General features: G+C 41.0%; 10 protein-coding genes and 4 long non-coding RNA genes across 39 annotated transcripts; 6 read left to right on the forward strand and 8 right to left on the reverse strand.

Annotated features, from left to right (window-relative positions):
• Positions 1 to 5,680: 5,680 nt before the first annotated feature.
• LOC122462157 lies at positions 5,681 to 7,913 on the reverse strand. The gene is made up of 2 exons (XR_006284542.1): positions 7,683 to 7,913; positions 5,681 to 7,455 (listed from the first exon to the last, which is right to left on the reverse strand). It is a non-coding gene; the product is annotated as an uncharacterized LOC122462157 (long non-coding RNA).
• Positions 7,914 to 13,635: 5,722 nt separating this feature from the next.
• BTBD1 (BTB domain containing 1) lies at positions 13,636 to 50,805 on the reverse strand. The gene is made up of 10 exons (XM_037911441.2): positions 50,349 to 50,805; positions 39,240 to 39,396; positions 38,497 to 38,602; positions 33,050 to 33,247; positions 32,590 to 32,782; positions 31,923 to 32,010; positions 29,763 to 29,909; positions 28,475 to 28,583; positions 19,366 to 19,493; positions 13,636 to 15,064 (listed from the first exon to the last, which is right to left on the reverse strand). The coding sequence occupies exons 1-10, from the start codon at positions 50,699 to 50,701 to the stop codon at positions 14,972 to 14,974; spliced, it is 1,572 nt and encodes a 523-aa protein (XP_037767369.2). The 5' UTR covers positions 50,702 to 50,805; the 3' UTR covers positions 13,636 to 14,971.
• On the forward strand, positions 22,105 to 38,175 carry LOC122462158. The gene is made up of 3 exons (XR_006284543.1): positions 22,105 to 23,120; positions 25,217 to 25,221; positions 35,348 to 38,175. It is a non-coding gene; the product is annotated as an uncharacterized LOC122462158 (long non-coding RNA).
• An 11,982-nt stretch (positions 50,806 to 62,787) lies between the features above and the next one.
• Positions 62,788 to 96,906, forward strand: TM6SF1 (transmembrane 6 superfamily member 1). Of its 6 annotated transcripts, XM_043523682.1 has the most exons (11): positions 62,959 to 63,664; positions 67,571 to 67,674; positions 69,262 to 69,359; positions 70,689 to 70,792; positions 71,898 to 71,980; positions 73,417 to 73,538; positions 79,007 to 79,111; positions 81,770 to 81,862; positions 83,144 to 83,263; positions 93,806 to 93,939; positions 94,391 to 94,616. In XM_043523682.1, exons 1-11 carry the CDS (start codon positions 63,573 to 63,575, stop codon positions 94,614 to 94,616), a joined length of 1,281 nt encoding a protein of 426 aa, XP_043379617.1. In that variant the 5' UTR covers positions 62,959 to 63,572. The 6 variants fall into 6 exon arrangements, with proteins under 6 accessions (XP_043379614.1, XP_043379617.1, XP_037766510.1 ...); XM_043523679.1 differs by lacking the exons at positions 93,806 to 93,939; positions 94,391 to 94,616 and adding an exon at positions 95,094 to 96,906 and having other exon boundaries at positions 62,788 to 63,664; XM_037910582.2 differs by lacking the exon at positions 93,806 to 93,939 and having other exon boundaries at positions 63,057 to 63,664; positions 94,391 to 94,557.
• Positions 75,510 to 90,788, reverse strand: LOC122461935. Its single transcript, XR_006284203.1, has 3 exons — positions 90,021 to 90,788; positions 81,145 to 81,200; positions 75,510 to 76,751 (listed from the first exon to the last, which is right to left on the reverse strand). It is a non-coding gene; the product is annotated as an uncharacterized LOC122461935 (long non-coding RNA).
• On the reverse strand, positions 96,457 to 153,387 carry HDGFL3 (HDGF like 3). 3 transcript variants are annotated; one of them, XM_037910579.2, is made up of 6 exons: positions 152,748 to 153,375; positions 114,700 to 114,776; positions 111,463 to 111,601; positions 106,737 to 106,895; positions 104,554 to 104,700; positions 96,457 to 97,604 (listed from the first exon to the last, which is right to left on the reverse strand). In XM_037910579.2, exons 1-6 carry the CDS (start codon positions 152,829 to 152,831, stop codon positions 97,599 to 97,601), a joined length of 612 nt encoding a protein of 203 aa, XP_037766507.1. In that variant the 5' UTR covers positions 152,832 to 153,375; the 3' UTR covers positions 96,457 to 97,598. The 3 variants fall into 3 exon arrangements, with proteins under 3 accessions (XP_037766507.1, XP_037766506.1, XP_043379618.1); XM_037910578.2 differs by lacking the exon at positions 96,457 to 97,604 and adding an exon at positions 99,186 to 99,218 and having other exon boundaries at positions 152,748 to 153,383; XM_043523683.1 differs by lacking the exon at positions 96,457 to 97,604 and adding an exon at positions 99,289 to 99,363 and having other exon boundaries at positions 152,748 to 153,387.
• Positions 153,388 to 200,878: 47,491 nt separating this feature from the next.
• BNC1 (basonuclin 1) lies at positions 200,879 to 301,465 on the reverse strand. Of its 2 annotated transcripts, none has more exons than XM_007066830.4 (5): positions 225,339 to 225,593; positions 209,911 to 210,013; positions 209,519 to 209,754; positions 206,365 to 208,292; positions 200,879 to 203,792 (listed from the first exon to the last, which is right to left on the reverse strand). In XM_007066830.4, exons 1-5 carry the CDS (start codon positions 225,345 to 225,347, stop codon positions 203,108 to 203,110), a joined length of 2,961 nt encoding a protein of 986 aa, XP_007066892.1. In that variant the 5' UTR covers positions 225,348 to 225,593; the 3' UTR covers positions 200,879 to 203,107. The 2 variants fall into 2 exon arrangements, with proteins under 2 accessions (XP_007066892.1, XP_037767160.1); XM_037911232.2 differs by lacking the exon at positions 225,339 to 225,593 and adding an exon at positions 301,347 to 301,465 and having other exon boundaries at positions 200,880 to 203,792.
• A 29,642-nt stretch (positions 301,466 to 331,107) lies between these two features.
• LOC122461915 lies at positions 331,108 to 342,894 on the reverse strand. Its single transcript, XR_006284169.1, has 4 exons — positions 342,737 to 342,894; positions 340,701 to 340,853; positions 333,006 to 333,055; positions 331,108 to 331,605 (listed from the first exon to the last, which is right to left on the reverse strand). It is a non-coding gene; the product is annotated as an uncharacterized LOC122461915 (long non-coding RNA).
• Positions 342,895 to 362,016: 19,122 nt separating this feature from the next.
• Positions 362,017 to 436,120, forward strand: SH3GL3 (SH3 domain containing GRB2 like 3, endophilin A3). Of its 2 annotated transcripts, none has more exons than XM_007066832.4 (9): positions 362,017 to 362,726; positions 418,600 to 418,668; positions 420,002 to 420,074; positions 421,931 to 422,074; positions 424,907 to 425,040; positions 426,424 to 426,582; positions 428,298 to 428,401; positions 429,398 to 429,525; positions 435,309 to 436,120. In XM_007066832.4, exons 1-9 carry the CDS (start codon positions 362,682 to 362,684, stop codon positions 435,512 to 435,514), a joined length of 1,062 nt encoding a protein of 353 aa, XP_007066894.2. In that variant the 5' UTR covers positions 362,017 to 362,681; the 3' UTR covers positions 435,515 to 436,120. The 2 variants fall into 2 exon arrangements, with proteins under 2 accessions (XP_007066894.2, XP_043379455.1); XM_043523520.1 differs by lacking the exon at positions 362,017 to 362,726 and adding an exon at positions 406,073 to 406,259.
• A 5,145-nt stretch (positions 436,121 to 441,265) lies between these two features.
• LOC102941203 (lamin-L(III)) lies at positions 441,266 to 460,825 on the reverse strand. Of its 5 annotated transcripts, XR_006284170.1 has the most exons (13): positions 460,124 to 460,825; positions 456,271 to 456,427; positions 454,817 to 454,942; positions 453,404 to 453,574; positions 451,735 to 451,860; positions 451,346 to 451,566; positions 450,437 to 450,665; positions 447,778 to 447,885; positions 446,863 to 446,979; positions 446,657 to 446,767; positions 446,446 to 446,513; positions 443,080 to 443,114; positions 441,266 to 442,948 (listed from the first exon to the last, which is right to left on the reverse strand). XR_006284170.1 is itself a non-coding variant. In XM_043523518.1 (12 exons), the coding sequence occupies exons 1-11, from the start codon at positions 460,594 to 460,596 to the stop codon at positions 443,103 to 443,105; spliced, it is 1,851 nt and encodes a 616-aa protein (XP_043379453.1). In that variant the 5' UTR covers positions 460,597 to 460,825; the 3' UTR covers positions 441,266 to 442,948; positions 443,080 to 443,102. The 5 variants fall into 5 exon arrangements, 4 of the variants coding, with proteins under 4 accessions (XP_043379453.1, XP_043379452.1, XP_043379451.1 ...); XM_043523518.1 differs by lacking the exon at positions 446,446 to 446,513; XM_043523517.1 differs by lacking the exon at positions 443,080 to 443,114.
• Positions 460,826 to 473,525: 12,700 nt separating this feature from the next.
• ADAMTSL3 (ADAMTS like 3) lies at positions 473,526 to 750,627 on the forward strand. Of its 6 annotated transcripts, none has more exons than XM_043524044.1 (31): positions 473,528 to 473,842; positions 476,084 to 476,173; positions 515,803 to 515,922; positions 600,343 to 600,470; positions 604,755 to 604,800; positions 612,024 to 612,260; positions 638,418 to 638,544; positions 656,560 to 656,634; positions 666,090 to 666,247; positions 670,022 to 670,133; positions 673,558 to 673,696; positions 675,634 to 675,684; positions 679,519 to 679,723; positions 681,035 to 681,182; positions 683,660 to 683,744; positions 690,675 to 690,961; positions 701,144 to 701,273; positions 703,349 to 703,541; positions 704,215 to 704,394; positions 706,150 to 706,303; positions 710,971 to 712,063; positions 716,755 to 716,882; positions 717,191 to 717,319; positions 733,013 to 733,195; positions 733,883 to 734,002; positions 735,352 to 735,564; positions 739,190 to 739,373; positions 742,963 to 743,167; positions 744,494 to 744,603; positions 746,762 to 746,976; positions 748,652 to 750,627. In XM_043524044.1, the coding sequence occupies exons 2-31, from the start codon at positions 476,099 to 476,101 to the stop codon at positions 748,759 to 748,761; spliced, it is 5,340 nt and encodes a 1,779-aa protein (XP_043379979.1). In that variant the 5' UTR covers positions 473,528 to 473,842; positions 476,084 to 476,098; the 3' UTR covers positions 748,762 to 750,627. The 6 variants fall into 6 exon arrangements, with proteins under 6 accessions (XP_043379980.1, XP_043379979.1, XP_037767269.1 ...); XM_037911340.2 differs by lacking the exon at positions 473,528 to 473,842 and adding an exon at positions 474,150 to 474,350; XM_043524043.1 differs by lacking the exon at positions 473,528 to 473,842 and adding an exon at positions 474,171 to 474,350 and having other exon boundaries at positions 476,081 to 476,173.
• Positions 750,628 to 754,854: 4,227 nt separating this feature from the next.
• Positions 754,855 to 775,462, reverse strand: SAXO2 (stabilizer of axonemal microtubules 2). 4 transcript variants are annotated; one of them, XM_043524611.1, is made up of 5 exons: positions 775,219 to 775,283; positions 769,878 to 770,058; positions 760,064 to 760,243; positions 758,898 to 759,100; positions 754,855 to 757,214 (listed from the first exon to the last, which is right to left on the reverse strand). In XM_043524611.1, the coding sequence occupies exons 3-5, from the start codon at positions 760,180 to 760,182 to the stop codon at positions 756,223 to 756,225; spliced, it is 1,314 nt and encodes a 437-aa protein (XP_043380546.1). In that variant the 5' UTR covers positions 760,183 to 760,243; positions 769,878 to 770,058; positions 775,219 to 775,283; the 3' UTR covers positions 754,855 to 756,222. The 4 variants fall into 4 exon arrangements, with proteins under 4 accessions (XP_043380546.1, XP_007066898.2, XP_043380547.1 ...); XM_007066836.4 differs by lacking the exon at positions 769,878 to 770,058 and having other exon boundaries at positions 775,219 to 775,461; XM_043524612.1 differs by lacking the exons at positions 760,064 to 760,243; positions 769,878 to 770,058 and having other exon boundaries at positions 775,219 to 775,462.
• On the forward strand, positions 775,390 to 927,701 carry EFL1 (elongation factor like GTPase 1). 5 transcript variants are annotated; one of them, XM_043524608.1, is made up of 22 exons: positions 775,442 to 775,489; positions 776,232 to 776,315; positions 776,858 to 776,960; positions 778,523 to 778,590; positions 778,742 to 778,826; positions 784,077 to 784,210; positions 784,899 to 785,036; positions 785,972 to 786,186; positions 790,421 to 790,544; positions 791,617 to 791,693; positions 791,835 to 791,971; positions 793,658 to 793,780; positions 797,668 to 797,767; positions 818,168 to 818,239; positions 820,985 to 821,136; positions 822,205 to 822,380; positions 826,538 to 826,673; positions 880,207 to 880,338; positions 886,046 to 886,193; positions 894,348 to 895,360; positions 905,965 to 906,149; positions 923,477 to 927,701. In XM_043524608.1, exons 3-22 carry the CDS (start codon positions 776,870 to 776,872, stop codon positions 923,663 to 923,665), a joined length of 3,495 nt encoding a protein of 1,164 aa, XP_043380543.1. In that variant the 5' UTR covers positions 775,442 to 775,489; positions 776,232 to 776,315; positions 776,858 to 776,869; the 3' UTR covers positions 923,666 to 927,701. The 5 variants fall into 5 exon arrangements, with proteins under 5 accessions (XP_043380545.1, XP_037767690.1, XP_037767691.1 ...); XM_043524610.1 differs by lacking the exon at positions 818,168 to 818,239 and having other exon boundaries at positions 775,390 to 775,489; positions 923,477 to 924,468; XM_037911762.2 differs by lacking the exon at positions 776,232 to 776,315 and having other exon boundaries at positions 775,395 to 775,489.
• Positions 927,702 to 988,831: 61,130 nt separating this feature from the next.
• Positions 988,832 to 993,876, forward strand: MEX3B (mex-3 RNA binding family member B). The gene is made up of 2 exons (XM_037910577.2): positions 988,832 to 990,402; positions 991,196 to 993,876. The coding sequence occupies exons 1-2, from the start codon at positions 990,150 to 990,152 to the stop codon at positions 992,593 to 992,595; spliced, it is 1,653 nt and encodes a 550-aa protein (XP_037766505.1). The 5' UTR covers positions 988,832 to 990,149; the 3' UTR covers positions 992,596 to 993,876.
• The last annotated feature ends 54,805 nt before the right edge of the window (positions 993,877 to 1,048,681 follow it).

The following is a 1,048,681-nucleotide window of genomic DNA, read 5'->3' on the forward strand; positions in this document are numbered from 1 at the left end:
GCTTAGACTAGAACTTAGCAGGATCACAGTCTCTTAGACACCTGACTTCTAGGAGTTTACCTTCCTTACTCTCAACACATGCAATGAGTCTCTAATTCACAACATAGCTTTTGCACAAGTCAGCACATTTTAAAAACCTTGTTCAAGGGTAGGGAGAAAAGGAACCACAATGTGTGATGGCTTTGGGCTGGCTTACACATGGCCCAGAGGTGGGCCAATGGTCTTCAGCATCAAATCACCCAAGTCAGTCAAATTTTGTAATGAAGACATGGCCCTAGCTGTGTAATGTCAATGGTTATTCAGAAGTCTTTCCATTTTCAAAATGATTTTTATCTGGGCACTTCCTAATGCAGAGACAACAGCTTCCAAAAATGCTGAGAACTGGGAAGATATTTTTGAGTCTTCTTTAATTCTTCCTTGTTAGAACAGCTTAGTATCTCCCAAGTGAATAACCAACTATGTTATGTGTGGTCCCCTTGGCTCCAGAACAACTGATCTGGGCCCCAACCTTTTGAAAATGATTCAAGGTTGTTTTCCATGCCATGCACCCAATGTTTGTGTAATAGAAGAATGCCGAGTAGGAATTTCAGCTTCTTAGCGTCCTATGATTTGCATTTACTTATTTTCAAATGACTTAATGACATTATAATTACTGTAAGTCTCTACTGTTCAGCATCAACACAAAACTAATTCAGCCTTGATTACAGTCCTATTATTAATAATTATTCGTATTACAGTTGTACTTAGAGACTTCAAGGCCATGCTGTACACAAAAAGAATAAGAGCATGTGTCTCAAAATGATTACAATCTAATTTAGGACGAGACACCATACGGGGTATAAAACTGTAGAGAGGAACAAGGGTGGGAGATCAAAGTGGGCAGTGAGTTGTCATCCATTTTATATGCTCTGATCCTCTCACTGCTGACTTTTTAAATCCTGCTGTGGGAACAATTCCATCCTTCATGAGGTTGGGGACAAAGCTGACCAGTCTCTGAAACCTGCTCGGAATGTATGGTTTCAAACAAGCTCTCTTTCAAGGTGCATAAACAAAAAGTAATCGCCCCTGCTGCCAATTCAACAGTTTATAGTAGACTCGTCGCTCACTATCTGCTGCCCGTTCTGCCCGCTATCGTCATTATAGCTCAGCTGGTCAGACCCTTTTCTTGTAGCCAAAAAGTCATGGCTTAATTTCCCATACACAGATGTGGACCCCTACTGAGAGCTGACACTGAATCATAGAATGGGGACAGGGCCTGCACTAGGGGATGAGCAGCATTTTGGACGAAGCACTAAACCGATGTCGGTTCTGCTTAATACTGTCCAGGTGGAAAACAGTGTGAAAGAAAACTGGTCTCTGATCTACTCTAGGGCAACTGGGATTATTTCAGGAGGCAAATTCATCCCAAGACCTGAGGTTACCATTCCTCAGGGACTTCACCTTAACTGTGGAGTATAGTCACCTTTTGCTATTTACTTTTGTGGTAAGAGGGGCAGGGGGAGGAATTGATATAGTAGAAGGGTGGGTCCAAAACTGATTGGTCGAAGAAGGCAGATTCGTAGTAAGAGTCCCAGTGCTCTGCTTTATGATGAGAACTGTGATGCTGTCTTTTCTGATGCAGACTCTGAACTGAGGGATGCTCCTGTTCTATAGCAATTTTTTTGGACCGTAGTCCAAGGCTACATGCCCCCTGCCGAAAGGGCTTTCACTGCGTCCACTGAACTGAATCAGCACTTCAGGAGGCAGCTCTTCCTTCTGCCAATGGCTGGAGGCACTTCTGCCAGAGCTGCCAATTTAGCACAATGGGAATCTGCAGAAGCTTTTGCAACACTTTGCAGGCAGCTCTGCTGACGAGACGAGACCCTAGAGATGCAGTGGGCTGGCTTGTGCAGCAGTGGGATGCGCCAGCCTCTCACAGCAATTACAGGGTGTTACACTTGCCTCGCTGTGCAAGATAATAATTCAGCTGGGGGGGGGGGTTGGGGGGGGAGGGAAAAACATTAGGCCATAGTAAACAGCAGCCACCTTGCATGAATCAAGCGATTTAGATTGGAGGTGGGGGGGAACTATACCTGAGGGGTTCACAAATGTTTCTCCCCCACCCCTGTAGTTTAAACCACATGCTCCTATACTAGGCCAGCCCAAGGAGATGGCCTTTCATTGCTATATGTTCATTGCCCCAGATTTTCCTCCTCCCCCCTGCCCAGGAGCTGCACCCAGATTTCCCCCTGTAAAAGGGTGGACCATAGGCAGTGGAAGGGCCAGAGGGGACTCTCACCCTTCTCCCCTCCAACCCTGTGGAGTTTAGACAGAAAAGAGGCAACACACCCTTGGGCTATATTATGTTTTCCACAGAACACTCCTTACCAGGTCTCAAGGGCAGCCACAGCTAAGGGGTCCCCGACAGTGCAGTTCTAATGGAACTCCACTGCCAGGGAGAGTGCAGGGGCATGGAGCCAGTGCCAACAGCCTTGGGGAGCTACTGGGTCTGCAAAGACACAGCTTAGGTTTCTGGGGGATCACAGGTGCTGTAATAGGCCACATGGAAACAGAACATAAAACTTCATACAAAACACCTCCATTGGTGTCCCTGCATTGTGCCCACTTACTCCTGCAGATAATTTGGCCCTTGAGACCTGACATTAACAACAGCTGTTCAAATTGGAAAGGTTTTTTTTCAAATTGCGCTTGTATGGTTCTCTCACTTTCTTTCCATATATGCCTATTCGATGGGCAAGGCTGGTAGCGCTGTCTCTTATTAAGGTGGCCCAATACTTCCCATTATAATACCCTGTTTTCAGTTGCTTATAACTTGGCCAAATTTTAAATGTTTGCATTGAAATTTCCCAAGCCAGGTGTCTGTCTCAGGCTGAATTCTTTTGGAAAATTTCGGCCCAAATGGTTAAACCATTTCTGAGAACAAGGCTAGGCTAAAATACATTGTTTTGTCCAGGTTAAACAATTATGGAGATCTTTCCTGCAAAGCTCTAGAATCATAGAATCACAGAATATCAGGGTTGGAAGGGACCTCAGGAGGTCATCTAGTCCAACCCCCTGCTCAAAGCAGGACCAATTCCCAACTAAATCATCCCAGTCAGGGCTTTGTCAAGCCTGACCTTGAAAACCTCTAAGGAAGGAGATTCCACCACCTCCCTAGGTACCCAGTCCAGTGCTTCACCACCCTCCTAGTGAAAAAGTTTTTCCTAACATCCAACCTAAACCTCCCCCACTGCAACTTGAGACCATTACTCCTTGTTCTGTCATCTGGTACCACTGAGAACAGTCTAGATCCATCCTCTTTGGAACCCCCCTTCAGGTAGTTGAAAGCAGCTATCAAATCCCCTCTCACTCTTCTCTTCTGCAGACTAAATAATCCCAGTTGCCTCAGCCTCTCTTCATAAATCATGTGCTCCAGCCCCTTAATCATTTTTGTTGCCCTCTGCTGGCAATACCCCTACTTATACAGTCCAAAATGCTGTTAGCCTTCTTGGCAACAAGGGCACACTGTTGACTCATATCCAGCTTCTCGTCCACTGTAACCCCTAGGTCCTTTTCTGCAGAACTGGAGCAGGGACTTGAGATTTGGCAGAACATGGCCTTTGTTTCAGGGATGTGCCTTTTGCTGTCCCTATGAAAATCCACCCAAATCCAGCAAATTTATCAGCCTTTGAAAAAAATCAGAGTCTCCACATACTCAATAGAGACCTGTTAGAACTTCACAGCAAAATTCTCCAAAATTTATGTCCACACTGGGGATGCTCCAGCCAGGGGCTGAGCAGGATTTTCTCTGCAATTGCAGGTCTTGGCTGCTGCAGGCCACACAACAAAACTGAGAGGATGGAGCCTGTCTGTCTTGCTCATGAAAAAAAAGACTGTATCAGAATGCCTATGTTGCCTAAAGGGGGCCAAATTAAGGTTGCAGAGGCAACCTTAATTCTGGCACTTCCTGAGGGTTTGACTTTGCAACCCTAATAATGTTCTTTTGTGTATGCACTAAACATATACACAGTAAGTCTGACAGAAAATATTTCCTAATAAGATTTTATACCCCAGAACATGCCTGCCCATATATCTGCCAATCAAAAAGTTAATCTAGTGTTTTTCCATATTTATAAGTTCAATGTCAATATCAACCAACCGTTTGAAAGTCAAAGGCATTTAGATATGACATTGTGTGAGCAGATTATTCTGCCCATTTGATTATATACATGGGATATTAGCATTCTAATCACATATCCATAAAGTCAGTTGATCAAGCACTATAATCAGCACAGAGTTGACTGACACAAATGGTCATTATCCTTTTTAAATAGAGAATATGTATAAAAGCAACCTACTTGATGCTGAAGTGAGTTATTAGATTTACAAGGCCACTGAAAACATGACTAGAAACATGTTATTCCTGTGACATATTCTCTTTCTCCCACTCTTGACTTTACTGTCAAACAGAAACCCAGATCCTATACACCAGTGGTTTCCAGACTTGTTCTGCCCCTTGTGCAGGGAAAGCCCCTGGCGGGTCGGGCCTGGCCGCCGCTTCCAGCAGTTCCCATTGGCCTGGAGCAGCGAACCGCGGCCACTGGGAGCTGCAATCGGCTGAACCTGTGGACGAGGCAGGTAAACAAACCGGCCCAGCCCGCCAGGGGCTTTCCCTGCACAAGCGGCGGAACGAGTTGGGAACCACTGCTGTAAAACATTTACATTCTATCATGTCACCTGTACTTGGCAGATTTCCCTCTGGCACAGCACAGACAGAGCAACATGCAGCCAATGCAGTAAAATGACCTCCAACAAGCCAACCAAAATGGCTAGTAGCTCAATCAGCTGGGAGCTAGGAAGAATTCTAGCCACTCTAGTAAGGTGTTACGTTTCTTTAAAGTTTAAACCATACACCTCTACACGAGGCTAGCACAAGTAGATATCCAAAATCAGATTCTCCTGGCTTGCTATAAAGCCTAATGAAGTTAACCCTTGCTGGGTACAATGTATTGCAACAGGAGCCTGGAAATCACAAAGATTGCATCTAAAGAATGAAGAAACATGAGCATCTTTAATTTAGCTTGGATCTGCAAGTTCTTCTCCCTGTGAGCAGTTATTACTCAAAAAAGGTGACATCAGTTGCCCTGCTTAATGCCTGGGGACTACTTAAATGAGTCAGTGAGTGAGGGTTTGCAGCTCTCGACCTAAATTATCAGTGTTAGCAACATGAACGTATGCAATGGACAGAGCAAATGTCTCCATGTTCAGATGAATATTCTACTGTATTAGTTATTGATAAAGTGGAACATCCAACTTAATATGGAAAAATTGTGATTGTATATATAAGCACTTCTTAGATGGCTTTGGTAAGATATAATTTGAATCATTTACTTTTAAAATCTTTAGGCTGCTAGTTTGTGAGAGTTAGTTAAACAGTAACTATAATAGCAAATCAAACCACCTGAAAACTTTTAGACTGGAGCAAAGATTCTTGGCCTGAAATCTGGAAATTCTCCAGAACAGTGTTTCCAAAAACCACCTTTCAAGGCTGTATAGGGTTTTGATGATACTTGATTGTTTTAAAGTGGATTTGACAGTGAAAGGGATTTGTGAAAGGGATTTGACAGTCTGGAGCTGTAAAATGGGGATAATAGTTACCTCCTATCTGAGGCTGCTAACATCTAAAATCCAGTGGGGTTGGTTGTTTTTTTTTGTTTTTTCAGATTTCACCTCTGGTAAATCTCATCATCCCCATTTTCCAGATAGAAAGACAGTGGCTCAGGGAGGTTAATTGCCTTGGCTAGGGAGCACTAATGGATTATACATAGGGATGGAGGCCAGAATTAACCCTTGTTCTGACAAGAACCTTGGACACACACAAATGCTCTGACCTTGTTTCCCTATCTTTAAAATGGGATAGTGATATTTATCTACCTTGCATGGGTGTCACGAAACCTAACATTTGTAGAGGCTATCTAAGTGGAAAGCACTCCAAAGGCCAATGAATGGCAGAGAAGAGCTCCCAGCCCGATGCTTTTCTGCTAGACCACATGGGCGCTAGGGAGCTCCTACCACCTTCTCAAGCCACAAGGGTGTGGTTTCTTAGCAACCGTGGCCTTTCAGTTCTTCTGGGCAAGCGAGCAGAAAATATTTCACATGAAATTTAATCACCCTTTTAAAAAAATTTGCTCCAATTTCCAGGAAGATTTGAGAACAGGCCAATTTAAAAAGGGGCCTTATCTTTTGCAGGAATTTTTTGCCCAGCCATAGTAGCATTCACATAGATTGTCTTTATCACAAGTGTAACTTTTTGCTAACTCACATTTGCTCTTTAAAGTAAAGATAGTTTATGGTATTTTCCCAGTCCCAGTTTGGTTTCCTAAAGAAAATATATAACAACATCGCTTAGTTGAAAGCTATAGACAGAAACAAAGATCTCCCAGACACAAAGGGAGCAGTTTCACAGCAGTAAAGGTAACTATTAATGACTAGTTCATTTCACAAGTTTCCTCCCTTTCCACTAACTGCTTTAAAAAGGCTGTAATAAACATAAGATTAAAACTCCCAGAGGAATATAATGTTATGGTCTGATGACATCTCAGCATAGCACCACCTAATGAACAGCTGCTTGAAAGCCAAGCTTCCTGGCTTTTATTTTAACTAATTCAAAGGACACCTTCCAACCTCAAAACCACATTGGCCTGAAGGCTTTTTTACCTGCTATTGTTACACATAATGTTTAAAGGAACTACAAGTGAAAGACAGTAGAAAAAAAGATGTCTTTCTTTCACTTTGTTCCTTTGCTGACACCTTGTAGGCTGTTTCACTCTTCTTGATGTATAATAGAGATGGTCAGAAAATTGTTTCTCCCTGCAAAAAATTTCTGCTTTACACTGAAGAACAAAAAATGTTTCTGTTTTCAATGTTTCTGTTTGACTAAAAGGCAAATTTTTCCATGGACAGGAGATACTTACGGGGGGAAAAACTGTTGTGTAGGAAAAACACACAATTTTCCATCCAAAATGGTTTCAATGGTGATATTTCAGCCAGTCCGGCTGTAAAGCCGGTGAGTTAGTCAGTGTCCCCTGTTGTCTGAGTGCATCTCTCTGACAGTAATGGGGAGAAAAACCAATTTAAAAAAAAAAAAAGAAAATGTGGTAGCAAATCCACAAGAACTGGCTGAAAGGCTTGCAGGGAGGTCTGGTACTTGGACAATACAATAAAATAAACAGTTTAAAAAGAGTTCCATGTCTCTTTAGCAGCGTACACCCCCACACACCGAGCAAGTGCTTTCACAGAGATCTTAGAAATATAGTAAAACCACTACTGAGCTGCATGTAAATTAGATATTAGAGCCCTTTCCTGCTTATTGCACCCACAGATATTTGGATACTGAGTGACTGGCCTTAACTGTACACAGCTTATTAAATTGACAGCTATAATCAAATTAGTGTTTTCAAATGCTCTAATTTCACACTGGAGACCCTTTAGCTCTGGAAAAAGAAAAGGAGTATTTGTGGCACCTTAGAGACTAACCAATTTATCTGAGCATAAGCTTTCGTGAGCTACAGCTCACTTCATCCGATGAAGTGAGCTGTAGCTCACGAAAGCTTATGCTCAAATAAATTGGTTAGTCTCTAATGTGCCACAAGTACTCCTTTTCTTTTTGCAAATACAGACTAACACGGCTGTTACTCTGAAACCTTTAGCTCTGGTTGTCAGTAATGTTGCATAGCATCACCATGCATGGAAAGTAACTCTGATTTGAACTGATATAGGAGTAACAATCACAGAGACATTACAGAATCAGGCAGGCTGAAGACATCATTATAATTTGCTCATTATCTTTTTTAAATGTTCTACTCAAAACTCCTGGGTTCCTTGGGTCTGCTTTAGCTTCAGTAGCTTAACCTGAACTTAGTGATGAGGGGACTGAGCAGAATGAGACATCCTTATTACACAGAAATTACCTAAGTAAAATTTGGCTAACTGGTCCCATATGAACATTAGTGCTGATGCTTTTTCAGTCAGTGATGGGCTCACTTATGGTCTTCAAGATAAGTGAAAATCCATCAAATTTATTAAGAACAGACTTGCATTTTCACTGTAAAAAGGCTGCCAAGAACCAGCTAAAATACTGAAGAAAATTCTCTGCTAAGAAGTAAGTGAATCATAGTAGCTAATAGCAATTTTTCTCACAGCAGGAAACTGACCTCACATGCGCTCAGGATTATGGCTGTGAGAATTGCTGAAGGAGGCATTTTATTAAAAGGGCAAATGCTAAGGGGCTGAAGATCCTCTACATGAGACCCTCCCAGAAGGAATGAGGCTGCTCTGTGTTTGCATGGAGACATCTTCCTTCCCTAGACAGAGCATTTCAAAATGCTGTTGGGCCCAGAAAACTGGAGAGCAAAAATAGGCTTTACAGATATGTAAACATCTAGAGGGCATGAGCACCACCTGTAACTCTGAAAAGATAGCAAAGGACGGGAAGGGCTACAGCAGCTTACAATGCAATAAGAAGGCAGGCCCTGCCAGAGGGTGTTTTTACCTGTAGCAGCAGGAGCAGGAACAACGCTGAATCTGAAAGGCAGCAGACAGGTATGTGCACAGAGGAAGTGGAGATGGCAGGAAGAGGGAGGGTGACCTGGGCATGTCCGGCGTTGTTGCTATCACGTTTATACTTCCGAGAGCAGCAGCTGACCCGCCAACCCTCAGCGATTTTAAGTCCTCCCACTTATAAGGGGGCCCAATTAGAAAATGGAGCTTTTTAGAATTTATTACTTTTTAAAAATTCAGGCTGATAGTGTTTCTTTAAAGTAGGCCACATTTGGGACCTAATTCACTGACACTGTTCCTCTAGGAAGGGAACAGTGTCAGTGAATTAAGTCCCTCTTCTGGTGCCCTGACCCCTGCTGACTTGCCTCTCCCTCCTCTATGGTAAGTAATGGGGAGTAGAAACAACTGTGCCAGATTTATACCAGGAGACTCTTGCTGCTCCTTTTGGGTAACTTTCCAGCTGTCTTACCTGAGCAGCACAAAACAAGGGTCTTGCCCTTTCTTTTTAACCTCCCTCTCACCCCACAAAGCTCTATCAATTGTCACAGTGCACCTATAGAGACTGAATGCTGAGAGGAAAACCAACACATTTGCGTTACACTTTATGGCTGTTTTATTTGGGTCTAGGATAGCAGTGAAAAGCCAATTTATCGTTTAAACAATGTTCCAAAAAGCAAGCCCCAAATTACAGCTGCCTGGCATTTTTAGAAGTAGCCCATATTGGGCTCCTTTAAGTATCTCCCTCTCAAACCACTTCACTCAAGCTCGCCCAGCTTTTACGCCGACATACCGATTAAAGGGAAACCTCGCTGTGGCTTTTTAAAGACTCCCTGAACAACTGAAAACCAAAGGAGGGAGAGGAAAGGACTTCACAACAGCAGTATCAGACTCCCACGTACAGCAAGTGTTTCATTTCTTAAATGTTGCTGGGAGTGCTTACAATGCCAGGGTGAAGGACTCTGATATTAGCAGCAATTTGCTGCACTTTGTAGTGGAGAGTAATGAGCAGCATATGCTTTACCAGCAAGTAAGGCGCTGTGTTCCCAGAGGGAGACTGAGTGGTGCATTTCCACACTGGCTAATATGGCAATGGATCATCCTACTGAGAGAAAGGTTAAAAACATTAAGAGGGGAAATACAGTAGGTAGGGATAAACAATTGGGTCTCAGCTGGTTCAGGTTTTACATACACATCAAAGCAGCATGAGAGGGGAAATAATGAGGGCAAGAGGAGTCCGAAGTAATGAGGAGAAAGATCAGGTGTATCTATCTTCCTGGAGGCTAGAAGAAAGAAGATATTAAACTGCACTTTCTGGTAAATTGCTACTGCCAGTTATTGACAAAGCTGTCAATTATACAAGACTATTTAGATTGATGAAGGTGGAGGCAATGTGGATTTAGAGACACATGGGACTATGGGAAGGGTAGAAATGAGTTGCAGATGATAAATGGACTGGACTTGAAAGGAAAAGAGCAAACAGGCCAGCTAGGGAATATATAATTAAATATCCTTAATTAGCAGGTTAGAGCAGGATAATATAACCAAACACACCCCTTCAAAGTCAGATTCCAGAAAGTAAATCTTATAGAATCAGAAAACTGAGAGCATATGGCATGGAAGACAGAGTCCTAGAAAAAGCAAGACCGCTGTATGTAGTAGGGCTGCTGGCATGGTACTCACTCAGGGAATACAGTCCTTACATTACATCCATGTTTAAATAACTTCTTTGAAAATACAGTTCTGCAGTAGCTGGTCAGCTCTATAACTGCTAAAATACTATTTGGCTCATGATTGTGTGACAAATATCAGATATTTGTCAAACAATGTTAGGGGGGAAAAATGACTATTTACTTAAGTGCATGCCTAACTTTAAGCAGGTATATATTCAGTCATACTGCTTACACCCTCAGCTGAATGGCATCCACGGATTGTTAACTCTGAATAGTAGCTGCTGTGCAAATTTTACAAGTTGCTTTAAAGACATGTTGAGACACAATATTTGAAGTCCTTGGATGAATAATTTTACAGAAATGTCAAGTGTTACCCTACTGAAGAATATGGAAGCTCAGGGAATGTTTGCTACTGGTTTTTTTCCCCAGTATGATGGAAGATGTTTAATTTTGGGAAAGTGAGCATGTTCTTCTATTTCATGCAAAAAGTCTGATACTGCAGGAGGCTTTCCTGTACTAGACAAGATGCCACACACTCAGTGTTATAAGTGTTCACCTGCACATCTACCAATGTGATCTATGCCATCATGTGCCAGCAATGCCCCTCTGCCATGTACATTGGTCAAACTGGACAGTCTCTACGTAAAAGAATAAATGGACATAAATCAGATGTCAAGAATTATAACATTCATAAACCAGTCGGAGAACACTTCAATCTCTCTGGTCACGCGATTACAGACATGAAAGTTGCGATATTACAACAGAAAAACTTCAAATCCAGACTCCAGTGAAAGACTGCTGAATTGGAATTCATTTGCAAATTGGATACAATTAACTTAGGCTTGAATAGAGACTGGGAGTGGCTGAGTCATTATGCAAGGTAACCTACTTCCCCTTGTTTTTTCCTACCCCCCCCCCCCCCCCCCCCCGTTCTTGTTAAACCCTGGATTTGTGCTGGAAATGGCCCACCTTGATTATCATACACATTGTAAGGAGAGTGATCACTTTAGATAAGCTATTACCAGCGGGAGAGTGGGGTGGGGGGAGAGAAAAGCTTTTGTAGTGATAATCACCCATTTTTTCATGGTTTGTGCATATAAAACATCGTCTGTATTTTCCACAGTATGCATCCGATGAAGTGAGCTGTAGCTCACGAAAGCTTATGCTCAAATAAATTGGTTAGTCTCTAAGGTGCCACAAGCACTCCTTTTCTTTTTGCAAATACAGACTAACACGGCTGTTACTTTGGAAAGTGTTATAAGGAGTACTTGTGGCACCAACAAATTTATTAGAGCATAAGCTTTCATGAGCTACAGCTCACTTCAGTGTTATGTATCCTATTGATTTCTAAAAACATGTAATTTCATTTACTGGTGCCAAATAAATCTTCTATTCACAGAACAAGTGCAGGGTAAGTAGCCACATTGCAAGCTCTCCCACACTCTCCTCATGGGCTTCTCAATCTTGGGCAGGAGAGAGCAGTGTTAAGGACAAGCAGAGAATTTAGTTTCATGCCTCTGCTGAGACGGTGCCATTTGTCATGGCTCTGAGACACCAGGACCTGCCCTGAGGCCATCAAAAAGCCTGGAGTTGAGCAGTAGGAGCTTGGGCCTAACATAAAGCCCGATCTTTTCTTCCTGGTAAGTGTGGTGTGAATTGTGGGATGAAACCTTGTCTCTGCTGCTGTGTCACTATAGGTATCATAGTGACCTGACTGAACTAAACTGATTCTCATACAGTGTGGTACAAATACACACAAACTAGAGCTTTTGAAAAAATGGTTTAGGAAATCCTGTTACTATGTCATACTTACAAACAGTAACAAACAGTATGTCACACCAGGCATGTCTACACTACGAACATAAGTCGACATATGTTAGGTCAACTTACAATCACTGCAGTGGTGCATGTCCTCACCAGGAGTGCTACCACCGACTGAAAAGGGACAGTGTCAGGGACTGAAAACCTGGTAGGTAAGAACAAGAGAACAAGGAGATGCATAAGGAAAGGGGAAAATGGAACAGAGAGCAGGGCAGAATGCTCATTTCCCAAGAACTAATAATCTTCCCTGCTGGATAGTGCAAGTCTGACTGACATCAGTGATCAACATGACAGTATATGTCAGGCCCACGTTACATAAACTGTAGCGTGTGGTACCTAAGGCACCTTTGCTGTATTCAAGTCACAAAAGACTGAGCCTGACTGATTGGAAAGAAGGAATCCAGAATGCCACCTTGAGTTCAGGAAACGTTAATTCTCTTCAGCAGAAGCTGCTGAAGCTCTTGGACAGAATATATCACTTTCAGAAAAAAGAGGGGTGGAGGTCGTGTTGATTAACACTGCAGTGGAGAACTGTTAAAAGATTGATTTCATTATACATTAATTGATTTGGTCTCCTTCCAAGACTAGACACAGCTTTGGGGTCAAAGTGGTGGAAAAATTTAACATGTTAAATGTGGAGTTTGATATAATGGTGTATAGCTGCTGCCTGGGAGATTTTGGTCACTCTTTATCCCATGAAGTGAGCTGTAGCTCACGAAAGCTTATGCTCCAATAAATTGGTTAGTCTCTAAGATGCCACAAGTACTCCTGTTCTCTTTGTGAATACAGACTAACACGGCTGCTACTCTGAAACCTGTCTTTATAAAACAGTATGTGTAGATGCCCATACCGGAGAAATTCATATATTCAAGCTGTAAGTCACTACTGCAGTGTTCCTTGTGTTTCTTTCCCTTGTCGGAAACTCAGACATCATATATTTAGCAAGATAAGTAGTTGAGAGTTATACAGAGGGAACCCCCTAATTTCTTTCTGGCTAGAGCATTTCCACTTTACCCTCGGCAAATGGTGAGCAGCTGACTGAACACTCCACCCAGAACACGAGTATGTAGCACTGAGGACTACAAATGAAAGCAAACATGCATCTGTTTTTAGTTTCCCCTTGATCAAGAGAGTGAAGCCCTCTGCTGAGCAGAGCAGTGAGAAGCATCAACATAAAGCTAAGGAGTAGAATGCCAACTGGGTTAGAAGAAAAGCAATTGATAGCCAAAATGTCAGTGTGTCAGGACTGTAAAGTGGGAAATGAGGAATGCATGTAAAGCAGTGTATGGCCATCAGCCTGAGGAAGCAAAACATGACCTAAGCTGCACATATTTATTGCTTTATTCCTCTAGCAATTAACCTTATCAGCACATAGGTAGTAGAGACACACATCCTGATAGAACCATTAGCAACATTTTTGCATTGCTGAAAATGGAAGGGATGGGAGAGACTGTTAAGGTGAAAAGCAGTTTTTGATCATGGAAAACTGAAACTTGAGATATGCAGCTTGTTGCATTATGCACAGCTGGTGAAAGCCTTTTTTGATACAGTTCTACTACTTATTTTAATATATGGATTTTTCCCAGTGGAAGATGCAGAAGCTTAGTGGGCTTTTAGACCGGTTTATTGACTTTTAGGCATTAAACTTATAAAATCACATTTACACATTACAGCTGTTGGATAGAAACAACGTAGAAAGTAACACAATCTAACCCGTAACAGCTGCAACCTAAGAGGATAGCTGAAGCAGCCGAATATAGTGACATCACATTTATTAGTGGGGAACACAAGCTTGCATTCCAGTACTTTGTCAAGAGCGATTAAGACAATTACATCTACTTCTCCCATTTCATCTCATGTATAATCTTTGCACTCTTTAACACCACTCCATGTATTACTTCACTTTGCTCAGTTTTCTATGGGCTGGAAACTGATTCTTGAACACAACTCATTTATTTAGATCAAGAGAAGGTCAGCAGCAATTTTGTTTGTTCTTGGTAAGACTGTCTAAAAACAAACTAATTTTGTTTTACTAGTCAAGTCACAGCTAGAAAAAATCCGTTCTCCTTGAAAATACAAGAACTGTTGATGAAACTTAGTGCTGTGTTTTTATTAAACAAAACAAATTGCTACATTTGGCACATAAGGTGAAGATACCACTTCTGACCACTCTATTAGAAGCTCTATCTTTATTAGGCAACTCTGATTATAGGCTTCCTACTGAATCAAAGCAAGCTTCTGTGTACTTGCTGCTTAAGTACTGTATCAATTTCTCATATTGCAGACTCAATTCTTCTGACTGCTTAAGGGAAAAGTTCTGCTCCTATGTAAATCCAGGGCAATGCCTCTGGCTTCAAAGGCATTACTCTGGATTTACAGAGGTGTAGACAAGAGTAGAATTGGACCCTACGCATGCCACTATATATTACACTGATTGCTCTTTTAGGCTCTCACTTCTAAATTGATTTTTTCTTCTGCACCATATTTCTCAACATCGTTCCAGTGCTTTATCATAAGCCTGTCACTCCAAGCTTTTTACTTTGTGAACCAAAAATAATTATGCCTGCATTCAAAAACATTGCCCAAATACTCATCAGGACTGGGTTTACGCTTAGGAGGCTATTTTGAATTCGTGATGTAGATTCAGCTAAATTTCAGGGTTAAGATGGCTTTCCTACCTAACGATAAATCCTGTTTCCACTTCTAGCTTGGGCCTTAGTTTTGTGGGATTATTTAAACCAAAGTTTAGAGTATGGAAGAATAGGGAAGAGATTTGTAATTTACAGTGTACTTAAATTTATCTACATATTTACACAAAAGAATCTCGTAAGTGACCCACAGCCTGCATTTGTGTGCTCTCATTGAAGAATGTCCCTCCTCCTCTTTACATTCAATGAAAGATTTTCAAGACACACTGTTCCATTTCCTGCTTTTGTTTTGTCTCAACTGGTAGCTTCTTTTTTCAGTTTCTCCAAAACCTCATCCGGAGTCATCGACACCAAAATCTTCACCACTTTTTCACGAGATTTACCACCCTGTTTCAACACAAAAATGAATTCAGAGAATTATTTCTTTACTTCTAAGTACACATTTTAAAAACTAATCATAGTGCCAATATAGTACTAAGATTACACACAACCAACTGTAGCGAAAAAAGGTTATTCACCAGTAATTCTAATCAGAGTTATTTCCTCTGCCTAGTCACATTTGTGAGACACATCCTCTAGTGCCAGGGTGCTTCAGGGACCTTATGGAAAATGGAGTGCATAGGGATTCTGAGAGCACCTTCTTGTGGCATCACACATTCTAAGTTGAGGTTATAAGAGGGCCATGGAGCTGGAGCAGCCACAATTCCTTCCACCATACCACAGAGGATGATGGGCAGCTAGTATAAAAACACAGACACCACACTCAAAGTACTAGATTTACTGCTAAGTAACATTTTTCTTCTTCAGGATGCCGCTGTCTGACTTGTGCAAGTCTAACAAGAGATAGAGCTCCTGAGAAGGCAGACTGGGGTGTGCAATTAGGCAAGAATTGCAGAACTACTCTTCTCTTCTGAAACAAACATTGAATCTAGATGAGAAGAGGACTCTGAGTAAATGTGTGAATGAGGTGCAGGTAGCTGCCCTGCAAAGTGTAAGATTTCTCTAATGTTCCAGAAGCAGGCCATGGATGCCAGCTTGGCCATAGCAGAGTGAGCCTTAAGACAGGCCTTAAAAACCCACCTACCCACTCATGTGCTTACCCAGGAAGAAAATAATCTCTCCCTGGATAAATGGGCTGCGTAGGGCCAGGGACCCAATATCATCACTAGTTATTCCTGGGGTGGGAGGGAGCAGAGTCACTGGATCTGCTACATATTTCAAAGTAGGCAAGCAGGTTTTAGAGCATGCCCTGAGCTGCTGCTCTTTCCATGAGCTGGGATGGGGAGTGAACAGCAGGATGCTCTCCAAGCTCAGCAATGTATCCTGCAAGTGGGACCATGCAGATGCCACCTACAGATGTTTATACTTTATTGACATACTTCAGTGTATTTTCACCTTGAGGCTGCACTTCAAATATGCCAGTTGTTGCTTTTCAGCCAAATTCTCATTTTGAGCATTATCAAAAAAGAAGAAAATGGAACTGCATTGTATGAAATGCAGAAACAAGCTGGGATGTCTGCGTGTAACTGCTGTCTTAAGTCAGAGCAGTTAAATTGTGTGCATTATTCACATCCTGTCTACACAGAAGCACTGAGTAGCTCATGCCAAGTGAAAACCTATTGCAGGTGTACACACTGAGCCATTTCTTTCCATTATCTTGTATACAACTAAAAAAAAGCAACCATGCAAAAAGAAAACATTCCTATGTCATCTTTAGTATAAAAGTTTATTTTACATTTCTAAGGTGCATGTCCATTTGAGTTTGACTTACTCAGAAAAGGAAAATCAAGGCAATCTTTAAACAACAGTCTGGCCAACTGGTGTTTACTTCTTATAAGGATGAGCTAACAAAATGCTTCCTCTCTCATGTAAGAATCCAGTAGCCACATTTCTAGATTGAATTAAGATCCCAAATCTAGAATTACATTTACAGTACATACATAAAAGTTCCACTGAAAGCACAAATTAGCAGCTTTCCATCTTAAGAGACTGCCCCACAGTATCCCAAAATCTATTGAGTACAATTTCTCCACCTTTATTTGAAGATAATCACTGTTAAGAAACTGCTTTCAGTTTCTCAAGTTGTGGCTTAGTCACGTTGCACTGTATTACAGGATTAAAATTCTGTAAGGCAAGATAAATAAGACCAACAAATATAGTTCTGCATTTTCAATTTTAGCTTGGATCTCCTTTTCCAGCTGAGAATTGATTATATAGCAGCTGGGAGGCAAGGGAGAATGATGCTAGGTAACAGTTACCATATGGTATTAGCCTAGGCTGAAAATCTGGCTGGAGTCACAAGACAGACCCACTTCACAATTTAGGCACAGTTCAGAATGACTGAAGGCCTATGGTTGACAAGTCCTAATATAAAATAGTCTGGGTGCTGTAGGTCAGACTAGAATTACCAGAGCTGACTAGAAAAGGTTGAACAGTGCTGCTCCTCATTATGCCTGATGCTGCTTAGCAATTATATAGTGCTTTTCAAGTGCAATCTAATTAATCCTCAACATGGCTGTGAGGTAGGTAAACAAGTGTTACCCTCGTTTTATAGGTGGGATAAACCGAAATAAAGGTTAAGTACCTTGTCCAGTCTGCAGCAAAGCCAAGATATAAAATCTTTGAGTTCCTGTCTACCAGCCAAGTAGTGCTCAGTCTATTGGACAATGTAGGCTCTAACAGCTATTTTTAAAAATGTATGCATTTAGATTTATGTACAACATAAAAAAGCATCCATCCACACACTCTTCTTATCTTCCTGGCCCTATAAACGAATACATTTAGTAGATGGCTCAGACTTCATCCACTTTTCATATATGTCATACAAACATGAGAGTAACATAAGCCAAAGACTAACTGGTAGTCTTCCCAAAACAGGACACAGAGTGTTCTATTTCCTCTCAATGTCCCTTCTGCTGTTGCTGCCCCCCTAAATGAACAATTCACTGTTGGGTAGTAGAACTCTGACTTCTCAGTGTGACTATGACAGAAGTTAGTAGAAGTGGGGTTATTTGCTATTTTCTTAATTTGTTTGTATACTGAAGTTCTATTGGCTACAATGAGTTAAGATTTAATACTTGTTTTTTTAAAAGGATAATGAATTTAATCTTTTCAATCACAAACATCTACATAAACATTAAAAAAAGGGAGTACTTGTGGCACCTTAGAGACTAACATTTATTTGAGCATAAGCTTTTGTGAGCTACAGCTCACTTCATCGGATGCATGCAGTGGAAAATACAGTAGGGGGATTTTATATACACAGAGAACATGAAATTAAATTAGGCTTGAAAAAAGACGGAGTGGATGTGTCATTACACAAAGTAAAACTATTTGCCCATGTTTATTCCCCCCCGCCCCCGCCCCTTTCCCCATCCCACTGTTCCTGTCGAAACACGTTCTTGTCAACTGCTGGAAATGGCCCACCTTGATTATCACTACAAAAGGTTTTTTTCCCCTCTTCTGCTCATAATAGCTCACCTTACCTGATCACTTTTGTTACAGTGTGTATGGTAACACCCATTTTTTCATGTTCTCTGTGTATATAAAATCCCCCTATGGATGCATGCAGTGGAAAATACAGTAGGGGGATTTTATATACACAGAGAACATGAAAAAATGGGTGTTACCATACACACTGTAACAAAAGTGATCAGGTAAGGTGAGCTATTATGAGCAGAAGAGGGGAAAAAAACCGTTTGTAGTGATAATCAAGGTGGGCCATTTCCAGCAGTTGACAAGAACGTGTTTCGACAGGAACAGTGGGATGGGGAAAGGGGCGGGGGGGGGGGGGGGGAAATAAACATGGGGAAATAGTTTTACTTTGTGTAATGACACATCCACTCCGTCTTTTTTCAAGCCTAATTTAATTTCATGTTCTCTGTGTATATAAAATCCCCCTACTGTATTTTCCACTGCATGCATCCGATGAAGTGAGCTGTAGCTCACAAAAGCTTATGCTCAAATAAATGTTAGTCTCTAAGGTGCCACAAGTACTCCTTTTCTTTTTGCGGATACAGACTAACACGGCTGCTACTCTGAAACCTACATAAACATGTAATTCACAGAAGTTGTCATTGTCCAAATCTGATCTTAATTGTAAAAGAGAGATATTGGAGAAAACTGACTTTAAACAAAAGCTACAGCAGAAGAAATTAATGCATTTTCCACCTGTTTAATCATGCAGAGTAGTCAGTGTAAGAGTTCTGATGTTACTACTGTTTTCACAACAGAAGCAAAGCTCTCTAGGAATTGATATGCTCATCACTGTGAAATCGAATGACCCAGCAGAGATCCTTTACTCAAATGTAAACATTTCTAAAATAAGGAGAACAAAGTAACTTGCAAAGGTGTTTTGTGCAAGATAGTCTCATTTTCTAAGAAGTTAGACTCAGTATGAAGAATACTTTAAAGGTCACAGAGTACATGAACCACACACTGACTTAGAAAATACCAAGAAAAAGTAGCAGCATGCTTGATTTAGGCCACTGAGAAACAGATTATTTTGAGTTAGTAATTCAAAGACTAAAATAGGTTCTTTTTCCATAATTGAGTTACACACCTTAATATATCTCCATACTAGTATTTTGAAAGCTAGAAACTTGGTCTGCTGTATGTGGAAAATTGTCTCTATTACAAGTTTCAGAAATCTAACTGTAGCAGAGCAGAAAAGAAAAAAAGTATTGTACCTTATCTAAAACAACTTCGCTCTTCTTCACTTCTAGAACCTTAGAAAGGTAACGACACAGCTCTGCATTTGCCTCCCCTTCTGATGGAGGTGCAGCAATAGCTACACCTACTGCCTCAGTTGTCACATCTATAACAAATATTTTAGGATTTTTATTTTCAAAGCATTAATGGTGCCTAGTTTTTTACTTTCATATATTTAAAAATATACTTTCATATATTTGAAACCAAGTAGACAACTCCTGGAACAGTCCACCTGATGATAGATCTTATGACTTTTACTGTATTAAGAACATGCACTTAATTCTACTATTTATTTTTTCCCCTGTACCAGCAAGGCTAGTCAATTCCTCAGATGCATGTATTAATAGACAGTCCTTATAAATAGGGAAGAGTGGGCCTGAGATTCTAGGATGTGATACTTTCAAGAATTAATAAGTTTCATTCTGTAGTTATCTAGATCCTGTTCCATGATTTTGCTGGATACAGTGACGCTTTGCCAGGCTGCAGACTCTGCATAATTTTTTCCTCAAGCGTGAAGGTCAGATACTGAGCCCTTCACATCTACTTTACTACCGTCCCTGCTTCCAGACAGGAGGTCAATCTACAATTTGATTTTGGAATGGTTGTTAATGTCTCAGTAGTTTTTATGATTGCAGTTTTGATTATCATCTCTTTTGTCACAATACCTACTAATGTCCCTCTAAGATGAAATATCTGCTGAATTATCCTACAGGTAACAGACCCATCTATTAGTGTAGTGTGCATACCTACATAATGAATACTTCTTGTTTGCATGTAAGCATAAAGATGATGGCACTATCCAGACTTGTATTAGTTGCTCCTTGGTTTAAAGCATTTGAAGAAGATTTTAAAAACATACTGTCAATGAGCATTTAAATTGTGTTTATCACCATAACAATTAAGCACAAACAAGGCATCAAAGGTGATCTGCAAAGGAAAAGAGTTTGTCTTGTTTTGTTTAAAGAAAGCTTGAAGGATTTTTTTTATTTTTTAATTCCCTGCTTGTTTCACTACAGAAGTTCAAGTTTTGACTACCTCGGGGGACCTTTGAATTCAGATTATCACAAGTCTGTCAGGCTGAGTTTTAGTACTTTATTTATATTTGATTCTTCCCGTATCTACAATGGAAAGAAGGAGGGAAAGAGAATGGGTGTGTATACCAATCATAACAAGGATCACAAAGCTTGTAGTTTTGTAACAAAGGATGGGTCACTATAAAGCAGGGGTCTCAAAGCCCCAGCCCGCGGACCATCTGCGGCCTGAGAACCTCTCCACTGCGGCCTGTGGAGGAGAGACGCATGCAGACACGCTGCCAGCAATGTCTGCTGCAGGCACCACACCCCACAGCTCCCACTGGCTGGGGGAGAGGGACAGAGATACCATCTCTAGTCACCAGGCAGAGGCAGCCATGGAGGCAGCATCATTAGTTGCTGGGCAAATTCAGCCATCGAGGCAGCATCACTTTCTTCCACAATGAATATAAACATGTCAAAATATTGAACTCAACTATCTGATGCACACCTTCCTGCAATCCTGAAGGTTTCAACTGCTTAGTCACTGAGGCCAAACATCAACAAACTAGCAGAACTGAATGCCAGGTGTCTGGCAAACACTAAAAACTCTCTGGCAGGCGAAGAACTGAATAAAGTTGTACGACAGTTTTATTATATCTAAGAAATTCGAAATAAAAAAATACAATATAAACATTTTCTTTTCTGACCGACCATCATCTTCAGTGACATTATTGGCCCACTAAGAGGATTTGAGGACTGGCACTGGCCCTAAGGTAAACTGAGTTTGAAACCCGTGCTATAAAAAGAGATCAGATTTGACTGAGCCTTTTCATCATAAATGGTAACTAGGCTCCCCCTGCTGAACAGAAGAGAAAAAGAACAAGAGAAATTTTCCTTTGTGTTTATGTATATGCCCGTAGTGTTCATAAGAGGATGGAACAAATTATATATATAGATTGTAAAACTGAATTGTGAGAAATAATCTATCAACATACTTGCTACATAGATCAGCTTTAAAACAACAACAACACTGGATCCTGTCCACGATAACAAGTCTTTTGCTTTGCACTCATCTGAAGATATACTCCCAGGCTGCAGTCTTTTACGTAAGCAGTTATATTGGAATATAACTAAAATCAAGTGATTACCAGGAATTACTCCCTGTGCTTGTAAAACGATGGATTTACTCTAACACATCTTTCTAGTTTTGCCAGTACAATCAACTACACCTAGTCAAACAGAGCACAAGGAATATCGGGTCATTTTGATATAATGAAGGTTGTGAACCCACATTACACTATCACCTGGATCTCTGCAGGACCATAAACTTGTGCAAAGAAATGGGTGCAGGGAGAAAACGGAAAAAATTGCCTTCCCAAATAGTTCATTTAATTAAACAAAGCTATTTCCCTCATAATTACACTTTTCATTAGGATATACCTGTTATAGCATTTTGTTTGGATCCAGGTTTGGCATGAATAGCAATAGTGACAGAACCATTTTTGTCAGTTACAACTGGACCTGAAGGAACAGGAGGTTTTACTGAGTCTTTACACTTTTCTTTTCCCTGAACAAAAAACAAAAACAAAAACCCAGCAGCTGTTAAAGTGACACTGCAAACTTGAAATCTAGCCAACCAAGGCAGAGATTATAACTAGTCTCAGCCACTCCTCCTGCTTCCGAGTCTCCCCTCCGCTCCCCAGCGATGACAGTGGTTTTCCCCTCCGGATGCTGTGTGACTGACCCAACCGCCGGGGGTCGGGGGCCCCAGCTCCGCACGGCGGCGGCCCAGACACACGAAGCCGCCCGGCAAAGGCCCGGAGTAGCAGACGGCGCGGACAGGAAAGGCCGTTTCGCTCGCGCCCCTCGGCGGCGCAGGAACCCAGAGCGCTGCGGTAGCTTAGGGGCGCCAGGCCAGGGCCTGCTGACCCAGCAATGGCCGGTACGAGCCTGGAGGGACCCAGAGCTACCGCCCGGCTTACATGGGCTTCACCCCAGCGCCCCACACCCAGACCCTGCAGAGCAGCCCGGCTCAGGCAAGGAGCTCTCTCCCCTCCCCCCACGAGCCCCCCAGAGCGAGCGGCCCTGGCCCAAGTGACTGACCCTGCGTGGCATGGCCCCGCTCCAGCTCCGCACGCTGGCACTGACAGGACCCTGCCCCCAGCCGCCGCGCCGACGGAAGCCGGCCAGGGCCACCAGCATCACACAGACCGACCCGTCGACGGCTCCGACCCGCACTTCCGGCAACACCGGTACACCCCTCCCCGCGGGGCCTGCAGGGAAACCCCGTTCGGCTTCCCAGTTCCGGGGCCGGCAGAGTGCTGCGCACGCGCAGATTGAACAGGCGCTAGGATTCCGTCCGAATCCAGGCGGCGAGCAGGGAAGCTGCGTGGCTGGTCCGACGCGCGCGGGGCAGAGCCGCCAGCCAGGCGTCCTGGTGCTTGGTCTGGCCTGGACCTCAGCCGTACGCTGCAAACCCCGCTCCCCGCAGTCACGTGTGCGCTCAGCCCCATCCCGGGTCCGGCACCCGCCAGCCACTGGCTTGGGGCGCGCTCCTGTCCTGCAGCGAGGGGGCCAGCTCCGCGCACGGCGGGGTGCCAGGGCCAGGATCAGCTATACAGCCCAGCCTGTGCTGTCCCGTGCAGGGCCCGGCTCCCACCGTCTCACCCCCCTGCACAACACGCCGCGTCTGAAGGGCCGATGCACCTGCCTCGTGCGGGGTTTATGCACTTTGAAGTAGGAATAAAATGTGTGGCCTTTTTTTGGACTGGATAGAAAGGGGAAATACGCTGCCCTGTCCCAAAATTGGTGAGAGGGAGTCAACGTTGATCTGTGCTCTTGAACTGTTCTAAAAAACGTACACAGAGACCTGTTACCCTGAACAGCAATAAGAACAAACAAGCAAGCAGGTAGCTCGGGCGGGAGATCCTTAGGTTTCTGCCCCAAACCTGGGGATCTGTCTGTGCTTCTTTTCAATATCACAGTACAACTGACTGCGCACACCTGTAGGTTGGAGCCAAGGCCTGGCCCCTGCATTCAGAATCTCCTATAAATGGGGTAGCTCTACCCCTGCATGCTCTGGTGGATCCTGGCTAGAAAAACCAATCCATTAGCCTTATACTACCCCTTTAACCAGCGCTGGTTACCTGCTTGTAACCACTCTTTACACAGAATTTTCCCTCTTAAGCCCCCTTACTGAAAGTTAAAAATAATTACAGGGGTAGCCCCTATGTTACTGTATCAGCATAATTTAGAAATAATTACATGAAGTAGCCAGTACCCAGGGGCACTTGCAAACCATTAAGTAAAATATCATGGGGCAGCAGCTGCTGCAACAATGCTTTGTCCTTTTAAAAAATTATGTTTACTAAAGCCCTGAGATTCCCTAGTCCAGTGTTATGTCCTTGCAAGCCATAGCTTGGTAGCTAGTGGAGTGGCCTGCTCCTTATTACAGTCTTACCTAGAGTCCCCACTGAAGGATCAGGGCCCCATTCCGCAACGGACAATAAAGACATGAAGTAAAAAGACAGTCCCTATTGCAAAAAGTTCTCCCTCATAAATTGCTATGGGGCAGAGAGAACACATTCAAATTTTGCACAGAAAACAAAAGTCACGCTTTGAAACCTAAATAATCTGAAAAAGGATGAAGTAGTAGGAAAAGGTGTGCAGAATGCACTGGAGGTCTGTGATAATGTTCATGACTATATGACCAAGCTTTTAAGATAGTTAATACATAACTTCATATAGCTATTGGACTGTGTTAATGTATTGGTGCAGTTTAATGTGAAGGCAAACCCATAACCTAGAAAAAGGAACAGCAAAACAAACACTCATCTTAGTTATTTTATCAGCTATGAAAAGACAACAGCCAGGTTCCAGAGCCAAGAGAAGAAAAGGACTTAATATAGTTAAAAGGACATATAAAGAACCAGGTTAAATAGAATTTACTAAAACTTGAACAAAAATTATGTTTACTTAAAATCAGATGGATTTTAGACTTAATCCTTTTCTGCTTGCTGTGTACCTTTGGCTGAATAAACAATGCATTTGAAGAAACTAATTGGTTTTGAGTCACTTTACTCAGCCACTGGTCACAGGGTCACAGAGGGAAAGTTTCCTGTAGGTGCTAAATACAGTCAGGCCTGTCAAATTATCACTGTTGGAAGACAGACTGGATTCCCTGAGTTATAGACTATGAGTGACTAAATCAGGGACAAGGGGAAGGGAGCGAAACTTATCACTAAAGGGTGCAATTGAAAGAGACTGCCAAGGGAAAAAGTGTAAACATTTTTCAGAGAAGCTGATTGTTAGGTGGTAAGATATTGGGAATGACAGTTGTGCACAGGTAGTAGTAACAATAAGTTAACAGAGGAAGGAGGTGGAGCACAGCCAACTCATGAAGGAACTCAAATGTAGACAAGCAGTTGGACAAAAGAAGACAGTGGAATAGGAGGAAGGTGACAGAGTAATAGCCAGAAAGGCAGCAGAAACATTCTAAATAGACCTGAGGGGGGGAAAGATTACAGTAACAAGGATAGAAAGGAAGAGGTGGCTACAGAAGTGAAGACATGAGATAAGCCAGGGTGTGCAGCATAATACATACAAAGTTCTTTGGCTGGCAGGAGTTTGCTATACTTAATACTGCCGAAGTGGCTGTGCACCAGTTCACCCATTTGTAAAACTGGTATATAGCATCTGACACAAAGGCAGAATGAGGCTGAATTAACATTTCTAAAGCACTTTATCAGATGAAAGACACTTTGGAAGTGCACCAAAGTCTGGTGCCCACCCCAAAAACTACCTCATACCAAATGAGCACAGGTGGAAAACAGATTTTAATTACCAGGTAGCAGTAATCATAGGCTTAAATGTGTTTTAATTTTCTGCTGTAATGCCTATATGATGCAGGTATTAAGTTATATTAGTCACAGAAGAACCATTGCAAAAAACTTACTAACAACCCTCAACAAATCATCCAGCAGATCACTAGCAACAGTTTTTATCCTACTCACCAGCTAAGCCTTGAGGATTTGGAAAGAATAAAAGGAAAGCTGACTCCCTCAACACCAAAGCCTTCCTCTAGAATACATAAGCATAACTTTGCTATTACATTCCACATGCATGGTCATTTAACTCACAAAATAGATGCAAGTGGATTTGTAAAAGTTGGCACAAAGATACTCAGGTGGGATAACTAAGAGGTATTTACTACTGCAGTAGCAGACCATGACAAGGATTAGAATAAAGGTATGAGAAACAGTGCTTGTGACTGGCATACATTGATTTATTTTTAATTCAATAGTTAACCCTCTATTTTGCATTACCTTTAAAGGGTTTATTTTCTTTGTTTTTGCTATCTTCAGTTAGGAACCACAAGAAGATACATACACTTAAGAGTTGGGGCAATAGAACAAAGAATACTGAAAACTTTAGTAACCCGCTTTACAAGATGTTTTGGTCAGGTTTTTTAAGCTAACTAGTGACTTTCATATGAGAAATGACACATTAGCTCTTATATTTAAATTTCAGTGCCAAATAATGTACTTAAGTAATTCATCATTACCAGACAGGAAAATAATTACCTGAACTATTTCTATCAGAGAAATAGGTATTGAAGAAAATACATTTTTAAGTGGTTACTGTCAGCATGACAGAACTAGAGGAGATTTCTTAGCACTTCTCAGTGATTCATCTTTCAGTAGCTTATTACATTTCAAGGTAGGCTAATGCTGAATATTCAACATTATCCTATGATTCTACTCCAGATGCATTTTCTCCAGTCCTGAAGTGTACGTATTAATGACTTATCTTTGTAAGTAATAAGAGTGGATAAGAGTAACACTAAGGAGGAAGGGGAATTTCCAACCTGATAATTAGGCTTCTGTGAGTTCTTCTATACCAGCCTAACATTTTTCCATTCAGCAGCTGGAGAAGGAAACCCCACTTTTGTTAAATGTCCGTGCCTCTACGTAGCAGGGTGGCTGCTTGCACATTAATTATATTCACCACTGCTAAAAATATTAAGATTTAAGGGACAATTAAAAGGAGATCTTCTGGACACAAACAGTTTTCCATACCCCAACATAGGAAGGCTGAAAGAAAATTGATGTGATCCATTCTTATTACTCACCACCAAACTAAAGAACTACCAGGCCAATACCAGCTCCTTGGCTCAGCAGAGCTTTGTAGTAATGATCAACGACTGAATATAGTAAGTCTCAGCTCAGGTGTATATCAGTACACCAATTATTTTTTAAAAAGACAGTATAGTTTGAAAGCAACTGTAGAATGCTCTCCCCAGCTCTAGCTGTCAGGCCTGTAAATACAGGTTAGACCAAAAAAAGAGAATTCAAGTGCACAAAAGGTAACAGAAGTCATCATGGTTTACACAGTTACTGTTGCATTTCTCTTTTCATCTAATATATATTGGCTAAGGCAGCAACAACTGTTTATTACTATACTGTATGTCACAGGACTTCAGTGACTTCCAATATCTATATCTAGACATATGGCACTAGGAACAGCAATCTAAAGGAAGTTTTCTTTTAAGTTCAACTGACATGCATTTCACTTAACCACAAAAAAGCTTATTTAAACTAAAGAATTGCAGATGTTTTTTGAAGAACTTTTTTTTTTTTTAACTACATAGTTTAATTGAAGTCCTCTTACATTGCTATTAATGCCATTTCAACTTTAAAGCTGCTCTAATTCTACCTCAGTGGTTACTGTATTTTAAAAAAAATTACAAGACTTATGTGCAAGCAAAAAATGGTATGGGATTTCACTCATTTTAAGCTTACTTTAAAATAAACATACTATATGATCTAATTACTCCTTATCTGTTAAGATAACATTAGTGACATTATAAATAAAGTCAAAAGTAAGTGTACACACTGTACCATACCTATGCTAGTAATTTAGAACATTAGGGAAACAGTCATTGCTTTCAACTACACACTAATTTCTTGTGGTATGGTTTGTAGGAGTGTACAGGATCCTGTGGCGTGAATGGGAATTTTCACACTTTTGCTGTTTAAACAACTGCAGAGAATGCTGCAGAGTATACTGACCATCTATGTACATTCATTGCACCTTTCAATTGGCTGCACTGCCTCATACTACTTGTAGATATTCTCTGGAACTAAATGCACAAACAGATAAAGTTAAATCAGATCAAGATTTTAGTGTTGGTTAATGCTTGAGCATCCAGGTCCTAGAATACTATTAATAGAAGTCTTGTATTCTCATATCTTCACATTATACATTTTTGCAGGCATATTTATATACAATAGTCATCATCATACCAACTTACACGCTCCAGTACATTACTATAAAATACACATTTCTGAATGAAACCAAGACCATTGAAGTATTGTACATTGCAGATCTCAGCTAAGTATGTGCTATATTTCTTTAATACAATTTCAGATACTGTTTACAGTGTTAACCCAGGTATTTCTTCATGGCTCATTTAAAATAATAATAATAATAAAAAAAATATATAAATCCAGTTTTGTTGCTGTAATTAAAAAAAAAAAGTTGTCATTTGAGTCCATAATGGTCATTGCAAGGGTATTTTAGAGGGAAATGCAAGTTTGGGACAAAGTAATATAGCTATTGCATTTTTAAAGAAGAAAAATAATATACCAAAATTCCATAATAAACAAGGAGATCAAAGGAGAATTTCACCTTTGAAGACAATGTAAGGAGTCAGGAAGTAAATAAACCAACAAAACACAAGATAATGTTTAAAATATAGAGTACTTCTTACTTTCAAGGTTTTGTGAAGGAAAAAGGAACTACATCTGTTAACTTACTGATGTCCTGCCAATAACCATGGAGAGAAAAATAGATTTTTCTGATACCTCCTATAAGAAATGTTCTAGTTTCATATTACACATGGAGATTATATATTTATGTAATTTCATAGAATTTAAAAATTGCCACCAATAGCAAGTACTTTATGCCATTGTCAGTCTATACATTGCTACTTGTATTATCTGAGATGAACTATCCTATGTAAATTATGTATAAAATATTATTTCTGGTATTTGTCCATCTTCTATCGATGTACCATTGTTGTTACCGGGTGAACTAGAGAAGGAAAAGCAGGTTTTGCTAGCAGTAGGAGATTCGTGGATTACTTTCTTCAATCCTTTCGTACCATAATGGGAATCGGGACCCTAATATAAACAACAAAAGAAGTTAGCTACATTTTCTCCAATTCAGTTATTTAGAGATTTAATTTATATAAAGCTATTACCTAGATAGATAGAATTACATGCTAGATTAATATAATTCAAGGTTCTCCAGAAGTATCACAGAGTAAAGGAACGCTGGAGCTTGTTAGAACCTTTGAAAGGAGAATTCAGACACCAGCTTGTCTGCTCTTCATCTGGCAACTAATATGCCAGAATGTATTTACTGTGTAAGCCTGTACTAGTATCTTTAAAGTGTTTGAAACTTCTGGTATACAGATTTGCGAAATTTCATATTTGATTTTTGGATAGAGAATTAGATTAGCTCCCCCAAAACACGAACTCTTAGTAATGGACAAAGCAGCCTATTATGTTTAATGGAGGACTGTTAGAAGAGATAATATGCATAACTGTTAAACCTAAGCTTAAGAAAATGTAAAACATTTTTTGAAGTATATCATTGATTAGCAAGAAAGAATATAGTTAACACAAAGGATAGAGTCGAGTTTTGATGCAAATTTCCACTAATATCTATTACAAATGCACATTTTCACCTCTGCAAGTAAACTAATAGCTTCAAAATTGCATCCGGAAGTAACATTTTTACACAGTAAGTCACAAACCAACCAACCAAGATAAAAAAAAAGCACCCCGTAGGAGATTCCCACCTTTATTCCAGCCCCAGTACGCCAAGTACAGAGTTGTGTAGAAATCCCAGGTCTGGCTTAGGGGAGAAATTCCCCAATGTAGGCACTGAGGAAGACAGACACAGGCTGTCTCGCAAACCATGATATAGGGGGCATGCCACAGATGGGCTGGGAGCAGGAGAGAGGGAGAGGGAGAGGAGCTGCAATGCTGAGAATGTAGGTAGTGCAGCTCCCCATAGGCAGTAGGTAATAGTTACATTGGGATCTGCTCTGGTTCCTGGATCAGCTAAGCATTGGGAAGGCATAAAGCCACATTAGCTCCACCACCCCCTTGAAAGCCAATACAAAAACCATATTCTAGTTTTGCTTTTGAACTGCTTAAGAAAAAAAGAGAGAGAGTGAGAGACTTAGAGGATGTTTCCCTACCAGGTAACAGTTTAAAAGTTGGGTAAAATACTGGTTCCAAACAACTTTCCACTATGTTCATTTCTACACTCTTACTCTTAAGCACGCTTACTTTGAGTGTTGCACAAGCTGTGTAGGAGATCGTTGGCAAAATTTCTATAGGCTCTTTGAACATAACTCTGAATGTATTAGCAGTTCCATCACAACTAAATCCAGTATCATTTTGTCCCAGCGTCTGATTTTTCTCATATTCAATTATCTGCATATAAAAAAAAAGTATATATATAGAAGTGTCTTTTTACCCGTTAATTAGTTTACAATTTTGAAGAAAATGCTAGTCACAAAAAACCCAACCAAGCATCAACATACGTAAGTGTCACATTCGGGGTACAATTCAGACCAGTGAAGAGTTCTGTCGCTGCCTGTAACCCGGGTACCTCACAAATGCTTTGCTACTGTAGTTCCCCACCTGGGCTGCTCACAATCAGCCTACCAGCATGCAGGTCACACCCTCAGTGTCTGTGTATAGCTGCAGCCCTGATCCAGCAGCTCTGACCCCCAGCAGCTTGCCAGCAAAATGCCAGTCACACACTGGCTTCCACCAGCCTGGGTTACTACCAGTAGGATGACCCCAACAAACTCCCAAGTCTCAGATTTTCCTCAAAATGTGCGTTCTGTAATGTCCAGCCCTTTCCTGGACAATTCAGATATTAAGGTTTGTTGCTCCTGTAAGGAGTTAACATTCAACAGTTTTGTTACTTTAACTGGAGTTATCAAACAGTTCAGTTTAAACACAGCCTTGGAATAAAACAAAAAACAAGATAGGATTTTAAGTGAATTCAAGTGTAAGTGATAAAGTTAGAAATGGTTATAAGCAAATAAAAATGAAAACGTGTCTAAAGGCCTAAAACTTAATCTAGCAAGTTTGGTTCAAGGCTTTTGTTCAAGATGGCCTTTCTCACTCACTAGTTTGCAGCATGATGGTAACTGACCCTTTCCTCGGTCATGTTCTCTCCTAGTGGCCCACAGGTGCTGGTGCCTTTGTCTTCTTAGGTGAAAGAGAACTTCGGGTTTTCTGCCCCTTTCTTTTATAGTCCAGTGAACGTTGGAAGTAGATTCTTCTGAAGGTTATCATTCAGAGTAAAGTTTATCCAAGCAGGAAGGAAGGCGACATGGAGTTCGATGGTGAAGGAGGCTCCATGTTTTCTTCCCCCATTTTTATTTTTTTGCTGAAATGCAAATTTTTCTGTTTCCTGCCACCTCTTCCCCCTGCTGTCAAGGACCCTGTTTGCTACTTGTATGTAAACACACATTCCTTCATTTACGATAGGCCTATTTAACAACTTTGGCCTAGGCAAGGCTGTCTGGTTTTGAACATGTGCTAACATAATCATACAGGGGGAATTCATAACTTTACATACACTGTTAACTACATACATTTCACCATGATATTATTGACCAGCAAGTTATTCGTTTTCCCATGGTACCTCACACAAAGCACATTTTGTACAAAGATTATTACAATGGTGTGTCAGGTGTGATTACAAAGGGTGCTTTCAGTTACAATAGGACTACTTACATTAGAATAAGTATTACGGATAACAGTTCCCTGTTCCATCCAATTTAACAAAGGGTAGTACATCCTCAGTAGGGGAAGGCGTGTACCATCTACTAGTGACAGAATTAACACCTGGAATTTTAGTGAATGGGAATTCACCCCGTCATGCGCTGGGAGCAAGAACCAGGAGTGTCGATCTATTACAAAAAAATACCTTCGGGAGAAATACTAAGATTTAAGTAAACCTATACTGCTGTCCAAGACACCTTTAAAGAATAAATAACTTCATAAACAAACAGGGGCTCACAGAAAGATCTACAAAACACTGCTTTCTTCCAAGAATGTAGCAACACCCCTATAGTACTTTATGACTACAAAATTCTGTTTGTTTTATGTTCATTTTAGAGATTATACTCTGACTACAGATTCTATTAATCTCCCAGTTCCTGTGTTAATTTTAAGGGGAGAATAGGAATAGCTTGCTAAGAATAGGAAAGCAGGACTTAGAAGTTTAACTTTCTATCTCAGTCACACCCAAGGGACAAACAATAGAATCATATTGTTGAAGTCAGTTCACATTTTTATATGTAAATTTGTCATGATCTATCTGGACTGAGTAATTGCTCCATCCTAAATCAAATTCATAGTAAGCCTTATTGTTTCTTGTAACAAATGTAGTTTCTACTAAGCGGTTTAGTTAAAAATATACTATACCTGTATATTGACTTGATAATCTGTGGGTCCATGAATAGATCCATACAATCCAAATCCCACTATGGAAATTCTTCTATTAACTGTGAACCTGACACAGGAGAAAGGCAAGTTATAAATATCACATTTCAACAATAGTCACAGGGGCCTGACCTTGCTCCCACTCAAGTCAGTGGGAAGACTCCCATTGATTTAAATGGTGCTGGATCAAGCTCAGGATATAGTACTATAAACATTTAGCAAAGCAAACCAGGCTTACTGTAAAGTGAAGTTTTATTAAAGAGATGGCATCCTAAGACCTCAATTTTACAACTAAAGGCCCCAATATTCCACAAGGATCATTCTGAAGGACTCAGTATACTAAATAACAAAAATACCTCTATTTTGACCAGCTCTGAAAGGAAACATTTTAGCGGTTCCGATTTTAAATGTAGCAATACATGTTATTAATAAGCAATACTCTAGAATCCACCTAAACGATTTTTCAAGAATTTCCCTTTATTCTCTTATTTTAAATGCTTTTATCTATGCGTGTGCGCACAGTCTACTTTTTAAAATAGACAGTGCAAATGTTATATCCATGCTGAAGCAGTAGGTTACTGCTTTTAATACTACAAAGCAGCATTTGAGTCACATGTTTTCTTCTCCTTGGACAACTCATGACCAATACCTGATTCGGTCACTTGTTCCGCTGTACCCCCAACGGCTCTCCACTTGCTGGAACCTGTTTATGCTGCATTCTTTTCCTCTGAGGCAGCATCTTGGTCGGTCAATATAATCAACTCTAGGTTTAGGATTGACCGTAAAATGCAAAAAGAGATTTACCACTTCCCGATCTGACAAAATTCCAGACTGAGCAGGACCTACGAATAGAAGAAGCATGTTTCTGAGAATATGATATGCTTTAAAATTTTAATTCTGAATTGTTGTATTTAAATAAACAGTGCAAAGTCCACCATGATTTGTCTCAGACCAGAACAACTTTTGCAAGATGGACTGTTTTGATAGGAAGGAGTGAAATGCATTTGTTACTAACAGGGTAGTTGTGAAGGTTTGTAAAGTTAGTCCCTTATTAGCACAGTGTGTTTCTCTTTACATTAACATATTAGTAAGAAAGTAACCCACATTACCTGCTGCAAACTCTTCAATAGTCATTAGTGGAAAACGGATTAGAGACAGAGCTTTTCCAAGCACTTTCTGTTTGTTTCCTGATGTCACAGGCAGTTGCTGTCTTTGACACTCTGCTTCTGCCCAGCGAACAACAGCTCCAAAGAGTCTACTTTCTCGAATACTAAGTGTGTCTCTTTCTAACACTGCACACAGTGTGTCTTTAAAAAAAAAAAAAAGTTACTAATAAATTTAGGTCAGTTTTCTCCTTTCATAGCAATTTATGTCTTTACATATGTTAAGTCATCTTAAAGTAGTTTTTAAATTATACAACTTCCGTTAAGAATAAAGTATTTGATTAAAAGCCCAAACTACTTTAATATAATAGAAAAATGATTGACTATACATGAAAGAGATCTGTTTAAGGACTAAATAAATCTATTGCAAAAAAACCCACCACAGATAAGACAGTTCTGTCTTACGTGTAAATCAGTCTTCTGGAACAGTGCACAGCATCCAATCCAACAGGTTTTGTCCTGCCCGCCTCCTTCTATAAAACAGCATATGAACTTTCTTCTTGATTCCTAAGACTAGGACTATATATATAGATATAGATATGTAGTGCCAAACTGCTGCTCTCATGTCCCAAAGAGTATTTCCAAAGCTAGAGCAAGATCAAGAAAGGAAGTGATCAAGCAGATTGGTGAATGTACAACTATGGGAAAGCCAAATTACTCATAATATAAAGTTGTCCTCATTTGAGTGTCCATCTGCCAATCTGGATCAATTATTGAAACGCAACAACCAGCAGAATGCACAAAAAGAAAAAAGTGACCTTTTAAACAGATAAACATATGGATCCAAAAAATTAAAAGCAGTACTAAGTGTTCCAATTCTTTTTATATACACATCTCAGATTTTAGTGAAGATCAGTGGGACATTTAACTCATGGCTTTGCAGACCTCTCCACATGAAAGTCTGTTGTTCTTCATACAAGACCTATTAAAATAGGCAGAAATCTATGTCAGGAATCTTGCTAATACTAGAAAAAGCTTCTCTGATTGCCATCTAACATGTGAACATAGATAACTTGTCCTTTTTTTGGTAACCTCTGTAAATGAGGCCACATCCAATTTCCAAAAGAAAACTGTTCGTGTGGAAAAGGAAAAAGAAAAAGGAAAACAGAAAAGTGTTCCTGTGTCACTTTTGACATCCAGAGAATGTAGTTGCATCTACTTAGACTGGAAGATGTCCTGATTTAGGTGGAAAGGCATGTTATTTATACTGCAGTGGCAACTTGTAATGGGCCAGGCCTCCATTGTGCTAGGTGCTGTACAAACACAGAACAGTTCCGTAGAGAATTTCAAGAAACATTTTCCTGTAGTCTTGGTATGATTTAAAGGTTTACATGAACCTAGCTCCACTAAGAATAGCAGCAGTAGTTGAGATTCCGGAACCTAAAGATGACTAGAGATGTTCCCAACTGAGATTCTTCTAGTCTCGTCTACTAGTCACCCAAAGTAAGGATTTCACGATCCAATCAGGAAGGGTTACCTGGAGAGGGACTCCTAGCTTTCACAGTTGAGCCCACAAAGGCTTGAAGAGGGTGCAGAACAGATAAGTCGACAATGTCTACACCTGAGAACATAAGACTGCATAGTTGAAGGCCCTGACAGTTATGTATATACTATGTAGGAGTTCCCAAACAAACTAGAATGATTCAAACAGTTCTGTCTAGAGAAGAGGATGAGAAAGATAATGATATGAAAACCAACTCCTGGGCGAGAAAGCCCTGCGGTAAAACAAGGGAGTTTTTTTTCCTAAAGTAAGTTAGGCAATGAATTTTACAATTTTTTTTAAAGAAGTTAAAAAAATGTTCTTGTTTACCCAGCTTTGCATTTTATGAATAGGACCTGTGAATTTTTTCTAATAAACAGTTTGAAAATGTACCCAGCTCTCCTCCCCGTTTATCAAAAAAGACACATCAGGTATGTAGAACTGACGTTTTGAACAAGATTTATTGGAGCTGTTTCTAATTGTTTGGACTTGAAAGAAACGTATTCAGATAGCGGAAAATCAGATTACCTTCCTCCTTAAGGGCTGTTACTACAATACCCTGAGTACGGAGAAAACACTGTAGGTGCCAGATGGAAAGGATTGGGTAGAATCAAAGAAACTTGTGAAAAGTTGGAATGAGCACAAGCAAGCAGTTGCACAAATCCAAACACAAGCAGTTTAAGGAGAGGGTCGTGCAATTTTCTTTTTTTAAGATAAGGCCAGACTATCCATCCTCAATCTGAACTTTCTTCTTTGCATTCTAGCTGATTTTGAAACAAGTCTTGGACATAAGTTCCATCATGACTGGATCTCAAACTGGATTGACAAAGCATCTGGATTCTGAGTGAATATAACTCATCTCTGGACAGATCATGCCTGCACATGGGAGACCGTAGGCCACAAAGGGTATGTCTAAACCACAATCTATGCCCTGGCTTAGCAGAACTCGAGTCAGTAGACTCTGGCTTTGTTAACCTAGGGCTTGAGCATCTACACACTCATTTGTAACCCCAGGTTAAGAATTGTTGAACCCTGGGTCCAACCTGGGGCTCCAGCGTCTACGCTGTATTATGTGGGTCCAGCCATCCATATCCCAGACTTCCTAGCAGGGCAGGAAGTATAAGGGCCAGGCTCTGCAGCTCAGTTGGGTTCAGACCAGGAAAGGAGCCAGATGTCCTTTCCAGGGAGCTGAACTACCCGTGGAGCCCATCGTTAGCTGCAGCAGATGATGACGACACTTCTAAGCCAGCCTGGAAAAAAGGCAAGCCATGGTCCCAGGAGATGGAGGAACCAGGAGAGGAAGCACAGAGTGAGCCGCTTGGCACAGAGAAGGGGAACCGGGAACCAGGCCCCAGTCACTGCAGAGAACAACTCAACCAGATGCCAGAAGGAAGCAGCCAAGGAAAATGAGACTTTGGGTCTGTTGTGTTGCCAGGAGACGAGGCAGTGACCTCATGTTTCCCTGCTGGCCTCACGATGCGATCACCAGTTGCTCCAAGGGTCCTGGGCTGGGACCCGGTGGAGCAGGGCGGGCCCAGATCTCCCTACCCCTGGCCCCGCACTCAGGGCTGGGCAAGTACTAACCCCTAGGCCAAGGGGCCTGAGCCACTGCCTGTTTGTTTCTCAGCCCTCCCTCGAGAGGCCCGAGCCATTGCCTGCTTGTTTGCTTAGCCTATGCCCAGAAGGCCTGAGTCCTTGTTTATTTAATAGTTTAGCCCTCAAGTAGGAGCCCCAAGCCACAGACTTCTTACTGGCCCAGCCCCCATCCCGGAGACTGGAGCTACCACGTGCCTAGGGGCTCAGCTGCAAACCAGGATGACTGGTTGCCCCACGTAAGTATGAACACCAATTCCCCACTGCCAAAGGGGGTGCCCTGGAAGAGATCCAAGGAACCTTACACCACCAAACATGACTGTCCAGGGAACAAAAAGTCAATGTTTGGGACTGTGGAATACTTTTGGCAGACTCCCAGAGCACTAGTCCAGAGGGGCTGCGTCTACACTGCAACGCAATAAGGCTTGAACCCGGGGTCCCAGCTTGATTTAGGCTCTAACGCTCCACCCCGTGGGGTCCAGGACCCTCAGTAAGAGCCCTCAATTAGGGCAATTTGCATGTAGATGGATGGATGTTATGTTTCAGCCTGAGTTCGAACCATGAGCTTATATTGCAATTAGATGTATTTAAAATGTAGGGCAGAGAAAGAGGCCTAAAAAGAAAAGAAACCCAGTAGTTGAAAGTTAGCAAATTTTCAGCAGTAGTAAGTCAGAGTCTGAGAAAGCATGCAGCTGCACTAGCTGCAAAGGCAGGACTGTATTTATACAGCACTCAAAGGCATGCTGTGTGCTTTACAGACAGAAAAGAGGAAAGATTCCTGTCCCAGAGAGTCTGCATACTAAACAGACAACATATAAACTACGGACAGCAGGATAAAAAGATGCAAACAAGAGTGTTATATTCTTAGCACTTATTTTCTTGCATATAAAACTAAGGGATAAATTATAAACAAGTGTAACCTGAATCAACTTGAACCTCATTTACTCACTGTTTAATCCTTTTCTGAATTCCTCATCATCTATTCTCCCACCCCAAGAAAAATACATGAGTTAACCTTAGTATAGAGTCCCATTTGTTTCTTCCTTCCCGGGCCTCAAGCAAAATAAGCTTTAGGCCCATCTTTTTCTTGTGTACCTCATACACCATGGTTATTTCCTCTCCCTTGCCTCTACACAGACACTCTTCTTAACACTTTGCTGAGGTTGGTTGTGATGAAGTCAATGGGGTCAGGTAACGTACTGCTTCTCCTGCCAATAGTCTGTTCCCTCCTGGGAGTCTAGGCTCAAGCCCACTCATAGGCTGGAAGCTGATGTCAGTCTGGGCTATTTACAGTACTAAGTTTAGTCAAGAAGAATATACATATGCTGCTTTCCTAGCTGAAAGTAGGCAGGACCAGCCCAGTAGTTGAGCGGGATTGGCAAATGGACACTCGAAGAAGAGTAATTTAACCATAATGCTTCAACTAAAACTGAACATGCAGCAAAGGTATTTAGAAAACCATATTGGCAGCAATTTTTTGGTAAATCCAATGATAGGCAGTAGTAACCTAAAGCAAAATTAGAGACAGCACTATAAATATGGCATATATAGTTAAAACAGGACCAAACCAGATAAAAATCTGGACTGTTTTCAAGTCAGACACTCAAGCTTTTTTAGTATTTTCCCACAGATTTAATCAGACATCACACACAAAGTATTATTGTAACAGAAATATATAGTCAAAATTCAGAAAAATTCTTCAAAGATACATGAAGATGCAAAAGTAGTAACATTCACAATAAGATAAAACTTATTTTTTATGCATTTTGCTCTTGTATTCAAACTTATGTTAGTCAATGTTTCTTCTGCAGTGATAGAAAAATGAGTGCACTACTGTGGCCAAAATAATACTGAATCACTAAAATTCCTACACTAATTAGACAACGTAGACTAGTATATAAAAATGTTTGCTTTGTCTTTTAAAATGGTATTGAGGTAAAATCCTTGTACTTTTAATAAAGTTCTAACTAATTCTAATCAATGTGAGCATCAGATTTTTGGTTTAAAAATCTGATCGTAAACCTGTCAAGTTAAAACATCAGTTTCAACATTATGTGATACCTGTAAACCACTATGTTACAAGAAGGTCAGTTATTAAAAGGGTCAAGTTAAACAAGTCAATCGGGACTAATTTATTTGTTTAAATGGCTAAGCCTTTTAGCAGAGTGATGGTTATTATATATGGGAATCTTTTAGAGCCTATATATTGTACATGTTTCAGGGCAAGCTTTGACCAAAAGGTACACCGTTTAACAATGCAAATCAATACAGTTCTTTTACAAAGTTTAAATTCATATTCTGGTAATAGAAGGCAACTTACCTATGTCAATATCAGTAAAACCTTCTGCACTTATTGCATCCATTGTACTTTTGTCTATAGTGTCAAGACAAAGACTAGCAAGCTGAGGTTCATCAAATAATCGAGCCTATGGAGATAATATATTGTTTACAGACAAATGGTATGAGTCTGGTGTTGCAACCAACAGATTTATGAAGTAACCCAAACAAACAAGTTTTTACTCCAGAATAATGGATACATTCTATTTAGACAGCCTCAATTTACCTTTCAAGTATTCCTTGAGTTTGTGTCAAACAGCCCTTGAATGATGTACTTCATTAAGAGTTTTTGTATCAGATTTCTCCAATTCTCCTTCCTGAATATTATTATTACACTGCCAAAGATAAATCTCTATATTTGAAATTGCAAGTCAAAACTACAATATTGGATCAAAAAAGACAATGTTCTCAAAGAGCCTCAGATTAACTCATTAGAATATTAATATTAATAGCACTGAAGAGAGAACAGACCTCATGTTTATGATGTTCCAATAACTATATAAAAATACATTTATTTACAAGGCCATTTTCCTTTATATTATTTCATACTCAAGAAGCTGAGTGACAAAGCTGCAATAAGATGCTTGCAAAAAGACTGCTATGCCGCACAGATAGTTCTACCACAGACTAAACTACCTAGATATCTAACATTGTGTAAATTATTAGCTCTTTGGGGGGTGATTTATTAAGCAATATTTTCATAAACCAACATTTTATTCAGGTTACCTGGGTAAGAAGCATAAAGGCATTATCTGCTCTAAGATGTTTAGTGAGAAATTCCACACAATGTGCTTCCAGGGCTGGGACTGCATACTTCTTGGCAGTGTAGAGAGTAGTCATAACTGTTTCAGGACCAATCTGAACTTCATCTGAATAAAGAAACCTGGAAATAACACACAAATACAGAAGGATAAAAGGGATATAACTGAGGGAGAGCTGAACATACCAACTAAATTTAAGAACATGATTAACAGCCTCTTTGTGTTGACAAAACAAATTAAAGAAGTGCACTAAAAAAGTTTGGTACTAGTTAAGATGTGGCAGCATGTTAGCTTATGAAAAGCTAATGCCATTAGATCTGCATAAGAAGTGTAACACTCCCTAAAAACTAAACTTTCTGTACTGGTTTATTAGATATGTACAACCAGTGAAGAGCAGCTGAGCTGGCAGAATTACTTTTAGTTCATTAAATCGATCTGGTTCAATAGCAAGAACATCTTCAATTTAAGTATCAATGCCTCTAGTTCAAGGGTAGGCAACCTCTGGCATGTGTGCCAAGGCGGCATGCGAGCTGATTTTCAGTGGCACTCACACTGCCCAGGTCCTGGCCACCAGTCTGGGGGGCTCTGCATTTTAATTTAAATTTTAAATGAAGCTTCTTAAAGATTTTAAAAACCTTATTTACTTTACATACAACAATAGTTTAATTATATACTATAGACTTATAGAAAGAGACCTTCTAAAAACGTTAAAATGTATTAATATTAATATGCACACAAAACCTTAAATTAGAGTGAATGAAGACTTGGCACACCACTTCTGAAAGGCTGCTGACCCCTGCTCTCGTCCTATACCACTGCTCTCAATTCAAAGAAATTGCATACTATCCATCCAGCCATGAGGGGACACAAATCAAGGACTTCCATTGTGATAACATCTTAATTTCAAGTCACCATTTTCCCTCTGCAGGAAACTAATATTTCAGATAATGACCTTGAGTCTCTGTTTTTCTGACAGAGACTGCCACAAGCTGAAACTCTGACCTGCCTCCATTGTTTTTGAGAATGCAGGATTAGTTGGAGTTTTAATAGTAACAGTGAATCAAGAGACAAAAGGTATGCACCAAAGGCAGCAAAACCAACTTTCCTGAAAGCTGTTGGTTGTTGAGACCAGACAGGAGTATTGATTCTAAGATACCAATCACTGGGGGTGGGAACTGTGTTTTTTGAAATCTGTTCTTGACCTGAAGAAAGTATTTCCAAGTCTTTCACTACAGCATCTCTAATTTCCAGGAAAGTTAATCAAAAATGCTCTATTGGTTACAGAAATACACAAAAAAGATTTCTGTCTATTACAAGTTATTAAAAAAACCACCAATATTGGTTTAAACATAATAAATAAGTGCATACTAACAGAGGCAGGAATTCCTAAGTCAAGACTAAAGGCTCGTATACGGTAGAAGAGCTACAGCAGCACAGCTGCACCAACGCAGCCATGCCACTGTAGTGTGTCTGGTGAAGATGCTCTATGCCAACAGAAGAGAGCACCATCATGATAATAAAACCACCTCCCTGAGAGGCGGTAGCAATGTCTCCCACCAACATAGCGCTGTCTACACCGGCACTTAGGTTGGTGTAATTTACATCACTCATGGGCTTGTCTTATTCACACCCTTGGGCAACATAAATTATACCAACATAACCTTTAGTGTAGACAAGCCCTAAGCCTCCTTTCTCCCTCTTGTTACTTTGGTTTCATTAAATATCCATTATTTTACCTCAGGCACTATTCTGAGACTCCTGCAACAATGAGGCACAAGGTGCTAAACCTGGAACGTAAGCAGGTAACAATCCCCAGGCTTTGTCACAACCATAACAATCTAATCTCCTTGCTTAAAAACCAACATTTTGTCCCTCAACATATTCTTCAATGTACTTAAAAATACACAATGCTTTTCTGGTGCTTACTTTAATATAAAAAGTGTGAGAAAGAAGCGGACAGGTTCCTATATTGCAGAGGTGGGCCCCATCTGGCCCGCGGGACCATTTTGCCCGGCCCTTGAGCTCCTAGCCGGGGAGGCTAGCCCCCTCTCCCGCAGCCACGCCACCGCGCGGGCAGCGGGTCTGCGAGCTCCTGCCACTCTGAGCAGCATGGTAAGGGGGCGGTGGCGGCGCGCACGTGTGGCGGTGGGGGGCATTGGGTAGGGGGCTCCGGGGGGCAGTCAGGGGACAGGGAGCGGTTGGATGGGGCAGAGGTTCTGAGGCGGTTGGGGATGGGGAACAGGGGGGTGGATGGGAGTCCCAGGGGGCCGCTCAGGGGGTGGGGTGGTAGAGAGGGGCCAGTCAGGGGACAGGGGGGTTGGATGGGTCAGGGGTTCTGAGGGGGGCAGTCAGGGGGTCGATAGGGGGCGGGGGCCAGGCTGTTTGGGGGGCACAGCCTTCCCTACCTGGCCCTCCATACAGTTTCATACCCTGATGTGGCCCTTGGGCCAAAAAAAGTTTGCCTACCCCTGCTATATTGTGTATACAAACCTGAAAGTCTATAGGGCTTATGAAAAAGTAGTTGAGAACTATTGGCACTCAAGAAACTAACATAGCTGCTACTATGCTCTAGATCTGCAATCTGATAATTTCTTCATGAGTAAAAAGTGTTAAAGGGATCAACAGGTTACCTCATTTCCTATTGGTTTTAGGTCAACATGTAACAACTGCTCAAAAATCCAGACTCTCCAACAGTAGGCAGCTATCTAGTAATATCATTTGACTAATAAACTTAAAAAAAAGACTGCAGAATTGATGGCCCCATATTATCGCCACAGAGTTAATGAAAAAATGGACAGCACGCATCACAGCTGGTCCTTTCATGTCAGCTTATATGCTTTTAATAGGTACTAACAAAAGCATGATTTGAATTAGTCTGTAACATAGGCTGTGTAATAAAACTTCGGAGTTATTTCACAAGCACTGTAGATAGATACTTTTGTACATATGATAAAGATTTAGCGAGCTAGTTGTCAGGAATGGTGGAGAGGAAGGGGACGACTGGAACAAACGGTTTGCTGTGCTGTGCAAAAGGGGAAGACAGCAGGGGCAAGGTAGCAACCTGGAATTTCCCCGTGTCATGGATATATTTTGTTACTGGGACTCAGGGCCCTCGGCTGGTACCCTTGTTGAGGGCTTATGTCAGAAGGAAAGGGAAACAGCTGGAAACAAAGAACAGTTGAAAACGATTTTGGGAAACAGTTTGACTGATTTTGTACAAGAGCATGATAATGGTCTCTGGAAGCCTGAGAGCTTTACTGGTCCTGGAGCATTCCTGCAGCTTTGTAAGGAAATGGTAGATAACGAGAAAGATCAGTTAAAGGCAGAAACAGAGGAGATAAAGGAAGATAAAACTGAGAAAAACAAAGACATCCAGCCTGAAGGCTGAGTCAGACACCCTCTGTGCTCAGATAGTGGCACTGCAGACACTGGGGTGTGACAGTGAGCAAGAGAGTAACAGGCTGGAGCAGGAACCGTCTGGATTGAAACAGCAGACAATGGAAAGTGATAGAGTATTTTAAACTACAAATTAAGCAGCTGATTTTTCATTTTAAAAATAAAATAGCTCATTTTGAAAACTCTCTCTCATAGCGTGTGGATTTTTTTAAATGACTGGAATATCAAGCTTACAAAAAAGTTTTTAAACTTTAGCAGATTTAAATATAGTGGCGTTAGTGAGCATTACTGCAACAGAAAAAACATTTTGGTTTACTCATTTAGTACAGCTTCTATAAGCACATTCATTAAGTCATGGCAGGCTTGGGTATATATTTTTTAACTTTATTGCTTAGCGCTTTATCCACAACAGTTGGTATGGCAACACCCATTTTTTCATGTTTTCTGTCTATATATATCTTCCTACTGTATTTTCCACTGCATGCATCCGATAAAGTGGGTTATAGCTCATGAAAGCTTATGCCCAAATAAATTTGTTAGTCTCTAAGGTGCCACAAGTACTCCTCGTTTGTTTTTGTTTTTTTAAAAAAAGAGTTCAGAGTAACAGCCGTGTTAGTCTGTATTCGCAAAAAGAAAAGGAGTACTTGTGGCACCTTAGAGACTAACCAATTTATTTGAGCATAAGCTTTCGTGAGCTACAGCTCACTTCAAGTGAGCTGTAGCTCACAAAAGCTTATGCTCAAATAAATTGGTTAGTCTCTAAGGTGCCACAAGTACTCCTTTTCTTTTTTTTAAAAAAGAGTAAGAGTTGCATATCAGCTTGGTAGGCTTGGGATGCTCTGAGAATATACTCCTAAGAATCAGCCACCAGAGGCCAAAAAAGAATGCAGCAACTTGTAGCAATGAAGCATCCAATATAACCAAATACTTTTAGAGTGAGGAAATTTAATCCACACTAGGGCAGAAATGTCAACATACCAATATATGATTTATGCTTCTTTGTCTCGTCTATATTAGGAAAAGTTGGGTGCATAATTTCTTATCTGAATGTTTCTAGTGTGCACATAGCCCTTTATACCAAGAAAGTCTCTTTTTTCCATCACAATGCCTTTTGTGGGATTTTCCTGAGACAAGCAATAAAGCATTTTGAATAAATTCTTAATGTTCAAAAATGCTGAGTTAGAAAAGAGAGAGACAGGCACAAGAACTATTAAAAAATTGCAAAACAATGAGTCTTCTCCAAACTGCTAGGGGATGGTCAGCATCTGACTTGAAGATCTGGGTCAATGATCCTGGAGCATTTCCACAGTACCCCTCCTTTTCCAGAATGGGGAACTCATTGCTTGAGTGGCTTGCTTCTGAAGAGAGTGAGTGAGTGAGTGAGAGAGAGAGTGTATGTGTGTGTGTCAGTAATTCTGAAACTTTGTATGTTGCAGCCTTCTGTTTGTTACAGGTCTGAACTTGCCCTCTGCATATCCTTTTCTGCATCTCACCTGTCTATACAATCTTTCTTTTTCTATCCATTTTCTAAGTACACAAAATTTTCAGAGAAAATTATATTTCCTCAACACCTCTACTTTTCTCTGCCTCCAGTTTTCATCCTCTCTCTTGCAAAGTTCTCTCCCCATTCTCCCTCTCTTCCCCAGGTCCTGCATTCTCATATTCCCTCTTTCCTGGTTTATACCTCATTGTCTCTTCCTGTAAGGCTTCAGTGTCAATTTTCTCTCCCTCAGTGTATCGGTAAGAATGTGAGAAAATGTTCAGAGGCAATTCTTTTATAAAAGAATTAATTAAGTTCACTAAGTTCCCCATACCAGACCATTTCCTTAAGGAGAACCTCCCCCAGAAAATTTTTCAAGGATGTTTATTAGGCCCCCTGCAATCAGTTCTGTGGACACTGGTGAATTTTATCTCCTTAGAACGCAAGAAAAAAAGCAGAGAACCCTACCTAAACTCATCAGGATGCACACAAAATCATCCCAATGGTCCCACAACCACTGCAGTTGCTTTGCCAGAACTCTTTTGGCCTTTGTTTAAAAAACCCTACAGGCAAGAGGAATATTGGATGGTAAGTCAACAAACAAAGGGCAAGTCTACACTACAGTGCTACATTGGCGCAGCTGCACCGTCGCTCTCCCCTTCGGCATAAGTACTCCACCTCTGCGAGAGGTGGAAGCTTTGTTGGCAGGAGAGCATCTCCAGCCGATACAGCATTGGTGTGGACAGTGCTCAGGTTGCTATAACTTTTTCACACCCCTGAGCGATGTAACTTACATTGACTTAAGCAGTAGTGTAGGCCAGCCCAAAAACACAGTCTTTTTATTTCTTAAACCTTTGATCTCAACCAATAATAGGTTCGTTTTTTTCCAGAATGGTTTTTCCCCCAGAGATAAGTCCTCAGTCTCCTCCTTTATCTATTTGGTTATAATCTTGATTGCAAAAAGTAAACCCACAATAAAATCATATTTTAAAAAAAGTTATTACTGAAGGAATAATTCTATTACTTTAAATTATATAAATACTTTAAATTTAAGCTTGAATGTCAATACCTTCCTTCCAACATCTCTAAGTCATTTTCTAAATACCTTAATACTTTTAGGGTTTGGCTTTTTGAACCATCTATCAGAGACCGACAACTCTAATAACCAAAATAAGCAGTTTTCCTTTAGACAAAAATAAATGTTCACAAAGGCACAGGAAAATACTTAATTACTGCATAAAAGAACTAATGAGCAACGGTTTATGCGGTTCAATTACTTATGGGTGAGGCTACGATTTAGTCACAGAGGTCGTGGAAGTCACGGAATCCATGACTTCCAGCAACCTCAGTGACTTCAGCCTGCTGTGGTCGGGAGCGACAGGGTCCCTGGCTGCCTGCAGGGGCGGGGAGCTGCGGGGTACCTCTGCCGCCTCTGGCGGCCCCCTGAGCTCCAAGCCACCGCAGGCAGTGGGGTACCCCACAAATTCCAACTGCGAGTTCCCGGCCACCATGGGGGGGGGGGTCCCAGAGCTCCCAGCAGCGAGGGAACCCCTGGAGCTCCCAGCGGCCATGAGCAGTGGTGGGGGAACCCCCAAGCTCCTGGTGGCTGCAGGCCCCGCGGAGGTGCAAGGGTACCCCGCAGCTCCCAGCCCACACGCTGCAGGGATACTTCGCAGCCCCCCGCTGCTGCAGGCAGCTCCTAGCCCCTGCTCTGCTGCCCCGCTGCAGATGGTGTGGGGACCCACAGATCCCCATTTTGTCAGGAATATTTTTAGTAAAAGTCACGGACAGGTCACAGGCAAAAAAGAAAAAGTCACAGAAGCCGTGACCTGGCTGTGACTTTTACTAAAAATATCCATGACAAAATTTTAGCCTTACTGATGGGCATTGTTCTTAGTAATCGCTATACTTTCCCCAGAAAACAGAGCTAAAAATAGACTGTTTCAAATGGAATGGACTAAACTTCATGCTTATTATTTCCTCTGCTTAAATTTGTTATATGCAAATATGTTTAAGTTTTGTATTTTAATAACTCCCTTCCCCCCTCCCCCATATTAAAAGCAAGCAGAGAAGATAGAGGCAGACTTTCTTAAATTCTGATGTAGATTCCAGTTGCACATGTAGACCTACAACAAATAGCATTTTAGGAAAAGGGAGAACTGACTTCTTGTTTTTAATCTGATTTCAGAGTTCAGTAATCTGTACTTCTTTAGTTTGTGATGGCTGTCAATTCCTGCAGCAGTAAAGAAGAGTGCCTTACAAAACACAGACAAACTCCTTTTGTCTCTGACTCTTTCTTAGCTACAAGGCAAGTCTCTGATTCTGCTGGTATGCGGCAGCACAGCACAAACTCTGCTTTCGTTATTTTTTTTTTCCAAGTTGCTCGCTGTTACAATTGTAAATACAACCTCCGAAACGTGCACTGATTGTAACCCATGCAGAGATATCTTCCTGAGTCAGCGCAGAGCCTTGAACAATAGTTCTGAGAAGTGTCAAGGTAGATAAGAGGAAATTAATTTCCAAATTCTTTGTTTGAAATATTACTTGTAATTTAAGTCCTGTACATTTCCCCAACAAAAACTAACTAACTTTAACCTTACAGTGGTAGGGGGAAGAAGCAGAGTTCAGATTGATTTGGGGATTTGACGTGAGAATTTTCTAAAGGCTTGGTATATACTTGGAAAGTTTTGCTGGCATAGCGTATGTCAGTTAGAGACGGTTTGGTTGGTTGGGGTTTTTTTTTTGGTCAACATAGCTATGGTAGCAAAACTTCAGATGCAGCAGATGCAGTTATACCATCAAAAAAATCCTTTTGCTGGTAATAGCTTATTTCACTTGGGGATCTGGTATAAACTGTTCCAGCAAAAGGCCTTTTTTTTGCTGGTATAACTGCATATACATTAAGGTTTTCCAGTATAGCTCTACTGGCATAGCTTACCAGGGAGACTTTCCAAGACACAGAAGTGTAGGTAGGTGCCCAACATCAAATATAGTTAGGAAATTCTCACTTAGGGTCTCAACAACAACCTCTTCTTCACCTGGCAACTCATTTGCTTTACATAGGCAGGAGATCACTACCTGCATCATCCCCTGCCACTCCAGCCTCATTTCTGTCCTCTTGGATATTTATTACAATACAGGCTTGTAAAAGAACACTAATTTTAGTAAATTTGCCAAGAAATGTGACATTACATACAATCCTTGCATTCTCTTCCAGTATGCATTGGGAAATGGGGTCATTTTAACTTTTGTATTCTCAGTTATAATACTGAAGTCAATTTTCAAAAAGTGTACAGTAGGAAGAAAGAAATGTCAAGCATTTTTTTCTATTAAAGTTTTCAGTGGGATGGTGTTTTTTTTTTTAAAACATACTGAATTTTTATTTTGTGCTTATGTTGGCATATCTAGAATTCAGACACATTCTAATGGCGTAGGTATATATTTCCAGACCAAATGGCTTCCAAGATATGGTAACCTTTAAAATATCACCAACCCCTTAGTCTGCCAGTGCTTATAAAAATATAGAGAGAGAGAGCTGAATATAATAAGGCCTTGGATCATTATAGTTTTTCTTACTATAGTACTGCAGGACCCCAATCAGCCCACTGTGCCAGTAGCTCTACAAATACACAATGGCTCCTGTCGCATTCTAAGGCCCCTATCCTTCATCCATTTTCATAATGTTCAAACTGTAGCCTCTTTAACACATTCTTAAATTTTTAAAGTTAAGAAATTAACTTAAGAATTGAAACTTAAGTCTTTAATCCTAAACTTTTTCTACTTAAATTTGACCTCTAACTATGGCTGTTACTTTTTTAAAAAAAACCTTGCATATACATCGTTTTTCATTCTTAACATGAGAAATAACATTTTGTCTGCAACATACACCTTTACCTATTCCCTGTACACCAGTGCCTATCCAGTTTTGCCATTCCCTCATGACTAAGGCTAAGATTTTGTCAGATATTTTTAGTAAAGGTCACAGACAAGTCACGGGCAAAAAAGGAAAATTCACAGAAGCCCATGACCTGTCCCTGACTTTTACTAAAAATATCCATCACAAAATGGGGAACTACTAGGCTGCAGGGCCTGGCTGGGAGCTCCAGGGGCCCCAACCACTAACTGGGGCTCAGAGCTCCAGGGTCCCCCTACCCTGCAGCCCTGAGCTGTGGGGTCCCCTGCCGCCAAAGGCTGGGGGCCCAGCCAGGAGCTTCAGGGTCCCCCCACGGCCACTTAAGAGTCCCCTAGAGCCCAGGAGCTGCAGGAGCCACCCCTGCTGCCCGCGGCGGCTGGGAGCTACAGGGTACTCCCGTCACCTTTGAGCTCAGGGGCCCTGCTACCTTGGGTGGCAGTAGTATCCTGCAGCTCCCAGCCGCCTGCAGGCTGAAGTCATGGCAGTCTTTGGAAGTCACAGATTCCGTGACTTCTGCAACCTCCATGATAAAATCGTAGCCTTACTCATGACTGAACTTTGGAGCTGTAAGTCCAGGTCACTTGTGGAGCAGGAAGGGGATGTTCTACTAATATCCTCAAGCCAATGAGGAGAGCAAAGGTCAGCGGTTGTTCCACTCTGCTGTTCCTCCCAGAAGATGGGGCTTTTAAAAGTCCACATCTGGCAAAAGGAAGCTCCTGGCTAAGAGTATGGGCAGGTGCCCCATTCTCTTCACCCTTCTTTGTTTGTCTCTGTTGGTTCCTAGTGTAAAAGGCAGGATGTACCCACTCTACTCTAGAAGTCTTGTACTACTCCACTGGAGAAATCTTTGGAGGGTCCTAAAGAAGTAATGGAATTAATCTGCAGCAAGGGAGACTTAGGTTAGATCAGAGAAAAAAATTTTCCAACATGAAGGATTGTTAAACTCTGGAATAGGCTTCCAAGGGAGGTGTGAAACTCCCATCACTGGAGGTTTTTTAAAAACAGGTTGGACAAACACCTGTCATGGATGGTCTAGTTGTACTAGGTCCTGCCACAGTGCAGGGGTCTGGACTTGGAACCTCAAGAAATTATCTTCCAGCCCTACATTTCTATGGAATTCGGGACTTTAATCAGTTTTTATATTTTATAAAAAGTTTAGCCTAACTGAAGAGTTTGAACAGAATTTTAAGCGTTATTTGCAATTTATTCAAATTACCAATTCTCAGTAATAACCCTGATGTACAATGTAACCTTTTTCCTCATATAAACTGCCATTGACAATTGCCACCTAGGCTTCAAATTGGCTAGTTTTGTGTAGGTTTGAAATAGGTTAGATGATCATTCCTCCCCACCCTGTAATCTCTGCAATTGCCAGATATCATAGACAACATGTGGGTCAACAATAACTTAATAAACAAGAATAGCAACAACAAAAACGATGATCTGACACCAAGAAGCATTTTTTTTACTTGACCCAAGAATAATAAAATCCGTGAAACAGATCAATAAAACAACAACACAGTAGAGCAGACTCAATTCTTCCTTTATGCATTATTTGGAAAAAAGCAACTGCAACACACACAGAAGAGATCTATTATTAAACTACATCTCCCACTGTCTGGCTTCAAAGGCAATCCCTTTGCAAGGACACTTAATTCTCCTGAAGTAAGCATTTTCTTCTCCAGGAAGGTATAAGAATAATTTGCACAACGGGCAACTCCAAATAAAGCCTAAGGACAGTCCAAAACTAAAGAAGAGTCCAAAATCACAAGAGTTCTTGTGCAGGGAACTGGCAGTTTGACCTTGTTTGCCAGACCACATGATGGCTGCGCCTGGTTTCTATCTGTTTTGTGCCAGGTACAAACAGGTCACGAATACATGAAGCATGCTGAATCAGTGACAAGAGAACGGGGAGGGGAGGACAATGCAGAAGCAAGCAGGCATAGGTGCAGGATGGAGAGAGGACAAGAGGGCCAGGCACCAGCAGCAGCCATGAGGGGATATAATTAGGGCTTCTGCAGCCGGCTGGTTTACAAGCAGTGGCACTCACTCCTCAGCCCCACACAGCGATCAGAAAGGGGCGGGGGCAAGTGCAAGGACACAGGCTGATCAACCCGCCAGCTGCTGTCTGCGCTCAGGGCAGCCCAACGCCAGCGGATAAGCCCCTCCAACCCGGCGCTAGGGCAGACCCCCGCCTTTCTCCTCAGCCCCCGGCCCCACCCCCGCCGGCTAGTAGGGGCGCCCTTACCCGCCGCCGGGTCTCCCCCACCCAGCCCCGGCCTGACCTGAGCAGCGCCAGGAAGGCGGCGGGCTCTACGTCGGGCAGCTCGATCTCGGCCGAGGTGGTGGCCATGCCACCGTTGAACATGGCGTCGAAGACGGCGCTGCCGGCGGCCAGCAAGAAGCGGTGGGCGGGGATGCGCTGCTGGCCGGGCCCGGGGGGCCCCCCGCCGCCGGGCTGCCGCGGGCCGCCCTTGCCCACCACGAAGCGCACGTCGCTGAGCAGCTCGTTGGTGAAGAGGAAGGCGAAGCGCTCCTGCAGCGAGCCCTTGGTGGCCTGCCAGTTATACACGGGCTCCCGCTGCAGCGCCGCGGGGGCCGCCTCCGGGAGGCCGCCCGACCCCCCCGCCGTCGCCATCGCCGCCCCGCGCGCCGCTCACTCCGCCCGAGGCACGCACATCCCCGCCGCCGGGGCCTCCAACACTCGTCAGTGTCACAAACGGCCTTCGGTCCGCGCAGCGGGCGCTACTGCGCATGCCGCGCCAGCGATCTGCGCATGCCCGGTGCGATCGGCTGAAGGCCTTGCCCTGGTGCTGCCCTTCCTTGCCTTCACGAGCTGCTGTGGGAGCTGCGAGGGGGCAGCGTGGGTGCGGGGGCTAAAGGGGCAATAGAGGTGGCTGGAGGGAAAGGAGGGGGCAGACAGGCCACGTCAGGGACAGGGTGCAGGAGGGTGTTGAGCAGGGGGAGAGGGCTGCCAGGGGGTGGCAGAGGCGAGAGACCCCCGGAGAGAGAAGGGCACAGTGTGTAAAAGTTACTGTGTATGGGGTGAGCGCTGGGCAGTGGTGGCCAGGGTAGAGCGCACCGGCGCAGGTGGCCGAGGGGCTGCGTTACTCACTGCATGGTGCATCCCAGCCAGGGCTTAAATGCAGTCGGAGCTGTTCCCAGCGGAGCTTTGGGGAATATTTTCAACCTTCCTGGAGGGTTTTTTTTTGATAGTATGCTGGGGGCGGGGGCGCTCTAGGAAATACTCTATAAGAATTTAAGCCCCGATGTCAGCATTCCCTCTTTACAGCTGTGTGTGAAAGGCACAGTGTAGTGTAAAGCCCAGATGAGGCTGCCCTTCTCTATCTGAAACGATGCATTGAGGTGCTGAAAGAAACTTGATTCAGTGAAATATTTGACACACATCTCTCCTAATGTTGGAGAGGCTGATGGTAAGAAAGGGAAAAAGGAGTATATACACACCCACCCACCATATAATAGAGCAGTTAAGGAAACAAAATGACTTCCTAGATTAAAAACAACTAGCATGATCAGTAACATATAGACACCATGGAAAAACCTGGATAAGGATCAGGCTTGGGTAATATCACCACACGAATAAATACCTCACACACATCTGGTAGAGCCATAATGTGATTACAGGTTATAGCCACCTAGAAAGTGAAATTCATAGAAATTAATTCTAGCCAATGTTCAGTAAAAAAAAAATATTTTATACTCATGTATGAATTAAGTTAAATGGTTTTTTGAATAACTAATAAATTAAAATGACTGTGATGTTGCACTCCATATGCTTTATGGAAATATGCTTATGAATATGACATAACTGGAATATGCTTTATGCTAAATACCCCTTGTATGGTGTCATTAGAAAGCTTGTAATCTACTAAAATTGTGCTCATCCTATTTGTTTGCATGTATTATTTCTATTATTTCTGGAGTTAGGAGACTAAGATATAAACTTGTATCACTGATATAAACATATTAAGTGGAGGCCATTAAGGGTGCTCCAGAAACTAACCTTAGTTAGTGTATGACTCCTGCAATTGGGCACATGTGTCCTGTCTTCTGGAGGGAAATACTCAAAATATCACCTTAAATAATAAGAGGGAAAAGCACAACTGCACAAAGTGTACAGAGTTGTGATAGCTATAGAAAGTATAACATAATACACATGGGACTGAAAAACTCAAATTTACAGTTTAATAATTTTAAGATAAATATTTTTGCAGTTTATTGAAATTCTGCAGTTGATATATAAATCAATGTTTACCAAATTAATATTTTAATGTACCTGTGACGAACAACATAAAACTTTAAGTTTAATAACTATTTTACTTAAAATATATTGCATATGTGCAGTTTTGAAATAATGAAATAGAAATGATTATGCACTTCTGAAATTAAAATTCAGTGAATACAGCTGAGGGTTGCAAATTTTGGCACTGAAGCTATCATCCAACAGGATCTGAAACGCCTGGATCAGCGATGTGGAAAGATGAGGTGCAGCAAATTCTGAAACAAAGACCACCTCCTTTTTAATTTACTACTCCTATGCCTATGAAAAAGGGAATGCACGTTTTGATTGGGAGACAAAAAATGGTACACTCTCAGTGTCAATATCTGATGTCATGTGCTCACGGTACTCTAGTGCAGCCGCACGCCACAATGCAGCTGTAATGGACAGGAAGGCGAGGGGTAATTATATTCTGCCTACCTACCATTCCCCACATAAATTCAGTTAGATAAAATGTCCTTTACAACATGCCCAACTAGAAAGATGTATATCAGTAAGACTATGGAAGAAATTGTTCGGAAGAATCTATATTAATTCAAGATCATTAGCACAATAGTCTGGCAGAGAAGTATCAGGTGAGAAATAACCTGGATCCTTTTGCCATCTGCTGGAGTTTTGCTGTAGTACAACAGCAATCTTAAATTACTTGTGGCACCTTAGAGACTAACCAATTTATTTGAGCATAAGCTTTCCTGAGCTACAGCATCGGATGCATACGAAAGCTTATGCTCAAATAAATTGGTTAGTCTCTAAGGTGCCACAAGTACTCCTTTTCTTTTTGCAAATACAGACTAACACGGCTGTTACTCTGAAACCTTAAATTACTTGTGGCATTTGATGCCATTTATCATCTCTCATGGCTTGGCAGGCTTTGTGGAAGCATGTGCCTATCAGAGGAAAATAATATGTCACTGTCCTGTGTGCAGGTTTATAATTAGGACAAAACTAAGACAGAGCAATAATGGACTATTTCAGTGAACAGAAGACCCTAGAAAAGGCAGAGGCAATTTCAATGTGATAGGCAAAAGCAGGAAAGGACACAACAAGGAGAAATAGCATAGCAGTCACTGGCCAGAAGTAGCACTGGACAGGGGATCTATTTTCAAAAGGCATTCACTCTACTCACTTAAGAGAATACAGCTAGAGAAATCATCACCTCTATGCTTCTCCTGATCTGTGGTGCAGCTGGATGGACATGGATGTACACAGGTCCCCAGCTACACTTAGAGTAGTGGTAGGGCTGTAATGCAACTTTTAACAGGAGTATGCCCCCAAAGATCAAGAGGGTGAGGATCCCCACTATCCCACTCCATCCCACCAGAATGATTCTAGTGGAACTGAAGGCACCAATGCTGTGCCCTTATTTGACAATTCATTTGTGGGAGTCAAGAGCCAGATTTAAAGGAGGAAAAGGAGTCAGTTGCCATGGAGAGATGGTACAAACCATGAAGAGAAAGAAAGAAGCTGCAAATGAGAGCAATGAGGCTATATAGGAGACCAAACTTTATTTTCCATGGATGCTTTTTCAAATCAACAGGCAATCTGGGCATCACTGGGGGGAGGGGTTATGGGCATTTTTATTTTCCCCTCTTCCCTTTTAGAAAGAAAATAACCTAAAATTCACCAGAGCCCCTGCAAAACTGTCTATCAGCTGGGGGCCCTAGCGGCCTCCAGACCTCCTGCTTATTAAAATAATTCTCCCTGGTAAAATGTATGCAAATTGCCAGTTATGCACCAGGAAGAGAGGAGAAAGGGGGGGGGGAGGAGAAGAGAAAGCAAAGATAAGGCAGTGAACTAGGGTAAAGAGACAGAGGGAAAGGAGAGAAAAATGGGGCTAGAAGATAGAGAAGCATAGACAAGGTGGGTAACTGCAGAGAGAGAGAGAGAAGGATGTGCCGGAGAGACAGAAGGGAAAATAACTTTGAGACAAACACAGAAGGAAAGAAAATTGATAGAGAAAAAGAGAGGGGAGAAAGGAATGAGAATGAAAATAAAATCACAAAAATACACAGGAGACAACAAAGGAAAAGAGACATAGAAAGGGAGAGAAAACATAGGTATATGCAGCAGCAATCCACAGGGCTAAGAAAGAAAACTGTTATCACAGCTGTCTTTGTCAAACTTGGCTTTCCTGTATGTGAACACAGAGGATCAGACATTTGTTTTACCATGTAATCTTTGTGCCAGCTCCCTGGTTCAAAAATGTTGGCCAGTTTTCTTTGGCAGTAGCAGCATGTGGATCACAGCCATTTTTAAAGGTGATGTCATGGGATTGTACTTATCCTGCACAAATCAGAAATAACACACAACACACTTCCCAAAAGGGGTACAAGTAAATGTTACTAAATCCTTTTCTGTTCTTTGCTTTCTTAGTACACTCAGTTTCTATCTAGGAAGTGCAACATAAATTAATAAAGAGGAAAGTGTTTATATGAAACATACAGTATTAATTGACCAAGAGCAACTTTTCATTTGATTTCATTATGTATATGGAATGGCTCAGCTACAGAAAAAAGACTACAAAGTTCATATGGATGAGAAGGTTTTGCTGATCAGTAGCAAGCAATACAGGAGGTCAAAGTGTGGCAGAGAGTTTGAGATACAAGCTTCTGAAGTTTGCACAATAGCTTAAGCCAGCACAGGCTGACCACGGTGCCTTTCTTGTTTAAGAAACCATTGGGAGTAGGCGTGACATTCCCCTGCTGTTATCTGGACCGGTGATGCACTAGGTCACTCCAGTCCTCGACTCTGGGAGCCAGCCTTACCCTGCTCTGCCGTGAGAACCCCCACTCCTGGGCTGTTCACTCACAGCCTCTAGCCTGTAAGCTGCTTCCAGCACATGAGTGAGCACTTTTGGCCAGCCGCTGCTTGGATTGTGCAACCAAATTACACTAGACAATATCTCTGGTCCCAGACACAATCCTAGGAACCTCCGTCTTGCATTGTCCAGTTATGCACGCTGGACGCTGCAAGCTTTTTTGAGTTCATGAATTTAACAAAGAAATTGATATGTACCAGGCTTGTTATCCCAAGGGGAGTCTCTGACATGCATCAAACCAAATGCACTGCTTCAGGTAGAATAAACAAACAAATTTATTAACTACAAAAGATAGATTTTAAGTGATTATAAGTCAAAGCACAACAAGTCAGATTTGGTCAAATGACATAAAAGAAAAACTCTGTTCCTGGAGAGTTTTGCCTGGGCATGTTTTAAGCCATGAGGACACATTTTCAGCCTCATAACCTATGAAATTACAACCTATAACATTATTATAACAACAATACTCAGTGCATCATGAGCTTTCCGAAGACACCCAACATGACAAACTTTGCATTGGATACCGCACAATCATATTATTAGGATGAACATGGGGGTGCAGGGTGCAGGGGGTTCCCCTGAGATACAGAGTGTCACAGTAGGACTTTCCCATGATGGGCTTTCCTTTGAATCCTGTCAGGGCTGGGGTGAAGGAGGAGGTCTATTTGCACATGATACAGAAGAAGCAGAGGATTCAGCTCTCATGCCTCACAGATTCCTGAGATAAGCACGATTCTTGGGGATCTACCAGAAGCACAAAGATGTCTGCCAAGTGGCCTTGTTCCACTTTACTGGCAGGTCAAGGCCAGCTCTTTAACTGAGATCTCAGAAGGTTTCTGCTGAAACAGGGTATTGTTTTCAGCCATTTGTTCCTGGAATTATTTTATTCTTCTCTCTTACGGATCTTGTCAACTGCTTGCTTTCCCCACAAGGGTTCAATTTTGTGGGCATGTACTCAGTCAATGTTTGCTGTTCTGATGCGAGTTTTGGAACTGGCACATATTTTTAAAATTATTACAGATTGTTCCGATAAGCAGTCAGCATCCTTCCCCCACTACCAAAACAGAGAGAATGCTTCATAGCAAATAATGTATTTGTAGCTTATTGTGCTCCCTGGTTAGGAATAATAATAATAAACCTAGCTTTAATACTGTGCTGTTCATCAGTAGAGCTGAAAGCACTTTACAAAAGAGGTCAGTATAATTGCAAAGGAGGTCAGTATCTGGAACCATTTGATGGAGTCCTTTCCTTTTCATATTCAGTTTGATGCTGATAAACATCCATGTATCTGATGGATGTGACTGTTGTAACTGGCAAAGGAAGACACTCATGTTGCCACTGTCACAACTCCTACGTTACACAATTTCCACAAATTGTGAGTTTACAATAACAATAATTTTAAAAAATGATAAAGTTATCCCTTCCTTTAGAACTCTTTGTGTGTCCTCTCTTCTCTTAGGCACTGCTCTTCCACAAGAGTCCATGCAGGCAACCCCCTGCAGCTGCATGGAGCCTAGATTAATTAGTGGAATTCTAAGACTTCTGCTTGTCAAGAGACAAACACAGAATCAGGGCCTGAGATTCAGAGCTCTTAGGGGCAGGGATTGATTTTATCTTTGTGTTTTGAAGAACGCTAAGCACAGTATCAGTACAAAAAGTTAATTGTGGTTAGATATGTAGGTCACGTGGTATGTATCTGTTCCCTTCCCATCTTGGATGAGTGTAGTTCTGAGACTCTGGTTTTCAGTGAGAATACTCATGTTTACAATTTTAAAGTTTACTTACCATAAATATGTTCTAATGTATGCTTCAAATCCATGGATCATTGATATTCAGTTTAACAATGAAATGGACTTTTATCATTGTTTGCTTCCTCTTTGCATGTTGCTCCTGTGTTACTGAGTACAACTGGAGGGCTAGGTGGCACAAACAGCATACACAACAAGCAACTGTGAATTATGGGGCTGTAGTTCCATTGAGAGGTTTTGGTGATACCACTAAACTGGAAAATGAAATTCAATTGGCTTGTGAGCCAACAGAATCCTGAAAGATTGAATTACAGCCCTGTAAAATTTGCCAAAATGTGTCTACAGGACCAAATCCTGGTCTCATTGAAATTAATGATACTTTTGTCACTGGCTTAAATGGGATCAAATGTTGGCCTCTAATGCATGGATCGAGCAAGTGACAGTCTTGCATAGGCTGTCTCTATGCAAACTATGAGCTTCTATCTATGTTTTCTGCTGCTAGTTACTCACTACTGTTGGAGTTTCAGGCATACCCCTGAATATGATGGTGGATTCTTGGAAGTCATCAATTTATGAGATGTCTTTTGGTTCACATTGTACACTACATGTTACAGTGAGCTAATGGTCTTTCACAACACCTCTGAAGTCTTTGGATCATATGCTTATGCAAATAAGTTTAGAGTCTGGATTTTTAGCCCCATTTGTCCAATCACAAAAACATCATGCTGTTGTTATTTGCATTATAGTATCACTTAGATGCCACTACCAAAATCAGGGCCTTGAGATTTATAATAGGTGTATGTATAGTACCTAGCACAGAGACAGTCCATGTCCCAAAGAGTTTACAATCTAAAAGGCAAGCAAAATAGATGCACAGACAAGTGAAGTGAGGTACCCAAAGGTCCACAGCAGGACATTGGAGGAGCTGGAAATAGAACACAGGTCTCCTGACTCTCGGTGCAATGTCACATTGCCTCTCCAAAAACTGGTGCTCCATTTGACAGGATTTACAACATCGCACGATTTTGTGCAATGTATGGTTCCCAGTCACTAGAGCTTCAGCAGTGGAATAGGTTGGATTCAGGACAGTTATAGGTCCGCAGTGAGGTGTGTAAGGAATCTTATGAATCACTTTGCTTATTCTTATTATCTGCATATTCTCACTTGCTTGCTTTCATGATCAACAAAGGGCCAAATACTAAGATAATTTCCTCCCCTCCCACCACACACACACGCTATTGTGCAGCATTGATGTGCAAAGTCAAACAGTTATTGTGTAGCATCCACAAGTGGTGGCATTCCAACTGCTGAATGATAAAGTTCCTATTTATTTATTAATCAAATATGATTTTGCAACATTAAAATGACAAATTTCAATGCATAAGTGACAAGAAATAGAAAGATTACAATTCTCATGGCAACAATAACTCACCAACATTGCACATATATAATATTCTGAGTACTAGTTAGACTGTTAAATGGACTGTGAACCTACCTTTATTTATATAGTAAATGTTGTTATTGCACGTGTCACCAGGTGGCACTATTACACATAGTCTTCAAAGTTTGTTTTCTTCATGTGCAAGCAAGTTCTTAAATCTTGGAAGAAATGCGGGTGCCCATGTTAATTTAGGGGTATACAAGGTTCTGGGCAGAGTTTGCTGAGTGAGTGGCAAGAAAGTAATTGCTTTCTGCCTTGGTCTCTGATTAGAGCCAAGTCTTGAGGCAAAGTTGCTCCCTTAGAGATGGTCAGGGGTGTAAAAGAAAGGATTGCCAGTATCTCTGTTCTAGGATTAGTGCATATAGTGTAAGTAAAGCTAATTACACTTGGACTATGCCCAAACTGTATGTCATTGATTTCTCCTGCACTGAGAAGTCAACCTGCAAGACCCTTGACATCTGCTACTGCTTGGCAGAGAGAAAACGTTGTCAGAATGAGACAAGTGGTTGGAAAAAGAGGCATTAGTATATAGAGTATATGCAATGTCACTGAGTTGTGGGAGCGTATATAACAGGGGATACAGTGAATGGTATTCTCTCTGTTTTGATTGAACAAGGAGGCAGGACATTTTGGGAAGGGATGATATATTGGAATCAGAAGGTTCTGTGGCTGGCGGGAATGACCCTTGAGAGCCTCTCTAAAGCAAAGGCTGGGATGTTGAAATCTTTGAATGGTCTCTGCCTGTTAGGCATGACATCTGGGGGCCCCTTTGAGAGGAGAATGGATGGAATGTTGGAGGCAGAAGGTTCTTTGACCATGGGAAATGACAAGTGGAGCTCTTTTAATAGTAGAAGGAATGCAGTATTGGAAAGGGGGAAAGCTCAATGGCAATAGGTCCTGTAACTGGAGACGGGTTGGATTGTTTGAAGCTGCTGGTTTGATGGTGGTTGAGAAGTCAGTTGGAGTTCCCAATAACAGGAGAAGGGATGGAATTTCCACTTCTCCACTCCTTTCATCACTTTCATTCTTATCTCCATGCATTCATCTCTGCCACCCCTCTATACCTAGAGTTTATTTCCAACTCCACTGTGCCAGGTACCCACCCTCTTTTTTGAAATCCAAAATGAAAACTCATGTCTTCTGTGAAGGCCACAAACACTAATCCAGATCAGTAAAATGCTGCCACCTTCCCATATACAAATGAATGTCAAATCCCTACTTTAAGACAGAACCTTCATGATCTCACGCAGGGTGTGGCTGAATTGGTTGTCTGACTATACAAACTGCAAGCATCTCAGGGCTTGTGTATAATACTGAGCACATTTTTGAGTATTGGCAAATAATAATTAATAGTAATGATCACAATCTTGTGGAGTGATAGGGCATATAGGGGAAAGGGAGAAGTATCAGTGAAATGTGCACAGTAGAGGATGGAATTGGGAGCCAATAAGCTGGCTGGAAGACATGCAAAGAGAAATAGAGATGGAGACTCTGTTAGCAACGAGGACAAGACTTGTCTGGGGTCACAAGAAGCTGTGTAAAACATTAGGTCATTGCTGTCCCTCACAGCCGCACACACAAATTGTTGAGCACATGCAAGAGAATGGAATGGGCCATGATGCAGAATAACTGAGCGGTAGTGGAGAAGAAGACAGCCTCACTGGAGCCTGCCTATACTCACCTCACATAAACTTAGTTATGGTTTGGTGTAATCTCAGTCCTGCTGTTCCCCAATACAGCTGTTCATAATAGGTAAGGAGGATTTTCCAGGGAAGACAAGCAGAGTTACTGCCACAGGAGATCTGCTAGAAGAGGTTACCTTGGAAGATGTATTGATTCAGAGCCTCTCCTGGGTTCCTGGATCCTGTTTCCCTGGGCAGCCCTGCTGTAACTGTATTGTGCAGCCCCAGCTGAGTGGAGCTGTGGCCAGTCTGGGTTACTGCAGCCACACTGTGGGAGGATTTTCTGCTACTAGACAGAGACAGGCAGTGAAACTGCTCCCTACTCTTTAGTGGATATTTGCTCACCACACTGTTTGCCATAATTGGGACTTTCTGCTCAAGGGCTGGAAGAGGGCTGGAACAGCAAGGGGTGTTCCATGACAGTATTAAGCTGCCTTGGCAGAGCAGTGATGGGAACTCTTGCCTGCACTGAATCTGGCTCGAGCCCATCCACCAAAATTCACACAATTTAAAATAAAAAAGTTATAGATTGATTTATTTGTACATGATGGTGAAAGCCAAAGAAATTCTTCTCACCCTCAAAAAGCTATCTGTTCTCTGGCCCTAAATGGTCAACAGCTTAAGAGCATAAGAACCTAAGAATAGGCATACTGGGTCAGACCAATGGTCCATCTAGCCCAGTATCCTGTCTTCTGACAGTGGCCAATGCCAGATGCTTCAGAGGAAATGAACAGGATAGAGCAATTATCGAGTGATCTGTCCCCTTGTTGTCTAGTCCCAGCTTCTGGCAATCATAGGTTTAAAGAAACCCAGAGCATGCAGTTGCGTCCGTGACCCTCTTGACTAATAGCCATTGATGGACCTATCCTCCATGAACATATCTAATTCTTTTTTTGAAACCAGTTATATCTTTGGAATTTACAATATCCCTTGGCAATGAGTTCCACAGGTTGACTGTGCATTGTGTGAAGTACTTCCTTATGTTTGTTTTAAACCTGCTGCCTATTAATTTCATTGGATGACACCTCATTCTTGTGTTTTGTGAAGGGGTAATTAACACTTTCTTATTCACTTTCTCCACATCATTCATGATTTTATAGACCTTTATCATATCCCCCTTTAGTTGTCTCTTTTCCAAATTGAACACTCCCAGTCTTTTTAATCACTCCTCATATGAAAGCTGTTTCATAACCCTAATCATTTTTGTTGCCCTTCTCTCTACTTTTTCCTGTTCTAATAGGTCTTTTTGAGATGTGGTTACCAGCACACAGTATTCAAGGTGTGGGCATACCATGGACTTATATAAAGTTATTATGATATTTACTGTCTTATTTTCTATCTTTTTCTTAATGGTTCCTAATATTCTGCTAACTTTCTTGACAGCCACTGCACATTGAGCAGATGTTTTCAGAGAATTATCCACGATGACTCCAAGATCTCTTTCTTGAGTGGTAACAGCTAATTTAGACCCCATCATATTGTACGCATAGTTGGGATTATGTTTTCCAATGTGCATTACTTTGCCTTTATCAACACTGAATTTCATGTGCCACTTTATTGCCCAGTTACCAACTTTTGTAAGATCCCGTTGTAACTCTTGACAGTCAGATTTGGACTTAACTATCTTTAGTAATTTTGTACCATCTGCAAACTTTGACACCTTACTGTCTATCCCTTTTTCTAGATAATTTATAACTATGTTGAACAACACTGGTCCCAGTACAGATCCTTGGTGGACCCCCCCTCCCTCCACTGTGAAAACTGACCATTTATTTCTACTCTTTGTTTCCTTTCTTTTAACCAGTTACTGATCCATGACAAGACCTTGCCTCTTATCCCATGACTGCTTACTTTGCGTAAGAACTTTTGGTGAAGGACCTTAGGCAATAATATTTTCCTTTGAACAGTTAATTTGCTATATATGTTATCACTCACCCTTTGCCTTGGTTTGCAGCTTTGAGAACTTTTATGTGGCTGAAGTTTCTCATGCATGTACAAGTATTTTCTGGCTTATGCATTACTTTATTTTGGGACAAACTAAATATATTTCATTTAAAACAAGTTTTCCACACTTAAAGGGAAAGTATCAGGTTATAAAACAATTCTAAATATAAATTTCCATATCTATTTTGCCTAATAAGATGGTTGATTGCTAAAGCATAAAGAATTTTAGAACTCTCATTTACTTTTCACCATTCTTGCCATTTGTTGAACATAAGAATTGCCAGACTGGATCAGACCAGTAGCCAATCTAGTCACTTATCCTCTTACCAACATGGCTGCTTCAGAGGAAAATGCAGAAAATCCTGCATGATACAGTTATGAAATAACCTACTCACAGGAAAAGTTTCCTCCTTATCCCATTACTAGCGATTGCTATATATCCTGAAATATGAGGATTTATAGATCTCTTCAAAACAAAACACCCCCTCCCCAAGAATTTTGGGTTTGGTTTTTTTTATCCTTGCTATTATAACTCTGGTGATAATCTATATAACCTTCCCATGATCCCTTCTTGAATCCTGCGAAGCTCTTGGCTTCAGTGACTTCTAGTGGCAATGAGTTCCACAGGCTAAATATCCCCTGGACAGAATATTCCTTACCAGTTTTAATTATGCCGCCTTTCAATATAATTGCCTAGTCCCTTTGACTTTGTGTGCTTCACTCAACTTGCTGGAAGAAGACAGCCAAGTCGGTTTCACTTTTGTTTCTAGTCCAGTGAGAGAGCTTGTTTGTGGGTTTCGTGTATTCAGCGCTACAACGAGAATACTGCTGAAGCCCAAGCCCAAGTCTGGTTTTACTCACATTTTGTTTTAAAAAAAAAAAAGTGAAAAGATTGCTATACCTATTGTTACAAACATGGGGAGAAGGGGAAGAGGGCTCTGTTCTAAGTGGCTCTCTCTCTCTTTAACCACTACAGCTGGAACAACTGCCTTGCACGCTCACTGCCCCGTTGGGGACGCCTTGCTCCGGTCCACTGAGCTAATAACGCCCCGCAGTAGTTTGCAAGGGCAGCTAGCCTGGGACGATAAAGAGAAGTGACTTTTCCAGGCTTCCCCGCCCCGATCCCCCAGAGCCCGGCCTCCCTGCCGCCTGGGACCATGTGCAGCAGCAGGGGGTGATGACTGGCTCTTGGCTCGCTCGGGCCAGCCAGGCCACAATAGCTCTCATGCCGCTGGCTGCGGGCGGAGGGAGGGGAGAGGTCCCGGGCGGGCGGCTGTGGAATGAAGCGAGGCAGCCGCAGTTGTCAGTCCCGTCACTGCTGCTGGAAAAACAACGGGGGGCTCCGGTTTCTGCCGCGGGGGGGCGGAGGGAGCTGCGGGGGGGGGGGGCGCGTTAACCTTTGCGGCGCGCAGCCTGCCAGCGACGCGGGGGATGAGCGGGGCAGCCGGGCTGAGCCGCGGAAGGCAGGTCTAAGGGGCAGAGAGCGGCGCTCGGGCGGGGAGAACCGCTGAGCCGGGCCAGTGTCTCCGACCATGCCAAGCGCCCTGTGAGCGGAGCAGCTGCGGCCGCTGCTGGGATGAGCGCCTCGGCTGCCACCGGGGTCTTCGTCCTGTCCCTCACCGCCATCCCCGTCACGTACCTCTTCAACTTCCTAGCCGCCAGCAGCAGGTGAGCCGGGGGACGGGGGTCCCCTGCGCCCGGGCTGGGCTGGGTGGGGGGAGCCGAGCGCCCGCGGGGGCCAGGGCAGGGCGCGCTCCCAGGCTGCTCACTGCGTAGCGTATTTTTAGAAGCTGGGCAGGGGAAGGACAAATGTGGACCCGAGAGAGGTACAACAATAGCCAGCGCCAAGGGAGTGGGCGGGCGAGGCCGCAGGGGCTGGGAGCTGAGGCCCCGCGGGGGAGGGGGGGAGAGGCCAGGAGGGTTGGAGGCCGAGAGCTTGGGGGTGAAGGGTGGGGTTAAGGGGGGACCTCGGCAAGTGATTTAGGCGGGAAATGGGTGCAAAAGGCTGAGAGCCGGGATCTGGGCTTGGGGAGCTGAACACTGGAGCCGGGCTCCAGGGTGTGGGGCTGGGGTGCTGGAGCAAGGCGTTGTCCTGGGCTGGGGCAAAATATCTCAGGTAAAGCGATGAGATTAAACAAGAGGCATGGAAGGACATAGAGATCCTATATCAAGTTCTCACCTGTCAGCACCGTGGCTGTGGAAGGGGGTGGAGGAGAGATCGTGGGTGGAAATCCCTTTGGAAACTGCAGATCCAAACCCAGCCCCAATAAGTTCTTAATGGGTTTTTGTGCCCAGCCATAAAAATCCTTCAGGGTTTTCCCTTTCAAAACTGTGGAAGTCCCCACATCAGTGGATCATTCATAGTCAGTTCCAGATTCATCAGAGTCTAAGGTCACCATCATGCCCCCAAAGAAGTCACTTAAGGTTTTGCTATTGACATCAGTGGGTGAAGAATCAGGTCCTAAGTCTTACTGCATGGGAGTAGTTTCAATTTTTCTGTACCTCACCCTCCAAACAGGGCCGGTGTAACCACTAGGTGAACTAGGCAGCCGCCTAGGGCGCCAAGATTTGGGGGCGCTAAAAAGCAGTGCTCCCAAATTTTTTTTTTACACTATTGCTTAGGGGCAGGTACCTGTCAGTCTCCAGCGTTCGGGCCGTGCCAGGGCCAGCAGCCTCTTCACCTCGGAGTCTCCCCCGCTTGCCCGGGGGCCACTCCTCCTCTCAGGCTTCCCGGCTGCTGCCACCGCGGCTGCCCGGGAGGACGTGAGCCGGGGGCGCCGCAGTGGAGGAGACGCAAGGGGCCGGGTTCAGCTGGGGCCCCGCACCTGCCGGCCGAGAGCAGCAGGAACTGGGCGCCGCTCGGGAGGAGCCAGGTGACCCGAGCCCAGTGTGGCGGCAGCCTCCGCAGCAGCAGGGGCAGGCGGGGAGCACAGGCGCCCTGGGCTCGGGCCACCCGGCTCCCCCTGAGCGGCGCCCGGTTCCTGCTGCTCTTGGCTGGCAGGTGCGGGGCCCAAGCCGAGCCCGGCCCCTTGCGTCTCCTCCATGGCGGCGCTCCTCACCCGCGTCCTCCCGGGCGGCCGCGACCAGGGAGCCTGAGAGGAGGAGTGGCCCCCGGGCAAGCGGGGGAGAGTCCGAGGTGAAGAGGCTGCTGGCCCTGGCGCTGCCCGAGTGCTGGAGACTGACAAGTACCTACCCCTGCCCCATCCTGGTACCGCCTGCCCCCCAGCCCAGTGAGTTTTATCTGCCCCACCAGCCTCAGTCCCCTGCCCCATACTGTCAGACACCCCAAGCTCACTGTTACACCAGCACCCCTGGGCAAAGGGCCCCCTGACCTTCACAAACAGCTGTCATCGCAGGCCTGACAAACTCACTGCACCCCACACGTGTCTTACAGGGCACCTACCTACAAAGAGGAATGTGGAAGGGATCCACACAAGGCTGGTAACTTGTCAAGAGTGAGAATCTTTGTGAGATGTGTGCATGGGTAATATTGAAAGAATAACGTATTTACCTTAAAAGTCTGCTTTACAGACTTGGAGTAGAAATTAGTCACCAGGGGATAATGGCCCTTTGGGGCAAGGGGGATTTGTCACCCTGCCTAACCTGGCTGGTGATGCAGTGCAAGGCTCAATTGTTTAGCTTTGCACAATAAGACTTTGAGTGGGACACCATCAGAGGCAATGGCAAACAATTGAAACGCCTTAAGGGTAAAAAAGAAACATTACAACAGCCGTTCTGACAGGCTGTTTATAATGCTAAGTTTACTAGTTTTCGGAGGTTGTTGGGGGGGGGCGGGGGCAAGGTGGAAGTTTCACCTAGGGCGCAAAATATCCTTGCACCGGCCCTGCATCCAAGGGAGAGTTTCCTCAGCTGTGCCCTACAAGAGGTCCCTGAAGATTTTCCAGTGTTCTACAAAGTTCTACAAAAACTTGAGAGAAACTTTGGATTTAAAATGTAGAAAAGGATCCCAAGAGTCTTTCTCCTAAGACACTTCAGGACTAATGGAGCATAGGGCCACAGTTAGCATCAGACATGTCGGTATGCTCCACTGCCTAAAAGTTTTTCAAAAAGTCAGTGCATGTAATAGACTGTGTTGCTGGTTTGGGTTGGAAGGGTCCAGGTACTTCAGATATTTTTGTAATATTCAGTGTGCAGATTTCTAAAAAGTTAGTGCATGTTTGATTCATTGGCAATATTTCTTTCTAGTAGGTACACACCACTGTGCAGAAAGTCTGCATTTTATTCTATTGAAGTACTCAATCCTTCAATCTTTACTCAATAAATAGATCCAGTGCAAGATCCACTAAGGCTGAATAGCAGGATTAAGATTGAAGGAGCAAGTCTGAAATGTAAAACCATTCTTAATTTCTTGTCAGTTTTCATATTGTTTAAATATAACTTTCTAATTTATTTTCTTGAGGAGAAAAATCAGACTTGTAACTAGTGTATCTTCTGAAACCATATCCTGATGTCTCCAATATTCAGAATATGTTTTTTGAACAACCTTATGGTTCACCTAATTCTCCCCATATTATTTTGTATATAAGCACAAAGGGGATGGATTGATCTCAAGAATCTGCCCTAAAGTGAATTTAGAACAATTTGCCAATCTAGAGATGTAAATAGATTTTAAATGAATTCTATTGAAAAATTTTTTTTCCTTGGGGAAGCTAATGTTTTCCTCTTTTCTCTCTGCGCATTGAGTATTTCCATCATTTGTCCACCAGCACTTTACACAGCCTCTGACATTTATCCTCCAGGCCTTGTATTATGGCCTCCATCCTTATGGAAAAGGAGGTCCTCCCTGCAGAACCCTATCAACTCTATTTGCAAAGCATTCACCATGAGTCACACATAGCACTTCTCTCCAGCACCTGAGAACACTTCTCTAGCATTTCCTGCCCCTGGCAATCTAGGGCCTGGCAGAGGGAGGCCAGAAATTGAACCCAGAGCTATCGTGAGGCACTGCACAATGCTACCCCCAGTTCACCAGGCTGATCAATTTGTTTTTTTTGTAATTTTACTCTGAAAACATTTCCTTTCACAGCTAGATACTTTACTGTGGCAGTTAAACTAGATGTTCATAATGGCCCTTTCTGACCTAAAAATCTATGCATATATGACTTTCACAGCCTATTTGTCCTAGTTTTTGCTAATGTCAGTATAGAAACTGAATTTAGTCTGACAATCTAACTTTCTGGACTAGTTGTTTATCAAGCTATTTTAACAATAAGGAGTCCGGTGGCACCTTAAAGACTAACAGATTTATTTGAGCATAAGCTTTCGTGGGTAAAACCCCCACTTTTTCAGATGCAACTTGTTATAGATGATGACATGTAACAAGCAGGCATGGAAGTTCTGAAAAACAGTAAAAATGTATAATATTATAAACTCTGCAAGGATTTTAAAAAGCAAAATTTTTCATTAGTAATTGCATTTAATTTAAGAGTAAGGGGGTACACTTTTGCTTTTGAAAAGTGATCCTTTTGAGGTTAGCTGATAAGAAAAACTGCAGAGTTGAAGGGGGCACGTGGGTGCTTGTTTTTAATTCCCTATTTTTAAAAATAATTTCAGTTCCTGGGCAATTGTAGCAGTTGGATCCCTGATTCTGATTTTCGTTGCTCTAGTAGCTCGTACTCTGGTCAAAAGAAAACCTCCAAAAGACCCACTGTTTTATGGTATGTATTAGTATAATTAAAGAATTTATTCATTGGTTTGAAAGTTACATCTCATGTGGACATACTTTATGGTTGTTACCATTTGTGTCTATAGAAGGGTAACATGCCTTTAACCTGATAGAAACCTTTTAATAACTTTGGGCCCCATGATGTAGGGTGCTAAGTGGATCTCAACTTCCACTGGAAGTTGAAGGAGCTGAGCAGGGGTTGAAATAGGGAGTGGAGGGAAAGGTAGTGCTAATCTTCAGCCTCTGCCAACAAACCAACTCCACCACTTGAAAGCCAAAATGAGATACTCACAATGGACGGTAGAAGAGTTAAAAATCTGCTCTGCTGGGCCCATCCAGTTTTGTTCCCCGTGGTGGAGCTCAGGTGACACAGTGGCGCTTATTGAACACGTCAGGCCTGGCTCCTCCTCATTAGGACCCATTCTCCTAATGGACTCAGTGGGCTTCTTTTGGGGTTTGTGCCCCTGCAGGAGGGTTTGGATTCCCAATTGGGCTCCATAGGGCTGGCTGCCCCTAGATGATACAGATTGTCATAATCTGATCATCTCTCTTCATTCTTACGCAATAAATATTCCACTAATAATATCTAATAACCATCACTAGGCTTCAGCGTTAACACCAAAGTGTGATGAACGGAGTCGTTCTCACCTCTCAGTGCTATCGTTTTAGGCTGTCCACAGACTCAGGCAAGCATCTCAGCATCAGCATACTCTTTTCATATTTCAAGGTTATTGTCACTACCTTAAGACCGGGGAGATGTAATTGTTTTTTAGTGAAAGCTTAGATTCTGGAGCACCATATGGCAACCTACAGGAAAAACTACTGGCTCATTTAGTTGCCTCAAGCTCCAGCCCTAGACCCTTCCACACCTTGCAGGCAGAGCCCATAGCCCAGACCTACTATGTATTTTTACCCTCTGCTACTCATCCCATAACCATACACCTTTATCCTCCAAGGTTGCATATGTTGCATGGTGCTGACAACTCTCAGTTCATAAAAGTCACTCCCTATGGAGTCACTGAACACCTTTCAGACTAGGTTTCCTATGTGGTCATGGCTCATGACAGCAAAGCAGGTTCTCCCTGCTCCACCCCAGAAAGGGCAAGTCACATTTTCCTTTCCTTTTCTGCCAGCCCCTCCCCTTCTTTCTTCTGAGTATAACTGGAATGTTCAGTTTTCCTCAAGCAAGACCAAATGTTTGCAATTGAGGCAGTCTACATTATATGGTAGTTTCTAAGGGCTACCCAGTCCTCTTCATGTGATGCTGATCACCCACTGAGGTCAGTAGGAGCTGTGCATGTGGATGTATGGAGTACATGTAATTAAGTGTAGCTGTCTTGAAGAGTACACTTTGTGGCAAAATATTGGTATCTTAAAGTATTTAAACTAGGTATTGCTAGGTAGCAAGTTATATTGTCCATTATATATCTGTCTGGATGTTTTCCTTACAACAGATAAATCTCCCCGCAATTAGATGTTAATCTCTTAACAGTTTAATATTTCAGACTATGTACTGACAGCCTGCGATTTGCAAGCCTTTTTATATACACTAATTTCTTTTCTTTTCATATTACTACAGTTTATGCTGTATTCGCTTTTACCAGTGTAGTGAACCTTATAATAGGACTTGAACAGGATGGAATTATTGATGGATTCATGACCTACTACTTGAAAGAGGTAAACAATCATTTAGCTTATGAATTTAAAATCTTTACTATTGATGATTGGATAAAATCTTTATTATAAAAATGCCCATGGCAGAAAAAAGCCATTAGAAAGTTAACAGGATATGAAGTTCAGTATTATAATTTATTTCATATGCCTTGGACACTGAAGAGGAAGATACTGTCATTTATTTGTTTTCATATAGGCTATGAAGTATATTTACCACTGCAATTTGGCTTTTCTCTTAATAATATAAATAAGAGTACTTATATGTCCAAAAGAATCTTCTTGGGTTTGATTTTACTCTCATTAAAGTCACTGACAAAACTTTCATTGGCTTCAAGCCCCAGCATATTATTTCATTTAGTTGCAATAATACTGTTCATAGGGGACTTCTATGGCATCAGTGTAGTTAATGCATACATTTCTACTGAACTAGTTAATGCATGCATTTCTGCAGAACTCCATAGAAATTCAGCAGTCATTAATGGAGAGCGAAAGTGAAATATTACAAAACCTGTAAGCTTAGCCTAGAAGAAAAATAATGAATCTTGTGTTTTTGGTTAATCCTTTTAATAAAAGGAACCAAAATGGAGTGAAAAACCTGATGGTGCCAGATATCAAGTTAGCAGAATCTGTTCCCTGCTGAATCTCAGTGTCCACCAAAAATAGCACAATGAGGGTCCGATCCAACATTCACTGGTGTAATTGAAAAGACTCTATAGACTTCAGAGAAATTAGTTCAGCCCTATGAGCTTAAATATTACCATCATTAATGTGCTCAACACTATTGTTGGGTCTCTAGATTGTTAAAAATATCTTTGCTGAATTAAATCAACCAGTCTTTACATTTCATCACTGATATATATATGTCATAACTTCAGATTTTTGAACATCAGTTTTTTTAGAAACAGGAATTTCCCATAACGTTGCAGACCAATGATAGCTGTTTCAGTACTGGATCCCCAAATACTGATTTAGTTGGTGTTGGTCCTGCTTTGAGCAGGGGATTGGACTAGATGACCTCCTGAGGTCTCTTCCAACCCTAATATTCTATGATTCTATAAGAGCAAGGCATAACCCCCTCACCACCAGAATGCACCTACTTTTGCAATACTATACTCTAAAAGGTATGTCTATATGGAAGTTATTTAATCCTAACCCCAGATAATGATATGGATGCCTTGAAACGAGAGTTGACAGCCAGAAAAAAATGGATCCCTAGACTGAATGAACACCAGTCACTTTATTCCAGCCTGTTTACCTGCTATTCTTAATACAGTTCTAAAGTTTATTGAATCTCCTTTGCCATTGCACTGTTTTAAAATCCATTTTCTTTAGGGCGAGCCTCATCTGAACACAGCATATGGCCATGTGATCTGCTATTGGGATGGCTCTGTGCATTATCTGATGTATCTCTTAATGGTGGCAGCTATTGCGTGGGAGTAAGTCAGTCTGATGTTTGTGTAACATTTGTTTAGCTTTCCACACCCCTGTATAAGCCACAAACAAAATTAATTTCCTGTGGCTGTGCAATGTTTAGATGGTTGAGTTTTTTAAATATTATTTTGTACTGTGTAAATTTGTTGGGCCAAATTAAGCCCTACTGAAATTCCATTACTCTCTGCAGAGTTAGATCACAACTGGATTTGGCCTCTTGTTTCAGATGCACAAGGGGGAGCAAATAAACAACCCGTGTTCTCTTGCCTTTGCACTATAATTCAAAATGGACACAGTTAATTAGTTTGGTTAATGAGTGTTTTGTTGATGGTGGTGGTTTTATTAATTATTATCATTATTGCTGAACTTGATGTAGGCAGCAGAATAAAAATTCTACCATGACTTTTATCTAGACGATTTACTGTACAGGACAAAACACAGTGCATTTGTACAATTTATATTAGCTAACCAGAAAGTGGAAATCCTAAAGAGAATGCATGTTCAAACTCCGTGGTATAATTATTTCAAGAGAGCAGAACAGTGTCTTGGTCAAGACTACATGGTCTTCTTTCTTTCATTTCTACCAGGAAGTACTGTTTAAATAAAGAGGTAGTAATAATTTCTGGAATATAAGAGTCTTATGTTGCTTACTCTTGTGGAAAAAGTTAAAGAAAATAATGATTTAAATGCACATTGCAGGGGAAATATTTCAAAATATACTGTTTTGAAACATCAACCTTCTGGTAACAATCATTAAAGCAAATTATTTTCAAAGCCTTGTACAACAGGTGCCCACTGAGCCCTTCTGTGAGTAAAACCTCCCACAAAACAGGTAATTAAACACAGAATCCCATATTGCTCATATAATTATCTTGTTTATACACAAAAATGCAGTGTCCCCGCATAGGTTTGTTTCTATCACACCTCTGTGTCCACCATTCACCACCACATTAGGCCCAGATCTTTAAAGGGTGCTAGGCATCTAAATACCTTTGAGGATCTCAGCCTTCTCCCTTAAATTGCTATCAGCAGAAATCAGTATAATCTGAGGACAGTTTTTGATAGTAGTGTTCTAGGGATTGTGCATTAAATCAATTATTTCTGTTTCAGAGAAAGTTACAGAACCATTGGCCTATACTGGTTAGGATCCATTGTCATGAGCATTATTGTCTTTATGCCTGGAACTATTGTGGGTAAGGAGATTATTCATATAACCAACTTTCCCATGTGAAGCATTAACATTGTTTTGTTTTCTACTTCCTATATTGGGTTAATAAAAAATAAGGCTAACTAATCTCATAACCAAAATATAGTATATTGCTTCTTACTTTAATATAACCTTCGAGGGACTTCAGGAATATAAACAGATCAGTTAACCAGATACCAAGGATTTTTTTACTTTGGGAAGTGTGTGGATTTACCATTCATTCCATGGCGACAAGAAAAAATTTATCACCTTATTTTGCTATCGGCAATAAGGCCCTGATCCAAAGCACATAAGTCAATAGAAAGATTCTCATTGACTTAATGTGCTTTAGTTTGGGATATGAAAAAATAACTATGTCTGTTTGTTATTAGTGTTTAAAAATTGTTCATCTATTGATTAGCATAAAGAGCACTTGTTGCTTTACAATACAGTTGTCAGGGGTCAGGCAAAAGGCATCCATAGGCACTTTTGGACAAATGAATTCACAGCTGCTGCGGCTTGAGAAATTGTTATTAAGTCATGTTTATGTCATACAATTGTTGACTTGAAATGCTTTAAATTTTTCTTACATAAATAAATGATTTCCTTCTTGCAAAAAGCCTAACATTATGATTTTTCAAAGATGATTCGGGCGAGAGGGAGGTTAGACACACTACTGCCATAAATGAATGTTAATGTGTTTACAACCACTAGTTGGCTTTGAAAATCTCAGCCCAGGTATTTATAGCTAGGATGGAGCATTCATGGTTCAGCCTGATCAGTCCATTGCCTCTCTCTCTCCACACACATGTTGCATATTTACTATGCCACAGAAGCTCTTCACCTCTCTCCTATACAAGCTCAAGATCTCTGATTTTCAGGGAGTCCTCTCTGCCACTGATTCTGACATACAGACCAGATCCTCAGCTGATGTAAAAGGCACAGTCTCCACTGATTTATAGCAGCTGAGGATCTGGCCCAGAATTTTTTGTGACCCTTTTTCCAAGCATTGTCACTGCCCTGCATTAGAAACCAAGATTTAGTAAGCAGAGCATATCAGACTTAAAAGTGTCAGTTTTTCCTTTGTGAAAGATGCCTTTATCTAGAGCAGGTTGTATTAACAGCTTTCTGAGCTCTTCCATCCCTGTGGGTATGTAGAAAAGAGGTCAGCTGAGGCAGCTGACTGTCACAAACAGAAAATCTCATCTTTGAAACACACTGTACTGTATCTAGTTGTTACCTGCTTGCATGTGGCTCTTCCATTTGCCAGCACAGGCTTTTCCATCACATTTATATGCTGGGTTGCAAGCATTTAAAAAAGCTTTTAACATCCAGCATTATTGTAACTGTTTGGTGTGGATGCTCCATGGGATATGCTGTAATTGTCTGCATATACAGTTAGTATACAAATTCTTCACGTTTTATGATTATTTCTTTTAATAGGTAAATATGGAGCAAGAATGTGTCCTGCTTCTTTCTTAAGTGTACCGTATATTTGTCTTCCTATATGGGCTGGGTTCAGAATCTATAATCATCCTTCAGTGACTTACAATACTCCCATCAAGGTAATGTTACTATATTAAATGTAAACTACTATACTAATAGCATTAAAAAGACTAAAAACTTGCTCATTATTCCTGCAGAGTTTTAGTGGAGTGCACTGTAATGATTTATTATGTTTGTAATGGAGATAATATTTTAATTAGTTATTTTGTTAGTTTCATTGTGGAGTGCAGAGGGAAGCAAGGTGATCAGGTGGTTAGAATGAAGGACTAGGGGTGAGGATGTGTGTATTCTGTTCCTGACTGCCATTTACTCAGGGCAGATCTACGCTTAAAACACTGCCGTGGTGTACAGTAGATGCTACTATGCTGGTGGGAGAGCATCTCCTGTTGGTATAGTTAATCCACCTCTGCAAGAGACAGTAGTTATGTCAATAGTAGAAGCCCACCTGCTGACATAGTGCTGTCCACACCAGGGTTTAGGTAGGTATAACTGCATCGCTCAAGGGTGTGGATTTTTTTTTTTAACATAGTTTTACTGACGTAAATTTGTAACATAGGCTTGGCCTCAATCTATGACCTTTATAGTCCCAGTGCCTCAGTTTCCCCATCTGTAAAACAGAGATAGTGATACTTCCCCAGCTTATGATACTAAGATAAAGGTGCTATATAACTAAAGATAGTAATATTATGTAGATTACTGTGAGATTTCATATAATTGAACACCTGCTTGCTTTTTAAAATGTTTGCATTGCTTGCTATTGGGTTTTATAGCGGAAATATATTATCATGCTAGGTAGTAAGGAAGTGATTTTGCGTTAAACACCTTATACCTATCCAAAGCTCATTTTTACAATCATCTTCATCTGCAGAGATGGTATCTACTCACAAACTAGCTAGGACTCTGTAATTGGGCAACAATAGGATTAGTTGGGCAGTCACAATATGCAACATTTGTTTATGCACACTTTCATGCATTGAGAAAAATGGTTACCTGAAAAGTAGAGCAAAGAATGACATGATGTTTAGCTATTTTGGGCTAGAGGCGGCCAGGCTTACTGCCAGAGCACATTCCAAACCCATTTTGAGTGTCAACATATAATGGATTAATGGTATTTGTATTACAAAAACACCTTGAGGCCTCAGACAGGTCCATTTTGTGGTAGGCACCATATATATGGATAATAGGAGACAGGTCCTACCCCTGAACATTAAGAAATCTAACAAAAAGAAAAGGAGTACTTGTGGCACCTTAGAGACTAACACATTTATTTGAGCATAAGCTTTTGATGCATTAGATGAAGTGAGCTGTAGCTCATGAAAGCTTATTCTCAAATAAATTTGTTAGTCTCTAAGGTGCCACAAGTACTCCTTTTCTTTTTGCGAATACAGACTAACACAGCTGCTACTCTGAAACCAGAAATCTAACAGGCTCTCTGCATACAGGTGATTTTGCAGGACACACTAGCTGAAGATGATGCACTGGAAGATTTTCAAGAAGCTTGTGAAAGACACATCAATAATGGTTATAATGCAGTAAAGGATTTTTGGGGCAATGAAGCAGGTACAACTCCTAAATCTGAGTCCCAAGAGGCACTTCTGAATATCATTATAAATTAGGATTCATTTCCATGGAAGCCAGATAGGGGAAAGCTCAGTGAACCTTCCAAACTGCAACTGTAGAGAGGATTTGAGTAATATGTAAACAGAACGCTCAGAAATCTAACGAAAGGCATAAAAATGGGATAGAGTCAAGCTATATGGACCAAAGCACTGTTTGGTCATGTTGATGGTTACTCCTTATGCAACAACATGCATTAGTGAGGTGAATATGGTGTTCGTGTAGAGGTGGATAAAGGTTTCGATTTGCCCTCTTCCTATCCCCAAGAACTGTACAGAAATTGCTGCCTATAATATGGTAAAATATGGTAGCTCATTTGCAGAAGCATGGCCAAGCTTCTTATGTTTATGAGATTGGTAATTACTACTACTTTGTTAACCAGATTTAATGTGTCACATTGATGCATGTTTCAATCAAGCTTAACTTTAAAAAAAAATTGTTTAAAAAAGGCAAATGCATGGAAAGCAGGTGTTCTAAACACTTCTTTTTTTTAATTTATGTTTTTATTGAACAGCTCTTTTGTATGTAAAAATTGAGCCTTTTAGTTTCTATTCTCTGAAGGTCATAGTAAGTCCTCAGTGTAATTCTAAATATAGAATCTTTTCATCCATGCTTTAGATTTTTTTCATGAAATTGCCTTTCCTGAGGGAAAATAGAACTACATCTTCACAGCTAATTTATGATCTGTAGAAGACAAGAATAGTTGAGAACCTAGCACACATACTTATGTTTAGTAACTGTATACTTCAAAATTCTGTGAAAATGAAATAAAACCAATTGTAATATTTTAGGCTATCCTAAATGAAATCTAGTTTTCAGAAAATAGTTGTGAGTTATTAATACTGATTTGTTTAATTAACAATTAACCACACTAAATCCTACAAGGATTTGGCCCCTTTTCAGCAGATATTTTAAATATTTACAATCAGCTTGAAAATCCAATTTTAATTTTTGAACTAGCATTATTCAGAGACAATAAGGGAGTTAGGAAACAAATGGCATGATAGTTCTTAAAAATGTACAAATATATACAAAGTACTTACATTAAAACATGATTGGAATCAATTTATATACTGTTGTGTAAGCCATTTATTGTTACAGACTTACTACAAACCAGTTAAATACATACACTTGGATAACAGACAAGCTTCAGTTGTTTTCAAAGCAGAGGTAGAAGCATAGGGGAGTTATGCCACAGTTTAGAATCAAACTGAGCTGTAATATGGTATTTACAGCTCATGGTGGATAGGTCTATAAATGTACTAGTAACTCAGGGAATGGTCTCAAGTAATTTAAGTTCAGGAAAAGTTAATGAGCTGGAGGGCAAAGCATAAATTCAGCTTTGCACACGAATTCTGGTGGGACTGGTTTTGTTGCATTCAGCCTGTTGATACTAGTAGATTGTTCTGAGCTCTTAGAGCCTGATCCTGGGAGGTGCTCCAAACAAGGCACTCAGCAAGGATTAGGGAATTAGGAGAAAATTCTAACTGCACCTGCAGACTTCCTTCCGACATACAAAACAGCAGCGTGAGCACGACTTGTGAGGAGTTGGTTTGTTGTTTTCAGCAGAAGGGAAGCCAGCAGTGGATCAACTTTGATCTGGCAGGAGCTGTTGTTGCATTTAATTCATGTCAGGGTACATTGGTATGACTTTGCTGTATTAAAAAGAGAGAGATGGGCACAATAACTCAGTAGACAAGGTATTTCAGTCCAGCACTAAGCCTTTGCACAATGTGTTGGCCTATCTTTCTACTTTCTTTAGAGCTTTACATTTGCATTGCCTTTATGTAAATATATACATACAGAAAAGAAAAGGCATGAGTTCTCTTCTCTGTATCCCTACAGCAACTTAACAGACAAGTTCTATGGGTAGGTTTGTCCTCATTGTCACCTTGGCTAATCATTCTAACTGCTCTGTACATAACACAGTGCTGTGGTTTCATGTCACTCATAAATATGTATGTCAGGTTACTGTTTCCTTTTAGAAAAGGGTGTAATATATGCAGTTAAAGTTCAGCCTTCACACAAACGTAAAATGGAAACAATCCATTGACTTTACAATTATTCTTTTATAGTTCCATCTTAAAAGTATTTGTAACACTACTTCCTTTTAAAGCCCTTGTTTTTCCTGTTAATACTATTGGGTTAAACACATTCTTTGTCTATGATGTTGTAAACACTCCTACAGCAGCAGGCTTTGATACCTTAAATATTCGTCGCATCTGACGAAGTGGGTATTCACCCATGAAAGCTTATGCTCCAATACATCTGTTAGTCTATAAGGTGCCACAGGACTCTTTGCTGCTTTTACAGATCCAGACTAACATGGCTACCCCTTGGATACTAAATATTATAGAGTAACACAGATCTAAATCATACTTGTCTTACTCACATGAGCCTACCTATTGATCTAGCATGAGGAAGCAAGAAGAAGACACAGCAGAACTGCCTCGGAGATCTGTTTCTGAAAATTTACCATTGGTTTTAACAATTTTATGAAGTAAACAGCCCTACATATAGGAAGTTTTTTATTTTTTGTTAAACTATGAGCCAAATTCTGTAGTCCTTGCTTTGGAGTTTTGCCTGAAAAATATTTTCTTCTGTTCTGTCATTTGAACATGAATGTTTATGATTATGTCATTGTACAACATATTTTGAGACAGTAATGCAATCATGTATAATAAGGAAATCCGTTTTGTAGGAGGTCTTTTTGTTGTGTGCATATCAATGCATGGATTATCGTTCAAAAGGGAAGTGGAAGTGAGTGAGTCATATAAATGCAGTGCTTTTAAATGAGGAAGATGGCTTGTTCTCTCAATTGCAAGGAGATTGCATCTGGTGTGTGCATGTTGGGCAAGAGTGCATAATGGTGAAGAAAAAAAAAAAGCATCCTGGAATGAAGGTTTGAATGAAAACTCTGCAGTGAGTGAGCTCTCGTGATTGCCCCAAACCATGTTTTATCTGAGGTACTTACATAGCTCCCATTACATCAGCATGCCTCACATATTTACCCCCACAACATTCCTCTGAGGGAGGGATCATCTCAGTTTTACAGCAAGGGACCAGAGGCTTATGACAACTAAGCAACTTGCCTAACATCTCGTAGGAAGTCTGTGTCAGAATAGGGAAGTGAAACTGGGTCTCTGGTGTCCCAGGCTACCACTTTAGCCACTGGGCCATCCTTTCTCTCCTGGTCAGCCCTTCGATAAGTAAATATTGGATATGGATTTATGATTACATAATACATTTTCTTATGACCCCGCGTAAGTGGGTATGCACTATGGTTTTTAGAAATAAAATGGCATACGTAAAATACTCAGTGGCACAATAAGAGTGGGTATGAGGAAGCCATTTTATTATCTTTAAGCCATTCAACATGAACTGGTTAGTCTCTAAGGTGCCACAAGTACTCCTTTTCTTTTTACGAATACAGACTAACACGGCTGTTACTCTGAAACATGAAGATTGACACTGATCCTCACTCAGGTGGACCATTAGAGAATCTTCTTAAAGTGTGGATTAGCTTTAACTTTGAATGGTAGGAGCCTGATTCTGCTTTCTGTTATATCATTGTAACATTGTTACAGTACTTCATTACATACAAAAAGAAAAGGAGTACTTGTGGCACCTTAGAGACTAACAAATACTCCTTTTCTTTTTGCGGATACAGACTAACACGGCTGCTACTCTGAAACCTGTCATTATATACAGAAATGCTGCTGCTCCCCCTTATACACTCAAATCAATAGAGTGACTCTGCATTTACACTAGAATAGCTGAGAGAAGATGTTGTCCCTTTGGCTCCTGTCAGGGTGTTTCACCACCTTAACTTTCTTTAGAGACAGATTTGAAATGAAATACATTTAATGTAGAATTTGTGATCTACTCTTAACCCTATATTGTATTGTAGGTGATTCAGAAAGTCCAGAAGAAAGGACTACTGAGAAGACCACTAGATCTAATGTTGGCTATATATCTCATCCTAGCAACTGGGTTTTGCATATTTAGGGGCATGGTAAGTGTAAGGGACAATAACAACCTGGGATCTCTAAGTTTTATTCACAAAGCTTTTACATCTGTTGCTCTTCAAAAGGAAGTGAGAAAACGTATGTACTATATGCAAACCAAGGGCCCAGTTAGCTCCCAACTAAATGGAAAACTTCTCAGTGGGAGCAGGACTGGGCCCTAAGAATATGAAGGAGAAATGAAGTGTCTGTGGCATTATTAGAGTGACAAGGTAGGTGAGGTAATACCTTTTATTGGACCAACTTCTGTTGGTGAAAGAGATAAGCTTTAGAGCTTACACAGAGCTCTTCTGTAAGCTGCTCTCTCTCACCAACAGAAATTGGTCCAATTAAAGATATTACCTCACCCACCTTGTCTCTCTAATATCCTGGGACCGACACGGCTACAACACTGCATGTAGCATTATTGTAATTACTGTAGCTTTGCCTCTCCATTTGCATTGTGTGAAACTGGTTTTCTGAAAGAGACTAGCTATATGACCCCCAAAGAGCAACAGAGTAACGATAACCCAAGTGTGGCTCACAATGACCTAAAAAGCATGTCATTCATTGTTTTTTTTGGTGGTCTACTGTTAATATATTAATGAGCAATACCATGGATGCACACAAGCTAAATTAAATCTGCATCCATGTCTTTCTAAAACATCGACACGTAACTAAACTCACATAGAAAAACATGCAGCTTGCATTATGAGTGAGAGAGTAGAATCTTTTTATCTGAGAACTATGTTGGGTTTATCCCAAGTCTCCTGAAATTGTAAATGTCTCATTCTTGCCTATCAAGTATAGATTGTTTTAAATTAACTTTGTCTATGGATTTATAGTACATCTGATAGCTTTGGAATTTCAGAGGGAATCACACAGAATTTAAAATACTTTCTTCTTGGAGCAGTGGTAAACCTACTCCTAGTGTCAGTTTTGAAGTATTTGCTGCCCTAGGCAAAATGGAAATTGCACACCACTGAGTAAACAATCACTAAACATTTTGGTGCCCTAGACAACTGCCTGGTCTGCATATTTGGTTGCGCTGATCCTGTTTAGATCTTAATTCATATATCAGGTGATCAGAAGTAACTTTATCAGCAATTTGTTCTACTTAGTGCATGTCACTCTTTTGTAGTTCTGCTGGCTTGTATTATTGCTTTACTTTTGCTCTCTGGTCATATTTCTGAGAAAATTTGCCTTCAGAAATCTTTTAATTTTTGTTTACTTCTGTCTTGTTACTGGCATCTTCATTTGTTGCCGCTCAGGGCACTCCCTAGTACTGTTGGTGCTGGCTAACTGAATAAAACACAAAGCAATGTGGAAAGAGATGACACATTTTTCACAGTGTAATCTCTTGCCCAAGCACCCAGCTACAGGCTACAATGCCACTTCCTCATTTTTTCTGAGCTTCTTTTCCTATCCCATTTCACTACCCAGTTCTTCTCCCATTGTAGGAACTGTTTCAGTGACATCATTTTCTCAGCCATGGATGGAATGAACAGCTTTCTATTAAGCTCCAGTAATTGTGGCAATATGTTATTGGCCAATAAACTGTGGTTCCTTAGTACAGACATACACCTCTTGTTCAGATGTGTCTCCCTCTCCAAGATGTGCCATTGGCATGTACAGTGGGAATCTTTGTATTTTTCCCAAACCCAGACTTACAAATGCCAGTGCAGTTGGCAGCTGCAATACACACAGCTGGGCCTTGTCAGTAATTTAGACACCAGCAATGCCTCCTGGGAAAGCTCTTATTAAGCTGCTGTTGAAACTGATGGATCATTTTAGAAAAGTATTGAGTACTTTGTAATCATTGCTTGTTATCATGAATTCAGTTCCTTGACATAGTGGTTGGGTCACCATGGAGTTTATTGGCAAATTTGTTCTTTACAGTTTGTTGGATTTTATCTCTCTCTTTTTTCCTCATTACAGTTTTTTATAGTAGCTGGTTTTGGAGTTCGCATCATTCTCCACTATTACCTTATTGCAGCACAACTCTTGTTTAAATCTCTACATAAACTCTACAGTATATGCTTACCTGATTTTTCTTCTATTGGGTGAATTTCCATTAGGCATTATGGATTGGGTCAAAGCCTAGTTGTCAGTACAAATAAAATAACGTTATGGACCACATATACCTGGTATACTAGCTTAAATACTTCCCAGTGAAAAACTAAGGCTACTAATGTTGTCCTAGTAGCTAGAGCACTAAACTAGGACTCAGAAGTCCTAGGTTCTATTCTAGCCTCTGTCATTGATCTGCTGGGTGACCTTGGGTAAGTCCTTACCCCTCTCTGTGTCCCAGTCTCCTCATTTGTAAATGGGGACAATGATGGTCACCTTCCTTTATAAAAGTGCCTTTGAGATCTACTGATGACTGTACTATCTAACTGTTATATAGCATTTTTTTTGCTCTATGAACCATTCAAGAGACCTGTGAGGCAGGCAAAGGGAAGACTAGATTTCAACAGTGACGTCAGCCCATTTCTGTGGCGGTGACCAAGTGGATCACCTTGGCAAAGGACCCAGTCCCTTCTGGCCTGTAAGCAGGCCTTCTGTGTGGCAACCGTGAGCACAGTTGTAGAGCCCACAATAGCAAGGGTCAGGTTAGTTTGTTTTAGAGTGACTTCTTTGATCACATGCAATTTTTAACATCTCTGTAGATTGCTTTGGATTGCCCTGCTGAACTCTGCCGGTCATATATTCAACTTCACGAGCCCTATATCAAGGATCCTGCTGCTTATCCTAAACTTCAGGTAAAGAACTAACTATTACGTATGGGATGTTCTAAAATTATGGGTGAACAGGCACAAATATGAAGCAATAGGTTTCACTGGGCTTACCAATGAGGGTGCTAACTGTGATGTGGCACCTGTCCACTGGGAGTGAGACTGAGACCATTGTGCATTTCACATCGGCCTCTGAACAGCCATGACAAGATAACATTTGTTTATCATTGAGCTGGGTTGGATTCAGACTGGGGATCTAGCAGTGATGGGTTACGTATTTTATCACTTGACCACCCAGTCCCTTTTAATATATTCCCAGGCCAGATCCTTAGCCCCTCTTTAGTCTCCTTTATGCTGCTCTGCATGTGCAAAGTGGACTTAAAGTTGCCTTTAAGGCACCAAATGAGGATTCCCCTAGTGCAGTGGTTCCCAAACTTGTTCTGCGGCTTGTGTGGGGAAAGCCCCTGGCGGGCCGGGCCGGTTTGTTTACCTGCCACATCCGCAGGATCGGCCAATCATGGCTCCCAGTGGCTGTGGTTCGCTGCTCTAGGCCAATGGGAGCTGCTGGAAGCGGCACGGGCCGAGAGATGTGCTGGTCACTGCTTCCAGCAGCTCCCATTGGCCTGGAGCAGCGAACCATGGCCACTGGGAGCCGCGATCGGCTGAACCTGCGGACGCGGCAGGTACATGAACCAGCCCGGCCCGCCAGGGGCTTTCCCTGCACAAGCGGTGGAACAAGTTTGGGAACCAGTGCCCTAATGTAATAGCATCCTCAACAGGTAAAAGGATGGTGTAGATAGGAAGTCTAGCCCTATATTTACCATTTCTCTTCTGTATCACCACTGACACATTCCTCTTTCCTGTAAAACCACACAGCATCCTTTGCCAAGCCTGTTTACTTGATCATCGCATGAGGGTTGACCTGAGGGTTCTTAATACCCACAATACTTCTATTTTTAAAAATGACAAACACTGAGATGCATAGTGTCATTTATAGGGAGGCAACCAAATGAGTAAACCTCAAATGAAGGATTTGCCTTTTCTGTGAGAAATCCATTCTGGCAACAAGCTGAATGAAGAAGCTTCACTGTGGAAAGTGGTGGGGTTCTGGAGTATTATGATTTCATTATTTGGAGAATCTTTGTGGAGTGTTCTGTTTATCTACAGGGATATCTTTCATCATCTGCAAACATCCTCTAGAGAACATAATCTTGGAATATTCCAATTTCTCAGTCAGCAATTGGCTGATTCTTAAATAGACCTCTCTCTGAAAACACAAAACAGCTCATGTTTCTGTTTAAAATGCAGATGCTGACATACATGTTCTACTCTGTGCCTTATTATATGATCGCACTGTATGGCCTACTGGTGCCTGGTTGTTCTTGGATGCCTGACTTAACCCTTATACATGCTGGAGGACTAGCCCAGGTATTATAGTTATTTCTTTGTAAAGATGTTAATTGGTGAATTTCTAGTTGATAATGCTGTAACTAGAGAAATTTCACATAGGTAAGGAGCCCCAATTCACAACCTTATGCTGGTTTTATGCCAAAGTAATTCAGATGACTTCAACAATTACACCAGCATAAAACCACCATCAGGGAATAGAGAATCAGGCTCAATAGGTGCATCTCAGGTGTGACATCATTGCCTTGGAAGACAGTTTTTTCTTTAGCTGCATATTTTTATCTGGCTTGTTTGTATTATTTAAGCCTTATTAAATGCTGTACATTTCCCTAAAGAAACCAAATATTTGGGGTAGGATGGGTTGGGGGGTGTTAAGCCATAACATCTACCCACTTTTTAAAAAGACAGTTAAATATTCTCATTGAGACACTCAATGTTTTGGTCAAGTGAATGGTTTAAAAAGAGTCTCATTGGTGAGAATAGCTGTTAGTCACACGGTGGACAATATCAGCTATTTTCTTAGCACTACAGCTACTTCTACAGCACAGGGGAGCTTCCAGTGTCATTTCTAACATATATTCACGTTCATCTCCAAAATTTCATGTTCTTCCCAAGACCCACACTTCCTCAACTCATTCCATCCTGATTTTGTTAAATAAATGTTTATGATTAAATGGTGACTTATATAATGTGCAATAATAATTAATGGACACTGGTGACACAAACTGTAAGACAAAATAATTTGTCAAAAAAAAAAAATTCCACACAGGTAAATTGACCTGGCCTAGAGTACACATATGGAGCTATTTACCATTTGAGACAGGACACTTATAAAAAGTCCGGTATGACACATCTAATTGATTTGCCTTTTATGTGGCAAAATGAAGGACCCCTAAATATTTAGAGGATGGAGAAAATTTGGGCCTGAAGCTGTCATAACAACTCGAGGATAGTGCTAGAACACAAGGATACAAAGGTAATTGTCATGCTGTTGGGCTAATTGAGATTCTTGAATGAACTGGTGCATCTGGGCCATAGATGAATATCTGTGATTACATGGTTAGATTATACATGCTTATATATTGTTATATGTGCAGATTACAACACAATTTAACTACCCAATACGGTGATAAGAATTGTCTTTAGCAACTGAGTAGTAAGACTTTGTCTCAACTACAAGCTGTTAGTATACAGTCCAAGATTACCAATTTTTCCCAGCATGGAGAGAGCATAGAATCATAGGACTGGAAGGAACCTTGAGAGGTCATCTAGTCCAGTCCCCTGCACTCATGGCAGGACTAAGTATTATCTAGATAATTCCTGACAGGTGTTTGTCTAACCTGCTCTTAAAAATCTCCAATGATGGAGATTCCACAACCTCCCTAGGCAATTTATTCCAGTGCTTGACCACCTTGACAGTTAGGAAGTTTTTTCTAATGTCCAACATAAACCTCCCTTGCTGCAATTTAAGCCCATTGCTTCCTGTCCTAGCCTCAGAGGTTAAGAAAAACAGTTTTTCTCCTTGCTCCTTGTAACAACTTTTTACCTACTTGAAAACTGTTATGTCCCCTCTCAGTCTTCTCTTTTCCAGACTAAACAAACCCAATTTTTTCAATCTTCCCCCATAGGCAGGTCCAGATTAACTCTCCTGTGGGCCCGGGGCTATTAGATTTTGTGGGGCCCCTGTATACAAGTCTTTTTCCTAATTTAAAACAAAATGATCACAATTATGGCATCGAGGCTATTAACGCTATACTAAACTTGCCTTTTAATTAACAAAAAGCCATTCTGTGGTTACATTTCAGTCTTAAAACATGTAGAATATAGTTAATTTAATTTTAAATAGCCTACTTCTTACCTTAGAACAGCTGTTATATTAGTTTCTTTCTGGGAGAGAGTTTGGTGCAGGAGGTGATGCAGGCTCTGGGGGGTAGTCTGGTGCAGGAGGGGATTCTGACCTGGGGCAGGGGGTTGCGGTGCAGGAGGGGGTGCAGGGTCTTGGAGGGAGTTTGGGTGCAGGAGGGGATTCTGACCAGTGGCGGGGGTTAGGGTACAGGAGTGGGTGCAAGGTGCAGGCTCTGGCCGGGAGGTGCTTACCACAGGCAGCTCCCGGCCAGCGGCACAGCAGGGCTCAGGCAGGCTGCCTGCCTCCATGCCGTGGCCCCTGCTGCTCCCAGAAGTGGACGGCTGCTGGTACGTCTCTGCCTGCCCCTGGAGGGAGGGGGACAGCATGTCTCCGTGCACCACCTGTGTCCGCAAATGCTGCCCCCGCAGCTCCCATTGGCCAGTTCCAGTGTGGCCACAGCATGCAGGCAGCCTGCCTGAGCCCTGCTGCACCGGGGCACCCTTAGCCCTGGGCTGCAGCCCCTAAAGCCCCTGCATTAATCCGGCCCTGCTCATAGGTCATGTTTTCTAGACCTTTAAAAATTTTTGTTGCTCTTCTCTGGAGTCTCTCAATTTGTCCACATCCTTCCTGAAAAGTGGTGCCCAGAACTGGACATAGTACTCCAGTTGAGGCCTAATCAGCTCAGAATAGAGTGGAAAAATTACTTCTCGTGTCTTGCTTACAACACTCCTGCTAATAAATCCCAGAATGTTGTTCGCTTTTTTTGCAATAGCGTTACACTGTTGACTCATATTTAGCTTGTGATCCACTATGACCCCCAGATTCCTTTCCTCAATATTCCTTCCTAGGCAGTCATTTCCCATCTTGTATGTGTGCAACTGATTGATCCTTTCTAAATGGAGTACTTTGCATTTGTCCTTATTGAATTTCATCCTATTTACTTCAGACCATTTCTTCAGTTTGTCCAGATCATTTTGAATTTTAATCCTATCCTCCAAAGCACTGGCAACCCCTCCCAGCTTGGTATCGTCCGCAAACTTTATGTGTACTGTCTATGCCATTATCTAAATCATTGATGAAGATATTGATCAGAACTGGACCCAGAACCGATCCCTGCAGGACCCCACTCGTATGTCATTCCAGCATGACTGAACTTCAGATAACTACTTTCTGGGAACAGTTTTCCAACCAGTTTTGCACCCACCTTCTAGTAGCTCCATCTAGGTTCCATTTCACTAGTTTGTTTATGAGAAGGTAATGCGAGACAGTATCAAAAGCTTTACTAAAATCAAGATATACCATGTCTAACGCTTCCTCCCTATCCACAAGGCTTGTTACCCTGTCAAAGAAAGCAATCAGGTTGGTTTGACATGATTTGTTCTTGACAAATCCATGCTGACTGTTACTTTTCACCTTATTATCTTCTAGATGTTTGCAAACTGATTGCTTAATTATTTGCTCCATTATTTTTCCAGGTATAGAAGTTAAACTGACTGCTCTGTAATTCCCCGGGTGGTCCTTATTTCCCGTTTTATAGATTGACACTACATTTGCCCTTTTCTAGTCTTCTGGAATCTCTCCCGTCTTCCATGCTTTTCAAATATAATCGCTGATGGTTCAGATATCTCCTCAGTCAGCTCCTTGAGTATTCTAGGATGCATTTCATCAGGCCCTGGTGGCTTGAAGACATCTAATTTGTCTAAGTAATTTTTAACTTGTTCTTTTCCTATTTTAGCCTCTTCTGATCCTACCTCATTTTCACTCATATTCACTATGTTAGACGTCCAATCACCACCAACCTTCTTGATGAAAACTGAAACAAAGAAGTCATTAAGCACCTCTGCCATTTCCACATTTTCTGTTATTGTCCCCTGTCCCCCCCATTGAGTAATGGGCCTACCCTGTGCTTGGTCTTCCTCTTGCTTCTAATGTATTTGTAGAATATTTTCTTATTATCCTTTATGTCTCAAAGGATGTCTCAAGCTAGTTTGATCTCATTTTGTGCCTTGGCCTTTCTAATTTTGTCCCTACATACTTGTGTTATTTGTTTATATTCATCCATTGTAATTGCACTTAGTTTCCACTTTTTGTAGGACTTTGCTTTAATTTTTAGATCATTGAAGATCTCCTGCTTAAGCCAGGGTGGTCTCTTGCCATACTTACTGTCTTTCCTACGCAGTGGGATAGTTTGCTCTTGTGTCCTTAATAATGTCTCTTAGAAAAACTGCCAACTGTCTTCAATTGTTTTTCCCCTTAGACTTGCTTCCCATGGGATTTTACCTACCAAGTCCTGTGCTTTGGACGATATGTTTGTTGTTGAAAAAAAGCCTCATCCACCTCTTTTTCCTGGTTCGGGGCAGTGAGTTGTATGGGCCCATAGTGCCCGGGCTCCAGCAAATTCAGGGCCCAGGGGGCCCAGCTCCACCAATGTTCGGGGCTGGATCTCTCCCTCTGCCCCGCCTGCCGCCCCTGCGCGCCTCCCTTGGAGTCTCCCCCGGCCCCACCTGCCACCCCCATGCGCCTCCCCCGAGCATCCCTGCCTGCCCTAGGCAGCGGGCGGCTGCCCCCTGCAGTTCCACACTGCGCTCCCTTGCCGGCCGCTGCCGGCTACAAGGGAGCAGCGCTGAGGGCAGGCTAACGCAGCTGCTGCACCTGCAGAGGGAGGAGGTGCGTGGCAGCCCTCCCACAGCAGGCGACTCTGAGCGGGGGGACGGGACTCATCCTGGCTGGACCTCCTGAGCAGCAGCCTGGGGGGGCTTGGATGAATGTCATGCTGGGGGGGGCCAGGAAGGGCCCTCCCTCCCACAGAGCTCCCTGTTGCTGACAGGGAAAGGGCTGGGGGGAGTCCTCCTCTTTGGCCCCACACCCCAGCCCCAGGGCAGCCTACCTGCTGTACCCCAAACTCCTCATCCCCAGCACCCAAACCCCCTCCCGCATCCCAGCCCTCTATCCCAGTCCAGAGCCTGCACCCAGCACCCAAGCCCCCTCCCGCACGCAAACTCCCTACCAGAGCTTTAGGTCGGAAGAGAGTGGAGAGGGGGGAGAGACTTGGACCTGTTCTGGGCACCACCAAAAATTATACAAATCTGCCACTCCTGTCCTGGTTAGGTGGTCTGTAGTAGACCCCTACCATGACATCACCCTTGTTTTTTACCCCTTTTATCCTTATCCAGAGTCTGTCTCTTATTTCCATCTCAACCTCAGTCCAAGTGTGTACATTTTTAATATATAAGGCAACACCTCCTCCTGTTTTTCCCTGCCGGTCCTTCCTGAGCAAGCTGTACCCTTCTGTACCAATATTCCAGTTGTATATTATCCCACCAAGTCTCTGTGATGCCAATTATGTCATAGTTGTGTTTATTTACTAGCATTTCGAGTTCTTCCTGCTTATTCCCAGAGATATATGATAGCCACGTATATCATAACTCACATATCAGAGTGGAATTTGGCAAGATTTGTAAATGGAAAGAACCAGAGCGTCAAAAGATATCAGAATTGATGTTATGTGCTTGAACTGGCACAGTGCAAGCAAGCTAATATAGGCAAGCCAGTGTCAACATGTCCAGCAAAAGCATATCAGTAAACCACATCTTTTAACAGATTACTCAGGTTTCACTCATTCTTGGGGAAGAAACTTCTTCAAACCTTATTTACCATGAGGAAAATGAAATCAAAAGTCAAAACACATGTTGTGTCTTTCTATCATAGCTCCATAAACTTCATGTGCAGACATCAGACTGAAAACTTTTCTCACCGTATGTTTCTCACAGCAAATATTCATAACTTCTGTATGCATCTGTGTTATTAAGTCATGTGCAACATTTTCTTGCTGAAGGCCGAAGAACATTGTTTGATCTCGCTTGTGGTCTGGCTAAAGGACACTGCTGATTTAAAAAAGGAGGAAGGAGAGGGAAAGCCACTTGCAATGCAGAAGTGAGGCTTACAGATTTCCTTTTTAGTCATTTAACCAAATCTGGGACCCGAGCAAAAATTCTGCTGATTGATAGCAGTAGCTAAACCATTTGTCAAAAGTGATACACATTGTAGCATAACTCCCAAACTCTTCCTTTGCCTACCCAAGAACGAGAACACATGTACTAGCTTGCTCAACATTTAAGCAGTAGTTTGCAGTTACCAATATGCAAAGGCATTTTCTCTAAATGGTTTAGTGCACTGCAGAGTGAACTGAAATAATTGTCCAACTAAAAGCGATTATACTGATTTGGTCTAGAGCCCATACCTGTTAATTACTTAAGAAGAAAATGAGGGAGACAGGTTGTGTTTTAAAGGAAGTTGGGGGGAGGGGGTAGAAAGTTGGGGGGAGGGGGTGTCATTTTTCATCTTTTTTTGGTCTTTTTAATACAAGTGACACTATTTCAAGAATTGTATTTGCTAAATTTTAAAACACCCGTAATTATTAATTAAAACTTATGGTTTGTGTTCTGTTATGGACAAAGAGCCACCCCCCTCCAAAAAAGTAGAAAACTAAAGATGGAAAGCCAAAGCATTTTATCCCATGGGAATCTCCCTGGCGAGAGCTCACACACTGCTGCTAAGTGGGAGTCTTTTTTGTTTCTGTCCTTTTGCAATTTATGTGTTTTTGCAAATGTAAATCTCAGAATAGTGGCTCCTACATTAAAAAAAACACCTGAAAGGGCCAAGCCATTAGCATGGGAGAGGAGACATCTTTCTCAGAACCCTGTCATTTTAAAAGTTACGTAATGGGCCGCAGTTTGAATTACACTGCAGTGTCAGTTCACTGAGACTCCAAATATGGGTTATGACCTTCTGGGGTCACTGATCTTGTGACGCTACTTAACAATCACAAGAGTAGCACTTTAGGAGCCTTGATTTTACAAAGACTTTAGTTATCCTCGAAGACCTCACTAAAACGAACAGTTATCTATATGAGAAACTGAAGACAGGACTTACATGTCAAGTGATGAAAGGTTCAGCTCCTGTGCTGCAGCAAAACAGTTCCCCTCCCCACCCCATACAGACATAGCCCAAGTAATTCTCCCTCCCCAGATCTGAGCAGCAGGAAGTTTCTCTACAGGTTGCTAATCAGGCCCAGCTGTGGAGTATAGAGGCCAGGCCACATCCTCCTTCCTCCCTCAGCCTGTCTAGGCCACTGAGACATAGAAAAACCTGGCCCACTCAACCCCCGTTGCTTCAGTGGCTAGTCTGCAGGCTCTTATCTAAATGAGAACACACAGTGCTCAGAAGGGTTCGCTTGGTTGCCACATATCCCCAGTCTTTCCCTGCTGACTTTCCTTGGCCTTACAGAGCTCAAAGAGCCTGATGCAACCCCCTTGGAAATCAGTGACAGTGTTTCACTGATTTCAGTTGGCTTTAGATCAGGTCCAGGATGGCGGGAGACCTGCCCCTTCCCCTTGTCCAGCCCAGCTCTCTTTTCCTGTCTCAGCCTGCTTTGCTGGTTGCAGAACAATACAAACACTGAGACACCCTCCAAACAGCATTCGTAATAGGTCTGCAGCCAAAATGTGGGTGAAAAAACATTTTCTGTAGGTGAGACGCTTTATTTGTGACTGCCACCTGCAAACTGCCACCTGCATCCCTAGCATTTAGCAGCTCAGAAGTTGCTGTGAGCTTCAATGACCAGCAGATTAGTAAAGGCTGAGATATGGCCCTCTTGCTGGCAGGATGACCAGATGTCCCAATTTTATAGGGAGAGTCCCAACATTTTACCCCCACTCCCACCCTGATTTTTCACACTTCCTGTCTGGACACCCTAATGTTCCAGCATGGGCTTCAACTCTAAAGAGGTCTCCATGTTAAACCCCTACATTCCCCATTCTAAAGGTCTGATATAAGAGGGTTCCTAGGAATGGCTTATTCCCTGATGACGTATGATTATAGAAATCCTACACAGCAAGGCAGATCTTGCTCTCAGTTATACGAGTGCCAGCCCATTGGCAAGACGTGCACATCTTCTGGATGTCCCTGCTAATACACTGCGTACAAGGGGAGAGCTAAATTTTCATCATCTATTGGAAATACATCCTACACACAAAAAGGACTTGTTATTACCCTCTACGGGAACATTACATGTTCATGAGGGAAAATCCTTTGTGTGCATGAGTGTATTGCATAAAAAATGGGACATGGCACACTGGCACTCTTAAATTTACACAATTGCCCCCCCCCCCCACTTGTCCAAATCCCTTCCCCATCTAAAGGATTTTTCCCCATCCAGACACTCACAATTCCTCTGTGACCCACCCCTCCACAGAACCTTCATCTTATGTGGCATAGATTTGCCAGCATTATATAAAAACCCTTAGCCATAAATGGAAATCTGGACCAAGCAGCCCTAGATTTTCTTGCCAGCTTGGTGCTAATGCAGTTGTCAATGTGTATTTTACGCCCCACCTCCTGCCCCTGTTTCTAGTTAGAGAGACTGGGTGAACTCTGGACCCCAGTGGAGTGAAATCTCCCTTCCTGCAAACTGGGCTTCTGCAAAAAGATGCGCTAATGTGGACTGACACATTCCTTGCCATTTGAGCCCTAATCTGGCTCCCAATTGAAATGAATGTGATTCTGCCCATTGCCTATAATTACAGCTAGGTCGGGCTCTTGGTGACTGACAGGCAGATAAAGCGATTTGATTTTTTTTTTAAAGGAGAATTCCATTATCTGAATTGATAGCAGAAATAGAAAAGGCCCAGAGCAGATCAATGCAAATGATTAGAGGCATGAGACAGCTTCCAGACGAGGAGAGAGTATAAAGGCTGGGAAGAAGATGAGTAAGTGACACAGTGGAGGCACACAGAGTAATAAGGAGAGCAGATCTGTCGGGTGTGCCTGTTGATCCTCGCTGCTAATACAAGAAACAAAGGAGCCACAATGAAACGGAAAGACCACAAACCTAAGACTGATAGAAATAATTCATTTTACATGATGCATAATTAGTCAGTGAAACTCAGTCCACGGAGATAGAAATAAGGCCAAAGATAGGATCCAAATTCTATTTTTGTGAATAATAAAAATAGCCAGTTTCATTAAGCTCAGATAAAAATGTAGAAGGGTTATAAACCCTTATGTGTCAAGCTCTCACTGCTTGAGATGAAGAGGAATGTTCTTCTCTGGTCCCCTAGATACTTCAGGGTGGCCATAAGTGGCTAGACAGACAGGCCCACATTAGACAGCAAAGAGCCTTCTGCTCCTTACCTCTGCTGCTGATGTTTTCAGCACCTTGCCCCTGGCCTTTGCTGGCTCTCTGAGCTGCCTGCCCCAGGGCAGTTCCCAGTGTGAAGTAGGGAGTGGGGGTGGGGGCCCCTGGAACAATGGGAGGTTGAGCCATGTTCCCAGCAGTGGTGAGCTGCCAGGGGTGGGAGCTAGGAGTGTGGAGGAGACAGACTGGGTTGCTAGCTTGTTAAAAAAATGTAATATATGGAGTGCCCCTGAGCGAGGCTTGCTTGGTAACAGATACTTAGGGAAATACCAAGAGCCACTCTGCTAACATGGGTTTGCATTTGATTTCTTTGATTACTCTGCTTCCTGACTAGGGCTTTCCAGAGCAGCTCTCCCCTGTCAGCTGGGGTGGTTAAATATACTGAAACCACTAGTTCCTTTTCTGTTTTAATGCACATTCTCTAGGTAACCTACTTGCAGAAGATGGTGTATTAGAACAAGCACATAGACTGTATGCATCTTGCACCTTTCTGCTTTGCTAGGCAAAGGCAAAATTCTCTGCTTTCGGACTCCTGGATAACTCCTGCTGACACCAGCAGAGAGCAGGGTTTGGCCCACAGTCTAATATTGCATTAAGTTCCAGTGTTCCTTTCCCTCACTGTCCCCTCAAAATCAAGCTGATGTTTATCTTCCCTAGTTCCTCCTGCTGCCAAACCATCAATTTGGGCAGATGATAGTTAATTTAAGTGAGATGTTGCTTGATATAGTAGATAACAGATGGAGACAAAAGACAGCAAATATCCTGAGTGCTTCTATCTATAAATGTTTATTTATGCTAAAAATGTTTCAGTGCCGTGAGCTCTCCTCTAGATATAACCTTAGCTGTACAATTAACCTATATTCCAACAACTCCCAGCTCAATAGCCTTCCGGGCCCGATTTTGCAGAACTCCTACAGAAGTCAACAGGAGTTTTACCAAAGTCAGGTGTACAGGATTGGGCCAAAACATATTTTAAGTGAGACTTAATTAGCTCCTTAGTTTTCCTATTTTCTAACATTTTAATACAAACTAAGGCTCAGATCCCGCACAAATTGGTGTCAACAGCAATATTACCATTGATTCCTGTGGGTGTTAGGCAAAATCTATAGACTTGATACTGCATTGGGATCTATTAGCGCAGACTCTGTGTCCATGAGGACTTCACTGGCACATTGCATGGGTCCACGTCAGCGGCCCCTCCTGTATGAACAGGGCCTAAGACATATGGGAGACCAGTAGAGCATACTGAATTTGTTCACAAAATACAGCTGCTACTATCACATGGAAGTTACCATTTATTTGTATTATATCAAGGCCAGAATGATGTCAGATCAGAGAGTATTTTTATACTGCAGTCCAAAAGAATGATGGAGAATTGGGATTCAGGCATAAAGTGGGTTGCACAAAAAATGTTATTGGTAATGTGTGCATGTGAATATAGTAATGCAGATTATGCTGTCATTCCAAAATGTACATCATGCTTACCCATTCTTTTATATATATATATATATATCTGCCACAGGCTCAGTTTTCCCATATTGGTGCTTCTCTTCATGCTCGAACACCTTACATCTACAGAGTCCCCGAAGAGGCAAAATTCTATTTTCTAGTACTGAACACAGTGTATGGAATCCTTCCCCAACTGCTGGCTTATAGGTGTGTCAACAAACCAGAGTTTTTTATGAAAGCAAAAGAAGAAGAAAAAGCTCAATAGAAAGATTGCTTCCACCTCTTCTTTTTTGCTATGTATATAATTGGTTTTTGAGGTAACTGGACTCTCTTATAGAATCCAAATGACATGTGGTTTATCAAAAATGTGTAAGATTGCCCAGTCCGTTTTGTGTATTGTTACTGTAAGGAGAGAAAATAAAGGGAACTGCCTTCAGTTAACACTTCTCAACATTTTGCTTTTACTCTGTCATGGAGATAATTTCTAAAGCTATCCTTGAGTAAGTAAGCAGTTTGAGTTTTATTATTAATACCACATGGAGCTAAGTAATAATTATTTCAATGTTCTGCCTGCACAGACTACTCCTGGGAGAATTCTACGCAATGCAGAATTTTGCAGAAATTAATGTGCACGCAGAATTTCCTTTCTTCCCCACAGAAATGGGCTGCAGAGCTGTTGGCCGTTACTAGGGTCCGCTAGACCTGGCAGAGCCCAGCTTGCAAACAGAAGACAAGGCTGGGGGAGAGGGAGGGAACTGGAGGGTTCCCAGCAGCTGCGATTCCCAGCATGCCCTGAAGAAAAGAGGCAGCAGCATGCAGGAAACTCTGTGCAAGACCGGGACCCAGCATCAAGCTGTTTCTCCCTCTGGATCCCTGGGCTCTAGGGGGTAGAGGGGGTGCGTGTCTGGGCCGGGGGGGGAGGGGGGCATGGCTAGGCTCTATGGGGGAGAGTGTCTGGACTGGGGAGGCATGGCTGGGCTCTGGGGTGGGGGGGCAGGGAGGGTGAGTGTTTGGCTCCCCCAGTTGGGCTCTGGGGGCAAAGTAACAGGAACTGAGTTGTCATAGGGGTTTCTTTAATTCTCTACTCCTATTACAGACATACTTGCTGACAGGTATTTTGAAATAAATTACCAAAATAATTGAAACTGGCATGATTATATAGTATTATTTTGACAAATTTGCAGAATTTTTAATTTGTTGGTGCAGAATTCCCCCAGCAGTAACAGACTGGATCGTTTCAGCATTACCAATTCTCATAAAACTATGGTGGATTGTTTTGGTTAATATTTGGAAGTATGAACAATTAACATACATAACATGGTTACGAACATGTTTTATTGATCAAAAAGTATTTCTTGCAGATCAGCCCTGTTAAAAATCCTGAGAAATCTCTTAAAGAAGACTCTACATGCGAAAGGCAAATCATATGGTTCTGGAAATGCTGTTTAAGCATTCAGTCTTGCTCAAGTGCTGAGCACTCCAGGTCTCATCCAGCTAAGCATCTATGCACATGCTTAATCATTGAAATTGACAGGACTATTCACATGCTTAACTTTAAGCACATGGTTAACTGCATTGGTGAAGGGGGCATCAGAGGGCTCAGCACTTCGGAGAATCCAGGTCTTAAACATTTCCAGGTGTTTTCAGAACAGAGTTTTTCCACTGAACTTCTCTACACAGCTGCTTTTGCTCCTGGTATTTTGCCATAAACAGGCAGCAGCTAATATAGAATTTAGTAAGGCCTTGGCTGGTGGAGCGTACGTTTCTATTTGCAGTTAGAAGTATTTCTATTACATCAGAATATCTTTATACTAAAAATAGTACATTTCTGTCTCATTTCTGGATGAAAATAGAGGATAAACTTAACGGGAAACATTTCATGCTTGGGTATTTTAGAATTTCTAAATTTAGAGAGTTCTTTTTTTCTTTTTTATAGTCTAAACACAGTGTCGGCTCATCCATGTGCATGTTTCAACCTATACGGGGGGACTTACATACTTTAACTGGAGAATGTCAAACCCTGAGGGGAAGTTCACAGCAGTGGTCAGAAGAGGGGTCTACGCTTTACAACTCTAGCCAAAAGGGCAGGATTCAATTCTCCCAGAGCATGTGTTGGTTGCAGTTTTGTTGTAGCCATGTTGGTCCCAGGGTATGAGAGAGACAAGATGGGTGAGAAGCTCTGTGGAGCTTCAAAGCTTGTCTCTTTCACCAATAGAAGTTGGTCCAATAAAAGATATTACCCCAGCCACTTTGTCTCTACCGTAGCACACGTCAGTCAATTTTTGACTGGCAGAAAGGAGCTCATAACATTTATTTCCTCCAGGATCCAAACCTTCCTGGGTGTAGAGTCCTCCCTTATATATTTGAATTCAGCTCCATCCCAGCACATTCTCCCCAAGGAAACAAAACAAGAGCTGTTCAGCCGTCGCAGGATTTACTGTCTCACAAATGGGTATCACGCCCCCAATGTTTCCCCTAGTGCTTTCAAAGAAACTTTGAATATGGTCAAGGTGAATTTAATAACCTCTTGTTATCCAGAAAAAAAAAGCAATGTACAGAAAAAAAAAGATCTCACCTGGACTTGTATCTATTATTGTCAACTCAGTGTTAACAGAATGTTTTGCTTTAATACTTGAGTTACATTAATACCTCACATTATTACACGTATGAAGCCAAATATGACGCTAACTTAGTTGCTTACAACCTCAAACCTTACTCCCAATACACATTCCAATAAATTTATTCTGTAAAAACAATACATTTTTTGTTTTTGTTTTTTTTTGTTTTTTGTTTTGTTTTTTACAGTAAACTTGTCAACTACAAACCTTGAATACGCAAAAGATGTTCCAAGGACAAGCATAACAAGGATTGATAAAACCAGACTAAATATGTTTTCACAATAAAAGCTGGCATAAAAATAAATAAAATTCTCTATTATCACAATAGCAACAATAATGTACACAGAATAATGGTTTTGGAATGCTTACTTCCTAGTCTAGATCTATTTCCAAAATTAAAAACAAAAACCAAAAACCAAAAACAGAAGAATGACAGGATCCTTTTTTAAGCCTTTCAATACTGAAAATTCGATGTTTTGGTTTGGTTTCATAAGGTTTCTGTATCACAATAAGCTTAGAAATGGAAAGCATCCAAATGAATGAGCTCAAATTGTGTTGGCATTGGAAAAAATCCTTGTATTAATCTAAAGAAACACAAAAAGACTTTCACTAACTCCACATATAGGTACTAAGCCAGATAGTGTACATTACATCGTGATTTTGAGAAATATTAACGAGTATAACTAGCTAGGTATTTCTAATAAGGAAAGATATTTTATTACAGTATTGACCGTTGCAATGATCTCAGCTGAAGAAGAATTTTTCTTTCATTTTGTAAACGGATCAAAAAACAAGAAAGGATGGATACAGTGTAATTTAAAGTTATGTTTGTAGGTGGAATAGATTCTTGTGGTCTTGTATGAAGGGGATTAATTCCTACGGTTTGCTTGTTTTACAAAAATGCAGATTTTGAACTATTTAATTTGGAGTTTCTGCCTCTACTCTTTAGAAAAGGCTTCTACAACATGTACAACTCTGCAACATCTCCATAAACCTCAGTCACTGGAAAAGGGCAACTCCATGCAACCAAATAATATGAAAATCAAAAGATATCCCTTAGAAAAAGGGTAAAATGTCATTTCTGCAAACACAACAGATAGGAATGTGAATAATGTGCATACAAACTGGGATGCTGTTGATGATACCAATGAATAGATGTGCTGACTCATATCAAATCCAAGAATATTAGACAACCAAACACGTAACCTTCTTGTGTTTTCCCTTCATGTGCAGCAGTCAATATGTTGGTTAAGTCTGAAAGAGAGGAAAAAATGTATTTAATGTAAGATTTAATGCATCAAGCTGCAGAGAACAAGATTCAAATGAATGCCTTATCTTTACATTTCAGAGCCACAGTTACACTCACTGCATGGTACATGGCAATAGCAAGATTTTTTTTTAAGGAAACAGTTCGTGTTGCGTCATAAACACACATTATGACAAAATATTAAAGAACCTGGGCTTGAGCATTTCGGACTTTATTCAAATAAAAATCTTTGTTCCATTTATGTTGGTGGATTTTGTCTCCCCGCCCCCAGAATTTCATTATGAAAGGTGCAGGATACACCAAACACAACCAAGTTCTGTAGTTTTCTGTTTCATCAAACCCTTGGTATGCATCACGCAAAAGGTTAGATCACTGCTCTGTCCACAGGAGCTCCTGGGCCTTGCAAGAAGTCACTAGAAATGGCTGTGTGTTCTGCTCAAGCAAATGAACACTTGCCCACAATGAAAGAAATACAAAAACTGAGGGGTGTGTATGTTATTCCTGAAGATATAGCCTGGCTTGGAGCGCTCTGTGGGATGAAAAACATAGGCGGGAGAAACTCCCATGTTACTATTGAGTCAAGGCCAGCTCTTGCGCCCATTATCATTAAGAGGAACAGAATCAGTCCCTTTCTGTGTGGTCATGGCAAGTCTCTTGTCTTCATGTCTCAGTTTCTCCATGTAAAATGGACCTAGTGATACCTACCTACCTACCTCACAGGGACCCATTGATTTTTGTCTCTCTCATGGGAGATGCTGTATGAGTACTGCACACTCAGGCAGGGCCTCCCTTTGGGGACTGTTCTAGAAATCACTTGTAAAGAAAGGATTCGGAGCGTTACCTGACCTATCTACCCACACACAAATTACTGAAGGAAAGAACCACACCACACACAGTCAACGTGAAGCAATCAACAATATATTTGTTTTTGTTCATTCAGAAAAAATCAACATCAAGAAAAAGGGGGCCAGAGGGTGAATCCACAGGGAATGGTGCGGTTTTCATTTTACACAGGATCTGGAAGAGAAGAGGAAAAAGAAAACATTTTAACACTGTAGCACGAGCAGCTCCCGCCCTGTACAACCCCTTGCGGCAGTGTTATTCATCAATCACACCATGGCTGTGGGTGAGCATGTCTCTCTGAACCAAGCGGTTCAGCTGACTACTGCTGCCAGCTAAGGGAGCTCACTAGCACAATGGGCCCCCAGTCTGGCTGTAGCCTGTAGCTGCTTATGGCTCTCTGGCACAGGGACCGTCTTTTTGTTCTGGTTTATACGACAGCTGGCACGGTGAGGTCCAGGTCTGTGACCAGGGCTCCTAGGCACTCTGCAATACCAATCTAATTAGTAGAGGTCTGTGCTTTTGTTCCTGCTTTCTGTCCCCTATCCATGGTAGGGGTTCTTACAAAATATGTCCCATACGGCATGCGCAATGTCCTTCACGGCCCTTCCCCCTCCATTTCCCAGGCCAGTGATGCTTTGCTCTCCAGAGCTCCCTCACTAACTCTCTTCTCTCTCCTGTTTATGTGTCGCTCGCTAAGGTTATACTTACAGGTGTGTCAGAGCCTTTGCCTGGAGATGCTTTCACTGCTGTTGTGCTTCCTTCCGGAGGGAGGTGCAGACACCCGTTAAAACAATTACAGACCGATTAGTCAACCAAATCCCGGTTGCCTTTTACTACAAATCCCTACTGACATGGTCGTTCTCCCGCATTAATGAGAGAGGCAGGGGCTGCACTAGTCAGTCCCTACAATGAAAACGTTACATGAAATATACAAAGCTATCCCACCATAGTGTTAAGGCTTTGCTCTTGCCAATGATAATGTGCCCATGGGGTTGAACAGAGGGGGCAGTGGTGGCCGCCACTACTTGCTCGGGCTCAGTCGCATGTTAACGCTGCAACTCCTCCTCACGGCTCAGAATTACGACTTAAGTGCTGGGCCATAGCTTAGCACATGAGACAGGATAAAGACGAAGGGGTCGGATCCTCCCCAACATGGCTGCTGCTGCACAGGTGACAGAAATCCAGTCTGATACCGCCCACACCCCCCGCCCATCACAGAGCATGTCTTGCCTACTCACAAATGTAGCAGGGGGTTTGGCCCCCAAGCCCGCAGCTCCCCTGATGGCCCACACTGCCCTCAGGAAATCTGCAAGACCCTGTGCCTCTGCTCAGGCTCCTTGATCTACCCACTGCTCCTGCTGAAGCCATGCTGCCAGGCTCCCCCACTGGCTGCTGCCCCAGAATCTGCCTTCCAGAGCCGCTCCACTGCATGGATGGGGCAGAGGTTTCGTTAATGCTGACCCTAGCAGCGTTTACATACTTGCTAACGTCCGAAATGTAGGGCCCTACCAAATTCACGGCCATGAAAAACACGTCATGGACCATGAAATCTGGTCTCCCCCTGTGAAATCTGGTTGTTTGTGCGCCTTTACCCAATACTATACAGATTTCACATGGGAGACCAGCGTTTCTCAAACTGGGGGTCCTGACCCAAAAGGGAGTTGCAGGGAGATTGCAATGTTATTTTAGGGGGGTCGTGGTATTGCCACCCTTACTTCTGCGCTGCCTTCGGAGCTGGGCGGCCGGAGAGCGGTGGTTGTTGGCCAGATGCCCAGCTCTGAAGACGGCACCCCGCCAGCCGCAGCGCAGAAGGAAGGGTGGCAGTACCAGACCACGCCACCCGTACTTCTGCACTGCGGCTGGCGGCGGCTCTGCCTTCAGAGCTGGGCTCCCGGACAGCAGCCGCCGCCGCTCTGCAGCTGCCCAGCTCCGAAGGCAGAGCCGCCGCCAGCCGCAGCGCAGAAGTAGGGGTAGCAGAACCGCAACCCCCCCTACATAAACTTGTCACCCCCCCCCCGCCACATACACACACAACTCCTTTTTTGGCTCAGGACCCCTACAATTACAAAACTGTGAAATATGAGACAAATTGAAATTATGGAATTTATGATTTTAAAAATCCTATGACTGTGAAATTGACCAAAATGGATCGTGAATTTGGCAGGGCCCTACCTATGGGGCTTGGGGGGTAGTGGTGGGCATGATGCTGCACGGAGCAGCCAGCACCACAGATCTGATCAGAGAGCCCCATCCCCATGGAACTGATGGACAGAGGATTATGATGCTGGGAGGATGGCTATCCCCCTGCTACCCTACCCTGGTGCCCACCCTGCCCCAGATCAGCGAGGGTTTCATTCCTTCAACAAGACGGTGTCCACGCAATGACAGCTACAACTTTGAGTGCCTTTATTTGCATTGCTTTGAGTCAATCACTCATCTTGCTAGTACAGTGCAAAACCACCCTGGCACTGAAGCAAACAAAACTGGCCTGAAAATCAGGGACCTGAAACCAGCTCCCTGCTGCCCCACTATCCCTGTTGCACCTGCATCTGGCCTCCTGTAGGTAAAAAATTTGCGTGGAGTCAGGAAAGCTGCACATGGAAGTACGGCAGAAGAACAGAGGATCCAGTCAGAGAGGCGCTAGTGGTCTGAGAGTAGGACTACTGCCAAGTTCAAATCCTAGTGCTGACACTTCCTCCCTGTGTGGTGTTAGGCAATTCACTTAATCTCTCTATGCCTTAGTTTCTCTACTTGTAAGATGGGAATAGTGATATTTGTTTACCTTCTTCATACACGTGACAATTAATCGGGCATTAATTCTGAAGTCACAATGATTGCAGAATCCAACCCTTACTAAACATGCTGCGACACAAAGTTGTTATTGTAGTTTTATACTGTAAAAGCTAAATGAAATTAGAAATGAGAAATGTTACACTGGAATATTCTGCTTAGAAGGTATTATGAGGAAGCCTAAGCATAGGTACGCAGCAAAGGACTCTATCCAATGGGCAAGCAGTCTCAGTGGCTGCTAGCTTATAGAAGCCCTGTCAAGATTCATATTAGCCAACAGACTTTTGAGGTTCAGGTACAAGATGCAGTAATTCTGGGCTATCATTTTGGAGAGGCAGCCATGCTAACAGCAGCAGCAAGGGAGGGGAGACAGAGGATCCTGGGAATAGCTGGGAGGCTAGTATGAATTTAGCAGCAAGCCTACAAGAGGAGCTGAACCTGTGGGCTGGTGTGATTGCCAGCAAGCCTGGCTTATGATCTAATATCAAGGTGGTGTTCTCTGGCTAAACAAAGATCAGCCAGATGGCGAAGGTTTTTAAGGGGCGCTATGACCCAAGGGCACATGTTGATCTCCTACCTCTCAGTCAAAGCAATGATGATTAAAAGACAAACCCTGTCCCCTTTGAAGATGGGAGAGGTGCCTTCAGCACACTGGAAAAGCATCCAGGCACGATATAAATTGAGTGACTATTGTGATATTATTAAGATGAAAAGCAGTCTGTGTCCTCTGGGTAACTCATGCACGGCCACAGGAGGATGCATGCTGGGAGCACCAGAGACATGGAATCTCATCTGCAAGAGCTCTCCTCCTCTGGGCAGCACTGCAGTTAAGTCAAGATGAATGTTTTTAGGCCTCTCATCATTCTAGCAGGTTTCCATGGCCTTCCACGGCTTGGGAGGCCACGCGGCTGGGCAGTGATCCTTGCATGGTTCAGCACCATACCAAAATGGTGGGGCTGACCAAGCACATTCCAGAGAGCAACTTAAAGAGGCCGTTTGTTATGTATAATTAGAGGTGCCAAAGTCAGCATCTTTTCCACACTGAAAACTGTAACAAAACAACTAATTTTCTAATTCCAGTCTTGCACAGGAACCTGATGAAACCTGAGCTTCCCTAACATGGAAAGAGCAGCCTAAGGTATATTTTTGTATTATGTTCCTGGCACCTTCTTATGACCAGATAAACCCACTGAGCTTGATTTTCCTCCCCACATAAACCAGGTCTAACTTCACTGAGGTAAAGAGAGTTGCATTGGGGTAAGTGAGAAGAGGAGCAGGCCCACTCTGTTCAAGTTGTGCATTACTGTTCAACTGCTCTTTCATAGATTGTAAGGCCAGATGGGACCATTAGATCAGCTAGTGTCACCTCTGGGTCAAATTCTTTGGCCTGTGATGTATCAGTTCCCGCGTCTTGAGCTCCATAATGTGTGTTTGACTAAAGTACATCTTCTAGAAAGGCATCCAGTCTTGATCTGAAGACATCAAGAGATGAAGACTCCACCCCTTCCTTGAAACAGAACTTTAAGAGCTACTGGAAAGCTCCAAAGAGAAATCCCGAGGAGGACTGAGGGTGAAATTTACCCAGTGTACAGGGGCGCAGAAGTCCTTTTGCACAGCAGAACCACAGTGGTTCCACTACATATGAGGTGGGCCGCCACTAAATAAGCATGACTCGGGACACCATGCCCCCAGTGCTCTTTATCAGCCTCAGAAACTGTGGAGTGGCAGTGTCTGTAGTGGCCTGGGGACATAGATCTGAGTGAGTGAGTACAGTGCTTATAAATCCCCAAGGAGGAATTGTGCAGGGATTGTGGACCCCATTCCAGCACAGGGCTTGGAAGTGCTGCAGGACAGTGCCTCTCCTTGTGTGTGGGTTAGGGTGGTGGATTCCATCCCACTCCAACCTCCATGTAGTTATAGCTCTCTCACACATTTGATGCCATAGTTACTCACTGAAACTGGTCATTAAGCATTTCAACCCTGACCAAGAGACTAGGTACCAAATCCTGAACTTTGAAAAGTCATCCGGTCTTATTACTACGAGCAGGCAAAACTCCATGCATGGTAGTACCTTCTGACCATACGCTGAACGTGGGATGTAGCTAGGGTGACCAGATGTCCCAATTTTATAGGGAGTGTCCTGATTTTTGGGTCTTTTTCTTACATAGGCTCCTATTATCCCCACCCCCGTCCCGATTTTTCACACTTGCTGTCTGGTCACCTGAGATGTGCCTACTGCCATGTTACTCCCACAAGTATGTGTCTGGGAGTCTGACCCAAGCATCTGGCATACACTTTGCACCAATCACCACCCCTAGGATCAGTGCTTACTTAGTGTTCTGTATGCCAGTGACAGAGCCAGCTCCCAGTATACTGGAGAGCATGCCCAGCAGTTAAAGGGGTATAATCATGACAAACCCTCCTCAATCATAAAGAGCTCTGAAGGGGAGGTCGGAAGATACATTTGAGTGTGCGGTGTCCCACTGCATCATTCCCCACAGCCCGGCCTGTTATCTGTGCAGTGTGAACAGAGTAGGACAACACGGAGCAGGAGTAATTGTTTTTTGAAAGGTGGCTGCCGTTTGCCCATTTGGACAGGCCAGGATACGATCTAAACACATCAAGACACATCAGTTCTCCTGACCAACACTCTCCTTGTCTGTTGCTGGGCTCATAGTAACAGTGCCAGGGAGTGCAGTGGGGACAAGTATATGTGGATCAAGCTTGTGAGGCATCTGCAGGTTACTTTTTTGTGCCAGCTGCCCTGCTGCTCTGGGGCACAATGCCATTACATGCCCCCTTCAGCACAGTGAAACCCAGAGCAGGATCAGCCCAGGAACCTGCACGCACAAGGCCTGATTCTCCTCTGACTTAAGCCTGTCTGAATCAGAAGCGGCTCCAAAGAAACTGGCAGAATTATGTAGGTGTAAATCATGTGAGCGAACAAGCAAGCCCACTGCATTTAGTACGTCACAGTACAGCATGCACAGGCCCTGATTCTGCTCTCACCTCTCACCTCAGTTTTGTAACAGTGCAACTTCACTGGAGCTACTCCTGATTTACACTGGTGTCAGCGAGAGGAGAACTCATACCCACAGTGTTTGCTAAGGCTTCCTCACTCATCTAGGTTGAAATTCATCCCTGTGCAGGTCTAATGCCACTTACACCCTCAAAGCCAGAGCTGAGCAGGACTTATGCAGTGTGTATAGGCCTCTGCACAGGGTGCACTTCACCACTGGGGGTCTGAGTCTGAGGATCTGTGGTAACAAACTGCACACAAAGGGAATGTGAACGGAAGATTACCCCTTCACTGGTTTTCTGCAAATCTGAAGAAGTGTTTCTTGTGTCATTGCCTGCGTCTCCCGCATCAGAGCCGCTCTTATTTTCTTCCTCTTTGCAGTCCTTATCATCTTCATCTCCGGGAGATTTCCGTGACTGCTTGGAGGATTTCTAAACAGATCAACAACACAGTTAACAAACAAAGATCAAACTTCAGAGCGAGAAAGACGTAGCCTGTGTTTTACAATGCGCGTGCAAGTCCATTCTTCTTGTCCTAGCTCATGGGCCCCTGTTTGAAGCTCTTCTAGATACAGTCAATGGGGGTGGAAAGCATAGATTGGTTTCAACATTCAGAGTTACAGCAACCGATGAAACGAGGAGAAATTAACAGCTGACATAAGTGGGTAGCATTGCTAATCAGAGGTAGAGATGATAACAGGAGAAGGGTCATCTGTAGGTTTGGTTAGTTAATGAAATGATGGTGCCAGACTGACAAAAGTTTTGATTAAACACAGAGGTGCAAAACGAGAGCAGAATTGACAGAGCTGCTTTCCATACTTTCTTGGTGCTGTCAGTTTTAATATATGAACATTAAAGCCATATGGAACCATACATCATTCTTCTTCCCTTTATGTTATGCAATTCTCCAGCACAAAGGGATAGACCGTGGCTTTACTAATTCTCCATTTGTCCAGAGTCTTCCAGAAAAAAAAGGGGTAGACAGGACCTGAATTTCTAATGTGAAACACACACAGGGGAAAAAAAATCTTTTTATGTATTTTTTTTTTTTAAACCTACAAGTTCCTGAGTGCTGAGATCTAAGGTTTTTGTTCAGGTCCTGGCCCATCTCTCATGCAAAGCTCAGCAAATCTGAAACTAGTCCCGAAATAATTAATGGAATATTTTTCAGTGACATTGTAAGAGGCCAGATTAATAAGACAAAATAAATCAAGCACTAATTCTTATAGGGGATTTTTTCCCTTGATTTCAATGGGCTTCAGATCAGGCTCATGATTAAACCAGGTTTAAAAAAGAAACGAAAAAGAAGAGCAAAGCCATCTTGAGCTGTTCTTGAGAGCACATTAATCAAAAAATGACCGTTCTGGCAGTTTCATCATACACTCGATTATAATCAGTGCCCATGTATTCCTGAATTCTACAGTCATAGATTTTTGCTCTGGAATCCACCCCTTGTTGCAGAGTCATACTACAGAACCCAATATTTCATTAAAAGAAAAATATGGGCCATATTGTGCTACCAATTTTTAACTCCCTGGGAGCTCTGCTTAAAACCAATGGCATGATACGGCCCTATGTTTCTAGTTCTTATGGTTGTGAAAATAACCTTGAAATGTGAACTGGGAGTAAATTAAAGCATAGTTTCCAGACAGCTTAAAATAAGAGCTCAGAGAGGGGTGAACTGCCTCATTCATCCCAGTGCAGAGTTAGTTCTGAAAACTGAAGATGAGAATTCAAATGTTGACCTTGTTAAATGTTTCCCTCTTCTTTATCTTTATTTATATTTACCTTATTTAAATGTGCTTGTCCCACAACCCCAGCTGCCTCGGTCCCCACTCAGCTACTAATGCCAGAAATGCCCATTACACAGCTGCCAACCATCCAGCTTCCCTTCACCACCACCAATTTCTCTGATCTAATAAAAATGATAATCCGGGAAGTGTGTAAAATATGTTGGGGCAGATCCACAGCTGGTGTAAACAGGCATTGCTCTGTTGGCTTCCATGGAGCTGTGCTGATTTAAACCAGCTGACAATCTGGCCCACTGAATAGAACACCAGTGCTACTGTGCTGACAGACAGACAGACAAATATGAAAATGAATAATGATCTCAAATACTTACGTGGCTCCCATTACCACAGTGCCTGAGCCCCTGGCAAGCTTTAATGTATTTATCCTCCCAATACCCCTGTGAGGTAGGGAAATGCTAATAACCCCATTTTACAGATGGGGAAGTGAGATGCAGAGAGATCAAGTGACTTGCCCAAAGTAATATATTAAGTCTGTGGCAGAGCAGGAAATTGAACCCAGGTCTCCCAAATACCAGGTTAGAGCCCAAACCACAAGACCAGCTTTTCTCTCTAGTTCAATAAACCCCACTATTTTGGAACAGAAATCTAGACCTGCAGAAGGCCAGGCTAAACTGCCATTACAATGCACAAGTGACAATGGAAAAGCTTCTGGATCACCTTTGAAGTGTAAGATTTTTTTCGTTTTGAGCCTGCTTTTTCATTCTTTCTTTTGCCTTTTCCATCCTCTTCTACCCGATCACCTTCCTCCTCACTGCTTGCATCAGCCGTATTTCCTCCTTCTCCCTCAGTTTCTGAAGAGCTCTGTTGCTGGATTGCCTTTGAAATAATAAATAATAATAATAATAATAATTAACTAAAACTTCTCCCAAATAATTAATTTTTGCCATGTCCCATATTGCACAGGGAGATCCTAAGAAGAGAGAGCTTGCACTTCAATCATTTTACTCAGGAACAAATTATCCTGATCTTACAACCATCAAAATATAGGGCTGGCAGAGGCAATTTCTTCAGTAGCCACTTGAAAACAGTTATCAGATGCATATTCTGAGATGACACGCTCAGAAAGGTTTACAGTACAGCTGTCAAGCGATTAAAAAAATTAATCATGATTAATCGCACTGTTAAATAATAATAGAATAAGATTTATTTAAATATTTTTGATGATGTTTTCTACATTTTCAAATATATTGATTTCAATTACGACACAGAATATAAAGTCTACAGTGCTCACTTTATATTTATTTTTGTTCACAAGTATTTTCACTATAAAAAAAACAAAAGAAATAATATTTTTCAATTCACCTAATACAAGTACTGCAGTGCAATCTCTTTATCATGCAAGTTGAACTTACAAATGTAGAATTTTGTAAAAAAACCCCAACCTTCATTCAAAAATAAAACAATGTAAAATTTTAGAGCCTGCAAGTCCACTCAGTCCTACTTCTTGTTCAGCCAATCGCTCAGACAAACAAGTTTGTTTACATTTGCAGGCGATAATGATGCCTGCTTCTTGTTTACAGTATCACGGGAAAGTGAGAACAGGCATTCTCATGGCACTGTTGCAGCCGGCATAGCAAGATATTTACATGCCAGATGCGCTAAAGATTCGTATGTCCCTTCATGCTTCAACCACCATTCCCGGGGATATGCGTCCATGCTGATGACTGGTTCTGCTCGATAACAATCCAAAGCAGTGTGGACCGACGCATGTTCATTTTCATTATCTGAGTCAGATGCCACAGCAGAAGGTTGATTTTCTTTTTTGGTGGTTCGGGTTCTGTAGTTTCTGCATTGGAGTGTTGCTCTTTTAAGACTTCTGAAAGCATGCTCCAAACCCCGTCCCTCTCAGATTTTGGAAGGCACTTCAGATTCCTAAACCTTGGGTCGAGTGCTGTAGCTATCTTTAGAAATCTCACACTGGTACCTTCTTTGTGTTTTGTTAAATCTACAGTGAAAGCGTTCTTAAAATGAACAACATGTCCTGGGGTCATCATCCAAGACTGCTATAACATGAAATATATGGCAGAATGCAGGTAAAACCGAGCAGGGGACATAGAATTCTCCCCCAAGGAGTTCAGTCACAAATTTAATTAATGTATTATTTTTTTAATGAGCGTTATCAGCATGGAAGCATGTCCTTTGGAATGGTGGCTGAAGCATGAAGGGGCATACGAATATTTAGCATATCTGGCACGTAAATACCTTGCAATGCCGGCTACAAAAGTGCCATACAAATGCCTGTTCTCACTTTCTGGTGACACTGTAAATAAGAAGAGGGTGGCATTATCTCCTGTAAATGTAAACAAACTTGTTTCTCTTAGTGATTGGCAGAACGAGAAGTAGGACTGAGTGGACATGTAGGCTCTGCAGTTTTATATTGTTTTGTTTTTGAGTGCAGTTATGTAACAAAAAAAAATCTACATTTAGAATCATAGACTTTAAGGTCAGAAGGGACCATTATGATTGTCTAGTCTGACCTCCTGCACAATGCAGGCCACAGAATCTCACCCACCCACTGCTGTAACAAACCCCTAACTTATGTCTGAGCTACTGAAGTCCTCAAATCGTGGTTTAAAGACTTCAAGGTGCAGAGAATCCTCCAGCAAGTGACCCGTGCCCCACGCTGCAGAGAAGGTGAAAAAACCCCCAGGGCCTCTACCTATCTGCCCTGGAGGAAAATTCCTTCCCGACCCCAAATATGGCAATCAGCTAAACCCTCAGCATGTGGGCAAGACTCACCAGCCAGACACCCAGGAAAGAATTCTCTGTAGTAACTCGGATCCCACCCCATCTAACATCCCATCACAGGCCATTGGGCATATTTACTGCTAATAATCAAAGATCAATTAATTGCCAAAATTAGGCCATCCCATCATATCATCCCCTCCATAAACTTATCAAGCTTAGTCTTGAAGCCAGATATGTCTTTTGCCCCCACTGCTCCCCTTGGAAGGCTGTTCCAGAACTTCACTCCTCTGATGGTTAGAAACCTTCATCTAATTTCAAGTCTAAACTTCCTGGTGGCCAGTTTATATCCATTTGTTCTTGTGTCCACATTTGTACTGAGCTTAAATAATTCTTCTCCCTCCGTGGTATTTATCCCTCTGATATATTTATAGATAGCAATCATACCTCCTCTCAGTCTTCTTTTGGTTAGGCTAAACAAGCCAAGCTCTTTGAGTCTCCTTTCATAAGGCAGGTTTTCCTCAGATCATCCTAGTAGCCCTTCTCTGTACCTGTTCCAGTTTGAATTCATCCTTCTTAAACATGGGCGACCAGAACTGCACACAATATTCCAGATGAGGTCTCACCAGTGCCTTGTATAATGGTACTAACACCTCCTTATCTCCACTGGAAATACCTTGCCTGATGCATCCCAAGACGGCATTAGCTTTTTCATGGGCATATCATATTGGCGGGTTATAGTCATCCTGGGATCAACCAATACTCTGAGCTCCTTCTCTCCTCTGTTACTTCCAAGTGATGTGTCCCCAGTTTATAACAGAAATTCTTGTTATTAATCCCTAAATGCATGATCTTGCACTTTTCACTACTAAATTTCATCCTATTACTATTACTCCAGTTTACAAGGTCATCCAGATTTTCCTGTATGATATCCCGGTCCTTCTCTGTATGGCAACACCTCCCAGCTTTGGGTCATCCACAAACTTTATTAGCACATTCCCGCTTTTTGTGCCAAGGTCAGTAATAAAAAGATTAAATAAGATTGGTCCCCAAACTAATCCCTGAGGAACTCCACTAGTAACCTCCTTTCAGCCTGACAGTCCACCTTTCAGTGTGACCTGCTGTAGTCTCTCTTTAACCAATTCCTTATCCACCTTTCAATTTTCATATTGATCCCCATCTTTTCTAATTTAGCTCTTAATTCTCCATGTGGAACCATTATCAAATGCCTTACTGAAATCGAGGTAAATTAGATCCACTGCGTTTCCTTTGTTTAAAAAATCTGTTACCTTCTCAAAGGAGATCAGGTTGGTTTGACACTATCTACCTTTTGTAAAGCCAATTGTATTTTGTCCCAATTACCATTGACCTCAATGTCCTGAACTACTTTAATTTGTAAGGTGCACTTTCACGACAAAGAGATTGCACTACAGTACTTGTATGAGGTGAACTGAAAAATACTATTTCTCTTGTTTATCATTTTTACAGGGCAAATATTTGTAATAAAAAATAATATACACGTTGATTTCAGTTACAAAACAGAATACAAGATATATGAAAATGTAGAAAAACATCCAAAATATCTAATAAAATTCAATTGGTATTCTATTATTTCACAGTGTGATTAAAACTGTGATTAATTGCAATTAATTTTTTGAGTTAATCAGGTGAGTTAACTACAATTAATCGACAGCCCTAGTTTACAGAGAAACTGAAGTGCTGGTGACGGCAGTCGGCAGAGTGGAAAACCAATGACTCAGTCCAATAGGATCTATCTGTCATTTTCTGGTTTGTGCTGGGCAATGCAAACTCAGAGATCTTGGCTGTATGGGAAAGTGACCCAATCAGTAGAAAGGGTGGCAGCCCAAAAAACCAACATCTCCCTAGAGGGAAATTTCAGATCTGACCAGGAGGTGGAGAACTCTCACCTTGTCCTTCTCCAGCAGTCCAGAGGCCCCCTGAATACCATCCCTATCAACATTCAGATCATCTTCTGCATGACTGAGAATGAGGGACAGGAATACAGGATAGTAGGCTCAGCTGCAGACGTTCCATACTTTGAAAAGTGCTCATTGGATAACATTTGTCCTCCATCTTTTGGAGGTGGTTTATGCTCTTGAAGGACCATAGAAGATAATCTGGGTTTCTATAGCCCCTTGACTGTTCCTCTCTGGCTGACTGACTCTGTCCCTAACATATGACAGGGACAACTGTTAAATGCAGTCACTGCTCCTATCAAAACCTCCTGCTCTGCCTTCTCCCCTCCCCAAATTTCTACAATGCTTTACGCATTGTCAATGCAAAAATCCTCAGCCCATTGACAATGTCAAGTTAGAGGGCAGCATAGTGCTATAAAAATAAACAACAAAAGGAACTGGTCACCAAATATTCCTGTTTACATAGAATTCAATAAACAGCCTCTATATTTTAATTCACCTATACCTGCTGCAGAATTTTCCAGACTACTGCACAGATCGAGGGGCTGTGCTGTACAATTAAGATCCCATTTGTCACAGAATACGGGACCATGCTTATCTTTATGTTATGCAATTACATTCCCATCACCAGCTCAGAAACCCCTCAATACTATCCAAACCATGGCCTTCTAGCACCAGCCACCCAGTCGTTACACAGATAAGACACCCTCAAAAGGAATATAAGTAAGATAAGGAGGAATGGAAGGGAAGCTGTCATTTACCTGGTATCCAGTAAACTTGACTCCAGGGTTGTTTTCTATTTCCCACAGTCCTTCGTTAAATCCTTTTCGTTTGTTCGACTTCCCAAACTTATCTTTATATTCTTTATATGGGAAGAGGTCTTTGGGCCCCAGAAACGCACTGCATTTTAACAAAATTGACATTCAAAAAATATTGTTAGGATTTTTTTCCCTGTAAGTTAAACCCATATTGCAGATGTGATGCCTATTCCTTTGTTCATCATTGTAAATCATTACACTCTGGCTGATTTTGTGTTAGTCCTGTGAATCGGAATTCAGGACCTCAGCTTTTGATGTTACGAAATCATGCTGTGCATCTCTAAAAACAATTATTACTTAGTCTCATGTATTATATTAATTACTGCTGAGAATTCTGCAAATCGGGAACAGACTAAAAATAATACTGTATAAAAAAATTAAAGTGCATGGAGAACTGCTAGAACCCAGGCGCCAAAACCTACCCCTTTGTTATGTGGCCATAACGGCTGTCGTATTTATTATTATTACCTTAGGGGTCCCAATGTGCTAGGCGCTGTACAAACACTGAATAAAAAGATGGATCGTGCTCACAAACGCTTACAACTAAGTATAACAAGAGACAACTGATAGGGGATACAAGAAAACAATGGGACGATATTGGTCGGCATTACTAGCAGTGCTATCAACACACCTGGTGCCTAATTATTGCCAAGTTATTTTGTAGGCATCACAGCTAAAAGACTTAGCACTATGCCCTTTCATAAAGCAGCTCTGCCGCAGGTCAATCCATCCCAAAAATGGACATCACGATGCAGGGAGGAAGAAATAAAATTAGCAAAAATTTACCTACAAAACCCATGGCTATCACTGGATTATAAAATCCTACTCACATTCTAGGCAATTCCTGGCATAAAGAAACTTTGGGAAATATACCAATAATTTCATACATAAAACCTAAAAAGCCCATCATTTCTTCTTCGCTTACTATTTCTCAAAGACTGGTATTTTTACACTTCCATGGCCAGTCATAATTTGTATCAAGCATGATGGAGGGAAAAAATCCACTTCATTCCCATTGGAGAATCTTCTGCCCATCAAAATAAGCTCATAGCTACCTAACCACTTTATCTTTTACTGCAACCCTTTTCCTACCCCCTACGCACTTTTATGGCCCCTACCACTGTAGAGTGTCAGAGCTTCACAGTCTTTCATGTGTTTATCCCCACAACACCCCTGTGAGGTAAGGTAGGGCTAATATCCCCATTTCACAGATGGGGAACTGAGGTAGAGAGAGACTAAAAGACTTGGCTAAGGTGACAGAGGAGGTCAGTGACACAGAAAGGAATTAAACAAAGATCTTCATCATCCCATGCTCGCACCTTGACCGTTCGGCCATCCTTCTTCCCACTTGTGCAGCTTCAGTTGAACTAGGCCTTGATCCTTTTTGCACTTATGCATGTGAGTAACTTTATTCACGAGTGGTCCCATTCCCTCAGGGGCCTGACAGCATGGAGAGAGCTGCTGTACTGAGGCCTTAAACTGTAGGATCTTTGGGGCAAGGATCTGCTCTTACTATGTGTCTGTAGAGCATCTAGCACAATGGCACCTGGATCTAATGTGGCCTTTGAGAAATCCACACTTGTACAATAATAATACTAATGTGGAGAATGTACATTTACTTAAAAAGCTAACGAGTAATCTCCCAACATACATGATAAAAGTGACATCAGAGGAAAGAACCCCAAGAAGTTAACTTTCCTTTATCTCTAAGAAAGTATTCCCTAATTTTGCTGCTACTGAGAGATCTCTCTTCATATGGCCAAGGGCTCACACCAAAGCTATGGGGAAAACAATTACAGCGGATCATGTGAAACTCACCCTGACACACCTGAATTTATCTCATCCATAACATATGGAAATTTTAGTTCAGTTTTTACACACAAGGTAAAAAATAAAAATCATCCCAAACTGGGTCTGAGACCTTTCCATTGTCCTTCGTGGAGGAGGATAGTTTTCACTGCTCTGCCATAACAGAGCTAACGAGACGTACTCTGCAGTTTATTATTAGCTATTCTTTCTAAAATATGGAGATAACTGCACAATACATTTCTATTCCTGAGGTAAAAACCAGATCACGGGCTAATAATAACTTTGAGGCAAACTAAGTCATTAGCCCAAAATTAAGCTTCTGCAGAGTTAACAGTAAGCAACATCTAATTAATATTATTCTTATTCTAAGATGTGGTAATTAATTATTTAGAGACTCTTTACCCTCCTCATTTCCCCCCCCATGGCCCCACCCAGCTCAGTTCTTCCACCCTCCCTTCTGTTCCACCTTCCTCCACCCCACAACACAGAAGAATATTTATTTTAAGCACTAAGTGGAAATAGCATGAGACTCCTGTTTCAGCTTTGCTCTTTTTCCATTTGCCCACCACCAATCTTCTCACCCTATCCTGTTCTATGTTTATGTAGAAATACAAGTGTACAGGGCCAGATTATAAAAAGTATTTAGGTATCTCACAGGATTTTCAAATGCACCCAGGTGCATAAGATCCCACTGATTTCAATGCGTTTTAGGTGCCAGCGGGCTTTTGAAAATCCCACCAGCTGCCTAAATACCTTTGAAAATCTGGCCCATAGTCAACAGAAAATTCTTGCTCTTTCACTGACTTTGAGTCAGTTACTTCCCCCAAATTAATATTAACTTGAGCTAAAAATTAGAGACACTCAAGTTTCAATTAAGAAAAAACACTTTCTAAACCACTCTTTATTGCTGAAGGGACAAATTCTGATCCCAGTGAAGTCAACAGGAGTTTTGGTACCAGCTTCAATGGGATCGGACTGAGCCCAAAAAGGTGTTTGAATACAATACATTCATCTTGGTTACCTCAAGTACAATGTACTTTTATCATAGATCTAGCTCCCGGTGATCCATTAACAGTCATGTCAAAATGTGTACATGAAAGAAACCTGGGCCCTGATTCCCATTGACATGCAGGCCCCGATGCACCACCCTGGCCCTGTAGGATGGCATTCACAATCACACCCACGTTAAGGCTCCTTTACACTACCAAAGCCAGATTCAGGCCCATAGTATCTACCTCTAGTCTCACACTGGTTTCAATCAGGATTTACTCCATTAATGTCAATGGAGAGACACAGGAATAAGAATAGTTTGAGTGAAAGGAGATTCAGGCCCACACATTTCAAAAGAAACCACCATGTTCATTCACTTACGTTTCATGAGTCCCAAAAAAGAAGATAGGGTACTTATTTGCTGGAGGCTTCACAGCTCCCTCAGGGAGTTCATCAATCTGTGGGATAGAAAGGGACACCAGACTGTTACCATGTTCCATCCAATCTCAGAAGCCAGACAAACCACAAAGGTGTGATTGGAGATTTCACGACTTCTTGGAGGTCCCATTCTATGCTTGGGGCTTGTTTATTTTAATTAGTTTATATTTTATAACAAGTGTATGTGTCTGCGAAGCACCTCAGTGGCAAACCTGAAGAGTCAATTCCTCAATTTAGCCACAGAACAGGGACGCTGGGGCAGCCATATGGCAACCTTCTACCACCCTGCACTACCAATGTATCTATCGATGGTACTTATATGGCCCCCATAACCACAGTATCTGAGGGCCTCACGATCTTTAATGTATTTTTCCCCACAACACCCCTGTGAGGCAGGGAAGCATCATTATCCCCATTTTACAGATGAGGACCAGACAGACTAACTGACTTGTCTGAGGTCACACAGGAAATTTATGGCAGTGGAGGGACTTGCACATAGGTCTCCTGAGTTCTAAGCTAGCACCCTAACCACCGGACCAACCTTCCTCTCAACCCTCTTCCAGAGAAGTCACATCTCCTGTTCTATTGGACTGGGAATGATAACTTCATCTCCATACCCATTTGGTCCCTGGTCTCTGCGGAGGCTACCAACAAGGCTACAAAGGAATGCTCCTTGTGCTGCGGGTTTTTGTGAGGTGTGCACTTATCTCCCAAGAACTGGACAGAGACCACCAAGCTCATGTCACACTCGTCACCAAGCAGACAGAGGGCAACAACTTTCAATACAGAACTAGGGCCAGATCGTCAGCGGATGTAAATCAGAGTAGCTCCAGTGACTTAAGCCTGGTGGTGCCACATTACATCAGCTGATGATCTGGCTTCTGAGCCAGCAAGGAACCTGACCTTCTAAGACATTTCAGGAAAACTTTTCAAAATTTTATCTACGCGAATGTAAGTGTTAGGGATCTTATTTAAACTCATATAAAGGAAGAGCAAAGAGTGACTGAGGGTTCAGACTAGTAGCAAGTCCTTAGCTGAACTCAGTATGGCCGCAGGCAAGAACTTCACGGCTATTCTGTGCATTCTTCAATACCAGAAACAGATGTCCAGGACGTTGTCTGAGCACCGGTTTTCACTGACATTCATAACCTGTTTAAATGAGGGCCCACCAATCAGATTATTTCCTGGTTAATTCCTATTTTAAATACAGGTACCAGACTGTAACTGCAGGAAAAAGAATGTGAAGGGAAACATTCAAACCCTGCCACTCACTTACAAATGCAGATTGGTAGCCAGTCAGGGTTTCCATGGCTTTCAGATTGCAACAAATATCATGCTACTTAAAGCTAGAAGTGTCTAAACTTCATACTAACAAGGTCTACGATGATAATTTACCAGGAGCCTGGGGTATGCACCCAATTTGCAGGAATGGGTCATACTACAGTCACCCCTCATCTTCAGTATGACCAGAAGAGAAACTAGGTCCAGAATGGGCCAAACAATGTGGCTAAAAGGAGCACTGCACATGGGATCTCTGCAGCTACATCTCCATGTTAAATCTGAAGTCAGCCATGGACTGCATTGTAGAAAGATGTGGCGTACAGTGCCAGTGGAGTTTTTCCTGGAATAAAACTAACAGCTGCAAATCATCTGAGGAGTGAAGACTGATACTGAAGAGTGAAGACATGCTTAGCGTTGAATGCTGATCAGGAGGAACTTTTCTTACACAGAGTCCCAAGGAAGGATATTCACATGACCCTGAGGCTGGGGGATGGGGTGTTATATCAGATGATGTTCTGGACTCTGCAGGAGTGAGGATCCTCTCCCGAGCACTGTCTGCAGTGCAGTCAGACTACTTGCCACATTCCCTGGCAGCTTCTGTTGCCAGCTATGAGCAGCACCGAGGAGGTATGGGGAAGGGAGGTGTTGAGTTCTCTCTCGGTCTTGCTGCTCACCTGTTCTCTATTCCTCAGTATGTTCATCCATTGACTGACCACCCCACTGCCTTTGTGTCATCTTAGGCAGTCATCAAAGAGATTTTCACTGCTTTAGAAAATTGTGCACACCACAATCTTTCCAAAAGTTATTAAACGTAAATCTGCACTGGACAGCTCCAGGATGAGCTTGTAAAGCTCCCACTGCCTTACATGTACACTCGAACCTCCCGTTGTGTTGCCGAGGACCAGACACTTCCTACCTTTACTGACAGGGCTGTGACCTACACCCTTCAGATTAATGTCTCTAGATACTGTATGGGGGTGGAGTCCATCTCTAAGGGTATGTCTACACTGTGATAAAAAACCTGCGGCACCGAGTTTCAGAGCCCGGCTCAGGTGACTTGGGCTCGCAGGGTTCAGATTGCAGGGCTACAAAATTGCAGGGTGGACATTTAGGCTTGGGTTGGAGCCCGAGCTCTGAGACCGCGCAAGGGGGGAAGATCTCAGAGCCCAGGCTCTGGCCCAAGCCTTAGGGTGACCAGACAGCAAGTGTGAAAAATCGGGACGGGGTGGGGGGTAATAGGAGCCTATATAAGAAAAAGCCCCAAATATTGGGACTGTCCCTGTAAAATCAGGACATCTGGTCACCCTACCAAGCCTGAACGTCTACAGTTCAATTTTATAGCCACACAGTCCGAGCCTGGCGACCTGAGTCAGCTGACTGGACTCAGTCGTGGCCATCCCACGGGTCTTTTATCGCAAAATAGGCATGTCCTTAGTGTCATGCAGGACCCCATCCAGTTACTGTTGAACTCAAAGGCAAAATCTTCATTGAGTTTAGGGGGAAACAGAACTCAGTAATACAGAAGGTTCTCTGTTCTTTTGCGGTTTGATAAGACTCTGTGCAGCCTGCCCACGTGATACTATTAGGGGAAAACCTGCATGACCTGCCATACAAAAGAGAAACATGTCAGGCCCCTTTTGATTGACTGCTGAAGTTACAAATGCCTCTTATTTAACTAACTGAATAACTTCAGCACTCCCTGAAAACGACTACTATTTTCCACAAAGGGATACTTAGGAGGACAGCACCCACGCTGCCAGCTCCCTGCTGCTGAGCTCAGCCCCAAATCACTGCCATCCTCCAGGATGTTCTGATTAAATCCACTAAGATTTGGATCTGCTATTTCCCTCAATGCCAGCAAGATCAATGCAAGGGGGGAAAAACCCTGAATTGCTCAAACCGGGAACAAAAGAGATAAGTGCACCCATGTTAAGACAGTGTGCTGTAGTCACAGAAACATAGCGAATGACTGGAGCATCTGTCTACTACACCGCCTAACTGCTGCTTTGTTTTGCTTCTGGAAGGAAACAGACAGATTTTAAAGTGCCTGGTATAACCTGCAATCAAATCGGAGGGGGTTGTTTTTTTCTGAAGCAAAACAGACGGTGCGCTGACTCTTGAGCCCCCTGTGCGTGAATCTGATCTGTGCATTGACCACATCATAAACATTTAGTTCAATTACCCCTAAAATAAAGCAGGTGGTTTCAGATTTCCAGTTTTCTCTCCTTTACTTCTGTTGCTTTCATCTGCTTAATGAATAACAACAGCTTTCCTTCTAAACAAGCTTAGCACAGTAGTGCCTCCCAGCATTTGGTTGCTAGCCAAATGGCCCAACTTTGGAGCCCTTTTACTGGGCTTGTGGTAATTAAATGCAACCTGCGAGGTGCAGGTCTGCAAGTGGAACATGCACTCCCCACATTGAGTGGTACATGCACCCCCCACATCACTAGTTGGTGCAGGGGTTTTAGAAAAGCATGTGCTAAGGTCAACAAACATGAGTAACAGATCAGACAATTTCTGCAATCTCCTTGAAAGACCTTATTGTGTTCAGTTTATACATGATTGTGGGCTGGGACTGTACGTAACTTCTGTGGGGGCAGATGGGACAGACTATACTGTCTAGATCAGAGGTGGGCAAACTATGGCCCACGGGCCACATCTGGCCCACGGGACCCTCCTGCCCGGCTCCTGAGCTCCTAGCCCAGGAGGCTCGCCCCCGGCCCCTCCCTGCTGTTCCCCATCCCCCGCAGCCTCAGCTGGCTCCGCCGCCTGCTGTTCCCCATCCCCCGCAGCCTCAGCTGGCTCCGCCGCCAGTGCAATGCTCTGGGCAGCAGGGCTGCGAGCTCCCGGGGCAGCCCAGCTGCAGAGCCCAGCCTGAGCCAGTGCTCAGTGCTGCGCGGTGCGTGGCTGGCGTCGGCTGGGCGGTGCGGCTGCCTGTCCTGGTGCGGCCGTGCCGCCAGCCACCGGTGCTCCAGGCAGTCTGGTAAGGGGGCAGGGAGCGGGGGAGGGGGGTTGGATAGAGGGCAGGGGAGTTTGGGGGTGTGGTCAGGGGGCGGGGGTGTGGATGGGGTCAGGGCAGTCAGAAAGCAGGGAGCAGGGGGGTTGAATGGGGGCAGTCAGGGGACAGGGAGAAGGGGTGGTTGGATGGGGCAGGGATCCCGGGGGGCAGGCAGGAATGAGAGGAGGGGTTGGATGGGGCGGCAGGGGGCAGTCAGGGGTGGGGTTCTGGGGACAGTCAGGGGACAGGGAGCGGGGGTGTGTGTGGATGGGGCAGGAGTTCCGGGAGGCCATCAGGGAACAGGGAGGGGGGGTTGGATGGGGCAGGAGTCCCGGGGGGGGGAGGCATCAGGGGGTGAGAAGCGGGGGATAGGGGATGGGGGCCAAGCCACGCCTGGCTGTTTGGGGAGGCACAGCCTCTCCTATCCAGCCCTCCATTCAATTTCCAAAACCTGATGCAGCCTTCAGGCCAAAAAGTTTGCCCACCCTGGTCTAGATAATACTAAGAATGTGACAGACCAGTATGGATTTTTGGGAAAATAAGTGTTAAGTGGATTTCCTGGGAAATCCATATGGAGAGGTTAATGCAAAAACCGAGTCATTTGACACTATGCCCTCAAGAAAGGGTCATTGTCTGGTGATTACCTGTTACAGAAGGCCAAGAGCAGAGGCCCAAGCTGTATGAAGAAATAGCTGATCTGCCCATCCTTGGTTCTGAAGCAAAGATGGATGAACTTGTAACCAAGGGAAAAACCTCGTTGTGGGGTTTGAAGCACTAAAACCTACCAGAGTCCTAGATTGGAGTTGGGGTGACCTCTGGGGTAAGCCTTTTAGCATGTGTATAGGTGCTTTTCTTGTTTTAATGTTTTCTCTAAAGTGCTTTCACCTTAAGAATCAGTGTGCTTGCTTAAAAGGAGCTGGGTGGTAACTTATCACTCTTGGCAATACACTGTTCATCGCCTTCAGAGTGAAAGCGAAGTGTAGGCACTGGCCTGTTTAGGCAGTCTGGCTTGCTGGGGATATCACAGTGTCGAGCAGGGAGCTGTGCAGCCTTAAAATCCCTGGTCAGGAGGGAATGAAACGTGAGTCTCCACCCACAGGAGAGGTGACTGCTGGGAGCAAAAAGGCTAAAGCGAGTGCCCTTGGTGGGCCATGGAGGAAGAACACAGGTGCAGTTGTCCTGAAACTGCAAAACCACATAAAGGACAATTTTGCCATAATTTTTCATGCACAAATCCTTTTAGTTTGTAAACAACCTCAGTAAGGGCCCAGTCTTGCAGCATACTAGCTGGCTCCTCATGTAGTATTCCCAACTCATTCCCGAAGGCTGGATTCTGCAGCACTTAACCCACAAGTAGCTCCACTGGAAGCAAGGAGACTGTTTGCAGAGTGAGGTACTAACTCTCTGGGCTACACTGTGGCGATTAAACCACAGTCCTGTCTGGGGGTGGTGCCGAGCTCTGCGTTCCTAGGAGAAGCACTGGTGAGACTGTGCTCCAGAGAAGCCCAAACCTTCACAGTGCTGCTTCTTGCACATGGGGGAGATGCAGCGTGCTCCATCCACTAAGATCGAAGAGATTGTTCCCTTTTGTGTGATGCCCAACTATGCAGGCTAGTGCAGAGTTGGGGGGGCGGGCAGTGGGGCCATGACCCTGCCTCTTCCTCCCTGCCCCCCTTTTCGGGTGTTCAGCTTCCCAGCAGGCCCTACGGTCCCTGGAGCACAGGGGCTGTTACTATCAGCAGCCCTTGCACAGCCACACAAGGGAGAAAACAGCAGATTTTGGCCCTACATTTGGAATAATGGAACATTTCCTAGAGCTCCACTAACTTACACCTGGCCACCAAGGGTCTATACAGGCAGTCGCAGCACACAGTCATCCCAGCCACATCCTCTTTCCCTTAGGAAGGCCTCCTGTGCTGGGAGGTAGCATGGTATGCAGCCACTGCTCTGGCTCTTGGCGGTGTGGCAATCACCCCATGTAGGGGGAAGCAATCAGTTGAGATGGTTTTCTGGCTGCTTGGTGCCATCAGAGCAGAAGCTGGCCCATTATGTTTGACAAGGTATTCTATATGGCAAATATATTTTGCTATCAGGAAAACATGAAGCAAACAGGAAAGATTAACTTGACTGTGCATAGATACATATGTGAATGTAGAACCACAAGAACAGGGAATTTAAATTGCAGAGCAGTAACCACTGACTTATGATATGCAGTAAGTGCCTTTGACTGGAAAAAGCACACAGAAGCACTGCAGAAATCCAAATCTCCCACTGAAATTTCTGGAGTCAGAGCACAGCAATCAAGTCAAACTGCAAACTGGTTAAAGTTGCTCATTATTACCAACAAAGACAAAGCATCTTGATATTCTGCAATTAGCTAATTAACAGAAAGAATGGCTAAAAGCAACCTTATTCAGAATCTATTGGTGGAACAGATTACTTGCTTTCCACCATGCTGGCATTTTTATCTCCATCAATTTACCCATTTCAGCTAAAGAAGGAAAATACATTTTTTTTAAATAGAGTAGTGTAAGCTACTGGGAGCCACCAGAATGAATAGATCCTTTTTTCAGCAATTATTTAAAATAATACATCTTTCAACAAATGTCTAATATCATGTCTTTCTTCCCAGAGGAACCCAAAGTACTTCACAAATTATGAACATATTGCTTTAGTGAAATGCAATCACCATCACAGCTTCACCAAATGTAGCCTTCCTTGCACCTTGTGCTATGGAGGGCAGGTCTAAGTAATCAGGCAAATACCAGTTGTGCATGGATATAATTTCCATGCAGCATACTTAGCATGCAGACCTCCACCTCCATTATTTGAAACTTTGATCCAACAAATGTTTTCCATCACTAGTTTCTATTATCCTAATTCTGTGGTACTTAAATCAAGCCAAACTTCCATAGAAATTGCCTAAGAACTGCAAAATTTGGCCCTTGATTTTCAAGACTGCATATCACTTTAACCACAGCATAATTCTTCTTCTGCTGTAGATCATACCCTAAAACTACAAGTGGGCAATGCTGACACATGCACATTTTTCACCAGCTTAAAAAAAAAAAAAAAACTTCACAAAAGGGTGGGACTAGAAACAGAATCTAACAATAAAAAATAATTACTCCGCTCTAAAAGTGAAAAAAAGAAAAGACTCTAGGCATGTGAAAGTAGAATCAGCAAAAAAAAAAAAAAAGAAAGAAAAAAGAGCAAAATGGTATCTCTGCTGCTGGAAGTGACTGAAGGTTACTGTACACACAGCAAGAAATGACAATATAAAGGCATCAATCCTTCCTTTGCTTCTGTGCATGCTCAGGACCACAACAAGATTTAAAGAAGACAATGAAGGGTTAACTGAAGCCCATATAATCCAGGCGGGCATGGCCTTGCTAAGCAGAAGCAGCAGTCTTGCAGTTGAATGCATCTCTAATTAGCACCATATTTACAAAAACCCGAAAGTTAAAATTTATTAATGGCTGTGTTGCCTTAATCTTCAATATGAAGCTGGGACCCAGGAGCTTATGACTCTGATCCAACAAACCACTTAAGCATCTACATAACTTCGAAGCCAACAAGACTATTTATGTGCTTAAAATTATGCATATGCTTAATTTTTTGGCTGGATCAGGACCTACCCTTCCCAGAATGCAATGTTCCACCTTGATCCAGATGGTAACATGAAGGCAGCTGCAAATTGCTCCATTTTCTGCTAATAAAGTGTATCCCCAGCAAGCTCTCAATGATGTTTTTGCAATATTACTGTTAGCCACCAGGTGGCGCAATTGCTAGGTCTGTTTCTTTGAAGGTATAGGAGTTGAGTTGAGAGAAATCTTATTGCCAACTTTGGAGGTTGGTTAAAACAACAAGTAAGCAGAGTAGAGTTTGTTGTGCCTGAATTTCTCTGTCCGACTGAATCGCTTCTGATGCAGAGACGTTGCCTGCAGGTTATATCCACCCAAGCAAACCAAGCTTCACATGTTGCCAAAACAGGACAGTCCTTGAGTGGGCAAAATTTGGCCACCCTGGTTTGTGGTCTTACCCCTAAGATATAAAGGTTTGTGAATCCTGAGTAAAGAATAAACGAGTTTGAAAATAAAAACCAAGGTAGCTAAGTTGTTGAAACAACAACAAATGACAAATTTTACAGGCTGCATGAGCACAAATACCTCCATTCTCTCCTGCCAGCTTCATTCTCGTGAGCCTGTGGGAGATTAAAACTGACAAAAGTTCTGCTCTCTGCTATGCTCCGAGATCAAAAATTCTGCCACGTTCTACATCCTGTCTGCCCATAGCTGTCGGGAAGGGTGGCCTGAAGGCATGATATGCTCATTCACAATACTGGGTTTGTTATTGTTGGGTTTTACAGTGTTGAAACTGCGAATTTATTACTTTACTGGGGGGCAGGGATAAAGTGGGAAATGTCAAATCAGGGCTGAATCAAATATTTGGGCTTGTCCACTGGATCATAATTCTTTCATCTACATGAAGAGTGCTTTGAGTGTGGACCTTTGGCCAAAAACATAAAACCAAATTCTTTAACCAGAGCCTCATGCATTCCACACCCCTGCGCTCCAGAATCCAACTTTCATTAAAAAAAACAAACAAACCCCAAAACAAAAAAAAAGTTGCTAGCCCTTACAGTGGTGAGGGTAACCTCAAAAATGTAAACAGGTCCTGTGCTGACTTCTGTGGTCTGCGGACTGACTTTTACTAATCATTTTCAGATTTAATTAATTTTTAAAAATCCCTCCATTTTTTAATATGGGCCTGCCACACCATTTCCAATCTGCCACAGCCGATGTCAGGAGTCTTGCCGCAGAGTTTCAGTCCAGCTTACTGCAGGATACACAAAGCCTTGTATATTATGTGGCCCAGGACCAGCCCTATTTGAAAAGGCAATGGGACCCAGGGAGACTGCAGGTACCAGAATGCCGAAGGGAGCTGGCAGATCCTAAAAGATGTAATACCAGAGGCTCAACATCAAGCTATTGTGACGCTGAGGGGAGATAAGAAGAGCCACAGGAGAACAATATGGCTGAACAGGGAGCTTTTTAAAGATCTAAAAACCAGAAGGGATACATACAGGAAATGGAAGGAGGGGAATGTCATCAAGGAAATTTATAAGGGAATAGTGCGAGAGTGCAGGGACAAAAATCAGGAAAGCCAAGTCAAAGAATAAGTTACAGCTATCAAGAAAGGTTAGCGACAACAGGAAGGGGTTCTACAAATATGTCAGACAAAAAAGAAAGATCAAGGATGGTGCGGGTCCGCTGCTCAATGGAGTTGGTGAGCTGGTAACAGAAGATGATAGGAAGGCAGAGATGCTCAATGCCTACCTTGCTTCAGTCTGCTCACAAAAAATAACATGTGACTGGATGACTGGCGCAGTTACCATAGACAATAAAGGGGAAGGGATGCCGATCAGGATAAGTAAAGAACAAGTCGGAGATCTCCTGACTAATTTGAATGAATTCAAGTCAGCAGGGCTTGATGCTACTCACCCCAGGCGCTGAAGGAATTAGCTGAAGATATTGCACCATTGGCAATAATATTTGCAAACTCCTGGATGACAAGAGAAGTCCCAGAATACTGGAGAAGGGCTAACATGGTGCCCATCTTTAAAAAAAAGGAGAAAAGGAGGAGCTGGGGACCTATAGACCAGTCGCCTGGCTTCGATATCTGGGAAGCTACTCGAGCAATGTATAAAACATTCAATTTGCAAATACCTGGAGGATGAAGGGGTGATCATGCATTTACTAAGAACCAACCACGCCCAGGGCCAGCCCACAACATTTTGGCACCTGAGGCGGGGAGCTCAAATGACGCCCCCATGCCCCCTCGCTTGGGCCAAAACTTTGAAAGGTCTCAATTCTGCCTTCTTCCTGTTCTACTCCTCTCGTGGTACTGCTCTGTTACCTACCCCAATAAAGAAGAACAACTTAAAATGCCTTGTTCCAAAATTTGAAGTAATACTTAACTTTCAAAGGCCTGAACAGCAAATGTAACTTTTCTTGTCTGCATAGTAAACACTGGCGTTTTTATCTGTTTGAATAATCAACATGGTGCTTCCCGTGCAAAGATGTGAACTGCTTCCTGAAAGTCCACAGTCTGGGCCAGCTCATGCTCTATTGAGATGGTTGCAAGGCCGACCAGCCTCTCCTGTGTCATTGTGGAGCGTGGATGTGTTTTTATTAACTTCAGCTTGGAGAAGCTGCGTTCTCCACTGGCAACTGTTAAAGGAAGTGTTAGAAGTATGCGCAGAGCAACAAAAGCATTTGGAAAGAGGGTGCTCATCTTATTTGTGCACATATATTCCAGAACCACCTTTGGAGTTGATCCTGCTGAAATGCATCTTGAAAGGGCTTTCAGTTCATCACCTAAATCACTCGCATCAATATCGCGCATGTCATCATGTGTCAACACTGTCTCTAGTGCCCTGCATTGCTGGTGTAGGTCTTCAGGTATAGTGAGGAGTTTTGGAATATCATACAACATCCCAAATATACTGCTGTGTTCCTTGAACAGCATGAAACGTTCAACAGGCTTGTATTGCACAATCTAGCACCTGGTTAAAGAATTCAACTTTGAATTGTTGTGTGGGGTCTTTTATGGGATTATCCCGTGCCTTGTAATCAAAATGTTTTCTTCTTCTTCGGTGACTCTTGTATTCTTGAATGGGTGGGAAAATAGCTTCAGTGTGAAGTTCCTCTGCCAACTTCTGTGCACTCTTCAGAACGTTCTGAAATCCCTCATCTGACTGGTAACACTGTCAGTATGACTTTGCTTTGTCCAGTTGTTCCATTGTTCCAGATATATCAAGGTCAACACCTTGGAGTCTCTTGCTTACTACATTTATTTCAAACAGTCTGTCATGCCACAACATTAAGCCACACAGAAATTTGAAGTTATGTATGTTTCTGGTGATTCCATTTCCCTCTGCCACTGTTCTCCCACGAACAGTTCCAGTCATAGCATTATCCTCCATAACAGCAACTATGGCATCATCTATCTTCCCAATTTGGTGTTTGATAGGCTTTATTGCCTCCACTTGACTTTCCCATCATGTGGCACTCAGTGGTTTCAGTGTCAGAGAGGATGTTCCCAGATGTTGCTTCAAAATTTGCCATCGATGAGTTGATGCAGAGAAAAATACATAGATGCTTTGAATTACATTGAAAAATTCAGCAGCCTCATTAGAAGCTGATGCTGCATCACTGACCACCAAGTTCAGTGAATGAGAACTGCATGGGACAAAAAAAGCTTGATGGTTTAACTCTTGGATCCGTTTCTGCACTCCTCTGTTCTTTCCTCTCATGGGCACCATTATCGTAGCCCTGACCTCTCATGTCAGCTATTGCAATTCCCGTATCTTCCAGCTTTTTAAGAAGCACATTTGTCATACCAGCTCCTGTAGTATCATCAATGTCAATATATTTTAGAAAATGCTCTCTGACAGTCACCATTGCAGGGACATTTTCACTAGGTTCTGTTGTTGTTACAAAATGCACCATTAAAGTCATTTGTTCCGTATGGCTGATGTCAGGTGTGCAGTCCAGAATAACAGAGTAATATCTTGCTGACTTCAGATCTGCAACAATCTTCTGTTTGACTTTTGTTGCCAGTAACTGTATGATCTGATTTTGAATTGTTTTTCCAAGGTAGTGGTGTGTGTACATTTCTTGGGTGGTGACTCTTCTTAGATGCTCCTGGAGTACAGCATCAAACTCAGCCATCAGCTCCACAATTTTAAGGAAGTTTCCATTGTTTGGCACATACAGCTGATCTGAAGTGTCACACTATGCTAGGTTTTGGGTAGCAAGCATTCTCACAAGGGCAATGAGCCTTTTCAGAACATTTTGCAAGTAAAGAGACTCTGACGCAATCTTCTCTTGATGCTCATCATCTATGGTGGCCTTTAACCTTTGTCTCATCTGAAGCTCTTTCCACCTATGGAATGCTCTCTGGTGATTTGCTGCCTTCTCATGGCATGCCAGATTTCTAGCCAGATTTTTCCAGTCCTTTGTTCCTGTAGAACCCAGTGTTGCTGGAACATTAGACTGGAAGAGTTTGCAACAAAAACAGTATGCAGCATTCTGGGTTTTTGAGTACATAAGCCATGGCCTCTCCACTTTGTCACCATTGGGGATTTCAGGCCAGTAATGTGTTGGACGGAAACTTCTATTTTCATTGTCTTTGGGGAACATGAAGTTTTTCACTTGCTGTGGCCCATGCAGTACAAGGAAGTCCCTCAGGCTACTGCTCGAGATCCACAGTCCTAGATCATCTAGACTTAAGGAACTAAACTCAGCAACAGCTGTTTCTTGCCCCTCCACAACACTCTTCTCTGATTTACACTTTTCTTCAGGAATGTGCATGGTTACATCCATTTGAGATGGAGATATGGATGCTGCAGTAGCTGCCAGGTTACCCGCACTCTGACTAACTAGAACATCAGGCACCTCCTCACATCCTCATCGGGGCCGGAAGGCTCACTGTGAACATTTGTGTCTGTGTATCTCAGGAGAGCTCCTTCCTGCTTAGATAGAAAAGCTTCCTTTGCTTTCTTTCTTTTTCTGAATGCTGCCCCAGAGGGGCGTTTTCTTCTTTCACTCATGACTGCTGTTCTGTGCCAGCTATACAGGCCCTCAACACTCAACTGAAGGGGATAAATAAGCAGGCTGGTAGCAGGGCCTGAGTGAGGGAAAATATCAGCATCTTAAGGGCCTAACTGGCTCCTGCTACTTCAGTTGACTGCCTGTTTCTCCTCAAGTGGGTTCAGGGAAGCAGCAGGAAACAGGAAGCTCCCTGAAGAGCTGGTGTTAATCAGTTCAGGCTCCTGGAGGTGCTAGAGAGGTACATAAGGGGTTCCTCCTCCTCTCTCTCCCTGCAGCTCCTGCTGTTTTCTGTTGTTCCCTCTCACCTTTTCTCTGCCTGCCTGTTATGTTTCTTGTGCCCTCCTTCCTCCAGCACAGCACTCCACCATCTCTGTGCATTTAGAGCAGAGAGAATACATATGCACCAGTAGTAGACACAATTTTCTACGCTCTGGGTCCTAGTGGTGCCCCCCTCCTCAGTTTGCCTCATGGTAAGGCGAGCCCTGACTACGCCAAACCAACCTGATTTCCCTCTCTGACAAGGTAACTGGTTTGGTGGATAGGGGAAATATGGTGGACATAATATACCTGGACTTTAGCAAGGATTTTGACAGTCCCACATGACATTCTCATAAGTAAGTTGGGGAAATGCAGGCTTGGTAGAACTATCATTAAATGGATACATAATTGGTTAAACAACTGCAAACAAAGAGTAACTATTAATGGAATGATGTCAGATTGAAAGGAGGTCTCAAGTGGGGTTCCACAGGGGTGTGTTCTGCGTCCGGTGTTATTTAACATCTTTATTAATGACCTGGATGTACAAATAGAGAGCATACTGATCAAATCTGCAGATGACACAAAGCTGGCGGCGGGGGGGGGAGGAGGGGGTTGCAAACACTTTGGAGAATAGAGCTAAAATTCAAAGGGATCTGAATAAATTGGAGAACTGGGCTATCCACAACAAAATGAAATTCAACAAAGACAAAGAAAAGGTGCTACATTTAGGGTAGAAAAACCAAATGCGCAAATACAGAATGGGAGATAACTGGCTTGCTGCTGGAAGCACGGCTGAAAAGGATCTGGGAGTTGTGGTGGATCACAACCTCAACATGAGTCAACAATGTGATGCTGCTGCAAAAAAAGCAAACGCAATTTTAGGTTGCATTAACAGAGGCGTAGCATGCAAGTCACGGGAGGCGATAGTACCGCACTATTCGGCGCTCGTTGGGCCTCAGTTGGAGTGCTCTGTCCAATTCTGATCACTGCTATATTAGAAAGGATGCAGAGAAACTGGAAAGGATCCAGAGGTGAGCGACAAAGATGACCAAAGGGATGAAATGCAAACCATATGAGCAAAGGCTGAAGGAACTGGGGATGTTTAGTTGGGGAAAAAGGCGAGTAAGAAGGGACATGGTAGCCCTCTTCAAATACTTGAAAGGCTGCTATAAAAAAGATGGAGAAAAATTGTTCTCTCTTGCCGGGCAGGACAAGAGAAAATAGGTTCAAACTACAACATAGCAGATTTAGATTAAATCTCAGGAAAAACTTCCTAACTGTAAGAACAGCTGGACAATGGAACAGACTGCCTAGGGAGGTTGTGGATGCTCCTTCACTGGAGGTTTTCAAAAAGAGGCTGGATAGCCATCAGTCTTGGATGGTTTAGACACAACAAATCCTGCATATTGGCAGGGAGTTGGACTAGATGACCCATCACGTCCCTTCTAACCCTATTGCTCTATGATTCTAATGTGATGCTCCACTTCGTTGTGAATGGACACAAACATACTAAAGATGAGGGAGGGTGCAATCTGCTCCATTTTCTGCAAATTAAATGCAACCCCAAGGCTCCATCTAGTGTGGCTCCCAGTTTGACACTCTTGTATCAGATGCTATTTGGGGCTTTGGTCACACACTTAATTTTATTCCTTAAGGAAGGTGTAACACAAAATATGCCTGCTTGCCCCTCACTTGCCTGGGTTGTTAGTGCATGCCTTATAGCTACAGAGTATGCTGCTGGGATTACTGAAACACTCTTTTTCTTGAATTGCAAGCAGTGAAAATGCTCCTACCTTGAAAAAGAACATACAATTTCTGTCCCTCAAAAGCACTGATTACAAGACCCACAATGTTGCAAGCTGTCGACCGATATCTCTTTTGTCTGTGCCTTTCACGGTGATGGAGCGTTTCATTCTTCAGTGCATCTCCCTAGAAGTGGATTCAATACTCAGCGTTGAGCAACCAGACTTTCTGAGAGGTTGGAGCACCTAAGATCAAGTGCTAGCTTTGACAACATTAATCGAAAATGGCTTTCAGAAAAACCTGAAGATGGGAGCCATATTTCTGGACCCGACAACAGCATATAAGAGTTTGGCACATGGGGCTCTTAGTCAAATTGTCAAGAGCACTCCTAGCATGGGTAGTCATTGACCTTCTCTGCAACAGACATTTCTGAGTGCACATAGGAGACAGATTTAGCGCATGGAAAAGACAAACCAATGGTCTACCTCAATGCTCTGTGCTGCCACTGACACCTTTCAGCCTGTACACAAACAACCTTCCACTTACTGAGTCCCACAAGTTCATGTACACAGATGGTATTTGCCTTAGGTGACCAAGCACCGTCACTCCCAGAACTTGAAGATGCCTTAAACGCTGACTTCATTAAGATGGCTGAATTCTGCAGTCAGTGGCATTTACAACCAAATATAACCAAGACAGTTTTGAGTGTGTTCCACCTTTACAACTCCAGAGCAGCCCAAGAACTGGACATCGTTCTCAATGGACATCACTTGAATCCCACCCAGTTTAACACAGACCAACCCCTAGATAGATCTCTTACATGTTTAACCACCTGAGGAAAACTGCGGCTAAGGTGAGGTTTCATAACAACCTTCTAAGCAAATTGGCCAGCACTTCATGGGAAGCAATTGCTCAAACTCTCCAAGTATCCAGTTTAGCCTTCTGTTACTCTGCAGCAGAATACTGTGCTCCATTCTGGTTCCATTCTTCTCACGTCAAGTTGGTTGACACACAACTATATTCAACTATGAGCATCAAAACTGGGACAATTCGACCCACACCAGTCCTGTGGCTCTCCATGTCAAGCAACATCACTCCCCCACACATCCGCCATGAAGATGCTACAGCCAGAATAGCTGAGATGTTCAGACCAAACTCAAGCCTACTACAATACACAGACCTCTTCTATCACCCAAAAGCTCACTTGTCATCGAGGCACCCATTGTGGGACTACTTGCCCTGCCCAGATTTCTCTGTGACATCAATGTAGCAAGAAGAATGGTCTGCAGCTGATGTCAGAAACCAGTCTCTTATAACTGACTCAACCATGCCTGTGCCAGGCTTTGATTTGCCATGATGCTCCTGGGCCCTTCTGAATGGATTTTGAACGGGCCAGGGTCAGTGTACAGGCAGTCTTCACACATGGGGCCAACAAGAAAATTCCACATGCCAAAGGCATGGCCAAAGGCAGTCATTGTCTCACATCACTGACCACTGCCCTCTGACCAGATCTGATAGTGGGCTGAGGCCTGTGCACTTCGCTAATGAGTCTACCACAAATTGCCTTGACAAGCTCTGATCCAATAAGATGACAATGGATTACAACATTGTTAGTGCCTTGCAACACAATACTGTTTTGATATCAATTCTACTTCAACACTACAGTGTATTCCAGGGGTGTATTTGTCATTCCAACAGGAATGGACAGACACCTAACAGACACATGATGGGTAGCAGTGTTTTGTAAGGGCCGGTGCAGAGCCTACTTATTTAAAAGCACAGGTGCAAACGTACACACCAATGTAGCTGTTTGCAAGATCTGGGCTATTGTTAGTTTCACAGTTCAGTCACTTGGGTCACATTCTTTATACTCCTATTTACTAATTTGTGTAATACCTTTCACGGAATAAAGTTGTTAGTAGCCAAGGGTGAAATTCACTCTGGAGACAAAGGCACTCTGCACCAGATGCACCAGTGCGGTGTCAGTTGAGTGGCCACGTAAAGGGGTGGCTTCTGCAGCCCCTGGATGTTATGGAGAAAGTCTTTGCACTGGCCCCATACAGACTTGTGTTGAAGATAGGCTGGAGGAGGGGCCACAGGATTCATGATGACATGGCTCTCATGGTCCTAGTGTCCAGTGTGGATGGCCTGCAGCTGTTATTCCAGCCCAAAGGTTGGAGTGGTGACTCCAGGGGAGGGAGGAGCTATGTACTGTAATCTTGCGTTCTAGCCTGGGGAGTTGCAGAATGGATTTTGCCTCCCAAATTAAAGTCTCCCCATAAAGCCCAGTTACTCTTGTTTATTTGCAAGTACAGTAACTCCTCACTTAACGTTGTAGTTATGTTCCTGAAAAATGCAACTTTAAGTGAAACGATGTTAAGCGAATCCAATTTCCCCATAAGAATTAATGTAAATAGGAGGGGTTAGGTTCCAAGGAAAATTTTTTTTGCCAGACAAAAGGCATTATGTACATTTTAAATAATTTTAAACAAGCAATTTAATACAGGTATAAGTTTTAAACAATTTTAAACAAGCAATTTAATACTACAATCATCATTGCTGAGTATGAAGCTTGGTTGAGGTGGCAGAGTCAGAGAGTGGAAGAGGGTGGATTGTCCAGCTGCTCCTCTTGCCGAACTTTCGGAACTCGAAAAAACACATCTAGAGATTGTTGTTTTGCTTTCCTTTTTTTTTCTTGGTAAATTTCTTTATAGCAAGTCATTAGATGACCAACTCCCCTAATCACTTTGGAGCTGCATTCCCTGTCAGGATCGTCATCACTTAACCCTCAGCCCGCCCACTTCACCCCCTCTCCCAAGCCCCCACCCTTGACCCGCCTCTTCTCCCTCCCCACCTCCTCCCCCTTTATTTTGCATGCTGTGTCCTCGCTCCTCCTCCCTCCCTCCCTCCCCTCCCTTCTGAACACAGAAAGCCAGCTGACTGCCACGGGCAGGAGGCAGGGGAGGGAAGGGGGAGGCGCGCTGAGTCCTCACTCTTCCCCCTCCCTCCTGCCCGCGGCACTCAGCTGGCTTGCGGCATTTAGGAGGCAGAAGGGAGGAGCGAGGACTTGGCGCACAGGCTCCCTCTCCCTCCCCCGCCTCCTGACCAGGGCAATCAGCTGGTTTGCGGTGCTGACGAGGCAGGGGAGAGAGGGGGAGCCAGCGCGCTGAGTCCTTGCTTCTCCCCACTCCCTCCTGACTCCGAAACGCCACAAGCCAGCTGATTGCTGCGGGCAGGAGGCAGGCAGAGGAGGAGGAAGGCGCTGATCCATGGGGTCTGCCAGCGGGTAGGAGGCGCTGTGGGGAGGGGGGTGGGGGAGTAGGGAGGCTGCCAGCTGTGGAGAAAGCAGGCAGCCAAACAACATAATAGTGGAGCATTGCACAACTTTAAATGAGCATGTTCCTTAATTGATCATCAATGTAACAATGAAACAACATTAACCAGGAGGACTTTAAGTGAGGAGTTACTATAAAGTGAACTGCACCAACATGAACCCAACATGGAGGAAAAATTATAAACGCTAACTGAATAACAATGAAATTGTAGAATGAAGTGTGACTGTGTTTAGCTTAGATCGAATGATTCCTTGTTAGCCTCCCAGTAAACTCGAGTGGTAAAATTAAGCACATGCTTAATGGTTTGCAGGATTGGGGCCTTAATTTGCAGTTCCCCTCCCCTCCAAAAATGTTAATATATTTATATTTTCCTATATAAAATACATGTTATGTTACATTTATGCAACCTGACTTTAGACTGCCTTAACTCAATCTAATTTGTTGTTTTTCCATGAATGTTAATATTAAATATTATAATTGTTTTTCCTCTAAAACAGAAATGACATACATAGTATGCAAGAGAACTTGGTTTTCACCACGCTGCTACCATAGTAGGTGATCAAAACCATGTTTTACATCAGTTTACTATTTCGTTTCATACAGCAGCTGTGAAGAAACAGCATATTACACTGACTCATCTTGTGCAAATGACTAGGCAAAGGCAATTACACAGGGAAGAAGGAATGGTTACTAAGATATATGTTTGGAGCTGATAAGAACATCAGGGAACACTAAACGTACATAATTCATGCTGGGATCCAAATACTGTGCTGAATTAGACCTCATGCATCTCTATGGAGTTCAGATGTGTGCCTGTACATCTGCTTTCACCATTTTAATCCCCAGGGTCTCTCATTTTGCTACTGTAACCCACTGGTGAGTGTGTGTTACAGGTCCTCCTCTGTGCCTTTACAGCGAGTATATAGAGCCAGGAGCACGTTAGCTCAAGCTGTAACAAACTATGCTTTTTAGCTCTGGACGTCTCCAGTTCAATTCTTCATGTGTTGGACAAGATGGCGACCACCTCATTATGTTGGTCTTCCAGACTGTAAACTTAGGGGCAGAGATTATATTGATAATTGTGTCATGTACAAGACCAACCCTATTGTTGGTGCATGACAGGTAACTAACAATAACAACAATCATCATCTAGCTGCAACTGCCGTAGAAGCTAACTTCCAATTGAACCAACTCTTTCAATACCTCTAAGGGTATTGCCACTCTGGAAGATGAGATATAAGTCGAGCAATGTCACAGTGGTTCATCTCTCTAAAGAGACTGACCTCTCATCATCACCATCGTTTTCTAGCCTTAGTCCCATCGATATGGGGTTGGCTCTTTGAGTCCTTCTCTGTTTTGAAGAAGTTCCTTGGAAAATCCACAGCAAATCAGATCCTATTGTATAACATCCATCCATCTAGTTTGGGGTCTTCCTATCCAGCATATTATTATTATTATTACTATTTATTTGCATTACTGTAGTTCCTAAGAGCCCCAATCATGGATCAGGAACTCCTCATAATATATTATCCCTAAAATATTTATTGTCTTGCCTTTCAAAATCTTTACAAGCACTGCTGAGCACAGGGCTTCACAGTATGCACCAAACTGGTAGTAAGTATTTGCAGGATCAGATCCCCTCCAGAATAATAATGTTGCAATCATAGCAAGAGAATGGATTCATTCATGAGGCATGATATTGTATAAGAGGCCTTGCAAAATATTGGTACAAAATGTTAACAGTGTTTTAATGAGGAGCCGATGTCTGATAAATACATCCTTTCTAATGTTTTCACCTCTTAATATAGGAATTTTTGTCATTTTGTCAGAAGCACCAATTTAAAAAAAGCTCCTTCAGAAACCTGACCCAAATCCTCCAGAAAAACAAAAGCTCCAGGACAGACTCATTCGAACAAATGCAGGCAAATCCAAATCTTTTAACCTACAAAAGAAGCTTGTTATCAGTGATACATAATTGCCATTTCTCAGTTTTCAACCACAAGGCTTAATAAGCTGTAAACATGTGGCAAAGAAATGTTTGCATTTGTCATCAACAGGGCAAATAGAGATAAGAAGTGTGAACAACTGGTAAAGAAGGAAGACCCTGAAAAAATAGCTATAGTTAAAGAGCTGGGAAGGGAATACTTGAACAATGCGAACATGCGTGAATCAGTTGGTCCAGATGATACACAAAGGGAACCACCATCTATTGAGTTTGCTGGACCACTGACAATTACTTTTGAAAAATAATGGGTAGTTGGAGAGGTACTGGAATAAGCAGATGTCATACTGATTTTCATGAAAGGAAAGAAGAGTGGGTCCATTTTAGACTCCAACTTTGCAATACACATGCAGAGCCTGGCACCTGCATGCAGCTCCATTGACTTCAATGGAGCTCTATACAGGCAGGACGGTCTGCTTCCACAGGCAGCATTGCAGGATCAGGTCCTTAGACTATAAATTCCCTGGGATAAGCACTGTGCTCCTTCCTCTGTATGGCTCACAGTGCCTAGCGCACCAGGGCACCTCTCCTGCAAACGGATCTGCACCGACTGACCACTATGCATGCATGAAGGGCTGAGTAAAATAATGGGAGAGGTAAAAAACAAAAAAAATCAACAAACATCTGGTAGGATAATGGAAAAATGAGTAATAGGAAGCACGGGATTATGAAAAGCAAGACAAACATGAGCCCCTGATATTGCAAACACTTCCACATATGAGTAATCCATGAATAGATGTAATCTAATTTGACTTTAGATAACAGCACCTCATAAAATCCTTAGTGAAAAATGAATACACATTGGCTCAGATAGAAACAGTGGCATCTGGACTGAAAACTGACTAATAACTGATTGATTTAAGCAAATGATAATGATAAAAAATAAAATCATAAATTACTCAGAGGAGGTGTCTGCTTTGAGTGGGTTCACTATTAGAACCAGCCTCCTTTAATAGCTTCACCCGGTTCTGGAAGAGGGAGGAAGTGATAGTACACTGGGAAAGTTTGCAAACACCAGTGAGGACAAAGATTTGATTCAGCTCTGACACCAGCATAAACATGGAGAAACTCCACTGAGGCCAATGGCATTAACAACAGTGTGAGAGTAGACTCAGGGCCCTTGACCAATCAGAACTGTGGGCTGAAAATAACAAAACAGAAATTTTGTTTGGAAAAGTGAAAGTGAAGGCAATCGGATACCATGCGAGGGAGATATCTGGGAAGCAGCAATGCTGAAAGGGGCCTAGCGAAGATAGCGGTGTGCAGGTTAGACATGAACTGGCAATGTGATATGGCTACAAAAGAGGTCAGCGCAATCTGGGCTTCTTGGGCAGACACACAACCTGTCACAGAGCAGGGAGTGTGACGGGGTGTATCAACCCCATACTGGTGAGGCGAGGGTTAAGGAGCTGCTCTGGACGAAGGAAGCCACGCCCCCTCACCTCTGCTGGGCATGCTCCAAGTAGCTGGAGCATTCAAAAGGGAGCAGCTCAGCTCAGTCTGGGCTGACCAAGGAGAGCAGTTGGGTTCAGCAGCCTCCTGCTGAGATGCCACCAAGACTCCAAGCTGCTGGGACTGAGCCTCCTACGAAACTGCCGGAAGCCTATCAACGACGGAGCCAAGGGCGACGACTCGCTATCACCTGGGAAAGGGGCTCCAGAGATGAACCAGGGAGAGAGCCAGGTGGGATCCCAAGACCGAGCCGTGACATCAATGGAGGTACAGAAAACAGGGGTAGGAAGTGACCCAGGGAGCGTGAGTAAGGGTACCAGACCCTATGCCATGCATATGGCCTACTGCTTTGTAGCACCCTGGGGTCGAAATCTGGTGGAATAGGGTGGGCCCGGATTCCACCCCCCTTGGGACAATAGCCCCTAGGCAGAGCAGCCCTGGACTCTCACTGTTGGGTGATGCTACCGTGAGCTGTAGCTGCTAGGCAAGCGGCCCTGGACACTTGCCACTAAGTGGTACTGCCAGCCTGGGGCACACAGGCTGCTCCCAGCAGGGAGGTGACAGTTATGCTCTCTGTTGCCTTGCTGTGACCACACCTAGTACACTGCTCCAGCTCTGTGCACCACAATAAAGTGAAGGGAATTTACAGAGAAGTAGCAAAAGCAATGCAGGGGCTGGAGAGACGGATAAACAAGTAATGATTAAGGGTGATCGTTATCCCAGTGCAGAGGGACCACATACAGCTGTCTGCATCACTTCCGCTCTTGGGGGCAAACTGCACCTCTGCTTTCATAGCCGTGGAGGCTTCCTTGGCAGCAGAACTCGGGTGGTCTCATGGTATAAACTGAAGGGAGGGGAGGGGATAAATCATATACCTCCCTTGAAAGCAGAGACCAAAACTTCCTGGGAGCATCGTCCCTATGTCTAGTTTTCCCCAAGCGTCCTAACAAACCAATGTATAGGTAACATTAGGTCTAACATATTCTCCATGCTCCTCAAGGTCCATTTGCAAACCACCACCCCTGCCAGATTTACTTCTTTTCTTAGCTTATAACTATCTCCAGCCTTGCACAGAACCCACCTGCGCAGGGTCCCATTTAATCAGACTAAGGCATGTCTGACTCAAAGTACTTTCACACTTGAACTTTCAGTTTGGGTTAGGATTCATACATATTTATGACTGGATTTTTCTCTCAAAACAATACCCATGCTATTTATACTTGGGGAGCTATACAGTGTCCTGGCTAGTAATAATAGAGACCTTGAAAACCCATCCCACAAACTGGAGCACTAGAGGTATTCATGAAAACAAAAGGTGTCAAAATGGTGTCAAAGGTGTCAAAATGCAATGGTGCCCACTGTTGTCCAGTTCATGAGCAGCCAGAGACCCAGGCACAATCCCAGGGTGACACAACACACCATATTCTTCATATAATATTATGATGATATGAGTATGGTATAATTATGATGTATTTTATGCAATGTAGGGCATGTGAGAGAACATTGAAAAGGTTATGATTTGCTGAATCTGATTATCCTATTCGTATGCATGTATCATTTTTGTATCTGGAGTTAGAATATTGACTGTGTATCTGTATCACAAATATGTTTACACCTGGGGAACGCTCACCAGCCAGAATGCACTCAATCTAGATGGCTGGCTGGGAAGGGCCATTAGAGAAAACAATAGGCCTTAGAAAAAGCTAATCTCCCACTGGGGATCCTTCCTGAGGATGCTACAAACAGCCTCCAAGTCATGGCTGCTATGACACTATAGGGGCATGTGACCAGATCACCTGGTACTGGACTCCATCTTGGAATACCAGTGTTTTTCCACTGACTGGGCATGGGAACCAAGCTTGGAGTCAAAGGGTTCCCACCATATGCAAAAGCTATTTAAGGCAGGGGAGTGAAATCATCATGGTTCTTCACTGACTCTCCACCCAAAGGAGACTCTTGGAAAGACCTGAGGAACAAGGACTGAACTGCAGGGGAAGTGCTGGACCCAGGCTAGAGGGATTTCTAGCCTGTGAAAGGAATACTTGGGGTTTTAAGCTGCAAGCAAGTGCAGCTTTCCCCTTAAGAGCCTGCAGCTAGCTTAAATTACCATTTAGGGTGCGAATTTATTACTCATATCCAATCTCTTTAGTATATTAAGCTTAGGTTGTGTATTTGTTTATTTGCTAGGTAATCTGCTTTGATCTGTTTGCTATCCCTTATCACTTAAAATCTATATTTTGTAGTTAATAGATTTATTTTTGCCTTGTCTAAAACCACTGAGTGTGGGAGTCATAACTTGAGGCAAAAAGCTGTTGTACATTTCCTCTCCCCATTGAGGGAGGGGGCAAATTTCATGAGCTTACGCTGTACAGATCTCTGTGCAGTGTAAGACGGTATAATTTTGAGTTTATCCTCCAGAGGTAAACTTGAGTAGCTGGGCACTTGAGTAGCTGGGCAGTTCCTTAGCTGAAGCCTTCCCATGCAGAGCTCTAAGCGTCTGTATGTAGCTGCAGCTGGGTGCGTCCCTGCCTGTATGTGTGCTGGAGGGGGCTTGAGGGCCTGCGGCAGTACAGTGTAAAGAGAGCCCAGACTGGTAGGTCAGGCGGGCTCAGTGGTACCTCAGTTCCAGGTGGCATCCCGAGAGGAACCTGTCACACCCAGGTTGTGACTTTTTAGAAAAACAAAGGTGTCCATTGTTCACTCTGCATACTTTTGTGCTGCTTCAGTGACACAGAACAGCTGCAAACCTGACTTACCTGGCCAGCTAAGCTAAGCGATGGCTGCTGTGTGTCACAGAACAATGCAAAACTCCCAGAGCTTCCCAATTAATCAGGGCCAGTGTGTGGATCTCCTCAATAACGCACTCTGATACTCAGCCTGTTTGCATCTCTTCTGTCTTTTCTGAATGGAGCCTCTCAGCCCACTTGTTCTCATGTAAGGCCCTCTGTCGGTGAGTGACTGAAAGCAGACTGACTGCACTGTCCTCCTGTGATTCAAAGGCACCACAAGCTGGTAGCCTTGCAAACATGGATCTGGTAGCCCAAATTTTCTCACTGCTTTGCCAGCTGGCCTCTTGAGTAAAGCAGGCGTGGGGACAGTAAAGAACCCAGGTGGAACTCATCACAGGAGAGCCTATGGGGCAAATGTGCAATTGCCCCAACACCATCCTCTGGGATCTCTCTGAAAGGAAAAAATGTAGAAACTGGTCTTGGTTATAGATAGATGGGAATTTGTAGAAGAGACAGTCTAAGAACACCAGTCTTCAGGCCAGAAGCTACCTGTGCTATCTCATTGACTTCACTGGCACTTCATGGAGGAGGCGGGGGAACTGAAGGAAGAGTTTTGCCTACTGAGATTGTTCCTTTTGTATCCCTTGCATGCTTTTCCGTTTAACTAGCTACACTGGTGCAAGCTGGAAATTAGCTGTGCCTTTTGGTAAGCTGAGTCTCCTCTGCCCCATAACATGGTATCTGAGTCTGTCAGTTGCTGATGTGTTCCCATGCAATCGCATTTGTAAGTAGGCGTGCATTACGGGGTCCTAAGAGCGAAGGCAAGTGTACTAGCTTCCTGGGCTCAAACATCCTTTTATGATTAGCATCACTGGCTTCCCAGCAGTCCCAACCAGTTCAGTGCAGTCTGGTACCTTTTCTCCATCTCATGGTTCATCTGTCTTTTTTCCCTTTCTTCCCTCACTGCTCACTCACTTTGGCTGGGTGTTATATATACACACATTGCTTTGTTAACTTATGGTCTTAAGGAAATTCCTTGGTGTATATAACATTCATGGCTTGGCTTTTTCTCTCTGATGTTATATGGTGCCTTCAGTTCAAGCTGCTAAACGAAGCTGGCAGTTAGCTTCTCTCTAGGCTTTTACACGCTGCTGCAAGGCAAAATAACCTGTTTCCAGTCTGTATTTTTAGGGCTGCAGCTGTACGCTAATTATCTCTCCACACTGGTGTAAGAGGCTATTTAAAGGGATTTAGGGATATAATGCATTTTCATAAACATATTCTCCAGACTTATACCCCTTCAACCTTGGGGGTTTGTATTGAACATAACACTGCAGCACGTTGTGTCCAATCTTTTATGCTGACTTCTGAAGGCATCTGTAGACTTTAGGGAGGTCTTACTAAAGGCTGGGAGATGAGTATTAAATCTTGCTGAAATCCAAGAACATTCCGTGTCTTTTGGGATCAGCAGTGATGCAAAAGATAATATATGGGTTGACCCAGGATCATCTGGAGTATGTGGGACTTTGGAATGGAGAAATGGGAATTACAACATAGCCATGGAAGTCTGCTATTTTATGTTGCTGTAGTATTTATTCTAATTAGTTATTTTCTTTTTGTTTGTTTTCAGCACAAGAAAAAAAACAACAGGTTTATGTGGGTCCTTCAGCTTCCATGTCAGACAGTAAGAAAAAAAACAAAGCAAGACTGGAAATGAATCTGCACTTTATTTCCAATTTCTGTATCAGGTTTAGAAATAACCGTTACACAAAATTATGTAAAACACTCTGAAAAATCCAAAGCCAGTAATGAAGAGCCTTTTCTGAGAGTAGGAAATGAGGGGAGACTGGATCGATTTCCTCCTTTAAGTTTTAGAAGGTTTGCCTCATGAAACTACCTCTTCTGCCAAGTATTTCTTGGACTCCTTTAAAATACTGTTTATTCTAGTTGCTCCTCTTGTGAATCATCCAAACTACTGGAGCCTTTTTTGTTGATGCTGCCTCCGTCAGAGTGCACAGTTAAATGGTGTGCTTTCATTGCAATGTGCACCACCTAGATTTTAGGCTTCTGTCTCTGGTATATGTCACTAAAATATTTTTCACAGACTCATAGAGGTTAGAGATGTAAAGGACTCATTAAGTCATCTAGGGCTAGATCTGTAAAGGTATTTTGGTGCCTAGAGATGCAAACAGGCTTCCAGGCACTTTTGAAAAATCTCACTAGGTGCCTATCTGCATCATTAGGCATGTAAATATCTTTAAAAATATGGTCCCTAGTCAACATTTTGCCAGTGAAGGATTGTTCCTTATGGTGTATTTTCTAGTTGTTGTTACCATTTATTATGCATATTCAAGTAGCACTTAGAGGCCACTACGCTAGCCCACATGTAGAAAAGGTCTCTGCCACAAAAGGGTTTACAGTTCAAATTAAGATTTAAATCTCCAGAGCGAGTTGCTTCTCTATCACTGATTAATCCATATCACTGTCAGGAAGCCCTCTTGATCTTTCCTCAAAGGACAGTCATATATCGTTTGAAAGTGTTTTTTATCCCCAGTCATATTGTTGCAAGCTATTATAAACATATGTTTCTATATGTTAACACTCTTCTTTCTACATTTAGTGTAACGCAACATTAAGGTTGGGAAATCAAGCACTCACTAGCAGGAAATGCAAAGTTAAAGTTGAAAGCACAAACCTTAGCGTTGTTGCCTACATTTACATTAGTTTGTACAGCACTTAGCACCACGGAGGCTAATCTCAGTTGGAGCCTCTAAAAGTTACTTTAATGCAAATAAGATATAATAAGAGGAATTTATACTCTGCCAGTATCATCATACATTATTTGTCAATTAATAGAGCATGTCAATTATAATATAAACTAGCGATTTTTATACTTCTCTGGAGTGAGTTACAATTAAGTACATACAGTTTTGAGAACCTGATTCACTACAAATTTCACTCAGGAGATAGATTAACCACTAGCATAAGCAAGATTTCCATGCGATTGTGTCCACTTACAACTATAATGGCTTTAACCTGAAATCCACAAAACAAGTAACGATTGATGAACACCAGCTCAGTAGTGTTAAAGTTATGAGGGGAAAAAAGGAGTCCAACAGAAAGCTTAGTGCTCATGTGCAAAAAACTTTCAATACTCATAGCTGCAAAATTATTGAACCAATATCCTTCTTTCTTGCCTATTCCTTAAGTTCACTCAGATTTACAAAAAAACATGCCATGGTTAAACAAAATAGATTCGGCTACTGTTATTTGCGTACAAAACTCACCTGAGCACCTGGAGATGGTTGTTTAAAACAACAACAAGCCATTGAATTTTTTTAAAAAAAGATGAATTTTGCCGAAATTTCCCTTGAACAGTTATGTCTGGACTGAGTCCAACCATGGAACATTTCAGTCCAAAAGGGAATTTGTTTGTCAAAAGTTAAGAGCAATTTGAAAAGGTGTTTTTTCATGAAAGTTACATTAAACCTTAATTATAGCAGTCATTACTCTTCCCTGTCATGACCCTCAAATGAATTCTGTTTTAAAGCATGCTTCAAAACAGAGCACAAGACAAAGAGCATGAAATTAGAGGAGATTCCACAACCCCCAAATACAGGGAAATTTACACTTACATTTCTCATTATATTCAGCTAACAATATTAACTATAAATACAATGAACCACTGACGTCAATAAAAGAGCATCCTCTTACATCTGCTCCAATATCTGAAAATAAGGCTTAAATTCAGATTATCTAAGCAAAATGTGCAAAAAGTCTTGAAGGTAAGAAAGGGTTCCATGAAGGGCTTATCTCACTACATTTGACACATAGAACATTGAGTGTAGCCACAGGAGTTTTGCATGCAGAACCCCTTATAATGCAGGAGCTTAGTAGCTGATCATGAAATCATGGCACAGATTGATCCAATATGACAAAATAATGAAGAATGCCTACCAGGGAATATCTTTGCACAATTCTGATAGTGACAAAGGTGTAAGATAGTGTGACAGGATACTATTAGCAGCACCCTGGTCACTGGGTTTGCTGCAGCACAGGGAAGAGTACAAGCTTAGTTGAAGCCATTAATACACTTTCTGTTGAGGGATTGTGAGCACCTAGGTGATCATCACTGAGCTAAAGAGGTATTTGGAAGGATCAGGATATAAGTGGGAGGAACAGGAAGCAAGGGGCAGCTCAGAAGGTGAGCCTAGGCTGAGGAGCGAAGGTGGCATGGACGCCTCTCCTTGCTGTATACCTGCATTACATGGTCTTACTTTGTAAGAAAAGAATACACACACATGTTGGTGAAAAGATGACAACCTGGTGTGTGTTTGTGACCGTGAGTCCATGCAAATTGGACAGGCAGTGGAGTACGCTGGGTAGTGGCAGAGGCGCCCTGTGACGCGTGGGGGATTCTCCAGGATTAGTAACTCCCTTAGCTGAGAAGGAGACTTGAAGGGGACCTGTGCGAAGGCAGAAGATCCAGGCACCATGGACGAGACACAGCGCTGGCTAGCGGAACAACAACAGGAGATGCAGAAGACCCAGCAGACAGGGATGCAAGCACTTCTGCGTTGGCAAGCACAGCCCCAGAAAACGTTGCTAGCATTCATCAAGGAGCAGGCCCGGGGACAGGAACAGCTCCTTTAGAGGCTGGTGAGCTCCAGTGAGGGGACTGGAAATTGAAATGTGGGCCTGGTTCTGTGTAAGATGGCCCCGGGGGATGACTCTGATGCCTTTTTACTACCCTTTGTGCAGGTGGCTACTAGCCCCAGATACAAGGGTGCATGGGCACTTAGGCCAATCCCTTATCTGGGCAGTGAGGATCAGGTAACCTATATGGCCCTGAGCAAATACACTAGACCAAAGACTATGATACGCTGAGGACTGCTATTTCAGACAGAGTCGGCCTGTCTGAATACCACCAAATATTGACAAATACCACCAAAAATTCAGGGCAGCCAGCTGGAACGGCGGGATATGTCCCAGGGCCTTTGCACAGAAATGATCAGACTAGGCCACCTGATGGTTGCATACAGCTGGATAGACAGCACAGAGGCCCCAATGGACTCCATTACTCTGGAGCAATTTAAACAGTGCCTCCCTGCAACTACATGGGTCTGAATTTGGAGGAACCAGCCAGAATCATTAGAGGTGGCAGAAAAATTAACAGAGGAGTCCGTGGAGGCAGACTTTCCATGGAAAGAGCTCCGTACCCTTATAATCAAGGGTGAGGGGAAGGTTGAAGAACCTCATACAGCAAAGCCTGGGAAGAGGATGCAAGGGGCAAACAATGATGCCCCAGCCGCCCACTACCAGTACAAGGGCCAAGGACACATAAAGATAGACTGCCCCTACATGAACTGTGAGTTTGTGGAGTTCTCTGGGTGGACAGGCCTAAAAAGGGGACCTGAGATAAGAACAATTCTGGTTGAAGTAGGTTGAAGAACGACAAGGGGTCCTATGAATTCAGCGGCAATGAGTTCCCTCATACGGAACACCTTGGTTAAGCTGCAGTAGCGACAAGAGGGGTCAGTGATAACTATTTATTATATACGTGGGGAAGAGAGCCCTTATCCCATGGCGGTTATCCCATTTGAAGTAGAAGAAAAGTGTAAATGGCAGTGAGTAGGGCTAATAAAGTCTTCGCCTTAGTTGGTAAAGTTAACAACAGACTGGACTCCATTTGCTTTATTTAAAAAGGGTTGATGATGGGGGGAGGGACCCCGACCGATGGGTCTGTGCAAAAAGCTCACGAGTGTCGATCCTTCCAGGTCCAGTATGTGATAACAGACAGATAGTAACAAGCTTAGAAAGATGAAACACACTGGAAGACTTGAGGGAAGGAGGAGGAAAAATTGAGAAGGGGAAAATGAAGCCAGGAATGCTAGATCAGGGACACCTAGAGAAGGAAGATGGAGGCTCAGCCAACTCCCAGGAGGAATAAGTCCTGGGCAAGGCTCAGGATGGAGAACAAGCTGAGGAGAGAGGTGGGTCCCGACAAGGAAGCCTTGGTGGGTGAACCTACCCCGATAGGCCCAAACCAGGACCAAGATAAGTCAGGGGAAGACAGGGATCCCGAAAGTGTGGCTCTAGAGGGACAATTCATGCAGGTAGATATAAACCATGAGCCAAGTAAACTGAAGGAGAGATCAGTGAGGTGTGACTGGTGGAATGACCTATGGGCCAAGGTGGAGATGTGGGGAAAACCTCCACCCTCAAAATATACTTTTTGTTGGTGGAAGGCAGGAGACCATCACCAGTAGTCCATGGAAGGTCAGCTGCAAAAGGAACAGGAACCTCTAGTAGAACCCCAGCCCCAGAAAGAGGGTGGGGCACGGGCAGCAAAGAAGACCTCTTCCAGAGGCAAGAGAAGGCCTCAGGAGAAATAAGTGGGAAGGTGTAAGACAGGGCACGACTAGTAGCACCCTGGTCACTAGGTTTGCTGCAGCACTGGGAAGAGTACAGGCTTAACTGAAGCTAAATATACACTGTGTTGGGGGACTGAGCAACTGGATGGTCATCACTGGGCTAATGAGGCAATTTGGGAGGATGTAAGTGGGATGAACAGGAAGCAAGGCTCAGCTCAGAAGGTGAGCCTGGGCTGCGGAAAGAGGGTGGCATGGAAGTCTCCCATTGCTGCATGCCTGCATTACACTTGTTACTTTGTAAGAAAAGAACAAACACCCACCTTGGTGAAAAGGTAATAACCTGCTGTGTGTTTGTGACCGTGACACCATGCAAGCTGGCCAGGCAGTGGAATACATTGGGTAGCGGCAGGGGTGCCCTGTGACAGACAGATAATGAGAGGGAGGAAAAGTAGGACTAGGCTGAGAGTGATGAAGGAGGAGGAGATATAAGAGACTCAGATTTAGCAGCAGGGCAAAAAGTGATAGCAGAAGACCAGAGCAACAACAAGGGGAGGCTGGAGAAAAAGCACAGAGTGATCTTTAAGCAAATAGGAAAGGACTGGACAGGTCCCAAATGGCCAAAGAGAAAAGCTCATAGATTGTAACTGGTTTTGGCATTAAAATATAGAGAAAGATCTGTTGTCTGTTTTTGATGGGCTCTTTGAAGTTTTCTGGATCTAACTGATTTTTGTCTGTCATTCTTTGCCAAAAAGGATAAACTCTGCCAGGGAAACCCTACCTTCTCTTGTCCTTTGTCCAATAAGAAAACAAATGGTCTCTTTAAAATATCAAACACTTTAAAATGTAGAACTGTACTTCCATGATTGTTTGAGGGATTGATGATATTTCCAAGATGCCATACATACAAACTGTAGTTAGTAAGTTGTTGTTAGGTATCTAGCATATTAACTTACTGCGTCAAAACCAGGGCCCTGGTCCTGCCCTAGAATCCATCAGTGAAGACACTGTGACCATGCACAGTCCTGTGGGATCCACTAATGTGGACTTCTACTTCAACATCAGGGCCATAGTTTGTTTCTAAAATTTCTGTGCATGTGTCTTAAATGCATTTTTCCACACTGTTCTTCACTATTTTATTGAAGAGTGAAAATTAAGACTGCTGGAATTATTTCACCCTCTGGTAGTTTATTTTTTTAGGTTCTTTAATACCATAGTATTAACAGTGTTACTCTTCTAGGCAACAATCCAACAAAGCACATGCTTAACTTTAACTTAAGTGCCACATTAGGATTACTCAGTGCTTAAAGTTAAACATGTTTTACGGGGGTTTTTGGATTGGGTCATAGTTAACAATAATTTTTAAATGTGTTGGGCTGGAAATTACCAGCCTACCCTTGTATTTTATTAAAATAATTTCTGCAGCTGAACATATCACAGACAGTGGTCCCCATTACAATGCCAGAGTTTACTAACAGTTACTGGCAAGAGGTATCGATCAAACACAGTTCCCTAAAATGTATAAATACCTCAGAAAACCTATCTTCTTTAAGCGTGACTCTTGTACATGTACCAGGCAGCATCACATGTGCTGTCAAACATAGCTAACAAATATGATATACAAGGCACTATCAATATAAAGCAACAGCAAGAAATTATAAGGAGAAGGAGAGAGATGTGGGTCTAGAAGAGAAGAAATTCAGATTCCCAAGAGACTGCAAACTTTAGATTAGTTAGTGTAACATCATCACTCTAAGGGACATACTTTCGCCTAATTGAGAAGTGAAAAGCATCTAAACCTTCTGTGTGTGGCAAATTAAAGTTTACTGCAATACCTCTTTAGATCTCTTTTGTACTGTTCCAAACCAACTTAACCATCCTTGCACAAGCTATCCGAGTCTACCCAAATCTCGTTCTCTTATCCCGAGCCACGTTATCTTACATTTTGTTCAATGAACTGCATAAGTCACTTACCTGGGCAAACTCCTACATTATTCAGGTCATTCAGAATTTTGTTCCTCTCTTTACATTTGCATTAATGGTCTCCTTATTTTTTAATCACACTCATATTGTGTCATCTAATTGCTTATTATTTCTTCAGGGCCACTGATGAAATGAACACAATTATTGATTTTTTGTATTCTTCCTTTCATTTAATCTTAAGTGGCTAACCAATGGCCAATATTCACCCTTTCAACAAACTAGAAGAACATATCTGGAAGGTGCAATGGATATTTTTCTATGTGTCTAGTAATGATTTGGCCCCCATCTTGGTAGTAGCTGAGCAAGTCACAAACGTTAATGACTTTATTGACACAACACCCTTGTTAGGTAGGGAAGTGGTGTTGTTCCTATTTTACAGACAGTGAACGGGGGCCCAGAGAGACTGCATAACCCAAGGTTGCACAGGTAGCCTATAGCAGAGCTGGGAACCAAACCTATATTTCCTAAATCTCGGCCTAGTACCTCAACCATCCGAGCACGCTTCCTCCATGCATACTAAATGCCTCTTCCGCCTATGCAATCAATGTACTGTCAGGGCTGGATCCTCAGCTGGAGTAAATCTGCATAGTTCCAGTCACATCAATGGAACTTCACTTGTTTACATCAGCAGGGGCTCTAGCCGCTTAGTATTTATCTCATGGCTGTAAGTGCTACACACATCTTATTACACCAAACTGCTACTCTTCCTTTTGATACAAGATCGGGCTTAATCCACTCACATAAGTCACCTTAGATACCAAACTTACAGACTTTGGCCCAATTCCTGCCATCCCTACTCACTGGCCCCAATGTAGGCTAATGAGAGTTTTGTCTTTGAGTAAAGACTGCAAGATCAAAACAAAGAGAAGTCAATATGACTTCAATGGCATCTTTCGTATTCCAAGTATCCAAAAGTGCCTTACAAAGACGGGTTTTGTAAAGCGAGACTTTACAACAGAGCATGGAAAGACCTGAGTGACTGTCAATTGGAGTTTTGACTAAGGACTGCAGGATTTGGCCCTTTGTAAGTTATTAATTTGTCAGATGATGCTCAATATCATAAGCTAGTGAAGCTCAAGAGTCACAAAAAGAAAAGGAGTACTTGTGGCACCTTAGAGACTAACCAATTTATTTGAGCATAAGCTTTCGTGAGCTACAGCTCATCGCATCCGATGAAGTGAGCTGTAGCTCACGAAAGCTTATGCTCAAATAAATTGGTTAGTCTCTAAGGTGCCACAAGTACTCCTTTTCTTTTTGCGAATACAGACTAACACGGCTGTTATTCTGAAACCTGTCAAGAGTCACAGCGTGCCATCCGTTTTTAAGCAGAGCTCCCTATTGGTTTCTCTACACATCAGCCACTTCCACCTCTTCTCTCACTGTGCAGAATGTTGCTCTTGCCCACACAGGGCTTGATCTTCTTCCTGCTGAAGCCAATAGAGTTAAACGGCAGATTCATATTGGTAAGAAGAGGCTGGCTTAGTGTCAAAGCTGGCTACTCACTTTCTGTCCTGCTTTAATACTGCTCCACTTCACTAAATACAGGTAACTATTTTGCCCTTCTATAGCACTTCCTGCCAAGGACCACCGAGTCTCAACACACCCTCTGAGGGGGGCCATTGCAACAAGAAATTATTTAAATACAGCAATAAATAACAAACCCTTTGGATTACTAAACCAGTATTTTTAAAATAAAATATGTAGCTTTTTTATATGTGAGTTTAAGGATCAAGCATACAAATGGTTTATAAATGTTATACTGCGGTATATACACATCTGAACTTTGATCATACAAAGATCTTCGGCTTAAGCAAAACCTCTTGATAACTGGGGTTCAGTTAATCAGGGGAGCTGACTTGCTGTCTCACCTGCAAAAATCTCTACTTCTCTCCTCACTTGCATGACACAACAGTCTCCTTGGAGCACAGTGAAGATTAGTGTAAACCCTGTGGCCTTATCTTCACATGGAAAAAAGGTGTTGTTAACTTGTGTTCGCTAACACATGGTACCTAACACAAGGTAAAATCCTACTGAAGACAAAGCAGTCTCATAGTCTTTACCTCAACCTGCAAAACCTCATGTTAAAACCACAGATGACTTTGTCTTCACTGGGGTCTTCACTTAACAACACAAGTTAACAACACACCTTTTTTCCTAGTGAAGACGTATCCTGAGGGACAAACCTTTGACTAGCCTGCTGGACACACAATCAAAGATGTGCCCATCTGTGCTCAGTGTATGATAAAAAAATAAAGAAAAGTTTGCTGAAACAAAGAGCCCTATCCTGTTTTCCATTTACTTTAATTAGTTACCATATGTTAGCTAACACGAGTTAAGAACACACCCTCTTTACTCATGAGGACAAGGCCACAGGGCTAGTCTTCACTGTACTCCAAGGAGAATGTTGTCGCATGCAAGTGAGGAGAAGAGTAGAGCTTTTCTTAGTAAAGTCAATGGGAGTTTTGCCATTGACTTCAATGGGAGCAGGATCAAACCCAAAGCTGGAATTATCTGAGTTGTTAAAGTCACTTGCTGCTCCATTTTCAGATTAAATTAAACCATTATTGAAGTAAGAAAGAAACTGATTTAAAACAGACTCCATCACCTTTAGCATGCTGTTGGCCATCACAAGCAGATATAAGAATATAAATGCTGATCAGAGACATTAATTACAAATACAATGTGAAGTTTAGACACAGATCACTTGATAATTACCTGTTCTGTCCATTCCCTCTGAAGCACCTGCACTGGCCACTATCTGAAGACAGGATAATGGGCTAGATGGACCTTTAGTCTGACCCAGTATGGCCATTCTTAAGTTCTATGTTCTTATGCCTATTCACAAATGAATTTCAGCCCGCTCTGCCAAAGCAATTGGGTGTGCGTCCTTATTTCTGTACCCTTTAACATTTAGCATCCTCTGATTTTTCTCTTCTCTATCAACCTTCATTTAAGCCTCCAATACTGGTTTTCCCTCCTTGTACTGTGTCTACACTCAACACTCACACTCATAAGGACCCTTGCTTCACTTTTCACCACTTACATATACCCTTTTCTCATTGCTTTCTCAAGGGCATTGGTAAAGTCCATGCTACCTTGACCCTGCTCTCCTGTACTTTCCTGCACGATGTGTACAACCCTTTATAATGCATCCGACGAAGTGGGTATTCACCCACGAAAGCTTATGCTCCAATACGTCTGTTAGTCTATAAGGTGCCACAGGACTCTTTGCCGCTTTTACAGATCCAGACTCACACGGCTACCCCTCTGATGCTTAACCCTTTATAATGTTCAAGCTCTCGCAGATCATAAACACCAACAACTTTCTTTTACTTGTGAATGAAAACAAAATGCAGCTCACACAACAAAGTACACCATGGTGACCAAAAAAGAGGGAAGAGAAGGCTGTAAGTATGCCATAGTATCAGATCGCCCCTGGGAATGCCCTGCTCTGTTTTGTGGCTCTCCTGAATATGGACATTAAATATACAGTGGGATGCTTATTTGGTTGCCAAATGCCCATGATGCTTTTCCAACTCAGTTATTTCAAACCATTTTATAATCAAAGATGGGAAAGGAATAATAAAATAAAAAATTCACAACCCCAAACCACCACAAAATAAAAGGTTTCAGAGTAGCAGCCGTGTTAGTCTGTATTCGCAAAAAGAAAAGGAGTACTTGTGGCACCTTAGAGACTAACCAATTTATTTGAGCACAAGCTTTTGTGAGCTACAGCCCACTTCATCGGATGCATTCAGTGGAAAATACAGTGAGGAGATTTATTTTCACACAGAACATGAAAAAATGGGTGTTTATCATGCACACTGTAAGGAGAGCGATCACTTAAGATGAGCTATTACCAGCAGGAGAGTGGGGCGGGGGGGGGGGGGGGGGGGGAGAAAACCCTTTGTAGTGATAATCAAGGTGGGCCATTTCCAGCAGTTAACAAGAACGTCGGGGGGGGGGGGGGGGGGGGGATAAACAACGGGAAATAGTTTTACTTTGTGTAATGACTCAACCACTCCCAGTCTCTATTCAAGCCTAAGTTAATTGTATCCAATTTGCAAATTAATTCCAATTCAGCAGTCTCTCCCCTTGGAGTCTGTTTCTGAAGTCTTTTTGTTGAAGAATAGCCACTTTTAGGTCAGAAATCGAGTGACCAGAGAGATTGATTATTTGAGCATAAGCTCCTCACTGTATTTTCCACTGAGTGCATCCGATGAAGTGAGCTGTAGCTCACGAAAGCTTATGCTCAAATAAATTGGTTAGTCTCTAAGGTGCCACAAGTCCTCCTTTTCTTTTCACAAAATAAAACCAGCCACTGCTTCACAATCCCAGAACTTCTCCACATGATCAGCTCCCCAATGAGCCTGCATTTGGAGGGGCGCGTGGAAAAAATGGAGGCCATGTAGACCAACTCCTCCTCTCAATTAATAAGTTGCATCCCTCCGGATTGTGTCCATGTTTACCACTAATCTCTTTGTAGTAGACCATGCCTCCTCCGCCCCCTGCAGCCCCAAATATGGTGTATTCCGTGCATCAAGCACCCTGCAAAGAGTTGTTGCCTAAATTCTAGGCCTTGCTCTCCTCCCATGTGTGTTTCCCATGCAGTGGACACTTCCTGGGCTGAGAGAGACACAGATCTGGCCTCCTGATGGCTATGCCTGTTTGTCTCTTTCTCTCCCTCTGTGGCTTCATATTGTGGGCAAAGGCAGCTTTTCTGCAACTGCCTGGAAATGTGCATGTGGGAAGGCTGGCGGGAGCCCTCACTAGTGGAGGGGGGACTGTGAGAGGGGAGGGCGTATAATAAATGGCATCATTATCATGCAGAGCTGCCAACTCCCCATAATAATAATTCAGGTACAATCCCCACACGCCCCCTCCCCTTCTCCCAGGACGGGGGGGGCGGGGGTGCGGAGAAATCTGCACATTCAAGCAAAGATGCACAATAATCCAGCGGGGAACAGACACCCGCTCCCCTGTCGCTCCCCGCCGCGGCAGGCATGGAGGGCTGGGGGGGTGGGTGGTCTGTGTCTGCGGCTGGGCTTGCAATGGACCCAGCCGCCGCCGCCGCCGCCACACGCCCCGGGAGAGGCAGAGGAGAAGCAGCGGGGAAATGGTGGGGCCGGGCCGGGCGCTGCGCTGGGAGGAGGGGGGGGGGTCGGGCTCCCTGCATTGCCCCCCACCCACCCCCCGGGCCGCGGCCCCGGCCCTCACTCACCCTGGCCGGCCAGTGCGGGTAACCTTTCATCTTGGCGAACACCAGGTCTCCCGCCTTGTACTCGCGGGGCCTCGGACGCGCCATCGGGAGCTTCCCTCCGCCGCCCGCCCCGCGCCCCCCTGCACCCGGCCGCCCCTCGCGGGGTGCGATCCGCCCAGGCAGCGGCAGCCGCAGCAGGGTCGGGCCCCCGGCACCAGCCTCCGTCCCCGGCGGCGGCAGAGGTGGGGGGGCGTGTGTGTGTGTAGCGGGGGAGGGGGAGGCCTTGGACTCAACCCCACCGGCCCCCAATGGCTGGGATCCCGCTGCCGCCGCGGCAGGGCCCGGGCCGAGGCTGGAATCGCCCTGCGGGCGGAGCGAGCCTGGCCGAAAGGCAGCCCCCGGGCGAGCCCGCTACACGGCCCGCGCCCCGCGCTCCATCCCCGGCGCCGCAGCCTCGGCAGCAGCAGAAATATGGATCCTTCTCCTCCAAATTATTCCTCGGGCAGCGACCGAAAACAACAGGATCTTCGGGTGGTGATTTTTTTTTTTCCCTGCTTTCCCTTCCTGTTATTTTCTAGGTGCACGGATCCGTTTCTAGGAAAAACAGCAGAGTTCAGAGCGGCTCAGTCTGCTCGCTGCTTGCCTCCCCGGTTGAGGCGCGGGGCTCTCTCTTTATGCACCGTTTCCACGGGGGGCTGAGGAAAAAGGGAAAAGCCGGATCTACGTGGATCCTGCCAGATCCTTGCAGCCAACCCTCCTCCTCCCCAAATTCCACCACTTAAATACAAAACACGTCCAAGCCTTTCCTACTGCACTAAAATAATCTGGACCCCCTCCCCCCCGTGTGCCCTCGTGCCACAAAGACCTGGATCTAGGAAATGGAGCCTGTTGGTGGTTGGGCCTGAACCCCCAAATTCCACCTCCCAAGCATAGAACACATGCAGCCACACTCCTACTGCACCAAAATGTCAGGACCGCAGTGCATCTGAGCGCTGCAAAAACCTGCATCCAGGACATGGAGTATGGCACTCCTGGTCCCCAAAACAACAGCTGACATTCACAAGAAATCCAACCCATTCTAGTGCACCAAAAAATTCCAGACCCCCATGTGTCCCAGCACAATAGCACTATCCAGGCCAAGATCTGGGACATGGAATCTGGGTGGATTCTTCCCCATTTGCACCAAAGCCCCATAACCTTACTACAAAACACATCCAACCCCTATTAGGGCACACACAAAAATTCTAGAATAGATTATTCTAACTTTCTAGCATCTTGATGCTACAGAGACCTGCTCTGGGATCCTGCTGGATCTTGCAGATTTTTGTGCTCAGACCCCCAAATTCTACTGTCTGAATACAGAACAAACCAACTGCTCCTACTTCACTATGAAGTTCTGGACACCAGCATGTCCTAGTGATGCAACGACCCAGATTGGGACATGGATCCTGCTAATTTTTAACTGCAGTATCCTACATTCTACTCTATAAATAGATGCACAATGCACCAGCTCCTAACACTAAAAAAATTCCAGACCCTATTGCAAACTGACATGGCAATATCCCAAGATCACCAATCCAGCACCTGGATCCTGCAAGTTTTTTTTTACCCCAAAAGTCTATGAGCTAAGTAGAAATTTGCAGAAATTCCACTTGATTACTTTTGATATTTATTATTTATATTGTGATGGTGCCTGCTTGAGAATCTACAGTAAGATGTTGCATTAAATGAGCTTAAAATGGGTATGAATTGCTGGCCTTCTAAAAATAGGTGGCCAGTCAGTGCAAAGTTTCACACAACATTTGTTTTTATCCCCTTTGAATTTTCTACATGTTTTTTGTGTCATTTCTCTTCAAAACTATTTAACAGGAAGTCTCTGAATTTGGCCTCGGGCTGGAATTTGTTCTTGGCAGTCCTACTTTTCTTTATAGACTCCTAAACTTTAAAATCAGAAGGGATCATCATGATAATCTAGTCTAACCTCCTACACATGGCAGGCCACAGAACCTCACTCACCCACTTCTATAATAGACCCCTAACCTCTGACTGAGTTACTGAAGTCCAATGTCTCCTAAAAATCATTGTCTAATGACTACACAACACTTGGTAGAGAGGTGAGCTTGAGTAGAGCTGGTGCAACAAGTAGTTTTGGGTTGTTTTTAAATATTAGAGGTAGGGTAATTGAAAGTCATTGTTCATCCTAAATGGAAAGTTCATGCGCTGTGCATCCCAGCTTGATTTATTGAGGCTGGGTGCATACATACTTGATGGAGGGGCAGGGCATATATTAAGCCTTCTGGATTTTTCTGTATTATTTTATTCTAGAGGAGGGAAGGATACATGGACAGCTGCTGATAGATGAGGGTGCATGTACAGCTGCTGATGGGTAAAATATTGTCCATCAGCACTTGAATTTCTATACCCCACTTGGCCAACCCCAGGACTAATTAAGCCTTAAAAACCCATGGAAACTAATATGCAGAAATCTTCACCGTGAAGCAGTGAAGGTTGCTACATAGATGCCTCAGTGCAGGGGGAAGGACCAGATGATCTCTTGAGATCCCTTCCAGCCTTACATTTCGATGATTTTATACAAAATATTCCCAACAGAAACCCAGAAAAGCATGGAAAGTGAAAAGTTAAGCCACCCAACAAAGCGTATCCTCTACTATTCCATCTATGAGCCCACCCCTTATCATTATTGCAACTACCATACACCACAAACCTCACCACAATATAAACTCTGCACCCTTTCACCCTTCTGCACAAACCCCTTTGCTAAATTACAACTACAAGTGTTGGGGGAAAATAATTTGTTAAAGGGGTACCTGCAGGACGGCAGTTAAAGAGGACAATGGGAGACTGGCATCTCTAGGGGGTAGTGTTATGGTTGTGGTATGGAGAATATTTTATCCATCAGAAGCTGTGCATGCTTACATCTTGGTCAGCCTTCTCCAAGCTATGGGTGAGGATGTGGTAGGGGAGGCAGTAATGCTGACTAGTGGTTATAGAACAGATTGTTTGATACATGTCAAGGTTCCTTCCCCACTCTGAACTCTAGGGTACCTGGGGACCTGCATGAAAACCCCCCTAAGCTTATTTTTACTAGCTTAGGTTAAAACTTCCCCAAGGTACAAACTATTTTACCTTTTGTCCCTGGACCTTATTGCTGCCACCACCAAGCATCTAACAAATATAACAGGGAAAGAACCCACTTGGAAACGTCTTTCCCGCCAAAATCCCCCCAAACCCTACACCCCCTTTCCTGGGGAAGGCTTGATAAAAATCCTCACCAATTTGCATAGGTGAACACAGACCCCAACCCTTGGATCTTAAGAACAATGAAAAAGCAATCAGGTTCTTAAAAGAAGAATTTTAATTAAAGAAAAAGTAAAAGAATCACCTCTGTAAAATCAGAATGGAAAATACCTTACAGGGTAATCAGATTCAAAACATAGAGAATCTCTCTAGGCAAAACCTTAAGTTACAAAAAGACACAAAAACAGAAATATACATTCCATTCAACACAACTTATATTATCAGCCACTTAAACAGAACAGAATCTAACGCATATCTAACTAGATTGCTTACTGACTTTTTACAGGAGTTCTGACCTGCATTCCTGCTCTGGTCCCAACAAAAGCAACACAGACAGAGAGAACCCTTTGTTTCCCCGCCCCCTCCAGCTTTGAAAGTATCTTGTCTCCTCATTGGTCATTTTGGTCAGGTGCCAGCGAGGTTATCTTAGCTTCTTAACTCTTTACAGGTGAAAGGGTTTTTCCTCTGGCCAGGAGGGATTTAAAAGGTGTTTACCCTTCCCTTTATATTTATGACACGTCCCCCCAAATCACAGATGGGGGGAACGTTGGCTGTGATTTCTTATTGGAACTCTAGGAGAAAACAGAGTTAATAAGACACATGCACCTCTAAATATACTACCATGTATATATAAAGACTAACAATATTTTTCACATCTCAAGGACGATTTTAACCAGTTGATTCTGGGAAACTTTCATGGGAGAGTGCATCAGCCACTTTGTTAGAAGCTCCTGAGATGTGTTGGATGTCGAAATCAAAATCTTGGAGAGCTAAACTCCACCGAATAAGTATTTTGTTATTTCCCATGGCGGTATGAAGCCACTGTAGCGCAGCATGGCCGGTTTGCAGGTGGAAACGCCGTCCCCGAATGTATGGGTGTAGCTTTTCCAGAGCGTAGACAATGGCGTAACATTCTTTTTCACTGACTGACCAGTTGCTTTCCCTCTCAGACAGCTTCTCGCTGAGAAACACTACAGGGTGGAATTCCTGATCCGGTCCTTCCTGCATTAAAACTGCTCCCACACCACACTCGGACGCATCTATGGTCACTAGGAACGGTTTGTCTAAGTCTGGGGCCCTTAGCACAGGGTCAGACATGAGTGTCGCTTTAAGCTGGTTAAAGGCCTTCTGAGAAGGTGTGGACGTGTTGTTCCTTGACTTTAGCAAAGCTTTTGACACTGTCGCCCACAGTATTCTTGCCAGCAAGTTAAAGAAGTATGGGCTGGATGAATGGACTGTAAGGTGGATAGAAAGCTGGCTAGATTGTCGGGCTCAACAGGTAGTGATCAATGGCTCCATGTCTAGTTGGCAGTCGGTATCAAGCAGAGTGCCCCAAGGGTCGGTCCTGGGGCCGGTTTTGTTCAATATCTTCATAAATGATCTGGAGGATGGTGTGGATTGCACCCTCAGCAAGTTTACAGATGACACTAAACTGGGAGGAGAGGTAGATACGCTGGAGGGTAGGGATAGGATACAGAGGGCCCTAGACAAATTAGAGGATTGGACCAAAAGAAATCTGATGAGGTTCAACAAGGACAAGTGCAGAGTCCTGCACTTAGGATGGAAGAATTCAATGCACCGCTACAGACTAGGGACCGAATGGCTCGGCAGCAGTTCTGCAGAAAAGGACCTAGGGGTTACAGTGGACAAGAAGCTGGATATGAGTCAACAGTGTGCTCTTGTTGCCAAGAAGGCCAATGGCATTTTGGGATGTATACGTAGGGGCATTGCCAGCAGATCAAGGGACGTGATCGTTCCCCTCTATTCGACATTGGTGAGGCCTCATCTGGAGTACTGTGTCCGGTTTTGGGCCCCACACTACAAGAAGGATGTGGAAAAATTGGAAAGAGTCCAGCGGAGGGCAACAAAAATGATTAGGAGACTGGAACACATGAGTTATGAGGAGAGGCTGAGGGAACTGGGGATGTTTAGTCTGCGGAAGAGAAGAATGAGGGGGGATTTGATAGCTGCTTTCAACTACCTGAAAGGGGGTTCCAGAGAGGATGGCTCTAGACTGTTCTCAGTGGTACCAGATGACAGAACAAGGAGTAATGGTCTCAAGTTGCAGTGGAGGAGATTTAGGTTGGATATTAGGAAAAAATTTTTCACTAAGAGGGTGGTGAAACACTGGAATGCGTTACCTAGGGAGGTGGTGGAATCTCCTTCCTTAGAAGTTTTTAAGATCAGGCTTGGCAAAGCCCTGACTGGGGTGATTTAATTGGGGATCGGTCCTGCTTTGAGCAGGGGGTTGGACTAGATGACCTCCTGAGGTCCCTTCCAACCCTGATATTCTATGATTCTATGACACTCTTCGGTCCACTGAACGGCATTTGGCAGTTTCTTTTTGGTTAGGTCTGTCAGTGGGGCGGCGATTTGTCTGTATTGTGGTACAAATCGCCTATAATATCCGGCCAAGCCTAAGAAGGATTGAGCCTGTTTCTTTGACCTTGGGACAGGCCACTTTTGGATAGCATCCACTTTACCCTGTAGGGGGTTGATAGTTCCTTGACCCACCTTGTCTCCAAGGTAAGTCACTCTGTTTAGGCCTATTTGACACTTCTTAACCTTAACAGTTAGTCCTGCCTCCCTTATGCGCTCGAAGACTTTTTGTAGATGTTCCAGGTGTTCTGCCCAGGAATCCGAAAATATGGTCACATTGTCAAGGTAGGTGACTGCATCTTCTCCTAATCCTGCTAGGAGACCATCTACAAGTCTTTGGAAGGTGGCGGCTGCATTCGGCAGCCCGAAAGGGAGTACATTAAGTTCATACAGCCCAACATGTGGTGAAGGCTGACCTTTCCTTGGCGGATTCATCTAGCGGTACCTGCCAGTACCCCTTGGTTAACTGCAAGGTAGAGATGAACTGGGCCCATCCCAGTTTCTCTAATAGTTCATCTGTGCGTGGCATTGGATAGTTGTCTGGGCGAGTTACAGCATTTAGCTTATGGTAGTCCACACAAAAACGTATCTCCCCATCTGGTTTGGGAACTAGAACCACTGGAGATGCCCATGCACTGCCAGAGGGGTGGATTACACCCATCTGTAGCATATCCTGGATCTTCCATTCTATAGCAGTTTTAGCTTGAGGAGACACCCGGTAAGGTTGGACTTTAATTGGGTGAGCATTACCTGTGTCAATGGAGTGGTATGCCCGTTCAGTCAGTCCTGGGGTGGCTGAGAACGTCGGCGTGTAGCTAGTGCACAGCTTCTTGATCTGCTGTTGCCGCATACGCCCAAGGGTCATGGAGAGGTTCACCTCTTCCACGCCACCAGCACTTTTCCCTTTGTAGTAGACACCTTCAGGCCACTCAGCGTCGTCTCCTCCCTGGGCTGTAAACTGACAAACCTTTAATTCTCTGGAATAAAAGGGCTTTAGAGAATTAATATGGTACACCTTAGGCTTTTGGTTGGAGGTGGGGAATGCTATGAGATAATTAACAGCTCCCAGGCGCTCCTGGACCGTGAATGGCCCTTCCCACGACGCTTCCATTTTATGGGCCTGGAGCGCCTTTAAGACCATGACCTGGTCCCCTACTTTGAAGAAACGCTCTCTGGCATGTTTATCGTACCAGGCTTTTTGCTCTTTTTGAGCATCTTTTAGGTTTTCTTTAGCAAGGGCTAAAGAGGTTCGAAGAGTGTTTTGTAGGTTGGTTACAAAGTCCAGAATGTTAGTTCCTGGAGAAGGTGTAAACCCCTCCCATTGCTGCTTCACCAGCTGTAATGGCAACTTAACCTCGCGGCCATATACAAATTCAAATGGTGAAAACCCTAAACTGGAGTGTGGTACAGCTCTGTAGGCAAAGAGCAACTGCTGCAACACTAGGTCCCAATCATTGGAGTGCTCATTTACGAATTTACGTATCATGGCCCCCAAAGTTCCATTAAATTTCTCCACCAGGCCATTTGTTTGATGATGGTAAGGGGTGGCAACCAAGTGATTCACCCCATGAGCTTCCCAAAGGCATTCCATAGTTCCTGCCAGGAAATTAGTTCCTGCATCTGTGAGGATGTCGGAGGGCCAACCTACCCTGGCAAAAATGTCTGTTAGTGCCTGGCACACACTTTTAGCCCTGGTGTTGCTTAGAGCTACTGCTTCCGGCCATCGGGTGGCAAAATCCATGAAAGTCAGTATGTACTGCTTTCCTCTGGATGTCTTTTTCAGAAAAGGACCCAGAATATCCACAGCTACTCGCTGAAATGGAACCTCAAAGATGGGGAGTGGCTGGAGAGGGGCTTTGACCTGGTCTTGGGGTTTTCCCACTCTTCGGCATACCTCACAAGACCGGACATAGGTAGAAACATCCTTGCCCATTCCCTCCCAGTAGAATGACCTCCCCAAACGGTCTTTGGTCCTGTTCACCCCAGCATGGTCACTAGGATGATCGTGGGCTAAGCTCAAGAGCTTTACCCAGTTCTTAGTTGGAACTACCAACTGTCTCTGAGGATGCCAGTCTTCCAGGTGTCCACCAGAAAGAGTTTCCTTGTATAAAAGTCCTCTTTCTACAACAAACCTGGATCGATTAGAAGAGCTGAGAGGTGGTGGGTTGCTCCGTGCCACTGTCCAAGCTCTCTGGAGGCTTTCATCTGCTTCCTGTTCGGTCTGGAACTGTTCCCTTGATGCTGGAGACATCAGTTCCTCATTGGATTGTGGACCTATGCTTGGTCCCTCTGGAAGCGATGTAGGGGATGGGGCTGTTTCCGTTGGCTGTGAACCGCTATCCGCTGGTGCACTATGTTGGGGTTCAGGCTCCAGCTGAACCTCTTGTGTAGGGTTATCGGCTGCTGCCAGTTCAGGTTTGGTGGGGCCTCTGGTGTTGGGGTTGCAAGTACTGGATTCAGTGCTGGCAATGGGTGTGGTGCTGGTTGTTCCACCGGTTCCGGTTCTGGGACTGGCTCTGTCTGGGTCTCTGGGACTGGATCCACTACTGCTGTTGCAGACGTTGGCATGGGGTCCGGGTCCATCACCTCTGACCGGGTCCTGGTAGAAGTTTCCGGAACAGAGCTGGGCATGACGGCTTGCTTAGCCTGGCTGCGGGTGACCATTCCCACCCTCTTGGATAGCTTCACATGATTGGCCAAGTCTTCCCCCAACAGCATGGGGATGAGATAATCATCATATACTGCAAAAGTCCACGTTCCTGACCAGCCCTTGTACTGGACAGGCAACTTGGCTGTAGGCAAATTGAAAGAGTTGGACTTGAAGGGTTGAATCATCACTTGGATCTCTGGATTGATTAAATTGGGGTCCACTAAGGAAGCATGGATAGCCAACACTTGTGCTCCGGTGTCCCTCCATGCGGTGACCTTCTTCCCGCCCACACTCACAGTTTCCCTCCTCTCCGAGAGTATCTGGGAGGTATCTGGGCCTGAGGACCTCTGCTGTGATTCCGGTGCAATGAACTGTAATCGGTTGGGGTCCTTGGGGCAGTTGGCCTTTACATGCCCCGGCTTGTTACAGTTAAAACATCATCCAGCTGACGGGTCACTGGGGCGAGGTGGGTTGCTGGAGAATGGTGTGGCAGGACGATAAGGTGTCTGGAGTATTCCTTGGTGTGTAGTTGGGGCCTTGGGCTGCCCCCGGTAGTAGGGTGTGGTCTGAGGGTGTCCCTTCTGGTATGCGCTCCAACTGCGACCAGGGTTGTTCCTTTCTCCTCCCTCCACCCGTTCTGTTCCAGCTTGCCCCGCCTCTCTGGGGGTCTGGGACTGCTTGTATCGATCAGCATAAGAAGCAAGACTTTCTGCTGAGTCCATTTCCTTATCCCATAAGCACTGTTTTATTTCCTCCTTGGACATATTCAGGAATTGCTCCTGAGCTATCAAATCACACATTCCATCAAAGCTAGTGACACCCCTTCTTTGGACCCATTTATCTAACAGATCCTTCATCTGGTTTAGATAAGCCACATTACTTAGTCCAGGCCCTCTCTTAAGGGTTAGAAATTTTACTCTGTACGTTTCAGATGTAATTTGAAATTGCTTTAAAACCAAATCCTTGAACTTATTATAGTCAGAAGCCTCATCAATAGGCATCTTATTGAATATGTCCAGAGATCTTCCAGTTAATTTTGCGACCAATGTGGTCATCTTGTGAGCTTCAGGAATTTTATGGAGAGTGCACAGTCTCTCAAAGGTGAGAAAATATTCAGCAATATCACTGGATTCATCATACTGTGGACATAGTCGCTCCCATTTGTGGATTGTTGGGGAAGGATGGTTAGGGTTATCCAGTAGATTCTGCTCAGCCTTTGCCTTTTCCCTCTCCGCCTCAGCATGCTTCCTCTCCGCCTCAGCATGCTTCCTCTCTTTTCCTTTTCCCTTGCCTCCATAGCTCTCCTGTGGTCAGCCTCCCTTTCCTCCTGAGCATGCTTCCATTCTTTTTCCTTTGCCTCAACAGCTCTTCTGTGGGCAGCCTCTTGGGCTTTTTCCTTGGTTTCTGTCATGTTTGCCTCTCTGTTTTTAACTAACTTTACACCCAAGAGTTAGAAATAAAAAACAAACAAACAACTTGGCTTGTCAAAAAAAAAAAACAAAAACAACAAAAAATAAAACAAACCAGATTGTGCTGTAACCGGATACCTATGTTCTCTGATAGTGATTGTCAGCCTACAGAAAAATCCTTTAAAAAAACCCCTAACACCTCTGTCTCCAGGCAAATAGACAGAAAAAGCCTCTAGTTGCTCTTAGCTAAAAAAAACAACCCACCTCTTCAGGTCTGTGAAGACTTGTAAATTTCCCTGCAGGAGGTTAACTACCCTGCCTTTAGGTAGAGAAAACTCCAGCTCACAAAAGACAATTCCCTTTTGTCTCTGCTCTGGCCCCCAAGCAGAGATAAAAAAAACCTCTAACTGCTTTCAGCTTAAAACTTGCTTTCCAGCAGCCCAAAGGAAAAAAAAAATTTCCTTTTAAAATCTGTGCTTCTGGTTCAAAAAAAATCTCAAAATGATTTCAAGTTAATCTCACCGCTCTGCCACCATGTCAAGGTTCCTTCCCCACTCTGAACTCTAGGGTACAGATGTGGGGACCTGCATGAAAACCCCCCTAAGCTTATTTTTACCAGCTTTAGGTTAAAACTTCCCCAAGGTACAAACTATTTTACCTTTTGTCCCTGGACCTTATTGCTGCCACCACCAAGCATCTAACAAATATAACAGGGAAAGAGCCCACTTGGAAAAGTCTTTACCCCCAAAATCCCCCCCAAACTCTGCACCCCCTTTCCTGGGGAAGACTTGATAAAAATCCTCATCAATTTGCATAGGTGAACACAGACCCCAACCCTTGGATCTTAAGAACAATGAAAAAGCAATCAGGTTCTTAAAAGAAGAATTTTAATTAAAGTAAAAGAATCACCTCTGTAAAATCAGGATGGTAAATACCTTACAGGGTAATCAGATTCAAAACAGAGAATCTCTCTAGGCAAAACCTTAAGTTACAAAAAGACACAAAAACAGGAATATACATTCCATTCAGCACAATTTATATTATCAGCCACTTAAACAGAACAGAATCTAACGCATATCTAACTAGATTGCTTACTGACTTTTTACAGGAGTTCTGACCTGCATTCCTGCTCTGGTCCTGGCAAAAGCAACACAGACAGAGAGAACCCTTTGTCCCCCCCCCCCCCCCCCCCCTCCAGCTTTGAAAGTATCTTGTCTCCTCATTGGTCATTTTGGTCAGGTGCCAGCGAGGTTATCCTAGCTTCTTAACCCTTTACAGGTGAAAGGGTTTTTCCTCTGGCCAGGAGGGATTTAAAGGTGTTTACCCTTCCCTTTAGATTTATGACAAGCACAGATTGTTTGATAGGATTCTGGGAAGTCCTCTGGGTACTGGAGGAATAAATGTCCCTTGCTGAGTGGAAAGAGGCAGCAGCTGGGCTCTGAGAAGCAGCAGCTTCATGTGTTACTTGCTGCCTGTTTCCACTCAGCAAGGGACACTTATTCCTCTGGTGCCCAGTGGACTTACAATTATAGCACCTCTTGGGCTCCTCTGCTTGTACAGGAGATTTGGGACGAGTAACAGGGGAATGGGGAGATGAACGCCCCGCCTCCTTTTTCCCAGGGGTAAAACAGTGATTTTGCTTTCCCCCAACCCCATACCCCTCTTCCAATGGTTTATGTTTATTTGCAGCTTGTGCTTGCTCATAAGAGTCTGCAAACCCGCTAATTCACCCACTGCATTCACCTTTTTGTCCCACAAATACGGTTTTACATCATCACTGCACATATTCAGGGATAATTCCTGAGTAACCAAATCACACATTTCTTCCAAGCTTGTAATGCCTTTCCCCCTCACCCCCTTATCTACCAAATCTCTCATTTCATTTACATAAGCCACATTACTCAATCCAGATCCCCTCTTAAAACTCCTGAATTTAACCCTGTAAGATTCAGGTGTAATCTGAAACTGTATCAAAACCAGTTCCTTAAATGTATCATAGTTTGAAGCATCAGTAGACATCTTATTGAATATGTCCAGAGCTCTGCCAGTCAATTTTGCTATCAATGTGGTCATCTTTTGATCTTCAGGAATTGCATCGAGGGTGCACAGTCTCTCAAAGGTGATGAAATATTCAGCAATATTGCTGGAGTCATCATACTGTGGACACAGTCTCTCCCATTTGTGGATTTTTGAGGAAGAGGAGCCAGCAGATGGCGGGTTTTGTCTCTTCCACTCCATAACAGCCAGTTCATGCTTCTGGGCTTCAATCTGGGCCTGTAGTTCTTTGTATCTTAACTCCAGGGCTCTTTTGTCCCTGGCTGCTTCTGCCTCCATAGCTCTCTGGTGGGCAGCCTCCTCCCTGGCTGTTTCTGCATTAATTTCCATTTGTTTTAATTGCATCAGTCTTTTATGTTCATTTTCTTTCTCTGCCATTTGCAAACTGTGCAGTTCTAGCTTTTTCTGAGCCTCGCTCTCACTCATGTTGCCTATTTCCTGCCTCTATTCCCTTCCCCGAAATAAACAAACAGAAAATAACAAACCAGTGATCACTTTGTCTGTTCACCAGCCACCACACCCAAAACTCACTTAAAATCACTACCGGTATCTCAAAGCAATCAGCTGTGCACAGATCCTGCCGACTATGCCACTGTGATGGATTGGATCACAGAAACCCCCTTGGGGTTGCCAACTGATGTGCCAAGCCTCCGTTTTCCCGTCAGCTTGGGACTCCAGAGCCGTGCCTGGTCGTGCCAGACACGCTTGCCGACCACAAACACAGACCCAGGTCTGAACCACGTCCCACAAACTGCAAGCTTAACTGAAAGCAGCTTAAGAAGTGTTCCTGTCTTTAACGCTCAGATGGCCAACTCCCAATGGGGTCCAAACCCCAAATAAATCCGTTTTGCCCTGTATAAAGCTTATGCAGGGTAAACTCATAAATTGTTCACCCTCTATAACACTGATAGAGAGATATGCACAGCTGTTCTCCCCCCCCCCCCCCAGTATTAATACATACTCTGGGTTAAATAATAAGTAAAAAGTGATTTTATTAAATACAGAAAGTAGGATTTAAGTGGTTTCAAGTAGTAGCAGAACAAAGTGAATTACCAAGCAAAATAAAATAAAACACGCAAGTCTATGCCTAATACAGTAAGAAAACTGAATACAGATAAAACCTCACCCTCAGGGGTGTTCCAGTAAGCTTCCTTTTACAGACTAGTCTCCTTCTAGTCTGGGTCCAGCAATCACTCACCCCCTGTGGCTACTATCCTTTGTTCCAGTTTCTTTCAGGTATCCTTTGGGGAGGAGAGGCTATCTCTTGAGCCAGCTGAAGACAAAATGGAGGGGTCTCCCCAGGGTTTAAATAGACTTTCTCTTGTGGGTGGACACCCCTCCCTCCCCCTGCGTAGAATCCCAGCTACAAGATGGAGTTTTGGAGTCACATGGGGAAGTCACATGTCCATGCCTGACTCAGAATTTACAAGTAGCAGCCATGGTTCACATGCTGCCTTGAACATCCTCAAGTAGACTTCTTATGTGGATTGGAGCCTTCCAAGATCCATTGTCCGTTAAGTATTTCTTGATTGGGCAATTAACTTGCACATTTCTTTCTCAAGAAGCTGACCAAATGCTTTACTAAAGCTATTTAGAAATCAAGCAAGTACACAGCCAATATTCATAACTTCGAACACAAAAATGATACATGCATACATGTAGGAGGAATAGATTCAGTGGATCATAACCTTTACAGAGATATGTTACATAGCATATGTAGCATAAAACATATTCCAGTTATGTCATATATACATTCATAAGCATATTTCCATAAAGCCTTAGGGGGTGCAACGTCACACCAGGTTCTTCTCCAGGCTCTGCTGTTGGCTTCCTGACTGACCCTGCTGACACACTGTAGGGCTCACAACTGTGAATGCCAACATAAGGGCAGACTGTCAGAAAAAAGGGCAGACACCCCACGCTGGTGGTATGTACTATCATTGGATTTCACCGAGCCAGTGACAAATGTGAACTCCTGGATCACTACCATGGTCTCACAGAGTCCCCGTAGACTCTCCACTCTATCTTGCCACCCGGACTTTGTGATAAAAGGTCACAAACCAAAAATCACACAACATCAGATTGCTCCCAGTCCCAAGAGACCAGTCACTTACCCCAGACCAACTGGTACTCTAGATCTTACACCAGAGACAATGCTGATAGCCAATATTATAGTAAACTAAGTAAATGTTTATTAGCTAAGAAAAGGAAGTGAGAGATATTGAGAAGTTAAAGCAGGTAAAATATATGTGCAGGTGAGTCACAGTTTGTAATTCTAAATGGTGGCAAGTGATGTAATAAACTGCTAGTTTCCCAAAAAAGTCTTTTCAGCTACCCAGATTGTCTCTGGGGATCTCCGCTTTGCATCTGGTACACTTCCCTGTGAGAGTCCAAACAGTCCAGAGAGCCAGGATCCTTCCTTCAATCCATACTTATAGCTTCTTCTCAAAGAAAACAAGCTGACAGTGTCACTACCCAGATGGGCTTTTCGTTTGAGGACAGAGTGAGGAATGCATTTTGAGTCTTTGACCTCTGATCATCACACACAATGACCACTTGCTTTGAAGTTTGCATGCTTTTGTTAAGTTCTTCATTTGCATTCCACAAGGCTTCTTTCTCCTTTGATGGGTTATTTAGTTACAAGGGGTATACACAATGTAAATGTTTGCTACTACATTGTAACAAGATACAGATAAGTGAAAACAATGCAGGTAACATCCCATTAGTTTTCATGAAGTTTAAACACCAACTACATTCTTATACATTTAACAATCATTTTGATCTATACTAATACACAAGTGAATTAGCCTGGGGCTTCGGCATGAGCTGGCACCTGGTCTGCCAGCGTCACACCCACAATACAAAACTGGTGTATGAAGGAGTGTTACTGACATTTTTCTCTACAAGGCATCAGCCACTACATTCTCCTTTCCCTTGATATGAATTATTTCTGTCAAATTCCTGTAGGGCTAGATTCCAACAAAGTAATTTAGAATTGGTTCCCTTAGCATCCAATAAGCTCCAATAAGTCCTCTATTCGGGGTGTGGAGTACAGGCCAGACTGGGTGATAGCGTTTAGTTTCCTGTAATCCACACAAAATCTCATGGTTTTGTACTTTCTGGCTATCGTTATAATAGGAGATGCCAAGGGGCTTTTTGACTTAGTGATTACCTCCATTTCAAGCATGCTCTCTACCTCCTCCTGGATTTGCTTCTGCATTTCCCCTTTAGCCCAGTATGCTCTGCTAGGAGCTGGGGGTGGGGGGAGGTTTGAATGGAATCTACAATCTTGTTAGTTAAACCTGGCCAGTTGTAAAATACCTGTTTGTGGTGCTTTAAAAGGGCCAGCATTTCTTGCTTTTGGGTAGGATTTAAACCCTCCCCAAACTCAATGATTCCCAGACGAGTTTCTTCCCTGCTCTCTTTGACCAAATCAATTAAAAGGGTGGAGAATGTTTCCTCATCAGGATAACAAATCATGTTTTCTGCCATCTCCCTTTCATGGTAAGCTTTTAATCTATTGATTTGCATGGTTTGCACAGCTCCTGTGCCATTGGGCTTCCTTACATCATGTAACTTTATTCACTCTTTCAATCACCTCAAAAGGTCCTTCCCAATAATCCTGCATTTTGTTTTTCCTTACACGGATCAGAACTAACACCAATATCAAATGATCTTTCTTCAGTATGCTGATCATACCAAACTTAATATGAATGACATACTGCCCTTCCAGCTGTCCTGCTTCCTCAGTACTGCCCACCCAAGAGTCTCAGATCAAATCTAGGGGTCCACTCACTTGTCTCCCATACAACAGATTAAAGGGGGGAAAGCCAGTAGACTATTAGGGAATACTTCTGTACACACACAGAAAATAAGGGAGTAACGTGTCCCAGTCATTCTCACGCCTAGAGACATATATTCTTACCATAGCCTTTAAAGTTCCATTAAATCTTTCCACAAGCCCATGGGTGACGGGGAGCAGCCTTTATATACTTCACTCCAGATAATTCCCATAACTTTTTAAAGACTACAGATGAAATTTGCACCACAGTCTGTCAAGATTTCTCTGGGAAAACCTACTCTGCTGAAAATGGTGAATAAAGCTGTAGCCATGGTCTCATCTTCAATATTAGACCAGGCTGTGGTTTCAGGGTACCTGGAGGCAAGTATATATCTCTTTCCAGTCCTGAAAGGTTTAGTGAAAGGTCGCACAATATGTACAGACACTCTGGCAAATGCCTCTTTAATAATGAGCAAAGGCTGCTATGGTGCTTTGCAAGGTCCCTTTAATCCCTTATGCTTCTGACAAAAGTCACAACTCTTCCAGTAATCTTTTACTGTCTCAAATGTGCAAGGCCAATAGAAATTCTGTTTCAGTCTGTCACAAGTTTTTTCCACTCTTAAATTCCCTGCAAATGGACAATCATGAGCTACTTGGAGCAATTCTCTCCTGTATTTCTCAGGCACAGCTACCTGCTTGCAAACCTCATGAGGACACCTCTAGGAGCCTCTCTATACAACAAACCTTCTACAAAAAAAAAAAATAAATCTACCCTTTCCTTCCCCAGCTGGGTCATTATTCTCAGCTGCAACCCTCTCTTGCTCCAGAGAAGACAGTCAGCTTCTGGCGCAGTCACAAACTCCTTTTGCATTTCACTTAAGCTCAGAGCAGACTCTGGCATGACAGAAGACTTTGCAAATTCCTCCTCAGAAGGCAAGCTGCTACTGAGGGGCATTTCCCCTCCCCTTCACAGCCTTCCCTGCTGACCACAGACGAAGCAGGTGAATCAGATCCATACTCTCCCTGGGACCTAGTTATAACAATATGCTTAGTCATGGCTAAAATGTTATTACCTAGTAAAATATCAGCGGGCAGCAAATTCCTGATGCCAACCATAACATCACCCTTAAAACCTTCCCACTTAAGGTGGACTTTAGCTAGAGGTACAGTGACAGAAAATTCAGCAAAAGCTAAAACATTTAGACTTTTGCCAGGAAGTCTGTCCTCTTCCCTTACCAAACTTTCTGTAACCAAAGTGATGCACTCTCTCTCCACCCTGTACATTCAATGCCATTCACTCTCACACTCTTGATAAATTCTTCACTACCTTCCCAAGACTCAATCCTAAAATTGTTTAGGAGGCCATTCTCCTCCTCCACAATTTCCTCTGGAATCAAGGCGGTAGCATTGACACTCATGGTGGGGGTTGTGGGTGTAGATTGTGGGGTGACCTTAAGTTTTGGGCAATTTGTTTTTTTATGACCAGGAGCCCCACAGTGATGGCAGACTGCCTGTCTTCCCTTCGGGTAAGAGGTTTTAAAATCTCAAGCTCCCTTGAGGTTTTTAAACAAAGTTGGGGTTAGGTTTATTCCTAGACCCCCTCATCTCTTGTAACCTGGAGAGCAGAGGGATTATCTTTCCACTGGGGTTTGTGTCCATCATGAGCTCTTGACACAATATATTCATCAGCAATTTCTGCTGCCTCCAAAGCTATGGAAGGTTTTTTGTCACAGGTGGCCGCTTTTACCTCATCAGTGACTGTTCACAATAACTGCTCCTGTGCCACCAAATCAAACAGCTTGTCATAGCTACTTTCAGCCCCTGCCCCTCTACTTATTTTTCATATAATTTTACATTTTATGCACCAATTCCACATGAGTGACATTGTCAAACATTTTAAGATTTCTGTACTTCAATAGGACCAGGGGTGATCTTAAACCTCTCCAATATATATTCTTTACATTTCTTATACACCATAGCATCATCCACCTCCAGATCATCAAAAACTTGTCTGGCTTTCCCAGTCAGCCTGGTTCAGAGGATAGGCATCCATTTATCCTCTGGAATCTTACGGATCCCACACAGTCTCTCAAAATTGGACAGGAACTCCTCAATGCAGTCAGTCTCTTGATAAATTGGGCAGGCTTTCTCCCACTCCTGGCTGTTGAGAGGAGATGTACTCACAGTCTGAGGCGGCTCCTTTTGCTGCTCCAAGACCTTAAGCTGCTATACACGAGTTCTCTCCTGAGCTGCTCCATGCATCTTTGGTGGACTTCCTCCTCAGTTTTAGCGTCGGCTTTGTGTCTTTGGTATGCTCTCACCTCAGCTTCTTTCTTCTTCTTGTTCCAGAATTCCACCATCCTTTTTTCATGCTCACTTTCTTTCTTGCCTTCCGGGAGCCTCAGCCGAACTAGTTTTGATGCAGTGGTCTTTGTGGAACCTTGGGTATGGGGATGCTCAGATCCTGCTCTTTGGTCAAAGTCTATGAGCAAAGCTCTCAGTTTCTGATCTTGGGCTTTCTTTTTATGGGATAGTCCTCTATTTTTACATAATTTTTCAAGGTCTTGTGTGTCAAGATCCTCATACGACTGTGAGACACTCATTGTGACTAATGGTTAACCTTTAAGACTCTCAATATCAAATTTAAACTTTTGACAGCGTTGGGTTATGATCTTTAATCTCAATTGACCTATGGCATTTGAATCCTGTCACAACTATGCCAACTGTCATGCTGTCTGAGTTAGGTACTCACAGTTGTGAGTTACTCCTGACAGCATGACACCTGCCAACTCATTTTAGTCTCTTGCTGCTTCCTTTTTCCATCTATAGAACAGGTATAATAACCACTGTTATAAAGCTTTTTTAGGAAAGGTGTGCAGTAGTACATAAGAACGGCAATACTGGGTCAGACCAAAGGTCCATTTAGCCCAATGGTTCCCAAACTAGGGGCGCCGCTTGTTCAGGGAAAGCCCCTGGTGGGCTGGGCTGGTTTGTTTACCTGTTGTGTCCGCAGGTTCAGCTGATTTCAGCTCCCACTGGCCGCCGTTCACCGCTCCAAGCCAATGGGGGCTGCGGGAAGGGCGGCCAGCACATCCCTCGGCCCGCGCCGCTTCCCACAGCCCCCATTGGCCGAGAACGGTGAACCGTGGCCAGTGGGAGCCGTGATCGGCTGAACCTGCGGATGCGGCAGGTAAACAAACCGGCCCGGTCCACCAGGGGCTTTCCCTGAACGAGCGGCGCTTCTAGTTTGGGAACCACTGATCTAGCCCAGTATCCGGTCTTCTGACAGTGGCCAATGCCAGGTGCCCCCAGAGGGAATGAACACAACAGGTAATCATCAAGTGATCCATCCCCATCACCCATTCCTAGCTTCTAGCAAACAGAGGCTAGGGACACCATCCCTGCCATCCTGGCTAATAGCCATTGATGGAGCTATCTTCCATGAGTCTATCTAGTTCTTTTTTGAAAGTAGTTGTGTTTATCATGTCTACACATATATTCTGCTACTGAATTGGGATTAAACTGCTGGATGACACCAGAAAATACTCCTCCCCACCCCAAATGCTTTGTATCACAGCAGGCCAAAGACTGTATACTTCCTATCCTGGACTCTTCATAGAGCCATGCTCACTGTGATCCCAGAGAAAGCAAAAAGGTCTGCAGCATTGTGTGTCATGTTGCATGCATGTGACTGAGTGAAGGCCACACACCTGCTCTTTGACTGTGACATGTTTCCTAGGCTGGGCTGTGTCACTGCTGTCTTGTGACATAGCACAGCCAAGAAGCAGATGTATGACATGCCTGTCAGTTCCCAGGCATGCATGAACCATGGCACAAAAGGCTGAAGCCTTCTCACACACTGTATTGATGATTTTTTCCCTCTTCTGCAGTTTCATGTAATACAAAGGGCCAGATTCACTCTTCTGAAGCAGTGGAATGGGAATTGCACCTCCTTGTGCCAGTCCGGCCCACTGTGCCTTATGGGACATTCACCCAAGGGAGGGCAGGCAGTGGTCTCACCACCTGCCTTTTTGTAGCATTTCTATTAGGGGAGAGTGGATTTCATCTCAGATAAGGTCTACGTAGGAGTCCTGCTTGTGGAGGCTACCAAGGGAAGCACTGAATTATCACATCCCTGGCTGCTCCAGTCACACCTCCTTCCTGACTAGCCAGCTTTACACATTCTTGGGTCTCCCAGAACCCAGACAGGGAGGTTTACAGAAACTACTGCAGATCCCCTTCCAGGTGGGCACCTGCTGCTGAGGGACCTGGGACAGGATGTTATCGCAGACCCGGAGTGACTCTCACCTCTGGCTATCAAAAATACAAAAGCTGTGCCCATTAGGCTTATCCTACAAGCCTGCAATTTCACCAGCTGATGCCAAATGGATTTTGTTCTAGATTTCTGAGTTTATGCTTGCTGGACAATTACAGTAGCTATTATCACTGATAGCTTAGTGAGTCAGTCTGAGGAGAATGAGTACAGTTTGTTTTGAGGTAATGTGAAACAAATACATGCTGGATCATAACTGCCCCAAGTGGCCCACATTGTATTTTATGTTCTTTGCCCTGGGACTAGCCTATTAGCAATGACAATTGTTTATACATCTGTGCAGTCCTGTCTAGTGATCCCATATCAGAGGCGGACGAGGATGCATGTCAGTTTACCACAAGGAGGAAAATCTAAATATACACGTGTATTTTGCCTGCAATGCCTTATTGTGCAGCCAGTGTCAGGACAGCAGAATCTGAAATATTTGACAAACATCTCTCACCAAAATACACCCCTTTTGGAGATCCATGCGTGCCAGTGCAGGTGTGTGCAGGAGGTATAGGAAGCATCAGGTGGATAAATGTTTCTGCAGTGGAGTGACGATAATCCTTTATTTGAGCTATTTGGACCTGATGAGAAGATGTAGCCCTGATCTGCTTTCATATTTACTGAAACAGGTGGAATTGCCACCAATTAAGAACTCTACTAACCTTAATTAACTCAGAACAATTCTAAAAACTTTGAAAACCTATCTTCGTAAGCAAGGCCTCTTTCAACACATTATTAAGAACGTGGGTTAGGATAGGAAGAAAAGGAAGGCAGGCTCTTCTGATAACAAAAAACCAGACAAACCATTCAGTAATATTCAGTAATAACCATGCATCAGCACAAATATTTCTGCTGATGCATGGAAAACCCAGCATAAACAGAAAAGAAGCTCTGTGTGTTTAGCAGCTCCTTAGTTTGTATAATAACATATGATGTATCGTAGGCCACTGACACCACCTTGAGAAATTTGCAAAACATTCTGCTTAGAGACAATTCTGCTGCTATATCATATATTGTATTTATTTCTCTTATGCTGTTACTAAGGGGACTTTATTTGCTCCTGCCAGTGCACAAACAAGAGTGGGAAGGAGAGTGAAGGGTGTAAGGAGCAGGGTAGGATCATAAGTGTGCTAGGAAGGTGCACTTGCTAATGCTCTAGCATGACCTCAAGTCCTTTGAAGTTAATGGAGCCTCACCCATTTGCACCTGCAGAGAATTTGGCCCTATAGCTGGTTCGAAATTTTCATCAAGAAAGACTCCAGTTGACTTCAGTAGGCTTTGGATCAACCTTAAGAGAAAAGCGTATGGACATAAAAGGCCTATCAAAAGCAGTGTCTGAAGTCATGACTGTAGCTTTAAGCACACAGATTTTTTGTGCATGAAACATTCGATGATCAAGTTTTATCACATACAACTTGGATACTGCATACAAACTAGGTGGCTACTATTGTGACATGGAACTACATAACCTGGGAGCCCAAGTTCCAATATAGCATAAGCATGTCAGTAAATATGATCATTTTGTGAAAGTTAGTGAGTAGTAACTCCTGGGGAAATTCTGCACCAAAAATTAAAAATTCTGAACATGATATTTTAAAATTCTGCAAAAGTCCGCATATTTTATTTGTCAAAGTAATGCAATATAATCATGCTGGTTTCAATTATTTTGGTAATTCATTTAAACTACAATACAATGGATGGAGAATGGGAGTGGAGAGCATTGGAGAAAATGCCAAAGCCCCCCTCTGTCTAATAGTAATGTAACTAGGTTTGACCCTTTATTTCTAGTTATTAGTCAACGAATATATACAGCCATATGCTCAGTGTTACTTCATAGGCAACTGAAGAGCAACGGAGGGCTCGGAAATCAAAATCACAATTTATACTGGCTACTGACCATCTCCAAAAAGGTCAGTAGCGAACAGTTCATGGAGCACATTTTGATAGGAAATGTTTTCAGTCCAAAAATTTAGACTAATTCTAATCACTAAAGCACCATAAGTATTTATAAGGCCATACTGTCCTTTACACCACTCTGGCAATATAAAGAAGCCCTAAAACGTTACACTTTTTTTATATTCCTGGGGGAATTCACAAAGACAATGGGAACAATTCACTACGCAGGCAGGCTGCTACATTCTCCTCAGCCTGAGGGGACAGGGCCTGCCCCATGTCTACCTCTTCAGAAACACCCCGAAGCCTTGCCCCTCCATGCCGAGCGTGCTGCAATAGTGAGTGAGAGGAACAGAGTGTCTCTCTCTCACGCACCACTGCCCAGTCTCCTCCTCCTGGTGGTGATTTATGTCTCTACTGGCTGCTCTGGGCACCTCAACCGACCTGCTTGCACTGCTGGGGAGGGGCACATGACCACTCTTGTGTCTTCCCTTTGCTTCCCCATCAGAAGTCATTTTTCTGCAGGGAAGCAAAGAAATCTGCAGGGGACATGAATTCTGCACACATGCAGTGATACAGTATTCCCCCAGGAGTAAAGTTATAAAAATTATTGTTATATTCTTCCCTGAAATTCTGTCTTTAGCCATCTCTAGTGGTTTGCTATCACTTTTCTGTTTCCCCCTTGAATCCTTTCTGAAATTATGCTGTAAACTGTAGGGCAGGGACCAGGTTTAATTAACCTCTGTACCTCCTTTTCCTGTAGGAAAAAATACGTCTGCAATGACATAGATTGCAATGTTTAGTATTTTGCTTATGTCCACAATAAGTTACTGATTGTCTGATAAATATTTTAATAGGAAATTGTTCTGGACCACAATTGTACCATTCCCTTGTGCAAGGCAAGTCTGAAAGCACTGTTTGCAATTACAGAACTACTTCCTGTCAGGCAGAAAGAGTTCATGATGTTATATGTCCATCCCAACATGCCCAGAAAGGCACTTACCATACCCATTAGGATACCCTTAATTACTGGGGAGAGGAAGTTCGCCACGGGATCTCAAATATTCTCTTTCATAAGCTTGGGAGTGAAGAGGGTGCATATCACAGCAGGTGCAAACTATATCGACTCAGGCACCTCCTTATGTTACTAGTGCAATCTACTAGGTACCCTACAGGTTGATGATAGTGGTTACATTGCATGTTACAAATTGTGTGTGTGTGGCTATGTCTGCACTAGGAGCTGGGGACAGGATTCCCATATTCATACTATTCAATGAGGGCTAGTGCACTAAAAATAGTAGTATAGCCCCAGTAACATCACAGTGGTGGCATGCGCTAGCTATGCCGTGTCTATACCCAGGGGGGTCTGGCAGGTTGTGCTCGGCTTGGCTAGCACGTGCCATAGCTCTCCATTGCCCGTGGTACCATCGGGGGGACAAGAGCAGAGCGGGATAGGAACAGGGGGAATCAGAACAGAGGAGGACAGGCAGAGAGGATCAGGCTAGGGGACAGGGGCAGGAAAGGGTAGACAGAAGCAGAAGGGGCTGTAACTACAGCAACACACTGTCTTTCAGAACCTAGAATACAATCCAGGATTCCTGGGTCTAAACATTTCTTTGCTGTCTAGCAAATATCTGTGAAGCCCACTGGCAAAGTGCACATCTCCTTCTTGTTTAGTGGCTGCTTCGCACAGAGGATAGCAGCCTACTATTCTGCTTACACTTATCCATTAGCTCAAGTGGCAGTGGATCTAAAGGTTCCAGTCCTCCCTATGACTCGTGTGGGAATCAGTATGGCTACACACAAGGGAATTTCTGGGTTTCCCAATTTGCTTTTTTTAAAACCTAGGAAAATACATTGAAAAAAAGCTATGTGAAGAGAATGTTAAGGTAGCAAAGTCAAGTACTCAGAAGTTAGGAAATCCCTGGATGAAGGTTGCCTACACAACATTACGTCATCCCCTTGTGAGCATGCATATGGTGCAGTCTTTAATTACATGATTATGCCTGATTTTGTCCACACACACCCCCTTCCTCATTCAGAGCACAAGATGGCTGAGTGCTCATTGAATGAGCAGGTATTCCATAGCTCTTTTTATCCTCATCAGTCAGCATGTGGCCCCCATGCATTATTTACTGCACACGCTCCAAACCCTGCACTGAATTCAGAATTTCCTCATGGGCTCTTCTATTATGCTTATCACGATCATAGCCAAGTGCTTCTTACTCTTCACAAATGTATCTTCACAATACCTCTGTGAGGTGAGGGGGTATTATCCCCATTTTACAGATGGCAAACGAGGCACACAGAGATTAAGGTCAAAAGTGTCCACTAATTTTGGATGCTCAATTTGCAATGCCAATGGCTTGATTTTTTTCAGAGTATTTAGCATTATGTTCACAGCACAGCTCCCACTGAATTCATTTTCAGCTGTGCGTGCTCAGCAAGTCTGCAAATCAGATCCCAGGGTCTCAAGTTAGGGCACTCAGAACATGAGGAACACACAATTAGTGACACCTGTGAAAAGTTTGATTTAAGTGACTTGGCCAGCACCACATAAGAACTCTGTGGCAGGGATAGAATCCAGTTCTCCAGGGCAGTATTCCACTACCTTAATCATGAGACCACGATCTTTCTCTCCCTGCAGTCCCATGCCTTATTCGTTACACACGTTCCAACATCTGCAACAAATGAACAGGGGTCCTAAACAACAGTCTCCGTACTGACTGAGGCAAGGGTTCTGTGGAAAAAGCAGTATGTGATCATGTAATTAAATTATGCATCATAATGCATATGCACAAACGGACTGAATTAAAGTTGCAGAGCCAACATTAATTCTAGCATTTCATAACTTCTGAGTACTTGACTTTGTGAAGTTAATGTTCTTTTAATGTAATTTTTTCTGAATGCAATAGATTTCAGTATGTCATTATCACTGTAAATATGTTGAGAAGCACATATCACAAACTGGTAGCTTTCACTAACATACCCTAAATGTAGTCACCTGTGCTACTGGGATTATCTTGTAGGATAGATTTTGTATAGCCATTTCCTTTAACATCCCTGCTCCCTTGCTTTTAACTTTCTGTTTGGTAAAAGCATTGTTCATTAAATTAAGGATTCTCATCTGTATTTGCTATGCCAATCTATAAAACGCCTTGTGACATTATCTGATAAAATATGACCATGTAGATCATTGTTGCTACCACTGTTATATAATTGCAACAAATCGTGTACAAATTATGTCACGTAAGGTGTCTATGAAAGGTTATGATTTGCTGAATATGATTATGCTGTCTGTATGCATGTATCAATTTTTGTATTTGAAGTAGTGAGCATTGGCTCTATACCTGTATTTCAAATGTTTGCTCCTGTGGTAACGCCCATAAAGTATTTAGCTTGCACATCTTGAAGGGACTCTGCAAGTTAAGTGGCCCATCAAAAGAACTCTTAACTCACAATGGAAGACACCCATCTACACTGAATGGACGTTCCTATGAATGTTCCATCTGAAGTATAGGTAATGACCTCTGCTGTGACTAAGCGAAATCATGCATGGACATGTGACTTGCCCATGTGACTCCAAACACCATCTTGCAACCTGTAATTTTCCACTAGCTGTGCTGAGGACTTAGTTTGAAACCATGGATTTCCCTCCACACGGCAGAAGCTATAAAAGGCTCTGGAAACATCTCCATTTTGCCTCTTTCCTGCTCAGACCTCTATGAATTACACTAATGGGAGCATTCTAACCAAGGGACTGAGGACCATCCAATAATTTGGAAACAACCAGAGACTTAACAAGTCAGCAGTTTATTCCATCACTGCTACAAGCCTGATCCAAGAACTTTGCAATTACTGTATGAATTTGATTCCTTTAACCAATTTTAACTCTCACCTTTCTTTTTACAAATAAACCTTTAGATTTTAGATACTAAAGGACTGGCAACAGCATGATTATTGGGTAAGATCTGAGTTATATATTGACCTGGGTGTGTGGCTGGTCCTTTGGAATCAGAAGAACCTTTTGTTTGATGAAATTGGTTTTAAATAACCACTCATCATTAAGTCTAGTGTCTGGGTGTTGAATCCAGACTGGAATGCCTAAGGAGACTGCTTTTCTGACTTCTTGTTAGCCAGCGTGGTGAAACAGAAGTTTACCTTTGTTGCTGTTTTGGTATATCTTATGGGAGAATAACCACCAGTTTTGCAGTGTGTCTGCCCTGTTTATCAGCAGTTTGTCCTGAATTTGGTCTTCTCAGTTGTGACCCACGGAGGCACGGTTATATGGCTCTTAAAGCAGTCCCACTTACAGCCATGTGACACTCCACCCCTAAAGTTACAAAGACATAGTGCCTAGGAAAGAAAAACTGCAATAGATGTTTCTCTTTAGAAGAAGAATTTTTTAAATGTGTCATCTAAAGCTATGGAAATTTACTGGGTGAGAAATGCATTAAGAGCTGACGGGAACAGTAATTTAGTACCAAATTCATGACTCTCACCCCATCATATGTTCCTCTCATAAATACTGGAGGAAAGCATTCCTCTACACACCCTATGGTAAATTCATCAAAGTGCTTTTTTAAATGTGACTTAATGAGTACAGTAATTATGTCCTGAAGTGGACAGCAGTACATATTTAAGAAGTGCTGTAACTTTACTTTTATGTCACCTGAATGACCATACCAGAAGATGGGGAATAGGAAGAAATTGTGTGATTTGCAGGTAGCCCCTTGGATTGTCTTTGTCTCACTTAGATCATAATACCATGTTCAGAAATAATGGTCTGGGATTTGAATCTAGTTTACCTACATCCATTCCTAGACCTGCAGCATCCTTCATCCAGTTCTGCATCTCATCATTTGTAGAGCACCTAATTCAAGCTAGTTATGGACTTCAGGAACTGCCACAATATAAATGCTAAATTATATTATTATTAATAATAATCCCATCTGATACCTGCTCCTTAATCTCTTGTCATAAGCAAAATTTTAACATGGCCAAAACTGAACTCCTGGAGTGAAATCCTGGCCCCCTTGACTTCAGTAGGGCCTGGATTTCATCCCAGTCTTTCCTTTCAAATCTTCTCCAAGCCCCCATTCTCTGTTGTTGCAGACAAGAACACCATCCCACCTTTCAGTAACTCAAGCCTGTCACCAGGATGTCATCCTCAATTCCTCCCTCCCCCTGGCCTCACACATCCAGGCCTTGCCCAAATCTTGCTTCTCTTTCTCTCAAAACATTTTAGAGATCCAACCTTTTTCTCCATCTGACCCTTATTCCCCATTGTGAGTACTATAACTTCCTCCTCTCTAATATTCACATGGCCTCTCTATAGTTCACACAAACCACGGTTGCTGAGATCATCACCCATTGTTCTGACCATGATAGTCTTCTTGGAATCCCTCCCTTAGCTCCCCCATAACCACTACATCAAAGTCAAGCTTCTTGTGATGCTTTGCAAGGCCCTACATATCTTCACCACTTCCTGCTTATCTAACCTTGTCTCTTATGTTGCAGCCGCATGGTGTTTTCCTCTTCACCAGCAATGCCAGACTCAACATCCTATTTATCCATTTCTCCCAGAACCATCTCAGTATTTTCTTCCACACCATCACCCCTCTACTCATGGAATGTCCTTCTTGAGCTGCTCCTCAAAATCATCACCTTATCCTCTCTTAAATCCCTCTCAAAGACATGGTTCTTTCATGACACCCATAAGAGATGGCTAAGTTGTCTATTTATCCAGGGTTTAAGTGTTGGTAGGTAAGGGGCGTAAGGAGACTGGAATGAGAGCTGGAGGATAATAGGGCAGGGAGACAAGGGTGATGAATGGGCAATGGTGGATGGAAGGAGGGGAAATTAGTGCATATTGCTAATAACAATTACTACAAACATACAACTAATATGATATGTATCTATCAGCTCCCTGATCACTTTTCTGTATGCTGAATCCCTTTCCCTCACCCAGAATCTGACGTTGTCTTTCTACACTTATACACTCTTCAGGGCAGGGATTGTTTTTTTGTTGATGTTTGGAAAGTTACACAATTATAAATAATAAATAACAGTAATAATAATAAATCAGGGCCACTGCACTTACGAACAAACGGCCAATATACACCAAGCCCTGGGAGGCTAATGAGCCCAATGCTCTTCTTGGTTACATCAGTTTAACTCCTTTGGATACAATGAAGTTACTCCTGATTTACATCAGTGTGAAGAGAGACAACCCCCTCAAACCACTTTTGTAACTTATTGAGCTGTTAGAATAAAAATGTTACTAAATAATACATACACATTTGAATAAATTTTTCAGACACACTATTACAAGCAGGAATTGTAGATGTTACCAGAGAAGTGATGGCATTACTTTTTAATTAGACTATAATGAGTTGATGAGGACACAGCTTGCTGTTAGCTGTGGGTCACTTGTTTGGCTTCTTTTTTCTTCCTTGGTGGTGGTTTTGTTTCTGATTACGTGGATCCTTGCTTATCAAAAATAAATATCAGCTCAAACCTTTACAAAAAAAGTTCACAGGGCTGTAATGTTTCAGAATAAGCAGCAATGCAATACCCATCTTCACAGTGAGTGGGAGCAAAGGGCTTAGCAAGAGGCTGCAAGGAATGTATATAAAATATTTAGTCTGGTTAGTTTTAAGAAAGTCAAAGAGAATATTATGAGATGAAACGTCAGATAGAATTGGCAATTGGCCTTGTACTAGGCTGGCATCTATAAACTGCACCTTCCTATTGGACCGAATCCTGTAGGCCTTACTTAGGCAAAACTCCCATTGAAGTCTTCAGTGACAATTTTGCCAAGCTAGACACTCAGTAAAGAGTTCAGGATTGGGTTCAATATTTGTATGTATCTTAAGCCTACTACATGCTATTCCAGTACACATCTTAATTTGTTATTTACTGTCCTGCACCTGCAAGTCCATGGGAGTTGAAACACCTTGCAGAATCTGATCCTATACAGGCTAAAATAGAAGCTGACAGTCTCTTTTCCATAGGAATGCAACTCCTATTGACATGTGCCACATGCTGCCCACACAGAACAGAATAGAGGTTTTGGTTATGCACAGTGCAAAAGGGTCCACTGCATATTTCTACTGGGGTGAGAAACAGGAACTGGAGGTGTAGCACAGAGATAACAAATGCTGCACCTATTAATGTGTCACCCATACAAATGAATTATCCCACCTCATCTGCTTCCAGTTTGAGCAGAGGGGTGAGTCTAGTACAGCCTAGGACTTCTCTGGCACCTTGGAGCAAAAACTGCTCTATGCACCTGTCAGCAGCAGAAAATATGCCCACTTTACATGCTTTTGAAAGACAAGTCTCACACATCTTGTAAGTTGTGTACGTGCAGGTAGTTGAGTTGGTTTATATTGCTTGCATACATGTGGCCTCTCTCCACATTAGCATTTCCTTCTGGGGTATTTTTACATAATGCACAATTAACCTATGGAACTCACTGTCCCAATACATCACTGAAAACAAGAATTTACAAGGATGCAAAAAAGGAGTAGCCATTGATCTGGATAATAGGAATATCCACAGCTTCAGGAAAGAGCAGTCACATTTTAAAAAAAGGAATATAAACCCTCATGCTTCAGGGTACAAGCCAGCCACTAACTGATGGGAGTGAGGAAGAAACTTCCTCTGAAGGCAGATTATTCCATAATTGAAAACTATGGTGTTTCTGGCAACTTCCCCTGACAAGCATGTCGTACTGACCATTGTTAGAGCCAGAATACTAGATTTGATGAACCACTGGCCTGATCCAGACTGGCAGTTCCTCTGTTTCTTGTTTAGAGGATGGCCCCTAAATGTGCAAACCACAGACAATTTCATTTAATTTTTATTTCCAAGAGTAATAAAGTGGCAGAGTCTCCAAGCACAGGGGGCTGGGCTAGATGACCTCTCTACATTTCTATGATTCTTGAAGTATTTACCAAAAAGTTCTAGTTAATCCCCAAACCAGAAGCCTTATTTTTAAGTCCTTGCTCAGTAGTATTTTGTGGCTATACTAATTCGCCTTTCAGTTAGTGCTCATATAGACACACATGGGAGTGGAAAAATTCCTATCCTGCATAGAATCCTCCTTCCCAATGTCCTGACTCTGATTTTTCTGGATGAAGACTAAGATCATGATTATTCTGGACGAACCGGAATTTATGGCCATAGGACAGGGGACTATTTTAAAAGTACAATACTGCTCACAGAGATCAGTTTCCGTCATGTGCCAAAACTGATCAGTCCAATACATTTAGCATTCCACAAATGTTATTTCCTGTTGCATATAAATAAAATGAGCATGTTTCTAACCACTGCTGTGATACTGGATCTTCACTGTCCATCAGTATACTGCTTTCCGCCTCTTTCATTATGCACATGTTTCAAACTATCATAGACAGATTAACCAACCAAACAAACTTTGCTTTAAGGCTAACATCCCCACTTCAAAAGAAGTCTGTCCCACTCTATCAATCTCATTGAAACTCTAATGATTATTCTTTATACACATAGCCACCAGCATGTTCTGCTTATGGTTCATTTAACACTGTGGAGAGCTGCTCTGGGGTAATGAGTAGATGTGATGCCCAGATTGGGAGAATGTGTTAAAATGTCATTTACTATATGGGCTGAAAATTATTTGGGAAGTCTTACTTTACTACAGCCACTGGTGATGCTGTTTGGGTCTGATCCAGACACCTCAATTATCATGAACATTTGGGGAAAATAATGAAATGCACCCATCATTCCTTCCAAGTGGAGCCACCTGAATCCTATCATCATGAGACAAATATAAGACTCTTTAAGACTATACCTACTGAACATTAAATAAACCCCAGGAGCTCCTGATGCTGCTGCCCAGGAGCAGAACGTGCTTCTCTCTTATGAGCAAGGACTACTTCAGAAAGAGGTTTTAAAACAATGCAGTAGTTCCCCTGTTTTGTAACCCAATGGGAAAACCCAACAGGCCAAATCCTGCTCTCACCTGACACAGCCTGCACTGATGAGAGGCTGGTGGCACGTTGCCAGTCATGCATCTGAAACAAAAGGCACTGAATGAACTAGCAAACAGAATCAGAAATAAGAATAAGGAGGCATCCTGCTTTGCAGTGCACAATGGCTCACAGAGGGTGATTGCAGCATATTAATCACTAGTTACTGCCGTTCATAGTTCTGAAACCACCTAGCACATTCTGCTGATAGCAACGTAATGTATAGCCAGCTGGAGGGCTGGACTCACCCTTCTCCCAGTTAACCACGTGCCCTGGGGGCCATGCTCTGTCCTCTAGAGCAGTGGCCAGCCTTACTTCCCCTGTACCATTATGTGCCTTGGGGGGATGTATGCCACACACACAGGGTGGCTCACTAGCACACCACTGGCTTGTGATGTGTGAGTTTTTGCCCAGAGGCAGGTATGTAGTTTCTATTGCCATTGGTTTATTCAAGTGTAGGGTTACAGTGAAATGGAAAAGATAAAGTCAATCCAGTCCAAACTGGAGCATTTACTCTCTGAAAAGTGCAGCTTGAACTCTGACAGCAGAGAGACAGAGAAAGCCACATGAAGACAGTCTCTATTGTCTTTAATGTAATCATCCCTAGGCTTGTGCCCTTGCTCCCCAGGTGGGGTTCCAAGCCCTTACAGCTCCACTCAATTACAGACCTAAAAGTGGCAATTCTTCAATAAAAAAACTTCAAAAACAGACTCCAACGAGAGACTGCTGAATTGGAATGAATTTGCAAACAGGACACAATTAACTTAGGCTTGAATAAAGACTGGGAGTGGATGTGTCATTACACAAAGTAAAACTATTTCCCCATGTTTATTTCCCCCCACACACGGTTCCTCACACGTTCTTGTCAACTGCTGGAAATGGCCCACCTTGATTATCACTACAAAAGGTTTTTTTTCTCTCCTGCTGGTAATAGCTCACCTTACCTGATCACTCTCGTTACAGTGTGTATGATAACACCCATTGTTTCATGTTCTCTGTGTATATAAAATCTCCCCACTGTATTTTCCACTGCATGCATCCGATGAAGTGAGCTGTAGCTCATGAAAGCTTATGCTCAAATAAATTCGTTAGTCTCTAAGGTGTCACAAGTACTCCTGTTCTTTTTACAGCTCCACTGTAATTGTTAACAGGTATCTAAAGTTTCTTGTAGTACCTCACTGTTTCCAGCAGAGGTCTCTGCCTACTAAGAATTAAAGACTAGTTGGAAACAGCACGCCCAAGATGGGCAAAAATCCTGTTAAATCACACTTAGTCCCCCTCACCAGGTTAAGCAGCTTCTGTGAGCTGAACATAATTTACTGGGAGAAGTAAAAACATGATTCCATGACTGTAGATGCTGGTAGTTTAAAGCCAGAAGCCATCCTGCTAGGAGATAATTAACAGTTCTATGTCACATCTACTGTGACATCCCTCATTCGGGATGGACACATTTCAGAATGACTGTGTGTCTAGGTTTGGGCAAGGAGATAGGGCACAGGTGCTATTGCATCTGCAGAAAACAATACACAACAAGCAGGCTGGGGTTTAAAAGCGCTCTTGTGGTAGCTATTTTTAGGTTCACAAAGAAAGCGTTAAATTGTAAAGAGCACACTCCTCCTGGGTGTAAAGCAAACAGGTTCTTTTCTTCAAAGGAAAATAAACTATTCCCTCCATCTCAGAGTAGAAGCAAAACCCCAGAACTGGGATTGGAGGCAGCTGCTGAGAAACAGTGACATGAAGGTATGTCTACACAGCAACTAGACACCTGCAGCTGGCCCGTGCCAGACAATTTGGGTTTGCAGGGCTTGGACTGTTTCATTGCTGTGTTGACCTTGGGGCTCTGTCTGGATCCTGGGCTCTGGGATCCTGCAAGGTGGGAGGGTAAACTCCTTAGTTCTAATCCTGGCTTGTTGTCTGGCTATGAGCAAATGATTTGATTTGTGCCTCAGTTTACCCATCTATAAAATTCTATTTACTAATCTACTTCACAGAGTGATTGGGAGGGACTCTGAAAACACAGATTATTACACAGTTACTCCTCTCTGTCTGATCCTGATCTGCTGAGAAACCTTAATAACTTTGAAATGGAGGCTTTTACCTTCATCACTGACAGCTCAGATAACATCTGTAGGGTGGGGTAGAGACCTTTCCCCTCACACAAGGAAAGAGATTTATTCTCTCACTGCCAAGCCCTTTGCTGGCTATGTATGCTTGGCTGCAGTCTGGTGTGGTGACTCCCACAGTATGGGGAACCAGCAACCCAAGGAGCCAGCTGCTGGTCCAGGAGTCTTCCAGGTGCAAGGAACCTGGAAACCCTGACATCCCTGGATCAAGTTGGGGCTCTCAGCTTTCAGGGCTGCCAGGTTCCCTGCCACACAGCTTTAAGGGCTGAGCCAGGAATCTGGGATCCAGTGCTCCCAGAGCTTCCAGGCCCCAGCTCCCTAACAGGGACCATGGAAAAACCCAGAAAGACCCAACTAAAGTCAGGGCTTCCGGCTCCATAGTAAGTAACTCTAGAAGCCTGGGGTCCCAACTTAGGGCAGTTCCCTGCCAGCATTTGGACCCAAATTGTTTTCATAAAACATTTCAGGTTCAATGAATCATCATTTTATGACCAGAAAAACCTTATTTTTTGTCCAAAAATTTATGACTAGCTCTATCTACAAATTCTTCCCTGGCTGTCCTTGGTTGTTTGCAGCCTTCTCTGTCTGTCTCTGGTGTTTTGCTCTCTCTCCTACACAGCTGGAAACCACTCAATCCCCCTGTGTTTATTAGACCCAGGGTGGGAACTCTTTGGGTCACATGCCCCAGCTCCTTCTCCAGCCTTGCATGGGGCCTGTGTTTTGAGTGGAGACTCCTACTGTTGCAGCTCTTTGGTCCATCAAGGAGCTTTTTACATTTATCTTGAATGAAGTGCAGCTGTGACACCCACCAGCTTCAAGGAGGTTTTGGCCAACCCCCAGCATAACAGTAGCAATTAACAGAACAGTTACAGCAGGACAATGGCTGTGTTTTCTCTGGCTAGCAGTATCATTGCACTGATATTTTATCTCACATGCTGCTTTTCTTTATCTAAACTACATCCAAGATTTTTTTTTTTTTGCAATTAAAATATTTAAAGACTATCAAACTGCAGCAACCCCACGTGAATTAACATTACACTAATCCTGGTAGAATGACAAACCGCTATTAATTGTCATTTACCTTAAATGTGTCAACATGAATGCTTTTTCCACAGTCCTTGTATCATTGTGTGCTATGCACACATCCGCCTTTTCAAAGGCACAGCACTGGATCTGAATTTGTGACAAGCCCAGAGACCATTCCAGCCTCCCACAGTCCTCTTCACCAAGCTCTGCCAAGATAGACCCCTGCAGAGCATACACAGGAACTGATCCTACAGACTGCAATGGGGCAGCCCGCAGCAGCTCACCCTCTACCTGGCAGGGAGTGCCTGCCAGATCACAACCCTATTTCGTGATACTTGTTACAAATGTAGCATTTAAAGCCTTGACATTGTGCGATCAAGTATTACTTACTCCTTACTTACGCTCAACTTCATCCATAAAGTGAGTTAATTTCCCAACACCCACATTATTACCATGGAGTACAAGGAGTAAGTTCACTCATGCTATCCTAGGAAACACACACATAGTATGTATAGAATGACACAGTAAACCAACCTCAGCTTTATAGCACAGCAAGCCAGCCGCGAAATAAATAAAGCAAGGCTCAGTACTCCGTAAAACACAGCGTAACATTTAATCGTCTCTCTTCCTAGAGTCCCCAGTGGTTCCAGCTCTGCTCTCAGTTACATCCACGTAACCCTTCTGAAGTTCAGGGGAGTTACATAGGTGTAACTGAGGGCCAAATTAGGGCCCGGCGTAGCAGAAGATTTCCCACTACACTCCCACAGCAGAATAATTCTCAGTTTCAAACCCTCCCACTAGTACACAAGCGCCCAGAAGACAAGTACCCGGCTCACAGATTTTGTTTCAGTGCTAGCTACGCAGCTAAAGTCAGTGTCCTCATCTTAACTATAGCAAGGCTTCTAGGATAGAAGGAAACAGAGGCACCCCTTGGAGCTCAGCACAAGGAGATTTAATAGGAAAGCAAACATCTCAAGAGTTCCACTAGGTCTCAAAACTTGCGTTTTAGCCAAATCCATGCTCAGCCCCCTGTCATCTCTATGTTGGTGAATTAAAACCAGAGGTCTCTTCTGGCTCTAGTAAATATTCTCTCATGCCTCAGAACTCACTTGCAGGTCGGTTGTTCTTTGGTTTGCAATCTCTTGGGTACTCTTGGGTACAGATAGTTTGATTCATGACCCATTTCCTCATCCTGGCAAATATCTGTGCAGCAACAGGCTCAATTCTTGCTCAGTTACGATTGCCTCCCATTCACTATGGTGTGTAGGGGGCACTTTGGTTATGACCACACCAGTCTCTCTCTTGTGCTCAAGTTCCCATGCATCTGGCTGGAAAATCTGTGTGGGGATTTGGTAGCAGTGCGACTGCAGGTGACAGTCAGACCAGCCTAATCTCTCACTTTTTGGCCTCAGTGCGATTTTGTGGGCTTCCCTGATGATGTCTCCAGTTTGTCTGGTTGCCAAAGTGGGTGGGACCAGTGGCTCTCTCTCCCTTCCCTTTCTTCTCCTGCTTTCTAATCCATGGAGCACTGAATAGCTACAAAGTAGTTTGACCACTGAAAGAGCCTTCTTGAGGACAAGAGCAATTGATGGGGGAAAGAGAATTGATTTCATTGGGAGATGTGGCTGCTCTGCACCTCTGAAAACTAATCTCAAGGGCCCAGATCCTCTACAGCATTGAGGCTCCTAACTCCCATTGGTTTCAATGGAACTTAGGAGCCTAAATACCTTTGAGGATTTGGATCAAGGTATTTCTGGTTAGACACCCAACATCACAGATTATTTCTAACAATGTGGTCCTTACTCTGTGCCTCACTTTCCCTGACTCTAAACGAGGACAATAATGCTTTCCTACGTGGCAGGGGTGTTGTGAGGGCTATTTCATCAACTCTTGTGAGCACCATAGAAACGTCTGTAGATACATTTGCTCATCTGATCCTTCCTGCTTGCTAGGCTGAGGTTCTTATCGTTTCAAAACAATCTTTCTGCACGACCCTGTGTCTTCCCAAAGGACAAGATGACTAAAGAGGCTGAGGTCACGCTTGCTCAATAGGCTCACACTTTGCAAAGGTTCAAGAAGGGGCAGGGAAAATGTCCTTGTGCTTCTAAGTCAAAGATACCATTGTCACGTTTGGCCTTTCTTTGCTTGCATTTCTACAGTTAAATTTGTCCTGCCTGATTTCAATCTCAACACAGTATTGTGGTTTGAAGGTTTGGCTTGAACAGAAACACTATTGGTTTGTGATCCACAGAACAGGTGAAGAAAAGAGGAGACAGGACACAGGAAGGGAAAGAAAGGGTGAAAACAGGAGTAGACAGCATGCAGGGTGCTACAGAAAGATGGGGGCAAGAGAAAAAAATTCTCATGAGAAGGCAGATATGGTAACACCCACTGTCCAGACCACTTGCCTATGCCAACCTACCTTTGGACCGGACCAGGAGAGGGATGGAAGTATAAAGACCCTTTCTCTTCTGTCCCTATGGAGGGCTTAATCACAGTTACTGTCTTTGTGCTCAAACTGGGAGAGGTACACCACACCAGCAGCACTAGATTCACCATGGGGAATGGGTGAGGCAGGGTCCTCTCTATAATAGCCTTAAGAAGGGGAAAGCATGAAACGCCCTGTAAAAGGGAGATGCAGGTCCTGTTCAGGCCTGGGCTCTCCCAGCTTCCCTGGAGCAGTTCTGGCATGCAATTAGAATGATCCCAAGCATTAGTGTGTAGCCCTTCTCTGAAAATGTGGACTGTTACTTACAGCCACTGTACAGTCATGTTGGGGCAAGAGGGCTCTTCTATCGATAATATGGCTCCCTATTGGCTGGAAAAAAATCTCTGAAAATTGGATTCTCCCTAGGAACTGATGTCAGCAGGGCTGCAGGAGTTATGTGAAAGGAGAAGCTGGCACTGAAAGGATTCAGAAGCATAAATTCCCAGTCATACAGGATCCTGACTTTTGAGTTTGGAATGTGATCCTGAATATTAAACTGTACATTACAAAAAGCCAAACTCTCAGAGGAACATTGCCGACCAATGTGGAGAAAGGGGTAAGTCATGAGTCAAGATAATCCCCTGGTCAGAATTTTTAGAGCTATAGACATTAAAGCTTTTCAGTACTTCAGAACTTGTAAGGAAAGAAGGCCTATATGTATTGCACCTGTCACAGATTTGTTGTAATCCTGCTATTACTTAGCTGTTTTACAAATCTGTGAGTGAGATTAATTCAGTTACACGCAGGTGTGTATTCATGGTTTGCAACAGATTAGATGGTATCATACCAGCAGTCACTGTCAATTTTGTGCATGGATAAAGTTGCACAGATAGTTTTATTTTTATATCTCTAAAGCTACTCAAAATTAATACTCTAAAAATAGGACAGTTAGATTTTCAGAGCAAGGGGCTTATGGAAAATTTATAGGGCTTGATCCTGCACTTGTGAGTATCTTTATCCATACCATAGTCTACCTGGCTTGACTAAGGATCCCATGCATCAGGAAGAGTTTGCCCCACCTGGCCAGGTTTCAGCACTATGAATGCTTGGTCAAAATCAATAGTTTCTAATCAACATTAATAGCAAATGTAATGATAATTATTTGAATTTTTCAGTATAATCAAATTTTGGGGTGGAGGAATATAATGCGGCATATTGTAGTCCTTGCAAGCCTCTTTGCTTAAATTATGTATGTGATAGTAGTAACACTCTGCACTGTAAATATTGCAAGGGTGCCAGTCACACTAACATTGCTTTGGGTGTGTCTGTTTCCGCACTTTGAATCCCCCTTTACAGCAGGCTCTGGAAAAGTTTTCATACCTTGCACTGGTGCGACCACTGCTGGAACACTGTGTCCACTTCTGGGGTCCACACTTCAAGAGGAATAAAGTGGAGAGATTTCAGAGAAGAGCCACGAGAATGAGTAAAGGGTTAGAAAACATGTCATATAGTGATAAACACAAGTAGTGCAATTTATTCAGCCTAACAAAGAGAAGGCTAAGGGGTAACTTGATTTCAGTCTCTAAGTACCTACTTGGGGAACAAATATTTAATAATGGGCTCTTCAGTCTACCAGACAAAGGTATACCATGGCTGGAAGTTGAAGATAGATAAATTGAGACCGGAACTAATGTGTACATTTTTAACATTGAGAGTAATTAACCTTTGGAACAATTTACCAAGGGTTGTGGTGGATTCTCAATACTAGCCAGTTTTAAATCAAGATTGGATGTTTTCTAAAAGCTCTGCTCACAAAATTATTTTGGGGAAGTTCACTGGTCTGTGCTATAGAGATCAGACTGGATGATCACAATGGTCCCTTCTGGCCTTGGAACCTACGAACCTTTGAAATGTGACATACAAAGAGCAGGATAATTTTCTCTTTCCTTTTAAGCAAATTATAGTTCAGAAAATACACATTGGGGTAGAGAGGTAGTAATAGAACATAGGACTAGGTTACAGGGATCAGATTTAGGTGCCTAAAGATGCAGATAAATGCCCAGTGGGGTTTTCAAGATGTCCAGGTGCCTAACTCCCATTGATTTAGGCTGCTTTTGAAAAGCCCATTAGGTGCTTATCTGCAACTTTAAACATCTAAATCTCTTTAAAAATCATGCCCAAGGACTCCTGGGTTCTATTCTGTGTACTCTCTTTGTGACCTTGGACAACTCATCCAGCCTCTCGCTTCTTTAGTTGACCTAGCTAGAAAATAAGTACGAAGATAGTTATATTGCCTCCTATTAATGTTTGAGAACTTTGTGATTCTTAAATAAAAGGTGCTAAGGTGCTATACACATGCTAAAGCAGATCTAAGATGATACCCAGCATAAGTGGCTGCAACTCCAATTTCGGGTCGAAATGCTTTATCTACTTCTAAAACCTCTAGCCAGCAATTTTTCTTTTAAACTGAAAATCTGCAACACAGAATGAGGAAAAAAAAAGAAACCGTTTTCCTGCTGAAGAATTTTTTGCTTGCTAATTTGGTGCATGTGCATGAGAGCAGGATTAATTTAAGAGACCATACCTGTTTGCAATGGTCATATACAGCAAATTGAGAAGATACACACTTTAAAAATTCCCAGATATATCTATAGATAGATAGATAATTTCTTTACACAATAGAACAATTCATAAAACATTTTCCTGAATGAATATATCTACCCTGATAGTTTCCATGATATGATCTAATAGGATTAGCCTATTTGTTGATAACTAGGTAAATAACTAGGATTTTTTATAAACCAATTACTTTCACCAAAATACACATTCAAATACCTTTAAAAGCTGAGATGCAAGCTGAAAAAAAGCCAGCTAATTCAAACCATATGGGTGTCACATGACTGCATCATCCCTCCATAAAGTGACACTCAGACAGCCCTATGAATACATAGTAGATGCTCTGGGGAATGTGGGCATTAGAGTCAGAAAGTTTATGGCCAGAAGGAACCACTGGATCATCTTGTTTTACGTCCTGTATATCACAGGCCACTAAACGCCACACAGCCTTGGAGAAACCAAAGTATCCTCTCATTTGCCCACTTTGTCTTATTGGGAATCAACACGATCCCTTAGCATTAGTAGTGGCTGCTTTATTTAGGACAGATCTTACCTTTAGGCACAACCGGGGTGTGTGTGTGTGTGTAATGCTGAGCCACCCCACAACAGCCTAGTGGGAGTGCTCTGAGAGACACAATGCTTCGAGGTACTCCCTAATCTGCAGGGAAGATGTGCTCAACTTCACTGGCTGGTGCAGGGAAGACAGAGCAGGATTTGCCTGTAAATGTTTATTCACGCGGGCTGCTCCCAGGGTCACCAGCACGCAGCCATTAGGTGGATTTCTGTTGCTCTTTACAGCAATAAGTAAATCAAAATAAAAAGGGATACTAAACAAATGGAGAAAAATGTGGGGATCCCCTGAAAAAAAGTGTCTGGAGTTTAAGATAAAATTTGTATTTACGATGGTTCAGGTAGGCCTCCGGAAGTCATAAGACCCGAGTTCCGTTTCTTACTTTGCCTTTGACTCTTACTTTGTGTGTTTGTTTATACTCATTGTGCAGACTCCACTTTCATATATGAATACCCAGAAATTTATTCCTCAGGCTCCCCACCTTTGTAAAGTACTCTGAGACCCTGCAATTAGACATGCTATTTTATTGAAAGTGTTTGGGGCAGATCCTCCTCTGGTGTAAATCATCAGAAGTCAATGGAACTGTGACTTGACACAAGCTGGAGAGCTGCCCCTAACTGGTAGTTATTTTTCCACAGACAATGGCAGCACCTTTATTCGGACTTAAAAGTATTTCTTTGTGTGCTTTTTAGAGAATTCAGTCCAAAATTAATCACCATCGCTGTGAGCTATTATTTTTTCAGCTTTGAGAGAAAAGCTGGAGCTTCCTCCTGAAGACCGTCGAATTTACTGAAGATTACAGAGGTCGTGGATAGGAAATGCAGAGATTTTCGGGGCAGTGTAAACCTTTATGATGAAGGTAAATGTCTGGGATTCTCTGCAAGAGGGATCAGATACCACGGTACTGGGACCATATAATCACAATGAATTATATTATTATCTATCTGATTTTCATACCACTCTCATCACTATGGTATCTGATTGCACAATACAGTAATAAAGGGAGTCTAAAATATGGCATTTGTAACAGATAAGAATGTACTTATGTATAGAAAAACAAAGATGAGGCAAAGGAAGATAACTGCCCAGGGCGCAATGCTCTGGGAAAACTCTCTTCCACCATTTGGAATTAGGGCCTGAAATTTATCCGTCTTGCTTTGTTCATGCGTGTTCATGTGAGGTCACTTATACTGACTGTAGCTAGAGAGGGCTGGTGAAGAGGAGAAAGAAGGAGCATAGGAGTCAGTCATTTTATTATTTAGAGGGAAACATACTGATCTGAACATTTCTTCTGATCTAATAATGAGTGTTGATTCATGTATTGAAGCATTCACGTGCCTTGTATATCTGACTATCTCTGGGTGTGTCTTCCATACAATAATGTTCCCACTTAACAGGGCAGCAGACAATCATTTTGGACCAGTAAAGTAAGATTCAAGAAGGTACTATCAATTCTATTTGTGACCCAGTGCTCAGCACTCTGGCCTTTGAGAGGCTGCTGGGCCAGAACATTGGGGAGTTTTCTCTTTAGTATGCTTGTTTCACTTGAGGATACTTTTTGTATATTGGATTAAACACTTTTATCTTTATTTGAAATGCCTTGAGACTCTCCTTTCATATTGCCATGCGTGCACTCTCGCTCACTCTCTTTATAAGTTTGTGGAGCTAATTTTTTTAAAGGAACGACAGCAGCTGCAAGACAAATAATTTTTGCACTTGAGAAATACCTATGGCTAATGACTGCAATTTATTGACTATTAGAATTTAGATTGTAAGTACAAAAGGGGAAGCTGATTGAAGATCAGAATAGGATTCTCTTGCTCTCCCCCTGTGCAATGGCCAGGTGCATTGTATGGTGTTTGATTTTCCTTTAAAGAATCTGTGATTATCAGCTGGATACCAGACTAGACAATCGTAATGGTCTGTTCTGCTCAGGCATGTGCTGTAAAGGTTCAGAGGGGCACTTGTACGCACACTGTTTCTACGTTAGAGAAGGCACAAGTTGTTAATGGTGTATGTGCTCGTGAGCTTTTACCCTTAGCAGCTATCTTCAATACGTATTTACAATGTTATTAAAACACAGCACTTCAAATTGACTTTGGCATGTTTTAGTAAAAGGCTATGCAGACTGCTTGAGGTTTGCAGTATGTATTTGAATGCAAACGCACATGCCTGATTGCCCCTGGGTGTTGTTAACAGTTGTTATTACTGACCTGGAAATGATTCCACTTTCCTTTATCTTGTATGAGTATTGTCTTTGTCTGGGTTGTACCAGATGTGCAATACTTGAACTCTCTCTGTAACACACTGCTAATCATTACATTGCACATTTATTTATTTATTTTCCTGATGCAGCTCCAAGCTACATTCATCTGTGCTGCATGTTTGGGTTGGTTTGTTTAAAAATGACCAACAAATCCAGTAACAGAAAACACACCGTACTGTAACAAATCCATAGCCGTGTAGGCACTACACAGGGGTCTTTCATATGAACTTCACCTCAACATGGTAATAGAATTTAGATCTTTCTTCTCCAAGAACACAGTCATGGAAAAGAGAATCTCTATTAGTTGTTAAGCAATGTACGGCCTGATGTGGCCAGCTCTGATACTACCCAATAGAGGGCAGCACGCGCACAAACACATACGTGCCCAGATCATTACACTATTGTAGACACAGAAGAAAAATTAACAAACTGTACCAATTCCTGGCTAGTAAAAATGTGACATGATAAAACTATTTAAATGTAAGTTTAACAATGATTGCCTTGCCCCCCAATCACTCTGTGGTGTATGGGATGGGGTGGGAAGCTAAGATCAAACATTCACTCTTGCTTTTAGTTTTCCCAGTAGAGTAATTTCCCCTGAAAGCACCACATTTAGGGATCTGGGGCAAAAATTGGGGATTAGTCCTGCTTTGAGCAGGGGGTTGGACTAGATGACCTCCTGAGGTCCCTTCCAACCCTGATATGCTATGACTGACCAATTAATACTATCCCTGCACACACAAATCCCCCCCACCCAGTTTTGCTGGTGCCACTCTCACACAGATTCCCACACAGATCCCACTCTCCTATTAATACCTGTGTGCCCCACACAAGCCTTCAACTGCTGCTGTTCCCCAGAATGCTGGGCCTCAACTTCATCTCCAGCTGCGGCTCCTCTTCCTCACTCCCCTGCTGGTACTGGACTAGGCTGAGGAGAAGTGGGGCCAGTCTGGAGTCTCTTCAAACACATGCTCCTGGGAGGAGTCAGGAGGCCCAGTGCTGGGAGCTGCAGGAGAGGAGGAGCTGCAGAGCCAACTGAGGAACAGGGCTGAACTACTCCTGTAGCTCTAGTAGCCTTTAGGAGAAGCAGCTCGGCCTGCTTCGTATGCTGAAAGAGGAAGAAATTCCTTCAGCATATGGAGCAGCTCTGACTGGCTGCCCCTTGCCAGGAGGCTGGGGAGTGGGGAGTGAAGTGGAGGGTGATTTCCACAGGTTCTTCCCTCAGACCTGTAGTAGGGTGTGAAAACCACAATATAGGAAACCGCCTAGAGTTGTCAGCCTGGTTTAAGCATCCACTGAGGAGAGAGAAGAAAGTTTGCGGACGCAGTTATGGAGTCCTGCGCTAGGCTATGTAGGGGCAAGGATACCTGTAACACTGGAGAGGGCTCATCCAAGCTGCTTGCTGTATGACAGGTCTATACACACCCGTTGTTTGCAGATGGCCCCTCTATGCTCAGGAATCCATGGTAAGGTTTAGATCATCCCTTGCCAAGATGCAGATGTCTGCTTCCCAGAGCAGCAATAACTTGTCTCTTCTCTAGTAAGTTATGTTGTTTTCCTACAGTCTCCTCTGAAGCCATTTTGGCAGCTGCCAATTTTCCTATATTTCCACAGGCCCTACACTCTCAGGCTTGTACTCTGTGAGGATTGTTTTGAAGATCTTTGGCTGGAGACCATTTTAATATAAGAAAAATGGAGCCAGATCCCTAGCTGGTGTAAACTGGCACAGCTTTGTTGAATTCACAGCCGCTATGCCCACTAACACCTAATCTACCCCATGACATCCTGTCAGAAGGGTGGTTTTGGCTTTTGTTCAGGATCTCAAGCCATTTCTTTTAGTAGTGGCAGTTGCTAGGTATTTTGGTTCATGGGCCATGGGAAGATCTAGCCCTAAACCAGCTTTTATATGTGGGAAAAAAAGATATCATGGTAGAACTTAATTGCACTTTCAAAATGTTATTTGTCACCTGCTTGACTGGGCTAGTGTTTTGGGCCAGTACGAACATTCTTCTATTTAGGGTGAGAAACTAAACAATACCCAGAGGCCTGCTTCTGATCACATTTGCCCTTTGTTTAAAAAACAAAAACAAACAAAAACACAAGTATGACTCTACTGACTTCAGAATAGTTACTCTTAATTTACACCAGTGTAACAGAGAGCAGAATGGAGCTCAATGTGTGTAACCAGCTATTCAGATCTGTAGTAAATCTATGTGCTAAAAATCCTTGTGAATATTTGTGTAATATATGCACATATACAGATACTGGGCATAAACATGAAACTAATTTCTAGTGTGGAACAATGCTATCATTTTTAAAAGCTGACAATTTCAATTAAAACCCTAACAAAATAACTTTGGTCCCAAAGGAGCAGAAAAAAGGAAAAAAAATTATAAAGCTTTAATTGTTTTGTTTGAATAGCTATCATTTAAAAATCATCATCATCATTTTGAGATATAGATGACAAGTCACAGCCAGAACGCTAAGCAGAGTTTTACTAACCCACAGGAAGTGAAGGTGCACAATGTGGGCTGTTTGGTAGTCACTAGCCATACCGTACTCCAGGTACAGCTTGTGAACCTCTGTCTCGTATGGAAAGTTAGGCTAATGCCTACTGCCCAGCAATTTTGTGGGTTAATTAATTAGTTTGGACTAGCTTGTACCCTGATCCAAAGTGGCTGCATAGAGAAGTGGGGGAAGGGGGCTAAGTCTCCCACCCCCCAACACGGTAGCATTACTGTTACCTGGATTGTGACTCTGAGCACAGGAGGGAGAGCAAAGGCCCGGAAGTGATTTGGAAGGGATATGGCTGACTAGATGTTGAGGTAAGGGGAGGAAGCATGGTCCACCCCAAAAAGGATGTAAGGCCTCCATAGCTCACTAAAGTCAAAGACTCCCATTGACTTAAATGTACTTTGGATTCGGCCTGAAGTAATTTACTCCCTCCCCCCAACTCCCCTGAGGAGTTCTCTCTAAAGCACAATGCCTCCTGGGTTTCCTGCTCAGGCAATGTACTAACATGCAATTACTTACTCAGAGTTGTGACTCAATGCTGTAACTCCGCCCTGACCCTTTGTACGGCCATTGGACTGTTGCTCTATGTTGCTCAGTTGGACATTTCAAAAATGTACCTACATTTGTGAAGTTAAAAATAAAGGATGATAATGAGGGCTGGGAGCAATAGTAACAGAAACTACACAGGAGACAAAAGTAGAAGCCATAAAATGAGGAGATAACTGACTTAACATTTAAGAGTTCTCATCTAAGGATCTTGCTCCCATTTGACATGATGTGAGTGGAAGCAGGATGGGGACTTAATTTATTACAAATGAGGAGCTAAATAAGAATTGCGGAAGGATATTAATGGCATAGTATGGACCAACCTGCTCCCACTGAAGCCAGTAAGAGAATTTTGTTATTAACGTATCAGTGGGGGGCAGGCAGGGCCAGCGATCTGGGTGGCAGCCATTGGTGCCAAATCAACATCTTGGGAGGAGCTATATTGTTCCCCCTTCCCCCTGTGCCCTTTGCAATAAAACACTTAGGGCCAGCCCTGGGGACAGGATCAAATACTATGCAAGTGATACGCACCTGTGTAGCTGCCTGCAGCAGCTGAAGAGCATACATGCTTCTTCAGAAAGCGGTATCATTCAGACCACAGTCTGTTTGTCTACTGAGGCACACTGTAACCAATTCTCACCTGTCTGTGTGCAACTCCAGGGCTGTAAATTGATGCAGAATTAGTTAGCTAAGATCCTTACTGAATCAGCATTGCCCGCCAGGAATACAGATTGTTTTAAACAAGCCATCGGCTTTAAAAGAACAAACATGAAACTTGTAAGGACTTTACTGGGCTGACACGCTTAGAGCTCAACAAAGATGGGTTTTTAAAGGCACTTCTGCAAGTTAGCAAATCTACTAGTCTAAGGAAAAGGAAATGGCAAAAGAAGAATTAAAAGCCAAAGTCTGCCATTAGGTTAGAGAAACCTGAGTGCAACAATGGACCATTTGAAAGAGTTTACAGTATCTTCAAAGACTAAAGCTGGGACTAACGGAACTGAAAGTCACCACACTTTATATCACTGCCCCATCCCCCAACCTCCATAATCATACCTGCGAACTCTCCCTCCCAAACGGACTCTTCCCCTAGTACGCCTCCAAACATAACCTTTGTCTTGCTTTTCTCCACAGACTCCTTGATCCAGCCTCCCTTCCGCTCTCAAACTGTTGGCTTCTCTCTGATTTTCAGACCCAAACCCACATTTGATTGTTGCAAACAGTGCTTCCCTCTTTAGTAGATCAAATTACAACCCTGAATGTGTACGCCTCAAATGGGGGTAGGCTGCATTGAAACTAATTTTGCAGTTCAGGCCATTCCTCCTGGTGGGACAGGAGTTAACTGTGAACCAACCCAGATTTTGAAGGTCTCTTAGTACATTCACATGGCCCTGCTGATGCAATTTTAACTGTTTTTTTAGGCTCTTATATCAATGCAAGGAGGCTAATAGGCAGGGGCATGATGGGGGGAGGCAGAGAACCTAGCTCTTCCACTGCACTTATTTTCCTTCCAGCTCCCCTACTACCCCCAGGTCACCACTTCAGCTGGGACTAATCTCCCCATATACCTCTGCTATTTGGCAGGTAATCTGGGCATAGGTGCTGGAACTGGGGGTGCTGGGGGTGATGCCAAATCCCCTGTCTTGAAGTGGTTTCCATCATATATAGGGCTTACAGTTTGGTTCAATGGCTCTCAGCACCCCTCCCCCATACACATTGTTCCAGCACCCCTGAATCTGGGCCTCCTCCTTAGGAAAGTTCTCGGTATGCCCCTGCTTCAGGGCCTGCTTCTCCACTCCACACTACGCAACCAGTTTTACATCACTGTAACTGCATTGAAGACTCAGGAAAGATAAATCCACCATAGTGGCCTGAGGTTTGCTGCAGTTCTTGTCATAGTACATAAAGTAGTACGGCTGGGCTGAATCCTTGGGGTAACTTCAGTTGAACTACACCAGCCTACACCAGCAGGGGATCAGGCCCACTTACTCCAGAAAGGCCTTTTGCAGTATACTCCTGTGTATATTAGAGTGCACACTTTGTCACAACTACACCTACTAGACATCAGACACTATTTACCCCCCCCCCCAAAAAAAACAAAAAAAAACCACACAACAACCAACAACCCTGTCCTCTGAGCAGATAAGCTGTTCAAACTTAAAGCTTGGCTATACTGTAGTTTTCCTGAATGCTATCTCCTTGGGAATCCCAAAGTAGTGACAGGATCCAGTTTAAATAAAAAAATTAAAGGCAGCGCACAGTGGAAACAGATACAGAGGAAGCAATATTTGTTTTATTAGGGCTAGCATGTACAGGCCCATTTCAACTCCCATGTAAGGCCTTGATCCTGCAAATGTTTACAACACGCTTATCTTTTCCCATGAGCAGTCTCATTAAAATCAAGGGGACTACTTGTGCATACATTTAAGCATGTTTGTAAATATTTGCAGGATTGATTGAGCCCTAGTTCAATGGAATGATTTTCATTGACTGCAGGGTTACTCTTGGGTCAGACCCCAAAACAGCAATAACAATATATAACTTTTATGCATCTGTGTAACATGCCCCAAAAGTACCAGGGCTATCGCTCTGCCATGATGTTATTTCCCTGACTTCCATGCTGGATAGGGGATGCAGGCAGTTCTAAGCACCATATATTTCCAAAACTAAAGGAAGGCAGTCTTCTCAGCACAGGTCCAATGTGCCGCAGGTGGCACGTGACCAGGATTCATCACCGAAGTTGGTCTACGGGTTGGATCATTCGCTTCCCCCACTGGGTACTGACAGGGAGTGCAACATGAACGCTGATCCATGCCCCCAAGGCTAGCAGTGTGGAGACTAAGTGAGTTTAAGAATCTTAGGGGATCTTGCATCTTGTCAAAACTGTGAGAGTAAACAACAAAGTCTCAAGAAAGATAAAACTTTCCCAAGTATAAATATTTAAGGTAAGGCCAAAATATTTAACTCAATCAATATTCAATGCTGAGTGATTTACCTCTGTGTACTGTGTGCAACAATATTTAAATGAACTGCACATTACAGGGTGAAGAATCAATACATGATCTGGTAACAATTACCTCCTTATTTATAATAGCTCGTTAAAGTAATTATGCTTCCTTTTTGTGGCAGCAGTTACTACAACTGTCAAACCAAGGTTCTTTTAGTAGAGAGAATGTGCTTAAAGGATTATTTAAAAATAAAATGGCAGAATGATAATTTTCCAGTTATAGAAACCTCTTTGCTTTGAATCAAAGACATCATCATATGTTTTTATTAACACATACAAAATTTGTAGGGTATACAAATTGTGTTACCTTTTTGGAAACAGTGAAAAATGAAATAACTGGGCATTACAGTATTTGTTTACATCACACTTGGTTTCAAACAGACCCTTAATGATTAAGCCAGCACATATATATGTAAAAAGCACACCAAATTGTTGGTAACAAGTCATTTGTTTGTGCCACCAGAAGACCTTGTAGCATCCAAGATTATACCATTGGTTTTTAAGCTAAAATCCCCATTGATATTAATTCCTGCTTAAAAAGTGAGGACACAATCTGGTCCTAGCCTAACAACATTTTTAACCGCTTCAAGCCCAAATTGTTTTAGTGAGTGTTTCAATACCACAGAGACCTACTGTAGAAATAAAATAAAATTACTGTACACAACATATGAAACCCATTTCTAGTAAGCACAAAAATTTACAACACTGCAAATGTCATAGTTTTTTCTTGTGCACACACACACACCCAGATTTTCAAAAGAATTAATGAAATATTTAGTCCACTTTAGCTTCCTTTATACAATATAAAATGGTTACAATACTGTAGTATATTTTAGAATAAGTTAAACATCAAGACATATGGCAATAGCTTTGTACTAGTGTTCCTAAAACCTAAATCAGAAATTCAGTCTAATCTTGTTCAGTCACAAAGATGCATAAAGATGAAGATCCAGTTACACTGGAAACCCAGACTAGTCCTAGGAACCACAAATACTCTAAGCACTTTGGTATAATATGTACAAATTGTGCTGTCAATATCATGCTTGCCCACTACAACTCATGAACACTTGATTCAAAATGTAAAAGTTTACTAAACTTTTTTAAAAAGTGGTTTTATAAAGCCTGCTTTTTAGCATTTCTTTCTGCTATTGAAAAATGATTCAGTCAAGCACACTGTTGCACCACATATACACACACAGCATTGGTATGACATAACTACAAATTAAATATTATCGAAGTGGTTTTTTTTAAATACAATGCAAACCAGTCTTTTTTAAGTGCATAGAACATAATGCAGAATACTGTTAATTACAGTGACAAGTACAGGGATATTAAACATTTTTAACAGATCTCAAGCAAGGTTCTAATATCAAGAAAAGTGTGTGAATCAGAATAAATGCACTCTTTTTCTTATTGTTACACAGATCAGTGTGTTCTTCCCATGGATGAGGAAAATCAACAAATCATGAAGGACACCTACTGCAGATTTTTTTTAAACTGTTTCTTTTTCCATAGCTCCCACAGGTTTGAAAGTATACCTTTAAAATTATGAATAATTTGGGGGATTCCCCCCCCCAATATTCCACTTTTCGTGAAAGTAGAGGTAAAAAAATGCAATAAAAATATAGGATTTACTTTTCTCTACTTCCAGGATGTTTGCTGTGGTTCTGGAACCAACATGCTTAGCTTTCTTCTGCTGATACATGTCATGATCTCTCAGATTTAACGAAGAGACCCTCTTGCATGGAAAGAAATATTTCCTGTTTTAAATCTAGTTCTGGTCTATTCTCAAAGGCCAGAATCCTGCAATCTTTATCCAAGTAAAATTCCCATTGAAATCAAGGAGTAAGGACTGCAGAAATTGTAGAGAATTTGCATCTCATCCTACATTCTCCTAAATTTGTATTTTGGCTTTTGAAATGCAGTGAAAACTAAACTGAAAACACCATAATATATTTAATACTGCAAGTGAGCCTCTGACAAAGGCCTCAGGAATAAAATGACAGTCCCCAAAGCCCCAACCCAACCAAAGTACCCCCCCCCATCTTTATTGACAGCCTAGAATACTACTCCCATTTAACATGTAAACATAACAGGATCCAATGGGATGGAGGTTTCTCCTTTGAACTTCGTACTATAAGTGAATAATACTTTGCAAACTGTCAAAAAAACTTCAGTTAATGGTGCCACATTCATCCCAATGCCAGTACTGCTTTCTTTTCCTTAAAGAAGTTTCTATTATTTAACGTCAAACAAAATAATGGTTTAAAAATGATGGCACCACATTTTGCTCAGTGAAGCTGCGAAAGAGCATCCATATAAGTGAGAGCAGAATTTGACCCTGTATGTTAAATGGGCCCAGCATCAAATGAGGTTGGTTTTTTTGTTTTGTTTAAAAATCATTCTAACTCTTTCTTATCTGAAATGATTTACGCTTAGCAAAAAGTCAGTTGGGATTAGTATGTTGTTACTGGAGGCTATTTGGTGATCTGGTCAGACTTCTGTGCAGGTTGGGATTCTGACTATGCCTGTTTCGACTGCGAACAGATGAAAACATTGTGTTGCAACCTGGGACTTTACATTTGTGGAGCTGGCGGAGATGCACAGTTTTGTAATGGGCCCTGAAGGTTCCTTTATTACTGTAATTTTTTTGGCATATATGACAAGTTATTGGCAAACTGGAAGGTAAATTTGTAAAGCTTTGATTAGCCTTCTCAATTACAGTACAGTCTGGGTAGAGCTCTTCATTGGGTATTAGGCTCGGTCCTTCACAGCTTTCATCACTGTCATCCAAAGGCATGATGCATTCTTCGCTTCCTCCATCAGAATCCCAAGAGGAACGTGCACTGCTCTCAGACTTAATGCTGGAAGTAGTGCTTAAATCCAGAACAGCACCATCATTCACTGGATCATATCCAAAATTCTCAGAACAGGGTTCTCTGATTTTGCTCAGTGGAAAAACCAAGCTGCCTGTTCTGTTCATTCCTTTGAAGATTACAGAAGTCTGTCCAACATGTTGTTTTAAAGACACATCTTGACAAACCTCCTTAGCCATGTCTTTCAAGAGGTATGTTGCATTGAAATAGTTGTCCTTGAATTCCAGTGTATCTTTGGTCAGAAGCTTATGATGAAGATTTAAATTTGAACTATGTCTAGAAGAACAAAGAGAAGCTTAGCAAAAATGATTTTTTCATCAATACCTAACGTCAGTTGTTTGAAAACTATTAATAAAGAAATAGTAACCAATATTTGGTAGTCTGCGTGAACTGTGTATGTTTAATCAAGTGCCACTATAAGATTAAAGGAGAAAATTCAAACATCTGTACAGGTATTTGGCTTGCCTCGGATCTCACTTGTACCTGTGTGAATCAAGAATAACTCCATGGAAGTCATCAGCCCAGAGACTCTCCTGTGGTGTGGCTACTTCATGCTTCACTCACATACTAGACCTACTGCTGGCCGAGAGGGGTTAGTGTACAGACTAGATAACAGGTTTCAGAGTAACAGCCGTGTTAGTCTGTATTCGCAAAAAGAAAAGAAGTACTTGTGGCACCTTAGAGACTAACCAATTTATTTGAGCATAAGCTTTCGTGAGCTACAGCTCACTTCATCGGATGTATTCATCACAGTATGCAATCGATGAAGTGAGCTGTAGCTCATGAAAGCTTATGCTCAAATAAATTGGTTAGACTAGATAACCTCTTCTAGCAGGACTCAGATATCAAGGAGTGGATTGGGTGAGGTTAGATGAGCCAGACAGTGGACTTTGAACCTATCTCCCCCCAGGAGAAAGAATTGAAAGAGACTGGCCCCTGGACCTGCTCCATAGCCAGAAAATAGAGGGCTCAAGTCACTGAAGACTGCTGCCTGATACCATGAAACATGTGTCCTGCTGCAGCTGCACCCATCTGACCGGTGTGTCTCCCTGAAGAGCTCACTTCTGCTCTCAACAGAACGTTTTGCTATATCCACAATGCAATTTTCAAACAGGCATCACTTTGCTCAAGCTAAACCAATTTTCTTCACACATGGGCAGTTGTTGCTCATCTCTGATAGCTAACTTCCAGACCTCAGCCATTTTTGATATATAAAGAAAAGGGTTTTTTTTGTTTTTTTTTACTTCTACCCTTATCTAACTCCAAAAATGGCTGCAAGGGTGTCATACAGACTTTAACAAGAAAAAAAATTTCTTTCAACAGACAGTTTCATCCAAAAGGATGGATTATTCAGAACATTATCAGCACATGAAAACAGGGGGTTATCGCTGAAAACTTTCTGCCCTGTAACTATACCATTCCTGGTCTAGGCTAGAACAGCACTGCAGTTAATTCTTGTCCTATGTAGAGTTCAGGAACTTTCTTGTGGGATCATTTTGTTTCTCTTTTTAAACTAGGTGCTTGAGGGTAGCAGAATTAAAGTTAAAACAACACAGTGGTGTGGAAAGGCATTTGCAGTACAGGTGTACTAACTGCAGCATGGGGCTTCATTCACCCATCTGTTGTCACAGCTACACTGGAAGGGAATTCACTGCAGGGAAAAGAGAAGAAGCAGCCCTGTCACTGCCCTCCCTTGGGACTCTACCACTGGGGAGTAGATTTCATTTCTAATCAGGACATCACAGAAGCCCTGCCAGCAGCAGATTAATTCAGCGCATCTCCTGGGTGTAATGGCCACACCGCTCCCTGACTGTCTCTGCCCACTTCCTGTACTGCATCGACTGGCTTCAGGTCTCCCAGCAGAATATGTAGTCCTGGCATCTTGTGTCACTATGAGCTCCATCCAGGCAGACTTTCTACAACCAGGGCATGCAGTCTGAGTTACAGTGGTGTTACACAGTGGAATCAATGCAATGAGTCAAGTTCATAATCTTTAACAATGTTACCACCATTTCCCAATAAAATATACAAAATTGAGGGTTTCAACATAAAGTTGCACATATGGAGCATTTTCAATTCTTGTTTCTCTATTAACTTACGCATATCAGACCTGAAATCAGTGAAATCAATGGATTTACAGTGGCATAAAACAGAAGTACCAGCAGTAACTTGGGCCCATGGTATTTCATTATCTATGAAGTATTGTATGATCTTGTTATTAAAAGACAGTATCATGACACATACACACACAAGGGGTAGTTAATGCTGCATGTTCACCTTTAATGTTTGCATATGCTGATCTTGTACTGTGCAATATTAACTTTGCAGTAACTCAAGGGAAAAATCCTGTTGTCCTTATCTATTTTTCCTCTCCACTTGGTTTAAAATCCTTCAGTGGGACTTTACTTGCATAAAGCAAGGAAAGAATGAAAACGGAGTGAAGCTATTATGAGCTTGCCCCATAGTTTTTGCATTTTAAAAAAAACATTAAGATACACACAAGTACATATTAAACTCACGAACCCACATGTGCATATGCTGGAAAAGTGTTGAAGTCACACCTTATGCCTTTTCATTGATATTCTAAAGTATTCTTTCAACTATTGCAATCTTTATCAGTTATGAAATTTTCAAGGCTTTATTTAAAACCTTGTAGTCTAATGGAAAGAAAATGTTTCTTTCAATGGATTTTCATTTTATGAACATTCTGATAAGTTATCATACCTGTTTTAGGTGGATACACAGAAAATCTTTGCAGCTCCATATTCCTCAAACACTTATTTACATTTCAAATTAGGCCCCCATTGTGAATGTAAAATAAATATAATTTTGTTTGTAATTTTCTTACCTGTCTCGACTTCTACGAGAAGGGAAAGCAGCATTACAGCCCTCAACTGTGCAAATATGCATTTCTTTCAGATGTACATTTTTATAATGCATTTTTACACTGTAAGGGTTTTTAAAGGTCTTCTTACAGATGTCACAATGAAAGCGGCTTTCTGCCTTCTGAATCCCTAGTGCATGTTGACTGATATGATCCATATCTTTAGAGTCTTCTAAACAAGGAATGGCAGCACCCCTGTTTGACAAAGCACTGAAAAGGCCCCCAGTTAGCAAGTGGTGGTGCAATTCAGTGCAATCATTATTAGGAATCCGGTGCTTTGACTGCTCTTTAATATAAAGAGAGGATGTAGTCACTGGTTTTATAACATCACTGTGGTGTTGTTCTGGATCTTCATACATGATTTCACGAGAAGCTATTTTTAATGCTTGGTTGTCTTCTGGCATAACCTCTCTCTTAGAGTAATCTAATTCATTCTCAGAGGTTTCCTTGATGTATGTGTTATTTGGCTCAATGACAGAATCAAAATATTTTGGACCCTCTACCCCAGAGAGAGATTTCCATGAATTACCTGAAATGGGGTGCTTTTCCACCCTGTCGCTCATCTGCTTTTCAATCCTATGCTCACAGGTCTCCAGCTCTCCATCGCTTACCACCTGCAGAGGTGTATCATCTTCCGAGCTGGCAAGGTTGCTGTTTTCATTAGCTGTCTCAACAGCTTCTTTCTCTATTTTGATTGGCATGCTCGATTTACGAGATTTTTTCTTGGGTAGTGCATCAAATTGCAATCCGTTAGCAACCAGCTGCTCAGGTATTGATGAAGAAATGAGAGGTAGAGAAGGGAGTATGCCTGGGGTATTAGCAAGCTCAGCTGGCGTGACTGGACTGCGATAAAAAGGAAGAACTGGCTGAACAGTCTTTAAGTTTGGAAAGAGAACACCGTTTTGTCCAATACTGGGAAAACTGGATTGCACCTTTGAATCTGTGCAAGAGCTGACATAGTTGGTAATAGGTCTACTATCTGGGGTTAAAATGGTAAAGTCCGTCCTTTTAGTTTCTTCAGGTCCAGAGATAGTCAAACTGTTCCTCAGGTCTTTATCTCTGTTGTTTCTGTTCATTGGCATATGGAGTCTTGGGTTGGGGTTTGCGCTATGACGATTTCGACTTCGCAAAGAACTAAACACCATATTGCAGCCTTCAATTGTGCATTTGTGTTTGATCTTCAGATGAACAGCATTATAGTGGATCTTCAGAGTTCCTTTGTCATAAAATGTCTTTTCACAGGCTGTGCAGAAAACGCGCCCTTTTCTTGGCCCAATGCCATTTTTTTCAACAGATTTCATTTTATTTTCTGGAGATAACTGTGTCCTTTCAAGCTTTGTTACTGTATGATGTGAGCTAGAATCACTTAAAGGGGCATCGTCCTCTGTTTTAGTAGTGATATCTGGGCTGTTTATGCTCCTCTCATTTTCAACTTGAAATGAAGTAGAACTGGAAGTCAAGAAGCTGCTTTCAGAAAATGGTATCGGAACATCTTGTTTAGTTTCATTGCTGTGGTCTTGACCTTGTTCAAGCAAATGTCTTTCTGGTGGTGAACCTATCAAAGGTGGAGGCACTGGACTGAAAAACTGAAAAGGCAGCATGAAAGCCATATTATTTACAATGTTCTCAAAGTGATGAATGTTGGCAGGGCTCATTTTGTCCATGGAAGAAGAAAGACTAGAACTTCTCTGATTGCAACTTTCTATAAATGCCCTAATATCCAAATTAGTCGTTGTTGTAGGTATTATAATTGACTGACCTTCTTTCTCTTGAATTGCCATTAGCTCTACAATAGATTTAGTCTCTCCAAAGCGAAGAAACTGCTGCAAAGTAGCCAGTTCTTCTTCATTAGTCATTATGCTCCAGTGATCCAGCACCTTTCCTGAAGCATCCTAAAACAGAACATATTTAAAAGAGTGATACGTTCATTTAAACATATTTCAGAATCCCCTTTCTCAGAAATCCTTCTCCAGCAAGTCTGTAAAATTACTCTACTTACAAACAGTTTGATGGCAATTTTGTGATATTGTCTTTTGAGTTTCAACACGGTGGTGATCTTATTTCTTTCTGAACTAATAGTAATATTGTCTAACAAGCTATTTTGTAAATTTTTTTCACAAAAATTAAGACACGTATAATCTGAACAGTTAGCAACATGTAAGTACAAAGAGCAGAGATGGAGCAATCAGACCAATATTTAGCTCCACATTTAAGTCAAGTATTCTTTCACTGCAAGTTTAATAATCTTCCAAGTAACTAAGATCAGAGAACAAATGAACCTGTATTGATCTATCGCCTGTGTTCACAGAGCATAGCTGTAATTACACTAGAGTGTTGGGAGTTCTTTCAAACTCTAGCTATGCCTAACTTTTCCCAATAACTACAATAAATATTTTATCACAGAACATGTATTTGATGGCCTACTGAGATTTTTCACAGTGCATGTAAGAGTTTCTAAGATGATGAACGTAACATCATAAATTTTTTATCTGATAGAGGTTCAAGGTAATTGATTCCATATTTTTAATCCTAACACTAAAAAGCAAGATTATCAAGACCATTAAATATTGATTTGTGTCATAATATAAGATCATAATGCTACTTTACATAAAAGGTAATTTCCAGCTAGTAGCATCTGTGTAAGCACAGAGGGCCAGATTCATCTTTAGTGTTGCTCCACTGAAGTCAGTGGAGTTACCCTGGAGATGAATATAGGCCATGATGTTTAAATGTTGACAGGTTAACTTGTAAATGTATTATCCCACCATACAAAAATAAAATAAAATTGTTAAACAAGACTTTGGGTCAATTCCTGAGGCCTTTACTTAGACAGACTGCTATTGACTTCTTTCCCCTTAGGCTGGTCAATGTCAGTAGATACTTATCTGAGTAAAAACTAAATAAAAACTGAGTCAGGCCCACATAATTTGTACAAGTGTATAGCTGACTTTAAGTCATCTCATGCGATCAACTTTTTAAGCAGAATTCTTCACTGAATTCAGTTAAAAATAGATGGCTCAATGTGATCCATGGATACCAAGATTCAGCTGAAAGACATTTTAAATTATTACTTTGGTCAACTATTTTTTCGGTATTGACTAGGCTTTCACTACAATACCTGTAGCACATATCCACGTATATAATCCTGCAGTGTCCAATCCAGTGCATGGAGAATCTGTATCACCTCTTCTTGCTTCAGGACACTGAAGAGACGATCTAGCAGGATTTTAAGGCGGACAGGAATGGCTTGGGTTCCATACAGCATGAGGCTACTGATATCGAAGACCACATTGGATTGTACTATCTCTACCTGGCTTGTTGGATACAGATTGGGGATCCTTAATTTGCTTAGGGCTGAAAATAAAATTAAAACAAAGTAGAAAAGACATGAATGGCAAGAGTTATACACAACTGAGTGTGATGTATATTAAAAAATCCAAGAGCTGAGATACTGTGTTGAGGAGGGCCATACAAGAACCTAGATAGATAGATTTACAAAAGCAATATTACCATGCACTACCCATCCATGTCGGCACTGGTCACATTGTCGCTGGCTTATTTTTCCAGGTTTGAAACACAGACAACTACAGTTCACCAGAGTGCATCGGATAGCCTGGAAATTAACAAAACAGGTTTATTGGTAACAAGCAACATCTGGAGCATGCACACTAAATTTATATATTCATACAGACTTTTTAATGAAGTATAAAAATACATATGGATAACGCATATAGATCACATATGAATACACATATAGATTTAGCCAGGTGGACAGCCCAGTTACCACCTGAGCTGTGAAAGTCAACAGGGCTGCTGCTATGAACTGCCATTACAAGTCACCCTCTAGAGCAGCAGAATATTATGGGCAGCAAAATATTCAACAACACTTTTGTGGGTGGTTTGGGGCTGGTTGGTGAGCAGCAGTAGAACTGCTAGTGCTGTCCCTAGATGTGTGTCAAATAAATAACTTAAATAACCATTAAAATAAATTGCTGTTATCTGTTAGAAAATTATGCTATGCTTACATGCAGCTTTAAATCCATTTTCCAGCAGAGTTTAAAAAGAGAAATGAGCACAGAGAGATAAAAGTTCCATTCCCTGATCATTTAGGGCAAATGAAACATTTAGTTTAGACCATTTAAAATATTTTTGATTGTTTTATATAATTAAAGGAAATTTTAAAATGAAAATTTATTTCAAACCAAATTGAAATATTTTATTTTTAAAATGTCAAAACAAAACATTGGGGTTTTTTGGATTTTTTTTTTTATTTTAACCACAACAATTCAGTGAAACTAAAGTGAATTCAAGAACAGTTTCAGTGTCACGGTAATTGCATCTTTTGAAAAAAAAAAAAAAAAGTTTCAGCTAAAACTTTTCACCCAGTTCTAGGTGAGAGGTAACGACATTTAGTGCAATCAGTGCATCGTATAAACAACATATTTGCTCAACAGAGCATCGTTAAGATCCAGGGCTAAAAGTTATCCCTGGCAGGGATTATTTAGCAGTGTCCACATGGTGGATGTACTCTCCCAGCGGCAAAAGAAGTCCGTCGCCCCATTCTCAGTAGCAACACTGTAGTTCAGAATAAGTACTACAAATCCTCATTAATGGAATGGCTGCATTTTGTTTATTCCATGTATTCAATACATCGGGTAGGCATGCTTAATATTAGGTAATATAAGAGAAATTCTTGAGGGGTTATAGATGAAACACAAGGTACTGATAGATTAGCAACCTGTTGCATGGTTTAATGGGTGTACCACTTTGCTTTCACTGGGGTCATCTATAATACAAATCCAAATTAGTATTCAGATGCTCATATGCAACAGGCCAATGTAGCTGTGTTTCCTGGAATACATACTTCCCTCCTTACAGACCCATCTTGTGCAGGAAGTGGACAGACAACTTTGAGGTCCTGGTTAAATCTCCACAGGGATTGCTACAGAGTACAGCATTTGTACAATCAAGTATTTCTTATCTTTGTTATTCTCAGTACAGCACTTAGTGTCCTGAATATACCTTTTACATAAATGAAATATTTATTAAGGAGGAGTTAATGTGAAGGAATTCATGCATCAGAAAGCGCATTGGCATATAACACACTTCATAGTGACTGGATCTAATCTAAAACAGGTCTGGATTACTCTATTTTTAAAGCACCTTGTACAGTAAACACAGGGTATACATATTAAAACAAAAAATGTTAATATGAAATAATGAAGAAGGAAAACAGTCATCCCAATGATGTGCACCAAAACAGGACATTAAGAGCTGCAGCAAGAGACACAGGAAACAGGACGAGATTTAAGAAATTTCTGCAGCTCTTTTAAAGTATGTTCTGATTTTGCGGGGGGTGGAGGGGTGGGGTGGCTTCTTTAACACCAAATCATAAAACAAACAGCCTTTTCCCTCCAAACCAGAAAAATGGAGATGTTACTTACAAAGAGTTATGGAAATCTCTTGTTCCCTGTCTCTCACTCCAATTCTAGCCCTCCTGTATGTATGTAATGCTATCAGGCTGCATTTCCTGTTGCAGTTCTCATAAAAGGTATCCCCAGGGATTCTACAGCTGTCCAATTCATATTAATGGAGATTTTGAAACATTTTCAGAGTTTCATAGTTGAAAATGCTTCTTTTAGAATGGATTTTTCTGTACCCCTCTAAAGCAGTGGTAAAAATTCAAAGCAGTTTTCCTTCAACATACTGAACTTTAAATAAGTTTGGCATGCAGTAGCTGAACTTTCTGAACATTTCTCCTTTCCTCTTCCGCTCTTCAGGAGACCCACACCTAAGAAAATATACGAACTGAAAAGCAACCACTTTCATGGGGCCTTCTGTTTCACACACGATCTCCACCTCAAGCCCCAATCCTGTAAAGACATGTAAGTAAAGCTACTCATGTACAAAACTCTTTGCAGGACTGGGGCCTTGGATGTACCTCATCACGGAGGAGCTATTCGGGGCCACTCTCCCAACCTGCATGGTTTCAACAGCCAGGAGCTACTCCCAACCAGCTTTGCTATTATCTGCCATTCAACAGGTCTCAGGGACTGTTCCAGTTTCTTCAAACTTTAGGCAAAGTTGGAATTTGCTGTATTTATTAATAAATGGTCATAAATGGCCATCAGACTGAGAAGATGGAGAGACCAAATACCTCAATATGTCACACATGAGGGGCTCTTTGCCATGAGCATTTCTTCAGCCATTGAGCCTCACTGAGGGCAGGGGAGAACCCTACCTTAGAAGTTCATGTCCATGGCACTCCAGCATACAGTGCCTTTTGTCGCTAGATTTAGAATTTTAAATCTCAGCTGCTTGAGTATTTACAGTATTTATCCTGAAATATGATGAATATTAGTGTGCACACAAATGACTAGGTTCTAGAGACTACAAGCTGAGATTCATTCTCATTTGAAGGAACAAGTGGCAACATGGCCATTCAGCCAACGGAATCATTTTTTGCTTAATCCCTTAAAAAAGCCATCGCAAAATGCTAAATTCTTGAGAAAAGTTTTGAGAGCCCTATAAAGTCATAAAATACACATGAGGCACCGTGAATTGCTTCACTTTAGTGCAGGATATATTGTAGCTTGGATGCTGAAATCTTTTAATAGAACAGTAAAAAGCCATAAATTTCTTTTATAAGGCTAAAAAAAGCATTTTGTGCTAGGCAGATGATTCAGTTACATCACAAGATGTCAAACTATAAAGCGTAGTTCAATTCTTCTACCTCCTTGTGCCATAATATACTATAACTTGCATAGATTGCACCTTCTTCCATAAGGCTATTCTGTTAGTCCCATAAACTAGATCAGAATTTCACAAATGTCTCTTTAACAGCCCCTCCAAGCAATGTTAAAAAGAGGAACTTTCTTTCGCTGTGAGGAATAATAGAAAGATGTACAATAAAAATTGCTGTCATTATAGTAAGTTAATTGAGGTTATTTCACAAGCTTTCACATTCTTTTTTCCTCCATTGCATTCTGTATGCTACTGACCTCTAAACCTGTTTTTAATTCTTTTTGTATGTAGTTAACTAAGATAGTTAAAGTGCATTTACTTTTGCACTTCAGAGGTTTGTATACACCTTTCCTGTATTATGCATGTATCTGTTTCGCTTGACCTCTTATCTTTATTGTGTATATATGATATGTAAAGTTTCTTCGATTAAAAAAAAACTGGAAAAAGAAAGAGGGACTTTTACATGCATGTAAGTAGCTATTAGAAGGGCAAATATAAGTCCCCCCTCAAAATAAAAACTGTATTTAAAAAAAAATCCAGATATTGATGCTTATTGGAAGCATGCTTAGATGTGGCTAGCTCATGAATTGGTCTCTCATCAAACAACAACTCTTAAATCAAATTTTTCTAAACTGACTAAATTTTTAACATTCCAGGTACTGACAGTGCACTCACTGAATAGCAAGGCCTGAAATTTTTTTTAAAACATTTCTTTAAACATGTTTATAAAGGTCTTTTATCCATTCTAGCTGAAGTTTACAAGGGGCTTTTCAGCAAGGAATCTGATTATGGTCTTGTGATGGCGTTCTCCCATCACCGGCTAGAGAAGGGAGAAAACTGCCAATTAGAATGCATGTTCAACATCTGTGGGGTGCTTTGGCTGATTGCCTTCTGGCCAGAGAGGGCACAGCTAGATGAGGATTCACTGGACATCTGGACATTATAAGTAGACTGAAGGACCTCAGTAAGGGGAGGAACTGCAGAAAAGGCAGCACTCTCCTGCAAGGAGAGAATCATGAGGGACAAGAAGGGCTCTTGTGAGGGAAGTCCAGATGGGAGGACTGAGAGGGAAGCTGGCAATCTTGTACCTGGGGAGGGCCAGAAGGACCTTTCTTTTTATGGTTGATTGGAACTTATTACACTGGTCTTTGGAGAAGTGAGCAGGCTAGGCTAAAGGACACAAAGATAAAAGGCAAGCCGGTGTAGGGGAGAGTAAGGGGCCAAAGGGGATACTAGAGGTGCAGATCAATGCAGTGTCATGCCCTGATACCAGGAGGGCTACGTCCATGAGAAGGAACAGTGTCAGGCCCCAATCTTCCATGTGCATAAATGCTCAGCGTGCTGGGAAATGCATCAATGTTAAAAAAAAATTACATACAAACAATCCCCATGAAAAAGAGAAAAATACCACATACTTTTTTTCAATTATAGTCATCTTTGGATTATTTGTAAATACACTAGGTACAGCATTTTCAGAGAGAGGTGATTTTTCAAGTTGCACAGAGAAGAGCAAAATGTAATGTGGTCAGCTAGATTTTAACGTGATTCAACTGAGATTCAAGATCTCAAAAGTTTTCATTCATTATTCAATCTAGTAAAGAAATTTGTGGAAGCTGTGTTTAGATTAGTTCGAAATTAACTAATGTTAACAAGGTTTAATGACTAAAAAACTTATCAAGCATCTAGAATAATATGCTATTCTTTTATAAAGAAACACATAATTACTGGGCTTTAGAATATTTTTGATATATAATTGCTTGATGTGCTTTGTTATCCCACCAACTAGAATGTACACAGAATTTCTTTCTGTAGAAGAAAAGAATAATTTTCCACATTTAATACATGTAAAAATTCAGAAGCCTAATTAAAGGATTGGAAGTACAGATGGAAATTAAAATGAAAAAAAAATTTAAGTGTAATCCTTTCACTCGGATCTTTAATACTTTGTTTCATTTTCTAGAAACATACAGCAGATGTTTAAAGTCTTCTGGTCTTATCAAGGATATTATCATTGCTTTCCAGTTACTCCCTCTTTCCTAAACGTGTCCTTTCCAGAACTATCACCACCCATACAGATACTTTTAAAACTAGTACTGAAGATTTGGGGCCAAATTTGTATCTTGGTTACATCAGCACAACTGAGACAAGAATCTGGCCCACAACTTTTTAGTAAGAATGCATCTTAGCCATTGTCACAAGAGGTATACGTTTATTATCAAAATGAATACTCAAAAGCTAACAACTAATCATTGGAAAGGCAGAGATCATTGCCAAAACATGTCACCTAAATGTAATGACCTCTGACTTTTCTCTCTTGCGATATTGACATGGCTTATGCTTTGTGAGGTTACACTGAAGATCCCTTTTCATATCTCAGTCTTCAGCCTCTGTAGCTAAAGTGAGGCACAAGATAACAAGTTCATCCTGATACTTGGCATACATCTAACATTTGTTTCCTGAAGTTAATACTAGGTGTTTGTGGGCTATGAGTTCACCTTGCAACAGTGGCGACTTTAAAATGAGAATGGCACAAAAATAATAGGAATACAAAACATACCAGTGTGTATGTGCGTGTAGCTAAGAGGAGACTTTTCATCTGTCTCAAGTCTGATTGCACATTCAGAATTAAAATCTAAAAGGAATCTAATTCAATGAGGTTCAGATTTGGAGTAAAAGGAATTTAATATGTGCAAAAACTCTAATGGTTGAGGGACAGATTCCCAGCTCAACCAGCCAGGATATCTGCACTGGGTCATAGTTGCTAGTGCAGGCATAGGGAGAAATAGCAGAATGAGGTCTCTCATTCTCCCATGCAGTTTAGCCTAGTTCATCTCTATGATGCACAGGACAACACTCTGGTTTACTCCCCTCTTAGGGAAGCTGTAGACATCCATCAAAGAGATCTTCTCTATGGTATAAAGCTTCACCTTGCAAAGCTACTTTGGGGCTTTTTGCCAATGCTTGGGGTGCTCTAGACTTTGGCTCTGTCTCATCACTATTCTGTCACCCAGATCACTAACAAAATGGTGTTGCAGATGAAGTGCCAAAGCTTGCATGCCATCAGTGTCTCTTCTGCCATAGATTAGTAGCTTCCCTCCTTGGTCTAAAGGGAGGTGTCCTTGTGGTTTCTGTATGAACTACACCTAATCTGAAAGAAACTTTCAATACTGCATGTGAAATGTGAATTTCAGATCCAGCCCCCTGTGCACCCTATGGAGGGTCTTCCAGCCACTGGACACAAACCCCGAGAAAAAATCCCACTGGATCCATGTAGCCCCCCTGTGGAGCTGGGCTCCACAGAGTACAGGAGATGCGCATCATATGTGGGAGCGAACTGAAACTTGCCCAACTTCTGTGCAATAGAATCTCACCAGTTCCTGTGTAAGAGAGACCTCTGCACCTGTGGAGGAGGGGTTGGTATTTACAACAAAGACAGGGGTTGATCATTTGGTAAATTACCATATTTTTGTTCTCCCCCGGCTAAAATGTGAAGGATTTTATACCTTCATATTAGAAACTGGATAATAAGGATCCATGGAGATTCGGTTCCCTTTTTTGGTTGGTAAAAATAACACAAAAAGTAGGATGTGTGCCTGGTTACCAGGAAATATTTTCCTGCTTATACCTGTTAAACAATTTGCAACATTTAAGGATGTACACATCCTAGTGTGCTTTTAAAGTAACACTGTAAAATGCAAAATCAAAGGTTGATTCAGATCTGATGTCTCTCACGGATTTAAATGAGAGCTACACATGGGGATCTGAGGCCAAAATTGGGCCTCCTATCTAATTTTCTTGTCCTGTATTGCTAATAACTCAGGTTATTACCACTGAAAAGTTTAAAAATCTGATTTTCTTCCCCTGTTTATGGCCGTTTACTTTTACATTTCACTCAGTTTGGACAATCATTGAAATTAGAGGCAAGCACAGCCCTATTAAGTTATTTAGACCATCTTCTTGTCAGTGCAGGACAGTGCCCTACAGCACATTTTAATTTTGCCAAGCAATGAGGCTTCCACCACTTCCCCTGGGTAATTATTTCACAGATTGATAGGTCTCACTGTCAGAAAGCTTTACAAATACTCAGCCTCCATTTTCCTTGTCTTACCTAATAATATTGCTTCTTCCCCGATAATTAATATCCTCATATTTGTAGAGTTCTATCTTATCTGCTTTTATTCAAGCTATATATATTCAACTTTTGCAATCTTTCCTCCAGCGCTTAATTTTTGTTGCTCTGCTAAGCTTCCTACATTTTATCATAACTGACCACAATAGTCCAGATGTTGTCACAAAAAAGCCAGGACTAGGATTTCCCTGCTTTCTTACACGATGATTTTTCTACAGAGCCCAAAACTGCACTGTCATTTTTGGCTGCCATATCACATTGTAAACTTATGCCTAGAATTGGACAAACTATTTGTAGGGAGTAATGTGAATAGATAAAATTCACCCATTTTCTATTTGTTAACCATCTAAGAACAGACTTTAGTAATTCAACTTATTGCATATTATTCACTCAACACTTTGTGTGAGACTGACCTCTGTGAAGAAGGCCAAAATGAGGACCATGTACTGTTCTCGGGTACACTGTAGTGGTATATAGGTCTTGTGCTGGTCCTCTCCACAGTGGTGAATTTTACCTTGTACTGCAGCCCAGGGGTTGTTTGTGAAATATTTGCTCAATATATGTCATTGACCATTTACTATTTATAGTGTGTGACTGGTCACCTAAGTCACATGGTATTCTTGTTTCTCCCAGACTGGATGGCTGAAACCTTTCTATACAGGGGAAAGAATCAAAAAGATTTTGAATCCCTCTTCTAGATCATTAAAGGATTTTGAGGTGGCTGCAGGAATTAAAGGAATGGGCCAGATCCTCAGCTGATGTAAACTAGCATATCTCCAGAAAGTCCATGGTGTTATGCTGATTTACATTAGCTGAGGATCTGGTCTATTAATTAAGACCAGACTTCATATATTGCTCTATGGTCCTCCTCTGGACACTCAGTGTTTATTATACTTCTTTTTTGGGGTTCTTGGTTGAGATTGTTCAGAACAATGCCTCAAATTTAGCCACACAGAATATCAGGGTTGGAAGGGACCTCAAGAGGACATCTAGTCCCACCCCCTACTCAAAGGGGGACCAATCCTCAATTTTTGCCCCAGATCCCTAAATGGCCTCCTCAAGGATTGAACTCACAACCGTGGGTTTAGCAAGCCAATGCTCAAACCACTGAGCTATCCCTTCCCCATATCTTCCCTTAATGATAATCTTCTAAACTGCTCTGAAAATCTCTGCACTTAAATCAGTTTTCAATTCATGGTGTGTTTATATCCAACACAAGTATACTTGTCCATTTCAGATTCTAACATTCATGCACTGGTATCACGTTGTTGTATTTAGGTTCATCACTATGCTGAAGAATATTTAGACTAAAATAAATGAAGCTATTTTCATTGGGGGGGGGGGAAAGAATCCTTAAGATTTCTATTTATATTGGTCCAAATGCTAAGGTTCTAAAGCCCTGCAGGATTTGACACATTATCTTTTTGTTTTATAAACAAAATCTCTCTCTTGGGAAGATATTATGATAAACTGAGAGTACATCTCAAGCATGGATCCTTTAAGAGCCCACAAAAAATGTATCATCAATGCAAAATGAGTACTTTTCTTTTAATGAAAAGAAGACAGCGTAATATAAATTCTCTCATGAATATCCAGTGAACAAGTTTTATAGTGTTTTGACTTGAGAATATACACATGGATATTTTGAACATATACAACTTTTGAGTAACACTCTTTATGATAGGCAAATGTTTTTACAAGGACAGTAGGATGGACTGCATGACCCAAGAGCTTTATTCCATTTTGAACTTCTATGAATATCAGTTCCAGCTGACACAGATAATTTCTGCACATTCTTCAGTAGCAAATCAGTAACAATGTTACAATGCACATTACATAACAGCCCACAATACTGAAATGTACAGACTGTAATACCCTGCAAAATTTAAGCGATTAGGTAATACCCCTTACATGAAGCAGAGAAGTTTCTTTTAAAGTAAATTTATAAGGCAACCTATTTCTTCAGTAGCAAAAGGGTTCAGTGAAATTCTGGTCCGCTGCACAAAGGGCTTTATGCAAGAGACCAGCATGTAGGACAGGGATGGGATAGACTCCTCTTCCCCAAACTGGAGGCAGGCCATGAGGCACATGCAACTTCAACCCCGACTTCAACGACAGCAGAGTGCCTTTGAAAATCCCACCTACACACAAATATTGTCATACCTGGGTGCTGACAGCTGGGGTCCTAAATCCATGATTAGGCTCCTAAATAAATGACCGTGATTTCAGAAGTGCTGAGCAGCCAAGCTCCCACGAAAGTCAAAAGGAGTGGCAGGTGTTCAGCACCTTTGAAAATCTGAGCAAAAAAGCTTTCACGTAGGAAGCTAACTATGGATTTGGGAGTCTAATTTAAGGCATTCAAGTTTGAAAATTTTGGCCAGTCTTGTGACATCACTAAACTCGGCATAAATGTGCATTTTTGGGAGATTACACCCCGTAGGCATACACCTTTCATTCACAATGTTTACTAGTTCTGAGTATATTTTATAAAAGAAGACTGCAGAAAACACAGTTAATTATCTGGATCCCGAGTGTATGCATTCAACTATGGACAATATTTTGTATTTTGAATCAGATAATCAACCGTGACTTCCCTTTATACACCCACAATTTGAGGATACAAGTACATGGAGGTACAATTTATATAATTTGAATGTCTACAAACTAAGTTCTGATTTACATCTGATGCTATCCCATTGCCTTTTGTTGACTTGAACAAGATATACGTCAGTGCTGAATTTAACCCCAAGTATCTCATTTGTGGGTAAAAATTGATGCTCAGATACTGAAATGCTTAAATTGTCTCTGTAATATTTTGTGCCCATAAAATTGAGGATGCAAAGGAAGTCCGGTGCAAGATGGAATTAGTACTGTCTATGTATGTTTTCTATATATGAGCCCAATATTGATGACTCTACTCAGTCAAACCACCCATATGAATTAACTTCAAGGGCTGGAATGGACCTCAGACTTATGGGCCTATAAATGCATACATATACACAGTCACTTTGTTAAAAACTTCTCCTGATAAAATATTGCATTGAAAGCAAATGTCTGCAATAGAGGATTATAAAAAGTAAAGACTTTTTCAAAATTTAATGCAAGCATTCAGTCTTGCTTAACAGCAACGTTAGTAGCTGACGGCTAGGTGTCTAGGACTGAGAGCCTCAGATAGTGCAACTGGGAGAGAAAGTGAATGGAGGAGTTTCTCAAAAAGGTAACATACCAGAAGGCCAGACCTTAATGATAACATAACTTGTGGGATGAAAAACACTCCTCATGCAAGCCATTTACCCTCCAGGGCCCCTCAAGGCAACCTCTGTTAATGGCCACTGTCAAAATAATTACTAAGACAAAAGAAAGCACACACACACGCACGTGGACATACACACAACTGGTACTTTTTAAGCAAAGCACATTGGACAGTAAAGCCCAAATTTGCTGTTAGACCACACGTTTATAGGTACATGATCTTTGCAATTAATCTTACATATTTATCAAGAACAGGTGTGCACTGAACGATTGTTTTCTCAAACCATGAAAAAGATTCATATACTTTTTTATTATCCAATTAGCATAGAACAAAGAGAAGTGGGAATTAGGGCTAGAAACTGTCTCAGTGTCATCATCTCATGGGTATTATTTAAGCTTGACCCTACAACCAAACTGAAATTATTTTCATACATACTGAATCAGTAACAATGTTACAATGCACATTATATAACTGTCCACAATACTGGAATGTATAGACTGTAATACCCTGCAAAATTTAAGGGATTATGTAATACCCCTTACATGAAGCAGAGAAGTTTCTTTTAAAGTAAATTTATAAGGCAACCTATTTCTGGTAGCATAGGAAAATTTCCCACTATATATTCAACAATGAATCACTGCATACTCATTTGACAAACCACAGCTGTTTAACAGTAAAGTTTTTAGTTAAGGATTCTGAGGTAGGGACAGGTCATTGAATTTGAACAATGTGAAAGTTATTAAAATAAACCTGATTGCTTCTCATTTAATGTTATACATAGGATGTTGCATACATACAGTTTGCACATATTTATGTGTACCCTGCATACCTACATATTCAACACCATGTTACACATTGAAGCTAGAGAACCACTAAAGTTTAATTAAAAACCCAAAATCCTAGGTTAACACAAATTTAATGTGTCAAATTTACACACAATAGTTAGGAAATGAAAAAAATATAAATATTAAGTTACCCACATTGCACATAAATGCCCACTTGAAAACGTACAGTAACAGTCTTACTAATATTAAAAAGTTCTACAGATGAGCACTGTAGGTGAGTTAATGTTGCAAAGATAATCTTAACTTTTTCCTTTCTTCACTTCGCTGTTTAAGTCTGCAGCCATAATGTTGTATGGACTTAATTTTTTGCATTTAATTTTTCTCTCATACTTTTAAATATTTATATTTTTAAAAAGGAACAAACACTAACCATGCAATAGACTTTTTTTGCTTTACACAATTTTGCTTTACACAATTCCATAAATTTTAAACTCAATCACACTGTGTGTACACACACACGATACTGTCTGTGATGCTACAAATTTACATAATATTTTGTGCAAATCCACAGCACGCAGGCAGATACGCAATTTAAAAATAAGTAATTTTTCCCTCAGCATGAATGAGACCAATTTTAAAATGACTTCTAACGCTGTAATTTAATACCTATTTTCAAATACACACAGTGACTATTTCTCATTGTGGGCTAGCCACATGTGAAATGTGAAGCCTTAAAGTGTGAGCATTTTTTCATTATCTATGTGTTTGTTAAAAAAAAATCTTAAAGTGATTTTAAGGCATGAAATGGATATTCACTGTTCATAACTCTAAAATGTCTATGGAGATTTCTTCTCCCCCCCTCCAAAAATATTCATCTATGGGCAGAGCTTGAGCATGGAAAGTTTTAGTCCCACGAGAAAGTTTTTTGGAGGCAGTTATGGGCAATTAAAAACAGAGGGGGCTGCAATGAAAGTTGTTTTACCATCTTACCTCTAGCACTTGCTAAGACAAAAATGGTGACTGCAGAGAGAAAACATAACAAAAATAGAGGGCCTGAATCTGCACCAAGAAGCCAATTACAACAGGATAAGGCCCAAAGGACCAAAAGTGCAGTCCTTACTCACTGGGTGTTTTGCCTGAGTAAGGACTTCAAGATTCAGTCCTGAATTTCAGCTTAACTGCATGGTAACATTTACTATATACTAGAATATATAAAAACTGCTTTTAAAAAAATAAAGCATGCTGCAGAAACCATGTTTTAAAATAAAAAGAACTGAGATCTGCTTGCATATGATGCACTCTTAATATTATTTAGATGAACTATTGCTACTTTATTGCTGAAAATATCACCTTAATTTGTGGATTATCTGATTGGAAATGAAATTATACACTCGTATGAACAGATTTTTTATAATATTGTTCAATGTTACTGAGGGTACAAGTCTGCTTTATTCAGGACATTTGGTACCAAAAGGCCCAAACCTGTTCTTGCTGCAGTCAGTAAGATTTCACCTCAATTTTCAGTGAGTGCAGAAAACTTGGAGAAAACTTTTCTGTTATTTTAAAGATGCACATTTCCGGTGGGTATGTATGTGTTTGCGTTTATCATTCTTGTTAAGATATGAAGGAAAAGTACAAGAAGGAAAGGTGCGAAAGATTAAAGAATATGGAAAACATTTAAACATTCTTGTTACAGTTAGTGTTTCTAGGAGTTTTATTTGGGGTCTTCAGAGGAAAAAATAAATTTCCTCATGTATAGGGTTAGAAATGTCTTTCACATTTGTTCACCTATTGCTAAAATATAACTCTGTTTATGAAATACTGTGTCTGTTCACTAATACCAAAGATTAATTCTCACCAAAATGCACAGTTAGGGAAAACTTAGTGGCATGATAAACCTAGTGGTATAAAGACAACGTAATAATATGGGGGTATGCTCTTTGAAAGTCAATTAAATATACTAATGATCCTTTTCAGCTGAAAAAAAAAAACAGGAGGAGGGGGAGCATTCTTCAGCATATACTGGTCTCTTTCTGTCACCATCACCAAAATAAAGAAAAACAACCCACATTATTCTCAGGAATTGAAAATATCCCTGGCATCCTTCATCAGCCTGGAACCAGAAAGAACACTGGGGCTCCCCGAGTCATGTTCCAAGTCATGTTCCCTAAATGTTTGGAACTGAACCCCAGTTTCAGTATTTTAAAAATCTGACTATAGAAATATTGAGACTCTTACCTGAATCAAGTGCCTATGTATTTTTCAGTATGCTGAACTATATTTTTGAAAAGACGTTAAAAATAGAAACGTATGATCTTTTTTCCACCTAGAATTTTATCCTTACAATTAAAGGCTATTAGCTGGCATCCCCTTTAACCGTCAAATTCAGACAGTGGCAGTTCCATAGCCACAAAGAGAAGCAGTAAATGAGAAGAACATGTTACTACACTGCATTTGAGAAAGTTTGGCTCCAAGCTATGCACTGATTAATATCAGATCTCCTTCTTTACTTGCCTCTTGACAATCTTGTCACATCTGGCTGACAAATCCTTACAAGCTTATCCAAACCAAGGCAACCCAGATCATGCTCAAGGACTAGCTTGAAGGAAGCGGCAACACCAGCCATGCACTGATGTGCCATCATGAAACTAATGAAGCTGACTTCACTTGCAGACTGCAGGAACACGAAGAAACACAACATGCCTGAAGGTTTTGCAACATAACACAGAGCTAGCTCACCAAAAGATAAGACAAACAATCAGCTCCTGAGGTTCAAGAAGCCAAGTAGTTACATGATTTTTTTTAAAAGGGATTTATAAAACACTTGAATAGCAAACTCAACCAAATGAACACAGCACAGTCTACCACTCCAGATCAGCCGTGCAATTTAAGTGCTAGTTGCCTTTCAAATAACGATGAGTTTTAAATTAAAACAATGAAAAACAGTTACTTTTATTTTCCCTTTCCCTCTTCCTTTCAAACCGCAAAATCACAGTCACCCATGAGTTCCTAAATTATCCAATCTAAAAGAAACATTTTTTAAAGCAGCTGTCATTTATTACCCATAGCATTTTAAAACACGATTAACCATAGCATGTATATATCAGAAACCCTCTCCATGGGTTTGCAATACGCCGACTCTTCATTTTTAAAACAAGCATTTCTTAAACTGGAGGCTATGGTACTTGACCAATTAATAGAGCAGAAAGTAAAATGCTTTTTCTTTAAACACATCTACCAAAATAGCACTGGGTTAAGTTGACAGTTAATGCCATATTTATTTTTCTTCGTGGCAAAAAATCGTAAGAAATAAAATGAATGTCTTAAATTCTGATTCACTACTTAAGCCTCCTAATTACTTCAAAGTAAAAACTGAAATACAGACATGCAGACTGGATCTCTAAGAAAAAGACTACTGCCTTATTTTTCTGGATGCTGAATAGTGAGCAGTGAATTGTATATAAAGGGCATACATTAGGCTCCAATTTGTGCTAATTCCACTAGAACTTCATAGTGAAATGATATTGTTGTCTGGTCTCCAGTGCATATATACATCACAATAATGATAATGTATTTGCTTAAAGCACTTGGCTCAGAATACATTTAAGTAGCAAATCACAGATTTTATTGCTATTAATGTATATTCAGGACTTGTACAATTAAACATTCTTAAGTATTTATGATTTACGGATGTCACTACTTCGATAGGAAAACAATTATCCAAGCAACGGTTGTTTTATTACAGCCTTCTTAAGATTTTGCATTATTTATTTTCATAGAGCCATAGAGCTGTTCACTATGTATTTCAGGTAGAATAACAGGCTTTTGTAAATAAACTAGCCTAACGCTTCCACAGTTTCTTTAAGTAATTAAGGCAGAAATGGAGAGCTGTGGTTCAAGAATCACTAAAGGTATTATCCAAATCAACACCACCTTAGATTTTCATGTTTCCACAGTACATAGCCACAAGTAGAAGTTGTACAGTGAAAATATACATTCATATACAACTGCAAAGAACTTTCCTTACCTCAGACATTCTTACTGTGCATATGTTTCCAGAGCTATAAAAAACAGGTTCCCATTCCCTCAGCGACTTGTACAAAGAAGTGCTGGAAACACTCCTGTCTGTACAAGTACTAAGGCAGAATCATCACACGCCTCTTTACTCTTGTCTGAATCTGAGCACCTCCAGGTCTGATGTATGCTCAGACTGTGCACAGGGGAGTGAAATAAGATCCTCCCTCTTGGTGTTCTCCAGACCTACAGTACTAAGTTGTGTCTGCATCTCACCTCTGCAGTGAGCTCTCACCTCAATGCCCCAGAGTGGTGTGTTCCAGCATGTCCCTCCAGTCACAGGGCAGCCCCCTCACAGCTGGCTTGAAGAGGCCATGACACTCATCTTTCACAGAGATTTGATCAAAAGGAGTCACAGAGGCTTGAGGCACTCCTAATGCAGTGTGAGGAGATTCTACTCTGCTCTGGCAGCCTAAGTAAATGCATTAAATCAATGAAGCTGACCTAAGGCCTATTACCATTTTCCTCTAAAAATGTACAACTATCTGCAAATAAGCTATGAGGTATTTATTCTTTAAATTACTTATTTTTAGCACTGACATTACATAGTAGGGTTTTTTTCCCCAGACTTGGAAGTGTGGATTATTTATTTATTTATTTAGCATTTGCAGGTCTTAAATGTTAATTCATTTTAACTGGAATCTGTTTTCTTTTAAAAAAAGCTATATTGATTAAAATTTCTCCATCAGCTTACTTTTCAGGAAGATTAATTGAGTTTTACTTCTTTTTATGAACACAACATAAAGGTCTGAAAGACTTTGATAAAAATATACCAATTGGAGATTTCCGGTGGGTAAAAATATGAGCAATAAAGAGGAGCAGAGAATTAATTACCATAATTGGGCCAAAATCTGTTCTCAGTTACCCACATGTGGGGTTGTACGCAGGTGACATAGAACAGAATTTTGGTCTCCTAGTCATCCCTCATCTGATAAATTTTATTCCTTGAGCTGTTAGGATTCCAACTGTCAAGAAACAGGAAGCAAAAATAAATGAAAATTAAATAAAAATAAATACATTGTCAATCCCATTCTCTGAGTGCCTGTTCTGCCTCCTTTATATTAGTTAGTATTTCCTATAGAGACAAATTGTGATATACATGGACAACTCACATTGAACTCAAGGGGAATTTTTTATGAGCATCTGAGGATAATATTTGCCGAGGAGGAGATTTGTACCCCCATACTAGAGACAGCAGGAAGTAGGATGGTTGGGGAGAGAAGTCAGCTAAGGTAACAATTACTGACAGGATTTTCTTCCTTTAATTGTATTTGTTATTTGCTATAGGTGTGTATGATGTTTTACAGACAGAACCTGATTCGGATCTCACTTACTACTGGTATAAACACAGCATAACCCCATTGGAGTCCATGGAGTATACCAGCATAAAAGCAGTGTGAGATCAGAATCAGCTCCAAGATCTCACAGTGAGGTGCACATGTTCCTCTAAGTCTCTGCTTTCCAACACCCCATGATGTTTCTCACACTGAACTTTAACAAGAACAGAAAACAGTGAGGGAGATTTAGCTTCAACCACTGCCTGCTGGTCATTTTTGACAAAGAGTATCTGTGTCTGAACAGTCAACTGCTTAGGGCTACATAGGTACATGAGGCTGCTTGTCTTCAATTTCAGGGCACTTAACAATCTATCCCCCTCTACCTATTTTCTCTCATTCACCAGTGAGATTTAGACTTCTGCCTCTGCTTGTCCCATGATGCCATTCTCCATCACCCACTTGTTATATTTTCAAACAAGAACCTTCATGTTTTCTCCCAAGCTGCCCCTCACCCTCAGGAGAAGCTCCTCATAAACATCTGCAAAACATACACATTATCTTCCTTCACAACCCTCCTCAAAGCTCTCCTTTACCTTGATGCCTATAAAAAACTTGACAATAGTTAGGCTTCTATTACCAATGCTGATACCATTGCCTGTCAAGCTGACCAGTATTGTTTCATTGGCTATGTCTACACTGCAATGAAATACCCGCGGCTGGTCTATGTAAGTTGATTTGGGCTACAAGGCTATAAAACTACAGTGTAAACATCTGACCCTACAGTGGGGGGCCATCCCAGAGACCAGGCTCCGCAGCCCAAGCCCAGCTGTCTATGTTGCAGTTTTATAGCCTGGCAGCCTGAGCCCCATGAGCTCGAGTCAGCTGATGCAGGCCAGCCATGGGTGTTTAACTGCAGTGTAGACATACCCATTGTTATTTTGTACTCCCCCATCTGTCTGAGGGCTCCTAGGTACTATGGTTATACAAACAATAAATAATAATAATTAGTCTTGAATTGCCATGGGTCTACATAGAGATTCCACTGGAACGTCAGCCCCTCAGAGAATGCCCTTTGATAGTTACTGTCAATGTCTGTCAGCTTGTAAGCTGTGTGGAAAAATAGTTTCTTAACCAACACAAAACAGCAACCACAAAGTTGTGATCAGCATACTGTTAGCTAACCTGACTCTTCAACAGCTGTCTTCTAACATGATACAATTCTGTTATGAAGACAAAGTCTAACCACATGTTCACTATTGTGTGTGTCTTTGTAAAGCCAATGGCCTTCCTTATTAGTAAGACCATATTTCATTCTTAATTTAATAAGCAGCAATGCAGAACGTCATACCAGGGATGTGTCTACCTCATTGACAATTCTTCAACAAAAGCAAGAAGAGTGGTTTAAGATTATATAAACTGCCAGGTGGCCTGAATTTATTTCAAAATGATAAGTGATTAAAATTTAGATCTGTGGCAAGCTGTTCTCCCCTCTAGTCAGCTCAGAGGAAGAAACTCTTTCTTAACTATTTGCCACTCACCTGGTAGAGATTCAATTCTCATTACAGAATTGGCAAACTAGCTATAGTGAACCATTTCTTTGACTAATTTAGCTTTCTCTGTTCATGTATTATCCACAATCAGATTTTGATTTTTTACACATTTTTTTCATTATACAGAATTGTTCAGTGAACACTTTGTGTGAACATATTCTGGCCATGTTCTTTGCAAACTATCCACTATGACTAGGTCAGTGGTTCTCCAACTTGTTACTGTCTGGCCCCATTGCAGTCTAAGCAAATGAGCTCTGGCTGCACCTTCACATGTGCTAGTGACAATATCCATCTTGATATCAATGTCTATTGAAATGATAGAATATTAACATATTTATGTTACACATAACACATTTATAATAGTTTTTCGTCATATGTTTCAGTGAGATGGACAAGCTTGTTTTTGTGCAGCGATTATCCAGCTATGTAAAAACTAAGACAAATGGAAACTGGGGAAAGTCTTGCAAAGCTCCGCTGAAGAACAGAGATTAAAGGGGATACAGCTGTGGAGGGAAAAAGTGGGGGAATAAGGAAGTGTGGTCTAGGGGGTAGACTACGGGACTCAGAGTCAGGAGGCCTTCATTCTAATCTTGGCTCTGCTACTGACCCGCTGTTTAGCCTTGGGGAAGTTATTTCACCTCTTTCCCCTTCTCCCATTTTGACTTGTCTATTTGAACTGTGAGCTCTTTGAGGCAGGGGCTGTTTATTTGTATGCACAAAGCTCAGTCCAGTGGGTTGAGGTCTTTAGGTGCTAACATAATACCAACAGTGATAATAGGTATGTGGAATCAAGGCATAATGGAGGTTCAAGGGGAGCTCCTTTCTTTCCAGCCTAGTCTCTTTGAGTCTCTGCCCCAGCCTATTTCCCCCTTTACCCTACCCTCTTCCCCATCCCGTGGCTCAGCCTGTACATTCAGTGCAGCACAGGAGGGTTTATGAGTATGTAGGTCACAAGGTGAAGTGCTTGAATTACTTATTTATAGCAAAGAGAAGAGCTCCTATTGGGGAGCTGGCTGGAAGGCTGTTGCTTTTGCTCTAGTTTGGTTGTTTTTTTAAGGATATCATCATTGCTTTTGGGACTGTGTAGGTGCAACACAAAGACAGACCCAGCACCGAACCCCAGACCCCAACACCGTGGAACTTGTAGGTGTTTGAGATCCAGATCCAGATCTGAAGTTTGTGGCTTCATCTTATTGATAGAAAACCCCCCCCCCCCAATGCTTTGATTACGCTGAGGGGACAGAACTGGTCTAACTGCTGCAGCTGCTTTTTGTATTCCAATGAGCACCTATTTTCTCATCTGAGCGCTGCCTGTCTCTCATTCCTACTGCTGGAGTTTGCTGCAGTGATGTTGACCTTTGCGTCATGCCTGCTTGACCTAAATTCCATCACATGCCCGGTGTCCCTCTTATTTAACTCAGTGCTGGCAAAGATCCTGGCACTTATCTTATCGTCTGCTGACTCGTTGCCTTGGGGAGTTGTGTGGGTTAGACATTTCACCTCACAACAGCCATGAGAAGAGAGTGGTCAGTCTGCAGAGCAATGGGTCACTTTTAGGTGAGGGAAGTATGACAGGGATAAGAGAGTTGTCACACTACAGTGTGGTTCAATACTGAAGGAACACAAGAAGTTGGTGAACAGGAGTTATAGTATTGTGCAGTGAAGGATACAGGAGCAAAGACAGCGGAGAGTTTCTTCTGTGACAGGGATCAGTAGCAACAATCTGCTGCATAATAAATTTGTCTGCCTCTCTAACCCTCCCTCCTCACCAACAGTACACAAAAGGAACATTTCACAGATGGCCGTTGTATCACTTTTGCTTGAGATTTTGTGAAATTTCAAGTGAAAATTATTTCCCTCTCATTCATGTGCATGCACGCACGCGCACACACAGATTTTAGCAAAGAGCAAAACTGAACTGCTTCTCTGAAATGTGAGGCAGACAGGTGAAATGTCAGGGGTACAAACCTCACCCAGAACAAAATGGTGACAATTTTCAAGCTACATTTTATGTAAAGTGTCTGAGCCCTTTTGCATAGTATTACTCAAACTGTGAACTCTGTGCCCTGGGGTCAGTCTGAATGAGGCTGGGGTGGGTTTGTTTTTCAGGTAGGGGGAAGTCAGTGAAGTAATCTGCAAGAGACAGAATAGGAGAGAAGGCGTGAGGGGGCTTTGAACCTTGAAACAAAGAAAACATATTCACCGTACTGGAATACTGAAGAAGAGAGAGTGAAAGGTGAGTGAAGGCCCAATAATGAAAGAACTCTTTTTTTCTGCACTGATGAGAATTTAGGCCCTTGACTTTAAACAAGAGTTGAGTAAAATTTTTGGCTGAAACTTTTTTTGGTAAAATTTTTTTTCTGCAGATTTGTTGACTCTGAAATAGTTCATTAGTTCATCTTGTTTCCAACGAACTGTTTGATTTTGGGGGTGTGTGGGTGGGCGGCACACAAAAACAAAACAAAAAATTCCAAAAATGTCAAAATGTTTCAATTTTTTGATCTGAAGAAATTTTTTGTTTCAAAATTTCCTTCAACTTTTTTTTTTTGGTTTAAGTTAAAAATACTCAAAATTGAAATGAAATGTTTAGTTTCAGGTCAAACAAAATATTTTGTTCTACCCATAAGGATTTCTTTTTTGGTGTGAACTGCTAGCAAATGAAAAAGTCATTTATTCAAACAGCTTGATTTTAAACGCAGTTAGGGACCCAAGTTTAAATAGGGTTCCAAACACAATGGTTTCTAGCAATCAGACTAGTCTGCATGCACTGGGACAAGGACTAACATGCTAGCCTCAGAGAACACACTTTTAAAACCACTGTTTTAACTAGAGATGGGCTCATTTGTGTCACAACGTATGCAGATAGCTCCTAACTTTCTCAAAAGTGAGGAGGGTTCTCCTCCTCAGCTCCATCTCCAGTTTTATGTTACAATTTTCTAAAGCACCAAATTGCTTTAGGAGCCCAAATCCTATTCTAAAAAGTGTCTTAGGCACTTAGAAGACTTGCAGTGAGATACAGGCTCCTAAGTCCCAACATCACTTTTGACAATGGGACTTGGTTTCCTAAGTCATTTTACATGTGTTTGAAAATTTTGCCTCTAATGTTGTTTGGCTCCATATTCACAGCGACCAGTCAAACTGAGTTCACAGCTGTTGTAGCTTGAACCACATATAAACTGATCCCTATCTTGCTTTAAAGCCGTGTGTACATGGGGCTCAAGAACATGATAAAGTAGGGAGCTTGTTTAATATTTAGTTACTCTGGCACCCCCTCCAAGGCTATGATTTTCAGGCAAGTGTTTGGTACATTAGTTATCTTCACTGCTAATTTGTATTTAAAGTAATAAAGTGTGAGTTAGCCGTTATGGTATTTAAAGAAGATTCAGATCTGGTGCCCAATGAAGGGCTAGTATAGGATTTGAACCCACAGTCTTTTGGCTAATATGAAAAAGTCCTATCAATTAGAGCTGGGTAATAAGTGATTTTTCAGTTCACTGGTAGTTTTGAAAGAAAAAAAAAGCAGGCTAGCGTGTGATTCTCACGCTCTCTGGCTCAGTGACTAGTCAAGTACTTTATACAAAGTGGAACAATTTCATCAGGAGAGCCTTGCCACAGGATAGCTCAATGGATAGGGTACTCTCCTGCAGTGCAGGAGGCCTAAGTTCAAATCCCTGCTCCACATCCGGCAGAGTAGGGAATTGAACACAGGTTTCCCACATCCCAGGTGAATGCCATGACCAATGTACTAAAGGATATAAGAAATATACCACCTACTCCTCCAGCTGGTTTGTGATGGCGCCTAACTCCCCAAAAATGTTTTTGGCGAAAACTGTTTAACCAATTTGTGTCAAATCTGTGACTCGTTTCAGGTCAACCAAACTGCATTTTTCAGCAGGTCAACTATTCGTCTGAAAAATCTACTCGGCTCCACTGTCAATTGAAACACATCATTTTCCATTCTTCTCCACTAGCCCCTCAACAATTAAAAGTACTTTCAAAAAAGGCAGGAGAGCAGAAGTTACATAATGGCATTTTTGGGGAGGATAGGAAGAGTAAACTAAACTTATCTTTATGCATTTCCCTTTAATGTGCACTTTTAAGACCTGCCTTCTCACAAATCTTGTAACTTAACAATTTACAAAATTTAATTGCTAACAGCATTACAGAAGAATCTACTTTGTTGAGTTGCAGCTTCCAACAACATATGTCTCCTACAACAAATCAGTTTTGATACTGACATTTCCCAGAGGTGCGGCATTTAATCCTCAAATTACAACACAAGTTTTAACAGGCAGGATTTGTCTGTCAGTAAGAGTTTAGTAATTAACAAAAAACCTCTTAACTCTAATGGCCTATCAAAAATACCAGTAAGTTAAGTTACACTAAACCAGGCATACAATTGGAACAGACACTAGCTTGGTGATTCTTTTTGCAGTATCTAATTAAAAGCATCCTAGACAGAATGCCAGAGACACTGCATTGTCATAAAAGGAAGAGTCACCAACCCTGTTTTTATCTCTGGGCTAGAAGGTGTGACACTGGGCTAATGGGTGTGCCAAAGTCTGGGCAGAAGATTTGTCACAAAACTGGGAACAATCAAGGTACAGATAATTAAAAAAAGAAGGGTGGGTAGTATGGTACCCTGAAACCTTAACACTGATATTGCACCAGTAAAGGTGATGCAAGCCCAAATCAATATATCTCATAATGGCAGACACCTTGCCTACAGAAACAAGCCTCATTCATTTTCACAGCTTCCAGTGTTTCACTGGGATTTTCACTCTGTTTAGTACCAGTTAGTGGTTTTATTACGTGTTTAAAGCATGGAGTATAATAGCCAGTGAGTAACATGCCAGCAATGCCAATGGTGGCAATTTTGCTTTGTTTCATGGGAGTGTTAGAATATTACACAGATGACTACAATGTGTCTCAGTGGCAGACTGATAAAATGAATGAGACAAGTATTTTGCCTGCCTAAAGCGTTGCCAAAATTTAGTCATAAAGTCATGTAGGTTTTCTTTTAGCGACAGGTTAAGCGTTTGTTATGTAGGTAGCAAAAAGGAAGCAAACCGTTAAACATTCCTTTTTAAAATGAAAAATTTTGGTGGAAAAGTGTTAATATGAGAAGAACTAGCAACAATTGCAGCAGATTTTTGCAAGCCTTTTCGCATTTTAATCTGAGTTGGTTGCAGTGATCACATAGTTCTGATTTCCTGACTGGACAAGCCTATCAGCCATTTAAATTTTTTTAAATCAACATTTATTATGGATGGGCATTACCAACTCCCACACACAATGAACACCAATCTGCTTTCAGATCAGGCTTTGTGCTTGCGCCAGGGCTACAGGTCTTGCTTTCCCTCTCCAGAGCAAGTCTCTATCCAGTTTCATAACCCTTCTCCCTGGTTGGGCAGCAGATGTTTTTGATGGAGTTTTACACGTACCCATAGCACAATGACATTCGGACTGATTTTCAAAGGAGTGTAAGGGAGTTAGGTGCCTGACTCCCACTGAACAGACTCCTTTGAAAACCCCCAAGTCACTAATTCCACATTAAACACCTCCTGCGAGTTGTCCATTTCTGTTTACCTCTAAAATACACGTGGATCTTTTAAGTTTATTCAGTGGTGAAGGAAGAAGGCACCGTGCTCTCTTGGTATACCATCATACTTTACCATTCAACTGGGAGTCAAATGTCAGTATTACGATTCTTTTCAGGGAGCTGTTTTTTTTTTTTTTTTTTTTAAATGGACAGTTCCCAGGTGCCAGTTGACATTGCTGCAGTAGCTGCAATATCATACATCCTTGACTGAACTTTGATTAATTTTCCAGATTGTCCAGAGCCTGTGGCAATAGGATCCACAGCTGCAGCTACAGCCATAACTCCACCTTTTGTGATTTCCCCTTTTTCATTATGTTTGAGATTTGATTGCACTTTGTTCCAAGCTAGGAGCTTTTGGCAATGGGCAATGGAGATAAGAGCACAGAAAGATACTATATGAGGAAATTTGCAGTGATAAAGTTGTATGGTAAGCTGGTGACATCCCTGAACATACCTAGACAATGCAAGTAGTGTTAGCATGCTGTATTGGGCTGGAATCCTGACGAATCCCAGTCAAAATGACTTAAGCCCACCCACTCACTTTATATGTCAAAATTCAGAATGTTTTTCAAAAATTCTAGTGCACATAACTGAGTTTATTTTATTACCATGTTGTACAAATTTGGAATTCCAGCAGCAAGTTATGAACAATGCACTGACCAAAAATGGTGATAGTCATCACAGACTCCATGTGGTCAAAACTGAATTCCAGATCTCACCTCCTAAACTCTCTCTACTCCTCATAGGTTTCAGAGTAGCAGCCATGTTAGTCTGTATCCACAAAAAGAACAGGAGTACTTGTGGCACCTTAGAGACTAACAAATTTTTTAGAGCATAAGCTTTCATGAGCTACAGCCCACTTCATCGGATACATAGAATGGAACATATAGTAAGAAGATATATATATACATACAAAGAAGGTGGAAGTTGCCATACAAACTGTGAGAGGCTAATTAGTGAAGATGAGCTATTATCAACAGGAGAAAAAAACTTTTGTAGTGATAATCAAGATGGCCCATCCTTGCAACAAAGCCCGCTGCCAACTCTGTCCACATATTTATTCAAGTGACACCATCATAGGACCTAATCACATTAGTCACACCATCAGGGGCTCATTCACCTGCACATCTACCAATGTGATATGTGCCATCATGTGCCAGCAATGCCCCTCTGCCATGTACATTGGCCAAACCGGACAGTTTCTACGCAAAAGTATAAATGGACACAAATCTGACGTCAGGAATCGTAACATTCAAAAACCAGTAGGAGAACACTTCAACCTCTCTGGTCATACATTCTAGATTTTTATACTGCACGTCTATTGGTTAGATATCTTAAACTTGCTGAGGCTGGCATTAAACTCATGTATTTGAGTATGATTTTGAGGAACTGGATTTTATGCATAATGGCTCATTGAATGTTGGAATTGACAGTTAGTTTGTTCTGGAGCAAAGGAGCCAGTGAGAGGGTTTGGAAATCGTGCTGTGTGGGTGGTAACACATGTACAATGAAGTGGTGAACTGTAATGTTGCCTTAACTATTGTGTCCCTTGATTTTTAGTGACTGTGTTGATCAAAAAAATCTACTTGAGCAAACTTAACTGGAGTTTGTGATGGAAGTGAAGCTGCACTATAAAAACTGATTAATACTGTATGTTGACCTAGCCATTGGGATGCTCACTGTATGCATATATTGGTTTAATTTAATGGGTGTCTGTAATGAAAAGCAAGCAAGAAAGGAAAGAATGGCCCAAAGAGAAGTCACTTCTCATCAAACACTTGCAAACTGTTAAGAGATAATGCCAGATCTGGAAAAGGCCTGGGAACTAAAAGATCAACAGAAATGTGGCTGGTGTAAAAATGAAGACTCTCTCAAGAGGCAGTGGATCGGGGAAATTGGGCAACTAGACTGAGCGACAGGCACTCGCTGGGATATCTGAAGAAGTTAAGTCTGCTTAGGTAACCATCAGGAATGGTAAACATTTAGGTAAGATAGACATGCATGTAGACCATCTGTTTTACAGTCCATTTTTCCTCTTATGCTTGTTCTTACCCTTAAAATAAACAATAGGTAGGTGTTTAAGACAGCTGTTTTGTGGCTGAATGCCATTGGTCACAGACTCCCAAAGAGAACAACAACTGGGATCTGAACTGTCAGACTTGGTGGGGAAGCATGGATGATACAGAGGGTTCTGTAGCCCAGGACACAGTCTAAGAGTGGGTTAATCGTGGAATACCACCCAGGACTGGTAAAGGCATGAGGTCATGACACTTGAGGAGGTCTACTCAGAGACAAAAGGGACAGAGGTGCAGTTAGCTCTGTAACCATGTCATAGTTTAACTATGTTTTTTATGTGGGTCTGTAAATGAGCGAAGTACATCCTCTACAAGTGGTATGCAGAAAGTGATTAAAAAGACATGCTGATTGCACTGCTTTAATCTACTTTCAAGGGTGATCTTTCTCTTGTACTCTTCCAGCGCTTGCTGGAAAACATAAATATTTCCAGTTCACGTTCTCAGATTTCAACTCATGTTGCCAATCTATTAACACAGTTACAATTCTTTGCTTACAACCACTACCTCAGTTTCCATCTTCCCTTCTCCAGTCTTACCTATTTGGAAGCAATAAAAATATTGTGTGTTGTCTGTAGCTCTGGCCCTCTTCTTCACAGCCTGGGCCAAATCTCCCCCCCTCCCCCCAAGTTACCCGTATGCAGCCCTGGTTATTGGGTTGAATTAGGTTTCACTTATGTAACACAGGGCAAAATTTGTTCCTCTGCCACTGTCAGCTTCTTCTCGTTATGGAACTGTGCAGCATATTATGATTTACATAAAGTCCATAAGTACGTTAGGCACCTTCGGGTATGTGTGCAGAGAAGTTTGTGCCCCCAGAAGGGTTACATAGTCTTTTATAGACACATGCAACCCTATGGCCCATGATACTTTGTTTCACTTTTCTGTTTTTTGTTGGTTGCTGTTGCTGGCCTATCTCCCCCATCCCTTTTCTGAGCCTTCTCCTTTTGTCTCTTTTTTGATCCATCATAAAATTGCATCTTAATCTTGTCTCTCAGCAACCTCTCTTCATCTTTCCCCTCACCTGTCCATTCCTGCTTTCCTCTCATGACCCATGTGCTGATACTTCACCGGGCACAAATCGGCAATATCGTTCTCCATGATTACTTAATACTTCATTGACATTCTAACTTATTCTAGGTTCTTACCATCTGCTTCTCCTCTTCATAACCAATAATCTCCACACCATGGAATACAAACAAGAATATAACTTGACAGACACAGTAGCTCCAAAGAGGTTAATGGGAACTCAAGGCTACTTTTATAGTGCCTTCTTCATTGACTCAGACAAAGCCCCCCTGTAGCAAAGAGTCTCCACAAACTAAAGAACCAGTTCTGCTTCCATATAGGCCAATGGGAATTTTGCCACTGACTTTAAGAAGAGTAGGATCAAACCCTAGAGCATAACCATGAGACATTTTTATTCGCCTTACTCTATGTCTTATTCCAAAGCCCTTGACTGGTAAAATTTTCCTACATTAACTACACACCAGGATATGCTTCTATCCTCATTTACCCAACAGATCACAAAAATCTGAATAGGGTTAAAACATTATACTGTACATAATCATTATTTTGTGCTTTCTTCCTTTTTGAATATCCATAATGAAGTTAAGCAACTTCAGATTTAGTCAGAACCATCTTTATTTAAGTGCATTTGAGGGTTTTAAAAATAGGTATTAAACTAATATTTAGGCTAGATTTTACTTTTTTCTATAGTTAAAAAGTTATAACTAGAGAAAAAAGTGCCTGTTGGAAAATACAGGGGGCCAGATCCTCAGCTGGCATAAATCACGATATCTCCATTTTACAGATTGATAAATGGAGTCCCAGAGAAGTCTGGTGATTTACACGGCAGGTCAGTGACAGAGCTAAGAATAGAACCCAAACAGTCAATCTATCAATACTGTACTCCAGCCACCTTGCTAAGTGTAGCACTTTCACACTGATTTGTCATTATTTCTGTAAATAGCAGAGTTGGAATACAATCTTTGCTCATATAGACTCTTTCTCTGTGCAGACTTACAACAGTATGTTCTTTAAACATAAAAATCACGTTTCTGCAGAACCACCCTATTATATTAACCAGTAAACAGAAATACTATTTCCTTTGAAATGTATTCACCTATCTTTTTAAAAAATTCTTTAGAAAAAGCTCTAAAAAACCCAGTATATACAATTTTCTAAGGAGAGAACTGAAGTTATCAAAGTGTTTCCTCTGTATTCCAAACTACCTTATTTGGGCACCATTCACTTGGGAGCATCATCACCACCAAGTGCTTAAGGGATGTTTGCAAGGGAGGAGGGATGCAAAATGTTTTTAATATAGAATTTTTGTGATGTAAATAAGCTGTTGCAAAGCCAGACTGTGAAAATGCCAATATTTGGCACTACTTTAGTCTAATTAGAAGCTGCTCTGCAGAGCCCCAGCTAGCAGCAGTCGAACATGCAGCTAGTTTTACTTACCAATTAAAATGTTACACCGTGACTAGCCAGTCACAACTGGAAAAACTGCCACAGTGAGCAGTTGTGAGCAAGAGTGTATATCAGAAGCCTGCCTGATTACATCACTAGTAAATAAGCACAGTGTGAATTCTGTGTTGTAATCCCCTAAGTGATTGATAATTGTATGCAGGGTTTTAAATTATCAATTGGCCTTATACCATCTATTACAAGCTCTGAATGCTCAGCTAACTTTGAAATGTGGTTGAAAAAAAATAAACAATCTGATAAAATAACAGTCATCTTGGGAAAAGACACACATGCATATTAAAAAAAATTGCTCACATGCTAAAATCACAAGGTTTCTTTACTAAGGACTTTGAGAATGACTAAAAGGGATCTCGGACAACAGGAATACTGAGTCGTTAACCTGCCTCTGATGCGGAAGAAGATAAACCCTTCTCCCACCCATAATGTACATAGCCAGTTGTGCAATGCCACATGGTGTATGCATGCACGTGAGAGTGACTCTTGCACTGATCCATTTATACCATGAAATATAAGAATTTGTTACCCTTTTAAAAAATTTATATCAGTGCATTTTTTAAAAATAACTTAATTTTCAAATGTTTCAAAAAATTATCAAGTTCTTTTAAAAAATTGGATTCTCTGAGCTCCTACAGCAGTGACATCCACAGGCTGACCGCAGAAAGGGTAAAGAAGTATTTCTTTAAGATTTTATTTTACTCTGAATTTAGTGTATGTGAAATGCACCAAATGGACAGCCCTGGAAACTGAGGTCCCCGGTTTATCACAGAACATGTACAGCGTGAGCAGTGACAGTCTACACTTTCCCATGTTGCCTTACTTATGCACTTAAATCCAGATCTGGAGGGACAATTCATGGAACACATGAAAGGGTAGTTCCCGCTCCATGATTCATCCAAATACGGGCTTTTCCTGAGACTGCCAAACATGGTGTCTTTATTAAAAATTGTGGTGGTGATTTCTGTGATGTGAACTCCTGTCCGGAGGGAATTAACCTGAGACCCCCACCATTATCACTTCTGTACATCAGAACAATTTCCTGTCACCAGTGATATGGACTGGATTTAGGAGAATATTATGAAGAGAAAGAAAGAAAGAAAGAAAACACACTGTATTCAAATTAAATGTATTAAGACTAGTGAAATTTAATTTTGTCATGTAAGGATCTCATGTAGAATAATAATGAGCCACAGGTGGTTAAGCACTAATGGCCATATTCTCTCTCTGTGGTGGTTCGTGTTTGTGAAAGATGCATTTTATCTCATCATCTACAGCAACACACATACAGATTTCTAATCTCACTGTCTTGTGTTTCTTAGCATGCAGATACAGCTCTGGCAGTGGTTTGTCTACACACACTTTTTTATCAAACATGGCCATAGTTCGATACCTGGAGGCCCCTTTCATGTCCAAATGCATGCTAGGTCTGTGCCATTACAGGTAGGCTGGGAAAGCATGAGAAGGGATTTGCATGAGTATAGGACAGGATTTGGCATATAACAGTACATCAGATGTTTACAGTACCTTACATCACCATCTGCAAGGGAAACCATAGGCATCAAACCACCTTAATCATTGTATCACATGTTACCACTGCAAGGGTGAATATCAGATTAGGGTCAACATTGGCCTCCAAAGGGCTCTCTTTGTAGCTTGTAGCCTCTGTGAGCATATAACACAACGGCTCAGATCTATTACTGGCTTTCTGTTTACTTCCTGGAGCCATCCAAGGGGCTGTAAAATTCTTTCAAGCCTTGAATGGCCCTGGACCAAATGATCAGAGACAGCCTCTGACCATAAACCCTCAGTCACAACAATTAAGATCAACTAGGAAGCTCTCGCTGTCAGGTTTTAAGGTAAAATCCCTTGGGGCTGGCAGTAAGATTCTCTCAACTGATGGCCCCAGCCTTTGGAATTTGCTCCCCTTGGCAGTTTGCCAGAGCACGAGTCTAGTGACCTGAGTGCATGGTGCACAACTTATTTATTTGGTTTTGTTTCTGTTTGATTGTCTTTTCTGGTGGTGTTGGTGATGGGTGTTTCACAGCTTTCAAAATGTAGCAACTTTAATGTTGTAAATAAGCATCTACCTGTTAAGGAAATAATTTCTCCGCCAAATACTAGATATCAAATACACACCATATTGTCCAACAATAAGCTAACTTTTCGGAACAATTCTTTATACAAGGTATAGCAACCCCGAGGACACCAGTTTGGCCCAAATACTTTTGGTTTGCACGGCTGTATCTTCTTGATCATAGTTTTCCAAGCAATGTGGTCTAATGGATACAGCACTAGACTGGGAGTTGGGAGAGCTGGAAGCCATTCCAGCTCTGCCATTGGCCTGCTGGGTGACCTTGGGCAAGATCACTTCCCTGTGCCTCAGTTTCTTCATCTGTAAAATGTGGATAACGATACCAACCTTTTATGTAAAGCACTTTGGGATCTACTGATGAAGACGCACTATATCAGAGCTAGGTATTCTTTTTCTTCTCCTACTTAATTTTCATGTTAACCAGTAAATGATTCTTTAAATGAAATAGCAGATGAGTTTAAAAGGCTTCTAAGCTGTTTCCTAACTTCTTGTCTTGATAGTTCAGTGAATTTCCATGTATTCTGTAATTCTTTCGCAATACCCTGACAAGTATTGAGTTGGCAGTGTTTTCTTCAGTCTGATTACCAATTTAAATTTTCTCCCAAATATAATTAAAACCAGGCCCCAGTAAGTTATCTGTGAGAGAAACAATTACAAATAAAGCAACTTAATGCTGCTGCACGAAAACACACCACATTTGCCACAAGGCAAAAACGTAAACAAGGATGAATTCATTTGCCATTATATTGTACTTCAATTTCAGGTCCAGATGAAGAGATATTTTTAAAAAAATGTCCATTTCTAGGAACTGGCACTTTACAACAAACTCACTGTTTCTTCCTGAAAACTTTTCAAGTGAAGATAGAGCCATATCAGATAATTATTCTGAGAACATCTATAAAAGACTTAGTCTCTAAGGTGCTACTAGTACTCCTTTCTTTTTGCGAATACAGACTAACACGGCTGCTCCTCTGAAACATGACTACAACTGGGTCTGCAACTGTCATGAGAGATGGGACTTGAACACAATGAAACCAAATGTGCCTCACTTAGGCATAGGAAAACAGGAGCGACAATAAACAGGTTTGCAATGTTGTTGTGGCCATGCTGCTCCCAGGATATGAGAGAGACAAGGTGGGTGAGGTAATATCTTTTATTGGATCAACTTCTGTGGGTGAAAGGGAGAAGTTTGTGAGCTACACAGAGCTCTTCTTCAGGTCACGTTACATAAGAGTTAACTCTTAAATGTCACAGTCACCGGGAAGAAGTAGTCAGGGATCACCTAAAGTACAGATTATGCAGTCACAGACCCTCCTATCCTCAGCTTCCAAAGTATCAAAAGAGCACCTCCTTCTCATTCTGTCCAAAATGAAAGGCACTAGCATTTATAATAGTTGCTGTTCTAGTACAGTACTGGCTGTTCTGTGGCTTATTTCTGAACTGCAGACATGCCGACACTTGCAGGGTTTATTTTTTCATCCTAACCTCAGCTCACCATGCAGGAATCTTTAATGCCAGGTTAAGAAAGGTGCCCTAGCACTGACCAGAAGGAAGCAGGAGGAATTCCTGCCACCCATAAAACAGGAAGAGAAGACAGTTTCAGTGTCATATGTAACAAAACACACTAGGGATTCTCACTTGTTGACAATGGCCATTTTGTTTGAAAGATCAGATGGTCCATTCAGTTAAGTACCCCTAATGGTATAAGGCCACACGGGCTAGTCCTGTCAGGTCATGCAGGTGAGGGCAAAGGAGTCTGAGTAGGGACCAGCCTCAACCCAGTGTTTGCATAACTGTCACCAGGAAATGAATACATTCTCCATAGCTAAGGACGTGAGCCTCCACAACTTGAACTGGAGGTCTAAATCCCTTGCTTGGCAGCTATAACAGACTTATAGCCTCTATGGATCAAGCACTGAAAGGGGGATGTGTAGCATACACTGAACAGTGGGGTTCCTGGGTCTAATCCTGCCATGTGCTAAGCACGGTTTACCATGCTGTAATTATCACCCAACTCTTTGCAGGAGTGGTTCTCAAAAACATGACTGAGTGCTGGTTCCTCTCCCCTTTCATGATGGCCAGGGGAGTTAATCTAGCAGTGGTGGGTATATACCCACTGCAGCCTATGTCCCTTCTCTGGCAACGTGTTTCCACAATCCAAAGCCATGGTATTTTCAGAGTGACTCTAATGATCTATTATTAATTGATAGGAATTACATTCTAAAATTTAGAAGGGAGTAAAACTGCACAATCCTCAGTTATCAAGGGCTGTAGCTCAGTAGCTAGATCATAAAAGTCAGAAGTCATAAGTGGACGGATTTATGCTAATTTGCACAGCTCTGTTCACCAAGGAGAAAAAGTTGTGAAAAATGAAAGAAAAAAACAGAGAAAAGACATATGAGCAATCCTTTATCATTAAATCAGCATACAGATGATGGAATCAACTCTAAGGTTGCATAATACCGTAAAGACCTGTGGCAGTGTCATTGGCTCCAGCTGCTTACTGAAGCATTGTAAACACATTGCAAATTGCAAAAAAAACCATACTAGAAAAAGGTAAAATAAGCGGAAAATTCAGAAATTGTGAGCCAGCTCCTCAGTGGGTGGAAAATGGTGTAGCTCCACTGATGTCCATGGAACTATGCCAATTTACACCAACGGAGGACTTGGCACTATGCTTTTGTGAAGGACAGTCATCACAAAGCGTTAGCTTGGAAAGTAAAGACGTGGCTGATCTGCTAAGAAGTTTGCTGCTTAACTTTTAGGTTAGCATTTGAATTCCATGGCTTTATTAAAAAAAAAAAAAAAAAGACTGGAAACCCCACCTGGATGCTATCAGTCTTGTCCAAGTAAACAGTACTGACATTAGTGCTAGCCTGCTGACTGGTACAGGTTAGGAAGGGTCACACAGGCAAAATGGTGACCAAACTTGCCTCAAGGTAGAGATGTTCTGGAATCTGTCACAGAAGGACAGAGCTGAAAGTTCATTTTCCTCTAGCTGTCATTTGGTTTTGGAGTTCAAAACAATTACAGACATTGAAGAAATGTGGATTAGAGCAAGTCTAAATATACAGAAACAAACTTATTTAAAGATGCATAAATATGCACTGAGCTAACACATCTACATGTGTGAAGAGTGATGAGCCTGAATCCTTGCACTTTGAGATGATTTACAAGGGGAAAATAGAAAACCAATATAGGAAGTACTTCATCTCCACAGCACCAAATAAAAAACGGGAGGGGGACTCAGCTGCATGCAAAATGACTCAGAATTATCTCTCTAAAAGAAATAAGCCAACATTTTCATAGAGGCAAATACAATTTAAAAACAAACAATTTAAACTTAAAAAACACCTACTCTTCAGGTTCCCAGCAGATTCAACAGGCAGAAAAGCACATGATATTGTAATTAAACTCTTCATTTAAATCTGCAGAGAAATTAAAACAGCACTGGGTATTGGTCATCACTCTCAAGTATCCCTGTTGTAGGGAAATATTCAAGCACAATGCCTTCATGGCAAGTACTTCTACATCCAATGGCTAAATGTAGTGAAGTTATTTCATGATCCCATTGAGAGAAACTTTCTCCTGACTTTCAACCAGTTGTTAAAGTTTCACTGAAATCTGTAAAACAAAGAAATAGCCATTTTACAAATTAATCGCTGGGCTTCAACAACTTTTAGAAAGGATTTTCTTCCCATATCTTTAAACCAATAAAATTTTTACTTAAAAGAAATAGCCTAGAGTAATCAATCACTCAGATTTACCTATCTTTCTTTCCCCACATCTGCAAAAACATCTATAAAAGTTCAGCTGGAAACTGCAATTCCTGAAAACATTCAAACACAATATTTTCTGTAAGAATAGTAATCTAGGTTTTTCCAAAATACCACATCTCCCATTTCCCCCCTTTGCTCACATGCTTTGCTATGTACCAGGAAACTGGCTAAATGGTGGATGATATTTGCTGATGGTGTCAAAAAGCTAAAAATTCAATTGTTTATATATTTTTGGAATTGTCCAAACCTGCAACCATGGTGTTCGGGAGTAACTAACTCAGAAGTAAAATGGTTAAAGAAAACCTAACTACTGGTCCTTTACCAGGCCTGTTCAAAGAATATAGTAAACAAAACTCAATTCTAAAGTTCTGAACTAATTTTACTTCTCTTACTGTGTGCCAGGAAGTGTATTACATGCCACTGGCAAGATACCAAAGTTGTGACTCTAGGGGGATGACTTAAGGAATCCTCACAATTCTACATCTTGGAAATAAATTCTATGCTAGAAGGAAAACTACCAGATGCCAGCTGGTCCCCTGGCCTTCTTACTGCTGAAAGACTGCTTCTACATATTTAGATCTAGACACAATGGGCCAAATACTGCTGTCAGTAGCAATGGTGTAAACTCAGAGTAATTCCAAAGAGGGTGCAGAACACCCTGAAATTGTGGGCTCCTTGTGTATGAGTATGCAGTGCTATGGAATGGTTAGTGTGTTGGGTGTGTTGCCAACAGCCATGGCATGATGTGACCCACGGGCAGGAAATGGTAAGTTGCAATAGCTCTGTCAAACCTGCATACGTTTTTAGCAGGCTTGCAAAAGGTACTTCCCTGACCTCAGGGCTGTCTTGCAGCGAGAGTTCAGAGTCCTGCTGCAAACCGTGGAGATACTAGAGCTCCTGGGGAAAAAACAAACTAAGAATTTTTACACCGCATGATCTTAGTGTCTTCACTGTAAAGGGCTCTGCCCCCCTCCCCCCAATATGTGCGATAGGTACATGGTACCCAGGGGTAACCTGGTCAGTTAAGAAGTGCCTTGACACAAAGGAATTTTCAGGAGGGACTGGAATGCTCGGTCCCAGCAGAGGGTGGCCTGGAAGATGTGTGTCTGAGACCCTGACAGATGGGTGCGTAAAGCTAGAATTGTGAGTGGGGTTGGAGGAACGGGGCCAATACAAAACAAAGGCTGCTAGCTAGCAAGGGACAGTCCTGCAGGGGCTAGAATATTGCTCAGGCATGCAGGAGTGAAATCAGGAAGGCCAAATCACACCTGGAGTTGCAGCTAGCAAGAGATGGTAAGAAGGGTTTCTTCAGGTATGTTAGCAACAAGAAGAAAGTCAAGGAAAGTGTGGGCCCCTTACTGAATGAGGGAGGCAACCTAGTGACAGAGGATGTGGAAAAAGCTAATGTACTCAATGCTTTTGTTGCCTCTGTCTTCACGAAAAGGTCAGCTCCCAGACTACAGCACGAGGCAGCACAGCATGGGGAGGAGGTGACCAGCCCTCTGTGAAGAAAGAAGTGGTTCGGGACTATTTAGAAAAGCTGGATGAGCACAAGTCCATGGGGCCGGATGCGCTGTATCCGAGAGTGCTAAAGGAGTTGGCGGATGTGATTGCAGAGCCATTGGCCATTATCTTTGAAAACTCATGGCGATCTGGGGAAGTCCTGGATGACTGGAAAAAGACTAATGTAGTGCCCATCTTTAAAAAAGGGAAGAAGGAGGATCCTGGGAACTACAGGCCAGGCAGCCTCACCTCAGTCCCTGGAAAAATCATGGAGCAGGTCCTCAATTCTGAAGCACTTAGAGGAGAGGAAAGTGATCAGGAACAGTCAGCATGGATTCGCCAAGGGCAAGTCATGCCTGACTAATCTAATTGCCTTCTATGACGAGATAACTGGCTCTGTGGGTGAGGGGAAAGCAGTGGAGTTGTTGTTCCTTGACTTTAGCAAAGCTTTTGACATGGTCTCCCACAGTATTCTTGCCAGCAAGTTAAAGAAGTATGGGCTGGATGAATGGACTACAAGGTGGATAGAAAGTTGGCTAGATTGTTGGGCTCAACAGGTAGTGATCAATGACTCCATGTCTAGTTGGCAGCTGGTATCAAGAGGAGTGCCCCAGGGTCGGTCCTCGGGCCGGTTTTGTTCAATATCTTCATAAATGATCTGGAGGATGGTGTGGATTGCACCCTCAGCAAGTTTGCAGATGACACTAAACTGGGAGGAGAGGTAGATACGCTGGAGGGTAGGGATAGGATACAGAGGGCCCTAGACAAATTAGAGGATTGGACCAAAAGAAATCTGATGAGGTTCAACAAGGACAAGTGCAGAGTCCTGCACTTAGGGCGGAAGAATCCCATGCACCGCTACAGACTAGGGACCGAGTGGCTAGGCAGCAGTTCTGCAGAAAAGGACCTAGGGGTTACAGTGGATGAGAAGCTGGATATGAGTCAACAGTGTGCCCTTGTTGCCAAGAAGGCCAATGGCATTTTGGGATGTATACGTAGGGGCATTGCCAGCAGATCGAGGGACGTGATTGTTCCTCTCTATTCGACATTGGTGAGGCCTCATCTGGAGTACTGTGTCCAGTTTTGGGCCCCACACTACAAGAAGGATGTGGAAAAATTGAAAAGAGTCCAGCGGAGGGCAACAAAAATGATTAGGGGACTGGAACACATGACTTATGAGGACAGGCTGAGGGAACTGGGATTATTCAGTCTGCAGAAGAGAAGAATGAGGGGGGATTTGATAGCTGCTTTCAACTACCTGAAAGGGGGTTCCAAAGAGGATGGATCTAGACGGTTCTCAATGGTGGCAGATGACAGAACAAGGAGTAATGGTCTCAAGTTGCAGTGGGGGAGGTTTAGGTTGGATATTAGGAAAAACTTTTTCACTAGGAGGGTGGTGAAGCACTGGAATGCATTACCTGGGGAGGTGGTGGAATCTCCTTCCTTAGAGCTTTTTAAGGTCAGGCTTGACAAAGCCCTGGCTGGGATGATTTAGTTGGGGATTGGTCCTACTTTGAGCAGGGGGTTGGACTAGATGACCTCCTGAGGTCCCTTCCAACCCTGATATTCTATGATTCCCTCTACTCATAGTTACAGCAGTGGTAAAAAACAAATACTGAAACTCAATTGAAGCTAACAGAGTTATGTGAGATTTATACAAGTGCAATACTTACAGTGGCATTTGGTCTGTTGACTGCAATAGAATAACATGTCTAATTGCATTCCAAACAAAAAGCATCGTATCAGTGCCATTATACTGCATTCCCTGTACTGTGTTCTCAACTATTTACTGCTTTACTTTTTCCTCTTAAGACATTAGTGTTTATCTTTTTCTAAAAAAAGGAAAAAAAATCTTAACTTGCTTTTAAAAATTGAAAAACAGCACCTTATACAATTATTTCCTACAGTTCCAGAACAAGTAAACAAATGCATATTTGAAGTGCTTTATGTCAGCATATACTGAAGAGAAAATCCAGATTATAAAATATTTCAGAAAGGGTATTTTAAGGGTCTTTTCAAGAAGAAAGATTTATTCCTCTATAGTAGGTTAAAAATAGTAAAATATTCAGCAAAATAGGTGAAGAGTTGCCGCACTAAATTCCCGTTGGTCCCAATTCATGTTTGTCTCATGGATTCTTTACGCTGTCAGAGCCAGCATAGAAAGGACTATAAAGCAGCTTGATACTGTCCCCAGAGAATTCCCACAGACGGCAACATTTTGGGGGTACAGCTTGAGCATTTTTATACCTAGCTCTTTCCAGCTGCTGTAATGTCCCAAAGGGGCCATCAGAAGCCAAACTTTGGTTTGGGAAACCCTCAGGCTATTCTAACCTGCAGCAGGGACCAAGCTGGCACCTGTCTGGCCCACGACACAAGAAGCACAAAGGTTACTGAAAGTCAGCTTCATCTGCCCTGGAGCCCTGCATAGAGCTCAGCTCTTGCCCAGGAATTAATTTGGGCTGCTGATTTCAGTTGTATGGGATAGGGCCTGTATTAGTTAATGGGAATTTTTGATGCTCAGCGCCTGTTAGGTCAAGAACAGGTCTTGTATTTATAACAATAGGAAATCGCCAGCATGACAAAGTCAACAATTTCTATTGAATAGGCGGTCCTCACAGTATTATGGGATCTATTTACTTCAGATTAGGGCAGCAGAGAGTATTAAGTGAGCAGTGTTCTTACATTATACATTTGTATAATTGCTGTATTTTAAAACCCTGTCACAATTCGCTCACTGCAAATATTTAACTCCTAATAACATTAACAAGGGGTTACCCAGCATGTGCTTTAGTAAGAAAGCAGAACCCAAAGTCTACCATTAATCTTGAGCAAGCTTTTCAATTTGAAGGAAACTTTAAAAGAGCCTTGTATTAAAATCTTAATTCTAAATCTGGATTTTGTATGCAGCATCTACATAGATAAAAACAATGCAGTTAAACTTTGGGTTATGCATTTTCTGATGATGGGAAATAATTGTGTGTTATCTTTCTGCAACAATGCATTCACAGAGCAAGTCATGCAGTCTACTGTAGACAACGATAAAATCTTTAAAGAATTCACTACATATTTCAAAGAAGTCAACAATTATTTCCTGTAATATGCTTCACTGAAGTAAATTAAACAAAACATTTCTCCCAATAAAGTGGCACAAAAGGATATTTTAAAAAACCCAACAACGGAATGCATCCGATGAAGTGAGCTGTAGCTCACGAAAGCTTATGCTCAAATAAATTTGTTAGTCTCTAAGGTGCCACAAGTCCTCCTGTTCTTTTTGCAAATACCGACTAACACGGCTGCTACACTGAAACAACTTTTTTGGCACTCTGTTTACAATTTTGGGCAATCTTGTACCAGCCCTGCTCACATGAGCAGTCTCAGTCAGGACAATGGGAATGCTTGTATAAGTAAGGCAAGCTGAACTGGGCCCTTTGTCATTTTGTGAAAATGCTTTGATCAGGACTCCCTCAAGACATTATTTTAAACTAAAATGTAATTGACCAGTATTGCACCATATGTTCCTTATGTGTGAGCTGTGTGTTGTTCATTAATTTTTATGCCACTATGGTTGGAATTCAGCCAGTATAATGTGGAGGCAATTAGCAATGTCAGTGTGCTGATGCCAGCATATAATAATGAGACAGAGATTATGCTTCCTGCTACAGGCAAGGGTCCTCTTCAGATTTTTGTTATGCTTCTTGCAAAGTGAAAGATATAATAAAAACAGACAGGTGACGTGAAATAAAAGTCTTGTTACAGAAGTCAGATTTACTCACTTTAAAAAACCTCTCTCTCCTAATGCCCTCTAAAATATTAATTTATTTTCAGAGGATGAAATTACAGGAATTCTGTGGCCCAATGACCTGATTCATCTAACACCCAAATCTGCTTCTTCTCCTTATCAAAATGCAAAGTTTTGGGATGCCAAACAAAATTTTAGAATATAAATGTTTATATGAAGTAACTTGTTAAACCAATGATTTTTTAAAGCTCCCTTCGTAGTTCCTGCCCGCATAGCTGTAAGACGTGCCATTTTTTGTTGCCATTTGTGCTCTTCAGTTCTCCAAGATAAAAGGAACAGAGAAGTGCCTGAAGTTGCAAGTTATACTTGAGAGCTCCCTAAAGTTTCCCCCTCCACCCAATCTCCTTTCAATGAGGTTAGTAATGTCAGAATGTAACCTCTGTTGTCTTATCTCAGGAAGTCTCATTTAGCATAAACGCAGCAAAAATCCTGCAGTATAAAAAACATCTGCCTATAGTTGAATTCTGCTTTTCAGTTTAGATTTAGAATTATGCCAGTCACTAGATTTTCCTATTGAGCTCCCCATTCCCAAATACTTCAAAGTATATCCAGAAAACCAAAAATAAAAAACCACAAACCATAAACAATCTATATATACACACACACACACACACACACACACACAGAGTAATATCCTCACAGTCCAAAACCCTTGATAGAATTTTAAAGTTTCCTTGTTAACAACCCACTTCAAGAAGCTACATGCATGTTTACAAACTGGATTTCTCAAAAGGACTTTGGTTTCTGACAAAGAAATATAACTTTATAGTCTAAAGCAGAGAAGGGACTAGAGTGCAAAATTCAGAGCCACGTTCCACCACTTTCCTTCCTATTCCCAAAGTCCTGAGCGAGTCAGATCTCGAGTTTTGGGTCAGTCAATTAAAAAGACAGGACCTGGCTTTAAATTCAGACCAGGGCTCCAATTCTCAATTGTGTAATTGTTTGACCATCTAACTCCCCTCTAATTTTCATGTGAATTCACTATGCGACTTTGTACTAGTTCTACAAAAATACCGCACAGCAACATCATATTGTAGATATTTAATACAGTAGCATACATATGCTTGTAGTGAGGGGCTGGTGGCCTAATGGATTAATACACCAGCCTTTCCCTCTTTGAAATCTTGGGTCAAATGTGAAGTGAGTTTGATTAACTCCCTTTAGTTCCTAGTGGGCATTTGTCTACATCACAAAATCACCAGTGTCTGAGGCAATTTCAAACTGAGCAGTCTTGTTTAAATAAGCCCAGTCATAGGACAGCACGACTGCTGCCAGGCTAGACTGAGACATTGAGAGCCTGAGCCAAAGCCCGCTTCAGTCATGAGAGTCTTTCTACTGAACTGAATGGTCTCTGGATGAAGACTTAACAGAACTGTGTGGAAATCTTTGCACAGTCTGGCAGCGTTTTGACTTGAACCTAACTACTATCATTTCTTCTCATTTTCATGAGCAATAAAATTCAGTCAAAGCATTTATGTATTTTAAAGTATCTGGCTAGAGCTGGCCAAAATCAATTTCCTACAGAATAGTTTTCCTTCAAAAAATGCAATTTAGTCAGAAATCAAATCATTTTGGAGGAACACGTCTATTTCAGCGTGAAAGAGTCAGACAGGCACAGCGTTTAAGGCCAGAATGGACCACTACGTCTTCTAGTCTGATTTCCTGTATATCACAGGCCATCAGCATCACCCAGCTCCCCCACACTGAACCCAACAACCAAAATTAGACATAAGTATTAAAGCCCACAGAACACTAGACTGTTATGTGCCATAGGCAGAGAATAGGAGGGACTAAGGTACACCCATGCCTGAGGTCCCCACAATGGGAAGGAAAGGATTAAGTGAGATATATCCAGATAATCGTGGCAAGGTGACCTGTACCCACAAGCTGCAGAGGAAGGCAAAGCTCCCCCAACATCACTGCCAATCTGACCTGGGGCAAAATTGCTTCCTGACCCCACATATGACGATCAGTAAGACCTTGAGCATGTGAGGAAGAACCAGTCAGCCAAGCACCCGAGAGAGAATACTCAGTAGCACCTCAGAGCCCTAGCCCATCCCATCCTATGCCCCATCTCCAGCTGTGGCCATTCTTAATGCTTCAAAGGAAGGAACATTTTTTAAAAAATCCCAGAATAGATTGGGAGGGAAAAAATCCTTTCATGACTCCTGCAGATGTCTGGCTGAAACCTTAAAGGATAAGCTTTTAGGAACAAACTCAGACACAAACCAAAGGTGAGCCCTAGGGCTGTTGAGCCCTAGGGCTGTTGAGCCCTGCCCCCTACAATTACAAGCAACTCCATCCTACAATCACATTAATAATTTATCCACCTCTCTCTTGAAACTAATTAAGTTGTTTGTTCCCACAACTCCTGTGGACGGCTGTTCCAGATCTCACCCCTCTGATGGTTAGGAACCTTCTTCTAATTTCCTGCCTGAATTTGTTCTCTGCCAGTTTATACCCATTTGTTCTTGTGCCAGGGTGGTCCTTTAGTTTAAACAGCTCTTAGCTTTCTCTGGTATTAAACCCCCAATATATTTATAGAGAGCAAGCATATCTCCTCTCAGCCTTCTTTTTGCTAGACAAAAAAAAGACCAGCTCTTCCAGTTTCCTCTCATAAGACAGGATCGCCATACTCCGATCATCCTAACAGCTCTTCTCTGCACCTGTTCCAAACACAGTTCATCCTTCTTGAACACGGGCTGCCAGAATTGTACACAGTATTCCAAATGAGGTCTTACCAGTGGTTTATACAATGTCATTAATACTTCTCCCTCTCTACCGGAAATACCTTCCCTGATACATCCTAGAATTACATTATCTAAATGAATCATTTCAATAATGTCAAAATGTTTCATTTTGATAACGTCGAATTATATATAATATTAACATTAAAATTTAGTTTAAAATAAGTCTAAAACTATATGAAATAATGAAGTCAAAACGAAATGTTATATATATATATATATACAAAATCTTAAATTAAATTTTATATTGTAATATAGAAGTCAAAATGAAACATATTGACATTATTGAAACAATTCAACACTATCAAAACGAAATGATTTGATGGTCCTGAATGACCATTATTTTCTTTTGCAGGAAGTTTCAAAATTTTGCTTTTTTCATTCCCATTCAGAACAAGTTCTGAAGTTCTGGAATTTCCCACAGAACAGACATTCCAGTTCCACTCTGCTCTATATCTGAATTTGTTGTGTATCCACTGGGAAGAGGCCCAATAGTGGACCTCAACCTGCTGCCAATGAAGTCAATACCAAACTCCCATTGACTTCAAACAGGAGGAGGATTAGGCCCAGGAAATCTTTACTGGTGTAACTCCCTCCTAACTTGAATAGAGGCTGCCTCATTCACTTTCATGTTGTCTGTAATAATAAAGGACAGTTCCACTGTGCCTGCATGGCAGAGAGGGGGCAGGGAGGAGAATTCTGAAAGGCCAGTCATGAGATGGTTAAATAAAAAAAATGACAATATGCAGTAGCTGGATAGCACTTCAGCCAAATATTATTAATGGAATTGATATAATCCCACTGCAAATTGCAACAGCCATTTCATTTCCCTATAGTCCTTTAAATAGGTTAGCCTATTATAACAAAATGTGTGTTAATAGCACCATCAGTATAATGATCTGTATTCTAGTTCTGCAGGAATCATCCATCAGCGGTTATATTTTGCTAATGTTCCCTCTGATCAAACGGTTTCTCTGCTAGGCAGCATTTACATTGCAGTTTCTACATGATGTAGCAAGTCTATCCCCCCCTCTTTTCTAATAAGCCTAGAACGGATTATAACTCAGTTTTCATTCAGCTTGTGCAGTTGTCTGCCCTGTGGCTCTCCTCCCTAGGACTGACTTCTGAGGCTCTCCTCATGCAAAGTATATAATGTGTTCAGACACCAGGGATGCAGGGAGAGACTGCAGTCAGCATGAGGCATGGCAGAAATGCCAGCTACAATCACAAACTTGCCCCAACCAATTGTGCTTCTGACATAAATTGTGTCAGGCGCAGAGTTGCAGGAAGCGGTTTCCCAGGCAGTTAGCAAGGATGCAGTAAGTGAGCGTGAGCCAGCCAGCCTTTTTTAAGAAAAAGAGTGCAATTGTTTTTTAAAAGCAAAATATTTACCTTGTTTCCTCTCTGTCCTTCTCAAAAGCTCTCTGCTAAGCCAATGCATTTCAATGGTGAGAAAAGGTGTGTCTCTATTTTTCTACTCAGATGTCCCTATTTCTAACTTCCAAACACTGGTGGATACACAGGGCCAGAGAGCACACAGCCTACTGCAGACGGGCAAGTGGATGGGAGCCTTCCCCTTCTTGTACCCCTGTGGAGGGGCTGGACTCCATCATGGCCAGATGTGCAGCTGATTCCAGGTGGCAACATGCATCCTTACCACCCCCAGGGCCAGATTAAGGATCCCAGGACATGTGGCCTTGCCTCCTACTTTGAATGGCAGTGATAGAGGATCCCTCTGCCCCTCCCAGAGAGGCAGGGTAGTGCTATAGTGCTTCCCGTCTTCTCCCAGAGTGGCAGCAGTGGTCCCTTTCTCCTCTGCCCTCTGCTGAGAGGCAGGGACAGCAGCAGTAGCTCCCAGTACATGCCCCAGTAGTCCAGATGCATCTGCTTAGGTGGGTTGGCTAAGCCTGTTACACAGTTCTACTCCTGTGACACGCACAGGCCTCTGCTGGGAGTGACAGGGCCCCACAGAGCAATGAGTCTTGGAGTCAACACCCCATTGAGTTGCATGGGTACTATCACTCCTCTCAGAACTATTGTCTCAGGGCTTGTCTTCACTTACTGGGGGATTGATGCACAGCAATCAATCCACCAGGGGTCGATTTAGCAGATCTAGACCTGCTAAATCGACTGCCGACTGCTCTCCCGTCGATTCTGGTATTCCACCAGAATGAGAAGCATAAGGTAAGTTAATGGGAGAGTGTCTCCCATCGACCCAGTGTGGACACCACAATAAGTTGACCTAAGGTACATCGACTCCAGCTACATTATTCACATAGCTGGAGTTGCGTAATGTAGGTTGACTTAGCCCTGTAGTGTAGACGTGCCCTGAGTCTCAGGCAGATATACCTGCATCAGTTTCACTCCAGTCATGTTTTCAAGCTTTTCTTCATAACCACCAAAGTTAAAAATTTTCTTAAAAAATAAGAGGGAGAAAGGGCTGCCATTCTGAGGTAATTGCATGATTCCAGGAGCTGGGCCTTAAGCATTGGGTCTATGCCCATTGGCTCTATGCCTTAATCCAATCCGGACAGCCCCAATGTTGTCCAGTGGCTGAAAAACAATAATTTTGGGACACAGTGGCAGGGTGGGCTCTTTTGCCAACAGTATTCTCTCATTGTCACAGTGGGAAACTAAAGTCCATGACAAAACCTGGAGTCACCATGTGACCTTGGGCAAGTCACCTAAGCCTTTCTGTGCTTTAGTGTCCCCACAGGCAAGATGAATACAACAATATTACCCATCTCATAGGGCTGTTGTAAGACCCTATTTTTTCTAAATTATCTTGAGATCCTCAGGTGAACGGTGCTGACAGTGTAAATTATTATTATTCCTCTTGAATTACAGCTCTAGCCCATGCTAGGGGACTCAGTACTCACCTTGAACATTGTTTCACAGAAAAATAAAATTTGAAATTTTAAACATTTGGGAGAGTTTAAAGTAATCGGAGAACCAGCTTGTAGTTTTCATGCAACTCGGAGTCAGCTCCCCACAGAGAGCCAATGGGCTAAATTCACCCTGGAGCTACTATGTTGGCTTCTGTCAATCCAACCAAGGCACAGGACTTCTGCCAGGGAGAGAAGAGGTCACACCAGTAGAAAGGACCCACTGCCTTCCCTTTGTGCCAAAATAAGACTAATATAGCACTTGGCCAGAGAAGGTTCATTCCCATGGCAGCCCAAGATGCCCTGATCAATGCATCGCTTTCTGCAGCCTCTACTGACAGGGTTGCTCTAGATTTTAAAGCTGTCCGTGGCAGAATCTTCCACAGGGGAGAATGATGGCAGATCCTCCCCAGCAATGCAAGGGGCTTTGTTCAAGCATGGACAGGTCTTTTGCAGGAGTAGCGATGACTCCAGCTAAATGGATGGAATCCATCCTAGATGTTGTCTTTCCCGTTTATGGCATTATCTGTGGTTTTTCTTTTGTTCTGTTATAGTGCTTAATGTATGATCAGATTAAGCAGGGTACCTGTTTTTCGAATAGAAAATAGCTGAATCACTGAAATGCTTTGGAGGTGGAGTAGAGCAATGTTTTACAACTAGCGTTCCTCATTTCTCAGTGGTCACAGAGCGACAAAAACAGCAATGCAGATCCACTATGCCAAATGTATTATCGCTGTGCAGAAGCTCCCATTTGGCAAGATATGAAAAGGAGCTTAGTAAATATGCTAATAGTAATTAGGCTTTAATGTGCTCTTAGCACAGTTGTAGATTACTACTAAAGATAGATTCAGAATTCTGATTTTGGGCTAACTCCCTTCAAATTTAAGGGGATTCTGGATTCAATTCTTCCTCCAAATCCAAACCTCTGGCTTCAGTACTTGACTGGATCCAAGATTCGAAGGCATCTATTTTTTGGTTCAGATGCAGGGACATCTTGGAACCTTATAAAATTTCTGCCATTTGCAGCTCAAATATAACAAGAAGACTTTGCGAAGTTTTAGTGATGTCAAATCTGAACCCAAAATCTGATTTGGCTTCATACCTCAGGCCCAAGACCTAAACTAAACCTAATTCAGATCTCATCGTTGCCTTGTAGGTCACTCTGTAGGTAGTACTGTGCCAGTGGGAAAAGTAGTCTATAAAACATCAAGCCAAAAGCATCCCTGGTGCAACTCCACTAATTTGATGAATATGGCCCCAAGTTTATTCTGTAGGAATACACAAGGATTTAGTTTTATGGATAGTTAAGATTGTGAGTATGGGTGTGATCATCTCACCTTGGTCCCCATTGGAACAGATCCCAAAACCACCACACACTTTGACACTGTTTATTACGTTTGGCAACCTCTGTTGAAGCTAGCTGGGTGCATTGGCAGAACTTGTGAGGAACCTCTCCTCTTTAATTGGTGGGAATATACCTGTAAGACTAAGCAGTGTTTGGTAAGGCTAAGCATTTCCGCAAGGGAAAACGAAGTGAGACAATTCAGTTGGTGTTTAGACTCTCAAGAGACAGAAGGACTGAGGCACTCTTTCATGTTACCCAAAAGGCTCTGTTAATACCTTCTGTTGGTTTACTCTGAAACTGTGTCCCTTGTCTCAATTAAAGCAGTACCTGATGAAACACAAATCCAGCCCAGAGGAGTTCTTCCCAAGCTCTGTAGGGAAAGTTTGGACAGGGATCAAGTGAGGCTACTGTTATTATACTCTTACTTGCATGAACTTCAAATTCATGCTCAAGCTTTTTAAAAAAATAGGTTTTGAGAAATGCTTTAAAGCAAAGAATTTCAAAGTTACAACTGGCATTAGCCAGATATGTATATTCCTTACATCATTCCATATCAGCAAGATAATTGTGCTCAAGAAGTGAAAAATTAAATAGAAATATTTTTGGGATGTTCATTCTGCCTAATGTCTGCCCTGTGCTTTTGTGTATTTGACTCAAATTTGTGATGGTTATAAATTTCCTAAAATTAAATATAAATTTCACGTGCTGATCTGAGAGCCCACTGGCACACAAGAAGAGTTAAGAATAGAAAATGGGGGAGAGGGAAATTCATTTAGGTTGTATCACAATTTTAACATTAGTAAACCTGTTTTTATCAAGAGCGAAAGGACTAGACACAATTCCCAGTTTCACTTTAACTATCCATAGCCACATAAATGCCATTGTGTGGTTGTGTGTAACAGAGTCACGTGAACTCGGATGCTTGAGCTGATGGAGACTCTCACATCTCACCACAGTCTACAGGCTAAGGTTGTTAACAAGCTGAAACACCTGAACAGGTGGTACATATACACACACTCCCCCAACGCGTTACACTAGGCAGTAAGTGCCAGGAATTCTGTGGGAGTAACATGCTCAACAGATGGAAATAAAGATGTATGTAGTTAGTGCTTAAGGTCATGTGATTCTGCACCCTTTCCTTTACCATATGATGGTCTGATCCTGTGAGGGACCACATGCCTTCTGCAAGGTGCTCCTAGTTAAGCCAATGGGAAATGAGGGATCAAGTTCTAATGGCTCCAAAAGGGAGCCAAGTAGGGTGACCAGACGTCCCGATTTTTAGGTCTTTGTCCCGTGTCCCGACCAGGCATCGCCATTTGTCCTGATATTGGCCGCTCCGGCGTTTTTTTGGTTATTTTTTGCTTTGGCAACTCCGGCCGCCTTTTTTTTTTGCGCTTCCCCCAGGTGTCCTGATATTTTCTCCGTTTAATCTGGTCACCATATACCCAAGCCCCCACCGCCTCATGCACACACAATCTTATCTATCTCCCAGGCCTCCTCACCCTGAAGCAAACCGGTCTCACACCCTGCAGAGTGTGTGTAGGGGTGGTTGTGGGAGGGAGAATAATTGAGGGAAGGGAAAGAAGTTGGCAAAACATTGTGAATTGTGAACAGGTGTTTGATGTTATTAGGGACTCTATAGTGCAGCTGTAACAGAAATAAAAATAATTTAAAGTGTGTAGCTGTGAGAGTTTAACCAGGATATAGGTAATGTAAAACATTGGGGCTTTGAGCCCGACCACAATAAAATACTTATTACTAAGTGTATTTCAATGCACAAATATCCTCACTCTTTTTAATAACAGCTCATACTGTCATTTTACATATTTTGCCAAGTAATTTTTTTGGCTTTGATTTGTTCAAAATATTGAGAGAGAGAGAGAGAGAGAGAGAGAGAGAGAGAGAGAGAGAGCGCATAATCTGGTAGTGACCGCTGCAGTTGAGGTTGCATAACAGTTTCAGTTAAAACCATCTGTTTTCACCCTGGCCAAAAAAACTAATCTTTTGTATTGAAATTTTTCATGCCTGGTCAGCGTCCAAAGGTGAGCAATGTTGTTTTTAAAAAGTTGGAGGATTTGTTCCGCAACGGTGAAAAAATTCACCTTTTAAAAAAGTCTGAACTTACTCAAAAAATAGTGGAACTTTGGGATGTGGCATGTAGAATAGTTGTCAAAGAGGAGGAGGTACATCTGGGAATTGGTTATAAAAATTAGTGTGATGGTTAAAGTTATCAAAGTGACTGAAAAAACACCCCTTGGTATGCTCGGGTAGGAGTTTTTAATTAATCTAACAAAGCCCTGCCCAGTGTGTAAGATCACACTATGCATTCTCCATTCCTGGCCCTCCCAGGGGGGTTCAGGCAGGTATTAAAACTGACTGCTGATGCCAGGCTGCTGAAGTGATATTTTGCAAGATACTGTGTGTCAGCAAAGTTCTCCATAAAACCACTGCCTTAACATCGAGGACAAGAAAAAAAATGACAGATCAAGAAGGTTAGGGTATCTCTACAATATTTGTTTTATTCTGCAAAATCCCATTAATTCCAGGCTCTCTAGTATTTAAAAAGCACACACCTTTTTAATGCTCAGATACAGCCAAAACAGTGGGCTCAGTCCTCCCCTCATTGACATCAATGGGATTTTTGACATTGACCTCAATGGCAGAAGGACTAAACTCAATTTGAAGAGGTAGAGCAATTTGAAGAGGTAGAGAATCTTGTAGAAAAAAATTCCAGAAAAAACTGAACTTGTAGCAAAGGCTGTAATTTACCCCTGATCCACACTACTCAGCCCCAACCCCATGAGGTGTGAATTGCCGCTATCCCCTCTATAATCAAGTGGCTCACCCATTAAGGCTGGGGCTAGCCAGGGGCGGCTCTACCAATTTTGCCGCCCCAAACAGTAGCCGCCGAATTGCCGCAGCTGCAACAAACGAGCAGCGGAGCTGCCGCACAAAAGCTGCCACGGCGGGAAGAGCAGTGGAGCTGCCACCGAATTACCGCCGCGGGACACAGACTGCCGCCCCATTCTCATTGCCGCCCCAAGCACCTGCTTGGAAAGCTGGTGCCTGGAGCCGGCCCTGGAGCTAGCCAACCGAGATTATAGAATGAGCCACATCGGGCCAAGAGCAGGATAATTCCCCATAAAGGGCAGCAGAGGGCTGCAGTGAAGGGGGAAGCAAGAAAGGTTTCTGTAGGGAAGACCCTGACAGCGGGGGGTTTGGAGGCAAAAGCCAGAAAGCGAACGCTCCAGCCAGGGGCTGGGAGTGGCCTGCCAAAGCAGGAAGGCCGGGGAGTAGAGTGAATTGGAGACTGCTTGGAACGAGCAGGCTTCAGCAAAAAGACCTGGAACATGTGCAGTGAGACTACAGGGAGTGGGAGTGACCTGACAAGAGGGTAAAACTGATGGACTGTGTTTTTGGACCTTGAGTTTCATTTTGGAGCTTTATTTAGGTGAATAAGCTCAGACCCCTGAAAAAAGGGGGCAAACAGACAAGAAAAGCCTCTGTGGCATTTAAGAAGTCCTTTGAAAAGACAGTTACCTTTTTCCATAAATGGCGTTCTTCGAGATGTGTTGCTCATGTGTATTCCACAGTAGGTGTGTGTGCTCACCACATGCACCGGTGCCAAAAGTTTTTCTCCTAGGAGAACCTGTAGGGAGAGCACCGCTGCACCCACTGGAGTAGCACCCCCATGGCGCAGTATAAGGGGAGCTGCACGCTCCCCCCACCCTCAGTTCCTTCTTGCCGGACAACTCCGACAGAGGGGAAGGAGGGCGGGATGTGGAATAGACATGAGCAACACATCTCGAAGAACACCAGTTATGGAAAAATGTAACTGTCTTTTCTTCTTCGAGTGATTGCTCATGTGTATTCCACAGTAGGTGATTCCAAGCTATATCTGTTGGAGGTGGGTAGGAGTTCACAGATTCCCGGGATGGAGTACAGCCCTACCGAACCCGGTGTTGTCCCTGGTTTGGGAGACAATCACATAGTGCAAGGTGAACGTGTGAACAGAGGACAAGGCAGCAGCCCTACAGATGTCCTGAATTGGGACATGGGCCACGAAGGCAGCTGACGAGGCCTGTGCCCGTGTCAAGTGTGCCTTCATGATCGGTGACGGGGAACTCCTGCCAGATCGTAACAGGTGCAGATGCACAAGGTGATCCAGCAAGAGAGGTGCTGTGTGGAAATCGACCGCCCCTTCATGCGCTCAGCCGAAGCAATAAACAGTTGCGAAGACTTCCTGAACGGCTGAGTCCGTTCCAGGTAGAAAGCCAGCGCCCTTCGCACATCGAACGTGTGGAGGAGGCGTTCCTTATTGGGCGCGTGAGGCTTGGGGCAGAGGACAGGCAGGAAGATGTCCTGGCCCATGTCAAAGGCGGAGACCACTTTAGGGAGGAACATGGGGTGTGGGCGGAGCTGGACCTTATCCTTGTGAAAAACCATGTACGGGGGTCCAGAGGTCAGAGCCCTGAGCTCCAATACCTTCCTGGCCGACGTGATGGCAACCAGGAAGGCCACCTTCCATGAAAGATGAGACCAGGAGCACGTGGCCAAAGGTTCAAAGGGGGTCCCGTGAGATGGGACACCACCGAGATCAGATCCCACTGTGGGACAGGGGGCCTAGCATATGGGAAAAGACAGTCCAATCCCTTGAGGAACCATCCGGTCAAAGTATGGGAGAACACTGTAGACCCTGCACCGGTGGATGGAAGGCAGATATGGCCGCCAGGTGCACCCTGACCGAGGTGGGGTCCAGGCCCTGGGTCCTAAGGAGGAAGAGGAAATCCAGGATAAGCTGAATCGGGGTGGCCGTCGGGGAAACCCCCTGCTCGATAGCCCACCTGGAGAACCTGGACCACTTTGCCAAGTAGGCTTGGAGTGTGGACGGCGACCGACTTTCCAGGAGGACGCGCTGGACTCCTTCGGAACTCATCTGCTCCTCCCCGCCTAGCCATTGAGCAGCCACACCATGAGGTGGAGAGCCTCTAAGTTGGGGTGGAGGAGACGGCCTCAGTTCTGGGAGAGCAAGTCTGGGCGGAGAGGCAACGGCTGTTGCGTGGCCACCACTAGGCTCATGAGGGCCCGTACCAATGCTGCCGGAGCCAAGCCGGGGCGATTAAAATGACCCATGCCTTGTCTAACTTCACCTTCTCTAGGACCTTGCTGATGAGGGGGAAAGGGGGAAGGCATAAAGAAGCTGGCCTGACCACGGCAGGAGGAAGGCATCTGAGATAGCACCCCGTCCCAAGCGCCCCCCCCGGAGCAGAACCGGGGGCAACGCCTATTCTGCCTCGTTGTGAACAGGTCCACCTGGGGAATTCCCCACACTCGGAAGGTCTGGTGAGCCACCTCTGAGTGGAGAGACCACTCATGCTGGGAGGAGAAATCCCTGCTCAAACCATCGTCCCGCGTGTTGCGGGCTCCCAACAGGTGGGAGGCCCTCAGGGAGATGTCATGGGCTATACAGAAGTCCCAAAGCTTGAAGGCTTCTTGGCAGAGGGCCGAGGACTGGGTCCCGCCTTGCCTGTTGATGTAAAACAATCGAGGCTGTGCTGTCCGTGAGGACCCTGATTATCTTGCCCTCTAAGTGTGAGCGGAAAGCCACACATGCCAGGCGTACCACCCTGAGCTCTCTGACGTTTATGTGGAGGGACAACTCCGTGGTCAACCACAGCGGACCTTAGGTCTGAACTGTCCCCATATGGGCCCCCCAACCCAGGTCCGACGCGTCAGACACTAGCTCCAGTGACAGGGCCAAGTCCTGGAAGGATACCCCTTGGAGCATGTTGCTCGGAGAGGGTTACCAACTCAGGGAGGCGATTACCGGGTCGGGCACAGTGAGGACTTTGTCCATACTGTCCCGGGCTTGGGAGAACTGTGAGGCCAACCAAAGTTGGAGGGGCCTCATCCGGAGTCTGGCGTGGCATACTACGTACGTGCACACCAACACGTGACCCAGAAGTGTAGGCACACCCTAGCCATTGTCACAGGGAATTTTGAGACCGAGGCGATTGGCCCTTTCAGGGTCTCAAACCTGCCCAGTGGGAGGGAGGCCATGGCCATCAAGGCATCCAGGAGTGCCCCGATGAACTCTATGTGCTGGACTGGAACTAATGTTGACTTGGCCTTGTTTACTAACAGACCCAGGTTGGAACAAGTGGACGAAAGGAGCACCACGTGGTCCAGCACCTGTGACCAGGAGCTGCCCTTGACCAGCCAGTCATCCAGGTAGGGGAAGATCTGGACCCCCCCTGGCGCCTGAGGTAGGCCACCACCACCAACATACACTTAGTGAACACCCTGGGGGCAGTGGATAGGCCAAACGGGAGGACCGTGAACTGATAGTGGTTCTGCTCCACTAGGAGCTGGAGGAAACACCTGTGCCCCTCGAATATATGAGCATGGAAATACGCGTCCTGCAGGTCCAGAGCCACATAACAATCCCTGGGGTCCAGGGAGGGTATGATAAAGGCCAGGGAGACCATGTGGAACTTGAGCTTGACCATGAACTGGTTCAGGTCCCGCAGATCCAGGACAGGCCTTAGACCCCCTTTCCCCTTGGGGATAAGGAAATAACAGGAGTAAAACCCCCTGCACTTGAACTTCCTGGGCACCATTTCCACAGCTCCCAGACTGAGGAGCCAGCACACCTCCTGCTCTAACAGGTCCACATGTGATGGGTCCCCCAGAAGAGCGAGGGATGGGGGGTGGTTGGGCAGGGGCGAGACAAACTGCGGCGTGTAGCCCCGAGAGAAGGTGTTGAGGACCCATTGGTCTGAGGTTAGTCACTACCATTCCTAGAGGAAAGCACACAAGCAACTGCGGAAGGGAAGCTTTATTGAAGGGGGAGTCCCCTTGGGAGTTGCCTGGGTACCCCCTGGCAGCCCACCAAAAGCGCCTTTTTCCCGCCTGCTTGCCCTTAGAGGGCCCAGGTTGCAGGGCAGGACGTGACCGCCATTGAGTCCTTAGACCTGTTATAGGCGGGCTCATATCTAGGCTGAGAAGCCTGGACAGGGGCCTGCTGCGGCTTGAAGTTGGCGTTGGCCGGCGGTATGTAACGGCCCAGGGTCTGCAAGGTCGTGCGGGAATCCTTCATGCCATGCAGCCTGGCATCCATTTGTTCTGTGAACAGGGCCTTACAATCAAACGGAAGATCCTGTATAATTGACTGGGACTCTGTGGATAGCCCAGACAGCAGGAGCCATGATGCCCTCCGCATGGATACTGCTGAGGCCATGGATCGAGCAGCCGTGTCCGCCGCATCCGATGCCGCCTGTAGGACGGCTTTGGCAGCAGTCGCACCCTCCTCCAGCAGCGCCTTGAACTCTTTCTTGTCTCGCTCTGGGAGGGAAACCTCGAATTTTGGCAGTATGCACCACAAGTTAAATTCGTATCTGTTCAGGAGAGCTTGGTGGTTAGCCACCCGCAGCTAGAAGCTTGAAGATGAATACAGCTTCCTACCAGAAGAGTCCAGTCTCCTTAAATCTTTATTTTTTGGGCGTGGGAGCTGGTTGGCCCTGCCTCTCTCTGTGATTGTCAGATTTGGCCACCAGGGAGTTGGGCTCCAGGTGGGTATAAAGGTATTCATGCCCTTTGGCAGGTACAAAATATTTGCGCTCTGCCTTCTTTGAAATGGGGGCCAGAGAAGTGGCATTCAAAATGTTTGCCACCGCCTTGTGGAGGGGCAAAGCCACCCTGCCCGGCACCGGGGAGGACAGGATATTAAAAAGGACGTCCGAGGACCCCTCCATCTCCTCTGCTTGGAGGTTAAGGCTTGATGCTACCCTTTTGAGGAGCTCCTGGTGTGCTCTGAAGTCCTCCTGCTGGGCGGAGGGGTCTCAACTGTGTCATCTGGAGCGGGGGAGAAGGCCGGCACGGAGCTCTGAATGTCTGCCGGCACCAGAGGGTCAAGCCCTTGGTCGGACTCCGGGCGTGGCGCTGAGGATGTATGTCCCACCGATTTAGCTCCTGAGGGCCTAGAAAGCAAGGCTGACAGCGCCTCTGAAGCTCCGGTTACCAAGTGAGCCCCTACCTGGGGCTACGTCGGAGGCCACGGTGCCCACTGGTATCACTGCCCTTGCCATGGGGCCCCGTGCCATTTCCTTTGCTGCGGCACCAGCTGGTTGGCTTGACTAGGCTGACCCAAGGAGGGGCGGCTGCGAGTGGAGGTCGGGCTGACAAGTGACCTTGCGCTATCGTGGGAGGAACAGTGGTGCCGGGAGCGATGGCGTCCACGGAACCGTGACCCCGACGGAGAGGAGCGGTACCACTCATAGCTTCTGCTCCGTGATCTACTCTGACACGCAGACCTTCGATGGCGCGGTGCCGGCGATCTATGCCTTGAACTGCGGGGGCGGTGTCTCGGCAGGGAGCGAGAGCAGGAGTCCGACTGGGAGCGGCAATGGTGCCCATGCCGTGACCGACTGTGGTAGCCCCAACAACTCGGTGACTGTCTGCGACGTCTTTCTTGGTCACGCTGATAATCACTCCGCTGTGTGGAGTGGTGCCGGGAGCCCCGTTCGGACGGCACCCAACCAGACAGTCTAGCGGGCGTTGACGGCAATGCACGAGGACTGCGTCCCGAACGATTGCTGGGTGGCGAGCAGGGTCGGGAGCAGTCTCCTGACCAAGACCTGCGCTGAGCTGGGGGCGATTGTGGGGAGCCCAGTGATGGTTTGCTGCTAGAGCAGGGGCCCGACACCAGCGGCGCCCCCATTACCGGCATGGTCATGACGTCTCGAGCCGCTTGCAAGGCCTCCGGCGTCGAAGGCATCCGGACATCCGGAGAGGCCTGACCTGACGCAGCCGAGCTACTCCGCTCAACGTGAGTCGGAGGTCTAGCGGCCAGAGGGGAACGAGGGCTTCCCGACATAGGTCTAGCCTCTGCCCCTACTTTCTCTCAATGCCGCTGTGAAGATGGGCCTTTCCTCGGCTTCTTGTGTCCCGTAGATGAGGAGCGGTGCCGGCTAGTGGAAGGCACCGAAGTGTTGTCACGCACCGAAGTTGCGGTGACCGGAGCCGAATCGGCGCAGCGTGCCGGAGCTGGGGTCAGCACTGACTCCATGAGAATGGCCGGGAGTCTAATGTCTCTTTCCCTTTTTGTTCAGGGTTTAAAAGATCTACAAATCTTACAGCGGTCGCTGATGTGAATCTCACCCAAAGAGCATAGGCAATCTGCATGCGGGTCACTTCTTGGCATAGAACGCCTGCAAGTGTCGCACGCCTTGAAGCCAGGGGCATGCCCTGGCCCGGGTATTCTAGCTAACTGAACCGACTGAAAGAACTGACTAACAACAGGTACTAGCACTAAGCGAACGGAAAAGTTCTGGGGACAAGCTACAGCTAAGCTGGAGCAGAGTAGTTCCAACGCACCTTCACTGGCAGCAAGAAGGAATGGAGGGTCTGGGGGAGCGCACAGCTCCCCTTATACCGCGCCATGGAGGTGCCACTCCAGGGGGTGCAGCGGTGCTCCCCCTATGGGTGCTACTAGGGGAAAAACTTCTGGCACCGGTGCACGTGGCAAGCACGCACACCTACTGTGGAATACACATGAGCAATTACTCGAAAAAGGAGCAATTGTTATCAGGGCAGTACAGAGGTACCCCTGGCCTTGAGTGAGCACACAGGCTGTAGAAGACCCCACTACACCCTCACACATCTCATAAATTAAATGTGTACTACAAAACTTCCTGCTGACTGTTTCAATGCTGACATTACTTTGCAGAAGCAATATTTTTCACTTCTTCCTTAAAAAAAAAAAATCCAAGAAATTAAGTACAACTCCCCTCCTACATTATGTAGGCTTACGGTTAGTTAAAATTACTTCTCAGGAAATGCAAAATTTAACTTTCCTACAGCAGCATTAACTTGCCCTAATTGCACAGCTTGTATTTTTTATGATATTCATTTTTTCTTCAAAATCAGTAACCTGTCAACCTATGAATTTAGCTAGGAACTACTACATATGTGCAGCATGTGTGGGATGATAGTGATGTACAGACTTAAACCTTAGCACTTCTTGACCTTAATACTTTTAACTGTGCAATCTTAAGGTTGCATTTGTATAGGGTTTCTCATCTTTCGTTCCTTCCCCCACCTATTGAACATTGCCGAACTAATATGTAAGCCAAGTTTCAGCCCAGAGTGAACTTTTATGGCTGGGTTAGAAATACTGAAAGTGGAAATGCTGACATAACCTTAGCTATAGCTGTGTTAGCAGAAGACTATTTAATGGAAAAAATGAAGAAGACAGATTCTTGTAGCTACACTTGCTTCATTGCTTTTAGGTGAAAATTCTTGTAAGTATATCCTCTGTTTATGTCCTTGACTACTTAGAGGATTCCTTCATATATAGGAAATATTGTGTATGTATAAGAAATACTATGATACACACTGAATGACAAGAAGTATTGTCAGTACATAGAAACCTCTGTTACCAACAGGCACTATTAAAAAATTAGATGTTAATCACCTTATGCATGAGTTCCAATGTATGTTAGTTACTGTAACATTTCTAAAGATCAGGAACAGTTGTATCGATCGGGGCATGGATTGGACATTTTCTACCAGCTCATCCTAATGTATTATTAATTTGCTTACTGCACTGTAAAGCCTTGACAAAATACTCCTCAGAGCTGCGTCTACAGTTTTTTCCTTCCCCACACCTGCCTTCCCTCCACAACTCAGTGGACTTCAGATTTAGCTTAGGCTGTAGTCTTTCCAGATGGCCTGTCTATGAGCTGTGGGCTTTATAGCTGTCGAATGACAGTTCCTATCAGCAACTCCCTAATGAAAGAGGGTTACCAAGAAGGTCAAATGGCACCAATATACGTTACACCCCTCCTCCCTCAAGGTCTGTGGAAAAATGGATACTTGTAAACAACATTCAACTAAGAGCAGACCCCAAATTTGTAATTTGTTAGAACACTCCATGCAATTTTAAATCTTAAAAGCAAAGTAAAACTTGAATTCAACTTTCATGTAACGTGTTCTAATACTTTGGGCCACACTGGGCCCAACTGAACTTTCTTTGGAATGACACAGTAACACAATGAACAATTAGCATAAAGGTTTTTGTTGTTGTTTTTGAATGCACATACAAGTAGAGTAGGTAGGTGTATTTCTTATAAACATTTTAAATTACAAACACATAATACACAAAATGAACAAACTGTAGAACTGTTGAACTTGGTCAAGTATATCTGAGATGCCAACAGTGCTCTAGAGAATACTAACCACCAAGCCTTTAGGAACAATATGCAAAGCAAATATTTATTTGTTGCCTTGACTCTCCTGGAACAGCAATGCAAGTGTCTCCCAGTGTGGATTTCCTCCTAGGTAGAAGGGAATCTACCACTTTGTTTAAAAAAAAAAAAAAAAAGCTATAACTTGTAATCTCTGCCTGTCACACGTCCAGCCATCAGGGTGAGATTTGGCACCGGTCAGGATACAGAATGCTCCCACGCACAGCTAGCCTTTGAGGGAAAGTTCACAGAGAGTCCATCCCCAAGTACACCCAACAGGCAAACTGCAGCTGTCTGGGCCAGTCTGGAGCTATGTGAATGGCTCAGGCTTGGTCATCTTGATCTTTTTAATAATCTTGTGCATCAGAAGAATATGTACATCATTTCAACCAAGGATCTCAAAAGAGCTTAGCAGTTACTGACAGCAGAAGGATCCCAAGTGCACTTTAAAATGTAGTGAGTCAGATTCTGCCCTCGCTCCAGTACTGTTAGTACAGAGTAATTCCAAGGAAGTCAATAGAGTTACTCTAGATTTACACTGGTGTAACCAAGAACAGAATTTAGTCCACTCGTTTTTCCACTATAGCCTGTTACCCCTACAGATGTGGCACTTGTACTTTTTTAGTCTTCCAAATGTTTCATTGTCTATTTTTTTTCCTTTGAGAAAAGGATGTCTCTGTTCTGAGCTGGATGAAAACTGTGGAAGATGCAAAAGAAAGGGAGATATTTCAAATATATTTTCATCAAAACTTTCATTTCTATCACTGGCATTGCTGCTGTTAGCCCAGCCCCCCTCCCCAAAGGCAAGCTGCAACCCATCGTACATCTGAAGATATGAAGGAGTTAATTTCCTTTCTTGTAGTTTTCTATACCAGACCAGATGTTTGGTTGGGAGGAAATGTAACCCAAGCACCTGGACTAGCACAGCATATTGAATAATGAAAATATTTTTATGCACTATGCTTATAAAATGTCCTGTTCACTGTGCAATACCTGGCATGTTTAGAGCCTTCTTTTAAGGATTTTCATTTCAGACTGAGAAATAGATCCACATGCTCCTTGTTAAAATGCAACTACCCTGTAAAATACCTAAACTTCTTTGTGAACACTGATCCTTAGCTGTTGGTCTGTGGATTTACTGTACCTTAAGCTTGCATATTAAAAATAATAAACCAAGGTGATGGAAATCAGTATCTAAAGTGCCACTTTAAACTTCAGTGTAAAGTTTATACATCAAGTGCAATGCATTCTTCTGTTTCTCTGATGACAAGTTAATGTGGGTGATAAAATGGAAACAAAAAGCAAGGGAATAATCTTGATTCAAAGAGGTTAAACACAAACAGCGGTAGAGAATATTATTCAAGGAATTCACAGGTTCTCTTTACATAACACTTATTTCAGACAGTTATTACAAGTGCTGTCTTAAACCATGACAGATTGTGAAGGGTCAAAGATAATTTTTATCAATCAGCCTCTTTTTGTCTTTGGCAGGTTTAATCATGTCACTTGGAATGTAGCATGAGGGGTCTGATGAAATTGGAAAAGCATGTGGAGATAAAAATCACTCTCAGATGAATTCAGATACTTCCTGCCACTCTGCAGATGCCACAATGCTGCAAGCCACCCTCCCAGGAGAGATGATTCACCTGGAAGGAGGGCCAGGCTCTGCCAGATGTGTAGGAAGCTGCCTGAGACCCACATGCTAACACAGTCTCAATTGTATGAAGCATATGCTTTCAGTCAAGGGTGGAAAATACAGGCACCAGCACATGCCAAAAGTCTTTCAAGCATGGCCCACCAGTCAGCCTGAAGCTTAATGCGCTGATCCATCGAGTCAGCAGATGTGTGTCACCACAGTACAAGCTGAGGCTGGTTACAGCTATACAAGAGCTAAGTGACCTAATCCAGATATTAAAATCCTACAAAGAAAACCATCTTGTTGTCACTTGGAAGGCTTAATGTGGGACTTCAAGGTTTTCAGTATTTGTGCTTAAAAAAAACCAACATACATAGCTTTGAAAGTACAAACCCCAACCCAGAGTTACACTTGTATGTATTCAGAGTCAATCTCATCAAGGCATAACCTGGCTTTCCTTTTAAGCATGGCACACACAAAATGAACATCTGCAGAATTTTATTGCTAGAGCCATAAATGCTCCTTATCCACTTGGTTTGAGGCAGAACTCCAAAAATACCTGAACAGAAAGTTTATTTGCAGTGTACCACCATGTACTTGGTAGAACCAGTGAATTATACAAGCTATTCTTTCACTCCCCGCGAGTACTGTTAGTGTCAGTAAGGAGTCCAGCAGCAGCCGCTGGCTCTGTGCTGCCTGGGAGCTCCTCCCTCTTTTCCATTTAATAATCTTTTAGTGGGGTACTGTGTTTCCTGGCACACGCACAACAATTTAGCACTGAACTATCTGCCTCGTCCACACAGAGGGACTGGTTTAAAGAAATCAAAACTTCATAGCATCCAAGGACCAACATAACAGAGTGCAGAGCACCACTTCAACAGTCAGCAGCAGTCATTTCAAACAGGTTGTCCGGACGTAAGTGATAAGATGTAGCTCTCACTGGGCAAACACAATTAGGCTGATGGAAAGCCTTTTTTTAAAAGAGAGTCTTCTCTATGGATCACCTGGAGTCCAGTCCAGAAAAAGCTTTCTTAAAATGTTTCTATCTGTAAATACCCAGACCTTTGGAAGAACACTGATGTTTCACAATGATTTCATTGTGCTTTGATATGGCTCCCCTGTGTCTGTGGCAGTCACACGCCTGTTCCATTTATGCCCAAAAGACCACAAAAGGCAGATTTACCTCAATCAGTGTTTAAACTCAAAATAATAAACAGGACTTTTCTGCCTTGGGAAGCATCAGTCTTGCAATAGGTTCTTTGGAAGGAATACCTGGATATTTAAAAGATAACTCCTGAGCAGATAAAACAATATCAGATTTAAGAAAATAAAGATCTGTTGGTTTACATAGGAAACTCACTGGACAAATATATATTCTTTCTATCACTAGCCCCACATCTACTCTGCATCCTCAGCCACACAACCATTCTGCACTCCCATAAACTGCCCAACCTCACATTTGCCTCTTGCCCAAGCAAACCTCTGTTTCTCCTGCAGCAGCGGAGTTGTTTCACCTCTCCCAGGCTGAAGGGAGCTCCTCTCCCCCTTCCCAGACCTGGTTTTGCAGCACAGGGACTGGGCGGGGGGGGGGGAGGGGGGCGGGGGTAGCAGGGAACAGACTGACCCATTTTTCACAGGAGGGGACTGGAAAAGGAGTGTGCAAAGTCACCCTGAGATCTCTCTGCCACTATTTTGAGAATAGTGTTGGCTGCTTCCTAAGACTCCACCCTAAACCTTGTCTCTACTTCTGAAAGTAGGGAGAGGAGCATGCTGTCTACCACCTGCAACAGCTGTAATTGGCTGTTCTTCCCCAGGAGGTGGGGAGCAGGGAAGGCAGCCAATTGAGAGGGCATTCCAATTTTGCTCCTAGGCTGGAGCTTCTTGCATCATGGCAAGACTGGCCCCAGCAGAGGTCAAAATAGCAATAAATTCATGAGAGAGTTGCCAACATTGCAGACAGAGGTGGGGACAAAATAACAGTGAAACAACCACAATCAAAAAGGAGGAGAAAATTAAATGATTTTCTGTTCTAGTTTAGGTTCTAATGTGGCATCAAGCATCATACTGTCTAGATGTCATAGTAACCGGACACTGTAACATTGAGGTTTACAGTTTTATGTACGTGTTCATTTGTTTTTAAAAGGCAGCATACATTCCAATTATTCCTCACTTAGAAGATCACAACCAGCTTCCTGTTGAATTACACACCCCACTGAAACCAAAATATATTCCTTTACTCTATAAAGTGAAGAAATTGTGACGAAATTCAGGGGAAGAGATGTGTCTTGCTGCATGTTTGGACAGTACTTAGCATGTTGTTGGTGCTATCAGGATACAATGGCATCAGCACACTCCCAGTGATTTTAAGGAAACACAGAAATTTTGTGAGGACAATAATATATTGTTAATTTAATTAAATATGTAATGTATTTAAGCAATTGGGAAACATTTGTTTTTATTCAAACAAGCTGTACTGAAAGAGTTAAGCTACTGTATATGTGTGGGCGAACTGCTTTCCATAATTGTTATCTACAACAGATCTGAAGGGCGATGTTGATCTTCTGAAATGAAGTGTGTAGATGCAGGTCTCTGTAAACCTTCTTAATAAAAATACCAACTTATTTTTTTTTTGTTGCTATAGATCTTTTGAGTGCAAATTGCTCAAACCCAGATGGAAAATTAAAGACCTCTCCTTAGAAAAGTACGTTCATTTGAACTTATGAAAATACATGGCTGCATGCAGAAATCACATCTAAACAAACAGGACAAAATGTCCCTTTTGCCCACAGAGGAACTGATCATATGATTCATAGCTGGAGTTTAAACCTATGCATATTCAAAAATAATTAGTCATAGATGCTCTTTTTCTGCTCCTTAGTACAGAATGGCCTCATACGCTCAGAAACACACTCTTGCTCAACTTTGTACCTTGGAGAACCGCCTCCCGCAAAATCTTTATTAGTTCCACTAATCCATATGTCTTATTTTCATGTTTAGAGAATTAAAAAAAAAAAAAAAAGGTCAGACACCCACCCAAAATATGCAATTCTATGAGTCGGCATGTATACAACTTCTTGTCTAGTATTGGTTGTGGGATACTGTCATTCCAGCAAGTTGGAATTCTAATGGCAAACACAAGGACATATATGGCAAGTTGTGTATATTACTGTATTTATCTTTCATACTGCTGGGATTTTATCTTTAAATTCATAGGAGCATTAAAATATTGTATTATTACTGATGCAACAGTTCCCAGAGCCTTAGATAGGAGTCCTTTAATTATTTTAAAGCTAAACAAATAAAAATAATTAAATACAATCTTTGACCATAAAAACAAGGAGTCTGCTGGCCCCTGAAAGACTAACAGATTTATTTGGGCATAAGCTTCCGTGGGTAAAACCCCACTTCTTCAGATGCATGGAGTGAAAATTACAGATGCAGGCATTATATAATGACACATGAAGGGAAGGGAGTTACCTCACAAGTGGAGAACCAGTGTTGACAGGGCCAATTCGATCAGGGTGGATGTAGTCCACTACCAATAATAGATGAGGAGGTGTTGATTCCAGGAGAGGCAAAGCTGCTTTTGTAATGAGTCAGCCACTCCCAGTCCCTATTTAAGCCCAAATTAATGGTGTTAAATTTGAAAATGAATGTTAGTTCCGCTGTTTTTCTTTGAAGTCTGTTTCTGAAGTTTTTTTGTTCACGTATAGCTACTTTTACATCTGTTATAGAATGTCCAGGAAGATTGAAGTGTTCTCCTACTGGCTTTTGTATGTTACCATTCCTGATGTCCAATTTGTGTCCACTTATTGTTTTACTTAGGGACTGTCCAGTTTGGCCAATGTACATGGCAGAGGGGCATTGCTGGCACATATCACATTGGTGGATGTGCAGGTGAACGAGCCTCTGATGCTGTGGCTGATGTGGTTGGGTCCTCTGATGGTGTTGCTAGAGTAGATATGGGACAGAATAGGCAACAAGGTTTGCTACGGGATTGGGTCCTGGGTTAGTGTTTCTGTGGTGTGGTGTGTAGTTGCTGGTGAGTATTTGCTTCAGGTTGTGGGGCTGTCTGTAAGCAAGGACTGGCCTGCCTCCCAAGGTCTGGGAGAGTGAGGGATCATTTTCCAGATAGGTTGTAGATCGTTGATAATGTGCTGGAGAGGTTTTAGCTGGGGGCTGTACGTGATGGCCAGTGGCGTTCTGTTATTTTCCTTGTTGGTGCTGTCCTGTAGTAGGTGATTTCTGAGTACCTGTCTCGCTCTGTCAATCTGTTTCCTCACTTCCCCAGGTGGGTACTGTAGTTGTAAGAATGCTTGATAAAGATCTTGTAGGTGTTTGTCTCTGTCTGAGGGATTGGAGCAAATTCGGTTGTATCTTAGGGCTTGGCTCTAGACAATGGATTGTGTGATGTGTCCTGGATGGAAGCTGGAGGCATGTAGGTAAGTATAGCAGTCAGTAGGTTTCTGGTATAGGGTGGTGTTTATGTGACCATCACTTATTTGCACTGTAGTGTCCAGGAAGTGGACCTCTTGTGTGAACTGGTCCAGGCTGAGGTTGATGGTGGGGTGGAAATTGTTGAAATCCAGGTGGAATTCCTAAAGGGCCTCCTTTCCGTGGGTCCATATGATGAAGATGTCATCAATGTAGCACAAGTAGAGGAGGGGCGCTAGGGGACGAGAGCTGAGGAAGCGTTGTTCTAAGGCAGCCATAAAAATGTTAGCATAATGTGGGGCCATGCGGGTACCCATACCAGTGCCACTGACTTGAAGGTATAAGTCGTCCCCAAATCTGAAATGGTTGTGGGTAAGGACAAAGTCACAAAGCTCAGCCACCAGGTATGCCGTGGCCTCATCAGGGATACTGTTCCTGACAGCTTGTAGTCCATCCTCGTGTGGAATATTGGTGTAAAGAGCTTCTACATCCATGGTGGCCAGGATGGTGTTTTCAGGAAGATCACCTATGCACTGTAGTTTCCTCAGGAAGTCGGTGGTGTCTCGAAGATAGCTAGGAGTGCTGGTAGCATAGGGTCTGAGGAGAGAGTCCAAATAGCCAGATAAACCTGCTGTAGGAGACCCAATGCCTGAGATGATGGGGCGTCCAGGTTTATGAATCTTGGGTAGCAGATAGAATACCCCTGGTCGGGGCTCCAGGGGTGTGTCCGTGTAGATTTGTTCCCGTGCTATAGCAGGGAGTTTCTTGAGCAGATGGTGTAGTTTCTTTTGGTACTCCTCAGTGGGATCAAAGAATAGTAGCCTCTAGAATGGGGTGTTAGAGAGTTGCCTGGCATCCTCCTGTTCATAATCCAACCTGTTCATTATGACTACAGCACCTCCTTTGTCAGCCCCTTTAATTACAACATCAGAGTTGTTTCTGAGGCTGTGGATGGCGTTGCATTCTGTACAGCTGAGGTTATGGGGCAAGAGCTGCTGTTTGTTCACAATTTCAGCTTGTGCACATCTGCGGAAGTACTCTATGTAGAAGTCCAGTCTGTCATTTCGACCATCAGGAGGAGTCCATGCAGAATTCTTCTTTTTGTAATGTTGGTTGGAGGGCTCCTGTGGGTCAGTGCACTGTTCAGTGGTGTGTTGAAAATATTCCTTGAGTCGGAGATGATGAAAGTAGGCTTCCAGATCACCGCAGAACTGTATCATGTTCGTTGGGGGGGGGGGGGGGGGGCAGAAAGTGAGTCCCCGAGATAAGACAGACTCTTCTGCCGGGCTAAATGTGTGGTTGGATAGTTTAACAATATTGTTAGGTGAGTTGAGGGTATCACTGTTGTAGCCCCCTGTGGCATATAGGAGTTTAGATAGTTTACTGTCCATTTTCCTCTGTAGAGAAGTGAAGTGTATGTTGTAAATGGTGTGTCTCATTTTTGTAAAGTCCAGCCACATGGAAGTTTTTGTGGAAGGTTGGTTTTGTATGAGAGTCTCCAGTTTTGAGAGCTCATTCTTGATCTTCTCCTGTCTGCTGTACAGGATGCTGATCAGGTGGTTCCTCAGTTTCTTTGAGAGTGTGTGGCACAGTCTCTCACCATAGTCAGTGTAGTATGTCAATTGCAATGGATTTTTTACCTTCAGTCCATTTGGTATGATGTCCATCTGTTTGCACTTGAAGAGGAAAATGATGTCTGTCGATATCTGTGTGAGTTTTTTGTTGAGGTTGATGGATTTCCACTCCATACAGCTAAATTTAGTGCCTTACATGGTGTCAAGTATCAGGGGGTACTGATACTTTGACGATAAAGCATTACCGAATTGCTCCTTTCAAGCAAAGATGTGCATTTGTATGTGTTTTATGTACGTTTGCTATTTTAAAGATTTTTCATCAAACACTTGCTTCTGCCCAACCCCCAAATACATTGAGTAATAAGTACCTTATTTTGTGACTTGTCCTATTGATTTCAATGAGGCTGCTCTCAAAGAGTTCAGAATAATTAATGTAAGTAAAGGTTTCAAGACCTGGCCCTAAATGAATTTTTACTACAAATCAATCCTGCAATACTCTTAGACAGCAATTGTTTGGCCTGTGCAAGGACTGAGTAATGACTCATGAGATACAAAGCTTTTGGCATTAGATCCTTACTCACATGGAGACATTTCAAGGCACTAGTGATTGTGAGTAAATGTAGTATTCTGTGTATGCGGGTGTGACTGTGTGTTGTAGGTATAGCTCTGTACCTGAGAAGGGGCATGCAGTGGTGCACTACCCCGGGGAAGGCCTGGAAAGCATTCTGCCTCTGGATCTCCTCAAACTGCAGTCAGCACACCTGCTATTAAACCCCTTTGTTTCACGATACAGGATTACCCCTCCCCACCCATGTGGCCAGCAGACTCAGTGAGCCAGGGTATTGGGGGTAGCAAAGACATGGCCCTGCCTCCTCCCTAACCCTTTGGGGCAATGTAAACCCTGGGATGAAGCAGTTCTTCTATGCCATGGCATGCAGCGCAATTCCACCTGGTCTTTATGCTGCTAACTCCCCCTCAGCACACACTGTACCTGTATAAAGTCCAAGCAGAATCTGATCCTGAGGTTTGGGAACTAATCACCACAGTGCTTTCCAGCTCAGCTCTTGTGAACAGGGCAATTATTTAGCAATGTGCAATTACCAAAGACAATATAGAACTCAGTGGCAGGCCAATCCATATTTCAGTGATGTTCTCTGCATTTTGTAGTATTCTCAAGAAGCAGGGCTTTCCCTGTAAAAGACTGATTTTTCATTCTAGACGTTATGATGATGGAAATAATCTTCACAATCCCATTCCCACAATCTAAGGTCCCACAGTCATGTCAATCGCGCAGCCAGACAAACTGCCATACTAGCAACAAACGTTTTCGATTTACATTAATGAGCTGTGAACTCTGAAGCCTAATTATGACTACCAAGATGCCACAATAGTTAACACTTGTAACAGGATGGCTTGCCCTTGCCTGGTTACTCAAGCGGCACATCTGGGTTGGATCAGGTATTTCCCTATAAAGGGCAACAGGTAGTTACAGTGAAGAGGGAAACAGCAGAAAGCAGGAAAGGCTGCTGGAAGGAAGACCCTGTTACCAGGGGGTCTGGAAACCACAGAGTCCAGACAAAAAAGAAAAGGAGTACTTGTGGCACCTTAGAGACTAACCAGTTTATTTGAGCATGAGCTTTCGTGAGCTGTAGCTCACGAAAGCTCATGCTCAAATAAACTGGTTAGTCTCTAAGGTGCCACAAGTACTCCTTTTCTTTTTACGAATACAGACTAACACGGCTGTTACTCTGAAAAGAGTCCAGACTGGTAGGGTCATGTGGGATTAGCCTGCCAAAGCAGGAAAAGCTCCAAGCAGGAACACCTTGGAATAGGTTGAACTGGAGACTGCTGAGAGTGCACAGGGACCAGCAGAAAGACCTAGAATTAAAGGTTTCCCTGCTGAGACTACAGGCGGGGAGTGACCTGAGAAGAGGGTAAAACTGATGGACTGTTTTGGTACTTAGTTTTATTTTGGAGCTTTATTTATGTGAATAAACTTGGACCCGTGAGAAGGGGTGGCCAATAGACAAGGAAAGGCTGTGTGGTGTTTAAGAAGGCCTTTTGCTAGAAGGGCACAGCTGACCACAAGGGGATGCTCAAGAAGTGGCAGACCCTCTTACAACACTGGTACACTGCTGAATGACCTATCAGATCCAGTCAGCAAATGCTGGTGTCAAATGTGGCTGGCCACACTTGGCATATCTTGATGTTAAATTTGCTTGAAATGAGATTGCATAGGTGACAGACGCCAGACCATGTGCAGGTTCCAGCCACAGCAAAGACTGTGAAACAACAAGCTGTGACAGTCTAGTTTAGTATAAAAAGTTACTATATTTTTATATATAAATCAAATAAAGCCACCAAAAAGGTGACTCTTGTTAGCTCAGCATCCAGGTACACACTGTAATAGTAACTCTCCCAATGCCGTTTCTAACCATCAGCTATATTTATCAGGTATATTATATTAATTAGCATGAAGTTCAGCTAGTCTGAACCCAATCATTCCCTTTTACAAAATGGAGGGAGTTATTTTTATGCAGGAAAAAGAAGCAAGATCATAGGCCTGTTTCTCCATTGCTCTACAGTAGGTCTATCATTACTACCTGTGCACAGTGAGCATAAGACTTTATGAAAACAGAATGGCATTGCTTCTTACTCAGTTTGCACATGTCCTGTAAATGACTACAGAAGGTGCCAGGCAGTAGAGATTCAGGCTCATAAGATTTGCAATATTCTCTCCTTCCCCATAAATATCTGCTTTCTGAAACTAGAAAGAAGATATAGGGCCAGACTGTAGTTTTAAAGTCACACTGTGTAAGCGATTGCATGAAGAGACACTGTAATTCCTGGAGATGTGCTGCCTCCAGAGAACAAAGAGTAGGCAGAATGCATGGAGGAGAGCATACAGGAATGGCCATGGCTACACTCAGTAATGTAACGACGCTTCCTCCAGTATGTACCACCCCAAATCCTCTAGTGGGTCAATAAGACCACAAAACTATGTCCCGGTGCAGTGGGTCTCAGATCTTTTACAACAATCAGGGAAGGGCAGGGTTGCCATAAACCCTGACACCTGGTTGTGATCCCAGGATTGAGAGAACAGTCCCAGGGACTACAGCTGTATTCAGGGAAAGCGAGCAAATTATACCTCTGAGGAATTCAGTTAGGCCCACAGTTTTGCAATGGCCTCTATTTACAACTCGGGGGCTTACTCCAGCTGTTTTCAGGAGAACCTATGCAAATTACTTCTGTTTGCAGTCTTTAATTACTGCACAGTTTTAGTTCAATACTAATTCTGAAATGGTGCTTTTTTTAAACACAAAAAAGTCATGCCAGAATTGCTTTTAAGATTAGTATTTTTTTCTCTTTGGGTCCTTCTTTCTACCTTATATAGCCACCTTATGCTGTCAACAAACCTAAAATAGATAAGAGATCCAATTAAAAAAATCCCTGCAACTTTACGTGCCCCCTACCCCCAAATAATTACAACAACAACCCACTTTATGGCTCCCAAAGATTCATGCTTTCAAAGGACAAACATACAAATCTATTAATTAAATATCTTTTGGATGATTATTTTTGTCTAAAGGTGGAGTTCTTCTAGGGAAGAGGAGAGAATCATGGAAACATAGGGCTGCAAGGGACCCTCGAGTGGTCATTGAGTCCAATCCCTTGCACTGAGACAGGACCAAGTAAACCTAGACCTCCCTGACAGGTGTTTGTCCAACCTGGATGATCATTCAGTGTGGACTCAAGAACAAAACAGCATCATGTAATTTCTTTTCTTGTCTTACAACACACCTTCTTACACATTTTTCATTCATGCAGTATCTATTTGATCATTTTTCATGGGGCATGTGAGGGTACTCTTTCTTGCCTTTTAGCACCAGGCACAATGAACATCCAGCACTATTCTAGACGCTCAGCACTTTAAACAAGAAATGTATGCATCATCGACACTATTCCAATGCACACAGAATTCATTACGTGGCACATTTGCTAAAGCTGACCTCGTAGACTGCGTAAATGTCTTCACTCAGGTGATCTTTGAACTTATCCCCTTCTTATATCTTTCTCACTCATATGACCACACTTCAAAGACTGGGAGTGTAGGATCTTCCTTAGAGGGAGAATCTATATATTGTGTGTGGAAATTATGGCACTTTTGTAGCCAAAGATGAATAGGTCAACTAGAGATGGAAACATTAATAGAAAAATGAAATAGCCATGGCAACTATGAGTCATAAAGCCATGGTTACAACCATTAGGCTCTGTAAGGGATTAGTTACATAAACTCTCAGCTTGAAGTGTCTATAGTTGTGTTTTTTTTAAATGAGTGGGGAGGGAAAAAAAGTCCCTGGGCAACAATTTATTGGGCATTTTAATCTGAAATTTCAAGATTGTTTCTATGGACATCACATTTTGCTGTTAAAGATTTCACATTTTATAACCTAGTGTTTTGTTGAATTGAAGTTAAAAGGGTAAACATCCAGCTATTGGACCAGGGTACTCTGGATGGGGGCCTAAATCCTGTTCCTGCTCTAGGCCTGACCATCACCTCCTGCTAGAAAAGTCACCGGCAGTGGATGAAGGGGAGGAAATCCATAGTTTTTTCCTCACAGATTTACCCTGTTTGGTTGGGAGCAAGTGTGGGGGTGAGGAAATGATGTTTGCCCCAACCACAGAACAGCTCACAGGAGATGGCCCACAAACTCTGCAGACCCACAAGCATTAGCAGCACATCATAGTCATCCACACGGAGCTCTGTGCATCTGGTAATCCCTACATCCACCTGGAATGCAACTCCATTGGAGCCTTGCTATCAGGGACTCTACCATTAGTGGCTGCCCCAGGAATTGCACTTAAAGGGAGGATCTCCATTGTGAAGGGGCCCACTGGATAATACAGGTTGGGGGCTAAATTATCTTTCCTTCTTGATCTCCAAAGACAAGGTGTGTGTGGAGGAGAAATGGTGTCTTTTACAGGTCTAGTTCCTTTCCCTATTGTGTGGGCCCACAGAACACCCTCTGTGAGGTCCATGGGAGGTGAGTGAGGTGATATTTGCCATGGAGGAGACAGAGTCTCCTTTACATATTGGGAGGATGTGATCCACTCACAGAGGGTCCTTGCTCGGATCAGAAAGATATGATCAGGCCATCGGTTATGCTAGATTTACACCGATACACTGCACAGATGCCACCAGAGTTACTCTGAATTAAAAATGGACCATCCTTCTACCCAACCTCTCTGCCAATATTAACTGAACATATACTATATTTAATTTTCTACGCTGTAAAGATAAACACTATATGCACTAAATAATGCCACCTCCAGTACAAAAATACAATGTAGATCCTTCAGAAGAATAATTTTCCTGGCTTAACTTTGAAATATTCTCAGTATTGCTTTAAAGTTGGGCATTAAAATAACTGCTAGGGAAGCACATCACTAGAGACTATTGTTGCTTTCAAACGCAGTTTACTTAAAAAAAAAAGTCTAACTGAGTATCAGAATGGTCCTTAGATTTTTTTTTTTTTTTTGCTTTGAACTGCTCTCAGGCAGAGCATGGTTTTGTCATTGTTACTAGTAGACGGCATCTGGTATTTCAGATCAAACACCGTACATAGTCCAGATGTGTTAACTGTCACTCTAAGAGTAAACATTTTTGATGGACAGTATGTTAACAACAGATTATTACTCATGATGTTACATGGTTACCAAAAGTTAGTCCAAGAATCAGAGAACACCACTGAGTACTGCTCCTAGAAATGATGCAGACTGAAATGTTTATGGATATATTTACTTTTTTTTTTAAACCTACTCTTAAAGGGAGATGAGACATTACAGTCTTCTGCAAAAACAAGTGATTTTAAACAGCTTGCACAGTGACCACATGGGCAGTATGATACTATTAATTCTGGGGGACAGAACTGACAGTAGACCAATAGCTACCAAGGAACATTAAGCAGCATAATAATAAATTAACAGTTATCTAGTAGAAGTTTTCCAAACAAGTAAGCGTGACTTTAGTGCCAGGCATGTTATTATTTCAGACTCATCTATTTACATTTTAAAGGGAATTTAATGCTTGTGAAGTGTGCCAGATTGACATCCCTTTAGAGGCAAGATAGCTATCAATCCACACACCAGGTACAGCACAGACAATAGTATACGCAATACAAGTTTCTCCCCACACTTGCGGATCTCGATCTTGATGAGAAGAAACCTTTGTGAGGGCAGCACTACTGTTCAGTTTCCATGCCCGTTCAATCCTTAGTTTTTCTTCTCAGACTGCCAACAGTATGTTGTGTTCTGTGTCACGAGCATGACCTCAGAGAACTGTACTGAGAAAGTCAGCCCATTTCACATAGCTCACCAAACAGCCATCAATGGTAACAATCTTTGATCACCAGGTTGCACCTGAGCCAATTCTAGGTATTTTGTGTTTTGCTTGTTAGGTTATGTGGCTGTTGTCAATCTCAGAAAGACGTTACATCATGAGAGAAAATTTCAGGTAGCTAAGGGCTTGTCTACACTGGGAGTTATTCTGGAATAGTTATTCCAGAATAACTTCCTGTGTGGACTTCTTATTTTCGAATAAAAATGCCTTATTCCAGATTATCTTAACCCACATTGAGAGGGCTTACCTAGACACAAAGTTAGTGTGCAGCAAGCTTGGGAGTAAATCTACAATGCACTACTGTCCCCCAACTAGCCACATTCTGCCCAGCTAGCCACATTCGGGCCTGAGACCTGTCTCAGAGAGGCATGGCAGTAATTGCTCTCAGCTGTTGGCAGTTTCCATGCTACTGGGTGCTCTCACACAGAGTATTATGAAACAGATAGAGCACAATATTTAGTGGATTCCAATGCAGGATCAGGGTCTCAAATTCTCAAGTCACCAATTTCAGTTTCCCAGGACTAGATACTTTACCTTAGAGAGAATGGACCTTTGCCTGACAATCAAATGTCGTTATGGGAGCTGTCTTGCTTTGCCCATTAGGATAGTTCATGTAAGCTGAACTGGGCCTCTGCACACCCATATGCTGAGGGACAGTACAAGGCCTAGGCAGTTCTTAAAGGCCCAGCTAAGCACTCAAAATAGGGATTAAGTGGGATTTGTGAATTTCAGCCACACTCAATATTGTTCACTTATGTGGCACTCAATCAAATAAGTTACAGAAATCAACATAAATTATCTTTTGGAGAACCCCAGTTTCCTGTGCACTGCAAACTGTAGCTGCTCCTTAAAGTCATCATGCTTTTATGCAAATCAACATAGCTGCACTGAAGTCCATATTATGGTGACCTACTCCAGCTGAGAAGATAGCTCATCCTACTCAAATAATATTTTTTAGGGCTAGGGTTATTCTTTACACATTTGAATAGGAAAACATTTTAAGTTGAGAAACCATCAGAAAGCATAAAAGTCACTGCTTAGCACAGGAGATATCAATTTTTAGATATCAACCTTTTTAGTCTTAAAAACTGCAGCAAACGTGCTTTTGATTACAGGGGTGGGCCAGTGGTGTTACAATTAAAGGTGTGCTGTCACTTCAATCATAAGTCCTATTGTTCAGTGTTTATAAAAAAAACTTGCCGCAGGCTGAAATGTCTTATAGAAGTTCTCAGCTAGGGAACAAACATATACCCAAGATTTTAAAAGAAAACGAATGGGCCATTTCTTATGTTAGACTCTGATTGAGTTTTGTGCTTCTAGAAATGAAACATTTAAAAATGTTTTATAGTTTTAAATCTTCAGTGCAGAGAAGGCTGCTTGTTGATTTCTTGCCACAGAACTATGGAGAAATTCAGCTGTAGAAAATGTGTGATTTTTGTTGGTTGTTTTTTGTGTTAAAGCATAAAACTTTTGAATTTACTCCTTTTTACAAGTGCAAGTCTGTCTGATCATTAGAATTGGTGGACAGAGCCCACCAAAGCAATAAAAGGCAAGGTTGGCAGTCTAGGAGGGCAAGATTGGTAGTATAGGAGAACCAAATCCACAAGTTACCCAGAGAAAATCTCTACTGAAATTACCAAGCATGCTTGTGCTTTGGTGATGTGGATGTCTGTTCACTCTGAAGTGGACCCATCAATGCAGTACACGCAGTTCCTCATTCCTGTGGCATTGGCACACACTGAAGTTCACGTTCCAGCACACATGTTTATGCCACTCTGGAAGTTGCTAGGAAGCAAGAAGAAAATGCTGGCACTGGTTCTGAGACACATATAGGCAACTTTCCTGTAGTACAGGAAGCAGGCAGAAATTCTCAAACAGATTTCCAGGCAGGATATGCGAATTAAAATGAAAAGAATATAACTGCAAGATTGGGAACGATGGAGTGAGGTAAAGAGGGAGGGTACTGATTGTTCATGCCTCAGAGATGTTGCTTCTGGAATGAATTTCAAATGGACACCTTGATGTACTTACTGAGCAGCTGACATTCCAACAAAGGCAGCAGAGATGGTTAAGCACTGGGTTATTGAGTGTACCAGCTATACAGAGGAAGTGAGGTTTGGAAGTGGGAAGCATGCATCTCAGCTCAGGATGATGAGTGACAAATGGTGATAGATAAGTACAATAAAAATCTATTGAGGGCAGTACTGGTCGTACACTTCAAAAAGATACTCCATATCCAGCACATCTTATTGTGTAAACTGCTGACAGAACCCAAAGGCAGAATTTTCCTGGTAGAGGAGACTGAAACCAAACTGTAGGATAATTAGAAATATGTAGCGCTAAAGGTGCTCCAATAAATGGGAGAGTTGGGACTGTGGTTGCTATAGGGTTGGGGAAGTCAAAAAACCTGTCCTTACTTGCTAAATTAGTTAGAAATCTACCTGGCTGTGGGCCTAGCTGTTTCTGAGTGTCATGAGTTTCACACAACACAAAAGGAACAAAGATTGGTAGAAAACTCAGAAAATTATAGTCAGCATTATTTTGTAAACAATTTGTTTATATGGCAATGCAGGAACTTGATAGTAATGAGCCTTAATTAAACTGTAGGGCCTGATCCTGCCCATTGAAGTTAATCATAATATGCCCCAATCGGACATGTATAAAACCTTGTTACTGCAAATAAGAGACTAACAGCTTACATCTTGATTTGCAGATACAAATCAGATTTGCAGCCATAGACCACTTGGGAAGTAAAAACAGAATACAGACATCAGTAAAAAGACTGTACTAGAGGAAAGGCTTTATATGTGCCCATCATACTATATAGGAATATGTTACATATGGCCCCTTATCTACAGCAGTTTTTGGCTCCTACTACTTCCTATTTTCTCACAGCGAGGCCTGATTGATCAGTAACTTCCCTCCGGTGCTTTCAGGGGTGGCCAGAAGGTTCACACCCACCCCCTTAGTCCTTGTTCAGTGTGTTTGATAATGAGGCAGCCTCAGGGATCTGCAGGATTTTTGTCTCCCCCGCCCACCCTCTCCATGGTGCTCACTCTTAACAGAATTAGGGATAATGCTGCTGGTGACAGCAAGCAGGAGAACACAGCAGTCATTTCCTTCTCTTGCCACGTATTACTGCTGTATGTTGTGCACCTAGAAGCGCAGATCAAGTACCAAATTTGATTTTGAATACAGAATTGATGATAATGTTAAGCTACAAGCCTGAGGAGTATTAATGTGTATCTGCGATTAGTACTGTGTTTTGACACATTCTATATGCACTCATTGTAAACATGTTTTCAAAGGCAATACAATCAAATAAATGATTACACTTAGAAATGACTTACTTTACATTTTAAAAATGCAATAAATTGTTAAATATAAATATTATCATGAAACAAATTGACAAAAATAGTCCAAAACCCTTTTTATAGGGATCATAAACAGATTTTCAGCCCTACTCTGCAACTTTCCGCATCAGAGAGGGAAGCGGGGATGGCATATAGCCAGCTCTGCGCTACCTGCTCTTTTCCACATCCAGCTGTGTAGAAAGCATTCCGGGGTGGAGTTCCTGGCATTTTGCCTGATATCTGGTTGGCACAGTGGTTTCTGTGAGATCACAGCAGATGGCATAATTTAAAGCAGCCCCCACATCTATAAGTAAATTTTTTCTTACTGATTTTCTAAAGCAAAGATGCCTGATCCACCTTTTCACGTTTTAAGATGCACCCAAACTAGATAATGAGTTGAGACATACAAAGATACTTGGTCAGAATCTTCATTCATTTATACTGGTGTAAATCGGAGTGCAGAATCTGACCCATTGTAACCACACACACACACAAACAAAGAGTGGGTCCAGTGTATGGTGCCGTTCAAAAAGAAAAGAATGTGGTTGTGTATTGTCCAGCTTTTACTGGCATTTGAGACCAGGCTGCACTTGGCCATTTTAGGAATAACAATCAAAGCCCAAGTCCTTCCCTGAAAACAAATGACTAGTTAGGAGGACCGTTTGAGGTCCGTTTACCCTAGCTGGTTCTTAAACTCCGCAAAGGCTTTTCCTGAGAATTATTATTGCTGTAAATTGAAAATGGAGGGAAAGGCTAGGTGATTTCATCTGTACAGTGCATTTGTTATACGATAATATACAAGCCCTGTATATTAGCCAGACTGTTTGAATAATTTAAGCATCTATTCATTTATAAGTAAATAACTCTTTGTACCTCTAATACCTCTCCTCTGACCCGAAATCCTTTGCAGCCAATTAATTAAGCTGCAGCACCCCTGCAAGGTAAGTGAGGAAAGAGATCTATAGAAATCACTTCACTCTTCAGTGAAATGCAACTGAAGTTTGGATGGAGAGTGATATCTATTTAACAGCTGACAGCACCCCTACACAACATCTGAGGGCAGAGAGCAAAGAAGGTAATAATCAACTTAAACTACAGCGAGATGTAGGTAGACAGAATGTAATTGCTTGAGCAGAATTTGGCCAGAGAACTGAAGCCAATATCCCTTACTCTTGCAAAAGGTAGCAGTGGTTCTTTAGGGACAGACTGCTGAGCAATTACTCACAGAAATAGTTCCCTTGAACTTTAATGGGACTACTGCAGGGAGTAAATGTTCACCAATGTGAGTAAGGGGTTCACAATCTAACCCTTATCACAACAGTCAAGAATGTATTGGATCACTGGGGTTCCCCAAAGCCTGTATTTTGTGATTAAAAAGTACTAATTCACCCAAGTATGTTGGACTATAACAGGAACTGTGTCACTCTTATTAAGAAAAGTATAGCTAATTAAGTTAAAGTATCAAATTCTATATCTTACCCCAAACTTAATTTCACATCAAACTACAGAGCATTAGTAGTAATTAGCTTGAGGAGGGGACAGAGATTTTTTTAAAATTAGCACAATGTGGCAACCAACTGACAGGTCAAATTTAAATCTCAGTGGTGTTACCTTTAATTGTACAGAGGTTGACAATCGTGTCAAGACTTGAAGTCGGCTATGTATCGCATTTCCCTGTGTATTTTCCCCAGAGATTTAATCTAATCAACAACAACAACAAAAACAACTTGTCTTTAGCATTATTATAAAAGCAAAGACTTCAGGCATTGAAAATTAATCATGTGACTCAGGCAGTTCATCTCTTTTTAAAGGCTCAACACAGCAAATAAAGTTAAATAGACTTAATTTGTGATGAAAACTTTTATGAGAAGGTTTGATCCAAAGACTTCAAGAATCACAGAAAGAATCCCATTGACCGGAATGGTTTTGGATCAGACCCAGAGTGATATTCTACCAGGGTTTGATCATTTTCTCATATACAAATAAACCAGATACTCCATATGCATTACTGCATGTGGACAAGATTTAGGACAAGGGCAATTTTTGCCATTTAAACCACGTCTCTTCTTACCCCCAGGTGCATTCTCCATCCCCATCACCAGGCCCTAGATCCTTAAAAGATATAGATTTTCTGCACGGGCCTCCATTCTACTTGGTACAAATAATAGTGTAATTATTTGAACCTTCAATTTAGACCTCTTAAATGTTTCAGCCCCTCATTTCCAGGCACAGAGATTTAGTAGCCTAAGTGAACCAAAGTCTGGGAACAAATAACTGTATATATTAAATTTGACCCACGGTTATTTGCACCCACAATAATTGAGATCCAGTGAAGGCAGTGGGAAAATTTGCTCCCAAACATCACTCTTTTTGACATAACTTTTTAACAAACTATTTTAGTGCTGAAAAAATGCAATTTACACTGAAATCTTGAAGTGGTGCACTTTCCTCCAAATATTTTTAAAATTCAGGTTTTAAGTCTACATATAAAGAACTTTGGACTGAAACCATCTTCAAAAGCTGAATAAATTTTACATTCAAAAAAGCTATTTTCTGAATGTACAAACAAATATCAACGTTTATTAGAAATTAATGAAGAATCTCAATGGAGATATAACTCAGAAACCATAAGTTTACAGATCTCTTTGCTAGTTGATTTTCTATTCATGAACATACATTTCTTTTTATGAAATTTTATTCTGATATAATTGAGTTTATGAAATTTTACACTTTGGGCCAGATGATGATCTTATTTATGATATAAATACATAATAGGTCTAATGGCATCCAGTTTACACTTGTGTCCCTCATGTCCCAGAATCTGTCCCTTTTTTTCTTTAGTCAACCTAGGCCGTAACTCTCTGAAAAATCAGATTCAATGAAAATAAAAGACTGACTATGAAGGAAATCATTCATGCTCCTGTACTAAGAATAGCAAACAAGAGTCTTGAGCTCTGAATAATTCTAACATTACCATTCCCAGATAGTAAAATAGTGCTTCTGATCTACTTATTTGTCTCCATTAACAAATTAAAACTTTGTCCCTGAAAGCAGGGCAAGTAGCAGTCTGCACAACTGTGTGTATTACTATTACCTGACCCTTGCTCCTTTCCTTTGTTTGTTTCACTCAGCTGCTGTGTCTCCTCTTAAAGTAATGACTTGATCCTGCATTCATTAATTTCAATGGAGCAGACTAATGCCCTCACATAGTAAGATATCTGAGGTAGGGGCACTTTCTGTGGTTCTACCTCTACCAAATGGGGGATGAAAGAAATGATTTGTAAAATGTCGACCTCAAACACCTCTGATTCTAGATGAGTGCCTAGACCCCTTACTATAGATATCTGGCCTTAAAAATCAAGACCATCCCTCCATCCCCAGGCTTTCTAGAACAAAGAGGAGAATGAACCTTCTGCTTGATAACTTTTAGAGCTTGGTTCAGCATATCTCCCAAATAAAGACATCTACTTTCTTTAAATGCAAGAGAAGCTGATCTCATTTTTGCAGGCAGGTGTGATGCAGAAGGGCACAATCGGATTGTTAGGTGCCCATACAATACTTACAGGGGAAACACTCTTTGGATATTAAAAAGGGACATAGCCTGATCAACACAATTCATAAGAACAGTAATGTGTGGCATTTCCAGTCACATACAGAACTGAGAAGGCACCAGAATAAGCAAAAGAGAACCCTGCTTGTACATGCCTTCCAAACCCATTTTCCTGTATGTACATGGGGAGGCAACAGAATAACAGAGGTGGGGAAGTTAGTGTGTCTGGCTTGGCTTTGTGTTTATGAAAGATAAGCCATGCCAAGACAGAGAGGCTATGCTGACGTTATCTATTGGAACATCACTGTGAGAGCTTATACACTTTACACTTCATTAACTTCCTAAATTTATGTAGCTCCACTTTTGGGCTCATACAGCCAAGCCATATCCCTTGGCTTTAGGCTACTTCCAAATGTCCTGACTTGTCCTGGCTTACGTGGCTTTGAGAGAGAATGTCCACAACACCGTACATTCTCTTCTTACTATTTGCGTGTTGCTTAAATGACATTCTGTGGGATCTAAACATCGTTGCTAGAAACAATTTTACTGTATCTACTCAGATACCACTACAATGGGCACAGTACAAGAACCTGGAGAGACAAAGATTAGATTGGGTAGATACTATGATCCCAGGTAATATAACAACCAGATTCAAATGAATAGCTGGTAATCTGGATGTTGTGATTCAGACTTGAAAGCAGTAAGCATCAGAAAGACAACACACTGAATAAACATGTGGTGCCTGATTCTTCACTGCCTTGCAGCTTGTGTTGTCACCAACATCCGTAGAGCGGATGTAAAATGCTTCCAAATCAAACAGTAGCATTTTACTTTCTCCTTCCTCATGAGTAAGCGTAAGTGATGATTGAAGGTGGAAGGCAGAGAAGAATCAGGACCTCCGGGTGAGAAATTCTTTGTTTCCATACTTAACATTCCATTGTTGATCTTCAGAATGAAACTTGTAACAAAGATTGGGTTCACAAGAAAAAAAGTATTAGGAAAGTTGCTGATTCTTAACTATTTGACCTTGCCTAAAGTAGAATTAAAATGTGGTCCTCAATTCAGAGGGGAGGAAGATGGCAATATCCACATGGTTCTAGCTGTTACATTCTTTGGCATGACCGATGCCACAACGTGGCGGCTGAATACCGATAGATGGCTCCACAGTCTAAAAAGCAAGGATTTCAAGCAAAATAGCCTTTTGAGGGCAAACATCAAAAGAGAAACAAACTCATACCTATGTCAACTTGTCAACAGGCAGTTAAACACTACTATGAGAACCGTCTCAGGAGTACTGAGGTCAACACCAAAAATCTGGCTCCCTATCCTTGTACATATCTTAACACCATCCCTCCAAAGAGAAGCAGCAATAATATGTGAATACGACTGCATGATAATGAACCTAGACTTGTCAGTCTATGAAGATCTCCAACCCCTTAGTCCGCCCCAGATGCCGCCGTAAGTCCAGGAAACCCATCTGGCTAGTGGCCAAAGCTCTGACAATTTTAAGACAGTAATCAAAAGATAAGAAGTGGAGACTATGGAAAAACAGAGGGATCAAGATCACGGATCCCACAGACCAACCACCCATCTTCACCATGCCACTTAAGATCTGGATCACGCAAATTGCAACAGAACTTCACAAGGGTGTTGCAATGACCTATTACACAAATAGAAAATGAAGGACAGCCAGATATGTGAGTGTAAAGAAGATAGCCAAACCATGGAATATCTAGTAAACCTCTGCCCTCTAAGATCCTTCTCCAGAGGGTTAGCTGGAGTGATTCATTCTATGTCACTGGAAGCCATAGAGTGGATGGCTAAGTGGAACATTAACCTTTTGTGTTGCTTTTTAAGTTGCCATATGAAAGAAGAATGCACAGTATCTCATGAAACAAGACAGTCAGCCATGTTTTAAAGGGCAGTTCTACCTTAAAATGTAGCCACAGCTATGCCTGTGCAATTCTGTTGTCTTCAGATTATATTCTCAGTAATAGCTATGCAATCCCATTCACTCTAAATGTAGAAAAGGGTTATCACTAAGGACAACAGGTTGCACAGGTGTAGCTAAGGGTATAAACTGGCCAGCAGAATCTTTGATTCATACAGATGCATGAAATGGAAAGAACCCAGTTTGGCTGTCAGAGCTCATGTTGAGTTTGTGGGTCTACTAAGTATGGGGATACAAATTTTATTTGTGAACTGAGCAAATTCGATATGGGAATAAGTGAACACACAGCATTTGGAACCTCAAAGAGTCATATTTAGAAAAATCATTTTACATACTTTCCTAAATAAGGATTTAGAGCCCGTTGTTGCTCTTGTTGACATCAATAGCAGTTTTACTATAGAGTTAAATGAAGTAGGATTGGTTGCTTAGGTCCAATTTCTGCTTCCAGTTACACTGGTCCAAACATAGAATAACCCTTAACTTAAATGCAAGTACCTTTGATTTGTACTGATGTAGAGTTTGACCTTTAATTTATATTTGAATACATTCAAGCAGACTGCTTATTTGGAACTTGCTCATTCCAGGTCAGACTCTGATCTCAGTTATACCGGTGTAAATTTGGATTTATTCTGGCAGAAGTGAAAAACACTATTTACTTCTTAATTTGGAAAATATTCATAAAACAAGCAACGTTTTAGACATTGGATTCCAAATGTTACAGTTAAGTGCATATGTTCATCTGGTTAACATGCAAGGCATCTATTAAGACTTATGGAAGTAATGCATGCAGGAGAGAACACAGCCCAATGTGTAAAACTTATGTATGATGACATAGAAGAAAGATGCAGCTGTTACACATAATATTGACCTCTGTGAGCATTATAAGTTTCTATCACTGTACATTCATTCTACCACTGTGAGTGCACAATCACCATCATGCTTTAAGAAAGCAGCAGAAGAAAACTAATTATGCTGCAACTGTGTATTAGGTAGGAATAGAACATAAATATTATCTTTTGCATTAAACTTTTGATAGTCCAGGGCTATGCCTTCTTTACTATTTTAGTCCTGAGAAGTAGCTAAAGCTATTGGGAAACCAAAAAATAAAACAATTCATTGAATATAAGAAAAAAATGTCATTTAATCTACTCTGTCAGAAGAACATGAATTGTTAAGTTTACCTTGCTGGATAGTTTCTTATTATATGGATCTATTGATAAAAAATCATGACACTCATTTTCTGCTCAGTAGCATAACCAGCCATTTATGGTATGCCTCACAGTGACAGAAAATGGGGCAAAAATTAAGGCTTATAGGCAAAGTTTAATGCAAGCTAGCATAGCATATTTTCTGCTATCTACAATGCAGAAACTTAGGTTCACATAAATTTTACATGCAAACCTGTTATGCTTTCAAGAAGATGTTAAGCAACAAACATAATATGCTTATAGCTAAGCTTAATTAATTAGCCAAACTGTGTTGAAGGAGGAAAATTAATTTACTGTGTAGAAATTGTGAGAGTTATATGTGGTTTCCACTGCAACACCACAGAATACAGTTCATTTAATATGGCATTTACAACTACTTTCCATGTATTTCCATATTGTCTATTGTAATATCTCATCAGTGTATGCCTTGATTTAAATTGTTGCCATCATTCTCTGTTGTGCACTAATATATGCAGTTTTGAAAGCCAAAATACCGTAGCCTTTTTGTGCTATATACCAGATTTTGTAAATATGTGGAATTGCCTCCAATTCTTACAAGTTGTGAGCAGAGGCCAAAAATGAGCCTCCCCAGACACACACAAAAAATGACGATTATGATTTAGTATTTCACATTCTAGCCACAGTTTCAACATCCCATACTCCGTGACATTAGGGAAGGATAAATCAACAAGCATGACAGCTCCCTTGTAGAGACTGGTACGGACCTGGATCTGCCACAGCCAACACCCACAGCTTCTGCCAGATGTCTTTGTTTTATGGTATTAACCCCTTCAGGAAGAAGTAGCATTCTTATGCTGAATTCTTACTAAGCAGAGTAGTTTTAAAAAAAAATAAGAATAACTGTTTTGACACAAGTTAATTCAGCACAACTAAGCTAACCGAAATAATAGGTATGGGCTAATAATGATAATGAACAATTAAATCTAAGTCATTTAAACTTTATGTAAATATATGAAATACCTGAATAAGTTTTCCTTAGACAAATGCAAAGGCTTGGGTGTTTGTTACATCTTTTACATTTCATGGTCTGACTTGATTACCAAAACATAGTTTATGTAGTTTACTCAACTATAAGACAATAAAAAAAACCAGAGTAATACGTTAGGATTATTACATTTGGGATCCAATTCTGCATTCATTGTGCACACAGAACTTCCATTAATTGGCCTTAAGCCAAACAGTGAGCTCTTTAGGGCCCCACTTCAATAAGGTTTTTGATCCAGTGCCCTTTGAAGTCAATGAAAGCACTCACATTGACTTCTCTGGGCTTTGGATCAGGCCCCAAGGTTCTTAAGCATATGCATAACTTTAATCATGTGAATAGCTTCATTAGCTTAAAGTTATGCACATGCTTAAGTTCTTTGTTGAATGAGGGCCTGCGACTGCTACTTAACTCTGGAATGAAATGGAGGTTGTGTAAAGAATGAGCTTTTTAAAAAAAGCATTTTCCTTCTGAAATAGCATCTTAATGCAAAATATCCAACAAAATATAAATTCTGCATCTTAAATTGTACAGCAGCTATTCACAAGGTAAACAGTAACCAAGAAACCATAAACATTAATGTGTGTTGTTTGACTTAAAAGGGCAGAGTCAACTTTAAAAAAAAATCAAATGTCCTCTGAAATTCCTTCACTTAGTATTATAGATAAATGTGACTACAGATACAGGTAACACCTACGATGACTTAAGTATCAGAGAAAAAAGTGGTCCCTCTGTTTCATTTAGTTTACTTTGTGCATTTGACAGCACTTTGTCTAGTTCATTTCACTGTCTCTCCTGCATTTCATTTGTTAGTCTCCCCAGTTTGTGTGGTTCTTTTTTACAGCAACAGGGAGAAAAATATAATTCAAAGGAAAATGTGGTACAAACAGCAATACTGGAAAGGGAACTCATGAGCAACGTACTTCATGGAACTGCTTCTAATTCACTTCTTAGATTGACTAGATTTCAAGTTGACAGTATCCCTTTAAATGATTATAAATTATCCCATATCAATTTTCTGCCATTTGTGACTGAAGTTATACTGAGAGAGAGAGAACTCTTTCAAAACTTTTAGTGTAAACAGTTTTGCTTTCAGCAACATGGCAGTCATTAGTGTTGGACTCAAAAATTAATGTTGGTCACAAAAATTAAGTTTAATATTTACTGTAACTATTTTTAATCTCAGTAACATGCCGTTGACTGTGCTAAAACACTCAATATAATTTCATCTACAAAAAGAAGAAAACTTCAGCTGAGATTCATTACAATTGTTTAAATCACCCCCACCCCTACCACTCCAACACACACTAACACTAGTGGATTCAGAACTAACTTTTAACATTTGACTGGCTATTGTACATTTTAAGTTGCAGAAGCTGTATTTCATTGCATGTTCTGCATCAAGTTGATATTTTGAGAGGCAAACGTATTTTAAAAAGTTGTCTCTTTACACATCTTCCATTTCATGCTAAAGGGTTAAGTAGCTATAATATTCTAAAGAGCACACTGTTTGCGCCTTAGGGCCATCTCCTCCTTGTTCCTGATGAATTGCCTGACACTTCATGCATCATGCATTACTTTTCATTAGGAAGTAACATTTGGTTCCAGTCATGGTATAAGACCTGGCCTTGGTGATGTGAAGCAATAAGGAATGTGCCAGAAAATTAAACTCTTTTAGTGTCTGCTAAACAAGCTGTTCCTAAAGTGTAAACTTTTTTATAAATGTATGTATTCATTAGTTTGTATTTTGAAAAGAATATTGACATAACAGTATTTGAAGGTTAAATTCTACATAAGACAAGGCACACAGGAAAACATGAGTTATGCTAATGCACTTCATAGATATTTATGTAATCGCATTACTTTCTTTTGCAGCTACATGCTCCAGGATGTAAATATCCACCTATAACGTTATTCAAAATACAAAGGGTAGATTCAGCTAGGCAGGTATGAAATTTCATGAGTTTTCTCCTGTGCAGGACAGTCACATATGCTCCTGGGACTTGAGACCCAGAGAGAGAAAAATAGGATAACAGATGTAATTTTAAAAATCGCAGACACTAGCTATCAGGGAAGATCATGTGGCTAAGGCATAGGAGTTGCATGTAGGAGCTGTAGGTTCTGCTCCAGGCTCTAACACAGCCTGTGTGTGGTGTTACGCAAGTCACTCATAAGGGCATGGTGTTCAGAAGCACAGAACACTTATAGCTCCCATTGGAGTTGCCAGTGCTTAGTAACTGAAAAAAAAAATCAGACCCTCAACCTCGTATGACTTATCTCCTATTTTATGGATAAGACAACTAATACTTCCCTACATCACAGGGGTGTTGCAAAGGTCAATTCACCACTGTTTATAGAGCACTCTTAGGCAGAAGGTGCTACAGATGTGCAAAATCCCTGGATTACAGGTAGGCTTGGAAGGATTAAATGTTAATCAGTAAATGTTGATTTCGTTGTCCACACACACAAACTGGAGACAAAAATATTTCCTCCCATAATAACTGAAATTTACAAATAAGCAAAGTAAGAAAAATGCTGCCTGAGAATTTAGAGACAAAATCCAGTGATTTAGACTTTGAATTTGGCTGGTTACAAATGGACTACCAAATAATAGTAAAAACCGATATGATTAGTTGATTTAAGGATATTTGCTTTGTATATTTTGACATGTGATGTTGACAATTTGTGTTTTAATGGTTATAAAGCTTTAATTTTCCAAATCTCAGTGTCTACTGTTGTAAAATAATTGTCTGACTCCCTGCCCCTCCCAATTTCATGCAACTGTGAAAGTTTAGCACCATGTACTGAACTGAGAGCAGGGAGACTCTCTCTCCTATGCTCTCAATACTCCCCCTGTTGGTATCCAAGCAGTGTGAAGGAAAAGGAGGAAGCATCTTGCTTGAATGCAGAGAGGTGAGGATAGCAGCAGACTGAAGGGGGTGCAGGTCAAGGGAGAAAGGAGCAGAGGAGGACAGGGATAGGCTGTGTATATATATATATATATATATGTATATGTAGGTGGGGGAAATAGAAGTGGGGTGGGCAGAGAAAACCATAGGTAGAATCCAGTCTTCCTGACTACCAACACTTCTCTGCTGCTACCAAATAGCTGTGAAACTGAATAGGAAAATGCATATCTAATCCCCCTCAAATAGCTGATCTATACATAGAATTATAGTCAGCTACTGCCACCACTAACCCCAAGTTACAGGTCTGTACTGTATAAGGTTCTAAACTAAGTTTCCAACCTCGCTGATGACCCAGCCGTGGGTGGTCAAGATGGTTTTTCATTTTGGTTAAAACACACTTTAGGAAAGAACATTAAAATTATGTTAAACAAAATTAAAGTTGCAATACTGAGCACTCCAAAGTTAAGAAATGCCAGAATGAAGGTTGTCTGTGCAACCTTAATTAGGCCTCCTTTTATACCTGTATTATGATAGTCTTTGATTACATGGTCACACTTTTTGTTTTTTTTCTCCATAGGACCCCTGCTTCATTCAGTGCACGGGATGGACAGTGCTGGGTGAAGTTATGGCCTGTATGACCTTGCCTCATTTGTTGCAGAAACTAGGAGATGTACAGTGAATGAGGCAAGGGAAGAGAAAAGATGGCCTTGTGCTTAAGGTAACTGAATGTCACTCTGGAGATTTGGATTCTATCCTTGCCTCTCCCAAAAAGCGTCTGTGTAATGCTGGGTAAATCACTAAATAAATCTTTTCACAGGTGGCCCCTGTGGCTTCCTTGTTTTCTCAGTGCCTAACTTGAGACACCTGGGAACTGATTTGCAGAACTGCTGAGCACTCACAGTCAACTGGTCACAGTCACAGTAAGAGCTGTGTGAACGTACAAAGAGCCATAAATATGCTAAGTACTGTGAAAAAGTCAGGCCCATCTCAATTTTTCAGCCATAATCCTATCAGACTCTTAGATGTAAAACAGAGACAATACCATTATACCTCATACGGGGGTTGCAAGTAGGGTGACCAGGTGTCTGGTTTTCAACTGGAACATCCGGTCGAAAAAGGATCCCGGTGGGCCATTGACTGTCTGGTTGGCAGCGCAGGGGGGCTGGCAGGTTCCCTCCTAGCCTCCGCACTGTGCGGCTTCCAGGAAGTAGCCGGCATATTTGTCCCCCCTCCGTCTCCTATGCCTAGGGCAGGGGTGGGGAACCTACAGCCCATTGACCGGATCTGGCCCCGTAGTTCATTTCATTTGGCCCACGGGGCCCTCTCACCTCCGTGGGGCAGGAGTCACAAGTGCCGGCTCACCCTGTTGCAGGGGGCAGAAGCCCTGAGTCTTGATGCCCGCCCCAGAGGGCTGGAGCCACAAGCGCTGGCTCACCCCACTGCACCCCAAAACCCTCACCCCCAGCCCCACCCCAGAGTCTGCAGCCCCAGCCAGAGCCCTCACACATCCTCGCACCCCAACCCCCTGCGCCAACCCAGAGCCCCCTCCCACACTCCAAACCCCTTGGTCCCAGACTGGAGCACCCTCCTGCACCCCAAATCCCTCATCCCCACATCAGAGCCCATACCCCAGCTGGAGCCCACACCCTACCCTGCATCCCAAACCCCTGCCCCAGTCTGAAGCCCCCTCCCACATCCTGAACCCCTCATCCCCAGCCTCACCCCAGAGCCTGCACCCTCATCCAGAGCCCTCATACCCCCTGCCCTAGCCCAGAGCCCCCTCCTGCACCCTGAACCCCTCATTTCTGGCCCCACCCTGGAACCCGCACCCCCAGCCCAGAACCAGTACCTCCTCCAACCCCCTGCCTCAGCCCGTAGCCCCCTCCCATACTCCAAACCCCTTGGCTCCACCCCACAGCCCAGATCCCCCCCTGCTGTATCCCAAACCCCTCACCCCCTCTCGCATCCCAACCCACTGCCTCAGCCTGGAGCCCCCTCCCGCACTCTGAACTCCTCATTTCTGGCCCCACCCCAGAGCCCACAGCCAGAGCCAGGTGAAAATGAGCAAGTTGAGTGAGGGTTGGGAGAGCAAGTGATGGGGGTGGGAAATGGCGTGAAGGGGCGGGTCATGGGCTGGGCATCGGACGAGGGGCGGGACAAGGGTGTTCAGTTTTGTGAGAGTAGAAAGTTGGCAACCCTAGTTGCAAGGCTAAATTCGTTCATGTTTGCAAAGCATTCAGATACTACGATGAGTGTTTTAGAAAAGCCAATGAGAAAATGAATAATACTGTATTCAGTGAGAGTTTAAATAGTGTGCAGTAAATAAGGCATGAGGCCACACACTGAATGAGGATAAAAATAAATATTAAATGGTTTCCCCATTCAGTGAATGCTATCCATTATGTGCACTGAATGAAGCTGGGCCCTCTGGAAAAAACTAATATATGATTAGGTAATTAAAGACTGTATCATAATCTACATGCACAATGGGGCTGGATGAAGGCAGCACAGGCATTCTGGCATTTCCTAACTTTTGAGTGCTTAGCTTCATAGTCTTAATGTTCTTTTAACACAGGATTTTTTGTATGCTTTATAGAAACATGGTAGCAAATTTCCAAGCACCCATCAGCCATGACGAGAGCGTGGATGTTTGGCCTTCACAGGAAACTGCAAGTGACTTACATTGTACATAGTTAAACCCTGGCCTTCTTCCCCAGTTTCAGGTACTTGTCTAAGAGTCTGATTCTCTGCACACCGCCAAAGAAGCAATCTTTTGGGGTTTTGACTCTGAACAATGATGTTTTGTGGCCATCCTTCTGTGGTTTGCTATGTTTGCTCTGTAGAGCCAGATCCTGATCTTGGCTACACAGGCCTAAATCCAGACTAACTTCATTGATTTAAAATTATTTTCTCTGAATTTAGACCCAATGATTCAAGATCAGAATGTGGCCCTAATCCTGCAACCCTCTACTACACCTTGGTCCTGTCTCAATCTGATTGGAGAACTAAAGTAGCATTCCTAAAACTCAAGCACATGTGGATTTTTTGGTTTTGACATCTCCAATTAGAGTTATTAAAAAAAAATGGTTTTATGACAGCAATTTTAAAAAAGAGAGGGAAAAACACAAAAATAGTGATAACAAATATAAACCCAGAGTGTTATGAAAATACCTTGAAAATACAATAAAAGATCCAGAGGATGGAAGTTAATAAATAAATGAAATAAAAAACTTTGCATAATTCAAAACTGCCCTTCAAAGCTGTTACACAGCAATCGGAAAAGTGATCAACAGATGCCAACATCAAATGAAATTCTGAAATTAGGACATCCCATTCCACAGATAAGTTTCTCAGTCTTTTTGAAGCCTAACACGTGCTGCTTTGGCTGTAAGAAGAGTTACAGCAAGGTTTCAAGGAGAAAATACATTAGGACATAAAGCAAAAAGGATAAAAGCACATTTCCATGTCTACATCCACTTGCTTTAGAGAGGCCTTTCATGTTTTTGGTTTGTAGACTTTTGTACATGAAAAGGTCATATTCATCTCTGAGTAATAAATATAATCAGAAAGTCTGTTAGCAAGTGAGAGCTCATCTTGGTGCCAGACTCCCTGTAATTGCAGGGGACACTCCCAGCAAGGCGAGGTGGAATGTTTTAATACAGTAATTAAACTCATAACACGTAGACCTTTGCTGTGACAATGACTTCTTAGAATTTGAGTGTCCAAGGCTAACCTGAGGATATAGCTGACTAGCAGCCAGTCACTAAAATGATGTGGAGGATCACTGTGGATTATTACTTTTGGCAAATCTATAGCAATTACTGTTGAAATTTTAAGGCATTGTAAGGATTTTTAAACTCTTCTCAATTTGTGCACTAGAAAAGTTCCATTTGTCTGTTTCTGAGTGTTCTGCATCTGTTAACAATTAGCCATTATCTAACCACATCATGTGTGTCTAAACATCAGAGGCCAAATCATGCCCTCTTGCAATAAAAACCAAAGAGGGTAAGAGTAGAAAATTCAATGATCCTGAGGTCAAAAAAATTCCAACAAACTACTCTGTGAGGGCCCTGGCGTTGGAATCTGCCCCTCTAATATTTGCATTGTCCAAGGGTAATATTCCCCCAGTCTGCCTGTGAATTCTTTAAGGAGCTACATCCATATGTGCCCCTCTTCCTCACAACCCTAGCGGGAGATGATTCTGGGACAGAGAACACAGTTCCACAGTCTAAATAAAGCGTATTGCCTTTGCCAGACAACACAAATGTGGCCTCTCAGAGCAGTATGGGACCATGGTCCCTGAGGTGGTCAGCACACCAGAGATCTCACTGACAGATTCCTCCCCATCCCCTTTGTTTGTACCAGAGGGGGAGGGGACACAGCCCACCCCACACACAGTGGTTTGGAGAAGCTCCAAGAGGAGACCTTTGTAGTCGGCATCCCCCCAGTACGTTTGCAGCTTGTTTAGATATTTTCCCCTTAGTTTTCATTCTTTCCTACCGTCGATAAATGCAAGCTATTCAAGCACCATGGAAGTGCCATTTGCTCAGAGAGCGATCTGCTGCACAACACTTGCCTATTGGACAAAAGTTTAAAACACCGAGTCGCCAAGAGGGAGTCCTCCGGAGGCCGGTCGCAGCAACAGCAGCAGAAGCCAAAGGCTTTAACTGCAGCCTCAACTGTTGTGTTTCTGCGCCCTGGGGAGCAGCTGAGCGCTGTGACTGCCCCCCCCCCCCCCGTGTTGTTCACCTCCTGCTCCCTGAAACTTCCTCATTGGACTCTGCCGCCTCCCTCACTGGAGAGCAGCTGAGCCTGGGACACCCACCCGTCCAGGCTTCCCCGCGGGGCTCTGCAGAAAGTTCCTGGCAGGGTCCTAGCCTCGCCGGACCACACTGCAGTGTCCCGGGGCGGCCCCCCGGAGTCCTCTCCCCAGGACTCCCTGGCGGGGCAGCATGTCCCAGGAGGGGGCAGCTGGGACCGGGTCAGGCAGCAGGCTCGGCTCCCCACCGGGCTCTGCCTCGCCAGCACGTTGCAATCAGACACCCGCTGGGGCGGGGCCGGGAGGCGCTTCCGCGGGCTCGCTGAAGCCCCCTGCGCCTCTGCGCTGAAGGGGGCTGGATAGTGGTGGCGCTGGTGCAGAAGCGGCTGGCAAACCCCTCCAGTCCCCATGACACCCCCGTCGCCCCCAGCTAGGGTGACCAGATGCCCCGATTTTTTAGGGACTGTCCTGATATTTGGGGCTTTGTCTTATATAGGTGCCTATTACCCCCCACTCCCTGTCCTGGTTTTTCACACTGGCTGTCTGGTCACCCTACCCCCTGCCCCACAGCCAGGGGCCGCCCTCAGCCTGCCTCGGGCTGCAGGCCGGGGGAGGGAGGCACTTTACACTTCCCCCTGCCTAGCTCTGTAAGCAATGGGGCTCGACCCCAGCCCTCCCCGGCTCCGCTGCACACATCTCTGCACCACCTGCGGAGTCACCCAGCTGGTCCCGCAGCCGGAGCGCTGGGGCTGCGGCTGAGAGAGCCGCCTGCCTGACCGGGTCTGGAAAGTACTTACCGCCTCCATCTCCAGCGCCCTGGCTCGGAGTCCAGCAGCCACCCCCCGTCGTTGCGGGAGGGGAGGGCGGCTGAGCGGCCCCGCCGTTTAATGGCCCTGCCTGTTCAGCGGGAAGGAGGGGGGTGGGGGACACACATGCTGATTGTCACCTGCCCCGCATGTCCCCCGGCGCGGGGGCGAACCTGCCCAGCCACACCTGGGAGCGCTGCGTGGGGGCTGCCGCCTCCAACCTTCCGGGGGGGGGGACAACTAAGCGCCAGGCTCACACGCGGTTGGAGCGCGGGCTTCAGCCCTACCTGGCCAAGTGCCCCTCCCGGGCAGGGAGGGTCCCGAACTGGGGGTGAGTGTGAGACATCCTCCCGCTGGGGGAGGAAGGGTTAGCTGGGTGGGCTCCAGGAGACCGACGACTGTTTAGCAGCCCCGCTCTCTTAGGGAGCAGGCCGGGGCTCTCCCTGCACTAAACTGCTCTGGCCCCAACTGCTAGCTTCATCCTCAGCTGTCCTCACACAGGGAGTGCCAAGGACCCGCTGGTGCTGTGCCACGTGAGCCAAAAGGCGAAGACAAGTGGCCGCTGGGGCACCCAACTGTAGTGTCCACGTTTGGAAAGTTGGGCGCTGCTCCTGGCTGGAAGGATTTTTACAATTTAATCTCCAGGCAGCCCACAAAGTTCTTCAGCATGGCCCTCAACTCTGCTAAGGAGCTGGGCTATCTGCTGGGCTCTTAGACCGTGGCATAGTCTCCTTATCCCCAGTTATGGAGACTGCACCTCTCAGGATCAGACCCCCAATGCCCATTTTATAAGATACGGTTTAGAGACCCATTTATTCACCTATGCAGTTACTGTGTCCTCTGTATCTGGTTAGAAGTTTCCAGCTGAAGCACAGAGCCTAATTCTGTTCTGGGGGCCATCTGTCAATGCTAGTAGCAAGTATCCCCAGCAGCTGGAGTTGGGACACTAGATGGGGAGAACTCTGAGTTACTACAGTGAATTCTTTCCAAAGAGTGTGGCTGGTTGGCCTTGCTGACACACTCAGGGTCTAAGTGATTGCCATGTTTGAGTTCAGGAAGGAATTTTCACCCAGGTCAGATTGATAGAGGTCATGCAGGTTTTTTGGTTTATTATTTTTGGTTTGGTTTGGTTTTGCTTCCTCTGCAGCATGGGTCACTTGCTGATTTAAACTAGAGTAAATGGTGGATTTTCTGGCACTTGAAGTCTCTATATTATGCTTTGAGAACTTCAATAACTCAGCAAGAGATTGTGGGTCTATTACGGTAATGGGTGGGTGAGGTTCTGTGGCCTACAATCTGCAAGAGGTCAAATTAGATTATCATGATGGTCCCTTCAGGCCTTCAAGTTTATGAATCTTACCAATATAAATCAGGAGGAATTCCATTCAAATCAATGGAATTACACCAGTATAAAACTAGTGTAAGTGAGAGGAGAATCTGGCCCACAGAGTTTTCCCTTCGTCTTTGGGTCTTCTACACTTACGCAAGGGGCCCAGGATTTAGTCCTGTGTGCTCACAGATTGAAATGTAAACTGCTGAATGATTTATATTTGTATTCCCAAACAGACATACATATGTGGAAATACAGGAGTCTAAGAGTGGAACTTTCAACAAACATCCATGACAAAATTAATATAAATACAGCATGGATATTACATATTCTTTGAGGATACCCTACATACTGTGTGTGCGGGAACATGGAAAAAAATCTATTAACTCTTTCTGGAAGTAATGACTAGTAAAGAGAGTGTCGAGATTCTAATGTACTATTTTGGGAGGTAATCTTGTACAGGTGCAGCACTACCATTTCAGTAATACACAGTTATAACATAAATGTTTTGTAATTTATATGGAACAGGTATATTGTACATCACAGAGATGATATTTTACACAGCAGCTGACAAATATGATTAAGTACTCTTGCTAGGTCCAAAACTGAAAACGTTTACACATGAATAACTTTATTCATATTGTAGTCCCATTGACTTCCTGATGGGAATATTCAAGTATGTAAAGTTAATCACGAGGGAGTATCTGCAACATCAGAGTATTAATCACACACAAACAAATATTCAGCTAATTAATTAACTAAAAATTAAGCAATAAACTAAAAGCAGGTAATCTCAGAGTAATATATGACTGTTGCTTTAAAAATGTCACTGCAGTTTCTTTAGCTATTAGACTTTTTCAGTTTGTGCCTTTTGTATTTGCCGCATATTTCTACCAGAGCTACTGCAATGAATATATTTTAGAAAAAAAATGATATGTTAAGAGTATTTAATACTCAAAGTTTTAAAAAATACAGTATATTGTAATAATGATTGAACAAGAGGTGCAACTTTTTTGGTAAAAAATATCACCGCAATTTAGTACCGTAATTTGAATTATTAATAATTATATCTTTCTTTAATAAGAATTTTGAAATTAAACACCACCACAAAGACATTTGATAGGACAAATTTTTAATTGACATTTGTGGTAGTATCAGCAGGACACTGGGATGAGCGAAGCCATGAAATTTCTTCTGCTTTGAAAGTCTAGAAAATTAAGTCTTGTACAAATATAGTGCATTTAAGGATTTACAAGGGTAGTGGAAAATTTGTAATCAGTTTAATTTTATTCTGTATAAAAGAACAAAGTTCTTGTAGTACCTATGTATTTTTAAAAGTCACTAAACACTAATGATTTGAAAAAATCTAAATACACAGACAAATAATGATTCTGAACTGGATAAATATATGAATGACAGTTTTAAGAATTTGAGTATTGCTACAATTTTGTAAACAGGAATTTAAAACCCTTTTATTTTCTTTTGTAAGGTGAATTGATGCTTATGAAAGTGAAGGGCTGAAAGCACTGGTAGACTAGTAGATCAATGAGTACTAGAGAGGAGCCGTTGAATTCAGCTCCTTCATAGAAGTGTGCAGTTCCCATTGAATTTGGTTAAAGCACTTGAAACTGAATCAGGATCTCCTTCTTGGCAGCTTGCAGGACTAACCCCAGTCTGCCAGGCCAGCCTCTTGAACACTTTTCAGTGCAGTGAGTTTAAGTTCGTGACCGTGACCATGACCAGCTGTGTGAGATCTTCCACAAAAGGGAAGTCCAAAACAAAATGAAAGGGTTTAATATGCTCATTTTGCCCATCATTCTTTCCCCCTTTCCATTTGTTTCCTAGAGTGCTGGTTTCTGAGTTCTGGAACAAAGTGGAAAGATTTGGGAGCATGTGTGCATCCTGAACACCATTTGCAAATGGAGGCTGGGATTCTGCTTTCTGCAGGCATGTGTGAGTGGAGGGGCTGAGCCTTCCCACACTTGTGCAGCCTGTGTATGAGCTAGGCACAGTTGCAATCCCTGCACTCAGGGAAGCTTGAAGGATGCCTCTTGCTACTCATCCAGAGGAGAATGACACCCTAAAACGGTTAGAGAGAAGGCGGCCAGGGTTCTGTTCCTCCCCACCCAGTGCACTAGCCAACAGAGCTAACCAATCACCTGGAGAAATACTGAGCTCCATTTGCCCCCCCCGGCCAGGGAATATGCAAACCCAAGAGCCCAGGGAGGCATTCTGGGATCTCTGAAGGATACCTCCTGGTTCCCCCATCCCACCATGCTAAATTCAGACTTGCTGTAAGCAGGCAGAATTTCATTGAATAATAGGTGGGCATAGCATCACACAGGGTCTGTAGTGGGTAGCAACATCTGGCCCATAATTTGTTTGAGATGCCATGTTATTTTGTTAGAAAAACACATTGCTATAAAGGTATTACAAACACTGCATATTCAGTAGCAGCTGTGTAAGGAATCCAGAGCCAACCTTGTCCTGTATTAATAACTTTTAATACTTCATAATAAATATTACCTGGAGTACTTCTTAAACAAATTTACTACATCACTTATATTCAAAACTATTTGGAGTAAAGCAGCTTGGAACAAAAGTGATCGCTTCTAATCTAAGCACTGTGAAATGATCAGATGATCATACCAGATGAATATAATTATTGAGCCCCTGTGATCATCATAAAAGAGTCCACTGCATGAGTCTTCAGTAAAAGAATTTGTGTGTAAAGTTTTAACATAAAGCAGTATGTAAATTCCTTAGAATCAAAAATGGCTTGAAGGATAATGGCATTTGGGCATAAAAAGCAATTTATCCAGTGCCATGGTGACTTAACTCACACATGACCACGTATTCTGCTTTTGGTATTTTAGCTTACCCTGCCGCCAGCAAATGAGTAAGATACATGTCCATTCACAGAAGGACAAACAGTCTAATCATACTTCTGAAAATGATATGGTGCAGCTTCACTTCTGACTCTTGTTTCTTCTTGTACCTTTATTATGGGTCTAAACTTGCAAGGTTGTGATGACCCTCAACTCAATTTATGGTTACTCACGCCAGTCTAGCTAAAGGCTTGACTCTGCCATCCTTACTCAGGCTGAGTGGTTCTTCATTCTGAGAGACCTGGAATGTGAGTGGTGGTGGCAGAATCAGGTCCTATGTGTTCAAACTCTTGGTTTGTTACAAAAAGCTTGTCAGGTAGCTATGGGTGTTCAAATAGATAGGTTGTCAGGTCAAATCATATAGCAAAGGGGTAGAAAACAGGGAAAACACTATTGTTGTTTTTAGCCAAAACTTACTGAAGGTTTGATTGTGTCTTGTAGATATAGCCCTGTGTTGTGGGCAGAGCCCAGCTGCACTGTCCCAGAGGGAGCACCAGGAGGCATTCTGTGCACCCTCTACTCTTCTATTTATGGAGTAGAGCATGCTACCCCACACATGGGTGGCCTGGATGGTGTGGAGGGGATCTGTATGTCTCCCTCCCTTCCCCCCTAGAGATCTATGTGCCTGTGGGAGTAGGGAGAGAAAAATTTGGAATTGTGCCTTCAGCAGGCTATGCAAAAGGTGTAGTAAGACTTCTTAAGGTCACCTCTCTGCCCACCTACATAAGGGCCCAGCAGAATCTGGCCTCAGTTTGGGAGGCATTTCTGAAGGTTGGCCAATGGTCAATATAATTCTAATGTTTAAAAACAGACAAGAAAGTCTGAGTCACTGTGAAATATTGACTCATCTAATCTTTTCTTATGCAAACCAGGACTTTTCTGCCCCTGCTACAGCCACAATGGCAGCATAACTGTGAAACTCTCACAAATTACATGTTCTTCTGTGTCATTATTTTCTTTCACTGTGAGCCTTGTTTAATAAAGCGCTTAGCATTTGGAATTACAGACCAGTTAGCTTAATTTCAGATGTAGGGAAGATATTAGAAAGTACTTTAACAGATTAAGAGGAGGAGTACCTAGTAAAGGCATCCTTCAGCCTGATTAAGGATAGACAACATACTTTAGGAGGAGAAAGTCACGCTTCACTACCCTTTTGGAATTCTTTGAAGATAACACTGCCAAGAGAGGGTATACAGTGGACATTATATTGTTAGATTTTCAGAAGCTATTTGACAATGTTTTACACAGGAGATTAATGTTTAAGGAGAGGAGGGTCAAGGAGCAGGAGAACATTTAGCTCATTAAATTGAAAAGTAGCTATAAGGCAAGAACAATTAATAGCTGAAAATGAAAATTTTTATATGCTAGAAAAAATATATATGTGAGGCCCCCACACATATCTATGCTGAGTTAACTTATTTAATTAAATTATCTGGATGAAGGTACAGTATTGAAACTGAAATGGTACGATTATTTCTTTGTAGTGCCTAGAAGCCCCAAATGAGATTGTGGCCCCAGAGTGCTAGGCATTGTACATTCGCATACTTAGGCTACATCTACAGTATTCACTAGGGGTGTGATTACCAGCTTGCATAGATATACTTGCACTAGCTCTTATCAAGTTTGCATGCTAAAAATTGTAGTGTACCCGGGGTAGCACAGGCCGTGGCAAGCAGCAGCATGGGCTAACCATGCCAGCTACATACCCATAGGGTTTAGGTGGGCTTGTAATCAGCACGGCTAGCTTATGCCACCGTTCTCCACTGCCCGTGCTACCCTTGCTACACTACTATTTTTAGTGGTCTAGCTTGATGAGAGCAAGCATGAGCGTGTCCGTGTGAGCTGGGAGTTACCCCCCAGCTCCAAGTGCAGGAATACCCTAAGAGACTGTCCACACTGCAAAGAGATTAGCATCTAAATAGACAATACAGACCACGAGTAGGCGAAAGGGAGTATTATTTCTCTCATTTACAAAGGAGTTTCTGAGGCGCAGAGAGTAAGTGTCTTGTCCAAAGTTGCACAGAAAAATTGTCAGAGCCAGAAATTGAACCAGCTTTCCTGAGTCTCAGTCCAGTGCCTCAGTCACAAAACCATCCCTTCTCTGAATCACAGATGTTATAGTTTGCGGATGACATTTCATAGGGAACAACAGAAAATTCTGAGGAACAACAAAGCAGCTCAGTGGTGCTGGAACTAGAGGGGTTGGAGGTGCTGCTGAACCCCCTAGCTTGAAATAGTAATAACAAACACCAAATGCATGGTTTCCATCATCAGCACCCCCCCAATAAAAATTGTTCCAGCACCCTGGCAGAGCCATGCATTGAAAGGGAAATATCCCCAATTCAACAGATGTCAAATATATTTCCACACTGATATTTTGAAACATTTTAACCAGGAAAGAGACCTGGGGTTTATTGTAAAAGGATATCTTGCAGCGTCACCCCAATATGCAGCTGCAGCAAAGTCTTTTGAATACATTGAGTGACCTGTGAGAGCATTAAAATATGTACAGTAGTTAGCTCTCTGTGGGGTTAACAATGTTACAAAAAATGATACAACATTCCTAATTAAATCTAGCTTGAATCATATATGACTAAGTTATAACCTGAAGCCTTGTCTTAAATTTCATGCCTGTTTATGTAACCATTGTATAATAAAAGAACCCAACTGTGCACATTACTTATTTTGTCCCATGATATGCAAATGATAGAACAGCACTGACAAAGTGAGCAAGTGTGGGAACTGATATGTTTACAACTTGGGTCTGAAATATAAAACTATGCAAGATATGAACATGACAGCACACATATTCCAAGAATTTTGTTCTCCCTACTTGTGTCTAATTCCTAGCATACTATGCTTACAATCTAAACTAGGGATCCACTTTTCAAAGTGGCTGCTTAAATAAAGCGTATAAATCATGCATTTGTATGCACAAATGGATGGTTTAGGCTCAGATTTTGCATGCCTAAGTGTCTTTTACTGGAGACAGTGTAAGTGACTTCTTTTGAAAATTGAGGCCAATGCCTTTGATCTAATCCTGCTCTTGTCCTGTCCTTAAGTATCCCATCCATGAACCCTGCCTGATTATACTACTGATGTTGGACCTGACTCTTCTGACACTCATGTCATTCAGGTGACTTCAGTGGGGGTATTCCTGATTTGCAATGTTATTAAATCTGATTCAGGTCTATTGTGTTCAGAAGTGTTGCCACCCTCTCTGCTATTACGCTTGTCTTCCCCCCTATTACTGCCAGCTCTGCCAGCTATCTGACACTGCTTTATTCAACATCATTGATAGTTGCTGCTTAGCTACTTGCCCATCTGTAAATTACTGGCTTTGCGTGTGCACACATATGTGAATGAAGTGAGCTGTAGCTCACGAAAGCTTATGCTCTAATAAATTGGTTAGTCTCTAAGGTGCCACAAGTCCTCCTTTTCGTTTTACGGATACAGACTAACACGGCTGCTACTCTGAAATATGTGAATGAGTACGTGATGGTGTTCTCTAGGGCTGCATCACAGAAAGGCTAGTGAGCTGATACAAGCAGCAGCCAAAGGAGTTTTTCTTTAACTCAAGTAGTAGAGCCCAGTGTTTTGGAGCTGAAGTACAAAGGTTCTAATCTCAGTTATGTGTGTGACTGCGATTTGTGTATTTATTGTGTCTGTTTTCTGCAAACCGGGGATTTGTTACATATCAGATGAAGCACCCAAAGAAGCACTGTTGTAGTTGACATTGGGGCAACTATAAAGCAGATGAAAACACAGTGGATTACTGTAGTTGGTGCTCCAGAGCAGAGAGGGCCTGATTCATCATTCATTTACACTCGTGTAAATCAGGAATAAGTCAATGGAGTTACACTGGAGTGAGGGAAGAATCAGACCCAGAGATTTAATCCAAACAGTGAAACTTATTCTCTGTGCAAGCTGATTGCGTTAGGGTCTTCTAGGAAGACTTTAATATAGAGTGCAGCTGTCCTTAGGTTAGGAGTGCCACACCTTTTACGTGGGCATAAGTATCTAAGCTAGCAAAGCTGTTCAGTGTGCTGTTAATGCTTGTGCTATGTCCTAAAGGAACATGAGTCAATCAATAATTAAGCCATACAGTACTACTTGTTGACATGGCAACATGTTCACAGAAGGGAAGTGAACTTAATGTCCTTTTTTCATGTCTCCTATGCAAGTAAGACTCATATATGGAGTAACGTGTACAAGTGGAACTGGGTCTTCTGGGGAAAAGGACAAAATGTAAAAATCAGCCACTTTCTTTTACTTCCTTTTCTACTTCCTATTTCTTTTACTTCCACACTGATCATTCAGAAATGTGAGGTGTTCTTAACAAGTTTTAGAGAGTTATTTTTGTAAAAACAATCTGTCATTGCTAATTCCATTTTAGAAATTTGAAAGGAGCTTCCCTTTGGATTTTTTAAATGCTTTTTTTAACTAATTTTTTAAATAGCTCTTTTAGTTTACATCTCATTTTAGGCACCGGATGATATCAGGAAGAATCTGCACAGCTCAGAGAATTTTAGCAGACAGTGGTTAATGCTAAGTGTTGGCAGTTAGTCTCAGAGGTGGAATTGTCAACATCAGCAGTTGTCTTTCATGCTGAAGACAACAGATTAAGCAGAAGCATTTCTGGAATCGCAGATTGCTAAAAGACTCCTCAGTTTCCACAAGTAGGGCAGGAATAAGAGTTCATTTTTGTTGCTTGCATCTGCAACTCCTGTGCACTCTCCCTGCTTGCCATTTACCCTCGTTTTTTGTTGACTTGTCTTGCTTCCAAGTGTTCTACACCAGATTTTATTTTGGCTCACAAAATGATTTGTTTGCCACTGCAACTTCACACATGTTGCTATCTGTGTCATAGTGGGTGAGGTTCTTTTTTCCAGGGTATCTTTGTATTCCTGCTTCTATCAGTCCCTTGATCTTTTACACATTACGAGTTTCCAGAATATTTTTCTTTGGGAGCCTTTTGTCATCTATGCAAAGGACATGTCCAGTCCAGTAAAGTTGTGCTTTTATAAGATTGCTTCAATGCTGTTTGTGCAACCTCTTTCCAGAACTTTTTTATTAATGATTTTATCTTGCCACTTGATATGCATAATAGCTCAAAGGTGCCGTTGATTAAATTTTTTTGGCTTTGATGTGCCAGTGCTGCCATTTCCATGCTTTCCAGCTGTAGAGCAAATTGGAAATCAGTGGAGCATGGTAATGTTTGTCTTTCGTCCTTTGGGTGATACCATGCTGGTTCCAGACTCAGTGGACCTTCTCAGTTAAAACTATATTAATCAGGAATAAATCCACAGAAGTCAGTGAAGTTACATTAGTTTAAAACTAGTATAAAGGAGATGTAGACCCGGCATTCCAATGTGCCATATTCAAACCCTGCCTTTTTAAAATTCAAGTAACAATTTTTAATCAGTTAAGTCAGTTTTTGACAAAAGTCCTCCCAGGTAGGTGAAATTCGTTGCCTCGTAGAGTTCATCACTACTGATTGCTATACTCAGTGTGATGCATTTTCCAAGAGGTGGGTTGCTACACTGCCTCAGTTGTCTTCAGATTAATGGTAAAAGTCTATAGATTTTAGCTACCTCAGCAGATTTTTCAATGATAACTAGAGTTCTAATGGAATGTGTGCAACAAGAGCACTGTCATTGGCAAAAGTAATCTTATAAGGTCTTTTTGTGGAGGATTCTGTGGCTTTCAGTCTGCCCAGGTTTAAAACCTTGCCAGAAGTGCAGAATGTAAGAACTCCTGGCACCTCTAATCACATCCTGTGTCATTGATCATCACTGCAAAGAAAAGGCAATAGAGAGGGATTCCGTGCAAAAACACACCCGTTCCCAATTCTATTTCATGTTACAAATAGAACCGATAATGTGTCACCCATAGTTTATATCCAGTATTCTGTTATGCAGGTGATGGATGATTTGTTCAAATACCTCTGTAAATTCAAGCTTTTAGGGGAATTTCTAAAATCTTAGGCCCTGATCCAGCAAAGCGCTTAAGCACATGCATACATTTAAGCATGGGAATAGTCTCATTGACTACACAGGTGCTTAAGAGCCGTAGTCAGCTGACAGTATTAAAAGTTTTGTTAGTTACTGGGCCCGATTCTGATAATATTAAGTAAATGTTCATATATAGATATGTTCCCTTCCCGGAAGAGTTTAAAATTGAAATAAGAAAAGAGAAGATTTACAAGAGCTCAGACTGTAAAAAACTCAGGGCAAGGGACCATGTCTTCTCATGTGTACAGCACCTCGCTCAGCAGGGCACCCATCCCAACTGGAGACTCTTGGCACTACTGCAGTATAGGAGAAAAAGATCTAAAGGGAGACTCTGCGCTGCTGTGAACAGCAAGATGCTGTATAAAGTGCATGCCGTATACTGTATTAAGATTAATGCCATTCCCTATCTTGGTTATAGTTGAATCTGCATTCAAACTATCAACCGAACCTCAGCCACAGGCTGAGGTTCAGTTTGAATGTTTTGGGGTCTATATTACCTTGCAGTCAGTACTCGTCTTCCCCTTCCAAACATAAGGTATATGCAGAAATAAGATACATTCACAATGTTATAAGGAAACAGAAGAGATTGCTAAGGCAGGACGATTAGTATAAATCCTCAGCAAGACCACCTAAGTGAAGAAATTTCACATACCTTTACGCCACTACTTCATTTTCACCTCCTCTTTCATAAGGAAAAGCGTGTCCCTCTCTTGTTGTTCTCTTTCGTTTGTTCTCTGCAGCATCCTCAGCAATTCAGATCCTCGCACACTCGAACGCTTTTTAGGAAAATGTCTTGCTCCTTCTCCTGTCTCTCTGTGCATCAGTTTTGGCCACAAAGTTGCAGTACACCAAATACAACTCAGAACTAGGGCCAGAGTGATATTGAGAACTTCAGGGCCTTAGCTATATTCTTGGTTTTAGGTCTGGGCAAGATGTGCAGTTGCATAGTGTATCTCTTGTACCCTTAATAAATAAATTGCCCACTGACAGCTTTGCGGGCAAACTGCCCCCTCTTAGGCAATGCTCCTTGGTAATATTTGAAAGACAGATTCTATTGAGCTGGAAAAAGTGAAAACCCTAAATGTTCAATTTCAAAGACTGAAATGGCAATTACAGTATTGTGATTCATTTTAAAATGTTCTAAGATGTTCTAAGATGACATAGTTCTTGATATGGAATTTTGCTGTGACTTTTGAACACATAAATCACTATATAACCCATACAAACCAAATAATTTACAAACAAAAACTAAAGATATTTAATGGGATTTCTGCAGGCATCTTATAATTACACCCAAACAACAGTCAGAGAAGGGAGTGACCATAGTCACATTAGGAAAAAAGGAGCATTACTATCTATGCAAGACTTAACTTGATGGAAATCTAAGATATTCCCATGGCATTTCCAAACACTGGAATTATTTGGTTTAGTACTTAGTGCCCAATCATGAAACCTTTACTCTTATGAGTAATCCTTATTTGGACGAATAGTACATTGAAGTAAATGGACTGTTTGTGATGGATGAGAATGAGTCAAGTGAATAAAAGTAGCCCTTACATATTCTAACACATGCAGCTCATCTCAGATCACACTCCAATACACACACACTTTTAAAAAGTGTTTTTGCTAATGATAGTATTTTTCTACTTCATTCATGTAATTTTAATAGCTAACCTAGCAGGAATGACTTAGCACATGCTTCTGAGTGGCTCTGTTTTAACAAGGGGTTTCTGTTAAACTTGTTACTGAAGGAGTTTTGGTTTCCCACTGAGTGAGACATAAAATAGATATGGCAAGTGAAAACAGGGGACTGTAACCTATGGACAGATATACCTATCTCACAAAGTTGTGGAGCTTAATTATTTTGGGTTTGTAAAGAGTTTTGAGATTGTCAGAAGGAAGGTGCCTTTTTAGTGATAAGTATAAAATGGGTTTTTGTGGGATGCCGTCTTCCCAAAACATTCCACAAATTTCTACTCAAGGAGAAAAGACAATTTCAAGTAATGAAAACGCAGAAATCAGAAATTCAGACTAAATGTAGCTGGCAATGACCTCTGGAAAATAAATTGGAAATGCGTAGGACAAAGTTTTACTTTCAGGTCAAATCTGTTATCTGCATTGAGACTCTGTATTGCAGATTCTTTCCTTCTTTCATGCCTAGACCTCCAAAAACAGCCAGAAACCACAGGTTTAAATTGTTATGGGGTTGACTTGCCCCATCATCCTTTCAAGGAAATAAATTGAACTCTCCTCTGTATGTTCGGGGGGGGGGTTAGATTTTTCAGATGACACCAGTACAACAGTAGTCTGGAGGTGGACATGAAGGGGCTGGTTTTCATAAAGTGATATATATGGTTCACTTGCATTTTTACATCTATTATATATTTGTGTACCTACCTGTGCATGTGTAATCAATGTAATTATGGATGCAAACTGGCCATTTGCACCTGCAAATGTTTGTGAACAAGCATATGTAAGACAAATATCTAATTTGCGTCCATGAGCTCAGCAACTGTGCATGCAAAGATATCCAAACAACAAATGCACGTAGACTCTGAGTGTGCCCATAGGATAAATGTACGTGGCCTTCTTTGTAACTGTAGGGGTTTGTCTCAGTGTCCGTGGCCAAATCTTCGCCATCCCTCCTTCCCATTGTTGTGTAGCTTGCAGGGCAGGCAGCTGCATTTCATTCACGTAGCATCCACATTTTCATGTATTCATCTTTTGACTTAAATGGTTGTTTAGGATGCCCAATGAAGGAAAGATAGGGCCAATTTACCAAGTGCTTTGGGAGCCTTCCGGAAGGCATGTGCTACACAAATAATTATTGTTGACATCAAGGTCAGTTGCATGCATGCAATTTGCAGCAGAGATCCCCCTGGCTAAGCATGTAGCAATGCAGTTCTGAGAGATGTGCTGGTTTAGTGAGTGTGGCTGCTAAATTCATATTTAGAGGAAAAAGCAGATAGGTGGAAGTCTTTACAGAGCGTTCCCTTTAGAGGTTGCTCTGAATGATGTAAATGAGTGATAGTAATATGCATTTTTTAATTTGTTTCACTACACATTTCACCATCATCATCATCATGTTCCTATTATGCTTCTGGTGTTTAGGGCAGTGACAAAGTGCCTCCACTCCTGTCTGTTTCTGGCAAGTCTTTCCGTGGTTCTCCAGCTGTGCCCCAGGTTTTTCAGCTCAGCTTCCACAGCTCTTCGCCATATTGTTTTCGGGTGGCCTTGTTTTCCTTTGGCTTCAGGTGTCCATCTTATTGCTACTCTGGGGATGGAATCAGTTTACATCCGAAGCACATGGCCAATCCATCTCCAATGCCTCCTGGCAATGATGGTGCTCAGATCCTCTTGGCTGCACTGTGTCAATAGATCTAGGTTTGAGATTTTTCTGGGCTGAAAGATAGGAGGATTTTTCTGAGGCAGGTTGTATGGAATGAAGACAGTTTGGACATGTCAGACTTTCTCATTCCCCAGCATTCTGCACTATAACGTAATGTTGAAAGTACTCAACTCTGATAAATCTTGAGTTTGGTTCTGGTGTTGTATTTTGATGATTTCCAGACTGTATTTAAGCACCTGAAGGTGTTCCTGGCTTTATTGATTTTGTTATGGATGTCCTGGCTTATTCCACCTTCCTGGCTGATGGTGCTGCCCAAGTATGTGAATGTTTCTACATTGGTGAGAACATAATCCTCTGTCTGTACTGGTGATGGTAAGGCAATATTAAAGGCCATGATATCTGTCTTATTGCGGTTGATTTTCAGTCCAGTTTGCTGGTTGAATGCATTGAGTCGAGTTGTTTTTTTCTTGTATATGGTGTTGGGATGCGATAGGAGAGCGAGATCATCTGCGAAGTCCAGGTCTTTAAGGGATGAGAAGAGTGTCCATTTAATGCCTCTGGACATGTCTTGTTGTACGCCACATTACTTAGTCGATGGCAACATTGAAGAGGATTGCAGACATGACACCCCTGATGTACTCCTGTTTTGACTTCAAAACTGAGCTCACTGTGATCAATACTGCACGTAAAGTTGAAATAGAAGCTTTTGATGACATTGATTATATGGAAAGGAATTCCATATGCCTGCAGAATGTGCCATAGGCTGGTCCTGTGAATGCTATCAAAAGCCTTCTCAAAGTCTATGAAGTTTATGGAGAGTTGCCGTTGCCATTCTAAGCACTATTCTATTATGCTTCATAGAGTGAAGACCTGGTCTGTGCATCCACGCCCTTTCTGAAAACCAGCTTTTATTTACACATTTTACCCATTGATTATAGTTAAATAAGTTTCACTACCTAGGATACTAATAAACCTGTAAACATTTATCTTACAGCATGGACAAGTGGGGGGAAAGAGGGAGCCAATTAAGTGGAGGCTTGAAAACAGCCTATCAGGACCAGGCTGGGCCCTATAAGAAAGCTGCAGGGCAGGGAGGAGCTGGGCCCTATAAGAAAGCGGCAGGGCAGAGAGGAGCCAGTGATGAGAGTGGCTAAGCCAGACTGCAGTTTGCCCTTGGAGGAAGGGGCTAGACTGAGGACTGCAGTGGACCACTGAGGCGAGTCATAGAACCAGAAGCTGCTGGTCCCTCGGAACGGGGGAGAGCCAGCGGAGTGGGCCCAGCCAGAGGGCTGTGTCCAGAAGGGGACGCTGCAGTCTGGGAGTGACGTGGGTCCAACTGAGAGAATGGTGGAGACCAAGAAAGTAATGGAGGACGAGACACCACTAGCAAAGGTACTCCGCTGAAAGAGCTAATTTCCTAACCAACCAACAGGAGGCGCATTTCAATTTGAAGGAAGAAAGCCTCTTAAGATATGTCTACACTGCAGTAAAAAACCCGCAACTGGGCCATGCTAGCTGACTTGGGTTCATGGGGCTCGGGCTGTGGGGCTCTTTAATTACGATGTAAATGTTTGGGCTCAGGCTGAAGCCTGGGCTATGGGACTGTCCCACCTTGCAGGACTTTTGAAATGTGCTAAACAAGTTAGAATCTAACAGTTAGAAAGAGAAAAGCATCCCTACAAAGAGAACCAAAAAGAGAATGAATACATGTAGTGATTCAGTTTCTTAAAGTCCATAGTGTAAGATAAATGTTTCCAACTATTACAGAGCAAGGATAACAAGTGGTATTTTCAACAGTGATTACGTTAGTTCCATGACTAATGAGGAGGTAATTGGCTGAATTCACAGCATAATCAGAGTGATATGTGAAATCATCAAGATGATTTGATGAAGAAAACCTGAGTTTGTTTAAAAGTTGCTAGGTGAAATTTTCAAAAGCACCTAAGTGACTTAGAAGCACGAGTTTCATTGAAAGTCAATGAGGACTTGTGCTTCTAAGTAACATAATCACTTTCGAAAATACCACTTGTTATCCTTGCTCCATAATAGTTGGCACTGGACTTACAGGGCCAGATGATACCTTTCTGCTGAAAATCATGCATAAATACTAAAATACCATGGAAATTTCTGTGCAAATACCAGTGCCGAAGATACAACACAGGATATCCTCAAACTATAATAAAACACAAATTATTTTAAAAGAAAACCTGGGAAATACATCAGGCAAATGTACAAGATTATAATTTCCCATTAAATAGCAATGCTAATGTAATATCTTTGTAAGTGTATAAGAAACTTTTCTTTATCCTTCCAAATGAGTTTAACATAGTGGTGCAGGTAACTGTCCTGGCGCAATCATAATTTACCCTGCAGTTCTACTGTTTTCTTTCTTCAGAGATGTTCTGTAATGAACATGTTTTTTGATCATAGGTAGTCCACCGTTTTTTGCTTCCCTGCAACTCTTTACAGATCTCCCTAAGTTTTAAGAGAGACGTGGCCATTTATATACCGTGGAAGAATAGGATCCTGCAACAGGACTACTTAGATGATTAAGGATTACTCACATAGCTAAGAGTTTGCAGGATCAGCCTGAAAACAGTACTATTCAAAGGAGTAAGGGACCATTTGAGCACTGGTTGCAATTTTAGAAGCGGTGCAGGGAATTTAGTCACACACTAATTTTTAAATTAACGAAAAATGTGTAGCTAAATTTCCTAATCAGCCCTGAAAATCTCAAACATCGACCAGAGTGTTTCCTCAGAAGATACATGAAGATCCTATACAAATGGTTATTACCTCCTAAATAATCATGCCACAAAGACAGGTTGAGATGTAACCATCTGAATAGCAACAGTGAAAAATGGACACTGCAGTTTATTTTGATTTGATCTGCAGCAGACCTATAACCCAGATCATTTTTACTTCTACACAGAGTTCTGGCTATCTCCTTTCCCCGGGCTAATACCTGTTCTCTTCCTCAGGAATAGTACTCCATCTCTGTGTGTTCACTTGAGGAACAGGTGGCTCAGATCAGCCAAATGTTAATCCTGGCAGACCTTGAATTTACTGGAACGGTATTGCTGTTTCAACAGGCTTAGAAGTTCTCTTTCATTTTCCTGCCATTGCTGTGATTAATGCTCCTTCCATACACACACATGCACACAAATTAGAACTAATATACACAAAATAGAAAACCTAATGGGTTAAGATGCTGAAAAGAGAAATGAATCAGAAGAGTAGAAGCCAACAAGGAATTTGCTGTTGTTTTTTTCAGTGTATGTGTTTGAGGGGTGGGGATACATATTTTTACTAAAGGAAGGGAGAGTTAGTACTTCAGATAATCTTACAAGTCAGAAACAAATGCTCCTCATTATCCATTGATTAAAGGAAAACGAGTTTCCTAATCTAGATCCATGAACAGCTGGACAAATCACAATACTTTTTAGATAAATTATTGCCAAATGTTTTGAAATATACTATGTCCTGCCTGTCCTGAGCATTCAGACTGGATGTTTATACTATTTGATTATCTGAGATGACCAATTTGTACTTAAACTGGGGCAGAGCCTAAGACAACACATCTCTTATATCTCTATACGCTATAATTATTTCCAAAATCTAAACTGCCCACCGTGCAGTTGGAGTGCTGAGACCACTTACGGACACTTTTTCCAAATGATGACTCATTACATTAAGCCTTCTCTTCATGAAACTATGCTTAACTGTGCATGTGCTGATTGTTTTCTTTGTCATCTGACTTTCAGACTGGTTACTGATCTCCTTTGATATACTGTGTATGACATCCTAACAAAACCAAGTCTTTAATCAAAATGATGAGGATTCAAATGAGTGCCACTGTCAGATGGCAGGCTAAGGCTAACATGCAGCAGATGTGTACTTGCAGGTCAGATGGAATGAGTGGATTTAAGACATACAATTGGTAAAATCTTGAGATTAACCCTAGATCTGATTTTAAAAGCCAACTGGGACATTTTTGCAATGCTGCATGTTGGTTTTAAGTGTCATTTGGAGAAAGATCTAACAACCATTTTATAAATTTTGTCTGATTTCAGAAGTCTTAAACAAGTGATAAATCTGTTAGGGAACAGGAATTTGTCCCTGGGAATGCAAATGCTTTAATGGCTCTGTGACAAAGTGTCTTGCTGCTGGGAATGTATAGATTGACATAAATCATCTATTTTCGTGCTATTGCAAAAATTATTGTAGTTTTCATAAAACTAATCTACATATATGGAAAAGAAGCAACCCAAGGACGGTTGTTTCTAACAGACTCTTTATGAAAACAAGTACAAAATACGAGATAGTTGTAGGCTTTATTTAAGCAATAAACCCCAGCATAGCAGTCCCTTATTACACAAATAAGGACTGGTCAGGGTTAGGAAGTACCCAAGGTTGTATACATGCAACCACCCAGTTTTTAATGGGATGGACAAGGGTGCAGCTAAGACAGAATTTGTCACGGTAACTGGCATCATAGCATATTGTCTTTCTATATTATACTGTAAACAGGCTGCAGCAAAGAAACTCTTCTTAGCGATCTCCATCCTCACCATTCTTGACTAGTAAATCAGTATAGCTCGACTTTGAAAGACAGATACATTTCTTTCCCTAGAAATCAAAGAGGATGAGTATACTTTGTGATCTGGTTCTCTTCTTTTAAAAAACGAAACAATAAACAATATGCCACTACACTCCTCATTATGATGTCATATTCGCTGCCAATCAGGGTAATGTAGGGCATGTAGATTTAATCTTTTTTTTTTTTGTTCCTTGGTTGAACATTACATAATGTATCTTCTGCGCCAAGTAAACAATATGTTAGGAAGGGGTCAATCCTGCCAATGTGCTAAGCACATCCTCCAACCCTAGTGGGAGTCATTCTACACATTGCAGAATCCGTTCCTAAGTGACAGGTTCCAGTGTTTAAGCTTCGGTGTGATGTCTCTTTCTTGAATTCAATACAGAGGCAAAGTCTCTGCGTAGAGACTATTTAGAGCACAGTTTTTCATTAAAGAAAATGTTACAAGGTATTTCTTTTACCAGTTTTGATCTGTTCCAGGGAGATACACTAGACATAATTTAATATACTGCGGAAGAAAAAGAAGCAGAATATGCTGTATGGGCGGCTACAGCAAGATACCAGCTGGGGTAGTGATCTTCGTTTCACACTGATGAGTAGGAACTGAAGAGCGCCCCCTCATTACTACTGGCATATGCCTACAATATGTGAATTCAAGCTTTAATGTGCACTGGTTAATTGTAAATTCACTGAATGTTCCCCAAGAAATGCTGATGTCATAATAAAATAAATAAGCATGAAACACATCAGAACAAGATATCATGGTGATGAGCACAGTATAAATACACAGGTACATGGGTAGATAGATTGCTCTTGGACTCAATCCTGAGACCTGCTCTGGCTCATGTGCCACTCTGGTGGCTTAAAGAGGCCATAAACCTGGCAGATCTTCCCTCCTGGGGATTCCTCTTGAATAAAAACTATGGCACCCTCCTACACAATCCTTTCTCTGCCCCAGTAGAGGAGTATGCCCGTACAATGAGTGGGTATGGATAGATCACACTGTGTTCTGGGAATCCCCAGCTGGTGCACCAGCAACTTGGGGCCCATAGCCAGATAGACATAATTTAGAGCAGTCCTGAGGGTGCTTTGATTTATGCCAAGGGATGAAATGGCCCGTGGGAGTCCTCAGGTTTGGTTCCCCACTCAGCTGACCCCAGCACTTACTGGGCACAGCTGAGAACTGAGGCTCTTCTCTTGTTCCTGGTTAACGGCTCAATGCTGTAACCTTTATGCAAATACTCCTTACTCATGTAAGTAGTCTCACTGAGGTCAATGAGAATATGCACATGAATAAGGATTGCGGGATCAGGATCAAGGCTTGTATTCTGTCTTATCACATACTATACTATTTGTATGGTCACAAATTTCCCTGGCTTCAGAGAGAACACAACAATAACATTTTAAAAAAGGTTTCGTAAGACAAGCGCCCCTGGTGTCTACTCAAATGTTCTGTTGGGTCTGCTACATTGTGAAGCATACATTACAAAAACTATTTTTCAAGTCGATTACTTTCCTAGATTATTCTTACTGCTATAAACACAAAGAAAGGCTTTTGCATCACATGCCTGTGTTGGAAAGATATGGGTCTCAATTCTGATCTCACCCACCCCACTGTAAATCAGGAGTAACTCTGCTGAAGTCAGTGGAGTTACACCAGAGTAAAACCTGTGTGAGAGCAGTATCAGCTGCTTTGTAGCTCCCAACATGCCCCACCCTGTGTGCCCCCAGTGAGCAATGGGCACATCAGACAATCTACTCTACATTTTTTCTATCATAAGGGAAAATATGATATAAAAGTTTTGTATAATTATGGAAATAAAGGATGAGAACTGAAAATGTACGTTCACACTTGTGATCTTAAGTAGCACATTTTTCTTCGGCATTGTTCAGCAGGCTGTGAAAACGAGCCACTTGAGGTCAAGATGAGAATACACACTGTTGCCAAAGCAAAGCATAACATGCCAAGTACAGAATATTGTAACAGTTGAGGATATTAAATGGAATTCTCTCTGCATGACCATGACCACTGCAGGTTGGTTAGTTTTGTTTATTAAAATAAACTAAATGCTGTATAACTCATGTTGCACATTGCTAGACAGGACTTGACTTGCATGGTTTCTATAGGATATCACAAAATATCATGCCGTGTCACCAGTGTTAATCAATTAACTTACTCTGGTAGGTTATGAACAGTGACCTCAGGTACCTATATAATTTAGCAGTTAACTTGTATCACCACTGTACATGGTATTCACTGACAGTGAAGACTAGTGGGAAGTTTCCCACTGCTGTTGCAAAACACTTTGGGGGCAAATTCTGCCCTTGGATACATGCAACCACCCTGTTTTTAATGGGGTGGACAAGGGTGCAGCTAAGACAGAATTTGTCACGGTAACCGGCATCATAGCATATTGTCTTTCTATATTATACTGTAAACAGGCTTCAGTAAAGAAACTCTTCTTAGCGATCTCCACTCTCACCATCCTTGACTAGTAAATCAGTATAGCTCGACTTTGAAAGACAGATATATTTCTTTCCCTAGAAATCAAAGAGGATGAGTATACTTTGTGGTCTGGTTGTCTTCTTTTAAAAAACAAAACAATAACAGAGGCTTTAGGCATCACAACAATCACAGCATGGTCTCCTCTTCACCATCCCTTCCCAACATACACAATAGAACAGGAGACTGTATTTTATCATGGAAATGGTCACAAGAAGCTTACTTTAATGTTATTAGCAAAGCTTCTTTGTGTCCAAACCTGAGGGCTCCAAGTCAGTATGTAAATTTCCACTTTGACTAGGTGAACAAGTGAAAAATGCAGCAATGTTTTCATAGTGCACTGATACCCAATAAACAGACTCTGAGGGATCGGATAGTTTCCTAAATGCTGCACATAATGCTGCCTCAGGATTGGGCACAAGGAAACCCACTCATGACCACACTCCCACACCACACCTCTTTCACTGTTTTGCGTCATGGCACAAACTCTGGGTGCAGAAGCAGATTACTGGCCTTATGCACCCTTTGTTTTTCTAGGCTGATGTCGGCATCTGGGGTGAAATCCTGGATTTATATGAGAATTTTCTTCAGTAGGGCCAAGATTTCACCCCTGGTGTCTAAACGAAGCAGAATTATTCCAAACTTGCCATAACTGGAGTTAGTTGTTCCACTTAACTCATTGTTGAACCAGGACCAGTTGTGTGAAGCATTGTCCGTTTATGATCAAATTAATAGATGTATTCCCTTCAAGTAGAAAAAGCAAATAGCTCAATTTATTATAAATCCAGAAGTCTTATGTGAACAGGAAAGTAGTAAATCTATGTGGACAAAACGGGTTAAATAAATCTCTGCTGTAAATCTGTCGCAATCAGTGGAGTTAAACCAAGGATGAATTTGGTTCATCTTCAGCCATTATTTTGGCATCCTATACATTCTTTGAACCACAGTTTGAAAGTACCCATTAAACTTCTCTTCAGTATCAATACACTAATGTAACATTCCAAGCTTGAATTAATTCAGCTATGTAAATCAATTCAAAGAAAGAGTCCAGCTGTGAATTCCCTTATGTAACTCGTATTTGATGCACTATTTCACCAATATAGGAGTTACCAGTCAATATGTGAGTTACATCACTTTGTCCTTATTACTTTAGTTTATTTTTTGGGTCTGAAAGTCAATATACAGTACAGCATTTCCCACTGAACTACAATGCCCTTGTGGATTTTTTCTACCGAGAGGGCTAAGTAAACAATGTTTTTATCTCCTTCAATACAAATTCAGTTTGGAGCTAATTGTACATCATTTTTACTAGCTGTAGTGAAGTCATACTGTAAAGTTACCTGATTTCTGGTGAGAATTCTACTGTGCCTATAATCTTAATGGCTCTTTACAGCCTTTAATTAAAAATTTTTTTTAAACCTTTATTACTTAAATATCTCTTGGATCAAAAGAACAGCCATAACTGAAGAAAAGCCTTATCCCAAAAAGCTTGAGAAGATGCAGATTACTTAAGTCTAGATTGTGAACCACTTACATGGATGAGCCGCTAAAAATGCAAGCAGCTTCCTTTACTTCAATGGGGCTGAGGTCAATACTGAGGTATTCCTCTTCCTGATCCTAGTTCCTTTATCGGGTTTTTATTCCAAACAGGCTGGTTCTATGGTCATGTCCATGGGATCTGGCTGGTATCAGAGTTGTTTGCTTGACACCTCCAACACAATCACTCTCAGAATCTATAACGATAGCCTGTTTACTTAGAGTCCAGTGGCTTTGATGCACGACTATTTTGAATATAGCTCAGATTTTCTCTAGTCAAATTTTGTTTCAGTGTTTACTAGAGATAGTAAAATTAATGAAGTGACTATTCATATCACCTAAAAAACTGAGTGAAGGGAAGAATTCATCAATAAATCCCAAATTGCTACATTTGTCTTTTAAATTCATTAATATATAATATTTGATATTTTTTGGCTGTTGCATGGTTGTACCGTGTCTGTCATAGTATCACAAAAGAGCTTCAGTGTATAGCAGAAATGGTAGAATGCTATTAGCTTAAAAGATTCAGACTAGTAATTAATTAGATTGGTTATGAACAGAGTTATTAAAGTCTCATGCTATCATACTGAAATTTATAAAAATCAGTGTAATCTGTATTACAGTATCAGCCACATTCCAGTTAGGTGTCCATACTGGCTTGTTTGTTTAATTTGTACAATGACTGTACACATATTCATTCCTTTGCCTGTGGGTCTTTAGCCTTTTGCAGTTCATTGTTCAATGAGTGTGTCTGCTTTTTTCTCTTGCTGAAAAAGAATTTCAGGCCTTGATGTTATCTTAGGATACTTTGACTATCAGTCATCGATTGAAAAAACTGGAGATAATCTCTAGGAAAATATAAGAAATGAGGGTGCACACACTGGAATTGCAAAATGCCTCTGGGGCAAGCAAGGGGCATCCATTTCTTCTGCTTAGATTATACAGTTGCGAAGAACTCTCTAACAAGGTAGATATAGATCCAGACTTCACAGCATGGTCCTCTCTATTGAATAAACCAGATCAAAACTCTCAAGATGATCCAAAACTCCCATGCTTTGGTAGGAATAATGTGCTGGATTTAAATGCAAAATGGTTACCAGTGTGTGTCAGGATCTGGTTTGCTTTACCGAATAGGAGGCCACCAACCTAGAAATCTCTTTCTGCATCAACAGCAGGGTTTGTTTAGGTAACCTGTATTACACTTCAAACCCTTAGAGTAACCAAATCCTGGGATCAGTGCTACAAGAGCTGCATCTGGAGTTCTATGTTGCAGAAAGAGACATTTAGAGCTGGCATGCCAGTCCTGCTGACGACTTAGAAAAGAAAAGCTTTGTCGGAGCTGAGGGGCAACGGGAGCGACACTGCACTTACATTAGTTTTTGTGGGGCTTTGAGTGACATTTGGAGCGCGTGCTTTTATTTTTAAGATTTAAGAAGTTTTGCTCATTATTGCTACTGAGAATGTGGAGATGAATTTGGTCCTGTATTGAAAGCTCATTAAGTCTGCTTCCACAGCAAAGAGCAGACTGAAAGCCAGTTTAATAGGCTACCTAGGGATTCATTGGATGTAGGAGCATCTCCAAGTGGTGCAGGGCTGATGAAATGACTTCTGTATCCCCTACCTTCTAGCTGCAGTGTAAGAGGTGTGGCTGGGCAAAAGAGTGTGTGGCCAAGGAACTCCGTGGCCTACCTGATTCCCAGCTGCCAGGAAGAAGGGCCCCTTGGGGCCATAGTCCGGTGGTACAAGACTGAACAGCCCTGAGGCTGCTCCATCACGTTATTTCCAACTCTCATGGTTTCATAGGAAGTCTCATTATATTTGGTGTTTTTCCAAAGCCCCAGCTTCTGAAATCCTGTGAGTAGGTGAGAATTTCAGCTTTCATTTCCAAATAAAAAGTTTCTAACCTTCATGATTGCAGAGAAAAACTTGGAAATGTGACCCAAGTGTACCATCAAGGCCCAGAAACCAGACGGCAAATAAAAAGAACCAAAATTATAATTAAAAGAAAAATCCATGATTTTTAAAACAACCTTGGGACTTTGGGGAGCCTGACTCGTGTATTTTGAGCACTTGGGGGTGCCTGTGCTGCTATCTTGTGCTGGGACGGTGGAGCTGCAACGCGACCTCTGGGTATATCTCCACTGCAATTAAAAACCTGCAGCTGGCTTGTACCAGCTGATTTGAGCTCACAGAGCTCAGCTAAGAGGTTGCTTAATTGTGGTGTAGGCCTTCAGACTCAGGCTGGCACCCAGGCTCTAAGACGGGGTGGACAAACTATGGCCCGCGGGCCGAATTTGGCCCATCAGGCCTTTGGATCTGGCCTGCAGGATTGCCAGCCCCGTGGCGCAGCGGGGCTAAGGCAGGCTGTGTGCCTACCCTGGCCCTGTACCACTCCCAGAAGTGGCCAGCATCACGTCCCTGCGGCCCCTGGGGGAGAGGGGAGATGCAGAGGGGTCCACACGCTGCCCTTGCCTGCAGGTACCACCCCCCGCAGCTCCCATTGGCCAGGAATGGGAAACTGCAGCCAATGGGAGCTTCAGGGGAGGTACCTACAGGTGAGGGCTGCACCACTGAGCCCTCTGCTCCCTCTCCCCCCACCCCCAGGGGCCGCAGGGACGTAATGCTGGCTGCTTCCGGGAGTGGCGCAGGGCCAGGACAGGTAGGGAGCCTGCCTTAGCCCTGCTGCGTGCTGCTGCCACCCTGGAGCCGCTCAAGGTAAGCAGCGCCAGGCCGGAGCCCACATCCCGAACCGCTCCTGCACCCTGCACCCCAATTCCCTGCCCTGAGCTCCCTGCTGCCCCCTGCACGCCACCTGCCCCCCAACCCCTTGCCGTGAGCCCCTTCTTGTACACTGCACCCCCTCCCACACCCCGCACTCCCTCCCACACCCCAACTCCCTGCCTCAGCCCTACATTCATGGCCCTGCATGCAATTTCCCCACCCAGATGTGACCCTCGGGCCAAAAAGTTTGCCCACCCCTGCTCTAGGGCCCTGAGAGGTGGGAGGGTGGCAGAGCTTGGGCTGCAGATGAGCGTGAACGTCTACACTGCAATTAAATAGCTCCTTAGCCCGAGTCCACAAGCCTGGGTCAGCTGGCACAGGCCAGCTGCAGATATCTAATTGCAGTGACCCTTAGTGCCATTAGGCCATCCCCACTTGCCCCAGGAAGTACAATGAATCTAGGCCACAGTATTTAGGGGAATGTTTTCATGTGAAAGGTGGACTGAAAAGTTCCTATAAATAAAAAAAACACCCATAAGGGCCCAAATCAGTCCCAGAATATGTGCTATCTGCAAACTCAACATTACAAACATGTTTCTAGTCTAAAACAAAATACTGAAAATTAGTTTTCCCTTCACCTACCTGCCTAGGTCTGAGTTTATGGTTCCATGTTTCAGCAGTGGTTGAGGACACATAGCGATTTACAGGATTATAAATTCCCCTGACTTGGATGGGTTTCTTGTTTGTATTAAGACTGCATTATGGTGCTATATAGCAGTGACAGGAACACAGGAAAATGATCTGGTTTAGGACTTTGTTGCCATCAGTTGTGCCAGGAAAAACAATGAGAGACAGATTTGCTAAACCTGCCCTCCCTTTTTGCACTTGCAGTTGGTGGGCACACATGATTGTGAATGCATTGTCTATTTTGCACCCACAGTTATCTGCTGGAAAAATTTAGACCTCAGAGGACCTAAATGCACCCACAAATCAGACTCTTGGGGCCTTCATCCTGCAAGATGCTGAACGCTGTGGCTCAGATCCATGGAAGAGCTTAAACACATGGTTATCTTTAATGAGCAGTCCCTCGGAAGTCAAGCATGTGCTTAAGTGCTTTGCTGGATTGGGGCCAGAGTGCTCAGCACTTGCAGGATTGAGCCTTCCATGTCTAAATGGCCTAAAGTGTGCAATAGTTATTTGCACCCCAATGTTTCAGACACAGAACGGAAGGTACAGTTAAGACTCAGGTACCAGAAAGGAAGAAATTATTTGGTTTTAAAACATAATTATTTTCCATTTTTATGTTTACAAATAAATGTTATTAACGATTTGGGATTTTAAGTAATTTAATTTTTTGAAAGCTTTTCAGCTCATAGCATGTGAATTTAGGAACTCCTTCAAATGCCTATTCATGTGTTAAAAGGTACTTCGGAGACTTTTACGAGGCTTAGTATGAATTCAACAGACCATAATGACTCCAGAAAAGTTAAGGTCTATCAGATAAATAAGTATTTAGGGACTTCTTAAAATTCCTATTATTTACGCAACGGACTGTAACTGCTTCTTTAGCATACCAATACTTAGAGACTTATATCCATAGATTATTCAGTTGCCCTGTGTGAGAACAAAGTCTATGTGCTAAAAACTCGTTATGAAATTTTGATTGAAAAAATTGTGTATGCACTAACCAGCTTTCAACATGAGATTGCTAAGTCATATATTTTTCTAAAATGCCAACAGGTTTAGTTCCCCATTATTTACTAATGACTTGCAACATTTTATTTAGACCACATGAATATTTGTTTTGTTATGAGAGCACAAAACTGTAGGACTCGATGGCTCAGAGTATTAGTAGTGAGATATGGAGCCCTTTACTTCTGTCACCAGTACGAATTTGACCCAGGTCAGTAGTGACTGAGAGCCATTACCAGTTAATGGCTGTTTGGTGGCCTATGTCAAATAAGCTGGTGGTCTCTCTCTTGGTGTAATGGTCCAGGGCTTCAGACACAGACACCGCAGTCCTGAGCTAAAACATATGTGTACTGCCTGGAAAAGACGATGTAACTCATGACTGACATCTTCAAAACACAGGCTGCTACCACTCAAGTCAAAAAAGGCACTTGTGTCAGCAATTAATAGTGGCAAGTCTTATATTGTACCAGCCGCAGGGGACAAGACAGTTACAAACAGGCAAGTCTGTTTCCTTCTGGGCAGACAGTGGAATGCATATGTACTAGCTGGAATGTTACATTATACAAAAAAACCCTACTCGACATACTCTACTAAGTAGAGTTGTAGCTACCAAGTAAATCCCTCATGCCGCCTGGAGCCTGAGCAAAAACTCAGTGAAAGGGAAGGTAAAGAGGTGGAGAACCAAAGTGGGGACAAGGCAAGATGGAGTTGTAAGGTGATGGAATGTTGCTGGAGAAGAAGAGAGAGGAAGAGAACAGAAAGTGAGATGGCAAAACTAAGCAAATACGTTGAGGAGGGAGCTACACTTTCAAACAGCTCTGGCCTCCTTTTGTTTTAATCCGTCCCCTGTAATGCAGGTTCCTAGTGCATAGAAGCCTGGGCCCAAGTTCAGGAAGGTACTAAAGCATGTGCCTAACTTTAAGCCTATGAGTTATCCCATTGACTTTTGTGGGATGACTCACATGCCTCATGTAAGATATATACTTAAATACCTCAGTGGATTAGAGCCCTAGTAGGGGTTAGTGATCGCACGATAGGGACTGCCCAAACTAATGGGCTTGGCTAGGATTTTGAATGGTTTAACTATACCACCAGGAGGTGGGATGACAACCAGGAAGTAGCCAAGGGGCAACAAAGGGAAATGAAAAGCCCTTCCTGAACTGAAGCTTTTAAAAAAGGTTCGGAAGGTTTTTAGAATAGACACGTGCTGGGTCAGGAATTTTTCCAAATTGGTTCACCCAACCCTACATTTGCTATTACATATCTGGGACAGACATGGGTTGGTTCAGTCGTGAAAGGCTTAAGGATCAGGCCTGGTTGATATTTTTCTTGTAAGGCTCAATATCATGAAAGCATTTGAAGGGTAAAGTGCTGTAGAACTGGCTAGTTTCACATGTCATACTGATGCTGTGTGGCTTTGTAGAAGAACTGATACACTTTGACGCTGTAGGCCTGAAGCAAATACAATGCAAAGGACTTCAGAGCATGTTAAGAGACCGTGAAGCAGCAGCACAAAGCACCAGGTAAGATCAGATTCCTGGCTGTCTTCCATTTCCTTGTCACTCTGCGTATGCCTAATAAACCGTTTTACAATAGCGATAGGATATGACTGCCACCTGCATGATAGGTAATATATATACTCTATGTTGTAAGCACATTTAGCAGCTGCAAGATATTACTAGTTAAACTTAGACTATCTAGGTGTTCTTTGGTGAGCTTGCCGCTCTCTGAGCTGTGAAAATGCTTAATCTGTGTGTCACTTTATATTAATCTGCAATCTAAATGTTATCAGTGGGTTGGCGCAGGGGCATAACCCAGGGCAGAATCAGGCCTATCATTTTTAGTAAGCTATGGTTCCTCAACCAAAAACAGTGCAGGCCAACGTGTGCGTATATTCTGCTTTGTTTTCCACATTTGAAAAGCAGTGAAGAGTGGCTCTTGCTCTTTTCAGAGCGGCAACTGCTAGCCCCTTTAAAAACATATGAGCTCATTGCTGATATGTGATAATCTCTAGAGGATAAGAATATAGACTGGTTTCTAAAGAACTATAGGAAAAATTACCAACTATAATTGGTTGCGAGCTGCTTTTTTTGTCTGACTGATATTTAGAGTGCAAGCTCTTTGGAGCAGGAACCACGTCTTTATTCTGTGTTTAGATAGTGCCTGGCACAATGGGGCTCTAATTCTGATCGGGACGTCAAGCTTCTACCACAATAATTAATAACAATTAAATGTACTATAAGGTCTTAGTCTAGAGTGGCCCCAAGCATTTGGTATAGGGTAGGGTCCAAGAGACTTATCAATGGCTTTGGTATTAAAGCTCCTTTTCTGTCCTTAATTCTTTCCTTTTTCCTATTTTGTTTCTTATAGGTAATTGTTTGTCTGTTTCAGTTGAAACACTTCATTCTTTTTACGACTTGCCCTGTAATACCAGTAGGTTCTGCTCTGCTCAAAGGCAAAATTGTATGCTAGAGTTATGGCAGAGGATTTTCTTCATGTGTTTAGCCCTTCACTACAAACTTGGTGCTTCCCACTCTCAGGTTGGCATAGCAGCCCTAAGACTTACTATATTACAACTACATTTTTATCGTCTGCACCCCACCATTGCTGAGAACATAAGAAATCCCAGAATCTTTCAAGAGTGGGGGAAGCATCTCTCTATTTTCCAATAGGTAACTACTGATACTTCATACGTAACCATTGATTTTCTATCCAGGGATACGCAGGAAATTGTACAAAGAGCATGAGTAAGGATGCATCTAATAACATGTCAGACTTTTCCTGTTTCCACACTTGGATGCTCAGTCCAGAATACTGATCCATGCACCAGAGAACAACCACAGTTTACAAAGTCAATATATACGGTATGAAGTAGCTGTATAGTGATGATAGCTACCACAGGGAATGAAACCTAGACTTTTTAGATGCAAGCACAGAGCCTGGGCAGGATCTGACTTTTCTCTGAAGTAGGCTCAGCTAGAGGAAAAGTATTGATTTTCACCACAGCCATCCCTCTTTCAAAAGTTATTTCATGTTTGAAAGGAATGTATGAGGTTATGGAGGAAGAGAAAAAGCGTGGAATATTATTTAAATTTTTATAATTATTTTATTTACAGGCCCCCAGTCATTTTATTTTTTGTTCCTGCATAACAGGAAACAAATAATGTGGAAGGTTTTCTTTCACTGCAATGCATAAGGCAGCGCTGTCGTGTAAGTGAGTAATGAGCATTAGCAGTCAGTCCGAGTAGTCTTAGCAGTTAGTGTGTGGGCAGACTTTAGTAGTTATTCTTTCTTCCAACTAGATATCATGGACAATCATACAAAATGAGAAGTATCCATAAGCAAATCATGAATGGTTTGGGTCCATTTGGCTAAGGACCCAAACAATGAGGTACTTCTCTAAACCATCCCACGCTCTTGAGTCTCCAAAAGAGAATAAGCATTTCTCTAAGGCTCTGTGAAATCTGCCAGTTTCAGTTCATGAGGATTTCACAAACGAAAATCAGTAGGTTTGATTCATAGACCTTCAGCTGATACTGGCCACTGTGAGAGGCAAGATACTGGACTAAAGGGTCAGATCCAGAATGACTGTTCCTTCATTCCTATGCTAATACTTCCTGTGTGATTGAGGAATAATAATTACTTATAAAAGAAACAAAGAGCAATCCACGCAACGCTCACATTTTGACATCTTAAGTGGGATAACTGTAATTAACTGGTTTGGAAATATAACAGAAGGGTTATTGTGTAACTGCCTGTCGCAATATAAAAACAAATTTAGATGTGCATGTGTACAATGTACAAATTAAAATACAGCTGCAGTACATATATTCTGGTCATTTTAATTCTAATATCATTCCTGTCCCCTTTTTAAAAACTGTGACCCTGATGTTTAAAAAAAATTAAGCAGTTTCACTTTGTGTTCTCCTGGTGCATTTTTCTGAACTTCTACCTGAAGCACTACTGCCGGATACTCACCCATCAAGACATCAGCCTTCTCCTGTATTCCAAACACTCCTAACACTACAGTGCAAACAGCCGAGACTGCATTTTTTTTAAAAGTGAGAGTTGCATATTCTTAAAGAGTTGAAGTATTTTTTTAGTTAAAGGGCTCAGCCCTGAACACCCTTCTTGGGCAGAACTCCAGCCAATAGCTCAATGGGAATGCTACACATAGAAGGCTTACACGTTCAGGCCCAGAATCTCTCTGACATATGTTATGAGAACAATGACAACAAACCCACAACTCAACAACAGCAACACCACACACCCAGCAGCCTCGCCTGTATTAAATGCAGCTCTTCATTTCTGAAAGAGTAGATTTTTTAGTATATGGGAAATATCTATGCAATTAAAGTACTGCATTCTAAATCAAAAGCCCGATCCTTATTCTTTGCTCACTCAAAGCTTCCACTGACTTCACACAGCAACAATGAAGTATATAGGTTTGGTCTAGACTACCAACTTATGTCAGTATAAATACTTTGCTCAGGAGTGTGGAAAATTCAATGTAGCAATGTAGTTATACCGGCCTAACTCCCAGTGTAGACAGCGGTATGTCGACAGGAGAAGCCCTCCCGTCAATATAGCTACCGTCTCTTGGGGAGGTGGAGTGCCTACACCAACAGGAGAGCTTCTCCCACCAGCATAGGTAGCATCTTCACAAGCACACTACAGTGGGGCAGCTGTACTGGGGTAGCTGTGCAGTGCTGTAACTGTAAACAAGCCCAAATTCTATGTAACTGTTATGACTTTGTTTTTGTCTCCTACAGAAACTAGCAGACATTTTGTGTTCACTTCAGTGCAGACTGTTGTTACAGAAGAGAACTAGGCACTATATTCTCATGAAAACATCACTTTTGGTCTTTTCTGCTGTCATTCTCTCAATCTAATATAAAAGTTAGAATTATAGTATGTGTTTGCACTGTGCATTTGTAAAAACATAACACCAAGAAGGTGGTGATATTTTGGGGATTTACATTGGTAACTCCCAATAGAATTAATAAAGAGGACATACCCTAAATGTTCTTAAAATTTCCTCCTTTATGATGAAGGGTGGAAGTTCAGCTGTAAAAGAACATACAGGAAACATGAACCATAATAATATAATACAGCAGTTATAAGGAGTTACTAATAATGAGGTAATTACATAAGAACATAAGAATGGCCCTACTGGGTCAGCCCAGTATCCTGTCTTCCGACAGTGGCCAGTGCCAGGTGCCCTGGGGGGAATGAACAGAACAGGTAATCATCAAGTGATCCATCCCCTGTCGTTCATTCCCAGCTTCTGGAATTATATGGAATTATAAATCACATCAAATGTATAACAAAAGGTCATGGACCTCAACTGAAATCTACATGAAAATTGAGTGATGGACTTTGGCAGATCCTGCTAAGGAACAGCAAGTTGCAAATTCACTGAGCCCAGCAGAGGGAATTAGACGAACTAAATACAAGATCATTTATTAGTCAGTTGACTCTGAAGTAAAACACTTCCGCATGAAATATACACTAAAGCTTTCAGCACTGATACTTACAGTGACTTATTTAAAAACACCAGACATTGGAACATTATGGAAAAACTGGTGAATAGATTCCTACCAGTTTGACAAGCCTTAATACTATTACTTATGCTCAGAAACAAGGCCCAAAATTCTTGTATGCTGATATATGACAATACGGGAATGTCTGTCATCAAACTGTATTGTATAGTAAAAGCTGCAGAAATATGTCTTCAATTCTTTTATGAACAAGGTAAATTTCTTCTGTCAAGCCAGAGCAGTGTGTAAATTCCAAGACAAATTACAGATGAATGAAGTAATAAAATGAGAAGGGCTTAATTACCTCATAATTTAAAATGTGAAGATGTCTGGTATTTTTTACTTGTTTAACATGGTTAAAAGAGGCTATTTTAATGGAAGCTATTTTATCTGTGTACTTTAAATATATTTTAAGTGAGGTTATCAACTTTGGGGGAGATTTTCAAAGAACAATGGGGGCCCCCCACTCCCACTGGTTCTCACCTCTTTCAAAATCTCTCCTTTTATGCTATTTCCTTCCACTGAAGTCTCATTGAAATCAGTGGAACATCCAGACATACAAAATGTGGTACTGTAGGTTAATCTACACCATCCAGCAGTCAGCTACTGCATTTAATCAACTTAGAAATTTTTCTAACTGTTCACTCTTTCCACAGAACACAGAGTGCAAACCTGGTCCAGAAGTTTTAGAGCGTGTTTTAGTGTCTTAAGGCATCAACTGAATCCTGCCATCTGAAAAAATGAGAGGGAAAAATATGGCAACCCAAACTGTTACATCTTCAGAAGGATTCACCGCTGGAAAAACACTGCTTATATTCAGTGAAATGGCCTCCCTGGACACTAGTCACCCCATCTTCTCAGTCTCTCATTCCCCCCTACCCCCCACAAATCCACTCCCTCTCTCATATCCGTGTGACCCTTGTCTCTTCCCAACACTGTGCACAGCTATTAGAGTGCTTGGTCACAGGTCTACAGTCCTATGTTAAATTTGGTTCAAAACCGAGCCCTGATTATTTTCAATCCATTAGAAAGTGGAAGAGCAAATTTAACAAGATATTTATATTTAATTGGAAGAAAAAGTGGGTTTGTGGAACTGCCCCAGGGGCATACAGAACTGAAGCACAGTGGGAAGAACAACATTCTCCTCTGTCAAAACAGAGTAATTTCTAGTCCTGAGGTATTGTTTCACAAAGTGAAGGAAACCCTCACTTTTCTTAAGGCCAATGGTAACAGGTTTCACAGTCTGATGACAAAAGATTTTTATCTATAACTTGTACAGAAGGCTTTCTAGTGCATGGTAGTTTCAATCCCATAATGGAACATAAGTTATTAACTGTTCTTTTCTTTTATGCAATAGAACCTTACTAATTAAACACCAGTGACTGGGAACACCAATATCAATTACTATGTTTGCAAATTAGTGAGTTAGCAAGCAGTGTTGCCAACTCTTGTGATTTTATTAATCTAATGATAGTTGGTGCTTTTTCTGAAAGTCCCAACTCTGGGAGATGTGATTACATGAGAATCTCTGCTTCCATTAAAAACAAAAACAACCTAGGTTTCCAGCACTCATGGTTGCAGAGAGTGAGTTTGAAAAAACATGACCCAGGTGACCTCTAAAGACTCAAAACCAGAAGACAACTAAAAAGAACTCCAAATGTATTGTTTTTAAAAGATATCATGATTATTAAGCTAATCCCTTTTTATTTTATGGCCTGATTCATGGTTTTTGAACACTTGTGGTTCGGGCAATACTGAAAACAGCACAATATTCAAACAAAAACAAACAAACAACACTCCAAGGAACCTATAAGACAAAATTAATTTATTCATTTGCATCCTGAGTCTGCAAGTTGCCAAGCAGCTCCCAGTGGGAGCTGAGGGCACTCAGCACCTCTACAATTTGCTCATTACTGTACAGGATTGGGTCCATATTTAGCAAGTGTAGTTAAATAGTTTATGAAAATACTCTGTAAATCTCCATGTTATAGTATAGTATAGACTATAAAATCAACAAAGTCTTGGTAATACGAAACTTCAGTACAGCACTCTGGCCCTAATTCAGCAAAGCACTTAAACACGTTTATAAAGTTAAGTACCTGCTTCAGTGTGGCGACTATTCCGTACCTCTCTTTTTAAATCTTTGCTGAGAAATACAGAGAGGCTGGTGGCTTCTGGATGCACTTTAGAGGGTGCCCAAATTATTTAAATCACATTTTATTTTATTTTATTCTTCATTCAGGGAAATGGGTCTAGCGCTTTCAAGCAGTCAGAGGTATGGGCCACTCTTATAAACTGGTTTCAGAGTAGCAGCCGTGTTAGTCTGTGTCTGCAAAAAGAAAAGGAGTACTTGTGGCACCTTAGAGACTAACAAATTTATCTGAGCATGAGCTTTAGCTGTAGCTCACGAAAGCTTATGCTCAAATAAATTTGTTAGTCTCTAAGGTGCCACAAGTCCTCCTTTTCTCATAAACTGTTGGACCTTGTTTTATTCCATGTTGGAGGCACCCAGTTTTCTCAGAATACATCTGCAAGTACACTTGTTTGGGGGCTGAGGAACACCTTTATCTGGATTCCAAATTGTACAGGTAATGAAGTGATGTTTCTAATACGCATATTTGGGGGTTTGAATTTTTTGACCTAGAAGAATATGGCACGTATTCCTTTAGGATTATTGCAGTCATCTCAGCTAAATCCTTACATCTGACAGAATACAGGATTAGACAAATAGGCAAGTGGTGATACTGGCCAGAAGTTATGAGATTTAGCTGGCCATTACAGTGGAAATGGTCAGATTACATAGGGTAGAAAAAGGCATGGAAGGACGTCATTTAACACATACATTTGCTTCCTGCACAGCACTGTCTCCCTGCTCCAGATGTGCTTCTGGGAAAAAAAGTCAGTGGGGAGCAATGAAATTTTGGAAATTATATTACAAATTAAAAGTGGGGAATTTGCTTAAGAAGACAGATTTTTGTCTGTCATACCCCAGCACACCGTTGGGCAAGCAGGAGAAGAATCAGGCAAAAATCAGTCATTTTATGAAGCTCAACGAGGATTCATAGTGGGTCTTATGGCAGAGAGATGGGGTTATTCTGCTGTCCAGTGAAGTGTTCATTTGCGGGTTGATTAAGGGGTCAATTTGATATGTGGGGTGTAGGGATGTGAGGTATATGACAAAATGTATACACTGGTGGGAACTGGGGCAGAGACAAAAGACCAGGTATGAAATCCTGGCCATGCTGAAGTCAATGGCAAAATTCCCAGTAACTTACATGGGGCTAGGATTTTACCTCAGATTCTTCGCAGGTGTAAATCAGTCTAGCTCCACTGAAGTCAACTGAGCTACATCAGTTTACACCAGCTGGCCCCAAAAGAGGGATTGGCCTTTATTTTTGACTCCTCTGAATGAAGCTCACGGTGGGCCTAATCCAATACCTGTTGAAGTCTAGGGGAGTCTTTTCACTAACATCAGTAGGCATTGGGTCACACCCTGTATTGGGAAGCCTTGGCCTGATGCTTGCAAAGAACATATTGTTATCTGTACTTATTGTCATGCTGTCTGACGTGGTTCACAACTGTGACTGTCAACTTCAGGACAGATTGTCAAAAAGCAGGGCACACATCCCAAACTGATGGTATGTTCTACAATGCGATTTCACCAACCCAGTAACAAATGTGAATTCCTGAAGCACTATAACAATCTCTCCATGGTTTCAGAGTAGCAGTCGTGTTAGTCTGTATTCGCAAAAAGAAAAGGAGTACTAGTGGCACCTTAGAGACTAGCAAATTTATTTGAGCATAAGCTTTCGTGAGCTACAGCTCACTTCATCGGATGCATTCAGTGGCAAATACAGTGGGGAGATTTATATACACAGAGAACATGAAACAATGGGTGTTACCATACACACTGTAACGAGAGTGATCAGGTAAGGTGAGCTATTACCAGCAGGAGAGCGGGGGAGAGGGGCGGGAATAAACATGGGGAAATAGTTTTACTTTGTGTAATGACCCATCCACTCCCAGTCTTTAAGCCTAAGTTAATTGTATCCAGTTTGCAAATTAATTCCAATTCAGCAGTCTCTCGCTGGAGTCTGTTTTTGAAGTTTTTTTGTTGAAGAATTGCCACTTTTAGGTCTGTAATCGAGTGACCAAAGAGATTGAAGTGTTCTCCGACTGGTTTTTGAATGTTATAATTCTTGACATCTGATTTGTGTCCATTTATTCTTTTACATAGAGACTGTCCAGTTTGGCCAATGTACATGGCAGAGGGGCATTGCTGGCACATGATGGCATATATCACATTGGTGGATGTGCAGGTGAACGAGCCTCTGATAGTGTGGCTGATGTGATTAGGCCCTATGATGGTGTCCCCTGAATAGATATGTGGACACAGTTGGCAACGGGCTTTGTTGCAAGGATAGGTTCCTGGGTTAGTGGTTCTGTTGTGTGGTGTGTGGTTGCTGGTGAGTATTTGCTTCAGGTTGGGGGGCTGTCTGTAAGCAAGGACTAGCCTGTCTCCCAAGATCTGTGAGAGTGATGGGTCGGATAGGTTGTAGATCCCTGATGATGCATTGGAGAGGTTTTAGTTGGAGGCTGAAGGTGATGGCTAGTGGCGTTCTGTTATTTTCTTTGTTAGGCCTGTCCTGTAGTAGGTAACTTCTGGGTACTTTTCTGGCTCTGTCAATGTGTAGCTCTCTCGTTCCTAGAGGGAGTTAGGAATGCAATCAACAGGGTCTTTGTCCTTTGATACTACACAATACCTCATCTGCCACCAATGGGCCATCTTGTATGCAGGATGGAGCACTTTACCTTAATTAATGCTTCTTTTTCTGTTTGGTGAGTTACACAATTACAGAGGTTTACAATGGAAACACTCAGTATAACGTTATACCTGGGCTATAGAGGCTACAAGTGAGATCAATACATGCTGCACTCTACAAGCATTTCATAAAGCCTAAACACTAAACAGATTCTTAACAACTTAACATCTAATATCTCTTTGGTTAATGCTAACACACAGGTAACCAAGACTGGTTTCCAGCTATGCATTTGTAAGTGTTCACTGAGGCTGGGGGCCTTAGCATGAGCTGGCACGTGGGCTGCCAACATCACACTTACGACTTTCACTTTTTGTATAATTAATTTTCAAATTATGAATTTGTCTTGCTTGGACCATGACATTAGCTATACTTTGTACCTGTCACTCACAGGCCTGTACATTTAATTGTTGTATCCAAATGGTCAGGTTGAAGTGACTGCTCCCACGGAGCAGAGGAATCATTGATTCTGACTGTTCTGTTAGGGAAGTACTGACTGTTCTTTTCCTAAAGCGAATGTTACACACATGTCTGGGGAAAAGGAACAAACTGTTGAGGTGATGGTCACCACCTCAGAGAGCATGTTGGGTCAAAGATACTTTTCAGAATTCTCCTTTCACAGTCAAGAGGTGATAATAGCAAAAACAGTTTTACCTTTAGCTTCCAATGCAGTGGGGTGAGGCTCTGGTCATCAAATAGCAATGAGATCCATCATTTCAGTCACACATTGGTGTGAGCATTAGCCAGCCTTTGGGATAATTGAATGGCTAAAGCAGAAGCCTGGGAATCAGGGAACGTGTTCTACCTCCAACTTTGTTGTTGATATCCATTGTGACCTCGTCTCACCAATTAATGTCTTTGGACCTCAGTTTCTTGATCTGCAAAATGAGGATAGTATTTGCCTATCACAGAAGGTAGTTGTAAGGTTTAATTCATTAACATTTGTAAAATGTTTGAGATCCTTGGGTGTAAGGTGCTATAGAAGTGCAAAGTGTCATTACATTATATTTGGAATATGGAAGGTCAGAGCTTGTTTTATGTAATGCCAGGAATTCCAGGTATGCCTCATTTGGAGAGGTGAGCACTTCCATCACATAGTACTGTACATGGGCTTATGGGCAGGAAGATTTGTTTTTCTTTCATTTGAAGTGCATAGTGACCCTGGACTGAAAGTTCTGCTCTCTGGTGAGGCCAGGGCCGTCCCTAGGGGGCTGTGGGGCCCGGGACAACCTCACCCCTGCTCTGGCCCAGGCCCCACCACCACTCCACCCCTTTCCCCAAGCCTCCGCCCTGCCTCTTTCCGGCTTCCGCCCCCTCCCCTGAGCGACACTGGGAGCCAGCAGGGTGTGGTGGAGCAGGGCGGTCTGAGTTGCTAGCTGCTGCCGGCGCCAGACCCCCGGTCACCGTCCAGAGCATTCTAGACCCCGCATCCTGAAGCACGGGGTCCCGCACAGCGCGGGGCCTGGGGCAGTTGCCCTGGTCCGTCCTATGGATGTGGCTCTGAGTAAGGCGAATAATATGGATTTTGTGTATGTTAAGCTGATGTAGCGTTCATGACTAATGCTTGTTTTTTATGGATAGATATGGCTATTAAAGCTGCAGTATTTATATGCCACAGCTGTGTGGTGTTCTGTTCTTGCAGAATAGACTGGGGGAGAGGTGGTGAACAGGGCAACATTAACAATACTCCAGGACTTGTGAACTTCTGCATATTTTAAAATGTTTTAGTGAGAACCTTCTATGGAAAATTGCCTTTCCCCCAGATTTGGGGGTTTGTTATTTTTTCTTTAAAAAAACCCACTTTTTTGTAAGCAGAATAAAAAAGAGAAAATATTAAAGGATCAAATTCAGCCCTATACTTTGTAGTTTGTTGTGTGCTGGCATGTGGTGCTGTTGTAATGGCGCAAAGCTAGTTTTATACAGTTTGGTGGAGTGTTCCCTCAGAACTCACTCAATGGTCCAGGAGCCAGTTTACTCACGTTGTTTAATATGATCATTTGAACAGCTAATCCTTTCTTCAGAACATGGCTTTTTTTAGATACTTTAATACCTTTACAATTGATTTGGGTTTATCTGTGTTGTATCTATTCATAGCTTGTGTTCCAATGTCTCCAAAATATATTTTAATATAATTTTTATATCCAAGTTTCACCATTGGTCTAGCATACCATATCAGGTGGGGTCATCTTTCTTCCCAGACCCGTTCTTTCTAATGCTTCAAGCTAGGTCATCTCCTCTCCAAATGACCCTTTTGCTGGGCCTTAAGTGTTGCATTTCACAGCCTGGTGTGTAAATTTCTGCCTGACCCACCAAGCTATTGTTTTTGATGGGTGTACTCATTGCGGAGCATACCTTCATCTGGCTGGGTGGAATGTTTCCCCCCATAAATCTTAACCTCCTCACCTTCCTTGGTTATCAGATATTTATTAACGACCGTAGTTGGTCTGTCACATCCATTTTACCACATTTTTAAAGGAACTTGAAGTTAAAGTTTATTAAGGAGATCTGTCAAAATAAATAAATAAGGAACAAAAATCTGTCTGGGCATCACTCTAAAAGTACAGGATCTATCATTAAGAAGGAATTTACACAGACAGAAATGTAGAACTCAGTACAATTCAACAAGTCATGTTGTTTTAATAGCCACATCAGTAGAAGGCAGAAGATCTGTAGCTCTGTAAATCAGGAGTAAGTCTATGGAAGTCAATTGATTTGCACTAGTATAAAACTGGTGTAAAGGAGTTCAGAAGCAGGGCCAATTGTGTAACTGATGTATTCTGTGCAGTTCTTCCTGGTTAATCTAAGGGATGGCTGTGTCAGTCAACCAAAGCAGAGGACACTCTCATGTTAGGTTTATAGGAGGGATCATCTGATATTCTTGGCACTCATCCCATTTATGGAAAGGGATTTCAGCAGAGACATAGACTACACATGGGACAGGGACTGAATGCCAGACATGGTACTCCAAAGATGCCAAAGAGGGAGGGCATTTTTAAATTATCCTGTGGGAACTGTGAGTAGCCTCCCTGACTCTGGAGGTCAGGAGACCTGAAAAACTCCCTTAGGTGCTACAAAGGCAATTTGGTATTAAACAAGCCTTTAAAGAAAAAGTAGAACTTGGAACAATAGCAGGTACAAATGGGCTTCTGACAACATACTTTAAATCACGTTTCATTAGTTTGCTCAGCAAACTTTCACCAAAGGTTGCCTGGAATTCTGTATATTGATTCAAGTCATGCTTCAATAAATGTTCAACATGACTTCAATGGATGAGTGAGTTTACATTTGTGGCTGCTCAGTTTACTAGCAGACAATGCTTCTAATCCCTGTGGAGATGCTATTAGCCATTGGTTGACCTGAAATTCACATGAGCTGGCTCAAATTCCAGGGTTGGTCTGCTCTGCATAGTTTGCCTTACATTTTTTTGACCAGTGGCTTAAGTAAGTGTTGTTTGAGTTCAGAAAAAAAAAAAAAAAAGTCGAGGGAACCGATCATGCTTTAAAAAAGTTTCAGCAGACTCTTCACTAATGAATGGAAGCTTGATGGAGCAGTAAGTCTTAAAGGACACTTTCCAAAAGTAAATATTATGGACTTTTTAATCAGACCCATGTTATGCAGATCCATCCCACTGACTGGAATTGAGTTTCCTAACTCTTCCAGTCATTTTTGTAGGCTTTACATTCTCTAAAGTTATTAGATATCAATATAAAACACTCTTTCTTTGCAAAGGAACTGAGAAAAGCGAGCAAGGCAAATGTCTATTTTTAAATACTAGGGACATGCTCCAATACAACACTGATGGACCATTGTCACCAACCCCATCAACATCTCTTGTCTCCTCATTGGTCTTTTGGCTTCTCCCCATGTGTTCACTTGCCACAGACTCATGGCAACACAACTCATTGGGAGAAGGCACCTCTATCCACGTCCTTAGAGTGAGACTGATTGAGGCGTTTATGTTCCTTCAGCATCTCTCCTGAGAGTTCTCTTTTCTTTCAGGAGAGCTGCATGTTATTACCAATACAACAGTTGTTGTAAGAAAGTTTCCCCCCCTCTCCCCAAGTCCAAGATTTTTCCAAAGTGGCTAGTGATTCTGGATGCCTCTGCTTTTTGGTGCCCAACCTAAGATAACTTCAAGAGGTTTGATTTGCAGAAAGTGCGGAACATCTGCCCTTGAAAATCAGGCCCCTTTCAGCTGTCTCAGACTGGGTACACAAAAACAGAGACACTCAAAATCACTTTTGAAAACCTTGTCCAGAGAGAAAATGGAATTAAAACAAAGGAATGGTTTGCTTAACCTATCTAAATGTACTGTTCTCAAAAGCTAAACTACATAGGCCTTTTCAGCATACTTACAGAACAAAAAAGAAAAACAGCAGATAGCTTACATCTTCTGAAACAATTTCCTTTCTCTGACCCATATGGTCAGCCTCTCACCATCATGCTGCTGTCCAGATAGCAACACCTTTGCATCCACAGATCTTTCTTATCAAGCCCTTGTAGCTGGGTCAGCTTTTATGTTCTGTCCCAGCTCCCTGGATCTAGGGCAGCTATCCCTCACTTTCCAAAGTGATTTTCTCCTGTTACTTATACACACAGTAGGGTTTGGACTCACCATTTTCTCTTGGAGATGAACCACTGAGAATGAAAAGGCCAATTAACAGTGACTAATATATGACTTTCAAAGGCTCAGTGATCTACCTCAGATACCACCTGTAGCAGAGTGGTTACCTGCTCCTGCCCTAAAGGGCTTGAAATCAGCCCTGGGAGAGGGCTGTGGCTGGGAGCAAGCAGTTCCCAGGCTGATTGGGGGAAGCAGGCTCAGCTGTGGACATGCCCCAATCAGGGCTCTGCTGGCCCTTATAAGAGGGCAGTGGGCCAGTAACAGATAGAGTCTTCTCTGTCTGTGGAGGGAGATGAGCTTGGCTGCTGGGGAGCTTGAGATGGTACCTGGCATAGAGCAGGTCTAGGGAAGGCTAGAGGAGCTGGGAAGCTCCAGATTGGAAAAGCCCTGGCCTGCAGGCCTGGCAGATGGCCTAAGATAGGTACTGGAGCTGTAGAGGCAGCAGGTCCAAACTCCCCTTGCCTCTGATAATTGGCTTATACACTACAGTCTGCCCCAGTGTGTGGGGCCTCAATGGTGACTGGCAGTAGCTAAATACTAAGGTGAGGTGGCGATAGTGGGTGGGAGTTCCCTGGGGGAGGGGAGACCCAGAAACTGTGGAGGTACTGCCAGGTGGCAGCACCCTGAGTAAAAGGGGCACTGGGGTCTGGGAGGGACATGGGGGCCTGTGACAAGTGGGACACTACCTGCAGAGGGCACTCTGGAGGCTGGAAGAGCTAATTCCTTGAGAGACCAGCAGGAGGTGCTGCAGGGGTGAGTCTCGCACCATGACACTGCCTTTTACAGACCATCTTGGTTGACTGTCTGCAGTTTCTGTCAGGCCTCTTGTTAAAATCCCCTAAACAATTTTTCTTTTTCAAAAGAAATTTGAATTAAGGGTTCAGTTCCCAAACCCTCTGCCATGACTATATAAGTACTTAAATAGATACAGATAGATGTGCTATTAGTTTGGCCTTGCAGAAGACAGTCTACAGGCAAATAGCAACAACAGCAAAAGTTGTAGCTTACCACTTCCCCAGTCCTGGTTATTTCAATGAGGTGTGACCTTCAAAGTCCAGGCAGGGGATTGCCTACACAGGAAAGCTATTTCAAAATAAGCTTGGGTATAAATTTAGAGCACAATAGCTATCCTGCACTGGTTCCAATGTGGGCTCTCTTGTATGGCACAAAATGTGTCATTTTGAACTTTAGTTCGGTCCACTTCCAAAGTGGATTAATCCCTCACTAGCTATTGTGGGCTATTTCCCTGTGTAGACAAGACCTCAGTGAGATCATTTCAATGCTACATTCACTTAGCAAAAACAATTTCTTTTTTTCCTCCCCTTTTTTCCTTTAAAAAAGGCAATAATGCAGTTTAATATCTTGGAGGGGGGGCTTTTTTTTTAGTTGGGTTTTTATATTTAATTATTCAAAAATCTAATCTGCAGCAAAATTTCAAATGTAAAAATTATTAACATTTGTTATTAGGTGTCTGGACTAATATATGGTAAGCTATTCAAAATGGATGATAGCACAACATACAAAGTGTGACTTACAAGTGTTTTTAACTTTAAATGCCCTGATTTTTGCACTCCTTGTACATCAAAAACTCCCTGGTTGGTAATATAAGGGCAGAATTCCAACTCACTTCCTTGGTATTTCTTCTATAGAATTTTTTAGTCTTGCCATAGATTCAAGAACACGGATGGTATAAACTCCTTTATCCAGAAATTACTTTCTTAAATATATAAACCAAAAAGATGGTAAAATAAGTTCTCAGCACCTCACTGCTACATCAGTTTTTGACGGGGGGGGGGGGGAAAGTATTGCCAATTAAAGAGAAAATGAGGAGAATTTCAGTTTTGGTTTAACATGGCCTCGCCATTTTCACTCCCTAATCAAGATCTATCAGGACTGTAGACAAGTGTGTAGTGATTCCACTTATCTTGTACAGGTCCATCCTAAAAAGATGCATGGTTACTTACCCCTGAGAATGACAGGAAATAACAGTGAATAGTAAAAGTCCTTATCTCATTAATAACATTACATTTTTCTATAGTGCATTTTAGTCACTTGTGAAAGTTAATGAGACCGTGCTAGCTTAGAGTCCTGGAGGAGGAATGTGATCCTTATAAATAGCATATCTAGAAGAAGCAAGAATGCTTTTGCTAACATATACAAAAGCACATTTCAAATATGTCCTGTGTATTTTTGGGTTAGACATTCTTTGTCCCTTCCTTGTTGTCACGGAGTGTGGGGGAGTCTGGGGCCTGCACCCCTCTTCCTGGGATTCACTGTGACTCTCAGCCAGCCGGTAAAACGGAAGGTTTATTGGACAATAGGAACACAGTCTAAAACAGAGTTTGTGGGTACAACCAGGACCCCTCAGTTAAGCCCTTCTGGGGGAGCAGGGAGCTTAGACCCCAGCCTTGGGGTTCCCTGCATTCCAGCACCAGCCTGAAACTAAACCCCCCTCTAGCAGGCTCTCTCCTGCAGCCTTTGTCCACATTCCCAGGCAGAGGTGTTACGTCCCCCTCCCCCTCCTGGCTCAGGTTACAGGCTCTTAGGTATCCCATCCCCAGTGAAACTCCCCTGCCATGTTCCCAGGTCAACACCCCCCCCGGCTGCGTCACACTTGTTCTAAGTCTCAAGGGCTGCATCTACACTGTGGAAAATTAATGTTACATTATTTATTACAGTGAGCTCAGTTAAGTCAAAACAGGAGTATGTCAGGGGCATGTCATGTCTGCAGGCCTCTTCAACATTGCTATTGACTGAGTAATGCAGTGTAGAACAGAAGACATGCCATGAGGCATTAAATGAACACCCTTCTCATCCCTTGAAGACCTAGACTTTGCAGATGATCTCGAGCTCCTATCATATACTCAACACCATATAAAAGAAAAAACTCAACACATCCCGCCAGCAAATTGGACAGAAAATAAACCGCAATAAAACAGGTATCATGGCCTTTAATATTGCCTCACCATCACCAGTACAGATAGAGGATTATGTTCTCATCAAGGTAGAAACATTCACATACTTGGGCAGCACCATCCACCAGGAAGGTGGAACAAGCCAGAACATCCAGAACAAAATCAAGAAAGCCAGGAACACCTTCAGGTGCTTAAATACAGTCTGGAAATCATCAAGATACAACACCAAAACCAAACTCAAGATTTATCAGAGCCGCATACTTTCAACATTACTTTATAGTGCAGAATGCCGGGGAATGAGAGAGTCTGACATGTCCAAACTGTCTTCATTCCACACAACCTGCCTCAGAAAAATCCTCCATATCGTTTGGCCCAGAAAAATGTCAAATCTAGATCTATTGACACAGTGGAGCCATGAGGATATGAGCACCATCCTTGCCAGGATTGGCCATGTGCTTCAGATGTAATCTGATTCCATCCCCAGAGTAGCAATAAGATGGACACCTGAAGGCAAGCAAAAACAAGGCAGCCCGAAAACAATATGGCAAAGAGCTGTGGAAGCTGAGCTGAAAAACCTGGGGCACAGTTGGGAAGCATTGAAAGTCCTGCCAGAAACCGATATGTTTGGAGGAGCTTTGTCACTGCCCTAAATGCCAGAGGCATAATGGGAACATGATAAAGGCCCCAGTTAAAGTTGGGAGACATTGTACTAGTACCGTACAAATACACGGGAAGACAGTCTACACTGACAAGACTGACCAAAGGAATTGTTTCCATTTTACAGACAGAGCTGAGGCACAAAGATTGTCTCACAGGACTTGTGTGACTGAGATCTAACACCGTTGAGTCTTTTGGGGGAGCCTCTGTTTATCAGTCCTATAGGTTCTGTATAGGTGTAGCAATGGGTATACTCTCAGTCACAACTAGGTTTACCATACACGTAAAAAGGTACTTTATTGGCACCTTTTACCTATCATAACAATTACTGTGGATTAGCTGCCATGTCTTCAAGATGCTTCTTCCCATATGTCAATGAAGGGCTGGTTCTAAGAATAGATAAGAACCCATCATACCTTTGGCCCTATGTAAAAAATACTTGTTCTCTTATAAGTAACCTCTTTGCACTCTTTCCTTAAGTTCACATACAACTGGTTTGTGGTTCTGGTTAACGTGTGTGGGTTTTTTCCCTATTTGTTTTGTACAGGTCAGAACTTTTAAATTAACTTTGAATACACCCTAAGAACCATATAATTGATCCGTTCAGTGTCAGGATTTTTTTAAAACTCTTTTAAAAATCTTCAATTTATATAACCTTATTGATCTAATCTGATTTAAGCACAGAGATTTGGTAATAAGAAACACAAATGCTTTGACTGCAAGTAATAGTGATGAATCATTGAGAAGTAAAAATGTGAAGTGATATTAATTGAAAATAATCATTAATATAGTGGTGATCAAATACAAGCATTGTCTTTCCCCTGTGGTACATGCTCAAACTTTAAGGAAAAAAAAATCTGAACATTCAGAAGTGGTCTAAACTTTGTATCTGCCCAGGAGTAAAATTTTTTTGAAGGTTTAGCACAAAATCCCTTAAAATGTTGTGCCCCCTGTATGTATTCATGTCTTCTGGCACTTTTACTGCCATTGTCTATGCAGAACCAACACACTTAAGAGCGACTGAGTTGGACTCTCCTTACTGTACATCAAACTGCCTTGTAAGCTGTTTTTTAATTATTGTGAAGATGCAGAATATGACCATGTCTCCAGCCCTATCCCCACTGCATAATATGGTGGTTATAATTTTTAATTTATTTGTTACTGTAGTTCCTAGAAGTCCTAGTCATGGACCAGGACCCATTGTGCTAGCTGCTGTACAAACAGAACAAAAACATGGCCTCTCCCACTAAGAGTTGACAATCTAGAGTCTTGATCCTGCTTCTATTTACTTCACTGGTTTAGGGTTAGGCTCTGTTTGCTCTAAATTATTGTTTTGTAAAAGGAACAAACTGTTGCATGAAGCCTCAGCAGAAAGACTAAGTGTTGCGTGAGCAAAGAAAATGAAGTTCCCTCTTACCGTAAGCTGTCCCTATGGGCCTTAGTTGAAGCATACTGGCAGGGTAGCGTGGAGAAGTCTGCACTGACGCTGCCCGGGATTGTTTTGTGGACAAACTGGAAACTTCTAGTTAGGTTACAATGCTCTTAATGCCGAACCATTCATTAGTGCTAAAGTCCTCTATAAGACAAAACACTTTCTTGTGCTATGGCCCTAGGAGCGCTTCTAGAACTTTGACACTGCTTTCCCTAAAAATTGTATCGCTCCTATCCTGACATTGTTCTACACACTTCAGTGGGAATTATGCATGCAGAAGGAATGCAGGCTCAGTAAGTATCAATTCCAAAACATGCCTGGTTTTCACTAGGCCAGGCAGTCTGCGTCTTGAGATTGATGGTGAACTGGGGTCTCCTACAGTCCTCACACACTAGCACAAAGGAAAAATTACACTCTGCTTCACTCCTTCTGTTCTTTTTGCAACCATGTATGAAATGTAGTAGCGCTACTTGAGATACTTGTTTGCATTAACTTTGGGTGACAAAATTCACCATGAGCCAATTAAACAAATTAATTTTTGTTCCAAGAAAGTTGATTTACTCTGCTTTACATATTTTCTCTTCACATTTTATACAGTAGCAGCCTACCCCAAGCTGCACAGCTCTTTTAATGGAACAGAACTACTTTTTTTATCTATTCTTCTTCTCTCTTCTCGCCCTCCCCCAACTAATAAAATAAACCAGCTATCCAAGTGCACTAAGTTCTCATGTGGCTGTGTTTTCTAGTCAATGCAGGGATGCGCACATGCAGAGTAGATATCTAGTCACTGGGAATTATCCACTTCATAAAAGACAGTGTAGGTGGTGTAATAATGAATTTGAATAAGATTTTCTTATTGCATTGAAAAAATTCCTCAGAATCAAAAGCAAATCAAGGGGAAGTGGCACCCTGGTGGACCAGATAGGATTGCAGGTGGTCTATCTAGGATCAGCAGAAATGTCTGTGGAGGTTTGTCAGGGTTCCTTCCCCATTCTGAACTCTAGGGCACAGATGTGGGGACCCTCATGAAAGACCCCCTAAGCTTATTCTTACCAGCTTAGGTTAAAAACTTCCCCAAGGTACAAACTTTGCCTTGTCCTTGAACAATATGCTGCCACCACCAAGCATTTTAAACAAAGAACAGGGAAAGAGACCACTTGGAGATGTCTTTTCCCTCAAGCCCTACACTCCCTTTCCTTGGGAAGGCTTGATAATAATCCTCACCAATTGGTACAAGTGAACACAGACCAAACCCTTGGATCTTAAGAACAATAAAAAATCAATCAGGTTCTTAAAAGAAGAATTTTAATTAAAGAAAAGGTAAAAGAATCACCTCTGTAAAATCAGGATGGAAAATACTTTACAAGGTATTCAGATTCCAAAACACAGAGGATCCGCCTCTGGGCAAAACCTTAAAGTTACAGAAAATAGGAATAAACCTCGCTCTTAACACAGGGAAAATTCACATAAAACAAAAGAGAAACTAATCCGCCTTGCTTGGCTTACCTATACTGGTTTCAATATTGGAGACTTGGATTAGGATGGGTTGGAGAAGATGGATTTCTGTCTGACCTCTTTCAGTCCCAAGAGAGAACCAACATGTAAACAAAGAGCACAAACAAAAGCCTTTCCACCACCAAGATTTGAAAGTATCTTGTTCCCTTATTGGTCCTTTGGTTCAGGTGCCAGCCAGGTTAGCTGAACTTCTTAACCCTTTACAGGTAACAGGATGTTGCCTCTGGCCAGGAGGGATTTTATAACACTGTATACAGAAAGGTGGTTACCCTTCCCTTTATATTTATGACAAGGTTCCTATGGAGCTTCACAACACTGCTGAATCATATTTAATTGTTTGGCACCCAGATGTTCTATGTTGCCACCCACAGTTCTTCAGTGATCCTGAGAATTAGCCTCTGTTGCTTTAGAAGTCCCCACCTTGAATCTTAAAATATTGAATGCAAACTCACGTTTAAAATTTTTTTTAAATTTAGAATTGATATTAAAATGCTGTTCTAAGGATGCTGCTGTATTCCTAAGTCTGCAGCCCTTCCACTGGACACTTATACTGAGGGGGACACTCTGCATTACCAACAAAGCACTCCTCCCTAATTGTCAGCCCTTTCTTATATGCTGTAATATGTGTAGAGCTAGTCTAAAACATTTTGTGGAAACTGGTTTTCAGTGTAAAACTTGGATTTTCAGCTAAATGATTTTTTTTCACTAAAAGGATCTGCTTTCCACAGAACACTTTAAATTTTTTGTTGAAATACTGAAGACCTGAAAACTGAAATATTTTGAAATGCCATTGCGCAGCCTCATAGGAAGTGTAGTTTGAGTACTTCATGTTCCCATTCTCCTTTATGGGCTGGGCTCCCCAGCCAGACTACATTTCCCATTGTGCACTGCAACCATGTGACTGCCATTATGCAGGATCTTCTGTTACCAAGAGACGAGAATGTGGTGATATCATGGGAGATGTAGTCAAACCAGGGAGCCCAGCCCATAGAGAATAATGGGAGCATAAGACATCCAAATGACAATTTGCATAACATACTGTCAGCATTTCAGAATCAAAATATATATTTCAGTTTTCAATATTTCACTGAAAACTCAAAATTTGACATGAGGGGAAAAAATCTGCTTTCTGATTGGCTCTGAATATAGGGTATAAAGGGTAATTGGAAGAAATAATAGCCTACGCTACAGAAGTATCAAAGTCCCATTAACTCTCTTGGGTTGTCAATTGTCTAGAAGGACACATTTCATGGAGGCAAGAGGTCATATGCTGATGGAGAAATGCCAGAAATGTTGGAAACTATAAACTGTAATCTTGAAGTAGGATGGCTAGTCTAGTGGATATGGCACTAGATTGGCATTCAGGAAATCAGAGTTCAGTTCCTGGCTGACCTCTAGACTTCCTGTGTGACCTGGGGCAAGTTACTTAATCTGCTCTCTGCCTTAGTTCCCTGTCTGTGAAGTGGATTTATTACTTACTTTGCAGGGATGTTATAAGGATAAAATCCATGAATGATTGTTAGGTGCTATGGATCTCCTCCTCATAGTATCTGAGGAGTATCCAGACATACAAATCATGGAAGTAGAAAAGTAACTGTAGATGGTGTGCATACATTTACACACACACTCACTTGAATTGTTGTGGAATTAATAAGAGGAAGTGGGAGAATGGAAATGAAAATAAGTAAAATAGGAGAAAGGATAAACAAAAAACACAAGTGTGACAACAGAGCATGACAGGGCGCTGCATACCTTTGGTCTAATAAAGTTAAGTGTGTGTGCGCACACACTTTAAGGTCTCTGGTATATTTAAAAAACAAATTGTTTGAATTAAATGATCTTAATCTTAATGTAAGCTTACAACTTTTACCGGATTATCCCTCTGAAATGTTCACTGTGTGGCAAAGAGCATCTCCCAGAGACAGGAGGAGCTGTTGCTTCAATGCTAGCTAATGTATGTGTTTTAGGAATGTATGATGACAGGTTTCAGAGTAACAGCCGTGTTAGTCTGTATTCGCAAAAAGAAAAGGAGGACTTGTGGCACCTTAGAGACTAACCAATTTATTTGAGCATAAGCTTTCGTGAGCTACAGCTCACTTCATCGGATGCATACTGCGGAAGTGAAGAGCCTGTCCTGTGGTGGGTGACTTCTGGGAGGTCTTCTGGCTCTGTCAATCTGTTTCTTCACTTCCGCAGTATGCATCCGATGAAGTGAGCTGTAGCTCACGAAAGCTTATGCTCAAATAAATTGGTTAGTCTCTCAGGTGCCACAAGTCCTCCTTTTCTTTTTTAGGAAGTTAGTTCATTGAACCTGAAGTAAGTTCTGTCTACTACATTAATTTTTATTTTAGAGACATAAACAATTTGAGTACTTGGGTTAGATTCACTGTGCTTTATTTTCTTGACCTACTGCATGAGAGAGAGACTGTGTATGTAATTAAAGGAGTGAAGTCTATAAAGAGGGCATTCAAGGAGAGAGTCATTATGGCCACTTACATTTTGGGATTTTTTTTTTAGGGGGGAAAGAGGTGACTAGGTGCAGTACATCTAGGGAAGATTGAGGGATTACTCGTCTGACAACAAAATATTCACTGTCTCATTAAAAAGCAACTTCTTTTAAGGAGTGTACAAGGTATGTACAAATGAGGTGGTAAGTTAGGAGAAGAAGTGCTGTTGCTTTGCTTGATTTTTTTTTTTTAACACTTCATATCTATGTTCTTTTGTTTGTAAATATATGTCAAGGGCATCGGGCCCTTGGATGGGCACCCTTTGATGAGGAGTTTGTGTAAAAAGTGAGGAAGGAGATGTTTAGCACAGCAAGAGGGGAGGATACCTAAACTGGATGAAATTAAGAAAAGGCAAATTTAGGCAGAGTATCAGGAAAAACCTCAAGATATTGAGATCTCTTATGCTATGGTAATTGCCAGTGGGAGTGGTAGAAGACACTATTACTTCAATAGTATGAGAAATGTGAGCCCCCCTCTACTCTGCCTTATATTGGCTAAAATTTAGCCCTGTGCAGAAAAGTCCTACGCATCATTTAACTCCTACTTAAGCCCTCCAAAAACATGTTAAGTGATGCCCAGATCTTATGCAGGCTTTCTGCACGGGTAATAGTTGGACCTGCATCTGTCAAAACTCCAGTTGACTGCAATGAGAGAAAGACGGGCCCTGTGTCTACAGCCTAGTTCTACTAACATTGCAGAGATCTTACTGTGTGGACAGACAGAACAGTATAATCTCCAATGACCCTGCAAGAATCTGACACAACGCATGCATGTTTCATGCATTTGTTAAAGTGACAGAAATGTCTCAGAAATGACTCATCCTGTGATATCTAACACTTGTCCCATTTAAAACCATCTTGGCCTTTAACTACTGTCTTAAAAGTAGAAGGGCACTTTTTGTATTTTTGCTCTTTTCAGCAATAGGGTAAAACTTCCAAAAGCACTTAAGTGACTTAAGAGCCCAAATCCCATTTTCAAACGTGATTTAGACTGTTAGGGGGCAGATTTTCAAAGGTCTTTAGGAGCTTGAAAATACAGATAGGCACCTATTAGTATTTACAAAAATGACTACACAGGCTACCAAACTACCTTAGAAATAAATGGGAGTTAGGAATCTAACCTGCTTAAGCATTTCTGTAAACCCTACTAGGCACCTACCCATATCTTTAGCTCCAAATACCTTTTAAAATTTGGCCCTAAGTGAGACTTGAAAAAGGCTCCTATGTCACGTAGGCACTCTTCAAATTTTTACTCAGTCTAATTTTCATCATAAGGGACTGTATTTTAAAATCCTGCAGCCAGATGGATTTTATCACTGTCAACTAGTTGAGAAGACTTTCAAAATATATCAGGGAAAGAGATTGTGGAGCAAACACTGGGATTTGGGAAGAGAAAATACTTCCAAGCAAGACCCAACCCCACTAAAAGAGTTCCTATCACATTAGGCCTGATCCAAAGTCCATGGAAATCAATGAAAAGACTGTCTTTGATTTCAATGGGCTTTGGATCAGGTCCTTAATTGCACCAGCTAAGTACATTGAGAGCATTATAAACTGTCAATTTATCTCTTTATTTGACTGGAAACTGAAAACATATCTATTGCCATGAGCCTAACTACTGACTGAAATGGCTGAAAATTAATGCAGATGATTTGCTCCTATTTTAAAACCATTGTCTAGGAAGAAGCAAAGCATCAGAGAAAGACCTGAGGGAAATATTTCAGTTAACATATTTAATAAATAAAACAATGTCTCAGGTATACATACGAGAAGGAGACCTCCATCTCAGGTTTCTGATGACAACATTAATCTACTTGTATTTCATTCTATGGATTATGTCACCATCTTTTGATCTAACTTGAAACTGTTTAATTTATATTTATTAATGGGATCATATCTGTGGATTAAAGGCAATACATAATTTCCATTTTGTAAAAGATAGGCGATATTAATTCTGATATGCATTCTTTAAACATAAAATCCAGGTTTACAGTATTAATATTGGATACAGCATCCCTCCCCTACAGTTAATGTTATGTTTTTAACTTGTTTTTACAGATCCATTTGACATTATATTTTCAAGTGTAATTTTTTTCTAATGTAATAGTGGAAGGTCACTGCCACCTATGGATTAGAATTAGTATCTCTGTATTAGCATGTACTGTAATGAAAAACACATAGCAGTACAAAGGGTCTTTGGCCCAGAGATTCTATCCCATTTCTCTCCCTGTCTCCACCCTCCCCTTCCTCTACTCAGCTCCTCCTCACCCAAAAAAAAGCCACTTTCCCTATTTCCTGAAGTAATACTTTCATCTTGTAGGAAAAGTGCACTGTGTCTATTGTGCCATAAAGTATTTAAGAGTCTAGAGAACCTTGAAGTTTCATGCTGACTTTAAAACGTCACCCATGGCTTTTATTCACATACTACAATAAAATTCATTATGAATGAAATTTTCTGAAGGGCCTCTCAAACAGTGACTGAAAACTTTGTGGATATTTGTGGTTTTGGGTTGGGTAAATGGACACCTAATTACATGCACAAGTGCCAGGTTGTATTTGCAATTGGATACACTCACAAATGCAGAGGCACTTTTAGAAGCCCTTATAAAAATCTGGAGCTATAGTTTAGATTGTCATAGTCTCCCTATCTTTCATTCTCCCCACTATGATAATGCTAAGGAATTTCTGGAGAAGCCTGCTGCACTTTTAAAATATTGCAGAAGAACCATACATATGTACATAATATAAAAGCCCATTACATTTAATATAGAATTTAAAAGCAATTGTACAGAAAAACAAGAGTAAAAAAAACAAGGGTTCTTCCATATCTAAATACAGAAAAATGCAGGTGGAAGGTTAGCTTGTCTGCAAAATGTTTTCACTTTTGTATCAATCATTTTTTGTTATCTGCATACACAGTGGTTGCTAGTACACTAATAGTGACTACTTTAATCTCTTCCATTTTTATTTGGTTTCACTGAATCTTTAAATTTAGAGGACATCTGTTTGTCAGCTCAGGCATATGAAAAGCTGTTAAAGTTTTGTTGTATTAAGGTGACATGAATTGCTAGTTTAGGCCAACAGTATTATACATATGACACACAAGAAGTGGGGGGAGAGTAAGAGGAAAGAAAGATAGCTAAACTCCCATTGATTTATATGGGTGCAGGATTAGGCCCATTTAAGTTTTTTTTCCTTTCCTCTCAGGTTGACAATGACCATCCAATAAGGATAAGAAAAAGTAAAAAAAAGTATGATCGAACAATCTGCAGGTGATCACCTAGTTAGGATAGCAGGATAAAGAATGTGAAATTAAAAGAGGTTCACATAGGCTGCATGTGCAGGGAGGTTAGCTGGTCATCTACCCTGACGCTCTCCTGAGTCCTCCTCTGCGGCTTGCCCAAGTTAGAGAAGCTCCCTGACTCTTTTCCCCTCTCCTTGTGCATCCATATAATATAGCAGGGTAGGATTCTGTTTTAACTCGGCAACTCATTTCACCTTAATACAAATACTTAATAGGTCATATTCAATAGTACATTCTGTCAGCATAGAGCTGCTCCAGTGGAACAAATCATCCATAAACCTTTTACAGCGCAGAGTAGCCACAGTGCAATAGTGAATCTGTCCCAATATCTTTTAGGTGAGAATACTGAAAACAACTGCAGTTTCTTGCAGGAACTGCTCAGCACTTTCCAGAATTGGACCTTCAAGATGAGATTTTTTTTTTTTTTTTTTAAATAATCCTAAAGGAATTAGGCACTAAAATCCTATTGAATTGTAATAGGATTTGGGTACTTAACTCCTTTAAGGCCCTTTGAAAATCCCAATCTCAATGCACAAGTGCAACTCTCTAAATTTAGAGGGTGAATGTTGGCCCCATTGAAGTCAATGACAAAACTCCTATTGATGTCAGTTGAGCCAGGATTTCACCCATAGTGTTGATTCAGCTGTAACTGTAAAGGACACGCTGCAATAGTTTCCAGGTTGTTTCTATAAAAACTCAATGTCAGGTGTGTTTATTTTTTAAAACTATTCAATTTCCTTAGGAAAGTAAATATATTAGGACCTTCAAATTTCAACTAGCGAGCTAGAAAATGCATAGAAATTTGTACATTAAACTTTTGTGAAATTTTACCAATTTTATAATTTTAATTAAATTTAAAGGGATATCTCGTAACTATTGAGTGAAGGCCCTATGTTTTCTTCTAGAATTTTTTAAAAATTTCTTTGTAAAGCCAGAAGGTGGCATTAATAGTTTACTAAATGCCATTTCTTCTTTGCACATCTGTGTATATAACTAGTCAGAAAAGCATCTGGAAGAACAATACAGTCTCTCTAATATAATGTAATTTACACAGTTAACTACAGTGGTTAATGTCATGTGCCCAGCAACCTCATGTATTTCTTTTCATGTTGTAAGGAATGGCAGAATTACCCATTAGCAGACAGACCATCACCATTTCTATTAAGCAGGGATCTCTAAAATTGTTCTTATCTCACTGTAAAGATTTGATAGTAAAAGCGCTTCAGTAAGGTCATTTTGCTCCCCCAAATCCACACATTTTTGAATAAATCATAAACCCCAGTAATCTTCACCATTGTCACAAAGAGGTCTGTCTTCTGCTTGTGTTGCTTATTTGAACTTTATCCAGTCAATGAAGCCTAATGAGATATTGAAAATCTGGTTGTTCCCTTTCGTGATCCAGTGGGTCTATGGACTGTTGCCATATTTAACATCTGCGACCTATCAGGTCTTTCCTGTTGCCTCAATGATCAACAGATAACATGTGTGATTCCCAGATGTTCAAACACGGCAGCTCCCAAAAGGTCTATTAAATTACACTGAAAGGAAAACAATGTCCATGCTGTAAAACTTGTTAAAATTAGGCACGTGTAAATATTCACAAACTCCTACCAAGATGCAAGAATGTTTAAAACATCCAGGGCATGCAGATATCCAATTTACTTTCATCTGCATTACAGGTAAAAGACATTTTCCATGTCACATTAAGTTGAATTTATATTATATAAGGTGCTGTCTGTCACAAGAATGATTTTTACCCTGCATTCCATAGTATGAATTGGAGCCAATTGAAAGAAAATTGATCACGTATTTTTGTGAGTGCGGTTAAGCCAAAATGTTTAATATTTCACCCTTTGTAATTAACAACAACAACAAAAAATGTCTAAACACATTACCCCAAAAGATCTTTATTCAAACCCCTGCTGGTTGCAAACCTGTTCCTGATAAAGCTGAACAGAACATTATTACTAAAAAAAATACTGTATATGCATTACCTTTCCTGAATAATTAGTCTGCTCTTACCTTCTAATATAAGATTAGAGCAGACTAAGCTTTATTGCATCCCTGCACTTATTTGTTTCTGATTGATTCTTATCGGTTTAAGATATGTAATGTATACCAATGTACAAATTAATTTTGCATTTAAATGAATGAAGATGGTTTCTGTTAAAACACTTGCCTTAGTCCAGTCACCATTTTCAATTATTTTTTTTTTTTTTAGAAGGCACTTTTGACACTAGGCTAATGTTGAGCAAAGATCAGAATTTTCATCCTGTGGAAGTACTAAATTTTTCATGGAATGAAAAATGTAAAAAAAAATTCAGTTTGGAAAAGATGAAATGTTTCATTTTGGAATTTTCAATCAGAAAATTAAACTTTTGGGTGTTGCTGAATCAAAATGGTTGTGTTCAGTGTTTTGAATGACCTTTTGAGTAGTTCAACATTAAGCTGCCTCTTCCTAAGCTGCTGCAGTACCTCATGGGAGTTGTAGTTTGGATACATGCTGCTCCATTCTCCTCTATGTACTGTCCTTCCTGGCTGGACTACATCTTCCATGATGCAAAATAGTCTTCCCTCTGACTGAGCCACATGGTACATTATAGGACTCATGTGACTGCAGGTGCATCTTGGGAGATGTAGTTTAGCTAGGGAGCCTAGCCTATAGGGAAGAATTGGGCATTAGGCACCCAAACTACAACTGGAGAGAGTTGTAGGGGCGAAGAGAAGGCAATCCAAGGAGAAGGGTGTCATGTCATATTTTGTCAGTTTTCTCTTGAATGAAATTTGTGTGATATTGTGTAGAGAGAGAAATTGAGGGAAGAGGAGGGAAGGTTTGAGGAGTGGGTCAAAGGTGGTAAAAAGGCAGCTGGGATTGCAGGGATTCAATTAAGCTGGAGAAGTAGAGTTGTTTAGCTTGGATGATGTCAAGAACTGAAGGAGAACAACACAAATTTATAGTGGAGGAAGTCAGTCTGGTCATGGGAATTTCACCAGAAACACTGTAGCATGAGAGCAGGACTAGAGGAAGCAGATTTTGGGAGTGAAACAGAATTGGGTATTGACCGGGTAGACCTTGCAATAGGAGAGAGGGGCAAAAGTGTCAAGGATGGAAGACACTGAAGCATGGAGAGAATTCAACAGCTGTATCAGTGGAAGAAAGGGAAGAAAAAGTTTAGAGGAGAGGCCGAGGGCAGACAAGGAGGCACAGAAAGGCTGAGTGACAGGACAAAGGGGGCTAATGGGCAATGCTGAAAGAGACCTGGTGATGGGGGAACTCAACCGCGATATCAGAAAGGGAGCAGAGCTCTGCAAAAGCAAAGTCAAGTGAACAGCCCTATTGGTGAGTGGGACATTTGAAACAGGCCTGCAAGTCAAATGAAGGTCTGAGGGTAAGCAAATGTGCAGCTAGAGGGACAGATAGGTCATCAACATGGAAGCTGAAGTCACAGTCTCCCACGCTCATCCTTGGTGAAGAGGGAGAACCAGGTATTGAAATCAGAGAGGAAGGCTGATGAGAAGATGTTGGGTGGATGGTAGGTGACAGGAACATGGAGGGGGAGAGGAGAGAAGTGTTGGATGCAGTGCTGCTCAAAAGAGGAGATGGTAGGAAGCAGGAGGACTGGGGTGGCAAACAGCAGGGATGTGAGAGAAGCAGCCCAACTACCCCACCATGGTCTGATCTGGGAGGGGCGTGTGAAAGGAGAGGCTTCCATAAGAGAGGGGACAGCTGCAGAGGCAGTGTCAAATGGTGCAATCTAGTTCTCTGAGAGCCAGGAGCTGGAGAGAGAATGACATATGAAGAGATTGTGAATGGACCAGGACAACAAGAGAAGGGAATATAGTAAGAATGGGGGATGGATTTCAGGTTAGGAAAGTTGGCACAAGGAGTGTTACTCCCTGTGCATGCACAGAATTCATATCCCCTGCAGATTTCTTTGCTTCCCCACAGAAAAATTACTTCTGACAAGGAAGCAAAGGGAAGCCGCAAGAGTGGTCACACACCCCTCCCTAGCAGAGCAGGCACATCGTTTTAGGCACCCAGAGCAGCAGGTGGAGAGGTAAATCACAGCGGGGAGCAGGGCTTAGGATGCCCCGGCTAGTGGGTCCTATACTGTGCTGGGCCCAGCTGCTAGTTCTGGCTGGGCTGAGGGTGGGGGAAGACAGGACTTCCTCTCTCCCTTCAAGGAGCAGCTGGGGTCAGGTCAGACCTCCCCCGGCCAACTGGAGGAAGCTCTGCACCCTCTCCCCCTTCCTGTCCCATTGCTCCTCAGCTGTGGAGGGAAGGATCACTGTGAGGGGAACTACTCCCCCTGCCTGCCACCTGTGTATCTGGATCCCCCCATAGCCAGAGCCCCCCACTGAGCACAAGCCCCACTCCCCCCTAGCAACCAGACCCCCCTGCCGAGCCCCAGCCACCTTCACTTGGACCCCTCTGGAGAGTCCCATTGCCCTTGCAATTCCCTAACAAGCCTCTGTGCATACAGATCCCCCTGCACCCGCACCCCCTACTGAGCTGTCCGCGCACAGATTGCCCGACACAGAACCCTCTCACTCCACACCGGGATCCCTCCACAGTAAGCCCCTCCACACTTTGATTCTGCTGGGCTGAACCTGCTTGCCCCACACCTGGTGTAGAGGGGAAGGTCCTGGAGTGTTTCTGGGGCAGGCCTGGTCCTTGCGCTGTGTCAGGGTCAGGTGCAGCCTCAATGCCAAGTCCATGTGGAGAGGGCTGCAGGGTGATCTCCCACCTCCGTGCGGCCAGTGGCCTGTGCTCCCTACTGCCATTCTGGAGTCTCCACATTTATTTGACAAATAATATTTGCAGAATTTTAAAACACTGTGCGTAGAATTTTTATTTTTTTGGCACAGAATTCCCTCAGGAGGACAGGGTGGAGAGGGTGAGGATGAAGAATGTTGGGGCAAACGTCACCAGAGGTGAAGATCAAAGCAGAGGAGTCTAGAACCTCACTAGCACCCACTCAGCTAGCCCCTGGGCTCCTACTTCCAAATACTTAGTCCTCAACAGACCACACTGTAAACTTTAAACAAACTTAAAAAAAAAATGCCCAGAGAAACAAACAAGCTCCCCACTCATGCCAAGAATTAGTGTTCATGACTTCTTCAGCAGGGGATCTCCTGCTCAAAATATCAAGAGCCTTGCTATACAATCATAAGAGTTGGCAACACTGATTACAGGGGCAAGGGAGGAGAATGTGGGATTTGAGAGAGTCTGAATAGGAGCAGAGAGACGGAGTGGAATGAAGGGGAACATGGGGTGCAAGAGGGAGACTGAAGATCAGGAGAAAAAGAGGACAGGTATTTACAGTTTTAGCATACTCAGAGGAGGAGGGCTCCCCAGGCAACAAGCCAATATCTTTAGCCAGGTTCTTTAAATATTAACCTGGTCCCTAATATGTAACAGATAGTGTAGTATATTAACATTTTATTGTAACTTTGTCTTAATAAAAAGTTAAAATTAGGAGAAGAGGGGGACGGAATAAAGGTTGGCAGAACAAAAATGTGAGGGCAGTAATTATAAGGGCTGAGCTGGGGACAGGGGCCTGACTAGAGGAGAGAAGAGAAAGTGAATGGGTGAGCTAAGGAGGAAAACTGAGGTGAAGGAGACAGGATCAAGATAAGGGAGGAGCCTGGAGAGGGTAGAATGGCAACTGCCCCATTCTAATGGCTAAGAGAAGAGTCCCATTCAGCAGACAACTAGATCCCTTCATTTGACATCTTTTTATGCATGTTTCAGATTGAACTGTGACCCTGAAATACACACACTTTGGGGGTGAGTGGCTTCCCGCAAAGGTTCAAACATGTCAAGGCAAATTACCTCCTCCCTCTGAAAAAATATTTAAATCTTATGTCTTTTAAGACAGTCTCATGACTTGGGGGGGACCTGACTCATTATTTTTTGAAGGCTTTAGAGGGACAGTACTATAGTCAGCACTGCCCATCCCAAGCATTCAAGAATCATGAGTCAAACCCCACCACATTATTCCTTTGCCACAGCCACTGCTCAATTAAAGAATAGTATTATTACTATTAGTGTTACTAATCATTTCTCTTACTATTAAAGGAGGTGAATTTTGACTACACCAAATTTGGATCAGAAATTTTGTTTTTGCCTTAATACAGATAGCCCTATTTGCAAAATTTGGATCCATGACTTCGGAGTTTGAAATTTGGCTGAGTTCAGGTGTGTGGTCTCGCTGCTGTCTCATCCCTTGATCATTATTATTAACCAAATCAGTTCCAAATCACTCTGGCAATGCCTTGCCGCCTCTTTACTGTATTCACATCTTCCAAGTTTCTTGTAGCAATCAAAATCCTGTGCCAAACACAACAGTGAAATGCACTATATGAATGACATAGGTGTAGCATAGATAGATAGGTAAGCAGGTCTTGGGGGGGTATCTGGGATGGGTAAATGAAGAAGATAGAGAGAGGAAAAATTAGATAAAGATGAGAAGAAATATAGGCTGCTGGTGTATTAAGTCCACATCCTATCATGGTCACCATTAGTGTTTCATTGTTTCCTTGCAATCCCCCAACTGTTTTTTTCCTCTCCCCAGCTGCAGTCTCTTGTCTTACACTTAGATTTTAAATGCTTTGGGCAAGGAACAGTCTTTTTGTTCTGTTTGTACAGCGCCTAGCACCCTGGGGTCCTGGTCCATGATGAGGACTCCCGGGTGCTACAATAAATAACAATAGAGATGTGGGAAAGGTGCATGGGATTGACTGGACAGAGTTATTGGTTAGAGATGAGGCGAGAGAAAGAAAGAGAAAGATGAGACAGAGTGGCTGAGAGATTGACAAGGAAACTGATTAGGGAGCTAGGCAGCCAGCCAGATGGATAAAGGGATAGGCGGCCGGCCTCCGGGTGCTTGGAGAAGTGTGCAGCGTGGGAATGATGCCCCAGCCTGCATTCAGACGTTCCTGTGTGTGTTCTCGGGCTGGTAGCAGCCTGGCAGGGACCTCTCCGGCCTACTCAACGCTCCCTCCCTCCCCGAGGTGCTGGAACCTCTTGGCTCCCTCCTTCTACCGTCTCCATGCAACACTGGAGCGTGGGCGTCATCGGATGCCCCAATCGGCAGACAGCGGCGGCTCTCTCATTTGCATAGACTGCGCCGGGGGCCAATGGCCTGGCAGCTGTGGAGCCCGTCTGGAAGGCGATGTTTCCACCCGCGCGCGGGGTTCCAGCGCGGTGGGTGCCCGTGACAGAGCCAGCGGCCGGGCTGGCACGAACAGCCGCGAAGGGACGGGCCGGGCCGGGCGCTCGGCCTGGGCAGCGCTAGGAGCCGCCTATTGTTCGCTGCGGTGCAGGCTCCTGGGAGCGGCTGCTGAGCCCAGAGCAGCGGGCGCCGCGGGGAGAGGATGTCGGTGGCGGGACTGAAGAAGCAGTTCCACAAAGCCAGCCAGGTCAGAGCAGCGGTCCCCGGGGCGAGCCCCAGCTGACTGGCATGCAAGGGTAACCCCTGCGCGCCCTCTGCGGGGAATTACCCCCTCTCACGCAGGGGTTTCCCTTCACCTTCTCTGTCCAGGTGGCAGGATTACCCCCTCCCATACAGGGTTACACTTTAACCCTCCCCTGCTGCGGGTGGTTACCCACTCACCCAGGGGGTTACCTCCAATCCCTCCCCTTCCAGGGAGAGAGTTGTCAAACTACTCTTATCGCCCCCTTGTACCCTGGAATTTATTCCTTTATTCACCCAGAAGGATGACCCCCCCTTGAATCTGCCCTTCCTGAGGTTGGATTACCCCCCTCACCCAGGACATTACTCCCCCCCCCCCATGCTATTATTAATGTTAATTAATTGTTTTGTGGCACTGCCCCAATCAAGGACGTACTAGGTGCTGTATACAGGTCTCTCTCATCCAAACTATTAGTTACATCATGTCCCTCCACAAATGGCCCCTTTACTAGTCCATCTGGGGGACTATCCTGTTGTTCTCCTGGATTTACTCTTCCATTCTGGGATGTCACCCTCTTGTCTTACAGGGGTTATCCCCTTCCAAGGAGTTTCTCCCATTTCTAAGTGTCATATTCTATCATCCATTTCTAGGGGACTTTACCACTCTCAGCTTCCAAGGAATTGCCACTTCTCCTCTTCCTCTCCCCATGGTTCATCTTTTACCGTGATCGTTTCCTCTCCTATTGTCTACCACCTTTATGTCATGTGACTCTCTTACATACTTTTGCTGATTTTCTCCAGGATACGAAACCCCCTTTGGTAGCAGGTGAATTGATTGCAGTGTATCATGAGCTGACATGAAAAGAATGTATTTTTGCTGATAGTTTCAGGAGCCATTCTCTATAGCTGAAGTGTATAGAAATCTGTCCAGTGAAGATGCTGAGCACCAGACACCTGTGTAGGTTAGATTGTTTGTTTGTTTGTTTGTTCTAAGCCCCAAGAGCTATGTAATTCGGTTTGCTGTTATTAATGATAATGGCAGCACTGAAATCAGCTGTAACCTGTTGAGTCTAGTTAGGCTCAGCTTGTTCTTGCTGTGAATGCGGAAAATGAAGGTTCACTGCCTGATTGCCTGGCTGTCATTTTGTTGTGTTTTGTTGTCTTTATTTCTAGTATCTGATGGTTTGTGAACAATGCACACACATCAAAAATGTTTGGAAGGGAGTCATGTTCTTGTCTTTCCTTGCAATAATGTCTTTTCAAGGCATCTGACTAATGTTTGGATGAAACAGTGTTCTGAATCTACATGCTGTGCTCAACTCTCATCATGCCCATGACAAAATGTGGAGATCCCTAGATAAAGATATTTAAGGGGTAACTTGCAGATAGTTCAGGCTTGTTGTGCACCTTGAGTGTAAGATCTCTTATGATGATAAATGATACAACCTTAAGTGTGGTGCCTTCATAATACAGACAACAAAAGCCCCATAGCTGAGGACGTTAGAGACGTAACCCACAACAAAAGCAACATATAGTGTAGAAATTGCTAGTGACAGTGTGTTGCAATCTACCCAGTCCTCTTGGAGATAATGAGCTAACAGAAACCAAAGTGGTGTATGTCTGGAACAAGATAATAGAAATGTAGTGAGATGTGATACTGCACTGCTTCCTATATTTAGTACGGCATATAACTAGGACATTTTAAAAAGCACATCATGACCCAGAGCCTGATGTTTCTCCTATTGTGGTCAAGACAAAGCTCCCATTTCTTTCTGTGGTGCAGGATTGAATCCATAGTATGAAGTAAAGTGACTCAAGACACCTATGATTCTTAAGTAAAAGCAATAGTATAGCTGAAATTCCAAGGTGGGCTGGGAGTGAGGAAGGCATATTGCATCGTGTTCTCGAAAATGCTGAACAAAATCCAAGGCAGTTGTTTTAGAACAAATTCTGGAAGAATTCAGCAGCTAGTATTGGGTGACATGGAACAGGGTAAAGTAATAGATGGAAAACACACAAGAGAAATTAGGAGTTTATGTATGGTCAAAATTGATATGCTATCTAACTAATATGACTAACCCTCACCAATCCATCCTCCCCATGCACATACTCATATACTTTAAACTAATTTATAGCAGACAAACAAGGAGAGCAAAAAATAAGCCAGGGCAATAAAGAGGTTATGCCAAATGAAAATATTATGATAGAATTAAATTTAGAGAGTGTACTTATAATAATTACAAGACAAGCAAATGTGGAGCATGAACGGAATATTGCTCATAAGGGCTTTTTATTTGTAAGTGCATAAAGAATAAGAAATCATTGAAGGAGGCATAAGTATCTTTCTGTATATGGAATGAATAAGAGATGTCAAGGATAACTGTTGACAGAAGAGGTAGGAAGGCTTTGCTTGGGGGGAAAAATGAAATTAATTCTTTGCCTTAGTGTTTCCAAAGAAGGATGGGGGCAGATGACAGAAACAGGCAAATTTCCCAGAGGAGGGCGAGGAAATACTAAAGGGAATGAGGATCATGCCAGGCATGTGATAAAGAAATGAGAGCATTTAAAGACTGACAGAACTTGAAGACAAGAAATCTAAAGAAAGAAGCAAGTGAGATCAGAGTCTACACTTACCAAATGCATTAATAATGTTGAAAATACAGAGATCTTGGCATTTCATGTTACAAGAGATTCTTATCCTGTTACAACAGGCAGGATATTCTGTTCGGCTGGCATAACCCAAAGCTCTCTGTTCCAGTCTCTTGAACCTGGAATTTCATTAGTATGTCTCCATTTATTGTAAATATAACTTACAAAATTTGTCATTGAACTGCTTGCTGCTCTTGGGACCAGAGAAGACTTCAGAACATTCTATAAAAAGAGAGTGCTTTTTCATTTTCTTTCTGTGTTGCAGTTTTTACATCACCTTTCTACAAGCTTCTTGTCCGTTAATTTTACTTACAAGTTCTGAATTTCAGGAAAAAACATAATTACAAAATGTCTTATAAACCACAAACATTTGAATTGACTATTTAAATAACATGGATATGACTTTAAAATGTTAATGTAGTTTGTCAAAACTTGTGAGCAAATAAATTTTGTTTTTGTTTTGTTTTAAAGGTCCTAAATAAAAGTGTCCAGTTTTTACTGCTTTAAAGGAGTTCATAGAAAGTTGATGACATGGTCTTACTTCTTTGGTCAGGGTACTAAAAGATCCTCTTGCCTGTGGATTTGTAACTGTATTTTTTAGTTCATGATAAATGTTTGTTTCCTGAAGTTTTGCCCTATTTGAATCCCCCCACCCCTTTAGAAGTACAAGTCCACAATGACCCTCATTTCATCAGCCCACTGTTTGGTAGTAATTTTTGATGGTTAGTGATAGAAAGCCATGAGAATGTCTGTCTTTTATTTACTACATGAACTCAGCTCTTCATTGCTATATTAATTGTACTTTTGCCTATTTCAGCTTCTAGGGGCAAATTCTGCCCCACCTTATATCCTGTGCAAGTCCATTGACTTCATTCTGGTTTCAGATGTTGTAAGTAAAGTTAGAATTTGGCCTTAAATACATAATAGCTTTTTGGGGGTGGTAGTGAAAGAGTTAAGAATCTTGAATAAAACTAGAAAGGCAACAACCACTTTATTATGTATCTTATTTAGGCTGAATTTAAATACAGACAATGCAAGCAAACTGGAGCCAGGAGCATTCTCATTCCCATGTACCTCCTCTGACTGATAAGACACTTAACCAGTGATGCACAAGATAGAAGCACTGGAACATCAAAATAACTCTCGTTGGTCTATCATTGGCTCTGAGGGCAAGACATTTCTGAGAGCTGATTAATTCTATTATGGGCCTCATTTACAACACAGGTTTTCTCCTGTTTATTGATATATTTCCAAATTGAAATTAAAAAAAAAGCAACCTACCGAGAACTTTCCTTTTGATCAATAGCTTGTCTACCACAGTTGTAGCTTCTGTTTCCTGTTTTTTAACTCAAAAACATTTTGCCACAGTAAGTTTGTCTTACTTTTTTGTACTGCTTTTGTAATCCTTTCATATCACAGTTACATGTGTGTGGTAACCTAAATTGTGGTTGTATTTCATTTTCAGGTTAAGCTAGGAATGTTTTTTAGAGAGAGGTTTCTGTTTTTAATAAAGCTATAAACAGAGATGGTGCATCATGTACCTTAACACTTAGGAGCTATTATTATTTATTGAGCTCCAAAACTGTGTAAGGCCCAGCAGCTGAATATAAGGAGACATGAGCTGGTATTTTCAAAGGGGCTGGGCACCACTCAGTGGGAGTTGAGTGCCTCATGCCCTTATTCTCCTTGGAGAATTAATGCCTTGGTGTCTGAGTCAGGGAGCTTTCAATTGCACTCTCAATACATTTTTGACTTTTTAAAAAATATACTATAATTATAAAACCTGTGGTTGGTGCAGGAGTCCTTATGCAACAACATCTTCTGTATTTACAGCCTACTCAAACAACTCTGCTTAAATAGTTATCAAGTATATTCCTTGCATTGGCTTCTGAAAGATAGCAGTAGTAGATGTCAATGATTGATGCCCAAAGGCTAATGATGATTCATCTAACAACGTCAAAGGAAATTTTATCCTGTGATCTTGTCTCTTTATATGCCCTTAATGACACAAACGTCTCTCTAGGTAATGGATCTGTAGCAAATATTTTTGAAGGCCTCCTTGTATTGATTGTACTGTTCGCTGTCACCAATGCCTACTTTCAGGCCAGAGGCTGATCTCTTTGACATTGTTCTAATTACACTGATTTAAGTGGACTAAATCAGGAGTAACTCTAATGTAAGTATGATCAGAATCAAGAGCTTAGTTACTTCCTTACGGAAGAATGTGTCTCTGTATGTCTTTCTTTTCCTCTTTCTTCAATATAAATATCTCAAAGGTGGATGACATTAGCCTGCATGTAACACCCCCACCTGTTATACCTTTATTTAAATCAGGGCTGACATAGGTTGTCAATGTCCTGATATTAATCAATTTGTTTTATTTTTACTATAAACTAACTCAGTGCTGTGTTGAAATGGAAGGGTGTATTTACCCCAGTTAAGTTAATAACCTGTGATGTGCTTGTGTGTCTTCAGAGCAGGGTGGGCAAACTTTTTGGCCTGCTGGGTATGGAAATTGTATGGCGGGCCATTAATGCTCACGAAATTGGGGGTTGGGGTGCAGGCTCCAGCTGGGGGTGAGGGCTCTGGGGCGGGGCCAGAAATGAGGAGTTCAGGGTTCAGGAGGGGGCTCTGGGCTGGGGCAGGGGGTTGGAGTGTGTGAGAGCTCCAACTGAGGGTGTGGGCTCTGGGGTGGGGCTGGGGATGAGGGGTAGGGGGTGCAGGAGGGTGCTCTGGGCTGGGACTGAGGGGTTCAGAGGGTGGGAGGGGGATCAGAGCTGGGTCAGGGGTGCAGGCTCTGGGTGGCACTTACTGTAAGCAGCTCCCTGAAGCAGTGGCATGTCCCTCTCCGGCTCCTATGCGGAGGTGTGGCCAGGCGGCTCTGCACCCTGCCCTCTCTGCAGGTGCCGCCCCTTCAGCTCCCATTGGCCATGGTTCCCTGGACAGTGGGAGCTGCGGGGGCAGCGCTTGGGGTGGGAACAGCGTGCAGAGCCCCTGGCTGCCCCTACACAAAGGAGCTGGAGGTGGGACATGCTGCTGCTTCCGGGAGCTGTACGGACAGGGGCAAACCTTTGACCCTGCTCCCTGGCTGGAGTGGGTCAAGCCCCAGACCCACTCCCCAGAAGGAGCTCGAGGGTCAGATTAAAACGTCTGGAGGGCTGGATGCGGCCGCTGAGCTGTAGTTTGCCCACCCCTGCTTTAGAGGAACCAACAAATCTTCTTATTTCTCTGTAGTGTCTAGGAGAGGGCTGGACACTACAGAGCACACCATTTTGGGGAAAATTTGGGACTGGGAGTGTGTTGGGGTCAGCCTGCAAGAAGTAACTAAGACTGTTAGAGACCAGGGAGTGTGACTTATGTGCTGCTGGCAGGCTTCTGGGGTCAGAGTTGCTGCAGTTATACACAGACACTTAGGGTGTGACTTGCATGCTTGATGCTACCCGTGAATGTCCCAGGTAGAGAGTTACAGTAGCAAAGCATTTGGAACACTCAGGGTTACAGGGTAGGTGGGGATTCAACTCCTTACTGGTCTGGATTATACCCGGAACTGCATAACATAGGTTAAGTGATGCTAAGCAAAAGGACTAAAATAACAGATATCGCACCCACCTTGTATCTAATATCCTGGGACCAACACGGCTACAACACTGCATACATAATGTCTTAAGTAAATAAAACTTTCCTGTGAATTACCCAATGTCCACCTTATATGTAGCTGTGACACTCTGAATATGTTTCCGAGACCCAAAGAAGATCTCTGTGTAAGCTAAAAAGCTTGTCTCGTTCTCCAGCAGAAGTTGGTTCAGTAAAAGATATTACCTCCCACATCTTGTATCTCCTAATAAGAGTTTATAAATATTAACAGAAGCAGAGAATCTAGTACCTGGATAAACCAAAAAGAGGCAAATAATATATGTGAAAGAAACCCTAAGTCTCTCTCACTATTGAGAGAGAAACTCACTTTGACTGAACGACACTTATAATTGTGCCAAGGGACCACCAACTCTTATCACATAAAGAAAAGGAGTACTTGTGGCACCTTAGAGACTAACCAATTTATTTGAGCATAAGCTTTCGTGAGCTACTCACTTCATCGGATGCATACCGTGGAAAGTACAGAAGATCTTTTTATACACACAAACCATGAAAAAATGGGTGTTTACCACTACAAAAGGTTTTCTTTCCACCCACACCCCACTCTCCTGGTGGTAATAGCTTATCTAAAGTGATCACTCTCCTTACAATGTGTATGATAATCAAGATGGGTCATTTCCAGCACAAATCCAGGGTTTAACGAGAACGTTTGGGGGGGGGTAGGAAAAAACAAGGGGAAATAGGTTACCTTACATAATGACTTAGCCACTCCCAGTCTCTATTCAAGCCTAAGTTAATTGTATCCAATTTGCAAATGAATTCCAATTCAACAGTCTCTCGCTGGAGTCTGGTTTTGAAGTTTTTCTGCTGTAATATCGCAACGTTCATGTCTGTAATCGCGTGACCAGAGAGATTGAAGTGTTCTCCGACTGGTTTATGAATGTTATAATGTTATAATTCTTGACATCTGATTTGTGTCCATTTTATGGTCACATAAACACCACCCTATACCGGAAACCTACTGACCGCTATTCCTACCTACATGCCTCCAGCTTTCACCCTGACCACACCACACGATCCATTGTCTACAGCCAAGCTCTGCGATAGAACCGCATTTGCTCCAACCCCTCAGACAGAGACAAACACCTACAAGATCTCTATCAAGCATTCTTACAACTACAATACCCACCTGCGGAAGTGAAGAAACAGATTGATAGAGCCAGAGGAGTTCCCAGAAGTCACTTACTACAGGACAGGCCTAACAAAGAAAATAACAGAACGCCACTAGCCGTCACCTTCAGCCCCCAACTAAAACCCCTCCAACGCATTATTAAGGATCTACAACCTATCCTGAAGGATGACCCAACACTCTCACAAATCTTGGGAGACAGCCAGTCCTTGCCTACAGACAGCCCCCCAACCTGAAGCAAATACTCACCAGCAACCACATACCACACAACAGAACCACTAACCCAGGAACCTATCCTTGCAACAAAGCCTGTTGCTAACTGTGCCCACATATCTATTCAGGGGACACCATCACAGGGCCTAATAACATCAGCCACACTATCAGAGGCTCATTCATCTGCACATCCACCAATGTGATATATGCCATCATGTGCCAGCAATGCCCCTCTGCCATGTACATTGGTCAAACTGGACAGTCTCTACGTAAAAGAATAAATGGACACAAATCAGATGTCAAGAATTATAACATTCATAAACCAGTTGGAGAACACTTCAATCTCTGGTCACGCGATTACAGACCTGAAAGTTGCAATATTACAACAGAAAAACTTCAAAACCAGACTCCAGCGAGAGACTGTTGAATTGGAATTCATTTGCAAATTGGATACAATTAACTTAGGCTTGAATAGAGACTGGGAGTGGCTAAGTCATTATGCAAGGTAAGCTGTTTCCCCTTGTTTTTTCCTACCCCCCTACCCTCAGACGTTCTTGTTAAACCCTGGATTTGTGCTGGAAATGGCCCACCTTGATTATCATACACATTGTAAGGAGAGTGATCACTTTAGATAAGCTATTACCAGCAGGAGAATGGGGTGGGGGGAGAGAAAACCTTTTGTAGTGGTAAACACCCATTTTTTCATGGTTTGTGTGTATAAAAAGATCTTCTGTACTTTCCACAGTATGCATCCGATGAAGTGAGCTGTAGCTCACGAAAGCTTATGCTCAGAAATATTGGTTAGTCTCTAAGGTGCCACAAGTACTCCTTTTCTTTTTGCGAATACAGACTAACATGGCTGTTACTCTGAAACCTGTCTTATCACATAGTCCATCAAATGGTGGAGTATTTCAGCCACTACCAATCTGAATTAGGTATGATGAATCAGGAACTTACAGAGAAAGCCCTTGTATCCTGTAGCTAGATGTCAGAGCGCAGTCTGCTGTTCTCGTTTGGGTAGCAATGAGCAGAAGTTTGGGTAGGAAAGGAGAGTGGGGAAAGGAATTTGATTGTTCCATCTGTTGTCTTGTGTTTTTGGTTTGGAATTATTTAATTATGCATGGTGGAATATTACATCTTTTGAATATTTAAAAAATACTGCTGCCAAGGTCAAAAAATCAGTGTCTCTTTCTTCCATGTACATAGAGATAAATATTCAACCAGGCAATATCTGCAGTATCCTCTTCCTCTTCCACACATATTAGATGATGTTATGTGGTTGGTGGTTTATTTTCATGTAATCTGTAGACTGATAGTTATAATGCAATAAGTGTAGATTTTCAGTGGCAAAAGGCTCTAGGGAGACACTGTAGGCTTCTGTATATTTTAAAAAATATATTTTTTTCTCTCTAGAGAAAATGGTCCTTGGAAAATGAGAAGTTCTTTCTTCAAATATTTTGTTTTAGTACAAGAGTGTAAAGAACTGGGAGGAAGTAGGGTACTGTGGCTAAGGCCCTGGTCTGGGACTTTAGAGATTATAGAAAAGTAGGACAGGAAGGGACCTCAATAGGTCATCTAGTCCAGTCCCCTTCACGGAGGCAGGACTAAGTATTAGCTAGACCTTCCCTGACAGGTCTTTGTCGAACCTGTTCTTTAAAATCTCCAGGGATAGAGATTCCACAACCTCCCTAGGTAACTTGTTTCTCTTTAACTACCCTTACAGTTAGGAAGATTTTCCTGATGTCTGATGTAAATCTCCCTTACTACAATATGAGCCCATTACTTCTTGTCCTGTTCTCAATGGTTAAGGAGAACAATTTATCACCCTCTCCTTTATAACAACCTTTTAAATACTTGAAGACTGTTATAATTTCTCCTCCTGTTCCCCGGACTTCTCTTCTCTACAAACCCAATTTTTTCAAACACTCCTTGAAAGTCATGAACTTCTAGACCTTGATTCATTTTTGTTGCTCTCCAATTTGTCCACATTGTTCCTGAAGCATGGTGCCCAGAAATGGGCACAATACTCCAGTTGAAGCCTTATCAGTGGTGAGTAGTGTGGAAGAATTATTTCTCATGTCCTGCTCACAACACTTCTGTTAATACATCCCAGAATAATATTTCCTTGTTTTGCAACAGTATTACATTGCTGACTTTCATTTAGTTTGTGATCCACTATAACCCCCAGATCCTTGTCTGTAGTACTCATTCCTAGGCAGTCATTTTCCATTTAGTATTTGTGCAATTAATTATTCCTTCCTAAGTGTAGTACTTTGCATTTGTTCTTATTGAATTTCATCCTATGTATTTAGACCATTTCTCCAGTTTGTCAAGATAATTTTGAATTCTAATCCTGTTGTCCAAAATGCTTGCAATCTCTCTCAGCTTGGTATGATCCACAAACTTTATAAGTGTACGCTCTATGTCACTATCCAAATTATTTATGAAGATATTGAGTAGAACCAGACTCAAGACAGATCCATGTGGGACACCATTTGAATATGCCCTTCCAGCTTGACTGTGAACTGATTGATAACTACTCTCTGTGTGCAGTTTTCAAACCATTTGTGCACCCACCTTATATAGTAGGTTTGTCCAAGACTATATTTCCATTGTTTGTTTATGAGAAGGCCATGTGAGACAGTATCAAGGCTTTACTAAAGTCGAGATATCACATCTACTGCTTCATATCTGAGCTATTCACAAGCCTTAGTACCCTGTTAAAGAAGGATATGGGTTTAGTTCCCAGCTGTGTGACAGATTTCCTATGTAACATTGAGCAAATTATGTAATCATCCTGTGTCTCAGTTCCACATCTGTAAAACAGGGATGGTACTTCCCTACTATATAGGTGTGTTGTGAGGATAAATCTGTTAACCACTGAGACACTGAAATACTATGGGATGATCCTGAGGAAGGCAGAATTAGTTACATCTGTCATAAAAGTGTTTAGTTAGTCTGCGCAGTCAGCATGTTAGCAAAATGTTTGCCAAATTTGCATGTCTATGGTGGCAGGACAGTGAGGGATGAGGGGAAGCCTCCCTAATCTTTAAGGCATTCATTTGCACAGCAGGAAATGGATGTAAAACTTTAAACATCAATAACACTCACAACGAGGGCACAATAAAAGGGCTGCAGTCAAGATGGACAAGAAAAAAAGGAAAGAAGGATGAACTTGTAGTTCATCACCAAACGGAAAGCCAGTCTGGAATCTATTCCCAGCATTACCACTTACTACCTCTGTAATAGTGGGCATGTTGCTTAAGTTCTCTGTCTCTCAATTTCTACACTTGTAAACTGGTGACAGTAATATCTATTGCCCTGGAATATTTTCAGCCTGGGGCTTTCTTACCCAAACATGTAAAATGCATTTTGATCCCCAGATGAAAGGGGCTTTAGAAATACAAATGATTACATTATTTGATGTCTGTGCAAGCCTATTCCCAGTTTTCAAATGTCTTTTTAGACTAGACATCTTCTAAAAACTGTCTGCTCTCTACAATTAGGGGTGCTAGGATGTTTAAATCCCCATGCCAGGAAACCCACGCATAAGGGCATGTCTCCAAGAGAAGCAGTTGTGACCATTTCAGTCTCCTTCCAGGTCATGAACTAGCAGCAGACAGTAGTAATGTAAACATGCATTTATGATTTCTAGAAATGGAACTCTTAAGGCTTGCAGTAGGTGGGTCACCAAGTCTGGGAGCTGAGAATCTAATATTGACGCAGCCTGTAATTTGGAGAGTGTATTTAAAAGTGTATTTAAAAACTATTCTCAGAAAATCATTACAGTAGAGAAAATTTGTTTATAAAGTCAGATCTGGAACTGTCTTCCTTAAGTCGTGTATCCTTTTAAAATTTTCTTGCTTTATTGGAGCGTGTCACACAAGCATAATGAAACTCCAGGCTGAAGCTGACACTCCATTGTTACTCATATTATTGTCTGAGTCACTGCAGAACATACTGTGTGATATATTACACTATGTTCTCTGGAGAACCTGCAATACTAAGGACAAGTAGACGAGTTACACACAGTAACAGTGTCACTTTTAAATGTCCTTGTATTTATTAGTTTGCATCACTACCTAAATGCTACTTGAATCTGTCTTAAATATTACTTATTTGTTAAACATAGCCAAATCCTCTTATCAGTTACACCAATGCAGCATTTAGCCCAGAAGCCATATTTTAAATACAAAAGGACAGATTCTGCTTTCAGTTTCACTTGGGTAAATCTGCAGTGACTCGGAGTATGCATATGTACCAATAAAAGAAACAGTGTAAGAATCTGCCCCTCACAGCCTCATTCTATATGCACCATTCCTGTTGACATAAATGGGAGATCCCTGTGTGTTCAAGGGCATGACACAGTTGCAATTTTAAAACAAAACTAAAGTGAAGAATGAGTTGAAATATATATTCCATCTGCTTATTGTGCGTTCCATGAATCAGGCCCCTCTGTAACTTGCATATAAACATGTAAGAAACCTGACAGTTAGAAAATGTCCCCTTCATCACCCCCTTTGTAACAGAATTGCTGCCTTGATTTGTAATTGTGTTGTTAAAATAATTTTATATTAATACCACTTTCATGTTTGTATATTAGAACAGGAGAACTTTGTATTCTGTACCATTCTTATTATAAATGGATCTCATGCACTCACACCACAGAAATTAAGCCACTTCTGGAGTTCTCTTATGGTTTGACATTTAGAAAATTGGGAGATGAAGGGCACAAGATACAATTTTTAATAACACTTCTAACAGGCCCTATTAGAAAGTGGACTGTTGAGTGCTGTCACATTGTATGTTGAATTCTATACTATACAGCCCTGTTCTCTCATCGTCATACATGTTTTTACCATTAAAGTTAATATCGGTTACTCATATGCGTTACTCATACGTATGAGCATATATACTTTAATTTCTTAAAGCATCTCAATTATCAACAGCTGTGTAAGTGAAACACAAAAATAACTTGGCCTTGTATGCTTCCTTTCCAGAGAACAGGGCTTTGAGTCTCCGATGAGAATAAGTTCTGTTTCTGTACTACACTAATTAAACTATATTTTTTTATATTGTACCTAGGTTAACGAATCCTACAAAAGAGCCATCACTGTAGTGACATCAGTCTAGTTAGGAAGAGAGTATGACTGTGACTAAGTACAGAGGCTACGACCTTATATGAAATCTAGGGTTTTTTTCTATGAATGGCAATTCCAATGATCTTTGTGTGCATGCTTGTATTAGAGATTTATAGCCAAAAGGAAGGGGAAATTTTCCTCTTCTCTTTGTTGAAACTTAATGAAATAGAATATTATGACTCTAATATAAGCAATGCTTAATGATGATAATATTTAGTTCTTATCTAGCCTTTTCCTTCCCTAGATTTCAAAGTACTTTACAAAGGAAGGTAGTATCATTGTTCCCATTTTACAGCTGGAAAAATTAAGGTACATGGCAGTGAAGTGACTTGTTCAAGGTCATAAGGCATGTCAGTGGCAAAGTCAGTATTAGATTTCTTTTTGTCTTTACTCCAAATCCAGTGCCCTTCAGTTAGAAATACTGCCTTCCGATTTTAATGGGATTTGGATCAGTGTAGAAAGGTACAATCCACCGCTCAGTATATTTCCCCACCCCCCACCCCCCATTAAATTTTGCATGCAATTGCTGGTTGGCATAAAACTGTTGGTATGACCTTCATATAAATATTTTGGGCCAAATTTGTTGCTGGTGTCATTCCATTGATTTCATCAGAATTACAGCAGGGATGAATTTGGCCCTTTCCTTTAACATTTCTGATTTTAAAATGCTTCTATTACTGTCAAGTGACAATTTAAGCGCTAGGATTTTCAGGTAGTGATTAATCAGAATCTATCTAATATAGGATATCTGTCTCAGGTTGTTGCTCCCATTCAAAATTCTATACTTGTCCTTAAATTTTCCTGTTGGTAGAAGTAGAAACAGAACTTTGGAAGGTGGCCTCACTGTCTCCTAAGTCACAGAATGCTGCCAGTACGCATTGTTTTCCATCTCCAGAAGAGGATATAACACTTCTCAGTCTGGCCTCTGTCACAGCAAAGAGGGAGGAAGGGGGAAAGAAACCACATGAAAGTAAATTATTAATCAAAGCCTATAACTTTTCATCCTCTTCAGCACTAGTGGTTTCATTTTGCTATCTAGAAATCCCTTCCTAAGAAAGTCATGATAAGATTTTAAAAGAAAACAGGTCAAATTTTGCTGTCATTTACAGTGGTGTAAATCCAAAGTAAATCCCACAGAAGTCAATAGAAGCGGGTTGTAAATGCGGAGAGAATCTGACTCTCAACCTTTACTCAGCACAGAGTTTGCTAGCTTCTCATTTTGTGATCTTTCAAAAGCTAAATATTTCCCACTTAGTATAATTTTCTAAGCAAAATACTAAGACCATTAACTGATTCAAACTAGATAGCTGTGCAAAAAGTATGAAATATAGTAAAACCAAACAAAATAATAGCAAAAAATTGGCATTTTCCTCACCCTTCCCTGCAGCCCCAACTCACACATGCAATGGCCAAGATCTACCTTCAGTTACAATGCTGCAACTCAGTGGAACTTGGCCCCTCTTATTATGTAATTTACATTCATGCTTGCTGGAATCTTGATTCCTCTCTCCTCAGTGTTTCATTTCCCCTCTTATTAAATTAATGGCATGTAGTTGGAAAGACAGGCATAGAAACACAAGTGACATTGATTTGCAGCTTTACAGTTAAAAAAAATATCAATACAAAGTTGACTGAAAGGAATCTGAAGGCTATTTTCTCTCTGTTTTTGGTTGAGCGGGGGGAAGGGGAATATTGTTATTTAAGCCTTAATTTTAATGCACCATCAAAATAAATTAGTTTCATATTCACTGTACTGTCATTAATCCTAATGCACTCGTATTAAATGGTATTGTAGCCTCTTTTATAAGAGTATCTTGTAATCCAGCATGAATTTGTCATTCAAATGAAATAGTGCCACAAGTTCAGAGGAATATTGGAGACTAAGAACTCAATTGGTAGTGCTCCATTTTATCATCAAATTAAAGACGTTCCAGGATTACTTAGAATCTAACTCCACTCCTTGCAGTTGCTTGGGAACATAACCTTGGCAATATTCCAGAGTATCATCACTGGGAAACTCAGGCTATTGAATTAGGCAAGGGAAAAATAAACTGGCAGAAATCTCAATTTTTGAGGAAAATGCAACAGAAGACACACAGAGTGAAATGTGAATTTCTCTAGTGGATGCTTTCTCTAGTCAGAATTGTGGAGTACAACTGCCTTCTTATTCCAAATATTTGTTCTGCTCTTCTAAAGCTTGTTTATAGTGCAGCCCTTCTGCCAGGTGCAGGAGTCAGCAACAAGGGCCGGGTTCAATAGCGAGGACTTCCTCTTAACACTACAAAACAGAACTGGCTTGAGCCCCACGCAGTAATCTGAGAAAATTTAACACCAGCCCGATGGTGCCTCTGAGACAATATTTCTCCACTTACTGGTCGCTGTTCTCTTCTTTCACTAGCCACTGGAGCTTCCTGCTCCCATGACATCATATGCTGAGGTTCTGCCATTTAACCCAGCTCTTAGCAATTTCAGCTCTCAGTGATTTCAGCAGATAGTGGGGAACCTCACAGCCAGTGCAGTCTCCATGGGCACTGTACCTACATAAGGTTTAAAGCTTAACTCCTAGACCAGCTCAGCAGTGATGCCCACTCTAGGAAACATCAGCTGGGAACAAGGACCCTCAAGTGATTCTAATCAGCACTGATATTAAATGCTGGAGAGGGGCAGTTCAAATGGTGTCTAAGGCTCTTTGGGCAGAGTCCACAGCACTAGGTAGGAACCCCTGTCCCCACCCACTCTCTTTTTCACTGGGATTTGGCATCCCTACGTCCTTAGCAAGTGGGGTTCAGTTTAGGGTGACCCCTTCAACCAGGGCATACTATACGCATTTCTGCTACCCTTTACTCACACAATAAGGATAACAACATTTCATTACCCCCGCATTCAAAATACTAGAGTGATTTGTAGCCCCAAACCAGGCAAAACTGAACATTTTGGCAAAACAGCTCCATCTGCTGTGCTAGGCAGAGCAGGCATGTCTATGCAAACACGGTCTGCTCCTGAAGTCTTTTCCCCATCTCATCACGTAGATGTTAGCGGAGAGCTCATTCAGACCCTGCTTACGATAGCAGTTGTCCAGATGGTTGCTCTTAGTAATTTATTTCCATTAATAGCTACTTCCTGTACTGAAAATTACACATATTCTTGTGGAATCAGAAATGGGATTACAGTAAATAAGGCCTGGGCCTATCAAAACTTCAGGGGCATTGACCCAACATGAGCACCTCATGGAAGAAATTAAAATTGTTACCCATAATTCTCATTTAAGAGTGCTTGAAAAATCAAAATCCAGTAAAAATGACTGTTTCTCTTTTGTGAGAGACAAGGTGGATGAAGTAATATCTTCTAATGGACCAACTCCTATTGGTGGAAGGGACAAGCTTTCAAGTTTCACAAATCTCTTCCTCAGGTCTGGAGAAAGAAACTAGTGTCCAAGCTAAATACAAGATGGGACAGAATGTTAAGCATCAAGGGTTCATACATGTCACAGGAGGCTGGTTAAAATTAAGTGGGCAATTTAACACCACTGTAGTCACAGGACAATGGAGGGTTAATAGGCAGCAGGGTGTGTTACAAGTTGTAATGGGCCATAAAATCAGTGACTCTGCTGGACACTGAAAACTATGAACTTAACAAAGTGATGAATGTAAATTCCCAGGCTTATCTTTTGAAGCGGTTTTATTTGAGGATCATGACAGATATGGAGTGATGCTTTGTGAAAAAGTGGTCATCTATGGGTGATACGGTGCTTTTTGTCTTTTATCATTTTTCTGTGCGAGCTCATTCAAGAGTGTAGTGATTGTCCAGTCTCACTCCATAGTTGTTTGGGCATTTGATGCCCTGGATAAGATACTCATGTGTTATGATAGGCGCGTGTAGGAGCCATGGATCTTGAGAGGTGTGTTTGGCGGTGGGGGGACAGACGGACGGACAGTATTGATTGTTATAGCAGTGGAGATATGTCTGTAGGTTTTGCATCTGTTGTTTTTGCAGGATCAGGTGCTGCTTTGAGTTAGTGTGTCCTGGTCTGTGGAGAGCTTACTTCTGATGATAAGGTTTGGGAGTTGTTTTGAAGGCCAGAGGAAGAGGTTCAGGAAAGATTTCTTTCAGGATGGTGGTCCCCATCAAATATGGGTAGTAATTATTTAATGATACCCTGTATGGGTTCCAGTGTGGGTTGGTAGATGATAAGTAGGGATATGTGGTTGGTGGGCTTTTTTTTTTCTCCTGAATTGAAGCAGTTTCTCCCAAGGTATTTGGGTGGCCCATTCCATGATGTGATCTACTTCTTTGGTGGAGGTGTGTATCCTGGATTTTTTCTTCTGAGCATATTCTGTAGTATCTGAGTGCCTGGTGTGACAGGGTCGGGCCAGATGGCTACAGGAGCGTAATAGAAGGCAGATATATTAGCCCCAGACTAAGTAGGTCCCTTTTCCCTGGGTAAGGTAACAGGGAAGGTTCCAGAACAATCAGGAACCTTCTGGAGACAATTAAGACAAGCTGATTAGAACACCTGCAGCCAATCAAGAAGCTGCTAGAATCAATTAAGGCAGGCTAATCAGGGCACCTGGGTTTTAAAAAAAGGAGCTCACTTCAGTTTGTGGTGTGCGTGTCAGGAGCTGGGAGCAAGAGGCACTAGGAGCTGAGAGTGAGAACGCGGACTGTTGGAGGACTGAGGTGTACAAGCATTATCAGACACCAGGAGGAAGGTCCTATAGTGAGGATAAAGAAGGTGTTGGGAGGAGGCCATGGGGAAGTAGCCCAGGGAGTTGTAGCTGTCGCACAGCTGTTCCAGGAGGCACTCTAGACAGCTGTATTCCACAGGGCCCTGGTCTGGAACCCGGAGTATAGGGCGGGCCTGGGTTCCCCCCAAATCCTCCCAACTCCTGGTCAGACACAGGAGGAGTCAACCTGGACTGTGGGTTCAGAAAAACGGCCAAGCTGAGGGCTGCCGTGAAGCTCCAAGGCAAGCAAATCTGCCAGTAAGCGCAAGACCCACCAAGATAGAGGAGGAACTTTGTCACACTGACTATAAATAACATTTCTTGGTGTATCTGGCATGATTACTGGATCTGTGGCGGTAAGTGTGATGATCTTTGGGTTTCTTGTATATAGTTGTCTGTAGCATTCCATTGGTGAAGCATTCCATTGTGTCCAGGAAGTTCATGCTGGTGTGGGAGTGCTCCAGAGAGAATTTGAGGGATGGGTGGTGGTGGTTGAAGTTGTGATGGAAATCTATGAGGGAGTCTAGGTCACCTGTCCAGAAAATGAAAATATCATTGAGGTATTTCAGGTATATCACTAATTTTGTGGCACATTTGTTCAGAAATTCTCTCTGAAGGTGGTCCATGAAGAGGCTGGCTTATTGAGGAGCCATCCTAGAACCCATGGCTGTTCCCATGATGGATAAAGTGTTTGTTGTTAAATGTAAAATTATTATGGGTGAGGATGAAATGGATGAGTTTGGAGATGTTTGGGGTGGATTTCTGAGCAGCGTCCTTTATCTTGTAGATATTTGAGGCAGGCAGCGATGCCATCATGGTGAAGGATGTTGGCATATAGGGAGGTGTGATGTCCATGGTGGCAAGGAGGTGTTCTGAGGGAGGCTGTTAGTGTTGCACAGTTTTTGGAGGAAATTGGCTGTCTTCTGGAGGAAACTGGCCCTTTGTGTGGTCAGTGGTTTGAGGATGGCTTCTATGAGTCCTGACATTCCTGCAGTAAGAATGCCATGGCCAGATATGATGGGACTGCCTGGGTTCCCTTGTTTGTGTATCTTGGGAAACACGTAGAAGGTCCCTGAGCTGGATTCATGGTGGATGAGATTGTAGAGTTTCTCTTGGAGTTGTTTGGGGAATGATTTGATGATATCCTTAAATTCTTGTGTGAATTGTAGTGTGGGGTCTTCTTTCAGTTCTTTATAGTAGGTGGTTTTGAGGAGCTGTTGGTTGGCCTTGTTGACATAGTCATCACAATTGAGATGATGGCACCCTCTTTGTCTGTCTGTTGGTTTGATCGCTACGTTGTGATTAGATGTTAGGGACTGTCCTCTGGGTGGTGGAAAGATTGTGGTGGATATAATGTTTGTTAAGGATTTCAGTGTCCATTCTACCCCACACCCCAAACTCCCAAGCAATTGATAGAATTTAAGGTTTCAGAGTAACAGCCGTGTTAGTCTGTATTCGCAAAAAGAAAAGGAGTACTTGTGGCACCTTAGAGACTAACCAATTTATTTGAACATAAGCTTTCGATGAAGTGAGCTGTAGCTCACGAGAGCTTATGCTCAAATAAATTGGTTAGTCTCTAAGGTGCCACAAGTACTCCTTTTCTTGATAGAATTTAAGTTTCAGATTTTCTTATGTATTCAGTGGTTTCAAATGAATGAATTTGCCAAAGTTCCAGATTGTAGACCAACAAAAGCATGCAGTTTTGTCAGTTAGTTACAAGTGTCTGTATATATACATTAGAAAATGCAGTTTTCTTTTTGCCTTCCTCTGAGGGGCAAAATTGAAGAGGACTGAATGAGTCTCCTTGGTTTTGTTTTAGTGACTCTTTAAGATAAAATTCACTCACATACCCAATGCTACAACAGGTTGCAATGCTTAATTATAAGGCCTGTTTTGTCACAGAGTTCTCTGGGATAAGACAATATACATTAATTGGAGGAAGGTAAAAAATGGTGCAAAATTGGCAGCCTTAATGATCCTTGTGTGTTAGAAGCTGGCTTATTGTCATTAGTTACTTTGCTTGTTTTTGTAGCTGTGAGCCCTTTATACCTCCTTAACATGCTGTCTACTCTATTTGCTCTTCCAGTCATCTTTCCATTTTATAAGGTAATTGCCCCCAGTTTTCTCTGCCCTCAGATACTTTATTTTTGTAGAGATTCCTTCAAAGTCTTTCCACCAATTATCTCTATTTTGATTTCTCTAGGAGTCAAGCTATATTTCCAGATAAATTAATTTTGTCTATTTTTGATTAAGTGTATTTTCCTACAGCACATTCAGTGTGAATGTAACCTTATATCCCTTCAAGGGGACAGTCCTTACCAATTTTTTTAAAGTGAAGTATCTTGACTTTTTAAATCCAGTTATAGCTTCTGATATTTTGTATGGTTCATAAGCCATTAATAAATTCAATGGTAGTTATCCTTTGAGGTTTGATGATCCATTTTTATAGAGTCAAACAATACATTTTGGATATTATAGTTTGTATTCCTCTTTGAGGACTTTCAATTTGTAAAAATAATTGGTGGAAACTGCTGCTTATTGACGATGATAAAAAATTGCGATAATCCATAAAAAGAGATTATGGTTCATATTTGGAAATGTTAAAAGCTATTCAAAGGCCTGACCCAATACCCAGCTGAAATTAGTTCAAGAACTCCTATTGATTTCAGTGATCATTGGATGAAGCCCTGAAGGGTGTGATTTACACTCTTTGTAGTTGAGGACAAACTCAGGCTTGTGGGGCTCAGGTCCTCGCAGGCTTTGCTAGAGCCTGGGCTCCAGCCCAATCCCAGACATCTACACAGCAATGAAACAGCCCCTTGGCCCTAGCCCTGTGATCCTGAGTTGATCCATAGCCATGAATATCTAGTTGCTGTGTAGACATACCACAGAGCTCTTCTTCAGGTGTGAAGTCTGAACAGAAGTTGTTCCAATAAAAGATAGCCTGAGAGACAAGATGGGTGAGGTACTAACTTGTTACATTTTGGCTTTGAAGTGTAGATCCTGAGACAAATAAGTGCTATATATATTAGAGATGGGCCTGAACCAAAATGCTGCATTCAGGTGCTCCCAAACTGCAGGGAAGTTTGACTCCAGAGTTAAGCTTTGTGGATCTCTCTTATATAACACTTTGTATCTAAAGATCCCAATGTGCTCCACAAACTATACATATGATATAACTACAGCAATATCTGCAGGCACCACTGGAGAGAGGGGGGGAAGAGATGGTGGCCTTTAAGCAGTCCTTAGCAATACTCCACAGAGATTCAGCATAAAATACAAGAAGATTAGTTGGAATATTTTGAGTTATAAGCATTTGTCCTGTGTGTGCTAACATATATAACCAGAAAGCCTAACCCCTTTCCTTGAGTTATTTGAGGTTTAGTACCAGAGTAAATACTAATATTAATAGCATGAATAAAAAGAAGATGTTTGTAAATCGGATTAAGAATTGGCTGATTGACAAAAAGACTACAAAAAGTTGTCAGTAGGGGATTATCATTGAATGGTGGTGTTTCTAGTGGGGTTCTGCATGGATTGGTACTAAGCCTGACACTATTCAACATTTTCATCAATAATCTGGAATTAAATATAAAATGACTACTGATAAAATGTGCAGATGACATGAAGATTGGCAAAAAGGTAAATAATGATGAGGACAGAGCAGCCATACAGTGCAATCTGGTTCACTTGTTTATACTGGGTTCATTCAAACAAAATGTGTTTAAATACAGCCAAATGCAAAGTTATACATCTGAGAACAAGAAATGTAGGCCATACATACAGAACAGGGGACTGTAGCTTGGGAAGCAGTGAATCTGAAAAGGATCTAGGGGTCCTAGCAGACAAGCACTTCAAAAAGAGAAATGGGCTAATTTAATTGCTTCACATGGCATATCTTTTAATTCATTCATACAGCAACCCTAAAGATGTTGCCATTGCATTGCTTGATGGAGTATTTTTTATATGTTCAGTTTCTCAGATGTAACATGCTAAATGTTTCAAATGAACGTTTTTAAAATAAGCATTCTGACATGCACAGAGCAATAAGACTATAACTCCACTAACAGTTTCTGTTATTCTAACAGATGAAACTGGAGTAATTCTTATGTTTAGCACACCCATACAATCCAACTATTCTAAGTTGCGTGAAAGTAAGTTCAATTTCTATTGTCTTGGAGTTTTTTAATGTAAAGTGAATTAATTTTAAGTCTGACAATTACAACTCTCCAACATAGCTTATCATTAGTGTTGATTCAGTAGTGCTGTGCAGGAAGCCTGCCTGTGCCTGCCTTTTATTTGCCTTTCTAGTATTCAATACACATAAAAATTGCAATATGTGCTTAGATTTCATTCATTCAGAAAAATTCATTCAAGCTGTTTGCAAGGATTACTCATTTTTAAAGTCTTAATTAATGAAGAACAATGACAAATATTGAATGATTTTTGTCATCCCCCACAAAAATATCTAATACCAAGCGAATATAGCAGACATTGAAAATATATTTGAATAGATGTCTGGGTCAGGAATCAAATTTATATTAAAACAAATACAATGAGCTGATTTAGCAAAGGGACTCGGGTGTTGACTGATCCCAGCTTTTTTTTTTTTATTCTTTCATTTATTTTTCCACAAAGACTCTTTTGAAATCTCAAAAACACTCTTAAAGTTGTAAATATTATTAATAAATGATGAGCTCAGTTCCATAGATGTTTTCTGGTCACCTTATCACTTGGTCAGAATGTACAAGACCGCATCCATGGCTTCACTATGTGTCTACAATGCATCTATCATAAAATTCCCATTGGAAGCAGTTTTGCAAGCTCCAGGGATTTAGATTTAAGTGATCTCTCAACTTGTGGTTAAATGATCTTATTTTACATGCCTTCAGCTGTGCTCTGTAGCAAAGCACATTTATCCCTTTCTCTCACTGGTCTTCAGTAGGAATCTTTGACTACAAGGCATTGTGCCCACACAGGGGTTGAAATACTTCTTGATCTCTTGCACTAGCATTTCAGGGCTGCCTTTCAAAGGAGCTTCAGTTATAATTTCTTCTTTGTCCGTGCATTGAGCTTTATCTGGCTACATGTGCAGTTGGTCGACACTCAGGTGTTAAAATCATTTGTCCACCTGCTGAGGAATTAGTGTTGCCAAGTTGTACATAGGTGCTCTCACACACAACTTTTCACAAACACAGAAGGAGGTCACTGTTTGAAAATCAGTTTCTGCATGTCTTATATGCTATGGGCCCGACTGGCTGCACAGATGTGGAGGAGTAAACAAGAATCTTTCCTACCCCCACCGCTTGCCCCACAGCACAAGAGTGGCACACCACTGTGACGGGTTGGGTCACAGAAACTCCCTGGGGACTGCCACCTGTTATGCTGGGACTACCTCTGAGCCCATTTTCCCTAGCATCTTGGGACTTCAGTACCTTGCCTTGTTGAGCCAGACGCACTAGCCTGCTACAAACACAGGCCCAGGTCCGAACCACGTCCCACAAAAGCTGCAGGCTTAACTGAAAACAGCTTAAGAAGTTCTCCTGTCTCCAACACCCAGATACCCAGTTCCCAATAAGATCCAAACCCCAAATAAATCCATTTTACTCTGTATAAAGCTTATACAGGGAAAGCTCATAAATTGTTCACCCTCTATAACACTGATAGAGATGCACAGCTGTTTGCTCCCCCAGGAATTAATTACTTGCTCTGGGTTAATTAATAAGTAAAAAGTGATTTTATTAAATATAAAAAGTAGGATGTAAGTGGTTCCAAGTAATAATAGACAGAACGAAGTAAGTTATCAAGCAAAATAAAATAAAACATGCAAGTCTAAACCTAATACAATAGGAAACTAAATGCAGGTAAATCTCACCCTTAGAAATGTTCCAATAAGCTTCTTTTACAGACTAGACTTCCTCCTACTCTGGGTCCAGCAATCACTCATACCCCTGTAGTTATTGTCCTTTGTTCCAGTTTCTCTCAGGCATCTCTTTGGGGTGGAGAGGTTATCTTTTGAGCCATCTGAAGACAAAATGGAGGGGCTTCCAGTCTTTCTTTTGTGCAACATCACAGCCACAAGATAGGGTCTCTAGCCACCTGAGAAATTCACATGTCTATGAATGATTCAAGTTTTTTGCAGGCCGACGCTATCATTTACATGTTAGTTTGAATGTTCCCAGGAAAGCTCAGATGTGGATTGGTGTCTCTCAATGTCCATTGTTAGTTAAGTACTCCCAATTACTTGAATAACCCCTTCACACTATGTTGACCAAATCTGGGTGGGAACGGGTCCTACAGCAAACACTTCAAATACAAGCATACAACGCTCATAACTTCAGATATAAAAATGATACATGCATACAAATAGTGTGAATATATTCAGTAAAGCATAACCTTTGCAAATCTATGTTACATGGCATATCTAGCATAAAACATATTTCAGTCATGTCATATTTACACTCATAAGCATATTTCTGGAAAGCATTATGGGGTGCAACGTCACAACCACATCAGGGACTGCTTGCTCCTGGACCCGTTCCCACGCATCCTGAAAGCAGGTTACGAAAAGAGAGGCAAAGAGGGATGGAGAAGCAGAACCCTAGCTGGGCAATGCAGGTCTGAACCACCCATGCTAAGGCTTAAGAACCACAAGCCAGACATACATATGTTTCTGCGTGCAGGATTGCATGTAACAAAGTTGTGACAGCTGAACACTGGCTTGCTCTGAGGTGTAGCAATAAAGTAAAGCAAGAAGAAGCAGGGTCTTCCTCATCTCAATAGCAGTCACAACAGTAGCAGCTGAGGTGGGATCAGGGACAATGATGCAAACAGCAAACTTATTTGTGTTTTGTTTTTTCTTTTGTTATTGAATTGTGCTGTGGAATGCATAGAATCCTCAACAGTCTCAGTAATGTTTGAGGCTGGGGGGGGGTTGTTTTTGTTTTTTTTAAATAATACATGAGAACTGTAATTAGCCTCTGGGCGGCATCAGTACAGAGAGCAGACATCCTAGGTTCCTTCCCAATTCACCGAGGGCCTCATCCAACTCCCATTAAAGCCAGAGGTGCTGTAAGACTGCCATTGACTTCACTGGGAGTTGCACTGGGCAAACTCTTTGATTTGAAATCCAGCTTATGTTACTTTTAGCAGAAAAATGTTGCAGGTTAATCACAACTCTCTGAAATGTCCACGTGAGACTTAATGCTACACATAGTATTTGTGGTAGATACCCAGCAATACACTGGCACCTCACTATGGCCTTGATTCAGCAAGCTACTAAAAAATGATGTGTCGAGCTTAAAGCATGTGCATAGCCCGACTGAAGTCAATGGGCTTAAAGTGAGGCTATGTCTGCACCCTGAGCTAGGAGTGTGATTTCCCCGCTTGTGTAGGTGTATTCACTCTAGATCTCACTGAGCTAGCACAAGTATAAATAGCAGTGTAATGGCATTAGCATGGGCATCAACAGCGGTGGCATGGCTAAGTCGTGCTGTGCACAAACCCGCCTGAAACCAGTGGGTAGGTACTCGGCATGGCAAAGCCATGCCTCCACTAGCACTGCCCATGATACTGCAGCTATACTACGTATACTCACGCTAGCTCAACGAGAGCTAGCCCAGGTGTGTGTGCACGAACTGGGAATCACACCCCTAGCTTGTACGGTTGTTGTAGCCTTTGTCCTGCACCGCGCTGAAATGGGGGCTGTACTTTTAGCATTCTGTAGTGTACTCATTAAAATGTGAGGCAGCCACTGGTAGCCACCCTGTCCTACTAAAATATGCTGCATGCAGTCTCGTTATGGCCATGTTGGCTCCAGGATACTAGAGAGACAAGGTGGGTGAGGTAATATCTTTTATTGCACCAACTGCTACTGGTGAGAGAGAGAGAGCGAAACTCTCAGGCTTACATAAAGCTCTTCTACAGATCTACCACAATTGTGACTGACATCTGCTAGTTTTTTCTAGGACAAAACAGAGCATGAATACTTGCTAGATGGAGGAGGAATTGATAACTGCCCTGTGACAATGACAGAAATGTAGATGTGAATGTAATGTAGTGTAAATGACAGACAATGACACTGTGCAGGTAAGGTAATATTAATTTATTTTGGACAATGAGGCACCAACATACAGGAGATAAGTGTCTCAAAAGCAGGGTTTTAGCTTACTGTTGTGCTCAATTATTTTTACTTGGCAGAAAAGCATTAGGTTTTTTGAATCAGTAAAAATATTTGATCTTAATTTATTATTGACAAGAAGAATGAAAGCTTTAACACAGACTAGAAGAGGCTACAGTAAGAGTATAAAACACTGCCTACTAGAAGGAAACTCTGTTAATGCTTTAACAGTAGAGTTGTCAGCTACTATGACTTTAATCTTGATTCTTGTGGTTATATAACCATATGCAAGTACACAGTGCTTTACAATGCGTGCAGAAAGTAAGATCCCTTCTGCAAAGAGCTTACAGTTTAAATGGTATTAATGAATATAATAACTGGAGCAACAACACCCCAGACACAGGTAAATAGGGAAACATTGGTGAGATCAACACATGAAAGCTTTGCAGATAGAGTACGTTTTAAGGTGGCATTAATTTGGGGTCTGATCCATTGTGCACTAAAGTCAACAAGAGTCTTCCAGTTGACTTCAATGGTCAATTGATCAGGCCTTTGAAGAAGGAGGGAAGAGAGAGAACCAAGAAGATGCTTGGTTCATGGGAAGTGGAGCCTGTTTCAGGTGTAAGGGGCAGCATGGAAGGAGATCCTGAGCAGTAGAATAGAGGATCTGAAGGTGGTGTGGGATGAAATGAGTGCAGAGACTAAGGGTATGTCTACACTGGAAACTTCAAAGCACTGCTGCGGGAACGCTCAGAGGCTGTCCACACTAGCTCTTTAAAGCGCTCAGATTTCCTGCGCTCGGGGGGTGATTTTTCACACCCCCGAGCCAGAAAATTAGAGCGCTATAAAATATAAGTGTAGACAAGCCCCTAGGTAGGGACAGACTTCCAAAGAGACTAGAAGGTAACAAGACGGAACTGAAACTGATAAATTACTAAGAAATGCCTCCAGAATGACCAGAGACAAATGTATGTTCATGCAGTATAATCTGCTCTACCCAGTTGTTGAACTTGCTACAACTTTCTGGGCCCGGTGTCCCCAAGATCTGAACCCTCAGTTCAGATGAACTTGCTGACCAACACACCCCAGGCCCCCCACCACACTCTCTCTGAGAAGCAACTAAACCTGACTTCCCTTCTACCTAATGAATGCATTTGCAACACCATGCATGACCCCCCTAACCGAAACCTGGAGAAGCAACCTGGTCACCCTCCTAGTAACATGTGTAATGTAGACATGTGCTCATTAAATATTCATTGCACTGAAGGATAAAAACTTCTTCTAGATACTCCTTGGGGTAAAATTAAATCTCTTCAGGGACCTCTTAATGATGGCTTGCTCCTGTCCGTAGAAACAAGCTTCAAGCTGGCTGTTGAGAGCCTTCTCTAAGGGAGATTGAGGTCGAGCAGGAGTTGGAGGAGTTACAAAGACAATATGAAGAGTCCTTGTGTGTACAGGGAGGGGAGCAGAGCACTATGCATGCTAAGTGAGATACTCACCTTAAATGAATGTTGAGGATTGTGTTTATATCACCAAACCAGTCCTTCTCAGTTTTGTTAAAGGACACATAAGAAGATGCCATCAGAAAGGCATAATCTACTTATAAGTACAAAGTACGTCTCAAAAAGCAAAGATTGTTCTAAGGCCGAGTTGAGAGTTAGAACCTGTAATTCTGTCCTTGCCAACTGAATTTTTGCTTCAGTAGTTGCTCTGGTATCCCGTAAAAGGAAATGTCATAAATATAAAGGGAAGGGTAAACCCCTTTGAAATCCCTCCTGGCCAGGGGAAAGCTCCTCTCACCTGCAAAGGGTTAAGAAGCTAAAGGTAACCTCGCTGGCACCTGACCAAAATGACCAATGAGGAGACAAGATACTTTCAAAAGCTGGGAGGAGGGAGAGAAACAAAGGGTCTGTGTGTCTGTCTATATTCTGTCTTTGCCAGGGATAGACCAGGAATGGAGTCTTAGAACTTTTAGTAAGTAATCTAGCTAGGTACGTGTTAGATTATGATTTCTTTAAATGGCTGAGAAAAGAATTGTGCTGAATAGAATAACTATTTCTGTCTGTGTATCTTTTTTGTAACTTAAGGTTTTGCCTAGAGGGGTTCTCTATGTTTTGAATCTAATTACCCTGTAAGGTATCTACCATCCTGATTTTACAGGGGGGATTTCTTTATTTCTATTTACTTCTATTTTTATTAAAAGTCTTCTTGTAAGAAAACTGAATGCTTTTTCATTGTTCTCAGATCCAAGGGTTTGGGTCTGTGGTCACCTATGCAAATTGGTGAGGCTTTTTATCCAACATTTCTCAGGAAAGGGGGGGTGCAAGTGTTGGGAGGATTGTTCATTGTTCTTAAGATCCAAGGGTCTGGGTCTGTAGTCACCTAGGTAAATTGGTGAGGCTTTTTACCAAACCTTGTCCAGGAAGTGGGGTGCAAGGTTTTGGGAAGTATTTTGGGGGGAAAGACGTGTCTAAACAGCTCTTCCCCAGTAACCAGTATTAGTTTGGTGGTGGTAGCGGCCAATCCAAGGACAAAGGGTGGAATATTTTGTACCTCGGGGAAGTTTTGACCTAAGCTGGTAAAGATAAGCTTAGGAGATTTTTCATGCAGGTCCCCACATCTGTACCCTAGAGTTCAGAGTGGGGGAGGAACCTTGACAGGAAATATTTAGTATGATAAATCCCAGTGTAATCCCTTGCCCTGTTTTCGTAAACCCAACTCTTCTCTATGGAGAGGAAGAGTATTGGCCATTTGTTCTATCTTTTAAACAAGATATTTGAAAGAAATGCAGAAAATGTCATGCCATGTTACATGCTTAGCCTTGACTCTCCCTCTCAGTTCTCATTCATCATAATGAATGCTGTGACATGCTGCCTGCATGCTCACATTCTTCATTTCAGACATGATGCATCTTCTTTCTGTTCATAATCATGCTTAGCTTATCAAGGTGGATGAAGTAATATCTTTTATTGGACCAGCTTCTACTGGTGAGAGAGACAAGCTTTTGAGCCACACAGAGCTCTTCTTCAGGTCTGACAGGTGAACCTCAAAAGGCTCACAGTTCAGAATAAGAACTCAAAAGTACAACTGTCTATCTGAATTACCTGCTCCTCTAAAGTCTGCAGAACTGAGTGGGAAGTCACTGGAATTCATAAGGAGAAATAAAAGTTAGCTGCACCCGTTGAACATCAAAAAAGGTTAGGTTCAAGATTCAGGTGACCACCTTAAACTTATTTATTTTACCCAAACCAGTTTACCCAATCCTCATATTAATATTCATTAGCAGTCTCTGATACTGCCTAGAAGGCCTTTGCTTTTTTAGGTAGCAGGTTTCTTATTCATGTAGCTCATTCTAAAGCTCTACATAAAACATTAGAAATACAAATCCATTCCCTTAATGTTTTGTCAAAGCAAGTGGAGCAGGTGATTCCCTTGTTTAATTCGAGGTTCAGCCTCTAGTGAGGAGACCTCAAAATAATTATAAAACAAATGAACACTTTCTAGTCATTGTTCCTATGTATCTCCTATTAGAATGACTAAATTTCCAGGGGCAGAAAGTGGGCTGCAGATGAGGGGTGTTCAGCACAACTTGGGAGGGGGCAATGTGACTTTAAACCACCTTCTTGATACCCGGTTCCTGGAGCCATCCCAGTGCTGAGTGCCAGGGATCAGCTGGGTGTAAAGGAGCCCCAGGCCCACCACTTTTCCTTGACTACGACCAGTAGCTATGAAGGGGGAAACCATATAACTCTATACCAACTAAGGGCTTCCCATGCCAAGAGTATCCACCATTGCCTTGCTATGCCAACTTTGCATCAGCAGAATGGAATGTATATGTATGCAATGTCCAGTTCCTCAGTTACAGCATGGCTATAATTCTTAGCAGGTGGCCATGAAATGGGAGCTGATAGGTGCCTTTTAAAAACGTCCTGTGTGATATGTTCACATGCATCAAGATTTTAAAGAGATTCCTGGAACAATCCTGTGATGATTTGCAACCAGTGGCCATGAAATGAAAAAGTACTTCTGGCTCTTGGGAGCCTGTAATTTACAGTGTGCCACTGCTCCTGGGCAGGTGGAATATCAGACTGTCTATTATAAGCCCTAAGGGCGGAATCCTGCTCCACCAATGTCAATGGGAATTTTGCCATTGATTTTCAGCAAGGTCAGGATTTCACCCTAAAACTACTGCTGATTCCACGTTCGAGCAGGAAGCAAATGCTTTTTCTTTAGGAGCAGAAGGACTTCAGTTCTGTCCCTTATTACGACCATGAAGTCCACAGTGGCTGTTGATATCCATTTTTCCTTTTTAATGTATATGTCTGAGTATATATTTCGTGTCTCAGATATGTCAGATTTGTTTGCTAGATTTGAGGTTTTAGCCCAGGGGTAGGCAACCTATGGCATGCGTGCCAAAGGCGGCACGCGAGCTGATTTTCAGTGGCCCTCACACTGCCCGGGTCCTGGCCACCAGTCTGGGGGGCTCTGCATTTTAATTTAATTTTAAAGGAAGCTTCTTAAAGATTTTCAAAACCTTATTTACTTTACATACAACAATGGTTTAGTTATATATTATAGACTTATAGAAAGAGACCTTCTAAAAACGTTAAAATGTATTACTGGCACACAAAACCTTAAATTAGACTGAATAAATGAAACTCGGCACACCACTTCTGAAAGGTTGCCGACCCCTGTTTTAGCCAGACACTTTCCTTTTGGGACATCTGCCATGAATGATGATTTTAATTTATAAATTCATGTTTAGGCCTCAGTGCATGTTCTTTAGGGAAGATTTGTGCAAGTCTTGAAGGTTTTGGAATAACTAAGTACTTTTTGTTGTACAGTGCATGTGCTAAAGAATAGCTTTAGCAGACAGATTTGACTAGAAGGCACAGTAATGCTGTGATGTGTCACTGCCTGGTGTGAAATGACTCACTCTATGCAGAAATGCAAAATCACATTGTGTAATCCAAAATCTTTTATTTTATTCACATATGGACAAAAAGTTCCTTTGTCCCTGGTATTAAGTTTTGCTTCAGTAACTGCATGCATTTAAAGTAAACCCATGTAGAGTACTGAACTTGCTCAGGGACAGCCTGGTATGCTGCAGTCCAGACATCTGACATGTCATTTAAGCACCAATTTAGGACCAACATCCAGGCTGCAATCTGGGTGTCTCAACTCTGAAACCTGTCAAATTTGACTGAATCTCAGCTGCTGGCCCACACATGGAAAAATTGCCATTCTCTTGGAGGCCAATGTGTAGGAAGACAAGGGTGACTGGAAGATATGGCACTCCACATTTTGAGCATGTGGCACAGAAATGGAGGCCCTATTTAAGAGTGGGCTTTACTCTGTGTATAGGGCTGTCCATTGCCCAACATAAGAAGGTCTTGCAAGAGGGACTCTGTCAAGCCTGAAATGCTGACAAACCGAGGACTCTCAGAAGGAATCAGCTCAGATTAGGGGAGGGTGCATCTCAGAACTTTGTTTTTTTCCAGAGATTTTGGTTAAGAAATTCCTCTGCTAAGCCTGTGTTCCTTGCTTTTCTGCCATGTTTTCTCCAAAGGGTCAAATGAATAAGCACAGAGTGCCTGTGAGCCTAGGTGGAGCTCTGAGGGAGCATGCGCATGTGACTGGGGCCTTTGGAAGTCCGATGTTGGTTTCAGGGTCTAGGACAACTGGACTGAGGTGTCCCATGTCTGAAGGAAGGGCATCAGACAAGGTCTGAGACTCGGGTGTTTGCCCTAGAGTCGAGAGCTAGAATTAGTGACCAGACTGTACCCAGACCTGTGGGCTTGAAAGAATTTGGAACCCAGTGATTAGGTCCACTGACTACAGAATGGTGACTTTACTGGTTACCAGACCGGTTTGTAACAAGTAGACCATTACTCATGAGTAATCCAATTGATTTCAATGCGATTATTTGATACGTATGATATGACTCCATGTGAGTACAGGTAATAAAATCTAGTCTAAAGGAATTGGGTTTGACTCAAGGCTGGTCTGATGTCTGTGTGCTCAGATGTTAGAGAGACAAGGTGGGTGAGATAATATCTTTTATTGGATCTCATCCACTTTGTCTGTCTAATATCCTCAGACCAACATGGCTACAACTATACTGCATACTCAAATGGTCTCCTAATTTAATTGAAAGCAGGTTGGTTCTTTTGCTTAGTGATGATATTTTGCCTGCTATGTAAGGGAATTGATTTTTTTTTAATAATTTTTTTAGGATAGAGGAAAAGCCTATCATTCTGTTCAAATAGCAATTACTCTTCTCTTTTAGCAGAGTGTAATTCATGTGGCCAAAATAGGTTGGATTAGCTAAAGCTGATCATCTGAGTTGAGACATTCTCTTAGTTCTCTTTATTGGGAATCTAGCTTCTGCTCGATGACAGCTGATCTTTTTCTTCTAGTGTATAACCCATATTTTTTCACATTATTCAACAACTAGTGTTTAAATTCTGTGGTGCTGTTTAAAAAGAATAAGGGATGTATGTAATTAGGAAGCTGGAGAAGCTGTTATATATTAATCGGGAAGAAATAAAAGACAACACTTTTACAGCTATAGCATGCTGTCTTGCCAGAGACAGCTATGTACAGTTACTGACTGCTTAATAGTTTGCAACAAATACAGATTATTAAATGGAAATATTGTGCCCCATGTACAGTGTGCAGGATAAGAAAAACATTTAATCTCTTTAAGCTACAGATGGCCAAATAGACTCCTTTAAACATATTTAATAGTTTCATGTTAGAATAACATTAAGCATTTCACATGCTCTTCAGACTATACGTTTGTCTTGTAATCTTATCTGACAGAATTTCAGGGCCTGACCTGCTGCAGCTGAAGTCAAAGGAAGTTTTGCCATTGACTTCAGAGGAAGCAGGATAAGACCCTAAGGAACAAGTTTTTCATGCTCGGAGTTAAATGTTTTGTCCATTTAATACCTAGTGTTGGTATTTTTGTCCAAGTGACTGAACTCTATAAGAATCCTCTACTCCTGTTAGATGATGGAGGCATGAGAATACAATCTTTTCCGGAACCCAGCATTACAGAATAGGCATCCTAATAGCTAGCTGTTTCCAGTGAGCAACAAGAGGGTGGCGTTAATCTGTTGTAGTCTCAAGTTTAAGTGTCAGAGTGTTTGTGAGAAAGTGCTTTGGCAATTTAAAGTCAGTAAGGCCAGAGTAATCAAACAAAGAATCATAAACAGAGCATATCATTGTGATAGAGGTTAAAGCTGAGAGCAAGTAGCTTTTCCATACAAAGTTTTTTATTCTTCTCCTTGGAAGCAGAAGAGCAACATTATATTTCTTTCTACCTCTTCTTTCCCCCTCTCCCCTCCTTATCTGTTTCTCAAAATAATAGCAAGTACATTTTCTTCTCTGGTCTGTTTGCTACAGTATTTGTCTCCTAGGACGTTTTATTCTTTCAGCCTTGAGTTTGAGGCAGCATAAATCAATAATATAAACTAGGCTCCTAGTTTGAGAGAAAAGCACAAGGGCGAGCCAATAAACATCTGCTGAGCAGAGCCTGAAAAAAAAGCCATGCTATATGTAGCCTATTTTTATAGTCTCGGTACAGAGGAAGGAGAGAGAGGGCGTATTGGTGGTTGAGAAAGAAGGCTGCACAAACTATCATCATCATAAATAGAATCACTAATTAACTCACAGACTCTAAAAACATCACATTTCTTGTGTGAATATAACAAAGCTGCCTCCTGTAGATGCGTCAACCAAATGCTCTTGGCAGTGGAGTTTTTTTCTTGACACTAAGGGTATGTCTAGACAGCAAAGAAAAACCTGCAAGCCAACTTGCCCCATGCGAGCCAACTTGAGCTGTGGGGCTGTTTCATTGCTGTGTAGACTTCGGGGCTCAGGCTGGAGCCCAAGCTCTGGGACACTTCCACCCTACAGGCTCCTAGAACCCAGGCTTCAGCCTGAGCCCGGAAGTCTACACAGCAATGAAACAGCCCCACAGCCTGAGCACCGCAAGCCCAAGTTGGCTAGGATGTGTCTCTCATTGCTGTGTAGACATACCCTAAGTGTGAAATTCATCATTGTGCAGAAAGCCAGAACAAAAAGCGTTGGCACAACTTAGGCCCTCAAGATACCATATAAGTGAGATTTAAATGGCACATAGACCTTGTGCTGGTGCTCTGCAGAGGGGCAAATTTCATTCTAAGTGAAGATTAATTTTGAATTGGCACTTAGCACAGTGAATTCTGACACATAGTGCCAAAGGCTAAAGGACTTGCCCATGAGGATCTGGAACAATTTTTTGAACCTCAGTAAAAAGGAGGTGGATTGGAAACTTGGGGACAGTCTTGCAGTTACTTGCATGAATAAAAACTCTTGGTTTTTAATTGGTCTACTCTGGTGAGTAAGGACTACTTTTGTAAGTAAAGGCCAGAAAGCTGTGGCCCTTGGATTGCAAACCTCAAAACTATTTTGGAAGCAAGTGATTTAGATGGTTTATACCAAGCAGTAAATGAATGATGGACATTTGTTGATGAGTGTGGGAGAAGCCAGGGCATTTGAAAATGCCAATAGATTGAATTAATCCCCACAGTGTTGTATAAATCATATTTAATAGGCTACTCTTGACTTTCATAGTGTATTTCTATCTCTGCCCCTGTAATTGCACTTGTTTTCATTTTTATATTAAATCTTTTCCTTGTGATTCCAATAAAAATGTATTATGGCTTGCATGCAGTCAAAGAAATCTCATGGGGCAGAGAACAGCAATAGCCACCTGCCCAAGTTTGACAGTCTGTTGGGAAGAAAAAGGAGAATTAATTTTATTTTGGGTAGTCATGAAAAGTCTGTGGTATTATATAGTGTTGGTTTATCAGAGGAGTATTTAATTGTTATTGGTGTTACTGTTATCCCAAGGACGAGGGAATATGCAAGTAAGTGGTGTTTGAACTAAGTCCAATGTAAATCTCTGTACCAGATTTGCCTGTTGGACAAATTGCCAAGGGCCCTAATGCCGCATAGAACAGATCCCCAATCAATACTTTTGTTATGCAGCTCCTGCTGATAGATATAATGGATTACAGATCACACAAAACCTCTGTAAACCCTATAATTTGTAGCTTCAGAAATAGCCTATTCTCATGCCATAACCTATCAAATACATAAGTTTCCAACAGATTTTCTGAGAGCTTTTGTTATTCTTATACACTATTTTGTCCGTGCAGCTGAAGCAAGCTAACTGTAGGTGGTGGCACCACTCTCAGCTCGAAGGTTTGTTGGCTTGTAATACTTATCTCATATTTCCAGCTCTTCATAATCACAGTGTTGGCACATCTAGATAACAGCTGTATTAGTTTCAGCTTCTATCACTCAACAATAATTGAAACTTTAGGCCCCAAAGTAATATTCCACTGTACATCTATTCTATCATACTTTGGGAAAAATACATTCTACACAATGACTTAAGAATAGCTTGGGCATAGATAGAACTGGCTTCATCCCTATCGCTTTAGCAATCCCCAGAACTAACCTCTGACCTGAGTATTATAACACTGTCTTGTATGTGTTAGCATTTGTTGAGTTTACTGTACCACAGTGTTTCTTGTCTCACAACCAGGAAGTGTACGTCAGCACTCAGAACTTGCTGATAGACTGACTATATGGCAAAATAAAAAAGGGCACTACAACACCAGGAGGTCCTTCACATAAACGGACACCATCAGTTTGAAATGTGGATATTTTTTAAATAGTTGAATTAGTTTCAGATACTGCCACTGCCCTGGATTTGAAGGGAAAACAGTGGAAATAACTGGACAGAAGGAGCTGTCAATTGCACAAAATCAGCTGAAAAAAGAGAGATTCCGTTCCTGCTCACCACCCAATTCTTTCCAGATGTAGCTCCCTTAGTGGCTAGTTTTGTAACAATAATAAGAAACATTTTTCAGGCAAACATGTTGTTTTGAAGTTGATAGCATCTCTGTAAACTGAATCCCTCCAGGACCAGTTGAAGTAGTGGTTAAAATTACTGACTTTATCATAAGATAGTAAATGAGGTGTGGATAGCATAGCAATAATTATCTTATACACACACACAAACACAGATATCAGTGTGTTCTGAGAAACAAGCTACTCAAGAATGGTTTAGCCCATCTCTGGTTATACCAGATAGGAACATATATAAGTACATAAGTGCCAGACTCCTCACAGAGTATCTTGCAAAATGTACAGACTATTAAAAACTCATCAGACTAACCTTGAAGTCCTACTGAAAAAACTAACAGAAGGCAATCTTCTTTCCCATAAGATACAAATTGAAAATATAAGAAACCATATTTAAGGCTGGCTAGGATTAATAGTGACAATGTAATAGCATCAAAACAAAGGGGCTTATTCTTCTTTATTTATTTATGCATCACCCCATTACGATCACTGAGTGCTACCTGCATGTGTGGGGAAAAGAATATATCCCTAAGTTTGCAATATCAGTACTGTGTATAATGAGGAAGTGACCCTCACAAATCCACAATAAATATGTAAAACAGTTGAGATTTAAATACTAATTTTGCTCATAGTTCCATGCATCTGAGAAATATTTAATTTTAATTTTTTTTTCAGTTTATGTACATTTTAAATCACATATTCAGTTGTTCCACGGCTTATGTGCTTCTGGAAACTTCTTGAAAACGTAACCATTCAAAAACAAGTCATCTACAGAAACAGTGGATATAGCCACCCACACTTTTCTATGTGGGGAAAAAAACATGGTTTCTAGAATCAATTTTGAAGCTCACTCTGGAGTGGGAATAAAGATGCCTATTTCCCATTCTAATTCATTCTGGAAAATTCCCTTTTACCCAACCTCTGAAGCCTCTGGTAAATCGGCAAGGTGTGTTGCTAGAGTAATATGGCACTATGGCAGAGAATTTGGCCCATAAACATGATGATGAAATTTCTGTATGAGATATAGATAGATAAATAATGATATGATCAAGTAGCCTACTCTGATGACAGCCCACACTGTTTTATCTTACACTGGTGTCCATGACACCTATCACTATGTCACTGACCTGAAGTGCAACAGAAATCTTTGCAATCTATTCCTTTTGTGGTCTTAAGCTTTTGCAGTGCAGCAGCGCCAATACTTTTTATGGTTAGCATGAATGGAAAATCACCTTAGGTAGGTTTACATTTAAAACCACAACAGACTGAAGACTATTCCATGGATAGTTCTGCTCATGGTTTTATGATAGCAAATTGCAGGGGCTAGGGGAAATGATCCATGCATCCTGGGCATGTCCTTTCTGACTGTGGGCCATCTCTTGTTTGCTAGTGTGGGATTCCACACCACCCCCTGTACTAGATTTATACCAGATCAGAAATAGTGCCTTTTTGTCCAGGAAAAGGATGTTATACTCTTTAGGTGAGGAGAGGAAAGTGAGACAAAAGGAAAAGAGAGAGAGAGGAAATGAAGAGGAGAGTAAACAACGAGAGAGAGAGAGAGAGAGAGAGAGAGAGAGAGAGAGAGAGAGAGGAAAAAAATCACAAGGTGTGAGGCAACTGAGAGCAGACTACAGGGAGGTAAAATGCAAGGGAGAGAAGAGAATAAACTGCAAGGCAAGGAGGTGAGATTAAGAGGTAAATAGTTTTCTTATCATGAGGCAAAAAATGTGTACACATTATCAAAAATACTGAAAGCAGATGGATATGCCTGTTTAGGTGGTGGTGGTGGTCGGGGAATGCAGAGTAGGTGAAATCTAAAGCTTACAATGGGTTAAACCATATACCAGTAATTTAGGGTACTTGGCAGCCATCTCACATTCCTGAAACTAAAAAAAGAGAAGTATCAGAAAGCTACAGAGCTTGGTAGAAATACTCGAGAGATCTGAGAAAGTGACAGCTCTGTGATTATATACTACAGTGTAGTTAAGCATGCAAATAGGACTGCAAAGAAAAACTGTCATAGCTCAATCAGTTAACTCAACTGAATGCCATTGAAATGTAGCTGCATCTAATACAATAGTTGTCAAGGATGAAGTGATCCCTCCTCCCCCCCCCCCTTTTTTTTTTTAATTAGCTTTGTGAGCATTAGGCCAAATTGTGATCTCAGTTACATCAGCTCCACTGAAGGGAAAATAGCAGAGAGCAGGGTTTGGCCCAAGGCATTTAAACTTGTTTGGCATCAGTTCACCTTTGATGATACATAGGAATTTAAACTGTATTCTTCTCTTCCCCAGGGAAGGTGGGCAGCGTTTGTACTGCTGCCTTCCCTAGGTAGTCCACTAAGGTAAGAAAGCTTTAACTTGTAGCTAGGGCTTTTTAAGAACCCTGCTGTCAGAAGCTGCCTTGGGAATATTCTGAGTGCATCCCTGGCTGCCTGACTCATGCTCCATCCTTTGTCACTTCTGCTCACTTTTTGAGCTGTGTTGACTAGTTAATGGTCACTTGTACAGCAACAGCCCTCCTAGGGATGGACTTTCTGCAAGCTGATGCCCTGACCCCTGGGTTATGCTGGCAGAAAATGGTATAATCCTGGGGTGAATTGAGCCAATTACCTTTCATTTAAAAGTATTAGGTACAAATTCTGCCTATGGGAGTTGCATAAGTGAAATGGAAGGTAGAAGTTGAGCCACATAGTTTTAGGATAGTAAATAAATATAATGTTCAGCCATTTATTTCTGTGTACCAAGTATACTGCTCTTTCATAGAAACATTTTCCACCTCTGCAGTTTCCTTTAACATTTTTCTGATTTTGCTAGTGCAGTCACTAATGATACAGGTTGGAAAGTTGGCTTGGAAATCTTTCCAACTCTGAAAATATATAGTTGGTTAAGCTGTACTAACATAACAGAGAATGCTAATGATTGGGAAGTAGTAGGTAAGGCAGAATGGAAAATTCCTAAAAGAAATAAATGAGTCCATTACAGAAAGAAAAGGATTGCTATAGGACTTCTGCAGTAATAATTAATTAATTAATTTAACGTTATTATCTGTGCAATTTTTGTCCAAGGAGAAATTTACATTAGTTTGGATGTAAATGTGCAGTGTCTTATTCTGTTCTATATAGGCTTTTATACTGCGCTCATCACCGTAGTATCTGATTCGCTTTACAAAACTTTATCCATTTATAATTATTATTGCTGTAGACTGTAGAAGCCTTAGTCATAGACCAGGACCTCATTGTGATAGGTGCAGTACAAATTCCTTCCTTTTTAAAAATATTTATCAACTTCCATACTGTATTGTAGTTTTAAACGTGAGATTTATCCTGCTGGGAAAAAAGGTTAGGTGTTGTTCTCAGGTCCTGTGCTCAAAATTCTGAGGATATTTCAAGTATGTTAGATGCTCTTTTGTAGATCTCTACACATAACATAGTTTACAAATGAAATAATGGGTACAAATTTGCATGTTTGTCCACATATCTTTGTGGTCAAGCATTGGTGTGACTATGGATCATCTCTGGAATGGTTTTCTTCATGATTGTTTGGAACCAGGCAGGGAGATGGTTGTTCAAACTGCTGACACTGGACCTATCCACTCCTTTTTTGTAAACACAGTCTGTTCTGCTTTGAGGTCTGAAGGACTTTTCTGTGCAGAAACAACAGTGTCTGGAAGAAAATACGTCTTGAAAAAAATAAGGTGCTATAGTAGAAGCTAATCAAGCTTATGCTAGGTGTTTATGGCCGGAATCTGAAATAAAACAGACATCTGTTACCCTGGGACTGTTACTTGTGTACACTTTTCTAATATGTCTCTCTGGACCAGATTTTCAAAGGTATTTAGGTGCTTAAAGATGCAGATAGGTGCCTAGTGGGACTTTCAAAAGCACCTAGGAGCCTAACTCACATTGATTTCATACATGTTTAAAACAAAGCAAATGGAGATCATGTTTGCCAACTGCATATATGTTCAAATTACTAAGTGAAATTAGTGTTTGTGAAAGATACCAGATTCACAGCCTGGCGCAGAAATCTTCTCCTTATCCACAGAATAGATGTAACAAAGGTAACAGCAAAGCAGTGTGCCCACACTGCCCTGCCAATGTGTCTCAATCTCATTTTTCAGAGAGACCAACTTTTGGTGCAAGAAGGTAGTTCAGTCTCACTGCTCGTGAAATACTTAGCTTCTTTCCTGAGGCCTCCAGCTCATTTCCCATAGTGAACAAAACAGCCAACAGATAATGTGTTCAATTACTACCTTTCCTAGCTCACATTTGAACTAATGAGCTACGGAGAGGTGAAAAGCTCAATAGTCCAACACCAATTTACTGAGTCACTTCATAAATATACATATTGAGCTTGAGTAACTTCCAGTCTTCCTTTTTCTTACCATTTTTGTTGTTGTTGTTTTTCTTCTCCTTCCCGTTTGTTTGATTATTTCATTTTCAAACTGGAGCAGAATCTCACTAATCCTTACCCCTGGTGGCTCACATGAAAAGTGGCAGTCTTTCCCCACACATTTAATCACACAGTGCCGCAATATGGTCTCTTATTTATTACTGAGATGTCAGTTTTTTTACAGGGCATTTTTATTAGTGCATTATGAGGGATTTATATGTAAAGAGCTAAAACGAAAATACATTTGTAAGAATTAATGAACAACGAATATTTTGTAGTGTATTGTCCTTCTGTTTCTGCTAATTTTTCATGGTTCTCCTGATCAGAAAAAGTGAGAGACTGTTGTATTTACTTGGCTAATCAGTACTGAATAGGAAGAAAAATGTAATTGCAACTTTTATAAGCACAGATATTACAAGCTTTCATGCTTTATTTTTTGTTACTATTTATTATTATTTTATTTTAAAAGATAGCATTGTAAGTTTGTATGATTCTTTACAAAATGTATAACAATGGGCTTGAGCTGTAACTTTACTCCGGTGAGTGTTCCATTGATGTCAGTAGGACTACTTAGGTGGATAAAGTTACTCGTGATCCACCCCTGCCTATCCTGGCTAATAGCCATTGATAGACCTATCCTCGATGAATTTATCTAGTTCTTTGAAGACTGTTATCAGGTCACCCCTAGTCTGTCTTCTTGTCCCAAGGCGAAACTAGTCCAACTTTTTAAACCTTTTTAAACCTTTCCTCAAAGGTCAGGTTTTCTAAACCTTTGATCATTTTTGTTGCTCTCCTTTGGATTCTCTCCAATTTGTCCACATCTTTCCTAAAGCTGAAAATTGGACACAGTACTCCAGCTGAGGCCTCATCAGTGCCAAATAGAGCAGGACAGTGACCTCCCGTGTCTTACACATGACACTTCTGTTAATACACCCCAGAATATTAGCCTTTTTCACAACTGCATCTCATTGTTGACTCTCCTTCAATTTGTGATCCACTATAACCTCCAGACCCTTTTTAGCAATACTACCACCTAGCCAGTTATTCCCTATTTGTAGTTGTGCATTTGATTTTTTTCCTTCCGAAGTACTTTCCACTTGTCTTTATTATGTTTCATCTTATTGATTTCAGACCAATTCTTCAATTCTTGTTGAAGTCATTTTGAATTCTAATTGTACCTTCACAGTGCTTGCAACCACTCCCAGCTTGGTGTCACCCACAGATTTTATAAGCAAAATCTCCTATCCATTTTCCAAGTCATTAATGAAGATATTGAATAGTACCAGACCCAGGACTGACCCCTGTAAGTCACCACTAGATAGACCTTCCTTGTTTGACAGTGAACCATTGATAACTGCTCTTTGAGTATGGTCTTGCAACCAGTTATTCACTTACCTTTTATAGTAATTTAATCTAGAGCACATTTCCGTAGTTTGTGTGATAATGTCATGAGGGACGGTGTCAAAAGTCTTACTAAAATCAAGTTCTATCATGTCCCCTGCTTCCCTCCCCATCCACTAAGCCAGTAACCCTATCAAAGATGGAAATTAGGTTGGTTGGCATGATTTGTTTTTGGCAAATCGATGCTGGCTATTCCTTATAACCCTATTATCCTCCAGGTACTTACAAATTGATTGTTTAATAATTTCTTGCTGTATCTTTCCAGATATCGAAGTTAGGATGACTGGTCTATAATTCCCCTTTTTAAAGATAGGTCCTATGTTTTCCCTTCTCCAGTCCTCTGGGACCTCATCCTCCATGAGTTCTCAAAGATAATTGCTAACAGTTCCAAGATTGGTTGAGCTAGTATCTTAAGAACCTTAAGATGGATTTCATCAGGCCCTGCCAAGTTGAATACATCTAACTTATCTAAATATTCTTTAACTTGTTCTTTCCCAGTTTTGGCATGCGTTCCTTTCCCCTTCTCGTTAATATTAATAGTGTTGAGTATCACCATTAACATTTTTAGTGAAGACTGGACCAAATAGGCTCTAAACCCTTCAGGTTTCTTGATGTTATCAGTTATTAGCTCTCCTACATCGCTAAGTAGAGAACCTGCACTTTCCTTCATCATCTTCTTGCTCCTAATGTATTTATAATGCCTTATTCCCTTTTATGTTCCTTGCTAGGCATAGCATCCATTTTGATTTTTAGGTCTGTGATGTTATCTGATTAAAATATGACCACATAGACCAGGGGTGGGCAAACATTTTGGCCCGAGGGTCACATCTGGGAGTGGAAATTGTATGCAGAGCCATGAATGTAGGGCTGGAGCAGGGGGTCGGGGTGTGGAAGGGAGTGCAGGGTGTGGGAGGGAGTGCAGTGTGCAGGAAGGGGCTCAGGGCAAGGGTGCAGGGTGCAGGAGGGGGCTCAGGGCAGGGGGTTGGGGTGCAGGAGCTGGTGTGGAGTGCGGGAGGGGGCTCAGGCCAGGGGGTTGGGATGCAGGACGGGTGCAGCAGGCAGCTGAAGGCAGGGGGTTAGGAGACTCAGGGCAGGGGGTTGGGGTGCGGGGTGTAGTGGCTCCAGGGTGGCAGTGGGGCTAAGGCAGGCTCCCTGCCTGCTCTGGCCCTGCACCATTCCTGGAAGTGGCCAGCATGTCTGGGAGTGGCTCCTGGGGGTAGGATGGGGCATGCAGCTCCGCCACACACTGCCCTCGCCTGTGGGTACAACCCCCAAAGCTCCCATTGGCCGCGGTTCCCCGTTCCCGGCCAATGGGAGCTGTGGGGGGCAGTTCCTGCAGGCGAGGGCAGCGCATGGAGCCCTCTGCTCCCCCCACCCCAGGGGCCGCAGGGACATGATGCCGGCCGCTTCCGGGAGTGGCGTGGGGTCAGGACAGGCAGGGAGCCTGCCTTAGCCCCGCTGCGCCACAGGGCTGGGAATCCCGTGGGCCGGATTGAAAGCCCTGATGGGCCAGATCCGGCCCATGGGCCGTAGTTTGCCCTCCCCCGATATAGATCATAGTTGCAACCACTGTTATATATTTGCAACAAGTCTTGTACAAAATGTGGCATGTAAGATGTCAATAAAAAGGTTATGATTTTCCAATTATGATTATGCTATCTTTATGCATGTATCATTTTTGTATTTGAAGTTATGAGTATTGGCTCTATATCTGGATTTCAAATGTTTGGTTCTGGGGTAACTAACAAGGTAGTTAGCCCTCACATCTTGGAGGGACTATTCAAGTTGAGCGGCGCATCAAAAGGACACTTAACTCACAGTGGACCATGGGAAATCCCCATCTACACTGAGTGGACTGTCCTGTAAATGTGCTGTCTGGAATATAGGTAATGGCTTCCTGCAATGACTGAGCGTAATTGAGCATGGACATGTGACTTGCCCATGTGACTACAAACTCCCATCTTTTACCTGTTATTTTCCACTAATTGTGCTGAGGTGTTTGTTTAAAACAATGGGGTTCCCTCCACATGGCAGAAGATATAAGTCTCTGGACTATGGACAATGCTGATGGGAGCATTCTAACCAATGGACTGAGGACCTTCCAATGATTTGGAAGCAGACAGAGACTTGACTTAAGCCAGCAGTTTATTCCATCACTGCTACAAGCCTGAACCAACAACTTTGCAATTACTGTATGTATTTGATTTCTTTAACCAATTTCAACTCTTTCTTTCTTGATTAAACCTTTAGATTTTAGATACTAAAGCGCTGGCATCAGCATGATGTTTGGGTAAGATCTAAGTTCTGTATTGACCTGGGTGTATGGCTGGTCCATTGGGATCAGAAGAATCTTTTATTTGATGAGACTGGTTGTAAAGAACCACTCACCTTTAAATCCAGTGTTTTTGGTGGTAATACAAGGACTGGAATACTGGAGGAAACTGCTTTTATGACTTCTTGTTAGCCAGTGTGGTGAAACAGAAGTTTTTACTTTTGTTGCTGGTTCGGTATATCCTATGGGGGATTAGCCACAAGTCTTGCCCTATTTCTCAGCAGTTCGTCCTGAGTTTGGCATTCTCAGTTGTGGCCCACTGAGGCACGGTTACAGGGTCATTAAAGATCTCCTGGTGGAGTATAGTTGTAATTATATTGGCAAAGCTGTGCTTTTACCAGGATAGTTTATTTTGTTCAGGGCTAGTGCAGTGAGCTACACCAGTGAAAGCACAACATTACTGGTGTAAAATGATCCTTCATAAACTGAGTGGTCTTAGCATGCAACTCATGCACAGTGTGTATTCCACTGTGGTGTCCTTACAGCTCTTCTTCCCATTACTTGTCATTAGTTAGATTCCACAGCTGCAGATGAACATTAAGTTCAAAGGTTATTCTCTGAATTATTTCGGGATCTCAGTCTTGTATTGGTTTAAAAGTGACCTTTTCATAATTACAGTTGATGTTTTGCCATTTTTCTTCTCCCTCAGATTTAAAAAAAAAACAATTTTCTGTGTTGGTGTCTGCACTAATGATGGGAACACATCTATAGTTATTCTTTGGATTCCATTCAAGAACATCTTGCTTTTGCACTGGGTGCAGAAAGCTCATGTTCATTTTATGGTTTCATTAATTGTTTAACAGTGGCTATCAGATGACAGGGGTTGATGTTTCAATTAGTCACTTTTAAAATGATTGGATCTTATAGTATCTTTTAAACGGCCAAAAATTAACAATGTGATTTAGGTTGTCTGCAAAGCTAGACAAGGACCTAAACAAGGAGCACAGATGTTCTGATATTTCTCCCTTTCACTCCTGCACCTAGCAATAAGGCTCTGAGGAATTACAGAGTTTGTTGTTTCAACTCTCAAAGATACAGAAGTGGGAAATTATATATATATATTTTAAAAAGGCTAACAAAAATTCTATGGCTCCTAAGTAGTTGCATACTTTTCAATGCAAAGTGTCCTATTATAGCTGCTTACTTTCTCTTTTCCTCCTTCTCGCTAGGTTATATTTGCAGTTCTCATTTTTATGTCATAGTCATGACTTCTTTGAATATTGTGTACTTGCAATTTCTGGTTTCACCTCAGTGCTATTTATGCACAGGGTAAATTTTTTCAGTACAGCTCCCAGTATTTTTGATGGGAGTTGCATGCCTAGTTTACCCTATTGTTGGAATTGTGCTTCTAGGACAAAAAATGAATTTCTGCTCCATTTTGTAAGTTTCACTTGTAGATGTCATGTTTGACAGTTTCTTTCTAATTAGTCACAGATAAGGCATGCATTTCTAAGAACTGCAGCCATGAGAACCAGACTAAAGAAAGTTTCTCGAAATGTGTACATATCTGCCATTATTTAGAAAATAGAACTATTTGGAATTCGGGAATTATTTAGAATCTGTGATTACATAGGTCAGCACTGTAAACCATCATCATTTTGCAGATTTCAGATCTTAATAAAAGTGTTATCATTCCAAATCTGAAAATCCAGATGACCGAGGAAACATCTGGCCAGATTAGTTTAATTAACATCATTCTCAACTTCAGTTTTTCAACAGACTGTACCATGCATGCACTGTGTGCGTTTGAATCTTGTTTCCTGATAAAATCTGGAAATCTTGTAATTAATTTTGTGACTATCAGTTATTGCACTGTCATTACTTTTTCCCTAATAAATATAACTTAGACTTTATTTACACTACATAAAAGCACATAAACAGAATAGCATATAAGAGGAAGCATGGAACTCCCAGGGAATTAGGAGTCAGGATTCTTGGGTTCTAATCCCAGATCTGCTCTTTACTGGCAGACGAGCTCTTTCTGCCTAGGTTTCCCCTTCTGTAAACAAGTGGCATCAATACATACATTACTGGGAAACTTCAGTTAATGTTTGTAAAGTACTTCGAGATCTGCCTTCATAAACTGGAAGCATAGTTATTCATATTCAGCATACCTTCTCTTCTATTAATACTTTCCATTCAGAATGCAGAGCTCAGAATGGAAGTCAGAAGCTGAGCAGGGAATATGAGAAGTAGAATTTACTGATCAGGGCATGGTATTTCTTTTATGATATACCCCGGGCGCTGAGAATTCCATATGAATTGCCAAACCAACTGTACCTTCATGCACGGTGAAGATAAAATATTCTGAAATATGTTAAGAATTCAAGAGAATGGCGTCTGAAAGGGAATATTTTAGAAGAGGAGGAGTTAGCATAATTCCCAAAGGTCTAAATTGCGCAACCTTTACTTACATTGCCTTCAGTGGGACTGTTCTTGTGAGTAAGTGATTGCCAACATAAGAAAGGATTCTATAGTCTAGATCAAAGAGAGCTTTGTAACGCAATGTATATACTGTAAAATGGATGTAGTTCAGGCAGATTAGTAAAGTCTACATCATAATAAGGTAGATTGTTGAAGATGATTCATTTAAAAGACTGCATCTGGATTCATTTGAGGCTTGATCCTGCATCCACTGGACCAGGGATGAAAGGGAATCACAGCCACAGTATAACTTATCTTGATAATGTTCCCATGACCAAAAAAGCAGCTTCTTTAAAAAGTTACATATGTGGAATATACTGGAAAGAATATAGGTATAATACAGGGGCAAAGCTTAAAGCATTGTTGCCAGAGGAAACAGAACTCAGCGTTAATTTATTTCACAGCTATGGGGCATAACACATTGAGTCATAAATAATACTTCAGTAAAAGTCATCATTGACCTTCATAAATGATAGGGCCATGACTGGCACAATGTGGTGTTTTTACAGCTGATTAAACTGTTAATGTTGGACATTTCAAGTTGCCTGTGTAATTATTGATCTTCTTTAGAGCAACCAGAACTCAAGAGCATTGTTTCCCAGTTAGTTCAAACCTTTGGAACTTCAAAAGCACCTACACAGAGTCTCCAAAGATTTTCCAGGCCTTCTGTGCACTTTTGTCCTGTTCTTATTTTAAAAAGCAGAAATCAATAATGTTTCAGGCACATGATGGTTACATCAGTAGAAATAGTTGCAAGGCTGCTAGGGACATTCAAAAGTGGTCAAAAACCCACATCTCATGTATCACATACCAGCTGATGTTACCATAAAAAAATCCTTATCTTTGTCAAAACAGTCTGCAGTTATATCTCCTAATACTTTCTTGACAAATAATACTCATATGCAGAAATCTTTGGTTTTAACTGTGCAAAATGTATCCTTCTTTTAATTATTTTTTAAAAATCATATTGAAAGAATGAAAGGAACTTCTATCGCTAACCTAATGTAACTAACCTAATGCATTTCTATTCCTAACCAAAGTCTCTCACTTTTTGAATTCCCTTCCCCCTCCCCCCCTTTTTTATTTGATGTGGCTTCTAAAGCCCAGGCCACTAGATAAAATAAATGTCAAAGCTATTATTTTAGCACTTGAATCTGCAACCCATAGTCACCAAAGCTTACTGTAGCTTACTCCTGGAGGAATCCTGCACCTCTGCACGTGCACAAAATTCATGCCCCCATCAGAATTCTTTTTCTCCACAGAAAATCCGTTCTGCTGGAGAGGCGCTGCAGTTATGCCTTTCACCCACCAGAGGCTGCTGTGGCACCAGAACAGAGGGCAGCCGCTCCTGGGCGGGAGCAGCCCTCTGTGGATAGGGAGGAAAAGAGGCTGCATTCCTCACAGCACCCTGACCTTGGAGCCAATGAGGAGGCATGGGATATGAGAGGGATAGACAGCATGGGCACAGGGGACTACTGGGAGGTCACAGGTTAGGGTTCAGAAGGGCTAATCGCGGGACAGACTGGGGAGAGGGCTGAATGGTAGTGGGGATGCAGGGCCACATGGAGATGTGGGGAGGGGGTGGCTGATGTATTCTTCAAAAAACATTTCCTGAATCTTTTTTCTTGTCTGTATTGTTACAGATATACTTGCTGACAGGTATTTTGAAATAAATTACCAAAATAATTGAAACTGGCATGATTATATTGTGTTGTTATGACAAATAAAATATGCAGACTTTTAAAATATTGTGCGCAGAATTTTTAATTTTTTGGTGCAGAATTCCCCCAGGAGTAGTCGTTACAAGGAGTCACACTGAAGTGAGTGGGAAGATCTACTGAAAATGTAATAGCAAAATAGGACTCTACTTAGGGAATTGAAATCAGTGGGCTCCTTGTGTGAGTAGGATTGGGACTTTAATAGAGGTCTTATCATGCCATTGGTTTGGAAGCAGTATTCCCCATTGACTTCATTAGGGAGTTTTGCTGAATAACAAATGTCATGGTAATGGCCCGTGATTATATTGTGAGAGTTTACATAGACACGTCTGGTTTGCAAAAAATAATTTGGCCCTGAGCTCCATGTATTTAAAGGCACATGTAGAGACTTTCAGTCCAGCATGGACTGGTCACACAATTTGGGCTTCCTTTCTAAATAAAACCTAACTGCCAGTTCTGACTCTCTGCCAGGACTGTGCTCCTGCAGCTCAACAGCTGTAAGCTGTTCATTGATTGAACTTGGTAGCTACAGACTAGCATTCCAAGGTCTGAAATTTTTCCCCCCTCCTGTACTAGCATATGGGGTTTTTGGTGGACTGAGTCCATCCTTGTTAATGCTGGCAGCTGTAGAATTGACTCTAGTTGGTCTCAGCAGATTGCTTGGCTGGACTGCCTTAGGTTTTGGATCATGCTTAGCTGTGAAAGATTTGCTCCTTGTTATAATGTAGGTTTAATAATAATGATTTATGTAGATCCATATGCAACCCATTACCAGTAAAAATGTTTTAGGCTAACAGTGGTGTAGTAGTAGCTCACACAATATCACTATGCGGGAAACATGCACATGGGGACAGCCTTAGATCCCTGCTCCCAAGGCAAGTGGAGACCAGTCACATTGCAAATGGATTTTTCCACTGTTCCTCATCATAAGGCTCATTACTGTACACCCATCTTCTGGGCCTAAATTTACCTTTGACCTTTTGTGGTCTCACTTGTATTACTGTAGACTGTTCACATTAGAAATACTGAATTAAGAAATGAAGTATTTATAAAGAGTAGGTAGACAGACTGGAGCACAGATAGGAAATAAATCCAAGACTCCCTGCTCTGTTTCCTGTTTGTGTTTGGTGTGTGTGTGTGTGTTTGTGTCCCTCAGATTCAGAGCTACCTGGGCAGAGAAGACATGTTTGGTATCTTGGGACGTGAGGCCCTCAGTATTCTTTAAATAGGATCTTAACTTCACTGGGCTGTGGATCAGGGTTTGCAGGTGGATCCACCAAAAAGCAGCAATAAATACTTTGGGCCACAAACAGATCTTTCTACGTTCTCAAACAGAAATACAGTATTGCTATGGCAGCTGCCTCAGTCTTTGTAGGGTCCCTGTGCATGTATATATGCCTAAAATTTTCATTTCAGTGGTAATAGGATCAGGTCCCTTGTGGGAATCTAAGGGCCCTTGGATGTGTAGGGTATATTTTTAGAGCTTAGTCTTACTGACTCTCCATTTGTGGTGTGTAGAATTGAGTCTTAGTAAATTACAAGAAGAACCATGCATTATATAACCATCCCATTGTATTTAATAATTGTTTGCCTATATCCTCAAGCATCCCAATGAAAATTTACCTCTGAACATATTGTCCACGAAGTCGACATCATTCTTTATACACTTTAGTTTAAAAAAAAACTTTTGATATAAAATGACAACGCTAGTCCCTTAAATATTCACATGTAAGGCATTGTTTGTATCAGAAATATTACACCCCTCATGAAAAAAGAGAGCCATATTTGTTTTCTGCACCTCATTGTTCTGCCGCCACAAAAGTACAGACAGCCATAAATCAGAGATTTCTGAAAAAAAAAACATATATAACACAAAGCTTGACACAGAAAGCAAATATTTGGAGAAACTTGATGGCAGCACAGGATATTTTAAAAAATAGTTTTCCACGTGAAGAGGCTTAAGGCACCTGCATTTCAAAAACAAGTTTCCACTGCTCTGAGGCACATGTTTTAAAGATGTGTGGAGAAACTAGCAAATTTAGAAATAAGAACAAATTTGGTTTGGTGTGTTTGTTAATTTTTGCAATGGTAAGAAGCATAAAACACAACATAGGAACAGGGGAACAGAAAATAGATCTGTACATATGAATGGACCCAGTTCAATTACTTGTTCAATTTTTTTTTTTAAACAAAAGGTTTTACTTCCTTGTGGAGAAATAATGTGGGCTACTCCCATAAATGTTAGTGAGAGTTAGTACTACAGTTGGCCAACTGTTTAGTGGGAGAGGATGACCCAAAGTATTCAATATAGAGGTGATGCCCATTGGGGGCTTGGTCCTGCAAGGAGCTGAGCATGCTGATCTTGATCCATTAAAGCAGTGGTTCCCAAACTTGTTCTGCCACTTGTGCAGGGAAAGTCCCTGGCGGGCCGGGCCGGTTTGTTTACCTGCTGCATCCGCAGGTTCGGCCGATTGTGGCTCCCAGTGGTCACGGTTCACTGCTCCAGGCCAGTGGGAGCTGCTGGAAGCTGCGGCCAGTACGTCCCTCAGCCTGCGCCGCTTCCAGCAGCTCCTATTGGCCTGGAGCAGTGAACCGCAGCCACTGGGAGCCGCAATCGGCCGAACCTGCGGGCGCGGCAGGTAAACAAATCAGCCCGGCCCACCAGGGGCTTTCCCTGCACAAGCGGCGGAACAAGTTTGGGAACCATTGATATAGATTCTTCAGAGTTGGTGATTTAGGTTAATTAAAAGAACACCCTCAAATGCTGGTACATTTTTGGTTTGACTGTTTTGATCTCCACTGTTTATAACTGACTCTCACAGTCTTGAAAATCTTTCTGTATATTTTGCCCATTTTCATTTGCAGATAATTATTCCCCTGTTTTTGTTTTCCTCCATAAAGCAGGGGTGATGTGTGTGTGCGTGCGAGCAGGAGCGCACCCTGGCTTTGAAGTAGTAATAACCAAATACATAGTTTCTGCTTTCAGCACCCCCACTATAAAAATTGTTCCACCACCCCTGCCATAGAGATTGCTATAAAACTTCCTGGTTCTGTTTATTCCTTTACATCAGCTAGTGTAAACTGGGGGCCTAACCCTGTATTCGTTGGGAATTTTAGACGCACAAAGAGTGCATAGCCATAGTTAATGGAGCTCTGAAGTTTGGCTTTGTTTCTTTGTTTGTTTCCGTGCCCTCAGCTGGAACTTCTGCAGCAAAGTACCATGCAACTGGCTTAAATAAATAGGAGCCTTTTATTTAGGTTAATATTTTCAGATATATTAATTTTGGACACTCAGTTTAAGACACCTACAGCCAGATTTTTGTAGAGGTGCTGAGCACCCAAAAATTCCATGGAGCGCTGGAAATCAGGCTTTAGTTGTCTTAAGTTGGGCATCGAAAATTAGTGGATGCTTCTGACAACGATCTCAATAATGCATGGGCCGACTTTCCACCAGACTAGATATTCTTGGGCAGGCAGACCCTTAACCTGTGTAAATTATCACAGCTCCATTGAGGATCTGCCCCTTTGGCTCCTAAGTACATTCTAAGTTACAGCTCTTTAAGGCAAATTGTATTGAAGATTCAATTGGTTGATAGGGGATAGTCTGCTCGGTTACACCATTATAAATCTAGAGTGTCTCCAGTAAATGTTACCCTATTTTTCCAGTATATCAACTAACCTATGTGCAATACAAGAGCTAGGAAGAAGGAAGAGCTAACAGTGGTACATCAGAGCACAGTAGTTAGCACTGAAGGGACAAAGCAGCATTACCGGAAGATGTAAATAAGATTTTTTTTGTTTTGGAAATTTCTAATGCTCATTAACCCCCATTAGCAGAGTTTGAAGAAGGAGCATGTTTTGAAATGATGATTACTTGGTATATCTGATATTATAAATCATTTTTGCAAGACAAGGTTTTCTAAAATTCGTATTACAATATATATGATGGTGGAAATGTAACTGCACTTGCTTGTGCAACATAGATTATAATTCCTTAGATCGCTCTCGTAAAATGTTGAAAGGAAACAAGTATATTTAAAAAGCTAGATGGAAGATAGGTCCTGTTGACTGCAAATAGCTAGTTAGCTATAGGTTTTATTTCAAACTATCGATGATCATTATACTCTGGGCCTGATTCTGATTTCGTTTAGACCACGTGTATCAGAATTCTAATGAAACTGGTAAAATTGCACTTACGTAAAACTGGTACGAGAGCAGAATTGAGCCCTGTGTATCTTTTAGTTCATGGAAGAGAATTTTTCCACACAGCAAAATCCAGAGGATGTTGGAGGTGTTAATTCTTTAGAAGATGGATGTTTACAGTGCTGCATGAAGCTGTACTACAGAAATGTCTTTTATATTTTCAACATTAATTGCGCATATGGAGTTAGCTAAAGCATCACAATGTTTTGTTTCTTTTCAAATCCCAATTGAATATTTTCTCCAAATCTGTCAGTCAGGCACATTCCAGAGAAAGGCTTTTAGCTTGTGTGTCTGCTACATTTTATTTAATGTTTCAATATGAAAAAGAACAGCATGATCTGGAAAGTGATTGGAGCCAAGACGTGTTTATGCATATGGAAGTATAGTGTTTCTCATGCAGAAACTATCCCCTTGTATGCTAGACAGAATACTGGCTCTATTATAAACTGTGACTTGGTAGCTTGCAGTAGTATGTAATTATGAATAAGAACTAATCAGAACAGTAATAGAGATGGTAAAAAGGGTTTTATTGCAGTAGTGTAATTGGGCTCAACTCTGTGCTTTAATGCAGCCACTGATGCCACTCAGGCCCTAGTGTACAAGCATGTACAGTGTATTACCCAAGGAGGCTCTTGCTAGCTTGTGGAATTTGTATACTATAATATTACAGTTTTTCACTCATTATTTTCAGCCTACTGTATAAAAGAAAAAAACAAGTTCTAAGTCGTGAACCCTTTTCTGCTCCCCTCATCTAGGACAGGAGAATTATTGTGGGAAGTGAATAAAGGCTCTATTCATTCTACTCCCTGACCAAGCATGAGTGGCTAGATTTGGTGCAGGGGGTTCCACAGAGGTTTGAGATGAAGGAATTTTCCCCCATTCGCACACTGTGGAGCTCCTCTCTAGTCATCAGTGTAATATATGACAGCCAGATTACAGCCCTATTTAGGTGTGAAACTGCATTAGCTCCACCAGCAGAATGGCCAGTGAATCCATAGCTCTCACTCTGCCACTGAGGATGGATGTGCAGGGAGGCCCTGCAATGGTCTCATACAGTTAGTTAGATGCCCAAATGCTGGCCCCTGCACTGTGCAGTGGAATTGCACTGATTCCACTGCATCTGAGGGAGGGGTCAGGATTTGCCCCATACAAATAATTCTAAATGGTTGCAGTGCACAGGCCCATATAAATTGTAGTAGTGGGTACTTTACTTGACTGGCCGACTTATCAAAACCAATATATATAGCCTTATAATTACACAGGTCCATGGTCAACCATGTTCCTGTTTAAATCCAAACCATTATGTTGCATACATGTAAATGATGCTTGTCAGATAATCATATAACTAAAACTCAGCAGTCATTTCCATGGTGCATCCATTCTCAATAATTCGTTGGGTATCCTGTGACTTTTCATTGTCAAATTAGCAGTGCCACTGTTACAACTGTTAACTTCAGTATGATCAGAGCAGAAACAGCAGAAGAATTTACGTTTCTTAATGTGAGAGTAGTAAAACTGATCTTGCACCAATGTGAAATTAATTGTAATTGTAAAATTTAATAATAACAATAACACATCTATAGTACCTTCCGTCTGAGGGGGTTGAAGGAATTCACAGGCCATGAACTTATCTAGATCTTTAATTCACATTAAAGGAATAAATCTTGCAGCATCTCTGTGAGGTAATGAGGTATCTAACCCCATTTTACAGCTAAGAAAACTAAGGCTGAAATCAGCTGGACAACTTTTCCAGGGTTATACAGGAAGTATGCAGCAGAGCCAGGAATTGCCTGACTGGTTGATGTTTGTACAGCACTTTGAAGCTGTACAGCTGGATTTTTTTTTTTAATCTGGCCAATTCTTTTGTGCCTGGAATGAGTTGTGAGCATGACGTAGGTCATTTAGATGTTTAAGTATGTAATGTGACACTGCCTGCAAATCTAGTATTTATATGTGGATTCAATTTATATAATTTGGACAACTAATTTTGAATGCAAAATTGCTCATTTATTATCTGCAAATAGTAGATGTTGGATAAATATCTCTCCAGCTCCCTCTTGGATGAAGATTGATGCAAAGAAATCACTTAACTCTTCTGCAGCATCTTGTTCTTCCTTAATTGCTCTCTTTACTCCCTGGCAGTCCAGCAGGCCTACTGATTCTCTCATATTCGGTGACTCGTTGTCACTGTAAATTTTCCATCTTTGTATCAGTGGGATCAAACTGCACCAGTACAAAAGAACACTGAAAAGTGTTTTGCTGTGCTTTAGAAATGAAAGCAAAATTGAACCTGAAAAGGTAATATGTAACTAGGTTATTTTATGCGTGTGTAAGATACATCACTTGGAGTTACTACACTGTGTATATCTGATGGCACTGAAGATATAACACATAAGAACGGCCATACGGGGTAAGACCAAAGGTCCATCTAGCCCAGTAACCTGTCTTCCAAAGTGGCCAATGGCTTGTGCTCCAGAGGGAATGAACAGAATAGGTAATCATCAAGTGATCCATCCCCTATTCCCAGCTTCTGGCAAACAGAGGCTAGAGCTACCATCCCTGTCCATCCTGGCTAATAGCCATTGATGGACCTATCCTCCATGAACTTATCTAGATCTTTTTTGAACCCTGTTATAGTTTGGCCTTCACAACATCCTCTGGCAAAGAGTTCACAGATTGACTGTGCACTGTGTGAAGAAATACTTCCTTTTGTTTGTTTTAAACCTGCTGCCTATTAATTTCATTTGATGACCCCTAGTTCTTGTGTTATGAGAAGGAGTAAATAACATTTCCTTATTTATTTCCTCCACACCAGTCATGATTTTATAGACTTCTTATTGTGCTCTGTTTTTAACATTTTATTGTTGCTGTTTTCAAATGATTGCAAAGAGCTCACTTTAAACTGGTAAAAACCTTTGAGCAAATTTCATGTGAAAAAACTTACTGTTTTTTGGAAGATGTATTAAAACACTGTTCAAAGTACAGTGACACTCAGCTATGCCAGTTTACACCAGCAAAGGATCTTGCCCTTTGTGATTTTCCATCCTATTAGTAACATAGTGCTGAGATTTTAAATTACAAGAAGCAATGACTTGTGTGTGATGTCAGATGGGATTTTTTTAAAGCACCTAAGTGAATTAGGAGCACGTCTTTTGACTTTTTTTTTTTTTTTGGTGAAGACCAGAAATAATTCTGATGGGCTGATGTATCCAGCATACAAAAGATGAGGTGACATTTCCGATATCTTAAAATGGTTCTGGAATCTTGCAATTAAAGTTGCTTTTATGAGATGCATAGTTTTGAAGGCAGTGTGCTCCCCCCGTCCCTTTAAATAGCATAAAAGGTAGTGGATTGTACAAATATGTTACACTGCACCATTGTTGATAAATCTGCTATCTGATTGGAGAGTGCATGCATAGCTCCCATTAGTGTTAAAGGGAGTTTTATGAATGCACTTACAGGAATCCAGGTCCAGAATCTAATCTCATTCTAAATTGTAGTAACACCATTGACTTGAAAGAATTACTCTGGATTTGCACCAATTTAAATGTGATCTGGCCGGTAGACTTCTATATCTGAAACCTACAGTGTAGCTTCTTAGAGTACAACTGATTCAAGAATGAGAAATCCTTTCTTGTTCTTCTAGATCACTTTGGTGATTTCCTAAAAATCCCTGATGGGCATTTGCCCTTCCTTATAGATTGTATTTCCCTTGAAGAGAAAGGAATGTTTCTTTTCTCCTGTACTTACTACACACGCTTGACTAATGTTTTCCAATCTCTAATAACTTTCTTCTGTCTCTCAGGTATATGTGTTCTTTCATAAAGTAACAATACTTCATTTTGTTTTCTGCAGTTGTTCAGTGAAAAAATTAGTGGAGCAGAAGGAACAAAACTAGATGAAGAATTTCAAGAGATGGAAAGGGTAAGGAAGCCAACATAAGCTTTTCAAGGTTACACCATTGATGAAATAATTTTTTTCATTCATTCGTTAGCATAAACAAAATATGTAATCCAAAAAATAAGTATGTAAAAAAATCCATAGATATTATATGATCCAATCCTGTCCTCCTTGAAGTCCATAAGGGGCAAATTCTTCTTACAGTAACACAAGAATATTGAACTCAATGAAATCACACTCTTGTAACTGAGAGAAGAATTTGACCCTGAAAGTTTTGTCTATGACTTTATCAGGAACGACATTGGGCTCTAAGAATTTAATTTGTTAGCATGAACAGTAAAGTATTTGTGTTGCAGATATAATCTTGGTAGAAGTGTAAAAAATTGCAAGAATTTAAAAACGTGTAAGAATTGTCCACTGTGTAAGCACTGCAGCATGGCAGTTGGAACAATGTCACTCTCAGCTTTTTTTGTTCCTGCTCTCTGGCTCTCCGTCCTTCGCTCTGGCTCTTTGTCAGATACATTTGTTACATATATTACAGACTCCTCTCAATGGGCATAGTTTAACTTCTATATTTGGGGAGCAGCTCGAGTCAGGCCAATGGAGCGGGGTGTGTGTGTGTGTGTGGGTGGGTGGTGGTGGTGGTGGGGGGGGGAGCAAATGCTGCACCTGCCTGAAGCTTGAAATTTTGGGGGGGAAAACAGCCCTCAACCCTCCTCCCCCATAACTCTCTCTGATATTTTGTTATTGGTGGATTAAGAAAAATGTCCTGCATAAATAGTTTCTTTTTTCAGCACGCTTATTTTGTATCTATAAACATGTTTCAGCTTCAGTTTTCTTTGGTTCCAAAATAATCATCTGTTTGATAAGAAGAAAACACTATGTGAGCTGTAGACTGGAAAAGAGAAGAGATATTAGTATATTTTAGATAGTAGTGACTGGAGATGCAATATGGGCTCATGCACTGAAATACACAGGACATAGGACTGGGAGGTAGGAATTGCTGAATCTGCTTCCCAGGTAGATGGTTGATATAGTAGTGATGAGGGCTGGGGAGGAAATTGTGATTCCAAAATGTGGGAAGTGTTATTCATGAAGAATAACTCTGAGCCTTGAAGGGTTAATGATCTTTCTACACTTCGATGCTGGCAACTGGGCTTACTCAACAAAACACTCAACTTCATTTCTTTTCAGCATCAATAATGAAAGCTTTGGCACCACAAAAATTAAAATGATGATGTTTTGGACTGATTTTAATTAAAATGTCTTGGTTTGCCAGAATAATACATTGTATCTAGTGGGAGGATACTCAATAAGGGATTGTGGTATTTAATGTCCTGTTACATTTCTCTTCCAGAAAATTGATGTCACCAGCAAAGCTGTAGCAGAGCTTCTGTCAAAATCCACAGAGTATCTTCAGCCAAATCCAGGTAAACTGAAATCCTACAGTTCCTCTATCCTACTTAGCCTATGAGTTGAACTTGAACAAGGGATATACTGAACCCCTGTGGGTTGCTAATATTTTTAGGGAATATGAAACATATCAGTGAAACATAAGGATGTCTCTCTCTCCCTTTTTGAATGACTTCATCTCCTTTTCTAAGCACTCCTAAGTCTCCATAACAGACATTGGGAAGTTCATTTACAGGATTTTTCAAATTTCAGTTTGAGAACAAAGAAAGGAGGGACATTGATGCTGGTCATTGGTTTGATTTAATGTGATCAAGACACAGGGCATTAAGAGACTGATCCACTGTCCAGTCAGTTCAATGGAAAGACCTCCATTGTCTTCACTAGAACACTAGAACAGAGGCTGATCCCAGATTTCTTATGCAATGACTTCAGTGAGATATCTACCCAGCGTGGGTGCATTATGAAACCCATGGCCAGAGGGAGATTTCAATGGATTTCCCTGAGTAAGGAGTGTAGAATTAGGCCTGTCCTTAATGATTGTCTGGGAGGCTCCAGATGAAGCCAGAGACAGGTAGCGTCATAGACTTTAAGGTCAGAAGGGACCATTATGATCGTCTAGTCTGACCTCCTGTACAACGCAGGCCACAGAATCTAACACACCCACTCCTGTAATAAATCCCTAACCTATGTCTGAGCTACTGAAGTTCTCAAATCATGGTTTAAAGACTTCAAGGTGCAGAGAATCCTCCAGCAAGTGACCCGTGCCCCATGCTGCAGAGGAAGGTGAAAACCCCCCAGGGCCTCTGCCAATCTGCCCTGGAGGAAAATTCCTTCCCGACCCCAAATATGGCGATCAGCTAAACCCTGAGCATGTGGGCAAGACTCACCAGCCAGACGCCCAGGAAAGAATTCTCTGTAGTAACTCAGATCCCACCCCATCGAACATCCTATCACAGGCCATTGGGCATATTTACCACTAATAGTCAAAGATCAATCAATTGCCAAAAATTAGGATATATCATCATACCATCCCCTCCATAAACTTATCAAGCTTAGTCTTGAAGCCAGATTTGTCTTTTGCCCCCACTGCTCCCCTTGGAAGGCTGTTCCAGAACTTAACTCCTCTGATGGTTAGAAACCTTTGTCTAATTTCAAGTCTAAACTTCCTGATGGCCAGTTTATATCCATTTGTTCTTGTGTCCACATTGGTACTGAGCTTAAATAATTCCCATGAATGTCCAGCACAAGTCCATTATTGTATTATGAGGCTATTGTGTGACGAAAATTAAGAGTGGAGTGAGAAAAACTCTAAAAATAATTGTCTGCTTTTGACGCTGCATGCATAGAACATCAATGAAATCAGCATTATTCAGCATTAGAGCTGTTCTAAAAAATTAATTCCCGGTGTCTTGGCCAGTGGAGCCAAGCAGATACTCCAAGGGAAAGTAGGTCTGCAAATGTTAACTCAAATAAGATCATGAAGTTGACTTTGGTGGCATTCATGTCCCTTTTGTGTTTGCTTTCTGTAAAAATTCTAGTAAAGGAGTTTACTAGTCAGAAATTTCCTGGGAATAGTGAATATTAGTATATATCGACTGAAGGTGATTATTGAACTCTTCAGTGCAAGTATTGACACCATAAACCTATAAGAGCTAAGCTTATCCAATCAGGGAACGGAACAGTTTCATATGACCGATATGAAAACATCTCTCACATTTTGATTATCAAATTCCTGCAACAAAATGTTCATTAATCTACAGACCAACAGTCACTCACTGAAATTATTTGTCAAATAATTTAAAGTAACATACCAATTACAGAAAATCATGCTATAAATGGATGCTTTTTTCATATGATTTATAATACTTCTAAGCATACAGAGCCAAGCTGGGAATGCTGAACACTATGTCGAAGATCAGAGGACAAGTTAAAACCACAGGATATCCCCAGACAGAAGGGCTATTAGGGGATTGTATGCTACGGTATGGCAGAGAACTTGGGGAGGATTCTACATTTGGTGAGTTTGTATAGCTCTCCTGTGCATGTCTCAGCATATGTTGTACGTGGAGTAACACTACTTATATATATATATATATATATATATAGTGATTAGATATTGATAGATACAGTAAATATATGACGCCTTTAAGCATTTTTTTGTTCCATTATATTATAGGTGGTGCCAGTATTATGGCCTATCTCAAGGTTGCCTGATAATTCCCATTATAAGACTCTGTGTTCAGTTGCTTGTAACTTTGTCAAACTTCAACTGTTTGGGCTGAAATTTTTCAGACTGTCTGCCTCCAGCTGATTTCGGTAAATTTCAGACAAAACAGTTCAGTCATTTCTGAGAATGAAGCTGGGGGAAAATATGTTCTGCCCATGTTAAAAAATCATAGCAACCTTTTCTGTGAAATGCTGTAGGGCCCCCATGCTTTGGAGCAGGGACCTAGAATTTGGTAGGGTGGTGGCCTTTGTTTCAGGGTTGTGATTCTCGCCGTTCCCAGGAAAATCCAACTGACGTTTGGCCAAGTTATCAGGCTTTGAAAAATTGCAGTGTGCACATGCTCAGTAGAGAACTGTTGAGCATGCTAAAGCCTCTGGCAGCACCTAGGGCTGACAAGTCGGCACATGTACCATCCCCACAGAGCAACTGAGCATGCTCCATCCCCTCACAGCTTCTCCATGTGGACAGACTGCACATGTAGTACAGAGTGACTGAGCATATTCCAATCTAAGGCTACGGGGGCTCAGAAAGACTTTCCTTGTAATAAGAACAGGAGGACTTGCGGCACCTTAGAGACTAACAAATTTATTTGAGCATAAGCTTTCGTGAGCTACAGCTCACTTCATCCGATGTAGCTCACGAAAGCTTATGCTCAAATAAATTTGTTAGTCTCTAAGGTGTCACAAGTACTCCTGTTCTTTTTGCGAATACAGACTAACACGGCTGCTACTCTGAAACCTTTCCTTGTAATGGCTGCTCCAGGCTGGGGTGGGGTTGGGCACTGGAACTGAGAGCAGGTAGCAAGTCTCTGCTGTGCTCTGTGACCACTTCCCTGCTGATGCCCAAGCCGTGTGGAGGGGGAAGCTGGTATTACATTATGTAAGTTTGTATCTGTAGTACTGCATAAGAAGGCCTTGCTGAAAGAGCAACAGCAAGATAGGCACTGGAGGCCTAGGACTCAAGATAAGGCTTAGCTTTCCAGGCTGTGAGACGTGTTGTGGAGGACGCCGTTATATTCTTGGGGTTTGTTTATTCTCTTAGGAATGAGTGAGTGGTGCAATCCCAGTCACGAGCTGTGAATATTTGTGCATTTGCAGGTGCCATGGGGATGCAAATTGGAACCAAGGCCAGGGGAAAAGAAATATCAAACAAAATGTTTTGCATGAGCACACTTGAGCATGTTCTGCTTAACAAATAATCAGCTACACTACTAACATGCTTAGTTTTTTTTGTTCCATTCTTCCAAAAAAATTTTTAACAATAGCAGCTTTGGCCAAAACCTGGGATAAATGAAAAGTAATTGTAATGAATCTGAGATACTGTAAAATTACATTTTTGAGCTAAAAGATATTCATATTTTGGGGCACTTTGAACACAAATTAGCATTTTGGTTTCCAACTTGTAAAATGTAAAAGATCACTTACTGTCTTCATGTTGTTCTGTTTGCACATCTGTTGCCCTGAGAACAAGAGTTCTCAGACTTGTAGGTACACTTACTGCGACCTCATGCAGTATCTTTGGGGGAACATACTGCATTAAGATGATGAATGGTTTACGTATCCCTGTGGGCTAAGGATTCTATGCAATTCTGGGGGGAGGGTGGCACTTAGCTTCTGCAGGAACTAAAAACAGTGGGAGGTGATTTGAGTGACTCACCTTAGTTGTAAACACATCCAGAGAGGCACCACTTGCTGGGGATGTTTGCATATACTGGGTTTTCCAGGGACCAACAAACAGAAAAGGCTTTTGGCATAAAAAGACTACAACTGACTTGGGGCCTTCTTTCTGATCCAACAAATAAGACAGCACCTTCTCTGTGCAGGGAGGCTCCAACCCTTGTGGGAGGGTTGGAAAGGGGCCCATAAGAGTGCTGGGTGACCTCTGGTAAGTTTTTAGCATGTGTTAAAGGAACTTTTCTTGTTTTTAATGTTTTCTGTATAATGCTTTTACCTTAAGAATAAAGATGCTTGCTTAGAAAGAGCTGTGTGGTAACTTGTAACACCTAGCAATATACTTCTCATAGCCCTCAGAGAGAAAGCAAAGTGCGGGCACTGGCCTTCAGGCAGACTGGCTTGCTGGGGGTATCACAGTGTACAACAGGGAGCTGTGCAGCTTCCAATCCCCCAAAGAGGAGGGAGAGGGAAACGGTCTCCACCCAAGAGAGGTGACAGGTGGGAACTTGAAACCCTAAGTGGGACCCTTGAGGGACCATGGAGGGGGAATACCAAGTGCAGTTGCCCTAAAACTGTGACAGTAGTCATGTTAAAGTGACATACTGTATCTTTTGGCCTTGTGATATTTCTGCGGTCCTACCATCTGGAGAAGCAGCTACAGAAGAAACTGTGTATCCCATATTGAATAATCCAAGAATGGAGACAATAATGCAAACCAAAAATAGTTTTCTTGGAGGGATAGTGAAGAAGGATGGAAAACATTAGGACAAAATTCTTTCTAGTTCTGGAAACTCTAGGAGAAGAGGGCAAGAGTGTAGTCTTATATTCTGCATTCTACATCTTAAAGGGCCTGCAGCCAACATTTTTAAGAGTTATCTACCAAAAAATGTCTTCTGTTTTTACATTAAGTGCTATCTACTGTGTATAAATATCATGTTCTTCCCTGTAGGCAATGCACTGCTGGATGTTGGTGAAAGCATGAAGCAGATGGCAGAGGTGAAGGACTCTCTCGATATTAACGTCAAGCAAAACTTCATTGATCCTCTACAGTTATTACAGGACAAAGACTTAAAAGAGATTGTGGTGAGTTTCTGAGGTTAAAAATGGTCCTATGACATTGAAAATATATGAATAAACAAGGTCATTAGAAACCAAATCCACAAGAACTTTTTATGCAGTATATTACGGCATCAAATTTTAAGCAGAACTCTCCTGTGAAATCAGTGATGAAATCTACTTAAAAACTAGTATCAGGATATATAGCTCATGGGCACCTATTTTATTCTATTTACAATATAATAAAGTTGAATACAGTAAAGGACAGTAAAGAAAATGAATATTAATATTTTCTGTTGCTTATTTTAATATAACATTTCATTAATTGTTATTAGCATGGTGGGTGCCAATTATTTCAGTTTAGTTCTGGTTGATTTTGAGTTGCCTGGTTTATTCTGTTATTGAGTTGCCTGCCTCTGGCTCTCTCATGCTGGAGTTAGCTCTAAAAAGCAGTCAAATAAGACTACTAATATAGACAACAACAGTGAGGCATATATGAGACCAAAGAGCAGCACGACAAATAACATGAACCATTGTGGCAAAAAAATAGGAAACTGGGGAATGAATTTTTAGCCTTCAGAAGAACGTTTTTCATTGCTTTAGCTTATGATAGAACAACTGTACAGAACGCCAGGCACAGTATAAATCTGCGCCTCTGGATTCCTATAGACTTGAGTAATAAGAAAGTTAAAACCCTGATGAAACACAGAAATTGAAGTCATATTTACTTAGACAGAAATGGATTTAGAAACCTGTGCCCAAATTAAAGAGCAGAGAGACAGTAATCTCTCAATGACTGCAGATTTCTCGTGTGCTGGATGACTCTATTCTCAGTTATTGTTGTTCTGAATTGACTAAAAGAGAAAAAAAACATGTAACATGCCTTAAGCACCTTGTGCAGTTGCTTTCACTCAAATTTGAGAGTTTGTCAAGTGCAGGATTTTTGGGGGTAAGAAAGCTTTGTGCAATTTGCTCATCTAGGAATGTAAGATTAATAACTGACAAAGAATTCAGGAATGAAGGGGTTAGTTGGAGTTCCGCTCCTGTAGTGGGAGGAGAAAATAGCCCCTTAAATTTTAGCTGTCACTACAAATAATACAACCACTAGAACTGAATTACCTCCAGACTGTAAACGAAAAGCACATTTAGTCTGGATCCTGCTTCTAATTTAGACAATCTGCAGCTTTTGCATGTTTAGCAAAGTTCATGAGGTGGATGTCTTGTATAGCAAATTTAGGTAGCCAATTCTCAAAATGTTCATAAGTGGTACTTCTTGATTTCTGTACAATTTTAAATTTCATATATGAATAAGTCTAATTGTATTCATAACGAAAACCTACTTACAATCACAACATGCTTGTTTGGGTTTGTCTCCATTTGATCTAATGGGAAACTTTTTCTCTAATTTAGCATCACCTGAAGAAGCTAGAAGGCCGTCGTTTGGATTATGACTATAAAAAGAAGCGTTTAGGGAAGATTCCAGATGAAGAAGTTAAACAGGCAGTGGAAAAATTTGAAGAGTCAAAGGAGCTGGCAGAAAGAAGCATGTTCAACTTTTTAGAAAATGATGTAAGTCTGTCGTGCTGCTGCAAGTCCTGAGGCGCACATGGAAGGGAGAGTTTGTACGTGTGATAGGATAAATCATCTCCTCTCCTTCCTAGATGTGCAAGGACTAAAAGGCAGAGAAGCAGCTATGGTTCTGTGGCTCAGAAAGGGATGCGCTGCAGAGCCACGTAAGGGGACTCCACAACCCTGCACTGTGGAGCAGCACACTCTGGGGCTGTGAATGTGGAAAGTTGTCGGAGGGAGGAAGCTGGCAGGGTCATGGCCCCCGTGCTCAGAACTAGGCAAAGCCAATGTGCAGGGTACATTCACTGCTACAGACAGCTGGCAGTAACAGCAGTCATTGAGTAGCTGAGCTCATAGTGAGTATCTTGCTGCTGATTTGGAGGGGAGGATTCTGTCCCCACCAGCCCATGCAGGTCCCCTGCACAAAATTTGTTCATCTGGGCCTTACTCAGGGTCACAGTTTGCTTAGCATGCAGGTACATCATCAAATTATGTCTAAATTAATGCAGCAGCTGTGGCTGTTTAGGTTAGTGTTTGAACCGTAATGGGAGGGACTGGCAGGCATGTCTATATATGTATTGAAATGCATATGTGAAGTCTTGTAAAATGAAAAAAATTTGTGCCAGATCCTCAGCTGGTGTTGGTCTCTTGACTTCAGTGGAGCCACATCAGTTTACACCAGCTGAGGATCTGGCCCCATGTATTTAAATTATGTACATTGTGTGGCAATGTTTTGCTTCATTAGGGTTCTAGCAGAGTTTACTGAAAACACTTTGAGTAGGAAAAAGCAGATAAAATATTCAACACAAACCAATAGTTTAATCTTAACAAATCTACCCAGACACCTTCTCCTAATCAGACCCAGGCCTGAAAGCGTGATATGTTGCATTTCACTTTGTTGGGGCTCATCGTCTAAATGTCATGTATAAAAAAAAAAAAAGAGAGAGAGAGAGAGAGAGAAGAAATAAAGACTACTTTATCAGAGTGCTATTCTTGGATTGGCCAGTTTGTGCTGTGGGGCGGAGAGTACTTTTACCATTTTTAAAAATCTTTTTGCGAATGCATGAGAGAACGGTGTTTCCCTCCTCCCTTCCCCATGTCAATATACAGATTCTGGAACAATTAGCTGCAATTTTTAAATCTGAGCCAATAAATCACATTTTATTTATCAGTTTATAAATGCTGCCACCTAGTGAGATAAGTCTGGACCTTTTTAGGACTGCAGTTTGTGGGCTAAAGCAATTAGAAAACAACATTAATGGGTTGTGTAATAAGATATGGTATAACCTCACTTAGCCAGACCTCATTGATCTGAAAACCACTGCTAACTGAAATGGGATCTTGTCCTTGTCTGTTTCAGAATATTTCCCAGTTAAGTTAGGGGACAATATACTTGTATTTGATCAAGTTACTTCATTTGAATAAGCCCCATTATGGACACGAGAACATGCCCTGTATTATGGTCCTGATCCTGCAGTGAGCCCCACTGAGGGTCAGCATAGTCACAGGGCTCTGCCCACATAGAGCTCATTGCAGGCTATGTCAAATCCTTACTATATAGAAATATGCCCTGTAAGATCCCAAGATCTTATGAGATACCTGGTCTATTTTGCGTGTTTTTAACTGGGTTTATTATTGTCTGTTTATAATCCTCATAGTTGATTCCATAGCTGGCACACAGACTCCTTAAAGTCATTTTCTACTTTATACTTTAGGTAGAGCAAGTTAGCCAGTTGGCAGTATTTATAGAAGCAGCATTAGACTACCATAAACAGTCCACAGAAATTCTGGAGGAACTGCAGAGCACACTGCAAAACCGGTAAGAATAAACCTGATCAGAGAATTCTCAACATCTTTTGGAGCTAACGTTCAGGAGTATGAGAAGACATTGAGTTGCAGTTCAGAAGCAGCAGCATCTCACAGATACCTCACAGATGCATCTTTTTATATCCGTACTCATTTGTTACATCTCTGTATCTCAGTGGACTTAATCACCTTAAACTCTTGCTAACTGTCACTTCTTGATGCACCGTAGGCCTTTAAAAGTTCACACCCCTCTGTACAATGAAATACGACCACAAAGCTTATGGATACATTCTTTTGTGCTCATGCCAAACCCCACACCCACATATACAGGAATTAATCAGGAGCTTCCCATTTACCAGTGGGTTTTGTACGTACAAACAGACATGGCCGTACATTTTCTGAGACACATTTTTGGCAGGCTTGTTAAAAAACTGACATATTTATCATACTGAGGGTTGTAAACATAAAATCCTACAATGCATCAAGAAATTGCCAGTTAGGATCACAGTTCTGGTGTGATATGTTGATGATTGGCCACAGAGACTTTGTGTGATACTAATGAAGCGAAAAGAAAAAAAAAATACCACTAGTAGTTATGCTTTATGCTCTCATAGTTAGAACCAACAAAGATCTGGGTTCTAAATGGTCTGACTCATCATTGGTTTACTGGCTGTGTTTCTGCACATGTCATTTTGTAGCCTGAGTTTCAGGAGTGCTCAATCACCCAGAGCATCCACTGAACTCAGTCGTAGCTGTGGGTGCTCAGCACTTCTGAAAGCCAGGCTATTAATCTTTGTGCTTCAGTCAACACAGCTATAAAACTGGGTAAAAGTAGACACTTTCTGAAATGTTACATTGGAGTCAAGCAGTTCTGGGTAAATAAATTACAAACTGTATTTTTTAAACCATCTGTCCTTCAGGTGTTAAAGCACTGAATCCAAGTAGAAGCTCCATAGCTCCTGTTGCCTTCCAGAATTAAATCACATGCCAATCTTCCTCTGTGTTTCAGAATAAATGGAGCATCTAGTCGTCCTAAGCATGAATTCAAGCCAAAACCTGTAATAACTTCAACTCTGGAAATCAGTGATAATCAGCAGCACAATGGGATTTCATACAGTTCTTCAGTGAAATCATCAGGTGAGCCCATGATTGTGGAATCAGCGTGTTGATGTATGCATTTTATGGAGGAATTATAATTACTGGAGTTGAAGTATTGCTCATATAATGCTAGTTGAAAACCCATAGAGTCCCACTGTTGTCCATGCAACTAGGCTGCCTATGCCTACAGCTAGCCACCACACTTGAAAATGGTCTCCTTTATGTTTTTATTAAAACAGTTAAAGGTAAAACTTTAGGTGTAACATAGAAAATAAAATATGAACACAACTTATTTTGTTAGCATGTAACCACTTTTGGTTCCGAAAAGCCGATCAATAAAATGCAAACTTAGTCTGTGTAGAAGAGACTGCTGTACCTATTAATATGTATCTGTCACCACTTCACATGCATAGACCCTGATCTCATGAAAAAAACTATGGTCACCTTTTTTGAAATTCTCTTCAAGGTATTTAATATTATTAATCTTGTCACTGGTCAGTGGAGAAGCTAAATGTAATAACTGATTTAAATGTTGGATCAGACCCTTTATTTCTCATCTCACTGATCAGAGGCACTTTTCCTCTGTCTCTCATACCCTTCGTGAGCTATATGCAAATAATGAAACACAAAAGACGAACAATAATAAGGCAAAAGGAAAAGAGTGAGAAGCCACCAGCACTTTTCCCATAACCGGGATAGGCAAGGATCTGAAAGGAAAGCACCGAGGAAGCAGTGATCCAAAGGGTCCCATCCTTCACTTGGCTTGAGCATTAGGAGCTGGCTGCTGACTCTGAGACACAGTTACTCTCTGGGCTACTTTTCTACCCTCTGGCTTTATTCACTCTTTCCACTTTCTGCTTTCTTCCTGTCTTGTTTCTTTTTACAGAGAGCTGGAATGGAAACAAAGAAAGAGAGAGAATTAGAAATGGAGGAGGATGGAAATATGGGGCTATACTTCATGCTCTTGGCTTGAAGAGAGAAAAAAGGCTAACAGTATATCTACACCAGGCTGGGAATGTGCCTTGTGGCCTGGGTAGATAGACTCACTAGCTCTGCTTGAGCTAGTGCCCTACAAATAGCAGTGTGGATGTTGCAAAGAGAAGGATTGAGGGAAATATTTTGTAACTGTTCTATAGACTTTCTAATGATACCAGAAAGGTACATATTGTAGTTACCTATTCTAGCACTCTGAATTTTTTTTTCAGAGTTGAGGACTTGGGTGCTGTCCTTACCTCTTACTTATTCTTACCTCTTCCAGCAGGTGTGATCATCAGTAAAGCCATGGGTAATTCTCCTCTGTCTCTTCCTTCCCTGCATTAGAAAGTGAGCACTAACACTATTGAGTTCTATGCCAGGGATAAACGTGGCTCTGGCAGTACAACCTGGGAAGCTTGCTGTGCTTATTTTATGTTTGAACAAGAATACTGAAACAGATTTGACTTATACTATATGATTTAGAAAATACTGTTCAGACAGTTTATGCAAAATGGTGCCAAGTGGTTTAGATGTTAGGAGCTGGGGAAGCTTGACAGTATGTTCAGCAGTCTCACCTCATTCAGATCACTCCTCTAAACTCTCTTCTACTTTCTACAAAAACGAGCATTTTCACACTTAACTTCTCTGCCCACCCCTCCATCCTGGCTGACACTATCAAAATGTGTGTCTGGCATCCCTCTGGTCACTTTGAACTAGATCCTGACACTCTTTCTCATACTAAATAGAACCTTATTCAAATATATCCATTGAATTCAATGGGACTTCTTGCAAAGTAAAGTACTACTCATTAAGTGTAACAGCTATCATAGTCCAGCCCTTTGCTTGTATGTTGGAATGCTTTATTCCATATTTTATCACATTGTGCCTTGTACATTGTAAGTTCTTTGGAATAGGGGTGGTGTTTTCCTTTGTATGGTTCCTAGTACAGTGGGACTACTTACAGGAATGACATGCAAACACAGTGAAGTATCAGGTCCTTAGAAACATTATTTTATGGAAAAAAGTCCTGGATGATTTAACTGCTTTACTGATTAAGTGCAGATGACAAACCTATGTTTTGTTCTAATTCGCTGTTGTCCTAATTAATCAGCAGAAGCTGAGAGTATCATCTGGCTCATTATGAAACAGTTTAAATGCAGAGTCACATCTTGCCTTTCATGCATTTTGCTCATCAAAGGACAATAGTTGTGGTTAGCTGTCCTATGTTTGAATGTAATAGGACTAACTCATGGGAGTAAAGTTACTTATTTGCCTAAGTGTTTACAGAATCAGGCTGGAAGAGAGGGCTAGAATAATCCTATCCTCAGGCACATCTAGCATGTGATTCTTTCTTTACTATATATTTCTGCTACTCTATGTGTACTTCAATGTGCAGCAAACAGAGGAGCGACACCTACTGGAAGTTTCTTTTGAGGAAAAGTGGCATTTTTAGACGGTCATCTGGCATCAGCTAGTACAGTCCCAAAAGTACATTCAGCTTCATGCTTTACAATACTTCCTCCATGTTCTTTCATTATAAATTCAATCTGCATTTGGGAAGTCCAATAGGTCAGCACAAATAGTCTTTAGATATGTTTATTTATGATTCATTATGTGCATTAGCATTGCGCCAGGGAGCCTTGTCATGGACCAGGACCCCACTGTGCAAAGCACTAGATAAGTGTAGAGCAAAAAAGACAGTTGTTGCCCCAAGAGCTCTCAGTCTAAATCCACGAACTCAGCAACTGCAGTAGGCGGCATGTTGCTTCAGCTACAATTAGAGAGGCAGGTGCAGTACTATAAATTAATAGAAACGCTGCTGCAGTTTCCTTAGCTTCTTAAATCTCTCCAACATATCCAGCTTCAGATACTGTAGTTTGCACAGTGGAGAAGGACGGAGCCATGTGTCCTCTTTGTGTTTGTTAAATTGTGTTTTAAAACTAGCAACCAGCGCTGCCTCTGTTCTGTTCAGGAGGGGAGCTTTGTTTTGCCGGACTGTATAGCAGTAACACCAGATGCAGTAGATTATCAGCAGTTGCATTACTCTAATGAAGACCTTGACTGATGTTAGGCTCTGGAGTAGCTGTGGCCATTAGTTTAAGATCTTTCTGTGTTGTCTGAGATTTCCCCCCTCCCCGCAATGTTTGGAGAAAGGCAAAAAGTTCCTTCCCCACTCCCAATCCTTTTATCCCTCCTCTCTTTAAGAAAAACAAAACCAATGCAATATATTGTGTAGTTATGAACCTAAAAGACCCAAGCTTTAAAAAAAATAAATTCTGCACCCAGTGTTATCAATGTAACATTACCCATCTTGCTGAGTCAGAAATAAACTGATTGCTGGAGTAAATGTTGTATATCAAGACCCTGCCAGAACAGCTGGTGAAAACAAGAAATGTTTTCAGTTATTGAGAAAGGCTTCTTCTGCTGTTGAAATTTCATATGAGTAGATACAGCTTCCACATTCTATTACTGAGGAAGCTGTTTAAAGAATAACTGAGTGTTTTCAAACTATTCACCCTATTTCTGTGGAAGACTATGGCCCAGATCCTGGCTTGCGTCTGAGCTGGGCTTAGCACAGGTCAGGAAGAGAGTACAAAAGTAGCTTTAAACAACCACCTGACATGGAATTGCCTGATTTGCCATTGTGGCTGTGAATGGAAATAGCCAGAGCACAGCTCATTCGGGCCACACCCCATTCCCACCCCATTATGTCCCCTAGTGCAGGGCTGTGAAGGAAATGGCATAAAAGCACTCCATCTTTTCTTCAGCATCTAAGGGAAACCCCCTTTTGCTGAGGGAATTCCCTGGGGGCAATTTCTACTGTGTTTATTGCCCTTTTACATTGCTAGAGTGGTGTAAACAGGCTGGGAAGGAATAGAGAATCCATCCATGAAGCATAACGTTAAAATTTTGAGGCAAAAAAAATCTAACATTGCATCCCTACTTTTGTCATCATCGCTTTAAATGTCCCTTGCTAATGTTCGTCCACAGATACAAGGGAAGTATTTACTGGGTTGAGTAGTTTTGCTTGCTCAAGGTGCTCTTTCTGCCTCTCGTTGCTAAAAAATTTGTCTGAGCAGCTACTTTTTAATGGTTTCCTTTGCTCACATTTTATAACAATAGCACTGATTTAAAAACAAATTTTAATGAGTGACATGCAATTTTTAACAGCTTCATTGGTTTTGAAAATCTGCATGCGTATTGCAATATTTAACAGAATGTATAGACTATTCCAGACAGAAATTAGTCCTCAATCGGTTGCTTGATTAGCATGCTAGATAATTTGGAGAGACAGCCAAGATTAGAATATTTGAGAATAGTGAAGATTTTGAGCAAAAAGGGAAGCTAGAATAATTTAATATTAAAGAGTCTCATTAGCTGTTTTGCTGTAAGTATTGAAGAGAGCATTAAAAACTTCTTTGTCTTGATATAATGCACTTTCCTACTGTAAATTAGCAAGAGGCAGCATGAAACCTTTTCCCCGCATTTCCCCTTTGTGAATAGACTTTATTCCAAATCACTGGATTTTTCTTTTAGTAAAATAGGTAAAAGTTTTTTTAAAAAACCAATATCATAGGAAAAAAATGAACCTCCGCTGAACCTATGGGTAGCCCTCTGCCCATGGAACCGCTCTCTAGCATATGACTAGCGGAGGATGAGCTGTTAGAATAATTTGCTATTCAGAGATTGAGTGAATGACTATAATAATGTATTATTCACATATCCCTCGCTGGCTTGGATTTATGCTAACCATTCATACATGAGAATGTCTATAACACTGAAAAGATTACATTTGTAAAGTTAGCCACTTTGGCGAGCAGTGAAAATTCCTTGTACTTTATTAATCATGCATGTACAATAATTATCCATGTTGACTTTTCCCCATAAATTTAAGTACTGGTTTTAATATTATGTATAGAATGCCACTAATATTTAAACACAAGAGAAGGTTTGGAGCGAACATCTTACAGTGTAACTAAGCCGAACACAATATACTAAAATCACAAAGAAAGTCAGATACTGTGTGAGTGGGGCTGCAATTAATCATCATCCAAAAAATAGTTTTAAAAACTTTAAGAGGCACTGTTGTTCCTATTATAACTATTGATCTAATTGAGCTAAAGGGCAGATGCAGTGAGTGGTTTGAATACATGAGCTGCCTTATCAGAGCAAACATCTGTAAATACAACTTAGAGATAATTGTCTCTCTTCATGTGGTGAAGAGGATAGAACCTCATGTCCCCATTTGGTAATGAAGGTCCTGGTCCTGAAAACATTTTCATAGGAGAGTGGTGCTGCTGAAATCAGTAGGGCCCCTCTCATGCATACATGTTTGTAGGATTGGATCTTTAAACTATTGTTTATAATTCTGGTGTATAGTGTTCTTTTTGAGTTCTTCTCCTCTAGTAGATTCCATGCAGCCCAGTTCTTAGTTTTACAGATTGAATAGATGTTTGTTCAGCTGTTTGCCATCATGCCTGTCCACTCACCTATTTAAAAAAAAATCCATGCTAATAGAATTCATGACCACCCCAAATGTTAAAGTGATTCAGGTTTCCCAAGGGAATTCAAATGGCAGTAAAAATATATTTGCTTTTAAGGGGAGGAAAAGAGAACTACCCTGCCCGCAGTTCATCACCCTCTATGCTGTACAGGACATTACAGGGCAGGAGCAGACTTTCTGTAGGTGGAAGTGGTGGAAAACTAACAGCACCCACAATATGGACCCATTCAGCCCATTGCTGCTCATAGCAGGGCTAAGTTTGTCTCTTTGTTTTCATGCTCAATAGGTAAGTGGAGTACTTTAAAGCTATTATTAAATATTTTATTTTCTGTCATTGGGGCAGGTTCTTCAGTGCACATGGATCAGCCTTGCTGCCAAGCTCTGTATGACTTTGACCCAGAAAATGAAGGCGAGCTTGGGTTTAAGGAAGGCGACATCATTACTTTGACCAATCAAATTGATGAGAATTGGTACGAAGGGATGTTAAATGGAGAGTCTGGCTTCTTTCCCATTAATTATGTCGAAGTGATGGTACCTTTGCCTCAGTGAACACCTAATTCAAACTGTGAACATAATTTCATGATTGAAATGGATTCACAATTGTTTCATCAGTGTGGCATTCTGTGAAAGCCTTGCTATTTGACTTACAGATTTTTGTATGCATCTTTTTTAAATGTATTTATTTTGTATTCCTTTAGTTTGTATACAAAAAAACAACCACCACCAACCACCCTTCCTTGGCTACATGAAAATGCAAAAAACTCAACCTCCACTTTTTTTTGCTTTATGCCTGGAAGATTACTGTCTGAGGTGTTTACTGGTAGCTCACTGTTGCTCCAAAAATGCATTCCTGTGCTCTTACTGTATGTGGAGCCTTTTTTAATAATCCTCTGGCTGCAATGATTTTACTGTTGGAAACTATTTTTAAAAACACTGAGTAAAGCTAACTGTAACCAGTTCTTAACAATTACTGATGTCTCTCAGCCTTTCTCATCCATCGCAATGTAACTTACTGTGAACGACCTAATCTGTATTTCACATTGTATGTTGACAAAAGGCTAAGATGTTGGTATACTAAGTACAAAGTCTTAGAATTGAATATTCCTCTAATTTACTGACTATACTTAATAAATATTACTGTGGGGAAAGTGTAAAGACTGCTGCTTATACAGTTGGATTTCTGGCACTTGTTTTCAAGAAGTGTTTTTAATGCTGTGAAAGAGCACTTTCCTCTATAGAAAAAGAGTACTTGTGCCACAAGTACTCCTTTTCTTTTTGCGAATACAGACTAACATCGCTGCTACTCTGTTTCCTCTATAGATGCACCTCCGTTTTCAGAACACTTTAATGACATTGTGCAAAATGAACTGTCAGGACCAATTCCCTGAATCTTCGACGGCTGCATTTGTAACATAAGGGTCTCACTTAAAATAGAATCATAGAAATGTAGCTCAGTCACATTCATTCATAATGTCTGTTTATATTATCTTTTATTGACAGGATAGGAGAAAAGCAGCCTCTCTCTTCATATTAATTTGAGCCAAGTACAAAGTGGTGCTAGATCATGTCTGCTATGGCCAGAGCTGTAGAAGATAACTTGATTGAGATGAATGGGGAAGTGTATTTCTAGAGATGGGCTTGTAGCCAATTGAAATGACAATGCTAATTAACTTTTTTTTTTTTTAAAGGGGGGAGGGAGGAAGAGGAGCACCAGAGACTGTGCGGAGAAAGATGCAAACCATTTTATAGCCCAGGAGGCACAAATCGAGGCAGGGACAGAGACTTAGTCTATTTCTGCAATGGAGGTATAGCCTGTTTGAGCTGCCTTGGCCTTAATTATGGACCTTCTGAATAGCAATAGCCAAAGAAATCAGCTAGCAGGGAAGAACAGATGAACTTTAGCCAAGTTGCCCACTGGCTAAGACACCAGAGCCAGTGATTTGAAAGTAGAGGTGGTACAATTCAGGAATGAATTTGTACCTTTGCTCTCTCAGCCAGCCTCCCTCTAGGGCACTCTTTCCAGCCAGAGGCCTGCACCTTTGTTTCTTCCACTATGGAATCCTGTAATTCACTTCCACTCTTTGACTGATCACTAGCTGACAGTACTGCTTTACCAACTATATTACCTCTGCAGCCCTAACTAGGTTTGGACCTTACTACAAAATTAACTCCAGGAGCTTGTAACTAGTATAAAACTAGCAGAGACTTAAGGCAGCTTCTTTTTCAAAGAGTATGATTTATTTGTTCATAAAAATTTTAACATGCAGAGAGAAACTAGTTAAAGTAATGAGTCTAAACACATTGTCTTATCTAAACTTAACATTTGCCTCATAAAAACAGGCATGAAGATTAAGCGGGGGTCTGCCTCAGTATCTAGGCACTGGGCCCTATCTGTTTCTCTGCAGACCTTTTTTTCTCTTCCCCTGCCTCAGACTCAGCTTTTAAACTACTTTCAAGCTCTTCATCTGGAAGTTACAACACTGAAATTCTGGGAGTTTCAAACTATGCTCCCCCCAGCCAGTTCCTAGTCTGCAACAGTAGAGGTGAATATCAGAATTATCTCTTCCATGCCTGCTTGAGTATTCCCAGTTGCGCTAATCATTGCCATGTGTGTGTGAGCAAAAAGCTCCCATGGGAATTAACTCTGTTCCACAGCGTAATGTACTAACCCCACAGATAGTATGCTTTGATTATTATATGTAACTCCCCCATTCTTCATCAGAGCTAAGTGATACTATTTCAACAGGAAAATGCATCTTTTAAATGCTTAAAGCCTTCATCGATACCTTTGGGTAGGCTAACCTAGTTCTAGACCAGAGAATGAATGGTTTCCTCCCACTGACTGCAGTCAGCAAGGGACAGAAACTTGTACAGGAACAGAAAAATACCAAGGGCACAATCCAGAGGCTGAGGGCAGTGTAGGGGGAAAAAATCAGGATGTTCTACACCTGATTTGTTCTAGCAAAAAGAAGTTTCCAGAATAGACAGCACAACAAAGTCAGAGTGAGACTTCCTTGACCTTAATGCCCACTTCAGCCACTTAAGCGCAGCACAACATACAGCAACCCAGTGAACATCCTTATCTCTACTGTTGGGTGCTTTCCAGGGGCATTTAATTGGGAAATGGGGAGCTTTCACTTAAATGGCTTCCAGTCTGGTTATTTGCAGTGCCTAAGTCTACAAATTTTACATACACGGCTCTTATTTATCATATGCCCCTCATGGCACAGCTTGTCTTAAGTACAAGACATCAAGGAGATCTAGCAAAGGCGGGTTGGTATAGCTTCCAAAGATGGGCCCTAGAGAAGCCAGTATTAAACACAGGGTTAGGATTTATTACTTTGCCTATAGCCAGTACATGTTCTTTTTGCCCCATTGTTTACCTGTAGAACTATCTGTGCAAGACCTAGTACTTTCAGAATGGGCTAGCTTTAGTGTCTATTAACCAACAGTTAGCCCCAGGCCAGCACTGAGTGTCCTAGGACCCACTATGGGAGGATGTGAGCTGATATTATGCCACCTGGGAGTTACCCCTAGGGAAAAGCATTTTAAGCTAGCTTTTGATTGTCTTGGTGCCAACGGGACAGCAGAGATGAGAATATGGAATACATCTTTGCCTAAACCAGAGCTGTTATTTTGTGTTAAGGTAGCCTGGTTTACCAACAACTAGTACAAGCTATACAGCAAGTGGTGAGTAACACACTTGCCTTTTTAGGATTTTGAGAAACACCTCCCAAAGACTGGCTGCAACTGCTGGGCTGAGCCTGCATGTGGAACCCCAAATCAGCAGTAGACGCTGGGATAGAAGCTAGGAGGCTAGGTTGACATGCTAGGACAGCCCAGTCCTGTGTATGCCATCCAGATAGCCAGTATTCAGGGGAAGGGAATTGGCTACTGGGCATCAGCAGAATGAAACTGAGCTGTTCCCTGCAGGGGTAGGCAGAGAACTCCATTTTGCTGCTCACCTGCATGGCCCAGTTGACCAGGAGCACTCTGCTTCACAAGGTTCATCTCCCCTTAGCTACCTACCCCTGAAATAGCCAAGCTGTTACAAGCATTGGTCAGGGAGCCTGTCAGCCTAAACAGCCTGACTGAGCTAGAAAGGATTTTCCTCAGACCTCACCTGTTAAGCCACCTTTGCTCCAGAAGTCCAGAGCTTGAGCCACTTGGGACCTGTTCCGTCCACCGAAAGATCTGCCTTGCAGCTTTAACTGTAAGTATTGGGGATACTTCACCTAACTAGAAAGGAAAGGGCTCCAGGTAGGGAGCCACAGGCACATTAGAGGGAGGAGGGTACCTCCATTGCACATCAGCAACAGGCCTGTAGCCTCCAGTTTTTGTATAGTTCCTTTCTGTTCAGGCAGCCCTCTAGACCTCCACCACAAGATCTGTGTACACATACATCAGCTATGGCTAGGGACAGATTGGGGTTGTATCTGATTTTATTCTGAAGATATTTCCTTTAAGGTGGATCTGAGCATTAGGTGCAGGGTTTAACCTGTTCATCGGCCTTTTCCCCCTTACCTTTCACATTAAACTTGTGCTTTGTGTGTCCTAGAGGTTGCATTTTAATTTATTCACTCAGTCCCCCAGTGGGGATACTATGCACTGAGAATAGAGTTTAACTCCAGCAACTAATAAAGTAAGGATAAGATCTGCAGTCCACTAGTCCTCAGGAAGGACAGAGCTACACAGAGGGAAGTGGATAGTCTCAAAGGGCCCAGGAAGGGTCTACATTTTGAAAGAGGGCATGGAGGTGAAGTCCTCACTCTAGTGGGAAAGAGAGATGGAGAGATATTTAAGTAGTTTTGGCTCTATTTTTTATCTGTACAAGGGGCAGTTTGTCTTCCTGGAACTATTTTGAAACAGGAATGCAGAGTCAGCAGGAGGACTCACCTTGTTCAGAATTTCCTCCATACATGGAGGGCAAAGTCCTCATTGGTTGATGTTAAAACTTGAGCCCTTGTCCTAGGGACTATGGTCTTTTCCAAAGATGTAACCAAAACTGGTGCTCACTTAAAATATTATCTAGACAAACAAGAAATAGAACCAATTTTTTCCTCTTCATGCCTTTTCTCTGCTTATGGCTAGAATTATGGGGAAGTGTCTGCTCTAAGTTACTTAAATTAGGGTTGACTACAGTAGGACTGGAACATTGACTGTGGAATGCATTTAAGACAGAAATTAGATTGCCTCTACATAAATCCATGTTATACCCACATCTTGAATACTATCTAAAAAATACACCAAACAGAAAAGACTTAGAAAAAGGCAACAAATGATTTGGGGTATGGAACAGCTTCCATATGAGGAGAGATTTATAAGACTGGGACTTTTCAGCTTGGAAAAGAGATGATTAAGGGTTGGGGGTTGAAAATATGATTGAGGTCTATAAACTCATGACTGGTATGGAGAAATCACAAGAACTAGGGGTTACTAAATGAAATAGGCAGCAGGTTTAAAACAAAAGGAAGTATGTCTTCACAGTTCATGTGACTCTTTGCCAAAGGATGTTGTGAAGGTCAAGACTAACAGGGTTCAACCCCCCCCCCCGCCCCAAACTAGATAAGTTCACTGAAGATAGGTCCATTAATTGCCAGGATGGGCAGGGATGGTAGCCCTAGCCTGTTTGCCAGGAGCTGGGAATGGGTGACAGGGGATCGATCACTTGATTACTGTTCTGTTCATTCCCTCTAGGGCACCTGGCACTGGCCACTGTTGGAAGATAGGATACTGGGCTAGATGGACCTTTGGTCTGACCTAGTATGGCTGTTCTTATGCAACTGATATTTAAGCCATGCTGACTGGGCTTTTTTAGCCTAATAGTGAAAAACATTGGGGTGGTTTAATGTTTATGGTGCTGTTTACATCTTTCTAGAAGATTCATTTTCAAGTACCCAAATTACCAGCTGTTTTAACACAGCTGAATTAGAGAAGCTGCAACAGTTTGATGCAAACATTTCCAGCATTTCATTCTCAAATACCTATAGCATAATATACTAGTAATTCCTGTTACTAGTTGGCATGTAAAAAGCCACTTTTCTTTGTACAATAGGGTCATTGCAATTTCAGCTTTATTCAGAAAATGTACTAATGTGAATAGTGTGCAATAGTTTCTAAAGCAGATTAGTCTATTGTTGAAAGCTTCTATCTGCTTATTAAGGGAAAGAAGACTCTTAGCTCTTTAGGTGTACGTTTCTTAGCTACAATTAGAATTCAGACAATACAGATGTTAAAATACTCACTTTGCTAGAAAGATTTAGTTTAAGTTTAAACAATAAACCCCCAAGAGTGATAATGTACATGGAAAATATCTTTAATAGTAAAAAAAATATCAATTGAACAGCCCAAGATTATAAACACAGCAAGATCATAAAGAGAGCTTATTTTAAATTCTTCTAAAGTGACAAGGTGCAACAAAATGAAGGATTTGGGTCTGCTAAAATATGAAAGGCCAAATTCAGCCACCATTTAGGTGTCCAGTGTCTTAAAATACTATATTTTAATTAGTCTAATTGAAGGGAACTCTAAAGCACTCTAAAAAGCATGGTCCTAACATGGGCCAGATCTTAAAATTCAGACATACTATGCAGTAGATACTTTTAGCAAGGCAACAAAATGCTGAAAGCTGTTCCAGTGCTCAGATGGGGCTGCATTATCAGCTAACTTGTTAAGCAAGGAAACGGACTTGCTTTGCTTAACTAGGGACTCTTGCTGGGCCATTTCCTACCTTTTTAGTATAGCCACTAGGTAAACAAAAAAAAATAAAGCTACAGTGGCTAACTGTAGTGGCTACCCATGATCAACCCCTCTATGTGCTAGACATTTTACCTGTACCTTGTTACAATGCAATATTAATCCACTTGAACTCAGTGCTCTAATAGGGAACATATCTAGTTATTTGACAAAACAGAAGTTGTCCTCACCTCAGTTATGAATACAGAAGTGACAGTGTAAACTGCACATCCTTATTTCACATGTTTAATAAGCACAGGAACTTTCTTAAAAGGGTAAGAAGACTTAGCAATCATTGGAGTGTGAGATCTCTAGCTATACCAAACTGTTCAATTAAATTCTATCCCCATTAATATTTTGCCAAGTAAGCAGTTAACTTAGGTATGGATATATTTAACCACAGTATTGCTATGTTGGCATCAGACTCAGTTCACATTTACAGTACAAAGCTACTCACCTCAAAGTTTAACACTTCACTATACATAGCTTCTATCCAAAGTGCTGTTGTACATAGTTTAATAAATACAGATTTTGAGGTTAACAGGTACTAGGCTATAGAAACAGTATAATGGTTGTTTTATTTAACCACAAGTTAAAAAACACATGTTTTACAAACAGATTGCTCATTTTAAAACTTTACACGAGTAGATCATCATATCATTTGGCTTAGATCTTGGGTGTTTGAAACAAGGATAACAATTTGTTCTGACTTTCAATTCAGTGGAGTTGCACAAGGTGTAAGTCAAGGCAGTATTTGGTCCACCTAAATTTCAGTCAGGCTTGAAACAGTTTTCCTTCTAAGTCTGCTTTTGAGAAAAATATTTTGAATAAATCAGGAGTTTAGAAAGCTGAAGCTATTACATTTGTGAGCAGTTACCATCCTTGGCTAGGAGGAGACATGCCTAGCAGGAGGTTATTGTAAACTTTCGGGCAAGTAGTTGTGGGTGAATAAATCAAATACTTCTGTTTGTCATGGAAAGAGACTTAGAAAAAGGAAATGTGCACTTTGATCTAGTTTCATTGAAGGCAGGGCCCAATATCAACAAATAGCATCCTCCAAAATTTGAAACTTCCTTTCTCCAAACACATCTGATAGGGAAAAAAATTCCTAGATTCACGTGTTCCAGAAGCTGCTGAAATTCATGCAGTCTGAAGGGTCACTTTGGTTTAAGGAGTGGTTTTAGGTAGTCACTACCTTGGGTTTAGTTACATGACAGAACAGCTAGGATCTTCATTTTGCTGGAGACACTATAAAGAGAAATTAAATAGGTTAAGCCGGATGAATTACTGGGTATACACAATTTAGCATCCCTATTGTAATCAAGATTCATAAGAGAAAGAATGGAGAAAAGTGCATGATTAGGAGTTTAGTTATTTACCTTCTAACTAATTCCCACGTGGTTTATTCTTTGTCCTAGAGAAAAATTTTGAAGGTTAAATTTATTTCTGCATGAAAGGAAAGGAAAAGCTGTAACATAGGAGATGACTTCTGAACTGCAAACTGCTCAAAGCAAGCAAGACAGTCTAAAGAACTCAAAGCTGGTCTTACATACATGCAAAACTCATGCTTTAAGATAGCTAAAATGGCATAGGGCAAAGCAATAAGAAAAAGTTGTAAGATAGCCTTGTTAAAAACTACAGCACATGTTCTTTTCACCTATACAATGCACCAATGCATGATGAATTTTTACAAGTCTCTTCACTACTCTTCTGGCTTTTCCCTCTTGTAATACTATAGGACCTTATGGCTCTCACAGTATGGAGTCTTGCTAGTTAAACCATGTTTTGTTAACAGATGGTAGCAAAACAGAGGTTTTAGCTGGACATTCTTATTACACTCAGTCAATAGTGCCTTCAAAGTTTGTTTTAGGCTGCTAGCAAAGATGTGTTGGTATTTTTACACAGGATTATAAAAAAACCTTTAGTATGTACTATATTTGAATTTCAACCTGGTTTAAGATCTTAAGTAGAGCCATCTTAGAAAGATGCTGGCTCTATCAATAAGAGTTGTTTAATGATATATTAAGATGAGCCACAAGAAACGTACTAGATTCAAAGCTTTGATGGCAGCAGAGAGAGGGGTTAGTTTTCCTTCCTCAGCTTGAAGTGAGGCTAATGAAAGCAAAGCTGTCAGCCTCAGGGTTGAGTATTGGTGCTCAATTAAAAAATGGGAGCTAGAGTTTAACAAATAGAGCTGGACTGAAAAAATGGAAACATTATCATGGAAACATTATCACAGAAACTTTATTTTGTTAAAGAATTTGAAAATTTTCCAACCCAGCATGAGTTAAGTGAATCATGGGATTGTGGATGGGCAAGAAGTTGCTAGTTTGCATAGCAAAAACAGCTGAAAGATGTCAAGTCCCTGCATATCCTTTGATTTCTATCCCATTTTGCTGATCCTGCTAGGACAGTGTCATTTGGGAAAAGGAGTCATTTTAATTTAATTTTAGACTAATTAAGCAACCTGTCTCAAGCTAGTTTCAGGCAGCGTTCATAATGTTTAATATGAAGTCCAAGTGTCATCTTCCAAAATAGCTTAGGAGTGTAGAATTGCACTCCTTTAAGGAACGGCAAAATGTGTTTGTCTCCAGTTTTTATTCAGGAGCTCACCTACATGACACCATAAGCCACTCATGAAGGTTAACAGATGTTTTGGACTCAAGCTGATTAACAATTTTACCAAGTTAAGACCATTTTATTAGAGAACAATGATTCAGTATCAATTTGTTCTTAAAAACCACAGCTTCCAAACACTTGAGGGGAACCTTCTCTTCAAAGTAGCCAGTGTCCAGTTTGTGTGTAGACAGGTCATTATCTACACCAGCAGGTCTCAACTGGAGGGTATGGGACACAATGAGCCTTCCTACTCACTCAGAGCTTGCAATGCCACTCATTCATTGAGGTTTGGCCCAGCCACCTCTCCATGATAGAGGGCCAAATTTCAGTGAGTAATGTGACCTGGTGCATTGGGGTCACAAAGCCCACTAGCACTCCGATACCTACAAAGATTTCAGGGTATTAATGCACTTAAAGGTTGCCTAGCCTATGCAGTTAGACAGTAGAATCAAAAGGTCTGATTTATTTAAGTTAGATTCTACATTAGTGTGTTTGGGGAGTTCCAAGTTGAGATTAGGGGTACATGGTTTTAAAAAAAAATTTAAAATCCCTCATCTACAGCAACATTTCAGAAAGTTCTGTACCTTAGTTCTGCACTGTAAGGTTGTCACCAACATCAGGAAGAAGTTATTCTTCCAAGACCCTAGTACTGTAGTTAGTTAAGTGCCTGCTATTTTCCCTTCTAAAGCACCTGGATGTATATTGAACAAGAGGGATAAGTGGTTCATTCTGTGTGGAATTTCCTGTATCCCTTGTATGTGTGACTTGGAGCAAGAACTGGTTTAGTACAGCCAGTCATTTTCTAGGATGAGAGAGACTGTAGACACTCTTAAGACCCAGGGCTGCAAAAGTCAGTGCTCAATACTAGATTCCTGTACTAGAAGGTGCAACTCCAAAGACCAATTTTATTCTAATGTTTGACTGTTTTTTGGGGGTGGTAAGAGCTCTGAAGTTGGGAGGGATACCTAGATATCCCTCCCAACACAGCTAGTATAAATCAGCACTTAGTATAGTCTGCTGGTTTGCATGACTGTTCCAGCCAAACTTGGAAGTCCTACAGGAGTCAGCACTTCCAGTCAGAATGCTGAAAGTTGTTAGAGGAATTCACAGCTGTGAATAAGTGATGCAATAAGTCTTTGTACCAAACTTTAATTAGAATTCACTTTTAAGTGATTTAGGTGACCAGCACAAAGATTAATTGGTGTACTAGATTTATCACTAGCTGTTTTGCAATCCACAACTCAAGGCTCATTTGGAGCATGTGGGGTAGTTCTTTCACTTGAGACTGATCCAGAAAGTGGCCACAAAAAAGACACTAGTTAACTTGAAGCCAGAACATGCTTACTCTAACAGTAGGATTATGAGTATGCTTATTCTAACAGGGGGCTTACTTAACAGTAAGACCTGCATCTGTTCTCTGATCCTATCTGAAAAGTAGACTCAAGGGAAAAGATGCTAGTGGGAGGTGGGGATTAAGCAAATACCTATATGCAGTGGATAAGTTTCAAAAGCACCTATTAATAATGGCCATAGAAGCCCAAGGCACTTAAGAGTATCCAAGGGCTTTTAGTCCATTTCAGTGGAAATATTTTCCTTCTATAGTCCAGATTTGAAGTTGCTATTCTGAAACAATAGCAAGGACACTGAAATTGGATATTCCGAATGAAGGCAGTCACTCCCCATTCCCTCTTCTGTTTTGTTTCCACAGTTGTGCAAGCAACAAAAGATTTAACTAGGTTACAGTACACAAGATTTCTAGTTGCAATATGCTATATGCACAATACTGGCATAAGTATTTTGCCATCATTCCTGTCTTATACTACAGTTAGCTGGTGAATTTGTTCCTGGGCATGGACAAACATGAAAGGCTCTGCTAGTTGCCGTTTCAGTTAATAACCAATCTTTTTTACTGGTCAGAAAGTTAAATAAAATGTGAACCTCTAACTACAGCAACATTGTGCTTCCAGGTCAGATATGTGAAGCATTGCTTTCAACTCACGTGCAAAGCCATGCAGAGACTAAATAGAGGCAAGAGATTTCAGCACTACTGATGAAGCAAACATTTCTGCAAGAAAACAAGCACAATGTGCACTCTGAAACATGCATGATGCATGCACTGGTCTCACCTATTTTGTGATGCTCACAGGAAACACAATCATGACACCAAACAACATTTCTTTTTTCTTCTTTTGGTCTGACATCAGGGAGAAAAATGGCAAGAGTTGTAGGCCATGGGCAATACTTTGGGGGCATGTTTTAAATACTGTTAACTATTACAAGAGAAAGCCATTGATTACTTCTGTTGCTACTATGTTCTGAATGCAGAAAGATTCTTACCCGACGATGAAACTCCATTTCGCTCCCCGTTATTTCTTCTTCATCAAACTCATCTTCCAGTTCACCACCTTCTCCTCTGGATACATGTATGATCTTCCGTTCTGCAGTCTCCTGCAATAAGTTGTGTCCCCCCAACAAAATAAGCTTGTTTGTTCTTAAGCAAGTTGAAGACTAGAAAAAGTGCAACTGGTTATTGCTTCACTTACCTCTCCATCGGCATTGATGAGTGTCACACCAATGTTATCCCCAGTTCCCCAAGACCGCTGTGATTTCCAGACCAGATCACTAGGACTCTGGTTTACACCAGCATCAGCACCCCAGATCTTGAGACACAGAGGAGACATTTAACGGATGAGCTTTAAAAAAAAATCTTCATTTTAAGTCAGTAGACTGGTATTGGAACATTAAAGGCCAAATTCAGTTTGGAGTAAGTGTCTATAGCTCCCATGTAATCTACACCAAGTGTGTCGAGGTTAAAATCTGCTGTGAGGTGCTCAGAAACAGTTCTAAGTGGTAAATTAGGGCAGATTCCATTAATTGCCTTTGGAGTTGGTGGAACACTTAGTCTACCCACTAGGGCAGTGGTGTGGAAGAAGTGCAGCAGGAAGAGCTGCTAATGGGAAGCTCTACCTCCTATACCCTCTGAATGTAGAGAGTTCTTGTTCCTGGCCACCCATTTTGTTCTACTAAGCCAGACTTTTGAGGTCATTTATCTAGAGCCCTAATCAGTTGTGTGGGAAAGTGACAGGAAGAATTGCACAGGTTAGAAAGTGAGCATTTATGTTCCCCCAGCCCATTCCCCACTGGCCCATTCTTAGCTTGTAATGGAAGAAAACTAAACGTCTTAGGCTCAGACTATGCCCCACTTCAACAACTGCAAGTGCAGTCACTTCTAAAGTTGGGATCAGGCCTCAACTATTAAAATGGTGCTAAGTCACTCCATTCCTAAAGTTTACCAGTCATGCCATCTCAGTCTTGCCAAATTGTTAGGGGAAAAAAGTTTCCCAGCACAGGCACTAAGTATGCTTGCCTTCTTTAAATGATGGTAAAAAGACTTTTAAAGTCAAACAGAATTACTTGCTTGGCAAGTCAGATTGGCAAGGCAGTGTTAAGTTACTTACCGTAACTACTTGGCCTGCCTGAAGGACAAACCGAGCAGGAAATTTGTATATTATTTCAGACAAGCTTCCAAGTCGTCGTCTTAGTACCCAGCCATTTAGTGATTGATCCTGCAGTTAGGAAGGCAAGATACCATTACAAGAGGATATGAAGTTTGTAACTAGATGGACAACCTAAAGAGATCACACCTATGTGCTGTTGCCATTTGTTAGTCTAGGCCAGGGATCGGCAACCTTTGGCATGCGGCCCATCAGGGTAAGCCCCTGGCAGGCCGGGCGGTTTGTTCACCTGCCGAGTCCACAGGTTCAACTGATTGCAGCTTCTACTGGGTCAGTTCCAGACCAATGGGGGCTACAGGAAGCAGCGCAGGCCAAGGGATGTGCTGGCCACCCTTCCCACAGCCACCATTTGCCTGGGACAGCAAACCACAGCCAGTGGGAGCTGCGATCGGTCAAACCTGTGGACACAGCAGGTAAACAAACCGGCCCTGCCCACCAGGGGCTTTCCCTGGCAGGTTGCCAATCCCTGGTCTAGGCCATTTTACATTTCTACATTCTGGTTTTCAAGGTACTGTTCCTTTCAAGACAGGGGCCATTCTTAAAGTATAAATTTAGTTTAACACTATGTTCCCTGTTAACACTGAAGATTCTTGCAGCAGTGGTTGATCCCATAAGAGTTTCTGAAACAGCGATCAGCTGCCATGTAGTAAATATTAGACTTTATAACTATATACACGTTTGTCTCAGCCTCACCGTGCACTAGATTTTATGAGGCATTCAGGATAGCCAATAAGCAGCTTTTAATTCAGGGTAACAGGTGTCAACAGCACTTCTTCCTTTTGGTTTAAGAGTGTTTGGAGACATTACTCCAGGATAGTGGTTATGAAAGTCAGACTGGATCATCTTCTCCAATGAAGAATGCCACCTCTATCAGGCTTCACCATTTCAGTCTACATGTGTTCTCAGCTAGGATTATGCTGACTATTTGGGACATTTCAGAACATCCCTTTTTAATTCTCAACTTTTTCCACATTAAGACTCCCCTTCTCAGTTTCAAGTTATTCATTAGTTCAGAAGACAGGTCTTTAACAGTCCCAGTCAATAAGGCAGAGGGGATTCCAGACACTTAGAATGGTTCTAAAGTTCTCTACCCAAGGTAAGAACTCTGAGACCAAGATGTATGGTCTGAGAATCTAACCTCTATCCTACCCTGCAGCTGTAGTTTATTGTTCACATAGGCTTGTTTGGTTGCATTGTTACAAGTCAAGGCGTATTTGAATTGCAGAGCTTTTCTATAGTCCAGTTGCCATTAAGAACTAATCAAGTCATACCCTCTGCTTAAAGCAAAAGCTACCCTTGTAATGCAGAATTTCCCTCCTGTCCCTGTTAGTGTCTAGGGCTCTGCAATTTTTGGGAGTAGGACCAAACCACTTATTTGCAGAATCATCCCTTCAAATCTGTGATTTCCCTGTTTAAGACATTCTTGTACACAATAATCCTGTCCATCCCATCCCAAAGGGAGTAGAAAGCCTGCCCTGGGAAGGTAATCCAATGGCATTGTACCTTCAGGAGCCAAGATCTCATGGGGCAAGGGTGTTGTGCCAAGATCCATAGCCTCTGTGCAAACAGATATCATGGAGTTTGTTAGGAATCTTATGCCCCTGAATTTTCCTCAGTCAGAACAGCAGTACAAGTACTGCCCATTCCACTTGTTACTCCTCTAGGGAGTCTGTAGCAGTCAGAAGTTTCCTGGTCTGTCTGACCTTCACCTGGGCATTCTGCTCTGAACCCCTCCACAAAACTATTAATTCCCAGCACGAGTGAAGCAGGGATTGTGGGCAGCTTGGGCTACTAAAAGCTGCCTCTGGGTAGACTCTGCTGCTCTGGTTCAGCAAGTCAAGTTTAGAATGTACAAGAGTGACTTTGAGAGCTGTGGATGTTGTCCAGCCTTTGACAGGTAGTCAGCCTAAAGCTAACCACTAACTGGCCAGGGTTGGGAGAACCTACTTTGGACCACTACCTAATTTGGTAGGTTACTCCGCACATTCTTAACATGCCAGTTGAAGAATACTGGGATATCAATCTTGACTGTGGCTTGTGCCAGACGTCCCAGCACAGAAACAGTTAACTGAGTGAGCAGAACCCTCCAACACCAAGCAGTTAGATATTTGTAGACTGTTGGATAGACTGGGTCAAAGCTATATGATTAATTGGGCACAGGAGCCCTGCCACAGCTAAAACAATAAGCTACAAGGGATCTAAACAGCTATTGGTATTATCTGACACTAAGCACCTTATGTAGCTTATCAGAAGTGCTTTTATCCTTGATTAAGCTGGACTGATGGTGTCTGTGGATGCAAAAAGACCTATAGCTTTCAGTAAAGTTGCGTCTGTTTCCCACAAATGGTCTTGTGGCTGCTCTAACTAGCAACAGTTGCTATTGACCATTTCTTGAACAATATGGAGATGGGTATATTATTTAAACTGGTTCTTGAGGATCAAGAGAGGAGTAATAAAAAGCAACATGCTGAACAAACTGGGCCTTATGTTACTAGGCTAGATGGCACCCCTTAGTTTAATGTGCTGACATTGGTTTTATGTATGGGAAAAGGTGGTCGAAGTTTGATGGGCTATTGGCCATTAGAGAGCAGGGAAGAAGTACCTCATCCGAGTTGTTTTTAAGTTTGACAAAATTCCCTTCTGTGTCAATTTCTTCTATGGACACATTTCCTGAACATGATGCATGCTGAACAATCTTAAAGCTGACACTGTGCTCTCCCTTTTTGGATTCTTTCAGTTTTCTCTTTTTTCCATGCAGGAAGCGATGCCCATGGCTGGTTGTTGCCTGGGTTGCAACACTTTGGGAAGATGGACTAGATGACAATTTTAGCCTAAAAAGAGCCAAGTGACCATGTTAGGTATGCAAGTTGTGCCAACCCCATTGTGCCCAGACCTAGTGTAGCTTCCCCTCTGCCCACACCAGCTTAGTTGAAGTCTTGAGGGTGGTATTTTATCTTATGGCAAAGAATCTCAAGTGAACAATGTGCAAAAGCTTATGGCCTGCTTTCCAATTTTTGCAAGCAGAGTTCAGAGCAAGCTATTGCATTTCTACCTCCTCTTCTCCCTGTCCCTCAGCTGTTGCATTAGTTTCTTTCCCTCATGGGCACTGCAGGAATTAAGATCTCCAGGAACAAACCCTCTATGGTAAGTGGTTAGGCAGCCAAGGGACTTGAAAGAGCATTGAGAGTTAACATTACTATATAGTCTATAGTAAAGTTTGAATCCCTTGCTGCCATTTTGTCCCTTCATGAAGTTTCTAACAGCAATTAGTAACATTATGTACCTTCAATCCATGCATTTATCATTTAGAAGAGATTGCATATATTACAGCATAGAGCCCATCTTCAGTATTTTACATACTGAAGCCAGTAGTTGGAGTTCTCCCAGTAGCCAACTGGGAACAAGATTAACTTCAGATTTCTCCCCTCCCACTCAGTACATAGACTTATAGAATGAAGGTATGTTGGAGGAAGAAAAAAAGTCTTCTTGTATTGTTCATGTTGTATCATACCTCTGTTCTTCTCCTTCTAGCATCTTTCTGTAGGCATTTATTTCCAGATCTAGAGCCAGTTTCACATCTAGTAGATGCTCATATTCTTCTAACTGTGCTTGCATCTGCCGCCGCGTTTGTACCATTTCTTTATCTTTTTCAGCCATACGCCTTCGATGCATCTCACGGTCATAATCCAGGGTCTCCTGTAACTCTCTTATTCTGTTCTCCAATACACAGTTCTTAGATTTAATGAATAGGTTTAGTTATCAGTGATTATTTTGAGTAAGAGATGCTAAAAATAGAGCACAGTCAGAAGAGCCACTTTTTTGGTGGGGGGAGCAGATAATGTGCAGAAAATACAAATGTCACTAAGGAAAAAATCTAATGACCTCATTGAAGAACGGTACCTGGGTTTGATAATGATTAAGCTGGGATGTCAAAGTGTCAACTCTCATCTTTGTTTCCATCAGCTCTTCCCGAGCAGCATTGGCAAAGTCGCTATTTTTTGCGGCAGAAAGTTGGGCATTCTCCATCTGTGAAGAAATAGTTGTTAACGACAACTGATTAAGACTCTGGTGACCCTTCCCTTTGTTCTAGTAGAAAGGGTTACCAAGTGATTTACAGATACAGATTTAGTTGCATGTGTATGAAGATTAGAGTGTCTCAGTTGGTATAAAATCAGAAGATATTTTATCATCAATTTCCACTGAAATCAATTTACAAAGACACAATTCAACATCACGTAACCCTAATCCAGCTCTCCACCACTGCCTAAACTATGGAATATTTCCTGTTACACAGACTTGTCGAAAAGGCACAGAAATGAAGCCACTAGAGAAGAAACTCAAGTTCACTAGCCATACCATGGCTAATGGGGTAGGAAGTTGCCTTGAGACAGTGCAGGACACTAGATAGGTTTCTTTGAGTGCCAGTAATCAAATGCTTCTTTCACCCCAGTGCTGGTACCAGAGCTTTGGGAACAAACAGGCCTATATAGCCATGTTTAACAGGGTATTCAGGAATCAAACTAGTCCTAGAGAAAGCAGAGAGTTTGAGGAGATGTTCCTTTAAGAAAAGGGGAAAAAGCTGGAAACAAATACGGTAACAGCAGCAGGACCCCTACTGAGAAAAAGAGAACAAGCAGGGTAAAGGTAAAGTTAGTAAGTTGAAAACTAAACAGGAAGAGTGAGAAAAAACACTTCAAGGAATCCACTCAGAGGAGTAAGAGCATGTCTCTGCAGATAGTACAGAGGGCTTGTAATACTAGAAGTGTCTCCGTTAATAAAATTCTTGGATGAGATTCCAATCTCACTCCAGATTTTTCACTTGTGACTGTCTGGTATTTTGGTGACATTATCTATTGTAACTGGACCCTGTTCTGGGCTGGGGGCGACACCATTAATATCAAGGTACTTGTGTAATCCTGTCCTGGTAGGAAGGTTGAAATTCTATCAGCTACCAAAACTGGTAGATTAAGTTAATTTACCTTCATTACATGTCTGCACACATTTCTGTTAGAGGAATAATTAACCCTGCTATAACTAGTATACAGTTTCAAACTTTTAGTACCATATTTCCTAGGAATTAAGATCATGATATTGGCAATAGACTAAATTCTGCTCAATTATACCACATTAGCTTTGTTATGATTGACCTGGCCCTGTGCCTATAACATCTATGCAGAAAGTTTAGATATTTGTAATAAGCACGTCAGAACCAAGACTGAAGTTCGCCGATAGGAATGTATAAAGTTTTATAGTTCATACTAACTATTCCTGTTATGGAGGATAGTATATATTTATGCATCTCAACCAATTTTATTGGACAGGGAAGTGACAGCAGACAGCAAGTTCAATTGGCAGATCTTAGACTGTAGACATTAAGGAATTAAGGATACTGGCTCCTATGCAGAAAGAGTCTTCAATTAATGGGCCTCTCCTCCTTGAAGCAGATGGACCATACTCCATGTCAAATACATTAGTCAACTAGTTTAAAGAAGTGTTAAATGCTTCCTTGTCATACGGTGCAGAAAGCATGACAGCTTGTTCATTTGATTTGCAACTTTTGAAGACTCACTTTGGCACTGAATGTGCGCTCCAAGTCATCTTTGTATTCTTGAATTTGTTCTTCATGCTCCTTTCTAAGTCCTTGCAGAGCATCTGAAAGTTTGCTCTCAAATTCCCTTTGACGGCCAGATTCTATTTCCGCTATCCTGCTCTCATGGAATCTTTTTGTTTCCTTGAGCTCCTAGAGGAGGAGAAAAAATATATATATGGCTTAAAGGTCAAATGAAATACCACCATTTAGCTTGACAGGTTTCAGAGTAGCAGCCGTGTTAGTCTGTATTCGCAAAAAGAAAAGGAGTACTTGTGGCACCTTAGAGACTAACCAATTTATTTGAGCATAAGCTTTCATGAGCTACAGCTAGCTTGAGTAACTGATCTTATGCAACTGCTTTAACAATAAACCAATGTAGCAAGTCACATACTCAATACTAAAGCAGATGTCTACTGTCAAGTACTTGGTCATTTGTTTTTCAATCACAGGGGATTTAGAGATGGAAAGGCTCATTAAGTCAAGTTCATCCTACCCTGCTGGGTTATTTTCCCCATAGTAAATCTATTACTTTCCATTCTTGTTTTAAAGATCTCCAGATGGGTTCTCACAAGCTGAAAGTGTATTCCCCTGCCTGTTGGATTATGCTGTCACTTTCCTAGTTACCAGTCTAGCTAGAAAAGACATGTCTTTTCCCCTACTTGTCTTTATTTGAAATTCAGTGGGATTTTGGCTCTTAAGTCACTTAGACATTTTTGAAAATTTCATCCTAAAAGTTCCATTCTACACCTGAATGGAGACTAAATGTAATTAATCCTATAGTATATAGAACCTGATTATGCAGAGTCACATGAAAGATACAAAAGGAAATAGGGGAACACAAGTTCTTGTTTCTAAGTTCTCTGAAGTTAGTGGTTGGTTGTTTTTAAATTAAACACCCAAGTAGTATTAGACTGTAGTTATCTTAGCAGGTGTAATCTGAGAGAAAGCTAAAAATATAACAGTCAAAATTGTAAAGGTTTCCAGGTGTTTGCAGAAAGCCTAAAGTAAACCAAATCTCATACTCCAGCAGGTAATTGTTTAAACAAAAAACCACACCCCCCCCCACATGTATTAGAAAATAAACTTAGACTTTACGGTGATTTACACTAGCATAATACAATAGTAACTACTGGATTTCAATGAAGCTGTGACGTGGAAGGAGAGACATGCTCAAATATTGTATGAGATACTGATGTTGTTACCTAAATTTGTGCACATCCCTGGAGTTTACCCACCTAGGTGGCTTTTGCTGGCTGGCAGAGGGTCATAAGGTTGATTCAGCTAGTTACCTTTTTAGGAATAAGTGCATTTTAACATTGACTTTGTAAGGGTATCCAGGGGCAATAGCAATTGGCATCTAGGAAATCCTTGCTAAAATTAACTTAGACATACATCTTCATGAAGGCGTTTCTGGAATGTCATTTGTTCTTGCAGAGTTTTCATCTGGTTTTCCAGGTCCACTCTCCTCAACATTTCTCCATGGAGATGCTTCTTGGTATCTTCCAATGCCAACTTAAGCTAGGAAAGTAAAGATTTTTGTGGTATGTCAGAATGCAAGAAGTGACATTTTTACACTAACAGTCAAAGATTAGATTTAAGAGTTACTCCTACAGTCAATAACTTTGAGTAAAGGAAGGAACCTTTCTGATTTAGTTCACTATTAATCTCTATCAATAAGGTCCAGAATATGTTTGGTGTTCTTCACACAGAAGACACTTGCAGTCTTGCCCCATACAGGTTACTGGAAGAGGGCTGCTTTCTGTTCGATAAGTGATCAGATCTCCAGAGTGAACTAAGCCTCTTAAACCAAGTATAGAGAAGCCTCATTAATCACTGACCAGCTAAGTTGTAGAACTACTGTTTTCTAACCCTACCCAGCCAAGGAACCCAGTTATGCTAGGATTATCAGTTGTACAAGACCATTGTCATTTCCCTCCATAACACTAAATGATCCAAGCCTCTTAATTTGAGAGGAGAATTATGAAAATCCAAAGGCCTGAAGCCAATAGATGGTTTGCATTTATTATAACTAAGTCTTCCTTCTAAAACTCAATTATATCCTGCAAGTGTAATTCTTACACTAAGCCAACATGTCTACATTTTATGGCAGCATTTTAAACCATTCTAGTGAAACAGACACTTACCTCATATCTAACAGACCCCAATCTGCAGTATTATATTAATCTCCTCCAACCCCTAAAGAACTCTAAACTGAGCTAATAAAATCCTAAACCCAAAACTTAATACATTTCAGGCAATTTTTACAGTAAGAAAGAGCCTTTAACAAAAAACATCACATGGATAGAGGGTTTCCTCTTAAAGTTAGGGTAAAGTACTTAGATACAGTAAGAAGGTCCTTCAATCCAGGTGACTAGGTAGACATGAATTTTTCCCTCCCTAGTATGTCATTTCAGGGGAGGCTACACAGGCTGTAACTGCATGTTAAGAGCAAAGTTCAGTCTCATCTACATGGACAGGACCAAAGAGGGTCATTCAGTTATAGAAATGAAAACTAGACGACGACAATGGCCCTTCTGTCTTTATAATTTAAAAATTCATGTTATGAAGCAGGGTTACAAGCCTTGCAACAGGATTCCATGGCACAATATTTTGGTCAGCGCAGATGGGTGACCAGGATATGTGCTTTCATCAAAATTCTGTAAGTCCGTCTCTCCCAATCCTTACCTATTAAGTACAAACTTCATGAGTTTTTAAAAACTGAACTTTTGGGGGACAATAAGATTGAACAGCAACAAAAGCAAAATAGAGTCCAGTATGGGAACTCATAACTGAACTTCTGGTATCACCAACCATGAAATAGTGTAGATTCTATGCAACAATCTTACAGTGACTATTTGATCCTTTAACTCTTGAAGGTTGCCCTCCAAACTTCTTTTTCCACTCAAAGCGGTTGCTAAGTCAGCTTCCTTGGAGTTCAGCTGAGCATCAAGGTCTCTTATACGAGCCTGTGCCAGGTTTAAGTCAGCTTCTTTTTTAGAATTCCTGCAAGTGAAAGTTTTACATTCATAAGAATTTACTGCTGGTGTGAAGGGAACTTATTTAATCTTGCTTTCTTGTCTATTTATAAAAGGTTAAGAGTAGCACTGGAGTATAATTCACTATCCACCACCACCCAAAAGAGTAAACTAGAAAAAAACCTGCATGCAAACATTGACATCTGTATTTCATTGTACCCTAGAGTCACTAGATCATTTTGTACATGCTCCTACAGTGCTCACTGCAGTGGCATTGACCCCCACCCACCCATCTAAAGTAGTCACAAATTGCACTATCTCCCATTGAGCGTTTTCTGAACAGACAGCAGCTAGAAGCTCTTGTAGCAGTGGCTGTGACAATGGTGAGAGCAATTCTCCTTTCAAGTAGCTAGAGGACAGATCTTTAAAATATGACATCTGCTAGCCAGAGAGAAGGAAAAAAGTGAGTCCTATGAAAGGGCAGCAGTGGTAGAAATGCCAACAATCTTCTTTTCTCACCAGCTGGGAGTGAGAATGGGCACTGCCCCTTTGACCTTCAAATAGGACCCTTAAAATCTTTTCTTTCACATTTACTTCTCTGACTAGCACATTTGGTAAGTTTTTCAAGCCCAAGTTTAACATGTAATGCCAGGACAGAAGGGGAATTTCAGTCAGCTGAACTGTTAGTTCAGTTACACCAGGGTGACCAGACAGCAAATGTGAAATTGGGACAGGGGGTGAGGGTAATAGGAGCCTATATAAGAAAGACCCCAAAATCAGAATGTCTGGTCACCCTAGTTACACCCCCGTGTCACACCAGGCACGTGCTTAGCATCTTACTTGGCTCAGGCGGACACTAACATTAGGGATGTTTAACTGTTGCCTCAAACTTTAGCCAAATCTCTGGTAAAGCAGCTCCGGCTGACAGGAAACATTTCTGGAGCCATCCACTAATCCAAGTGCCAGCAGCCTGTAATGGCACCACCCATGAGAGAGGGAGGAATTTTGGCCCCAAGAGACCACCATCCTGGCTATGGTCAGAGTAGGGCACAAAGCTGAGCATGCTCATTGGGAAAGATGCTCAGTCACTGGCCTCTGGAGCCTAGGGCTTAACAGAGTGTGGTTATGTGGTAATGTGGAAGGGGAGAGGAGAGAAGAGATGAGCCAGGAGAATGGTATCGGACAGCCAGTAGGCCTCTGCCTCAGGACTAGACGGGCTGCCAGGCTCACCCACTTCCACTTTATTCTCAGAGGGAGATCTGACCCCGGCATCCAGGAGAGGATTCTGGTAAAGTGATTTTTATGTGGAAAAAACAAAATATAGTGTAGAAAGTTTGGTGGGGCCATGAAGGTATGCACTGGAAAGCATGGCATGCCCACCCCTTTCCCCCAGCAATAACTAGTGCTAGGGCAGGAAGTGGCTATGTGGTTTTGGCCAAGCACAAAAGAGGACTCATGCAGAGCATGGGACTCATTCAAAGGCACCATAAGGTTTCTGGCCTCAAACAGCTATGACAGACGGATGTGTTAGGACAGACACTGGAAAGTGACATTTCTGATTGTCAGACAGTCCTTTGCTCAAGTTTAGGATTGTAAGGAACAATCCCTTATTTTCTCATGGTGAAAACAATCTGGGAAGTGGATGAGTTGTGACAGTTTATAAGCCAGGGTTTCCAATTGGTCACTGAGTTTGTCCTCTCTCCCCTATCTCACAGTACAATTGTGTATTATTGCTGTTAATACAAAAAATTAAGACAATTGATTCCCCTGCCAACAGCTACTATAAAATTCAAATAAATCTTTATTCTGTGTAGTTATGAGCAAGAGGACAGACATTGTAGGTCATCTGTTCCCATTCATGTGGAATTCTTATTCTACAGGTTTGAGTTTTATTAGACACATTTTCCCTTTGTGGAAATGTGCTGCCATATTCCTGCCATCTAAAAGGCTACTTTACTCCTTTAAAAGGAAATTAAACATTACTCCTTAACATAGCTGTTGAATGACTGTCTATGCTGGCTTTTAGAATTTTATAAGCCATTTCATAATTAGCCAACCCCTAAGACAGTCCTGCTACTAGGAATAGTGGATGCCACCCCACAGTACAGAGTTATTTTTATTCTTCCTTCAGTCCTCAAACTGAGATGTGGATCTCAGATTGACTAGAAGAGCTTAAACAAGTATTTTCAAAGCCTGTTTCTTACTAAAGAAAGAAAACATTGGGGTTCACCTATGTGTCTAAGATCTGAGGACATCCAAACATTCATAAGATTCACTTAAGAGGCCCCATTTTGCATCATTGCATTACACATTGAGGTGGAACCATTATATTTGTATATTCAGAGTTATTTGTATCTCTAAAACCAATTACACCAAGTATCTTCCTGTTTAATACACATGTTCTCTTCCTGTGCCCTCACTCCTGTTCTGATCCTTCTCCTGCAAATCTGATGAGACTGAGTGAGCTGGTGTGACTATGCCAGTCATTCCTTTCAAGCATACTGCAACTGACTTGTCAGTTACCACTATTCATCTAAGTATGCACTTGCATCTCACTTCTTAATATACGTTAAACGAGTTGTACTAAGCACTAGGTAGTGAACCAAGATAAACAACTAATGGTTATTGCTTGCAGTAAGAGTGTTGGATACTGTTCACACCATAAGAGTTCTAAGCTATTTAAAGGGTATATCATGTTCATGACAGCCAGGAAGATAAGGTTGTTCCAAGACATCGGAGATGCTTGCAGTTAGACTGCACAGAAACAAGCACCTCTAAATATTAGGACTTCGATCTAGTACATCTTTTGCTGAACGCACTGCATATGTAAGCACTTCACCATTTTCAGGAGGCTGTAAAGTCATTTCTAAAGCCTAGCTGCTTCAGAAAGTAAAAAGCACCAATTCACAGGATTACAATCAGCCAAGTCTAAGGTTCCATAAACAAAGCCTGCGGAGTTATCTAAACACTAAAAGTAGTTGAAAAATTTCAGAACTGGCACCAGCCCTTTCCTTGCTCTCCAATCACAAAATGAGAGATTAAGTTTTTATGAAGCTTAAACTTCTGAACCAAAACCAAGCATGCAAGACAAGCCCAAGAGTTGTAAGCTGCTGAAAGTAGCTAAGGAGAGAAAAGATTTGCTTCAGTCTAGGAACACCCACAGGCTTTATGCCAAGAGAGGGCAAGGGTCTTATACAGGTTTGGAATGGGAATACTTTAGCGACCTAGTCAACAGCTAAACCGTAGGAATACATATCGGCATGTAAGGGACACATTAGGGTAGGATTCTTAACCTAATACGCACTTCTCGACAGGAGTCAGTTAAATCAGGTATCTATAAACCATACCCCACACGGTTAATCCATTAAAACCTGGCTCCCTCAGAACACAGTTGAGGCCTGTCATTTGTTTACAGGTGAGCGATCCCCTATACTTTTATCAGTTCTGGGAGATGCAGCAGATTTGGTTGTCTCTGGGCGCTAAGCGCCGGTTCCCGGGAAATCCCAGTCAGTACCACGCACCAGTCTGCGAGCTGCCTGCAGGAGCAGAGACCAGCAGGGAATTTCGAGAGGCATTTAGCTATTGGAAGAGAGGAGGGGGGAGGCTGCGCTCCCAGTAGCCGCTGGAGCCACAGGATACTCCCCCTGCCATGTGACGGGGCCAGGCCTTGAAGAGCAACCTCTCGCAGCCCGGCTAGCGCAGAGTGAAGGGAGGGGACACCGACCTGGCGTGCAGCTGCCGGTGCTCCTCGCTGAGCTTGCCCAGCTCCACCTGCAGCTTGGCCCGCTCGATAGCGATGCAGTCCAGCGCCTTGCGGGCATCGGCCAGCTCGGTCTCGTAGCGGAGCCGCACGTTGCCCAGCTCCCGGCTGCTCCCTTCCTCCTGCTCCGCCAGCCGCTGCTGCAGCGCGGACTTATCGGCCTCCAGGGCCCGCACCCGGTCGATGTAGGCGGCCAGGCGGTCATTGAGCTGCTGCAGCTCCTCCTTCTCCTGCAGCCGGCTGAGCCGGGTCGGGCTAACAGGGGAGAACGCGGCCGAGCGACCGGCAGCTCGCCCGCTGCCTCCCGGGGTGGAGGACACCGCCGTGGCCATGGCAGCGTCTCTACGGGCACGATCCTCGGAGCTAGCGCGGCCGCCGCCACCGCCGCCACCCGGGGCGCCTCGGGCTGGGCGGGCACCTTCAGGCCCCTGCTGCATCCATGGCAGGAAGGAAACGCCCCTTTGCAGGTCACCCCCAAACCCAGCCCCTGCACAGCCAAGCCGACGCCTCAAGGAGACATGGAATCCCGCCGCCTGCGCGCCGCGGCCTCTCTCTGCCCACGCTCGCACTGAGAGGCCCAATCCGGCTCCCCCTGCTCCGGCCCCGGTATAAATAGCCACCACCAGCTGCAGTCCCAGGGTCCTTCCGGCACGGGCTGCGGCGGCGGCGGCAATTTAAAGGGATAGAGCTGCTGGATAGAGGAGTTTCAGAGTAGCAGCCGTGTTAGGCGGTATTCGCAAAAAGAAAAGGAGTACTTGTGGCACCTTAGAGACTAACTAATTTATTTGAGCATAAGCTTTCGTGTGCTGCAGCTCACTTCGTCCCATGCATAAAGTGGAAAATGCAGTGAGAATGTTTTATACACACAGACCATGAAAAAAATGGGTGTTTATCACTTCAAAAGGTTTTCTCTCCCCCCACTCCACTCTCCTGCTGTGAAAAGTGGATACTCTCCTTACAATAAGAAAAGGAGGACTTGTGGCACCTTAGAGACTAACCAATTTATTTGAGCATGAGCTTTCGTGAGCTACAGCTCACTTCATCGGATGCATACTGTGGAAATCGCAGAAGACATTATATACACAGACATAGACTTTATATACACTCTAAGGTGCCACAAGTCCTCCTTTTCTTTTTGCGAATACAGACTAACACGGCTGTTACTCTGAAACCTCTCCTTACAATGTGTATGATAATCAAGGTGGGCCATTTCCAGCACAAGGCGGCTGCACCAGCCCAGGAAGCAGAGGCAGAGAAGGGATCCCAGCCCCGCGTGGGGTTTTCTGCCTTTAGAAAACAGGGAGGGAGGATTGTGTTGGTTGCTTCTCAGTAGGGCAGTGAGTGAACGCCACACGCTGCTTCCCTTTTCAGGCTCCCTGTAAAGATGAGTTGGACATAGTCCTGGTCAAGAGGTGCGAGCAAAGACATGCCACTGATGGGAGTGGGGAGAGCCCATTAATTCAGTACCATAAAGGGACAGATTGAAAATTTCATGTTTAGAAAAGCGTCCTTCCTTGTGCTACCCACAGCTGCGTTCCAGGGCTTAATTTGTGCCAGGGCTACACCCCTTCCCCTTCTAGGTTTGGCAGTTTATATCCCCGGCACCTAATTGCTTGAGCCCCCGGACCCCACGCACATCTTTTAATTCAAATGTCAAATTAAGCACTGCTGTGTTCAGATTATTACACACTAAATAATCTTTCATATCTCACTTACCTTTTCCGGTTGGTCCTTTGCTCTTTGTTTACCTTTATTTTATTTTAACATTTTATTCAGACTGGTCAGTGAAAAATAAATTAATCTTTTTTCATTGTTTGTTTCTAGCCATTTTTAGCTTTAAGGTCAGGTCTGGTTCTGGTTCTCATCCATGTACCACAATGTGCAATGTTTTGGATGCAAATTGCTGGGGGGATTTTTACATCCAAACAAAAATGTTGTCATTTAAATTTGAAGCCATCCTGAAAACAATTCTGTTAATTATAGGTTTGATAAAATTGATGTTTTTAACAACACTTTATTTTTGTAATGTCCCTTTCATAAGGAAATTCACTGGCGGTTGTCAATTTCCTTTATTCTTATTTGAGATTGTAATTTCCATTGATGACTCTTACTGTTTGGAGGGCAGAGCCTGTGTTCTTTGCATACTCAAACCTTAGGCAGACTCCCACAGGTTTTATTGGGAGTTTGCCTGAGTAAAATTGCAGGGAGGATTTCAGAATGTTGTTATTAACATTATTTATCATTTGTATTGCAGTAGTTCCAAGATGCCTCAATCAAGATCAGGGACCCCATGTGCTAACTGCTGTCTCTACACAAAGTAAGAGAGAGTTCCTTGCACTCAAAGAGCTTGCAGTCTAAATATGCAAGACAGACAAAGGGTGGGAGTGGAAACCGAAGTATAGAAAGGTGAAGTGGCTTGCCCAAAATTCACAGAGCAAAATTCACAGGCAAAGCTGAGAATAGAACCCAGGCCTCCTAGGCCAGTGCCCTATGTATACCATGGTGCTTCCCACTAGATTGGGCCCCAAGTGCATAAAAAACAGGTAATATTTTAACACAAATAAGTGCCATCTATCCATTTTAATGTGGTTCCATCACTCAGACTGCATCATAGTCTCTGAAGAAAAGTATTCCAACATCTGTTTTCTTTACTAATAATACGACATAGGTGACTCGGAGATTCTTTAGGTGTAGTTTGTGACTGTGGTACTTTCAGCTGTGCAGGCCCATGAAGAAGCTACACTACTTTGAATGGGGTATAGCAAGCTGCCTATTCTGCCCCTAACCAGCTCTGCCGGCCAGGTACTGTGCTGGGGAGAAGCAGTCACAACTGTGCTCTCACGCTGCCTCCTTTTAGGCAGCGAGGCTGAAATACTGACTCACCTGAAGTCAATGGCAAAACTTTGATGGACTTCAGTGGGGCCAGGATTTTACTCCGAGGCTCAGATCCACAAAGGTATTTATGGTCTTAACTTTTATTTTAGGAGCCTAAATGCTTTTGTGGATTTGGGCCTTAGCTTTCACAGAGTTGGTAGGAAGGAGGAGAGATTGCACTCTCAGTAGTGTTGTAGGTGGCCACTGTGGAGTGCATCTTGCACCCTCCCCATTTTATTTACCCTTATTTATTTACTGCTACATGACCATGACATTCTGGCCCTTTATGTACAAATGAATTAAGCCCTACCCTACAGTTTACAATATATGAGTGGTCTGCATGCATTGTAAATTGCAGGAGTGGAGCCCCAAAGTCTTAAAATGTCTTAAAGGAAAAATCAGGGTTTTAGTAAATTTATGGAAGCACATTATAACTTGCATTCTTCATTGTTATTATTTATTCATGGCAGCCACTTCATAGGCTGCTAGGCACTTAACAAAACATACCAGAAGACCCAATCCCTGGAGTGAAGAGCTTGCTATCTAATTATATCCACTATACATGAGAAAACTACTAAGAGTTACATACAATAGATGCAAAAAGAAAAGGAGTACTTGTGGCACCTTAGAGACTAACCAATTTATTTGAGCATAAGCTTTCGTGAGCTACAGCTCACTTCATCGGATGCATACTGTGGAAAGTGTAGAAGATCTTTTTATACACACAACACATGAAAAAATACCTCCCCCCACCCCACTCTCCTGCTGGTAATAGCTTATCTAAAGTGATCACTCTCCTTACAATGTGTATGATAATCAAGTTGGGCCATTTCCAGCACAAATCCAGGTTTTCTCACTCCCCCCCCCCACCCCCACCCCCACCCCCCCCACAAACCCACTCTCCTGCTGGTAAGAGCTTATCTAAAGTGACCACTCTCCTTACAATGTGTATGATAATCAAGGTGGGCCATTTCCAGCACAAATCCAGGGTTTAACAAGAACATCTGAGGAGGGGGTGCCATAATGTGCCAGCAATGCCCCTCTGCCATGTACATTGGTCAAACTGGACAGTCTCTACGTAAAAGAATAAATGGACACAAATCAGATGTCAAGAATTATAACATTCATAAACCAGTCGGAGAACACTTCAGTCTCTCTGGTCACGCGATTACAGACATGAAAGTTGCGATATTACAACAAAAAAACTTCAAATCCAGACTCCAGCAAGAAACTGTTGAATTGGAATTCATTTGCAAATTGGATACAATTAACTTAGGCTTGAATAGAGACTGGGAGTGGCTAAGTCATTATGCAAGGTAACCTATTTCCCCTTGTTTTTTCCTACTCCCCTCCCCCCCCCAAGTGTTCTTGTTAAACTCTGGATTTGTGCTGGAAATGGCCCACCTTGATTATCATACACATTGTAAGGAGAGTGATCACTTTAGATAAGCTCTTACCAGCAGGAGAGTGGGTTTGTGTGTGGGGGTGGGGGGTGAGAAAACCTGGATTTGTGCTGGAAATGGCCCAACTTGATTATCATACACATTGTAAGGAGAGTGATCACTTTAGATAAGCTATTACCAGCAGGAGAGTGGGGTGGGGGGAGGTATTTTTTCATGCTTTGTGTGTATAAAAAGATCTTCTACACTTTCCACAGTATGCATCTGATGAAGTGAGCTGTAGCTCACGAAAGCTTATGCTCAAATAAATTGGTTAGTCTCTAAGGTGCCACAAGTACTCCTTTTTGCGAATACAGACTAACACGGCTGTTACTCTGAAACCATACAATAGATGGGGTAATTGAAGAATGGGTGACTCAGGGTTTATTCTACTCTTCTTAATTTGGTCACATAACAGCTGTAAAAGACCAAAAGCATAAGATTGTATTTGAAGTGGCACACAGTTCATGCAACCATATGCAACATGACAGTGACATATGACCATCTAGTTCTTATCCCTGTAAAAATAACAGGAACTTCTTCCTCTTCTTTTCTGCAAATCAGCTTCATTTCTTACTTTAATGTTGTTATTTGCCAATATGAAGATTGATTCAAGAAAACTATTGAGGATGACTTAAATCGGAACATGTGACTTCAGGAGCTACATGACATGTGAGGGCAGACTTTGGCTCTGAATCCTCAGTGTCCTACAAAGGCTCAGTATGATCATATGTCATGATCATGTGTGAGGGTGGCGTGTACCATCCAGCTGTTCAAATGCAATCTTATGCATTTGGAACTAATATAGAAGAAAGCAAGTAATCTGCTATTCTAAGAATCTTCACTTTGCTTCCCAAAATGTATGTAATAGATCAAACAAAAAGTGCTATAGGAGAGGGTTCAAAAATAGACACAATCAGTTTTATCTGTTGTATTCTTCATCTAACACCCCCATGCAAGAATAGGAGAAGACAGTGGAAGGTACATTATGAGTGGGCAATGGAAATGAAGAGCTGATTCTGATTTTCTGCCCTAACCTCACTTATTCAGGATTGCAGTCTGGGCTCTTTACACCACTTGGGTGGAGTAAAAGGGCTGGAATCCAGATGGAGCTCCTCATTGGGGAATCCCCACAATGTAGGCTAGATTAACTCTATGCCACATTTCCATATAGCTCCTAGCATAGAGGTATGTCAGGAATGTCTCAGGAGCAGGAAAAGGTGCCACCAGAGTACACTGGACTATGACTATTCTGGGCTCCAGTGTGTTCCACAGGCAGCAATGCCAATCTGTTTAATACCCATGTAGGCAGACATCCATAATTTAGAGCAGACCTTGGAACTACTCAAAGTTATGCCCTGGGCTCCACAGGATCAGGCCAGAATTCAGAAGGTGCAAAGATGGCATAAAACCCCCTCTGCTCTTCTCCCTCTTGGGCAACAATACAGATTCTGGCCCATGGTTGTTTTCTGGATTCATGTTCTCTCAGCCATTGAACCCCAGTGTTTTTTTTTTAAGGGTTGTATATTGCATTGCACCATCCCAGTTCCACTTGTGCATTTGCACTGTCAGCTCTCTGGGACAGGGATTGGTTATATGTTGGCACAGTTCATCTGTTGTACAGAGCTGGTTAACTTGCAGTGCTACAAAAATGTGGCCAGATTCTGACACTTTTATTGGGGTGGAGTAGCACTTTCCTCCATGTGTGATATCATTGGCTGCAGTGGGGCTACTCATGGAATAAGGTAGTATTCAACATGAGTGAATGAATTTGACCCATAATAAATAATTAGAGCTGCACAGAAAAGTTCACAATCACAATGAAATACAGCAAAATCAAAAACCCTCTGAAATGTTTGTGGGTTTTTTTCCCTATTTCTTTTACCAGATCTAGAGCTGGTGAAAGAAAATGAAAAATGTGAATGAAAATCAGGGGGAAAAAATCCAACTAAACTATTTGCAGGTTCCCCCCCCCCACATTTTCTGACTAACTCTATCAATAATAATCATGAATTGACAAGGTTCTAGAAGTCCCTGCTCTCTAGATGGACATATCCCCCTGATATATGACTGATCTGAACAGGTTTTCAGACTTATATAGTTTACAAATACTGTTTAAACAAAAATGTTTGAGGCTACAGACAGTAGGCAGGCTGGATTCATTAATATAAAAATAATGAGATCTGCACTGGCAAATTCTAGGAGTGAATGCAGAGTTTACATAGTTAGCAGAGGTTTTCACAACCTATCAGCAGTTTCCCTTCTCTTACATCCTCTCTCCTTTTTCATTCAAGAGGACCCTTTCCTCAACCAGCTTTTGGAGACAAAACAGAACAATGGACAGCCTCCAGAATTGTATTGTAACAATAAAACAAAACAAAAAAACCCAGTTTACATACCACTACTATCTTCCTGTTTTAAGTGAAGAGGATTAAACTGGATGCATTTGAATGTATGAATAAACATTTCTCATAACGATCAGTTTATGGACAGGACACTCTCAAATCAGCCTGTAAACATTCTAATGCTTCTAGCTCATGCATTAGTCCTCAGTGCTTCTGTCTCTGTACCGAGCCTCACTGAAGTGGGATTGTGAGACCTGACAGCTTGATAATGGTTGTGCTAATGTATTACTAATAATAACTGGGTGGGAGATGGAAACTCCTTGAGAAAGTCAAGAGTCACCCACCAGGAAATTAGAGCAATAGAAGTTAGAAAAGGAGTATATATCACAGTTAAATACCAGACTAGAGTTGTGTGGCATATAAAATGGATCGGAACACACCTCACTTCAAGGGGTGAAAAGGCAAGTACTGTCTTCATGTCACTGATTGTAATATACACAAATATATTCTTGGCCTTTGAATCATACAAAATATCCACACATGAAATTTCTATGTGGTATCATACACATAATACTTGACTTGTCTGTCTAAATAAATCAGGGCGAGTTTCATAGTGCTTGTGTTTTTTGTCTTCTGTCAACACTACAGGCTTCTTTTTAAAGATTGCCTTATTTCACAATGGTCAGCACTAAACAAAGAAACAGCCATAGCACCTGAGCTATTTATAAAATCTTTATTTGCCTCATGATCGGTTCTCTTCCATTATACTGCAGAATTGATGGCTCAGTGTCAGCTAGACATCACATATTTTTACTAATAGATGTAATGAAATGAGGTTTTGGAACTGAAAAATGACAGACATTTAAGAGTGGTTATTTTAAAATAAAATGACTTTCAAAAGTTACTTTTGGACCCAGAGTTGTGGCACTTTATACTTCTTTATACACAAAGTATTCTTGTGTACATTTTCCCCATCCCTATATATGTTTTATATTTTGAAGATTCTTTTAGTTTTTTTAAGTATAGAATTTTTAGCACTGATTTTTATCAATTTATGAGCCAAGTGTAAAAATAAAACAATTGATTTTTTTCCTGACAAAATCTGAAGTAAGATGTGTGTACCTGATAGCAGTGTTTGGTCATTGGTGTCTTTTTTTGTCTGATATAGTGTCATATTCTTTCTTTACTTATCAGTGTATTAAACTATTTTGCTCTCAGTTACAAATACAGAATAACTCTATCCACATGATCACAGTCTGTAAGGATATCTACCTCCTCATGCTCTCATCCCTTGACAGTTGCCAAGAACACACATCGATATCCATACAAGATCCCTGTGTGGAATAAGAAAGTGGGCCGAAATTTTGCTCTCAGTTACTCCAGATTTATAACGGTACTGACTTAAACAGAGATACTGTGGATTCATTCCAGGATAACAGCAGGCTTCAATATCAGGTCATATTTGAATCTGTGTTTTCACTTTGAGGAAAAATGGCCCAGGTTATAAGGCAGAGGAAGTCCCAGTGCTGGTAGAAAAATTGCTATCAAATAAAAATTTTGACAAAAATATTGGAAAACAGAAACATTCACACTTCTTTTCCTACCAGCTGTATTTGAGATCCTCAAAGTCTGAATCTCCAGAATTTCCAAGTAGTCTGCTTTTAATTTTTTAACCTTACTAAACCTTCTCTACTCACACTGCTTTTCTTTCCTCACAGGTCCCAATGACCCCTCAATTATTCCTTCCCTCTCCTTCATTATTTATCCCTCTTTCCCTCCCTCAGCCACTCCATGCTTCTGGTATCCTCCCCTCTAGTTCACTCTTCATTTCCTTCTCCCCATTTCATCTGCGTTTCAGTAATTTGCATGGTGACAGGACAAGTAAAACTACCTCATACTTGGGATACCCACTCCCCTCATGCCCTTCCCATCACCATCACTGCAGAGTTTCAGTGAGCAAAAGTAAGTAATACTCTTTACCTACTGTTGAGTTTTGTTTATTTGCTGTTGTTCATGGCTTGCAACAACACTGATCTCCCCAGAGCTCCTGGGCCAATTTATTTACCGTTACCTGATGTGGCGCTGATGTACCCCAGAACACTTTACTCCTGACAACTGCAGAAGTCACCGCAATCAAAGACTTTGGGGAAGTAGATCAGTGACACATTTGCAGGAGGACAGAAAACACAGGCTCAGGAATTCAAATTTGGCATGTTCATAGTCCTCAGTAGGGATGCATTTTTTGCAAAGTTTGAAAAAAATTGGTAAGGAATACAGACATTATGAATAAGTAAACATAACATACTTTGCCTCTGCAGTATACTTTCCCTTTGACTTCTCTGCATACAGATCTTCATCTGTGCGTGTTTACACATTTTCAAATTATGCACACAATAATCACCTCAATCCCTCTGTAAAAAGATATGCCACAAAACCACATAACAATCATGTAAATATGTTAAAAATTGAACTCCAAATGTCAGTACTAACATTTTATTGAGGGCTTTGACCATTAAAGTACAATAAAAATGAAAATGTATGCCATCTGAATCAAGTCGTGCTTATTTTGGAGAGGAAAGTGGTGACATTTAAGACATCTACTACTGTACAGGATCATAAATATGCAAATGCGTCACAAGTTGTTTCAGTTGAGGCTGAAAAGGAATTTGATCAGAAAAGATGGACATTTTTTATTAAAATACTTGAAACAATGACCATTTGCATTCATTGCGGGAGTTAATATTATACTAATTTAACCATAAACTAAAACATTCAAACTAAAGGCACTGTTTCCTACCTGCTATTCTGGCCATATACTAATATCACTGGATAAAGGGTGATGTGGAGTACAATGCCTTCCACAGATCCTGGGGATCAAGGCTACACAACCATACTTGAGCTGCACCAACTTACACCTGCAAAGAATTTGGTCCTTATATAGCAGTGTACACTTGTGAGGTCTGTCAGTGTATGATCCCTGCCTCAAAGAGATTGTCATTTAAAGGCAAACACCAGTACAATACAAAACCACAAAACAAGTTATACAATATAGGGGTGCACGTGATATTGGTTACATGAAACTAAATATTTTATTTTTACTAGTCTATCAGGTGTTGCTGTTATTGATTATTTAGGGATCTGAAGCCAAAATTAGTTTCTGCAGTTGCAGCCACGAGGCCTCTGCAGGACACTTGCACCTTGGTACTCATTAAATTGAATCCTGATTTAGGTGACAAAAGCTGTTCTGCATTGTTTAAGTGGAACTCAGACTCCAGCTTTGCCAAACACTCCCTGACTATCGTAGACTTTCCCTATGTAGTGAAAATGGCCCTCATGAACATCTGATTGATTCAGTTGAGCATGCTTTCAGAGAACTGTGTCATAAATGGGTTGAAGTATCTCAAAGACAGCGATAGTTTGCTCCTGCTCTTGAATATGATGATGACATATTAAAAAATGTGCCATTTTCCTTTTTAGGCTTGCACATCCTCTGCTGGCATACACCTAGGGGCTGAATTTTGATGGTCACAATTCACTTAAACTGAGCTATTGTAAATAATAGTAGACTGGCTAAAATCAGATTTTTTTTCCGCTTTGATTTTGCCTTTGGTTATGCCCCACAAAAAAACCTCTTTTCTCATGTCTTTCCTGTTTGCACTGTTCAGTCTCATTTGGAAATTTCAGTAGTTAAAATCAAGCCTAAGTGTGAGTGTGAGAAAGTGTTTCAATGTTGGGATCAGTTGCAAAGGCCCATGGTTTTAAGCTAACTCAAAATAAATAAAGGATAATGCTATCATAGTTCCAACCAGCTTCCTTGTGGGAACATGCCAGCTGCACAGATGGACAGGATCATAGTTGCAATAGTTCAATGAAATAAGCATAAATCTTCATATTTCACAGTTTTATGAACAGTGGGGGCCTCACAATTGCCATGTTTAATATTAATCTAAATTATACATATTTTACAGTCCAGCAAAAAGAAAGAATATGTATTATGAAAAACATAACTACTGACAACAGATTAATAAAGAAATTATGCATGTGAATTTTGGAGTCTACAAGCATATCAGAATTGTTTCCCACTAAAAAGAGTACATCTAAGTCCCACATATCCAGTGTGGGGTAACTCTGAATTAAGATTTGGGGTATACAAGATAATTATCTGTGCAATATATGTTCCAACTACATTATTGTTTCATGAGTTTTTATGTTACTTTACAAGAAGCAACAGTCTAATCCAAGAGAGTCAAAAACAGACAGAGGGTGGCGTGGAATGGAAGAAACAAAACAAAAAAAATCATGACACCTGGATGGTTTAGGTCAGGAGCACTTCCTTTCAAATATTAACTATAATAGATGTATTGTTTACAGAATACCTGTAGGAGACTGCACCAATCCATCAAGCACTAGTAGTGTTTACTATGTATACAATGTGTAGTGCTCAGAGCTCGCAATCAAGATCATGCTTCCATTGTGCTAGGTCCTATAAAAACACTAAGGTAGACATGGTCTCTTTCCCAAATAATTTACAGTTGAAGGCCCTGCAAAGATTTAAGCATCTGTGTAACTTTACGCACATGAGTAGCTTAGCTGAAGCCAGTGGATCTAGTCACGTGCATAAAGCTAGGATTTGGGTCTTAGAATCCATATTTATTTTTCTGTATTAAACACTCTGCTGGTGGTTGACGTCTATAATTTATTTTACTGGCCATAACAATACTTTTCTCCCATTTCACAACTGTGTTGAAGATGAATCAAAATTTCCAAGAGTCGTATTTCGGGTTGATAGTTTCCTCTGATATGCAGGCACATGGTGCCACTGTATTTTGTAGAAAATGGGTATAAATGTGCAATAACTGATTGTGCCTACCAGTCTGGAAATGGGTGTCAGAAGCAATTGATATCCTTAGAGAAAGAATTTGGTTGGGTTGGGAGGACAGAAGAAGAAAATTGAAAAGCATAGAGTTGAAGAGGGAAAAGAAACAATTAAAAAAACACTTGGACAAGCACTCAAATGGAAAATATTTATTAGAACCACATCTCCAAACCTTGTCAATTTCACTAATTTCAGTACTTCTGGAAACTGAGAGCAAATAGGCACTACTATATCTTCATGCAGTTCATGTTGCTATACTCTCTAAATATGCCCATTTTGGAAAACAAACTGTGTATTCTGTCAATTATTTACTGTAGGATAGCACAGCAAAGTGTTTTTTCCCCTACTCTGCAGCCTTTATTCTGGGAACAGAGAGATTTTAGGATCTCAAGAGTGCTACACATTTTCACCATGTAGTTCTGCTCTAAAAAGTGATTATGTAACTAGGGCACCTCCTTATACAGCAGATGCTGAGCTGTCTGCATTCAGAGTCAGATTTGCTTACTTTAGTGAAAACACTTTTTATTGTTGTTAGCCCTTCAGAACCAACACAGCTCTGGGACAGTGAACTATATCTTTTTCTGGCTCCTGACTCAACAGAACTGCTAACTGTTTTCCAATTTTGGGCCACCTGTGTAACCTGATTGGCATCAATGCATAGCCTAGTTAAATCTGTTCAACCTCAGGAATGGTAATAGTGTTGTACAAGTTTCAGAGTAGCAACCATGTTAGTCTATATCCGCAAAAAGAAAAGGAGGACTTGTGGCACCTTAGAGACTAACAAATTTATTTGAGCATAAGCTTTCGTGAGCTACTGCTCACAAGGTATAACTGAAAACATAATTTAAGGACAATGTGGTTGTATAGGTTTAAGAGTAGCAGCCCTGTTAGTCTGTATCCACAAAAAGAAAAGGAGGACTTGTGGCACCTTAGAGACTAACAAATTTATTTGAGCATAAGCTTTCCTGAGCTACAGCTCACTTCAGCTGGATACTGAACTCTGTCATGAAGCAGATGTACTAACCTTCTAGTCCTGTGCCAGGTGACTAGGACAGGCCAATCTCTTAGTTTTAGTTATAATTCCTGTTATAGCTCAAGCCTATTACTCATGGTAATGCTGAACAGGAAAGGAGACAGCATTTCTCAGCTTTCCCGATGGCTTTCCGGGGCTGACATTTAGATAGACATCTTTACTTGAAAACTGAGCACGTTTGATAGAGACACAAATAAGCTGGACCCCATAAAGCTATTTTACAAAGTCAGTAAAGTTCATTAGAACCTTCACTGTGAAAGATGTTACAGTTGGGTTTGAGGACCTCCCTCAACATGACCCTTCAACTCACCTTCCTAACTTCCATCTTCTCTTTGCTTCTCTTCACAAACTAGTTGTTTCACTGGAGGGCGCTCCGGTCCTAACTATGGAAGAGACTTTTTTTAGCTTGCTTTCGAGAAGTCTGAACAAATTGGAAAAGTTTCCCTTGCAACGTATTTGAACAAACCCTTCATCGGTTGTTTAGTTCACTGGTGTATATTTTAAACTTCAGTGGCACAGATAAAATAATAGACCTTTTTACTGTCTGTTGAGTATTGATGCTGTGTAACTGGAAATGTCCTTTGGCCCATGAGTGGGAAGCAACAGTGCAAAGGCAAAAGGTTTTTACAATGTTATATATAGTTCATCCGTCTCAAGTAAGGGGATAAAATGTTACCAAGTGCTGTTTGGGGCGTACACAGTCGGAGACCTAAAATGTCTTAAAAGACAGAGTGATTAAAGTCGTCTTTGGTGTCTAAAGAGATTTGCAGCTGTATTGAGAGTTATCAGGATTGTTGAGGTCTGGGAATTGATTAGCCTCAATTTGCTGGCTAAGTTACATCGGGGAAGAAGAACTGTCTGCTAGTGCAGGTTCCTTTGTCCCGGCAGGGCACATGGGCTAGGCAGTGGGTGAGAGTCGGCTTTTGCTGACTGGCTGAGAGGTTTCCAGGACCGGCTGAGCGTCTAACTACCTGCACAAGCTGGGACTCCTGTAGCTCAGGGATCGGTCTGCATTGGCCTGGGGCTGCAGGTGGGGGCGCTGAGGCGGGATCTTGTGCGTTGCTGCAGGAAGCTGTACGGCGGCAGCCCCGTGAGTTGGGGCGGAGGAGCTGGAAGGTGAGGGTACCTGATGCACGGATGCGGTGGCTCTCTCTCAGGGTAGTGGCTTGGGACGCTGGATGCCGGGCTCCCGACATAGGGGTGCTGGGGCCGGGGAGCTAGAAGCCGGACTCCCGCTGCAGGGCAGTTGGAAGCGGGGCTTGTAGGCCGGTGGCACCGAGGAGGGGGTGGTGGCAGCCGCGCTCCCGGGGCAGGGGCGGGGAGCCCCAGCGCACTGGCCCTAGCGCTGCAGGTGGAGGCGCGCGCGCTCTCCCGGCTCGCGCCGGCGGGGTGCGGGGGGAGGGGGGGGCGGCTCGGCTGTCACAGGACGGGGGCGGCCCGTTTCCAGCAGCCGGCGGTGGGCTGGGGCTTGGCGCGAGGGAGGGGCAGGCGCTTTTAATTCGGGATGCTGTAGCCCGCGGGCACTGACAGGAGAGGCGTCCCCCGGCCCGGGCGGTGGGAAGCAGCGTCCCGCCGAGCCCTGCACACGCTGCCCGAGGAGCCGGGGCGCTCGGCCCTGCACAAGGTGGGTGAGGTCGCGGCCACTGCTGAGCGAAGGAAGCGCCCTGGACCAGAGCGGCCGCGGCTGCCAGTTACGCAGGGCTGTTGCCTGCCCCGGGAGGGAGGCGCCCCTGGTTGTTGCGGGGCTCCCGCTGCAGCCGTCCGGGGGCTACTGAAATGGGGGGGGGGGGCGCGGAAAGGGGCCGGCGGCTCCCACTCGGGGACCGTGCATAGGCTCCCCGGCCAGGAGAGAGCGCTTCAGCGAGAGGCGAGGCAGTGTGGCTGGCAGGATGCAAGGAGGGGAGGACGCGGGGGGCAGCCCCGCTCAGCGCCGGGGGTAGCGCTCGCTTCAGGGGAGGGCAAGAGGGTGCTGAGAACGGGGCTGTGTCCAGGGACACCCCCCACCCCAAGGCGCTTTGACCCAGCCCTCAGCTGGCCCGAGGCTCGGACGTTTGCGGATTCCATTAGCCCCCCTCCCGCCCCCCGCCCGGTAACTCATTCTCCAGATTGGACAAAGCGATCCACCACAATAGGCAGGTCATGTTCATTGTAAACAGAGGCGCCCTGCCCTTCGCTTGTTGTGCATCGCAGGGCTTCATTTGCTACACCGGCAGATCACTTAAAAACAAACAAACAAACAAACAAAACCTCCTGGGAATCTATATACACCAAAGCCTGTCAAATAGACAGCTTGGCTCAGTTGTGTCAATCGCAGACCGGAGCAATAATGTCGGGGGAGGGAATCTTCATGCTTGAAATGTTGTGGTTGATTACAACTTTTGAATGACAAAAGCATACGGCAGCCCTGCCGAATTGTAAGGAGGTAAACAGCCTGATTTCCGCAAGGAATCTTAATGAGAGTTAGTTGACAGGTGCAAGAACTGGGCTGTTTGGATAGGTAGTTTTCCTTCGGGACATCTGACCTATTTAAAAAAGGAGAAGGGTCTATGGGGGGGGGGGGGAGGGGGGAGGTGTTTTTTTTTTTAAGATCAGATTTGCATTTAGACCACTTTAAGGCTTTGCACAATGTCCCTGGCAGGAGGAGGGTGGCGGTGGGGAAGCGTGCGGTCACCTTTTTAAAGTGATCACTTTGGTAATGACTGTATAGCCCACTCCAGCTTTAAGTACGAGGCGAAAAGATTTATTTGCATTAAAGGTCAGTTACAATTAGTGGGCTTATTACATGATTCCTTTGGAGGGTTTAAATGGAAGTTTGCAGTAAAAACGGCAGACAGATGGATGTAGCCTTCTAATTCAGGGTGATCGCTGCTAAATTGATGGGCTTATTTTTCCTTTCTTGATCACTTGCCTATGAGCTGCGTGGAGCTAGCACGTTTGGAAGCGGTGTAAATGAATGTCGAAGTCCCTGGGCTGGGCCCTCAGCTCTGAGTGGGTGAGGATGCTGAAGAAAGAGCTCATGAGAAATCCTCTTCTCTGAGGACTGGGATGGGAGGGGTTGCTGATTTGATAAATTAACTCACACGTAGGAGAGAATCTAACTCGCCCCGTGTTGCCAGCTTCTCCAAACATATTTGTTTCCCGTTCTGGTCCCTAACTGGAACTACCTCACCCTGCAGGCTGTGCTTATGGAGTAAGCTGCGAGTCTGCTTTGCTGGCCAGCACAAACCTTGGGTGTTTGGGTTGCATTCCTTCCAAAGCCCAGTTCCCAGTCCTTGCCCGGTTTGTTTTAGTCACTGAGACTCTGGCAGGAGGCACTTGACTTTGTTTAATTATAACTGAAACCACCTCTCTCAGCAGAGCCCGGGAAGGAAGATGGCCAGCCCCAAAACCACAGGGCTTTCCTGGGAGATCACTTGGCTTGCAGTTGTCATCTGTACCCATCTACAGGTAGGTGATGATCATGTTGCCGTGTTAACAGCCAGACATTGGTCTGCTGAGCATTTTAGACACTACCATTTATGATTTTAAATGGAAAATTGTTGAGGCAACTGTGTGCCCCAGTATCCAGTGGTGCCATGAACAAGACTTTCCTGACATTGAAGCTAGAGTCAAAGGAATCGAGGCAGGAAATCGGTATTTTCCTTTTTGCTAGTAACATTCTACCTGCCTTTACAACTTGGGGACTCTCTTGGGAGGTGTCAAGTGGCTGGGCTGCTTCAAGGTGATGCAGCTGCCTCTTGCCTCCAGGAGACTTAGGAACAGAGAGTGCTCAGTTATTATAGTGAAGAGGGCTATATAAGTGTGTGGGTAGCTAGAGCCAAAACCCTTGGAAGCCAGTGGAAGTCTTTCTGCTGACTTCAGAATGGGCTTTGGATCAGGTCCTTCCTGCATTCAGGATCCATGGAGGAAAGCCTTGGCTGTCAACTGATCTATTGCCTGACACATAAGTCTAATCACTTCCAAGAAATGAGTAGTTTTAAAAATTGAGTGCTTCCATACAGCATAATGTCATCACAGTATGTCATTCTCTGCACTAATATTTCCCATAGTGCAGTAAATGTGAAGTGCTCTTTGAAGTTTTAAATCCCCACAAATCAAGAAATCTTTAGAAGAAGAAAGCAAAGTGAGTTTGACAACATTGCTGAAACAATATTTTACCAGTCTCCAAAAATCATACTATGGTGAAACTTTTAAAATAAATACCTGATAAAACAATAGTTTTGAATTAAGCAACCACAGATAATGTTGTTGCTATTCATATTCATATTATTATTTATTATTTGTATTGTGGTAGTAACTGAGGTCCCACAGTCACTGACCACAGCCCCATTGTGCTGTTTACAAACACAGGTCTTGAGGAGTTTACAATCTAATTCAATAGGAATGTGGGGCAGACAGCCTAGCTAATTATAAGATTAATAAGGCCTAGTCCACACACAGAATTTAGCTAAGCTTGCTCTAGCTATGTTGCTCAGGGATGTGAAAAAGTCACTTCCTGGGAGACGTAGTTAAGTCAACCTAAGCCTCAGTATAGACACCGCCAGGTTGATAGAGGAATTCCTCCATCAGCCAAGCTATCGCCTCTCAAGGGGTGGATTAACTACAGTGATGGAAAAACCCTTCTGTTGCTGAAGCAAATATCTACACTATGGTGCTACAGAGGCATATTTGCAGCACCGTAGCTGTGCTGTTGTAGTGCCTGTAGTGTAGCGAAGCCCAGAGCTTGATAAATTTATGAATGGGATAATAAAATGAGGTTCTTCTTCAAGGAGTGTCCCTGTGGGGGCTCTACTTCAGACTTTCCATTTCAAGTGCACATGGGCTGCTGTGCCTTTGATCAGAAATTTTTGATAGCAGTGCCTGTTTGACCTGCACATGCACCCTACACATCCTTGCCTTGTGGTAATAAGGATATATAGGACTATGTGGGCAAACTGCCCTCAGTTCCTCATCAACTGCCTTCTGCCTGAGATGAAGCATACAGCGTGCCTGTTGTCTTCACAACTAAGTTTTTGTATTGTTAGTCTTAGTTGGGACTGTTTCCCCTTTTTTGTTTTTTACCCCCTTAAAGGGGTTGTTCTGGAGTTTGTTCTGGGGTGTGTAGGATCCTTGGGCTTTAAGAGGTGTCTTTCCTGATGGGATGCTATCCTGGTCAGTGACGGGCATCCTTGGTACCTCGCCTGTTTGGGAGAAACTGATATCCCTAGCAAGTGTAAAATATGAAAGTCCTTTAAAAGTAGATCTTGAAAAAATAGGGACATCAAGTTTAAATGATTATTCTTAATGGAGCAAGCCTTAAGTCTGGCTTCTGACCCAAGTGCTGAAAAATCCCCTGAATGCAAGCTGATGAGTACTGCTAGTGCCCATCTACCTCAAGATCCTGGTCACTGAGAGTCTCAAGGGACATATGTGTTGCTGCGCCATCCATGGCTGGGTCTTGGTCACCGAAAGCGTCAGGGCAGACAGCTTCTGCATCAATGTCCATGGTAAAGAGCGATCTGTTATCTAAGTTTCTGTATATTAATCTTGTGATCATGGACAAAACCTAAATCTTACACTTTTTTCTTCTTCACTGTAGATTTGAAGCCAGTATTGGCACAGGTCCCTCATCCCCACAAATGGTTTTGGCATTGCTTCACTTGTCTCTGTCTCTCTCTTTTTTTAAAGAACACATTGAAGTAATCAACAGTCCATTGTGAGTAGCTTCATGAACATTTTAAGCCCGGTCAAATTTTGGTCTTGATCGTCCTTTTTAATATTCTATTTGCCATGATTTTGGGCAGTATAAGGCATGGATGCTAAACCCAACCTTGCAGGAAGCCCCTTATGCTCCTCAGTTTTAGCTGTTTTTTCGCACTTTTAGTGACATTATAGCTATTTTACATTATTTAACATACCATTTCTGGTTTCTAGTAACCATTAATTATTCAATTGGTTGCTTAGGGCCATACTCTGTGGGCCACACAGAGCCATTCTACCCACATATTGTACCATAACTTACAGTTGTATTGTTTTTGGCTATTAAAATGCTTATGTGTGGAACTCATCAATTTGAAACAATTGGATGCTGGGCAAGGTCAGAAGTCTGTGCCATGCCACTTATGTGAAATTGATTAATTTTATCCTGCTTAAAGGAGGTACTGAATCAAATAATGACCAGGTTAAAAGAATCTGCTGGAAATGTGGCATGAATATAATGCAAAGAAAACTGCAGCATAACTTGTCAAAAGAGGGTACTATTATTGAGAAGAAATATAGTGAACTTGGGTTATAGCAGCTCATTCTGATTCTTGGATGCCATGGTGATGAGCACTGCATAAATGTCTAGATAGATTCTGACTCTGGAATTACATTCCATAGGTTTTCAGTTTCTGTCTCAAGTTGCGGCAAGACTAGTTTGTCATGTGCAGATTAATCATTATAATGGGAGATGATATTACTGGCAATCTCTCCACCTACATAGGATAATCCAGTAAATATTTTACCAATGAATGCTTAAGTGTGGGCTTCCTCTTGAAGAAATCCGTGTTGTTATCAAGGATTGCAGCACAAATTTGACTCTTTGGGACCATAGAATTGATCAACTGATCATTCATAGGCTAGACCTTAGATTTTTGGGTTTTTTTGTATACATAGGTGCGACTTCTTAAATCATGGGTGACTCTAATGAAGTTAGTGGACCTACACCAGTATGAAACTGGTGTAAATCAGAGCAGAAACAGGTCTGTACAGTTTTCTTCGCCATTTTAAGTGAAAAGGATAGCAGAAGTGTCATTAAAGCATTAATTATTTTCAAAGATCCAGGATGATGACTCTGTATCTGCAGAGACTTCTGTACTCCCACTGTCACAGAATCAGTACTTGAATTTGTGGCCATTCACTAAATATTTCTGTGAGCTCACACTTGCCCTTGACTTGGTTTTAAACACTCACTTGTATATGTTTCTGAGTCTGCAAACAATGTTCTAGCACAAAAATGAGCTGCTCTCTTGTGTTGCTAGATGGCAATGGTACAAAGGATGTGTTGTAGATATGATGGATGCTGAAAAGACAAATAGTTTGAAAATTAATACGCATAATAGAAGTACTTAAATGCAGTTTTGTTGTTTTTACATTTATTTCTTAAGGAGACCTGATTCTGCATGGTGATAATGGAGACAGCCTCTCCCTCTCATCATGGGATTGGTCTCCTGATTAACATCATGGGATACCATTTAGTTAAGGTAGTTTTGTTAGGTACACACAGTTACACTTTTCATGGAATATGCTAATTTATATCCTTAATAATGGACTATCTGTGGTTATTAGTGATCACTAGCAAATTTAAATAGACAAAATATTTATTTCCATCAATAATTTTCACACCCAGATTTCATACTGTGCACTCAGTTACTCTTTGCTATGTGGTTTTCAAAGCACAGACACAATGACAGTTTAAGATGCTACTGTTTGAGAGTTGTACTAGATAAGCCCTCTCTGGATCTGTTCATTTTATTTTCTGAGAAATGGAATTGCTAATATCTGAGGATAGAATAACAACAAATGCACCTTGTCTGGACATTAAAAGGGTATTAAACCAGGCTTTCTTTGGAAAAGTGAGTTTCATAGTCCATATATAATTGGAACTAGTGTTGGTTGCTGCCTTAATTTGTGTTTCTGCAATCCCTACATGTATTCTGTTCCTTTTTCTAATCTGTAATATTCTGGATTCAAAAGATATACATGCTGAAAACATTATCTGCTCAAATTGATTCTGCCAAAAACTACCAACATAGTAAATGTCTTTAAAGTTAGGTTGATGTTGCAAGTCCAAAAATCTGATGTCCATTATATGACATAGTGAACTTGGAGACCATATTCATGGAAAACTTTTGGAATACTGTTTTACAGTAACTGAGTGTATTGTATACTAATGTTCAGAAAGTAGATTATGATCCACATACCATACGAGAGTCAGGATGCTTAACCCACTCAATAATCTTCATGAAAAAATGTCATGATGAGATTTGCAAATCCTGAGCCAAAGCTACAACAGTTAAACTGTTTCGGTGCAGTTTTAAGACACTGTGGGTAAAATCCTGGCCCCACTGAAGTCTATAGGAGTGATGCCATTGACCACAGTGGGTACAGGATTTCATTCTGTATGTTTTGAAGATAGAACCCTGCTCTTCTCCCTCCCTCAGACAAACAACACTTAAGAGACTCTGCAGAATGTACTTTATCTTGAAGTATCTGTTATCACTGACAGATTAGTTATTCAGTGAGAGCTTTACCAAGAAGCATATATAAATTCCTGTCATGAATTTATGACGAATAGTGGTTGCTCAACTAATATTCATAGGATTTGAACTGCTTCTGCCCCCAATTTACAATTCAAAATAATTGGATTGCCAGAATATTTCTCTATGAATTTGAGTCTGTGAGTCAAGTCACAAACTGTGAGGATGAATGCTTATTTTTTTCAAGTTTACTCTGATCAAAAATAGACTAAAATCAACACTGGAAGATGACCAAGGGACTGGTTTGTCACCAGTATCAATGAAGTGATTTGCTTTAATATTTTACGAAGAGTTATCAATGGTGTGCTGTCAAACTGGGAGGGCATGTCTAATGGAGTCCCACAGGGATCAGTTCTGGGACTGGTATTAGTCAATATTTTCATTAATGACTTGGATAATAGAGTGGAGTGCAATGCTTATAAAATTTGCAGATGTTGCCAAATTGGAAGGAGTTGCAAGCACTTTGGAGGATTGGATTAGAATTCAAAATGACCTTGATAAATTGGAGAATTGGTTTGAGATCAACCAGATGCAATTCAATAAAGATATGTGCAAAGTATTTTAATTAGGAAGGAAAAATCAAATGCACAACTGCAAAATGGGGAATAACTGGCTATTTGGTAGTACTGCTGAAGAGGATCTGGGAGTTACAGTGGACCACAAATTGACTATGAGTCAACAATGTGATACAGTTGTGAAAAAGTACAATTCTGGGGTGAATTAACAGGAGTGTTATATGTAAGAAATGGGAGGTAATTGTCCCCATTCTACTTGGCACTGGTGAGGCTGGAATACTGTGTCCAATTTTGGGTTCCACTCTCTAGGAAATATGTGGACAAATTGGAGAGAGTCCAGAGAAGAGCAACAACAATGATAAAAGGTTTAGAAAACCTGACCTGTAAGGAAAGATTTAAAAAATTGGGTATGTTTAGTCTTCAGAAAAGGAGACTGAGGCGGGCCTGATAACAGTCTTAGAACATAAGAACATAAGAATGGCCATACTGGGTCAGACCAAAGGTCCATTCAGCCCAGTATTATATCTACCGACAGTGGCCAATGCCAGGTGCCCCAGAGGGAGTGAACCTAACAGGTAATGATCAAGTGATCTCTCTCCTGCCATCCATCTCCACCCTCTAACAAACAGAGGCTAGGGACACCATTCCTTACCCATCCTGGCTAATAGTCATTAATGGACTTAACCTCCATAAATTTATCCAGTTCTCTTTTAAACCCTGTTATAGTCCTAGCCTTCACAACTTCCTCAAGCAAGGAATTCCACAGGTTGACTGTGTGCTGAGTGAAGAACTTCCTTTTATTTGTTTTAAACCTGCTGCCCATTAATTTCATTTGGTGGCCCCTTTTCCTTATTCACTTTCTTCACACCATTCATAATTTTATATACCTCTATCATATCCCCCCTTAGTCTCCTCTTTTCCAAGCTGAAAAGTCCTAGCCTCTTTAATCTCTCCTCATATGGAACCCGTTCCAAACCCCTAATAATTTTAGTTGCCCTTTTCTGAACCTTGTCTAATGCCAGTATATCTTTTTTGAGATGAGAGAATCACATCTGTACGCAGTATTCAAGATGTGGGCGTACCATGGATTTATATAAGGGCAATAAGATATTCTCCATCTTATTCTCTATCCCTTTTTTAACGATTCCTAACATCCTGTTTGCTTTTTTGACTGCTGCTGCACACTGCGTGGATGTCTTCAGAGGTCTACCCACGATGACGCCAAGATTTTTCTCCTGATTAGTTGTAGCTAAATTAGTCGCCATCATATTGTATGTATAGTTGGGGTTATTTTTCCCAATGTGCATTACTTTACATTTATCCACATTGAAGTTCATTTGCCATTTTGTTGCCCAATCACTTAGTTTTGTGAGATCTTTTTGAAGTTCTTCACAGTCTGCTTTGGTCTTAACTACCCTGAGCAGTTTAGTGTCATCTGCAAACTTTGCCACCTCACTGTTTACCCCTTTTTCCAGATCGTTTATGAATAAGTTGAATAGGATTGGTCCCAGGACTGACCCTTGGGGAACACCACTAGTTACCCCTCTACATTTTGAAAATTTACCATTTATTCCTACCCTTTGTTCCCTGTCTTTTAACCAGTTCTCAATCCATGAAAGGCTCTTCCCTCTTATCCCATGACAACTTAATTCATGCAAGAGCCTTTGGTGAGGGACCTTGTCAAAGGCTTTCTGGAAATCTAAGTACACTATGTCCACTGGATCCCCCTTGTCCACATGTTTGTTGACCCCCTCAGAGAACTCTTCAAATGTGTTAAGGGTTATTAGAAAGAAGAAGGTGATCAATTGTTCACCATGTTCACTGAAGGTAGGACAAGAAGTAATGGGTTTAATCTGCAGCAAGGGAGATTTATGTCAGTTATTAGGAAAAACTTTCTAACTATAAAGGCAGTTAAGCTCTGGAATCAGCTTCTAAGGGAGGTTGTGGAGTCCCCATCATTGGAGGTTTTCAGAAGCAGATTGGTCTACTTGATGGTTGGGAATGGGGGAGATTTACTTGATCCTGCCTCAGTGCAGAGGGCTGGACTTGATGACTGACTTCTCAAGGTCCCTTCCAGCCCTATGTTTCTATGATTTTATTTGTCCATTTTCCATTTTTTTGAGTGAATATTTCTATTGTAGTGATTGTGCGTGGTGTCACATACATAGATGTCTTGTAATGGCACAGTCCAAGCAAGTAAAGCTTACTTATACTGTCTCACAAATGTGTCTTAAAACTGTCTTAGAGAGACCACCCTAATGGGGAAAAGGTGATTCAGTCCCCATCACCGTTCTGACCTTGAGTTTCCTGAGACTTCCAAAAATGGTGCCAGTTAGTACTAATTTTGTTGGTAGTTTTATGATGTGGTCACACAAAGAATTGCACTGAGATCACCCAGCTAGTTACGCATTGACCTCCTGCCAACCAGTATAGTAGCTGGGCTACCAAGATATCAAAAACTTGCCTAGGAGTCTCTGTGTAGGAATAATCTTTTGTAAATGAATAACATAACTTTGACAAGATAAATTAGGTAAACAAACCTAAGAATAGCTCTGGTTTGATATCCCCCCACCCCCTGCTTTAGTAGATATGTGAAGGCTTAATCACAGATAATTACTCATTCAGCCTATATTATGTTCAAATGGATATTTCATGCTCCTTACCAAATCAGTCCAGTATTGAGGCTGCAGTTTTGCGTAGCACACCAAATTCCATTCCTGCCCTTGTCCCACAGAAAACCTGAGGGCATGATTCTGCTCCTTTTAAAGCAGTATTGCCAACCTCAACTGATCAAAAATCATGAGTTAGGCCCCCCCAAAATTATGAGATTAGCTTAAATGTCATAATTAAAAAAACTATTTGTTTTATTTTAATTTTTAAAATTTACCTTCTGGTTTCTGAGCCACTTTCAAGTCTTCCTCTGCAACTGTGTGGCTTAGAATCTTGCTTTTTTCTTTTTTCTTTTTTTTTTTTTTAAACAATGAAAACTGAAATTCTTATGTAGTCACTTGACTGTAGGTGCTGGGGCATTAAAAAACACCAGCTATCATGAAGGTTGCAATAAAATCACAGGAGTTGGCAATATTTTACAGTTAATTGCAAAACTCCTATTAACTTCCTTGGGAGCAGGTATTTAATTGGGCTCTCTATTTGTGTTTGTTTCATAAGAATACTGTAAAAAACCTCTGGAGATGGAATAGTGTTGCATTAATGCAATGCAAATTTTGGACATTACAACAGCTCAAATGTGCCATTAAATCAATGGCTGCCAAAATTTTGTATAGCTGATAAATTGTGCATGGCCACCGTACATTATCTTCAGTCCAATACAGTCTTAATGGAACAGTTGCAGGGTAATTCTTAAGATGCAAAATCCTCCTGAAATAGTTTGTGTACAGTGAAAGAGTTAGTTTGTTTTCGGAGTGCAGTTCATTAGTGTTCTTAGTGAGCTCAGCATTCCAGACTAGACATTGGGTATAGCCATGGCAACTCCAGAAACCACTGAGTGAGTGTAGCCTGGTTGTGAAGGCAGGCCTTAGAAACGAAAAGCAGAGAGCTGGTGGAACTGGAGTTGGCATTCAAAGGAGTGAGGCTGGAGTGGGTCTTAGGTCAACTTCTGCATGCAGCTTGACATTAGAGGGGTCTTATTTTGAAGGCAGGTCTGTTCAATAATCTGGTCACTCAATTATTACTTAAGCCTGTTCTACACCTAAAACTTAGGCTATGTTTACACAACAGACCTTACAGCAGCACAGCTGCGCTGACGTATGGTCTCCTGTGTAGCCGCTGTATGCCAGCGGGAGAGAGCTCTCCCACCGGCATAACCAAACCACCTCCAACGAGCGGCGGTAGCTATGTTGGCAGGAGAGTGTCTCCTGCTGACATAGTGCTGTCCACACCGGCGCTTTTGTCGGTGAAACTTATGTTGGTCGGGGTGTGTTTTTTCACATCCCTGACTGACAAAAGTTTGACTGACAAAAGTGCTAGTATACACTAAGCCTTAGGTTGACCGAGCTATGTTGCTCAGGGGTGTGAAAAATTCACTGCCCTGGCAGACGTTGCTAAGCTGACCTAAGCCCTTGTATAGACACCACTAAGTCTATGGAAGAATTCTTCCACCAACCTTGCTACTGCCTCTCGGAAAGTTGGATTTACTGCAGTAATAGAAGAACCCCTTCAATCTCTGTAGTAAGTGACTCTCTATATCAGTGCAGCTGCAGCATAGCCGTTGTGTGCCACTGTACCGTTTCTAGTGTAGACATACCCTTACTGGGTGCATGGGTCCTGAAAGAGGTTTTAAATCTTTGTCAGTTTAGGGATAAGAACATTGTTTCTCTTTCTCTTTTTGCAACATTTCCTTTGTACATATATTAGGACTGGATATCAAAAGCTTATAAAATTGAAAATACACAGACACAAATAAAGCCTGTATTTGTTTTTAATGTGGTCTCACTCCTTAGCTGTGCAGTAATGCACTGGAATCCTGTGAATCTTGTGTGCGTTGTTCAGATCAACCTATCACACTTGTACAAATATCCATATACAAATGAAATTCTCCTTTGTGCAGAGGATCCACAAAAGTAATGTGCACTACTTAAGATCTACCCATCCTTCTTCACAGGGCTGCATGTGAATTATGCAGTTTAGGATCTAGAACAGGGGTGGGCAAACTTTTTGGCCTGAGGGCCACATCTGAGTGGGGAAATTGTATGCAGGGCCATGAATGTAGGGGTGGGGCAGGGGTGCGGGAGCAGGTGCTGTGTGTAGGAAGGGGCTTAAAACAAGGGGTTGGGGTGCAGGGTGCAGGAGGGGAGCTCAGGGCAGGAGGTTGGGGTGCAGGAGGGGTGTGGGGTGTGGCAGGGGGCTCAGGGCAGGGGGTTGGGGTGCAGGAGGGGATGCGGAGTGTGGGAGGGGCCCAGGGCAAGGGTGCAGGAGGGGTGCGGGGTGTGGAAGGGGGCTCAGGGCAGGGGTGCAGGAGGGGTGGGTGTGGCAGGGGGCTCAGGGAAGGGGGTTGGCGGCTCAGGGAAGGGGGTTGGGGTGCAGGAGGGTGCTCAGGGCAGGGTGTTGGGGTGCAGGAGGGGTGCGGTAGGGGGCTCAAGATGGGGTTAGGTGGCTCAGGGCAGGGGGTTGGGGTGCGGGATGCAGGAGGGGTTCGGTGTGTGGGCTCCAGCCCAGCACCGCTTACTTCGAGCGGCTCCGGGGTGGCCGTGGTGCGCAGCGGGCTAAGGCAGGCTCCCTGCCTGCCCTGGCCTGGCCCTGCGCTGCTCCCGGAAGTGGCCAGCATGTCCAGCGGAGGCTCCGGTGGGGTGGGGTGGGGTGAATTTCAGGGCCACATTTTCAAAACGTCCTCAGTCTATTTTTATATGCAATTTTGCATGCTCGCTTTTTGACCACTGTCACCAGCACACAGGTGATACAATTAATGCACTTAACCTGCTTCGGCACTTCTGTAAATTTTCCTTTGTGTCTAATTCCTAGGAATTCATTAGGAGTCAGGCACTTAATCTGCTTAGGTGCCTACTGGGATTTTCAAAAACATATATCTGCATCTCTAGGCACCTCAATACATTTGAAAATCTGGGTTTAAGAGCCTAAATCACTTTTGAATTGAGACTTCAGCTCCTAAGTCATTTAGGCACTTTTGATAATTTTACTCTTAAATCTGAAAAATAGGTTTGTGACGTGTGCAGATATCGGCCAGTGCTTGAAAATTGCGTGTGCAAACGTTACATGTGCACAAAAGGAAAATTTGGGTTGAAATATCACTTCCAGACATCATGTTATATAAATTATTGTTTTGGAATGGTGTTATTTCTGTTTCTAATTTATATTTATTAGATTTAACATCATTATGGAAAGAAAATGAAAACAGTACTCCCAGTCTGTTTTGAGTAATGTGGTTTCCAGGAATTGTCAGTTTGTCATACTTCTGGATCCACTAGAAAAACGGTGAACACAAGTCAACTTGATTGAAATGTAAAACAATGTTAAAAATGCACTTAAGGGTGTAATTACTAGATTGCTGCTGTATGCTAACTGTTGTCATTACTGTCACGGTGGGAGATCTCCATTATTTATCAATGCTATTTTATAGAACTAAGTAAGTGGAGCATTTATTTATTTGGGGAAACAATGTCTTGTTTCTCTCTTTGTACAAGGTTCTTTCTGTCTTCAGTTGGTTTGTCAAAAACCAAGATTGCTGTCAAAAACCTAGATTGCTTAAGATTTATGGGATACATTCTTCTGTCGGTACATGCAAGCTGCTTGGAGTATGTACTGTGTATGTCAGGTGACCTACAGTGGTTGGCTGTCTGGGCCATGGCAAACTGCAGAAGAGTTTTAAATACATGGTCTGTACATTTATTACTTAATGCAAAGTAGAATTGGGCTGATAGTGACATACCTGCACTTCTATGTAATGGAGGAGTAAGGCAGGGTATCCCTCTGTTCAGTTATAAATGTTTCCTGACCTGCACCTTGCAGGAGAAGCCCTTGCAAGTTTGCAGAAATTGGCTTCACTCCGAGCTTGCTGAGTCAGCGAGAAATTAGCTAGCTCCTAAAATAACTTGTTTTTTTCTTTTGGTTATAGTTATTTTACTTGTGTATTTGTTTGTGGATACTGCAGGCCATATATTGGCATGCAGAGGAGATGTGAAAAACTAATGCAAATAATGGTCTGTTTTAAAACATGATTTGGCTTCCTTGGGGAGAGTCCCTTTTTCTAAAAGGTCTTGAACTACTCATTCATTTGAAGACTCAGAAAACACCCCAATTAATCTTAAACTGTTCCCTGGTTGACTGACATGGCTGCTGGCTGAGATCAGCCAGTTGTGTAGTATTGTCTTTAGTATAGACTGCTTATAGGGCAGTGATCTAGTTGGAGCACTTAGGGTACACTCAGCATATTGCTGCTTTTTCAGCTGACCCCATCAACACTTGTTCAAAAGGCAAGGGAGAGAGTCTACCTACTACCAGAGATATGTTCTGTATGTGCTTTATAGATTCTGGACACTTCCTATAGTAGTATTACCATGTAATTTCTGTTCTGTAGAACTATGGAGTCAAATAATACCAGAACCTGATGCACCATTTGGGTGGTGGTCTATGATTGTACTTTACTCAAAAGTGGTCTGATTCTGTAACCCTTGCTCACAAGAATTGTTTCAGTGAAGCCAGTGAGATTCCTTATGTGGTTAATGGCTGCACTTTCTGTCTAGAGTGTACAGTCTGTGAAGCTTTCACTCTCAAATCACTGTTTAAAAGTTTACATTTTTGTTTTTTAAATTGGTCTCCAGACTTTCAATGCCAGTTGGTACCAGATTTTTTGATTAATAAGTAACTCTTTATTTGTTTCATATTCTTTTCTCTTTGTGTTCTACTCAAAAACTCTATAGACCATTCTTTTAGGTTTGCAGAGAGAGTGGCTATGCTGACTGATTGCTGTGGTGTTTTGTTTGTTAGTCCCATGCTAATATTTTCTTGCTACTGAGGGAGCACGGCAAAGTAATGGCTACTGATATTTTACTAAATAAGTCTTGGCATAATGTGCACTTTCACCATGTGATTAATCCAGTGAGTAAGATGCACATATTCCAGACTTCTTCCCTGCATGACTGCGTGTTTTGCTTAACCTCAGTGTGATATCGGGCACTCAAACTTTACATTTTCCTTTTCAACCCCTTTGAATTAGATTTTAGAATACAATAGGTTAGTTTAATACTATAACAAAGGCTCCAGAATGCCATCTTAATGTATGGTTTTGTACTGTGTAGCTGTTTGTCTTATGCTAAGAGGAAGCTATAAATGTATTTTTAATGCCAAAAGTTAGACTTAAAATGCATTACTCACCCTGTGGGAATAGCTTGAAAATTAGTAAGCAATTAGATTAGTAGGAAAACACATTTTACTTAGTTTTGTGAGTCTCCTGGGCCTTTCGAATATCCTGTTAATATTACCTTTTTAAATCACAACCTTTTAAATCTTTACATAGTTTTAAATAACGGTTGTTCTTTGAAAGTGAAAATTATCCATATTTTTACTTAATGGGTCTAAGTTGCCTCATGGAAACATGATTAATATGCAATAGGAAATATGATTGGTTGTATCCTGAACCAGTGTAGGCTAAATGTAACACTTTTTTAAAGTCACACAGTTTCTCTAGGGATAACGGAAATGTATTCAGAAAAACTAAACTTTCAGTGGTGACACACCCCTTTGCAGAGGGTCAGCACAGGACCTGTATATCACTATGGCCTCAATTAAGCCCTTAAGTATAGTGGGGACATATGTAATACATGCGCTTGTTCTGATCCTCTGCACAGGAGAAAATTTCACCCTCAATGGCCACCTGTGAAATGTTAAAACAAAAATGCTTATTTTCGTGGCAGACTTTAGAATTTTGTGAGCCAGCCATCATTTAGAAACCATTATTTTTTAAAAAAATGGTTGCAAAAAAGTAGAAGAATTTATAAGCCAACATTGCTTATTATTTCAACCTGAAATGCCAATACTCCATCAGTGTAGTGTGCAAAGGAAGTCACTGCTCTCTTTGACTGTAATGTAGGAATGGCGAATAAGGGCCTGATCATTCATTATCTGGACAAAATTCCCATTAACTGACTTCTGCAGTAGTTTTGCCTGTGTGGGGACTACAGCCCTGGCGACATAAGCCCAGATCCTGGAATCAGATCCATGTTTGCAGAGCCCCATACACTTTGGTGGGACTTTATGCGGGCATAACCTCCAGATGAGTGGGCCAGTTCCAAGACTGGGATTTAAATTTATAAAGTTCAGGATTTCTACTTCAGTAGGATTGTCCTGTGAATGCTGTGCACAGGCAAAACTCCCAGTGAAGTCAATGGGAGCTTTGCCTGAGACATAAGTGGGAGTTTTTCCTGAGTAAGGCCTACCCATAAGAAGCAAATCTAGGCTGAATTTTATTAGTGTTAACTAGTTGGTTATGATAGCCAATCCTCTTGGATGGTGTGAATCATTTTATCTTTTCTTCGTTTTACTACAAAGGTTAGATGACATTTAAAGCTGTTTCTACAGCTGTTAGTTTTCTTAGAAATTGGCTCTGTTTATTCTTTTTGGGGAAGAACAACAGAGATCTTCAGAAAGATAATTTGCTTACTGCTTATAACCCTTGCAAAATTTGAAGCGATTCCCGTTTTCTACAGCCACTTTTTATTGTGTGTCATTGAGGAGCGTTTTATCAGGTGTTCCAGACCATCTCTGTTGGCAGGGATTTCCCTGAATTACTGCAGAGGGAAACATCAGAAACAGTCCTTAGTGCATGTATGCTATTTTTCAAAAGAATTGAAGCAGAACATGGAAATTCACTTTTAAAAATCTATGTGGCTTTTTGCCATCTAAGCTGTATTTAAAAGATTCTTTTGAACCCTTTAACTGGTTGTACTCTCCACTGCACAGTGCATTTGTTCTGATGTAAGTAAAGGGGAAAACATGAGCCCATCATAAATAAAGAAGATCTGATATAGAGTTGAATTCCACATATAGCATTTTGTCCATGCATATGAAAATTGACATCATTGTGCTGGAATGTTGACCGTGTTTTGCATTTTGCAAGCTGCTTTTATTGGAAAGCATGTGTTTCAAAGGGAGTTTTTGATTTTTATTAGTCTTTGTCTCCATAATAGCTCAGTATTATTTTGAATCTGGAATTCAACTATGAATCAAATTTAACTCATGAAATAAGAGATTGCTCCAGCATAAAATAATTTTTGCATAATTCATTCATAACTGGTAACATGCATGCCTTCATCAGAAAAATCAAAGATAATTATTAACTAGATTCTAGCACCCTTACTCAAGATGAATCGTACCTTACTCTGAGTACTGCCTTTGATTTCTATGGGGCTACTCATGAAAGAGATATATCTCAACATGATTCAGCTGTAGGGGCATAATCTGGCCCCTATAATTTAATAGTAATTGTATAGAAAAATCAATCCTTTTAGAGAGCTTTCAATATTATGGAAACTGTGCATTATTATGATCTAGATTAAAGCTGTAAATCAACACTGGGAAAACATTTAGGGCCTAATGCAAATCTGAACTATATATGTTTTACACTAGTCTAAATTCGTTGGTTGCAACGGAGCTTATCTTGATTTACCCTGGTGTAAGTGACATCACAATCAGGCCCTGATATATTTTAATGGAGTGTGATGTGCTGAAGATATTTCAGTGCAGGGGCAATAAACTATTCCCTCTTGCAACCCATAGCACTGTGTGCATCCATAGACTACTACCTCTTTACTTCCCCTAGCTTGCTTCCACCCACATGGCCCCTGTGCATCCCTACTAACCTCACCATCTCCTCATGTGTTTCTCAACCCCTCATGACCCCCAAAGCTCTGGTCACTTCTCTATTTACCATGCTGAGTGCTGTGTCTCCCCTAGAGCTCACCCCCATTTCTCCCATAGCCTATCTTGCCCCCTTAGATCCACATGCTCTCCATGAGGAAGGCAGCTGGGGAGTCAAGAAGGCAGGTTTCTAGCATTAGAAAATGGAAGTAGCCAATGAACTTAACAGTTCAATTAGATGATACTGTCAAAACTTAATTAGACTCTCCCTAAGTAGAGGACTATAAACTGCTGGCCTGTCTCTCCAGCCCAGGAAGGATATACACCATGCACGGAGTCTGGTTCCGGCCTGGTTCAGGCCCTTTTCCTCAAGTCTTTAGCTCTATTTCTTCCATGTAAAACTGGTAACACAAATTCCACATCTCAAACCTGTTCCTTCCCATGACTCAGGGGCTTCCTGTCACAGCTTCTCTGCTTTTAGAAGCTCTTCCTTAGTCCTTCTAAAGGCTGTCTGATTGGGAGTCAGACTGCCACAGGCACCGATCTGTTCCTGCAGCTCTCCCATCCAACTGTGAGTACGTCTACGCTTCGAGCTGTGGGTATAATTCCCATCTTGAGGAGACAGACCTGAGGTAGCTCTCATCAAGCTTGCGTGCTAAAAACAGAATGTAGTTGCAGCAGTGCAAGATACAGGAGAGGCAAGCCAGCCTGAATATCATGGTGTCTCTGACAGGCATGCACTCAGGGCTGTGAGCCCCTCCTGCCATTTGTGCTCCCATTACTGTGTTCTGATATTAATGCGCTAGCTCAGTGAGAGCTGCTGTGAGTATGTGTCTTTGAACGGGGATTGTGATTCCCAGCTCAAAGAGTGACATACCCAGAGTTACTCGCTAGCTTTTAAAATCACCTGATTCTCAGCTAGGAGGTAGCTGATAAGTCACAGGTGAATGTGGGTCCAGCTTCCCATAAGGGACTTGCAATCCTGTGAAAGGGTTTAAGAATCAGATCCTCAAAGGTATTTAGGTACCTAACTACCAGGCATTATGTACCTAAATATCTCTGAGGATCTGGCTTCAGTCCCAGTCACAGGGTTGTAAACCTGAAGGCCCAGATCCTCAAAGGTATTTAGGTGCCTAATTCTTTATATGTTTAATTTTAACATTTCAGAAGTGACTTATGTCCAATAAATCCTTGGGGATGAGGGGGAAGAGAAAGAGTGTTTCTGTGTAGTCCAAAAAAAAAAAGGGGGGGGGGGGGAAGGGGTAAATTTAAAAAAGGGAGCATTAAAAATTCGTTCTCCCTTCGAAGTATTATTATGTAAATTTGGAGACCAAGTTCATCATTAAAGTGTGAAACAAAGGGATTATAGTAGTCCTGTTTGTGCAAAATCTCAGTGCAACCTTAGCTATGGAGTCAGTACCAAAGCCTCTGTTATATTCTTCTCAAAGTATACAAAACAACATAGAATCAGATACAGCATTCACCTGAACTTAGTTAGAGACACTATATCAGATGTGGGCATCTTGATGATAGATTCTTATCTGCAGTTAAGCTTCAAGACTGCCATGCAAGAACAACATGTATGTGGTTTTGTGGTCACACTCTGGAATTATTTTAAATAGAGAAAGTGGACACACTCAGATGTCCTGGCATGTTTAAACAACTGCTGCTAAAAAATGGGGATCGAAAAAGAGTTTCATGCTCCAGGCAGCTTGAATATTTGTTCTGATTTGTGGCTTCATACTGAGGAATGACAGGTTTTGTAAGAAGATAGGCCTGCTTCCTAAACTTGAATGTTGAATTAGAATGAGCTCTTATGGTGCACTTGTATAAGTAGGGGAAAAAATCTCTTCACTCCGGATAACGTTTTATAGCAATTTCATTAGATTTCAGTAAAATATATTAGGAACTGGTTAGAGGAGGCATATTCTAAGACAAATATTATATACTTAGTCCTTAGGAGGTACAAAGGTAATGTCACTTTAAATATGAAATTTAGAATGCACTAAAACGCATGACAGATTATCATGGATCCTGCTTTCACAGACCTCTAATAGTCTCTGTAGAGGCATCTGCTATATCAATATTTGTCAGCTCTGTTCAGCAAATTAATTTTTTTTATTTATAACACAGCAAGTAAATGAAGTGCTTCTGTGATACTCTAGTGCCCTTTGGCCCTCTTTTAAAAGTACATTGGAAGGCCCTGATCCTGCAATCGCTTACATGCGTGAGTAACTTTATGCAGATGTGTAGCTCTAATGAATTCAAGCACATGTGTAAAGTTAATCATGGACATAAGCATTTGTGGAATTGAGGCCCAACCCTGCAGTTTTGTATACATAGTTTACTGTAAAAAGAAAAGGAGTACTTGTGGCACCTTAGAGACTAACCAATTTATTTGAGCATAAGCTTTCGTGAGCTACAGCTCACTTCATCGGATGCATACTGTCACAGTATGCATCCGATGAAGTGAGCTGTAGCTCACGAAAGCTTATGCTCAAATAAATTGGTTAGTCTCTAAGGTGCCACAAGTACTCCTTTTCTTTTTGCGAATACAGACTAACACGGCTGTTACTGTGAAACCTGTCATAGTTTACTGTCTCTTTTTTGTCTCATTTGAATATTTTTTTCCAGAATTTTATTCAGTTAGGATGACATTTAGTTTGTCTGCCTAAAGCCAGCACCACAAGTTCTATGTGATGAAATGGCTGGGGGCTAGAGGGTTGAAATCTATTCCCTCAACCCAAAATGAGATTGTGGCACAGCCCATCTGTGATCACTATACCATTCTTGGGCTCCCATGGCAGCTGTGGCCTCTTCCTACCTTTTACATGAAGAGTTAAGACCACTGGATCTCTGTAATTGCAATAGCCATTTTACAGCCCTCCACTGCTCTGTAAGGGACTAGCACAGTGCTCAGGTACCCCAGGATGTACAGGAATTGTGGAGCCCCCTCTGTTGGACAGTTCTGCTTGCGCTGCCCTATGGAAGGTAAACCTGGAGCTCTAGTGGTTCTTAGGGCAACATGTGAACCCAGTACACCCATGGGAATTTCAACCTTTGTTGTTGTTGTTTTTTCCTTTGGATTCTACAGCAGAGATCTTTGAATTAAAAGATGGGGAAATGACACGCTTTTAAAAAATAATATGCAATTTAAAAAATAACTTTTATGCATGATTATTGTTGATTTTCAATCATAGCAGGTAAAATTCTGCCAGCTAATTTTACATCCCCAGCGTCCAATTAATATTGCCATTTTAGCTACCTAAGACTTCTTTTATAGGTTAGTTCTAGACTCCTATTTCAAGCATAGCAAGCTTTGTACAAGCTTTATTGTTAAGAATGAAATTTAAGCTTTATTAGGATTAAGTGTTTAATAGCATAATTTGCTGCATATGTTGCAAATACAAACTGCTATGAATAGATCCTCTGTAACAAAAAAGTATTTAATATGTTATATATGAACTTAAATCCAATATGTTATCTTTAACTAAAGGAAATTTATAAAAAGAGCTTTACAGAGGGGGTTTTATTCTATCAACTTCAATTTCTTTAAAACTTTTCAAAACTGAAATTGAATTCGGTTTGGTTTTTTAGATTTTTTTTTTAAAGAAGTGGTGCTACCATCACTTCTATTATTTCCTGAATAATAATAATCCAAGTAATAGTACAGGATTGCCTGTGTTTTACATGTTTGACAGGAGAAAAATATTAGTAGGGTGATAGGTAAGTATTTATTATAATAGAATACCACAGAGTTCTGTCAACTTGTTGCTTCATTGAGGATTTAGATGTGCAGCTTAACTTAATGCTAGTGGGAGTTTTGCATGTAAATTTCATATGTATTAATGGGGAGAAAATAAAGACCCCTGTATGCTGCTTACCCAGGAAACAGAGGAATTTAAGCCTGTTAATGAAGAATGAGTGTCATTTTGGCTTGGGGCTGAGGCTCTAGGAACCTAGTATTCCCCAGTCTACAGAAAAAGTTCATTAATCTGCATAATATAAGTGACTGGTTTGGGGATCTCAGTGACTCTTAAGCAAGCTGGGATGTTTCCTTGTTTGTAAATAGTAGTGATGAATGACTTTGTCTTATTTTGGGATTTAGAAACCTTATTAGGTTATCTCAACAGAGGGCTTTGACTTCTTGTAGACATTTGGAGATTTTATTAGTGCTTCACACTTCCTTCTAAAGTATTCAGCTCCTTTTTATTCCAGGAAGTAATTTTATATGGGTGGGTAAATTTCCATTTTTAACCTTCTGTTTTTTGAATTTGCTATGTTACATTATTTAGTTTTCTATAAAATATGTTCCTGCTGCCATTATTAAAGCTGGAATAAAATAGAAGATAAGGAAAATAGATGCATGTAGGAACCTTGAGAGAAGAGAGAAATCAGGAGTAAGGGACAAATCCTGCTCAACTTATTCTCAAAAGTACTCTGAAACAGGGTGGCAGATTTCAGTACCCTATATGTAGGTGCAGGACTCTTCTGAGTCCTTTGGATGTCAGGTGCTTGAACCTGAATGAAGGTGCAGTGTAGTTATAGTGCAGTGTAGAGCCAGAATAGCTGGTCGGTTTTGTATTCTCTAGCCAGGATAAAATGGATTGGAGTATCTTTCTGGATAGAAGGAACTAAGATCTGGGACAGAGAGGTCCAGCATTGATAATCCTAGGCACAGCCAAGCTTTGGAAGAAAATGTGGGTTGAGATTTACGTTTGGCTGCTGTTTGAGTCACTAAATCCCAGGGAGTGTGTATGTTTGGATTATATGTAATGTATTTACTTTATTCAGAGTAGGGTGGGAGCTACACTGTTTACATAGCCCCAGTGAAGTCAACAGGATTACTTACTTGATGAAGGCCAGCAGGATTCGGCTATGAAAGTAAGAGTATTTTGTAGCATTTTTACCTGTAAGGCAACAAAAGATGTGGAGCACCATATAGTTAGGCAGAGTAAGATCAGCACGGGCATTTGGTGGCATAACATTCTGCAGTCTTGTTTGCAAGGATAATTGATTACACTGAACAAATCGAAGCTTCAACAGCTTCTGGTGATGTGAGCTCCTCCTACATGAGGTTCGAGATAGGATTAAATTAATCGGTGGTGTAACTTCATTGGAGTTAAAATGGATGAATTTGGCTCCTTAATGTTTTCATGATCCATCACTTTTGGGTACATTCTCGATTTTGAAAAGTCTGAGAAGGCTAAGTGGTAAACATAAGAATCTGGAACCATGCTAGAACTGTAGACTTGAGCTCCTGTGTATCTGGTCTCATAGTTAAATTTAGCTTGTGTTAGTAAACCAAGCACTGGCTATGGATAAGAAAATCCTGGATAAGTTATTGCCACTGATTGATCCAAACATACTAAGGAAGAACTATTAAGAAGTATCCTGTGGGAAGTGTGGGGGTAAAGCTACTTTTTGGTTAACTTTTTAAATTAAATTCTACTGTCAACAATTCTATTTAACTTTATGTGCAAATACAAGCAAGAGAGGCTGTAGGAGACACAAGAATAGTCCCTTATTTGCTATTGGTTAGATGTCCTGTACATATTCACAGAATTGCACAATTCCCAATGCCCCTGCTGTTTTAGGGTACGAGGCATTGTAAAGGCAGTTGGAAGAGTGTACCATATCATATAGGATATGTCTATGCTGCAGTTCAACACCCATGTCTGGCCCATGCCAGCTGACTTGTGCTAGCGGGGCTCAAGCTACAGGGCTGTTCAGTTACAGTGTAGACATTCAGGCTCAGGCAAGGTCTCTAGGCTCCAGCCTGAGCTCGAATGTCTACACTGTAGTTGAACAGCCCCGTGATCCTGAGTCAGCTGCCATGGGCCAGCTGTGGGTATCTAATTGCAGTGTAGATATACGCACAAGGACACATGTAAAATCTTTCCAAAATACAAAAATAAGGTGGGCAAATCAAAACAATATGTACTACTTTAGTGGGATGAAAGAAGTGATTTGGCAGTTAGCCTCGGTGTATATAAAGCTGCTTCTGAACAGCTGTCCACCTGTTAGCTGCTACCTCTGAGAGGCACAATTACGATCTCAATGTGGTTGAAGCAACTGAGAATGTGAAAGAAGGGGTGGTGTATAAAAGATGCATTTCTCAACCTTGCTGAAGGACAAATGAGACAAAGAGACCAATTTGATTTCTTCCAGCAGGAAAAGGGACATAGAGAAAGTCAGCCCAGCAACACCTTAACTGTAGTGATCAAAGTAAAGGTGGTTTTAAGCTTCCTGACTAGTCTCAATTCAGCAAGATACTCAAGGATGTGTATAACTTTCAACATGTCAGTAATCCCACTGATGTTAATGGGACTGATTGTTAATGGGACTACTTGCAAACCTAAAATTAGGCACGCACTTAAGTACCTTGCTGTATTGAGACTGGGCAGCCTGACAACCTGCTATAAAAGGAGACAAAAGACAATTTAGCTTACTAGCCATCTGCCATGCCATCATAAACTTCACTGTGCTACACTGAAGAAGTAAAATCATATTAACATTCCCAAAGAAAGACACCACTAATGGAAAACAATGCATGACTTATGACATGTCGTCTCAATTCAGTTGTCCTGGGAGCTATCTGTTGTACATACACATCTGCTTCTAAACACCCAATGCAGAATGAGGAGCTTTTCAGCAACAGGAAATCTTCAGTTCCCTCAACATGCAGGTTGTATGTGTTGCCAAATCACAGATCTTGGACATAGTAACCAAGTTCCCAGGATTGTATCATGTTGCATAGGTATTGAGGCAATTTGTCCTACATCAGCTCTTTGAATTAAACTAAAAAATGGTTGGCTAATTAGTAAGTAACACAATCCGATAGCTATTCTTTCAGTGTTCTTTCTAAGCTTTTAATTGAGGGCACCTAACTCTGTTTTTTGCCACCTACAGTTATTTGGCAGAGCCGTAGCTTGGGTAGGGAGAATTGGAGCGATTGCTTGGGGCCCCACGCTTCGGGGGTCCTGCAGGCTTGTGTGATTGGCCGGTCCTAGAAGAGACGAATCCGTCATTTCCACCCCATGGAATGGCCCTGACTCTTGGTCACCCTCTGAAGATGTGGCTTATGATATAATTTCTAAATCCCCAAACACCTACAGAGTTAAAGTATAAAGATACAATGAGGCTTATAAGATCACCATATCAGTTTTAGTACAGACAGTGGTACTAAAAGCAGCTTAGGTGCCTGGATAGATCAGGGGCCACATTGCTCTGAACTGCCCAAAGTTCCTTGAGTGATGTTCTGCATGCTAATGAATAACCTATAGCATATTCTGAGATGAAGGGGGGAATTCAGCTTAAGATGAGACAGAGGTGAAAAGACTTCCTCTTTCACTCTATGGAAAATGATTTGAGATGTGAAAAGTCAGGCAATGGTTATTCGGATATAATTTTTGCAGCTAAATTCTCATCAGTGTTCAGTGGACATCATAAACGTGGACATTGATCAGTTACAAGAAGATAGCGCCTGCTGTCTAGATCCTTAGGTACCAAAACAAATACCATAAAATTAAGTATGAGCTGGCACATCAATTTCATATGTAGACAGGAGTTTCAATCAGTTTCATGCTCCATTCCATACACACTACAAAACAGCAAACAGGGCAACACAATGGGTTCTCTGCCATGTTCTGTTGCAGCTTCTACTGCTCTCCTTGGTACTGAGACACTGGACAATTCCTCATCCATGGATTATATACTATAAGAAGCTACAGCCGCATTAATAGGTTCTCCATCCTTCTTCTGCCTCATTCATTGCCTTATGTCTGTCTGTCTAGTCAGCTGAATCAATTAGTTATTAAACTTTCATTGCTGGCTACAGAAGATGAGTGGTGTGATAGTTACGTTCGGATCACTCTAATTATTATTCTGGCAGTCATCTTGTTTTGAATCAATAGACTGGTTCCATTTTACATATAACTGCTCAGCTCTCTCTCTAACTCTTTAACACTTCCTATTCACTCCCACAGTCTATTTACTTACCTTTCCAGTAGGCGATCCCATGGCTATCTTTAGCCTCTTCCTGTAAGAGCCCCCTCCTTTCCATTCTGACTGTGATTTCCTCCTGTGTTTCTTTTCTGGGTTTGTCAGGCCCATTTCATTCTTCGAAGTGTCTATCCCTTCTGGACCTCTGAGTTCATCTTCCTCAGACTTCTGGTTCTTAGCAGCAGAAGTGTTAGCCCCTGATATGTTAAAGTACCTTCCACCAAATCCCTGAGATGAAGAGCTAGAATGGAGAGTACACGCTCATTCTGAATTTGCTAAGTGACCAGCAGCTGGGTTAATTGCTCTTCCTTGAGTTCCTGCATACATCCGGGAGAGAAGAAAAATCAACAGTCCATTAAGCTAATGACCTTTACTACTAATGGCTGCCAGTGACCAGATGATTGCAATACCTTCCAGTGAAGTCTTCTGCACAGATACTACATACTCACCTACATATTGGCTTGTTATTAAGCATATACATTAATTATTGTAACCTAATTCCAGCTGATCAGCTGTGACCAGAAACAGCCATAGGATTGATGATAACTCCCCTTTCATATTGGGAAACATGAATCTTTTTTAGGGTGTTGGGTTTGGGATATTATTTGTTTTGGGGCGTCTGCACATTTTGCTCACAAATGTGTGTTCATCTATATTCTCTCTAGCCCTTTTGTGCAAATCCCAGCATCCCTTTAGTTTGATGTGTGGTCCATATTTTTCTGCCATAGGGAATGTATTTTGGTTACTATTTGTGTTTTCTATATTGTCCATTAACATAAACAAAAAGCAGGCATTTTCCCAAGCTACTGTTTATGTTAAATCTTACCTCTGTGCTTGGTGCAATAAAAGGCACACAAATTAAAAACAGCATCCACCTGAGGCATGTACCCAGTGAAAGACACGGAGAAGAAAAGTTGCAGTGGGAGATCCAGAGGAGAGTGTTAACTTAGCTTATTTTAAAGCTCACTTAATCTCTTTGTGAAGTTGGAGAGGAGAAGGTGTTTGTGGCTTAGTGTTACTTGACTATGCAGAAGTGAGACTTCAGGAGGGATTTGTTTCAGGAGAGGGTTGGGGCCTGGCATTGAGATCATATCATATATATGGGGCAGTATGGTAGAGGAATGGAAAGAAACTGGAGAGGGGAATGGAATGGGCTACTGAGACTGGCATCATTGGTGCAGGAAAGGGACTGAGGGGAGATCAGAGATATTGGGCAAGAGTATTATGCAAAACCTTGAAGTTGAGGATGAGAACTTTAAATGTGGAACAATTGGAAAGGTGTTTGCAGAGGGGTGTGACAATGTCTGATCAATGGGCCAAAAAGATAATTTTAGCAGTAACAGATTAGATGCGGGATTATCTGGTTGTCAGGACCACGGGGAGGGTAGGCATTAATAGAAGTAGGAAATGATGAGGGAATGGACAAACTTATGACATTAACATCATATGATCATCTCCACCTAGGGGGAAAAATAGTTTACTAGGAACTAGCATGCTTCTTAAGTCTCCTGGTGTGTTAGCGTTTCTTTGGGTCAGCACAGTCCAAAAAAGACTAGATGAGTGGAATATTTGTAAATATACTTATGAGACCTATAGTGGGGCTGGATGGGTAATGCGTTGCATGTTGTGCACAGAGTTTCTTTGGGAAATGTCTCTTAAAAATCATGCTGAAACAGGTGTGCCTGAGTGAAGGGTGCATGGCTGGGAGGCATTCACCTCACATGCCTCATTACTAGTCTTAAACCAACATTCCTACAGCAGAGCCATGACCAGTTAACTGCTTCTTTTATTGTGAAAATGTGGCTGGTTGAGTCTGTGTGCTAGGCTGCTCAGACCATAATCCGTATAAGATACTTATTGACAATAGAACAATAGAGAGACCGAGGAATGGACAAAGAACAAGGGGACTCTTATTAATACGAAAATAATTATTAGAGGTGATGGATCATTAGCGGTGGGGAAAATTGAGACTGTCCCCTTTGTGTTAGAGGTAGTCATGCTTTGAGCTGGCCATGAGTTAGGATGGAGTGAACATTGGGCTGGGACATTCTCCACTCCACACTTTCTATCTGGTAAGAAGACATCTGCTAGAATTAACAGGGGGGAGAGCTATATTTAAGCTATTTATCTTAACAGGGAGGAGATTAAGAGGTGACTTGATCGTGGTCTAGAAGTACTTACAAAGGGAAAAGATTTCTGATAGCAGAACACTCTTTAATATAACAAAGGCATAATAAGGTTCAAAGGCTGAAACAGAAGCTAGACAAAATCAATAGAAATGAGGTGAAAATTTTCAACAGGGAAGGTAATTAACCATTGGAACAACATATCTAGGGATGTGATAGAACCTCTATTACATGGAAATCTTTCAATCAAGATGGGATGTCTTTCTAAATGGAACACTTGAGCTCAACCTGAAATTAAGGGATTGATGCAGGGATCACTTGGTGAAATTTCATGGCCTGTGTTGTGCACAAGTCATAGTGGACCCTTTTGGAATCTATAGGTGAAATCCTGCCCCCTTTGAAGTCAGTGGAAAATTCCCATTGACTTTGCTAGGGCCAGGATTTCATTCTGTGAATCTGTGCTTATTAGCCTGTACTTAGTCCTATCTGCATATGTTCGCTCCTGGTGAAAGTCCCTGAAGTAGGCCAACAAGCAATTAGAGTGTCTTCACTTTCTACACTGTTTAGCCTCAATGACTTGGTCATCTTTGCACGTATGCTGGAAGCATATTCTTTGGGTCCAGTTGTGAGCTGATATGACCAAAACTGCAAGTCCCAGTGACCTAGCTGTGGTCATAGATGATTATTTGCTTCTTGTGCTATATTAGCTGCCATTTCCTGAAAATAGCATGGTTGGTTGTTACGTGAACTACAGCTGATCATCTGATATTTACAGGAGTTACTGAAGGTGTCGTTTATGGAGCAGTTTTAGTGTATCTGTGACCTTAGGTGTTGACTGCCAAACACCTCTTCCTTTCTTCTTGAGATCTCTGTTAGCCGGCTGCATCTGTGCGGGATTTAGGCCCCATATTTGATATATATTTTAATAGAAGGTATGTGTTGTCTTTCTTGCCCCAAAGGATCTTTTTTCTTTTGAAGGAGTGTCTGTCTCTCAGGCCTGAAAGTTTGCCTTGCACTTGGGTTGATACCTTTTATTAGAACTTGAATTCTTCCATTGTAGCTGTGCCACTTCATGCACTTCTTCACCTACACATTGAGTTAGTGACAAATAATACCTTATTGCTAGTGACAACACTGCATATGTAGTTTGATGAAAACCAGTAGTGCTCTGGCTGGTCTTCTGTTGCGGTTGGAATATTTGCCATTTCTCCCCCTGCCATCTGTATTTGTACCCATGAAAGTTTGCGTTTACTTAGCTCTGTAGTGTCTCATGGTGACAGGACTTTTCTTTCCATAACTGCTGTGGTTGCAATACCATTCTCTAGCCTCACACATTTCCCTCCATTCTTTCGTTATGCAGCAGGAATCCTCTTAAAAATCTGGATCGTCCGGTAGACATAGCAGGTGTTTGGCAGCTAATGCTGTGGCGTTTTTGCTTGCACGGCTTATGGATGAGAATTTCAGTGCCCTAGGGCACAATTTCAACCCAAGTATATGAAAAGCATGTTACTATGTCAATTCAAATTATATCACTATTAAAGAAAAAAACTCCAAAGGAAATTAAATACAAATAATTACACTAACATAACATTAATAACATTAAGGTTATAATTTAATTTAAAAAGTATAAGGAAATTGAGTCAGGTTTCCCATGTTCCCTTTAGCCGGACTTTCTTGAAACTACCTACTGTAAAAGGAGGATAATGACACCTTTGTTAAGTGATTTGAGCTCTACTGATGAATAGCATGGTATAAGAGCTAAGTACTCATTTTTGCATGTGTGTTCTGTTATCTCTCATCAGGGAATAGTATATCTGTTGGTAATTGGTTACTTCTACAGTGCCCAGAACTGTGCTACGGCCTTTACAGTACACATAGAAACCATTACTTGCTTGCTTTTTGTGTAACTTTTAGTATTCTGTTTATACCTGCATGTGGACATATGGCTGGTATGAACTTCAAGATGTAGCTGGTTAAAGCCTTGATCCTGCAATCACATCTCTGTGGGTGATTCCCTGTGCCCGCTCCACACCACCATTGAAATCAAAGGGATACCTTGTGAGTGTAAGAGTCCACCTATGCACATCTGATTCCAAGATTGTGGTGTCAAGTCTCTCATGCTCGACACCTGACATTTATTTATTTTTATCTGGTTTCCCACTTCCAGCAAAGTTTTTGGTTATTTGGCATATACGTATTTTTTCATTTTCCCCTCCCTTCAGCTTCACTGGAGCAGTTACCCACAGCTGATTTGCTGGTGGCGCAGAATCATTGCTCTTCAAGACTATTTTTCCCACTAGAGATTCTCACCAGATTCTTTTGTTCTCCTCTTTTTTGTACCACTTAAACTACTGGGCTGTATTCATTCCAGAGCGTGTATTCATTCATAGGATTTTGTTATTCAGCTACCTCTGATAGTAATCCAACATTACTTTAGCTGCTTTCCTTTCTTGCCTTTCAAAAATAAATCTGCTCTTCCCCAAGTATACTTCCAGCCTCCTTCAGAATATCACAGAGCGAACTGCAGTCATGTGCCCATAAATAAACAAGCAAGATGGTCTGTTTGTTTTCTACAAATTAGTCCATTCAATCTGTGGCAGTTTGCCAATGTGGCAAGAAGAAATTCTTTCACCGTATAATGTTAGACATTAAAGGGCCATTTAACAAATCTTTAAAAAATCCTGATTCTGCTAAAGACTCTGACAAAACATCCCTTTATAATATATTTTTTCTACAGAGACTATAAAGACCCTTAGAAAATATCATTGAGTAAGAGATAAATAGATTTCTATGAGAACATGCTGCTAATAATGCTGAAGGGGCTTGATTTATGAGAAGAATTTTGGCAATTATTAGGTTACTAAATAAATAATAAAAAGGTGGTTTCTGTTTGGAAAGGGGCTGAACATATGGCGTGGGGAGGAAAAAAAACCTCTTCAGAAGACTTTAGTTAACTCTGTCTGTGTCTCACTCACAAGATTTCTTTTCTTTTTTTATATAGAAAATACATGAGTTTTAATGAAATAGTATTTTCTGTCTCATTTCCAGACTTTTTACAAGAGATTTCTTCTCTTTTACTATTTTAAGAGTTGAGGTGCTTTCCACTGAGAATTTTCATCCAAGACTTTGAGAGAACCTAAACTTGATCTTTTAAATGAAATTTATCAAGGAAATATGCTGGTAGGTGGACTTGCTCTTCCTCCCTGCACTCTTTCTCATTCAAAAGAATGTGCTTTATTACACTTTCACAATACAGAAGGTAAATACTTTATTTAAAATACGTTCTTTGAAAAAGAGTCACACAAACCAATATATTTTTTCTTCTGTGCGGAGGCAACACAATAAAATTATATGTCAGAGTAGTCAAGTGACTTGTATGGAAGATAAAAATCTGTGCTCTAGTTCTTGAAGAATATACTTTTTGGATGCCTTTTGGTTAGACAGAGAAAATTTTGTCCTCAGATGAGTAGAAATAATACTTGGTTCCTATATTGCACTTTTCATCCATAGAGCTGAAAGCACTTTCAAATGGAGGTAAATCTCACTATTCCCATTTTACACTTGAAACTGAGGCACTAAGAATATGCACGGGAGTGGTGTGCATGTTTTTAAGGGCAGAATCTGATCCACAGCCATTTACTTTCTGACACTGATATGAAGAGATCTAGTCCAGGGCCAGCTTTTCTCTTGGAGATTACTCCAGGGGTGCTGGAACAATTTGTATAGTGGGGGTGCTAAGAGCATTGAACCAAACTATAAACCCTGGATATGATGGAAACCACTTCAAGCCAGGGGGTGCGATATCATCCCCAGCACCCCTAGTTCCAGCACCTATGGATTACTCCATATTTTTCACCTTCATTTTTAGCTATCTAGAACTGAAATGCGTTGGGTAACCAGTTCCAGTCATAGTAGTAATGAACGAGCAGTTAATTTTATGTAGTATTGTACTGTTGAAAATGTAATGCCTACATTTAGGCCTGGATTCTGCACCACTGAAGTCAATGGGAACTTTGCCATTGACTTCAGTGAGAGTAGGGTCAACTCAAGCCCCTCATGTGGGTGATTTAAATATAAGCATGTCACTAAGGTAACTGTACATTCTGATTTGGCCGGGACAGTTCCCCTTTTAAGACCTATCCCTGGTGTCCTGACTTTTTTTGGCAAAACTCGGCATTTGTCCCTTTTGCTCTTGCCAGTCAGTTGCCAAAAGCAAATGGGAAAACTGCCCAGTTTTGCCAAAAAAGTGGGGTGCACCCCGCTAGTGGGGTGTGGAGGAACATGGGGGAGGGGAGCAACAGTGTTTGGGGGAGGGGGACAAGAGTTTGGCCGATTGTGTCTGTTATGCCCTGCTCCTCCAGTTGGGGAGTGATGGGGTGTCACGTTTTACTCTGCAGCCCAATCAGAGGGCAGCATGGTTAGGGGCCTAATTCAAACTCTTCTCTGGCAGGGCCATGGAGTTATGACTAATGGGCCCCGGGCCCTATCCCGCAACCCGACTGGTAAGTGCCCAACGGGGTCCTTCAGCGTCCGCTTGTGCCAGGGCACAGAGTCCCCATCCCAGTCTCATGTCCTTCCCACCCACCATCCTTCAGAGCCGGTCTCCAGAGTCCTCTCCAGCCTACCCCACCCCAACCTGTTTCTTTCCCTCCCCAGTCTGCCTCCAGTCATCTGTTTCTGCCACATCCTGGCAAGGGTGCCATTTAGGGAGGGAAATGGGGGGCACCTGCTCTGCCTTCTGAGTTTCATACCACCAGCTGTGAGCAACCCCCCACTGGTCCCCTGTTGCTTGCTCCTCTCCCCCATCCCCTCACCAGCTGGGGGTTGGCCCCTCCCCATACCAACATCTGAAATGGTAGCCCTGCATTCTGGCATCCCCTCACCTCCCCAGGGCTGCCCTCTGGAGTGTCCTTGGTCCCTCCCACTACCCGGAGCCTCCTTCCTGCCCCTCTGCTATCCCAGCCCCCAAAGGGGCATGACACTGCTATCTGGATCATAGTCCAATAGCTTCAACTCCTGGCTCCAAGCCCAAAAGTTCCCACACTTGCACACTCACACCCTACTTTGCTGCCCAGATCCCAGCTTATACCGATTCCTCTTCTCTTTGCCCCCATCTCTGCTACTTGGCTCAATTAGGGGCGCAGAAGAATGGGGGGATGAGCGGGGGCATGGGAGATAAGTGGCGACTTCAGGCAGGTCGGGCCAGCCCCATGTGTGCAGTTTTCAGTTTAGGGAAATATGATCACCCTACATATCCAGGCATGTGGAGAAGAAGTACACTCTGCCTAACTCAATGTTCAGAAGATGCTCATCTGGGGAAAAGAAATGTAAAATTCTAGAATTCATTTCTTTTGGAAACATGAAGCAGAGTTGAGAGTTAAGCTGGATTTTTTAAACTCAATAATATTTTGGCTAAGCACTACTGAAGCATTTCAGTGAAAAGTTAAATCTCTTAGCCAAACTATGTCAAGAGAAAATACAATTAGTTGTTGATAAATATCCAAAAGTTTAATCACCAGGATAAATTTTAAAAAGTACAGGAAAAATGTTCAAATTTATTTTATCTACAGCCTGCAGCAAAAGTTTTGCCAAAGGAAATGTATTTATATTTAATCAAGATGAATTTTGGAGAAAATAGGCTTTTTTAAAAAGAGCCTGAAAGAATGACAACACCATATTTTTAAAAACAAAATCATCTGGATTGTCCTTCTCTCTTTCAGTTTTGGCTTCAATTGAGCAAACCTAGGGCAATGGAAAAATTCACTCTAAACCCTATTTTCTGTGTGCTCTGGATCTAATCTAGGGCACATTGAAGACCATGGAAAGGCTCCCATTGGCTTGAATAGGCTTTGGGTCAGGCCGTATTTGAGCAGCAGAACTTGTATCAGATGTTGCCTTCTCACAAACATGGATCTGGCTGTAGGACTGGTTTGTAAATATGTTCTTTAGAAATAGTCAGTGTCCATCTATGACTAGAGTTGTTCACTAATGGTGCCTCACTCTCCTTTCAAAACCAAATGGGCTCTGTGAAATACCTTTCAGATACCTACACATGACTCTCTAGAGCCACTGGGACATTTCCCCGAGGCACATTCCATTTACATTTGGACTAAGGGAGTCTAGAATAGGAGTTAGTTGACAATGGAAAAACATTAGGGCTTCTAGTTGAACCAGAGAGGTTTGAAGTCTGATTTCAGCAAGTCAGAGTGAACACTAGGGAGAAGGATTGGAGAGTCACACACTCGAAGTACTGTTGATCGTGTCACTGTGTGTCTGTCATGACCATGGTTTTTATGACCAAAAAATGAAACATTTTAGGGAGGGGTTTTAAAATAAAAATGCTTGGTCTCTGTTACTACAGTCAGCTGCTGAGCAAAATTCCTCCATGAATATTTTACAGATACGGACCTATAAATGTTAATTGTAGTGGATATTTATAAAGTGAACTTTCAAGGATTTAACTATGAATTGAATATTATTCAATATTCTAAATAAGTGGCCTTGTTTTCATAAGTGCAGTGCACCTGGCAGCTCTCATGGAAAAATCAGCTCACTTATTTAGGTGCCTAAATGTAGATTTAAAGGCCTAAGTTTAGGAACCCTGTAGAGCGGAGGCCACTCCAGCATGCTTCCTTTCGGTCAGGTGTGGTGCCGCTGGTGAACTCTTCCTCACTTCTATTCACCTAGGTTATAAACCAGTCCAGACAGACCTTTTAAATCAAGGAGCACCCCTTTTGCAAGGGTCTTGTTTATTATCAAGAGCCATAAACCTAAGTAGGAGTTCACTTGGATACACCTGGGGACATTTGTCATCTCTGGCTTAGTCCAACTAGTGGTCTCTGGCTCCTTCTGTCAGGAAATTGTTCTTTCTTGCTCTTGTAAATAATCTCTATTTCTGGAACCACTCCTAGTACCACCCTGGGTTACTCCTTTTCAGACCCTCTAAGCAGGAGTCCGCAGCTCTCCTTTTTGGAGCTGGGCTGTATTGATTTAGTCTCTTGTTCTCACCTTAAACAGGATCCCCCTTTCCCTCCGTTCTCCTCTCTGGAGCTAGGTTCTATTAATCCAATCCTCTTTTCCTTCTTAAGCAGGAGCCCTTAGCTCTCTTCCCTGGAGCTGAGTTGTTGGTTAGCCCAGTTTTTCCACCCACTGACCCCTTTCCTTAATTAGGCTTCAGGGTGCTCACAAGCCCAGCCTTTCTCTGCTGATGTTTCCTGGTGTCTATCCTGCTATGAGAGAGGAGGCAGCCTTTGTGTTGGTCCCCTTCTCCCAGCTTATCCTCCAGCTGGCTGTGTGAGAGGAGAGCCTTGCCCTGCCCTCTCTGGAAGGCTCCTGGCCCCAGGTCATCAAAGAAACAGTAACAGGATTTCCTCCCGAATGCTTCTCACTCCTGGGACTGCTTCCTCTTTCCCAATGAGTCTTGGGAGACAGGTTCCTATATATACAATCAGACCTTTCAGCCTCTTAAAGGGCCATGCTACACGATGGGGTGAGCTGACCATTGGGCCCCACTATCCTTAAGAGACATCACCCCGTCACAAACCCATTTTTGAAAATATTGGCCATGACAAATAGCTAGTCTTAGTCATAGTTACTTTGATATCTGCTCATCGTAATTATTAACAATAGAAATACTGTGAAACTATGGACCTTTTCAGTGTGATTTTCTTTATTTAAATACTTCACAACTGGATGATTTGTGATAAAGTCTGGTGACATAGCCCACCCAAATCTTCTGTGCTAGATTCCTTGAAAGTGCATTAAAATTAGCTTCTCATTAGCTGGTATATTTCTTCCCTAGGGCACAAATCATATGCTACTACAGTTTAACCGACTGGAAGATATTTAACTGTAAGAATCAAATCAAAGGTTCACACTTTTTTGGTATATGATTGGACTTGCAGTGCATAGTAATCTGACAAACATGTATTTGCAAGTGAATAAGAATGTGATTCCAATTCTTTTCTGTTTGCCATCTGTTCGTTTGTTCTTTCTTTAAAAAAAAAAATCTTTGACTGATTTTGGAGACTAACCATTTCTTCCTCCTCATCTCCAATTTTCTTCAAGTTACCCTTTCCAGCCGCTGCCAGTTCAAGACTCATCAAGTCACAGGGAACTTGCTGCATTCTCTTAGGCTGTTGTTTCATCACAAGGTTGGAGATGGAAGAGACTTCATAGTTCATCCAGTCCTTGATAAAAATGAAGGATTATTTCTTACTGTACATTTTCTAGTGTATGAGGCCATGATTCAGCAAAGCACTTATTTATATACATAAGTATTTTGCTGGTTTGGGGCCTTACTGCTACTTTAGTAGTAAACTGAATAGGCTGAGTGCCTTTTACCCTCGGATGTAGAGGATTAAACTTTATTGCCAAGAGAGGGCTGGGAAGGAATTTTACTTTGTGGCATAGACCTTGGGGCTTTTTAACCTTCACTTGGAAGACTGAAAACCAGTTACCTATTCGGCTTAGGTGGGTGTTATTGTGCATTAACAGTGTGGCATGAAGGTGAGAGAAAGGTAAATATTGGTGAACCTCAGTCTATCCTGTTGTCTTCTTCTTTGTTCTTAAGTATGCTCTCCCCCTGTAGTGGATCTCTGACTGAATGTTACATAATCAACATATACAATTTTTTTTATGGTAGTGCTTTGAATTTGTGGTCTTTTGGTTATAGCAAGGTATTGGGAACCAGGAATATCTTGGAGCTAATGCTGCTCAAACCACTGAGTGACTCTTTGATTTTTGGCAAGTCACTTGGCTTCCTTGTGCTTCAGTCAATCCAAATATAAATTAGGTAAAATACAGGACTTCTTTGAAAACCTGAAGCTACTTTTGAACTGAGCTTTTCTTGGAAAATAATGTAATCTTGTGTAATTGTTTATACTATATCTTGGTTTCTCAAACTTTTGGAGCTACTAACACCCTTCTGGACTAAAAAGTATTTTGCAACACCCTATCTTAAAATCTCTAACCTCAAACATGAGCAGGTTATTTGTTGTAACCATACCAGAAATAATTAACTATAGATGTCAGACAGCAAATTTGAATTACAAAGGTGGTACAAAATTTTAGCTGAGGCAGGGAGGTAAAATTATACTGTGCAATATGAGTGAATTGAGTGAATCTGGCCTCTTTTCTCCAAATCAGCCATTGTTTTTAAGCATTTAAGAAGCTCCAGGAAAATGTATAGTATTTTATAATCTTTGCCATTTTTAAAATCTGTTTGATTTTTCTCATTATCTTTTCATTATGTAGTACAGTTTGTTTTGCGCAGAGTATACCTTGCTTATGCTTCCCCCTGTTAGCTAACACACCACATAGGCTTAGAGGGGGACTAGCTGATTTATCTCAGGTAATGTAGGTTTGTGTGAAGGGAAAATGTACTTATTGGTACATTCATTTTCTTTTAATGAGTGTTTGGTTCTCAGAAACCTGTGCTGAAGGTCTAGAACTTGTCACTATACGCATGTCATAGGCATGAAAGAATTCAGTGAGTTGTGCTCAAGTCATTTCTTTGAGATGTTCCACCTCCATTCTTGACCTTTCATCAGTAAGAATTAACAGAAGTTAAATCCTAGTGCTGCTGTTTTGATTCTAAACCTCAAATTAATACCAGAAGACATGTTCATATATAAATATGAAACAATTACTATAGATGTCCGGTGGTTATAGTAAAATAGAATGGAGGCATGTTACGTAACGTTCAGTTGAACTTTGTAATAACCTTCATATCAAACTGACTACAACAGCTTTAAACTAAACTGTATCTTTCAATTTAATTAGGAATCGGAAACCATACTAATGTTATGGATTATAATACTTGGATGAATTCTTCAACATATAGTGTCTAATATGCTGCTGAAGACTAATCTTCATATAAGAGTTCTGTAATGTTTAGGGTTAGGGAAAATCCACACTTCTGGATTCATTAGATATGACTAATATGTATCAGTTGAATATTGATACTAAATATGAATCCTGAATAGCAGGAAAAGTGAATAGAGAAGAGTCAAACAGCTATGGGGAGGGAGTCACTCTCATAAGGAATGAATGGGACTGGGACTAGGCTTGGTGAACACAGTTGGAGGAAGCCATTTTACATATCCAATATCCAGAGTGAATTTTAGAATCAGACTTGTATGAATATGAATCCAGCAAAATGGGCAGATTTGCGTGCAGAATGATTGTGGCTTAGGGAATTTTCACATCCCTAACATAATTGCACAATGAGGAAGGACCATTACTTGAAAGATTTCCTGTGTGAACTTGAGGACTAGTCTGATGGAACTCTTTAAAACTGATTCGTTAATTCAAGAGTTTTAAAATCTACCGGCAATGGTTAATAGGAAACTTTCCCTGGCAAGTTAAGGAGGAAAAGTCTCCTGACATCAGTTTTTGCATAATTTAAGCCTTCATTTTAAAAAAAAGTCAGGTTTCCAGCTTTTGTGGTTGCAAAGAAGACCTTTTGAATAGAACTGCTGTGGTGTTGTCTGACTGAGTCTGCAGACAGACAGCTCCATTACTTCTGCTGCAGCCCATAGCTTTTCCAGGCAGCTGCAGAGTGAAATTAACCAGACTCTGGAAGATTCCATACAGTCTGCTAGGGGCTATGTAGATCTAATTTATCTGCAGAGCCCTTAGCATTCATTGCTGTAGTAGCTATAGAAAACCCTAAAACAGGTAGATGGCTTTACTGCTGCTGCTCAGAACTCTGTGGGTAGCAATGAAATTTACAAAAAACATGTCTCTTTTGCTCTACAGTAGAAGCAGAGGCAGTCTCTGGGAGAACTGCAAGAATGGGGATTTGGGTATTGGTTGATTTCCTCCTCTCCCATAATCAGAAGTTTGGAGAAGTGAGAATAGTTTAATTCCTCACCAGTCCAGTAGCTTCTGAGGTCCCTTCCAATCCTGATATTCTATGAAGTGGTTCAGGGATAAGGGGAGAAGGGGATTAAAAATAGGGAGAGATTTCCCTTCCAGCAGTCAGGGGGCTGGGGAAATTTGGTTTGAGCAAGTATCTACCAACCTCAGGCTGATACCAAGCTTGGTTCAGGAAGATGAGCACCTTAATAGAAATCCTACTATCTTCCCATTCTCAGCAGTCAGAGGTGTGAACTGGTCATCTCATCATGTCTCCTGGACCTCACTGGTGGGATGGAATGGAGTTGAAGGGCAAGGGAGACCTCCATTGTTTGTTTGGTCTCTGGCTAGCAGGTATCTGGGAAATTTTTCAAACTCATGTTTGTCTGTTTCTTCCCTGCCTTTAAATCTTCTTGCCTGGTATGGTAATGTCTATGCCATATTTCCTCCTTTAATGGCAATCTGACATTTATTTTTAAAATATTTTACGCAATTACTATTTTTATTATGGTTGCCCACCTCTATTATCACCTACCACCTTTCCACTTCATCACAATAATATATAAGAACAGCATAAAATCTGGTTTAAAATGACTGTTCTAAATCTTACGTACATTTATAATCCACCTGACATGTTTAACTTGAAGCGAATAGCATTAAACTGTCTGTTAAGTGTTCTTAAAACAACAGGATGATGTATAATTGTTTTCTGAAAGTAGAGGCACTTTAAATCTTCAGCTCTCATTTAAGTAATGAGTTTACTGCAGACTAGCCAGGCCATTAAAATTGATGCCATCAACTAAAAAATGTGGTAAACTCTCACAAAGTTCTAAAATTTGAATTACTATCTAAGCAAAATACTCATAATAATAAAAGCTTTATAAAGAATCCTGAAAGATCCCACATAGAAAAAAATGGACCATGGAACAAACTAGGACATACTGTATTCAAATAAATACAGTGTAGGAATGAATGCTCATTAAAGCTGTTCAAATGTTATTAGTAGAACTGGTAGAAAAAATGTCTAAATTTAGATGATTTTTGGTGAACTTTTTTCTATTTTTTGACTAGCTGGTAGCTTTGTTGAGACTTTTTTGAAATTCCTTAGAAAGCTATTCATGATTTTGTGTGTGTTTTTTAACAGAGCTCAATCAATTAGATCTCAGCATTGGCTTGCCATGACAGTTGACTGATATTAGATTCTAGTAGATTATTATTTTTGACCCCAATCTTTGCTATATATCTCTGTGTTCTTCAGTTCTATTCGGTACTTAGTAGCACCCACAATAGTTAAGCAAACTAGTTTCTCTTATAATCCCCACATATCACTTTCTAAAACACTCACCTCTTGGGTTGAAATTTTCCATGATTGAGGCCAAAGTTTGCCTGCCTTAATCTAGCAAGTAGTCTTGTATTTCACCCAGTGGCTAACTGCTCATTAGCTTTTGACACTTAAATAAATGTGTGTGTGAAACATATTTCAATTTTTCTTGTAACACTTATTAAATTGTTATTTCAGCTTCAAATGTTGGCATCTTATATATTCAAAGCTTAATGATATATGTCTGAATGCTTTGTAGTTTAAATATTTACCTTATAAAGATGGGAAACACAAGTTAGTTAATCACTGCATATCCTTCTGGCAAACTTGTTTATGGGAAATTAAGCAGCAGTATGTTATAGACCCTTTTCTGGAAAGTGTGGTGGAATAATTTGAATTCTCTTCTATCCCTGAGCTCAGCAACTCTTTCCAAAATGTTAGCAATTTATAACAACAACACTTAGCACTGCTCACTTTCAAAGCATTGTACAAACATAATTAACCTTCACAACACTGTTGTAAAGTAGGTCAGTGAATGTTGTTATCCACTGTTTAATCCTGAAGAAATTGAGGTAGAAATGTTAAGTAATTTATCCAAGAGCACTGTTCTTAGCCACCAATACTTTGCTTACATCACTAGATTACACTCTTCTCATTTATTCCTATATTCTCATATAAGGCCTGATCCATAGCCCATTGAAATCAATGGAAAATTTCTCAGCGAGTTCTTCAAAAGATTTAGGATCAGTGTCATACGAAATATGTCAAAGGTTGTGACTGCTGTGGGCATTTTGGAGCCACCACGAGCAGACCTCCAAAAGTAGCTGGGTTGACTGAAGCATTACTGAAAACTATGCTTATTTGTATGATGGACTTTAGTGGGAACCCTGAGTTGATCATGACCAGCTAACACATACATAATCATGTCTTGCCCTATCTACGTGAGGTGTGAAGCCCTGTTTAAAATCCTGTTTGCTAACACACTTTTAAAACACTACCATTGTCCCTATTCTAGACATGCTTTTTACAAACAATTTCTAGTTATATGATTCATTAATTTAAAACAAATTAACTTAGCTCTCTTGATATGTGATGGGGTTTATAGCCTAAACATCTGTCATCCCATCTTCACTGCAGAAAGGATTCATGGAAAGCAGTAGCAATGTAAGGTTCTCCAGACTACTTTGCCAGTGATATTGTCACTCTACTGATATGAGACAGGTTGCAGGCTTCAGCCTCTTTGCAAAGGATCATGGCTCTCTTCCATTCAGGCCAGAGAATTAGTGTTCGAACTCTATGGAACGTTTTTGAAATTTTGTAGACCATTACCATATGTTGGGTGTCTATTTCTGATTGATCATTAAGGTTACTGACCTTATAATTGATACTTCCATTTCAAGTCAACAGTCCAAATCAAGCTGGTAGCATCTATCAGCCTGTTTGTAACATTCTCATCACATATACTCAGGACCAAATGCTCAAAATCCTGTGCACAAAATTGTGCGTAAAATACATCACGTAATTTGCTCATATGTGAGCATGCGGTCACTATAATTGTGTTGCAATTGTGCGCATGTAGTGTTTGAAAGTTTTGGTGCTTGTCACCAGAAGCCATAAAGTGACCTCTTTGTATCTCTTACAGATAAGAGCAGAGCAGGTGCAAGGTGCATACTTCTTGCCTGAGTTTGCACTTTCTCCACAGGGGAGTTTTCTTGAAGATACAACAGGAGAACAATTCCTCATTTACCGCTATGATGATCAGGTCAGTATGCTGTATGTAAAAACAATAGAGCTTTGTCATATTCACCCCATAGTGACACACTAAGAATTGTTTGAATGTTCCTGTGAAACAAATTAGTCATTCCTTGTGTATTGCTTTTGGATGGTGCATCAGGTTGGAATACAGTGAATCAAATGATAACATATTAAACAAGAAGCAAAATTAGAGAAGTTAATTGTAGAAATTAAACAACACTTTGTAGAAATAAAACAAACTTATGGAAAAGTCTGATCGAGTTTAATTGAGAGGAACTCTATAATGTTGTGAGGATATTTAATAGATTTCTACAGAAGTACTCTAAAATACATGCAACTAATAACAATTGGCATTCTTTCTGTGGGTCATTTGGACTATCTAAAAGAATTCTGTAGCTGGGATATAAATTTCTATTAAGGAAGATGTCTATTGAGATATTTAAAAAACCTACAGAAATCATATTTCATTAAATTCTATGACTTTTTCACAGGGGAAACTTGTTTGTATGTTAATACTTTACATTTGTATAACAGCATATAGACAATAAGTGATTTTCATAACATCTCTGTGACAAGTCTCTCAATTTTTCTAAGTTTACACAGTCAATTGTAGAGCCAAGATTAGAACTCAGAAGTTCCTGGTCCTGTGCTTAGTTGCCCCAAACTTGCTGCTAGTTTTCATATGTCACTTTAAAAAGAAATCGGAAATATTTATTATTTAGAAAGCCTCTTTTTATAAAGAAAGATTAGTGAATGCAGTTTTCCAAATGACCAAAAGAACTGAATTAACATTATGGGCTGAATTATACTGGAAAATGAAGTATTGTATCTTATAAGTTATTTGAATGTTACTTGGTATTTTGTATTTCTAGCTTTTTTAAGAGGTCAGTGACCTAGCATGTTCTTAAAGTGAATTGCAAAGAAACAAACAAAGGGAGCATCATAATGGATGAAGCAGGGTATCTGGAAAGTAACAAACTTTGTATCTTAATTAAAAAACAGTAATGCTTTCTCCAGACCCTATAGATAAATTATACTAAACATGGAGTACAGATATAAATGTACAGAAAGTACATGAAAGAAATCCTGTTAATCTTGGCAAAAGATCTAAAGTAAACCTAGGAAGTGTATGGCATGCTGTGGAAATTTACTCATACCACAGTGTGTTCCAGAAACCCACTGAACTCCACATCAAAACTGTCTGAGTTGCATTTGTAGACACACAGAGTGCATTTTTTAATGTAAGTGAAGTAGGAAGATTCTTAGAAAACAAGGCACGAAAGTGAAAGCAGAGCAGTTCTTGCCCTCGGGTCTGGGTATGCTGTCTGCAATTGATTGCCAATTTTATTGTGAAGGGCGATCTCATCACGGTATCTTTTTTTTAGGAAAAATATTGTCGTTAATATTTTAACCACTGACTCTAAGGGCAAAGATTGAGATGGGCTTTGTAGCCTCTTCTTGCCTAAAACTGTGTATCTGTTTAGGAAGAGTTAAAGGAGTAGTTAGAATCTGAAAACATGCTCAACTACTGTAAATTATTTGTCTGAATACTGTTGAAATGTATGTACAGTAATTCGTACTTCTGTTACCCTAGAGGCTTTTGATTGATTTATAGAGAAGGTACCTAGATGAGCTGTCCCCTGGACTCAACACCTGGGAAAGCAATAAGTTACAGAATAGTAAACCACAGCTGCAGCCTAGGCTGCATTTAATGACAAACTTGTAAAAAACCCAATAAAGATTATACACGTTTTGATGAAAATAGCTTCCATTGAATGGAGCAACATTTAGAGAAGAAGACAATAAATCCAAACATAATTGAGTGCATTTCAGAGACTTTTAATCAATCACAGTACGCTGTATGGTGAACACTATAGCTCATTTCTGAAAACGCCTGTTCCAAATCCCATTGCAGTCAGTGGAAAGATTCCTATTCACTTCAATGCAGTCTGGATCAAATCCTGCCTGTGAACAACCTGAGTAGTTCTTCCACAGACGACATGTAACTCTGGAGCTTGCTGGCAGGAAAAGGGCTTTTTTTTTAGAATTAGCCTGATGCTATACTACTTACAGCTCCTCCCAAGAAATTAAAATTAGTCATCTTGAAAATAACTTTGGATTCCTGGAACTCTTAACATAGTAGACCTACAAATGAAGAGCTCAAAAGTAAATACAAATAACAGTACTAGTGCTTTAGAATGGGAAGTCCGTCCTATAGGATTTTTTAATATAATATCAAACTGTTGAATGCAAACAGTAATTGCTATAGCTCTATGGCTGAGCTTCCTGTGAGTAAATTAAGAACTCTTAAATGATTGGGAAAACTCTTTGGCAGAATTGGTTAATGATATAAATAAAAGAATTTATAATAATTAAAGCTACTGTTACTATCACTTATGAAAGTGACACATGTTTGAGATAAAAGATAGATTATTCCTATGAATTTATATATGTGTGTGTATGTGTGTGTATAATACAGAATTTACCATATGCCTGTTAGTAAGCTGAAACCTTGAATGTATTAATTCTCTATATTTCATTCTGGAATGGAAGAAACTCTAAAGGCAGAATATGAAATTCTTTACCAGGTAATTCTCTCTGAAGTCTCTGGGCTAGATCCTCAGCTGGTATATGTTGACATCAATCAATAGAAAAACACCAGCGTAAGATCTGAACCATGATTATCTTGGTCAGATTCTTGATATGGTTTAATTGTTGGCAGACCTCGGGAGCACCATTTCCCACCTTTCCCAACTATCTATGAAATAGTCTGTATCTTGAGTTGCATTTATTTTGTATTCAGTTTTAATGCTTAGAAAATATGGACAAGTTCAGCAATCAGTTGTTTTAGCATCATCATCATTGTCATGATCCAAGATTAGTTTCCTTATGTTCTCCAAACACAGGAATGTTTCAAAGAAGTTTTCTTTGGCTGTTGTGTGTGATATTTTTCAAGCAGTGAGCCAGTTTAATCTGGACCGTTCATTCCTTTGTTAGTAAGTAATCTTGGTAAAATAGAGCTGTTACTTAAATATTCAATAGTATTTGCTATCTTAAAAGACAAGCTTAAAGCAAGTAAGTATTAATGGGAACACATTGTACTCTGTTCTAGCCCGACAGAATTACATATGGATATACAACATAGTACGTTTTGTTCTGGTTTGTTCTGGCAAGAGTGTGCTTAAATTTTTCTACAAGATTACACTAAACCTTTCACATGTTGGGTTGCTGTGAGTATACTAAGGAATTACAAGCAGATGAAGTACTTTTCTTAGATGGCTTCTGAGACCACTGTTAAATATGTTTGATCAAATGGTTTTTCTAAGGAAATCTATGATTGCAGAAGAAACTGTGTAGGGCCTGCCTGTCCACAGTTAGATATTTTTGTGAATGTCTGTATAAAAATAATATGTAACATGGTTTCTTGCACATTTTCTCTTTTATCTTCAGGGAAAAATGAAGACAGTAAATTAAAACTGGTACATTCAAGGGTTCCCCAAGAGCAGAAACTTGCTCAAACATAGAAGGATGCATTTTCTAATAGCTCCTGGAATGTTAAATAAGCTACATCTTGCACTGGTACGTTGTGTACCACAGTTCTAAAATTCTATTGAGTCAATGTCATTTAAATTGAACTTAGTTTGAAATAAATGTTGGTATGTGGCCAAAGATCTTGCTTGCCCTGAGACATGCCAGACCAGAAAGAAAACTTTACTTCTTTCCCCTCAGTCTGAATTTGCTTTTAAGAAAACAAACAAACAAAAAAACACATCCCATTTTGAGATGCTAGTTGTACTTTGCCATAAGGAATAGTTTACTGTGCTGGGGTTTTTTTTGGCTTCTCACCTTTTAATCTACTACAAGGAAATATTTTTTTTCCAAAATACTAGTAGTACTGGAAATTTTTCTTTCAGAAATAAAATGTTCTTATTTTCTGATACTCGAGGTACTGCTTCCAAGTATTAAAACCATTCCACATGACAGACCACCAACAAAGACAGCAGTGAGAATTTGGTTGGTCAAAAACTATTTGAAGCACCTTCCCACTTTGGTTGGCTGGGGAAGACAGATTTTGAATAAAGAGGGTATCTTCCCTTGTTAAGTGAGAAAAGGCTTTCTTGACTTCTTTGCCTCTAGTGGATCTTGCATCATCTAAGTTTTGTGATGTGTGTGTCATCTTAAACTCCTAACAAGAGAGTCATGATTTTGGCATCAGATGTGGAGCTAAACTGTCAAATCTTGGCAAGGAAACAGTGTTTCTAAACAAATCTTTAAAAACTTTGAGCAGAAAAGATGGTAAATATTAGATTCATGAGAAATCACCCAGCAAGAAATTAGTATAATGGAAATCTGCACTTGGAGAGTTCAGAGAGTGTGTTTGGATGCTCCAGGTGAGATGGAGGCCAGTGTGTCTGATTCCAGTATATGTTGCAATATACAAGCTGGTGTAGCTATGATAATATCTAGCCTTCCTCTGGATTTGCCAGCAAAAGAAATCTACCGTGGGGTACAGGTCAAACTAGGGAGACTGAAATATGTCTATGTATGCCTGGTCCTCCAAGAGGACACACATCCTGGCTGTCTTGTAAAATAAAACTATCGGAATGATATTATAAAGACCTGGAGGACCTCAAGGATGTCAAGAGAAGAATATCTGAGCTCCTTTTACTCTTCCAAGTACCTATAAAGCTAAGGTTCATGTAATAACACAATGCTTTTAAGATGCTGTAATCCGTAGTAAAACACAGAAAACAATGTGATAGGTCTCGCTTGCAATGGGGCAAAATTGGAGTAACTTCATAAATTATTCTGGATTTTCACTGGTGTAACTGAGATCAGAATCTGAGATCAGTGACCACAGTTTGTTCAATAAGCATAGGTGAAACTGGATTATCTCTCAGTTGGACTCATGTTCTCTCCAGTGAAACCATGGGCTCCACTTCTGTGTTTATAGTGCATGTTTTCAAACACGTTTCGAAGCTAGCTATATGTCTTTGGCCTTAACATGAAATTTAATGAACTGATGTAAATCCTCATTTGCCAGCTCTTACTTCTCATGTGTCCATGCGCAGTTGGCAACAGATTTGTATTTACTGTGTAACATACAAGGAACACTGTATGCAGTGTTTTTGTAGCTGTGTCCATTCCAAGATATCAGAGAGGCAAGGTGGGTGTGGTGTCTTTTACTGCACCGACTTCTGGTGGTGAGAGAGACGAGCTTTTGAGCTTACGCAGAGCCTTTCTTCAGGTCTAGGAAACTTACTCAGCGTGTCACAGCTAAACAGATTGTTTAGCATATGTAATTAACACATTTTAACGGACTTTTCAAGGTGAAGTGGCTCATTAACACCCCTTCAGTCATGGGGGGGAAAGGGACGGAGGTTGTTACTGGGTTATATATTGTTGTAATAAACCATAAATCCAGTCTGTCTATTCAGTCCGTGATTTTTAGCATCTAGCAAAGTTATGAATTTAGGCTCCCAGGCTCATCTTTTAAAGGTGGTGTGCAGGTTTACTTTGAGGATGAAGACTGATCGGTCAGATAGAGTGTTCACCCACAGGTGATATAGTGTGTTTTGTCTTTTATCGTTTTCCTGTGTGAGTTCATTCAAGAGCATAGTGATTGTCTGGTTTCACCCATGGAGTTGCTATTGGGGCATTTAGACTGCTGGATGAAGTTATTCCACATGTTGTGATAGGCATGTATAGGATCCATGGATCGTATAAGGTGTGTTGTGGGGGTGCTGATCATTGCAGCAGTGGAGATATGTCTGCAGGTTTTTCATTTGTTGTTATGGCAGGGTCTGGTGCCGCTTTGTGTTGGTGTGTCCTGGTCTGTAGGGAGCTTGCAACTGATGATGAGCTTGGAGAGGTTGGGGGGTTGTTTGAAAGTCAGAAGAGGAGGTTCAGGAAAGATTTCTTTCAGGATGGAGTCCCCATTGAGTATGGATTGTAGTTGTTTGATATCTGGTATGGGTTCCAGTTTGGGGTGGCAGGTGACAACTAAGGGTGTCTGGTTGGAGGGGGTTTTATTTCCATATTGAATCAGGTTCTCTCAGGGTATTTGTGTGGACCATTCCATGAGGCGATGTACTTCTTGGGTGGAGTGTTCTTGTTTGGTGTAGGCGGTTCTGAGTGTGTAGAGGTATATATCCTGGACTTTCTCCTCTGAGCATATTCTGTGGTATCTGAGTGCCTGGCTGTAGATAACAGATCTCTTGGTTTGTTTGGGGTGGCTACTGGATCTATGAAGGTAGGTGTGATGATCCGTGGGTTTCTTGTATATGGTTTCTGGAGGGTTCCATTGTTGAAGCTGATTGTGGTGTCCAGGAAGTTGATGCTGGTGTGGCAGTGTTCCACAGAGAGTTTAATGGATGGGTGGTGGTTGTTGAAGTTGTGATGGAAATCTATGAGTGAGTTTAAGTTGTCTGTCCAGATGATGAAAATATCTTTGATGTATCTCAGATACAGCATTGGTTTCCTGGTGCATTTGACTCGAAATTCTTCTTCAAGGTGGCTTATGAAGAGGTTGGCATTTTGATGGCTCCTCAGACTTCAAAGGAAGTTGAATAAGGTCATAAGGTTGATAAAGCTGTGTAAAGATATAATCATGAATAGGTGTTTCGTTGTTTGTGAAATTTAACTAAGGATGATTTTAGATGCTCATTTATATTGACTTCTCTTTTCCCTTTCCTTTACTCTCTGTCTTTTTTGTTTTCTGTTTGTTTGTCACTAGTGTTTTTGTGAATTTAAAGAAAATAATTTAAATATTTGAATAAAGAATTTTAGTTCCTTAATCAGCTGAAATGTGTTTTTGATTTGGGGAGTCAGAAGTTGGGGCTGGGAGGCATCAATGAAAGACTAATGAAAATCACTTACAGTTCAAGGCAGATCTTGTCTCATGAGTTGATATGCTATAAATCAAACATTATAGCCTTGTTTGAAATTTTAGATGTGTTTACGTTTGTTTAGGCTAACTGGTTGGCTGCATTTCAGTTAACCACTTGTGGGTAGTTTGTAGCCAGCTTATTCCTGAGTAATTAAAGCAGTAGTAGTATATTCTTTGCATGATAGATTGATGAGCTAAATAGTCTTTTTAAACAAATGTTAGTTCTTTTGGCAAAGTGGATTGTGGATTGGTAACTCCTTAAGCTCTGACTAACATTTTTAGGTTCAAGGGTTTTGTTGTTTGCACTTTATACTATAAATGCCACATATAGTAGGTAGAGACTTTTCTTGGTTTGGTTTTTTTCATGTTACTTAGGTTTGGCAGAATTCAACTGTAATTAAAAAAAATTGACAGATAATATTGGTGTTTATTTTTAAGCATAGTTTTCAATTTTTATTAATTTTAAATTTTCACAGCTGTGGGAAGTTATAGGGGGTCAGACAATGGGACTGGGGAGGGAAGGGCTTCCAAACCTAGTATTACTGTATAAGTTCTGACTCTGGAAAAAGATCAGTGCAGGTGGACCCTTATGTGCTGCAGCAAGTGGGTCTCTGCACAGGCCCTTTTGCAAGATCAGTGCCTTAACATAGAGTTTGAAAACCCTATGCCTGCTTGAAAATTTAGTTAGCCAGTTATAAACTATATTATTTAAGGTTTGGTTAATTAAATACCTGCCACAAACAGCAAGTAAGAGTTTGGTCCTGTCCCCATGAAGTCTGTTTTGCGCCAGAAACTTGGCCTTATTGTGGTTGAGATAATTCTGTCTTTACCTAACTAGTGGTGGAGGTTCCCCATAGCATGAAGCTGCCAGAGCAGCTCCTGCATTAACCTTCTCCAGGTGCTTCCCAGAGAGGGCTTGTCTGGGAAGAAAGGAGCATGGCCAAGACTTCCCTACTCTGTAACAGTTCTTGGATGCTGGAAGGGCTCACTGGGTCTCTGAGGCTGCTCTAATTTACACAAGGGACCAACTGACTCCAGCTGGTTCCAGGATCAGGGGAGAGCGGGGAAGAAGAAGAATGAGGGTGGCATAAAGTTAGCTTTTTTTCTCCCATATGCCAGACCCTGCACTGTGCTGAGAACATCTTGGGCACAGCCCAGGATTGGGTCATTGACTTGAGCGGGAATAGGATCAGGCCCTAAGATGAGAAGAAGCATTTTAGTTATGACAGCTGATTTAGATTTATTTTTAATAGGGTGAACACAATTGGATTATTAAAACATTATTTTCTGATCTTTTTGTCCATTTTAGTATTTTCCTTGTTTGGTTAATTATATTTTCAACAATAAATTGTATCTCTCAGTTGTATTTGAGGTCTAATTTTTTTTTGAAAATATATCTTTGTGTGTGATGTGAGTTTGTGTGTGTGCCTCTCTCTCTCTCTTTTGCCCTGTCTCTCTCCCGAATGGGGTGATCCTGCAGACCTCTACTCATGCAAGTAATCTCACTGAAACACATGAGTTACATGAGAAGGGAATCTGCAGGATCCACCCTGATGAGTACATGAATGTGGATGTGTCAGGACTATTCTCATAAGTAAGGTTTGCCGCAGGACAGAACCCTTCATCTCTTGTCTTTCTGTTTTATCTCTCCATCCTCTTCTGTGCTTACTGTGAATGTTTCAGACTCTTTTTTAAAATCCACTTTACTAATTTTTTCCAGTTTCAAGGCTTTCTATTTATAACTCACAAATTGTTTTTAAATTCCTAGTGGTATTTTTAGATTAGCGCTTTAATTCTCTAAGAGCTACTAGAAAGTGGTGCACATGAAAACAAATCCATCTTGAAGTTTTTTATTTGTTTCTGTTATAATCCGTTAGTAACAAAGAACACATCTGATTTAAATTAACAATGTATATACCAGATCTTTTACATGACATCCTTTGACTGAAAGATGAATAAATAGAGTGAAATGTAAAAATTGTTAAACCCTCTTTAGCATTGCACAGTAGCATTATTTTCAGATTTGTACAAGATAATTAGCACATTTCCCTCGCCATCAGTTGGCTCATGTACTTATCCAAGAATTGTGACATTGATAAAGGTTTAGCTTTTGCCTTCTAAATTAAGATGCTAAAAAGGCTGGAGCTAGCTGAAGAGATCCCTTGCTTAAACAGCTCTGACACATCACTGCACTCACCTGTCACTGAGAGTTCATTGAAATACAGTAGAGCAGTGGATGCTTCTAATTCAGAAAAGATATACTTCAAGTACTGCAGGAAGCATGTCATTTGGAGCTGTATTTGTATGTCAAGGAAAGCCATTCTTTGGCCTCTGCATGGAGAGAAGACATTAATATGTCAATGGACTTTTTCTGCCTATAATCACCTTATTAACACAGTTCTGTTACTAAAGTGGTATAGATACATTTTGTAGCAATAGTTTTTCACAGGTTTATTTTAGGATATTTTTTCTCAATCATGGAAAACATAGATTGCATTTTATTTTTAAATAATAAGGGTAAACTGTTTAAAAGCTGTCTGAAAAATTACACAAATTATCAAGTAAAATAATTATTTAATTGCTGAGTGTTTTAACAAAAATATGTATGTTTAATTTGATATCTTTTCTGGGCTGCTTTCATCACAGACAACATTTAGAGTTGCTGTGAGAATCTGTAGTAGCTACTGTATGTTAGCGACATGCTAAACATATAAATACTTAGTGTAAAAACAACCCTGAAGATGCTTCAGTTAATTTGGCTCAAGAAGGATTCTGAGTGCAACTGTGGCCTTGCAGAATTCACCATGCTGAAGAAGTTTCAACTAATATAGTCTCATCACTTTGCAAGATAGTCTGGATAATTTAAATAAAATATTGTGTCAGAACCAATATAGTGCGTATGGTTATGTGGAAAAATCTCCTTACATTCACATTGAATCAGCAATTATCCTTTCAATGTCTCTCCATCATGGCATGTAAATTTATGGTACATATTGCATGTCATGTCGATCTCCAAATACTTGAAGCTAAACAAAGTCCTGTTTAATTTATATCTGCTACTAATTATGCAGATACATTCTTTTATTAATCTGCATTCATTAACTATTTCTAGAAATAGTTAAAGTGGCAGATATTGTTAACACTTGTATAATGAACCAACCATGGGACAGACCCATTAATTCCAGCTAACGTATGGTAGTTTTGCCACTTAAAACATTTATTTCACTCCACACTATCTTAAAAATAATTGTCAACATTGACAATGATTTTGATTTATTTACACTGGCTCAGGGTCTTCAAAAGCTGTTTGGCCACAAGGAGGATTGCATACACTCATTAAAGATTTTGGCGGAAATAGCCAAAACACTAAACGTAGATATCTGAGTGGATCTTCCCCTTTTTGGATTAATTTTAGTAGTTGTTGACATCTGTGTTTCTTATTATTATTTTTAACATTTACCAAGGATTACACATTGTGATACATGTCAACATAGACTAAGAGGCATTCTGAGCCTTTTAATGCTCTTAATGTCAACCATAAACCGTACGAGGCTTTGTAACATGAAATACTAAAGTGCTGCTAATTAACAGTAAAAAGGGGATTACATTCTTTATTTCCCAGCTCTCAGTAGCTGCCATGTTACCTATAAATACTGTAATAATATGTCTTTGTGAATGTAACCAGTGATCCAGTCACAATGTGATTTAAGGTAGCCACTCTCTCCCTTTCCTCATGATTCCATACATGCTAAAATGTTTGGTTGCTTTATAAACAAATTTCTCAGTTTGGAACAACACTCCTGTTATATGGTGTCTAAAGCCTCTACCTTTGTTTGACAGATGCTCAGAGAGAAGGTCAAAAAGTCCCTTCCTGATCAAAGGAAAAGATGACAGTTGACTGTTCCCACTGCAGAAACTGTAATGGGACCCATCCACGGCGTGGGCTGGAGGATGGGCAACTGCTTTCCCAGTTTATGAAGAATGGGCAAGATAATTTGTGACTGATTAGGCTCAACAGCAAAAATTTGCTGAAGTGTAGCTTTTAAATTAACCTGTAGGAGCTAGTTGTGAGTGTAGTAAGAAATCTATAGGTTTCACTTTGCTTGCTGATTTAGGACTCGATCCAAAAACTCCCATTGATTTTAATGGGCTTTGGTTCAGGCCCTACACCATTAACGTCAATGGAAGTTTTGCCACTGACTTCAGTGGGGTCAGGATCAGGCACTGAGGTGTTATAGATACACCAACAGAAATATTGTCTAATGCCAGGTTAAGCAGGTAATGGAAAATTGGATAAATACTAGAGAACATGAACACCCCTGTTGCTTCATTACTCTTCAGGGAAAGACCCTTAGCTATAATATTTTCAAATCTGATGTAATAAATGCAAAAAGCTGTAGGAAAAAACACATCACATAGAAAAACCTCACTAAGTTGCACCAGTGATGGACAGATTCCTTGACAATAATAGAATTTTCTGAATTAGCAAGTAAGTGAGCAAATGCACACAAAGCACAAATCATGAAATGTACTGTGTTTTAATAATGTTAGTTCTAATGATTTTCTACTTCATTATTTGTATGGTATGCCACAGCACATCATGAAGTCTTAGCAAAATGGACCTCTCTTTAGTACGCTCCTATTGCATCTTTAGTGACAATGTGAATAACGTTTTGTATTATTTATGTATCCTGTGGATCAGTGAAGTTCTTCTGGGTGCTTTTAATTTTGATAATCTTGTATGTAGTTAAGCTGTTGTAACAAACCCCACTCCCTAAGCCAACTCTTCAAACTTCAGTACGAGGCACTGTAACAAAATACTTCTTGTTGTTACACCACCTACAAAAATAAACTTACTTCGCATATTGCTTACACTGCAAAAATTAAGTACTTAAAATATATGTCAATATTTGTAATAGAATGCACTGGCTTAAAGGCATTTTTTTTCTCATTTGGCCTTTTGGATAGTAATAGTAGACGGTACAAAATGTATTCTCTTACGAGTAAATATTATGTTCTGAAACCCCAGTTCTGCCACCTTAAATGCTGATTTGTGTGTGTGTGTGTGGGGGTGGGGAGGTCTACTTGCAATAGCAAGGTAATATTCTAGGTGAATATACATAACAGAATTGGCTCCTAAAGAGAAAATTTTATTACTTGGGCTAAATCAAAGCCTGCCCTTCCCTTTTTATCATTCCAATTCAAAGAGAAGTTTTGTTCCTTCTGCAAATTTTTTTTAATACTTTTTGCCATGAACCTGCCAGTTAATGTTCATTCTTCTCTGCGGCATTAATGTTAAGGCTAGAAAATGTTTTGTTTTTCTCATATTTTCAGCTCTGTGTTCTAATGAACATGAAGGGAGTGAGTGAAAGTCTTGTGTATCCAATGTCCCTGTCAAGTTGACTTGCTGTCTTTTAGTAGACTACACCCCAGAATTGGTTTAAAAGTAAGGTTGCCACCCATCCCATTTTTACCTAGACAGTCTGGGTTTCGGCTTGTGTGTCCGGATGCCATTTGACAAGCCCTGATGTCCTGTTCTTTTTGATCTGTGGAAAAGATGGCAACCCTAAGCAGAAGGAAGGAGGCATCACAACAGCAGCAGCCACTCCACCTCTGGGGCCAGGCTACTTGTCCAGCTTGCGGTGGTGCATGGCTCTGTGTAGCCTGCAGGTAGTGGGCAAGGCAGCCTCGGCTGTGCTGATGAAGACCCTGTGAGTGATGGCGGTGGTACCTTGTGGGGGGAAGAAGCGGAGCGGGATGGGGCCCTGGGGATGCAGTTACCAGCATTAGAAAGGTGGCAACCCTATTTAAAAGATTGGGCCCAATCTTCAGATACAAAGAGACAGTGTAAAAATTGTCCCAAAGCAGGGTATAAAGCTCTGCAGTTTCTAATCACATCCCAAATCATCCTCTGAAATATGCTGGAAGGCAGACTTAAAGTACTACATAGGGCACAAAGGTTTTGCTGAAGTCTGTCAGAAGATTCATTCTGCATGGTTTTGTTAAGTACTTCTGTGAGTTTGGACAGAATGTTTTTAGGATTGTACACAGAACATACAGAACAGATGGTCCCTGCCCCCAAAACCTTACAGTCTACAACCTGACCCTGAAAACACTTTTATGCACATGTATAACTTAATTCATGTGACATCAGTGGGACTGTTCACATAAGTTACACACATGGAGAAGTGATTCAAGGATCAGGGTGTAGTTCTCAATTCAGTCCTTTTGAAGTACATGGCAAAACTCCCATCAGACCCATTTCTGACCATAGCAAACAGCTCCTGAGAGGAACCAAGCACCTTCCGCTCACATTGTAGTGAATGAAAGTTGAAATAACTCATCTTGCGTGATTATGTCCATCATGCTTTCTTTTACACACAATACAGCAATACACAAGACTAGTTTAATAATGTATGGTTATTTAAGCATTCTCATAAAGCTTATAGTGAATCAGTCATTCTAGCCTACAGTTTACATTTTATGCTACTTTTTTTTTTTTAAGAATGAGGGATATAAATTCCTTTTTGTGCATTGACAACATCAGAGGTTTTCTCCAACTTATGAAAAAATCCAAATGACTGTAATATTTTCAAAGAACAAACTGATGGAGACTGGCCCGTTGTCAAAAAAGCACTGTAAGAATTAAGTTGACTGTGTTATGATTTAATTTTAAATTAACTTATGGTTGTTGACAACATTCATATTTCATAAAATAGGTGTGGGGTGCAAGTTTTCTGTATTTCCTACCACTAAGAAAAAAACATTAATTCTGACATCTGTTTTTAACACTTTCCCTCATATTTTTGGAAGAATGCCTGGCAAAAGCTGGAAAGTGACTAAGAGATCAACTAAGATGGCCTAAGGGCCTGTTCCCAGCTGGTACAACATCTGGAATGTTACATATAGTGGATAAATTCAGAGCTGTAGTTTAATAAGATTGGTATTCAAGATTTCGGCCTACAGCATAGGAAAGGACAGTGAAACTGACCATACATAATGTGTCAAGGTACCTGAAATACAATTTGCTAGGTTTTTGCTTTCATTTTGGCAGATGCCTCATACTTTATATATAAACTTTCATCTAGTATTGTTTTGGAGCTTTACGAGATACTCAATGAAGTCATATTGGTATTATATCCAGAATCTTATCTTAAGGTATGTCGGGGTTTCTTTTCTTTTAGCTTTTTTTTTCTTGTAGGAAAAAAGTGCTACAGACAGATTTTATGAGTTGACTAGAAACAACTTAAGTTGCTACATTTGGAACTTGCTGACAGGAGATCTTGTGAAGGCCAAAAGCATGACTGGGTTCAAAAAAGAATCAGATAAGTTCATGGAGGATAGGTCCATCAATGGCTATTAGTAGAGCCCTGTGCAGAATCAAATTTATATCCGTGGATGCAGATAGCCGTGGATACAAATTGGTATCTGCGGAACCACAGAGGCAAACGGAGAAGAATGTGGGGTTGCCACTCCCAGGAGCCAGTGCCTGGCGCTGGCAGCTACTCTGACGTGGCCGTACTGCCACAACCCCATCCCCGATCCCTTCCACACAGGTGTATGCATCTCCTGTCTTGGGGCATGCGTGCTGCTTGAACACAAGAGCGTGACCAGGGACAGCTACCTGTTGCCCACCCCAGTGAGAGGGGCTGAGGGCGGTACAGCTGTGCCAGAGGAGCTGCCAGCATGGGGGGCTGGCTCCTGGGAGCAGTGGCCCCACATTCTGCTCCTTTTGCTGCTGCGGTTCCCAGGAGAGCCCTGCAGTTTCACACATACCGATTTATATCCGCATCCACAGATATAAATTTGTATCCATGCAGGTCTCTAGCCATTAGCCGAAATGGTTTGGGACACCACCCCGTGCTCTGAGTGTCTCTAAACTTCTTGCTGCCTGAAGCTGGGAGTGGATGCTAGAGAATGGATTGCTCAGTAGTTGCCCTGTTGTGTTTGTTCTCTTTAAGCATCTGGCACTGGCCAGGCCACTACACGGCTGTTACTCTGCAACCTGTTGTAAAACAGAATACTGAACTAGATGGGCCATTGGTCTGACCCCCTGTGGTTATTCTTATGTTCTCATAAGAGTTGGGAGACCGTAAGACCAGATCTCAAAAGGTTACATCAGACAAGGAGGGAGCTGCTTTCTTCAAAAAAGGATCATGTGCTCCATGCCCTGGTTTTTATGCTACATTCTTAAGTAAGGATTCTTTTTGTTTGTTTCGTGTTGAGATGCTGTTGGCCATTGACTGAGGCACTTCCTCTGTGAGAGGTGAGCCCTAAAAATTATGGGGCTTTGGGTAAAATTTTCAGAAGTGTCTAAGTGACTTAGGAATGTAACTACAGCTAGCCAAGTAGTCTGATTTCAACTTCATGAAAATTTTTGAGGTTTTGGGAATATTTGTTCTCCCAAACTGGGACAAAAAGCCAAAAACATGAACATTTTCAAGTCAAGTTAACAAGTCTGGTCAGTTTCATCACTGCTATTCAGTGGTGAGTGGCTATGAAATTAGCAAGATTCATGTAAGTTTTGCAAAAAGAAAAGGAGTACTTGTGGCACCTTAGAGACTAACAAATTTATTTAAGCTCACGAAAGCTTATGCTCAAATGAATTTGTTAGTCTCTAAGGTGCCACAAGTACTCCTTTTCTTTTTGCGAATATAGACTAACAGGGCTGCTACTCTGAAACATGTAAGTTTCAGTCATCTGTTTCTAGGGCTTCCAGTCAGCTCAGGTAAAACATTTTTCCATCTCTGCAAGCTAGTTGTTCTTCTATTCAGAATAATTTTCACTTCTTTAGAGACTATAAATGAGGTGCATTTAGAAAAACAACATTTCTGCCTGAATCAAAACATTATTTTAAGCAAGAATATGATGTCAACTAACTACAAGGCACTTCCACATGGGTTTGGGCTTAAGTAATATATACTTGAGCAAGTATCTGTTAAGTACAAACCAAAATGAATTGGCTGGAGGAAAAGAGAGGCAGCAGTGGAATGGGGTGCAAAGGGGACTAAGGAACTGGGATATTTTTAAAAGCAAGACAGACTCATTTGTGTTTCTGTCAGGTTTCTCACTGTAGGGATCTGATCCTGTGTTCATGATACAGACAGAACTCCCAGTCGGGCCCTATGTTATCTGAACAGCATTCGATTATATGGATTAAATTAAACCATACAGAACAACTTTATTTTGTTTTGTTACTAATACTGAGGACTTGCTTAGAAGAGTAGTTTCAGATTAAAAATAAAGGATGTGTGCTTGATTCTCAGTTGGAATTTAATAATCATGTTGTACCAGCTGTAGAACCACTGGAGGAAATCTACAGTTAGTGTCAACACCTTATCTATTAAAGACCATTTTGTATAAAAATTGGTAACAAATTCTGTGATGTCCAGCTAAACCAGTTGTGAGCCTGAATTTATAAATTGTGAAGTTAATGAGTTGCTATTTCAGGGCAGAATAATCCCTTGCAATTTGAGAGTCTGGGATAGTCCACCCACAACTTTTAGTTAGGTTATATAGTGTTTTATGTTAGCTATGTGAATAATAATGTTTATGTATTTGGAAAGATTTTAAAATAGGGTAGAGGACTGTAATGTCCTGTCCCTTTAAACGTTTGAGCACAGACACTTCTCCAGTGCAAAACCTCACTTTCATGTTGGTTTCAGTTTTGCTGCCTGAACAAAAAAGCAGCAGCCACAGTAGACAGCTGTGTTTCTATCTTATCTGTTGTGTCCAGATATAACAAATTCTACTGTAGGCATAAAATACTAGTGCCAGGAGCAAAATGATTTACTCTCTTTCATATTGTACTCTCTATATTGATGATTCAGTGGAAAGGTAATACAATACAACATGAGATATAACGTTTCTGAATCTGCATTACCTGTGAACAGCAAACTATTAGAGTATTGTGTAGCCCATTTTTCTGCTTGTTTCTTTGAGCTGTGTAGTTATATTTTAAAGTGGAAATATTTTCTGGCTTACTGCATTTTAAAAAAAACACATAATTGCTACTTATCACTTATCCTGAGCCATAAATAGGATACGTTTCATGTCTTGAACAGAATTAATTGTTGTAATTGTTAGAACAGAATGAAAATAATAATGTTAAATAAAATGCACACTGTAAAGAATAATCTAGATCTTTTTTTTTTTTGCCTTCAGCTTGCAGCAGCATTTCACATCTTATAATGTATGAATTAATTAGCTACCACTTCATGAAGGAATGCTGATTTAAATAGTTATCAGTGATGGTTATACAGGGACCATCAAGTTTTATTATACATAGGTCCACAATATAAATTGCCTCTTTAAAAAAAATTGTAACTATTTTTTGCAATACATATCAAATTAAAAGTGAAAAGATACACATAAAAAACTAGATTTAGGAGCATTCCTGGGCTGCTGTTAGGTGATAAGTACTCCATGTACTACTTATAAAGATTTATGTTCCCTTGTTACTACAGTTTATCTTACTACCCTTATAATTATTAACCTTTTTGTTAAAAGTAAAATTCTTTCCACTAAATTAACATACCATAGGTGATATGTAGTGAAGAATACATTTCCAGCAGATTTTTTGCCAATGAATAGTAACAGAAATGCACACAGATACTATTTAAGTTTGTTTGGCAATAGTACTGAAATTTTCTATGTATATTTGCCTTCGAGTAGGATGGCTCCTGCTGATTTTAAGTATTATCTAGAGGGTAGATTTTTGTCATATGAAAACCTGCCTGAAACCATTTGTTTTAGTGTATAATAAGTAAAGGTATTACTTACCTGGTTTCTGTTATTGCTCATATGGAATGCACTTCCAAACCCGCATGATTTGGTTAAACTCTGATCACCCATGCAAGTTTGCATGTCAAGCCAGGGTTTTGCTTTCCTGTTTAGTGGCATTACCTTTGGTTCATGCAAGAGACACAAAAGCTAGTTAAATCATGATAAGATTAGGGTGCTTCAGGTCAGTATGAGAACCATGTATTGGGCTAAGTTGTTCAGCACATTATATATTTCTTACCAAGTCAACAGGTAGCATTGTTAAAATGTTGATGCTGAAAGGTGTACTTGGTTCCTTCCTTCCTTTTGTCTTGGCTTTGCGTCTCACGTGTACCCTGCTCTGCTGCTTAAGGACCTGATCCAAAGCCATTGAAGTCCTGGCTCTACTGAAGTTAGTCACCAAACTCCCATTGACTTTATTGGGACCAAGATTTCACCGTGGGAGTCTTTTCATTGACTTAATTGGGTATTGGATCTGGCCCCAAGCCATGATGCATTATTTTATTGTTACACTTTTGCAGAAGGATGTGATATCGTAGTGTTAATATGTTGTGTGTTCTTTCATTGACATTTTGGTGTAGTTACGACTGGATTGTACCGTTAGAGAAAATTTGGGGATCTATATGTTTTAAGTTTAGGACTCAGTTATGGCTCTGAAGCCTGAACTACTCTGGGGAAGGAGGAAAGATCATTAAATGGTAGTGCTTGGAAATACTGTGTCTTTTGAGAGGCCTCATGGGGAGCATAGGGAGATGTGCTTTTCTTAACAGATGTAGCAAGAGGTGTGTCCAGAGCTCCCTCAGTACAGTCCAGGGGGCAATCATCTGCCCTCACCCAGAAATGTGAACAGCACTAGCTGTCATCCATTGTGCTCTTGGAGACAGATTTGCATGGGCTTGCATTCCCTGCTGCTTAGTGCTCCGATGAAGAGAGATGTGTAGTTCAGCCATTAATGTGAAACTAATGCACAGGTGGTTCTTAGTGCAGGCCATTGCATCTATGCTTCTGTTCAGGTTTCTGAGCTAAAATCATAAATATGATTTAAAAACTAAAGCAAAAGCATGGAAGGAAAATATTCTGTGAGGTGGAAAGTGTAATTTTAAATTGCTGCAGCCATGTAATTTTATTTTAAAAATTACTAAAACACTTAGTCCAGAGAAACAGGAAATGGCTGGTCAGCTCTTACTAATGGTTTGTCTTACTGCCAATTTAGGGAAAACCAGAATTAAAAGATGAAATTATTGATACAGGTTATTCATAAGACTATCTCAGGGCATATGACTCCTGCTATTTTAGTCCTGGGTTCTTTTACATACCTTAGGGGACACTATGATTAAAAACAAGCAAAATAGCACCGGTTAATAATGATGGTTATTTTATTTTTAAAGAAAGGAGAAGAAAACATTAAATAAAACAACACAAATGACAGTCAATAAATAATAAACTGGTTATTTCCATTACAACCTTTTCTGGTAGAGAGCTTTAAGCAGAGATTACATCTTTTGAGAGTGGACACGTGTGGGATGTTGTTCATTTGGTAAGTTAAGACCAAAGTGTATTGTTTCCCAAAATTATTGTGAATTCAGTCTTAGTATCTTATTATAGATACTTGGAAACTTTTTATATATCAAAATATTTGTTTAAGGACAAGTGGAGCCCATCAAATTATTATCAATAATTATTAATCAGTCAGAATAATAACTGGACAGTTGTTTGTTTATTTTTAAAATCGAATCTCTTGGCAGCATTTTAGTAACATTCTCTCACCTATGTTGGGGTGTTTTTTCTTGGGCTGGTCTCTTCTTGAGTCTTTTCTGTTCTTCTTAGCTGTCATGGCAGCTTGATTGTAGAGATGGCAGGATAAGTTGTAGAGTGCTTGCTTTTAAGAGGGGGTGTGAGTGTGTGTGTGTGAGAGAGGTTTTTTTATACTCTTCTCCTTCCTATTTTTATGAAACTAGGAAAATGCACCTCTTTCAGGGTAATTTAGATTCAGAGTTGGTTGCCTTCACTCTTCTATTAGCTCCATGCTTTCAGGGTTGGTCTAGGTGACACCTTCAGCTCCTGAATATGCCGTCTGCTTAATGAATATGCCACACTCTTCTACTTGCCTTTGTTCTTCTCATGGCGGGAAAACATAAGATAACTTTTTACGTTAATTTTAACTTTTTTTATTCAGTCCATTTTCTGAGATAAATTTTTCAATTTTATTATTTTGACAGAAAATGCAATTCTGTTGTCAAAAAGTCCAAAAGCTCCTGTTCTTTATATAAAAGACTGCCTGAGTTGGGTGAGAGAATTGCTTGAGCTCTACCAATAATTAATTAATTTCCGATTAATATAAATATTCTACTTAAATGGCTTCTTCATAATTTAACAAGGTTATAGATTCCATGTTGGTACATAAAGCACTGTACTCTTAGTGGTTTGTTATCTCTTGATGCAAGCTCCTTAGAATTGCAATGTGTTACAGCAATTAGACGTCATACAAAATATTTAATAAAAGCACAAATTTCAATAACAAATACATCTTTTAAACATAGCACAAAAGAAATTAGTACAAAGTTAAAGCAATGTGAAGTTTAAAATGCAGCTTTTCTGAGTTTGTATAACACTTTTAGGGGTAATAAACATGGTTTTATTGCTAAGGGCTGTTTATCTTCCGGACATTTTGTTTGTCGGGAGACAAAGTAGAAGTCTCCTGGAATGACTTTGTTTAACATGAATATTTCATATAATTACATAAACAAAATTATATGTATGTGAGGTACTTTTTCTCCAAGCACCCTATATATGAAAGTAATAATAAATATATTGTAAGCTTCAGTAAAGGCACACACAAGCTTAATGACAAAAAAAGTTATAACCATTTTATTAATATCAGTTTTGCATTAGTATTGAGGTGTGTCTCCATCTCTGATCAGTCATCCTAGCATTTTATGTGTTTGCCTTAGAAACACTAATAGCTGCTTAAATACTGCCATCAATTTCCTTGTGGTAGTTCTGACCAGTTATGGAGAGTGATTATGTTATCCCACATTTCTGCCAAGCAGAGAATCCTATGAAAACCAACAGGTTTTACCACTCTTGGTGTTGTAATATATCCATTGGGCTTTAGAAGTTGCACTTGTAAACTTGGCTGAAAATAATTTAATTTGGTACCTGATTGCAAGGCACGTGTAACATTTGGCCTTCCAGATAAAAAAGGACCCACTTGACATCAGCAGCATAGCTCCTCTGCACAGCCTTAAAAACCTCTGCTCTATAGATAAGGTCATTTGAGGATATTCTGTGTATGCTCAGATTGAGCAGTAATCACTATGAAGCCTGATAGGTGTTTGTCAGTCATAAAGTGGATGCCTGAAAGAATGGCCACCTTTCTTTGGCTGTGATCTGAGAGAGGAATATGTTTGTTCAAAAGCATGCCCAGAATGCCTCAGTGCTGGATACTGTCACAGTCATCAGCTTTGAGCCTGCACAGGTAGGAACTGAATGCTCCTCTTCTAACTTGAGTTTGGGTTGCTATTGTGACTTTAAATATAAAAACAAAGAGCGAGTCACTAGCTTCTTTTTTGTATAGGAGATGGTGCGTTTATTACAGTAGCATGAATTAAATGCAAAGGCTGCCGTAATGCCCCCTGGGAATACAACCTGATGAGGCTTGTGAATTAAGCTGGCTTCCTTATACTTATTTTTTTCAGCATTCAAATATATATTAGACACAAAACTAAACTTGTTGGCTCTTGTATTTATTTCTTCACATGTGTGAGAGAACTGCCACTGTCATTAGAGATCTAGAATGCTGAATGAGGCCATCAAAGCAAGGAGAAAAATCTCCATGCCCATCTCTCTCACCCTATTTAAGTCACAAGATCAAAAACCTGTTGCTGTTGTTTCATTTTTTAAAAATTAACAATATTGTGGTGGTTTTAAAAGACCAGAAGAAGGTAAAGTATGTTCTTGTGGTTAAGGCACAGAAGCGGGGATCAGATTTTGGGATATAGTCTAGATTTTGCCACAGGCTTCCTGTGAGATCATACAAGGTGCTGAGCACCTTGCAGGATGCGGCTGATTATCAAAGCCTTATTCATGTGAGTTGGCCTTATAGTGGGACTTCTGGCATAGAAAAGGGTTTGATGGGTCAGACACACATCCGCTGTGTGATATGGGACTATATTTGTTTGTAAAACACTTTGAGATCCGTGGATTGAAGGTGCTACATAGTTAGTGACAATACTGTGTGACGGGGCAAGGCCAGATGGCTATAGTAAAGTAATGGGAGACGGATATATTAGCCACAGGCTAAACAAATCCCTGTTACCAGAATAAGCAAGTGGCAGCTGCTCCAGGTTAATTAAGACACCTGGGGCAAATTAAGATCTTTCCAGAAGGCAGGGAGGACAGCTAGGTTGATTGGGACACCTGAAGCCAATCAGGGGCTGGCTGAAACTAGTTAAAAGCCTCCCAGATAGTCAGGTGGGTGCGCGTGTCAGGAGCTGTAGGAGGAAGTTGTGCTGTTGGAGAGACTGAGCAGTACACACCATATTAGGCACAAGGAAGGAGGCCCTGAGGTAAGGGTGAAGTGGAGCTTGAGGAAGTGGGGGCTGCTGTGGAGAAGTAGCCCAGGGAATTGTACACGTCCTGTTTCTAAAAAGTCAGCTACCATAACTGATACTATTAGGGTCCCTGGGCTGGAGTAGAGGCTCCCCTTTCGCCCCCTGATTAATCACTGAGACTGGGAGACAACAGAGACTATGCAAGGGAGGATAGCTTCTCCTCACCTCCCTCCCTGGCTTATGATGAAAATGGCTCAGTAGGCTTGACCCTTGCCTCTAGAGAGAGAAGAGCTACGTGGAGGGTCACAGTGAGCTTCTGAGGCTAGTGAAATCCACCAGGAAATGTGGGACCCATGGAGACAAGGACAGAGCTTTGTCACAACTGTTACACTTATTATGAAACTAAAAACTGCATCACTTTAAACACTAGCATGTGAAGAGGACTCATTATACAAAAATAAAAATGTCAAGAAATGGGTTTGTATTTCTTTTTATTTGAACTATTTTAAAGCTTTATATGGGATAAATTGCAGGAGAGTGCAAACTTCAAAATGTATTGAAAATAGAAAGACACAAGTTTTCTCAAGCTGCCGCTGTGGCTTTTAAATGATTATTTAGAATTGAAACCAGGATGTGTTTAACTCTTCTGGTGTTGATATTTTAATAAAATTAAAAGCCTCATTAATGTTTTATTGTGGGCAGCATTAATGAAACCACAGCCAGGTTGGTACTGGAAGTCAGAATGAAAATGAAAATGTCAATTACAAAGAAAAAACAAATGTAAAATCTTTATAATAAAATAACTGATGAATTAAGGGCACACTTGAAAGTACTTGAACTGACTTTCATTTTCCCTTAAAATGGGACAGATGTGGAGGGAACTTTTCTGTTGGCATGTTCTTTCCCGATTTGTGATAGGAGGCTGGATGGGGGTTGGGGGCAAAATAATAAGCAGGATACAGTGCTAGGTACTAAAATAGTGCTCTGCATCTCCAGAGTGCTCTGCAAATCTTAATTACTTCTTTCTGTTGAGGAAGCAACATTTGAAAGAGGAGATGAAGTCAGAGACAGAAAGTTACTTACCTCACAAGAGGTAAATAATAATTCTGCATTACTGTAACTTAAAATTAATTTGATTTTTCTTGGCATGTGTCAATTGTGAATAGGGCACTTACTTTATAAAGTATATAGTTTGCCATTAATTAGACCCTTTTTATAGAAGTAGATATCCTCCAATTGAGCATCCAAAGAACATGCAACGGCAGAAAAAGAACTTAAAAGGAGTGTGTTGCCTGTTCTCTCTGACACTAATAATGGAGCACATGATATACAGTCTATCTGGGTGAGTGTCTGGGTACACTGCAAGAAGGACAGGAGACTTGTTATGGGTTTTAATCAGGCCGCAACTTTATTATATAGATGTCTGGGACTGTACCCAGCAGATTAAGTGTACAGTGCAGGCAAATCTATGCTTATTCAAATCAGTTCTCCGGGGCTTGCACCAGCCCCTCTTTGTTTCCATCCAGGTCCCCCAGCCAACCCATGGCTTGGACCTTACCATCCACCACCCTCGTAAGAGGGTTAAGGAGGGCTATGTGAACCGGGGGATTGGCTCCCCATCATACCAATCATAGGAGTCCCCAACTCCTTCCCCCGTTCTGTTCCATTATCCAGTACCTCCTTTTAAGTCCTTTACCAGGCCACTTATCAGGTCACTGGCTGCCCTCCCTATGGAGTACCTGCACTGAACATCCACCCAACCTTACAAAATAAGTTGCGACATATAGCCTACCACCTTTTCTTCTCACCAGAAAAGGTCTTCCCTCACACCCGCTGTAGGGAAGGCGAAAAAACCACACTCCACCGAAGCCAATTGTGGTGTGGGAAAAATTCCTTCCCAGCCCCCCTTTAAAAGGGGCAACTCGTGTAAAGCCCACAGCAGGTCCATCCCAGCCTGCCATTCACATCCACTAGAGGAGGGAGGGTGGGTGCTGGCTTCCTCGCTGCATGGAGCAAAGAGACTAGTCCCACTCAGGTTTCGTACATTTATGCACATTTCTGGGGGCTGGGGATGAGTCACTGCTGCAAAGCTGACCACTGAGCACCTTTTTTACAGCAGTTTCTGACCTCCTCCCCTTCCCCCCCTTGAATTTCCAGTAGCAATTAATTACTTCCTCCTGTGCATATTATTCACACATATTATTCACCCCCCCCCCAAATGGAGCTGCCCTTCTTTGGGTTAGTCCCAGACAAACTTTGCCCCACTTTAGTTGTGGTGAAGTCATTCGTTGTAGCAGAGATGGCCTCTAGGAGATGCTCATCAGTGTATCAGATCTGTAGCAATGCAAGAGTCTTCAGAATAGTCTGAAGGTTCAGCTTTTAGAGAAACCCCTAAAAATTCAGTTTATTTAATCTATAAGAAACACTTTTAAATGGTTTCTTTCCTTCTTGCAGGCAAATAAATCCTCTGAATGGGACATACCTACCCTACCTGTGGTCACCCCTGTCTTTTTGGTAGGAACATATCTTTAGTGTGTGTGCATGGTTACTGTATAACAGTTTTTTTCTCTCTCTCTCGTTCTCTCACTGCTGAGAGTAACAAAGTCTAATTATGGGGCTTTGCTAGTGGAGAATATCTTCAGCAGAGGCGGGAAGCTGGATGTTTCCCAAAAGCACCTCCTGTCTCCCCGAAGTCACCTAGCATGGTGTTGGGACCTGACAGCCTCTTAGCCAGGCCCTGCTGTTGCTTTCTTAATTTTAGTGGCTCTCCAGGACTTTCAGGTTGAGCTCTAGAACTTGCAGGGCACTTTCAGAAAGCTCAGAGCAAGCAAAAACCTCATACCACTGCTTGCCAGAGCCAGCATTCATGGGGAGGTTGATCTTGAGCCGTTGGTATCAAAATGACTGTCTTTGTAGAGCTTTTCTGTTTGTATTTTTGCAACAGCTGGTTAATGAATTGGGACCTGTGCAGTTAGGTCAGATTCCTACACAACGAATCATCAGCCAGTTGGATTAATAACTTCACAAAGGCAATTTTGTAAACAATGTTTACATTCCAAGTATCTATGTCACCCCTTAATACCAATGCCAATAAGACAAAACTGAGAAAAAAATCCTGTTATGTAGCTTTGCTTGTATGTTTATACAGATCAGATCAGAACATATTAACAACTGATCATACAGTTCATGCTTTGCTTTCATTCTCAAACTTCCATAGGCCTAAACAAAGTTTTTGTTGTTGTTGTTGTTTTGTTTCTTTGTTTTACTATCTATCTATCTATATATACACCGTACATTCTTGTGTAACAAGGGTCTAAAATCAGTAGTCACTTTATTTATTTCACATGGCATATAATTTTTGGTGTAAAATAATATTAGGTGAAAAGTCCTATTTATTTTATTCAAAATTCCCTTACATTATCTACTTATAATGCCTTAAATTACAAAAAGAAGAAATACTTTAAAAATCAAAGTCAGTTTTCACTGTTCATGCTGTTTGTTTAGTCTTTGAGTTTCACTTTCTTGGAACAGGGGAAGTAAACTAGTTAGTCTCTCTTATTGATTCTCTTGCATTCACACAGTGCTGCAATGCTTGGGTTGCAAATGTTGTGGGGGGAGCAAATTTAATTTCTCATTTTTGGGGTTTTTTTTTTATTAAACATTTCTTTAGTAGGTTCTGCATTTAAAAAAAAAAACTGAACTCAATTTTTGTGCCTCTTCTACCTTGATGTATCCCTTAGAGATATTCTGGCTACATTTTAAGTTAGAAATCTTTGTATTGTTTTGAAAAATGAACTTTATTTTGACTTCCCTAACAACAAAGGCAGTTTATAGTACGCGTGGTTTAAAAAAATCCCAAAAAAGTGATGCCCTTTTGAAGGCTTAAGTTATCAGTAAATTGTTTTCTAATGCAGACTTTAAAAGCAAGCTTAGTTATTCACCAAGGACTGTGAGAGAGTTAGGTCAGTTTTCGCTGGGACAAAATTACTGAAATAACAGAGCAAACAGGCCATGACTGTGAACAGTGCTTTAAACATAAATGTTGTGATTGTGCCAGGGCTAATGTTTGAATTTATGAAAGAATTTAGATAAGCAATATGATGCAATGCTTTCAGTATTTCGGAAAAAATAACTGGTTCCTTTGAAGCAGGGGAAACTTTCCAGATTCTAAACCATTGGTTTCAATATGTCAACAGGAGCATATATGCAGAGTTTGCTTTACCATGACCTAGTGTTGCAAGTTTACATATAGAGGAAATGGTGCTCATTTAGTACGGTTAATGAAGTTTGCAATCTTGAATTTCCATTCGTTCCTTATTTCTTCCTGGATGTCCTGATGATGGGCCATTGAGAAGACTCTTTATTGAGAAGAGTTGCGACGTCTCCTTTTCATGTGCAGACTTCATCATTCTTACCCATGCCTTTGCACCATCCAAATTGGCTTTTGCAATATGCTTTAATAGGGTGAGCCTTCAAGATTACATGGAAACGTCAGTTAGTGCACAGTGCAGCCGCCCACTTATTTTACCTGTGTTCCTCACAATGGAGCATATTACGCTTGTAACACCATCGACAGCACTGACTGACAGCTTGTTTCCAGGTGATTGATTTTGGTCTAATGTATAAAGCCATTTGAGGTTCATTTCCAGTGTACTTTAGAGTGCCATCTCCTTGTTTCTGTCTGGCAGTTGAGAATAACTGGAAAAGTGTTGGTGACTATCCTTCAGTTCGTACACATAGGGGCCTGGAGTTCTCAATGGAAGGCTTTGGACTGCTTCTCCCCTGTTTTTCTGAAGGTGTGGCATGAAGCTGGTCTAAGTAGTTTTTTTGTTTGAGTAGTTCTTATTGGAAGACCATACATCAATTTATATTGACATATGTACTTCATTGATTTTTGGACATGTTCCCATAGGATATGATAGTCACATCTTAGATGGGAGGGGGGAGGGGGAGAAAGCAGTAAAAGAATATCATAACCCAATGCCTATAGGTAGCACAGTTCTGTCTTCTACTTAGAAGGGTCAATTAAATACTTAACACAACACTGCTAACCTTTGTAAACACTGTGAAATTACCTGAATTCAACTCATTTATTATTCCGGCATTAATTATCATTATTTCTAATTGGTCAGAGAATTGGTGCCCTTCTTCCAAAGATAGCACTAGACTACCTGTGAGTTCTGAAGAAACATGTTTTCTGTCTGGATGCTACGGTCAGGGTTCCAGTGGGCAATCTAGGATGAAGTAGGAGAGAGTGGGGGACAGCACAGACAGAGAAACTCTTGCTTTCTGTGCACTTCAGACTGTATCCAGTTACATCCACTTGCACTGAAAGGAGGTTAAGTTCTTGCTGCATGCAGATGGAATGCCTTTATCTAAGTTTCTATTTAAGTAGGTACTGAAAAGAGGATTAACACAGGCAGGATTTAAATGTGCAGTGTATGGCACGTCTTCCTCTAAGATTAGGGAGGCTGCCTCTTCTAGACAACTGGGTATGCTAGTGCCATGTTTCTCAAACTGGGGGCCAAACTTCTACCATCCTTAATTGACCAAAACTTCCTTTGAAGTTAGAGTTGCTGATTAAGAACTGCAGAGTACATTCCTTAGTTTTGTAACACATCAGAATGGACAAGGCATGCCCAGAGGCCAGTTGGAAGAAAGATGATCCCTGAAGACTGTTTCTGTTCTAAAACAGTCCACAGAATGAGAATTTGGAGAACCTCTGTGTTAGTGCATAAGTAATAAAACGTTGAACAAAAACACATCGGGACGTGTTCTCCCAAAATCAATGAGTTACGTGCATACATCATAATTAAGTCAAAATATATATTGAATTTTATGCTTTATTTGTTTTTTTTTAAAAGGGGAGGTATTATTTTTTCCCTGCAGAGGTGCTGAAGTTCTTTTTTAAAAAAATTTCTTACAGAATATGGAATGGTCCAAGCAGTCAGTGATAGGTATGGAGTCTTGTACCTCAAACTAACTGGTTCAAAGTCAGTCTAGGTTAGTAGTGAATGGAAGCTGCTACAATCCCCAAAGCTTCAACTGAAATGAGCCAGTGTTGTGAAAAATCAACATCCTGAACTTTAAAATGACTTATTAAATAAATGCTTTTAGAAATGCTAATTAAAAATGACATTAAAAAATATTTCACTTTGGAATTGCCAGAATTCTGTAAGACTGTATGTGTGGTGCTGGTATTTGAGGAAAATGAGGCAGGATAATTGAGTTCATTTTGTGGCATAAAAGTTTTCTCTTTATGTCTCTTCCTTTTGAGAAAAATTTATGGTTGGTCTGTGTCTGAGACACATAGCCATATAAAAATAGTAATGATATTTGTTTCATTATACAGAGCACATATGCTAATAGACACATACTTGCTAAAGGTATTGTATGCCAGCTTCCCACTCAGGATACCAATTCCCATTTAGACAAAGATACACACCAGTGCACTGGTAATACATATCTCTAACAAGATAGACAAAAAAGACAAACTGAGTTCTACCTGCGTAAGTGTGGAAAGTTTGTGTGTATCTTTATGGCACAACAGTGCAAATTACTTGTTGTTCTGTTCTTGCTTCTCAGATAATCCTTGTTGGCAGGCCTGGCAGTAGGCAAGGCTGAGTAGTTTATATCATATCACCAGAACTCGCTGATGAAATTTTTTCACTATTTCATTACTGCTTTACTTTTATATATGATAGTGGATTCAAGGGAGAAACCACACCATGAAACATTATTGAAAACCTTCATCATACAGAATCCTACAGTCAGATTTTTTACAATAATTTTGTTGTGATCATTTCTAAAAACAGATTTAAAAACTATTAAGAAAAATCTTTTTCTGACATCTGATCAGTGAAATTATGACTGTGACTTTTTAAAGGATAGTTTATGAGCTAGTAATTACCATTAACCCTATATTACGTTTTGCTATATCAAATTCTGAAGCAAAGGCATTCCTTATGCTTAATGGAACAAACAAGTGCAGTACTGATTTGGCACTGATTTGCTCCTTTGGCTAATCTTAACTGCTGGCTCCTAAATTGGCTGCAAAACAGCCTATGGGTCTGATGCATAATCAGTCGTCTGTTGGCACGTGGTTCTGGACATTTTTCCTTTGACTCATCTGTGATTGCAGGGAATTTGCTATTGGCTAAAATGCATTTGAGAATAAGGCTATATACAAATTCCTTATATGAGCTGAAGGCAAAGCCCCTTTTATGGTAAAAGCAAATTGTTTCACTACTGTATAATGTGAAAGTATCCATCATCCCTGTTCGTTGTATTATTCCTGTTGTGTTCTTCTTGAATGGAGAAGTGTTATGCCCTTTTTCCATATAAATGAACACTTTCTAGTGCTTGAGATCCAAAAGTCTTTGTGACTGAGCTGTGCCAACCAGTACCTCTGCTGTGCTTCAATACCATGCTGCAATAATTAAGAATGAGCTGCATTCAAGGGCAAAACATTTCCTTATAGTTACAGTTCTATGATGAAAATAGTATCAGCTTCTCTGAACATGTGCTGTGGAGTTGGTGGGCCATGTTGGGTGGGAATGGGAGTGGACAGGACAGTGTCATAGGTACAGCTAACCCCTTTCCATGAGGGAGGTGTAAAAGGACATTTGCATGCGGAAGGTTCTGTTTATGCACAGACACTGGAGCCCTAATCTGTTGCCATTTTGGTTATTAAATGTTGGCTCAATGCTTCGTATCAACACTGATAAAGTTATGTAACACTTAGCAACGTTGCTGTTCTACAATTTAGGGAGACAAGGTGGGTGAGATAATATCTTTTATTGGATCAACTTCTGTTGGTGAGAGAGACAAGCTTTCAAGCTTACACAGAGCTCTTCTTCAGGTCAAAAGCTTGACTCACCAACAGAAGTTGGTTCAATAAAAGATATTACCTCTCCTACCTTGTCTCTTTAATATCCTGGGACTGACACGGCTACAACACTGTACAATTTGACTATCTGAATATCATTTGAAGATAACTTTCTAAAAATAAGCTACTGCCTGCTTAGACCAATTTATCTTTGAGCTAGTTTTGTAAATATTAATATGTAACATTGTTCCTTCTCACAGTTCTAGCCCAAACTTTGTAGATTCCTGATAATTCAGTAGTGTACAAAATACATAAAATATTAATTTCTTGGGTGGTTTGTGACATCCAGGGCTGACTTCTGGTCAGGTTGTTATGCCTAAATGAGACTAGACTAGAGTGCCCTACACTGAGTCAGAGGTGGCAGAGTTTAATAGCAGAGGTTTTCTCTTAATTAGTAGTGAAAGGTACAATATTTTCCTTCATTTTAAAGGAAAGATGCCAAATAGAAGCACAGTCTGTGTTTATGCTGAGGGAGGTTGTAATACCATTGGTGCGCATATGTAAAAAGTCTGGAACTCTGCTTCTGTATTGTTAACATCAGTGGTTTATGAACTTTAAGGAGCTAGCCAAGGAAATGGGACACTATTGTGGGAGACAGAGGGATAATTCTGTCAATCCTTATTCAAACAAAATTCCCAGTGACTTCAGTGAAAGGTTTGCCTGAGCAAGGCCTACTAGAGTTGCCCATTTTGTGCATTTGAACTTGACCGTTCTGCCTGGAGTGCTGATCATGTTTAAAAGACTGTCTGGGTGCTATCAGCGGAGAAGCAGCTCAAAAATTCTCATTGACCTACCAAGGGATGAGCCCTTCTTGTTGTATTTCCATCTCTGTTAATATTTGTGAATGCTAATGATTTTTTAAATGTTTTAATACTGTTTCCTGTACTGTTAACATGGTTAAAAGGAGTGAAATATTCTTCACCTTTTAGTTGCCACCTTTTTCCATTATAAACCCTATTTTTTTTCCCCTTGAAGTTTTCAGTTGGCTGTAAAAACATGCTCAGAACTGAAACTAGGCCTACCTTGGGCCTGGCACTATGGCTCTTTTCCTTTCTACCCTTTTAAGTTTCAGAGGCTTTAAAAATCTTTTTGGTCACAATTTTAAATTATAGGAATTTTAAATTTTCTTGACTTTTTATTTTATTTTAATGATTGTTGTAAAATTTGATCCCCAAACACTCTTGTTTTCCAAAAAATATACGGTTAGTTTTTATTGATGCTCATCACAGAAAGGCATCACTAAAATCAGTCAGTTACACTAAAATCGTGCGAATCTGAAATCTATAATTATATTCCTAGCTCTGCCACTATCTTGCTGTGTGATACGGAGCATGTCATTTATTCCAAAGGGAAGATGCCATTAGAAGTCTTGTAATTAATTAATGAAGCCTCACAATACCCCTGTGACTAGTATGTATCTCATTGTCCCTTACTTTTAACAGACGAGGTAAATGACACATACCTACCTCCCAGGGGGTTGTGAGAGTTAGTAAGTGCTTTGAGATCCATGGATGGAAGGCACTATAAAAGGTCAAAGTGGTATCAGTCATTATTTTATTTGGAGTTGGCATTAAAAATGAAAATGGTTGAGTTAATGAGACAGTGCAGCTTGTTTAGACAGCCACATAATGTCTGAAGCGGAGCTGTGAGGTCTGCCAGTTCCAAAAGCATCTTTTTTATGAACTGCTTACCTAAACAGTTACGATAAACCAGAATGGCTCCAAAGGAAAGGTGGTGCTGCCTCCAAACACAGAGATAGGCATTGAAAATTGGTTGGGTTGATATTTCAATGAGCATGACAGACTGTGATTTGTGAAGGCGCCTGTTACCTTTGAGTACATGCTGTAAGAGGCACTGTTGGTAAACCCCATAGTATAGTATCAAACAGCCCACTGTATTCACTTTCTTTTGAGTAGGAAACAATCCAAGCACCTAATCCTGCCTATGTTTACTTACCAAAATAATCCCATTGATTTCAGATGTGGGGAACTACACTGGAGTAATTTGGATTCGTCCTCCACTTAGGGTAGTATCATCTGGATCAGGCTACTGTTGGGTTGTGCAGGAGTAAGGACCACAGACACCTATTAAATACTTCATTGGCAATTACCCAGAAGTAACAGAGGAATCCGCATTTCTGTTGGTTGTCTACATCATTAACTCTTTAAAGTACTTTCCAGACTATGCGCTGCTTCCAGTATTAAATCAAGCCACATATTGGATCAATGGCTACTTTACGTGCTGCAGAGGGTTCTGTTGGCCTGTCTATCTTGCTTGAGAATGGAGAGGCAGTGCAGTATTTTCAACCTGAAAAATCACAGGCCAAGTCCCCAAAAAATCATGAGATTCTAAAAAACAATAATTTAGTTTTTTTTCCTGGGTATATTTTCAAGCTTTTCTCTACAACCATGAGGGCTAGAAACATATTTGTATTTTTTTTTCTTTTAAATGAAAGCTGAGACTGATGTATTAACATGACTCCAGAAGGTGGGGTTTTCAGAAACCTCCAAATATAGAGATACTGATGATAAAATCACAAGATTTGGCGACACTACACTGTATTGGCTTCTTCCCCACTTACTCTGTATGCCAGGCTCCCAGAATAGCTGCCCTCTCATGTTGAGTCACAGCTCTGAGGCTGACGCTAGGGGAAAACTACATTATTTGCAGAATAATTGTGTATCCCCTGCCACCTGAAGATCCTTCCAATAACACACAAGGAGTTTTTAAAATTGCTAGCATGAGGGCTAGGGCCTGGGTTTATTACCATGGTTAAGATTTTTTGTGTTCATGGCAGTATTGTTCTATGTGCAGAATCAGGCCTGTTTCTGGGTGCTCCTTTCATCTGTGCTTTTTCCATCTTCCCTGATGAAGCAGTCTATAGTTGGAACAGTATTTCTGTCTGGAATGCTGTTTAATTAGAATGAATGATCATGTGTGTATATATAACGTTTATTTTTCTTTAATAAATCTTTTCTCCACATGTATACTCTATGACCAAATTAATTAGAAATGACAAACTTAACATGTAATTCAATAGGCTAGAGGAAAAACTATTTTAGTACCTTCTGTACTACTGCTTCATAACTAAATCATAGACACTGTGGGCTCTTTGTTTGCTTTGTCACCTTGAAGTTTGTCTCACCAAATTTAGTTCAGCTTCACAAACTCTTGTGTTCTTTTAGCTTATATTGCATAATGACAGGTTTCAGAGAAGCAGCCGTGTTAGTCTGTATTCGCAAAAAGAAAAGGAGTACTTGTGGCACCTTAGAGACTAACCAATTTATTTGAGCATACAGCTACAGCTCACTTCATCGGATGCATCACGAAATGTATCACGGATGTAGCTCACGAAAGCTTATGCTCAAATAAATTGGTTAGTCTCTAAGGTGCCACAAGTACTCCTTTTCTTTTAGCTTATATTGTTAGCCATCTCTGGGTTATTATTTCAATTATATTTCTATTGCACTGATACTTTTTATTAAGTTGCCCTGCTTATAAAAATTCACTTTATTTAACTCTAGCAACAAAATAGTCATTAAATTTAAATTACCTTTTCTCAGTTACAAATTTTTCTCCAAAACAGGCATTTAAATGAATGGAAAGTTTGTAACTTTTGCTGTTTAATTAAGCATTCAGAATCTGCTAGGTTAAATGTAGTTATGGGGGCAAGTTACTGAAAGAATTTTTGAAAAGAAATGTATTTAAGAGGGTTAATTTTAAGTGCTTTCCACCCTGTTCTTCCATTTGTTTGCACAATGACCTTTTTATGTGGGGTTTAACTCTGGATTTTTGTTGATGTCTGAAATGATGCTTCATATCTGCTCCTAAAGCCTGTAGACTATTGCTTCCATCTGCTCATTTTTAGGGCACAGATCCTGCTCTCATTGAAGTCAATGGCAAAACTCACATTGACTTAAATATTGCAGGATCAGACTTCGTCTGCTTCACTCATTCACTCTTCCCCCCAGTGAGAGCTTCAGATTTCTAGGTGCTCCCTAACCCCCACTAGACAGTAGGCCCTACCAGGCACTCTCCTTCTGTGATACACTCAGACTCCAGCCACTCCAGCTTCTCTTATGTAGACACCAGACAACTTTCCTTTATTCCTTATTCAGCAAGACTTACCTTTTTCCCCATTGGGAGAATGCTCAGCTTTTTAAAATAATGGTATTTGATGTTAATATCAATGATAATATCAATATGTTTTTGTTTTCCATATTTGGCATATGAATGTTGTATGAGAATATGGCTGTCCATTGTTGTAGGTGGAACCAGTTGTCCCAGTGGGAAGGCATTGTGTTACAGGGTGGGCAGGAAGAGCATGGCCACTGACGAGGGTGTGACACCTGCTCTTGTCTGCCCCAGCAACAGTGCTAGCTTTGAGCAGTTCTTGTGTTTCCTCCACACAAAGCTGCTTGTTATCCCGCATCCCTGTGCTCCTTGGACCTTTCCTCCCCTTTACAGAAGGACTGAGTACAGTCCTTCCCTGTGAATTTACTGTAAGTACCACAAAACTGTTTTTCAGAAATAGTTCTAATCTAAAATCTTAAATCCATATGAAGACACTAAATCAACTGAGAAACCCAAGTGAATTTTTCTTCTTATGGCCAAGGGAATAAACATGCTTTATAATGTTTCAAAATATATAGAGAGAGCTTTTTTTCTTTAACTTGGTGATTTACTTCTATTCATCGTTGGCTACTTAATATAGAGAAACATTGTTTTTTGTGCCAAAAATCATTGGGAACATAACCCAGATCAATTTTTTTAGGGCACTGTTTTTAAACAAGCTTCTGGAAGAAACATTATTTGACAGCCCAGAAATGAAATAACCCAGTTTGTTATTTTTATCTCATATCTCCACTTCTGGTGTTTTGTCTTGTGGAAGGTTTGCACTCAACAGGAGCTTTGGTTGATGGGTACCATAAATGGCTTAAAAAAAGATTGCATCCATTTATGTACACTAAGGCTATGTTTACACTACAGCGAAGTAGCTGCGCCTCTGTAAGATCTCGAGTGTAGCCGCTCTATGTCGATGGGAGAGAGCTCTCCCGTCGACATAACTAATCCACCCACAATGAGCGACGGTAGCTATGTTGGTGGGAGAGCAACATAGTGCTGTCCACACCGGTGCTTATGTCAATGTAACTTACATTGCTCGGGGGGAGGGGTATTCAGACCCCTGAATGACTAATAAGTTATACTGACACAAGTGGTAGTGTAGACATAGTATAAATATTGTGTATCTTTGGCACAAAGCCTGGGTAGTATTTTGAAAATCTCCCTTCACATGATGAGACTTGGGGGTGATTTTCCCCTGCAATATAATTGTCTTCTTTTGTTCCCTAACTGTAAAATAACAGTTGTAGTTGTTACTGCCAGAGCCACTTTCCAAACAAGGATGTGTTGCCTGGTGCTCAGGCAGACTCTGATAGGTGAAGACTTGAAGTCAGCTACTGGGTTTGAGGTTTTAAGATTCAATTTCAAAAACTTGTTGTTAGCTGCACCAGCATTCTTTAACTTCTTTCTCTGGACAGCAAGGAAAGAAATGTGTCAATTGCCACAGGGCTAGATTATTATTTCCTAAGGCTTTGTTGATAGTAGGAAGGTAGTTGCCTCTTCCTAGCAAGGTTGCAACTGATTTTCTGTGAAAAGCCACATTTTCATGTCCCATCCAAAATCTATTTCCCGCCCCCCACCCTGAACAAACATACAAACAAACAAAACTCGGATCAGCCTGAAAGTTGGAAAGTTTCATCTGAGGCTGAGGTCGATTTCCGAGGCGGGAGGACGCGTGCGGGAGTTGAAGTTATTTGAACAAGGGGTTCCTGAGTTATTTTCAAAAGTCATGGGGCTGTGTGTGAATCCACACCTTACATGTACATTTGCTGGTCTTCAGAAGGTTTGGGGTTTTTTGGGTTTTCTTCTAGTCACTCTCCAGGTTTTCAGTAATATGTCTGGAGACATTGTGCAGTAGTCCAGACTACAACATCTAATTGAGTTTTAACTAGTGGTGTTAGCTAACCGGATTGTATATTGTAGTGCAGACAAAATGAACAGATATTTGATCCTAGTCATGTTTAACCCTCAGGTGGATGCCAAATGCTGCATGAACTTGAGGGTTAATCATGACCAGAAACAAACATTTGTTCTTTTCTAGGCTACCTGTAAATCCTTGTCAGATCCTGTTGTTATCATATTTTCATCTTTCTTTGGATAGCAAATTCACATATAGAAAAATTACATGAAGGTGGAATGAAGGTTGCAGTCACACAACAGGACCTTATCGTAGTACCTTCTGGATTGTGGGACATCAAAATTTCAAATCCAAACAGTAGAAAATCAAGAAGTATTCAGTTACAGCTCTTCTACACTAGTTAACTAACATGGTTGTAAATTGTAGTGTAGATGAGGAAAAAACATGCAGACCCTGTGGTACCTCTGAGATCTCTACAGGGAGAGTAGATCCTTCGCATGAGTCTGCAAAGATAGCTAGGTCCCTGGGCAAATGAAATCACACTGGGTACACTGCATCTGGGGACCTCCATGTTTAATGTGCACACACACGTTGGCTTTGCCTGTAATGACCTGATCCTTTTCCAATTGAAGCTAATGAGAGTGTTGCCATTGTCTTCAATGGGACCAGGAGAAGATCCTAAAACAGTGTTTTGGAACAAATCCACCTTCTATAGGGAGAGGGGATGGTCTATGTACTAAAGAATAGAAAGGTTCTTTTTGTATTTGTACATGACACTTTTTAATAATCTGGCCTCTAGCAGTTTTTATTCTTTGTCCCTTAAATCTACCCAGGGAGCAATAACTCTTCTGCAAAGCTCTGACTTTTGCCTTTGCCTTTTGGTTATAGTCCCCCAGGAACATTCCTCAGCTCTTGGGTTCTGCTGATATGCATGTGCTGAAACAAATATAATATGTCCTTAAGCAAGAGAACTTGCTACACCTGGATTCAACTTTCCAGGTCATCAAAGGCACCGTGGCAACGTCCCATTTACACAAAGTATTCTAGAATGCATTGGGTGGAAGGTACTGTGAACCATGAAAGGAAACAAACACAAGATCTGGGCAGCAGGTAAAGATCTGGGGAGCGAGTAAGGAGTGAGGAAATCATTTGGGAACCTGGGAGCTCAACTCTATAGTGCTGCTTTTGGCTACTCTGACCCCATTATATGCCTGTGGCCTTTTGAGTCACTTCATTACCTATATCTATCATAACAACATACTTCAGGATATCTTGAGTATGAAATACGGTGTGTGTGGGTGTGTGTATTTCACCCTTTCTGATGTATTTTTACTTCCCTAACCTCCTCAAATGAGCAGAATAGTTGGCAGCGATCAGAAACTGACTCTGTGCTTCAGCAGCAATAATGAAGTGATTGATTTGTAGCTCCTGGTACAGTCACTGATACTATTGGTGGAGGCTTTCTCAGCTGAGCATTTCATATGCAAAATATGAATGGAGCAGAAGAACCTCTACCGCACATAGAGATAAAATAATGACTGATTTCCCTTCCTACTATGCAGTTCTGATGCATTATATATGCACTCATATATATGCATTCAGAAATATACTATTTGCATAAGCCTCCAGATGTGTCAAATATGGCTTCAGGGACTACAAATCTATCATTCACCTCATTACTGATGCTGAAGTCAGACACGAATATCACAGAGCAGACCTAGCTCTCTTTCTAGCGAGTCATTTGAAAGGTCTCCTGTTTTGGGGCTGGGGGATGGTCCCTTTTTTGAATGACACTGGCTAGTGAGAATGCATCAGTATAACAGGAAGGACTCTCCTGCATAATATACTTTCCACTGACTTTGGTTTCTTCTATGCTGGTTAGACCTTGTAACAAAGTTTAATAGCAACTATTTATCTAGAGTCATCAGCATTTAGGGGCAAACATAAATCAGATTTGTGCACCTCTGTAAAATCTGGGACCATGCAGTGTTTCCAAATAGAAGGCTCTCCTTTTGGAGACCTTGTGGTATGACTTGCTATTTGAAGTGGCAAAGGTCAAAACTTCTCATTTTAAGGTAGTCTAAGCATTGCCTTGATTAATATACAATAATAATAATCTAACTGTAGCCCTTAGGAGTATATTGTAGTAACATTACTTAGCATTTAAATAGCATCTTCCTCTCTGAGGCTCACAAAGTGCTTCTTAAACATTCTCCAATATTAGCCAGAATGGGCAACAGGGGATGGATCATTTGATGATTACCTGCTCTGTTAATTCCTTCTGAAGCACCTGACATTGGCCACTATCAGAAGGCAGGATACTGGGCTAGATGGACCTTTAGTCTGACCCAGTATGGCCGTTCTTATGTATTAATCTGATAGTCAGAAGTGTTGTGAATCCTCAGCATCCGTTGACTAAAGTGGAGGCTGCAGGCACTTGGCATCTCTGCAAATCAGGCCTTAGTTTACTAAGACTGACAATGCCTGTGTGAGCTAGTTAGGGTAAATCTTATTTAATCCCATTTACTGATGGGGAAACTGAGTCAGAGGGAGGCTTAGTGATTTATTCAAGGTCACACAGCATGTCGCTGTCAGAGGAGAATTAGAATCCAGGTCTCCTGATTTGGAATCCTGTGTTCTAACCATTAGACCATGCTTTGAGTGTGATATTGGCAGCTCCTTTTCTCCAGAACGACATTTGGGCTTTAGTGCCCTCTACTGCTCTATTAAATAGTGCTATTTTCTTGCTTTTTAAAAAAGCCATAGTCTCTTTAATTTTGTTTTACTTTCTCTTTTGGGCTAATGGCCACTACACTGTGAAATTCCTCGTGATAATCATGGGTTGTCTCTGTATATGTATTGTGCTGAAAAACTATATGTGTTGTGCTAAAAATTCACCTCTCTGAAGAGATGTTTTTTCTTTCTATGACTACAACATGATTCAGATTGAGAGCATTGGTGTGTTTTATTTGTGTCAACTTGCTTACAGCAAGAGAGTAGAGAAAGGATTAGACATTTTCACAAATGTTTTCTACCGGTGGGGGCCTCAGTTTTTGGATCTCAAAATGGAAATGTTTAGGGCCTGATTTTCAGAGGTGCTAAGCACCCACAGCTTCCACTGAAGTGGGTGTCCATAACCTTACATTGAAAATCAGGGTTAAAGAGCTTTAATTTGGGTGCTTATCTGATCCAGACTACCTGAATACATGGAGACCCATATCATGCCCTTGACCCTCCATCCTTCCAATAGGTGCTATGATAGACCCTCCCTCAGATTAATATTGTCACACTGGGTTATGGTTTGGTGGCTTGCAACATCCTTTCCAGAATCTTTGATGGATGGTAGGCCAGGAGCTGCCATGCAGACTGAGCTGAGATAGTCTTTGTAGGAAGGTGGGAAGTATCCTTATAGTCATTCTTTTAGGGAACAGTGCGGAGACTTAACTCTCTGTAATCTTCTGTATTTTGTTTTCCATACAAAAGGGTCCAAGTCTTTGGGAATCTCTTCTGTTATGGAAACCACTGCCTCAATAATTTCTGTTCACTTGCTTTGTACCTTTTCTGGCTTTCCATATGGAATTCCTGAGATGAAGTGACCAACAGTGAATGCTGTAAACTGAGATGATCAAATAATATTTTTTAGGTTATTCTGGAATTCGTAAATTCCCCCGTCCCCACCTATTCCTTCCAGATTAACCTAAGTTGTTTTGTGTCATCAGCAAAATGTGTGGCTTGGAAATGTAAAATATCCCTAGGCAACATTGTGAAACCAGTTTGCCACCCTGATGATCCAAGAGTTGTGGCACAGAATTCAGGCTTCTTGTGGCTGCTCCCTCTCTTCTGCCTGTATGGTTTATTCTGCAGCCACACTGCAGTCGGCTCTGTCTCAGCCCCTGTGCTGCGCCCAACCCATCCAACACCCCAGAGGAGATAGAAGTCTCAGACAGTAAGTTAATGCTTCTTTGGCCCAGAATTACCTTCTGGGTTCATTACCACTGAGAAATCCAACTAGCTCAATAGAGAGCATTCCACATACTCTAGCTGTTCCTCCTACTCTGCCCCTCCACTTCTACTGACCTTCAACTTTGAAAGGATTTCCATGGACTCCACGCAATGGAGTCAAGCAGAAGAGTGGGTGCTGCTGCCTTGGATGACACCCTGACTTCCCTACCCCCGGTTCCTCCAGCTATAACTCTCTCTCTCCAGGGCAAGCAAAGTTAGGGGAGCTTAGCACCTCTTGTGTGTAATTATATATACACCAGACCACACATTCCATTTCATTCAGCATTTTAAATGTACAATTTGCTGGTAGGCTCCCTGACAGCCAGCCATGCAGGTTGCCAGTTAATTTTGAATTCCTCAGGTGATTGAATTAGTGTGGTGGCAGCTTGGAATTTTAGCCCGCTATGTTTCATTTTGGTACTTGTGTGAATGATGAAGAGCACACTTCAGAAGTACCTGAGTACTGCTTCACACCCCAAATGATAATATGGAATATATTTTCTCTCTTTCAGGATATGTACAGATAGGGAGTGGGCAAATTTCATTCTTGCATTTCCTAACTTTTGAGTGCTTGACTTCTCAACCTTAGTAGCATTCTTTTAATGAGCAGTCTTTGTATCTATTTACACACCGCTATACAGAGACAAAACAAACACTTGTATTCTCTTTAAATATTCCTAAGCTATTTGCCTCTCTCTCTCTCTCTCTCTCTCTCTCTCATACCCTTAATAAATATTCACATTAGCCTTAATTTTTCCCAATTTTCATAGAGATTAAAGCCAGAAGGGAACATTAGATCATCTGACCTCCTTTATATCACACACCGTTAAATTTCACCGAGTTACCCCTGTATAAAGCCAAGTAACTTGGGTTTGGCTAAAGCATATCTTTCAGAAAGGCTTCCAGTCTTGAGCTGAAAACAAAAAGTGATGGGGAATCTGCCACTTCCCTTGGTAGTTTGTTCCAGTGATTAATCACCCTCCCTGTTTAAAAATAAAAATTAAAAATAAAAAAAAATATTCTGCATTATTTCTAATTTGTAGTTGTCTGGCTTCAGCTTTCAGCCATTGCTACTTCTTATGCCTTTCTGTGCTAGATTAAAGAGCCCTTTAGTACTTGGTATATTCTCCCATTGTAGATACTTATACACAGTAATCAAGTCACCACTCAAAAAAGAAATTTTTTTTATAAACTAAATAGATCAAGTTCTCTAAGTCTTTCACTGTAAGGCATTTTCTCTAGCCCTTGAATTATTTTTGTGGATCTCTTCTGCACAGTCTCCAGTTTTTCAATGTTCTTTTAAAAATCTGGACTCCAGAACCATACACAGTATTCCAGTATGTCTCACCAATGTTGTACACAGAGGTAAAATCAGGTCCCTACGCCTAGTCAGTACTGGACTGTTTATTTTCATTTTATTCATCCAAGGATCTCATTAGCCATTTTGGCCACAGTTTAGTGGCTTGTTTGCTTTGACACTCCTCCCCCCCCCCCCCATGCATTTGTTTTCCAGTATATAGTGCCTCCTTGCCCCACCTGCCCTGTAGGTATGGCCTGCATTCCTGTTTCCTAGATATATAACTTTTCATTTGGCTGTGTTCAAAGAAAATGTGTTTTAATGGGCCCAGCTTATTGAGTGATCCATATTGCTCTGTTTGACTTCCTTGTCCTCCTCATTATTTACCACTTGTCCAATCTTTGTGTTATCTGTAAATTTTATTCACAGCAATTTTATATTTACTTCCAAATCATCAATGAAAATATTTAAATAGCACTGGGCCTAGTACCGATCCCTGCAGAAGCCGACTAGCAACACCCCAATTCAATGACTCCCTACTGCCAGCTGCTTTTTGAGATCTGTCTGTTAGCCAGTTCTTAATCCATTTAATGTGTGCTTTATTTATATTGTATGGGGCTAATTTTTAACTGGAATATTGTGCAGTACTGAAGCCTAAACCTTTTGTAAAGCTTTACTAAGTACACTACATGTATGCAGTTACCTTTGTCCACCACACTTCTAATCTCATCAAAGAATAAAATTGTTTGTCAAGACCTATTTTCCATCAGCATACATAACAAAATGTTCTTTGATTCTGTGTTCACTCTTGGCTGTTTGCAGAAAGTACATGATTTCTCTTATCTGTATGAAACTATTAAATTGGCCCAGAAAGCAAATGCAATGTATTATTTAGTTTTTAAAATGTGTTGTCAGCAAATCTTGTCCTGATCACTCTTGTGAGTATCATATACAAGAAAATAATTGTTCCTATATTTGTGATTAATGTAGCACAACTGATAAAAGTTACATTGTTTAAACAAGTTTATAAATCACCCTGTCCATATGCTCATTTCCTGTAATCTGTCATTATGTTTCAAATATAATTGAGAGACACAAAACTGGCTGAGATCACAACACTTTGGAAGAAGTCGTGCTTCCATTTCCTTATTCATTGAAAGGCGGCACAGGGAAAAATTAAATTAATGGAAGATAATACATGGTGTGAAAGTATACCTTTGCTTTGTGGTTTTGAACAACTAAGGAGTGTGGTCTTTTTCCCCGGTACATGAACTATTCTCTTGGCATCACTGAGATTTATGCAAGTGTATCGAGCAGTGTGTTACAGTCCCTGCATGACTGTGGGGAGCACATGGCTATTCAAAGGCAATTCTTGTTCTCAAGTGGAGGCTACTACTAGGTAAGAGTGGGCCTGGAGTCAGTGTTGAACAGGGGCTGTGGCTCTGCCTGACAATTACTGGACGGCTGGATCTGTGGTATGTGACAGCTTCCGAGCTCTTCTGCCTCAGTGCCCACCAATTCTGAGAAGGGTAGTAGAAGATGAAGTCCCCACTCGCTAGCTACTGTGCCAAAACAAGGAGTGTGGCCTAAAGCCTCTCCTTCCCTCACTGCCTTCTGCAATACAAAGGATGTGGAAGATTTTTGCCGAGCAGCAGCAGGAACTACATCCCCATTCAGCTCTTTAATTAATTGGGGCAGAAACATGGTGGCGGCAGCTCTATTCCAGAGAAGCCGCTCTAGCAGTTCACTGTAGTAGCGGGCAGGGAACTGTGAAAAGGAGAACTGAACTACATTTAATACAGTTGCCAATCCCCCAGGATTGTCCTGGAGTCTCTAGGAATGAAAGATTACGTCAAGTGATGAAACCTCCAGGAATACCTCCAACAAAATTGGCAACCCTAACCCTTAAGGAAGCAGGAATGGCCCGAGAAAGTGCAGGAAATAAAAGCAAACCTTCACAGTGTCTGATGATATCAGAGTTCCTTTCGGCTATCAGTCCCAACTAGCTATCATTGCTACCTCGGTTGGTGGGAGAGAGTTAGAATAAAACCTTCCCTCTAATCTTTTGGTTCTTCCTCTCCACACACACAATCTGAGGCACTCCCCATTCGAAAGGGCTCAGTGGGAAGATCCCTTGACAGACAACAATAAAGTTAAAATCTTAACAAGGGAGCCCTAGAGTTAAATCCTGCCCTCATATCCATGAATGTAATTTGCACTGAAGTCTTGCAGACCTTCACCCATTTGAGGGCAGGATTTGACCCCTTTTGTTCTGCATGATTGGAAAGCATCCTTATGTATTGGTTTTAGTTTTAGCTCTGAGATACCCTAGTTTCTCCACACCCCTACTAATCTGATATTCATAGTAACCTTCTATTGCTGCTAGTGAGGTGATTGATCATCTCACTGTAGAATTTTGCTGTCCCATTTTTTAAAGTCTCTACCTTTAATGAAGAATCATAAACTATAGAATATCATCCTGTGAAGCCTGCACTGCTTTGCCTGAAAGAAACAGTGCCCACCACCTCGGTGACCCATTTTGTCTTCATAGGACATATATGTACTTGGAATGGAGTCTGTTCTCTTGCTCAGCTCCATCGGATAGGATGCCTTGTGTTACCGCCATTCTCCACAGCCAGACTGCCTGAGACTTGCATGTAGTAATGGAAGAATGGGACCCACTGAATATTTTGTGTTGTCCATCTTCACCTTGTGCTCACCACTTTGCTGTTTCTCCAGAAGCAGTCTTTCACCTTTATCATTTTATTAAAAAGGACTTGTATTAACATTATGATATCTCATTCACTGGCTTCCATGGACAGCCAAATGTGCCAGTTAAGTGAGAATCCCCTTTATTGGAAGTTATTTAGAAGAACGGAACTAGTGTGTAGGTTTGTTCACCTTAACTCTTATTTGTTGAGGAAGGTAATAGATCAGTAATAGATCAGTCACTCAGGTGTGGCAGCCGACTGGTTAACAGTTTTCTTCACTTTTATTACTGTTGTTATAAGTAGTAATAGTACTGTGGAGCATAGGAGCCCTAGTCATGGATCAGGACCCCACTGTGCTAAGTGTTGTACAAACAGAAAACAAAGAGGCAAGCCCTGCCCCCAAAGAGTGTACAATCTAAGTATAAGGCAAGAGCCACCAGCTGTAAACAGACAAACAGATTTGGGAAGTACAAGTCAGTGTATTAAGCTTAGCTACAAGCAGCCTAATCATTGTCCTGTAGCTAGTTAATGGCTTTTGCGTCAACGTTGGTCCAGAAATCCTAGTTTCTTCGGCTAGACATCTTGGTCACTTCAACACATTGTCCCCTCTTCCTGTCATTTATACTGCAAACTAACATTTTTATGACCCTGAAATGATAAGATTCCTGCATGAGGTGTAATTCTCCAAGACAGGCACTTTGAAATATTAAAATCCCTTACTAATGATGAGGGCAACTTGAGGGGAGGTTCAGGTGTGTCAAACACTGTAGTCTTATCAGGTTGCTTTGATTAGCAATGCAGCAGGAAGAAAGCAAGTTATTAACTGGTCCAAATTGGGTGGAAATTACCAATACACCCTCACTGATAATGCAGAAAAAAATTATCTTGAATGCATATGGATCAATGTCCTAACAGATAAAGCACAAGATAGGGATATTAGTTAGTGTCTGCTACAGACCAATAAATCACACTAGGGAACAGGATGACTGCCTCCTTATGCACATTATAGGGGGGAAAAAACTGTGTAATCATGGGGGGACTTCAGTTTGAGTAGCATATGGTGGAGGTCTCGTGCTGCCAGTAATAAAGCAGGCCTGGAATTTCTAAACATTATATATGAGAATTTCCTAACTCAAAAGGTGCTGCAGCCAAAACGGGGCATTCTTTTATTAGACCTTGTTTTAACAGATAAAGAGGAACTGATCACAGAACTAAAAATTAATGGTAGCTTAGGGACAAGTGATCATGACTTATCATATTTATAAAGTGCAAGCAGAATAAAGTCCAGACAAGTAATATATAAGTACTTGGAGCTTTAATAGGGCCAGTTTCACAGAGCTGAAAACAATTATGAGCCAAATCAGCTGGGAGGAAAAATTTGATCAGAAAAATGCGAATGATGATTGGGAAAATTTAAGAACATCTTACTCGATGCCCAAAAAAAAGCTACAGTCAAGGAAGAAGGCTTGTATGGGTTAAAAAACCAACCTGGTTTAGAGGGGAAGTGAAGACTGCTATAAAAAATATAAGAAATGGAAGAAAGGGGAAGCTGACAGTAAAGAATACAAATCTGAAGTTAGGAATTGTAGAAATTGATAAGGGAAGCAAAGGGATAGAAGCTGAAATCTATGCCAGCAGAGTTGAGGACAATAAGGAGTTTTTTAAATACATTAGAAACAAAAAAGAATCCTGACAATGGTATTGGTCATAACTAGATGGAAATGGCAAAATTATCAATAATAATGCAGACTATGCGGACACGTTCAATTAAGACCCTTGTTCTGCATTTTGTGAAAAAACAAATGATATAGTCTCATCATATGGTGATAACACTTCTTGTATTCCAGTAGTATCTCTGGAGGATGTTAGAAGCTACTAAAGTTAGACATTTTTAAAGCAGCAGGTCCAGATAACTTGCATCCAAGAGTTTTTGAAAAATTGGCTGAGGAGCTCATTGGACCATTAATATTGATATTCAATAAGTCTTGGAGTACTGAGAAACTTCCAGAAGACTGGAAGAAAACTATTGTGCCAATTTAGAAAGGTTAAATGGGATGACCTGGGTAATTATAGGCCAGTCAGCCTGACATCGATCCCGGACAAGATAATGGAGAGGCTGATATGGAACTTAATTAATAAAGAATTAAAGGGGGGTAATGTAATTAATGCAAATCAGCATGGGTTTATGGAAAATAGATACCATCAAACTAACTTGATATCTTTTTTTGATGAGATTACAAGTTGGGTTGATAAAGGTAATAGTATTAACATAAGGAACTTAGACTTCTGAAAGGGGTTTGACTAGGTATTGCAGGAGATTTTGATGTAAAAAACTAGAGCAACATAAAATGAACATGGCACAAGTTAAATGGATTAAAAGCTGGATAACTGATAGGCCTCAAAATGTATTTGTAAACGGGGAATAGTCATTGAGTGGGTATGTTTCCAGTGGGATGCCACAGAGATTGGTTCTTGGCCCTATGCTGACATTTTATTCAATGACCTGGAAAAATGCACAAAATCATCTCTGATAACGTTTGTAGATGACACACAATTGTGGGAGTGGTAAATAAAAAGCACAGGTCAGTGATTCAGAGCACGCTGGGTCACTTGGTAAACTGGGTGCAAGCAAAAAATGTGTTTTAATATGGCTAAATGTATACATCTAGGAACTAAGAATATAGGCCATACTTACAAGATGAGGGACTATCCTAGGAAGCAGTGACTCTGAAAAAGATTTGGGGGCTATGGTGGATAACCAGCTGAACATGAGCTCCCAGTGTGACACAGTGGCCAAAAGAGCTAATATCATCCTGAGATACATGAACAAGAATTTCAGATAGGAGTACAGAGGTTATTTTACCTCTCTACTTAGCACTAGTGTGACCACTGCCGGAATACCGTGCCCAGTTCTGGTGCCCACAATTCAAGAAGGATGTTGATAAATTGGAGGGGTTCAGAGAAGAGCCACAAGAATGAATAAAGGATTAGGAAAACATGCCTAATAGTGATAGAGTCAAAGAGCTCAATCTATTTATCTTAACAAAGGGAAAGTTAAGGGGTGACTTGATTACAATCTATACATATCTACAAAGGGAACTAATATTTAATAATGGGCTCTTCAGTCTAGCAGAGAAAAGTATAACAGGATGCAATGGCTGGAAGTTGAAGCTAGACAAATTCAGGTGGATGTAAGGTGTACATTTTTAACAGCGATACTAATTTACCATTGGAACAATTTACCAAGAGTTGTGGATTCTCCATCACTAACAATTTTTAAATCAAGTTTGATTGTTTTTCTAAAAGATCTGCTCTAGAAATTTATTTGGGGAAGTTCTATGACCTGTGTTATTCTGGAATCAGACTAGATGATCACAGTGATCCCTTCTGGCCTTTGAATCTATGAATACACTATAAAAAGGTGCAATTGTGCCAACTGAGAGCCAATTTCTTCAGTCTTTATTCAAAACTTCTATTGAAGGACAGAGAAAGGATTGCAGGATTTGGCTATAAGTGGGTAATTAGGCAAACCTATACCAATTAACCATAGAATTGTCTTCTAAGATAACATCAAGAGCTATTAGGATTCCCTAGTAAGCATCCCAATTAACCAGTCCTCGCATTTAATGGCTTTCTGATTAAGTGGATTTTACTACCATGTTGTAGTCATGAAGTGATTGGATTGATTATAATCCTTTGTATTAATTAGTGTAATGTCTGAACTAGTTTTCAATAGAATAAGTGTTTCATTAGCTGGTATTTGTGCTGCTCTCTCATTGAGCTGTGCTTTGATACAAACTGACTTGCTCGTATCCTTGAGCTGTTATCCAGACTGCCAGGTTCTCCATATTGGAGAGCAAATGAAAGTAATATGTTGAGTCTGTTTTAAAAAAAAAAAGTTGTGTAACTTTTAGGAAGCAGATACACAGTATCATCCTATGCAGGCAGCATAAACTTCATTCTAACAAATTAGCATGGGCTAAACTATAATTCCCTTGTTCTACAAAAGAACATGTTAATTAGAAAAGGCTAGCTAACACCATCTAAAATAGTGCCTTTTAGCCTAGTCAAGAAAAACTCTGTACCTCATCTCTTCCCATATGAAAAATTGGAAAATGTTGTTATACTTATTCCTGTATTGGGCTTAGTGCAGGAGAAACTAGATTAAATGGGCTGTGCTATACAGGAATCCGATGTAGGGTGACCAGACAGCAATTGTGAAAAATTGGGACAGGGAGGTAATAGGAGCCTATATAAGAAAAAGACCCCAAAATCGGGACTGTCCCTATAAAATTGGGACATCTAGTCACCCTAATCCAGACTAGATGATCACAAAGGTCCCTTCTGGCCTTGAAATCTATGAATCCATTATAACAAGTGCAGCTGTGCCAGCTGAGTGCCAGATTCTTCAGTATGTTACAGGAGGTCAGACTGGAAGACATAATGGTCTCTTCTGGCCTTAAAAAATCTGTGAATCCACAAAATTATTCCTATTTCACAGAAGTGCTTGAGGTTTAATTTATTAATGATTTAAGCACATTAGTATCCTGAGCTTCTTAAGGTGCTATATAAATACAAATTATATCTTATTTTATTATTATACTTTGTATCAGAACCAAGGTTAATTTGACTGGACCTTGCTATGTCCTATTGCTTGTCATTCTGTTTAGAAAAATCTTTTCAGTAGCTGTAATTTTAGGGAAGCTTTTTTGAGACCATAAGGAGTTTTACTGTTAACGGAGGAAATGTATTTTATTTGGTGATATTCATTGCATGTCCGAGGGGCCTTATGCCAGCAGAACCTTACTTTCCTTTGGAGCATCTTTGACTCTGGGATATTTATGTATTTTTTTTTCCTGTATGCACAGACACACTTGAAATCTGTCTTTAATTACAGGATAGGACCTACATGTAAATGTGGCTCAAGCGTACAGTACTGTTTATCATACTGTAGGTCACATTTAGAAAACTGTCCAGGAAACATATTTTTAGATGTCTTACTTGTATGGATAAGTAATGCAATAATTGTGTCAGTTTTTATGAGATTATGAACACTCTTAAACTGAAAATATTCTTGGATTTAGCCAAGACTATAAAAAGGCATTGTTTCCTTATATAATATTTTTTCTTATTCTCTAGTGAGAACTAGACTTTAAAAACCCTTGTGATTGCCCATGAATAAATCGTCTTGCAACTTGATAACTTTAGCCAAATTACACAAAGTAGGTTTAACTTCCCTGTCATGTTTTCATAGTTTTATTTTTAAGACCCTGTATTGATATCTTATGGATTTTGTTCCTGTATTTGTAAACTCCTGGCTAGGATATAGATGTGAAAAATTGTATTTGCCACCTTGTTAGTGTAACCCACACCTTGGGTTACACTAGCAGTATATGTAATAGCTGAGAGAGACCGTACTTAACAGTAGGGAGAGCAACAATCTTAATTGAATGAGATGACTAAAATAGGGATCAAAAACAGTGAGACTGATTCTGCCTTGCATTCATGCCCTTATACACCTCTGTGCATAGGGGCTCTGCAGGAGATACCCGGAGCTTGGGAGAATTCACTAGGCATGAGAAGTATAGGATTGTTGTGGGCTGCACCGTGCTGCCCTCTTTTAACAGCATAAGGGGAGTTCCATAGGCAAGAAAGGGTGTGCCTGTAGAGTTGAGTGCTACAGAGATTCTGGGCTTCAGTAAAGCCCATAGACACACAGCTGTGGGGAAGCTGCTGTAAGCTAGAGCAGTCACTGGGGATGCTTTAACTTATACCAGGGGGCATTTTGACCTCTGCAGCAGCCCAGAATCCAGATGGGACAAAGGTGTTATAAAACTCACTCTGCACCCATTCCTTCCCCTCTCCCATGCCTTCTGTATTTCCCTTCTTAGGAGGTGCAGCACAGAATCCAGCTCGGTGCATTAAATGGGGGCTGGGGGTGGGGGGATGATCCAAATGGTAGTAACTTGATTCATTCTAAGCTCTGGGTTCCTGAATCCCAGCTGCCCCACCAGAATCACTACATTATATCCACCCCTCTCCCCCGAAGTATAACTCAAATATAAACCTGGGGGAAACATTCTACAAGTCGGGGGCAGGGAGTGGGAGTGAGAAAACAGTAGAATTCTGGATAGACTTTATGGCGTAATCTGAAGAGAAGTCAGCATCTTGCTCCCTGCTCAAGCTGGAAGAGATGAGGGGGAGGATACAAAAGAGTCGGATGCTGAACTGTGGATGGGAAATGTAGTAGCTTGGCAAGTTCTCTGCCTCTACCTACCTAAGTAACTGAACTTAAGACTGTCTGATAATATGGAAGATTCTGCAGATCAGTTACAGACTGGTTGGATAAACAGAAGGGAGATGGGATAGTCACATCCTTCCATTTAACTCTTTGCTAAAGGGGATTTTCCCACAAAAAATACTGCTCCTGGAGTGGACTCATAGAAACGTACAGCCAAATCTATCCCTGAGATATAGAACTTGTGCAGATGTAATTAAAATATTAGGATAAGGGAAACGTTCCTATGGCTAGCATGAGGTGGATTCTGTACAATATAATGGAAATCATTAAGTGTTTTTTCCTGATTTCAGTGCAGAAACCCGAGAAAGAATTTATTCCCATGCTTCTACAGAAAAAAGAAGGGGAAAAAAGCATAAGGACTTGGGCATGCAATTTGCACTCTAGTATCTGGCACAACCGTACTATTATAGTCACAGTAGAATGTCCAAATTCTTGACAATGTCAGAGGAAGCCAAAACATTTCTTGACATCCTAGAATATGTTCATAGGCAGGGTAGCCTCACTTCTCGTAGAGAAACTAAACTACCCTCCAGGTCATGCAACAAATTTCCAATATGGCATCATATACACTGGCTGATCAAGTCTGAATTTTCTGTAATTACTACTGGAAGTTTTCCCTGGATGGGGGAGAAAAAAGTGTTTGATTTATCTACATTTGCTAACTACATTAAATTGGAAGAAGGAAAAAAGTCTCAAGTTGTTAACACTATAAGCACATGGGAGACAAAACGGGGGGAAAGAAAAGGTTTTATTTATTTATCCTTTATTCTTATATGGATCCTGCTCTGGATACACACAAAAAAAAGGAGATCAAGAACACAAACCAAGTATTATTTTTTTCACTTTCACAATTATCTCTCTCTTTAAAGATACAGACAAGTCTCTTTTTTTATGTGTAACTGAGTGAGATGTTGTGTTGTTACTATTACACGGATATTTTCTTGTAGATATGTATGGTGTGTGGGTTTGTATATGAGAGAAGAAATTGTTTGTTAGAAGCACCATGACACTCTAAAGAGAAAAACGGTGGATGCTGGTCTCCATAGTAGGTTAAGAAGTGTGAATGTAATTGAAGTGATCACTATATTGATATGGAATGAAATGCTGATCTTTATTTGTGGGGAAAAGATATGCACCTGGAAGCTTAGAAGGAGGAGAATTGTCTTAGGATATAAAAGATTCAGAAAGATTAAACAATACTGTGGTGAACTTTGGTAAATCCCTTACCTGGTGGGTTTAATAGAATGGATAGTCTAATTAAAACTTATTATCGTTCTGGAAAATCTTTCTGAAGAAAAGGATTATAGGGAAGAATAAGAAAAAAATTGAAATGATTACAGAGATCCAAAGATCATTAGGCAAGTTTTTAAGATTTGAAAACAAAATTGCACATATCCCATTATAATGATAAAATAAAAACAGGTCCACCTGATTTTGATCATTTTTAAAAAAGAAGCACTACATGAGCTTTTCTGTCTGTTTAAAGTAGTGGAGAAGTCCTTTGTTAGCTTAAAATTGGAGCAAAACCTGTGGCTACATTTCTTTTAGGTTGCTTAGAAGCATATCAGACTTTGGTTGTGAAAAGTCTCCAATTACACGTTAACAATCAGAAATCTTCCTCTTGAGTATGTTCCAATCACACTTTTCAACATGGATGTGAAGATCTCTGCAGATATTCTAGAAATGAGGCTTGAGATTAACCATAAATTGGTTAATAACTATCAACTGGACTTTATTATTGGAGGGGAATCCTTGATAATCTGAGGCATACCTTGAACTGCATCCATTTGGGCTGATTAAATAACAAGTAACTGATCCTTTCTCTTGATACAAATAAAGCATTTGACTGGGTTAAATGTTCCTTTCTTTTGGGATGTTTGGAGAGGTATAGTTTTGGACTCAGATTTAGATACTGGATGTCTTACTTTATAGCAGGATCCTTATAAATGTGGAACTGGCAAAAAAACTACATTTTAGGGGAGCAATTAAACAGGGGCTTTCCTTCTCCCCTTTGATCTTTATCTAGCAATACAAGTATGAAATGAAATATGAATCTCTGGTTTTATGTCAAATAGAGCACAAATTTCAACTCTTCTTTTAGGACCTAAAGGGAATGAGAGGCTTTCCATTGGCTTCAGTAGGCTTTGGATCAGGCTTTATTTGCCAACTCAGAAATGTCTTGCCAACTCTTATTTCTGTTTTAAATTAATTGAGTTTATCAAGGTATAAAGTTTAGCAACAGAATTTGGGAGCTTTGCTGGTAGGTTTGTCCCAAATACATCAAACCTGTAATACTAATGTCCCTTTTAATGAAGAGGGAAAGGAAGGAGGGAAAAATCCCAAAAACCTTCACATACTGGCAACCTATCAGAATTATATAAATAGAAACTCTTACCATTGCTATAGAAAATTCGTACGGAAGTCCTATCTTGGAGTAAGCTATTCATTAGTTGGCTTGGCAGTAGGAACTCAATCCAAATGAATAGCCTGCCAAGAGCACTTTTAGTATTTTTATATGTTGCCCATTCAAATCTTGGAAAAATTCTTTAGAAATTGGACAAGCTGACCACTCATTTTTATGGCCTTTTGCAAGACCTAGAAGTAAAAAACTAACTTTTGTATTTAGCATCTGCTAATGGAGGTTTCAGACAATATTGCTGGGCAGCTGATATAGTTACCATAACATATTGGACTGATAATAGGAAACAGTACCACTGGATAGTTATTGAGATAGCCTATGCTAATATTGGTTATTTCTAGTTACCCTGGGCCAGTACTAAAGATGCTGTAATTAGGTATACACAGTCTTAGAGATCTGGAATAAAGTCAAGATGAAGACTCAAGATAAAATAATCTCTCTTCCCTGATCATCCATAATTAGGACTTGAAATTTTTATGCTCTGGGAATAAGAACAGGGAAGCCAGACACAAAATAATATAAACTGTCTTACTTTCTAACTTGTTTCAGAACAGAGAATGTATTGCATTACACAAAATATGTAGTATGGCCTTTGTCCTGTTTCAATTGAAGTCAGTGGGAGTTTTGTTAATAGCTTAATTGGGAATTGAACCAAACCCTACGATTCATGTGCAACTTTTCCCAGGATGCCTATTTTTTAAGTTAGGAGCTAGGAAATCAATAAAGGAAAATATTATTCTCCAGATAGCAAGTAAGTTACACTAGACTGCATTTTATTTGTAGCAATAAAATAGAAAGAAATAACAGGAGAAATATATAGATGTCACAGCTCACCAGAAACAAGGAGTCTCATGCTGTATGCCCCTTGCTACTCCCGTAACAGTTGAAATTTAGCTACAAAATGGCTGCCTGGCCTTTTAATGCCACAACGAAAAGAAACAGTTTGTTGTGCAGTTTAACAAAGTGCAGTCAGGTTGTGAGGCACTGTCCCAGGGCTTGTAGCTTGGTTCTCCTCTCCTGTCTGAGCTCCACCCAGCAGTTCTCCATATGGGTATCAAGCAAGCCTTCTTATTTCATTTGGTAGATCCTCAGGGCTGACCTTACCATGAGGCGAACTGAGGTGGCTGCCTCGGGTGCCGGGCTGTGTGTGTGTGTGTCGGGGGGGGGGCGGGGGGCACCACTAGGACCCAGGATATAGAAAATTGTGTCTGCTGCTGGTGCATATGTATTCTCTCTGCTGCAGGGAGAGAGAGGAGGAGGAGCCTCTTATGTACCTCTCTAGCACCCCCAGGAGCCTGAACTGATTAACACCAGCTTCTCAGGGAGCTTCCTGTTTCCTGCTACTTCCCTGAACCCACTTGAGGAGAACAGGCAGTCAACTGAAGTAGTAGGAGCCAGTTAGGCCCTTAAGACGCTGATATCTTCCCTCACTCAGGCCCTGCTACCAGCCTGCTACTCAATCGTTCAATTGAGTGTTGAGAGCCACTATAGCTGGCACAGAACAGCAGTCATGAGTGAAAGAAAAAAATGCCCCCCTGGGGCAGCATTCAGAAAAAGAAAGAAAGCAAAGGAAGCTTTTATATCTAAGCAGGAAGGAGCTCTCCTGAGATACACAGACACAAATGTTCATGGGGAGCCTTCTGGCCCCAGTGAGGATGTGAGGAGGTGCCTGATCTTCTAGTTAGTCAGAGTGCGGGTAACCTGGCAGCTACTGCAGCGTCCATATCTCCATCTCAAATGGATGTAACCATGCACTTTCCTGAAGAAAAGTGTAGATCAGAGAAGAGTATGGTGGAGGCGCAAGAAACAGCTGCTGCTAAGTTTAGTTCCTTAAGTCTAGATCATTGGTTCTCAAAGCCGGTCCGCCACTTGTTCAGGGAAAGCCCCTGGCGGGCCAGACTGGTTTGTTTACCTGCAGCGTCCGCAGGTTTGGCCGATCACGGCTCCCCACTGGCCGGGGTTCGCCGGTCCAGGCCAATTGGGGCTGAGAGAAGGGCGGTCAGCACGTCCCTTGGCCCGCGCCGCTTCCCTCAGCCCTCATTGGCCTGGAGCGGCGAACTGAGGCCAGTGGGAGCCACGATCGGCCGAACCTGCAGACGCGGCAGATAAACAAATCGGTCCGGCCCGCCAGGGGCTTTCCCTGAACAAGAGGCGGACCAGCTTTGAAAACCTCTGGTCTAGATGATCCAGGGACGTGGACCCACTTTAGCAGTAGCCTGAGGGACTTCCTTGTACTGCATGGGCCACAGCAAGTGAAAAACGTCATGTTCCCCAAAGACAATGAAAATAGAAGTTTCCATCCAACATATTACTGGTGTGAAATCCCCAATGGTGACAAAGTGGAGAGGCCATGGCTTATGTGCTCAAAAACCCAGAATGCTGCATATGTTTTTGTTGCAAACTCTTCCAGTCTAATGTTCCAGTCACATTGGGTTCTGCAGGAACAAAGGACTGGAAAAATCTGGCTAGAAATCTGGCATGCCATGAGAAGGCAGCAAATCACCAGAGAGCATTCCATAGGTGGAAAGAGCTTCAGATGAGACAAAGGTTAAAGGCCACCATAGATGATGAGCATCAAGAGAAGATTGCATCAGAGTCTCTTTACTTGCAAAATGTTCTGAAAAGGCTCATTGCCCTTGTGAGAATGCTTGCTACCCAAAACCTAGCATAGTGTGACACTTCAGATCAGCTGTATGTGCCAAACAATGGAAACTTCCTTAAAATTGTGGAGCTGATGGCTGAGTTTGATGCTGTACTCCAGGAGCATCGAAGAAGAGTCACCACCCAAGGAACGTACACACACAACTACCTTGGAAAAACAATTCAAAATGAGATCATACAGTTACTGGCAACAAAAGTCAAACAGAAGATTGTTGCAGATCTGAAGTCAGCAAGATATTACTCTGTTATTCTGGACTGCCCACCTGACATCAGCCATACGGAACAAATTAATGGTGCATTTTGTAACAACAGCAGAACCTAGTGAAAATGTCCTTGCAATGGTGACTGTCAGAGAGCATTTTCTATAATTTATTGACATTGATGATACTACAGGAGCTGGTATGACAAATATGCTTCTTTAAAAGTTGGAAGATACGCGAATTGCAATAGTTGACAAGAGAGGTCAGGGCTACGATAATGGTGCCCATGAGAGGAAAGAACAGAGGAGTGCAGACACGGATCCGAGAGTTAAAGCCTCAAGCTTTTTTTTGTCCCATGCAGTTCTCATTCACTGAACTTGGTGGTCAGTGATGCAGCATCAGTTTCTAGTGAGGCTGCTGAATTTTTTAATGTAATTCAAAGCATCTATGTATTTTTCTCTGCATCAACTCATCGATGGCAAATTTTGAAGCAACATCTGGGAACATCCTCTCTGACACTGAAACCACTGAGTGCCACATGATGGGAAAGTCAAGTGGAGGCAGTAAAGCCTATCAAACACCAAACTGGGAAGATAGATGGTGCCATAATTGCCATTATGGAGGATAATGCTATGACAGGAACTGTTCGTGGGAGAACAGTGGCAGAGGGAAATGGAATCACCAGAAACATACATAACTTCAAATTTCTGTGTGGCTTAGTGTTGTGGCATGACATACTGTTTGAAATAAATGTTGTAAGCAAGAGACTCCAAGGTATTGACCTTGATATATCTGGAACAATGGAACAACTGGACAAATCAAAGTCATACCGACAGTCTTATCGGTCAGATGGGGGATTTCAAAACGTTCTGAAGAGTGCACAGAAGTTGGCAGAGGAACTTCACACTGAAGCTATTTTCCCATTCAAGAATACAAGAGCCACGGAAGAAGATGACATTTTGATTACGAGACACAGGATAATCCCATAAGAGACCCCAAACAACAATTCAAAGTTGAATTCTTTAACCAAGTGCTAGATTATGCAATACAGTCAGTTGAAGAACGTTTCATGCTGTTCAAGGAACACAGCAGTATATTTGGGATGTTGTATGATATTCCAAAACTCCTCACTATACCTGAAGAAGACCTACACCAGCAATGCACGGCACTAGAGACAGTGTTGACACATGATGACACACGCGATATTGATGTGAGTGATTTAGGTGATGAACCGAAAGTCCTTTCAAGATACATTTCAGCAGGATCAACTCCAAAGGCTGTTCTGGAATATATGTGCACAAATAAGATGACCACCCTCTTTCCAAATGCTTTTATTGCTCTGCACATACTTCTAACATTTCCTGTAACAGTTGCCAGTGGAAAACACAGCTTCTCCAAGCTGAAGTTAATAAAAACACATCTATGCTCCACAATGACACAGGAGAGGCTGGTCGGCCTTGCAACCATCTCAACAGAGCATGAGCTGGCCCAGACTGTGGATCTTCAGGAAGTAGTTCAAATCTTTGCAACCAAGAAGGCACGGAAAGCACCACTTTGATTATTCAAACAGATAAAAATGCCAGTGTTTACTACGCAGACAAGAAATGTTACCTTTGCTGTTCAGGCGTTTAAAAGTTAAGTGTTACTTCAAATTTTTGAACAAGGCATTTTAAGTTCTCCTTTATTGGGGTAGGTAGCAGAGCAGTACCATTAGAGGAGTAGAACAGGAAGAAGGCAGAACTGAGACCTTTCAAAGTTTTGGCCCAAGCGAGGAGGCATGGGGACGTCATTTGAGCTCCCCGCCTCAGGTGCCAAAATGTTGTGGGCCAGCCCTGTAGATCCTGATTGGTTATTGCCTCCTTCAGCCCTTCAAGCCACTGGAGGACCAAGTCTTGGTGGTTCTTTTGGTACAAGAGTCTGAGTGGCTTCTCTAGGTGCTGCTTGGAGGTCAAAACTCAATGCCTGTCTTTCTTAGATGACAGTTTTCCTTCTAGTGGGTGTGTCATGGTAGTACTGCCTACAGCAGGGGACAGAGAGAGCCTGGTACACCTCCTCACAAAAGAATATTATATTTTTAAAAATCCCAAATAACAAGACTATTCTATAAAACTGAGTATAGGCCTTAATTCTGCAATTTTTGCTTAACAAATCTCTCCACTGCAACCTACACAGAGTTGCCATCACAAATCTGCACACCAAGAACATTGTTTTGCCTTGACACCTTCATATCTTAGACTTCTCCATCGGAAAAATATCTAGAGACAGGTAGTTTTTGCACTTAAATTACATGAAAGGTGTATGCTTCCTCCAAAACTTTGGTGTGTGTCTTGCTGTATGCTCTGAGGTAGATAAGTGTGGAAATCTAAAGGAGGATGGAGACAGTAGAATGGATGCAAGCCTTTGAGTATGGATTGGCACTTGCAGAGTATGGAAAGATACATCTTTCAAGTATTCTATATGCAATGTTGTAGCCGTGTCAGTCCCAGGATATTAGACAGACAAGGTGGGTGGGTAATATCTTTTATTGGACCAACTTCTGTTGGTGAGAGAGATGCTTGTCTCTCTCACTAACAGAAGTTGGTCCAATAAAAGATATTATCTCACCCACCTTGTCTCTCTCAGCATTAGATATGGCAGTATCAGGGCCATCAGCATAGATAGAAGCAATTCATACATTAATTTTCCTTGGCTGAAAGTCATTTGTCATTCTGGCACATTTAACCACTGATTAAGGCTCACAACCCCTTCGAGTCAGAGTACCGTTGTGTAAGGGTACTTTTCACAGTAAGGCCCAAATCCATACCTGGGTAAAGTAGCAGCAAATCCAGTGATGGCAGTGGAGCTAAGCATGCATCTTCTAGAGGTGAATTTGGCCCTAAGACAGAGACTGCTGCCAAATGGGGTTAATAAAGAGAATCCCTAAAACTATGTTTAGATTCTGAATCAATCATACCACGTTGGCCGATAGAATAGCCTGCAGTTAGTGTCAATTTCTGCCCTTTCTTACATAAATGTAAACTGAGTTACTCCACAAAAGTTGGTAGAGTTACTCTGGATTTATACTAGTATAAATGGCAGCATAATGAGGCTCATAGATCTTAGATTTACTTTGGACAACATAAAGTACACTCAAACCACTTCTCAGATGAGGGAAAAGACAGAATTATGCTGTAGTTTATTAATTAACAAAAGCCCCATACAATTCAGTAGTTGCCACCACAAATTAGGACAAAGCTGCTATGAAATAAATGTAATGGATTTTCTGTAATCTGAATTTTGTTATCTTTTTTAACCTTTCTGGAAAGGAGAATTAGATTCTTAAAATTGCTGTCAGCTAACAATATGGCTTTAATTTTTTTCCCGATTGACAGATTTGTTCAATTGCCAGGAGTATCTGCTACATATTCTATGATCTGTTTTGCATTAGTTTTATAGAAATATTACTATTTAAAATTCTATATATAGTATTAAATAGCAGGGTGAGTCAGGAGATGTGGGTCAAATCTCTGTTTAGGTCACAAATGAAGAAGATGTTGAAAGTCTCATCTGAGTGATGTGGTATAAAAACATGTAATGAAACTATCAGAACAATTTGGCACGACAATCTCTGCATTAGACAGAGTCAAGATTGGAATACCAGGGTTTTACAGGTTCTGAACAGGCAAAAATGTATGGAGAAGTCTTTTCTATAGCAGCTAGTTCTGCAACAGTTTATTCTCATGTTCATGTTTCCCCTATAAATTCCCATATTCATGGGTTTTGAATTTAGCCATAAATTTTTGCTTCTAGCTAAATTTGGTAGACATCATCTCAAGCCAGGAAAATTATTTTTAACAAATTTTAAATATATATGTTGTAATATAGAAGTGAGCATTTTAAAATTTTAAATAAATAAATTGTAAATGTATTGTTTTCAATCCTTTTTTATTTTAATTCCTGTTACTCAAATGTTTAATCTATAAAAATCTAATTAATAATATTAATTATTATTTATATTATTGTAGAGCCTGGGAACCTCAGTCCTAGACCAAGCCCCCATTGAGCTAGGTGCTGTAGAAGCCCAGAACAAAAAGATAGTCCCTGCCTGTCATGTCTGGGGTGCAATCCAGACCAGTGAGAGGTTGTTACTTCCTGCCCCGCAACCTCATTTTTATAATCTAGTCACCTTTTGAAATGCATTTTCCTCAGGATTACCCCTAGATAAAGTTCATTCCATCTCTGAGGAAGGAGACGTGGGGTCTAGTGGTGATAGAGGTTCCATGTTGTTTGCCAAAATGCACATCAATCTATTCCTGCCCCCGCTTCATTGCCAAAGGATAGCTACTTGACAGGTGATTGACAATCACCTTTATGACACCTGGCTAAGGCATCAGCTTGTCCTTTGTCTTTGGGAAACCGGTTTACTCCATCCCCAGACTTGTCTGGTAAACACATTGTAGTCATAATTTCAGTTTATGTTAAAAACTCTTAATATGCATTTTGTACATACATTACACAAGAATATTGATGAGCTGTGTGTTTTTAGTTTTTAAATGATACTTCACAAGGCATATTTTGCACAAAGATTATTAGTGTGCAGGGTATGAATACAGGGGTGCTTTTGGTCATGCTGCCCTCAAAGAATTGACAAGTTCCTTAGTTAATATGGACTAGGCACTTTCTTAACTATTGTATATTTGAATAAGCATAGTAGCAAAATTTCAATCATTAATAGCTCACCTACTGCAAAGTGATTTGCTTTTAGAATAACATTATAAATTAAACTTTACACCTACCTGCTGTCATTGTAACATGAGTCATCGTAGACCGATAACACCTTTTTATGTGTCCAAACAAGCTGTTGTAGACTGTCAGGTAAATAATTATGTAGCTTAAAAGTTATCTAAATACCTACACTCTCAGTTTTCATATTATTTACAAACCTATAATTGAAATGCAAATTCTGTACGCAAGAGCAGAGGATAAACCAATGCTTAAACAAACTGAGCACACCACAGACTCTTTGCCAGATAGTATGGGTGGAGTGTCAATTATATAATATTGTTTTAAATCTACTAATAGATTCTGGGCCCAAACCTGCTCAGATTGCACCTGAATTCCGTGGAAGAAGGATCAGCCTTTAATCCACATTGTTCTTTATTAGGTTGCATTTAGCACTTTACAATGTTACTCATTTTCAGCAAGCATGTCTGAATAAGCCACAGCTTAATAGGTCCCTACTTTGAGGCAAGTGTCCCTGTTCTCATAATCAGTAGTAGTTGTTTTCCCTCCACTGTGTTCAAGACTGTGATGCAGTTTGTAACTTTTGGGCCCAGGTTATGAAACTGAGAGATAAACTGAAAGTAACTTGACCCAGGTATTAGCAAATATATCTGTGAAATGAGTTAGAAGAAATAATGCCAGACGTGTTTCTGAAATGGGAATCCCTTTTTCTGTGATGCTTCTGAGGACTGCTGCATATTGCACTCCCCCTTACACACATTTGTGCTGGATGAGGACCATGCAGTGCACAGTGTGAAAGTGTGTGTGCTTGGTGCTGAGGGGAAAGTGTATCCAACTGCAGCTCTAAAAGAAGCATTCAATAAGACATGGATGAATTTTATTCCTTTTATGGACTCCAGATTAGACATGGCATGTTGCTAACGCAGATTTTATTGATGGACTGAGAAATAATCATATCCAAAAGGTCATAAAGAATATGTTATTTTTCCCCTTCACATTTTGTATTCATTATCATAGACTCAGTATTATGGGGGAGAATGATTGTATTCACAGTGTGGGAGGCAGTGTGGTCCGATGGATAGGACACTGGAACGGAATGCAGGAGACATGGGTGCTATTCCTACCTCTGCTACTAGCATGCTTGGTAGCCTTTGGCAAGATCATTCACCTTTCTGAGCCTCAGGTTCCCTATCTGTAAAATGGACACAATGATACTTCCTTTTGAAAAGCACTATGTAATACTAGATGTTATTACATGAAAATGGGTTTTTTTTCTTCATGAAGAAGAATGAGTGGCAAGAATTCTTCCACAGAACCAAATGGAAGGACTGCTTCTTTGATAATAATAATAATTAATAAATATTATTTATGGTTTAAGAAATGGTCCTTGCATTCATATATAATACCGTAACAAGTTCCTGTGTAATTCATTGCCATGAAAAAAGTAGAAATAATTTTATTTGAATAATGCATCATGCATTTTAAATTCTGCATTGAGAATATTAACATAAAATAGATGGTATTTTTAAAACGAATATCCTGTTTCATATAAAGGCTTTAAAGAATCCCATTCCTTCCCTTTTGCTTTTTCCTTTTTTGTCATCTTCTTTTCCAGGCCCAGGCAAGTATCTGCTACTGGCTGGTTATTGAAGAGAAGTGCAAAGGTTGCTGCAGTTCATTTTATTCTCTTGCTTTCTGTTCCTCTTCAGAAATTGTGCATGTTTCCCAGGTCTTGTGGCTTTTAGATTGTTTGCCAATTGCATGTACAAATCTTTATTTCACAGTTCTCTAAGCAGCTTAGCTCTGCGGATGGAGAGAAACAGAGTGACGCTTAGAACTTTCTCAGTGTAATTTCTACTTTGGGTGTGGAGTGAACATATTATTGGACTTCAGATATATATTCCCAGTCATGTAGCCATGTTGTGCTAGTGCTTTTAAATCTTGAACAAGATAAAGTACTGGCAGCCAGTAGAGAAGTTCCTGAGATCTCTTGTTTCTGTCTTGGATGATAGTACCTAAAAGCATTAGTGGAGCGTTGGCTTCTCTGAAATGGATACCACCAAGGCTGTAGATGAGGCTGGCTACTCGTCTTTCTCACACACCCCGGAAGATGAAACCTCTTCTCAAATATTGCACTGATGAATGTGGAATAAATCCTTAGATGGATAGGATGGATGCAGGGTCTGTTGGAAATCGTGAGGGAATGAGCGTGTGAAATCCTGGCCCCGTTGAAGTCAATGACAAAACTCCCATTGACTTCAGTGGGACCAGGATATCACTCTGCGTGTGCATGGGGACAGAGTTAGCAGAGTTACAGCTTGTAGGGGGATTGGGTTTCCACCTTAGAGAGCTTGGACAAGCATCGGATGGACTCCCCTAACATTTAGGTAATTATCCAAACATGAACTCTGAAAAGTTCCAAATTCGCTCATCACTCTGCTCAACCGACATAAAATTACATTTTTCTTTCAACTGTTTTTTTTTTCTGTATTCTTTTCCTAAAGCTGAATCAGCCAGAGGGCATGAAGATGACAGCTCTTAGAGTTGGTTACCAGTTTAATTGAACAGTGCATTCAAATAGTAAGCATTGTAGGCAAAGGGTATAGCATCAGAACGAGCATTACTGGCCAGAAATAAAATCTAGTCAGATAGTTAAATCCTGAGGTCCTTGCTCCATTTGTTCTCAGTCCATTGAAATCAATGGCAGTTTGCCTGAGTAAGGGGCCTCGAGATTGGTCCAATGTTATCATGAACCTTGTAGTGTTTTACATTTGGTGTACAGCCACATCCATTGTCTTACTGTGGTTTTAGCTAACATTTTCCTCTGTTGCACAAATGCTTAAATACAGTAACTCATCTGCAAAACAAGACTACACTTTAATGGATTTTTCATCACCCCTTATTATCACATGAGAATTGCATCATATTTCCGTGGAATTTTCTTTGCAGTCAGAAAATTTGACATGGCTGTCACGGTTGTCATGTAGAGGTCTATCTATATTTGTAGACTGCCTGTGTTGTATGACTAGTGGGAAACACCTGTTTTTGTCACAAAATTTGCATGGTTTTTAAAAAATGGAAACTTCTTTGTTAAACATATGTTGTATGAAATGTCATGATTTATAGAATATCATTCAGGAAAATAAGATTGACTGTCTTGATTCAGAGAAGCAAGATCTCAGTAGAATGAGGAGCAGAGGCAAACACTGTATCTGTAAAAATCTATCCTGTAATTAAAATGTACCGGGAAGAATTAGTAGGGGAAGCTAAAGTGGATGGGAACCTGGGAGGCAGTGACCATGAGATGGTCGAGTTCAGGATCCTGACACAGGGAAGAAAGGAGAGCAGCAGAATATGGACCCTGGACTTCAGAAAAGCAGACTTTGACTTGCTCAGGGAACTGATGGACAAGATCCCCTGGGAGAATAACATGAGGGGGAAAGGAGTCCAGGAGAGCTGGCTGTATTTTAAACCATCCCGATGTGTAGAAAGAATAGTAAATATGGCAGGCAACCAGCCTGGCTTAACAGTGAAATCCTTGCTGATCTTAAACACAAAAAAGAAGCTTACAAGAAGTGGAAGAATGGACAAATGACCAGGGAAGAATATAAAAATATTGCTCGGGCATGCAGGAGTGAAATCAGGAAGGCCAAATCACACCTGGAGTTGCAGCTAGCAAGAGATGTTAAGAGTAACAAGAAGGGTTTCTTCAGGTATGGTAGCAACAAGAAGAAAGACAAGGAAAGTGTGGGCCCCTTACTGAATGAGGGAGGCAACCTAGTGACAGAGGATGTGGAAAAAGCTAATGTACTCAATGCTTTTTTTGCCTCTGTCTTCACGAACAAGGTCAGCTCCCAGACTACTGCACTGGGCAGCACAGCATGGGGAGGAGGTGAGCAGCCCTCTGTGGAGAAAGAAGTGGTTCGGGACTATTTAGAAAAGCTGGACGAGCACAAGTCCATGGGGCCGGATGCACTGCATCCGAGAGTGCTAAAGGAGTTGGCAGATGTGATTGCAGAGCCATTGGCCATTATCTTTGAAAACTCATGGCGATCGGGGGAAGTCCTGGACGACTGGAAAAAGGCTAATGTAGTGCCCATCTTTAAAAAAGGGAAGAAGGGGGATCCTGGGAACTACAGGCCAGTCAGCCTCACCTCCGTCCCTGGAAAAATCATGGAGCAGGTCCTCGAGGAATCAATTCTGAAGCACTTACATGAGAGGAAAGTGATCGGGAACAGTCAGCATGGTTTCACCAAGGGCAAGTCATGCCTGACTAATCTAATTGCCTTCTATGATGAGATAACTGGCTCTGTGGATGAGGGGAAAGCGATGGACGTGTTGTTCCTTGACTTTAGCAAAGCTTTTGACATGGTCTCCCACAGTATTCTTGCCAGCAAGTTAAAGAAGTATGGGCTGGATGAATGGATTATAAGGTGGAAAGAAAGTTGGCTAGATTGCCGGGGTCAACAGGTAGTGATCAATGGCTGCATGTCTAGTTGGCAGCTGGTATCAAGTGGAGTGCCCCAAGGTTCGGTCCTCGGGCCGGTTTTGTTCAATATCTTCATAAATGATCTGGAGGATGGTGTGGATTGCACCCTCAGCAAGTTTGCAGATGACACTAAACTGGGAGGAGAGGTAGATACGCTGGAGGGTAGGGATAGGATACAGAGGGCCCTAGACAAATTAGAGGATTGGGCCAAAAGAAATCTGATGAGGTTCAACAAGGACAAGTGCAGAATCCTGCACTTAGGACGGAAGAATCCTATGCACCGCTACAGACTAGGGACTGAATGGCTCGGCAGCAGTTCTGCAGAAAAGGACCTAGGGGTTACAGTGGACAAGAAGCTGGATATGAGTCAACAGTGTGCCCTTGTTGCCAAGAAGGCCAATGGCATTTTGGGATGTATATGTCAGGGCATTGCCAGCAGATCGAGGGACGTGATTGTTCCCCTCTATTCGACATCGGTGAGGCCTCATCTGGAGTACTGTGTCCAGTTTTGGGCCCCACACTACAAGAAGGATGTGGAGAAATTGGAAAGAGTCCAGCGGAGAGCAACAAAAATGATTAGGGGACTGGAACACATGACTTATGAGGAGAGACTGAGGGAACTGGGATTGTTTAGTCTGCAGAACAGAAGAATGAGGGGGGATTTGATAGCTGCTTTCAACTACCTGAAAGGGGATTCCAAAGAGGATGGATCTAGACTGTTCTCAGTAGTACCAGATGACAGAACAAGGAGTAATGGTCTCAAGTTGCAGTGGGGGAGGTTTAGGTTGGATATTAGGAAAAACTTTTTCATTAGGAGGGTGGTGAAACACTGGAATGAGTTACCTAGGGAGGTGGTGGAATCTCCTTCCTTAGATATTTTTAAGGTCAGGCTTGACAAAGCCCTGGCTGGGATGATTTAGTTGGGGATTGGTCCTGCTTTGAGCAGGGGGTTGGACTAGATGACCTCCTGAGGTCCCTTCCAACCCTGATATTCTATGATTCTATGATTCTACCTTGTGTTTTGGCTTAAATCAGTGGTGGCCTACCTGACCCTGAGAAGGAGCCAGATTTACCAATTACATTGCCAAAGAACCACAATAATACATCAGCAGCCCCCCATAAGCTCCCCCCTCCCGCCCACTGGCAGCCTCGTGGATCAGCGCCTCCTCCTCCCTCCCTGCACCTCCCGATCAGCTGTTTCGTGGCATGCAGGAAGCTCTGTGTGGGGGAGGAGGAGGAGCGAGGGCACGGCAGGCTCAGGGGAGGGGGTGGGAAGAGGGGGAGTGGGGGCAGGGCCTGTGGCAGAGCCAGGGGTTGAGCAGTGAGCACCCCCCAGCACACTGGAAAGTTGCGCCAGTAGCTCCAGCCCCGGAGTCGGTGCCTATACAACCTCTGAAGAGCCGCATGTGGCTCTGGAACCACAGGCTGGCCGCTCCTGTCTTAAATAATCAGAATTGTGTGCTTAACAGTGATGGGCAACCTCAAAGTGTGGAGCTTTCGTCACCTAAGTATCTGCAAGATTTTTACTGCTGGTTCAGTGAATTTATTAGGGTTTGTCTAGAGTGAAGATATATTAGAGTATTGAGTTGTTTGTGAATTATTTGTGAATCTGTGGGTGAAATTGGCAGAACCCACCTCTTATTATAGAAACTAACACGTTTTTCTTTAAAGATTGAAATGTTCAGTTCTGTATGCCTCATGTTAGTTGCTTAGATCCATATTTAGACATTTAAATAAGTGGCCTGATGTTCAGGTTTGAAAATTTTGGCCTAAGTTTCTTTGCCTAATGATTGTGAACTGAATGTAACCAGTGCAGTGTTGGCAGCCTAGAATGAGTGAACTATTTAAGACTGGAAGGAACCATTGTGATCATCTAGTCCAGAGGTCCCCAAACTGTATGGAGTGCCCCCATAGGGGAGCGGAGAGGAACATCTGGGAGTGCGTGGCAAGCCAGCCCCCATGTGGGCGAGGAGGAAGCACCACCCAGCACTGCTCTGATCCCAGCTCTGCTCTGGTCTTGCCCCCAGCTGCGTCCCTGACTCCCGTCCCTGCGCCTGGCCTTGTCTCCACAGCTCCTCCCCCACCTCTGGCCATGGCTCTGTTCCTGCTGGCCCCCACCACAGCCTGGCTGTGGCTCTGCTCCTTCCCCCAGCCTTGGCCCCTGGCTGTGGCCCCACTCCCGGCCCCAGACCCACCCTCAGCTGGAACCCCAGCTCAGTCCCCTTGCCCATGCCCCCTCCCCAAGCCCCAGCTCTGTGAGGGGGAGGGGCTGGGGGCACAGACAGGGGTAAGGGGTGGACATGACCCTCAAAAGTTTGAGGACAGCTGATCTAGTCTGACCACCTGCATAATATGGGCCTGAAAATCTCACCCAGAAACTCTTTATCAAGCCCATAATTCTGTTTGAGCTATACCATATCTTCTTTCATCCATCTCAATAGGCTTGCTGTCTCATGAACCCTACTGACACTAATTTAAATGTCAATATTTTATTAACTACATCACTGCTTATCATTTGAGCAGAAACATGTGGGTAACGTGTTACCCATTGTTGTTGGACACAGTGATATATTTTGGGTGGGATAAAGTTGTATTTCTTTGCTGTCACAGGTTGTTGGAATGGGAACCAGGCATTCAACTCCTGCATGCCCACAGATTCCAATTCCCCTCTGTTGCTGCTCACAGGAAGGGAAGGAGGAGACACAGACTCTCATCAGTGCCAAAAGCCTTGGCTGGTTCCTAGATGCCAAGCAGCCAAACTACTTTTCATCCCTTTCTGGATACCAAAAGCCTCAAGTATCCTAGGTCTAGCTGCCAAAACATCCATCTTTGTCCTGATAACTCTTATGGTGCAGTTCTGTGTTGTCAATATGAAATTCTGCAGCACATTGACAAATGAAAATTAGGGTACAGTATAACATTAAAAAGCATTCCAATATAGAGATTTGCTTTCAATTTAATATCAAAATACAATTATCCAGTGAATGCTATCCAGGTGCATGATTTATTTGCATATTTAATTCCACAAAAGCCTAGTTTTCAATGCACTGTACTCAAAGGTGCTGTAGAAATGTCAGTGTGCTCCAGGATTGAGCACTAAAGGACCCACACTATGTGGGGCTCTGCATGTATTCTCCTGTGCTGCTTGGTGGAGCTATCCTTTGTTTCCACAGCTCATTTAGTGTTGGTACTTCCACTTGGCTGATAACTTCACCAGGTTGGTTTTTAAAAATGTTCTTTTCTACACCCAATTAAGGACTCTATCCTGCACCTGGATTCATGTTAAGGGATCCCTGAGTACAATTGCAGGGCAAAGCCTGAAACAAGGAATTATTAATAAGTGTAAACAAAGTTAGTGTTAGTAATACTAAAATGATTTACTTATAACTGGTAGCTAAAAATGTTAAATCGGTTTAAAGTGGGTAAAATTATTTCCAAGTATATACATCATAATTTACCTTTATCAAAAGTGGGCATATCTCTATTTCCCCCTCCCCACCACCTGGTTTCCTGTTCAGTAACTTATAACTCCAGGTGCAACCCTGTTAAGGTAAAAAAAACAACCCCTAACCCTTTGTTATCAAGAGGTAAAATAAGGTCAACAATATTAATTAAATGGCATTTACATTAGCAACAGCTCAGTATAATGCATGAACAATGGCACAAAAATATAAGCATATGGGATGAAAACCTAACCCCGCTGAAGTCAAGTGGGAGTTTTGTCATTAATTTCAATGCACTCAGGATTTCACTCATTATTCCTACTTGTCAGGAAATATGTTTTGACTGTTCGCCTATTTAGTTGCTGCAATAAATCAAATCATTCCTTTCAAGTATGTAATCTACATCTTATACCTTATTTAAATTGTATTAAACCTATAGGAATAAATCATTTTCATGTGATCATAACATGTAGACAAAGTTCTAGTATAGACTATTGTGAAGCCATAGACATAACAGCCCAAAAAAGATATGATTGTACAGCCGAATGGCATTTCCACCAATTATCCACAGGTAAATACTGGTTCTTTCAGATACCAGCTCTGCTCATGGATACACTCAACAGTGCAATTTGATATCTTTCCCATTAAGTCGAGTGTCTGGAAAGAAGAATCTGGGAATCACATCACAGAGGCACTCAGGAAGCATATTTTTCCTGCAATGCCATAATTCCTTGAGCTACCTCTGTTTGGAGGCATCATAAGTGTGACCAAAAGAAATTGCAGCGTGTTGTGCTATGCATAAAGGTCAGTGAATACCAAAATACCCTTCTGGTTTGGAAGACCCTGAATGTTGGGATGGAGTTAATATTTATGGGTTGCCAGAATGAAAAGAATTAATAAAAATGAAATGGTTTAATCTCTGTTCAAAATACCATCAAGGGATGAAATTCATCTCAGTGCAAAGGGCCAGCACCAGGCCCTATGTACCACTTATCTCCGTAGTTTAGAACTTCAACAGGGTTTAAATGGTTTTCATACCCTTGAGTGGGACCTCTGAAGTGGGGTGAATTTCACCTTATGTGTTGAAGGCCCTCATCCTATAAACTCTTAGAGCTTGTCAATGTGGGGGAATTACTGGTATAGCCATATCAGTATAATTGTCCAGCATAGGTAGAGTGGTATAATATCCTTTGTAATTTAGAGTGCCTTTTTTCAGTTTAGAATAAACCACTTCCAAAGAGACATAAGGTGAAACCAAAGAAAGCCATCTAAATCCTGAGAGGGGCCACATTAAGAGTTATACCGGCATAATTATAGCTATTCCAGTAAATTTCCCCATGTAGAAAAGCCCTTACACCCATGACTATTCTTTACTCATGAGCCTTGTCCCTTTGAGTACCAGTTCCGCTGGACAAAGGCATCTTTAAAATCCATTCAGGGCTCCACAGCACCTCACATGCAGAGGCTGCCAGGAAGTTGCAGTGAATCTGCTCTTACAAATTTGTAGATTCCAAGGCCAGAAGGGACAATTGTGTTCATCTTGTCTGACTTCTTGCATGACACAGGCCATAGAACTTTGCCAGAATAATTCCAAGAGCATATGTCTTAGAAAACATCCAATCTTGATTAGAAAATAATCAATGATGGAGAATCCACCACAACTCTTGGTAAATTGTTCCAAAGGTTAATTATTCTCACAGTTAAAAGTTTTATGCTTTATTTCCTGTCTGAATTTGTCTAGCTTCAACTTCCAAATATTGAATCCTGTTTTATCTTTCTCTGCTAGATTGAAGAAGAACCCATTATTAAATATTCATTCCCCATATAGGTAGTTGTAGACTGTAATCAACTAACTTCTTAACTTTCTCTTTGTATAGCTAAACAGATTGAGCTCTTGGAGTCTGTCATTCTAAGGCACGTTTTTTAATCCTTTAAACATTCTCATGGCTCTTCTCTGAACCTTCTCCAATTTATCAACATCTCTTTCAAATTGTGGGCACCAGGACTAAACACAGTATTCTAGCAATGGTCACACCAGTGCCCGAGTACAGAGGTAAAATAACCTCTTTACTCCTACCCTTTATGCATCCAAGGATTGCATTAGCTCTTTTGGTCACAATGTTGCACAGGGAGCTCATTTGCAGCTGATTAGCTACCACAATCCCCAAATCTTTTTCGGTCACTGGTTCCCAGGATAGAACCGCCCTTCCCCCCACACCCAGTCCCTGCTCCCTGCCCATCCTATAATTATGGTCTACACTCTTTGTTCCTAGATGGATGCATATTACATTTAGCTGTATTAAAACACAAGGTTTGCTTGCGACCACTTTACCAAGCAATCCAGATTGTTCTACATCAATGACCATTCCTCTTCATAATTTACCACTCCCCCAATTTATGTCATGTTTGAGGTGGGATGTTGAAAAGGGGACCAGATTTTCCAGAGGAAAAAAATCAGGAACATGTGGCAAAGTGACAGAGTTGCAGCCCAAAACCCCAGCTCCAAACATCCTCTAGCCCCACCAACGTACCCTAAACAAGCAGCTTCAGACATTTCCCCTCACAACTTCCCCAGGTCTAACTCCCAGCATACCGATAATGCTGGATCTGAACACGGTCTCCCCAAAACACCACCTCTGAAGCCACCCATGCACCAACATACCCCAAAGTTTCAGTGTCAAAGGGTCACCCACAATTCCCAGCTCCAGCCATTTCTTCTCCACCAGTGCTGCAGCTCTGAACCCCTTCCCCTGCCCTGACATACCCACCATACAGCTATGACCATCTTCTCACTCTCTGAGGGATCAGCTTGGGCTCCAAGTTCTGCAGCAGGAGCTGGGCTCTAGTTCCATCCTGCAGCTCTTAGTCCAGCTGCTCCCTGGTTCATTCACACCGACCCTGCAGCAGGATTTGTTAAATGCAGGAGGGTGGTAATTCTGGCTGATCTGGCCCTTCCTTTTCCCAGGCCAGTCCTGTCCACTTTGGGTCTATCCCCACTGGCTCTTGGGCTCCTGGTGGATTAGGAGTTTAGGGCAGCTTGCATTGTTGCACATGGATTTACCAGTGTCCGGGCCCAGGATGTGAATCTGGCCTCTTCTCTCTCATTTATTTTAGTTTCAGTTGCAACACTTTCTGTGAGTTGCACCAATTCAAACATATAAAAAGTATTCAGAACCCAAACTTGAGGCACAGAATAAAATGTTTGTACTTGTCTTGTGTGTATGTGTATGGTTAAAGTTAAATTATGTATAACAATTGTGAAAAGACAAACATTTAATGTACCAGTGCATTTGTGTTAAGAAGCAGAATCTTTGTTCCACTGAATGCTAAACATTCACATATCCAAGCCTTATGTAATGGATGTCTGAATAATACTAAAACTACATAAACTGACCTTCATTCTTTGGCACCATATCTCCTTTGAAGTCTGCATGACCAAATTCAATACAATTATGTCATTCCTCATAATAGCCAAACAAAAGTTTGGCCAAATAACCATTTTTCTGCCACATTACAGCTTTGTATTTGGACACTGTAATATATGTCAGTGCAGCTCTTATGATTGACTGATTACTGGGCGTGACACTGTACAATACAATATCACTTTGTTTTATGTTGATCGGCAGCCCTGGGCTTTTTCAAGGGCCTGCTTCTACAATGCTTACTCGCTTAGTCCCATTAAAATGAATGAGGTTGCTTTCAGAATAAGGTGCTGCTAAACATGAGCTAAGGTAACAAAGGCAGAATGGGGCCCCAAAAGAGAGAGAGAGTGAGGTGGTGAGAATGAGGCTTTCTTTCCTTCATACAAATTCATATTTGATAGTAAAAAGAAAAGGAGTACTTGTGGCACCTTAGAGACTAACCAATTTATTTGAGCATAAGCTTTCGTGAGCTACAGCTCACTTCATCGGATGCATACTGTGGAAAATACAGAAGATGTTTTTATACACACAGACCATGGAAAAAATGGGTGTTTATCACTACAAAAGGTTTTCTCTCCCCCCACCCCACTTTCCTGCTGGTAATAGCTTATCTAAAGTATAAAAACATCTTCTGTATTTTCCACAGTATGCATGCGATGAAGTGAGCTGTAGCTCACGAAAGCTTATGCTCAAATAAATTGGTTAGTCTCTAAGGTGCCACAAGTACTCCTTTTCTTTTTGCGAATACAGACTAACACGGCTGTTACTCTGAAACCTGTCATATTTGATAGTGTGACACTTCCAGTAAAATTTGCCAAGGGCAAGGCCCTCTTCACTACCTAAGGACCATATTAGGGGCTCACGTTATACCTAAGTGGGCCTCAGACCTGCAAGATATTTGGCACCCTCAACTCCTGTTACAGGAGATGTCTATGCTGCAGTCATTGCGTCCGACTGAAGGGTGGGTAGACATACCTGAGCTAGCTTTAGTCTATCTATCACGAGTATGGGAGCGGAGAAGCCACGGCAGTGCAGGCATTAATGCAGGCAGTACAAACCCTGCTGGAACCTTGGGTACTTACTTGCCTGGCTAGACAATGCTGAAGCTTGTGCGGCTGCCGCAACTTTACTCCTCCCAGTACCTGAGCTTGCGAGATTAAAGTTTGCTTGGGTATGTCTACATGAGCTGCAGTCACATCTCATGATTGCCATGCAGACATAGCCATAGATTTGGGGAGTTGAGAGCACTTAGCACCTCTCAGTAGCTGCTCAGATACTTTCAGGATTGTGAAAAGAACAGGAGTACTTGTGGCACCTTAGAGACTAACATTGGTCAAACCGGACAGTCTCTACGTAAAAGAATAAATGGACACAAATCAGACGTCAAGAATTATAACATTCAGAAACCAGTCGGAGAACACTTCAACCTCTCTGGTCACTCGATTACAGACCTAAAAGTCACAATATTACAACAACAAAAATTCAAAAACAGACTCCAATGAGAGACTGCTGAATTGGAATTAATTTGCAAACTGGACACCATTAAATTAGGCTTGAATAAAGACTAGGAGTGGATGTGTCATTACACAAAGTAAAACTATTTCCCCATGTTTATTTTTCCCCCCTACTGTTCCTCACACATTCTTGTCAACTACTGGAAATGGCCCATCTTGATTATCACTACAAAAGGTTTTTTTTCTCTCCTGCTGGTAATAGCTCACCTTAACTGATCACTCTCGTTATAGTGTGTATGGTAACTCCCATTGTTTCATGTTCTCTGTGTATATAAAATCTTCCTACTGTATTTTCCACTGCATGCAGCTGATGATGTGGATGTGGATGTGGGTTTAGCCCACAAAAGTTTATGCTCAAATAAATTTGTTAGTCTCTAAGGTGCCACAAGTACTCCTGTTCTTTTTGCGGATACAGAAAGACAACACGGCTGCTACTCTGAAACCTTTCCGAATTGTGGAAAGCCTTGCACAGACCCTCTGCATTGGGATGGATTGTTGTCTTGTTTTTTAAAGAAATGGTTATAGATGAAGTGAAAATTGTGATGAAATATTAAAAAAAAAACAACTGTTGCCTATAAGTCGGAGTGACTTTTTTGTGACACATTGCACTGTTTTTTGAAGTAAAATTCTGTTAAATGCAATGAATGTATTCTAATCCTGATTTCAGATAAAGTACATTGGGAATGGATACAATCCCATCTAGACTAGCTGGACTAAATAGAAGTATGATGGTATGGGACCCAACTGCCATCAAACTCTATATAAAGAACCACCAAATCACCCAAGTTTTCCACCGAATTACATTTGTAGCTGTTGTCAGTTATTGTGTCTGGATTCGCTATAGCTGCAGTGATGTTATTCAATCTCTCTCTCTCTCTCTGTCTCTCTTTCTCACTCTCACACACACTCACACTTATATACATAACACTTCTTCATTTAAAAAAAATTTGAAAGGAAAATCACACAAAACCTTCATTATCAAAGAGCATTAGAATCCTGTCTTAAAATTTCAGAAGCATGAAAACTCAGAGTTCAGAAGCAAAGTATGAATATGGTCCCTATGCACAATTCAGCTCTTCTGTGTCCTATTGTAATTAGCTCTTGATTTAATTCCTAACTGTGAACTTTCAAGCTCTTTTGAATTTAAATCATAGCTTTGGTAATCTTTTCTTTCTTATACTTGAATTTGGTACCACAGTGTAGAGAAATGTAATATATAGAGTTTATGAAAGCTGACAGCTAGTAAATCAATATTATTTTGCTAGTAAATTACCAGGCCAGCTCAAGCTGCTTTTAACTCTTTCCCATGGGATAAATTATTTGAACTGGCTGAAGTTTAAGTCAACACTCTGGGCACTGATTAGGTTGGTGATTATGAAGAAGGCTTTGTTGGCACAAACCTGTGCTTTGATCAGCCTAGTAGTTGGAGTTTTTGAATTAGTTACAGTTCAGAACAATAGTTTTATCTAAGCCATTTAGTAAGTGAACAACGGCACATTGTTTAGGGGTCTAAATGATATTCTGCCTGCTAGCATCATGTGACTGGTTTTAATACAAATAATGAAGTTATGATGACTAGGTTAGATGTTATCACTGCACTGTCCAAAGAAGCCAGTTATTCTGAAAGCGAGAGACTGGTTTGACTTGTCATCTTTGGTATCATGAGTTTCTTCACTTTTCTGGTTTCTTTGTAATAGGATAAAATATCATTTATCTTTGGATTGGATGAGGTAATTATACATTCTGATTTAGCGCATAGATTTTAAATGATATAATTCTTGTGTTCCTTTTGTCTTTCATTTGCTTTAGGGCCTGATCTTGTTATGTGACTTCCTGAGAGGTGCTGAGCACCTTCTACTCTCATTGAGTCATAGAGTTGAAGGACAGAAGGGACCAGAGATCATCTAGTCCAACCTCCTCTATATCACAGGCCACCAATACTACCCAGCATCCACACACTAAACAACTGAAATTAGACTGAAGTATTGCAGCCGACAGGAGCCTAAACTATTATATGCTACTGGCAGAGAATATGAGAGTCCGATGTTCATCAGTGCTTAAGGCCCCTGCAGTGGCAAGGAATTGATTAATTGAGATATTCCCAGATAAGACAGCAAGTGACCTGTACCCCATGCTGCAGAGACAGGTAACCCCCCACCCCCCAGGTCACTGCCAATCTGATCTGAGAGAAAGTTATTTCCCAACCCCACATATAGTGAACAGTTAAAGCCTGAGCATGTGAGCAAGAACCGGTCTGCCAAGCACACGAGAGAAAGAATGCTCGGTACCACCTCAGAGCACTGGCCCACCCTGTTCAGTTTGCTATCTCCAGCCACAGCCATCTCTGATGCTTTAGTGGAAAAAACAAAAAAACAACCCAAAATATCTACCTTGCAAGTAGTAGGTAGGTACCCAGGGCTGCTGAATCCTGCCCCCTACCATCAGAAGCAACTCTGGCATACAACACCACTCACCAATTTGTCCAGCTTCCTCTTCAAACTAATTAAGTTGTTTGTCCTCACAACTCCTACTGAGAGGCTGTTCCAGAACTTCACTCCTCTGATAGTTAGAAACCTTTTAATTTTCAGCCTGAATTTGGTCAGGGCTAGTTTATACTCATTTGTTGTGGTGCCAACATTGTCTTTTAGCTTATATAGCTCTTCCCTCTCCCTGGTTTTACCCCTCCACTCGTAATGTGTTTACAAAGCACAATCATATTCCCCTCAGCCTTCTTTTTGCTAGGCTTAATAAGTCAAGCTCTTCCAGTCTCCTCTCGTAAGATAGGCCCTCCATTCCCCTGATCATCCTAGTAGCTTTTCTCTGCACCTGTTTGTTTGAATTCATCTTTCTTGAACATGCTTGATCAGAATTGTACACGGTATTCTAAATGAGGTCTTACCCGTGCCTTGTGCAATGGCATTAATACTGCTCTATGTCTACTGGAGATGCCTTACCTGGTACATCCTGGGATTGCATTTGCCTTTTTTGCAGCCTCATCACATTGGTGGCTGAATGTCATACTTTGATGGACCAACACACACAGCTGTCTCCTCCTCTGTTGCTTCTAGCTGAGGAACCCCCAGCTTGTAGCAGAGATTCTTATTATTAGACCATAAGTGCATGACCCTGCACTCTGTGCTACTGAATTTCATTCCATATCTGTTACCTCTGTTTTCAGTGTCATCTAGCTCTTCCTGTATAATATGCCAATTCTACCATGCAGTGATGATGCCCCCCAACTTTGCATCATCAGCAAATTTCATTAGCACACTCCTGCTTTTTGTGCCCAGGTCATTCATAACAATATTGGATCAGATTGATACTAAGACTGATCCTTGAGGAACTCCACTGGAAACCTCCCTCCACCCCAGTAATTCACCTGTCAATACAACCCATTGCCCTCTCCCCTTTAGCCAGTTCCTTATCGACCTTACAGGTTTTGTACATCTTCTACATTTAATAATTTCCCATGTGGTACCAAGTCAGATGCTTTACTGAAGTCCAAGTATATTAGATGTACTGCATTCCTGTCATCTAAAAAATCTAGTTATTTTCTCAAAGAAGGAAATCAGATTAGTCTTGCACGATGTACCTTTTGGGAAACCCATATTGCTTTACATCCCCTTTTCAGTTTATCTTCATTATTTTTTCTTTGCATACTACTGAGGTCAGACTAACAGGTCTGTTATTGCCTCAGTCACATTTTTTCCCCTTTCTTAAATATAAGTACAATGTTAGCTATTCTCCAGTTGGTACTACCACCAAATAGGTAGATTTATTAGAAATCCTTGCTACTGGACTAGCAATCTCATGTGTCGTTTCTCCAGTATTCTGGGATCAGGGCTGGCTCTAGGATTTTTGCCGCCCCAAGCAAAAAAATTTTTGGCCACCCCCGCTTTTTTTCTGTGCCCCCCCCCGCCCCAACTCTGCCCCTTCCCAAACCCTTTCCCAAATCCCCGGCTCTGCCTCCTCCCCCAGGTGTGCTGCATTTCCCTCTCCCCCCATTGCTTCCTGTGGCTCCCACCCTGCAACCCCCGCCCTAGCTCACCTCCGGTCCGCCTGCTCCTCTGAACACGCCACCGCTCCGCTTCTCCCCCTCCCTCTCAGGCGAAGGAGAGGCAGCGCATTCAGGGGAGCAGGCGGAGTGGAGGTGAGCAAGGGTGGGGGGAGCGCAGGAAGTAACAGGCGGGGGGTAGAGGAACCGCTCCCTGTCCCAGCTCGCCTCCGCTCCACCACCGCCGCCTCCCCCGAAACAGCTGTTTCATGCGCGGCAAGCCTGGGAGGGAGTGGGGAGAAGCGGAGCAGTGGTGGTGCGCTCAGGGGAGCAAGCAGAGGCGAGCTGGGGTGGCGGGGGCACATTTCTAGGGGCAGCATGGCCGGCACCAGAATGCCGCCCCTAGAAATGTGCCTCCCCAAGCACCCGCTTGTTTTGCTGGTGCCTACAGCCAGCCCTGTCTGGGATGCAAATTATCCAGTCCCCTGATTTGAATGCATTAAGCTCTGAAAGTTTTGCTTCCACATCCCATGTAGTAATTTCCATATTTGTATACTCATTTCCATCATCCATTCTGGCTTCATACCCGTGTTCCATATTATCATCCTTATTGAAATCCAAGGCAAAGTATTCATTGAGTTTTGGGGCCATATCTAGATTAACTTTAATCTCCTCCCCAGCATAGCAGCCCAACCTCATCCTTCCTTATTCTCCTTTTATTTATATAACTAAAACCCCTCTGTTATTTATTTTTAATTTCCTTGGTAAGAGCTATTTCAGCTGGACTCTTAGCAATTTTCACTTTATTCTTGTATTTTCTAACCTCCAAAATGTAGCTTTCTTTGCTGATCAGTCCCCTTTTCCATTTTCTGTAGAATCTCTGCTTACTCCTAATAATCTTTTTGATATGCTTATTCATCCAGTTGGGTCTTTCCCAACAAGTTGTTTCCTCTTGCTCAAGATGCAGATAGTTTGGGGGTTTTTTTAATAGTTGATTTAAAGAAACTCCAAGCCTCCTCCACATTTAAATCCTTGAGCCTTTCAGTCCAGTTGATTTCTTTAAGTAATTCCCGTAATTTCCCAAAGTCTTTTTCCCAGTCACAAACCATAGTTGTCAGTCTGGTTTTGGTTATCGTTCCATTTAATTTAAAGTGAATCAACTCATGATCACTTGATCCAAGTTTATTTTTTATGACTAGCCCTTCTATGATATCATAGCATCATAGAAGTGTAGGACTGGAAGGTGGTCTAGTCCAGTCCCTTGCACTCTAGACTGGACTGAGTATTATGTCTTCACTACTCACCAAAACCAAGTCTAAAATTGCATCGTGTCAGTGATGATTTGATTAAGAAAACTATTATCTGTCACATTCAGGGATAACTGGTCCTTACCAGTATTAGTAGCATTTATTCTCCAATCTATATTTGAGAAGTTAGTCTCCCATTATGACATGATTCCCAGTAGTATTAAAGAGCTCTCTATCCATATCTGAAGTCAGTTGGTTCAGTTGTCTGTGTCAGGCATTTCAACACTGGCCTTGCTTCTGATGTGAAAGTAAACCCAATGCAGATTCTAAAATTCCTAGGGGATCTTGGCAGAGCAAGGCTCTATCATTTCTGGAACAGTAAGATGGCCTCAGTGTATTTTTAAAGTTTACAGTAAGTGTTTCTTAAATTTTAACCTTTGGGAGCAAGAAGGTAAGGAAGCTGCTAATTTCAATGTTTAGACCAAATTCTGCAGTTTATTATTGCTCAAATGGAGATTGCTTAGTTCATATTTTATATAATAAATTTGGTAACAAGAGATTTGTTCTTTTATTTTTCTGAAACCTACTTACCCATCTATGGCTAGGAATATACTTTAAAATTGGGAATGCTTCTATTACAGTAGATCTGACTGCCTTTATTGAAGTTTCTAAATAATTGTCTGAATTGTCCTTAACTTTATTTGTGTAAGGCAAGGTTATTAAATTTTTGCTCTTTGGCTATCTAGAATGCTGCTTGGTTCAACAGTCACTCCTTACAATAGCAGTGAGAGAAAAAGATCAGTGAGGCAGAGGTAAAGTAACAGTGTTGGCTAAATGTAACAGACTAGACATTTACTTATATTCTGCATTACAGGATTACTTTAAATTTTGTCAGTAGCAGGATGATAATCCATTTTGACATAAGTGATATCTAACCAATGGAATATTACTGGCATGGTGCTGTTTTAAACAATACTTTGATGATTTTGTCTCTTTTGGCTCAGACGTCCCTGGGTTTTCTGTCTTGGTTCAGCTTTCACAAGGCTTGCAATGGAGCTAAGTATACCAGCACTGCTCTGATTTAAGAGGAGTTTACAGTGACCTTTGTATATGTTACCATTTTTCATTTTTTTACACCATAACAATTGAATTACAATACCCAAGATTCCTTTTAAATGATTGATTTGGGGCATACCCTTGGAAGAAAATAAGATCAGATCTTGATCTCTTCTGAGCTCAGTTAACTTGTTTCTTAAGAATCATCTGGATTGGTAAATGAGGCGAAGAAAGGAGATGGCCATAGAAATAATTAATGCAAACTTTTAAGGCTACTGCTCAGTGAGGTTTATCCCCAGCGGGTTGAATCAGGTGATCCAACAATGATATTGCTTATTTTTTAAATAAGTTTAATGCTAGCGCAAAGTGCCATGTTGACAGGAGTGAAAAAAGAAGTCCTTTGTGTATCCCTAGAACAAGTATAAAATTGACTGCAGCAGTGTAAGCATCCCAGCCCGGGTCTGTCTGTCTATTTGCCTATTTAAAAGTATCCTTAAGGAACAGGACAGTGACAACCAACACATTTCCCATATAGTAAGCCACCGATCATCAATTGGTAACAGCTTTTGGTCACTAGTGACTTGGTTTAAACGTAAACTATTTACGTAGAGGTAAATGGTCCATTCTCAGAACCATCTAGTTTCAGACAAACTTAAAAATAGTTGAATAAACTTAAGAAGTACTCTTGTGGCTCTGCAGAGAACTTTCGCTAGTATCCCGTTGATCTCAGCAGTGCTGTGTAAATGGACTAGGTAAGGATCCAGGAAATTTTGTTTGATATGTGGAGCAAACAGATGGTTACATGTTCATTAGTTTGGGTGTTAAGACATGGCCTAATTTCTTGAAATTGCCTGGGTTTATTCATACAGCTGAGATCAAGGTAAATATTTTTGTCTATTTTAAAGACTCTTCTAAACTGGAGCGGAGGTTCGTGTAGTTTCTAATTTGTCTCATGGTGTTTACTGGCAATATATTCATCCTCTTACTGGAGACTGTGTGTGTGAGAGAGAGAGAGAGAGAGGATGAGTGATTGGTTAGGGTTCTGCAGCACCTTTTGATAGGATGCACCATTCTTACATGAGGTTGTATGTTCCTGTTTAGCTATATGAGGCCTAATTCTATGCCCACTGATATCAATGGGAGTATCTCCACTGACTTCGTAGAGCACTGAATCAGGTTCTTAATTTCTAGTACAGAGATTTAAGGTTCTTAATTACATAAGTGGGTTTGCTATGGGTTGATTGGTTGAAATGATCTGCTGTTGAGATAACTGACTGTATATATAATCATTTCAATAAAGCTTTGACGAATATTTTTTGTGTTCAGTCAATCTATGATTGTACTGAGGTAGATGTTGATTCATGTTCTGTATCATCTTAGGGAAGCTATTTCTTTTACTTCATTTTATCCACAATATATCTTTCATTCTTTAGTGATATTAGTAGCATATTTACATTATGAGTTTACAGTAGGTAATAACTAAGCATTAGCTTTGTGGAACACAGAAATCACCTGATTGTGATGTTCTCATTCCATGTGTAATTGATGGCTGCTGTTCCTCATAGAGTGTAGTTTGTTTATAAAAATTCTGATTTTCTTAGGATAGCAGTTCCATCATGTAAATGCACTAGCAATCATGGATTTGTCATCGTTTGTCTCTTGGTTACAGAAGATCTGCACAGTGTGTCTTTTTTTTTTTCCCCCCAGGGAAAAGTTTTTTAGAAATTTCAAACATTGAAGGGTAAAAGTAGGATGTAAATAGAACAGCCATTAAAGAATTGTACTGAAAACAGAGGGGAATGCTTGAGAAAATTGCTACTTGATTTTCCCATTCTTTCATCATGAAGCACAGGCTGGATATAGATTCAGAATAATGAACAGAACCACAATTCTTTTAAACAGGATATGGTTAGCCCTTAATTCTGATTATATTACATTTTAACTGTGGCCTGTTTGGATTAAGGAATTGCCACATTCCAAAATATTGCTTGTTGGGGATTTTGGATAATTCTGCGAAATGGAAAGGCAGTGTGTTTTATAAAGCAGGGAATAGGGAGGAACATAATTTTATTCATTTTTCAAAGAAATCAAAGTTTGTTGGGGGAAGTCTACTCTGCTTCTGTTGAAGTCTGTTGGAGGAGCCTCAGGCTCCCTAATTAAGTGGTTCAATTTTCAAATAGCTTTAAAATTACTTCTTAGGTCTTTAGTCTTGGTCCTCTTTTAAAAGTTACTAGAATAATTCCAAGTGACTTCACTGCAGCCAGAATTTGGTTGTAAAACTCAAGACTTGATTCACCTCCAAGATTGCAGTGCTTGGGGGGGTGTAATTTTCAAATGCTCATGAGACGTCCTGATGGTATGGTAATGGTGACCACATAAGTACCTCAAAAAGAGGTCTAGAGAGAAACACAGTGGTGTCTAAGCTCATACAACAATTTGATAGAACGCAGTGTGATCAAAAAGGCAATTCTTTCACAGGCTGCCCTAGGTCTAGATATGCATTTTATTTTGCTTTTGGTATTGTTTCTTCTTACCTTCTACTTCTCTCTGTCCCGTTTTCTCATTTGGGGGTTGGTCATAGCACTTATGAAAGAGATGGGTCTTGCATATAGACCTGAAAATGATCAGAATCTCACTCTGCCTGATTTCCTTTGGAAAAGTATCCCACAGCAGAGTCTGCCCTTGTCCTGCCACAGCACAGTAACAGAAATGCATCCATATATTTCAACACTCTTCTGAATGATAAAAAGCTACTCGGTCTCTGATGTGTCATGCTCATTTTCAATAAAACCATGGAACTATTCACAGTGGCCCTGATCCTGATAGGTGCTGAGCCTCTGCAGATCCCTGTGACCTCAGTGAGAACTGTGAATAATCACCAGTTCTTGAGGTGTCTTTGTTTGTATAGGAAATGAGTATTGATAATATGATGTGTTTTTAATTGTATCTAAGAGAAATTGTTAAAAGTAACCAAATTGGAATGCATACAATAACTTATGCAAAAGTCAAAATACTGTTGTTTTGCCAATGAAAACAGTTTAAGATCCTTCTCATACCAAATGGTCTAATGTGCAGACTGATAGATTTCTTGACAGTCTGTAGTACTGGGAAGTACATTTCCTGTGCAGGGATTATCATTTGTGTACCCTGCTAGGACAAAATATAATGTGCTCATCTGCAAAATTTCAGACTATGAACAACTGTGAATTATGTTTTAAATTCACTTCGCAGCAACTCCATCTTGGGGGCATTTAATATTAATATTATGGGGGAAGAAAAAAGACTGCTTAAAATTTTGAATGATAAACTAGGATTACTGGCTTTTTTTTTGTACTTTATATCATCTTCCATAATTCCTTCAGAATCTTCTTAGCACCTTGTCTCTAGTTAAAGAAACTATTCAGGCTGCTGTGTTAATGGATATGGCAGCTTTTTTACATTGGACTACTTCAGTGATGCTTTTACTGATGCTTATTATTGTTGTTAGTTGCATTTATTGTTATTATACATTATTTATAATAATTTATTACTATTCTAGTTGTATTACAGTAGCTCCCAGAGGCCTCAGCTGAGTAAAGGGCTAATTTTTATGCTTATAACTTAGTCAGGGACAGTCTCTGCCCCCAAAGATTTTACGGGACAGGTAATGGATGGGACAAAGGAAGTATTATCTCTAGTTTACAGAGCGGGAACTGAGGCACAGAACATAAGCGAACGCAAGTATATATCAAAGCCAGGACTTAGACCCAGCTTTCCTAGTCCCAGTTCAGTGCCTTAATCACAGGACCCAACCTGCCTCTCAAGTCTTCCCTTTCTTTCCTGGAAACAGTTTGCTGGACATCCAGACTTCTCCAGTAGATAAGTGGGCTGCCAGACATCCAGTCCAAGTGTGGCTGAATTGTGGGGTCCCACTCTTTGGGAGATATGCAATGAGCCAGGCTTGTCATCTGAAGGGTGCACGTTAGAGGGACTGAAAGGTGTCTAAAGCACAGCCTGCCCTGTAACCATGACACCACCACATCCCCATTCTGGCATTTGAGTATTGGAATATAACTGCCTGATACCTAGGGTTGGCAGAATACAATTTTTTAAAATTTTGACGGAAAATATATATTTTTGTTTTAAGCAAATTTTTAGATTTAAATAAATAATGTTCATAGTTGTGGGATATTATGGGAGGAGCTCAGATAACGGGGAGGTTGTCAGACCAATAATTATTTAATGACAGATGTTGAGATTCAATAAGTTAAAGCTTTATAACCATTAAAATACAAATTGTTCACATCATCTGTCAAAATATACAAAGTAAGTATCTTTAAATTAAACTCAAGCAGCATTTTTCTTTGCTATCTGTACATTTTTATTATTATGGATGGAAATTTTGTCATTGGTTTGTGTGTGTACAGTGACATTGATGTTTACCAACATTTACTGATAAAAATCTAATCCTTCCATCCCTATTAGTACTACAGGAAATGTAGGAAATAGTAAGATGGCACAGAAAAACCATGCACACTTTCTTTGTGCTCTCTTGAGAGCTACATTTTGAAGCATGTAATAAAGGGGGAAGTAGATAACAGACTTCAGTGTGGGGTTGGACAGCACAAACCAATAACTGTAAAACAATGGGCCTGGTATTGAGGAAACCTCATGTTCAAGTAGCCTGTTTCTTTTCTCATTGTAACTATCACATCTTTTTCATTAAAATATTAACTTAATCTGAAACATAAATCTTTGAATATGAATCTTGTTGCCATGTACCAGAGCAGTAATCTTCCAAAGGTAAATAATCAGCAAAAGAATGTAAAATACTCCAAGCAAATTCAGTTACTTTTTTTTTCCCCCCCGCATTTACAGACCTCCAGAATTGCACGTTCTGATGAAGATAAAGAAGGGGCCTGGGATGCGTGGGGAGCATGGAGCGATTGCTCGCGGACTTGTGGAGGGGGAGCATCATATTCTCTAAGGAGATGTTTAAATGGCAGGTTAGCCCCATACCTACAGCTATGGTTTTACTCCTCATCAACTATGGTGTGATTTCCTCTCCTCCCATACTATGTTGGGAAGTATTGTTGTATTCTCTTTGTGAACCAATGACTGTGCGTGTGTGTGAAATCTAGTGTTTTTTATAAATCTCTAGGAGTAGTCAGATAAATAATTTAGGCCCCAATTCAGGAAAAAATGTAAGTACATGGTTAACTGCTGTGCTGAACAGGGAGGCTTTCTTGAGTTGGGGCTTTAAATGATAAGAATGATTCAATGTTTTTTTATAACATTAAGTGAGTCATTCTTGCTATTTAAGGCCCTGATTCAGGAAAGCATCCCTATTCAGCACAGCAGAAAAGCCCCCTCCAGTATAAAAAGGGATATGCAAGTCTATGTCAAACTAGCTGTATACTTTAGCCCAGTGTGTAAGGGGAAGATTGCCTGCGACCACCTTCTTATCAAAAACAACTCATTCCACATGCAGGAGATGTATCATATTGCTTCTCTCCCTTGTGGCTCCTGTCCTCTTTGCCCTGCTGGGGCCATGAAGATCTCAGAAGTTACAATAGTCCTGTAGGCTGGAGTAACTCCCATGGGCAGCTGTCTTCTGTGGCTTTCCCATCCCCAGTCGCTGGAGATGGGTAATGGCCCGTGGGGGCTTTGTCCCATTTAGTAGTGGTGATGGGCTTCAAATTCTCCCTGCCCTCCCATGCAGTTCTAGGGGGTTTCAGTCCATCCATCCCATACTAACAACTGTAGTTTCTCCTGTGCCTATCCCTGGATGAGCAATGGTGGACTGAACAGGAACTCTTAATCACTGTGGCCTCAGATCTCTCTCTCTCTAGCTATACTTTATAAAGGAAGTATAGAGAACAAAGACTTCAGATACACAGTGCATTTAAATTTTTCCTAGATCAGACTGCTAGTGAACAGCCTGTCCCCAGTAGTACCTGGATATCTTCCCCTGAGTTTAACATTGTGTGATCAGACTGCATGACGAAGGGGGTATCTGTAGAATGTGTAGTAAGCAGGGTGGATTGATTTAAATCAAAGCAATTTAAATTGCTGATTTTAAGCATGATTTAAATCTGAAAGCAGGAAACCTTCATTAAAGTTGATTATTTTAATTGTATTTTGTATTTGTATCTTTTAGTAATTTTCCTAAAGAAAGGTTGATTGTCATCAGTTGGCAACCATTAGAACATATCCATTTGGAACTAAATGTAGCCTTTACACTAAATTTTGGGGCTTCATTTTGATAGCCAGAAGAATACACTATATTTATATGTATTTATTTAAGCAGTTATTTAACTTAACTTATATTTATTTAGATTCTTAATTTTTATATTTTTATTATATTAGAAAATGGTGAATGATGCATTTCTTATTTACTAGAGGATGATTATTTTTTCCTTGTGATTTGTGTTAAGCTGCATTTGGATGGGAATTCAAATACAATTATAAATGCACAAAACCAGCATTTTAACGTGTTTTTAAAGCTATCTTAAAAGTGCTGGATACATAAGAAAAAATGGACTTTGAAATGTTTTAAATTTTAAAACAAACTGATACATTAAACAAAGGAAGTATCTCTAGATAATGAATTGAACTGATTGTTTCTGGTCACCATGTCCTCAAAGATTTTAAAACCAGTAGATCTTGCCTTCTCACACCTTGCCTTTATCCACAGATCGGAAGAAGAAAACAAACTTTCCTACCTTGACATCTCCCAGTTGCTTTTTAAACTTTGAATTAGTCAGCCATTGAACTGGATTAGTTGAATTAACTGAAGACAATATTCTCTCTGCACTTGCAGAAGAGTCAACTGCTGTCAAAAGCTGGTTTAATTCTTCAACAAATTCTGTTGCCAGGTGCTTAAGTCAGTGACTTCCACCATTCAGGGATTTGACTTTCTTTAAAACTTGGCAGCAAACATGTACTGCTTAATAATATTTTAGTATTCAATTTAAATTATTTTAATAGATTAGTCCTTGACATAGGTTGTCAATTTCAACACTAATTTTAAATAGGTTTATTGTTTTAAATAAACCTGCACTAAATTAAATTTTTATTTAAATTAAGGTAAATAAATCCATTTATTTTTAAAAAAATAATTGATTTTATCCGCCCTGCTAATATAGCATTCCACATCTGTGAGAGAAGGGCTACTTACCCATAACCTCGCAGGCCAGAAAGCTCACACAAATCTCACAAACAAACCTTGATTGGGCCTGGGAGGAAACTGCCCTCAGTGAAGAGTCTGTAAAAACAAAACAAACAGAAAACCAAACAAACCACCAAACAGTACAAAAGTATTTGACTATAACCCTTTAAATTCAATATTCCTAGAAGTGTAAAGATGGATTAATATAGGTCCTGACCCTGTGGTCCTTTCACCCAAGAGTAATCCAGTGGGTCTGTTACTATAAGAAAGAATTACGGACATGGTTAAGGGTTTCACCATTCGGTCCATAATTGTTTTTGTTATTGAATTCCTGCTGATTTACATTGTTCAAAACCTTTATTAATTGTATTTAAATTCCCATTTTGTTATGATTGCACAATATATGGTATGATAGCCAGAAAGTCAACTTCTCTTAATGAAGGCTTGTAATGTGATATGCCAGTCAAGTCCCAGCAATATGAAATACATGGCTAAAGCTGACCATTATTAAAACAGTTCCTGTTTCCCAGTGTGCATTTTGCACAGGGATCTTTGAATGTACTAACATTTGCAGAAAACAGCCGCAATACTCTATCAATGTGTTAGTAACTGTGAAATGAATGCAATAAATTGTTGCAATATAAATTCCAGTGTGGTTTCATTAATATTTTTAATATATTCCCCTGTGGGAAAAACACATGTTTTCTATACCTTGACAAATTTATAGTTTCCAAGCTTTTTTTGTGTATTTTTTTTTATTATTGTTCTGTCCAGGAAATACACATTGTGAAACAACATTTTCACATTTTTATATGCTGAAAACATAATTAACACACACCATCTCTGTGCAAGGTAGGGAATTGGAGGCAACAAAGCAGTGCTATCCTGGGCTAGGGGAGCTGCCTCTTCAGCACAGCTGGCTTTGCTCTTGCTCCAGCCTCCACTGACCATTCTTTTTCTAGTAATATTTTTTTCAGTTTCATATAAATTTTATTGGATATTTTTCTAATTTTTTTGAAATGGAAATAATACAAAAAGAAGGAAATTCAGTACACTAGATGCAAATTACTGGGTATCACTCATTTTCTCTCCATGGAAAGCAGTTCTTTATCAACACTAAAACTATTCTAAGTTTTAGAAACAATGTTAATTTTAACTAATTGCTTATCAAGTCATTTAAAATCAGAATTTAGGATTTAGGGCTAGATTCAATCACCTGTACTCATGATGGGTAGTGCCTTATTCCATGAAAAGTTCCAGCCAGTGGGGCTGCTTATGAATTAAGTGCTCTGTGTAAGGGTGGCAAACCTAGCCCTTAATCAGTGGTGTGTAAGCCTCCACTGATACATATATAAATACAAAGAGGTTACAGTGCTTAAATGAAATGACAGTTATACGACAATTCCCTTTTTAAATCAGTGCCATTTCAGCTTCCAACAGAAGACTGTAAAAGACTTGAATTGTCTAGGCTACATGCATTTCATTTTATGGTCATTGGAGAAATACGTACATTACCTTTATAGTGTTTCAGTTCAAATAAGACTGGTATGAGTCTAGAGGAAGTTTTTCTAATGCATTCTGCTCATTTGGCTGTGGGTCAGGAGAATTGCGCACACCACTGGAGAAAAATGGGAGAGAAAAGGAAGAAGTTTGGGTTGAAATGCAGGCGGCTGTTTCTTTGCAAAAACAAAAATGATCAAAATGAAATCAATACACATTAGTTATGTGCAGAATGTAGATTCTTCTCTGACTTGCCCCACGTACATCAGAAGAAATTCTATTGAAGTCCATTGAGTTAGGCTCAGAATCAGGTGTAGGGTACACTGTGAAACCTTCTCAGAAAGTAAATTTGTCTTTCATAAACTTTGCAAAGGGTTAGGATCACAATATAAATGAAACCTAACAGGAAAAGCCAAACTGTGTTTCATAAGGTGGACAGCAATGTAACCTATTCAGTTCCCAAAACCTATGGTGGAGGTTTGTGTTTAAACCTTGCATTTTGGGGACAGATTATGTAACGGCTGTAGTAATAAAATTCCAGTTTTCAAGAGAATAACTAGTTGTAAAACATGCTATTTTTTTAACTATTACTTCTAGTCAAAGCCCTTGTGTTTTTCAGGAATTGTGAAGGTCGGAATATTCGATACAAAACCTGCAGCAATAACGTGAGTCTGGCCTGTAATTTAGTTTTACTACTTTTCTTATTTCTTCAAATCAAATAATACGTAAAGTTTCATAAATTCTAATTCTTGTTTGAAATCTAATGGTGGATCATTTTCTTCCCATTCTGTATTATTGCCCACTGTTAAAGATTTGACTCTTTGCCTAATTGACACTATCAGGTTTCGAATTTACGTTTCCTGAACGGACATTATATTGTGGAATTTTATGCCATTTATGATTGAGAATATTTTATGTGAATTATTAGGCTAATTAATCTGTTTTCATCCTAAACTAGCTAGTACCTTTGCCTTTCAGATGAGGCATAAAACTGAGTTCTTGAGCACTTGTGGTCATGAAAGATCCCATGGCACTTTTCACAAGAGCAAGGACACTAACCCCTGTGCCCTTTTCAAATTTCAAATTGGGTAATTACTACCAGTATTTCCTCTGCACTGTCAGGCCCAGATTTTCTTGCTTACACACACAATTTTGTATATTATATTTCATGCGCAATTCCCACAATTGTGTAAGCAGTTTCAGTAAATTCATATATGAGTTGACATGTGGGTATGCTGTTGTCATAACTGCGATAATTGCATGTGGAAATTTTGCATGCATTTTTGCACATGTGTTTATGAAAATCAATTGTATATGGCACACTTCATAGAATTATAGAAGATTAGGGTTGGAAGAGACCTCAGGAGCTCATCTAGTCCAATCCCTTGCTCAAAGCAGGACCAATCCCCAACTAAATTATCCCTGTGTTGTGCTAAATTGTCTTGTTATGTTGTTTTGTGCTGTTAAATAGCTGTCACATTTCTCCCAGAAGTTGCTGCATTTCTTTGGTTTGTAGTTAGTAAAGTACTTTGTGATCCCTCTGAATAAAAGCCTATGCGTAAATGTACTGTAAATTGTTATAGGTTGGTTTCATGACAAGCAGTCAATTCCTATCATGGTTTACCTCCCAAAGTAATTTAATCCCATTCAAGACAGGAGGGAAGGTTGTTAAAAAATTAAGACAGAAGCATATAGTTTTATTATTTAAAAAGATCCCCATTTATGTTTTGTTGTTGTGAACTTGATTCAGCCCCACTGATTCTGGGGAAGGGGCAACTGTTTTCACACAAGCACCCCTTAACCAGTGAGGCTTGCAGTGCAATTTTACCCAGTGAAGTGCAGATGGTGCCAGCCTCAGTAGTGGGCAGCGGTAAAGTGTGACTATCAGAGGCCTGATATTGGTGGCTACACAGGAGATATGGTGAATCACTACATCTCCAGGGAGCCCTGGCTACACCCAATACTCAACACACCACACCTACTTTCTCTGATGTGCCATCTGGCTATCAGGGTCTGTGGATGACCGGTACTAGTGACTGGGACTTCTGACCTGTTGTGGTGTTTAGGAATCAGAAATGAATGGATAGGTCAGGAGTCAGCTGCTGGAGGCGGGGTCAGACAGGAAATAGGAGCTAAAGCCAAGGATCAGCGCTGAGTTGGAAGCCAAAGAGCCTTAGCCTAGGGTTGGCACCAGAGCAGTCAGTCACCAAGGTGACAGTGTTCAGGGGCAGAACAAGGCTGAGGGCAGGAACTGGGATGGGTCAAAGTCAGGAAACAGGATGAGGCAGGGAGTCAGGTTGCATATGGCAGACTCTGTATCAGCAGCAAGCTAGGTTCCACTTGTTGCACAGATAATTTCCTATGTCTCTCTCCAGCTTAAATACTGGACCCAGCTCAATCAGGGACTCCAGAGATCCTCCAGTCAGGTCCCTGTGGGTGGTACCTTTAGTGGAGTGTGAGGCCCTAGGGCTCCCAATTCTCCAGTCACTAGTAGACCCCTGCAGAATGGGGCACACAAGCACCTTGAATTGCTTTGATACCATGCACCCCAGCTTGCGCTTAACTTTCCACCACTGGGGCCAGAAGCCCAGGTTTCTGCTGGCAGAAGCTAGTGGAAACCATTTGAGTCAAGCCCAATGCATGCAAACATTGGATTCTGGAAATAAATCCAGTCACTCACCCTTTCAAGAGTAAAAGGGTAATATCAGCTAATATCAGCTACAACAGCTATGATCCCAAAATGAAAATACCATGTACAAGAAAATAACATAAGTAGTTTGAGCTGTCATAAACAAAAATGCAGCCAGCAAGTACTCAGGCACTAAAATAAACAAGCCACTGTATAAATTATACATTTGGTGCATTCCTGATCTGGATAAACTCTGTGCCGTGTATAAAGAAATAATGCCTAGGCTCATTTGAACATATGTACTGTAACTCTACCTATACACTAATACAAAAAATTAAACATAAAATCTGTGACTCATCGTGCAAAAGCAACAACAGAAAAAAAATACACATGCAGCATATAGAAAAAGGGAAGAAACATTTGAGACCCATCTGTGAGCATCTTTATGTAATAAACGGAGGGCTGCATTTTCGAAAGCTTGAGCAATCACAAAGTTAGAGCTATTGCGGGCACTCAGGATTTAAAGGATGATGCATTTAAAGGATTGATTTTGAGAATTAACAGTCTGGTTTATAAAATTGAAGTAGTTAGATATTCAGGGTGAATTCCTAGTCCCACTGAAATCAATGAGTGTTTGAATTTTATATTTTAAAGTGACAGGTGGCCCCAAACTGGAACCTTGAATCTGAATCCCTTTGAATGTTGTGGTAGTTCAGAATCTGATTGAGGTCTGAACCTGCCTTTACAGTTCTGGTTCTGTGCCATGTCTGGAAGGAGCCTAGTTTCCAATTTCAGTTCAGATGTGGCCAGAATCTCTCAAGGACCACTGTTCTCCTGAGCTTTCAGCATAGATGATGGGAAAACTCCTGAGAAGAGTTGCTGTGGTGAGATTACCACTTATTTGGGCTGAAATCTCAAGAAAAGAGCTCATAACATTTTGGCCCCACTGAATTAAAACCTGAACTCTAGTCCCGATTTTAGCTTGAATGCAACCCTCCAGCCTACATCTAATCCAGATCTGACCAATCCAGCCCGACTTTATTTAAAATGAATTGTTATATCTATAGTATTATTTTAAAAGAATACTTCTTCTATGAGCACAATTTTAGTTTGAAAATTAGGATTTTATACCATCTTCTTTCTGTGTTAGTAGGTGTTATTGTTAACCACATGAGAAATTCAGTATATATACTGCATAAAACTGATTGTCTGCAAATGTAATTTTGCTACATGATACATTGCACCACTAAAATCTATATTGAGGAGTACAAATGAAGCACAACTTAATATATATGTGATTTTAATGAAAAGAACAAGAATCATTTTACCAGAAAATTGGTTTCATCTGGATTTCTAATAAAATAGTAGTAAGTTCACAAAACTCAAGCACCGTATGGAGGTCCCAGAGTAATATTCATGATATTTCAATCAGAAAATGAGTTTGAACAAAAGAAATCTACATTATAAACCTACATTAATCTACATTATAAACCTGCTTACCTTTTTTGATCATAACTCTGATTCCAGTTACTTGATTCTTTAAAAATGTATGCATGTGTCAAACCTTTTTATGGGTACTTCAGAGAAATAAACTATATAGGCTATTCATTATACGCTACCCAGTGAGATTTTCAATCTTTCTTAAGCCCTCTGTTTTATATTTCCATTTTCATATACACTGTTAAATTCTAATGCTATGATGTGCAGTATGTGGAAGTGTTAAAGATAATCCCTTAGGGTCCTATTCATAGAACAAGTTATTTGGGACATTTCTGCATACATTTTGTGTTCTTATGTGCCAGAAAGTCACGTTTATTTGCCAGAGTGACTTTCCCCGAGTCAGAAATAACACTATGTAGTAACAGAGATTTGCCCACACAAACTCCATTATCAACTTCCATTATGCACAGATAATTCTTACACCTGTTCAAAATACAGTGCATTCAAATCTTGCCCATCGTGCAGGAGGTCAGACTAGATGATCATAATGGTCCCTTCTGACCTAAATATCTATGAATCTATGAAATCCTCTCCTTCGCTTTCACATATTAATCACTAAGTAATGTTAACCTCATTGTACCCCACTCTGAGCATCTTGGCTGACCTATAAATATTTTTAGTCCAATAATATTTCTATCTGTATATCTCTCATCTATGTTCCTGTATCACTCACTTTTAATTTTAGCTGTAGCAATCATGCCGCTGATGCACTCATCACCGTAGAACCTATGGCTCTCAGGCCACACGTAGCTGATTAGTGCAATCACTTCCCTCAGGCCGCCTTTCATGCCTGTTTTCTGAACTTTTGAACCTCTTTCCATTCACATCTTCTCTCCTTTCCTTTCTGTTTATCTAATCGCCCTCTTCCCACAAAATTGGAACTAACGTTTGCAAACCGTCATATTTTTCACAAATCATTATATTGTTCACTCTGCTTGTATCCTCTACGTCCCTTTCTTCCCACCTCTTGTCTATCTTCTCTGTTTAGATTGTAAGCTCTGCTGTCTCTATATATGTGTACTGTACATAGCACAACAGGGCCCCGATCTTGGTTGGTCTCTAGGTGCTGCTATAATACAAATAGTAAATAATAAAAATGTAGTTCTTTGGGGTCACTCCTGGGGCACTTGTTGAGTCTCTATGTTTGAGTAAAGCTGAAATGTGAGGCAGGTGGAGTGAGCAAAGAAACAAGAGCTGCCATGGTTCCTTCATGTCCCTCCAAGTAGCCAAGAGAGAATAGGGAAAAAAGAGAAATATCTCTTCTTTCAAGCAGCAAGAAGTGAGTGGGAGGAAAAAGTAGCTGTTGTGTAGTGTTGAGCTGGTGGGAGCTGCAAAATAACCGGTGAGTGATGTCTTGACATTATGATGTTTATGTCCTGACATTGCATCAGCACCTGGTGATCATGAGTTGTAACAACATCATGTCACAACCCTGTCTAATGACATCACTCCCTACTTATTTTGTGGGTGGCTGTCTATGCTTCTGTCTGTGTGATGGAAAGGTGGCTCTGCAGCTGCTTAGAGCTGAGTGGCACTGCTCTGTAGTCTGACATGCAACTTCTAACTTGACTCAGAACTGACTTCCATAAGTTATTCTTCTCCTCTAGCTGCAACTGAATTTGCTGTGACAGAAGAGAACCGTGCTGTGCCCATAAAAACTTTAGGGTCTCTTGACTCCTCTCTGCTCTTTAGGTTCTCTTCTGTGGAAGATATGAGACAGTCAAATTCTGTTGTCAATTATAACAGTGAAAGTCCTGTGAATTTCTCTGAAGTGGGAGTGCTGCACATGAGAGAAGAATTTGGTGCAGCATATGTATGATGTTATTTGAGGTAGCCTCTGCATATTCCCATTTGTAGGAATGTGCAGAGGCAACACACTCAAAGAGCTACAGTAATTGTTAAGTTTCAGAGTAGCAGCAGTGTTAGTCTGTATTCGCAAAAAGAAAAGGAGGACTTGTGGCACCTTAGAGACTAACCAATTTATCTCAGTATAAGCTTTCGTGAGCTACAGCTAAGTAACTTCTCTTTTTCACTCACTGTGGATTTTCTAAACAAATCTGACTCATAACTGCCAAATGAAATTGCCCTATGTTAAATACAATAATAATGCAATGTAGTAACATCTTTTTGAGCTACTTTCACTGTTAAGGGTTAGTGCTGGATGAAGTTTCAAAGCACTGGCAGGGGTTTTACTGCATGGGACCCATTGACTTACAGAAGATGTTTGGCTAAAACTGCACACCAGTCTGAAACATTAAGGATTATTGTTTTAATAAAATATTTTACACGTTGTACAAAGAAGCCAGTAACATAATTTGATTACTACTTCATACTAAAACTAAAATAAACAAGGTAGAGCATTGCAAAGTGGTGTAGGCTAATGAAATGGCTTCTCTGCAGTTCATCCTGCTGTATGCATGTGGTTGAGGCGGCGGCAAGAGGATGCCTTTAAAAGGGACTCATAATCGGAGAGGAAATCTTACCCTTCTCATATAAATCTCTCTTCCAGCTACTGCAAGCTGTAGCCAGTGCTGTGAAATGTAGTTGTAAATGCATTAGCATTTTCCAGGGAGGATTTAAATCCATCAATCTGAATGGCATTGATGCATTGTTCAGGTGCAGCACGGCTAGCTGACACTTAGCAACTAGTTCCTTGAATTTAGTTTACATGTCAGAGTCTTTCATTTTTATGTCAAATGAAAATAAAACTTTGTTTGTTGGAATCAGTCTCCCATACGGTATGTACGTGTGGTTGGAATTCTTGGAAGAATATGCATTCAGTCTAACATATAGACTTTTTGACACTGGCCATACTTTTAAATGGAGTCTTTCGTGAGAGATTGTTTGACACACCAAATTCTTTTGTCAGATCCTTCCCAAAGTTCTTTTCATATTAATCTATGTATGCCTTCACTGCTGCCGCTAGAATTTTATATTATGTTTGGGTTAAATGCTTACATGTACTAAACCTTTAAAAATCGTTTATTTAAATGTTTGTAAATGAGAAATTCCATATATTTAATAATTCAGCAGTATGTGCTTGGGGAACGAAGAAATTGAGTTCTCTAAATAAAACTTAAATTACATGATCCATCATGACAAACTTGAGGTATGTTTTATTTTTAAAACTGTTTTCCCATGAAAAGGAGCATGTTTTTGTGTAAGATTATAGGACTGGGAATCAGAAGTTCTGGGCTCTACTCCTGATTCTGCCACTTGCTCCCTGTGTGAAAGTGGGCAAGCCACTTCACTTCTCTGTGTTTCTGTTTCTCTATCAGTAAAATGGGGCTAGCAAGCCATACTTTGTATGAAACTTCTTGAATGATTGTAAAACACTTTGAGATCCTGAGGTGAAAAGGAACTATGAAAGTATGAAGTATTAAATATATTGGAGACCTCATCTTAGTGATTAAAAAATATGTATTCTTTTAGAGCCAATTTTTACTACAGAATCCAATTTGAAAAACAATTTATTTGCTGTATGGACCATTGTAAAAAAGCTAGGGATATGAACTTGTGCCAGTGGGGTCACTATTATGGTAACATGCTTTACACTGTAACCTTCACAGCAAATAGCGGATTAAGCAAAATAGATTGTTTTAATCCTTAAAGTAGGACCTCTTATATGGGCTGTCTGTTAGGCTGGGCCAATCCTTCTCCAAGCCAGCGTGGGTAGTTTCTATATAATTCATCAGACACAATGATTGCAAATGAGAGGTGGTTTCTTTTTTTAAATGATTTCCTATTGTTTGTTTTTAGGACTGCCCTTCAGATGTTGGTGACTTCAGAGCAGAACAGTGTTCAGCCTACAATGATGTCAAGTACCAAGGACATTTTTATGAGTGGCTTCCTGTATATAATGATCCCAGTGCACCATGTGCCTTAAAGTGTCAAGCTTTGGGGAAACAATTGGTTGTGGAGCTTGCCCCAAAAGTACTAGATGGTACTCGCTGTAATATTGAATCCCTGGATATGTGTATCAGTGGAATATGTCAGGTATGTCAGTATTGTCTGTCTAAAGTGTCCTTTCATGAGACATTTTTCTTTTATTACAGAATATTAAGGCATGATGGAAGGCACATTTGTTTGGGTTTTGCATGTAAAATTGTTTTGTTCTGTTCTTGTTCATCTTTATACCCTGGAACATGACTACTAACATTTCTGTAGGCACTAGCAGTTCTTAAATACAACCCATTGTAGAAAGTTTTGTCTTCTACGTTTATTCATAAGCACCTAACTGTCATGGCCATAGATATTGTATAGGTTAATAATATTAAATAGCATCCATATTCAGAGCTTGGTTCTCAGACATCTAGCCAACTATAATCTGTGTACTCTATCAAAACGAGCTAGTTTGCTGTTCTCTAGTATGCCCATCACTCTGGCATCTGAGCAAATTGGATAAAATAACACTTGTTCTGAAGGAGTTTATTCTTCACCCTAGCCTTGTATTTCATTAAGGCCTCGCTCCTGTCCCCACTGAAGCAATAACAGGCTTGCTATTAACTTCCGTGGCTGCAGGATTGGGGTAATGTGTGTGTTACTCCTATTATTTATTTCTAGGGAAGCATTCCTAGCCTGTGCACCAAGTCTTCTTATTGTGAGAAGGCTTTCACAAAGACATGCTTCTGTATAGTAAGATCCAGGGAACTTCTAATTTATGGACAGAAATTCTGTAATAGAAGACCTGGCACTGAGAGAGCTTTACCCACAGCACCCAGAACCATATGCGAAGCTCTGTCAGACACCAAATTCCTGCTTAACATGGCTGCTGTGGTGTGCCTTGAAGAGAGAGCCAATGCCTGGCTGTCAGGGCCCAGCCCAGGGAGTGTTCTGTAGATTAGGAGCAAGACTAACACTGGAGTGAATCTAGTATTGGCTTGGAAATGAGTGTAGCACCCACTGCATCAGACTGAAATTTTGCTGTTGGTCTGTATTAGCTGGCAGGTGGTCCCCTGCTTGTAGAACCGAATGAAACTTTCTTGTGGCTTTTACTTTCATATCCAGGTTTAGCCCATTGCAGTACCGGAGCCTGGTGGTGATGAATGCATGGATCTCCATGGCTAGGCCTGGAACCCAAAGATGTACACAGCATTTCTGGCTACTGTTATTATGTGGGTGTCCTGGAATAGCAAGACATCCAGCAGGGCCTCAGTACTGTGTGCCACCTTGACAATCCAGGGACAAATATGCATGATGGGGGGATGCCATAGCTTTGCACAGTTCTTTAAAAAACTTCCCTCTTACCTTAATCATCTCTTCTCCTCTCTGCTTTTGCTTTAGCCATCTGATACTCATTCAGGTGTGCAACCCTCCTGGCTCCACTCATGTTCCTTCCCCGCTCCCTCTAGCCTACCCAGTATACAGCTCTTCTCTTTACTTGGAAACTACCCAGGCTGAGAGGCTTCTGGAGGTGGGTGGGGGATGGTGGTGCACAGGCAAGGGAGCTCCACTTGTGCATGGAAGGGGTGAAATAAACGTACACAGGGTGTTCTGCATGCATGGTTATATGAGGCATTATTTGGGCCACTGTGGGCAATATTTCTTAGTGGCTCAACCGGAACCTACTCACCTGTTTTACTTAGGACAATGTTGAGAATAACTTTTCTTGTTGTGTACTGTAGAACTAGCTGTTCCAGGAAGCAATCGTTCCAGGTGTTGAGAATCATTGTAGAAGGGCTAGTCAGTATGTGCTGTGCCTAAGCTAATAGATTTTTAGGATAATTTTACTAGGCGCAATAATATATATAATTGGAATTATATCATCCATGCAAGCAAGTACAGAAGAAGAAAAGAATGGTCATATTTGAGGCTTGCCAGCCTTGCCAGTTTCCCATTAGCAAAGGAATATTGTGCCCCTGGTTTAATGTATAGTACACATTTATATAGCATGGATATGGTATTGCAATTAGACTCCTTCTCTCTGCAAGTGGCTATTGCTCTATTAAATGCCTAAAACTTGTGTGACTTAGAAATGCATGACATGGCCTGATGAGTGAAGTAGTTCTGTTATAGGGGAAAATTTGACACATTTGGCAAAAGACTGGTGCATGGATTACAGCAACCCTAGTATGTGATCTGGACCTTACTGTTGGTTTTATGTGACTTTTATGTATTCTGTACTCCCAATACCAGTCACGCCAACACATAATTCATCTGCTGCCTCTGAAATAGAAAAACAATTTTATACAGTGATCCCATTAAAGAGTCAGCATTTGCCAACAGAACCACACAGTGGTCTCTGATACTGCCTCATTTCCCCTTATCTTTGAAATAGAAGTTAACTGTAGTAACTGTGGGAGCAGTTGGCATATATTGATTTTTATTATTTTTTTAGTGGTATCTCCAGTATTTAGAGCAGTTTTCACCTTGGAGGATGACAAAGTGCTTCACAGAGTATCACTGAGGTGCATAGAGTATCATTTAAACACAACCACTGCTGTTGGGGTGCAGAGTGGCAGGCATGTGGGATATAACACACTGCAAGCAGCACAGAAGTGTGTGTTTTGCCAGGATTTTGGGGCTCTCACAAAGAACGCCATGGGACTTCCAGTGTCTACTGTAAATTCCTACCCTCTCCCCAAGTATGCTGCATGGAGTTTATATATCTGAGAAGTTTGAATCCAGCCTACCAGTATTTGAACTTGTGGAGAACAATTTAAATGTATATTTATAAAGGCTTCCCTGAGTGTCTCTTTCTAGTATCACGAGGTGCTCCTATGCTCTGTGTGGCTGATACCAAGTACTTTGAGCTATATATGTTCAGTTATTAGAATAACCCAGATGGTAGTGTTAGCGTAATTCCTGAGACAGGCAGAGGGAGCCCTGTTACGTAGTTAAAGGTAATGGAATGACCCAAGAACTCTTCTTCATCGTGCCTCTTTTCATTGTTGTTTCTACTAATTTAAGTGCGAAGATTCTTCAGCATCTGTTGGGGGAAAAAATAAATGCTTAGAACACTAGTGTGCTCTGTGCTATGACTTGTGGGTTTGGGTCCAGTGCTTCCTAATTTCATCCAACCTCAATAAACTGTTAGACACTTTTTCTCTGATCCCTCTAAGTTACTGCTTATTGCCACAGTATTTGTGCACAAACATAAGATTCCTTCTTTAGCCTGCTCTTGCTGCTGAAATCCTTTTGTGATGGCACAACCCAGTATGGGCTTTTGCTCCATAGAGAGAATAAAAATCAAAACGTATTATACTTTGGTGAATGAATACTTTAAAGCAGTGGTTCTCAACCAGGGGCCCGTGGCCCCAGGGGGGCCCGTATGCAGGTTTCAGAGGGTCTGCCAAGCAGGGCCGGCATTAGACTTGCTGGGGCCCAGTACAGAAATCTGAAGCCCCATCCCATGGGGCTGAAGCCCAGGGCCCCATGCCCTGCCATCCAGGGCTGAAGTCAAAGCCTGAGCCACTTAGCTTTGTGGGTTCCCCTGTGGCATGGGGCCCTAGGCAATTGCCATGCTTGCTACCCACTAACGTGTGCCCTAGCTTTTATATGAAGAAAAGCAGTTGTTGTGGCACAGAAAGAAAAAAGGCTGAGAACCCGTGGTTTAAAGGATTTATTAACTTGCAGTTCTTGTTTCATTAGTACTTGAACTCTCTTATTAAAGAAGTGTGACTAATTGATATCATTACTTCTTACATCTTGAATCATATTGAATGACAGTACATTGCATTTATTGTGTAATAATACCAATTGCTGTAAAAGTTGGGCGTGGAATTTTTTTTGGTATGGGGCAAAAGGCAGGTTGCTCTAGTAAAAAGTAATATTTGGAGACTTCCTCAGAAGCTGACACAAATGTTTCTCGATACCTCTACTTAAGCAGGGAAAATAAACAAATTGCTATATAATCTTTCCTGAAAAATGTGGTTGCGTAGTCAACAGCTGTTAAGGAGAGAGACAGCACAAGTTGTGATTCTCCACAGTTGTTGCTATAAGATCAGTCTGTTGAGTCCTGACATATACTTGGCATAGACTGCAAATACCTTGGCAAGTGTTTTTATAGTTAACTCATCTAAATAAACATGTCACACTGCTGATGTGGAGATCTTTGCTTTTGTGCCTGGGAGCACTAAAAACTAGTATGAGGCGATGGGCCTGCCTGATTCTCTTCTCCAACTATTCCTGTTTTTGCTCATTTAGTGTCTTAAAATGTTGGCAAGTTTTATAAGATCTCAGCCTTGTTAACATAAGCATGATTTCACTTCCATTTGTTTTCATATTCTTAGTGGGGTTGATCTGGTTCACTAATTCTCTCATTCAACCCAGATCCTAGTATACTCTCCTTAGTACAGTACATATTTACTGTAGCATTAAATCAGTGTTGTCCAGCTTGATTTCTCATTCACTAGATGTACTTCACGTAACAGATGGATTCAAACTAAATAAAACCCCTTATCAAACAAAAACATGAGACCACAAAACTGCTCTCTGGATAAGAGAGGTTTGGTGCTTCTGGGGGAGTAAAATCTGAGGAGAATGCAGCAAGGAAAAGCTTCTGGGGAAAACCATTAAGTTATTTTGGGGGCTGCTTGAGGCTCACCTCAGCCAAACCATTCAATCATGTCTTCGTTTGCCACTGCCTAGCTCCTGCTACCAAAGAAAATATCTGGAGCTCTTATGTTAAACAGGAATGAGTCAAAGGTCTGCTGTCAAGAAGATTTTCACGCTTAACTTCTGATATTTAGCTGGTCTCTGTACATGAGCACAGCAGCACAACTCCTACCTTACTTCTCCCTATAATGTGTTCCTGCTGTGTCCGTCTGGGTGCGGGAGGTCTGTGGGCAGGGAGGTTTAAAAAAAATCTGCATGTCAGAAACATGTGGGCAGCATTTAACCAGTGACAATCCCTGTATCAGGGCCAACCCTTCATTTTGGTTTTTGTGTGTGTGGTTTGTTTTTTTGTTTTTTTTTAACTCATGAAGCCGTATTTTGTCTGCCAAACACAGAAACCTTTCTCATTTCACCACCTGGAACTGATAATCTTCCCAACCTGAAACAATGCTTTTGGAAGCATGTATGTGCATCTGCTGAAAGACTGGAGTCCTAATGAATAACCAGGGCAGTTTTCTCACAAACTGGTCAAAACTGATATAAATTCTCAGCTGAACTTTCCATCAAGTGTCAGCCAGTCTGTGGTCTAAAAGAAAGACAGTTACTGTGCTATATTTTGTAGCATATGGTATAAATTTAGCTGTCATGTGGAGTGCCATCAACTTCTGCCATATTAGTTCTGTGCTGGGTATGTCATGTACCTTTCACACTTGCCACATAATAATAATAATAATAATTAATAATAAAACACACTCTGACCCAGGTGTAAATATTTCTTGGTTTGATCTCTTAAATATGGTTATCATAAGCTGTTAGAAGTCTGTCCTGCCTGTTTTCTATGCTTAATTCTTAAAATCAGATTGAATTAGTCATCTGATCTGAACCTGACTTCCTTCATTCTGAATGTTATTTCTTCAGAGTGCTAGTCTGAGGTATTTTGTGTACTTTCCCTTTGGGTTTGTTTGTTAATGCGCAACTATTTTCACTAAGGGATTGTTCAATCTCAGATGTAACTTTCAAGGAATATTTTGAAAAAGGGCTTGTTTCCTATTTTGCTTTCTTACAATGTCTAAAGAAGCACAGAAAATATTTTTGATTTAATTTGTTTTTAATAGGTTTTTTGTTTTTGTTTTTTTAACCTTAAAATATCAAGTATCTTCAGTCCGTTCTTTACTGGGTTTGCTGGAGCACTTGACTGGAATCTGAGTTTGTATATATTATTATTCTCACACTGTAATTGAAGGGGAAGTAGTGTTGAGCTTTCACCAAAAATGTCCCTTTTCCAAAATATTAATTGGTCTTAGTACTTAATTGCTAACAAAAATAAATAAAGTTGCTCTTGGCTTTTGTGATGCCACTGGTTCTCTAGTCCTCCTAGACGTGTGGGCTATAGAGAAGCTGAATTTAGAAATTAAGAAAAACAGCAGGAAATAAAACCTTTCAGGTCTTCTTTATGCTGCAGAAAGAAGCAAAAAAAGTCACAAGTCCTCTTCCCCATCCTCTTAGTAGTTCAACTTAAAGCAAGTTACTGATGGGAAGAATTGATTTCATGGTGCTTTGTGGTAAGATAGCCTTTATGCCAAAATCATATTCTCTTTGTGATCTGCATTAGCTGCATTATGCAGCAAATGTGGGTCAGGAGCTAACCACATGTTGGAGTATAAAGAATCCCAAAAAGTATCAGTTAAATGGATTGGTCCATAACAGACCTCAGTTAAAATATGTTTCACATATAAGTTTATGTAAATCTGGTAGGAAAATTTTGCCACTAATATGCATGGAAATGACGTCTGTGTATTCCTTGTCTTTGTTATTATTTATATTACAGTCACAAATAGAAGTGTCAACTGTGATCAGGGCCCCCGTTGTTCTAAGTACTATACATCCACGTAGTAAGACAAAGTCTCTGCCCTGAAGAATTTACAATCTAAATAGACAAGAAAGGCCAAGGCTGGCTGAAGATTTATTAACTTCATTTTAATGATTGGGATCTGAGGCACTTGCATATCGCCACACAGGAAGTCTATGGCAGAGTTAAGAACTCAGCCCAAATCCGTTGAATCCCAACCCAGTGCTTTAATCATGAGACCATCCTTCCTCTCATTTTTTTTTTCATAGTGTGTAAAGGTTTGGGGCATATACAATTAAAAATGCTCTCCTTGGTGCTGCTTCGCGTTGTCTCAAAATATAACCACTTCCCAAGGTGGGTCTGTCTACATTGGAGCTGGAGGTGTTATTCCCTGCTCGGGTACATGTACGCATGCCAGCTTTGATCAAGCTAGCATGCTGAAAGTAGCAGTGTAGCTGCAGTAGGGCAGGTGGAGGGATGGATTAGCCATCCAAGTGACAAACTAGGGTCTTGGATGGGATTGTACTCGGTGCAGCGAGCCTTTCCCACCACCTATCCTGCAGGGGCTGCACAGCTATTTTTAGTGTGCTGAAGCAATCAAAGTCAGTGCATGTAGGCTTACCTGAACTGGAAGCCAGATCTCCAGCTCCAGCGTAGACGTAACTGGGTCTGTGAGGAAATATCTTTTGATTGAAGTATATTATCTTTTGAATGGACCTCTAAATTCAGGCAGTTTCTTTGTATTCTCAGCCTGAATTTTTATACACACAACAATAAAATAATACATTACCGTGTGTGTGTGTGTGTGTGTGTGTGTATGTAAATACTTTACTAACATCCAAAAGTGCCTGCAGTGTGAACTCCCCAGGGTGTGTATATACAGTGATTCACATCAGACACCGTTCACCAAGCATCAGAAAGCGCTTATGGTGAAGGCATTTAAGGTGTTAATAAGGCATTTTTAAGGTCTTTCAGAAGCCCTTATTTATATCTAGTGCCTATTTTCTACTTTTGCTTGACATTGTAACTTTTTGCCAGTTACCTTGTTTTCCAAACTACTGTTGCTAATGCTGGAGTATTGCCTGCAGGCACTTTTACTTCCTACCACTTTATCCCTTCTTTCTATAAAGCTGTCAAATATGTAGTGGATTCCCTCTGATCTCTAATTTGTCTTATCCACACTTTTCTTATCTAAGAGACTGCTAGTACTCAGTTTGCTATGTTTTCTTTTGTTTGGGGGGGTTGTGTTAGCTTTGCACAGATGTGGTTGTAGGTCCCAATTCAGCGAGGTACTTAAGCATGTGGATAGTGACATTTCTTTCAGTGGCACAACTCAGATGGTTAAAGTTAGGTACGTGCTTAAGTATATTGCCGAATTGGGATCTTAATCACCTTCAAATCTCTCTAAGCCAAATTTGCCTTAATATAAAGTAAAAGTGTATGCACCCAATCAGAAAAGCAGGAGACAGAGTAATCTGATTCTGTATATTTATTTAGTTAGTTAGTTGACAGCATTCTTATAGATTAACCACATTGGGCCAAAACCCACTCCCACTGAGTTCAATGGAATCCTAATGTACTATCCTGTATATTTATGAACTGGAAACAGTGGTGTGTGGGAAGGGGCACTTGCTCCAATAGTGGGTGGTCCTGTAATCTCAGAGCTGCCCCTAGTGCTTTAATATGTTCTTTCATAAAAATTGAATAGTTTTGAAATACTCGGTTTTATTTGATGGAAGTGGATTTAATGTTCTGGAACACATTCTTTAGCTTCTTGCCTTCATATATAAAATGTTGCAAAATATGTGGGAAGTCTTTTGAGAACGCTCTTAGTACGCAGTGAATATTTGGTATTGCGTTTCTTTTTCTTCTGTTTTCTTCATTGCTTAACATTCCTTTCCCCGGTATTGAGGACAGAGGGATTTGGGCATCTGATTATGTCTCTTGATGGTAAACCCCATTAATCTGGTTTATGTTATGCTCCTATTCCCCAAGCCTCAAACCTCATTTTTTCTTTCCCTGCCTTCTTTATCTCTCAACCCCCAACTTCCTTGCCCCATACATACATGAGAGGACACATTCACTCAAGGGAAATTTTCTTAACATTTCCCACGGCCGCTAATATCAGTCCAGTTCCACGAGGTGGGGGGGAGGAGGGTGTTGGAAGCCCTAGAATAGAGAGCCCATTGGTAGCTGCAGCCATTTTAACGCTGTGTCATGTATTCATGCCCAAAGCAGTATGGCATGACTGAAAGGTACTGATATCTGAAAACAGAGCATATTAATCTTGTGTCTCTCACTGAGTTACATCTCCAGTGAAGCCAAAACCAAAACTTTTAAATGTCTGTGGCAGCTAATGAGCCATCCAAGCTAGGGATAACACTGGTGGAGGTGATGTGCTATTAATGATGGCAGGAAATTATTAGATATTTTCCTTAATGTATGCAGGTCCTGTTATCTGTCCATCTTTTTGCGTGGACTGAGTTGCTGATCTTCAATGTAGAGAAGGAGCTTTGTGAGCCTTTTCTCCATGCTCTACTTGACTTTTATTTCACCCGTTTTAGAAATAAGCATCAAAGTCAGATTCAGGACTCACATAAGTAACTGAAAACATATAAAAATTATTAGGATTCCAAACAGGAGAGTTAGGGCTCCCTGAAACAACCAAGAAAAGGGGTACTTGTGGCACCTTAGAGACTAAACAATTTATTTGAGCATAAGCTTTTGTGAGCTACAGCTCACTTCATCAGATGCATACTGTGGAAAGTGTAGAAGATCTTTTTATATACACACAAAGCATGAAAAAATACCTCCTCCCACCCCACTCTCCTGCTGGTAATAGCTTATCTAAAGTGATCACTCTCTGTACGACAGGTGTCAGAGTAACAGCCGTGTTAGTCTGTATTTGCAAAAAGAAAAGGAGTACTTGTGGCACCTTAGAGACTAACCAATTTATTTGAGCATAAGCTTTCGTGAGCTACAGCTCACTTCATCGGATGCATACGGATGCATCTCCTTACAATGTGTATGATAATCAAGTTGGGCCATTTCCAGCACAAATCCAGGTTTTCTAACCCCCCCCCCCCACCTCCCCCCCCCACACAAACCCACTCTCCTGCTGGTAATAGCTTATCTAAAGTGACCACTCTCCTTACAATGTGTATGATAATCAAGGTGGGCCATTTCTAGCACAAATCCAGGGTTTAACAAGAACGTCTGGGGGGGGGGGGGGTAGGAAAAAACAAGGGGAAACAGGTTACCTTGCATAATGACTTAGCCACTCCCAGTCTCTATTCAAGCCTAAGATAATTATATCCAATTTGCAAATGAATTCCAATTCAACAGTTTCTCGCTGGAGTCTGGATTTGAAGTTTTTTAGTTGTAATATCGCAACTTTCATGTCTGTAATCGCGTGACCAGAGAAATTGAAGTGTTCTCTGACTGGTTTATGAATGTTATAATTCTTGACATCTGATTTGTGTCCATTTGTTCTTTTACGTAGAGACTGTCCAGTTTGACCAATATACATAGCAGAGGGGCATTGCTGGCACATGATGGCATATATCACATTGGTGGATGTGCAGGTGAAGGAGCCTCTGATAGTGTGGCTGATGTTATTAGGCCCTGTGATGGTGTCCCCTGAACAGATATGTGGGCACAGTTGGCAACGGGCTTTGTTGCAAGGATAGGTTCCTGGGTCAGTGGTTCTGTTGTGTGGTATGTGGTTGCTGGTGAGTATTTGCTTCAGGTTGGGGGGCTGTCTGTAGGCAAGGACTGGCCTGTCTCTCAAGATTTGTGAGAGTGTTGGGTCATCCTTCAGGATAGGTTGTAGATCCTTCATAATGCGTTGGAGGGGTTTTAGTTGGGGGCTGAAAGTGACGGCTAGTGGCTTTCTGTTATTTTCTTTGTTAGGCCTGTCCTGTAGTAGGTGACTTCTGGGAACTCTTCTGGCTCTATCAATCTGTTTCTTCACTTCCGCAGGTGGGTATTGTAGTTGTAAGAATGCTTGATAGAGATCTTGTAGGTGTTTGTCTCTGTCTGAGGGGTTGGAGCAAATGCGGTTGTATCGCAGAGCTTGGCTGTAGACGATGGATCGTGTGGTGTGGTCAGGGTGAAAGCTGGAGGCATGTAGGTAGGAATAGCGGTCAGTAGGTTTCCGGCATAGGGTGGTGTTTATGTGACCATTGTTTATTAGCACTGTAGTGTCCAGGAAGTGGATCTCTTGTGTGGACTGGACCAGGCTGAGGTTGATGGTGGGATGGAAATTGTTGAAATCATGGTGGAATTCCTCAAGGGCTTCTTTTCCATGGGTCCAGATGATGAAGATGTCATCACACTATAGCGCAAGTAGAGTAGGGGCATTAGGGGACGAGAGCTGAGGAAGTGTTGTTCTAAGTCAGCCATAAAAATGTTGGCATACTGTGGGGCCATGCGGGTACCCATAGCAGTGCCGCTGATCTGAAGGTATGCATTGTCCCCAAATGTGAAATAGTTATGGGTAAGGACAAAGTCACAAAGTTCAGCCACCAGGTTAGCCGTGACATTATTGGGGATAGTGTTCTTGACGGCTTGTAGTCCATCTTTGTGTGGAATGTTGCTATAGAGGGCTTCTAGATCTATAGTGGCCAGGATGGTGTTATCAGGAAGATCACTGATGGATTGTAGTTTCCTCAGGAAGTCAGTGGTGTCTCGAAGGTAGCTGGGAGTGCTGATAGCATAGGGCCTGAGGAGGGAGTCTACATAGCCAGACAATCCTGCTGTCAGGGTGCCAATGCCTGAGATGATGGGGCGCCCAGGATTTCCAGGTTTATGGATCTTGGGTAGTAGATAGAATATCCCAGATCGGGGTTCCAGGGGTGTGTCTGTGCGGATTTAGGAGAGTGGTCACTTTAGATAAGCTATTACCAGCAGGTGAGTGGGTTTGTGTGTATGGGGGGGGGGGGGTGTGCGTGAGAAAACCTGGATTTGTGCTGGAAATGGCCCACCTTGATTATCATACACATTGTAAAGGAGAGTGATCACTTTAGATAAGCTATTACCAGCAGGAGAGTTGGGTGGGAGGAGGTATTTTTTCATGTTTTGTGTGTATATAAAAAGATCTCCTACACTTTCCACAGTATGCATCCGATGAAGTGAGCTGTAGCTCACGAAAGCTTATGCTCAAATAAATTGGTTAGTCTCTAAGGTGCCACAAGTACTCCTTTTCTTTTTGCGAATACAGACTAACACGGCTGTTACTCTGAAACCTGAAACAACCAGTTTCCTATGCCAGAGAAATTGAAAAGGTTACTTAGCCACTTCCATAAAGAACTTGGCTCTGTGGGGAAGATATGCGATTTGTTCTAAGTGGCTAGCACGATCTATTACCTCATTGGTGTTGTCTGGTATATACACACAGCAGTCTTTTCCAATGAGAGCACAAGTCCCTCCTTTTGCCGCCAGCACTATGTCCAATGCCTGACGGTTTTGGAGGGCCATCTGTCGGATTGCCCCTGTTTCTTTGGCCAGGGCTCTTAAACGTTCTCCGGTTTCATTTGCCATTATTTCAACTACTGCTTGTAACCTTAGGAGCCTTTTTGCATGGTGTATTATTCCCCCTAATGGTATGAAGGAACCACCAATGGCCTCTTCCCAGGTTAAGGGGCTTATGTTATTTACATACCATTGGGCATCTGTTAAGTCCCTTCTTTTTCGCCTGAAATTGCGGAGGCGTTCTCGAGAGAAGGTTCCTAGCACTCGGAATTGTGGGAAGAGTCGGGTGGGATAACAGATTCCTGACCAATTAGCTGGTAGTGCAGTATAAGCTCTGGTCCCACACACCCAGTGATGGCCTATTAAGGCCGGGAAGGGTCGGTTGCACCCATTTGTAATATAGGTGTTTGCAAAGGAGGCGGAGTATCCCCCAAAGGATTCAAGGTAATTCTCCTTACAAGGAGTGGTGTTATTTGCATGACTGTAGGGGGAACATGAGATTGATTTCTCTGTTTCAATTCATATCTCCATACCCAGCCCGCCACTTTTTAGTTTTGTTTGAATAATCCCATACACCATTGGCCACAATATGCTGAAGGCAATGGCTTTTCCCCAGATCCAGCCCTGTCCCATTACACACCCAATACCAATGACCTTTTCCCTCCACCACACTTATCCATTTAGATGCATTTATTCCCACCACTTCCCAAGTGTCATTGCTGTTCCATATTTTGTTAAACGGACGAGGCCCTCCAGTGAGGTCTAGGGACTTGAGTGGGATAGCCAGCACAGGAACACCAGTTTGAGAGTGGGCTGGGATGTGGCTGCAGACCCAGCAATTAGAAATATTAAGGGTCTGAGCTATCCACACCTGCTGCTGAATAAAAGAATTGTCATTGTGTCATTGTATCGTATAGTCTCCCCAGACTATAAGATACCAGCAGCCGAGGAACAGCGTCTGCTTCTGGCAACCCTTACGAGAGCGTAGATTGTAAGGTATTGCAGTCTGTTCCTCTACGTCTTCTTCTGGAGTCAAAATTGACTCTGCGTTGTCCTGAGGTGATGATTGGTTCTCTGGGGATGGTGCCTTCTTACACTGTGAAGCATGTATCCACGCTGCGATGCCAGATAGTTTAACAGCCGTCTATGTAGTAAGCAGTACCTGATGAGGACCTTTCCACCAGGGCTCCAAGGCGTGCTTTCGATGATGGCGCCGTACGTAGACCCAATCACCTGGCTCGAGGTTGTGGCAAGCGTCGGAGGTGGGTTCCGTGGGCCAGGCAGCTCGAACCTGTGAATGGAAGTGACTTACAGCTTGCATTAGTCCCTTGCAATACTGAAGGAGCGCACTGTGAGTCAAGTTCAAATCTGGAACGGGAGTAATGGTAGTCATAGCTCGCATAGGGCATCCCATAACAATTTCAAAGGGACTTAATTTATGCCTTTGGGATGGAGTGGATCTCATGTCCATAAGGGCTTATGGTAAGGCTACTGGCCAGCTTAATCCTTAGAGTCACAAATTTTAGCAAGCTTATTCTTAAGTACACCATTTCGTCTTTCAACTACACCTGCACTCTGTGGGTGGTAGGGACAGTGCAACAGGTGTTTGATATGCAATATACGGTCCAGGTGTTGAACAAGTTGTCCAGTAAAATGTGTCACTGGACAGAGTAGTACGAATTCCCTTGGCAGGCATAATATGATTTGACAAACATTTGGCAACAGTGAGTCAGCCTTGCGACAAGGAAAGGCTTCAATCCAACCAGAGAATAAACATACCATAACCAATATAAATTCATATTGTTGACACTTAGGCATTTGTGCAAGAACGGTGCTTGAGGCAGGCTCCGGAACCCCTGGGCCACTTTTACAGGTTTACCAATATTATGGCTTTGGCAAATGGCACAGGCTGCACAGTGGCGGGCTGCAAAAGAGCTAAAATGGGGGTGGGGGGCCACCATCCTGTCTTTGTTACAGCAGAGACCATCCCCTCCTTTCCGACATGCGAAACACCATGTAGCAGGATGGCCAGAGATGGGTAGAGTGAAAAGGGGGCTACAAAGGCGCCAGTAGGCGAGCGCCAAAAGGAATCGGGATGTAGAGAGCAACCTTGGGCAACCCAGGATTCTTTCTCGGTTTCTGGGGCAGAGTCTTGGAGCAGGGTGAGGTCAGTGAGGGACCAGGAGGGTAAGAGGAGAGCGGAGAACAAGGGAATCAGACATTTCGACTAGGCACGCTGCAGCAGCCACAGCACGCAGGCAGGGGGGTAAGCCTTGGGCAACAGGGTCTAAAGTGGCAGAGAAATAAGCCACTGGGCGGTTCTTTTCTCCATGCATCTGAGTGAGAACTCCAAGTGCAGACCCAGATTGTTCATGGCAGAAAAGGGTAAAAGGCTTAGAACAGTCAGGCAGCCCTAAGGCAGGGGCAGAAGCCAAACCCTGTTTGAGGGAAACAAAGGCAGAATTGGCCTCAGGGGGCCACGGCATGGGGTCAGGCATAGAGAATCGAGTGAGTTCCTGGAGAGGTTTTGCAAGGGAGGCATATTGGGGAATCCATTGTCTGCAAAATCCAGCCATGCCTAAAAACTTCCGAACCTGGCGTGGGGAGCGGGTTCGGGTAAAGCTAAGGATAGCTTGGACGCGGGTGAGAGAAAGTGCACAGGAACCCTGGGAGAGAAAGCCAAGGTATGTGACAGAAGCTTGACAGAGTTGTAGTTTAGAGCGAGAAGCTTTGTGACCCTTATTTGCTAGGGCAGTAAGGAGCACTAAAGAGTCAGTTTCAGAGGCAGACAATGAAGAAGAACAGAGGAGTAGATCATCTACATATTGGACTAGTGTGGACCTGGATGGGAAAACAAGGTCAGCAAGGTCTCGGGCTAATGCCTGGGAAAAATATGACGGGCTTTCAGTATACCCCTGGGGCAGTGTGGTCCATGTGTACTGTTGCCCCTTGTAAGAAAAGGCAAACAGGAACTGGGAGTCAGGGTGAACCAGGACAGAAAAGAAAGCAGAGCACAAATCAACAACAGTAAAATGAGTTGCATCTGGTGGGATAGAAGCCAGAATCTTTGAGAAAGGCAAGTTTTGATTCTGTCCACCTATGATTTGCCTCTTCCCATCACTGCATGAAACAATCAACCTCTCCTTTTGCCAATTTAGTTTTAGGTTAGCCGAGTTTGTCTTTTAAGACGTCTACTCGGTCTTTGTCCCAAGATCCTAACAGTGGCCACTGAATTTTGGGATTCTCCTGAGTTAGCCTTTTGAATTCCCATACACATCTTTCCCCCTCCCCCCCTCAAGGTCAGCCTTTTGAAGCCATCCCCCACCCACGTCATGAGGTTTTCTGTTCATTAAAACACAACAATGGTAGCGACAAGACAAACATCACAGACAAACAACACAAAACATAGATCCATGGTATTCTGAGTTATTCTTCCGCTGTCACCAGCTTGCTTGTAGAGTCTAAAAACAAAAGAAACAATTTCCACCCCCCTGGTGGGGACAGATTATTGCTTAATAATAATACCACTTTCTTTTACAAATTTCCTTGCTAATTGCAGGAAAAACAGAAGAATTACCTCCAGGCTGTACTTATTTTGTTCTATAATCAGGCTGTTCTATAGTCAGGCTAGTGAATTACCCCACTCACTGGTCATTTATGAAATTCATGAGGTGGTGTACCTCAGTTTCTCCTCTTGTGCAACAGACCATGTTTGCAATAGTTTCTCTGCTGTACCAAGCTATAAGTTTATTCTCAGGTAATAGCTGAGACACAGCTTCAGATTTTAGCACTATTCACAGACACAAAATTCTCTTTTGCCTAACATCCCTTGCACTGTGATTACTCTTTTACACAACTGTACCCCGATTACACTTCCATCTTGTACAACTAGACACACCCAGGAGCAGCCAAGTTAAGTTCCAATAGAAACCCCTTACATCCTTTAGTGATTTTGATTACATTACCCAATAGTCAAACAATTTTGATCAGATTCTCTCTCTGCCTGCTGCCTGCAGCAGTCCCTTACAGACCATTTCTGTGGGAAAAGGGCCCATTTTCCCTCAGAATAGCTGTAAAGGCTTCTGGGGACAGAAGCGTAGTGGTGGTAGTAGCAACTCTACCTGACCCCCTTAGCCTAGACAATTTTTCCAGAAATTTACGGGAGTCCGGACTCTTCCTAAAATACATAAACTGAGCCGGCGTTCCTTTAGGGAACTGTCCCGACTTAGACGTCTGGTTACCCATACAGGAGGACTTTACACACCAATCACACAAGAAGGAAAGTCGGGTTCGTCAGAGCGATGCCCGGTGCAACGCACAAAAGGAGCCCACAGGCTACTGCCTCAATTGCCCTTGCTTTCACACCAACGGTTTTACCCAAGGCACGGTGCGGCTGCGATTGTGCAGATTTCACTCACTCAGACCGTGGGGACAGGAACCCTTTGGTCAGCTGATCCCCGGACGGAGATGGCGCCCAGACTCAAACACACCACAGGGAGGACGGATAGACACAGAGACAAGACAGTCCTCAGTCTGGACAAAACACAGAAATAATTACCTGACCAGATTCCTGATGTCAGATCCCGGGATCCCTACCAGAACAGAGTGGGAACCAACAGGTTCGATGGCGTAGACTTCACTGTGGTCATGCACCCTTCCGTTCTGGCGGAGGACTGCTCGGGCCAAATGCCCAGGTGCCGGCTTGCCACGGCCATCCTAAGAACAGTCAGGAGTCACACGGCCCCAGTGAAGACGGTTGCCATCTCGGTGGAACCTCCAAATTGTCAAAGTCAGATTCAGGACTCACGTAATTTGTCAGACCACTCTGTTTATTAGCAAAGCGCTTTGCTAATGCACCCAGATGTGAGCCCCTCTCTGAGGCTCAAGATAACTTATTTATACAGCTAAGCCAAAGCCAATTTAACATAAGAGACAAAAGAAAGCAGAAACTGACAAATATACATACATATCTTATTTGCATACTAACATTTACCAATCTCCTAGCTCAGTAGGAGCTCTAAATTAATTAGTTTGAGGACCCATTGTCTCACACTCCTTAATGTTTCTCTTCCTGACAACTATATTTCAACAAGCCCTTCAAGTAGCATTTCTTTAATGAATTATAATTTCAATATAATTCATTCTACTTTCACATAAGCTATCTGCTGATTCTATCATGATTCAGAAGGTTGAGTATGGGTTACATTGTGAGTAAAGAGAGAGATGCTTTACATGATAGAACTCTGTAATTTACAACAGGGCAAAGATACATGGGAAATGGTAGAGTAAGATGCAGTATAAATTTCCCATGATGGATTTTATAATCATGCTTGTGTGGTCATAAAAAGGAATTCCCATGACCATATTTAAAATTCACTATCTGTTGTATAGATGCCAAAAGCCTTACCATCTGCCTGTCATGTGGTTTTGTTGTCAGACAAATAAGGCAGGAGAAAGTACAGTAGGTAACTGTCATTCATGGAATAAGAGCTGTGCAGTGTGTGAGCTTATGTGAGCATAAATTCCACTACAGCTTTTGTTTTTCAATTTTGTGGTTTACAACAACAACAACAAATTAAATCCTTTTTCTCTGGCAAAGTCCTGAGGATTATAATCAGCCATAAGCAGGCAAACTCCAATCGATTTAAAAGGAAATTTGCTTGAGTAAGCACTCAGGGATTTGCCATACTCTTTTTTTTTTTTTTTAACTACAAGCATTGAAAGAAACGTTATGGCCCTTTCAGCCCATTCAATGCTTGAAGGAGAGATTTCTGCCAGAGACTGCTGAGGAAATGTTTATCTCGCACAGTGCTTGTTGCCTTTTGCAATATGTAGCTTATGTAGCTGTTTCTGAGCTCAGTTTTAATTCCTAGTATTGTAAGGCTGAAGATACAAAATTAAATGTCATATCTTGGTTTCCCCCATGCAAAGCCCAGTTAAAAATACTTTGGGTGTGGAAACTGTGGTGGGACAACCTGGAGATACCTGCAGGATTAAAGCAGCAGCTACTGCTCTTTGTGATCACCACCTCCTGTGGGGTTTTGTGGCTTGATGGATCCATAGTGTGGGCAAGTCCTTTGACTGCCTCCCTTCTACACTCTGTCCACCCAGAATATAGGAACATGGAACCTGCCATCCTGGATCAGACCAGTGGTCCAGCTAATACAGCATTCTTTCACCAAGAGTGGCCAGTACTAGATATAGTACTTCAGAGGAAGGTTTAAAAAAAAAAAGCAATAGACAGTTGTGGGATACCTGCCATCAGAGAAAATTTACTCCTACCCCCTGATAGCTAGAGGTTGGCTTATGCCCTGAAACAAAATGCCTTCTGCCATGTTCCCATGTACAGCACTTCTACAGAGCTCATTTGACGGAGAATCATATATTACCCCAAGGGTGTGCAAACTTCCAATCATGGTCTCCCTTACCGTTCACGGAATTTGTCACGTGCCCCCTCCATTACTTGTAATCGGAAGTAATCCCTGACTTCTGCTCTGTTGCTGGCAGCAGCACTGCCTTCAGAGCTGGGTGGCCGGAGAGCAGCGGCTGCTGGCTGGGTCTTCATGTTGTTTGCAGAGCAGGAGGACTATTTTTCAATCCTGCCCCACAATACCCACTCCGTTTTTATCCCTCTCCCGCTATTATGACAGCGAACCCTATGGGACCCGCGAGATCCCAGGTTCTTCATGCTTCCTGAGGAGAATCTCTTGCCCCCTGTTTGCGCATCACTGGACTACCCCTTACCCTGCCTGGCTGTGGTCTATCTTCTTGCTCAGCAGAAATGTGGTGTTCCTTTTGTATTTCAACCCTTATGTGCCAGTGGAGAGGAAGCCAAGACTTTTCCCGAAATTAATTATTTTTTGTTTTTGTTTTCCTTTGGGAGATTTTCACTTACATTTTCATGTTTCTATTTCTCATTTCCTTACCAGCATTTTGCATGGGTGCAAACATTTATGCAGCTTTCAAAATTAGCATTGCAAGTAGAAACTCAAAGGTACTAATGTACAGGGAGCAGATTGAATTTCAGAATGCATTGTTTGGCTTGCCATACATCACTAGTGAGTAAAGCGATAATTGTGTCATTGTGAGATAAGACTGAACTGGTTTTCTATTTCTTTTCTATTAAAAAATCATCATGCTAAGAAAGAGCAGTGATGCATTCACTGCCTCTTGCCCAGTGGAATATAGATTATTGAAAAGCACAATGAATTAGTGTCAATTTTTTAATGAAACAGGAGATGAATAAGTGACAGGCAGATCCATTAAATTAGGGCACTATGTAACATCAAAGAAAGTTCAGGGAAGTAATTATTATTTATTGTATATAATGACTTCAGTCCTGAAGTGTTCTGAAAAGTCAAGTTGTCCCTGTGCCGAGGAGCTTAGTCTAAGACAACACAGGCATAAAACAAACTCAGAATGGAGTTAGTGCATTTTAACTCCAATGCTTCATGAAATGTATGTGTCCATGACGCTCGAGTGCCCAAGAAGCATTAGTATTCCACACCAAAAAAAGAGCATACTTCATATTTTCAAGTAAACTGGATGTGTCTGTGGGTGGGTGAGTGGGAAGCTGCAGGGGAAAAGTAAGATTAAGCAGTTCTAAGAAATGCAACTCTGACAACCTTTCAAATGCCCAAAGATTTGAAGCTTGGGACCTGATGCTGGACTGAGCTCTGCATGGGCAAACCCAAGTGCCTGCATGGAGCCCTGTTGACTAAAAGGGGGTTTGGCATGGCGATAGGGGTCCACCAGGATGGTTCTCTTTGCAGGATTGGGGCCTTAATAATGCTAATGCTTTCCAGTCCTATCCATTTTCTCATTATAATTAAATCTAAGCATCTGTTTAAAAAATGGAGATTCTTGAATTTGACAGATTGTACGTTAACCTTCACAAATCAAAATTAAATATCCTATGTTTGTGTTTTTCATTTAAATCTACTTCCTCAGTTGAAACAATATTCAGCTTATATTAAATTTTGGAAAAGCTGTTGAACATTTGGGCTCTATTCACTGTTAGCATAAGCGTGTGCTACTCTGCCTATTTATACCAGCAGAGAATCGGGATAGTTTTTGAGTACCTTTTTATTTAAGAGAGCACAGTAACAAAATAATTTATTTAGATACAGCCCTAAAATGTTATCTGGTTGAAACATTTTCTGAAAATAATTGCAGTCTATCCAAATTTGCAGGTGCCCAATCAATGCAGTTCTTGTAAAAACTTTATTAGATACACTGTGCACTGATTTCTCAAAACTCTCTTTATTTTAAATTTCCAGTTATGTTACATTATATTCTATTGGCCGCTGATTCTCTCTGAAAATGTACCAGTTCAATTTATCTGTTTGGGGATATTTACTTACAACCCACTCATTATAGTATTTTTATCACTTTTTATAATTATGTCATGTTGGTTCTTTTATAACTTAATATGGTCCCTATTCTTACATTACACAGCTTATATTGTCACTTGTTTCATTTATGCAATCTATGTTAAAATCACCTAATATAATTATTTCTGAATATGCCCCGAAAGCCTGCAGATGTTCTCCCAGTCTGCCTATAACATTTACAGTTGATCCCTTTGCTCTGTAAATAGCCAACAATATGGGGTAGATTAACCCTAACAAATGCCTTAATCATTAAAATCTTCAGACCTTTCTGGCTGGCTGACATGGAGTATCAAGCTGAGGAAGGTAATTCATTATTGCATATTGCTGGATTCCACACTGAATTTCTCTCCTGAAACAAAATATAACACTACCCGTTTTAAATGTTTATCCCAAATTAGTGATTTCTGACTATTTTTCAATAAAACCCTTGGCCAAAATTTTCAAACCTGAGTGTCTACAGTTAGGCTCCAAAATGCATATTTTGTCACTCAAGTAGAAGTGGCCTGACTTTCAAAGATGCCAAGCAACCTGCAGCTTCTACAAGTTTTCGTGGGATTAGTTCGTGCTCAGCAACTCTGAAATTCAGGCCAGCTCTATATAGGTATCAAAATACAGATCTAAGAGGCTAACTTCAGGCATCCACATTGGAAAACATTGACCTATTATGTATGCCATGTTCATTAAGGCCTCAATCCAGCAAAATATGTACACATATACTTAACTGTAATCTTGTGAGTAGCACTGCTGACTGGACACTAAAAGTCTGGTTACAGGAGTAACTGCAACCAGCCTCCCCGCTCTCAAAGACCCAGCTCCAATGGAGAGAGGTAGGTACCGGCTCCGTGCCACCCTGATGGGGGATCCTCTCTGCCACCCCCCCCCCATTTTGCTTTCCTCTGGCCCCTGCCTTGCTCCAGGAACTGACCGCCACCCTGGTCCCACTGTGCGTTTCCCCCTGGCCCCTGCCTTGTTCTGGGGACCTCTCCCTCTCTTTGTCCTGCTGTGCTCTTGCCCCTGGCCCCTGCCTCGCCATGGGGGCTGTCAAGGTTCCTTCTCCACTCTGAACTCTAGGGTACAGATGTGGGGACCTGCCTGAAAACCTCCTAAGCTTACTTTTACCAGCTTAGGTTAAAACTTCCCCAAGGTATAAACTATTTACCCTTTGCCCTTGGACTTCCACTACCACCACCAAACATTTATCTGGGTTTATTTATTAGAAAAGCGTTGTTTGGAAACGTCTTTCCCCCCAAAATCCTCCCAACCCTTGCACCCCACTTCCTGGGGAAGGTTTGATAAAAATCCTCACCAATTTGCATAGGTGACCACAGACCCAAACCCTTGGATCTTAAGAACAATAAAAAAAAGCATTCAGTTCTTGAAAAGAAGAATTTTAATAGAAGTAACAGTAAAAAAGAAGTAACAATAAAAAGAATCACCTCTGTAAAATCAGGATGGTAAATACCTTACAGGGTAATTAGATTCAAAACATAGAGAATCCCTCTAGGCAAAACCTTAAGTTACAAAAAGACACACAGACAGGAATATCCATTCTATTCAGCACAGCTTAATTTCTCAGCCATTTAAAGAAATCATAATCTAACACATATCTAGCTAGATTACTTACTAAGTTCTAAGACTCCATTCCTGTTCTGTCCCCGGCAAAAGCATCACACAGACAGACCCTTTATTTTTCCCTCCCCCCAGCTTTTGAAAATATCTTGTCTCCTCACTGGTCATTTTGGTCAGGTGCCAGCGAGGTTATCCTAGCTTCTTAACCCTTTACAGGTGAGAGGATTTTTCCTCTGGCCAGGAGGGATTTTAAAGGGGTTTACCCTTCCCTTTATATTTATGTCAGGGGCCCACAAATATATTTGGCACTGGGCCCACAAATGGTTAATCAAGCCCTGATGGCCCCCATCACTGTAGTACCTGACAGCCTTACAACCTTTAGTGTATTTATCCTTACAACATGCTGGTGAGGTAGGGAAGTGTTGTTATCCATTTTACAGCTGAGGAACTGAGGCCCAAAGGGTATGTCTACACTGTGATAAAAGACCCAGGGCTGGCCTGGGTCAGTTGACTCAGGCTCACAGGGCTCGGGCTACAGGGCTATAAAATTACAGTGTAGAAATTCAGGCTCATGGTGGAGCCCGGACGCTGATATCCCATGAGGAGGGAGGGTCTCAGAGGCTGGGTTCCAGCACAAGCCCGAACACTGCAATTTTTAGCCCCGCAGCCTATGCCCCATAAGCCCAAGTCCACTGGCCCAGGCTCTGAGACTCGGTGCTGCGGACTTTTTATAGCAGTGTAGATATACCCCAAAAGACTAAATGACTTGCCCAAGGTCACACAGGAAGACTGTGGTGGAGAAGGAAATTGAACCCAAGTTGCAGCCCTGTGCCCTGACCACTGGATCATCCTCCTTCTCAAGAACATACCCCTTCTCTGCCTTATAAAGCATATGCAAATGTAACACATTAACACACTGTAACTCTTTGTCCCCCTCTAGTGGCTGGACCAAGTATTGAGGGTTATGAGTCTCATTCTACCTCTGAAGTAATGGACCTGAGGTCCAAATTTTCAAACATATTTAGGCACTTAGAGATGCAGATGGGCATTTAGTGGAAATTATAAAAGCATCCTAGGCTCTGTAAAATTTTACATCCAGTCTTTTATCTAAGGTGGTAGAATCATAGTATAAGATCCGAGGTCCTGGCTTTTAAATCCTTAACTCAGTCCTGACGTATGATGTTGGCAGCATTTGTCATCTTCTACAACTCTTCATGGGTTAAGCTGTTTATGGGCAACATTGTCTAAATTGTTTTGCACCCTCTTATAGACCTGTGCATAATTGCTCAAGACTGGCACGTATTTCTTTTTTAAATTAATACTGGGTTTAAACCTCTCAGGTTAGCACACATCAAAGTCCTTTATACTTGCAGAAAAAGAAAAGTTTCCTCTTGGAAATGTATTATTCTGCAGCAGTACCTACCATGATACTAAAGCCACTTCCTTTTAAGTAAGCACTTTCCTGGTACACCTAAACTAAGTTTTTCTTTCTATCTTGACATCACAGTATACAAAATAATGTCTAGATTAGAGAAAACCAATTCAGAAATCATCTGACCTTGGGTTAAGAATTGACAAGTTTTGTTTCTTAAAACAGTTAACGAGGAAATCAAAGATCAGAGCCTACGGGGCACGCATTTGGAAGTCTGCTTTCTTTGCTTTGCATATTCATAACCCTTTTTCTGCTAGTCAACTTCATATGTACCTAGAGAAGCATATGTTCCATAGAATGGTAAGGAAAATGCCTTGATCAGTTGAAGAGTTGCCCCCCAAAAATGTGCCCAAAATTGCAATGTGTCATGCTCCATACTGTTTAGTAGTCATAAACAATCTGTAGTTGCAGATCAGTTGAGGGTTTGCTTTGTTTTTGTTTTTCTGCCACCAGTTCAGCTCTCTCTGAGACTAATAGTAAATCTCCCACTGACCTGAGTAGGAACAGTGTTGAGCCTTTCATACTGAACCCTCGTTTTGCCATTCACCTTAATTCAGAACTCAGCAAATTGTATGCACCTTCCATTGAAGTCAATGGGGCAAATCCTGATCCCTTGGAATTGGTGGAATTCTGCCACTGACTTCAGGGAGACTGTCCTTTGTCTCAAGAGGACTGCAAGCCACTCTGAGGACAGAATCTAGTCCAGTAACTCTGAGAAGCCTCCTGGCCTTCCCATCATTTTGTTGCAGTTCTGGATCTGCTTCCTTTCAGCTGTGGATTTGAGATTCAGAGAAGGCTGGTAAGCCTCCTGGAGACAGGAATAACAAAGCTGAAACACTGCTTGTTTCTTTGTTAACAGTAAAATGCTAAATTAATGGGTACTGTCCTGAGACGCTTGCGTCTCCCTACACTCTCCTCCTTTCTCTTTTTTCACAATGCTTCCTTCCCCTTTTCCTTATCGCTCCTTCTCCCTTATTTCTTGTATCTTATCTTTCACTTGTTTTTTGATCTTCAAAAGCAAGTTAATGTTGATTCTGCTACTCATTAATTATATAGCAATGCCAAACAGTCCTGCTTGGTTTAAGCAATAAACCACAGCTGAGTAATCAGAATCTCAAATATCTGTTACCCAGCTATCTAATAAAATATTTGGGGTCTCCTTCAAAGCAAAAGTCTAAGGGGTCCAAATTTGTGGTGAGGCAACCACTGTGTGTCCCCAACACTCAGGATCCAGCCATGAGGCTCCAGTTCCCCCAGATGGCCCTTTTGGTGGGAGGGAGGAGGTAGAAGCTGGCTAGCCCAAGAGGGTTCCTTGGTTACATCCTTTAGATTCCTGCCACTCAGCACGTTGTAACACATTACCCAGTTCTGAACTACCAAGCAAAATGTGCTATTTGTGCCTCTCTACCATGTAGCACAGAGGGGAACAAAATCATAGACATGGTGCAGCTCCACCTCTTCATGTCTGGCTATGGATCTGCCTGCAGTGGGAGTGCTGGGAACCGTTGAACCAAAGTGTAAATCATGTATATGATGGAAACCGCATCAAGTCAGGAGGTGTGGCAACACCCCTAGTTCCAGCACCTGTCTGCATGATTTGGGCCTTCTATGTTCATGGATCTCTGGCTTACACAGAAATTGTAGGACTCTGCCTTTTATGTGCTGACTCCATCCCTAATTCTCCAAGGAAAGCAGGTGTCATTTCTTGGCAGCTAACCTTGCCCCTTCCATGCATTTTTATATGGCAAAGGGAACGTATGGGCCAATTTCACAGTTTTAACTCGGCTGTAAGTTGTGAGTTTCCACGGCATTTTTCACATTGTCACTTCTGGGTTTGCAAAGAATTTCTCTCCATAATGGATTAGCTGCACCTTTGGGGGGTACTTGCTTAGAGCAGCTTGTCATACAAGGCAGGCTTAAGGCTGCAAGATAGTACTTAACATGTTACTTAATATTTGATGCCACCTGCACATGTCTTGGTACAAAATCTCAGATGAAAAAAATGTGGGACAAAATATTGATCTCCCTTTCAACAAATAGACCTTTTTAATAAATTCTGTGTACTGCTCTTCAACTGTTTTCCCTCCTGAGCCCCATATTTCTTATGAAGAAACTGATTCAAATAAAAATGGACAGATATAACATCTGTGTGCTTTATAGTTTGGAGGGTTTTCATTTAGCATTTTTTCAAAGAGCCTGCTTTAACACTTTGCTTTTCTGAAGATTTTTTTCCCATAGGTAGAATTTGCATCAGCATTAAGAAGTTTAGTTTGGAGACAGGGGCACAAAATAAACTCAGATAAAACAGAATTGAAATCTTTAGGGTTTTCTAAATCCAAAATAGCTGATGTGAACTAACTAACTGGAAAAAAAAATGTATCTAGTGATCTGGGCCCATATCAGTTAAATTTTAAAAAACCAAGATATTAGATCATGAAAACTGCCAAGAGTTTCTTAACTACGGATCTAAAACCAATGTGCTTCTTTAATATTTAGCTTTGGATGTTTAAATGATTTTCTTCTCTCAGGCTGAATTTAGCAGGTGGCGAAAGACAAATTCTAAATAACCAAGTAACAGCTGACCCTTGTATGTTATAGCGAATAACACCCAGCTTTATACATTTGGAAAAACAGTGGGAAAGTGACTCCTGTATTTCTGTGCTTGGATATCTTAATGTATTTGATTGTTGTAGCTCATCATTAAAATCATAGAAATTGCTTTTAAGACCCTATGTGGCTTAAATTTGAAAAGCAAGGTATGCTTTGAAAGAATGAGGCCAGCTCATAAAATCAAAAGGATAACATAATAAATGAAATTCCAGAAACCTGAGCATGTCTACTATAACTTTGCCCTCTTCTGACTGTGGTGTTGCTGTTGGCAGGCAGTAGGCTGTGATCGACAACTTGGGAGTAATGCCAAGGAAGACAACTGTGGAATCTGCGCAGGAGATGGTTCCGCATGCAGGCTTGTGAGGGGGCAAGCGAAGGCTCATGTTTCACCAGAAAAAAGTAGGTTGCAAATTGATCCTATGTTGATTTATCCTTGCCTATGTTTTCTGCTTATATATTAACCCAACCTATTGCAGAGTCTGACCTTTTCACTGTATACTTGTTTGCAGTTATCCAAAGCTACTTAATATAAAGTCTGTGCTAGATTAGTCTATTGAAATTCCGTGAGGGATACCACACATTGGAGTATAGCTAGGAAAGAATTTGAGATATGCTTTTTTTCTCCTTTTTTTTTTTTTAAGAGCCATTCAATTTATTCTCTCAGGAATAACCATCAAGATATGCATCTCATTTTATAGGGTATCCTCATGTTGCAATGTATGTGACACTGTGGCAACATTTTCAAATCAGGGAAACATCTTATGGACGGTCTTATGGAAATTGTTGCATGTGACTGAAAATGCCTGGTTTTTAAGTTAACTCTACTCCTTTTTTAAGCTTCTGAGACAATTGTGGTTCAGAGGCAAGTTAACTACTTCCATGGTGCGGGACATACAAGGTTTAAAGAATTAGGAGTAAGATTGTGTCTGCTCATTATTGTGTGTTTGAGTTAATCTGTACATTTTGCGGCAGATTCTGCCATCTTCACTCATGGTGAGTAGCACCTTACCCTGTCAGTGGTTCTGTCGACCTCAGGAACACTATTAATGGGTTAAGGTACTTACCAGAGTGAGAAGGAGGCAGCATTGGGCCCTTTGGGTTAGAACTGAGTAGAGGGCGGCCTGTAGTTGTGCTGCCCCAGGAGGAGCCACAGGAAGGATTTGCGGCTCAGAGGTACCCCTCTGACTGTTTCTCCACAGCTCAGGTTTTGCTTCTCCTGTTCAACCAGCTCTGGTAGTAGGTGTTTGCGTGGACAGAGCTGTGGCTTTGCCCGCTCTCCAGTCCTCACAACTCCCTCTCTGCCTCCATCCTCACCTCCTCCCTTCCCACTTGCTCACAGTGGGTGAGTAGCAGCTGCATGGAGCCTGTTCCCCCCACAACTGTTCCTGGACTCACAGTGTGGATAAATCCAGTACCATGCAGTGGAATGGGGCCCTGTTGGCTCCTTACTCCCCTGCAGAGCCGCATAGGGCGGAGTGACAGTCTAGCCCCTCTGAAATCAGAGAGATCAGTGCAAGTATGAACAGACATTTTAGCAATGATCAAGAGTGGAGTAACTGCCCATCTTGGAGGACTGCACCAATTGTACCACTGCAGGGTTAATCATTGTAATTCAGCCTCTGAACAGTTCACTATCAATAAGATTTGGAAAGAGTTGTTGTACGTAAAGTCATATGTAACACCTGTTGCAGGAGCTCTAAATATTTTTATGCTGTTTGTGTCATAGCTCGTATATTACACTTTGCTTAAATGTGAACGTAATTTGAAATACATTACAGTTTGTCTTGGTGATGCACATTACATTACATTGTGATGACGTAGACTGGGCTGTAAAATTTCATGCCAGAGCTTCCCCAACACTGTGATTTATATTTCATGTTATTTGACAATTACGTATAGCGAATGTAACAAAATTTTGAAAAGGGACATGTTTGTTGCAATACTTTTTAGGGTCAAGGAATTCTTTTCTAGAAGACAAAAGCACATAATTTATTTGTCTGCACTGGTGTTGCCAGTGCTACCTTCTGACTCAGGAGAGACACAGGCATATTTCTCGGAGTGGAGGATTTTATCGAGTAATTTAGTGTTCTGAATGTGTTCATCATAAAACATTGAACAGGTGTGATTAACGTTCATGTAGAGCAAAACAGCAGCTCATTTGACGGTTCTCTTCGCTCTGCGCACTGCTCATTCACTAGACTGGTTGCCCCCAGTAAACAGAGCAAATTCTATTTAATTTAGCAGGAAGAAAAATGGTAATTATTACAAAACCAAATGTTTTTTATGTAATCAAAACAGGACATTTCAGGTGTCCCCAAGCAAGTTCTTGGGACATTTGGACTTCATATGAAAAATCAAGACATATGGCCTCTTTATGCATGGCCAAACTTTGTTCTCAGTTGTACCTCTCCAACTCCCTTCACTTCCATGGGGTTTGCAATGGATGTAACTGAGAATAGAATTTGGCCCAACATTTCTAAGTAAAGTCTATTTTTGATTCTCTGATGCATCCCAGCACAACTCTGACATAGTGAACAGTGGCAGCCAGAAGGCGTAGGCTGTGGCTTCCTGACCCCCAGCCTCTTAGCCCCAGTGGAAGTCAAAGTGGAGGAGGCCTATTCTATGCTGCTGGCATAAGCTCTGTACGGATCTCTGTTCCACCATGCCCCCTCCCACACCATGCCCCCTCCCACTCCAGCCTTGTGCACAACATGCCCGCCTCTGTCTTATCTCCTCCCGTTATGCCAGGGATGGAGGACAGCTGCCATAGGAGGTGGCTACACCACATTTAAACCAGCAGGGATTCCCCTGCACAGTGTGAATTGTCTAGGGCAGGGGCGGGCAAACTTTTTGGCCTGAGGGCCACATCGGGTTTCCAAAATTGTATGGAGGGCCGGTCTCCCCAAACAGCCAGGCGTGGCCCGGTCCCCGCCTCCTATCTGACCACCCCTGCTTCTCGCCCCATCCAATCCCCCCCCAGCCCCTGATCTCCCCCTCCCCGGGACTCCTACCCCATCCACCACCCCCTGTTCCCTGTCCCCTGAGCACCCCCAGATCCCCCATCCCTGACTTCCCCCTGCCCCATCCAACCCCACTCTCATTCCTGACTTTCCCCCTGGGACCCCTGCCCTATCCAACCACCCCTTCTCCCTGTTCCCTGACTGCCTCCGGAACCCCTGCCCCTGATTGCCCCCCGCTGCCCCATCCAACCTCCCCTCTCCTTCCTGACTGCCCCCCCGGGACCCCTGCCCCATTGAACCCCCCTGTTCCCCACTCTCTGACTGTCCTGACCTCTATCCACACCCACACACCCTGACCACCACCCCCAACTTCCCTGCCCTCTATCCAACCCCCCCCCTGCTCCCTGCCCCCTTACCGCACTGCCTGGAGCACCAGCGGCTGGTGGTGCTACAGCCGCACCACCCAGAGCACCGGGTCAGGCTGTGGCTCTGCAACTGCGCTGCCCGGCCGCCCAGAGCATTGCGCCGAGGCTGCAGGGGAGGGGGGACAGTGAGGGACGGGCTGGGGGCTAGCCTCCCGGGACAGGAGCTCAGGGGCCGGGTCCTGTGGGCCGTAGTTTGCCCACCTCTGGTGTAGGAGTGAAACCCAGGTGGTTTAAATGCACTTTGTGCCACTTGAGTAGCACACAGTAAGTTTGTGAGACTGAGGAATGTGGCCAGTGTGTGACAACTGAAGTAGAGTTTCAGGGTATATTTAGTAATAATAATAGAAAGAGCTTGTAAATAGGAGCGGAGCTCCAGGTTTTTGGAACCGTAGTGGTAAGATAGTTGGCAAATGGTCCAAGTATATACTAGTTCAGTTCTTGTGATCTTGCAGCATGGCTAAGGATTGGGGGGGCCTGATCTAAAGTCCTTATGAAGTCAATGGAAAGAGTCCTCCATTGTCTTTGACAGCTTTGGATTAGACTCATAGCTCATTGTTTTCTTCATTCTGCTGCCACAATTTCTTAAGAAGGATTTGATTTGAGAGCAGCAGACAAACAAAAGCTTTTTCCTTTGGCTCAGTTTTCTCTCTCCTAAATGTTATCTTTCATTGTGGTAGGTTTGGTTATCAAAAAGAATATATCAGACACATAAGCAATACAATACAATACACACACACACACACACACACGTCACTCTTGCCTTGGCGTTATTGCTGTGATACTAGCAGACTTAAAACATTTTTTGGCTTTGATTGTTCACATACCATATGGAAGTAGTTCCATATAATCATCCTTTGTGTGAATTAAATGTGGAAATAAAGCCATGTTTCTTTTGTGATAGTGTATCAGTAAAGGTGTACATAATAAGTGCAGCCCTTAAGAAAACTTTGCCAAGAGAGTGTTTGTATCTAGGAATGTTATTGAGTTAGTGTTCAGATGCACAACATTGGCAAGCTGATGTATCTCTGTTAAAGAGAGAGCATGCAAGGTTGTGAATGAGACGTAAAATCCATTATACAGTGAAGCAAATTAAAGATTTTGGGAGAGAGCGAGAGCCAAAGGCTTTATTATGGAAAAAGGAGACATTTATCCAGAGACAATATTTAAATGACATTTTGAAAAAAAGGATTGGTATTAAAATGTAAGAGTAAAATAAGTGTCTAGATATGTTGGACATAATTTTTATTAAAAATGGAGACATTGATAGCAAATGGTTACCCATAAATGGACTCAATATTTTGTTTTATCATCTCCTTTTATATCTTTGACATGGAATGTTTTCTTGGGTCATAAGGTTGAACAACATTGAAAGGAAACATACTGTTTTGCAAATATGAAATGGTCATTTTAAAAGTTCTTGAACATTTTTTTCCCCAATAACACTTAATTGTCTTTTCAAGACAAACTAAGTTAGACTTCTGTGAACAAGTCTGATTCTAACTTTCTGGTAAAAGGATTAAAGGTTTGACTAATGATATTCAAACAGAAAGTGTAATAGATTGTAAAATGTACCATCCCATTGGGAAACAGAATATCCTGGGCCTGATGTGTTTGGTACTCTATACATAGGACTCCCATTAACTTGCAAGTGAGTTGTGCACATGGAAAGCTTGCAGGATTGGGCCTTTTGTTTATTTTCTGCCCAGTGACTGGTAAGAGATGATAGGAAAGCGTTCTGGTTCTGTAGCAACAGAGAAGGAAAGATTCTGGATCTGACACTAACAGGAAGTAGAATTTGAAATGGGGAGTTAATGAAATCTGGCCTTACTCAATTCATAAAAATTCTTTGCTAGCTGTAGATTTTTAAATTTTATCATTTTTTTCACTAAACACTTTACACAAAAGATTTTAGATGCAAACTATTATAATTTAATTTTCTCATTATTTATTATTTCTTACTGTCAATGTGCAGTTTACAGTTGGTCACTGATTGTCACTTTACAATTTCATCCCAAAACATAATTTATTTAATCACAAAACTAATTTAAATTTGACCATAATATAGGTAGGACTGGTAGGTACCGCCTATTATTAAGATAGCCTGATACTTCCCATTACAAGACCTTGTTTTTGGTTGCTTATAACTTTGCCAAACTATGACCATTAGGGCTGAAATTTTCCCTCCAGATATCTTTGAAATGTTCTAGTTCCTCCATGCTTTGAAGCAGGGAGTTCACATAAGTCAGAGAGGGGGCCTTTGCATCAGGGATCCCTTTTGCCACCCCTATCAAAACCTGCCCAAATTTGGCAAATTTATAAGCCATTGAAAAATTACAGTTCGCACATACCCAGAAGAGAATTATTTGATTTTTAGCAGCATGGTCCACCCATCACAGCTTCTAGTTGTAACCCTTCTGCCCGTCAGAGTTGGCAGCAACAAGAGCCGGGTTCAATATCTAGGGGATCCATTCCAATAACACAATGCAAACCGGCTCGAGCCCCCACCCAGTGACCTGGGACAAATATATACCACCCCTGCTGGGTGCCTCCAAGAGGCAATACTTCCCCTCTCGCAAGCACAGAGTCTGAGTGTAGCAAAAAGCCTTTTAATAACAGAGAGAAACGATGTGGCATTATGTTGGGGAAACACCACCAACCACAGGATTCATAACACAACTCATTAGCAAAAAAACCCACCCCAAGCAAATTGGGGCATGCCCTTTCCCTTTGGTTCTTGAGTCCAGCAACCCCAAATCACCCAAAGTCCCAAAAGTCCAATGACGCAAAAGTCTCTGTCCCTGGTCAGGGCAGCCCCAGAGTTCGAAAGTTTATCTGCAGAGCTTTACCTCCCAACCTGGGTGGAGATGGGGGCGGGGGTAAGAGGTACCTTACATGATCTGAAGCTGACCGCCCCACAGCTCCACAGGGCTCCGCTCCGCCAGCCGCCCCACGAACTGCTTCGCTCAGCTCCGCTCTGCGGCCCACAAGCAGCTCCCGCCATCCCACAAACTGCTCCACCAGCTGGTCCACAAACTGCTCCGCGTCCCACCAGCAGCTCCCGCCGTCCTATGAACTGCTCCACAATATATCTTCAGGCTCCCCCCCTACTTAACACAACGCTCAGTGATTTCAGCTTAGTCAGTTCAGCTCTTTGGTGAATTCAGCTTGTAGAAGGGGAGCCTCAGTGCTGGTGCACTATTAGCCCAAAGTGAGCTCAGTGGCCTGTAACTAGACTTCTAATGAAATCAAAATTAGCTCTGATATTCTACAGTGGAGAGAGAAGGAAGTGCAATTAGCATGTAAGGCCCTCACCAAGGGGCCCATGCCACCAAGTATTAATACTTATCCCCAGCCTCTCTCTATTCACATAGTTTTGGAACCCATGACCCTTGCCTAGCGAGTGCTACTTAGTTGATGGTGAGTCCCTCCATCATAACAAAAGGCCAAGTACAGTTCCAAGCACAGTTCCCATAATCAGGGTAATACCAATTTATTCTTCCTGCCCCAATAACAGAGACACTGGGGATCCCACAGCAGCCAAAGTGACCATTTGGGCAGCTATGGCCTCATTCTAGGCGGGGTGGGTGTGCCTATGCAAATGGGATCGGCCCCTGAAGTTCTTTTCCACAACTTGCCACACCTCACCACCAGATGTCAGGGTGGAGCTCATCCTGACATTGCTTACATAGTGCTGACCCCTCTGTGTATGCACCAGCCCCACAGAGCACCTTAGCATGCTCCAGCCTAAGGCTGCAGTGGATCAGAAGGATTTTCCCTGTAATTGCGCTTCTAGGTGCTCCAGGACAGGGTGGGGCTGGGCATTGGAATTGAGAGCAGAAGGCCTGTCTCTGCTGTACTCTTAATGACCCCCTGGGGACAGAAACCAGGCTGGAGGGAGGAAAAGGAGTAGAGTGGGACAAGGAGTCTAGTAAAACTGGGACGGGAGAAGGAAGAGAGAAACTCGTCCTGGGTGCTGGAGGAAGGGGAAAGACTGGGAGCCTATGAGGGAAATATGGGGGGACTGGGACCCAGTTGGCTTGTTGTGGGGAGAACAATGAGACTGGATGTGGAGCTGGGGTGAGAGGGGGAGATTGGGGCTGGGTGGACAAGGAAACTGGGACTATGAACTAATGCAAAGAACAGGGCCAGGAGTGCAGCGGGAGAGATAGATCTGACAAGGAGCTGGGGAGACCTGTGAGTGGCTGGCCAAAGAGACTTGGAAAAGAAACCACAAAGGGTTTGGTGGGGAGACTGAGATTGGATAAGGAGTCTGGGGAGGGAGACCAGGACTGTGAGCCAGTGGGTGGGGAGGGGAGAGACAGATTGGACAAAGAGTTGGGAGGAAAAAACTGGGAACGGCTGGACAAGGAGACTTGAGCTGGGTGTGGGAAGGAGGAGAAACTAGGAATCAGACAGTGAGCCTGGAGGGGAAGAATAGAACTAGCTGGGTAAAGAGACTAGTACTGGGATGAGAAGCTAGAGGAGTGGAGACTGGGGCTCGATCAGTGAGAGGACTTGGGACAAAGAGACAGGTGTGAGGAAGAGACTGGACTGGGTCAGGGACAGGTTGAAGAGGACGAGGCAGAAGGAGTCAAGCTTAGAGGAAATGGCCAGAAGAGGCTATGCCCACTAGAGCGCACTTCCCTCCAGAGCTTGGAATGGAAGATTCCTAAGTCTCACTATTCCTCTCCTGTCAGCAGATATCTGTGAAACCCTTTGGCAAAGTATCTCATCCCCCATGCTGTTCCACATGGAGCATGGTGGCCTATTACAGTTCTGCTATTAGTTACTCCTTTAAAGGCTGAAGTCTGTGCAATGCATCTAAAGATTCCACCCCTCTGATGACCCACATGGGTATCAATATGATGCCACATAATTAGGGCCCTGCCAAATTCATGGTCCACTTTGGTCAATTTCACGGTCATAGGATTTTTAAAATTGTAAATTTCATGATTTCAACTATTTAAAACTGAAATTTCATGATGTTGTAATTGTAGGGGTCCTGACCCATAAAGGAATTGGGGGGGGGGTCACAAGGTTATCGTAGGGAGGGATGTGGTACTGCTACCCTTACTTTTGTGTTGCTGCTGGTGGTGGAGCTGCCTTCAGAGCTGGGCAGCTGGAGAGCAGTGGCTGCTGGCTGGGAGCCCAGCTCTGAAGGCAGAGCTGCCATCAGGACTTGCGCAGAAGTAAGGCTGGCATGGTATGGTATTTCCACCCTTCTGCATTGCTGCCTGCAGAGCTGGGCCCTCAGTCAGCAGCCGCTGCTCTCTGGACACCCAACTCTGAAGGCAGCAGCGCAGAAGTAACAGTGGCATGGTATTGCCACCCTACTTCTGTGCTGCTGCTGGCAGGGAGCTGCCTTCAGAGCTGGGCGCCCAGCCAACAGCCGCCACTCTCTGACTGCCCAGCTCTGAAAGCAGTGCAGAAGTAAGGGTGGCAATACAACAACCCCCCTAAAAGAACCTTGTTACCCCCCCCCGCAACTCCCTTTTGGGTCAGGATCCCCAATTTGAGAGACACTGGTCTCCCCCAGTGAAATCTGTATAGTATAGGGTAAAAGCATACAAAAGACCAGATTTCACAGGGGGACACCAGATTTCACGGTCCATGACGTGTTTTTCATGGGGGGTTTTCGTGGGCGTTTTTCATGGGTGTGGAATTTTTTTCAGTTTGCTTTTTTAAAAACCTAGGAAAACTGTGTTATAGGAGAATAATTACGTTGCAATTCAAAAGTTAGGAAATGCCAGAATTATCAATTTCCTCCTAGGGAGTTCCTTCAGAGCAGGTTCGATTAGTGTGCAGCAAATAAGACCTGGAACAATGAGGAGTAAACAAAAGTGAGTGAGCACTGTCCATTGTGTGCACTGAATGAAGAAGGGATCTTGTGGAAAAAATAGCATATGATAATGTAATTAAACACAATATCATAATGCATAATCTCAAGGGGGACAAATTAAGGAAACATTAATTCTGGCATTTCCTAACTTTTGAGTTCTTGACTCATACAAAACAAATAATTGGTTTGGAAACATTGTGCCCCAGAATTCATTATGTATTTCACTTAGTAGCTCACAAAAAATGTTCAGTGCTATTTGACCAGCTCTCATTACGTAGTCTGTTATGCAGAGGAACTTTGTTTTTCTGTAAGTGGTTGCCTGAAGAAGAGTGTTTGGGTGTGTGTGTAACGCATTTTAGAATGTAAGGCTTGTTCACTGTGTGTAATGCATGAGCTTTTTTCTTCTCTTCTTTATTCCCACCCCAAATGGAGAATGAACCAGTAACTCTACAGAGTGAAATCCATCCAGTCTTTTCTAAACAGCCATACTTCTGTGAAGGAAGAACAGTCTATTACTTTCTCTTCATCGGAGTTTGTTTTGTTGGTTGGTTTGGAATTACTCTGGGACTTACGAGACTTGCTTGCTTTCCTGATCTGTCTTGGCTTGTGTAGAAAAACTCTGGTTTATGGACATTGGCTATCCCATTGTGTATTGTACATTTCATTACCCTGAGATCCATTTGCCTGATGGGCTGCTAATTGTATGTCTTTATTCATAAAAATCAGTGAGAGAGTTTTGTTGATTTAAGTTATAGCCTGAGTCGTTCTGTTCCAAATTTTAACTGGAAAAAATTCTTACTCCTACGCTAAAATTCCCTATAAAAGAGGCTGATGATACTTCTGATAGATCTAAAACAAAGCTTGGTCTCAAACTCAACAGTGTCTGTCCTGTTTTTTAAATGTGTCTCTGTGTTGTATAGTACAGAAGCTTAGTATATAATAAGTATTTTCATTTGTAGTCTTAGGCAATGAGGTCAGTGCAAGCAGACCCCTGTGTCAATTAAATTCACCATGGGTGTGAGGATCTACCTATGCAGAGTTCATTGCAGGCTCAGAGCCTGAGCTCACTTGCCAAGCTAGTTACTTGCCACAGAATACCAGAAAGCAAGGATGCTATATAGACGCCCTGTTTTATGTTATTTTAGTATGATTTATGCTGTATATTCTGTTTGTAGATCAGCTTTTAATAATAATAATCAATAATCTCAATATAAAGGCTATATCACAGGATAATAATAATACAATTCATTTTCATTCAGATCAGTGGTCTTTATTCCTGTATCGTTCAGAATACTGCACTGCTGGGTGTTTATCAAACAATTAAAAATAGCAATAAAAAAGAACACTGAATAATAACCTGTCTTTGAATTAAGAGCTACACCAAAAGTTGTCTGCCTATGCCGGATAGCTGATATATTGCTTGAACTGAAAATAAAGGGCCAAATCATGGCTGGTTCTTGTGAGTAGTCCCACATAAGTCAGTGGCACTACTCACGTAAGTAATCTGAGCAGGGTATGGTCTAGAAAGTAAGTCAAATGAAGGAAAGCAAACACTTCTATATTTGTCCAGCTTTCCTCTGTAAAGACATGTCATGTACTCGAGTGTAATCAGACACAATCAGAGCCGTGTAGAAGGCATCATGTAACTTGGTCTGCTAATGTAATGGCCTCATTGCATCTGCAAAGTAAAGTGTGATCCAAGCTAGGGCATCACTTAGAATACAGGGGTGAGAGCCAGGACTGATAACAAGTTGGATAGCGCCCAGCAACAGCTTGTATCAAGAGAAAGTTGTTAGGACAGTATTGGGGGCTGGTGTATTTTATTGCAATGGGAGCTGATTGGAAGCTCTTACACAACTATTAATTTAGGTTAGGGCAACTGGATTAAACCCTGCCACAAAGAGACCATTTTTCTACTCATCTTGGGTTTTGATTTTGGTTAAGATAATGGTGCTCCAACATGCCAAGGTCCCAAGTGGTGTTGGCCATGAATGCACAGCGATGTCATATTTCTGTTGGACTTCTTCTTCTGTTAATTATTATTATTATAGTAGCACCCAAAGGCCTCAGTCAGGCTCAGGCACCCTTAATGTGTTAGGCTCTGTACAAGCACACAGGATGATGTGGCCCCTGCCTCAGTGACCTTTCTATCTAATTTATGACAAGATGCAACATGAAAGTGAAATGATGACAATAACAGTAAAACGCGCACAGGAACGTGGGCTAGTGATGTGCACACTGGTCACTGGCTAGAACCTGACTATAAATTGCTTGTTGGTTGACATAACTGGCAGTGATACTGTGAAGTGGGTTATCTTTGCCTTCATACTGTAGTTACAGGGAATAATTGTGGGTGTAATTTTATAATAATAATTTTATAGCACAGGCGGATAATGTGATCTATAAAAAGCTATAAGCAAACAGAAAGCCCAAGATTTCCAGACAGCTACTAGAGGGGAAAAGCAGACTTGTGGTCTGTGCTGTTCAAATCATTTGACTCCAGAGATTGCACCTTCATAGCACCATAGATGTGGTGAAGTATTGGCATTCATAGGCAATATGCGGTTTGGATGTGCATTGCAATAGGATACTTAATATTCATATTGCCGAGCTATTTAAATAAGATACACCGTAAACAATCAAGTTAGGATTTAGTAAAACAAACACTCGCAATGCTTTCATTTGTTAAATTTATCAGGTTCTGATAAGACAAAGATAGAAAAAATAAAACCTTCAGTATTTATTTCTCTCAGACTTGGATGCAGGAACTGGGATTCAAGACACCTGGGGTTTGTTCCCATCTCTGCCAGTGACTTGCAGCAAGTATCTTAACCTCTCTCTGCCTCAGTTTCCCCATCGGTGAAAAATGGGATTAATAGTTACCTAATTATTGCAAAATGCTATATAAATGTTAAAGATTATATATATGTGAAAGAGGAGAGATTGCAGAAGTAGTCTGTATTCTCCAATGCACAGTCGACAGCCAGTTCCAGTCTTGCGCACGATTCATGCCTTACTTGATGTGGAGTCATTGCCAGTGACATTAGAGCTTCCATTCATGAGCTCATAGGAGTTATGGAGTCTCATTTATCTAGTGTCCTTTATAGGAACAATATTTTTAATAATTTCAGCAACTATTCAACAGTCTAGTCACTGTCCAAAGGCAGCATGAGAATCATCTTCGTTTTTGCCTTAAACCAGTCATATGTGTTTGACTCAAAGGCTGTATCCTAACAAATACCCTAAAGCTACAATAACTTAAGCTTCTGCCGCAGGCTACGCAAATAGAACAGCATTCCCAAATGTTGGTGCTATCCTGTGATTTATGTAATTTCACCCCATCCCCTACTCTAGGACATCTCTGGGGATTCTGCTTGGAGATCCGACATTAGCTTAGAAGAAGTGTCAGCAACTGGTATTTCATCGTCTTGAGTGGCACCAGTCTCAGCTGATTTTTTTCCTCTCTCTAATGATTCATTATCCTTTTTATTTTATAAAACTTGCCATAAATGTTTCAATGTTAAGGCCTGTCTGCACAGAAAGTTAGCGTGAAAAAGCTAGGTTGTGATTTTGAAGTCCAATAGCTACTCATGAACTCCGCGTGTGGGCACTTCCTTATTCTACACTGAGAGAACCTTTTTGCAGTTTAGCTTTAGTACACGTTGAAATGAACTAGGCTAAATGGCACAAAGGCATTTTTAGTGTGGGAATATGAGTGTCCACATAGGGAGTTAGTGCCAAATAGCTGCTGTGCTTTAAATTTACAACACTAGCTTCCCCTGTAGACAAGCCTGTAGTGAGTTCACTTTTCCACTCACCATGTATTTAACTTTTAACTATGCTGGGCTGGACCAACTTAAATTGAGCAGCTTTACTGCATTGTGTCATGCCACCCTTTCTCTGCCCCAGTGTTCAAGTTTGTAATAAGAGTGTTTCATGCAACTCCCTTTGGAAAGCATTCCAGGAAAGCATGAATATTCTAGGAGCCTTTTGTAAGTCTGCTTTATAATTAGACAGGAGAGAGACTACATTGTTCCATCACATATATTGGGAAGCTGATGAAGATAAGGATGTATTTTAGGTTCTCACTTGTATTTGCATAACAGTCTCAGAGGGGACTCAGGAATGTGGCTCCCCCATTTTCAGTCCCAGGGGAATCTGGGTGTGATCTTACTGTCGCTGGGGCTCTCTCTGAAATCCAATGTCCAAATTCCCACAGGATCATCTTAAATTATCATCTAAAATTGAAGTGATCCAATATGCTGAAAAGTGAGTGCCAAATTTATTACGTGCATCTGAATGTTGTGTGTGTTTGAGATATTTGACAGAGGATCATGACCAGTCCTTGAGCTACGACAGAAGGTGGAATATTACTCCAACACAGCAAGATGCAGGATAATGATGACTTTAAAAAAACAGGAGTCCATAAAATAAGCAGTCTCAGGCAGGAGATACAAGATGCTAGTCATGTGTGCCTTGGTTTTTAATGGGAACGGTGGTGACCTAATGCCAGGCATTTCTTTCCAGCTTTCGTGCATGGTAGTGTTATGATTTTTGGCTCATTTGATTTTCAGCTGTAGAGAAAAGCTACTAATTAACCTTCAAAGATACAGAAATAGTATAAAAATGGTTTTGGAATCTCTAAGTACAGAACCTGGAGTAGCCACTTCCTCTTAAATTTTTATAGGCGGTTGTATGCTTTTAACAGTAGGAGTCCCATTGATTTAACGGGAACTGTGCCACTGAAAAACCACTGCACACCACTTTGGAAATACAAGGGCTTGTGTTCCAGTAAGCATGTGGAGTATGTACTTTACAGTGAGAACCAGAGACTTTTTAAATTGTTAGATTTGGGGCCAGATCCTGGCTCATGCTAAGTCCCCTTTGCACTGATATAAAGCTCCCCTAAAGGCAGGGGTAGCTAAGGATTCCCATGGCATGGGGAATTCTCGATTGATGTGGAGCTACCTAGGCTAGCTCTTTCCATATCCGCTCATCCCCTCCATTATTAATGTTACTGTAGTGCCTAGGAGCCCTAGTCATAGACCCCGGACTCCATTGTGCTAAGTGCTGTATAAACCCAGAACACAAAAGATGGTCCTGTCCCCAGAGAGCTTACAATCCAAAAGCTCACACTGCTATGCCTTGCCAGCACTATTGTCCATGATCATAATATGAATTGGGAAGCCACTTATAATGTGCCCATTTCCTGAGGGCCTTCTCTAACTAATTCATTTGTTGGCTGGATACAGGGCAACCTCTGGTGTAGGAAGGCTTCCAACACCAGGAAAAGGAGCTCTGTTTGTGCATACAAGCATTACGCTTGGCCCAGTGATATCCAGGAGTAGCTCAGGCCCAGCAGAGAAGCAGCATCATGTTCTTTCCCTGCATTCGCCACAGAAACACTGATGGTCCTTGCTCATCCTGAAATTTGCCTCTGTTGCTGGTAAGAGTGAACATTTTCCTGAGTTTCTGAATGCAGTCTCAGCTCATCATTGCCTCTGGGAGTGTCCCATTTTCAAACTCCTCAGTTGTTCTTTGGCAGCTGGAAATATTGTTTTGAGCAGCAGTAGTGGCTGGGCTGGTCCAATACATTGTTGTGTATGCCCACTTTGTCTCCCACGAGGCAAGCAAAGTCCTGTTGTGGTGCCAGCCTTCCCAAGTAGCATGGTAGCAAACTGAGCACCCCCACCAGAACTTTGCGCCATACCAGGGAACATTGCAGCAAGTGTGGAATATGCCGGAGGTTCTGCTGAAGGAATATGAAACGGGAGCTTTCAGGATTACTTGATTGAACTAGACTAGTGAAGTGGGGGAAGAATGGCAGAAGTCATAGGGTGGCTTCACCTGGAGCACCCTCCTTCAGCAGGCCGCAGCATGACAAGCATGCCTGTCTTAGTTTCCCCTTTCCACGGCCAGTGCAAAGGAACATTATTTCTTTGTGTCTGATACAAAGCCTGCCTCTGGGCATAATTTATTCACATGCACCAGTGCAATACTTCCCCCAAACCTTGTAGAAAAACCAACTTCCAGTAGCCACAGTAAAGAAACCTTTTTTCTGTTCCTCTCTCCACAGACATCACCAGCAAGAGTCAATAGCAGCATTTGTTCTCAGTTCCTTTGGCCCCTGATCCAGGGCACCACTCTCTAGGACTCCCTGACTGAGATTGACCAGTCTTCCCACTGCCCTTCACTCAAGGCTTCAGGCCTGCTCATCCTGCATGGTTCCACTCCTGCAAACCTCCCTGCCTGGGAGTCATACCCCTGTTCAGGGGATCCACCCTCCTGCAACAACCCTCTTGCTTCCAGAGTTGGCTTCTTGTGACCAAGCTGGATCTTCCCCTTTACCTTGGGGCCACTGCCCAAGCCGCCTCCTAATCAGGGGTCCCTAGCTTTGGTCAGTTTTTACCAACAGCTTCCTCCAAGCTCCTCCAACTCAGTTACAGCTCTGCTTCCAAACTCAGCCTCTGCCAAGTAACTCCTGGCAGCTCTTCCTTGCTGCTTCTCTCTCCTTTGGGTTGCAAGCACCTCTCACCTGCCCCTTCCTGGTTCCCTCACGCTGTGATTTGCTAGGTCTCTGACTAACCAGGTATCCTCCTTTCTAGGGCCCCCAGACCCTCTTCTGAGCCCCAGTTGGGGTCAGCTGACCAGTCACAGGTGCACTGGCCTCTTCCCTCTTAGGGCCAGTGTCACCCTGTGATCGGCCCTTGACCCTCTTAAAAGACCAGAGTTATAGTCACCCCTAGCACACAACCCTACAAATTTGCCACTTTGAGGCACTTCATAGATTACGCCCAAAGTCTCACTGAAACCAGTGGCTCAGGGTGCTCAGTGCTTTCCAGGATCAAACCCTTCTTAGAGGCTGTGTGCCCTGACCAGGGTCTGTTTGGCTTACAAGGAGAGGTAGAGTCATCGATTAAGTGGGGTCAGACAGGCCCCTGGAAACCTGTCTTGTTTCTAATGCTGGAGGGCTCTTATTATTGTTTGTTTATTATTTGTATCACCGTAATGCCTAGTCCCGAATTCAGCAGTTATTTCATTGTATTTAAAGGTATAGTCATTCATTACCTTTTGGCTATTGATTGCAATTCAGTTGATGAAAAACCAAGAAGCAAAGAGATATTAAGTGGCTGAGTAGTTAATGTGTTTTCCAGGGCTCCTTAGCTGTATTATGGTTCTGACTGTAGTATTTTGCACGCTGATGGAATACTTATATATGAAATTAATAAGGATCACATTTCATTATGTCCAAAATAAATGGTTATATTTAAATAACCTTCCTAGAGATTGGAAATATAAAAACTGTAATGTAAGAAGGTGATTATTTCAGAAGAAAATAATTGCAGTGTTTGCTTGAAGTATCCTGAACATTTGGAAGCATTTTATACTTTATGCTAAGGAGAGGTAAACCCGAAACTGATAATTTAGCATCTACTGTAAAAAGGCCTCGTTTCACATGGAAAGAAAAAATTCTTCAATTATTTTAGGTAAAAATTATAACCCAAATATTCTCAAAATACTGTGTGAGTGTTTCTGAAGCAATGTACCACTGAACTTCAGTGAATAGATTACCATTATTTTCTTGAACCCACTACAGTGAAATCCATCTCATCAAACACATAGTATAAGGGTAGACTTATCTACAGAATCGATTGAATATGAGACTTTACTGTTCCTCTGGGTATTTGGCAATACCAGGGCAGTTTGCTAGGAGAAATGTAAAATGTGTTTATCCTACATTATGTTCATGGTTTTGTGATAACTTTGCAGGATTTGTTCTTCTTTTGTGAAAGAAAAGTTATGTTTTTTTGGTCTCTCAAGGCACTGGGCTAGCAAGCCTTATCAGATTTTTACCATTCCTTTAGCCTCAGCTACATTATTTTTAACTTTCTGAGGGCCTGATACGGTTTATATTGAATCAAATGGCAAACTTCCTATTGAATTAAATGAAAGTAGGATTAATCTGTCTTCCATCTCTCTCTACATTTTTTCATGGACTTCTGATGTAGAAACCTACTTCAATGCAACCTAATAGCACCTGGGTGTTATTGTAGGTAATTTAAAGGACAGATTAACCTGTATGGGATGTGCCTGCAGAGAGTGTCTCTGGGTAGATATTGGCCAATGTGGTTGATCTGTGCAGAAATGGGTTTGCGGCTTTATGATGTTTGGGTTGGAACATGATGGATGTGGAAAGGGGCAAGGTCTAGGGGCTGTCAGGTCTCTGTGGCATCATCCCCCTCCCTTCCAGAACCTATGGGGGTTTAAAACTCAGGACAGTGTTGATCCCTTTTGCACACTGACTCTTCCTCCTTCTTTGGTGTGGCACATGATGGAGTGGAGAGGCACAGTATCCAGAATCATTAGATCCCAGGGTCTGTTGGCTTCTCCATTGGTTTGCCATTGGACCTTGGGTAAATCATAGGTTTCCCATCTATAAAATGGAGGTAGTAATACCCACCCACCTTTGTAAAGCCCCCCCGAGATCTACAGATAAAAATAGTTATATATGTGTTAAGTGTGATTATTGTTAAGGGGTATTTCAGGCAAACAAAAGCTTTTTTCTGTTGGATTGTCCTGTTTGATGCTGGTTTGGTTTATAGTTTTAACTTGGGACTGTTCCTGGAAGGAATGATCTTATATTGTAAGTTACAAGCAGACCTTGTTATAATTTTCTCTTAACTGGTCTGTAATTGGTTAAGGGTTAGTGTTATGTAGATGATTTATTTCCTGTAAATCCTGCCACTTATTAAAGTTGTGACCTGCTCTAGGAAATGAGGTGTGGGCAAAATGAAACTGAACAGCTGGGGGTATGTAAGGTTTGCCAGGGGAAACACAACTTAGCAAATCCCTTAAGTCTGTCCAGTGATTAGGAAATAAAACTAGGACAACAAAGTATAAATATGTACTTAATGTACTACTGACATTTTAGTTGTTTTTGTTAATAGAAAATAATTTACCAATAGCAGGAAAGATTTACAAGTCCATATGTAGGTCTTAATAGCTGCATAGCTCAGCAAACAGACTTGGTGTATTATACTTAATAAAATAACACATTATTTTTAATAGAAAAATTGTGGAACCTGTTAAATATTTTCTGAGACACATTTGACAGTTTTCAGTCTAGTTATGTGATGTGATAATTCCCTGGTGCAAGATGATTTCTAAAACAGTTTCTTAATTTTCCTAGGGGAAGAAATTGTGATTGCTATACCTCATGGGAGCCGCAGTGTGAGACTTACACTGAAAGGACCAGCACACCTTGGTATGAACAGTTTTATATATTATTACTAGACAGAGAATAAAACCAGAAACTTTTATCTGAGTGCATCCAAACTTGAAGTGTTTTGGCAAGGTCAAAGCCTTGATTCCTCTTCCCCTTTTTAATTTTCAACCCAAATTGTTCATACAGAACATTAACATTACATTGATTTTGGCTTGTTTTCAAAGAACTTGGTTTAAAAATCACAATGGTATGAATATATGTGTAGTTTTGGTTTCTTTATAATGCTGAACTATACAAGAATTCTTGTATAGAGTATCTAAAATAAAGTACACTGTTCACGAGACTTGGAAAAACTTCCATCAAAACTATGTTCAGTGGAGGACTGAATGGGATTTAGATCAACAACACTTATATACACCAGTAGTAGGCACTATTTACAGATCTTTGAGAGAGAGAGAGAGAGATGACTGGTAATCAGATTTAGAGCCCAAGTCACCAGTTCAAATCCAGAAAAGACTGATAATGACCCAAAATGGGTTCCATGGCCTCTATGAAATGAGTAACGTGATCTCAGACTAGTTCCCCATGGATATGTGTTACAAAACCTACCAGTATTACAACTGGGATTAATAGGTAATACTCTTGGCAGTCTTAGCATAGAGGCCAAAGAATGACTGACCATGGAGTTTTGAGGGCTTGATCCTGCAAAAGGTGTTGAGCATTCTGCCCTTGATTCATCAAAGCACTTATGCACAAGCTTAACTCTAAGTGTATGAGCAGTGTCACATCCCTAAATCTGCTGCTCAGTAAAATAAATAAATGAAAAAACAAAGCCTGAGCAAAGTTAAAGAATGCAAAGAAAACTAGTAAAGTAACTTACAAAAAGCCTATCCTGGAACAAAGCCAAAGGAGGCTCCATGTGGCTCCCGCACCGGGTTTAATCCTGGGAAATGGGGAACACTGGCCAAATAAGCACCCTCTCCCACAGCTGGACAGTGGGTGCCAGAGACTCCCAGGAGGAGAAGCTACCTAGTGTCTCCCTCACTTGCTACTGTGACTGTCCGTCTTTCACCACCGACCTCAACAGGTTTCCCAAACAGTTGATGCAGGTGTGTGGTACTTCCTCTCTAACTGATGTATAAAATCTTTGTGTGTTTCCCACCTTTCATCAAGAGTTTGGTGCCTTTGTGAAGCATTTATTTTCAAATGTTTTCCGGGTGGCTTTTGGTTACATTTGTGGTTATTACTTAGAATTCATTTCTTTACAAATGAGCAGTTTTTCCATATCGAACTTATCATTTAAATGGAAAGTGTGAACATCCTCGCAGACAATGAAATAAACTTTTTAATCTGATATTTCAAACAATATTTTATTAGTGAAATTAAAATATTTTAGGGCTATTAGTCTGAATCATGATCATTAAAAGGACTTCTATTTCTGTGAGAAGTGTAAACAGTGAGAATTAAACATATTTTGCCTCCGTGTATCATGCGTTTCTTCTAAGACAGTGGTTCCGCCGTTTGTGCAGGGAAAGCCCTGGCAGGCCGGGCCAGTTTGTTTACCTGCCACGTCCGCAGGTTCGGCCGATCGCGGCTCCCACTGGCCGCGGTTTGCTGCTCTAGGTCAATGGGAGCTGCTGGAAGTGGCATGGGCTGAGGGACGTACTGGCCGCCGCTTCCAGCAGCTCCCATTGGCCTGGAGCAGCGAACCACGGCCAGTGGGAGCCGCGATCGGCCGAACCTGCGGACGTGGCAGGTAAACAAACCGGCCCGGCCCACCAGGGGCTTTCCCTGCACAAGCAGCAGAACAAGTTTGGGAACCACTGGTCTAAGACAATGTCATCATGGTTTTATTTAAAAGAACTTCAAATGATATTAGGTTTAAATTTTGCAGCTGAGAACATTAATGTAACCCCTGAGTGTAACTTCGAAAGGTTTCATGAATGTATAAAATAAGCTATTCTTCCTCCCATACTGTCTACAAAACAGAAACTTCTGTCAACATAAATGATATTGCTTTTTTAAAATGTTGCAAGAGCTATTTAATGCAGTGGTCATGATTAGTTCATAGCAGAACTATTGTTCTCTGATTTTGTTTTAGCCTGTTTTAAATGTTAGTACTTGTAGAAGGGAGCTGATTGTTGCCTCAGCTTCAATGAATCCAGTGTAGCCAATGTTCCCCAGCTACATTGCTATTTTTAGCACACTAGCTCCAGTTGAGCTAGCCAGTGTCTGTCTACTCATGCTGAGAAGCACACTCCCACCTGCAGTCTAGACATACCCTTGGGGTAGAAAGCTTAAGGGAGGCTCCTTTTTTTCCTCTTACCCTCTCACCAACCAATCCCTCTGCAAATCTGGGAGGAGTCAGACACATTTAAACCATTAGCTCACACTCCACATTCATTTCACTTATAATCTTAAATATGACAAAAGTGAAAAAAGTGAGTGTTGGGCAGAAACAACAATTTTTCTCACTCTGTGGTCAAATCTTTACAGTAGAGACACTTGGAAATATGCTACTGAACAATCTGCCTGACCCCCTCCTGTGACAGAAGTGTGTTGATGTTGTAAAGGTCACTTAATGACAGAGCCAAATGCTACTCTGTTATTCTCATGCAACTCTATTGACTTCCATGGGAGTGTGTTCGCATACTTATGGGCAGAATTTTAGGAAGACTTCTTTAAAATACCAGACACTGTTCTGGTTATTTGAGGCTCTTCTGTCGGTTTGTTTTGGGGTAGATTCTCTCTCTCTCTCTGTTTTATTGCCACCCATGTCAGAGTGTCTGAGCGCCTTCTATGTAAAATCAATAGCAGTAGCCATGTTTCTAGTGGACTTCATAGAGTCTGGCATTTCTCCCTTTTAGGGAGTCAGAGCTCTGTTTGGGGTACATTTTTGTGCAGAGAGGGGAGAGGAAAAGAATTGTGAGAGGTCTGGGAATAAAATGGGGTTTTGAATTGTGATTGCCACTTATGGTGGAAAGACTTTCTCAAAGAAGAAGGCGTTACAGCATTTCATAAAGATGATCAGACTTTGGATTTGCCTGATCTCCTCTAGAAGATAGTTCCACAGCTGGGTCTCCTTGACAGAGAATGCTGTGCCCCAGCTTTCACATGTTTCATCCTGGTCTCTGTGATCTGCATTGTCCCAGAATAGCACAGCTGTCATGGTGATTCATAGACTAAAATTTGGTCTTTCATGTAGCAGGTAGCAAATTCCAAACAAAAAAGTGCTCCACAAAATTAGTTTTCTGTCGGTATCCAAGCATGCTGGAAAGAGTCCACTTTTTTTGTTTATTTTGTGAATAGTTTAAGATGTATGACATATTATGAAGCAATCAGGAGGGGACTCCATTTCACTAGTCTCTTTACTAACACATAAAGAAAAGGAGTACCTGTGGCACCTTAGAGACTAACCAATTTATTTGAGCATAAGCTTTCGTGAGCTACAGCTCACTTCATTGGATGCATCACATAAGAAACCCTAGTCCCTGTTCCCGGTAGCTTACAGTTCTCATAGCATCACTTTTTAATGCCCGCGTTTTGTGAATAATGCAACGGGCAACAGCATTGTCACTTTGCACCTAATTGGTTTATGAAATAACATTTTTTGTTTTGTTTTGGAATAAATTATGGGTTTTCTAATAGTTGTTTAAAGAGCTTTAGAATCAAAAGAAAGACAGAGTCCTCTGAAAATAATCCTCCTGCAGAAGAAACAGGAAAACCAGAAGCTAATATTTTTACAAGTGGCTAATGCTAGATAACTGAGTTCATGAACTTTGGGAGAGTGAGCTTAACTAGAAGAAACTGAAAGATGCTGTATCTTTTCCCCCTTATGTGGATTTCTACTTTAGATTATGCTACTTGCATTAGTTGAGCTATTAAGTATTTAGCCATACATACAAATACTTGTTTTTGTTCTTGGCTAGTATTAAAAGAAGTAGTATGCAGTTTATAATTGGAAAAGAACAGCTGCTTTTATTCCAGGGTCCCATTTCCCCCTATGTGAGAATAATCTATGCAGAGGAGAGGAAACTCCATTAATTTAACATGTAGAATTTCCTGCGCATCCTTACGTTGGGCATGGAATAGCCATCACTTATGGATTTCCCCCTATTTAACCAACATATTCTCCTAATATCTACGCAGAAGATGGGAGATCCACACAGGGCTTCCTTGTGAACGTCCCAAGCCACTGCAGAGCTGCTGAGCAGTATTGGCTCCTGTGCTGCTGAGCCCTAAGGGCTGTAGCCTGCCTCTGAAAGCACAGGGAGCCATTTTTCCAGGGGATCCCACAACCACAGCTAGCCCCACAAATTCCCCTCTGGAAAGAGAGGTTCTACAGTGTGAAGGGGGAAACAGTACAAGATAGTACAGCCCTGGGTCCTCAGCATACTTGATAAAACCCTTAAGGCACCAAAACAGGTTAACTCAGCCTTAGCCTGTATAAACTTGGTCTGCTTTCCTCAGGGGTTTGTCAAGGAGAGAATCTGTAGGAGCCCAGCTGGGTTTCCTACCCCATCTGACTCTCTGAAGTTGGAACTCTCCGCTCCCCACCCTGAAAGGCTTCCATGGGTCAGGGTTGGGGAGCATGCTTTGGAGGTATAGCTTCCCATTTCTGCAGGAGCACAGGGCTCAGAGTTCTTCTGAGTTTTGGGTGAGTGTTTGGTGAACTCTTTTCCTACCATTCCCTGTGGACTCCTTTCTCAGCTAGCAGTTACTTACTGCATTGAAATCGGTGGGAGCACTTGGGCAGGTAATTGTTCCCCAATAGGAATAGGGGGTTCACAATCGAAGTCTATGTGGGTAGTAACTTTATATACATACACACAGCTCTCTAGATGTGAGTGGTAAATGTAGGGCTATTCTAAATATTTGTTTTTCAGAGAGCCATTTGCTGAAGGCCCTGGAAGGTTATTTGTAGGTATTTCCAGATACCTAGATGGTAGCCTGAAAAAAAAAATCCTCAGTGTTTTACCTAAGTGTTTTCAGAAGTAATGTTATAATGTTACATGTCAGTTGTTTGATTTTATTCTGTATGGGACGCTTAAGATGACAGGCAGTGGCTTAGGCTGAGTGAGAATATATTGCAGCAAAGGTTATCTATTGTGCTGTGGAACACTTCTTCATCTCACTGGGTGACACATTTCCTTGGAAAATCTGAGTAGCTAGTTCTAAGTTCAGCAGAGACCTGCCCCTGAAATACAGACTGTCTCTGCACAGCTGTATCTTACAAATTGTTAAACACATTGAATTCCTCTCTGGTGTAATTCTGTAGACTTTAATTACATTTGCTGGCATTGCACCAAGGATGAATTTGACCCACTGTATTTTCAGATTGTCAGTTCCTAGCCAGTATTCTCCGTTCGACCTTTTTTGTAAATTGTGTTTAATTACTTTATTAAGAAAAGCTTAAAGACTGGAAACGTTAACATACTGATTTGGCTCAGCTCCCTGGATGGATTAACCTTCAGGTGTCTCATACCTTTCTCTGATACTCGGGTGTCTTTTTTCATGCTCTTCTAAGGCCTGATTCTGAGAGGTGCTAAACACCTGCAATTCCCATTGACTAGATCAAGAGTTGCAAGTGCTCAGCAATTTCCCTTAATGAATTTCTCTAGTGTAGCCATGTACTCAGTTCCTGAAAAATAAAAAAGTCACTGCTACCCATAAATAGGTTTTTGTCTTTTTCTTAGCAGAAGTGAACCTCAAAATGTACTAGTATCTCTGAAGCCTGTGGCACACAGTCTTTTCCCGAAATTATAGGAAAAATACTCAAATAAAAATAATAGCAGGGAAAAGACATGAGAGAGAAACTAAAATAAGAGTTAAAGTATTATAAAATATTTGTTGATCTCTCTGTGGTTATTTCTTATCTGTTCCTGATTGCAATTGCTTAGAAAATGGGGCATTTTAATTTCTGATCACTTTTTTGATGGTTCTCAAAATAATTATATTCAACTTCATGCTACATTTCTAACCCATGACCATGCTGGAATTGTTTATTGGAGGAGTTTCTTTTACTGAAATTTCTGTCAAAGCATGTACAGGATCCCCTCACTGTTCTATCCATTAGAAGAGTAGAAGACAATCTTTAGAAAGCGTTTGGTGGGCACTGGTTAGATTAATACAGATTTTATACAGTTTTTACAGTTTTACACCTGTAGTTGTTCAAGGATATGACTGCTTCTTCTAAAGTGACAACTGTATGTCTCCTTTTTTGGTTAGGGATACAAGAAGCTACTTTTGAGTCTAAAAAGAGATTAGAAAATGAGAGAGGCTGCTTCAGGAATTCATCTCTTATGTGAAAAGGAGTGTCCAATAGCCATTTTCCTTACTTTTATTTATGATCTAGGTAATTCTCTAGTGTTAACAGTCCAAGAGCATCACTGCCACAGAAATTAAGTTGAAATTTACAGCTAGCCTATTAGTCAACTCCTAGCTTGGTTTTAGAAGTTTGGCTTCTGCAGGAAATTCCCCTGAGACAATGCTGGTCACATGATCAGGGTAAGTATGAGCAAAATAGTAACTCTTTAAATAATTTGAGTATAATAAGTACAGTAACGAAAAGTTTTATTGTATGATACAGTACAGAATTTATTGCACCAAATGACAACACTTTCCTGCCTTGTGCCTAGATAGCCATCAAAATTCCACAACCTGTAAAATGCCAGTATTTTAGACAAACCTTTTAAAATTTAATTTAATATAACCCTGTATTTTAAGGCAATTTTAGCATAATTTCAGCTTTTCTTGCTCCTGTACAGTCTCTGAGAGTAATTTAACACCCTTGGATCTTATTTCAGTAATGGGATTAGGAATTAAGGGTCTGTTCCTGCTCTTTTTGAAGTAAATGGCAAAACTCAAACCACTTCAATGGGAGCAGGATCAGACCCTGTCTATATCCATATTGAAGAAAACTTTAACCAAAATGCTTGGATCTGGTAATATTTTAAAGCGCCTTAACAAGCTACCTTTAATCCCTCTTGAAAATAGGTATGTATTTTGTAAAGTATCCTTTTTATTATTCATCCCTTTTTTTTTTTTTGCCATTTCTGTGTGACTTATGGGAATTTGTGTGAATCAGTCATGCTATAGGCTCTGATTTAAAAAAAATCTCCTTACACGGTTCTGTCTATGTACTTCATTCCTAACCTAGACACCACTGCATTCCCAGGTCATTCTAAAACAGAATCTGAAAATGGCTATGAATCAAAGGGATTTTTTTAACTAGTAAATTAAGAAATAGGTTAATTTCTCTACACTTATTTCATTTTGGGATTTATTCAGGATTTTAATCCAAGGCTCCAGATTGGGAAGAGTTAGTGTATTTACTGTGGCATATAAACTACATTTCTTCGTGAAGGGTATAGGCTCTTGTCACCAAGAAGCCTTTTAAAAATATTATTTTAAAGAGTTAATTTTTATCATATAAAACATATCTGCTAACCCCCAAAGTAAATATAGATTTTAACATCTATTTCAAAGTAAGTCTTGAAGCTTTGTTTGCATGTCCACCAAGTCTCCAAAAGGGCAGATTCTATTATCTCATTAAGGCTTAGAATGGCTCAAAAAGCTATTTAAATGATGTCAATTCTTTTTAAAGAAATCTAACTAATTAATTATATCCCTTAAAGCAAATATTTTTATCTTTACTGTCTAGATGTAGTGAGCCAAATTATTCCCTGTTCTAACTCCACTGCTTTCAGTGGACCAGTGATGGATTTGGTCCACTGTACCTTATCCAGATTTCTCAGTTGACTCTTGCAAATGCTCTTCCTCCTGGATATTTTGTAAGACTCTATCTTGGGCTTGTAGTAGCACCTTCACCAGGCATTATGGGAGACACTTTACAGAATCCATACAGTGTCAGAGATTATGAAGACAGGTCCTCAACTACACTGACCCATAGTCCCTTTGCTGCTGATACTCTTAATTGTTCAGTGGGCTGATAAATCAACTCATGAGTGCTGAGGAGTGAATTATATAAATTCAGTTACTAATCGTTAAACAATTGCCTTTTCTTTTCCCTTAAACATTCATTGTCCACCAATTTGCCCTTTCCTATGACTACTTCTTTTCCTCTGTCATAACTGGACTGAAAGGACGCTTTTGACAGGACCCTTCTAGCCTGGTTAAGGGCCTACTTTCACTAGTAAACTTAGGTCACTAAAGAAAGGAAATAGGCACTCCATCAAATGTACAAATATGTGACAAAAATGTGGTTTACGAACATCAATTGTCCTTTGCATATTTCTTGAAAAAAACACAAATTTCTATGTTGCAAAATAATTGCTTTATCCTTTAAGATGTTCGGAGTAGAGGAGAGAAGTTGGCACTTTGGACAGAAAAAATTGAGAGGTGATTAATCCAAAGTCATTTTAATGAAGATTGTAGGGAGAAATGACTGAGATCCCTTAATTCCTCCAGTCTGATCTCTTGGGGCTTGTCTACACACACAATTTGTATTGCTTTAACTGTAATGCTATATATAAGGTAGTACAACTTCCCCTCATATGAACATAAAGGTAACCTCATAAAAGTTCTTATACTGGTATACTGATATAGCTATTCCAGTATGGGAAGAGGAATAAACTTTACTGGTATAAGGCACCTTAAACTAGTATAACTGCATCGATGATAGGGGTTGTTCTGGTATAACTATTTCATTATAAATCACTCCCATAACTGACATAGTTATGCAATACAAAATCTGTGCGTAGACCATGCCTTACTCTGAAACACCCCTTCAGTAAGAGCGTAGCCAACCCCTGATTCCAACGCATGCATTCAATATTACCTTTCAGCACTGGCACGTACCATGTGATGGGGTGCCCAGAAGTTTTCCTTCCTTAATATCTTCTTCATCTAGTTTCGGACAACATAGGACAGTCTATATGTGGGAGTTTTTTCTGTATTTTGGAAATTGTAGCTTACTGGCTTACTCTGTTTCTAAAGAATGCAAAATAGCAGTGGAAAGGTTTTCATCATCACCTGTTCCAAGAATATGACATCCCTACTCGCCTAACTCTTTGTTAACATAGTAAATATTCAGAATTATGTTATGGCTTTCAGATGCTTAGAAGGGTAAAGATATTGAGGTGGTTGTCCATTGATAGTGGAAACTTCAAGATGTAAATGTTTGTATCAACACCTGCAGTTTGTCATACTGAATCTATTGCTTAATACATAATTTTGAGGCAATTGATTTGTGTTCAATGGTATTAACAGTACTTCTCTTTATATCCTGTGTAAAACAATGGCATGATCAGGCAGATAATTATTGTGTCCAAAGAATGCTGAGCGAACTACTTCATGAATGTATATATCATCCTACAACACAAAAGCTGAAGTGTTCTCTGCTCATGCAGTTTTCCTATGCACATACCTGCTACTTCTTGCAAGTCATGATTTGTTCAAATTGCTTTCTGACTTACTTGAAAATAAAAAATATACTCTGTTTGACCTAATCAATTATATGTTTTATTTGTTAGTTATTGAGTCAAAGACACTGCAGGGAGACCAGGGAGAACACAGCTTTACTGTCCCTGGAATATTTATCGTAGAAAACACAACTGTTGAATTTCAGAAGAGTTTGGACAGAGAAACTATAAAGATTCAAGGACCTCTGGGAGCAGATTTCATTATCAAGGTAGGATATGTGTTTAGGCATGCTGTAAGCTGTGTCTGCCAATATATTTGAAGTATATTGGGATGTAAAGCAAAGGCGAGTGAAGATGTTATACTTAAGTGTATGCAACTGTGCTATAGTTCCAAGGCAATTTGTATATTCCCTTGTTCTTTATATGTTTGTTCTAATGGACCACTGCATATAGCACTGAACTATGGCCTTGATACGTCAGTCAGATCCGCATTGGCACACTCCTGTATGTATTTCCATTGACTTCAGTGGAGGTCTGCATCAGTGCAGCAGTCTGTGTGTACAAAGCTGATTGATTGCAGAGTCAGAACCTTATCAGCTTTGAATAAGCCACTGAGAATGGTGAAGGATTTTACACACAGTTTTCACACAAGGAAAGATGCAACTAATTTCTTCCAGTCATTATGGGAACCTTGTCCATTCCTAAGGATCTCACCATTATTTACAATGGCACAAGATGCTGTAAACACTTTTTCTGGCATTCACTCTGGTGGTGAATTTAGTGCTCTATCTTAAAAGTAGATATATGTATATTAAAAGGGGGGATTGAATGGTGCATACAGATATCAGAAAGGCAAGACTGAGATGAACTGGAAGAGGCAGGTTAGTTGGGTCTAATCTTTTCAGCTTTCTAGGGCCTACTTATCTCACAAGGGAAGGGAAGAGAAGGGAGGTATCAGGGAGCACACATATTAGTTTTTGTTTGAGAATTTAAGTTTATTCAAACTTTTAAATTTAAAAGTGAAATTCACTTGAAACTAGTGAATTTCACATGATTTCATTTCAAAGCCATGTTATAGCCCTGATATGAGATAATTCAAGTTAATAAAGAAACCGCAGGATTGGTCGGTTTCCCCTCCCCCAAAATAATATGAAACAATCCTAGCTTCATTCTCTTAAGAGACTGAATTTTGTGTCTGAAGATTCCCAGAATCATCAGATTTACAAATTCAGGTCAGTGCAAATCAGGAGATTAAAGACTACATTTTTAGGAGTGTGGGCGAGGTTTTTCTTACAGGAATTAAATGTAAAGAACATTCTATGTGCCTTTGTGCACTGGGTGAAAGCATGCCTTCTAATAAATATTGGGTCAAGCAGGGGACTATGAAGATGGTGATAAATGTATGTGCATATTTGCACATGCATTATTTGTACATTCCTATTTGGTATGCTCAAACATACGGGCTTGTATTTTTATGGACTCTGATTTTAATTGCCCGTTTTGAAAATGGAAGTTATTAGCATTTTCTAAACATTTCCTCTCTGTAGTGGTTTGAGCTCTGTGCTTGTCTAGGTTCAGTTAATTGCAAGGTAAATAATCCTAATTATTAATAGGATGCAGTGGTGTTGTAGCCATGTTTATCCCAGGATATTAGAGAGACAAGGTGGGTGAAGTAAATAAAAGATATTGCCTCACTCACCTTGTCTCCCTAATTATTAAAACATTCCAAATTTAAGATACACTGAAAAATGTTTGTTCTTTTTTCTGAATTGTTTTCTTTCACTGCACCCTCAAATAATTTCTGTATAAGTTGCCATTGGGCTGATTGGTTCCTGGAAATTTTCTCTCCCATTTTGGGTAATATATATAAGGAATGAAATGCCTTTCTGAGCTTAAAATAATGTTTTCTTTGAAGACGATGCCAAAAGTTCTAGGTGCATAACACGTAACTCCCAGGAGGGAAGGAAAATTACTAAGGTTTAATACAGTTCATTTATGGCTTCCAATTATTTTTATTGTTATTACTATGATTTTTTTTATGCACTAATCACAATGGCATATGCACCTCTGAAAAAAACCAAACTGTGTTTACATTAAACTATCCACCAACATAAAAATTAAGATTTTCCCCAGGAACCATCATCCATAATCAAACAAATGTCTAATATGAAAGATGTGCCTTCTCCCATGCTCTGAAGATTTTTAAACTCTGTCTTTGTTGGATCATGCAAGGGAAGCCCGTTCTACAGTCAGGGTCCCTGCACTGAAATTTCCCAGCCTCCGTCCTTGACAGCAGAAAGAAATTATGATTTATTTTTTTTAAAGCTGCTTTTCAAATAAGCGTGTTGCTCAAATGGGGATAGATAATTTAGCTGTCACTGTTGGTGACAAAGCCTGACTCCTGTTAGCTTGACACTTTCATTTCTTTGTGAAGATCCTGTAGGTATTATTCCTGTGTGGATATGGGCCCAGATAGGACTCAGCATTCTGATCTTTCTAATGCAGCCCTAGAAAAGCATTTAGTAGCTAAGGCGAATGACTGGAGCCTGTCATGTTTTAATTTATAAATAATGTCTTACATTTATAGGGCACACTTCATCCCCAAGATACCAAAGTACAGTACAAATTATACATAGATGTTCTTTTACCTACTTTAGGGTAGAAAGTAGAAGCTGTTTTACAGCATGCAGCAAACACAACAATAGAGTTTAGGAAGCAAAGGGAAGGAGAAATTCTGTCTAATTAAAGCTGCGGAAGTAATTTAGATGGGCAGAATATAACGAGCCAAACTGAAATTTGGCCAGACTCTGGGGCTAACAGCCTTACTGTAGCGTAAAGCATCATGGGATCATTAATGACCCAAGCAACCAGGATCTCTGTTCTGAATGTAATCCAACAGATGGTGTTGCAATGCTCCCTGGCAAAACGATGTAGCATTGGTTCAGTATTAAATCAAAGGGACGATTGCCACTTCCTGAAGCAACAGCCTCACTTTCGGCAGCACCCCAGGTTTCCCTTCGGGTATCTTTACATTGCAATAAAAACCCCAGCATCAATTCTCAGAGCGTGGGTCAGCTGATTTGAGCTTGCAGAGCGTGGGCTAAAAATTGCAGTGTAGATGTGTGGGCTCCCACCTTGTGCAGTTTTATAGCCCCACAGCCTGAGCCCCGCAAGCCCGTCAGCTGACGCAGGACAGCCACAGCCGTGCCGTGGGTCTTTTATCAAGCATAGATGTAACCTTTGGAGTTGCCCATCCAAGTACTGATTATACCAGGTTATTAGTTATTGATCTGCCCAGGTCACAGGCTGACTCTGTGCAGCTATTAAAAGTGCGCAAAAATATCAGTAATTTGCCTGTACCCAAAGGAAGGTACTCATAGTTTTTTTCCATTGAAAATGACAAATGATCTTACAAGGTAGTATCTTTTATGGGACCAACTTCTGTTCATGAAAGAGACAGGGTTTCAAGCGCCACAGAACTCTTCTTCAGGTCTCTCTCTCCTATCCTGGGACCAATACAGCTACAGCAACACTGGAGCCAAATGATCCTATGTCATAACTCCACTTCGATGCAGGCCACTGGTTTTGCATGTTGTAGAAATACACTAATGCACAATATTTTACACCTCAGATATTGTGTGCACAATCCAATTTGATCAATGTCTTATCTGAACCTGATTCTGTATGCCCCGTACTCAGTTCAAGTTCTAGACCCATATATTCGCCACAGAATTTTGAAAATGTAGCCTATAGTGCTATAAAGCAGCAGGGCACATCCCAGGAGTTTGGCCAGCAAGGGAAGAAAAATCACCAGAGGGGCTTCTCAGCACTGTTACGTAATTACAGGAGAATAATTTGAAAAAGGCAACATGCAAATGTTTGATTATTAGAAACTTCTGTTTGCATTGCTCCAGATTTTTGTGTGGTTTTCTGCCTTATTGCCAAATAGCTCTCTGCATTATTATTACATATGAGTTATGTTGTGAAATGTCATGAATATTGGCATACAGTATACAAATGTGTTGTAATGGAAATCTCTTTAGACCAGGTATACTGCCCCAAAAGACAGTGTGGTTCAGTTCTTTTTCTATCAACCCATAAGTCATCAGTGGAGACAGACAGAGTTCTTCCCGTGTACTGTAACATGTGGAGGAGGTAAGTAATGGCTGTGGCTCAAGAGTGTTTACAACTGTGGATTATACATGGCTGATTTATAACTTTCATACAGTGTCATTTTTTAAATCAGTTAAATAAGGTTATGCCGCTTTGCACTTTGGTGGTTGTTCAGATAAATAAGTGACTGAGTACAAGGTAATATCTGCAGTTAATATAAACGTATTAGTCATATTTTATTGTTTTACATACTATCAAATGTCAGTGTACAGATAATGAATTACCTTATGAGAAAGAGATTCAGAAAAATAAAGAGAGGAGAGTCGGAGTGATGTGGGGCTAGAAGTGAGAAAGAATGGATAGCAGTATGAAGATCACAGGAAGATGAACAAAGAGATCAAATGGGAAGATAGAGATTAAGAGCTAGAAGGGAGGAAGGAAGCATTTCTGGCTATAAATTTAAATGTTAGAGTGAGAATATTAGAGCGGTGCTAATAGATAGGAAAGTCGGTGGAGTGAATAAAAGAGAGATGAGGTAGGTGAACAATGAGGCAAAACACTGTAGACTTGGTGCATGGTATTGGACCAAGTGAAGTGGCCAAAGAGAGGTTTTTTGACAAACTAGCATACTCATCTTTGCAGAAATAGAGGCACATGGGCAGTATTTTTGCTGTATCAAAAGTATGAAACTTGTGGATATGTGAAGTGTTTAGAAGGTGAAATTTCTAATATTTAGCAACATGAGAAATGTGTATGGAGAGAGGACATTGAGGGTCAAAGGTAACATCAGAGTTTCTAGTGGAACCACCTGGAAAGACAGGAACATTATAGACAATAAAAAGCTGGGAAAGAAGAAAGAGTGAGGGATAGAAATCGAGTGATGCAAAAGAAATAGCACAGTGTTTGAGATCCACTTTTAAAGCTTATTCACTTGACTACAATTTTATTTGCTTTGCCCCTGATTCTCCACTACAAGTGGATGATGTAGACAGTGGTAGCTGCAGTGACCCCTGTATGGCACTCTGAACCCCAGCAGGTTGGTCCTGGTGAAAGTCAGACCAGCAGGGGGCCTACTCCAACTTCCACTGCTAGTTTAAACTCCAGAATTTATACAACCAGGGGATTAAGATAGTTCAGTTCCACCATCCTCCCCCTCCTCCTGCCTCAGGACATCACAAGTGCAAGGCTATCTTCTCCTTATGCAGCGGTGGTGGTTGGAGAAGCAGTTGGCATAGGAAATGATTATACCACCTATACCTGCTTTACACTGGTGCAGATTCATCTGATACAGGGAAGTTCTCTAGGGGAGTCTGATAATAATGCTCCTATACTCATTCTCTTAGAGAATACACTAGTATTATTCATATAGACTAAAAAAAAATCAAAATAGTCTAAATAATTACCCCACTATTGCAGGACCCATTAAAATGCTGTTTTTCAAAGAATGGCTCGTGTGTTTGTTTGTTAAAAAAATAAGAGAGCCTTGTCAAGTGCTTAAAGTACAAGTGAAGAGTCTGGTTCTCTTTGCAGCTGTCTCAGACCAGTTACAACATCTCTTTGTGCCTCAGTTTCCCCACCATAAAAAATGGAAATAACATACACTCACAATTACTATTCCTAGGTCCCATGCCTCTAGCCAGAGTCATGGTGGGAAACTCCTCTATCTCAGAAGATTTTTTGGCCCTCTGAGACATGACTCTCATTTGAAATGTGAATGCTAATCCTGTGGGATGGTATCGTCAAAGAAGTAGAATTGCAAGCCTAAGTGTTTTTCCCTGATGTTCCTCACAGGGGAAGAAGTGTACAGTATAATATTTTTTATTGTGAGCATTGCAAACACTGGATAGCTCAATGGACACCTTCCCTTCTAGGTTGATGGCTCAAATCCAATCTAAGAGAGTGTTGTCTTGAAAAATTATTACTATCTAATGGCTGCTTATTCTCTTTGAAATTAGCTGGTAGCTTCAGTGCAATTCCTTGTGGATGGATGTCCGTATTAGGAAATCACACCATCTTTATCAACAAAGCTTGGTGTTCTTGTTGGCAGTCCTGAGAGAAAGGCCAGTAAATAAATGAGCCTGGAGACTAAGCTACACACTGACCCCAGACAGAAGCAGTGTTGAGGGCTGTATGTTACTGTGGAAACTTGCACTGCTGCTGCCCAGCCTGAACCTATTATCTTCTCGAAGATTTGGTCTCCAGATGCTGTCTGAGCTCTTTCACCAGCACTAAAATGACTCAGACATTTCAGATAGAAAAAGTTCCATGCAACAAAAAATTAGAATCAGCTGTTCACCAGGATATCATGTCTCAGTTGGATCACTCCACATTCAGTTCTGTAATCTCTGTGTGGGTGAGGGAGAGTCTCGGGAGTGCAGAGAGAAGAGGTGTGGTTGTATTTGTAAAAACAAATACAGATAAACAGGAAAGTTTTAAAAACCTGAATTTTCTTTGCAGCTGGTAATTCTTCTTGGTCTGCTGGGTGCTTACAAGAACTGGCACATGCATGCTTAAGATGCTGGAACTGCTTTGTTTTTCTTTATGATTATCACTCTCATGCATGATGACACTTTGGATCGGCCAAGAGACACATAAGTGAAGCTATTGCTATATGATACTTCAGCATTTTCAGTAGATACAGTTATGTTATTAGTTTATTGACTCTATTTGGATTTTCATTCTTGTGGTTTCATCCTTTTTCTTTTTTAGCACATACCAGAACATCCTTCTTGTCTTCTCTGTTTCAGTGAAAGACAATTCCTGTGAAGAAGCTTTTTTTTTCTTAGCCAAGAAAGCAACCTAGTGGTTTATTAAACTCAGATCTTTTCTGTTAACCAGTCCTTTTATGCAGATATTTGCACCAAGTAGTTACTTCAGGTTTTCTTTTCTTGGCTCTTTAACTAGGAAAGTTCTTGAAAATATTTCTTTGTTTTCTAAAGTTTAACTTAACAATGTCTTTGGACCTCATCTCCAATTCCTCTGGCTTTCTGTTTTAAGTATTTTTCATACCACACATGACCACCTAATACACCTCTCAGTAGTGCACTCAGTAAACCCTTCTGTGTGGATTTTATAAATGTGGACGTACAACACGGCCATCTAATTGTGCACCTCAAGAAAGTGACCAGTGAGGTGTCCTAGTAGGTGTATAACTGCATCTGTTAAAAATTTGTTATTTTGAGTGTTTTCCTAAAACACTCCCAGAACAAAGGGCCAGACTTTCAGTTGATGTTAATTGATATAGCTTCCTTGACTTCAGTTGCTGACTGAAGATCTGGCCCTATATGTCCGAGAACAGCATTTCCTTATTAAAAAAAACCCCAGAGTTTCCTTATTTAAAAAAAACCCTACAAAAATCACTGCATTTAACTGGATGTATAGTTTAGTATTTGAGAAAAGAAAACCGTTTGAATTTATCTTCCTTCATCACAAGCATTAGCATGTTCATCTTTTGCTCCCATGTTAGGTTATCAACTTAACTCTGCTGAATGTGTGGATATTCGTTTGAAGCGGGTTGTTCCTGATCACTACTGTCACTACTACCCAGAAAATAAGAAACCAAAGCCTAAACTTAAGGAATGCAACATGGATCCCTGTCCTTCTAGGTTTGTATGACAAATATGTAAGTGGGATGGTATTTTTAGTTACTAAGGAGCAAGTAACCATATTTATTTGACTTTTGACACACTTTGATCTTCAGGACTGCTTAATCTTAATTGTTCAGGACATTAAAGAAATGGCATTTGCACCAACACGAACAGACTTGTAGCACTTCCTCAATCTTACACAGAGGTGGTTTCAATAGTCCATTTGTTTTTGTTCGTGGCCTACCTTTGCTGCAGATTTCTTGCCGAGCTCTATGGATATGTCTACCCTGCCATCAGAACAGCACATGTAGAAATATTCAAGCTAGCTTTGGTTGACCTAGCTCACTAAACATAGCAGTATGGCTGCTGTGGCACAAACAACAGTATGGACTAGCCCCCCCAAATATGTGCGTATGGTCCCAGGTGAAGTTGTACTCAGATAGCTAGCCTGGGCCGCTGTGGCAACATCACGATTTTTAGCAAGCTACCTTAATCAAAGCTAGCTTGGATGTGTCTACACAGGCTGTACTCGTGCCTCCCGATTGTGGTGTAGACATACCCTATGGCACCAGTGCACACATTTTGTAGGATTATGTGAACATGAGGGACTGTATGTCTGCTTTTGGATTTATCGATGCTGTCATATGTTATTCAGGATTTCTCATTAAAGGCAGGTAGTAGCTCCATTCCTCATTCAGCATGAAGTTTTTGCACGTGGTTTATTCTGGTTTGTCCATCTGTCTGGTATAAAAATTTCATTCGCCATTTTCACTCTACAATTGGTCACATAATATTTAAAGTTTTGGGGGGATATTTTTTAAAGTTACAAGATAGTCAGAAAAAAATCAATTCAAATAAAGGTACTTCTGTTGCAAATACCACTGAATATTATTGCCAAATTATAAAGGCTACAGTATACATAAACTGTATTGAATTGCACAGTGGTATTTAAAACTAACTTACTTTTGGATTGTCTGGTGAGGTTTCCTGGCTCTGCTGAAGTATCTTAAAATACTTCACAGTGTCAGGTCCCAGAACCTCACATTAATATGCCATCTGGCTGGACTAGAGTTATATATAAGAAGAGGAGGAAACACTCTGAATGAATTTCATTTCCTATAGCTAAACTGTCCATTTCCTTTAATCCGTGTTAAATATAATCATTGATGGTGACCTCTACTAAGTATAGATGCACAGACTTTAAAAGTTCTTTTCTAAAATGCTAGTTGATAGAATGGCAAGATTTTAATACAGGATATCTGAAAAAGCTGTGGGAGCACGACAGGTAAAAAAGTAGAAATTATGAGCTCTTGCTATACAGATTTACCCTACAAAGACAGACCAGGGGATGAGGGGAAATAATGTCCTATTTCACTTCTCCTTGCAGACCTGAGGAATAGACCTTCCCTTAACCTCGGAGCCTACTCCTGCTAGGTGCTGAGCAACTTCTGTAATTCAAGTAAGCAGCAGTTGAGGGTGCTGAGCACCTTCCAGGAAGTGCTCAGCACCTCCATAGATTGAACCCTTATCATGCATTTTTTCAGCTGCATGCACCTTCCACGGATCCCTTCATTACAGATTTCTCTGTGGTGTCCATTTCTTTGTTAAGAAATGACTATGCATCCCGGGGAAGTGGCACAACCTGGGAGGAGTCACGCACAGGAGGATTACGTAGGACTGTGTAATGGTCATTCATTGCCTTTTGAGGAGAAATTGCTTTTTCCATTTTTGTGGAATGAATTAAGGAGTTAATAGACTGAGCGTTTCCAGCATCTTCAGAAATGATGGGTACATAATGGGTCAGCTTGTTCCACAGGAAGATCCTGTAGTTGGTCTCACATTTCCTGATCTCATGGTGGGATTTGTTCACTTTTAAATATGATTGTGCATAACATGTAGAGCAAATACCATCTCGGATATGAGAAATAATGATGCCATATTTCTTTTATTGACAGTGATGGATTTAAAGAAATCATGCCCTATGATCACTTCCAGCCTCTTCCTCGGTATGTATGGGGACTAAAACATGTGGGTCAGCATTAGGATGAGATTTCCGTGGGAATTCAAGATTCAAATACAAAGACTCAAATCACTGTATAGTTTAGAACATTATCTACTGTCTTTGCATACTATCGTAGTAGTTGATCTTCCAAGTTATACAGAAGAGAGTAGATCTTGGGCTCAATCCTGCAAACACTGTGCATGTGAGTGACTTGAATGGGACTATTCCTAAGTAAAGCGTTGCAGGATTGGGCCCTCTGTTACTGCAGCAAAAACCTGCTAAGTGCATAACTGTTTAGTGCAGAAGTAATAGTCTGTTAAAATTTCCTCTAAAATTCATGTATTTATTCATTTTTTTTCTGTGAAGGTATATTTTGGTTTGATTAATAAAAAATGCGTGCATTCAGTGTAACTATTCATGTAATGTGGCACTCTGGGAATGAATTCTTTGCTTGTTAAAATATATTGCTCTTCTGTTCTTTTTGTTGTTTATTCCTACATGCTGTTTGTTCATATACACACTGCTTTAGTACTTTGCAGATATGGAATTTTCTGTGCTTCTTCATTACCTAAGTGGTTTGAGAGCATTGTTTCACCTGAGATGGTCAGAAAATTAATTTAATGCTCCTCTGAAACGTGCTAGATGTTTTTTTTTATAAAGAAGTTAGGGACTTCAATTTAAAAACACTGGGTCAGATCTGCAGCTGGTTTAAATCAGTGTAGTCAGTGGAGGTAAGCAGATTTACACCATCTGAGGATTTGGTCAATTGTTTAATGAAAAACTAAAATTAAAAATATATTTTTCTGAATATGGTGGGAGAAGAGTGAACTTGCAGACTCACTTGACTGAGTGGAACTCTTTGGATTCCATCAACTGGTGTAAATTATCATAGCTCCATTGACTTGACAATTTACACGGCGGAGGATATGCTGCTCTCTGATGTTTTTTGGCTTTGTCAGATAGGTGGAGATGTTTTCTCCTGTGGCTTAGTACTGGAGTTTTGCAATTATCCTGCTCCTATCTTTTCCCCTTTCCTCTTTTCCTTCTGCTGCCAGACTGCAGATTTCTCTGTGTTGACCTCAACACAATTCCTTTATATCAATGCTTTGTGTTCTGAGTGGCTCAGGAAACCAGTTGAAATTAAGGTTTCGTTTCCCTTCTGTGCTGCACTATGCCTGTAGAGTCTGTACAGCACTATCCATGGTGAAGGAGATCATAAGGAGGGTGAAGTCATGGGCAGCTGCTCTCATTTCAAGCATCAAGAACTGCAGATAAGGGCTCACATCACTCCAGGTCTGTGCCAGCAGACACTGGCCTAGTCCCCATGTGTGAAATCTCACTGGGGGCTGTGTTAGTTTGGTTGGTTTAAAGCAGTCATGATCACCCCATCTACTCAGAGACCAGCGAGCAGCAAGCATACACCCAAAAGTTGGTGGCATTGATTAAGGAAGGGGCGAGAACAAGGCAGGCTGATTCAATGTATCGCTGCTCTAGCCTTCACTGGGAGCGCTCTTAAAGAGCTTCAGTGGGAGAAGAAAGCTGCCCTTCTCTAACAGAATTAGAAGAGGGTGATGGTGGAAACACCTGGCCACTTTGCACATTCTTGCACCAGCTGGTGAATCTGGCCCAGTCAGGAGCTAAATACTGCAGCAATTCTCACATATATACACTCTGTGCTTGTTGCCTGTAAAGTTGTTGCAGATACTCCACATTAATTCTGCTTTTTACCTGTTCAAGTGCTGAGCCCGGCTGTTCACACATAACAGGCATAAAACAAAGTGCTGTAGATGCTCTTCACCAAAGCTTTACTGGCTCGCTTTTCTTGAGCAGCAGTCACCTCCCATGTAATACAAAGGCCACGTGGAGGGCTGCTTTGCAATCCTGTGGCATTCACCACCATTTTCTCATTCAAATGAGGAAGTTGTGAGAAAGTCACAATGCACGCTGCAGGCTCTTGAAAGAGTTCTCTTGCGGCTGGAGCTGTAAACGTCCTACTGAAATATTTCTACAGATGGAGATCTTTGAAATAAACAGAAAAATTTCCCAGGATAAAAATTTTCTTTTAAGGCTTTTGGAATGCCTCCATATATCTCAGACTTGCTGGACTGTTGAGGATCCCTTGACAGTTGTGGGTTCTGGAAAGTGTCTCCTTGACTGCCTGCCCACGACACTTCCCCTCCTCCCCCCAGTAGCCCTGGACCTCACTCCATCTTGAAAATGCTCAAGGGAATATGGGAACTGGAGTGTGTTCGAAACTGATGAGATAAAGAAAAACAACTATAAAACTTTATGCTATAAACACTTCTAAGAGTAGTATTACATCTAGTACAGTCAGCCTTACACATATGAATCCATGAGCTGCTAACTCATTGAACAGCTAATTGCTCTTTAGTTCCTGATATTTTCAAAGAAAATGAGTTGATTTTAACACTGGCCATTTGTTTAGGTAAAATAGTGAAAAGTATAACTGTGACATTTTAAAAGCCTTTTTCTCTGGTAATGTGAAATGAATATTTAGTCAGTCAGCTATATGTTGTCTGCTTTTGAGCATATATCCTATGTTTAAAGTTCAAAGGAGGTTTTTGTATGTTTAAAATTGACTCTGTGCTATAGTGTTTGAACATGATTGATATGTTTCTTGTAGACAGTTTAATGAATTATTTAAAATAGGAAGTATTCTTGAGTTACCTTCTGTATCGTAGGGAGTAGGTAGTACTTATTGATGTCTGCCTTTGATTTATAGGCTTCTGCTCCATCTACTCTGATATTATGACTTCCTTTACAAAACCTATGTTACTCTTGATGAATTGATTTAGGTGGGATATTTCTGTACTGGCTGAGTCTATCATTCATAAATGATGTAATTTTTTTCACAGTTCTTTTCTGTGCCACTTCAATTGTAATATTTAAAGGTTTTAGACTGGCTATAGTAAAGTCTTCTTACTCACTTCCTGCCTTGATTTGCCAAAGCTAAGATATGACGAGCTTTAAAGACCAGGTGCAGGACCCAACTATTTCCCCAGGTTTCTTTGTGGGGGCAGGTGGATGGGGCAATGAGGGATTGAGTAGGGCTGTGTGAGAACCAAAGTAGGAGCCCAGGATTGAGGCCTTGTAGTTTGTAATTGTCAATGATACACTTACGTCAGGAAGATCCTTGAGTATGTCTTCAATATTTATTTACTGTCTTCTGTGAAAGAGTAGATGCCTAAATGTGTGATTTGTGCTTAAGAGTATGAGATAAAGCCACTGAAAATGTATAACTTTACCGTTCTTCCCACTTCTGATGTCACAGCAAGTTTGATCTTCAGTATGTTTATCTCTGGGGCTGTAAGCTTTTCAGAGCAGGGGCTTTTATTTTTATACAGCCTCAAGCACATTGTTGGTGCTAACCAAATAATAATGATGAAAAATTACATGTAGCCATGTAAAGTAGTAGCCTAAGTGTGGAACACACTTCATTATGTTGATTCATTCTAGACATTATTCAAATAATCTAATACATTGTATTCCTGCTTTAAATCCTTAAAATGTATACAAGAGAATCAGGTTATTCCAAACACTTCAGGAAATTTACCTGGGCACTTTAGTCCATTTATTTGTGTGTTCATTTTGGCACATAGCAGAAAGAAAGCCTGAAACAAAGGTACAATATGTTTCTGATTCTATACACATTTTTGTACAAATGTCAGAAAATAGACCTAATTCTGCTCCCTTTTGAAGTCAGTGACAAAATTTCCATTCACATCAGTGGAAATAAGATTGGGTTCAATATTTTGCTATGCTTTATAGATGGCATTATTTTTAATGTATTTGGGGTTTGGTTGTTTTTTCCCCCTAGATGGGAACATAATCCTTGGACTGCATGTTCTGTTTCCTGTGGAGGTGGAATTCAGAGGAGGAGCTTTGTTTGTGTAGAGGAGACCATACATGGAGAGATACTGCAAGTGGAGGAATGGAAATGCATGTATGCCCCCAAGCCCAAGGTCATGCAAACCTGTAATCTGTTTGACTGTCCTAAGTGGGTAGCTATGGAATGGTCTCAGGTAAACTGAAAAATTATTTGTACCTAATTTTGAAAGGCAGCCTCTAATTGTGTACAGTGATCTAATTGTGGGCAAAAATAATTGCAGGCACATTTTGTGGCACTGAGCAGTAGATATTTGTCTACCTGATTTAGCCTACAATTCATGATGTAAGATATCTCTGTGGAATAAAATGCATGCACAGGTTTTTGTGCCTGCAGAACTGTGCTTCAGGACTTTTGTCTCCCACTTCTTGATAGATGTAATCAGGGGTGAAAGTAACTTAAGGGACTTACTGGTATGCAGGGCAGCCGGGGTCCTGAGCAAGGTGGGTGGGCGGCTCAACCAGAAGGGGCGGGGCTGGGGCCAGGGGCTCCTGGCCACCGCCACCACGCTGGGGCTCTGATGGTGATTTAAAGGGCTGGGGGCTCCAGTTGCATTAGCGGCGGCTGGGAGCCCTCAGGCCTTTAAATCACCGCCGGAGCCCCATGATAGTGGCGGCAGCGGCTGGGAGCCCCGGGGCTCTGGCCGCTGCTGGGAGCCCTAAGCCCTTTTAAATTGCCAGGCCCTGGGGAAGCTGCCCCCTGCCGGTAGGGTCAACTGTGTACCGGCTCTTACTGGTACACCATACCGGACTGTACCGGCTTACTTTCACCTCTGGATGTAATCCTCCACTGCAGATAATTTGCCAAGAACATGGCTGTTTGGGAATTGAGAGATATCTGTATGGGTGGTTTTCCTAGCATTCTCCTTACCTTTCATTATAGTAACAGGAATACAGAGCCAACATATCTTGGTTCTGCTTATCTGACATGGACAGATAACACTTCTATGTTTCCTGAGTTCATCCAAATAAGATCACTGAAATACAGTTGGAGAAGCATTCTGATGTTTTTTCTGACCCAACTTAAACCAAAAACCACTAAAAATGTTGTGAGAGAGCTTATTCTCAGTAGATTCACAGTTCCATTATAGACTGTAGCTGTTCAGATAAGCTTTGCAGAACCCAGGAAGACATCCCCCCCGTCCCCCCCCCACACACATCTTTAGAGGTTTGTCCATTACTAGCCATCACTAATATACTTTAGTCACTTGGCAATGCAAGATTATATTTAAATAATGTTCATCTGAAATCTGATGGAACAGCTATTATAGTTTTCACTTAAGGCCTGATGCCACACCCACTGAAGTCAATGGAAAGACTCCACTTTACTTCAGTGGGCTTTGGGTAAGGACTTAAAGCTTCCAAATTCATATTTATGAATGACATTATTTTAAAAAAATATTTTAAAAAGAATCTGTGGAGTAAGATTATTGTATTGTCTCCCTTAGTGCACGGTGACCTGTGGCCGAGGCTTACGTTACCGAGTGGTATTGTGTATTGACCACCGTGGCCAGCATGTCGGGGGCTGTAATCCACAACTTAAGCTACATATAAAAGAAGAGTGCATTGTGCCAGTACCATGTTGCAAACCAAGAGGTAACTGGAACTTTGTCTGCGTGTGTTATTGTTTTGCATTTTTGTTAACAGAAGTAAAGGGTCCGTGGTCACCTCTCCCAGAAGTACCAGAAGCTCAAATTTGCCAGGACTTGTTCCAGTGTTGGTAAAAGGAAGTGCTGTTGCCATTGGTGGTAAGAAAGGTATATGTGTGATATTTTTTGCTGATAACATGATATCATGTAATGAAAACGACAAGCTCTCTAAATTAAAATACATAAGTTAAATAGGGGAAAAGTGGGAGCAATACATTAGGTGCCAGGGGATTGCTCAATAACATTTTCAATGGGAAGAGTAATATGTTCGTAGAGCTTATGGTACATATAACCATGGCCCTTGTTCCTCTATATCGACAGCTAGAACTACAGAATTCTGCAGGCAACATGGAAAAACCTTAAAGAATGTCCATGCTGATTTCCCTCTCCTCTTCTTTTCCACTTTTTAATTTTTTTAAAATAATCTTCAATGCTTAATGACATGGATTAACAAATGTCCTTTAAAAATTAATTGAGGAATAAAAGGTAGATGAGATGATGTAGGGAAATAAGAGGAAACAAAGAGCAAGAGGTATGAAACGATATAAAAGTGACATTTCCTATTCCATTCTTATTTCATAAGTACAGTAGATCGGTAGGTAGATAGCTAGGTAGGCTTCTCTGTCTCCTGTCTCAGTCCTGGTCCCTGAACCTTAGGCTTGGAAGGTCTTTTCAGTCTTTTCATATTTATTGGAAAAACTTGTTGGGAATATTCACAACTCAACAGTAAGATTTACATAGTAAAATTAATAGCAAATGTAGTTAAATGCTATTGAAACCCAATGACTTACCACAGATAATTTGGTAGAGCAGGATATTTTGAGGTTTTAGGGAGTTCTCCAGGCAAAAAAGCATCAAGGGACAAATACAACAGAATTCTCTAAGTCTTGCAGTAAAAATGGTAACGAAAGTATTATGGAACTTCAGGGGACCTGCAAGGAGAAGAACTTGGTATGAATGTGGTGTGTACCTGCACAGTCCAAAAGGAGTTTAGATAAAGTTCTTTGAAGTTTCATTCTTTTCAGTACATGGAGAATATATTGGAAGACTTCAGAGCTTAGACCAGTGTTTCTTAACCTTTTCGTGCTGGCGACTCCCTTTGGACTTTAAAAAAAAAAAAGGTTGTGACCCCCCGCTACCAGAAAAAATTGTGACCCCTTACCTTCAGCCCTATGGGATGCGGGACTCCAGCCTCCATCCCTTGGGCCACAGGGCTTCAGCCCTGCGCAGGGCTGAAACAAGTAAATTAGCTTTGTGCAGCCCCAGGAAATTGCTCTGCTTCCTATCCCGTTATGCCGGCCCTGCTTGAAACACCCCTTCCTCCCCCCGCACCCCCCCCCAAAAAAAACTTAAGCCCGGTTGAGATACACTGGTTTAGGCGTATCTATTCTAAACTATTCTATTACTTCAAGATTTGGGTGTCCACATCACAAAATAACATCATTGCAATTGGCACTAACCAGCTGCACTTTTGGGAAACTCAGAAAAGAAGCCAAAGATTGAATGGACATGGAGATTGAATTACTGGTACCTTCCCACCCACAGAGGTATTCCTGCAGGTCAGGGTTTAGGAACAATGTCATAACAATGTGGCGGAAGTTGTATTACTGAATAAAAGATTTGCAGTGCTGCCTATCTGGTACATTTCTCAAATAGTAAATGAATATTACAAGGCAAACAAAATGTAGAAAGAAAACAGTTTACTTATCTGAATGATACATTTTACCCTATAAAGAATTCTAAGATGTTTTATGCTCAAAATTGCAGATTTAGAAATATTGTGGCATTTTGTTTAGTATTGTTGGAATAGGGAAAAGGCTAGGAATAGAAATTGTGGCAAGTCGTATTCAATTTGCCATAAATACTCATTCACTTCCTGTTTAAGTTCTACCTTTCCATAGATAGAGTGACACTGAAGTGAGTAAATAATACAAAATTTGCATTTAAAATGCCAACAATTATTAATAAAACAAAGCAATGCCAAATTTGTTCTTGCTGCAGCTTTCTCCCCTCTTGATGTGAGACCTGCCAAGCAAAATGCTTGTACTTTTGCCCAGGTGCAGACAAATCACATGGAATGTTATATAAAAACTTAATGAATAGAGATTAAGGCAGTTGTCAGTCTCAAAAAGTAACAGCTAATACTTCAACTGTAATATGTGTCACTAGTATTAATTTTCAAAATCACAGTGTGGGATAACAGTAGAAGAAAAAGTGGTTTCAATAGCAGAGATGGGCCTGTGGGCAGATTCAGTTCCAAACTTTTCTATAGTTCAGAAGAGGATTTTTGGATCTGGGTATTTTGTTTTGGACCCATCTTTAATCAATGCACTACGTAGACACTAATGTGCTGAAGTGAATAATGCAATATGTATTAAATGCTTCTGAATTTGATGGAATGAATTATGCTTTTTTCCCTACCAGAAAAAATTCCTGTAGAAGCTAAAGTACCCTGGTTCAAACAAGCACAAGAAATAGAAGAGACCAGAACAGCATCAGAAGAACCAATGTAAGTTCCCCTTTCTGGGTGGAAAAATGTTGCAGATATATTGTACAAGTCAAGCCTGTTGTCATGCAGATGGATTTGGCATTTGACGCTCTGTGGGACTGGGCTACCTTGTGGGCTTTTATTCCTGGTTTTATATCTTGACTGCCTAGCTTTTGGAACAGCTGTCCTGAGTGGCATAGAATATATGGGCCAGATTGATGGCTCCCTATGCATCAGTGGAGCAGTGCAAGGGGACCTTAATTTAGCCATGAAAGCTGTTGAGGATTTCCCCAGTGTGGGAGAATCCTCAACTGATGTAAAGCAAGTGTATGCTGCTTTAAGCTAACCATTCCCTCCCTCTCAATAATGTAATCATTGTGTTGGAGATGGAGAGGGGCACATTGCTGGAGAGAGAAATACCCCCATGCCTCCACCCCCAAATATTACACACCATGCTCGTGAATTGAGGGGAGTTAATTATAATAATCTGAGCCATTCAGAAGATGTTGCTTCGGCCACCCACCACTTTGGCCCTGGGGCTGAGAAATAGTTGTGTTCACAGCATGTGCATAACTGACATTCCCTTGAGTCCAGCTCTATTCACACCCCTTTAGTTTAGTTCATATCTGTGATGCAATGAGCATTCATAGAATCACGTGTGTGTAGAATAACTGCGAGTGGTGCTTATCTCCTTCATATATTTTAATTACAGCAGGTGTTTACATGGGTTTCCAAGGCATTCACTGTAATGTGTTGTGTCTGGGCCAAATTCTGCTCTTATTTATAATTATGTAAATCTGAAGTTACTCAGAGGAGCTCAAGATTTACACCACTGTACCTGAGAGCAAGAATATGGGCCCCTGATATTTTATTTTTCTTCTGCTGCTTAGCTATTCTTTATTTTGGCTCATACATATTAACAGATGACAGTAAGAGTAATAAAGCATTTGACACCTGCACTGCCTCACAAAGGAAACCTCCTGCCAAACAGGTGTTACTTGCACTATTATGCTAGCTGCCATTGGAAATTTTTCATTGACTGGCACCTATGGCCAAGAGTTGACTATTCGTGAGTGGTTACCCTCCTCTCTAAATTGGTGGCCATGAATGCAGAGGCCATGTCTGAATGTGAACTGTGATTGTTGAGGACAGTAATGCTAGCTGAATGAGCCTCTTCATGTTGAGTGTCTGCATCTGGGAATGGACAGATGTGAAACCTCCTCTAAAGAGGATTCAGCCTGAAAAAATAAAGAAATGCTTCTTTGGCCATCCAAAATCAGGTGTGCTGGTGTATGCTGGTGGGAAGCAAGAACGAATGTACTCTCCAGGCCCTTAGGGTTCTCAGTGATATCCCTACAGAACAAGCAAAGCACAAACTAGTGGAACAGGTCATCCCAGCTTAGCAGTCTGAATGTCTTAAAATGGCAGTGGAACCAGAAACTTTCTAATGGGTTTACTTTTATATAACTACACCAGATACACACTTTAATATGGCTGAATTACTGTCCTGATGCCTTTTCTCTCAGGTGTCCCACATTCTGAAAGTCACCATGCACGTAATTAGGTTTTCAGTGCATGCCCTGTCACATCTCTTCATTCTCCTGCCTTTGGTCCTCCCTTCTGAACAATCTTTATTCCCACCTTGGAGACCTAACTCCTGCTCACCTTTCAACCATCCTACCCTGCCCCACCTTCAAGGATCTGACTTTACCATTGTCATAGCAAAAATGTCTGGACCTGGGTCCAAAAGGCCCCTTCAGCCACTCATCACTAGTGAGTCCATGACACACCTTTTCTCTACTAATTTTCGTGGTGTCCTCAGGTCTTCATACTCTGAGTACTCTGTGCTCCCCTGGGACCCAACTCTACTACCCCAGCCAGATCCCCCATTCACCTACATAAGTTGCTGCTGTCTTCTCCTATCACCACTAGGATGCTAGACCTGTTCTTTCCCCATTCTTCTGAGGAGGCTGGTAGGTAAGGGGAACTCAGACACCATTAAATAGATCTACAAGTGAAGCTGACCTTGAACGAAAGTAGATGAACTAGAGTAGGCCACTTCCCAGCTAACCTCCTTATTTGAATGAAAATACTGTATGTAGTACTAAGTTGTAACAGTAGAATATGGATTAAAATTCATTACAGTCCTTGAGACTGGCTACTGAGGCCACCATTTTCCAGCAAAATGGAAGGATTCTGCCTTCATTCTCTCTCTCCGCTTGCCCTTCAGTTTCATGAACAGTGCTTTGCAATCACAACGATTTGTCACACCACCTTTCTGAATCTTGTATTCTATCTGATCTGGCCTTTTCCAGCTGGAATAAGCTTTTTTGGGGTCAGAGCATAGGGTCTAAAGAAAACTGTAACACACGGTTGTTACTTCCCCCAGAGAGAACAGTAACAATAATTCCCTCCTGCTTGGAGTATGTTTAACTTTGCTTTTGTAGTTTATACGTGACACAGTATGACAACTTCTAGCCCAACTCTGGCCAGCATAGGGTTTACAATTTCCTTGGTACGTTGCCACTTTTAACTTTATTTATTCTTTTGTCATCCGAACTAAAACCGCAACATGAAATCTCAGCTCCTAGTTCATCCTTTTATTACAGCTGTCTTTTGTGCCTTCAGGCGATATTTTAGTTGATAATGAATAAGGGAATAAATGCAGCTGTGTTTTCAAACCCCACAAACAGGGGATTTGCCAAACCAGGAAGACAAATACCTCTGCCGCTGTGGTCTACCATGGCTGGTGTCCTGAATTTACATAGAGGGTGAATGTTCAAAAGCCTTTTTTTATTATTATTAGGAAAATTTAAAAATGACTGCTTGTAAAGCAAGGCCAAGAAAAATGTAGGTTTGACCTTTTTAGTTTTTAGTTGTGGAATGTGATGACAGTTGATACCCATCATTATTTTAAATGTTCGTCCCTTGAGCCTTCTTAGTTACAGTAGGATTCGCAATGAGGCTTCAGCAAGATTTTACAACCTTTTCTTTTAATAATAAGTTAAAGAAATAGACACCTCTGCAGCCTTTTCTTTTAATAACTTAGAGAAATAGAGGATAAATTTAGAATGCTTTCAAAAGCTGGTATGTTTTCTCAGCAACATGAGAACATCAAAAATAATTGTTCACTGGGTTTGTATAGAATTGCATTTACTAAAACTGAAATGTGGTGGGGTCCTTGAAGGTTCCTGTTCATTGCATTTAGAAAAATTCCCCCATTTGTGCCCTTTTTATTTTAAGTACAAGTATTTCAGACTTTCTTGCAGCCTCTCCACAGAAAGGTGGTCATATATTTTGCCGAATAAGTAACCACTCAACATGATAAAATCTGTGGCTCTGGATTTTAAAGAGGTAGTTCAGTGATGGTCAGGATTCCAATGTTTCAGAGGTTCTATTCAGATAAGCACCCAAACATTTAGATGCTTCTGCAAACCTTATCCAGTCTCCTTGGATCTGCAAAGTTGGACTGGAAATATCAAAAGAACAGCCTTTCTTGAGGGATTTTGGCATTTCTGGTCCCATCCCAAAAGTGCAGGCATGGGAAAACTTAATAATAATGAGAGAAGTTAAGTTTTCCAGATCTTCTGAAACACAGAGAGGGTTGAGTTTGAGCAAAGGTTTGGGTTGACTGTTGCCTTATCTTTATCATTTTGCTCATCAATAGTTTAGATCACTGCTTCTTTTTCCCAGCCATCCCAACATGGCCCTACTGAACACCCACTTTCCTCCCCATTAGGTCATGATTGGTGGGCCTGATCTCCACTGCGTTGCACCTTGTGTTTGGTCATTTACACATGTGCAAAGTGTGCCAAATCATAATGATAGCATTTTACCCCCACTTTGCACAGACGTAAGTGATTGCACAAGGTGGCAAGACAGTGGAGAATCAGGCCTCCTGTGACTTGCATAAATAGATTTTTCAATTTGATTTGGTTGATTTTTTTTAAGCATTCATGCAAATCACTATGAACACATCTTAAAAACTGGAGCATTGTCTATGAAATTCATTAAAGGCCTCAAAAAACCTTCAGAATCCTAAACATTCCATTATAACCTACCTGATGATTTGCAAGGGACAATAATTTGAGAGCTGCTTTGATGCTACGTAATCCTGATCTAAACTCAGTCTGGGCCTGTTCCCATTGAAGTCAAAGGCAAAGTTACCAATGACTTCAATGGAGAAGTATCATGCTCAATATGTTGCCAATTGTATGCTGAATATGCCACACAATGAAAAATATACAGCCTTTGATGTTGGTGGATTATTCCTTTTTACTACCTCCGTCAAACACTTAAGGCAAAGTTCCATAATTTCTGCTTCAGGCTGTGGATTTAGCTAATTAATACAAAACTGGCACCTGATCCAGATTCATGATTTTGACAGAGTACTGTCCTGTCTCCAGAGTTCTACTGCTCTGTAATGCTGCCCGATCAGCTATATGAACTCATTTTGTACTAGTAGTCGCCATAGGTTTTTGCTTAATTTTAGCTATTTCAACTACAGCATGCCTTTGAGGTCATCAACTTGAAAAGAATTGCTGTAATATGGGGTCGTTCTAATTAACTCTACAGTCATGTGATTTGGTTTAGCAAATGACAAAGTAGAATTTCAAAACCCATGTTTTAATTTTTTTAATCTTGAACTTTGCTATGAAATCCCATGCACAAATATTCAACAGGAAACCCACTAGTAAAATTTAGGTCAGGTGTAAGTCAAGGAATAATTGCTTAGAATTTTCTGAGTTTCTTTATAAATTCTATGTATGTATAATATTACCCAGATATGGTTCTTTTTATGGAGAGAAGATCAGAATTTTGTCAAAGCATTATGCACAATTGCCCTGATTCAACAAAACACATAAACACGTGTTTAACTCTAAGCATGTTACTATCACGTTGATTTCAAGGGACTACTAAAGTGCTTGAAGTTAACCACATGCTTATTGTTTTGGAGGATCAGGGCCATTTTTGACATAACTATCTAGAAATTTTATATGGCTCCCTTTGGACCTTAATCTAGTCTCTATTCAGGTTCTGAGGTAACTTTCTTTGTTAGCAGGTTTTCCCATTGCTGTGTACTTCAGGGTTTCTCACTCATAAGCAGCTGTCAGAGACAAGTTGCTGGACTAGATGGACAACTATTTTGTCCCAGTATGGGATTTCCTATGTTTTCTGTCACTGCAGTAAATGAGCACCTGTAATTTGTTTCTGGCAATACTCTTCCAATGTAGAAGATTCTTTTAGTGCACTTCAAATGTTGTCAAACCTGTGACATGCTGAACACTCTCAGTTCCTGTTGACTTCAGTAGGAGGTGAATGTGTAATGTGTGAATGTGCTCAGCACCTTTCTGGATGCACTCAGCATCCTGCAGGATCAGGCCAAAGTTTGGAATGGTTCCATTCAGGTAAACTTCAAAAAAGGCCAAATCTTGACAAATTTGGAAATCATTATTGGGCAGAACTTGTCAGGGAAGTTCAGCAGCTGCTCCTCAGGGGTGATCAGCTTCTTCCTAACCCGTATTAGCCAGTGCTCTGTAGAGGAGGGGAAAGATTTACTCTTCCCTCTTCTCCACAGCAGGTGCTCTTTGGAAAGTAGCCCAGAGGCCTCGTGGGAATATATCTATAGCATCTGTGTCATCAGATGCTCTTGTCTCCTCATGCCTCTCTGCAGTGGCAAAAGGCAGTTGGCTTGACATAGTAGTCTGTCCACAAACTCTATTCTTCAAATTTAGCAACACTCTGAGCTTGAGCTCAGAGTATCAACCATGCTGTGTAGACGTGTCTCAGTCTTACATAACTGGCTGCTTTTAAATTTAAAAAAAAATTCTCTGCACAAAGCAATGGATTTTTTAATTGAAGAAAGGGGAGGAAAAGCTGTTGGAACAAATAGATGTCTAATTTGGATCCTAAAGCGGTGTCCTTTGCTGATATTTTAGGAGATAATAAAGAAATGTTTTCATTTCCTCTGTTTAAAAAAAAACTAGTTCTTTCACCAAAGTGTTTGAAACCTTAAGAAAATGACCTATGCAATTATGTATTTAACTTATTGTCAGATTATCCACAAATCCACCCAAGATGATTTGTGGAATTCAGCCCTATTGCAATGGTCTAGTTTGAACATTAATATGTGACATAATAAAGGCCCTTGAAGTAATAGAAGATTACACATTTTTTAAAATATTACCTCTGGTCCATATATTAATGAGATGTATACAAAAAGAATTAATTATAGTTAATCAGGAGCATAAAGACACACAGATGAAAGTGATAGTCCACTGAGCAAGTTAATCACTTCATCAAAGTTGGGCCTCCTACAAGATGAAATCTAAATAGCATCCTTTAATGTTCTGCATTGGAGGTGGCTACATGTCAAAAAGTACCTTTCACTAGGTCTATTAAATGTCATTACAATGATGTCCTGTGGTAGCCCTTCTGGGAAATGTGAATAGAGTGCAGATGTGCTTTTGGCATATGTATGACATTGTGTGCTTTGAGAGCTACTGTAACTCAATGTGTAGACCTATATATACAGTTTGGCCCCCTGAGTGCTCCAGGAGTTTTGAGCTATCTTTTGGTATTGTCTTTTTTCCCCAGAAAGGTGAGTTGCTTTTCATTGCTCCATATGACCTTTCTTCCTCTCCCCCACAATCTTGTCTGTTGTCTTCGTTTAGTTATGTGGAATTGTGGGTAGGGGGAAAGTGAAGAGGATGTATTCCTGGGGTTTAATGATAGGATTTGGGTACGTGCTGAAACTGTATCTCAGTATAACCCATATTATTCATCATGTGCTTTGTTAGCATGTTGGCCACATTTGCAGTGTTATATTACATTAACTTTTTGTAGGAATATTTTAACTCTCCACGTACATTTGCACGTGCACACACATATCAAGTGCAAATTTCTCCTCCTTCAGTTTTCTTTAAGTTGCTGCACTATGATTATTTGCAGGTTTATTCCAGAACCCTGGTCTCCATGCAGTACTACTTGTGGTCGTGGCATTCAGGTGCGAGATGTGAAGTGCCGTGTTCTTCTCACATTTACTCAGACTGAAATGGATCTGCCTGATGAGGAATGTGAAGACCCCAAACCAGCAACAGAACGAATATGCCACCAGCCGTCCTGCGACAGTGATCCTGTCCCATACACCCCAGAATTTTCACGTGCGGAAGATAGCAGTTTGATTTATGATTGGGAATACATTGGTTTTACTCCATGTTCAGCCACATGTGTTGGAGGTAATTTAAACATGTTTTCATCTATGGTGTTTAAATTTGACATTGTCAAATAACTGTCTGATATTATTCCAAATTAGTTACCATTGACATTTAAAAAAAATTCTGAACTTCTAACTTGTGTTAATTCTTTTTACCTTTGACGATAGCATCTAAATGTCCCTTGCTTCCACATGCCTCACAAGGTAGTAATAGAGATAAAATTGGTTTTCTATAAATCTTTGAATGAGAAACTGGGCTGTATTCAGTCAGTCAAGTTACGAAAAGTTTCTGTCAGTGTTGATGCAGCAGTTAGTCTTGTATTATCGAAAGATAAGTTACAAGGAATCACTTCAGACTATCAGCTGGTTTATGGGTTTAGATAAATGAAAATATATGTGACAAATCAATGACAAATATGCCTAAATGTTCATTTTTCTCCAAGGAATTTATATGTGCAGTTTCTGAACTAAAATGTGCATATTAACTATTCACTGTCTTCAAAATGCTGCCATTTTTTATGGTACTGTAGATCTGTGGTATGGTAGCACAGGGAGACATCTCTCCAGAAATGGCTGAGATGGAACTCAAATAGGATGTTGTTTAGGATTTGGTCCAGCGTATCCTTCTGTAGGAAGTCTGTGCCATGCATCTGTCTGCAAGTAGTTAGGCACATTCCTCCTTTAGATGTAATCTAATCTCTCTGAGGTACATATTGCTAGACAATGTTGCTAGTGTTGCTACTATATACTGTACTTTGGAACTGGCCGTAGAAGTGAGTTATGAAGTGCGAAGTGGAAGCAGTGGAATTGTGAACACACCTGTATGTGACAGGAATGATGACATCAATGGGAAGTGAAGACAGTTGTACCCACAGAAGAAATATAATAAGTAGAAAAGGGCTGAGCAGCAACAGTTTGGAAGTCAAGAGCCAATCTGGAGCTCATAGAAAGTGGCCTCCTTTGTAGTGGTCACCATCGGGAAGTTTGAAGACAGGAGAAGTTGGGAAAGATGCCCAGATAACTATCAGCATGATGGTAAGTGACCAATATAAAAGCCTCCCTTAACATTTAACATTCTTGTTTTATTGATGGCATTGATCCCTAATAATGACAATGTACATGATCATGAAAAGTGTTGCTTTCTGCCATTCCTCACTTGTTTCATTGGGCATTACAGGAACTTAGCCCCAAGAGGATATGACTTATATGTATGTATGATTTGTTTGCAGTTTTGACAATGACTATTGTGATCGATTGTTATATCTATCTGCTTTAAAAAAATTGACAAAATATTTAAAAACAATAAAGGAAATGGTATTTTAAATTAGGAACAAGGCTTTCACTAGCTATAAGTTTTTTCAGTTCTCTTGATTTTACTAATTACATTTAATTTTGTAACATTTAGTCATTTTATCTCCATATTTAATCCATTTTACCAATGCTACTGGAGGACTTCTCAACCCACCTGTTTTCAAAAGGTGTTGAATTCTCTCTGGTAGTTTTGAATTTTGAGCATAGAACGGAGGACACATAAGCCAGATTTTCAAAAACAGCCTCTCAAATTTTAACTGATATCATATATATGCCTTGTGAGTGTAAAAACTTACATGTGAAAAATTGTACCTGCAAGTTGACGATTAAATTTCGGAGGCTGTGTTGAGGCCCATAATTTCATATACGAGAAGCAAAAAGTGTTTTTTTTTTAAATGGCTAATAATCAGAATCAGAATCAAGGCCTGATTCTGCTCCTGTTATAGCCAAATGGGAGTTTGGACATTGACTTCATTGAGAACAGTATTGGTCCTTTGTGATTTAAAGAGGCAGTTCAACCAAACATTTGCCTCTGGATATACATGAATTGAAACTACTTCTTCATCATGTAATGCAGAACGTTTGAAATGAAGAGACTTTTCATATGTGTTCTTGAGACTTCTGTAGAATCTGTAGCACCAGATGTCTAGATGTTCTTCATAAGTGCTACTCCTAGGAAATGTGGGAAGTTTTGAGACTATTTGATCAAAGTTGAACAGCAATACCTTTGCTGTTATGCTAGTTAGATAATCATGACTTTGTTCTCCTATCAATGCTGTTCATCTAGCTGCCCTAGCAAACACTTTCAAACAGACTAAAAATTACCTGTGGATAAATTGTTTTAAGAAACCAGACTTCTCTTCTGTTTCCAACTGATTGCAGTGTACTAACTAATGATCTCACAATGTCTGGTTTTTTCCATTGTGTAGTTCAAAGGGCCTGATCAATTTCAGCTCAGTTTTAAGTCCCTATCTCATTTCAGTAAGATTAACTTTTTAGTTATAAGGAAAGAAATATAACATTTTAAGTTAGGAATATCAAAATTTAATGTAAAGTATTAGAGCTTCTGTGTCTCTAACATGCATATATCTATCAAGGGCTTTTAAAGTACATTCCTTAAGATTTCTATATTTGGAACTTTTCCCTCAGTTTCTTAATGCCCACTTTTCCCTGACCGAGAGGAGGCCTGCTCAGTCTAACCAAGCTGCAGACTTTATTGTCACTATGTCATATATTGCTTGAGCAAGGAATGAATCTGTGTTGCAAGGCTTGTCATTTTTATTATACCTTACCCCCAAATCCTCATGTGGACTATGCATAAGACTCCGTGTTAGTCACAGAGGTCACAGAAGTCATGGATTCTGTGACTTTCTGTGATTTCTGCAGCGGCTGGTGTGCCTGGCCCAGGGGCCACCTGAGCAGCTCAGGCAGCCCCTGGGCCAGGCACACCAGCTATTGCTGGTGCAATCTCGCTCCCCCCTTACCCTCCAGCAGCAGGAGTTTGGGTGTCAGGGGGCTCAGGGCTGGGGGTTGGGGTGTGGGGTGGCACTTACCTAGGCCAGGCTTCCTGGAAAGGCGACAGGAACTCCCCTCCCTCAGCTCCTAGCTCCTAGCCTCTGCCAGCAGGCACCGCCCCCGTAGCTCCCATTGGCTGCAGTTCCCAGCCAATGGGAACTGCAGAACCAGGGCTTGGGGTAGAACAGAGGCAGCACATGGAGGTCAGGAGCTGGGTAGGGAGCCTGCCCCGGCCTTGCCAACCCTCCCCCACGAGCACCCATGGCACCCCGCCAGGCTGGCCCCGTCCCCGAGCACCTGCAGAACCCCTCCCTCCCCGAGCACCCGTGGCGCCCCCGGGCCTTCCCCCTGAGCCACCACCCACCCCCAAGTTTTAGTTAGGGGTGTATAGTAAAAGCCATAGACACGTCATGGGCAGTGAATTTTTGTTTACTGACCGTGACTTTTACTCAGAATAACTGTGACTAAAACATAGCCTTATCTATGCATTCAGTGTAAACTCCCTCAGCCTCTCCTAAAAAGAGGTAAAAATGCACGTAATAACATTCTTTTTTATTAGAAATATGGAGAAAGACCTGTCTTCCATTCATTATCCAACAGCTTCTTTCTCTTCAAATTAATTATTTTAGCCAGGCTTTTTATTGTGTTAGACTGTATGCTCTGAGGAACAGACCTTTTTTTCGTCTCTCTTTGTACAGCACCTAACACAATGGGTCCTGATCTATTGACTAGAGCTCCTACACGCTATAGTAATACAAGTAATAATAATTATAATAGTGCTGTTGACAAGAACTCTTTGGTTATTCTTTATGATTATTCTGCACTGCATCTATATAAACTGTTACGGCCCATGATGCAGCAGCATTTTGGGTGTCATAAAAGTTACTGCCTTATGACCATTAGCCTATGTTATGTCTCTTATCCTAATTATTACTTCTGTCGTCAGTCTTTCTATGAAGGCAAGTAAGAGTTCTTCCATGTTAATTAATTATGAAGTAGGCATCATTTTAAAGATTCCTAGTGAGACAGAAATTTCCAGAAATGTGAAGAACTGTCTATATTTCGTTTAGTACCTGAAGAAAGTCCACACACCACAAAAATGATGGGTCAAATCTCAAGGACTTTGCTCATATGAGCCATTAATCAGACCAACTCCCATTGATTTATTTAGGGTTTGGCTTGAGTAAAAATTGTGTGGGGAACTCCAGGTTTTGCCTCATTTGTCCAAAGAAAGGGTGAGTGTTTTTTTTCACTGTTTGAAGAACTATGGCCCTGATGCAAGCACATGGGACGTATGCATAAGATTGATATTCATGATACTGTCTGCAAGAAATAATGCCAGTACTTGTAACATGCCTGGTTATGAGATTTTTTGGTTTTTGTTTTAAATCTGCAGTATTTCTTCAGTCTTTATGTCAATTCGTTAATGAATATGCAGTATTCTAAATAGATTCTCTCTATTTCAAAATTATACAGTCTAATTTTAAAAACAGATTTCTTTACCTACTTTCCTAATAATGCTTTTGATTATAAAAGAAAAATTGCCAGTCCAATGTACTTGTCATTATTAATGCTCCGAATACTTCTTTGCATTTCTTTCTACTTGGACAATAGGAATGAGTTAACTCTATTTCACTTTCAGTAATTACCAGTTTCATTTTAAGATTCCTAGAGCTGCAATATTTGGGTTTCAAACATGGAAGGGGAATGTGTGTTTATCAACTGTTTTCACTGGATTTTATTTTAAATTGTGGGAAAGTTTCTTTTAGTTGAAGGTTCTACAAAAGCTTGCTTGCACAAAAAAATTGGACCATATTTAACTCAATAATCCCTTTAAAAGATGCCATCAGCTTAAGAACCCTGCTTGTCTCTGAAATTGTTGTACCTAACATCCAAGAAAGGTGAAAGAGACTGGAGAAATACCTCTACTTGTACTTTTGGAATTTGTTAGCACTTTTCATATAGCTGATTTCACTGTTTGTGCTTTAGCTGTGTGGACCTTTCACACAGTAACAGAGGAGAGAAAAACACAGAGGGACAGACTTTGAACCTCTATACAACTGAACATCCATTCTGGAGCCAAGCCCCCAAAATCATGAGATTGTTGGTTTTTTTAAATCTTATGATTTTTAAACCAAACAAACAAAAACAAACGATAAACGTGCAACTCTTTTTCTTTGCTTTCTGGATTTTGTGACGTTAGGGTACACTTAGGTTACATTTTCAAGCTTTTCTCTCTAATCCTGAGGGCTAGAAATGTATTATTTTATGAAACATGAGATTCTTACAAAATCACAGGACTCCAGGCACTGGGGCTTTAAGTAAAGCACCAAGTATTACAGGACTCACAATAAAATGATGTGTCTTAGCAATACTGTGGTGTTCTTGCTGGTGAGCAGTTACTCCCATGGCTAGTCCTGTTGGCTTTTTGAGAAAAACTGCTCACCGTTGAGTGGTCGATTTACAATCTGTTCCTTAACAGAGGGAAATATGACTGTACATCTACAAAAATTGGCAGAGAGACTCAGGCATGTGTAATATATGAAATTTCTTCTAACTCGCTTTTTAATAGACAATTGACGACAATTTCCTTTAAGTTGACAGCAAGGCAAAAGAAATCTGAAATAAGTAAACTTTTTTTTTCCTTTTCCAGGTGTAAGGTTGAGTGAAGAGACCATCCTTCTACCATTTACATTTAGCATCTTCTGTCCTAACTCTTTACTGTTTTCCCTTTCTAGAGTAAAAGTAAAGTACACATTTTGCAAACACTCTGATCTTTAAACACAACTTTGTGCTCTGTATATTTCTTCCCACAGCTGTCAAAAACTGTGAGTTTGTGAGGGTCGTGTGCTCAGTTAAAATAGAAAATATTCTGTTGCACTGATTAGTAGAATAATTACTGTAATAGTACATCAAAATACTGTAAAAATACTTAGTGCTTTATCGAGACCTACCTGAGTAACTTATCTAATACTTTTTTTTGGGAGGGGGGGTGTAAATGTTCTACTATGTTAGCATCACAAGGCAAGAACTTCACACATATGACGCTGTGTTTGTTTGCCTGAAGATTTTATCACTTTTATGGTTTGCAAGATGCTTCCCAAACCCTGCAATATAAGAAGTTTTGTCACTGATTCACATTACAAGTCAATATTAAATTGTGGTTGCAAACAAATTTATAATTAAGATCAATCTCTTACACATTTTATAAGTAAATTATAAGGAAATGCTGCATCAATGGAGTGTAACTGTTTATTGGAAAGCACCATAGATCTGAAAAACAAGTCTGTTTTTGTACAAACTTTTTACAATATCTGTTCTGTTATACCTTAAAACACCAAAACACTATAGCTTTTATTTTCTTATTTTCTTAAAGCATTTGGAGTAGAGAATTGCAGCAGTTTGTGGCACTCTGATGAGTGAAATGAAAGACATCTCATACACCGACCAAACCAAGGTGGCATGTCACAGCCAAAAGAAAAGAAAAGGTGTGACATGCCTTTTTTTCCCCATGGATATATTCACCACAACATTGTAATATAAACTGCTGATGAGAGAAATGCTGACTTGCAGAGGGCTCAATATAAGAATCTCTTATCATATCACCCTCTGTGTAAGAAGTTTAGAAAATATTATACAGCATAACCCATTGCAAAATAGCTCTTTTGGTTATCAGCTTTGACTGTTTTTTGTTTTTGCACAAACATGAATGTTTCCATTCCAATCCCTGTAAAAGAGATGTAATTTAAATCTGTTCTAAGGGCAAAATTTGGCCTAAAATTTAAAAAAAAAAAAGGGGGTGGGGGGAACAGAACGGTGGGAATTAAGAAAGTGTAGATAATAGGACAGAAAATATCATGTTGCCTCTATATAAATCCATGGTATGCCCACATCTTGAATACTGTGTGCGGATGTGGTCGCCCCATCTGAAAAAAGATATATTGGAATTGGAAAAGGTTCAGAAAAGGGCAACAAAAATGATTAGAGGTATAGAACAGCTTCCGTCTGAGGAGAGATTAATAAAACTGGGACTTTTCAGCTTGGAAAAGAGACGGCTAAGGGGAGATATGATTGAGGTCTATAAAATCATGGCTGGTGTAGAGAAAGTAGATAAGGAAGTGTTGTTTACTACTTCTCATAACACAAGAATTAGGGGTCACCAAATGAAATGAATAGGCAGCAGGTTTAAAACAAATAAAAGGAAATATTTCTTCACACAACACACAGTCAACCCGTGGAACTCCTTGCCAGAGGATGTTGTGAAGGTCAAGACCATAACAAGGTTCAAAAAAGAACTAGATAAATTCATGGAGGATAGGTCCATCAATGGCTATTAGCCAGGTTGGGCAGGAATGGTGTCCCTAACCTCTGTTTGCCAGAATCTGGGAATGAGCAACAGGGGATGGATCACTTGATGATCACCTGTTCTGTTCATTCCCTCTCGGGCACCTGGCACTGGCCACTGTCGGAAGACAGGATACTGGGCTAGATGGACCTTTGGTCTGACCCAGTAGGGCCATTCTTATGTTCTTATGTTGTGTTCTAAAATAACAACTAAGAAGCCAATTTTGTCTTGCTAGCCAGAACAAGGCACTTGAAGCAGAAACAAACCCTTAACACTATCCTCAGTGAAGGCCTGGGCCTTGCAACTGGATGAATGATAAATATATGTTTCAGTGCTCATCTGATAACCTCTTCCACCGCTCTACCTCAGCAAAACTGTACACCTGGATCTTTATTTCTGAATTGTACATTACAAGCAACATATTTCTTATTCAAGGAAACTGAAGGAAACCAAAATGTTTGACTAAATTCTTCTGAAAGCGCATCCATCATTTAGGAGGTGCTGCAGTATCCATGATGGTTCCCTGGTCTTTAGTCTCTGGGATAGAACCTTGGAGTTCTGTAAAACTTGTGTGTAGTGATTTGCTTTGATTCTGCATTTTCACCCTTGGATCATGTTGTGCGGACATTTGATGTAAAGGATATAATCTAGTCCCTAGTGTGAAAGAACATTTTATTAAATGTATGTGTTGCTGGTAACGCAATTTTCAACACTTAATGACTTTTATTTAATAGAAGTGACTAGGCGGTCAGTTATGCACAAGGTCAGTGCTCCTGTTACATAAAAACTCAGCACTGTGCAGACATAGTCAAAACAATTACACAGCAAAGGCTTCCTGGAATGAACATGAGCCCCAAAAGGGATTAAGATGGATCCCAGTGAAAGCCTAAAAGAAAGCTAGAATCCATAGTGTTGTATACATCCACTCCTGCTACACGTATGGTTTGTATTATGCTTGAAATTGTTACATTGGTACCTGTATCATCACAATGAAGACTTGCAGCCTTGGTCTTGAAAGAATAAATATGCTGGATTGTATCAAGATAATTCATAGATGTGGGCAATATTGGTTTGTGATAGGAATTGCCAGTGTTCAAGAATGGATTGTACTAGCTCTTGACAGAGAGACAATTGCAATAATGATTAACAGAGTAACTTCAAATGCTGGGCACCTGCTACTAAATTATAATAATGAAGAAAAATATGTCTTCTGGCTAAAGTGCATGAGGCAGCTCAGTTTGTTCTTCTACATACCATTATGATGGCCACTGGCTATACAAGTGTAAAGTCTGAGATGACAGTGGCAGATGGAAGCATTTCAGAGCACATTAAAATCATTTGTAACTCTCACTAGGAAAGAAAAAGACCAGTTATTACCTGAAAGTCATAAAACATGCACCACTAACCTTAGGCAGAAAATTTTCCAACACAGAAAATTTCATGGAGTCAGTTGAAATCAAACGGATTATTAAATAACCAACAAGTGTTAAGAAACAATTAATGGTGTACGAATTTATCTAGAAGCAAGGGTATTTATAACCATCATTATCTAGCGGTAGTTAGATAAAACAGAAAAACCTGTGATGTTTTAATGTACCATACATAAATAACAAGAGGAATTCCAGTTAGAAAATACAAACATATTAGAAACCTTTCACGCTTTTAGACATAAGACAAAGAATATAACCTACTATGGAAAACACATTTGTAGCCCTAGGAGATCTCTTGGGGGGAAAGAAAATTAGAAGGAAGGAAGCAGATTCTCTGAACTGTGACCATGTTACCTGTTGTGTATTACATTAGCCATTTTCACATGGTACCAACAAAAGTGCATGTTAGAGTGCATTTCAGTGCTGTGCTGTTCAATAGGTCAATGATAATGACTGTTGTTTTTATTGCATAGATACAGAAGATTTCCAAAGCACTTCACTAAGTTTTGTGTCCTTTATTTCTACGTGCATTTCTCCATTAAGTGAATAGGGTTTGCACACTGAAGACATAATACTGCCTTGCAGAATAACGATATATGTGAAATGGAATACACCATGCAATTTTGAAATAAACTTTGAAGCTCACTAATTGACAAGTGTTCACCGAGTTGTGTTGATCTAAACCAGACTTATTGGACTTCATTTTTTCTGACTGATAAAAGTTTAATTATTAATATTCTTTCATGTCTCAGCATAACTATAATTATAGCTACACTTTGGAGAGAAGCTGAGGGAAAACCTGTGTCAGGGAATGCTGTATACACTGGGTCTAGACCCTTAGCTGGAGCTGAGGATCCATTGGCTTTAAGGGAGCTACATCAGTGTCCGTCGGCTGAGGATCTGGCCCAGCGGGTATCTCTACATGCTGAGTCAGCCATTGTCTTGGCTGTAGTTTAGAAAGATTTATGTCATTTTTGTCTCTTCAAATACTTAGCTCTTTGAAATCCCATTTAAATCAGTAGGAATAAAACAGCATTCTGCTCCTATGGGGTGACTCCAGCTCTATGAAAAGGCATTTATTATACACTGACTGCCAACCAAATCACTCTAATTGCCTTGGGGTAGCACGATTAAATAGAGAGAGCTTTCCAAAAATCAGTGTCATCGGGGTGCCAGTCATGGTTTCTTGTTTTCTGGGTGTTACAGCGAGAAAGACAAAATCTGTCACCAATTTTCTGTTTTTCTGAGGGGCACAATGACAAACTGGCACCTATAAATATTGCTTATTTGTATCCACTCAAAGAGCTGATTTGAATCTAGAAAAGAAATCCTAAATTGGGGCATTGCTGGCTGTGAATAAGAAATCCCAGAAATGTTGCACTGTAACTCGGTTTTTAATTTAAAAAACGTCTTCTGACTTTCAAACATATTCTAAAATATTTCCAGTGCTTTTATGAGTCAAATTATTAATTTTAAACCTGCCATCTAATTTGGCATCCAGAATGAGTTCAAGTTGAGACTGGGGGTAAGAAAGAAGAGGTTATTAAAATTGTTCATCTGTCCATAGAGCATCTCATGTGTGTGTTTTTATTTTTAAATCCAGGGATACAAGAAGCCATTGCAGCGTGCCTGCATGTGCTGACAAAACAAGCTGTCAACGACACCCTGTGTGACAATGCCACGCGACCACCAGCAATGACTCGCACTTGCAACATGAAACTGTGCCCACCAAGGTACGCTGTAATAATGAAATCACATTGTGGAAAAGAAATGGTTAATACGACTTAAATAACCATACATTGTCTACTGACTTTCTCAGACAAGGATCAGGCTTAGGGTTGCCAAGTGTCTGTTTTTTGACCGGAATGCCCTGTTGAAAAGGGATCCTGGTGGCTCCAGTCAGCACTGCCAACCAGGATGTTAAAAGTCTGGAAGCAGCAGCATGTCCTCCCTGCAGCTCCTAGATCTAGGGGCAGCCAGGGAGCTCCACACACTGCCCTCACCCCAAGCGCTGCCCCCGCCCCAAGCGCCTCTGTCACTGCCCCTGGGAAACATGGCCAAGGGAGCTGCGGAGGCAGTGCCTGCGGACGGGGCAGTGTGCAGAGCTGCCTGGCTATGCCTCCACATAGGAGCCGGAGGCGGGACATGCCACTGCTTCCGGGAGTAAGCACCTCCTGGAGCCTGCACTCTTGACCTCCTCCCACGCCCCATTCCTGAACCCCCTGCCTCAGCCCTGCTCCCTCCTCCCACCCTCCGAACCCGTTGGTCCCAGCCCAGAGCACCCTCCTGTGTCCCAAACCTCTCATCACCATCACCATCCCAGAGCTCGCACCCCCAGCCGCTCCGGCCCTCACCCCCCAACACACCCTAACCCCAACCCCCTGCCCCAGCCCTGATCCCCCTCTCGCCCACTATCTTCAGACAAAGCGACAAGTGAAAAAGCCACATTTTCTCAGTGAAAACAGCACAATACCCAAGAATAATAGTATATTACCAAATAAATTGCTCTTCATTTTTGTGTGTGTGGGGGGGGGGAATAAAAATTTGATGCAAAGACACAGTGTTTCACTTTTCTTGAAACTAGCTACATCCTCACTTACATGGACTGACTGTTTACTCTTTCACTTGCAGAAATTAATAACCCAAATGAAATCCTCTTGTAGATTGAATGTTATACTCCTGTTATGGAATGCTGTTTTCAGGAGCCATATAATACTTTCAGTTTAATTTCTTTAACTAATCTGAGTTAGTCTTCTGAGGGAATACTGTGGGAAGAACAAAAGACAGTCTTATTCCTTGAAAATAAGTGTGTGTGCAAAATCTATAAATGTGGTTCCTTATCTATTTACTATTTATTGCTAAAGTAGATCTGTGTGTTGGATTATTTTTCTTATCTTCAAACAGTACAATTTACTGTTTGGAAAATATAGCCATCTCAGAAAGGCAGGGCAGGATTTAACAAATACATCAGCTGCAGAGCCTTTTTTTATTCACCTAAGAAAACAGAGTGAAGATATTATTATATACTGTGATGTAATTTTTTAGCTTCACAATGCAGACGTCTTTGTGGAAACCACTTTTATAAAAAGCTCTTCAACAGACCTTGCATTAACCCTTCTGAGAGATTCCTTTTCCCAAGAGCCCAGTGTTAAATAGTAATTACATAGAGTTAAAGGGCGTAGCCTTAGTTCAGAAAGTGATATATGTTTTGTGAAGGAAACTCTGATCTCCCCTTTTAATTGTAAAATATAATTAAACTATCAAAAACTTAGAATATTGCATTCAGTGAGAAAATTATGGTTCAGAGGAAAAGGTCAAAGCCAAAACAATATGTTGTTTACAGAGACTTTCTCCTGCAAAACATGTGGATTGAAAGTTAACAGGAGCAGGATGTTTGATAGAAAATGTATACAAATGTAATAAAAATTTAATAGATATAAGAAAAGTCCCCTTAAACCATATAAATGTCAGCATGAAGCTAACAGGAAGCTGATTATCGTATGAGGAATGTTCTAAATGTGAATTCTGGAACCACAAAACATTTATTTGGATTAGCTCTTTACTACTTTAGTATTTATAGTAAATAAAATACATATCTTCCTTACATTTAAGCTTATAAATGTAATTCATATTTTTTATGGCAAATGTAGATGATAGTCTGACCCTCGCAATATAAATATGCCTTTGCTTCTGCTTTGTTTTGCTCTGTATGGGTATCATTTGTGTCCGGATAATCCCTCCCCAATACACCATTCTTCTGCATTGTTTAATTAGAGTGAATTTTTTTGCCGATGTGTTTTTGGCACAGGTGGGAAACTGGCCCTTGGAGACAGTGTTCTGCTACTTGTGGAGTTGGGATTCAGACAAGAGATGTGTACTGCCAGCAACCTGAGGGACCCATTGTTACTAATGAAGACTGCGATGATGAAAAGCCTCATGTTTTACAAGCCTGTAACCAGATTGACTGTCCCCCTGCTTGGCATGTTGAAGAATGGCAGCAGGTACAACAGATTATGGAAATGGTTTAGTTGTAAGCATTTTTCTTCTGGTTAGTTTCCTAATGTGCTCTAATTAGAGTAACCTGGAAGGTCACTCAGAAGTTTGTGATTGTTCATGGTTTCAGCTGACATCAAACTTATTACACTTGTAGTCTCCATTCTTCACTTCACTTCTGGGTGAAATTCAAGGTGCTAGTTAACATCTTGGAAGTCCAAAAAGGCCTAGATCCCAGTTAGTCCAGAGCTCACCTCTCTCCCCATACCCCCACAAGTGAGATCACCTGCATTTGGAAGCAATACTTAACTTACCTGTCCCAAAGGTGCAGCTTCCCAAGCTCATGCCAGATATGCACCTGAGCCTTAACTTGGCCAGTTCAAATGTAAAGTGTACATCTTTTTCTAGGCTTTCCACTAAGTACTTGCACTGCAGTTGTCTGGCACTGAGCTCATTCGTTAGGTTTTCCTGGCTCATGGCCCATTCACTAAATCAGTGCTACCAGGAGCATATGCTGCTTGGTTTTTGGAAAATGCTGCTCACTTTTTAATCTAAACCAGTAGTGTTCAAAGAAAACATGGTGATAGCTGCCTTAAAAATGCCTGTATAAAATAACAGTATAAATGAGTGAAGACAGGTGTGCATGCGGCTAGGCTTTCCACATTCTTATCTTCGTTGTAGTGTTCCCGTACCTGTGGCGGAGGGACTCAGAGTCGCAAAGTTCACTGTAAGCAGTTGTTGACAGATGGAAGCTTCCTGAAACTTTCTGATGAGATCTGCCAGGAGCCTAGATTGGCTGCTCGTAAATTGTGTGCCAAAGTTGATTGTCCCCCTCAGCTAGTTGTAGGGGAATGGTCCAAGGTGAGTGGTCCAGAGTAAGAGTTCACCAAACCTCCCAATACAAAGGGAACTCAAGGGATTTCTAGCTGGGGGACTACCAGATAATCATTAAAGTGCATAGAGTAGCGTAGACTCCAGAGGGAATGCAATTAGGCAAAAGGCCCTACCCACCCAACGCAGTTCTTGCAGTTGTGGGGAGGAAGGAGGTAGAGCACTTCAAGAGGCCTGCTACAACAGATCCAGGTACATCCAGTCCCAAAACATAGCTCCCTACCTGAGACCCAACTAACCGTAGCCCCTTTCTGCACTCATGTTTAAACTGAAAAACAAGAGGCCATAATGCTTCTTGTTTGTTTCCAGTATGGTTGCCTCGGGTTGGAGCATGTTTAGCTTCCAACCACTCAGATTTATTCCCTAGTTGAATTTCTGAAAGGCACAATAGTGCATTGAATGCTATTTTTCTCCCTCTCCTTTAATCCAAGCCTCCAGTCTCCTCCTAAAAAAGATCCACTAAAAGGCATAAAAATAGTGCAACAAAGTTCCTGCTCAACCTTGGTGGGTCTTGCGCTTACTGGCAGATTTGCTCACAGCAGCCCTCAGCTTGGCTGTTTTTCTGAATTCACAGTCCAGGTCGACGACTCCTGTGTCTGACCAGGAGTTGGGAGGATTTGGGGGGGAACCCGGGCCCGCCCTCTACTCCGGGTTCCAGCCCAGGGCCCTGTGGAATGCAGCTGTCTAGAGTGCCTCCTGGAACAGCTGGGCGACAGCTACAACTCCCTGGGCTACTTCCCCATGGCCTCCTCCCAACACCTTCTTTATCCTCACAATAGGACCTTTCTCCTGGTGTCTGATAATGCTTGTACACCTCAGTCCTCCAACAGTCCGCGTTCTCACTCTCAGCTCCTAGTGCCTCTTGCTCCCAGCTCCTCACACGCACACCACAAACTGAAGTGAGCTCCTTTTTAAAACCCAGGTGCCCTGATTAGCCTGCCTTAATTGATTCTAGCAGCTTCTTAATTGGCTGCAGGTGTTCTAATCAGCCTGTCTTAATTGTCTCCAGAAGGTTCCTGATTGTTCTGGAACCTTCCCTGTTACCTTACCCAGGGAAAAGGGACCTACTTAGTCTGGGGCTTATATATCTGCCTTCTGTTACTCTCCTATAGCCAACTGGCCCGACCCTGTCACAAAAGTCAGTCACATTTTGGATATACTCTGCTTAACAACTTCTCTCTTTTTAAAGTCAAATGTGAAATTATTAAGAAACAACAAAATTAAGTAAATAAATGCACTAATCATGAAAAAAAAAAAAACCTTCCCTGTTACCTTACCAGGGAAAAGGGACCTACTTAGCCTGGGGCTAATATATCTACCTTCTGTTACGCTCCTGTAGCCATCCGGCCCGACCCTGTCACAATAGTTAAAGATTACAATTAAAAATCCTGTTCAAATGTAATATGAACATGCAGAGTGACTTGAGAGACTTGGCCCAGCCAATTTAGAACTCGCTGAATTCTACATCTGAGAATAACAAGTCTCATTCTGCATTACATCCACAGTGGGACCATAAGAAATACTGTCCTATCATTGTTTCTGAGCTGTTTGGTGGAAAGGGTTAGTCACTTTATATTCATATTGACTTAAAGCCTGGAGAGCACTTAGAGCTTTGGAGAGCATGGGGATCCATCTGAAACAGCGTCCTTTAAAGAATTCACTTTAAAAGTAGCATGTATGAGACACGACACAAAATTCACTCTGACTACATCCTTCCTTTCGCAGTGCTCTCTAAGCTGTGGTGTTGGAATCCAGAGAAGGAAACTTGCCTGCCAGAAGCTAACAGCAAAGGGCCAAAATGTCACATTAAATGTATCAATGTGTAGCAGTCTCCCTACTTCCTCACTTGTAAGGTCCTGTCACGTGAATGACTGTAACAGTAAGTATGTTACTTTACCTAGTGCCCTGCTGATTTGACATGATCAAGAAAAACCTGTGTATGTGCTGCTAAATTAATTCATTTCTCTATCCTTGCTACATTTCATAACGTTACTGATCTGAGAGCAACTTAGGCATTGTGATCACAAGACCAACAATAATAGGATTATTTTAATTTTATGAAATTTATACCTTCTCAGCCCAAAGCAATGGTTCCAGTTTAAATTTTTTTTAAATGTAATATACGAATACATGTTAAGGGGTTGGTTTTTTGGTCTCTCTATGTACTTAAATATATTTGGCCTGATTCTTATTTACCCTTTGCACCATTCTGATGGTATAAAGGTGCCTTTGAGTGGGTATAAATTATTTTTATACCTGCTATAGAGCCCATTTACACTGCCAGAGCAGTAAAAGGGGGCCTTGGTGTAAATGAGAATTGGGCCCAATGTGTATCTGTTCAGTGTGTGTTCTTAGAACACTGGGCGTTACACTCCCATCAGTGTTGTTAAAAGTTACAAAACTCCCATTCCAGTGGCAGGTGCAGAAATAATTTCTATCAGTGCCTAAGGGAGTGTGAAACCTATTCCCTTTGGCTTCACAAGGTGTTTTGCAGGCACAGTCGTAGCAGGAGTAGACACCTTTTAAAAAAAAATACAACATTTGGCTCATTACTTCTAGAAATGTTCCCAGAAAAATGCATGTTTTGTAATTTGAGCATGATCTTGTCATGATAATGATTGTAATTGTGCTAACAGCTCATGCAAAATAGCAAGGTAGACTACTGTGTTAACTGCACATGTAAAATAGCCAGGTAGACCTCTCTTTTAGGTACAGGTTTCAGAGTAGCAGCCGTGTTAGTCTGTATCTACAAAAAGAAACGGAGGACTTGTGGCACCTTAGAGACTAACAAATTTATTTGAGCATAAGCTTTCGTGAGCTACAGCTCAAATAAATGTGTTCATCTCTAAGGTGCCACAAGTCCTCCTTTTCTTCTTTTAGGTACAGTTACAGTGAAGAATGTGCAACCATTCCTCAATGTGGGCCTCTGTTTTTCTTTCTTTAGAAAGGAGGATATAAATTTGTGCCTTTAAAAAAGAAGGCTCTTATGAATGGCCTAAATGTCAGATACAATTTGATAGAACTCTACTGAACACAATATATTTAATGACAACTATTCAATTGAAAACATTCACTCTAGGTTTGGAAGAATTGAAAGTTTTGCATCATACAGATCTGTAAATATCCGGTAATATGTGCAGTCTTTTTGGTTTTGATCCAGTTAATGGTCTTGTCCAGAAATAGCTACTTGGTTATGTGTTTTCTAGCTTTGTATAAATGGTTATTCACAACACAAAATAATAGTGCAATTCTGATTCATACATAATATGAAACTTCTTTTCCTGGACTTCATTTCAGATTAACATGCCAGAATCCTGAGGTTCAAAACACCACTTAAATAGAGCCCCATGGACTTTCAGGAATGTCCTTGGCATAAGGTTTAATAAAATATTTTGAGCTGCATATCTATCTGAATTTAATTAATTGTGGATAGTTGAATGGCAATGTGGCCTGCAAATTGCTTAGTGGAGAGTGATGTTAAAGTAACATTTCAGCTTCCATTGTAGTAAGAAGGGAGCAACATGTGAAGACATACAGTAGTTATTAGGGCAGGTAATGGGGTGCAGACTGAAGTGATGAAAGAAGGCCAGTGACCAGCCTCTCCCTTCAAGTTCTCAAACTGTTCAGGACAAGGTTTTAGATGTATTAGCCTCTAAGGCTGGATTCTGCCTGGCATTTATATGAGTACACAAAAGGTGAGAGTGGAGAGCACGCTCCAGATCCTCACTTTGCTTCTTGCACCAGGGCCCAGGGACAGTAGCAATCCTGGGATTCATAGGAACATTCAGGGACTGTTTCCTCCTACTACATCCAGGGGCTCAGCTCAAATCACCTGAAGGGAGTGGGTGGGAGACAGGAACTTGGCATCACCCCAAAAAGTAGAGCTCGAGGCTACAAAGAGGAGAGCAGGCTGCACTGTTCTTAGGGATGGTGCACCATGCACACTTTGTCACCAAGCAGGGCTGCTTTGGGAGAGGTGGTGCCTCCCAGAGCTTGCACTAAAGTGGCATTCTTCAATGCCCCCTCTTCAGGGCTCAGTCTTCAGGGCACAACTGAGCGCTTAATTTTTACTATCTGCTTATGGTGATGGGGCTTGTTAGTCTAAGCCTGACTCCCTAGACACAGTATCTGGGCATGCTCTTTACTTTATGAAGGCCCAATCCAGGCAGAAATATCTCTGGCTTCCTAGGTCCTGGGAAATAGCTTAGGAGCTTACAGTTTATGAGCCAGATCTCCAGTTGGTAAAAATGTGTGTAGCTCCATTGGAGGCAACAGAGCTACACCAGTTTACATCAGCTGAGGATCAGGCCCTGTGGCACTAGTGCAAGCTAATGTATTAAGCAGCTTTACCTTTCATGGAATCCCTCCCAAAAAGATCACCCCTTCCAAAGCTGCAAATTATGATGCTTCCAGGGATCCAGAAAGTTCGTTGTGGACTATTCTCCTGCAGTACACAAAACTGAATGCTCTCTCACTTTTAACTCTTCCGCCAGTACATACTTACACCCCCCCCACACACACACACGTGCCCTCTATTGTTGCACTGTTAAGAAGAATTGATGACGTCTTTCTTTAAAAAAAGAAAAATTGATCAGTCAGACTTGAACGTATTTATAAACACGCGCTGGGTTTAATTCTGTATTGGAATAACTAATGTAAACATAGCATAGCATTGTGTGTATAAAGTTACACTTACTGTGTATGTATGCTGGGTTTTGGAAATTGAAGCTTTAATACTGGAACATTTTCATTAAAACAAATATTTTGAGCCCAATAGTTATTAAAAACAGGACACTCTTTTAATAATCTTACTCCTGTCAGTGCCTGAAACAGTTTATTTGTTGAACAATATAAAATGGTTGGTTGAGGGAACCATGCATCTAGATAACAAATACTGACTTAAGAGCTATGTAATTATGAAACCAGGATATCCACATTGGTCAGAACTCATTAGCCAAAATATCGAAAATAACTATTCTGTTTTATAAGCATAAGAATATACTCTGGGCTGTAGTTCAGACAGTGTGCACACTTTTTGAATGCTTGAAGCATTTAGCTTTTTACCTCTTCCTTTACAACCTATCCAAAATGTAAGTATATGATATCTGAAGCACTCAAATTTTTGCAATAACTTGCTGTCAAGCTTTGTCATTTTATTTATGTTCTCACCAAATGGTAGAGTAGTAATGATTTTAGATTCAACCACATGCAGGAGTGTTTGATCAATTTGTCTGTTTCTCTGACTCATTCAAGTCATTCTGCAGCTTGCTGGGTTTTGTTCTCTGTCACATACCAACAGAATGGGTCACTAGTAAAAACTGAGTGTTGTCTAATGCTCGTCTAGGGAGTTTCCTGACTCCCCTGGCTGGCCAGTTTCACCTTGCCTTGCACAAAGTGAATAGCTGAGGTGTATGCTTCTATTACGTTCCTTCTGCATTGTTCTGTTTCTCAGCTACCTAATGCTTTCTTAGTAAGATTAGTTCTGCTGATCAGAAAGGGGCATAGCAGTGGCCAGTAATGAGTCAACAAAATGGTATCTGAAATACTGTAATCATTTTCACACTGTGTTCCCGTGTCTATCCGGCCACTGCTGGGAAGGCCTGTCTTTGGCTATCGTCATGGAGGCAGCTCTCCAGAAACCATGTAGAGTTCAAATTCCTGCTGCGTAAATCAGGAGGCGCTTCACCATACTCAGCATTCTGCCTCCGCATCTTCCTGCATGAAACTCTCCTCAGTTTTCTCTTCAGCTTGCCCACAGGCATCTTCTGACTTACCAGCCCTCTCCGGGATCTGACTTTTTTCTCTCTTTCTTTCCCCCTTCCTTCCTGTATTCCTGACCCCTGCCAACAGCAGGACTCTGTGACCAAAGCCTCTTCTAGCCAAAGAAAGTGATCACCAGTCCAATGATAGTAGCATGGCCTTCTCTGTTCCCTTACTGCCCATTCATTGACTGCTGTTCTCATCTCCTGGGCTGCTGTCTACGTGATTTCAATCTGCCTGCCAGCCAGTAAGGCCAGCCAGCCAGCAGGTCTAACAGCCAGAGAAAAGAGAGTCCTGCTTTTTCTAATGGACTTTGTGTTATTTAGGTTCCCTGCACTTGCTGCAGTGCCCAAATGCGGGAAGAGTGATGTTGTGCTCTACCTTTTATTTGCTTTTTCCTCTTCCTTTACCCCCTTTCTTTCCCTTTCAACTGGCAGCAATAAGAATAGCAGAATAAGAATAAGAGTGCTACCTTATTGCACTCTTCCCCCTCTTCCAAGTATTGTCCTCTGTACAGATATGTGTTATATGTGCTTTCTCATTGATATGATAAGAGCTGCAGGAGATTTAGAGAGAAGCAGGAGAATGCCTAAATTGGGGCCAGAAAATTTGACTATATCATTGTTCCTGTTTGTGTGTATGTGACACAGATAAAAAGTCAGCAAGCTGGGAGCTGACCTGAACCAAATCAGAGAAAATGCTATAACCAGCATTCTCAGAAAAGCAGAATTTGTTAGGGAGAGTGCCAGTGATTCAATCGTTTTCAACACTTGATTGCTGTTTCAGAGATTAAACAAGAAATTAAACCCAAGCGTCCAGAGAAGCATGCTGCCCATGGACCTCAGATTGTCAGTATACACAGAGTCTACATACAGACACGACAAGAGAAACGCATTAATTTTACCATTGGAAGCCGAGCCTATCTGCTTCCAAAAACATCCGTTGTAATTAAGTGCCCAGTACGAAGGTTTCAAAAGTCACTTATCCAATGGGAGAAAGATGGACAACATCTACAAAACTCTAAAAGACTTGGCATCACTAAATCGGGATCACTGAAAATACATAGCCTTGGGGCTACAGATATTGGAGTGTACAGGTGTATTGCAGGCTCTGTGCATAAAACATTTGTTCTCAAACTTATTGGCACTGACAACCGGCTGATAGAACCTCCAACTTTTAGAAAACACGCAAGTGAGACCAGAGGTACAGATCACAACGAAGCGAACAGTTTTGGAGCCAAATGGCATAAAATGAGCAAAATGTGGCAAATATGGAGTAAAAAGAATGAGCTGTATCTCGGGGATGGACAAGTTAATGATCAGCCATTTCTGAGACATGGTGAAACCCATGTGAGTAATTCAGCAGAAGAATACAGCCCTCATGAATTCGAGAACAAACATCTGGAGGCAGCAATTCTTCAAGGAGCTTACAGCATGGACACTGTACAGTTCGACAGACTGATAAGAAACATGAGTCAACTCATTGAAGCTGGAGAGGTCAGTGATGATCTGGCATCCCAAGTCATATATCAGTTAGTTGCTGAATTATCTAGACCACTACAACTTACTACTGAAAAATGGAAAGGCTTGAATGAAGAAAAGTTAGCCTCAAAGCTCACCAGTAAATCACCAAACGTATCTGAACGTTTCAACACAAAAACCCTAGTCAAGCCGATGTTCAATCAAAAAGGACCTGGTATTATAAGGCAAAAACAAGTGCCCAGAATTTCCTTTAATAAAACAATAACTGCACGAATTGGAAATACAGTTTTTCTGACCCAGAGTACTAGCGCTGTCAATTTACTGTGTGAAACTGCAGACATTAATGAGCCTAAATATACTTGGACAAAAGATGGAGAAGCATTAAAATCCTCTGAGAAGTAAGTAAATATGGATTCTTTTGGTTTTATATGGATCTTCTTTATGTTGTTATTGGCAAAAACTAAAATCTACTGTGTTGTGTAATGTTAAAAATGTATTGTGAAAATGAAGTAAATGTGAGCACTGTGCTTTTCATCTCTTTATTACAAAATTTATACTTTTATTTGAAATTTGTGTTAGATTGTGTCACAAATCATTTATTAAAGAAACAGTGCACATATAAGTCTATGATATTATATGGCAGGATTGAATTTTATACCACAAATGAGGCTATACTGTATGTGTTTTATACATTCTGCCTAAAGTAACTTATCTGCATTAGAGAATAAATAGACGTGTACTAAAGTAAATATAAAGGGAAAAATGTGTGAGAGCATTTTTGATATACCATGGGGTAGAGAGAGTAGTTCCCAGAGAGTAGTTATCGGTGGTTCACAGTCAAGCTGGAAGGGCATATCAGTGGGGTCTGTTCAATAATCTTCATCAATGATTTAGATAATGGCATGGAGCAGCGGTTCTCAAACTTCATTGCACCGTGACCCCCTTCTGACAATAAAAATTACTACACAACCCCAGGAGTGGGGTCTGAAGTCTGAGCCCAACCGAGCCCCACCCTCTCAGCCGGGAGACCAAAGCCAAAGCCCAACCTGGGCCTCATTGCCCAGGGTTGAAGTCCTCAGGGTTTGGCTTCGGCCCCAGGCCCCAGCAAATCTAAGCCAACCCTGGCGACCCCATTAAAACAGGGTCATGACCCACTTTGGGGTCCCGACCCACAGTTTGAGAACCGCAGGCATAGAGAGTACACTTATAAAGTTTGTGGATGATACCAAGCTGGGAGAGGTTGCAAGTGCTTTGGAGGATAGGATTAAAATTCAAAATGATCTAGACCAGTGGTTCTCAAACTTTTGTACTGGTGACGCCTTTCACATAGCAAGCCTCTGAGTGCGACCCCCCTTATACATTAAAAACACTTTTAAAATATATTTAACACCATTATAAATGCGGGAGACAAAGTGGGGTTTGTGGTGGAGGCTGACAGCTCATGACCCCCCCCATGTAATAACCTCAAGACCCCCTGAGGGGTCCCGACCCCCAGTTTGAGAACCCCTGATCTAGACAAACTGGAGAAATGGTCTGAAGTAAATAGGATGAAATTCAATAAGGACAAATGTGAAGCACTCCACTCAGGCAGCAATGATCAGTTGCACACATACAAAATGGGAAATGCCTGCCTAGGAAGGAGTACTGCAGAAAGGGATCTGGGGGTCATTGTGTATCACAAGCTAAATATGAGTCAACAGTGTAACACTGTTGCAAAAAAAAAAGCAAACATCATTTTGGGATGTATTAGCAGGAGTGCTGTGAGCAAGACCTGAGCAGTAATTCTTCCGCCTCAGCTGGAGTATTGTGTCCAGTTCTGGGTGCCACATTTCAGGAAAGATGTGGACAAATTGGAGAAAGTCCAGAGAACAGCAACAAAAATGATTAAAGGTCTAAAAAAACATGACCTCTGAGGGAAGATTGGGAAAATTGGGTTGGTTTAGTCTGGAGAAGAGAAGACAACATAACAGTTTTCAAGTTCATATAAAGTTGTTACAAAGGAGAAGGGAGAAAAATTGTTCTTCTTAATCTCTGAGGATAGGACAAGAAGCAGTGGGCTTAAATTGCAGCAAGAGGTAAACCAACTGAACATTAGGAAAAACATCCTGTCAGGGTAGTTAAACGCTGGAATAAATTGCCTAGGGAGGCTGTGGAATCGCCGTCATTAGAGATTTTTAGGAGCAAGTTACACAAACACCTGTCAGGAATGGTCTAGATCAGTGGTTCTCAAAGTAGGGCTGCCGCTTGTTCAGAGAAAGCCCCTGGCAGGCTGGGCCGGTTTGTTTACCTGCTGCGTCCGCAGGTTCGGCCGATCGCGGCTCCCACTGGCCACGGTTCGCAGCTCCAGGCCAATGGGGGCTGCGGGAAGGGTGGCCAGCACATCCCTTGGCCTGCACCGCTTCCCGCAGCCCCCATTGGCCTGGAGCAGCGAACCGTGGCCAGCGGGAGCCGCGATCGGCCGAACCTGCGGACGCAGCAGGTAAACAAACTGGCCCAGCCCGCCAAGGGCTTTCCCTGAACAAGCAGCGGCCCTAGTTTGAGAACCACTGGTCTGGATAATATTTATTCCTGCCATGAGTGCAGGGGACTGAACTAGATGATCTCTTGTGGTCCCTTCCAGTCCTATGATTCTATACCAGATAGGGGGATCACTTTAAAAGTTCCTTCCAGTTCTAGAGATATTACCAATTCTCATATTATTCACCATTTTATGTACAGGAAACATCTCTGAAAATTTTACTTTCTCTAAAACTAGAATGAACTTTTAGATGTGCCCACTGTGCATAATTTGTACAACACAATATTGTTTTAGAAAGAAACCACAAATTCTTGTGAATTTTTTTAATCCTTCGTTACCTACAGATCTTTCTATTAAAGATAATGGAATGTCAAAATTTAAAAGGACCCTATATTACAACCACAGTTTGGAAATATACTTGGAGAAAAGTTATCATATTATCAGATATTTGTTCAGTTTTGAGCAAATACTTTTACTCCACTGCTGGGAATTGAGAAACTCACCGGATAACATTAACATTAGCTTCATGGTTTAGCCTGTTGGAATTTTAACTAGCCTTTCAGTAATGAAGGAATTATTCTGAAATGATAAAAGGCATTTTTGGACATTTCTCAACATACTTAACTGATTAACCCAATTGCCAAGAAAAATATAGTTCTGCAGGGCTATCAGTTAAAGCAAGGATGCCAAAAATAAGATTTTTTTAAGAATGAAAATGTTTTTGGAGCATGATGCTCCTGCCAATTATTCTTTAGTTTGTGGGGCATTTGTAATTTCCCATTTATTTGTTGCAACTGATGTTTTCATTTTTAGTACGTTTTGTTGATATGTAAGTATTTTTTTATTTCTAACGTCTACAATTATAAACTGCACTTTCTAATATAGAGATCCTTACCATTTGAGGGTTTCACTAGCAACTGGGTCTCCATTCCCTTCTTTTTTGTTTAAAGATAAATTATATCTATATCTATATATTTAGAAATGTATGAGACAAATACTAATGTCTCTGCAAAATATGTTGTAGGTATGGGTGCTGTGCTATACAAGTATTAATTTGCCCCAGGGGTGGGGGAAAGCCAGGTTTTGTCCCATACATGAAGCAGGACTTCATTTTTAACGTGCTTTTGCGTTTCCCCATATAATATAGCTTTATTTTTGTATGTTTAGCCAATCAAGTAGGATGTCAGATCGACAATGTATGTATGTATGCATTGGTGCACACTGTAGCTGAAGTTACTAAGTGCTGGGAAATCTAACAAGGGGAAAAAAGTATAAATACACCAGGTTGGCATTCTCAGAATCTTCCCACATGGTTTTGGGTCACATACCTTGCCACTGAGATACTAGGAAAGGGGTTCAGATGGAAAACAGTATTTTGTGGAAAGACTGCAGCTTTATTGCTAATGGGAAAAAATAATTAAACTATATCAATACACAAAGTCAGGTAACCCTTAAAATTGTAAATCCTTGATCCTTATTTCCTCCCCCTGCTGAGAACCCAAGGTCCCACCACGTGCCAGGCCTCAGACTTTCCATAAGTCATACCCCAGCCACCTTGCCCGTGTTGTTCCCAAAACTGCTGGTCTGAGGTGACAAACCCACTATGCTCCAGGGCAGAGGTGGCCAACCTGAGGCTCAGGAGCCACACGCGGCTCTTCAGAGGTTAATATGCGGCTCCTTGTATAGGCACCAACTCCAGGGCTGGAGCTACAGGCGCCAACTTTCCAATGTGCCAGGGGGTGCTCAATGCTCAACCCCTGGCTCTGGCACAAGCCCTACCCCCACTCCACCCCTTCCTGCCCCCTCCCCTGAGCCTGCTGTGCCCTCGCTCCTCTCCCCCCAGAGCCTCCTGCATGCCACAAAACAGCTGATTGGGAGGTGGGGGAGGGAGGGGGAGGCACTGATCAGCGGCGCTGCCGGTGGGTGGGAGGCACTGGGAGGGGAACTGAAGGGGGGCTGCTGACCTATTATTGTAGCTCTCTGGCAACGTACATTGGTAAATTCTGGCTCCTTCTCAGGCTCAGGTTGGCCACCCCTGCTCTAGAGGGCTGTTCATGGGGCATACAGTAATTTTTTTCTAAAAATTGCTCATAATTTTTTATTATTGTCCCACAGAAACGTGTTCATTTCAGGTCCAATCCTGCTCCTTCCTCTGTCGGTATGGGGGGGGGTCTCTTGGCAGCAGAAGCAGGGTTGTTGTGCTGCACAGTGAAAAGGAAGGGTTTGGTGAGGACATGCAGATGCTGTCCATCTCCTGCATGGCACAGATTGCAGCTCCCCATTGCTGTTTGAGAGGAGAGGATGAGTTGGAGGAGCCATCTCTGCACATATCCTTCAGTGCTTCTCCTTGCTACCAGAAAGAGGGCACACTGCAGGCATGGAGGCTGCTCTCCTCATTGCATTAGGGTAGCTTCTACAGGGCAGTTCTGCTTCTGTTCTGTATCCTTGATGGGAAGATTCTCTCTCCTATATTCTTGAAGGGAGACTTGGTTTACAGCTGAGATATGTGAGCTGGGCATGGGATTTGTTCCTACATGAATAAACTTTTTTTTCCCCTTAAACATTCTTCAGAGTGGTTTTGGATGTCACTGGAAAAGTACAGATTCTCAGTCCTACCCGAAAGGAACTTGGTGTGTATGGATGCATGGTGGTCAATGACTTTGGTTCTGACATGGAAACTTCTTTGCTGTTGTATGCAGGTAATGTTGATCATGGCATCTGTAGTATCATGAGTGTCATTTCTTTGTTTAGCACTAACACCCATTCTCCAGTCCCAAATCTGGATTGAGTTTGACTGAATTAGTAACTAGAAATAAGGATTTCTGATTGCTGTTAAATTGTATTTCAACTAAAGCCACAACAGCCATGAGCTAAGTTAGCTGATCCACCCTACTATCTGTAGGTTTCTTTTCAAACTTAATTCTGCTTAAATGATCATTTTGAATACAAGATCTATAAAGCACATAAAACTTAAAATAAATATAATTCCTTTCCTTTTCTTTTGAAGAGGCTCCTGTCATTTTGTCCCCTGGAATAAATGTCACAAAGCTGGAAGTTAGTAATCTCTCTGTAACTGTTGGAGGTGTGATAGTGGGAAGAATTGGAGCAAACATTACAATTGACTGTCCCGTGACAGGTAAGCAAGAACAGCATTGGAGTTCCTTGTAGTGTTGGAATAAGAAGCTCACCTGGAGTCTCGAAAAAAGTTACCAGTAGCAGCAGAATGTTATTCCTTTTTACTAGGCATGTCAACCTTGGTCACTCTATTTCATCTCTCTATTTCTTTTCTTCAGACAGACAGACACTCTCTCACTCTGAAAATTCTTTTCTATGAAATGGTCTGATCCACCGCAGTACTTAAGGACCACAAAACTGATGCCCATCTTAGGTACTAGCTCCATAGCTAGCTGAGTTGCTCATCAGAAAATTTGCTGCACCCTTTTGGTCTCTTGCCCTCGTAGGAAATGCTCATGTGTCTTGGCCATATAGAACTGCAAATAAAATCTCCAGTCTCACCTTCACAGAACTTTAAACTTGATGGTAAAATAAGTTTCTCTATTACAACTAGCATTTTGCAGCTGCAGGAAAGAGACAAAGAGGATGAGGCTCATTAGATGCCACGTCACAAAAGTCTATAGAGCTTCTTTAGGTCAACACCTCTGAACAGCACTTATAGTGAGTAGAAGCTACATATATTAAGTAATTCTGTGTCTCATCTTATTTTCTTGATCTCAGTTTGTGCAGGAAAGGTAGATATTCTACCGGTTAATCTCTTTGTCACTGTGCTTTAAACTGATCATCTTAAAAGTTAATTCACCGTAACAATAGTACCCTGCCAATTATTTTCATAAAATATGCGTCAACATTTCATGTCTTGTTTAATCAAGAACATGAATTTGGAAACAATGAGAGTTACAACTAATTGAAAATAAATTGTTAGACAAGTCAGTGTGCCATTTCCATTTTTATTGTTTTTGGGAAACTGTATTTGCAGTTGTCCAGAAGAAAGATGTTGATATTAGACCAAAATAGTGATAGAAATATATGAACATGAATAGTTCTACAAATAGCTTTAAATAATGGTGGTGCCAGACAGACGGATATTGGGCCATGTGGCCCCGCTATTCGCATCAAAGCTATTGCTTTGGGGAAGTAATATTTTCCAGCTATACTTTGGCAACTTTTTGTACAACTGACCTACATCTCAGATTCAGCAGAATTTAAGCCACACTGTTAGTATTAATTTTCTTAGGATGGGTGAGCATTTAGTAATCTAAATATCAATTAATATTCACACATGGGACTTTTGATTTCCACACACTTTGGAGTTGTGTAGGTTAGTGGGGCAGGCTTTAGTTATGCTAAAACTGACACCACTGTTGACTTAAAAATGATTCATCTTATTGCTTTATTTCCTGTAATTGTTGAGGAAGTAAAAGTTATTTGTGAATTACAAATGTAGCTTGCACTTTTTAAAACTTCCATCAAATTAATAGCAGAAAAATTAACTTAGAAAATGAGGTAAGGACACATTAATCAAAAATAGTGCACCACTGAATTGCGCCAGGAGTAGAGAGCTAAATAGCCTTATTAATCTGTTTTATTAAAAGAGGGGGGAAGAAACCTGCCAGAGTTTGCTTTGTAGCAAAAATGAGAACTTTTGTTAAGACTATTAGTAACACAATGTTTACAGATTTCTTCAAACCCTGGTGAAAATGCAGGACACTTTAGGGATTGATCTCTGAAAAAGTGCACTGGAAATGAATTGACTGTCTCTGTACTCTATAAGGCAGTGGTTCTCAAACTGTGATCCGTGGACCACCAGTGGTCCACGAGGTCCATTCAGGTGGTCCGTGGATACTTCCCTCTGAGGTGCGCGCCTGGGCGGCCGCACACAAGAGAATGAACGGCCACCCACCTAATGAGTAGAGCCGCGCAGGTGTAGCTCCACTAATTAGGTGCCTGGACCCTGGAGAAGACACACATGTAAGATAGGGTGGTCGCCTTGGGGAGAATAGGGGGTAGGTGGGAGGGGGCAGTGGGGTGAGAAGAGGTGGTGGGGGGAATTTGGGACCTGCAGGGCTGCGGCGGCCAGAGAAATAGATGACTTTCCACAGCTCCAGGGCTGCTGGAGAGAGATGGCCCTCCTTCCCAGCCTCAGATCTGTGGCAGGGGAGACACGCCCCCACCTCCTTCCCAGCTCCAGCTCGGGGGCTGCCGCAGCCGGGGGGAGAGGGCACATCCATCACATTAGAAAGGCTACTGATTTTAAAATATGAGTTGTGTGCTTTTATTTGTAGAACAAACAAACGTTTATTATTAAGGTTTTTTTTATTTATATAGCGCTTTTATCCAAAGCACTTTACAATAGTTAGCTAACGGTACAGACAACATTTGGAAAGATCATTAAGCGGTCCACCGAGACCCTCAGCAATTTTCAACTGGTCCCCAAAAGAAATATGTGACACATATTACATAATATGAACCACTGCTATAAGGACAGCATATTTAAAACTGGATCCTCCAGACACTTATGCATACGCATAACTTTGCTAATGTAAGTAGTCCTGTAAAGGGGCTAGGCCGGGGCTCGACCCTCTCCAGGGCAGCGGGGAGCCACACCAGCTTGCTACACACCATTGACTTTGGCGGGGACTTTGTCCGGCCACCGGAGTCTCCCTCAGCAGCCCTTGTAGTAACTGGAAGGAGCACTGTAGGCCCGGGCCTGGGTTAGGGCGGGGCCCCAAACAGTCAGTAGCTCAGGCCCTTGGGCAGGGGCTGAGCAAATAGCCCAATGTTAGCAGGCCTGGGCCCTGGGTCAGGGCGGGGCCCCAAACAGTCAGTAGCTCAGGCCCTCGGGCAGGGGCTGAGCAAATAGCCCAATGGTAACAGGCCAGGCCCTGGGTCAGGGCAGGGCAACAAACAGTCAATAGCTCAGGCCCTCAGGCAGGGGCTGAGCAGCACAGCATGTGTGAGTTGGCCCAGGCCTCCAAGGACCTGGAAGAGGGGGAGACTGCCACTCACGAGTTGCGTGGCAGGGGGGACACAGGCCCACCCACTGCACTGCATCCGAGCACGGCAAACGACCCACTGCTGGGTCAGTGGGGATCCTGACCACAACACACTGACATGGGTTCTGGCAGAGTTACAGCCAGACTAGGGTCAGCTGTCCCCGGGCTACTTCCTAGCGCCCCTCCTTCTGGTACCTGGATCACGGCGGCGTTCTCCGGGGGGTCCAGCACCAGGGGTTCCTCAGGGTAGTGGACAAGCGGCAGGCCCGGCAACTCCCCTGGAGAGCGGGCGCAGGGCAGGTCCGGCCAGTCTCGGCGTGGACCTGGGGCCGTGGGGTTTTCCCAGTCACGGGCTAGGCTGGCTACGTCTGGCCTCCCCAGCGGCTGGTCCTCTAGTGAGCTCTGAGGGGCCCCCTTTCTACTTCCAGGCCGCGCCTTTCTACTTCCAGGTCGCCACCTGTCCCTCTGAGGGTTGGGCTCAGAGCTTCCTGGCTCTGCCCACTTTGGTGTCTGGAGGGGCTCGACGCTTTCCGTGGCAGCGGGGAGCCACACCGCCTCGTTACAAGTCCCCATGTGGATTACATCATGTGCTTAAAGCTGAGCATGCTCTAAGTGCTATGTTGAATAGGGGCCTAGCTGAGGAATAAGCAATTTTTGGCTAAAATTGCAGTTTCCAAACTGCTTAGTCCATATATGTAGGAAAAGGAAATAGTGTACTATGTTATGTTATTGGCCTTATCTTTCATATCCTATTTGTGAACGGTTCAGCTGAAGCTCAAGTAGTAAATAAAACATATCCAATTCTTTTGATAAAATCATGGCTTTGCTTTTCATGTAGAATCTTCATAGTTTCATGATTGCAAGTGGACTGCCATCCAGGAGACGTGGGTTCCATTCCTGATTCTGCCATTGACTTGCTGTGTAACTAACTTGTGTCTGAGTTACTTCACCTGCAAACTGGAAATGTCGATATATTCCCATATTTGCAAAGTGATTTTGAGACTTTAGGATGAAAAGTGATAAGCACATGTTGTTGTTGTTACTTTTGTATTTATTTATTCATTCATCCCTTAGGAAATTCATTTGAATGAGTATCCAACATATGTGATATCAAATGTAGGTCTGTAGGATTTATGGGTTTACGCATTCTTTCTCCTCATCATCAGTACCTACAGATAATGCTGATTAGAAGGTAGGCTTCTTCTTTTAGTGTCCAGGAGACCCTGATTAGACCTGGAGGAGTTTTTCCCCCACTATCCTTTCTCGTAAGTAGGCAAAAAGAAGGATACAGCTGCAATGTCTAACTTCTTTTCTTTGAATGACAGCCTGCCTGTTTTTGCACATTAAGTATTACCAGACAAGGCTCAGCAAGGCATGCTGAGGTGGGCTCAGCAAGGCCCTATCCTGCAGACCTTATTCATGCAGCTGTCCCATTGATGTTGAGCTACTATGGTTGCCTGTGGGCCATTTAGATGCTTGCCATGCCACAAAAAAGGATGTATTTAGAGAGGACCACAAGGTGTCTGTGTGTGTGTGCACTATGGCATATTTTATGTAGTGCCATGTTCTTGGCAGAATTTTTAAATGCCTACGCAATTTCTTGGCTTTGGTGTTTTTAAAGTTGAACCAAATTCTACTTTCAGTTACAGCTGTGCAATCCAGGGGTTTCTCTCTGGGAAATTCTTTACATACTATACTTTTGCACTCTGTCTCACTGTACACACACTTCCCTCTCTCTTGCCACGTGGATATGCATGTAGCAATTTTCTTACGGCAACACAGAGAAAATATTAGTGATGGATCCGTACAAAAATGACACCTTAGTGGTTCATGCAACAGAACACTGTTCCACAGTGCAGAATTTCTGGGACTAGGAGCAGCCTGCCACGCAAACTGGCAAAGAGTATGCTGAGAGCTGCAGATGTGAGGACTGGGGGGAGGATGAACTTTCTAGCATCCCCTAGTGGCCAGCTAGTGGCTGTACAGTATACTCTGTAATTGAATTACTCTTGACCAACAAGCCTACAAAAATAATGCCTCTGAACAGAATGCTTTGGGATGCTAGGTTTATTAGCCTGTGTTACATGGAGCAATTTAAGTATCCGTTAACATCATCAAACAAAAAGGTTTAATATTATGTAATATGTGCCATATATTTTTTCCTGTCTCACTGTTTCATTAATTTGATTTTCTCTCTCTCCAAAAGACTCTCTCATGCTCTAATCATCAGTTTCAAATTACAAAAATGGAGATATGTCGTGTAAAGCATATACTCTAATAAGTAACAGACCATGATGGCAAGGGCTAAGAAAGTTATTTCTACTGATTTGCTGAAGCTAAGAGTATAGATTTCTATTTTCCTTTCAATGTATAATAAAAATATTTTCCCACTAATTGTAATAAACTCACTTTTATAGGTCCCACACCACGTATGTTAGGAGATATTCATAGCATTCTGGAGAGATTTATATTGCACTGTTATAGCCAGCTACTTTTCAATCAACATATATGGTGTAAATATCAATAGCACTTGCTCCAAATTGCGCCTGGATAACATTTATTGTATTTGCAGAAAGGATCTTTTGTGATTATTACACAAAATAAATTAAACCTGTCAGACTCTATTTATTCTAAAAGGCTGAAAGTTCTAAGCTGAAGTAAAATGGGGGAGTGGGAAATGGACAAATATGTATAAACTGTGCATCGTGTGCCACCTTCTGGTGAGAAAATAGAAAGGAAAACTGCTGAGTATTAAGTAGTATAGATTACACACATTTTATTGCACCTCTGAACTTATTTCGTATTGGAAGCTTCTCAGAGTAGGGGACCGCATTTTAATCCATATTTTGTATAGCGCTGAACGTACTTTTGCTGCTCTACATATAGTAATATACTGTTAAAATCCATTAATGATACAAACATTATTGAAACATATTGAACCTCTGTGTTAGCTTGTTAGAAGTTCTTGTTTACACACATTAAACAAATATGAACCAGTTATATATCATGAGTATCAGATAAGCAATTTTACACAATTGAAATCGTTGCAGATGAAACCAACAATTTGATCTTCCATCTGTCGTTTTCATTTAGCTACACTATTCCAAATGTGCCTTTGATGTTGTCATTCTATCCTTTATATTTTATTTTTCACTTCAGAAAAATCGGGGCAGGGGATGAGAAGGCTATAACAGTAAAATCTCTGGGTTTATGAATCATTCATGTTGTTTAGCTTCCTTTTTGTGCTTCTAAATGCAAATTAATAGTGGGTTTCAAAAGTCTGTGGAGGGAAGCACTATAGTATTTTGTAAAAGTATCAAATATAGTAGTAGGAATACAGAACAAAATGTTCCTATTCCTAACTAGCTTAATGAAGGGAAAGTGTCTTAATCTTATCTCTCTGTCCTTTATATGGACTGATTGTAAAAAGTTACCTGTTCACATTGTTGGGTTTTTTCTTTTTTGTGCCCCCTCCACCACCTCATTTGCCTCAACTCCCTTCAGCAGACAACACATGCCAGTCAAGGAAACTTTCTGGCACATTTCTCTTTCCCAAATCTTTATATTTACTTCCCTTTGTGACCATAGATATATTGGTCATTAGTGATTAAGAACCCTACTAGCCTCTCCTGCTGAAAAATCCACTGGAGGGCACAAGGGAATGAAAAGTCAGTGAGATTTTTACATGGAGATTGCAGTAATTATTCTGCAGTAGGAGTGGGAGGGGGCTGGGAAGGGGAATTCCCCTCCACCACGAGCACTACCTCCACAAAGAATGGCTAAGAGTTACAAACCCAGAACACACAGATCCCCAGAAATCTGCCTGGATCTTGCTGGATGCCCAGGTAGTCCATTTGGCTTTATGCTGACTCCTGGACACCTGTGGCTCACCAGTCCCCTCCACTTCCTGTGGACAGGATGCCTCCTGCGACCATTGCCATTGGAGCCTCCCTAAAAAAGGGCTTGGGGAAATTATTCCATGACATTGAGGGGTTCTCCATCCTGAGGCTGCATTACCTTTTTAAGACAAAAGAAACATGAATTGAGGCGATGTTAATCTTGGTCAGAGAGGAGGCCTGGTGAGGAACAATTACACTTTAGAAACTAAAGGCCATTGATGTGGACGCAAAGGCAAAATGAGGCCAGACAAATGCATGAAATGAAGCGGCAGCCTGCAACTTTCATTAAACTTTAACTCGGGAGGGGCGCTACTTGCCCGTCACCAATATTTTCCGATACCAGGCATTTAACTGGTTCCAGTGTGTGGGTTACAGGGCTCCTTACCATATAACCTGTAACTGGTGCCAGGTTTACAGGGCTCCTAAACATATAACCTATAATGTGGGGTGGCTCTCCTCCGCCTACCCACAGGACCCAGCTCTCCCTTAATCCTAGCATCCTTCCCCGTGCAAGGGGGACAGAGAGTGCAGCACAGTGGGGACCTTGGCCTGTGAAGGCCGCAAGGTCTCACTCTTTCACATGAGCCCAAGGTCCATCACTGAAATTTCAGGTATTTTATCTCTGGGATCCATTCATTTTATACGCTTAACCGCACTGCAAACCGGCCGCAAGTTGTGACGAATAAACAACACTACTTTAGTACCTCAGTTAGGCACTAAGCACATTCCTACTTAACCCATAGTGGCTTGTAGGTGCTACGAGGAAGGCAAAAAACCTCCCTGGTCCTTTGCCATTTGCCCCAGAGGAGAGAAAATTCCTACTGATTCCCTAATCACACAATTGGCTCAACCTATAGCATCTGTCAGGCCCATTCCCAGTTCAGGTGGGTAGGGTGAGCTGCTGGAATGGAGCTGAAAGAAGCTCCACATGACTGCTTCACTGGGCTGAATCCTGAGGCCAGGAGAATGCTGGCCCATCAGCACCCCTGTCTTCCAGCTGGCCAATTGTTGCCAGAGACTCCCGGAGGAAGGAGCTATTTATTGACCCTTGGCAAGTGTCTTCCTCCCTTGCTACCGAGATTCTCACCCTTTCACCACATGCACCAACAACTTTCCCTCCACATTGATGCATGTGGGTGGCATTTTTCCCTTTAGTTTTTGCTCAGGCAAAACTCTCTGAACTCAAGGGTATGTTGCAGGATTGCAGTGTTCGGTTCCACCAAAATGTTTGTCAGTGGGATTACTTGCACTAGCAGCTCACAGGTGTAGAAGCAAGATAATCCAACAATTGTCTGAATTACTGTTGCTGTGATTACTTTGGTTTGTAGGGACACAGTCAGACGTTATGAATTCTTATATTGTCCCTTAGAAATAGGTCATGATTTTCAAAAATAATTCTAGGCTCCTAAATCAATATTTAGGTGTCTGAATAAGTGACCTGACTTAAAAGCTGAGCACTAAGCAGCCTCCATTGACTTCAGAGGGAGCTAATGAGAACTTAGCACTTTTGAAAGTGAGTCCACTTATTTGGATGCCTAAATAGGGATTTAGAGCCTTATTTTAGGCTCCTATTTTTAAAAATCTTGGCCTTAAATTTCAGTAGGTGGAGCAGAGATTGAGTTCTCCTTGAGTGGCAACTAGAGAACCAAAGGGCGGACCAGATTCTGCTCCTTCTGAAGTCAGTGTTAGCTTGCAGTGAACTTCAATAGAATCAATTAATGGGTCCATAGAAGGTTTGTGACCCAGCATTGCTCACTGTGAGATAATTCAGGTGAGTAAAGAAGGATTTAAGTCACTTCTGCTAGAGAAAAGAATTTTTGAAATGAGCTCAAAAAGTTTATCAGAAATAAAAGTTTGACTGCTGTAGATATGTTTGTAGGATAAGCAATATTCAGGTGAGTTTCATGGAGTAAGTTACTGAGCCATGGTATTTTCCTCTTAAAGAAGGCATGCTAGCTTAGCTTCTTAAGTTAAGTAAACTTTTGGAAAAAGAAAGTGTTCAGCAATAAGTGATTTGTGCCAGCACAATTCTGCCTTGCTCTTGAATGGGAAATACAGGATACTTTATGAGACTCTACATGGCTGGGGGAAAAAGTTCTTAAGAAATATCTAATGTTTTAGAGTAACCATTTAGTAGGCCAAGATTTTTATAGTGTGTAATAATTCATAGGGCTTTCAAGGTTGGAGGAAATTTGTTTTTGAACACTGAATATTTTAAGGATACCCTATAGTGCAGATTTTTTTTAAAAGGCTTGTTTCACAGTCCCTCCAGAGCTGAAATATTTTTCCATAATATTTGCTGTTCCAAGGCCACTCATTGTAGGAAATAACTTTCTTTTTCCCCCATGGAACATTGAGTGTTTTAGAGCTGCTCTGATGCTGGTGGAAAGTAACCTCTGTTTGATGTCAGAGAAATAGATTAAACTTTAAAATTGGTTTTATAGCTCCTTAGGTCTATAGCACACAGTTTTGACATCAGAGGGTTTAGATCCATTGCAGGATTAAAATTTTGATTTTTAGAGTTGTAAAGATTATTTTAAAACCTAATCAGGCCTCAGTTCAGGAAAGCATCTCTGTTCAGGAAGGGCAGTAATGCACACGCTGAACTTTTAGCATGTGCTTAATTGCTTCCCTAATAGGGATGGATTTAATCGTGTGTTTACGTGGTTTCTTCAATTGAAGACATAGGGTATGATGACAAAACTCCCATTGACATCAGTGGGAACTGGATTGTGCCCAGAGTTTCAGAACCTTATGATTGTTTGGGGAAGGTTAGACATCCATGGGTTTGTTCCTCAGTTGCACTGATCCCAGGGAGGGTGACTGCTACCTTTCTGCCTCCCTTAATTCTTGGTTTATCTGGCAGTCAAACCTGCCCTCAGCATAAGTTAAAGCAGTCACAGGGCCATGGATTCAAAAAGATAGCAGAATAGCCTGGAGTAGCATCGTTGGTGACTCAGGTTAGCTGCACAAATATGTACCCAACGGATCCAGGCAAGTTTGCACTCAGGTGGCTAGCCTGAGCTGCAACCCATGCTACTCCCAGCTGCACGGCTATTTTTAGCATGCTAGCTTGAGCAGAACTAGCACGTCTGTCTGCTCGAGCTGCAAAGCAAGCTTCCATCTGCAGTGCAAACATACCGTACACTAAGGACACTTTACACCAGAGGTGAGCAAACTACGGCCCGCAGGCCACATCCGGCCCGCGGGACCATCCTGCCCGGCCCCTGAGCTCCTGGCCGGGGAGGCTAGCCCCCGGCCCCTCCTCTGCTGGCACCCATCTGTCGCCACTGCATGGGCAACGCTCTGGCCCGCCGCTCCTACTGGGCAGCGCAGGGAGTGCAGCTGGCTGCAGCGGGGCTGCGAGCTCCTGCTGCTCTGAACAGCACAGTAAGGGGGCGGGGAGCAGGGGGGTTGGGTAAGGGGGTGGAGGATCCCGGGGGGCAGTCAGGGAGTAGGGGGCGGTTGGACGGGGTGGAGGTTCTGGGGGGGCAGTCAGGGGATGGGGAACAGGGAGGGTTGGGAGTGGAGTCCCGGGGGGCCTGTCAGGGGGTGGGGGTGTGAATAGAGGTCGGGGGGTGGTCAGGGGACAGGGAGCAGGGGGGGTGGGATCCCGGGGGGCAGTTAGGGGCAGGGGGTCCCAGGAGAGGGCAGTCAGGGGACGAGAAGCAGAGGGCGGTTCGATAGGGGGTGGGAGTCCTGGGTGGGCTGTCAGGAGGCGGGGGTGTGGATAGGGGTCGGGGCAATCAGGGGACAGGGAGCAGGGGGGGTTGGATGGGTTAGGGGTTCTGAGGGGGGCAGTCAGGGGATGGAAAGTGGGAGGGGGCGTATAGGAGGCGGGGGCCAGGCTGTTTGGGGAGGCACAGCCTTCCCTACCTGGCCCTCCATACAGTTTTGCAACCCCGGTGTGGCCCTCGGGCCAAAAAGTTTGCCCACCCCTGCTTCACACCATTCTGGGAATGTAAAGGGACCCTAAACGGGAGTAAATATAATTTATGCTTTTTTAAAGGCCCAGTTAATGGCCCTTTGTGGAAATGAGAATCAGATCCACAGGGTGAAATTCACTCCTGTGCAGAGGGCTAGGTACCGCTTAAGTCCTACTTAAGCAAATAGGATTACATAACATTTTGGCTTCTGTTCAATTTGTCACTGCTAAGAGGGAAAACCTCCATATAGTCCTATTACTAGTTTGGCAAAGAAACCTTCTTAATATTTATAATAACTTTTAAAGCTTATTTACATGAGCTTTAAAAGGGTAAAACACAAGCCTTAACTATTTTTTCTAGGAAAGGCAGCTCTTGATTTGTATGCCATGCTGTGTACCACATCCTGAGTATGTGAACAATCCTCTGGGCAGCTGATTCAGTGCTTCTTAAAGTAGTACTGTAAGAGCCCTGTCACAGGAGGAATGGGAGAAATCAGTATGCCTTGCCCCGCTGTTCACAAGACCTGATGATAGTTCGTTCGTTATGCAGCACAAAAGCAAAAATAAAAGTAATATCTCAGCGCATTCGTATTAAATATGGGGTAGTTTTTGAAGTCAAATTAGAGGGAAGCTACATAATGAAAGGCTAATCAACAAAAGTGTAAAAATGAGGTTTGAATTGACTCTGGCACTGTGTGTAATCTTGAGAGAAAGGGTTGTATTTAAGGCACTGTTGAATGTAGGCTACGTGCAAAAGGTAAATGCACTTCTAAAAATAGTTTTTTGAGAGTATTTTCCAAAAGTCAGAGTTTCTACTGATAGGAATTTGAGAAATCACAGTGTGTGCAAGAACTCAGTGTCTTGAGCGAGAGGCAGGGCAGAAATAGATCTGTCACTGGAAGCATGAACATACAGATAAACTGAAGGGGTGCAAAACAGCTTACAATGTGCATGCTTCCATATGCAAGAGCAAAGAGTGGCCAGGGGACACTATGAGAAAGTAAAGGAGCAGTTCAAAGGGTTGCTTTATATTTTTCTTTTGTTTCTTTAATCCATTTGTAGGATGCATATCTCCAGACCTGAAAGCATCATACAATAAAAACCAATTTCTGGACAGACTGCTTCATGTCTCTGGACACACATCTCATAAGGCACAGCCTGGAAAGCTTTGTGCCATCTTTATGCTTCCCAGATTCTGGGCTGCACCAAGGAATGGAGTATGGGGCTGCTCTAAGTTACAGCAATCTGACTTTGCAGCCTATGGGCTGCTCTGAATGGTGGAGCACAGCAGCATACACTGACCCTGCACTGCCCTGCCCTGCTCCATGTCCTCTATGGCCTCTGGTCACCGCCAGAATAGTATGACAGAGACATAGCAGGATTTGGAAACTAGAGCCTGGGCTCCAGCCTGAGCCCAGAAGCCTACATAGCAATGAAACAGTCCCACAGCCTGAGCCCTGTGAGCCCGAGTTGGCTGGCACAGGCCAGCCGTGGGTTTTTCTTTGCTGTGTAGATATACCCTAAGGCAGTGATTCTCAACCTATTTACCACTGTAGGCTGCGTATGCAACTCTCTATGTGTTATTGTGGGCCACATCCACACACTATATCGAAAACCTGTATGGCCCCGAGGATGTCTTATGGGCCATCGCTGTGTGTTGATTGAGCCACAAGTAGCCCATAGGCTGAGAACCACTGCCCTACGGGAATGTCTTTGCTGCAGTTAGCTTGGCTGTAATGCAGGTGCTGCCACTCAATGTTTAAAAGAACGAGAAAGACAGCCCAAGGGCAAATCCAACCACCCTTAACCAAATAGCCCAGTAGCCCTCAGCCCCACTCACAGAAGGATCATTTTTCAGTTAATAAGAAGATTGGGGGAAACAAAAAAAGAATATTAAATGCAAAAACTAGGGGAAGAGCCCCAGAATGGCCTCAAGGAGGCCAACTGAACTAAATGTAATATAAACACACTCTGTATCAGAGGTAAGCTTAATTATTATCAATTTCCAGATAAAAACACAACATGAATGCAAGTATCATTCAGTAATTTAAGGTAAAATACATTGCAGTTATCTGCAAAACAAATATTATCATCCCAGGAAATTCAGAGCTAAGGTTAACCTTAAAAGAAATCCAAACATACTGAGGCATGGAAATGAACAGTAAAGGAATTCAACCAACCTCAGCTCTGCACTATAGTGATACCATGTAATAACCATACAATCATGATTAGTTCATAATAGTGTTCGTTGTCCCAGATTAGATTACATTTTTAAAGACGTTAGATTTTCTTCATATTTTTCCCCTCATGGTGACATTACGGAGCAGATTTAAGGATAATTGTGCATTTCTTTTGGGGGTAAACTGCAAAACAGCCATGTGAAACTTTGTTTACTCCTTAGCCCCATCCTCCTTGTCAGGGGCAGGGTCTGAAAAATCAGTGCTTCAATCTTTATTCGCTTGAGGAACTCGGCCCATCTCCCAGCATGGGCAGTACTGCTTGCTAGTCTTCACCGGGCAGAAATTCACAGAGGCCGTTGAAGCAGAAAGAAGGATTATTTACTAATAATTCCAGTTGATTTACAAAGGGGGTGTGACGAGTGGTGGGGTTTGGGACCCGCTGGAAGAGGCAGGACTGTTCTTCAGACTCCTTGTTTATTTTGGAGCCCAGGTCGGGGGAGTTCACTTGCTCCAGTACAGGCCCAAAAAGGCTTAGATGTTGTGGCCTGGGCTCTGAAATCTACTCCCCTCCCTAGGCTTCAAAGCCCACGTCACAACAAATCCACAGCTATTTTTAGCACGGTGGCCCAAGCCCTGGCAGCCCAAGTCTGTTAACCTGGCTCTGAGACTTGCTGTCACAGGCTACCACTCTCTATGTAGATGTACCCAACGAGAGTTGGCAAGAACGAGGAGCAGGGTCAGAGCGACCTCACAGGGAGAAACCGTAGAAACAAGACTACCTTGTAAGAAAGCTTAGACTGCACTTTGTGGTTTATATTTTATTTAAATTAAGAATACAGATAAACCTAGGAATTGGGTACAGTTTGGATGGGGTGTGTGTGTGTGTGTGTGTGCGCGCGTGCATGCTGTGTTGAGAGCAATGTCCCATAGGGCTTAGTGAATCAAACAAATAACACTATCCCTGATTTAAACTGGCCCATTACAGGCCCATTATTATCTGAGAAGGATATATGTTAGCCAGAAATTTTGAGTTAATTACAAAAAGGACACTTAAAACAGGAGCTCTTCCTAATCCCAGCAGGATTTCTCAAAATGGTATAAAACTTCTTCTGAAAAAGTAGAAGGATAACTTCTGATTTTGGACACTTGTGCACTCTACAGACCATAGCTTCTTTTGTGCTGTTTTGTTCAGTGGTACACAATCTTTTGAACCTAAAAACACTTTTACTAGTTGCTAAATTGTCTAGCTTTAATATCTGATAATGTGGTAGAGTGTTTCTGTCTGGTGGCTTTCTAGACAAATTGGTGTGAGGAACATTTTCCTTCAGTGAAATAGCTGAATCCAAAAAATATATCTGGTTTCTATTAAACTGGAGGAAAAATGTGAGGTGTGCATTGAAAGTACTAAGCCAGTGATTGAATTGTTAAAGTTCTTCTTAAGGGCCATTCCACATCATGAAGACATAATCTGTAAAGCAACACCACACAATGATCTGTGAAGAAAGGGGGCTGAATTAGCATTCAATATGGTTAATATTTCCAAATGTCCCACATAATCAGGTAGGTCCACCCATTATAATATCCTTAAATGGCCAATGATAAGTGTTTTTAGGCAAGAAAACACTGTGCAGAAGACAATTTAGCTTCTTCATGTGCATCATGCTTAGTGCCCCTCTGGGGTTGGCCATTGTGCCAGATATGACAGAGTGATTCAGTGTGATTTCACTGGACCTTTGGGACTTCAGAAGAATGCCCCTGATCCAGCAGCAGGCATGAAGAGCCAGCAACAAAGTGCTTTTAATGTGCTGGAATTAATGGCTTGCAAAATTTCCATTTAAAGGCAGATGTTTGGGGATAGGAGAAACTTTAGAAAGCATCCAGTATTGATAATGCTATTTGATTGACAAACATCACTCCTTTAAAAGAAAAAAATTCATAGTTTGATAGTTGGGATGTCAAGCATCAGACGAGTGAATTCTTGGAAGTTAATGGTTATAATAGGAAAGATGACAGAATTTTAATTAAAAAGCAACTAGAATACAGTTAGCCTTCTGCAGCACAACAAATAAGAATGTTAATGATTGAGGTTCTCTGTCAGACTGTTCCCCTCTCTATCCCTTCACGTGCTGCTGATATAAGTAATCTCTGCAGCTCCTGTCATATGGAACAGCCTTCTTGTATTCTTGGTACACATTGACCCCATCTATTCTCAAATCTCAGGTGCAAATATGTGTATATTTCGCCCCAGGTGTATACTATGCCTCCTAATTACTCTCTCTTTCTCTGCTTTTGTTTTTAAAATGTTGTAACTTTATTTTATCCTGTGGTTTGTTCTGGGATGTAGTTTGTATAAAGAATGCTATTTGAAATAAGGACCTGATCCTGCAAACCTTTATATGAGTTGTCCTTATTCATGTGAGCAGTCTCATGTCATGCAGTGGGAATAATCACTTGAACATTGGTATAGAGCTTAGGCCCTTAAATTGTAATATATTACTTTCTAAGGATTGACAATCATTTGTAAAGCCACTCTGTTAGCATCCCCCAGAGTGCTTAACCTTTCATCGCTGCTCTGTGCTGAAATACTACTAGAACTGAGTATTATAAATGAGAACTAGCCATTTGAGGATATTTTGTTGTGAATGCAAAAATGTGCTTATTTTGTTAAAACTGTTGTTGTTTTAGATTGCGCTGTCTGAAAAATGACATTAGAACTCAAGGCACTTAGATACTACAGTGAAGGGCAGCAGTGCAAAAGATAAAACCCAAGATTTATATAAGGTAATCAGCATTTTTATTATTTGCCTTTTTAAGGTGTTCCCCAACCGAAAGTAACGTGGCTTAAGAAGAAAGAATCCCTACGAAACAATTTTTTCTTGCTTTTGAATGGGTCCTTATTTCTGCAGAATGTTTCATTTGAAAATGCAGGAACATATACTTGCACAGCAACCAGTGCTCTTGGAAAAGCAGTAGCCACATCTGTCCTTTACTTATTTGGTAAGTGTTAAATCATAGTTCATCATTCATAAGCAATGACAAACCATTGTGGTTATAAAGTGTTGTTCTTAGAATGGATAGGGATGTGTTTGGAGAAATATTTAATCCTGACATGGGTTATTGACAGATTGCCCATGTTTTTAGCAGTTATTCTGGCATTAATGTGAAAAAAGAAGGTACTATACTGACAGGCATATAATTCCATCCATATTATGCAACCTCTACCAGGCAGAGCAGATTTTTAAGAGATTTCTTTTTATTATTTTAACAATTTGTCATATTTCCATCAGAAGGAACCAAGGAGTTGACCTGACTCCAATGAGAGGGTTTTTAAAAATTGCTTTATATGAATGTCTGATAATGAAATGATAAATGGCATTGTCATGAGAAACAATAAACAAGGCCAAAGTTTTGGTAAATCTTTTATTACAGTGGAAGGATAACAAGGTTGTTCTGTTAAAAGATGAAATTTTGAAAGAGAGTCAGTTACAGATGTTACTCTGAAAAGCCTCCAAAAGAAAGAGAGATGGTTTTTGTGTTCCGGTGCATTAATGTACAAGATGATGGTCCTAAAGAGTTCCAAAATACTGTAATTCTTCCTTTTCATAAATAGAACATTGGACAATTTGATCAAAATCATCCTTGTAAATATTTTTTTATCAAATATTATAATGCATTGTTTTCCAGAACAAAAGTTTCCAGAGACTAACACTGTATCAACAAAAGGTAGCAGGAGGAAGCGTGTCATGATGGCATCTGGAATTGGTACAAATATTAGTGTGATACGTGGTGATCTGCTAAGGATAGGTATGTTGCCTTGGCTTCATTCTTGTTAGAATTAAAAGTTTTTGTTAGTAATAATTTTATTAAAATGGAAAGGACATGATTAGGATGGCCCCATCACAAAGACTAAACCCCTAGAAGTATCTATTTTTATCTCTTGAGAAACATCTGCAATCAGGAACTGGAGGATGTCCCGAAACTCTGCCTCATCACCACATTCTACGCTGCCCCAACTGTGGTGCATTGTGATGGAAGAAGCAATGGTGCTGTGTTATGGTCCGCAGTGAATTCTCCAACATTATCGTAACTGCTGTTAAAAATTGTACCACCTGACAAACAAAGGCACTAGTAGTTCAGGACTGATTTTTAAAACTTAAAAATATAGAAACAAAACTGGAGGAGGAACAATAAAGATATAACAGACATATAAGTGATTTTATTTTGTTGGTTCTTAGTTGCTCACAACCATCTTGCTATTTAGTGTAGATCCTGCATGTAAATATAGCTGTGCCAATATATCGTGATTGCATGCTAAACCAATTTATTGTTTTCAGCCAAATTTTGTCATTCTGAGGGGTTCACCACATTCCTGTTGAAATATTGAGGGTTCTTCCAATTTTCCTATGGGTCATGGTCTTTACTTCTGCCTTGGTTTGTCAGAGCCCTGATTTGTTAGCCATCAGGACATGCTATTTGCTCTCCCAGATTTTTACTGAGGCGGGAGAAAGTAAGAAATGATGGAGTCTAATTTTTATATAAGGAATTTTTCAAAAACTGTTTTTAAAATGGTAACTCTGCGTATCATAGGGTCTATCTAAATGAATCATCACTGGACTGAATAGTAAAGTTTCTCTTTGAGCTGCCCTTGAAAACTGTGAGAGATCCATCTGGACTGTAGACTTGATTTTGAGTTCTCCATCTAAACTAATATGTCTGTTTCCATTCTTTTCTGTTTCTATAAAGTGGTATGCAGCAACATTTAAGCCACGTTTAAACATGGTTCACAGTCTTGGAGTGAAATCCTGACTCCGTCAAAGTCAATGGGAGTTTTACCATTGACTTAAATGGGGTCAGGGTTTCACCTATGGTTCATAAAGAACATAATAAACTCTCACTTAAAGTGGAGGGAGAATGTAAATTATTGTGGCAAATATACAAAAGAGCCTCCACTTTAGCTTATGTGGAAGATAGCTCACCTGGGAGCACTTGAGACTAGTTTTGCCTTACCTCAGACTTTTGTAAATTAATACATACCCCTCTTTTTTACTTATACTGCGGGAAGCTTCCACACACCCGTGCACAAATAGAAAACACAGATATCACAATATAGACATTAAACTTAGAAAAAATACTAAAATTCCATTTATTTCTAGGTTGTCCAGTGCATCCTAGTCACAGGAACATGATTCGTTGGTTCTTCAGAAATCGTCCGGTTGAGGAAGTTAAAGACTTGGTATATAGAGCCTTGGTTGGGGGACGTATCCTAGAGGTGAACACTGTGTCTGGTCAATTTGCTGGACAATACAGATGTCACACTTCAACTAGTGTAAAGCCATTGTCTGTTTGGGTAAATGTCAAGAAGGAAGGTTTGTTGAAAGTTCTATGACAAATTCTTACTTTTTAATAATATTTCTCCCTAATGTTTTGAGAATTTTATTGCTCTATTGCTTATTTTTATATATAAAGTATTAAGCCCCCAGTTCTGTAAACACTAATGTTTATATTCAACTTTATCTATGTGAGTAGTCCCATTTCAATCAGTTAAAGTTAAGCAGGTGCATACATGTTTGCAGGATCAAGGCCTTGAATTTGATGTGAATGCTTATTTTATTAATTTATTTTATAGTATGTCATCAAAAAGCTAAGATAATACTGCTCAATTCAGTGACTTGATATGTTACACAGATATTAAATCAGGCCAATCATACACAAACTTCTGCTTCAACAGGCCATATATATTATCATCTTGATAGTACTATCTGACTAGCAAAATTGTTTTTGGGATAAAGATTGTAAATATTAGATGATTTAGAATGTGTATGAAAATATATTAATTAGAATATTAACATTTCATTGGTAATATGATGTTAAATCTATTCCAGTGGTTTCCCTTATATTTACCAGTTTGCCTTTAATACATAGATAGGGTAACCTCAGTACTGGCTGTATTATTATACTACTCTGTATTTACTGTAGGTCATACCTGGAAAATACTGAAGATACCAAGGCAATGTTAAATTTTAAGCTATTTTAAATTTTTAAGAGTAACCAGTAAGGCCCTGATCCTGCATTGTGATATGTGCACATACAGAGCCCCATTAGCTTCCTTCAGCTACAGAGTGTAGGAATGGGGCCTGAGAGAGAGAGGGTGTTAGAGAGATACCTTACATACGTGCTTACAGGAGAGTAGACCCCATCTGCAAACACTTTATTGTGAAGTTCATAAGTCTTCAATGTGCCCTATAATTCATTCATATTGAATAATAAATAATAAGAGTAGGGAGTGTGATTTTGAAAAGCACCTAAGAAAGCTATGTACCCAAGTCCCATTGAAAGTCTGGGAGTTAGGCACCTGCCTCCCTTAGACATTTTTGAAATTCTCACCCAATAACTCAATAACAGGAGAATTCTAAAGGGATTTTAAAAGCAAATGTTTTGGAAAATTGGAATCAGTTATTTATCATATATCTCATGTACAAGGCCTTTCATTTTCAGTTTTTACTGATTTTTTTTTAACCAAACCCCCCCAGGGTTTACAAAAGATTATGGATTTTTTTACCAATTTTCACCTGAATTTTGGACCACTCAGGAACATGAGAATACTGATTATGTTAAAAAAAAATCCAGTACATTACATTAGGTAGAGGTATGTGTATATGTAGGCATACGTTGTATATGTCAGTGCTCAGTTCCTCAAAAAAAGAAGGGCAGGAACTCGCCAGAGCAGGCTCCCTCCTCCAGAAGGGAAGATGGTGACTTGGTAACCTAAGCAGTTCAAGTAATTCTGGGCTGCCATCTCTCCTTCTGGAGCGAGCCTGAAAGCAGAAGAGGTGGAGAAGGCAGTGTGAGATGGCACCCTGGCCTCCTCCACCTCTTCCGCTTCTAGGTCTGCTCTGGAAAGAGAGATGGCAGGTCAGTTATCTGGGCTGCACAGGTTACCAGTCGCCATCTCTCCCTCTGGGAATCCCTGGGGTCCATACAGGTTACCAAGCAGCCATCTCTCATTCTGGAGTGGGGAGCTGGGTTGGAAGTACTCTTACTTTTCTCCATTTGTTGCTGTTTTGTTGTCCTCCTGTCCCCTAATAATTCTGATATTTATGTAGAAAACTGTGACGTTAATTTTTTGCACTGATTTTCACCTGTTTTTAAATTTTTATTATAAACACTGATAAATTACTGAGGAATTTTAAACAACATAAAAATCAGAAATAAAGGGCCTTGCTCATATTTTATGGATAGCAATATGATTTGGCTTACTGTTTATGGACAAAAGATCAACAGAAGATATAATGTGTGATCCTGCAATCCTTTACTTCGATAAGCATGAGTAGTCCAATGACTGCCACTAGACTGTGTATGTGAATGAGGACTATTTTAGTATGTAAGTGCTTGCAGGATCAGAGCCAGAGTTATCTGATTACTACGGTGTAGTGATTTTACTAGAAATGTATCCATGGTCAAAATATGGCCTATTGATGACAAATCTGAAATTAAAAGTAAAGCTAAGTATTAATTTATTAAAACTATTAGAAAACATTACATGTGAGGGTCATATCCTGCCCTCAGTCCATGAGTGTGTATGTTATTGAAGCTAGTGGAGTTCTGCGTATAGATCTAGTTAAGTATATGGCATCTGGTGTCTTTTGTCTGCCTGCATTTTGTCTGTTTACCAATACATTTCATATTGATATTGGTCAGTATTTTTACTGGGGATTTTTTTTCAATCATGAGCTTTGATTTTGAGAATTGCACATGTGGATGGTTCATCATTTATGTATCCAAACCTTTTTGAAAATGTGAGGACTTCATTGGTGGTTTTTGTACAGTAGGCATACTGAGGGCACTGCTGCACAGTGGCATCATAGTTAAACAAACAATACAAAAAGAAAAGGAGGACTTGTGGCACCTTAGAGACTAACCAATTTATTTGAGCATAAGCTTTCGTGAGCTACAGCACTTCATCAGATGTAGCTGTAGCTCACGAAAGCTTATGCTCAAATAAATTGGTTAGTCTCTAAGGTGCCACAAGTACTCCTTTTCTTTTTGGGAATACAGACTAACACAGCTGTTACTCTGAAACAAACAATACAGTTTCTCCATCACTGTTCAGCCAGTAAATTTAACCATTTCTGCTTTGAAAAAAGCCCTTTGGTATTATTTTAAGAAACCCAGAAGTAATTAGGAAACACTGAAAAACAATGAGTTAAAGAATTCAGTATGTGCTGTTGGACTGAGGCTGTGGATACAGCTGGTAGCTATCAATTATTCTTGGTTATTACAGAAAAATCTGACTCCTTCTGTAATCACATAAAAATCTGTCAGCATTGCATAGTACTTCATCTTTTACCAAGTGTCAAAAAACGGGGGGGAAGGGAGGGGAAGAGTGTGTGGAAAGGAACTCATTTGGAATTGTGATCAAATATAAGGGCTATAATTGTTGGAGATGACCAGTCTTTAATATAGTGGGTTCTTTTTTCCAAAAAAAAAAAAATCCTTTTTCATCTTGCCATATGCTTTAGTGGCTAATTATTTATGCATTAGGTGCATTTTCTGTATTTATACCAGGCAAGATTCTCTTAAATCTTGAAATTATGCAAGGGGTCTGGAGTATTGATAAGCTCTATACAGAATAGGTTCTTTACAGAACAGCAAGAAACATAGAGAGCATTATTTACAGTTTCCTTTTTTAATGCTCACTATATAAAGAATGCTATGAAAGCCTTTAAAGAGGTTCATCAGTTCCTACTGTGAGCAAATTCTGTCCTTCTGCACACACGCTGATCCTATTGACTTCCTTGGGAGGTTCATGTGCATACCTGATGGCAGAATTTGACTTTACATGTTAGACAGGAACTAAGATTTTTTCCACAACGAGCATGGCGGCTTCTGTCTCACGGAAACTGCTGTAGCACAAATACAATTGCTACACAGTTACTATCTATAATGGTTTCTCTCACTAATTTTCATTTGCATTTCTTCTCCTATTGACAGACTATAAATGGGAGTATGCTGAGTGGAGGCCTTGCTCTGCTACCTGTGGGAATTCAGGAACCCACTTCAGAAGGCTGCAGTGTGTGAATTCTGAAGAACAAAAAGTGAATGAATCATTATGTGAAGACCGTCAGAAGCCAGTGGTTAGTTATCAGTCCTGCAACATACATGACTGCCCTGCCAGGTAAACCCCTTCCTGTTGTGTTTCAATCTGTATTAATACTTCCTTTTAAAATATGTACATGAACCCCTGAAATTGTTTCCATGTGTTCTACTGTGACTCTGAAATATTCTAGCTTTTGTGCAATGATGAGTCCTAAGGCAAGGGAGATGTGAAGACCTGCCATCAGCAATTACAGGAATACTAATTCTTTTAGAGACAGGGCAGCATTCAGTCAGAATTTTAAGCAACTTGATATCAGAACAGCATGGTTCAGAGCTCTAAATTTCAAAGTATCTACCAGAGGGGTCATCCTGAAGTCATTTTTAACACCAAAGTGGACTCTCAAGATGGAACAGTTCATATTTGTGGATTAGATGGTAAATGTCTTGTAAAACATACTTGCTAAGGAAGTGTTAATGGTAATCAATCAAACAGCTGAAATATTGATATACTTGCATATTACTTTTAGATAGAGATCTAGTTTGGCCATGCATCCTGTCCTAGATAGACTTGAGGCCTTCCCAAAATTCCTGACAGTTTCCGAGTGGAGTGGGGACATCCCCAGGGCTGGCTAATCTGTCTGTGAAGTAGATTGTGTCTAGCTCTGCTTGGGTTCACAAGGTGTTTGGAAGAGAGTGGTGCAAGGTGTTCTTTCTCTTCCTTGTGCACTTGCACAGGAGCCAAAGGCTTGGTGTTTGCACTTGCAGAGGACAAAGTTAGAGTGTGTTTATCATGAACAAAAAGAAAAGGAGTACTTGTGGCACCTTAGATGCATCCGATGAAGTGAGCTGTAGCTCACGAAAACTTATGCTCTAATAAATGTGTGAGTCTCTAAGGTGCCACAAGTACTCCTTTTCTTTTTGCGAATACAGACTAACACGGCTGCTACTCTGAAATTTATCATGAACAGTGGTGCTAGACAGCGGAGCTTGCCATGGACCATTGTTACCCACTGGCTAGCAGAACAGGGTTGATGCAGAGGGGGAATATGTACTGTAACTGCTTATCTGTCTGATCTACCTATCATATACCTACAGGACCTATCACCATAGTATCTCAGTCTTTCAGACTGTGTTGCAGCTCGCTTTCTGGCATGCAGTTCCTCACCAATCTTGTTGGCCTTCTGGCTAAGTCAACTAGAATGCCTCTGGGAACTGCTCTTGGGACAACACGTCTGTGCACGTGATGCAGACACACCAAAAGCTTTAGCTGTTACAGCCAAGAACTCAACTCCAGTTTTACCACTCACTTCCCACGGCTTGCAAGGAACTTTCCTCCCTGTCAAAGTTCTGTTCCCAGCCTGCAGCAGCAACACTTGCTGCCACATGAATACAAGCACTTTGCATCTCCTGTCAGGAAAGGGCGTCTCCTAACTGCCAGCAATGTAAAATTCACGAGGGAGGGAAAACTCATGCACATGTGTTGGAGTTGCTGGTCATTGGAAAATTGTTGGCAGCAAGTGTTAAGTCCTTAACTGACATTGTGGAAGTACAATTGCCAGTATGTTCTAAACTTTGTATTCTAAATATATAAAAAAACAAAACATAGCAACAGATAAATATAAGAAGAAATGTGTTTATATTTCAATATTGGCAGCCAAAAAACAGATCACTCGAAATTGTGAGTCTGAACTCAAGCCATCCCATAACAAGTGAATTTCCTGCCAATGGAAAAATACTAAAACAGAAATAATAATCTGAAGGAGTTTGAGAAGCATGGACTGCACTGCAGGCTTTCTTCTAAAATCGGGCCAGTCGACTCAGGTGAAAGAAAGAAGGAGAGAGTAATGTAAATACTTGAGGCACTAATGCACCTCTGAGGAGAATTCGGAACATGTAGTGAACTCTGGCACACAACATGGCAAACTGTATTAAACTGGTCCGAGAGCAATTACATCAAAACTCTCACAGTTAATTCATATGACAAAACATACTAATACCTAAGTTCTCTCTGACCTGAAATATTCACTAAAGTGCTTTAACGTACTGTTTTACTTGTATTGTGTATTTTGCATTTATTATTAAATTTTAGAATATATCTATTAATATGCATATAGTTAATTAGAATTAGAATTTTGCATTTGTTTGCATGAATTGAAATGTTTGTTTCCATATCTACAGTACTTAAATTTTTCTATATTTATATTGGGATTTTGTATTAGAGCAGTATGAAAATATTTGAGTATATTTCCTTAATAAAAACATTTCCTTTAATAAAAGAATCTCATATCTCTTACATAAAGAGAGCCTCCTGATCCCTAAGAAATGGGTGTAGCAGGAGCTGCTAGTGACTGGCCCAAACTGTCCCTTTTCCTGTTGCCTCCAGTATGGTCACTGACCAGGGAAGGGAAGTAGAAAGCATTTGAACTTCCAACTCCATTCCCCACATAAGTGGCCTGTGCACTGCTATTAACCCACTGGGCCACTCCCAAGATGACTCATAGAAGTATATGGAATTTCAGTGTAAAGTCAAAGTCATAGGCACCAATTCAGCAAAGCATTTCAGCATATGCTTATCTTTAAGCTCATGCTGGGACTTCAGCACATGCTTAAAATGCACTAAGTACTTGCTGAACTGGGGCCTTACTGACCTATTGTACAGATACTGTAAATTTGTACAGTACTTGCAAGAAAAGTAAAATGAAGAAAAGATGGGGTGTCCTATTTTTAAAGGCAGTAATCCATCCTGAGTGGACAAACTACTTGGCCACAAGGGAACTAGATAATTGCTGATTAGAATAGCATATCCCTCCTATTTTCACAGTTATACAAGTAATTTCCCAATCCCTATTTTTAGGTTGGATTTAGAAAAATATTAAATAGAATAAATTGAACCACCTCTTGCTTCTTCTGTTGTGCCTCTTGTTCCAAGCTGTTCAGATAAACACTAAATTATTCAACTTATCATCGATAGAAAAATGTTCAGGTCAGTCCTTTATATAACAAGCACTTTATCTAGCAAATTTTGGTGACCTGTGACACCTGTTATATTAATTACATTGGGGTCACTACATGTCATTTTATAAGCTATGAAAGAGAGGTCTGTTATCAGTTCTGAAAGAATCTCTTAGATTCATAGATTTTTAAAGCCAGAAGGGACCATTATGATCAATGGTGGATTCTCTGTAACTTGAAGTCTTTAAACCATGATTTGAGGACTTCAGTAACTCAGCCAGAGGTTAGGGGTCTATCACAGGAGTGGGTGGATGAGGTTCTGTGGCCTGCAATGTGCAGGAGGTCAGACGAGGTGATCATGATGGTCCCTTCTAACCTTAAAGTCTATGAGTCTATGAGTAATCATGTAGCCTGACCTCCAGCATAATACAGGCCAAAGAAATTCATCCAGTAGTTTCTACATAAAGTCCATAACTTCTGTATGGCATATTTTCTTAAAAGGATGTCTTCTGAAAATCATCCCTATCAGTCCTGGCTCAGAAGAAACATTGCTTAGGAGGTCATAATACTGGCTCATATTTTTCTCATGTTAAGGAGCTGACTTTAGGCAAACGATAGTAAGTTCCTGTAGTTTTTATTTTTAGAGAATTTGCTGTGATATACTATTGTGTTTGCATTACTTTCCTATTTACTGTCAGTTTATCTTACATCCTCAGATGGGTAACTAGTCCATGGTCTGAGTGCTCTGCTTCTTGTGGTAATGGATTTCGCCAACGACAAGTATCTTGTCAACAAACAAAAGCAAATGGCACTACATTGATGTTGTCACCAGATGCCTGTGTCAACAAGGATAGTCCACTGGGAAAGAAAAGGTGCACGGTTCGTTCATGTACAGAGTGGATAATTCAGTCATGGGGACAGGTAATCTACCCTTTGAAAATCTTGACTTGAAACTCAGTGTAAATACAGCTATGCCATCATACCGCAATCTTCAAATTTATGTTCTGACCTCCATGCTTGGTAGTTCTCTTACTGTTGGAAATCTTTGTAGATATTTCTTCATATTACAGTAGTTAATATTATTTGTTTTGTGGTGGTACCTAGAAGGCCTTAATCAGCATTAGGGTCTGTTGTGCAAGGTGCTGTACACTGGCATATAGGAAGAGCCCCAAAGGTGTGGTTAATAGCTTTCAAACAATGTTTTACAAGTCTTGGCTCCTTTATTTTGCTATGTCTAGTAAGTTTACTTTATCGGTCAAAGAAAAGATATTCTGTGGAGATGTAGGCAGGGTATATGCAAGTTTTATCTGACAAGTGAGTCCTGCACAGAAAACAAAACGTATGCTTTGAAACCCTAATGTTAGCCTCACTTTATTTTATAACCTAGTCTGTTTCTCTCTCTCTCTCTCCCGCCCCAATACTGGTACATAGCGGTTTTATTGCACTTGTACTGGAACCGTAGCTGTATCTGTGAAAAGGCAGGCATGTGGATGTGCTTTAACAGTAGATGACACAATATTTAAACAAGAGGAATTGTGCTCTTTACTTTCATGTTACAAATTGCAAGAGCTTTTGAATTTACTATGTTTTTTCAAGAGGACTGGTCTGGTGTTTACTATTTGACCTTAATAAACATTTCAGAAACATTTCCCTGAATATTCACTCAAATAAAATTGATTTGTGTTCAGTTATGATTATTTCCCTTTTATGTCCATCTTCAGCAGCTCTTTTAACAAAGGCATTTACCAGAAGATTTAGCTTGAAGAAATGGTTAATTTTAAGTGAATTTTAGAAACTATTTGTAAAATGAAATTTTGAACTTGTACTTGCAAACATTCATACTGAAAGCCTGATTCAAAGTGATACATATAACCAGTCATGGAACAGATTCCGTTCCATGTGCCCAGTCAAAATTAATAAATACAGCTTGAATTTTAAATATCAAATACTCACAAGAAACTGCTTGTGAGCAATCTACAGACCAAGAATTATTTGCAAATAATTTCAAGTAGTAATTTCAAAAGCTTCTGATGGACAATTCACACACACAAAAAAAGATACTTTGGCAAGTTAAGTTTTCACTCTGAATTATTTTCTTAGCTCTGTTTACTACGGTATAACAAAGAAACAATGTTTTAATGGACCATGCACTATCATATCCAAACAAGCAGGTAAAACTTACACTTTATGTGGACGTACATAAAGATTATCTTTTCTAATAGAAGATTTTTTAAATTTTATTTTTAGTGTTCTGGTCGCTGTGTTGGCCATGCTGTGGGTTTACAGCACCGTCACATTATATGTAAACATCACAATGGATCTCTCGTTCCAGATTCTTATTGTGACGAAAAAAAAAGGTACGCAGTTTGATATAGTATAGAAATTGTCCTGCTTTAGATAATACTTTTTACTTTATAGTATCTTTCATCCAATATTTCAGTGCACTTTTATAAACAATGAATTAAGCCAATCCCCCAGGAAATAGGTAATTATTAATATTCCAGTGCTACAGATTGAGTGAACTCCAGGTCTAGACTAGTTAACTGACTTCCCAAGTGTCACTTAGTATGTTAATGGTAAAGCCAGGACTAGAACCATGGAGTCTTGAGTCCCAGTCCCATGTTTAAAGCACACGAGACAACATTAACCACGCAAAGGATGTTAGTCCAGGATAGGGAGCAGGTCCAGAAAAATCTAAGGATGATGGACAAGAAAGAGAGATGGAGAGAAAATATAGAATCAAGCTGCTTAATTTTAGGTTAGAGATTGTATATGAGTTTTTTTCAGGCATCACTCGAATTAATTATCACTGTTGATTGTAATGGAAGCTGAAAAAAATTAGAAATAAAACACCACCCTTTACTATTTTTGAATCCCCCTCATCCTTGCATTGAAACCCTCCCCTGCTGAAAGAGAGGGTAAGGGAACTACTTGTCAGATACCACAATACAGTCCACGCCCTACATTCCTCCAGAACAGAAAAGTCACTTGCCTTTTCACTGTTTGAATCCTAAATGGGCCACAGTGTGTGTCTTTGACTTAGAATAACTTTAATGACTAAACAGGCCAAGAGAAATGGGATATTTTTTGCTCTGTGACACACATATATTGTATATGATAGATTTTTACTTTTTTAATACCTACTGTATGTTTGGGTCCAGTAAAAAATTAAAATTAAATAAGTCTAATTAAATATGTAGAGGCCTGCCATAGTTTTCTTGTCATTGTTGAATTGGGCCTCTACTGATAATACTGATCTCAGAGTACTGTGCTGAAGATTAAGTTTTGTAAAATTACAAAGTTCTTCTGGGCATCATAATATGCAGCATATGGATCAATTTGATGTTTTGTGAGCACTGAAATAAGGCAGATGTTTCTTTGAAAGCACACACTATGCTTCCCTAAGTGTATGATACCAAAGCCGTACACCCTTTTACATTTAGGCCAAGAAATATAAAATTGAATAAATATGAGCATATGACTCTGATAATCTGTTCTCCAGAGCCGTGTTCTTTCTAGGCATCCTTTTCTTTTGTTTTTAGCTTCTAAGTAGCTCCCTGTTAAAGGAAAATTACAGCTTTGACATCACAAGATCTTAATTCCAGCAGATTGTGTTGGCGTATGTGAGATTTTTTTGGCATGTGCTTAAATGTTTTACTGAATCAGAGCCTACATAGGGTGGGCATAACCTCAAAAATTAATAGGACAATTTGCCCAATAATAAGGACTGACTTAAACTGACCTGTGGGAGGAAAAGTTTGTCCCATATGGGATCAAATGTCTAGGTGGGTAGGTGAACAGATAATGAAAAGTATGGGAAGAACATGTAATTTGCACACATACATTTGACTTTTTATCATGTTTTTAGATTAATTAGACCTGAATCTGTGTATATTTCTCTAATAAAAGTGTTTCTAAATTGTGGAATTGTAGCCATGTTGGTCCCAGTATATTAGAGAGACAAGGTGGGTGACGTAATATCCAGTATCTTTTATTGGACCAGCTTCTGTTGGTGAGAGAGATAAGCTTCATTCAATAAAAGAAATTACCTCACCCACCTTGTCCTTCTAAATTGTGAGCATTTTAAAGGCATTTTCACTAAACATTAGGGCTGAAATCTTTGCCCCAGAAAGTAAATGTCAAAACTCCCCCTTACTTCAACAGGCCAAGATTTCACCCCAGAAGGTAAAAATGTTTGAGAAGTTTTAGTATCAGTGGGATGGTAGGGTGCTATTCTGTATTCTGGAGTGCTTACGTATAAAGAATCTATAGCATTCAATACGTTAAATGGTGAATTGACTTTAAAATGGGGTTTTGTTTTCTAACTAAAAACTTTCTTGTCGATATTTTGCATAAACACCAGTAGTTTCTTCTGTCCCAAGGTAAAGGAGCAGTAGTTAAAATAAACTGGGACATATTTCTTCTCATTTTGTGATGACTGACGTATAACAAATAACTATGTGCTAAGAAGCATCTAGCACAGAACTGTTTAACTATCATGTTTTTTCTCCACAGATCAGCTGTCAGAAGAAACTGTTCTTCAGAGATGTGTGATGTGTATTGGCGGACAGGTCCCTGGAGGCCCTGCAGTGTAGACTGTGGAAGTGGATTCCAGTCACGACGAGTAAACTGTGTACACAGGAAGAAGAATAAACCTGTGGCTGATCAGTACTGTGGGTGGAGGAAGAGACCAATGACCTGGCAACATTGCAATGTCACTTCCTGTGGCAGTACGTAAACATTTATTTATATCTGAGCATAGTCATAGTTTGTAGTAGTTATATTTAGAGAGCAACTCCAAACTGTACCCTAATGATTTTGCAAGCGTCTGTTTGCACATCAAAGGTAAAGCTATTTTCTCCAACAAACACTTCATTATCCCTGCTATACTTTTCTCCCGTTCTGCGTCACTTTGATATTTAAGAATTAAAAGCACCAGTTAGCATCAGGCATATTATGGGTTAATCATATACAGGTTTCCCCAACACAGCCGTGCCAGTACAACTCATTTATGAATCTCTGAGCACATTGCTGATTTTACTAAATTGTGGGGTAGTTTTGTGAAATGGACAATAGATAAGTGGATATGATGAGATCACCAGTCATTTTATTTGTGACAGCGTTTGAACCCCTGTTGCTAGAGATGAAATGCTAGCATAATAATTGTTACCATCAGTGATGAGCTGTCAAAATCTTAACAACTGGCTCCCACCTCACCCCACGAGAGGGTCGTGGCCCACCCCTGCCCCCCGGGACTCCTGCCCCATCCAACCCCCCGCATTCCTTGACGCGCGCCCCCCTGGGATCCCTGCTGTCCCCTCCCCTGTCCCCTGAGTGCCCCCAGAAACGGGCAGGAGGGTCTCGTGGGCCACTGTAGTGGGTACCCACCCTGCCCCTAAGAGCCAGAGGGACCTGCTGGGGCGAGGTGGGAAGTCCCGGAGGTGCTTCCCTGGGGCAGCTCCCAGGAAGCATCCAGCAGGTCCCTCTGGCTCCTAGGGGCGAGGGAGCATAGCTGGGGGGGGAGCAGGGAGAGCGGCCGCTCCCACACTGATCCCATCAAAAGTGGCACCTTAGGCGCCAACTCCCTGGGTGCTCCAGGGCTGGAGCCCCCACGAGGAAAATTTGGTGGGTGCAGAGCACCCACCGGCAGCTCCCTGCCCCGCGCCCAGCCCCAGCTCACCTCCGCTCTGCCTCCACCTCCTCCCCTGAACGCGCCGCCCTGCCCCACTTCTCCGCCCACCCTCCCCCGCCGCCAGCTGTTCGCGTGGGAAGCCTGGGAGGGCTGAGACGCAGGTGGCGGCTTTGCGCTCAGGCCCAGGAAGGCGGAGGGGAGCTGGGGCGGGGAGCGGTTCCCCTGCGCGCCCCCGGGTTACCTGCTGCGGCGCGGGCGGCCCTCCTCGCGCCCCCCCGCCCCAGCTCACCTCTGCCTCCCTGGGCCTGAGCACAAAGCCACCGCCTGCTTCTCAGCCCTCCCAGGCTTCCCGCCGAACAGCTGATTCGCGGGAAGCCGGGGGGGGGGGGGGCGGAGAAGCGGGGTGGGGTGGTGTGTTCAGGGGAGGAGGTGGAGGCAGAGCGGAGGTGAGGTGAGCTGGGGCCAGGTGTGGGGCGGGGAGCTGCTGGTGGATGCTCTGCACCCACCAAATTTTCCCTGTGGGCGCTCCAGCCCTGGAGCACCCACGGAGTCAGCGCCTAAGGCGCCACTTTTGGCCAGTGGTTAAATTTAGAAGCCCTTTTAGAACCGGTTGTCCCTCGCAGGACAATTTAACAAACTGTTCTAGTGAACCGGTGCGAACCGGCTCCAGCTCACCACTGGTTACCATCAAACTATTGTTTGTGTGAAACTATGATTTACTATTTATCCCTTATTCATTATAAAGCCTTTTAATGTTTAAATATATTTTTCAGAAGGCGAATGCAAGGATACAACTCACTACTGTACATTTGTAAAACATCTAAAGTTATGCTTAATAGACCTCTACAAGCAAAGGTGTTGTCAGTCATGTCAAGAAGTGTAATTCTTCTGTGGAAAGTTCATGATGCTGCAGTGAAGAGATGAGAAAACAGGTTCATTAAATCTAGACTGTTCAAAGAATATACTTGTAAATAAGACAGTAGGCCTAATAGTTAAATGGATACATGGGATTGATGAAAAACAGCATTGTAGATTGATATGCTTGAGCGGAAATTTTGCTGGAAGCTTACATTGGCCACTCTACTGCAGTGGAACATTTAATGTTTTAAACATTTTCATGTCTGGATTAAGAGGAGAATATCATGGCACATCATCTGTGGAACGTCACAGGTCATCATAGTATAATTTTATTGGGAAAAAACAACCTTATCTAGAAAGCACCAGGTAATGCTTACTTCCCTTTACTTATAAGAAAGTCTAAATCACAAAATCCTTTGAAGAATTTTGGAATGCAGCAACTGATGTCCCTTTTTATTTTCATTGTGTTATCAAATTTAACAAGATATTTAAATCTATAGAAGCAGTGGCTTGTAGCTATAACGTTTTTTGGCAGTGATTACATTTTCATAAACAGCCTGAGCTTAAACTATGAATAAGGGTCAATCTCACAGGACAATTTTATTGAGATTAGCTGTCGGCTGGATACACAGCAGTACATTTCATTTTTCATTCCTGTATTTATGTGTATGCATTGTAGATGCTGTTATGATTTTCAAAACAGCAATGGTTCTGTTTTTGAATAAATGAGGTGTCATTTTCCTTTGCTCCTATTTTTGTACTCCAGTCTCACTGAAATATGATCAAAATAGTGGCATGATTAATCTTCTCTATTGATCTTAAATTAGACTCAAGACTTTCTTATAAGAGCTGTGAATGAAATGTTCATGAGCACTATTCTCCTGCTCATAGTCAATTGGGGACGTAAAGCCAGTAACTGGTCAAATGTGCCTGTCCAACTCTATCCCTTCAATAAATATTTTCTATTTTCCAGTCATGGAAAAAAGTAAGAGGAAAGAGTTGTTATATATGAAGATAAATGTGTAAGAAATCAATTTCAATCAAGCTGATTTTTCATCATGATCATTATCCATTCAAGCCTTTTGTGTGTTAGTAAATTCTGACCATGACATTCTTAAGTAAATCTTTTTCTGGACTACAAATTATATGCCTGATAGGGCTAAACATTTTGCTTTACCCCAGAGAAGCCTGCACAAGGCTGAAGATGGCATTTTTTTCTTTTGCAGCTTCCAACTGTTGCACAAATTGGAAGCCTGAATGCATATCTTGAATTGGAGCCTGCGTTAGTAGATTATTAGACTGCATTGAATTGTGATTAGTAGGCATGCTGTAAGAACAATTTTAGAAACAGTATTCCTATACCATGGGTTTGCATCACTGAAAATTAGACTAGCACTACTGTATAGAAAGTGTTTAAAGTGGGCAGTTGTGTTCTAGCTGACTGCAAAGGGAGGATATTCCTGATCATTACCTTTTTAATCAATAATGGGTCTTGATTGCTTAAGCAGTTTTTTAAATTAAAAGAAAACACTTGTAAAATACTTTTGTATATATTTATTGTCTGATTTTAAAGTGCAATATTTTGTTTTGTACAGTGTGTAATAAAGATTTTGGGACATATATTTTTCTTATTACCAAAATTTCTTATTCATGTTTTTTCTTTGTATTTAAAGTTTTTAAATGTTAACACATAGCACTCCTTTGCTTCTTTTATTTTATCTTTGGTTAAGTATGCATGCTATTTGGAGGCAGTGCTGTAAATGATTGTTATTGCAATTGGCATGACATTCCTCTAGGTTATTTTTACTGCTACTCCAGTAACCAAAGATGGCTAACATTTATTTTTCATTGATATTTCTGAAATAAACTCTACTTTAGTTATTCATCTGCACTATTATACAGAGATTGTTTATTAAGTCATTTTCATAGAAGGTACGGTATGTTGCTGTTACCAGTGTTATGTTACCATTCTGTTCCTTCCCTATTTTTAACTTCTCAAAAACAGCAGTATTTCTCTAATTTTGCTGTTTTCTGGACCAGATCTTCAGCCCCACTACAGTTTGCGTGACACTGCTCTAGAGATGTGATGCAGACTTAAAACTGCCTTACATAGGTAGAAGATTCTTCCAGTACCAACAAATTCTTGTGAGCAGCTCTGCAATACACTCTCACTCTTTCTCTCATTCACCCCTTGTAACCCCCGGCATATGGAATATGTGTGGGTGGTAGAGGGGAGGAGATAGCCAAAATGCTGCTGTGCACTAGCAACCCCAGCTGCTGAAACAGCTCCTTGGACGCCATTGCGGATGGGTGTGAATTAGAACACGCCTGGGGCTGTCATAGGTTGCACGGAGCACTGAACCAGGATTGCATGGAAATGTGGAGTACAGCCCTTCCGCTCTTCCCTGCTGAAGAAATAATTGTGTTTGAAGAGTAATCCTAGATGTTAATAATGAAATACTATACATGGAATCCTATTTTCAGTATCGTTTATGTGCCACCAACCAGCTCTTTTTCTGACTAACCTTTAGAGATAAGGAATTCTGCATAACCATTTTGGTGGTATGGTGTATAAAATGTCTTTTAGAATTGTGATTGAGCCTGTTTCAGTAATTTTTCTTCTTTGAATAATGGGGCACCCTAAAATCTTGATTTTAACGGTCAAGAAGGATATTTCACTGGGAATATTAGTATTCCAGCCTATTTATTCTGACATTTTTAATACCACTTTGTATGGAGAAGAATTGACATAAAAACTTGAAAATGTCTGTTGCTGTAGGAATCTTGATAATACCGAAACTACCTGCAGCACTGTTGGGCTGCTGTGCTTTTGATGTTGTTATTCTTAGAAGCATCACCTCCAGTATTTTCAACAGTAACATCAGAAAGGCAAAGGGTTGCCAATTTTCTAATTGCTGAAAACCAAACAGCCTTGCCCCACCCCCTGCCCCATCCCTTCCCTGGGGCCCTGCCTCTTCCCCTGAGGTCCCGCCCCTGCTCACTCCTGTGCCCCCTCCCTCTGTCACTCGCTCTCCACTTCCCACCTCGCTCACTCCCCTCTCTCCCGGGACTCACCTGCTGCCTGCAGAGCCTGGCTGGGAGGAGCTGATGCGGAGCCTGCCCACCTGCCCCGTTGGGGCACAGCGGTTGGGCTCTGGCTCAGAAAAGGAGCATAGTTAGCGCCAGGGTAGTCAATTGTTTTTTGTCAAGGGCCGCATTTCTTGGTCAAGGTATAGTGGAGATCCAGACACCAGAGAAAATAATAAAAAACAATAATGATGATGATAAGTAAATAAAAAGATTTTGGGGTCTGTTCAAAAGCGTCTGGCAGTCTGGATTTGGCTCGCGGTCTGCCTATTGACTACCCCTGGTTAGCACACTCACAGCCTTTTAATATTCCCCTTTCCTATTCTTTCTATTTCAATGTATAACTGTACTGAGCTTTTCCTGAGTTCACTTAATCTCCCCATTGACTTATAATTAAATTAGAGCCTGCTAGCATAGTGAAAATGATGGTGAGATTTTATTGTTTGATTTGATCTGATCTGTGCCATAGTATTTGCATAAACCCAAGGTGGATGCTTAATTACAATTTTTCTGTTTTCAGGGGAGCTAAAGTTAACGTAGGTATTTTGCCCAGTTTGTGTAACATCCAATTCTGCAAGGCCATCTCTTTAAATTTGCATTGGTTCAATTAGCACCCTTTTGGGAACAGCACAAACTGCTGCAGCGAGCACATCAAACATAAACCTGCATGCTTACAGTTTCACCATTTGCCATGTTTAGCAGAGTATTAGTAAGCCATGACAAAATTGATGTAAAAACTATAAGATAATATAATTTACATTTGATACCAGCTATCTCAAGATTAACAAAACAAGGCACTAACATGTTGATATCAGACGTGCCAAACCTGCAAAAAACCACAGGAATTGGGCTTGTTTTTGGCTTAATTGGCTTGCGAGTTGCTTGCTGGCTAGTTTTTTGGCTTGTAGCTTGTTGCTTGGTGTAGCTTGTTGCTTCTTTTTTTTATCAGCTCGTGTCAAGCCGGGGCAAGGGGCAAGCAGAGGCAAGGGGTGGAGAGAGTCAGGAATGCACAGCAGGCCCACCACAGTCCCAGACTGCATGTCGTGGGGGGAGGGGGGGATCTAGTCACATAGAGTGTTGGGGTTCTTAGGGATTGGCTTGTTTTGGCCTTGTTTTGAAATGGGATTAACTTGATTTTTGGCTTATTGTGCAAGTCGGGGTGCTTATTTACTGTGTGAAAGCTGGCAACTGTGGTTGATATATTAAGTCAACTATGTTAAGATAATATATTTTGAATTTTGTTTTTACCTTTAAGAAAATAAAAAACCCCACCCAGAAGAGAGCAGGCAGAGAATTTAGTTCATAATCCAACATCACATCCCCACCACAGAAAATGTTTATATTTACATATCAGTTACCAGTTTGTGTCAGGGCACTGGTGTGCAGAGGGACGGTCCAGTCTCTCCTCTGCCCTGCCTGTGGCACAGTCATTCTTCTCTGGGCTCAGACTACACTCAGTGGGGTGAGCTGAGGCCCGGGGGAGGAGGCGGTCTGCAGTAGGCAGGAACAAGGTCTGGAGGGTGCAAATCATACTGGGAGTTCCTACTGGTAGGGGGTCCCTGCACTAGTGTTATGGTTTCTATGGGTATGAGTCCCCACCCTAGGGTTAGGGTTCCTATTTCAGGGGATTTGGGGCTAGGTTTAAGGTTCCTATGGATAGGGGTCCCAGCCCTAGGGTTAGGGTTCCTATGGGTAGGAGTCCCTGCCCTAGCGTTAAAGTTCCTATGAGTAGGGGTTCCCGTCTTAGGCTTTCTATGGGTAGGGGAATGGGGCTAGGGTTAGGGTTTCTATAGGTGGGGGACTTGGGGCTAGAGTGAGGGTTCCTATGGGTAAGGGTCCCAGCACTAGGCTTAGAGTTCTTATGGGTTGGGGTCCCTGCCCTACGGTTAGGGTTCCTATGGGTAGGGGTCCCTGCTCCAGGGTTAGTATCCCTGTGGGTCGGGAACTTGGGCCTAAGGTTAAGATTGCTATGGGTAGGGGTCCCTGCCCTAGGATTATGGTTCCTATGGGTCGGGGACTTGGGGCTAGAGTTAGTGTTCCTATGGGTAGGGGTCCCCACCCTAGGGTTAGGGTTGCTATGAGTAGAGGTCCCACCATAGGGTTAGGGTTCCTATGGGTGTGGCATTTGGGGCTAGGCTTAAGGTTCCTATGGACAGGGGACTTGGGCCTTGGGTTAGGGTTCCTAAGGGTAGGTACCCCACCTTAGGGTTAGGGTTCCTATGGGTATGGGATTTGGGGCTAGACTTAAGGTTCATATGGGTAGGGGAATTGGGGCTAGGGTTAGGGTGACTGTGGATAGGGGTCCCCTCCCTAGGATTAGGGTTCCTTTGAGTACGGATCCCTGCCTTAGAGTTAGAGTTCCTATGGGTAGGGGTCCCCACTCTAGGGTTAGGGTTGCTATGGGTAGGAGACTTGGGGCTATGGTTAGGGTTCTCAAGGGAAAGGGTCCTTGCCCTAGGGTTAGTGTTCCTATGGGTAGGGGATTTGGGTCTAAGGTTAGGGTTCCTATGGGTAGGGTCCCTACCCTTGGGTTTGGGTTCCCATGGGTAAGGGTCCCCACCCTAGGCACTCCATCCTTCAAATAATGAGTTTAGAGGCAGTATTCAGGGCCATAAGAGAGAGAGAAAAAAATCCCCCCAAATACCTGATCTCCAAATACACCTGCTTCAAACTCTATTACACCTATTTGAGTTTGCACTTCTGTTTCCCCTCGGTATTTATCATTACATTTTTGTATCTGTGAGTAGGTGGTAGAGTCAGCATATGAGTTTCCTTAAATTATTTAGGCAAGAAAAGAAAATGCATATCAGGACAATATATCTATAGTGAGGATAAGAAATTTGAGATCTGCTAAATAAAAATGAAAAGGACTCAGTGGTCAGACTCTGATTCAGGGAAGTGTCCAGTCAGGGAAGCAAAGCACTTAAAAACCTCCCAGGGACATAACTGCAACTAAATCAGAATTCAGTCCCTGCCCGCTGTATGGTGCTACTTGCTCAAGCCAGTCCAGCCCTAAACATTTAATGAAAAATCCAATCCAAAATATCCCTTTACAAACTGGAAAACATGTATGAACTTAAAAAAAAAATTTAATTGACTTGATTTTTCAATTAGACTAAAGCAAATTGACATAGCACAAAGAGAAACAAGAACATTTAAAAACAACCACTCTTGTAAGAACAGCGGGAGCATGGTGTAACAGTTATACAAAACAAGCATTTCCAGCAGTCCTGGTCTCTTTTTCTGCCTTTCTGAGTGGAGCGCATGTGATTCAGTTCCTGCTTTCAACATCATACTGTACTTGATTTCAGTCCTTTTATTGGGGATTTGGTATACATACAAATACATGACACTTCAAAGCTAAAATGGCTTTCCTATAGTAATGAGTAAAAGATAATATATTTATAAGTTACTGATACTCATACTGAAAGTGATAAGACAACATAATATTGTTAAATAAGTATTGTAAGAAGGGATCACTGTAAATCCTGGACATGATGACTGAAACTGAGATAATACTTTGAAATAATGCTTAACATCTCCTATATGCACACACACATTATCTTAATAAACCATTTATTTTGTCTACTTATTTGAAACATGTTAAAATTCTTTAGCTGGGAAACTAAGGACCAAAGTCAAATCAGCTCTGTTTTGTGTCTCAGAAAAAAATCTGCTATTGCATTTGTATGCAAAAGTTAGCAGATTATCTTTTTTATTATATGGTCAATATGTACCATGCATCAGAAGTTAGAATCTCACCGTTAGGCTCTGGCCATAGTAGCTGAAATTGTATTAATAATAGCTAAGTTAAAGACTAGTGTTAGCAGTGTCCTAGCATAGTTTCCTGGACCAGCATAAAAAGGGTATTTGTTGTCTGAAGTCTATTTTATGATTATGTTATAGGCTACGTGCGAGGCTAGTTTGTAATGCAATTTGGCTATCAAGATTTCCGGGGGGAGGAGGGGGGGGGAAGTATTTTCCATACTGGTCACAGAAGCCATGTTAAAACATTTCAAAAGTAGGGTGGGCAGATTCAATGATTCCAAAATGATTTCCAGCAAGTCATAATCTCATTTAAATGCACACAGTATGTGCTTGGGCTGGAAGACAGTAAAAACTGAAAAGCACAATAATTGTAAAATGCATAATTAGAGAGAACAGATTCCATACAAAATGTTCAGATGCATCTTAAGGCTGCCTAATCTTCATCAATCTTGTAATAAAGTCATTCCCAGTTTTTTTAAAAAAGCTATAATGAGTTTAAGTGATTTAACAATTTTAAAATTACAATAACAACTTGTACTTGCCAACTGTCATTGAGGTTTAGCCTGGAAAAAAATTAAGCTATAGGATTCTAAACATTTTTTAAAATATGTAAACTACTAAAATTAAAAAATTATGAAGTAACAGCTACTTCTTTTGGAATATGATTACCATTTGACTGGGAAAATGTATTGATTTCTGGAGTAACTCTGCAGAAGAACTTGTGACCACGAGAATCTGTGTCTACAAAGACGTATCCTGGAGGAGATGGATAGTTTGCTGGGCAGATCTCTTGTTTCTTTGGAGTATACTCTGTACGATACATGGTTTCATCTTCAAAATGAGCAGAACTAGGGACTACAACACGTAGAGGTTTGAAACTCTGAACTGGAATTATCTCATGTGGTATATAGTGAGACCTGAATGTGGTCAAGCCATCAAATTTTCCAGTAGGTTTTGGAATTTCCTGATGTCTTCTAATAATTTCTTGCCGACAGCTGGCCCAAGCTTGAAAGTCTTCCTTCATTGTGGTGTTCCCCTGGAAAGGGACATTACTTCTTCTTCCATAAGAAACTGGTCTTATGGGGGCAACAGGACAGATCACGTGTGGAACATAATCAAGATGGCTTGTGGAGTGTAAATCCATATTACCTGGAGGTGGAACATAATCTCTTATCTTGCGAGCCTCAGGCAAGGAGACTGACCATGGCTGAAAACGATCCCGGAATTCAGTGCATCCATCAAAGTGACCATTAGACCCAACTTTAGTGTATTCAGGCTTGCAGCTTTTTGTAAACTCTCCAAGTAGCCCTTTAAAATCATTCCGGTGGGTTGTCAGATCTTCAAAGGGTTGGCTGCTTGGCTTGTATTCTTCCTTTGGTCTTACAAATTTTGGTTCCAGTTGATGAGCGATGTAAGAACTGCGATGATTAGTAACACCATCAAAAGGTACATCTGAAAGTTTGGCCACACCTGGAGGCTTAAAGCTTTGTCTGGGGTTCAGCTCCCTAGGAACAAAGTCATCTTGAAATGTAGTAGAATTCCCAAACTTTTCTGTAGGGGGATGATAGGTGTGTCCCAATTTATTTGGCTCCCTTCTTTGAACTTCCCATGATCTATAGTCATCTTTAAGACAAAAACAATACTTGATAGAAAGAAAGATTACAGATTTTATTATTGATTTGTGGCTGTCCCATATTAAAAAATCTAATTTCTTCTCCCACCAACCCTTTTGATCAAAAGAGTTGAGTTTCAGTAACAAAGATAATTCTGTTTTACTACTAGATACAGGAGTTCTGTTTACCTGCTACTATGGGAATAGACCAAACAGTCAGTAAAATGCCACCTGGTACCACAAGATGATTATTTCTTTTAGAAAAAAGAAATAGTTTCTATGTACATACTTGATTTCTGTTTTCTATTGCACACAAATATCTGTATAGAGGATATGTCTGCAAAAGTCTACATTTTATCTCAGGACTGTGGATGAAATACATATAAACAAAAGGTGACTGAATTATGAACTATAATTTTAGTGACAGATGCTGGTGACATCTTAAACTACAAGTGTACAGAAGCTGGTGAATAATAATATTGTTATCAAAGATATTCTTTCCCCTCAGGCCCAGTGCTGCCCAATTCTTTCTACTACCTCTACTTTTGCCACTACGCGCTCTTCGCTTTCTAACAACTCTACCCCGATTCTTCTAACTTCCTACTCTGAATGGCCTCACCTGATCTTCAGCATCTTAAGTATCTTTCTCTTCTAGTCCTTGGTCTTTACCATCAGAGCATCTCTTGCCTTTCATGCAGGCAGCTCTAATAGGTCATAGCTCATAATCCACATTCAGATATTTTTAATCTGGATTGTAGAGCAGATGTGCTACAATCAAATTTTAAGTACAACATCTCATATGTAAAAGATTATTTGTATACCAAGGTAACCTGTCAGGATAATCTACAGGGAGGCTGTTTAGGAACTGTTGCATCAATAAGTAACAGAAGATCATCTTGTTGAAAAAGGTCATCAGCAGAATGCTATACCAAGTATATAGTAAAGACGAATCTGAAATCAAGTTTGTTTCATCAGTCTATGTAGAAAAACAGTAATTGTGAACTCAACCACAATAGAAACTAAGGTATGCTTGGACCTCATAATGGAGACAGTGATGGTCTTAAAACAAGGTATATTGTCCTTCCAGCAAGCTCCAGTCCCATTCTAAAAACTGGATTCAGAAGGTGCCCATCACGATGCCGAGTCTGAAAACACCTGAGTTGTACCAAATGTTAGCTCTTCCAAAAGCATTGCTAAATATTATTGATATCCAAAGCTTCAGTTAAGTCCAGCAGCAAAGCAGGAAAGCGAGACTCTTGGCACATTGCGTCCATAATAATATTAACATGTTTCTATTTGACATTGTTTAATAATCTTTCTTACCAAAGGAGTTACAATTTTCTCCAAATGTATCTTGAAGATGTGCTTAGATTATAACTAGCATTAGAACCCAAAGTTTCTCTCTCCTTCCCTTAGCTGGTTTCCTATATTTCTGCCACAATCTAACAGCTGCCCTCCTTCCAGTTGGGAAAACCTGGAGAGGGCTTCTCTTTCAGAGCCTATTAACGTTAATTCTTAAATTAATAGAATCCATTGCTGAGAAACATAGGGTATTCCCTCTTCACTACTGTCACCTATTGGGCCAGAGAGTAAGAGACCAAAGTCAGAAATCAAACCTCAACTCCAATATGGCAGTTCAGAATACTACCATCATTGTGGCTGTTTCTCTCTTTAAAAATGGCATATGTAATTACCTTGATAGGTTGGTATGGTGTCTAATTTTCCTCCCTTAATCTGTTTTCTTTCTAATGGTCTTACTAATGTCACTGGTTGTATTTTATGAAGATTATAATCTCTCCTGTATGTAGTTCCAAAATCAATCTCTCCGGGTTTTGGTTTATACTCTTCTTGTACCCGAAGAGGTCGATTTACAACATCGTATGGAAGATAATCAGACCTGAAAAGGAGAAACATGCAGTACTGCTTCACAATGTTACCTTTTTCTGATCCAGACATTTGTGACATTTTTTCCATATATAGAAACTTAACAAAAACTACATTGTATCTACTGTGGAAGGACTAAAATGTTAACTCTTTGAAAGCAATTGCTGATTTAGGATCAACATCATCAACATCATAGGATCAATGATGAGAAAATAATCATTCAACAGATATTTGGAGTCTGACATATGGTGTATTCTTTGTATGTAGTAAGGTGGTGGAATCCCTTTTTCAAACCTGACAGCAATTTACCTTTATTCATAATTTAACAAATATTCATATTTCTAAACTCTGATAAATAAAAATAAATGTGTTTTCAGTATTGTTTCATACCTTATCTGACTTGAAAAACTTCTATGCAGTTATATAGAAAGTGATCAACCAGTAAGTAGAGAGAACCCAGGGGAAAAAATTAAACTTCATTCAGGGCCAAGTATTTAAACAGTGCAGGTGGAGAACTGAAAGCAAAAGGATCCAGCATTTTCCTGGGTAACTGCTTTTGTATGTGGACATTGGATAATTGGGCACCCAAACAGGTACAATATCTACATGCAAAAGACTGTTTCAGCACACAGGTACTGACTTTTGGTGAGTCCTGGATTTCTAATGTATAAACCAAGCAGAAAAACCATCCCCAGCACAAAAAAACCTTTCAGATCTTTTTTGGAGATAAAAATGAATCCCCAAAGGACAAAAAAAAAAATCCTTTGCATGCCATCTGCCAACTCTAAAACATGATTGACTTGTGCCATCTTATACTCAAACTTTATGCATATATATCCTTGAAGAGAACGAATAATCAAATTATTTCACAATGGAAAATGATTCCAATAAACAGAGCTGTCTTCCCTAAATGAAAAAATACGAGGACACTGTAGAATAACATCAGCTCCAAAATACATTGCTTCAAAATATTTACTTAAATGTAGTGATTCCTTCCATTCTTCCATGATGTGTTTGGTACTCCTCCTTTGGCTTAAGACTCTGGGGTGGAGGGAGATTGCCATACTGGGGATATTTGTCCACGTATTCTGTCATGAGGCAAGCTTGTCCTCCAGTATCATAAATCCTTGTGGATTTATGAGGGCAATGATGGCGCCTATATAAGAAATTGAAACAAGATAATTTCAAATAGTTTTTATCTATGGGAAACACACACCAGATATTCTGAGTGTATAACAAGAAATAGGATTGTCATCACAGGTATCTTGCATCTAGAACACTTCTTGAGCGTGAAAGGGAAACAAATTATTTTGTTCTGTAGTTATGAAGGATGTTACCATTTATGTAGCACGGCATAGGCCACAACAGCACAGGAACAAAGAATATTTATTGCATCCTTAGTACAGAATAGGGAGGATGAATATAGCTGTCAGTCTTCTAAATGGTAATCAGTCACCTACCCAACTCACTCTTTCCTTGCATTCTTTTCTCTGCCAAGCACTGGCTTCCTTCTTTCATGCTATTATTTCCCTAATCTGTAACAATAACTCAATACCTCTCCCTACTTCTCTGATATCTTGCCCTTTCTCTTTTCCTCATTCCTTTTCTCCCTGTGTATTTCAATACGTCTTTCACCATTTCTCATAACAGTGCCAGTCACCTCCCTACTTTACACAATCTCATCACAGTTGGTGCTATGGCATTCTGAACTGCAGCTCCAGATCTCTAGAATAAATCTCCTGAATCTATCCCTCCTCAATTCTCATCTCAATTTATTTTTTTCACACCCATATCTCTGAAATTCTTTATCCCCCAAAAGTACTGGCTTTATTTTTGTTATTGGGTGTATATACTGTATTATGTCTTGTACTATTTAACTCTAGTAATTTTGGGATATGATTTGCAAGAAATTATAATATACAGGTTAATGTTTAGACACATTGGGCCTAATTGTCATTTACACAGAGCTTCTTTACACCTTGCAAGCAGGATAAAGGAGCTAAGTTTAAATGTGATTCAGAATCATCTTCCATTAATCTCAATCACAGTTTATATACAAAATGCAGCCGGATTGTATAGAACAGTATTACAGGAACTAGTGGGTGCTTTCTGTCTCTTGACGTATTTATTAAAAAATACTTCTTCAGATTTGATTGAATGAACCATTGGCAAAGAGAAGACTCATTAAACAAGAATGAATGGTCAGAATTTCTTAATTTGCTTTGTGTAGTGTGCACTGGAATTATGCTAGCCTCTCTCTCCCTTAGAGGATAGACGAAATGAAAGTAGGTCCTCCTATATCTGCTAGCTCAATTCCAGCAGTGGTTCAGGTACAAGCTAATGAGAGGTTACCAAATATAAAATGTTACTTGGTGAATAAGTGAACTTAATGAAAGGCTGTACAGGAATCACAGACACTGTGACAAGATCTGGAAGGGCAAAAGTGTATGTCAATTACTAGATAAAAATACCCTTCAACCGCAGGAAACTAGACATTCAAAGAACAGAGTGAAGACCTGTTCAGAAAAATTGGGCTAGCAGTGAATACTGAGAAGAAGAAAAAATTGAATCAAAGTGAAATAAAAAATTAAATAGACTAAAGAAACAGGCATATAGGATTCCTGCTGAGAAAAGTAAAAAAGGAAACAGAGAAAGGAATTACCTGTGATTGGAAATCCCTAAAGCTAGTTTTAGTTGCACTTTGGCCATGTGATTTTGGAGCTCACTAGTTAGATTAAATGGTTAAGTGAATAACCTTACATAACAAGTCAGTCTCAGCAGATGCATCATGTGGAGTGTATGGTCTGTTTGAGCCTCAAGCTGCCAATTTATTTTCAATCAAACTGGTCTACCAAAGGGATAACAATAACAACTGACAATTGCACAATAAAGTAGAAGGTTCTGTAAAAGATAATACTCCCATGTCACTTATTTATCACTAATGCTCCAATCCCACCATTAACTGCGACCTGACGGCAGGGCAGCAGCAAAGAAAAATGGGAGGGAGAGAAGAGAAGGTTGAGTTACCTCTGATGTCACAATCCCACCACTTTTAACAATGAACTGAGCAGTTCGAAAAGCACTAGGGGAGGGAAGGAAAAACAGGAAGAGAAGAGATTAAAAGGGAAGTGAGAAGGTGTTTCTTCTGATCACATAGCTCCACCCACCCTGAATTTTTCCAGGGATTCATCTATGCTGTATAATATTCATTCACAAAGTACAGCATGTACTCCAGATTTCACAACTAAAAACATCATCTTAAGTAGCAAATAGAAAATACTATATATAACTATCAAAAGCTAGTTAACAAAACAGACTATCAGATTCATACATGCCATCAGAAATAGTTTATTCCAACAGGCACTTATCACATGGATTTTAAGCATACAGCCCACGAGAGGTTGAAACAAACAGCATAATATTCACACAGACAGCAGCTTCATTTTTGCATCCTCATACCTTTTTCATCACCTTATTTCAGAAAACCATTCACCAACCACAATACCTATTTCTAGGACCCTACCAAATTCACAGCCAGGAAAAACATGTCACAGACTGTGAAATCTGGTCTACCACCATGAAATCTAGTCTTTTGTGTGCTTTTACCCTATATTATACAGATTTCACAGGGGAGACTAATGTTTCTCAAATTGGGGGTCCTGACCCAAAAGGGAGTTGCAGGGGAGTCACGGTATTGCCACGCTTACTTCTGTGCTGCCTTCAGAGTTGGTCGGCTGGAGAGCGACGGCTGTTGGCCGAGCACCCAGCCAGCAGCAGTGCAGAAGTAAGGATGGCATGGTATGGTATTGCCACCCTTACTTCTGCACTGCTGCCTTCAGAGCTGGGTGACCAGAGAGTGGCGGCTGCTGACTAAAGGCCCAGCTCTGCAGGCAGCAGCGCAGATGTAAGGGTGGCAATACCATACTGTGACGTTGCACTCTATATATGATTTTATGAAAGTATGCTGATGAGTGTGAATATAATGTAACTAAAATATGCTTCATGCAAAAGGTCTCTTGTAAGGTATCATTACAAAGTTTATAATCTACTGAGTGTGGTCATCCTATTTGTATAAATGTATCACTCTTGAATCTAAAACTAAAAATATGAAATATAACTCTGAGGGCCTATTATAATTATGCAAAGTGTGGTCCATTAATGGTGGTTTGGAATTTTGATGGCTCCCATCAACCAGGACAATTAACTGTGGATGGCTCTGTTTGCAGGCAGGCCTTCCTGTGAGTCAGGCTGGGAGGAATGAAGGCTTGGGGTCTTACAGTGATATGTGATCATGTCACCTGAACTGGAATCCATCTTTAACCTGGTGTTTTTCCATTGAAAAGGAGGGGTGGGAACCCAGAGGAACAAAGGATTCCCGCCTTATGCAAAAGATATATAAGTGGGTGGAACAGAAAAAGGAGTAGAGTCATCATGAGAAATCCCCTAGCTACCACCTGAGCTGGAACAAGGGCTGTACTAGGGTAAAGGATTGTGCCCAGACTGGAAGGCATCCAGTCTGCGATAGAAGCTTACTGAAACATCTCTGAGGGTGAGATTTTATCTGTATTCAGTTTTCTTGCTGTATTAGGTTTAGACTTGCATGTTTTATTTTATTTTGCTTGGTAATTCACTTTGTTCTGTCTATTACTACTTGGAACCACTTAAATCCTACTTTCTGTATTTAATAAAATCACTTTTTACTTATTAATTAACCCAGAGTATGTATTAATACCTGGGAGGGCGGGGGAACAGCTGTGCAAATCTCTCTATCAGTGTTATAGAGGGCGAACAATTTATGAGTTAATCCTGTATAAGCTTTATACAGGGTAAAAAGGATTTATTTAGGGATTGGACCCCATTGGGAGTTGGGCATCTGAGTGTTAAATTCAGGAACACTTCTGTAAGTTGCTTTCAGTTAAGCCTACAGCTGTTAGGGGACGTGGTTCAGACCTGAGTCTGGGTTTGCAGCAGGCTAGCAGGTCTGGCTCAAAACACGCAGGGCTCTGAAGTCCTAAGCTGCCAGGCAGGAAAGCAGGGGCAGAAGTAGTCTTGAGACATCAGTTTGTTAGTTTTTGTTGTTTATTTCAGGATCCTACTTTCAGAAAACTGCGGGGAGCCAACAGAAGTCTCCCAAGATTCCCTCAATGTAGCTTATCTATCAGAGATTATATAAAATCATTACAGAAACCACAAGTGAAACAACCAAACTTTTATTCATTAGGGGGAAAAGGAATGGGATGAACAAAGGAATGAGAGGAAGGATTAATAATACTGAACAGATTAACAACCATGCACTCTTTCACACAGGAATTACAACGGGACGAGTGATAACTGCTCTCTCTACCCTGTCCAGGAGCTGCTGCTGAGACCGGGACTCGACAGATGATGACAACTCTCCGGACCATGATCACCACTGGAACAGCTACCGCAGCGGATAATGGCGATGAATGACGATGATTCAGGTGAGAAGCCCAACTAACTTCCCACCCTAACCCCTTTGTGACGTCCTGTCTGCAGGTGAGAGCCCTAACCACTCGAGGTAAAACCCCATGGATGGATGGATGCTTCCCTTCAAATAATAAACCTCAACAATAATCTAAATTTTTTCCCTTCCGAGGTGAGCTGTTAAATAGGCAGATAACTGGTGTCTGACCACTTCCCTTCCTTCCAAGGTGAGAGCAAAAGGAGAAGCAACGCCTTCCTGCTCTTTCCCAGGCTATATAATCCTTCTGTTGCCTAGCAACTAGCTACTAGATTTCCCGCCTATTCTTTCCTTTCCAACATGGCGGCCTACTTCTTCTTTACAAACCAAAAGGGCGAACAATAAACAAAACCATCTAAACACTGTTACCAAGTATCAGGTCATAATTTGAATAGGATGCAATTTACAAGTTGGCAGTTCCCAAGGGGCTTTCTGTGATCCAACCTGTCACACATACCATGCCATCCTTACTTCTGTGCTGCTTCTGGTAGAGGTTCTACCTTCAGAGCTGGGATCCTGGCCAGCAGCCGCTGCTCTCAGGCTGCCCAGATCTGAAGGCAGTGCTGCCACCAGCAACTGCACAGAAGTAAAGGTAGCAGTACTGCAACCCCCCCCCCTACAATAACTTTGTGAACCCCCCCCCCCAACTCCTTTTTGGGTCAGGACCCCTACAATTACAATGCTATGAAATTTCTGATTGAAATAGCGGAAATCTTGAAATTTATGATTATTAAAATCCTATGACCATGAAATGGACTGTGAATTTGATAGGACCCTATCTATTCCAAATGGCTGTTCTGATATCATCAGATTCATACACTCAGCTGTCTCTACATTCTGTACTCTGTTCTGCAACATCCCCCACACTACCCTCATCATTGTCATATCTCCTGCACTTATCATACTTGCTACAAGCAGAAACAACATCCATTAGAAAAATACTTTCCTCCTGAAGGACCCTGAAGATTATAATGAATTAAAAATTTAAATGGAGTCCATCAGTGTTTGAATGATCAAAATGTGCCATGACATTTTATTTTTGTCAAAGAGAACCAAAGCATCTCTAGCAAAAAGTAATTATGCATGACTGCGTAAGACTCTATTATTTCTGATGAGTTAAAATTGTTAACTCAGATTGAATAATCCCATAACATACAAACAGTTACTTGATTTTAATGGGACTATTCAGGAGTAAGGTACTATCAATGTGAGTAATGGTAGCAGACTAAGGCTTACAAATTGTGAAATATAAAAGATATGCACCAAAAAACATACACGGCCTGATTCTCATTGACACTGAGGCTTTTTTACGTTGTCCTGGCAATGTAAAGAGGACTGAAAGTGGGAGTAAGTGGCAGTGTCAAGGAGGCCTTAATGTAAATGGGAATCAGCCTCAGAGAGTATACTTCATGGCTTTGGATAACTGACAAATCCAGTTTGGGGTTTAATCCAAATGATAATAAAAAAATTATCATTAAGAGACTATCTTTCTAGAAATGATTACAACCAAATCACAACTTTTAGAGACAGAGAGTGGAGAATGAGATCTGAATTCTAAATATCTGTTGAGAACCCATCAATCAAAAGATGGGACATGACTAATGAAATAGGTTACTTATAATTCGGCTAATTGAGAACTATTTGAGTCTCTGATTTATGTGTCTTGCCTACAAACATGTTACCTACACTTCATTATTATCTTTTATGCTAGAATTATTGATCTTTTAATGTACTTTGAAGTGCATGTGTTCCTGACTCATGAATGATTGATGTCAGCTCTGGTGGGTTATGTTTTCTTCCTTCCATGAGCAAGACTGCTAATTTATTGCTTAGATAACATGTTAACAGATAAATTTCAAAAAATTTAAATAGACACCATTTGGGCGAGCACCTCAGCTTGTATAAACTGGTGTAGCTCCGTTGACTTAACAGAGCTATGCTGACTTACATCAGCCAAAGATCTGGCACATAATTTGTTTTCTCATGCCAACAAGATTCATCCCTGAGAGCTTTCTAGAGCATTCCCTCCCATAGAATAAGATTTATTATGAGAAAAGTCTCCTTTAGGAGACTTTAAATCATTAAGAGTTTATAAACAAAATAAATATCTCAATAAGGTTTTTAATTGCCAAGGTAAACATCACCATCTGAGTGAAAGAAATTATATTTGGACACTAGATTACTGAAACTATTCTGCTGCTTAAATGACCTGAGTTCCCTAGTGTTGGCAGGAAAAATAATTCTGGGGGGAACATACATGATTTATAGACAAAGAAACGTCTCATTGAAACTCTTTAAGTAGAACTAGTAAACTGAGGAATGTGGAAATCCAGTTTTCATGACAAAAGCAAAATTAATCTTTAGCAAGTAGTTATTCTCTTATGTGAATGTGCAAAGAGAAGGTTGTTGTTTGTTTTTGCTGATTCCTCAGGGTCCTTTATAATTGTGTCATGGATTGACTACCATTGAGAGAGGCATACTGTATATCTGCCTGCCAAAGGAAAACACCTTGAAACATTAACATCAATGAGCATTATACACATAGACTGAGGGGACAACAGATTCTATAAAGAGAATTTTTGTGACTGTCATACCTCATCTATGATATTTACATAGTTAGATTCTTGCAACTATCTCAAAGTGCTCCAAACAGCTAGATGAATACCTGCACAGTCAGAAGAAATGTAACCTCCTTTCCTGCCTGTATTTGCCTCTGGTGCTGCTAGATGATCAGTTTGATGTTGGGTTGGATTGTAACATTAAAGATAAGTCAGCATGTCATCCTCCTCCTTGTCTTCCTCTTTCCTCTTTTCCCTTCATCCTTTCACACACTGCAAGCCTCTATCTGAAAGTGTTTAAAGTCCTAAACCTTATTTTTTGAATAGAAGGCTGAGAGTGAAATTTTCCTACCTAGCTAATTAATTTCCATTATGGGAGCACACCACTATGGACATTCACCCAGGATGCTCTGGGCAAAATGGCTAGATAACCTAAGTAGTGTAGGCTTCCCATTATTTTTCTTCAGTTCTGGAATGTCACTGGGGAAGCCTGCCAGCACACCAGAAGGAGGAGAAACTGGGGTATGAAAATCCCCAGGGCAATCCCTTGACTGACTGACTGACAGAAGGGGACTCCTCATTCATCCAATGCGACTGGAGGTAGGGTGGGTTTGTTTTTTCTACTGAGTCAGCTGCAGACTATCCTCCAACGGAGAATTAGTAGTTGTGTACTGGGCTCTCTGTTATCTTTGTCTCAGGCCTACTCTTTGCTTGGTGCTAGCACGCTAGCAGATAGATACAAAAAGTTAAATAAAAAGACTCAATAAAGACAGCTAAAATGTAATATATAGTATCTTTGAGATGTCAAGGAGGATAAATGTCTCTAAAAGTTTCTAATGTTTCTATAAGTGAGGAACCATGGGCTTTGCTGCCTGCCTTGCTAATGAGCATAAAAATCCTCAAACCACACCCTAATTTAACTGCCTGTTCCCTTCACCTAGAGATGAACCTACTGCTTTGTAGCCTACATGCCTGTCTCTTCTGACATCACTGATCTGACCTCCCCTTGTATCATTCCCTTCCACCATTTTATTGTGCTTTCTCTTGGTTTTCTATTGCTTTTCTTGTTTTTTTTCTGTATAAATAATATCAGACAAATCCAATTCACCAATATCAACCAGGCATTCACTTCTCTTGAACATCAAGATTTCTTTACCTGAGGGGTAAGGAGGACTGAAAAAAAATGCTTGTTATCTTGAGGAACAATAAATGTTTATATTTACTTAAATATGTAGTCATGATCAGTATATTGTTACATACATTCTGAAATTCCTCATCAGAAATATCTGGACCGTTTTTTGGTATGTATATACAGCTCCACATGTAACAATTTTTTTAAAAAGTTGCATTCTAAGTGGGAGATTGAATTACAAGTCCGGAAAGAAATCTATTATCTGTAGTGCCAATCAAGATGCATATATTGTCTGACTGATGCCAAGGTTATGAAGAGTTTTCACCAAAGTCAGTTGTAGCCAATCAGGAGGCACCTTGAGTATGTATTATGATTGGTTAACATTGCTCTGGGCTGCTGTATTAGTCATTTCAGAGGGCCTGCTCCTGAAGCCCCTGGGAGACAAAACTTCCATTGACTTCAGCAGAGACTATGGGGCATATTTTTAAAGGTATTTAGGAGCCTAAAGAGGCAGATAGGCACTTAGTGGGTTTTGCAAAAGCACCTCAGTGCCTAACTGCCACAGCCTCAGTCCTCCCCAGGTCCATGTCCATGTCCCAGTTCCCCACTCTCCCTTGACTCCTTGGCTCAGCCCCCATAATCCCTCCTCAGCTCCTCTTCCCATTCCTGTCTGGACACTGTCTCACTTTCCCTGACTCACCACCTTCATAGGCTCAGCTTCTCACCCTCTTTGCATTCCAATCAACCTATTTCTCCTTCTCCTTGCTGCCTGAGCACCAGCAGTAGGAAGTTTGAGAATACTGGGGAGACAGTCTCCGTGCCCTCAGTTCTTGTGCCTGTCACCACAGCAGTCTGTGTCTGCCAGTAGAGCTATTGTAGGGAAAGTCCTGCTCAGCCATTGTAACCCTGGAATGGAGCATGCTCAGTAGAAATGGAATATTCGGAGAATTTTGCTGCCAAATGCTAACAAGCCTTTACCAAGCACATGTAAACTCATAATTTGGCAAAATTTTCAATTATTTTTCCAGGGACAGCAAAAGGTATATCCCTGACACCAGAGTGACTCTCCTGCCAAATTTCAAGACCCTGCTCTAAAGCATGGAGGTGCTAGAATGTCTCAACAAAATGGTTGTAAGAATTTTTTAACACGGGAAAATAACTTATTTTTTCCTAACCTCGTTCTGAGAAATAGCTAAACTGATCTTGATTACATTAAACAAACAAACAAATAATAATCTTCCCAAGGCAGACACCCAGCATGGAAACTTTCAGACCAAACGGTTAAAATTTGGCAAAGTTATATCCAACTGAAAACAGTTTTATAAAGGAAAGTGTCAAGAAACCTATAATAAAAACTAAAAGATTGCATAATTTACAGTGTCTGTGAAGGTTATTTAGGCCTCCAGTCCTGCAAGGAATTCTGCACTAGCAGATATTTGTGCCTGAGTGGAGCCCCACTGAAGTCAATGAGGCTGTGTGTGGCTGCAGGGATCCTCCCATAGGGCACTCCTCACCGCAATGAGGCCAGTTTGTTTTCTTTTTAACTATTTGGAATGTCTATTTTTTAATTGTTCTGATTATTTTAACTGAAAAATATATATTTAAATTCTCCATTTACCTGCTGAATGAAGAGCTCCTGGGACTTTCTTGCTTATTCCATTTTCCTGTGAACTGTTCTGTAGTATTCCATTTGATTAATCTTTCCTGTTTCCTTTTCCGACAGTGGATGGACTTCCTAACAAAGACTAAACATTCTCTTCCACAGTGCTCTAGTACTCCCTAATTCCATCCTTAATTTTCTGTTGGGTTTACAAGCATTTAGATGTATTGAGTATTAAGTATCTAACATTTCATTCAAACTTCCCCTTTCCTTTTATCTATCATTTATTGAGAAATTATTATCTTCTTCAGGAAATTATAAAAAGCATGAGGGGAGTGTGAAAGGACTGGGAGATTGACTAAAAAAATAAGTTTTAGTAAATAGTTCTATATCTTTATATACCAAAATGAAGATAAGTATAGGGAGAAACTCTTGTATATGGGCAACTTTCTTGTCTATAAACAAATATTACTCTTAGATATAGTCTGGGAGGTCATCTAACTACTGCACAGCTATTCTCTGCTCCTGAAGGCCAGAATTCACATCCTATGTTTGCCAACTGTTAACGACTTTTATATCAAGCAAGCAATCTGAATCCTGACTCTGTTCACAGGCAGGGGTTCATTTTCTTTAATATTAACGTAGCACATTTGCAACCCATGGGAAATAAGGAAATAAAAATGTTTGCTTCTTATTATGGAAATATCCCAAGAACAGTTGGTAGTTGATACCTGGTCCATTCTCAAAAAATATTACTTGGAAACTGGGAAGGGGGTTTGGGGATATATACTCCAGGGATACCAATAAAGAATTTAACCATTATTCTGAACAAATGCAGTTACAAGAACATTTTTCTGGTTTAAAAAATAACAACCAAAACTTGCCTTTTAAGCAAACCAACTGGGAGATGATCATTTGTACACTTTGGCGCAATCCTATATTACTGCTAGACACATCCTAGACTTGAGAAGCTAGGAACTTTAGTGGTGACTGGTATACAGAAAAGTCTCCAGCACTGACTCTGACCCTGAGAAGTGTTAAGCATTTACAAGCTGATGGGAGCTGCCTGTGCTCAGCCCCTGCAGACACCCAGTCTTTTTGGCAGCACAATTATTTGTAGGAAAAAGTTGTTGAAAGCATACATTTTTAATTGGCACTGAAAAGGGGATTCAGCCTAGGGAGAAGGGTGTCTACTCTCCATATTCTTAAAATACTCTTAGTAATGTTAATATTCAACAAATAAGGGCCAGATCCTACAACCCTTAGCTATCGTGATTAGCACTTATTCGCATGAGAAATCCCACTAAGCACTACAGTGAGGTGGTTACACACTTCCCCTAGGGAAGCTCTTCCTGAACTTCAGAGATTCACCACCCAAGCTCAATTCACTATCTGGGCCAGGGCCACCATTTGTAACACCATACCCTAGACTGTATTGCTGGCAGTGGGGATTGAACCTAGAACCTCTGGATACAAATGCCGAAGACTTTACTACCCGAATTAAAAGGGACTATTCATGAGTAAATGCTGTTCAGTATGGGTAATGGCTGCAGAATCTAACCTTTAATGCACTGTCTATTCTGAGACACAGAAACACCTTCTGGCTGACATTTTTGTTCCCAGGACCTAACTACAGGTAGCAGAATTATTCCCTCTGTTTTAATATTCAGAATGAAATATAAATGTATCTAAAATAATTCAGAATTACAGTATGTAAGACTCTAGCAGATTGCTAAATAGAACTTGTGCAATATATCACAGTTTTCTTGTGTGTACATCATAATGCCCAGGTAACACTGCCAAGCAACTAGTCTTCCCATAAAAACAGAAACATTGTAGTGCTACAGCAAAGCAAACTTAATGAGCTGCCTAAAACAATAACCTCTTGAGATTTTATTGACCGCAAAACCTTCAGCAATGTGTATTTTAACCCAGTGGTTCTCAACCAGGCATCCAGGGCCCCCTAGGGAGCCCCGAGCAGGTTTCAGGGGGTCCGCCAAGGAGGACCAGCATTAGACTCACTTGCGGCTAAGGGCAGAAAGCCGATGCCCCTCCACAGGGCTGGGGAGTTCAAATGCCCTGATGATTCTGTGTCCTTGCAAGTGATCACTGTATTATGGTTACCACCACCCCTCCACTTCCCTCTCCAATTAATCTGGCCTGTCCTATGTGTCCTGGAACTTGCAATGCCCCCTGCATGTGAGAGAGGTGGTAGAGAGTTGGGAAAGCTGGTTCTGTGTCTCCTATACAAAGTGATGCCAACTCTCATGGTTTTATTTCACAAGTCTCATGATACTTGATGTTTTTCTTAAAGGCACAGATCCAGGATTTATTTGAGAATCTCAGCTTGCTTGCTTGCTTTGTAAATGTTTAGCTCTCATGATTGAATGAGGGCTAAAATGTGAACCCTAACAGTTCCAGTACTGAATGCAAATAAAAACACCCCAACTTGTATTATTTTTTAAATCTCATAAGTTTTAAGCCAATCATATGATTTTTTTCAAGTCTGAGTCATGATTTTGAAATTTTCTCAGGTAGGTAATACTGCATTCCAGTGTACTACCCATAGTGGGAGGAGGTAGTATTCCCTGTAAGACACCTTCTTCCTGACCTACCCTTTTGCATGAGCCTCACTGGCTTGAACAGGCTGTAGGACAATGACGAATTGGGCCTCTTCCAAAGGACATGGTTGAAAGTAAGACAATGGCCAAGCTCCGCTCCGTAATAGTGAGCAGAGCTGGCTGTGAGCAGGGAAAGGATTAGCATGTTGCACTTATTTAAAAAGGATGAAGAGCTGGTGTGCCAGTGTTTTCTACCCAGGATGAATTCTAGATGAGTTAGCCAGAATTGCTCCCACTGCTGTGCAGCCCGTCTGCAAACACATTAAAGTAGGGCCATGCTTTAAGGCACAATCTAAATTTAAGACCCAGTCTAGACTACATAAAAAGGTGTTTAAAAAAATGAATTAACATTTTAAAACCACCTTTTCTTAGTCTAGACAAAGTCTAAGTGTATTTCACTTCTACTAAGAAGAACCCACATTCTTTTCCTTTTTCAGAACAGTACTCCAAAGAGAGTTGAAACCTGTCTCTGAATTTCCTTTTCTAAAGAAACCAGATACTTTCTTAAAAAGCTGTTTTTACTTCTCCAGACTTAATCAGGCCATAGTGGCAGATGTATATTAGGGCTGTAAAATGTGGCTACAGTTCACAGAGCTTAAAACAAAAGTCAAGGGCAGGAATTCACAGTTGTATTGTGTCCCCTTTATGTCAACTCTGCTAGTGTAAGAGACCACGAAACAGCTGTAAAGCCTTCTCCACTGGGTTTCAGAAGTCCTCCTGGGCAGTCGGAACTCGCATAACTGGTTCTGAAACGCCTCCTTTTCCCTGGAGCCCTTGGAACAAGGGTGTGCTAGGCCAGTAGTTTTCAAACTTTTTTTCTGGTGACCCAGTTGAAGAAAATTGTTAATGCCCATGACCCAACGGAGCTAGGGATGACAGGTTTGGGTATAGGAGGGGCTCAGGGCTGGGGTAGAGGGTTGCGGTGCGGGGGTGAGGGCTGCAGGGTGGGGCTGGGAATGAGTGGTTGATGGTGTGGGAGGGGGCTCTGGGCTGGGGTAGTGGGTTGGGGTGCAGGAGGGGTTTAGGGTTCTGGGCTGGGGACGCAGGCTCTGGGCTGGGGCCATGGAAGAGAGGTTTGGGGTGCAGTAAGGGGCTCTTGGTTGTGGGGGGCTCAGGGCTGGGGCAGGAGATTGAGGCACAGGGTTGAGGCGCGGGCTTACCTTGGGCAGCTCCCGGTCAGCGGTGCAGTGGGGGTGCTAAGGCAGGCTTCCTGCCTGTCCTGGCACTGCAGACCCATGCTGTGCCCTGGAAGTAGCCAGCAGCAGGTCCGACTCCTAGGTGGAGGCGAGCAAGTGTCTCCTTGCGGCTCTCATCTGCAGGCACCGACCCCCTTCCTCAGCTCCCACTGGCTGGTTCCTGGCCAGTGGCAGTGCGGAGCCGGTGCTCGGGGCGGTGGCACCATGAGGAGCCCCATCGGCCCCCCACCTAGGAGCCAGACCTGCTGTTGGCTGCTTCCGGGGCGCAGCGCAGTGTCAGAATAGGCAGGAACTAGGCTGCCTTAGCCAGGCAGCACCACTGATGGGACTTTTAATAGCCTGGTCGGCGGTGCTGACCAGAGCCACCGCAACCCAGTGCCTTCTAGTCCATGATCCAGTACTGGGTTGTGACCTGCACTTTGAAAACCACTATGCTAGGCTACGTTGAGATAAAGCATATACGGGTGTGTGAGTAGCAGTATACAAGCTGGCTAATCCACAGTAAAACAATGTTCTGTAGATTTTTTTTTTTCATTTTTGGCTGTATCCTCATTCAAAAATTTAGGGAAATCTTCCACCTTGGGTCTAGAAGAGATGATGGTAAAATGCACATGCCCTTAGACAGGGTCGCAATGAAACTGCCCTTGAACAAAAAGGAAAGGAGTACTTGTGGCACCTTAGAGACTAACAAATTTGTTTGAGCATAAGCTTTCATGAGCTACATGCATGCATCCAATGAAGCGAGCTGTAGCTCACGAAAGCTTATGCTCAAATACATTTGTTAGTCTCTAAGGTGCCACAAGCACTCCTTTTCTTTTTGCGGCTACAGACTAACACGGCTGCTACTCTGAAACCTGCTCTTGAACAGTATCAGAGTGTTTGAAGGGAAGGAGGGACAGTTTGGGCTGCTTGGAAAAAGCAGATTTTGGGCCCCAAAGGTTCAGTCTCCAGACGCAGGGGATCTGGTGTGTGGAGGGAAAGTTCATGTTTAGGATAGGGGAGGTACATGCTCAGCGAGGTTTGACCCAGGGTCCAGGGGGTTTGGGCTTTGGCCCTAGGGCAGTTTGGTCCCAAAAAGTTTGGTTCTCGGGCCAGGGGGTTTTTGGATCCAGATGGGATTTGCTGATTCGGGTCCTGGGGCACAATGGTGCTGGAACAATTTGTAAGAGCCATTGACCCAAACTGTAAACCCTGTATATAACGTTAACCACTTCCAGGCAAGGGGCACGGCAGCGCCTGGGCTGGGGCAGGAGGTTTTGGATCCCGGGACGTTCGTGTCCAGGGAGGCTGGGCGCGGTCCCGGGGCAGAGGAAGTTCGGGTCCTGTTACGGGGCTGGCGTTCGGGTTCTGGTCCGGAGGCAAGGGGCGCTGGTTCCCGGGCTGCTCGGGGACGGGGGAGGAGGGCGCGGTTTGAGGCTCCCTGGGAAGGCGGTTCGGCCCTGGGAGGGCGGGTCCCTGTGGGGGGATTTAGGTCTCCCAGTGGATCAGGCTTAGGGGACTCGGGGAAGGGGCCGCTCTTCGGAGGTCCCCTTTGCTTCTTACCCGCAGGTACAAATCTCGCACAGGCACCGCTTCTCCTTCATCCTCCTGCTACCGCTGCCTGCCCGGCTCTCCTGACCCGCCCCCCAGAGCCACGGTAACCAGGCAAGCGCCCCGTCGCCTGGCAACCGCCTCGGCGTGCTTCCGACAGCCCTCTCCCGGCTTCCGTAAGTCGTCACAAAGGGGGTGGAGACAAAAGGTGCGCGCAGTCGCAGCTACTTCCGGTCGTAGGCCGTTGGCTGTGCTGTCACGAGGAGAGGGGGGAATTCTCGGGGTGAGTGACCAGCCGGGCCCTGTCCTTCCCCCGGGGGCCCGGCCTGTGCCCCTGCCCCCAGTGGAAGAGAGCTGCGGGGTCTCTCAATTGCCTCACACCAAGCTGAGGTCATCTCCGGATCAGCCAGGGTGGGCGGCAGCCGGTGTGTTTAATCCACTCCACCGGCCCTGCCTTCCGGGGTTCCCCCCGGCTCTTCATCCTCCACACCCACGGTACAGCGGGCGGGGCCCACGGTCACTCCTGCGGTGGGTGCGCCCGGCCACTCGTAATAAGAGTTGGGGTGTCCCCACGCACACCCACGCTCCGCTGTGCAGTGTCTTGTCTACCTGGCGGTTGCGTTGCCCTCCTTGCCAGAGGGGTTTGCACGAAAGGGGCACCATTAGTGTGACCTGCAATCAGTTAAACATAAATAAAGATCAAATACGTGTTGGTACTGCACATGTGCTCCCCAAGCCCCGCGACAGCCAGTGTGGTTTTACACTGTGCTTTTCCTTCTTTAAAAATGATTTTCTCTACTTGACAGGTTTCAGAGTAACAGCCGTGTTAGTCTGTATTCACAAAAAGAAAAGGAGGACTTGTGGCTCCTTAGAGACTAACCAATTTATTTGAGCATAAGCTTTCGTGAGCTACATCTGATGAAGTGAGCTGTAGCTCATGAAAGCTTATGCTCAAATAAATTGGTTAGTCTCTAAGGTGCCACAAGTACTCCTTTTCTTTTTTCTCTACTTTGTTGCTCTGCAAGACGCACATGATGAAGCTTACAAGCATCTAAGCACGTGTTACTTTACTCATGAGTGTTCCCACTGATGCCAATGGGACTACTTGCGTGAGTAAAGTTGCACGCTTGTTTAATTGTTTGCAGGATCAGGGCTTGCATAACTATCTGGGGAAACAGTCAAACATATTATTTATACAGAGTGCTGTCAAACACACAAAGTAAGCACACTGGAAAAAGAGAGATCCGTGATTCAATTATAGTCACCACAGGAATTGTTTTACCTATTTTTTTAAAGAGTGGTGGCTGCCAAATTTACACTGTCCCTTTAAATTCTGTGTGTGGTTCTGCTCAGTTTAAATGGACAGATTTCCACTGTGTATTTCTTGTATTTATAAACAAATACATGAAAAATGTATATGATTAAAAACTGAAAATTTGTCTTTCTGTTTGTAAATCTTTTTGGTATCTGATTTGGAGTGATTGGTGCTATAGAAACATAATTTATTAGCTACCTAAGTACTGCCCATGGATGGGTTTAGGTTAGTTGATATTTATATATAAACTAAACTATAAACACTTGTGTGTGCATTTAAAAAATTCAGATATTTCTTAAGTTATGCTAGTATAAAATGCTTTTTCCTTATTCACAGAAATAGGTAATCATGGTTCTCTCTAGTTTGGAGAAGATGATTGGACTCCAGAAAAAGCCTGCCAGTATCAGGAATATCTGTATACTGGCTCATGTGGACCATGGTAAGAGGGACTTTTTGCTATAAGCAGTCATTTAGAGATATGTTCTTATGTGTTCGGATTAAATTGTAAAAGAATATTTCTGTCATTTTGCTGAAGATAAGTGTTTCAAACCATTGATTTTTCATGTGTTTAAATTCATGGGTTCAGTTCAGGGCTGATTTGACCCTAGGCACAGGGCCACTGATAGTGAGAAGTCCTCCTAGAAGGCACCCCTGCAATCCTGCACCCTGTCCTATGGTGTTGGTGGTAAGCAACATAGCCCCTAAAGTGGACAGTAATGGCCAATAACGGGGCATCTCAACAACTGCTGGGTGATATGCTATTCATACTCCCCCTCCCCCTTACATAGCTGGCTGTGGAACTCTGGCTGTAACTTAAACCTTTAGTGGAGTGTGAATCTGCTGTAGGGTGCAGCACTGATCCCTGGTGAAAGGTGGTATAAATTGCCCCCCAACCTCACAACGCACTAGTGGCCAGTGGTATTACTTGTGAAAACTGCGCTCATCCATACTATTTGGGGGGAAAAAAATGAAAGGGAAAGTATAATGCAGTCAAGTGATGTCTCTTCACTCGCTGGATCAGCGTACATTGAAATCTGAAAAGTCCCTTTCTTCCCTTGGTATAGACTAACTGCCTTGCATTTTTGTGCCGAGGCAGGGTGGCATTAATGGCCGTGGGAGGGCTGCTACAATATGTGGCTTTTAAATGTGGGGAGTAGGCTATAATAAAAAAAACCAAAAAAACAAAAACCCTCCCAAGCCACATTGTAATAAAAGTAATCAAAACACATGTGTACATGGGACTAGGTTGTGTATGTGCATGCACACATTAAATGATATATGTGTTCCAGAAAATGAAGAACTTTGTTTAAAATTGGTTAACGTTACTCAAGTGCACATATGACCAACACAACCATATAAAAGCCAGGAAATCCCTAGTTAAGCCGAAAACTGTGAATTTACCTATCTTGCTTTCACTGCCCACCTAAGTTGTCTTTTCTTATGGCTTCTACGTAAAACATGGAACTTTGATCCTGTGGAGTGGTTAGAAATTAATATTTTTTTATTGTTTAGAATGTTTAATTGGTAGTGTGTTGTAGTAAATGGTAGGTGTCTATATAGTGTTTTTTTAGTTGATTTTTTTTTTTAATTGTGTTGTGCTGGATGATTAATGGAAGAAATATTTTGCTGTTTAAGTGGAAATAATTTGAAATAGTGTTTATTGTTTTGGGAGGTTATTGTTTAATAGTAGTGGTTGATCTTTATTTCCATGTTGTAATGAGGAGTTATGGTTGGGTTTTTGTTGTTGTTTCTTCAACATATTCTTTTGGTCACAGTTAAGGTTGCATGTTTTTTGTGGAGATGGAGATGAGAGGCATATCTTGTCAGAGGCAGATGTAGGTGATATTGAGTAACCATAACTGGTTTTTAATAAAGCATTTTTATTAATTTTTTTAAAGAAACCTGTGTGCCTGTTGATAGTTACTAGGTTGTAACAATATCAAGTTTGATAACCCATTGGTGTGTGTGTATTTAAACAAAGTCACTTATTTTTCTTTAAAGGCAAAACCACTCTAGCTGACTGTCTGATATCTAGCAATGGAATAATCTCCAATCGATTGGCAGGAAAGGTACAGTTATAATCTAATATAATTAATTAATGTCATTTTTGAGAGTTCCTACAAATTTTCTTCCAGACATACCCTTTCACATTTAAAAGAATAGCTTAGGAAAATATCTGTGTACAAATTTATCACCTCTTTTTGTGGTCTTTTATTTTAGCTGAGATATCTAGACAGTAGAGAAGATGAGCAGATCCGAGGAATTACTATGAAATCTAGTGCTATATCACTGCACTTTGAAAAAGGTAAGGTAGAGATGCTGCACAAAAATGTACAGACTACTGAGATTTTTTTTGCTTTGCTTTTCCTTCTATTAATTATCACTTCCAAGTTTTTTCCTGCAGTTAACTCCTGGATCTCTCCCTTAGGCCTTGGTTCTGCAGAGATTTACATTTTGCAACCTTGTGTTTTTAACAATTCTAATTAAAAAACATAACCACAGTTTTACTTCTCTGTGGTGCACATGCATTCATGAATTCAGTGGGACCCACTTGTGCTTAAAGTTCAGGATGTGAGAAAGTCTTTGGAGGATCAAGGCCTAAATGAGCCAGATGTAGACATTTATGAGTGATAACATGTATGAACATTGTGCAGCATATCTTTCTTCATCTTGGAGTCTGCTTTACAAGTGAATTTTGGAGGAAAGGATCTTTTTTTCTATAGCTCTTCATGCAAAAATGGCCACTGTATGCAAATATGTAACACGTAGCATAAATTTGTTGAAAACTGGTTAAGTGTTCATCACTTAAATCCCCTTTAAAGTTGAAATCTTTCTCTGCTGAAAGAAAAGGAATACTTGTGGCACCTTAGAGACTTCATCCGATGAAGTGAGCTGTAGCTCACGAAAGCTTATGCTCAAATAAATTTGTTAGTCTCTAAGGTGCCACAAGTACTCCTTTTCTTTTTGCGAATACCGACTAACACGGCTGCTACTCTGAAACCTTTCTCTGCTGAGTATTCCAAGAAGAATCATGTGGAAATGAAGTGTTCTTTCACTCCTACATGGTGGAAGCATGTTGATTGGAACAGTATTTGGGAAGTTTCTACCTCTAGTGTAAATGTTCTGTGGATGCCTGGAACTTCAGTTTTCATGCTATCTTTTATTTTAGAGGTGGAAGTGATGGGGAGGATGGTTCAGTCTCTGCTCCCAAAGTTGTGGAAACTTTCCATCATATGCACAGAAATAGTTTTTAATTAGCATTTTTATTTATCTAAGATTGCCGAACTCAGAAATAGCATCAGTTTTTTAAATAACTTGGCCACAATTTAGAACAATTAATTTCTTGATAGAATGATCGTAGGCAAATGCAACATTAGTACTATTTGATGGATATAGAGAATTTTCCCAGATTGGATAATTAGATTTTATTTCACTAAATTTAGTAAATGTTCACCTATGCTGAGTAAGTGATGCTGATATCTTAGCATCAGAGAGAGAAATGCTTGTTTTTTGTAGTAAAAACATGCCTACGTCTATTGATATAGAAGAAGTTACTCAAAAAAGTTTTGCCCACATTGATAATACATGAAACTAACCACACATTTCCCAACTGCTGACTCTTGAGAGCAATAGGAACGTCATTGGATGAGACCCAAATAGCTGCTGTTGCTCTGAGTTTGCTAATATTTGAACTTTCTCTTACCCTCTCCATGTTGTTTTTAGATATTATTCATTACAGTTACATTATTTTCCTTTGTCTCCTGGAATGGAAATGATGATGGGAAAATGTAAGAAGTGGGATTTGTTAAAGTTGGCCTTTGTAAGTGTGTGGGGTGAATTTTTGTACAAACCTGTATTTTGTATTTTCTTTTAAAAAGTACTACATTGTAGGATGATCGACTGTTCATTATCTTCCATATTTGTTCCCTGTATATTTTGGTTTTGATGTCTTGTTACTTTAAGTCCAAATGTTCCTATTTTTATTTTTCTAGTCCTCGGCCCTGAAACAATGGCATCAATGAACACCATCTTCTTTTGACCACTTCTCTAAGTACATCTGACTAATTCTGTAATAATTGCACACAGTCCTATTTAGAGTCTGCTATACTCTTATTTCAGGATGTCTGTTTGCCACAATGTTAGTTGTAGGTTTGGATAAGCTAAATTTGCCTGAGTGCCCTTTCTTCTTTCTCTCCCCCCATCTTCAAGTATGGGAGCGATTGGGCAGAGTAGATTTCTACCAGGCTGATATAGTAGAGCTAACTTTGAGAGATAAAATAAACACATGGGCACTAATAACCTATGTAAGCCTTTCCGTTTTAGTTACATTGTGATTATAAAGTAGTTGAGGGCAATGTGGGGTATGCAAGCATTGGAAGACATGGCTAGCTTTATGCTTGAATAGCATTGCCTTGCTTTTAATTTTTTTCCACTATCTTTATGCTCTTTAGCTTTTGTGCTGACATTTAGATTAATTCTTTTATTGCTTCTTTAACACAGAATTGGTTAGATTTTTATAAAACTGCATGCATCTTTTTCATTAGTATTTGTGACATTTTGAAAATAGAAATGTTGAACTCTCCACTTTAATTTCCTGTTCAGTTAGGGAGCAGTTTTAAACTAAGCTTTCAATGTCTCCATGAGGCATTTACTGGTGTCTCTGTAAAACAAGACAACTTTTCTGGGGAAAGTGGGAGACTGTTGTATTTACTTATTTTTGAATGACAACCAGAGAACTTCCAGACTGTGATTATTCTTTCTTCATCTTCCTGGTTTCAGTTTAACCATTTGGTTAAGGTGTTGGGGAATTGGCTCACTTGTGCTTAGATTGTCCATTTTGAAAAGAATAGCCATGAAAGAATTAAAAGACATTTCCGTGTATGTTGGTGTGAGGCTCCTGGCGTGTTTCCCCCAGCCCAGGAAGGACTAATGCCATGCCCACAATCTGTTCAGGCTCTTCCTTCTGGACATAGCTTTATTCTTTCCACCTAAAACTCATGAAGCTATTTCCCTGCCCAAAGCAGGCTTCAGGGGTCCAGAGGCCTTTCTTCTTGTCTGTCATCCCAGCTCTAGGGTTAGCCATAAGGGACCCATTTACTTCCAGCAGCTCCCCTACTCACGTAATCCACTAGTTGGCTTTTATAATCATTGGATTATAGTGATATCAATATTAATTGGGAGGTAGCCGATCAGTCTCAGGTGGGGAGGGCTCAACTCCCCTTAGAGGGCCAACTGTCCTTTGACAGTTGGTTTGAGCATTGTGAGATTTTGTGGATCTGTTACACAAAACCAGCTTTAAGATTAGAGTTTCATATGAAATTTAAAGAATCTCGATGTGTCTAACTCCACAAAACTAATGAAGAAGAATATATGAATTTGGTGCTAGCCTGCTGCAGAATTTGGAAATCTTGTTGGTAATTTTGTGATGTTTTATAGTATTTGAACATTTAGGGTTCTGGCTCAGACTTGTCTTTTTTAAAGTTACTTTAAAAACAACAATTTTCAATAAGAAAAATTCACTTCTGAATTTGGGATATCATGAGTTAAGCTTATCCCCATAAGTGATAGCTTCCTGTGTTTTATCTTTACATGCTGCAGTACCTACTGTCTTGACTCAGTTACAGAGAATAATTTTTGTTCCATTTAATTATAATTTAATGCAATAATAGTTAATATACATCACTTTTTATCAAAACATGTTCTTAAATATGCAGTCTGTTCTGTCCTAAACACATTTCTACAATTTTGGCCAAGCTAAAGAACTGGTTAGGAAATTCCTATAATTAAGTCATAGTATATAAAGAATAAACAGCTAAAAGCCAATGAAACTAATTATGTTTATTCTTTCGAAGTGCAATAACCATTGTTCAGGAGTAAAAGTGATACATAAACCAAATTTTTTTGACTTATCAAGGCATGATGAAGATTCCTGGCTAGCACATCTTGTTTAAGTGGTGTTGGGGCTGTTGTTAGTCTCTCTTGGCTTATCGAGGAGTATTGCATAACTAATTTTGTTGCATATTTGGATGTTGTCTTCAGAGACACATCTTATGCTGGAGCCACTGTTTTAGAGTGTGAATTTTTCTTGGTTGTTTAGGCATTAGCTGTTTGCTGATGAGTGTGGTTTGGATTTCTTATTTACAAATGTAGATTTGTTTTTTTTGTTTTAAATATTTATTTTTTGGTGGTCCTGATTCGTCTTGTGTATATTTTTGCTTTTGAGTGTATTTTCTCTTTCAACACAACTGCAGCTCTTCAACAAACTCATCTTTCTCCTCCACTTGTCCCATCCAACAGCAGTAGAATGGAGTGGGGAAAGGGTTCACGAGTCCTCAATTAAAAAACATTCTTTCTAGCTCAAGTTAAGTGCACCATTCGTATCAGGGTAAATGTCCTGACTGGGAGATCTGTTAGGCTGTGTGATAATCTCCTAGGAGTTGTAGTAGAGAAGACTTATCCTCCCAAGGTTAGTGTTAGAAGCTTTTCACTTGTGATGTGTAAAATGAAGTTGGACAAAACACTAGTGGTGAACAAACCTATGCTAATGGGGGGATTGGATTAGATGTCATAAGTCTTTTTCTTTTTTCTACCTAGTAGGTATATTAGAAATGAAAACTGCTGTAACTGGTTAGAATATTCTGCTATATTCTATATTTGTTTTCTTTCAGACTTTATTAAAGGAAGGTATTACAATATTAAATATATTACTATATCTGAAATAAAAATTTGGGTGGCTAGGTATGGAAGTTGTTCAATGTTCAGGTATATATTTTAAAGGGCAACTTTCAATAGTGAATGACTAAAATCTAAATTTTGTAAAAATAAAGTCTAACAGCATCATGCAAATGTTTTCTTTAAGCTTGAGGAAAACTTCTTTCAGTTATTATTATAGAAACATTCCCCTCCAGTGTTTGCAGACGTATTTTAATTTTGTGACTATACATGAAAATTAGAAATTGAAATGTAGTCGACCATATTGTCATTTCTAAGATGAGTAGAGTGCAAAAATGAACAAATGATGACAGTAGATTTAAAAAATTCTTCCATTTTTTAATAATCTAAAGATATACGCTAGTAATGCAGATAATGAAAATTGTTTTAAAAAAATGTAGCTTCTACCTTAAGTGATACTTCAGCAATTTATCTTTTAAGAGTAAAGGGTTGACTTTCATGGTGAGCTACTGTTAGTGTCTTTTAAACACAGATTTTAATATGGTTGTTCGGCGATTTGGCTATTGGCATTCCAAAATTGGTATGCTTTCTCCTGAGCTAGGTAAGACCAGATTTTCAAAGGTACTTAGTGCCTAAAGATGTAACTAGGCACCGATTGTGATTTGCAAAAGTACCTAAGCAGGAGTCATTGGGAGTTAAGTTCCTAACCTGCTTAGGCACTTTTGAAAATTCCACCATCTACATTTTTAGTTGTCTAAATATGTTTGACAATCAGGCTCCTGGTGTCCTTGCTAATATTAATGTCTATAGGTAAGTAATGAACATAGAAACTTTTATAGCAGTCACTTTGTGTATTTAAAAGTAAATTATTGTTTGATTCTAGGTGATCAGGAGTATCTCATTAATCTAATAGACTCCCCAGGGCATGTGGATTTCTCTTCAGAAGTATCAACTGCTGTCCGACTCTGTGATGGTTGTATCATAGTGCTGGATGCTGTGGAAGGAGTCTGTCCACAGGTGATATTTTAAAAAATGATTGAGAAAGGATGGAGATGAGACTAGACAAAAATGTTACTGTTTAGCTGTCTTAAATACATTAAACAGAAGAGACATACAAACCAATGGTCAGAATTTCTGTAAAATGCTACTCTCTCTTAATAAATTGTGTATTGCATATGAAGTCTGATTTACTGCTGAGTGATTGGGAGATTAACCATAGAATGTGTTCATGAATATGTGGTTGAGATACTGTTGCCTTGGTGTTGGAGATACAAGTACATGTTCTCACTGGCAATGGAATATTATTACACAGAAGAGATAAAAATAAAGGGGAGTATAGAGTGTTTTTTTAAAGGTTACATATTTTTCTTATTTTAGTGTATTTAAAGAGCAAAATTATCCAAAATAAAAGAATATCTCTAGTATATTTATCCTCCTATGATTATAAGGTTTTTTTGTAAGAAATGTTTTTAAAATTTACATTGCTATGAAAATGCTTACTATGGCATAATTCTGTAATAACTAACTCCATGTATTTTGGGATACAATCCACAGATGTTTAGAATCAGAAGTCGATAATGTATTTATTTAAATTTTGCTTCTAAACTTAGTGACTTTTTCTTTAACATTGTAAGTATTAATTTTGTGAAGTTAGGGTTTCCTTAACTCTTTCCTGCCTTTTTTAACACTTTCTTTCCCCTGCTAGACTCAAGCAGTTCTGCGACAAGCATGGCTAGAAAATATCCGTCCAGTCTTGGTGATTAATAAAATTGATCGTTTGATAGTGGAGCTCAAGTTAACTCCTCAGGAAGCATATTCTCACCTTAAGAATATCTTAGAACAGGTATGAGGCTTTACAGTGCAACATTAAGAGAACACCTTTTGTAGTTTTTTCCCCTTTTTCTCAATGCTCTAATTGCCACTTTCTGCCCTTTTTATTTGGACTAGAAGCAGTGCAAACTGTAGTGTGAGAGAACCAGTTTTCCCTACCTTCTGATAGTCATGCATTGTCTATTTTAATTAAACCTTTTTAAGAAAACATATGATTATTTAATACCTATTCCTCTTTATCTTTCTGGGCATTTATAATGTACAGAGCTCTGAAAAGAATATTGAGTTCTTCTCTACAAGTCAGCAGGAGGCATACTCACAGTGTTAATGGCATATCTCAGAGATTTGATCGATATAATACTATTTTTAAAACCCCTATTTACTGTGTATTTTGAGTTTTTTGGAGGCTGAAATAAGACTGTATTTATAATCTCAAAAATACTGACTGCCTGATTTGGGGTTGGAATTGTTAAATAGTCATCTTTAAATATTTAATTATAAATTGATTTCTCATTAATGGTTTGAGATAACTATTTACAGCTATTTCCTTATATGTCATATCTTCCTTTCCTTTTTTATTTATTTTACATATTGGAAATAACAATTCACCATTTCTCATTGTGAAAAAGGATACTTTTTTTTTAAAGCCGAGAACTAAATCACATTAAGACTAGATATGATTTGTGAAGTATTACAGACATGGGGTGAAATCCTGGTCCCACTGAATTCAGTGGGACAACTCCCATTGACTTCAGTGGGACCAGGATTTCATCCACAATGTCTATATGTAAACTTTTTTGCTAAGCTTAAGCAAACTGCCTTTGGATGTTTAAGCAACAGTCATATGATTAGATAATTGAAATCTTCTTTGTGAAAAGATTTCACAGGTTGGTTGCAGTGTTTTAGACACTAACTATAATTTTCTGTGGTTTTACATATGCTTCCTAGGTTAATGCAATCACTGGAGCTCTTTTCACCTCTAAAGTCTTAGAAGAAAGAGCTGAGAAAGAAACAGAAACTCAAGGGAATTCAGATTCTATACATGGAGATCAAGTTTATGACTGGAGTGCTGGCTTGGAAGATACTGATGATTCACATCTTTATTTCTCGCCAGACCTGGGGAATGTGGTATTTGCCAGTGCAATTGATGGTTGGGGCTTTGGGTAAGTAAATAAGTGTAGGATTTCATTAAAGTGTCATTTACCATATTTAATACTAAGGCAGCTGGAAAATCTTTTGAACTGGTCTAAATACTTTTTAGAGGTAACCATTTTGCATTTTCCTGTACATCCAATGGCATGTGAAAGCTGAATAGCTTTTTTTTCCAAAGTTTCAATTCATGACCTTGAAATAAATCACTATTTTGGTTCTTGACAGTTACAGTTTCGAGGATTTTATGTTCTTCCAAAAATATTTTCTTATACTATGATGGTTAGTTGCTGTCTTTCTTTTAGGTTTCTACATGCACACAAATTTCATATTTGTTTTCTTGTGACCTTCTATAAAGTTTTTTTTTTGTATTTCAGCAGATATTTGTAGATCAGTTACACAGTGATGGCAGAGATATTACATTAAATCATAAGAAATCAAGCATTAAACAGCTACAGAAAACATTATAGAATTCCATATTTCATAGTGTGTTGTTAAGGGCATATGTTTTTTGAATTTCTTTGCTTACGTTCTTATTAAGTGTCTGTTTTTAGCTTTTTGTTTCAGAAAGGGTAGGTGGGTCGTAATAAAGATTTGTAAACATTCTGATTGTTTACCACAAGGTGGAGTGCTTGTCTTTGTCTTTAACATGTACTTAAAGGGATACAACCCATTAATTTAGGTTCAAATTTTATATTTTTGGTGATGATTTGACAAAATTAAAATCTGTTTATTTTAAAAAAAAGTTAAATATATCTTGTTCATAAATGTTGGGTGAATGTAATACTTTTTGGTAAAAGCGATGCTATATATGATCTGATTGGCTAACTTCTTTTTTTTGTCACTTCTGTTCCCCTAATAGTTCCTTTGCAGATGGTTTGTATGCAAACATGTCAGAAAATCTATTTATTTTTCTAACACAAAGAGCTAGATGAAAAGAATATGGGAGGACCTCAGTCTTGAGAGTTTGACACTGGTGAAAACTCCCTGATATACTTTCAGGGAGCACTTGTCCTATATCATTCTTGATGTAAGTTTGATTCACACACAGAGAATGGTGTAGAACAAAGTTTATTTGACTTTGAGGGAAAAGTGTTCATAACAATCATTTATGTGGGAATTTTTAAGGCTAAATTGGATGGAAGTAGTTGAAAGGGGCACTGATTGAGATTGGAGCTGCAATTTATAATGAGCTCAAATATTTTTTCTCGGACACCGGTTTTGTGTATCGAGGTTTTTTGTGTGTGTGCTTTATTTCAAATCAGTTAACTTTTGATATGTAACTGTAACAAAATAGTATTTCTGTCTAGTAGAAAGTTTGATGGGTTTTTAAGCTTTATTGGTCACGTGACTGGTGATTAAATTAAGTGGATGTAAGGTAGGGAGTTGTGTTGGTCTGTTTTTACTTTAATGTTTACTTTGTATCTGCTGTGAGCTGGTTCTTGTGTGTTTAAAATTTAAGCTGGGGTGCCCAGAGCTTCGGATGTCAAGCTTTTGAAAGACTGAAATCTAAATAAATAATCACAAACTGATTTATTGTTGTTTAAGCTTCCCATGGTAGAAGGATTTAAGAATATGACCTGAGCTCATTTGTGCATTTGATACCTTGGTGTGCTAGAGAGGATAGAGAAGCTTTTTGATTATAATATGGCAGTACAATACAGACATAAGAAAAAGTTTGAAAATAGGCCCAAGTTTGTTTGCAAAAAGATAATACAACTCAATGTTAAGATTCCCCACAGGTTAATTTGATGGATTACTAAAATGTAGAAGCTTTTTCCTTTGGTTTTAAGACTTGAAATTCTTAGTGAATTATTTTGGGTTCTCCGTGTACAGGACAGTATTTCAGCCAAGGGAGCACTCCTGGAGCTCATGAGTCTTCTGTTGGAATCCTATTTGACTTAAGTCAACTTTTTTCATTCTTGAATCTATATATAAGTAATAGAATAGCTTCTGTTACTCTGTTCTCCGAAGTATACAGCATCCTACAACTTAAACAGAACAGTGATGGTGTTGTTTATAGTAGTTTCCTCATGCTGCTTATTCTGTAATTTTTCCGTCATCAGAAAAATGCTTTACTGTTTTTGCTAAAGTTGGATGAAAACTGTTTGATCCAAGGGACCATTCCTTTTTCTTTCTTTCTTTCTTTCTAAGTAGCTGGCATGGTCTGGTCTAGTGATGACAGTGGTAGAGTTTCCTTTAAATGAAAAAAGGAGCATTTTCTTCTTAATTAATCTCAGGAGGATCTGTCCAGGCTGCCAGCATGACCATCTGGTGAAATGTGGATCAATGAAGCATTTGCCTTAATCAAGGCAGGTTCTGGCTGTTATAATGTTTTGTGATACGATTCCTAAGGAGATTCCATGTTTTCATGGTAGAGTAAATGAAGTCATTATATAGTGTTAGCCAGATCCAGTGCAGTGAACGGTGCATCTGCTTTTCTCATCAAGTCCAGGTGTTGAAAGGATGCAGTAAATCTATATACAGCAGTCACTGACATACAACAAATCATGAGGGTTTTTTCCCTTCCAAAGCCTTAGGGTAAGCTGCTGAAAAAGGTACATTTTTGAAATTTTTTTATAGGCATAATTGTTGCTGGCTTGGACAGATTATTAATGTCTTTTGTTAGGAGTGTGAAGTCCTAATTAGAAGCTTTTACAGGTTCCGAAGATAGATTATCAGGTACCAATGTGGTATAAATATCATTGCCCTAATTTTATACACATGTATACATTTTTCTGTGTCTCCTCTCTGTATAAAATCTCACTTTTATTTCCTCTCTTTACAAGGGATAATGTACAAACTACAATGTGTAGAAATGAAATGTTTTACAATGATTATTTCTCTCTCCCTTCTTACTGTTTAAAGAGAGCTTTTTTTTGTGCACAGTGAACCAAATTAGAAGTCCAATTAGCAAGACTTGTTTGACTCAAAATAGATATATCCTTCTTGTTTGAATGTACTGGATAATTAAGTCATATAAATACCAAGAAAAACTGCTAAAAGTGTCACGTAAAAAGATTTATTTTATAAAATATAACATACTTTGCTTTTGGCCTTTTTCCATGAATGTATTTTTTGTATGGTCAGACAGTACAATAGTAGCGTGTATTCTAAAAATTTGGAAGCATATTCCATAAGTGCCAAAAGCAATATTGAAGAATATATGATCATGAAATCTATACTTAAAGAGAGATGTTTTCGTTTTATGGCTGACACAGCTTAACAAGATTTACATAGATCTTCCTGTGAGTATATTACTCAGGTGATCTATGATCTGTAGTAGCTATTGATTGATTTCTGGGTGGGAGTTAGGCCATTTAGGGCTAACATCTTAAGATCTACCTGTCTGAAAGAGTGGCTCTATTCCCTTTTGATATTACTGTACTGCAGAGATATTACTCCTCTGCAGTCCCGATGAGCAGAGGAGCCCAAGCTGGAGACTTCACAATATAAAAGAAAGGGAATTGCTGGTAGTGTTCTCAGCAAGGGGGTTTTAGAACTCACTCTCTTCCCTTGGTCTGAAATAGCCTGCATTTGTTGTCTTTCAGTGTCCACTGTAAAGCCCATTTATTCTCCCTTGCTGTTGAAACCATGTGAGGAACCATTATGCAGGTGTTAGGGTTTTTATTTAATTCTTTCTTTTTCCCTTGATATTGATGTGTATGGGAGTTAGGAGGAATTTTTGGAGTAGTTACAGCAGCTAATAGATTTGTTAAATTGTATCTATAAATATTGGCAAAGTCACGGGGAGCTGTGGATACGCGTTCTTTCTTTTTTTGTGTATATATAAAAATAATCAGTAGCATATCATAATCCTCACGTGGCTTTAGGTTTTAAGTTTGCAATTCTGGCCACGGACCCTAATTAAAAAACAACATGGTCCTCTCCGCAGAATAAATTTGAAATTCCTGACTTAATATGAATAATAATTTATGTTGTGTCATGTCACGTTGCAATGACCTTATACAAACATCAGTTACTTTAGTTAGGATACAGATTCAGACTTCAAGTTGGCCTTTATGTAAAAAAAAAAAAAAAAATGTTCAAACTAATACAGATGTATGTTAAATATTGTTATTTTTAAAATTAAGTGTCCTGAACTAAAGAGAAAACAAACTGTGGGGGTAAAATAGGGATGCAAGACTACTTAGATATGAATATCACATAAGTTGACACAGGCTTACATTGATAAGTGTAATGTTGTGCACACCAATTTGTATCAAGATAGATTTTTCTTTCTTTTAGCATTGAGCATTTTGCAAAACTGTATAGCCAAAAGATTGGAATCAAACATGCAGTACTTTTGAAGACCTTGTGGGGAGATTATTATCTAAATGCAAAGGCAAAGAAGATAATGAAGGGTGACCAGGTAATATAGCTGGGATACATGTAACTTTGAAGCTCCTTGTTGATCTTTTTTATTTGTTGGAAAGAAATTATAAGGTTTTCTGTCAAATATCCATGGGTAATAGATTATTTGAGCTGTAGCCTGATAGTCTCTAATTCCATTCCTCACAGTATGGCATGAAAATTCTGCCCTCAATATTTTTTAAAATTCATATTGCATAAATAGAAGTAATAGCCTCTCATTCATTGGGGCGGCTTTGCCTCAGGAGATTGGTGGTGAATCTGGCTATTGGAGGGATTCCTCTTGCACAAAGGAACCCTCAGATATCTTAGAGCCAGCATAACCCCTCCTACATGCCTCATTTCCATGCCCAACATACAGGGCATACCAGCAGCCAGGCATCAGGGTACAGAGATGCTAGCCATGCTTCTATAATGAAAGATGAGAGCTGGTAGGAGAGGAAGGGTGTGTAGGAGCCACTAAGGCAGTTCTATGCTATTTGTGGAGTCTTCCAGCTTTAGACCAGTTTTGCTCCAGGAAAGCATCATAAACGTACCCTCCCAGACTAGAGATTATTGCCTCATTAGTCACTCCATTGCTTCATGGAGTGAATATGGTATTTTTAGCCTATGAAGACCATGGCTGGGAATCTTCAGTTCTCTTGTATGAAGTATTTCCACTATTAAACCTGGGAGAGCAGAGCAGTTTCTCTCCCTCTTCATTTAATATAGTTTTTCTTCTGTCTGTAGAAGTGAGAATTAATACTTATTAAGTATAACCAGACTCAGGACAGGCATGATCAGTATTGATAAGTCTCTCTTATTAAAAATTAAACCTTTCGTCCTTTGACTTTTTTGATGGCATGTGGTCCAGTAATTTACTCCATCCAAATTTGATTAAGCTGTTGATTTACCTCACTTTATATACAGACAGATTAACAACAGATTTCATCTAATATGACTAGTTTTAAACACTACTTATGGAGGTTGGTAGTTTAATCATACAGACCTATTCATTGTGAAACTGATCAATGCTAAGCTATCGGCTATGTAATGTTTATTGAAGCTCCTAAATACTGTGTGTGCTCTTCTAGTCAAAAGGAAAGAAACCTCTGTTCGTGCAACTGGTGTTGGACAACATCTGGAGTCTATATGAAGCTGTCCTGAAAAGGTAGGAGAAGTCCCAATGTTCTCTTTGAATCCTTTTCACATGCTTTTTGCAGAGATGAAGATTCTTGAAATATTCTGATTATCACAATCAAATACTGTAGATGCTTGTGACACATCATTCTGCTGCTGTTTTTTTCCATAGAGACAAAGAGAAAATAGATAAAATTGTCACCTCTTTGGGATTGAAAATTGGTGCACGTGAGTCACATCATGCGGATCCTAAAGTTCATCTCAATGCCATTTGCAGTCAATGGTTACCCATATCCCAGGCAGTGCTCTGTATCCTTAAGAAAAAAGCTATTTGGTTGTTTACCAGCAGTTCTTAGACTTCAAAGGGTTACCTATGTATTTTTGTATAATTTGTGTAAAATGTTTTTTTAAAAAAAGGTATCACCTAGAAATCTAGTTTTATACATCTTTGTCTTTTTAACTAGTATAGTGGTTCTCAAACTTTTGTACTGGTGACCCCTTTCAAATAGCAAGCCTCTGAGTGCGATCCCCCTTATAAATTAAAAACACTGTTTTTATATATTTAACACCATTATAAATGCTGGATGCAAAGCAGGGTTTGGGGTGGAGGCTGATAGCTCGTGACCCCCCATGTAATAACCTCACGACCCACTGAGGGGTCCTGACCACCAGTTTGAGAACCCCTGAACTAATATATGTGATTATAAAAATGTAGTTGAAGGCATTCTCCCTCCCATCCCCTTCTTCCAAGATAGCTGTTCTTTATAGTTTTTCCCTCTCCCCTTGTGCAGGTGCTCAAGAGAAACTGCACTGTAGTTAACTCTTTGTTTAATGGGCCCAGATAGTTTTCCTGCAGCTATCACAACATGGAATATGATGTGTACCAGAATCACGGCACACTGGGAAATAATTTGTAATGGTGCCCACTGTATATCGAACAGTTGACTATAATTATTTGAAAAGAAGCTAATAAGTTAATCAAGCTGGTGTTTATGTTAAAAAAAAAAAAAGTCATTTTTTTCCAAAAAGAGATCATGTTTAGCCATATTTTGCAAGTTAAACACTTTTGCTTTCTGATGCTGGGAGGACTTACTGATGTCAAAAGTTGCTCCAGTCTTCCAAGAACTTGTTTCAGTGGTTATTCTGTTGGCAAGGGAGGATGTCTTGGAACTGCAATAAATTCCCGTTAGTTTCATCTAATAATTTAGTCTACTTTATCAGTTCAATACCCTCTTAGTTCTTTCTTTTCCTGTTACTTTTTTCTAGTAAGCTGCATTTTTGTCAAGTCACTTTGTAGATCTTGTCCATTAATTATCCATATAAAATTTTTCTAAATTCTGTATCTGTTGTGGACTAGTTAGTGAGACATGTGAACATGGCATCTCTCTCCATGGAGTCATCTTTCCCTACATGTCTTCCATTTCTGATTCAGCTTCTCACCAGGGTTACACTCCGTATCGGTTCTAGTTTCAATTCTATTTTGTCACCACTGGAAGTGGTTTTGTTCCTTTGTAATCTGATGTTTGCTGATATAGTCCTAATGAATTTAAAAAAATCTTACCTGTTGTGTTTTCAGTCTGTTTCCCTTATTGATAAAATGATTGAGATTTAAATTTAAAGCAGTTTATACTATCCAAATAAATATACTGATTGACCTATTTTCTCTGTTCTAATATTCAGTGACATTAAAGTACTTAATCTCTGATTTCCACCATCTTGGTGTTCCTGCATGTATGCGTACATTTAAAAAAAAATAATTTTATGAAGTTTTTTGAGGTCAGATGGGCTTACAATATGCTTCTGTTTTGTGGTTTATTTGATCATAAATATATATATTTTAAAAAGTCTTTTTTTTTGAAGGATTACTACATTGGCAGTTGGTGCACACAAATGGTAACATTTTTGATAAATACAATATCTGACGCATATACCTAATTTCTAGTTAATAAAGAATCGTATATGAAGTTTCTGTACATCCTTAACAAAGTGCTTTAGCTATGGTGTGTAGTAAACTTCCCAGTCCTCTTGATATTACTGTTGAGAGGGTAGAGAAGTTGATGTGTGTTGGAGCTAGAACTTTTGATTCTCTACCCCCAGAAACTCAAGAACTGAAAAAGGGTAAGTAAATGTTCTCTCAACAGCTTGAAAATGTCAAGTTTTTTTTAAATGCGCTCATCATATCTGTCTTTAAGTATCTGTATAACCTCTGCTTTGCCACTGTCATTTAGTGTACATGCTGTTGTTCACCAGATCTTTGATTATGCTGTGCTAGAGTATTAGGCATCTTATTTTATTGTTCAGTATGTTTTTGAGACCGTGTGTATTGCATGGCTTTTCGACCCCCTCAGGTTGCAAATAGAGTATATTGATGGCTTGAAATTATGTGTACAGGGTTTTGAGAGAAGGGTAGGAGGTAAGCATTGTCTCCTGTTGTCTAGAACTAAATGCAAATGTAATGGAGAGGGAATTGACTGCTATACCAAGTTAAATATATAGTCACTAGGTGTTGTGATGGGGTCAGGTCACAAGAAAGTGATAGAAAGCAGATGTATTAGCCCCAGGTTAAGTAGGTCCCTTTTCCCTGGATAAGGTAACAGGGAAGGTTCCAGAACAATCAGGAACTTTCCAGAAACAATTAAGGCAGACAGTCTGATTAGAACACCTGCAGCCAATCAAGAAGCTACTAGAATCAATTAAGACAGGCTAATCAGGGCTGCCGTGAACCTCTGAGGTGAGCAAATCCGCCAATAAGCACAGAACCCACCAAGGCAGAGGAGGAACTTTGTCACAATGTTTAAACTTGGATCTGATGTTTATAGGTATATTGATCAGCTATGCCCATCTGATGTTATCATAGTGTAAAAATCATGTTCAGTTGAATTGGCTGTGTCTTTAAATAACCTTTAAATCTGTGTTAGAACAAATTAGTCTAGCGTACCCTAGTAACGTGTGGAAAGGTAGTCTAGCAGGCTCATCTTCACCTGTTTCCGTGGGAAACTGTTGTTCATAACAAAGAAAGCTGTTCCGTTGAGTCTGTACAGGCAGTAACTTCATCGTAGAAAGCTTGAAGATAGCATTAAGAATTTAAACCATGATTACATATGGATTTATTATTGAGAAAATGCTTCATTATTTATTTTAAAAATAGTGTGGAAATTAATTCTGGCATTTGAATGGGGAAACCTTTTTTGTACTGAGTGTTGCAGATGTCCATTAAGAATAGTTATGACTTATCTGTATAGGAGGACATTTGATCAGTTAATAGTTGTCAGTTCTAGGTGTGTGTTTGTCTTTTAAACTTTTTAGTTTTGTGACAATCTGCTGTGGTATATCATCTAAAAAATACAGCAACACTCACAAGGTCATCTTCAGCCAAACAAAATACTTATAAAACATTCTACTTGAGTGTAATCTGGTCACACACAATTGGAAAATTAGGCAAAAAACAAAACAAAAAACAGAAAAAATGAGGACTTATGCATCATTTGCTTTCCTACATTTTAAACATTGTACATAATATTGGTGAAATACTTACATAACTTCATTTCTTAAAATGTAATCTAGATTTCGTAATTTTACTATTTTGGCAGAATGATCAGAGAGATTACTAAATGAAAGATTAACTGGGCAACAACTTAGTTTCCCGTCCTCGTGAGAGAGTCCAGAGCAGTTGTGAAATCTTGATCCCATTGAAGCCAATGGAAATTTTGCCATAAACTTCAGTGGGGCGAGGATTTCACCTCAGGTTCTCGCAGCACTACCAACCTCAACCAAACTATTTCTTCTTTGAAGAACCATATCACCAATAACCACAGATCTTACTAATGGATGGAACAGATGTTGGGTTTCTGAAGCTCTGTAAGCAAAGTATGTCAAGACTGATATCAGCACTGAGTTCAGAACTATTAAAAATAACAGGAACTAGAATGACCCAAGTTCAATAATTACGCTCAGATAAAGGCAGTAATAGAAGAGCTATTAGGAGCTATACATGATTTTAAGCTTACAGACTAATCATGAGCTCACATATGAACAAGCACATAGTGGTCCTAATCCTGCAAGTGCCTCTACATGTACAGATCCCCGTGTCTGTGCATAGCTACATTGGAGTCAGTGGGGCTCTGCATTTGTACGGGATCACGTACATGGAAGCTCTTGCAGGATTGGGGCTTGATAGTGAGGCAGTCCTAAAATTCTTTTGTACAGATAACATATTGACTGCGTGCTGCTTTTCTTTGAGAATTGGAAGCCATGCTGATTCTGTTAAATATGAGAGATCTTTCCATGTGATTATTTTTCTTCCCTCCTTCTATCCCCTACCCTCACAAATGGTGGGCATCTGTGAATGTCAGTGCTTTACCCCAAAATAGACAGTGCTAATGATCCACCAGATTTCAAATTAACAATCAAAAATAGTTTAATGGGAAGAAAATACGTTTGTCCAGGTTAATGTTTGCTAATCTGTGATCAAAATAATTTATCCTGGAGAAAACTGATTCCCACATATATTTCCACTTCACAACTAAACTACATTACTAAATTTTGAAACGAAATTGAAGGGGTATAACTCACTCTTAATACATGTTTGAATTAAAGATACGGACAGAAATTATGGATGTCTTGAAAGGGTAATTAACAAATCTTTGTTTTTTCTGATAGAGCTGGAGATGGTGAAGTTGTATTAAATATTGAACAGAGTTGAAAATCAAAGTTGAAAAATATTAAAAATGACACTGGTTAGATATAATGCCAAGTACATATGTGACCATGCCCTCTCCAGGAAGGAAATTTCAATAGAAAACATCTTATTTTCCCCCTACATTCTAGTAATCCTAAAGAAAATGTAATCAGATTTTTCAGCTTTCTGTAGGAAAGGATGTAATCAAATAGGAAACCACACATTTTTGGGTTGTGTGAAAAGTTTGATTTGCATTGGACCCATGTTTATTACAGAATACGATTGTAACACAATTTAATAAAAAAGATCCCCTCTGTTCTGCTTTAGGAAGTATTCCAGATATATTCAAATATATTGACCACCATAAGCCACATTGAACATTATGGCAATAAAAGTTAATCAGAGGAAATCTCCTCATTGTTATGTCTCTTGATTGTTTTCAGTTATGAAAATACAATTGTATTCCTAGTTATTTTAGTGAGTGTTTTATTGCTTCATAGTAATAGTCCTGTAGGTTGTTTGGCCAAATAATTTACAGGGTGTTTTCTGACTATATCAGGTCAAGAGAAGAGTTAGTTTTCCATGTTTATAAGTTGGTCAGAGGAATTTGTTATTTTGTTTACCATTTGACACTGGTTTTTACCAGTTAAAGAAAAATTACTGTAGATATACAAAATGTGCTCAGAGATGTACAAAAATAAATGTAAAGGTAGTTGTAGTGTCATGGAACTCATTTACAATGGTCTCAAAAGTACAGAATTTGAAAAGAGGGAAATAACATACAAACACCTCGTATTGAGGTTTTAGGTCAGTCATCCTGCAAGGAGCTCCATGTTTGCTGGACTCCCATTAAAATCAGTGGAGATTCATGCAGACACTGACATCCAGTTCATTTATAGCTACTTGGAGGACCATGGCCTTACTTTTGAAAGAAATAAAAGAACTTGAGACAGTACGCTAGATGGTTCAGCATTCTACTGTTAAATTGTGCCTTCTTTTTCAATCTAATCTAAACCAACGTCCTAAATGTTATTTTGGTATTTTAAGATTATTTCATTTTATTTGAGTGTTTGTAACTTGTCATCCATTACTCAGAATTTTCATTTTCACAAATTTTGTCCCCTTCTGATTTCATGTTGTGGAACAGACTTGAAGGTATAAGCAAACTTATTGAATATTAATGCTAAATCAGTGTCCCCCTGCTCCTGTTAATTTACCCTTTGACATGTTCAGAAAGAAAAAGTATGTATAATGCATAAAAAAAATAGACATCTTGTATCCACAGTTTTGGAAAATTGCCTCATCATTTCCTTTCACATTTGTTTAGTGTTCATGAAATGCAGCAGTGAAGACACAGCCCCAGTCATTGTCTTTGTTTCCAAAATGTTTGCAATTGACGCTAAAACATTACCACACAACAAACCAAGGTAAGAAAAATGTGCCACTCGGCCATCATCCACATTGATAACACTAGATACCTCCAACTAAGGTTCCATCACTCCAATGTAAAGTTATAATGAAAGTTTTGATAGATTGCTTTTGGTGTAAGGAAGTTATTCATTATTCTTTGAAATAATATCAAGTGGTTTAAACAAGGAGAAGGAGCACTAAATAAATTTAAGAATGACTCTTTTGCTTCATGTTTCATTTTGAAAATTTAGTGTACATGTTGATTGATTTAAATCTTTTGTCAAAATCTAAAAAGTACTCTTATTATTTGGAAAACAACATTATTACTCAAAAGCCCATCACGATACCTATATTGCTCATTATTATTCAAAGATCACTGTCTGGTAACATGTTTCTCTGACACCCTTTTGTTGTGACAGTGGAGTGCTTTAGATGAAACTGACTCAAATAATTTATCAGATTCTATTAAGAGGAACTACATTTCCTTGAGACATTCATAATAATGGGATTAGTTGTAACCTTTAATCTCTGTAAATCTCTAGGGCATTTTAAATAGTTTACAACTCTATTAAGTAGCCTCTTCATATCTGTATGATTGTGAATACTAGGACTGCTTTTTTCAGAATGAATGAATATAGATGTGGAAAAGCATTTAAGAAAATACTTGTCCTCTTACTATATTAGATCTTTGCCTATTACTGTTTCACTTAGTCTTCATATGCTGAAACTCGCTTACTTAATGGAATTTGGTGTGGCTTATTGCCATGTTTAATGTTTGAAAATTAGGACTACTATCTCTATGGTTTTTACACACAGACAATTCATTGATGCTAAAATCTCACATGAACTTTCTTTCCTTTATATTGTGATCTAACAAAATCTTCTAGACAACATTTTAAGTCTTTTTATATTTTCTGAATGTTTTATGGTATATTTTCCTAGTTGGAGATTATTTTAAATCTGCATTTGAGTCTGAATTGGCAATGAAATTGTTTGTGTAACCACAGTTTTGTAATTCTGTAATTAAATATTTTTATTTTCTCCACATGTTCATTTGTAAACACTGATAAAGAATTCAGTACACAGTTTTGTAATTTACAGTCTCTACATTTTCATTTTTTGCCCTATCCAGCCTAAAAAAGAGGTATAATAGCAGTGAATTAAGCAAACCATTTTTCTCTTGTCATATTTATTTTTCAAGGAGGCCCTAAAAACTTCAGTTTGATCATAAGGTTAACTATTTCTAAATGTGTTTTGCATTTCTAACATTGTGAGATGCAGAAACATCACAGTTGTAATATATAGTATTTGAGTGATCATTTTAATATATTCCATTCAGCATTAGACTTAATATAGCTATAGATTTAATATAGTTACCTGGATATTATGCAAAAAAGATTTGTTTATGATCGACTGCTGAGAGTTTCGGAACTTTATAAGAAAAAAATACTTGGTTTTAAGCTGTAATTTTGGTTGTGAGAATACCAATTAGCACAATTACATTTAAGCTGATTACACAGTTGATTTTTCAAGAACTCAAATGCTTAATTGCCAAAATAACCTCCAGATGAAGGCAATATAAAATCTTCCCTTTCCAGCACACAGATACATTTCCTTTCCTGAAAATAGATACATTTTCTGAAACAAGTTTGAGATGAGATGTTTGACTACATTTTTAAAATGAATTATTGGCTGGTGATGTGCAAAGAGAGCTATGCTATTAGCGTCTTCTGTTTTTTCAGGTATTATGCTTATAAAGTATTTTCCTTTAGATTATGTCGATTTGAATAGTCATTCACAAATGGGAATGATGCATTGGATTTATGGAGAATGAATTTGAACACTAGATGGTGCTGTTCTGTTTATTATTTCATTGGATACAAATCATATCTAGTGCATGTTTTTTTCATATCTGTGATGTAATTTACCAACTTTGTCGTCTTCTTAGTCTTAACTTTTAATTAACATTCATTGTGGCTATTTTTTCTTCCATTCCATGAGAAGGCACCTTTCTCAGCCTGCTTTACAAATATAGCCCACACACTATGTAGAGTCCAAACCTTAGATATTTTCTACCTAGTGAGCCAATTGTGCCACTCCAATATCTGAGTGGAATAATTAGAAAGAAGAGCCCACTTTCACAGCAGGATCAAAACCTGTTTACGAAATGGGGGTGTTTCAGACAAATGCTGTCAGTTTTTACACAAGCGGATCACAAAAGGCCAAAACATTAATAAGCTAGTTTTAATTTCAAATTTCTGGCCAAAATTACATGGTAATAATTGTCAGTCCTATGCTCTAAGTGGAATCTGGGCTCCTAAAAAACAGATTGCGTTTGATATTGACTTTGCAAAGCTAATGGTTTCCTCAGACGCCAGCATTCATCTATGTTCTTCTTCCCCTTACTTCTTCCACTGCTCATTAGAATTCACTCTTAACCTCCTACCCCCATTCTCCCTGGGTATTCGGCCTGCATTTTCTTTTGTCTGTTTTACCCTCCTTAGCCATTCATCTCCCTCTTTGATGCTTTACATGTTTCAGATATTTGTAGACACTTGTATCCCACTTTTTATTCTTTAGGATATGTATTTTTTTTTAAAAAGTCATGCTTCCAGAACAAACCCATCTGCCGTTTAATGAATGATTTGTAACATGAAGACATGCATGACTGACTGTAGTTTGTGAAAATGGCACTTACGTGCAAAATATATTTGCAAAATTTTAATGTTTGTTGCATTTTCTCTTCAGTTGAATAAATTCTGCTAGTATTAGTTGAATACAGGTAGTCACAAATAGGATTACGCTTTTGCACTCTGGTAGGTATTTTGAAACATAAATCCATAGTTCTGAGTATCACTGACCTGCTTTGAAAAACCTCTAACAATGCATCTGTGCTGAGTAAGCTACTTCCATAAATCTGGAGAAACCTGCATCTATCTGGCAGTTTTTAAGTAATGTATTATTGGTGCAGAAACCCTCTGATCTAATCTTTTTTTGGTATCTGGATTATTTCATCAAAAGTTAAGGTTTCAGAACTTTCATCAAAAGCAGGTGTTAGTTGTAATTGACTTCTTCCTGGAAGACTTTAGACATATTCATGATTGTGAAGATTTAAAAAAAAGTGTTCCCCCCATTTTCAATACATTTAAAAGACTTAGTGCCTCATGTTTTCGTATTCACATCAAAAGTATTTTAATAGATGATTAGCTTTAACGAGCCAATTAAAGTGTTTAACTTGGTTGATAATTGAATAGTATCGTTAAATTACACTTTTGTTTTTGCCAGGACTTCTTCTCATTATCAAAACCATAGAGGTTTAGTGATTAGACAGTTCTATTAATTTCACATTGAAATAATGATCTGATTAAACACTGAATGCCATTATGAAAGTCAGTGACTTAGCCAATTATAAATTCTTTTGTATTTAGTCTTCGAGTTTAAAGCTAAACAATTCCTAAACAATCTACAAATGTATGTGATTCATGTTTTTAAGAGAAAAAAATACCTTAGTGAAGCAAAGTATGGTCCTTATTAAAAAAAAATTAATTCTGCAGAGAGAGATTTGAAAGTGTGTTTGTAATTACAGCAGTCATTGTGTTCTATATACATAGTTAACAGCAAAAATAGCTGTAAGGCAGGTACTAACTGCAAGATCAAGAATTCCCGAAAGTTGCTCCAGCTATCTTAACTTGGCCACAGTGCACACAGTTTCTTCTGTGGCCATGACAGTTCCCCAGAGTGGGGGAAGGGTTATGTGCATAAGTTCTGTAGGAGGTGGAGGGGAGACAATTTGCAATCTCTTGCCATCCGCTTTTCCTCCTGGCCTGCCCCAGTCTCTATTCCCTGCTCCCTGTACTAACTCCAATACCAGGTGGAGAAGGCTCTTCTGGGTTTGGGGTACAACAGTGCTTCGGGGTGGTTAACCTTCCCATCCTGTGCAGACGGGGAGTGATTAACATGGAGAGGACAGGGTCTTGCTCAACTATAGGAAGAAACGGGGATGGGGAAATACTTTTAGATCTTTTAAATAAAAATTAATATCTAGAAATAAGCATTAAAATTAATCTGTTAGGGCATTAGTTATAATAACAAAAACAAACTGAAATAATAAACTGAAGAAACTAAATAAATTAGAACAGGATTTATACAGGCTGGAAATAGATTAGACTAATTTGGGTGTCCATCTCCCTTCCAAGGAAGGTTTGTTCCCTGCTCAACACTTTGTGATGGCTTTGTCCTGTGTGGGTAAACTTCAAAGCAAAAAATTGTATTTTTTTTCATGACTGTTGGGTTCTCATATAATAGAATATTCCTACTCCTATAAATTCTGTATAATTTCAGAATAGGAGATAATTAAATTTTGAATCTGGGAATTAGCAATGGACGTGGCAGGTTAGTCTGTGGAGAGGCTCAGCCTGTTAAGGAATCTATTGATAGTGTATTGTAAGTCAGCAACCAGTTGTCCACAGCTAGTGACAAGTAATTGCCCTGAATTGCTTTCTGGGATGACACTTCCTATTTTTTTCTCTGCTGTAAAATCAGCAACTGGAAAAAAAGGTGTCAGGTCTGGGAGATGAGCATCTACTGTATTTTGCCTGCATATCTATCATAAACAACTGCATTTAGTAGTTTAGAACTTCAAGGTAAATGTGCTTTGTTCTACAGCTTGGCATGACTTGGGCATAAAAGTGATTATTATTCTTGGCTCAGCTTTTGTCATAAGTCTGCCCTATAACATTCAGTCCTAAATTCTTAAAACGGCAAGAAGGAGAAGAGAGAGGAGGCAGACCCTTCTTTATGAGAGGAATATGGCTATTTGAACATACATGAATGGTTGGAAATTTTTTCTTGTTTGGGCCACAAAAATTTTTTACTATAGTAAAGGGTAGGTGGATGACCGATAAGAAGCCATGAAACTGAAGAAAAGCATGTTTGTGCCTAGTAGAGAAGAAGAAGAAGAAAACAGTAGTTCATCAGAGTGAAAATATTATTGCATTGTGGAAGGTCACTATCAATGTAGGTTACCTACTAGGCATCTGTCTCACAAAGTAGACTTGTCTAATTTTGTAACCTCATGGGTTTTTTTAAAGTCACATTACATTCATTCATGAAACTGTTTTCTGGGCCAACCACTGCTTTTTTTTTTTTTTTAATTACCTGCTTCATTTTTTAGCTTGTGAACTCCCCATCATAAACCAGATTACAGTCTCAGTGCCAAGAAAGTAGTACTGAATACTAATTTCATAAATCTGAAGTATAAGGAGAGCATTACATAATTTTTCATGTTATATACATAAAATTGAAATTCACTAACCAACCCTTCAGTTTCATGTGAGAAGTAGCTCAGACATAGTATTCTGTCGACTTGAAATCTTCTAATTTGATAAACCTCAAGTACCACAAATATGAGTAAATAAAATCCATTTCATATTTAGATTTAAAATGCATTTTCATGAGATATTCAGTAGCGAGAGGATGAGTTCACAAAACCGAAGAACTTCATCCTTGTGATGTGTCCTGCCTTCTAGGTAGAAAAAACATTGAAAGAGGACCTTGCCCGTTTTACTCTAGTAGAGTATTTTAGAAACTGAGTAATTAAAAAGTAGGTATTACTAAGTATTACTAAGTCCTGTATAAACATGTTTTGTAATGGAGGTCAGGGGTGGGGGGGATTTTGGTTAAAATTCCCTCTTCTGAGTCTGCTACTAGAAGCCTTTATCTTGCTGAAAGGTTGTGAAATTAACAAGTAATGTCTTCTACCTTCAGACTGTTCAATGATAAGATTAAATATGTTTGTAATCAGAAATATATGTTAATCTCTTACTATTGAAACAAATAGTTCTTCTGCTGTTAAGCCATTAGTGCAAGATGGAAAATGCTTGGGATCTACCCAGGCTATACCTGGTTAGCAGGTATTATCCACCTAATTTGGGATTAAAATATACAAAAGTTCCAAAGCTCCATTTATCTTGAACTGATTAGTGTTACCTGCAGAACACATACACTGGTCACATAAAAGCTATATGGGGTTCTGCCTTTTTTATGACTATTGCAGGTGGTATGGATCCCATAATATCCCTACCACTTTCCTCTGAATGATATCAAAGATACTTTCTGCTCCATCTGCATGAAATCGGCATTTTTCCTTAGATATCACCATTAAATTGGCACTTCCCCAACAATTCTCCATGAAATTACTATGATGATTGCCTCTTTTTCTGCTAGCTGCTTGTTTGCATGTCTTAAACCAACAGGTTGGTGTATACTTCAACTGTTAATGCACTCACTTTCCTGTCTGATATTCCCTAAAGATTATATTTAAAGAAATATAAACAGTTACAATTTGCTACACTTTAATGAGCAACATTGCGAATGTATTTAATCAAAAGAAGTGAACATTTATAAAGCTCTAAACTGTGTGAAAACTCACCATCTTCTTGCAGGTAAATTGACACTTGCATTTAAAGTGCTCTGTGCCTTGTAGTGCAGCTACATTTATTGCTCTGAGCTGATCTGTTCCTGGATTGCATTTGTGGTTTGCACTGAACCTTATTTAAGTAATCTGTAACAGTGAACACTGACACTATTCAATTGAACATCCTGTCAGAATTACAGGCCAACATTTGGGAATGACACCTACTTATGTAATTAACAAAGTAAAATATGGTCTCAGAAAAGGAAAAAACCTATTTAATGTGTTTGATTTGAAATACATTCTTCATTTGTATGGAAACATGCTACATTTGAGTTCAACTAAAACATATGGAACTGATTGAAGGTACAGTTTGCATTAATGGGTGAAATTTGGATCTCTTTGAGTATTTGTGAGATTATAAAGGAGTAGCTTAAAGCATCGTACAAAAGTATCACGGCAAACACTGATTTTATTTTATTTATCATTATGACATTCTGTTCAGGACACCCAGAACAGTAACCACTGTGTTATCCCTTTCCCTCAGCTGGAGATTAGAATGTTTGAGAACCAATGTTTGAGAACCTGTGTCAGCTTCCTGCCACACAGGTCTACCAGCAAACTCCTCAAGGTTCTGCCAGTTTAAACCTGGCCTTGCAGGGAATAGTCAGTGAACCTGACTCCTCCAGAGACATCTTTCTCCGTTGTCCAGTCCCTCTGTGTGACGCTCACAGAAATTGTTAAATTTGTGCTGCCTCCAAAGAGACAGTGTACACTCTAGCCTGTTAAGTTAGCTGAAGATTCACACTTCACAATATTCCACAGCACTTAAGAGGGTTTTATAATAAAACAAGAATAAATTCATCAATAAAGAACAGACATTAAGTGATATTAAGCAAGAGACACACAGACAGGTATGGTTACAAACAAAACAAATAAAGCATGCTGTCTAGTGTCTAAAATTTAATAGATTACAATCTTGGCCTCAGGCAATTCCTCACCTGTATTCATTTCTCAGAGTCTTCAGCCCACATGGTTGGAGGATCTACCGTTCACAGATTCCAAGGGCTCTGGTCTCTTTTGTACATTAAGTGATGGGTAACTCAGATGTCTTTTTTCTCCCTTTTGTTGTCCAAAGTCCATTGTCTCTGCTTCAAGAGCCAGGAAGTTGTCCTAGAGTGCAGACTCTGTCATCCAGCATGCTTACTAAGCTGTCTCCTCTGCCACTTGATAGCTTTGTTTACCTTATATGTAAACGTAAATGTCTTGTGTTCTGCCTGTAATCAAATTGGTTAGACAGGTAAATCCACATTCCTTTGTCTAGGCTTTGTCAGCTTGGTGTATGCACTGCCTCCCAAACCAATTTTAAGAACATATTTCCAGTGCAAATATACAACTCATTGTACCCAATCTGTACATACATCACGCAGTGATTTTCAGGGCCAGCGTGTCACCGGTTTACATATGATACCTTACATCATTGGTTCTCAAACTAGGGTCGCCGCTTGTGCAGGGAAAGCCCCTGGCAGGCCAGGCTAGTTTGTTTACCTACCACGTCCGCAGGTTCGGCTGATCGCGGCTCCCACTGGCCACGGTTCACCACTCCAGGCCAATGGGGGCTGCGGGAAGTGGTGCGGGCCGAGGGATGTGCTGGCTGCCCTTCCTGCAGCCCCCATTGGCCTGAAGCGGCGAACTGCAGCCAGTGGGAGCCGCGATCGGCCGAATCTGCGGACGCAGCAGGTAAACCGGCCCGGCCCACTAGGGGCTTTCCTTGAACAAGTAGCGGCCCTAGTTTGAGAACCACTGCCTTACATGACAACTTCTAGATACATATTATGACAACAGTATGTTGGAGGTAATGAGGGTGTCAGGCTTGATATGAGCTACAGTATGGTGGACCCTTTACCAGCTGGCATTGAGGGGCTCTTAGGTTCACAATCACACATTTATAGTTGCTCTTGCATACTAATCGTAGTTCAGATATAGAATATAGAATCCTAGAATATCAGGGTTGGAAGGGACCTCAGGAGGTCATCTAGTCCAACCCCCTGCTCAAAGCAGGACCAATCCCCAATTTTTGCCCCAGATCCCTAAATGGCCCCCTACAAGGATTGAACTCACAACCCTGGGTTTAGCAGGCTAATGCTTAAACCACTGAGCGGCATACTAGAACTTTTCTAGATGATACTTTGTAGCTTCTTATTGAATTTTGAAGTATACATAGTGAAATTAAATTTAATGACTGCTGCTATTACAAGAGAGCATGGAAAAAATGTTCAATTCACCTTTCTCTTTGCATCATCTTTATAAGACCTCTGTGGTTTTATGTTTTCTTATATATTGATTGTAGTTATTATCAGTTGGTTGGTTTATTGCTATACCACATTTATCTCTACTATGAGCTGTCTAGAATTTCTAGTTATCTCTAGCAGAGGCAAAAAATATTTTTCTCATTACTATGTTCTAAATTATTCTGAATGGAAATTGCTCTTACAAGTTCAGCTTTTTAAGGTGTTGCTGTACACAAAGTCAGCTTTCTGGGTATTAATTCATGGTTGGGATTTGAGCACTGTGTCATCTTGGACTCAGACTGACAAACATGTTTTGAAATTAAGAAGGGGCAGGAAGACCATTTGGTCATATCTGTGCACTAAATTTCAATGAACAGAATCTGCCCTTGTGAGTTTTGTGTTAAGGATGTAATTCAACAAATATTTATCTTGCCTCTTACCAGGCAGAAAAGCCTGTATGGGTTGGATTTAATCACAAAGCGCATAATCATGAAGCACTCTATATGGCATTAGCTCATAGCACTCATGGAATTTGCTCAGTTTTAAGGCTTTTTATAGATGGCAGGTTCCTACTTAGTTTGACAGCTAGGATTTTGCTTGTGTCCATGACTTCATGGCAGTTAAACAACTAGAAAAGATAAATTGGAGACATATTGCCCTCAGACTTTGTTGTTAAAGTACAGTTTTGATCACAAGGCTTCTTTAGCTATTCATGAGTACATAGGAAAGGTATCTCTAGACATTTGCTGAAAGAACTATCAGTGTCTGAAATTATGGAGGTGCCTGGTAACTTCACCATTAGAATTGCTATTTTAAAAGGACAAAAATTCCTGTTTACCTCTAAAAGTAGATGGCCAATTGGTATGAAATTTCACACCATGTTAATTTTTATGCCATTCAAATTTTCTTTGTATTTTTGTTTGGTTTTTCTTCATAAGTTATTAATGCCAAGTCTGATATTGGGTAGTGTCTGAAATTTGTCCATATTAATCCTACTTTTCATTGACAGTCCTTTTTTTAAAAAGATTTCAATCTTGAGTAAATCTGTTACAACTAACTACTCTTTTATTTTTGTTTTAATATTTGGATTTAGGGTAATTTTTTAGCCATTGTTCATTCAGTAACTATAACTGAATGTTGTGTTGGGAGAGGGAACTTTAGTAAAGGAGTTTGTGCAGAAGAGGAAGCACTGATCCAGTGGTTAGGGCACTCGCCGAGATCTCAGTTCCAACACAGACTTCCTAGGTGACCTTTGACAAGTCAGTCTCTATACGTCTCATTTTCCCCATTTGTAAAATGGGCATAATAGCACTTCCCTACCTCACATGGGTGTTGAAAGGATATGATTTTGAAGTGTTCAGATTCTGTGATGATGTGGGCCATATAAGTACCTCAGTTAGAGACATGGTTAGCTGGCAACCCTTGGGAAACAGAGTTAAGTTTGCAGTGCATGGTCTGTAGTGTACAGTAGTTGTGGTAAAGGTTTTGTGTGTGTTTGTGGGTGAGGGAGAAGAAGGTATGTAGTGTTAAGTTATCTAACCTTCGATTTCCTTGGTTTGTGAGTTTGTGTCAGAAATGCTATTTCTGCTGTCAGAGAAGATTTTAGCCATCAGCAACTATTTATGGACCCTTGTGCACCTTCTCTGTTGTACAGTAATATCTGACATGAAGGAGTAGCTTTTGATGGAGAAAGTTTCATCTGACAGTTTGTGTGCCCGCGAGCCTTTAATCAGGTATATGTAAACCCAGTCCCAGTCAATCACATTTATAAGCACTGTGCAGAACCAACTGCTACTCCAAACATCCACAGCTACTGCTGGAGGGGAAAAATAATTTGGTGAAGAGGTGTATACAGAAGGACCAAAGGACGGCAGAGTTAAGATTACATTTATCTCTTGAGGGGAGTGTAGCTTCAAATGACCATATCTAATAGTAGCTAATACTAAAGATTCAGTCCCACACACCCTCCCCTTTCCCAGAAGCTGGACTAGATTTTCTCACCAAGACATTGCCCAGGCCTACTAGTGGATCAGCCAGTCCTTGGTGCAATTGAATGGAAAGAGTCAGAGGACCATTATAAGCTGTCAAAAGTAAGAATTGCCCTAACTTTAGCTAGAAATGGCCCCATACGAGCTATTTTGTTGTCAAGGAACAGCCAGAAAACAGAGCATGAAATTACATTTCAGGAAAAACTTTAAATTTTTGAGACTTTTTGCTCTTATGTTTTAAATCCCCATCAGATCTTTCAAAAAAAGAGGTGTGAAAACACCTAAGAAAGAGGGAGACCCAGACCTGGTCAGAATAGCCGTAGCTTGATGGTAAGGGCATTCAGCTGGGATGCTGATTCAAGTCCCTGCACTTCCTGATTCAGAGCAACAGTTTGACTCTGGGTGTCACATGTTCCAGGTGAGAGCCCTAACCCCCAGGTTGTTGGCTTTTGAGGGGTTGGAGTCATAGTGGAGGTTGGGTGTGTGTGTGTGTGTGTGTCTGTCTCTCGTTCTCTCTCTGTCTCTCTTTCTCCACCAGAAATTCCATTCTGGATCTGAGAGACCTTTCATGGAAATGTTTTGGCATTGTCAAAATTATTTTGACTGGTTCTGCAAAGCGGCCATAAGTTGGACTGAGGATGTAGCTCTTCGTCGCCGTTTTATAGTTCCCCAATGACCAGGTGTCTGGTAGGGTGTTTCAAGCCCCAAGAAAGAAACATGAGTAATATTTTATTATCTAAAAGTTTATGCTGTACAATTAAGTTTCAAAATATAAGAAGAAAATATAGCGCCCCACTCTTCCTCTACTAATTTCCCACATTATAGAAAAAGGAAGACTTTTAGGGAGTCAACTGGCCACCCTCATAGTAGAGATGTGAGAGCTTACATCTTCAGAGACATTCTAGCGACTCCTTCAGGAAAACCACAGGAAACCAGTGTTGATGCTCCTGGTATTTCTAAGGTAAAAAAACAAATAAGGAAAAATTTTAAAAATCAAAACTTTCTTTGTATACCATAAATGAACAAACAGCGAACATGCTCAACTTTATTTAATCCTTTTCAGATAACTTTTAAGTAATTATAACATCTTAATATATTAAACATCAACTTTGAGATATGTAGAAACTAGGGCTGTCAAGTGATTAAAAAAATTCATCATGTTGTTAACAGAATACCGTTTATTTAAATATTTTTGGATGTTTTCTACATTTTCAAATATATTGATTTAAATTACAACTCCGAATACAAAGTGTACAGTGCTCATTTTATATTTATTTTTGATTGCGAATATTCGCTGTAAAAAAACAAGAAATAGTATTTTTCAGTTCACCTAATACAAGTACTGTAGTGCAATCTCTTTATCATGAAAGTTGAATTTACAAATGTAGAATTATGTACAAAAAAACCTGAATTCAAAAATAAAGCAGTATAAAACTTTTAGACCTAAAAGTCCACTCAGTTCTACTTCTTGTTCAGTCAGTCGCTCAGACAAACAAGTTTGGTTAGAATTTGCAGGAGATCATGCTACCCGCTTCTTGTTTACGTCACCTGAAAGTGAGAAAAGGCACTGTTGTAGCTGGTGTTGCAAGTTATTTACATGCCAGATGTGCTAAAGATTCATATGTCCCTTCATGCTTCAACCACCATTCCAGAGGACATGCATCCATACTGATGATGGGTTCTGCTTGATAATGATGCAAAGCAGAGTGGACCAACACATGTTCATTTTCATCATCTGAGTCAGATGCCACCAGCAGAAGGTTGATTTTCTTTTTTTGGTGGTTTGGGTTCTGTAGTTTCTGCATCGGAGTGTTGCTCTTCTAAGACTTCTGAAAGCATGCTCCACACCTTATCCCTCTCAGATTTTGGAAGGCACTTCAGATTCTTAAATCTTGGGTCGAGTGCTGTAGCTATTTTTAGAAATCTCACATTGGTACCTTCTTTGCGTTTTGTCAGATCTGCTGTGAAAGTGATCTTAAAACGAATGTGTGCTGGGTCATCATGCGAGACTGCAATAACATGAAATATATTGCAGAATGCGGGTAAAACAGAACAGGAGACCTACAATTCTCCCCCAAGGCGTTCAGTCACAAATGTAATTAACGCATAATTTTTTTAACGAGCATCAGCAGCATGGAAGCCAGTCCTCCGTAATGGTAGCCGAAGCATGACTGGGCATACGAATGTTTAGCATATATGACATGTAAATACCTTGCAATGCCTGCTACAAAAGTGCCATGCGAACGCCTTTTCTCACTTTCAGGTGACATTATATATAAGAAACAGGCAGCAGTATCTCCCGAAAATGCAAACAAACTTGTTTGTCTTAGCGATTGGCTGAACAAGAAGTAGGACTGAACTTGTAGACTTTAAAGTTTTAAATTGTTTTGTTTTTGAGTGCAGCTATGTAACAAAAAAAATCTACATTTGTAAGTTACACTTTCATGATAAAGAGATTGCACTACAGTACTTATATGAGGTGAATTGAAAATACTACTTTTATCATTTTTATAGTGCAAATATTTGTAATAAATATAAAGTGTGCACTGTACACTTTGTATTCTGTGCTGCAATAGAAATCAATATATTTTAAAATGTAGAAAAACATCCAAAAATATTTAATAAATTTCAATTGGTATTCTCTTGTTTAACAATGCAATTAATTTTTTTGAGTTAATGGCGTGAGTTAACTGCGATAAATCAACAGCCCTAGTGGAAAATCAAAAATTTTGAAAAATATTTTCAATTAGTGTTTGAGTTTTGAGAGTGGGGAATAGTTCATGAACAAATGTTGCTCCCCCTTTTTATTTATTTATTTATCTATTTATTTTAAACCATTTTGAGGCTGAGATCAAGCATGGAAAATTTTAGTCAATGAGGGAAAAGTTAAGGAACTCATAAATGATTTTGCAACCTAAAGAATACTACCGACTACCTATTATTTCTACATAGGTAATCTAATTAATCCTTTAAAATCTAATATTTACTTATTTCTTGATTAATATGTCAGACAAAGTCAATAGTTCCTTACTAGAATGTAAGTTTAAACTTAAAAGTTTAATAAACCTCAAGTTTATTTTGAAAATAATAACTATATTAACCTGTAGTTTGTGAGTTTTTGTTTTATTCAATTTGAAATACCTGTCCTTAATACCGTAGTGCAATGGTTTAATCCTAGCATAGAATGCTTTTTTCCATAGCACTGAGGTCCAGAGAGGAGGAACGGAGAATCTGAAGAGGCTGAAAGGTCATCAAAAAAGCAGAAGTTGCGGGGGGAGAGGTTGATTTTTCTCTCAGCCCCTCTTCACAAACACTCTGCAGCTGGAAGTCCATGGATTGCTTCTGAGCTGCCTGCAAGAGAACAAGCAAAGCAGTGGGTAGCTTGCTTTGCCCAAAAAATCGATGGATTTCCAAGCTAAAACCTACTTGACAGTAATTCAGTGAATGCTTGATGTTGGTTGTACACATTGCAGAATCACAGAATATCAGAGTTGGAAGGGACCTCAGGAGGTCATCTAGTCCAACCCCTTGCTCAAAGCAGGACCAATCCCCAATTTTTGCCCCAGATCCCTCAATGGCCCCCTCAAGGATTGAACTCACAACCCTGGGTTTAGCAGGCCAATGCTCAAACCACTGAGCTATCGCTGCCCCCCATTACGTTTTCATGGCTTCTATTTACCTTGCAGCAGAACTAGTATGCAGCTACAGAGGAGTCAGTGACAGCATGAAAGCCCTATTAAGTGAGCAGTGCTACTTGTGCTAGCTGAGCAGTGTTTAGTCTTTGTGTCATGAGGATTCTCTGTGATGTGTGGAATTGGGACCTAAGGCCTCTCATCCTGCTCTAGTTCCCTCTTTCAGTCTTTCCTGTGCAATTTCAGTTCTCTTTTTCCTGACCACTCCATTTAGCTGCAGATCCCTCTTCCTTGAGAGTTGAAAGTCCGAAGTTGTCTGTGTGGGTGAGCCAGTAGTTCAAGTTTGCTTTTACCTCTCCTTGATTTTACCAGCTGGGCAGAACGTAGGCCTTAAAATCAAAATATGAACCGTCATTAGTATGTTTATAGATCCAGTGCCTGATGTGCATTAATCTTGTGTTCTGCTCCCTTATGCTGTAACATATATAAACTTCATTTGAAAGCGTTATTTTTTAAATATAATTTCTAATAATGGTACTTGGAATGACTAGTCATGTGGGAATTGACATTGAGAGGAGCCAGGATAAAATCCCGATTGAACCTACTGGCTAAACAGCAACCCTAATTTAATGGATTACGTGTCAGACCAAGAATATAATTAACTTAAATCAGCTCACGCATGATATTTTCTAGTTCTTCCTTTAGCAATTGGAATCAGAGCTGTCCTACATCAAACTATACGCTATTTAAAGTATACATTCTGCTTTTTTTCCTATGAATCTCAGGGTTGATTTATCCAAACGAAAATTGTTGGATATGTTTTTTAAGGTGTGGTGAGGTGTGTGGGTGCATGCGCGTGTGCGCGCGCACACACACACACACATATACTGTATATATATATACATGGCACCACATGTGGTAAATTGTATTAATTGCTCCTTCGGCTTAGGTCCTTAATTAGTCCTGTAGTCTATCAATGGTCTCAGCCCTGGTATCGAGCTGTACTCCAGGGCTTCCCCCTGGAGGTAGTGTCCTCACCCTCTCTGAGTGTTTCAGGCCCCAGCTCTCCTGCTGGCCCACTAAAGGCTTCAGTTCCCCTTTTGGGGTGCCTCAAAGTCCAGGCCACTTCCCCCAATAGCTAACTGAGGGTGGGGGGAACCCGGGCCCACCCACCAGTCCGGGTCCCAGCCCAGAGACCCTGTAGATAGGAGCTGTCGCTGTGTCTCTTTATCTAAGCCATGCTGCTGCTCTAATTCCCTAGGCCCTCACCTCCGGGCCTTGTCCTGATGGAGTCCCAGCAACCAGCCAAGAGCGCCTTCTCACTCTGCCCGACTTCTGCCAGCACTGCCTTTTCTGAGGTCCTGCAGCTCTCTCAGCCAGCCACACACCATCCACAGTCCTCCAGCTCCAACAAGGAACTGAACTCACTCTGGCCCTGCAGCTCTTCTTATACTAGCTTGCTCGGCCCTGATTGACTGTATCCTAGGCAGCTTGGAGGACCCTCTCCATGGCCCTTGTCAAGGGTGTGGTGTGGCAGGACGATGAGGCCTCTGGCAGGGGGCCTCAGAGGATCTGGTACATCCCGGCACACAGCCTTTCAAGTATCTGAAGACTGCTATCATATCTCCTCTTTCCAAACTAAATGTACCTAGTTACTTCAGCTTTTGCTCTATTGGCTTGCATTCCATCCCTTTGATCATCTTTGTCACTTGCCTCCGGATCCTTTCCAGTTTCTCTCCATCCTTTCTATACATTGGTGACCAAAATTGGACACAGTACTCCAGCTGAGACCTAACCAGCACCGAGTAGAGTGATACTATCACCTCCCATGACTTGCATGCTATGCCTCTGTTAATGCACCCTAAAATGGAATTTGCCCCCCAGGTGTCCCCCCCCCCCTTTTTTTTTTTTTTTTTTTTTTTGCAACGGCATCACATTGCTGGCTCATGTTGAGGTGGTGATATGCCACAACTCCCAGATCCTTCTCAGCAGTGCTGCTGCCAAGCCAATTTTCCCCCATTCTGTAGCTGTGTATTTCTTTTTTCTTCTCTAAGTGTAGCACTTTACATTTGTTTTTCATTTCATTTTGTTGTCTATCGCCCAGCTCTCCAATTTATCACGGTCCCTCTTAATTTTAGCTCTATCCTCCAAAGTATTGGCAACCCCGCATAGCTTTGTGTCATCTGCAAACTTGATCAGTATGCTCTCTGTACCTATATCCAGGTCAAGATGTTAAACACTGGACCCAGAACAGATCCCTGTGGAATCCCACTTGGGACCTCCCTCCAATCAGACATCATTCCATTAAAAGTTACTCTTTGTGGTTGTTTAACCAATTATATATGCACTTAATGGTAGTTCTGTTGAGCCCACATTTCTCCAGCTTACTTATCAGAATGTCATGTGGGACTTTGTCAAAAGCCTTTCTTTTTCTGACTTTTTGGTCAGCGTGCTTTAAAAAGGAAGATGTGATACTGGCTGATAACAAGCAAGAAGACCAGCATCAAGTGATTATTTCTTGAGTTGTGGTTGGACCATTGCTTTATTTTAAACTAACTAGAAAAACAGGAGAAGAAAATAAGACTAAGGGAAAGGAAGGAAACCGCAAACTGATCTGCATTGTTTACTCCTGCTTTATCATCTCTGTTTTTGGTTTCATCTTTTCAGACAAACTGACTTTTCTTTGCATATTGTTAACCACTCTGTCTTTTGACTTTGAACATTTGACTGTTTAAATCCTCTTCCCATGACATTCTACATAAACTTAAAAACAGAACTATGCTGATAAATATCTGCATATTGTAATTTTCACTTTATGCAAAGGTTACTAAGAAGTTCTGTATAGAATTTGCTATATGTTTTCAAATGGACTCAAATCTCTGTCCATTTTTAATACTTTATAATTTTAATACTTTATAATAACCCTATAATGGGAATTTTAGTTCGGAAGAAATGTTCTTTGATCAGTCATGCTTATGTTTCTTTGCTTAGCTAAAGCTGTGCCTATTTAGGGTATTACTTGAGGATGATAGAGAAAGCATGGCAAATAAAACTTTATACAGGAAAATTCAGGAGTGGAAAATGACAAATTTATTTTTAGGAACCCCTCATCATTTTGTCTAAAAAGCTGCACTAGAATAAATATGCAATTCAGATGTGTTTGCACTCCATACCGCCCAACCTCAAAATGGTTTGCTAACTAAAAATGGTTAAATATACCAAAGAAGTTATGTAACTTATGAGTCTGGCGGCAAAAAATGTGAACTTCTTAAAAATAGAAAAAGTACCGCTTCAGTTAGAAAACAATATGCCTTCCATAAATTTACCAGTGTTCTGTCTTTTAGAGCATAGCAGTAGAGTCTTTTTTAAAAAAATTATGCACTTGACAATAAATAATTTCACTTTCCATCACTGCTTATATGATGTAATCAATTGAGATGACTACTTAATTCTTGAGATAGAATAATGAATAATAACGCCACATAATCTTTGGAATCTGACCTCTAATAAACTAAATATTGTTGGGCGTAGGCAGTACTTTTGGAAGCTCTCCAAAGATAACCAGATGTTTCAGGGAGTGTTGCTAGTGACCCATTAGATTTCATTCTTCTCTTGGAATCTGTAAATAAAGCTCTGCTCCCGCACTGTGCTGATGAAGGTGACATCTTGTTCTTGGATCAAATCAGTTTTTTGTGTATGTATTCAGTGGAGATTAGATATAAGTAAAAATCTTTAAAATGTTGTTGAAGTTTTAAATATCTATTAAAGTGTAAAAATCCTAATGTTTCCTGTTTGGTTGAAACACAACAGTCGTCAGCTTGGAAATTCAAATATTCAGGGGGGACACAACAAAGTGGGTTTATTTGAAGAGTAATCTCTCCATGGACAGATTGGAGGGAGAAAGAAAACTTTTTTCCTCTAAACTGCCTCCCATATGGGAGCACTCCTTTCCCAACTGCCCTGTGAAGTGCTCTCGTCTCACTTTCTCAGAATAGGCTTTCTACTTCTCTCCAGATCCGTAAAGCATGCAGAAATGCTTTGTGCTTTCTGAATTGGAGCCTAAAGCATGTACTTAAGTCCATATCTGTTCAGGACAGCACTTAATTGAAGTCATGATTGAAACACGTGGTATCCTGAATAGGGATGGACTTACGCACATGCTTAAGTGCTTTTCTGAACTGGTTTCAGAGCGGTAGCTGTGTTAGTCTGTATCAGCAAAAACAATGAGGAGTCCTTGTGGCTCCTTGTGTCTGGACAGTCTCTACACAAAAGAATAAATGGACACAAGTCTGACATCAGGAATTATAACATTAAAAAACCCATAGGAGAACACTTCAATCTCCCTGGTCACTCAATAACAGACCTAAAAGTGGCAACTCTTCAACAGAAAAACTTAAAAAACAGACTCCAAAGTGAAACTGTAGAACTGGAATTAATTTGCAAACTGGACACCATCACATTAGGCCTGAATAAAGACTGGGAGTGGTTGGGTCATTACAAAACCTAAACCCAATTTCCCCCATACTAATTTCCCCCTACTGTTACTCACACCCTCTTGTCAATGGTTTGAAATGGGCCGCTTTCACTACAAAAGTTATTCTTCCTCCCTTGGTATCCTACTGTTAATTCAATTGTCTCGTTAGACTGACCTCACACTTGGTAAGGCAGCTCCCATCTTTTCATGTATTTATACCTACCTGCTCCTGTATTTTCCACTCCATGCATCTGATGAAGTGGGTTCTAGCCCACGAAAGCTTATACCCAAATAAATTTGTTTGTCTCTAAAGTGCCACAAGGACTCCTTGTTGTTTTTTCTGAACTGGGAGTCTCACTAGCTAAATTCTACCAGTAAATCCTAAAATGTTACCCAAACAAAACAAAATTAGTTACGGGCATGTGTGATATCAAGATTTGTTATGACATACTTTGGTTAAGTACCATTATGGCTTTGAAGTGATTCTTCATGATGCACAGCTTGGCACCAAAACATTAATAGAATTAGGGTTGCGTGTGTGTTGCCCCTTTAATCTTAACTAGATATTATTATTTGCTTCCAGAGTTGAAATATAAGCCAGTATTTCACTGGAGGTATTCCACCTCTTTGTTTTGTCCGTTCTTTCCTTTTTTCCCTTTACCACCACCATTGACCATAGTTTCTCTCCAGTTTTGCAGCATTATGATGGGATATATTTCTAATAAATAATTGGTAATTATCATCATAGCATAACATTAAAGATTTGCCTACAGTGAGAGAGTAAATGAACCTTAAAATATATAAACAATATCACAAATAGTATATTACTTCACTAATCTGAATTTTAGGGGAAAATCTTTAAGATGTAGTTAAAATTGTAAATATCTATTAAAGTGTAAAAATCCGTAAGGTTCCTGTTTGATTGAGAAGATGTCAGCAGTTGTCAGCTTGAAAATTCAAAATTAAGGAGGGGGACAACAAAGTGGATTTATTTGGGCCGTGATAGTTGTTGAGCTATGCGTTCTCTCAGAAAGAACTGTTAACGTTTAGTACAGTATTTATCTTAAAAAAAAAAAAAAAAAAAGTTGTGTGTGAGGATTTAATAGTGGAAACACATCAGCAAAAAGTAAGCTTCTCTTGAGGCTTGAATATCAGTTTGGGTGGACCCTTCATCCATTTTTCATGGAAAATGCAATTCCTTAAAGTAATGATCCCGAACTTAGGATCTCCTGTTCTCCGGGCATGATATTAGGGTCTACAAAGTTTTAAACCACCTCTTTGTGCCTGTTGAAACATCTGTGTTACAGATTTGTAGTGTGTCATGACCTTCATTTGTCATTTTCCTCCTCTTTTTAGCAGTTTAAAGAGGGGATTATTAGTTTCCCAGCTTTCACCATACTGGTCCGGTAAAATTTTCGCTTATTGTCTAGTTATTCTTAACACTTTGTGTGACCTATCTTTCAGTGAAGAGAAGTTGGTGGAGAGAGAACTGGGGGTGGGAGAAAAATCTGAACCGGTTTTAAGGTGACTAGGACAGTCTTATATTTTTGTTCAAGTTTCCGTGTGGCTTTTGCTTTATTTTTTTCAACATCAGATATAACAGAAACCTTCTCTTAACAGCAGTGTATTTTGCAGCATTAAATTTCAAAGCCATTCACCATCACGCATGGAGGACCTGGTATACACATCATGGTAATATTAAAAGCCATTTATATAATTCCATAAATGTACATGTTTACAAAATGCCTTAAACATGTTTACATTACTATTTGTATGTTTACAAAATGCCCTAAAGAGATTTTTCTTTGGAAAAACCAAGACGAGACATGCCTCAATAGTTGAGGAAAGGGAACGATTTATGAGGACAATATTGGAAGTACTATCAGAAGCTGTGAAGAAGAGGAAAGGTGATTAGTGGACAAGAAAAGAGAGAATCTTCCCGGCTTATGGGGTAGCAGGATAAAGACTGTGAACCACAAAGGAAGAGGAAAAAAGGAAAGAAAGACAATAGGATTTGAAGATGTACAGTCTAAGAGGAAATGAGAGCAGAGATCTAGGTGGGGGCAAATTATGCGAGGCCTTGAATGTGAGGAGGACTTTGAATTGAATGTTGTCATATAATAGGAAGGATGAGGGAGTTCTGTAGTGTTTTGTATGAATATTATGTGTACTTCATTTTACCTGTTTGATATTTTTTTTGTCTGACTTCATGGAGTTAAATCAAAGAAGGCTGTTAGCTGAAAACAAGGAGGAAATGAACCAATAACAGAGATAAGGTGTATCACCTGGGGAAAATACCAGCAGTCCATAATAGGACAGTGGGTTAGCTGTTTATTGGAAAATGCCTACTTATCTATCTACCTTCCTGTTTCCACCTGGCTGATTTTTTCCAGGGTCCTAAAATCAGATGAACACTAATCCCTTAAAAAACTCTGCCAAGAGAATGAAGGAGGTGGAGCTCAACCAGCAGCTGCTCAGGGGGAGAGAGAGAGTGCAGGAGGGCAGCCTGTCTCTCCCTGCCCAGAAATAGTTCTATACCTTGCTGAGTACTCTAGGGAGGTGGAAGTAAGGCATAAACTCCGTGTGATGTGTGTGAGGTAACTGGGCTCACCTGAGCTTTGAGGGAGTTTGAGTTTTGGGTGGGACCCAGACATGTAGATCTTTTGTGTCTTCACCCTTTTCTCTGTTTGCCATGGACCTCTGAGAATAGGGACAGTACATCTGTTTGGAAGGAGCTGTTTTGAGTCACTTTAATCAGCCACTAGTCACATGCTCCTGGATAGAAGCATCTGGCAGTTAACAACTAAAATTGGGCCAGCCCTGTTAACACAGTTGGAAATGGGGACTGCTATCCCATGATCCAGTTGGAGACTGATAGAACTGTGGGTTCTACCCTGAAAGAGGTGAAGGTAGCAAAACCTGTCATCTGAGGATGCCCTCATGAGAGATTACAGGGAGGTATAAAGTACCACTTACCCTGTAACTCTGGTGGTACAGTGGGAATAGGGATGGTTACAACCTAATGAACTGCAGAGTTCCGCTCTGGAAGGAGTTCAGGCAGAGACCTGTCACTTGGAAACAGTGCTCATGGAGCAGATCACAGGTACACTCACAGATGAGCCATCACAGAGGGGAAGCTAATGGAAGGTGTTCTGGGAGCAACTGTGGTTGGACTGAAATTAAGTGTTTATATGGCCTCCACATATTTGAGTGCCTCATATCACAAGTTTTATTTATGGCCAGATTTTGAAAAATGCACAGATAATTTAAAAGTAAATTTAAAATAAGCCATTGACATGCAATAAAAATGTCTGAGAAAAATTTTATTATTGTATTTAGAAGGAATTCTACCTATATTACCTTTTGGAAGGAATTATGCTGCTAAGGAAAATAAAAAATGATAAAGATCAGGTTCCCTCAGGGCTAGCTAATCTTGTTGTTAAGTTCTTTAAATCTGGTTTTTTTTCCCTGGTCATTCTGCTTGTGACTTAGTACATTTGTTTTTGTTTGAAATATAGGTTGTTTTTGTTTTTGTTTTTGTTTTTGTTTTAAAGAAAGGGAATATTACAGTTCTCTTTGGCTGTTTAAACACAATTCCTTTGCTCCACAAGACACATAAGATGCAGTTATTTTGGATAGGAATTAATTTTGATTAGTGTAAGGTAGAAGTAACCAGTGAATTGGTGTATGAAATACAGGAAGTAAAATCCTGGTTCCACTGATGTCGTTGGTAAAACTGCCGTTGACTTCAGTGAAGCCAGGATTTCACTCTGAGTATTTGTTAGGAATTTTTTTTTAAGCTGTTCCTTCACTGTTTCCTGTTCAGCTCATTGAAGTAAATGGTTTCACATGCTATTTAGGGTAGATACTAACCAGCTTAGAGGGCAGGTAAACCAAACAAAATCTTTTCTCTGCTCTGAGTAGCTTCCAATATTGGCTTAGAGAAATAAATTTAAATGCCAAAAATAGTACAAGTAATCTAAAATGAATGTATTCACTGATAGATGGTAATTTTTCTTGCAATTTGTTCGAAGTTAGTGTGGTATAAATATTTCTAAACTGCACACTTACTCCATTTTATTCTCCGCTACTAGTGTAGCATACTAGCTTGTGATTCTAGTTATCATGACGGTTATCAAGTCACTATTCACCAAAAGAGTGATAATTCTCAGAACAGTTACACATGTGATGGGTTTGTTTTAACACCACAAGTATCAGCAGAAATGTAGCATAATAGATTCTTCCTGGATGTAGCAGAAGAATGGGATATTTTATTACTGCCCTAAAAACTGCCGGAAATACTTCACTAACAAACCTTGAAATTTTTTGGGAAATTTAAGTTGTTTTGTCTCTCTAAGACATAATATTTCAGTTACTTTGTATTTATTGGAAAATGAATGGTATTTCCAAATGTTAATGATTTCAAATGGAATATAGGCGTTTAACACAAGAAGAAATTGCTCAAAGACGTGAGCTTGCAAGACGAAGACATGCAGAAAAATTGATAGCCAGTCAAGGACAAGAGCTACCAGAACAGGCCCTTTCTGGAAATGAATCTGAATTGACTGTGAAGACTGGTGAGACAAAAGGTACAGTATTTCTCAGGACTATCTTTTGTCATCCATTTTTCTCATGGGGAGATACTCTGCTTTTATTACAGTAGTGCTTGGGGATCAGCTGAGAACAGGACCTGATTGTGCTGGGTATGCACTGTACAAACATAGAATTGGAGAGACTACCTCCCCGAAGAATTTACCATCTAAATAGACAAGACAAAGGTATATATACACAAACAGAGTGATGGTTTGCAGATACCATATTAGGTATTTGTTTCATTTTTTAAATGTTCTAGATGTGGGATTAACTAGATGGAAAGACAAGGGAGGTGGATAAGAGGGTAGGGCAGGGATGAAAAGGGAGGGAAGGAAAGAGAAGAGCCTCGAGGCCAGGTGGAGTGAGGATGAGGTGAAGAAGAGTATAAGGGAAGGAGTGGGAGGGGTTGGAGCAAATAACCAATCAAATTAGTCAAGCGCTATTATCTTTAACCTGAGTGTGGTTATATGTATATAGCCTGTTAAGTATGCATGATGGACTTTTAAATAAATGAAAAGGTTAATCCCTAATGGTAGTGGTGTTACTTACAGACTGTCTCCACCAATCTCCTTCACCTCCCAAAAGCATTTAATTTGTCTATTTAAAAGAACATCTGGTAGGGACATTTGGCTCCGTGGTTCTTAGTAATGTTTTGTCTGAGGGCTTGTCTACACACACTGTGTATGCCTTCACCCCCAGTACAACCCCCCGGTGTGGGCACAGTTATTTCAGTATAAAGGTGCTTCATACCTGGATAGAGATTCCTATGTGGGAGGGGAATAAGCTATGTTAGTGTTAGGCACCTTTATCCTAATATAACTCTGCCCACCATAGGGGTTATACTGCTAAAACTATTCTGATACAAAAATCTTGCCCCTAACCTAAATGGTTATACCAGAACAAAAAACGTGTGGATAAGACCTGACTCTTGAGTCATAACAGCAGTTCCTTGCTTTCGCCTAATATTTCTTCATAAGTGACTGGACACTTTGATTCATTATTATTTTTTCTCAAGATGGTACAGAAACTGTTTTTACATTTCATTATTCTTCAACTTTGATTAGGTGATGAGCAGGAGCTCACTAGTCAAACAGAGAGCATGGCCCCAAAAACTGTGAAACAAGAAGCAGACAAAGAGTCTTTCATTGCTTTTGCTAGAGTGTTCAGTGGTGTGGTGCGAAGAGGGCAAAAGATCTTCGTTCTGGGACCAAAATATGATCCTGCTGAATCTTTGAACAAGGTAAGAGGTGATAGTAAAATGTTAACATAGTTTGGGATTGTTTCACAACATTGATAACTTAAACAGCTTTTTAAATGCTGTTCACCAATTAATAATTTCAGGTAATTTTTTTACAGAAAAGTCAAAGTGAGTTAGGAAACTTAATTACCAAAATTTTACTTATTATTTTTTATTATAACAAAATTAAGCATTATGTGCCTAGTCATAGATTGTAAAATGAGGGGCTATCAGTCTCACTTGCATTGTAGTTCTGAGTGGAAATTTGATAAAGTAAGTATTGGTGGTTTTGTATGTCTTGTGTCCTGTTTTAAGAGTGTATATAAAATCTATGCATAGTGTGTGTGTTACATTAGCTATTTTTTCATGTGACTTGTAATAATGTGACTATTTTAATCAATTGGCTTGTTGTCTAATGTTGAATGTTGTTGTATGTTGTCTAAATGCCAACTCATTGCTATCACTTAAGTTTTGGAGGTTTTAAATCAGGATTTCTGAACGTTAATCTATGAAAGATGGGATTTTGCCTAGTATGTAAGAGATGCCTTTTTATGGATATGTGATTGGGTCCTTGTTCTTATGGGAGACACAGACTATGCTCTAGGGTAGGGTTTATGTAGTTATTCCACAAAGATCTACAGCTGTGATTTTATTTTATTTTTTTTAATTTGTGCTCATCAATTCATAATGGATCACCCTTTGATTTTACTGGAAAAAATCAGATAATAAACCTTAGCTTGATGACTATAACAGTTAGCCTTTTCCAGATGTTAGAACTAAGCCAGTAGGGTAGCTTAAAGGACCTGCAAAGGATTTCAAAGAATTTGAGCCTGTGCCTTTTTTAGCTGCTTCATAATGATAAAGAGCCTGAAAATTTTTGTGTAAAGTTTTTTCATTTTTGGTGTTTTTTACCTTTAGGAATATCAGACAATTCAGTTCTCATCATGTCTAGTTTTGCTCTGGCTAAAAATTCTTTTCTCAGTTACTCAACTTCCACTTTTTTGACTTTGGTAAGGTCATTTAGTTCACTAGTTCTGCAGTCATCTCAGAGTCTTTCAAGCTAGACAGAACCTGAATTTTTAATGTAAAATATAAGCAGGAAGAAAAAAGTTGTGTGTGGGAGGTGAATATTCTGAACTTTCTCTGCTTCTTTATCAAGATAGAACATAAGTCCAGGTTCTTTTTTCTTTGCGGGTCACCTTTATGAGGAGGAAGGGACAGCTGACTAATTAAAACTTAATGTGCACAAAGTATCTTGGTTTAATTTCAGGCTAGTGAAGAGTGCTCAGTTTTGTGCAGTGCTGTGCTTTCAGATGAATGCATAAAGATTTGTGATAAATGCATACACTTCAATAAATTTTGGTTGAATTTAATATGAAATTCGGAAAGGTAAAAATAGAATTTGATGTAGATGTTGTCATACAGAACACACACAGGCACTGTCTGAACACACACTTGCACATACACAGAATTTACTTAAAACATATTTATTTACTGTTAGCTTCAGTGAATTGCTAGAATCAATATTTCGGTATGCAAATTCATATTTTATAATTGGATTGTGACACACAGGCACAGACAGAAGAACTGACCTAAGTTTTGAATGCAGAATAAATAAAAAAAACTACTTTGTAATGGGTAGCATCTGTTGGGGGATTTTTTTTGGATGCTGTAGCAGGAGGTTTTAAGTTAGTGTGTATACTAAGTAAGTATTATGATGTTTCTAAATTCCTTTTTCTGTTAAATTATGCCAAATTGATTTTATTGTTGCTTTTTCAAAAACATCTAAGATCTTTTTTAAGAGGATCACCTTTTGGCTTTGGATATCCAATAATGTGCATCTGACTAAGCTGCCTTTGAGGGAGGTATGAATGGCTTTCAGGTCATCAGTGCTGTGATCCTCCTTCAGTGGCATAGATGCTCATTGAGAGGAAACTAGAGGAGTCTCCCACACTTGCATTCTTTCTTGTATTCCTTCCAGCTCTTCACCTTTCAAAGCCAAACTGTGCTCCATTTCCTCTCACCCTCCACCCTGTTTGCTCATTAGCATTTCCCCATCTCCTAGCAGGGAGCATGATGACATGTTCCTTAGAAGGCATTCCGAGAGGCTTTGAAACTCTGGAAGAGAGCCCAGTTGATTTGTCAGAGTTTTGTTTCTGATAGATGTCTGCTCAGCTAGACAAGTTAGTGAACTTTAATTCCTGTGCTGCAATCGTATTTTTTACTTTGGATAAGGTAGTGCCGGGATTCTTCCACACTGTCACCAAAAGTCAATTCCTTGTATTTCAGGCATGACAAAGCCTTTTACCCTATTTTGTCCTGTCCAAGTAAGACTTAAGAAGCCAGGAATGTTTGTACATTACTAGAGCATGATTTATCTTAGGAAGGTTCAAGACCGTAAATGTCAGAAAGTATATTCATTCTGCACAAGGGCTCTGCCAAGTCTATTTTACCTAATTGGATAAAATAATTCCTCCGAGAGGCTTACTGCATTAGTGGAAAGGAAATACTAAAATCTTTGAGATCAGTCTACTAGATCAATGGTCTCTTCTAGAACAGAGAAGGTGGACACATGTTTTTTGGTATTTAATGTAACTACTTGAGCTTCATTTCATGCTTTAATGCATTATAGAATTAGGCCTGAATTTTCAAAAGTGACAGCTAATTTTGGTTGTTCAGTGCCAGACAGCTATAGCCTAATTTTCAGAAGTGCTGAGCTTTTGAAACTCATACTGACTTTAACTAAAGTTGGAATTGTTAGTGCTCTGGACTTACAAAACACAGGCTTTACATGACTGAAGTTAGACACCCAAAATTAGAGGTCACTTGAAAATTTGGCTTCTGTGGACATCTTGCAGTGCATTGTTAACACTAATCCTTCCCTTCTATTTCATAAATAGTGTCTGGACTGACACAAAAGATTGAAGAGAAAATGTGAAACTTTTCCTATTTGGTAACTTTCTTCTTCAGGATCTTCTAATTCAGTCCAGACTACGAGGAGTCCGGTGGTACCTTAAAGACTAACAGATTTATTTGAGCATAAGCTTTCATGGGTAAAAACCCCACTTCTTCAGTCCCTATTCAAGCCCAAATTAATGGTGTTAAATTTGCAAAACAGCAGAACTAAAATTCATTTGCAAATTGAATGAATTTGGGCTTGAATAGGGACTGGGAGTGGCTGGCTCATTACAAAAGCAGCTTTGCCTCTCCTGGAATTGACACCTCCTCATCTATTATTGGAAGTGGACTACATCCACCCTGATCGAATTGGCCCTGTCAACACTGGTTCTCCGCTTGTGAGGTAACTCTCTTCGTGTGCCAGTATATTTATGTCTGCATCCATAATTTTCACTCCATGCATCTGAAGAAGTGGGGTTTTTACCCACAAAAGCTTGTGCTCAAATAAATCTGTTAGTTTTTAAGGTGCCACCGGACTCCTTGTTGTTTTTGTGGATACAGACTAACATGGCTACCCCCTGATACTTGAGTCCAGACTCCATTACTCTGACACCCTCTATATCCTTATAGTCTAATATCATGTTGCAAGTATGCTGCTGTGAAGGTGTTCTTTGACTGTTTTTGAAGTTTCAGCTGACTGTGTTGAGCCAACAATCTCGTTACATATATTTAGAGTTAACGTTGTCAAAATAGTTTGAGTACTGTCTCCACTGCTAACTCCGATATCTAGACCATTAGAACTCAAGAAAATGATTAGGAAGGAAATGTTTCCCTTTGCAGGGGAAAATACTAGTTAATGAATTGTGATAAATTTTGGCTTTTGGTATTTTGGAACTGTGTTCATAAAAGCTAATTTTTTACTCATGAAAATATCTGTGTTACCCTTAAAATAAAATATGTTCGGAGATAAAAATTAATAAAGGTAACAAATCACATTATACTCTTGCTACTATGTCATTCTAACAGTAATTTTTCATGGGTTCCCTGTATGAACTCTGTTTCCTCACAAGTTTGATTTAGAAATCAGTGTTAATCAAACTATTTTATCAGAATTTCTTCTGACAGATAACTTTGTTAAACTAAAAATGCTTTAGGTATGTATTTGTTTTCAGTTCTGAAGTTCTAGAGTCACTTCAGAACCAAGTTAATAGCAGTTATTTAGAGATAAATATCCAGCATTGATTATTTTTCTCTGTATCTAGTTACCGTCAGGTTGTTCTGCTGCAGATGATCTGCCATCAGTACCTCACATGGCTTGCTGTACATTAGAGAATCTCTATTTGCTGATGGGAAGAGGACTGGAGGATCTAGAAGAAGTGCCTTCAGGCAATGTTCTAGGTAGGACTGTGTTAATGGTTCAGTTCATAGAGCCTTGAATCCTGAGGTCATTCAGTATATAAAAGATGTAGAAGTCCTTCAGATGTGATTAAAGTCCATAAGAAATAAATATTCGCTTAAAACTTTGAACTTCATGGTTTAAGTGAATTGAAGATGAAAAAGGACTAGGCCATTTTAATTGCAATATTTGTGTTGTGGTTTGGTAGCATCGAGAGGCCATTATCAGGATTGGTGTCCATTGTGTCAGCTTTTGTATACAAATCATAAAATTACATATTTCTTCCCCAAAGTGCTTACACGCATATTGTGATGTCTGTTTGATACTGGTTGCTAAAATCATATCATCATTGACTTTTTTGAGGGGGTAGGAGGGTAGTTAATCAATATGGTATTTGGAAATAATTGTGATTTTTAAGGTTGATTATCTCTCAACCTGTCAATACCGGAAATACTTTAGAGCAATACAGATTCTTCCCAACCACTAAACTTTTCAAATCCTCATCTCAGACCAGTGATAGCTAAGAAACGTTCTTATGCCTGTGACAAATTCTCACACTTCTCCCCCTGCCCCCGCCCTTACCTCTTTGAAGGATAAATAAGTTGCCCTCATCCTTTTGTTCTGCTCTATACTGAATGTTCCGTGCTGAACATTTTGCTTTGGTGCTTCAGTTACTGACCATTTCCTGCTACTTATTTCTTTTATTAATTATCTTTTTACCTCAAAAACAGCATTTTGTTCTTATGATCCTGGCCTTAATTTGACATTATATTTATGGTTTTCCTTCAAAATTTGCCTGCATTATAATAAAACTTAGCATTTTGAAATCTATAAATTGATTCATATGAAATGTAAAAATACGTTTCATATTGTGAATATAACACAGCAATCTGGTATGGTCAGTCTTCTGTATATATTACTAGAGTTGTATTTTTAAAACAAGGAAGTTCTCTGACATAAAAATTAGTACCCATGTTCAAACTGTTATGTAGTATTATTGATTCAACTAACTTTTCATTATTTTGTAGCTCTTGTGTTAACCAGCGTCAGTAAAATATCAGTCATATTTTTGTAATAGAACCTTAAAGAAAAATAGAAACCAGTTTATAAAAATACCCATATGATACTTAAGAGTGTGGCTTATATATTCCAGATGTAAAATTCTGTCAAAAAAACAGATAAATACTTCATATGGTTAGCTTGAACAATTCATGATTATTTGGTGACTGTATTTTGTATAAACAGTAGAAGGTTCACTTTGTGTGACTCATGAAGCCCAGTAAATATAGCACTTCTCACATTTGACCTCAGCTACAGAAAGTAGGAAGTCTTGAAGTGATTTAGTATAAAAACAGCTCATGGTCTAGAAGTGAAACTGTTGATGATCTAGCATTTAATACCAGTCAATGTTAATCTAACTATGGTTGAAAGTGATGAAATTAGAAGTGGCTAACAGTCTCTTAATATACATCATCTTTTTGTGAAAGCACACATGTATTTCTAAAAATAGATGTTTGCTAGCTTCTCATAAAATCTGCAGGAAATTAAATTAAGTTTCCAAATCTTTAGACCTATCATGGAAACTTAAATCAGTTCCAGATGTTTTTAAGTCATTCTCCTTTAAAGTGCTGCAGAAACATCCTCAGACACAATATATTAATCTTTTGTCAGTGTTGAGAAATTAATGAATACCAATAAACTGCATTTTTGTCCATACTTGTCATGATTATGTATTTTGAGGACCATTTAGTGTAGAGCTAGTAAGTAACTTTCCTATGTTGTGTAGATACTTAGTCATATAATAATGTAAAGATGGTGTGTTAACTGTTTCAACTAAGGGTATATTTCAAGGAATAAATGTGTCCTACTAAGTCTAAAAAGCTTCTTTCATGTAAAGCAGTGATGCTGTTCCCTTCCTTATTGGAACATTTCCTAAGTATCAGATTTCTCTAGTAAATGATAGCTGAAATCCATCATTTGTAGAAGACATTAGCTAATCCCGTTTAATATATTTTTGTCCTTTGCTGAAACGTGGTGATAGAGTTAGTTGTTTGCCTTTCAAATGGACATTATAGTTATGGCTTACACATCATGGTATATGACACTTTCTTACCAAGACCTACACAATACCCTATGGATCTGTAGTTAAGAACAGTATATTTTAATACATTTAGTGTAAAACAAATTATTCAAAATTACATGAATCCAGTGCATTTGAATAAAGCACAATCATCTAAATGAGAATATAGACTGAAGCAGCTTATGTTATATGCTATAGTTTACTTCATACTTCCCCAAAAAACTGACTCTTGAGCTGAAGACAAAGGGAAGGCAGGTGTGAACTGACTGCTCTTCAGATTGCTGCTGGGAACAAAGACTCAGAGTGGACAGAGAGCAAATGGAGCTCAGATAATCAGGGCAAGGTGAAGCCATGATTTCTGCCAGTATGAATTCTGTCATAAACTTACCTTTCTCATGCTAACCTAAAGAATTCCAGATTTTGCATTACAGTGACTGTTAAATGCTACCCAGCTTTTTAAAAGAAAAAAAGCCCTCTGTACATGTTGGGTCAGGTGCTAGAAGAAATAACCCTGCTCCAACTTTTTGTGTTGTAGTGTGTTCCTTTTTAAAAATTAAAGAAAGGTTAGTATATACTGGCTCCAGTAATCTAGGCATTTAACCATGCTAATCACTTAGTATCACATTCTAATCACTGTGTATTGCCTACTGTCTAAATCCTCAGCAGCTGGTGAATGTGAGGCTATGTCTACACTACGGACCTTAAAACAGCACAGCTGTAATGTCTCCCGTGTAGCTGCTCTTTGTTAGCTGGAGAGACAGAGCTCTTCTGCTGGCATAATTAAGCCACCCCCAACGAGCGGCGTTGGCTATGTCAGCAGGAGAGCCTCTCGTGCTGACATAGCGTGTCCACACCAGCACTTTTGCTAGTGAAACTTAGGTCGGTCAGGAGGTGTGGTTTTTTTCACACCCCTGACTGACAAAAGTGGTAGTGTAGACCAGTGGTTCCCGAACTAGGGGCGCTGCTTGTTCAGGCAAAGTCTGTTGGCCCGCGCAGGTTCCCGCAGCCCCTGTTGGCCTGGAGCAGCGAACCGTGGCCAGTGGGAGCCGCGATCGGCCGAACCTGCGCATGTGGCAGGTAAACAAACTGGTCGGGCCCTCCAGACACTTTTCCTGAACAAGTGGCGCCCCTAGTTTGGGAACCACTGATGTAGATAAAGCCTGAGTTTATTTGCAAGCGTCTTCTGTTAGAGCTTTGTACTGGATCTTAAAGTAGCTTGAATATGCTAGGTTGCCCTTTTTCAGTTAAAAATAAGTGGATAAATATACACCCGGTATATTTTTGATATTGCAGAGAGTAAACGGAATGAGTATGAAATATTTAAAAGAACAAAACCACCTCTTTAAGTGTTGATCTGACCCATAAAAACAGTCTATTATAGCTGTCATTGCAATTTACCGTTGTGCAGTAGGCACCCTTAGAAAAGTTTGCTGGTCTGAAAGTCTGCTATTTCCAGAAAATTCCTAATTTTTTTTTTTTAAGGAATATTTCTGAAATCAAAAAAACTCTTTCAAAATCTTGGAACTTTATTAAGTTCACCCATTGCATAATGAGCATCTGGATATGCAATTTTTTAATTGAACTGAAGTGTAGATCCTTTCAGAAATATGAAACATCCCAAGCTTTGTCTGGATTTTATGAGCAAAATTATTCTCCAGTAGCATAAGATCAGAATTGGCACTAAAGCAATTAAGGCTGTTAGCCAAAATATATTTAGTGTTTCACACTTCTAGCACACTTACATCTGATCTCTGAGTATATTGACAAATGGGTTTGAATTAATACTTATCTAGAACATGCAAACTGAAGCATCAGTAGTAATCTGATGTCATTTTAAGCATTTCCAAAAGAGTTAAAAGCCCTATCTGTCTTCTAGTTCATTTGTTTCTTTTCTCTTCCCGTAAAGGTACATTGTTAATTTATGTAGCTTGAACAAACACCTTTTCTGACTTCTCAATGACAGAATGCAATATCTTCCATATAAAAGGGAACTTGTAATAATTGCTGGTGCTAGTCTTTTATGATTGCAGTTAATAACAGTGATTTCTGTTTCAAAGCCAATTTATCTTTCAGCTTCAAAGGATGCATAAGTGCTTTCTCTCCAGCCATACAAGGAAATTACTTGTAAATTATGTAGTAAATTAAGGAAGCTGAGTTTTACCCTTTGTAATTAAATTTTTGCCATATGGAATATAGAGTTAATCATGACTGCCTGTTTCTCTTTTTAAAATTTTACTGTATAGTTTTTACTTTTTCTGCTATAGGTTGTATCTGATTGAATTCTAACAAGTCACAATCTCAGCCACGTCCTAATGTGCAGCCTTGCATTACCTTTTGGTTTCTAATCAGATGTAATGGCCAAATAAATTGTTTGATGTGAAGGTATATAAATGAAGATGGAGAAAGTGTTCACCTATTGGTCATTACGTTCAACTTACTTTTCCTTGACAAATTAAGATTTTTATAAGTGTTTAAGAATCTGAGAAATTTGGGGTTGATGTCTGTAATGTGCAAAAACTTCTTCCTAGTACTGCAAGGAACTTTGCTAACAAGACAAACTTGTATTCAAATAACAAGAAGGTTATGAGTTACAACACAGACAAACAAAATCAAAGAGATTCAGAGTTAGGACTGAAACACCATTCTCAATCCTTCCCTAATATCTATAAGTGTTGCAGGGAATTTCAAGAGGTAGGCAACGTATTTTCGTATGCTATTACGTAGAAGTAGAAGGGTATAAGGAGTGAGATTCCATTTTGCTTTTGTTAATTTGTATTAAACCTTACGTCAAGAATGTTCTGTGTATATTTACCATTCTTCATAGACCCTTTCTTAAAAACTCTTAAACAGTAGGCCTATTTCTGTGCATAATCTATCCTGATAGAAGCAAAATACCGTTTCCCTCAGCGTACCCACCTGCAATTTGCAATTTCAGTTCTCCAAAATCTATTGGATGAGTTATTGATTTCTGCACTGTTTTCGGTTAAGAAATTAGTTATATCTTACAGTCGGAGTAAATAAAAATGTTTCTGGGGTCTCTTGGATAAGAGTGTGGTCATTTTGAACTACTTGCTTATCAGGAGCTCTGCTTTCTTATGTGGAATGCTCTTTGGTAACAAAAGCATTTGATTTGTAGATTCTGTGAGCTTGTCTATATAGCGTGTTAGTGTGCACCAGGTGGGGTATAAATTCCTGTGTGTGCCAGTGTGTTGAACACTAACTGGCCATGTGGAATCTGCTGGAACACACTAAAAGTTCCCTAATGTGCATTGATGATTGCTTGCTTCAAACAGGGCTACATCTATGCGCATTAAGGAACTTTGTACGCCAGCAGGATCCATGCAGCCAGTTGGTGTGCAACATGCTGATGTGTACTAACTATGTAGACAAACCCAGAGATTTATATGCACTAATGATTGATCTACTCTGTTAGGTTTACAACAAATGTGTATGTGCGAAAAATTTCTTTTGTCAATAGTGTGAGTGCTACTGTAATCAGTTAATTACTTTTCATCTTTCTCCTCTGCACTTACTTCCAGGAGAGGCTCTGTGCCAGCAGTTAGATATTAAGATCCTACTTGTACTCTCTTAAATTTACAAAGTCCTCGGAAAAGATTTGGAAAAATGCACTTAGGAGTTATCACTGTATTAGAATACACATGTTTTCAGGGCTATTGTAGAAGCATGATTTAGTTGAGACTGTTGGCTGAAAAAGCTAAGAGCCATTGAACTGAAGTATGGAAAAATTCTTTAAGTTGGGCTGAGAAAAAGCCTTGACCGGAATCCTAAGACACTGAAAAATATCTAAAAACATAACATATATAACCCTTAAAGTATTGTCTTATGACCAAGAGGTAGAGTGATTTGGATTCTAAATCTGTCCCTTATAAATAATTAAGGACTTATTCAGTGCAAGATGTTTTAAGATCCTGTAGCCCTTTTTGTTATAGCCACTTTTCCACAGATATTTCTTGATTACCTCTCTTCTTTAGCCCCTAATTTTTAAAGGACAGGGCAGTTTTTACCTGACTGCCCATATGCCCTGTGCTTATCATTGTAGTATGTATTTTCCACTTCCCAGAAATTTCTTCTGAAGGTTAATTCTTATTTCCACATAACAAATCTTTTGACTTGACTTCTTAGTGCTCTGAGCCTTTTTCTTAGGAAAGAGCAGTCCGTATCTCTTCTATGTAACGCATGCCCTGAAGTTTTATCTGACCCATAAATAGCGTCAGGGAGTTAAAACATTATTTTATATTTTGATTGTTGCAGCAACAGGTGCCTGTAAGACCACTGTAAGTAGATTTTAAAAAATGTATTTTTTGCCGCATCATTTGGCCAAACACCCCCATCCTAAATATGTTAAATGTCACTTTGGCAGGAGCATAATGACTTCTTGATGTGGGGCACCGGTCATTCAAATTGAGAAGGTGGCCACTTTGTCTTCTGGATGTGGATTTATCCAGCTTTACCAGTTGGACTTGTCAACTTCCAAGAACTTAATTTAGCTGGAAAAAGTTTCAAGTGGCACATTAAAGTTTTTCCTCCTTTTGTACACTGCTTGCTACATCACTTGTCAGTCCCTGCTGTCTCTGATAGAATGAGAGAGTCATAAAACAAGGGTGATAACTCTGTTGGTTAAAATAGTTTTTCTTCTGCTGCATTCTTCCCTTCCCCTTTAAGACATGCTGCTTATTGAGAGAGATTTAATGCACTCGTTTCTTACTTTCGAAGTTTTCTGACAGGAAGTTGGTTGGCTAGTACTTATCCTTGATGGATATTTTCCTTTCTGGTAGATGAAGTAACTACCATTGTCAGTCTTCTGTCTCTTCTAGGATGGGAGAAAAGAGACCTCTGACAAACAAACAATTACTTATAAGCAAGGTTCCCTTCTGGGTCTTTGACCTTGCAGAGTTGCATATAGAAAACTATGTGTATGCACAGTTGTTTTGAATAGCCCATTTCCGCATCATCTTAGTAGGCTTTTGTTTAATGGTATTTAAACTTTTTTTTTTCTGGAAATCTGTTGTGCATATTCACCCAGTGAGAGGGAGACTGAGGCCTCCTTTGGTTTTATCCTGATTTTTCTCCTCAGGCCCTAAAGGTTGACTGACCCTCTGGCCATCCTATAAAACTTACACTTTTTTCATATTCACCTCAAGTAAGTTTTTTTCCCTTTATTTTTAAATTAATATTTATTCACACTTTCCCATTCTTCCAGTGGTGATGCCTGCCTGTCTTATAGTATAGCTAGAAAGGTTTAGGTAACTAAGACATATTCAGCCATAGCTGTTTCACCCTCCCCCAGCCCCATGAAAGCTGTTGTGAAATCCATTTGAAAACACTTGAGCCCAAATGGTCCATGAATGTTATGCATAGAAGTTTTTTTTTCCCCTTGGATCAGTTCAGTACTGATCCACACTTCTGATAAGGATCCCCATTAATTTCAGTGTATTTATTTCTCATAGGTAAGACTAAGATTCAGTCATAAGTATTGTTAGTAAAAGTCATGGACAGGTCATGGGCAGTAAGCAAAAATTCACAGCCCATGACCTGTCCATGACTTCTACTATATACCCCTGACTAAATCTTGGGTGCTCTGGGGCAGAGGCTCCCGGGGGTGCCGTGAGGGTTCCCAGGGGCGCCATGGGTGCTCTGGAGCAGGGGCGGCAGCCTGGGGACACTGCTGGTGCTGGGGGGGTGTTGGCCTGGGACTGCTGCTGGTGCTCTGGGCAGGCGGGGAGGGCGTGCAATCCCAGACCGCCACTGGTGCTCTGGGCAGGAGGGGAGGGCGTGCAGTCTGAGACCAGCACTGGTGCTTTGGGGGGAGGGTAGGGCTTGCAGTCCGAGACCACTAATGGTGCTCCAGGGGGTGGGGAGGGAGGCGCATGGTGGTCCCGGAAAGTAACGGAATCCATGACCTCTGTGACAGACTCGCAGCCTTACTCATAGGCAAAAGAGGAGGATAGTTTTGTGGTTAAAAGCACTGGACAAGAACTCGGGAGGTCTGAGTCCAGTTCCTGGTGCTGCCATAGACTGTGTAAATTTAGGCAGGTCTCATAATCTTTCTGTTCCTGAGTTCCTAAAATGTAAAATGAAGTTAATAATGCTACTTTCCTTCATGTTGTAGGGATACTGTACACTCATGAAAGTTTTGAGGGGTTGAGTCACCGTGGTGAGGAATACCATAGAGAAGATTATTAATTAAATTGAAATAAAAATTGCACATTTATGCATTTTATAAATAAAATGTTTTCTTTCAAATTGCTGGTCCTGCAATCTCAGTCTGGAACTTGAAAGTCCAAATATTCAGAAAATTTAGGTATGCTATTGTGCGCCTAATTTTGCATCCAATTAGTGGTTGTATCTACAGATGGCTAAATGAGCTCAAAACTGGATACTTAGCTGCCCTCGCGTATATAATGTGTGCAGTCTCAATAACCAAATGAATAAATTAAATGTGTCCTGATACTTATGCCTTTAAATATTGCTTTTTAAAATATTTGCAGGTTATCTTTTATAGCTGTATGCCTAAATTCATCCTGAACTGACTCTGCAAATGTAATTTTATGCTCCTGCATATTATGGTGTAGGATGGAAGTGCTGAGGTATCTTGAACTATATTTTCATAAATGGTGGCAATATACAGGTAATACGAAAGGAAAAAAAGGGTATTTGAAGATCCTAGAACATGAAACTGTTTTCTTAAAAATCTAGGCAGAAAAACTCTTAATTTCTACCAAATACAAAAGCATTATTTTAGAATAAAACTGTGTAAAATTCAAGGACCACCACCATTTCATCTTGATAAGTTTCATATTAAAACAACTGAAGAGCAGAATTCAGGACACTCGTAATCAAATATTTACTATCACAGTACTATCATTTACACTGGCATCATCTGGTTGCATGAATGTAGTGAGTTCATTCAGTCCTGGTGTCAAAATTCCTCCTGTCCTGTAGGGGATTTCTTTCCTTGAAGGATGAATTCCATTCAGAAAAGTGACTTCTTGTTTAAAAACACATTGTCTTCTTGCAGGACAGAGAGAATTTTAAGGGACATATACTGAATGCAGGAATTACATTTTTTTCAGTGAAAAGTCCCACTCCATCAAAACACTTAAGAATGTGGGTGGGAGACGGTTCAATATTGTCATTCTGGTTTTGGTGGAAAAGTTTAAGCACAGAAGGCTTTGCAGCTACAGATGGTCAGGAATGTTTTGACAAAACATTTTTATAAAAAAAAAAAATGCCAGTTTGTTGAAACTGAAACTTTTTGAAGAGAATTACTCAACTAGATTTGTGTGAGGAAGGTTTCTCCAGTCCAGCATGAAATATAGAGGGAGGTTCATAGAGTCCCAGCAAAAAGGGACCATTAATCTGACCTTCTGTATAACATAGGTTAGAGACCTTCCCCAAAAATAATTCCTAGAGCATATCTTTCAGTTATTCAATCTTGATTTTAAAATTGCTTATAATGGGGAATCTGCCATGCCTCTTGGTAAATAATTTTCCTCACTGTTAAAAAAATGTTACACCTTATTTTCAGTCTGAATTTGTCTAGCTTCAGCTTCCAGCCATTGGATCATGTTATCTCTTTCTCTGCTAGATTGAAGAGACCATTATCAAATATTTGTTCTGTAGGTAGTTATAGACTGTAATCAAGTTACCCCTTAGCCTTCTCTTTGTTAAAATGAATAGATTGAGCTTGAGTCTATAACTATCATGCATGTTTTCTAATCCTTTAATCATTCTTATGGCTCCTCTCTGAATCCTCTCCAATTTGTCAACATCCTTCTTGAATTGTGGACACTAGAAAAGGACCCAGTATTCTAGCAGCAGTCCACCCCAATGCCAAATACAGAGGTAAAATAACCTCTCTACTCCCACTCGAAATACCGCTGTTTATGCATCCAAGGATTGCATTAGCCCTTTTGGCCACAGTATCACACTGGGAACTCATGTTCAGCTGATTATCCACCCCCAAGTCTTTTTCAGAGTCTTTGCTTTCCAAGATAGAGTTCCCCATCCTGTAAGTATGGCCTACATCGGGGTGGGCAAACTACGGCCCACGGGCCAGATCCGGCCCCTCAGGACTTTGGATCCGGCCTGCGGGATTGCCCCCTGTGGTGCCGCAGGCCCCGCGCTGCTCTCAGAAGCAACCGGCACCATGTCCCTGGGGCCCGGGGGGGGAGAGGGGCGGGGCACAGGGCTCTGTGCATTGCTCTTGCTTCCAGGCACCGCCCCCCACAGCTCCCGTTGGCTGGGAACAAGGAACCGCGGCCAATAAGAGCTTCGGGGGAGGTACCTGGAGATGTGGCAAGGGCAGCGCACGGAGCCCTGTGCCCCACCCTCCCCCAAGGGCTGCGCAGAGACATGATGCCAGCCGCTTCCCAGAGCAGCACTATATGGGGCCAGGGCAGGCATGCAGGGAGCCTGCCCTGGCCCCGGCGCAGGCTGCTGCCACCCCGGAGCTGCTTTAGGTAAGCGGCGCAGGGCCGGAGCCCGAACCCCTCCTGCACCTGGCCCCCACAACTCCCTGCCCTAAGCCCCCTGCCTGCACCTCGCACCGCCCTGCCCTAAGCCCCCTGCCTGCACCTCGCACCCCCCTGCGCTGAGCCCCATCGCACACTGCACCCCTCCTGCATCCCAACCCCCTGCCCTGAGCTCCCTCCCGCAGTCCGCACCCCTCCTGCACCTCTGCCCTGAGCCCCCTCATACACTCCACACCCCTCCTCTGCCCCAATCCCTTGCCCTGAGCTGGTTCCTGTGCACCCCAACCCCCTGCCCCGGCCCTGAATACACCCCACCCAGATGTGGCCCTCTGCCCAAAAAGTTTGTCCACCCCTAGCCTGCATTCTTCCAGGTCATTGATTTAAATGTTAAATATTGTAACACCAAGAACTGATCCTTACTAATTTTATATCATTTTAGTTTTTTAATCAAACTGTTGTGCAATACCAAATCAAACACCTCACCCAATGTCTAAGTATCTTATATCAACAGTGTTATCTTTATCAACCAAACTTGTAGGCTCATTTAAAAAAAAATCTATTTTCATTAAACAGGATCTATTTTCCGTAAGGCCATGTTGATTCACATTAATTACATTACCCTCCTTTAATTCTTTATGAATCCAGTCCCCTATCAGCTGCTTCATTTTCTTGCCCAGAATTGATCTCGGACTGATAGGCCTGTAATTACCTGGGTCATCCTGTTTATCCTTTTTAAATATTTTCACAACGTTTGCTTTCTTCCAGTCTTCTGGAACTTCCCCTCTGTTGAAGATCAACAGTCACAGTCCACCGAGCGCCTCAGTCAGCTCTTTTAAAATTCATGTATGCAAATTATCCAGATCTGCTGATTTAAAAATGTCTAACTTTAGTAACTGCAGTTTAACATCCTCCTGAGGTACTAGTGGAATGGGAAGAGTGTTAAAATATGATATGACTACATCATCTGTTTTGTTTTTTTTTTCCCCATGCATGGACTCAGAGAGAGAGCCACCCCCCAGAATAGCCAGTAGTCTGGGCACACTGCCTGATTCAGAGCAGTGACTTGAACCTGGGTTTCCCACATCCCAGGTGAGTGCCAAAACCATGCTACTGGCTATTTCTGGGGTGGAAGGCTTTCATGTTTTTTCCAAAACATTTTGAAAGGTCTCATTTTTTGTTCTGATGTAAAATGGAAACAAATTTTGAAATGTCAGTGGTTTTTTTTTTCACCAAACAAAAATCTGGTTTTCCAGCCAACTCTATTTGTTGCTTTTTCTGAAAATGGTCAGAATCTGGGATTGTCTAAGCTCCTCTGGAAGTTAGTTCCACAGCCAGATCCTTTCAACTGATAATACTTTGCATAAGCACAAAGTCAAATGGAAAGAAACTGCATGGTTTTCATTATACTCTTCCTCAACTATATTGATACAAGCAAACTTTGGAAAACATTGTAAGGCAAAATAATTAGCCAGTAACTTAAACCTACTTAATTTTGTTTTAATTTTAGATACTTTCATTGGCTGTGCTCTAAAATTTTAGATATCTAAATCTTTTCAGTCATGTTTTCTTGCCTATAATTTTACTATATAATTCAGCATCTTGAAGGGCTGCCCATTTCTTTATTTTTATTACACAAATAAATTTCTTACTGGAAAACTAGGCCTTTAAAAATGCAAAAAGTTTAATTTGAGAATCATAAGCATATGCCAGCTATATCTTAACTGTGCAAACAGTAACTCTTTTTAGAATATGATGCCAAGACATCTTTTGCTTGAGGTAAATATGTGGATTAAATTAGACTAGCAAATAATGATTTAAAAAGAAAAATAGCTAGCCAGAAAACTTCCTGATTCAGTATGGAGTCTTAAATATAAACATTTGTTTTACATTATGTTGTCATATAACATGTATTTGCCATTGTCTATGAAGCTAGCCAATCTAGAAAGTGTATTTTTATTGAATTTCATCACTAAGCATCTTGCTGCATTTGAGGTATTTGCAACACAAGAGGGCTTCATTGTGCCCCTGTCACACGCTGAGAATCCATACAGGTATTGTCCCATCTTATATGGAAGTATCAACTGACTGCACCATACGTGACCATTTTATGGTCCTCCTCTGGTCTGGTAATCAGTATAGGAGAGAGGTCCCTTCCACCTCTTGTCAAGCTTGCCCCTTCCACTTCTTGTTGAGAGATCAGCATGTGAGGAGGATAGTTGTGCTATGTTTCATTCCAGCTGCAAGAAACAGCAAATTTGCAGAAAAGTTAATGCAGCCTGAGACTCTAGTAAATTATGATGATAATACGACCATAAAATATAGACTGCATAAAACAGTACAAAATGTTTCCTTTCAATTGCAGGAATCATGAAATTGGGGCTTGGACATGGCTGCTCATGTTTTCATTTTTTCTCATCCTGATTGTTAGGGTTGGGCTAGCAGGTATCAGTAAAATTTTCCAAGCCCTTTACGGTTGGCACTTTGTGGAAAATAGTTTATTAGTAGCCATCTTACACCTTCTGAAAACAATATATTGTCAACCCTGCCCTCAGAGTAATAAAGGAGATCCCTGGACTATATTCCAGTTGCATTATAAGTTTGGGTTAAAACATACACACTTTATGGGTCTAACTCCAGGACAAATGCCCTTACTGTCAACGCTAATTTACAGGAGTTGTGGATTATCCCATTGTGCCTGCTCATGGCCCCAATAGTCGAATCAGAGTCCCAGAGCATAATTACATAAGTTTCTTTCTCCTCTGTTGTTTTGCCTGTTATTGGGAAAGATGATATCATTAGTCTTAAGAATCAGAGCCTTCAGAAATGCTCTAGAGCTGGTGAGAAAATTGACTAATTGATGCCTGTGGTCACACCCATTGTTCTTTGCAAAGAGATTGTGGCTAGCTTGCCCAGGCCTATGGTCACCTTCTCAGGAAAAACAGAGGATGGCTTATCTACCTGTGTTATGTTCTCTAGTTCATCCTTGAGAATATCACACTTATTTGGCATTTTGGCTGATTTTGTACCCCTGTATGGTCTCCAGCTCTGAGAACCCCAGAAATTTTTGGCACAGCTGGTAGACACTGTTAAAAAGATAAGAGCATTTCCTCCTCCTCCTTCAGCTTCCTTAGAATGTAGAGGCACAGTTTATAGGTTGTTCCTTGGCCTCTTCCTCTACTCCCCCTCCCCACCACAATGCAACACAAACCCTGACTCTGTGTGCTATCTTGCACATTGTCCCTCTGCCTGTCCCTGAGTTTGCCCCTTCCACCTCTTTCTGTTCCTGCTTTTGTGTATGTGTGGCCTTTTTTGTAGCTGTGCTATAGCCTCATCAGCCAGTGTGGAGTTGAATATAAGATGTACCTAATGAGTTATGTATATCCTGACAATACCTAACTTCAAAGTGTTCCTTGGCTCCCCCACATCAAATTTGAAAATTCCAGTTCCATTCCTAAACACTTGGCCAGGTCCTGAGTATCCCAAAAATAGGCACGATCATTTATGGATCCCCATAGATCCTGGGAACGTACAGTGCCCATCATGTGAAAAATCACTGAAGCACCCAAATAGAAGTCAGATGATTTATTAGGCACCTAGATGGTCATTGAGGTGCTTAAATTGTTTTGAAAATATTGGCCTTTTTTCTTAAAAAAAGGAGACAATTAATATTTTGTAATAAACTCCGAAATGGTACTTGGGTAACATCTCACCACACTTTTTAGATTTTTTGTAACTGACACTGCTATTCTTTCCCAGTGCCCTGAAAATAGTAGTACATTAGGATAGCCCCTGCTTTTTAAAAAATCTCTTTGTCTCCTCCTGGCTACAATAGCCTCTACACATAACAGCCAGGCATCTCCCACCCTGGAAACATCTGCTGTACTAGGGTCTTGTGCTACCATTGAAGCTTCTACACCAGAGGTATTCTCAAGGAGGGTCTTATGGCTACAGAGTGAATCCCTTTGAATTCCTCCTCTTTGGTCACTAGGAGTGTTAAACTCAGCACCTATTAATACTACTTAAATTCACTCACAAAAAAGTAAAACAGAAAACGGTATAAATGAATAATTCATTACTGAAAGGTTAATAGATTTAATTTAAATCTCTTATGCAAAACATGTAAGTTATCCTGTTGGCTGGGCATTCTTTATTAAATACATATAACTGGACTGATGAAGCAAGTGCACAAATAAAGACATTAACAAAATACAACTAAATTTCATTTCTACTATGAACACAGGACTGCATGTGAAATTAGTTTTAAAAGCAATATTTGCCAGGTAGGAAAAGACCTTTAGAGAATGAAGAAATTTTGCTTCCACGAGAGTAGGGAAAACAAAGGAGAGTAAGATTATTATTTTTTAATTACCCAAAGCAGATGATCATAAACATTTATAGTTGGAGTGAGTTAAAAGTATTTTTAGGAAGGGTTTGTCCAAATCAGTAATTGCTGCTATAACAGGGCTAATATGATTTATAAAGCAATAGTAAGTTCTTTTTGGAGTAACATAGTTGGAGAAGCAGGGAAAGATAATTTGTTGGTTTCTATGTCAGAACATGTTTGTTTCTCAGCAAGACAGAAGAAAAGTACAAATAGAGCCTGGTAGATTTGTAACCCTTGTTTTGATATTTTTGTGATTGAAGAGCATAAAAATAATTTAGTCAGCTGTCCCCTAGGTGACAGTTAAAAATTAGATTCTGATGTTTGAAGAGAAAATAAATTTGGCTCACAAGCTCAGAGGTTGTGCAAGGGCATGCCCACATGAGGAAAAACAGGAAGCTACTATGTGCATCTGCTTCTTAAAAGCATTTTGGCCTGGAATTTATTTTTCTTACTGCTGTCCTTTAATTGGAAGCAAAATGCACTTTTTTTCTTCTTTGATGGAAGAAAATAAGTTTGTCATCTCTTTGATTCAGAAACAGTTGTGTTTGTGGTGATGCATAGGATTTATTTTAAGCAGGCAAAAAAGTGCTGACTTGGTATTTTTGTGGTGAATATGGAAGTCACAGTAATGCTTCATAGACTTCAGAATGCATGCTGTATTGCCAAGTGATTTAGGCTAAAGGCTGATTACAAACAAAATAACATATTTCTGAAAACAGAACTTGACACTTGTAAATCGGTACCAAATATTCAGAACCTCATTGCTATCTATATATCTGTCTAATTGTTGATCTTTTTAACTTGTATATGTACCTCGTGCTAGCAATTTTTGCTCATACAGTTAGCTCACAACAAATGTTAATTCAAGGAGCAATAACTTAAATACTTAGTGTGACTTTGTTCTCCAGGGGAAAGTGAGTCACTTCTCTCAGTTGCAGCATGTATATCAGCGTACGTAAATTGAAGGGTTTGCTGTTTACAGTTCAGAACAGCTTTTGCACCCTGGAATTCAGAGAAGTACATGTACTGTATTTTCTGCCTGATATACCACAGTGATGTTCGGCTGTATGCTGACATACTAGGCGATAATCAGTACATTCTTATAGCTGTTTATTGCAGTGGGGTTGGTATATTGCTGAGTAAGTTTTAGAGGGAAACTCTTGCTAACTTCTAGAATTGTGTGACTTGTTACCTAACTAAGATCTGTTTTAGACACTCGTAACAGGCGAGGTGATTTTCTGATTCTTTCCTATGCAGTTATTTGGACATGTGAATTTTTTTGAACTGTTCTGAAAAACTAACAGAGTTTATTTCTTTAACTTGCTATTACAGGGGAAAGGATCCTGTTAAAATCAGAGGACTAGAAGTCACTTCTGTTCCCATTTCTGCCACAGACTTTCTGTATGGCTGTTGGCAAATCACTTGACCTTTCTGTGCCTCAGTTTCCCCCATGTGAAACAGTCATTCTTGCTTCTCTCATGTGGCTTTGCAAGGCTTAGTTGTTTTGTAAAGCACTTTAAGATTCTGGAATTAAAAGCCTTTTAGAATTTCACATTACTAAGAAATCTGGAGTCGCCATAATTATGGATTTACTTTACTGGATAGCCAGTTTTTTTGTTGTTCTCTAAAGGTAAGCACAGGATGCTATAGGCAGTACGTAGAGTGGGGTATAGAGTAGTATGGCTATGTTCATTGCAGGGTGTCTAGCGAGTATTTTATCCCTTTGGGATTTCTTCTAACGATTTGGGAGCTTTTCATAAGTAGCCTCTGCTTAGAGCTAAGAGCAGCTGCAAGCCATGATGCCATTTTAAAGGCCCAGAAAGGCTTTCTAGGATCAGTGCCAACTAGCAAGCCGTTACCACCTTCTGTGAAAGCCCTCGGAACGTCCTGCTGTTACACCAGCCTTTTATTTCTGTGCAAACATTTGGTGGACTAATTTTGCTCTCTGAAAATGTGATATGATTGTAAAAAGTAGCCAACTTAAAGTGATTTCGACTGTATGGAGTATCTTGACTCAGCCTCGATTAATGAACACAGGAGGGCAGTCTTTCTCAAGAATGTTATTGAACAGAGGGGAAAACAGTAAAGGAAACAAAGAAAGCTGGAACCTTTGTCTTTATTTCTATAATATTGACAATTTTTGCTAGTAGCTGTTTGCTGATTACAAAAACAAGAAGCATAGCATTTTGAAGAGGTGTATAACATTGACAATATTACTGGGTTAAAGATACATAATTGAATAGATTTTGTTATTTAATGGGCTGTATCTCTGTTAAGTATCAAGGCTATCCAGTATCTTTTCATGTCTGTTAGCCTCCCATTTGAGTACAGTGTTTTTATAAATATCATGAAACACTAAATTGGTCAAACTGTAATATATTCTCATTGCTGTTTTGAACCAAAGGAATAATCATAAACCTATCATTTGAATCCAGTTTGCCTTTTTCTTAGTGCTTTATATTAATGCCATTGTCTCAGTTGCATAGTTGTCTAGTGCAGTGTGCTCAGTCATTGTTCAGTTAAATTATTGTTCTTTGCGTGCTGATAGTTCCAAGAAGCAGGCGTGTCACGTGTGTTGCTTATTGGGCATTGTTGCATAGTATAGTACATTGGTAATAAACTGGTATCCAGTGCAATTAGAAATGTATTATGCTTATCAATTAAGTTTTATGCTTCCAAGCAACTGTCTGCTTCTACCAGTGCTGCATATTATTGTATTGATGATCTAATTTCAAAGGGTTTTATTTTATAGACTCCATTGCAAAAATGAAGGAACAGGTGTTTATTACATTGTGGTTGTACCTAATGTTGACATATTATTTGAATGTAAGATATCGGAGAGGAGGAAATGTAAGAGGTTTTGAGAGTCAGAGGCATAATGCATGTCTCTAATAGTCTATTTCTTCTATATCTTTTGTACAGTAACAATGTGAGTATAACTTATTTTACACTAATGTTTTTGAAGGTTATCTACAGCTGATGTAAGTTGCTGACTTTAAAAAAAACTTAATGAAGTTTAAGTAGGGTTGTGTATCACATTTCGAGAGCTTTTAGGAAATTGTGTAGTTTTTCTACAGTCATGGGCCTTCCCTGTTTAAGATTACTAAAGAAAATACCACGTCAATTTAGTAATTTTTTTTGTGAATAAATGTTCATATAAGTTTAATTTTGTTAGCCACCTGGAATATTCTAGTTTTGCAATTTACAGCTATCCAAATTTTTATAAGCACTGCTCTAATTTTCCAGGCTCTTGTGATGAGGTCATAAAAACTTCTTATGTTTCAGCTCTGGGGGAAAGCTTTTTATGCATTACTGTTTTTTTAAATAAAAAAGCTGTGTAGGATAATTATAAACTTAAGTAATATTACTGTTCAAATGGCCAAAGAACTTTTAAATTAGTTCTTCCTGGCTGTTGGATTATAATATGCAAAAGTTAAAGTTAGTAACTTTTAAACTAACATAAAAATACCACAAAATATACAGTGGCAAAAAATTGTTAAAGCTAAGGATGCAAATTTTTATGATTATATAATACTGTAATGTAAGTAGGATTTGAAGAATCAACTTGCCTAGGGCAAGTAATAATCTTTCCTGGGCAAGTGCTATCATCTTCTGCAGAATTTGAGCTTTCATTTAAAATAATATATTTCTAGGTAACCTTCCTTACATGAACCAAGTAAAAACTGATATTGTGGAGTCTGTGTGCAAACAGCTCTAATGCAATACTGCTTTGAGCTTTTTCTAGCAGCAGAGTGAAAACTGCCTGGGCTTGCCACTGTTCACTGCTGTTACTCATATGCCTCTGGGCAGCAGTGAAACTAACAAGAATCAGCTCAATTACACACCATTGCTGCTTAGGAAAGCTGGCAGCAGAGAGCACTGCAGCTACTGCAGTGGAGAGGACGACTCCAAAACTAGACTTGGGAGAGGTTAGAGTAGCAGACACTCCCTCTGCCCACCTTGCTGCAGCAAGAGAAGGTTTTGGAGAATTGGGCTTTCAGATTCTCAGACTCCTACCAGTCAAAGGGCACAAAAGGTGGAGTCCTGAGCAGGACTCAGGGACAACCCCTACAGAGGATCCCAGTACACTATCCTTTCCCAGCAACTGCGGAGGAGGTGGGGAAGAGAGGAGGGGAGAATTGGCTTCTTACCTAGTCATTGCCTCTGCACACTTGGTCCTTGACGTTTCAATACCTGTGTTGATTGTAGGTTTGGTCCTCTGGTTCTAGCTGTCTTGTAAAATTTCAGAACCCTTTGTATGACTGCCTGGTTGGGTGTGAGTGCCTTTTATATCTGAGAATAGTGATCTTTTCCATTATCTGACAGTCATTTCCTTTGGCTAATCCTAAGCATATTATTGTTGACTTTCATTTTTCACAGCACTTCACTCCAAAACTTGTGAATCTCATATAGCACAAGAGCATTAGGATTGTGACTATCACCAGCATAGAGTGAGAATAGTGTTTAAAAAAAAAACAAAAAAAAAACAAACCAGGGTGAGATTTTTAAAAGCAGTCAGCATTAGCTTAACTCTGTTTCCATTGAAATCAAATGGGAGTATTATTGATTTCAGTGGTAGCAGAGTCAGGCCAGCGCTGAACGTTTTGAAAATCCCACCCTTAGTTTCTAAAGCAGTATGTAAAAACACTTTCTTGAGATGTACAGATCATTTAATTGTTGAATTTCTGTTTAGAATGTCATTTTTAATACAGTTTTCTTTAAAGAAAACACTATCTTCATTCTGTTGCATTGTGATATAAGAATATTTGATTCCTGTGCAATATACTTAACATTGAAGAAAAAATTAGGATGACTATCCGGAAAATTTTCTAATGACTCTTTTAGGCTGTAAAGGGATCTGCCAAGTGATGGAAGTGCCGTTGCTTTTGGACGTTTGAAAAATGCACTGGAAAAACCATTGCTTGAATGTGGACTACAGGTATTCATCTGTGTTTGCAGGAGATGGGCTAGTTAACCTAGTAGGTCATTCCTATCTCTGACTATTATAACTTTCTGTGCCTGGCCCACACCAAGAACTTGTTTATATAAGGCTTTTTTACAAAGGATTCCCACCATTGTTATCACTTGCGTAGTTCCACCAATGAGAGTGGCAGTGTATGTATACAGAGTGCTGGTAGCTGTTGGCATCTTAACCACTGTATTGTCTAGACCTGAAGTATTAAATTACCTGGGCAGGAACAAACACACACACACACACACACACACCCAGGGGAGCTGCACCCCATGGTAGCAGCAGTGGACATATTTAAGAAAAAAATAATACGGTAACTACTGAGTGAACAGTGTTAAAACCATGTCAGCCTGTACAGTCTTAAAACTTTATTTTGAATCATGGACTAATCCTACTTATGGAAAAGACCATTAAAAAATGTATAGAAATTCCACACCTTTGTACTTGACGAAAGGAAGAAAGGTGGGGTTTTTTTGCATATTTTTTCATCATGGTTTAACAGAAAGAGTTGTTAATGAGAAAATACCAAGGCAAGTTATTGACTAAAAAAAAATAAAGGAACAGAAACTAGTTTAACTGGTTAATTTTATTTTCTTTAATTTTTTTTCAAATGTATCTGTTATGTGTAGTTCTGGGTTTAGCCTCTTCTTATTCTTTCCCCAAAATACACAGACGCCTTTTGTTAGGATCTCACTATAACTAACATTTTAAATCTTTTAATATCTACCTTTTTAGCATTGGCTAGTTCCATTAAATCAAAAGGCAAGTTCAGAAGGACTTATTCTAAAGACGATGGGTCACTGCTGAAAAACAAAATCAGTTACTTCCTAGCTGTTTTGCCAACAAGCTTAAATACAGCTGCTGGAATAATATAATCCCCACTAAAGATCAATATAGACAAATACCATACAGCAAAGATGGGGGAATGGTGTATATATAGTGGGTTTAAATAAAATCTTACCAAAGCCACCTTGAGAATGTTCAAATTACTTGTCCAGTGAACTATAGATAGAGGATGTACATTTTGATGGTTTTTCATAGTAGCTCTCAAAAGTCCATAAACTTAGCAGCAGATCTTTTGAATGTTGAAAGGGATACAACTCCCATGATGACACCTGGTACTTAATAATTTGAGGAACTCATTAATTTTTAAGCAGAAGTAGACAGTGCTTGTTGCCTTATATTTAAGAATTCCTCTGAGCCTAGCCAACCAAGTTTATGCTGATTACATATTCTGAATGCTCACAAGTGTTATAGAAGTCATTGTCATTGTTTTCAATCATTTTGACAGTAGTAAAAATAGAGCCGTTTACAGCAGTGTCTGCCGTGGAAATGAATATACTCCTGTTAAGGAGAAAAATGTGAGTTGAAGCCTTCCTGCTTGTAGAGATTCACTACAATGCAGTCTTGAATGCCTTTAGATTATTTTGATATTTTTCAGACTGTTTCATTCAAAAGTTTCATTTAAAGAAGTACTCCTCAGAGATTCTGAAAATTGTATCCTAAATCTATATGAGAAATAAATTCCATAGTAGTTTTCTGTCTTCAGTAATATCACTTGTTTTTTCCTTGAGTGAAATGTTAGTACTGCTATTCAATAAATGAGTCTGCTGTGTAGCCATATGTTCATTACATTCTTGTGATGCAGTTCTGAAGGCTTCCATCTGACTTATCTTAGATGTTTGAAAGTTTCAAGACTGCATCTGCCTCTAAAACTGGAAAGCATTGGTGAACCTCACCTATTTCAATTCTGGATTCAAGGGCATCAACTAGAATCTCATATGTAACTGCATCCTGCCTACGGGTGTATCTGAGAAATATTGCGTGATGAACTGGGAGACCTCAATTTAGTGAGGAACCTGGATTTTCAGGCCCCAGGGTGAACAAGTTAAGCATAGGTAATCTGAGGGATTAGTGTACAATGTTCAGTCTTGAGCACAGAAGCATACTGCTGGTTTAACAAGGATCCCCCTGTAAGTTATGCAGCTGGATCTTTTTATTCTTCTGGGGAGAGAGGCATTAGGATTATTTTCCTTTGTTTAAAATAACCAACCAACCTGGAAGATTTCCTTTGCAGAAGTATTTTGCTGTAAAAATTTGCCTAACAAAACTTTCAGAAAGCTGTTTGAAGAAGTATTTCTGAACTCTTCCTTTGTTACATATAGCTAAACGTCTTCTATTATTCAAAATCTGAACATACCCATGGACATTCCAGATATAGACACAAAATAAGTGCCAAATGTTTGAAATAATAAAGTTTTTGGGTCTTATTTTAGTTTTAAGTTGAAGATCTGAAGAGAAGTTTACAAGAGAAAGGGGATGTGTGGAGTGTACAATGGGATATTTGAAGTCTTAATAGAATTATTCATGATCTTAAAATTAGGCACACACAAGTACCTAGCTGGATTAGAACCTATTTGCTGAATATTTTCTATAAATTGTTCTTGGTCTGTAGATTAATAGCAAGTAGTGATTTAAATATCCCATATGTGAGATTCAAGCTGTGCTGCTTAGTTTTGATTGGACAAATAGTATTGTTTCCTTCCCAGCATGGTTGAGCTTAAATCTTAGTCATGTTTCCAGTCTAACTACTTGCATATATGGGCGTAAAATCTTCTTTCAGTGATTATTTTTGAATGTTTGCTGTTTCCGTGAATATTTCTGGCCTACAGATTTGTTTAGCAGAAACAGCTTGGGAAATGAACACACCAGGAGTATGAACACAGGAAATCTAGTTTTTCAGTGGAAAAATACTTGCAGAACATTTGAAGTATTTGCCCAACTGTATTCCATAGTAACCAATCTCTGCCATGCCCCCTCCTCCCCTTTACATACATCTACATCCTCCATAATGTAGTCATGTGCATCTGACATCCGGGTAAGCACAGTGATTTTAACTCGACCCTATCGCACTTGAGCCATTAACCTTCTATTTTTCGGTGAGGCTAGCACACTTAAATGTTTGGAGAAAACATTGTTATGCATCGAGAATTCCAGTGTTCTGCGTAGATATAGAACAAACTGGTTAAAATGATTAATAAATTATATCTCTATTTCATATGCAGCAGGTTAAAAGGTGCTTTAATACTAATGTGTGGTGTTTAATTTTAATAATGGCTTTTTTAAATCTGAGTGAATAAATGAAAATTGTACCAATACATATGTTTTCCCTTTTATTTTAATTTTAAACTAGCCAGCTCAATTCAATTTGTTTTATACTCGTGGTGGTTATTCCAAATCCTTACTGACAGATGATTTAGTTGGAACTATATCATCCAAATGATACATGGGAAAAAGGCACATTTGTGAACATTAAACTCATGACAAAACTCAACTCTGGTGTACTGCGATTGAAGTCAGTGGAGCCACACATTGGAACGAGTTTGGACCAATGTGTCTATTTAAAAAAAAAAAAAAGCCTCGAGATATGAAATGAGACACCATGAATCCACTTAATTTTATTTTAAATGTGTGAATGTTACTGAAAGAAAATCCTTGTGGACTAGAATTCCTCTTCAGCTTTATATTTAACAGACTATATGAAAAATGCAACTTTATTTTTATAGTCTTATTTTAGAAGTGCTCTTTATTTTAATCAGATGGTGACATCTTTACAAAAGTCATCTGCAGTTCTAATCAGCTCATGCTGCTGCATCTGTTCCAATTCAGATATGGTTTACTTTCTATCAGAGAAAGTAAGGCCTTTACTTTCATTGAAGAGGTAATCAAGTGATGTATGGTAAGGTGGTTATAAAGTGTAAATATCTACCATATTATAGTGCCTGGCTTAGTTATTTCTTTCTTTCTTTTTTTCCCCTTCACTGAATAACCCAGAGAGAGAAACCGCGTACTTACTTCATACTTGTCAGCTGAGGCATTTAGTAAGACATGGGAATGGAAAGGCAAAATTCGAAGTGGAGACTTCCTTTGATTAGGTCCTGGAATTGGTCAATTTAAATAACTTGTCTATACATCTCGAAGACACCTTTTTATATTCCTGTTCACCCTCCTATCTGGAGTTAGGTTTTATCTTGCTACATAGAGTGTTCCTTCTCCTTCAACTTGAAGGAAAAGAATGTGCTTTTCCCAAAACTTCTCTAAACTACATTAACCATCTGCTCTACTCTCCAATGTATTTTTGGCTAATCAAAGCAAATACAAAGAGCCATTTGTCTCTAATTTCTGATGTTTAGGCAGTATCCCTTTATTTTGAAAGATACCACATTTTAATTTGCTCAGCAAATTGGGAGAGGTGGGATGCAGAAATTAAAGTTTTTGATCACCTCAGTATGCTGTCCTCACTCCATGCATGTAAGTGGGCAGTGCATCTGTAGTGCAGAAAAATAACTTCTGGGAAAGGCCAGCCTAAATTTCAGAGGTTTTATGCAGTTTGCCCTTTAGGTGGCTCAGTTCATGCCTCTTAACTAATTTTTCCTTAACCATCCTCCCTTTCCTGGTCCTTCATTTATCCTGAAATCTGTCTCAACCTATGTAGCTCTTCATAAATCAGAATTTAAATTATGGGTCTTTAATTGCTAAAATTCTGTATTCCCTTCTAAGTCCCTGGTTTTCAGGTGTACAGAAGACGCAAACGCTTGAAGACAGTTGTATGTTGAGCCCTAGTTGTATAAATAATACTGCTCCCCGTCTTTGTGCTTTTAAGGTTTTGAATATTAAAACTAGAGCTGAAGAGGAACTTTTTGACTAAACGTTTTTAAATGCCAAATTTATGAAAACCAAAACTGTTCAATAAAAGGTATCAGTTTTACAAAAATTTCTTTGGGAAGGTTTCTCTAATCCAGGATGGAATTTTTGGTAAAAATGACCACACCCCAGTCAGCCAGTAGCTCAGTGGTTGTGGCACTCACCTGGGATGTGGATGTGCTCTGCCTGACTCAGGCCAGACACTTAAACTCATCTGTTAGAAACCACTGTTTTATCAAATTTATCACAGAAATTCATCCAATTACATTGTGGAAGATCACCACAAAATCATAGTCTTAAGAGTATATTTGGTTCTGCCTTTCTCTACAGGTGCCAATAAAATATTATTTATTTTAAATCAAATAATTATGATTGGAGATTTGGTTGGAGCAGTTGCATTTAGAAAAGTTGCAAAGAGGCCTATCGCAAGAGAGTTAACTGAAATCATTAACTGCCTGACTGTAAGGTCATGGACATGTGCTGCCCCTTTACCAAATAGTGCTATAGCAGGGCATGCGAGGGCCCCTGTGGACTTTGGAAGAGCTGAATAATCTAAACAGTGGTTCCCAAATTAGGGGCGCCGCTTGTTCAGGGAAAGCCCCGGCGGGCCGGGCCTGTTTGTTAACCTGCTGCATCCGCAGGTTCGGCCAATCACAGCTCCCACTGGCTGTGGTTCGCCGCTCCAGGCCAATGAGGGCTGCGGGAAGGGTGGCCAGCATGTCCCTCGGACCACGCTGCTTTCTGCAGCCCCCATTGGCCTGGAGTGGCGAACTCCGGCTAATGAGAGCCACGATCGGCCAAACCTGCAGTCGCAACAGGTAAACAAACTGGCCCAGTCCGCCAGGGGCTTTCCCTGAACAAGCGGCACCCCTAATTTGGGAACCACTGATCTAAAAGGTACAAGGTTCTATTAGTGTATTTATGACTCACCTTTATATTTTAGATTTTCTATTGTCAGGTTTTGCTGTTGATGGGAGAAGAATCTTGCAGGTTTAGAGTGAAAATTCCATCTTAACTATGTTTGTTTTTTTTGTTTTTTGTTTTTTTTACAGGATGCATTTTTAGACTATTGATGTTGGGCAGTAATTTAGTTTACCTGCAATAGAAAGTGCTTGTGCAATGACATAGAACCTGTAAAATTCACAGTGCTTTATAAAAACAGTTAATTATTATTATCCCTATTTTACAGATGGGAAACTAAAGGAGGAGACTGGTCACATGACTTGCCCAATGTCTCCTTAAAAGAACTGGGAACAAAACCGAGGTGATCTGACTGTTGCCATATCCTCTGAGCCATGCTGTCTTCCATTTAATATAATGTCATAGAGTTTAAAGCCAAAAGGGATCACTAGATCATCTAGTCAGAACTCCTGTATATCACAGGCCACCAACACCACCCACATACCAAATTTAACGACATGCAATGTCAGGGAAGTGGTTGAGATAGAGAATTCCTGGTGCCACCTCAGAGCACTGGCTCATCTTATCCAGTGTCCCATATTGAGCTGTGGCCATCCCTGAGGCTTGAGAGGAAGAAGACCAAAACCCCTCAGAATACAGTGTGTGTGCAGTTCCCCTTCCTGATCATAGAATCATAGAATATCAGGGTTGGAAGGGACCTCAAGAGGTCATCTAGTCCAACCCCCTGCTCAAAGCAGGACCAATCCCCAATTCTTGCCCCAGATCCCTAAATGGCCCCCTCAAGGATTGAACTCACAACCCTGGGTTTAGTAGGCCAATGCTCAAACCACTGATACCTGTAGGTGGCCAGCTGAAGCCCTGAGGGAAGCGTTTAGGAACATAAGATGTAGACCAGAAGTGAGTCCCAGGGCTGCTGAGCCCTGCCCCCTACCACCACAAGCAAACCCATCTTACAATCGTAGTCATACATTTGTCCAGCTCTCTCAAAGCTAATTAAGTTGTTTGCCCACATGACTACTGTTCAGAGGCTGTTCCAGAGCTTCACTTCTCTGATGGTTAGAAACTTTCTGATTTCCAGCCTGAAACAGTTCATGGCCAGTGTATATCCTTTGTTCTTGTGCCAACGTCGTCATTTAGCTTAAATGGCTCTTCACCTTCACAGGTGTTAACCCCCTGATGTATTTACAGACTGCAGTCATAGGGCGGGTACTAGTTTTCATAAAATGAAAGCATTTCTAATGATCTCAGTCATGGATAAAGTTATAAAGATAGATTCAGGATGCTTTTGATATCATACTGACTCCAGATCTATTTTTTAAAAACTTTGTGTATATGTGCGCACACAGCCTCGTAATCATAATAATTTTAAATTGAATAAATAAATTTAAATAAGTAAAATCCTAGGAGCCTAAAATCTGCAGTGTGTGGCACTTGGTTTTCTACTTTAGCCCAAATCATGAATACCATAATGGCTTCAGAGACAATATGGCTGAGGCTGAAGCACTGTCATTACCAGAAGAAGTGTAGGGATGAGAATCTTGTTTTTAAAAGTGCCACTTTATCTGGCCTGAGAAAAGCTGCCACAAATATTTCAGTGGCAGGTGGTGCTACTGCCTTCTCCAGGGCAGCTCTGAACTTTGATGTGTCTGCACGAGCTGCTCTCCGCACAAAATAACAGGCAGATTGTGGAAATTAGGCTTCAATTCTTGTCAGCCTGTCTGTGGAGTGTTGATGTGGCTTTGAAATCCCACCACCCCCGTTTCTCCCATGTTTTCTCCAGTTTTAAAGTTAAGCAAATCTTCCTCTTCTGACTCCTCCATTCTCTCCTCCTTTTCACATGCTGGTCCCTCTTGTGCCCTGGCTTTTCTTTTTGATGACTCTCAAGTTATTCCATGTTAATGAGATATTGTCTGAGAGCATTTTAGCCAATTACAGCTTAGCAAACTCGAATACTATTGCCTATTCACTTACACTGTTTATGTATTTTAAACCACTAATTGATAAGGGACATTCCCTTGAATCCCTTTTAAATTCTCCTAGAAGAGTTCCTACCTTAGCCATGCCACCTTTGTAACTGATAGAGCATCATATACTCTTTCAGACCCTCAGATGTGAAGAAATGTTTATTTTAAATTTGTATCTTGTGTAATAGGTCTAGTGTTCATATGTGGGATATTGTTGTAATGTGGTTATGAAATGCCTCAGTCTACTTCAGCATTTTAACTAACCACAAAAGCCATTTATTGCTTTGCTTACTTCTGCATAATTTTCATTATCCTTTGTTACTACCATTTCTAAAATTTGCTGAAGGAGTTGCAACAGAATAGAGAAAAATATATTTGCTACCAATTTTGGATTCCTTTCTGCAGGTAATCCTGGTGTATGTCAGCACAGAGGTGAGATGATTGAGATCCTATTTGTTAAAAGTGGAAGTTGTAAGTCAGAAGGTTTATATAAAAGGCTACATTTAATGAGATATTTTTGAAGTATTTTGCTGAGATTTCCATTTTGTTTTATGCGGCACGGTAAATTGCAGAAGTGTTTTTGAGGGTTGTTTTGGCCTGAAGAAGGGTGTGAGTCATAAAGTTGGCTTTGTCTGGTTTGTGAACCGTGGGGGGAGTTAAGGCAGAGCTATATTTAGGAATATCAAGTGATGTCAAACTCTGTAGAACGCTGCAAAAATCAGCAATGTGAAAGGGACACCATCAGATAGCTTAGACCCCAAATTTAGATGTTGTGTGGGTGTGTTATTAAAGAAAAAGGAATTATAAAAGCTAATAGAAATGCTTTCATGAAAGCAAAAGTAAAATTATATCCAAACAAAAATGTTTTTAGTTGACACATTTTGCTGTAGATCTCACAGCCCAAATAGTGTGACTGACTAACAGCCAAGTGAAAACAAAGTTGAAATTAACTATTCTAGTTTCATGAAAATGAAACTGCAAACAACAAACCACATAAATAAAACATTTTTATTTGTCAACTAAATTTGGTAACAAAAGTAAAGGAACTTCATTTTTTAATGAAAACCTCTCTCTTTACGCAGGCTTTTAGGTAAGAAAGGGCATAAGGGCTGAGGTTTGGTGGGAGGGTTATTTGTTTTGGGATATTTTTTGGCTTAAGAAGAGGAGCAGCTGCTGACTTTACTCTTAATTTGATTGTATTTTACATTTTTGGCAAAGACACCTGGAACCAAGGATAGAAGCTTTTTTCTATGTAATATAAATTGAAATACATACAGTTCTTTCTCATTTCTACAATCTACTTCCCTCTGAATTAGGTCCAGATCCATAGCACATCACAACAAACAAGTGACTTCAAAATGAAAGACTTCATGCCCCATTATTAAGGCTGTAGCTCTTCCATAGGAGTTATGGACTTTGATTTCTGTTTTTCGTTTTTTTGTTATGATTGCTAAATTTTTTTGTAGTGGGGGGATGTGAGTGTAAATTGTTCAACCAATTTAATTTTGAAATTTGTGTACTGCCAGCTTTTGACCCTGAGCTGAATTGGAGGGTAAGAGGTAGTGGGAACTCGGCAGTAACCCTGTAATGACATAAAGGAACAGGCTAGGGATTTTTTAGTGAAGGCTTTCCTTCAGGGCTAGTGAGGTTCTTCTCTAAAGATAGATTTGAAATTGAGTTTCTCAAAAGCACTTAGCTTTGGCTTAATCCTGCCCCTATTGACTTCAGTGGGAACAGAGTTAAGCCAGCACTGTGTACTTTTTAAAAAATCTTATACTGAAAATATGTATAATTTATAATATTGGAGAGTTTTTGGTTAAAATTTTGGTGGCTCAGTAAAGCTTTCATTTAATAATCTTGTCTTTATCATTATAAATGGAGGAGGGTAAAGCTTTGCCATTTCTGGTTTGAATGAAAGGTGATCTACATTCTTTACTATTCTGATATTTAAAGTTTTTAATTTATTGAGCACTGCTCTTTGATACACTCCCTTGAAAAGTGCTATGGAAGCGCAGCATTTTGAGATTTTTATTAATAATAAATTACGCAATATTAAATTGAGTCATCCTTTGGCAGTGGCATAATTTCACATCTTTTACATGGGTAACATGAACCTAAGTTTGTTTGATTCTTACAAAGAAATAATATTGCTATAAAATCCAAGGTTAGAGTCTTAAAAATTGTCTTCCCGTTTTTAACCAATTAGAGAGTATAAGTAATTGTAAGGAAAAATGATATGTTCTGATGACAGACTATCTGATTTGTGCCTGCACATAATTCTGGGAGCAACATTGTACTTCAGTTGAAGACCCATTCAAAACCAGACCCCAAAAGTGTTGAGTCTGAATTAATAGTTAAATGTTCCTGAAGTCTAAAACTTTTTGGAGTTTTTCCACAAGAAGCTAATTGTTTTGGGATTTCTGTACAATTTTTATAGACCTTTTTTTTTTTTTTTTTTTTTTTTTTCTTTTTAAAGGAACCTGTTCTATCCCAGCGGGGAGGCATGGCATTGTGTTACAGGCATTTCTTCGCAACTGATAGACTTTAAAGTAATCAAATACCACATGAACCATTTTTGTGGAAATGTAAGGCGCCTGAGTTGTACTTCTACACAATATATTAAGCTGATATCTAGCAGTAGCAAATGGTCAAATTTCTGTTGTTCAGAAAAGCAGCTGACATTCTGAGTTTTAAGGTTTTACTTTGTCTTGAAGAGGCAGCCCAGCCACGGGTTGCTTGTGGGTGATATATGATACTGTGCTTGTGAAGCACTCTGTTAAGTCAGCAGAATATTAGCTAGACCAGTCTAGTTTCTGAGGGGCCTTTGGTGTCAGGGAGACACTGAGAGAAATTAGCTTGTTTCAATATCATGAGGTGTTTGCTCCACATGCTGCTAGGATAAAAGGAAAGGAGGTCTCCTAACTAGTTATACAATGGACTGATTGTTAAAGCAACACTGTAGGTTGCTGTTGCTTCTTCCTGTTGGCTTTCTTACCCTCTAGGTCTTTTGCTGTAATAATTGTAATTTGCTTTTCTTATTACTCTTTAGAAGTGCACACACTTTTGGCTACAGGCTTTGTTTCTCAACTGCACTCAAACACAATTACTCTTTTCTCATCCCACCTCTCCTTTAGTCAATCAATTTTTTAAAGTGTGTAATCCTTTCAAATATGTATGAAAAAATATTCACAGACTAGATGATATTGGCGATCAAATCTTTTTGGTCCCTGAAAAAATATATTTAGAACAGCTTACTGGTCTGGATAGCATATTTACTGGCCCACCAACTAATTGCTTTTGCAGCTATCATTTCACTTTTTTTTTACCCTTCTTTATCTCATAAGCCAGGAGATAGAGATACTGTTTTATAGCATTGGAATACTGAAACTGTATTGTTTGTGAGATGTCAGATCTTAAAACTGTCAAGCCTCTCCAGGGGTGAAATACTGGCTCTACTGAAGTCAGTGGGGCTAGATTTTTACCCTCTGGTGTTTATTCTAGAAGTGCTTGTTTGAGTGCTGGCCCAGGACTAAATATAGAAGACCCTGGACCTCAGATCAATTTTCAATTAGTGATTATAAAATAGTTGGTATTTTAAACATTTCATTTCGCTCTGTGTGTGTCTGCACATGTATAGGTTTTTAGCAATTGATGGAACACGCTTGGGGAGGTAATTATTTCATATAGGAAGACTTGTGAGATAAGATTTCCTTTTTTAAAAAAAAAGAAATTCAAAAGGACTTTAAGAATCATAGGACAGGTCCGTTCTAGACAGTTTCTCCCCAGTTTATTTTTTCCCAGTCCTTGGAAATAGGAATGTAAATTAAGTCTTTGGGTATTCCATTTATATGGATTCACATGCAATTGTAGACTGCTCTGATACCTTCAGAATGAGCATGAGATAAAAACAGAAGATGCGTTTTGAGATCTGAAGTTTGGAACTCAAGGTTACCTCATCTACTTTGTCTCTCAAGTGTATTTAAGGCATTCTCCATGTTCCATTTCAAGCCATCTCTTGACACACCCACTGTGTCAAAGGCTCTATGTCAAAGGAGTTGAAAAGATACCTTTGTTAGAATATTTCTTCTCATTGCTGATGCCCCCATCATATTGACTGAAGGTACAAATTAGTTATCTAAAGCCTTGTGGAACAGGAAGTAATCAATCAGGCAGCAGTACAGACCAAAAAACCCCCCAAAACCCCCAGCAAATACTGTACTACTTAGGGGCTTTGGCCCTGGGGCTCAGGGCTTCAGCCATTGTGGGGGGTGGCTACAGCTGCAGGAGGCGGGGTCAGGGCAGAGGGAGGGCTTCGGGGCTTCTGACCCTCAGGAGCACTGAGGCTGAAACCAGGAGCGAAGCCTTGGGGCTGAAGCCCCAAACTCCAGCACTCCCCCCAGGTCTAAAGCCCTAAGCCCCGACGCCCCCTCCCCTACGCGGCTGCTGCCCCAACCTCCCCTTGGCTGGAGTCTGTAACCTTTTGTTCAGAGTTCTGGGCAACCTCCATTCCCGAGGTGTCCGTAACTATGAAGTTCTACTGTACTTGCATCTCTTGAAAGTTCACAGGATAAATGATCAAATACGATTAATAAGGCATTTCCCACAGGATATTATACATAGATGTTAATTTATATGCATCTTTATAATGTTTAAAACATATTAGTAACTGACTGTTCTATTCTTGCGGTCACCTAGCATTTGAATGGAATGTGATTTATAATCTAGAAGGAATACTTTTAACAACTAACGCAAATCAACCAAATTTGGATCCTTAATCTAGACAATTTATAAATCTACCATGTGAGAGCAGAGACTTTTAGCAAGTTTTTGAATTATCTAGTTCATTTTGTCTTCCGGGCTTCCCACCTAAATTTTAAATAGGAGTTAGCTAATTTCTAAATCCCAAAGATTCTCTGTATCTCCAATGGCAGAATTTGTAGCAATATGTTCCTCTAGCCCTTTCTATGCGAAGAAGACAAAACCTCCAAGACTCCTACAGATTACCACAAATTTTTTGCTCACTGCCTGAAGGCCTCATTAATTTTAACACCATTTATAGTCGACATCTGGCAAGTAACAGATGCTACTTGTCTTTTATAATCTACAAATTAAGAAAACAGTATCTAAATTCAGTCTGCCCATGTTTGGGGCATAGCGCTAAGAGTAAAAACAAGGAAAACAGCAGTCCCTCCCAATGTTCTGTGGATGGTTAGACCACATTTGCTCTTGTCTAACTGTAAGAGAAGTCCTTTCGTGTTACTAATATGTGAATTGAAATTAGTGAGTTTGTTTACTTGTAGGAAATATTTGGTTCAAAAAATTTAGTACACTGTAGTGTCTAGAGTCTCTGCTGTATAATATGTTACTATATTCTTACTCTTAACACTTACCTACATCAGGCCTCCAACACTGTATGGCTTTTAAAAAAAAATAACACGAGTCAATATAGAAATGAAAATAGAGCATGAGTCTGCTATAATATGAATTTTCCATTCCTTCCCAATATTTGCAGGGGAAAAAATTAAACTTTATTTTCTCAGAAGTGCTGAGCAGCTCCTTCTGACTTCAGTACCATTTAAAACCAGTCTTTGGTGTTTAAAATAAAAGAATTGAGGGAAAAAGGGACTTAACTTTTGGTCTCTTCTGGTAAGAGAAGCCTGAACAGCTCAACAGGCCTTTTGGTTTCTTTAAATGTGTAAAGCACACTTTCCATTTGAAGCATCAAGAATAGACCCATTTTGAAAACAGGCCTGCACAGGCTGGTGCATGCCTAACTGTGAGTACAAGTGTTGTAGTGTGCTGACAGCATGAGGATCATTATTTTGAAGGGGAAATTAAGAAAAATATATAAATGTAGGGTTCCTGCAATCCTTAGTAATGCAATCTGTCCCACTGTGTATTGTGTTCAGTGTGATCATTACATTATCAGGAAGATACTGACAAATTTCAGGAACTTCAAAGAGGAGTGCTGGAGGGATTGATAGCGGACAAAAGACCAAGGGGTACATTTTCAAAAGGGTCTCTTAAAAACAAATAGATAATTTTAAAAAAAAATCTAAACTACAAGAAGAAAAAATGCACTGTGATGAATCTTCTGGAGTGAGCAGGGAACGAGAAAAGATGACTTAGTGGGCCAAATCTAGTCCTAGCATAAACAGGCACATCTTCAGTGAAGCCAGTGAGTTTACACCAGGATTGAATTTCACACAGTAGTTATTTCTCTAACTTGTATGATTGTGCAGTTCCTGGGCTTTCAGCTAAAGCCTGTGTCACTCTTGCTACCATTTAGTTTGACAGACATGGATATTATGACAGCACTATGTTTGCATAAATATTTACTATTGAAAGAGATTATTTTTTGAATAAGCCATGTATTAACTAAACACTTTTGTTCTTGGCCTTCAGAGATTTCCAGTTGTATGTAAACAAACAAGGAAGATAATGCTGATGCCTTTTTTTAAATCCACAAGCAAATTTTGGATCAGAAAGTTTCTTCCCTCCTCTCTCTCCTACCCTTTTGAAATTCATTAAAAAACAGCACACTCTGTGTGTGTGTGTGTATCTGACAAAATCATGTGAGATCCAAATTTATCTGTTATATTTCCAGAACTAAACAAATCTGTGGTTTTATAGTCACTTTACTTTCTCTACAGGATAGGGAATTGTTAAAGGTGACCAGCAAAGGACTTCATAAAATTGGGTGTATCCATTTATTGAGGGGGGTTGGGGGGTGGGAGAAGGGGTTGGTTTTTTATTTGTTGTTGTTCGGGGGTTTTATTTGTAATTTTTTTTTTTTTTTTTTGCTTCCTATGATGTATGAAGTGGCCCTGAAAAGTTTATTTTTTTTTTTTAAAAAAAGTTTTGATTCCCCCTCCCCCTCCTTTTTTTCAACCTTAAAAATGTAATGAATGTACTGTCTGGTCTTGCCTGGCTTTATTGGAGGACGATTGGAAAATATGGGAGATTTATTTTGAGCTCCTGGCACTTTAACTGAAGGTCGATGAGGTTGGATCTTTAACAGAAGCTATCTTTAGTCACAGTGTTAATTAGCTATTGGAATGAAATAGATGTGAACAAACCCAAAAAAGAGTTGTAGTCACTCTGACTAAAAACATCTTCCCCTCTGACCAGCTCAACTTTCACTTGTTTACTTCTTGTGGTGGTTTTCACAAGCTCTCCAGGCATCGTAGATTCTTCCAGTCTAGATGGGACTTGAATTTCAAATGCAGAAAAATAGTAATCATCCTTTAAAGCAGCAGCAGCAACAACAAACTTTTCAAGTCTTTTTTAATGTCATAAAATTCCTTTCAACATCACTTTTAAAAATATATTCATGATCCTTGTAGCGCAGAGAGCATATTTTTAATAGATACACCTTAACACCTTTTTCATCATTGTATCTAATGTGGGGGTTAGAAAAGTTGTTCCAAGTTTCCCTTGATCATTGAACTTTATCATAGAACTATCATAGAAGTCTGTCAGGAACTGAATCTTCCCTCCTCACCAAGAGGCGTGGCACACTGAGCTATTGCACAGAATGGCCATAATAATGACTACATGAGTGGTAGTAGCAGCCACACCCTACCCCCCCTTACATACATGCATCTTAGTGCTCAGAGAATTTCTCTAGTTAATGTAAGCACATGCAAGAGTCTTCTACTTTCCAGACTCACCTACAATAGCCTTCCCAAATCCCAACATGGGCCCACGAAAAAAGCCACCATGTAGCATAGTTCTTTTGGGTATTGTGGATGGAGTGGAGTCTCCACAAAGTGCCTCTGCTCTGTATATTTCCTGCTGTAATTTTGATCTTCTGTAGCCACTCTTTAGGGTCCTCAAGATTTGAGCCTAAGGTTGGAGACTGAATTTGCATGCTTGAAGTATTTAATTTTCCTACAGTATATGTAATTATTGAATGTAAACAGAAGCACCATGGTGGTACATAGCATGTGTGCTCATTGCCATATGACTGGGGGGTAGTTGAAAAAGAGCAATATTTGTGTTGGGCAATCAGAAGTACATTAATGACAGACCTTCGAGGTTCGTTTTTTAATTTTTAAAAAACTAACCTTGAGGGCAGATGGTCACAAATTTCAGTCATTCTAGGGCTTTTTTTGGCCTATTTTCCATCTTTGATAATTTCAATATTAACAGGACAGGCATTAATTTCAGATTAGTGGTAGGCAATTCTTTTTCACAGTTATTTTCTCTCTTGGTTTCTTGTTGTAAGGCTTACTTGTGTAAATAAAAGATCAAGATAAAACAAGTTAAAAACCTCAAGCTTTCAAAAATCATAAATACACAGGTTCAAAGCTGCAGAATCAGATTGTTTTGCCAGTTTTGAAGAAATTACCCAGAAACACAGCTGAAAGGGACGAACAGCTGCCAAATATACACAGAAAAATCTTTCTTTATATAACTTGTGTGTAGGCCAAATATAATCGTGGTTTTGTGGAAATATCTCTGGGGTTGCATCATATTCATCTCTCTTTGTGGTTATCACCAGTCCTGTACTGGAAAATTAGTTCATTCGTTGTTCATTTTTTGTGGGATTGGATGAATTTAAATTTTCACAACTGCAATTTTAAGAGTATTAATTTTATATCTTGTAATTTGTGCAGAGCAGTCTTGTGAAGTATCACTGATGATCAGTTAATGTTCTTTGTTCAGATTCTAGTGGGCAGGTGTCCACATTGTAACTGGAACCTTTGTTGATGGTGTCAGCATAGGGGCCAAGGAAGGAACATTTTTGACTGAATTACTCTTGCCTCAGGCCTAAAGGTGATTATCTCCAGGTGAGCCCTGAGACAGTGGTGCAGCAGTGTAAGGAAGCTTCTCAGCAATTTCCAGTGCTGTCAGTATGACACCCTTAGAAAAGCACTGTTACCATGCTGAAAGAAAAAATGATGACTTTGTTAGTCAGAAAGTTGAGTATCTCCAGTTTTATGGAAGGTTTTCTTCGTTTTTATCTTAATGCTTTTAGGCAAAGTTATTTCCTTTATCTATGGTTACTCAATTCAAATGGAACATCTGTTTTTTTAGTAACATGCAGTTTCATGGTTTCCCTCAAGCACAGTGAAATGAAAGATACTAGTTCAGGATTTCAGCGTGATTTCAGGCTGACTGTATTGAAACAAACTTTCTTACATCTCAGTTGTTTGCTACAGCAAGCACATTAAACTGCCTCTAAAGTTCTGATGGTCATTTTTTTTCAAGTCTTAAGTAAGTTCAGATGTATCCCTGTCAGGTCAAATTAAAATAATTTACTCCAAGTAATTATCACTAAAATTTGGTTTGTTTCAGAGAGCCTTTAGCATTAAGATGCTTTGGATAGTGTTAAACACATTCCACATATAATAATGGAAACATTAATTTAATGGACAGGCTACCTATTAAGATTTAAACTTTCATACTAAATTATTTGTTGTGTCCTTAATCTATTTTACAGTGGGCGTGTGGTCACGTTACAAAAACCACCACTGCAATAGAATTCCAGTGTATTAGCATATATGTGCAGCTGAAATACCTTTCACTGCTTCATCTCCTGACTTGCGCCTAAAGCAGGTTGCGCTGCTAATCAGAAAGAAAATGTGTAGTATGTGAACTCTTGACAAAATTGTTAGATGTATAGCTTAGAGAGAAGAGAAGTAAATATATTATACAAAAAGACACCGAGTCATGCTGATAAGAATAAGTATAAAATATATAAATATAAAACATTGCATTGTTTGATCGTGTAGCATGTAATCGTGTTCTTAAAGTCTGTCGGTGCATATAAATAAGGGGACAGAGCTAAAGTTATGAACACAAACCTGAACTTTATAATTGCATGGCTTTTTAGTGCTTAATTGTGCAGTCTTAACACACTCTTACATGCAGGTTTTTTAAGAATGTTAGATTAAAATGAAGTTTAACTGGAGCTATTTGAAAATCAGGTTCATTTACTTGTTTGAGCCACAGAGATTAGCTCCGCATGGCATATGGAATGTTTGTATAGGTTCCTTGAATGTGTTTGTCAGTACAGGGGAAACATTATTCACAATATAATTGGACAGTTTTTATGTATTTTATTAGTAATATTTAGCAAGCCAAATGTAACATAATATGTTAAAACTTTGAAATTGTATATTAAGTTAATTTTGGCTTCAGCCGTTTGTGAAATCCACTCAACCTATATGGACTATCAAGTAATGTTGGCCTCAGATTTTACACTCTTCAGAGTAAATTTGTATGTTTTAGCAAAGACCCTCCTGATTACATCAGCATGTCTTTGGATGTCTGCTTTCCATATCGTCTGCCATATATTCATTTTATCACTTAAAAGTATTTTAACCAAGAGTTTTAAGAAATATTCATATTTCTATATAATTTTTCTAAAAAACATTTTCTTCCCTACTTCTTATTCTAATCCTGAAAAGGATTTATGTAGAATTAAACGCAAAAAACTGTATGCTGAAAAAAATTAATGTTGCAAAGTCAAGCACTCAGAAGTTAGGAAATAGCAAAAGTAAGATTTCTTGTGCAACCTTAATTCAGCCCCTGGTGTTTATGCATTATGATATAGTCTTAAATTACATGATCACATACTATTTTTCAACAACGCCTGTGCCTTACTGGGTGCACAGAATAGCCCTGCTCTGGGGATGAATCAGGGTTTTGTAGTAGAGGAGGCTGTTGGCCATAGGACCTTCCTCCTTTGTTGCAGAAGATGGAACGTGTATAGAAAATGAAGCAGGAAGTCTGCAGGAAGAGGAAGGACGTCTTATGATTAAGACACGTTAAATAGCGCCCTGGACAAGTGATTTCTGTTCTGGCCTTCGCCATAGAGTTCCTATGTGATGGTCATCAAGTCACTTAAACCAAACTTTTCTAAAGTGATCATTGATTGTGTTCTTCATTTTCTGGGTGCCCAACTTAACACATTTGCCAACATGTTAAGCACTCAGAGCTGCAGCTGAAGTCAATGGGAGCTGTACTTCTTTCTACCTATCAAGTGCTATATGATGCCAAGTACTTGGAGAAATCAGATCCTAGGTGTTTCAAATTGGGCACCCGGAATTGGTGGATACTTAACCTTAATCTCTCCGTTCCTCAGTCCCCTCCCCTCGGCATTCAAATCCAATAGCTTCCTTCCTCAGTGGTGCCTAGGTGCTAGCAAGGAGCAGGAGGATGTCATTGAGAGCACAAGAGAGACAGACCCTCTCATTTCCAGTGCTCAGCCCCACCCTGGAACATCTGGTAGAACCCATTCCAGGGAAAGTCCAACTTCACCCTGGTAACCCAGGACTGGATGGAGTGTGCTTATTTGGTCTGTGTCTGACGCACAGTCTGTTCAGCACGAAGAGGTGTAAAAAGTTTGAGCCTGGTCAGTGAGGACAGACTCTATAGATTTTAGCTGCTAAAATCAAAGTCTCTACTGAGCATGTGCGAATTGCAATTTTTCAATTCATATAACTTGGCCAAATTTGGCTGGATTTTTAATGGCAACTGCAGGAGGCACATTATGCAAGTCCACCCTGTAATGGGTTGGACCCCCCCTTTTGAGATGCCACCTGATGTACTGGGGTTTCACTGAGCCTGCCTGCTCCACCAACCTGGGCTCTCTCTCCCTGTTTTGCTGAATCAGGCTTTCCCGTAGCACACACACCACAGGCAGGGATGCACTGTAGAATCACAGAGAGTCTGCAAATAACTCGCTATGGGAATTGCCCAGCACTCAAGTGCAGCTCCCCTCTGGAAAGTACACCCAAAATAATATTGTCTTGCGCTGTAGAGAAATATATACAATGTAAGCTCAAAATTGGCCCCCTCCCTCAATATGGAGGAAGATATGCACAACTTCTTGCCCTCCCCAGTTATAAATTGCACAAACTGGGTTTTATAATAAACAAAAACAAGTTTATTAACTACAAAAGGCAGATTTTAAGGGATAGCACACAGAACAAAGCAGATTACTAAGCAAATAAAACAAAACACGCATATTAAGCTTAAGATCTTAAAGAGACTGGTTTCAAGAAGTAATTTCTCACCCTAAATGTTGCTTTGGGGCAGGGTGCAGAAATTCTTGAAGATTAGCTACCCTGCTTGCAACTTAAATCTTCAAACACCATATTCACAGACCAGATCCGTTTTCCAGCCTGAGCTGAACTCCTCCCTTCCCCCCCCACCCCGTTTTTTTTTATTTCTCAGAACTTTCCAGCTGTCATCTTGGGTGGGGATTCAGTGAGGAGTGTACCCAGATCAACTTACTGCCCAGCCTTAAATAGAATTTACATAAGGCGGGAACCCTTTGTTTCCCAGTCTTGACCTCTCCCTCCTTTTAGTGGAAAATCATTAAGTTCAAGATGGTGTTTAGTACCAGGTGACATGACCACCTGACTTTGTAGTGTCAAAGCAATGTCCTAGCTTCTCAGGAAGGAAAGTGATTAATATCCTCAAAGTCTTATTGTGTCTTTCTAATGGCCCGTCAAGGCTGATGGCCTGCTATCTGATGGGTGTTTCCCAAGTATACAGACAGCTGTAATTGTTATAGAGTCAATATTCCTAGTTTTAGATACAGAAATGATACATGCATACAAATTGGATAATCACGTTGGGTAAATCATAACTTTTCCAATGATACATCACATGACCAGTCTTGCATAAAACATATCCTAGTTATGCCATATTCATATCATAACAGTATTTCTATGAAGAATATGGAGTGTAACGTCACATACCCCAGTGCCAAAGTTGAAGTCCCTGCTAAGGGGGCACCAGAACTGTTCCAAGAAAAGGGCACCATAACTTTTTAACATGGGCAAAATGTATTCTTGTCTATCCTCTTTCTTGGAAACAAAAACCATTTTTTCGGAAATTTTCCAGAAAAAAATTTAGGCTGAGGCAGACACCCAGCATGGAAGATTTCAGCCTAAGTGTTAAAGATTGTCAGAGTTACAAAACAACTGAATAAAGGACTTTATGTAAATTGTCAGGGAATCTTAATAGTTGGCGATACTAGCTCCGCTTACAGTATTCCAACCTAAAAACTCTCATTTTTATCTGGAACCTACATAGCTCTTTAGAAAGCACATATACCGTTTGGCTTTTGAACTGTCAATTTTTTTGTTCTTAAAAACTTAGATGTCCATCTTGGTGCATTGGTATGTCTTATTTCTCATTACTTCAATAAAAATCGAGGTTTTTCATGCAACTGCATTTAGTGCACCATCACAGTATCAAAATCCTTAAGTGGGGAATATATTATAGCTGAGCTAATGTCTTGGTTGATAGTTCTTTCCACCCTGGCCAGAAGGTCATATGTTCAAGTCCCACCTCAAATGTAGTTCAGTCCTGGGTGTCTTTTGTATGACTTAAAGCAGTGGTTCCTAAACTTTTTAGTAATGGGCTTGTCTACACTGGCAAGTTTTGTCGATGAAACTAATGTCAACAAGGAAAAATCGACAAAGCAAAGTCGCCAAAGCGTGTCTACATTTGCTCCCTCTGTCAACAGATTGTGCCCACATTCGGGGCACCATTGTCGACGGCGAGAGCAATGGACTGTGGGTATGTATCCCACAGTGCCTGACAACACCATCGTCGCTAGGTGTTGTGGGAATGTGGAAACGGAATGCGGCGCATCCTGGGATGTGCAAAGTGTACCCTCATGCACCACTTTTTGTCCCAGCCCTCCAATGGTTTCTGGCTTCCTTTCGCGCAGGTTTTCCAACTGTCATTCTTTTGTAGTGTGTGCAGCATCTGCAGTGAGAGAGGATGGATCCTGCACTTCTCTCCTATGCGCTGTTAACTGTCATGACAACATCGCACATAGCAGCACAGTTACTCGCAGAGTTACTTGCAAGTTACTGACAGAGGATGAATCACAGGCACTCGAGTGTGATACGGTCAGCAGCAACTTGTCAGTGCTTTTATGCATTTACAGAGCTTCTGCATACGGTAGACCGTTGCTTTTGAGCTAGGGAAGCAAGCACTGATTGGTGGGATTGCATTGTCATGCAGGTGTGGGATTAAGACCAGTGCGTACATAACTTTACGATGCGTAAAGCAACCTTCCTGGAGCTATGTGCTGAGCTGTCCCCCGACCTGCGGCACAAGGGCACCAGATTGAGAGCTGCCCTTTTGGTAGAGAAGCGTGTTGCAATTGCTGTATGGAAGCTGGTGAATCCAGACTGCTACCGGTCAGTTGCAAATCAATTTGGAGTAGGAAAGTCCACTGTTGGGGCTGTATTACTCCAAGTGTGCAGGGCAATAAATCGCATCGTGCTGCGGAGGACTGTGACTCTGGGAAATATGCATGAAATAGTGGATGGCTTTGCAGAGATGGGTTTCCCTGTGGCAAGGCAATTGATAGCACACGCATTCCAATTTTAGCGCCAGACCACCTTGCCTCTGAATACATCAGTAGGAAGGGATACTTCTCCATGTTGTTGCAGGCGCTTGTGGATCACCGGTGGCATTTCATGGACATCAGTGCAGGCTGGTCTGGAAAGGTGCATGACGCACACATCTTCAGGAACAGTGGCCTGTACAGAAAGCTGCAGGCAGGGGCTTTCTTTCCAGACCACAAGATCACAGTGGGGGCCGTGGAAATGCCCATAGTAATCCTGGGAGACCCGGCTTACCCCTTACAGCCCTGGCTCATGAAACCTTACACCAGACTCCTGGACAGCAGCAAGGAGCATTTTAATAGGCTGAGCAGGTGCCACATGGTAGTCGAATGTGCCTTTGGCCATTTGAAAGGTCGCTGGAGGTGTCTCAATGGCAGGCTAGACCTTACCAAGAATAATATTCCCGTGGTCATAGCCGCGTGCTGCACTTTGCATAATCTGTGTGAATCTAAGGGTGAAATGTTTGCTCAGGTATGAAGCACTGAGGCAGAGCACTTGGCTGCACAGTTTGAATAGCCAGATGCTAGGGCTATCAGAGGAGCCCAGAGGGCTGCTATTAACATCAGAGAGGCTTTGAGGAACCACTTTGACAATGAGGGGCAGTAACACATGTCTGCTTTGGAATTGCATCCCTGGTGCATCCATGTGCAATTTTGGGGCCCAAGATCCATGCAACAAAATGCTCTAGAACCTGTTCCCGTGAGTGAATTGATTGCTATACGCTTTTGTAGAACACAGAATAAAAATGTTGTACCATTAAATACCTTAGCATTTATTTATTGTTAAAAAGGGTAAAATCTCACATCTGTGTGTAGCTCCAGCTATCGTGCAAGCTGTGAGAGGGGGTGGAGTGATGGGGAAACTCAGGAGTGCTGTGAAGTGAAAAGGAATGTGTGGGCATAGGGGTGGGGGGTGGCAAAGAATTGTGCATCTGCATGTGCTGCAGTGGAGGTCGACCACGGATCTGCTCAGTCTGCAGCTGTATCAAAAACTTGAGCATCTCTGTCTGATCCTCCATCACTTTTATCATCCGCTCTGTCGCTTGCCTAGCAAATGCAGCATTCTCTTTTCTGTCCTGTCTTTCGGCTTCCCTGCACTCTTTGCATTCCCTGGTCTGTCTCTCATCGCATTGCAGCACGTCATCTTTGCTGCGCCTTGGTTCTTCCTTATCTGGTGAAGTTGGTCTGTGTGGTGTGTTCCTCAAGGTCTGTGCTGAACAGAAGAGGGATTGTTACATTCCAGCAAACGATTGAAACATTTTAGTAACAAGGGCCTTTTTCTAGTAGAAGTCACTTTCTCTCTGAGACTCTAGGCAGGCACACAGCTCTGCGAGCAGCCCCAATCATGATGAGTGTCGGGAGTGGAGGGAAGGCGGTTGTGCGTACGGACAAAACGGTCACGGCTTGCAGGGCAGCTTTGCTGGGAACTGATTCTAAAATTATCACACACTTTTTCACCAGCAACCAACCTGCTGGCTGACATCTCACTGCTGCCAGGAAAGCGAGGGCACAACTGTTGCATGCTTGCGTCTTTCACTCCAGTTTGTATGCAGCTCAGCTTTGTGCCACTTTGGTCCCAGCTCCAGTGATTGCCAAATGGCATGGTGCAGTTTCCTACAATGGGAGAACTAACAAGGCTGCAATCCCTTAGAATCTGTAGCAGAGGATTAACAAGTAGCTCTTGGAAACTTTCCAGAGACTCTCTCTGGAGAATTCCCTGCAGGTCTCAAGGTCCATGATTGGCCATGCAGATTAACTACACAGGGCAGTGTCCAGATCACAGAAAACACTGTCTGCCTCCCACTTCTCGATTCCGTACCCAAGCCACAGCAACTTATCTGGCGTCTCATCTGCTTCCTGCTCCCCGTTGAGCACTTCTGGAGTGGAGAAAAGTTCCTGGTTGCCTGCCCCACTGGGAGCATCACATCCTCTTCTAGTTCGACTTCTTCATCCAGAATTTCAGCCTCTGGGTTACACCCTCTTTCTGCTGCCTCTGATGTATCCACCGGGCTATCGGCGATGGAGGTGGGGTCACCACTGAAGATAGCATTCAGCTCCCTATAGAAGCAGCAAGTCTTAGGTACAGTACCAGAGCGATGGTTCGCCTCCCACGCCTTATGGTACGCCTGCCTCAGCTCCTTTATCTTCGCTCTGCACTGCTGCGTGTCCTGATCACACATGTCCTTTCACACAAGCCTCGAGAAATTTGCCCATATGTGTCCCGATTCCTATGGGTCACTCGCAGCTGTGACTGAACAGACTCCTCTTCCTGTATACTGATCAGATCCAACAACTCAGCCGTGGTCCAAGCAGGGGCGCGTTTGGTGCGATAGTCAGCCATGCTCACCTGCGAAGCCACCTGAGAAGCTCCTCTGGGAAGCCAGCAAGCAGGAAATGAGATTTAAAATTCCTGGGGCTTGCAAGGGGGAGGAGCGGGTTGGCTGCAGGGCAGCGGAGTTCAAACTGCTGACCAGAGCGGCAGCATGGGAATTGTAGGACACTTTCTGGAGGCCAGTAAAATCGGGGGGAAAAAAGCTTTGGTGTCTACACTGGCTGGCTGTTGACAATAAAGGGAGGGGAAAAGACAAAAGTCTCTCGCAGGGGTGGAAGTTTTTTGTCACCAAAACTGGGCATGGGTTTTTTTTTCTTTTTTTCAAAAAAAGTCACAGTGCACTGTGTACGCTATCGCTGTTTTGTCACCAAAGGCAGTTTTTGGTGACAGAATTTGCCAGTGTAGACAAGCCCTAAGGCGACGCACCAACCACATGTTGTCTGTTTTTGCAACCCACTTAGAACTTTTTTATGTGACCCGCTGGTAGGTTATGGCCCACCATTAGGGAACCACTGACTTAAAGCTTCTTTAGAGTTAGAGATAGAAGTCCGTTTTCTTGAAAGACTTTAGTGCAAAGATTTCTAAAGCTGTGGTCTGTGGTGATTTTAAGAGACCTGGCTTGGATACACGATATGGGCTCCACATTTTTCCTGCTGAGAGAAATAGAACTGATCGGACAAGGAAATGAAGACTAAAAAGATAATGTGTTTAACTCTTTTATTCAGAAAGAACAAAGCAGTTATGCTGAAAACAGCTATGAACACACAAATAATTTCCTAATATTACTTTTCTACATTAGCAATTCTGAAGTTGCTGCAGGGATCATATGATCATGATTGATTAGGGAGGTGGTCCAGACAATCACAAATAGGAGTAAAGGTGTCCACACTGAAAAAGGTTGATAAAATCTCTACTAGGAGATAGCCTTTTTGTCTTGACTAGCATACCCTCCCCATCTCCAACCTCCACCTTAGTAAAACAGATTCTAAGGTATAAAGGATAAATTCTTCCCTCAGATGTCCAGAGTGCAACATTTATTGGATTCACTGGAGTCCATGGTGAATCTGAGAACATAATAGGTGTCCAAAGCTGTATGTGAACTATTGTTATGCAGTAATAGCTACTTTGGCTTGCCTAAAGTCACTTCAGTTAGCATTATTTAACTCTGCTTTGTAAAATACTTTGAGATACCTGGAATATGAAAGGCATATTCTTAAATCAAATTCTACTCTTTTACCAAAAGCATTCTTCTCCCTGAAAAAAGGTCTCTTCTTAAAATGACAGTGGAGTTCCTCCCCTATGATCATCACCTTGGAAGTTAAATGAAATAGGTAAAATGGTTGTAAATTACGTGCACTGAGGTGGACTGTGTTAACACAGTTGCTGCTTTGTGTGTGTAAAATACAGAAATAGGTGTCTTGCACTCTAGTCCCCCAGAAGTGGGGATTCGGAGGAAATCCTGTTCTCCAAAAAGAGGAGGCAAGTAGTTGGGCAGAGTAAAGGAAACAACTTCTTCTGTTCTGCCTTATAGCCCTGGATCTACTGCTTTCACAAATTTTCAGAATACCACATATATCATCAGTAGTTATCTTATTATGTATTATTTGTATATCCATAGTGTCATGACCAGTACCCCTACCCCAAAGAGCTTGCAATCTAAGTATGAGATGAGAGGCAACAGATGGAGACGGGAATACAAGGCAACAGTGAAACAACGCTGCTTGGCATGATAGGCAGTGGTATTAGCACACCAGTGGCCGAGACATTGTCAAGTTTATTGTACACATTATTGCAAAGGAGAGTTTTAAGAAAGGATTTAAAGGAGAATAGTGAGGTAGATTTGTGGATGTTTATAGGGAAAGCCTCATAAATATATTATTTCCAAATATATGAATATTAGCTGATATTAGCAGTATTGGACAAACTAATACTATGCATAAGTAAGTTTATTTTCAGTGTGCTTTGAAAGGAGGTTAGGAACTTCCGAGTCAATTACAGTTTTTCAACCTAGATTTGCTTGAATTGTAAATCTCCTGCTGACAGTTGTAATCATGGATGTTTCTAATAATAGCTCTTTACAAAATGTTTCTTTCCAAATAGATCACTTATATTTTAGAAAATAATACTGACTTTGGTCTTTTTGTACTGTATTAAAGAGTTATAAAAGCCTTTATTTTTAAACCCTTCAAAATGAGGTATAAATACTAGTTTTAAGATTTTGTGCATTTACAGAAAATCTTATCATGTCTCTATTTACATGAACCAAGCATTAGTACTCAGTCTTTCTTCACTGACCAGAGTGGTATGCCTGTAGCATTTCAATCCCAAGGCTTTGTGTGTCATGAAACCTTAATCTTTCTAAACAAACAGCATTGATAAGAAGTGATACATTTGAGTGGAGACAGTATCTCATTGGGAAGCTTATTCCATTAGCTCTTTGTTTTACTCAGTTCACTTAAAGTGTTAGTCCAAAACATGACAGGTCTCCATTCCAAAGCAGTCAAGGATCCTTAAGTGGTGATGTCATCCCTGAGAGTAGATAAAGATCCTCTGAACTGATGTGCTGAGACTAATAACAATGTGATAGCGGTTAAAATTTAAACAGCCCTTATTTTGTTTTGTTTGGTTTTCACACAGCAAAGTAAATGATTTCCTTATCTGATCGAAATAGTTTTCTAATAGCTTGTGCCTTGGTGCATTTTCTTGCATCTAGAAGGAACGTACTAATTCTTTTCACCTCAAGAGAGATTAATTATTTGTATCCTGTAATATATCTATCATGTGTCCATATCTTGACAAGGTGTACTTTACCTTTAAAGGTCACAATTGTTTTGTGTCAGGTGTGATGGGTGACAGCTAAATACAGAACCAAAAAGCAAATAAAGATATGTCCTCAACCTCCTAGACCACTTTGAAAATTTCAGCCATAATATCTTGGCACTTTTATTTACTTTTTTTGTTAACCACATCATTATTTACTTTTCATACTTTGGCCAGAACATACAACTACACATATTGTTGATTTGTTGCTCGAAGCTACTAATACAAATAGTTATAATACTCTAGAAATAGGAAAGACCTTAGGAATAGATTAGATTAACTATCAGTGCAGGTTTGCTCCCTATTGCACATTTGCTAGTGATTTGTTCAGACTAATTATAAACGTACAAGTGATTTGGGCTTCCAGCATTTTTCTTAACCCTATTCCATGGTCTGTATAGTAGGGCAGTTATGTTAATCCAGTGTTTCTTTTGAACTCACAGGTTGGTAACCACTATAGAGATACTATCTCTAATGATCATTAAAATTCACTTTCACAATGTGAACAATTTGCCCAACCAATCTGAACATAGCCTATGTAAAAAATGAGGTTGTAGTGACACTTTTATGTGGACTGTATTCTTAATATGTAACTTTAAAATCAAAATGATCCAATCCCAAAAGAAAATAACCTTCGTTTGTATCCTTTTTAAACATTCTCCCTTCCCTATTTTCTGTATAGTTCTCTTTGTAGCATGGTCAGCCTTCTGAGTTCAGCTGGTTGAAAAATCTATTTTATTTTCCACTAAGCATTTTTGAAGAAAACAGGATTTTTGTTTTCATCAAAAACTTTTGTTGTCTTGATTCTGTTTTGGTTGAAAAGCTGAAAACCAAAAAAAAAAAAAAAAAAAAATCCATTTTAAAAACAGCTAAAAATGTGTAGGACTTTCAGCTAGCAATTCTGGACAGGATTGATTTCAGTGGGACAAGAGTAAGGCCACTGGTAAGCATTTTTGAAATCTCACCCTTTATGCCAGGTATTAAAAAGCCAGGTTGTATTTGTTATGCATGATGTCACAGTTGCTAGGCCAATATGCACCTCTTTCCCCTTTCTGGACTCTCTGTATGCATGCCCTCAGGTCTGATGCCTCTTACCTTTAACTAACCTGGAATAGAATTCCACAAGTTTATCACTCTTATTGTCTCATTGTTTCCTTGTACTCTCCCTTCTGTCTATCCATCCGTTGTCTCCCCTCTTATGCTTAAATTGTAAGCTCTTTGAGGCAGGAACCGTCTTTTAGTTTTGTGTTTGTACAGCACCTAACACAAGGGGAGGGGGGGCTTTGTCCATGCCTGGGGTGCCTAAAGTTGCAATAATACAAATAAATAATAATAACTCTTAGACCATGTACTGAAATACCCTGTGCATCAACCATTCTTACTCTGCAAGTCCGACTGAGTTTGTACATCTGCAGTTCTTTGAGCATCTGTGATCAGTGGTACACAGTGATCATACAGTCTTTTTTAACACAAAAGCATTTTTTGTTTTTCAGTTGGAACAAAGCATTTACAGAAGAAGGATTTTAAAACACCAGATTTTAACACACATGCCTACCTTACCCACAGGTTTACTATCCCGTGATGATAAGCTAGGCAGACCTAATTTCTTCAGACTCCCCCAGTAGGGTCTCATGTATCTGTCTAGTTCCCCCAAACAACTCCTCCAATCTCTTGAGGGTATTTTTCTTTTTAAATGTTCCACAGTTCTTTTCATATCTTGTGCTTCCAAGAGTCTTAACAAATCTCAAGTGTTTCGTGAGAAGTGGCTTGTCTTGAGCCATCCGTTCCCATCCTGCTTGTTTTTCCCATAGCTCCCTAATTAAACCAATATATTAATAAAATAAATATCCCAATAACCAGTTCAACATAAAGTATAGTATTCATAAAGTATTACAGAGCAGCTCTGCTACGGTCAGAGATGACATTAAAGATACAGTGCATTTCAAAAGGTATCAGTATGTCTTATTTTGCATAAGAAGTTGGGTTATCTTTTACAAATTTTTTTTCTGATTTTTGCACAAGTAAATTCTTAAATAGTTTTGTGTGTGGTAAATATAACAGTAATGCTTTTGCACTGTGGTCTACTCTTTTGTTTGCCTTCCTAGTGTTGCTCCTTAGACTTCATCAATTTGGGAATGGTCCCCAATTTCAGGAGCCAGTGGCCAGCCACCAGTGCAAATCTCTAGTAAAAAGGCCAGTATAAGCCACAATTTACATTGATATAGCTTACCCAAGTTTCAAGCAGGGGTCAGTTGTACCAGAGCAAAGGTAGCTTATAGTGGTTTATCCTACCTTCATCAAATGTTTGCATTGGTGCAGCTGCACCAATAGGTGACCTCTGATGGTTGTAGGGTAACCAGACAGCAAGTGTGAAAAATCAGGGCAAGGGGTGGAGGGTAATAGGAGCCTATATAAGAAAAAGACCCCAAAATTGGGACATCTGGTCACCCTGGATGGTTGAAATCTCTAGTATAAACAAGACCTCAGAGTAGAAGGCAGAGAGTGAGGGAAGTGACTGTTCTGTTGTTAAAAGGAGTACTTGTGGCACCTGGGAGACTAACAAATTTATTTGAGCATAAGCTTTCGTGAGCTACAGCTCACTTCATCGGATGCATTCAGTGGAAAATACAGTGGGGAGATTTATATACATAGAGAACATGAAACAATGGGTGTTACCATACACACTGTACCGAGAGTGATCACTTAAGGTGAGATATTACCAGCAGGAGAGCAGAGGGGGAGAGGGGGACCTTTTGTAGTGTTGTGTCTTCACGTAACCTCCTGTTTGGACATTTCCTGTCCCATCCCTGGGAACCACATTTCAATTTAGGGGCCAGATCCTACAGACACTACCATGTATATCCTTACTCCCAACTGTAGTTATTTTAACGTCAGTGGGACTATGCACAGGAGAAAAGATATGGACAATAACGGTTTGCTGAATAGGGCTCTTTGCCATCAGAACTGGACTTTGAGCCCTTGCTTTCATCTAGGAAATAAAATGAGGATGTGTTACATTAATATAATCCAGTGGGCTGAGAAAAACTGCTTAATCTAGATGTTACCCAGTCTAATAGGGTTGAGAGTTTAGACTGCGTGCTTATATTTTCTTTTAGTTTGGTAACCACTCAGATTTTAAGTGATATTACGTGATAGGCAAAAAGTCCATCTTTGTAGTTAATAAATTTGTTTGTTTATTCTACCTGAAGCAGCGTGTTTGGTTTGAAGTGTGTCAGAGACTCCCCTTGGATAACAAGTCTGGTACATATCAAGTTCTTTGTTAAATTGACAAACTCATATAAGCTTGCAGCGTCCAGCGGGCATAACTGGACGTTGCAAGACGGAGGTTCCTAGGGTTGTGTCTGGGACCAGAGATATTGGCTAGTATCATTTGGTTACACAATCCAAGGAGCACCTTACATGCCAGAGGCTGTGCATGAACAGCCTAGGAGTGGGGGTTCTCACAGCAGAGCAGGGTAAGGCTGGCTCCCAGAGTCAAGGATTGGCATGGCCTAGCAGATCACCGGTCTGGATAACACCAGAGGGGAATGTCACACCATGACCTAAGTGACATATACTAGTCCTGCAGAGTTTATAAACTACAACACGTTTCCTGACCTTGCTGACTGGAGTGGTTTAAAAAAATCATACCAAATAATTTGAAAATTAACCATAAAACTTCCTAAAGGCATAATTCTTCATGAATTAACCAAATTTAGATTTTGTAGACTGTTTTTGAGAGATGACTATTCAAAATGATTTAGAGAGCATTTTTAAAAGGAAAATACCAATAATTTTTCAAACTCTTATTTCAAACAGTTTCTTTTTTCTGTCAAATTCCGTCTTCCCTCTGGTCCCCCAAAATCTTCCTCTGCAAGATGATCACATCACAAATAAGAATGGTCGGGCAAAATGGCCTTGTTTTAATGAAGTTAGGTGCTGGAGGGAACAAAAACAGTCTTACAATGGAAACCAATTACCGACTTAACTAAGGAGTAGCTGCTCTGTATCCATAATGCAAATAGTTGTTAATATATTGAGTATTGTTGTTTAGAATATCTGAAATAAGCTATCTTTATAGACTTTGCAGTGGTTTAAACATAATGATTAAATGTTTAAGGTATTTTCATGATGGCTATGTAACTACTATAATCCTTTTATTCCCGTTTTATCTGGTAAATTGGAATTATTTATGTACTCCCGTCATCAAAATTTTGTGTACTAAAATATTATGTATCAAAATTACACTTTCATAATCACCTTATTGGTGCACATAAATTTCACCTGTAAATCTGCAATGCCCTGTTGAAATCTGTTAGGCAGGCAAAACATCTGAAGCCCCTGTATCTTTATAGGTTTTGCACAGATTTACATCAAAATTGGCCACACTAAATAAATTAAAACTCACATCTGGGTTGGGAGTTGGCTATTGTAATTGCTTCATGCTGTAATTTAGCATGCAAAGCTATAAACCTCTCATACTGTGATTTTGATGGAAACACTGACAGGTTTTGACTGCATTGCCAGATGCCAATATAATACACACTCACTCTGTGCCTTTTTAGTTTTTTACTTGATTTTTTTTATACTCTAATATGCATCAGCAAAGAGGTAAGTTTGATCTGAGATAAGAGATTTGGTAACTTGATTCCTCTGGTTCATATTGTGCTGTGAAAAGAAGCAGCTCACTTCCCCGTACATCATTTCTTTACCAGACGAAGAACAGAAAAAACTGAGCATCCATTTCAGAGTAACAGCCGTGTTAGTCTGTATTCGTAAAAAGAAAAGGAGTACTTGTGGCACCTTAGAGACTAACCAGTTTATTTGAGCATGAGCTTTCGTGAGCTACAGCTCACTTCATCGGATGCATAGCTATGCATCCGATGAAGTGAGCTGTAGCTCACGAAAGCTCATGCTCAAATAAACTGGTTAGTCTCTAAGGTGCCACAAGTACTCCTTTTCTTTTTTTGAGCATCCATTGACTCAGTCCTTGGTGATGATGAAGGTCCAGTGTTTGTTTTTCATTTCATGAGCAAAAGAGGAAGTATATGCAGGTCATAGGTCAGGTGCAGGATCTGTTTATGAAGAAGTTTTTCCTTCATAGCATCTGCTGTGCTATTTTTAAACATTTGGATTTTCTATTACTTCCAGGCAGGTTTTCCCCAAGTAGTACCATTTCCGGATACAATGTATCCAGTTGGCCAAAAAATGAAGCCTTCTGAGCTGTAGAAGCAGCCTAATGCTGCAGATGCTGATTCCACGATGGGTTGGCTTTTCGAGAGATGCAGTAGCTCCCTTGTTCAGGCCAACGTGGTAGTGTGAGAACAGACCAACTCTGGGCCTGGCCTCAAGTCTACCAGACTTGTGGTTTAAAAAAAAAAAAAAAAGTATAAGTGAGTTGTGGCAGTGAAGGCTCAAGGAAAGAATTGTTCTGCTCATACTTGGTTGCTGGTCTGTTGTAAAGGGGAGCACACACTCATCCTACACATTCAAATTTAATATCCTACACTTGCTTAAAATTGAGAACTTCAAGTTTAAGAGGTTTGCTTCTGAAATCCTTAGTTATTAAGGGTGTGCATTATTAATGTATCCTGTGCTTCAGATATGTTTCCAATTTCAAAATTTCAATGAGCATTTGTTGTAAAACCAGTAAAAATGGTTGCATTTATCTATATAACCTTTGTCATTTTTTACTATGTCAGGTTGTCATTGGAACAGCTATAACTAGTGAGTTATAAACAATGTCCATGTGTGCTGGGGGGGTTGCTCCTCATATTTATAATTTGAAGGCAGCAGGCATGAACCAGCTATACTGTACCTGGCAGCCAAAACTAAATGTGTATTTACAACAGCTATTTTACATAAGCACAACTGTTATTCATTTGTCTCCTCAGTGGTTTTTCTGTTTTTTTTTTTATCACTAAATGTTGGGCTAATTCCCTTCATCCTCTCCAACAGGACTCAATGTTTTAGGTTAAGACCTTGTGACTCACTGACTCAGTGTCAGGTTACATCAAGTATTTCATGTTGCAAAGTCAAACCACCACAGAATAACTTCGCATTAATGGAAAAGTTGGAATATCAGAGGAAAAAGTCCTCATCCTTTTTCTAGCATGTATCACTGTGTTTTAAAACCTGCCTTTCTTAACCTGTATCTAGTATACATTGTTCATTCAAAAAATAAAAAAGGGAAATCAGTGTGTATTGAGGCCAGAAAATATGATCTCCCCACCCCAAACTGAATCTTTTCATATCCAAATTGCATAAAGGTAGCTTAGCAAATGTCTTGTAAGAACAGTGAGAACTTTTTAAAGACTCTTGTTGCCACATCCTTGTTGTAATCAGAGTATTTTTTTTCTAGTATTGCTTTGACAGGGTAAGGTAATTTTTATTCGATTTTGTTAAAATATACTGTACTTTATTATGGTAACTTTTCCTCTTTTATACACGCAAACTTCTGTTTTCTGTGCTTATTAGGAATAGGAGGTTTGCAAGAGTTCGTACTGAAGTCAGCAACTTTATCAACATCACCAGCTTGCCCACCATTTACACCTCTCAACTTTGAAGCTACCCCTATTGTGCGAGTTGCTGTTGAACCAAAACATCCAAGTAAGAGTTTAGTTTTTCTCTTTTATAAGTGAAACTCATTTTTGAATAATAGCTTTATAAGTGAAGTTTTGACATGGTGGTCTTTGAGTATTAACTTTTTCCTTAAGCAGGGAGGGAAGTATCATGTTTTTCAGTATAAAATGTGGTGTTATTCATGGCCCCAGTCCTACAGGAGGCATTGATACTGATATACGTTTCTGGAAACGACTGTAATAAATAATAAAAACAATCATATGCATATATTACATGTGCATACATACTGCCAGAAGCTTTCCTTGGAGGGAAGACCTTCTCCTGAGCTCACAGATATTTCTGAACTGTAAATTTTGTCTTTTCCAAATAGCAGTTTATTTACATTCCAAGAGAAAATACCCTTGTACAAGGGTTTTCGTGCCATTAACTTCTCATTTGCAAAAGTATTTACAGGATTGCCCATAATCAGGGCAATTGTTTCTAACAATTTTTAGAAATTGCATTAGAGCTATGGAACATAGGACTCATCTTTTTAAAATATCACTTTTAGTCGTAATTATGGTATACTAAAAAGGAATATAAACCAAATTCCTCTAGTTTCTATGGAATCAGAAGAGAACAAAAATATTTTCAGAAGGCTGCTGTATGATGTATGTAAGACTTTTTTTATTTGTTAAAGTTACATTTTTTTACTGGAAATCCAAATCAGCCCCTTCGATAACAGGGTAAATGTCACAGCTACTGGAAAACAATCGTGATTACCAAGCTAAAGCTGAGTTAAACTTCAAACAAACACAGCCCAAAATAAATGTAGTGACAAATGGAGGGTGTGAGAGAAAAACCTAAAGAATTAAACTCCAGCTAAAATCCATATGGTTCATGAGTTTCATCCTATATTTTCAATATGGAAACATAATGTACAGAACCAAACAAATGTGCTTAACTTTTATAGCATCATGCACTCACCAAAATTAATGGTAACTGGAGAACTTTTTAACTTGTGAAGTATTTGTGTGAACTTGTGTTTTTTTCATTTTATTAATGTGGGGTGGGACACATTTCTTACTGTAGTGGAGAAAAGTGCTGTGAGAAAAAGTTTAAGAAAGACAGTCATTGAATCACAAAGGGATTAAATATGTTATTACATGGAAACAAAGAAGAACTATCTATTTGAAAGACTTTTTTCCCCTCTGTCTCCCCTGAGTACCCTCATTTGTACTCATCATTGTGATTCAGACATACAGCCTCAGACACTCAGGAGTTGCACTAGTAAATACAATTCCCTTCTGTATAACACTCTGAGATTTCAGAGTAACAGCCGTGTTAGTCTGTATTTGCAAAAAGAAAAGGAGTACTTGTGGCACCTTAGAGACTCTGAGATTAATGTTCTTCCCCTTTGGTCCCCAGATCGTAGGCTGACAATGTTAACTTTGATAGTTCCTCTCTTTAGGCATACCATATTTGGTACCTTTCTCAGACCTGAAGAAGAGTTTTGTGTGGCTTGAAAGCTTGTCTCTCTCACCAACAAAGGTTGATCCAATAAAAGATAGTACCTCACTCACTTGTCTCTCATATTTGGATTCAGTCATAGACTGTTAGCATTTATTTTACAGATATTTATGAAAATGAGGCCAAAACATTCCATACAAAGAAATAAGTCTAAACAAACAGAATCCTTCACCTGTGTCTATCTTAAAATAATGACTGTTGCAGTAAGGAAGACAAGAAAATGTAAATGCTAAGCTAAATGATCTTAAGATCTTATCATGATTTACCTGTCATTGTCACTACCTGACACATCTCCCATTACACTCATCCCTTAGGTCAGGTGGGATCCGGCCCTTTTGTTCCCATCTTTTGTTTTGGAGGCCTCTTTGCACTCTCAGAACTTCAAGACTCATTCTTTGAAGTACTCTCTTTCTCCCACCCTCTCTCGCACACATTTTGATCTGCAATTCCATTATAATGCCAAAGATAAGTTTAATAAATATGCCTCCAACAGAATAGAGAGTAAACAATAACATTTAGTTCATGCTTTTTTAATATACTTTAAAACTGTTAACTTTCAAATTAGACATTGCTGGTGTATTTTCAGCTCAAATATGAAATCTGGTTAGTAACAGAATTATTTAGCAATGAATCTGTGCTGGTACTAGAACGCAGACAACATACCAGCGACCAAAAAAGAGAAGTATGCTATCAGATCCTCTGAGAGGACTACATCATTGAATATACCAAAGAGGATAACTGTGTTTTTGGTACATGTACAACTTGTGTTGGGGGGGAAAGTAAAACTTTTGAACCATAAGCCTTTGAAACTCCTGCATGATCATTAGACGGATGGTATATTGCTTTTAAATTGAATAAAGAAATAGCTACTAACTGCATATCAAACAAAAATGCATGCATAAAGCTGAGTGGAGCTAGTGGGCCAGTTTCACTCCTGCAGCACCATATCAGCTTCCTCCCCCTACCCCTGCCAGGATTTGCTTGGGGGGCAAAGGGAAATAGCTTTAAATTCTGACTATTGCAGTCCTGTCAGGAGAGGTTGACATGACATGTGCTGAATCAGCATATCTCCTGAATGGCCTGGCCTCATCCTCTCTTTGTGGACTGTGTGAGTCAGTCATCTCTGGTACCGAGTAGATCGGCAGTTGTGATGGTGTACCCATGCTCCTGATGAACTTTCTAGCCTCAGAGTTCCACAACTGTGCAACCACCTGATCGCTGGATTTTTTATTTCCATACTTTCAAAATCCTTGTGTTTCTTTAAATGTAAACATGCCTGGCTTTGACTTTTTAACACTGCTGTTTTTTTAGGGTATATCATTAGTCTGTTGATACATATTTACAACCTTACTTCCAACTGAATAACCTTTTTTGCTGAAGAATACTTTTATTGTAATCTCATCATATTTCAATTTGTCCAGTTTCCGTTTGCTCCTGAAATGTTGACAGAATCAAAGTAACTGTCTTTCTATTCAATTATAAAATTTTCTGTAACATTAAGACTATATGTTCTTCAGATTAGGGTTGGCCTGTGTTACTGGACAGTTAGAGAGACAAGGAGGGTGAGGTAATGTCTTTTATTGGACCAACTTCTGTTGTTGAGAGAGACAAGCTTTTGAGCTACACAGAGCTCTTCTTCAGGTCTGAGAAAGATACTGAGAGGATCACAGCTACATACAAGATTGAACAAATGGTTCAGCATAAGTATTTAGCACATATTCTAAGGGACCATTCAAGGTGAAGTGGCCCATTAACACCCCTGTAGTCATAGGACAAAAAGGGGGGTTAGTGGGTTACAAATTACTGGGCAGTGTACCATTGACTGTTCCAGTGTTTTGAATAATGCAGGGGTGGGGAACCTGCGGGCCGGATCTGGCCCCTTACTCATTTTCATCCACACATGTTCAACTCAACTGAGGGGCAGGGGGGAGCGAAGGTTTGGGGCTTCCTCCTGCAGCGGGGCGAGCTGGTGCTCACAGATCCGGCCCTGGGGCGCTGAAACTCGGGGCTTCCCACCCGCGGGGCTGGAGCCGCGAGCGCTGGTTTGCCCCGCTGCAGGGAGCAGGACAGGACTCCGAATCTTGCCCCCCCACTGCGCATGCACGGGGCTACACGAGCGCCGGCTCTCCCTGACGCGGACAGGAAGCTGAGTCTTAGCCCCCTCCCCGGCAGGTGAGTTTAACATGCATGGCCTGCCATTTATATTTTCAGTTGGACTATGGCCATTGATACGAAAAAGGTTCCTCACTTCTGGAGTAATAGATAAGAACATCTCATGCATCCTGCAGTTGTTCATGCAATTTTGGAAGTGTTCTGGATTGAAATTTTCTAGATCCACTGAGTTTAGGGGTGGGTCCATCGTTAATCCATTTATACTAACACATTAAGACTTTATCTTGTGTAAAACTATTTCTTACTTGAAAACATTAAGTAAATGTGATTGTGGCTCTGCAAAGTATTTTTGGTAGGAAGATCTTCAGATCAATTTCAGTAATGTTGTGTAGCTCTAACAGTTACCACTCAGATGTTTTTAGAAAGAAGTTTGCTTTTAATCTGCTCTGAAATGGCATCTGTGTTTTAATTTGGAGAAAATTATTGTTAATAAATATAATTATTGATAACTTCCCTGCAAATGTTTGCACTGGGTGCAAGTCCTGCACATTGTGTCAAAATCTTCATGTAGAGTTTCCATTAGCTCTCAACACAAGTCCACCTACTTATCTGCTCCTGAGGAGCCCGTTGCTAAAGACGCTGAACAAAAACCTGCAATCCTAGGGCATATGGCCTGAAGAAACTCCCCCTCATTTTTTTCCCATGTTTGCAGTTTATCCAGCTTCCCACGTTGTCTTGTACATTTATGAACTTAGCATAAATGAGTAAAGTCATATTTATTTTAATAACCTCTGGGAGCAGACAACAAACAGGATGTCGAACTCTTCCTTGGAATATGAACATTTGATCATAGAAAATCAGTGTGTATTCTGTGCCTTGTATGTCACATAAGAAAAGAGAAAAACAATTAAAGCTTTCAAATTGAATTGATTACATTATGAAAATCTATTGACACATATGAAATACTGATTTAAAAAAATTCTGCACACAACTACAACATACACCTGCCATGCCTCCCTCATATGGAGGGTTATTCCCTAATTTTCCATTAATTTTAAGACAGTTCTGTTCTTAAAGCATCTTCCTCTTAAAAAATTTGTTATGTATTTCACACAAAATAATGAAAATCTCATAGTTAGGGGAGTTTTCCATTTTTCGGAATATCACAGCTTGATAACTCTGAGTATTTTCCAGTTTGTGTATTTAAATCCTTTCTGTGCTTCCTTCAATCTTACTCCCTTCCAGTAGTGCTTTTGGAAGATTTCTGTTTGGATATTAGTAACAGTGATACAGTATTATTTAAATTTGAGTACTTTTCGTAGCATCATATAGGTTTGCAAGTACAGTTTTGCAAATCATTTTTTGTGTGTATAGTTTAAATTAGCTTTTAGTAAATAAGTGGTGGTGGTACTTTTTGACAAATAAAAATGTATCTATTTAGCATTGTATATATTATCTTTTGACAATCAGTACAAATAAGGGGCCAAATCCTGAGGTTCTTGATCAGTTTTTACTTAGTTCATAATCAGTGGTAAGTAAGGACCTCAGGACTGAGTTCAGGGTATTCAAGTGTTGCTAAACTTGGCTTGGGTAGAAATCCATTTCTTTTTTCTTTTCTTTTTTTTTTTTAATTTCAACAGATAATATTGATGTTTATTTTTAAGTATTTTTATTTTTATTTAAATTTTCACAGTTACGGGAAATTATAGGTCGGACAGACTATAATAATTTAATGACAGTAAATGCTGAGATTCAAAAAGTTAAAGCTTTATAACAATCAAAGCACAAACTGTCAACATATACAAAGTAAATAACCTTAAATAAAACTCTGTTTTCAAGCAGCATTTTTCTTCCTTTGCCTGTCTGTAAATTTTGATCATCATCATCATAGTTTTTCATCGGTTTGAATGCATACGGTGAAATCAACTGTTACCAGCATTTACTGATGATAAATTTCTAATCCTCCCCTAATCAGTTTTATGTATGTATTCTGTTGGTGCTATCTTAAAAAGTATCCTCTAAATTTTTCTCTTTGCCCCAAGATATGTCCTGATACAAATATTTGTTTCTTCAATAGTAGTTTATTAAGAGTGGTTTATTTCTGTCTTCCTAGGTGAGATGCCTCAGTTGGTCAGAGGAATGAAGCTTTTAAACCAAGCTGACCCATGTGTCCAAGTTTTAATCCAGGAGACAGGAGAGCATGTATTAGTTACAGCAGGAGAAGTCCATCTCCAGCGCTGCTTGGATGACTTGAAAGAAAGGTTAGGAGGGGACAAAAGAAATATTTCAGGTTCAAGGGCTTTGTGTGGTATTTCTCAGTCAGTTAACTGTGATTAATTTTCTAGTGAGGTTGAAGCCTCCTCAGCCAAGACTTTTTGCACTACTGTTGGATCATAAATATAAATTTTAATAGCTATAAAATTATCTACAGCTGAAAATGCCACTGACTTCCTACTCATGCATGGCTTAACCACCTTTTTGGCAGGTTATTTCTCTACAGAAGTAATAAATTGCAATAGTTTCAGAGTTTCATTCTGAACTGTAGTAAACATTCTGTACCAAAAAAAAATGGTTAGGAAAATGGTTAGGTTTCAGAGTTCAGCCCTCTAGAGTCAAGAAATAACAAAGCCTGGGGCTGCACATGCACCCTTAACTCTGCTCCCTTGTGCAGAAGACAGTTTTTAATTGCATTAACCTATGCTATTTCTCATATACTATATGTCACTGAACTTTCTCCAGTCTTAGAGACATATGTTTAGAATCTTGTTTTATTTCTTCTTTTTTTTACTCTTACGCTATTTGCATTCCCGGTATACCTTAATTGACTCAGACTTTTTCTCTAAGGTTATGTCTAGACTTACAGTGATGTGCAGTGTACGTACACTGCACAGCTCCCTTAGCACGAGTATAAATAACAGTGTAGATGGTGAGGCACTGCTTAGGCAAACAGAATAAAGGCATGCCAGAACCTTAGGATGTATACCCTACATGGCTCACTGCACGCTCAACCCCTGCTCCCACAGCTGTGCTGCTAGTTTTAGCAGTGTAGTGTCCCGTTGTCTGAGTCCTTCCCCACTACAGGGAAAGGAGATGACAGAGCCTTTGCCTGTTGCAGTGAAAGACTCAGGCAGCAGGGAGAGGCAGCAGGGAGAGGCTCCAGCAGCTCCCCACAGCCAGAGCCTTTTCCCGCTGCCTAGTGCCAGAGCCTTTCACTGCCACTTGTGGCTGCACACAACAGTGTGGACGCAGCCTGTTTTTCACTGTGGCATGTAGCTACACGTATCGAACATGCCACTGCCAGTGTAGACAAAGCCTAAGGTGTGTTTTATTAGTAATGTCAGCACCCACATAATTACACTTCCTTTTCTTTTAAATCAGCAGCACAACCTGCCTTAAGTGCAGTTCAGGAAATGAGACTATTACTATGATGCTAACTTAGGGCCCTGGGCCCATTCCGACTCCTATCAAAGCCTATTTCCATTTGATTCTTATGGACGTTGGAATGGCCCAGAGTTAGAAAATTAGATGATATATACACATTTTTTACTATTACTCTCTATTATACAGCTTGAGTTGTAGGTTATATATAAGTATGATTCAGTATGCACTTTTCACCAGATCACCCAAAGGGGCCTTCAGTGAGGGCTATTAATGATCATTCTGAACAGCCAAAATAGCTAGAGGTAGATAAGTCCCAAGAACTTTTTTCATAATGGGGAAAGTTTTTACTTGTGCTTGTGTTAAACTTTACTCTCCTACCGAAAATAGGCTAAACTGTTTTTGCTGAATATTAAAAGAAGAAGAAGAAAATCACCTTTTGAGCAAAAAGTGAGCCTGGGAAACTTTAACTAGAAAGTTTCTAGTTTCCTTCTAGAAAGTTTCAGAAAGTTTCTCATCTGGATGATGGGATGGATTGCACCCTCAGCAAGTTTGCGGATGACACTAAACTGTCAGGAAAGGTAGATATGCTGGAGGGCAGGGATAGGGTCCAGAGTGACCTAGACAAATTTGAAGGATCAGGCCAAAAGAATTCTGAGGTTCAACAAGGACAAGTGCAGAGTCCTGCACTTAAGACGGAAGAAACTCATGCACTGCTACAGGCTGGCTAAGCAGCAGTTTTGCAGAAAAGGAGCTGGGGATTACAGTGGTCAAGAAGCTGGATATGAGTCAACAGTGTGCCCTGGTTGCCAAGAAGGCTAACGGCATATTGGGCGCATTAGTAGTAGCATTGCCATCAGATTGAGGGAAGTGATTATTCCCCTCTATTCAGCACTGGTGAGGCCACATCTGGAGTATTGCATCCAGTTTTGGGCCCCACACTACAGAAAGGATACGGACAAATTGGAGAGAGACCAGCAGAGGGCAACAAAAATGATTAGGAGGCTGGGGCACATGATTTATGAGGAGAGGCTGGGCTTATTTAATCTGCAGAAGAGAAGAGTGAGGGGGGATTTGATAGCAGCCTTTCAACTACCTAAAGGGGGGTACCAAAGAGGATGGAGCTAGGCTGTTCTCAATGGTGGCAGATGACAAAACAAGGAGCAATGGTCTCAAGTTGCAGTGGGTGAGGTGTAGGTTGGATATTAGGAAAAACTATTTCACTAGGAGGGTGGTGAAGCACTGGACTGGGTTACCTAGGGAGGTGGTGGTGGAAAAAAAGACAGAATAGAAACATTCATGTAACCATAACTGTAGCAGTAACTTTCATTCTCACTATTATTCATGGCTAAGATTCTAATGAAAAAGCAATGTGTAGAAGATAACACTAAGAAAAAATAATCCCTATTTATTTTGGATTTTGTTTGTGTTAATTTCTCTTATTACATAATCTAAATTTAATATGTATGGTAGATGGAAAATAAACTTTAGCATGAAAGCTTCAGCATCAAAACATTTTTATAGCTTTTTCAACTCTTTCCACTCTTTGTTCTTTCTAATATTTCAGAGCCTTACAGATATAAGGGCTCAGCCTTGTAGTCACTTACACACAAGTATTTTACTTTCTTATTCACGTGTGTTGGTAGGATCAGGTTAATATTTCCAAAGCTGATTTCCTATTTGGTAAACAGTATTTAATTTGTAAAACAGAGATGTTTGCTAACCTCACAAGGTTGATGGGAGGATCAATGATTTAAATGTACATTTTCAAAGTATAAGTGTTACAGTATTTTCCCCTCCCACATTACCCCAATATGCAGAAAAGAGCAAAAATTATCTTGACTGTTTTCTGTTACAGTTTTGTAGTACTTTCTTTTTCTAAGATATTCTGTCTTTCTTTTTTTTATCAATGTTAGTTGAACTCTGGAAACAATTTCTTTAAGAAAATTGCTGCTGTACAGCCAGGAGAATTTAGGATAAGTCCCATTGCCTATCAATGAGACTTAGCCTCCTAAGTACCTGTGCAGTTTTTGAAAATAGGATTAGGCTCCGAAGTCACTTAGTCATTTTGAATCCTTATCCTATATATTGATTGCAATAAGTATGGATCTAAAAGGAAATTGGCCTATATCTGTGGGAATGTACAGAAAAGAGATTTAAAAGTCTGGAGATTAAAAGGAAATTCTAAGTGACTGAGTCTCACAGAACAGAATCTCCATCGTGGAGGCTATGATGTAACATTGTTAGTCGAACTCTTCAAATCTGGAAAACAAAATTTAGTTTTCTAATTATATATTTAGAGACCCAGATAAAAAGGGCACTAATTTTCAAAGATGCTGAACTGTCATGGACGCCAATGGGAGCTCAGCATCTTTGAAAATCAAGCCACTTTTGTTCAAGTGCTTAAATATGTATTCAGGAGTCTAATTTTAAGAATCCATGTTTCAAAGTTTTAGTAATTGCTTTTATTTTCTTTCCTATTTAGCTGAGTTTATAGACTAACATATCAGATCTTTCCAGGAGACTCGCTATCGCAGTTAATGTTTCGTATTTTTTTCTACTATATGGTGGTTTCATTTCTGGAGAACTTTTCAAGTATCTTAAAGCACTTTACAAACAGTAAAAAGTTAAGCCTCACATCATCCTTAAGATGTAATTATCCCCATTTTACAGATGGGAATCTGAGGCATAGATTATGTATTACTCGTGACGCAGGAAGTCTGTGAAAAAGATGGAAATAAAATGTGGATTTTCTGGCTTTTAGTCCTGTGCTTTAGATGGTCTCTCCTCTTTTATTTTAACCTAGTTGTTAATGAAAGTTCCTAGAAGAATGGTCTAGTGATGAAAACGCAGTGCCAGGAATTAGAAGGACTGGATTTTATCCCTAAATCTAATACAGATTAGGAGAGAGGCCTCCATCTCTGCCACAAAGAGGTACAAGTGCTGGAAAGCACTTGAAAACTAGGCTATGGCTAAACTAGAGAGCTTACAGTGGTGCAGCTGCACCGCTCTAAGCTCTCTAGTGTAGCTGCTCTAAGCCAACAGAAGAGAGCTCTCCCATCAGCTTAATTACACCAGCCCCCCGGGAGCGGTGTATGTCAGTACATAGTTATGTCAGTGGGAGAAGCTCTCTCACTAGCATAGTGCTGTCCAAACCGCTGTTTAAGTCAGCGTAAATTATGTTGCTCAGGGGGTGGCTAATTCACACCGTGAGCGACATAATTTATGTCGACTTAAGCTGTAGTGTAGCCATAGACTTAATGTTGTATATTTCACTACATCTGGAGGTCATATTGACTCATCTGTGTTTCTTTAGAGTTATCATTTATAAAGCTTTTGTCTCAGATGCAAACAGATGTGCCTCTCTATTCTCCTTGATTCTTCCTACCACGCAACAGGGACCCAAACTGAGAATGGTATTGAAGAAAATGTACATTTTTACATGGCATGTGCACTAATATAAGAAAAGTGCTGGAGGGTTGCCATTCCTGTCATTTTATATGATTTAAAGCTTAATCTTGTAAGTGCTCTAAAATCCAAATGATTACTCTGATTACTTTGAAACTTGGTGTACCCGTTGGGGTAGCATTAGTGGTCCACATTTGGGGTTATTTGACTGAGTTGTTCATGAGTTGCAGGGCTCCCCCCAAAATCAGTTTCACTTTGCTACCTTGTACAGTTAACCTCATAGGTACTAATGACTAGATGAATCACAGACCTCTAGATGGCTGTGAAATCATCCTTCAATTAACATAACTAAGGAGAAGTTAATCACAAGCCCTTACGTAGGAGAGAAGGAGTTTTGGACTGAGTGGCTGGAAGTTGCTACAATTTGAGAGTCATGGGTAGCAATTTCATTCCAGGGGGAAAGTAATCAAGACTTTGGGAGAAATAATTAGACATGTGAATGCTTTCTGGGAGAGGAGGGGGCATTAGATGGTAGGGGAAGAGGTATTGGGAAGAGGGATTTGGGGCTACAATGACGGGAGGAAGACAAATGGGATGTTAGGGGAGCTGAGAGTGGTTAGGGACTCAGATGAGGGAGGCATTACACCCCAACCACCTTCCATACCAGCTCTGCCAGTGTACCCCAACCCTCTGCACTGCTAGTACAGCCCAAGCATCCTTCATTGGATGTACTAGCTCTGCCAGGATGTACTAGCTCTGCCAGGGCACCCCAACCACCCTACATTGCACAACTCTGCCAGTTGTACCTCAACCATCTTGCCCCCCAACTCTCTGTACCCTCCAGGTCTCCCAGTGCACCCCATCATCCATGCATCCTAACCAACCTGCACCCTTAGCTCTGCCAGTGCACCCCAACCCACCAGCTCTGCCAATAAGCTCCAACCCAGGCACTCCAAAGCTATGCCAGGGCACCCCAACTACCCTGCTCCTCAACCTGCCTGGAATCTCACAGCTCTGCCGTGCTCTGGATCCTTATTATTAGGGGAATGTAAAAAATGTGTTCTTTCCTGTGATAGCATTTGCCTCATACCACCACATCCAATGTTTTGTAGGCTTAAAATCTTTTCATCTGACTTAATTTTTAAGGCATTATCACCTTCTAGTGAGAAAGCATTATAATGGAAGTCCTTAGACCGAAGGTAAAAATATTGAATTTAGTGCTGGTTGTCTCAGTGATGCTATGCTTCATTTCAGGTTTCCACTGAAACACACCATTCTGGCACTTTATATTCATGCTTGGATGCAGAGCAAACTCAAACACAATCCTGGTCAGACTCTCTTTTTTTCCCCCCAAGAGATCCTCACCCTGTGGATTCCTGACTTTTGGCAGATACCAGTTGTTTCTGAAAAATCTGTTTCAAAACAACTTCCAATGCAAGGAATTGCACCCTATGTGAAGGTTCAGTACAAAGACCTAATCAAAAAATTTAAAAACACCCACCATTGCAGTCATAAGGAACAGAGCCAATATGCATTAAGGATAATCTCTCTGCCCTCAAGGCTTGGCTAGTTTATTGGAGTAAACGTATCAGAGTCCCCAAATTATATAATCCACACAGAGTAAAATGGAGGAGTCAACTGTTACTCAAGGTGGTCAAAATTGATAATTTAAACTGTGACCCTTCTCTTTGGGTATACCTTCTTTAGTGCAGAGTCCACCTTAATTTACTGCATTGTGATTATGGGTACCGGTCCAGTAGTGGGGTTACTGACTCGAAGGTTAGGTTGATCTGTCTGGGACTTTGATGCTGAAGCACGTTTTCTTTCTGATCATTGAACTAGAATCAAGGATTAGAAAAAGTTTTTACTGGTCCTGAAAGCATTAGTACTAGTCCCACAAAAGTACATTTTGTGCCCAGGCAAATCATAATTCCACTGGGTCTTTAAATTCTTGCATATCATCTAATACATTAATTTCATTATCTTGTTGAATATTATGTATATAATATTTCTTAGTAGTTTCATGAAGTTTTGTTTAAGTATAATTTCTTGTCTGAGAAAATTACAAGTGGCAGTTTGAGTCCCGTGATGCTTCTGACATTATAAGCATTTTTTCTTTGTGCCTTCAAAAGCTGCTACAAGCACCAAGATTGAAAAGAGGTGGAAAGGTTTTCATGGAGAATACTCCTCCAAGAAAATGAATTAATGGAAGCTACATCTGAAAAGAAATGTCCATTCATTATTATTTGGGGTGAACAATATATTGGCACTTCAATAATTGTGCTTATAAATGTTGTATGAGCATACTGTGATTTTGCTGAAATTTCTTTTAACTCAAACTAGTTGTTTCGTGCTTTGCCCTTGCTCTGCTCTGTTTGTCTTTTGCTTACAAAAACACCTTTTTTGAGCTGTATACAGCAACACTCATCAATTTATAATAAAAAGTCCTTTTTCAGAGCATATCTTCAAACCTCCTACCCTAAAATAATCACTTGTATAAAGATTTCTGAGATGCTGAGTAGCAGAGAAGAACAGAAAACAGCATAATGGGCAGATGGAAGCTGAGCTGCTGGGTTTATATGATATTTTTCCTTTCTTTTGATATCTGTTTGAAAGTATTGATTAAACTTTTCAATAGATTTTAATAATGATTAATTAATAAATGAATTATTAATCAACACCCTGACCCACTGTATCCCCACCCTTGCTTCTCTGTTTCTCTATGACCTGATGAAGGCAATGATCAAAAACTTGCCTTTCTTCACGTAGTCCAATAAAGGAGTTCACCAACAGCTTGGTGGTTTTTTTTATTGTATTTTGATTTTTAGAACCCTCTTCAAAAACCTTTCCCTTTTTTAATATTCTGGACTCTTATTTTAGGAGCTGTAGTAATAGGTCATTGGCATTCCTGCTGCTGTGTAAAGGTTTAGTATTTTTCTGTAGTGTGTCAAATTTATTTTAATTATTTCCTGTAGTTACATTCTATGTTGTTGTGTCTGACAATCTTGTGTGGTCGTCTTCTTGCTTATACAAGAAGGCCACTTGAAACCATTTATTTGCTTTCAGATGTTTTCCATTTAGAGCTACTGTATAATGTAATGTTTTTCACTTGAAATGTATTAGTTAAGGGATTTTTGTATAACTGAACAAATAAGCATAGAAGAGATTGTTACTAACTTCTAGCGTCAGAGCAGTGCTTATGAAATATGTTTGGACTAGATTATGATCTGATCTGTGGGTCTGCAAGAGGGAGGGGTGGCTAAGATGCTTTCCATTTCCTAATCATAGTCCTTGCATGCAGGGAGCAAGGCTAATACCCACAGTGGTAATCACCTCCCAGAATGGCATAGGAAGATGGCCTCACGCCTCTCCACAAGAGCTAATTAAGCTTGCCCAATACTGCGCTCTTTTAAAAAATATCAGTGTCCATGCTTTCTTTTTGAAGTGCAGTGCCTTCGGACACTGCCATTGTGGGTGTGCTTTTGCACCAACTCTACCACAGTCAGAAGCCAAAATGCCACAATCTGGCCCTTTTTTTGGTAATTGGGTTTGTTTATGGATATTTGCTTCACAATATAGAGCATTATTTTAAGAAGTTTATAAACTAATATTTTTACAATTTTTTGTAGGTTTGCAAAGATACAAATTAGTGTATCAGAACCAATTATCCCATTCAGGGAGACAATAACAAGACCCCCAAAAGTTGACATGGTGAATGAGGAAATAGGAAAACAGCAGAAAGTCGCAGTCATACACCAGGCTAAAGAGGACCAGAATAAAATCCCTGAAGGAGTTCAGGTTGATTCTGATGGCCTCATAACAATGTCTACCCCAAATAAATGTGCCACTCTCAGTGTAAGAGCCATGCCACTTCCAGAAGAGGTAACTCAACTCCTTGAAGAAAACAGTGACTTAATTCGTACTATGGAGCAGTTCAACTCATCTTTGAATGAGGATAAAAAAATGCATGAAATTAATCAAAAGATCCTTCACAGGATCCAGGAATTTAAACAAAAATTAGAGCAAAATCTGCAAGGAAGAAAGTGGAGAAATGCTGTTGATCAGATCTGGTCATTTGGCCCACGGAAATGTGGGCCTAATATTCTGTTAAGTAAATTTGAAGGCTACAAAAAAACTGTGTGGCAATGCCTTGATAAGACTACTAAAGAAGTGAGTAAATATCGAGATTTTGACAACAGCATAGTAAGTGGGTTTCAGCTGGCGACGCTTTCAGGTCCCATGTGTGAAGAACCTCTCATGGGTGTCTGTTTTATAGTGGAGAAATGGGACATGAGTAAAGCAGAAGAGCAAATGTCAGCTAATAGGCAGGATTCAGAGGAATTGGATGCTACAGAACAGACAAAAAATGAAGACAAAGTCACCTCTCTGTCAAGTAGTTATACCACTGAATCATCCAGCGAAAATAAAGAACTCCAAGATAGCTGTCAAGGTAGTCTAAATTCATCTGAGAAATCAAGCAAACGCAAGGGGGAAACTTTGCTTGCAGATTGTTATGGCCCTTTCTCTGGACAACTAATTGCCACCATGAAGGAAGCTTGTCGTTATGCGTTACAAGTGAAACCACAGAGACTTATGGCAGCCATGTACACGTGTGAAATTATGGCCACTGCAGAAGTTCTAGGTAAGAAAGAAAATATAAATAATTCCATTGCTAAATGTTAAATCACATAGTTTTATGCATTTGACCAGAGATGGGCAAACTATGGCCCGCGGGACCCTCGTGCCCGGCCCCTGAGCTCCTGGCCCAGGAGGCTGGCCCCCAGCCCCTCCCCTCCAGCCTCAGCTCACTGTGCCGCCAGCGCAGTGCTCTGGGCGGCGGGGCTGCAGAGCTGCGGCTGTCTGTCCTGGTGCTCTGGGCGGTGCAGCTGTAGCGCCGCCAGCCACTGGTGCTCCAGGCAGCGTGGTAAGGAAGCAGTGGGGGTTGGCTAGAATGCAGGGGAGTTTCGGGGAGGGTGATCAGGGGGCGGGGGTGTGGATGGGAGTGGGGTGGTCAGAGGGCAGGGAACGGGGGGGGTTGAATGGGGCAGGGGTTGGGGGGGCAGTCAGGAAGGAGAGGGAGGGTTGGATCAGGCGGCGGGGGGCAGTCAAGGGAGGAGTTCCAGGGGTGGTCAGAGGACAGGGAGAAGGGGTGGTTGGATAGGGCAGGGGTCTTGCGGGGGGGCAGTCAGGAATGAGAAGAGGGGGGCAGTCAGGGGACAGGGAGCGAGGGAGGCGGATGGGGCAGGAGTCCGAGGGGGGAGGGGGTGCTGTCAGGAAACAAGGGGGGTTGGATGGGGCAGGAGTCCTGGCGGGGCTGTTAGGGGTGAGAAGCAGGGGGGGTCGGTTAGGGGGTGGGGGCCGGGCCACGCCTGGCTGTTTGGGGAGGCTCAGCCTCCCCTAACCGGCCCTCCATACAATTTTGGAAACCCGATGCGGCCCTCAGGCCAAAAAGTTTGCCCGCCCCTGCATTATACTGTGTCAGAAAGCTTAACTTAATTAAAAGTTTTACCAGAAGTATTTTATAATTGTCCAGTTGATGACTGTCATGAATCTCTGGTTCTCTAATAGAGATTAGAAAAATTGAAATTTTGAAATTTTCCATACTGAAAAATTACAAAAGATCTTATGCATTTGCATCATACAGCAATAGAAATATATTATGCTTCTGGAGACGCCAGGTGAAAGCATTCATTGTCTGACAAGAATTAAATTGCAGCTTTAATAGGCACACAAATATTTAAAATACTGTTTCACAGTTTAAATGTTTATGCTTTTGTAGTATCCAAGAGGCAGTGAGCACTAAATATAAAGCTGAAATCATACTTCAAAAGATTGAAAGGAAATCTCTCCTTGCTGTAAACGAGGAGCCAAGTCTTGATTGTAGGTCCCAGGTCCCCATTGATTTAAGAAGTTAAAATAATCAGTGGTGTATTTAGATAGGATAGCAGGAAAAGTAAGATAAAAAGGGAATCCTACACCCTTCTTCATATCCAGTTAGTAGCTTTTTCTGCCTTTTTTTTTTAAACCTTCACTTTTCTCCCACTAGTGTGTAAATTACTCATTTGGCAAACCCATTGAATGCAAACCTGTGTAATTTATATTACTTTATTACTTACACCTACTTAAACCCATTTTATGACCTACTTTCATCACCATTTGTTGCTTCTGATTTTGACCCAGAGATTTCCATGGGAGTTGCAGCCACTTACTGATGCAATGAATTTGGCCCAGTACATTCAGGTTATATTTAAACTAACTTTCCATTGCCCCAAAGCCACAAATGTATCTACTTTGACTTAGTACAAACTACTGCTCACAAGTGAAGCCACACACAATACTTTAAAATAGAGTTAAGGTTGTAAATAGATACAGGTTGGTAGCAGTTATACAAAACAAGAAACTCATTTCATGAGCAAAACATGAGAATGAATGTGTGTGGTAGTAGTTAGTGAAGAGAGATGCTTTGGATTTAGGTAGTGCTTTGTATACCTCTCATACTTCCGTTTGGTGCAAGAGACACTCTGAGATCCAAAAGCCTGGAATAGGTCTCATACACGGGAGGAGGCACACAACAAACTTAACATAAAAGTATTTCTCTCCATAAAAGTGTATTATGAAATATGACTTTCATATGTAATAAAGTAGCTTTTATAACTTAATCTATTCTGTGCATATAAGACCTCACATCAAAGCAAGAGATACTTATGAACATATATGGGTAATTTCAGCCACCCATCTTCCTCTTCTGCAGACTGCCCATGTACAACAGAACTGGTATAGTCCTGCTGGATGCTGAGGTGTACGCACCTGCCCAGCAGCGCGCCCTGCTCTGTGCAAGCTTCCCGTGCAGCAGAATGCAGCATGTGGGTGAGACTGGGGCATCTGCGACAGTTGCTGATTCAGATCCTCCTGTCATTCACCCCATGGCATCCCCCACTTCCACCCTGACAGCCTCCTGCTTGCATATCTCCTCAGTGTCCATTTTGTCAACTTGAGTTGAGTGCTAGATAATGGAAATTGGCCAAAATGGACTGAAATGGCTAATAATGCTATTAAGAAAGATGGGAAAGTTAGAGAAGAGAGTGAGTGAGTTTTAAAAATGAGATGAAACAACTCCTGTTGTTATGTAAGAGCAATTTTATATTTTTCAGTGTAGCCCTGGAAATAATTTCAGACTTTTCCAACAAATGCATGTTTTAAAAGTATTACCCATTACTGCTTCAGCAATATATATTACTTTTTAAAACTTCCTGGTTCCCTGACTACATAAGATTTTAAGTAAATACACCAATTCTGAAACTATAAATTCAGTGTAATTTACAGGCTTAAGGCTATGTTTTCACTGCCAAAAAAGGTGAGGTTTTTATAGCGAGATAACTAATATACATTAGCTATTTCACTCTAAAATCCTAGTGGAGACAAGGCGCAGCCAGTTTTTACCATGATGTAGCTAGGTAAGGTCAAACCTGGATAGGGAGTATTGCATTGACATTGCCAAGGCGCACTGCAGTAAAAACTGCTTGCGCCATGTTTCCACTATGATTTTACACCCGTTAGCTATCTCGTTGTAAAAGCCCACTATTTTTGGCAGTGAAGACATTATGAAAATGGGGGGGGGGGGGGCAGAAATATGTTGTAAGCTTGCATATGTCTAATTGAATGAGACTTCATTTTAAATTATATACCTGGCTCTCACAAACACCTTCAAACTTTTCCACAAGCACCTGCTCCTTTCCAGTAGATTGTACTGTATATTTAGTGTTTGATTCCTCTAGGTCATTCACTGCAAAACTCCTTCTATACCCACTTCTCCTCTCTCTTCTGGAAAACTCCAAATACATCGTGAACCTTCTTAATATCATATGCTCAATGATTATTTAACTGGTGCTCCCTGGTGATATTGCTGTCTTTCTTTTGCACAGCTTCTCTCCTCATTCGTTACTAATGGAGTAATGCTCCCCCACCTGTGAAGAATTACGAGGTTGTTTTTGCTGGAAACCCCAGGACTAAGCTCAGGCCACCAGATTTGCTGCCTCTGGCATGGAACAAGTTCATGGTTCAGTTTCTCTTGACCATTTTGTTGTAAAATCTTTATTTTTATACATTTTCATGCAATTGCAACTTAGAATCTTCTTCCTCCCATGGACTGGGTAAATAGCAGTGTGGTGATTTCAGCCACCTGGATCTGCTGCTACAGCACCTCCTTGCTGGATGACTCTGCTCCCACTCAGGATGGCAGAGCTGTCTTGAAAACACCTGCCTTAAATCTAAGCAGTGTTCCCTATGTGAGGCAGCATTTACAAGCACTACAAAGAGTGAATTATGCCCTACTTGTTCCCAGCCAGCCAATCCTCACACTGCCAGAGCATAGGACTTGGAGTCAAACAAGCATGTCAGGTCCCCACCCTGCACCGAGGAGCACCAGTCCATTGCAGAAAAGCCCAATGAGGAGCCTTCAGAGCTTTTGGGGCAAGAGTCAAAGGACCAGGAGCAAGCTATCCGGCCAGCTCAGGGGATAAATCCCACAGGTGACCTGGGCTGGATGGAGAAGAAACCCTGAAAGGATCCAGAGGTTCCTCTCCTCCCATCCCCCACCCCAGATACTAACGTGGATCCTCAGCTCTTTGCGGAAAGAATCAGAACTCCTACACAGCTCCCCTTTCTCCCACTGTGAACCAGGGGATTCTCATGATAATCAGGAGTAAGTTCTGAAAACTCCAGGTCTCAAAAAGGCAAAAGCAAATTTGTCCTTCCCAAGGCAGCAATTAATATTGTTAATGAAGAGGTGAGATGAAAATTAGGGGTTAAAACCCTTCTCCTTTGCCCTCTCCCTAGGAGAGTGTTTGGAACTTCTCCTACAAGTTCTCTCTTCTGTACCATGCTCACTGTCTCTCCCCTACCTTGCAGCATGCCTGTGTAGCCCTGTGTCAGGCTGCAACCTACTGCAAATTTTGCCTATCTGGTTTTCAACCCAAAGGCCCTCATTCTGCCAGGGAAAGGGACTCAGATTTCAGGCAGCAGCAGAATGGGAATTGTGCCTTATCATCATCAGCCATAAACCCTTGCTCTAGTAGGGAAATGTGCTTGAGGTGCTGAAAGGTGGGAAACAGTCTCTCCTCCACACCACTGTTCCACATGCTGACCCTACATGAAAGCCTTAGGAGCACTTCAGGCCATTTGTGACCAGAACAGAGGCATATGAGGATTCCATTCCCCATGAAGCTACACCTTCATGAGATTACAGACGGGTAAATCCCTTCCAACGTTCAAAATGACACTGATTTACTGAGCAAAGCTCCGAGTAGTACTAGGTTGCTCCTACCATACTTATTTGGGTGCTAGTTGTCCCTGTGAGAATGAAAGGCTGCCTGCAATAGTCGAGAGATGTGTACCAGCACCCCTCTTCTGTTGTGTGATCCCAGTGCCATGATGAATAGTGTACTATCCTCCCACCTGTAAACAGCTGAGGAAAGTAGTACCACACATGCATTAAAAACAAAAACAAAAAACCTACATAACGTTTCCAGAACAGGACGTCAGTCAATGGCTTGCAAGGCACTCATTAATATTAATCAAATATCTTCCCTGTTAAGCCTTATTAGATACCTATTTTCTCATTGATGCCTTGAGGGAGTCATAAGATCCAAATGAGGACACCTGATTAAACTAAATGTTAAATTCAACCATTTTAAGGAATTTCTTTGTTTTTGTATAATTTTGGGAGCCAAATTCTGGTACAGCAGTAGCTCCAGTAGTGAAAGACATAGTCACACCGTCAGAAAGGGACTTCCTTCCAAAAGACCCCATAGACCATAAAAGTGATGACACACTGCACAGCTGTAGCTATTCAGACCAAAGGTTTTTCATATATTTAATAAGGAAAGCCTACTTTGTGGCAAAAAAGCGGCTTATCTTCTAGGAGTATGAACTTTGCTTGGAGCAAGATGTCTTAGGTTCTGTCTTGGTCAAACGCTTGATGTGATTTGTGACAAGCAGTGCATTCTAACCTGATGGCTATAAGGCAGCCATGTTATACCCGGGAATAGCCATTGGTCATCCTAAATGGATATTTTGTGCATGTAAACTTACAGGGGAGGAGCTATTGGGGAAACATTAGAGAGACTAGTAGCTGGACTGCAGAGAGGCCTCTATCCTCACTGTCAAAGCCACCATAGCAATTCCGAGAAGGATCTCTTCCCCTGGCAGAGGGAAAAATCTGGAGCAGAAGTTTCCAAGGATGCCTAGATAGATTTTCCTCCAAACTAAGAAAATCCTCAGCACAACACAAACAAAAAAAGCATTTGTGTACAAGACCCCACAGTTTCTCCTTTCTGATCCACCAGCTGCACCCAGAGTATGAAGTGGCTGCTGTAGTCAGAGCAAGGCACAGGCTGCATATTATGCACCTATATCCGTGCATGGACAATAAGTGAACAGTTGCCGGAAAGGATCCATAGCTACCAGTTCTTCAAAATCAAGAAGAGCTTTTGATCCTAATGCAGAGAATTGCTAATCCATAGGTCAAAACAAACATGGCTCTGGGCATAATTACAATAATGGTAAGTATTTGCTAAGATCCAAAACTTCATTGTACCCCTCATTTCCTGAGATGTCATCAGTTGTCAATTTTCTCCAATGCCTAGTATCGCTGGTGCCATGCATCAGTTTCATCCGCTGCATGGTTTTCTCAAAATGTACCTGCTGAAATTTCTTCTTTGGGCATAGAACTATGCACTTTATGCAGTGCAAAATTAGGCGTCATTTTCAGATCACATCTGAATGCCCCTTTGTAGGCAGGTAGGTACAAACAACATGCTGAGAGCCACCTCAACTTTCATTCTAGACCTTTGCATACTGTACTCGATATGGAAGCATTGGAAAAACAACTTTCAAAAATCCCACGGTAAACATCCTGTTAGTTCATTTTTACACCTCTCTGAGTGTCTTTTAAAAAAAACAAACATGGCAAAATGGGATCTGATGAGTGGTCCATTGAGCCCAGTATCCTGTCTATGACAGTGCTCAGTACCAGCTGCATCAGTAGAACGTGCAAGAAACAATGTAGTGGGCACTCACAGAAGAAACCTCCTCCTACCTCCTGTTGAGGTTGGCTTATGACTGAGGGGTGAGTGTTTATATCTGTTCCGAAACCAGGGAATAACCAGAGGGCAAAGCTTCTTCATGGCAATGGAAATAATGTCCTGGATAGAGAAGAATCTGCTACCTTTCAAGACAGCTCACGTAAAGGATACAGGAAAGAGGAAAAGGGAGAGTTGTGGTCCTCCTAGTCCTCCACCTATCTAGAAGGCACTTTGGACTTGCTAGGTAACCAAGGATCTCACATTGCCCATGCAGAAAACATCAGACCTCTTGAAGCAGGAACTCCTTCATTCAGACTGGGAACACCTACAGCTAACAGCATGGGCATCGGAAGAGAACTGTAGTTCATTTCAGATTCTCCATTTTCCTCTCATAGAGTTTAGTATCCAGAACTCAACCAGAATATTTTATTCATTGATCTGGTCAAATGTATGTTTCTGATGTGAGGGGAAACAGAAAATTCTTTGGGGCATAGATGATTGCCTCTTTCTTTGTGCACAGTCAAGCACAGTGGGTCCCTGACCTCTGGATGCTGTTGTGATACAGATCTTATAATAATCCCAAAGTTCTGTGGTGATCTCAGCTACACTAGCGTTTCTCTAGGCAGTCTGGTTGGATCCTACAGAGAAGCACCTTAAAAACATGGATATCAGCCCTAGCAATATCTTGTAGACAAGTACATCGGATCCTCCTTTTGAGTGTCAGCTGCCAAGTTTAATCACAGTGACAAATTAGGCAAGCCTTTGGCTGTCCTTTCTAGTCACCATAATCTCCAAAAAGTAAATTTTGCAATTAGCTACCATAGCTATGCAAGAACCATGCTGCTTTAGTCATGAGGAAAAGGTTATTCATATAGCTCCAGTAACCTTTCAGTTCAAGGTAAGCTCCTCTTTCACAGTTCCTGGGAAAAACTTTTCTCGTCACTTTGTTCTGACCCTTGGAAAGTTGTGGCATAAATGGGCATTCCTAGAGGTCTAAAGATGTATTTTAAGCATACGGATTACATATGCCAGTTTTACCCTGTTCATCTTATTGTATCCAAATTGCCAATGCCTTAGGGCCTCAAGGTTGCTGCAGGCAAGATGTAAGAATCCTGCAGCAGTTGGTGTGCTGTACATCTGGAAAGCTGTTCACAGAAGTCCAGAGAGAAAGTGGGGGGGGAAAGTGTGTGAGCCTCATCAGAGAAAGATTTGCAAAGTATGTTTCCATTCCTCTGCAGAGGCATCCTTGGGCAGGAAGGTGCTACTGGGTTGGTTCTCAAATAACTACTTAATTTATAAAGCACTTGCTTTATATGGGGTGAACTTCCATTCCTGTCTGTTTTTCTACTATAATAATTAAACTCTGCTTATCCTTCCCCTCCTTACTTCTGGGCTTCACTGCTCACTACTTCCCATTAGTAACGAATGACGAGAGATGGTGTGCAACAGAATGAGAAATTTCTTACCTGATAATTTTCTTTGTTTAGCAGCTCCTCTTCAAATTCAATGACCAGAATATAAATTGAATTTTTAACCAAAAGGGAGAGGTTAATTTAATATGTTTTGTCAAGTTGTCCTAATGCTAATTGGCTGCTGAAGTGTTTCTACAGCTGTGGAAAAACTCTTCTGGTGGCCTGAGCTGAAGGGCAGAGCTTAGTCTCAGAGCCTCCAGCAACAACATTGGACCACTTCTGAATTCCACAGATGGGGGCGATGGCATTAGCCCATTAGTAATGAATTCGGAGAGAAGCTGCTAACAGTAAGAAAATGATCGGGTAAGAAATTTATCATTTAGTCTGTTGATCTTTTTTTTCTTTTTCCTTTGGCAAGTATCTGTCTTGGATTTTGCTGACGTGAGTGAAATTTTGGTGAAATGCTTTTTACCATAGCACTGTTCTACTGATAACATAAACATTGGTACTGTTCTTTACAGCTCTAGCTCATATATAGATAAAACTATATAGGAAGAAATTCTGTTCACTTCATAGAGCCTGAGTAGTCAGTTTCATGTTAATTTCATATTTACGGTACATATAGCTATGAATAGATACCTTAGAACTTTTGTTTGCATCTTTATTTTTAAAGAGTTTAACTTCATTAAGAGCAAATGCATAAGTAAATCACATCTTATTCAGGCTTTTTGGTATATTGCAGCATCACAATATTGCTCTACTTTTGAGATACTGTCATGACTTCAGAATAAATTTCCTTTTCAGGTATTTAGAGATTAAAAAAAGTGTTTCCAGCATACATACAAGTACATGTGCATACACAACCAGTCAAAAAGATAACTTAGCACAGGTTAGAAACCCACTTGCAGTTGGGCATGCAGCTATGATCAGACCCTCTGTGGCCAGTATTTAACCTATTAGGTAAAACAGTGTACTAATCTAGCCTACCCTGAGCACCTCTTCCAGTGATTCAAAATCCCCCTCCTCTCCTCAAGGGCTAGGCTCTGAAGCATTCAGAACATTTACACACAAACCCCTGTGGCCTCCAAGATCCTGACTCTCTCACCTATCCCAGTTCTCTCTGCAGTGTAGTCCAAAAGGAGGAGTGGCGGGGGGGTGGATTTCAGGATTTATCCCAAAGAACAGTTGTACTTTTTAGACTCAGATCCTCATATAACTTCTCTCTGGTAGAAATGACTGAAACAACAATCCAAACTGGTTGGATGAAATACATATCATTGAAAAACCTTTAGAGAGATGAAAAAAAATCTCTACTAGCTTGTATGTTTTGGGAAAACAGACTTCAATAACACTTAGCCCAGAATATAGCTCAACATGTGCCTCTACAGTAGGTTTGACAGACTAGTTCTTTGTAATAAATGGTGCTCATAATATCTGGTGTATCTGTATATAAGGTTTCAGCTCTGCAATTAAACATAAGGAATAAAATGAATATTTTAAAATATAATATTAATATCCTGTAATGTAGTTTGGAACTTATTTGCCTTTAATAATTTTAATAAATTCTGTACATTACCATCAATATTTCCAGTGACCTTGATAATGCTCTTGAGCAATGTATGTCTAAGCTTGTGTTTTACAGTAATGTGCATTCGTACAATAAATCAGCAGTTGTGAGCTGTATAAAAATATAACCTTTTGGTGTTTCAGAATTCTCTACACACTCTCAAGGATTCCTTAGGCTTGAAATTGTGTAGCTTATATCAACAAATCTCATACATGCATGCCACATCCAGTACATTTGTCTTGAAAATGCTTTGACCTTTGTGTCTGATTTCAGTTTAGAACCTAAAACACTTTTTTTCAAATTTTGTAAGTAACAAGAAGACAAGGTACACAATAAAGGTGAAATTCACCCACATGCAGAGGACCAAATGAGGGGTGGGGTAGGAGTGGGGGGTGTCCTGGCAAGAGCAGAAAATGTTATTGGAGGTGATAGGCAAGAGCTGTTGGATCCACATTATTTGAATCTACTGTCCTGCAGATCCTGCAGTGAGGCTGCAAAGATGCACTAGCCATTGTTCCCATTCATAGGGGCTGCACTGAAGTGTTATGGCCTGTCTGTGGGTTAGATTCCATCACCTCACATCCTCTGCGAAGTTCCCCACAGAAAGCCCAATTCATTGGCCTTGGAGGATTTAATTTCACTTTATAATAATTACTCTTTGCATCTATATCTTTGTGTGTGGAATGTTTATACAGTGTGTGAGAATAGATAATAAGTAGTGGGGAGTGACAGATAATAACTTTCAAGTACTGTAGCAAAGGTGAGTTAACTGACAATGGGGTTATTTACAAATAAAATATTCCTAACAGCACACTCCCACGTTCTTTTCAGGTAATACAATTTAAAATATTCAAGCTTAATGGATATTTATGCAAAATCTTTCTTTCTATAGTATGCCTTTGAGAAATATACATAGTATTGTCATAAAATGTACACAGTGTAACAACCACACAGTAGTAGTAATTTATTAAAGATGTATATACTGTAGATTTGCATGTTTTACTAACAAATGTATGCCTTGTATGATTTTAATTAGTCCACCCACAATCTTACAGGAAAGAGACTGAGTCATAGAAAATATATCCCATATTCAGTACTTAGCTTTCCTAAATAAATAAATATGTATTTGCCTTAAAGCAAAGGATGAGAAAGGCTCGGCAAACTAATAAGACTTATGCCTTTGCAGGTCGTGTATATGCTGTCTTGTCCAAAAGAGAAGGCCGAGTGTTACAAGAGGAGATGAAAGAGGGAACTGACATGTTTATTATTAAGGCAGTGCTGCCAGTAGCAGAAAGCTTTGGGTTTGCCGATGAAATCAGGAAGAGGACAAGTGGCCTGGCCAGTCCGCAGCTGGTGTTCAGCCACTGGGAGGTAAAAGATCTATTCATTCCATCTGTCTTGGTGATCTATTTCCTGTAGATGTGGCAGCAAAAAAAAAGGGGGAGAAAAGGTTACGTTTTGGTCAAGACGTGCATTTGATTCATTCTTTTCAAACTAAAGATGAAAAAGTAGCTTTTATGCTCTTCAGAAATAAATATTTCTGTCCTGTTTGGATATTTTTAGATTGTTCTGAAAAGTAAAAAGTGTTTTGGATAACAAAATAACTTTTTCACAAAATATTTTCTCTGAAGTTGATATGCTGCTGTTTTCATGTGGGTTCTGTGGTAACTTGCTTCAAATAAATGTTACCATTAAGACAAAAATGTGGCAATATAAATATAATTCCTGGCATATGAGAAGTAATCTTTTTATTGGTCAGTAAAATATTCTGTTGATCAGCAAACTTTTCTAGACAATACTCCTGTTTCAGTAGTTATAAGGCACTAATCAACATCTATTTCTTGTGCTTTCTAGTATCTAAATATGTTTGGATAATTCCAAGCCAGGATTGGCAGGAAAGGAAATGGTGTCTGCCTTTGGCACTTCAAAAAGAAATGGGGAGATGAAAGTGATGCCTCTACATAGGGACAAATGAGGGTGGGGGAACTTCTAAGAAATGAAATCAGTTCAGAGACATGCCACTCTGTTCCCATCATAGGGATAGTTGATCTTGAAGTATAGAAGGCAGGGCAAGCTTTCAGTTTCAGTTCTTTGTTCAAGAGGAACAAAAGTGAATAGTAAAAAGACTCAGCAGACCCCATCAAAGGAGCTAAAAGCAGGTTCATGAGTAACAACAGTCAGCAGGTCTGTACTATCCATTTAAACTGTATATTTTAAAATAATGTTTAGCTGCAGTTTAACTTTTTTGGTTGCTTTTTAAAATCTGTTTTCAAAGTGAGAAATCAGACTTTGAAAAATTAATTAAAAATCAAATTTATATTATCTTTATCTTCTGTGGAGTTGCTATTTTGTGATTTCATAAATCAGTTCTCCCCAGTGTGTCTGAGATCTGTTTCTTACAGTGATAGTATAGAACAGTGGTTGCTAACTATGGTCTGTAGAGCACTCTTTGTCAATGAAATGCTTGCTGGTGATCCACAGAGAAAATGGCTGGTCACGATGCTGGCTCCTCTTCTTTATTTCCAGCTTCTAAATTGCACTGAAAGACTGCTAAAAATACATTCTTAATATTATTTCTGTGTGAACTATTGCTGTAGTCACAACAGGAATATTATGTGATCACTAATGCTGGAAAGGAGGAAGGGTCTATGCAGTCACAATGGAGAGGTCCACACTGTGAAAGAGTGTGGGAACACCTGATGTAGTACATGTAGAAACTACTTTTGTTCTTTCTCAGTGGTGGTACCATACACCAGTATTACAAAATGTGGTGTGCCAAGTGCTTAACCTTCTCAGGCAGCAATAATACTGTAGCTTTCTCAGCTTCTTCCAGCATTATGTAATTTTAGTTCAATATACATACAGGTCATGCAATAACCTGTAGAGAGGAAGAAAGGGAAAAGACTGAGAACTCAGGCTTCACAGAAAGGCAAAGAAGAGGAGAGGAGATTTGGGGAAACAATGGGGTAGAAAGAAAACAAAGTTTAAAAAAATGGAGAGCAAAACCTCAAAAGTACTTAGAAAGGAGAAAGGAGACCTTAAAAAACAGACCAGAACGAAGGGAGAGAAAAGAGACAGAAAATAGGTGAGATTCAGTGACAGCTTTAGGAATATGGGCTGGGGGTGGGGGGATGATTTACATTCAAATTCATTACAAATGAGATGCTCCAAACCAAAAAAAGGGGTAGAACCACTGTGTTAAGTGTTTCTATGATTTTGGGAGTACTCATCTGGAGAAAAAAGAACGAGGAGTACTTGTGGCACCTTAGAGACTAACAAATTTATTTGGGCAGAAGCTTTCGTGGGCTAAAACCCACTTCATCAAATACAGTAGGAATATAAATATATAATACATACATACGCACGTGCGCACACACCATGAAAAGATGGGGGTTGCCTTACCAACTCTAATGAGACAAATCAATAACAGTGGGCTACTATCAGCAGGAGGAAAAATCACTTCTATAGTGGTAATCAGGATGGCCCATTTCAAACTGTTGACAAGAAGGTCTGAGTAACAGTAGGGGGTGGAAATTAGCATGGAGAAATAGTTTTTAGTTTGTGTAATGACTCATCCACTCCCAGTCTTTATTCAGGCCTAATTTTGATGGTGTCCAGTTTGCAAGTTAATTCCACTTCTGCAGTTTCTCATTGGAGTCTGGTTTTGAAGTTTTTTTGTTGAAGAATTGCCACTTTTAGGTCTGTAACTGAGTGTTCAGGGAGGCTGAAGTGTTTTCTGACTGGTTTTTGAATGTTATAATTCTTGATGTCTGATTTGTGTCCATTTATTCTTTTGCATAGAGACCGTCTGGTTTGGCCAATGTACATGGCAGAGGGGCATTGCTGGCACATGATGGCATATATCACATCGGTAGATGTGCAGGTGAACGAGCCCCTGATGGTGTGGCTGATGTGATTGGGTCCTATGATGGTGTCCCTTGAATAGATATGTGGACAGAGTTGGCAATGGGGTTTGTTGTTCCTGGGTTAGTGTTTTTGTTGTGTGGTGTGTGGTTGCTGGTGAGTATTTGCTTCAGTTTGGAGGGCTGTCTGTAAGCGAGGACTGGCCTGTCTCCCAAGGTCTGTGAGAGTAAGGGATCATCCTTCAGGATAGGTTGTAGATGATGCGCTGGAGAGGTTTTAGTTGGGGGCTGAAGGTGACTGCTAGTGGTGTTCTGTTACTTTCTTTGGTGGGTCTGTCCTGTAGTAGGTGACTTCTGGGTACTCTTCTGGCTCTGTCAATCTTTCTTCACTTCAGCAGGTGGGTATTGTAGTTTTAAGAATGCTTGATAGAGATCCTATAGGTGTTTCTCTGTCTGAGGGATTGGAGCAAATGTGGTTGTATCTTAGAGCTTGGCTGAAGACAGTGGATTGTGTGATGTGGTCTGGATGAAAGCTGGAGGCATGTAGGTAAGTATAGCAGTCAGTAGGTTTCCAGTATAGGGTGGTGGTTATGTGACCATCGCTTATTTGCACTGTAGTGTCCAGGAAGTGGATCTCTTGCGTGGACTGGTCCAGGCTGAGGTTGATGGTGGGATGGAAATTGTTGAAATCATGGTGGAATTCCTCAAGGGCTTCTTTTCCATGGGACCAGATGATGAAGCTGTCATCAATGTAGCACAAGTAGAGTAGGGGCGTTAGGGGATGAGAGCTGAGGAAGCGTTCTAAGTCAGCCATAAAAATGTTGGCATACTGTGGGGCCATGCGGGTACCCATAGCAGTGCCGCTGACTTGAAGGTATACATTGTCCCCAAATGTGAAATAGTTGTGGGTGAGGATAAAGTCACAAAGTTTAGCCACCAGGTTTGCTGTGACATTATCGGGCATACTGTTCCTGACGGCTTGTAGTCCATCTTTGTATGGAATGTTGATGTAGAGGGCTTCTGCATCCATATTGGCTAGGATGGTGTTTTCTGGAAGATCACAAATGGATTGTAGTTTCCTCAGGAAGTCAGTGGTGTCTCGAAGATAGCTGGGAGTGCTGGTAGCATAGGGCCTGAGGAGAGAGTCTACATAGCCAGACAATCCTGCTGTCATGGTGCCAATGCCTGAGATGATGGGGCGTCCAGGATATCCAGGTTTATGGATCTTGGGTAGCAAATAGAATACCGCTGGTCAGAGTTCTAGCGGTGTCTGTGCAAATTTGTTCCTGTGCTTTTTCAAGGAGTTTCTTGAGCAGATGGTGTAGTTTCTTTTGGTAACCCTCAGTGGGATCAGAGGGTAATGGCCTGTAGAATATGGTGTTAGAGAGCTGCCTAGCAGCCTCTCATTCATATTCCGACCTATTCATGATGACGACAGCACCTCCTTTGTCAGCCTTTTTGATTATGATTTCAGAGTTGTTCCTTAGGCTGTGGATGGCATTGTGTTCTGCATGGCTGAGGTTATGAGCAACTGATTGGGGGTGGCTTATCTTCAGAGCACCTTTGTACCAAATCTCAGGTGCCTCCAGTATCCATGCCCAGCAGGTAAATCAATCGGGGGAGGTGTTAATTCCAGATAGGAAGTTTCCAGAAAATGAATTTTCCCTTTGACTTTCTGTAGGATTCATAACTACTATGCTCCCACTAAATGAACCCATATGTACGTAAACACCCAGATTTTCGCAAGAGGATGGAAAGAATATGCTCATGTGTAGTATGATATCACAGTTTCTGCAACTGAGCCATAGTTTCAGTAACTGCTTAGCAAATTTCCAGTTCCGAAAATGTAATTGCTGCTGTTACGGAAATGTGGGCAAATCTGTTTCTGACAACGACTCTCTGGCATTATAGGTGCACTTTGTACAATCTATCTGTTTGTCATGGGATTTTCTAGATTTGATTGAAATGATATCCTGATTCATTGGTCAGGGCAGAAGAAATATGTGACTAGAGCTGGGAGAAGAAGTGATTTTTCCGTTAGCTGGCAGTTCTGTAAAATCGGGAGGGAAAAATTGGTTCACGTTGAACCAAATCCAAAAATGCCAACATTTTCCAGCAAACATAAAAAGTCCAGTTTGTGTCAAATGAAATGTAATTCAACACAACATTTTGTTTCTGGGCATTTTGAAAGGGCTAGATTCACAAAACAGCCAGAAGGGCAGCATGGTGGGGAAGGTGGTCCCCACTTGTAATTCTTAGCCCAGTGGTTAGAGCACTCACTCAGACTGTAGGAGACGCAAAAGCTGAAGTCTCTGCTCTGCCAGATGTATGGTAGGGATGTGAACTTGGTCTCCTTCCTACCAAGAAAGCTCCCTTATTAACTACTGGGGCATGAGGTGTTCTGGGGCATGTCTCTCTCAATCTCTCCTGTCGAAGCTAATTTACACACTCCAAATTGGGCAACGATAGCTATTATTTTAGTGTTTTAATTATTTCAAGGTAAAAGAAACATTTTTCAAAAGTAAATATGTGACTTTGTCCAAATTCTTTAGAGTAGTGTTCGATAAATATTAGAATAATCTCCACAATTTACTATAAAGTTAAAGGAAAAGTTAGAGAAAAGAAGGTTGAATGTGGTACATGGTGGATTCTTCTTCACCTGAAGTCTTTAAATCAAGCCTATATCTTTTAAAAATTTAAAACTCAAACAGAAGTTATGGGCTTGATGCAGAAATTATTGGGTGAGGTTCTTTGGTCTGTGCTATTGTCTGAGGTGGTCAGACAAGGGGTGACATAACAGTTCTTTTGTCCTTAAAATCTATTAATCTGAAATCAGACTGAGCTCCAAATGAATCATCATCTTGATGGTAGTCCTGACACTTAAGTAATTCTTGGAAGTCATCTGGAACCTTTCAAACCTGTCTCCAGATGTTAGGCATATTAAATGGTGGCTATTTAATTAGCCAGAACAGTTGTGGGGTTTTAAAATAAATAAAAACGACAAGAGGGTTCCTTGAGCCAATTTTGTGATTTTAGTGTTCATTAAAGTGTGGCTATAATTTTCTTTTCCTTCCACTCACACTTGTTAAATATGTGGGAAAAAATAATAATACACATTTTCTAACTTCTTCAACAAATAAGTCAGGACTACTACAGATAAGTCTTCTTCACTAAACAACCTTGATTCATTCCCAGAGCAAGTCCAGCCTGTGCACTGAAAGAGGAAGGGTACTGTAGAAAAATTAGTATGTGGTCATATAATTGAAGATTATCACAATGCTTTCACACAAGGAGCCTGAACTAGGGTTGCCTGGGCAACATTCATTCTGGCATTCCTGTCTTTCGAGCTCTTGACTTCGCAACCTCAGTGTTCTTTTAATGCAGTTTTTGTGAGTGTAAAATATAAATTGATACATAAGTATTTCATTCTGAGTAATTAAGATTGAAAAATATTACCCTTCACCATCCTGTAAAAAGCTGTGTTTTTGCAAAACATTAAGACTGTGTGATGAGTTCCACTGGAGAAACTTCCATCTTTATATAGCAGCTTCTACTTTCACACTTGCTGCATAAGCCTCTTGTACTGCAAAGGGAGGCATTAAGGGTCCACCTTAACAGATCAGTTTGTGGGACTGGACCTAGGGTGACCATCGGTCCTGATTTTATAGGGACAGTCCTGGTATTCGGAGCTTTTTCCTATATAAGTGCCTATTGCCCCCCACCCTCCTGTCCCAATTTTTCACAGTTGCTATCTGGTCACCCTAACAGGAGCTTAGAAAATTTCCCTAATTAAATTTCTTCAAGTCTCGAAATGTCATATGTCTCCAAAGAGAATTTTAATGTTTACCTAAGATGATAGATAATTTTAATATTCAAAACAGAGGAAGAACAAAGCAGTGAATTTGCTGTCTGTAAAGATAAGTCATTTTTGGAAATACCAAATTCAAGTTTTTCCCCGCACACTAAAACATCTTTAAAAAATAACATAATGTGTGTCTGCCTACGTGAGTTAGTAAATTTCTTTTTTTTTTTGGTTAACTTTTTTAAAATCTTTGATGCACCTTGTCGGTTTGTAGTTCACAACTTACAAATGTAAGTATGTGCGCCTGGCTTTATGGCATTTATAAACAAAGGTCTCCGTTCCACTTTTGGATGCAAATAACAGAAACCCCACACAAATACGTAGTTAGTCATATGCTTTATTTTGCACACACAAGCGATCTCGTTGATTTCTTGGCGACTACTTCTATGTCAAAGTGCAGGATCAGGGTCTAACACCTCATGAAAAGACTTTAATGTTATGAGTAACACTGAGCTGAGAAACTGGGCTGTTCTTAATTCAGTACTATAAACACAAGCAACTGTATGCCCTAGTTCAGTTACTTTAGTTTTGTGGTAGGGCAATTCCATAACTGAATAACACATTTTAAAATTTAAATATCTTGCTAAGCTGGCTTTGAAACATATACTGGTGAACTGCCAAACAATCTAATCCTTTTCTGACAGCTGTGTAACCTGCCAAGGTTTTATGCTATCTTTTTTTCCTCTCGTTTTGGGAATAGGTCAGCATATTGTATGAAATAAAAATTGTGGAATAAGTGAAGTCAAAGGAGTAGAAAAATAAAATTTGCCACTGTTGCTACCACCAAAGGAATGCACCAGTGGTTGCTATGTTGGGAAATCCTATAGAAAAAATCCTTGTATTGACATAAGTTTTGAGGCTGAAAGGTGCTACACAAATGTAAATCATTATTCTTAGTCATTGTTTTCATTAAACAAACTGATTTGTGACTTCTAGCTACAACTCTCATTGGCTGCTAGATCCTGTTTTAGGTTTTTAACCACCTTTTCAGAGCATTGAGTGATCAGGTACCTTGAGTGTTGGTCTGATAACCAGAAGGTGCTGCCTGGTCTATGCAGATATTAACCCTGGTTGACCCCCAGGAAAATTTTAGAAATTGAAAAACCACCTATCAGTCCCCTCGGAGGATATTAAGAGCTACAGAGTACTCCAAAATGTCACTTTTGCTCTTTGGCTTGGGGGAAAAACTGTCGTAAAAATGTAAACTTTTTCCATAAAGTATTTGATGGGAGAGTAGGACTCTCTTGAAATCTCCAGCCACTGAAAGAGAATTAAATATCATGGATCAAAATACTTCTTTGGTCTGTAGAGGCTTTTGGAAGTTGGTTTTAGAATTGGAATAAATGGTCTTTGCTCTCCAGTTTCTGACTTCTGTCATTTTTTTCAATTGTATTCTACCAAACCTATGTAATTTCCAGTCAAGCTTTTGAGGGAAAATAGTTTAAGGAGTAGAAAGAAGAAATAAAATTACATACCTTTCCCAAGTTAGTCACTGAAGTCAGCAATCTGTTTTTACAGTTTCACTCTTCAGATACCTGTATGAAAGTACTTGTAATAGACTTGAAAAGAAAATATTGTACTCTTTATAATTCTTTGGTTCAGAACTTGTTATCTTGTATGTTAACCCATTCCGTATTTGCAGCAATACAAAGTGATATAATTCTTGAACTGAGCAATATTGAACTAGGGCCATTACTTTTTCTAAATAATGGGAACAAATGGGATCACAGTCATTAAAGATCTTGGATTCTGAGGTCTTACACGAAACATCTAGTTGGGGATGAGGATAAGTGGCGAAGAGTGCGAGTCAGTATGGAAAAGATCCTCCACATTTGTCGCCAGCAGCTGACTCAGAATATAGTGCAATGCTTTACTCTTATTTCCTCAGTCTGGGCATAGAGTAAATTTGGAGAGAAATCACTTATTGAGTATGCCCCCCCTCCTTTCCTTTTAAAGATATCTCTTCACTACTTTCAGAGTAGCAACTGTGTTAGTGTGTATTGGCAAAAAGAAAAGTACTTGTGGCACCTTAGAGACTAACAAATTTATTTGAGCATAAGCTTTCATGAAGTGAGCTGTAGCTCACAAAAGCTTATGCTCAAATAAATTTGTTGGTCTCTAAGGTGCCACAGGTACTCCTTCTCTTCGCTGCTATTAGTCTTCTATTTTGTTCTACTTATGTTTCCACACTCCTCACCATGGTATTTGATGAATGGCCCTAAAACAATCATATATCCAGTTCATACACTAGGGAAAGGGACAGTTACTATCTGGCAAGCAGTTTTATTCCCAGCCAAAAAAAAGTATCAATTAATGTTACAGAAACTTTAACCTTTGGATTTTGTATGACTTGTGGCTACATTTTTCATCCTTAAAACTGCATTAACATTAGCTTTTTGGATCAAATATTCCTGTTTGGATTTCCTTCCTTTTTGGAAGGTAAAAATAATGAAAGAAGACTGCTAAACTGTAGTGCACCTTTAATTAAGGGGATCCTTCAAAGCCAAAACAGAAACAGTGTAATGGGCACATACAGAACTGCTGAGGTTAAACATACACAACTTTAAAACTGCTGAACCCAGTTTTCTTCAAAAGTGGATTCTTCATTTTTGTTTTCGTCTTGATGAGGGCTATAAACGAAGTCAGGTTTGAAGTTTTTAATCTCGGCCATTTTAAAAAGATATGCAAGAACAGACACCCAATCGGAACTATAGGGAAAGTATTTCCCCTCCACTCACAACTCAAAAATAGAATGGACTTGGCTCAAACTTTCCAAAAATAACTTTCAGCCAGCACAAAGTATGGAAAATAATTTCAAAGGAATTTGCTTGAGAAATTACGAGGAACCAAAAAAAAGCATGTGTGTATGAGAAAGAGTACATGTTTGTTAGGATACAAGTTGCAAATTAACTGTATCCGAATAAAATTCGAAGATGGCTTCAGATATGGATAAGGGAGAAGCAATATCTGTCACTGAAACCCTGGAGGATATGCCCCCATCAGATGGTGATCTTGGAACTCAGGAGACTAAGAAGGGGAGAGCTCTCTTTGTTTGTTTTTTAAATAGCACCTATCACTATAACGTATAAGTGCTGTCTTCTTAATGGACTCAGAAAATGGAGGTGTCTGGTCATTCTTGTCTTGTCTAATTAGGCTGCAAGGCTTGGGAAATGTCTCTTGCCATACGTTGTTACAGTGCCTCGCACAATGGAGCCAAGAGTGCTACTGCAATACACATGGATCACCATCATCAAAACCATGCTAATATAATCCAAGTAGTATTAGAATTGGAATGAATCCTTATTAATATCAAGTGTTAAACAATTTATTTACTGTATTTACATATAAGCATGTTATATACCTGTTCGTAGGATTTAAGAAAAAATCCATGCTCAATAGTATTTAAATAGAAATGAACATTTTTAGGAGTTAATTATTAGAGACTGTCTCTCTAATAAGGAGTTGTGTCTGTGTTGAAGGCACAAAGACATTTCTGCCTTGAATGGTTAACATGTAGACAATTAGATTAAGAGAAAATTAGGTTCGTTTTCCTTTTAGTATTCAGCTTGCTGTAGTAAATGAGTTGAGTGTGCTTTCTTTTGAGGATTTGTTTAGGAAATTTGGTATTAAAGGTTGTTGATTCTGTGTAGTTAAATCTGTCTAGGCTTTACAATTTTTTTTCTCAAGAATACCCTACAGTATTTGAGTTAATGTGTTCATCTACTAAAAATACATCACCCCCTGGCTGATGTTATTATAAACACCACTTATTTATACCTTCAATTGGCTTATACTTTTGCAAGGGAGTTGGTGAACACAAGAGGTTAGCCATTATTCTGTCACAATTTTCAGCATGTATTTCACTGATGTATTTAATTATAGTGGAATTTTAGTAGTGACTTGCTTGTAGTTTAATCTTAAATAAAGAGAAAATATAAATTCCAAAAGCTTTATATAAAGTAGATCAGTGAAATAATTATTAAATGGAAGAATAAAAACACTTCCATCATAAACAGATTGCTTTGCATTTAAGAAATCCCATTCTCAAAATCTATTATCAGCAGAAGTGTGCTCGAGTTCATTTTATTGTATCATGTTTTATGTTGATGTGTTTAGAAAAGTACTTCACCTGTAATGAAGTAAATTATGTTTTAACGATCCGTTACCTAAATGTTCAATCAAAATATACTTTTTAAAAGCCACAATTTTAATAAGCTTTGCAAAGCAACTTTAAAATCATTTTTTCTTCTAATTATAATGTATGCCCTTTTGAGAAGTAGCCATTTTCCACTCTGAGATGATATTTGCATAGCTGTGGATTGTCACTGTCCTCCCTACTACTTCCTTTGAACATTGACCAGGTTGTTATCTAGTGGTTGGGTCATGCTACAGTAAAAATCAGCTCATATATAGTAGTGAGAACTCTTAGTTGCATAAAGAAAAGAATATGTTTATTTCTGTAACTCTGTCAAATTGCATCCACTGTAGTGGCATTTTAAAATATACTTCGGGATTTCTTGCTATTCTCTCAAAAGCATTTATTCCATAATGGCAGGAAAACCATAATCTCACAGATTGTAATTGTAAATGTAAACTTCACTTGAATTTTTTTCAATGTTTATTTTTTCTCTTCATATTTTATATAGTGCCTCCCAGCAATGTCTCTCAGACAATATTAGAATTACAGTGTGAATAGCTAGGCTAAGATAAGTTTCATGTGGCCTCTGGTCAGCATTATCAATCGCCAAGTGGAGGATGGGCATAGAAAATAGGGCAGAGTAAAGGTTGTTAGATTGTTAATTGAATTTCCTGATTTTTTTTTAACTGTAACATTTTATTGTTTTAGGACAGTACATTCTCAACCCTAATTCTGTTTTGACACAGGTTTTTGTGTGGGAATATAACATTTTCCACTGCAAAAAGCAATGTTAATAAACTGTCATATTTAACATGTATGTGCAGTATAGTTTGGTATATCTATTTTTAAAATGGATTATAAGATATACTTTTATCTTATATTTTAAAGTTTTGCATTGGAACAAAAAGTATTTGGAAACTTACAAAGGGAATTTTAAGTGAAAATGACTTGGAGCATAAGATAAATAACATTTGTGGATGTCTTTTTTTTTTTCTCTCTCTCCAAGATCAACCTTAACTGCTTTCTCTTTAGCAGCTCAGACTATGCCAAGAGGATTATTCCATTGAGAACATAATGAATCATTTAGGGTTCTGTTTTGATAAAAATTCCATTTCAGCCACATAGACATCGAGAACCTTTTCCTGTGTGGCCCCCAAATATACAAACAGTAGTTCAAGAGCCAAAAACTTACTCAGCACTGCTCCTATGGAACCTGTGCCCAGTGTTCTGACAGCTCCCCAGTGGAAGCAAACTAATGAGAACTGCTCTGCAGTATTATAGGGAAGTGTTTCATTCTTATGCCTGCCTGCACTCTCTGAACAGGATATGGATGGTCACCACCGGGTACATTCATCTGCTTCGGTCCATTGGCTGATTGTTACTAAGAGATAGATGATCTCTCTCCTGTGCTCTTGCCTTCACCCCACTGAGTCGGGGATATTTCACAGACCGACAATGTAAAGTTTTCTTTTTCTATGCCTCACACAAGAGCTCTGCACGCTATGTTAGGGTCATACTTCTGTGGCTGGTTTGGTGACTTCTCAGGGAAAATGCACAATTTATTTCCTGAATTCTTGGAAATTCTTTCTAGTTGTATCTTCTTTGCTATAATTTAGCTATAATTTAGCATGATATTATCTATCATGCTATATAATTTAGCATGATATTATCTAATGTGCCCAGGCCAGCCATGCTTTTTCGTAACCTATTGTTAACTGTTACTACAATGTGGTTACTTTTTCTTGGAGCCTGTTTCTACACAGTCTACTTTCTTGAGAGCTAGAAATGCCTGTGAAGTCCATAGCACCTGTTCTTTCATCAACAGAAAAGGCATCCAGGCATAAAATTTTAGTTAATGTAAGTGAAATAACTTCTTCCTACACTAATGGGAAAATGTGTCCGTCTTAGGTTTTTCCTCAAGCACCCATCCACATAGTATCTAAACATTTCTCAATTAAATTAAATCTGTATAATGAGGTTTCTAATGGACTGCATAGAGTGTTCTGTCATATCCCTTCCTTGGTTAGAGGAGGCTTTTCTTGAGGCATATTGTATGTGCATGCGGATATGTGCATGCCTGGGTTAATTTTCCTGCGATGATGGGGAAGCTTCAGCAAAGTGGAGCAATTAGTAACATGCCTTGTAAGTGGCCCAAGTCTGGATCATTCTAATCTTTTTTGGAAGTTTTGTGCAGCCAAGTTTCCATACTTATAAGCATAAACAAGAGACGGTCTTTGTGTTTTAAGTATAGATTATGAGAGCATGAGTTCTTGTTCAAAATATCAGAATGGCTATGCATTGTGAGCTTGTGAGCCTTGGTTAATCAGAAGTGCCACTGCCAGAGACATATGCAGATTTAGGTTATTTTCACAGATATTCCTGTGGTCAGTGAATCACAAATGTGCATATTAAAAAAAAAAATCTAGTCCTGTTTGGGAAGCTAATTTTCATATTAATATAGTGCACTGATTTTTTTCCTTGGTTTCCTGCCAGACCACCATGAGCATGTTCGGTTTGCACCAACAGAAGTGGGAGTTTGGGTGTAACTTTGTGTATGAATCATCCCATTTATTTCACTGGGATTATGCACACGTTTAATTTTAAGCACGTTTCAGCACTTTGATGGCTCTGGGTCAGTGTGCTCAGTGCTTTGCAAGATTGAGCTTATGGTGCACTTTTAAGTCATCTTGTCCAAAATAGCCATCTCCAGCTTTAGTCACTTTCAGCTTTAGTCACTGTAACCTCATTATGAAACAGATACTGCATGATTTACAGTGCAATATAATTTCTTACTTTTGAATTACACTAAACTTCATAATTTACAAATATGTCAGCAAAACTGGGCTTTCTAAAACCTGGGTTTTTTAATTAATAGTTGATAAAATGTGACGCTTTTAGGGAATTTTTCTTCATATTTTGCCAATTTTAAGTCAATATCTCCTTATCCTGTTTTTGTTAGTTCAATTTAAATAGTTTTAAATGGCGCTCCTTGTCTTAAAATGCCATATGGCAGTTAAAAACAGAGTCAAGTACAATAAATATAATAAGACTCCTTCCCCCCCGCCCCCCACACACACTTAAAAATTCCAGATTTGGGGGTAAAACTGTCTAAAATTGGAAGTTCCTGGTCTTTGTCTCAGTACTAAAACAGCTCTAACCATGTATTTCAAAAATAATTTAAAATAATGTCCTTTTTGATTATTGTGAGAAAAATGTGTAAAACACAATTGATATTTACCTATACCGCTGTTCTCAGTAATTCATGGGATTTAATTAAAGAAACATGGTCTTTTATCAAATGTATTGATTTCATTAATTTCTGTTGGGGTAGTGCATTGATGATTATTAGAAACTTAACATATGATTTTGAAACTTATCAACTGAATAACTTAAACTGACATTCAGTAGTCAAATTTATCATTCAGTATTCGTATGTAACATTCTTGCAAGGTGACCTTGTTAATTGTAACTATAAGTTCCTCAATGCCTTATTAATTCCAGTTACTTTTAGGCTCCTTCATAGATAATAGTCCACTAATGGAAAGGAAAAGTTGAATCTCAGGACTAAAGCCCCATACAATTTTGGTTAATTACCCAAACATCAATTCACCAAGGACCGTTTCCCAGATTTGATTACCCACACATTTTATATGAGCCTAAGATTTGATGAACACTCTTAATGATTTAGGACTAATTCCTTGTACCTATGATAAAGTTTACTAAGTAAGAATAAGTCTAAAGTGGATTCTTAAATGTAGTCCTTAGAACATTCATGTATACATCTATAACTTCTTAATTCAGTATGGTAGTCACTAACAGTAGTAAAATCAAATGAGTTTCATTATTGCATACTCATTCAGTGTACAGAATTCCACAATCTTAGCTGATGATAGCACTGTAGTAACTCAAAGTTCAAACACAGTAGTCTGAGTAGTACTTGTCTGTATTTGGGCTTGAATGTAACTTGATCTCTCATTCACACATACAAACACAGAGTTACTGATTTAAGTGCTCTTATTCAGGACATGATTAACAAAAAATTTATCATTATCCAGTGGAAAAATATCTGTTAACTATTACAAGATCTTGATTATTTGTCCACATTTAGCTGAACTTATAGTTCAGCAATTCACAGTTAAAAATTGTATTACAAATGTAAATGAAGGAGATAATGGTAATCTTTAGTCTAGGATTCTAGCAGTCATTCCTTATAGCCTGGAAAACGATACATTTAACAGGTAGCTGTATTCATGATAAATCTTATTATGTTTCCAGTAAGGATTTCTTTGTGACTTCAATCTAGGAGAATCCAGCTTTTTCCAATCTCCTGTCCACATATGTTCTTCAGCTTAAGAAAAGCAATTAATTGGAACAAACAGCCCTATTCTGTTTTGAGGGGTACATCCCCCTATGCTATGTCTCTTCCAAGAAAAGATCTTTAATGAGTCAGTGTAGAAGACATGTTTAAAGTGTCTTTGTATGAGAATCCCAACAGCAACAAAGGGCACCTACAGGTTACTAGACCTTCATGTTATCTGGTGTTTATTTCTTGGCTTTTTGGACTTCCAAGAACTCAAAAATAATTGCTTTGACCATCCAGTATAAAAGTCAACATTTTCTTTTTATCTGGATATATCAGTTGGGATCCTGAGAGTTCTTGAATTAAGTATCTTTTATAACTGGAACAAACACATTGTTGTCAGGTCTTCTCTTTATCAGTTTATCATGGCTGTTTCTCTCGCGCGCGCGCCCGCCCAGTGGCTTATCAAAAAGTCCAGGTTTTTTTTAGATAATAGAGGCCTACTGTGAGATTCACAAGGAGGTCTTAGGCACTATGCCTGCCTAGTGGAATATGCCACCCCCAGTTCTGCACCTTGGCTCCCTCTACAGTGCATGGGGAGAGTTAGGCACCCAAAAAGGGATTCACAAAAGCCAGCACATTGAACAGAGAGCTGCTTGAGTTAGCTAGTAAGAAAAGCTAAGGACAAGGATGTGGCCTGCCTAAGCCCTGCCCCTCAAATGGAGGACCGTGCCTAACTTCAGGGAGGGAGACACCTAGGTCCACTCAGGATTCACAACTGCGAACCCTCTCCTGGAGTTAGGCACCTAAGCTGAGTCAGTCCTTAAAAAAAGAGGTAGTGGTGACAAGGCTGCCCACCTTATAACCTTTAGCCTAGTGGTTAGAGCATTCACCCAGGAGATGGGAGGCTTGGTTTGACTCCCCACTTTCCCTGACATGCAGCAGGGACTTGAACTTGGTTCTCCCACCTCCCAGGAGGGTTCCCTAACTACTGGGCAGAAGGTAGGTTTAGGTGTGCTCAAAGCATGCATCCCAGATCAGGACCCAGAGACAAGATAGGCAGGGGAACATAGTTTGTGAATCTTGCCAGGGCTTAGGCATGATTTAGATGCCAAACTGCTGAGCAGTGTCAAGACTAAAGTGTCTATGTGCATGCCCAGCCACCAAAAATGAGGCACCTTAAGGACTTTAGCAGTGGCAAATTGGGTGCATAGAGACTTTACATCCCTGCAGAGTTTTATGCAGCAGCTGAGTCGTGGTTTTGTGAATGACAGTGGTGCCTAAAAGTTGGATGTTGGTCCCTAAGTCCCCTTTGTGAATATAGCCCCTACAGACCCAGCCTGTGGTTTGCTTCATTCAGTTAGTGAGTGAAGAGTTGTCCATTCAATTCTTTTCTGTAATGTGTTCTTTTAAAAAATATGAATTCCAATGATAAGATCCAATATTACTTGTTTCATCACACATGAAATATTCCATTTGTTCTGACCTAATAAAGAGAAATGTAAATACGTTCCCACTCCCTATTTACCTTTTAAATTCATATTAACACAGCTTACCGTAGTTAATATCTATAGGTTGTGGGTGTCATTTTTACACTGTGTAAGGAAGCATATTGGACCAGTTTCAGTCTGGTGTCGTGCTACTCAAGAGCACAGAGAATCTTTATAATGAAGATTGGCTATCCCTGGTAGCCCACCATTGAATGGATGGTGAATGTGAATACCATGTATCATTATATGATAAAAAGAGTCTCCCAGCTTCTGTCCAGGGTAAAGTGGGGAAGGCTTCAAGGAGACTATGCAGGGGGGTCTCTACACCTTTGCCACTCTTTCCGTGCTGAGTGTTGGGTTTCGGGTACAAGGCTGGGATAAGGGCATGTCTGTTTAGTCCATGACTATGTAGATCCACCAACCAAAACCTCCTATAGAGGAGGTTTCACAGGGCCCACAGGCATTATGACAGACTTTAGGTTACAAGAGCAGCTCCAGGGGCAAGCTTTAGCTCCAGGAATGAGGATTTCATCTCTCCCCAGGCCTTGTCAAGAACACCGGCTGGTTTTACTAAGGTTTTGCACAGGGATTGAGGAATCTGAGACATAGAAATGAGTGTTTTCTCTGAGTGCAACTGAACGCCAGTAAAATCACAGGCTGGGCAAATCCAGCAAAAATCTAAATGAGAAGTGGCTTTTTGAAACTTAAAATGAGTTTTTTAGTTTGATTTTAATGCCTCTATGATCATTCTGCCAAATCTCTGCTTTTTTTTTTTTTAAATCCAAGAGCAAATGCATAAAGATAAGTTACAAAAAGTGAGTACTTCACTCATTGAACATGTTAAGGCTGCTTAAATGCGTTTGGCTTGAATAGCTTATTGTACGCCACCTAGGAAGCCATGCCTACCTTTTTTTCTTTTCTTTTCTTTTTTTTCAGATTTCACTTCTAAAAATATGGTAATTTAGAACACAAAAACTTACCCGAAATGCTCTAATCTGCTTTTTAAAAAATTTATGTACCTCTTTCTACAATTTTTTCTTTTTAGGTAATTTCAGGTGACCCATTCTGGGTACCAACTACTGAGGAGGAATATTTGCACTTTGGGGAAAAGGCAGACTCTGAGAACCAGGCCCGCAAGTACATGAATTCAGTGAGAAAGCGAAAAGGACTTTACGTAGAAGAAAAAATCGTGGAGCATGCTGAGAAGCAAAGAACTCTCAGTAGAAATAAGTAACTGCCTCTACTTTCAGTTCTACACTAACTCAGCTAAGTGCAGGTGGATTATTTTCTGTACAGCAGATTCAAAATGTCATCTTGGACTTCAGGTTTTACACAAGATTTCTTATATGCTGTAATTTGTCTCTGGCTTCAGTTTTAATAAACTTGAGCCTCTCCAACCTTTTATATAGAGACTACAGTTTTGTGTAATTTATTTGAATGAGACATAACAAGAAATTCAATGGAATTATTCTCTCCGATTTTCAGACTCTCCCCCAGCTGCTGTCCTTGGATTGCAAGTTATTTGCTTAAACTTTTTTCTTTCTAATTTACCTGATATAATCAAAACTAGACCTGGTCCAGTTATTCATTGCAAATAAATTAGGCAATGAATTTAGCTCTTTTCTTCTGTTCTTAACTCTGTTGCAAACTGATCCTGATTTCTCTTTATGCGTTTATTGTTCACAAGTATTTGCCATAACTACACATTTCAGCCTGTGTGATGTTCATGAACTGTTCACTCTGCACTATTCATGGTGTGTGAGTTGTCATCTAAATCATATGGTCTTCTTTCTGCTCCCAAATTGGATTATTTAAACTCTTCCAAGAGGAGAGGAATAGCAAACAGGAAAGAGTGAATACTCCTGTTAGCGCATGGATACACCTGTTACTCACTTGAATACTATTGTTTGTACAAAGAACAGCTATTCACCAAATATTTGTGTCAACAAAACCTCATTATTATACATGTTTGCAAATAGTCGTAGTTCACCAGCACTCTTTTTGCAGGTAATAACAATAAAGTTGCACAGTTCATTAGCCTGTTTTGTAGATAAGGTAATAAAAATTCTTGTTATATGTTCTGAATAACCCACGCTGACATGGAAAACAATTATAAAGTAGGCTTTGTTTTTAAAAAACAAGGGGGGTTTTGCGGGGGAAAAATATTCAAAATCAGATTTTTTTTTTTTTTTTTTTTCAGTTTTTAATTACTGTAACCAATTGAACTTTGGGATCAGTACAAGGTCACAGACTTTGCCAATGTCACCAGTTCTTAACTCCAAAAATTACAAATTTTGAGCTAATGTGAAAGCATGGAACTAATAGCACTGGCTGGTAGTTGTCATAAATGTAAAGGGAAGGGTAATCACCTTTAAAATCCCTCCTGGCAGAGGAAAAATCCTTTCACCTGTAAAGGTTAAGAAGCTAAAGGTAATCTCGCTGGCACCTTGACCAATGAGGAGACAAGATACTTTCAAAAGCTGGGAGGAGGGAGAAAAACAAAGAGTCTGTGTCTGTCTATGTGATGCTTTATGCCGGGGACAGAACAGGAATGGAGTCCTTAGAACTTAGTAAGTAATCTAGCTAGGTATGTGTTAGATTATGATTTCTTTAAATGGCTGAGAAAATAGCTGTGCTGAATAGAATGAATATTCCTATCTGTGTATCTTCTTTGTAACTTAAGGTTTTGCCTAGAGGGATTCTCTGTTTTGAATCTAATTACCCTGTAAGGTATTTACCATCCTGATTTTACAGAGGTGATTCTTTTTTACTTCAATTAAAAGTTTTCTTGTAAGAAAACTGAATGCTTTTTCATTGTTCTAAGGTCCAAGGGTTTGGGTCTGTGGTCACCTATGCAAATTGGTGAGGATTTTTACCAAACCTTTCCCAGGAAGTGGGGTGCAAGGGTTGGGAGGATTTTGGGGGGAAAGATGTTTCCAAACTACGTTTTCTCAGGAACCCAGATAAAGTTTGGTGGTGGCAGTGGAAGTCCAAGGGCAAAGGGTAAAATAGTTTGTACCTTGGGGAAGTTTTAACCTAAGCTGGTAAAAGTAAGCTTAGGAGGTTTTCATGCAGGTCCCCACATCTGTACCCTAGAGTTCAGAGTGGGGAAGGAACCTTGACAGTAGTGTTGTGTGTGTTTCCTCAGAGCTCTGCTCAAACACCTCAAACTTTACCTTGTTACCTTTACCCTTGTTACGATGTGAATCTCAACTGTAATTATTACTGTTTGTTTATTTGTATTGCAATGTCAGCTAGGAGCCTGTCATGGTTTAGGGTTCCCTTGTGCTAGGCACTATATAAACACAGAGGAGAAAGATGGTCCCTGGACCTATCTTGAACAACTGCTGTTTGTGCTGACCACCGAATTCATTGTAATTTGTGATTTAATGTGGATTTAGAGTCAGCTTTCTGGAGTTGAAAGGCTGGTGCATTAATGCACCACATCACCTAGAGCCAAACATGATAAATACTTTATTAATCTGTAATTTCAGCTCTGTTGGATTTACAAGCTGCTTCTGTTCCACAGCAAAAGATTCCCGCCACTGTTCAAAAGTCATAATATTTTGCAACGGTGGCCACATGAAACTCTGCTTTCTTATTTTATACTGCTCCCCAGCATAGATCCATCAAAAATCTCAAGTAATTAAGTTTAGACAGCTGGTCTCTCTGAACTAACTATTAGCTTGGGATGTGCACTCTCTCACTCGTTTATACATACTCACACTTACAATAAAATAAATTTCTGCCCACTAAGTCTTAGAGTAGAAAATATTTCAAACACAGTGAACCTCAAATCCAGTGAAGATGAATCCCCTTAGGAAAGTATACAAGATGTTTTGCTATTTGATTCAGGCATCTGTGTGGTAGTCAGAAGGCTTTATGTGGGTCAGAACTAAATTAACATGAAAAGAAATTCTTCAGTGGCCATAACTTGCTGTTGAACGAAATAGAAAGCTGAAAATTGTTAATTGTTAAGTGTTTAGAGCTCTGCAACCAAGGGGAGACAACTATTGTGTATTCAGGAGGGTTTAAGGCTGAATAATCCAGATAAGTATCCTTGGAGGGCTGTTGATATTTCATAAAGCTGAAGGGGAATAAGTTCTTTAGAGTCTTCTTCCAACTATTTTTAGAACCTTACTGCAAATAGTGAAGAAGAGGACAGTATGTGTTCAGTTTCAAACAACCATAAAACCATAGTTGTCGAGGTTATTTTCTTCCCAGAGTATCTCCACATTTTTAATACGCTACTGCTGGGCACTGTTCCTTTAGCACCTACCTGGCATTTCCATGTAAATATTCTGAGTGGCAATTAGAGAGAGTAGTCAGAAGTAATTTATACGGCCCGTGCTCCCTAAGGTAAAGGCAACTGTTAAGTGTTGCACAAGTGTATAATTGATGTAATGTTTAACTTTTACTGTAATAGTAACCCTTTTTCTTTTCCAACCTCTTTGCTTTCATTATAGAAATATAATGTTTCACCTAAGATTTTATGAAACCTTATTCAAGCAGATGAAATATTACCCTCTCCAGAAGGGTGATCCATAAATTACTTGTCTTCTGAGCAGTGCCTACATGAGAGATGGGTGGGTAAAACCTCTCATTTTGCCCACGTTCAGCAACTCTTCAGGGGTGATTCTAGAATATTTAAATGGTTTTGAGCTATTAAACTTGACTAACCAGGGAGAGGCTGTTTAAATACGTTATTTTGCAGTAATTTTCATATTTTGCCATGGTCTGTCTTCAAGTGCATCAAAAAATATGTAACATGGGGACAATGTAAGATGCTGCTATAGTGCATGTTTGTAAATGATCAGGTAATGAATAAAGCTGAGTAACTTTCTTGGACACCTGCTTAATATAAATAGTTTTTAAATAAAATGTATTGAAATAAGTAACCGAACTGAGAAAATGTAACTAACCTGGAAACTCTCTAGCAGCTTTATCTAGAATCTGTTTTCTCAGTAACAGCCACTGGTGGGAGGAGAATCCGATCGCCTATGAAGCATGAATCTCAAACCACACTTCTCTGTTTTATTCCAAAAGCAACTTCGTGGAACGGTTTTTCCCTGCTTGTTACATGCATATGACAATATGACAGAGTTTTGGAAACTCTCTGCTAAGCGTGACAAATAACTTGCTGATGAAGCAAACCATGGTAAGATTTAATTGGGAGAGCTCAACCATTAAATCAACTGATCCTCCATTGCCAGCTTTATTGCTAAATGTAATGCTTGATTAAAATAAATACAAGCCTCTTTTAAGATGTATTTCTCAGCCTTTATTTTTCAATGCATTTTTAAGTTTTCAGTGGCAGATCCTCAGCTGATGTAAATTGGCATAGCTCCAGTGACTTCAGTAGAGCTGTGACAACTTGAACCAGCTGAGGGTCTGCCCCTTAGTGTGCAAAAACACATCAAGCTTCTGCATAGCTGTGCAGTTATAACCCTTCACAGAGCAATGACCATTCTTGATGCCCCAGATTATTTTGCATCATGATGTGAACAAGCAGGAGTAAGAAACTTGGAGAAAACCAGGCCCATCCAGTGGCAATCAAATCCCTTATAATAGTTGTCTATAGGGTCCTCCTGTTATCTTCTCACATTAGGAAACCTTTCCTTTTCTCAAACACAAATAATTTAGTAGATTAACCTGTCCACAGAGTGCAGTAAGACAAAACTTTCAGCTAAAAGACTAGAACAGTAGGTTAATAGTAATCAAAGCATGGCAGGAATGTTGGGCAGTATGGTCTTTTTCCTGCTTCTCATTTTTCTGTATTAGCTTAGGAATTAGGCAGTCCCTAGAGTATTATAACAGGGGAGGTGGGGAAGGGAGAAGGCAAGAAGCAGACTTCTTCTGCACCAAAATGTATAATTCCAAAAACAGCTCTGGTTAAATAACTATCAAGCCCCCTGGTTCTTGGGGACTAACCCACCCTTTTTTCAGGGTACAGGATAGTATATTATACTTGGAATCATACTCAGAGAGAAATAGAGCACCTCACTCATTCACAAGGTCCGTCGTGCTTGTCATTAGACCTAATGAGAAGAGAGAAATATTGAGCTATACACTGCATAAGACAGTTTTGAGCCCTGAATGGCAGTTTTGGATGTAGCTGATTTGGGATTCTTCCCTTAATTGGTCAGGTTTTTATTTTGATAGCACAAATGGATTTTCAAAGTGTTTGGACTCCAACATTATCTGGTTTGGGGTGAACCTCAGATTTGCAAATTGGGTTTGGCTAAGCATCCAAAAGTTCGGATGTCCTCTGAATTTGTTGCAATGTATTGTAGAACCATGTGCTCCTCCGTGATTGTCCATGATGGAAAGTAACCAATATGCCGAGAGAGCTGCAGTGGGCGCACATGTTGGGGGGTGAAAGTAGCACAGTTCAGGCACCTTGCCATTTTGTCAAACCATCTGAGTTTGCTCCTGGGGCATGTGGAAAAAGTGGGTGGGGCCAGGGATTGGAGTAGATGACACACTAAGCAACATGATTTCCCCCACCTCCCATGAAAACTTGTGGGCTTGATCCACTGAAAAAGTGGCAGGGTTACTGCTTGAGGGAACATTAATGTTACTGGAGTGTTCTGTCAGCCCTACTCAGATTTAAAGGGAGCAGTGAGTTAAGTGCTTTGCTGCTTCTGGACTTGCCATGCTGCCATATCGAGGAAAAAGGGTGTGCTGCATGGAAGCAAGAAGCCACCCAGCTGCCTGAGATCAGTGAAACTGAGGGTGAAGTTCTCTGCAGGGTCTCAACCTTTACTTTCTTTTTTGAGCCCCACTCCTGTATGTTCCTCAGTCACAGAGACTGGTGAGGGATGGGGGGAGTAGAATATGTGGACTCCACATCTCCAGTGAAGCCGTGGAATTCAAGCATTAATTTGTTTCCTTTGTATGTTTTTGTTCAGAAGGAAAATATGACCGGTAGTTTGCACTTATGCACGTACAAGTAGCTGCTTTCATCAGAGACCTTCGAAGTGCTTTAGAAACATTAATGAATTATGCTTCACGTATAATGTCTTAATGGCAGGAAAGTATCATCTCACAGAAGAGAAAATGGAGGCACAGTTGGGTAATTGCTCAAAGTCTCTCTCACAGTGATTTGGTGCCATTGCTGGGAATAGAACCAAAGCTTCTTTCAGTTCAAAGCATTTTGCCTGAAAGTATTGAGATTATGCTTTTTTATGAGATGTCCACCTATTTCTCGTTGTGACCTGGTTAAAAATACTGAGTCTTTCTTGTGTCACTCCCTGGTTTTCTTTAGAAATAAAAGTGGACGTGCAGGGAATATGTGAATGAATTAACTTATTTTTCCAGCGGAGGGCAACGTAAATGATTAGAGGGCTGGGGCACATGACTTATGAGGAGAGGCTGAGGGAACTGGGCTTATTTAGTCTGCAGAAGAGAAGAGTGAGCAGGGGATTTATTAGCAGCCTTCAACTACCTGAATGGGGGTTCCAAAGAGAATGGAACTAGGCTGTTCTCAGTGGTGGCAGATGACATAACAAGGAGCAATGGTCTCAAGTTGCAGTGGGGAAGGTCTAGGCTGGATATTAGGAAAAAAAACTATTTCACTAAAAGGGTGGTGAAGCACTGGAATGGGTTGCCTAGGGAGGTGGTGAAATCTCCATCCTTAAAGGTTTTTAAGGCCCAGCTTGACAAAGCCCTGGTTGGGATGATTTAGTTGAGGTTGGTCCTACTTTGACCAGGGGATTGGACTAGATGACCTCTTGAGGTCTCGCCCAACCCTAATCTTCTATGATTCTACCATCAAATGTTTGGTGTTTAGTTTGAGTTCTGTCTCAGCCGCAGGTTGGTTCAGAGATTGTTCAAACCAGTTTATCCATCCTTACTGTTAAAAAACATAGGTCTAGTGGAAATGAGAAGAAGCACAGTCTAGTGGTTAAAATGCAGGATAGGGAGTTGAGATTTGGATTCCAGTCTCTACCATCGTTGTGTGACACCGGCAGATAGCTTAAACTGTCTGTGCCTTTGTTGCCCCTTCTGTAGAAAAATGATTAAAAACAAAGGGGTACCCCAAAACCCTTCACTGTCTGTACCTGAGATGGGTGTTGAACCATAATCCATCAGTATTTGCAAAGTACTTGGAGAGTCTTTTTCATGGAAGGTGCTATAAAAGTGCAAAATATCATTAGTATTTATTCATTACCTACTATTGAACACATGTTCACAGCATACTTACAAGAAAGCTGAATCAACTGTCATCTCCTTTGATATGTAAAATCCATGGGAATGAAAACCTCTCTGAAATGTGTGATTCTGGAGATCAAATATTTATGTAAACTTGTAAGGTGGTGGTGTTCTATCATTGCCGAGATATCAATGGAATGTTATACTCCGCTATATACTTAAACTCAGTGGAGCCAAAACTTTGATTATGAATCAAAAAGTCATTTTACATGGCTATGGCTTTTTTCTGGCAGCGTACTTTGTTTTCGTATTTTAAAAAAAAACTACTTCAAAACAAACATGGTCCCTGTACCGATGAAGCATTGTAGTAAAGCATGGCTGACCCAATGTTTTTATTTTCATACTGGTATATTTTTCCATCTTTTTTTCCCCTCCCCTCTCCGTTGGCTTTTAATCATGTTTAAACGGGGGGGGAAATAGTTCAAATGAGAACAAATACTCTCTAACTTTATTTTGCTTGTAATTTGAGTGGGCAGACATCTTGGGATTTGCTTGTTGCATGTCAGCTTTGTGACTGACACCTGTCAACCTATTTATTTTTTACACTATTACCAGGCAGAAAGTTGCTTTTATGAAGAGCTGATGCCAGTTGTTCATCCCTAGCGCTCACTTATTGGGAGTTTTCTGCAGAACTGGGTTCAAAGGAGTTTGGGGAGAAGAGCGAATGCCCAGCCAAATTAGGTTTTCTTTATTTTAAAGCCTGCATGAATGTGCATATATAATAATAATTAATAATGTATACAACTGTTTCTTGTTAGTTCTGTCTTTACCAGTTTGATAATGCAATTGTGGAAGGAGTTACGTTATCAGGGAGCTTGTTGCTATCTTCAGCAAATTCACAAGTGCATCTGACTTATTAAGCCATTATGGCTCTGATTCAGGAACGCACGGAAGTATGTGTTTAATTTTAAGCCTGTGCTTAAGCCCAGTTGATTTCAGTAGCACTTAAGTGTATATTTAAACACATGCTTAAGTGCTGTTCTGATTAGGTTACTTTCTTGACCGGTGGCCCAATTCCCTATAATGGAGTTCAATTCTGCCAGTCTGTTTTATGGTATCAACAATGTTGTGAACATTTGCTTTTATTTATGTTCTGGGCTGGTTTGTGTTTACTGAAAAGAGAATGGGAGAAAAATCTAGTTGGATGAAAATTTCTATTAATAAAGAGGGTAGTCAGTATTGATTGGCATACTTCTGCTATTGAGAGAGCCAGTTTGGGATTATTGCTCTGTTACAGCTGTATCACTTCATGATTATAAAAATCTCTCAAACCCTGACAAACAAGAGGGAAAAAAAATAGACGCCATGAAATGTTGTGGTTTGGGCTGTTTGGCAAGGAGATCACTGTTTCAACAGATGCTGTTTTTCTACAGAAGCTTTTTCTTTCTTTTTTACCTCTCGTTAGCCTTTTTTTCCATTTCTCCAGGGAGCTGACCCCCTACCCTTTGTCTTAGTCTTTACAGGGATTTTTATATAGGAACTGCATGTCTTTGTAAGAGTTACTGATACTGAATTCCGAACAAAAGAAAGCAAAATTCAATAGTGTTTTCCTGTTAGAATTTCTGACAGCAATATAAAAGGCTTGTCCTTCACCCTTATGAAATTGGGATGTCTCACTATTCTCCAGTGAGATTTCTAGGTACATTTTCCCCCAGAAAAGCTGATAGGATAAAAGGTTAACAATAAATAATCATCTGCACAGGAAGCAGAAATGGACTTTTGTCAAAAGAATCTACAGACTTTTTAACCCCCACATTTCCTAAATCTGCACAAACACTATTTTCCCCCTCGTCAGTAATCTTTTTGTGAGATGGGCATACAGCACATCTAAAATATGCAGATCTTTAAGCGGAACTACAAATGGAAGGCAAATTGCTCGTCATCACCAATTCAGTGCCCATTTTTCCCATCTGCGGAGAGCTTTTCCAGAATTTTTCATATGGTCCTTTGCACTGTAATAACAAATGAAATCAGGTAGTGAATCACTCACGTTTCACTGCTTCTCCAAATGACTTAGACTTACGTAAACTACCCAGGAATGTTCTGTAATTCTGTTGCTGGAGTAGAAAGCCTCAGAACCAGAGACAGGACTTAATGAGCATGTAGCTTCCTCTTTAGCTTGTGTAACGTTTGTGTGTACCAGTCTCTCCACTGTCACACGCTCCTGTAGATGTGTTTTTCTGAAATCTACTTTGCAAAAAATAGCCTTTGTCTATAAGCTGTTCAAAAGAGAATCTCAGTGCCTTCATTTTAATAAGATGTCTATACAGAAAGCAATAGGCAGCATTTTAGAAAAGGATATAGCAAAATTATTACTTGCTTCAAAACCAGTTGTATGTTATAGTAGCACTTAACACATGTTAAAGTGTGAAATCATCCATTGTAAGGTGTGTGTATTCTGTAGAGTGGCCTTATACACAGGTTCAAGAAAATTTGGAATGCCCAATATGCAGTCAGTGCAGACTAGGAGGAAATTAAAAAGGGTTAATGAACCTGATCGAGTATGTTTTCACTTGGAAATACATCTGTAATTGTGTCCTAAGATTAGAGCTACAGGGTGAGGTGATATGCATCATGCTAATCAAAGAGTTTTGCACGAATTGCACATTGTCCCAGAGAATTATATATGTGGGTCCCTAGTTACACAGTGAGATGTTAATTATGGGTGGGGAGGCACCTAAACTGGCTGAAATGCAGAACCAGACCAGAAGGCGACAGCATACTGCTGCTGACAAACAGAGATGGTCTAAAATGTAGGTTTTTTTCAACTCGTTTCACTGTTAGATTGCATTTGTGGTCAGGCCTTAGCTACTACCTGTGTTTGCCATAGATTTACTCTAGCTAGGCTTCATTCTGCTATGTTATTTTGTGAATTTTCTCTTTATTTTTAATCCCGTGCCAAGGTGTTTGGAACTGTGTGGGACAGACTGTCTGCAGAATAGCATTGCTGGATGCTCTCAAAAGAAGACAATAATTTGTCTTTGGCATTAAGAGAGGTGTAAGCAGTGTAATGGGCTGCTGTCAAATGCCACTGTAAGCACTGCCCCTAAAAGGAACTGCAAGGAGACTGGCAATGGCATTGAGAGAACCAATAATACTAGATAATACTTAGTCCTGCCATGAGGGGACTGGACTAGATCAGCGGCTCTCAACCTTTCCAGACTACTGTACCCCTTTCAGGCATCTGATTTGTCTTGTGTACCCCCTAAGTTTCACCTCACTTAAAAACTACTTGCTCACAAAATCAGACATAAAAATACAAAAGTATCACAGCACACTATTACTGAAAAATTGCTTACTTTCTCATTTTACCATATAATTATAAAATAAATCAATTGGAATATAAATATTGAACTTCCATTTCAGTATATAGTATATAGAGTACTATAAACAAGTCAATGTCTGTATGAAATTTTAGTTTGTACTGATTTCACTAGTGTTTTTTAATGTAGACTGTTGTAAAACTAGGCAAATATCGAGATGAGTTGATGTACCCCTAGCTGAGAACCGTTGGACTAGATGACCTCTCCAGGTCCCTTCCAGTCCTACGATGATGATATTCTATGATTCCATGAATAAAGCCTAAGGAGCGCTTAGTGTGGTCCCACAGTTGCTTGGGAATTTCTGAGAGTTTAAAATACTATTCTTTTAAATGTTAGAACTAAAGGCAAAGTACTGTTTGGTCAAATTGCTGCTTTGTTCTTCCCAGCTTTTAGTCCATCTTTGCTCAAGAGGGAAAAAAATCATTTGACAACAGAGGCAAAAATGTGCAGCTTGAAATGGGTCTTTGGGTTGCAGTATCCTTAGTGAATGGAAATTAATTAGACTGGGGAGATCACCATATATAAAGCAAGAAGTCAGAGAACTTTACAATATAGTGAAATAGACTGGATGATTCAAAGATGAAAAGACAAGATCAGTCCTCTAGGGATGGGGACGGGGACTACGATCTTTGATCAAAACCAACAGTAGTTTGCATAGTATGAATAATGATATGAAAGATGAATGGGTTCTGGCTGCCTCTGCTGTGTTCGCTTGATTGTATTTTTTTTCATGATCCTTAAGATGAGGTGGTTTAGAACAGCCACCTAACTCCAAGGGCTGATTTTTGGTTCATTGATATAGACAGATATATCCAGAACCAACTCGTAATTTAATACTGTAGCAGGCTATGAGCATATTACCAAGCACACTGTTTAGCTAATTCTCTGCCTTTCGTCTCTTGTCACAGCAGCGCTTACCTTTAGGAGGTCAGGTGACTGACTCTTCAGAAGAAAAAGTCAGTATTTCTTCATGGATTGACTAACAGAAGGAGCTGCATACATGACAGCTGAAGATGCACTTTCCCTGGGGACTAAGTGCAGTATGTTCATGACAAGTGCAGCTATCGCTGGTTGGGGGCTTGAAAGCTGATCTTGTTTCTGAATCCAAGACTTCTCATTGGTAATGCTGCTGTCATGCAATATAGATCTCTTACATTATTTTAAATTAACCTTTATATATCAAAACAACATCCAGTCAATTCCTATCATACTCAAACGTTATGAACGTGGAGTCCAGTGAGTAATGTAACTGTGGCTGCTGAAAAAAGGATACGTCTGAAATATTTGGCTGTAAAAACCCAGTGAAAAAATAATACATTGCACTTGTTTGGTGCTTTTATTCTGAGGATCCTGTGTATTAACTACTTCGGTAAATTAGGTAATAGGGATAACTTAGTCCCTTACTTACTTTTGGGTGAAATGTACACTGTTTAAGAGCGCAAAATAATGCTACACAGGTTTGAAATAGAGAAGGTTATTGTACTGAGTTGAAACTGTATGGTGGAACTTAGGAGGCAGAACATAATTATCTGGGCTCAGAGAATCTCTTCCATGGGTGGATATCTTCATACCGGTGTGAAAGAAAACTGCCTAACCTGCATGTCTACACATCTTACTCCCGCACCTCTAGACTTCACAGAAGCCCCTCCACTGGAGCTCTTTGGGGTTATGGTTCCAGTTAACATGATGGGAAGGGGCAGAGCAAGGGGCAGGAGGCTCTCTGCAGTGCCATCTCCTCAGAGCAGTCCAACTTCTGCAGGGACGTTTAAAACAGCTCACAGTTGTATCAAAATAACTCTGTGGGCAAGTCCATCTGCGGAGACCCAGGCAATGACACCATGGCTCCTGTTGGACCATGCTGCTGGAGGCTGGGGGACAGCGAGGCCTAAAGAACGGTAGCTATCCATGTAAAAGACTCCTGGCAGCTACATGGATCTGTGAAAGGGGTCCCTCCCCATGGATCCACAGGTTTTGAGAGGTTGGGAGTCCTCACCCCTTCGAGTCCAGACCCCTCTTCCGTGAGGGAATGACGTGTAGGAAACTCCATGAAGGGAACTTCATAATTTTCCTGTCCCTCTGGTCCTTGTTTGCAGGTGTCTCATCAGAGCAGCCTAGGCCCCTGAACGAACTCATAATAGAATATTGCTAGGTCCCATGAAGACCATTCTGCTTTCTCAGCCAGTGAAGACCTGGCCTGTAGAAGAGGAGAACTGCAATAACTGCTCAGCTGTATGAACATTCCCTGCTAGCTGTCAGTTGCGCTTGAGGTCTGCATACCACAATCCCAGCCAAGGAGAAAGTGCTCCAGTTGCATTTGGCAGCAGGGAACTGAGGAATATAGAGATGAGAGAATTGACAGCTGCCAAAATGATGGAGTGGACTTTGCCTTTCCTCTATAGCCTGCAGGTGACAGACTGTACTGGCCAAAGCAAAACAACACAATGTATCCAGTCATAACTGACTGAAAAACAGCTGCGTCTTTCAAACCTGGTATAAAGATCATGTAGTTTTCAGGTAGGTTCACTTATTATTTCTCTATAAACAGATTTATTGTTCATTATTTGCAGTGTTTGGACTTTGATGAGGTCGTTGTCATATTACATGTGGTTTACTTTTAGAGAGCAAGATTGGGTAATCGGTAATATTCCACTGCTTAACACAGCAAAGTGCAATTGCTTTAGGCTGGGATTTTAAAAAAAGCCTAAGGGAGTTAGATGCCAAAAACCCATTGAAATGCAGTGGGAGTTGGGCACTGACCTTAATCTTCACCAGGGGTGTGGGGCAGAGGGGGAGAAGGGCAACAAAATATCAATAGATTGCACTGAGATTGTTACACAGAAACTCTTGTTTACTTCTCCAGTCTGTTTTTATCAATTGTTAGTTAATTATAGCACTTATTTGCATTTACCCATGTGATTGAGCATGACGTTAACATTAGCATGAGATATAAGTGTCTGTGTGTTCCTTCCCTTGCGGAAGGCATTCTTTTTCTATCACAATTCCTTCCAGCAGTTGATTACATGGAAGTGTAGTTTGAATGCAGTTTAGCTGTCAACTTTTGGTACCTATAGAGTGATTTCTAGGGCCAACTCCTCAGCTAACGTAAACTAATGTTTATGAGAATTCAGTGAAGCATGCTGAATTACACCAGATGAGGATCTGGCCCTTAATATGTTAAACTCTTTTTGTGTTCCATTTATGAGCACACAAGTAACCTGTGACTAAGGGCTTGTCTATACTACCCGCCAGATTGGCGGGCAACGATCGATCCAGCAGGGGTCGATTTATCGCATCTAGTATAGACACGATAAATTGACCCCTGAGCACTCTCCCGTCAATTCTGGTACTCCACCGGAGCAAGAGGTGCAGGCAGAGTTGACGGGGGAGCGTCAGCCATCAACTCACAGCGGTGAATAGAGCTAAATACGTCAGCTTCAGCTACATTATTCACATAGCTGAAGTTGCGTAACTTAGATCAATTTCCCACCCCAGTGTGGACCAGACCTTAGCTAGCTAGGCCATTTTTTCTCTCTAGATAAAACCTATCCTATTGGACAGTAGAAATATTTTTCTTCATAGTTTATGATAACTCCTATAAACAGCAAACCAGTTGTGCATGAAGGAAGGGAGTTTCAAAATTGCCAATTTTCTTAATTTTATCAGACATCTTGCAATATTTGGTGTTTTTCTTGATGTCCCAACTGCTGGAATCATATGATTTCATGTTTAAAAAGGACATTTCCAGCCCTCAGGATTGCAAAGAGAAGCTTGAAAATAAGCCAAGTGCAAAACCCAAAGGGCATGTAAAAGGACCCCTAGGTATACTTTTTTTATCTCCTTATTTTTAGGGCCCGATATGATTTTTTAACACTTGTGGTTGGCAGTACTGGAGTTTGTGGTATAATGTCTTATTGCAACTTGATTACATTTTATTTTTTTTAAATGTATACTCTCTAGAAGAGCCACTATGTTTAACAAATCTGAAATGCATGCTGCAAAATCCTTATCTGACATTTAAAATGAGAAGCTTGTGCCATTTTTAGGAAACATTGTTTATAGCCCTCATGTATTCCTTTTACAAGCACAAAAATGAGTCTCTTATTTTCGACTGTACAGACACTTCTTTCTCCAGCTTTAAGCTTTATTTGGATTTGGATGATTTGAAACTAAAGTGCTAGAGGCTAGTAGTAAATCTTCACCTACAATATTGACAGTGAACAACAAAGAAGAAAATATTGGTCTTGATTCCCCTCTCACACTGGATTTACTCCGGACTTATACCAGTGCAAGTGACAGGAGGATCAGGACTATTGGTTTAACTTTTGTCCTTCATTGGTGCTTTATGATAGACTTTTTCAAAGTTTTTTTCTAACACCCCTCCAAAAAAGAAACAAAAATAAACAAAAACCCCTACCCAAACAACTATTTGTGTTGTGCTTGTGGTTTCATGTGGAAATATCGGGTCTTCACTTCCTTGACTTTGCTGGAGGACTTTGGCAAGGTGTTTGGGGGACCTGAGGAGGGATATCCCATGATACTAGCAACTCTAATGTGGCTCTCCTGCCCTTTGCTGATTTTTATGAGTCAGCATTCCTTCCTCACTCAGAGAGACAGACATTTAAGATTATAGCCCCGTCTGATGACATTATCCAGGAGGCAAAGTCTGACCACAAAGGAGAAGGAAATGATGACTTGGTATGTTTGATAGTTCAAATACTATATTAAAATCAAGTCAAAATGTTTTTAAAATATTTCAGTGCATCCTTATTCATCATAAAAAGAGCAATAAAAAGACACAATCCCAACTTTTTCTTTTCATTTCACCTTTTTTTTTAGTAATAAACACTCTATGGATGCAGCAGTAATCATGACCACAAAAGAGGGACAGTTGTGTAAACAGACAAACTTTAGTTTAGAAAGTTTTGGGACTAGAAGTAAGCATACTGGAAGAAAGTATGGATCACACAGAAGGGGGAAGAAGAATTTGGTCTTGATCTAAACAGCTCAAAGGTCTTTTGGGAATTACAAATGGCATTTTGGAGTGGCTGATGAAGCATGCTGAAGAGCGTTTGCGGGATAATAACTTCTATTCTTGATCATAACAGAGGAGAATCCTGTAGCTTCTGAGACTGTGCCAAAAGAGAACATTCTTCCATGACTCCTGAGCTACATTAGAGGAGTTCTGCATTATTGTCCATGTTAAACTATCACTTGAAGTTAATGGGAAAGTGAGGGGAGTCTGATATGTTCTGTCCCTTTGTTCTGTGGGTGGAAAAAGTCAGCTGCCTCTTGATTTTTTTTTTTTTTTGATTTTTTTTGAAGAAATCTATTGAATATCTTATATATTCTCAGTGTTTCAGGACAAAGGTGTGGGACTTCCCTGCTACTGATGGATTTCCTCCTACTCTTTAGATGCTGCCAAACCATCCCTCCCAGTGGTGACTTTTATCCCTCGCTCATGATAGTTCCCAAGAGCATGGTTTTTTGCCTTTAGGGTGTACCAGAATGCCAAAAATAAAGGAGGATGCCCTAGAAATGCCTTTTGCTGCCAAAATGGCTGTATCCTTCTCCCTAGCCTTTGCAAATTTCTCTTTCAACACTGAATACGTGTGTGTGTGTGTATTATTTTTAAAGAGTGAATTACATACTTGTGGGAAGTAAAATGAATGACTTGTGGATTTTACAGTAAAGATTCCAAGAGCGGAAAGGGTTTTTTATACACTGCCTACTCAAGGTTATATTATAATATCCCATCAGAAGTTACTGCTGCTTTAAGCAGTATGGCTCCTCCTTTTGTAGGATGGATTACAACCTCCTGGTAGGTAAACTCAAAGATGTTCAGAGGTGACATTTGAAGAAAAAGTCTCTCACCTCATGACATGAACTTTACTAGTGCAACAATATATTAATCTGTAATGGAATGATCCGATTTTAGAAACTCTGTGGGATGTGCTGTCGGGGGAATGAAATAAGTGAGGAGAATGGGTGCAAAGCAGAAAAAAGCACCTGATGCCTGAGGAAAAAATGACTTTATGGACTGAATGTGTCATTACAGTGGTTTATATACATACACTCAAAGATTTAGCAATAAGTATAACTTTTGGTTTTAATTCTAAAGATTGGGCATGTGGGGAGGTGGGAGGAGTTGGTAATAGTAGACAGAAGGGCCAGGGTAGCTATGATTTTAATAATGTATATTTGGCTCTGACAACATCCCAATGCAAGATGGCCAGAGGCTCCCTGGTATCTGGTAGCGAGTTTCAGCTGACTGGACCAGGTCAGTGCACCCCAATTCATTTGTCATAAACGGCATCTGATGAGAGTCATGTAAGGTATCATTGGAAAACTAACAACACACTGATGGTTAATATTCTTGCATGGTGCATGTATAGTAAACGCCCAAAGGACTGTACAAATACGAAGAAATTATGGAACTAAAATGTGTTTACCAGACAAGTCTGGGAAGTGGGTAAACAGGTCTCTTCCACACAAAGGACAGGCTGAAGCCTCTAGCCAAGTGTCATCAGAGTCAATTAGCAATCACATGTCAAGTGGCCATTCATTTGCATCAAAGAGGGCAAGGACAGATAAAACAACAGCGAGGGAAGAAACCAGCATGGAACTTCCTTCACCATGAGACTCCATATCTCCATCTGCACAACTTCAATGAACTTTACTTTGCGGGTAACCCGAAGCAGAATCCATTTCAGAAGTTCACAGGACTATAAAAGAGGAAGGCAAAGAACCCCAAGTTATCATTCACCTACGATCACAAAGGAACTGAGCACTTTGGACTTAGTGGGAGATCCTGACCAGAGAGGTGATCAGCCATCTTGTTGGAAGGTAATGTGGTAAAAATCTTACCTTGAACCAAGACTCTGGTTTTTTTCATGTCTTAGTCTCTAGAACGCATTTTTCACTTTGATTTACTTGTAGTCATTTCTGGCTCTATCCTTTATACCTGAACTCTCTCAAAATCCTATCTATTCTGATGAATGAACTCGTTTTACTTTATTCCAGACCAATCCAGTGCTGTGTTTTGAATTGAAATGGTAACTCCAGTTAAAGTGATAAGCTGTTTCCTTAGAGGAGGAAATGAACCTTATTATTCCTCTGAATGGCCCAGGAGAGAACTGGGGGCGCTGAAAGCAGAAACCATGGATTTGGTGGTTGTTACTACTTCAAAGCAGGGGGTGCTCCTGCACCCTCAGCACCCCTAGTTCCAGCACCCCTGTTGCAGAGCAGGGAAAATTTCACAGTTTGGGAAAATTCAGGAGTGGGGGGCACTGGGGTCATCTTTCCCGGTGTAACCAAAAAGCTGGTGGATACCAGTGTGTGGCTGGAGTGTAACAAGCAGGCCGCTGGAATCGAGGTTACTAGTCCAGGGTTGCTTATCACAGAGACACTCAGTGCATGCTTGTATGCTGGCTGGGGAATCTAGACAAAGGAGCTACAGCAGCAGAGCAATTTAAGGCACCCAGGGTTACAGGGCAGGCAGTAACGACACCCTCAATAGTCTGGATTGCACCCCAGAACCTGACATTGGTCTGGCTGAACCAGCATTTCCACACAGCTTGCTATTTTACCTGAGGCTTACACTTTAAGCCCAGAGGAAACAGTCCACTGATAAAGCCTTGGAGCGGTAAGAAAAGGAAGTCATAGAAAAAGAGAAGGAAAGGTAGTATAACCTAATCATGATGGAGCAACATGGACAGATTGCACAGACACCAGGTATTCCCTCCCACAAGGAATATCCAACTGGGAGAAGTCGTGCCCTGCACACACAGACTGTACTGAAGAATATTTCACTACTTTTGAAAGGCTGTGTGAATTGCATAAAATTCCAGAAGACAAGAAAGTCCCCACACTGATTGGAAAGCTATCTGGTAAAACACTGAAAAAATTGTTTAATGAAAAGCCAGTTGAACAGGCTTTGAAATACGCTGAATTTAAAAGGGTTTTAATGCAAAGGTTTTAAATTACCCTTGAAGTATATAGAATAAAATTTAGAGGTCTCAATATGCATGAGCGAATGAGTCATAGAGAATATGTATACAAATTCTGTGAAGACAAAATGGGCCAAGGCAAAGGTGGCAGAGAGTTATGATCAGTTGTTTGATTTTTGTGCACAAGAACAATTCCTGAGCATATGTTCTGAAAAAATCAGACAAACTATGAGGGATAAATCCCTGGATTTGATCCAAAATGGTATGTCTCTTGCTGATGCACATATGCAAGCTAAAGCATACAGTGACTGCAAGCCACAGAGGGGAGTGCAGAAGACCAGCATTACGGGAGAGCTCCATTTTTTCCTTGGGAAGGAAGAGAACAATTGGGAGTCCCTGTATTCTCCTCCCTAAAATAGATTCTCCCTCGGGAATCTCCCTTGCAGGAGAACAATCCAAGAAGGTGTTTAACCTGTGGTTCCCCGAACACCTGAGGAATAATTGCCCGAAAATGAAAGAAGCTAAGCCCATGCCCCATCCAACCCAAGTTAAAGCAGCTGTCCTTAACCTAGAATCCCAAGAGATACCTGCAGGTCATAGGATTAATTTTGTGAGGACTTTACTTTGGGGTAACCCATTCTGTCCATGGGGGGTAGACAAGGAATTTGTTAAAGCTGCCAAGGTACATGGCAAAGAATGTGTGGATGGAGATTACTCTGATCAGGGGAGGCACGGTTAAACAGTCAGACATGATCCCTGGCAAGAAAGCAGAACCTAGCATTGGGACTACATGAAATCACTGTAGCTTTGGCTAAAGTACATGTGGAATGGGAAGATCTGGAGGGAATTTTGAAAGTTGGTGTGCTGGATAGTATTTCCATGGCAATTCTTGTGGGGAATGATAGTTTGGTTTTGTCCTAAGCAGTTAATGTAGTAACTCGCAGGAAAAAGGACTATTGTTCTGTGATCTCAGGAGAGAATTGTACAGACAAAATGTCGTTGAGGTGGGAGGGGATGGCCCCAGCCCCAGCTCAGCAAGAGAAAGCAACAAGCTTTCAAATGTGGAAGGGGCCAAGAAGGTCAGCTCCTTCACAGCAGAGGAGGGTAGCAAGCATACCAAGCTAAAGGGGAAGGAGTTTTCCCCTGTGACTGGAGAGTCTGTTCAGGTTGTCCGCTGCCAAGGTTTTGCAAACGAACAGAGAGCAGACCCCATGCTAGAAAGCATCCTTGGGAACATCCTTGAGGGAACCACAGGAAGGGAAATAGGGGAAGTGTTTTTTGAAGAGGAAGGAACGCTGCACAGAGAAGCACCCCGGGGAAGTACGAAAGCCCTGGGTAACCTCACAAATAGCTAGTTGTGCCTGCCCACCACTGTGGGGAGTTAATGTTGCTACCCCACAATCGCCCTTTTGCTGGTCACTTGGGAGCCTATGATAGGTTAAGGAAGAATTTGTTCTGGCCAGGGATACAGAATAATGTGAGAATCTTGCACATTTTGTGACTTATGTCAGAAGAGGAAAAGACCTGCAGGACCCCCAAAAGTCCCTCTACCGTTCTTGCCTGTGAGATGAGAGGCATTTTATAGGGTAGCAATGGGCATTGTGGGCCTTATGCCTGGTCCTACCCAAATGGGAAAAGTATATCTTGGTGGTAGTGGATTTTGCCACTAGATACCTTGAAGCAGTTGCTCAAAATAACATAGAAGCGGATTATGAAGCCAAAGCCCTTTTCGCTATTTTTAGCAGAGTGGGTTTCCCTAAAAAGATTTTATCTGATCGTGGGTCAAATTTCTATGTCTCAGCTATTCGGTGAGTTATGGAAGTTGTGTGGGTTGAACAAGTAAAAGCTGCCCTGTATCACACAGCGACAAATGGTCTGGTGGAGAGGTTTAATGGGCCACTAAAATCAATGCTGGGGATGTCTGCCAACAGGCGGGACCTGGATAGGGATGAAATGTTACCCTAGCTATTGGCTTATAAGGAGGTGCCCCCAAGAATCTACAGTGTTTGCCTATTTAATCTTTTGTACAGAAGGAAAATGAGGGGACCCCTGGATCTTATCAGAGACTCCTGGGAAAGGGACACTGAGGCAGAAATATGTACAAAGTTTCAGGCAAGAGTTAAAGGACATGACAGAGGTGGTTCAGACTAAGCTCAAGGACAGTCAGTCCAAACAAAAGGCATGGTATGATCAACATACCAATAAACACTCTTTAGAAGTAGGAGAATTGGTATTGGTACTTATCCTTGCGAAAAAATACAAAATGCAAAGCTCATGGGAGGGACCTTTTGAAGTGATGGAAGAGGTGACAATATACATATAGTTCAAAAGGCCTCACAGTTATGCTACCTCACAGCTTTTACATACCAACAGGCTTAAAGCATACCATAGAGAAGTGATGATAAACATGATTTGTTGTGTTGAAGGGGAAACTGAGGCATAGATTTGATGGCTGAATGCCAAGATGACTTATCACTTGAAGGTATTAAGATATGCAAAGTACTAACCCAGACTGAAAAGAGATTCTGTGTATACTGAAGAGCCACAGACAAGTTTTCTCCAGCAACACTGGGAAGACCTATGAGATCACCCATAAAACTGGCACAGTAGGTCTTCAGTATGCACCCAGCTAAGCTTATTCTACCACTGGCACAGTGCAAGAGCAAATCTGTATCGCAATACGGAGCACGCTGAACTTGAGGGTAATTAAAGACTGTGATAGCTCTTGGACATCGCCCATTGTATCTGTCCCTAAGGGCTTGTCTACACTGGCACTTTACAGTGCTGCAACTCTCTTGCTATGGGGTGTGAAAAAACACCCCCCTGAGCGCTGCAGGTTTCAGCACTGTAACGTGCCAGTATAGACAGTGCACAGTATAGCTACGCCCCTCGTGGAGATGGTTTTTTTTTTTTTAGAGCACTCTGCCACGACTACACAAGCCGCATTAAAGCGCTGCCATTGCCAGTGAAGACCTATGCTAAGAAAGATAACAGTAAGATTTTGTGTGGAGTGTAGAAAACTCAATGCTCTCAGCATGCCAGATGTTTATACTATGTCCAGAATTGCTGACATGCTGCAAATCTTGAGCAATGCTAAATATCTTGGCATGTTTGACCTTGTGAAAGGTTATTGGTGGATTTCTTTGGACTCTGATGCACAGAAAAATTCTGCTTTTATTGCTGATATGGATGAATTCAAAATGTTACATGTGGGTTAATTAATGCAGGAACCACTTTTCAGAGGCTGGTCAACAAAGCGTTAAACAGATTGCAGGACTTTGTATAATGGCCTTTGTCAGTGATATAGCCAAGTTCAGCAGCTTTTGATCTCATCACAAGAAAGGTTTGGCAATTGTGCAGGTTACATTGCCTATCCTCTTTTTCTATGGTTTCTTTCTCTTTTAGAGCCAGTGCTCATGAGTGTCTGTGTGATAAGTAACCCTGGACTAGCAACTCTGATTCCAGCAGCCTGCTTGTTACACTCCAGCCACACTCTGGTATCCACCCGCTTTTTGGTTAAACGGTGCAAGATGATGCCAATGCCCCCCACTCCTGAATTTTCCCCACACCGAGTGCTCTGCAGTATGCTTTCCTGGACCATCCAGAGGAATAAGAAGGTTCATTTGCTCCTCTAAAGAGAAAAAATGCAGTTTATCACTTTAACTGGAGTTAACAATCACTTCAATTCAAACACATCACTGGGTTTGTTTAGATTAAAAGTAAAATGAGTTCGTTAACCAGAGCAGATAGGATTTTAAGAGAGTTCAGGTATAAAGGATCAAGTCACAAATGGTTACAAGCAAATAAGAGTGCAAAATGTTTTCTAGAGACTAAGACATAACAAAACTACAGTCTTGGTTCAAGATAAGATTTTTACCACACTACCTTTCAGCAACATGACTGACCACACCTTTGCTCAGGATCTCCCATAAAGTCCAAAGTGCTCAGTTCCTTTGTCATCTTAGGTGAATGATAACTTGGGGTTCTTTGTCCCTGTCTTTTATAGCCCATTGAACCTTTGAGATGGATTATTCTGAAGGTTCCCTCCCAAAGTAAAGTTAGTTCAAGCTGGACAGAAGGAGACATGGAGTCTCGTGATGAAGGAAATTCCATGCTGGTTTCTTCCTCCACTGTTGTTTGATAAAATGCAAATTGATCCGTCCTTGCCCTCTCTGATGTAAATGAGCAGCCACTTGACATTTGACTCTGACACCTGGCTGAAGGCATTGGCCTGTTCTTTTTCTGGGAGAGACCTGTTTACCCACTTCTCAGACTTGTCTGGTCAATACATTCTAATACCATATTTCCTTCATATTTGTATGGTCCTGTGGGCGTTTACCATACATACACCATGCAAGAATATTAATGATCAGTGTGTTATTAGTTTTCCAATAATACCTTGTATGACACATATCAGATGCAGTTTATGACATAAATGAATTGGGGTGCCCTGACCTGGTCCAACCAGCTGAAACACGCTACCAGATACCAGTGAGCCTGTTACCCTCTTGCACTGGGATGCTGTTAGGGTCACAGTATATAAACAAGACTATAATATAAGTTACTAATTCTTTGTCTGAAGGAAGGATGTTTAGAGAAGTGAGAAAATCCTTCCCCACAGCTGTTGGATACATTTAAATCTCCCAGCGGAAGCAATGATCTATATTCATGTAAATGTGTTTTGATGTCCTCTTCAAAGTTTAAATGAAACACCCACATCCAGGAAGCTAGTCATCTTAAGCAGAAACACAATTGTAATTCTTTATAAAGCACACCATGTAGGTCTTTGCTTTCACTTCAGTAGCACCAAGATTTGGCAATTTGTTTGTTTAGCTTTCTTGTTTTGGTCTCAGATAATTTCAAACGTACCACTTCCAAGGGGTATACAAAATCTCTTGGATAGAAGACCCAATTTTATAAAGCTTTCTTTTTAAACACTCAGTTTTAATCTGTGAATCAGTGCATTAATAAACTAGCTGGATCACTCTTGTTTCAGATGATCAGTGTATCTCCTGCTAGGTACTGACAGTTTTTCCATGTCAACCAAAAAAAATCTAACTTATTCCCCTTTATAGAAAGGAGCTATAGAATTTATGGGGATTAAGTCAATAGGGATCTATAGAAATTACTTTTTTTAAAACACACCACCAACAAAAAATCCCCTTATGAGCCTATTTCATCAGCTTGTGTAAATACATGTAGCTGTGTTGAAGTCTCCAGAGTTAACATGTAGTTAACACTGTAGCACCATTTTAGTCAATGGAGCTATGCTAAATTGTGCCAGCTGAGGACCTGACCTGAATTTTATAGACCATTTTATACTTTCTGTAGGTTTGAATTTTTTTAACCAGCCTATATAATTTTATTGCTGGGACATACATTTCTATAAAATTCTACAGTAAGATACGAATAATGTATAGATAGGTTATTCTCCATTAAGCCCCTTAGTACTGTTCCATACACATCACAACATTCACAGATAAAATCAGATCTTCTACTTAACATTGTCTTTGGGATATTTTAACAAAAGTAAATATAATGTTAACTACATGTGAACTGCTGGGAAAACAAAACCCTCATAACTTCAAAGAATTGCCCGAGAACACTTTCCTTCTTTACAGCATTTTGTATTAAGGGATGTGGTGTAATTAATCTGTACAGGTTGTGTAATTCTGAGTCCACATTTTTACCTTTTTTTAAAAAACTACGTACATTAAAAATGAGTTTCTCTGCATCAGGTGCCACATCCTATGATGTGCTATGGGTATCCTGTGGCAGACCCTCAGGGTCTGATCCAGCTCCTCGGGAAGTCTCCAATTAACTTCTCATTGACTTGAGTCGGAGTTGGATTGGGCCCTTGCTGAGCAAGCTTTTTGATGAGTAAAGCTCGGAAAGAAATCTACAGCACTCTACTGTATTACGTTAGACTAAATGCTGCCTCTACGGATTTTGACTAATGCTCAGCACAGTTTTACATTTAAGTCTGCTTGATTATTTTCCCTTGGAGCAGACAAGTATATGGTATGATCTCATCCTATTGTCAGGGTAATGTGTCTCTGGGGACTCTGACCTTGTTCACATTACAATGACATCATCTTTTCTACAGACTGTAAATCACAACCGTTGACTCCTTGCTTTACTAATAAAACCTGCAGAGATAGAGCCTGCAGCTACAACGTGCTTGTTTGAAATTGTTAGACGGCAATGCAATTTATTTATTTTTAACCACTTGAGGCAACATTTTTAAGAAGCTAGTAATGAGGGAGGTGTGCAGTCTCATTTAACATTCCTATCTTCTTCTTGCGGAGTTCTAACATGGAGTTTTTTTTTTAAATTCTATGATCTAAATAGATTTATCAGCACAGTCTGAAACATAAGACCCAAGAGAAAAAGTATTTTCCATTTGGAGTCACCTTTTAAATTTCCGTCCTAGCAAAGTACTCAAAATGTATCCATTTACCTTCTGCAACTTGCAGTACCCTGCATTCATCAAAAAAGCAGGCTTCTATGTAAACTGAAAAATGGATTTACAACAAAACACAGCAGAGTTTTCTCATTTAAAATAACTTATCTTCAGTTGGGTTTCTTGAAAATGGTTCATTTAAGATCTCTGTAATGATGTATATCCACTTCCTTCCTACACACCTCCACGCTGTACTCCAGAACATTTAATGTGGCTCAGACTTCTGTAAACCTCAAGTGAGCAGTTGAGGATGAATGATTTTTGAGAGTCCTAAGAACTGAGTTTTGCATACAGCCAATTACTGGGTCGGAACAAGAAAATACTTACCTTATGGCTCCTTTTCTTTGTTTATTTTAAATTGTGCTTGTATTTTGCCCTTTGGGGCTGGCCCTGTAATACTATATTAGATGCCTTATGCTCGAGGGCCCAAAATAATCCCGGGTGTAACTTCATTTAAATCAACCAAGTTAACAGAGTTACACCAGAGCTTAAATTGGCCTCTGGAATATTAGCTAAACTCATACTGTCATACACATGGAGCCCTGGTAGAGCTCCCCCTCTGACTGGACACTTCCCAGGCTGTTGTCTTTGGAGCCCCCCTCATACTTTGAGCCCATTCAACTTCAGCATCTGAACAGAGCACAGGCACTGCCCCAGGCTTGGGATCCGTAGGCACACTCTCAGGCTGCAAAACCTCTGTCTCGCACCCCCTCCTGAGAGCTGGGATCCCACGATCCAACTCTCTAGCCCCCTACTGCTGACCCCTCAGGCTCTCCACAGCCAACACACACCCTTTCCCAGAACACCAGCCAGGTAGGCACTCCAAGTTTGTAGTTTAACTCTTCAAGGGCCTGAAATAGTGAAAGCCAATGGACAGACTTTGTGCATGATTCTAAACTCAATTACTCTTTACTGAGATATCATGAAGAATACACAGAACTATACAGAGTAATAGACATACTTATATGTGTTTCCCTGCCTCAGGTTCCTCACTATTCTGGAGAGTTCTTTGGGCTTGGGCAGAGTTCTCTGGGATGTCCTGGATCCTTCCCCCACAGGTCGTTGTGGTTTTTCAGAATTATGGAACCTTTCTAGGTCAACTAGCTTTCTCTGACCTTGTCTGGTCACACTGTTAAACAAGACCCCCTGCTACAAAAGCATGCCCATCTCTTTCTCTCTCCTGCCCAAAGCTTCCTGTCTCGCTCAGTGAGTCCCTCAAGTTTATATGTCCCCCTGCCAACACCTGGTTTCTTTGTTCTGCTGCTAGGGATTTGTCACTCTCAACTCCACCAGGCCCCTGCAGAGCAACTTGGTTGAACTGGTTTCCTTGTTTAGTCAACCTCTTCAGTATACCAATTATTCAGTCAGAGCACAGTTGTTCAGGTTAACGACGCTCTATTGCCCAGTCCCTGGTCTGGTTGTAGGCATCTGCTGCTACAGCCCCTGTCAGCAAATGGTGGATTCCCCAGAGAGGAATTCCCTGATGTAACAATTTCATAAAAACAGCATTGCAACACCAAACAGAATTCATAAATTGTACGTAGACAGATTCTCCAAATCGCCTCTCATATATATTGGGATTAAACAGTAAATGCTTAAAGTGGCAATGTCAATTTAGAAATATCTGTGTAGTTGTCTGTTTACTGACCTATGTATATGGGTCTCATTAGCATAGTATCTGAGCATCTCATGCTTATGTCGGAAAATGTTTTTCCTACTATTGTTACAACAACTGAGACTACTATAACTGAAAGAGATTAGAGGAAACAAACTTTTTTTCCTCTTCCGTTTTCAAGTCACTTTGTGCATTTGACAGCACTTTATGTGTAGTCAGTTTCACTGTTTCCCCTGAATATTCAGTCAGTTTCCTGTTTTGTTTGTATGGTTTTTTCACATGCTCAAGGAAGAGAAAAGCATTTTAAAAAATAGGAAAATGTGATTGCAAGCTGCTATAACTTGACAGAGAGAGACTCAGAAGCAGGTGTATGGTTTATAACTTTTTTAAACTAGATTTCAGGCTGACTTCTATCCCTTTAAGTTTATTAACAGGATCTAGTTCCTGTTCAAAATGAAGGGAAAATGGGCAAAAATTGAATATATACTGTAAGCAGATGCCTGTATGTATACTGATGGTGTAATTGTGGACTCATCTAGTGCTTTTTAATGTTGCAGTGTGAAGTGTGGAAGTTCCCATCTCTGGGGCTGGTGTGCATTGGCTGTGTGGGATTAAAGAATTGTGATCCCTTACTATGGAAATTAGGGGGGGCAGGGAAGCCCTCACGTTGGCTCAAATTTGGCCTGGCTGCCCACCCCTGTCATGAGGAAGTGTGTGCCAGGCCAAACCTGAGTGCACTGCAAGCCCGTGCACCAGGTCACAATGCACTCACTGAAATTTGGCTTAGTCACCCCTCTGTCATGGGGGGGGCAGGGCGCCAGGCCAGACCTGAGTGGCGTTGCAACCACATATGCCAGTTCACAATGCAACCCACCCAAATCTCGTGGCCAGGGGACCCCTGAGATGGGGACCCTGTGTAAGTGCATCGAGTGCACATTGGCTAATCTGGAACTATGCACTGGTAGTGCTGGGTACACGTGAACTCACAACACCAGAATTTTTGTTAAAAGTGATCACAGTTGCCCAGTTCTGCCTGGTTTTCACTCCCAAGCCATAAATCAGTTTCAAGTTTAGTGATTTCATGAACCTTTTGATAAACCTGGTTTGAGTTTGAGGATGTAATGAAACCTGAAACCAAATTAGATTTCTTTTCCCATCTTGTCCTTTCTCCCCTTTCTCCTTGTCCTTTCTTTCCTCTTCCCTCATTTCAGCCACCGCTCCATCGTTCCATTGAGGATTTCAAGAACAATTGTAGAGAATAAATCAAAGAAAAGTAAGTTCACTTTTTTTTTGCTATGAGTCTGTGTGCACTGAATTGATCTGTTAATTTATTCTGCAATACCTCAAAACCAGAACTACACTTAGATCTGCAATCATTGTTATTCACTATTCACTTCAGCATCATGTTCACTGCCCACCCCCTTGATTAAAACTGCTTCATGTGGTATTTGATATAATAAACATTCTTTTCATATTCTTAAGAAAATAACAGTAGGTGACCTCCCCCCCCCCCAAATGATTATAAAGCAAACTGAGTGAGATTTTCCTAATGAATGCAGACATTGTCATTCAAAATTGTATTCCTCTTTCCCCCAGGTCATATAAAAGGATCTCTGCCATTTTTATTTGTTCTACTTGTGCGTCTAGGGGTAAAGCTAAAGATGAAGGCTTTTTAGAACGCCACATTTGCAGGAAAATGGGAGAATGCTCTGGAAAAATAACCAAACTGTAGTTTGTGTTTGGCTACATCATCTCTTTCCAGCTAGTTTTACTTTTAATCCTTAGCATTTCTCAAGGGAGTTATATGCAAGTTAACATGCCAGATTTCTCATATAATAAAGAGGAGGCAAAAGGAATAGGTAAAAGAAAACAGTAAATTGTAATATCAGGAAATGTGGTTTTGTGTCCTTATCCAAAGTGTGAACACAGAGATTTAAATAAGAAAGAAACTGAGCTGGAGCTCACTTTAAGTGCAGAGTTAATACGCAGACTGCATCATCTTTCTTGCTTAAGTACTGTACTGTTTTTCTCTTTGCCATACAACAGCTACCATATGTGCTGAGCTTCAGCTAGACAACTACGAAATTACAAACACTCTTTTGACTGTGAATTGAATAGAAAAGGATGTCAGTTATTGCTTTCCTCCTGTGGCCACACCACAAGTGCACCTGCAGTAAGAAACTGGCATTCATCCTCTGAAAAGCACCACATGCTTCTATTGTTAGCCAGATCAGAATTCTAACCTTGGCTTTGTTTACCCAACTCCTAGCACAGTTAGAAGATTGTGAAGATAAGAGCCTCAACTCTTATGCATACCAGTTTACTTAGTCTTGTGCTTCAGCACTCATCCACAGTTTTTTGTGTTTTCACTGAAGGAAGCAAAAAGAGGGGTAGGAAGATTGCTATCTGTGGTGTCCTTCAGTCAAAGAGTGCTCTTTTCCTTGTGCACGTTTAGCATTTAGAAATTAATATGAAGCTTGTTATCAAATCATAACAGCTTTCACTGAAAGTTCTGAATTGTGATCCGTTAAGATCATCTCTAGGATTATCTGATTTCAAATTTGACTGCCAGAACAAAAGGATGTTGTTTCTAGCCTGTGCAGAGGTAGTCCGGAATTTGGCCATTTCTTTATCCCCCAAGGCAGGTTTGAACTAGAAACCACACTGAAGTGTGCAAAGAGGATTTAAGTAGGAAAAAATTGATGATGTCTGGAAGCAGTGAACTGGGCAATCCATTAAATGAGACAGCTGTTAGGCTAGCAGAGGTTCCTTGTCTCCCAGTATGTAATGTGACAGCTGAGCTAGGGATCAGACTGCAAGCTAGCCTGCAGCTGCTGCTGCTGTCAAAGGCCTACCAGCCGTTGTATTCTAGGAAGGTTGGTGAAATATTCTCCATCATCTGTTATGTCAATTAACTATTTCTTTCCTAGATGTCTATGTCATTAAGCTGGTGGCCAAAATGTTTATTCAATCTCTGATTGAAATACATTAGGATGACGGAGTGGTTTAGCACTTAGGGAATTAGACTTGTATCTTCTGAAGCCTTGCTTCAGCTACATAGCTGGCTGAAGTGTTAGTGGCTTGAATTCAGTTCCCTGGTGGATTGTTAGTTGCATTACATATTTGTCTTATTATGGCCTGCGTTCAACGGAGTCCTTAAAGTTCAATCCCCATAAATATAAGCTATGCTCTCAGACCACTATAGGGTAATCGTTAGGTCAAGGCTTAAATGCACTGGCAGAAATCATTACAGCAACAAGGAATTTATGGAGTGACTGCAAGGCACTCAGCATATTAATTAATTATTACTGCATTTGATTTATAACGAGAAGTGTCCAACTGATGCTGTGGACACTTTTTACAAATATTAAAACTCAGGATACTTAAATACAATAAACAATTCCACTATGGTATGTCATCTATATGATTCTAATAAGTACCTGATAATCAATACCATTTAAGAGAGTCACCATTTATAGCCTATATCCCATGGTCACTGCCTCCCAATGTCTGGGGGAAAGACAACACACATTTTTGAAACATGAGCTCACCTCACTCTGAACATTATCTGAGATTCAGGAATCTACCTTCAAAAACACGTCAGGTACCACTTTTGGGAGAGTGCTCTATATCTTTAATGTAATTGAGTTGCTAGATGACACCTTACATAATGAACACGACACCTAAGTATAGTTTATCCTTGGTCTGTCTCCAGTCCTGGCCCTTATTTTAGCAGCCATGAATGCAGTGACTTTCCCTTAACAAGCATGCTTGGAAAGCCATTCCATATATTCATTATGCTCAGAGTGGGGGAAAATAATCAAATGTTTGTTTATGCATTTTTGTAATATTCATTTGTGCCCTTGTCTCTCACCATCTGTGCAGAGCTGAAAATTAAAGCCCAGGCTGACATTATCTGTATCATTTATGAATATTATCCCTCACTCTTTTTTTTGCAATACATAAAATGTCTAAGATTCATAATTTTATAACTGAACCTTGAGCCTTCAGAGTTGTATGCTCTTTACCATCTAAAAGAGTTACATATTTGTAATGCTGTATTCTGCATAATTGGTGACCGGAAATGCCTATTTGCGGAATGGTGGTAAATGCACCAGGGTTAAGGTTGAAACTAGCTTCCCAAGATAAACCTATTTTTCAAACCTCTCTTCCACAACTTCTTCAAAAAGAAGTCAGTCCCTCTAAATGGAACATGTCACATCTCGCCCCGGGATAGAATTTTTCGGGGAAGCTCAGAAAAAATCGGCAAATGGGTTTAAAAGATGTGGTGCTTGAAATACATTCCTGTCATTGACTTTTCAAAGTCTTCCTAATGATTATTTGGCTCACCCGAACTCCCAGATGGCTTGGGCTACAAACTCCACATATGTTCCTCAGGAGAAGTGCCTTTTTAATGTTATTGGGTGGAGGGAGAAGTGCAAATGTATATAATACATATAGTTGTGATCGGTGCACATACCCCGTATACTACAAACAGGGAAGGGAATTAACTAGATGCTTATTAGAGCAGAGATATATAAAGAGGGGGCAAGGAAAGATGGACAAAGGGAAGAGGAGGAGCTTGGGCTTGAATTTGCCCAGTCTGTAGTAAGGTCAGAAAGTAAGGAGGAGAAGGGAAAGTGAAGGTCAATACTGCTTAAAACTCTGTAAACTAATGATTGTTTGTTTTCTCCCTGGCTGAAGCAAACCATCCTTTGTTCATTGTTTAGCTCTTTTTTTGGACCATCTTGTGAAGAGCTCTGGTTCTGACTTACTGTTAGACCAGGGTGGAGAAATGCCCTGTGTGGTGGTTGTGCATTCCTTGTATTGACAAGATGCAGTATTAATTTCAGTTCTATTTGCTTTTGCTCCTTTTTCTGTTACCTGTAGTTAAGGTTGGGGCCTTAACTCACCCCGAGCTATTTTCACATGCATACGCAGACATGTTTAAAATGTGTTTATAAACATGCGTTGCCCTCCCACTGGCTCCAGACTGTGCTGCTGCTGCTGCTTCTGGAGCGAGCTGGAGGTGGAGAAGTATGGATGGAAGACAGGGAGGGACATGGACCCTGTCTTGGAGGGAGGGAATATGTGGAGAGGTGGGTATCTTGGGGGTAGAGAGCACTGAGAAAAGTGCAGTAGACCAGGAGGGACATGGACTGGTAACTGGGTGGTATAAAGCTATGCTAACTATTTTGGAATGGTGGGACAGAGGTGAGGGAGTAGGCACATAAATGGGGGACAGGAGACTGGGTGTGGGCACAAATATAAGAGGGTATAGCAAACGGGGTGGAGCATGGAGGGAACTGGGAAAAGCAGAGTTTTGAACCATGTTACACTTCAAACACTTAAAACTGTCTACATTATATATGATAGGTGTTCCAAATGTTCAGTGCTGATAAAACATGTTTCTACACCTCCAGTCCTTGTCACTGTCCACTGCCTCTATACCCCAATCCTGGTTGTGCCCTCACTTTCATGCACATGCCTCCAATAGACTTGCCAAAGACTTGAGGAAGGGAACCCAACCTAGATTCTTAGGATGTGTCAGAGCAGAGCACCCCTTCCTGTGGATCTTATATGCCAACCTGATTTAAACTTTTAACACTTCTTCAAAAAACCTGGGAAGTTCCTAAACAAAAAACTTTGTTAAAAAGTTAAGGTTGAAACGTGTGTTTCCATGAAGGCCAGGTAACAGGTTTTGAAATATAAGCCCACTACACTCTGAACAATATCTGAGATTCAGGAATGCATCTTCAAAAACATTTCAGATGCCACCTTCTGAAGAGTGCTCTATATCTCTGGCAATTGAGTCATTAGATGACATCTTACATCTCTGAATAATTTATCACAATATCATACTTCTGTTACAAAAATTCTACACCTTTTAAAAAACCCAAATGTTAGAAATGCACAGAGAAGTTCCAGAATGACTGTTCATTCCCTGTTATCATATAGCCCTTCAGTGTTTTTATCCCCCAAACCATTTACATGCCAGGTATATTCAGGGTCTCCTATAACATCCATATTCAAGTTGTATATCCTAGTATTGTATTGTAGTTGTTGTCATCTTCTTTTTGTTTTATGATGAGATGTCAGCTTGTTTCTCTACTGGAAACTGACAATTAATTGGTTATTAGTTTCTTCACATGCCATATATTGGACATTTGAAAGAAGAGTCCCACTCTTCCTGTGCTTCTCAGTAGCTCAACATAAGCTCTCTTTTAGCCCTACTCGTTCTGGATTTATTTCTCTTTAGAAGTACTTTGGAGTATTGGTATGCTTTCACATTTCACTCTGAGGTGCTCTTTCACATTCATTTATTATGTGCTATGTGTTGCCATAACACCCCATAAGCTAAACTTAACCTGGCTACCTCTTTGTTCCTTTTTTCAGTCTCTTGCTAGCTGCATGCCTGCTGTTGCATTTATCAGTTCAGCATTCTGTTTAAGAGATTTTATATAACTAAAGGAGGAATGGGATGAGTTCCACACTCCTTGAGACTTGATGAAAGTGGCACTGGCAAGTAGAAGGGACTGAGCTGACAATGTATTGTCATTGTAAACATTCTTATTAAAACATGACAATTGCAGAGGTTTGAAACCACATCAGGAATACCATGTGCAATTCTGGTCTCCATGTTTACAGAAGATGAATTTGAACTGGAACAGATGCAGAGAAGGGCTACTAGGTTCTCCATTCCTCTGATCATCCTACCTTATAAGAGGAGACTTAAGGTGCATGACTTGTTTAGCATTAACAAAAAGGATGAGGGGAGATATGATTGCTCATTATAAATACATCAGAGGGATAAACACCAGGCAGGGAGAGGAGTTATTTAAGTTACGGGACAATGTTGGCTCATGAACAAATACATTTAGGCTTAAAATTAGACAGAGGTTTCTAACCATCAGAGGAGTGAAGCTCTGGAACAGCCTTCCAAGGGGAGTAGTGGGGACAAACTGCCTAACTTGTTTTAAGAATGAGATTGATAAGTTTATGGAGGGGATGGTATGATGAGACTGCCTACAATGGCATGTGACCCCTCTGTGACTGCAATTAGCAAATATCTCCAGCCGCTAGAGATGGGACATTAGAGGAGGAGGGCTCTGAGTTACTACAGAGAATTCTTTCCCAGGTGTCTGCCTGGTGGGTATTGCACATATGCTAAGGATCCAACTGATCACCATATTTGAGGTCAGGAAGGAAATTTTTCTCCAGATCAAATTGGCAGAGACCCTGATGCTGGGGAGGGTTTTGTCTTCCACTGCAGCATGGGACATGGGTCAATTGCTGGTTTTAACTAGAGTAAATGGTGGATTTTCTGTAACCTGAAGTCTTTAAATGAGGATTTGAGGACTTCAGTAACTCAGACAGATGCTATGAGTATAGTACAGAAGTGGGTGAGTGAGGTTCTGTAGCCTGTGATGTGAAGTAGATCAGTAGATTGTGATGGTCCCTTCTGGCCTTAAAGTCTATAATGCTATAGTCTATGAAAGATTATCATTGCTTTAAATATCTAAAATTTGGGAAGCTTTGTGACTTGTCTCTAGTTATTTACTGGGGTGGGTTTTTTTAAGCAAATGTTTTTAAATGGATGGCTTCTTTGGTATATTGCAAGAAAAGAAATCTATTCCAGAGGGCCGAGATTTTTAACTGTGAAGGAAAAACATAGCTAGAGGCCCTAATAACTACTCTTCAGATCTTTTTGTGTGACAGGTTCAGCATTGTTTCACCATTCACTTTATTGGCACTTAGAATTGTCATAACGTTTTTTAAGATCTTGTCAGGACTAGTCTGTGGAGTTGAGATACAACAACAAAATAATACCAGGACAAGATTTGAATGTCAGAATGATACTGATATGCAAGCTCCGCTACCATGGGAAAAGGAAAGCAAAGATGAACAAGCTACACACAAACTGAAACAGCCCAGGAGGCTCTGCTTCTGCTCCTTGTCTGATTGCACTGGGAGTTTCCTTGTCTTCCAGTAACAAGTCCACACCTGTTCTTTCACCCTGATTCCCACAAAGCACCTGCCATGCCTCTCCCTCTGACTCCTCTCCCTGCTAGGGAACTTCAGAAAACCATCCCTGCCAAGGCTACCACTGGTTTAGGTGCACTGATCTTAGCACTGGTGGTGGGCCCTACTGCGGACAAGCCTTCAGCATCTCCTGGCATGTTTACCACTACATTAACTAAACTTGCTAAGCTCCCCCAGAAGCTGTATAGCCCCAATGTCATTTTCTTAAACGAGTAGAACTGACCGGTGGATTCTGGAGTGAGTTCAGGAATGGGGTGGCTGAAAGTATTCTTATTTAGTGACTTGGTCTGGGATTTACAGCACAGTGAAGAGCAGTTCCTGACCCCGGGCTGCATACAATGTCCCATGAGCCACTGTTGTGAATCGGAGACCTGGATGGGGAAAGAAAGTAGCATGGGATTTGGGAAAGGCAGTATCATGGAGGGGAGTTCACCAAAAGGCAAACATTGCGTGGTTCTGTCTCTGTCAAAGAAATGGCTAGATATTTTTGTCTCTGGGGCGGAGGAGGAAGGGGCATGGAAAGGACCAAGGAGGGTAAATGACTGAGGTCCACTGTGCTTTTACATTCCTCACAAGCTTTCCACAGTCACATACGTACCCACAATTAGAACAGCCAGTTTGCCGGTCAGCCAAAGGCTCCCTACAAACACTTACTGACACCACTGGTCTTGTGAATGTTAAAGCTTTTTGAATCAGGATCGTAATGTAAAATTTCATTGGGGCAATTCTGGTGTTTCTGGGTTGCCTTTCAAATGTCTCTGACACTCTTCAATCCTGTCATGGCTACTGTTTCAATACTCCTTCCATCCTGTTTTTATTGAAATGGTTGACAATGGGCATAATCCAACACTTTTGGAAATCAGTGGGTGTCTTTCCATTGACCTTTAGATCGGGCCCAGTATGACTGAGGTTTACTTTCTCCCTTTTTCCTATACACATACTCTTTTCCCTTTTTGAGGGTGTGTGGGGAAGGGCGTGAGTAAAACTAAACGACACTTTGCTGCTGTCTTAAATTTAATGTGGTGTCTCCTTTTAAAATCCTTCGTGTCTCGTGTATTGGTTACAGCTCCCTTCTCACTCCACCACTGTTGTCTTAAGCAAAGAACTGCATTTCTGGGACATTTGGCTCCTGCATTGATTGCTCATGCCTGCTCACGCTGTGGTCGCTATCACTGGTTACAATTCTATGTAGACATGAACCTATCCTGGTACCATTCTTGTCACAGAAATTTAGGGGGGAAAAGTGTGTGTCTTACAATGGATTAGATGAGACCCCACAATGTCCTCTAGGTTTCCCCCCTTAGTTTGGCTAAGTAGGGTGAGGGAGCTAATGTGACATCATAATCCTTTCATTGTGTGATTTCATAGTATCCATATAAAAAAACTGGTGGCACTTGAACGTTGCTTGAGCAGATGTTGGGCACAGCAGCTCTATTCACCCATCAGTCATGTTCCAAATTCCCTTATCTCTTCTCTCTGTCCCAGTACGCACCTCCAGGCTTTCCCTGGGTAGAGCTCCCCAGAACTACAGCACAGAGGCTACATTATTATCTCTGTGGTATGCAAGCAAGCAAGCTGTGACATCCCTATTTTCAATTTTCGGCTGTTTCTACCAGTTCTGGTCAGGCTGGCTTACCCTCAGGAACTAACCCTCCACATTCCTAGCAGGAAGCCAGTATCCTCTCTAGTGACACCAGTTAGACCATTGTTTCCTTATATCCTCTTCCCTTTGTGTTTACAATTTCTCTCCTCTTAGCTACCAATGAGCAAATTTCCAGTGGCTCAGGGTTTTCAGCAGCACCCAACAGTCTGGCACCTTACCTTGACCTCTGGAGTCTGCAGAAATGGCATGGAAACACTCTCATGAGAGTCCTGATTCCTCCTCCTCTTGGCTGGGCCTAAAATGCTGTGAGAACAGACAGATTTCCTTGCAGCATTTTGGCACTTTTTCATCCGTTCCAGCCAAAACCAAAAAGTGCAAAAATTATAGGAGGAAAAAAATGAATTGTATGTTTTTGAAACTCAAACCCTATCTGAATTTTGCAAAAAAGGTTTTGGGTCACTTACTTCATCTCAACTGGCTCATCCTCCCCACTAATAATCCCAGTGTTTATTGCAGAGCTTTGTGGCTTCCTTTTTCCTGTCCCTGTGTGCATCTTGTCTGGTTGGCACAAAGCCCCAGGTTCTGCTCCCTTCCCCTACCTGCCCCCTCAATGTCTGCATCCCCAACCACTGGATACTTCAAAAATCAAATCTTAATCCTTCAGACACTTGACTTCTTAGAGATCTGCAGCTGCTCAGGAATGCCCTTTTCAGACTTCTGTGCTGAACCTTCCTTCCTTGCATTCATGTTTTACTGTGGCTTTTGGGCTGTGCTGAACTATTTAGAGAGCTGCTGACAACCCATGGAAAACTCTGCAAAACATTCCATTGAGAGACCATTCTGCTTTGGTGTAATTTTCTGTGCCCTGCTCCTTATTATTAGGGTTACTTGCTGAAAACAGGACCTTTGTTTCTGAGTTCATCTGACCCTGCTGTTTGTATTCCTCACTTGCAGAGCTGCTGTGTAGGTCTGGACACACCGTCATAGTAGAACCAGCTTGAACATAGTTTTTCTCCAACCTCTAAAAAGGACCTCTGACCTATAAGGTTCAGAATTGGTTCCTCACTAGGCCTCAGGCTTCCTCTTTACAATCCACACAGCCGTCTGCTTCCAGCTCTCATTTACCCCCTCACCTGTTCTCCAGACAATTGATCCTCCCCTTCCAAGTTCAGCTCCTTCTGAGTTTGAGGGCTGGCTGTTCTACCTGCTGGCCTCTCGCTCCCCCATTCACCTACCTGGAAAGATACAGTGTTGGGTCCCTGGTATTTCCAGATCCAGATATTTCTAATGTAATCTGGAGCTTGGTATTATTGGGACCTATAAAGCACTGAGCCTTGGCTAGCTATATCCTCCTCTGCATTGTGAACCATAATGTAGTGAGTCAGCACAGCAGCTCAGAGCAGACAGAGCAGCATCCTGATGTGCACAGAGGAGAGGGGGAGGGGCTGGCAGCCTACTGGCAAGCTGAGGGTATCCTGTCACAGGCCTGGAAGAGAGAGAAATGGGAAACTCCACAGGCTTCTCTCCAAGGTTGAATAAGCATCCAAGTTGAACCAAACTTGTGAAGCTTTCGAAGCTTGTTGGCCCATCCGTAATTATGATCTGTCTGTTGCCTCTCAGCTGGTTGCTTTAAGTCACGATTCTATCACGAATGATGTCAGGCAGCAGGAGCACAAGAACACAAATGTAAATATTTCATGAAGGGCAGAGTATGTAATCTGCAAATGAGCAGCAGAATTCCCTATAGACAGAATACTTTTAAAAGTTTCCTTGACACCTCTGCAGGTCCTGTAAAGGCCCAAGTTCAGGATCCCAGCACACATCCTAAATGTGAGGTAGAGGATGTCTTTGGCTCAGGACCCCTGCAATTTATGTGCAGCTCTGCAGGAGTAGGTGGCCTAGGAGTTCCACATAGTTCTAGATCAGGGGTTCTCAAACTGGGGGTCTGGACCCCTCAGGGGGTCATGAGGTTATTGCATGGGGGGTCGCGAGCTGCCAGCCTCCACCCCAAACCCCGCTTCGCCTCCAGCATTTATAATGGTGTTAAATATATTTAAAAGTGTTTTTATAAGGGGGGGGGGGGTCGCATTCAGAGGCTTGCTATGTGAAAGGGGTCACCAATACAAAAGTTTGAGAACCACTGTTCTAGATCCTCTGATCCCATCACTTTCAAATCCTTCCTTTGACATACCTAGAATGTCTTTGGGTGGGATTTTCAGAAGTGCTCAGTGTTGGCCTAACTCTGTTCCTATGGAAGTCAATGCGAGTTTTACCAGTGAACAGAGTTAGGCCAATGATGAGCACTTTTGAAAACTCTATCCTTGGTGTCTTGGAATTATCTAGATTTTGCATCTAGCTGGGGATGGAAAGCTGCACCATATCACTTCTCCCTGAGGCTTATCACCTTAATATAAGACATATGCAATGTCTTTTTTTTTTTTGCTTCAATTCTGCACTGACATAAGAAGCTTCTTGAAGCAGCAATGAAGGAGATGAAGACTTAGTTAAAAGTCACACTTCTGATTATTTTAATTAGGCTCTTTAGCTTTGAAAGTTTTTTTGGTGTTTTAAATAACAAACTTGCTCACCGGGTGGCTTTTTCACACTCCGTCTCTCTCCTAGCTAGTCGTACAATAGAATAATTCTCTTGCATTCTGCAAGTCTTGTTGTTAAAGTTTCCTAAATGCCTCTTTCATTTAGCCCAGCATTAAAAACTACATCAGTTTTTTCTTTGAAAAATCCCCCTCCTCATATTCCTCTCACTTTCTTTTTACATACTGCTGCCTCACAAACCTGATCCCCGTCCCACCCTGCAGGAGTCCCCATAACTCTTATGGCTGCATCTCACTACAACAGACTCTTCAGTGTTGTTGACGAGTCTGTGTTCTCTTGAAGATTAAGAAGCTGGCACAAACTAAAAAACAATTTCCCTATTACTCAATAGCCAGACTAAGTAACTTCCTAATATTGCAGTGGAAAATTTGACTCCCAGAGGCCAGAGATACCTAAGCATGTTACAAGCAGCATTATGCAAGACTAAATGAACTTATTTTCCTCAGACTATTCTGCATGATTCACTTAATACTTTCATCATCTTTTAAAACATTTGCTCTTCAAAAGGCCAGAAGTAGCCTAAAAGAGTCCCTATCTGAGGGCTGCTCACTAGCTGTGAAATCTGGTTCTCAGGAGACAGATTTTCATGTCACACATCCACATCGGCACTAATAGGCATGCTTCATACAAAAGCCCAAGACTGGAATGTGTGCTCTTGTCTATTTACACTGTAAGTGCTTCACGGCAGGGACTCTCTCGTACTATGTGCAGGTACAATGCTTATCACAATGGGGCCTCAAAATCGGTCGGAGGCTCTAGGTCAGTGATACTCGGACTGAGGCTCATGATGCACAAGTGGCTCTTTGCAGCATATGATACTAAAACATTGTGTGATTTTCTTATTAACCAATCAGGATGCTTTTACTATGTTACTAACCAATTGTAGTTGATAAAATAATAATACTTCAGTCATTTTGCTATGAGAATAATATACACATATTATTATTATGTATTATTATTTTATTATATAAACTAAATATTTCCTGTCATTCTGTTTAAATAGGAATATATAGAACTATAGTAAATGAAACAGTGAATTCACACTACTGTGGCTCTTTTGGGTAATGTTGATCACTAATTTGGCTCCTGAAACCCTGAGTATCACTGCTCTAGGTGTTACTGTAATACCAATAATAATATAATTGAATGGACATGGATACCAAACTACTTTTGCACTCCTAGATGTGATACCGGGACAGGAGTGAGGTGGTAGACAGGCAGCTCCTACTGCTCAGATTGCAGCTGCTAGATGGATATAGAGAAGATTTTATTCTCCAGGGTTATCCATCTTCCCCATTAATAAGTACAGTAAATTCACTTTAAAAATGTATTTTTGATCTTTAAATAAAGGGATCGGTATTTTTAAATATCAAGCTTTATGCCTGCAATGAGTGTTCTGATTTGCTGCTGACTTTTAGTAGAGAGTGGTACAAACAATGGTGCTGTTAAGTGTTATGTTCATACTAAGCTCAGGATCAGACTTAGAACCACTAGCTGAGCCAGATCTATTCACAGGAAATGAAGTTCGTCTCTTGTTCTTGAGACTAAAAAGAATAAAAAACATGGTGTTTGAGCAGGACACGCAGGAGAAACCGGCATATAGACATACTAGGCTCCAGCTTTATAAACTTTAATATTAAGGGAGTGGGGACTAACTCCGTCTCCCCAAACTGCCAGCCATTAGTTGGGTCCAGTGAAGGGGAGAAGGGCCTCATGCCATACAAGTGGGGAATGAAGGGTGTCTCTTTTACCCAAACTCTTGCAATTAATGATTTAGCACATTGCTAAATCCCACCAGCATCTCGGGAGTGATGATGGGGAGCTGTGTCTACAAAGACTTAAGGCTTGCTCTTCCTTACAGGCAAAGAGGGTCCAGCGGACAGTCTTGGGCCCCCTGCTCAGGCTTACCCCAGGAGCTGGCCCAGGAAGCCTCTTGCCAACGCTACTTGACATTTATTGCCCCCAAGCCGATTTTTAAGATGCTCTGTCTTATCTTTACTATCCTCACCTATCGGGCCTCTAGGATGCTGTGTGAAGGTGACACTTTGCTAATCTTTCCTGGAAGGAAAAATTCCTTCCTGACCCCATAAGATGTTGGGTTTAGATTCACAGCAAAGTTGCAAACCTTGCTCTGATACCCACACCACACATTGGATGAGGCAGCCTTCAGTAGCAAGAATGGTTGCTATGTATCCAGGTATGTTAAAATACAAAGGGGATGTGGTAGTTTGCTGCAATTAATCAGCTCCCTCAGCCCCCCTGATTTGGCCAATGGGTGGCTAGGGGAGGTGGAGTTCAGCCCTTGCCTATATCTGATCCTCATGTGCACTCAAGGCAGGGCTTAGGGAAGGGAGAGGGCACTGGTGCCAGAAGTTATGTGCCCTGCACCCTCAACCAGGTCAATCAAACACCCTTACCACTGAGAGAGACAGGGCATTGTCAGAAGGAAGCGCTGCCAGAATGGAAAAGCCTAACAAGAATTGATTTGTAAGCAGGCGTTCTACTTCAACCTTTGCTGTGAAGGAGTTTAAATGAGCAGGCACGGGGGATCACTTTCGGTTTAACGCTAATAGGAACTGTATGCTACCCTGCCAGTCACATGGCTCCACCAGAAAAGCCGGTCTAGCCAGCAACAAGTATCTGAAAAGAGAATGGGTACGTGCAGAAAAGAGAGACTCCACTGAGGCAGTGGTTAAATGACATTTTACCCTGGCTTTATGCAGGCCTTATCTAGATGAGGGAAGTGGGTCATGTTTGAAAACATACTGGTTAACATGAGTTAACGAACGCCATTTTAAACATGACTTTTCCCCTACTATTGATACATTTTAGCACTTCTCATAATGTGTCTTCTGGTCATGGCTGCCCCTAAGCTCCTTTCTCTTGGCTCCAGTGCTGATCATGCCCAACTAATGCTTTTTGAGAGGTGTTCAAATATGCCTACACTAGGTGCAAAGTCATGTTAAAAATTGTTCTCACTAACACATTTTCAAACTTGACCTACTCTCCTAGTCTAGCCAAGGCCACAGTGGAAATGAAGCCTAAAGATGGTACCTTTTACTACTGAATGACTGTTGACATTCTTCCTCTGTGTAGGAGTTGTATTCTAGCCCGCATGCAGACACTTCTGCAGAGGCAGGAAGTAACTTCGTCTAAAAGAAAAAAGATAGGACTCGTTGATACACATCTAAATAAACATTTCCTTGGATAACCCAAACATCACTGGAGCAGGTCAGTGCATCAGTCATCATTGCGCTCTGCTAGTCTAGTGCTGTAGATGAAAAGCTTTTAAAATTCATGCAACTTCTAATTTGCCTTGGGCCGGAAAGCCTTCAGTTACTCTCACTCCTGAGTTTCCCTTTGGATGTGCTATGGTTAACCCATTCTCTCCATTTTTGCAGGTGGCAACTGTGCCAATGATTTTGTGCACCTGTTACGAACAGATCAGTTTACACCAGAGCAATTCTCTAGCCATGGCCTCAACCACCCACTCTGTTTTTATTGCTGTTAGCGAGGCATGAAACCAGTTTTTCAAAGAGGTATTCCAGTGGGATTCACCACGTTCTCTTCTATTTTTCCTGTTTAAAATTCAACTTTTGTTTTTGTTTTGCTTACCAATATAGGTCGATGAAAACGTTTGTAAAAGGCCTGAGAGATGGGGACAGGGTAAAGATTACATGGTCGTATGTATGAACCCTCATCATCTTTGCTGGGATCGGTGGTGGAAGCAACTTAAGGAGCAAACTGCTGCTTAAAATGGCTTGCTGCATTTTTGTTACTGGTAATTAATGCAGATTACCCAGTAGCTAGTGCAGCTTTTGATAACAGATTAATCCATGAAAGCTGAGGTCTTTTCTTGAAGTCCTGCTGTAGCTGAAGACTCAGGAGCAGCTCAGCCCATGAGTCTGTAGTCAGTAGCGCAAGGCTTGTGTAGCTCTGCTCTGCTCCCTCATACAACGCACCTCTTAAAGGAACAGTGCATACAAAAAATCCTCTTAAAAATGCATGTGACGTGGAACCACAATGACCTGTTTTTAATCCTCTAAATCAAACCCAAGCAATAATGGCATAAGTGACCAGGCTTAAAAAAACTAATAATCGCAAACAATGACAAAACAGTTAACTTGGATCAAAGTGGAGCTAGTAAAATAATTTGAATTCACATGATTACGTACTGCACTCAGAGAAAGCAATGGGCAGCTGCATGCACTGAAGAATTGTTTCTTACCTGGTTTAGTATGTTATCAAACAATTTAGATGTGTAGAATGTGATTTTTTTCTTTAAAATGCATACATACACCAGTAGAGGGCATGCACATCTTATTAAATGGAGAGACACGCCTACTAATTAATAAATCTCACAAGTAGATGGAACTACACCGATGTTCACAACATTCCCAAGCAAAGTGCTCATTCAGTGGTAGCATGGAAACAACTCACCCCAGCAGACTCATGTTATCTGCTCTTTCTTGTAATAGGCAGGAAATCGGGGAAGGGGAGAGGGGTATAAAGCACATTTTTGAATGTACGTAATCCATCATCAAAATGATTATCTTTCATGTTCATGCGTAGTCAGATTGTGGTGATGATTAGAGTTGACTAGACAGTTGTTATACTTCTAGTTTTTCCATCAGACTGTATCTGCTAGTTTTGTTGATCACTAAAATCTCATCCTTGCATTACAGATCAGACCCATAATAAATTAGAGGAAATGAAGGAGGGAGAGTCAGCAGCTTTTATAATATGTTAGCACGGTGTTACTGGGGAAAGGGAGGCTATTTGCATTTGATAAATGAAATCAGCGATAAACTATACAGTAGAATCTCCTGTCTTATTGTGTCCAATACACTTGCAGTACATTTCATAATCTTCATAAAGGAGAAAATGAATTGGAGAAATAGGCTGCTTTAAGATAATATCCCATATGTTACCGAATTCATGCAGGCAGAATCACACTAATGAAGAGAAATGATCATTTATGTAGGGCTTGCAGGCCTTGCTTAGGCAGATTAACAGGGGACGGGGTAGGAGGCAGCAAACAGCAATGGCAGGCTGCCCGAGAACCAATCAATACAGACTGGAGTCAAAGGGAGAGTCTGATTCCCAACACAATAGGAATGATTGGTGTCAGTCAGTATTAATTGATAATCCATAATTTAGGCTCACAGTAAGAATGAACCCATTTTGGGAGGCCCCAAACTGAGCAGAACGAAAAGCAGCGATTCCACATGCTGTACAGGTAAGAGGTGGGTAGTTAATTTTAGCTGCTGACCTGATTCCATGCTGAATGACAAATATCTACAGCAATCCTCAAGGACCAATCATTTGCTGCATTAGTCAAGCTTTCAGAATACTCAAGTACATTTAATTTTACACAGGGTGCTGCCTTTAGGAATGCAATTATGATTTTAGCTCTCCAAAAAGCTCTGACTGCTTCAGGTTGATTTCAATTAGCGCAAGGCTGAAATTCCTCTTCTTTAAACGTTGCTGAAATTGAGGTATATTGTATATTTAACATGGCATGGTCTGGTGTTCTGAATCATCCTGATTCTCTCAGCGGTGTTCAATATTTCTACCACTAGGAAAGCAGAGTTGGTGCAGAATTCAAATGACTGAAGTAATCTTCCACCTGCAAATATAAAGTCAAGATCAGGAAATGAAGTGACTGCACACACATTTTCTCTCTCACTGAAGGATCTGCTTCACAAAGCATTATCTGTCTTATGGGGAGAATAACCTGGCAAAAGTGCACTTTGGATGATTTTATAAAACACATTCTCCTTTCAGGAGAAAGGATAGTCTTGTGATTAGGGCCCTGGAATAGGAGAAAGGATCTGGGTTCAATTCCCAGCTCTGCTACAGTCTTCCTGTGTGACCTTCGCTCTGATTCAACAAAGCTCTTAAGCATGCACATCAGCTCCATTTTAACTTCAAGCACATGCTTCGGCACTTTGCTGGATCAGGGCCTTAATCACACTCTTCTTCAGTTTCTCATCTGTTAAATGTAGGTAATAATATTTCCTTTCTCTAACCCTTTGTCTCTTTTATCTGTTTTGATTGTAAATTTTTTGAGGCAGGGAGTCTCTCTCCCGGTGTATTTGTTCCATGCCAGCACCATGAAGCCCTAATCTCAGTTGGAGCCTTTACCTGCTACTGTAATACGAATAAAAAATCATCACCATGGGCTTAAATTGCAGCAAGGGAGATTTACATTAGACGTTAGGAAAAACTTCCTAACTATAAGGACAGTTAAGCATTGGAACAAATTACCTAGAGAGTTTGTGGAACAGGTTCGACAAACACATGTCAGGGATGGTCTAGATAATACATAGTCCTGTCTCAGTGCAGGGGACTGAACTACATGACCTATTGGGGTCCCTGCCCATCCTACATTTCTATGATTACCTTTGTCAAGTGGAGGCTGGAGTGCATCTTAAGCCAGGGGTCTGTGTTGAAGCTACACACATGCAAAACATGTGATCATCCATGGTAACCTTCACTGCTCTGGTCAAAGCACTAAGGACTGGAGTAGTGGCTATAAAGTTAATTTTCCTTTTCTGTAGAGGAAGTTGGTAGAAGTGTGTGTGTGTGAGAGAGAGAGAGAGAGAGAGAGAGAGAGGCTCCCATTGGGGAAAGATGGGAATAAAGGAGGGGACGAGTGAAGAAACTGGTGCTCCCAGCTTCTGGCTAGCACTGGACACAGTGGTCAGTCTGAGGGTTAGCCACTCAGCAGAGAAAATCCATAGAACAATAGGACTCTAAGGCTGCTGTCAGACCGGGACTAAACATCAATTTTTCCTGTATCAGCCAGGGTTTAAATTAAAAAAGGGTAGAGCTTCCTCCAGTTTTAAATGGCATGTGGTAGCACATCCGCTCACACTTGGCTTTGCTGCTGGCGGATGCAGGAGATATTTGAATATAGGACTTTGGCTTGGGCTTATCTCTCCGTGATTGTATTGATTGATTTAAAAGGTCATCGTTGGACGTTCATTTTGCATTGTCACTGCTCTGCTTCCCCCTCTAGACGGAAATGGCTGGATCCAAATGCCATGCTGTGCAGAAGGGATTCATGTTTTCTATCCCTGGCATCTGACTGAAGGCTCATCTGCACGTTTGTATTGGCTTTTTATTTTCAGTTGTTTCTGAATCCGTCCAGTGATTAGTTTGTTGACAGATGGCTTTTCTCTTGAATAAGATACAGTGACTAGACTTTCTGCATGTCCCAGAAGGGCCCTGGCACTTGGCCTCAGGACAGTGAAAAACACCCTGGCATTTTCTGCCTTCACTGAACCGGTCTTTCATTTGTGTATTTTATGGATTTCTCATAGAGAGCAGAGAGACAAAAATGTTAAAGTGCAATTCTACTTGGAAAAGTGACTACGTAAAAATGGCACCTTCTTACTCAGCAGCCCTGCTGCTCCTGTGTGTTCAGAGTCATATTTGCTTGCTTTAGTGAGTAAAATGTGTTTTACTGCTATTTACAACTGACATAGCAGAAAAAGAGAGAGATTCCGTGTGCATCAGAAAGTTTACTGAATTCCAATCACTTACACCTGTGAAAACTATTGGAAGCAATGAGGTTGTACAAGTGACACTGAGAGCACGATGTGAAGATAACAGAGTTGCACATGTGTAGATTAGGGCCTGCACAACTTTTAACTGGTCTGATGTGCAATAAGCAGATAACTTCATTGGACACTTGGTTCCCAGGCTGAGTTTGCAGGGCTGGCAATGAGAAAAAAAAACTTTGCTATGTAAATTGAGCACGCATTAAATGGAATCCCTGAAACACAATAAATGAGATGTTATTCTTTTCCCTTTCCAGAAAGAGAGTTCAGCTAAAGATCACAATGATTTAAAGGTGCTGGTAATTACCCCCTACTGAAGAAAACTTTTCAAGAAGAGCATCCTCTCTTGATGGAGTTTTTGAATGGAACCATGCCCTATTTCAGGCAATGTTATTGTTGCAGTAAGGCTCACCTGAATAATTCCTTAACACAACTGTAGACTGACACAGCTGACTGACAAGGAATAAATTCCCATTTTCCCCCCACTGATAGCAATTTTTTACAAACCCACACTGCACCCTTTTTTCACCAAATTCTTTAGCTTTTCAGCCTGTGAATGGATTGCTTTGTATTTCAGCTTCTAAACTGACTTATAAGCCCATTCCAGCTTTTATGAATTGCAAACCCAATTAAAATACTGTTTGTAATGCACATATTGAAGAGAGAGCAGAGTGTCTGCTACTGGGCGTCATCCTTTAGCATAGCACATCTGAAGACCACTGTATAGCTAGTCAAATATTTGCCAGAAGGAATATCTTTGTATAAGAGTAAGAGCTGGGTGGATAATGAAAGAAATAATTTTGCAAATATTTCATTTTAAAAAAATCATACATTAATATACCATTGGGACTTATTCACCCAGATCTTAAAATTGGGTGAGTAATAATAATAAAAATATTAAAATAAAATGCTAAAATCTTTGGATAAATTGTTTAGAGCTGGTAGAATAATAACAGTCAGCGTATATGGTTGCTTTTTTAGCAGGATTTCATATCTGGAAATCAATTTTTGCAATTGGTGATCCAGTTTTTAATACCATTTGTCTTATTACATTTAGTTCATCCTTGCTTATTTGTGTGTGAGCACAGGGATATAGTGTATATATTCTTGTATATGTGCTTCATATGTAAATTTTAGATGACTAGGTGGTGCTGTGAATTAATGTCAGATTGAAATCTGATTTAGTCCCTAGCCTGCAACCATAAAACCATCACATAAAGTGGTTTGATTGGCAGTCTCTGCTCAGTAATGGGTCGGTAGAGAGTATTGTGGATCAGAACTGATACCATCTGGAAAGCTGAACTTAAATGAAGGGAGAGAGCTTGCAGAGAGTTTGCTCAAGATGTGTTTCACTGTGGAAAAGAAGCTCTCACCTCAAATGTTGTTAGGCTTTTCAGGAGCCACTATTGTATCACAACATCCCCTTGGAATCTGGGAGCTAGTGTGGGTGCCCAAGGGACAGAGGATATGGCCGGCCAAATACAAGGTCAAAGTTGGATGGCACAGATGGTGAAAACTGTGTCAAAGGGCTTTGGCATCCAAACATAGCCCCTTACCCTACAGCACCTCCTGACACCAGCAAGAGAGCCTGCTCAGTTGCTTTACCACCGGTAGTTCTTTAGCAGCAGAAATGCTCATGTGATCTTACCTTGTGCGAGTCAGAGGAAACAGGGGTAGATGCAGTGCTTCTTGGAACAGCAATAAATTGAGCAGCAAATAGCAGTGTTCCATACACCGCATGCAGAGTGGAATGTGCTGCCTAGAGTGATTGTTCCCATGTGCTGGCCCCCTCCAGCCAGCCATTTCCTATTTCAGATGTTACTGCATAGTTAGTGGAGAGAAAATGTTGTGCCTACAAGTGTGCTGGAACAGAGGAGAGTATAAAGCCCACTATGTCTGGCCCTGAACCCTGTTGCCAACTTTCTGTTGTTCAGCGCAGTAATTCACCACAACTCAGAAATGGCTTTAAACTGTAAATTATATGTTCCACTGATCCATTAATGAAAGAGGCTCCCTCACAGGTGAAATAGCTTCAAAATAAACTATTATTATTCTGTGCAGTGTTGTTGTAGCTATGTTGGTCCCAGGATATTAGAGACACAAAGTAGGTGAGGTCGTATCTTGTTGAACCAATTTTTGAACTTACACAGAGTTCTAAGAGCTCAGACTCTCTTGCCAACAGAAGTTGGTCCAATAAAAGATATTACTTTGCCTGCCCTGTCTCTCTCTACTATTTTTCTGTAAGTTTCCATTTAAAATATATCTATTTTGTTACAATATGTGGAAGCCACATACACAGGAATACATTTATGTACAAAAATAATAATGTAAAAATAAAGCTTGCTTTTTAAGTCATATCCATTTTAATGCACCTTTGTGTGTGTGTGTGTATCTGTGTATCCATATATATAAATAATTTATATTCATAATTGCCAGTAGGTGGTGGTGTGTATTTTTCAGAGACATTTTTAAGTCAGTAATGCCAAATGTTTAAAGTTTGAGGTGATTTATAACAATTCTGTGATCTTTAATGTATGATCTCAAAAACATCCTAGCTTTGAATTCAGTCCCTGATCTCATGTGAGTTAGCAGTTCTGTTTCACAAGCATCATCGCATCACTTTGAGAGGCATATTTTGATTTTCTTTTTGAAGCTTGTGGACAAACCTAACTGGAAACATTTTAAACAGATCCAACTAGCATGAGCCCTGAGATTTCAAATACATACGTTCATTAGAATGATTGGATTTGCCTGTCTAGCCAGACAATGGCTTTATCTTTGGGGTGGCCAACGTTTGATAAATAAATGCATTGTTTTAATGATTTATAAACTTAGAATTGTTCTGTCTCAAGGAAGCAGTGTTGAGAGTTGCAGCAACAGCTCTCAGGAAATGGGACAATACAGCTACTGGAAATCCGATTGTGTGTGTGTGTGAGAGAGAGAGAGATTGTGCTTTATAATGGAAGAAAAGAAGTGAGCATCTGTTGTAAACCAGGCCCTTGGTCAAATCCGTCACTCCTTCACCCACAGTGCTGTTACTCACTGAAAGCAACATCTGTAAAGTTGTTGCTGTTTCCCCATCTCATCAGACAGAAACAGTCATGCATTTTTTCTTCTCCCTGTGAGAGGTTACAGGGTCTCCTATGAACATGTTTCTCTTTCCCTCTGATTGGACCCCCCACCCTTCCCTGACTAACATCAAAACAACTGTTCCAGCTCAGTTAGTCTCCATTACTGCTTTAGTTGTGCCTTTGTTGGTTGTTGCTAGATTTTTTTCTTTTTTTTTCGGTGCGGGAGAATAGGAGGGGGGAAGGAGGGGATTCTTTTTGTGGTATAGTCTGTGTTCCCTGAAGCAAGAGGACAGGCGTGACTACCAATAGGTTTGATGCATATTTATGGAGGAATCCATTACTGCTAACGACACTTTTTAATTGGGGTGCATGGGAGCAATCTCTCATTTGAGGCTCCCCAATCCATGGCTTGTGTTCACTCTGATTCATTTGGGGCCATCCCTGTTCTTGTTTGTTCGTGCTTGTTTATTCGGGGCCTGATTCTGCAGTTGTTGCTTGGGCTGAGTAGCACTTTTACTCACACAAACAGTCCCATTGAATCCACATAGACTCTTTATTCAAATACTGCCCAACATGAATGATTGAGGAATCAGGCCTTCTGCTGCTTGTGCTTTTAATCAGTCCCTTCCAGGTTTCTCTCTAATTGTTTTTCTTTTCAGTATGTCTGTGTGCTGTTACAGGAAGCAAATTAGCCAAGAGGGAGATGGGTGGAGGGGAAGACATGTCTCTCAACTGCGAATCTGAATACCTGCACAACCCAAACTTCTTCAGCAGATTAGACTCTTCTCGGCATACTCATGGTTGTGCCCACGCTGACTTCAAGCCACAGTGGCATGAGCTGTAGTGAAAGTAGAGGGAGGGAGGGTGGAGCTCTGGGGCCTTCCCAGAAGTAGAGTTAACATAGCTCAGAAGAGTTTTGAGGAAGAGATTTCTGTCTCTCATTCATAGATTCACAGATTCTGAGGCTGTAAGGGATCATTATGATCATCTAGTCTGACCACCTGTATATCACAGGCCCAAATAATTCCTAGAACAGATTTTTTAGAAAAATACCCAATCTCAATTTAAAAATAGTCAGTGATGGAGAATCCACCATGACCCTTGGTAAATTGTTGCAATGGTTAATTACTCTCACCATTAAAAATGTATGTCTTATTTCCAGTCTAAATTTGTCTAGCTTCAACTTCCAGCCACAGGACTGTATTATACCTTTCTCTGCTAGATTGAAGAGCACATTATTAAATATTTGTTCCCTATGTAGGTACTTAGATTGTAATTGAGTCGCCCCTTAACCTTCTCTTTGTTAAACTAAATAGATATAGAAGGCATGTGTCATAAATATAAAGGGAAGGGTAACCACCTTTCTGTATACAGTTCTATAAAATCCATCCTAGTCAGAGGCAAAACCCTTTCACCTGTAAAGGGTTAAGAAGCTAAGATAACCTTGCTGGCACCTGACCCAAAATGACCAATGAGGGGACAAGATGCTTTCAAATCTGGGGGGGGGGGGGGACAAAGGGTTCTGTCGGTCTGTGTGATGCTTTTGCAGGGAACAGATCAGAAATGCAAGCCTTCCAACTCCTGCTAAGTTAGTAAGTAATCTAGCTAGAAAATGTGTTATTTTCTTTTGTTTAATAGCTGGTAAAATAAACTGTGCTGTATATTCCTGTTTTTGTGTCTCTTTGTAACTTAAGGTTTTGCCTAGAGGGATTCTCCATTTTGAATCTGATTACCCTGTAAGGTATTTACCATCCTGATTTTACAGAGGTGCTTCATTTACCTTTTCTTTAATTAAAATTCTTCTTTTAAGAACCTGATTGATTTTCCATTGTTCTTAAGATCTGTGTTCACCTGTACCAGTTGGTGAGAATTATTATCAAGCCTTCCCTAGGAAAGGGGGTGTAGGGCTTGGGGGGATATTTTGGGGGAAGACGTCTGCAAGTGGTCTCTTTCCCTGTTCTTTGTTTAAAACGCTTGGTGGTGGCAGCATACTGTTCAAGGACAACGCAAAGTTTGTACCGTGGGGAAGTTTTTAACCTTAACTGGTAAGAATAAGCTTAGGGGGTCTTTCATGCAGGTCCCCACATCTGTACCCTAGAGTTCAGAGTGGGGAAGGAACCTTGACAGCATGTTTTCTAATCCTTTAATCATTCTCTAATCCTTGAATCATTGTGACTCTTCTCTGAACCCTCTCCAATTCAGTTTAAGCAGGTTGCCCTTAGATGCAGTGATCTGCAATCCCAGTGAAAAGGGAAAGTTCAGGAATATTGATTAACTTAACTGGAAAAAAAAGTAGTCTAAAGTCTTCAATGGGGAAGATTTTTGTCCTGTCCTGACATGTTGGCTTGTCTGAAACTACATATATATGCAAGACCCAGTAACGGAGAGCAGAATTTTGTCCCTGAAATATAATACTTTCAAGCGGGTGTTGGACAGAGCTCTGGTCCCTGCTTTAGGGGATTTTTTCGGATTTCATTTTTCTGCAGATTGGATGGGGGTTGTGGTTGGGATTGGTTGGGTTTCTGGTATCGTGGTGATTTTGCCCTCAGTTGATGCAATAAAATTTAACAGTAGATAGAATAGGGTACGGATGTCATATCTGACTGCATGGGCCTGTGGCCTGCTTCTTACCCCACCCAGCTATATATTTGAGGTCTGAGCTTCTCTGGGCAACAAATAAGCATCTAAGGCATAAGTCAAATATGGTCAGAGCCTTTTCCATCCTTCACCAATAGAATTCTTGGGTGTCCTATGGTTATCAACCTACCCCCTCAGGGTGTACATTGATTGTGTGTGTGTGTGTGTTTCTGTGGTGAAATGTGGAATTGAATTTGGTGGGGTTAGGAAATAAATCGTGCTGATTACAATAGGCATTGTGGGTATTCAGAGCCTCTGAAAATCAAGACCATCAGTGTCTCAAGTTGGGCACCCAAAATCAGAGGCCACTTTTGAAAATGTAGGCCTTAATCTCTCTGTCCTTCTATTTCTCATCTATAAAATGGGGATAACAAGATTCTCCTATCCCACAGAACTATTGTGAGGATCCATTCATTAATCTACACGAGGGACTCGGATATTACAGTGATGTAATAGAAAAGAAAAGCCTACACATATATTTAATCATTAAACAAATGAGATCAACGGTGAGATGTTTCACAGAAGAAGTGGGTTTTGAGGAGGGATTTGCAAGAAGTACTGGATGGTGCAGAGGAAGTGGAAAACTTTCCCAAAAAAAGGAAGTGATGAGGAAAAATAGTGTAAAGTGAAGAATAGAGGAGACAAAGCCAGGACAATGTATGATTAAATGTGAAAGGGATGTTGAACGAGCAACGTGGAAATTGGATATGCGAAATATACGGATTATTTGTGTATAAATAAATTATCTATCCTTACGTGATAGCATCTCTGTTTAACATGTACGTGTGTTCTTAACAATTCATCTGAGACATTATGCTTTAGAGTGACATGACACAACATGTACAGTACACTTCATACCTCCCTATCTGGATTAATGATATTCCTGGGACAGAGTGATGGTGACTTCATCTAAATTTCTACGAAGTACAGAAAGTAAAATCTGAACCAGGCAGGGCATTATTCCTGTAACAGAAACAACTTGTCAACAAGCAGCATCGCAGTAATTAACTGCAGTATTTTAAAAAGGAGATGTTCTTCTAGGACTAGACCTGGAGTGGGATTATGGTCAGAAAAGTAGGTTTGATCTGATCCCTGCCTGTAAACGAGAAGATGGGCTGACTCAGTGATGTCCCCATCAGGATGCTGCCAGAACTGGAATATGGTGCTGAGATTTTTTTGTCTGGATGTAGATCTTTGCTCTGAACCAAAATGGTCAAAAATGTCATGGCAACATATATCATTGTGATATATCCACCTTCCCAACAGCATTGTCTTTCTGCCGGATGTCCACAGCACTCTCCCTCCCAAATGCCCCACCCACCATTGCTTTTTTTGAGGAGGGGGATCTTCAGACCTCCAACCTCCCACTAAGCTCTTTGGGGTGTCAGCTATTTGTTCCCTTCCACTGTCTTTTCATGGGTGCCATCAGGTCAGGCCACTGCCCTCTGAATGTATACCACCCTGCACAGGAAGCAATAGGGAGTAACACAATCCATTTCCCACTCCTAGCTTCTCCTGCTGGAACTGTGGCTACCAGGAGTCCTTGTTCAGGCAGATTTGAGAAGTACAAGTCAGTTATGCTTTGATTACAGACTCTTCAGTCCTGATGATGATGCATGAACCAGAAAGAACCTTGCCTGACTTCTAGATCACAGGGCATTTGCCGTGCTAGCAATTAGGATAAACATCTTTGTGCAACCTCACCTTTGAGGTGCTGAGCACCCCCAGCTCTTGTTGGAGTCAGTGTAAACTGGTGTGTGTGTGGGAGAGAGGGAAGGTACTTTGCAGGTTTCAACTCTTTATACTGTAAAGTGAGCAAGTCTGAGTTATTGAAAGGCAATAAAAATGAAAGCCTCCAATGCCATTTTCAGAGTCACTTCTCAGTGACTGCCTTTAGTTGTTATTTTGGGCCATGCTGGAGGATAGCAGCTGTTCCTTGTTACTGGGGTTGGAAATTAAAACAGAGATCTACTCAAATCATCTGACAATTCCAGCAAGCTTTAAAATGCTTTAAAATATAACAAAAAACATAACCAGGGCCCACAGGTCAGTACCAATTTTTTCAAAATAATCTTTAATTACTTAGTGTCTTTATTTCCTTCTTTCCCCTCCCCTGAGCTGTGTTACTTTGCTGTGCTCAAATCTCTAATACACCAAAAGGGACAAACTCCTGTCCACAATTACATCCACGTGAGCCTGTTAAAGTCAATGAGGTGGCAGGAGTGTAAAAGGACAAAATCCTAGACCAGAAAATTTCAGTATTTCTAGTTTGTTATGGTGATAAATATTTGCAGAAATACTTAAGCCATGTTAACATTAACAAGGAAATGGCTTACCTGCCTCTCTTCTTTTTTCATAAGTATGGCTTTTGTTTAAATCTTCCCATTATTTTCTTTAGCTAGAGATGAAAGAAAAGTGGATTCGACTGTATCTTCAGATGGTTATGAGACTTCTTAGCATTGGAATCTGTAGTGATCATAGTTTGCATGTCAACACACAGTCCGCTATGCAAGACTTGACCCCACCCAGGCTGCATTAGTAACACTTATTCCATAATGCTTGGAAAACCTGCATTTCAGCATAAAGGAAGAAAATCAAAACTTGTATGATTCTGAACCTAATTTCAGGAAGTAGAAATGAAACTTGCTCCTTCATTTGTTGGTACAAAGAAATGCCATTTAAAAACACACACATTTTTATTCCGTATTTCATAATCAGGAAAAGAATGCAGAGTTGACATCTTCTAGCAGTCAGTTTATTCTCCTAATTATGTTGGTTTATCACTCATGCTGAAATGAATATTAATCCCCACAGTAAATGTAGCAGTGTGATCTGTTCAGGAAATACTTGGCCAGCTTTTATAAGGACACTGTTTCTTCTCTGAAGTCAGAGATTTTTCTTTCTGGGTGAGATTCACGTACTCTGGATTGCACAAAGCTCAAGTGAATGTGTGCTAGAATCCACCCTTAATACTCACGCTAACTCCAAAACTCCTCAGTGGCTTCTGTTCCAGCCTAGGGTTCCACACGCCCTGGAACGAAGACAACATTATCATCTCTCTCTCTAAATCCCATCTGTTTTTATTTTTTTCAGGAGCGAGGGGGGAAATACTAAGGGTTCAGTGGGCACTGGAAAGAGCCAATTCCTTAGTATGCACTATTGATGAAATTGTTCTCTAAATGAACTCTGGTAAAGATAGCATTTCCAAAATTCGAAATGAAATAACGCACATACAAGCAACACAAGATGAGTGCACATTGGGATGATAGGGCCAAATAAACAAACAAACCTTAAATGAAGCATGTGAATATCGGATTTCCAGTAAAGGGAATTAATCAAACATGAGACCGTTGCCACTAACCAGTAGGACGTGAGATCTGAAAAAGATAGCGCAGGCAAGTATATGACCGGGCTTAAGATGTCATTTCCTTTGGCCGAATAACCAAAATCTTAACACTTTCCCACAATCAGTTCCAAAGGAGCATAGGATTTGCTGTGCTGTATCAGACCATTGCTCTCTTACATCTGGTATTCTTCCCCTGGCAGTTGAAAATTCCTGATGCCTCAGAGGAAGATTTTAATAAAAAACAACCAAAAACCCATGAACTAAGGGCAAGAACACCCTGAAGAGAGAATTCTGAGATTCCCTTTGCAGCATTTCTTCAAATCACTGCACTGGGGTGTAGGGTTTGCCCACTGGCCTCCTGCAAAATGAATAGGGGATGTTACCCCCAAACCACATCAATCTCCGGGGATCTGCTCAAGGCCCATGACTAAAAATACAGAGGACTGGAGCCCTCTCCAGCTCCATGAGGGGAGGGGGCAGGCCATGATAATGTAGGGCTAAAATAAACCATAACTCCTCTTTATTACTGTTGTCTTTCACCAGTGCAATGAAGGATCAAATTCATCTGAAGTGCATAAATACAATAAGGCCCAAATTTTGAAACACTTGTGTGTTCCCACCTTAAGCCTGTAAAATCATTAAAGGAGGCACATTGTGTATTTGTTCCCTTAAAATGGACATGTGCAAAAGGTACAGGTGTGTTTGAGAGTCTGGACCTAAATATTATTGTCCTCACTAAACCCCCTACACAATTGGAAGCATCTGTTCAAAAGAAAGCTGGGAATGAGCTAGCACAGGTGACGTGTACCTGCAGCATGGGGTTAAAGTTAACATACTAGGGATGGACAGCTTGTATTTCTGCTGGTTTGGCACATAAAAAAGGCTTCAGATATTTGTTCCTTCAATGCTTTTCAGCATAAATGTTCATTTTTAAAAACTTTCAAACATGTAGTTAAAAACCAAGCAAATCTTTTTTCCTGAAATAGCCTGAAGGATAGAGCCATTGATTCTCACGAGCAGGCAGATTTGGTATTGGGGTTCTAGGTTCTCTGCATTATGGTTTCATTGGCTCATTTTGTTTCCTCCCTATCAGCAGGGATAGGAGTGTTCGTGGCAATTTAATTCCTTGCAGATGTGAATCTGTGGTGACAAAAATTGCCTGTCGTTCTTGCAGTCTCTCAACATCTGCTGGGGTAGAAGAGTATGTGGAACAATAACTCTCCAGCAGATGCAGAACTGTAGGGACAGTAGTGTCTGTGGTACGAAAATTTTACCAAAAAATACAGATTTGTGGAGACAGTAGCGTCTGTGTCACACAAAACTTTCCAGCCTCTGCTGGGACAGTAATGTCTGTGTTATATAAACGTGCTCTGCATCTGCTGGGCCAGTGAGAGAGAGAGAGAGAGAGACGTATTGTACATGTCCAATTTTAGATGTGCAAATCTCATCTAGTGCTGGTTTCTTTTTCAGTTATTTATGCAGAGCTAAAATGAATCATCCAATGTAGGAAGAGTTACAGGTATGGGGGAATCTTTGTACAGGAAAAACATTATCTTTCAACTACCCAGAAATACTGCTCAATTTTCTACTAGCGAAGTATTAATTATTAATGGCATCATTCCCCTGAGCCGTCTGCTTAACTCCAATGATATTCTGGCCGCCATAAATGCTTTGGGGCATTGAGAGTTTCACAAAAGAAGTATATTTCTTCAGAACTGCCGTGTGCCCATATCCAGCATTCTGACCTAGATCCACACTTCAAACACTCTTAAATTCAGGGCTGCACACATACAGGGTTTGGGTTCAGGCCCACATCTGCTTCAGACCTGGAAAAGTGTCAAGAAGGACAAGTCCCAGTAGAGAGAAACTCAATTCAGAATTGAGGGATGTCATGCTATCGTAAGAAAGAGTGGCATTACAGTTGGATATACACAGGCTCGGGGTTCCCTTCCCCCACCCCCTGATTATATATTGTGCAGTACATTGCCTAGGCTTTTTAAAATAATTTTTTGTGTGGACACCAAAACTGATGATGATCAAGTCTTACCAATTAACTCATAATCCTTCCCCATCTATATATGACTGAACTTCAAACTAAAGGGCAGTACTATGGCAAGAATTAGATCCCATCAGGGAATTTGGGTCACTATCACAGCATCCTCTTACTAGTAGTAGTAGTGCAGTGTGTCTAAAGAGCTAGGCACTGTACAAACATATAACAAAGAGATGGTCTCTGCTGCCAAGTGCTTGCTCTCTAAGCAACCATTATATTCTGCATTTCTTGACAGACTCTTAAAGGTGGTGGGGACGAGGGAAGAAAACAAAGGTTTTTGCATGTGATATCACCATAATTGTGACCTACCATTCCAGAGATTAAAACTGAGGAAAAGACTGAGCTCCGCATAAAAACACAGAAAATTCTTTTTTTTTTTCCTGTTAAAGCAAAATCTATTATTATTTATTGTACAATGCCCAAGAACATGCTAGGTGCTCTACTGATTTGGGCCCAAATCCTGAATTGGGAGAGGTAAGTGTAGACCCTCTCATGCTTTTGGGGAGCCTCTGGGCTTTCAGTGGGACTTTCTAATGGCACAGGGGCCCATGCTGGCAGCTCCCAACACAAGAGCAGGGTCTTAGAATTGTGACGTTCCCCAGGGGTATCCAGGGATATGCGGCACCTCACCGCTACCTGTCCTTAGCATAAAGAACCTTGTCTGTGCTTGCTGTGGATCAGCTCCCTAAAACCAATAGCCTCTGGCAACACAAGTACTGCCTTCCAGGTTTTCACAGGCCTTGCTCCCTCTGTGCAGTTAGTGAAAGGCACCTGCCAACCCCAGAGCCCTCTCTGAGCATTCCTTGTCCATTCCCTTAATCACTGAACACTCACAGAACTACCAGGCCAGCAGTTCCCAAAGGAACAATATATACACCAGCTTGTAAGATTCAGCTCAGGACCAGCACTTTGCTTAACACCACAGCACTGAGGTATATTTATAGTGAAAACAAGAATAAGTTTATCATCAAATACCAGATGCAGGAGATAAAAAGGATATTAGAAACTAAAGGTTACCTATAAAACAAAATCATAACATGCTTTCTAGAGACTTGTCAAGGTTTTTTCCTCACTCTGAACTCTAGGGTACAGATGTGGGGACCTGCATGAAACCCCCCTAAGCTTATTTTTACCAGCTTAGGTTAAAACTTCCCCAAGGTACAAACTATTTTACCTTTTGCCCTTGGACTTTATTTCTGCCACCACCAAGCGTCTAACAGATATATAACAGGGAAAGAGCCCACTTGGAAACGTCTTTCCCCCCAAAATCCTCCCCAAACCCTATACCCCCTTTCCTGGGGAAGGCTTGATAAAAATCCTCACCAATTTGCATAGGTGGACACAGACCCAAACCCTTGGATCTTAAGAACAATGAAAAAGCAATCAGGTTCTTAAAAGAAGAATTTTAATTGAAGAAAAAAAATAAAAGAATCACCTCTGTAAAATCAGGATGGTAAATACCTTACAGGGTAATCAGATTCAAAACATAGAGAATCCCTCTAGGCAAAACCTTAAGTTACAAAAAGACACAAAAGCAGGAATATACATTCCAGTCAGCACAGCTACTTTATCAGCCATTTAAACAAAACAAAATCTAACGCATATCTAGCTAGATTACTTACTAAGTTCTAAGACTCCATTCCTTTTCTGTTCCCGGCAAAAGGATCACACAGACAGAGAGAGCCTTTGTTTCTCCCCCCTCCAGCTTTGAAAATAGCTTGTCTCCTCATTGGTCATTGTGGTCAGGTGCCAGCAAGGTTATCCTAGCTTCTTAACCCTTTACAGGTGAAAGGGTTTTTCCTCTGGCCAGGAAGGATTTTAAAGGTGTTTACCCTTCCCTTTATATTTATGACAACACTAAACATAACTAACAGTAACCTTCTATCTAAAAATGTTTGTTACTCAGAGTCCACTTCAGCATTTTCAACCAAGGCTGGTTGAAACCCCATTTTTCTGAATGCAAGCACGCTGTCCATTTACTTCCTAAGTGCAGTGTACCAGGGTGTCTGCTTCCAGAAATACCCCCAAAGTTTATTGTCTGTATTCTTAGACAGGATAACTCCCTGTGGTTTGCTTTTTCCTGTGTGCTGCTTCCCTTTTGACTTTAACATTGTCTTTGTTTATAACATTAACATTTAACATTTGTCTTTGTATATAAATGGGAATCTGTTGTGTTAGCTTACAATGCTTAATTTACATCCCAACATAGAGATACACATTTTTTATTTCCTATTTTGAGAAAAACTGGTTTTTCACCTTTGTTTGTGACTAATAACTGGATACAGACTTTAAAACATATTTTCAGTCTCTGTATATACATATCTCCTTACATAGTATCTGTATATACATTAATATCATTGTGAAATATCAGTGTAACACTGGCTTTGAGACCTCGCATAACATTCTTCGGTGAATTAGAATGTACACACCAGACTCATGAGATTTCTGTAACCTCTCTGAACCCCTTTGCCAGTTGGCATTCAGAGGTTCTTGTGTCCCAAGAATAAACCAGATTCTTTGCCCAAGGATGTTGGAAGCTAAGTGCCTGATCCTGCACCCCTGATGTACATGTGTGCTGCCATTGATTTCAACAGGACCACACACGAGTATGGGTCTGCAGGAATGGGCCCTAAACAGACAATATACAAAGAGGGGCAGAGGGGATTCCCTCTCCCTTAGTTTTTAACCCCTTGCCAATATTATTGTTACATTCTCCTTTACTTAAATTTACTATGCATTAATTTACTATGTTCTTCTGCTTAAACTACAATGTTCAAAGTGAAAAATGAGGAAAATGTAAAATGATGAAGGCCTTTTGAAACTTGGAGAGAATTTAAAGTAAGCAGGCAACCTGGGTTGCTTGTTTATGTGTTATTGTAAAGGTGCATTTATCCTTTCAGATGTGGTTTTCATGTATTTTCATGTATAATCATTTTAAGCAAAACTGTAAGTTTACAAGACAATTACAACACCCTGACCATTGCTCTTAGCTGTGTAATGGAAAAATGCATATAAAGGAAAATACAGTATATGATTTTTTTTAAAGTGTGTGTCTCAACTTCAATCTTCTGAAACCAAATCCATGCAGGAAAACTGTTAACCTAAAGACGTTTATATATAACATATCCACATATCTATGGCAGTAGGAGGATGAGAGACACAGCTCTATTTTGTTTAATGTGATTCCAAACAGATAATGTGGTAGTGTGACCATTACCAGCCCACCGCCATTCTATGGTTTGGGGATTATTTTTGCTCTTTCAGAAATTGCCCTAAAGGGTTGCTTTTAATTTGGACAAAGAGTTCTGAAAATTAAAGGAAAGTTAATTATATAAATACGGAATTTACAAAACTGAAGCAACTGCTGCGTTTCCAGTTGCTTTCTTATAGTTTATTTCCACAACAGTATAGTTTGAAAAATCTCTACACAAACCATAGTGTAAAGTGTCTGGAACCCTAAGAATAACTTGTGGATACATGATGTGATAAATATTTACAGTTGCAGTTGGTTAGATTCTGGGATGAGCTGTTTGTAAATATCTAGAACTGTCAAAGGGTGGAGTTGACATCATTAAAAGAAAATAAATTCTGACCCAATACTATTCTGTGATTTCACTGTTGAATGTAGGTTAATAAGCATTCAATAATAATCCTGAAATAAATACTATTGCATATTTTAAGAAATGGTGAAACTTGTTTGGCTACAGATTGCTAATTGTTGCAAGCTCCTTTGTATGTGTTATGGAACTGCATACATAAATTATGAACAAAACTGCACTCCTAAATTGATTTGACTATCTGGCCCACAGTGCTAAGGATGTTAATTTGCAAGATTATTGCACAAAGACTTTTCCAGTAATTGCACTAGCGTAAAATACAGTATACATGTAGTGTTGTCTTAATATACATAGAGTCAGAGGGGATGGTTTAGAGGTGTAAATCTGGAGTTTGAAATATCTGTTGGTTAAAGTGCCTGTATTGAGATACGGTACTGTACTCTTTAAGATGAGACTTTAAAAAATGGAGTGGACATTAGATCCTAATGTTATTAATGATTTATATTTATAGGACTACCCAGATGAATTTAAGGCTCCATTGTGCGAGATGCTGTACATTTATACAGCAAGAGACAACTGCTGCTTCAAAGAGCTTACCATCTAACTAGACAAGACAAACAGCTGGAAAAAGCAAGTATTAACTCATCTTACAGATGGGAAATGGAAGCACAGAGAAGCTAAAAGGGCTGAGAATGACATTCTGTCCCCCGCAATCCCCAATGTGCTTGACCAAAATGCATCCTCCCCTCTTGTAAACTGGTTGGTTGATGCATTTACCCCAGAGGCAGGTGCTTTCCAGTAACTCCGTATGAATAGAGTTTTTAAGTGCTTTAGAATTTTATGGTATGAAATATGCACATCAAAAATATTTTAGTTTAGTGTCTTTGGTTATTTTAAGGGACTGAATTGACCCTGAACAGTTCCTTGCATTCATAGAAGAATGAGGATCCACATTAATCTTATATATTTTGGTCACTACCATACAAGCACACAACCGTATGAATTCCAGATTCCATAGAACCCTGTTGAAACTCCCCACTCTCTCCGTGTATGCCATGTTCAAATGCACATCAGTGTAACTTTTTTCTCCCTTAGTAGATTACTCTCAAATGTTTCCTGCAACAGTATAAAAGAAATAATGATCAAGATCCAGGATCTTTCCCTGGGATTCATGGCAGGCGAGAAACACTGCCACATAATTAGTCCCCAGAAAATGACCTGCACTAGACGTATCAAAATCATTCTGCAGAGAAGGCTGAACTAATTTGAGTTTGTGGACTCAGGGTAAAAAATAAAATTAGAGCCATTTCAAACCCTAGTTTGACTGAGAGTAGAATATGCGCTTTAGAGGGGGCGGATAAGCCTAGAATTGACTGTTTTTCTTTTTCCTATTATGTGGGGCAGGAAAGGCTAGTAACAAAGCATTTCTCTCTCACCTTTGGGCAGGAGCCCAGTCAGAGAGCAGGCTCAGCCCATGCTGGAAAAAATGCAAGGATTACACAATGATGAAAGAAATCACATAAAAATGCAAAGAACAGGTGGCATCCCAGGCACGAGTCTAGTATCTCTTTATGAGTGATCCTTTCGCTTATGCTACTATGTGAAACCTTAAAAGTCAGGGAGAAGGAAAAGCACTGCAGGATTTCACTGCTAATACCAATTCACCCTTTTGAACTAACTGCTGTTCCACCCCCTTGTATATTCCACTATTCAGCCCCCGATATGTGGAGAATCATTTCACCTCCGTACTTCGGTTTGTGTTTCAGTTTCGCTATCTATAAAATAGGGATAGTACTTCCCTACCTCACAGAGATACTGATCTTTCATCTATGTAAAGCACTTTGAGCTCCTGGGGTGAAGAGCCTAACAGAAGAGAAAAGTATTGTTTTTATTTGCTATTACTAGCAAATTATTGTATGGATGCATTATTAACAAATGTCTGGTTCATCCTGTTTATCTCACAGTGTCTAAAAAGATGTCCAATACTGCAATAGCTAAGAAGTTTAAGGAACCTTGAGGAGATCTTATAAGAAATGTCTTTATCTATGCATTTTTTTTTCCTATGAAACCCATCACTGGTATCCATAGCAGTGAATAACAAACGTGTAAAATAAGCAATCTCTTGAATGGGAGTGTTTCGAACATGTCATGAAACCCAGGGAAAGATCCTGGATCCTGATCATTATTTCATTTTTACTGTGGTCAATAAAATTGATTGTTAATCAATCAGGCCATGGGAGTGGGACAGGCACTGTAGAAGGTTCATCTCCAAAGTATGTCCTTGCTAGAAAACAGGCCATTGGAGCTTTGCTATAAAACATGCAAACATCCTGAGGAAATGACAGCAATTTGCAATAAACCCTAGGTGTAAACAATTACCTGTGACTTGTTACACTTATTTGTACAGGCAGCTGGCTAAACAGACACACTACTCACACGTCTTTGCCCATCAAACGCAACACTGGAAAACAATTACTAGTCAATTTCCCTGAAGTCAGAAAAAAGTCAGTCTTGTGGTACATGGCAGCTGGCAAGGAAACTGAGTGAGCAAATGTGGGTGCCTATAGATATATTTTACAAAAACTGAAGGATAAAAATAAGTAAGTGAATGGTGGCATTTTTCGGAGAACAGTGACACTTTTCTGGCCATCCACCATCAGATCTTGAAGCCTAATAAGGTACTAGGTGGATATGATGCTTTAGTGACTGGTCAGGGTGAGACCCTAGGGCAGGACTTGAGCACAAAGCAACCAAATCAAACAGGGAGACACTGAAAGAGATCATGCAAACATGTCTCTAGCAATTCCAACAGATCATCGTCCAAGGGGCAGGCAGACACAATTTGCTTTGCCTTCAATTTGCCTTTCCAGGCATTATTTTACCTATTTGCATTTTGCCATGTTTGGTGTTTTCCTTCCAGTTTGATTCTATTAAATAGAAATGTTAAAGTTACAGGGCCAAGCCACTTCATAAATATTTACCAGTCACATGGTAGACCGTAAATGATTGGCTTTACCCCTACATGATAATGAACAAGTAGAAGGATGATTGATGAAGAAAGCGTGGTTTTATTTGTGTCTCATACAGCACACACTGACACTTGTATAACAATAATCTCATAAAGTACAAGATGCACAAACTCCATGAGATTGTCAGGATAGGCCGGGATGGCATCTTGGAGAAGCAGCTATTCCTTCCAACTGCTGTACCAGTAGGGCATTTTTTTGTGCTTGTTGTGCTGTTCTATTCTAAGGGGCATTTGTTCTTAAACCTCATGATCCAAATCGTTAGGATGGAGAAGAGGCCCTTTGCAGGCACGGTGGCCCATTCCTGCGTGAGGTCTATCTCCGTGTGGGCCACATTTCTCCTCCTAGGAGCCATCTCACTGCAAATATTGCATCCCTTTCCCCTCCAAAGGGCATAGGGTTTTGGACTGTAATCTCCTTCTCCTCAGGTGGCTCATATTGTGGGCGCCGACCGCACGCCTCTCCTCTGTCGCACTAAGGTCACTGCAAATAAGCATCCGTTTTAAAAATTCTACTTTGAAGAAGTGTCCAGTAGAACCTCAGTAATGTGCAAATCGGTCCGCTTTGCAGACCTGCAAGTGTCAGGGTGGCCAGCTCTTTGCCCTTCCTAAAGCGATGCGCCCCAGGGCTGCAGGTGTCCTGGGTAGGCAGTATGCACGGCGGAGGGAGTACTCCCTCCCCAGGAAGGCTGTGACTGGGCATGGTTCCCCCTTTGCCTTCCCCAGGGGTTTTGGGGCCCTATACTCCTCCATGGGGGTTCTGTCTCAGGGGAGGCGCTGCACTCCTGCCCTATCAGTACTAAGAGGGGTGTGTCTCTTGTGGGTGCTTTGCCCCCACCCTGGGGTGTCTGGCTTGTAGGTGCTCCACCTCCTTGCAGGGGGGGGGTCTATCTCTCTTAGGGTGCTATGCCCCGCAGCCCCTCCAACCTGGAATCTCCCTAAGATGCTGTGATCCCTCCCTGGGGGCTCTCACTTCAGGCGCTGCGCCCGCTCTGTGGGGAAACTCGCGGGAGGTGCCTTGTTCCCACCCTGGGGAGCGCGGGCCCCTCCCCTAGAGGGGCGCGCTCCAGCAGCTGCACTGGAGGAGCCGCGCCGCGCTGACAGCTCCTCACTCGGCGCCGGCTCGCGCTGTCTGCGGGGAGCGCGGCAGGAGTCGGCTCATCCCTAACCCTATCGTGGAAGCCCAGTGCGCATGGCGGAGCAGCGCCAGCCGAGCTGGGGGGGGCGCAGGCGCAAAGCCAGCCGGTCCGAGTAGGCAGCGGGCTGCGCTCTTCTGTCTGCTCGGCATATTCACAGCCGCGCTGGGACTCTTTGTACTGAAACGACCGGCAACATCAGACCTACCTGGGAATTTGGGCTGCAGCCCTGTTGCAAGCGGAGTTTTCTGCCGTGAGACGTTGCCGCACCGGGGCTGTTCCTATTAACTAGCTTGGAGGAGTGCAATGCAATATATTTCCCCTCCGGTGTGAAATCGACTGTTGTCTCTTTCCTCTGATGTTGTTGCATTGCAGTGTGAGTCTGTTGTGTGATTAGTACCCGTTTAGCAGCCCGCGCACGGTGTAAAGGACGATTGCATTGTTCTCCTTAGTGGCTGGCTTTCAGATTCTGCTGTCACACCCCCTTGCCCTTAGTCTCTCTGCCATTGATGAGTGTGAAACTCACTCAGTGGCTGCTTTCTGCCCGGGGAAACGTTTCATCAACCAATGCAATGCACACAACTGGCTGCTGTACAATAACCCACCCCCGCCAAGAAGCACCTTTAACTAAGGGATTTATGACCAGAAGGGGAAAAAAACGCGGGTTCCTTTTTGGAAGGTGGGTGTGTGGAAGATGGTCCATTAGGTTAATCGACCTCCGGGCCGGCCTTTTGTACAGTCGATTAAAACTAAAGTCGGTCTCTTTAACAAAATAATTAACACACAGGAAAGGGAAATGTGGGGAAAGTGATGCATGCAAGGTTGAGCCATACAAACCAGTGTCGAGAGTCTTTATTGTTCTGCATTAGACAACAAAGAGAGGAGTTTGCCTGGAGGGGCGGAGGAAGAAGAGGGAGTGGGTCAACCAGCCTAATGCCGGCCCCTCTGCACTGTGCCTGTCCAATCGCCTCACACAGCGATAGTGTCAGTAGCATTGTGCTGTCAGCTCTTGCCGCTTACGCGGCGGCTCCCTGGTTCCCCCCCCCCCCCCCCGCCCCCCTCCAGTGCTGTCTGGCTGCAGCAGTAGGTCAGACCGAGGAGGGGAGAAGAGGAAAAAACGCTGAGTGAGTGGAGTGGAGTCTGGGAGGGGCTCCTTAAAGAAACGCTGCCATCGCTTGGCATTGTGGCCAGCAAGGAACTCAAGGGGGGGAAATCATCGGAGCTCCTCTCGCTGTTCTTCCCCCCACCCCACCCCCAGCCAAAAAAAACTTCGGGGGGGAGTCGTGGGGGGGTGTGCTGAAAACATCTTATAAACCGGATTGCACTGAAAAAAAAGATACAAAATATACAAGCAAAAGGCAACTGATCCCCGGTCTCCAGCACTCGCCTTCCCTCCCTTTCCTCCTCTCCTGCTGGCCATCTGCCTTGGGTTTTCCTTTGTGTCTGATCTTTTACTACTGAACCGAGTGCAGGAGGAGGAGGAGGGTGGAACACACACCGGGACTATGCCCAGCTCGCTTTTTGCAGACATGGAGAGGAACGGGAGCGGCGGTGGCGGAGGAGGTGGTGGAGGGGGAGAGACCCTGGATGACCAAAGAGCCCTTCAGATAGCCCTGGATCAGCTCTCCCTGCTGGGGCTGGATAACGACGAGACGAGCTCCATCTACGACAACGAGCCTCGGAAAAAGAGCGTGAACATGACAGAATGCGTCCCGGTGCCCAGCTCCGAGCATGTCGCTGAGATAGTGGGGAGGCAAGGTGGGTAACTGTATGTGAGTGTGTGTGAAAGATTTTCTCCCCTCCATGCTGGCTGGTCCGTGTCTGAGATGCGACACTGGTTGTCTCCGGTAAAGCTGCAGTGTTATTATGGCCAGTACTAGGTTTCCCCACAGACAAAGAAAGTGCAGTAGACGTGGTGCTCCTAAGGCGCAGTATGCATCAATTTCAAGATGCACTTTCACCGACCAGCAAAAATAAAAACCGTCTTTTTCTCCTTGCACGAAAGAGAAAGCTCGGTGGCAAATGCACTGAAAAAATCGGAGTCTTGATCTCCCCACAAATTTAGAAATCACGGGTTTTTTTCAAACAAGGAACAAATGGAGTGGGGAAGTGGAACAATAGGATTGGAATAAAGCATCCGCATTGGGGAATCTGGCTCATTCAGCACAGCGACTGCTTCCTACCTTCTTTAACGAATAAAGAAAAAAAAAACCCATGATTCCCCCCCCCCCCCGGAGGAATGTGTTTAGCAGGAGGGTGGAATTACTAATTTATTTTTGTGGGGCGGGGGCTGCTTATTTTTGCTTGTCCAGTTTCACTGCATACGAATTGTTTTTATTGAGTTGAACCGCACGTTGTATGGATTTGGTCAGTTGCACTGCAAACATGTTGTTGGCCAACTGCAATATGTGTGGGGGGTGTTATCAGGGCTGGGCTTGCGAAGTAAATGCCATTTATAACCTGATGGAGGGGTGATTTTTTCCCTCTCTCGCTGCGCCCCCATAATGGCTTGTAACCTACTTTTCTCTCTGCTTCCACCTCTCGTTCCCAGGTTGTAAAATCAAAGCTCTGCGGGCAAAGACCAACACCTACATCAAGACCCCGGTTCGCGGGGAGGAGCCGCTCTTTGTTGTGACGGGCAGAAAGGAAGATGTGGCCATGGCCAGGAGGGAGATCATCTCGGCGGCCGAGCATTTCTCCATGATCCGAGCCTCCAGGAACAAGAACACCGCTCTGAACGGCACCGTCCCGGGGCCCCCTAACCTGCCCGGCCAGACCACCATCCAAGTGCGGGTGCCTTACCGGGTGGTGGGGCTGGTGGTGGGGCCCAAGGGGGCCACGATCAAGCGCATCCAGCAGCAGACCCACACTTACATCGTGACCCCGAGCCGGGACAAGGAGCCGGTCTTCGAGGTGACGGGCATGCCGGAGAACGTGGACCGCGCCCGGGAGGAGATCGAGGCGCACATCGCCATGCGCACCGGGGGCATCATCGAGCTCACGGACGAGAACGACTTCCACGCCAACGGCACGGACGTGGGCTTCGAGCTGAACGGGCCGGGCAGCCTGTGGAGCAAGCCCACCCCGCCCAGCATCACCCCCAGCCCGGGCCGCAAGCCCTTCTGCAGCTACCGCAACGACAGCTCCAGCTCGCTGGGCAGCGCCTCCACCGACTCCTACTTCGGGGGCGGCGGGGGCGGCGGCAGCGCCCGGCTGGCCGACTACAGCCCGCCCAGCCCGGCCCTCAGCTTCACCCACAACGGCAACAACAACAACAACAGCGTGTACGGCGGGGAGGCGCTCTCCTCCCCGGACTGCTGCGCCGAGCTGCCCTTCGACTCCCCGCCCGGCTTCGACCTGGCCCCCGCCCCGCCGCCCGGCGCCCCCCTGCTCTGGGCCCAGTTCGAGCGCGGCCCCGCCGCCGCCGCCGCCGCCGCCCCTCCGTCCTCGCCCGCCTTCCCGGCCGCGGCTCCCTCCAACGCCAACCTGGCGCTGCTGGTGAGCACGCAGAGGCGGGGCGGCGGGGCTCCGCCCCCGGCCCGGCTCTCCCCGCCCCTGCACGGCAGCGGGGGCGGGGCGGAGCATCCCCTGGCCCGGCGAGTGCGCAGCGACCCCGGCGGGGGAGGGGGGCGCCTGCTCTCCTCCGCCTCCTACCCTCTGTACGCCAACGGGCTGGGCGCGCACCTGCCGGGCCTCCCCTCCGACTCCTCGGCCTCCTCCTCCTCCTCGTCCAGCTCTTCCTCCAGCTCCTCGTGCTCTTCCTCCGGCATGAGGCGGAAAGGCAGCCGCGACTGCTCCATCTGCTTCGAGAGCGAAGTGATCGCCGCCCTGGTCCCCTGCGGCCACAACCTCTTCTGCATGGAGTGCGCCAACCGCATCTGCGAGAAGACGGAGCCCCAGTGCCCCGTCTGCCACAGCGCAGTTACTCAGGCCATCCGTATATTTTCCTAAAAAAAAGGTCACAAACGCAGAGCCCGGGTCTGTACTGCGTGGTGTCCCGATTAGCTTTTAAAGCTGCAGTATCCGCACATTTGAAAAGGGACCTAACTTGCAGGATTACTTTTGCATTGAGTGTACTGTAGCGTAGGGTGGGTTAGGGGGATATTTGTAACCTCTGATGCATGCTATAAATAATAACGAACGACTACATTCTAGTACTAGACTAGTTTTTACACTGTACTTTAATACGAAGCTTCTAAGACTTTTTTATTTTATTTTATTTTAAAGTAGAAAATGCTTATGATGATGATAATGATGGTGTGTGGACTGTTAGTAAAACGTGCTGGTAGTTCCTAGAATGCTTATTACAAAATAATTAAATCTATGGTGGATACTTTTTTGAATGTTCTTGAAAGGGCAAGAAGTTCCTGTGAAAACCATGATACTGCAGCTTTATCAAAGTAAAAAGAAACTGTAACATATCTCTTATATATATTAAAAAAAACGTTTAAAGGTTTTAAAGATAAATTGCATTAATACAGATTGAAGTATTTTATTCTTTTTTGACTTGAAAAATTATATTTCATATTGCAAAGATGTTTACAAGTATTTTAATTTAAGTTCAGTGAACTTTTTGTAGCTGGGTTAAATCTTTTTTATTTTAGTATGGCCTTATGGCAAAGAACACTGTATTATTTTAATATCACACAGTTGTGGACGGAATTACAAACCATAAAATGTGTAATGCTTTGAACAGTATTCTGTTGGGATGGAGATTTTATAGGTTCAGAAAAAAATCTTTTAAATCTGCTTCACCCAGCATATTTTCTATTCAGTGATATAAAGCATATTTTATTCTATATTATTACAAAAATTGAAATGTATAAACACATGTCAAAAGGAACTGTTGAAGCTTTCTAACATTTGTATAAATAGAATTCAGTGGAAATTACAAAAATTCTGTTGCACCACTATAGTTTTAGTATTTCTATTTTAATACATTTGTTTACCACTTGTTTATGTATATGTAGGTGACGTTACTTGAGCTTAAATGTACTTTACTGAGCAAAGTTTAAAAACAAAGTATATTTTATTTTATGATAAAGGGCCTTTAACCTCATGGTCAAATACTAATATTATATTTGCTGAGACAAGATTTGAAATTGTATCAAGAGTTTTATTTTTCTGACATTTAAAGTTCTACATAATAAAGGTAAAACTTAAGTAATGGTGCTACTTCATGTTTTTTTAAGTATTTCTATATAAATAAAATAAAATATTACAGAAAAAATAGCTTGTGTGGTGATTTGATTGGGCATGAGTAGAGATTGGACTTAAATTTATTTTTCTCATTTATAATGAAACAAGTTCAGAGTTTTAAACATCTCATATTAATGTTACTGGAAACCTTTACTTTGTGAAGTCTTCCAGGATAATCTTTCCATTGAAAATGCCTCATGCCACTTATTTGAAGAGGAGAGTTGATTTATATTTTTAGTCTGAAGGTTATCCACAAAAAGTTGGAGAAAAGTATCTTTTCAAGTGTTATTTTTTTTAATAATGAAAGTACTTATAATTTCAGAATAACTGCTGTATTTAGCAAATTCATGGAAATGCAAATTATTTATATCTTAAACTTTACTTCTATTTGCTAATCTAAAGCCAGGTAACATGAGAGACTCCTTTGTTGTGATACATTGATAAAGGGCTAAATCCTGCAAACCCTTACTCCTAAGAGCAATTCCAGTATTTCCAGGATCAGACCCTGAATGACAAAATATTTTCTTGAGCAGAAGAAGGGTTTTAAATCAGGATCTTTTCCTAAATTCCTGAAATTGCTTCCTGGTATTTGGTGATTGTGGTGCAGGCTAATTGGTGTTGACAAGTTTATTTGAATAAACAAATTATTGCTTTGTAAAGTTTGTTGACTTTTAACAATGCAAACTTGTGGCATAAGAGTGAAGAAAGTATACAAGTTTCCTGACTTAATCAGCAAAGCCAGACATGTAAACGTTGCAGTATTTTTGTATTGATTGTATCCAAACTGTTTAACTGAACTTGGTGCAGAACCCATGTTTGAGCATGTTTTATATAGCAGACGTGGCTACATTTTAAATGATTGTTTTAAAATAGGCCAAAGCACCTTTGTAGCAGGATAGCAAAAAACCTGTAACATAGTTTATGTGCTGGACCTTTTATTTTACATAATTACCTTTTTATTCCATAACTGTCCTGATTTCTTTTATGCAGCCCATATCTTCTGTGAAATGTTTGGTGGTTCTGTTGTGTGTGTGTGTGTGTTTATTTTAACATTTCCTTGGGACAGTTATGCTGGGGTAAAAAACAATGATAAGGGAGAAGGATTTGGGGATACAGGGTATTTGAGCCATCCCCTGTGTATATTCTCAGATACTCTAAAACTTTGGAAAAATGGAGACTTGAAAGGATTATTGTTTAGGCCCAAAGTGTAGGTTTTCTCAATGACAGGTTTTAGAAAATAGAAATGTTTAAAACAGTCAATTTGCTGTTTGGATTTAAAATCTTTTCCATAGTGTTTGGGCCCTGTGTGTGCTCGTGTACGTGAGTCAGAAAGTGTGAAAATGCCTATAAAGAAAAGTGAATCTGATCAGTCTGTGTAATTTTCCAACCAAAATGAAATAAGTAATTAAAAAACAAAACTATGTTTACTTAAATATTACAGTACAACAATCAATGATTTTATCAATTATACTTCTATCTTTCTTTAATGACCAGCACTTGCATTGCAGGTCACGAAGGTCGTACTGACCTGGCCAGTATGACAGGCTCATCATTTAACACAGATTAACTTGATTCCCTCTCCTTCCCAGCTAACTAAATGTCACCAGGCTTACCTTCAACATCCATCTTGCAGGATTTATTTTGTAATTTTCTTCATCAAATCTATTGTAGGTAAAACAAAGGAAATCCTGTGTTTATGGCTGAGATCCCCTTTTTGGCTTCCTTGCAATATTTCCAGGGTCTGGAGATTTAGATGAGCTGGTTTTAGCCCACAAAAGCTTATGCCCAAATAAATTTGTTAGTCTCTGAGGTGCCACCAGGACTCCTCGTTTTTGCATGTTCTATGTGTGTGTGCTATTTTGAAGAGGGATCATGTCCCTTTGCAATGCCCACAGCACCTACAGTGACCATGTGTTAATTTCTCTTCAACAATCACTTTATTTTGGGGAGGGACTAGTCTGGATTATCCTCATTTAGCCATGGGATGATGTCCTATCTCCCAAATGTGTGCATTGACAGCAGCAGGAGCTGTGGAGGCAGTAGCTCTTCTGCATCCTATATTGGCAGCCTCAGCAGTCTCTTGTCTTAAGCAGTTCTACCATCAGTTCTCCATGCCTGCTAACAGCTTCTGAGCATAACCCACAGGTGGAGGCAGTCTCTTTGAGGCATAATAGCATGTACAGTGTTCACTCTATTATGTGTTGATCCTTGTCTTGTTAGTTTTTGTGCCCGAAACACACATCCTCTGCTTGTTGTTTAAAATCCATGCTCGTAGGCTAGTATAGCCCCCATTGTGTGTTAGCAGATATTACGCAGAGAATGACATGCAGATGACCTGTGTACTGCCACACATATGGGGCCAAATTCTGTGCTGATTTATACCCCAGTTAATTCAATGGGATTTTAGGGGCTATAAATCAGCACAGAATTCGGCTCAAGAGGGACAATTTGCCAAAGGAATTTGTCCTGGAGGAGTGAGACACCCCACCCCCACCCCCACCCCAAACACACACACACACATAATAAACTGGAATATGACCGTATGTTTGGTACAGGGGTATGTCAAAGCATAAAATAGTAATTGAGTACATGGAAATCTATATTTCAATATTTATCTAGCAGAACAATGATTAGTTTGTTTTTCAAGGGCTTCTGAGTGGTTGGGGCTGAGAGTTGTGGGTAAGGTTTAAAGACCTTGCTCAGGCAAGTGGTTCTACTGAAGTCATCTGGGCTAGCCATGACAGAGTGAGGGCTATTTGTGTAGGTAGAGGTGGCAGGACTGAACCTTTAATGTCCAAGGAAAATTTTTTTTTTTTTTTTTTTGGTGGCAGTTCCAGTTTGTTGGCTGAAACCAGAGAGAAATTAAGGATTCTGTGCATATTCCTCTGTCTGTTTTTACTAACGTACAGTACATGGAGTGTACACATATAATTAGTTTGAAAACAGGAGAAATTTACCTTTGTAATAATTATATATGAAGGTCCATTCTTTCCTCTGTCCACATCTTGTGCTCCCAAGAATTTGTATATCAGTCAGACCTCAAAGCGAGTGCAGGCTTCCTCGGAGAAAGGTCTTTTCTACTATATTATTTTGTTATAAATTATAATGATCAGTTTAATCTAAAATTACTCTCTAAATATATTTTTCAATAAATTGAAATGAAACTTACCAGCAAAGTCTAAAGTTAACAGCAAAAAAATCTGTATAAATGTATATACATTGAATTGTAATTGGATTGCTTTTTATTTTACTTTCCCTTGGTTATTTCTTCAATAAACTCCATTTTGGAATGTGAAATCCTAACCAAGGTTGCTCCTGCTCTCATTGAAATCTATGGGAGCGTTGCCGTTTAATTAATTGGGAAGAGGTCTATGCCCTAGTATTACAGAACCATAAACTAAAGCTCCCTAACCCCATCCTCAAGTTGCCTACACTTGTGTATTGTATTTCAGTGGTCACTTTGAAATAGAAAAAGTGATTATTCACACTCCTTCTACATATCAGTGTTTCCTGTGCTCATTGTCCTAACAGAGAGGCTCTAATTAGGCAACAAAGACTAGTTTAACTCCAGAGCAGTTAAAGTACATCTGATGCTTCAGAAGATCAAATGTTTTGAACTGCTGATTCACAAGTTTATTGTAGTCCAACTGGCAACTGACAAAAGGCCCAAACCTGCAAGCTGTGAAGCACTTTCTTTAAGGTGCTGGGTGCCCTCAAATCACTTTGAAGTGAGGAGGCACTCCCTACCTGGCAGTGATGAGTCCAAACGCCTCTCTCCAGTGCAGGTAGAGCAGTTTATGACCTCTGAAGTCTACAGCAATACATGCATGAGTATGCAGTTATCTGTACACATAGATAACTGTATGGATACAGGTGTGTCATTATAGACTGATGACTGCTTGAAAATCTCAGCTGAGTACAGCAAAATATGGATAGTAGAGTGATTTTTGGAAATGTATGTTAAAATCCTATTGGAACTCTATAAAAGAGTTTATTGCTTAATATCAATGATTTCAATGAGTTTTTCACAGTTGTGTATATATAGAATAAGTAATAGAATCTAATTTCTAAATTTGATTTAAAAATACAAAGGTTACGGTTGCTTAATTTTTGTGGAACAAGCTATATTCTTATGTACTATACAAAAGAAAAATTCAGATTTTAATCAGTGTGGTATATAGAACATTCTTTACTTATTTTAACTGTATTTTAAACATTTCAGCCAAGATTTGCACATGCAATTATGGGATTTGTGTCTGCAGTTTTGTGAGAACAAATCAGGATCAGAGCCTTAGAAGCTACTCATGATCATTTAGACCTTATAGCTGAATTTCAGTCCCACTGAAGTCAATGGCAAAATTCCCATTGGAGCAGGATTTGATCCTTTCAGTAAATTTCACTATGGCAAATAAAGAGTGTTTGCATATAAATCCTGATCCAGTTTGTACAGATAATATTTGTTCCCAAAATGTTTTTGTAAGTGAGTTACTGTTACATGTCTCTGCTAATATGAAAACGGTGTAATTATTAGTGAAGAAACAAATCAATTAAATACAAGTCTTACTAAATGTATCCGTAACTTTACTGCTGCAGGTGTGATTGATTTGCTGTCTGAAGATCTTTATAGTCTTCTATAATAATGTACCAGGAAAAGTGGCTTGGTTAGCTTTAAATTGAGGAAAAATTAGAGATTTTTATATTTACTATTACTGCCTTTCAGTCTCTGATAAAGTTAAAATACAGTAAAGTGCTTTTGCCTTTTAGCTGTAAGGGTCTTTCTGCCACCCATATCTGGGGGAATAATGTGGCCTACTTACGTTAGCATGAATGGGAATTGCCTGTGTAAATCTACCTGCCATGAATGGGTGAATAGAAGATCTTGTCCTTTAGCTTTCCCTTTGTATTTTTGTCTCATTCACTTTTATCCATCACTACAGGTGCTAATTTTGAACCTGCATTAATGGTGGAAATGCTAGATTTCATTTGTGCCTATATGGAATTTTTATTTGATTGTTAGGGTTCTTTATATTTTGAGAGGTAATCCGAGCCATGGAAGCTACATTTGTCAGAAGAAAATTTCAGCTAGAGTATGACTTTCTAGAAATATCCTTTTGTGAGAGAGTCATGAAAGTTTCCATTACATTTAGAAACTATTTCCACCATTTGCCTGAAAAGGGCAAATAAATCATTACCACTTTAGGAGTTAGAACAAGGGTCTGAGTTTCAGGACTTATAATTACTATTACCTCTGCCGTTGATTCACTCTGAGATCTTGGGTAATGCATTTAACCTCATTTACGCTTCAGTATTGCCATCTGCAAAATGGGACTAATGATACCTATTTCATAGGGGTATAGTGAAGCTTAGAGGCTGGATGTTTCTAAAGTGGTGTCATATCCTGAGATGCAAGTCATGATGTAAGTGAAACTATTGTTACTGCTGTTTTCTAATTAATCAATATGCAGTAATCTTACTGCTCTAGTGCAAACAAACATATAATTACAAGCTGCTTACAATCAACAGTTTTCCAAATTCTCATCTCCAAATAGAATTTCAGCCTTCCTGTATATTGGGATACAACAAACAGTATCATATTGGGCCTGAACCTGTATTCCTTACACACTTAAAACTACCACTGTCTTCCATGGGACTTTTGAGTGTGCAAGCCATGAAGTATCTGACATGCATGGCTAGGTCTTGGAAGTACCAAAGAAGAATGTATATTCGCTGTATCATACACATAGGCCCAACAGGTTGCACCAAGGGCAGGGCAAGGAATCTTGAGTTCAGAAGTTTTTGCCATTGTAGAGATAATACCACTGCAGCACTTTTTGATTTAATTTCCTCTGTTTTGTTTTTTAATGGTGGTGTAAAAATCTAAGTAAATTGAGAAGAATATTAGAACCTGATCCAATAATCCTTCCTCATATGGCTGGCGCTACTGAATTCAATGGGACTACTTATATGAGTAAGGATTGCAGGATTGAGGTCTGACATTACAAGTGAAGTTGTTAGGGTAGAGGCTTTGGCAATATAATGCTGTCAGTTGTTTATAGGGATAGCGTGGCATGCTCTTGGCTCTCATGTCTGTGGTTTGGTTTGGGAAAAGATGACATTGTTGTGGCTCTGAAGGTCGCCTAATGCTGCATCTTTTAATATGAAAAGTTTTACTGTAGACAATGGGACTTTTGTATGAGTCACTGCCATAATTACGTAGTATAGAGTGTGCAACATAAACCAAATTTTTTGTAACTTTGCATGCATAATTACCAAGATTGTGACAAACTGTGGTAAATGCACATGACCAATCACGTGTCTGATTTGCTCAGTTGGTCCATGCTTGTGTGAAAATTGAGGCCACAAGGAATATTTAAAACCATTAGGAAAATTAATTGCTGCACAAGTAGAGATTGTATGTTTGAAACCTAACAACCATCTTATTTTTTTCCAGATATGTCATTTACTAAAAGATCGGTCTTATAAAATTATTAAATCACTTTCTAGTTGAGGAATTTGAACATTTTTAAGCCATAAAAATACAATTTTCCATACTACAAATGGCTAAATTGAATTAAGGGCCCAGTCCAGCAAAATATTTCTTCAACCTTCTGAGTGACACTATTCTTGGATGGCTCTGCAGCAGGTCAACCTGCTGAAGAGAAAAGGTGGTTTGTGGTGGAATCCAAAAGCAAACAAACCTACCTTCAGAAGTGAGGTGCACAGCGGCACATGACTGGAGCCTCTCACTTTCCATGCTGCTCTACTGTCTGTGCTTGTCCTGCCCATCTATGTCAGCTACCCAAGGGTTGCCACATGGTTGCTATACAGTTACAACTTGACTCCAGATGAGGAAACAGCTGCTAGAGGCCAGGATCATTACAAGTTTAAAGATTAGAAGTTCCTGGAAGTGGGGTCTTCTGTTCCTACCTCAGTGTATATCTCCATTGTATTATTGGACTACCTTTTCCCCAGTTTTGATCTTCAGGCCTAATGGCCCATTTCATCTTCTCCCTGGCTGAGCAACAGAGCAGTGTGCCAAGAATAGACTGCTTCAAGTTTCACTTCTTCCCCAGCTAGCCATCATTAGTCATACAGAGAATGACCTCCCCACCATTAGGATATGTTCAGTGCAACATCCCCTGGTGTTTTCCCATGGCCCTTATAAGCCAGTTGGGTTGGGCACTCCTCCCTGTTGGCAGTCATGGGATGCCTACTTCTGCATGGATGTCTAATAGGGATTTCTATGGCTATTACGGAGGCAATAATTCCATGAGGGAAGTGGAATAATCTTTTGAAGTTCCCTAGCAAAGCATGTCAGTGGAGCATCCATAGCCTTCTCCATGACTGCGGGCCTATCTAGAGGGTAGGGCCATATATTTGCACGCACACACAAATACATTTAGGATAAGAACTTGTATGTCAAGTGTCAGGGCCACGTAAATGAAAATTAAGGGAGGGAGATTGAATTGTAATTTGGTGACCTATCTTAAGGTCCTGATATTAAAAACAATAGTTTACTGCATACATCAGAATCCATCATTTATTTGTAATAGAATCAGGCATTTATCTCTATTCATTATTCTCTTATGTACATACAAAAACACTTATAAAATAGCTTAAAATGCCCTGAATATAATGAAAAAGGTTTTGAACCATTGTGTAAAGAATTGCTTTATGTTCACTTAGATTGTAAAATTTTACATAGAATTATCTTATCTTTATGACACTTATTGTAAAGACTTGTCTTTTTACTGGCAGAGGCAAGGTATGAATGTTAAAGGGAATTCATTGTAGTTGAAGGCGGTAATATGCCTGTTCATTTCAAGGTAGAATGTACAACTAATTACATTTTAATTAAATCTCTAACATCAACAGCTGTTTTAAAGGGTCATTTAAAGCTACATTTAGTTTTAGTATTGTTTAAGATCCTCTTTCTTAATGTGCATCTGTATTCATGTATTTTTTCCTCTTTAAAATTTCCCCCCACCTTGCCCAAGGTATCAACAGCTGCTGGTATATATTAAAGACTAAGTGCTGGTAAAGTTAGTTTTTGGTTTTTTTACATGCCAGCTATAACTTTTATAAGTAGAGAGCAAAAAGACATGAAACTACCAAAACTGAATTTGTTCTCTTTGTCTTCTTCAAACAAAAACTTCCAGTCCCTCAACTTCAAGAACCAAAATCTTGCATGCTAATTTTCAGCCCACAATGATTTACTTTTTACGTCTGGTTATAAGCCCATTTGTGATGGGTGTACTTGCCCCGCACTGGACAAGAAGGGGTTAATTCCGCACTCTGGGCAGAGGAAGCCACACCCCTCCACCCTTACTGGGCTTGCTCCAACTGGAGTACAAGTATGAAAGGGAGTAGCTCAGCTCAGTCTGGGCTGACTGATGAGGAGGGAAGATGCTCGCTGCATGTTCCAGTCTAGGAGTTGCTGAAGCCCCAGAATGTGGAAGCCAGCCATGCCAAGACTCAGGTGGATAACCAGAGGGCTGTGGATGCCCGAGCGGGGTTGGAATCGCTGGGAGCGCCCCACATCTAGAAACCTGGAGATGCCCATTTCTTCGAGAGATACAGTAGGAAGTACCCCGGAGGGGACTAGCCATTGTGCTGAAAGACGTCAGCGTGTTTCGGTAGGATCCCCGCTGACTCAGTGGTGAACACGCTTACACCCGACAGGGCCCTGGACTGGGACCCGGTAGAGTAGGGAGGGCCCGGATCCCGCTACCCTGGTCCTAACCCACCCCTAGGTGGTGGCCCACCGCCATCTGGCTACTAAGTCACATAGCCCTGAAGGAGGGGGCAGCCATATTGGTCCTGGCCATCAGGCCACACAGCCCTGAAGGAGAGGGTGGCCATATTGACTCTGACCATTGGGCCACACAGCCCTGAGGGAGAGTACACTGAATTCGGCCACCAGGCCTCATAGCCCTACCAGGAAGGGTGACCTTATAGACTTTGGCCATTAGGTCCCACTGTCCTGAGGCTGGGGGTAGATCAGTGAATTTAACTGTGGGGGGCTACCACCCCCCTACCCTGCCCCAAAAGGGGGATGGGGTGAACTTGTCCCATGAAATGATTGAAAATAGGGTTCTATAAAAATTGCAGCTGTTAATTATGAAGCCAGGTCACAAATATCTGTTTAAAGTATATGGTTCATAATGTTTGTACTTGTTTCTTCTTAAGGTAACATAGAGGCAGTGTCAAGTATCCTGTATTTGGTTTGTGTGGGGGAAAAAAAATCCAAATGAAATATGTAACAAAAAATCAAGAGCTCTAATTGGCGCAGTTTCCACTAACTTCAATGGAATTTGTGCCAACTTATGCCAGGACAGAATTTAGTCCATACAATCTAAATTTTATGACTATTTCTTACTGTTATTTATATTTTAATTTCCAGGAGTGATATTAGACAGATGCAGGAATGGAGAGGGGAATGTTCCTGGTCACAGATTGGCTCTGTGGAGTCTACCCCAGTCCTACATCCCTCAACCGTGCCAATGTCACACCCATTGTGCCTTCTGAATGCAGCTCTACATGTGCCACTGATCTGAGCTCAGCACAACATGGCACACCCATGCATAGCCCCACCACATCCAGCAACCACTGTCTCTGGCTCAGTGGATCTGGATTTGCCTTTTATTGCTCAGATACATCCTGTTAAAGAGACACAGCTCTATACTGCACCCATTGAAATCAATGGCACAACACCCTTGACTTTAACTGGAGTAGGTCTGTTAACGGTTAACCAGGATTTTGAATAGGAATGAGTTTATTGCTTCACTCTGCTCATCTCGCTGCAGTGAGTTTAATGCATCTCCCAGTCCCTGCGGATTATGGCCTTAGAGCCAGTGTAACTGACCACACTAGGATCATTAATGGGATCCCCTAGTGGCACAAAGCTGGTGCAGGGTGGTGTTTAGCCTCCTCTCTCCCTGCTGCTGTCAAAGGGAGTGTAGCCCTAGCGTTCCTATGCCTGATGATTCCTGGATACCGTATTGGACTCCTCAGGCTATTCACTGTCATCGTAACTTACTGCAGTTGGGGGACAAGCCCTGTGGCAAGGAAGTCCCATTTGCCCCCACCGCCAACCTGAACTGCACAGTGGGCTCCTCAGCCATAGCCAGGAATTCAGGCCCTCATGTGCTTCAGATCTGGAGTGAATACTTCAAGTGCTGATTACTGTATTACTGTGCAGAAATATGTACCTAATATCAAGTGCCAATTTTAATACCTAAGTGCCAATTTTCTATAAATATCGAAATCCACTAATCATGAAAACTCTGTCAGACTTGCAAGGTAGCTAAATGACAAGTTGGAATGCCAATTTGTTTTGTTAAGACTGCATAATCCAAAAATAACAATTCATTATCCATTTCATGAGGCTAGCCAGGAGGATCAGAAAAACTTGATATTAGCAATGTCTGAGGCTAATAGAATTGATGTAATGGAAGTGATATGACAGCAAAGCTGTAAAACAGCTGAAATTTCCAGTCACTATCAACAAATGAATGTGGCATCTATCAGAACTAACATATATTAAAAAGAAGAACATAGTAAGACCAATATATTCCTAGTGTAACCCCACTGAAGCAAATGGAGTTACACCAGGGATTAATTTGACCCATTCTCTGCTGTAAAAACAAGTCATTACATGATTCTAAGGCCCTGTCTCCTCTCACTTACACTAGTTTTCCACTATTGAATAGCGCCATTTCCAATTTACAAGGGTATTAGAAAGCTATTGACCCTTTGTGTTTTACAGGTATATGACTTTGCTGTCCTTGTAGACAAACCGGTCTGATTTTGCTCTCACATTGGTGTAAATCAGGAGTAAGTCCACTGAACTCAGTACAATAATGTGGATTTAAAACCAGTTTAAATGACCAGAAGAATCAGGCCCACAGGGTATTAGCCTCTCTCAATTACACTGGTGTAAAGCCAGCATAGTTCCATAGAAATTACTTGGCTTGTTTTAGCTCTACACTGGTGTAACTGAGAACAGAATCTGATCCTCAAAGGTCGGGCTATGAGAAGGCTGTTTCTGGTCAATCAGACGACACAAGTTCTTGCTAGAGTAAAAATGTTTTTTAATTGCAATAATACAAAAACAACAAAAATATTAACTAGTATAGCGTTTCTGAAGTGCAATGAAGAGCCCTGCTGCCTGTACTCATGGGGTTCTAGCCATTCCTGGAGTAGCCTTTGCTCCAAAAGAACCACCTTGTTTATTGAATCATTGGTACAAGGGGTCCAAAGGGTGGAACTTAACTCAAGGCAACTGCAAATATTTTTGAGAAAACTCAGAGAGAAAAACCCTATTTTATGTCTTGTTGCTCATAGACAGGACAGAGAGTGAGGAGAACTCCATTCTGCTTGCAGCTCTGCTTAGGAGCCCAGTGTGACTTTGAGTAAATCACTTAATTTTTTTGCCTTGGTTTCCCCACTTATAAAATGGGGAAAGTTGTGAGGCTAAATTAATTCATAGTTTAAAAGTGCTTAAAATCCTAATTTGGAGTATATCATAGCAGTGCAAAGCATTATGTTGCTATGAGAAGCATTAGAATTGGCAAACATTGTTAGGCCATAGTGTCCAGCAATAATTTCTCTTTACTATCCTGCAGGTAGAGAAAAGGGGACACTAATAAACATGCAGCAGCTAGCCTGACAACGGCTGCAACAACTCAGAGCATTTTGATTTGTAAGTCTCTCGGAATTTGCTTAGTGTGTTACTATTTCTCCTTGTTAGCAGCAGATTGACTTGCATAAAACTGAATTCCAGCAGCAGAACAGCTACATGGTATTAGAAGAAATACCAATCACTGCAGTATTGCTTTAGATACACTGCATACTAACACCCAAAATTTACCAAGGCCACTTATTTATATTTCTGAAGAATCATAAGTAAGGTTACGTGATATGAACAAGGGACTATGTCTTGTATGTTATTTACAGATTGAGTAAGTGGATCTGTGTTTTTTTTTTATTTGCCTGTAAAATATTTGAATTGATTTTCTGGCTTAGAAATTAAGATGTCAGATTGGACTAACAATCACAAATACAGGATACAAAAAGCATCTTCTTGACATTTATATAATTTTCAGTTTTATTTAGCAGTGAGTAGTCACACAAAACCCTTTTGTCCTCCTCCATTACTAAAAGTGTAGTCCCAAAATGCCCTCTCCCCAACCTTTGACCACACAGTTCATCATAGTTTACAGATGACATGTGAGGGGAGATGGCTGAGGTGCCAGAATAATGGAATCTGATTCCTCATAGCATACAATGTTAAAAGTTGGGTGAAATCCTGGCTTCGCTGAAGTCAACGAGAATTTTGTAATTGACTTCAGAAGAGTCAGGATTTAACCCCACGTGCTGTGTGTGTTCAGGAGGCAAGTAAATGTTCCCTTTCCTCTGCCACAATACTAATGAAGTTTCGTCACGCAGATCTGTTCCAAGTGGTTGATAACTTGATGAATCTGTACTGCCTCCAGTCAGCTACAGAGTCGAGTTTTTCTTGTGAAGAGTTTTCAAGTTACTTTGCAAAGAAAATCATGTTGATTTGTGTGGCGTATTGAGGACTGTGTTGGAATTGCAAACTATCCCTTTCAGAACAAGGGGGCTTCCAGGTCCAGCTTGCAGGCTGGAAGCTTTATAGAAAAGTGTGGGAGCAGAGTAGGTCTGGAAGGAGCCAGTTGAAAGCAAGGTGGGGTGAGTTGTGCTTCTCGGTCTCTCTCTGTTTTTGAGTTCTTGTGTGTTGTTGTTCTCAATTCTCAGAAATAAAGTAGCGCTACAACCTTCCAGCAGGAGTATTTATGTTTTTATCTACTTCTCTGTTTGTATGCTGTGAAACATAACAATTTGGATTGCAGAAGAATGATTACTTGGACCTTGTGGAAAAGCAAGGCTGGCCCAAGAATTTCATCTCTTTATTTTCACTATGGTGCACTACAGTCTGCAGTTTTGTTCGTCCCTCTTTTCCTGCTTCCCCCTTCTTTCTTGGGCAATTAGAATCTTATCTGGATCTTTCCAAAAGATCCAAGTTTTGGTTTTGCAACATTTTAATGGATTTTTCAATTGTTATAGCAGAAGCATATATGACTTGCAACTTCTGTGATCAACACCGGGTTCACTCAGCCCTCTCTCACAATGCACATTTTAAGATTATTTATCTGTTCATTTCCTTTTCACTATCTTTAGTCACATAGATGTTGAAATGATAACCTATCTTCTTGTTCTTTGCCCTGGGGTTTCTTCTTTCTCTTTCTGTTCCTGGTTTGAACAACAATGATGTCTATGCAGAATTCACATAAGGAAACCAGCGTGCACATACTTACCAGATGCTCCCAAATCATCCGACCATATGAGTTCGTGGTATGGATTACCTTCCCTGCAGTTCTATATGAAAACTACCAAGGGTTGAGGAGTACAGGCCACTTCATGATTAGGCTGATATTCATATGGTCAAGGCAGCTACCTTATAGTTCTCATGCCTTATTGACCCATTTTGGTATGTTGACATTTTTCCTATTTTCACACCCGCTTGTAATAATTTTTCCATTGTTATGGGATTGTTTACAGTAATTGGACAATGCTCAGTTATTGCAATCACGTAGCTATACACTTGATTTCTTTCTTCTTTTCTACTTGTGACACTAAAAATAAAGTAATTTTAAAATGTCTTTAAAATAATTATATCCTGTAATGGACTATACTGGCCTTTTAAGGCCAGAGGAGGAAGTCATGGGAGACCAGGCAACGCCATTCCAGGATTTCTGTGGTAGACTCAGTCCTAGGGAATGAAAGAGACATATACTGAGAGAGAGAAAGAGGAAATGGTTCTTGTGTAACACTGCAAAAACCACAGAAGTATTCAATAAATATTTCTGTACCATGTTAGGAAAGAACCAGGATGATGGACTCATGGGGTCATTGGAGGAGGATGAAGTACTTTCCAGTCCATAGGGGAATGCGGAGAGTGTTAGACAACATCTACTAAGGAAAAACATTTTTAAATCATCAGGTTTAGATAATTTGTGTCCAAGAATCCTGAAGGAGTTGAGTGAGGAGATCTCTGGCCCTGCTGCTGTTAATTTTTAATAAATCTTGGAATACTAGGAAAATCCCAGAAGACTGGAAGAGTGCTATTGTTGTTGCAATATTCAAGAGCAAGCAGGTAACTCTAGGCCAGCCTGACATCTGTCCTGGGCAAAATGATGGACTAGGGATGAAAATAAGACAGGTTTCAATTGATAAAGAGTTAAAGGCTAGGAATATAATTAATTCCAGTCAACACTGTTTTATGGAAAATTAGGTTTTGTCAAATAAACCTGAATTCATTCTTTAATGAGATTACAAACCTGATAAAGGTTAACTGCATAGGTATAATACACTTAGACTTTTGTGAGGCATCTGACTTAGTACTGAATGACATTCTGATAAAAAGACTAGCGCTATACAATATCAATAAAGCACACATTAAATGGATTAAGACCTGGCTAACTGACAGCTCTCAAACAGTAGCTGTCAATGGGGAATTATCACTGAATGGGGGCATTTCTAGTTGGGTTCCGCAGAGATCGCTACTAGGCCTGATGCTATTCAACATTTTCATCATTGATCTGGAAGTAAATATCAAATCCCAGCTGATAAGGTTTGCGGCTGACACAAAGACTGGTGAAGTGGTAAATAATAATGAGGAGAGGGCAGTCATACAGAGCAATATGGTAACTGGGCCTTCAAACAAAATGCACAGTTATACATCTAGGAACAAGAAATGCAGGCCATACCTATAGAATGGGAATCGCTTTCCTGGAAAGCATGATTCTGAAAATGATTTAAGGATCATACTGCACAAGCAACTCGACATGAGTGCCTTGTGCCTTGCCATGGCAAAAGAGGCTAATGAGCTCCTTGGATGTATAAACGGGGATAGTGAGTAGGAATAGGGAGGTGATTTCACCTCTGTATATGGCATTGGTGAGACCAATACTGGAACACTGCATATGGTTCTGGTGTTCAGATTTTTAAAAGGATGTTGATAAGTTGGAGAAGCTGCAGAAAAAAGCCCAAAAAAATGATACCAGTGCTGGAGAAAATGCCTTATGGTGAGAGACTTAAAAGGCTCCATCTGTTTAGCTTATCAAAAAGATTGAGAGGTGACTGGATTACTGTATGTAAGTACCTTCGTAGGAGAAAATACAGGATATTAAAGGGCTTTTTAATCTAGCAGAGACAGTCATATCAAGAACCAATGGCTGGAAGCTGAAGCCAGACAAATTCAAATTAGAAATTAGGGACAAATTTTTAACAGTGAGGATGATTACCCACAGGAATAAAATACCATGGGAAATGGTGGATTCTCCATCTCTTGATGACTTAAAATCAAGACTGGATACCTTCCTGGAAGATATATGTTAGCCAAACACAAGTTATTGGGCTCAAGAGAGGGATAACTGGGTGTAAGTTAATGTCCTGTGATATACAGGCGGTCAGAGTAGGTGGTCAATAGCCCATTCTGGCCTTAAACTCTATGAATCTATGGGGTAACTGTTGGTGTCTGGAAAGCCCCCATCTACTATTTTCTTCAGGGCCTAGGACCAGGAACCCTGTAGTTTGTTTTTTTTAATGTAAAACGTTTAATTTAAAAATGTTGACACTACAATATATAAAATAGCTATTATAAATCGGGCAGCCAGGGCTTCCCTTTCTCTCAGCTAATCAGGATAACTTCTGGGGAGGAGTACAGCATATAACCTTCCTCTTCCCTCATAACAAGGTAGACGTTAGCAGGGAGAGGACTAGTTGCCTGCTAGCTTTTCCTGGGCTGGGGTGAATGAGATGGATCTGTTTGATTCTATCTCCAACCTGTGGAGGAGCACAGGGGAAAACCCTCCCCCTAACAGGTATGCCTGGTTGTAAAGATTTTGTTTCAAGATTTGTTTATTCGAGAGGTTTTGCTGCCTGCCTGGGCAGAGCTAGGTGGAGATAATTTAAGGGCCAGCTGTGAGAAGTTGGCGCAGGGTCACAGATTGCTACATATTCCTTTTCAATCTTCTGCTAGAAGACTGGCAATATAATTCACATACAGCTACAACCCTCAAAGACCAGACTGAAATGTGTGTGTGCTTGGGAGGTGCAGGTTTCCTCTTGTTTTGCAGCATTATATGAACAACAAACAGGGAACCTAGAAATTAGAAACTGGAATTGAAAGCCGCATGTAACACCAGAGAGAAAAAGCCAAGCTACAAATAACAAAGGAACACTGAACTTCCTTAAGACCAGCAGCTAACAAAGCTATATATATAAAATACACACTGAGTGAGAAACAGAAGAGACAGAGAAGAAAAGATAACCATGGGGAAGGAAGGTTTCAGACCATAAAGTTCCAGTGACTAGGAAAGTAACATACTTAAAATCACTTGGGTGACCTGGTAACACCCGTTCGGAAAGCTACTTCTGAAATAATACTCTAAGTAGTGAGAAAAAGGGAGTTTAACGTAGGGGAAAGACTCTGTTAGTGCAAAACATTTTGGAGAAGTAGTTCTGTGTCCAAATGGGAAACAAGGAGGCTTTGCTTAGAAACCAAAAAGGGGTTGTGTACTTAGCAAAGCCACAAATGTCCTAGGTGAGCATCTGAGATAATACCATAGGAGAATAAAAAAAAGGTATGTCAGGATAGGGTTAGTGAAAGGAATTACACTACGGGAAGTCACAGGAAAGTATTGGCTAACATAGTCTAACCGGTAAAAGCCTCTTGGTCTACTAGAGCTAAGGAAAAATTTCTGTTCACTTCAAGGATCAGCAACTACATTTCAGCTTGTATCAGGAAAAACCTGCAAGGGAAACAAACAGGAATAAAAACCGTACGCGCTTTGAAAACCAAACAAAGTTTAATCATTTTTCTGGCCAGAGAATTGTGATTAAGAGAAAGAGGAAACAAGATTAGACCCTAGAAATTAGAGGGGAATAGATGAGAAAATGCCTTTGCTATCTTGAGCCTGATTTTAGGAAGTATAGAGGCCGCCCCCCCCCCCCCCCCCCACACACACAACACCATTTGAAGTCAAAGGGAGCTCAGCATCTCTGAATACTGGGCCCTTAGTACTGTACTAAGATTTCACAGTTGAAATCTTTGGGTACAATTATGATTGTGAATTCATAGTATCAACTAAATGTATTTATAACTTTTCCTTGGGGGAAATACTTGATTTGATTTATCTGACAGCATGTTAATTTTGCAAAAGAAAAATGAGATGGGAGCAGAGCAGGAAAGTTTTCTGCCTATTTGCAGTTTTATGTTTTATACATGAACATAGAGAATGTGTATAAGGAAATAAAACATCTAGTGTAAAAAAAATCTGTATGGGAAAGGCAATATTCACGTCCAAGAATGCATCAGACTTTTGTGAACATAAACCTGGTGATAAGAGATCTCCATTCTGTTCACAAAGGTCAGAGTTTGAATCTTCATTGGATTTTTAAGAATAGTTTGCCCTCAGTTGAATGAAGTTTTTCTAGGGTCTCATCTACACAGGGACATTTGTACTGACTTCACCAACCAATTTACCTGCTTTACTGCAACTCCTCAGGGCAAATGTTCTAAGCTGCTAAATCCTTTTGGTGCCAAGTTAGAGATGCCAGGGGAGCTCCCCAATAGCAGACCGCTGATTAAGGTGGCTGTGGCTCTTTATACACCAATTGAATCCTCCATCCCTGCCATGAGGAGGCATGCTGGAGCATTTGGGGAGCAAGTAAGGGGCATGGTGGAACAGAGCTCTTATATACCTAGTCCTCGACTGGTGTAGCATAAGTTAGAGCTACTCCCCTGCAGCTCTAGTGCAGCAGTTCTCAAACGGTGGGTCACGACCCCAAAGTGGGTTGCAACCCGTTTTAATGGGGTCACCAGGGCTGCCGTTAAACTTGCTTCAGCCCGGGGTGGCGGGGCTCAAGCTTCAGTGGTGGGGCTCAGGTTATAGGCCCTCCGGTGGGGGGCTGAAGCACTTGGGCTTTGGCCCCCCTCCAGGGATGGTGGGGTGTGGGCGGGCTCAGGCTTCTGTCCCCTCTCCTGGGGTCATGTAGTAATTTTTGTTGTGAGAAGGGGGTTGTGGTGCAATGAAGTTTGAGAACCCCTGCTCTAGTGTGTGCAGGGGCTAGATGCCTCAAGATCAGGAAGATCCTGATTACACCAGGAGTACAGTTTACCCCGGTTTCAAGCTCTGCCTCTTCCTTCAAAGTAAATAGCAGCTTTGCTGACTAGATTAGGGTTTTGCACTGAAGGCTGTAATTGGAATTTATCCCCATTGTTAGACAAGGCCTATTTTCTTTCAACTTCACCCTTAACACAGAGTTATTTTGCAGAACCAGAACCTATGAAAAAAACTTAGATTGATTCAGGGGTTACTGTGGTATCCGCTGAGTTAGTGTTGTATAAGTTCTTCTTCATTAACACAAGTGAAATGGACTGATGAAAGATACATGAGAGCAAGTGAATGTTTTGTGTCTGCACAACTGTACTTATGACTTACATGTTACGGTTTATTGAGAGCACTCGGGAAGTAAATACAGTGAGGAACATAGACCTGAAAGAGAGCCAGTGTTTTAACATCTACATTTAATTTGAAAAGGGGAGAGAAACCCCACCACCATATTCTTAATTACATTTAGACAACTTCAATTTGGTTACTTAAAAAAGAGAGAGAGCTTTCAAAGAAGCTATAGTTTAAAACAAATTAGACTGTAATGTTATAGTTAAATAAATACTTATCTTATTAACTGTTGCCTGGAATCTTTTTGTGCTTTTACCTCTTGAATCCCAGGGGACGTTTTTTTAAAAAAAAGTGCACTGATGATGTGAAATTAGATTCAGGTAACCTGCACCGTCAATCTAGGGAGTATGATTGTATTGAGCTATTCTGCTCAGGTGACTGAGGTAAAACATAGTTATGTTTGTAAATTTAAGTAGTAGGTGGCAGTTGAATTAAAAGACAAAATAATTTGCATGGATATAACTAGGTGAAACATTACAGCTCCTATCACAACCAACCCTTTATAGTGTGTTGCTTTCCTGTAACTAGGCTCATGAGGTTCTTCTGTTTTTGTGCCTGCACAGCTTAGAAGGATTTAAACTCTGTTCTCGGCCCTGGGGCTGCTGAGCACTGGGGTTGGTCCAGAGGCAGAGTTTAGAGCAACCTGAAGGATTCTCTAACTTGTGCTGGTTGCCAGTGACCACTGGGGCTATTCTGGCTGCTGGGAAATCACCCAAACATAGGGCAACTGGTCATTCTCATTGTTCAGAGAGCTGGCAAGGGGATTGGTAGAAGCTCCTATAGTGGCTGAACAACAAACACAGACTTCCCTACAGCAGGGGAATCTTACACTCTCTGGAGGGAAAGTTATTTTTTACTTCCCTGATCCTGGGCTGATTATGGGCAAAAATCTGGGAGGTGCTGCTTTAAGTTATGCCACTTGAGCCAGCTGCTGCAGCAGCCAAGGATTAGTGCTCAGCCTTAACCCCACCCTCTGACATGCCCCTTCCCTGCCCCATCCTCTATGCTGAGGAGTTGGGTGGTTGAGTAGTTATGTTGGGTTGGCAGGACCTGACTTTCCCTGTGTCGGAGAGAATCACAGCTCTTTGTGTTGCCTCAGCAGTGCAAAACAAGTGAAGCTGGGACTATGGACTGAACCCTGTGCTAGGAAGTGGGTGTTCTCAGTATTGGGCCTTAAGTTAGTGGTGAAGAAAAATGTAGCAAATAAATGTAACTTTGCTGAAAGAAAATAACTGCTCTGGTAGGTGAATCAGAACAAAAGACTATTATGATAAGAATTTTGGACTAGCGTGAATTGAATTGTTGGGTACCTTGTCAGATTCAGGTGTACTTCTACTTAGTAAAAGATGAAAAAAGGTTTCTTGCTGTATTTTTTGTTTTGATTTTTGCTTGTGTTTACATTGTGAGGACTGATCTGTATGTAATAATCTTCATTCTCTCAAAAATGGAAAGTCAATAAAAATGAAATATATCTTTATGTGGGTTCAGTGGTGAAACAGTAAGCGATTGTGGGAGGCTAATATTCCTGTAATAAACTTGGCCCTCTAACCTGTGCCATGGGAGAAGGCTGATGTATGCCTCTGGAAGTGAACAAGCATCATTGCTAGAAAAAAAATAGAATATTTAATTTATTTGGGGTTTTGGTTTTTTTTACCTTTTTCTCTGAGTAAAAGACTATTTAGAACAAACAAGATTTATCTGTCAATACAATCAGTCAGTTAAATGTTGAACTGAGCATTGCAGATCAGAAATTATTACCACAAAACAGATTTGTCAATTACCTGCAGAGAGCAGTTTTATTCTTAATTTTATTTCTATATTGTTCACACTTCATTACTGATAGGAATAATTCTGAACAGGTAATTAAGGGAACTTCATGATCTTGTGTTGCTTTAGCTTTGGTCAAACCATTCAATATGTGAATTTGTTAAAAGATATTTAATGAAAGTTTTTTTTAAAAAAAAGCATGTGATAAGAAGGAAAGATGATCCTTATGTCCCAATATGTAAGGGTCTTAGCAGGTTTTCTATCTATCACATGACTTAGGTGGCACAAGGCTATAAAAGGAAAGGGGAAAGTATTGCAACAGCGGCTACCAATCTTCCCTCCTGGCTTGTTGGTGAGGCCACCGGTGGTTGTTGCCTAGTGTTCTGAGTTGCTTTACTGTGGTTTTTGCCCTTTTCTTTGTGACAATAAAGCCAGCCTTCAGGCAAGGGACTTGGACTGAACTTAGTAGGATATATTTCATCCCATCTAGGGAAGATATCAGCTCACGAATTTAAGAGTATCATGGTGCTACCAGAAGAGGTAAGCTTAATTCCTGTTCACTGTCAAGAAAAATTAGCGTATAAGACAAATAGTGCCCTTCCCCCAGAAGAATACTTTGATGACTAATTACCATAACTAAGCTACACAGAGGCCAGATTCCACCATCATTACACTGAGTTGTGCCTTGAGTTATTTCCCTAATCTCACTGGGACTATTTGAAGAGTATGGAAGTAATCAGTATGCATAAGGGTTGCAGAATCTAGCTCTGAATGAAAGCTCTAATGCTCTCAGGAAGCATCTGTTCATCCGGGGGCTCATCTGCTGGTGCTCTGTATCCTCCTTCATGCTCCCTTCCTGGAGGCTGTGCCTGGACAATATCATAGTGTAGTAATGTTTTCCCCCCAAAATGGAAAGGGTGTGTCTTCCACACTCTTCATCTTGGAACACCAGATCTTTGCGACTGTGGCCCTCTTTAGGTCCAGGAGAAAATACTTTGCCACACCTCTGAGGTGAGTCATTCAAACACTTCTGTGTAAGGCTAATGGGAGCTTCTGCAGTGGCTGTGGTCACAGTGATCTCTCTGCTACATTTTTTTTTATTAGCCCCTTCCTGTGGGAAGCCAGAAGGGTAAGTAATCATTTGCGTTTGAACACATCCCTACACGTTCTATCAAAAACAGAGTCTGTCTGGTCTATGTTTGAACAGTGTTTTATAGATGGGGAGGAGGGGGCTTACAGGGATAGAGATTGACTGACTCACAAAAAGATGTATATGAGGAGTAATTCCGCAGAAGTCATTGGAGCTACACAATATCTGCAGAATCAGTCCCAGATAAACACACCATTTTTCCATACAACTTCTGTGAGGGCCAACTCTTCCCTCCCCAATTCAGAATTGGTCAGCATTGGCGTTCTTGCTATTAGACATGGTGTGCAGCTGCCTGGAATCTTTGGTACTGCTGTGATTTCCTTTTTCTGAGCTCTGCTCCTTGAGGCATGAGTTAGGTGCATGTAGAAAAAATGTAAGAGGGGAAGGTTTGCTGGCTAATAAATGGTGATGACAGATAAGAAATGAGATAAAGAACTTGGTAACTCCCTTCTTCCAATACCCTTGAAAAGGGCCTCAAACAAAAAACACCAGGAAAGGAAAAGGGAATTTCTTCTCTCATACCTGTTGGGAACTTTGTCCTCATGGTCCCAGGAGAGTTCCTACCAAACTGAGGAAAGTAAGAAATACTTGCTGTCTCAGATCTCTTTCTGATACACTACCAAATTAACCCCCTGCCACCTGAGTTATTTTCTTGAAACCAGCTTCCTTTCATATTCCCTCACTTATTGTGGATGGTAGCGGAAGAGGGTGTGACCCTATTACACTGGCTTTGTCTGTTCTGCATTGCATTTAAAGCATGTTCTTGTGTACAGTTCAAACTTGGTTGTTGGCAAAAGGGGCTCTAATGTGGTTTGGTCAGCCATTGCTCTTCCAGTTCTAACGCTATTTGTCCCTTCCCACACTGGCTGAACTAACTGTATTAGAGCCCTGTTTAGCCACAGCTAAATTTATGCTATGCATAAGCATGCTAAAGACACAGTGGAAGAGCTAGCTTAAGATGGTTTTGTGCATAAGGCACTGAACTGTCACTTAGAAATATGGTTTCAATTCTCAGCTCTGTCACAGACTACTTCTGTGGCCTCACACAAGTCTCTTAATTGCTCCGTGCCTCGGTTTCCCATCTGTCAAATGACGATTGTAATGCTTCCTTTCTCTCAGCCTTTGGCTGGCTTGTCGGTTTTAGTTTCTCTTTGGAGCGGGGAGTCTCTCTATATGTTTGCACATCACTTTGCACAACATGGCTATGCTCTTCATTGAGCTACTGTAATAATGTGGACCTGTCATCACATAAGTAAGTTGGACAGAAATCAGTATTCAGACAACGTTCCATCAGTTTTATCTCCTCAGCAGATCATATTATTATGCCCTTTTCCTCTTTAATATTCATGATTCACTTTATTTTTCCTTAGATACCTTAGGTTATTATTAAAATATGTTTATTTCATTAGATATTTAGTCAAAGTCAAATTCTGTTCATACTGAATGCCTTTGTTATGATTGCATCTCTGGTAATAATCAGCAACACAGGTATATTTTATGCCTAAGCAAAAATAAATACATCAGAATGTCTTTGTGGTTAGTCTCCCCTCCGATCACCTAGAATATTTATCCTTCGAAAGCCAGATTTGGTTACTCTTACGCAAATTGAAAATCACATTATTCCATGACTGGTTCCACTGTAGTAAAGGTGTTTCTCAACATGAGTTACAGTATCGAAATCTGGCCCACAATTCTTAGTAACCGTATGAAGTTTAGTTTTTTTTTTTTTTCTTTCAAAGGTAAGACGCAGTGACTGCAATACTAGGAAACAATGTTCAGAAAAATCAGATGAAATTCAATTTTAGGAAAATGAAGTAGGTAAGGGTTTTTTTTTCAGTATGGAAAGTGTGTTTTGATAGACATACAAGAACTGCTGCTGCCTTAAACCACAATGGAGAAAATGACTTCACTTAACAGCTTTTTTTTATGATAAAAGGAAATAAAACAGTTCGAAGAAATTGAAGAATTTTTTTCATTTTAGTTTGAAATCTAAAAGAAAGCGCAGTAGCCATATAAGTACAATTTGATGGAGTATATAAATCTTTTTAAAAGGCTTCATAAAGCAATAATTACTTTAGTATATGTACCAAATGAGATTAAAGAGCTACATTTGGTTCTAATACAAAATTTCACATTCAAAAGGACCGTCAGCTTCCTGTTTAAAATCCACTTATATTGAACAGAAAAGAGTTCAAACATAATGCCATTGTGTTTCAAACATTTATCTTAATTGAAAACAACTGCAAAACATTAATAACAGAGCAAGGAAACTCAGAGGTATAGGTAAAGTATGATTTTTTTTCCCCCCCCATCCTATCTTTTCTATGGCAATGCACTCAGTTGTAACACCCTCCTGCTTCCATAACTCTGTCTCTTACAAAACAGGGTAAAATCCTGACCTTATTGAAGTCAATTGCAGAACTCCTGTTGATTTTAAAGGGGCAGGACTTCACCCATATACTCTGCTTGCTAGTGTAATAACTTTTAACCAAGAGGATTAGGCCAAATGATTTGCATAAGCTATTTTCCCTAAATTATCCTATTAAAACATTTGGAATACATGACTATTAAATAGAAGCAAACAGGTGCAAGTTTCCAACTTTTTTGCCTTAATTCTGTTCACACCTTCTTTTCTGACCCACTCTTTTCTTGCCATGGTTTTCTTTAATTTGAACTCCATTTCTTGGGGTGAAATTTACCCCTGTGCAGAAGGCCTGTGTCTATTTTGAGATCAAAATCACACCATCGTGCATTTTACCCTTTGATACTCAGGATACTGGCCTTTCCCTTCTATGAATTAAAGCTATGAGATGGTTTTAATATCAATTTTTAATTCCTTATCCGTCAACAAACTTTCAGAACCCTCCAACTTTTCGGAAGCACCAATATATTGGAGTAAAAAGGAAAGCAGAATCTGCTATTCCTGTTCGAATGTCATCATCAGTCTGGGTGAAGTTGAAAGTGAAGTAACAATATAATATTAATCATCAGGAGCTGTTATTATTGTCAATATTTGCCTTATAGCAGCAACCAACTGAGATTAGGACCTTTTGTGCTGGATGCTGTGGGAAAAAAAGACAAGGCCTGCTCTGGCAGGTTTGCAATCTAAAGAATAATCTAAAAAACCCAAAACAATAAAAGTGCTTTAAATGATAGCTCCAAGGCAAAAAGCTGTATTATTTATATTAACTTAATACTTATCATTGTATATGCATCTTAGGGCCATCACATTTACTACAGTGGCTCAGACCATTGGTCTATTAAGTCTCGTATCTGGCACTGACCAATAGCTGGTGCCTCAAAGGAAGGTGAAACCTCATAATGTCCCATGTGCAGCTCTGTACATGGGATGTAAACAGGAATATTCCATTTCTGGCTTCACTGAGGAACCAGCTCTTTCCCTAAAATGTGACATGTAATTACCTTTATCTTGGTCTGCACAACTGCAAATGTGGTTGATCATAATTAGTAAGCCATAGTACTTGACTTGGTGACCACTTGTAGCAGTGAATTCTGCAGAAGCAGTGCATCCTTTTTCAGTTTTAAATGTGACTACCATTAATTCAGTTGAATTATTCCTTTTATAAAAAAAAATCACAGGACAGCATAAAAATGAGATACTAGCCAGTATTTTGTTTAACTCTTCCTAATCTTAACCTCTTTAATGCCTCTCCTTTTGAGGTTAAGTAACCCACCTTTCATAATATCACTGTATGTATTGTAAGTCCTGCCACTGCTTTTGCTGCCGTCTTAACCGTTTTTCACTGTCAGCTGCATCTTTAGGTGAGAGGACCAGGGTAGAAAAGCAACTTCTCATTTTTGTTGTGTCTCAGATCCTCTCAGCTTTATTGCTCTTGCCCATATCTGTCCTGCTCATGTAATACTCTTATCAGCAAGTTCATACGCTAGGGTGACTTTCTGATATTTTTACAGGAGTTACAGTGTGGCATCATTTTAAGTAGACTGTCCATTTAAAAATGAATGACATGATATAGGATACTAGTTTTTCTAATGTATTTCTTTTTTCAATTCAGTGTTGTTTCAAAGCACTACAAATACAGATTTCCATATAGTGACTCCAGCACACTGCTAATATGGGGCTGCTATCTACCCTTCCTATGCATAAGGGTGGGAATTGGTGGGAAGAGGCATGGACTGGGCAAAAAGCCTTGTTCAGTGCATCATGCAACAGTCAAGCATTTCTGCACTCGCATTCCAGAGGATATACTACCCTGGGTATAGACCTGTGATGAAATCCTGATCCTATTGAAATCAGTGGGAGTTGTGCCATTGACTAAAACGGGGTGCCTCTGATGTAGTGTACTAAGCAAGGGATAGGTAGCAGAGAGGCAGACTGTGGCTCTTGCTACAGCACAACAACCTGCTGTCCTTTGCTCAGGTCTTATGGCAAAGCCGCCATTTAGACTAAAATAATGAATCCTAAAGAAATGGACTAAATTACAGTCTGTGATAGGAACACACTTTGGGTCTCAGAGGAGTGGCACAACCATTTTGCTGCTTTAGTAGAACAGGCTGCAGTACCTCCAATAATTATCATGCTTTCCAGTTGCAAACATGCTGTTTAAATTTGTAATCATTGCTCTAAAGACAGTGCACAAGAAGAGTGGAATTCTATTTAATCTGCAAAGAATTTTCTGGTACTTAATGCCACCAGAATGTCAGAAGAGTTAATGGCAGATGTGGTTGTGAAAATGTTCTGTATTTTTAGACAACCTTTAATTAAGACACTTTGTATGTAGCAGCAACCAAATAATATGCTGCCACTTGAAAGCTGTCAGAAGGGGAAAAAAGTCTACAAAGCTTCGAAATGCAGCCCTCTTTATTTTTATCTGAAAGTGAATTAGGAAACCTTACAGTGACAATAACTGTCCTTTCACAGGTTTCAGAGTAACAGCCGTGTTAGTCTGTATTTGCAAAAAGAAAAGGAATACTTGTGGCACCTTAGAGACTAACCAATTTATTTGAGCATAAGCTTTCGTGAGCTACAGTTTGTAAACAAATTGGGCATTTTAATAGATTTGTACTTAACTTCTTTCTGTTAATTTGTTTAATGTCTTCATTTTAACAAGATTACATCCAAAAGTTGAAGTGGTGCTGTGATTTCATCCTTTTCCTTTAAGACTGAGTGCTTTATATAATTATTTTAGTACAGCAGATTCCCCACCCCAACCTTTTTAATGAGTGAATAAGCCTCTCACAGTTTATTTTAGGGATGAACTGAAAGGAAGTGGAATTTATACTACTCAATTCAGTTTTGAACTTGAAGCTGTCATTGGTAATAGATCATTTATTCACCCCAAAAAGTTAAAAGATGCTAATATGATACAGAAGACCGTAATACAGCATAAATCGCTGATTTTGGTATAGTAGAGATGTGGCATTTATCACATTAAATTTTGATGAAAATATTAAGGTTTCAGTGGACCAACATATACAAAGTGGAGAACAGTGGAAACATTATTTTGACAGGTCTACGATATTGACACACTATTACTGTGATAAACACACAGTAGCTACCAATTAGACTATTAGTTGGCCCATTTATAATAAGCATACACAGAACTATCTAGCTAGTATGATTATGTGTGCATTTATGCTGGAAAGGAAACCGCTTACCTTCCTAGGCTGCCATTTATGTTAAGTGTTAGGAATCACTTGGTCAGTCAAGCATTGCTACATCACTAGTTACTCAGGCTGGCAGTATGTAAGAGAAGGAAAAATACCTGCCAAATTATTGTGCAGGAACTGATCTTGAACTAAACATTAAGAATTCCAACATCATCACTGTGAGTCCTAAATGCACAGGTTAAGGGCCTGATTCTGGTTTAATTTATAACAATGTGTGTATTTATTAGGAATAACTCCATTGACACCAATGGAATTATACTTGTATAAAACCAGTGTAAGATAAATCAGAATTGGGCCCTAACAGCAATTTTCACCTCTCCCAGTGCACTGTCGGCTCTTGTATTCTAATGAAGGCTCAGGTGAGTTGAAGTGCCAGCAGGTGTGTCTAATTTATGTTTTATGTTGAATATTTTTTTCAATTCCTTTTTGGTTTGTCCCTAGTTTTACATGTGGTGGTGTTTTTGTTGTTGGTATGTGCCTTGATGTACTCGTTTGCAGGAACATGATGCCAGCAATAGTACAGGGGCTCAGATGTACCCCCCAGCTGGAAGGCTGATCAGAATGTTTTCAGCAGTCTGCATTAATGTACAGTACTTGCTTTCTGTTGTGTAGATTTTCCAAGCTCATATGTAGAGTTGATCATTTATGTAAGGCTTCACCTTCCACTGAAATTATTAGGAAGTTGTGGGCCAGGACATAAGTGAATATTTATCCTCAACTGTTTATTTTCTTGGATTGTCAGATTCTGGCTGTACTAGGTCCTGATCAAAAGTTCATTAAAATTGATGGAAGGACTCCCATAGATTTCAATGGAGTTTGGGTAAAGCCCCTAATGTGCTATTTGATGGAAGGACCAGTTCTGTCTCTCTGACCGCACATTGTGTGTTAGGGTGACCAGACAGCAAATGTGAAAAATCGGGACGGGGAGGGGAGTAATAGGAGCCTATATAAGAAAGACCCAAAAATTGGGACTTTCCCTATAAAATCATGACATCTGGTCACCGTATTTTGGGTGTGGGTGTGTGTGAGTGACAGCCATTTATATACCCTTAGGTGTATGGTAAGAAGGCTACAAGGTGAGGATAGGTTTCACAGAATGTACAGTTGCATTGTCGCTTGTAAGTTGGTATGCTTTTTTTTTTTTTAAATAAGAAATAAGGGAAATATTTCTCATTCAAAAACTCTTTCTGCAATTCAGCAACTTAATACATATCTCAAAAGTCTAATTTTTTAAAATTATACGTCTAAAATATAGGAGAGCCAGGGCAAGCTATCAGACCATCTGGGTACCCATAAGTATCCCCTGAAACACCTCTACCTGCTGGTGTGCTAGAAATTGGAGGAGGAAGGAAATAGAGGACCAAATCTTTGATGAACATCTTGAAATACTTCTCACACTCTTGGGAATGAGGTCACATTTTCTCAAACTCAGTATCTGTAAATACTAAGGGCCAGATTCTGATTCCCTTGCTCATCTTGAGTAGTACCTGACTCTGCTAGTAGTCCCACTGAAATCACTTGGAAGCTGTGCGTCATAGAAATATGGTCCCCAGAGACAATGCTTCAGGCAATGATACATTAGGGTCAGAAATCAATGGGATGACGGGCAGTGTGGGTGATACACAACATGCACAAGGGCACAAGAATCTGGCCTTGAAATACTGTTTTCTGGAGACTGCAGTTTTGTAGCTAACTGCATTCAAATGGCTGCTCTTTTAGAGGCAGATCAGGTAGGCAAAGTGCTCAGGCTGTCCTTGGAAATGGGGACGTACCAAAAATCAGAGGTACTTCAATTCACTGAACTCATATCACCGCACTCATTCTGTAAAAAGAACAGAGAATGTAAATGGTAGGCAAGATTCTGAAATGACAAAAAAGGGAACAAAGAGACACTGTCATTTATGCTTGATGAAGGTAATTATAGAGCTGTCAGTATCTTGGCTTGTGAGTGAATTATGTTGGATTGATATTATATCCTTCTCTTTAGTTTCTTACAAATTTAAATACAGTGGGCCGGACTCTGATCTCTGTTACTCTGGTATAACTGAGTTTAGACACTGACCAGTTAATCTACCCAACACGGCAAAGGCAGTTTTCCTTCACATTGTAACCTGCACCATGCCAATTCCACAGAAAGGCAGGGCAGCTGGTTGCATAGTGAATCATGGCCCTTGCAGCCAGGGGACATAATCAATCAAATAGCTTCTTGTAGGGTCGTATTTGCTTCAACATGCCCTGACTATGCATTACCAAGTCAGAGATGCTGAAACTCAGCTCTTTGCTAGCGAATAGATATTGGGAGATGGAGGGAGGTGGCTGTGACGGCTTGGACTCTCCTTTTGGGGTGTCACTGGATGTACTGGGGTCCCACTGACTGGGTTTCCCTTACTCTGTGCAGCTGTCACAGCCTCTCCAGCACACACACACACACAAGTAGGGACACACCCAGCTGTGGAATCACACAGAGTCTGTGATTAGCTCTCTATAGGAGGACTCAGCTAGGGGATTGCCCAGCACTCCTGTGCACACCCCCTCTGGAGTGTAAACCCAAAATTATATTGTGTTGTGCTGTACAGAGATCTATATAGTATAAGCTCATAAAAATTGCCCTCTCCCTCAACGTGGAGGAAGATATGCACAGCTCTCTTTCCTCCCCCCGCACCCCCACAATTATGAATTGCACAAATTGGGTTTTGGAATAAACAAAAAATAAGTTTATTAACTACAGAAGGTAAATTTTAAGTGATTATAAGGGATAGTAAACAGAGCAAAGCAGATTACCGAGCAAATAAAACAACACGTGCAACCTAGGCTTAATTCCCTAAAGAAACAGGTTACAAATAGTAATTTCTCACCTTAAATGTTGTTTTAGGCAGGTTGCAGAGTTTGTGCAGCTTAGCGTTCCAGTTATTTGTCTTTACAGGCTAGACCCCTGTCTCAGCCTGCACTCAGTCCTTGCCTTTCCCCAGCTTAGTTCCTTTGTTTCTTCAGGTATTTTCAGCAGTCTTCCTTCTTGGGCAGGGAGGCAATGGAGAAGAGCTCAGATTAACTCACTTCCCAGATTTAAATAGGATTTACGTAATGCAGGAATCCTTTGTTTCCAGTGGAAAAATACCAGCAGTGTCCAAGGTGGTACTCCGTACCAGGTGACATCATCACATGACCTTACAGCGTCAGAGCAACCATGAAACAAGGTTTATTTGTAATGTCCACAGGAAGGGATTCCAGGAAGATGGGCGATCAGCATTTTCAAAGACTCATTTTCTTTCCTAATGGCTCATCCAGGCTGATTATATACTGTCTGGCATGCGTTTCCCAGGTGTAACCACAGTTGTAATTGTTACATAATCAGCATTCCCAACCTCAGATACAGAAATGATACATGTATACAAATAGGATAATCTTATTCAGTAAAACATAACCTTTCCACTGATACCTCACATGACACATCTTGCATAAAACATTTTAGTTATATCATATTCATATCATAACAATATTTCTATGAATAATATGGGGTGTAGCATCACAGTGGCATAAAATGGGAGATGCAGGGTTAAAAATGTGGAATGGTGCTTATGTCTTCTTCAATTTCATCTAAAAATTACTTTTAAATAATAGCAATCATGAAAAGGAGTGCATTATTTTCTATACTGTATGTCCAGTGCATACAATATCACTAAATTCCCACTCTTCGGCTCAGCTACCTTTCTATTAGCCTGAGTATCAGGATGCATTTTCTGACAGATCCCTTAGCCTTCTCCCAAGGGAATCATTGAAAGCCCCATGGATTGGCACCAATGATGCAAGTAGGCATAGGCGCTGACCTCCCCTTTGCCCGGTGGATGCTCCGCCACCCTTGCCCCACCCCCATCCTGCCCCTTCCCCAAAGTCCCCGCCCCTGCCCTGCCTTTTCCCTGCCTCCTCCCCTGAGCACGCTGCATCCCCGCTCCTCTCTCTCCCTCCTGGAAAGTCCAAAGTGCCGCCAAACAGCTGTTGCGTGATGGGAAGCTCTGGGAGGTAGGCGGAGGAGCGGAGGCGGAGGAGATGTGCTAGGGCGAGGAGGAGGGGGTGGGGAGAGCTTGGCTGCTGGTGGGTGCTAAGCACCCGCTAATTTTTCCCCATGGGTCCTTCAGCCCCGGAGCACCCATGGAGTCAGCACCTATGCAAGTAGGGTGGGCCAGGCAGGTGCACTGTACCAGTAAGCTATTTATAGCTGGTATGCCGTACTGGAAAGACACAGGAGGAGCAGCTCCTCCGGCATGGTTGTACTGACCCCAACCCTTCCATGCAGCTGCATGCTTGCGTCTCCTGTCTGGAGTCTGTACAGCAGTCCCACCGGAGGGCAGAGCTGGGGACAGAGCTCGGGGCAGTACAGCTGTACTGGAGAAGCTGCTGGCAGGGGCTGCCTGCATGGTCCCACTTTCTGCTCCTTTGCAGGGCTCTCCCGGGAACTGCGGTGGTGAAAGGAGCAGAAGCCCACACCGTCAGCTCCTCTAGCACAGCTGTATCGCCCCCAGCCCTGTCTCCGGTGGGGCTGCTGTAAAGACCCCCACCCTGGACAGGACTCAGGAGCGCGGAAGGGCTGGGGCACTGTACAGCCATGCAGGAGGAGCTGCCGGCGGGAGGATTGGTTGCCAGTGTGTCTGGGAAAAAAAATATTCTCTGCTGTCAGAGGGAGCTGGTTTGAAGCTCTTCCGCTGGCAATTTCCAAAGCAGGTGTGACTGTGAACTAGCTATTGTTCTTGAGAGCAAGCCCTCCTCGTCTCTCAGCAGCCCATCAGCAGCTGTGCAGTGTCCACCCACCGGGAGTGCTTCCCCCCCCTCAACCCCCAGGTAACATGGGATGGATCATGGGGAGGTGAGGGGGAGAGCGCGGGCCACAGGCTGGGGGCAGGGAGGGGTTACGTGGGGGGTCACATGGGGAGGTCACGTGCCTCCCCCCCCCCCCTTAGCTGGTGCAGTGTATCAGTAAGAAATGAATTCTACTTGCACCACTCGTTCGCACATTTAAAACTGGAAAAATGCTAATAAATTTGTAATAGAAAACAAGTCTGCAGCGAATCGGGGAAACTCCAAAAGGGTTTTTTGTCACCTCAAGGATCTATGACTCAGTATACAAATGATTTGCGTGACTTTGAAGCCTTTATATGGAATACAGGATATCTCTGAGGCTTTTCCAGTAGCAATGCCATCCTACGTATTCTTTATTCTTAGGTTTAGGGCTCTGAACCAGAAAGAGATATCATGCAGCTATTCTGCCAGGAGACTACATTGTAGCAACAGGGAGTCATAGGCCCTTACAGGGAAACATTAACTCTGCAATAAGGCTATGTGGTCTTCACTTGCAATGGCACTGGGGGGATGATATTCGGATTTAAGGGAGAGATGATAGCAGGTGGCAGCATATGAGAAGGTAAGTTAAAAGCACTAAGCCCTTGCTTCGCTAAATCAGTAGCACACATTTTCTTAAGTACCCAGTATCAGATAATTTCAATGACTAATTTCAGTTTAGAGGCTTCAGTCCTATACTGCATGTAGTTTGTCATTTGCAATATGTCCATAGATACTGATTGTGTAATCAATAAATTCCTGCACAGTACCAGTAACTTGCTCAGAGATACAAAGTCTCTGTACATCATGAATGAGAACCTTGAATTCAGAATGTCAACTTGTTAGACACTTTATTCTAGTGTATGCTATACATTGTAATTAAATGGTCTAGAATTGATTGATAATGTTCTGAACTGCTTTCCATTGTGTCTTCGCAGCTGCCAGATGGTGTGGAGCAAAGTACTATTTATACTACATTATAGGCTTCTCTGTTTAATATACTTTAGTGGTTAAAAATCATTACTGAATTTTGAACCCTTTATTTTATGAAATCTGACCCTTTTGATCTCTGCATCTCCCATTGAAATCTTTGTGAGGCTTTCCACAGAAGCTAGGTTGGATTCAAGCTGCATTCAAAAATCTTTCACTGCATGACTTGCAGACGTGGCCAGAGGTTCTCTGAACATTGCTTTTGGCTTATAAGTTAATAAGTTGATGCCTTTCCTTGTAAATCCATTTATATGAAATATTACTGCTTTTGAAATATAAAACTGATTTTGTTTTCAACTGGGGACACCAGTGTTATGTTGAAAATGTGTTGCCATTCGATAGAATATGGCCTCACTGACAGAAAATAAATGGAAGATGAAAATGTCATCTTTCATTGAATATAGATTTAAAATGTTTTAGATGTATATGTACACCATGCAGATACTTTTATGTACACAGACAGTATATGTTTCCTTTCTGGACATCTTGCTTTTGTGTAGAAAAAAATTAATAGAGCAAACAGGGTTTCTGTGGCTGTTCAGTTCTTTGATAGGACACCTACTTTTCCATTAGACAGCCAAGATTTATAAGCAAGAGTCAATTTGGTGCAGTATTAACTGACAGCAGTCCTGAACTACACGTCAGTGGAGATGACCTTAGGAAAGAATAAACAATTGTTACCTATGTGATCCCAGCCAAAGTATGCGCAAACCATTCAGGTTTAACTTACTGGTTAGAACCATAGCAAAAGGATGGTGCTATGCTAACACAGAGCAATTTAAACTTAAAAATACACACTGAATTTCCAAATGAACACACTATACAGCCAACATCATACAGCGACAGAACTGCATGTAAAGAGCACATAGACACGACAGGTGAAATCTTGAATACATGGAAGTCCATGGCAAAACTCCCACTGACTTCAACAGGGCCAAGATTTAACCCTGTATGCCTGTATCCCCCCCTGAACTGAATCCTCAGCTTAGCTTCCCCTCTACTTCCACATTCAACTCTGGTTCGGCTCTCTTTCAAAATGTTCTGTTAATCTGTCCAACTGGTATGTCTCTGGCTCATCTCTCAGGGTCATTTCTGATTAATATTCATCCCAAGCTCCTATCTGCAAGGCCTGGGTTCAGTGTGTAAGTTTCTCCCCCAACCCTACTGCCAACAGCTTTGCCATGCCATATAGAGGAAGGTTTTAGTTCATAAACTGGGGGATACAAGGGAATGAACCCAGAACTGGTTTGGGTATTTAGCCTCAATAAGGTTCAAATTATCCCCCCCAAATACTCTTAGCCGACTCAAAGCAGCTTGAATCCGCAATAAGGGGTATTGGAGTATACCTGGCAAATACAGCACCATCACTTGATCTTACTCGTGGTGGGGTTGTGTCCAGGGAGCTGGGGGGTTTCCTCTTGTGGTTCATTTGGGGGAAGTTTCTGAACTGGCCCTGTTCTCTCTTCTATCCCCCTCATACTCCATTTTTTCTGCCCAGGCTTCTTTTCTGAACCTTTTCACTGTTTTGTCCACTGCCGATATTCTGCCTCTTATGGGGTTTGTATTTCGGGAAGAGACTTTTGCACGGTGTACACCAACCTTCCTTCCACTGCTGCTTTCAGAAAATCGTCTGAGCACCCACCTGCTCCATGAAGCAATCTGGCCATAATGTGCCATGCTGTGCTCTGTACCTAATGCACCTTCGGATTGTAAACTCCTTGGAGTAGGCACCTGTTGCTTGTGTGGCACCATTTACCTAGCTATTGTGCAGTGGTATTTAGGTTAGTTTTGCTGTATCAATAACACTTATAGACAAAGTCACAAAATAAGACATGCCATCCTCGACACAGGAGCACATGCTGTTCCTTTAGCATTCATTATTCGTGGTCACAGTCATATAGATTGATCCTGATAACAGCCTGAAGAGAACAGTTGTGTGTCAGCCCATGCTTTGCTTAGTACTTCGATGATGCTGAGATTGGAAGAGAACTACCACCCAATGAGTGGCTCTTTCCTTGCCTTGTGTTGGTTGGCAAGAGTTTGGCTGTCATCTTTCATTTTCCTCTTCATAAGCAGGGTTGAGGGGGAAAGAAGCTGAAAAAAATCCCATTAACTGTTAATTCATACATATTTGACTAAATCACACCTAACAGCTACCCAGTACTCTAACCATTGAGATTACTTATTTATGCAAACATATCCAGTTTTACTGTTACCTTCTCCCTTATTCCATTTCATCCCCATTTGTCTATTCAATCTGCCTGCTATACGTATTATGGTAGTGCCTGAGAGCCCTAGTTGTGAACTAGACTCCCATTCTGCAAGGTGCTGTACAAACACAGATTACAAAGATGGTCCCTGCCCCTAAAGGATTTACAATCGAAGTAATACCTGTTGCATTTTGTCATAATCTAAACTCTGAGCTTTCTAGGGCTGCAACTGTCTTTATTTCACTCATTTGTATAGTGCCTAGCACAACAGGGCCCCAGTCACTGATTGAGGCATCTAGGCACCGTTGCAATATAACAATACAAAGACGAATTTATTGAATTCCTCTTTTTAAAATAAGATACTTGAAATACAAATCCCTAATCAAAATTTATTTTCAATTTTCTGAAAGATCACTTAGAGCTGAAACATTGATTTTGTGTGACCCCAGTCACAGGTGAAATACAAAAGCAGGTCTATGTAACTGCTGTCTGGTGGCTTCCTATAAAAGTGTAAGGCTGTGATTTTAAAAAAGCTGGGGCCCAGGGATAGGTGCACAACTCATATTGAGTTTTAGGTGAGAATTGGGCACCTAATTTCCTTAGATGCCTCTGAAAATCCCAGACCTATGCAGAGTGTAGAGTCTCCTGTTACTGTACACAAACTGTGTATATGGAATATACAGTGCATGCTTCATGGACACTGAAATCCACAACATTTCAGCTGGCTTCCTAAAAGAGGATGCTGTTGTGTCTGAGACCATTTCTTGGAGGTGTCTGGTTTTGTTTTTCTTATTCCACTGGAGAGGGCCACTTAATACAGGTAACTTAACATTATAACAGGGTTCAGAGTAGCAGTCGTGTTAGTCTGTATTCGCAAAAAGAACAGGAGGACTTGTGGCACCAGTGAGCTGTAGCTCACGAAAGCTTATGCTCAAATAAATTTGTTAGTTTCTAAGGTGCCACAAGTCCTCCTTTTCTTTTAACATTATAAATTGTTTGTAGATAGCTTGAGGCGGGGAGGTCACTCTAGGGCAGGTGGTTGCTAAATACAAAATAGGATCTTAAACAATTTTTGCTGGAATATATTTCCAGGAACAGTTGTCGACAAAATTAGTCCTGCCACGAGTGCAGGGGACTGGACTAGATGACCTCTCGAGGTCCCTTCCAGTCCTATGATTCTATGAAAATAAAATCAATCAAAACATTGAAAATAAACAGAAATGGCTTTAAAAAACAAAAAGAGAGATGGAATTGGAAGGGGTCTGAAATTAGCACTCCTCATTATTTGAATGCCAGAACATGCTCCTGTACTATTAATAGAAGTCACTACCACGGCAGGTTTTAAATGAGCAGATTTTCCTAACTGCATTTTTACAGCTTGAAGAATCTTAATCACCCTAAAGCTGAATGTCTTATTTTATTTTATTTTTTAACAATTGCATCTGTTAAACGTTCGTCAGTTGGTCTTCCGGAACCAAAAAATCTTGTATGGCCACTGGTATTTCTCTCCAGAACCTGGATTTTCCCTTCATTTCCTCACCATATACCAGATATACAAGCTCTGAAATCCTTTTGAAAACTGTAGTTAGATATTTTTCCTTTATAAGCAATTTACTGTGCAGTGTTTTCCCTCCCCCACCTTCCTTTTAGGGCTCATGTTTAAAAGAAAACTCTTACTTATTTTAATGATATTTCCTGACAAATATATTTTTTCCTGCATAACATACCATTAAGCCATAGAACGCTTCAGCCTGGGCTTTCCCCAAGTATTATGGGACCTTTACAGCTGGCTCTGTGAAGTGAGCTATTATTCCTCATAGCAGGGTTCAAAAATAATTGCTCAGCTCCATGAAAACAGTTAGATAAATATATCTTATAGATTTACAGAGATTGATAACAGTAAAGACAAATTCTGATATTTGCATGTCAGAGAGAAAATATATGAGTAGTTGCTTCTATCTTTGGGGAGACTGCAACTACAGCTACTTAGAGTAAGGAGGGATTTGAGAGAGACAGCGAGAATGTGAGGGGCTACTCACCCTGAAAAACTCTGGCTATTGGAGGAGCATTTAAGAAAGAGAAACAAAAAAATGATTCTTCCGTGTACTTGTAGGAGGTTTTAATTTTTCCTGGAGCACAGTGTTCAGCCGAGGCCTACCAAGAACATGCTTGTGGGAACACAGACCATTTGAATATGCCAAATATTTGTTTGTTTCATATCTTTGAAGTGGGGGAGAGAGAGGCCGAAGCTTTCCAAACATCTCAGAATTGTCTGTCTTCCCTCCACCCCCCCTCGTTTTTCCAATCATCTTCCTTCCGTTTCTATTTCCTCCAATATACTTTCTCTTGTCCTCTAATTCTTCATCTTCCTCCATGTTTTTTTCTCGGTCATGCCTGTTTCTTCCCCCTCCCCCATTAGACTTTACTCTTCTCTAGGTTGTATCTACAGCAGTGTTGCTAAATAAATATATTAACTAAATCCGAGGTTTCTAGAAGGCAAGTGCGAATGTTCTGAGGACATAGGGGCCAGGGTGTTTTAATATGAATCTAGTCCTTTTGGGTAGATTTCCAGCCTGCTCAGCCCTGCAAGGTGCCAAGTACAGATGTGAAGTGCTGAGCACCCCTTTTTCTGTCTGGCAGTTGAGGGTGCTCAGCATTTTCTAGACCTGAGCCCTATGAAATGTCTGAAGAGTTAAACCCAATACATGCTTAGTCTCTGGACTTGCTCGACAGGGTACAGGCTAGAGAGAAATGACTTTTGTCTATGAAATAATTTGAGCTGGCCAATTTAATCCCTTGAGTTCTGAAGGTCATAGGTGTTGTCTACATTGGAAAACTTAGTACCTATATTTCAGCAACTGCCATCAATAGTGCAGCTGCACAACTGCTTGTGTAAACAGGACTCAGGCATTTTTATCACCATGTCATGAGAACCTGCTCTGAGTAGGTAGTAAAAATGCCTGTGACCAGTCTACGCCAGCAGTTCAGCGGCATGATTGCCAGCCGTTGCTGGAATGGGCTGCATCTAGACTAGGCACTGTTTTAGTTGGGATTCACCCCAGTAGGGGCAGTCCTGCTGATGGTAGCCATGTTAGAAGATACAGGGTGGGTCTGGTTCAGGTGTTTTTACCACTGTGTGGACTTGACTGTTATCTGTGGTATTTTTGTAAATGGATGTTAATCTTAATCTGAAAAAGTCTCGGAGAAGAAATAAGACTCTGGAAGTCCCTCATTGTTCTGTCCAAATGACTCAGGGTGTGAGGGGGAAGTACAAGAAATTCACAATTAAGGACCACTTTCCTCTTTCATTTACTCTGTTATTCCATAAAGGGGGGAAATATCCTACCATGGCCATCTCTGGCTTTGCACGCCCTAGGTTTTGTTCCTTAAATTTTGTACAGATGCTGCCACCATTAATAGCAAGGGTGAGAGTGCTAGTGTAGGTTGTCTGGCTTACCTAAAGATGGCTGTAAAAACATTGGCAGTTGGTCTGCTTAGTACAAATACCAGTAGAGATGCAACAATAGTAGTAATGGTGGGAAATGTTAAGAAAATTAAAAATCTTCTACAGAGACAGCCTCTGTCATTCAATGCCATTGTGTATCCATTATCTTCCTTAGAGATGAAATAAGCATTGAGGCAATTACTGCTGTCTGGACCTGATCGAAGGTCCACTGAATTCAATGGAAAGACTCCCATTGATTACAATTATCTCCAATTCGGCTCCTTTTAGAAGAATTTTTTCCCTTTAACAATTTGTACAGGGAGTATCTTAATTTGCTTTCTCTCCTTAAATGAATCCGCCTTTTTTAATTGTTGAAAGAAAAATCTGAAAGGGCACAGAAACACTGAATCATTCCAAAGAAATTTGAATGCTGTGTTTCCAAATGGTAGTAGGGAAATATTGTTCTTTTCTAGCTTATTGAATTAAAAATATGTGAAAAATCACGTTAAAAGTAATGTAATGGGAAGCCAGACACCAAGTATTTTACTTACTTGCCCTGTGGATTCTGTGGGTCAGTGCAACAGGGTAGTCTGCCATCAAGGACAGCAGCACCTAGTGGTCAGGCTACCCTTCCACCTGGCTTTACCCTTTAAGAGTTTGGAAGGGTCCAATAAGTACGTATAAAGACATAAGTGTCCTGGAAATGAATGTTGACCAGGGAAGGAATCTGGAGACTGTACCTTTTTTAAGGGCTTGTACCCTTGCAGACAAGGCTCCTTTTCCACCCCCAACCAACGGAAGATGAGCTGGGAGAAGGGGCTCAGTAAAAAGGCTGCCTCCTCCCTATAGCAGACAGATCCTGACAGGAGAAGGTTGGCCTGCTCAGAACCTGCTGGATTAGAAGCCTAATTGGGAAGGGTGCTCAGCTGAAGGGAGCTGGCAAGAGCTTTGCAACTGACTAAGCTTAAGGCACAAGACCTGAGACATAAACCCCATCTTCAGAGCTTCTATTCAAAGGAGAGAGAAACTCACTGCCTTAGGCAAGGGGCAGAGAAAACTGCTAGTAGCACAATCCTCCTGCTGTAGGGAAGAGCTGAGACTGGCTTTTCGGAAATGCCCCAGGAGAAGCTGTGAGCAACCCACCAAAGTGAAGGTGGGGAAAGCAGAGCCTGCAGATCTTGTGAAGACACCAGTGAGCATGGTAAAGGTAGGAGCAGCCCAGGAAAAATGTGGAGGGATTGAAGGAATAGACCTCAGCTGCCTAAACAGGGTCCGTGGGCTGGATCCCAGAGGGGGTGGGGTGGGCATGGATTCTGCTGCCTCTCTCCCAGACAAAGAGGGGAAGCACAGGTGTCAAGAATAAAGAAGCCAAGAACAGTGAGTGCCAGATAGAGAGTGGGAGACAGGCTTGAAGGCCATTAGATTTTGAGTTTTCTATTTTATGTACTGAACAGTGACCTGGCTAGAGGGCCAGGCTTTGTACAGTGATAGACAGTTGTGACACCAGAATGACTGACTACAGGGGGCGCTACACCGGAAAAAGCAACACCACCCCCAGAAACAGGGAGGCTCTTTGGAGGTGAGAGGTATGACATTCAGATGATAAAATTAGAATACGTTCCCACTGAAATGAATGGACCCATTCATTCCAAGGACATCTTCAGGGTTTTTCTCAGCCTAGAGATGTAACTAACTGTATTCCCTACAGGCAAGTGGGTTAGCGAAGGAAACTTCTTGAGAATAAGAATGAATTGTCTAATTGTGAATGTTTTTTTTGTTTTTTTTTCAATCTTATCTTTTGTATGTATGGGATGGGGTTAGATGAGGCTGAGATTTGTTATGTCATTAAGCCTGAGGAAGTAATTCAGGGTAGAGATGGATTTTGTAGGGAAAACCCTTATGAAAATATCCTATGGAATGTAGCAGAGGGGAAACCAATGGGGTTCTATAGTTCTAAAATTCTACTGAATTCAATAGAAAATGACATCCCTTTTCTAAATGCTTTGACCAATTCTATAGCCAAGGTTACCGTTCTCTGTTAATCTTATAGAACTGGGGACATTAACACTGAAAACAGGTGGGGGTTTTTTAAGATATCAGTGTGCTTACTTCTCTGCTAGAGGCAGGTCAAGTATAGTTCTAGGTTAAAGCTTATTTTTATGAAGTGCTGTACAATTAACTGTAGTATCTGTGAGGTTAAAAGCAGATAGAGCAGGCTTTTAGCTTCTATGTATCTCTAGCGAAGGTTATGCATGACTGAGGGAAGAAAGGGAAAGCTAGAGAAATCCTGATGTGATGGATTTGTAAGTGCCCCACTCACGGTTGAAGACAGTCTTTCCTAATGATTCTTTCTTTTGGGCTCAGAAGCCCAGGCAGCCAAAATACACTGTAGAAGGAAAAGAAAATGTGGCCACGTATCCAAATATTGTGACTGCTGGTTGTCCTGTGGCACAGTTTTAAGTGGATAAGAAACAGGACCTTTTCCTCTGTGGTCCTGAATTCAAATGCACTACTGTAGGGCGTTAGTGAAGACACTACTCCACGGACAGCAGACCTTCTCCCTGTGGCATAATTAATCCATCTCCCTGAGAGGTGGTAGCTATGTCGGAGAAGCTTTCCTGTCAGCATAGTGCTGTCTACACAGTGGGTTAGGTCAGTATAACTACATTGCTCAGGGGTGTGGATTTTTCACACCCTGAAGAGCTTTCCATCTAAAAGACAAGACAGACAAAGGGTTAAGGGATAACATAGGCAGAGTGAACATGATGGTTTGTAAATGACATGTTAGTTCCATAGAGAGACAAGGTGAGTGAGGTAATATCTTTTATTAGACTGACTTCTGAGGGTGAGAGAGACCAGCTTTCGAGCCACACAGAGCTCTTAGTCAGTGACTACCAAGATGGGCCAGATCTGAACTACCCACCTAGAGTTGGAGGGTTTCTTATTCTGTTAGCAGTTGCCTGAGCTATCCAGCCTTCCATCAGTCTCATTGTTTCATGCATCATCTACAAAGTGCATATCCTAAGTACACAGACAGCACTGTGCTTTATGATGGCACCAGAAGCTCTAGATGAAACAATTGCCTTGCAAATCATAGCAGGCCAGCCGTGGATTACTGGAAGAGCACAGAGAGCTGGGGGCTCTGCTATCCACTCTATTCCACCAAGATCAAAGCAACAAGAAGTTTTCCTTCACGGCTCTTTCATTCTTTGTTTTTTGATTCCTCCCGTTGTAGTGGTGCTGAGTGAGGATGAAGCGATATTTCTTGGAGTAGTAACATCAAGTACTGAATACTTGACCTTTTCCAAGTAATCACTTGCAATGTGTAATCTAGTTACAATTCTAATCAATCCTGAGCCTGTCGCCATAGCTGTGCAGATTCCCCTATCAGCGGCTCTGGTGCACTAGGGAGGAAGACAGGATGGGGTCTGTGTAAAGATTTTGCACGCTCTGTGTCATGCAGAGTTTAGCGTAGCAGGGGTGGCCAGTGTGTGTGTGTGTGGGGGGGGGGCGGGGGGTTACTACAACTTCAGGCTGCAGTAACAATTGTGGAGCAATTTCCCAGTTGCTTTACTGCCTGGGGAGGGAGGGTTATTCTCCCCCTTACAGTGCTACCAGCACCCAGACCAGCACTGAGCCCTGGTTTGTGGAGGAAAGCCAATCAGTTATTCCAATACTTGATCACCTCAAAGATCTTCAATAAGTAACAAGCTTCTTTTGGGGGTGGGGGGAGGAGGTGGTGAGAGACATATGAGTGCTCTATGTCCCTTGGCTAAGGCCAATATTTAATGTATAAACTCAAACTAAGAATGTTTGTGAAACACAGATTTGTTGGATCAAAAGCAGCACTTCAGTGGGTTTATTGCTATTATTGACTTTGATATGTTCTTCATGTGTTTTTCTGTCAGAAGGAGAACTTATTAAATAAAAGCTTCAATTCATTGCTAGCCTGTGTGGATTTTTTTTTTTAAAGAGCTGGCACAGAAAGACCTGTCATCGTAACTTTCATCATGTTACAAATCCTCATTTGACCACATTTGCTTATTACGCGAGACAGACAGGAATTCAGAGCTGCAGAGTTTTCAGAAATTCTTTGTGTTGGCAGGTAAGAACTTATTAAAGGGTCAAGAGGTGGCTCCAGAATTTTTCCTGTGGTCTTTACAGTTTATTAATTTTGTAAGAGAGATTACGCCACTGAATAGTTGTAGTTATATGGAGTAGCTGAATAAATTTAACTATACTGAGATGTAAGCCAAGTCGGACATAGACCCTATAGCTAGCTTACATTTTGTAATATATATATATTTTTTGTACGGGAAAAGGTCAAAATGTATCAAGCCCACTCTGTGAACGCTGTGGACCAGATCCTCAGCTGACATACAGCACTGTCGTTTCCTTAAAGTAAATGGAGCTACGATGACTTACATCACCTTACTGTCTGGCCCATAAGCTCTTCCTTTGAAACCTTATCAATAAACTTGATTCCAACTACTATGTTTCTCTATATAAGAGCAATCCTCGACTTTCAGTCAGAATGACCTTTGCTTTTGTTCTTATTGTTTTGGTCTCTTAATCCACAATAAATTCTCTGAGAGGGAGCACAGTTCATTGGCTGTGTCTCCTTTCTGTCGCAGCCTGCACCTGAACACAAAATGGCAGCTGTCTCTGTCGCAGTGAGGTAAACCTTTCTTTCTCAGTAGTCACAGATATAGTATTTCAAACCCTAAGTGCTCAAAAATCCTGAGACTGGCTTAAAAATCCACGCATTTAAACATTTTCTTTCCTTAATTTACCTTGAGGGTTTTTTTTTTTTTTGAGCCTTTAGGATGTACTTGGGTCATGTTTTCTATCTTTTCTCTGAAACCCTGACGTTTTAGAAAGGTGATGTTTCTAAAAATGAAAGATGGGATTCTCATATGATCCCAGAAGCTGGGGCTTTAAGAAAAAACACAAAGTATTGTTAGATTCAACAATACTGCACAGAACAAGTCATAATAGATGCAAGCTATGTCCTACACACCAGTATAATATTGAACAATTTTCCCCATTCAGGTCCTGCTGAAAGATGCAAAAAGAATTCAGGAAGCCTGAAATGGCAATTTTTTTAAAAGTCAGCTTGTTACATAAGAAATGACTCAAGCCCCAGTACAACAGTGGTTCTAAACATATTTCTAAAATGAAAATTAAACTAATTGTGCAATTTGTATCACTGTGCGGATTAAATGACTTTGTCTGGCTGTGGTACCCGTGGCAAAGCCAAAGGCTTGCAGCAGAGAATTTTTCCCCCTTTGCCACAGGTACTGTAGCAAAGCAGCTCTTTTAAGCAGCCTTAGAGTTCGCTATCAGTAAAGTAAACCTGGTGACCAATCTGGATTTTTTTTTTTCTGGTGACAGAACACTGTGAAATCTTTGATAATTTAACACTGTCCTAAACTGGAGAAAGTGGTGATGCACTTACTCTGGTGGTCGCGTGGTTCTTATCTTAAGCAGCTCTCTGCACTGAGTAAAGAGCTGCGTTTCTGGGGTAGTCTGTTAGAGGGATGTGATCCTCTTCTGCCTTTTGACGTCTAGTGCAGGAGTGACTTGTCAGATGGGTGGTGTACAATGATACAGACGGGCCATGTAGGTCTTGATTTCTAACTTACAGTGTAAATGGAGGATATTGCAGCTGCAACACAGGACTAATAGATAACATCTAAAAAAAATGCACAGGGATGCTTTTGGTATAAATATAGCACATCGCATGAGGCACTAAATAAACCATTTCTCTTCACTCCTTGGGGAGGATCTTGCATAACTTACTCTTGGCTCTGCTTCACCACTCAGGAGTTAGTCATCCCTATTTTGTAAAAACAAATGGTTTATTCCATCCTTCAAAAATTCTCAGCATGGATGTCCACATGTACCTACAGTCCTGTGTGCACCACCAACTAGAATTGCCTCTTGGTGCTCCGGGTAGTTAGGCATAAGGTAGAACAATCTGAAGGCTGTTCAGACGTACTCCAGGAACTAGACCAGGCCCAGCCAGCCCCAAGATCAAGGTAGTGTTAAAGTAGCATAATGCCAAGTTTGCCTTCCTATCCCCACTCTAGTATCTAGTAAATAATTTCGTAGAGAGATTTGCCAATGAGTGGCCCTAAACTGTGCAAACCAATGGGATCTAAGAGATGAGTGGCCACAAAAAGCCAGTAAGTAAGTTCAAGTTTGAAGGCCAAATCTATTTTTTCACTGCAAACTTTTTTGTAAAAATCTTTCTATTAAGGCAAAGTTACAGAACATACTGCATACTCTTTGCTGCTTTTACAGAACATACTGCATTGTACATTGCTTACGATTTATGCAGGATCAGGTTAATATTCAAAGAACCTGGCTAAAGATTATGGCTTGCTAGATGGGGAGCCCTCTTCCTCTGAGTATGCTACAAAGAGTGACCAAATTCCTAAATATCTTTCCTCTCTTTGGTGATTCTCTTGGTTATGTACTTGGTGGGAAAGCTTTTCCATTACAAGGACAGTCCGTATTTTACTATACCTCAATTCAATAGGAGGAGAAGTCAAATTTTTCTAAGAATGTGCCACAGAGTCTTGCAGCTAACAGTAAAAAAATTAATTAATTTGTTCTGTTTAAAATGTAGATTCTGTATTAAATAAGCAGTCACAGGATCTCTAGGAAGCTGGCATTTTGTCATAAAATGAATTCCCCCAAACCATCTAATTCCTGGACACAACCACAACGTGTGCAAGTATGTTCTCCTTTCCTCATAATCCCTCCAACAGAATACCACCCTAGTAACAAAAATATGATGGATCTTAACTGGAGGTAAATGCCACCTATATACAGTAATTTATAAACATTTTCTTTACAAATTGAAGATATATATCTCCTTTTCCATATAGAGAGCCACTCATCTAGATCAATTTCTTTGTCCAAATTCTTCTCCCATATCTTAATCGGGGCTGTTTTCTTATCAACGTCTTTTTTTTCAGTCAAAATTGCATATATCTTGGAACAAGAGGTTTAATTTCTAGCTTTCTCCTGGGTCAGCTCCCCAGATGTGGTTAAAGGTCTAGCTAGAGTTGTCTTGTATCCATATTTCAAACAATGTTTGACTTTTAAATATTGATCAATACAGGATTTTATATTATCTTCATTATTACATATCTCTTGGTATGATTTCAAATCAGGACCCAGAAAAAATGTCCAAATCCAGTCTCCTCAGTTCTTACCCACAACAAATAGTGGGTAATTTTTAGCTGTAAGATTTTGTAGGGATAAATTCCTGATTATTAATGAAAGTAGCTAAGGGAGAGGGCCTTGGTGACAGAAATTTAAAATGTGTCCAAAGCTCCTAAAGTGGTCTGGATGAATGGGACCACTTATTTTTTTTTAAAAATTTTTGGTGCATTAAATTTTGTTTTAACCCAATGATTACTATAAATTACTGAGGTCCTTTTTCTATATACCCTGTTGAGTGAGAGGTAAGGAAGTCCAATGACTTGCTCAAGTTTATGAGATGAGTCAGTGACTCATTCTGGATCTGAATGCAGGATTCTGGTCATGATGTCTTTTGCTCTGAGGCCTTATCCACATGCACAAGTTGTACTCTTTAACTATTTCAGTACAGTTAAAGTGGTATACCCTTCCCATCCCTCTGCCCCTCACTCAGTGTGGATTAGTTATGTGACTTTAGCTTGTTCCTGATAGGATATCCTAGTATAACTGCATCCAGTATACTGTAGATATAATCAAAAATGGTTTATACTGTGCTTAGTATGGTTATCTAGGAAACTTTAGATGGTAATTGAATTTAGAATCTACATTTTTCAGATGATTTTAAAAGGGAAAAATCGTTGGGTCTTTGCACAGCTGTGACTCTCCCCTTCCTCCACTAGCCCTGTTAATGCCAGGTAGGTATAGACTCTGCTGAGAACTCTAGGATCTGGCTGGCATAGTCCATTCCTTTGACTTAAAAAACATTTCTTTCTCCAGCCTCAGAAGACAGTCCCCTTTAAAAGCTGCTTATAGTCCTTTTGATCACTCCTCTTCTCTTTCCTCAAGACCAAATCACTTTTTAACTGTGAATAGCCCTGTGATCTATTAGTTCCCAGCCTTGGCAGAACAAGGCTTGCAACTTGTTGAAGACAAGATGGAAGATCTTCAAAGCTGATAGTTTTACCCATTGTCTTTCAGGTGTGTGCTGAGGTTCCCTTATCTGGGGCCTTGTCTCCTTTCTGGCAACAGACCATCTAATAAGCTAGAGCAATGTATTCATACAGGAAGGTCTTTTAAGCCTTATGTACAATAACTTCCTCACTGACCAGGTCACATACCGTGTTCATAAAATTATTACATCTCAGTATGCTTAGTTTATTGTCTTACAGTTCTACAACTGTCACAATGCCTACTGTAATGCCCTGGTGTAAGAGGACTGTATATAAATGTTAGAATATCATATGGTATGAAAAGAAGCATACTGATCATCCATATTGTCTTCTAAAATTCATGTATCCAGGTTGCCGCAATGTGTATCTTTTAATTGAAGGAGGATTTTTCCTAAGCCATAGTGACATAGCCCTAGAGATGTTTCAGCTTGCAGCATGCTATGTACATGAGGCTCATGGAAGACCTTTCACACTTTTAGTCTGTACTTTTTTTTGTTTGTGGTCTATATATTTTTAGAATAATTTATGCAACTCCTTTCATCTGGGGCTCACAGTGCTTTACAAATACTGATTTTAACTATTTAAGCCTCCCCAAGTCCCCTGTAAGGACAGTAGCATCCTTATTTTATACACAGGTATACTCAGGCATAGAGAGGGAAATGGTTTGCTTAATGCCACAACAAGAATCAGCGGCATGGTTAGAATTTAAGTTATAAAACTCATAGACTTCTGCTATAATAGGAAGGATGGCTTGTTATATGCAGTACCTAGGGATTTTTGGCTACAGCATGTTCAGAAGTTCTAGAATGTCTGAGATTTGTCATCATTGTTCTATTATGCAGTTTAGAGTTATTGGTAAAAAATGTTTAATTCAGATATAAATATACATTTTGTGTACAAGTGAAACTAAGCTTTGAGTTTAATTAGTAGAACCTCTAATATGGGACATGAGAATGTTCTTAGATGTAAAATTGATGTGGCGAATAGTGTGAGCATAGTAGGGGAATTCTTGAGGATTTTTCTTCCTATTTGTTCAGATTACCATATATATATAATCTATCTATAAACCATATGGAAGCGTGTAAATGGAGATTGATTGCAGTTTGTTGTAATGTGTCCATTGAGATGTTTTGATATGTAGATTGCATTTTCTATAAGATGCGAAGCTGGTTTAAGCAAAATCAGATGTACAGATATGTTTGTGGGTTGCTTTAATGTTTCCCTTTATCTTCAGCTTCTGTTCAGGCCTTTCTAATTTTCATGAAGATTGTTGGTAATAGGAATTATAGTATATATGATACTGAAATCTATTTCAATCTAGGTTAATGTTTACATAGAGAATCAACAATATTCTAAAGGAAGGATGTTTTTGAATGGAAACTGTTGTATGTTGGTCAATATAAAGCTAAAGTGTAAGGTTTTTTATAATCTGAGCTGAAACCTTCTACCACTGGGTAGAGAAGAAATCAGCTTGCACTTGATACTCCAAATATTAAGTGTTTGTAAATCTTAGTAACCTTTGGATTAAATGTTATCATCTTCTATGCAATGGGCTACATATACAAACCACCCTGTGACACTGCCCATGCAATCTGTGGGTGCAAAACCTGCATTTGCATCTGCAATTTCCGGGGTCCTTTTACTTACTTACTCAGCAAGCTTTGTTGCTGCATACCCCATTGTTAACTTCCCCATTTTGTGATAAGGGAAAGATATTCAGCAGCCTTAATACACATTGAGAGTCAGTGCTTTATGAATTGTCTAAGACAGTCAGCCAAATGCTGTTTTACTTTTGCTTGTGTTATCTTGTATATCATAACAAAGATATGCTGGAAATACACTTGGTTATAGTCAGGGGAGAGTCTTTTTTTTTTTTTTTTTTAACTAGTCATCTTATTTGCTTCAATTTGCATGAGGTTTACATTTTTACAGTTTAGTGTTCTTGATCTGTTTACTTATCTAGCTCATTTGCAAGCTGGAACAAGATTTGTGCAGTGACTTTGGAAAATCTTTGATTTTGAGCAATAAAAGTAGATGGGGGACATGATTAAGAATTCTATTAGAGGCTCCAGAACTATGGGTTTTGTTTTTTTCTATTGAAGAGGGTGCTACCTTCTTTGCTGCATGAATTCAATGCACGTATACCTTTAGTTTTAAAATTACATTGAATTGTAAATTCTTGTAAAGACATTGATCATGTGTGTCAGACTGCAACAACTGTTGGGTTCCCTAAAAACAGAAAATATTCACTGGCTGTGTACCATAGCCCTATATTTTCAGAAAGGATTTGTGCATGACTGACAGAGATTTGACAGGTGTTTGTCTTGTGAATGAAACCATACAGTGTTCTTACAATGTCAACTCAGCTGAGCTGGAGGCAAAGAGCAGGGCTTGAGATGCAAGTTAGTTTTTAAAGGCTATGTACCTTTTAAAAAAATCTAATTACTATTTAGAATAAACTGTAGCATTAATTGTAGTTGGTCGTCTATAAAAAGAATAAAGCATTGCTTAATTGCATTTAAATGCATAATACAAAAATGGATCTTGATTAGAGAGAGAAACAGATCAGGCTAATTTCTTTTCTTGGATAATGAGTGACATGTATACAAAAAAATTGCATTAGCTTGTGGAGCTGTCATCAGCTTCCTCTAGTTGGTTCTCAGTCTTCAAATAGAAATTCAAACACACAAGTGTAATTCAGACTTTGGATATTTTTTCCTCCTTAAACAATGATTCCATGCATCCAAATTTGAAAATGTTCCCAGATATACAGATTTATGTATATTTTGTGGGGGTGCAGGTGGGAAGCAACTGCATAAATTGGCATGTGTAGCTCTTCCTGGCATAATATGCAATCAAGTTGATGTAATGAAACTATTTCAGATTCTTTTATTACTGTTTTGAAACCTTGTTTAAAAATTCTAGGTGTTAATCCAGGAGGGGCAGATCAGAGAGGACAGGTGTCCCAAAACAGTTTTGGGGAAACCAGGGTGCTAAACAGAATTATTTTCTGAAAGATTGAAACCTGCCTGGTTGTGTGAAGTCTATTTTTAGAACGCATTATGCTGCAATATGGTAGAAGATTCAAAGAGCAGCAGGTGTCAGAGAATCTGCTCACTGACGCTCCGAGTTACAGCAGCAAAGCTTAGTAAATTCATCTTCGAAGCTGCAAATAGGGCTCTGACATGGTGTGAAATTCTGCTAAACTGAACTTCTTCAGCTCCTGCTCTTGCATGTCATGAATTTACTGTAATCACCCACTGCAATCTGGCTGGGTGGTTTGGAAACACTTGTAATTAGCCATTGCAGGAAAATGCTTTGCTTTCAGATATAACATGCCTCTTCTCACCCCTCCATCAAAATCATCCCCAGGGGAAAGAGGACAAGTGGTGCTGAAGGGCTCCAAAAAGAAATAATTAAGACCATTGAACAGACTGAGACTCAAACCTTCGCCCGTCAAAGAGGGCATATATTGACTAAGGGCATATATTGACTGGGATGTTATTGTCTGGATGAAACCACTATTTTTCTTTTAAAATATTTGAGGTGAAGATTTATACTCTCAGTCTGTGTCTATGCTAGAGAATGGAATCATTTGTAGTTGAATCAGCTTTAAGTATAAAGAGTTCAGTGCGTCCATGCTTGCCATGCTGGTCGCCTCGCATTACTGGTTCTTAGAATGCCAGATTTCTCTGGTGTAGGCTATGGACAAGGTTTAAGGGTTGGACACAGCAAGAGGCTGAGTTGATGCCGAGTGTCCTCGACTCCCAGGGTCTTCTCATCCCATGTGAGCTGTGAAAGTCTGGCCCCACTGCTTCTGCTCTGTAATTTTGTGGAGGAGGGCTGGCTGAGTCTCGGCCCCTCTTCTCCAAACACTGTCAGGGTGGATGGAGCTTGGCTTTTGCTGCCTACCTTGTGGAGTTACCTCTTCAAGGCAATGTTCCATTGCTGCAGCCTTTAATTTCTGAGCAGGAAGCCTTTGAAAAGGATTCAGCTCCATTGCAAAGTCAGGACGCATCATAAAGCAAAAAAGCTCCCCCTTGTTTAATTGTACATAATCTAGCAAAGTTTCAAACACATGAGAGCTGTGATTTTTTTAATGTTGCTTGCTCTGACTGTGCAGTGAAGTTGTATCAATTTCAGGGATTCTTGTCCTCCACAGAGAACCCAGCAGCCATAGCAATAGGGACAGTGTTTTGAAAATTGCCACTCGTGTGGGAGAGGCAGGCTGCTCTGACTAGGTTCAAACAGCTAGGAAGCAGCAGAGGAGATCAAAAGGGGATAGTCTAAGCTCAGAGAAACCTGTGGAATTAATTTAGAGAGCTCCCTCAGATAAAGCAGCAGTAGGTGAAGATGGAGATTTACAGAGATCATATGTGATCGATGGGTGGCCTTGCCAGTCCTGGGGAGTAGCACACAAATAAAAAGGATTTTATGCAGACTGTGAATTTTGTTTTGAAAGGTACTTCCCTGTCCTTTTCTCTGACACAGCTCCATATCTGACGGGAGAAAGGATAGAAGAATAAAATCAACAGAGGAGAATATTTTTGTGGTTGAATTATCTGATTGGTTGAATATTCACAGTGTCCTTGTTGGGAGGCAGAACCGTCTTCAGCCAATCAGGTTGCTGCATTCACCCAAGGCATTTTCTAAGGAAGGATAGGGGACAGATATAGAAACCTTCAGAGAGGAAATAGAGGTTTTAACTTGTTTATGATATCCCGGGAAGCAGTCCATCTGCGTGATTTTCTTCATAGATGGTTTTTATAGTCGAGGATGACCCTTCAAATACTGTATTCTGTTAAAGATTCCAAATCCTTTCTTTAAGGAAAAGTACAGTTTTTAGCTCTCTGATCCAAACCTTTCCTCAGACATAGGGCCTGACTCAGCGAGTTGCTAAGCACCCTCAACGGTCACTGATTTTGTTGGCATTGGAGACTGTTAGCACCTTGTAGGCCTGGCCCCATAACAAGGCCAAATACTGCCGAAGTACTTCATGAAAAATGGGTTTAATTATGGATTTGTTGGCAAAATCCACATTGGCACGTGCAAAGTACAGCTAGGTACCTGACTGCCCAAATGCATATTTGGGAACACACACAGATGCACCTGAAGATACTGCAGCCCTTTATTCTTGGGTCTGGCTGTGCTGGGCTCAGTGAAGGACCTCAGGAGCGTAAGGAGGGGCAACAGTGGGTCTGACTTATGCCTGGCTGCGTGAGCCCTTACGGGGTTGTACCAAGAGCTGGGAATGGCTGATTTGCAGAGGTGAACTGGTCATACATGTTTTCTCCTGATCATACCCCTACACTGAGGGACTGCAAGACGGGTGACATATATGGCATCTGGGGATTCCTTCTACAGTGGCTTTACTGCCCCTTTGAGCCAGTAGAGTGGCACAAAAAAAGCTATAGTTGACCTGAGAATCGAGGCCAGCGGGTGCTTTTTTGGATGTCTGCTGTCCTAATGCATTGGGAAACTAGTCCTATGAACTATACATAAATGCAGAGAAGTCAGTTATCTGCCTTTTTGCTGGCCCTTCTAATATTTAAGAGTGGAATGCAGTTTTAGTGGGGTGGAACTTACTCACACCTCTCGTTAATATGCACTTCCAAGGGAAACACCATGCTCTGTGGTTTCATAGATGATATTTTGGTGCCGTGTTTTTCCTTCGTAGATGAAACAGGTTTATAATTTTATCTGGGCTTGGGTTTTGTTAGAAACCTGAAAGATGGGCATGGTGGCCCTGCCCATTTGTGGGCAAACCCGGCCAGGTTTGTGGTTCAGGTGGAAACCATGTAAAATCCCAGTTGTTCAACAAGGCTTTGACTCCAAACCAGGTACAACTTGATTGTTTCACTAAGCTTCTTGGATCCAAGTGAACCTGAGACCCAAGCCAAAGCCCTGATTCATCAAAGTGTTTGACATCAATGGGACTACTCATATGCTTGATTCAGCATGTGTTTAAGAACCATGCTGAATTAAGGGCCAAATTCTGGAGGAATACTTGAGAATAATAGAGTTACATGTTGCTCTAGAGTCATAGATTCCAAGGCCAGAAGGGACCAATCTGACCTCCTGTGTAATACAGGCCATAGAACTTCCCCAAAATAATTTTTAGAGCAGATAAAATAATTCCTAGTATCTTCCTAAGGTGGCTGTGGAATCTGCATCATTGGAAATTTTTAAAAGCAGGTTAGACAAACACCTGTCAGGCATGGTCTAGATCAGCGGTGGCCAACCTGAGCCTGAGAAGAAGCCAGAATTTACCAAAGTACATTGCCAAAGAGCCACAGTAATAAGTCAGCAGCCCCCCATCAGTTCCCCCATCCTGCTCCAAGTGCCTCCCACCCACCAGCAGCTCTGCTGATCAGCGCTTCCCCCTCCCTCCCCGCACCTCCCAATCAGCTGTGTTGTGGCATGCAGGAGGCTCGGGGGTGGTGGTGGAAGGGGAGCGAGGGCATGGCTGGCTCAGGAGAGGGGGTGGGAAGGGGTAGATTAGGGGCAGGGCCTGTGGCAGAGCCAGGGGTTGAGCAGTGAGCACCCCCCGGCACAGTGGAAAGTTGGTGCCTGTAGCTCCAGCCCTGGATTCGGTGCCTATACAAGGAGCTGCATAGTAAATTCTGAAGAGCCACATGTGGCTCCGGAGCCACAGGTTGGCCACCCCTGGTCTAGATAATATTTAGTCCTGCCATGAGTGAAAAATATCCAGTCTTGATTTAAAAATTGTCAGTTTTGGAGAATCCACCATGACCCTTGGTAAATATTTCCAGTGGTTAATTACTCTCACTGGTAAAAATGTGCACCTTATTTCCAGTCTGAATTTGTCTAGCTTCAACTTCCAGCCATTGGATTGTGTTATACTTTCTCTGTTTGTTAGACTGAAGAGACCATAGCCCATTATTAAATATTTGTTCCCCATTTAGGTGATCAAGTCACCCCTTAACCTTCTCTTTGTTCAGCTAAATAGAATGAGCTCCTTGAATCTTTCACTATAAGGCATGCTTTCTAATCCTTTAATCTTTCTCATGACTCTTCTCTGAACCCTCTCCCATCTGTCAACCTCCTTCTTGAATTGTGGCCACCAGAACTGGACATAGCATCCCAGCATCAATTGCACGAGTGCCAAATATAGAGGTGAAATAACCTCTCTATACCTATTCAAAATTCTCCTGCTTACACCCCCCAGGATCTCATTAGCTCTTTTGGCCACAGCATCACACTGGGATCTTGTGTTCAGCTGGTTATCCACCAAAACTCCCAAATCTTTTTCAGAGTCACTGCTTCCCAGGACAAAATCTCCCATCCTGCAAATATGGGCAGTATTCTTTGTTCCTGTAACCATATTAAAAGCATGTTGTATGTTTGTGCACAGTTGGCCAAGTTATTCAGATGTCTCTGCACAGTGACCTGTCTTCTTCATCATTTACCACTACCCGACTTTTTGTGTCATCTTCAAAATTTATCAGTGATTTTATGTTTTCTTCCAGGTCATTGATAAAAATATTAAATAGCATAGGACCAAGAACCGATCCCTGTAGGACTGCACTGGAAACACACCCACTCAATGACAATTCCCCATATTACAATTACATTTTGAGACCTATCCGTTAGCCAATTTTGAATCCATTTAATGTGTGCCATTTTAACTTTATATATATATTTTAATCAAAACGTTGTGTGGATGTAATATACTTTGACTTTGTACCACACTATTCCCTTTATCAACCAAATTTGTAATCTCATAAAAAAATCAAGTTAGTTTGGCAGGATCTATTTTCCCTAAACCCATGCTGATTTGCATTAGATATACAGGTTCATTTGCCTGTATCAATCCTGAAGCACAAAATAAATTGGATTACTTACTAGAGTAAGATCTAGTAGAAGTGGGTATTCACCCATGAAAGCTTATGCTCCAATACGTCTGTTAGTCTATAAAGTGCCACAGGACTCTTTGCCGCTTTTATAGATCCAGACTCACACGGCTACCCCTCTGATACTTACTAGAGTAAGGATTCAGATTCTGACAGGCACCTATAGTCACTACTGAAGCTATGGTAGAATTAAACCTGTATTGTTCAGTA

This window comes from Chelonia mydas, chromosome 10 (assembly GCF_015237465.2).
Source record: "Chelonia mydas isolate rCheMyd1 chromosome 10, rCheMyd1.pri.v2, whole genome shotgun sequence".
NCBI classification, from domain to species: domain Eukaryota; kingdom Metazoa; phylum Chordata; order Testudines; family Cheloniidae; genus Chelonia; species Chelonia mydas.

Bases quoted from the DNA above. Each gene is read 5' to 3' on its own strand.
- EFL1 (XM_037911762.2), top strand. From the start codon at position 776,870: ATGGTTCTCTCTAGTTTGGAGAAGATGATTGGACTCCAGAAAAAGCCT. The intron at 785,037-785,971 runs GTATGAGGCTTT...TATGCTTCCTAG, and splicing joins TTAAGAATATCTTAGAACAG to GTTAATGCAATCACTGGAGC. The intron at 786,187-790,420 runs GTAAGTAAATAA...TCTTTCTTTTAG, and splicing joins ATTGATGGTTGGGGCTTTGG to CATTGAGCATTTTGCAAAAC.
- MEX3B (XM_037910577.2), top strand. From the start codon at position 990,150: ATGCCCAGCTCGCTTTTTGCAGACATGGAGAGGAACGGGAGCGGCGGT. The intron at 990,403-991,195 runs GTGGGTAACTGT...TCTCGTTCCCAG, and splicing joins TGAGATAGTGGGGAGGCAAG to GTTGTAAAATCAAAGCTCTG.
- BTBD1 (XM_037911441.2), bottom strand. From the start codon at position 50,701: ATGGCGACGGCGGGGGGGTCGGGCGGCCTCCCGGAGGCGGCCCCCGCG. The intron at 28,584-29,762 runs GTAAGCGTGCTT...TGTTTATATTAG, and splicing joins CAGCTTGTGCAACACTCAAA to GGTCCCGATTCCCATTATGG. The intron at 19,494-28,474 runs GTACATCGATAG...TATTTGTTATAG, and splicing joins TTCACCCGGTAACAACAATG to ATGTGACAACTGAGGCAGTA.
- ADAMTSL3 (XM_043524044.1), top strand. From the start codon at position 476,099: ATGGCCAGCCCCAAAACCACAGGGCTTTCCTGGGAGATCACTTGGCTT. The intron at 683,745-690,674 runs GTAAGTTCCCCT...GATTATTTGCAG, and splicing joins ACAGCATCAGAAGAACCAAT to GTTTATTCCAGAACCCTGGT. The intron at 746,977-748,651 runs GTACGTAAACAT...TATATTTTTCAG, and splicing joins CAATGTCACTTCCTGTGGCA to AAGGCGAATGCAAGGATACA.
- SH3GL3 (XM_007066832.4), top strand. From the start codon at position 362,682: ATGTCGGTGGCGGGACTGAAGAAGCAGTTCCACAAAGCCAGCCAG. The intron at 418,669-420,001 runs GTAAGGAAGCCA...TTTCTCTTCCAG, and splicing joins AATTTCAAGAGATGGAAAGG to AAAATTGATGTCACCAGCAA. The intron at 428,402-429,397 runs GTAAGAATAAAC...TCTGTGTTTCAG, and splicing joins CAGAGCACACTGCAAAACCG to AATAAATGGAGCATCTAGTC.
- HDGFL3 (XM_043523683.1), bottom strand. From the start codon at position 152,831: ATGGCGCGTCCGAGGCCCCGCGAGTACAAGGCGGGAGACCTGGTGTTC. The intron at 111,602-114,699 runs GTAAGTGAATGA...GTTAAAATGCAG, and splicing joins TTTTTTGGGACTCATGAAAC to TGCGTTTCTGGGGCCCAAAG. The intron at 99,364-104,553 runs GTAATCTTCCGT...TTTTCATTGTAG, and splicing joins TGCAGAAAACCAGTGAAGGG to GGACTGACTAGTGCAGCCCC.
- TM6SF1 (XM_043523682.1), top strand. From the start codon at position 63,573: ATGAGCGCCTCGGCTGCCACCGGGGTCTTCGTCCTGTCCCTCACCGCC. The intron at 69,360-70,688 runs GTAAACAATCAT...CATTTTCTTTAG, and splicing joins TGACCTACTACTTGAAAGAG to GGCGAGCCTCATCTGAACAC. The intron at 83,264-93,805 runs GTATTATAGTTA...TATCTGCCACAG, and splicing joins ATGCTGGAGGACTAGCCCAG to GCTCAGTTTTCCCATATTGG.
- LOC102941203 (XM_043523516.1), bottom strand. From the start codon at position 460,596: ATGCAGCAGGGGCCTGAAGGTGCCCGCCCAGCCCGAGGCGCCCCGGGT. The intron at 451,861-453,403 runs GTGAGTCTTCAA...ATTTCTTCACAG, and splicing joins AGCGCACATTCAGTGCCAAA to ATGGAGAATGCCCAACTTTC. The intron at 446,768-446,862 runs GTAAGTGAAGCA...AACTTATTGCAG, and splicing joins TCATCAATGCCGATGGAGAG to GAGACTGCAGAACGGAAGAT.
- BNC1 (XM_007066830.4), bottom strand. The intron at 209,755-209,910 runs GTAATATTGCTT...TTTTATTTTCAG, and splicing joins ACATGGATGGGTAGTGCATG to CCCTAAGCAAATTAAGGATC. The intron at 203,793-206,364 runs GTAAGAAAATTA...TTGTTCTTCTAG, and splicing joins TCTCGTAGAAGTCGAGACAG to ACATAGTTCAAATTTAAATC.
- SAXO2 (XM_007066836.4), bottom strand. From the start codon at position 775,259: ATGAAGGAGAAGCGGTGCCTGTGCGAGATTTGTACCTGCGG. The intron at 760,244-775,218 runs GTAAGAAGCAAA...TTTCTTATATAG, and splicing joins TGCGAGATTTGTACCTGCGG to GCGCCATCATTGCCCTCATA. The intron at 757,215-758,897 runs GTAATTACATAT...TTTGTCTTAAAG, and splicing joins CACCATACCAACCTATCAAG to ATGACTATAGATCATGGGAA.